This window comes from Drosophila bipectinata, chromosome 2L, assembly GCF_030179905.1.
Source record: "Drosophila bipectinata strain 14024-0381.07 chromosome 2L, DbipHiC1v2, whole genome shotgun sequence".
NCBI classification, from domain to species: domain Eukaryota; kingdom Metazoa; phylum Arthropoda; class Insecta; order Diptera; family Drosophilidae; genus Drosophila; species Drosophila bipectinata.
The window spans coordinates 3,837,083-4,943,880 of record NC_091736.1 but is presented as its reverse complement, the minus strand read 5'-3'; the positions used below and the strand labels follow the sequence as shown (position 1 = coordinate 4,943,880).

The 1,106,798-nt window shown below is 41.4% G+C and overlaps 132 protein-coding genes, 15 long non-coding RNA genes and 3 other non-coding genes across 235 annotated transcripts; 69 read left to right on the top strand and 81 right to left on the bottom strand.

Moving 5' to 3' along the window:
* Positions 1 to 5,215: 5,215 nt before the first annotated feature.
* LOC108124330 (uncharacterized) lies at positions 5,216 to 6,748 on the bottom strand. Its single transcript, XM_017239944.3, has one exon. The coding sequence runs from the start codon at positions 6,746 to 6,748 to the stop codon at positions 5,285 to 5,287; it is 1,464 nt and encodes a 487-aa protein (XP_017095433.2). The 3' UTR covers positions 5,216 to 5,284.
* Positions 6,749 to 9,693: 2,945 nt separating this feature from the next.
* On the top strand, positions 9,694 to 10,541 carry LOC108124365 (uncharacterized). The gene has a single exon (XM_017239980.3). The coding sequence runs from the start codon at positions 9,771 to 9,773 to the stop codon at positions 10,485 to 10,487; it is 717 nt and encodes a 238-aa protein (XP_017095469.3). The 5' UTR covers positions 9,694 to 9,770; the 3' UTR covers positions 10,488 to 10,541.
* A 4,930-nt stretch (positions 10,542 to 15,471) lies between these two features.
* Positions 15,472 to 17,542, top strand: LOC108124331 (uncharacterized). Its single transcript, XM_017239945.3, has one exon. The coding sequence runs from the start codon at positions 15,565 to 15,567 to the stop codon at positions 17,446 to 17,448; it is 1,884 nt and encodes a 627-aa protein (XP_017095434.2). The 5' UTR covers positions 15,472 to 15,564; the 3' UTR covers positions 17,449 to 17,542.
* A 3,802-nt stretch (positions 17,543 to 21,344) lies between these two features.
* On the top strand, positions 21,345 to 28,872 carry LOC138925896 (uncharacterized). The gene is made up of 3 exons (XR_011442126.1): positions 21,345 to 21,485; positions 28,529 to 28,684; positions 28,745 to 28,872. It is a non-coding gene; the product is annotated as an uncharacterized lncRNA (long non-coding RNA).
* LOC108124287 (uncharacterized) lies at positions 21,407 to 22,294 on the bottom strand. Its single transcript, XR_011442127.1, has 3 exons — positions 22,032 to 22,294; positions 21,578 to 21,918; positions 21,407 to 21,536 (listed from the first exon to the last, which is right to left on the bottom strand). It is a non-coding gene; the product is annotated as an uncharacterized protein (transcript).
* A 356-nt stretch (positions 28,873 to 29,228) lies between the features above and the next one.
* Positions 29,229 to 29,893, top strand: LOC138925953 (uncharacterized). Its single transcript, XR_011442217.1, has 3 exons — positions 29,229 to 29,500; positions 29,560 to 29,715; positions 29,775 to 29,893. It is a non-coding gene; the product is annotated as an uncharacterized lncRNA (long non-coding RNA).
* A 43,949-nt stretch (positions 29,894 to 73,842) lies between these two features.
* On the bottom strand, positions 73,843 to 77,241 carry LOC108124375 (uncharacterized). Of its 3 annotated transcripts, none has more exons than XR_011441999.1 (3): positions 76,965 to 77,200; positions 76,516 to 76,911; positions 73,843 to 73,857 (listed from the first exon to the last, which is right to left on the bottom strand). It is a non-coding gene; the product is annotated as an uncharacterized lncRNA (long non-coding RNA). The 3 variants fall into 3 exon arrangements; XR_011441998.1 differs by lacking the exon at positions 73,843 to 73,857 and adding an exon at positions 75,359 to 76,452; XR_001773240.3 differs by lacking the exon at positions 73,843 to 73,857 and having other exon boundaries at positions 76,850 to 76,911; positions 76,965 to 77,241.
* A 9,101-nt stretch (positions 77,242 to 86,342) lies between these two features.
* On the bottom strand, positions 86,343 to 88,818 carry LOC108124305 (prolyl endopeptidase). The gene has a single exon (XM_017239915.3). The coding sequence runs from the start codon at positions 88,744 to 88,746 to the stop codon at positions 86,461 to 86,463; it is 2,286 nt and encodes a 761-aa protein (XP_017095404.2). The 5' UTR covers positions 88,747 to 88,818; the 3' UTR covers positions 86,343 to 86,460.
* A 16,126-nt stretch (positions 88,819 to 104,944) lies between these two features.
* LOC108124286 (P protein) lies at positions 104,945 to 106,786 on the top strand. Its single transcript, XM_017239894.2, has one exon. It carries the CDS (start codon positions 104,945 to 104,947, stop codon positions 106,784 to 106,786), a length of 1,842 nt encoding a protein of 613 aa, XP_017095383.2.
* Positions 106,787 to 109,507: 2,721 nt separating this feature from the next.
* On the top strand, positions 109,508 to 115,290 carry tio (zinc finger domain-containing protein tiptop). Of its 3 annotated transcripts, XM_017240302.3 has the most exons (4): positions 109,508 to 110,453; positions 110,926 to 113,435; positions 113,546 to 114,108; positions 114,166 to 115,290. In XM_017240302.3, the coding sequence occupies exons 1-3, from the start codon at positions 110,398 to 110,400 to the stop codon at positions 114,091 to 114,093; spliced, it is 3,114 nt and encodes a 1,037-aa protein (XP_017095791.3). In that variant the 5' UTR covers positions 109,508 to 110,397; the 3' UTR covers positions 114,094 to 114,108; positions 114,166 to 115,290. The 3 variants fall into 3 exon arrangements, with proteins under 3 accessions (XP_017095791.3, XP_017095793.3, XP_017095790.3); XM_017240304.3 differs by having other exon boundaries at positions 110,950 to 113,435; positions 113,546 to 115,290; XM_017240301.3 differs by having other exon boundaries at positions 113,546 to 115,290.
* Positions 115,291 to 129,980: 14,690 nt separating this feature from the next.
* On the top strand, positions 129,981 to 131,342 carry Grl40a (Gustatory receptor-like 40a). Its single transcript, XM_017239892.3, has 3 exons — positions 129,981 to 130,925; positions 130,988 to 131,149; positions 131,208 to 131,342. Exons 1-3 carry the CDS (start codon positions 129,981 to 129,983, stop codon positions 131,313 to 131,315), a joined length of 1,215 nt encoding a protein of 404 aa, XP_017095381.2. The 3' UTR covers positions 131,316 to 131,342.
* Positions 131,343 to 132,329: 987 nt separating this feature from the next.
* On the bottom strand, positions 132,330 to 134,688 carry LOC108124339 (zinc finger CCCH domain-containing protein 18). 2 transcript variants are annotated; one of them, XM_043213516.2, is made up of 3 exons: positions 134,492 to 134,688; positions 133,373 to 134,439; positions 132,330 to 133,316 (listed from the first exon to the last, which is right to left on the bottom strand). In XM_043213516.2, the coding sequence occupies exons 1-3, from the start codon at positions 134,554 to 134,556 to the stop codon at positions 132,511 to 132,513; spliced, it is 1,938 nt and encodes a 645-aa protein (XP_043069451.2). In that variant the 5' UTR covers positions 134,557 to 134,688; the 3' UTR covers positions 132,330 to 132,510. The 2 variants fall into 2 exon arrangements, with proteins under 2 accessions (XP_043069451.2, XP_017095443.3); XM_017239954.3 differs by having other exon boundaries at positions 133,373 to 134,322; positions 134,492 to 134,686.
* A 2,938-nt stretch (positions 134,689 to 137,626) lies between these two features.
* On the bottom strand, positions 137,627 to 138,136 carry LOC108124373 (uncharacterized). Of its 2 annotated transcripts, none has more exons than XM_070277374.1 (2): positions 137,979 to 138,124; positions 137,627 to 137,926 (listed from the first exon to the last, which is right to left on the bottom strand). In XM_070277374.1, exon 2 carries the CDS (start codon positions 137,908 to 137,910, stop codon positions 137,770 to 137,772), a length of 141 nt encoding a protein of 46 aa, XP_070133475.1. In that variant the 5' UTR covers positions 137,911 to 137,926; positions 137,979 to 138,124; the 3' UTR covers positions 137,627 to 137,769. The 2 variants fall into 2 exon arrangements, with proteins under 2 accessions (XP_070133475.1, XP_043069452.1); XM_043213517.2 differs by having other exon boundaries at positions 137,630 to 137,921; positions 137,979 to 138,136.
* Positions 138,137 to 150,373: 12,237 nt separating this feature from the next.
* Positions 150,374 to 153,727, top strand: tplus3a (testis-specific Plus3 domain a). The gene is made up of 7 exons (XM_043213518.2): positions 150,374 to 150,517; positions 150,582 to 150,655; positions 150,739 to 152,407; positions 152,463 to 152,725; positions 152,786 to 152,864; positions 152,925 to 153,092; positions 153,153 to 153,727. The coding sequence occupies exons 2-4, from the start codon at positions 150,653 to 150,655 to the stop codon at positions 152,510 to 152,512; spliced, it is 1,722 nt and encodes a 573-aa protein (XP_043069453.1). The 5' UTR covers positions 150,374 to 150,517; positions 150,582 to 150,652; the 3' UTR covers positions 152,513 to 152,725; positions 152,786 to 152,864; positions 152,925 to 153,092; positions 153,153 to 153,727.
* Positions 153,728 to 156,523: 2,796 nt separating this feature from the next.
* Positions 156,524 to 159,684, bottom strand: ttm3 (tiny tim 3). The gene has a single exon (XM_017239959.3). The coding sequence runs from the start codon at positions 159,579 to 159,581 to the stop codon at positions 158,568 to 158,570; it is 1,014 nt and encodes a 337-aa protein (XP_017095448.2). The 5' UTR covers positions 159,582 to 159,684; the 3' UTR covers positions 156,524 to 158,567.
* Positions 159,685 to 171,471: 11,787 nt separating this feature from the next.
* LOC138925892 (uncharacterized) lies at positions 171,472 to 174,807 on the bottom strand. The gene is made up of 3 exons (XR_011442121.1): positions 174,115 to 174,807; positions 171,910 to 171,994; positions 171,472 to 171,846 (listed from the first exon to the last, which is right to left on the bottom strand). It is a non-coding gene; the product is annotated as an uncharacterized lncRNA (long non-coding RNA).
* Positions 174,808 to 175,503: 696 nt separating this feature from the next.
* LOC108124364 (uncharacterized) lies at positions 175,504 to 176,428 on the bottom strand. Its single transcript, XM_017239979.3, has 4 exons — positions 176,217 to 176,428; positions 175,844 to 176,163; positions 175,712 to 175,782; positions 175,504 to 175,656 (listed from the first exon to the last, which is right to left on the bottom strand). The coding sequence occupies exons 1-4, from the start codon at positions 176,292 to 176,294 to the stop codon at positions 175,610 to 175,612; spliced, it is 516 nt and encodes a 171-aa protein (XP_017095468.2). The 5' UTR covers positions 176,295 to 176,428; the 3' UTR covers positions 175,504 to 175,609.
* Positions 176,429 to 176,827: 399 nt separating this feature from the next.
* Positions 176,828 to 177,522, bottom strand: LOC108124350 (RNA-binding protein FUS). Its single transcript, XM_017239964.3, has 3 exons — positions 177,355 to 177,522; positions 177,110 to 177,291; positions 176,828 to 177,054 (listed from the first exon to the last, which is right to left on the bottom strand). Exons 1-3 carry the CDS (start codon positions 177,403 to 177,405, stop codon positions 176,922 to 176,924), a joined length of 366 nt encoding a protein of 121 aa, XP_017095453.1. The 5' UTR covers positions 177,406 to 177,522; the 3' UTR covers positions 176,828 to 176,921.
* Positions 177,523 to 177,687: 165 nt separating this feature from the next.
* LOC108124351 (dynein light chain roadblock-type 2) lies at positions 177,688 to 178,111 on the top strand. Its single transcript, XM_017239966.3, has one exon. It carries the CDS (start codon positions 177,758 to 177,760, stop codon positions 178,049 to 178,051), a length of 294 nt encoding a protein of 97 aa, XP_017095455.1. The 5' UTR covers positions 177,688 to 177,757; the 3' UTR covers positions 178,052 to 178,111.
* A 630-nt stretch (positions 178,112 to 178,741) lies between these two features.
* Positions 178,742 to 180,117, bottom strand: LOC108124281 (phospholipase A1). The gene is made up of 2 exons (XM_043213279.2): positions 179,965 to 180,117; positions 178,742 to 179,902 (listed from the first exon to the last, which is right to left on the bottom strand). The coding sequence occupies exons 1-2, from the start codon at positions 180,005 to 180,007 to the stop codon at positions 178,758 to 178,760; spliced, it is 1,188 nt and encodes a 395-aa protein (XP_043069214.2). The 5' UTR covers positions 180,008 to 180,117; the 3' UTR covers positions 178,742 to 178,757.
* A 1,868-nt stretch (positions 180,118 to 181,985) lies between these two features.
* On the top strand, positions 181,986 to 184,518 carry frj (membrane bound O-acyltransferase domain containing farjavit). The gene is made up of 6 exons (XM_017239904.3): positions 181,986 to 182,275; positions 182,347 to 182,467; positions 182,525 to 182,717; positions 182,855 to 183,006; positions 183,066 to 183,442; positions 183,716 to 184,518. The coding sequence occupies exons 1-6, from the start codon at positions 182,064 to 182,066 to the stop codon at positions 184,128 to 184,130; spliced, it is 1,470 nt and encodes a 489-aa protein (XP_017095393.2). The 5' UTR covers positions 181,986 to 182,063; the 3' UTR covers positions 184,131 to 184,518.
* Positions 184,519 to 184,608: 90 nt separating this feature from the next.
* On the bottom strand, positions 184,609 to 191,463 carry Rchy1 (Ring finger and CHY zinc finger domain containing 1). Its single transcript, XM_017240401.3, has 6 exons — positions 191,325 to 191,463; positions 189,025 to 189,646; positions 186,462 to 186,623; positions 185,900 to 186,058; positions 185,262 to 185,540; positions 184,609 to 185,200 (listed from the first exon to the last, which is right to left on the bottom strand). The coding sequence occupies exons 2-6, from the start codon at positions 189,511 to 189,513 to the stop codon at positions 185,081 to 185,083; spliced, it is 1,209 nt and encodes a 402-aa protein (XP_017095890.2). The 5' UTR covers positions 189,514 to 189,646; positions 191,325 to 191,463; the 3' UTR covers positions 184,609 to 185,080.
* Positions 191,464 to 191,656: 193 nt separating this feature from the next.
* HemK1 (HemK methyltransferase 1) lies at positions 191,657 to 192,990 on the bottom strand. Its single transcript, XM_017240103.3, has 3 exons — positions 192,698 to 192,990; positions 192,119 to 192,639; positions 191,657 to 192,061 (listed from the first exon to the last, which is right to left on the bottom strand). Exons 1-3 carry the CDS (start codon positions 192,896 to 192,898, stop codon positions 191,821 to 191,823), a joined length of 963 nt encoding a protein of 320 aa, XP_017095592.1. The 5' UTR covers positions 192,899 to 192,990; the 3' UTR covers positions 191,657 to 191,820.
* A 417-nt stretch (positions 192,991 to 193,407) lies between these two features.
* On the bottom strand, positions 193,408 to 197,969 carry mmy (UDP-N-acetylglucosamine pyrophosphorylase mmy). Of its 3 annotated transcripts, none has more exons than XM_017240096.3 (3): positions 197,686 to 197,969; positions 195,963 to 196,349; positions 193,408 to 194,825 (listed from the first exon to the last, which is right to left on the bottom strand). In XM_017240096.3, exons 1-3 carry the CDS (start codon positions 197,741 to 197,743, stop codon positions 193,711 to 193,713), a joined length of 1,560 nt encoding a protein of 519 aa, XP_017095585.2. In that variant the 5' UTR covers positions 197,744 to 197,969; the 3' UTR covers positions 193,408 to 193,710. The 3 variants fall into 3 exon arrangements, with proteins under 3 accessions (XP_017095585.2, XP_017095586.2, XP_017095587.2); XM_017240097.3 differs by lacking the exon at positions 197,686 to 197,969 and adding an exon at positions 196,439 to 196,589; XM_017240098.3 differs by lacking the exon at positions 197,686 to 197,969 and adding an exon at positions 196,459 to 196,540.
* Positions 197,970 to 198,130: 161 nt separating this feature from the next.
* On the bottom strand, positions 198,131 to 200,206 carry LOC108124435 (transmembrane protein 115). Its single transcript, XM_017240099.3, has 3 exons — positions 199,443 to 200,206; positions 199,010 to 199,366; positions 198,131 to 198,953 (listed from the first exon to the last, which is right to left on the bottom strand). The coding sequence occupies exons 1-3, from the start codon at positions 199,964 to 199,966 to the stop codon at positions 198,479 to 198,481; spliced, it is 1,356 nt and encodes a 451-aa protein (XP_017095588.2). The 5' UTR covers positions 199,967 to 200,206; the 3' UTR covers positions 198,131 to 198,478.
* An 88-nt stretch (positions 200,207 to 200,294) lies between these two features.
* On the top strand, positions 200,295 to 202,022 carry Gmd (GDP-mannose 4,6 dehydratase). Its single transcript, XM_017240100.3, has 3 exons — positions 200,295 to 200,540; positions 200,681 to 201,116; positions 201,171 to 202,022. Exons 1-3 carry the CDS (start codon positions 200,388 to 200,390, stop codon positions 201,749 to 201,751), a joined length of 1,170 nt encoding a protein of 389 aa, XP_017095589.3. The 5' UTR covers positions 200,295 to 200,387; the 3' UTR covers positions 201,752 to 202,022.
* A 24-nt stretch (positions 202,023 to 202,046) lies between these two features.
* mRpL28 (mitochondrial ribosomal protein L28) lies at positions 202,047 to 203,352 on the bottom strand. Its single transcript, XM_017240105.3, has 3 exons — positions 203,166 to 203,352; positions 202,242 to 203,062; positions 202,047 to 202,177 (listed from the first exon to the last, which is right to left on the bottom strand). The coding sequence occupies exons 1-3, from the start codon at positions 203,184 to 203,186 to the stop codon at positions 202,114 to 202,116; spliced, it is 906 nt and encodes a 301-aa protein (XP_017095594.1). The 5' UTR covers positions 203,187 to 203,352; the 3' UTR covers positions 202,047 to 202,113.
* A 316-nt stretch (positions 203,353 to 203,668) lies between these two features.
* LOC108124444 (DAZ-associated protein 2) lies at positions 203,669 to 204,308 on the top strand. The gene is made up of 2 exons (XM_017240108.3): positions 203,669 to 203,828; positions 203,887 to 204,308. Exons 1-2 carry the CDS (start codon positions 203,745 to 203,747, stop codon positions 204,238 to 204,240), a joined length of 438 nt encoding a protein of 145 aa, XP_017095597.2. The 5' UTR covers positions 203,669 to 203,744; the 3' UTR covers positions 204,241 to 204,308.
* A 9-nt stretch (positions 204,309 to 204,317) lies between these two features.
* eIF3i (eukaryotic translation initiation factor 3 subunit i) lies at positions 204,318 to 205,815 on the bottom strand. The gene is made up of 3 exons (XM_017240102.3): positions 205,665 to 205,815; positions 204,994 to 205,483; positions 204,318 to 204,938 (listed from the first exon to the last, which is right to left on the bottom strand). The coding sequence occupies exons 1-3, from the start codon at positions 205,665 to 205,667 to the stop codon at positions 204,451 to 204,453; spliced, it is 981 nt and encodes a 326-aa protein (XP_017095591.2). The 5' UTR covers positions 205,668 to 205,815; the 3' UTR covers positions 204,318 to 204,450.
* Scox (Synthesis of cytochrome c oxidase) lies at positions 205,815 to 206,717 on the bottom strand. The gene is made up of 2 exons (XM_017240107.3): positions 206,324 to 206,717; positions 205,815 to 206,260 (listed from the first exon to the last, which is right to left on the bottom strand). Exons 1-2 carry the CDS (start codon positions 206,715 to 206,717, stop codon positions 205,899 to 205,901), a joined length of 756 nt encoding a protein of 251 aa, XP_017095596.2. The 3' UTR covers positions 205,815 to 205,898.
* A 226-nt stretch (positions 206,718 to 206,943) lies between these two features.
* On the top strand, positions 206,944 to 208,072 carry Polr1C (RNA polymerase I and III subunit C). Its single transcript, XM_017240101.3, has 2 exons — positions 206,944 to 207,083; positions 207,142 to 208,072. The coding sequence occupies exons 1-2, from the start codon at positions 206,944 to 206,946 to the stop codon at positions 208,001 to 208,003; spliced, it is 1,002 nt and encodes a 333-aa protein (XP_017095590.2). The 3' UTR covers positions 208,004 to 208,072.
* On the bottom strand, positions 207,977 to 209,315 carry l(2)05714 (lethal (2) 05714). The gene is made up of 2 exons (XM_017240106.3): positions 208,882 to 209,315; positions 207,977 to 208,582 (listed from the first exon to the last, which is right to left on the bottom strand). The coding sequence occupies exons 1-2, from the start codon at positions 209,149 to 209,151 to the stop codon at positions 208,067 to 208,069; spliced, it is 786 nt and encodes a 261-aa protein (XP_017095595.2). The 5' UTR covers positions 209,152 to 209,315; the 3' UTR covers positions 207,977 to 208,066.
* Positions 209,316 to 209,684: 369 nt separating this feature from the next.
* Positions 209,685 to 211,761, top strand: LOC108124531 (KIF-binding protein). Its single transcript, XM_043213266.2, has 2 exons — positions 209,685 to 209,789; positions 209,854 to 211,761. The coding sequence occupies exon 2, from the start codon at positions 209,859 to 209,861 to the stop codon at positions 211,638 to 211,640; it is 1,782 nt and encodes a 593-aa protein (XP_043069201.1). The 5' UTR covers positions 209,685 to 209,789; positions 209,854 to 209,858; the 3' UTR covers positions 211,641 to 211,761.
* A 25-nt stretch (positions 211,762 to 211,786) lies between these two features.
* Positions 211,787 to 218,798, bottom strand: LOC108124529 (cilia- and flagella-associated protein 44). The gene is made up of 9 exons (XM_017240256.3): positions 218,484 to 218,798; positions 218,256 to 218,418; positions 216,387 to 218,203; positions 215,677 to 216,324; positions 215,510 to 215,617; positions 213,595 to 215,215; positions 213,116 to 213,538; positions 212,827 to 213,051; positions 211,787 to 212,763 (listed from the first exon to the last, which is right to left on the bottom strand). The coding sequence occupies exons 1-9, from the start codon at positions 218,570 to 218,572 to the stop codon at positions 211,852 to 211,854; spliced, it is 6,006 nt and encodes a 2,001-aa protein (XP_017095745.3). The 5' UTR covers positions 218,573 to 218,798; the 3' UTR covers positions 211,787 to 211,851.
* Positions 218,799 to 218,853: 55 nt separating this feature from the next.
* On the bottom strand, positions 218,854 to 221,568 carry Marcal1 (SWI/SNF-related matrix-associated actin-dependent regulator of chromatin subfamily A-like protein 1). The gene is made up of 7 exons (XM_017240257.3): positions 220,738 to 221,568; positions 220,189 to 220,679; positions 219,980 to 220,130; positions 219,749 to 219,913; positions 219,394 to 219,676; positions 219,133 to 219,327; positions 218,854 to 219,069 (listed from the first exon to the last, which is right to left on the bottom strand). The coding sequence occupies exons 1-7, from the start codon at positions 221,493 to 221,495 to the stop codon at positions 218,854 to 218,856; spliced, it is 2,259 nt and encodes a 752-aa protein (XP_017095746.3). The 5' UTR covers positions 221,496 to 221,568.
* A 504-nt stretch (positions 221,569 to 222,072) lies between these two features.
* On the top strand, positions 222,073 to 222,929 carry Jon25Bi (Jonah 25Bi). Its single transcript, XM_017239909.3, has one exon. It carries the CDS (start codon positions 222,076 to 222,078, stop codon positions 222,880 to 222,882), a length of 807 nt encoding a protein of 268 aa, XP_017095398.1. The 5' UTR covers positions 222,073 to 222,075; the 3' UTR covers positions 222,883 to 222,929.
* A 1,121-nt stretch (positions 222,930 to 224,050) lies between these two features.
* Jon25Bii (Jonah 25Bii) lies at positions 224,051 to 224,948 on the top strand. The gene has a single exon (XM_017239900.3). The coding sequence runs from the start codon at positions 224,066 to 224,068 to the stop codon at positions 224,897 to 224,899; it is 834 nt and encodes a 277-aa protein (XP_017095389.2). The 5' UTR covers positions 224,051 to 224,065; the 3' UTR covers positions 224,900 to 224,948.
* A 6,252-nt stretch (positions 224,949 to 231,200) lies between these two features.
* LOC108124299 (serine protease 1-like) lies at positions 231,201 to 232,072 on the top strand. Its single transcript, XM_017239908.3, has one exon. The coding sequence runs from the start codon at positions 231,213 to 231,215 to the stop codon at positions 231,987 to 231,989; it is 777 nt and encodes a 258-aa protein (XP_017095397.2). The 5' UTR covers positions 231,201 to 231,212; the 3' UTR covers positions 231,990 to 232,072.
* Positions 232,073 to 233,092: 1,020 nt separating this feature from the next.
* Positions 233,093 to 233,914, top strand: Jon25Biii (Jonah 25Biii). Its single transcript, XM_017240269.3, has one exon. It carries the CDS (start codon positions 233,094 to 233,096, stop codon positions 233,868 to 233,870), a length of 777 nt encoding a protein of 258 aa, XP_017095758.2. The 5' UTR covers position 233,093; the 3' UTR covers positions 233,871 to 233,914.
* A 265-nt stretch (positions 233,915 to 234,179) lies between these two features.
* On the top strand, positions 234,180 to 235,754 carry jet (F-box and leucine rich repeat protein jetlag). 2 transcript variants are annotated; one of them, XM_017240267.3, is made up of 2 exons: positions 234,180 to 235,071; positions 235,206 to 235,407. In XM_017240267.3, exons 1-2 carry the CDS (start codon positions 234,308 to 234,310, stop codon positions 235,387 to 235,389), a joined length of 948 nt encoding a protein of 315 aa, XP_017095756.2. In that variant the 5' UTR covers positions 234,180 to 234,307; the 3' UTR covers positions 235,390 to 235,407. The 2 variants fall into 2 exon arrangements, with proteins under 2 accessions (XP_017095756.2, XP_017095757.2); XM_017240268.3 differs by lacking the exon at positions 235,206 to 235,407 and adding an exon at positions 235,414 to 235,754 and having other exon boundaries at positions 234,183 to 235,071.
* On the bottom strand, positions 235,630 to 238,148 carry betaggt-I (geranylgeranyl transferase type-1 subunit beta). Its single transcript, XM_017240264.3, has 4 exons — positions 237,995 to 238,148; positions 237,663 to 237,774; positions 237,452 to 237,602; positions 235,630 to 236,807 (listed from the first exon to the last, which is right to left on the bottom strand). Exons 2-4 carry the CDS (start codon positions 237,770 to 237,772, stop codon positions 235,872 to 235,874), a joined length of 1,197 nt encoding a protein of 398 aa, XP_017095753.2. The 5' UTR covers positions 237,773 to 237,774; positions 237,995 to 238,148; the 3' UTR covers positions 235,630 to 235,871.
* Positions 238,149 to 238,306: 158 nt separating this feature from the next.
* On the top strand, positions 238,307 to 239,425 carry mRpL24 (mitochondrial ribosomal protein L24). Its single transcript, XM_017240270.3, has 4 exons — positions 238,307 to 238,474; positions 238,588 to 238,741; positions 238,811 to 239,200; positions 239,259 to 239,425. Exons 1-4 carry the CDS (start codon positions 238,391 to 238,393, stop codon positions 239,372 to 239,374), a joined length of 744 nt encoding a protein of 247 aa, XP_017095759.1. The 5' UTR covers positions 238,307 to 238,390; the 3' UTR covers positions 239,375 to 239,425.
* synr (sayonara) lies at positions 239,417 to 240,896 on the bottom strand. Its single transcript, XM_017240266.3, has 5 exons — positions 240,757 to 240,896; positions 240,402 to 240,686; positions 239,930 to 240,330; positions 239,683 to 239,868; positions 239,417 to 239,628 (listed from the first exon to the last, which is right to left on the bottom strand). Exons 1-5 carry the CDS (start codon positions 240,853 to 240,855, stop codon positions 239,442 to 239,444), a joined length of 1,158 nt encoding a protein of 385 aa, XP_017095755.2. The 5' UTR covers positions 240,856 to 240,896; the 3' UTR covers positions 239,417 to 239,441.
* A 1,623-nt stretch (positions 240,897 to 242,519) lies between these two features.
* On the top strand, positions 242,520 to 245,285 carry LOC138925732 (uncharacterized PE-PGRS family protein PE_PGRS46-like). Its single transcript, XM_070276894.1, has 3 exons — positions 242,520 to 242,664; positions 242,763 to 245,113; positions 245,208 to 245,285. The coding sequence occupies exons 1-3, from the start codon at positions 242,520 to 242,522 to the stop codon at positions 245,283 to 245,285; spliced, it is 2,574 nt and encodes an 857-aa protein (XP_070132995.1).
* Positions 245,286 to 247,159: 1,874 nt separating this feature from the next.
* Positions 247,160 to 250,719, top strand: hoe2 (hoepel2). Its single transcript, XM_017240380.3, has 7 exons — positions 247,160 to 247,529; positions 247,765 to 248,172; positions 248,231 to 248,403; positions 248,533 to 248,875; positions 248,941 to 249,329; positions 249,382 to 249,708; positions 249,763 to 250,719. The coding sequence occupies exons 1-7, from the start codon at positions 247,286 to 247,288 to the stop codon at positions 250,435 to 250,437; spliced, it is 2,559 nt and encodes an 852-aa protein (XP_017095869.3). The 5' UTR covers positions 247,160 to 247,285; the 3' UTR covers positions 250,438 to 250,719.
* A 1,112-nt stretch (positions 250,720 to 251,831) lies between these two features.
* hoe1 (OCA2 melanosomal transmembrane protein hoepel1) lies at positions 251,832 to 271,286 on the top strand. Of its 3 annotated transcripts, XM_017240275.3 has the most exons (12): positions 255,838 to 256,018; positions 258,166 to 258,776; positions 267,199 to 267,305; positions 268,081 to 268,225; positions 268,299 to 268,359; positions 268,425 to 268,563; positions 268,622 to 269,526; positions 269,587 to 269,916; positions 269,979 to 270,326; positions 270,393 to 270,540; positions 270,605 to 270,698; positions 270,757 to 271,286. In XM_017240275.3, exons 2-12 carry the CDS (start codon positions 258,700 to 258,702, stop codon positions 270,839 to 270,841), a joined length of 2,439 nt encoding a protein of 812 aa, XP_017095764.2. In that variant the 5' UTR covers positions 255,838 to 256,018; positions 258,166 to 258,699; the 3' UTR covers positions 270,842 to 271,286. The 3 variants fall into 3 exon arrangements, with proteins under 3 accessions (XP_017095763.2, XP_017095764.2, XP_017095765.2); XM_017240274.3 differs by lacking the exons at positions 255,838 to 256,018; positions 258,166 to 258,776 and adding an exon at positions 251,832 to 252,019; XM_017240276.3 differs by lacking the exons at positions 255,838 to 256,018; positions 258,166 to 258,776 and adding an exon at positions 264,260 to 264,838.
* A 247-nt stretch (positions 271,287 to 271,533) lies between these two features.
* LOC108124279 (uncharacterized) lies at positions 271,534 to 272,356 on the top strand. The gene is made up of 3 exons (XR_011442118.1): positions 271,534 to 271,698; positions 271,751 to 271,840; positions 271,899 to 272,356. It is a non-coding gene; the product is annotated as an uncharacterized lncRNA (long non-coding RNA).
* Positions 272,357 to 275,644: 3,288 nt separating this feature from the next.
* Positions 275,645 to 278,468, top strand: snsl (snustorr snarlik). 2 transcript variants are annotated; one of them, XM_017240273.2, is made up of 4 exons: positions 275,645 to 275,715; positions 276,617 to 276,716; positions 277,615 to 277,701; positions 277,762 to 278,468. In XM_017240273.2, exons 2-4 carry the CDS (start codon positions 276,656 to 276,658, stop codon positions 278,334 to 278,336), a joined length of 723 nt encoding a protein of 240 aa, XP_017095762.2. In that variant the 5' UTR covers positions 275,645 to 275,715; positions 276,617 to 276,655; the 3' UTR covers positions 278,337 to 278,468. The 2 variants fall into 2 exon arrangements, with proteins under 2 accessions (XP_017095762.2, XP_017095761.2); XM_017240272.3 differs by having other exon boundaries at positions 275,656 to 275,762.
* A 250-nt stretch (positions 278,469 to 278,718) lies between these two features.
* LOC108124539 (sialin) lies at positions 278,719 to 291,515 on the bottom strand. The gene is made up of 7 exons (XM_017240271.2): positions 290,976 to 291,515; positions 288,535 to 288,591; positions 280,582 to 281,121; positions 280,150 to 280,520; positions 279,954 to 280,086; positions 279,646 to 279,887; positions 278,719 to 279,585 (listed from the first exon to the last, which is right to left on the bottom strand). The coding sequence occupies exons 2-7, from the start codon at positions 288,572 to 288,574 to the stop codon at positions 279,406 to 279,408; spliced, it is 1,506 nt and encodes a 501-aa protein (XP_017095760.2). The 5' UTR covers positions 288,575 to 288,591; positions 290,976 to 291,515; the 3' UTR covers positions 278,719 to 279,405.
* LOC138925821 (uncharacterized) lies at positions 287,673 to 295,906 on the top strand. Its single transcript, XR_011442048.1, has 2 exons — positions 287,673 to 287,830; positions 295,526 to 295,906. It is a non-coding gene; the product is annotated as an uncharacterized lncRNA (long non-coding RNA).
* On the bottom strand, positions 291,964 to 293,627 carry LOC108124337 (uncharacterized). 2 transcript variants are annotated; one of them, XM_017239952.3, is made up of 3 exons: positions 293,191 to 293,627; positions 292,484 to 293,123; positions 291,964 to 292,112 (listed from the first exon to the last, which is right to left on the bottom strand). In XM_017239952.3, exons 1-3 carry the CDS (start codon positions 293,485 to 293,487, stop codon positions 292,033 to 292,035), a joined length of 1,017 nt encoding a protein of 338 aa, XP_017095441.2. In that variant the 5' UTR covers positions 293,488 to 293,627; the 3' UTR covers positions 291,964 to 292,032. The 2 variants fall into 2 exon arrangements, with proteins under 2 accessions (XP_017095441.2, XP_017095440.2); XM_017239951.3 differs by lacking the exon at positions 291,964 to 292,112 and having other exon boundaries at positions 292,286 to 293,123; positions 293,191 to 293,626.
* Positions 295,907 to 297,974: 2,068 nt separating the features above from the next.
* Positions 297,975 to 300,394, bottom strand: LOC108124451 (serine/threonine-protein kinase RIO3). The gene is made up of 3 exons (XM_017240123.3): positions 300,065 to 300,394; positions 299,284 to 300,007; positions 297,975 to 299,228 (listed from the first exon to the last, which is right to left on the bottom strand). Exons 2-3 carry the CDS (start codon positions 300,004 to 300,006, stop codon positions 298,116 to 298,118), a joined length of 1,836 nt encoding a protein of 611 aa, XP_017095612.2. The 5' UTR covers position 300,007; positions 300,065 to 300,394; the 3' UTR covers positions 297,975 to 298,115.
* Positions 300,395 to 300,505: 111 nt separating this feature from the next.
* On the top strand, positions 300,506 to 309,450 carry Cf2 (Chorion factor 2). 6 transcript variants are annotated; one of them, XM_043213275.2, is made up of 4 exons: positions 300,507 to 300,810; positions 301,399 to 302,573; positions 303,245 to 303,423; positions 304,335 to 306,278. In XM_043213275.2, the coding sequence occupies exons 2-4, from the start codon at positions 301,555 to 301,557 to the stop codon at positions 304,508 to 304,510; spliced, it is 1,374 nt and encodes a 457-aa protein (XP_043069210.1). In that variant the 5' UTR covers positions 300,507 to 300,810; positions 301,399 to 301,554; the 3' UTR covers positions 304,511 to 306,278. The 6 variants fall into 6 exon arrangements, with proteins under 6 accessions (XP_070133901.1, XP_043069210.1, XP_070133900.1 ...); XM_017240124.3 differs by having other exon boundaries at positions 300,508 to 300,810; positions 301,258 to 302,573; XM_017240125.3 differs by having other exon boundaries at positions 300,512 to 300,810; positions 301,258 to 302,573; positions 303,245 to 303,339.
* On the bottom strand, positions 308,205 to 333,541 carry smog (G-protein coupled receptor 158 smog). Of its 7 annotated transcripts, XM_017240117.3 has the most exons (15): positions 333,367 to 333,541; positions 331,620 to 332,117; positions 320,309 to 321,263; positions 312,927 to 313,166; positions 312,783 to 312,841; positions 312,483 to 312,602; positions 312,338 to 312,418; positions 311,932 to 312,277; positions 311,803 to 311,871; positions 311,341 to 311,742; positions 311,057 to 311,251; positions 309,654 to 309,835; positions 309,465 to 309,576; positions 309,062 to 309,082; positions 308,205 to 308,692 (listed from the first exon to the last, which is right to left on the bottom strand). In XM_017240117.3, exons 3-15 carry the CDS (start codon positions 321,110 to 321,112, stop codon positions 308,495 to 308,497), a joined length of 2,829 nt encoding a protein of 942 aa, XP_017095606.3. In that variant the 5' UTR covers positions 321,113 to 321,263; positions 331,620 to 332,117; positions 333,367 to 333,541; the 3' UTR covers positions 308,205 to 308,494. The 7 variants fall into 7 exon arrangements, with proteins under 7 accessions (XP_017095606.3, XP_017095605.3, XP_017095609.3 ...); XM_017240116.3 differs by lacking the exon at positions 333,367 to 333,541 and having other exon boundaries at positions 331,620 to 332,168; XM_017240120.3 differs by lacking the exon at positions 333,367 to 333,541 and having other exon boundaries at positions 309,654 to 309,781; positions 331,620 to 332,168.
* Positions 333,542 to 333,791: 250 nt separating this feature from the next.
* Positions 333,792 to 335,805, bottom strand: Mon1 (vacuolar fusion protein MON1 homolog). Its single transcript, XM_017240314.3, has 3 exons — positions 335,107 to 335,805; positions 334,892 to 335,043; positions 333,792 to 334,830 (listed from the first exon to the last, which is right to left on the bottom strand). The coding sequence occupies exons 1-3, from the start codon at positions 335,697 to 335,699 to the stop codon at positions 333,989 to 333,991; spliced, it is 1,587 nt and encodes a 528-aa protein (XP_017095803.2). The 5' UTR covers positions 335,700 to 335,805; the 3' UTR covers positions 333,792 to 333,988.
* Positions 335,806 to 335,949: 144 nt separating this feature from the next.
* Positions 335,950 to 336,974, top strand: mRpS2 (mitochondrial ribosomal protein S2). Its single transcript, XM_017240316.3, has 2 exons — positions 335,950 to 336,088; positions 336,143 to 336,974. Exons 1-2 carry the CDS (start codon positions 336,064 to 336,066, stop codon positions 336,916 to 336,918), a joined length of 801 nt encoding a protein of 266 aa, XP_017095805.2. The 5' UTR covers positions 335,950 to 336,063; the 3' UTR covers positions 336,919 to 336,974.
* Positions 336,922 to 338,706, bottom strand: LOC108124569 (uncharacterized). Its single transcript, XM_017240315.3, has one exon. The coding sequence runs from the start codon at positions 338,591 to 338,593 to the stop codon at positions 337,076 to 337,078; it is 1,518 nt and encodes a 505-aa protein (XP_017095804.2). The 5' UTR covers positions 338,594 to 338,706; the 3' UTR covers positions 336,922 to 337,075.
* Positions 338,707 to 339,104: 398 nt separating this feature from the next.
* Positions 339,105 to 345,246, top strand: mxt (Eukaryotic translation initiation factor mextil). 7 transcript variants are annotated; one of them, XR_011442186.1, is made up of 10 exons: positions 339,105 to 339,160; positions 340,135 to 340,716; positions 340,771 to 341,101; positions 341,176 to 341,247; positions 341,527 to 341,587; positions 341,756 to 342,072; positions 342,139 to 342,212; positions 342,279 to 342,669; positions 342,730 to 344,189; positions 344,271 to 345,246. XR_011442186.1 is itself a non-coding variant. In XM_070277675.1 (10 exons), exons 2-10 carry the CDS (start codon positions 340,315 to 340,317, stop codon positions 344,382 to 344,384), a joined length of 1,881 nt encoding a protein of 626 aa, XP_070133776.1. In that variant the 5' UTR covers positions 339,105 to 339,160; positions 340,135 to 340,314; the 3' UTR covers positions 344,385 to 345,246. The 7 variants fall into 7 exon arrangements, 3 of the variants coding, with proteins under 3 accessions (XP_070133776.1, XP_070133775.1, XP_070133777.1); XM_070277675.1 differs by having other exon boundaries at positions 342,730 to 342,848; XR_011442184.1 differs by having other exon boundaries at positions 341,756 to 342,212.
* A 64-nt stretch (positions 345,247 to 345,310) lies between these two features.
* Positions 345,311 to 348,765, bottom strand: LOC108124521 (lysosomal dipeptide transporter MFSD1). The gene is made up of 7 exons (XM_017240245.3): positions 348,659 to 348,765; positions 347,579 to 348,090; positions 346,611 to 347,138; positions 346,076 to 346,553; positions 345,901 to 346,019; positions 345,740 to 345,839; positions 345,311 to 345,614 (listed from the first exon to the last, which is right to left on the bottom strand). Exons 2-7 carry the CDS (start codon positions 347,784 to 347,786, stop codon positions 345,557 to 345,559), a joined length of 1,491 nt encoding a protein of 496 aa, XP_017095734.2. The 5' UTR covers positions 347,787 to 348,090; positions 348,659 to 348,765; the 3' UTR covers positions 345,311 to 345,556.
* Positions 348,766 to 349,102: 337 nt separating this feature from the next.
* Positions 349,103 to 351,735, top strand: tank (EI24 domain-containing protein tank). Of its 3 annotated transcripts, none has more exons than XM_017240246.3 (5): positions 349,103 to 349,255; positions 349,471 to 349,508; positions 349,567 to 349,847; positions 349,912 to 350,586; positions 350,829 to 351,735. In XM_017240246.3, exons 2-5 carry the CDS (start codon positions 349,494 to 349,496, stop codon positions 351,328 to 351,330), a joined length of 1,473 nt encoding a protein of 490 aa, XP_017095735.1. In that variant the 5' UTR covers positions 349,103 to 349,255; positions 349,471 to 349,493; the 3' UTR covers positions 351,331 to 351,735. The 3 variants fall into 3 exon arrangements, with proteins under 3 accessions (XP_017095735.1, XP_017095737.1, XP_017095736.1); XM_017240248.3 differs by having other exon boundaries at positions 349,107 to 349,251; XM_017240247.3 differs by lacking the exon at positions 349,103 to 349,255 and having other exon boundaries at positions 349,281 to 349,508.
* Positions 351,736 to 352,426: 691 nt separating this feature from the next.
* Positions 352,427 to 356,375, top strand: Ir25a (ionotropic receptor 25a). Its single transcript, XM_043213265.2, has 9 exons — positions 352,427 to 352,567; positions 353,049 to 353,198; positions 353,262 to 353,537; positions 353,641 to 354,079; positions 354,130 to 354,244; positions 354,325 to 354,570; positions 354,648 to 355,240; positions 355,329 to 355,844; positions 355,907 to 356,375. Exons 1-9 carry the CDS (start codon positions 352,453 to 352,455, stop codon positions 356,298 to 356,300), a joined length of 2,844 nt encoding a protein of 947 aa, XP_043069200.2. The 5' UTR covers positions 352,427 to 352,452; the 3' UTR covers positions 356,301 to 356,375.
* A 164-nt stretch (positions 356,376 to 356,539) lies between these two features.
* Positions 356,540 to 357,888, top strand: Fnta (farnesyl transferase alpha). The gene is made up of 3 exons (XM_017240290.3): positions 356,540 to 356,813; positions 356,872 to 357,232; positions 357,292 to 357,888. Exons 1-3 carry the CDS (start codon positions 356,675 to 356,677, stop codon positions 357,791 to 357,793), a joined length of 1,002 nt encoding a protein of 333 aa, XP_017095779.2. The 5' UTR covers positions 356,540 to 356,674; the 3' UTR covers positions 357,794 to 357,888.
* A 437-nt stretch (positions 357,889 to 358,325) lies between these two features.
* LOC108124554 (uncharacterized) lies at positions 358,326 to 368,464 on the bottom strand. Its single transcript, XM_017240287.3, has 5 exons — positions 367,023 to 368,464; positions 364,783 to 364,886; positions 364,043 to 364,159; positions 363,502 to 363,977; positions 358,326 to 360,034 (listed from the first exon to the last, which is right to left on the bottom strand). Exons 2-5 carry the CDS (start codon positions 364,882 to 364,884, stop codon positions 359,635 to 359,637), a joined length of 1,095 nt encoding a protein of 364 aa, XP_017095776.1. The 5' UTR covers positions 364,885 to 364,886; positions 367,023 to 368,464; the 3' UTR covers positions 358,326 to 359,634.
* A 2,987-nt stretch (positions 368,465 to 371,451) lies between these two features.
* LOC108124592 (probable ATP-dependent RNA helicase DHX35) lies at positions 371,452 to 373,952 on the top strand. The gene is made up of 5 exons (XM_043213277.2): positions 371,452 to 371,673; positions 371,729 to 371,820; positions 371,883 to 371,976; positions 372,036 to 373,759; positions 373,818 to 373,952. The coding sequence occupies exons 1-4, from the start codon at positions 371,545 to 371,547 to the stop codon at positions 373,755 to 373,757; spliced, it is 2,037 nt and encodes a 678-aa protein (XP_043069212.1). The 5' UTR covers positions 371,452 to 371,544; the 3' UTR covers positions 373,758 to 373,759; positions 373,818 to 373,952.
* Positions 373,791 to 376,887, bottom strand: LOC108124594 (short-chain dehydrogenase/reductase family 16C member 6). The gene is made up of 4 exons (XM_017240346.3): positions 376,443 to 376,887; positions 374,810 to 374,927; positions 374,066 to 374,666; positions 373,791 to 374,004 (listed from the first exon to the last, which is right to left on the bottom strand). The coding sequence occupies exons 1-4, from the start codon at positions 376,596 to 376,598 to the stop codon at positions 373,902 to 373,904; spliced, it is 978 nt and encodes a 325-aa protein (XP_017095835.2). The 5' UTR covers positions 376,599 to 376,887; the 3' UTR covers positions 373,791 to 373,901.
* An 11,168-nt stretch (positions 376,888 to 388,055) lies between these two features.
* Positions 388,056 to 393,133, top strand: slf (C-type lectin domain-containing protein slf). Its single transcript, XM_017240328.3, has 3 exons — positions 388,056 to 388,164; positions 389,991 to 390,123; positions 392,135 to 393,133. Exons 2-3 carry the CDS (start codon positions 389,991 to 389,993, stop codon positions 392,695 to 392,697), a joined length of 696 nt encoding a protein of 231 aa, XP_017095817.1. The 5' UTR covers positions 388,056 to 388,164; the 3' UTR covers positions 392,698 to 393,133.
* A 553-nt stretch (positions 393,134 to 393,686) lies between these two features.
* Positions 393,687 to 419,722, top strand: step (cytohesin steppke). Of its 3 annotated transcripts, none has more exons than XM_017240171.3 (9): positions 393,687 to 393,939; positions 394,554 to 394,627; positions 415,233 to 415,365; positions 417,512 to 417,610; positions 417,729 to 417,828; positions 417,912 to 418,086; positions 418,614 to 418,819; positions 418,889 to 419,102; positions 419,158 to 419,722. In XM_017240171.3, exons 1-9 carry the CDS (start codon positions 393,861 to 393,863, stop codon positions 419,308 to 419,310), a joined length of 1,233 nt encoding a protein of 410 aa, XP_017095660.1. In that variant the 5' UTR covers positions 393,687 to 393,860; the 3' UTR covers positions 419,311 to 419,722. The 3 variants fall into 3 exon arrangements, with proteins under 3 accessions (XP_017095660.1, XP_017095661.1, XP_017095659.2); XM_017240170.3 differs by lacking the exons at positions 393,687 to 393,939; positions 394,554 to 394,627 and adding exons at positions 398,265 to 398,725; positions 412,202 to 413,445; XM_017240172.3 differs by lacking the exons at positions 393,687 to 393,939; positions 394,554 to 394,627 and adding an exon at positions 395,892 to 396,027.
* A 4,270-nt stretch (positions 419,723 to 423,992) lies between these two features.
* Positions 423,993 to 481,056, bottom strand: nolo (no long nerve cord). 3 transcript variants are annotated; one of them, XM_070277305.1, is made up of 19 exons: positions 480,977 to 481,056; positions 467,226 to 467,314; positions 456,564 to 456,674; positions 456,163 to 456,491; positions 455,171 to 455,348; positions 451,086 to 451,230; positions 447,850 to 447,979; positions 446,020 to 446,122; positions 445,748 to 445,843; positions 443,532 to 443,738; positions 443,191 to 443,471; positions 438,300 to 439,468; positions 438,116 to 438,221; positions 435,206 to 435,341; positions 433,947 to 434,069; positions 426,877 to 427,236; positions 425,920 to 426,294; positions 425,697 to 425,847; positions 423,993 to 425,628 (listed from the first exon to the last, which is right to left on the bottom strand). In XM_070277305.1, the coding sequence occupies exons 2-19, from the start codon at positions 467,277 to 467,279 to the stop codon at positions 425,477 to 425,479; spliced, it is 4,206 nt and encodes a 1,401-aa protein (XP_070133406.1). In that variant the 5' UTR covers positions 467,280 to 467,314; positions 480,977 to 481,056; the 3' UTR covers positions 423,993 to 425,476. The 3 variants fall into 3 exon arrangements, with proteins under 3 accessions (XP_070133406.1, XP_070133407.1, XP_070133408.1); XM_070277306.1 differs by lacking the exon at positions 433,947 to 434,069; XM_070277307.1 differs by lacking the exons at positions 423,993 to 425,628; positions 425,697 to 425,847; positions 425,920 to 426,294; positions 426,877 to 427,236; positions 433,947 to 434,069 and adding an exon at positions 432,757 to 432,873.
* Positions 469,441 to 471,112, top strand: LOC108124504 (uncharacterized). The gene is made up of 3 exons (XM_017240225.3): positions 469,441 to 469,757; positions 469,829 to 470,308; positions 470,362 to 471,112. Exons 2-3 carry the CDS (start codon positions 469,877 to 469,879, stop codon positions 471,037 to 471,039), a joined length of 1,110 nt encoding a protein of 369 aa, XP_017095714.2. The 5' UTR covers positions 469,441 to 469,757; positions 469,829 to 469,876; the 3' UTR covers positions 471,040 to 471,112.
* Positions 476,326 to 477,599, top strand: LOC138925866 (C-type lectin domain family 7 member A-like). Its single transcript, XM_070277452.1, has 2 exons — positions 476,326 to 476,498; positions 476,580 to 477,599. The coding sequence occupies exons 1-2, from the start codon at positions 476,421 to 476,423 to the stop codon at positions 477,489 to 477,491; spliced, it is 990 nt and encodes a 329-aa protein (XP_070133553.1). The 5' UTR covers positions 476,326 to 476,420; the 3' UTR covers positions 477,492 to 477,599.
* A 2,695-nt stretch (positions 481,057 to 483,751) lies between the features above and the next one.
* eEF2 (eukaryotic translation elongation factor 2) lies at positions 483,752 to 487,757 on the top strand. The gene is made up of 4 exons (XM_017240252.3): positions 483,752 to 483,909; positions 484,536 to 484,750; positions 484,828 to 485,355; positions 485,688 to 487,757. The coding sequence occupies exons 1-4, from the start codon at positions 483,907 to 483,909 to the stop codon at positions 487,474 to 487,476; spliced, it is 2,535 nt and encodes an 844-aa protein (XP_017095741.1). The 5' UTR covers positions 483,752 to 483,906; the 3' UTR covers positions 487,477 to 487,757.
* Positions 487,758 to 487,953: 196 nt separating this feature from the next.
* LOC108124528 (probable mitochondrial import inner membrane translocase subunit Tim17 3) lies at positions 487,954 to 488,947 on the bottom strand. The gene has a single exon (XM_017240254.3). The coding sequence runs from the start codon at positions 488,761 to 488,763 to the stop codon at positions 488,152 to 488,154; it is 612 nt and encodes a 203-aa protein (XP_017095743.2). The 5' UTR covers positions 488,764 to 488,947; the 3' UTR covers positions 487,954 to 488,151.
* Positions 488,948 to 489,352: 405 nt separating this feature from the next.
* LOC108124485 (mediator of RNA polymerase II transcription subunit 1) lies at positions 489,353 to 497,879 on the top strand. Of its 6 annotated transcripts, XR_011442175.1 has the most exons (12): positions 489,354 to 489,453; positions 491,080 to 491,652; positions 492,036 to 492,224; positions 492,445 to 492,607; positions 492,704 to 493,342; positions 493,404 to 493,980; positions 494,034 to 495,006; positions 495,078 to 495,208; positions 495,284 to 495,598; positions 495,659 to 495,745; positions 495,810 to 497,384; positions 497,454 to 497,879. XR_011442175.1 is itself a non-coding variant. In XM_070277660.1 (11 exons), exons 2-11 carry the CDS (start codon positions 491,393 to 491,395, stop codon positions 495,953 to 495,955), a joined length of 3,474 nt encoding a protein of 1,157 aa, XP_070133761.1. In that variant the 5' UTR covers positions 489,353 to 489,453; positions 491,080 to 491,392; the 3' UTR covers positions 495,956 to 497,879. The 6 variants fall into 6 exon arrangements, 5 of the variants coding, with proteins under 5 accessions (XP_070133761.1, XP_070133762.1, XP_070133759.1 ...); XM_070277660.1 differs by having other exon boundaries at positions 489,353 to 489,453; positions 493,404 to 493,974; positions 495,810 to 497,879; XM_070277661.1 differs by having other exon boundaries at positions 489,353 to 489,453; positions 495,659 to 495,718; positions 495,810 to 497,879.
* Positions 497,880 to 498,342: 463 nt separating this feature from the next.
* Cul2 (cullin 2) lies at positions 498,343 to 502,589 on the bottom strand. Its single transcript, XM_017240183.3, has 8 exons — positions 502,436 to 502,589; positions 501,973 to 502,146; positions 501,076 to 501,285; positions 499,934 to 501,011; positions 499,491 to 499,608; positions 499,319 to 499,425; positions 498,778 to 499,260; positions 498,343 to 498,719 (listed from the first exon to the last, which is right to left on the bottom strand). The coding sequence occupies exons 2-8, from the start codon at positions 502,089 to 502,091 to the stop codon at positions 498,588 to 498,590; spliced, it is 2,247 nt and encodes a 748-aa protein (XP_017095672.1). The 5' UTR covers positions 502,092 to 502,146; positions 502,436 to 502,589; the 3' UTR covers positions 498,343 to 498,587.
* Positions 502,590 to 502,995: 406 nt separating this feature from the next.
* Ac3 (Adenylate cyclase 3) lies at positions 502,996 to 512,826 on the bottom strand. Of its 2 annotated transcripts, XM_017240317.3 has the most exons (18): positions 512,655 to 512,826; positions 510,723 to 511,230; positions 510,011 to 510,200; positions 509,620 to 509,929; positions 509,441 to 509,559; positions 509,101 to 509,212; positions 507,993 to 508,120; positions 507,526 to 507,684; positions 507,089 to 507,227; positions 506,625 to 506,878; positions 506,202 to 506,565; positions 505,717 to 506,005; positions 505,582 to 505,654; positions 505,449 to 505,524; positions 505,162 to 505,387; positions 505,017 to 505,099; positions 504,504 to 504,959; positions 502,996 to 504,441 (listed from the first exon to the last, which is right to left on the bottom strand). In XM_017240317.3, exons 2-18 carry the CDS (start codon positions 511,054 to 511,056, stop codon positions 504,208 to 504,210), a joined length of 3,546 nt encoding a protein of 1,181 aa, XP_017095806.2. In that variant the 5' UTR covers positions 511,057 to 511,230; positions 512,655 to 512,826; the 3' UTR covers positions 502,996 to 504,207. The 2 variants fall into 2 exon arrangements, with proteins under 2 accessions (XP_017095806.2, XP_070133492.1); XM_070277391.1 differs by lacking the exons at positions 509,101 to 509,212; positions 509,620 to 509,929; positions 510,011 to 510,200; positions 510,723 to 511,230; positions 512,655 to 512,826 and having other exon boundaries at positions 509,441 to 509,505.
* A 2,479-nt stretch (positions 512,827 to 515,305) lies between these two features.
* Df31 (Decondensation factor 31) lies at positions 515,306 to 518,370 on the top strand. The gene is made up of 3 exons (XM_017240215.3): positions 515,306 to 515,574; positions 517,267 to 517,583; positions 517,654 to 518,370. Exons 1-3 carry the CDS (start codon positions 515,549 to 515,551, stop codon positions 517,809 to 517,811), a joined length of 501 nt encoding a protein of 166 aa, XP_017095704.1. The 5' UTR covers positions 515,306 to 515,548; the 3' UTR covers positions 517,812 to 518,370.
* A 1,572-nt stretch (positions 518,371 to 519,942) lies between these two features.
* On the top strand, positions 519,943 to 526,735 carry LOC108124496 (choline/ethanolamine kinase). 3 transcript variants are annotated; one of them, XM_017240213.3, is made up of 8 exons: positions 519,943 to 520,420; positions 523,688 to 523,794; positions 523,855 to 524,212; positions 524,275 to 524,427; positions 524,487 to 524,872; positions 524,934 to 525,008; positions 525,330 to 525,753; positions 525,813 to 526,735. In XM_017240213.3, the coding sequence occupies exons 1-8, from the start codon at positions 520,352 to 520,354 to the stop codon at positions 525,873 to 525,875; spliced, it is 1,635 nt and encodes a 544-aa protein (XP_017095702.1). In that variant the 5' UTR covers positions 519,943 to 520,351; the 3' UTR covers positions 525,876 to 526,735. The 3 variants fall into 3 exon arrangements, 2 of the variants coding, with proteins under 2 accessions (XP_017095702.1, XP_017095701.1); XR_011442176.1 differs by lacking the exons at positions 519,943 to 520,420; positions 525,813 to 526,735 and adding exons at positions 523,014 to 523,276; positions 525,154 to 525,249 and having other exon boundaries at positions 525,330 to 525,468; XM_017240212.3 differs by lacking the exon at positions 519,943 to 520,420 and adding an exon at positions 523,015 to 523,276.
* A 2,777-nt stretch (positions 526,736 to 529,512) lies between these two features.
* On the bottom strand, positions 529,513 to 530,619 carry LOC108124336 (uncharacterized). The gene is made up of 2 exons (XM_017239949.3): positions 530,497 to 530,619; positions 529,513 to 530,436 (listed from the first exon to the last, which is right to left on the bottom strand). Exons 1-2 carry the CDS (start codon positions 530,572 to 530,574, stop codon positions 529,618 to 529,620), a joined length of 897 nt encoding a protein of 298 aa, XP_017095438.3. The 5' UTR covers positions 530,575 to 530,619; the 3' UTR covers positions 529,513 to 529,617.
* A 9,385-nt stretch (positions 530,620 to 540,004) lies between these two features.
* On the bottom strand, positions 540,005 to 541,046 carry LOC138925899 (uncharacterized). Its single transcript, XR_011442130.1, has 2 exons — positions 540,957 to 541,046; positions 540,005 to 540,889 (listed from the first exon to the last, which is right to left on the bottom strand). It is a non-coding gene; the product is annotated as an uncharacterized lncRNA (long non-coding RNA).
* A 9,985-nt stretch (positions 541,047 to 551,031) lies between these two features.
* LOC108124369 (male-specific sperm protein Mst84Dc-like) lies at positions 551,032 to 551,615 on the top strand. Its single transcript, XM_017239983.3, has 2 exons — positions 551,032 to 551,189; positions 551,255 to 551,615. Exon 2 carries the CDS (start codon positions 551,271 to 551,273, stop codon positions 551,430 to 551,432), a length of 162 nt encoding a protein of 53 aa, XP_017095472.2. The 5' UTR covers positions 551,032 to 551,189; positions 551,255 to 551,270; the 3' UTR covers positions 551,433 to 551,615.
* Positions 551,241 to 553,958, bottom strand: LOC108124274 (uncharacterized). Its single transcript, XM_017239882.3, has one exon. It carries the CDS (start codon positions 553,439 to 553,441, stop codon positions 552,041 to 552,043), a length of 1,401 nt encoding a protein of 466 aa, XP_017095371.2. The 5' UTR covers positions 553,442 to 553,958; the 3' UTR covers positions 551,241 to 552,040.
* A 125-nt stretch (positions 553,959 to 554,083) lies between these two features.
* Positions 554,084 to 554,677, bottom strand: LOC108124326 (uncharacterized). Its single transcript, XM_017239941.3, has 2 exons — positions 554,539 to 554,677; positions 554,084 to 554,433 (listed from the first exon to the last, which is right to left on the bottom strand). The coding sequence occupies exon 2, from the start codon at positions 554,420 to 554,422 to the stop codon at positions 554,264 to 554,266; it is 159 nt and encodes a 52-aa protein (XP_017095430.1). The 5' UTR covers positions 554,423 to 554,433; positions 554,539 to 554,677; the 3' UTR covers positions 554,084 to 554,263.
* Positions 554,678 to 554,758: 81 nt separating this feature from the next.
* Positions 554,759 to 555,484, top strand: LOC108124327 (uncharacterized). Of its 2 annotated transcripts, none has more exons than XR_001773235.3 (4): positions 554,759 to 554,910; positions 554,958 to 555,143; positions 555,200 to 555,271; positions 555,337 to 555,484. It is a non-coding gene; the product is annotated as an uncharacterized lncRNA (long non-coding RNA). The 2 variants fall into 2 exon arrangements; XR_011442003.1 differs by having other exon boundaries at positions 554,778 to 554,910; positions 554,965 to 555,143.
* A 2,120-nt stretch (positions 555,485 to 557,604) lies between these two features.
* Positions 557,605 to 558,974, top strand: LOC108124347 (uncharacterized). The gene is made up of 4 exons (XM_017239960.3): positions 557,605 to 557,765; positions 557,858 to 558,493; positions 558,545 to 558,610; positions 558,669 to 558,974. Exons 1-4 carry the CDS (start codon positions 557,702 to 557,704, stop codon positions 558,698 to 558,700), a joined length of 798 nt encoding a protein of 265 aa, XP_017095449.2. The 5' UTR covers positions 557,605 to 557,701; the 3' UTR covers positions 558,701 to 558,974.
* A 7,353-nt stretch (positions 558,975 to 566,327) lies between these two features.
* nompB (intraflagellar transport protein 88-like protein nompB) lies at positions 566,328 to 569,820 on the top strand. Its single transcript, XM_070277213.1, has 9 exons — positions 566,328 to 566,534; positions 566,593 to 566,792; positions 566,857 to 567,097; positions 567,154 to 567,907; positions 567,963 to 568,162; positions 568,227 to 568,574; positions 568,628 to 569,186; positions 569,533 to 569,622; positions 569,684 to 569,820. The coding sequence occupies exons 1-9, from the start codon at positions 566,418 to 566,420 to the stop codon at positions 569,809 to 569,811; spliced, it is 2,637 nt and encodes an 878-aa protein (XP_070133314.1). The 5' UTR covers positions 566,328 to 566,417; the 3' UTR covers positions 569,812 to 569,820.
* A 41-nt stretch (positions 569,821 to 569,861) lies between these two features.
* Positions 569,862 to 573,778, bottom strand: Lamp1 (lysosome-associated membrane glycoprotein 1). Its single transcript, XM_017240351.3, has 4 exons — positions 573,521 to 573,778; positions 571,230 to 571,556; positions 570,946 to 571,167; positions 569,862 to 570,889 (listed from the first exon to the last, which is right to left on the bottom strand). Exons 1-4 carry the CDS (start codon positions 573,573 to 573,575, stop codon positions 570,549 to 570,551), a joined length of 945 nt encoding a protein of 314 aa, XP_017095840.1. The 5' UTR covers positions 573,576 to 573,778; the 3' UTR covers positions 569,862 to 570,548.
* Positions 573,779 to 574,045: 267 nt separating this feature from the next.
* Pmvk (Phosphomevalonate kinase) lies at positions 574,046 to 575,113 on the bottom strand. Its single transcript, XM_017240379.3, has 2 exons — positions 574,794 to 575,113; positions 574,046 to 574,709 (listed from the first exon to the last, which is right to left on the bottom strand). Exons 1-2 carry the CDS (start codon positions 574,865 to 574,867, stop codon positions 574,223 to 574,225), a joined length of 561 nt encoding a protein of 186 aa, XP_017095868.2. The 5' UTR covers positions 574,868 to 575,113; the 3' UTR covers positions 574,046 to 574,222.
* Positions 575,114 to 575,211: 98 nt separating this feature from the next.
* Hakai (E3 ubiquitin-protein ligase Hakai) lies at positions 575,212 to 576,778 on the bottom strand. The gene is made up of 3 exons (XM_017240378.3): positions 576,313 to 576,778; positions 575,777 to 576,255; positions 575,212 to 575,712 (listed from the first exon to the last, which is right to left on the bottom strand). The coding sequence occupies exons 1-3, from the start codon at positions 576,662 to 576,664 to the stop codon at positions 575,278 to 575,280; spliced, it is 1,266 nt and encodes a 421-aa protein (XP_017095867.2). The 5' UTR covers positions 576,665 to 576,778; the 3' UTR covers positions 575,212 to 575,277.
* A 3,196-nt stretch (positions 576,779 to 579,974) lies between these two features.
* On the bottom strand, positions 579,975 to 580,985 carry PCNA2 (Proliferating cell nuclear antigen 2). The gene is made up of 2 exons (XM_017239957.3): positions 580,789 to 580,985; positions 579,975 to 580,724 (listed from the first exon to the last, which is right to left on the bottom strand). Exons 1-2 carry the CDS (start codon positions 580,894 to 580,896, stop codon positions 580,065 to 580,067), a joined length of 768 nt encoding a protein of 255 aa, XP_017095446.2. The 5' UTR covers positions 580,897 to 580,985; the 3' UTR covers positions 579,975 to 580,064.
* Positions 580,986 to 581,193: 208 nt separating this feature from the next.
* LOC108124295 (zinc finger protein weckle) lies at positions 581,194 to 583,358 on the top strand. Its single transcript, XM_017239903.3, has 3 exons — positions 581,194 to 581,474; positions 581,540 to 582,828; positions 582,901 to 583,358. The coding sequence occupies exons 1-3, from the start codon at positions 581,283 to 581,285 to the stop codon at positions 583,160 to 583,162; spliced, it is 1,743 nt and encodes a 580-aa protein (XP_017095392.2). The 5' UTR covers positions 581,194 to 581,282; the 3' UTR covers positions 583,163 to 583,358.
* Positions 583,359 to 584,447: 1,089 nt separating this feature from the next.
* Lar (tyrosine-protein phosphatase Lar) lies at positions 584,448 to 695,824 on the top strand. Of its 5 annotated transcripts, XM_043213230.2 has the most exons (21): positions 584,448 to 584,745; positions 597,876 to 597,948; positions 608,381 to 608,661; positions 640,035 to 640,076; positions 640,834 to 640,965; positions 641,056 to 641,217; positions 666,230 to 666,409; positions 675,387 to 675,623; positions 675,691 to 675,837; positions 675,912 to 676,187; positions 676,460 to 676,483; positions 679,438 to 679,538; positions 680,147 to 680,339; positions 681,447 to 681,597; positions 681,670 to 681,806; positions 683,976 to 684,272; positions 689,607 to 689,746; positions 689,808 to 693,149; positions 693,333 to 693,443; positions 693,503 to 693,808; positions 693,866 to 695,824. In XM_043213230.2, exons 3-21 carry the CDS (start codon positions 608,565 to 608,567, stop codon positions 693,932 to 693,934), a joined length of 6,144 nt encoding a protein of 2,047 aa, XP_043069165.1. In that variant the 5' UTR covers positions 584,448 to 584,745; positions 597,876 to 597,948; positions 608,381 to 608,564; the 3' UTR covers positions 693,935 to 695,824. The 5 variants fall into 5 exon arrangements, with proteins under 5 accessions (XP_043069165.1, XP_043069172.1, XP_043069170.1 ...); XM_043213237.2 differs by lacking the exon at positions 640,035 to 640,076; XM_043213235.2 differs by lacking the exon at positions 683,976 to 684,272.
* On the bottom strand, positions 597,660 to 602,187 carry LOC108124410 (uncharacterized). Of its 2 annotated transcripts, none has more exons than XR_001773242.3 (3): positions 601,401 to 602,187; positions 600,369 to 600,455; positions 597,660 to 597,780 (listed from the first exon to the last, which is right to left on the bottom strand). It is a non-coding gene; the product is annotated as an uncharacterized lncRNA (long non-coding RNA). The 2 variants fall into 2 exon arrangements; XR_011441902.1 differs by lacking the exon at positions 601,401 to 602,187 and adding an exon at positions 600,521 to 600,657.
* On the bottom strand, positions 673,901 to 675,159 carry scw (screw). The gene has a single exon (XM_017240056.2). It carries the CDS (start codon positions 675,146 to 675,148, stop codon positions 673,940 to 673,942), a length of 1,209 nt encoding a protein of 402 aa, XP_017095545.2. The 5' UTR covers positions 675,149 to 675,159; the 3' UTR covers positions 673,901 to 673,939.
* A 2,877-nt stretch (positions 695,825 to 698,701) lies between the features above and the next one.
* LOC108124376 (uncharacterized) lies at positions 698,702 to 699,387 on the top strand. Its single transcript, XM_017239989.3, has 2 exons — positions 698,702 to 698,740; positions 698,802 to 699,387. The coding sequence occupies exons 1-2, from the start codon at positions 698,705 to 698,707 to the stop codon at positions 699,354 to 699,356; spliced, it is 591 nt and encodes a 196-aa protein (XP_017095478.2). The 5' UTR covers positions 698,702 to 698,704; the 3' UTR covers positions 699,357 to 699,387.
* A 662-nt stretch (positions 699,388 to 700,049) lies between these two features.
* LOC108124273 (uncharacterized) lies at positions 700,050 to 700,696 on the top strand. Its single transcript, XM_017239881.3, has 2 exons — positions 700,050 to 700,085; positions 700,142 to 700,696. Exons 1-2 carry the CDS (start codon positions 700,050 to 700,052, stop codon positions 700,694 to 700,696), a joined length of 591 nt encoding a protein of 196 aa, XP_017095370.2.
* Positions 700,697 to 700,993: 297 nt separating this feature from the next.
* On the bottom strand, positions 700,994 to 704,637 carry LOC108124462 (uncharacterized). Of its 2 annotated transcripts, none has more exons than XM_017240142.3 (7): positions 704,441 to 704,637; positions 704,186 to 704,292; positions 703,453 to 703,674; positions 702,967 to 703,390; positions 702,168 to 702,905; positions 701,697 to 702,100; positions 700,994 to 701,627 (listed from the first exon to the last, which is right to left on the bottom strand). In XM_017240142.3, exons 1-7 carry the CDS (start codon positions 704,592 to 704,594, stop codon positions 701,292 to 701,294), a joined length of 2,385 nt encoding a protein of 794 aa, XP_017095631.3. In that variant the 5' UTR covers positions 704,595 to 704,637; the 3' UTR covers positions 700,994 to 701,291. The 2 variants fall into 2 exon arrangements, with proteins under 2 accessions (XP_017095631.3, XP_017095630.3); XM_017240141.3 differs by having other exon boundaries at positions 700,997 to 701,627; positions 701,697 to 702,103; positions 704,441 to 704,636.
* Positions 704,638 to 704,708: 71 nt separating this feature from the next.
* Positions 704,709 to 705,783, top strand: Nf-YB (nuclear factor Y-box B). The gene is made up of 4 exons (XM_043213238.2): positions 704,709 to 704,889; positions 704,953 to 705,062; positions 705,126 to 705,433; positions 705,484 to 705,783. The coding sequence occupies exons 2-4, from the start codon at positions 705,005 to 705,007 to the stop codon at positions 705,565 to 705,567; spliced, it is 450 nt and encodes a 149-aa protein (XP_043069173.1). The 5' UTR covers positions 704,709 to 704,889; positions 704,953 to 705,004; the 3' UTR covers positions 705,568 to 705,783.
* A 165-nt stretch (positions 705,784 to 705,948) lies between these two features.
* Positions 705,949 to 719,711, bottom strand: LOC108124461 (uncharacterized). 3 transcript variants are annotated; one of them, XM_017240137.3, is made up of 8 exons: positions 718,742 to 719,711; positions 717,595 to 717,740; positions 717,205 to 717,540; positions 716,883 to 717,144; positions 715,320 to 716,405; positions 712,744 to 715,259; positions 706,876 to 712,684; positions 705,949 to 706,811 (listed from the first exon to the last, which is right to left on the bottom strand). In XM_017240137.3, the coding sequence occupies exons 1-8, from the start codon at positions 719,388 to 719,390 to the stop codon at positions 706,375 to 706,377; spliced, it is 11,241 nt and encodes a 3,746-aa protein (XP_017095626.2). In that variant the 5' UTR covers positions 719,391 to 719,711; the 3' UTR covers positions 705,949 to 706,374. The 3 variants fall into 3 exon arrangements, with proteins under 3 accessions (XP_017095626.2, XP_070133831.1, XP_070133832.1); XM_070277730.1 differs by lacking the exons at positions 716,883 to 717,144; positions 717,205 to 717,540; positions 717,595 to 717,740; positions 718,742 to 719,711 and adding an exon at positions 716,489 to 716,587; XM_070277731.1 differs by lacking the exons at positions 716,883 to 717,144; positions 717,205 to 717,540; positions 717,595 to 717,740; positions 718,742 to 719,711 and adding an exon at positions 716,526 to 716,557.
* A 270-nt stretch (positions 719,712 to 719,981) lies between these two features.
* LOC108124328 (GTP-binding protein 10 homolog) lies at positions 719,982 to 721,361 on the bottom strand. The gene is made up of 3 exons (XM_017239942.3): positions 721,235 to 721,361; positions 720,655 to 721,177; positions 719,982 to 720,591 (listed from the first exon to the last, which is right to left on the bottom strand). The coding sequence occupies exons 1-3, from the start codon at positions 721,274 to 721,276 to the stop codon at positions 720,005 to 720,007; spliced, it is 1,152 nt and encodes a 383-aa protein (XP_017095431.1). The 5' UTR covers positions 721,277 to 721,361; the 3' UTR covers positions 719,982 to 720,004.
* A 100-nt stretch (positions 721,362 to 721,461) lies between these two features.
* Dus3 (Dihydrouridine synthase 3) lies at positions 721,462 to 723,707 on the top strand. The gene is made up of 4 exons (XM_017240333.3): positions 721,462 to 721,585; positions 721,641 to 721,791; positions 721,858 to 722,158; positions 722,222 to 723,707. Exons 1-4 carry the CDS (start codon positions 721,554 to 721,556, stop codon positions 723,574 to 723,576), a joined length of 1,839 nt encoding a protein of 612 aa, XP_017095822.2. The 5' UTR covers positions 721,462 to 721,553; the 3' UTR covers positions 723,577 to 723,707.
* Positions 723,708 to 723,994: 287 nt separating this feature from the next.
* Positions 723,995 to 726,052, bottom strand: fbp (fructose-1,6-bisphosphatase). 2 transcript variants are annotated; one of them, XM_017240334.3, is made up of 4 exons: positions 725,963 to 726,052; positions 725,355 to 725,417; positions 724,794 to 725,137; positions 723,995 to 724,711 (listed from the first exon to the last, which is right to left on the bottom strand). In XM_017240334.3, the coding sequence occupies exons 2-4, from the start codon at positions 725,374 to 725,376 to the stop codon at positions 724,046 to 724,048; spliced, it is 1,032 nt and encodes a 343-aa protein (XP_017095823.2). In that variant the 5' UTR covers positions 725,377 to 725,417; positions 725,963 to 726,052; the 3' UTR covers positions 723,995 to 724,045. The 2 variants fall into 2 exon arrangements, with proteins under 2 accessions (XP_017095823.2, XP_070133602.1); XM_070277501.1 differs by lacking the exon at positions 725,355 to 725,417 and having other exon boundaries at positions 725,963 to 726,042.
* A 1,915-nt stretch (positions 726,053 to 727,967) lies between these two features.
* On the bottom strand, positions 727,968 to 730,633 carry bsh (brain-specific homeobox). The gene is made up of 4 exons (XM_017239953.3): positions 730,014 to 730,633; positions 729,202 to 729,473; positions 728,687 to 728,989; positions 727,968 to 728,232 (listed from the first exon to the last, which is right to left on the bottom strand). Exons 1-4 carry the CDS (start codon positions 730,487 to 730,489, stop codon positions 727,970 to 727,972), a joined length of 1,314 nt encoding a protein of 437 aa, XP_017095442.2. The 5' UTR covers positions 730,490 to 730,633; the 3' UTR covers positions 727,968 to 727,969.
* Positions 730,634 to 737,671: 7,038 nt separating this feature from the next.
* Positions 737,672 to 751,115, bottom strand: CdGAPr (GTPase-activating protein CdGAPr). Of its 3 annotated transcripts, none has more exons than XM_070277581.1 (7): positions 750,884 to 751,115; positions 744,714 to 745,097; positions 743,374 to 744,647; positions 741,684 to 743,306; positions 741,309 to 741,624; positions 739,432 to 741,248; positions 737,672 to 739,371 (listed from the first exon to the last, which is right to left on the bottom strand). In XM_070277581.1, the coding sequence occupies exons 2-7, from the start codon at positions 745,056 to 745,058 to the stop codon at positions 739,293 to 739,295; spliced, it is 5,454 nt and encodes a 1,817-aa protein (XP_070133682.1). In that variant the 5' UTR covers positions 745,059 to 745,097; positions 750,884 to 751,115; the 3' UTR covers positions 737,672 to 739,292. The 3 variants fall into 3 exon arrangements, with proteins under 3 accessions (XP_070133682.1, XP_070133683.1, XP_070133684.1); XM_070277582.1 differs by lacking the exon at positions 750,884 to 751,115 and adding an exon at positions 750,352 to 750,439; XM_070277583.1 differs by lacking the exon at positions 750,884 to 751,115 and adding an exon at positions 745,839 to 745,966.
* A 104-nt stretch (positions 751,116 to 751,219) lies between these two features.
* Positions 751,220 to 751,898, top strand: LOC108124449 (RNA-binding motif protein, X-linked 2). The gene is made up of 2 exons (XM_017240115.3): positions 751,220 to 751,551; positions 751,606 to 751,898. The coding sequence occupies exons 1-2, from the start codon at positions 751,327 to 751,329 to the stop codon at positions 751,846 to 751,848; spliced, it is 468 nt and encodes a 155-aa protein (XP_017095604.2). The 5' UTR covers positions 751,220 to 751,326; the 3' UTR covers positions 751,849 to 751,898.
* Positions 751,899 to 752,000: 102 nt separating this feature from the next.
* Positions 752,001 to 754,661, bottom strand: fs(2)ltoPP43 (female sterile (2) ltoPP43). 2 transcript variants are annotated; one of them, XM_017240109.3, is made up of 4 exons: positions 754,353 to 754,661; positions 753,710 to 754,188; positions 752,380 to 752,555; positions 752,001 to 752,317 (listed from the first exon to the last, which is right to left on the bottom strand). In XM_017240109.3, the coding sequence occupies exons 1-4, from the start codon at positions 754,551 to 754,553 to the stop codon at positions 752,070 to 752,072; spliced, it is 1,104 nt and encodes a 367-aa protein (XP_017095598.2). In that variant the 5' UTR covers positions 754,554 to 754,661; the 3' UTR covers positions 752,001 to 752,069. The 2 variants fall into 2 exon arrangements, with proteins under 2 accessions (XP_017095598.2, XP_017095599.2); XM_017240110.3 differs by lacking the exons at positions 752,001 to 752,317; positions 752,380 to 752,555 and adding an exon at positions 752,631 to 753,483 and having other exon boundaries at positions 754,353 to 754,660.
* Positions 754,662 to 755,059: 398 nt separating this feature from the next.
* LOC108124447 (CD209 antigen-like protein C) lies at positions 755,060 to 755,964 on the top strand. Its single transcript, XM_017240112.3, has 2 exons — positions 755,060 to 755,197; positions 755,258 to 755,964. Exons 1-2 carry the CDS (start codon positions 755,135 to 755,137, stop codon positions 755,915 to 755,917), a joined length of 723 nt encoding a protein of 240 aa, XP_017095601.2. The 5' UTR covers positions 755,060 to 755,134; the 3' UTR covers positions 755,918 to 755,964.
* A 162-nt stretch (positions 755,965 to 756,126) lies between these two features.
* Positions 756,127 to 757,113, top strand: LOC108124446 (C-type lectin 37Db-like). Its single transcript, XM_017240111.3, has 2 exons — positions 756,127 to 756,251; positions 756,313 to 757,113. Exons 1-2 carry the CDS (start codon positions 756,183 to 756,185, stop codon positions 756,964 to 756,966), a joined length of 723 nt encoding a protein of 240 aa, XP_017095600.2. The 5' UTR covers positions 756,127 to 756,182; the 3' UTR covers positions 756,967 to 757,113.
* A 148-nt stretch (positions 757,114 to 757,261) lies between these two features.
* LOC108124363 (phospholipase A2 inhibitor CgMIP-II-like) lies at positions 757,262 to 758,137 on the top strand. The gene is made up of 2 exons (XM_017239978.3): positions 757,262 to 757,351; positions 757,407 to 758,137. Exons 1-2 carry the CDS (start codon positions 757,283 to 757,285, stop codon positions 758,067 to 758,069), a joined length of 732 nt encoding a protein of 243 aa, XP_017095467.2. The 5' UTR covers positions 757,262 to 757,282; the 3' UTR covers positions 758,070 to 758,137.
* Positions 758,138 to 758,451: 314 nt separating this feature from the next.
* Positions 758,452 to 919,816, top strand: sick (sickie). Of its 6 annotated transcripts, none has more exons than XM_017239992.3 (16): positions 758,452 to 758,810; positions 769,048 to 769,328; positions 818,025 to 818,195; positions 845,089 to 845,471; positions 869,337 to 869,467; positions 870,375 to 870,483; positions 870,547 to 872,055; positions 887,533 to 888,113; positions 888,175 to 888,319; positions 888,379 to 888,678; positions 890,997 to 891,373; positions 891,518 to 891,669; positions 915,986 to 917,805; positions 917,875 to 918,130; positions 918,191 to 918,670; positions 918,732 to 919,816. In XM_017239992.3, exons 2-16 carry the CDS (start codon positions 769,269 to 769,271, stop codon positions 918,849 to 918,851), a joined length of 6,594 nt encoding a protein of 2,197 aa, XP_017095481.3. In that variant the 5' UTR covers positions 758,452 to 758,810; positions 769,048 to 769,268; the 3' UTR covers positions 918,852 to 919,816. The 6 variants fall into 6 exon arrangements, with proteins under 6 accessions (XP_017095481.3, XP_017095479.3, XP_070133185.1 ...); XM_070277084.1 differs by lacking the exons at positions 758,452 to 758,810; positions 769,048 to 769,328 and adding exons at positions 810,642 to 810,732; positions 816,359 to 816,646; XM_017239990.3 differs by lacking the exons at positions 758,452 to 758,810; positions 769,048 to 769,328 and adding an exon at positions 785,496 to 787,082.
* LOC122322028 (U4 spliceosomal RNA) lies at positions 772,367 to 772,506 on the top strand. Its single transcript, XR_006246395.1, has one exon. It is a non-coding gene; the product is annotated as a U4 spliceosomal RNA (small nuclear RNA).
* LOC122322029 (U5 spliceosomal RNA) lies at positions 774,763 to 774,885 on the bottom strand. Its single transcript, XR_006246396.1, has one exon. It is a non-coding gene; the product is annotated as a U5 spliceosomal RNA (small nuclear RNA).
* Positions 831,011 to 832,201, bottom strand: LOC138925908 (uncharacterized). The gene is made up of 2 exons (XR_011442139.1): positions 831,602 to 832,201; positions 831,011 to 831,512 (listed from the first exon to the last, which is right to left on the bottom strand). It is a non-coding gene; the product is annotated as an uncharacterized lncRNA (long non-coding RNA).
* LOC138925770 (uncharacterized) lies at positions 845,465 to 847,254 on the bottom strand. Of its 2 annotated transcripts, none has more exons than XR_011441968.1 (3): positions 847,021 to 847,254; positions 846,425 to 846,954; positions 845,465 to 846,358 (listed from the first exon to the last, which is right to left on the bottom strand). It is a non-coding gene; the product is annotated as an uncharacterized lncRNA (long non-coding RNA). The 2 variants fall into 2 exon arrangements; XR_011441969.1 differs by having other exon boundaries at positions 846,425 to 846,806; positions 847,021 to 847,253.
* On the bottom strand, positions 852,976 to 855,303 carry LOC108124378 (solute carrier family 53 member 1). The gene is made up of 6 exons (XM_043213226.2): positions 855,156 to 855,303; positions 854,771 to 855,096; positions 854,375 to 854,709; positions 853,601 to 854,308; positions 853,380 to 853,546; positions 852,976 to 853,319 (listed from the first exon to the last, which is right to left on the bottom strand). The coding sequence occupies exons 1-6, from the start codon at positions 855,222 to 855,224 to the stop codon at positions 853,005 to 853,007; spliced, it is 1,920 nt and encodes a 639-aa protein (XP_043069161.1). The 5' UTR covers positions 855,225 to 855,303; the 3' UTR covers positions 852,976 to 853,004.
* Positions 874,022 to 874,657, bottom strand: LOC138925715 (uncharacterized). The gene is made up of 2 exons (XM_070276836.1): positions 874,539 to 874,657; positions 874,022 to 874,481 (listed from the first exon to the last, which is right to left on the bottom strand). Exons 1-2 carry the CDS (start codon positions 874,559 to 874,561, stop codon positions 874,022 to 874,024), a joined length of 483 nt encoding a protein of 160 aa, XP_070132937.1. The 5' UTR covers positions 874,562 to 874,657.
* A 1,695-nt stretch (positions 919,817 to 921,511) lies between the features above and the next one.
* Positions 921,512 to 922,128, bottom strand: Rrp47 (Ribosomal RNA processing 47). Its single transcript, XM_017240389.3, has one exon. The coding sequence runs from the start codon at positions 922,040 to 922,042 to the stop codon at positions 921,590 to 921,592; it is 453 nt and encodes a 150-aa protein (XP_017095878.1). The 5' UTR covers positions 922,043 to 922,128; the 3' UTR covers positions 921,512 to 921,589.
* Positions 922,129 to 922,256: 128 nt separating this feature from the next.
* Positions 922,257 to 923,506, top strand: COX4 (Cytochrome c oxidase subunit 4). The gene is made up of 3 exons (XM_017240387.3): positions 922,257 to 922,375; positions 922,760 to 923,182; positions 923,237 to 923,506. The coding sequence occupies exons 2-3, from the start codon at positions 922,771 to 922,773 to the stop codon at positions 923,371 to 923,373; spliced, it is 549 nt and encodes a 182-aa protein (XP_017095876.1). The 5' UTR covers positions 922,257 to 922,375; positions 922,760 to 922,770; the 3' UTR covers positions 923,374 to 923,506.
* Positions 923,507 to 926,267: 2,761 nt separating this feature from the next.
* LOC108124628 (uncharacterized) lies at positions 926,268 to 926,933 on the bottom strand. Its single transcript, XM_017240398.3, has 2 exons — positions 926,865 to 926,933; positions 926,268 to 926,808 (listed from the first exon to the last, which is right to left on the bottom strand). Exons 1-2 carry the CDS (start codon positions 926,886 to 926,888, stop codon positions 926,374 to 926,376), a joined length of 459 nt encoding a protein of 152 aa, XP_017095887.3. The 5' UTR covers positions 926,889 to 926,933; the 3' UTR covers positions 926,268 to 926,373.
* Positions 926,934 to 927,142: 209 nt separating this feature from the next.
* LOC108124627 (uncharacterized) lies at positions 927,143 to 928,400 on the top strand. The gene is made up of 2 exons (XM_017240396.3): positions 927,143 to 927,353; positions 927,419 to 928,400. The coding sequence occupies exons 1-2, from the start codon at positions 927,324 to 927,326 to the stop codon at positions 928,277 to 928,279; spliced, it is 891 nt and encodes a 296-aa protein (XP_017095885.2). The 5' UTR covers positions 927,143 to 927,323; the 3' UTR covers positions 928,280 to 928,400.
* Positions 928,401 to 928,649: 249 nt separating this feature from the next.
* Positions 928,650 to 929,970, top strand: LOC108124544 (uncharacterized). The gene is made up of 6 exons (XM_017240279.3): positions 928,650 to 928,782; positions 928,841 to 928,867; positions 928,927 to 929,070; positions 929,129 to 929,170; positions 929,225 to 929,473; positions 929,528 to 929,970. The coding sequence occupies exons 1-6, from the start codon at positions 928,723 to 928,725 to the stop codon at positions 929,870 to 929,872; spliced, it is 867 nt and encodes a 288-aa protein (XP_017095768.2). The 5' UTR covers positions 928,650 to 928,722; the 3' UTR covers positions 929,873 to 929,970.
* Positions 929,971 to 930,079: 109 nt separating this feature from the next.
* Positions 930,080 to 930,932, bottom strand: OS9 (Olfactory-specific 9). The gene is made up of 2 exons (XM_017240282.3): positions 930,796 to 930,932; positions 930,080 to 930,733 (listed from the first exon to the last, which is right to left on the bottom strand). Exons 1-2 carry the CDS (start codon positions 930,850 to 930,852, stop codon positions 930,185 to 930,187), a joined length of 606 nt encoding a protein of 201 aa, XP_017095771.3. The 5' UTR covers positions 930,853 to 930,932; the 3' UTR covers positions 930,080 to 930,184.
* Positions 930,933 to 930,981: 49 nt separating this feature from the next.
* On the top strand, positions 930,982 to 931,565 carry LOC108124548 (uncharacterized). The gene is made up of 2 exons (XM_017240283.3): positions 930,982 to 931,090; positions 931,146 to 931,565. The coding sequence occupies exons 1-2, from the start codon at positions 931,046 to 931,048 to the stop codon at positions 931,542 to 931,544; spliced, it is 444 nt and encodes a 147-aa protein (XP_017095772.2). The 5' UTR covers positions 930,982 to 931,045; the 3' UTR covers positions 931,545 to 931,565.
* Positions 931,566 to 931,618: 53 nt separating this feature from the next.
* Positions 931,619 to 932,448, bottom strand: LOC108124545 (uncharacterized). Its single transcript, XM_017240280.3, has 2 exons — positions 932,297 to 932,448; positions 931,619 to 932,239 (listed from the first exon to the last, which is right to left on the bottom strand). The coding sequence occupies exons 1-2, from the start codon at positions 932,366 to 932,368 to the stop codon at positions 931,682 to 931,684; spliced, it is 630 nt and encodes a 209-aa protein (XP_017095769.2). The 5' UTR covers positions 932,369 to 932,448; the 3' UTR covers positions 931,619 to 931,681.
* A 9-nt stretch (positions 932,449 to 932,457) lies between these two features.
* Positions 932,458 to 933,712, bottom strand: LOC108124546 (uncharacterized). 2 transcript variants are annotated; one of them, XM_070277087.1, is made up of 2 exons: positions 933,432 to 933,712; positions 932,458 to 933,065 (listed from the first exon to the last, which is right to left on the bottom strand). In XM_070277087.1, exons 1-2 carry the CDS (start codon positions 933,459 to 933,461, stop codon positions 932,523 to 932,525), a joined length of 573 nt encoding a protein of 190 aa, XP_070133188.1. In that variant the 5' UTR covers positions 933,462 to 933,712; the 3' UTR covers positions 932,458 to 932,522. The 2 variants fall into 2 exon arrangements, with proteins under 2 accessions (XP_070133188.1, XP_017095770.2); XM_017240281.3 differs by lacking the exon at positions 933,432 to 933,712 and adding an exon at positions 933,126 to 933,351.
* Positions 933,713 to 934,899: 1,187 nt separating this feature from the next.
* On the bottom strand, positions 934,900 to 962,341 carry LOC108124543 (uncharacterized). The gene is made up of 6 exons (XM_017240277.3): positions 961,929 to 962,341; positions 953,928 to 953,964; positions 943,271 to 943,314; positions 936,772 to 937,294; positions 935,685 to 936,494; positions 934,900 to 935,626 (listed from the first exon to the last, which is right to left on the bottom strand). The coding sequence occupies exons 4-6, from the start codon at positions 937,195 to 937,197 to the stop codon at positions 935,423 to 935,425; spliced, it is 1,440 nt and encodes a 479-aa protein (XP_017095766.2). The 5' UTR covers positions 937,198 to 937,294; positions 943,271 to 943,314; positions 953,928 to 953,964; positions 961,929 to 962,341; the 3' UTR covers positions 934,900 to 935,422.
* An 18,842-nt stretch (positions 962,342 to 981,183) lies between these two features.
* LOC138925693 (uncharacterized) lies at positions 981,184 to 984,527 on the top strand. The gene is made up of 3 exons (XM_070276661.1): positions 981,184 to 981,411; positions 984,152 to 984,340; positions 984,405 to 984,527. Exons 1-3 carry the CDS (start codon positions 981,275 to 981,277, stop codon positions 984,469 to 984,471), a joined length of 393 nt encoding a protein of 130 aa, XP_070132762.1. The 5' UTR covers positions 981,184 to 981,274; the 3' UTR covers positions 984,472 to 984,527.
* A 1,131-nt stretch (positions 984,528 to 985,658) lies between these two features.
* LOC108124270 (ficolin-1-like) lies at positions 985,659 to 986,695 on the bottom strand. Its single transcript, XM_017239879.3, has 2 exons — positions 985,865 to 986,695; positions 985,659 to 985,803 (listed from the first exon to the last, which is right to left on the bottom strand). Exons 1-2 carry the CDS (start codon positions 986,650 to 986,652, stop codon positions 985,674 to 985,676), a joined length of 918 nt encoding a protein of 305 aa, XP_017095368.2. The 5' UTR covers positions 986,653 to 986,695; the 3' UTR covers positions 985,659 to 985,673.
* sNPF (short neuropeptide F precursor) lies at positions 985,738 to 1,024,015 on the top strand. 4 transcript variants are annotated; one of them, XM_070276659.1, is made up of 5 exons: positions 985,738 to 985,811; positions 996,854 to 997,692; positions 1,022,868 to 1,023,534; positions 1,023,618 to 1,023,800; positions 1,023,852 to 1,024,015. In XM_070276659.1, exons 3-5 carry the CDS (start codon positions 1,022,899 to 1,022,901, stop codon positions 1,023,897 to 1,023,899), a joined length of 867 nt encoding a protein of 288 aa, XP_070132760.1. In that variant the 5' UTR covers positions 985,738 to 985,811; positions 996,854 to 997,692; positions 1,022,868 to 1,022,898; the 3' UTR covers positions 1,023,900 to 1,024,015. The 4 variants fall into 4 exon arrangements, with proteins under 4 accessions (XP_070132760.1, XP_017095411.2, XP_070132759.1 ...); XM_017239922.3 differs by lacking the exon at positions 985,738 to 985,811 and having other exon boundaries at positions 1,022,868 to 1,023,007; positions 1,023,065 to 1,023,534; XM_070276658.1 differs by lacking the exon at positions 985,738 to 985,811 and having other exon boundaries at positions 996,854 to 997,240.
* LOC138925694 (uncharacterized) lies at positions 990,209 to 1,000,273 on the bottom strand. 2 transcript variants are annotated; one of them, XR_011441889.1, is made up of 3 exons: positions 999,939 to 1,000,273; positions 990,400 to 991,128; positions 990,209 to 990,345 (listed from the first exon to the last, which is right to left on the bottom strand). It is a non-coding gene; the product is annotated as an uncharacterized lncRNA (long non-coding RNA). The 2 variants fall into 2 exon arrangements; XR_011441890.1 differs by having other exon boundaries at positions 990,400 to 990,862.
* A 2,336-nt stretch (positions 1,024,016 to 1,026,351) lies between the features above and the next one.
* Positions 1,026,352 to 1,026,944, bottom strand: LOC108124348 (sarcocystatin-A-like). The gene is made up of 2 exons (XM_017239962.3): positions 1,026,741 to 1,026,944; positions 1,026,352 to 1,026,616 (listed from the first exon to the last, which is right to left on the bottom strand). Exons 1-2 carry the CDS (start codon positions 1,026,917 to 1,026,919, stop codon positions 1,026,418 to 1,026,420), a joined length of 378 nt encoding a protein of 125 aa, XP_017095451.2. The 5' UTR covers positions 1,026,920 to 1,026,944; the 3' UTR covers positions 1,026,352 to 1,026,417.
* A 337-nt stretch (positions 1,026,945 to 1,027,281) lies between these two features.
* Positions 1,027,282 to 1,027,874, bottom strand: LOC108124361 (sarcocystatin-A-like). Its single transcript, XM_017239976.3, has 2 exons — positions 1,027,647 to 1,027,874; positions 1,027,282 to 1,027,586 (listed from the first exon to the last, which is right to left on the bottom strand). Exons 1-2 carry the CDS (start codon positions 1,027,811 to 1,027,813, stop codon positions 1,027,391 to 1,027,393), a joined length of 363 nt encoding a protein of 120 aa, XP_017095465.3. The 5' UTR covers positions 1,027,814 to 1,027,874; the 3' UTR covers positions 1,027,282 to 1,027,390.
* A 1,024-nt stretch (positions 1,027,875 to 1,028,898) lies between these two features.
* barr (non-SMC condensin I complex subunit H) lies at positions 1,028,899 to 1,031,809 on the bottom strand. The gene is made up of 4 exons (XM_017240375.3): positions 1,031,663 to 1,031,809; positions 1,031,221 to 1,031,542; positions 1,029,568 to 1,031,148; positions 1,028,899 to 1,029,508 (listed from the first exon to the last, which is right to left on the bottom strand). The coding sequence occupies exons 2-4, from the start codon at positions 1,031,524 to 1,031,526 to the stop codon at positions 1,029,164 to 1,029,166; spliced, it is 2,232 nt and encodes a 743-aa protein (XP_017095864.2). The 5' UTR covers positions 1,031,527 to 1,031,542; positions 1,031,663 to 1,031,809; the 3' UTR covers positions 1,028,899 to 1,029,163.
* Positions 1,031,810 to 1,032,200: 391 nt separating this feature from the next.
* On the top strand, positions 1,032,201 to 1,034,835 carry lok (ovarian-specific serine/threonine-protein kinase loki). 2 transcript variants are annotated; one of them, XM_017240360.3, is made up of 6 exons: positions 1,032,201 to 1,032,740; positions 1,032,820 to 1,032,977; positions 1,033,100 to 1,033,208; positions 1,033,286 to 1,033,723; positions 1,033,779 to 1,034,013; positions 1,034,073 to 1,034,835. In XM_017240360.3, the coding sequence occupies exons 1-6, from the start codon at positions 1,032,554 to 1,032,556 to the stop codon at positions 1,034,383 to 1,034,385; spliced, it is 1,440 nt and encodes a 479-aa protein (XP_017095849.1). In that variant the 5' UTR covers positions 1,032,201 to 1,032,553; the 3' UTR covers positions 1,034,386 to 1,034,835. The 2 variants fall into 2 exon arrangements, with proteins under 2 accessions (XP_017095849.1, XP_017095850.1); XM_017240361.3 differs by having other exon boundaries at positions 1,032,206 to 1,032,689.
* Position 1,034,836: 1 nt separating this feature from the next.
* Positions 1,034,837 to 1,036,425, bottom strand: vls (valois). Of its 2 annotated transcripts, XM_070277739.1 has the most exons (4): positions 1,036,339 to 1,036,425; positions 1,035,711 to 1,036,238; positions 1,035,276 to 1,035,652; positions 1,034,837 to 1,035,219 (listed from the first exon to the last, which is right to left on the bottom strand). In XM_070277739.1, exons 1-4 carry the CDS (start codon positions 1,036,408 to 1,036,410, stop codon positions 1,035,033 to 1,035,035), a joined length of 1,164 nt encoding a protein of 387 aa, XP_070133840.1. In that variant the 5' UTR covers positions 1,036,411 to 1,036,425; the 3' UTR covers positions 1,034,837 to 1,035,032. The 2 variants fall into 2 exon arrangements, with proteins under 2 accessions (XP_070133840.1, XP_017095852.2); XM_017240363.2 differs by lacking the exon at positions 1,036,339 to 1,036,425 and having other exon boundaries at positions 1,035,711 to 1,036,332.
* Positions 1,036,426 to 1,036,603: 178 nt separating this feature from the next.
* Positions 1,036,604 to 1,037,330, bottom strand: LOC138925950 (uncharacterized). The gene is made up of 2 exons (XR_011442214.1): positions 1,037,013 to 1,037,330; positions 1,036,604 to 1,036,958 (listed from the first exon to the last, which is right to left on the bottom strand). It is a non-coding gene; the product is annotated as an uncharacterized lncRNA (long non-coding RNA).
* A 90-nt stretch (positions 1,037,331 to 1,037,420) lies between these two features.
* bwa (alkaline ceramidase) lies at positions 1,037,421 to 1,043,691 on the top strand. Of its 2 annotated transcripts, XM_017240327.3 has the most exons (5): positions 1,037,428 to 1,037,926; positions 1,039,056 to 1,039,312; positions 1,039,394 to 1,039,531; positions 1,042,279 to 1,042,571; positions 1,043,322 to 1,043,691. In XM_017240327.3, the coding sequence occupies exons 1-5, from the start codon at positions 1,037,786 to 1,037,788 to the stop codon at positions 1,043,390 to 1,043,392; spliced, it is 900 nt and encodes a 299-aa protein (XP_017095816.1). In that variant the 5' UTR covers positions 1,037,428 to 1,037,785; the 3' UTR covers positions 1,043,393 to 1,043,691. The 2 variants fall into 2 exon arrangements, with proteins under 2 accessions (XP_070133843.1, XP_017095816.1); XM_070277742.1 differs by lacking the exons at positions 1,042,279 to 1,042,571; positions 1,043,322 to 1,043,691 and adding an exon at positions 1,039,585 to 1,041,421 and having other exon boundaries at positions 1,037,421 to 1,037,926.
* LOC108124575 (uncharacterized) lies at positions 1,040,082 to 1,042,163 on the bottom strand. The gene is made up of 2 exons (XM_017240325.3): positions 1,041,775 to 1,042,163; positions 1,040,082 to 1,041,676 (listed from the first exon to the last, which is right to left on the bottom strand). Exons 1-2 carry the CDS (start codon positions 1,042,146 to 1,042,148, stop codon positions 1,040,110 to 1,040,112), a joined length of 1,941 nt encoding a protein of 646 aa, XP_017095814.2. The 5' UTR covers positions 1,042,149 to 1,042,163; the 3' UTR covers positions 1,040,082 to 1,040,109.
* A 5-nt stretch (positions 1,043,692 to 1,043,696) lies between the features above and the next one.
* Positions 1,043,697 to 1,045,474, bottom strand: pr (6-pyruvoyl tetrahydrobiopterin synthase purple). The gene is made up of 4 exons (XM_017239936.3): positions 1,045,092 to 1,045,474; positions 1,044,927 to 1,045,006; positions 1,044,197 to 1,044,342; positions 1,043,697 to 1,044,130 (listed from the first exon to the last, which is right to left on the bottom strand). Exons 1-4 carry the CDS (start codon positions 1,045,157 to 1,045,159, stop codon positions 1,043,918 to 1,043,920), a joined length of 507 nt encoding a protein of 168 aa, XP_017095425.1. The 5' UTR covers positions 1,045,160 to 1,045,474; the 3' UTR covers positions 1,043,697 to 1,043,917.
* Positions 1,045,475 to 1,046,037: 563 nt separating this feature from the next.
* Positions 1,046,038 to 1,059,080, top strand: neb (kinesin family member nebbish). The gene is made up of 2 exons (XM_017240176.3): positions 1,046,038 to 1,047,584; positions 1,056,999 to 1,059,080. Exons 1-2 carry the CDS (start codon positions 1,046,172 to 1,046,174, stop codon positions 1,058,946 to 1,058,948), a joined length of 3,363 nt encoding a protein of 1,120 aa, XP_017095665.2. The 5' UTR covers positions 1,046,038 to 1,046,171; the 3' UTR covers positions 1,058,949 to 1,059,080.
* fok (fledgling of Klp38B) lies at positions 1,049,525 to 1,054,825 on the bottom strand. Of its 4 annotated transcripts, none has more exons than XR_011442006.1 (2): positions 1,050,707 to 1,051,022; positions 1,049,525 to 1,049,703 (listed from the first exon to the last, which is right to left on the bottom strand). XR_011442006.1 is itself a non-coding variant. In XM_017240182.3 (2 exons), the coding sequence occupies exons 1-2, from the start codon at positions 1,054,427 to 1,054,429 to the stop codon at positions 1,049,552 to 1,049,554; spliced, it is 309 nt and encodes a 102-aa protein (XP_017095671.1). In that variant the 5' UTR covers positions 1,054,430 to 1,054,825; the 3' UTR covers positions 1,049,525 to 1,049,551. The 4 variants fall into 4 exon arrangements, 3 of the variants coding, with proteins under 3 accessions (XP_017095671.1, XP_017095670.2, XP_017095669.1); XM_017240182.3 differs by lacking the exon at positions 1,050,707 to 1,051,022 and adding an exon at positions 1,054,273 to 1,054,825; XM_017240181.3 differs by lacking the exon at positions 1,050,707 to 1,051,022 and adding an exon at positions 1,050,115 to 1,050,321.
* On the bottom strand, positions 1,059,058 to 1,060,367 carry LOC108124482 (PI-PLC X domain-containing protein 2). 2 transcript variants are annotated; one of them, XM_017240177.3, is made up of 2 exons: positions 1,060,173 to 1,060,367; positions 1,059,058 to 1,060,114 (listed from the first exon to the last, which is right to left on the bottom strand). In XM_017240177.3, the coding sequence occupies exons 1-2, from the start codon at positions 1,060,246 to 1,060,248 to the stop codon at positions 1,059,231 to 1,059,233; spliced, it is 960 nt and encodes a 319-aa protein (XP_017095666.2). In that variant the 5' UTR covers positions 1,060,249 to 1,060,367; the 3' UTR covers positions 1,059,058 to 1,059,230. The 2 variants fall into 2 exon arrangements, with proteins under 2 accessions (XP_017095666.2, XP_070133841.1); XM_070277740.1 differs by having other exon boundaries at positions 1,059,058 to 1,060,119; positions 1,060,173 to 1,060,344.
* Positions 1,060,368 to 1,060,465: 98 nt separating this feature from the next.
* LOC108124490 (uncharacterized) lies at positions 1,060,466 to 1,069,206 on the bottom strand. Of its 8 annotated transcripts, XR_011442212.1 has the most exons (7): positions 1,069,132 to 1,069,206; positions 1,069,006 to 1,069,060; positions 1,068,566 to 1,068,951; positions 1,062,808 to 1,063,484; positions 1,061,973 to 1,062,746; positions 1,061,841 to 1,061,887; positions 1,061,708 to 1,061,786 (listed from the first exon to the last, which is right to left on the bottom strand). XR_011442212.1 is itself a non-coding variant. In XM_070277736.1 (5 exons), the coding sequence occupies exons 2-5, from the start codon at positions 1,061,876 to 1,061,878 to the stop codon at positions 1,060,540 to 1,060,542; spliced, it is 1,083 nt and encodes a 360-aa protein (XP_070133837.1). In that variant the 5' UTR covers positions 1,061,879 to 1,061,893; positions 1,061,973 to 1,062,240; the 3' UTR covers positions 1,060,466 to 1,060,539. The 8 variants fall into 8 exon arrangements, 6 of the variants coding, with proteins under 6 accessions (XP_070133837.1, XP_070133835.1, XP_070133834.1 ...); XR_011442213.1 differs by lacking the exon at positions 1,061,841 to 1,061,887 and having other exon boundaries at positions 1,061,648 to 1,061,786; XM_070277736.1 differs by lacking the exons at positions 1,062,808 to 1,063,484; positions 1,068,566 to 1,068,951; positions 1,069,006 to 1,069,060; positions 1,069,132 to 1,069,206 and adding exons at positions 1,060,466 to 1,060,668; positions 1,060,730 to 1,061,214 and having other exon boundaries at positions 1,061,356 to 1,061,786; positions 1,061,841 to 1,061,893; positions 1,061,973 to 1,062,240.
* On the top strand, positions 1,063,475 to 1,064,117 carry LOC138925952 (uncharacterized). The gene is made up of 2 exons (XR_011442216.1): positions 1,063,475 to 1,063,705; positions 1,063,806 to 1,064,117. It is a non-coding gene; the product is annotated as an uncharacterized lncRNA (long non-coding RNA).
* Positions 1,067,926 to 1,068,533, bottom strand: LOC138925951 (uncharacterized). Its single transcript, XR_011442215.1, has 2 exons — positions 1,068,338 to 1,068,533; positions 1,067,926 to 1,068,237 (listed from the first exon to the last, which is right to left on the bottom strand). It is a non-coding gene; the product is annotated as an uncharacterized lncRNA (long non-coding RNA).
* A 325-nt stretch (positions 1,069,207 to 1,069,531) lies between the features above and the next one.
* nesd (nessun dorma) lies at positions 1,069,532 to 1,071,720 on the bottom strand. The gene is made up of 3 exons (XM_017240195.3): positions 1,071,400 to 1,071,720; positions 1,069,825 to 1,071,337; positions 1,069,532 to 1,069,769 (listed from the first exon to the last, which is right to left on the bottom strand). Exons 1-3 carry the CDS (start codon positions 1,071,542 to 1,071,544, stop codon positions 1,069,607 to 1,069,609), a joined length of 1,821 nt encoding a protein of 606 aa, XP_017095684.2. The 5' UTR covers positions 1,071,545 to 1,071,720; the 3' UTR covers positions 1,069,532 to 1,069,606.
* On the top strand, positions 1,071,683 to 1,072,496 carry Taf13 (TATA-box binding protein associated factor 13). Its single transcript, XM_017240211.3, has 5 exons — positions 1,071,683 to 1,071,701; positions 1,071,762 to 1,071,810; positions 1,071,872 to 1,071,946; positions 1,072,003 to 1,072,270; positions 1,072,346 to 1,072,496. Exons 2-5 carry the CDS (start codon positions 1,071,766 to 1,071,768, stop codon positions 1,072,366 to 1,072,368), a joined length of 411 nt encoding a protein of 136 aa, XP_017095700.1. The 5' UTR covers positions 1,071,683 to 1,071,701; positions 1,071,762 to 1,071,765; the 3' UTR covers positions 1,072,369 to 1,072,496.
* Positions 1,072,471 to 1,073,975, bottom strand: Pyroxd1 (pyridine nucleotide-disulfide oxidoreductase domain 1). The gene has a single exon (XM_017240196.3). It carries the CDS (start codon positions 1,073,887 to 1,073,889, stop codon positions 1,072,471 to 1,072,473), a length of 1,419 nt encoding a protein of 472 aa, XP_017095685.2. The 5' UTR covers positions 1,073,890 to 1,073,975.
* Positions 1,073,976 to 1,074,116: 141 nt separating this feature from the next.
* On the bottom strand, positions 1,074,117 to 1,075,006 carry mRpS18B (mitochondrial ribosomal protein S18B). The gene is made up of 2 exons (XM_017240210.3): positions 1,074,575 to 1,075,006; positions 1,074,117 to 1,074,512 (listed from the first exon to the last, which is right to left on the bottom strand). The coding sequence occupies exons 1-2, from the start codon at positions 1,074,865 to 1,074,867 to the stop codon at positions 1,074,188 to 1,074,190; spliced, it is 618 nt and encodes a 205-aa protein (XP_017095699.2). The 5' UTR covers positions 1,074,868 to 1,075,006; the 3' UTR covers positions 1,074,117 to 1,074,187.
* A 115-nt stretch (positions 1,075,007 to 1,075,121) lies between these two features.
* Positions 1,075,122 to 1,079,793, top strand: Kua (Plasmanylethanolamine desaturase Kua). Of its 4 annotated transcripts, XM_017240204.3 has the most exons (7): positions 1,075,330 to 1,075,455; positions 1,075,590 to 1,075,672; positions 1,077,799 to 1,078,012; positions 1,078,071 to 1,078,282; positions 1,078,332 to 1,078,550; positions 1,078,607 to 1,078,776; positions 1,078,833 to 1,079,793. In XM_017240204.3, the coding sequence occupies exons 3-7, from the start codon at positions 1,077,802 to 1,077,804 to the stop codon at positions 1,078,921 to 1,078,923; spliced, it is 903 nt and encodes a 300-aa protein (XP_017095693.2). In that variant the 5' UTR covers positions 1,075,330 to 1,075,455; positions 1,075,590 to 1,075,672; positions 1,077,799 to 1,077,801; the 3' UTR covers positions 1,078,924 to 1,079,793. The 4 variants fall into 4 exon arrangements, with proteins under 4 accessions (XP_017095695.2, XP_017095696.2, XP_070133842.1 ...); XM_017240206.3 differs by lacking the exons at positions 1,075,330 to 1,075,455; positions 1,075,590 to 1,075,672 and adding an exon at positions 1,075,122 to 1,075,280; XM_017240207.3 differs by lacking the exon at positions 1,075,590 to 1,075,672 and having other exon boundaries at positions 1,075,322 to 1,075,455.
* On the bottom strand, positions 1,079,781 to 1,080,677 carry LOC108124493 (uncharacterized). The gene is made up of 2 exons (XM_017240209.3): positions 1,080,579 to 1,080,677; positions 1,079,781 to 1,080,522 (listed from the first exon to the last, which is right to left on the bottom strand). The coding sequence occupies exons 1-2, from the start codon at positions 1,080,660 to 1,080,662 to the stop codon at positions 1,079,821 to 1,079,823; spliced, it is 786 nt and encodes a 261-aa protein (XP_017095698.3). The 5' UTR covers positions 1,080,663 to 1,080,677; the 3' UTR covers positions 1,079,781 to 1,079,820.
* Between the last annotated feature and the right edge of the window lie 26,121 nt (positions 1,080,678 to 1,106,798).

The following is a 1,106,798-nucleotide window of genomic DNA, read 5'->3' as shown; positions in this document are numbered from 1 at the left end:
CGCAGGACGAAGGACCCACAGCCCTCCCACTTTCGTCCGAGGCTCCGCAAACGAAATAAAATTAATTTATGAAAACTATTTGTGCAGGACAACAACGATAACGACAACAGCAGCAATAACACCAACAACAACAACAAAAACAAAAGCCAAGTCAGTTTGGGTCCACCCCAATCTGTAGAAGGCATTGGTCCATTGTCCTGCTCGATGGATAGACACGCGCTCGTCATAATTCTGTATAATCTATGTACGATTTGAGTAAAAACAAAGGAAAGCCAAAGCATAAATTTCACATTTTATGTGCGCTTTCTTTCGCCTGGCCACTTTGGGCAGGGGTTCGAGCCCTAGGTCCTTGGTCGTTGGTCCGTACTCCTTGGTCCTTGGATACATTTTGTGCGCGCTGTCATTAGGAGAAATAAAATATGCTACTGCTTTCACTTTGCTAGTCCTCCGTTTCGGTCTTGTCCTGCGGAATGTCAAGCAAACGAGCCAACCATCAACTTTATGGGCAAATAACACAAATTACAGAAACCAAAAACAAGAGAAATTCAAGAAAATTGGGTAGAATACAAGTATATCTTGTCACATTTTTGTTAAGGAAAGGTTTAACGCATGTTTTAGATTCCAGTAAGAGATAATTTTCAAAAGTTTGATGTAATTTGTTTGGTTTCTTCTGGAATTTGTATAAAAATCGAACATTTTAAGTCGAATTTTTTTTTAAAAGTACATATGGTTATCATGTCGGATTCTTAATATCTATTCAATCTTGTCGTATACGTAAAAGATTAGTTTTTAAAGGTCATATACCCTTTAGAGAAGTTTTAGATATATTCAAGGTACAAGATTTGTCATATTTTCTAGAGAAGCTATTATGTCCAACATGTCGTATACGTAATCTGCAATAGAGAATATCAAGTATACGTTTTTAAATTATATATTTTAAACTTTTCTGGAACTAAATGTTATTATTCATTCATGAAATAACGTTGCAGCTATTATTACCATTAAAAAAAATTTATGAAATAATTTTAGAACTCAATCAGACATGAATACATTTTTATAGATCTACCCCATTGAGTTGAGGTTCTATTCTTGCCACCTATCTGCTGCCCATCATATTTTTCAAATATGATTCCGCCTGGGCAACTGTTGCTGTCAGTCTGGGTTATTTCGTTGGGTACCCCGCTCTCGTCTTGGCATTTAGCAAATTCCTGACAGCCCGAGAACCCCACGTTGATGTAATTTTCGCCTTCCTGCCAAATGTCCAAAAATATCAAGCCAAGACCAATTATGAATAGAACAATTAATCTCTAATTATGCCTGAATATCTGTCAGGCGAATTATTAGCGAGAATGAAATGAAAATCAACGAAAAAGACACCACAGGCGGCACCGTCTCCGGGGGAGACAGAAGGGTGATGTACCTCAGAGAGATCAGATCTTGGGTGTCTCCTCCTTCTCAGCCGTTGCTCCATGCGATCTTTTTGGGGCCTTGGACCTCATGTTCGCCGGCTGATCGGATTATGACAACCAACGACACAACACCAGACAATCCGTGGCAAGAGGCAAGCGACATGAGGCCGGTGGCAAGAGGCATGAGTTTTTCATTTGGCGTTGAAAGTTTGCTGACGATGCCAACAGATGCAAACGGATGCCGCATCTTGATCGCCACTTTTGATTCGGATTAAGTGAAAATTCATTAGATAATTTCAGGCCGTGTCGCATCTTGATGGAAACTTGTGAGGCGCACTGCCGCACACTCTCGAGCACCAGCACTCTAGACGCACTTATCGCCGGCTAAGTATGCCAATTAGTTAATATTAGTAGCGATTAAAATCCAGGCTAGGAACCCGTCGTCGCGATTTGTGTCAGGAAGTGGATGGACGTAATCCTACCACTTGATGGAATAGACATCGATCGTTCCGGGCACGATCGTAAGCTCATTAAAAGTGCAAGATTGTTGCCAATATTTCCGTTTATTCATCGATCATTGATAATCTTTGTGGACAAAGGTGGGAATCAAAGCCTGACCCACTTTATATAGTCCTGATTTTTCTTTCAGTGCAATTGCTAGGCCGTAAGATATTTATCTTACCCTTCTGACTCAAATAAAGATGCAAATGATTCCGTACTGGATTGCAATAAAAAACCTCCAACCCCACGACCAAGTGACAGACTTGGCTGCCAACACGTAGACAAACAATGCAACAAGGATGTGAGTCCAGAGGGTAGACTGGACCTTGCCAGTCTGGGCACTGGACTCTGGTCTCTGGTCCTGTGTGATCAAGGCAGACAAGTGGAGTCTATTAAAACACTAACGTCACGTCACGGCGCCGAATGATGAATGTGGCCTAAGGACGAAGACAAGAGTGCAGGCGAAAATCGTCCAAAAACGAACGAGGCGAAAGGATAACAGATCCTGGCTAGTGCAGTGCCTGGCTAGTCCATGGATGAATACCAATCAGAGAAACAATTGGCAAGCCGTCGTCCTCCGGCAAACAGGATGTGATGGCAATTTAAGTCAGACAGTCACTCAAAATGGCTTTTTCTCTGCGTATTCTGTACACCAGCCGTATTGCCATCCATCTGTCCATGGTGCCATAGGAGGCGTGGTAAACGCACCGCCCACGCCCCTGCAACTGCAACATGGCCAATTGCCCCTCACATACATATGTATGTGTGCTTGTGTCTGATGGTGAGTGACCGGAAGTGAGGAAGTGCGCCCCTTTTGCATCGCCATCATGAAGTCATTCACTCAATTTATCGTTTGATGAATGTCCTGGCAGATAGTCCTGGCAGGCATCCTACTGCCACTGCTGTTGCTGCTTTGGGGCGTAGCTCTAGTTGCTGTTGTTTGCCCCACCACCGCCCATATACACAGACACACGTTTAATGGCCATTTGAGCAGTTGATAAACGTTTCGCTCGTTTGCGTTGATGAAATGTTGTCGTTGTCGTTGTCCTTGTTTGTCCTGCGCTGCATTGTTTATTTATGTATGCCCGGCATATGGAGCACATGCCACATGCCGCATCCTTTGGCTCCGTTTAGTTTTTGTGCTTATTATACCCTTGCAGAGGGTATTATAATTTTGTCCAAAAGTGTGCAACGCAGTGAAGGAGACATCTCCGACCCTATAAAGTATATATATTCTTGATCAGGATCACCTCCTGAGTTGATATGAGCATGTCCGTCTGTCCGTCTGTCCGTCTGTCTGTCCGTCTGTCTGTCTGTCCGTTTCTACGCGAACTAGTCTCTCAGTTTTGAAGCTATCGTCTTGAAACTTTGCACACACCCTTCTTTCCTTTGCACGCAGTATATAAGTCGGAATGGCCGGGATCGGCCGACTATATCCTATAGCTGCCATATAACTGATTGATCGGAAATGGTATAAGTTTGGTGTTTGTAAATTTAGAGACTTTAAATTTAACATGAGAGCTATTTTTGGCGACAAATTACGACATGCCAAATTTCATAAGGATCGGCCGACTATATCTTATAGCTGCCATATAACTGAACGATCGGAAATGACCCAACTTTCGTGTTTTTGAAGATAGAAAGCTGGAATTTGCTACAGATTATATTTTTGTTCAGTTAACCCGACCTACGAAATTTCATTAGGATCGGCCGACTATATCCTATAGCTGCCATATAACTGAACGATCGGAAATGGTATTTGGTAGAAATATCAACTTTCGTATTTTTGAAGATAGAAGCTTGGGACTTTTTTTTAGATTTTTTATTGTAATTAATTGGTTTTATTATGATGTAATCATAAGGATCGGCCAACTATATCCGATGTTTGCGATATATATCCAGTTTTAACTGCAAGGGTATATAAACTTCGGCTCCGCCCGAAGTTAGCTTTCCTTTCTTGTTTCTAATTGTTTTTGTTTGTTTAGCTTTCGGGGCTGGTTCGTCATGCGGTGCTTTTTTTGATTTACCGGATTTTTTTACCGGAGGAGTCCGGAATTTGTGAAGCTCTTTTTTTGGCAGCTCGAAAGTTGAGCCGTGCCCTTGGTGCAATTGGCCTGATGACAATGACACTATTATGATGTCACAGTCTGACAGGCGACACACTCGTTCAGGATACAGGGAGTGTCGGGAGTGGTTCTTCAGCACTCTTCTCATGGTTTATAGCACTCTTCTCATTCAACTAAGGACATTGTTTAGGAGTGGATGATGTTTTTTTAGTTTTTGGATGGGTTTTTTGAAAGGCCTGAAGGGTTTGATAAAGCCAGGTCCTTGACCATGAATTTCCAGAATTTAAAAGCTTGCTTTTTCCATCAAAACAATTAATCAAATGGCTTATATTACAAATGGAAAAGCCATCATAAATATGCACATTCATAAACAACACATCACCCATTTAAAAAACAATCCAAAAGGAAACAAAAACTCTACATTTAGGGCTCAACAAATAGCCACACAAATAGGCAAACACAAATCGTTGAAAAAGAAAGCCCAACTATAAACTGTTGGCTTTAAATTTGTAATAAAAATGCATTTACACCTCGCCCGAAAAAAAAAATAGGGAGAGCTGGAGCCACAAAAGCCAAAGCTCCAAAATGAAAAATAAATAGATTCGGGGACTGAAATATGAAATAGAAATATGGAATGGAAAACCGAACCCATCACACAAAAACAAAGAACAGCCCCATCCAACACTAATAATTCGCTTTTATTGAGTGTTTCTGGTGCAATAAAAAACATTTCGGCTGGATTTCCCTTCTGCTGGTCGTAAAAAATATTTGGATTTTATTGACCAGAGAGAGAGCCTCGGCCAAAATGCAAGATCATTTCGATATGCAGCGAACGGGTTGCATCGCACGGCGTCCAATCTATCCCTTCTCAGCCTCCCCCGTGGCGGGAAGAGGGTGGCCTATTAAAGAAACTTAACGAGCCAACAAATTACTACACGTCATAAAAATCAAATCACAAAAATACACCAAAACACGGCGCGACTCGGCGACGTGGCAATCTAAAAATAATACTCCTGATGCGCCCTCGAAACGACTTCTTCATTTTTTTTTTTTTGGTTTGAGGGGCAGCACTTGGTGGTGCCATCGGGTGTCATTATCAAAAATGATTTAAAAGCACAGTTGCGGTGGCATTAAACGGATTTTCCAATGCCAATGTATGGGATGGGAAGGTCTTAGCCAAAGGTGTTTTAAAGAAATTAGGCAAGCATGATGCTATGATTCGAGATCCTTTTCAGAGGATCAAGCGGGTATCTTTATTCATAGGGATAGATTAAGTTTGGTAGACAGAAAGAAGACCCAAAACAAATGTTACTTGATGGCAGATTTTCGCGAACTTTCTCCAAACATTGGGAGACGGCGCATTTTAGGGTCCTCCTCGTTGACACTGAACACCGTGTGTATGGAAGCGGTTTCCTGCGACTTTTCAATCTTCTCCCTGACGGAGGCCCGGTGGTAGCGCGCGATATTTACATGCCCCATGGTGCCCACTCTTGTGTCCAAACGCGATTGCTTCGGATGGCGTCGCATCCAGGTCCAAGGCTTTTGAGGATCGTAGGGCTCGTGAATAAGCACCGGAATCTGTTCGCCCAGATACATATGGTAATTCTGTTTTAGACGATTATGACTTTTTTTTGCCATCTTTAAGGAATTCAAGTTGGCAGCCTTGCGTTCTGTAGCCGACAGTGTACCCCGATGGAGAGATGCCAATCGCTCCTTGAATTTTGGCTGAGAGGGCGTCGCCGACATTGCTTCATTGTAATTTTTGGAAATTTCTTTGGCATAGGTCTTGTGAACATGTGCCGTGGTCTTAGGCACGTGAGTGGGTTCTAGATTGAGGTTTCTGATGGCCTGTATCAAATCGTTCGGGTGTCGGGTCAAAAGAGTCCTTTGATTGAGAAGATCGATCATTGCAGTAAGCTCTTCTGCCTGAATGATAGAGAATCTGCCTGGAACACCGAGCTGTTCATCAAAATTGAAATCATTGATATTGAAGTCCTCCAGAGTCCTCGGCTCCACCGCTTTCCAGAAATCAGCTCCAACATCGATCCCAAATGGCTTTTCGGGTACTTCATGATACAATATACTTCGGATCTTCTGGGCCCGGAAATCTGCTTCCCGTAGCCGTCGCTTACCATTATGGCGGGCCGCCGAGGAGCTGTCTATACCGGCCCGTTTGGCCCTATCCGCGTCCCTGTCGTGAGGAGCGTTTGGTGACACTAAGAAGTCCCTGATGGACGAATGCTGGCGGCTTTCTCCGTTCCTCAGCGTCGTCTGAATCAGTCGCATCAGCATCTGCAGCGCGTTCTTGTGGAAGGGATTCCGCACATTGCCGCGCGTATCGAAGATGGACATGTACTGGGTGCAGATGTTCCCGCTTGTGAACGGCACATTGCACGGACTTGCCGGTTGGCTGCTATAAGGATCGATGATCTTCCTGAAGTTCTGCATGGTGAGGGAGTAGAGAAAGTCGAGAACTACATCCGGCGGGCGGTTCAGGGAGATCGCCAACGATAGGATAATGTGCCGGTGGACGTCAAACCAGCGGCCCTTGGCGTCCGTCTTTAGACAGGAACAGCCTCTGTTGATCATGGAGAGCAAGTGACGTTGCTTCTCCGATACCACTTTCGGCGCAGCGATTCCGAATGGCTTCTTCGAAGAGTCCTTCGGTGGGGGTTTCTGCTTGGGGCGGCAGGCGCACTGCGCTATCCGCTCGAAACAGGAGCCCCTGCCGAAGAGACTCTTGGCGAAGACACCATTCCTCATGCTGTACATTCCTTACCTTTAATTTCTTGGATAAATAGGGATTAATATAAAATATAAGCCTCTTATCCCCAAAATTTTTTTTATTAAACTGACATACGATTTTTTAAAAAAGTGCCTCAATGAATCGCTCTGAAATTCAAAATCCGAGACATATGATACCAATACACCTCCAAGTCGAATCATTCGTCCATGGATCCAAGCTCTACTGACGGGACCAGCTCCTTGCCCATGATTTCCGTGTCGGGGTCCGAGTTCTCCTCCGTTTCTACAGAGTCCCACACCGTGTTCCACGAGTGGCCGCAGGGATTTAGAATTTTAAGCACAATCTCCAGGGTGACGGGGCGCAGAAACTCGCTCATCATAACGAAACACCGTTGGATCCGCTTTTCCATTTCTAGCACCACCGTCCGAGATCCCGTCATCCAGTGCTCCCGGATGCTGCCCAGATTGGGACATCCGGGTACCCGTTCGTGGGAGGGTGGTGGTACACTGCCCACCTCCAGGTCCGACTCATCCAGCCAGGGCTTGTTCTGAAGGAACGGCTCTGGATTAGTCATGGCGACCCGGTGGTAATCGGCCAGACTTGAAATCCGTTGGGAACTCCGGCAAACGCAGGCCATCATGTGGTAGAAACATCTCCCCGAACGGAAGAGGCCGGTAATCAAAGTCCTTCTCATCCTGCGTTTTTAGTGCGAAACTGGTAATTTTATTTTCTATATCCTTAAAATAGAAAGTGGCACTATTTACTTCCGAAACACAAAAAGGTATAATGACAGATTGGAGAAAGGAAAGGAGATTTCTAAATTTAAAAAAATGTTTTTTCATAATATCCCAAAAAGGACACAAGTGAGTAAAACCTTTTGAAAACTTCTCGAGCCACCCAGGTGTCGGTCGGTGTAACTCTCACCTGACCCCCCACCTGAATGATTTATGCCGAATGAAAGGCAAACACAATGGAAGGCAAGGTGGAAAAGGCGAACTGAAAAATAAACGTCAACTTGAAGATTGCAAAAATAAACCAAGTCGGAATATGACAATACACCACCCCCAGGAGCACTCCAACCCACTCTTGGCCATATCCACTTGCTTGAGCACTTTACGATGGCACCAACAACAATTAACACTCACACAGCCACTCACACACACACGGCTAGTCACACTCACACACCCACCCACAATGAGGTAAAAACAAAGCAGGCGCAAAACGTTAAATAAACAAAAGAAGGAAAAAGAACACCAAAGGCACCAACTAGCCCATTCCAATTGGATGAGGGAGCGAGATAGAATTGGTTACGGGCGGAGGGGAAGTTGGGAAGTGTGAGAGCGCTGTATGAGGGGAAAAAGTGGGGCAATGTGGAACGTTGGGTTTGGAATGCCAACCGCAGCTGTCTCTGCAAAAAGGGGAAACAGGAGAGAGTTCCAATTAGCAGAGCTCTCTCACTCTCACTCTCTCTTTCTCTGATTGGAATTGAAACAAATCTGCAGAAGAGTGTAAAAATGAGAGATTGTTGTTCTCCGCAGAAGGCTGGGAAGAGAGTGGCTCTCCAACACAAACAAAGTCACACAAACACACATACTCTTAAACAGCTCTGCTTGCCGGCGGCAGAGGCAGAGGCGTCGAGGCACGACCTCCACAACATAGCCCCCACCTACCAGAGACCCCACTTCGCCATTCCCCACAACAACAAAGCTAAGCAGGTTTGTAACTTGTTGGTGGGAAACTGCTTAAGAAAAGGATAAGATTTAAGGATAATTTATGATTTAAGATCTAAGATATATTAAGGTTTAATATCTTTATTTTAATATATAATAAAAACTGGAGAAACAATTCTCAAACTTGAATATTTATTTAAACATTAATACCAACCTATATTAACTTAACTTTCTCAGTACCATAAACTGATTAAGTCTCACCCGAAAATTACCAGAAAAAGATATGTAAACTATCCGAAAAATTCCAGAATATCAAGAACAGATAGATCACAATTCATTACCATATAGCTCATTGGATTTTATCGGGTCAAGAATAGAGATGGGTCTTTGATCTGATCCATTTCCGAGATGGAGATCAGCGATTCGCGGATGATTAACACCTTGGATATCCCGTTGCAAAGAAGGAAGATTATGAAAGTATATTTCAAATGAGAGGTGGGGGATATGGGAAATGTGAGGAAGTGGGGGCATCTCCATGGTTCTGATCCATCAGATCACACCTGAGTTCGATAGAGGTTGCAGTTCAAAGGGCTGCCGCCCGACGGCGGCAAACAAACAAATAAACAAATTAGACACTCATTCGATTGTTGGAATTATGATGAGAACCAATCAGCAGTGCCACCACTACGCCGTTTGAAGTTCTTTTGACCCGGTCCACGGAAGCAGCCGCCTTTAATCTCCCAACCGGCTAATGGGCCCCACAATGGGCCCAGGTGAAAGACACTTCCGTGGCGGCCTTTTTGTGGCTCATTGTGGGTGGCAACCACCGCATCTCAAAAATCGAACCGTCGCAACCACCAGGCACTGCCACTTCAGATTGGCGCCTGCAAGTATTACTTATATTCCATATCAGCTAATTTTTAATATTTTACCGACTCTGGAGAATGCCTGGAAAAATGCTTTGAACTCTTCTCGATTCGTATCTCTTTCAGAGCTATGAAATTTATGGATGAAGAGCCCCCGAAAACCAAAAACCAGAAAACCGAATACCTGGATCATAAATTGTTTGAAATTATGCGTAAATAAAGCAAAACCGCGTGTACGACCCACAGACCGTTTGATGTTGGCCGGTTCTTCTGCCCCGGATTAGTTTGATGTGTTTGAGGGAGGTGGAAATCAGTGGGGTCAGAGGGCTACCTAAATCATATTTGGTATTTCCTCAGGAATAGGGAAGTTGCACACATGAAAGTTTTCCAAAGGAACGGAAAAATATGAAACATTTCTCATACTGAAGGGTTTGTATTGCCAAACTGTCATTTGAAATTATATTTCCAAAACAATACTATTGAAATTATACAAAACTAATAGAACCTAAAAAATGAATTACTCTGCGGCTTATATGGAAAACTTTGAGGATCGTTGGAGGATCGAGCATCCCGATGATGCCTTCCTATCACCCTACCGGCCCACCACCCTACCCAAGGAGAATAACTACTTTAAGGACTTTGCCTTCCAGGATCCGGTTTCAGTAGTTCAGAAGACACTTAGCTCTGACAATTCTTCGCCATGTCTTCCCGAGGAAATTATCGTAATACAAAGCGAATCCGAGGCGAATAATACCTTTTGGATTGCAGTGAGCGGCTATAAAGTTGATAAAGCCTATATCGTCTATCGATTCTTTCACGATATAGGCCTCATTGTGGGCAAGAGTTTGAACAAAACCAACATCATGTATCTAAAGTATCTCAGTGTACTGGATTGCGAAATAGCCCTGAGCTATGATGGCCAAAGGATCGGCTACGGCGGCGATATCCGGGTGATAGTAAAGCTGGAGAATCCTGTCACCAAAAACAACATCATTCAAGATCTGGAGCAAAGCTGCAAGAAACAACGTAAAGTCCCAACTCCAATAAATGTATCGATGTGGAACTCCTCCATCGATGTGGAGGACGAAACTGAAGCCATGGATGTTGAGCCACCAAATAAAGTAGATACAGAAAATGTTTCAAAGCATCAGAATGAGGTCAAATACAAAAGAGTTGGCCTTTTGCAGTGGTTCAAAGAAAAATTGGCTTATGTGTTCTATTTTTACTAGAATTTCTGTTTATAGTTTTGGTTAGCCATTTTGCATGTTTTTGGTAAATAAATAAAAAAAGAGTCTTCGAAGACAATATATATGCTATTTTCAAAGGGCGAATCGATCCACAATTAATTTAAGCTATTCCGTTTAAGAATCTGATAAATATTGGCCAAGATATGGCTTTCGCTGTGGGCCATATTATGGCAACCACTGTTTTCCCCATTTTCATAGGGGGTCCATCAGAAAAGTTAATTGAAAATTCAAAAAAAATTGAGTCTTTATGTTTTGATGCAGATTAGTGGAGAATCGATCCACAATTAATTAAAGCTATTCCGTTTAAGAATCGAATGAATATTGGCCAAGATATGGCTTTCGCTTTGGGCCATATTATGGCAACCACTGTTTTCCCCATTTTCATAGGGGGCCCATCCGAAAATTTGATTGAAAATTCAAAAAAAATTGAGTCTGTATGTTTTGATGCAGATTAGTGGAGAATCGATCCACAATGAATTTAAGCTATTCCGTTTAAGAATCGGATAAATATTGACCAAGATATGGCTTTCGCTGTGGGCCATATTATGGCAACCACTGTTTTCCCCATTTTCATAGGGGGTCCATCAGAAAATTTGATTGAAAATCCAAAAAAAATTGAGTCTGTATGTTTTGATGCAGATTAGTGGAGAATCGATCCACAATTATTTAAAGCTATTCCGTTTAAGAATCGAATGAATATTGGCCAAGATATGGCTTTCGCTTTGGGCCAAATTATGGCAACCACTGTTTTCCCCATTTTCATAGGGGGTCCATCCGAAAATTTGATTGAAAATTCAAAAAAAATTGAGTCTGTATGTTTTGATGCAGATTAGTGGAGAATCGATCCACGATGAATTTAAGCTATTCCGTTTAAGAATCTGATAAATATTGGCCAAGATATGGCTTTCGCTGTGGGCCATATTATGGCAACCATTGTTTTCCCCATTTTCATAGGGGGTCCATCCGAAAATTTGATTGAAAATTCAAAAAAAATTGAGTCTGTATGTTTTGATGCAGATTAGTGGAGAATCGATCCACAATTAATTTAAGCTATTCCGATTAAGAATCTGATAAATATTGGCCAAGATATGGCTTTCGCTGTGGGCCATATTATGGCAACCACTGTTTTCCCCATTTTCATAGGGGGTCCATCAGAAAAGTTGATTGAAAATTCAAAAAAAATTGAGTCTGTATGTTTTGATGCAGATTAGTGGAGAATCGAATCACAATGAATTTAAGCTATTCCGTTTAAGAATCGGATGAATATTGACCAAGATATGGCTTTCGCTGTGGGCCATATTATGGCAACCACTGTTTTCCCCATTTTCATAGGGGGTCCATCAGAAAAGTTGATTGAAAATTCAAAAAAAATTGAGTCTGTATGTTTTGATGCAGATTAGTGGAGAATCGATCCACAATGAATTTAAGCTATTCCGTTTAAGAATCGGATGAATATTGACCAAGATATGGCTTTCGCAGTGGGCCATATTGTGACTACCACTATTTTCCCCATTTTCATAGGGGGTCCATCAGAAAATTTGATTGAAAATCCAAAAAAAATTGAGTCTGTATGTTTTGATGCAGATTAGTGGAGAATCGATCCACAATGAATTTAAGCTATTCCGTTTAAAATCGGATGAATATTGACCAAGATATGGCTTTCGCTGTGGGCCATATTATGGCAACCACTGTTTTCTCCATTTTCATAGGGGGTCCATCAGAAAATTTGATTGAAAATTCAAAAAAAATTGAGTCTGTATGTTTTGATGCAGATTAGTGGAGAATCGATCCACAATTAATTTAAGCTATTCCGTTTAAGAATCTGATAAATATTGGCCAAGATATGGCTTTCGCTGTGGGCCATATTATGGCAACCACTGTTTTCCCCATTTTCATAGGAAAATTTGATTGAAAATTCAAAAAAAATTGAGTCTGTATGTTTTGATGCAGATTAGTGGAGAATCGATCCACAATGAATTTAAGCTATTCCGTTTAAGAATCGAATGAATATTGGCCAAGATATGGCTTTCGCTTTGGGCCATATTATGGCAACCACTGTTTTCCCCATTTTCATAGGGGGTCCATCCGAAAATTTGATTGAAAATTCAAAAAAAATTGAGTCTGTATGTTTTGATGCAGATTAGTGGAGAATCGATCCACAATGAATTTAAGCTATTCCGTTTAAGAATCGAATGAATATTGGCCAAGATATGGCTTTCGCTTTGGGCCATATTATGGCAACCACTGTTTTCCCCATTTTCATAGGGGGCCCATCCGAAAATTTGATTGAAAATTCAAAAAAAATTGAGTTTGTATGTTTTGATGCAGATTAGTGCAGAATCGATCCACGATGAATTTAAGCTACTCCGTTTAAGAATCGGATGAATATTGACCAAGATATGGCTTTCGCTGTGGGCCATATTATGGCAACCACTGTTTTCCCCATTTTCATAGGGGGTCCATCAGAAAATTTGATTGAAAATCCAAAAAAAATGGAGTCTGAATGTTTTGATGCAGGTTATTGGAGAATCGATCCACAATGAATTTAAGCTATTCCGTTTAAGAATCGGATGAATATTGGCCAAGATATGGCTTTCGCTGTGGGCCATATTATGGCAACCACTGTTTTCCCCATTTTCATAGGGGGTCCATCCGAACATTTGATTGAAAATCTAAAAAAAATTGAGTCTGAATGTTTTGATGCAGATTAGTGGAGAATCGATCAATCATTTAGCCAAGGTACTTCAATCTTTTCTAAATGTTATCAATGTACGAAGAAACAAAAGTTTGATTCATTTTTGACATAACTTTTTAAAATCAATTCCCTTCTATTGAAGATCAAATTCCGTTGGCATGGCTTTACTAATTATTTGAGTACCATTGTTTAACTAATCAATGGGCACAAATCACCCACTACAATGTTCAGTTCAGATAAAATTAAATTCACATTGTTCGGAAATGCATTTCTGGCATGAACCGCCAACGCGGGTGGCCATCGTGACCATTATAGAATTTTTAATTACAATAAATCAATTTAAATAAAATGTAATTTTTCAATTTTATCAAATTGTCATTATGCGTAATTAATTCCTATGCACAAATGCATTTTAGTGCGACAGCGCCCGGGCCGCCCAACTGGCGCCATCTACCGCCGGGCGGCCAAACTATTGTGCGCCCCGTGGCCGCCTTCCACTTTTCTGGTTTTGGTCCTCAGGTGGGGGTGGGTTGCGGGCGTATTGCATTGTGCATGCATTTGTTTTGTCAAAAATAATGCTGCTTAATTATTATATTTGTAATTTATTTGCCCCATAGTTATCAGATCCAAATGCTAAAAAGTTTGCGCGGTGCTTTAATGCCACATTAATCCCGCACAACAACACCAACAACGACAACTAACTATGCCGATGCCACAACAAACGCACTCAAAATGGGAATGACAGTAACAAACAACAAAAGCAATTCAAATGCAGCGCATAGAATGCATAATTAATTTTTATTTTGATGACAACGTCAACGCACCATCACCATCCAACCAGGCCCACAAGCCGCCCACCGATGCCACCGACCATTTTTCCAAACCTATTCTCTAGGGTGCTCTTTGGCATGTCCACTGCAATTATTTTGGATTGGATATATATGTACATACATACATATGTGCGAAATCGTGTATATCGTTTTGTTAAATATCAGGAGTATCCTAGAGTGGACACGAAAATGAGCGACAGTTTTGATCGAAAGGGTGTTATGATAAGTCACAGTGGACTTTATAGATTAAAAAAAAAATATTTAAAAAAAAAATGAGTTTCAAAATATATGTAAATATTGTAGACTTAAAAAGGAAACCTTTTAATACAAAGTATACCATAAAGAAGCTTAACCATTTGCCTAGAATTACATATATTGTTAGAGATTAAAATACTCGTAGGAATTAGTTTAGTCCTAAAGCCTATTATCCTAACCAATTTGTAAAATGGCGCCATGTTGACGCCTCTAACTGCGCTTCCCCACACTGGTGGCTGGATGGCTGGCTGGCCGGCGAAAACCAGCAAACTGCGTTTACCCACACTTGACCGCGAAAAGAGGGCTGAGACCTAAAAGACCAGCACATGTCAGGTTAAACACAAATTAACCTCATTTGACAAAACAAAGCGGGCAACGGTAAAATGGATAATTTGTTAAATAAATTGCTCGATTTTTATGGAAAGCATTCAAATATTTGGTTCTGGTTCGGCTGCTGGTTCTGGTTGGTATTTGTAAACTGCTTATTTGCATACGATGATAAATAAAAACGAAATTAAAATTCTTTTGTTATGCTTTTCCATAATCTCTTTTGTTTTGTTGTTCTGCCTTCGATAGATACAAATCCGTTTTATTTGTTTTTTGAAAATGTTGTTTAATTTTTATGCCTTCCGTTGGCCATTTTTACCCCCTAACCTCCCACTGGACCAAACATTTGGCGGCTGTCGCCAATTATCCGCCACCGCCCCCAGGTTGGCGGTGTGAATGTAAATCCTCTAAAATTATTGCGTTCATTAAATTTTAAACAAAGGTGATTAGATTTTATAATTTAAATGGACACACGCACATAGTAACACGGCTAAGCCGAAGCGAAAAGTTTTGCAGTAGGTACAGTTGTGCTCATTATTTATTTAAAACAATTGCAAAAAGTATTTTGGAATTGTATTCACTAGCTTCCTTATATATTAGTGGCTTTATTCTATTCTCTCTTTTTATTTTCCACCTGACGCTATCGCTATGTGGGGATCAAGTAATTTTTTTCATACACAAATTCGTTTTGCTATTTTCTAATCATTTTTGGTCATTTTAATTAATTCCTCTTATATAGTTTAGCTAAACAATTGTAATTTTGTACAGCTTTTTGTTCGATATTATTAATTCAGTACCAGCAGAATTTTAATTATATTCAACCTAATTGAAAATTATTACAGTCCCTCGGATGGGAGGATAGGAGTAGGCTTTGAAAAGTGTGTTATTACATTTTTTTTTAGAAGAAAACCTACTTTTCTGAAAGCTATCAATAAAGACGTGTGGTGGCAAGATGCTGAGGTACATGAAATGTATGATTATACTTTCCGGAACATTTTTCCTCCTCTACTTCGGCCTGCACCCTTTGAGTAAGCTTTTTGGCGACGATTCCCCACCAGATCAGTATCGGGAGTTCACCTTGATCAACACCTCCAAATGCCATTTGGTTGGCCGGCATATTCCTCCACCCATCACCCGAACCCACGAGAATATTCTCTCATTGCGATGCAACAAGGTACAGTTAATGTTTACGGATACCAGGAATGATGGAAACTACCTGATGCCCAGTCAAGTTCTTGAAGAGTTGTGGTGCCACTACTGGCTTTATGTTCCTGAGAATTGGAAGACGGATAAGTTATTAGGAGATGGACAGTTCAACTTAATGCCATATGCCCAAGACGGCTTCAAGGTTGGCACTGGCCGGCAGACAGTGCGAGTCCTGTGCAAAAGTGCTTCAAAGGAAATCAAATACCACGACGTTCACTTCTTTCTGCCACCCCCTGAGCCGGATCTGATTCCTAAAGATGAGAATGATGACAAAATGTCGGTACTGATTTTGGGCATAGACTCTTTATCCACGATGGTATTTCTCCGGAACTTCCCATTCTTGACAGGCCTCTTGTCTTATTTGCCGAACACCGCGTTTTGGGGCTATAGTCGAGTGGGCTTGGGTGCCTATGAGAACGTTATGGCACTTCTTAGTGGACGTAGCATCGACGAATTGGATCCAGACTGGCCAACCCCAGAGGATGAAACTGAAAGCCCCTCATATAAGGAGGCTAGAGGTCCGCATTTCCTTTGGGAGAAGTTCAAAGCCGCTGGCTACAGGACTGCCTACGGAGAGGATACCGCCCAGAGCTTTGCCAGCCGGACCGAAAGATGGAGATTTTCCAGGGAGTTCCCGGAATATAATCTGCATCCTATAATGTTGGAGATGGATCGTAACACACGCTACAGCATTGATGTCCGTGAAATGATTCACTGTACAGCGGGCCGTGAGTTTGGAGGTGTTCTGCGAGACTTTATTACCAGTCTGGTGCCTCATTTCAAGCAAAGCCCGTTTTTCTCCTTTTTCTGGGAGTCGCAGGGCGTTGAGGAGTACTACCAGTACTCACGGACCCTGGATGTGGCCTACTTGATGCTTTTAAAGCGTTTGGAGGAAGAGAATATCCTTAATAAGACGCTGGTTCTCCTGGTGTCCGGACACGGGCTGCGGAAGGGAAATTACAGGATGAGCTACCAGGGCATGCAGGAGGAGTCGCAGCCTCTACTGGTTGCCATTTACCCAGAGTGGCTAAAGGCAAAGTATCCCATGGCCATTTCGAATCTTGAGATCAATTCCAGAAGTCTGGTAACTGCATACGATCTGCACGAGACGTTAGAGGATGTGCTGCACTTGGATCAGCTGAAGGACTCCAACTTGCAGAAACGGATGAGTGACCTGGAGTCAAGAGATGGAAAAAGTATGCCTCGAGGGATAAGTCTCTTTCTACCGATTCCGGATGCGAGGACCTGTGACATGGCCGGAATACCCTCTCTGTTTTGCTTCTGCCGGGAGCTTACGGAAGTGCCCACGGATGATGGCCTGGTGCTCCGTTGCAGTCGCTTTCTGGTGAAGTCCATTAACGAAATGCTCAAACCATATCCAATTTGCCAACAACTGAAGCTTCATATGGTGATGGTGGCCTATTTTGTGGACTTTGGTGAGGAATCCTTCATCTATGAGTTGCGGCTGAGGGTGAAGACCATGCCGGGGGAGGGAATTTTCGAGGGCACGGTCCGGCTCACGGACCAGATGCATCTGACCAGTCCCATCAATCGGATCAGCCGGTACCTGAGCCGATCCACCTGCATCGGGGAACCCTACATCAAAACAATGTGCCATTGCCTGAATTAAGAAATTATCGGTAATCTTTTATCGGTCATCCAATATTTTATCACTTTTGTTAAACAAATCCCATTACATTTGGGTTTAGTAACAACCAATCCCTGTAATATTATTGACAATAAAATAAAGAGAATTTCTTCTGCGAAAATATTTTTCATTTATCAATTACAATAATCAACACTATCCTTTTGGGCCCATGTCGGATAATTTGCGTCAAAGTGTCAGTTTGTTTGAAGAGTCTGCTCCACTGGGTCTGCGCATATGAGCGACATGCAATTGAATTAAAATTAAAATATATAAATGCCACCACCGCGCACAGCCAATACCAGAGTTATAAATTTAAAAAAATAATTAAAAACCATTTGCATGGCAAGTCGCTTTCAATTATGGCAAAATGTCCTAAAATGAACGCATTTTCCACTGATTGTTGGCGATTGTTGTCAGGCCTCAGGTTGCGACAGCTCGGAAACCTCCTCCGTTGACAGCGGGACAATGGATAAATTGAAATGTGTCCTCCACTGGACGTGATCCACTGGCTCCCCATTCCAGTCTCTGAAAAAAGTCATCCACCCCAGTTCCAAAAAGTGCGTTTCAGGCATAAAAAATATTAAGCTGTGAAAGCCTGCAATTGCAGTTGCGTCATTGAAATATTTAACACCTTGATTAATTTCAATGAAGTGCGGAGGACCATACCTAAAAATGGATCAGAGAAATGTCCATATCAGCAGACCAAGAAATGAATTTGTTAAGAGTTAATAAGAATAAATATTTCCAATCCAAAGCGACCACACGGCGATTAGATTTCCAGTCAACAACGACAACCTCAATTTCGTTTGGGAGTATAAATCTCGAATTGGTCAAACGGGTAATCACTCAAATCGCTCTGATTTGGTAAGAATTGGTTACGGCCATAAATAAACTAACGCCACGGAACTGGATGTGGACTGATGAGAGGCGGAGAGCTCATAAATTAATTCAATCAATGTCAAAATAAAATTGATATTTTCACGTCCAGAGAACTACAGGTGATCTTATCGCTAATTAATGTGAACGTCCCGGGCCTCGAAGAGTGAATGCCCATAATGGGGTTTGTAATCGATATGAGCTGGGGATGACACACATATTAAGGTTATAAATTTGCATGGTCTAGTTATTTTTTCCATCCAAACAAATTATTATGGGTAGAATGGAGCAGGATTAAATGCTGTGAGTTATGTGGAGTTATTATTAAATAATGTGTTGTGGAAAAGTATGAGGTCAATTTTGATTACCCAGTGAGGTGGATAAATGATTATAAATTAAACATAATAATATCTACCGGTTTCATGTCTTAATGCCTGTTTTGTAGTCTCAATTTCTTACACAACTGAACATATTTCCGGAGATAGCACGGTGATGAATTCATAGCCATCGAAGTCAATCAAACACTCATCTGTCAAGTGACAAACGATTTTTAAAATCACTTCGCCGAAGCTCCGAGTCAACTTGCAAGGAGAGTGAAGAAAAAAAAATATTCATAGAACATGGAAAGCGGAAACAGACACTTTAAATGCTTGCGATATTGTCAATCAAAATTCAATCGAAGCCATGAATCATGCCGGGGAAGAGGCTACAAGGGGGCAATGGTTATGCTGATGGCTCCTGACTCACCAAGTTGACGGATGGATAGATGGATGGATGCCTCAATGGATGAATGCAGAAACTGCCAGCCAGTGGCAGTTGGAAAAAATAACAGCTCGATGGGAAAAAGATGAAATGGAATCACTCAGCATGAGGATGCGTGCTGAGTGATGGCTGTGTCGGATATGTGACAAGTGGCGGAGGAGAAGCATTTAACACACTGGCATCCTGCCGACGTCGCCAAAGGAACCCGACTGGAATGCGAATCCCTACCAGAACCCCACCAAACACCCATCCGAACTGCGGAGCACTGTCATCAGTCAATGTCACTGTGATAGTTTTGACATTTTTATGAGCAAATGATAAGTCTTACTCTGATGGCTGGCTGTCTGGGCGATGGCCAATGTTTGACACTTGCCAGCCACAAAATATTTTGCAAGCACACATCCCATCACATCACATCCCCCATCCACGGGCTATAAGAATTCCGAATTCTTTTCGCCAAGTATTTATGACCCTGGGCTTGGCACTCCAGCACAGGCAACGACCGGGTCTCCAGCACCTACTTATCGCCCCCGATGTGTGTATATTTTTAAAATTTAACTCTGACAGAGTTAACAAGCGTGTGGTCCTCCTATCGTCGTCAATTCGGCAATGGCAATCAATCAAAGCGATTTCATAGCCGCCGCACGTCACACTCACCGACGGTCGTTAAAGTTGAAAATTTGCTGGATCGTTCACGTGTTTAATGACTGACTTTGACACTAGATCCATAAAACCGATAGCCAGAGTGGGACGAGCACTAAAGGGCTTACAACTGCCACACCAGACACCAGGAATATATATATAATTTTTTTATGGTTTGTCTCCAGCGATGATGGAGTTTAATAAAGGTTTCAGCTCTTTCCTGCCAAATATTCGGCTAACTAAAATCGAATTGCATTTATCTGCCTTGGTCCGTGGAGTCGAAGCTGGCCATAAATTTCACCCGAAATTGATTTCCTGATATCATCTATATAAATAAAATTTTAGCAAAAAGAATTGCGTAAAACAATAATTTGGGGTTAGAAGAGCGCGACAGATTCTGACCATTAATAACTGTGTGCGATTTGCATTGTGAAAATTCATTTTTGCCTACTAATATTGACTTCCGTTTCCGCTCCACGGATCCAAAGTATGTTTCCGCCATTCTTTCGACTCTCTGGTCATCCAACAATTTTTTCCCATACACTCTAACCTCTCACCTACTCGCCGGGTGCCGGGAAAATTTTGTTATCGTCGCAATTACAACAAAATCAATTTTCCATGAAATGCCACTGCTGTAGAGACAACAAATGGCAACAAAAAACACCCACAAACGATATTTACAAATCAGACAAATAAATTTTTAAATAAATACCCATATGCACAACATTTGACATTTATTAATTAAAAATGTGAGAAAATTTATATTAATTTTATTCAAATTGTCAACGGCAACAAAAGGAAGCTAATTTCAATTTATTTATTTGTACCATTCAGGTTTGTCAACTGCATGTTTTATGCACCAAAGTCGCATAGATGAAAATTGGCATTCTAAAACCATAAATAACTTTTTATTTTATAGATAATTGCATATGTAAAAAAAATTAAAGGAGTAAAGGAAAACACATTTTTATCTTTTGTTTTAAAAGCCATAGCAGTGAAAATTTATTAAAAGAACTTTGGGTACTTTTATGAAGCCTTGGAGGTTTTTCTCCTTCTTCTTTCATTTCTTAAACTAGCAAGCTTTCTGAACAAAATAATAGCATAAAGCCATAACAAAACAATCTGCATGAAAATTGATACTACAAGAGTAAAATATCCGATTCTATGAAGTGGTTTAATTACATCCGATATAAGGTCACCACATCCCCGGGTAATCAGATCGGGCGCGTAGCAGTGCCTGGGAATCCTCTGGAGGTAGTCAAGATAATCCCTTGGTCCTTCGAGTCCACAACAATGATACTATCAAAATATTAAGCAGTAATTAAAAAGGTGTTTAAGTTTAAACAAATATAGTACCGATATTTCAATTCGGATCCAAGTAGTGTCATTATAGTTAAAGTTATTCCACCAAATCCGGGATATGTTCGTTTGAGATTCTTGAATTATACCCCCAAGTTCCAAGATACGTCTTTTTAACAAGTAACATGTCCAATTTATGGTGAGTATAAGAAGAGGAATATACTAATAAGAATGTTTAAAATGATATTCCATTTGAATTTTATATCTACGAACCCCAATAACTATCCAATCCTTTGTCAGAGAAGCCAGCCTAGTGCTGATGGGATACATGGTAATAATGATCGTCATGACAATTGATACACTGAGATAAAAGCCCACTACTGATGCTGTTAGCTGCTTGGAGTATATTTTGGTATCTCGTCCATGAACCAATATAAATGGTAAGACTATTCTCAACATTATGACAATGATTAGCTGAAAGTAATTGGAGTCTTGAAAGAGTTTTGGACATACTACTATTAAAATATCATACCCCATACACTGCCGCGATCCTTGAAAAATATTTGCTCATTTTTTTAGTTTATTCAAATAAATCAATTAAATATAAATGCAATTGACAGAATAATCTAAGGTAACACGTTATGACCGTTTTTTGTATGGAATAGTTTGGTTTGTAATCCCCGCGATGATTTGTTTTTGTCAAGAGCTGTATTTGTATAGAAAATAAATACAAATTTATTTGTCTTCAATTATGTATACAGATTCAGGCCTGTTTCTGTCCATTTTTTTTTTCATTTGCATTTTCGTATATTTTTTGTGGCTGTATTTTCATTGTTGATTTATGGGATTTGCTATTTTTGACAGTTGTTGGTGCTGCAAGGAATTTGTGTGTGCGGCGGGGTATGTGTTTGTTTGTATAAACAGGATTTTATAATCGGCTTTCTATATTAATTTTAATTTTATTTTGGGCATTTTATTATAATTACTCTTGATATATGTAAATGGTCATCGTTAGTAGAATTATCGTTTTGTTATATTTACTGCATTGTTGCTGCTGTTGATGTCCGCATCCATGTCCCTCAACTCGTTAGGGAATTTAGTATTCCTTTTTTTGCGGTGGGTTTGTTGTCCGCCCTCTCATAATATCAAATAAAAAATAATATTTTTGTGGTTATAAATGTTTTTAATTGTCGTTGTTAGTTCGGCTTTGTTGTTTCATAATCGTATGCACTTTGTTGTTTGCCAAAAACGCGGGTGCTGCAAACAAAAAAAAAAATATTGTAATATTTTGGCAAAATATTTATAATATTTTAATGCTAATTTCAACAAACACAAATCGCACATGGTGGCTAGGGGCTAGGTAGTATCTGTTTGTGATATTTTAATTTTAATGTCACATTTGATCATAAATACGGCGATTAACAAATAAAACGGACTACGGGCTTTCGTTATATCCCTCTATGGCCCCATTAGGAATTAGGAATTGTGTTTAGTTTTTAGGCCTCTTTGGTTGCGATTATATATTTTTGTAATTTAATTGCTTTAGGAGAACAAAGTATTGTCTTGAAAGCTTTTTTTGTCAGATTTTAAATTGGATTTTAGTTATTTTTTTGTACATACATACATTTCCACTTTTCGAAAGAAATTCCAGTATTTTTAAAATGTACGACGGAAGCAAGTATTTTGCCCGATCCCTGGATTCTTATCATCCATCACAATCCGAAGTATCTGTGGAAACTGAACCCGATAATCCCATTAAATATGGAATGGTTAAGAATCCAACCTGTAATGAGGCAGTTTTCAACACGGCAGCAACATCGGTGCCTGACGATTCTGGAAGCAACGTGGCATCCCAAGCAAGTGCTGAGGTAGAAAAGTTAACCAGAAAGATTCCATACGAGCCCCAGATTATGATTATTTATGAAACCGGGGATATTCACAGTGCCTTGCACTTTCTTGTTGAATCAGCTCAGAATCCCTTCGAGAGAAATGCTATCGCCATGGTCCTGATAGAGGAGAAAATTATGGAACAGGTTGTCCAACAAATCTTGGACAAATTGAAACCTCTCTCAGACTTTGCGGTACAACACCATAATTTTTGGGACAGCGTTGAATATATCAAGACAAACAACCTGAAGATTGTTACTGTTGATGATGATCAGAAGACTTTTCCGGTTCTTGTGTATGATGTCACCCATGATAAGCTGGGAAATAATCAAACTGGGGTTATTACCTTGCATTCATTCACCAAAAACGAGGAGATCATCGAAAAGTGCCAGAAGGAAACTCTGCCCTTTAAGTCCGTCTGCTGCTGGAACGAAACCCTCGTTGGAGTCTATGATATTGTAGCAGCCCTCAAGTGTTCCCACTTTTACATCAACTGCTGCAATGTGAGCTTGGACCCGATTTATACATCACTCAAAGCTGGAAAGAATGATGTGGTCTATGCAGATGGATTTCACTACGAAACTTTAATCATTTACACGCTCTTTAAGCTCGTTGTTTTTCCCATTGGAGATGCAATTGTGGCCAAGCCTGAGGCTTCCAAAAAAGATGTAGAACCCATCAGCTTCTTGGAACCGTGATTTCCACGCAAAAAGCACATCACAAAACAATCAATTCGGATTACCAAAAATATTTGGCCAATAAACATTTTAAAGTTATTTTTGGATACTTTTATGGTTATTGACATTGATGATACGTATCGAGTATGATGGCAGCTGTCAGCGGTAATAATAATATTTCTTATGAGTCGGTTGTCGATTTTTTGTTTCGGTACGGTCCTCTTAATGAATATTATGTAAATGCAGGTTGGAAAACAAGTTGACGTTGTTGTGACTAATTTTAGCCCAAACCGAGACGCACCTTTTTTGGTGATGGGTCAATATTGCATTTGAGGGCTTGTGAGGTATTTGTTATTTGTAGTTCTTTAAGGGGTTAATCAATGAGCCGATTTACTTTAAGACATTCTTGGTTGCTTACAGACCAGAAAAAATAAAAAACCTACCAACATGGGGGGCTATAATTTACGATCGCAAAACATTCAAAAGCCGGACACACATCTGGGTAATAAAACCATCTCTTTATGGGAGGGTGCTGCGAGTGTGAGTGACGCCAAGTCGTCGCTTTCTGGCACTTAAGGCCCCAGTCCAAAAATAAAGCCTCGCTCATCAATGTGATTATCAGTTTTGGTTATTTTTTTTTTGCCCCTTTCCTGTGGTATTTATTTCGCATAAATCTCTGGCAAATGTCAGCCCCAATATGGGCTTATCAGGTGGCGTCTAAATGCAGTCACACCCCACCCGGTGGTGGCTGGGGAAATTCATTATAAAATGCGGTTTGAATTATTTGTCAAAATGTCTGGTCCAGGACGCAGTGACATTGATGTTGACATTGACAGACAGCCTGGGTCGAATGTCCCTGGCAGGCCGGGCCAAGCCCAGTACACTTATTCGATGCGACAAAATAAATGAAATTGTTAATGGCCGGTGAGTCACAGTGTTGGCATCATCCTCATCATCATTATCATCAGTGTCGTCATCATCATTGACTGCATCAGTATCAATATAGTATATCCCTTTATAAAATATGACATTTTATTGGTGCACTGGATAATCAATGCACAGAGACAAAAGTATAGTTACATTAAAGGGTGTGAGATATTTTGTAGGTTACCATTTTAAAATATTTTTGGACAATAGGACAATTCTTTCTTGCAACTAGAGTTTATCCTACTGCAAGGCAATGCAAGTCACTCGTTGCCTAGTCTCCGAGTTAACTGTCAGTTTCAATCGTGTCTGCAGAACTTGTCACTCATTCAATAGTTTTCAAAATTGCAAATGTCACTTACAACCCAACAACACGAACTACCAGCTCCAGCTACCCACATACACATCCTTGCCAAGGATGCGAGCTGAGACAATGTTGCCAGAGAGAAGACGGAGGTATCCATCTCCATCTGCAAAGACAAAGTCGGAAAAGTGGCAGGAGGTGGATGCTGAGGCGAAGGAGGTGGCCAGGAGGAGGATGACGCGGCAAGCAGACGCTGTGAATTAAAACAAGGCCAGGGAATAAAATAATAAAAGGACACAAAGACAAAAGCATAAGAAAACTTGAATGTCCCCATACTATCATTGCATTTTGTGTTTGTGTGAGGATGACCCATAATAGAGAGGGTTCTGGGGTGTAGGCACTGGAAGAAATTGTTGGTGATAATAGGAAATAAATTCAATTGATGGGTCTTGTAATAAAGAAGGTATAGGCTTTAATGCTTTGTTTTAATTTGAAATTTGGTTGGGATAACCCAAATCTTTCCTCAGTGTACTGGCAAGTGCAATATGTACCACCCAGCCTCGAATCTGAGAGCGGGACAAACATGTACGCATCAAAATCAGACTTGTAATCCAAGTGCAAGTTGCGAATCCAAAAATCCATCCATCGCTTGCAGAGCATCCTTCACAGGGGCCTCCTTCCGAGCTTTCTGGAAAGGAAAACTTGAGCAAGCTACCAAGTAAGAAAGCAAGCAAGCAGGAACGCAAGAATGCAGCAAGCAACCCGGCAAGGCAGCAGAGCTGGGAAGGAAGGGAAGAGTTGGAAATTCGCTCGCCTGATGTCACGTAGAATAGACATACAGACATGCAAGTGACAGACAGATGGAGAGACACTGTGACACGACACATTGACTGACAGCTGCAGGGATGCTAGTGGGCGTGGGCGTGGGCGCGGGCGAGGTCTTGGGCTTTAGGATTGGGAGGCGTGGCAGGGCTGAGGTTGCAAGGATTTTGTGCAAGAAATGGCGTGTGCAAACAAAAACCGAAAGACAAAAGCAAACCGATGGACAACATGGAGGAGACACCGGGAGAGGGCAAAGGATTCCATCGCTGGTCAATGGAACAGTTTCCTTACTCAGCATCTCCGGGGGCATTTAATTTCAAAAGGATTGTTTAACGACTGCCAGAGGATGGCGGGGGTGGCGATAGCAACTTAAAGGATCCAAGAATTTGTACTCCATTAAGTCCTCTTTACATATTCCTTGCATCCCAAAAGTATGCAACGAAAGTGAGACCAAAAAATGCTCCATGCACGGTAAGAAAATGTCGTATATGTCCTTGTGGGTAATAAAATGTATAATTCCCATCCCCCTGAAACAATTTGGTGGTTGCAGTGCTTTCCATTTTGACAAAATATTAGACGATGGCATAATGTGAGGCCGGGGAAAGGAAATGAGGGCCGGGATGGAGGACACTTCATGCAAAAGTGTTTTTAATTTCATTTTTTCACATTTAATTTTTTTGCCTTCATATTTTTTGACGAAAGTTGATAATCATAAACCAGAGCAGGACGCGGATGCGGATGCGAATACGGACGAGGCGGGGACGTGAAAAATAAATAAGAGTAATTAAATTTCGTAACAAACATGACGAGATAATGGACCGAAGCCATTAACAGAGCCCTGAGACAGGACTGACGGTCAGTCAGGGTCGCGGAAGATGACGAGAAGGAAAAACCGTTCCCGCACGCCCCCAAAGGACAACGCAGCAAGGACAACATAGTGGTGGATCCAGCTGACGCCTGGCTCCAGAGGGATAGAAGCTCCTTGTAATGTCCCCTGCATTTTTCAAACAAAACGTATGCCAGCAACGACGAAAATCCTTTCTTGCTCACGAACCGAAATCCCAGAGGCAAATTTTTCTTGATTTCTCCCCAGCTCAGTGTGGTCCTCCTGGCCGTCTGAAGTTTAAAAAATTATTGCATCATTTGTGGAGCCATCAGCGAGGAAGGCATCGGGTCAACTTGGGAGCACACGGACCTCCAAGGACAAACGTGAGACTGACACCGAACGTCTGCCGGCTCAAAGGAATCGTGATGAATGTCCAGCCATCAATAAAATCCTTTCCCTTGACGTCAATATTCCCAAAAGGACACAACACTGAGGAGGTGAAGCATTTTGGATGCAAAGTTTATATTTGGCCATTATTTTGGCACTACTTATAGGGGGAACTTGGTATAAAAAGGAGAGATTTTCTGATCATTTTAATATATGCGATATAGTTAAAATGTTCTTAAGCATCGAATAATTTATGCAAGTATTTTTGTTAAATTTTCCTTCTTTAAAACATTAAATCTCTTTTAAATTTCCATTTGTGTCACATTCTGTATTTAGCCAAAAGCAAATGATTTCCGCCTCGTTTTAATCAACCACTTCTCTCTCTCTGGCCTTTCATCATTCCTCTTAACGAAGCATCAAACGAAATGGTCAGAAACTTTTTGCCATCAACATTTTTTCTCAAAAGGAATACAAACAAGAAAGGCCATCAGCTGTGCTGAATTGACCAAGGAATAAGTGGAGGAAGATACAGGAAAGTTTCCAATGCAAGATGACAGCTCATTCGTCAAATCACACAAAGACAAATGTGAACTCTTCATCAGCTTTTTGGGTCGAAGCATCGAGAAACATCCTCGGATCCTTGCTTTGTCTATGTGAGCGCCATTTGGCCGCTGGCTAAGTTTGATGTTGACGTTTCAATATTGATGCAATGTGCTCCATGACCAAGTTTATCCCTCGCCGCCCCATCTCCGCTTCGGTTCGATTCCTATATGTATGCCCAACATATTTCATCGAATATGTCCGTTGCCAATTCTATGACTGACATGAAAAATAACAAAACAACAACGGCGGTCATTGCCAAAAAGGATAACGCCCATGGGATGGCTGGATGTCTAGATAGCAGGATGGCCCGGGATCGAGTAAACAGCGCGATGCGTTGTCCAACTTGATGACGATGACGCTGGTATCGCTGCACTTGCTGGCAGTCGGGGTGGGAGATGCTTCCTAATCCATCGTCAAACGTCTTGGCATGTCCTTGGACTCTTCCTCATCCGCTCACTGGCCAAGGCAATCTCCTGCAGCTGTCGCCTGCAACGATGGATGGATGTGTCCGAGGTGGCTCGAAGGGATGCATCTCAAAGAGGCGCAACTTGGACAATATACAAGTATCCGAGCTCAATAATGTTCGATTTTGATGATGTAGGCAGACTCACTCTCTAGTATATAAGACTTCCATCCAATAGCTCTTCAAAAATAAAACTGTTTGGTGCCATCTTCTTGTGCTATTCAAGCTTTAACTAAAATGGGAAATGCTTTTGTTTTCGAATTGCAATTTACTTCTAGTGGAATCTATATGGTATTTATTAGCTCGCAGACATATAATACTAATTGCCTTTTAATTTTTAAAATAGATGTGCGATAAGAGTTTAATTATGTCCGATGAATAAGCATTTCATTAGATATATTTCCAATTTACAATATGTTCAGAAAATACTTCCTCAGTAAGAGCTTACCATCAAAAAGTTAAACATCAGTGAAGACAACTCCACGTAATGTTTAAAACATATTTTTTTCTTCTTTGTACTATTTTCATCAAGGTAAACTTGATCGCTTTTTAAGAACAGTATTTAAATATTTTTATTGAAACTTAACTAGTGCTCGTTGGCTCAACTTCAAATGAAATCTACAAATGTTATATGCAATACCAGTGCAAGATTTACTGAAAAAACAGATTGCCGTTTGAAGGCCCAAAGTTGGGAGGTGTCTCTGATTCAAATGGATGTAATTCTAAAGGAGCCGCTTAGTCCTTATGTGAGTTCTTTCTTATATATATCTTTTTCCGCCTCATTCTGTTTTAAAATTTTCAAATAGGTACACTTTTAAATTTTTCAAAAAGATTATTCCAACCGTTACCATCCATTTTTGATTAATGTCACTTTCAATCTGTGCGAAATAATCGCTAAGAAAAATTATTTGCCGTATGGTGCTGGAGTTTGGAGGACCATGAAAACATATACTAACGTTAATCACTCTTGTCCATTTACGGTAAATACATATCTAGTGAAAATGGTAAATATTTTATTATATAAATTTTATGTTTTTTTAAGGGTCACCTATATGCTCGTAATATGACAATGGATGTTATCCGTTGGCCCCCTTTTCCACTGGGGTTGTATTATGCTTACTTTAATTTTATGCAACCTGTAAAAAAAAACGTATTTGAGAGCTTCGGAATTGTGAAGTGGTACTGGGAGATAAGTGAAAAAAGGAACAAGAAGAAAAAGAAAAATACTTAATTAACATTTTTTTTATTTTATTCACATATTCATTAATACATTCACATTCGTGCTTTTGTTTTCGAATACTACTTCGACTAGAATCTAAATGGTATTTATTAGCTCGCAGACAAATATTACTAATATCTTTTTAATTTTTGAATAGATGTGCGATAAGAGTCTAATTATGTCCGATGAATAAGCATCTCATTAGATATATTTCCAATGTACAATATGTAAATAAAATACTTCCTCAGTAAGAGTTTGGCATTAAAAAGTTAGACATCAGTGAAGAAAACTCCACGTAATGTTTAATAAATTTTATTTGCTTCTTTATACTATTTTTATCAAGGTAATCGCAATCGCTTTTTAACAACAGTATATAAAATATTTGTGCTTAAACTTATGTAGTGCTCGTTGTCTGAAGTTCAAATAAAATCAACAAATGTTCAGTGCAATGCCAGTACAAAATTTACCGAAAAAGCAGTATGCCGTTTGAAGGCACACAGTTGGGAGGTGTCTTTAGTTCAGATGGATGTTATTCTAAAGGAGCCACTTAGTCCTTTTGTAAGATACAAGTGCTTATATTAATTTCATACTCATATTTATATAAAACTTTATTTAAGATACACTTTCAAGTTTTTCAAAAGGATTATTCAAACCGTTACCATCCATTTTTAATCAATGTCACATTCAACATGTGCGAAGTAATCGCTAGACGAAATTATATGCCGTATGGAGCTGGAGTTTGGAGGACAGTAAAAAAATATACTAATGCTAATCACTCTTGTCCGTTTACGGTAAATATCTATAAGATAACGTTTAAAGATTTTAAAAAATTTATTTAAAATGTTTGGCTTCCAAGGGTCACATTTTTGCTCGTAACATGACACTGGACGTTATCCGTTGGCCCCCTTTTCCACTGGGATTGTATTATGCCTTTTTTGATTTTTTGCAACCGATGAAAAACAACGTATTTGAGAGTTTCGGAACTGTCAAGTGGTACTGGGAAATAAGTGAAAAAAGGAACAAGAAGATTAAGACAAATCCTTAATTAAGATCTTCAGATACTTTCACATTTAAAAGTTTTTGTATTTTTTTGTGGTTACACATTTCAAAGGTTTCTATCAATAGTGCAAAAGGATTAGGGTTAGGGTTATATTCTATTAACATAGATTTTATTAATTGTAAGTTTTTACAGATTTATAGTTAAAAGTGTAATCGGAAAAATTCAAATAAATAATCGTAACTTTCTTAAGCTGGCTACTTTACAGGCTCAGCCAAGTGGATCCACATGGTAGTCCAGACCCACTCCCGATCCTGCCCTGAAGTCCAGTCGAGAATCGAAAACTACACAAACCGCACAGCCAATGCCAACGCCAACGCCATTCATCGAAGCGTGGCCGGGCCATCACTTGGCTCGTTTGCTCATCGTCAAGACAAATGGAAAATAAATAAATTACTTTGGCCCGGGCCTCGCCGGAGTTCGGCCTCTTTGCAATTCCGAAACGTCACTGCATATTCTGGTCAGGCGGCCAACAACAGTTGGTCGTTGTCCAGCTTGATAGTCTTGCTTCATGGCCCAAAGGGGCGTATGGGGTATGGGGAGTGGGTCTGGCCATGTTTCTGGCTGCATGTTGCACGTGTGTGGATGTAGTTGCTGTTGCTTTTGCTGCTGTTGCTGTTGCAAGAACGCCTCCTCCTTTGCTAAACTTTTAAAACGTCAATCAATTGTCCAAAGTTGTCGGAGTTGTCTGACATGTTTTAAATTAACTGACGAAGACGAACCAATGCAAACGATTTATGGGCCCATATTCAAGATGGCGTTGCCCGGTTGCCCGGTTGCCCAGTTGTCCAGTTGGCGATTTGGCCAGTTTCCTCTCACATGGCCAAAATATCCCACACATTCAAGATGCTCATCGATGGGTATAAATTGTTGTCAGTCTTTTATTTACGAGTGGGTTAGATAAAGCTTAAAGAAATATGTGAATTGATGGATTACACCATAAATTAAAGAAGAGACAAATTGTATTTTATTTTGATTAAAACATTTATTGTTTATAGATAACAAAAATATACTTTTAGCCATTTAAAATTTGTCCGATTCACCCTCATAGGCTTTTTTGTCGACGCAGGCTGTTTAATATCAGCATGAGTATGTGTCCTACGCATTGTGCTCCAAAACAATGCAAATATAAATTATATTATAATAATAATTACTGTCAAACAATAGAAAATTAATTGCGAAACAATCAACGTTTCATTAAAACAAAATGGATTTGACATAATTCAAATGCAGTCCCTGTATTTGAGTGGCGGCGCCCTCCTCGGATGATCTGATGATTCTGTGGGTCTGTGGTATGCTCCCTCTTCTTGTTGTTATTATTGTTGTTGCTATAATGGGGCAACCAGCAATGTACCACACCCTCTTGGGATGCTGTTGTAACGCTGAATCATTCATTTGGAAAATATTTAATTAATTTTTGCCAATTATGGTGGACAGCGCGAAAAAACACAAACGACCACAATTGCGTCCGCTGGATACTGTGAAGTTGGAGGATTGGAGGGTTTGGGGCGACTTTTGGTCATGTGATATATAATATTAATGCCGGTGTAATGATGCCGCCAGTCGAAGTTGTCGCTCATTTAATGACCCGCCACCGGACTAATAACCAAATATATACCATTTTATACCATGCTCTGTTTAATAGCGATTTCCAAGGGCTTTAAGTCAAAAATTTTGAGCGGCATTTTGATAAATAAATTACAAGTGGCTTAAAAGGAGTAAACTATATTTATTGCAAATTGAAATGTTAAATTTTTATAAAAATGGAAGCTATCTTTCGACATTTATCCCATCAATCAAGACTGCCTTTTTCAGTAAAATTTGAATATGAACATTTTTATAATAAAAATCAATAGTGACTGCGGGTTCTCAAAGATAACAAGCCAGAGGTACCTGACAAGTGACTCGGAGTCAAGTCAAGCTCGAAGAACTTGTGACCCACAATTAAATGCATTTATATGCCTGTCATTGTCATCGGATGGCACAGTATGAAAGAGGAAAATGTCAAATATTTATTTTATATTTCAAGTACAACGGTTTTAAGGACTTTATCGGTCCAGTAAAAATGTACGTGTATGCCATTCGGCTCACTTGAGACTGAGACACACAAATGAAATAAAATATTTTACGTGTGGCCTGGCCAGCAAGGAAGTGACACAAACAAAAAAATGGGAAAAGCCTTTGCAAGTTGTCAGAGTGGCTAGACTTTTGCTCATTTCATACCACACACTTGGCCAGCCATTGATGAACATCCTGCGAAATGGGCCAAAATGAACTTCCTCTTGTGGCTTTCAATGCTTTGGGCCAGGGTCAAAATCCATTTCTATATATTCCGGTCCATCATGTTGCTTGTCTTGTGACCCCCTCACATTCAGTGTCTTCAGTGTCTGGATTCTCTGTCATTTGTCCAAAACTGCATCCGCCAACAGGGCTTATTGGCAGGTTTTGTTCCTCGAGAACTAAAAATACTTTCTGACATATCAACGTGTCTTGTGTACAATGCCAGTATGTTTGTTAGATGATGCAAGTGAATGAGTGAGTGAGTGAGTGGGTTGTTGCCATTTGCCATCTTAACATTTTAAAACTGAACATTGTTGGCTGTCTTGCCGACTGTCACTCAGCCAGCTAGTTTTTAGGCAAGTGTTCATTTGTCCAAGTGTCATGTCTCTTGGCTAAAATGCTAAAATGCTAAAACGCCGATACAATCTAAAGTTCAAGCGCATATGAACTTCATTACCATTCGGGCCAGAGACTACCTTTTTTGTTAAATAAGAAATAATGCAAAAAATTATTTAATTTTAATGGACACTTGTACTCCACTTGTGGTCCTGCACTCGATAAATTTTAGGGCCTCCTATATACGTACATGTATATATGTATGTATATTTATATGTATATGGTACATACAAGTATTTTCTGTAAAATTTTCTGCTGTCCACTTGCCACTGGTCGGAGTCGACAGCTTTCAGCCAGCATGACATATCAAAAGTATAAAATATTTTAAAAGAAATGTTTTTTCTAGGGGACAACTGAAACAAGAACGAAAGAGGGAGAGCAAAAAAGTTTTCAATTACAACATTATAAAGATCGACAAGCTGTCTGTGGCAAATATGGCCAGGACCTGAAGAGACCGACAGGGATACAGAGCCCTCTTCTCCACCCTCCTGCCTCTTAGATGCCACCCCAACCTGTTAGGTCCGGACTCAGGAGCAGCCAGAAATTATTATTTATATTCACTGCGAACAAAATTCGTGTTCGACACATGTCTCCAAGGATTAAACACGAGTGACCGCAAAATCATCATCAAGGAGTTCAGGCAAAGTGCAGAAAACTTTTAGAGTGGGAGTGTGTGTTTGTGTGTCGTTAGGTAGTCGAATATATTTTACATACAGGGACGAAGCAGGCCTCCTCTACCTCAAAGGATCCCTCGCCAGAAACAGCGACAGGAAGACTGCTAAAAAATCAAACGTCAAATAAAAAAAAGTCAAGAACTTTCCAGTTGTTATGTCAAAAAAAAAGGAAGGAGCTGGAGGAGAGTATGTCCGAGCTGTCAAAAGCCACTATAAACTTGTGACGTGTCAAGCGTCACAATACTCCCCAATGTCCCCGATCCCCGATCCCTGATGTGGCGGAGTGCACGTGGAACTTTTGAATTTATTTCCTTTCTTACTTACTATTTTTATTTTTTATTCCTCTTTTTTTTTAGAGCTTCCCCTAGCCAGTAAGTATGTAATTTTTTAATAACAGTAAACGGCAACTCATGAATGACAGCTGAGCGAGCTCCGGACTGACCTCCAATGAAGGATATGGGCGCCAGGATGGGGGGTAACCGGTCGAGTACATAACTGTCAGCTTAAGTGAAAAATGTCGCACAGACGCTTCCTAGATCCTAGACATGTATTCGAAGGGGAAGCCATGTCTACTGGACCTTGACGGACAGTTTTCTAACTTTCCAAGCTTCAACATTATTTACCATATATTTGTACCTCATATCCTTATAATCATTGAAATTTTTTTAAGGGCTTTGATTTTCAATCAATAAAGGATTAAAGCTTGAAAAGGAATAATTTATAGTTAATGTTAATATACATCAAATATACACAGCCTAGCCTTTACCAAAGATTTTTTTAAAAATTCATACGTTTTCTTAACCTTTAACCACTAGGACATCCCTGGTCACTCTGGTTTTTGGACGTTCGTCGGGGTCCTCCCTTGCGGTTTGTCGCCTCTTCTTTGTGCTAAATAATGATGGAAAGTAAACGTTGCCATAAAGCAAGTGGGCAACAAACTAAATATACACAATAAAAAGGATAAAAAGCGGAAATAAAAGAAAAAGGCTAACAAACTCTGGGGAAACTTTAAGCGAATGTCCTGCGTTTTATTTTGTGATGTCCTCTGAGGATATGTGAAAGTTGAAAGGCTTCAAGAGTTAAGCTAGCAGAAGATATAGAATGCAAGAAATAAAATAAAAACCTAAAGGCACGAGCAAAAATAAAGAAAAACTTTAAATAGTTCTCTCAACTTTTTCTGACATTTAGTTTCGTTGAAGCAGTCAATTTGCTGCCTTTCCAGAGTTCTCCAGGTCCCATGTGGACGAAGCCGGAATAGACATAGAACTGGGAGTATTAGGGTAGAGGTTGATTTGAGTTGATTTCTTATTTAATTAAATTTGTCTGCAATGGCATGGCTTCTTGGTGCAACAATGTAACGTTACGTATACGCAGTGTTGCCAAAATAAATGCGGACTGGTTCTTGATGGGGAATATATGGGGCATTGGACTTATTTTTAGAAAAGAGCATTAAATTATTGTTTATAAATAATCAGTTTTGCAAGATCTATAAATAAATGAAATAGTTTCTTCATTTAAGATATTTTAGATCATGCTATAGATCTCTAAAGGAATTTTATGAAAAATATTGTTCAAAAAAAAGGTAAATAATTAAAATCCCCAAATTTGTTTACATTTTGATACCATAACTACTTATTGTGAATTGACCCCCATCCAAGGGCTTTGTCCTTTTGGCCCATCTGTCCATGTCGATGTCCCTGGTCTTGATGTCAAGTCTTCTATGTCCTGCTCCCTCTCTGTTCGCTTGTCCAGTGTCCTTATTAAAGTCTTGGCGGTGCCTGCATCAACTTGGCCAGCTCTTCTTGTTGTAGTTGCTTCTTCTGTTGTTGTTGGTGCTGTTATTGTTGTTGTTGGTCATGTCAGTGCTCCTGTTGACGTAGTTGCTGTAGCCCCACTTATCATCCCCGGTGACACTTTATAATTTCTTTACTTTTAGTGATGTCACTATTTATTTCATTTTTCCATCAAAACTTTTAAGTTTTACAATAAATTTTCAGAGGAAATACAAATAGAGTGTCCAGCAGCTCACTCACACACACTCACATACTCCTGGCTGTGGTTGCACTTACATATATATATATATATCCTTGTATATATATTGTATATATCCTGGCCATGCAGCGAGGAATAAAATGGAATGGTTGGAGGTGGACGACTTCCATTTTGTAAGTGATGTCCATGTCACTGTCAGAGTTGCCTCGTGCTCATGGCTTCTTTGGCTTTTATTGTTGTTATTGGTATTGCTGTTTCTGTTGTTGCCACTGCTGACACTGTTTTCCTTCGCTTTTTTTCCTTGGCGTTTCCTAGCGTCTGTCCACTCTGCTCAGCTTCCAGCCGCTTGACATTCTTGGCATTGACTAAATCAGAGTAATGCCTCTTTGTAATATTATGATTTTTTAACGGTGGAATTTTACACTCGAGTGGGTGAGGATGAATATCATAATCCTGGTATAAAAATGTACATGTTTTTAGTGGGTAATCCCTTTGAAAGAAAGGCATTATCCAATCAAACCGAAACAAATCCTTTTGCAGGCACTGTTAACATTTCATGAGTGTCATGGCACAGATCTTGGTGAAACGCTTACTAATTGTAATTTATCCGACTTTCAGCTCGGACATTGTCCATCTCAGTGTGTACATTGCATTACAGAAGCAAGGACAATTTAAACTTGCCATAAAAATACACAAAGACCGGCAAGCAAATATTTGAAATAAAAAGCGGATTTAAGAAGAGCCTGAGAAAGGATTAACCTAAATAAATACAAAACAATTGTGAAAATTGTGCCAGGACGCCAAAGAAAGAAATGAAAAAAAAAGTGCTATCTGAGTGCTATCCCAAAAGGAATGTCATATTGAATAAGAAATTCCTCGCCGCCGAGACTGGAGGCTCCGGGCCTCAGAGGAGTTCATCCGACCGCAATGATCTATTGCCGCCAAGAGTGAAGAATAAAAAAAATGTGTTTTAAAGAAAAGTGAGGAAAACTGAAAATGAAGCCACCAGATACCAGATGGATGGAAAAAGCAAAACGATACAATAAAGGCAAACAAAGAGTAAAAGGAAACGAGAAGCGTAAAGGGATATTGTGGCTAAATGCAGTGGATGATGATGATGATGTCGGGATCTCGGATGGCGGCCACTTCATTATGCCGGCAAATGCATGAAGTGTTGAAAAATGACTCCCTCAGCAGCAAAAGCAAAAGCCAAAGCAAAGGCAAAGCAAAATCACCATTGCCGTCACCATCGCCATCACCATCACTATTGCCAGAGAAAAGCAACCAAACTCGCCATCATTGAAGGCGGCGGCCGTGGCAAGTGCATTTGACTTTTATGCTTTTTGCGGAACTCCCTTAGGCGACGTTTCGCAGGCGTTGAAACGAGTCCGACTTTTCACACAAAGCACCGCAGGATTTTCAACCAAATACATAGTTTCGAAATGCGAATAGCAGCTCAGATATGCCGTGGAAAGTGGAAACTGGAAAAGTGTTTTGGGTGCTAAGTGCGATGGACACAACCAGCTGCTCCACAGTCGCACTCACAGCTCGCAGCTCGCAGCTCGTAGTCGTCTTCATCATCAGTGGCATCAGTTCACTCTGGCCTCATCCTGGCGCCATCCCCGTTGGCAACGTCATCATCAGCGCTGTCGTAAATTGTTTACAGGATGCCCCCGGAAAACTTCAACTTCAAACAAAGTCATGTGGACACTGGCAAGTGGCTGGAGGGGGTAGAGTGCTGGCCAAGTGTTTGGGGGCTGCCCGGTTCGTCCGTAATGTGAGTTCTTTAAAAGTTTTATAAATGCACATTGGACGTCAGACGGAACACCTTAAGGTTTCTTTAAATTCTCCTTAAGGTCTGTACTCTGTATGTAAAATATTTGCGAGTTATTCAACAAAAAAGCCCACAAAACAGATAAAAATAAGAACATGAATAAGTTTCTGTTACCTATAATTCTGATTCACTTACCTTGAACAAAGCAAAGAGCTCGAGCAGCCAAATAATAAATATTTTCCTTTCAACTGTTTGCCATAATTTAGCCAATGTGCCATTACAAAGGCTAATTTATGGAATGGACAAAGGAATACCACCAATCTTAGCACAATAATCAGCGAAAACAGACAACCGGCGTACATAGATAGACCTTCATTGCAAATGCATTTTTGGACCCATAATTTTATCAACCGTTCTTCAAAAGAACAAAAACGAGGATGATTTCTTGAAAATTATATTCACTGAAGGCCCTGAAGATGCTGGCGGGGAGGCATGTAATCAGTCGAAATAAACACTTGCGCCTCTAAAATAGATAAAAATATCTACACTTCAATAAACATGAAAATCATCGGCCGGACTGAAAAGCAGCGCAAAATGTGTTGAAAATTGCACTGGCAATGCGATCATAAAGCATTCGCCATTAATGACACCCGCCCGACAGATACATCCCATTGTCAATAACTTTTACGCCGCGCAGATTGCCAACCCCCCCGTCGACCCCCGGCGTTCTCCGGGCCCCCCAAAATTCAGCCCCCCTTCTTGGCGCCCTTCCCCCATTACAAAATCAAATTCAAATTTCCCAAACGAGCAACCGCATGCAGAATGCAGCCCGAGATGATGATGACGATGTCGAGGCAACCCGCGCAAGGGGAAGTGAAGGGTAGTGACTATAGTGGTATGGAATTAGGGATTTTGGGATTATTTTTATAAAAATTGGATAGTTCTTAGATACTATTTCATCTTAAACTTTTAAAAAATAATTTTTAGTATTTATTTCTTTTGAAATTTTTAACTTCAAATATAGTTCTTTTAAAGCTTACTTTTAGCTTCCCTCATAATAGAATTTCAACCTATAGATGGGCCCTTGTTTAACAAGGCTTGTTGCCCCACTGTATTGCGAGGCGCCTGGCAATCGCGAATCGCGAGTGATGGCATCCGCCATCCGCCAAGAGCGCGACGCACAAGACACTCGCACATCCGCAAATTTATCGACAAACATTTGGACAGGCGACGGAACAAGGCAGCTAGGCGGTGTTGGTTTGTGGCAAGGCTGGAGAGTCAAGCAGCGGGGTAAGGAGTTCGGTCGCAGACAAACTACAAACTACAAGATACGCGTTAGCTGCAACTGAACGAGCGGCCTGGCAGATCGTTGCTTCCTTTTCAATTATTAAGTGCGCCAATGGGCGATAAAAAAAAGCAAGCTATTGAGGCGCATGTGTGAAGTTGCTCAGCGGGCGGGGAAAACTCATAATTCGCTACATGATATCGCTTTTCCCCAGCTGTCCCCCTGCCAGTCCTCCTGGGCCACCCCTTCCATGTGGCACAGGCCACGATGACTACGTCTTCAATCTTGTAAAACGCATCTGTAACTGCAGTCGTGTTTAGCTATTTATCTCAAATTGGCTGGCAGGTAAATGCCAAATGGTATTTCTTTTAATTTTCTCCATTGGCGCCTGCTTCAGTGTTCAATTGGAAAAGGAGAATGAGGATTTCTTTAGCCGAAAATAATGGAATAGAAAGTTGAGTTTGCATATGCCGAGGGGAATTACTTTTGAATCCCAATTCTGAGTAAATATTGCCATTATTTTAAGATCCTTGGGCCCCATAAAAGGTACTCAAAGATACAGCATAACTTCTCGTTTAAAAATAATGTTTATTACACTATTTGCATTTCACATTTTCGGGTTTCGTTCCGCCACTTTGGCATATTTACCTTTCCGAATGGATTAAAAGTCGAGGCACACATCATCATGCCCACGCCCAGATCCAGCTCCCCTCTTCGGATTCATCCATTTACGGTTTGCATATTGCCAGACATTTATTTACCGTAATTTACCCACACCAGCGTCTAATTAAATTTACCGGCGATTAACCAACTTGGCTTGGCTAAAACTCAAAACTCCCCCCTTGAGGTCCAGGCGGCACATGCCTGCAGAGCAGAGGGGCTGCTGAGACGACAGTAATTCGTTTATAATGCGTAGGACATGTCGACAATGCCACAGGACATTCGTAATGAGGAGGCGGGCTGAGGGCGGAGGGGTGAGGGCTGTGGTAGGTGGTTGGAGGTCATATGGGCATCAAAAGAGAAGAAACTTCCCGGCTTTTCGCAACTTGAAAGCACTTACAGCGACTTTGACGAACAAGGTGGATGGTTCGATGGGTGGCTGGGTGGTGTGGGTGACTGTGTGGGTGCGTGATGATTGTCCTTGTAAGGGAGGGGCGGTGGGAAAGAATGGCTGGTCGGACGGGGGTTGTCTCCTGTTGGCTTGATGGTTCAAAGGCTCGCTGCTTCTGCTACTGATTCTGTTCCTCCTTCTGCCGCCGATGCTGCTGCTGCTGCTTCTGCTGCCTGTCCTGACACATGTAAATGTGGTTGAAGTAATGACGAAATGGGCACTACACTCAGTGCCCATCTACCACCGCACAACCTTCCCCTTCTCGGCCGGCACCCGACCCTCCTCGGGCCCACAATCCTTTGACGTCGCCGGAGTCGTCTGTTGTTGATGTTTGCCCTCATTATTGTTGTTGTTGTCATTGCGGTTGACATCGTTTTGTTTGCCTACAGGACAGCACTGTAAGAAAATAGGGGTTGAATCCAAGGATCATAAATATTTGGAAAGTAATCAGAAAGCTTTATAGGACTTACTTACTTACCACCTTAAATGGATTTTATAAATATTTAGTCCTTTCTTTAACCCCTCCTGAAAATTTCTCTCAGTGCCTGGGACGAAGCTATAACATCATGGGCGGCAGGTGCCTCTACCTCCTCCTCTGCGACTGTCCACGCTACACGTTCCTTCCGCTCACAGACGCTTTGGTACGGCGTATTTGTCAACCGCGCATAAACCCTTAAATCCGGCTTCCGGGGTTCCTGGGTTCCCGGGCTTGCCCACCGCTACCCCCGTGTTTTCCGCCGGCTTCCTTCGTCGCCGACGCCGCCGTCGCGTTAATCCCTGATGTGTCTGTGACATTCGCACTGACAGTGACAACACTTTGATGGGTGCGACGGTCTGCTCCCGCCTCCGTCCCTGGCCTACCCTGTGTTGGCCAAGTCAGATCCTGAGTCGCCCCGAACCGAGATTGCGATGTGGAGTGGACAGAGTTTAGAGCCGCCAGCAATGACGACAATGACAATGACTGTGATGCGAAATTTCCATGCTGCCTTGCCGGCTTTTACCTCGGGGTTGCTTTGTGGGTGCTCCTTCAGCCTCTGTTATCCTCGATGTTGTCATTGTGGTTGCCTTGCCCCGAAGGGATGGACTGGCTGATGCTGCTGCTGCTTATTAGAAGCTTTTTAAGTGGCATTTCTCTACCGAAAACGATTTCAATCATTCGAGTTAATTGACTCACAGCCAACAGTGTGAACTTGATTAAAAAGTTGTTCTTTCGGCTTTTCCTCCGACTCTAAAAAGACAAAGGTGGTGGGTTTTCCAAAAACATTTGTGGTATTGGCTTCTCTTTGTTCCACAAGATACTATCTAACTGAAGCTCTCTTAATTTCATAAATTATTTTTTATTAGATAAACAAAGTGCAACTTAATTTTTTGATTGACCCAACTACTAGGACTGTAGCTTCCAGTTCGACTTTTAATATAGATATATATCACCCACTCGCTGTTGTCTTTCGCTTACCAACATGACAGCCACCAAATTTGTTAACAATTTCACAAAAAACCAAAAAAAACCTTAAAAAAAATACAAGCTACGAATTGGTGGTGTTGCTACTTCGACTTCCATTCCAACAGCACTTGTACCGGTGGCAGGAACCGGTGGCTTTGCAACGCCTACAGTGCAGCATGTCTCCCCGCATTCATTGTCGAGTTGCAGAAACAAAAACAAGCGAATGCGGGTGACAAAAGTTTTGTTGTACAAAGTGCTCGAACAAAACCTTGTGGTAGGTGAGCTCAGAGCTCAGGTCTCCGGTCTCAGAGTGAGAAAGATACTCTGACAAACCTTTTGCCTTGGAAAGATCTCTCAATACGAGACGGCGAGATAACTTACAGGCAGTTGATTTTTTAGACCTGGCCTGGAGAGCGTGGGATAGACTTGGAATATATTTGACCTTTCGATTTATAGAGATCCTTCATGAGGAAGGCATCCCTTCGCCTTGATTTCTGCTTATCCCACTTCAGTAACTTCTTATTCTTTAATCCCAAGTGTTCAGAGTTTTTTGGGGACATTGACAGGCAAGCTAATAAAATTCAAATGTGTGGCGCGGACTGTCCGCTGCCTGATCTCGCAAATTGTCAAACGGGGCAAAATGAGAAAAAAACGCTAAGCAAAAAGGCCAAACAATATAAGACAAAGTGAGGACGGAGCTGTCGAGGCGATAGAAGTGCCACAGAAAACATGCAAAAATCAAGAGTCGGTCCGGAGATGGGTTGCTCCATGAAACATTAGGGAGCGCATAAGAGCCCACATATCGTTCTGTTATCCCCACCAACTTGGACTTCGAACTGAGCTCTGTTTCTATATTCATTCTATCCTCGTTTTTTTGTTTTGGTTCTTTTTGTATTTTTACGAGTAGTTTGCGTTGGCTGTGACGTCTTGGCCACATATTTTGCTTGTCGCAGAGGACACAATACTGTCAACCGATGGAATTCCCGCACATTCATTTTGCGTCCCATTCCCATGCCCAACATTGCGCTGATTCGATTGACCGAAATAGAGAATAGAGATTCTCCATAGCCGGGGGCATCATTTATCAGTTGCAAGTTATTGCCAACTCGTCCAGATTTTTGCATACCACGCGACAAGCTAGAGTCCTTCGCCCCCAAACCATCGACAACCCCAGTCAAATGGCAAGCGAAATGTGTCACAGTGCTTGTTTCAGGAATTAGAAATCTCTGACTGTGACCATTGCCGTCCTCCCGACCCACTTCATCATGCTTCCTTGTCAGGCTGCAATTTGTTATCCATCAACTGGGTTTTTTGTTGGCTTATGTGATGGGCCAATTGCTTGGAAATAGTTTCCAGATAAAGGAGTTTATTGAGAGCAAGGACTTGAATAAATTACAAGAAGTACTTGCTATACATTTTAAATAAATTAGAACTCTATGGACTTCATATCAGTTGAAACTTTCTGCTTGCCATTCCTAACAAAGCCCCTTCTCAAGCCCCGAAATGAACTTTATCGTGTCTTCATGTTTTTAGGGTTTGTGTGGATTTAGGACCACATGCGGTGCTATTTATGACACGCTTCCGTCAAAATACTCGCAATTTGCGAGGCTCAGTGGGAAAAAAGCCGCGTCGCAACATTGACACTTGGTGCAATCACTCGTGAAAATCCAGCAACTCCAACCCGCCAAGAAAAGGGCTCGGAGCGGAGTCAACCGAGCGAGGTCTAAATGCCGAGCACTTGAAACTTCAAAGGAAATGCCTATCGCTGTCAGGGACATAAATTGCGCTGACAGCGAAAAATGTGAAAAGCCACATTTGTGCATTTCGCGTTGACGATGCAAAACTCTTGTCCTCTCCAGCCCCCTCTCGATACTGAATCGCCCTTTCCCCACTATAAAGTCTTGGCCATACTTGGGCGTTGAAATGTATGCAGCAAAATATTTTTGCAATTGCACAGAGCCGAGACATCAATAAAATAAATAACAATAATTTTCCAAAATGCCCATAAATCCAGCAAGCGTTGTCATAACTTTCGTTTTTATGACTCCAACTAGACAGAGTGACGCGAAACGGAGCCCCTCATGGCCCACCGACTCCTTTGACCCTCAGGGGTTGGCCTGAGGTGAGGGTTCCACCTGCGTGTGCTGCAATCGTGAATCGAGTGGTGGACAGTGTGGCATGAAAATTATGGAAATTTTTTATAAAAAAATATAGTGAAAGGATTATTTAAAAAAATTTTTCAAAAGGTTCATCTGTATCGAATTATCCTAGTTCCATTAAACTTTTCATATGGAACTTTTTCATAAAAGTTTCGCAAGATAGTACCACAAAAACTCTTGTTATTTTGACCATACATTTTTTAATTTAAAGTAGCCATAAAACAGCCAAAAATACATCACTTGGAGAGGCCCTACACGTGAGCCAGGGCCACGTCAGTCAGCAATAAATAAATGCAAGCTGGCAGTCATTTGGTCGTCACACGGCCAGACAGGCGGACGACTTTCGGTGGAGGGGATTGGCGAGGCAATAAAGTGGAAAGGTCCTGCAGGGCTTCGAATCAGGATCGGGATCGGAACGGTGTCCTGTTGGGGCCCGCGGAAAATTGCAGTTGAAATTATTGCATTTAAACAGGACATTATCACACACACACACACACCAAACGATATAGACACTGGACACGAAGTGAGAGAATGGGGGTCCTGGACATGGTAGCAAAAATTGCAGCAGTTGCTTTTTGCATTTGTTGTTGTTGCCATTGTCATTGCCGGTGCTTTCGTTTTTGTTTTTGTTGCTGTTGCGGCTCATAAATTAAGTCCTCATAACGGTAAAGTTATTGAAGTAATAAAATTTTACACTGACATTTGACAATCGATACGTCGCCATCGCGCCATCAACTTCAATTCAGTTGAAATGGAAATGCGGCACGTAGTATTCTGCAGTAATGCCTGAAATTTAAGAGTACTTTTTCAGAATCTTTTTCCTCTCAGTTTTTCGGTTCAGTTTTTCCATCAACTTAATGATGACGAAATCATATCAATATGTTTGAATCCCAAACGATCAGATCACGCACTGAAAGCGTAAATTCCTGGGCCAAAATGCTAATGGGTCGCGGCCAACTGACGCGCCGAGATTTCATTCACCATCATGGCAGTTGATTTGAGGGACCCCGAACTCCGGCACCGACTCCACTGGCCATTAGCACGTGCACACATTTCCCAAAGATGGGAGCCAACTCAGTGGTAGTAGCAGTAGCAGTGGCAGTAGCAGTAACGGCAGCAGAAGCATTGGCAACACATAATTTGCACAAATTACCGCCGACGCTGTGCCGTATTTTTCCCGGGCTATGATGCCGTCGGGTCTCTTGACTTTGCCTCATTTTATATGAGACTGGGGAGGGTCTGGTGGTGGTATGATTGCTGGCCCAGCAAACGACAGGTGCGAAACAAGCAGGACCAAGTCGAGGCGAAGGACAAACGTTTATCAGAGGAGCCCTCAACCCGAAAGTTACCTCGACATTTCGGTGCATGCCAGGCGCACGAACTGCACAAATCATTTCTGGATTGCACGACCAAAGTTTGTCTCCGAGCAGCAGCTTCCACAGGACTGAAGGACTGAGGAGCACAAGGACCCTGGGACAGGACATAAGCTGCGCTCATAACTTTGCCTTGTTTATGTTTGCGGGATGTGATGTGTGCATCGCGGATTCCCCGACTACCTAATCCAATGGAGCCACTTTTGGATTTCGGCATAAATCAGGGGGGAGGGTGGCCAAGAAAGTTTTGGGGCGGTGGACGGAAAAGGTACTATATAATATCTACAAATTAAGAAATCTACTTTGTCTGCTATTTTTGCGAGTGTACGATATGACAGTCTGGAATGGAACCTAAACCATTTTCATAAATAAAATAAAATAAATTTTCCCCCAAAATTACTGCACGCATCAAAAATCAGTCCAAGCACAAGATGCTTTCTCCACAGGATTGTCAATTACCGATTTTGGACAAGCATCTACTCCAGGATAGACAAAAAACTAATCAAATGTCACAGGGCCGGGAACAGATGAGTCCTGGGCACGTCTCGTTCTCCTCTACCCGGCCTCGTGTGTGTATGAAACATTCATTTGACGCCTGCGACATGACACGTCAGTCCCGGAGTAGCGAGGCGGTACGAGTACTCCGTATTATTGTATATTGGTGTGCGTGACGTTGCATCACGAGTGGAGAGACCGGTGTGATGGAAGCGCGTCGAGCATAACAAGAGCCGGGCCAACGGAATCTGGGCCTGAGACCCTCAGCCAATGGCCATGATGCAGCCGCCATCGGAATCACATCTTACAGTTGGCGAGAATGCTTCCACTTCTCCTTGCCCGGCTGCCAACATTTGGCCAGGCAATTCACACGTAGCGGCCATATACATATAGCTGGCAGCTTCCCTTCAGAAATTTTTGGCGGTTGGTTGGAGTGGCTGCCAGCAATCCGCATTAGACAGATAACTGAAATGGGCCAAGATGCTGTCCTCAGCCGAAAGCGATGATCCTAGAAAATAAACTAAGCTACAGGCAATATAAGAAATAATCAAAATGGTGGTAGGGGAATACTAGGCGGATGAGTGATATTTGGCAGCCATTATTAAAAAATACTCATACAAAAATATCATGCAAGACCTTTAGATATTATTTTCAAATTTACATTCGAACTTCAACCTTTAAGCTTTTAAAACACTAAAAAACTACTCCTGACGCCATTTGGAATATAATTCTCCCAGATAGCTCTTCCTTGGCAAACCAATTTTCGCAGCTATAATTTTCCGCTGGCCATAATGGAGGCGAACGCTTCGATTTGGGACGAAAAGTTTTTGAAACAGTTATTGGCATCATCAATTGAAGTGTAAGTAAACAACATTAAAAATAATTGCAACTAAATCCAAGCGATTGCGCCGCCGTCACATTTTAGCGATGAAATGGCCCAGGCACAGGATCCAAGACCAGGACACAGAATGGTAGGAGCTGGTGGTAGTAGCTGGGAGTCAGGAGCCAGGCGGCAGGAGCCGGGTCTATGCAATGGAGCCAAAGCTTTCTCAATTGCATAAATCTGTCCATGGAATTTCCTCTCCGCCTGGTCTGTTTCTTTTCCCGCCAAGTCATTTTATGATTATGCGAGAGATTTCTCCAACAAAACTTGCAACTTGCAACATATATTTGTGTATGTGTGTGTGTATAGAGATGTTTGTGTGAATCGGTATAATGCAATAGTAAATTTGAACCTCTCAAATCGTGGCTAGAAATGCAGTGGAAGGCACACTGATGTCTGCTCCGTCTTCAAAGTGTCCTCCAATAATAGCCACATTTCGTGAGAATTATTTGATTTCAGTTTTTATTTTGAGAGTAAAGTTTTTAGTTCAGCGCATTAAGGGTTTTAAAAAAATATATACGTATATTAAGAATCACCATTATGATCACTCTTAATGAAGAGTCTTTTCTTATAAAAATTCTCTATAAATATCCTTTGCTTTTTTTGAATTTTTAACATACTTGAAATTCTCAGAAGCATCTTAGAACCAACTATTTTCCACTCTAGACACCACTTCGCTAGAGAATCCATTCAAGGTGTTCGTCGCCATCGTACATGCAATTTATTCATAAATATTGTTGCCCACAGTGGGGGCACATGCTCCGATGCCTGGCCGCCTTGACGCAGATGAATTCATCTGTGATAGATGATGGATGTGCCGGCTGCAGCGGCAGCCGAACATAAGTCACCAAAGACCTGTACCGGATCCCTGGCTGCCCTGCTGGCTACCCTGGCTACCCCTGACTGCCTTGGATCCACAGATTCCGGACCCGGCCAGCGGTCGCATGCCACGATGCCGTGGCGTTAGTTCGGTTTAGTTCACTTTCGCACTGGGGCAAGGAGTTTTCGTGACGTCTGAGAAATGTGCAACAACGACAACGACGAGCGAACGACAACGTGCCACTCTGTCTTGCCCCTGCCACCGCCACTGCCCCTTTTGCTACCATCCCTGCCTGGTGCATGTCTGGGGCATATGAGTGGAATCAACGACATCGGCATCAGCATCGGCTATCAATGATATATTTGCGCGGCTATATGCGACAATAACGTGAAATAATGACGCAGGTGTTTCTGCAAGGCGACAGCCACGTTGGCTCGAAAGGGTTTAGATTACTCCGTTTCAGCGGAAAATCAATCATCGAAGAAATGGCACTGATGGGCAATGACTTTGGATAAAACAAAAGATGATGTTGAACCGGCGGAGAGGTGCATATAATTGGGCACTTGACAAAGTTTGAATGATGAAGCCTTCTTGAAAGCCAGTACTTGAAATAAGACCAACCCCAAAGTCTTCTTCTCCAATCCTATCGATAGACTCGACCTGTAGCTAAAAGTTTCTTCTTTCTCACGATCTGTTTGAAGCAGTCCATGTCAAAGACTGATCAGTTCTCAGGATCAGTTGGTCTACAATCAAGCCACAATCGCCACCGCTAAGATGCCAGCCAAAACATACATACTATGCAACAGAAACGAACCAGAGACAGGGCCAAGGGGGCAGACAGAGAGACAGACAGGCTGGCATTCCCCGTGGGGCAGCTGGGACAATGTTGCATGCCCCTGGCAGTTGCCCGGTCTCTGGTTTCCGTTAAGTCCAATTAAACCTGGCCCTATCTACGATCGGCCACAATTCGCTGGGGTCTTTCTAAGCCACTCCAGCCAACCAGGCAGTCAGCCAGTCAGCCACAACCTGTGGCAGCAACAGCACCAGCACCAGCCACAGCAGCAGCGGCAGCTCTAGCAACAAATTAAGTGACAAAATGTCAAATACAAACAAGTTGCAAACGTCCGAAATGGCCTAGTGGCGTGGGGGATAGCTGGGCATAAAGTGTTGCCAAAGTGATCGGAATAAAATTTATAAACGCCAGCCAGCTTGACACATTGGGACGAGAGTGTGCACAAAATTTGCCCAACAAACCGCTGTGAGGCAGTCAGATCATTCAGAGATCGGGAAACGATCGACGAGGCAGTCGACGGCGAGGCAGGCGACAAGAAAAATCAATTAGTGAGCGACATGTGACGATAATAATGCCAACAATAAAAATTGTACAAAGCCAAGCACTGGAGGAGTCACACACCGAAAAATATAGCTCAGAGATATATTTAAATATATATTTATTATTTGAAATTCAAGGAAAGGTATTTAATTTTTTTATTCAACAAGCTAACGATGAGATTTATTAATATATGTAATTTTTTTTAGTGTAGTACTTACAAGGATCAGGAGGTGGTCGGCTTTGCCTGTCTCGTGAAGAGAGATAACCAGGCGTCTTCGGGCCTTGAATGTGTTCTTGTCGAATCCACTGACTTTGATCACTTGCCTCGCCATCGATCCGCCTTCACTCCTGTAAGCAAATTTCAATTTCCGCACAAGCAGCAAAAAAAAAAAAGGAAAAATATTTCGACTCTGGGAACTGAATATCGAAGCTCTCCGGCGGCAATGTCAAGAAGTTGATTTGAGGTCTTGCACTGGCCTGGCAAATAAACAAAATAAAATATGGCAATCGAGGCGGAAAAGAGTGAGTGGAGGCCAACGAAGTCAACCTGCGATCGTTCGACGGTTGGAGAACAGCTTGAAAATTGATTTTTAATTGTAAATTGAATTTGTGTTATGATATTCAGACCCATATTTAATTTTTTTCAATCAAGAGTTGTAGGAAGGAATGCAAGCTAAAAAATGTTTAAAATAAAGCTTGAATTTCCATTCCAGCTGTCTCGTTTCAAAGTATACCCTTACCAATCAATTTTTCTCTTCTCGAGTTAGAATAAATTGGAAAAATAAATTGAAAATATGAAATATCGTAGGTTGACATGCTGCTCGTGAACACTTTCTTTCCAACCAGTGAGCGGTCATCAATGATTTATCCTCACCGATTTATATACACTATATATGTTTGTGTGTGTGTGTTTCCGCTGGATGTCCGCCACTTCCATTGTCCTCCCACCCAGGATGGATGGGGTAAAAGGTGATTTCATCATCTGCCAGACCAAACAACAATATCTTCCTTCACATCATCATCGTCATCAAAGGAAAAATGAGACTTCGAGCTTTTCCTTTTTGATTGAAGGTTCTCCTGATGTTTGACAGATTCGATTGAAAATCCTTCGAGACTCCGGCGCTCCTCCTTGACGGACACTGACCAGAGGCCATCCGGCAGATGGATGTTTGCAGATTGTGACAGTGGCGAAAGGGTAAATAGGGGAAGCGGTTGGCTGCGTGGTTGGCATTGGCAAGAAAATAAATTGAAAGTGCTGCGAACGAAACTGACGAGCTGCCAACGAACTTTCAATGGGTTGCTGCTGGGAACTTATTTGCATAAAATAGCCCATCGGAGAGCAGAGACCCAAAGCAGCTTTAATTTTCCAATTGCCAAGGTGAAGTGAAAATGGAGCTTCCCTTTTTTTTCGAGACGAAAAGACAATTGCCCCGTTGGAGGAAACAAACACATCTGTTCTTAGAGAATCCTCATTCCGGCAATTGTTTTTCCCAGACAGACGGCAGGCACGAGGAGAAATGAAAGGCAAGGGAGCGATTCTGTCAACAGAAAAGTTCAATCAGAAATTAAGAAAACAGCCGCCGACGAGGATGACAATGCCAAAAAATGGTTGTAAAGAAGGCGCGAAAAAGTCCCCCATTCAAAGGAAAATTGGCCACAGACAATGATGGAAAAGAAACTGCAGTCTTTTGGAGGATGAGATGCAGCCGGAACATTACATCGCGTGTCGCAGACACATTTGAAGGCTTCGACAAGGCTTCAGACTTCCGTCGTGTCTTTTCCCCCTGCCACTTGTCGTTAAAAACTCGTGAATAATAAAGAAAAGTAATAATTGAAGCTGAAGAGTTTTTATATAAAAATTTCAAATCAATTTAATGGTTGGGATTTAAAGAGATACAAAAATAGAAAGTATTAATAAATGACTGAGGGCTAAAAACGACTTTTAGAGGACTAATTCCCATCATTTTAATTAAGAGAATGCAATCAGCATACACCACCCTACCTTTTAAGCAACCTTCTGTATTCTTGGCCAAGAAGTAGAACAACCTTGAAGGCATAAGCTCGAGGAGGAGGCACATCAAAGTTAAGCGAATGCTGCTCTGCCGTTGACGAAGCTGTCATCAGGATGTCGGGGAGAGAGGACAACGGCTCGGACTCAAGAGTCCATTTTTCCCATCTTGAGGCTCAGGGACTTCTTTATTCCTGCCGCCTTCATACGCCACTTGCTTTTCATTTATCACAAATCCTTTATCTTTATCTATCCACTCGGCGACATCAGCTTGCACATCTTCGTATGCCGCTCGTAGCCGGCGACTTCGTCAAACCAAACGTCCTTACGTCCTGATGTCCTGGCGTCCTGTCGACCGGGAAAAATACACCCGTATGTGCATTGGAGCAGATAACAAAGATCCTTCAACGGATTGACAACTGGAGGCGAGTGAGCGAGTAACTTTGTAATTTCTCATGCCTCTGAGGCCATGAGACGACTTTTGCCATCAGTCTTTAGACCATTTTCTAGTTTATTTTTCTAACCATTGAACCCTTTATATAAAGGGGATAACATTACCTATTATATTATATATATTTTATTATTAATTTTAATACCTATTATTAAAATCTTAAAACTTTACTCTAACAAACTTTACTTTAAGATATCTTAAAGATTCATAGTTGAATCTTACATTTTGATTTCTTGTGTCAGCATTGCAGCTTGATTCTGTTCATCAGGGAACTATATACTTTATATATATATATATCTTCCATTTGTATTGCCTTGGTAGTGGTGTGCATGTGTATGAGGTCCTTTGTGTTTGGAAAAGGTCCTTCATTAGAAATATTTTCAACTTGTCATCTCGCTCGTCATCAACTCGACTCAATCTCAAGTCAAACCAACTGCTGTTGCCTCTGCCTGTCGCTTTGGATCTCGTCAGGATGTCGGGGACCCCTTTTTTAGCCCCCACCCCCCTCCAGACGACCTCCTTCGTTAGCCTTTGTGAAAAATGGAGGTGGGGCAGGACTTGTCCAATATTGTCCTTTTTCCTTATGCTTTTCATTTGTCCATCTTGTGCTTGTACTTCGTCAGCATATCCTTCCACCCGACGACACATCCTTTCCCACACCCATTCCATTTTCATACCGCCGTGGCCTCCTGGCTTCTGTGTACTTTTCGTCCTGCGTCTCCGGATTCCTTAAATTTTTCCTTGTTCCTGTGATGAAGGGTGGACAGAGTTCGTCACTTTTGAGTTTTTCGGTTTGACGAACTTGGTCGTCTGCCTTCCACAGAAAATTTGTCTAGCTGCAAGTTTCATTCAAGTCTAAAATCACAAGAAAAAGTTTGTAAATTTTCACTTAATTGAAATGTTTTATTTTTTAAATGCGGGTCTAACGAGTGACGTGAATTAAAAGGAAGGATAAGGTTGAATAAAGGATATAGGAGGCCATATTGATTACCTTTCTCCGATATATTTTATTAAATTTCTAACAAAAATATATAACATGCAATTTTTAAAATCCTAAATATATGTATTCTCTCCATAGAATATCCAGGTTAGTGAAATCTCAAGTCCTTTTCTATGCCACACCCTTACATATACGAGTGTGTGTGTGTCTTGGAAGAGAGGAGTGTGTCTGCATTTATTGGACATGGTTGACATTTTGTCCAGTTACTGGACATTAACTGTACCGTTACTTTTATATTACGTGTCAGTGTCAACAGCATCATCCTAGAAACGAGAAAGAAAAGAAAAAGTCTACAGCATTCAATCTTTCAGTCATTCCATCAGCGGGGGAAGTAGGTCCGAGGCGGAGGGGAGGATTTGACCAGGCCAGCATAGCCTGGCCGAAGGACCACACCACCCGCTGCCACCCCCTTTGGCCCGGCTGTCTGGCAAGTGAAACGACGGCGTCTGCAACACAACTAAATACACTTCAAAAGAATAAGTTGACAGCTGACGATGACTTGTCAGAGACAGGTTTCTATCCTTTCACACACATACTCGGGCCTTACCCACACACACACACATACACACCGGCACACTCACATGTCCAACAGTTGACGGACACTGGACAAAGGACATGGGACAACGGGCCATGAACTTTTCACTTCCACACACATACTCGCCTACAGAGAGACACACGCCCCGTGTTACCTTCGGGATAATGATTTTTCAGTCAAGTGAAAATAATTTTTAAAGTAAACAGACAATTTCAACTCTTTGTTGCCGTCGTCGTCACCCCTTCGCCCATTCCGAACCAGTTGCATAAATTTTCCACAGGACTCGTCGTCTTTTGAAATTGACAAAAGGGTGTGATGGTGTGGCCATAAACTGTTGTGGACTCCTTCAAGTCAACCAAATAATTGCTGCTCTTACAAAATATTTGGTGGATGGTCAAACATACGGACAAGTGCGTTTTGGGGGAGGATTTAAGGATCAAGGACAGAGTCAAGGATAACCTTTAACTCGAAGGCTTTTGAAGAAGCTAGTAGGAGGAATAATTCTTTGTATATTTTTAATTCAAAATCAAAATGTGAATACAATTACCATTCCCATCTCCAAATATCCTTCACCTGTCAAGGAAAGTTTACCAATTCCAGCTTAAAATTCAATTATTCCGAAAAACCCACTACTACCTCCACCAAATCACATGGCCCACCCAAGAAATGGGATTGAACTTATTAAACTTGAATTCCTCGTCCTTGGCCATTTAATGCAATGCAACATGCCAATCGGGCGAGGGTCCCCATTCTGGCTTCTGGACTCAAGTTCAAGCACTAAATAGATGGGCGTCTGAGTGGTACCGGGGCGAGAGTACGTCAATCCGTCCAACTCATTCACTCATTTGGCCAGACAGGATGTCAGCCGTCACTCACTCACTCAATTCAGAGCCAAAGCTATAGCCAGAGCCAGAGCCGGAGCCATTCGAGGCGAGTCCCAAACCATTCCGTTTTATTCTGCCCGGTTACGATTTAGTTTCAGTTTCGGACGAGTCGCTGTCAATTTAAAATAGAAAATTTATAGAGCAGACAAAATGATGGACAGCCATCGGTAGTTACGCCAAAGCACAATGTCTATCCAGGAGCAGCTTGGATGTCCTCCTGGCTGGGCGATGGGCGTGGGACGTGGGCGTGGCCTCGGGGGTCGGGGTGGCGAGTGAGTGACTGACTGACTGGCAAATTGATGGACAGATTGATGGACAGATGAGATTAAATAACTTGTAGAATTATACGAGTATACGGTATGTATGTCCTGGCAAGGCCCCCGACGAGGACAACAACCGCACGTACAAAACGAATCCTTCCAGGAGGAGCTGTGGGGACAACTGCGTGCGAAATGCATTGCAAAAAGTTCCTTTTGCCCCGGCCTTCCATCGCTATCCAGCGATTTGTCAGGACCAGGACGAACTAAGTTTTGCGACTTGTGCCTTTGTTCGTTCGCCTGTTTCGTCAATCAAAATTACGTGACGTACCGCATTCCTTATGACGGATAAATGCGATGGTGCCAGGACATTTCCGTTGCTCCTTGTCCCATGGAGCAGCCCATTCCAAATGCGTAACAGATGGCATAGGCACGTGTTTCTGACCACCAAACTGCTTCCTGCCGACGAAAGACAAAAGTTTCGAATTAAACACAAAGTTCAGATGAGAAGCCAAACTCGCTTTCATTTGACAAATGTCGACCATTATAAAGGGAGTTTTTGGCCCAATGTGTGACTGACTATTTGTTCTCAACCAAACCTGAAGGCTTTACAAACTATAGGATATATTTTAAATCTAAAACAAACTACTAGAAAAATGCCAACCTCACCATGTAGAAGAAGGTCTCGAAATGTGATTGATTTGTCGCAGACTCTTGAAAGAAATCCAAGCGAACGGAAGTGGCACTTGATCTTTAGGTGATGCATAGTTATTCAATGTCATTTTTGCTTTTTGCCAACACCCAGCACCGGAATGGGTGATGTGGCCACCGCCACTTGTCCGATGATATATCACTGACAATGTGAAAAATATGAAAAACTAAACCGTCAGAGTGGCGTCGCCCTATACTCGTATAGGTAGTGGCCCGAAACAAATGAAGCAATAAATTTCGCTGACAAAAAACAAGCAAAACACCGAAATGAGTGACTGTGCAGAGCAGAACGGAAAGTTGGCCCCAAAAACCGAGCATGTACATCGCCGCTAAGTACGCCAGATATCCGACTAAGTGCCCGGCTCGCGGATGGGGATATGGATAATGTTCAACTGGCGGCATCTCAGCATCTCGGCATCCCAAGATCTCAGCATTCGGGCCGACGGTCCGTGTGTGTTTATATATCACTCACATGCATGTCAGATGACAAACAACTGACAAGTGACAAGCTTCAGCATCTCAGCATCTCGGCATCGTCGTCTTCGTCGCTTCGATGTCTTCTTGGTCGACTTTAGCCGGTGGATGATGAGTGGCCAAGGCGATGTTGGCTACAGTGGAACGCAATTAATATTGGTAAGACGACATATACTAAGGGATTCCCTCCAAAAAAAAAAAATAACAGCAACTAGTCCTTAAAGAACCTTTGGCGTTAAGTTCTAATAGGTTTGAATATCAGAAATACCATACTCCTATTGCCATTCATTGATTTGAAGCTCAACCCCTTAAGCATAATTTGGCGCATTTTGAAGCTTCACAACTCACTGTTCGCACATTTTTTTAGCCAAAGAATTATATGTTTTTGTTGGTACATTTGGCTGGTTACGGCTTTGGCAGCGAATTATGATGATTATGATGATGAACGCGTGGTTGTCCGATACGCTCAGTCGCCTCTTGCCAATTGCGGCGGCCCCCGGCCTGTCAGCATGCAGAGTGGTTCGGGTTGGGAGCCGACCGGGGGAAGTTCCGAGGAATTTCATCCTCCATACCACCCTCCCTGGGAGCTCTCCGGCACCCAGGGCAATTGTCTGCTCTGCTTCCCGAGGCGTTCACTAAATCCGAGAGTGTTAAGAAATTAAAATTAAGAAGCCCAATTAGATGCCTCCACCTGTCAGCAGTTCGTCATTTCCATCCGAGAATATGACATTCATTCATACGCCAGAGTGACGAAGTAGACGAAACGCATCAACGGACGGGTTGTTCTAGTTGTTATTTGTTTTACTTTTCTTTTGGTGTTTTTTTTCTGGCGACAGTTCATTGAGTTTAATCGCAAGAAATGGAGGCCAAATGTAGCGGGGATTAGGTGAAACAAGTGTTTAATTATAGCACTTGGTTTCACATACTTTTTGGCCAGCATAAAGTTGCAAAAATACGAGCCTGCTGGCCTAATTTTAAAAATAATCATAAATCGTTGAAATATTAAATTAGAAATAAGCAATAAGCTGAGAGACAGTGTCTCTTTGGCATTACAACCTCTATGAAAACAAACCAAATTATAAGTTCTGGGTGACATGGAGCGATGCAAGCCCATTCCCTGTGAGTCTGTGATATGTGTCGTGGCTGATTCCGTATTAGCATCTGAATCTGGAGCTGGATGATGAGTTGGTTGTTGCCAGAGAATACGAAAGCCAACAGCCAAGGCAAGATATACATCAGGAGAAAATATTATACCTTAAAAAAAAAATATTATTTAAAAAACATTATAATCTCTAACGTATAGTTTCATCAGCTTGGCAAGAAGTTAAGAAGCTCTCTTAAATTTTCCAAAACCTATACCCAATTTCTTCAAGTACATTTGAATCAAAAACTGGGGAAAGGGAAACTTGGCACATGCCTTGGCTGGTGACAATCTGGCATCGCGAAGGGAGCCTGAAACTGATGAGGTTAACAACGAAGCGCACTGGCAGATGATGAGCCGTATTATGTTTCTCCTCGGGTCTGGAGCTATGGAGCTCCCTAGCTCCTCAGTATCGTGTCATAAATGTCGCACGCCGCATTTACTGATAGTTGTGATTATGTGACGACCTCGGCGGTCCTCCTTCACCTTTTTTGCCCACCCGCTCCAAAATATTATGTTTGTGTAATCCGTTGCGCTCGGTGGCTACAGGAAATTTGCATGCCCACGAAGGCGTCATCGAAAATGCATCATTAGCGTCTGGGAATTGGCCAAACAAGTCTATTTGTCGCCTCACCCGGGCAAACACGAATCACGTTGCGATATGCAAAAGACTTTGGGCACCCACGACTCCAACAGGAGGCTCATCCACGGAAGGGGGCCGCCGAAAGGGTAGGAGGTCTGGGTCTGGGATTTAGCAGCAGGAAACACTTGTTGCCAGCGTGTGGCTCTGATCACCATGTCCAGGGTCCTGAACAACATTTTGCAAGCAATTCAAATGCAAATTTCAAATCGTGGGGATTAGGTTTTTTTTTTATTTTCAGTTTCAAAGGCGTTATGTAGTTGTAACAGATCGCAGGGAACTTGATCAAGGTGTTAATTTTGGAGTTAGAGAGGTCTTTATGACTTCACCCACTCACTTCATTACCATTTCTGATATATAATAAAGCTATAAAGACAAATTATTTATTTTTATGGAGATGGAAATGAAATAAACTTGGAATGCCAAGATTTCTGTTCGTTTATGTTGGCCAAGATTAAGTGGCAGCTCTGGCCTTTCTTCATTAACCCTGATGAGGCGCATATTTTCGGTGTGTTTGTCTCAAGGCTGCTTCTGGCTTCTCTGGAGAATCTTTTTGTGGAAATTGCAAGAGGCCCCAATTTGTCAGCAGTTGACAAAAGACGTTTTGTTGCCTTGCCTGGCTGTGGCTGCCTTTTTGGCCGCGTTCTTGCCTCATGCCGCTTACAGCTTGCCACTTGTCTGCGGTGTGGCTGGGTGAGTGAAAAAACATTTCCGGATGAGCAGCCCATCAGTCAGCGGGCCAGCGGCGGATAGATGGGGAGCTGTTGACACCACTTTGGGGGCCACGGGACTCATCATGATGGCGGCGATGCAAAAGTTGCCAAGTGATTTAGCAGTGCAACAAGTGCGCAGTAAATTTCGCCAGGGGGGCAGCAGAATGGAGGGGAATATGACTGGAGCCTAAAGACTGGAGGCTAGAGGCTGGGAGGCGTGACAGGATGGGATGGCAATCCGGTGTGTGATTGAAAACTGATGGCGTTTGCCTGGCGTTTACATTCGAAATGCATTGGCATTAAATAAACAGAAATTGCGCATTTCTCACGCGAAAACATCTCACGGATACGCGAGCACGCCAGCCACACATAGATGCATCTGTTTCTGTATCTGTATCTGAATCGGAATCAGCATCTGCATCTGCATCTGCAACGGCCTGTCGTCGAGCATCTCCATCTCCATTCTGACTGAGTGCGAATTCGGATCCCCCAACAGTATTTCGCGTCACCCACTTAATTTGCCAGCATCTCCTACGGCCGGATGCGCAAATGGCAATGAGATTCAAATGGAGCGACAGATACGGATACAGATACAAATACTGATTCAAATACGAGCAAAGTCGCTGCCTCCTTGCTAGTCTCGCTGCCCTGACAAAATGTATCTGTTTGCAATTAAATGTCAACGGCTGAATAACGTTGACAATCTGCCAAATTCCATAGCATATATCAGTGTAATATTATCCAACAGATCTGACTGGATGTCAGCGATATATTTTGCAAAAGGGCATTTCAACACTTTGGGACACTTGTAATCGAATTGTATCCATGCGTGGTACTTTTTTGGGTTAAAAATAAAACTACCTCCTCCCTTTGAACAAACTAAGAACTACCTGAGCTTGCCAGATGCCTCTGATCAGGTTGCTTACTTATGGCAATTCAAACAATTACCATAAATGACGATAAATGGTCGGGTTTTAATCAGAGAACCATGGGAATCGGATCGTTCCAAAGCGCAGGCGCAACCTTATGTTGTTGGTAAGACGGGGGAAAAAAAAGCTGAAAAAAATAGCGGATTTGCAAGACTTTTGTGCGGCGTGTCAAACGTCAAGGGGAAGAGCTGGTGACTCGAGTGGGACACTGGCCGAAAGGAGACTGGCGACCGGCAATCGGCGCGCGACTTTCCCAGCCAGCCATGGCACCCATTTGCCATGAAATATAACCTCAATCAACATTCGCTCATTACCTTTACCTGGCGACCAAGATGGAGCCTGAGACGGAGACGGAGATGGAGACCCTGGCTTTGGAGGCAGCGTCGGTGCAGTCAGGATGACATTTTATTTATGAATACCAAATTGTAAATTATTAACATGTTTCACGCAAGTTATGGCCTGAGCCATGAGTGTCCGACAGTGGAGTTTCGCAGATGCCCGGAATGGATTTCCAGCTAGTCTCCCCGGACACTGGACACGTGGTCAAGAGGGGGTGATATCAGAGACCAGAGGGTTCTGCGGTAACTGGGGGGAACAGCATCATTTTGCTCAATGCATACTTTAAAGGCTGGCTAAATGAAAAGTTAATGGCCCGCCTGAACATACAAATGAGGTTATTAGCGCTTGATTATGGTCTTCATTTGGAAATGTCTGCGGCACGAAGAGTTTAGCAGGAAATTGTTAACCCAAGGAAATGCAAAATATTAACAAAATTGCCAGAAGATAAATGTACCTGAAAACTAAGTAACATTAAACTTAATTTTTATCTTTCACAGAGCACTTTCATCTTTATTTTTAATTACCAGACACCTGTTGATGGGGGCCTTTATAAATCATAAGTTCCAGATCACAATCACGAAAGGAATACCACTTAACCCATTTAATAAACATATATTACCCTTGCAATCAGAGGGCGATCTCAGGCCAAAAGAACCGAAAACTACAAATCAAGTGGCCTTTAAAGGCCAAAAGAAAGAGAGACATTTCAATAATTTACTTGACCAGCGAAATTCAGGCAAAAGGTGACGAATGAAAGCAGACGATGCCGTCGACAGGAGTAAAAGTTTCGCTGTGAAAATTGGCCAACAACTGATTGCAAATTTGGTCAACATCCTCCAGCCAGATGCTGCAGCAGTCACAGTCGCTGTTGATGCCACAGCCGCTGCTGCTGCTGCCCCGGCGACGTCGTCAATTTATCTTTCTCATATTTTTCTGCAGATAAACACGAAAAGTAGACGGACTGCAAACAAATCATGCGACTGACTGCATAAATCACACAACACATTTGACACTTTTGGGATGCCATTGCCACTGTGTCCCCGCCGTGTCCTTCACCTTCCCGGCCTCAGTTTCCTTTCCTCGGACTCCCCCCAGGCTCCCATCCAGCATTACCATGTCAACTGGCCAACGAGGATCCCGGATCCCGGCGATGGTGGACAAACTTTCTGCAGTTAAACAAACGCAACCCGTCGCCATTGATGGCTATTGAATTGGACAGGAGCAGGAGGAGGTGGTGTTTGGTGGGTGATTTGGGTGCTTGAGTCCCCCACGGTGGAGACGAGTTGACTGAGGTCAACGCTGATTGTTAGTGGAAATCGTTGGATGTCTTTATGCTCTATATGGTGTTACCTACTTATTTAAATATTAAATTAAAATCTTTCTAAAATTTAGAAATGTATAATCTTTTCTTCAAAAGAAAGCTGCTTGTTTTTAAAAGTTTAATTAAAAGGAACAATCTTCTTTGGATCTTTTAGGGCAAACCATATTCGCTTTAACCCCAAATACCCATCTGATTGGCTACTTTTTTTTACTTTTGAGAAATTTCAGCTGCTTAATGAGGGCAAGGAGTTAGGTAGTCTGGCATGGTGGAGGAGGCACAAGGCATGGGGCATGGTGGATGGCAAAGTTAGTCGTGAATCGCGAGCCATCACATGCCACCCATAAAGAGACCGGGTCTCTTGGCCAACGAAACCGCTTCCACTGCCACTTCCACGCTCGACACCAAGTTGATTACACTGATGGCGTTGCCGTGTAGCTGTCAGCAAAGCTGCTGATGATGACGATGATGAGAGCACCAGGATGCCGTAGTTGCTGTTGCTGTTGCTGGTACTGTGATGTTGCTGTTGCTGCCGCTGTGATGTTGCTGGCGTATCTGTTTGTTGTCAAAGCGGCCTCATTGGAGGTGCTGTTCGGTTCAGTTCGGTTCGGTTTAACAGCGGCCAGAGGTTGCCTCCAACCTCCGTTGTGTAATAAATCTGTCAGTAGGTGATTTTTATGGCCACGCTCGACACTCGCCGCTGCTCGCTGCTGTTTATAATCAAATAATAAATGCGCTTCAAGCTAAGCCAGTTCGCGTTCCCAGTTCCTGCTATACCGAGAGCAACAACTACATTTTCAGCTTCCCCCCATAGCCATTCCATTGCCATTTTTTGATCCCCAGACACGGACCCGGACAACGGACAGAGTCTCTCCCCAGCTGAACCCAACAAATGTGAGCTGAGCCGGGGCTGAACTGAGCTGAGCTGCGTGGGCGTTGGATTTATTGCGGTTATCCGAGTAGAGGCGAATTGTTTATCATAATGCAGACACATATTTTAGAGAGTATTTAGGTAAACAGAAAACATACCAGTGTAGCACAAGATGCAGTCGATCATCGACCATGAAAGGGATTAGAACTTTGGAATCTATAAACTTTAAAATCGAAATCTAAAAACACCTTTTAAACTATTTGTACGCCATTGTACTCTTCAGTGGAAATCACCTCCATGGAGTCCTCATCATCGACCCTGATTGTCAAAGACCAGAACAGCATTTCCATAATTAAAGTCCTTGCTGCGGAAGGCAGTTTCTATCCGCGCATCTATATTCATATATTGATAAAGTTGTAAAAGTTGAAAGTTGCGCAAAACAATAAAAATAAATTCTAATGAAGATGGCCGGCCAGCATGGCGCATCAGAGCGGACTCAGGACTAAGGACTTTAGACTGAGACTGAGACCGAGACGGAGTCTGAGGCTGGGCGCCATTTGTGCCAGCAATTTTCTCTTCTTACATAAGCAGGACCAGATGGGACAAGGGCCACAAGGACGAAGACCGGAGGAAAGAGATGAAATGGAATGGACTGGGCTGGGATGGACGAGGGCAGATGACTTCTGCTGCTGCACTTCCGTAATTTCGGCGAGGAAAAGCGAGAAAAACAATCGAATAAACTGTCGGAGCATCAAAATTCAAACGTCAAAACGAACGGCAAAAGTAGAGGACCTCGAACCACGAACATCGAACCCCACTGACAGCTATCCAGTGAAGCGTCAAAGTTCCTAATGCACACAACAAATTTCTTACATAAGGATGGGTAGGGATGGCCAAAGGATGAGGTGACTGAGGACACTGTGTGCAGCTGGTCACTGACGAAGTGAATGGGCCAAAGGACGAAGCTGGCAGGCCGAAGGACGAAGACCGACGGGGACGCATCAGGCAGAAATGTCGTGGACAAAATGACGTTGTCACGAAAATTGCAGAATATAAAATTCCTAGTTCCGGCGACGCCAACTACGTCCAATAACAACGCTCTGAAGTGAACCCAAACCACATGGAACATCCTGCCTGGCCAGGCTTCGATTTTGTGTCCAAGGACAAGGCAGAATAGAAAACACTGAACAAATAAATGTGATTGAAAAGGTTTTAAAGCAAATAAGGATGCAGCATGTCAGGATTCGTTCAACCATTAACTAACTTTATGAATTCAATATTTTTAAATGCAACTATATTCTTTCTTCTAAAAACTACACTTGTATCATAGATTTACAATATTATCCCCAGTGCACTTACTGGTGGCCTCCATCCGGACCACGGGGACGGGGGCAGGTAGGGCAAAGTAAGAAACTTTTCAAAAATTATTGAAATGTCACGTAGCAACTTCTCAAATTGCAAAAATCCTGACGCTGTCGTTCAATGCGCTCTGCGGATTGATAGAGCGAGTCGTGAACCAAGGAAACTCACAGCCAGAGGCAGGCCATCCGGCTGGCGCTTAGGATGGGTGGTGTGTGGAGGGGTTGTGCACTTGTCGCCTGCAGTCGAAGGAGGCGGAAGCAGCAGCCAACGAGACGAGAGTGTGTGTGTGTGAAAGGGAGAAGCAGTCACGGCTCGGCCGCTGACACTAAGACGCCAGCCCAGCGCAATCCTCAAGCCAGTCGGCACCAAGCCAGCAGCAAATCCAATACACAGGACTGCCCCAGGACGGCCCCAGGACCGATCCGGGAGCCACCCAGCACCAGGCCACCCACTCTATGTTGGGCCCCCCTCCAATTCCCGACCGCAATTCAACGTGCGAACGACAGTTTGACCCAAGACGGAGGTTCTGAGCTTTCTTTTTTTATTTTATACTTTTTTTTTTGGTGGCAAAACATCATCAGGAAGTCAGGAGCGGATTGGACATAAAAGGATATTTAGAGAAGGTAAATATAATAAAAAATAATAATAATAATTATCTATTCTTTTCTTAAACTAACTAAATATACAACTTTCCACAAGTTTTTTAAGGCCAGAATAAAGTAATTGCCTTTTCATACCGCTCCTGTAGTAACTGGCTATTCCAATGTCCTGGTCATAGTCCTGGCCATTACCACTACGCAGAGACGAGCTTGGCAACAAGAACAACAACAACAACTGCAAGGATTGACAGGGAGAGCTGCAGGATGTGCCAGGAGGCAAAAGGATGGGACAACGTCTTCGACGTCCTCGTCAATCGTCAAATGTCGCCGACGTCGCTGTCAAATGCAAGCGAAATTGAGGACATCCAGTACGGGAGATGGAGGGGGCTAGATGGGCGAAATCCCTGCCCTAGCGATGTTGTCGCAGGCATTAGGCAACTAACTCCATCCACCCAATCCCCTTCAGCCTAGCCCAGCTTCCCATTCCACCGCCCTCTTGGTGGCATCTTAAGAAATCTGCGAGAAGCGCAGAAAGTTTTCATGACTTTTCTTTTATTGCACATTTCAACAAAACGATTGATGGCTTCCATGACAGAAATGGGAGGAGCTGGTGGCTCCTAGTCCTGCACAATATTCACAAGATTTTTGTTCTGGTCTAAGTATATGCTGGGATGGGTTGGATTGGATACTGGGAGTTGGGGCGGACTCGGCGCTCTGGTGGCTTCCCGACGATGTTGTAATATGATGGCTCAAGGATTAGTCTGACGTGGCGCGTTCGCTTCGTACGTTTCTCAGCTTTTTTTTGTTCGAAATTTTGTTTAATGTTGAGATGTACCATTTACACTGAAGCGAAGTTCCATCCTCACTTCAAGGAGTTCAAGGAGAGCACAAGGAGTTTTATTGACAAGTCGCTCATCAAAGCTGTTGCAGTCAAAAGGGACAGTGTATGGAGTTGTACGGAGGATTCTAAATTGTTACAGATACCCTATAGGAAGTTATAGCTAAATTTTAATGTAGGTCAGTGGTGATATCTTCAAAAATGTGTAGATGATTCCTTTTAAACCTAGCTTTGGATTTAAACTTCTTGGGGAACACATAAGTACCCAGATTGTAGAGTATTCCACTGCTTTCTACAATCTCAAGACGCCAAGACCTTGGGTCATCTTGAAGTTTTTCTGTTCAACTGGCACTTCCTCACCTTTCCACACTCTGTATCCTGTATCCTTCATTTCTTTTCCTGCCCCCCAATGCACTGCCCTCTGCCTGGACGTGGCACGTCTCCTGATGACAGGCAAAAACAGTTTTGACTGATGCGCTATTTGTTGTGCGTCCGAAACCATGGGATGGAGCTACCATACTGTAGTATATATTATAGATGGCGCCAGCAGGGGAGGGTGCTAGTCCACGTCCAAGTTTGGAAAGTTTCTGGCGACGGGTTGAGGTTTGAACTATGCTCTGGTCCTGACGAGAAGCGACAAGACGCCGGAGCATTTCTTTACAGCTGCAGCCAGGCAGGCACTCATCTTCGGAACTATGTATATTTCATTAGATGTCTGTGCATTGATTGATGAAGATATGAAGTGCCGTTAAAGTGCAGGAAATGCGCTGAAAAGTTACGAAGGGGCCTTAGTATTGGGAAAATATTATTGGGTTAGCCGGAAAAGCCGGCGAGAAAATTGCTTCTTCTCTGGAATTCCCTTTCAGAGAGTAGGCAGCTACCAGACAGCTTCATCAGTCGGCAAGAAAGTAATCCAAAATTGTACATGAAACAGCAAATAAGCCCCAACACATCCAGTCCATCCAGTGAGACAAGTATTGTCCATTTCAAAGAAATTTGCTTAGAAGTTGTCAGAGAAACATGCAAAATCCTTTTTGTAGGATGAGAAGAAAAAAAAATGTGGAAACTGAATGCTACGACAAGATCCAAGGAGTTTTGTCGCCAAAATGCAATAAAGACTTGACTGGTTTCATTGTTTTTGTTGTTGTCGCTTCCCGACATTGTCAGCCCAGAGAACCCTCCAACTAGGCCACCCACCGCCTACGCGCCCACTGGCTGACTGACTGACTGACAAAGTGACTGACGAAATGACCAGCAGCTCTCTACCCCAGATGCCAGTAGCCTGAGCCAATAGAACACTGAGAGAAAAGGGTACAAGGCCTTAAAATAAATAGTTTATAAGAAGCCAGGATATTTTTGGAAATCACTGGTTTCTGAAGCATACTTATGGGAGTTAGGGTATGTGTGAGACTTTCCCTTTTAAAATTCCTTCCATATTCCTTAATCCTTAAAATCCTAAGGGAGTATAACATTTTTTTTGAGTACAGGTTATGCAACCCAAGGGAGGCAATGGCTAGGAAGTGAGACCGGGCCAAGACAGGCCAAGAGACAGAGATAGACACACATCTGTCGGCTGACGCTTCCTGCCATATATACTTAAGGATTAGAAATTTACTGAAATGCTTTTCTTTCTGCTTATGCTAGAGAGCAAGTGAGACAGTCCGAGGGTGTGGGAAAAGGATGACAGAGCCCGAGAAAAGTTGGAGCACACATACTCGTAAAATGCAACGACTGCAAAAGAAAAGTCAATGCGCAGTCGAAGAGAAACTTGTCAGTTGCCGTCAATCAGCAGAAGGCGGACACCGGACGGACAACCTGCCACCCAAGTAGAAATAACACTGGGACGACAGTGAGGCAACATTAGGTGCATGGTGGGTGGCTTAGATGGCTTGCGTTGGGTGGGTGGGTGTATGGTTGGTTGGAGGTGGCCTTCTGTGCTTCGACCATTGCAACTTTTGCTCGTCAGCAACAAAAATTGATGTGCTGCAGATGAAACGCCAAAAAAGTTTGCCCTCAGCTAGGAAGCGCAATGGAATGGCTAAGAAAGAAAGAATACCCAGCACCGGGGAAAACCCAGAAGCCGGAGCCAAAAGATTAAAGAAAGAAAAACGGAAAATGTGCTGAGGAGAAATAGAAAGAAAAAAACATTGGAGAGGACACAGAATAGAACAGACCAAAGCGATGGTACGTGGAGGAGGTCAGAGGTCAGGAAGCAGAGCTAAGCTGAACAGAACAGAGCTGAGCTGAGCAGACAAAGACGAAAGAAACGAGGTCGTCCCCCGAAGGGTTGGCCAAAATATTTTACTGATTGTGTGCAAACTTCGATACAAAGTTGATACTGACGACGACGACGACGCTGACGGTGACTGTGACGGTGACGACGAGGTTGACATTCTTCGACAATATTTGGTGATTGCACAAGATGCAAAGTGTCAACTGATGGGTTCGAATGGCCCCAAATGAAGCACCCAGCCAGCCCAGGCCAGCCTCCAAAATGTAAAAGAGTTCAAAGTTGAGAGCTCGGAAAGGCAAAAGACAGGATCCACTTATAGTATCCTGCTTTCAGGTCTTTCAAGTCAATGGCTACTGGCTTATCAAGTCCGATTAACTCCCTTAGTCGAATTCATTAAACAACTCCTTGATAATCCTAAATAAATAGAGTTTCCTCATGACGACCTGCCTCCATAGCCAACTATCAATTTTTGGGATTGATTGCCATTAATGATTAAACCAATCGAAAATTCATGTATGTACGCAGACACACGTAAATGTGACATTTGAAAAAGCATAAGAGACACGTTGAATGCAACTATGTGGCACACTATACAGTGCCACAATGTACATATATGTATGTATACTTGGCGGTTGCCGTCGATTGTCAATTGCCGATGACCGTCGCGTCGGGCATGTCAAATAAATTAATTTGTGCAACGAGAAACGTCAAAACTAATTACGATATCGCTGCACGTCAATTGAGCCTGGCCGAAACGTTGAGGTTATTTTGGCCCATAGTGGGAGTGGTCGATAGCCGGCAGCTATAGGGCAGACCAAATATATTAATGACGTGTCAAAATTAACATTTCATTATGTGAACTTTGTTTGGCGATTGAATGGCGGACGATGCATTTCGAATGCATCTCGGATATCCTGGGGGCCAGTGTTTTGGCAAAGCACATCCTTGAATTGGGGAGCCGTGTCATCAATCTTGGGGCTCAGGCTGGCCAATATGTCGCCCGTCAATCAATCAACATCCGCTATCGGGCCGGCGATACGCCCTTTTGTCGACTGACCGCCGTTTCCAATTGATTTCGTCAATTGATTTTAACACCCATCAGACATCAATGTCCGAAAAAGGAGAAACAAAATGGCGGTCCCATAGATTACCGGCTTTTCTCTCTGTGACTGTGTGTGTGTATGTGTGGTATGTGTTTGTGGAGCTATGCTGGTGTGTGTGTGTGTTGTGTGTCATCGTCAGCGTCAGTGACACGTCAATATTTTATTAAATGACATTAAACTGTCTCTATCGGCTTAATTAATTTATTGTTGCTGTATTGTCGACTTACACACACACACGGTCACGTATTCAGTGCATGTGTGTGACATTTTTATTATGCAAAATCAATAAAACAATCTCTCACTCATTCACTTACTCACTCGCCGGCGGAGTAGCCGTTGGTCGCCAAATGTTCGGTCATGTCCTTTTTGACACTGACAGGCGATGTCCACTAGCCTAACGGCCAGGCAGTTCACCGCCGAAAGCAGCAACAAAAAATGCCTTTAAATTGTTCAATTAATTTTGCATTTTTTTTCGCTTTTATTTCTGTTTCTGTTGTTGTTGTTGCACTCTTTTATCCGCTGGTGTATTGCAAATGCCCCCTCCCAGCTTCAACCCCAGGCGAGGAGGGGGCAACACAGGCCACAGCGAAACCAGCAAAATGCATTCCCTGACAGTTTGTCAATCGCACTTCGGTGCGGTGCGACAAATGAGTTGGATCCGGAGTCCACAATCCATAGTCCGTAGTCCGGGTAGTCCGATGTCCGCCGTCCAGACCCGTTGAGACCCGTGACCCCTGCGGAATCCGGACCCAACACCGGACATATGCATTGCAGTCGCCAATGTTTTCAGAGTTCATTAAAGGGGCCGTTGCATTTTTTTTTACCTATTTTTTATTCAGTTTTATATTTTTTGTTTATTTGAGGGGGAGAGGTTAGCCTTGATTGATATTTAAGATAAACTATGGGCAGAGGCTATGGATATATTCAGTTCCACTTCAAGAGTTAAGTTTTAAAAATTTCCAGGTTCCACTTAGAGACCCACATCCTCCACCATACTATATATCGATTTGGAATCCTGTCTCCTGTCATTGTTCTGCTCGGATATTGTTGTTGCTGCTGATGAAATTTCTATTAAGGATTAATATGTCAACGTTTTTGTATTGACGGCAGGTGCAAAACTTTGTGCGGCACGGCCAGCCACCCAGCCAGCAGATCCGCAATCGACATGACAAAACTTTTGATGCGTTTGATATGACAGACGAGAGTGCCGGCACATAGAACACACACACATGAGTGTATATGGATGGAATGGTGGATGAAACCTTCGGCCCACAAAACCCGTCTATATCGAAAATGGACATTGGAGTGGACATGACATGTCTTACACTTGAAGCCTCAATGGTCGCTGACAGACAGACCGCAGTGTTGATGAGGGATACGCATTTGGGCCACCAGTCGAGAGTCAGTGCCTCCTGGATCGCCAAGCCAGTGTGTGTGCGGAATTTTTATTGTCATCGGAAATGAAATATGAAATGACGCACATTTCATCTGGCATCCTCCAGTATTTGAATAACAATGTGGAGTCGATGCCGAATCCATCACATCTATTTACACGCCACGCCCACGAATCAAGAGAGAAATCATTCATAAGTTTCGAGTCATGTAATTAGTTTCGGGTGTGGAATGAACTGGCCCTTTCCAAATTATTGATTCATATGTCAATCACAGAGTTTGCGGCAGATGAAGGACAAGAAGTTTTATTTTTATTGGGGGTGGTACTTACACTGAACTAAATAAGTTAATAAATAAATTTTATTTTTATTTAAGACTTAAATTTGTCCCTCAATGATTGAGCTTTCCTTTGGGCCATTTAAGGCAAGTCTTTATCGGGATATATCCACTGCCTCTACTAACATCAACACCCATTATGGGTATGTATGTTTATAATATATATGTGGTCACATAAAGCCATAATAAGGCTGTCAACTGATGACGTTGACATTGTCAACTCACTTGTCAAAGACGCACATCAAAGGCAGACGACAGATATGGAGAAGTATCCCCCGATCCTTGATCCCCGCCCCGTGATTGTTTAGCGAGTGCGTGCAGAGGTCCTTTGTTGTTGGCCTCCTGGATGTCCTGGGATGTGCTTTCAGTGTCATTGTTGTGGACAGCCAACGCTGCTGATGACGTACCGATAACAATGTCGAATGTTTGGTCGCGCTGATTAATTCGTCTCAAGTTTTCGGAGGGCGGCAAAACAAAAGGTTTTTTTCGATTTAAGTAATTAAAAACTCTAAGACTTTAATGCTTTAAATTGGTATTTAATAACTCAATACACATTTTAGATGTTAAATTTGAGACACAATCTTGCAGAAACCAATAGCATGTGCCTCATTTGCCAGATTCGCACGTGCGATTCCCGGCAACTCCTAAGTTGATATGCAAACCGACAATGAATCAATTGCCGGCTAAGACCGGACGCATTTGCATTCGAGGCGGGAGCCGGACACTGGAGTGGACCAAAGCGCATTCCAACTCATAATTAGCTGCTCATGTGTCACGCCGCTGCAGCTGAGACGACAGCGATGGGCTGGATGGGAAGGATGGGTGCGATGGCAGCTGGCCGGTAGGCAGTGAAGGTCCTTTCCGGTGTGTGGGCGAAGGATGGAAAACTGAGAATGTGAGATTTGGCGTCAACAGCCAATTTGGGGCATTAGCGAAAACCGTTGGGCAATTACTGTCAGAATGCGTCGTTGCCAAGGGGTTTTGGCCAGTGGGGCTGCACGGAGGATTACCCAGCCGAAATTGGCTAATCAAAACTCAGCTCAGAGGGCATGGGCAATGGAAAAGCAATTGACGGTTGATTAGAATGGGTAGAGGGCTCTTGGAACCATGTGACATACTCCCAAGAGTCAATTTAATAACCAAAAGATTCAATAAATACTTAATGTTCCTCCAAGAGCTTTAAGTCTTAACCCAAATTGAAAGTATTTGCCAAAACGGCACACATTTTTTTCAAGAGTTCACAAACTGAAAATTGAACAGTGTTCAGTCAGACGGGGGCTTCCCTACATCCAAGGACTCGGGTACTCGTCCAGACACAGGATCGGGGGGCTGCAAGGAGTGCGGTTTGGAAATACGCAAACAAAACAAATTTGGAACAAAGTGCGTCCTTCGCCAAAACGACAGAGAAAAAAAGTTAAAGGAATAATAAAAAGAGGAAAGCCGGGCGCTCAGCAAAAGGGCGGATTTATTACAAGGAGTCGTCAGTCGACTTCGGGGCAAGAACAATGAACTTGTCGCTTTCATCGTCGCCGTACTCGTCAGCCTGGAAGTCAAATGTCAGTCAAAGACGACGAAGACGATGATGACGATGATGAAGACGGAAGAACATATATTTTGGAAGGCAAGCCCAAGCCCGCAGCCTGAAGGCAGCCTGGCTGTCACTCACGCAGCGAAAGGAGCAGAGGGTCCTGCCTGCCTGGATGGCAGAAAGGATGATGGATGAATTTGTGATTTGTGCAGGTTAAATAAATATGTCTGGGCAGGGCCACAAAGCTCCTGTTCCACTAGCTCCAGCTCCTTGCTAATGAAGTGATTAGTGCAACGCCTCTCCATGCAATATTGCTTATTAGGGGGTGAAACCAGTTCCCGGACCTCGGCTCTAATAAATAGCCCCAGACTTCGACTTGAGCCCTGAGTTATATTCGGTCGCTTTTCGCTTTTCCCCCACGACCGGAATAAAACAAAGCACTTTCCATCGATCACAAATATTAAGCACATTTGTTATTAACGCCCTCGCCCAACTATAGTATTTCTCCGGAAAAGTTTTCGACGCTGAGCCACATATGCCATAGATGCAGATAAATTCGGAAAACGTGCATTTGCTGAGCAGTTGGTCCTGGAGAGGGGTCGAGGATGGATTTCTTGTGGGCTGGCGGTCTCTGCGAGTCTAATCAATTCCAATTAGCAGGCCAGTCCTCTGATGTATTTGCCGAAATTATTATTTATCATTTGGTTATTTGTTATATTTGAGGCATAATTTTGTATAAGCTGTATTAGTTCCTCAGTTGATTGCACACTCAGGGAAATACTTTAACAAAAAAATTTGTAAATATTTAAATTTTTTCATATTTATTTCTTTACATAGTCAATGGTATGTCACTTTCACAAAGTAACTAATAACTAATGCCTTTCAAAGGGAAAGCAATTGACAGGTTGCGAGGCGTGAATGCCAACCGGATACCCCCAAGGACTCGTCATTCGGAGGCTTCGCCAGTGGGCAGTGGACAGGGGGGCAGGCTTCTTATGTTTGTTGGTAAGTTGTTGATGTGGCTATTAATTAATGCGTCATGAAATGACACAACCGACGCAGGCGAGCAAATTTATGAAGATGTATATGTGAAGATATCGCATATATATATATCTGAGATGGGTAAGAGCATATTTATGGATTATGAGGGCATAAATCTCAGTTGAGTTTTATCAGAGCCGAAGAGCCAAAGTCCAGGAGAGCAGAATGATGATGGAATATGCGTATTTTTTTAATTAGCAGCATTTCCACAGATTTATGAGTGTCCAGGATGTGTGTGGGCAAACACACCATACACACTTACTTACGTCGCATACATTTTCGCACTCTAATGCCCATCGATTGTGCGATTCCGATGGATCGGAGTTAGGGGGACATTTGGGAATTATCTGCAGACGTGCCGGGCGCCGGGTCCAATGATTTATGCATTCGTTTAATTGAGAAGTTCGAGGAGACTTTGATGGCACAAATCCTCAAAAGCTTTGATTATAATCGCACCTGAGGAAAAAAGTAATTAGACCGAGCCGAAATGAAGATGGCCGAGCCGAGTCGCAAAGAACCATGGAATGGGCAAAAATGTATGGAAATCGAAAAATAAATAATTGAGATGATAATTCCACATAATTAGCAAAATCTCGAGTGATGATTTTCAATTATTATTGGCATTGGATTGGAATTGGTCTGAAGGGTGAGATTTCCGAGCTCATTCAGTTTTCTGATTCTATTTTTTTCGGTTCGTCGTTCGTCGGAAGAAAACTTTGGGGACTTGGGGACGGCGCATCTTAATTAATTCCTGTTTGATGAAAAACACTTTTGCAAATTGACGGAGCTGCGAAAAAAGAGGAAAACTTTTACCTGTCGGACATCTACCACTACACCCATCCGCAGGACTCCCCCGGATGGCTGTCAGCCCCAATGACCTCGCGCCATGAGCTTTTTTGAAATCCATTTTGTCAACTTTTTACAACCAACTTCTGCTGTGCGAAGTGAATTCAATTTTTTCTCATAATTTTTATGGGGAATGTGGTTGTTTGTGTGCCCGGCAGCCGCACGCACACACATTCAATTCGTCCTTTCAATCAGGACGAGGCCAGGACTTCTTGCAACAATCGCACGTCCACATCCGCGTTCAACTGTCAGTCAAGTGGCCGACGCCTTCACCCACACGTCACTGCCACCGCCAGTGCCACAACCAATGCCACACCCACTTTCCACCGTCATCTTCATTTCCCACCGATACCCACCTACAGCACCCACTGCCCAACGCTCACCGCCCACCGCCTCCCGTCTTCTGTCTGTCACTTCAGAACTTTACTTGCCAGGCTCTCATCTCCTCCTGCTCCTCCGTATCCTGAATCCGCATTCAGAGTCCTCCAGTCTACGGGTCTCCAGTGCCAGTCCAACTTGAACTGAAAGTCGAAGTCAACTCGCCTGAGAGACATTGATTGACTTTCTTAATAGACTTTACGTCTTGTCAAAATTAAGGAGCAGCTCTACTTCGGAAGCTCTTGATTTTCCCATTCTCGGCCCCAAATCTTTATAGTTTTATTTTAGCCTCACAGTTAAGCCCCGTTGATAGATGGAATAAATAAGAAAAGGATTATAGTATGGATTAATTATGAAATCATTTTAAAAGGTTATGATTCAACAATAAGAACTGGATCTTCTAGCCCTGATTATGGATATCTTAGATTCATAGGAAATGGAAAATTTCTGTCTGTCTGGCTTCTACCACCCTTCCCAATGCCAAAAAACAAAACTAAATCCTTGTTAGTTACCCAATGTTCGATTTCCCACCATGATAGAGGGGTCTCTGTGTCTACTGCCACATTTGCGAAACAGCAAATGAATATTATTTATGCGCCTTGTTGGTGGATTCGCGTTTGCATCGACAAATCAAATTATCCGCAGCGTGAGACATTCGTCATGTCTAGAGTTTGGACATGGCCAAGGTTGGCCAATGTGCCCCCCTGCAACCCCCATGATTTCCATGCTCCCTGATATGGCCCCGTCCAGGCCAAGTCCGTGTCGGCCACAGTCACAGCCATCCGTCATGAGCGGTGACGTCGGCGTCCTCGTCGCCAGTCATCGTTCAATGCATGAAATCGAGTGCACTGGCATCGGATTTGAACAGTTGATGGATCAACTTGCGCACGTCCTCGTCATAACTCACAACACTTTCCGCTCACAGATGCCCTGTTGGCCTTCCATCCATCTGTCCATCTGTCCGGCTGTCTGTCCGTTGGCCAAGGCCTCCACCATTTGACGTTTGACGTGAGAGCACGTTTGATGGAAGATCTGTCAGGACGGGCATTGAGCCTTGTTCCAATTCGCTTGCAGCTTTAGCCTGTCTGTTTCAATGTTGGCCAATTTGCAAACTGAATGATTGTCGGTGGCTTTTGTTCTCGGTCTTATTCACGTTCACGTTTCATGTACGAACTGAGTAAGGCTGAGTAAGAATTTCTTCATTTTTAGATATGGCCCTATAGCCGAGCTGATTTATTGGCAATTAATAAAATTGAAGTGTCATAATTCACAAGGCGGCTCTTGTAAGTCTGAGCTTTGATGGGGCTATACTTTGTGGGATGTTTCTGGAAAAGTGTGAGAAACTAGACTATTATGTGGGGGATACAGACTGAAAAGAACTTAGGCCTCAAACATGCTTTTAAGTATTTATCTGACTGCTTTTTATTGTCAAACACATTTTATTACATCAACTGTCTGAGCCGCAATGCAGCAAGTCCTCAAAAGCAACTCGAATCAGTTTGATGGATTCCAGAGGGGGAATTCCTTTTGCCAATGATGATGATGATGATGAGGAAGATAAGTACGCCGCCCCTTGACTGGTTGGTTCGTCGGGGCCACAGGGCGTATGAGAGTCGGGAGGATGGCTTTTGATTGATTGATGACGAATCAAGCATCGTAATTCACGTTGAGAGGCAAACAATTTGCGTCCCCGCCAGCTAGAAGGTGAGAAAATGAAGCGTTCTGCTGCTCCTCGCTTGTTGCTCATCCTATACGGATGGTGGGAAATATTTCGAAAAATGCCTACACACTTGCCAGGTCCTTCGATTTCGAGACACACACACTCCACACAAACACAGAGTCGCAGAGACAGAGAAGTGGGACTAGGACAAGGCCGCAGCAGAATCAAGGAATTATATCGTAATAGTCTGCCGTGTGGCAAAGGCCACCAACCAGCTCCCACCTCCCACTTGCCACCACCCACCACCCGCCTAGCAACAACAAAGAAAGAGCAGCAGGAGTATAAAAAAAAAGGAAGAAAAAAAGTTTTGTGGAAAAATTGTTTTCCCTGCACAGTTCAGTTCGGTTTCGGTTGGAGTTGAATTTCCTTGGCGAGGCACAAAAACCTCCGAATAGCGATTTTTTCACGTTTTAATGTTGCCCCCCCACACACACACACACACATACAGCCATACGTACTCTGATATGCCACCTTCTTTCGGCTTGAGTGTGTGCGTGTGAGCCTTGGCAGCGAGTCGAGCGTCTGCCTGCCGTCTGCTTCAGCTTTTTCTTTTGGCCAGGCCCAGAGTTCAAGTTCCCTCAGTCCCAACCAAGCCCCTTGCCCCGCCTGGCATGCCGCCTCTGCCCAAGTTCCATTCATCGAACCCCGGAATGGCAACTTGTTGATTTTTGTATGAAATTCACATGCAAAAACCAAACCAATTTCGCCCTTCATTGGCGCTCACCAGTCGGCATTCGCTTTCTTTTTAGCTTTTTTTTTTTATATATATTTTCTTTTATTTTTTTTTGTTTCGGGTCTCCTCTATCTCTCTTTCTGTTTCGTTGTGTTTGTTTTGCATGGCTTTTATTCAGCTTTTTTTTTCCATGGTTTTCCCGCAAACTAGGCTGCTCCAACGGCGGCCAAAAAGGAAATCAATAATCGATTTTCCTGTAATGCCATCGTGGCCCTCTTTTATTTCTTTAAAGTATCCTTTCATTGCAGGAAGTTTATGTGCCTGTTGAAGGATTTAAAGGAAGAGTGGAAAGCCTTTTAAAAATGTTCCTACAAAATCTAATAATTACTGAATAAAATCATTAAAATGTAACCTTTATGTCTTAGACCTTGTCACATTTGCATATTTGCGGCCAAAGTCCTTTGGCTAAAAGTGAAACACGATCCCTCAGCCCAAAAGCCACAACCACATGCCACAATTTACGGCTCGTTCATCAATTGTGACAACGGCTCGAGTAATATCCTTGGACATTTCACGCCAAACTGAACGCAGACGACACCCAATCAAAAAGACTTGCCCCTTCGAATGCACACAGCCAGCCAGGGCTTAAAAAAACCAAAAGATATAAAAGAAAATAATACCAATTAAGAGAAATCGAAAACGTTGAGGCAAAAGTGAAGTTTTCGCATAAAAAGGAAGGGGTTGACATTTATTAATTTTCGATTAGCGACATGGAATTTGTGTGCTACCGAATATATTTTGCGAAAAGACTTTTTCGGTAGCCGATCGGAACGATCTGTGAGCTTAGCGGTGTTAAGTTACCTTTCTGTTTCTTTTTTTTATATTTTTGTTAAAAGACGTTCGTCTTCTAATGCCGCTTGACACTTGCCGCCAAGTGTAAGGGACGCCACTTCACGGCCCGTTGCAAGCTCTCCTTCTCAGCCTCTATGCCCCTCTGGTTGCTGATTTATGGCCATTGTATTCATAAATCAAGAAAAGGTTTTCTCTCGGCCTGATCTAAATACGCCTTAAAAGCGTCCATCAGCCAGAAAGTATCAGGCTAACTGGCTGATCGCTTAATCGAACCACGATCCAGTCAATGGCAACACAATTAACCCCAGGGGGCTTTGCCACAACGACCATGTAATCATAAGACAGACACCCACGCATTCCACTTGGTGCAATTGCAAGTTGCAAGTTGCAGGTTGCAGGTTTCTGGTTTGCTGGTTGCACTTTGCCTTTGTGGCAGCCAGACGGCTAAGTGTGTAATTGGATTGTCAAAATGTTAACGAAATCACGACTCGGAATTAAGGGGAAACAGTAGCTATTAGAGAGGGTTTTGTATTTTAAACTTTTTGCAAACTGCATCAGTTTGTGGCAGGACCTTTAACCAGCAATCCAGGATTGTAAATACCTTCGTTTAGCATTTAATTTTTCTGTGGTTCTTCACAAAAACGAGGAACGAGTAACCTTTCCCCATAAATGCCGAGGACCGAGTGACAGATTGCCTGTATTTCTGGGAGTGCAGTGGGCGGGTTGGGGTCAGGTCAGCAGCTCCTGCTCCTGCTGGTCCTCCTACGGTTGGGAGCACAACTCATAATTCATCCGGATAACAACGATGGAGGAGGTCCTGTTTTCTGTTTGCAGTTTTACTGCTGAAGGGCTGAACCGCCGTTGGTGACGTTTTGACACCGTTTTCGGTGCGGCGATGATATGGCATTCATCTTGACAGCCATAACTGCCTCCGATGCCTGCCTGGCTGCCTGTCTGCCTGCGTGTGTGTATGTCCTTTCGTGCCCCCAATCATGATCATGATGATGATGATGATTTACTCTGTCCCTCGGAATGTCCTTTCTTTCTCTGTATGTAGGTGCGTGTGTGTGTGGCAGAGTGTTGTGTTCGTGATGCATTTACGTCACTTACTTGAATGTTGCAACGCATTTTCGGTCACCCAAAGCACAAACACACGCAGACGCAAGGACACATGACAAACATAACACCACCCACTGATGGCGGAGCAAGGACATGCCGGCCGTAGAAGCAGCGAGCACCAGAGACTGAAACATGTTGCGTCGTTGGCAGCAAAACCAAAAAATGTCCTTGACACTTAATTCACGCCGCATTAATGTGAACTGAAACTGAATGAAGTTGTTCGTCGTTGTGCCAGGCACAGTGGTTTACAAAGGCTACTTTTTATTTTCATTTTCTTAATATGCATTGTTAGACTTGGTACTGATTGTAAAAAATTGGAAATATCTGGAGTTTGAAAGACATAAACAATCAATTTTATTTATTCATAACAATTTAATTGATGGAATCCTGCAGGAGATATTTATTTAAATATCTAATTTTAAAGAGTTCTATTAACTTACTTTTTCCCGGGCTTGATCAGCTTCACCATTCGGACTATGCTGACTCCCTGACTTCCATTCTTGGCCATTAGCGAATTAACAAATGTGCTGCGAACTATGACTACTTTGGAGCTTCCCGCCATATTTATAAATATTTCTAGAAAAACTGAACAAATTTTGTACTGTCTATATCGTTGGGATTATTTTGAATATTATTACTCCACAAATTAGACTTGAAAAGCAATGAATATTTGATGCGCGATATATAAATATTTTGACTCACTGTCGTGCAACTCATTCTCAGGCATGCTCTAAAAATAGTGTACTGAAAAGTTTAACCTCAAAAACACTTTTCCGGCAATGATCTCTCTATAGCCCACCCAACCATTCTCATGGCGGGTCCTCCTCTGAACCTAACCCATGTTTTCACAACACTTTTCATGGCATTGCCCACTCTTAGCTCCCAGATCCCAGCTCACAGCTCCAGTCCTCTCATCATCATGTGACCAAAGTGAAATGCAGGCAACACATTGCATTCCCATTCCTGTGGACATGCCGAAAAATGCTCGTAAATTACTGGACAATGTGGAGTGGCGAAGGTTGCAGATTGCAGTTGAAAGAGGGTATGACTAAGGAGGATACTTGGCAAATATAAACATCAGCAACTACGAAGCGGCAACAACTAGAACGGCAACACCAACACCAACAGCAACACCATCAGCAACAGCAACAACACTCATCGCTCATGTTGGTGATGATGCATTTTGCGGTCTGTCACACCAAATGCAATTTGACGGAGCTGTGCAAAAACTGTTTTTCGAGCTATCAACCAATTTGGCCACGGCTGCACGCCAGGCCACACATTGTCCACAGGTCTACGTCCGGCATCCCCCAAATAGCTCTTTCCGTACAGAGTCATCCATCCCGGGCACTGCCATCCACCGTTTTGTCTCATCCCCATGAATGCCGTATCATGACTGGGGTCCATCCTCTGACGCATCCTAGATGCTTTTGCTGTTGCTGCCCCTGGCTGTTGATGTTGCTGCTGTAACTGTTGCTGATGCTGTAGCTGTTGCCACTGCGATGGTGCTACTGCAGTTTGTACACGCACCCAAATAATCTGTTTCTGTACGAGTGTTGGGTATGCCTTGGGGATGAGGCTTTTGGATTTTCGATTTATTTTTTAAGATTTGCAAGGTCCTGAATTAAAATAAAAAAAAGTTTTAACTATGTATCAAAAACTAACGATTTTAAGGGTTTATTATATCTTCTGATAGGAACTTTAAGCAAGTGATCTTTACAAGGGTATCCTAGTCCTTTTATCCTTGCTGTTATCATGTTGAATTTTTTTAGCCTTACAAGGCCGCCATCCTTTCGTTAGATGTCCTTTTTTGGATTTTATGTGTTTTTAGTTTTTTTTTTGGCCAGTGCCAGTCCTCTCTAATATCTCGTATGTGTGTTTTAGTGCGTTCATGTGGCCGGGATGATGTCCTGGTTTTGTCCTGGCCCGAGTGTGTTTATGTTGGCGGATTCATGTCGTCACTGCGTGAAATGTGTGTGGCAGACGAGGGGGAGGCCCCACAAGCCTCGCTCTGGCTAGTTTCGAAATTTATGTAGCGCTGGTGAGTTGGTTTTATTTTTCTCGCTTATTTTTTTGAGACCCCCCGACTACTGTTTGTTATCTGTGCTGGAGCTGGAGCTGGAGTTGGAGCGTCACGACCATTAACTACCATTGTCCGTGCCCAGTGCCCAGTACCCAGTATCCAGAGTCCTGTGTCCAGCTTCCACATGTCAGAGACAAGTCGAGCACTCCACCGTCGTCGCATGGTCGTAAATGTCAGAGGCGCGTGTTCACCAGGACAGTAAATGTCTTCAACTGCAATTATTTGGCCTCCTTTCAGGACTCGTCCCCCATCATCCCCACACTTTTCTATTTCGTAAAATTTGTGGCGCATCCCTAGCTCATAAATCATGCATTGTAATTAAAGTTAGTTGCATTTATTTATTCATTGAGCTTTTTTCCTTTGTCGATCGTCTTTTACAAATTGTACAATAATGGGGCACTGCAGTTAACCGATTTATTTGTTAAGGTGCCCGGGCCCATCAGTCAAGGATTTCGCTTTTAGCTGACTCAGTTCCCATTCAATCTGGCCAGCAATTTATTGCCGATCATCATGCGACGCGCCAAGTGGATAAGTATGTGGGATACTAGTACTTCGTATGGGAAATGGCAAGGGCGTCTCCTCAAACAAATCATCTCTTGTCACAATATTGACGTTTACCTGGCTGGACTAGAAGAAGCCCTACAACTTTTGCTGCACTGGGAAAACACCCAGATAGTTTATTCTTTTTGAAATTTAATTTGCAACTGATCGAATCATTAAACTGGAAATGGACAAAGACAGGTCTATATTTTTAATTCAAACATTACCAGGAGCCATCAAAAAGTTAAAATAGAATCTGAGCTGTGCAACCAATGCCTTACCATCTTGGTTCTCTTTATTAAGCCTTCTGTCCGGAACAGACATTGCTGGGCCATTGCCATCGTCCTGAGCCAGGAAACTCCATGATTGGGTGGAACAACCACTCTTCAGAGACTTCATGGAGATACATCTGAAGAGCGAGAGGCGGGGCATTAGCTGTTGGCCTTGTAATAGCAAACGGATATGTTACGTTTACTTCCTTCTTTTTTTCTGCAAGGGGGGGAGGTTATTATCCAATTTTGTTCACTTGATTGACTGCACTTTTGATGTTGCTGCCAAGGCCACAAAACCTCAATGCAGATGCAGCGCCCCCTTGCAACATCCTCCACCCTCCCGTTACGGACATCAGTGCGGCAGTCAGTACTGTAGTATGTGGCAAGCACCTCGTCCAGTTTCGACGTCGTCGTCCAGAGTCCCTTAATGGACTTTCGCAATCAGCTGTCAATGCCTCGCCCAGCATCGCTTCGGTTATTTATTTTTGCCTCAGTGCCAAGTGTCACCGACTTTGCAGCGATTCCATCAATCAATCGCTCCGAATTATAAATAACCAAAACCACCTCGGGGCCGCCATCCGATTGCCAGATTGTGAGAGTGCACTGAGAGAAACAAACGATACTACCAAGTTATTTTCAGATATTTTTTTCAACAAAGATGTACTGTTTTTATGACCTTTAGGTAATAATTTACTTTTAATATTTCTGAAATTTTTTAATAGTATTTCTCATATTTTTCTTTCAGTGCCATTTGTGTGAATGACTGACCTGGGGCGTGCCTGTCCGGCAGCGGCGAGATGGTGACGATTTTGAAAAATTGCCAATCAAAGAAAAACCGCAAAGAGTTCCAAGTCACGTTGCAGTTGACATCCCAGCCACTTCGCTCCGTGGCCCAAAAACAAAAGAAATGTGTTCCTGGTTTTGCCACTTTTTCGATGATTCCTTTGCCCACCCCTCCGGATGGCATACGTCCTTCGATATTTCTGACGAATTACTCACACAGATAGCGAATGCATTTGGCAATTGTCAAATGGCGTCGAAAATATGGCAAATTGTTTTTTCGGGATGTTCGCTTAATTTCTTCGATTGTGATGGACAATTTGATTCTATTGTGCACTTCAGATGCCATTAAATGTGCCAATTTATCCGGTATTCGAAACTATTTGCTTAGACCAATATTATTGTTATTTATCTTTGTTAGATATGGAACAAGAATGTTGGTTTTTCGTTGCTGGGGGGTGGCTGACATGGTAATTTTTGTTATTAATTAGAGATTGTACAAAAAACTTCCACTGGCCTTTCAAAATGCCCCCCTTTGACTTTCACTTCTCTGATCTGTTTTGGGAGATACAAACTCATGTCAAGTGCATCGAATCAATCAAAGCCCGTTCCCCAACAAGCCTGATGAATGGGCCAAGAGGCCTGGCCCTCTCCGATTGTATCGCATGTCTAATGATGAGAAAACAATAACAGGGGATTGAGCAGAAGAGGCCTCAAGTATCTTGAAGATAGCATTGCGCATTGGCACTTGCACATTTATCGCTTACATGAAGAAAACTGTGTGCAGACAAATTTTGAAGTGTCTCGATAATGTCAATATCATCGTTGTATACCTTGAGATGGGGGCCTGGCTGGATTCCAATATCCAATAACCAATTCCATCGAACTGGGCCCGATTTCACCGGATTGACAGGCATCAGGCAGCTTGGATATATTCAAAATCAAAAATCCGCGCAAACAACAATCGAATGCATTCGCACTCGAGATCACATTCGAGAGATTGTGATCGGGTTGGAGTTGTGGAGAAGCTCTGTACTCCGGCCTGTATCCCCGGCAACATAGTCACTCAGGCCAACTCGATGCCATCAATGTCATTATCAATATCAACAACATGATTGGACACAAAAACTGAAATCTGAAAATTGAATACTGGAAACTGGAAACTGAAAAACAGAAAACGAAACTCTGGGCAATGAATATGAATCGAATCGATCTCGAGATCATCGTCGTCTACAATGTGTAAACACAGACGCACTAACTGCACTCAATCAAAAATTTGATTATTTTGATATGCACGATGCTTGAGATGCTCCCTGGGCCCCCGTCCTTCCACCCTCCCAGGTCGAAGTGGCAAACGGAGGAAAGGGGAAAAAATAACACCAGCAACCAACAGCAACATAAACACACACGCACCCTCACCACCGGATCGGAGCAGCCCAAGTGTCGAGGGCCTATATCAACAAACGGGCCTAGAACCACACAGCCGCACAGTCTTGGCCACAATTGCAGCTGCCTGGAACTCATCGGCATCAGTATGGGACCTGAATCGGAATCAGAATCAAAATCAACCACAGACCATCCAGCCAGCCAGCCAGCCAGCCTACCTCGGCATCTGCATCTCAATCTGCTTGTCAGCGTATCCATATCCATGATATTCGTGGAAATTCCACTTGAGCGCCTCAATTGTAAGAGAATACGAATTTAATTGCAGAACACAAACACCTAAACCCTCCACGAGAAGACCTCGATGGCTGTGGGATGCGTAAATAAAGGGGCAAGAAAATATCGGGGGCCCGTGCGGTAAGGTGTGAAAGATCACCACTGTGACCCAATGTGCCATTGAGGTTTTCCTGCGAACTCTTGCCCAGCCAGCCACAACTTTGCTCTCATTTCAAAACCTTACAATGTAATACGTAAATACTCACCAGTTGCTAGGGGTACGAAATGTACTAATTTTTATATAATAGGAAACCTATGTAAAATGGGCAATGGGATTCTAGACTCTAGAGAATTGCTGAACGATCCCGTTCAAAAGTCTTAAAAATTCATGGGAACAAAATATGGCCTCCAGAGATAGCCATATCTCTTCAAATAACTATACGATTCTTGCGGGGATTACCTTAAACGTTTTATTGATCAATTCCCCAGCAAATTGCATCAAAATCTGCAACCAAAACATTTTTTAAATTTTTTGTCGATTTTTCTGGGGGATCCCCTTCAAAAAGGTACAGAAATGCATCCAGCCACAATATGGCCCACAGCGATGGCCATATCTTTGTCAAAAATCATCGGATTCTTGAGGGGAATACCTTAAACGATTTCTACATCGATTCTCTATCAATCTGCATCAAAATCTAAGAACCAAAAAAATTTTAGATTTTTTGTCAAATTTTCTGGGGGATCCCCTTCAAAAGGTTAAGAAATGCATCCAGCCACAATATGGAACACAGCGATGGCCATATCTTTGTCGAAAATCATCGGATTCTTGAGGGGAATACCTTAAACGATTTCTACATCGATTCTCTATCAATCTGCATTAAAATCTAAGAACCAAAAAAATTTAAAATTTTTTGTCAAATTTTCTGGGGGATCCCCTTCAAAAGGTTAAGAAATGCATCCAGCCACAATATGGCCTACAGCGATGGCCATATCTTTGTCAAAAATCATCGGATTCTTGAGCGGAATACCTTAAATGATTTCTACATCGATTCTCTATCAAGCTGAATCAAAATCTAAGAACCAAAAAAATTTTAGATTTTTTGTCAAATTTTCTGGGGGGTCCCCTTCAAAAGGTTAAGAAATGCATCCAGCCACAATATGGCCCACAGCGATGGCCATATCTTTGTCGAAAATCATCGGATTCTTGAGGGGAATACCTTAAACGATTTCTACATCGATTCTCTATCAATCTGCATTAAAATCTAAGAACCAAAAAAATTTAAAATTTTTTGTCAAATTTTTTGTAGGATCGCCTTCAAAAAGGTACAGAAATGCATCCAGCCACAACATGGCCCACAGCGATGGCCATATCTTTGTCAAAAATCATCGGATTCTTGAGGGGAATACCTTAAACGATTTCTACATCGATTTTCTATCAATCTGCATCAAAATCTAAAAACCAAAAAAATTTTTGATTTTTTGTCAAATTTTCTGGGGGATCCCCTTCAAAAGGTTAAGAAATGCATCCAGCCACAATATGGCCCACAGCGATGGCCATATCTTTGTCAAAAATCATCGGATTCTTGAGGGGAACACCTTAAACGATTTCTACATCGATTTTCTATCAATCTGCATTAAAATCTAAGAACCAAAAAAATTTTAGATTTTTTCTCAAATTTTCTGGGGGATCCCCTTCAAAAAGGTACAGAAATGCATCCAGCCACAATATGGCCCACAGCGATGGCCATATCTTTGTCAAATATCATCGGATTCTTGACGGGAATACCTTAAACGATTTCTACATCGATTCTCTATCAATCTGCATCAAAATCTAAGAACCAAAAAAATTTTAGATTTTTTGTCAAATTTTCTGGGGGATCCCCTTCAAAAGGTTAAGAAATGCATCCTCCGAAATACAAGCTCAAAATATAAACAAAATCCTTCTGATATTAAATCGGCCAATTTATTACATTTCGCTTTGAATAAAAATAGAAAAACGAGAGTAGGAAAAAGCTCATTAACCTTTATTTGTGTACTCAACTATTCGTGCACTCGAGGCGCTCTTTAAATAAAGAAACCAATGAATATAATAAAAAAAAAGAAACCAAGCCACGCTGGGCCAAGCAAGACCTTCTCAAGAGGCTAAAATGGATTGGAAACTATAAAGAATCGATCCGTTTGAACCGATGATATGTCATATATGTGCACCATTGTGCCGGTTGGACTCGATTCCGTAGCAGCCACTCAAGACTCGAAGCAATTCGAGTTCGGATTCGGGTTTGACATGTTTGATTTGTTGCCGTGATTGATTGATTGCTGCGACTCGCGTTTACTCGGGCACTTCAAGTAATGATTTTCGATTTTGCGCAGCCCGACGAACCAAACCAAAACCAAACCAAGCCAACCCGAACCAGGCCGCATGATACAAGAAATTCTCCTCTGGATTGGTTCCCACAAATAATGACATGGCGACTTTGGCGAAACGGACAAGATTGAAGGGGCCGTGTCTGCGGATCAGTAACTCTGATTGACAACTTCACTGTGTATCTCGGGGTATATCCCATACTATATAGTAATGGGGGAGGGGGAGTCGAGTGAGGTGCGTGCGTGACTCTGTTGCAACCAGGTGAAATGTAACCTAAATATACCCCAGCCGCCCAGGACCCCAGGCCCAGGCCCTGCCGACTAATCAACAATGCATCGATATCGCAACTAGAAGTTTTCAGTAACGGCTATGGTTTCAGTTACACTCGAAAAAAAATACATAAAATGCAACTAGAAGGGACAACAAAGAAGCTATAGTTATGCACCTTTTAGTAGTAATTATTTTGGTTAGTGGATTTGACTTTGTTGCTGTTCCCGTGAACTGCCATCACCATCGCTTGCCGATATCTGTTTTAAAATAAGCCACGCAGAGTCGGCTCTGGGCCGTCTTCGTCCTCATCCTCGTCTGGCGCTATATCTTTAGCATCTGTGGCCATAAATAAGCCGAGGACAGTAGAATGTTTCGATGCCGAAGCCCTTGGTTTGGAGAGCCTTTCCAGCCCTTCTGACATACGAGTAACTAAAGTAGATTTTTTTTTAGCCTTTTTGGGGTTTGGGTCACGTGTAGTAATTTTTTTAATTTGAAGGTTAGGATATTGTTAAGTGTTGGGCCAATAATGGTGTTTTTTTTAACCACTTATTAAATATTCCAAAACAAAGTATCAACCCAAGCTATCGAATTTCAAGCCATTTCACCCAAGACCCCATTGAAATTAATTGCAATTAAAGAAAGCCATACTGAAAATGTTTTTCACTTGGCCTAATGCAAATAACAAAGCCAATTAGACAACTGGCTAACTGATTCGACAACTTCGACGGGTTCCGTTCCGTTTCGCTCAATCCCAGCCAAATCTCACCTCAGATGCCAAACCAAACTCGTGAACTGTCAGCATCAGCATCAGGCTGGCCAAAAAAAAGACAGATGGAAGGAAAAAAGGAAAGAGAAACAGCCTTGCGTGTATGTCGCGCACTTTCATATCAGTCAAGACGAATCTTGGCCAACGCCGTACAAGCCTGACAAGACCCTGCTGGCCGAAAGTGAGAAGCCGCAGCAAAGAGATTTTAATTACATCTACCTGGCATACTACTCGGATATATGTATGAGACTGACTTTACGACTGGGCCTCGTCCGACTGCCTGGCAATTATTTACATTAACACGATCACAACTCAGAGACACTGCACATGCATCATCGTGTTGCGATGTCGATCGAGATCTCGAGACTCAAGACTCCAAACTGCAAACTGCAAAAGTTCGGAGTCTGGAGTCCGGACTCCAGATTGCAGACTCCAAGATGCAGACTTGCGGATCGAAAGCCAGACAACAGCCGACGACGATGTCTGTGTGCCTGCCATGTATGCATATTAATTTATTGGAATCATGTTAGTGAGTCGATATTGATACAAATCCATTTTCGATCGCGTCGCCCCGATACCGAAAACCAAGAGGGATATGGCAGACCCATGCTGGGTCCCTGAAGTTGGCAGCAGACATTACACAACGCTACCAAAACGCTGCAATGTCAGTGGGCAGAAGCTGCCGCGGTCTCTGTTTGCCTCTGGCAGCTTCTGTCTGTTTTGCCACTGCCCCTTGTTGTCCCCTTGCCCCATGCCCCGTGTCCCGTGCCCCATGCCCTTGCCCCAGGTCCACCATCAGTCCCCATCCCCCGCACATCGCATGCTCAGCGACCGTATTGAGCGTTAATCGCTCGACTATCATGCGATTACGAAAACAGGGAACTAGGGAACTCAGAATGGAAGCATCTCCACCTTGACAGGCTTCGATGTTTCGCTGTTTTTTTTTTCTAATTAAATTCAATTGATTAAACATTTGATTTACGACAGCCAGAAATGTTTGCCCATCGTCCCAGGCAGCAAGCATTTTCGACTGATCAGCGTTTATCTTGATCGCACTAGACAGTAATTAAAAGTTGTCTAAAGTTAAGGCTATTTAAAGTTTATTGTCTATTAATTAAATAATTCCAAAATGTATATTTATCGCTGACACTTCATTCCATTTTTTATGATATTAGGCCCAACCCATCAAAGTTTTTTTTCTTCAAAGATTGATGCGATCTAGTTCCAGAGTTTTTCGGAGAAAAGTGATAATATCGGTGGCCTCTTTGATACGCATTTTAGTGGGCTTTCCGGCCCCATGTCCTGCCTTTGTATAGACTCTCAATAATATGGGATTTAGTTGATATTCCGAGTGGCGAGCAGCTTCCTGCAGGGCAGCCGCAAACTTGAGGGAGTGCAAGGGACTTACACGGTCGTCATGGTCGCCCGTTATGATCAGGGTGGAAGGATACTCCTGATTGGGATTCAGGGGTATCTGGATGTTGTGCAATGGCGAGTACTTGTACAGATTGGCAAAGGCCTGTCTCTCGCCAGGATTGCCGTAGTCGGTTTGCCAGGCATGGCCTATCGTGAACTTGTTGAATCGCAGCATATCCATGACCCCCACTTGGGCAATGGCTGCCCCAAAGAGATCCGGTCGCTGGTTGATGCAGGCTCCGACCAAGAGGCCACCATTCGATGCTCCCTGTATGGCCAGACGCTCCTTAGTTGTGTATTTGTGCTTGGTTAGATATTCGGCGGCAGCTTGGAAGTCGTCAAAGACATTCTGTTTGTTTAACAGCCGACCCCCGTTGTGCCACTCAGTACCGTATTCGCCACCGCCTCGAATATTGGGATAGGCCAGGACCCCGTCGAAGGTGTCCATAAACATGATACCTGTATTACTCAACGACGGCATCAAGCTGTAATTAAATCCTCCATATCCATACATCAAGCATGGTCGCGGGTCTACCGTATCCTCGGCTCTTTTCCTCCGGATGATGAACATGGGAATCCGGGTCTCATCCTTGCTCTCGTAAAACACCTGCTCCACACTGTAGTCGTCCCGGTTGAAGCCCTCCAAATTGAGAAGCGTTTCCCGTAGGATCTTGGGTTTCTCCGCCGGCTTGGCAAAGTCATAGCGGTATATGATTCCAGGCGTTAGGAAAGAGCTGAAGCTGTAGAAGATCTCGGAGTATTTCCTCTTTCCGGAAACTCCGTTCACAGTGCCAATATCTAGACCGAACTGCCCCGTAATTTTTCCCGTGTGCAGCTCATAGGACTGGAGGATGTGTTTGACGTCCCTGTTGTAGCAAACTACCAACTTATTTTGGTGAACGCACATGGCCCACTCGAGGACATCCTTGTTGTGCTCCGGAATCACAGTCGTCCAGTTATCCTCGGCGGGACTCGCAAAGTCAATGACAACCACCCGATAGTTTGGAGCTCCCTTGTTGGTGTGCATATACATTTTGGAACCCTCGTTCGTGATATACTCGTAGTCGGCTTCCAGTTTATCAACAATCGGTTTCACATCGAGCTTGTCTGTTATATCCTTCCCTGGTTCCAGATTGGCGTAGTACACCATATTGTCCCGAGTTGTCGGACTTACGGATAGAATCAGATACTTCCCGCAGTCAGAGACATCGGATAGAATGCGCCACGAGGGATTTTCGGGGAATTCGGCAACCAAAGTATCATCCTCCTGGCTTTGCCCCACCCGATGGTAGTACAACTTCTGGAACTCATTCTGCTTGGTTTCCGAGCCATCGGTTTTGCCCTGTTGATTCGGATAGCGACCGTAGAAGAAGCCCTTGTTGTCCTTGGTCCAGGATATGTTCGAGAACTTGACCTTTTCGAGAATCTCCGGAAAATCTGTGCGATCGGCGGCCTTGCGTATTCGGATTTTAATCCAATCGGATCCTTGTTCGCTCAGCCCATAGGCCATGTAAGCACCGTTCTCGGAGAAGGTCTTCTGAGCCAGAGCTGTGGTTCCATCGGCAGCCAAGATATTGGGATCAAGGAACTCCACCTCTGGGCCGTCCAACGTCTCCTGTTGCATCAGGACACTTTGGTTCTGCAGGCCCGTATTCTTGAAGAAATAATAAAACTTTCCGTGCCTCGCGGGACAACCATATTTTGGGTAATCCCACAGCTTTGTCAACTTTCCATGAATAGCTCCCCAGTCCTGGGTCTTCTCCAGAAAGGGCTTACTGATGGCATTCTGGGCATTTATAAAACGTTGTGTCTCCGGGGAGTCTGGGTCCTCGAGCCATCGGTAGACGTCCCTTATCCGGTAGTCGTGAACCATCTCCTCCATCATTACATCCCTCCTCGCCTCGGGATATACGATCTGGGGAATCTCCGGAACCCTAGCGGTACTAAAGTCGGAGGGATGATCGACCTTGGGGCCAAGCATGTTGTTCACTTCGGCTGAAATATTTTTCTGGACGATGTTTTTTTCAAGGCGAGGTTTTTTGCGCATAAATCGAACAATAAATTTTCGCATTTGGTATGAAATGGAGAATGTGTGTAGGGAAGTTTAGAATTTTGAATTTTAATGAATTTTATATTGACAGTCCTTAAAAGCCCACTCCCCCATTTTCTATTGCCCTTCGTTCTATGACAAATGTAGTTGAACTTCCTGGCTTGTCCAACATCCATCATCGCTGGACCAACTTTCCTTTTTGGGATTTATTTCCTTCTTTCTGGCCAGCCGACTTTAATCAGCGCCATGTCGCACTAATTGCAGCAATTAATTGTCCGAAAAAAAAATGTTCATGGCCTGAAACGTGATGAGTACAACTTTCAGCTGCGAATTGATGGAACCCAGCTCGTGGGAGAGGGATAAGGGATTAATCTAGTGGCTTGGGAGTCTACATTGAATTATTGAAATTCCTGGACTATGTGTGTCCGAGGCTGAGTATTTTCTGACCCAAAAGTAAGGCCAATACCGCGACATATTGACATCTCGGGGACGCTCTGGCTGGTGGTGTTGCTGCCAAAGATCTGGAGTCGTTGCTGCTGGACCGGCTGTAAGCCTAAGCATGCTGAGCATGTCAACAAGCCGGGTCTACACACATCCAGGGCCGGCATGGGGAGGGGTTACAGCCAGGGCTACAGGGTAGCAGGGGCAACAAGTCAAACGCGCTGACAGCCAACATGAGCGCAACAGCAGCGGAGAACAGCAGTAACAAGGGCGGCACTGGAAGAAAATTTAATGAAAAATTAAATAAAAAGTTATGAGATAATAAACCTACCAAAAGAGACCTTTAAATGCTAAAGAGTTCATTTGAATTTTGATTAAAAAACACTGAGTCCTGCTTCAGTGTCTTATTAATATTTAAATTATTAATCTCTTTCATATCCTTATATTGAATGTCCTTTTCTATAAAGTTTTTTTTAGTAATTTTTTCTCAGTGTACAAATTGGTAGCCAGAGATCGTTCCACGCTGTTGCATCGATTGGATGCTGAGCTCGATGATCGTCATTGGGGATTTGTAGCTCGATCGAAATCGAGATTCTCAACTTTTGCTCATCTTCATCTCTGCTGTGATCAGAGGCACGCACACCACAGCCCCACATACACACACTATGTTTCAGAGTCCTGTAGTGTATTATGCAGAGTATGGAGATGAAACCGCGTGTGTTTTTGTCGCAAATCGCCAAGATTGCGATCTCATTAAAGCGAATTATTTGTGTTGCTGACTATGTTCTGGCCCGTTGCATCTCTCACTGCTGCGTACTGCGTTGTCCCTATCTCCGTTTCTCTCGTTCTCCGTTTCACTGGAGAATCGGTATCGATGCTCCTGTAGCTGCTCCTGCATTCACGATTCTTATCGCTGGAACAAAGTTGTTGGCCCAGGGCGACGCGTTCCGACGCTGCGGTTGCCTCCAGTCAGCGATTTGCCAAACGTTTAGGTCCAAGCAGCCCCAGTCCAATTCCAACGACTGAAATGTGCGATTAACGCTCTGCCACTGGCCATAATTTATGCCCAGGGCTTTGTCAATAAGTTTCAGGCTTTTGTCACACGATCGCCCAAATGAATGCTAATTCAGATGGAAAGTTTTCAACGAAAAAGGATAAGAGGATTTATTTAATTATTTTCTATTTCAAATCCCTAATTTGGAGAGTCTTTGAAAAATCATATCAAAATATAAAGTCTCATTAATTTTGATGGATTGAAAGTGTTAATTAACCTTCCACAATCAAATAGTGGAGGAATACTGCCTTGCTTAGAAACACACTTTTCCTCCATTTATATTCCTCTATTTCCATTTAAGTAAAATCACTGCGGACATATGCCCGGCCGTATATTTATCACTTTCGCTGCTCAGGTTTTGCTATTTAGAGGAAGCCGCAGAGCTCATCAATCTGAGAACCGCCAGTCTCCCTCCCATCCGCCTCTGGAAAATGTATCTCACAGATACGCAGCCACAACAGATGGGAATGGCTTTCGCACAGTGTAGTGTTCGGTGTGGATGTGGATGTCCCACGAGTCTAATCAGGCTGTAATTTGAAGGACAAGGCGGCGACCAGCCATCAAACTGCTTGAGTTCTGCCTCTGACTTATTGCAGGTGACTCTTTTTTACGACTTTTGCCAGGCAGCTCACCCCTTTTCCCGGTGCCTTTTGATCCATTTGGGTTTTTTGTTCTCGGACCGGACATTTGGCAAATGAATGGCCAGTGATTTGGTTTTGGTGTGGCTGGGCAAATGAATGAATTAGTTCCTTGGAGACGAGTCCCCCGAGTTGATTGATGTTCCCAAAGCCAAAGTCCAAAGTCCAGAGTGCAAGGTCCAGAGTTGAAACTTTTTGCCTTATTGATAATAAATTGTATTTGGTTAAAAATACCCCTTTAAATATTTATTTTAATTCGGAATTGAAATATCGCGTTGAGTTGGCCGTTGAGAGATTTATGCGTTTGCATCAAACTGTGAGATATATGGCCGACACCCCGACACCCCAATCGAGAACGCATAATGAGAAAAAATCGAGGAAAATGTTTACCTTACAGACTCCAAGCCACGAGATAAATACTGATGTATAGAGTTTCCTCCGGCATTGCGTAGTTCTCCGGCCCTCCAGCCCCGGAATCTTAATGAGGTTGAGGGATTGGGATTTGGCAATTTGCTACCATGACTCCAAAAGCCCAGAATCCGAGTGACCAAAATGGCTTGGCCAAAAAGACACGTGGCCCCCGAAAAACCTGCTCATGCGTGGGGATCGTATCGGATCGGCTTTTGGCTAGTTTTCTATTAATTACACTGATTTATGTGCTCATTGTCCATTGTATTGTGAGCTGCCGGTATTGTGGCACTGGGACTCAGTGCTGGCAGTGAGCTCTCCTTGCCTCCTCCATGACTTTATGATGGTTAACTCTTTTTAATGGCACACGGCACTGCAACGCGAGGGAGTGGAAAGCGGCAAGCACTTTTCCATTGTTATAGTTTTTGGCCAAAAGAAAGTTGATTACGATTCTCGATATTACCGCTGTGGGCTGCTGTGGGAGATGCCAACCGATAAATATGGAAGTTGGCCGAAATCTATTGTTGACCAATTTAAGAACACATTAGCCGCAACTTTGAATCGCATCGGCAGTTGGCCGAATCATTGAATAAACATTTCACTTCCCGGCTTCCCAGACTCAATTTGCAAGCCCCGCAGCCCAAACCTAAAGAAACTAGCAAAATGCCAGAGGATTTGAAACGGATGTTTGCAGCCAGATGCAGATGCAGATACAGATACAAATGTAGTTGCAGATACAGATACGGATACACATACGCAATCTCTTAGTACGCTGTCTGTCTCTGTCAAAATAAATTTGAGGCATGAAACGAGCACATGAGCCCAGAGCACAGACTCGGCGAATAAATCAGTCCGTAAACATAAATAAAACAACACAGATCATTTTTAGTTTTTCCTGCAGATATCAGGCATGGAAAATCTCATCGCAATCGCCTTCGTCATCTCTGACAATAGGCCAGATTCTATCTAAATTATGGATCCAGACAGCAACAACAAAAACATTAACGCCTTATAAATAATAATTTTTACGATGCCACAACTAATAATTATGGCCAGATGCAAGTTTTTGCAACAAGATGCAAAATTTCAAGAGGAAATTTATAGAAAAATGTAAAAGCTATAGGAAGAGGGCTATGGATGGAGTAACCCTGGAAGTCTACTACTTTTTCAGGTAAAGTTTTGCCACCCATTTAAGCCAATCACCACCAGACCCCTCATTCTGCACTCGAAACAAACAAATAAACATCGAATGGAGTCCCCGCTACCGCCCTTAAACGGATATCCCAACAGTCTCTGTTCACTTTTGTGTATCTTTTGGATGCGGACAAGCCGCGATTTGTGGCATTTTGATTCCGCTGCTGGCTGGTGTCGGGAGTGTTTGTCGATATTTGAATTATTTCCATCGCCACTTGGCCCAACAGGGGAGCTAGAGTGGGCCAGGGTGTGGGTATGGACGATGAGCATGACGATGATGGGTCTGTGATTCTGTTGTGGGCCACTTTTTGGCCACAATTGTGTGGCTCAGCTTTGCATTCCGCCCTCCAGAAACCCCATCCGATCCAATGGTCGCCCGTTGTTGTAAATCAATTGGACGCTGAGTGCCCTAATGTGCTGACGATGGGTTTACAATCCGTCAAAACAGTTACCACGGACACTGGGCACACAGGCTGCAAGTGCATCATTGCCACCAGCGACCTATTAGCCATAGCTCCCAAATAAACAATCAATCTGGAGAGGGATTAAATGCCTTCTAGGAATCCAATTGAAAATTCCTAGCAGGTGGTAGTCAAAAATTAAACAATTAATAGACTCTAGAGAAGTAGTTCTTGGAGAGACTAATATATAATTTTTTAAGAAAATTTCAAAGCAACTTCAATCCTCAGAAGATCAACTTTGCCCGCCAGTGGCAGCAAGTCTGAAGCTTACCACTTCGAAGTAGCTTCAAACCTGTCAGGTAGCTTTTTTTCAAGAAGCCAAAAAGCTAAAAAAAAAAAAGGAAGCTGAAGAAAAATGTAACAATGGCAGCAACAGCAGCAAAACGATCAAAAGTTACACAGCCCGGCAATGTATCAATGTCAGAGTATCAGTGGCCCGAGGAATGGTTAATGGGTAATGGGATCCACCTTCCGACATGGGGTAAGAGAACCTCCCATTGGCGGAGGAGCTGGACCCGGAGGAGCTCTGCGATCCCATTGTCTTCTTGGGATTCGGAGGCCAGCCCAGATGTCAACTTTTTGAGATGCTCCCACTGGGCCTGGCTCGTCTTATTGGTGGATTCGGTTGCCCATGTTGGCCATTGTTTATCCGACATTCTTCTCCGGCTCGCCCCGATCTTCGCTCTATATGGACTTGCCTGGTTGTCGCTGTCGTCGCCGTGTCAAAAGCTGGCAAAAAAAAAAAGAAAAAAAACTTAGACAGTGCGAGGAAGAAATGTAATCGCATGCCAAACAAAAACACTCCATAAGAAATAATAAACAAATCATTTTGCCAACACCCGCCCAGACAGTTGGCCGTAGAATTCCTCGGGGCCCCGGGAATGGAGATCGGGCCACCCGCATCCGAGGCGATATTGATTTGATCGCAAGGCTGTCAAGCCCGTTGCGAGGTGGGTTAGCCCCCCAGCCACCACCCCCAACTCACCCACCGCCTCCACTGACTCCAGTTCCTATCCAATTTCCAGCTGTGAGCTGTCGAGGCACTTGATTTGAGTTTTCATAATTGCATGTCTTTGCTGGAAACTTGTGCGTTGGGAGTTCGAAGGGCAGGGAAGCATACACTACTATGTATCTAAATGTGTGCACTTTCTGCAGTTTATCTTAAATTCGAAAACAGAGGGAATACTATTAGACTTATAAAAGATATCTAGAAAACTCCCATACTTAAATATCTATATTTTTAACATGGTCCTATGACTATGTCTCGTACTGTCTCGAACATCTATCACGAGATGCCTGCCAACTGCTGTGGGGCAGTCTGCCATGGCTTCTCGATCACAAGGGGCTGGGTGGAAAATCGAGAAAAGCGGGATGGCGGGCTGCTCTGGAAGCTCATGTGAGCCTGTTGATTGCCCAAGTGGAATTGAGTATCGCAGCTGCTGGATCCGAGATCGTCTGCTTATTTTAGTTCGGCAAACTGTCAAAGATATCCCAGCTTGTGGCCCGGACACCCACTACTCCTCGAATGCTTGCCGAGATCGCCTGATTGATGATTTGTTTGTTTTGATATACGCCAAAAGGGGCTGGAGCTGGGACTGGGGGAGCAGGCATCTCTTCGCACCCCCAAGGGGAAATAAATTATGCCAATATTTGTGCGAGTCTGGTATATTTGGAGCAACGCCACCCCAGAGCGAAAGTGCGAACGGTATTGTTTTTTAATTTATGAATTATAATTTATTCGGCCCGATTGGCAACCACATTTCAACTGCCCAATGAATTTCGCCACAGTTCTCGTGATATACAACCGCAATCCAAAGTTTCTATTTCTATTCCTGACCTCTCAAGTGTATTAATCATTGAGTGTTCGCATCAATAGTGGTGATGGATCACCAGCGGATGTTCTTAAAATATTTGAATATGAAAATATATTAAACCACAAACAGTCAGCACTTTAAAAATATGCTTTTCACTATTTGCAATAATTTTTTCGATTCAAAAAACTGAATCGCAATGCCTGCTAATCCCAAAAAGAAAAGAAATCCGGGGAGCCCGAGACACTAATTGCGGGAGACACATTTCTTATGCCTGCCGCTGACACTGACGCCTTCTGGGCTGCTTCTTGGTCCTGGGCCTCTGTCGCCCTTGGCCGTTAGCTGTTATCAGTGGAATTTTAAAGCGCATCTCGACGTTACAAAAAAAAAACCCAGAAAGCCGGAGGAGAGGAATGTGAGCCAACTTGGACATGGGCAATTCATACCTCTGTCCCTGCGGAGCTCCTTTTGCGGCTGCTTGGCTTGCTAATTCGCTGGCATTTTCTTTATTTTAGCCAAATGCGTTGTGTCGCCGCCCAACTCTTCCAGTGATGACCGTTGTCGTCTTCTGGCCATCCTCTTCCAGCTTCAATTGCCGCCTCCGCCAAGAAATGAAATTCTTGATATCTTTTGTTTGTCCTCACGCTGCGGCTGTCCTAACGCATCTTTGTCTGTCCTTTCGCTTCTCTAATTAAAAAAAAAGAATGAAAAAAAGGAGGAAGCCCAAACGAGCCGAGTGACCGCACTAATTAGCCTCAAAGCCACATTTGGTATGCTTTTGATTTGTAAAAGATTTGCGCCCGATTCCTTAAAACCAAAGCCAAAAAAAAGGGGAGAGTAGGAGGAGGTAGGATTTCTCGCAATAATTACAAAGTCCTGTAACTGCTTCTCGCTAGAATTTCTTTCACTGTTGTCAGCAATGAAACAATTCAGTAAACATGTCACATGCAACCGAATCAATTTTCCCATCAATTCGTGGCCATTGTGTGAAATGAAATGCCATGTCCAGGAGTCAGGCTCATACCAACTTTAGTTCCGTTTTTCTTAGATTGTTTTCCTTGGACAAGAAGCTACACATAGTACATAGTTTTCGGGGGAATTCCGAAAACGAAAACGAGTGAAGCATTTGAAAGTAACCACTAACCAGTGGAGATTCCTCGCCTTTCGATTCCCATCAAAAGTCAACGAAAAAGACAAAGATTGCATTGGTAGCGAAATTGAAAATATATATGATTTTGGTTGTTTACAATGAAACAGTGGAGGGTTATGCAACGGGGACTATCTTTGGGGCTAGATAGTCTTATAGATCTACAATAAAAATCTAATTTAAATAGTATACTCTCAAGAAGAAACCTCAACTTAGTTTTCTTCAACCTTTAAAACCCCTTTTCTCTACCTCTGACTTGCTTAGAACAACACTGATTCCCCCAGTTAGTGGCCAGTGGTTCAACTTCTGCTGATGATGCAACGACTGACGCTGATGCCTTCGACTACGACTCTGACTCCATATCCTTCCCAGAGACTTGGCCAATGCGATTGGAGCTGTTGTCGAGTGTAATTAAAAGCAGTGCACAAGGAACAAGCTGCCCCAGAGATCGGTATGACAGAAGGAGGAGACTTGCACTTGTTTGCACACATCGAAAATTGCTCAGACACTTGATGACAATTTCAGTTAAAAGAAAAACTTGTGGCCAACACATTCTTTTGGCCAAATGGATTGGGGGAGTTGCTGAACAGGCGGGCTGGTGCGGAGACAGCCAGTCAGCCAGCCAGCCAGCTCGAGAACATTTTAATCAATGAACAATCCCTAAGACGAATAACTTTTGACCGGTATCGGTTTGCTGTGTCTGCGTCTTTGCGTCGAAATTAGCAATAGAATGAAATCAGTGGCTATATATATATATTGGAATTGGGAAAAAAAAAGTTAAGAGAATCGAAGATAGACAAGGACAAATAATGACAAGCCAAAGGTCCTGCTAACGTTGGCTATTCCCCCATTTGTAATGACGGCGGGAACGTGTGAATAGAATAGCGCCAAACGAATCGAAATCAATTAGCCAATTGCACTTGAAGATGGCCAAAGGCCAAGGCAGCCGGCGGCTTAGTATCCTGTGACCCAACAGGACCTTTCCAAGACCCCAAAACAATGCCAATTGTTATGCGACCGACCTGTCTGGCACTTTGAACTGGGCGGGCTTCCCTTGATTTTTTTTTTGCCTTGGACGTGATGCGAAGACAAGCCATTACAATTAGGTCTACAAACAGATCTATCTTGAGAGCTTCATTTATTGAATTAATTTAAATGAAACAAACACTTAAAGCTCTCAAATTTTCATCCAAATCTATGAGAAGCAATTTAGATTCCATTTGAAGAAGGGAAACATTGAAATGCCAATAAACCAAAAAGGAAAGGAGTTGATGAACTCGAGCTGGCTGGCTGGATGCCCCAAATACCAATTTCCATCCACAACTTGATGCAATTTTTATGCAGGGCCGAGAAGAACAACAACAATTACAAACAACGGGTGCAAAAGTGTGTTTAAATTATTGATGAATACGTCCCAGATGGATCGACGCCAGCTGAAATCACTCATTGCCCGAAATGCAAGGACAAAGAAAAACAAGGACGAGGGCTCGAAAAGGATTTGCGAGGAAAACCAAAAGCAGAAACCTCCTTTGAGGTCCTCAGTTTGAATGGATAATGTATTGCACATCATCATGAACAATGATTTCATGATTTGGCCTCGACCAAACCCACCAGCTCACCAACTCACCCGACAACCACTCTCCAGTCAAGGGTTGTTCGATTCTTTTGGGCATTCGCCCACTAATGGGTCAAGCGTCACCCGGACGGACGTCAAAGTGTCTGTAAATCACCCACACAGCACAACAAAAACAAAACTATGTAGTCGATGGTGATGGTGATGGTGGTGTGGAGGAGGAGGAGGAGGAGGCCCTGGAGTCACAGGAGGTAATAGACATCGACATGGACATTTGAGGTGAGGCTGGCTGACTGGCCAGCAAATACATCATGAAATGCTGAACCAAGTCCAGACAAAAGGGGTTTCGACCCCATCCCACTCCCAGATGCCTTCTGTTTTTTGTTCGCCCCCTCTATTTTTTTGGGGGCTATCTCTCCTCCATGGACTGAACTGGACTGTATATAGGATATAATAAAGAAGGAAAGCAACGTAAATTACTCTCAACGGTATAATTTAGTTGCTTACTTCACGTTCACGTCGCTGTGTGGGTTATCCCATTGCATCAAAGTCAGAGACATGCAAGCCCTTCTATAAAGTTTGCCTTTTGTGTCTGTAATTTGAACCTTTAGTTTGGACTCGGTATTCGTCAGATCCATCCACCAATTTAGATTGCCAGCCAAGGATACATACAAGTATATTTTTTTAGTGAATACCCATTTGCATACAAGTATATCCAATAACCGACTCTGGTCTAAGCCCAAATTCCTAGTTATCATTTATACGAAGTGCTAATAAAGTTCTAGGGCCTTGGGTTTCAAACGTTTAGTTAATCCGCAGGATAGGCATCAACTTACAGCCTCTGGACCTTTTTGCATTGCCACCAAATATTAAAAGCCGAAAGCAATATTCATTAAAAACGGCCATAAAAAGAGAGCCCGGCTTAATGAGAAGTTCTGCCTCGTTTTGAGCTTTCTATCTTGGTTTTTTTGTATTTTGTCTCTAGAACTCTGCGAATTTAATTCATCGTTCATCAAAAAGGGTTTGGGGCATGATGGTGGGTGGCCCAAGGTGGCAGGAGGTGACTTGGGTGGGGCGCCAGGTCGAGCCTCGTAATGCTGTCGTTAGCAAAGCAATCGCGTTGAGCTCTGCACTGTGTGAGCATTTCATTTTAATGCGACTACTAGCCATGTGAGAAGTGGTTCGGGTGGTGCAGACCGAAAGGTGGTGCTCCGCACTCCGTACTGCCCGCTGCCCTTTTCGCTTCTTCATATTTCGTACTTGAAACGTAATTACTTTAGAAAATAATCGTTAAAAGTAATGGTCTGTATCAAATATATTAAAATATAACGCAACGACGGCGACGACGACGACGACCAGAAACAAGGACCAAAGCTCAAACTTAGCCAACGTCAGTGGCAGAAATGGTCGGCCAAGGGGGAGGGGCAGTGACGCGATAGTGGGCTCTGGGTGGTATGGGGCAAGAAGCCGTCTGGCCCTGGGCATTCACACTCGTCATGTCAGGGAGTCGTCAAAGTATTCGCCGGCATTCGTACATCAAGCGAAAGGAGACCACGCTCCATTGGTGAGACACAGTGGTTAAGAGGTTAAATTTTAAAAAATAATTAGTGGATCTATAAATAAAAAATTATGAATGAAATTAAACGAATTAAAAAAATCCTCAGATTGTATTTGGATTAAAATTTAGGGCAGCATCGTTGAGTAATTATCCTTTTCCCTTTTAATATAAATATTAATCTTCAAAAGTATGTACCTAGTTATTACTTCAAAAAACATTTAACACTGTTAACCCATAAAAATAAATAAAAAATCAGAAAAATAATGCAGTTGGCAAAGGGCATTCGGCCTGGGACTCTTGGGCCATCATTTGAAATGAGTTTTTATCAACGTCTGTCTGCCGAGGCTATCATCAGTGGCATCTGTTTTTTTATTTTTGTTTTTTTTTTTGGGTCGTGGGTTGGGGGGTCAATGTTGAGGGAGACCCAGGCACATTAGTGAGCAAAAATTTTATTGCACCTCTGGTGCTGTTACTGTTGCTCCTCCGCTTCTATTTCATTCATAATATAATTCGCAATGTCTCTCTGCACTCTGCACTCGGGGTTGACATTAAAAAAAGCAATTCGCGTTCGGCACTTCATCTGCAGAAATAGTTTTTCTTTGGTCCAACATTCTGCTTTGCCCCCTGCCCTCTTAAGAGCCTGGATTCATAATGCATAAGGCGCCAGCCTCTGGGCAGGAAGAGGAGGCCATACTCAGCTTCCACATCTACATCCACATCCATTTCCCATTTCCCATTCCAAAAGCCATTCTACGTTTTCATCTCAAGGCATTCCCATTCCTAGTCCTGAAGTTCCTTTGTATGTTAAATTTAATTTCTTTTGTTTCGTTACTCGCACGTCATTTGCAAAATGAAATTATTACAAAATGTTTTCCTCTTGCCCGAATGCCGGTTTGCTGGCTCATTTGCCATTTGGGTTTGGGCCCTATCCGCTTTTGGCTTTTTGCATTTTTCCTCCCCTGCCACTGCCACTGCCACTGGTAAGGCTTCTGCTTTTCCTTTTCTTGGACTCGTCTTCATCTTCCCAAGTAGCAACAATTCCCGCGGGCATATCATCTGCTCCATCACTGGCTTGGAATTGGTTTTGGCCAGGCCCTCACCTCCCGTTTCATTTGGTTTTCACTTCGGTTTTTATGTTCACATCCCCTTTGGAGACGCTTTCGACCAATTTCCCTTCATTTTCATTCTTTTTTCGCATTTCTTAATCATTTTTGAGTGTCTTAATTTAAGCTGTATGCTCTGGTTTTAATTCCGACCCCTAACTGGTCCTGATAGTATCATTAGCATTTCTGCAACTCGTGCCTCTCCACCTCGTATTCGTGGACTTCTATAAATTGCTTTAATACTTCGGAAAGCGAAAGGTAAAGCTTTATATTTTATATATTTTTCCTTAATATTCTGACACTGTTTATGAGGCTGCTATATTTATAGCCATGGCCTGCAATGTTTATCTTAAGCTGGCATCGTGATGGCCTCATCATATTCTGTCTTGGCTGCAACATTTTTCAACACCACAATACGATGATCGTTTATCAAGCCAGCCATGGAGTCAAGAGCCAGTCCGGCCCGAAAGGATCAATGATGGCCAAGAAAAGAGAGAGCTAGATGGTCGCAAAGGTGCGAATAAATTACGCACATCTGTCAACTTTTGAATTAGCCATTAAGGCGCAAAATGTGCAACATTAATAACTGACACCCGGAGGCTTGATTTGATTCGCAGAGCAGAGGACCTACTCTACCGCTCCCGACCCGTCGATGTCCCCAGTGCTATGTCAATGTCAGCGTCGGACAAAAGTGGACAGTCGGTAGCCGGTGGACGATCCTCGCCTGAATACTGAGCAGTTGCGCCTGCGCAGAGTCCTAATTGAAAGAAATTACTTTGAGTCGACCATGTCATTTGTCACCTTTTTGTGTTTGCCGGACTGGGCTCTTGGCCCAAAGTGGTTTACTTAACATTTTTCCCATTTTGTCGGTGTTCTTATGATTGAAATTAATACCCAACAAGCCTTGTTCTTTGCTGATGTGGGAGGCGTAGTGGGTGTACTACAAAAAATGGTGAATAGATGAATAAATTAAATAGTACTTTAAGACTTGAGATAACCCCAGGAAGTGCTTTGAATCAATCAATCACAAAACAATTAATTCCGCTTCTATAATCAAACCGACATTGCTCACATTTGACAAATCAAATGACATTCGAGCTGAGAATCGGCAAAAACATTGACCAGACAGACAGGTGAGTGGCGATGACAACACGGCAACAGCAATCACATTCCTGGCAGGCGGCTCATTGCGGTTTTGCGAAACGGCTAACAGCGACCAGCAGCCATCAGCCACAAAGCAAATGGCTCAGACCACCTGACCAGGTATCAGGTACCTGATGGGTGTTAACCGGTGGCATTGAAGGATTCACGACGTGACAATGTCCCAGTGCCCCCTACCCCTCCAGGACATGTGGCCATAATGTGGCTCTCCAGCTAAACGACGTGCAAACAAACAGAAAAAAAAACTAAAACTGTTGCTGTCAGCAGCAAGGATGGCGACAGCAACAACATCCAGCCATAAACTTGAAGTTGACAATTGTAAAAAGTCCAAGGCACATGTGAAATGATAGCTACCAGCAACAACAGCAAACAGCAAACATCAACATCAACAGCAATAGAAGCAACAAAAAAAACAAACAAACAAACAAGAGGCAATCATAAAATCAACAACTATGAAATTCATCACCGCTCGGTGAAAAGGCTCGCCTCGTTGACACTTCCGCCTCGCTTTGGAGTTTGGACGAGTGTATAAAGACTCAACTGGATTTGGATCGGCCGACACACCGACAACAAGTTGTTCTTGTTGTTGTTTTTTCTGTGGCATCAACACTAGACAGAAGGCCCAGCCACCAGCAATGGCAGCAACATCATCACTCACGGACAGCAACAGCAGCAGCATCAGTACAACGGTGACGGGTAAGTGAAATTAATTGCATTGTTTTTGGCCAATGAATTCCTAGTTGCCAGTTTTTGTTTTCGGCTTAAACGCCTTGACGCCTTTTTGCCAAAACAACTACGGGAACAACACAAACAACATGAAGAGCACAGGGCCATTCACACAGCGGCCACAACGCGTTCCTCTCGGTTCAACTCCCATTCCTGCACCAACTCCCCAGTCCTGCCTGCCTGCCTGCCTGCCTGCCGCTTTGTGACACTTTGCAGTTCATCACATGTGATTGCCGCAGTATGTTGCACAAAACATTCCCAGGGCACAGTGGTTATGGATACTTCAAGAAACTAAATGGTTGATATTAAATATCTATTTTATTATTATAAGAATTGGTAGAATGGGAGGTACTATTCCTCCAAAGTTATTTTCTACAATTATTTTTTAATAAAGCCTGAGTCACTGTTCCCCCCTTGGACGTTGCTCTCATTGCTTTATCGCGCCTCGACCCAACTCCGGCCTCCAGCGGCAGTTTCAGTGCCACAACCCATACCCCTAACACTATTCCAAATCCAAATCCGTAACCATCTCTGGGCCAACTCCCACTCTTAGCCAGCAGTCTCTTCTCGGTGGCTTGTTAGTTGCCATCATCAACATGTTGACATGTCTATGACTGCATGCATATGTGTGTGTGTGTGATGCTGACATACTGTTTGTGACAGTGTGTGTGGATGCTTGGTGTCCTGGCTGTCCTGGATGTGTGCTTGTGCATTGCAATGCGCTAACCAAGCTCAACAGCGTTTATCACTCATGCTTATGGTCTTGTTTTTGCGGTGATATATCACACTTGACACTCATTCATTCAGTTTCGGAGTTTAGTGTTTTGGGCTCGTTATGTGCCACACCCGCCACATGCTGCATGCCCCATACCCCATGCCCCATGCCCCATCCATGCATTCGTTCCTCTATTTGAATTTCATCACATTCTGAGGCAGCAATGCGAACATAAACTTTCTCTTTCCCCTCGAATATGCGGCTCATTGTTTTTTGGCAATGGCAATTGCATAGTTAACGGTCACACAAATATCGTTAGGAATACACTTGAAAAAAATATATATTTTTAAAGTATTTGAATGCCAATTTCAATCAAAAAATTAAGAGTGAGTTATTTCATATTTTATCTCTCATCTATAATAATTCATCTATAATTCTCATCATCATCTCATCTATAATTTTATATAAAGTCCCCAGTGTTTTTCTCAGTGTTAGATCCCACAATGTCATTGCCACTTTTGGTGGCTTGATGAATGTTATCCTCCGTCCCGCCCCCCAACCTTGGACTCCTTTGGAGCTGATGTTGTTGTTGATTCCCAGTGTCTCTGCTAATTTGTTTGGCTGGGAGTGGCAAGTGGGTGGATGTGGATACGGGAGAAGGTACAGGAGCCATCCATCTACTCTGGATCACTCACATTCAGTTTTGAATCCAGTTTTGGGGTTATTTTTTACTCTATTTTGTGGGTATTTGTCTTACTGTTGGTTCTGTTTGTTTTTCAATTGCTCCACAAATGTTTATGCAGATGAATTGTATTTTGAGTTGTGTTTTTGTCTGCTCCACTGGTAGACAACTGGAGAGAGAGATGGATGATGAGGCGGTGAAAGAGACAACATATACGTTAAGGACTCAAAACATTCATATTGGAAAATGTACATAATTACTTGACTTTTTTAATTTTAAATTTAAAAATATTTAACCTTGAAAGTATTTAATATTTCAATGCCCTTCCCAGATGCCTTGTTGCATTCAAATTAATTGAAATCTCCAAAGTTGAAGAAAAACCACCTGAGGCTGTCGAAAAATTTACCAAAAATTTCTGACAGATACCTTTAACCCGAAACTCGTAAACATTTGCCAAAACCATAATTTGTGTTGTGTGCAAATTGTTAGATAGATTCCATTTAACTTTTGGCTTCACCCGCTTGCCCAGGTAGCTGCCATTCAAATCTACGGACCGTTGCTGCTGCAGTTGGATATCTGAGAGTATCTGGGCGCAAATGTATCTGTATCTGTGCCTGTAATTGTGAATGTGATGGCGTCTAAATTTAAAGGCAAATGGGAAATGCAATTTTATGAAAGGGTGTGGCGGGGCAGTTTGGGGGGGGCAGGGTGGTTGATGCTGAAAGAACTGGCGCCTGGATTTTTATGGCGTTTGGCGACATCGGTGTCGGTGTCGTTGTCGTTGTTCTGGTAGCCGTTGTGGTTGTCGTCTGGACGCGTCCGTCACCGCGCCAAAAGGTGTCAGGAAATTTTTTGCATTCTGCATTTTTTGACAGATGGACGGGACCGGAGGACAGTGCCACGGGTGGGGTATCCGGGGAGTCGCGAGGAAGTTGCAACTTGTGATAAAAATCGTGTGTCAATTCGATTTGTGACGTTAACCGCTGCCTAAACAACAACAACAAAGGCAACATTTTGAGAATTTCAAAGGGGTGGGGGAGGGGGTACAGGCTTGAAAATGTTTCTGTTGCAATAGAAAAACGGACGCGTTACATGACATTTGTGGCAGCGAATTGGCAGCTTCCACAGCCTGCCCCGTTGAATGTAATCGCCGAAGCCTGAATGACGGTTAGCACTTTTAAAGGAGAGTTGAGTGAGAACTGAACAGTCATTAGTAGAATTAAAATTAAAGAAATATTTGTAGATGATATTTAAGATTATTTCCATTACATATCATAGCATCAGCTCTTGCAAGTATCTGTGAATTTTCTGTTTGAAAAAATCGAAAATCGTATACAATGAAAACGAAATTTCAAAGTAACAGTTTCCATGCTAAGCATATCCGCCTGGATGGACGTCGTCTCAGCTATCGCCCGATTCCAGGACATAGTTTCGCCAGGAGGCAGCGTACCTTGGGCGATCATGATCGGTCCAAGGCAAGAAAAGTATTCGAGTTTTTCAAAATCGTCATCCTTGTGTTTCTGTGGTGCTGCTTCACCTTTGTGATCATGACCGACCCCCTTGACAAGGTCACCTTTAGGACGATCGGAGTAATGCCCAATGAAAGCATCGTTAGCTTTGTAGAGCCCACCTGGAGTGTGGTGAAGATCACCGTGCGAGGCGCCATTAAATCGAAATACGAGCAGACTGGGAGTGAGGATCTGGGACTGCGGCTGGAGTGGCGCGACTCCGACCTGAATGTGATCTATCACCATACGTCAATGTGGTGGATTAGCATGGCTGAGGATGAGGAAAAGTTCGATGAGGATTTCAGAAGCTTCAAATTTCCGCCCTCGAAGGAGCCGGGTGCCAAAGCGGTGATCAGCATTGAGAACAAAAGAGATAAGCCCTCATCCCTGGTAGTGGAACTCAAGTCCTTTCCCGACGTTTTCGAGTGGGGCATAGTCTGCGCCATCATCATGCTCCTAACCCTGCAGATCCTTATTATCTGGGAGCTCATAGACCGCGCCTTTGCTGCCCTCCTCATGGCCAGCACCGCCGTGGGAGTCTTGACTTTCATGGCCGACCGACCCATGCTAGCTGCGATGATGACCTGGATCAATTTTGAGGCATTGATGGTGCTCTTTGCACTGAACCTACTGGTGTCTGTGATGACCGAGGGCGGATTCTTTGAGCTCGTGGCTATATCGGCCTACAAAAAGTCCAGGGGTCAACCTTGGCCATTCGTTTTGATCCTCTGCTCGTTCACAGCCATAATGTCTGCTGCCCTGAACAACGGCCTTGTCGTCTTCGTGATGTGTCCCCTTACGATTCAGTTGTGCGAAATAATGGGCATCAATGCCCCACTGGTCCTCATGATCCTGGTAATGTCCGCCAATCTGGGTGGAACCCTGACACCCATTGGCCAGCCACCTAACATCAGCTTGGCCTGTGATTATGCCGTCCAAGCCGAAGGCGTTGTCTTTGGCAATTTCGTACTCCACATGATGGCTCCAGTGATAGTGGCCATCATAGTATTCTTCCTGCTGGTTCGCTGTATCTATGGAAAGAAGCTCTTACAACTGAACGATGACCAGGATGACTTGGAGCTCCCTGAGATCACGAATCAAGTGAAAATCGCTGCTGCCGTACTTAGGGAAAGCGACAACAGCAAACACCTGTTCAAGACGGCGCCAAACTTCTACGAAAACTTGGTTGTGATTGAGGAAACCTTCACGAGTCCCAACAAGTGGCTTATCGTCAAGAGCATGATTGCCCTGGCCTTCGCCTTCGTCCTCTACATACTGCACTCAATTACAGGCTTGGCCCCAGGTGCCTCGCTGGGCTGGGCTGTTATTCTGGCCTCGTTCCTGCTACTGATCCTGGCTAGCTCCATCAGCTTCCTGCACATGATGGACCGGGTTCAGTTCTCGCTACTGTTGTTCCTCGCCGGGCTTTACGTCTTGGTGGCCGCAGCAGACGAATTGGGATTGTTCGCCTGGCTGGGGGAGGTGACCACCCAACAACTCCAGCAGTTGGATGAACATTACCGGGCGGGGATGGCCACGTTGATCTTACTGTTGTCCAGCGCCCTGCTCACCATCTTCATTGACAACTCCTGCGTGACCATATTCATGATGAAGCTCCTCCGCCAGTTAGTCGATCAAAGTAATGGCCAAATTCCGCTGACGCCCCTGATCTGGGGCGTGGCATTTGGTGCCTGTTTTGGTGGGAATGGATCGCTGATCGGTGCCTCCTCCAATGGGATCACTGAGCTCATTGCCCGCGCCAATGGCTACCGGATGACGTTCTGTAGCTTCTTTGTATTTGCATTTCCCCTGATGCTCGTCACCCTTGTGATTGCCATTATTTACCTCTCGATTTGTCACCTGGTATTCAGTTGGCACTAGCTCCTCGACTATCCTTAAATATTGCAATAAATTCTGATGTAAAGACCAGAAATATCAACCATCATCACCATGGCAGCTGCAACAATGTTACAGCCGCCAAGGGGGTTTCCATCTCAGGCCTACATTCCACTACGTCATTTTTCTAGTCCAGCAACGAAAAAAAAACGAAAAAAAAAGCCCAAACGCACCCAAGAGCCCACAGTGCATGTCCAAGTTGTGATGGCTGACAGAATTTGGCGCTGCATTTTGGCCACAATTGTCAGGTGTCGCGATATTCGAGCGCCTGTCAATCCAATTTCATTCCTAGGTACATTCATATTCTATTGATTTCGACAATCGAAGAGGGGAGTGGGGTTCACCACTCCAATAATGAGAAAAAAAAACAAATGAATAGAAGCTTAAAAAAAAAAAAAGAGGGGGCCCACACTGCGTATACTTAATGCGATATTTTAAATGTTTAAACTTTGAAGAAAAATTATGGTTTTTAGATTAGGATATCAGGATTACTATATTTTTTTAGACTTAAATCTAAGAATTTTACAAAAAAATCCTGTAATACATCACATGTTTTTTTCCCCTCAAAGACGAATCCCCAAAACTAATAAAGATGCGTAATGGTCGTCTGCGCACAAATATTGGAAAATAATTACAAAGGCAAAAGCTTTGCCAGAAAGCGAGTAGAAAACCCACACAAGAAGACAAAGGACATGATGAAAGGACATTCAGAAAAGCTCAAGAATCTACAAAGAAGAATCTGTTCATTAAGTGAATCCTGCGAATTCTTCAATCTGAGTTCGTCCTTTCCATGACCACCCAGCCAACCACCCCTCACACTGCCGTTATCCTTTGCGGTCGCTGAAAGCAGCGCAGCGCATGCAACAATTGTTCCCTGGGTCACGCATGCCAGTCAGGGGAGGGGTGGAGAGGAGGGAGAGACGGAGGAGAAGGGTGGCGACGACGGGGGTAGCCTCTACGCAAATAAAGAAAAAATATGTGTAACAGCAGCGCAGAATTAACGCTCTCGAAGCACAGCAAACTCTTTAACAATTCTCTCTTTCCCTTGGCTCCCGCCGAACGTCTGCTCCTCCACCCACCGCCCAAATGCCACCCACTACCTCCCCGACCCGCCCTGCTTCATTTTCAATTTCAATAAATAACCTTGATTTAAGCAGCAGCGGCGTCGACAGAGCAGCCAGCGTCAGCATTTGACCAGCTGCAATACAAACACAGCAGGGGTGCTCCCCCCACCAACACCCTCACACATGCACACAGACGGCTGCACTATAGGAAATATGACCACTTTTTCTGGCCAAAAATAATATCTCATGAACGAGACAAGATATTTAAGTTCTGATTTTTGATTTGAGTTCACATGGTCAATAGATTCAATATTTGAAAAAAATGTGGGCGTGGCACCGCCCACTTTTTAAGAAACACATTCTAACTCAAAAACTAAGCAAGATATTTAAATTTTGATTTTTGATTTGAGTTTATATGGTCAAAAGAACTCATAAATGAAAAAATTGTGGGCGTGGCACCGCCCCCTATTTAAAAATAACATTCTAACTGTTCGGTTTTGCACTAGTCTCACAGCTAACAGATTCACATTCAAGGTGTTGAGGCTGCCTCCTTAAATTATGAATTTCTTCGAAAGTGCATTTTTATGCATATTCATATTTCACTCATTTGAAGAAAATTAAACAATCTACAACATGGACTAAATTACATTGTCCGACTCCGCCAGACTTGGTTTAAATCTCTTTTTAAAAATGTGATTTATTTCTAAAAATTTCTTATGCTAGACTGCTTACATTTTCACTTTATTAAAAGGACAACACAAGTTTTTTGGACACTTCACATACACAAACACACAATACAAACCACTTAAAAAAGTATTCATTTCAAAACTTTTTATTTTGTCCATAAAATTTTAAGTATTCGTGTTTTTAAAATCGCACCAAAAAATCGTAAATTCTAAGCTCATGTAAATGTTAACATCAACAGCTGTTTTTAACAGCTGTTTTCTTCGCAGTGGCGCCATCTATGAAAATTTCTGGTATGCAACATTAAAAATTAATCTATTGTGAATGATATGCAGTTAAAATTATTTAAATCCTGTAACTTTCAAAAAATGGTTTTTGGCCAGAAAAAGTGGTCAAATTTCCTATAGTGGGCTGGCAGACCGGCCCCCATGCACTCACACACACACACACACACACAGAGACATAGACGAGCACCTGTCATGGCTCTCAGTGCAGCTTTTTGGCTCTTTCCGCTCTCCCATGGCACTGCAGTTGTTTCAGTTATGTTCTATGTTCCGTTCCGATTCGGTTTCGTTTCGTTTCAAGCGCAGCTTTGGTCCCCTTTTCCTCAGCAGCTGCGGCTCATAAATCAAAACAAGAACTGCACACCATCATGGCGCAGGCGTCGCTCTGCTCTCTGCTGCGCTCACTGCCGCTCAGCCGGCATATATCATTTTAATGGGGAAACTGTCCGATGCTCTCCTCGCAACTCAAGAGAGTTGTCAGTTGACGAGCGGCAGCGGCAGTGGCAGCGGTAGTGACAGCGGGCAGCGCTGTCGACTGGAGCAGGGCCATTATTGGGGTAGTAGTAGTATTGGTGAGAGCGCGCGAGAGAGAGAGTATGGCAGCGAGAGCGTAGAAACGTCGACAGAGGGCTCCAAGTGTCGTTTAAAAGCATCAACAACTCAAAAATGTTTTTTTTCGAAAAAAGTCTTTCGACGGGAAAGGACTGTCGCTCGGCGTCGCAAAAATGGCAAAAATTACATAGATACACTAGGACGGAACGAAATCATGTCGCACGTTGCCATTGCCATTGTTGTTGAGTTTCCGGTCAGGAGTGGAAGGCAGCGAAGACAGCAGCTTAGCTTATTTTCTCAAAAAAATATACAAGATTTTCAAAATCTCTAGTCCTCGTTAAAGAACAACGTGAAAAATACAAAAAAAATAAAATAAATAAATAATCGTAAATCGTAAATCATTAAATTAATAGCCTTACCAATACTAATACAGCTAAACACACAGCTGTTGTGCGGACAGAAAGTGTGGAGAAAGAAGAGGAAGTGAAATTGGCGGCAGTTTGACCGCAACAACAACAACAATAACAACAAACACTCTTGCAACACACACACACACTCATTGATTCGCGTTCGTCATCAGTCGTCGGTTGTGCCCCAGCGCCTCCCTACCCCCCAGCACCCCCAATACCCCATCACCTCGCCTCCCTGGCATTGTGACATTTGATTTATTTGACGTGTGTGTTTTTGATAGAAGCTCAACACGAAACTGACACGCAAACACACACACACGCACATACACCACCGAATGGCTCAAGAATTTATTTGTTGAACAAAAATAAAAATAAAAAAAATAAAAATCCAAAGCATTCTCTCACTCGTTAAGTGCGTTTGTCGTTCCGCGTATGTTTGATGTGAAAAAAAAAGTGACAACCAAATAGAATCGAAAACCAAAACCCCAGAAAAACACACAAAAATCTATCGCTATCAATGGCCAGACGAAATTAATTGCCAAACAGCCAAAACAGCAGCCAAAATTAATCTAGAAGACCCCCGAAAATAATCTCACAACAAAATGATGCTACACGAGGCTGTCATGCTGGAAATCTATCGCCAGGCTTTAAGTGCAAGGTGAGTGATTACTTCACCCCCACCCATCGATCCCCCAATCGCCCCACCAGGCCTTGCCACCGATTTTTTTTTCATTTGGAAATTATTTTTATTATTATTTTACTTAGGTGTTGGAAAGGTATTGTTTTGTGGAAAATTTTAAAAGGGTTTGCATCCCTAAAATGTCCTTTTAAGCACTACTAACATTCAGAGCTATAAGCTATCGAAATTCAGTGTTAATTTAAATACTATATATGTTCTTCATAAAAATACTATATAAGCACTACAGCCATGAATTTAATATCTTAGTTTAATTTGACCACCGAACTGAAGCTGAAGTCTCCTGCAAAGCTAATAAATCCTGCGAATTGCCAAAAAAAAATATTATTTTTTTCGCGAATTTTATTATTTTTCCATACAAACCATAATATTATTTAAATTTTCAATTCAAAATTAATAAATACAATTTTTGAATATATCGTTCTAACCCTAGGTCCCTTGTTTCCCCAAATTTCAGTGAGTTGGCCAGCCCGCGATGCCAATCCCGGGAATCCAACACCTCAACGGGAGCCGGTGTGGTACCCAGTGATGTCCGGTGTCCTTCGAATGAGTCCCATTGCTCGGCCAACGATTGCCTGACCCCAGCGCCAACACCGACTCCCACGGCCACGCCTACTTCTCCACATCCCGTGGGCCTGCCGTTGACGGCGACGCTTCCCCCCGCGGCTGCAGCTGCTCTGTTGCCGCCGCAGTCGGCGGCGATGGCTGCCTACCTGGCGGCCGCCCAGCAGAATCACCTGCTGCTCACGAATCCTCTGGCGGCGGCCGCTTCGCTGGTCCAGCAGGCGACCCAGCAGGCGGGGGACTCGCCGCCAGCGCTGGACTTTAGCAGGAAACGTGCCAGCAGCGAGGGTGACGACGACGAGGAGGAAGAAGAGCCGGAGCATGGTCCAGAGACAGAGGCCGAGCAGGATGTCCAGGGCGATACTGGACCACTGGACCTATCGGTGAGTACGCGGAAGAGGCAGGAGGCACCCGACTCCCCGCCAGCCAGGAAGGTTCCGCGAAGCATCTCGGCCGACTACAAGTCACCCCTGCCCCCCGGCAGCTGGGTGCCTCCCATCAACCCCTACTTGGCAGCCGTGGCGGCCAAAACTGGTGGACTGGGCAACCCGAAACTGGGGCCAAGCGAAGCCACCAAGGCACTGGAGAAAATGAGCGAGATGAGCCGACTGGAGACGCCGCCACCAGGTAGCCGGAACTCAGCGGGTGTTTCCACCTCGTCGTCGTCGTCCTCGGGATCCGGGGGTGCGGCGGCTGGAGGCGGCACCACTTCCGGTGGCCGACACAGTGCCTGGCAGTCCCACTGGCTGAACAAGGGAGCCGACACGGCCAAGGATGTGTTCAAGTGCGTGTGGTGCAAGCAGAGCTTCGCCACCTTGGCCAGCCTGACCACCCACATGAAGGAGACGCAGCACTGCGGCGTCCAGATTCCATCACCCTCCTCCTCGGGGGCAGCAGGAGCCTCGAGTGCTCCTCCCGCTTCGCGACTGCCCCCCTCCACGTCGAACTCGGCCTGCTCCAGCAGCAGTAGCTCCACGTCCAGCTCCTCCAACTCCTCCAAGTCGGAGCTGAACATGCTGATCAAGGAAACCATGCCGCTGCCCAGGAAACTAGTGCGCGGCCAGGACGTTTGGTTGGGCAAGGGTGCGGAGCAGACCCGCCAGATCCTCAAGTGCATGTGGTGCGGCCAGAGCTTCCGGTCGCTGGCCGAGATGACCAGCCACATGCAGGAGACCCAACACTACACGAACATCATTTCACAGGAACAGATCATCTCCTGGAAGTCGGGCGACGACCGGGAGCGACCCTCGAACGGTAGCCAAGGACCGGGAGGACCCCCTTCGGCAGCTGCCTCGGCCGCTCCTGCCCCTTCCAATGCCACGGCCGCCTCGGTAAGTGCTGTGCTCACCTGCAAGGTGTGCGATCAGGCCTTCGGCACCCTCAAGGAGCTGAGCAGCCACATGGCCCAGCAGTCGCACTACAAGGAGTCGCCATCCTCGTCCGTCTCCCCACCGGCACCGGGTGCTGGCAACTCCAAGAGGGCCCGGCAGAATCGCAACGAGAAGCGCAAGAAGTCGCTGCCGGTGCGGAAGCTCCTCGAACTGGAGCGTTCCAGCTCCAACTCCAGCCTGGACTCGGCCCTGAAGCCGCTGCGGGACTTTGCGGCCGCCACGAAGATCACCTGCGAGAAGTGCGGCAGCAAGATCGAAACAGCCTTGTTCGTGGAGCACATCCGCAAGTGCCTGGGTGAGAGCATACCCATCCCGCCTAGGAGGCCAGCGCAGGGTCTGGATCGCATGCCGAGCCCCAGCTCTGGACTGGGTGGCGAGAAGCCTCCGTCTGTGCTGAACGCCCTCGAGCAGCTCATCGAGAAGAGCTTCGAGTCGAGGGGCGGAGGCCGTAGTCTGGGAACCCCTGGGGGCTACTCCGAAACTGGAACTCCTCTGGGGGCCAGCATTCTGAAGCGTCTGGGCATCGACGACAGCAGCGACTACACCAAGCCACTGATGGACGCCCAGGCGATGCACATGATGCGCTCCTCGTACGCTTCCCGAGATCGCAGTGCCAGCGAATCTAGCTCCGCCAGTCGAGTGGAGTCATCCTACACTCCGGACAGGCAGCAGGCAACACCTCGCAGGACTCCGGATACGCCAGCGCCGCCTCCTCCGCCGCCGCCACCACCCGCTACGATCAAGGCGGAGCCCATGGAGGTGGAGCCGCAGGCGGGATCAGACGACCGAGAGGGCGGCAGTCCCAGGCAGCACATTCAGGTAAAGAAAGAGTTCTCCATGGAGCCGAGTCGGGAGAGTCCACGGTCGGCCAGTGAATCGCCAGCGCCCCAAACGGGAACCGCCCCAGCTGCGGATAGTGGCAGCCTCCTGGCCCTGAATTCCATGTTCGATCAGCTGAGCGGGGCAGAGACCAACAACAACAACACAGGTGAGTTCAAAGGTTAAACTTTCCCCTTTAAAAATCTTCCTTCCACATCCATATCTTCCTATATTTGATTCCTAAAATATACTAATCTAAAAACTACAATTTCCTTACAGGACACTGCTTTAACAACAACAATCCTTCGACCAACATCTCCTCGAAAAAGCCCAAGGCCCATCCTTTGGCGGCTCTCCAAAAGCTGTGCGATACCACGGACCCCCCTGCCTCGAACACACGCAGCAGTGCCTCCTCCACAGGATCTGGATCGGCATCGGCGGCGGTGGCCTCCTCGAACGGCAGCGACCTGGTGGCCTTCAGTTGGGCCTGCAACGAGGCTGTCCTGAGCGCCAGCAGTGGAGCTGGCGGGGATTCGTCCATTATCAAGTGCTCCTTCTGTGATACGCCGTTCGGGTCGAAGGGCGCCTACCGCCACCACCTCTCCAAGGTGCACTTCGTGAAGGATGCTGGCGAGGATTCGCCGCGTCTAAAGTCCCCGATGGCCCAGAGTCCCTCGCCGAAGAGATCTACGTCGCGGAGTCCTGCGACAGCTATGCAGCAGCAACCGCCTCCATCGCCCACCATCAACCCGTACGACGAGAGTCCCCAGTCCAAGTTCCTCAAGTACACGGAGCTGGCCAAGCAGTTGTCCTCCAAGAATGCCTAAGGATCCAAGGATAAGGTTTAGGGATACAAACAAGTCACTTTTTTAATGTTTTAGTATTTTTTGGTTTTTTAGGAAAACAGTTTCAAGAAATATTTCAAGTGACTTCTCCAAAAGGATATTCTGAAAGGATATCCCTTATAATTCCCAACTGTAAAGTCAAGAACTGAGATTCGAGGACTCACTCTCTGCAGTGATTTCTGATCGCCGAGAGTCTGCGAGATTTGTTTGCTAATTCGCGCTCTTGAGCGACTCGTTGCTCTCCCCCAATCTTTTGCAGTCGCTCTCTGTGGCGCTCACTCAATTTGGGATTTCCCCTCTTTGCTGAATTGCCAAGCATTTCCCCTGACATTCCCCAACATGTGACGTCACCTCGACGAAGTGCTGGTCCGTTTTTATTGTTTCCCAATCGGACATCATGCTATCGCACTCACAGTGCAAGCGAGAGGCAACGACGAGTGGAATTCAATTACCACCGTTTGACGAACTGCTGTCGGGGAGCCTGATGAGACGGCTATATAGACGGTACGGGCATGAACAGTTTGACGAAAGGCGACGACACGAGTTCGTCAAAGTTGGATTGGATGGAGGCATAGACCTTCCTCCAACCCCAACCCCAACTACAGACCGAGACCGAGTGGTTGGGGAAAGATAGCCGGGTAGTGAGTGAGCCAAACTATTGAGCGGAACTGGTTTTCGAGTGCGAAATAGACTCGACTCAAAGATAATACTATAAAGATTATTTATTAATTATGCCGCAGTTCCTGGTCTAAAGAATCGAATAGAAAGCGTGCCAAAAAAAATTCAAAATACTTAATTATAATGCTAAAACAATTAAATCACTACACTTAAGCAATTACAAACGAACGAAACGCAGTATACGTAAACAGAAAATTTAAAAATGTTAACCTCATTGACGATTGCATTTTCCGTTGGCAAGAATCTTTTAACCCTAAACGAGATAATGCATCAAATTAATGTAAATATTTAGCTAGTAGCACTTTCCTTCCATATGTCTAAAGATTATCAATATATATATATACATACAAAGAAAAGATATAGAAAGTCGAAATCAAAAGGTAGCCACAGCAACGCATGTATACGCAACAAATTATAGAGAAACAATTTTAAAAATTATATATACTCCAACATATGAACCTTATATATAAAAAAAAAAATATATATATATACACCCATGTATACCAGCAACTCCAATCTCAACAATAACTAAGATGTATACCTACGTGAATCTTAATAATCTAACCTAAGATTTAAACCTAAGAATTGCAGAATGTAAAACATTTCATTATCTATCAACAACAATCATTATCATCGTAATCTATTGTCGGATATCATTTAAATCTACGATATACTACGATAACTATGTATACGACTTGTATTTGAGTTTTTGTGATATTATTTTTAAATCGAAACCGTTTGCTTCCTTTTGACCTCACGACCCTAGTCCCAATGTCCCCTAGACCTGTACACCTCTTGTATCCTGCAACACCTCCCACCCCCTTGAAAACCCTTCTAGACTGTAAGTGTAAGTTATATAATAATGCAATAAAGGCGCAGCATTCAAAATATAATTAAAAATTATTTTCTTTTCTTGGAAATTGGGGAAATTTAAAAAAAAATAGAAAACTAACATCGCTCTAAACATTACTGGTTTTAGCCAGCTTATGGTAGTGGCCTTAACCCCAAGTCCCGCCAAAATCTCAGCCCAACTGCCAAATAAAGCAGACCTCCCAAAAACATGGCCTATCAAATTGTAAACTAATATTTGCTAATAAACACGCCGAGTTAATTAAACCTGAATTATGGGGCACATGGTTATGTTAACTCCACGGGGTGGGTCGCTGGGTATGTGGCAGGAGGCAAAGGATGATGCAGGAACAGGAACATGCGCGAAATTTGAACGCGATTCGCTGATTTATGGCCAACAAAGGATTAAGACAACGACATCCAGATACTGATATGAACTTCATACGCACACAAAATGCCCGCTCTGTCTCTTTCTACGGGTCTAGTGCCCTCTCTTTCGGCCGGCGTGCTGATGACGATCCGACGCCAACAAAAATCTCCTCGAAAACTTCAATTGCCAAAGGATTCATTTTCACTTAAAATTTATGATGTGTGCGCATTGTGGGCAGGCTGAGCGGTGGGGGCGTGGCCAGATAATACACAAAAAGAAAAATATAGAAGCCTTAAGCTACCAAATTCAAGCAAAAGCTCTATAGATTATTATCCTTTTTCTTGTAGCTGGAAACTTATGAAATAAATTTTTCTCAGTGCATATTATACATACAAAGTACATATGTATGTATATGAGATGCCTCCGGGGAATGGGCTGGAAGTGGATGTGGGGAACATGTGCTGGGTGTCACATTTGTGTTAAGAGATAATTTTTGGAAAATGTTTCAAACAACTTTTGTGGCCCGCCTCAGTTTTCAGTTTTGCTTCATTGATGGCTACGCTTATTTTTTTGGGTGGGGGGGCGTTTGGGGGCGTAGGCTTAAGCGGGGGGACGGGGTACGCCCGGGGTTTTCTTGCCTCCGAAAGTTGTGCATGGGACACCTTTGGGTTGACCCCCTCCGCCAGCTGCTGCTGCTGCTGCTGCTGCTGCTCCTTCGCTTAATGAGATACAAACACATAAATTCTGAAAAGTGTCATGCATCGCACATAACGGTTTACTTTTTTGCTCTTTGATAAGCCAACAAAACTGCCGACACTGACAATGTCTCCTCTTGTATGTGTGTATGAGTGTGGGTGTGCCAGTATGGCAGTGTGGGTGACATCCTGCGATGTGTGGGAAAGTAAATTCCTTTGCCCTAAGGCTATAGACAAGGAAATCAAGTTTATATGGCAAAATGTCAAGATCACAAGATGAAGGAAAATATGGAAAATAATACATATATTATAGTGTTGGAAAAGGGACTTTGTTACAAAAAGAGTTTTAAGAAACTGTTAGAGGTTATCTTATAATCTAATAAAAGTTACGAATAATTAACTACTATTAATATTCAAATATATTTTTATAAATAATAAATATATAAATCATTTTATAAATATTATTTTACCTTTTATAAAATTCATAAAACATGAAAACCCATCCCTAAATATCCCACGTTGTCAATTCGTGTGATAATTCCACCCAAACCAGGCGATCCGACCGCCAAAAAGACCAAACCCACTAAATGAGCTTGCGAAAATCTCAGCTCACATTTACAGATACATATGTATATGTAAGCTGATATGTGTTGGTGTGTCGGTGTGTGCAAGTTCTGGGTGTTTGTGTGCTCATCAGTGAGCCATACGCTTGCCATATATCCTGTGGCATGCATAAAGAAAAGTGTAATAAAATTTGATTTATTGTAGACAAGATTCGAGTTGGATATGTTTTCCCTCTACTCGTGTGTGAGTATATATGTATATAAAAGAGTATCTATGTGTGTTTTTGTAAGCTTGTGTGCATTTCGCATGCTCATTCGCTGCTGCTTCCACGCCTGCGTCTCGCTTACGAGCCAAGCTTTTATATGGCTGCTGGCATCTTCTTCCGGCCCCCCCCCCCTTAGATGCCCCCCATTTTTGCGGAATTTGCCACCAACCCAGAACACCATCCGCCCCCAAGGCGACTCATGCATCACTCGACCAGATATCATTCATCTCGCTTGCTGCCGTTTACCTCGGCACATTACCCCTACCCGACCCTCTGTGGCACCACCCACTCTGGCACCCACACAATCGCATTCACATTTTCTGACACTTTTGCAAAACTTTTGCACTGCAGGCGTTTGTCCTGCGTCCTGCGTCCTACGTCGTTCGTCCTGTGCCAGTCTCATTAGTCCCGCCCGGGCTTCTGGCTTCTGTTCTCGGTTTCTTCATCGCCATCATCATCATCGCATTCGTCGCATGGATCTGAATTCGTATCTTTTTTGTTTCCTATTTTGGTGGTGGGTGGGCGTTACTCAGAGCTGTCTGCCTGGGTTTTCCTTTTTTTTTTGTTTGTTTTCTTTGGAAAATGGTGAAAAATCTTGGGATTTGTAAGGCGGAAAGACAGATGGAGAAAGTCTGTTTCTGTAATTGCAATTTTGTAATTATTTAACTTGCGAATGGGTTGACGATTTCCCTTATAAGAGTACAGTTTATCTATGTGGGGCCAGGAAATAGATTTTCTTTAAAATAAAGAAGAGTATATCAGAGGATCCTTACTTTACATTCGTAAAAATGCGTAAAATATCTTTTAAATATATGAAAAGAAAAATATTAAGTATACGCATAGTGGGTGAAAGTTAAAACCTGCTTTTGGGAAATCGTAAAAATTATTATTTAATATTATATACTATTTTCACAAATTTTTTTTTTTAATATTACATAAATTCTTCAAAAAGAATTGAAACTAAAGATTTCGATCAACAGGAATTAAAAGAAAATAATAAGAGCAAAATATCACGCATACGCCTAGTTGCCAAAAATCGATGCATTCTTGTCAGAAATTATAAGGTATTTGCAAGACACTGCACTTATAGGTTACAAAGATGTTTATAACTTTAATATACAAAAATCAGTAAACGATAACCAGTAATACATAATATGTACAAAAAGTGTTAAATTTTTTCGAAAAAAATAAAACTTTACTAAATAGTTTTTAAAAGATAAATAATATAATATTTTGTATTTTATAGGTATATCTTTTATGGGTGTGTGTATTTAAGAACTTTTGCATTATGGTTAATGGGAGACATAAATCAAAATACCATTACGCCCGAAAGGTCCGCCCATATCAGGAGACAACCCATGCTGTGATTTATTAGAAAAACTGCAAGCGAAAAAGCCCGAGCAAAAGGAAAACAGAGCACTGGCAAAAGCAGGAGCCATAGCAGTAGTAACGCGTTTCTTTTGATAAAAATTTTGAACTAAATCAAAACTTCATTTCACATCGGTGCCATTTCTTGCAGCCAGTTCAGTTTTCAGTTGAGTTGAGCGAAAACTCCGCCCATTTTCCCCCTCAATCGCCCGTATCCCGTATGCTCTAATAGCAAAAAAGCGAATGCACAACATCGAAACAAGAAATGGCGGCAAAACTAGAAAGTGTAGCCAGGAAAAGTGGGTGTTGTGCTGTGTGTGTGTAGTGTGGTTTGGTGTAGCGGGAGTGTAGGTTCTGGTGCTCAAAAGGATGCCTCGTCCTTTTTCTCAACGGTGTCGCATTCAGCAAACGACGCTGCCGCATCGTTGTCCTGCGACTTGACTCGACAAAATTCACTGCTGGCTGTCAGTTCAATAAATCATTTGCGTTTTGACACGTCGCACCTCCTCTCCGGCATCCCCTCGAAACCCAGAAACTTGCTGCTGCGCCAATGAAAATCCATAAATACAAAAACAAAGCAAAAACCAAGGCAGCCAAGCCAACAACAAGAGACGGGAATAAAAAAAAGAAGGTATAGAAAAATCCAGAGACGCGACACCGAGACACCGAGAAACAGCCCCAAAAGCCCGGCTTCCAAGCTCCATGTGGGATGCACATAAATTCCAAGCTGTAGCACTGCTCTTGCCCCAGAAGAGGACAGCTCTGGATGCTGCGAGTTGAGACAGCGGAAAAGGACGTTGTCGACCTGGGAGAGCCGAGTTGAGACAGCGGCAAAAGGACGAAGGTCCTGACGACCGTCATCCAGCGGGTCGAACACGAAAACGTTGCCACTGCCAAAGTCTATAGATCAAAGCCCACTCCAGGGGTGGTTACACCGAGATGATAGCGATGATGATGAAGATGGGGGATGATGACGATGTCCTGGCAAGGACACTTCAGCATCCACGCACACTCAGAAGTCAAGATGCACAAAACAGAATGGATGGTGCAATATATTGCACCTGGAATGCAGCTTGAAAAACTTTATTTTTTAGTAAAAGAAAAAGAAAGATATGGGGAGTTTTATCATAAAATTATAAAAAATAATATTTCTGTAATTCGTTTGACTCATTTCGTCAAGAACTGATAAAATTTAATGTATCTTAATAGCTCAATTATCAAAAACTATCGACCTACCGACTTTTCATGGTTCATTGAATCTTTTACGCATTCGCAGGCTTTAAAATAAATCAATTTTAATATTTTGTGGATCAGTATAGTATAAACTTTGATCCAATGAAGCTTATAATTTTCGTAGTGTCAATATTATATTTCGGCACTCTCGTTCTTGGTGTGGTGTTAACCCGCCACACGAATATCAAGTGCGAAGTCGTTGATAAGTCATACGCGGAGGTCAAAATATGTCGCCTTAAGGTTTTGGGCCGCAACAAAATCGGGGCATCTGTTCATTTATCATTTAACACTAAAATTTTGCCAATCAAGGCGATCAGCGTTAATCTTGGTGTCTACAAGAAACTATCCGGCTACCATCCATTTGTACCATCCATTTGTATTCAATGTTACTGTGGATCTCTGCAACTTCATATCTCATCGAAACCGATTGAATGTCTTTGACTATTTTTATGGAGCTATGGAGCCTTTTATGAATATGAACCACACATGTCCTTTGAATGTGAGCTTGATTGGTGAATTGTTTTCATATTATTCATACAATATAACTTTCAGCATGATTTTATTTTGAAAGACTTTGTCTTAAATCGCAACATGTTTTCCATATTTCCGGGACCTCCAGGCAGCTTCATGTTTAAAATAAAAATATTTACCGAAAAAGTATTTAGGGGAACAATATATTCGTATTTTGATGTTAATGTGGATGATTCTCTCCCTCAAAATAATAATAAGCACAATAATAAGATTCCAAATTAATAAAAATTATTCCTTTTATCTTTCTCTTTCGAACTTATATTTTAATCATTTTCATGTTTATTTAACCATATAACACTTGAAGTATTTACCAATTTAAGTAGTTAAAAATAAATTCTCTACGATTTTTATTTATGGTTCACTGATTATATATATGTACCATTATAATAGTTACTGTAGTTTTTGGAGAAGTAACGAAACGCTTTACGAACATAAATGTTATTAGGTTAGGTATTATAGTTTACAGATGAAATTCAATACTCTTTTCAAATATCTGTTTCGATTTTTTAATCGCTATTTGATTTAATGTAGTTTCAACAAGAGGAAACTTGCTAATTACTATATTTTTCACTACAATTACTACTTTTTACTCTGCCGTTTACGTAGTTTTCTACGTAATTTTAGCTGATGAATTTATAATGCGAAAATAATGATTAAACTATTTTCCAAATCATTCTGCCTGTTACTTTGCCACCATGAAGTTCATATTGATTGGACTTCTAACCTTATCCTTTATAACCATAGTTCCTGGTGATTTAAAAACTCGTCACACAAACCTGAAGTGTGACGTCGCGGACACATCCTACGTCGAAGTGAAAATATGTCGTCTTAAGGTTCTGGGGCGTGGCAAAATAGGAGCATCGATTCAGTTACATATGTTTAAACTGCCAGTTAAAGAAATAAGCATTAATTTTGCCGTCTTTAAAAAACTTTCCGGCTACCATCCATTTCTGTTTAACGTAACTGTGGACCTTTGCCACTTTTTGAAACATCCAAATCGTTTTCACGTCTTTTATTATTTCTATGGAGCTATGAAGCCCTACTTGAATTTGAACCACAGTTGTCCACTGAATGTAAGTATCTTTGAAGCTCAAATGATTGACATTATACGTTGATTTTGCCCTACAGGAAGATTTTATATTGAAGGACTTTGTGTTGAGTGACCAAATGTTCTCCAAGACTCCTTTTCCAGTTGGCAGTTACATGTTTGCAATAAAAATAATTACGGAACAAATTTGGAGAGGAACCATAACTTCGTATATGGATATATATGTAGAATAAATAAATAAAAACTGTGCTTAACCTTAACCCTGAACTTATCAGAATTCAACCCAAAGCCAGCAGAAACCAAGGGTTCAGCCACATTTATTTGCCGTCAAGAATTTGCAGCGTTAAACGCAAAAGTTTGTGTTATAAATCACACCTCTTTTGGACATTTATGATCGTAAAGTTGAAAGTAACAAAATAGCATAAAGATGAACAGCAGTTAATGCGTCGCCGTAATAAATTCATTCAAGCCGAGAGAGAAGTCGATTCGCTTCGGGTTTCCCCTTATCTTGTATCCTTAATGTTACGAGAAACCAGAAATTCGAATCTGCAGCCTCAATAATCATTCACAAAGAGTTCATTATGTACATACATATGTACATACCTTATATATATTTTTTTTCTGCCCTTTCGCTGTTAAAATAAATGATATAATGAAAATATTGAGGTCGCTGAGGAAACGCAATGCAAGTGAATTACAAAAATGATTTAAGGACCAATGCCCGATGCTGTGGGTGTCTGCTGTAAATCATTCGATTAATTTTATTCTTCATACAGTTTTTTTTTGTACTGCATTTCTGTTGAGATAATCACATTGTTCTTAAAAAGTCCAGCAAAAGAGCAATCAACTTGAATGGAATATGTAAACCTGGCGTAAGCGAAAATAAGGGAATCATCTAAACCAGCTAACAAACAAACAAACAGAGAGACAAACAAACAGACTGAAATGCGCCAAGCGACAATTTCTAATTACAAATTCGCCACAACATTTAACCCGTTTTTGCAGGACTACACACATATGTAGGTATAGGAGTACCTGTGTTAAGCAAGCATACGAGGATAATTTTTATACCAACATACACCTTTTGGCCGAAAGCAAACAGAGTGAGAAAAATGTGGGCATCAGCAACAGGGATTGATCGAATACAAGGTTACCTGTTTATAAAAGATATATCAAAAAACTTATAAGGATGCAATCATATTTAATAAGATTACAGAACTATGTACAAAATTCCAAAACATCCATTTACTGTACCTGGAATTACCATCAGAGTAATACTAACTTTACCTACATATACCTCCATCACCATAGAATTTTCTAATAAATGAATATTTAAAATATAATACTCCTTCCTTAAAATATTCCTATTCAGTAGTAAAATGTTATTTATTTTTAAATCCATATTCTTTCCTACCATTTACACCCTACAATTACCGCTGTATTCTGTACAAAAAAAGCTCAGCTTGCAACATTTTATGCTGATCCCTGTCAGGCAACAAAACACACATAATCTGCAAAAAGGAAAACAACTGCAAGGGGACCAGGGGGGGTCTGGTCTAAATGGGGGGAGAAAAAGAAAAACGCCAGAGAACTAGGGAAGGATGAACAAACAAAATATTTATGTCTCCAACCCACCTAACTTGCAACACGCTGCCGGGCGATAAACGCGGAGCAAGCCCAAAGGATACAAGAAAGGATACGATGTGGCAGGGATACTAGAGGAGGGTGTATTTTTTTTGTCTAGCTATATGCAAAGTGGAGGGCAACAAACATCAACCAATAATGCAGACGCGATTATGTCCAACCAGGAGCAAAAATAGTTACGGTTACCAGAAGGACAACTCCGGTTCCGAATGTGAAGTTGACGCCAGAAAAGAAGGACACTCGCATACACACGAGTGAAATGCATCCCACAGATACACAAATCGTTGAGGGAGAACTCACACACCAAAGTATGGAGCCGAAAAATTAAAAACAAACAAAACACGATGCAAACGACAAATGGGGCGAGGGGACAAAAACGGGATCCAAACGGGAAAAAAAGGAAACTTGAGGAGCTACTAAAAAAAAACGAAAGTGTTGCACAATGGGCGTTGCTTCGAGTCTACTGCACAAGAGAGGGGACATTCACCAACACTATCCTGTGATTTATGTCACTGACGAGCACTGAGCAGAATACTCACTGGAAAAAAAATACTTTAGAAAAGATATTGTTGTAAACATTGTTATTATTGTTACTTTTTAAATTAAAATTAAAAATAAGAATTTATAAAATTTATACTATTTAATTTTATTTTTCCTACATCCTGTATAAACATCCTAGGAAAACGAAAACTTACGATGACGACAGCGACGACGACAAAGACAACATCGAGAGTTGAGCTGGCAGCCAACAGGAGCGACTGAAAGAGCACCAACAACAAATTCAAAAAGGACATGGACGAGGCAAAAAGGACCTGCAACGATGATGCCACTGACGAGCTGGAAGAGAAATCGGAGGCAGGACACCTAAAAGCAGCCCTTTCTCGCCAGAGGATCCTTCAGAATATTGGGGGTGGCAGTGGAGACTTTGCCATTCGCTCGCCACCGAGTGTCCTGTCTGGGTGCTCTGTCCTGGAAAGTACATACACACATTCACAGTATGGGTGTGTGCACTCTGGATTTCTTTTGTTTCCTCGACTGCCATTTCGTTCACTCGCTCGACAACCAGTCAGCGGCGTCAGCGCCAAGTCTTCTGCTCTTCGCTTGGCGCTGTTGTTGTTTTTCTCGCCCCGTCGAAGGACATTCTGCAAGCACTGTGTGCGAGAGGTCCTTCTAACAAAATTTAATACTTATTGTGCTCCGTTTGGCGTTCGCTTTGTTGCCGGCTGCCTGCCCGGCTGCATAAAGAAACGCAAACAGAATTTATGTTGTGACATTTTAAATTGCGCAATTTTTATGAAATCCTTTTGCTGAGCCTCCCCAGCACATCCTTGCGAAACTTACAATAACAACACTGGACTGCAACAGAAACTCTTGCGTTAGCGTTCGCTTTCCCACCACTTCGATGCGAATTTTTGTGTGCAGCACTCCAAAATGAAAAAAAAGGACGGAAAAATATAACGATTCGAATAGGAGTCCTTTTCCAAGTGCGAGGTCCTGCGCGAAGCTGCTGTCAGCCTGGAGTTTTATTTATTTTTATGTTTAGACTCGACCAGAGTCCGAGAAAACCGAAAATGTCCGAGCCATCGCCCAGCTAGACGGCCCAGAGAAAGCAGAAAGCCCCACCATGATTTACGATGATGATGTGTCCTGGAACGCGAGCGCATCTCCACCGAAGGACTCCGCGCCACACTTCACACAACAACACACAACAGGCCAGGGGTGCTGCAAGATGTCGACCATCCCATTCCACTCTGCGGCAATTTTACATATTTTGGCACAAGGAATTCGCCAGCTGAACCTCTGGAATTCTTTGGATTCGTTTGTTTGGATTTCGAAAACCACTTCTAGGGTTGAGTTCACAAAGTTGAAGGAGTGTTTTACGGCTTGGCGAACTTTGATGCTTATCAGATCTGATGCCTAGAAGAATAAGGTTTTGGGGAAGATAATGCAGGCTGTCTTTTTATGGCAAAACTTTTAGTATAAGCATACTGATCTAGCCTTTCACTGCTTTATCAAAGTAAAGTAGTAGAACTACCCTTCAAAAAGGTACAGAACTTCATCCAGGCACAATTTGGACTCCAGTGATTGCCATATCTTTGCCAATAATCATCCGATCCTCGAGCGGAATACCTTAAACGATTTCTAACTCGATTCTCTATCAATCTGCATCAAAATCTAAGAACGAAAAATATTTTAGATTTTTTGTCAAATTTTCTGGGGGGTCCCCTTCGAAAAGTACAGAAATGCATCCAGCCACAATTTGGACTCCAGCGATTGCCATATCTTTGACAATAATCATCCGATCCTTGAGCGGAATACCTTAAACGATTTCTAACTCGATTCTCTATCAATCTGCATCAAAATCTAAGAACAAAAAATATTTTAGATTTTTTGTCAAATTTTCTGGGGGACCCCCTTCAAAAAGTACAGAAATGCATCCAGCCACAATTTGGACTCCAGCGATTGCCATATCTTTGCCAATAATCATCCGATTCTTGAGCGGAATACCTTAAACGATTTCTACGACGATTTTCTATTAATCTGCTTCAAAATCTAAGAACAAAAAATATTTTAGATTTTTTGTCAAATTTTCTGGGGGACCCCCTTCAAAAAGTACAGAAATGCATCCAGCCACAATTTGGACTCCAGCGATTGCCATATCTTTGCCAATAATCATCCGATTCTTGAGCGGAATACCTTAAACGATTTCTACGACGATTTTCTATTAATCTGCTTCAAAATCTAAGAACAAAAAATATTTTAGATTTTTTGTCAAATTTTCTGGGGGACCCCCTTCAAAAAGTACAGAAATGCATCCAGCCACAATTTGGACTCCAGCGATTGCCATATCTTTGCCAATAATCATCCGATTCTTGAGCGGAATACCTTAAACGATTTCTACGACGATTTTCTATTAATCTGCATCAAAATCTAAGAACAAAAAATATTTTAGATTTTTTGTCAAATTTTCTGGGGGACCCCCTTCAAAAAGTACAGAAATGCATCCAGCCACAATTTGGACTCCAGCGATTGCCATATCTTTGCCAATAATCATCCGATCCTTGAGCGGAATACCTTAAACGATTTCTAACTCGATTCTCTATCAATCTGCATCAAAATCTAAGAACAAAAAATATTTTAGATTTTTTGTCAAATTTTCTGGGGGACCCCCTTCAAAAAGGTACAAAAATGGATCCAGCCACAATTTGGCCTCCAGCGATGGCCATATCTTTGCCAATAATTATCCGATTCTTGAGCGGAATACCTTAAACGGTTTCTACGCCGATTCTCTATCAATCTGCTTCAAAATCTGGCAATGTATTTTTTCCATTGCGATATCTTTCAATTTTTTTTTAAATTATCATGTCTTGAATGCTAAAGAGAAAAGAGTTAATTTAATAAACCAGGTTTGTTATATTTTTCAATTTAATAACCCCTTCAGAAAAAAGCAAAATTGAATACCAAATCGCAGTTTATTTTGGCCAATTGTATTAAAATGCTTTGTATGATTGTTTAAAATCATATGGCAAAAAAACTGATTAATCACTTCCTCAACAATCATCACAATGGTGTTCTGCATATATCTACTTGTATTTTTTGCAACATTTTATGGTAATCTGTACAACTGCCGCCAAAAACAAGGCTGAAAGTGGATGAGTAAGAGTGGATCCATAATTGTGATTACTTTTTGTCCAGATATTTTTTGGCAATGGCAGTTTTGTTCCTGTTGTGGTTTCTGTTATTGTTTTTGGCCTAGCCGTTGTTGTTAATAAAAATTTACGATTATTGTTTTCACATTTTTCACGTTTGTCAATATTAAAAACATTATTTTTCACACGAATTGGCGTCAATGGATGGATACGCACATATCGCGATGCCCGTTCGACGGACGAAGGATGTGTCTTCGAAATTTTATTGAAATTCGCTGATGGAATCCTACCCAAAAAAATCGTTGAAAAAAAAATAGTGAAAAAATATGAGAAAAACAGTCGAATTGCAGTGGAAAATCGCATTCAATCGGTCGCCAGCAGCACTCACCACTCATAACTCAGCTCGTTTCGGCGCCAGGACATAACAGGACATAACCGAGCCGGGGACACGGACATGGACACAAATCCATTGGCGCTGCTCGGATGGGCGATGTACGATGGGCATCGACGCTGGCATTCCCATTGTGTTGTGCGGCGCTGGAGGATTCGGGACAATTGTCAGGCAATAAATCGATGTGTGTAGGGCTGTAAATTTTTGGCGGATGGCCGATGAAAAAGTGCATATTATGCAATTCGACAATACGCCAAACATGTCGACCTACGCACAGCCTCCACTGCCTGAAATTCGCCTCCACCCACTGACCGTCCACTGCCCGTCATCCCACCCACTCGACCCTTTGGCAATGCAACGGAAACGGAAACGCGCACACAAGTTCTTCTCTTCTCCCTTCTTCATCTTTGGCCTGCAACAGCGCTTTGCATATCAATGAAAATGCATAAATTTTTATTCGCCCTCAATTTCGTTGGTTCGTTTTTTTTCTCCCTGTGTGTATAGTGGTTGTGTGTGTGTTTGTGTGTGACTGCACTCGTTGCATCCTTTTGCCCATTGCCCAATCCTGTCGTCCATCAAGAGGCATAAATCAGTTTGGAGGTAGCGGCCAAAAGCAGGCGAAAAAAAAAGATTTACCAACACGCGTAGCTCCGGAAGCTCCTGGTAAAAAATGGCATCCCACTTCATCCCACCGGCCTGGCAGATCAGTTCTTGTGGGGGAACCATTGACGAAACGTAATCCTTGTCGGAAAAACTGCACCAAAGCAAAAACACTGAAAATCCATAAAAATGCATCATAATTTCATGGACACTCGTGCAGTCCGAACCGAAACTGGAACTGGATCACCATTCGGCAGTATCATCAGAGCATATAGCATCCCAAATGGCCAACAAAGCCATTTCAAAGGGAAGACAGAGGCTGAATTTGACCAAACAAGTCGCTTAGCGAGTCTATGGAAAAAAATATCGATAGGGTTACTCAGTTTATGGTTTAATAAAATTTAATTTTCGAAATTACTAAATAATAATTTTTAGTTTCTTTCGTAACAGAATATGTAAGCTGTTTTTATCATTAATATTTTTAATTTTTAATTCCATTGCCTTGACTAACCCTCATGAGTGTTATTTACATGCAACATGCCTCATACTCGAGGCTTCACAAAAGTATAAGCCCTCTCCGCGGCTGCACTGAATAGCCCCATCAAAACCGACGGAAATCGGTGGAAAAAAATGGCAGTGCAGCCTGCCTGCAAGGGAGAAATGTCCTTTGGAAACGCGTTAATAGATTTGCAGTGCCTCAGTACCTGTGCCGTGTGGCCCCAAACCATCACAACCGATTGCATATAATCGCAGGATACTCGACATTCTGGCGAGGGATCTCTTTGTTGTTCTTTTCTTAACCAAAAAGTGGCCGTAAATTTTACTTCATTCATGCGGGCAGCTCTCCTCCTAACTCCCACAAAGGACCAAAGCTTTGAGTGCATCCGATGCGATATGTTGGCGGGCTGTCCACGTGTCATCCTTGCATTTATTTATTGAATTATGACCCTTGGACCACCACTCGTGAAACATAAAAGGTAAAAAGTGGTCAAGGGTGAAGGGAGAATGATGTAGAACCTTTGAAGGGGCTTTAATTGAATTAAGGCTAAAATATTTTTGGTTTTGAAAATACAGCTTCTTAGAATAGTTTCCTGTAAAACCTTAAAATGTCCCCAACTACTTCAAGATTTCGTCATAATCGTCCCCCCCAGGCGGATCTCAATTTGGTTCACGCGTTGTTTGTCTTTCGCGTCGCACAAAACCAACACGGCGAGCTAGATGAAAGAACAGCAGCTGGCTTCTTGAGATTTAACACAATTGGCAAATATTTGAGTCTGGCAAATGTCGGTGCTGTCTTTTTAATTGTTTCTAATTTCTAATGTTGACACGGCCGGTGGTGTTCCAAAGACACACACTACCGCTACCCACACAAGACATCTGTCCTAGGAAATGACTTCCATGTTGCCGACATCTAACGCTATCGCCTGTTGACACAAGCCCACCTACATTGTGGAGGCGATGAGTTCCAGTTAACTAAAAATATTCTTTATTGTTGATTTTGGGTGCTATTAACGCTTTATATTTCAGAACAGAGATACACATTTTAATTAGCCAAGCATAGAGATTTAGTTTCTTTTTAAGAAAAGCCGCCAAGAGATTTGAAGCTTAACTTGTTGGTTTGCCACGCCAGGGGGTAAATATCATATCTTTTTTTACTTTTGATCTCTTTGTATGCCTTGTAAAGTTTACTAAGATTTCTTAAAATAATTATCTTTGATTAGCCGAAAGAAGTAGATAACTTTTTTTTTACTAAACATCTAGCTTTAAAACCTTTTTTTAAGGTCACATCGATGAACTTTTTAATAGACTTTTTAATAATTGTGGTGTTTGAACTTTGAATATCGCTTCACGCTAGTTCACAAAATTTGTATACGCTTCGACGATTAGATTAAATCTCAAAATCGATCCAATAGCTAAGCTCTGATGACCACACTCCGAATCATCAGTGTCAGTGTCAGTTCGGTTGTCAAAGCGTCGAAAACAATGGAAAACTCTCGGGTACTGAGGTGTACAAATGTGGTTCTCCTACTAACCGGTTATCAAATATATTGGTACGATATCAAGTCGCAGAGGTTCCTTTTGTCCTTGCCAGGAGTAGTTAACATATTTGTACTGGGTTGTATCTATGCGGGATGTTTTGCTCAGCACTTTGATACAAAATCCTCGCTCTTGAAAGTCCTCCAAGATGTATCACCATTCCTATTTGGATTAACCAGGATGCAGCTGCTCGTGGGAGTTAAAGCGTTGTCCTACGCCGTTTACTCCTCGGTTAAGGCCATTGGGGCCATCAACTCACTGGTGGAATCACTTCCCAGAAATAATAATGGATTTTGTAAAGATGAGGTCATTGCCTACGCAATGCTGGGTTCTACGTTTGGAGTGCTCACCAGTTTCGGGTTCTATATAGCTTACGAAATGAAATTCGAACTGCCTCCACTTCAGGATGCCATGATCGGCGCGGCTCTGTTTATGCCCCATTGGATATTGGCGGGCTCTGTGAGATTATATACCATTTTGGCCTGGTTAACACGTGGCCAAATGGAGCATCTGCAGAAAAATATAGAAGAGGTGTTAAGTGCTAATATGACTAAAGAGGAACCCAACTTGGCTTCCACCTCGTTCACAGTTTCTACGAGTAATACAAGTCTGGATTACCTGGAAAGCCTCCGGAGAAGATTGGAGATACTTGGCGCTAGATTTAATTACATTTTCAAAGCTCTACAGTACTCCTTGATTTTCCTATTCTGTCTCAACTTCAACTGCCTTTTGGGTGGTATATATTCCTTTATTTACTACCGAAATACTTGGCATGTCCTCTTTGAGGAACGCAAACAAAGAATATTCTATGCAGCAAATGCTTCCATATATGCCTGCATAGCTTGTGATTATTTATGCCTAATGTTTGTTCAGTTTATGATGGAAAAGAAGGTAAACATTAACTACATAATATTATCTTTTATTTATTTCTAATATATACAATTTCCTTTCAGCGTTTAAGCTTTTTGAAATCTTTAGATATGACTTTGTCTCAGAGAAGTGCTTTGCCAAAGAAAATGCGTTCTTTAGTGAAGGACATAAAAGTTGTACTTTTCAAAAAATTCCAATTAAAATTTCAATCAATTTGGAGTTTTGATATGAAACACTTTAGTCTGGTATGTCTTTTAATTGATTAAATCAATTATTCTTTAAATAATTCTTATTATATTTCAGCTAGTATTTCTTCAAATAATAATAATAGCCTTGATTGTGATGTTCCTTTACTTGAATGATGAAATTAATCTTCTGAGGGAAGAATTAAATAGTAAAGATGATGAATAATAACTTGATTTTATAGTAAACTATATTTTCTTAGAAATACTGTACAATCTTTATTTTTAAAAAATTATAGATACAACTTTAATAATATTATATACAAACTATAGTTTTATTTCTTTGTTTTGATTTATAAATAAATGTGTATAAAGATTTATATTATAAACAACCATCTGGAGACAATTTGGACTACTAGTTTTTCATAAACTTCCAGATAAAGAAGACTTTCTTGAGGCACTGTGGTATAACAAAACGCAAAATGTCGGCAAATGAACATAATTCGAGTTAGGAAATCTACATAATATTTACTGTGATGCCAGCCGGGAACCACCCATTCTCCGGCTCACCCCATCCGCCCACTCACCCCCAAGCACTCGTATCCTGGGCGATGCACAGGCCATGGCCATGCATGCAGGTCTGCGGAGATGCTGATGAGCAGATAAATTCATTAGGCAAAACCATGTAATTGTTCCACCAGGGCGGCGACGAGGCACAGTCGAGGGCGCAGGGTGGGTGAGGATGTGGCGGACATTTGGCTCAGCTGGCAGAGGAGGCGGCAAAGGCAAGCCAGACGACCGCAGATCTTAAGTTTTCCCCCGGAGACTGGTGAAGCGGCAGTGGCGAAGTTGGGAATCACGTAGCCGGAGTTGGCTGGCGAAGCGTTACTAAATACAAATTAAACAAATCCATAAATAATGTTTAATAATATTAACAAGGATATTAGCAGAGACTGCACACAAACACATACCCATTTATATGCACACTCACCCTGGTGGGGCACTAGATGCGTTCCCACTGCATCCACTTGCTCATGCTTTTTGTGAGCCTGGGCTATGGACATGGTGTGCATTCTGTTGGGCGTGGTCGTCGTGGTTTATGACTATGCCTCCGCAGTCACCTGGTTGTTTACCTCGTGGGGATATAGCTACATGGGTGTTTACATACAACTACAGAGTTTATCAATTCCTGAAGGCAAAAAGAGGCTATGATTGGATCACAGAAGTAAAAGATTATAAAAAGTATTATAAATGTTACATTTATTTATGTTTTTCAAAAAAGATTACATTTATGAATTTTAAAAAATATAGTAATAAATTTTGGAAAAGGAAAGTAAATTAATTATGAAAAATTATAAAATCGTAGCTCGGTTCTTAAAAACAGAAATTTCTTTTTTTCAGCATAATTTTTACCAAAAATATTGTTAAGTCTTATTATGGATGGCTTTCAATAGGCGGTTCTGCTCTTTCTTCTTAGCAATTTGCTGCTCAACTTTTAGTAGCTTCATTAGCAGATACTCCTGACGACTTTGTTTCTTTTTGGCACTCTCAGACTTATTTTCCTCCAGGCGTGATTTCTTCGGAGCACCCGGTGTTGCCCTCTTCGATGAACTGGGTTCTGGTGTCTGAGAACGATGCCTTTCGCGATGACGAGAACTCGAGTTATTGGATCGCCCCTTTTTGGAATCCTTTGAAGACTTTACTCGCCTTGAATTGGTGGAGCTATCAGATTCGGATGAGGAAAGCGAACTCGAACTCGAACTAGAGTTGAAACGGCGTCTCTTCGGTTCCGGACGACCCTTGCGACGATGCGGCGAAGGTTTGCGAGCCACACTGGACCGCCTTGATGAATGAAGGTAACGAGGCGGTGAAACCAAAATGGAGCCGCTGCTTGGCGGCGATTCCGGCTCACTATCCGAACTGCTGCTGCGTCGTCTTTCCCTAAGTACAGACCTACGTTTGGGCGGTGACGGTAGTGGAGGTGCCGGCTGTCTTCGCATAGGCAGCTCCATCTCAAAAGGGTAATGATGAATCGGTGGCGGTGGAGCGATGTAAATAAAAGTAGGTGTTGGAAGTAGAGGAGCTCGTTCATGCATCTCCAATTGATTGTATGAGTAGTAGGGACCTGTGCCCGTGTCATTAAAATAAAATGATGGACTAATTGGTAGAGGCCTTGCGAATCTTTCCGATTGGTAGGTGTCCACACTTGGCTCTATAAAACCCTTCCAGGCTAAAAGAAAAAATTTATTTTAAACATACCATTGATATATTTTTTTAGAAACTCACCTCGTTTCGGTGTCACTGGGACACCTTTGGCCACAGGCAGTACTTTATTATCAAACATCTGATATTTTCCATTGGGCAAAGGTTCCGGATGGCGAAAACGACAAGTTTTGTTCCAAACACAGGCACCTCGCATGTAAAACTTACAAATCGGCATATTAGCTTTAGATTTCTTAACCGATTTGCGAGTAGTTTTATCTTCTGCGCTGGATACTTCCCCATCCTCTAGATCTAGACCTTTTTTTGTATTATCTTCAAGTTGTCCTGCTTCCAAAGTAGTTTCTTCCAGTTCACCAGACTCAAGGTCCTGGTTGTGTTTCGTCTCTAGAATGCTTTCTTCATGCTTATTCACAGTTTTTTCTTTGGATACGGCTTTTCTAATAGCCGAGAGTTTTGCTTCAGTGGTTCTTTCTACGTCAGCCTCCTTCTCGGTTATCATTGTAGAACTTAGCAGTTCCCCAGAAAAGTCAGCTTCATCTAGGGATTCATTTCCCTTTTCCTCTGTTTTAATAACCTGCTTGATGCCTGCCATGCCACCTTCCGGTCCAGGATGACCTTCCGGGTATTCTAGGTCTTGGTTATGATCGTTAGAAGAAAACTTTGGTTCCGAGATTTCTGCAAAGTCAGTATAGGTTGCAGTATTATCGTTGCTCTCTTCTTTAGGAATTAAAAAATAGGGTGTCTCTGGGGATGCAAGATTTGGTTCTGGTATTGGTGAAAGGCTAGGCATGTTTGCGCCAGCCTGACGACCAGGGATTTCAGGAGCAAACGTATGTATATCAGATGAAAGCTCTGCCTCTGGAGGTGTAGAAACTAAATAGCCTCCACAAGAGCCTCCTTCATAACGCCATTCCTTTGCTTTTTCGAATCGTTTGGTGCCCTCGCCCTCGGGAAGCGGTATAGAAGCCACGTCAAAGATAATTTGATCCTCTGCAGAAGAGTCTTCCGAAGCGCTGAAATCCGAAAAGCCATGGGAGGTGTGTTCAAATGGTTTGTATGCAAAAATGGATGATTGTTTAAAATTTTCTATTTGATCTTCCTTAGACATTAAGTTTTCAATTGAATTCAGACTAATGGTATTGTGGTATGTTAATATTTTACCTGTTTTAGCTACATACATACCTTGAAACGTCCGAGTAGTAGCAACCAGGGATTAAGGCGACGTTCTTAGCTTGTTTTTTCTCCATTTATCCAAATTTTAGGGCATGCGACACAAAATGAAAAAATATTGAAACTTTTTCTATCGAAGCTCGATAACTCAGTGCCGTTGCCAGAATGCTACTGGGAGAGACTAGTGTTGGTTAATAACAAAAAATAAATGTCAGTGGTGACACTGTTTACAAAGCTACTGTAGAAAAATGGTACTCCATTGAAGGTTTCTTTTTTAAATAAAATAAAAATTCTTGCTTATATTTATTTGTTTTCCATTACCTGCCAAAAATTGATGTCTTTCGAAACCAAATAAAAGAAAACTTCACCTAATGGCTTTTAAAATGCATGTTTTTTGAATGAAAATTAGACAAAGACAATTCCCTTAGGCCATGGTCAAAAGAATGGAGCAACAGCATCAATTTCCACAAAATTGCGTCACTAAATTACCATAACGGTTGGGCAATCTGCAGTCCCCCCTACCCCACTCTAACCTGGAAAAAAACCCCAAAAAACTAACGGAAACATATTAGGGGGAACTTGAGAAACCAAACAGACCAGGAGGCGACAAATGGAAGACGAGCGGTAGACGAGACGAAAGAGACAAATGCTGAAGCCGCAAACAAAGAAAGTGGAAAACAGCGCGAAAAACGCAAACATCAGCGCAATGCGGCAATGGAGTTACCTGACGGCATCGGGCAGATTGTCAAAGGAGGGGAGGGGAGTCCTGTCCCACAGGACTTGTAAATAGCAACATGGCAAACAAGTTAAAAAGTTTTCCTCTTGTTCTTTGGCATTTCTTTATGCCCGGGTCGCGGGCCCAAACATAATCGTTTCTCATTTCAATGCAGGAAGAGGTCCCCTCAATGCCACTACCCCCAGGATACACTGAGAATATATCTAACATAAGGTGAAATATATGGAAATGTATGTAAGCTTTTCCCCGCTAGGAAAATTGTACCAGAAACTTAGAGAAAGGTTAGGAGCTTAAGTCATATTATGTTTTTAATAAAACCTCTAATTCTGAGTGTAACAATCGCCTCCTGGTTACATTCGCTCACCTTTTCCTTTGGCCCCTGCCCGCAATTTAGTTTTGAGCGTAATTTCTTTTAATAGCGCCAGCCGACAGATAAAATTCCGCTGAAGTAGAGCCCCGAGAACCGGGAGACTATGTCCCATCCTGACACTGACATTGTTGTCTTCTCGCGCCCAGTTTACCTGGCCCCAGCAGGATGGCGTCCCTGCATCCAACTCCATCTCGGGTCAAAGGGGCGGCGGTCTCTTCGCTGGCGGATATCGCAAGTAAATTGCTTAATTTTGGCCATGTCTCCGGGTCTTGGGGTTAGGCGTCTCTTCGGTTTGTTTTATTGGAGGCAAGGACTCTTTAGAGGTGGAGTTGGGGGGCCAGAGAGCCTCCCCTAAGGCCGCTCAGGTTGACGTTTTCCGGGGCCATGACGATTTCATTTGCATTTTATGATAATTGAACTTCATAAATATGTCACGGCAGCATCTTAAAAGTGCCAGAGGTAAGCACACATACATAACAGACAAAACATCCAGACAGCGTCCTTTCCGGGGAAAGGTCCAATCCTCTTCCTGTTTTGTGGGTGCCATGTGCTTCATAATTATTTTGAAGTGTCGCCATTAATTTGAAATACTTATGGTCGTGTGGGGCTGGACGATAAACTCCCAAACAAAAGAGGATAACAAGGTTGTAATTTAAATATGTTAAATACATTTAATGTAAAAGGTACGACAAGGATCGTTAAGATGTTGATATATTTTGGGTAGTAGATGTTGCTATCTAGATACGGAGCTAATGAAGTAGTTTGGCTATAGTAGTGCTTTCTAATCCCTATAAGGACTTTCAAAATCCCTTCAAAACCCCACATTCTTCCTGAGATTTCCAACCAATAATTCACCTAGTCAACATCTCAACCTGTTTACCCTTTTGTGATTCAAAGAAAAACCTAACATTTAACGCCTCATTAGAATCAGGACAACGAGCAATCCACCATCCATCTTGAGAGTGGGGCAGAAGAACAACAACAACAAGGAAACAACAGTCAGGACGAAGGCAATGAATAAACTCCGGCATAAACAGGATATATGGCCACAAAATCCCAGGAGCGCCTTGCAACCGAAGCGGCAATGAATATTAATGAGATGTCATCAGTCTTTCGTCAAATTAAAACGCACAGCTACGAGATCCCTGAATCCGGGGACGGGGACCTGACAGTAGCAGACAACACTCCTTCTTGGGTGTTGTGTGCGCACATCCTGCGGTAACTTTTCTAATTGTTGCCAACACAACGCGAATAAATCAGCAGCAGCCGGAAAAGGGAGCAACAACTATACAACTAGCTGAAGGCCGTGAGGAATTTCGGCAATTTGTTTTCCACTAGTTGAGTATTTTGAAAAAGGGGTGGAAAGGTACTGGGTAGTGGGTCGTGGATGGGGTGCCAAGAATGTCCGGATAGGTAAGTCAGCATCGTCATCAGCCCTTAACCCTTTCGGGCAATGCGTCGTCGGCAGTCAGCATCATCGTCACACGTCAGCGCACTATCATCACGCTTGTTTACACGCATAATTATGTGTGCCGGATTTCGGGAAAATCATCTCCTCCTGATGTAGGAGGTATATCCTCCGCCTCCGCCTTCGCATCCGCCTACCATCGCCATGGCTCCTTCCGTTATCCTTGCGGCTTTTGGGGTCTGCCGCGGCAGACGATTTAATGCCTCGTGACAGATTTCTCACTTGAACTTAAGATGACGGGCGGCGTCACAATTTGATGCTGATAATATGCTAATGAGGTTTGTTTATTTGATTTATATTCCCCTTGTCAGGCAGCTGCCGTGGAGAAGGTGTCGAAGCCGCTGGGCAAACAGAGGGATCAGGACCTCGTCCTGGTGCTGACTCAAATCAAAGTCAAGTGGAAGTTAATCGCCTGTCGAGGGGGGATTTTCCGCAGCTCACTTGTACAAGTTTGAGGAAGACGCTTGCGGTCAATAATACTCCAGGTTCTCCAGTTACAGACAATTTATTTAAATTGGAAAGTAATAACATAATATTTGACTGAAGAGCCCCTCAAAGAATTATACAATACAAATTATTGTCTTAATGCTTCTTTATTTGAACATTTTTTTTTTTTGAATAAATTCTTCTTTTGGGGTACTTGTTTTCTTGACATTAACACACTAACGAAACCCACAAGATATAACAAGAGTTCATAGCTGGATCTGGAACGCTGGCTATGATGATATTTTCCTAACCATAATTGGAACGAATCGGATCAGGGCACAAGTCACGGCAAACACCACCAGATTGGCACGGACCTCTTCCTTGGAGCGGTCCTCGATTTTTTTCGGCTCGATAGACAGTGCACGAAACATGATGACTGCAGCTGTTCTTAATTTATAAGAAAGTAATGGGAAAATCAGTCTGAATGTAATATACTCACGTATCAGGGATAATTTGGAAGATTTGAGGAAAACTTAGTTGTTTTAGTTCTGGCCGGTCTGGAAAGAATTGTGAAATGGTTCGTTAATGAAATTCAACAATTTGACAGCCAAAGCACTGATAGAGTTGTTTTAGTAATATCGCAAAAAATAGTGTTAAATAAAAGTGTTGTGAACGAGTTAATCAATCCCCGAAAAATCCTACTCTTATCTGCAGTTGCAATTTTTGTTAGCCTACTTTTTTGAACCATTTTCCAGTGGACTGGGCCTAAGTCAAATACCATGTTGTGCGGCCATTAGTCCTTGCAGATTCCGGTGCACATTATTTCTGGACCCGGCACGTGTTTGAACCGCAAACAGATGAATTTCTGCAGTGGCAAGCTCTGTTCCTCCAATGAGGACAACGAATTATGAGCAGGCGGCAGCCACTCAGGGCAGTTGCGCATTCCAAGTCTCGTTTCAGGACCAGGAGCTGGTGTTGGAGCATTGCAATTCGTCCTCGGGGTCTTTTTTGTGTTAATAATAAATAAACGGACGGGCAGGAGTCCCTGGCCCAAAGGCTGCTGCTGTTTCTACTGGTACTGGTAGTGTTTTGGACACACCGGAGCGCATTTTAATGGACGAATGCAGCAGAAGCAGCAGCAGTGGCGGCGAAGTGGACCCAAAACCCATAACCAGGAGCCAGGACCTAGAGCACACCTTTTCCCCGGGTGCATGTGTGACACCCAGCTACCCCAAACCACCCGGCTTGAAATACGGCATTTGCTCGTCCATCTTTTGATTTAGCACCGACATAAAAATGATTTATCAGTGACATTAAAATAATGCACACTGTGGCGCATTTTATGTGCGAATGGATTTTCGCGCCTTTTTGTTCTCGTTGGCATAAAGGGGGCGGCTCTAGGTAGAGGTGGTAGTGATGGTGATGGTGGTGCAGTCGCATTTACCCCTCTGGCAGTGGAGAACCGAGCTCGAGCCCGAATCCGAACACCGTCCGATCCGAGCCCCCCATAAAAGGTCCTCTCAAACAGCTGCCCGTCTGTCCGCATGTCCGTCCCTCAGTCCGTCCGTTGGTCTCCGTCAGTCTTTGTGTGCTGCCGTCAGCCGAATGTTTTACGGCCGAGGTGTTTGTGACTGAGTCTCCTGGAATCCTGCAGCTGCACCAGCAATATCAAAGGGTTTGTAAGAGGTGGCATCGGCCACTGATGGGGGTAATGGGGGTGTTGGCTGCACCTATCCGAACCTAGAATTGCACCCGGGCTGCTGTGGCATCATAAATGTAAACTTTTATGCGATTATCGCGTTCTCTTTCTGGCTGCCACACATTTCTCGAGTGCTAGTTGCCAGTTTCCACAAAAAAAAAATAATTTTTTAATTTTCTTAAATAAAAAATTGTATATCTTAATAATAGGGATACGAATTTCTTAGTATTTCTGCTACCATTGCGCATGCGCGCATTTTTAATCCCAGTATATGAAGTTCATTATCCTTTTCACCCCTTTTTTTCGGCAAGTGTACCTTGGTGCTATTTGAAATGTGCCATAATTTGCACCCAGATGTGTGACACAGCAATCCGAGTGCGAGAGAGACGAGCAGGGAGCCTCTGGGTTGGTCCTACTGCTGGTGGCTATCAACTGGAACGCGGCTAGGATGTGCCCTGCCACCGAAATGGACGACAACATATGCCCCCGTGCGGGTCCTGCAACTCATTAGAGTGGGGCATGTGTGAGTGGGGCGAGTGTTTAATGAGGACACAAGTGGAGGTGCGAGGAGCGCAGGCGCTGCACACGGATACGGGAAGATAGAGGAGCTGAAGATGGGCCCAGATAGGAAGGACATGGAACGTGGACATGGGCATGCACATCTGCCGACGTCGCTGATTGCCCGGGTCCAATCTCAGTGGCAGTACCATTCCCAATCCCAAACCCATGGCCAGTTGGCAGCGTCAGCATAATTTCCTGATGCTAAATGCCAAACGCAGGACGAACCGGAGCGGGCCAGCCGAGCACTTAAGCCCATCCGCCATCGACTGACCGACTGCCGGCCAGTGCACGAGGCTGCAAAATGGCACTGCCACTGGCTTTGGGATTGGGATTCCGGGATTCTGGCGGGTGCCCCGGGAGACGGGGGCTGGACCAGCCCGAATGGGAACAGGACTGCAGGATGGCAGAGTGGCAGAGTGATAGCCTGTTGTAGTTGTAGTTGTGGCTCTGTGTCATTGTCTCGCATGGGGACAGGGACAGGAATACGGGCAGGAATACAGAGTAGCGGGAGCCGGAGCTGATGCTGGGGAGGAGCATCAGAAGCAGGACCGGCATCACCATCAGGGCAATTTAGAGAAGCGCACACACACAGTGACACACCTGTTTTTGGGTAATTTATCTCGAAGAATTATTATTTCAAATATTTCGAGGGGCAGGGGTGCACTCAGAGAAATGTATTAAGATTTAAAATTTTAAGGCACTTGGATTCATATATACCCTTAAAATATACCTTTAAGGTAAACTATTGAAAGGTTTTTATATTTCTCTGAATAAGACTTTAGGGAAGACTAGCCTTCAGATAAATTTAAAATTATCATGTCCATACCTCTTCATTATTATTACTTAAATTATTTTAATTTGTGTATATTTTTTTTCAAGTGTAAAAGAAGCAGGCGAGATGGAAGCCATGGCACACAGAGACAGGGCGACGCACCGAAATAAAAGGATTTTAAAATGGTCATTTGATATGAATTATGCGCGTTGGTGCAATTACAGAATGCTCTCCACCGCCGCTCCTCCACCGAAAACTCTTGGCCAAACTCAAACCTGAACCCTTACACATCCCCAAACCTGCACATCCCCCAACTCACCCAGCTCCTGGCCGGACTGTGATGCCTTTGTCTGACTGTGATGCGGTTGTCTCGGCGCTTAGAAGAGGCGGATCCGGCTGCTGTTCAGCTTGTTTACGGCCATCCCGGTCCCGGTCCCGGTCCTGCTCCCGGTTGGTGGTCCCCAAACCCCTTTATTATGGAGCACTTTTGCTGCCCGCGACTTGGACTTCATCGTTAAATAATTAAATCAGCTGCCAGACTAATATATTTCTCTTAATTGCGAGTAACTCATGGTTAGCGCGTACGCAAAGTGTCCGGGCCATTTGGCCCCCATTTCTGATTTATGCGCCGTATAAATAGCCTTGCACCAATAGCTAATATCCCTGATGGGCTGCATATGCAGGACGTAATGGATTGGTGAGTGTAATAAATAGCTCCACGAGACTAAGACCACTTAAATAGAGCCTGACATTGTTGTTTCTAACAAAAATACCTAAATTTTGTTAGAAAGATATACATTTTTGGAAGATATTTGTATTCTTTTTTTAAGGTTTATATTCAAATCCGTATGCCTCAAAAACTTAAAAATTAAATCGATACTCTGCCCAACACAGTTAGCCAAAAATGTCATCGTTAAAGGAACTATTGAATAATCAATAGAAAATCAACAAAAATGTTAAAAATAATTGCCGCGACACCAGGAACACTTTCCCACCTCAACACCAATCTCTCTCTACCCAGCCCGAAGGGGTGGCAGCCAAAAGGAAAAAATTGAAAAAAGAAATGTAAAAATAATCGGCAATAAATTTAGCAAAAGTGTCGAAAACGGCACACACACCCAGTTGGCAGGGGAAGAGCGGAGAAGCCGAGGTTAGAGTCAAACATGGCAGAAATTCGGCCACGCCAAGAACTCATAGTTCAATGTCCTGAGCAGGCGATGCCAGTCCAAGGACCATAGGACCAAGGGAGGAGGAACGGCGAAAGGTCGAGGGGTGGGCCCGGCAAGGTTCGTGGCAACCGCATTTATAATAAATTGAATTGCAATAACTCAACTTCAATCAAAAATCATAATTCATGGAATTCGACAGCCCAGAACCAGAGGACCAGAGTTGAGTCGAGTCGAGTCGACTGCAACCCCAGTTTGAGTTGCATCTTTGGGCTGAGGAGAGCTAAGGATCCTTTTTAGTAAGGACATATTTCGTTCTTGAAACCAAAATATACATTTAATTAAAAATTGAATTTAAAGTAGAGTTTTACTAATACAAAAAGGTACACACATCTAGTTAGTCATAAAATGAAAGTCCTTGAAATGGCACTTTATAAACCTTTAACTTTAAACCTTTAAATGGTATGTCCTCACAAATTTATGTAGAATATAAAATAAGTACCAGGTATCTTATAGTCCAATTCCAAGACATCAACATTTTCACTTGTTTCTTTCGATTTTTTATGTGCTGCCTGAAAGTTGCATTGGCGACGCAGCCGAAAATTATAAATCTACGATTTGACATGAAGACGCGCATGTGTATGCGAGTGTTTGAGTGTCTGTATGTGTGTGTGTGTGTGTGTGTGCTGGAGCTTCAAAGACATGGATTTATAGACGAAGACATAAATACAAGTGGCAATGGGGGCTGAAGTGGGGCGGGGCAGCGAATCGACTGGCCAAAGACACTCGCAAAAACATTGAAAGTGCACCACCGCCCACGGCAAAGGCGGAACACGCTCAAAGCCCATAAATATCCTGCCAGTTAGCTATATGTGTGTGTGTGTGTATGTGAGAGGTAGAAATGCAACTGGCGGGAAGGAGATCCTTGGAGGGTAAGACGGCAACGCATTTTAGGTGAAAATAATCACCGCTTCACATGAAATCATTCTGGCCGAAATGCCGAATGCCAAAAGGAAATGCAAGCGGCGCCAAAATGGGATACTCGCAAGGACCCTCACTTGAATCATTCGAAAAAAGGAAGCGCCCAGCGAAATAAATTCAAAGTTCGCCTCCATATCAAGGGCAAACAAATCAAAAGTGACAATTTTTGTGGGTGGCAGCCGTGGGGGGGAAACCGTTTAAATGATTTTTAGCCTTGATTTGTGGCAACGTGGAGAACACAAGAAGAACGACATTTTAATGTTGGCTATCCGAACAGTTTAATGTTTCCAAAGATTGCCCAACAAAAAATTTATGATATTGGAAATGGTGGTAAATGAAATGCGAGTTTTGATTTCCACTTCAGCCATAAACTTTTCTATTCAAGGAATTTCTATAAACATGACAAAAGTCCTTACAAAAGCTGGAATATATTTAAGAATAATAGAAAAGGAAAAGAAAGACAAATTTTTATAGGTTTCCGTTGCTTTGGTCAAAATAAAAATTATCCCGATTTCAACGAATATTGAATACTTTAATTTAATTAAATTTTATTTAAAAAAATATATATCCAAGGTAAAGATTTATTTGAGACCCTTATGTTTGAACCCTAATAATTAAATCTTTTGTAAGCGGGAGGGGTTAAAAATTTAATAGCAAAGTTAAACAACTTTGTTTATAAAAAATAAACTTTCAATATATACCCTAATAAATTCAGAAAAAATATATACTGCTCCTTAAATCTTTTCTTTAATCCTTAAATCTATTCCTTAATACTTTCCAAGTTTTTCAGAAAATTTATAAATCTTAAATATCTTATACCAGGTATTATATTTTCGAAAGACATTCTTGAACAGGTATTTTCATTTTTTTATTGTCCGGCGCCAAAGTATTTTAATGTTTATTTATATGTAGATATTTTTCTATGCTATTGCTAAAAAGGACAAGACCCCAAAGGACCTCACCGAAAAGGTGGCGGATGTTCGTCGCCGGATTTCTGAATATTTTTTTCTAGTGTCATAAAAAGGTTCCAACAATGTAGCCAGCAAGTACGCAACACCTTTGGTCCTGGACAAACATACACACTAATACACCCAGAAAAAGGACGTTCAACAAAAGAAGGGGGTGGTAGGCGGAAGTAATTTACAATTTGGTAGAAGAAATGAAAATCAGACATAAAAGCAAACAGAAATTGCAGGATCAGGATGTGTCTGGCCGCGACGTAAATTGACAAGATTTATTTTCAATTAAAACGGGCACTGCGCATTATCCTTTTTGCAGGATACACCACCTAGCCGTCGTTCCCAACACTTTTATTGGCAGCATCGTTTTATGTTTCATCTCAATTGACAATAAATCAAAAGCGGTCGACGCATTTTAACATTTTGCACATTTCCACATTTTGGGTTTCTTTTTGTTTTTTGTTTTTTTTTTTTTGGGGAAGAAAACTGTTAGTGCAAGCGGCAAGGACGAAGGCTGAATGTGCCACCCCTAAGCCGCAACCGCATACAACGTTGATGAATGACGAAGGACATGCACATGCAGTATATATGTGTCTCCATACGAATCCGTTTGTGAGTCCGTTTATATGGCCTGGCAAGGACACGCACACCGATTGGCTGCACGTCGACGTGCAATAATTTCATGTGTCCTGGCGAGAAGCAACAAGAAAAAAGTATATATTTGCTTGACATACTCGACAGGACATTACTCATTAAGGAAGAGGTGATTTTTGAAATTTATCAAATCAGAATCTTATATTCAAAGGAAAAAGATGAATAATTTTTTAAACTATATTAAAATATTGTAATATGTGTTTGAAATATATAGTATACCCTCTGCTGATCCCAATTAAATGGTAACCAAATAAAAAGAAAAAAAAATAATAAAGAGGGGAAACAAGAAGTGAGCTCTGAGGTGGATGCAGTGCAGCCGCCTCATTGTTGTCCTGGTTATTTATTGCCCATTAAGGCAAGCGGCAATTGCACATGTGTTCTTCACACTGACAATCTTCCAGCTCCCGGTTAGCACCACCACCCCCTTGCATGGAACACACCCATACAGACACTCTGGTTTTATGTGTGTCAGAGTCCTTCTTGTTCTTTGATTCGAGTTGCTTTCGCTTTTAATTGTTTTGCCGGCACAAATGTTGATAATTACACCTTCTTACAATCCGAGTGCAATGAATGATTCGCCACGTACCTACATGCATATGTACAAAGGATCAGGGATGTCCTTTTGTCTAATAACCATAAGATATAATTCATTCTGAATCGTGTTCCTTCGATGGAATTTATGACACTTCATCCACATCCACAACCGTTCACGCACGCAAAAAACAATTATGTGCCTTGGCAACCTTCTGGATTATCCTGGGCCAACCATTTTTATTCAGTGCCCCCATTCCGGAGGAATATTTAATTGCCTTTGGCCAAAGGATTCGAATGGAGACATTAGGAAAATCTGTCGCCGTCGACAGGACACACGTCGTTCAGCTTCAGTCGAGGGTCGTTAAAATGTGGGAATTACAACGATGAGGGCGAGGTACTCACCATCGGGCCAAGGATGTGTGAAACGATCGTGCTCGTACAAATCCTTAAGCCCACATGTGTCGAAGACTTATTGGACTTGACGAGGACAATTTCATATCGGAAGTATACTTCAAGTTTAACTTTAACTTTTTATTTACTTTTTTCCCAGCTTTCGCCCACCAATCACAGTCCAGTGCCACAACGGAATTCCTTGAATCCTGTGATGCACAACAGCAAAAATTTCGGAATCATTGCAAAGTGACAGAATAAATAACACAGTAAATAAATTTGACCCGTCGCCCTCAGAAACAAAGACAGGACCAACTAGGACATAAGCTACTGCGGCTTCTGACTGGTCCTCGAGTACAATATGTCCTGGCTCGGTCACAAATTTATGCGGGATCCCAAGTGCGGTGCAAGCTGCGTTTGACTGCTCTTCAAGCTAGAAGAGCCTGGACAGCGAGCTGTCCAATGCATTATCCTTGTCTAGTGGTTGAGTAACAAGATGGCCATTTAAAGGAGCCCAAAAGAATCAGTATTTAAAAAAGGAAAACGGGTAATATACATTTAATGCTGATATATTAATTTACTATTTAATGTATCGGCTAAAGAGTTCTACCGCACACTGTGGAGGGATCTATATTTTCAGTCGTTATAAAATCCACTAAAAATTTTACGAACTTTCAAGTGTCCGGCGTTGTCCGGCAGTGATCCTTACAACCAAAACCATAAAAGCTAAGGCTACGGGAACAGTACAGATCTCCGCGTACACTATTCGGTTAGCAGGGGTAACCTCTCCAATCAAGCTTATGATCGACGTGACCATGTCATCTAGGAAGTTTTCAACTGGAAGCCATAGAAGCTGCAGGGCGAACTCGCCCACAAACAAGGCGAACAAAATCTCCAGCATAACAAGGCCCCAGGATGGGACGGATTTCAAGTGATTGGGTATCGGTTTGAGGTGCCATAGCTTTCCTAAAACCGTCAAATGGAAAATGATGCTTCCAATAACAGGCTTGTTTTCAAAAGATGCAGGATCTAGTTTAACAAATATTGCTGTATTGCAGATGACATTTATAAATATCGCTACTATGTATGCCAGAAATGTTCTCATCTAAAGGTTGAAAATTATTAAAGATATTCTCCTCATCGTACTTTTAATCACCTTCGCGGTAATAATTATTTCTTGATGAAAAAATATAAATTTTGTAAAATTTATACCCAAAAACTTAGTTTATTTTTGTAACTTCTTTTCCGGTTTTAAATAATTTGGGTAATACTGGTAGGTAGATGAGGTAACTTGTAACTGAAAATTAAAACTAAAAATGATGAAAAAATATTACACTTGATACATAAAGGTTTTTTTAAAGCCTACTAGTTATTTTTGTTCTATATGGCCTACTTTTTCCCACTCTCATATATTTTATATTTATTTGTTATTATTTTATATCCTTGTATTCTTTACCCAATTGGTTTGTCCCTCCCGGCAGACATTAGCATTAAGGTGAGCTTTTGGTCCTTGTCTGCCTTACTTGCTAAATCCCCTTAATGCTGAATCTTTAATCCTGCCAGCTGAAAAATGCATAAATACCATTTTAATTAGAAAATTAGCTGAAAATATGCAGCTCACGTTAATCGCATGACGTTGTCGGCGTCGCCGTTGTTGTTTTCAGCTTTTATTGTTGCTGCTGGAGTCTAGAGCTGGCTGGATGGAAAATAGGAATTGGGATGAAGGGGAAACTAAACTCATGCAATATCCAAGAGATGCGACAACAGTGTCCTCGGCACACTCGTCGTATTCGCAATATCATTTGCCTCAGCAGTCTCAGCCGCAGCAGCCTCATTCGCGTCCTGCAGCCCTTTGTCCTGACACTGGAAATCATTGCCTTTTTACTCCGATTCGAGATCCTGGCTGGTTGCAATGGTTGCAGAGGAGTGTTGCGACAAATGCCGTTATAATTATTTATACCGTAAGCACATTTTATGGTGTCGCAATTTTAAAATGCAATTAGAAGCGCGCTAACTCTCACTTGCCACTCGAAGGACGAAACCCACCAGAATACCAAACACAGCTAAAAAGGAATTGGAAATGCAATAAAGGGGCACAATGAATATAATCGTAACCAAACAAATGTATTTCTTAATGGAATTTTGTCATTTCAAACAAAAAAGCACATTTAATATTATGCAAGCTTCACCGGAAATTGTTTCCCTTTTTCCCTAACTCCGTCACCTGTGTTTTTTGGGGCTGAGACCGTCACCTGAAATTGGGTTTCTTTCCCAGCCTTATTGAACAGCCGCCACCGCGGATAACAATATGAAAACTCATCTCGGTGTCAGGCGAAGCGAATCGAAATGAGGAAACACACAACAGCTGCAACGATTCAACAAGATTTCCTTATATTGGAAAATATGAGACCAAAATTTTCATATTTAGTGGAACTTATGCCAAACTAAATTATTTGTATAAGCAATATCAGACGGTCTGAGCTTTGATTGAACTATATTTTTCAATAAATTTGCATAGGGTAGGGTGTGGGGTTTAAGTTATCAAAGAATATATGTAACTACATTTAAGGAGTTTGGATTGTGTTTTATGGAAACAGTCTTAAAAAGTTTTCCTTTAAAGTTAAGTTATTTTTTTTAAAGCCTTTTTCCTAATAATTACCCTATTAACATCTATATTTTCCTGTAAATATTCCAGTCCAATAAAATGTCTTTGTTTTAAAATAAAACCAAACTGCAGCATTTATCGACTGCGGTCGTAAACCATTTGCAGCAATTATCTGCGCTAAGTTCGCCCGACGCCTTGGGCAAAATATGCGGCAAATTAATATGGCCCAGGACGACTGTAGAAGTTCTCGAGACTGGAGACCAACTTGGCCCGGCCCGGGTAGGACCGGCCGGGAATAAAACCCTTTTTAGCCCGCACTGCCAATGAGTTTTTAAGCGCAACTTTTGCTTAATTTATAACGAGGATTACAATAAACAAACTAATCTAAGGCAATAAACACTAAAAATCCCCCCAAAAAGTGCTGGAAGATGCTGCATTCCCAGTCGCAGGACGACAGAGGTGGAGTACGACCAGGAGATGGTGGTGGTAGAGGGCCAGGAGATGAGATTTCGCCACTATCAAGGGGGTAGACTCCCCCCAGGGCCATGGAGTCCGCTTCGTCGATTTTATAAGTTAAATCGCAGGAATCCTTTGGCCTTTTAAATATGCCATTTCCGTTGTGAGATTATTTTTCGATATCACATGATACGAGGATGTTTACGAGTGTCCAGTGTCCACAGGGTTTTGGACTGGACCAGATAGGCATCGTTAACCCATCCAACCCCCTTCCGAAAATAGTCGGGAATTGTCAGAAGACCAGATATCTGATAAAGGGGATGGAAGGGGTTAATGTGCGTGCCTCATCCGTTCGATCCCTTTTTCTATTAACAATAAATTTGTACGATTTTTATTTTGACCACAACTAGCTTGGTCAAGATGTGTGGACAGGAATGGATGAAGGAATGTGGGAGAAGGTACAGGGATTTTAGAAATATAGTTAAATGATTCAAGTGAAAAATATTTTAATTTATGTATAAAAGTTTTTCTCCACCCACTAAAAAACCCTCTAATTATCAAAATGTACACAGACCCAAGAAAAGGAAGGTTCGTTCGTAAAGATATCTCTTCATTCCATCATAGATACAGTAAACCCCATGACCAATGGACCGTGGGCTGTGGATGTGGGACTGAAGGTAGAAAGACAAAACAAATCGGCTAAACGGGATGCGCGTGATGCCCAAAAGGATGCCATTAAGGCCAACGGTTACAATCGTTAGTGAAGCCATTAGTTTGCAGCTCCAATATGCGAAAATCACATACACATGTGGGCCTGCAACCCCACTAAACAAACACACCCACCCAACCAACCAACCACCCAATCACCTAACATTGCCACAGAGTAAGTGTATAATTGCAAGTGGAACAGCTTTTGGAAAAAGCGAGATATAACATGTAATAACTTTCACCAGAGAGACCCACAGCTCCAAAGTGTCCATCTTCCACTAATGTGTCCTGGCTGGGATTGGATGCGGATTGCCGGAGACCCAAAAACAATGAGAGTCACGAAGTTGCCGGCACACAACGACACAACGACCAACAACACAACGAAACAATAACAATAAAACAAAGGCCAAGTCCAGAACGGACTGAAAATAATTTCAGGGATATTATCGCCACCGTCGGCAGATGTCCCAAGTGCGATATGTGCCGAGCCCAATGGAGCTGACCAGGATCTCAGTTGGAAATCAACATAATGTCTACTTTACAATGTGGATAAACTCGCAAAGAAAACGAAATCACATCCATATCGAGAGAGACAAAGATACCACCCACACCTGATCTGGGAACATCCAATTGTCTGATGGTCAGATTCTCAACGACAGTGATGCCAAAACCAACATTATTGTTTGAAAAATAAATATAAATATGAAAAATATATTTTAATTAAAAAAGTCTTTAATTTTTATAAATATTTTTATAACTAAAACTTGTTACTCTTTGAAGATGTTACAGTAGTCCTACCCTCATCACTACCCTTTGGAGGATTCGCTGGCCACTCGCACGCCACGATGCAATAAGTTACCGGCTGCTTGGACCATTACAACAACGTCGTCGTGGCAAATGGTAGTCCGTGGAGCGACCTGGCACAGCCGGAGACAAATCCGAAATCCATACTCGTAAACAAATGCAACTAATCGCCGTTCATGTTGAACGTGTTCACGGCTAGGCAAACGTGAAATTGTGGTCAGCCACACGGAGTCCTGTTCCCCATCCGGATCCACCTTCATCTCCGATTCCACCGGACTGCAGTGTTCATTTTGTGCGGGCTTATGGCTCCGAATTTGATGGCATTTTGGACTGAAAATGAAAGAAACAAACATACATATATATTCGAGCTTAAGCAGCAAATGAGTTATGGCTTAAGACAAATTTAAGACAAATGGGAAGCTACTAACAATACTATAATTGCCTTAATTATTAATAACTTAAAAAAACTATAAGGCCTACTTTGATCTGAATTTTTATAGCTTTGAGTATCTAGAATTTAGGACTTTTTTCAATCAAGTGTGCCATGGAATCATTTCGTTTTTATTCCAAGAGTACCTAAGCCCGTGGGGCACCAGCAACATTCATTCCGATCCCAGACGTGGTAGCGAAAAGACCTATTGGTAGGAATAAATAAAAAGAATTAATTGGTGAATTAATTGTCCTGAACAAAAGTCGTGAAAAAAATATTAAATAAAAAAAAATTGGCGAAATTAAATTGGTTTAATTCGGTAAAGTCTAATTAAAAAAATTTGCAAACTTTTATTAAAAAGTTTTTTTTTTTCGTAAAATTAGCGTTTCTTGAAAAACAATATTTGGTTTCAATTGTAAAAACTTGGAAAACAAATCCGAATTTCACGTAATTCATGGTAAGAAAATGTTCGAAAAATTGTTAATTATAATTGCTTAATTATTATTATTTTATTTTAATTTTTATTGTTAATTAACTTAGATGTCGAACTTGCTAGAACGCAACTGCAGTCCCGTGCTATCCCCGGTCGAGGACTTGGAAGATGGGGAAATATTGGACATGGGAGAAGCCGTGAAGAACCTTACCGTAGAGGCCTTCAATGATGGCTACGATGATCAGTTGATGGGCGATGCTGAGGACCGCGCCCGTCTCCAGGCCATGAACGAGCTGGAGAGAGAAAAGGAGCTGTATCAAAGAAGCATCCGACGCGAGGAATTGCAGCGCAAGTGGTACATCCGATGCCAATTGGCAAAGGAGCGTGAAGTTTCTGTTGCTATTGAGGCGGATCCTGGCGTGAAGGAGCGCTCTCATATCCGTCGTCAGCTACTCGCTACCCAGCGTGCTGGAAACACGAAAGCGAACGCTTTAGAACGTAGCAATAAGACCAAGGAAAAGTGGGTCGAGCCTGTTGATGATCAGCCGGAAGAGCCCGTGCCATCAAAAAAGATTCGCAAAGTGAAGCTAAAGGGCCACGAGGCTCATTCGGACCAACATGAGCCCATTGACGAACAGCAGGAAAATCCCGAGCCGTTGAAGAAGAATCACAAGGTAAAGTTAAAGGCCATAGATGTATATTCGGACGACTCGTCGAGCAGCAATAGTGATGTCAGCTCCAGGTCGCCTGAACAGTCCCCTAGGGGAAGCAGCAACGCCAGCGACGAGCCTGTGGTCACCACTCGAGAGCAGCTAAGCCAGGCCATCTTGACACGCAGCCAACTGGAAAGCCTTTTAGACAAGCCAATCTTTGAGAAGACGGTTACCGGTTGCTTTGTGCGAGTCAACATTGGTTTCGTGGGTTTGGCGAACGTGAACCGCATCTACCAGATCGTCGGTCTGCATCAGGATAGAAAGGTTTACCGGCTGGGTGGTAAAAGCACCAATCTCATTCTCCACTTGCGGTACGGCGTTCAAGAGTGCCCATCTTCGATGGATGTGGTGTCCAATCAGCCAGTTACTCAGGACGAATTCTACATGTGGAGTGGGACCTGGCAATGCGATCTAAAATTCTTGCCCCTCCTCTCCGAGATAGCCAAGAAGCAGGAGGACATCGTAAATGCAATGCAGTACGAGTTTACAGAGGAAGATGTTGTGAAGCTGATACAGTCTAAGCGACAGACTGCCCCAAAGCGGGTGACCCTAGCATACAAAAAAGTATGTTTATTTATGGAACGTGACCAGGCCCTGGGTCAGAACGACATGGAAAAAGTGCAGTCAATTGATAAAGAAATCCAGGAGCTGGACGGGCCGTCTGGTGGGCAGTTGGATAGCGTCAAGGTGCCCTCTCAGTCGCTGCCGCAGCCGCAGCTAGCCAGGATGAACACCCACGTACCTCTCATTTACTCCGCTACCCCTTGCACCAAGAAATGCCGCACCGACCGTCCGCCCAATCCCGACGACTTCCAATTAGAACGACATATGCGACGTAAGTACAAGAAAAGCTCCGTAGTGAGCAGAAGTCGTGTGGAGATTGAGGCGGAGGACTGGGGCGGTGAGGCGGATGAGGAGGACGAGGAAGATCCAATGGTGGCCGATCCTCACCTAGCTGCGGCTGCGACTGCGACACCAGAAGAATTTCCGGAAGAGGATGAGCAAAAGGTCAATCTGCGCGACTTACACAATTTTAAGGTTAACATTAACATCTCATCATTGGGTAAGTTCCTTAATAGTTTAACAAGAACTTCAATAAAATTTATATATATTTTCAGTTCCATTTACCACTATTTTTAAGGATCTGAAGTTTGGCAGTAGTAACTAAGCAATTGTCAAGTAGTAACATTTCCATATTGTCCTTAGAGCCAATGCCCTAATGTGCAAAGTGAGTACCTCCGTCCCGACCTCCTCACGACTTTTGCTTACTGCGGAGCTTTTCTTGTACTTACAACGCATATGTCGTTCTAATTGGAAGTTGTCAGGAGGTCGGTCGGCTTTACTCACTTTGCACATTATTCAAACACTTTTCCCGAAACAGGTAGGTGTGTGTTAATTCTTTTAAAATACAGCATTAATAACTCCTAGTTATTCCTTGCAGCTTGTACAAAATTGGACACCAACCCGCTAGCCTATCTACTTTCCACATCACCCAACACTTCACCATGGAAGGCCTTTAAGTAAGTTTTATTTAAGCTTTGATTAAAATTATGATCATTAAATGTAATATTTTTTTTTAGGTACCTTGTCACACTATTACGTTTATTGTTATATTTTAAGCAGTCATGGTTTAAAGATGGCATAGATGGGAGTCAATATCTTTTTTAGTAACCTTAAGGTTGGAGATTGGACCTTACCTGCCTTCATACATCAAACACTTTCTAGTTTTAAATATATCGAAACTTAAGGTAAATTTAAAGTTTTATTTTACATCTTATATTAAGACTTAAATTATATTTTTTTTATAGCACCTAGAAGACTTTGGACACCCCCCATAACCAGAAACTTGTATATTTCAACCAACCTACCGTGGATTCAGTTACAATTTAAGATTTTACATTAAATTTTACTAATTTTAATCCTGGACGTTTTATAATTGTTTTTAATAAATACTAAAACATTTTAAATTACTTGTTATCATTGAAACATTTGCCTAAATTTAAAGATATTTTTTCAGGAAACAAAAAGTTACCCTTTTCTAATTTCAAGCCCGTTGACCAAAACAAACAAATGCAGTAATCACCCATGCCTCTGGAATAGACGGAAAATTGGTGGTTGTCAGCAGTCCAGAGGAAGAGAATGGGACCAGGTTGCGATTGATACAGATTTGGAAGAGGAAAAGCTGCAGTGCCTGGCTGACACCAACCGCATCTGGGGGAAACAAACATCAACAATTTGTGCACCGCCAAAAGCCTGTTCTAATCCAATCAAATTTTGAGTGCGGTTGTCGACCAATTCAAGTGGACTTGGACTATGGGACTATAGGACTGTGGGCATAATTTGTAAAACTGTTAAATCCTATTCTCTTAAAAATAAAAATATGATTACAACAAAATTTAGAAAATCTTAGTTTTAAAATGAAGATGAAAACATTTTAAATTTTAAATAAATTTTTTCTTGGATCTGAAACCAGAGGTCAAGTTGATTGTGATAACCACACCTTGTGACCGGCCAAAGAAATCATTAATAATACAAATAGAAACTCATTCATAGTCCGGACATCAAGTGGAATTGGAATCATCATCAGGCTGGAGGCTGGAGTCTGGTGACCTGGCTGGGTCATAATTGAAGATGTGGTGGCCAGAAAGCTAGAATGGCAGCCAGAGCAAAAGGTGACAAAGGACGCTCGACTGGCAATAAAATAAATGCCATTTACTGATGAGTCATCAGCATAATTTTTACGATTTTCGCCCCCATTCGATGAATAAACAAATAAACCAACTGGAACTGGCCGAGGTAACGAAACCCGATTCCGATTCCGAATCCGATTCAGAGAGTAGTTTGAGCGTGTCACGAAAACATTTCGCATGCATTGACTTTTTATGGCAGGCAACGAGCCGAATCCGAAGAAGCCGCAAGGACTGGAATCGACAAATAATGCAAAATCATTTAGTGGAACTCCTAGACCCAACACTTTGGGTCCACTCCTCCCTCGGACCATCCAGTCAGAGTCATAAAATCCAGCACCGAATGAAATTCTCATCAAGTCGCAAGTTGGCACAATTTCACTTTGCCACTAAGCAACTGAAGGAAGGAGCACTGGGGGAGGCGCACTGGCCAGGACCTGGACCTCCCTCGGCAATCGCGCGTGACTAACGTAATCAGCTCACGTAACTCCGGAACGAGATGAGATGAAATCAGCATACACTCCTCTGGGCTGCCGACTGCATAAATGTCGAATTTATACGAAAATGAAGAGGCTCACTCAGGAACCCGTACCGGACCAGATGCTATAGCCTGTGGGGCATCATTCACGGCTGCCTACCACTGTTCCTAACGCCGGGCAGGCTGTTTTGTAGATCTTTGACACGCGATATAGGCGCATTGCAATGTTTTCCATTCATTGGTTAATTTGCAATCAAATGTCGGGGCTAAATCTGGTTTCAATAAATTGAACAATGTTTCTGAGCATTTTGTGGGGGTAGGCTTATCCTGCCAGGGAGTCTAATAATTTTGTCTTTAAACATGAGTGGAGTATTTTAGGGAAAGCACCGTTTTTCTTATCATTATCTCTTTAAACTCAATTAAATATTATATCTAATAGTAGAAAAAAAGTAATTTAAGCTTACCAGCCCATATAAGTAGGCAACACTTTCTTCAATGCCAAGCTCTTCCCTAAGAGCGTTAGCCCCATATAATAAAATGGTAAATACAAATATGCCAAGTGCATTAGAAAGATCATAAAAGTGAACCTTAGTGCTACGGGGGGTAGCCATTTCAGTGGATTCCATTTAAATGTAAAACCTATCATTAGTAATGCGAACAAGTGACCCCGAGCATAAAAACGTAGAGAAAGGCTAACAAAAATCCAATGAGACCATCGGCCCAAAACATCACGCATAAGTTTCATTTTATTTTGATTTTTACGACTGCAGCACGGCCTGTGACAGTCCTGTCCAGTCCAGTTGGAAGTCCTGTGGCAGTCCCACCTGGATCACTTGCTAAATAACCAACCGAATGAAACGAAGCAACAAAAATCATGGGTTGGGCGGCGAAAAAAAATGTACAAGAGGGCCCCCGAAATAGTCACCAGTTGTCCAAGGGGGGTGGATTCTCAATGGTTGGGTGGATGGGTGAATGGGCTACTGGTTGGGAGATGATGTGTCCATGAGAACTAAAGCAGGGAAAATGCCTATTTACGAGCTTGCATGCTGCCGGACACATGGTAATCATATATTTTGGTCATATCTGTGGACCATAAAACCAGTGTCCTTATGTGCCTGTCAATGAGTTGTTTCATGACATTTATTTCGCTTGTTCCAACCCTGTTTCGGGTCTTCTCTTGTCTCCTCTCCTTACTGCTTTTTTTTTTTTGTTGGTAAAGGCCTTGCGTGCAGATGGAAAATATTTTAGTGTCCATTTAATGTCCAATCTAAGATGAGCTCGTAACTTTTGATCGAATAAACGGCACCATCACCCCATCTCCACTGGTCCATTTGGGTCATAGGGCAATGGGAGGACGGGAAGGGTTTCTCCTTTTTCCCGAATTGGACACGCAACCTGAGTCTGCAAGTCTCTGGGGATAATTCTCTAATTTTCTCACCGCTGCCTGGCACATCTCTGACTGATAAGCAGAAGTTATTCGCCACAATATTTGCTTATTTTATTAGTGGATTTTCGTTTCCCGGCTCCGGCTTACATTGTCTTCAATCCCCTGATTGCCGCGGCATCGGCGCTCCCTTGGAGTCATAAATATTTAATTAAAATCAAAATTAGTTTTTCGTCGGCTTTTCATTTTGTGAGCCTCGCTGATTCCATCAAGCCAACGCTTTGGAAAATGTCAAGTCACCTGGCTTGTTAAAAATTAAAATCGCACATGTTGCTCTCCCCGAAAAAAGGAATAAAAATTCGAGTTCAATTCCCGTAGAGTCCTGTGTTTTTTTTTTGGCGGCGATTTAAGTCCTGGGCACACGCAATTCTCAACGCTTGCATAACTTTCCCTTCCACTTTCTCCATAAAGTAGATTTGCATGCGACGCCCCAGGGACCCCAAAAAAGAAAGCGATATTCACCAACTTACTTGAGGGTCTAACGAATTTTCCTGAAAACTGCTTACAGGAAATAACAGCCGAAAACACTTTAAATTTTTATGCTAAACAAGCATTTAACAAAAAACCAAATTACAAAATGTTCAAAATATATAATTTTTATTGGTAGACAAAGCCCATCGTATTGCTTGACGGATTGAATGTGTAGGGTATATTTCCTTGATAGGTATGTTTCGGTCGATGCACCAAGCAATAGTGATACGTGGGTCTAAAAATACTAGTGTGGAATACATAATAATCTTCTGTTTGTTTGTTCTGAATGGGTTAGTGCGTCTATTAATTGAAACATTTGACTTTGTCTGGGAAATTGGTATGGAACCAAATGAATCATCAGAACTAGTGGAATCGTCTTGAGAATAGTTTCTTCTTGAGATCTCTCTAATGCGTTGGGCACTCGAACTCATATTTAGTGATGAATGTAAGTAGCTCAAGGATTTTCCATCCTTGTGATTGAAGTAATTGTAAATTTTCTCCAGAACTTTTTGATAGTGTTGCACATGTGCTTTTAATGGTTTGTTAGCTGGAAATTTCTTCAGGTTATATTGCAAAAATGTACAAGCATTGCAAATCCAAAAAATTTCTGGAGTCAATTCATCCATTAGGCTTTCTAAATAGTCGTTCAAGTCGTGGGAGGACAGTTCATCAAAAACTTTAAAATTTTCATCTTTTTCGTTTAGAAAGTCATGGATACTTTTTAAAATATTTGGGTGCACCACAAAGTTTTTGTTGAAATGTTCGTTTTTAAGTTTAAAAGTGTTTTTCACACCTGTACCATGTTTAGCCATGACGAGATCCTTTACACGCAAATTGCAAACAGAAGCAGTTTTTGGATTATCTTCAGAGTCTGAAAAGACCTGGAAGCCCAGGTGATCTATAAAATAAATGGCCACCGACCTTTGGCGTTCAAAACAACTCTCAGAACTCCATTTTTGACGGGAATGTCTACGGATATTTTCTATCCGACTTTGAAGCCTACGGGCTTTGTCCAGATCCCTTCGACGACAAGTGACTGTATGTTCAATCTTTGTGGCACGCGCATAATGTATCCGCCCCGAAATAACATCCGTCCAGGACCACAACCAATTCACACTGCGATCATGAATTATACTTTTCCAACTGTGGCCATCGGGCGGTTTTGGTGCTTCGTTTTCTTGCGAATTAATAATCACATCCTCAGGCATAACTCGAGGTTTAACCATCCCGTATTTTGGCCCTATACGACTATGTAGGCTTGGTCCATCGATTGTAAATTGTTTGACTCTGCGCCTCTTGCCATCAATTAAACAATAGCCGTGGCGTTCTTGCATCATAGGTGTCATTAGTTTTACCCTAATTCTGTCCAGATTTTCAAAATGGGAACAAATCATTGAAAAATCAAAGAACTCGAAGGAATCAATGCGAGCTCGCAGATCACGGGACAAGTGTCTCTGAAAATCTCTGAAGAAGTTAACATTGAAAGTCTCAGTTACAACAGCTTCCGTGTTCATGTATTTGGCATATAAAGTTGCCAACTCCTCGGCCGATGGGTTGAGGTCCAACCTCATATTTTCATAAAGGAGAGCCACATCTTTTGGAAGTGGTCTATAGGGATCTGCAAATAATGGTCCATTGTGGGACATGGTTGTCCATTTCAGATCAGGCGACGCAGTCTTAAAGACTTGTGGTGACGGTAACGATATGGCCATTATCGAATCCAAAGGATAATCTTTGTTAGCTCGTGATCTACGGAAAGCACTACGCTTGGTCATTTGATGAGGCATAAACTTGTATCCTTTCTTTTGAGTATTCATTTTTAGAAAATATAATTTTAAGAGGATATTATATTTGTGACTAGTTCTGACTGAAGATATGTCTGGTATGAGTGAACTTTCCCAGGTTTTGACATTAAAATGATATGTAGCGTTTTCCCAAAAAAATTTAACAAAACCAGTTCAGAAAAAACAGCTTGAACTATGCTTGTGATAGTACTTAAACAAATAACATATTTCGTTCTTAGTAATCGATTCTGTATTCAATAATTTATATACATTTTTTTGAATTATTTTTAAAATTTTTCACACACACACAATGACAATGATAATTTAATTAAAAAATGCCTAAACGAAGAGAAAATAATTCATGAGCCACGAAAGGATCGTCCCATCAAGCTGAGAGTCCACTGCCTCTGATTCCTGTTGTTAACCCTACTATCCTCGTTCTCCTGGTGCTGCTCCTGCAGCCGTCGTTGGTTGTCCTTAAACTGTTCGATGGGATCATCAAACTGGCGATAGTACTGAAGGACCTCCCGCACATCCGTCACCTGATGCTCGGCCAGCAGCTGAAGGAAGGCTGTGAGATCAAAAAGCTGGACATCATCGTCATTCCCCAGCCACTGCGTCATCAGGAATATGTTGTTCGGATGCAGGGGCGTGGCATTGGCATCGCAGTCCACAACAATCACTCGACTTAGATCCCTGTTCAGGTGGTCCAGGTTTTTAATGTGTTGCCCCTCCACAACTTCAGTGGATCCCCGGACCAGGCGGTACTTGATATAGCCGTAAGGATCGAGGGCATCCAGCAATGGAAAGGCCATCATTCCCTGCTCTGAAGTATAGACCACGATCTCAAAGTTGCGGCTGCACTGCTGCAGAAAGTAATCCACGCCAGGTCGCTTCTTGAATCGCCAGCCCGTTTGATAGGTCCAGTCCGGATGCACTAGTACATCCTTGATCTCCAGGACGAGGGAGTAGGGCGGTTGTATGTACGGTGGAGGCAGGACATCGGGCAGAAGCTTCCCTTGCAGCGGTTCTTCGACCATCTTCTGGTAATACTGAAGTGAGTGCCACATCCTCAACACGTACTGTCTGAGCCAGGGCAGGTGGCTGAACTGATCCTCGAGGGGGCCACGATGGTCCTCGTCCGGTTTCCCCAACTCGTACACGGCCCACAGCACGGCACTAAAAACGGTGCCCAGGAAAATGGTGCATCCGTAGAATTTCTTACTCCTCAATAATCCCCCGGATGGAAAAGGCCTTGGCGTTTTCTGCTCCACCGGATTGGACCGGGGTGAGTCCTTTTTGGCTCCGTAAGGTCGCGATTGGTTGCGAACTCCTTTCCACCGAATCAGTCCCCTGATCCACGGGTTCATCATGTCAAAGGTGTCGGCTTTGTTTTAATTTCTGGTTACCAATAATTTTTAACATTTCGAAAGATTTTTTTGATTAAAAAAACTAGGGAGTGCATAGGAGATTTATTTGAGGATATGGTCCTAGATTTCATCCTTTTAGGACCACAAGCTCTTTCAAAATCGATTGGAAAATCCTTTAAAATATTTAATTTATAACAGACATGCTATGCAAATACTTGGGCTTAATTTTACAAATTGCAGTGTGCTGCTGCCCATTGCCCGTCAAAAGGAGCGGGAAGGATGCGACTGGACACGGGGCTTTCAGGTGGTCATCATCATTTAAATGCCGTATTATCAGTGGCCAGCAGCGGCCTGGCCAGTCAGCTCGTCGAATTGTCATAAACAATCAAAATCCATTTAAAATTGTACATGCAATTTGGCCAGGACTCTGGATGGTGGAATGAAGATGGCGGTGCAGGAGCCAGAGAGGCAGAAGGATGAGCTGCCAGATGCCGACACCATCAACGCCTCGTCAAGTGTGTGTGTGTGGGCGATGGGTGGTTCGGGTTGGTTCATTGGTTGGCCCAAAGCTCCCTCCTGGCCCCCCACCAACCCATGGCTGCCTGCCACTTGTCAGCCAATGTGCCATGTCCTGGCTTGTCCTGCGTTGCGAGTGTGTGTGTGTGTGCATGTGTACGGCCATTTCCCGTGTCCTGGGCCTGTGTATCGTTGATATGATAATTGGCATGAGGTAATAATCCACTTGGATACGTTGACAATCGTTTATATCGCAATCAGTGTCATGCCGTCTGCTTCTGTTTGGCTCTGCTTCCATATCCTGCAATCCAGTGTCCTGGCTGCATAAAGTATAATTTCACAGTCGTGTTCTCGTTTCGTTTCGTTCCGTTTCGTTTCAGCTCCTGGTACTACAACTCCTGATACTGATTCTCCACTCGTCCTGCCGACGATATTAAATAACAATGAACTGCAATTGCCCAACGAGTCTCGTAATTCGTTTGTAATGCGTGCAGACGCACAGATTTTGAGTAGTCGCAGTCAGTGTCCTTACATGGATACCTCCATCCTTCCATTCGTCCGTTCATGCTTTCCGCATCCTGTCGCTGGCAACGCCTTCTGCTCCTGCTGCTACTGTTGCCTCGCCCCGCATTTTTGCCCGCTGTTTTGTTTTATGTCCTCCACTGGCAATTGTCCTTCGCATTGCATATAATTTCTGATTTCCGAGTTTAACTCGTTGCCTGTTAAATTTAATCACTTTTTGAAATCGGTCGGTCCGGCCTGATGGAGTACGGGAATGGAATTGAATGGAGGAGCTCCAAGTCCAAATGGAAATGAAAATGGAAACGGCCATGGAAACCGACCGAGACAAAGTCAATTTTGTGGAAATGACAAACCAAATCGGTAAACTTCAATAAAGGGGGATTAAGTTTACCAAATATTATGGTAACTGGTAAGATATTGGTTTCAAATAAAAAGGTAGAAAAATATTTCAAAAACATGTTTGAAAGGTTATATGATAGGTTGGTATGTAGGTACTGATCTGATGTTACTCCAAAGTTTATGAATCTTTAACTTCCTCTTCATATCTGAAACTATTTTCTTTCCTAGCATGAAATTTCCTACAACAGCCATCAATGACCATAAACCCTTGTCTATTTATTTAATTATAAATATAATTTTTATCTAATTATTATCGAAAGGCTTGCCTGTCATGCAACCATAGATTTTATGAGACCAGCAACTGGTGGAGGAGACCATATTAGATGCCACACATGGATGACTGGGCGATCCCCGCCTGGTAGCCTCCATTTTCGAGGACCCTTTGCGATGCAAAAAGGCGAAAATTTATGCGCGTTGCAAGTTGCAAGAGGGATGGAGAGTGCGGGCAGGGCAGGTGGTTTTTTTGGGGAAATGGTTTGGAGTCAGATGGACATCCGGTAGCGGCACTTTCATGCTTGACCTCACTCACAGCGGCCTGCTTAGCCTCTTGACCAAAGCTGCTAACTTGGCCGGGATGCGATGCCACCAAGGATACCACGGATGGTCAGGATGTGTGCGCTTGTATCCGCCAGGGAGAGGAGAACAACGCGGCAGCGTGTGTGGGCCAATGGCGGTGCGTTGTCCCTTTTTTATGGCATCTCCTCTCCACCACTACGACCACCAGGACCACCACTTGCAATGAAAGCATTTCCGCATCCGCCAGCGTAGCTTGCGAGCTTCCAAAGCCAAAGCCAAGGAGCAGCATGGAGTCCACTTTAATTTTTGTTTTGTTTATAATTTACGCGACACAACATCAATTAAGTGCTTGGCCGGAAAAGCGCATACCTGCAGCTGAAAAAAGCAGTCATAAATTCTCGCCCTAAAGTGTTGGCGAGTGTCGGGTGCAACTCCCTATCCTACCCCATAGGATACACATATATATTTTATATATATATCCGCCATACTTCCAGGATCCCTCTAGGGTCCGAAAGAGGCGTTAGGGGGGCGTGGCGTTTGAGCAGACCAGCTGCAATGTGCTGGAGCATAAATAGCCAACGCCATTTCGGTATGCGTACTTTTTTATGTATCACACAAATCATTTTATTGAATACACACTGTACAGTATACCCGGTGTATTGTATGTAACTTATTTAAGCCATGAAAAATATTTCAGGCCAGTCATGAAGACCCCACAGAGGCAGTTGCCATACAAATTCAATTTATTTATTAAGTTTAAGTATAATTATAGTCATAAATGGAAAATAAATATATTTATATTTATATTAACCTCAATATATATTGAGGTTAATGAGTAAATTAAAAAATTATTAAAGTGTGTTTCAATTTAAATCACGTCTAACAAGAAATATTATTTTAAGCCGATTCTCAAGCGGAGTACCTTAAACGATTTCTGGATCGATTCTCCACCATTGTACATCGAAATCCTGAGACAAAATATTTTTTAGATTTTTTGCCCATTTTTGTGATGGGATCCCTTGAAAATGGGATTTACCCCTATAGGGCCCACAGTGATGGCTATATCTTCCCCAATTCTCATCCGATTCTCAAGCGGAGTACCTTAAACGATTTCTGAATCGATTCTCCACCATTCTGCATCAAAACCCTGAGACAAAATATTTTTTAGATTTTTTGTCCATTTTCGTGATGGGATCCCTTGAAAATGGGATTTACCCCTATAGGGCCCACAGTGATGGCTATATCTTCCCCAATTCTCATCCGATTCTCAAGCGGAGTACCTTAAACGATTTCTGGATCGATTCTCCACCATTCTGCATCAAAATCCTGAGACAAAATATTTTTTAGATTTTTTGCCCATTTTTGTGATGGGTTCCTTGAAAATACGGTTTTCCCCTATAGGGCCCACAGTGATGGCTATATCTTCCCCAATTCTCAAGCGGAGTACCTTAAACGATTTCTGGATCGATTCTCCACCATTCTGCATCAAAATCCTGAGACAAAATATTTTTTAGATTTTTTGCCCATTTTTGTGATGGGTTCCTTGAAAATACGGTTTTCCCCTATAGGGCCCACAGTGATGGCTATATCTTCCCCAATTCTCATCCGATTCTCAAGCGGAGTACCTTAAACGATTTCTGGATCGATTCTCCACCATTCTGCATCAAAATCCTGAGACAAAATATTTTTTTAGATTTTTTGTCCATTTTCGTGATGGGATCCCTTGAAATGGGATGGGATTCCCCTATAGGGCCCACAGTGATGGCTATATCTTCCCCAATTCTCATCCGATTCTCAAGCGGAGTACCTTAAACGATTTCTGGATCGATTCTCCACCATTGTACATCAAAATCCTGAGACAAAATATTTTTTAGATTTTTTGCCCATTTTTGTGATGGGATCCCTTGAAAATGGGATTTACCCCTATAGGGCCCACAGTGATGGCTATATCTTCCCCAATTCTCATCCGATTCTCAAGCGGAGTACCTTAAACGATTTCTGGATCGATTCTCCATCATTCTGCATCAAAATCCTGAGACAAAATATTTTTTAGATTTTTTGCCCATTTTTGTGATGGGATCCCTTGAAAATATGATTTACCCCTCTAGGGCCCACAGTGATGGCTATATCTTCCCCAATTCTCATCCGATTCTCAAGCGGAGTACCTTAAACGATTTCTGGATCGATTCTCCACCATTCTGCATCAAAATCCTGAGACAAAATATTTTTTAGATTTTTTGCCCATTTTTGTGATGGGTTCCTTGAAAATACGGTTTTCCCCTATAGGGCCCACAGTGATGGCTATATCTTCCCCAATTCTCATCCGATTCTCAAGCGGAGTACCTTAAACGATTTCTGGATCGATTCTCCACCATTCTGCATCAAAATCCTGAGACAAAATATTTTTTTAGATTTTTTGTCCATTTTCGTGATGGGATCCCTTGAAATGGGATGGGATTCCCCTATAGGGCCCACAGTGATGGCTATATCTTCCCCAATTCTCATCCGATTCTCAAGCGGAGTACCTTAATCGATTTCTGGATCGATTCTCCACCATTCTGCATCAAAATCCTGAGACAAAATATTTTTTAGATTTTTTGCCCATTTTTGTGATGGGATCCCTTGAAAATATGATTTACCCCTATAGGGCCCACAGTGATGGCTATATCTTCCCCAATTCTCATCCGATTCTCAAGCGGAGTACCTTAAACGATTTCTGGATCGATTCTCCACCATTCTGCATTAAAACCCTGAGACAAAATATTTTTTAGATTTTTTTTCCATTTTCGTGATGGGATCCCTTGAAAATGGGATTTACCCCTATAGGGCCCACAGTGATGGCTATATCTTCCCCAATTCTCATCCGATTCTCAAGCGGAGTACCTTAAACGATTTCTGAATCGATTCTCCACCATTCTGCATCAAAACCCTGAGACAAAATATTTTTTAGATTTTTTGTCCATTTTCGTGATGGGATCCCTTGAAAATGGGATTTACCCCTGTACGGCCCACACTGATGGCTATATCTTCCCCAATTCTCATCCGATTCTCAAGCGGAGTACCTTAATCGATTTCTGGATCGATTCTCCACCATTCTGCATCAAAATCCTGAGACAAAATATTTTTTAGATTTTTTGTCCATTTTTGTGACGGGATCCCTTGAAAATGGGATTTACCCCTGTACGGCCCACAGTGATGGCTATATCTTCCCCAATTCTCATCCGATTCTCAAGCGGAGTACCTTAATCGATTTCTGGATCGATTCTCCACCATTCTGCATCAAAATCCTGAGACAAAATATTTTTTAGATTTTTTTTCCATTTTCGTGATGGGATCCCTTGAAAATGGGATTTACCCCTATAGGGCCCACAGTGATGGCTATATCTTCCCCAATTCTCATCCGATTCTCAAGCGGAGTACCTTAATCGATTTCTGGATCGATTCTCCACCATTCTGCATCAAAATCCTGAGACAAAATATTTTTTAGATTTTTTGCCCATTTTTGTGATGGGATCCCTTGAAAATATGATTTACCCCTATAGGGCCCACAGTGATGGCTATATCTTCCCCAATTCTCATCCGATTCTCAAGCGGAGTACCTTAAACGATTTCTGGATCGATTCTCCACCATTCTGCATTAAAACCCTGAGACAAAATATTTTTTAGATTTTTTTTCCATTTTCGTGATGGGATCCCTTGAAAATGGGATTTACCCCTATAGGGCCCACAGTGATGGCTATATCTTCCCCAATTCTCATCCGATTCTCAAGCGGAGTACCTTAAACGATTTCTGGATCGATTCTCCACCATTCTGCATTAAAACCCTGAGACAAAATATTTTTTAGATTTTTTTTCCATTTTCGTGATGGGATCCCTTGAAAATGGGATTTACCCCTATAGGGCCCACAGTGATGGCTATATCTTCCTCAATTCTCATCCGATTCTCAAGCGGAGTACCTTAAACGATTTCTGGATCGATTCTCCACCATTCTGCATCAAAATCCTGAGACAAAATATTTTTTAGATTTTTTGTCCATTTTTGTGACGGGATCCCTTGAAAATATGATTTACCCCTATAGGGCCCACAGTGATGGCTATATCTTCCCCAATTCTCATCCGATTCTCAAGCGGAGTACCTTAATCGATTTCTGGATCGATTCTCCACCATTCTGCATCAAAATCCTGAGACAAAATATTTTTTAGATTTTTTGTCCATTTTCGTGATGGGATTCCCCTATAGGGCCCACAGTGATGGCTATATCTTCCCCAATTCTCATCCGAATCTCAAGCGGAGTACCTTAAATCCTTTTTAACAGACCCGTATACATTGCAGTCAATATAAATTCTTTCTCCCTCAGTGAAAATCAATTGAAAACTTTCCCACAAAAATATGACTGCAAAACATGCACTCTGCCGCCCATGGAGACGAAGATGGCTAATTGGAATTAACAAACACGATTTATTGGCCAAGTTGGTGTGATTTGTTGGAGTGACATTACGATGCGGTAAACGAGCTAGGACGAAGGCAATCAGGACGAGGAAGCCGGTCCTCGGTTAACGAATGGAAAGTAACTCGAGCCAAGGAAAAGAAGGAAAGGTCCTCGGACCAGATTGTGTGTCTAAACGGGGCATGGGGCATGCGAAGGCACTTGCAGACGCAATTTGTTACAATGCTGCAACAAAAAAGGGTCCAAAGAGTCATTAAACAGTATAAACAAAATTCCAGACGGGGCATGGCTTTGCAAGAAGAAAGAGCAACCAAGTACAAGGAAGTGTCAAGTGACAGTGGAAACAAGAAGTCACTTAAATCTAATTTAGATAATTATAAGGCTTTCGTTAATTGAATCATTGTGGAAAGGGTTAGTTATCTTATTTAGTATGCCTGTGCGCCCATAAAATAATATTAAAATTAGTCCAATCTAGAGTTGGAAACCAAAGTAAATTTATTTACTAGACACCGGTGTGCAGTTGGTCGCCTCCCCCGCCGGATGCGACATTCAAATAATGAAACGAATGTTTTGCTGCACTCATCCATTTATTCACGCACCATAAACTAGGGACGAATTTATTTCAAGGGACATCCGAATGTACAATAATAAAAATAATAAAATTAATGGGGGCACAAAAAGGCTGCCGGACTTGTTGGCTCGATCTACTTTTATGCCAATTTCAATTCGAGATGGAGGTACCAGGTACCCAAAAACTGTTGGCGAATTAAATATGCATTCCATTTCAAATTGGTTGGAGGAGGCTTTGACTGGACTGGAGGTGTACAGTGGGAGTGGGGGAGTAGACGACCGCGACCAAAATAATTTCAACCATTTGCCAGATTTTGAATGCAGCTGGCCCTGCATTTTGGCATCGCCAATGCATTGTAATTTACGCGACAATTGCAATAAACATTAGTTCATTTGTTACGCAATGTACTGCATCCAAGTACCCACTGCAGTTCGACTGCAGCCGTTCCATAACCCCAATTTTGGAACCGTTTTAACCCCCATTTTCGACCCACATTCGACCCCCCCAACGGCCGCCACGTTGTTTGTGGGTTTGCGGCTGGCACATTAAATTAATTACTCATGTTATTATTTTGGCCGAAATGAAGTACGCAACAATTTATAATCGCGGCTACATGAGATTAGAAGTACCTGCGGTGTCTGTGTCCCCACCACGCCCTCTTCTCTTATATATGTATATACAGGGCCTTGCCCCATAGTCCTGCCATCAGTTGGGATTGCAAACGTTTTTGCTTTATTAGTCAGAATGCAACCAGAATGTATTCGAAAATCAAAATTCTACAATTTTCCCGCGAATGCTTCTGTTTGCAATTAACGCTAATTTATGATCAACTAATTTCCAAAATGTTGTTACCAAAAATGTAGGCCTAAAACGACCATTACCAGTTATTGGTGGAAGCTTTTACAATTTTATAAAGAGTTTCTATAGGTTTCTGGCCTTTCGACTGCAAATAAAAGTATTTAGAACTATAAATCCACCTCCTTAGTCCTACTTATTTAGAAATAACCTAATTAAGCCTCATTAATCCTTTCAAAACCAAGGCAAGCCAACAACTGCATTACATTTAAGCCGGAATGTAACTAAATTTGGGCAGAAATTTATGGCAATTGCTCAAGCAAAACATTAATTCCATTTAAATTACCGCCTTATGAATCAACAGGCGGTTGAAACAAGCAACACAATCACATCCTAATGCATCCGCCAATGCAGTGCCACGCCTCCCCCGGGTACCACCATCAAGGAAGGATGGCCGACTATCCGGAAGTGTTGTTGTCTCCCCCCTTTCCACACCACTCCACACACCAGCCCATCTTTGGTATCCTTAGTGTTTTTGGGCCTAATGTATGATTATGTTCCGAAACACAAAGCATACGCCAAGGCGACAAGGACAACAACGTCAGGGACAGGAAGGAGCTGGCTTCCCGGAATCCTGGGATTGGTCAACGAGCACCAGTGCACCGCCGCCCCATTTATTTGCATCGCAAAATTTGCACATGTTCAAATCGAGATTTACGATGCCGAGTGACATCATTAATCAAGCGCCTGATTGGTGATCCTGTTCCTGTTAATTAATACAATAATGGATTGCGTGTGGAGACTTTTGCCATAGCTTCTATATCCCCATACGTTGTGCCCCCCAGAGGCCCCAAGACGAAGGACACTGCGATTTACGGCCCAGAAGAAGCCGCAAGGATAAGCTAGATGCCATTCTATTGGAGACAAAAAAAACCTAGTCCTGGCTGCAACATTGATTTAAAATTTACAACACTCGTGGCAAAGGTTGCTGCAACATTGCCATATGTTGCATTGATTTATCATTGCCAGTCGATGTGGCAGCCAAAATGGAAATCTTTTCCAGATGCTGCAACAAGCCCGGACATTAGATACGTTTTAGCCTTGATGAGGTGGGCAGACACCCCACACACAGACACACACACACTACTCACACAAATTTCAATTAACAATTTTACCCTTAATTTGGCCAAGAGCAAGCAACCACACAAAAATCAGGCAAAGTCAACAGGGCTGGTGCTAGGGGAGTGGCTCAGCCGAGTGGGGTTAGGCCAACAAACTAAATTACAATTTGGTTTGGCCAACAAAACCCCCTTTCCCCTTTCCAACCTGATTTCGGCCAAGGCTCGAGCATCAATTATGATTATCGTCACGTTTTATGAGACGCTCGCTCGACAACTTTATGACTTGGGCCACGCTTGTCAAGCGCCCGAAAGTATGCACTCGTATAATGAATATTGACAAAGGATACTGCGGATAGTGGCGGTTGGGTCCTGGTTAACCTGGCAGGTAGCATTTGTGTGCTGTCCTCATTTATTCATTAGAGGAGTACATTTGTTAGTTCGGATAAAAATCTAAGATTTTAGCTAAGATGTTCTTACCTTCTTGGTTGATAAGAGGATATAGGAATATAGGATAAATGAGGCATGAGCTTTCTATAGTTTACTTTAGCTCACAAAATAATTCTTTAATTTTCTAAATAAACCTCTGATACCACCCTGACAACTGCTAATTATTTCGGAAAAAAAACCCCTACGATAGCTGCACTTTGTAGACACGAATCCGTGCACAGTTGCTTCTAATTGTCCTAAACCAAAAATATTAATAAGCAAATATTACCGAGAAGGGAACAAGGAGGAAAAAACCCAAGCCCCAGGCCAAAACACAAGACAATTAAAGCCCTAAACGAAATTTCAATTAGCGGCACTTAACGTCAGCTGCCAAAAAGACAAGGAAAAAAAGGAAGAAAAGGATATAACCCCAAGAGCGAAAAAAACAAGGAATATCTAATAACAACTAAAGGATATTAGAGACGAAATTAGCCAGAATAAAGTGAAAGAGTCAAGAAATTGAATGGCAAAAACCGCAGTCGAAGAACACTCTTGGTGGCAGTTTAGCAAAAAACAATTTTCATTTGCAAATTGCGTATGCTGTTTGGTTGCTTGTTGTATGTATGTTGTATGCAACATTTCCATTAGATTTTTACATTTTCCAGCTTCAAATCGTTTTTTGACGCAATTTGGCTTAGTGATTTCTTTTGCATTTGGTAATTGCCAGAACGCTGCTCTGTTTTGGATTTAATTAAAATTGCAAATATGCAATTCGAATGGCAGAAAGTGTCGGAAAGTAGTTTTTGGCTAACAAACTTTTAAAAATTGTCTAATAATTGCATTCTATTATAAAGGTATTAAGGCAACAGATTCCGGCTTAAAATTAAATTTAAAGCTTTACAATTAAAAAGATTCATCTCTGCCCCAACTAATTTTTTTTTGTAACAATAAACTTTTAGGTGAACATCAAAACATTCCATGCCATTACACAAATCCAAAGTATCCTTTATGAAAGCTTCCTGTACTGCACTGGACGCAGGTCCTGTCCTCCATCCCTCCCTTCGAACAAACCAAATGTTGGCCGAGTATTTTGGATGATTGTCGAGCATGTAAAACTTCTTGAAGATAATAATAATTTAGTGCTGTTGAAATGACTTTTGACCATCACACACAATTGATACGATCCAGGCTCCCACACGTGTTCCTCCAGCAGCAGCCGCACCTACACCTACACACCACCCTCCATGCCATGCCACACATCCTAATTTTTGCACCACCCTGGCACCCACCAAACTCGATCTGCCTTGGAATGCAACTGGAGAGTCGAGTCGAGTAGTTTGCACAATCAAAGCTGGAAAATCGAGGCAGGGAGTGGGCCGACAGGAGGACATTTGTTCGCTGCCGCATCTCAAAGAAATAAACAAAAGGGGCATGCCGCCAAAATGCCGGAAAATCCACACATCCTGCAGGCTGTGGATGTTGCAGCCACTTTGCATGCAGTGCGAGTAAGTTTTGCCTTCAGGATATTTTTTGTTTTTGCTGTCTGCAAGGAGATTCCTTTAGCGGGCTCGGTCTAAAGTGGAAAATGAATTTGTAAAAATTCACTTGTAATAATTTCTCGATTTTTGGTAAATTATTTGATTACACACACGTGTGGAACTGACTCCACCACCAGCATTCTCCTTTGGCTGATGCAATGTCTGGCTGGTTGGCTGGCAAAAGGACTCCCATATCCTTCTTGGCTGGAGCGCCAGGACCATAAAATAAACTTCATCTTCGGTTCGTGCTGTTGCTGCTGCTTTGCACTTGGCGTTTGTCTTCTTTTTTTGGGGGCCTGGAGTTTGGGATTCCTCTCATCCGCCAGAAATGCGCATTCATTCGCAAAATTCACAAAACAAATAAAATAGTTTCTGGATGTGTTTCCCTCGAAATTGGGGCCGATTATAGACGATGTGATTTGCGGTAACAATGGCTAAGGATTGTGATCGTCTGGATGATTTCCATTTGAATCTGAAAAAGATTTTTCTAATAATATAATATTTAAAATATAGCCCCCAACAATTTTATTTTTCTTGTTGTTTCTCCAAGTTTATCAACCCAGCATTTTTATGAAATCACTTAATACCAACGCAAAATAAACTTCCACTGCCCTAAAAATCCAAGAAAAAATATATATTAAAATACATTTACTTGAGGCTGAGAAGGCGAACGGAAATTTTTTGTCTCGTCGGAATTAAGCCAAGTTTTGACCGTAAATTTGTGTATTTAAAGATTGCTTGGGATCGGGCTGGAGTCCTGGTCCAGGCAGGAAATAGATTAAACTGAGCAACACTTGCGCTATTTTGGTTTCCTTTTCCTGCCGCTTGTTAAATATTCACAGGACGTCGAGGACGGGGGTGCAGCTGGAGGTGGGGACGAGAAGGTTACCCTCTTGGCGAATCACACGCAGGTCGTCGAGGGTACTCCCCGTTCGGCTTCATCTTCCACCGCTTCGTGACAGCCAACGGCATAAACTTTTCGAATCTTATTTGTAGGATGGAGAAAAAAAAGAATATGGGCACCATAACAACAACGAGCGGTTGCGGCAATAACTGTGCTGCCTGTTGTGGTTACCATTTTCCCGGCCCTGTGGCATCGTGTAACAATTTCCGCCAACAGCCCCACAGACCAAGTCCTGCCATCCTTCCGTCCTGCCATTCTGGCCCCAGTGGCTCTCGTCTCCGACCTTTTGCCTTAAATAACTTTCAATTTGAGCCAAGAACTCGCGGTTGCGCCTATTAACCGTATGCCAGCGGATAGCCTCGACCTCCACCACATCCCCACCATCCAGCGTCACTTCACCTTTGAACCCCTGACCACCAAGGGGCAGGGGTGGCGCAGAAGCCGACAATTTGTTGACTCGGGTTCCGGTGTGTTTATTAGTTCATTCTGGACTTGCGAATGCAAATTACACGCTTACCAACGGGCAATTTTTACAAAAAAATTGTGTAGGAAAAATTTTAGGAAAATTAACATACCTTCATTATTAATAATTCGATCAATACCTTCCTTCCCGATGTTTTACGTTCCTGATCTTCGAGTACTAGAATTTTCCATAAAAATCTGGAAAAGTAAAATCTTTCCTTGTTTTCAAAAATTTTCGAAAAGGTAACAACATAACTTTATATAAGAATCGAAAAAATTGTTGTTTTTAATATTTTCATGCAGATCGCAGTGGATGGATTCCCTGATCTTAAAAAGGTGATTCTTTTCGAAATCTGATACATATTGACAGAGTCCCTATAGACCTTTTCCGCATTGTCAGGAGCTGAAGCTCCTGAAGCTTTGATATGAATATCAAATTCTATATAAAAAACATCCTTATTCCTAATGATCATTTATTAAGTTAAAACTTTATATTAGCCATACCATTTATTTTTCTTTTACTGTCAGGTTTTTCATCTTTTCAAACTAATTTTTATCCTGGAAAAAAAGGATTCGCTAAAGAAAAAACTGGACAACGGCATTGTGAGGGTCCTCAAGCAATTGTAAAGATGAGCCAAGAGCCATATCCCTTGAACGCCAGAAGTCGGGAGCAGCGACAATGGCTAGATATCCTGTTTAAGGACGACCCATTCGCTCATATTTAGCTTGTCGCCTCGTATAGAAAGCGGCGGCGGTGTCATAAATTAAAACTTAAACTTTTGGAAATGTCAAGTATAAAACGGTAAATCTCTGCACACCCACACACACACACACTCGGCTGCTGGAAATGAATTGCAGCAGAAGATTGGCCAGAGAAGGGTTGGGTGGGTTGGAGAAAGTCGGGTAAGGAAAGTCGGTGGACGGGCTTTCCCCATTGAATGCGCATGTTTTAGTTTGGGCTGCGTTTTTCACTTGCTGGCAGAGATAGTGGCAGGAGTGAGCTGAGGGGGAAAATCAGTGGAAAAACTATATAGAGTCAGGCACCCAAGAAAAGACACAACAACAACAATACATATATAGAGGAAAACTCCACCCAGTTTCCCATAAATTTGGGCAGAACGAAAACTTACAGATTATCCGCATTTAGTTGTAAAGGTTTCCCCCACAAAATGTGTTGTATATCATTTTTGGGCTCCGCCAAAGACGAAAGTTTGTCCGGCTCCCTGCCATTCTGTCGATGATTTACATTTGATTTACTTTTCGTCCTTCATACTCCTGAAGGAGGCTTCCCTCCATACTACCCCCACAAAATCCCCCACTAATTTACAATAAATTCTCATCGCCGGCTCTAAATTTCTAATTTCTAATCATCATAAAATCTGATTATCATTATCGTAACTCTCGAAAAGATAGCCACCGAAAAACTTGACACATTAAGCAGCCATAAGAACAAATTTACTATGCTTGGAGAATAGAACAATTTTTAAGTAAAATTTATGAAAATTAAAAAACTGTGAACAAGTTTCTTTTGGTCATTTGAGAAATTTAATTGATCGCATAAATTCCTGGCAGTTTTCAGCCTGCCAAGGGGGATGTACAAGAATTTATGCGAGGTAAGGGTGTCCTTTACCTGACTTTTGGGGTGGCAAGGTGGCCCCGTGGTACCACCATGGTGGCAAAAAGACATCACGACGAATGAAGTGTAACCGCGAACATAATCAAATTTCGTTTGGCCACCAAGCAAAACACAAGTTTACCATCTCCACAAAGTTTTTTTTTATAATTTTTTTTGTCTTGGGAAAATTGCCATCTTAATTTAAAAACAATTTTGTAACTTGCAGGTGTCTAGTCTTTTTTTTTTTTTGGGTCTAAACCATAAACATTCATTTCCCAAGGGAAGCTAAAGTTTTTCCCTTAGAGTCTGATAAAAAATATATTTATATTTGATAATTTTATTTATTAATTATTTGTTTGAGACAAAACAAAAATCATGGACCTCTTAAGCAATTTTTCAATTTACTAATAAAGTCAAGGGAGGAGTGACAACTAATTCCTGAAAGTATAAAATCCTCTGGAATGGTCCTCTACCCACAAATCCCACATTCAATGCCAACACAAAGATGATGAATTTGGACATTTTGTGTGCGTTGTAAAGTCACTTGCTCGAAAGTTATTAAGGATTAAAGAGTCGAGGCAAATGCGCCAGCGGATTCTGCTTCATTAGAGAAAAGGGCCAAGGATTCGGACCCAGAGTCATATGTGGTGAGACAGGACTACCAGGACTAGAGTGTATGTGGATGTGGGCGATGTTTACTTACCTTTGGTGAAAGTTTTTGAAAATCCTAAAAGGAAATCACTTTAGACGCGTCCAAAGAGATCCAGTAAAGTTTCGTTAAACCATCTGGCCTGCCCCCCTTTGCCCTCAGCTCCATCACCACAAAACCAAAGTTACCAGCAGAGGAAGTGTGAACGATTATGAAGAGCTGATAGAGGGAATTCGAAAGGAGTTGCCGAAACCTATTTTAGAGTCTTTTCCTCGGATGATGTTTTAATGTTGCCCGCTGGAACTTTTGAGACATCTTAATTCCTCTCGAGATAAATCAGAAAATTTCTAGCTTCTGGTTGTGAGGTAAGGTAACTTGAATTATTAGCTAGCCGGGGCTAACGAAAAATTTGTATTTTTATTTATACAATTTTTTGGAACTTATGCATTTTTATGAGCCCGCCGCTCGCTACTCTCACAACTCACTTGAATTTTTAGTATTTGTTGGGGATATGGGTGTGTGTACTGGGTTTATCCTTTCATAAATGGGTCCAACGGCCAACTGATTTATGCCACCGCAAGCTGTAGCTGTAGTTGTTCTTGGTCCTGCAGCAGCAGCACCAGCAGCAGCTCCTGCAACTGTTCCACACCGGGGCATCCTGATGTCGACGGTGACGGTGGCGGTGGCAACAAAATAACAAAGCAACAAAACCGAAATTCCAGAAAACAACATAAAACCGATTGATTTATTTTGACAATGCTACCATGCAGTGTCGACCCGGCTTCCCTCCCCAGCACTCCCCTCTCTTGGCATACGCCCATGGAAAACTCAAACCAAAGCCAACCACCCACTGATACCACGATCCCTGAGCGGTGCAAGTCCAAGCTTCAGTCTGGTTGCCATTGTTTGTTGTAGTCCGTCTCTGTGTCTTCCTGTCTCTGTCTGTGTCCCTGTCTCTGTCCCACTCCACATCGACATGTTCCGTTCGCATTTCGGACCCCATCACACCCACAGTCTCTGGCCACCCCCGCATATCCTGGAAACCACCAGAGCAGTCCTGGACAAAAAGTTGTCCTCGTTGTCCGCTTTGTAAAATATTTTATTTGCACATCTTTCTTATTTTAATCCTTCATTGCACTTTGTTGGGTTTGGGTGACTTGAGCCAAACCACCCACCCACCTACACACACAATTCCCTGGCTCTCCTCTTGATTTTCTAAAGGACATATAGGGTGGGCCCGGGGCAGGTTGGGTGGGTGGCTGCTTTGGTTCTATACAATGGTAAATGGCCATAAAATAAACGTTAATTACCCACAAGGAATGGGAGTAATACCTATTCTTCTGGATAATAGTGGCCCAACTGATCATTTCAAGTTAAAGGATCACATGGTAATTTCAAAAAAAGAACGTCCTGTTTTAATCCCAAAAAAATAACACTTATGCACATCTTTTAGTGGAATATATTTTTTCGCAAAAGATTCAACAAATCGGAACACACTAAAAGAAATAAGACTACCAAAAATGTTTTAAATACGAGAAAAGGCTGCTCTTCACCAATATGAATATCTGCGTGGATTTTGCGTTCTTCCATTATAATCTAGGATATAGATTTTTGATTAAATAATATTCTAAAAACTAAATCATTTACTAACCATTAACATAATTGGGAAAGTAACATGAATCTCCTCCGCTGTTTTGGGTGCCAGGAGCATCCATGGGGGAGCTATGAAAATTCCTTAATGGTTAATCCGTAAATTAATATTTATATTTTTTTAAGGACTTACTACAACCCATTACGTGACATCATTTCTTTGGCTCGCCTTTTTCCACGTGCCATGCAGCGATACTCCGAAGGACTAGTACTCTGATAGCAGACATTATTGTAGGGATTGGAGCGGAAGCCATCGGACATATTATCCCTAGGCTGGGGTTGCTTCTGGCAGTACTTGTCGATGTATAAATGTTGCATAGACAGTGGTGGGGCCTGACGATTCTGATGTGCCTGATAATTTTGATGGTTATAAGACATATCCACATCCATTGGAGGAAGACGATAGTCGCCATGACGCTGCTCTGGCTCTTGATGCTGTATCCCACGTGGTAACTGAACCCAACCACGTAATTAATAGTTTTATTATTAGAGTTTAGGAAACTTACCTCGGGATAATATTCCTCGGGAGTGGGCATATAGGGAATTCCAGAGAGTTGAGCGTACATTGCAAAATCAATGTCCATTTTAGAAGGTCAGTTTTTCTTTTGATTTGATTTTGACCGAAAGGATACTTTAAATTTTAAGAGAATTTTTTTAAACTTTTTTTCTGGTTGTAATTTGGCAAAAGATCAAATTTAAATGAAGTTAGTCGGAAGTAATTCTTACCTCGTTTGACATCCTAAAAGAAAGGGTAACTAGATTGCTGCTATTTTGGAAGGTTTGGAACGTTTTTAACAAACGCTTACTTTGATGGTGAAAAAAGGTGAAATAAAGGTAATCTAATAAAATGCCGGATATATGCCGGCCAGAGCAACCAAAGCCCTCAGGAGGAACATGTTTTAAACATATGTAGGTGCTTTTTGATTATAGTAGGCATAGTTCTGTAGGAATAGGTCTTCTTAGTTCTTTTTTAATATAAATTTTTATAAATTATGCCAATAAAAAAGCATACAGCCACCAATCAAATAAAAATCGCTTTTAAAAAGATTACCCAATAGCTTAAATCCCAAGCCCTTTGCCAAACCCTTTTTAAAACCCATAAAATAAACAAGTCAGCTTTTAAAATTATATCATATTTAATGTTTAACTATAGATAAACACAGCTCAATTTTAAACCATAATATCAATATCAAGTTAGTGCACATTTTTGACTAGAAGTAGGAGTTTTGGTTGCCGTTGCCATTTCCACGGTTACGATACACTTGACCCTCGGCGCCACCGATTCCGGGTAAGGAGCTATAGTAGTCACCCTGTCCTCCTCCACGCTGTTGCTCCATGGGAGAGCTAGGGATTTTTTTATTATATTTTTTTGAAGGACCAAGATGTAATTAGAACTTACTAAAGCCCATTGCGAGAGTTCATCTCGCGCATTATCTTCTGATACCGCAGAGGACTACGGTATCCGGGACCACCGAGAGCAGCAGCTCCGCTTTGCATGTTCCTAGACTCTTGTCCAAAGCCACCAGCAGACTGGCCGAAACCCTGGCTGGTGCCCATCTGGTCGTAGTTCATTTCATAGCCCTATATTTTAAATTCAAATATTAATAATATTTTTTTGTAACCCAACAAAAATTAAATACATACCTCGCCGCCCTGGCCAAAGCCTCCGAATTGCATACCATTTCCATACTCCATTTTAATTTTTTTTGGTCGAAAATTTTTAATAAAAATTTGGATTCCAGGAAATATTTTTTGGTTTTTATGATTTTGTTTTTTAGAGATCTTTACAGTCCGAAACCAGAAATAGAAATGATTTGTTTCCAGAGATTCATGACCTGGTCGACATTTTCAGGGCCAAAAACTAGTCATGGATTACTTGATTTGAAAATCTGGAAGAACTTTTGAAACAAGGGACTACAAAATTACTACTTTTTGTGATATCATAGTGTGCCTTTTGTTTTAATTTAAATTATCAGATTTAAAACACAGTCATTAAAACTTGGACCAACAAATCGACAAGTGGGTATATATATATATTTCCTACAGGATGTCTGCCGAAATTGAGGAGATATTGAAACGCTACCAGAGTTATCCCAATGTGGTTGGCATTATAATTTTGGATCCCTTTGCCATTCCCATTAAGACGACCATGGACTATACATTGACGGTGCACTACGCCGCCGTGGTCAACACCTTGGCAGCCAAGGCGGCCAAGATGGTGTCCAGCCTGGACGCGAATAACGAGTTGATGAACATACGCTTGCGCACCAAACAGCACGAGGTCATAATAGTGCCGTCGGAGAACTACATCATTGTTGTGGTTCAGAAGCCAGGCGACTGATATGCCAACGAAAAAAAATTCGAACATCCAATAAATATTCGTTTGTATTTGGGGCCCCTATGCAATCGCCGTTTTATCTAGTTTTAATTAAAGTTAGAAAGTGTCTGGGCCAATGGCGCATCTTTGGCCGTGTGAAATATGAGAGTTGGCTCTGGCTTGGCGGCGTTAATTGCTGCAGATAAATACACGCCGCGTCGCCATAATTACGACAGACAGATTACGGGCCGCACTTAATTGTCCGCCGTAAACTGTTTCCCCGAGTATCTCTAATCCGGCCAAGGAGAAGAACTTGCCATCGCCATCGTCTTTTACAAAAAAAAATATTCTCCAGCTCGATTTTAATTATTCGGCGACTTTCTCACACTTTGCCGTTTGCATATTCATTGGTTTTGCTTCACTCCCTCGGAAAAAAGGACCTTCTTCTGGGGGCATGCAACGCTTTGATTTCCATTGCGACCATTCTGCGAATTTTTCTTACCTTTTCAGCTTGGAAGTTCTCAAAGTTACGTTGCAATATGGCTTGGAAGATAAGCTAGTTGAAGTGGTTATAAAAATGGCCAGCTTTTGGGGAGATTCTTTAAAGGTTTGAAGATGTTTTAAGTACAAGAAGAATATTTTTTAAATTATCATTAAATTTATTTTAAATAAATTATACATTTTATAAAATGAAATCACATTTGAGGCAGTTAATGAAAAAACTATAAATCTAATCCGACTTAGACTGTCTGCCAAGCGCAAAAGGATCACTTGACGAGGTCTTCACGTAGAAGGTTCCCTCTTTGGGGAGAGATGGCTCTCCTGCCATCTGGACGGTTTGCCTTCGGCTCTGATCGCACTTCCACTTACCCTCCTCCCGGACACAGGGTGTTCCCCAGAATCCAAGTGGTGAGTTGATGGATTCGGCAAACATCTGATAGGATCGGATGTGGGAGCAGCCCAGGTAATAGCAGCTGCGCTGGTATGCTCCAAAATTCGGGTAGAAGGTGGCCCTGCCCGTGGGTCGACGGAATCCAAAGTTGGCACTGGTGTGCATGGACTCTACATACTTGGCATCGGTGGAATCGATCCGGAATTCGGCGGTGTTATGGCGGAACTTTGGTCCGGCTGGGTCCAAAGCAAAGATGGTGTTGACCTGGTCGGGCTTCAGTCGCTTGCCGGCGGCTCCAGCTATCTGGGCACCCAGAGAGTGACCAATCAAGTACATGCTATCGAAGTCGGCATTAAACTCTCGGTTCAGGCTCCTCACAAACTGGGCCAACTGGGCGCCAAAGGTCTCGATAAGAGTGACCACTGAGAAGTAGTTGATGTTTGCAGAACTGGCACTCCAATCGGCCACAATCACGTTGTACTCCCCCTTCTTCAGATAGGCATCCTTTATGTCCCGATTGAAGGAGCCGCGCGACTGACTCATCCAGCCATGGACCATCAGCCTGGTGGGCAGTGAGGCATTGAAACCGGATCTCTTCCATTTTCGCTCATTGGAGAAGTCCAGCTCCCTGCCGCACAGGGGGAACTCCCGCTTGAAGAGGTAGAACTGCATTCGCAGCTTCTTGCTGGAGAATGGGTTCAGATTGCTGGCTATTTTCTTGACAAAGGCCAGATCCAAAAACTTTCCAATACCCCGCGATTCACTGAGATCCTTGTCGCACTGATTCCACTTTTCGAGCGTGGCTCCCTCGTATTCATCGTCAAGATTTTGAAGGATGTCATCCGCCTCGGGTTGGTTGGAGATGTCCGATCTGGAGCCTAAACCAGAGGGAGTATCGTCCAGATTGGAAAGACTACTCATGAACTCGTTCATCTCGGCATCGTAATCACCCTCAACTTCAACTATACTGGGCTTGCCTTGGGCTAAATTAAAAAATAATTATTATGTTATGCCTGTTGTATTATTTTGTTTGAAGAAAACTCACCTAAGGCCACCAACAAGAGAACTGCAAATGGTTGAGTCCACATCTTTGGTCGATTTATTAGATCAGCTGCAGCTAGAGAAGCTATCGGTTCTACTGGCAAGTGCACTCTGTTGATCCGTTCGATCCAGCTACCTGGTTTTATATACCTGTGGTCTCAGCATCTCTATTAATAGTGCTCACTAGACGCACTAGGCACGTCAGTCTGGCATTTTCACGGCATTAATTCGCACAGATCAAGCGATTCAATTGATTGTCGGTTTAGTTCAGGGCTGTGGGTAGAAAGGGGTTTTATAACTGAGGAAATCAAAGATTATAAACAGGGGAAAATATTAATTAAAGATAAGAAAACATTGCACTTTCGAATCATATACTATAAAAATTATAACTTTGTCTTAAGAAGCTTCTAAGACACATAAACCATAGTTATTTTTATAGATTACTAAACCCCTTTTAGGCCAGCCCCTGATCACTATATACCCGGCTGATATGAGGCATTGCCCGCTTTTTTTTGTAGAGGCACGCGTTTCTTCCCACAGAAACAAGTCCAGTTTGCATTACCGGTTCCCTGTGCAGTCTATGACGTAGCCACTGACTACCCCAAGTTGGACAACTATGGTATGTCGCGTGTCTGGGAAATTCAGAATGAAAGCTTCTATAGACGGCAAAAAAAGTGGGCAAAAGCTAAGTTAGTCAAACGCGATTACAATTATCAACTGGGCGTTTTGCGGTTATAGATTATGGAATATCATTATCAGACTAATCTTTAATTGTAATCGTTTTCATGGGTCATCTAATTGACTTTCTGCGGTTTTTTAAGGAAATATCAAATGAAAATTCGCTTAAAGATTATTTTATTAAATGGCACAATTGACGTGATTGAATTTTAAATATATTTGGATTTGTAGAAACAATACTCACTGGGAAATCTTTTATCTTTAGGAAATCTTATTCCCAACATTTTTATTGTTCCTAACAAAGTATTGGGTTCAACAAATAAATTAAATTATATATAATATTATGTATTATGTTTATCAATTGAGACTACTATTATAATAATCGAATGTATAGATTACCTATACATTATAGACTTTTATATTATTTTTAGATTTGGATTATTATATAATGTAATTATAATCCATGTGGATTTACTTTTTATAAGGAAAGTCATCTAAGTCGCAGAAACCACTTCTGAATGGATAAAAGACTCCAGAAGACATGTCAATAGGATTCTTTTAAAATTATCTTCAGAGACTGCCAAATCTTATCCAAATATCGTAGTATGCTTCTATAGGTTCAGGAATAGTACAGAAACCAGAAAGCATCGAAACTGAAGAGGGATCTCGTTCTTGGAATGAATAATCACCTTACTCTTCTACAGGATCAAAGGTCTGAAAGGAAGTTTAAATAAAATAAAAATAAATAAAATTTAATATTTTCATAAATAAAGTACCTTTAGTTTTTGAATTAACTCTGTTCTGGTCCGACTAGTCCGATCTAAACATGACATCCAGTTGACCCGTCTATTCGCATCTGAGGCATTGATATTGGGAGCTCACCTGGCGCCGTTTGCAGACAATAGCCCTAGTAAGCGGGAATGGGAATTCCTTTACCGCCATAAGCACACACTGAAGCGAAAAAGCCCTTACCAGGATAATGTCGTCGTCTAAAATCGGCCGACCGAAAGCAGATAGCCTTCATGTGGAAAAGGCTTCTCGTGACAAACGATGCAATATACATTCAGTAGATCACAGCTTATTTCAACCAGCACTAAATGAAAACGTTAAATCATTAAATCTAGCCAAACTAAACGACGTTTAAAGTGGTTTTAAAGTCTGTGATCCACTGTATATATTTTTTAAGCTTAAATAAAAGAAAAAAACGTACAGAACATGTAAGTACCATTTACCCAAGTTCACAACCGAAATATATTTACTTTACATGATGTTATGATTCTGTTAATAACAGTGAAATGTAACATGAATGGTGGATTGATGAAGAAACTCGCTATGGCCTCACTATTATCCTCAAAAAAACAACAAAGGCGGCCGCAAAAGCGGCTGGCAAATCAATAGCAATAGAAAGAAACAATAACAATAACAATGAGCATCGACGACGTCATCTACGTAATCTGCCTACTGGCCTGCATCGGCGCTGGAAGCTATGTGAAGAAGATCAGCGATGAGGGGCAGCGGAAATTGGTGTCCACCGCCCTGGGGGTGATTGTGGTTGTGATTGTTTCCGGTCTCCATAGTCTCCACTGCTTTGCATCCTTGGCCTTGGGCACAGCCAGTGTGCTCCTCGTACATCCTAGGTGAGAACTAGGGCTCCATAATGGATTGACATACTTTTGTTGACCACCAACTCATCCTCATCTTCCTCCAGCAAATGTCATCTGGTTACGTTTGTTGTAATGTTTGGCTACCTGGTGTTCTTCCGACTCTTTGACTTTTACCTGGGAATCCCTGGCCACACGAACATGATTCAAATGATACTCACCCTGAAGGTTAGTTGCATAACGACTCCAATTGCCAGTAATTGATTTAAAACGATTCTGTTTCAGGTGTCTGGAATAGCTTTTGAGAAAACGGCAGCATGGAAACGAATAAATGCTCGGGAGGAGCAAGATAAGAAGGAGGATAGAGATGTCAACTCAGAGAGTCTCGTAGAGATTACAGATTATGATGTGGAGCTGCAGACTCTGGGGGCGGCAGAAATTGTTCATTATAGCTTCAACTATATTGGAGTTCTAACAGGTGATGATCAGGTGGATCAAGTCAGCGGGGTACAAAGTTCAAGCGCTTTAATTACAGATAATAATTCTGTATATTATGGCCACTAGTTCTTTATCAGTTAGACTGAAGCTTGTAAAACATATGATTTTTTTTTGCAGGCCCCTACTATCGCTACCGCACATACAGAGACTACTTTGAGATGCCATTCAAGACTCATGCGCCCAGCATTGAGGCCACGCTGGAGAAGCTTAAGTATGCAGTCTTTTACTGCGCTCTTTACCTAACCACAAACTATCTTTGGCCCCTAGATGTGAGATATTACTATTAGGAAATGTCATCTCAATTTTAAAACCTCCTTTGATCTTTCAGTATGCCCTGAGTGATCAGTTCTACAATGACCGCTCCTTTGTCTACCGGCTGTTGTACGTTTGGCCCACATTCTTTACATTCCGTGCCCGCATTTACACGGGCCTGACCCTGAGTGAGTGCGTGTGCACCATGGCCGGTTTCGGAGCCTATCCGGATGAGTCTGATCCCAACAATGGCGAGGGTCCCCGCAAGCGCTACCAGCACTTGAAACGAGACGCCGAAAAGCACAAGTACAACTTCAACACGATTGTAAATACCAGAGTACTGGATGTGGAGCGATGCTGGACCTTCAGGGAGGGCATGAAACACTGGAATGTCTGTGTCCAGTATTGGCTTGCCGTGAACGTTTACAAACTCTTCCCCAGCAAGAAATACAGGTCAGTAATGGGCCTCCTAAAAGATATGTGTAAACTATGAGACTATGAAATTACATGTATTGATAAGCTCCTGAAAACTCTTATGACTTGAAAGTATTTCATAGAATCCTAGTCAGCTATGTATTGTAATTATGCTTGCTTTTGGTATTATTGCTCTTGTTGTTGTTCTTTCCCAATGCCATTGCTCGCAGGGTTGGCAGGTATACCTAGTAGTTAATTTTATTTAGGATTTAAAAAAAAAAAACTAAACTAATATAATTTTAAACATTTTAGAACCGGTGCCACCTTGCTGTGCTCTGCCTACTGGCACGGTTTCCGGCCGGGACACTACTTCTGCATCATGGGAGCCCCCTTTTACGTCTCACTGGAGGATATGTGGCACAAACTGGTCCGCAAGGATGCTACTGGCACCAGCCGCAACGTGATCGACGTTCTGTTCTGGATCTTCAAGTGGTTTGCCTTCAGCTACTTGGGAGAGGCTTTCCTGCTCTCCTCGTTTGGAAACATTTGGCGCTTCTACAGCTCGGTCTATCACATTGGATACATCAGCTGGGCGGCAATGATAGCCTTAGGATTATATCTGACCAGTCAGAAAAAGGCAGCCGAAAGGCGGAAGAAACGGGCAGAAGAGAAGGCCGCAGGAGGAGATGCAACCTCTTCTCTAGTTGACAAAGAAAAGTCTCAGTAATAGTCTTTTTAATCGCCTATCGGTTCAATTTTGGGACAACTTCCTGTAAGTTTTCCAGTAGATATCGGAAAGTCTGCCATATACTTGGTTATAAATACCTTTTCCAATCTAGTTCTATTCTATTGTAAAAAGAGAAGCTACTCCACAGGAAATTGATTCGCAATTTGTTATTTAATGCACCAATCACCAATTTAAATATGTACAAAAAAGCCTTCTATCAGTTACCATCCATATGCTATCGGGGAAAAATGATATTTTTATCTATAACGAGTAGATTCTAGGCATCTAAAAAGTTACCAAAAAAAACTATACACATTATTATTAGTTTAAATAATGAATTTAAATACCCAAAATATAAAATAATCAAAAAATAAAACCTTGTTTTCAAGTTATCTTAGTTTTATTGAAAATATTGTAAATTTGTGACGGCGTTTTGAGAAAGGGATTGTTTTTCAAAAATTAAGTTTTGTGAAAAAATTCGAGAATAACATCAATTAATTTTGCAAAAAAAAATAGAAAACTTAAAAATTCGAGTGCTTTTTATTGCAATAATTGGAACTAAAAGGTGGAATAGTGAAACTTTTAAAGATTTTCAAATAATATTCAAGATTCAATTATTTTAAAGGCCTATCACAATACATTCAATCTATTTAGTTTCTGAAAATCCAGAATAATGTTTGAAAGTCTTTAGAGATTTCAATACTCCACCAAAAGTGTTTAAGGAGCCTTTTGCTTAGGGGTTTGTTTGTTTCATATTCGATACCAGCTCGAATTTGGTCTAAATTCAATGCGTTTCGATTTCAGTTGTGGTTTGGTTTACGAAAACAATTTAGTTTCTTCAAATATGTGGGGGGAGGGAGCATGGCAAGAGATTTCCTGTTGCAGTTGCTGATGCTGATTTGGATGTGAATATGGATGTCGATACTGATGTTGGGGCAACCTGGGGAACATCACGCCGAGGAGGGTTCATCTGTGACCAGAGACAGTCGACGCTTAACATCCTGCGTGGTGTTGTAGGCGCCGCAGTGCACGCACTTGAGTCCTATGAAATGGAATTTGGTTTTGGAAGTCTGCAAAGTATATATAATATATTATTTTATTCATTTAAGCATAAGTAGATTGCAACCTCACCTTGTGACAATCGTTGCAAAAAATATGTATGCGCTGATTTTCGTATTTCAGTGGCACTGGCAAGCGGAGTGCCTGATCGTCGAGGTATTCCCAAAGCGCCGTCATGTCTATCAGCGAGGTCTGGCAGGTGGGACAGGTGTAGTGGCCGGAGGCCAGCAGCTGGTCAAAGCACATCTTGTGCAGCAGGTGTCCACAGTCGGGAATATGGCAGGGAATACGCGATGTATGGATATCTCCCAGGCAAACCGGACAATGGGATCGTGATATATTCTCCACGCACTGCAAAAGATCGGGTAAAATATCATTAAAAAGGGCTTGGCCATCTATGGCTGAGATTCATCTCAGATTTGGGTGCCTGTTACGGATCTGCACAGCAACTCAAAATGTTGACCAATTAATTAAGCTATTCCTCGAACCGTTTTGACATTCATATCCACTCAACTGGATCGCAGATCGCGACCAGCTACAAAAAGCAATTAGGCAACCGGTTTCGGCAATGAATTGACAAAATTAAAAAATATGCAAACTGTCTGGCTATGTCTTTGATTTGCTTTCAAGATACTGAGGTCAATCCGTGCTTACAACGAAAATTTTTCGACTGGTCTAATGGACCAAAAGTACAAAAATCCAAAACTCACCCGATGGCCATCGATCTTCAGCTGGATGGGTAAGCACATGTTGCACACCTCGCAGTGGAAGAAGTTTTCGGCACCGCCAATCCTACAGATGCCACAGCCATGGCAATGGTACTGCTGCTTGTCCGCATCATCGAAGAGGTTGCAAATGAGGCAAGTGTACTGAAATAATTATAATAATAATAAAAAGCTTTTTTTAGCGTGATCAGTTAATTAATTATTCCTCCAATTAGTAAGATCAATCTTAACAATCGTCAACCAAAAAATCCCCTCACAAAAAAGATACAAATATTTATAAGCTATTTTAATGATTTTTGTAAGTGAAAAAATAACAAATATTTGTTTTATCTATATACATATATTTTTATAATGCTAATAAAGAAATTTGAATTCTCTTGAGATAAATGACATTTTAAAACCACTTCTCCAATCAAAGATCCGGTATGCAAATATATAAAGCTGCTGGATACATTGCAAAGTATAATCTAATAAAAATTTAACAAATTAAGATATCTAATCTCTGAGGTAAAATTTTTATTTTCTGAAAGCCCTATGGTTTACTAACCTTTCCAAATCGTACTCCACAATTTTCGCACTGTTCCCGGACTGTTTGCCGGGTATTGCATTCTGAGCAGATTAATTCCGTGAGTGTCTTGCGATCGAAGTGGTGCGTCTCGTTCTCATCATGACAGAATCTACATTTGTAGAACTTGTTGCAGCAGGGAGTCTATGTACAAAGAACAAAAACAAATTAGTCATGGAAAGAAAAAACATTCCTCTTAAAAAAAATTCCATCTTAATTAAAGCTAAGATTCCACACTACAACTCCCTTTACCAAGGACTACCCCGAACCCAGCATAATTCATTAGCAGTCCCCGATGATGCGGCCCCTAATTTCCAAATTAAGTTGCTAATTAACAAACTCTGCCTGGAAACTGTCGAATAAGACTGTAAAGTGACGCACTTGGCCCCCAAAAATGAAATATTTTGGAGTAACTTAGCATTATCGTAAACATTGCACTTGGAATTCGAGCGAGATTTATGAGCTACGAAACCGAATCCTAATCAAATCAACTGGAGAAACTAAATCCGTTTTAAAGATGGATAAAGAAACTCGTGTCGATTCATTATTTGGTTGCTAATTGCCTCAACATTTTGATACAAAATCTGACGGGTAGAAATCTGGTTCTTGCAGACACATTAAACAAATTTATGATAAACATGATAAACTTGGTTTATCTTAATTGTTTGCTTTTTGTAACTTATGCAATAAAAAAATACTTAGCGTCCTAAGCTGTGACACCCTTCTTCAAGAGGGTATGTCTTCCACTATCTTCAAGAATTATTTATAGCTTAACAACAGTTTCTTTTTTTGTATTAATTGTTGTACTTAAACTTTGCTGGGATGATGATAACACTCGAACTGCAGAAGAGGAGTAGCAGCCTGTTTGAATCCGGTTTCTTTGTGTTTCCCCTTCCCTTCAATTAAGTGCTGTTCTTCATTAATGATCATATTATTTCATTTGTGTGTCATCTCATCTTACCTGACGCCTCGAATTCATTTATTTAGCCAAAACAAAGAACAAAGTTAAACACAATTAAAATACAAGGTTCTACGACAAATTGATACAAGATGTGCCTGGAACACGACGATATTAATACATATAATCGCGGGCATTGCTCCACTTGGTATTGCACACATCGTTTTTGACATTGGGCCTGAGTCCACAGGTATGTATAAATTAATTTCACGCATTGTGCGACTTACAGACACTCGTTTATTAATGCCAATACAAATATTTGTGATTAAAATACGCCACCTGATTCAACAATTATACCTCGACTTAAATACTCACTAAATGGTAAAATCTTGCCGAATTTTGAACAGTGTAATAATTGAACTGGCGAAAGCGAAATCGCTGAAAACACCTCTCCGGATTATCGAAAATGTAGGACGGAATGGGGCGTGAACGGGCTTACGTGACATTTTTGTAAAAATACATTTTGGGGCTTAAATTATTAATTCATATCGCGGAATGGAAATTGCTTAGTTTTGCGGTTATTTTGTTGTATTTAAAATAAGTTTCCTCTAATAAGTTTTACGTTCTGGTGCATCCTAATCTGTATTTAGTCATGCTAATCTTAACTATCAATACATTAGATATTTTAGGCAAATACAGGGCTCACAATTTTCCATCTTGTGCATCTCTACTTTCCCTTGAACTTAGTCACTATTTTCTCAGCCTATAATTTTATTATCTGACGCTATATGCCTTACTTATCACCTCTCGATAATTATGTCGGCTTCCTCCTAATGAGCTAAGTAAAGAACTGGATATAGCCGAGGAACGATTGCTTTATAGGTGCACACAATTTTCAGTTTACTCATAATCTCTTATCCAAACCGAACCGTAAAATGGAGGTGTTAACTGGCCACTCGCCTGCGGGCGGGCAGCAGGCCTCTACAAAATTCCAGCCTTCTGAATCGGAACCAGAGCACCAGGTTTCCGGACACCATGAGATTGTCTGTATAGTACAATTGCCTTGCAAAAAAAAAGTAATTCCCTTCAATTGAAATAAAATTACAGAACGAACAAAAGAGCCATTGGCAAAGGTGTCTGGTTAGACTTTAGACACTTTATTTCATTTGTTTGTTTAGAAATAAATAAATAAACCTTAAATGGTCCATTCGAGGCGGCCGGAATGAATAAATCGAAAGAAAAATTTGCAGAAAGCCACTATAACTTTCCTTTAAGAAAAGCCACTTATGATTTAATAAATATTTGGAATAATATTAAAAGTATATTAGACCCGCATGTAGTCCCAATTGAAGATAGGGTTGATCTTCTTTAACAATTAAAGAAAATTTTTCTTCATCTATTTTCATAACCATTTTTCCATCCAATTGAATTGCATGAAAAGTGTAATTAAGGTCAAAACCAGTTCCCTGGATGATCCATCAAAATTATACGAAATATTAAAATTGATATCTCGAAGATATCAAAGAATAGATCTACTCTGAGATCTATCTGTGAGTATCGCTCTCCCTTCCCTTTGGAAAACTTCTCTTAAATTTAATACTATTTTTTAAATATTTAATATATATTTTTTTTAATATTAAAACTTACCACAAACATGGCCCGGCGCTTATAGTGAGCACAACCAAAACGCAATGATTCCGGTGTCGTTGTTGGCGGGGTGTTGCTGGTGATCCGTGAAAATTGTTCATGTTGCAGGGTTTTCCTAGCCTCTGTGGCAGGTGGATGACAGGTGGGGAGATCCTCGGCCATCGGCTGGCTGAGACTTGGCGTCGACTTGGATTTTCGCAGCTTGGTGTGGAATGGAAATGTGCCCGTCATGATTGTGGCCGGCCTAATCAGTTGTTGTTGTTGTTGCTGCTGGTGCCGGATAGCTGGAGCGCCTATCTGAGCGGCTGGAGGCGAGGCGGGATGAGCAGCCTCCGCTGAGGTCGACGTTTCTGTAGTTGCCAGCAGCTTTGACGATGAATTTAAATTGACTTGATTGGGTTCTTTTGTATTGGTAAATATTTGTACATCGATGTTGCTGTTGTGGTTTTCATTTAGCGATATTCGGCGGGTTCGCTGACGATTCTTCATCTTCTGCTGCAGGAGGACTGTCTTCAGTCCACTCCACTCCACTCCAGCCAAGTGTATCTCTCAGTTTATGGCTATGGGTATGGTTTTCCGTGTTGCAGTTGTCTTTGTTAATTGTTGCCTCTCCAATTGCCGCCTGCGAAAGCATTTAAATTATTTGTTGATGTTGCTATTGTGACATAGACTTTGTATCCATCCGTCTCTTGACGTGACCAATCCTAAATTATAAACTTAACCAAATCGAACTCCTAATTTCCCTTTTTCTATACACTATATGGGTCTATAACTTTCATTTATGCAACACTTCCTTATGTATTCATAGAGTGTCGCGGTGCCACAGGTACGACACTGGGCTGGAAGCTATTAAAAAGTGTGTGGGAAAGTGATAAGAACCTGTGGCGGCGCCATTGTTCAAACAAAGATCGATCAAGTTAGTGATATATGGGTAAGCCCCCCCCCCAACTTAAATGTTTGCGACAAACAATCTAACGTGGCCAGTCCATTTGCATTTCAATTCAATTCCCACTCTCGCCGGCCCGTGAAAGGCCATCTAAAATAGATAACTACTATCTTGATTTTGAGTCGGGTTTCTTCGGCTTTTCGCAGTGCATTAAAATGGGAGGACCTTGTGCCATGCGAACGTGTGCATTTAAATAGCCTACTTAGCCCGTGGGTCACAGTGACGCGAAAGAAACGTTTAGTGATTTACTGATTCGCAGTACCTTGACACACAGTGCGCTAAAATAAAAACAAAATACAAAAAAAAAATAAATAAAAAATAAAGAGACAACAACCCACACTTGTTAACATAACCGGCGTGCGACTCGGCAGCAAAAACTTTCGCTCGGCAATCGATTGTTGCTGCCTGATGTTGCTGTTGCTGGAATTGCAAGTTGCTGCCGTCGTGCTGGTAGTGTTGCTGCCACCGCAGGAGGAATTACCAGAAATAACCAGCAACAGCAGATGAGTATTTGGCCCGGGTGACTAGGTGGCTAGCTGGGTGACTGGGGTTTATGCTTGCCTCTGTGTTGTCATTATCGTTATTTTGTTATTTTGTGGTTATTCTTATTTGCATAGAGCTGCCAGCAGAAAAATCGTTGTTGAATCTTGTTTATTCAGTTTGTTTTTTTTTTTTGTTCGCAATTATCAGAAGAAGGAGAGCACTGCTCCACCGACAACAAACAAATATTGAAAGTGTGCTAAAATAAAATTACAGAAAACCCAAGGCGATAAAATAGCGTCATAGGAGAACCAGTCATAGCCGAAAAGAACGCAGTCCGCAGCTTAAACTTGATTTCGGTTTTCAATTAATAAACATTCAAGCTTACGCAGCCACACGCACTCACTCACACTGAGATACAAATTGCAGTCAATCAGTCAGACAAATGCATTAAATAATGTCACGATCTGTGTAATTGGTTTCTAAATCTAAAAGTTTCCAATCCAAAATCCAAACAGCCTTCAGCATAAAGTTTGGCATCAGTATCTGTATCTGTACATTTACACGCATTCATTTTTTATACATATTTCTTAATTAAAATTACATATATGTATATGTTTGTATGCACATTAACTTATTTTGGTTTCTTTTTTTTTTAAACCAATTTCTTGCTTAACGTGTTTTTGTTTTGCTTTTGGCTTTGCATATTTTTTATTTTTGCCCAGCGACTGGCTTAATCTTCTTCGCTTTTATTATCTGTCTCATTGAGAGCTTCGCTGAAATGTAGCCTTTAATTATAATTTTGCCCATTCGTTAATTATAATTTATTAGCAATGAAATGTATACTTGAAAGTAATATAACACACACACACACCAGCCGGTCCGAGGAGATCGCACAACTCGCAGCCCGAAAAAGTCAATTGAATTAAAAACGACAACGGAGACAGTTTCAAAAACCGCGTTTATCTCGCGGATGCGTATCCCGCAGATTCGTGCGGCGCGAGCTTCGATTCCCAAGTGAGCATGGTCTCTGGATTTCAGAGATATTCCACTTGTTGCTGCCGAAGCTTTCTCTCCCCAAAAGCTTAAAGCTTTTTCCAGTTGTTGTTACTTCACTTGTGTGGTTACTCTCATTTAAAACTAAACAAAATAGTTTTTTATATTATTTATGAGACTGGTAGAGTAATAAAACATAAACGATATAAATATTCTTTAAGATGTATATATATTTAATATATATTACGTGAGAGCCTCTGGGCAGCTTGCGGTCGTGAGGTTATAAATCAAATCACAGCTAAATGCGTAGGCATGGTAATTGGTAATTGCATTATCTAAGTCGTATCAGCAGTGTGGGTTTAAATAAATCTCGTCTAGACTTTTTCAATCTGGACGAATCTTTCGCGCTTATACTGGTCATTATAGCTGGCTATGAACTTCAGGCGTCCCTCGTACTGCAGGTTCATGATGGTCTTCACCATGGGCGGGTGCTCGTTGCCCAACTCCAGCCAGAGCTTGCCACCGGGATGCAAGTGACGGCAGGCCAACTCAAAGACCAACCGAGCCACTCGCAAGCCATCGGAACCGCCATCCAGAGCGTTGAGGTTTTCATAGCTGAAGAATAAAGGTTCTCAGTTCAAGAATGTGAAACAATATCCAACCTTTACTTACACCACCACTTCGGGATGCAGATACTGAAACTCCTCCGTCTTAACATAAGGCGGATTGGAAATAATCAAGTCGTACTTTTTGTCTTTTAGCTCCTCTGGCAAGTACTTGTCCTCCTCCATGGTGTGGTTGTGAACAGTGAACCGATCCTGGAGGTTGAGAAGCTTGGCGTTCTCCGCAGCCAGCACGGTGGCAGCCTTGCTTCTTTCAATGGCGGTGGACACCACCTGTGGCAAATTGTGCAACATGCCAAGCGACATGGCACCGGAACCACAACCCACTTCCAGCATATTTACGTGCTTCTCATTCTTGTAGTTCTCGATCACCAGCCGGACAAACTCCTCGGTCTCAGGGCGAGGTATGAATACAGTTGGTGCCGTTTTCAGGGTGAGATCCATAAAGTCCCACTCGCCAATGATGTGCTGCAGGGGCATTCGAGCGCATCGTGCCTCCAGGAAACGCTCAAAATCGGCCAACTGACTCGAATTGAACTGAAGCTTTTCATACGAATCCGGTACGGTGTTCTAAAAAGCACAGCATGTTAATTAAGGTCAAAACTGAGATTTATGACAGAAACATTACAAATTTCTTGTTCAGGACATGGGATATGATGCACTTAAGGTTGAATTTGGTGTCCTCAATACCAGCGGCCTTGAGCTTTTCCGCCCAGCCCACCAGGGCCTGGGTCACCGGAATCTGTCCAGCCGTGGAATCTGTGCCATAGTTGAAATGCGTGAATGCGCGCGAGGTCAGGCGCAGTGACCGTGTCAGTTGTCTAAGCATAATTTCACTTATTATCTAATTGCTATTGATTAACAAAAAATTTTTACGCCGACCAGCTGCCCGTTCTAATTCGACGCAGTGTGGCCAAGTTTAAGAGGAGGATTTAAGTTTGAAATAGTGTTGCCACCTGTTGGTGTTGCCATTTAAGATAAACTAAGCGGGAAATTTAAAATTTCAAAAGCTTTTGAACTAAAGTGATTCAATTTAAAATAAGTGATATAATAATGTGTACTCCTTTACTTTACAGTAAAACTTCCTTTGTGACAATCTAGTAGAATAGTATAACTTTTTGCAAAGGCTATAAGTACTTAAATAAAATAGGATAGCTAAGAGGTCTGTTCTAAAGAATAAAGAATAAAATCCCCCACTTTTCGCTCAAATATAAACATATAAAAACTGATATCGACTCAAAAGCCTTGTAAATATACATTGGCACCTGTCCACATATGGGATTGGTTATTATTTACCTTTTCTTGTGCCTTGATTACAAAGAAATGAAAAACAACTCGTTTGATTATACTTATAATTTTGTATTTTACAACATATTAAAATATTTATATTATTCTATATATATTGTATATATTCACATTATGATTGCACAATTATTGCCAAAAACGAAAAAAACAACGGACACAATAGGTAACAAATTTTTACAAGTCTCCTTTAAGTACTGAAATCAATGGAATTTCCGTGCTCTACCTATGGTGTGGGAATCATAACACTCAAAACGGAAAACGTTAAATTTACAAATAATCAAATCAACTACTATCCGTCCTCCATCAGTCTATGTGGCGGCACTGCATCCTAGTTTATTAAAGGTGCCCGTGCGGGGGATCGCGGGTGTCCCGTAGGTAGACGGGACTGCTGAACGACTTGCCCTCGACCTGCGAGGCGAGATTCTCGCCGGCATAGGTGACGAACGGAGAGATTTCGCAGATGTCTCCGTGCACGATGCCGCCGGCACTTTCAATATACTTCTTGTGCAGCCTATGAAGGTCCTGCCGGGCTGTACTGGGGCAATCCTTTCCAGCGTTGTCAGCGTTTTTCAGAGCACTAAACTCTTCGTCGCGAGGCACCTCCATGGCCACAAATTTCTGTGCGAACTCGAATACGTCGAACACAAACTTTTCAATTTTAATGCCATTTGGCTTTTCGGGCGTCAAACGCTTGCCGGCATTGTCAACAAAGGGAATCTTCTTTTTGGCCACGTGCAGCTTCAGCTCCTGCTCAAATGTGTTGCCGATCTTCTGAAGGAAGTTGGCGCTAAAGAAGTGGTTACATATATTTCCGGCACTAAAGGTCAATCGTCCGTCGGAGTTGCGCATCTCGGCCGTCTTGGCCGATATTTCACTATACTCCACCACCTGGTACTTGCCATCTACGATGGCCACTACGCCCACGGCCTCATTGGGCGACGCCTTCTCCACCACCTTGGCGGCACAATCGGCCTTCTCCTGGACACAGTAACCAATGAAAACTGGATCGGCCACCTTGATCAGGATATTGTCAACGCTGTGGGCGTGTAGGTAGAGTACACCACGCTTCTGCATGTCGTCGAGTATGCCCTGGCGCTTCATCGCCCGGTAGATGCCTCCGTTGCCGTCTGGTGCACGCGCCACACGATGCTTCTCGTCCAAAATGATGCGTCCATCGTATTCGAAGCACGGTAGCGATCCCTGTTCAAACAGCAGCACGTTCTCTGCCTTCAGGCCGAAGTAGTTGTGGGCAACAAAGTAGTCTTCAGTTGGTTGCACGGTGTGCTCCGACGTCATGATGTACCAGGTGATGTAGCCACGTTGACCGGTGGCATGGTGAGCCAGCTCCTCCAGCCTAAGAATGCGCTCGGCCTGGATGCGGAATAGAGTCTTCTTGGACTGTAGTCCCACGTCGTACATACCCTTTGGATGATCGAAACCAAGTCGTGTGCCTATAAATTAAGAGATTTTTAATAAAAAGTCATTTTGCTAAAAAAATGTTATCTTAAAACATATACTCTACCCGCATCTCTGAAACGATTAATCATTCATTAACAAGAACTGCAACATTTTTTGATTTCCCACCCGGTTGGCCTTAAAAACATGTTTCTTTTTTCGACCATTGTTCCGCTCTTACGTATTTCGGCTTTTGTCCGCGCCCATTTAAACATTCATAAGCGGCTTGGCTTAAGGTCGGACCAACTACTACCGGTTTTTAATTATCAGCTAAGGTAGGTATATGTTCAATATAACGCTTATCGGCTCGGAAGAGAATCGCCCACTCTAAACCCTAAGTTCTTAGGAATTGTGCCACTATCTAAGTACACTCTGTAACAAAAACGTGATAGAAATACAACTCGAAACGAAGAGATTTTATTGCCCTGCCCCCAACTTACATTTGTTTTGTTTTATTTTCCGTTAAGGCAATTACGTGAGTGGACTGCACCCACCAATCTGTGGCTCGTGGAGCGGCAAGGAAATGTCAAATGCCGTCTTGAAAGAGCACTGCCCAAGCAGGCAGCGAAAGGCAACGCCTGCCCATAAGAATGGCTTAAAATTGCTACTGGCTTGGCGGGTTTTATTTACTTATTTATTGTATCTTTTCTTTTGTTTTTTTTTTTTTGTCTTGCACACGGAATTACAATTACAATTACAATTACAATTACAATTCCAGTGCAGCTGCATGAGTGGGCAGCAGATTGAGATGGTTTGTGTGGTGGAGCATTTTTTATATCAAGTTAATTAGGTTTTTCATCAAGGAACACACACACAAACCCAAATCAAATGATTTGCTGAAGTTGTGTGTTGCTTCATTTCAGTTTATAGTTGTGGGCGAGTGATTGTGGAATGATAAAAATATCTCACTTTATATGAAAGCAAACAGATAGGGTACAAGCCAAATATACGGATATATATACACATGTATCGAAGTGCACAAAAACAACCCGTAAACATGCAGAAAAGATAGTTATACCCTTGAGATACTTTTTTTTAAAAAAATGAATAATTTTCTTGCTCAAGAAACCCATAAGTTTCTATCCAAACACAAGTGTGTCTTTGCGGATTTCCCCCAAAATTATACAACATACCTTGTCCACCTGCCATAAGCAGCACAGCGACGTGTCCCTGACTGATCTGCCGAAGTCCCTCATCCCTGTAGGCCGATAGCTTCTCCTCCGGGGATCGAGCAATGGAAATCAGCTTGCCCTCCGGCAGCGGCTGCAGGCGATCATCCAGCTTGATGCCGTTCTCGTTCATTGAGACGGTGGCCCGGTCGAAGTACTTCTTGATCTCGTCCAGATTCAGCTCCTCGATGTCCTGCACCAGCTGGATGCGTTCGTCGTTTGTTAGCTCCGGCCAGAACTTGAGTAGATGCTCCTGGCCCACCTGGGCGAGGCGCGAGTGCAGCGTCAGGTAGTCCGTCATACTGAGCGAAGGCTTTGTTGCTATCGTGGACTTGGATGTGGCACCGCCAGCTGAAAGTTTTCGAAAGAACAAAGTATGAGTTGTTTATTTAGCTAATGGAGTTCCTCTCCAGGCTCCCCAGGTGTGTGGATGTATGTACTTTTCTCAAACGCTACTGACTACTGATATTTGGCGAGCGCGATAAAATGACAACGCTTTTTTATTTGATTGCGAACCGTTATACGTGGTTACCAAAGCTCAACTGAGCGCCAGCGATCGCCCTCAGTGGTTTTTCTTGCTCCAAGTGGAGCTGCCGTCGCTGTCTTCGCCTCCTCCATCTGTCTCTGTCCGTCAGTCTGTCTGTCGTGGAATGGCAGTCGCTCGTGCGCTGGTTATATGGGTATGTTTTTCGGGTGCAAGTGTGTGTACGAGTGTGTTTCTCTTAACGTATTTTGCAGGCGCATATTAACATGGCCATGCCAGTTGTTTGGGGGATACTCTACCAAAAGTGGAGGTCTCTGAAATATCAGTAATTCTAATTATTTTAAAAACATCTTTAGTTCCAAGCATCTTCGAGACTGGGTACCTGAATCACTTGATAATGATTTTTAGCGGGAATTGATACGTGTAAGGGGGAATTCCATTATTTGCTTATCAATCAAACGACTAGGTACTCATTCATAAGGGTATCGCCAAGTCGAATCCTAAACTTGTTGCTTCGCTTGATTACTCGACTTTGTTGTGGACGCTACTCGGACTGGGGGACTGCAGCAATAGCCATCGCTGAAAAAGCTGCGGGGCATATTTGCGTGTTGCAAATGCAAAGCAAAATATCAAAATCGAAACCGAATCCAAACGACCCTGAGACTTGGTTTTGTGAAAGTAAGCGGTTGCTCCACATAGTCCACAGAAACAAGGAAACACTTAAGGGCGGTCCCTCCTTTATACATATATAGTTATACATTTACAGGTATGTCTTATATATATATTATATACAATTTTAGTCCAGTTCCTGATAAACGAGTTCCCATTGGGGCTTACAAACTAGTTAAGTGGGTTATACGGGTGGGTTGTTGGAAAGGTTATGGCATTTAAATAAGTCAAGAATTGACGAAAAAGCAAAAGTTATATACAAATTCCATGCTAGGCCGGTTTGTTTAGTTTTTGTTTTTGCCACAAAGCTGCAAATATGTTAAAACAGCAAAAAACCATAAAAAAGCCAAAACGGAACGAAACTGCGATAACAAATACATTGTTTACATACACTGGCGCATATATGTGTGCGCTTTTGGTGTGTTTGTGCTTTTCCGCTGCCACTCCTTATCGCAGTCATTTGCCTTCTTTTTCTTATCAATCGCAGTGCCCGGATTTTTGCTTTTGGAGGCTTTTAGTTAACGCATTACTAACCGTTTCGGTGGCGCCGCACATTTGTCTGCTGATGGGAATTGTAATTGTGGCGACCCATATCCGAAGAGACACCCTGTAACCGTCTCCTGATCAAGTTTTTTATTTCACAGCTCTCCCTTTTTTCTACTATCTATGGCAGCATCGTTTTTGCCCTTATGGGTGATTTGGTAAAGTACACGTGGCTTTAATTTAGATCAAATGAAGCTGGCAGTCGGTAAACAAACTAAACAAAATAATACACTGCACAATCAATAACACGACGCAGTGCGGCCAGAGGGTAGTCGATTGTGGGTTATGCCTAACGCGTTTCATGTTTCCCTTATAACGTTTTTGAACACTGAAAATAACTGTTAGACCACTTTTTGAAAACTTTATCATTTCAAAATAATAAATTTTAATTTATTTATAAATGCTTAAATGCAACCATACATCAAACACAAAATAATTTTAGCTTTTTAAATATATTTACAGTTATCAACTAAATAAAGCATTATTTTCATTTAAATGTAAGGACTACAACAGAAAGTATGCATCTACATATTGTAAAGACTCTACATTTCGCCTGGAAGGTATTCTTTCTCGTTATTAATTCATTGTTTGTAAAGATAACGGCCGGCGATGTGCGCAGCAAGCAAGCAAATCTACAGGACACTACAAAACACACGAACGGTAATTACAAGGTGGTCAAGCTAACATACTTTTTGGAGAACCATACAAAAAAACGGGGCTTAAATCATTGGATCATTCGTTTAAATATCAAAATATTAATTTATGTTTTGAAAAAAATCACTGTCTAGGCCGTCGAGGACGTGGAAGGGACGTCGTCTAGATTAATAAGTGTTGCTTCGGCTCCGGCCGACGATGCCGAACCGGTTCCTTCCTTAGGCGGTGGCGCCGGCATTGGTATTGCGATTGGACTCATGGTGCTGATCATGCGCGGCTCCGCTCGTGCCGTTGTGATGGGCAGCTGTCCGGAGCTGCTGGTGGGCTTCAGGAAATCAGGCTGCGGTGTCTGAACGGGCCCAGGCCCGTGACTATGACCATGTCCGCCTCCGTGGCTATGACTATGCCCAGCACCGTGGCTATGACTATGTCCTGCACCGTGGCTATGACTGTGACCTTGGTGCTTGTGCTGCTGGTGGGGCGAATGATGGTGTTGCGAATGATGCTGCAACTGCTGCTGCTGCGGAAAAGACTTGGGAAGCTGCGTATGCTTGGTGGAGTCTGTAGCCTTAAGACGTTCACTCAGAGCCTTCAATGCGATTTGTCTAAAAATAACATTATGGTAATCACCGAGTTATTGCAATTATTTTTATTCACTTACCGCCTACGCTCAATATCGTGCGGATCTACTCCCGGCATTTGTACGGATATTGACGACAAGCTGGAAGTGGATATCGTTCGGAGCGGCGTGGGCGTCTTTACCACGCCCGCCCGCAAGCAGCAATTATAAATGGGATTAACCAGAACGCTGATAAACGGCTGCGTCACATTCGGGAAGAAGCTGACAAATGTGAAGCTTTCTGAGCTGTCCCCTCGCCCATTTGGATGGTGTTGGTAGAAACGTAAATAGATCCAAGAGACCAAAGATCCGGAAGCAAACATGGCCGGATATGTGCCGTCCAATAGACCAACAGCCCATGAGATAATGGCCATAATCAAAACCGTGAGAGGAACGTTTCTAAAATGATAATTGAATATTAGAACTGTATTTTTAGAACAGAAAAAAGGTTTATACTTTTTTTCAAGAATCTTACCTGTTGGTCAAACGTCCGTAGCGTGTCTTGAAGATCAGGTGATCGGGCATTATCTGACGTACAGCAACACAAATGCCGGCCACGTATCCAGCCAATCCATGAATGTGAACGTCGAAGAGTATAGTCGGATTTTTGGTTACCATGTAGTAGAAAAGGTAGTAAATGGTTGTCAGCAACGACACCCCAAAATTGCTCAAGGCGAAGAACTTGAACATCTCCAGCTGCCCCCACAACGGCTCCAGCATCTTTCCGCATAGACCCACGGTCACCACGTCGACAGCCACCTCCCACCAGTGCAGCTCGATGAAGCAGAACGTGAAGGCGGTCCATATCCAGAACTTGCCGTTGGGCAGGATGTAACCGGGCGTGACGCTCAGAAGCAGGATGGCGGTCTCCGAGAAGGAAAGCAGGTAGCCGAAGGTGGTCACCACGCATATTAGTGTGATGACCGGGGACGTGTTATGGAGCAGGGCGTTCAGCTGTTGCCATATATACGGCCAATTTCTGGCCAGCGGAGCTGACATGGCACCAATCGCGGGTCTAACTCGGGTAAGAGGCAGCTGTAGTTTTCACTTTTTTCTTCTCGTCCAGCCGGCTCCAGGCTTGAGTATTTGGTATCTTCTCGACTACGAGGTTAAATGCAATTTAATTCGTGTCTGCCTCGCAACTCAACAAGCTCTCGGGGCTTCCGAATGGCCAAATTTCCTAATATTTACGATTTTGCTTCACTTTACATTTCATTTTGTTGCCCCAGTATGACCGGATGACTCTGCAACGGAAATACCATCCTCGTGAGGTCGTGCGGTCACACAGGGCGTATATACCATTTCGGATATACCATTTATATACTAAAACTCTAATTAACAATAACAATCTACCCTCCCCGGCAACATCGACTCAAAAACCACATATTTGGATTTGTATTTCACTTAAACTCTCATTAACATGTCGACCAGCGATGGGGCCACGGAAAGCAAAAAACTTCGCACGGACAGCAGCAGCAATGGAAGTAAAGAGCAGAATGGAAATTCGGCAGGTTCCGGAGACGCAGGTGGACCCCGTGATAAAGTAGCGCTGATAACCGGCATAACGGGCCAGGTGTGTAAACGAATGTAAATGGATTAGTCACGGTTGTCGTTTTATTTGATGAACCAATGATAAATCTACCCATCCCTTGTTTACGTGTCCTTCCTACGTGTCACCAGTTTTAATGTTTCTATCTTTGCATGATTCACCAGGATGGATCCTATTTGGCGGAGTTTCTACTCAAAAAGGACTACGAAGTGCACGGTATTATACGGCGGGCTAGCACTTTTAACACCACCCGTATTGAACACTTGTATGCGGATCCCAAGGCGCACAAGGGGGGTCGAATGAAGCTCCACTATGGCGACATGACCGACAGCAGTAGCCTGGTGAAGATCATCAACACGGTGAAACCGACAGAAATCTACAATTTGGCAGCACAATCGCATGTAAAGGTATCCTTTGACTTGAGCGAATATACGGCGGAAGTAGACGCCGTGGGTACATTGCGAATTCTGGATGCCATTCGTACTTGTGGCATGGAGAAGAACGTTAGGTTCTACCAGGCCTCCACGTCAGAGTTGTACGGCAAAGTTGTGGAGACGCCCCAGAACGAACAAACGCCCTTTTATCCAAGGTCTCCTTATGGTGAGGTGGTTTAATTAACTAAAATTTTTAACTAACTAGTTGTTTCCTTCATAGCTTGCGCAAAGATGTATGGGTTTTGGATCGTTATTAACTACCGTGAGGCCTACAACATGTATGCCTGTAATGGCATCCTCTTCAACCACGAAAGCCCGCGACGTGGAGAGAACTTTGTCACTAGAAAAATTACTCGAAGCGTTGCTAAAATTTTACTCAACCAAATGGAGTATTTTGAGCTGGGAAATCTAGACTCTAAGCGCGACTGGGGACATGCTAGCGATTACGTAGAGGCCATGTGGATGATGTTGCAGCGTGATTCGCCCTCTGACTATGTTATCGCCACTGGAGAAACGCACAGTGTGCGCGAGTTTGTGGAAGCGGCGTTCAAACATATTGGACGCGAGATATCGTGGCAGGGAAAGGGTGTAGATGAAGTGGGCATAGAGGCCAGCACCGGCATTGTTCGTGTGCGTATTAATCCAAAGTATTTCCGCCCCACTGAGGTGGATCTTTTGCTTGGTGACGCGTCAAAGGCCAAGCGGGAGCTCAACTGGACGCCCAAGGTGAGCTTCTCAGAATTGGTCAAGGACATGATGCAGGCCGACATCGAGCTAATGAAAAAGAACCCCATTGCATAGGGAATGCCTGCCAGAATGGTGACAAAAACGGCACAAAGCTCTCTTACCGCTTCCAGAGCTATCATTTAAATATAGTCGTAAGCCTTTAAAGTGGACCTGGATCTGGATTCCATCGTGTGTGTATGTATTGTATGTGTATTTCTGTATTATCTGGGATTTTGCAATCATTCCTTTTCTACTTTGAGCGTACGTTTTCAGTGTAATCTTAATTGTTTTTATAAAAATTCACCATTCTAACGAATATTTTCAATAAATACGTTTAAAGTGTAAACTACAGAATAATAAGGTCGATACATTTCGGAAATGGTTTCTTTTTTATTCAAGGCTAAACACAAATCAAAAACAAAACGAGAGCAACTGACCTAGGTCTCTTTTTTGCCAAAAGGATTGATCTTGGAGAGCCAACTGGAGGACGGCGAAGATTCCCTGAAATGATTGAGAAATCAGCATTCCTTTATCTTTCTGAAGAAATGTAGGTTTTTATACTTACAGCTTTGTTAATGCCTCAATATCCGCATCCTTATGCTCTACGGAGGATCCTGCTTGTGAATCCGTCTGCTCCAGCTTTCCAGCCTCACTAATACCCGCCTGCCGCAACTGCTCAATGAGCTTGCTGCGGAATTCCACCTTGTGAGGCTTGACTTTCTCAGCTTCGCGCAGCTGCTTCTGCAGCTTACGGATGGCCTCGAGGTAAGTGTGGCCGTACCAGTCGATTTCCTCGGCCGTATACGGCTCCAAATACCTTCCGTATTCTTTGAGCACCTCCTGCTGACGGTCGGGCTCATCCGCCAGCGCCGGAACACCCTTCTGCAGAGCCTGCAGTACTTCGCGTTTAAGCTTCAAGGCCAGGGCGGAGCGAAGATCGCAAGCCCTGTTCTTGAGGAGGTAGTGATCGAATCCGTGGCACTCATGGATCTGTTCCAACGTTCGCTCCGTAACCACTACGGACATGTAGGAATCTAAAACATGGCTATGGACAACAGAGCGTCTCAAATTCGGTACCCAAAAGTGAGGGACACGACGTTTCGTTTGTTGGCGCTTTTGAAATCCCTTGATGACAGCTTCACCGCCCCAGATGCCTTGGTGCGATTCCGGCGTGTCAATTAGTGGCAGTGGAATATTCTGCACAGGTATAATGGCGTGCGTCACCTCATCCCGCTGCCATTCCTGGTCCTTGGGGATGTAGTGAACGGCAGCCGGAGTCGTAAGCTTCCATTCGCGCCAGAACTTGCGGTACGCCTCGGGCAGTTGGGCACCCAGTCCCTTGTCAAACCGGCCCGGACGTTTCCATCCGTTCAGAAACTTAACGCCCTGTAGGACAATTTAAACATTTGTTATTCGATTTCTTGCAAAAGCTGGTAAAGCTATTGCGTCACAGCAATGCCTCTAGCAATGGTTTTGTGCACAAACTCACCTGCGGAGTGGCATGAGCCATTTTGGAAGGAACCACTTATCAGATCTCGGGTTCTATTAGCTAAAAACTACTGGTGACAGTCTTTACGAGGCAATTTAACAATAATTTCCTTGATTTTGGTCAGACCAACAAAATTATCACGCCGCTCTTCTTCTTCCCGATTGGAAGAATCAGCTGGTTTGGAGTGAATGGTCCGCCACCAGAGTTGGCAGCTCATTCACGATAGTTTATGGTAGAGATGCTCAAATATTAAAAATATACACAAAATTATTTAACATTATAAAAAATTATTCAAGATTTACTAAAGTAATGGGATGGATACTACTTATTAAACGACTGTATACATATTAGGAATAATTTTTCATAAATAAATAAACCAAATATTTGCTATAATTTAGTTAAAATATGAATAACTTTAAGATCTTCTTTTCCTAAAAACCAAAACATATTTTTAATCAACAAAAAATATTTAACGAGAAAAAGCCAAATGGCTGTTCTTCCTGCTGATAACACTGAATAGTGATTCACAGTTGTTTCAAGTAAACAAAGCGGAAAACAAAGACGGAAAAACGAAATACCATGTCGAACCCCCAAAAATCTTCTCTATCAAGCGGAGGATCTGCTCCCCCATATGAAGTGGCCTCTAAGGATGAAATGGCTATGGTAAGAATCAATTAAAGTCGAGAAAAATAAATTCTATTTAAAATATGGATACTTTCAGCGTGCACCGCCGCCATCTTATGAGGAGAGCCAAAGGAGTGGTGGCGCCGCAGGATACACTCACCAAGGACCTGCTCCACCTACACATAATCAGTATTACGGTATGATAAGTCATCACCAGCAACAGCCTACGCTTAACGGAATGGCCTATGGAGCGGGATATGGACCCAGCACTTCAGCTGCAGCTGGTACCTCTGGCCCCCCTCTGGTTCTTAATCTGGATTCGCGGGCTGAAGTGGGAAAAACTATAGTTATTCCTCCGCCGCCGCCGGGATACCTGCCGACGCCGGCTCAGTGGGCTGCAATGCAGGGCCAGCAGGTCGCAGTCAAACAGAAGAAACGTTCCTTCTTTTAAAATTCCACAAGCATTCTATTTTCTCGAATATAATATATTGTTACCCTTTAATGTTATCCAATCAAAAATGACATGCGTTTCGTTTCGTTCTCGCGTATATTTGAAAGTTCCCTAAGCTCACGAACATTTTTGTAGCCAGTGAACGAATCCCAAGAAACGGGTGCAATCTTCACTGGCCTGGCTTTTTAATACAGACTATATGGATATGGACTACTCAAAGATGTTTTCAAAGTATGTACTATCGAATGTCTGGACACGCACGAAACCGTCTTCTCCGCCAGAGGCGTAACTCTTGCCGTCGGGATGGAAGGCCAAACTGTTGATGGGACCGAAATGGCCCTTCAAACGAGCGAACTCCTCCTCGTAGATCAGATGGAAGAAGCGAGAGTCGAACTTGCCAGCCTTCGTTGAAGTAGTGGTCACCTCCATAGCATCCTGGCCACCGCCCAAAACCACATGGTCTAGAATGGGGCTGATGGCGGCAGAGTTTACTGGACGCTCCGTCTTATAGGTCTTCAGGCACATGAGGGACTCGGAGTCGAAGAGCTTTGCAGTGGTGTCCTTGGAGGCAGTCACAAACATGGTGCCATCCTTGCTCAACTGCATGTCGTTAATTCCAGCGGTGTGGTCACTGCCAGAGTCGACAACTTTCTGTCCCTTACGGATGTCCCAGATAGCAATATTTCCGTTATCGTGACCTAAAATATATTAATGATTGAAATATATGATTGGAATACTATTTCAAGAACTTACCCGTGATGATTGTCTCGTCCAAGGGTCCCCAAAGCATTGAGGTAATCTTGGATTCCGTCATGGGGATACGTAGTGTAGGTGCCTGTTCAGCCAGGGACGAGTCGGCATTGCGAACGTCAATAATAAACAGCTCACAACTTTGTCCCATCGCCTTGTCCGTGGAGTAGGCGGCCTGGTTACCCGAGAAGCTGAAGTTGCTGGTACGCACCGACGATTTGGATGGGATTGAGGCGATAATGGTACCGTATTCCACGTCCCAGATTTTCGTGGTCATGTCACCGGCGCCTGTAATCAGCTTTCGGCTCTCCCAGTCCACATCCAAGCACCAAACGGCACCCTGGTGGCCATCGTATGTGCCCAGACGCTCCCCATTGAGAGAGTACCAGACATTAGGCTTCTGATCCTTGGAGCAGGAGAAGAGCAGGTCGCCCTCGCGGTTGTACTTGATTTGCGTGATGGAACGCTCGTGGCCCTGAAGCATCAAAGGACGCTACAATAAAAAAAACAAATAAATTAAATGATTTCGAAAATAGAAACCGCTTTTAAGGTTATGTTTAGCGGAGAATTTCTGCAACGTTTTTTAACCGGCTGAATCGCTTAGTTTCGGTTTATTTTCACGGCGATTCATTTATTATGTATTTAAAATATAAGACACTTCGTTGGGAACGCACCATGTTGTATTTAGTTGTTATTTGTTGCGAGAAAACAATTATTTTTGCAACATCCACGCAGCAGCACACGCGAAAAGAGCTGCCAACTTGGCGCAATGAAAAACGATGAATCCCAAGGCAATGCCAACTTGACCCAATAAAAAATTTAAATATGTTATTTAATTTTTTCTATACGTTAGACGTTATAGGTAAATATAAATTACAACGAAACAACTTTTGTGAATTTAAACACGTCTAACTGAACCAGCCTTTTTTGTTTAACGAGTTCCACTTGGCAATGTTGACCATGATGGAGGCCACGCACTGGTCCTTGTCCCGATTTTGTCCATAGTAGTCAACAAATTCTCCGTCCGGATTGACTAAATACATGATAATGGTGTGATCTACAATGTAGTCGTTGTCCTCATCTCGCGGCCCGGAGCTGAAGTAGACCCGGAAGGCCTTGCACACATTACGAATTTGGTCCACTGTACCCGTGAGACCTAGGAGCTTGGGGGAGAACTCCTTTACATATTTTCCCACCACCTCCTTTGAATCGCGCTCAGGGTCCACAGTTATGAATATGGGCTGTATAGCCGGTGTTTGTGGGGATTTCTCTGTAAAAGATTACGAAGATTAGATATTGTTTTGAGTTTTATATGTTTTTTTAATGAACGCACCAACTTCGTCCACTACGGCAGCCATTTTCTCCAGCTCGTCGGGGCAAATATCAGGACAGTGGGTGAAGCCGAAATATATGAGAAGCCACTTCCCCAGGAAGTCTTCGGATTTCCGCACTGCACCTTGAGAGTCCACCAGCTCCCACTTTCCTCCAATTGCCGCCTTTCCCAGCTGACGCTTTCGCTCCCTCATCCGTGCTTCGTCCTTCTCACTTTTGACGTAAAGCATAAAACCTAATCCGCCGGCACCCAGAGTTCCGATCACCGCTAGACTTTTCCAAGAGATGGGACCTTTTCCTTTTGTGGAATCTGCAGGAGTGGCTAAGTGACGTGCCACCGGTTGCTGTGCCCAGCGACGACAGCCGCCCAACAGACGTTGCAAGGAGCGGGACATTCTTTGTCAGAGTTTCTGGAGTTTTAAGGTTTTACGTAAATCTTCTGGAGAACTGAAATATCGCCGGTGACCTGCTGCTTCTTTTTCTCGTGCCAGTCACTGTAAACCTCGACCAGTGCTGCCAACTTGTGATGAAATTGTTATGAGTTCCACTTTGGTTTTCGATTCCAACACGTGCTGGTCAACGATTTGGTTTTTGATTATTTACTGAGAAATATTTATAAAAATGTCAACTTCAAGGCGAAAGCAGCCTTTGCTGTACATGGAAGAATACCGTGTCAAACAGGATCCGCAGGACTATGGTCTGGCCGACGAGGTGTTCAACATGGAGGTGTTTAAAAGCAAGCTTCAAATAGCTATCGTTAGGTTTGTTTATTCATTCGATTTAAATTTTTTCTTTGGATTTAACATGAGTATCCTATAGGAACGACGAGGATGGGTTGGAGTTCGATCTGATCGGCGTTTATCCTGCAATTGCTAACGCCTTCCGACGACTGATGCTTAGTGATGTTCCCAGCATGGCTATTGAGAAGGTCTACATCTACAATAACACTTCTATCATCCAGGATGAGGTGCTGGCACATCGAATGGGACTACTCCCCCTGCGGGCCGATCCCCGCTTATTCGCTTATCGTACGGAGGAGAGTAGCGAGACTGGAACAGAGCAAGACACTCTGGAATTTGAGCTAAAGGTGAAGTGTACGCGGCGCAAGGATGCAGGCAAAGATCAATCAAACTTTGATGACATCTACAAGAATCATAAGGTATACTCTGGTCACCTAAAGTGGCTGCCAAAAGGCAAGCAGGCGCAGATACACACCGAGACGGGTGTGGGTTGCATTCACGATGACATACTTATTGCTCAGCTACGACCTGGACACGAGTTGGACCTACGTCTTGTTGCGGTTAAGGGTCTTGGACGAGATCATGCCAAGTTCTCGCCGGTTGCCACAGCTACATACCGCTTACTACCGCAAATTAAACTTAACCGCGAGGTCTCTGGCAAGGATGCTTACCTGCTGCAGAGCTGCTTTTCGCCAGGAGTGATCGGTATTGACGAGAATGAGTGCGCTTACGTTAAGGATGCGCGATACGACAGCTGCAGCCGCAACGTATACCGATATCCGCAAATAAACGACTCGGTAACCTTGGCCCGCGTTCGAGACCACTACATCTTCACCGTGGAGTCAGTGGGAGCCCTCAAGCCTGAGGTAATCTTCCTGGAAGCCGTCAAAGTACTAAAACAAAAGTGCCGATCATTTATTGACGAAATAGAAGCAGAGTAGTTATTTTATTTAAAACATAGAAGGATAATGTACATAAGACAACACTTGATATAAACAGTAAGATTAAAATCCTCGTTTTGCGTCTCTCTTGCGTTTAAGGATTTTAAGGCGGAACTCTGTGAGTACCACTTGTAGCCGCTCTTGGCACATCAACGCGTCCTCCAGCCTCATATTATTTAGCTGAAGTGCAACGCTCTTGCCGAACAGATCGAATTCGCTAATCACGTTTTCCTCAGATAGTAGATCCTCGTTAAACTCATCGTGAATTTCGTGTTCCTGCTTATTGTTTATTTCTTCATAGACTTCTTCTTCTATGTGTGCCTCCTGTTCCAGGTTTTCGTCCATTAGAACATCCTCTGGAATGTACTTTGTCTCCAGAGGCTCACCGCCTAGCAAGTCGTCTAACATTGAATCGTTTGAGGCCAGATCTTCATCGACCACTTGGTCTTCATGTTTCTCTGTCTTGATCTTTGGCTTTGCTTTGGGCTTTGTCTTCGTCTTAGAGCTTCCCTTGGTCGTATAAGCTCTTGTATTCTCAGGCAGCTGCATTACCGCATCCAATTCTTCTTTAATTAAGTTCTGTAATAAAATAAAAGTTTCAATTACATGATTGGTATTTTTATATATGCCCCCAAGTAATATTTATTGCAATTGCAGTATTTAAATCATAAAATTTAAATCTTGTTTGACCCCTGGTATATACCATGCAGAAATTAACAGAAATTTGAATATAGATAAGAAGAAAGTTTTTATTTTAAATGCAATTTTGTAAAAACATAATCAGGATTAATGAAGAAACTAACAAGGTTATAGGGGTGAATAACAATTTGTTTGTTTTGAATGAAAATGGACTATTGTTATGGAATAACCTGTCTCACCTTGCATAAAAAATCATTGCATTTCATAGCCTCTTGATGCTTTCGTGTAATATGATGCTGCTTGATGGATGCCAGCCTGGCAAGGACATTCACGTCACAAATCTTGCAGTGAGCTGAGTAACCATCGTGGCTGGGCTGAAGCCAGTGTGAAAACGAGGGGAACTTCTCCCACTCTGAGCGGTAACGCTGGTGGTACTGTCGCCGCACGGACTTATCTTGCAAGAACTCTTTCTTGATTTTGGGTTCTTGTTTAATTTTAAAAGCTTTCATGTTTGCTGAGGATCAGAATTGTCTTTAGATCCTTTGAAATCTGACCGCCAAAATTAGTACCGTATTTTATTTTAGTAATTATTTTGGTATAAACCGAAAAAACAAGGCGACGCAACTCGAAAAAATCTAAAATTCAATACGATGTGACCGTACAATGATTAGTAATAATACCAAATTTGTATATATACCATAATAGAACGGCAGTGCTGGAAAACACGGTTAAAAGATTGTCAATCCCTTTTGGTATTTTTGTTTTCAAACACTCACCGAAATTAAACTTACATCTTTTAGTTGAGAGTTTATTTTTTAAACCTTTTTAGATTTATAATAGTTAATTATTTATTTTAAAAAAATTTAACTTTTATTATTTCTATAGTTAAAGATAATATAAATATGGTAAATGTTTTGAAAGTCTAAAGAATGAAAAAATATATCCTTAAAGGTTTTCAGAATCGCTTTGTACAATTCTGGGGCGTTTTAATCTAACATAAATTTTCATATTTTACACAATAAAGTTTATATATTTTTAATTATAAATTCTTTGTTGTTCTAGTCTTTTTTTGACACTTTTGTTTTTATCAAACGGCCACACAGTATAGAAGAGCGATGACAGGTTTGGAACGAGATATCTGAAAAATGTAAATAACAAGCAACCTATACGAAACCTTTTGAATGAAACTTCACTCTTCCAAACACTCTCAGTAAATATGGTTATCGCAAAGGAGATTCTAAGCGACATCAAGGAGCAATATGAAAAGGCCAACCGGCTGGTCGAGGAGGAAAGCCGCAGTGACCCGTCCACTGATCCGTTTCGATCCCATTACAAGGCGCGCGATGTGCTCCATGATTTGAAAAAACAGCTGGAAGACCAGCTGGTATCTGTTCAGGCTTGTGAAGATGATGGTGGCCAGGATGACCTTTGCTATCGTTCCTTGTTGGCGTTCGTTTGCCGCGATCTCGGTCGCATTTATGTTTACACAGAGGAGCAGCCGGAAGGTGAGAAGTTCTTAAAGCAATGCCTGGATCTCGTCACGCCCCTGAAGAAGAAATCAGTGGGCATTATTCCATATGTAGGAGCCATCAACGAATTAAGTATTGTGCTGGGAACCAAAGAAAAGTTTCAGGAGGCTCTGGACATGCTCCTTGAGGCTGAAAAGGGATACGAAGAATTTAAAGCTAGCGGCTTCACACCATTGGCCATATCTGATATTTTCAATCCTCCTGAGGAGGGACTGGATACAGAAACCGCTGGCACCAATGAGCTCGAATCTCTGTACACACTTGTTTGTTTTTATCTTGCCCAAATGTACGGGCATTTAGGCGATCCGGAGAAGTCAGCCAGTTGCTGCCACAGCACACTCCACCGCCAACTTCAATTCAAGTCTTATGATGCTATTGATTTTGCTTTAAATACAGCAACACTTTCGCAGTTCTATATTGGAGAGGAGCGCTTCCGTGAGGCACGTCACCACCTGGCAGCGGCCACCCTCATTATGGCCGAGTACGAGGAGCATATGTTTAAGCCGGAAATGAGCGATCATCAACGTCAGGAGGTGGCCGAGACCTTCAAGCATCGATATGCCGATGTAGCGCGTTGCTGGGCAAAGTATGGGCTATATCTTTTGCAAACCTCTAAGTTGCGTCTGCTTAGGGATGAAAATGAGGATTCCAAGCGCCTGGAGAAGGCCTTACGCCTTCTTCAACTTGCCGAGGCACAGAAGTCCCGTTTTCCAAACTTGGATGTCACAGCTTGCGAGAACCGGATTAGCTGCGAATACTGCCTGACTTTTGATGATGCCAAGTTGGTGTTCCACTTTGTCAACGAGTGGCTGGACATTGCCAAGGACTACTACAAGGCCGAGAACGAGGCCACCGAGTACTCTAAGATAATACAAGATTACGCCGAGGCGTATGAACAGATTGCCTTTTTCGAAGAAAGCCCTGAAAATCAGGCTAAGATGCAGAAACGTCGTGCAAAGTACCTAGAAGACTTACTGGAACTTCTCGACCCGATTTTCTACCTAAAGATCTGCCGAGAGTGCTGGTATGGTGCCGGCACTGCCCATGCCGCTGTTCTAGACGTTCGCCTTGACATTGTTCGTGAAAAAAGCTCTCCAGCACCAGATGACATTAAAAAGGTTAACCAGAGCTGCCTGAAGGCCATTAAACACTTCGAGAGCTACGTCAAATCGTACCTAGGAAAACCACCGAGTGAGGAGTGGCGTCCCAACATGGACGTGGAGGAGCAGAAGCACATGCTCTACGCTCACTTTCACATTGGACGGATCTATTACAAGATGATTAGCGCTCATCCAATGCTCCAGTTGGAAAACCTAACCAACTGTCTTGAATATTACAAAAAGTTTATAGACGGCTGTGAACAGCACAAGGAGGCGGCGGAACCTCTTCATGGTGAGATGGGAGTGGTGCGTGAGATGCTGCAGCTTCTACCGCTCAAAATTAGTCAAGTTAAGGCTCGCCTAAATTAGTTAAAAGCTGTCAAAAAAGGACGATTTCCAAAAAATATGTTGCATTTTTTCGAAAGCTTTATATATTTTAAAAATAAAATTGTTTATGCTAGTGAAAATTCACAAAATCCAGATATATCTATATGTTTTATTTTTATTATTTTTTTATTTCCAAAAATGAGTAACATCCGAAAAATTTAAGAAATTCTCGATAAAAATTAGGATATGTAGCCTAGAAGGGGAGACCACTGACGTTGGGCGCCTTTTTGGTGGCAATGCGCACCGACATGGGTGACTCGCAGCTGGGCGGCTTGTACTGACGCCGCTTGATCAGGTCCCGCTGGATATTGCTTCCCAGCTTACGCACTGGAACAGCTGTGATCCCGTCCAGGAGATTCTCACGGGCGTGTCGCAATGTGTTGTGGATAAGATCCTCTATATCGATTGCTCGTGGATCGATCATTGGCTCTCGCTCTAAAACGTCGACGATCATGCGGCAGGTCTCATCCGACTGGAACTCCTCCAGGGGCAGTACTTCAATCAGCTCTTTAAACATGTGCGATACAATAAAGTGGGTGCGGTTGACCACACTGAGATCTGCCTGGGGGACGAGGGCGCACATTGATTCCTTTGCGTGATCGAAAATACCGGAGATCAGCTCCTCGGTGTTTATATCGGAGCGCTCGTAGTCGAACACGGCAACCACTTCATTGAAGAGTTTTCGCAGCTCTTCGGCACTGATGTGGATGAAGTACTTCTTGGGCACAATCGTCTGCAGGTGCTCCGTAATGCACTCGGCAATGCGATCTGTGTACCGTCCCTGGAAGCTGTAGGCGGCTTGACAAAGGTACAGCGAGGATCGTTGGGCGAATTTGCGGACATTCTCCGGCGTAGTGCTGCGTCCAAAGAATCGATTGAAGCTCTTCTGGACGATTGTATGGACGCGATCCATAATAAACTCATCGGGCATGGGCGGCAGCATGTAGGCATCCACATTGAGGATGGCCGGACAGATCATGGCATCGTCGTTGGGCAAAAGTTCGGTGGTCACCTGAGGCTGTTCGTTGGGATCCCTTTCGTACTCGCTGTTAATCTGCAAGGGCTTGGACTTCAAACGAAGAGCACAGATCTCCCGCTCCAGGCACTGTGGAAAGGATAATATATAGTTTCTGTAGGAAAACACTTTAAAAGTTTTATAAGATCCTACCTCGATTTGCTGCAGCAGGGATTTCTCGATGCCCATCAGTTTCTCGATGTCGTAGGATAGATTCAGAACGTTGGGATTACTCCACTTGGCCATGTTTTTATCCTGGATGTCCAGTAAAGTGCAGAGTATGTTTTTCTCCTCCCTGAGCACAGTCATAATATTTAATTTTTCCGTATTGTTTTGTGTCTCCAGGACAAATTCCTCTTCACAGCGGGAAAGTTCTTTCTAGGGATTAGATAGAAACTTGAGGGATTAGCCAGGAATAGGATGCCCTAACTTCGAAACAAACCTCTTTCTCGGCCAGTTCTTTCTCCAATGCCCGCAGCTCATCCTCAGCAGTGGTCTCTAGGTCAAAAATGTAGCGCCTCAGAACTTCCTCCTCCAACTCATCCAGATTCACCACTATTCCGAATTTCTTCATCATGGCCTGGCGTATTTCCTCCTCCAGTCGAGTGATCTCGAACCGCATAAACTTGATGTCCGTGTTCATGCGGCGCAAATGGATGAAGTTGATGCGGTGCCAGCGTTTGGTGGCCAGTGTCTCCTCATGTAGTTGGTCTGCCCTTCGGCGCAGTTCCACCAGCATGTCGGCGTTAAAGAGGACAGCCTTGGACAGGTCTCTGTAGTCGTTACCTTCGTAAAAATGTTGTATTTGGTCCATTCTCAGGACGACGCTTATTTTAACCTTATTTATTTCATTTTGTCTGAGACGCTGAGAAACAGGGATATAGTTACCAAAAAGAATCGTAACCCACAAAAGCAACTTACACGAAACTCCATGAGGGCATTTTTTTCACGTTGGTAGACCTCTTCATGGTACTTCATCTTGATCAGCATCTCGGCGATCTCCCTCCGTTTGTTTTCCACGTCGCGTTGCAGGTCTCGCACATTCCGTTCCAGATCATGACGATCGGATCGCATTTGAAAGGCTAGGTCGTACAGGGTTCGGTCCAGTCCAGATGGACAAGTGGTCTCGTCCAGTCGAATAGTGGTCATGTCCAGGGAGTCCAAACTCTTGTTGTCCGCCTGCTGATCTTCGCTAGAGGAGGAGGACTCCGACTCCGACGATGACTCATCATCATCGCCCTTTGCCACCTTAGGTGGGCGCCACTTCTTTTTGAAAATGCGACGCAGGAAGTCAAAGAACTTGTGCCCCTTGACGGTGCTCATGAAGAGCACCTGCAGGGCAGTGATCTGCTCGCCCAGCTTGTCAATGTTGCGACGCAGTTCCTCCAGCTGCCTGTTGGTTTGGTTTATGACCACCTGCAGTTCGTTTCGAGTAGCCATCGCCGACTTGGCGTTTTGCAGAAGCTGCGTCTCGATCTCTTCACTGTCGCGGAGAATATACAGCTCCTGGTTGAGACTAATCATGAATGAGGCCATGAACTCGGAGTCCATCTTGACATGAAATCGCCGCACCTGCAACTTTTCCAGGGCCTTGTCGAACTGCTGGACTTCCTCGTCCACGTTTGTCCGGATTGACGCCTGCTCGACCAGGAGCTGCCTAAGCCACCTGTGGCGATTCTCGTTCATGTAACTGGAATTACCTTCCTCATCCCGTTCATAGTAGGCCGCTTCAGAGATCGGAGGAAAAGAATTAAGCATTTCGTGAATTTCCTCGGCCGGCAGACTCCGTTCCAGCTTCGAGATCTCGAGCATTGTAAAGGCGGCGGCCTCGTGAAGCTCGGGCTTCTCTAATCCGTGCAAACTGAACAAGCTGGATATCCTGAGATTATCAACTTTTTTTTGGGAGGCGATCACATCATCCACACTGTTCTCCAATGAAAGGATTTGGTCTATCTCCACTCCACAGCCGGGGGTAAAGTGCTCTATGAGGTTCAGTTCCGGATACTCTGCGTCCATATCAGTTTCGTGTATGGGATCCAGGGGGAGGCGATCCTGTTCGGGCATATAGCTATGGAGCACCGCCAGACGATCTCGCTGACTATTTATGAACGTCATGAGGTCGCGCTTTCGATCCCGCAGTTCCAAAACAGCCGAGTTGAAGGAATTTACCATGTGGAAGTATTTCTCGCGACACTCAACTATTTCAATGTACTTCTGAGTCAGAGTCTCATCGGAGCGGGGCTCGTAGTCTGCCCCAACTTTGAGCTTGAAGTCGCCCAGGTTGCGTTTGGCCAGCTCTATCTGGGCATCGTCATCCGGGTGATTGCGGTTGGGATCTGGCTTCTGTCGCTCCAGTTTGTCCCAGTCAAAGATTCGACGCACTTCGTACATCTGGCGCTTTCGGTATCGTGTCAGAAGTCTCATCATCTTCCGGCTGAAGCGCGGCTCGATGCTACGCGGATCGCGGCCAAAGAAGAACGTCTCCGGCGGAGGCTCACCAATAGTTTCCTCCACCACATCAGTCACTAAAAGGTCATGGAGTCTGTGGAGAAAAGCTTGTTAGTTTTGGATTCTCCCAATAAGGATTTGGTTTATCTATAGGTGTAACTAGTGAAGAGGACTAACGAAGTGATCCAAGTGGTGCAAAGTTTAATGAGATTTAAATCTTACACTTCCGGTTGATCTGGAACTCGATCCACGCGGTAAAGGCTGCATGTTTTGGTTTTTAAAAATTCGTATAAATATTGGAATATGTATGTATATTGTGTTTAATTTTGCATTAAGTTATAAAATACAAACTAGAACCTTCCAAAAAAACTCTTGTGTCAAAGCATACCCCATATCGTGCTCCATTTTTAGGCGCTCCTCAATGTCCCGCTTGATCTGTTCGAACTCTTCACCCAACTCCTCGAGACGGAATGAAGAGACTCCTGGTTCATTGCCACTGCCGGAAAATAAAAAGTGCTCCAGATATTTAATGAAAAAAAAAAACAGACCACTTACCGCAGGTGACTGACGGTGAAGGGAACGCATACCAATTTTTTGAGGAAATGATTGTAGAGCTTATGATGGCCCACCTGGGCGAATTCCAGGTCATAGGCCAAATCCTCGCGGACATCGTCCAGCTCTGCTTGAAGTTCATCTCGGATTTGCTGAGTGATGCGATTGTCCAGTAGCAGGTCCGTGTCCCGTGCCCTCAGTGGTGCCGGCAACTCTTCATTCCGCCGAATAATATCAAAGTAGTCGTTCTGCAGAATCCCGATCTTGTTCAGAACATCTCGGTCATGGGCTTCAGCTGCCTCTTGTTGCCTTCGGAGCTCTGCATTGATCTTTTCCTGCTCTAAGGACGGCTGTTCCGGGTCCACTATATCCGGCACCGCTTGAAAGCCTTCTGGCAGTGGAGGCAGACGGTCCCGACGACTGTTTTTCACGATCTTTGGTCCATTCCACTTGAAGAGGAACATGTTACCGTCGTATCCCACAGAGAGCATATGTTCCCCATCGAAGCTGGTTCGGATGCAAGGAATGATGCCTTTGAGGGAGTCGTGCATAGGGTATATCCGGTACTCAGAGAGATCGGTAAAGTTATCAGGATTTAACCGATTAACTCGAATGCCTCCGTTGACCATTCCGAACATAATGTACTCATCTCTGTTGAAGGATAAGATGATAAAGAGTAGAGTCCTGAAAGGATAATGATTCGAAACACTTACATGATGCAGTAGGAGTGGATCTCGATGTCATCTGCATCCGCTATCATTGTGCTGTAGGTTGGCTCTGCCTGACCAAATTCCAGTTCGTAGACATATCCTGCATCGTATCCTGCCATCGAGACCCAGATCGTGTTTCTGTTGGTGTAGCGGAGCCAAATAATTGCATTGGGTATAGCGGGAATGTGCAGCGGCTCCTCCTCCTCGTCGGGCTCCGAGTCTGCCAGAGCCGACTCCATATCGATCTGAATACCCGGGTTCGCTTTCTTCAGCTTCTCGATTTCGTCCATCTTGCGTTCCCGCTTCTTCTCCTTCCGTTTCTTGGCGTTCACCCGCCTGATCTCCCGCCGGATAATGCTCTTCACAGATGCGAATTTAATGCTCCTCATCCGTGCCGGCTCGGTGATGTTGTAGGAGAGATAGGTCTCGTCTTCAGTTACCTTCGTACGGATATTGTACTCATAGACCTCACCGGACTTGCAGCCGATTAGGACAATGGTAGGCACTTCTTCGTGCCAGCAGAAGCAGTTCGGCACCGCCTTAAACTGTACAAACCCAATAGGATGCATATCCACCATCTCGTTTTCATCCTTGCCGAGGAGGTAGATAAATATGCTCATGTCAACGCTGCCGGTCAGCAACACAGTCCCCGCTGGATTGACGGTGATCCGGGAAATTGGTGAGGTGTGAGCTTTAAAACATCTCACCCGCTTCATGGTTGGCCTATTGGGATCGCTTATATCGAGGTATAGCTGCCGAAGGATGCCGTCTTTAAAACCAGCTACCATTTCGGTGCCCCGCGACGAGACATTTGTGTCCAGCCAGAGGAAATCGACACCATCAGCCGGGAACTGCTTCTCCAGCATCAGGCGCTGCTCCTCGTAGTTGTACACAAAGAGCTTGCCGCACTCCGACATGGCCATGAAGTGAGTCGATATGGGTGACATTTGGGCGGCTATCACCTTGCCGCCGATGCAGGAGTAGAGCTTGCGTGGCTTTTGGGGCACGTCGAAGGTGTTGATGTCGCAAAACCATATTCCTCCCTTACCGTCCTGGGCGTAATGGGTGAAGTCCGTCTCGTCGAAGGGCAGGATCTTTTGCATGCAGCGTAGCTCCACATCGGCAATCTTGAACTCGTAGATCGGATCGATCTCCACGAACAAATCATCCTCGGGGGGATCGGCTAGATCAACAGTCTCCCAGTACCACACGCGGACGTAGCCATCCATTCCCACTGTGGTCACCTCGCCATTCTTCATGGTGATCCGAGTTATGGGTTTCATGTGGCAAGGTTTCCGACCCTTTCGGCAGATCTCGAACTTGATGAGGCCCGCCTGCCAGAGCAGCATGTTGCCCCAATCACAGCCGGAGATTACGTTCTCATCGGAGAGCATGAACATGGCATAGATGTCGCTGAAGTCAGTCTTGCCGAAGCGACCCAGATCCCCCTTCAGCTTAAGCCCGGTAAACGTGTTGGCCATCTTCCAGAACTTGATGTGACTGAGGCCAGAGGAGCAGAGCAGGATGGGATTGAATTCCGAGAAGTGCACAAACAGAATGTCGCTCTGGAATGACTTGGCTCGCAGCACCACCTCGCCCTTCTCCCAGCGCCATATGGTTATTATGAAGTCCGGATAGCCGGCCTGGGAGGCAAACAATTCCCCCGTTTTGTTGTACGACCCGGCCGTGAAGCAGGCCTTTGCCGCATTCCGGAGCTTAATTCGGACATCAAGAGAGGGATACTCGTAGATATAGATCGTTGGTGTGGGTCCGTTCTCGCCTACCGTGAAAAGGTTTGGGTAGTCCGGGTGTTCGTTTTTCTGCAAATTCAAGCTACATGACAATCCAGACCTTTAAATACCTGTAACCCACCGTGATGAAGCCTATGCCGCATCCAAAAATGGTCTCCTGAAAGGTGATCTCCTGGCGCGATATGCTGAAGTAGTTTAAGAAGTTACCTGATGCAAAGATCAGCGTATCGGGATCCACCAACACCAGATTGAATAGCTTTTTACAATCGTAACCGAACGAGTGCCTGGAGAGCAGTAGCCACAGCCAATTAGCCCAAGGAAGGAGTTAGGATGCTATACTAGAACTTACTCCACATGCAGGATCTCGTGGGCGAAGGAAACTTCCGGCTCGTCGTTCAGGTCCTCTTCCTCTCCCAGTAGTTCCGTATCGGAATCCATTGTATCTATATATCGTAGGTTTCAAAAACTTTATCTTGTGTAAATTTTATTTTTTGATGCAATTAAAAAGGATTGCTTGAGTGTTTGTTTGTCTGTTGCCAGGACTCGGCTGGGGGCAACTTGAATAGAGCGTGGAGCATGCGCTGTTTTATTTATTAGAAAGTTGACTTTTTTTGTTGATAAACAAAAGAGTTCACTCTTTTAATTAACTGGTTAAAACTAATTCGAAAAATTGATTTCTATATAATAAATAAATTTTGTTTTTTTTACACTTTATTTATCTAAATATCCAGATCCATGAACGCCTCGTCATCATCATCGTTGAAAAAGGCTGCAATATCTGATTCCTTATTCGGTTCTTTGGTGTTTTCCAAATTATTATTTGGTTCACTGTGAGATTTGGCAGGAACTGGGGATAGGTATTGCCTAATGGAGCCTCTTTCCGGTTTGGCTGATGAGCTTTTGGCCGGTGAGAAGTACTCTTCGATTTTGTGAGACTGTAAGTCAGGGAAGTTAGAGGTTTATAATCATATTACATAAGTATTTAATTTTAGGTATACCGTAGTGGGTGCTGCTGTGTGTGTGGCTTTCTGAAGGTTTTCAGCAAAGATCCCTACTTTGCTGAGCACTTCCTGCTTGTTTTTCAGCATTGCCCAGATAGTGTCATCGGCAGTACCATGGGCCATTAAATAGCGACAGATGACGGCTTTTGTCTGTCCAATGCGATGGGCTCTACTCTCAGCTTGAGCCAGGGTCTGTATAATATAGATAACAAAAATATAAAGCGGTGTTTTAAGCCTTCTAATTTCATTTTGACTCACACTAGGATTCCAGTCAAGTTCGGCAAACAGAATCATCTCGGCTGCCGTCAGGGTGATCCCGGAATTACAGGCCTTTAGGGAAAGCAAAGCAACTTTGCAGCTGCTGTTCTTTTGGAAGGTGTCCACAAAGTCTGCCCTGAGATCGCTACGAGTCTGTCCATCAATGCGAATATAATGGACTCTCAGCTCCGCAAGGCAATCGCTAATAGCGTCCATCATGACTCGATGGTGTGCAAAAATGATGAACTTAATTTTCTCTTTAACCAAAGTTTTTAAGTAGGCACTATGAAAAGAATAAAAATCTAGGATAATAAGAGGCTCATCTATATGAGGAATTAAAATAAAAATTCCTTACCAGACCGCCTTTGTTTTTACTTCGGCTGTGCGGGCATAGAAACGAAGCAGAATCTCTTCCTTGGTTCTGCCTTTGCTTGAATTGAGTTCCTTGCTGAAGGCGTCTAAGCTAGTTTTGGTCTCCTCGTTGATGGACACCAAAGAAGGATCCAGGATGACTGTTTCTCTAAGGATTTATTAATAAGCTAACTTGAGATACTTCTTAGGAAAGATTAGAATAGATAACACCCACCGATTTTTCTCAGCCAGCTGAGGAAGAACCTCTGTTTTTGTTCGCCGCAGCATGTACTTTAGAGTGAGAATAACTTTAAGCTCTTCCAAGTTAGATTGCCCATTGGCATCCCAACCAAACGTTGATTGTTTTCCATCACAGTACCGAGTGGCTATAAAATTATAATGTATTAAGTCAAATATGAACATTAAAGTTATGAAGTTTCTTACTAAACTCCATAAAGTTCATAAACTTGCTGTCTACCATTTGAAGTTGGGTAAACAGTTCCAAGGGCCTTGACAGAGCTGGAGTACCAGATAATAGGATTACACGTTTAGCCTGATCAGTAAGCCTCTTGGCCACTGCCGTGCACTTGGCTTTGCTGTTTTTTAAAGTGTGTGACTCGTCGAAGATGATAAAGCCGTATTTTCGCTGAAGTAGTTTGTCCATGTGGCGCTCCATCATGTTATAGCTGGTGATTAATACCTGTGCCTCGGCTACATACTGCTGGTTGTTGTTCAGCACCTGGAGATAGTGGATGGGCACCTTGGGTAGCAGCTCCACAACATGCTTTGCCCAACTGTCTCGTGTCGAGGCGGTTGTGCAAACTAGCAGAGGCCAGTCGTCTCGAAAGTAGTCCGCCACTGCAAGGGCTTGATAGGTCTTCCCCAGGCCCATCTCATCACAGATCATTATGCGACCCATTTGGGCGATGGCAAAGCTGCAAAGAATGTATTTGTGAGATTTTATTGAACTTATAATAAAGAGAATAGAAGTACCATACTCCATCCTGCTGAAACGGCATAAGCTTGTCTGCCAGCTTAGGTTCTATGGACGCCAATACACTCTTGTCAAGGGCCGTCGGTGGCTTCTGGCAGAGATCTATCACCTTTTTGGGAATGCTGTTCATATGAACATAGGGTTTTAAATCCGCTGTGTGCTTTAGAAGCGTTTGGTAGTCCTTCAAGTCGAAAGTCCATATACGTGTGTTATTGTCGTAGGATCGTGTGGGCATATTCTTAAACACGGCAATAAGTTGTTCATGGTAACCCGTCGTGTGGACGGCAAAGCGATGTGTACTTATCATGTTAAGGCTACAGGTTATAGAGCTCAGTCGCTGTGCCACCGATGGCCTGTCCTCCTTCTCTGGTGCAAGAGAAAGACTGGGTTTCCCCTTTCCCGCCTCGTTGTTCGGTTTCTGGTAAGGATGTGCGGCTCCTCTGGCCAACTCCCTCGTTGAAGTCTGTTTTATCGCCTTCAATGCATTTAAAAACGATGAACTTTTGTTGTCACTGGAGGCTTGGGCTATCCGGCTGATCTTCTGCTGCTCCGCCGGCGGAGAGCGGTAGAAATTAAGGGGCGATTTGACCTGTGGCACATTGGAGTTCCCATTTGTTGTGGGTTTTTGCGGTGCACTTGTTGGAGTTGTGGACGAGGTGGCTGCTCCGGCAGCCAGGAGCTGTGTCTTCTTCGCCTGAAGCTTGGCTAGTGCAATGCGTTTCTTCTCGGCAATTTCGGTGGCACTGCAGGCAGACATTGTGCATTTAATCAAAAAGGTTTTTTGGCGGAATAATAAACAAATGTGGTTGCTAGAGTGGCCAGGCGTGTGAACTACAAATTAGTAAGGCATTGCGCCCTAACATCACTGCGCGCAAAATTTGAATATGTTTTTAAACTTTGCTTAAGTTAATTTTGGGTTAAAAACTATAATAAGAAATCAACAAATAGGACCTATAAGTCTAGGGAAAGTAGTTTTAGTAAAGTACCTATTTTATTCAAGATAAACTTTAAAGAAATGTTAAGACATTTTAGATAAGGAAAAGTTTAATAAAGTAGTTTTTTTATTCGACCCTTAAGGCTATCAAATTTTGTATTAAAAATGCGAAAGGAATCCAAACAATAGCTTGTGTTTAAGTACATACCTCCAACAATTAAATTTCAAACTATCTAGATGTGGTCAGCCCTCCCTATCTATTAATTTCTATGCGTCTAATCGTGATGAACGTAGGGAGATAGGATAACCAAGAGTGGCGGCCACTTCAAGCCCTGCGGCTCCTGATAAGAAAGATGAATAAAAACGCCTGGGTGCCAATGGAAATCACATTCGCCCTTCAACCATGAAAGTATTCATTGTATTGGCTCTGGCTCTGGCCGCCGTCTCTGCCGAGACTGCTTACCCCAAGCAGGTCTACCCCAAGGACCTGCCCCGCGATGCCAAGATCAACGGTCGCATCGTGAACGGCTACCCAGCCTACGAGGGCAAGGCTCCCTACACTGTGGGTCTGGGCTTCAGCGGTAACGGCGGCTGGTGGTGCGGTGGTTCCATCATCGCCCACGACTGGGTGCTGACTGCTGCTCACTGCACCAACAATGCCGCTCAGGTGACCATCTACTACGGAGCCACCTGGCGCACCAACGCCCAGTTCACCCATACCGTGGGATCCCACGAATTCCGTCAGAACGGAAACTGGCCCAACCACAACGGTAACGATATCGCCCTGATCCACACTCCCCACGTGGACTTCTGGCACATGGTTAACAAGGTGGAGCTGCCCAGCTTCAACGACCGTTACAACTCGTACGACAACGCCTGGGCTGTTGCCTGCGGCTGGGGACTGACTACCTCCGGATCCCAGCCTGACTGGTTGGAGTGCGTCGACCTGCAGATCATCAGCAACTCTGAGTGCTCCCGTACCTACGGAAACCAGCCCGATGGCATCCTCTGCGTCTCCACCTCTGGCGGCAAGTCCACCTGCTCCGGCGACTCTGGCGGCCCCCTGGTGCTCCACGACGGTGGTCGCCTTGTGGGAGTCACCTCCTGGGTGTCTGGCAATGGCTGCACCGCTGGCCTGCCCTCTGGATTCACTCGTGTCACCAACCAGTTGGACTGGATCCGCGACAACTCTGGTGTCGCTTACTACTAAGCATCTTTTTTAAAAAAATAAATTGAGTTTAAAAGAATTAAAAATAATTTTTGTTTTATAAAGAGGGGTTGGATCTTTTTTGTGGTAATCAGTGGTTAACGAAAGATTACTCTAATGATTAAATATTCTATTTAGGTAATATATATTTATATAGTAAATGGTTAAAAACGCTTAAGAAAAGGGCTTTAAAAATAGTCGATTTTAGGATTTTAGTGCGTATAAAATAACTAATGTTTTTAGACTCTAAATATTCTTGTGTAGGAGGCTGAATTTTTTTTAAATATCCAATGTTAAATTGTTTAATAGCGTTAATATTATGTATGAGTTGGGATCCACTTCAATAGTTTTTATATATGTATTCCTTTTGGGTCCTCGACGACTGAGAATTATACGATTGCTCAAACCAATGTAGTCTAAAACGATAGAAAAGAAGATCTCTGAGAACAGTGAGGATTATCTTTAAGGATCTCACATTCCTGAATTACCCGGATTTCGAACAATTACCTAATAAATTAACTTAGCGCTTTCGCAGGATTCTTTTTCTTAAAATCTTTTTGGACTTCAAATATGTACACATAACTTTAAAATATAAAGAATATATTTAATCATCTTGGTTAAACTTTTTATTTAATAAAAAAAAATGAATAAAAAATCCTTCTTTTAAACTATAATATTTTAATAAACGACAGTTATTATTTTGATAGTATTATTATTTTGATTATATAAAGTATAATCAGTTTGGCTTATTAAAAACTGATTTCCACGAGGATCACCCTCTAATCGTTCTGTGCTTCTGTTCAAGTGCTCCATTCAGTTGTGGCTTACGGAGTAAATGGGTCTTTATCAGGACTTATCGACAGATCGGCTGAAAGTGGCGGCACGTCTGTTGCGATTGTGGCACACAATCTTTTAATGAATGGATGGGCGGACCTCAAATGGAGTGCAAGTCATCAGCTGGAAAGTAAGTGGATCGGGAGATCAGACACTCGGCGCACACCCCAAAAGATAATGGGGGAGGAAAGCTCTAAGCCGCAGGAAAGCTATCGGAGTGCAAATTTAGTACGATTAGATTCGGCAGTGCCAAGTGGATAGAACTCTCTAGTATCACTAGAGATCTTTGATATGACAGGTATATAAATCAATGACCAAACCACCGTCAGTCAGTTGTACTCCAAAAAGCAACATGAAGCTGTTCCTCGCTGTTTTGGCTTTGGCCGTCGCCTCCGCCACCGCTCTGCCCAAGAAGCCCGTGCGCCCGGTGCCCGTTAAGGACGCCATCCTGGGATCCGGATCCGGTTCGATCGAGGGCCGCATCACCAATGGATACCCAGCCTACGAAGGCAAGGTGCCATACATTGTTGGTCTGGGCTTCAGCAGCGGCGGCGGCGGATGGTGGTGCGGTGGCTCCATCATTGGCAACTCCTGGGTGATCACTGCTGCTCACTGCACCCACGGTGCTGACTCCGTGACCATCTACTACGGTGCCCTGTGGCGCCTCCAGGCCCAGTACACCCACACCGTCGGCAGCGGCAGCTTCCGCCAGCACGAGCACTACAACACCAACAACCTGAACAACGACATCTCCCTGATCAACACCCCTCACGTTGATTTCTGGCATCTGGTCAACCGGGTTGAGCTGCCCAACGGCAACGAGCGCTACAACAACTTCGAAGGCTGGTGGGCTCTGGCTTCCGGATGGGGTCGTCCTTGCGACAGCTGCGGTGTGTCTGACTACCTGAACTGCGTCGACTCCCAGATCATCAGCCGCAACGATTGTGCTGGTGTGTACGGATCCGAAGTTGTCACCGACAATGTCATCTGCACTTCCACCCCTGGTGGCAAGTCCACCTGCGCTGGTGACTCTGGCGGTCCCCTGGTTATCCACGACGGAAACAAGCTTGTCGGTGTCACCTCCTTCGTGGCCGCCAACGGATGCACCTCCGGCCTGCCCGATGGTTTCACCCGTGTCACCAGCTACTTGGACTGGATCCGCGACCACACTGGCATTTCCTACTAAATTTGATTTATTTCTTTTTTGAAATAAAATTTTTAGCATAAAATTATAATTTGTGGTTTTATTCGTCTTAAGTATACCACAATGAAAAATGTTTTTACCACAAATATGGTAACAAGAACGCCATACGATTTAATTTTAAGAACGAATTTCAAGAGGATTCCCAATAAAAATTATGAAGAATATATGGGAGGGTCCACGTGACCCCCAACGAAAGCTATAACTTTGACGAAAATCATCCGATTCTTGAGTGGAATACCTTAAACGATTTGTAGATCGATTCTCAATAAATCTGCATTAAAACCTGGAAACAAAATATTTTTTAGATTTTTTGTCAAATTTTCTGGGGAGACCCCTTCAAAATGTTGAAAAATGCATGGGGAAGCCAATAGGGGCCACAGCGATAGCCATATCTTTGCCTATTTTCATCCGATCCTTATGCGGAATACCTTAATCGATTTGTAGATCGATTCTCAATAAATCTGCATTAAAACCTGGAAACAAAATATTTTTTAGATTTTTTGTCAAATTTTCTGGGGAGACCCCTTTACAATGTTGAAAAATGCATGGGCCATATCCTTGCCTATTTTCATCCGATCCTTAAGCGGAATACCTTAATCGATTTGTAGATCGATTCTCATTAAATCTGCATTAAAACCTGGAAACAAAATATTTTTTAGGTTTTTTGTCAAATTTTCTGGGGAGACCCCTTCAAAATGTTGAAAAAAGCATGGGGAGGGCAATAGGGGCCACAGCGATAGCCATATCTTTGCCTATTTTCATCCGATCCTTAAGAGGAATACCTTAATCGATTTGTAGATCGATTCTCATTAAATCTGCATTAAAACCTAGAAACAAAATATTTTTTAGGTTTTTTGTCAAATTTTCTGGTGAGACCCCTTCAAAATGTTGAAAAATGCATGGGGGCCAATAGGGGCCACAGCGATAGCCATATCTTTGCCTATTTTAATCCGATCATTAAGCGGAATACCTTAATCGATTTGTAGATCGATTCTCATTAAATCTGCATTAAAACCTGGAAACAAAATATTTTTTAGATTTTTTGTCAAATTTTCTGGGGAGACCCCTTCAAAATGTTGAAAAATGCATGGGGGGGCCAATAGGGGCCACAGCGATAGCCATATCTTTGCCTATTTTAATCCGATCATTAAGCGGAATACCTTAATCGATTTGTAGATCGATTCTCATTAAATCTGCATTAAAATCTGGAAACAACATATTTTTTAGATTTTTTGTCAAATTTTCTGGGGAGACCCCTTCAAAATGTTGAAAAATGCATGGGGAAGCCAATAGGGGCCACAGCGATAGCCATATCTTTGCCTATTTTCATCCGATCCTTATGCGGAATACCTTAATCGATTTGTAGATCGATTCTCAATAAATCTGCATTAAAACCTGGAAAGAAAATATTTTTTACATTTTTTGTAAAATTTTCTGGGGAGAACCCTTCAAAATGTTGAAAAATGCATGGGGAGGGCAATAGGGGCCACAGCGATGGCCATATCTTTGTCTATTTTCATCCGATCCTTAAGCGGAATACCTTAATCGATTTGTAGATCGATTCTCAATAAATCTGCATAAAAACCTGGAAAGAAAATATTTTTTGCATTTTTTGTCAAATTTTCTGGGGAGACCCCTTCAAAATGTTGAAAAATGCATGGGGAGGGCAATAGGGGCCATAGCGATGGCCATATCTTTGTCTATTTTCATCCGATCCTTAAGCGGAATACCTTAATCGATTTGTAAATCGATTCTCAATAAATCTGCATAAAAACCTGGAAAGAAAATATTTTTTAGATTTTTTGTCAAATTTTCTGGGGAGACCCCTTCAAAATGTTGAAAAATGCATGGGGAGGGCAATAGGGGCCACAGCGATGGCCATATCTTTGTCTATTTTCATCCGATCCTTAAGCGGAATACCTTAATCGATTTGTAGATCGATTCTCAATAAATCTGCATGAAAACCTGGAAAGAAAATATTTTTTAGATTTTTTGTCAAATTTTCTGGGGAGACCCCTTCAAAATGTTGAAAAAAGCATGGGGAGGGCAATAGGGGCCACAGCGATAGCCATATCTTTGCCTATTTTCATCCGACCCTTAAGCGGAATACCTTAAACCGTTTGTAGATTGATTCTCCTTCAAACTGCATCAAAACCTGGAAACATATTGTTTTTGAGGATTTTTGTTAAAATCGATTTGTAGATCGATTCTCAATAAATCTGCATTAAAGCCTGGAAACAAAATATTTTTTAGATTTTTTGTCAAATTTTTTGGGGAGACCCCTTCAAAATGTTGAAAAATGCATGGGGAGGGCAATAGGGGCCACAGCGATAGCCATATCTTTGCCTATTTTCATCCGATCCTTAAGCGGAATACCTTAATCGATTTTTAGATCGATTCTCAATAAATCTGCATTAAAACCTGGAAACAAAATATTTTGTAGATTTTTTGTCAAATTTTCTGGGGGGATCCCTTCAAAATCTTGAAAGATTCATGGGGAGGGCAATAGGGGCCACAGCGATAGCCATATCTTTGCCTATTTTCATCCGATCCTTAAGCGGAATACCTTAATCGATTTGTAGATCGATTCTCAATAAATCTGCATTAAAACCTGGAAACAAAATATTTTTTAGATTTTTTGTCAAGTTTTGTGGGGAGACCCCTTCAAAATGTTGAAAAATGCATGGGGAGGGCAATAGGGGCCACAGCGATAGCCATATCTTTGCCTTTTTTCATCCGATCCTTAAGCGGAATACTTTAATCGATTTGTAGATCGATTCTCAATAAATCTGCATTAAAACCTGGAAACAAAATATTTTTTAGATTTTTTGTCAAATTTTCTGGGGGGATCCCTTCAAAATCTTGAAAGATTCATGGGGAGGGCAATAGGGGCCACAGCGATAGCCATATCTTTGCCTACTTTCATCCGATCCTTAAGCGGAATACCTTAATCGATTTGTAGATTGATTCTCAATAAATCTGCATTAAAACCTGGAAACAAAATATTTTTTAGATTTTTTGTCAAATTTTCTGGGGAGACCCCTTCAAAATGTTGAAAAATGCATGGGGAGGGCAATAGGGGCCACAGCGATAGCCATATCTTTGCCTATTTTCATCCGATCCTTAAGCGGAATACCTTAATCGATTTGTAGATCGATTCTCAATAAATCTGCTTTAAAACCTGGAAACAAAATATTTTTTAGATTTTTTGTCAAATTTTCTGGGGAGACCCCTTCAAAATGTTGAAAAATGCATGGGGAGGGCAATAGGAGCCACAGAGATGGCCATATCTTTGTCTATTTTCATCCGATCCTTAAGCGGAATATCTTAAACGATTTGTAGATCGATTCTCAATAAATCTGCATTAAAACCTGGAAACAAAATATTTTTTAGATTTTTTGTCAAATTTTCTGGGGAGACCCCTTCAAAATGTTGAAAAATGCATGGGGAGGGCAATAGGGGCCACAGCGATAGCCATATCTTTGCCTATTTTCATCCGATCCTTAAGCGGAATACCTTAATCGATTTGTAGATCGATTCCCAATAAATCTGCATTAAAACCTGGAAACAAAATATTTTTTAGATTTTTTGTCAAATTTTCTGGGGAGACCCTTTCAAAATGTTGAAAAACGCATGGGGAGGCCAATAGGAGCCACAGCGATAGCCATATCTTTGCCTATTTTCATCCGATCCTTAAGCGGAATACCTTAATCGATTTGTAGATCGATTCTCAATAAATCTGCATTAAAACCTGGAAACAAAATATTTTTTAGATTTTTTGTCAAATTTTCTGTGGAGACCCCTTCAAAATGTTGAAAAATGCATGGGGAGGGCAATAGGGGCCACAGCGATAGCCATATCTTTGCCTTTTTTCATCCGATCCTTAAGCGGAATACCTTAATCGATTTGTAGATTGATTCTCCTTCAAACTGCATCAAAACCTGGAAACATATTGTTTTTGAGGATTTTTGTTAAACGTATTTTTTGGAATTGTCAATATTGTATTCATTAGTATGGGAGCCTTCCGATCCTTAAGCGGAATATCTTAAACGATTTGTAGATCGATTCTCAATAAATCTGCATTAAAACCTGGAAACAAAATATTTTTTAGATTTTTTGTCAAATTTTCTGGGGAGACCCCTTCAAAATGTTGAAAAATGCATGGGGAGGGCAATAGGGGCCACAGCGATAGCCATATCTTTGCCTATTTTCATCCGATCCTTAAGCGGAATACCTTAATCGATTTGTAGATCGATTCCCAATAAATCTGCATTAAAACCTGGAAACAAAATATTTTTTAGATTTTTTGTCAAATTTTCTGGGGAGACCCTTTCAAAATGTTGAAAAACGCATGGGGAGGCCAATAGGAGCCACAGCGATAGCCATATCTTTGCCTATTTTCATCCGATCCTTAAGCGGAATACCTTAATCGATTTGTAGATCGATTCTCAATAAATCTGCATTAAAACCTGGAAACAAAATATTTTTTAGATTTTTTGTCAAATTTTCTGTGGAGACCCCTTCAAAATGTTGAAAAATGCATGGGGAGGGCAATAGGGGCCACAGCGATAGCCATATCTTTGCCTTTTTTCATCCGATCCTTAAGCGGAATACCTTAATCGATTTGTAGATTGATTCTCCTTCAAACTGCATCAAAACCTGGAAACATATTGTTTTTGAGGATTTTTGTTAAACGTATTTTTTGGAATTGTCAATATTGTATTCATTAGTATGGGAGCCTCTTGATATATTAAAGTTTGGAATACTATTGAATAATATATTGACAAATTTTTCGGTATTATTTTTTACACACACAGTTTTTTTTATTTTTTTCTAAGTTTTACCCTATTTAATTAATAAAGTCTTATCGATTTAAGTTTTAATTAAACTAAGGGATTGGTTTGGCTTTTGATTGTTAGCAAATTGGATAAGATTAAGCATTTGCGCATTTAAGAATTGATATTACAGCTCCCTCAGGAAAATCGTATATTTATAGAGATATGATTTTTATACTCAGTATATTATATTTGAAGACTATACAAATGTAAAATTCCATTCGCCAAATCAAAAATGTAAGGAATAGATTAGATATGACACCTTCCACTTGAATAAAATAGATTTAAAAAAAAATTATAGCAACAGGAAGTTGATACAACATTGATCTTAGATTAGGCATGGACATATATATACATATGTATGTATGTATGTATGTGTATACGTTTTTTTATTAGATAAGGTGGCAGAGTATTTTTAACAACTCGTATTAATTTAGAATGTAAAACCGTAGAGGCGAGTTTTTAAAAAACCTTCAAATTAAACTTTAATTTAAGTTTTACTCTAATAATAATGCTTAATCATTTAAATAACTTTTAGAAGGCGGTTCAATTGGTTTTTTCCTGAAGCCGTATCATAAAACCATTTATGGGGCTCTTGAGAAGTATTTATGTGTCGAGTTAAATCACAGAGGGGAATTATTCCAGATTCAAAAATCCCATCTACATTGAAAAAATGAAGCGAGGAAGAACGTAAATCAATTTTTTATCAATAATGTTTTTTAATAAATAGTTTTAAAAAAAAAAACAAGTAAAAAAATGAAAAAACTATCTTTATTAAACATTATTTAAAAATTTTTTTGGGTCTTAAACAGAGTCTAATGAAAATGAATAAGACTGAAAATGTAAGTCCAGTTTATAAAGCTTTAAACAGACAGCCCTCAAATGATAATATATTTGTTTTATCGAAAATACGAGTCCAATTGTCTGGGTGTCCTTTTTTTTATAAATTGACGGACTTTTATTGAAAATCATTCAACTCAAGAAATCATTGTACATTTTCAAAGTATATACTTGATTAGATAGGGGGAACAAGAAACAAAGAAACATCGTCATATATATTAATCAAAATATTAAACACTGTACCAAACCAAGATATATGTATCATGACTAAGGAAAAGTAGTTGGGTTCGTGGGAATTGTTTGGCAAGTGAAATTTATGTGAAGATAATTGGTTGGCAATAATTTATTAGATGATAGGATAAAGGATATGATAGAGCTTTATTACAATTCAAATCACATTCAGTAAGATTTAACTACAAATTTATAAGTTTATTATAGTTTTTAAAAGACTTACAATAAAAAAGTGTTCTTTTTAGACCTTATCTCTGACATCGTTTATGGAAGTCTGGAAGAATATTTACGATCCTGTTCAATTCGAAGATACGGGTAGTAGGAATAGAGGTTCGGAAATGCGTATAAAAGGGCTACCTAGGGTTCCAGATCTCAGATTCGCCGTCAACATGAAGGTGTTCCTTACTATTCTGGCTCTGGTTGTGGCTTCGGCCTCTGCTTTCGAAAGCAAGGTGTTCGTGAAGGATGTGCCCAAGGCCTCCAAGATCGAGGGACGTATCACCAACGGATACCCCGCATCCGAGGGCAAGGCTCCCTACGCCGTCGGTCTCGGCTTCAGCGGCGGTTGGTGGTGCGGTGGCTCCATCATTGGCAACACCTGGGTCCTGACTGCTGAGCACTGCATCAGTGATTCCGCTTCCGTTACCGTCTACTTCGGAGCCACCTGGCGCACCAACGCCCAGTACACCCACTGGGTTGGCAACGGTGACTTCATCAAGCACCCCAACGCTGACATTGCTCTGATCCGTATTCCCCACGTGGACTTCTGGCACATGGTCAACAAGGTTGAGCTGCCCAGCTACAACGATCGCTACAACAATTACAACGAATATTGGGCCGTTGCCTGCGGATGGGGCACCACCTATGACGGCAGCTCCCTACCCGACTGGCTCCAGTGCGTCGATCTCCAGATTGTTCACAACGACGAATGCGGCTGGGCCTACGGATCCGTCGGTGACAACATTATCTGCACCCGTAACGTTGATGGCAAGTCCATCTGCCAAGGAGATTCCGGTGGCCCATTGGTCACACACGACGGCAACAAACTGGTCGGAGTCACCAACTTCGTCTCTGGAAATGGATGCCAGTCTGGCGCCCCTGGTGGATTCCAGCGTGTCACCTACCACTTGGACTGGATCCGTGACCACACTGGCATTTCTTACTAATTTTTTTAAATACAAATAGCATTCTTTTTCTGCTAACAAAAAAATTCCAATAACATTTTAATAAAATCATTCATTTTTATAAACTAAGCATTTTATTAAAAAAGTTTCTGGGGTCTAAGAATGAGTCTATTAAATAGGAAAAAGAATAAAACGGACTTGGCTGTGGCTCTATTATTAGGAACACCTGGGATCTAACGACCATCAGTAAAGCCAACACCCCAATACACCCACTTTCTTCCAAACGAACATAATCAAGCGCTACAACGCAAATATAACGAATAAAGTGGGCTAGCCGATTGTCTTCAGTACGTCTACATCCAGATCGTCCATCATGACGGTGCCGCAGTGCGTCAGGACCTAAGTATCCGGCGGACTTTTATGGAAATTTATTGATTTGCCAAGGAGATTTCTGTGTAAAAAGATCTGGGCAATCCCACATTTGATGGTGTATAGTACTTTATGTAAAAATAAAATATATATTTCATATAATCAATAACACGAGTTCAATAATAATCATACGTATATGTAAAAGTTTCTTAAGTGGCTGAGTAACTTCTTTTGTTAAAAATCATCGAATTCAAGAGATCATTGTAAATTTTCAAAGTACATATTTGATTAGATAGGGTGAACGGAAAAAAATAAACATGGTCATATCAACAAATTAAAATATTTAAAACTGAACAATACCACGAAATATAATGACTTTGCAGGAAGAATTTTTTTCCATTAAGTCCGTTTGATAAGGAAGATTTATGTACATATTTAGTATCTGGCTTATCTGAATTAATTTTAAGTAGTTGATTACAATTATTTGAATATTCCCATATTATAAATAGCTTATAGGACTTTAATCATTTAAATTAAAATTAGTAAGATATAACAACGTTCTATCTACAGAATCAAGATTTATATTATTTATTTGAGCTTCAATAGCAAAAAAATAAAGGAGTGCACTTCTCAATCCTTATCAGTGACATCGTTTATGGGAGTCTTGAAGAATATTTACGATCCTATTGAAATCGAAGATACGATAGTAGTAACGGATGTTTGAAAGGGTATATAAAAAGCCTCCCAGGGGTGCTAGAATCTAGTTTCGACATCAACATGAAGGTGTTCCTTACTATTCTGGCTCTGGCCGTGGCTTCGGCCTCTGCTTTCGACGACAAGGTGTTTGTGAAGGATGTGCCTAAGAGCTCCAAGATCCAGGGACGTGTCACCAACGGATACCCCGCATCCGAGGGCAAGGCTCCTTACACCGTCGGTCTCGGTTTTAGCGGCGGTTGGTGGTGCGGTGGCTCTATCATCAGCAACACCTGGGTCCTGACTGCTGAGCACTGCATCGGAGATGCTGCCTCCGTAACCGTCTACTTCGGAGCCACCTGGCGCACCAACGCCCAGTACACCCACTGGGTTGGCAACGGCGACTTCATCAAGCACCCCAACGCTGACATTGCTCTGATCCGTATTCCCCACGTGGACTTCTGGCACATGGTCAACAAGGTTGAGCTGCCCAGCTACAACGATCGCTACAACAACTACAACGAATGGTGGGCTGTTGCCTGCGGCTGGGGTGGCACCTATGACGGCAGCCCTCTGCCCGATTGGCTTCAGTGCGTCGATCTCCAGATCGTCCACAACGACGAGTGCGGCTGGACTTACGGATCCGTCGGTGACAACATTATCTGCACCCGTACCGTCGATGGCAAGTCCATCTGCCAAGGAGATTCCGGTGGCCCATTGGTCACACACGACGGCAACAAACTGGTCGGAGTCAGCAACTTTGTCTCCAGCAATGGATGCCAGTCTGGCGCTCCTGCTGGATTCCAGCGTGTCACCTACCACTTGGACTGGATCCGTGACCACACTGGCATTGCTTACTAATTTTATTAAATAAAATTAATATCTTCAAAACAAAAAAAAATGTAAAATTGTATAAATAAGCGGATTTTTCTTTTAAAATTTAAATCATGGGTGTTACATATAATTCTTTGCCATGTCTTGTGCAAAAATGCTTGTGTAAAAAAATCTTTTTTTATTTTAGGCTTGGTAGAATTGATAGTTTTTTTTTTGTTTTGTTTCGAGATTGTAAATAGGCCGCCATTTTAGTTTTTAAATTAAGTTTAATTTTTTTTGGCGGTTTCTCACAAGAATAATAGTGTTATTTGGTCACACCTCATTGATAGCTTTAACTATTTTACAACACTGCTATCAGCTGTTTGCCTGCAAGGTAAACAATAAATTGCGTCTTCACCTGGCTCCTTGGATTGGGTCGCTGGTGCCCAGATCACGTAATCAAAGGTGGAGACGGGGACGAAAACATGTGTACCCTGCATCCTGAGGAGGAGGCGCACCTGGCGTCCATGGCCCGCTCGCCCAGTCCGAGAACTCTGGACATCTCTCGACCTGCAACTCCCACTCCCTGTTCACTGTTTGACGTTTGTTGGGACGACGTTCTAATCCCACATGTTGCCGTCTACCTATCGCTGAAAGACTTGTTTAACTTGCGATGCTGCTCACGAACAGCTCAAAAATTCTCAGAGGCAGCTTTAGAAAAGCGTCAAGAACTGCATCTCTCTGGAAACAACTCAAGCAATATTGAAGATGGCTTTCGTGTGCTGGCCCGTTGTTGCCGTCGCTTGGAGGTACTGCATTTAGCCTGCTGTCGTTGGCTAACGGACGATTTGCTTCTTCCCCTGCTGGCGAACAATAAACAGCGTCTGGTGGCCGTGAACCTCAACGAGTGTGTCAACATTACGGCCCTATCCCTGCAGCCAATAATCGTAGAATGTAAGGAGCTGCGGGTGTTGAAGCTGTCCAAGTGCGAGTGGCTCACTACGGGAGCGGTGGACGCTCTGACCCTGCACCAGAGCAAGCTGGTGGAGTTCGATATCTCGTATTGCGGTGCAATTGGCGAGCGGTGCCTAATCATATTTTTCAGGAGGCTCAACAATCTAACCGTCCTGTCACTGGCCAATACTCCAAGTGTAACCGACCAAGTGCTCATCCAAATAGGCAACTACTGCCGCGAACTGGAACACATCAACCTGATTGGCTGTGCCGCCATTTCCGACTATGGAGTGCAGTAAGTAATCCATGCCCAGTTGTGTTCCTCCTCTCGGAGGAGGTCGTTGTCTGTAATCGTGTGCGTGCCGTGTTGTGTTTAGTTGGTTTGGAAACAATACAGGAAATCTGCATCCGCCTCTGCGTATTTTTCAGTGCTCTGACAGTCCACTGTCCGCGTATTCGGACCCTGCTCATCCGCCGTTGCCCTCGGGTAACAGAACGATCGCTGGCACCGCTGCGGCAGCGGTGTCTTTTTATTGACCGGCCGCTCCTTGAGGGGGCACACAACGCCTACAGCCTGAACGACTTCTATCCTAGCAGTTTTCTCGTTTACTAGCCCCAAATCCATTTTTTCCTTTAGCGCCCTAACACAGAGCTGTCCGCTTCTGCAGTCGCTGATGGTGCAGCGTTGCCCGCTGGTCACCGAACGGGTGCTGGCCCCATTGCGTGGACGAGTCCACATCGATCGGCCAGGAATGAGCTACAACCTACCAGCCATGCACCACCATCGACTCTTTCTGCAAGTTTAAGAACCTACCGGTATTCGAGGAGGCTATCGAGGCTTAAAACCAAGGGATTCGCTGTAAATACATGCTTCATGCATGGGACGCTTTATTTTAACTTTAGGCATACTCTTACAGTGTAACATTAATTAAGGCTGTACAATAAACATATTTCTATTTATCCATCCACTCTCTAAAAGCCAAAGCGTCTCTTCATAAAAATACAAAATATACGTAAAAAAGCGTGGCGTGGCTAAAATGCGGCCAATGTAAATACAATAGTGTGCTTTAAGTCGTTTGTTCCGTTCGATTCCCATCATTGTGCCGGAATCAATGGCGAATTGGAGGTAGTCGCAGCAGTCGTATCTTTCACATCGCCTTCCTTTATCTTGAGCTTCAGTTGCTGCTGAGCGGCGGAGCTTAGGCCGAGGTCTTCGTCGCCTTTTCCGTTTTCAGATCGCCATTGTTCGTGAAGATGCTGCAGGTGGGAGTAGGCGGCCATGGACATGTTCAGACTGGGATTAACAGCGTTTAAGCCGGGCTCTCCGATAAAGGCCAATCCACAAAGGCCCAGGTACGTATGAAACGGATCGGGGTTGGCCTGGGGCCACTTTGCAAACCCGCCGATTAATTTATCTTGTGTGCTTATGATATACTCTCGATTCTTCGCATAGTCGGACAGATCAAAAGCATCTAGGATGCACAAGGAAGCACCGATCCAAAAGGAGTAGCAAGTGTCCACGGGCTTGTTAGGTCGTCCCTGGAAACCGTCCATTTGGCGAAATATAAGCCATCGTTTCATTCGCTCTTTTGTAGTAGAATCCACCCGATGCAGTTGACCGCTGAGATGCAAAGCCGCCAGGGCACAAAAAGTGGTACCGCCGTGGGCCTCCCCTTCCAGCTCCTGGCTGAAACCGTAGTCATACCTCAAGCTCCGCATGATGAACTGAAACATGGCCTCCTTATCCACGTCGCCCCAGTAGTCGAGCATGTAGCAGATGGTGGCGGCGCAATAAACGAACCTCATATCATCCTCGCTACCGTCGATACAGGCTCCGAAGCTGCCTTCCTTCTTTTGTACTGCAGCCACACCGTCGACGATGCTCTTGCGGTCCAGCCTGGATAAATCATCGCCCAAGGTGACTAGAGCGGCTATGCTGGTGTAGGTCATGGCCAAGTGACCCCACTGATATTTCCGCATACACTCTAAAACGTCAGCATCTTCCGTTTTTGGAAGCATAGCGCGGCATCCCTGAAAAAAAGAGTACAATTTACAGATCTGTCCCAAAGTGGTTTTGCATGTTTCTGATAAGGCGTTGGCAGATATAAGCGATGTGGGAGACTTCTGGGGAGTGGGGATGGGCGTGTTGGTGTCATGTAAACCAAACTGCTGCGCAAATTGAGAATTTCCCTCGCATATCCCCTACAATTATGCATATTTACACGGTGGAGGGCGCCATAATAGTTGTTTTTTGAAGTGCCATGTTTTGAAGTTGGGATGGGAATTTATATTATAGAAGCTTAAATAAGTCAATAAATAATTCATTCATGAAGAAACCCAAATGTTATTGCTTTCTAAGATAGGGGATATCTCCAATGTAAAAACGATATCACTTTGAGCACAACTGTGTGTGCAGTCAGTGGGTTTGATATGAAATGCCGCCGAATACTAGTACTCTTTTTTGGAGAAGGAAATGGAACTGGTTGCGTATCAGCTGGCTGGATAAACAAACAACGCGCCGAGGGATGCGCCAAGGTTTGTCGCAGTGTGTGCTGCCGGGCCACGTAAAGAGATAAGGAGCTGGGTTGGGAATGGGAAAGGGAATACCAAGAAGCTCTATTTACTTGCTGCCGGCCGAGTGTTTGTTCACCTGACAGATACGAATTTATGCTCACCATGAAACCGCCACAGCGTCTTTCGTTGTCGCGTGGCACCACCAGGCCCCCGTAGACCCAGTCAATAGTGTCCTGCCGCAAATGGGGCGGAATTAAATGTAAGGAGTTCAAAACATCCAGACCACAGACAGCGAAGAAAACAATGGTGCTCCTAAAAGTTAAAAAAGTATGAAATCAGAATATATGAAGGACTATCCAAGGACCTGCTTACCGGGTGTTGTCATGCGAGGCCATCCGAGCTGGCAGGAGATTCAGAAAACGCAGAAGGTTTTTGGCGGTCCTAGACTGGAGCAGGGGCTCCGGCTCGACGTGGTCTTCCATTTCTATGTGGTAGGACATATTGGGATTCTTATTAGTGTCGGGTTCTTAGGCAGGAACTTTTTTCCCAGTGTGCGAGTGTTCTGATATGGAAATGACTAATGGCCCTCCTCGGATGATTGAATGCGAGTTGTGCAGAGCAGGAATTGAAGCTCGCTGTGGGCAAGTGCGCCAGGTAATGGAAGTGCGGTTGCACGTGCCCACATTTAAATAGTCAGCACATACCTTTTGTTTATAATAAGCCGGTTTGCATCGCAATTTAGGGCTGCGGAGAACGATATAAAACCCCAGAGAACAAATATCACCTGCTTCTTCTTGTAATGTTGCCAGTCTCCGCGAATTTTATTACACTAAGAAAAAAATATTGTGTATTAAAAATATTATAGTTGTTTAAACAACAATGACCCACATAGCGTTTATAATAATATATTTTTTAGTAACTGAAACAAATTTTATAGGTCTGATACGCACGACAAACATTCAAAACTCCCGCCAAACCATTTATAAATCTTCCAACTTCGACGTTTCGTTGTGAATGGCACTTTGTTTTGGCCCATCAGCTGTTTGCAAGCCGCATTTAATTTTTAATAATTTTGTTAATTGTTGAATTAAATATACAAAATGCGGGTAACACAATTTCTGGCTAGCAAACTGAAGAACTTCTCCAATCTTCCCAAGGAGTACATTGAGCGTAGCAAAAAACAGGTAAGGGAAATATACATTTTTCTAGAAACGAATTGATGGAACAGCTCACGTAACACATTTCATGGAAAAGTTTCTCGCTTATTAATAATATTTGTTTTTTTTTCCATTACTAGGTATACTGGCAAACTCCAAAAGAAATCAATTACCTCCAGCGAACTGTTGAAAGGAAGCGATTCCGCTATACCACAAACAGATCATGGACGGGCCAGTTCCGGCAGCAGAATATGCCGGGAACATGTCGCCGCCATGTACTCGTAGAACCAGTTGGTGGGTTTTACATGCAGAATAATCAAACGATATTTAAAAATTTTATTAACCAATAAAAACTATTTTTAGAGGAGTGGAGCTTCTTCCGCGGCGACCGCATCGAAGTCCTGGTGGGCAAGGACAAAGGAAAACAGGGAATCGTCACCCAGGTGATTCCCGAGCGCAACTGGGTAATTGTGGAGGGTCTGAACTGGCACTACCGTAAGGTGGGTGGCGAGAAAGAATTCCCCGGAATCATCATCAAGTCTGAGGCGCCGCTTCATGTTTTGAAAGACATCCGATTGGTGGATCCCTCAGATTTGCAAGGGACGGAATTCGAATGGCGGTTCACAGAGGAGGGTGAGAAGGTGCGTGTGTCAATGCGATCTGGTCGCATAATTCCCATTCCGGAGACGAATAACCAAACTCATGACTACAAAACACCAAATGCCTACATCGAACGGGAGAAGGACACACCAGGTATGCCAATCATGTCATATATTTATGTAGAAGCGTCTAACTGTCAAACCTCTTACAGCCGCTGTTGTTGGCGAGATTACTTTCCAACCCAAGCTTTCCACCTTCGAGATGGATATTATGGAGGAAATGGGAATCGAAGAGGAACGAACGCCAGCAAAAACCTATTGGTACTAATTCTACGTTTATTGTTTATTAAACTTATGTACAAAAAACCTGGTTCGTTGAGCTTTATAGTTGTTTGTCATTTTTGGACTGTGCTAAAGACTTCCTCCCGATGATCCCTCAGGGTCTTAGCCAATCCACAAACAGTTTCCTCCGCTTTTTCAAAGTCACTGCGTAGGGTGTTGTTAAATGTATCGTACAGCCACGTGCAGGCTTTGGAGATATTGGACTCGTAACTTGTAAAGACGCGAGTGGTGTGCTCATACCTGAAAGAATGTGGCTTTAAAGAAGTTGAAAGGGAGCGTAATTAGTAATCCTACCGCGCCTTGTTGGCTATGTCTGTGATAAGGTAGGTATTGCAGTGCTTGACGGCCAGTACCTGGCGGTGACTCATGTACTTTAGTTCTACATGCGGCAGAGCCAGCTGTGCCGCATCCAAAGAAACCATCGAGGCGTGTAATAAGCTGCGGCTGTCCAAGGCCCATTGGAGCTTCTGCTTGGGATCGCTAAAAATTAGAAAGAAAAATGTATAGAATGTTTCTTTAGCTTTATAACTTTAATACCCACATTATCCTGGTTAGCTGTCGCCACTGCTTTAGACCCTGGGTGGCGGAGTTTGCCGAAGCTCTCAACAGCAGGCCACAGATTCGCCACTGCTCCAAGGCACTGCCCAACTTATCTCTCGTGTCCCTGGCCGTCTCCAGCTGTTCATCGATGCTTTCCTCCAGTCGGGTCATGTATGTACCACCGCTTATGTAAGCTATGATACCGTCCTGCTTTACATATAGTTCATTCAGATCCGCATAGCTCTCCATCAGGGTCTTCAGTCGCTCTTTACTGTGCTCCAACAGCTCTCCGTAATATCGTATGCTGAGCAAATACATAGCCGAGTCGCTCAGGTTGGCAAAGAAATCCTCGTGCATGGAAGCCTTTCGGGCATCGCCAATCACGCCCAGGTTATAGGCCAACTGAAGCCCAAAAGGAAGCCACTAATTTACCAACAACAATTTCATCACATGCGTTAATGGCCGGCAATTACCTGTGCGAGGTCCTTGGTAGGTGTGTTGGCCACAATTTGATTGCCCTGCCGGCCCATAGGGTAGCTTGGCAAGGGCAGCGCTTCCTCCGGATCGGTTTCCCTCACCCTATCCTTCTCTCTGTCCCGTATCGTAGGCAGGTCCATGCCCTCGAGTCCTAACATGGCCTCGTGCTTGCTCCGTAGATGTTCCACCCAGGCCTCGGCGGTGGCCATCCGCGGACCCGGGCATGTGCCCTCCAATTTAGATATCTGTTCGTCTAGTCGTACATACTGCTCCACAATGTTCTAAAGGCGTAAAATGTACGGCTATTGATTCTGTTGGAAATTAAAGTCTCCTCCATTCCCACTCAATTACCATTACTGCTGGTGCACCATTTTGGCGCGACTGCATTGCTGAGCTGACCTCCGTGACGATAGGATTCGTCTGTGTCTCCATGGATGAGCCGCAGCCCATCGCTCAAGTACTGTTTCCACTTTGTCAGAAGCACTGCACGAAGGTATCCTCCGCTGCCGGCGATAACATCTTTCGCCTCGAACCTTTTCGGTTTGCCTGTCCAGCGACGAATGAGCTTTCGTTTGGATATCCATGCCCACTTATGAGGGAAAATACAATAACAGAATTATTTTTTGCGCGCTGACCATTAAATGGGGCCAGCAAAACCACCCCTCGGCGATTAATGGCAGGTGAGGTGGCAGGACAACGTCTATAGCATTGCCCCTTTGTGTCAGCACGTGTGTGCTCCTAAGGGTGAGCCTTTATGTCCATATTACGTATACGACGTGTATGATATAAAATATTTGAAATTTCAAAAAAAGAGTTGGGTATACTTTTGATACTTTCTAGTCAACTATGGCTTATAGTTATTGAAGGTAAAAAATATAATATATTATTTAATACATCATGCCTCCTAGAGGTCCACTCTATCCACTCTGTGTGTGTCAACAACTTGTTATTTACTTTGGCTGTTGGTGTTTCTGTTGCGGCCACGAGAGTTTGTTGTGTTTGTGAATTGGCACACTGTGTATTTGTACTAACAAGTTAACAAAGTCCAACAACGGGGAAGCCGTTAACATCTGTGCTTTGTGGGCCCAATGTGAAAGTCCCCCACCCACCCAGGAGAAGGTCGAACCTACACGGGGGCGGAGTCATCCACAGAAATTGGGTACTAATCGACCCGAAGCATAATCCATCAACAGGATATTAATCTAGATTTTGATAAATTACAAGCAAATTATGGGTTTATTTTGAAGCGTAGAGTTTTTTAACCATTGAACTATTTAATACCCTAGATTCTTTTCATTATAATGAAATAATTATATTATTATTATTATTTTTAAGTTTAATTTGATTAACTAAACTGAGTTCTATTATTTCTAATTCCTACGGTTTTGAAAAGAAAAAATGAACAAATAATATATAATTTCGCTTACAATTTTTACCCTTGAGGACTAATTTTGAACCACCCAACTTCAAGGTGGTAAGAGCCTGAAATCGCCTGGATTATAAGGCATTAAGCTTGAATGAAACACACATACGTTGCACCTTTACACTGAAATAAAATTTGTGAATCATAGAGCGCTCGAAATAGATATATGAGCAATTGCAGGTGCACTCAGTGGCAGGTGGTGGGGTGGTGAAAATTAATAGGTCAAGTGAAAGCATTTGAATAAATTATTATCTTCTGGACACGACTAATCAAATGAAAACTTGTTGATGGATTGTCGCCCTCCTCTTTGTACCCCCGAATTGAGAAAGAGCTGAGCAAAATATAGAATATTAAATATTGAAAAAATGGCGCCTGCGCCATTTTGTCGTGCAAGATACCATTACAATTGACATTTTTTTAAAAACTCTTTTTTTTTTTATTGATAATTCAACACCTAGAAATTTAAAAACCTAACAACAAGATGGACGATAGACTTATGAGCGAGGACACAAGCACTTCTTGATTAGATCTTCCTGGTACTTAACTCCCTTCAAGAGGTTCTCGCAAATGTTCTCACAGCCATTGCCATTGGGGACTACCACAGGAGGCTTAGGCCATGGCCAGGGCCAGTTAGGAGACGGCTGGGGCTCTGGCCAGTTAGGATTATTTGGCCATTGAGGTCCTGGTAGAGATGGGGGTGAGCCAGGCCATTGTGGAAAGGGTTTGGGATATGGAGATGGCAGCCAAGGCCACAAAGGATTCGGATAAATGGGGAATGGATACCACCAAGGTGGAGGATTTGGGTTTGAGGGGCTTGGCTGACACGGACAAGGACGGTGAGTTGGAACCGTAGGTTGAGGAGTGGTTGGTGTTGTTGGAGTGGTTCTTGGAGTAGTTGTTGGAGTTGTTGTTGGAGGTGTAATTCTTGGAGTAGTTATCGTGGGATTGCAAGTTGGGGACGATGGAGTACTTGTCGTGGTTGAAGGAGGATTGCATGTTAGGGGCGGTGGTGCACTTGTTGTCGTGGTTGGAGGTAGTGTAATCTTTGAAGTGGTTTCCGGAGGATTGCAAGTTGGGGGCGGTGGTGTAGCCTTCGGGGTGGTTGGCGGAGGATTGCAAGTTGGAGGAGACGGTGTTACTTTTGGAGTGGTTTCCGGAGGATTGCATGTCGGGGGTGGTGGTGTAACCTTCGGCGTGGTTGGAGTAATCTTTGGCGTGGTTTCAGGAGGATTGCATGTTGGGGGCGGTGGTGTAACCTTTGGCGTGGTTGGCGGAGGATTGCAAGTTGGAGGAGGTGGTGTTACTTTTGGCGTGGTTTCCGGAGGACTGCAAGTCGGGGGTGGTGGTGTAACCTTCGGCGTGGTTGGAGTAATCTTTGGCGTGGTGTCAGGAGGATTGCATGTTGGGGGCGGTGGTGTAACCTTCGGCGTGGTTGGCGGAGGATTGCAAGTTGGAGGAGGTGGTGTTACTTTTGGCGTGGTTTCCGGAGGATTGCATGTCGGGGGCGGTGGTGTAACTTTCGGCGTTGTTGGGGGAGGAGCGCAAGTTGGAGGTGGTGGTGTAACCTTCGGCGTGGTTGGAGGTGGTGGAGTAATCTTTGGCGTGGTTTCAGGAGGATTGCATGTTGGGGGCGGTGGTGTAACCTTTGGCGTGGTTGGCGGAGGATTGCAAGTTGGAGGAGGTTGTGTTACTTTTGGCGTGGTTTCCGGAGGACTGCAAGTCGGGGGTGGTGGTGTAACCTTCGGCGTGGTTGGAGGTGGTGGAGTAACCTTTGGCGTGGTTTCCGGAGGATTGCATGTCGGGGGCGGTGGTGTAACTTTCGGCGTTGTTGGGGGAGGAGCGCAAGTTGGAGGTGGTGGTGTAACCTTCGGCGTGGTTGGAGGTGGTGGAGTAATCTTTGGCGTGGTTTCAGGAGGATTGCATGTTGGGGGCGGTGGTGTAACCTTCGGCGTGGTTGGCGGAGGATTGCAAGTTGGAGGAGGTGGTGTTACTTTTGGCGTGGTTTCCGGAGGACTGCAAGTTGGGGGTGGTGGTGTAACCTTCGGCGTGGTTGGAGGTGGTGGAGTAATCCTGGGCGTGGTTTCCGGAGGATTGCATGTCGGGGGCGGTGGTGTAACTTTCGGCGTTGTTGGGGGAGGAGCGCAAGTTGGAGGTGGAGGTGTAACCTTCGGCGTGGTTGGAGTAATCTTTGGCGTGGTTTCAGGAGGATTGCATGTTGGGGGCGGTGGTGTAACCTTCGGGGTGGTTGGCGGAGGATTGCAAGTTGGAGGAGGTGGTGTTACTTTTGGCGTGGTTTCCGGAGGACTGCAAGTCGGGGGTGGTGGTGTAACCTTCGGCGTGTTTGGAGGTGGTGGAGTAATCCTGGGCGTGGTTTCCGGAGGATTGCATGTCGGGGGCGGTGGTGTAACTTTTGGCGTTGTTGGGGGAGGAGCGGAAGTTGGAGGTGGTGGTGTAACCTTCGGCGTGGTTGGAGTAATCTTTGGCGTGGTTTCAGGAGGATTGCATGTTGGGGGCGGTGGTGTAACCTTTGGCGTGGTTGGCGGAGGATTGCAAGTTGGAGGAGGTGGTGTTACTTTTGGCGTGGTTTCCGGAGGATTGCAAGTTGGGGGTGGTGGTGTAACCTTCGGCGTGGTTGGAGGTGGTGGAGTAGTCCTGGGCGTGGTTTCCGGAGGATTGCATGTCGGGGGCGGTGGTGTAACTTTTGGCGTTGTTGGGGGAGGAGCGGAAGTTGGAGGTGGTGGTGTAACCTTCGGCGTGGTTGGAGTAATCTTTGGCGTGGTTTCAGGAGGATTGCATGTTGGGGGCGGTGGTGTAACCTTCGGGGTGGTTGGCGGAGGATTGCAAGTTGGAGGAGGTGGTGTTACTTTTGGCGTGGTTTCCGGAGGACTGCAAGTCGGGGGTGGTGGTGTAACATTCGGCGTGGTTGGAGGTGGTGGAGTAATCCTGGGCGTGGTTTCCGGAGGATTGCATGTCGGGGGCGGTGGTGTAACTTTCGGCGTTGTTGGGGGAGGAGCGCAAGTTGGAGGTGGTGGTGTAACCTTCGGCGTGGTTGGAGTAATCTTCGGCGTGGTTGGAGGAGGATTGCAAGTTGGAGGAGGTGGAGTGTTCTTTGGAGTGGTTTCCGGAGGATTGCAGGTTGGGGGTGGTGGTGCACTTGTTGTCGTGGTTGGCGGAGGATTGCATGTAGGTGGCGGCGTTGAAGGTGGAAGATTGCATGTGGGAGGCGGGGGTGTAATAGTTGTACTGGTTGGAGGAGGATTGCAAGTTGGTGGCGGAGGCCTACAGGTTGGACTGTCTGTCGGTGCTACAGTCGTAGAGTCGGCACATATGGGCGGTGTAGTGTCAGTACTCGACTGGGTGGATGTATCGGTAACTGTAGTTAATTGTGAAGTTGCGTCAGGACACGATGGAGTTGTTACTGGGGGGCTCGAATCCGTGGTATCAGGAACACTTGTAGTAGTTTTAGGCGCTCGGGTTCTTTTGGTTGTGGTTCGTTTGGTGGTTTTCTTTTTGGGTCGTTTTGTTGTAGTTGTTCGCTTCTTTTTCTTTGGTTTTTTGGTTGTGGTCCACGAGTCATCGTAACATTGGGGGTCCTGATAATCGGGGTTCTCACAATCGGGGTTGTCATATTCGGGATCGAACTCATTTACAGGGCCATCGCCGAGATCTAGGGGTCCTGTGTTATCACCAGGGTTTGTATTATCCATCGATCCATCATCGCACTGTCCTGTGACGCCTACAATCTGTATGAGCGCAAGACTCACTGTGAATGGAATTTAGTTAAAAATATATATAATTTATTCGCTTTTATTCGCTATGGTTCATACCACAAATGCAGATTAGAGACAATTTCATGTTTCACTCCTTGCAGTCTGTTGTTATTTTGTTTCAGATTGGGAACAGGGATATGCCTTTTATAGGTTTTCTTAATGGCATAATTTAGTTTACTTAATCTTTTTCATGTGTGTAAATATTGACATGGTGCACTTGAATTTTTAATAAATTCAGTCAAAGGTGTGCAAATAACTTTACTTTTATGTTTGGGCAAGCTTACAAAACAGCAGTTTTTGGCACGTTTCTTATGTAAATAATAAGGTTTAAAAGGTAAACCCGAGGTAAATGTTTCACTACCTTTATTATTTTAGAGCGTGAAAAAGATACATTCAAAGTTTAGTTTCATTATTAGACTTCAAGGTATAAATTTCAAGTAAAAAAATAGTATTTTTCCATCAGAGCCGTTCCGTTGCCATGTAAATTTTGTTTTATTTAGATAAAAATAAATAGACTATGTATTTTTCTTGTTCCATTGGTTTTTATGCTATAGTTTCTTATTATTTCTTAAGCCAGGAAGACCGCTTTATCCACCTAACCACCTAATATAACTTAATTTGAGGATTATTCAAAATGTCCGTAATTGTAGGGACTTTATGCTTTAACCTGATTAAAAAAAGATTCTCGGGATTCTTATTTGTTTGATGAAATATGTATTTTTTAATATTATTACTAGGGTTTCCATAAATAATATGGAAAACAAAACTCATAAAAATATGGGTTAAAATTCCCATTGTAAATACTCGGAAATACACTCGATAGTGCATTACCTTTGTATTGGAAAAATATAAGCCAAAATATAAAAAAAATAAAACTCGATAAAGTGTTCAGTCAGTTTTTCTATAATACCTTTAATATGTATTTTTAATATAAGGATCTATATCTTTAATTATTTATTCTGCTCCAAAAAGTATGCTATGAATTATTGTAATACATATTTTTAAAAATACATTTGAATTTATAAATAAATTGTATATAATTTAATTAGTTCTGTGAACAAGTCAACCCATTGTGTAACCCATTAACAAAAGCTTTAATATTTTTTTGGATTTTTTTTTAGAATGGCCACACGGCGTATGAGCAATTGAGTGCATCCAAACGCACTGGAGCAGAAAATAATAGTGCCAGTGAAGTGATTTGAATAAGTAATAATCTGGCAGAGTGTCCGCTAGCGTGGGAGTGCAAAAATGCAAACTTGTTGATGGGTGCCCCTCATCCCCACTACCTCCTCGGTGACCATCAGCCTTTGTGGGGCAGCGAATGTGGCGAGCAAAACAAGAAAATCCACAAGAGCTGTATGGCGCCTGCGTCATCCTGGAAAGCGGCGACAACAAGGCCTCCATTGTTGAAAGCCGTTAGTGGGGAGGTGAGCTGAGGGCGATTTCACTTTCAATATTGAAAGTGCCGACGATGTCGACTGAATGGAATGGAAACCAAAACCGAAACCCCGCAGCTGCTTCGCTGCCGACTCTCGGATTTATATTCGCTGGCTGAAGATTCCATTCAGTCGCATCGTGCCTCGTGTGCGGCAAAGATGCCAGCTACTGCTCCTCGCGTTCGCAGCCTGTAGAATATTTTCACATCCAGAAACGCAAATCCTCCCACGTCCATCGAATTCCGGGCACCATGGGTCTGCGGGAGACCTTTCGTAGTCTACGACCCGATAGTCCTGGTCGCGATAAGGCTGTTACAAGCATCGAGCTGCAGCGGCGTAGTCCCAGAAGTCCAAGGGGCGGAGTGTGCCACCACAACCAGGTGGCTGCCGTCCAGGTCACCGAGCAGTCTCTGCAGGTGTGGAGGGCCCTGCCCGCCGAGATTCGTCATGATCCCAGCATGGCCAGTTTTCAAATGGAGAATGAACGTATTCATGGTAAATTATTACATTTAATTAAGTCCTTTGACCCAAAAGATTACAAAACAAAGTCTGAACCATCAGTTTTATTTTTAATTTGGTTTCCCTCGAGTGCACGTACAAAATCCCTTAAAGTCAAATCAATAAACTGTCAAATAGTCAGACAAAGGTCAGTCCATTACCGAGGCCATGTCACATGGCTAATCCTCGTTCAAACATTATTTATTCAAACACCACCGACAACGTTCTGTAGGTTCCTCCGTCGGAGTGAGTGATGATGACAACGACGATCCAGATGGCTACGATGACGAGGAGGACAGGAGGAATGCCAGTCGCCTGAACGACGAGCCTGGCTCCAGCTATGCGGGTTCCGATTTTCTCGACATTAAGACCAAGCCCGGGGATGACAATGTTACCGATGACGAGGCCACCACCCATTCCGACCACGAAACAGCCAATGGTCCTGGAAACGCCAAGTCCCAGGCTCGCAGAATCCATCACAAGTCGAAACGGTCCAAAGAGCAGCGTCAGCGGGACAAGCTCTGGAAGAGAGGTGGCTTACTCGTATTCTGGCTACTGGCTGCTGTCGTTCTAATCACGGTGGGGGAGAAACACCTGCTGGAGAAGACAATAGATGTGCCTCAGGGTGAGGAGGGAAAGGGTAAGTTTACCTTGAATTAAAGTGTAGTTTTTGTTTTAAAATTATGTTAACTTTTCAGTATTTCATTTGCTGCAAAAACCAACTGGTGACTTTCGTTTGAAGGTTTATGGCGCTTTTAGAGAACAATCTGTTTTGGATGCCACTGAAAATGAGACTTTGAGCTATGGGTTTCTGACAGTGCAGCCCCAGGTGTCGGCTTACATTGGCGAGAATCGGAGCAAAGTATTTCAGGTGGGTATTACGTAATTGTGGTTTTTTGTAGAATTTTGTTTGCAGGTAAACAAAAATCGCTAAACGCAATTAAAAGTCGTTTAGTAAGGTTTTTTTTTTTAAATCTTGATAAATTTAAAACTTTTTTAGGACATTCTGCCAGCTTGGCGACTGCCTTTGCTTTCTGAGGAGGAGCTAATACGAGCTCCTTCCGTGGCCAGCAATCGCACCTATCAGATGACGCAGGAACTCAAAGAACTTTTGGCCTCAAAGGACAGCGAGTTTCGTTTGCATATCTTCAGCGATGTGGAGACGGACTTGGCCATTACCCTGAACTACAACCCTTTGATTGTGAACGCCAGAATAGGAAGCATACTAGCCGGATTGATCCTGCTGATCTTCTATGCCCTGCTGGTTTGGGAACTCTTTGAGAGACCCTTTGTGGCCATGATATGTTCCATTTTGTCGGTGACAGCACTGGCATGTTTTAATGGTATTGAAAATATCTTAAATAATTTAAATATTCTGTATAAATAATAATACGATTTTCTTATCCAGATCGTCCCAATATGGATGAGATTATCCAGTGGATGGACATGGAGCTCCTTACCCTGCTGTTCTGCATGATGCTACTTATTCTGATTCTAACAGAGACTGGAGTCTTTGACTATCTGGCGGTGTTTTGTTTTGAGATATCTGGTGGCAAGATCTGGCCCATGATCTACAGTCTCTGCTTGGTCACCTGTGTGGTGTCCAGTGTGCTGGATAACATGACCACCGTGCTGCTCCTCACCCCAGTGGCTATCCGATTGTGCGAAGTCATGCAGCTAGATCCCTTGCCCGTGGTAATGGGCATTATAGTCCATGCCAATATCGGAGGAGCTCTAACGCCCATTGGAGATCCCATTAGCATTATAGTCAGCACCAATCACTACATAGTGGAAAACGTAAGCTTAAAAACTTTATTTTTGTTTTAAAATACTTAAAGCTCCGTTTCAGGATGTCACTTTTCTGACCTTTGTGGCACACACCTTCCCGGGTGTCCTACTGGCCGTTATCCAAAGTTGTGTCTATCTACGACTTTTCTACCATAATATTGATGCACTTCGTCGCAACGAGCCCAAGGAGATGAGCGAACTGCGAAGGGAGATCAAGGTCTGGCAGAGGGCTCTCAATGCAGTGGCTTCCTGTTCCAAGGATGCCCAACTGGTCAGAGGTACTTTGCAAGGCAAAGTGAAGCAGCTCAAGAGGACTCTCCGAAGAATGCAAAAAGGTGTAGGATCCTCGGAGGTCTATACTAACACTTTGGATGAACTGAAGCAGAAGGTTTGGATGGATTGGAAGTCACTAACTTCAAAAGTAACCAGTCTTCTTTTTCAGTATCCCATTAAGAATAAGACATTGCTGCTCCAATCCGCTGGAGCTTTGGTCTTTGTGATCATTTGCTTCTTCATCCAATCGGTGCCGCACTGGAGGACCCTTCCCCTTGGATGGGTGGCTCTACTGGGTGTAATTCTACTGCTGATAATCTTAAATCGGGATGACATGGAGCACTTGATGCACCGCATCGAGTGGACGACGTTGCTCTTCTTTGCCGCCATGTTTGTGATGATGGAGTGCGTGGAGCGGCTGGGAATCTTCGCCAGCATCGGTGACTTCACCGAGCACGTGATCCTGTCGGTGGGCAAGAATCACCGCCTGGCCATGGGCATCTTTATGATCCTCTGGATGTCCGCTTTCGCCTCTGCAATATTAGACAGTATTCCGGTGACCGCAATGATGGTGAAGCTGGTGACCTCGCTGGTCGCCAAGCCGTCGCTGGGCCTGCCCCTCCAGCCGCTGGTTTGGGCCCTGACCCTCGGAGCGTCCATGGGCGGAAACGGAACTCTATACGGCGCTTCGGCCAATGTCATTGCAGCCGGAATCGCGGAGCAGCACGGCTATAAGCTTTCCTTCACCCGATACCTGCGGACTGTGTTTCCGATGATGCTGGGACAGATCGCCCTGATGACCGTCTATCTGCTGGTGGCCCACATTGTTTTTGGCTGGCACTGAGACTCCCTCCGAATTACACACATATACTATGTATTTCCCAATCTAGCTGGCCATACGAATCTATTTAGTAACATTCTCCATGCATATAGAAATGGAGAATAATTTTTCACCTTGAATCTATGGTTATTTTGTGTGAGTTTTACTGTAGATTTTGCTCTCTTTTACATTCGTCTCTTGATGTGTGTTTACTGTATTTTGGTACATATAAGTATTGGTATATCTAAGCGTTTATTAGCCATTGGCGAATGTATAAAAATATACAAGAATTATGAAGTATATAAACTTGAAAACTTTTACTAAATTGATTGGAACGAAGAAACATTTTCTAGGTTGCCTTCAAGCATTTAATTGGTGGTTTAAATTTAGATCTCATTTTATTTGGGTCAAATTTTGAATTATCATTTAAATATTCTTAAATTCATCGAATTTAGGCTTTAAAATAAGTCGGTAGTAAAACAGAATACTTAATTATTGAAAAATTCTAATTGAAAATCGACTCGTGCCTTTTAAAATTAATTAATCTGTCAACATTTTTTACTAACCTTTTTTTCTATACTTTTATCTAAAAATGTAGAGAGATTCGAATATCTTATTGAATATTTTTAAATTAAAGGCTGGCGCCTTATTTTATTGCTGTCATTTGGCTGTCAAAAGGTTTTCTAAAAATTTTTGATAAATAAGGTTTTAAATTTTCATATTTTTTATTTATTATGCAATTATTACCCGTAAAAGTTTCATAATTAGCTGCTTTTCTTCTTTTTGTTTCCTATTGCACTTACATCTAGGAGGAAATGGACATAAACAATCACAAATAATACTAGTGAGACTGTCCATTGCCAAGTTCAATGCTGGCCAGGCCAGAAGAGTGCTTTTGTATATAGAGTCCAGTATATAGAAAGACAAACACTGGTCAATAAATGAGCACAAAATAAAATAGAATAGCAGCAAGGGATTTTCTCAGCCGCTGCGCTTTCCATTTCCACGCTTTCCACAGCGCTCGTTCCATAGGTAAATGGTATTTTAAGTTTTTGTGCTCAAACAAATGGCCAGAAGGGCGGCGGAGCAGGCGGGGTCGGCTATGTGACTATGACGATGGCGGTACGAGGTGTCAGCCATGTGGAGAGGAGGATGGCCAGCAGTTTTATGGCAGCCGCGAGCGGGAAAGCCAAGCAGCCTGAAATCCATCGCCATGGGACGGTTGAATTTTAATTAATTTGGCGAAGAAATAAAGTGAAAATTGGAAATTGGCTTAGACTTAGTCTCCGACCCTTGGACCCTCCCCGAAGGCCAATAAAGATGTGACGGCAACTGTGAAAAACAACAAAAAAAGTTAAATTGTTGGCATATTCTTGAGAGTTCAAAATAGTAAAGTGTGTGTGTGCCAGTTTTGTTTTTTATTGTGCGTGAAAATGTCATCTCCTTATGGATATACCAAGCCCACTTTTACGATAACCGACCACACCCGTGATCCTTATCATCTGGACTGCGACCAGGACCAGGACGAGGAGGAGGAGGAGCGACAGTCTAAGCTGCAGGAGATCATTAGCTGGTTGCATTTGAATGCCAAGCATCGGAGCAAGTGGTAAGTCGGCCGCATCAAGTATACGCCCCGGGTGGCTCGTTCTCATCACCATATTTCTTTATTAAGTATACGCCCGGGTGCTCAGCCCATCACTCTGCTGAAAGTTTCCCTCTCGTTTTCTCATTAGCCAGTTTGTTGTTTGCTCCTGGCATTTAATTGTGGTTAGTCGGCACAAAACTTTTCCTTTTTATGTTTCGCTAAGTCGCTTAATAACGGTCCATCGGCTGTCCTTTGTTTGTTTTTCGAAAGAAATCAATTTGGTTACATTTTATGGAATTTAAGCCGCTGGGAACTGCAACAGATGGTTTCCATTGAAATTGATTTCAATTGATTTATTTCAGTTTGAACATGAGCGTATGCTGAAATATTGGGACCTTCTGAGAAAAACAGCATATCCAGCTGTGTGATGGATGTATGCAGTACAAAAACTTTCCCCAGTAATAAAATGAGTAATACATTTGTTTCATCTATTGCTTTTTAGCTTTAAAAAAATATATTTTATTTTCCGGAACCTTTTCCAGCTAAGTTAGAACACGCTACCTTCACCTGTCAAGCTTCCGGCCAGCTTTTGTTTTCAAAAACCAATTCTGGGAACTATCATTTGATATACTTATAAGTATATATGAAAGTATTGTTGATAATCAATAATATAATACCCTGGACACGTGTGAAAATAGACCAGACACAAAGAAAATGTGTAAATATTATTATAGCTAAACAATGGACTAGCTTTGCATTATATTTATATATCTTGATTTCCGCTGGCGAGTCGCAGATGTTTGTGATATTAAGGCATTAGAGATCTTAGCTCTTTGAATAATAAGGGGTTCCATAAACATGTGTCATATAAAGGCTAAAGCCGACACTCCCACGCCGAAAGTTTTAAGATAAATCCAGGCGTTATCGCTGATGTGGAAACCTGATGAAAAGTGTGCTTAATCCAGTTCATCTTAAATTAAAAGTTCCGCTTTAGTAATTAACAATTAAAGGGAAATCTTGGGTTTGTAATTCGCTGAAACAGATAGCTTACAACGCAGTTCTACCTAATTGTGGTCCATAATTATACAGGGTCTTAGGTATAATATTCTTTTTGAAAGAAAAGTTACATATAAATATGTTTTAAAAGTGTCTTGTAATACGTTCATCCTTTTTCTTCGAAAGTAACTTTAATTGTGATTAATAGTGAATTTTGTGAAGTTTCCAATTCTGAGTATAAAAATTTATATTGTATCACCCTGTAAGTCAAAGACTTCTATGTATTATATATTTATTTTTTATGAAGTCATACTGCGCGCTACAGGGCATGGGGAAATTCTAGATTCCAGATACTCGTACTTATGCCTGCATACATTATTCATTATTAATTTGCATTTGCGGATTGGCCTGGTGGCAAGCCATGTATTATTGCATTTAAGCCGGTACAATCCATCGGTAATAGCCTTCCGGCAATTGCCATTGTTTATGGCTATTAGTTAGCACCACTAGATGGTTTTGAATGGGAAACGGGGGAGACATGCGGCTGGAATAGTCGAAGGCCGCTTATCGGCCTTGGCATTGACAGTTTGAACCATTAATTTCCACCTTTTCAACTCCTGGCGTACATTAGAAGAACATATTGACACCCAGATAGATATATAAATCCATGTACTACACATATATGTATATATATAGTTGGATGTGTAAAACCCAAGTTTGTTGGTGGCGCGATGTGTGTTGTTTGCGGAAACATGTCATACGATGACGGGGGGTGTCTCTGGGTTTTCCACGTTAAATTTTCTGTCAAACTGTAAATACCTTTCTGTTGCCAAGGGATGGAGCTTAAGGGCTGTAAAAGTTCCGGTTACCCAAACATATCTACTTTTCTCCGGGGTCTAACCTTGTTGAGCTAGAATGAATTATGTATAAGTTATTATATGGTATGGGATTTACTTAATAATGGGTTTGCTTGTACATGGAATACTTAATCAAAAAACTTGCTAGAGAACAATGCATAGAAAATTATCTATTTGTTCTGCATTAGCATTAATTTAAAATTCTCCTTATTTAATTAACTTTTTATCTGGCTATGAAATAGGTTATAAAAACCTGTTGCTATCTTTAGAAAAAGTCCATAAACCATGCCATCCATTTGGCCTCACTCCGCATATTGCCGTTCATCAGCATTATTATTGTTATCATTTCCATTGAATGTGGGTTGGGTGCGGAAAATTGCAAAATAAAAGACCGTAAATATTATACTTTAAAGCCGTTCAAATGTCAAAATGCTCGTGACAAGAACTAATACGCACGAGTGTCTGGGCTCCTTGGAGCGTGTTTATTTTGTGTTTCATTGTCAGTGGCATGTTTTGTGTATTCTATGGATATGTATGCCTAAGATGCGAAATGCCAAGAAATCGAGAAAATTGAGACGACGACGCACTTTGCATGGCCCGTTTGATAAATTTGCCTTTTGTCTGCACAGTTGTGTGGGATGTGGGTTGTGAGCGCGTGGGTGTCCCTCATCCGGATCTGAATTGGAAACCCGGGCTTAAGTCGAGCTCTGCTGGAACTTATCATGTTTGGCCTATAAATAAACACACGGCACACATTGCCTCAAATTTGATAAAGCTGTTCTGTTTTTGCAGAAATTTACTTTCGCTTTTTGAGGAAGCCTCTCATCCACTAAGCTTTCCAGTCCAGATTCTCGACTTACTGGCATTTGTCCTACTATTTTTAGATGGCATGACAAGTGTTTTAAATTTGTGCTAATTGCCTGTTGTCTCTCGATGATGAAAACACACGAACTTGTTGAATTCTGCATATTAAATGATCATATTATAATTAGCAATCAAAAGCATTGGTAAACAATCGATTAGTTAGGGAATTTTCTATATGTCTGGATGACATATTGATTTTAAATAAGGTGTCTCGTGCTGTGTTTGGTCACATGGCTGGATTCAATTAGGCTTTTTAGGCAACATTTATTGAACTCTTTGGAAAATCAAAATTTTGACAATTTATAAACCGAAAAGTATGTGTTTTTATTTATAGGTCTAGCCTTAATTACTCAACCTCTTTCAGTTTTCTTTTTGAAAAGCATATTACTTAATATTAACATAACGTTTGACTAATAGTATTAGAATTTCTGTACATTTTGATAAAATATTTATGGTGAAATATTCAGAGTAACAAAATATCATAGGCTGATAAAATATAAGCAAAAAATGACTCAATTAAAAAATCATACCATTCCGGAAATTACGTGACATAAATATATATAGATGTATATTATAATAAATTTGTATCTAAATATTAATGAACAAAGGCAACTGACCTAGTTGTTACTTTGATAATTTCTGAGAATATGCATCTTCTTGATTAAATAATAACAATTTAAATATAGTTTTCTTCATGATAAATTAAACTGGTATGTATTTCTAAATAAAATATAATATAATGAAATGTTAAGTACCAAGGGATCTAACCTAGTTAGAAGTTGCAACAAGTTACAGACACGCAAAGAAATGTTTATTTAAACCCATTTAAAAAAACCATCCCAAAAAGCCATCAAGTTCAAGTGTTTGGCCACTGGAATACAACCACTTCCAGTGGCCCAAAACAAAGCACAAGCAACAACAAATTGTGGCATTCAACAGCTATTGAAAGCTTGGGATTCCATTCAATTGGCGCCGCGCTTTCAATGCGCCATTCAACCGAAAACAGCTGCGCACGAAGTTGAGCTTGTATCGACATTTGTGTGTGTGTTTCTGTATCTGTGTGGCGTCGGAATCGCCAGTAACCGGCTGAAAATATAACTAGGAACGCGGCGACGGGTCCGCAGATTTATTCAGTTTACAACTTTCGCTTGAAACGGACGTTCTCCGGCAAACGCGTTCGAGTTCTAAGCTTCGAGTGGCAAACAATAAAAAAATACAATAAGAAAAGAGAAAAAAGAAATAATAATAATCTAATAAATCGGGACAAATAATCAAAATCACGCGCACAAAAAATTAACTTAAAGTGAGCATCTACCATTAAGTCGCAAATAAAGGAACACATTTTCAGTGCCTTTTTGTTCGCCTTTTGAAGTTCATGTGGTTGCAGTAGCAGTGGGGTAGATTAAAAAGTAGAAAAAATAAAAGATAAAAGCACATTTAATTATGGAAATTTTTGCTTTGTTCCCGAGCCAGAAGTCCTCAAGTCCTTATCTTATTTCAAGTCTCGCATTACCTTTTGCCTCCCAGGATAATTTTGCTCATTAGGATAAGCCGAAACGAAGAGAAAGTCAACCATTTCTTATTTAATTTTTTTTTCTTTTGCATTAAGCTTAGGTAATTAGTCTGTTTCGGCTTTTGGCTGGCTGAGTAATTGGTTAGCGTCTGGTGACTGCATTTCGACTTTATAAATTAACCGCAGGATTCCCCAGAAATACCCCGTCTGCAGTTTTAATCTGTGAGAAATTCAGGTCCGGATGACAGGTATCCCACACCTGGCTGGGTTACAGCATTTTCCGCTTAAACATTCAGGCCCGATGGCATGTGAAGAGGTCCTTGGCAGGATGGCAGACACAGGCTATCAGTGGCTGGCAAATATTTCATAATTTATGAATGATATTCTGGGTCGCACCTAAATGAGCAGCCGGAATGGCCCAACCCAATCAATAATTGAGCGGCTGACAGGCCACGCAAATAAGCAATATATTAAGCTGGACAAATTGAATCGTCAGGAAGTGGCATCGCAGCCAGCAGTGACAGGGGTGTGGACATGAAAATGAAAATAAAAAAATAAAGTAATTCAAACGGCCACCCACAAAAGTAGGCAACGCAAAAAGTTAATCCACTAACACACACGAGCAGGTCCTTTATTTTATACGTGGCTGGCTTTTTATGTTAGTTTTTAAAGCTTTGAAAACATTTTTCAACATTTCCCTTAAATATTCATGCCATTTTAGAAGTGTCTGTGTGAGATGCCTGTTTCTCCACAACATAATATACACATTAGATATCCTTTTCGTCAGTATATCCTTTTTCCCCAAGTCCTCAAAGAAATGATTGAAAGCAACATTCATGAACATGAATTTTTGTTGGCTTTTAACGAAAACTCAAATAAATTTGAGTGATTGCCGGAGGGTTGCCGAAAGTCAAAACTTTTGTGGCGTTAATTTCCTAAAGAATTTTGGGCACTGGGGCAGGATACGAAAAGTTTTCCAACCACACCACTGACACATTGCCTGTGAAATGAATCCTCGGGCTATATTACTCTCCTGTTCATATTTTCACTTTCTTGTCTAGCAGAGTGTAATCAATTAGTAATTAGAGAAGGAAATGTAATAAGTTTGGGAATATTTATGAATTTTAAGGAAAGATAAAAAAAACTCATCAATTAAAGTGTAAAATATTTATTCTTGATGTTGATAGAATTATGTACCTTTTATACCCATCTAGGTCAGCCTGACACATTTATGTTTTAGGAAAAAAAATACACATAAATATCCTACCACGATGACATATCCGTGAAGGCAATTTCCGCTTATCGCACAGGATATATTTGGCACCTTTTTTTCGGGATATGGGGCAGCCAAAAATATTCATCCCATTGGGAGCCGTACACGTGTCTCTTTTGCATTTTAGCCGTAACTGCTGCCCACATCCTGGCGGCCTAATCCCCCAGATGGCCAACAATAATTTTAAATGTGTGCTGTTTCGGCCAGGTTTTTAATTATACGACAGCTAAATCGTTTAATGGATGTAGGTTTGCCCCGACTAATTAGCTGAACAAGCCATAATTAAATAGAACTTAATAAGCAAATATGTAATACTATGGTATGTGTTACACATTGGAAATCAACTGATGGAACGTGGTCTATCAACCGCGAAGGATGACGTATCTCATTCCTGAGAGTGGCCCTTTTCGATTGAGTTTTGATGTTCCATCTGATTCGGTTGATTTGGTAGGAATTAGGCCATGAAAAACTAAACGAATATTGATTCCCAATTAGGCGATTCGGTCGAGCCTTGTTTCTGAGCCAGCCAACTATTTTCGTCACTCCAGACCCTGAATAATTAATCAACCCTGTGTGACGCAACCATGAGCTTCAGGGGGGGAAGCAGCTGTTTTATTTATATGTATTTTTTTTCAATTTATTTAACACCCGTCGCATTTTGTAGGGACCAACGCTGCGAATGAGTAATACGTTTTTATGAAGAAAAGGCACAAAACGCCATACTACGTCAAAATGTACAAAAGAAAGGCCTAAACCGACAGTAAAGGCAGCGTTAGCCTCGAGCAAAAAGGAAAATTATTTAAAATCTAGGCATTTGTTGTGATTTGCGATAATAATTAGTATTAATAGTTAAGGGTTCTCCAAACTAATCATCCGAACATCAAAGTCAAACAGCCTGCGGAAAGTTCATCGCCAGCGTCTAGACCAATAACGTCAGCGGCTTAATTAATTTAACACGCTCCCCAAAAAACCAGTCAAAATTGCGCCTGTTCGGGTTCACGCCGCGCCCAGCCCCCCGCCGCCCATTGCCGTCAATCAGAACAACAACGACAACAACAACAAGTTAACGGAAACAAGCACAGTGGGTCACAGTGCCGAAAACACGGAATCCCGACGCCGGAGCCGGAGTGGAAGCGGAAGCGTCAGCGCCAGCGGCAGTGGCATCCACAAGAAGCGGAAGAACATCTGGCCCTTCAAGATGCGGGTGAAGGTGAGCAAGCGCCTGTGGCCCCACCGACAGGCGTCGACCAAAAGCGACAAGTTTCCACAGCCAAAGTAAGTAAGAATGATAATTTGGTTAACTAAACATAGCCATAATGGCGGTTCTCAGAAAACTTCTCAAAGAAAATAAAATTAAAATCATTTTATTTAACATTTAATTAACCAATCTTCCGTGAAAATTTAGAAATAATTCCTAGAAGTCAATTAAAAAGACTTTCACCATGGTTATGAGCTTGTCTGATCCTTTTCCCTGTTTTTGCTCTTACCAAGTTTTCCTTTGAACCTTCCCCATTACTAGATTGCGATTCTCTTTTGGCAAAAGATGCCAAAGTTCATGGGGCGAGACCTGTGCGGCCTTACATCTGTTAATGCAGAATACTCATACTCGTATATTTATATGTTTATATGGCTTTCTTATGTCCCGGCCAGAGGCACGTGCCTTGTACGTCGGAGCCCCGGACATGGAGGCTGTTTCGCCTCGACCGCAACATAAACATAAACCTAAAGTCCGTACCGACTCCGTGCGAGTCTAATTTTCTCCGGGAATGGGGGCAACATGTGTTGGCCCGGACAAAAACGAAAAACAAGAGCGAAATTAATGTCAGACATTTAATTTCCGTTCGGCCAAACAAAAGACAAATGTGGGGAATCCTGTTTCCGGCGCCATTAATGTTTCAATACGGGGAGAGCACTTCATTGAATTTGAAAGGCATTCGTGGGCATATTTCTGGGCGGCCAGAATCAGGTATTGACATTCAAGAAAATCCATCTAGCCATCAATCAGGCTGCCAAGTGAGGCGTGCTTTTGGGTCCTTAAAGTGTCCCGCCAACGTGCCTGGCATTAAGTGCAAAATATATTCCCTTTGCTGTTGGGACATGAGCTGGGAAATAAGCGAGGGTGCCTTGGAAAAATACTAATTAATTTGTTGGGGTCTTTTTTGGCCTTTGGGTAAATCAACAAAATCGAAAAACAAAACGAAAACTTTTCTCCGGCTTCCCTCCTTTTTGGCACATTATTTCGCAATTAATTTTCAATTTGTTTACCAAGTTTCTATTCTCTATTTATTCCGTTTTTGGTTGAAGGCAATAGACAAATATTTACAGAATTTCTGCAGTAGAGGGACTCTGCGAGCCAACTCGGCGTATGCTTAATATCAGCTCGGGTACATCACTCATCCGCCCCGTTGGCTGGTCGGCGTCTTCAAATAAGCCATTAAAATACACGAATGTGGGTCAGTCCTGTGTTAAAATTCTTGCACATAACGCAAACTGCGACTACGACCTCGTCCAAGCCAGCCAAGGTCATTGGCCAAGTGCCACCTACGAGGCCCTAACCAGAATATCCTCTCCGGCCAAGAGCCTGCCCTGGCATTGTTCTGAGAAAATGCAAAATGTGATTATGAGCCCGCCAAGAGTGTGGAAAATGTGCGTGACAGCGAGTATCATAAACATGGCACATGAATAATTAAAGCCTTTAATGCCAAAATTGGGTTAGGGCACTGCAGCTGACACTTGGCTTTTTGGGAAAAGCAGTGATTGGGTGAGGAGGAGAAAGGTCACGGAGGAATCAGGGTGATATGAAAATTAAAGAACATTTTACATCATTTAGAAATGTTAGTGTTTGAGCTGATAGGCATAAATTAACAATTAACATTTAATAGAGCTTCAGTTTATTCATGACATGTGCCTTAACCAATCCCCATAAAAATTTGCATAATTATAATGTTCTGTAACTGCATTTTAATTTACGAACTACCAACTTATCTCGTAATAATTGTGAAAATTAAAAATGCAAATGATAGCCAGCTATGCCAGTTATTTGCAAATCAAACTCGACCGCAATTTGCACCTATTTTCTATGGAGGGTGGCCCTCCAGGCCCTACTTCGCTGCATTAGCCAAGTGGCTAATACTTGGCCCTTGACCGAACGCAATTCGATTTATGGCGGCGTCATTGGAACGTGTGACTATGGTAAATCATTATTAGGAACGTGTGTAATTTGTCGATCACCTTTTGTTAACGCCTGGCAGCTGTTTCGGTTTAAGTTTCTGTTTCTGGTTCTGTTTGAGTGGCGGCTGCGATGGTGGCTCGGATTACCGGGGGTGGCAATTGAAACGTGTCGAGGGCTGGCGCATTTTTCAATTAATTAACTTAACTTACGTTTTTCGCAATGGAAAGTTACCGCCGGCATAAGATTGACTTGTTAATCGAGGCCTGCTCTGGATGCTCTTGATCCCCCATGAGGGTTTTAAAAATAAACTTTAAAGTCTCTCACATGCGACTTGCCGAGTTCTGGATGCTGAATGCTTTGCGGCGGTTTCATGCTTTCAATTTTCTCGAAATTAATGAAGCGTGTCGCACTGAAAGCGCCACATGAATGGCATGGCCCATCAGCCAGGCACTGAGAAAAATATCCTAGCCTTAACAGGGTCCTAGGGCTTAGAGGGTTTCAAAGACTGATGTTAACTCAAAGTTCTTTGACTTTGATAAACTTTCCTACTTGGCATTTTTGATAAAAAAAAATAGCATAAATTTTTTTACAGTGCCCTCGGCTGAGGAGGCGAAAAGTTAAAATTGGGCTGGGAAGTCAAACCAAATGACCGACTGGACGAAATTACGTTTTTTCGGGTCTGTAATTTTGTTATCAACGTTGTCGCACAATGACCTATATAAAGCATCAACTCTCGGCTCAACATGTGGGTGTGTCCATAGGGGTGTGCGTGTCAGTATCTGTGTATCTTTGTATCTACGAGTGCGTCTTACTTAGGCAACTTTGAGTTGATTTAATATATTTTATATCCCGGCATAAGAACTGAGTCGTTTGATGAGCGCGTGTTCATTTAATTTATGAAATGGATACTGAGCACTTTTAAAATGCTTTCCTCAATCGGCGTGTATATTAATACTGGCAAAACTATTTATAGAAATTTATTTATAACCAATGAAAGATATTAATTAATTTTATTGACCCTGAAAAGTTTGTCGGCAAAATTAAAAGGCGGTTATAAAAACGGAAATAAATAGAAATTTGTATTTTTATCTTATATACTTATCATAGATATATATTATACATTGTTTGGTATTAATCCTGAACATGTTTTATGCCTTATAATTCTAGAAGGGATTTTTTCCAACTATGTAGATCCTAATTTTATAGTTTATCTTGTCATAAGTGCAGTGGTTAAGCAAATGAATAGCTTTTCCATTTAAATGCATACTTAATCATTGCCTAATCATTGTTAAATTAGCAGTAATTAACCAACTACACAATAAAAAATAAATCAAAGATAATAATAATGGAGTCGGAAGAAAATTAATGATAAAAAAATATAGTTTTTTATAAAAAGGTTAACACTTATTAAACAAAAAACAAACATGTGGGTTTATTCGATTTTATATTTAATTATTTCATGTGTATATCATGACCATGACTTTGATGAAAATGTATTGGGAATTTATCCAATTTTCAGATTGAATAGAACTCAACAAACAATCGGGGCCCAGACGGGGCGTGCCTGATTGTCTCTTGAAAAAGTGCGCACATTACGCTAAACGCCGGCATCTGGCGCTTCAATTTCCATTCGATTTCGGTTTCAATGGCATATGGCTGTTAACTTGTCGCCGTAATGCGAAACCGGCTAGTTCGAAGTACCGTTTCAATTAAATTGCATTTCGCCAACACTTGTGGCACTTGGGGCAGCTTGGCACATGGGTTGTTGGGTCAACATGCTGGCCTGGCCTGGCCTGGCTCCATGCCATCGTGGAGACAATTTTCATTAGCCGAGTGAGCTGCGAAATGGCTATCATTAAGTGGCCGCGGTGTCAGATTCCACTTGCTTGTGGCCCTGGCTTGGACTGTCCGCGCCAAGATTTTCTAATCTATTGGAGGAAAAGTATTACATTACCTGGCGCGTTATGCAAGCTTGCCAAGTTGTGCCCCACACCTGTGACGTCAGTGAGTCTGCAAGCTTGCCAAGGAAAAATCTGCAGCTTAAAACCCCATTTGCTTACTGAGCACAACGGTTTCGTTGATATGCGTCTGCCAAAAGTTTTGACAGGTGCCTTCCCCCAAGGGGGGATCTTTCAATTACAGGGGGATATATGTGTGTAGGTACACCTAATACGTATGCCTTGAATTCGGGTGGTTGGATGCTGCGGATTTGGCTCAATTTCGCTTCTCATCTCCGCGAAATTTGCCTGCGAATTGAAGGCACCCTTGAACTTCAAGGTCTTTCGAAGCACTCGCTGAATACCCCATCAATTTGGGGGCTATTTCATAATTTGCGGTCTTCTTAACAGAATAATTGGGCCAGGAGCAGCAGCTGATTCCTCAACAAATTACACTATTCATACATAAAGTCGAGTTCCAGAGCTCATTTTGTGTCATAAAGTCATTTGAAGCGAGCCGAAACAAATTGATGAAAATTATACCCGGTTGTGTCTAAAAATAAAATGTATAATTGAAACTACACGAATTTATTAAGTTCTGGGAATTTTCGTATAAAACGTACTTATAAATACCTATGAAAATAGTTTAAAAAAGTATAAGAAACTAGTTTCTAAAATTTTGATATAGATTAAGAGAATATCTATCTATAAATCGTTTAGGACCTAGATTTTTGAGCTAATTTCAGTAAGGTAAGTTAAGTAAAGGACTAATTCTCTTACGAAATGATGGAATACAGAATTAGAACAACTCTAGATCCAATGATTTAGCAAATATTTTTTTTTTAAATAGTATAAATATTTTTCTTGATTTCCTATTTTGTTCAACAGACAGAAGGGAAATATTGAAAAGGATACTAGCTTTGGCAGTGTCTTTTTTATATAATCCATACTTTTCCTTAACCCAAAGTTTAGACCTGGATATCTTAGAAAAATGTTTTATTCGAAAACCTAAAAATGGAAGAAGCCCCTTAAGCTTATTTGAAAATGTCAAACTAATGTTTATTCACACACATATGCCCTCTAGAACTGAGTGTAGCGGAGCGCAAGATCAAAAGCATCACAGAACAACTGTCAAATGTGATAAATCAAGTGTAATTGAAAGAAGTGCAAATAAGCCAACGCCAGCCAGCATCCAAAACAACAACAATACTAAAACCAAGAGTGAAAAGTAAACACTAACTAAGTGAGAGGGCGAAAGCACTCGACAAAGCCGAAAATGATGAGCAGAACCCCACAATTGGTGTGGGGGAGAGATGCGCTGGTCGGATGGATGCTCGGGTTAAGCCACGACCACGGCTCGATGAAAGAAAGGGAAGATGGTGTGAATAAGAGAGACTGATCGAATGAGTTGGGCTTTGAGTGCAATTGCAATGGCAGCGGCGAAAGCATAAATGCGAATAATGAGCAAAGCGCGGCCAGCGAGAGATAACCGATGAAAAGCGAATATATGAATATCAGGAAACTTATATTTGAGCTCGAGTACCTATTCTTTAACGCGCTGCTTTCGCTGCTCTGTCGGCGACACTGACGCTGAGCAGCAGCAGCAACAGCGACAGCGGCTGCATTAAAACCTACAAAATAGGGTAAAAAACTACGTACTGCAGTTAGTACCGCTCGAGCTTTCGGCTGCGACTGCACCGCCATAAATCCAAAACAAATAGAAAAGAAAAACCTGAACACTAAGCCAGTCACGATTGGCGGCAAGCGGCACAAAAACGCAAACACACTCGAACCGAATAGGGCACGCGACAATAAAAGCGCAGTTGCAACAAGTGGTCAAGGCAACGGGATCTCGCCTTTTAATTGAGGTTCTACTCTCTTTCAGTTCGCAGCTCAGCGCTTTTCCATCGCATTTCCACCAAAATATGCGATTAACAAAGGAAATTTCACATTTTTTTCGGCTTCCATATTAAAGCGCCATTGCTTCCATGTACCCATGTACATGCATATGTGTCTGTAAGAGCGAAGGAGAGTGTGTGCGTGTGTGTTGGTGACAGCAACAACAATAATAAAAAAAAATAGCAATTTACGTAATAATACGTTTTTTATTTCGCGGATATTCTAAACTTGTGTTTTCGCGAGTGTCATATTTCCATCCACGAAGCTTACCGCGCCAGGATGGCCTACAATTACAACAACAGTTCCGAGGATTACTCATACGAGGATGAGTATGTGTTTGTCAGGGCTTTTTTTAAACTTTTTTTTACCTTCAAAAAATATGCACTTGATTTATAGTTGTGATCTGTAACCTAGTTTTAGTTAAAAGCTTAGTGATATACTACCTACCATTTAAAGCCATATAATATCTATCTTTAAAAGTTATTTTTAGTTTTAAGCTTTAAACAATTTATTGCCTAAAAGTTAAAGCACTTTCTTTATCAAAGTGAACCCCAATTTAAAACCCAACAAATTGTCGGTGGCCCCAGTCGTGTGGAAAACTCGTTTGGCTCCTGTTAACGATAGCCCCGTCTCCAGGACATGCTTGTTTGTGGGTGTCCTTCATAGGCCCCGAGCTGGGTGAATCAATCTTTGACACCAGAGCCACTTCACTTCACTTGGGCCAACGAACGTCGTGACATAAAGTAGCTGTTGAAAGTATTAAGAGCCATCAACAAAATCATTTAATCATGGTCTGGGGTGGAAGAGCATTTGTAAGCCTCCATCGCTTGGAAATTAATGAAATTCTTGGTCTTTGGTCTTTTGGGTTTCTATAAAAGTCTAAGCTTTAAGAACACCAATATCATGTCAATCAATATGTCAAGAGATAATAATTAGCTATAAAAAGCCCAGCAAAGGTAAATTCAATTGAAGTTCTTAGAAATTCTCCAATTCCATTTCATGGGGCAATCAAAAATCCCATGACTTATGCACGAGTACCTAAAGTAGAACCGTCTAAGCTGAGAGTATCGCAATTGAGGCAAGTTCAAGCTGACATATATATACAACACATAGCAGCTATATAATAAAGTATGCGCGAAGGTGTGAGTTGGTTCAACAAAATCAGTGTCAGCATTTCTTTTGGCGGTCTTGTCTTTGGTTCAGTTTTTTTTTGTTTCTGGCATGTCTACATCGCGTCCATCAAGCCAGCTAATTGAAATTTAAGTAAATATAATTTATGACTTGCTTCGAGCACTTCTCATCATCTCTCGTCGCTCTAACGCTGGCCTAAGTAAATTTAGTCGAGCCGACTGAATTAAGATTTGTGTGCCCACTTGAGTCAAGTGCACAAATTGCATTTATTCGGCCCGGACCGCACACGTGATGCGATTCTCAATGCACTCAAAGTGCCTTCATCGAGGTATCTTCTTCATATATGTATGTACTAGGGGTTCTCCCATCTCCCACCTCCTCGAAGAAGGGGACCCAGCTGGTTGGGTCCCCGTAATTATGGCAAAGAGTCATTAAACTCGCATTTGAAATGGAAAACAATGCTTTAGCAATGAAACTGAAAACAATATTTTATTGCCAGTATAAATAGACATCTTTCCCGGGACGGTCTGGGTCTCTGTCTCTGGTCTGATGGCTTTCTCGCTGATAACGACCTTAAACCTAGTCCGAACCGAGATTGTACTTCCACATAGTTAGTCTCTCTGGCATTGCTTTAATTGAGCTCTAGTAGTGCTCTAGAATCTTTGATAAATCTGTACTGAAGATAGCATGATTTTGACCAGTCTCGGTGGAAATTTGAATGAGAATTGAAATCATTTTGGGTTTTATCGTGGACTACGTGACGCATAAAACGTTGTCACTGACTGACCCATGGGGTTTCAGTCACTAGTGCTTCTTATTTCAAATGATAAATGAATTATGATACTTAATCTAAAGTTTGATATCTTAACTGGCTGATAAAATACATTATTTTGGCAAATTAGTCATATTAAATAAATCTCTTCTATTCTTAAACTTAGAGGGATTATAAGATTTACTTTTTATGCTTTTCTCATCGCACTCTAGTTAGCCCTTTTTTTAGTAAACAGATCCGTCAAGTATACTTACTTTAATCTTATTTTATTGCATCTCCATCGAGAGTCCTTCGAGACTTGTTGTCAATCAGATTCCGTGCTAAGACGATTTCCATCCACTCTCTTAACCACAATTGTATTTCCACTTCATATAGCTTAAGCCGGGACCCTCGAAAAAACCCCTTTCTGGGTAAACAATTTCAATTTAAAGACTTTATAAAAGTCGAATCAAATGAATACAAATTGTTGCACGCACGAGAAAAGCTAAACGAAACCCAAATAGGAGGAGAAAAATCAATACAGATGTGCTAAAAAATTTATTGAATGTTTTTCTGTAGGATGGGCGGATGGGGCGTGCCACGCCCAAGCACCTGAACAAACAAATTCCAAACACAAGTCTGGTAATCTTATTAAATCTTTATTTTGTGCTTATTTCTTTTTTTTTCTCGGTGGCGCATTTCATTGGTCCCCGATGTGTAACAAAAATCCACAAACCATGGACTCCACCGAAACTGCTCCTGTTCCGAAAATTCGTCCTGCGTCCTGGTCTCGTTCCACACATGCAGCGAAGTAACAGAAGGTGCCTTACAAGTCTGGCGAACTCTGCCGGAACGCATTCGTCAGGATCCCAGTCTAGCGTCCTTTCGCCAGGAGCATGAACGTTTACATGGCGGTAAGTGCTTTGGATATCCTGCCCGCCCCTCCCTTAGGATCGCATAATTTCCTTTTTTATGCCAGACTGTGTTGCTACCTTTTTTATTGCCGTAATTATTGTTGAATTTTTTATTGCCATTTGCGTCGGCGTTGCCATTGACATTGGACTGCCGTAGGTCCACAGATCCGCAATTCCGCAAGTCCGATTCCGAGTCCAAGTCCGGGCTTTCGCCTGATTTGCATACCAAAAGTTTGAGTCGCCTTACGGCTTACGTCTTATCTTCAATTGTTTTGATGGACGCACTATTCGGGGCTCAGCAAATTATGATAATGGCAGGGGTTTCGTTCTATTTCCGTCACATGATGTCATGTGGCAAGTAAAAAGTAAAAAGCTTCCACAAACTACAGTCTTAACTTTCCTCTTTTTGGAACTAACCTCATAGATAGATATGTATCTACAAGTTCTCCGTCCTTTGAAGCATTTAAATTCCGCATCCTTGTCTCTGACCATCCGTCAGCCAGCCACTGGGTCCCCAAGCTCGCCCATGGTCATTGAGGTGTATTTATAGCCTCGAGTCGATTACCTTGTGCTTTGGCCAATAAAATAATGCCGCCACGTGGCAGATGGCTGGGCCAAGTTAATTTCTGGCCACAGTCCTCCGTAAAGTGTCCTTCCGCGAACAGCGAATGGGTTTATTTTTGCACAAATATTTACCAGTTCCTGGCCACGGTTGAGTCCACACAAGGCACTCTTTTTTTTAATGACTTACATTCATTTATTTTTAACACCACAGATGTTGACCCCTTGCCGGCGGAGGATGGAGATGGTCGGATCGAGAATGGACACCACGAGGAGACAGCAATGGCCACCCACGCCTTCACCCAAATCGGCATCAATGTGACAAACGAGGCGGGTCAAGTGCGGGTGCTAGACGGCAGGTTCGTAGTTCTGTGACTCTCGATTGTCAGTTACGTAATTAGTGCAACCAGTTTTCTGTGATTCCCCTTGCAGGGACCTGGAGAACAACAATGAGGATCAGCATGACGAAGCCGAAACGCACGGAAAGAGTTTGGTGAGTTTTTTAGAATTGGGAGACTTTTTAGGAAGGAAGGAACTTTCCGTCTTTATCCTTTTCAGATCCGAAAGTATCTCATTTGGTTCAAAATAGCCGTTCTGCTGGTGGTCTGGTGCGTCTTCACCGCCTTTCTAATGTCCAACAACGAGCACGTGGACCAGCTCAGCCTCATCAGTGTTCCTAGAAATAGCTCTCCAAGAGGTAAGATATACAAACCTTGTATATTGTTATCCAATCTAATGGAAAATCTCTCTTTTAGCGTTTCCCATTGCCACATCCGATCTTCAGAGGATCGGTCTGGGACTCCGTGGTCCTTTTCGGCTGCAGGAGAATGAGCTGGCCATTAACGACAGTGTTCCCTTGCCCGTGCTCCAAGTGCTGGTGACGCGCACCTACTTTGACGCTGAGGGCCTGGAGATCTACATCCAGAACGCCAGCCAAATGTGGCAACTGGACGTGGTGTATCCCCACCTGATCGACTCCACCAAGGACACGAAGAAGCAGCGAACCTTCGAGCTGACTCCCATCGATCCGCTGTGGCTGGCGCAGTCCAATCACACGGAACTGAGCTTCGAGTTCACCAGCTTTATTGATGGAGAGCTGCCGCTCCAGCTGAATGTGGACGAGTCCCCGATCTACAAGCGGGATGGAGTAATCTATGCGGCGGCTGTGCTCTGCGGACTATATGTGATGATCATCTGGGAGATTGTCAATCGAACCTTTGCCGCCATCATCGCCTCAACGCTGTCGGTGGGCATTCTGGCGGCCCTCAATTCACGCCCCTCGATGGCCACCATTATGGGCTGGATTGACGTGGAAACGCTCCTTCTTCTCTTTGGCATGATGATCCTGGTGGCCATTCTCTCCGAGACGGGTGTGTTTGATTATTTGGCTGTCTATGCCTACAAGATAACCAACGGGCATGTCTGGCCGCTGATCAACTGCCTATGCCTCTTCACTGCGGTCCTGTCCTCCTTCCTGGACAATGTTACCACCGTTCTGCTAATGACGCCGGTGACGATACGACTCTGCGAGGTCATGTGCCTCAATCCAGTTCCCATACTCATGTGTATGGTCATCTACTCGAACATTGGCGGTGCCCTGACACCAGTGGGAGATCCTCCAAATGTCATCATTGCCTCGAATAGCTACATATCCAAGAATGTATGTTTTTCTTTAACATTTTTTTAATGGAAATATTTTAAATAGAAGTAATTTCTTTAGGGCGTCAACTTTGCTGTCTTCACTCTGCACATGTTGCCCGGAGTACTACTGGTGATGGTGCAGACATACATCCAGCTGCGCTTCAAGTTCCGCAACATCAGTGACCTGCAGTTCAAGGACTCGCCCGAGGTGGAGGAGCTGCGCCACGAGATCCATGTATGGAAGCGAGCAGCGGCCAGCTTATCGGCTTACTCCAAGGATGAGGAGCTGGTGCGTCAGACGCTAATGAAGAAGGTGAACCGTTTGAAGAGGAGCCTCAAGAAACGTATGACAGCGGTTATTGAACCTGCCCCCAATTATCAGCAAACTCTGGCCAATCTTCAAGCAAAGGTAACCTACTCCCTATAATATTATTTATTATTTTTTTATAATAACTATGAGTTGTTTTTCAGTATCCCATTCGCAACAAGCCGCTTCTGATCAAATGCTCAGCCGCCTTGATCTTTGTGATCAGTCTGTTCTTCTTGCACTCGGTTCCAGAGCTACAAAGGCTATCCTTGGGCTGGACTGCTCTGCTGGGAGCCATATTCCTCATCATTCTGGCAGATATTGAGGACATGGAGGCCATTCTGGCCAGGGTTGAGTGGTCCACTCTTCTCTTCTTCGCGGCTCTGTTTATCCTGATGGAGGCTCTGACAGAGTTGGGCTTGATTGAATGGATTGGCAACATGACCGAGGGCATTATCCTGGGCGTAGGCGAGGATCAGCGTCTTATGGTGGCCATTTTAATAATACTTTGGGTGAGTCTGTTCTACGAACTATTCTATGACACACGATTCTATTATTGGGTTCTTGTTCTATTAAAGGTTTCTGCTGTGGCTTCCGCTTTTGTAGACAACATCCCATTGACCACAATGATGGTAAAGATCACCATTTCCTTGGCGCAGAACAGTACCTTGAATCTGCCTTTGCAGCCCTTGGTTTGGGCCCTCGCCCTGGGAGCCTGTTTGGGAGGTTAGTTACTTAAATATTTTTATTTTAAATATTTCGATCTTCTAAATATTCAATTCTTTACCAGGCAATGGAACACTAATTGGAGCTTCTGCGAATGTGGTTTGTGCCGGAGTGGCTGAACAACATGGCTACAAGTTTACTTTCCTGCAGTTCTTCAAGTGCGTCTCAAACATTCCCTTAAACGAACTTAAAATAATAATATTTATTTAATTACAGAGTTGGCTTTCCAATAATGATTGGCAGCATTATAGTCACCACCGGTTATCTCCTGGTTTCGCACTCTCTGTTCGCGTGGCATTGATGAAAAGCCCCCGTCTAGGAATCGACCGGGTCGATATCCCACCAAGGCGCACTTTACCTCGTGTTACCAAAACGAACAGCAACTGTTCCAGACGCCACACACATTGTGTTTCGGACCCAAAAACATACAAAAATTGGCACCAAGCTGTAGAAAATGGAATATCTTATACGCCTGATATAAGAATTAATTCTAAAATCATCGCAACCAAACCAAACAAAAACACAGAAACAGAATCGAAGAATATTATATAAAAAAAAAATACATTTATTTTTACACATCGTTGTTAGTGTAGTGTGTAGTTTAAATAACAAACCAACAAAAACAATTAAGAATACTAAACTAAATATAAATTAATTATTTACAATTAATAATGTCGCTGAACTGTGAAACAATTGTTAAATGTTTAATGTATGAATACAAACTAAATAAAAATGAAACATACCAATTTCTAATTTGTATTTTTTTTGCCAAGTGTTTACCTTAAAAGTACTTTATTTTCGAAAGCCTTTAATAAAATTTAATGACCAAAACGAAACTGTGTGTGCCAAGCGTTAATTTGTTGAAGTTTATGGTTGGTTATTAATAAAGTAACAAAAGTCTTTCGTTGAAGGAAGCTGGGATGCCTATTTTCTTTGAGCCAACTTTGTTGACAAAAAAAGACTTAAAGTAAGCAGACGGAAAGTGCACTTTCCATAGTCACATTTCAGTAAAGTTGGGAAACAGACGTGCTGGGAAAAAGTTTCGATAATATTTTCTTATTTTACAAAAGTTTTCAGAGTTTTTCGTGATGTTTTGGCTTAAAAACTGCTTTAGTTTTTATAAATTGTGCCTTTTACTTCTAATAAGTCAACCGTACAGTGAGTTTCATCTTCAAAATCTTCGAATTTTTTATTAAATGTCTGGTTTTAGTACCAAAGGCACATACAACTTTCATAGCCCCACGGGACTTGCCTTCATTGATCAGTCTTATATTTTCAAATATACCAACTATTAATCATGGTATAATAATTCGATTTATTATTTATAACATTTTATTTACACAAGAATTGATTCACAGGAATAGATTCCAGATTTGGTTTTGGCTATCGTCTTGGTAAACACATGGATTTTCAATTAGTATTTGAGCTTGGTCCTCAGAACGCTACACAACCCATTGGTGAATCCGTTAAAAATAATATTGGTCAAAAACAGTTGAGGAATAAAAAAATGGAAGTGGAACTGAGCCCTTTGGAAAAAAATGCTGCCGATTGGCTCCAGAGATGGTCGAGTTCTTCGAATGCTACTTCTAACGCATAATAATAAATAAACAAATTCACAAATCTTAAACTTTGATGAACTGCCAGATAAATTAAATCAACAGCTGGATATGCATTATAAAATTTGTGGAAAAAGGAACTAAGATGATAAGTCTTCAAATTATGTCCTTATAATTCAGGAACTTAATATGTTTAAGATTTCGGATCTATATTTTACAAACTTGATTCAGTCTCTAGAAATTTAGAATTGAATAAGATTTTTGTTTTCAATAAATTATAAATTCTATATTTGTTGCTCTAACTAATTCAAATAACACAATATTAATAACTTCTTTGAAGCTTTTCTCCAAATTAGACCCATTTTCTTTTAAATTTGTTTAATGCCTGAACTAAGGCAGTGACTTTTTAAAATCAACTTTAAATGATCAATCTTATTCAACAGCCGCAAAGTTGGCTATAAATTGATGCATTATTTTTATTTTTATCAAGCAAAGAAATGTTTATGTTCATATTGAACATATGTAATTGTTCAACAAGGTTTTCCGACGGTTTTTTTCACGAAAATATCCATAACTCGGAAAATAATTATCCTATCGATGAATGTTATACCTTCCCGATCTTAGATCTCCTCGTAGAATAATTCTGCATCAAAACCTGGCAAACTAAAATCTGACCCGATTTTTGCAAATTTTCATAGGGGTAACATCATGATTTTGGTCAAAAAACGACCGAAAATTTTATTTCTCGATTTTGGCCAAGTTTTGATGCTGATTGAAGGCAGTGAGTTTCCTGATTAGTAAATGGTAATCCTTTTCCAAATCCGATAAAAAATAACTGAAATATGTGCTAAGAAGTGTCTCAAAAGGAACCATTTTGGACATCCTGTTCTTAACTTGGTCGGAAAGGTTATACGGGGGGATTTTTTTCAGGAAAATATCCATAACTCGGAAAATAATTACCGTATCCATGAATGCTATACCTTCCCGATCTTAGAGCTCCTAGTAGATTAATTCTGCATCAAAACCTGGCCAACTAAAATCTGACCCGATTTTTGCAAATTTTCATAGGGGTAACATCATGATTTTGGCCAAAAAACGACCAAAAATTTTATTTCTCGATTTTGGCAAAGTTTTGATACTGATTGGGAGCAATGGGTTTCCTGATTAGTAAATGGTAATCCTTTTCCAAATCCGATAAAAAATAACTGAAATATGTGCTAGGAAGTGTCTCAAAAGGAACCATTGGACATCCTGTTCTTAACTTGGTCGGAAAGGTTATACGGGGGGATTTTTTTCAGGAAAATATCCATAACTCGGAAAATAATTACCGTATCCATGAATGCTATACCTTCCCGATCTTAGAGCTCCTAGTAGATTATTTCTGCATCAAAACCTCAATTTGACCCGATTTTTGCAAATTTTCATAGGGGTAACATCATGATTTTGGCCAGAAAACGACCAAAAATTTGATTTCTCGATTTTGGCAAAGTTTTGATACTGATTGGGAGCAATGGGTTTCCTGATTAGTAAATGGTAATCCTTTTCAAAATCCGACGAGAAATAACTGAAATATGTGCTAGGAACTGACTCAAAAGTAACCATTTTGGCCATCCTATTCTTAACTTGGTCAACACGGTTTTCCGGGATGATTTTTTTCAGGATAATATCCATAACTCGGAAAATAATTACCGTATCCATGAATGCTGTACCTTCCCGATCTTAGAGCTCCTAGTAGATTAATTCTGCATCAAAACCTGGCCAACTAAAATCTGACCCGATTTTTGCAAATTTTCATGGGGGTAACATCATGATTTTGGCCAAAAATCTGCCCAAAATTCGATTTCTCTAGTTTGTAGACATTTTAATGCAGATCGAAGGCAATCAGAGTCCCAAATCGAAAATGGTATTCCTTTCTTGAATGCGACACTTAATGGCTTAAATATTGGCTAAAATCGATTATAATATGACTGAAATATTGGCTGAAAGGTAATTGAAAAGTTTGCTTTTTGGCAATGGCTTGCTTACTTTTAATAATTTATTCACTTTGAGCTAATCACTCAGTTAATTTTTGAACACTTTGTGCGTTTTTTCGCATATGGTGATAAGTTTTTATGATTTTTTTCTTACAATGGCAAGACAAATAAAACTGCAGACAGGAGATGAGCCAAGTCAAATGGCATGGCAATTATGCATATATGCAGTTTTCGAATTTGTTTGCACTTAGTGCAGTGCCACTTTTGCCAGTTTTTTTTTGCTGTTGGCTTAAATGGTCAACCAGCTGATTTCTAGCCATTTTTTGTGGCAGGCAACGCCTATTGCATAAATACTTTTGTAAGCCAGTGTGCGTGTTTGTCTTTTTTTTATGCTTCAGCAATTAAACAAAATGTACGTTCATAAAGCAACAACGTGTGTCTTAGTTAATTAGAGTGACTGTCGTTAAAAGGGGGCGTGGGGGGTTAATTTATTAGCAAACCTGCCCTGAGTTATGCAAAATATGTAAAAGATATGAATATTGTAGTTATATGTACATAAAAGTCGGGGTTCACTTAGCATTGTTTTTGCATATGGCCTGTTTTTTTAGTCAAGGCGTACCACCCATAAGTATTGGCAGTTACCTAAGGTAATTACGGGGTGCAATGAACCTGTCAAGTCGAGGGAGTCACTAAGGTTTTTTAAATAAAAAATAGTTTAAACATAGGTATAAATATAAATAAATAATACCTCCTATCTTCTTTGAATAACACAAGTTTTTATACAATAGGATTACCTACAACTTTCTGTAATCCCCTGAAGTAACAGATCCAAAAATACTTTTCGATCTTTTGTCTTACCAAAAAAAATTTAAAAAATTAATAAATATGACTTACAATGAGCCGCCCTGAGGCAACCTTTCACAATGGCTGTAAAGATGTGCCAAAAAAATAAGAAAAACCTAAAAAGTCAGGCCAAAAGATGGCAAAAACCAAGCCCAGGCCAAGTGCGCCAATTTAAGTGGAGATGACGTTAATGGAGCAGATGCCAGTAGCCGGTCTCAGATTCAGTTTCAGTTTCAGCCACATCTTGAACCGCGTCTGAGTGGCTTAAATGAGCGATTGGGGAGAGCAACGGCGCATGCGCAGCCACCGAGTAAAGTTACGTGATCTTTGAAGAGCACTTAAAAAAAATATTTACTGAGTAAATATTGTATACAGTGGGGTTGATGAAGAATTTTTCTGACAGAAAATATTCAAAATCTTTTATGAATTCTGTAACTTTTCTTCAATCAATATTATAGTTTATGTTTTCAAGTTTATGTTGTTTAGTGCTTTAAAAAATGTCTTCCTTCAATAGAATACCAAAATTGTTCGAGTAAAATAACGATGTTTAAAAAAAATTAATGGGATAAATGGTAACAATAAATAGTAGTCCAATTTTTATTTCTACTTATAATATTATACCTATAATTTCACTATATTTTGTACCGTGTAGAGAGCACTGTTCCGCCTCAAAGTTAACGCGTGTTGCACGAAAACCCGCAGTCGACGAAGTCGCCGCACTCTCCATTTCAGCTCCATTCAGGCCATTCGAGCCCAGTTGCCGTTAAGACGCGCTTGGGACCAGTTGTGGTCAATTGTCAATGGTGGGGCCGCACTCGTAGAGGAAGAAACCGAATTGAAACGAAAATACGTTAGTTTAATTATGCCATTCGTATGTGTTTTGAGTTTCTGCTCTGTGTTTTTTGGCCACAAACTGAAATTGAAACCAAAATTACGTTACCAAAAATAGCAACAAGCTTTTCAGCCAAAAACTAAAAAAAAAAAAAATAACTTTCATTTTTATGCGATACGAAATATTTGCGCGATGTTTGCTCACTATATTAACAACAATTTGTTCAGTTAACGTGTAAATGAATTTTACAAAAAGTGAAGAAAAAAAAGACCGAAAGAAGCTCAAAATCAATCAAAGCCAAAATGAGACAAGGCCAACCGCCAACGTAAAACTGTAAAAGCCAAACAAATAATAATAAAAAATAAAGAAAAATACAAGGCAAAGACCGAAAAAAAAACCTTAAAAAACAGCAACACAAAAAACCATACAGACTCATTGAACAAAAGTGAGAGTGATTTCCAAACAGTTTGTTGTTGTGGCTTTTTGTATTTACACTTTTATTTAAGCCAGACCCAAACACCAAGACTTTTGTAAGTTTTTCTATATGGATGTGTGTTTGGAAACGTGAGTGTGAGTGTGTTTGCATATCGCGGCGGAATCGAAATCGCGTAAACAAAAGCGTCCAACCAAAAACTTGGCAACAAAATATTTCGAATATTTTACCAAAATGACGCACCTGCTCTAAGGCAACTGACCAACCTCAAGTCGCAATCGCGAGCTGCTACCAGTTTCTGAGTGTTGCGCAAACGGCTAAAAAGTAGTTCGAAATTCTGCAAAAAAAAAACCGACCACTAAAAATAAACATAAAAAAATCACGCCAATATAAAATTTGTAATATCTGTGGCATGAAGTAATCGTCTGTGTTATTGCAGTTTTGTTGTCGCTGCCTGTGGAAATGCTGACTGCCGATCATGTCTTGGCCAAAAAAAAGTGCTAGTCTCTGGCTGCCGTTGCTACTGGGCCTGCTCTACAGTAAGTTAATGCCTCCGAAATCGGTCGAATTACTTAGATTCGGCTTATAACCGGTCAGACGACATCACCCGATCCGGCCCCAGTCTCTCAACTGGAGCTTGACTTCGGCTCGGAGGGTCCAAACGATAGACTTTGGCCAAGTCACCAAGCCACCGAGTCAGGCTTCCAAGATAGCCCCGGCCAACTTGTTGCCGGTCTTTGTGTCAAGGTCGCCGGATCTCGCTCGCTGTTGATGTTGCTTCGCCTGTGAAGTTTTTTTTAAGCATTTGGAGCTCGGGTTTATTACCTTAAGTCACCTAATGGTTCTCGATTTATTTGCTTTGGGTGCAAAGTACACAGACCAAAGTCCTTGAGCTATAAAGTTTTATGAGAATTAGTGAGTTATAGAGAACTATAAAAACTGAAATCGACAGAATTTGTGGCCTGCAGATCCTAACTCTCAAGCTCTCATCTAGACTTTATGGGCAGTAATGTAATAATGGCTTATTTAAGTTCTTTGAAGACAATTGTAAATTTTGATGAGTTGAATGACTTGTAGGTTATGAATTATATATTAAATAAACGTAATAATTTCCTTTAAAATTTATAAATTTAAACAAACAACACCTTTCAAACAAACAACACAACAACACAGTTACTAAAGCTAACGAACCCATTTAAACGACCTTCAAGATAAACCAAGCCCCAAAAACGTAGAAATCCCAAGCATCCGCATTGTTAAAACCTCTAAAATCCCACAACCGAAGAGTCATAAAAGCAAAAGTTACATAAGGTGACCCACAATATTCAACTGGCCTATAATTTACATAAGTGCTGGGGGATCGGTCCACAATAAAGAATCGATAAAATCTTAAGCCACGCCAAGTCAATTAAATATCCCCGATACACTTACTTGCAGCACAACATGCATCCACTTTCATTGTGCCACGGGAACTGCCGTCCCTACTCTCCATAGTTTACTCAAACATACCACCGATTAAAAAGGGTAAGGAGTTTTAATCAGAGCCAAAGATTATTAATTTTAGACAATAATTTCATTAAACAGGAACCGATTCGCGATTGGGCTTTGGCTTTCGGTTGGGCGAGCATGCCGATTTCCAGGTGATGGTCGAACTGGGTCCCCAGAAGGAGACCCGACCCATCGGGGAGCAGAGCCAGGACGACCAATCATTCAACAAGCGCCAAGTGAGCGCCAGCGATCAGAAAGCCCTGCTGCGCCAGCAGTTCCGCCAGCAGGTGAAAATGGAGGCCGAGAGATTGATGACCTCGACGGAACGGAATGCAGCCAGCTGGCTGGAAACATGGTCGAATGGCATGAAACCGCAAAAGCCCAGCCCTAAGGAGCGGATGAAGATACAGCAAAAAGAAAGTTCAGTGCCCCAAAATCCCTCGGGCGCCCTGCAACAATTGCAATTGCTGTACAAAATGGCCACCAGTTCTACCACGGAGCCACCAGTCTCCACGGTGGGTGGTCTCAAGCTCGGAGGTCCTAGTGGGTTTAAGCTGCCCCCTCCGGCCCTCAGCCAGGACACGAATTCCTTGGGCAGTCCAGAACCTGTCAAGAGCAAAAGCGAAATTACCAAGGAGCTGATGGATGTCAGTATGGAAACCGAAGTATAGATCGTCTATATATCTAGTTACTAATAGCTAGTGGTATATGTTTGTACCTTTTGTAAATACATAGGTGCTTAGAAAATCTGTATGTAATATGACTTAGCTTTGATTTTGTAAATAAACTTCAACCTAAACTAAGTTAAAAAACATTCTTTTAATCAGAAGCCGTAAAAACGGCTGTACAAATTATTCGATGGAAATATTTTTAGCCAGAAAGTAGGCAATGAAAAGTTTTCACTGTTTGTATAAAACACGTAGAAATGATTAAATTTTTGTCAGTTTCTTCTTAATATTTTTAACAGAAAAAATATATTGAAAAGTCAATTTAAAAACCAACTGCCCTAAACCAGTTTCAACCCTATAAACTAAAGATAAAATCCTTCATGTAAATATAGCAAATATTGCTTTGTCTTTTTCTCTGAGTTATCGTTTATTATGAACTTATAAAGTGTTTAAATTAATTACATAAATAATCAAGTATAGTACAACGTTATATGGTTAAATGAACTTAGCTACACTATCAGCATATCTGTATGTATTTTGCTACTTGCATAAATATTTTGTTCATCTAATTGTAAACTAGACAAGATTTATGGCTACTTTATAAATTAAACAAAACATACAGTGCCCACCACAACAGATCGCCTGTCGATACACAAAAGTATTTCTCAAGGATGTGCTTGGTGGGCTCAGTGGACATACAGAATACTATAAATCGTTTAAGCTACATAATATATATATAAAGTATGTATACAGTTATAGATTTAGACATAGGAGCTCTAAAGTAAATATTACTTATAAATATAGTCAATTTCCATAAAGCAGACATGTGCATCGGTGTACAGTGTTTTTTGGGTGATTATTTTTCTCACTTTTTCTCCTTTTTATGTGGATGATAGTTTGTGTATGTTTTATGCAAAGAAACCTTTCAGAATCTATTAAAATAATGTCTTTCATTTATGTTTTTTCTCCGGTGGAAAAGCTGAAAACCTCGTCAATCTCAAATGTGCAGTAACAAGTACCATAACTTGTGCGGATGTGGTGTGTGGGTGGGATGATCTCCGGTCTCTTCCATTTACTTTCCGTTCTTGAGAGGCACACCCTCCTCCTGGGTGACGTCGCTGATCTTCTTGCGCTCTGGTGGATTGTTCCAGGGCTGCAGTTCGCCGGAGCCTAGGATGGCGAACACTACAGCTCCACCGATGTAAGTGGCAGCCAGAATCCAGAACACAATTTGCCATTGGTGGAAGGATTTCTATGTGATTTGGGAATGGATGAGTCTAATATCCACATATATAATTAATAATTAACTTACATCATCATAGGTGAGAGCTCCCACCATCCACGTGGAGAGGAATCCACCGAAAGAGGATAGGGTGTTGGCCAGACCGAAAATGGTTCCACCAAAGTTGGGGGCAATATCCAAGCCGTTGCCCAGGTAACCGGCGGTGACAGCTCCGTGAGCGAAGAGGGCCAGGGAGAAGATGGTCACAGACCAGGTGGAATCATAGCCCAGGAAGACCTGCAGTACCATCAGCAGACCAGGAGTGACCAAAGCTGAAATGAATAACACAAAAATTAGACTTTATTAAGAAAATTTGAATCTCTGATCAAATTACTCACCGAAAGTGGTGAAGAGCTTCCTAGTGGCTGTCGTGCTCAGAGTGCCCTTCTTGCGCAGGTAATCGGCCAGGTAGGACGAGGCCACAGCCATCACGTACTTGCCCAGATAGGGAAGCGACGAGAAGACACCGTTCTGGGCAGAAAGAACAAAAGTTAGAAATGAAGAACCCCAACAACTTCCTGGTAATCAACATACCTGCTTGATGTCAAAGTGCAGAATCTCCGACATGAAAGTCGGCAGCTGATTGACCACCGTGAAGAATCCGAAAACGGCCAGACCGTGGCAGATGATGATGGCCCAGACAGCCGGGGAGCAAAGCAGCTGGCCCCAGGGCACGTGACTGGGACGCTTCTTGGAGGTGGAGGTGCCGATAGCCTCCTCGATCTCTCGCCGCTCCTCAGCACTGATGCGCGGATGGGTGGCTGGGGTCTCGTAGACGAAGGTGAACCAGGCCAGAGACCAGAGCAGACCCACGGCTCCCGTCAAATAGAAGACACTGGCCCAGCCAGCAACGGAGATGAGATAGCCACAGATAGGCATGGTAATAGCAGCACCCAACGAGGAAGCTGTAGAGTTTAAAATATAAGATTATTAACTGATTAGGAGAGAATAATTCCCGAAACTTACCCATCATGTTAGACATGAACTTGGAACGCTCCATGGGCGGAATCCAGACGGCAGCCACCGGATGAATGGCCGGCCAGGAGGCGCCCAGCATAAAGCCGAGAACCACTCGGACCACAATCAGCACCACGTAGTTGATGTGCGCCGCCAGCGGCGTGATCAGAGTGAGCAGACTGGCCCAGAGCATGGAATGTCCGAAGACGCGTCGTCCGCCGATCAGCTCGGCCAGACGACCGCCCGGCAGTTCGGTCAGAATGTAGCCCCAGAAGAAGCATCCCAGCACAAAGTTCCTTTGGTATGAGTCCCACGGGAAGCGCTCTTCGGCCACTTCCACTCCATCCCCGGACAGGGAGGACGAGTTGCTGGAGGAGTTGGTGGCCAATGGTAGCGTGAGGTTCCCCGTAAGAGTAACGTTCTTTGTATCAGTCTCATTCTTCACCACCATGTCCACAATGGCGATGGTAAGGTTGACACGCAGGGCATAGTTCAGCATGAAGCCGAGCATGGTCAGTAGGCTGAGCACTTGGCGACATGACAGGAAGTCTGGAAGAGAATGAAACGAGAGCCGAAATTAATGCAAGGTCGGGCAATGCCACTCCCCATAGCCCCAGAGTCTGGGTTAAAAGGTTGGAGGCACTTAAAATTCAAATCTGGAATATTCCCAAAGCTTGGACATCACGCGATGGACCAAACATGAAGTCAAGTTCTAAAACTGGAAATTTCTGGGCTGCCCATTCATTTTTTGATAAGAATTGTCTGGATTTCTGAATAAATCATTTGCCAACTTTTGAGTTAATTAAAACAAACTATAAATTACATATATTTTTCGTATTTAATGTTCTTTAGAAAAAAATATATTTAAATAATTGTTGTATCATCCATAAACATGTAATACTAGTTTCCATGCCGAACCTGTAAGCAGATACCTTATCAAACGGGAGGTGCCCCACTAGTTATTATCTGATGTAATCTGTTGTTTTCGTTACACGATCCGAATCCCGATAAAAGCATTAATTACCCATATTAATGAGCCAATAAAGTCTCAATGACAAAAGTTAACTGTCAGGTAGAGTGTGACCTCAATAGCAAATCGAATTGCACATGAATTTGATTTGAGGATCGCCGGTGGGTGCAGCCAGCTGTTGAATCAGCTTTTGCTCCTTTTTTTTTTGGCAACACGAGATTCAAAGAAGAAATGATCGTTAAGTGGTGGCCATAATGAGCTCCGACTTGCCTGTCATCTTCCGAGAGTCGCTGGACTCTTGGGCGGTTATTAAGTGCCAAAGTGCATTGTTCGAGCCTTTCGCATTTCACACAAATCAGCATATATACACTTTTTTTTTATAAAAATTCGAGTGCCATTGAACTTCATTGAACCCCCTTCAATTTGGAAAATTTACGCCTGGAGTGTCCGTGTAAATTTATAAGCCGACCTGGCATCGGGTGATTGGGGGATCGGGAATCGGAGATAAACTTGCTCCAGCGACTTTCCCATTAATTCGCTATCAGCGAGGGGTGGCAACAGGAGGGCTATCGGGGCCAGTCTATCGGCTGTCTGGCAGGAACACGCCCACCTCGCTGATTATAGCCCCAATATCATGTTAATGTCATGCAAAAAAAATCACAAAAATAAAACCAAAACAGCCAAAAACAGTTCGGTTTGTCTAGACATCTAGTATCATCAAACGGCCGGCAGAACAATAAACCGAGAGCCGAGACACTTGACTTGTATTCAAATTAGCACTCGAAAATAACCGAAACTGAACCATCAAAAAAGAGCGTTAAAAGTTAAATAAAACAACTAGTCATGTTTGCTATAAATTCTCAATTTCGGATCCGAAATAACCAGAAAAACGTGCCCGAAATACACAACGCAAAAAAAAGACTAAAATACACAAAGTCTACTCGATTCAGATCAGATCGGATCGAATCGGTCTAGAAGCTATATCCAAAGTATGGGAGACAATATCGGAATCGGAAGATCTTTGATTAGCATTGGCTATGGAAGTTTACGTCAATCAGAAAGTTTAGATCGTTATTAGCTCTCAGAAGTCTGTTAATTTCTGGGGCATGTCTTAACACCTGACACCTAACAACTCAAATCAATGCTAAGAGAGCGTGTGCCACAAATTATCATCATACTTGATCGATAAGGATTGATTTATTATAAAAATTATAGCCTATTATTTATTATAAAATCCTTGATATTTATAATTACTATAAATACTAGTACCTATCTGGAAAAGATAATCCTAGGTCTGGACAGGAAGTCATGACTAAAAATAAACTGGAAGCTTTACAAAATTTAAATTCCCATCCGATAAGATAATTTTGCCAATCAAATTTTTATAACAGCTCTAATTCGACTAATCATTAAGGGTCTCTAAGCAGAAGTTAGTCATCTCATTGGCCATTTGGATTCAGTGACTCCTTCCGAGAATCTTAATGGCTGAAACTTGTTTGCCTCCGAGCTGGAGTCGCTTGATTAATTGTCGCCTCGAACTGTTCTTTTTGTTTTGAAGCGGCTGCTTTGTTTAACGTCAAACTATTTTTATTTTTTGGCAATAAATTAAGCGAAGGCTATGCCTGATGTTTACAACCAAAGGGAGGGAGGAGACGTTGTCGAAACCGGCTAAGAAACTTGGCAATATTTAGGTTTCACACTGCCGGGTCAACTGGATTTTGACAAACTCTTCTCAGAATTTTAAATTAAACATGAGAGTCCGACTTTGAGGTTGTCTCGTGCATAAACGTATTTGATTTTGAAATTTTTGGCCTTTTTTTTTGTTGGCTGCTGATTTTTATTTCATTTATTTTTTTGCACTTTAGCATCTTTAGCATTTATTGGCTTGGGCTGTTGCTGGTGGTGCTCTACTTGAAACAAGTTCCCGAGTCGGCGACAACATAAAAATCCCATCAAAGAAAGGCAAAAAAATTAAAAATAGCTCGCAAAGTAAATAAAACGCTCGTAATGAATACAGCAAACGTGATACTTAAATTACTCTTTTTTTATTGAAACATCAACAAGTGAATCTGAAATCAGTGAGTGGAGTTTGGGGGTTTTTTTTGTCTCGTTTGCTGGAAGTTCATTGATTTCTCTTGATAATTTCAAAAATTATTCAACCAAAAATTCACTTTAATTAAGAGCACTTAATGAGTATGTTTGAATACGTTTTTGTTTTTCAATTATATTTTTCGAAAGACGCATATCCGGCACTTTGAGTTGACGCAAAAGAAATCTTTTTCAAAAATCTTTCTGGCCAACACTCTAGTACATTTCTAAGTACAATTTCCACATTATGCTCGTGTGTCTTTTATCTTGCTTCTATCTATTTGACTTTTTCAGATTCAGTTTTCCTCTAGAGATCTCGGAAGGCTATTTATAATGCCGCTCGAATGCGGGCACTGGGTACACACCCACCGATATTCTCGATTTCGTACCACTCTCGATCCTCTCTCTTCGGCGGATCCTGACCTTCAAAATTGTATCACATACTTACTATATAGGCGCCGATTCGCCAGAGTACAGGGTGATATGTGGCGGTGAAAGTTAGCCGGTGATACCGTCATCAGCCTCGACCGACTGATTTATTTTTCTCCTCAAATAGGAGAGCTGAGACATAGCTTTCTTAGCACCGAAACGCATGTGATCGGCGGTGGAATGTCCTCAAATGCGTTGGCGGATGGAAAATTTTCCACCATCTAACCGCTGACGTTCCTGTTTATTATTTTTGTGAAATTTTCATAAAAAAGTGAAGCAAAGAAAGGCCCCCATCTACGTCACACTAATGCGCCCTGTTCTGTCAAGGTGCCAAGACCATTTTCTGTTGTTCTTTCTGTTTTTGTAATGTGATATAGGGAAAAGCGGGCACAACACGGCGTATGAGTTATTTTGAAGGCGCGCCACGACCACGAGCCCACTTTTTCTGATTCGATTTGTAGCTATTACACCCACACCCGTTGTGGTTTCAATAGCGATTGAGATTTCCATAGCCATAGCCAGTGATGTGTAGGAACACGTGTATATATATTATATATAGAAATATGTTATATAGTCTTAAATAGGAAATGCAAAATATTGTGTTGTTTTCCAGATAAAATGATTGTTTTGATGTGATCACGTTTACAGTGGTTTATGGTAATGATTTATCTCAGTTCAGTATATAATATCTGTTGAAATATTGAAACTAGTTTTTTATGAAACTTATAGCTTTGTGAAGCACTGTACTATATCTACATCTAGATTCTAGATATATCTGTTGGATGGGTGGCATTGCCGCGTTGCCTTCTAGCGGCAATTATTGGCTTTGTTATGCTGGCCAAATGCATTTCCGTTTCCAACATTGATTCACGGAACTGGCCTCGTCCGTATCGAGTATTTTGCGGTTGTTTCTAGAGCCTAGGCACGAGTCTCCGGCTTCGAGTCTGTTTGCTTCGAGTGTTTGCTCAGCCAATTGCCAGGTTCGGTTAAACTGGTTATGATTCAACGACAATGCAATAAGCTAATTAATTGCTGAATTATTGTGGCAATTGTTGTCCGCTGTTAATAAAGTTAAAGCACACTTATCACTTTTTTTTGCCGCCAGCATTGTACTGATTTATTGTCGTGCCATCATTCAAGGGCCTCCCCTTAGCATTGTCCTAGATTCGTTCCTTTCTTTCCGCATCGAAATCTTCCATGGAAATTTACAATTGGCTTCGAGATTGGAACTTGTGCACTTGTGGCGCTTGCCCGTCCAAAGTGCAATCCCGCTGCGGAACTTGCATGGATTTATTGCCGCCACCATCAAGTCCCGGCTATTCCCGGTTGATAACTCACAAGGAATGTCTGGCACTTGCTCGATGGATTTACAGCGAAAATCCAAATATTTATTGACTTGGTCGCATTGCAGCCAATAAAGTTGCCAAAGAACACTTCAATTCGTTAGTGTCTCCTTGATTCAGCATAAAGTATCTTCTCTCCGGTTGCCAGTTCATAAATGTATCTTTAAGTTGTCATTTCCTCTGGCCGTATCTCAGACATGCACGTGCCGGCTAATGAAGAGCTCTACAGGTTGTAAACAAGTTGCTGCCTCGGCTGTCAGGGGTTTCAATCCCCTCGATCCACTCTATCCCCCCCTATCGGGCCATCTCGGGCCGTGCATGTGTATAATTTTATGGCAAGTATAAAAAATATACAAAAAAAGGGGCTCGTCGCCAAGCGTTTAGTGGACTCTGTTGTTCGTAGAAAATATTGTTTTGGCCCCATTATCATTGTCACCATTTATTTCGCAAATAGTTGAAAACTATATTCCGAACTTTGGCACAGGAAAGTCGTTAAAATCAAGCACGCTTCGCCTTGAATAAGGACAGGGGCTGGACTCTAGGTTTATATATAGAACATCGAATGAAAATATTATTTTTGTTCTATCAATGGAGGCATATTCCGTCTCAGCCGATTCGGTTATCATCTCAGACGACTGTCCGAGAGCTAGATTCTGGAGGTCCCGCGGGTCAAAGCCAGACTTTTTTTTGATTTACTGTCTGGACTGGGTGGCTTGATTAATTTTTGGTAGATTATTACCACAAAACTGGAAATTTCTGGTGGCTAGTTGGCAATTAAAGGCAAAAAAGTGTGCCACATGCCGGGTAAATACTACGCAGAATATGAAATTAAAAAATTCTTCTAGGCTTACAATTTTTACCAACAGAAGTAAACAACTTTGTCGATTCCAAGAAATTAATTTCCGTCAATTAAAAACAATCACCGTGGCGGGGGGTTTTAAAACTGGACTTGAATTAATTAAATGCATATTATAAAAATTTGGAATTAAACAATCGAACCTGTTGGTTGTGGAGTTTCGGCCAATAACTCAGAAACAATGGAGTCACATGCTGTCATTAAACTGGAGAGTCTAGTAAACACATCGCCGTGAAGTGGCAAAAGTTTAATAACAATTTATCGTGAATGAAGCGTGTGCTCATTATTCATTACTTGTTTGGGGGGCTTAGCTCAGAGCCAGTGCTCAGAGCTGTTTGATTAATTCCAGACAATGAAGAGTTGTCGTGTTCTGTTGCCAAGGGCTATTCACCCTGCGGATTCAAATGAGAATTCTAATTTTTTACGCTCCGGGGGCTTACCAGACCGAACTCTGAATGCGATAGCAAGACATTTAATTGTTTCCAATTGAGTTACTTTAAATGGATATGAAACACAAATTAATTTAATGATTTAAAAGGCTTTTTTTATTTTTAATAGGCTAAACTGATTATCGAGTAATTGAGAGGGTTTTTAAAAAGAGTTAACCCACGTTAACCCAATTACTTGTGATACTCATTCTCATAAAAAGTCCCTCATTTTTTTCCATTTCCCTTTTAATTGAAACCTCTAAACTACCGAGGCACCTTCGACTGCAATGCCAGTCATAAACAATCAAGTAAATATCGATTATGAATCACACTTTATTGCCTATTGTGGGTGGAAACAACAAAAGCTTGTAACAATCGCCTTTAAACAGTGTGTAGATGATTAAGCTGGGAATTGTCTAAAGATGTAAATCCCTAAAATTAGCACAAGTGAAGTAATTCGCAATTGACACCTCCCCCTAATTAGAGGGTATGAGGTAAAGCTATCAAAAGTTGCGTTTATTAATCGTGAAACGCACATCGCACCTTCCGGCAAGTGCAGCTCCCCAACCTCCCCTTGATATTTCCGTGCTAATTGCCGCTTTTTGATTTTTGGTTTAAGCCTTATCTATCACTCACGGGGTCGTCGACGAACTGTGCACTCGAGCATGAAGATCCTCCAGCCCCCTGGCCTGTCTGATTGTCTGGCTTTAAAGTGCTAAATAGCTCGAAAAGTACGAATTAAATAGCAAACAGTCGGATGACCGGCACTGATAGACTATTTAAAATTCTGTCGCAACCACAATCGAGTGTCTGTTCATCATTAATTGCCAAAGTGTACTCGGAATTTAATCCATGAACTAAACTTTCCACGAGTAACATAAAAAAAATTGACAATTCGGAGAGCTACTAACGTGTTTAGTTAGCGTGACTGCGCTAATTTGTTTGCATATACATAGTAGACACTGTCTAGTTTTGTGGGTGTCTCGGAAATGTCATAACCATGGCGTCATGAGGTCGACCAACTGCGCAGTCCAGGAGTCACAAGGTGCGGGCTGCCATATCGATGACTCTACGCTCAAGGAGTGTCACGACAAGGATATCCATGGAGCACGACAGGTTCAAGGAGTTCGGAAAGTGTGACAAGGTAAGGCTTACTATTTTTAGATTTCCACAAACCAGTCAGGTGTTTCACACACCTCCTATTTGTTGTCATGATTTATTGGAAATTAGTTCCCCTTTGTCTTAAAGGACTCGCGGAAACTGTAAGGTCAACCATCATTCAATTCAATCATCTATGTCAGCCCCCAATTGATTTGTAACCTCAATTCAACTTGTCTCTCGTTGACACCATTCAAGAGTGTCAACTGGACCGGACCGGACCGGACGGCTCTCGGAGATCGATGGGCAGCCGTGAAGAGTCCAATCAATTTGTTTATTTTAACCGAGTTTCAATGCGTGCCCCATGTTTAATTGGCCGCCAGCCGTTTAGCAACCAAACGTGGCGCGCCCCGATTTTAAATGGCGTCATGCGGTTACTAGTCTGGTGTTATCGATGCGACAAGTCTATGGAGAACCTCCACAAAAAAAGGGGGCTCGGCTGGTGGGTAAGGTATTTTCGTTCTGGCATTTTCGACAGTCCCGCTATCAGGTTGTATTTCATCTGGGAGAGTAACATTTGAATAATTATGGGCTCACTTTCGAAAATTATTAAACGTGATGTGCAAGTCTTATAATTTTCCTAAAAAACGCTGTCATTAAAATGTTTTTTTTACTGCAACTTAAGTACGTAACTGTGAGGGCATATTTCGGAATTTTTGTGATGAAATCATACAATTTTTATCTACTTACTTCGCACTCTGTGCAGGCCTCCTTTCTCCGTGTTGGACATGACGCCTCCCTGAAGGTCTGCAAATGGAAATATACCAATATTTTAGCATGGGTCTTAAATTAAAAACGAAATATCGCATTCGCATATGATAGGCATCTAGAAATTAAGATATTAATAGTCTGAGAAGTTAATGAAACTGAAAAATCGGAGGTTCCCACTATCTTATCATATCTTATCGTTGGTGTCTCGTGTTCGTACCTGAACGTGCCCACCGCCCGACAAAAAAAGCGGTTTTTTCTATTTTTTCCCAAGAATTTGGACAGTGCCGAGTCTGTCCCATGACTCAAGGCAAATTATATCACACATTGAGTGGCGGTGGTGGCTCATTCATAACTACACCGGATTCCCCCCGCCGGGACGCCAACGCCGGGGACGCTTATCGCCGGTTCTGGCCCCTTATCGCGTCCCGTCTGCGTCTTCAAATGCCGCCGCCCAGAAATCTAGAAATTCTAAATATAATGAAACAAGGAACTGTGCCGCAAAGTGGCGCCCCAAAGAGTGGAGTCTATTCGGAGACTATTTTATCAATAGGAATTTTGAAAATTATAATTAAAACGAATGCTTCTGGGGGGGATATATGCATATTATCTTTTAAAAAAAAAATGCTAAAAACCCCAGAAGTTCCTGATGAAATTACCCTTGAAACCCCTTATCGGAGAAAATTTTAGGTGGATATTACTTATCAGGGAGTGGTGGAAATTCGTTACAACTTTTGCATTCTAATTATCACTAGACACGTGCAATGGGAACTTTGCATACGAGCCCCGGGAGATGGGGGGATTGAGAGACCCTAGCAACACTTTTGGGGTGACTTGGTTCAATCAATTAACTTTAGTTTATATAGTGTTTTTCCCAATTTGTGGTGCAAATATTTGCCGGCGTCTTGGCAACAAAAAACCCATACACTTTATGTCTACATGATATGTGAGCATTGTCGCCTGCCCGGCCCACCAAATTATTGTCCTTGCCTATAACATTATTGGCCTGTGTGTGCATGTTGCCATGTTATTAGCCCAATGAAAAGCGGCATCTGTCTGTTGACGGTGGTGTGGGCATTGACTATATACGACAGTGGTGCTCATCCCATTGCTCTCGCTGCTCATTTGTTTTTGCAAATGCTCATGCATACCGAGTTGTGGGCGACTCCTCACGCCATAAGACTCGTTCCTCACGCCATAAGCATCGTTGGTCCCAGCATAAGCAAAGGGCAATTACAAAAACAATTTTTCGTGTTTTCCCTATTCTCCTCAATCGTACTAATCCGAATGAATTTTTTTGTTGGAGTTCCGATACTTCTTATGTGTGTGCAAAAGAGATGGAGATATTGCCTTCTCACGAGGCAGGTCTCTTGCCTACACTGAGATTTAGCTGGACTGCACTTATTAGCGAGCAAGCGAGGCGAGCGGTTGATGCTTATTTTGGATTTTTGGAAATGTGAAGGTGTCAAAAAATACACGTCTCTGCGTAGTAACATATTGCGAATGTATTCTATGTTTGGGAGTACGTATGTTTGTGAAAGCGCATTTTCCACTCTTAAGTTAATAAAGAATAATCATAGAAACTGATTAACTAATAGCAATTTGGAGGCCCTTTTAAAATTATCTACAACTAAAATAATATAAATATTGATGAGTTTTTAAATTTAGTTTAATTTTTAAACAAGAATTAATTATTTTTTATTATTATAATTTTTTTTTATTTTATTATTAATTTTTTTTTTGTCCTATTTTTTTTTATTTAATACATATTATTTTTTTTTTTAAAGCTACCTATTAATAATATAATAACTATAATAAAAAAAAACTACACATTTCTTTTCTCTCAGTGAACTTCTTGAAACACACCGACTTTTTCGTTCTATGTGTGCGTGTGATTTCGTTCATATGTATTGTTTCATGCTCTGCCGTAAGGCAGTTTTGGGCACCACTGATATACGACTTCAATGTGGTCACATGTCTGTACGTCATTTTCCGAACTCTATATGTCTAAAAAAGAAAAAAACAAATTCGGCACTGCTGCCGCAACACGCGCCACATTTCTCGCCTTTTCCCTCGCGACGGGGAGGTCAGCAGCATCATCGGGTGGGATATTTGCTTACAAATAATAGCAATTACTGCAAAAAACCCATGGAAAAGCCTACACATGTATCTCTTTATTTTTAGAAAACGTAATTGCTATGAGCACTTGTATGATCACTTTTGTTTTCAAGCAACGCTACCCTCATAGTCATTGACTCATTCACAGGCAATTATGTTGAAAACACAAGTTAATTAAATCACCATTTCACTAGTCACACAACTCCCCGTATCTTTGCTTAGTTTTGTATCTTAAATCTAATTAATTAGGCTAGGAGACACACACATAGAACTTAAGCATAATTGCATTAAATGCTGCAACCCACCTTGCAATCGACGCTAATCGCAGCAGCAACAACTAACGATTGTTAGTTGTTTATGGCAAATTATATAATTTGTTCAGCACAAACCGATTAACAATCTGTAACTGTGTAATTGTATTGACAGTAATTTGCATAAAACAAAACACACCCAACCGAACGGAAACCGCAAAAGACCGCACACGTGCGTTGTAGAGTTTAACAGATACTTCAGAAACAGAAACAGAAACAGATACAGATACTTTTTGTACCGACGGATCGCACCAACTGAGTGAGTTTATTTATTTTAGAAAAAAACAAGACACAAAAACACTCCCGGACAGGAACACTTTTCGACTATTTTGGACGGACAGCTGTTGATTATTTTTGACCATAAAACAATACTCCTGGCGCAGGCGCAGGCGATTCTAGAGTTTGGTCGAAAAAGATTCGAAATCGGTGTTGCTACTTTATGTGCCTGTTGCTGGTGTTGTGGCTGTGTTGCTGTTGCCTGTTTTTGGGTCGTATGTTGTGCTCGCTCGGAGCGTTGAAACTCAATTGAAAATGCGGAACGTTCGACGCGGCTTTTTCTTTGCTCCGACAGCGGCGCTGGCTTCGCTGCCAACGACTTCTGCTGCTGTCGTCGCCGCTGACGTCCGGCGTTGTTGTTCGTGGGATGCAAAATTCAAATTCTTGCGCCGCGCCACGCCGCGCTGTTTTATTTTATTTTTATTTTTTTTTATATTTTTTTGTGCTGTACCTTATTTCTTGTCGTGTTTTTTTTTTCGCCTCTTTCTCTTTTACTTACTATATACTTTCCCAGCGCTGTCAGTTCGATTGCCCAGCTGCCATTATCCAGATACGATCGGAACAGATCACAACGGATGGCTAATCCCCTCACAGTTGTATCAAGAAAATGTGTGATTTATCGCAACAACAAATTTCAAATATATTTTAATTAAATTATTTATAAAGTTAATTTACAATACTTTTCTATAAACTATACAAAAAAGTGTACTATATTTTCGATTTACATCTTTTTTATAAAATATATCGCGAAAGTCAGAACTACTGGGTATAATTTTTAAATAATATTCAGTTGGGTCCACTTTTTTGATAAAAGCAGTGCATTTTTGTCCAAAAATATCCTTTTATGTTGGTTACCTGAAAAAAAGGAAACCGATTTTCAGAAACAAAGATCAATAAACAAATTAAAAGAACATTATGTTCCAAAAATATTCAAACCTATTAGATATTACAAAAATATGATCGAAATATTTGGATTTTCAAAACGAATTCTTTCCCGGCAACCGAAAACTGAAACAAGGCTTTGGCGATTTAAATGGGTCAGGAGCAAGTCCCGATCTATTAAAATACAAAATAGATGGGGATTGTAACAAAGAGTGCCTAGTTTTAAATGGAGAATCGGGTCCAACGCTCCACGAGACTGGGACGCGCGGAGGCCCGGAACCGTTCGTCGAATATCGGGCAGAACTTCTCCGGGAAGCGCTGCTGCAGGCAACGGATCACCGTACCCGTGAGGTAGTAACGTGGCGGCCAACGGCACTCGCACGGCGGGATACACTCCTTGCAGTTCATCTGCATGGCGTTCCACTTGCTGACGGTGGTGTTCAGGTTGGGGGTCAGGCAGCTGAGGCGACTCGGCAGCCGCAGGTCCCGCTCCGTCCAGTCACAATCGCACGGCGGAATGCAGGTGCGGCACATCAGATCATCCGCTCCCACCTCCGGTGCCAAGAGGGCCGGCTCCTCCTGCGGCTTGTCGCACTCGTACATCTTGACCCGCCGGATCAAGCCGATCAGTTCCTTCTCATTGCGCTCGTTCTCGCGCCTCAGCCACAAGTAGAGACGATCCCAATGGTCGAGGTTCAGAGGTCGCTTACGGATCAGCTGCATCCGGCGGTACAGATCCGACCGACGCACCGCGTCGTAGTTCACCCCGGTCTGGGTATGGAACAGCATGTACAGCTCGTTGGGCTTTTCGTCCGGCAGCGAAATGCTGGACGAGAACTTGGTCAGGGTGAAGTGAAACAGCATCCGGATACCATAGGTCAAGTGGCGTATATGTTCGAAGTCCGTAATGTTCATCGCACACAGGGCAGTGGCATCTAGAAATAGCAGCTTCCTGCCAGTGATCATGTTGACTCGAAAGGTATTCTGAAAAAAATTAATTTCTTTACTGTAGATACTGTATCTGTATCTGATCATGTATCTGAAAACCCACCATATACTGCGGATAGCCATAACTGTTGACCCAACGTCTGATGTCCATATCATCCCATTCAAAGACCGAGGACAATGGCAACTTATCCACTACCAGGCAACACAATTCCACCAGGGATTCCGGTGATGCACGGAATTGTATGGGCACATCTTCCTTGTCATATTTGGGGCATCCCCGAAGGAAGTCGTTGCGCCGAAATTTTGTGGCAGCAATTCCAGATTCGGGCTTCTTTTTCTTCACAACTACTGAAGAACTCACCCGGAACTTGGTATCCGCTATTCCGTAAAGATAGGGCATCTTGTTACAATTTAGCTTTAATAGCGATTTTTTCACCACTATGGATCAGTTTGTGTAAAGAACAGCAACTATAATATAATCGGGAAAAAAAGCACTGGTTGCTAGGTTAACATTTTTTGATGAGCTGTCAGAAATACTTGTGGTTTTGTAATTTAAGCCTATTTGAGTGATAAATTTAGTCTGATTTTAGTAGTTTGGTAATCTGTTGACTTGGCTTTAACTTAATTTTCTCATGAATAAACATTATCCTGACTACTTTCGGTGGTTTTTTGTGTTGGCAATACTGGAGGTTTTCAAGGGCTTCGGGTTTCCATTTTGCCAACTGCGCCTTGTTAGCGCCTTTGGTAAACAATTTGCCAGAATCTGGCGAAATCTGAACGAAACCAGAACCAGGTAGAGAGATGATAGGTGTATATGTTTAAGGGTCCACCCCGGTGCGAACATCTGTCCGTCAATCAGCACACGCCAGTAGTAAGTTATGTTGTCCCAGGTAGATCGATCGCTTCGCCTCGAGGACTCTATCGAATACTAACGGTTTTCTCAGTTCTCCGGGCTCGGGTCAAACCCGACCACATGGTTATTTGGCTGTCAAAACATGGTCAAGGGTACAACGCTATAAAATTACAAACATTCGGTCATCTGACCGCGAATATGTTTGCGGGTTATTAATGAATGCTGCGAATATATTCAAAATCACCTGGGGCTATATGGCCGCTGACTCATCGCGGTTCGAAATCAGTTTGTTTTTTGAATACGGATCGTCTCACGTGATTGGAGGTGATTTTTATGGAAACACGTTTCTGGCCATTTCTGCCATTTTTTATTTGCCTTTTTTATTATTATTATTATTTCTTACTCGTTGCTCATTCAGCAATCAAGCAAAAGCCTAATAAACCTCATCAGGTTCATTTGGGTGAACGCTTACCTTCATTAGCATGCGACTGTCAATTTTTTATTATTTTTGCAACAGTTTTTCGCCTTAAATTTCGATGACACTTTGTATTGAAATGTCCAAAATATCAATTAATTTTGTTTGTAAAAATGTTTAGCACGAAATTTCCGTTTTGGGAACTGAATAGTTTCTTAAAATATCATAATGCGAGTGAATATAAAATATTTACTTGGAAATGGGTTATTGAATGTGTAAATTATAGAGAAATATAGGACTATATAGCATAGTATCCTAAGCTTTAGCCTCTAACTAAAAATAAAATAAAAATATTTTAACTATTCAAACAAAATAAAAACAACTCTATTACTCGGAAGGTATTGTTATAGAATCATTCAAGGTTAGGCAGTTAAAAAAATTCTATGGGGCTTACCGTGTTCCAAGAACACATGTAACTTTAAATAACTATTATATCTAAATAGGCTTGTAAATTCTTTGCAAAAAAGTCTATAAACTCCCCAAGGTAGTGTACTGCAAGCTCGAATCTAAAATAGAACTTAATCACCGGCATCACAGATTTCACTTTCGCTCAAGTCAACGTTTATTTTGCAATAGCCGTCTTTTTAGGGGCGTGCCGATGCGCCACCGTAAAAAAATGAAAACGATATAACCATGTAAGGGCAGCCACTGCTGCCAACTATGGTGCATCGGATCGGACAATGTAATGGTGGCAACAATAAATTAAGGTTCTATTTTTGTAGCTAACTTGAATTACATGGTCGCGTTCCGCGGGAAACTCAAGCCGGTTGCCAGCGACAAGTTAACAAGTTAGAGTCTAACCCAAAATAGAAGACGTCGCTGTCCAAGTACTGTCTGAACGTCCAAGAGTGGTGCTGTTCGCTTGACCAACTTGCTCACCTGATGTGCACTTAAGGAAAACGTACAAATTATAAAAACTTGAAAAAGTCGCTCCTTTCTCAACGACCTATTTTAATTTTTATGAAAAGTTTTGTATTTTTTTAATAATATTTTTAAAATATATATTTCCCTATATATACTCTACTATTTTTCTTTACATGTATCACTACAGGTACAACATGAAAATTAATAATGCAAATAAATTGTTAACTTTAAACGCGAAAATTCCAGTCTGCACACATCCCGTGTGTGTGTGTACTCAAGTGCGTATGTCTGGGTGAGTGGAGCATGGAGCCCGAGATGTGGCCAAGGGGGAGCAGATACTTGAGGTCAGTTCGATCACGATCGCTTCGGCAGAGAAGCTCCACAAGCGTCGACTGAAGCAGAAGCCGAGGCAGAAGCAGCGCAGCAGCCGCCAAGATCACGACGAGCCTCCTTCGAAGTTTTCGGTCACTGCTTCTTCCTCTTTATGCCGTCAAGTGGTGCAAGTGTGTGAGTATTTCCACTTGGAGAAATAACTAAAAACTTAAATATTTTGCTAAATAGTTTTAAAATGAAAATAATAAAAAGATATTTACATTCTTTATTATTTATATATAATCAATCTTAAAAGTTTGGTTTACTTGAGATATATATTTTCAGGACCTGCGTTATTTCTTTCTGTGATACTAATTAATTTCATGCCTAGGTCAGCCCCCTTTTTCACCCAACTAGCATTAATCGGAATGGCTTGGAATTAGTGGTGGAGCGCCTGATTGCATGCCTGGCACATTTTAATTGATGATCCAAACGAAATGTACGAGTTTATAGCTTTGTTTGGAGTTTTTTTCTCAGTTGTTTTAGTGTCTTTTTGTTTTTTTTTTCGCTCACTGTCTTTATGATTATTGCCTTGGCTTGTTATTCGTGATTATTTTTTTATTTTTCTCTGCAATGAAAGCTGGTTTCGAGTGCCTCACAACCTTAAAATTCTTTGAATTTCATAAGATTTCTTAGAAATATATTTGAGATAAACATTTGAAAAATATTACTTTTTGAGAAATTATACATACATCATTTAAATTTATTAAAATTTCTGTATTTATTTTGTTTGTTATAACAAATTTATATATTCTTATCTATGGGTTTTTTTATTATTGCAAAAACATTTTTTTACGATCTCAAAATGCCATTGACTCATTATTTTCATCATAATATTTAACCTTGTTTAGTCTCATAGGAACTTTGACAAGCGGCCATTATGGGACGCCATTTTGTTTAGCTCATAGAGTAGTCAACTCCAAAAACTATGCAACAAAATTGTCCATCTATGCATGTATGTATGTATTTGTTAGGTAGAGGGTATCTGATAGCTCATATTGTTAGTTCCTTACAATCGGATGACTCTTGCTCCAACTCTTGTTTTGTGCTCATCTATTTCGAACTTCTTCATGTCCCCACGCCCCTTTGTTCGCTTTCGCTCTTCCTCTTTCGCATCTTTGCGTCACCAGCAGCCGGACAGCAGCAGTCGGGCCCCCTTATGGCGTCGATGTGTGGGTCCCATGCTACCCATACACACACTCGTGTACCAGACACACACCTCCATATATTGTAAGAATATATATATTTATATGGCATACTCGTATCACAATTTCAAGAGACGCTAATAGAAGACGATGCTGGGGCAAAGTGTGTTTTTAGCTTTGCTGTTGCCAACGTCAAATACTGCTGCGCTTAATAAAAAAATCAAAAATAAATAATATTTTCCACTTTCGAGCGCCACAAATAAGTAAACAACAAATAATATATAAATGAATGCAGAGCTGCGTGTGCGGATGCCGGAGAGAGAGTTCAATTTTGATTGACGGGCTACCCAGCCAGAACAAGTTCGAATCATTTTAATCGAAATTCAAGTTAAATGACCTGCGACTTTCAGTTTAGAACTGAAATACTCTAAATTATGTTTTATTTTATATCATACTAAAGTTTGGATTCAAATGGTTTAGTTTTGGATTTTGAAAAAAGATCTCTAACAGAGAGTGGTTTGAAACCTGGCTAAGGCTGGCCGGTTATTCCATTTATTAAAAAGCATTTCTTAATTAACTATTACTGCATGAACTAGTGGGATAATATACGCCGCAATAAAATGAAATCATTGATAAGGAAGGGTAATCCGAGATAGACTTTGATTTCCACCCCAATCATAATCAACAGATCCATATATACACGCACTGAACTGCTCCAAACTGGAATCCGACGTCACATTTAAACTTTTCTATTTTTCTAAAGTCCAACCTGTAAACGCATCCAGAGTCTAGATCGTTGATTCTAGAGTCTACCAGATAGACATAGTAGTACCACTTCCTACCAATCGACAGTTCCAGCGACGCGTGTATGGAAATTCTATTCGTAATCATCCGATCGGGGATTCGAATGAACCGACAAATCTCCCAATTAATGGGGAAAACTGCGCATCAAATGGGTTCAATTGTCGGGTTAGCTGATGGCAACGATGGGCGTGGCGCGTGTGCCCAGTGATGCCTGACATTTGCATTAATCTTAATTGTTTAATAAAAATTCAAGATCAAAGCTATTAAGAGGATACATATATCCGTAACAAGTAGAGTGCACGCTTAATAGGAAGAGATATCCCGGAAAATATTTCAAGGCTTTAATATTAAAAATAGAAAAAATATTGTTGGTTTCAAGGATTCTTTTATAGCCAACTCCCTTGGCTAAAACCATTGTATTTCGTCCTTTGGAATTTTATAAATTCAATTAGAATTGCTCAGGCCAAACTGATAATATCAATATGAACAATAAATGAAACTATACTTTTAATATATCAATTTTTGGCAGTTTTTTCATCCGTTTTCGTCTCGTCATTATCGTTTCCATCGCTTTTCCTTTCTTGGTTCTCATTTTCTTCATTGTCGTTGCTATCCTCGTTTTTCTTTAGGGCCTTCAGGGCCTCCCGATCTCGTTGGGATTTCTCCCACGCCAGCTCGAAAGGATACTCCAGGGGCTTCAGTTCATCAGGGCACTCTTCTTGGTTCGGAGCCGTGGCCTGCATGATGGACGCAGAACGAGTATGAATCTTCTCCAACTGGGCGGCATTGTGGATTTCCGCATTAAGGCCCGTTATAAACTCAAAGAGCTGCTCCTTGGTGTAAATATTTGGCAGTCCGCAGCGCTCGAAAAAGTTTATAATGTTACCGCAATCTCGCATTAGAAACTCCAGGGCGCTTGGGTGCTTGGGCTCCACACTCTGGGCCACGTCAATGAACCAGCACTTGCCCTCGTACCAAAGGATGTTGTACTCGCTCAAGTCGGCATGCACCAACTTGGCTTCGTTGTACAGCTTATGCATAGCTTCCACGATCTCCTCGTAGGCGCAGCTCAGTTCCGCGGCACTAAGCCTTGCATCCTTCAGCTTGGGAGCTGCATTGTGGTTGTCGCCAATAAACCGCATGACCAATACGTGCTTTTTCAAGACCACCACATCGGGGACGTTCATCCCGATGGCTTGCATTCGCATCAGGTTGTGCATCTCCTTTTCAGCCCACATGTTAATGATCACACGATGATTCTGCTTGCTAAAGCGGTCCTTGAATCGGTAGTCATCCTTGATGTACCGATCGCGCTGCTTGAACTCGTTCAGCGTCGTCTTAAAAATCTTAATGGCACACTCCTTGGGCAGCAGATGTGCCTGCATCAGGACTCCACTTTGGTGGCCGTGTTCATTGGTACCCGTATAGTTCGAATCGGAGTTGGCGTGCAGGATAACAGCCTCCTTTCCCGTCGAGATTATGCCGTTGATCTGCTCGAGAATTTGATTGTTGATTAGCTTGTACAACAGCAGCCGCGTATTGGCGTCCAAGCCCATTTCAGCGGTGGCCACTTTTTCGTGTTTATCGGAGCGACCACGGCGAGAGTAGGCACGCAGTTGGTTGAAGACCTAGCAGTTGGAAAACTCATTAATAAGACACAAGATTTACAAGAATTAGATCTACCTTATTGGACAACTTCATATCAAAACCTGCCCCGTCACCGGTGGGAAATTCCGGTGGAAAGGACATGACCCGCTGGGCATTTCGTACCGCGCACAACTGTGGATCGTGCTTGGTGATCATTTCGCCATCTTTGTTGACCTTAAAACCACAGCGCGGAATCGCATCCAGCATCCTTTCGTTAGTCTCAAACCTGTCCCAATCATGCTTCAGCTGCTCCAGCTCATCCTCCTCATAATCATCCTCGGCAGTGTCGTGCAAGAACTCGGCATCGCCGTCGCGCAGAAATTTATTCAAAGTAACAGTGACCTTGGACTGCTTGTTCTGCTGTTTTTCTATGCGACGCAGTTCCTCGTTATACTCGTGATCGAACTGGGACTGCAGCATTTGGGCAATGACCGCATCGCTATCCTCTGGCGACTGGATCTCTTCTGGCGGAATCTCGATACCGGCTAAGAGGGCAGAGTAATCCTCCCACTCTCCATCATCTTTTGGGTTTGAGTTCTGGGTAGAAGTACCCGCCACATTAGAGTAGCTGGCAATGCCCAGCGAGGATTCACCCTGCCAAATGGAGGTGACATCCTGGTCAGTCTTCCGGCTGTCTCCCTTCTCCTTGTGGCGCTGCACCTCCTTGTCGTGGAGCTTGTGAGCGTACTGCTCTGACATTATGTCCGCCAGACTGACCGCCTGCACTGGCTCGCTGCTTTTGACCCATGGTGACGACATTCTGTCAATTGGACAACAAATCAATATACATTCGAATTTTGACTGTGTTTCGACAAACCTATAGCCTCTTAAAACGTCAAGACCCTTATCAGAGGTAATTGTATTGGTTTGTTTTATAAACAAACTATGTTCCCCTGGTCCTGGATGCAGCGGATTTCAGGCGGTGCTGAAGCCTTACCGATGGCAGGCAATTAGAATATAAGGCGCAGGCACTGCACAGTAGCCTTTCAAGGGAACTGTAGCTGTTTCCCAATTATATATCCTAGTTATTTCGTCAAAAAACTACGTTTTCCTATGGTTGTGAAATTATCAGTATGTTGATAATTAGAGATGTGTAAAATATCGAATGGGCTGTAGAGTTGCCACACTGTTTTTCTAAGGGGTTCTTTTTTAATTTTGTTTATTCCACTGATTTATAATTTTTTATTATAAACCAAAAATTTATATTGTAAAATAAAGCTTTTGTTTTTAGAATTTTAATGAGAAATTTCGGTTACAATATTCCCAATTGTCCACCAGTGCTACCCATTCAGAATTATCCGGACCAGTGCTGCCAGAAAACTTTCGATACCAGTACTCGATACTTTTTGTTGTAGTTGTACATTTTTCGCCAAAAATAATAATAAAAAGTGAAAAATTTTTTTTGTTAATACACTTTTTTTGTTGTACAAAGAAAAAATGTTATTAAACTGATTGGCCGCCCAGCATCGACGTCGGATTATCGTCCCCCCATCCAAAAGGAATAAGAACGGCCGCCAGGAACGACAAAAGTGCAATAATAAATACGTGCTAGTGCTAGCGCTGGTAAGCAAAGATGGAAACACAAAAACGAGACCGAAAAGCAATCAAAATAGAATTCCGAATTTAGAATATGACAGACCGAAAAAAATTTTCAATTCGAACGCATTGCCGCTGCTTTTGCTGTTCTGCCTATGCTTCAGACTCTTCTTCTTCTACGTGTTCCACCTCTGGGGGTCAAATGCAGAGAAACGAGATCGGGAAAAAGATTTCCGATTTGTGATTTGTGATTTCTGATTCCGTTTTTTGTGTTACTTTGGGATTTCCGATTCCGTTTTCGGCTCTGGCTTCGCGCGATGGATTTTCGCGAATTTCAGTGCTAATTTGCGATTGCGACCCACACACACACACACACACACAGGGGGCCAGACGACACACAGGAACAGATACGAACGGAAGAACGCTCACTGCTCTCAGCCAGCCCGCCTGTAATTATTGTTTTTCTTCTCGTAGCGCCTCTCGCTTTAACCGCCAAACGCTCCTCCGCCACTAACCCAATACGATAAACCGCACACGCCAAGCCAAGCCAAGCAAAATAACTCATCCCCCCCAGGAAGAGGAAGTGAAATGATAAAGTCTACCACGAACCCACAGGAACAGCGTTTGCCACGCCCCGAGGATCAGGATCTGGATCAGCAGCACCAGCATCAGCCACAGCCACCACCCCCTTCCACTACCGCCACCACCACCACCACATCCGCGTCCTCCCCTACAGCTGCCACGCCCACAAGTCACCAATCAACCGCCGCCATGGATACACTGAAAACCGCCTTTCTGCCCAATCTCAGCATGGATCCCAATGTGCACGTTAACCCGCACTACTGTCCCATGTGCCACCAGCAGTTCGAGCGGCCCCAACACGCCGCGGAACACATGCAGCTGTGCCACGGGATAACGATAAATGCCCAAGGAGCCATCACCACGCTGGAGGCTGCCCAGCAGCAGCATCAGCAACAACAGCAACAGCAACTAAAGCCTCACACTCATGCGTGCTTCAACTGTGATGAGAAATTCGGTAATGCCGTGGAGCTGGACGAACACCATCGGCTGGCCCACCAGGCGTCCGCCTTTCTGGCCCGCTGCCTTGTGTGTAGCATCTACGGCGTACACTCGGCCACGCCACAACCCAATGAATACAAGTGTGCGCAGTGCGGCTCCGTGTGCACCACCGCGATGCTGGCTGCCGGACAGCAGAGTTTTATGGAACAGCAGGAGGCGCAGGTGACGCCGGACGAGCAGCTACCGGCGATGGCGCCACGTGATATGAGACTGACGCCCGAGGAGCAGCACCATCAACAACAGCTGCAGGCGGAGCACCACCACCAACAGCAGCATCAGCAACAACAGCAGCAGCAACAGGAACTGCTGGATCAACAGCAACGGGAACTGCAGGAGCAGGCTCAGCTGCAGCACCACCAGGACCAGGATCTCGCCGGCGATCAGGTGGCGCTCAAGGTGCCTCCTCTCACCGTTAAGCTAAACAAAAATGCCAATGGTGCCGCCATCGTGGCCCATCCGCAGGTGATCATTAAAGAGGAGCCACTCAGTCTGAGCGATAGTGGGGATGTGGTGAACGCCGTGCCCGTTTATGCCATACAAGCCAATCCCGGTGTTACGGCGCCAACTACCTCCAGCGTTCTTGTGGGCACACAAACGGTGCCCGCCGACCTGGCGCACAAGATCCGGCACAAATGTCCGGACTGCCCGAAGACCTTCAAGACGCCCGGCACACTGGCCATGCACCGAAAGATTCACACAGGCGAAGCAGAGTAAATCCATTTTATATGCATCCTACTAAACGGGTATTTCTGTCATGATCGTGCTTAGGATCTGAATTATAATGCTTAGGATCCTGTATTATAACTCCTTAAAGATCAGTTGTTAAGATGTCATCCCAAAAGTGGCTATCGCATCATGGCAGGAATACCCGTTCATCATTATTTTTTGGGCTTCTTCGCAGCTTCAGCTCAAAGTGGGAACCACATCATCTTCAATGTGTGGTGATTCCCAAATGAGCGCGTTTCCGCAAGATCGCCCAGCTAACCCCTATATTCTTACCACTTGTATATGTATATATATTATATATTTTGTTTTCCTTTGGGGCCAGCTGAGCGCTTGGGCGCGCCCTCGAAGCTTTGGACGTGGCCCATGCGTTCGTGTGTCGTTTGTTTTGCAATTTATTTTTATATCGAGTGTTACTAATAATATAATTCGAATTTCTTTCTTTTCTCCCGCCCCCCCACTTTCTCTCATTCTCTTCCTCCCACTCTCTCTCTCTCTCTCTTTCTCTCTATTTACGACTCTTTCTCTTTTTTCTCTTCCTCTTTTTCTGCGCATTATTTTTTATGTGTGAATTATGAAATATGAAATGTAATTCTTAACTCTTGAATCTCCAAACAAAAAATCTCCACTCTCCGAATCTCCGAAAAAACATCAACAGCGCCACGCCCAAAGAACGCCCCTACACGTGCTCCTACTGCGGCAAGTCCTTCACTCAATCGAATACACTAAAACAGCACACTCGCATACATACAGGTGAGAAACCATTTAGATGTGGCTATTGTGGCAGGGCGTTCACTGTTAAGGATTACCTGAACAAACATTTAACGACTCACACGGGTGAGAAGCAATATTTTTCAAATCAAATCAGTCAGTCAATCAGCTCTCAATCTCAACTCAACTCAGTCAATCAATCAATCGTCTCGTCAATCAATCAATCAATCAACAAAAAATATTTATCTAAAAAAAAAAAAAGCAATACTTAAAAAAAAGAGAAACCTCTGTATGCAAAAACCATTTCCATTTGCCATATTCTCAATCAAAATCTATCTATCAGTATCAGAACCAATATCCGTATCCGTATCCGTTTCAATCTTTCACCTCTGCCAGCCGCGCTGCCGACGCTTGCTCAACAGACGCGAGCCGCCGCAGCAGCGCCTGCGCAGAGAACGACGAAGAAAGTGGCAAAAAATTAAAGGATTTCTTTAAAAATTTTAATATTAAAAATCATAAGATCTCTAATGCACACTTTTAAAAATAAATTTTAATATATTTTCTACTATTTAAGACCTTTAATTATTGCCATTTTCTTTGTCGTTTTTAAAATTTTTCAAATCGATCTTATTGAGTCACTGTTTACAAGCCCTCACAGAGATCACAAAATATATTTAAATTGATACACTGTGAGGGTAGCACAGCAATATAATGATAATCCAAATCCGTATCGCCCGCCGCCTCATCTCATTACGTAATAATATGTCTCAAATGCATTTTAACAACACCAATCAACAATCAAATATATACACACATATTATATACATATTATATAATCTATAAATAGTTTGATAACGTGCAAACCTTTTTTGATATGCATACATATCTACTGTACCTACACATCAACCAATCAATCAATTCAAAACAATCAATCAAAGTTATTGGTACTGCACGCACCAAGCAAACTGGCGGTGTGCTAGCGACAAGTGCTAACCGAGTATCCCAACTTTCTCCCTTTCGCCTTGGTTGTTTTGCAGGAGAGAAACCGTTCCATTGCGGATACTGCGAGAAGTCCTTCAGCGTGAAGGACTACCTAACCAAGCATATACGGACACACACCGGCGAAAAGCCGTACACCTGTCCGTATTGCGATAAGCGCTTCACCCAGCGCAGTGCACTCACCGTGCACACAACCAAGCTGCATCCGCTCTAGGGCAGGCCATTTGGTGGCCGCCACATTCTCGTAGATGCTCCTCCATCAGTGGCTCCTGCGGATTCCTGCGAAGCTGACGCCAAAGCCAAAGGCAACACCATCGCCATCGCCAACGTCAATGCCAAAGCCAACGCCGTAGCCGATGCCGATTCCAATCCAAAGAAGCCAACGGATAGGAGCACCAACGGAAGTGGAACCGGGAACAGCAACCAAAATGAAAGACCTTTTCAAAGACGAGACACACACTCACTATAGAAACAGAAAACTGAAGCGGATGCAACGCAATCAACGACTGGCATAGCTCTTCACACAGCTGCTAGATATTAAATTAGATTTTCATTTCGGTATAACAGACGCAAAATCAAAGTGTTTTACTAAACTAGCGTGTACCGTTCTTAGTATGTTTAAGTTAAATGCAAGCGATTAATGATTTTTCGACTTTTGATTATTATTTGGTTATGTAGATGTTTTGCAATTTTATTTTTATACACAACCCTATGTATATCGTATATTATATATTTTGTTATTCTATGAGATTTTATATGGTGACTCCTTAGCGCACACTCACACGCGCAACGGACTATACACACATACCCCCAACACACACCCACACACACCCCCAAGCACACAACAAAAAAAAAAACAGATCTTAAAGGCAACTATTTTTTAATTCTATAATGTGGCAATATTAATTTAATTATTCTTGAAAATTGTTTTTATATATTATTTGTAAAGAAAATAGAAACAAAGAATTAAGAAAGCAAGGTAAAAACTCATGTCTACGCGCAAACTTAAATTATTTCTTAAATTATATACATTTATATTATTTGAACTCAAAACCACACAAAATTATTTATTTACATACAAAAGATATTTTTCGAAATTTTAACTCAAAGTGAAAATGGTGATTTCTGAATAATTTGCACACGAGCAGGATCTCGTTTGTTTTGGCTTTAAACAAATTATTTACTTTTAATTAACTAAATGATTTAATCATTTTAGTAGCTTGTTTTTATTGAAGAATGTTAACCTTTGTTTATTTTTTAAATTATTTAAGTTCAAAGCGCTGCTTTTGTTTTGTTTTGTTACACTAAACTTAACAGTGTGAGATTGTATAAAAGAAAAAATACGAAAAACCACATAAAAATAACTAAGATTATTAATTTTACAAAATTTGCATTTTTTTAACGCAAGACAAAAAGTATTTAAGGAAAATTATAATGAGAAATCTACGCTAAACGCAACACAGCTTTATGCGCCAAACTAGAACATTAACATAACAATCTAATGATAATTGATAATTTTTGATAACGAAACGAAACTAAGAAACTGTTTTTGTAATGTATATAAATATTGATTCAAAACTTTTACTATTACTTAAAAAGTCGTTTTTTTTAAAACGTTTTTCAAGCAACAAACGATTACTTGCAAGAGTTGTACGTACTAAAACCAACTAAAACTTAAACTAAAAAACTGTAGCAAAACCAAAACCATGTACATTTTTATAACATAGTGTTATATAATTATAAAGTATACAAATACTATATGTAAACCTGTATGTAATAATGATGATGCATAATACACTCAAAACAAAATGTCTACCTAAACGGCACATAGCACAGCAACAAACGATGCGCAGCGCATGTAAAACCAAAATAAATTCTAAGTACTAAAATATTGTAATTTCTTAAGTTTTAAATAAACCGAAATGAGTTGACGATCAAAAGCAACAGGCAACAAAAAAAATAAACCAAAATCGAAAGCTTAACTAACCGCAACACTAAATGAATATGAAATGCAGCTCTATGTGATTACGGCCGCATCACGAAACTAATCATACGTACTAAATACCGACTAACTATTAGATCTTTTCCACGAATCCAAAATCGAAGCCAGACAACAGACACACACTGACATTAAAACACGATTGCGAAAAAAAGTGAGTAATTAGAAAGTAATGTGTAATTAATACGAAATAAATTAAAATACTTGAATAGATATTACGATTATGTATGTATGTATTTGCAATCTAAATTTACGAGACAAAATTAGCAAATATTCGAGCAATAATTCAATTTAATATATAAACAACGGAACTATATATACAAAATAAAGTCCAACCATGTAGAAAGATTATATACGAAACAAGAAAATGTCTTTTGAGCTTGATTTCGAATTCAGATGGTCAGTATTCAGAAATAGTACCCACCTTTGCTTTAAAATCCTCATAAAGAACAAGGACACTTTTAGTATTTGATCTTTTAGTTTATTTAGGTTTTCTTTTCTCTTTTAATTACAATGAACGATTATTATGAACACTATCACACTTTCAAAATGTTTTATGTTTCAATTTTTTCCTTTTGTTTTTGAAATTTCATTATGCGCTGAGCCTCTAATTTCCGACTCCCGTCGGATCGTCTTTATATATTTTTAATGTAATGCTGATTACACCCATATATATGTATATATTTTTATATATAATATAAGTTAGTTATATGTTTATGTATATGCCATAAATATTTTTTTTTACACACACACACTTTTGATCAAACGCAACCAAAAGTTGGTTTTATTTTTTATAATTTTTATATTTTGGTTTTCATTTGTTGATTTTTTTTTAAATGCTCAATTTGTTGCATGCATGTTGTATGTTTACCTAATTTAACCATTTGCCATGTTTTAATTTCTATATATTTTTATAATGTGTATATAGATATACCTTTTATACCCCATATAAATGCCCATTCCAACTGTACTATATGTTCTCTATGGACTTGTTTTTCCCCCAACGAGCGCCTCCAAAAATTTATTGCGTACATTTGAAATGTTTTCACTTTGTGTTTTGTCAATACTCTAACTCGAACATCTTTATTTATTTATTTTTTTTTTGACAACGAATTGAAGATGTTCTGGTAAGGTTTTAGAAAGTTTTTAGGGAAATCAATGGATAGTGTGATAATACTTGAATCGGGGGGGAAAAAAAATACTTAAGCCTCTAGTAAGCATTTTTCTAAGATTTTCACTTCGAATGGGAACTTTACGATTTGTATTTGGTAACAATTATTTTCCAGATTTTACACAGATTATGTGTTATTTACAAAAAGTTCATTCCGTTCGGATTTTGATTGGGAATGAGTAGGAATTATAAGCCGACCACATATAATACAAGTATACTCGTATAATTAGTAAGATTAGTAAGACGTAAAACGTACAATAGTTATGGAGGAGTTTTCTAGTTTTAATGCCTATAAGCTCAAATTTAAAACTGATTATTCTCGGTTTTAAGGATGATTCTTTGCCAACTCTTTGTAGAGTTTTAGTGGAAATTGAAAAAAAAAGGCAAATGTTAGTAACTTTAAAGGAACTTGGATTGAAAAGAAAATAGTCTAGGACTGGGAGTATCAGTAATTAGCTTCTTAATATCTGTGGCTTTTGTTTTTACAGTTTTATCGTTACCTACACAGGTGGGCTCTGTTGAATAGCTTCATCTTTCTCTCACTCTGACTCTATTTCTTGATCTTGTCATGATCCTGGCATAGAAATCAACTGAACTTGAAATTGGAAATAAATTAAAAATAAAGTAAAATCCTCTAAAAAATGTATCAAAATGTAAAAAACTTGACTGTTCTTCATTCTCACTTGCACTTTCTGGTTTACTTTCACTCTCTTCCACTTTCGTTTCAATTCAATAAAGTAATTTATGTTATTGTTTGTGTTTAGTGTTATTTCTTAATTTGTTTTCTTTCATTGCGAAATTAAAGTAATTCTTTTATTGTTTGTGTTGTTGCGCTACATAATAATATCTATGCTGCACCTAGACCTCACATACATTGTACATATTATCTACAAATACCAACATGCATTGTATCCTTTAACGCTTACATATATACAAAACTCTCTCTTTCGCAGTATTTTGGGTTAATTTCTCGGAACTTATCCTGCCTATTTGGATACACATAATACATATATTTTTTCATTAATTTTTTACTTTGAGTGCGAGACAACAGAGTGGGATATCATCGAGTGGGAGAGCATGGAGTGGGAGACGCCCGATATTTCGGCATAGGTGTCCGTGGGTCCTTCGGCACTGCACACCGAGTCCTCGGGAGTACGGGATGGCTCCGCCTCGGTGATCTCAATATCCTGATGGTGTTTGTTGCTGCGGTGTTTGGCACTTAGAGCCTGTGAATGGTCGAAAAGCTTTGCTTAAATATCTTTAAAATACTTTCAGACTCTAGTCTTTGATAGTTTCGTGTGCATTATTATTATTTTTTTTAGTTTTTGATTTGAATATGAAGTGCTATCTATGGACGGACACATGCACACACACACATACAGTCTAAATGGTTGTTTGGATTTCCAAAGGGGTGAGGGGTTTTCTTTTGGGACTTGGCTATAAACGTTCATGGACAAACGTGCGGAGATTTCATCTTTTTTAGATTTTATTTTTAAGATTTGGATTTAGTTTTACAGTCACAACACAAATATCGTTTTTAAATTGGGGGTTAGGTTTTCGGGGGTTTATCTAGGATGCGTCTGACAGGTTCTTACCTTATCCTTGCTGCCCTTTTTCTACATTCAACATTGATGGTAAATGTTTTTTGTTTGGTTTGGTTGTGGTGGGATTATTCGAATACATATTGTACATAGTCATGACAAAAAACAATGATATTTATAAATGTATTAATATTAGTGGCATACAGTACTTTGAAGATTATACAGTGGATCAGAGAGATAGAGGCGGAGACGGATAGAGTTGGAGAGAAAAATCTAGGAAGCTCGGGATAGGCAGCTCAAGGATCGTTTCAAGATTGAAGAGTTACAGCAACAGTGGTCTGAGTAATCCTATCATCTATGGCCCCCCCAGTACTATCTGCCCCTTTGGCCGTTTTTGGTGAAGTCATGTACAGTGAGCTCTAGGACTACATGACCGACCAGGCGATGGCCCACTTACCTGCAACGAGAAGCGACGATGACCCGCCTTGCGACCACCGCGTCGCTTGCTGATGTGAGGATTATCCTGCCGCAGGGTCTTGTTCTTCAGAATCTCCAGTTGCGTATACAGTCTGCAGACAAAATGAAAAAAAAATAAATAAAAATATTTCTGAAAGGACACCACGAATGGGTTTTGTAGTTTCCTTACCTTTTCAGTTCGGCACGTATGTCCTCGGGACTCATTTCGGATATGGTCAGCTCGCCGATGTCCGGGTCGCCGAGGCAGAGTCCGGCGTAACCGCCGCCCAGCCGCTGGCCGGCATCGTGCGACGTACCCTTGAATGCATCCACAGGTAAACGTATTGATAGATCGTACGCAAGCGAACGAACCTGCAAGCTATGAAGATGCAACAAACACCGCAAACCACACTCAGAAAGTCCGAAACGGAAAAAGGAAAATGGTAACGGAAACCGAAACCGAAAACGGAAACGGAAATGGAACTCAAGGTAAGAGATAGAGATAGAGGAGCAAGTACGGAAAAAGTTGAAGGATCTGTGCTCGAGAGTTTCTAATATACGTATGTATTTTCTTAATGGGGTTGGATTGTCGGGTGGTGCTCACTGGCTGTGGTTGTGTCTGTGGAGGTGGTGGTGCTGGAAATGTAAAAACAAAAAAATCGAAAAAAAAACAAAAATGAAACCATAAACTGAACAAAGTTGGACGTTTGCTATAAGAAGGCTACTTGGACAGAAGAGTTTAGTTGAAAGTTGTATTTTGATTCGGTTGAGAGACACAAATAGACAGTGACAGACCAAGATAAAGACAGAAGGAGAGTAGGGTAGTATTGTGGAAAGTCTAGTCTGGAATATATCTGGCATTTCTGGGATTTTGAAAGGAAACCGATTTTTGTCATATGGCTATGGCTTGTGGGCTATAGTTTAAGTGTTTGTGTTAAGAAATCAGTTTAAAGTGTCATGCAAAAAATCAGTTGAAACATGCAAATCAAACAGCGTGCAAGTTAGTTAAAGGTGCTTTAGAATTAATCAAGTATTAGTTAGTATAACTAAAAAGTAAATCAATTGAAAGACAGACAAACATTCGGAGACAAAACGATACACACTTGCAGCAACTTCATAGCTTGACTAATGTTTCAATTCAATGTTAGCTTAATTCTAAAATTATGTTAATTTTCTTGAATTTTTTCATATAAAACCAGAACAAGAAATGAGGAATAATCTTTAACTGAAATGAAAAATATAATGATTTGGAGCAAAAGCAACAAAGCTTTCGATGGGTTTTGGCCCAATTTAGTGGTGATTGGTTAGTAACAAAAATCGTTTCCTCAATCAACGTCAAATACCAAATTCGAACTGCGAACTGCGATGACAGAGACAATGACGACCACGCCCACTGCGGACAGTACAATGCAATCAGGGTAGGGGGCGGCTAAGATGACCTTCTAAGAACTCTAAACTTTTAAAATGAATGCGCCCAACTCGGAGGCAATACTTCCCAGCACGAAAATAATATCAATTTGAAACAAAAATGTATACAAAACTCAAAAGTAAAATAAATAACTGAAGGATTCGCTTTCAACGCGATTCGGTTACCTGCTTGTGCTGATACCACAACTTTGGCACAAATATCAGGCCCAGGGCGAAGCTGTTCGTCAGCTGGGAGCGGATGAAGAGGGCCAACAAAATGGTGCTGGGACTCATTTCCGGCAGGTAGACGAAGCGCAGAAAGTAGAAGCTCGAGGAGACGAGGAACTCCAGCGTCAGGGCGGTCACCAGGAATTGTCGTTCCTGTCCGAGAAATGAAAGGAAATTGAAAAACGAGTGTTAATCCATTTGCCCTCCATTAGCTTTAATTAGGAATCGGGCACTATTCTTACCCTGAACTGAGTATTGGCATTCCGGCTGGCAATGGACAGATGGAGTCCAAAGCACAGGATGAGTATCTCGCTGATCTGCGTCACCAGCTCCCACTTAAGGGGGTGGCAGGTGTTGGTGTCCGCCTCTCGAAGACTCTCCAGCTGGGCGCTCTCCAGCAGATCCAGCGATGAGGCCGTGAAGGCGGCCATGTAGCAGATGACAGCGAACACCATGGTGCCCAGATACTTGAGCAGATCCACGTCGCGGAGCACCCAGCGATGGGCCTTGCGGGTACGGAAGTCGACCAGATGGCGGTACAGCTTCAGGATGATGGCTCCATAGCAGGTGATGAAACCCAGTTCCCGCAGCCAAGGCTCCAGCAGGCACCGCTCCGTGGAAGCGGGAAAGAAATGGACGGCAACCTGCAAAGATATCTATTTAGTTTGTCTCCGCTTGGAGGATCTCTGAAGAGGTTCTCTTACAGATGCATAAAGTAATACAATGCCCAGGAGTATCGTCTCCAGCACAGTCCACATGCCCGAGGCAATGGCCTAAAAATAATGAATTTATTATTCCAATTGAGATATGAGGGATTAAAGTCGTAAGTTTACCTTGCACTTTCTTTGCCTGAAGACAATCACACTGAGGACGACACAGCACAGGATGCAAGCACCCAAGACAATGGCCACCAGGAGGCGCAGACAGGCGTCTATGTTGAGGACCTCCTCCTGGAAGGTGAGACAGATGCCATTGCTGTCACAGTTCGTACATCCTCCCGGGCAGGGAATGCACGAGTAGTTGTCGTAGCCCTCCGACATTTCCACCAGATCGCCACGGTATCCCTGGAGCGTGGCATTGGGGAGGTAGAAGGACTCTTTGCACAAACACGTATAAACATCCCTAGTGGCGGCGGGCTTATTCTCCGTGAGAAGGCAAAAAGTCGTATTCCGATCGCAGCTGCAATTTATTCAGATAAACTTTATATCGCTCGAGGATAAAGTCCTGTGCATAATTTACCCATGACGCCGACCGAAAACTTCCTCCAGGCCATCGTTGCACACATCCTCGTCGGCGGCAATAAAAGCAGCCGCAACAATTCTGCAAAAATGTTTTCCATAAATAATGCCACTGCCGTCTCACCGAGTCGTCGGGATGAACTTACTTGATTCTATGCTCACTGAAGGATATGCGAAAGGGCCACAGCCAGCGTTGCTTCAACAGGTTGCAGTCGCGAAAGGGAGCCCCCCACTCCTGGGTGCCATCGGTGCTGTTCCAGGCCGCCCTGTAAGAGGAAAAATAAAACAAGTTATGGGCAACTTTCCAAAAGTATTTAAGTTGTATTTATGCGAATGTGTAAGGTGTATCTAAGTAGTTTAAAAGATGGGAATAATTTGAATTGAAAGACTTATTTTTAAAGCATTTTATTAAAAAATATACAATAATTATTTATCGTTCAACTCACCCCAACTCCCGCCAGTAGGACCCCAGATATGCCTTGTTGTGCACCTGATCCGGTGGTATCTGTAATTTGCAAACAAAAAAAAGAGAGAAAAAAAGGATACATGATTAATATGGCCTCCATTAACGCCGATTAGCGTGTGCATACCGTAACGTTGTCCCTGAATTTAACGACCACCGTGTGAATGCTGGGCGCGGCTATGGCGAAGGCCAGGAGATTGTCGTCCTCGCTGAGGGCGTAGCTGGCGATGCTGTTCGCCCTCCGGCTCACCTCCGCACGTGTCGGCTCGTCGATGGCAATCGGAGCATTTTGATTTGGGAATTTGCCCGATAAAAATTCAATAAACTGCCTGGCAGCATCCTCCGCAATGTCGGTGTAGTCGTAAAACTGAAAAATTCATAAAAACAGATCAAAATTAATTGCAGGGAAAGCGTTAATAAATATACTTAAGGGATAACCACGCATATGCTAATAAATATTTATATTAAGATACTAAGGATACTATACTGTAACACAAACCATATTCAAGTTAAAAATCGACACAAAATCCCATGGAAATAAAGCTAATGAAATGCAAACATTTTGGCTCAAAAGTCAAACCGAAAACTAAATAAATAAGTTATTCTGTTGCTCTGTAAAATGCAATTAATTGCCATGAAATACATACACGTAAATAAATAATTTAAATTGCGTGATTTACGAATGAAAATTTATAAAAAAATGCGCCAAAGGCGAAAGAAATTGCGTATACGCATCGTGTGCCTTGTGATTTAAGTGGACATTTTTTCATGCAGCTCGATGCCATTAATTATTCACCTGGCGCACAAAGGACACGTTTCCGGCCAACACCTTGGCTACAAAAAAGTTCTTTGTTCCGACTGGCAAATAATAGGATTTAATGTCCACCAATGGACGTTGGGGTACAACAGGGCAGGTTTTAATCCAAGTTTGTTTAGCTCTTAAGTGACCGAATGTTTGTACATAATTTACAAGTTACCAGAAGCTCTCGAGATGTACGCAAACGGCCGAGGGATGCCGGAGGGTGTCCCGAACTTTGATGACATCATTATGGCTTTGGGATACAAAAGTAACCACAGCCGAAACAAAAATACAAACATATGCGGTGCAGAAGGGCCTTCAGAAGGTGGAGGAGAAGTAAAAGCAGGAGTGAAACGTGTTTTTTTTGTGGGTGAGTCATGTAGCTGGACAGGCACCTTTTGGCTTTTAAAACAAATATTTCCCATTAGCCGAGAGCTTCGAGTGATGAGCGGCCGCATTGCGTATACGCCGTGGAGGCCCCCAAATAAATTGCCGACAAGCAACAGCGTTATACAAATGTCGGTGAATGTTTTTGTGTGCAAATGCTTATATGTAAATTCTCCCCCACAAATGAACATATCAAGGTAAAAGCAATCAGTGTTAGGAGGCAGTCGAATCGGGATGAGAAGGATGTTTCGACCCAGTTCCAGATAAAGCTATGATGGAGTGCCAAAATAAACATAAATATGGGAAATAGTACTTTAAAAAAGTTTCTTGAAAGTGCTTAAAAAAATGAAAAACTTATTTCGTCTCAGGATTTTAATGCAGAATGATGGAGAATCGACCCAGAAATCGTTTAAGGTACTCCGCTTCAGAATCGGATGAGAATTGTGGAAGATATCGCCATCACAGTGGGCCATATAGGGGAAAACCCCATTTTCAAGGAATCCCATCACGAAAAATGGACAAAAAATTTAAAAAATATTTTGTGTCAGGATTTTAATGCAGAATGGTGGGAAATCGACCCAGAAATCGTTTAAGGTACTCCGCTTGAGAATCGGATAGGAATTGGGGAAGATATACCCGCCGCAGTGGGCCATATAGGGAAAAACCCCATTTTCAAGGGATCCCCTCACGAAAAATGGACAAAAAATCTAAAAAATATTTTGTCTCAGGATTTTAATGCAGAATGGTGGGAAATCGATCCAGAAATCGTTTAAGGTACTCCGCTTAAGAATTGGATGAGAATTGTGGAAGATATAGCCGTTCCCGGTAGCCATATAGGGGAAAACCCCATTTTCAAGGGATCCCATCACGAAAAATGGACAAAAACTCTAAAAAATATTTTGTCTCAGGATTTTAATGCAGAATGGTGGGAAATCGATTCAGAAATCGTTCAAGGTACTCCGCTTAAGAATCGGATCAGAATTTTGGAAGATATAGCCGTCCCCGTGGGCCATATAGGGGAAAACCCCATTTTAAGGGATCCCATCACGAAAAATGGACAAAAAGTGTAAAAAATATTATGTCTCAGGATTTTAATGCAGAATGGTGGGAAATCGATCCAGAAATCGTTTAAGGTACTCCGCTTAAGAATCGGATCAGAATTGTGGAAGATATAGCCGTCCCCGTGGGCCATTCAGGGAAAAACACCATTTTCAAGGGATCCCATCACGAAAAATGGACAAAAAATCTAAAAAATATTTTGTCTCAGGATTTTAATGCAGAATGGTGGGAAATTGACCCAGAAATCGTTAAAGGTACTCCGCTTGAGAATCGGATGAGAATTGTGGAAGATATAGCCGTCCCCGTGGGCTATACAGGGGAAAACCCCATTTTCAAGGGATCCCATCACGAAAAATGGAGAAAAAATCTAAAAAAAAATATTTTGTCTCAGGATTTTAATGGAGAATGGTGGGAAATCGATCCAGAAATCGTTTAAGGTACTCCGCTTGAGAATCGGATGAGAATTGTGGAAGATATAATCGTCCCCGTGGGCTATGTAGGGGAAAACCCCATTTTCAAGGGATCCCCTCACGAAAAATGGACAAAAAATCTAAAAAATATTTTGTCTCAGGATTTTAATGCAGAATGGTGGGAAATCGATCCAGAAATCGTTTAAGGTACTCCGCTTGAGAATCGGATGAGAATTGTGGAAGATATAATCGTCCCCGTGGGCTATGTAGGGGAAAACCCCATTTTCAAGGGATCCCATCACAAAAATGGACCAAAAATCTAAAAAATATTTTGTCTCAGGATTTTAATGCAGAATGGTGGGAAATCGATCCAGAAATCGTTTAAGGTACTCCGCTTGAGAATCGGATGAGAATTGTGGAAGATATAGCCGTCCCCGTGGGCCATATAGGGGAAAACCCCATTTTCAAGGGATCCCATCACGAAAAATGGACAAAAAATCTAAAAAATATTTTGTCTCAGGATTTTAATGCAGAATGGTGGGAAATCGATCCAGAAATCGTTTAAGGTACTCCGCATGAGAATCGGATGAGAATTGTGGAAGATATAATCGTCCCCGTGGGCTATGTAGGGGAAAACCCCATTTTCAAGGGATCCCCTCACGAAAAATGGACAAAAAATCTAAAAAATATTTTGTCTCAGGATTTTAATGCAGAATGGTGGGAAATCGATCCAGAAATCGTTTAAGGTACTCCGCATGAGAATCGGATGAGAATTGTGGAAGATATAATCGTCCCCGTGGGCTATGTAGGGGAAAACCCCATTTTCAAGGGATCCCCTCACGAAAAATGGACAAAAAATCTAAAAAATATTTTGTCTCAGGATTTTAATGCAGAATGGTGGGAAATCGATCCAGAAATCGTTTAAGGTACTCCGCATGAGAATCGGATGAGAATTGTGGAAGATATAATCGTCCCCGTGGGCTATGTAGGGGAAAACCCCATTTTCAAGGGATCCCCTCACGAAAAATGGACAAAAAATCTAAAAAATATTTTGTCTCAGGATTTTAATGCAGAATGGTGGGAAATCGATCCAGAAATCGTTTAAGGTACTCCGCATGAGAATCGGATGAGAATTGTGGAAGATATAATCGTCCCCGTGGGCTATGTAGGGGAAAACCCCATTTTAAGGGATCCCATCACGAAAAATGGACAAAAAGTGTAAAAAATATTATGTCTCAGGATTTTAATGCAGAATGGTGGGAAATCGATCCAGAAATCGTTTAAGGTACTCCGCATGAGAATCGGATGAGAATTGTGGAAGATATAATCGTCCCCGTGGGCTATGTAGGGGAAAACCCCATTTTCAAGGGATCCCCTCACGAAAAATGGACAAAAAATCTAAAAAATATTTTGTCTCAGGATTTTAATGCAGAATGGTGGGAAATCGATCCAGAAATCGTTTAAGGTACTCCGCATGAGAATCGGATGAGAATTGTGGAAGATATAATCGTCCCCGTGGGCTATGTAGGGGAAAACCCCATTTTCAAGGGATCCCCTCACGAAAAATGGACAAAAAATCTAAAAAATATTTTGTCTCAGGATTTTAATGCAGAATTGTGGGAAATCGATCCAGAAATCGTTTAAGGTACTCCGCTTGAGAATCGGATGAGAATTGTGGAAGATATAGCCGTCCCTGTGGGCCCAATAGGGAAAAACACCATTTAACCGCAAGGGAATATTTTTCCTATATACAATATCCTTTCTTGTTTTAAGAACTTCTCTACAATAACACTTTTACCCTTTTTCTTATTTCTGAGAGGTAAAGAACAAATGTATGTGGAAAACACTTGTAAATGGCGGCATCAGCCACAAAACACCAATATACACACCGAGTGTGTGTGCAATAAAACATGCATATTTATGCAAACATGGCCAAAACGAAAGCCTAGAAAACCAAACCCACACTTGAGGGTAATAAAATATATATTTCAAAATTATTTCAGTAAAAAACGATATCATTTTAAAACCTTTAGAATTATTTTTAAAAATATTTTGAAATCTATTTGGTTGCTAGAATTTTAACCGCAACTGTACTGACTTTGCGGCTGTGCCAAATGAAATCAGTAAAGCGCGTTTTACTGGCTTTTTAATGTCCATTCCGCCCTAACCCCGAAAGGCATTTCCATCTGCATTTTTCCGCCCGCTGTCAGCGTTCGGCATGTTGTGTTACAAAATTCCTACTTATGACCATAAAAATATTTACATGGCGTAACTGTATACGGGTCGTATGCTTGTTCCGCCGGCTTGTCATTTGCATGTTCTTGCCTTTATTTTCTAAGCTCTGGGCCCAGTGCCTAATGAATAAAATATGTCAGACAGTGGTTTCCTCTTTTAAGATTTTTCTTTTTTGTTTAGTGCTTTTGTTTTTGTATGTCTCGTTGGATGTTCTGGGGATGTTGACACACAGGGTTTAAAATGTGGCAGTACTGATATGTTCTATTTTGTATGATTTGTTAGTAATTAAATAGACATAAATTTGTAAGATTATTTGTTTATAATATTATATATTTAAATTCTATAGCTAAACTCCATAGTTTCTCCGCTTTAGCTTTAAAACGGCTATATCAGCAGCGCACCCATTCGCCTGCATTCTTTTTATTATTCAGAGAGACATGGTGAATGACATAAGCTGATTGCTACGGAAGTTGGTAATGGCCAAGTCGCCCGTGTGTGCGTTTGTGTTTTATTCATCAGATTATCATAAATGATATTGCTGAGTGGTAATGTTTTTAAATGTATATCTCTATAAATAATGAACTCATCATTCGCCAGCTTTGCTTTTAAACCAATTAGTCTGCTTAATGTTTTCTTGGTTTGCAATTAAAGTGCTTTCTTATTGATTTTTATTAGGTTATCGGGTGCCATTAAGTTTTAATTACTAATTATAAACAAAAAAAGGTTAAATTGATTAAAAAAGAAAATGACTTTAATGGCACCACATGCGTGTCCAGCATCACCTCCAAAAATAAAATACAACACACTTATTAATAACTTTCCAACTTCCACGGTTGTTAGCCAAACAACACGCACACTCGAAGGACCAAAAAAATGGAGGGAAAACTTTCTCCTCGGAGAAAGAGCAGCCCCAGCAGCCACAATAGGAGCAACAATAAGGCTTGACATGAAATTCGACAAGGCACACTGGCTGCTGACCACAAGGATATACCCAGAGCGAGAGAAAGACAGGAGCAGGACCGGGACCAGACAAAAGCCAAGACCAAGTCCAAGCTGGCATCTGTCAGCTGCTGTTGCCAGGCGTCATATTTATTTTTATTATTTCATCCGGCATTCAGTTGGGTCCACTCGAGATTCAAATCGCAACAAGGATGCTCTACGGCAATATCCAAAATTCCCTTCATTTTTTGTTCATGCCCGCCCCTGGGCCCGGGGCACATTGTTTGCCATTTAATTACAGCAGGACCTCGCGATTGCGTCAGTGAATGTTTGTTGGGTAATCGATTCGAGCACGTCACGTATTGGCCTCTGTTTGCACCGTCAACTTATTGAATATTTATACTTGATTCGCGTAGTGGGCTGCTAATAATAGCAATCTAAGGAACTGACAGGCTGCCAGTCTGCCAGTCGTCCTGCTGTTGGTTAGCATGTCCTGTTGGTGGGCCACCACACAGCTGGTTGTTGTTTAAAGTCCTTGCCTGTGATTGTCATGCAAATTCAATTTAAATATTGTGATGAACACACGGAAAAATATGAAATAATTAAATTAATTGAATTTACTTTGTGTGCGAAAAAGGATATGCCAGCACTTAAAAAAAGGATATTTTTTATTATTCAATTTCTGTTTAAGATATCTCTTAAATGCCTTTAATGACTATCCTGTTAAAGTTATATAAACGTATTCAAAAAATAAATTTTTCTTTGAGTGTCCTTTGCCACCGGAATGTGCTCGGCTCACTTCATTAGCATCTCTTAATTAACTTGTAAGGAAGAATATAAACTAGGCAAAGGGGATGACGGCAGCTCATATGACATGCTGTCAAGACAGGCCACAACTCTTTCCCAAATCCCGCGGTTTTCTATGTAATACCCACACCTCCATCTCCCCGTACTGCCAAAAAGTTTCCTACGACATCTTCTTGCGTCAGCCATGGCGTATGCGTAATATTTTTTACGACAATCAACAAGGTGGGCGGGAATTCTGGGATAAAAACGGAAACGGAAAACGGGGTGGGTCTGTGACTGCTGGGGGTGATGGCTGTAGGAATTTGAATTTTGTGAGCGCAGATTTTCGCAAAGATTTGTGTCAGCAGGAAAGCCAAGGAGAGACCGAAACGAGGAGCAAGCTATCTGCTATCTCAGCAATTTTATTGATTATTACCCCTCGTCCGACGTCAGCGCAGCCGAAAGGACTCGCCCCGGCATTGGCAATTTTGTAAATTGTCGTTAATTGTCTCCGCCCCGGGTCGATGCGGTGCAAGCTGCACTCGTTCTCACAGACGTCCGACGTCCGTCAAAAGTTATGAAAGGCGAAGGTGAACTTCCATACTTAGAGTCAACTTTTGCATTTCCTTGATTACTCCAAGACTTGGGCTACTAAATTGCACGTTTTTGCTATTCTTGGAAATTCCACTTAGCCCCGATCAAGGAAGTACTTGTCGAAACTAAGAGAAAAGTTTCAGCTCTTGGCCCGACTTACTATTGCATTGAATTGTAAAGTGGCTTACTTTATATCTTGTGTAGATTTCTGTTTATTTTAGTTTAGGTTCTAGAGGTCTAACAGAATACCTTATTTTTGAAACTCTAATCTCTATCATTAAAGCTGAACTTTACACTCACCGGCTCATCGGGCTGGGTTTCCAGAACTTTTGGCTCACACTTCTCCTCGCTACCTTCCGTCGTGGCAGCTGGGACCCCTTCCGATTTGGGCATCCTGGCCGATGCTGCTGCTGCGCCAGGACCTGGTGTTGTTGTGGTAGCAGTTGCCGGCGTTGTGGGGGTGGCGCTGCGCTTTCGCAAACGGAAGCGCTCCGCTCGACTGAGAGCCGACACCACGCTGGCGGTGGGTGTTAGCTCCTCGAAATCCAGGGCGGAGGCATCGTGCAGATGGAACTGCCGCCCCTCCAGCCCCTCGTCCTGTTCCAGATCTGGCTCCTGGGAATCCGCCAGATCGTAGGTGGAGGCAATACTGTTCGGTGGCAGATGGGCGCGCTTATAGTAGGCCAAAAGAGCATCGCGCCGGTTCTCGCGGGAGATGAACGAGGAGGGGGAGGCGGCCACCGTGGCAAGGCCGACTATCAAAAGCACCAGCAGCAAATAGAGCGTATTTAATTGTGTACTTGGTGTTGCAATGTTGCTGTTGCAATTGCTGCTGTTTGTGTTTTTGCTTTTTCTGCTGATGTTTCTGCTGCTGCACTTCAATGTTGATGATGTTGCATTTGCATTTGTTGTTCGTTGGTTTTCTGGTTCCGTTCTCAGGTGGTTTCGATCTCTGTGGTTTCTGTTGTTGCTGTCTCTTCGGTTGCAATTGCTTTCTTGAGTATTTGTTTGATTTTGGTGGCATTTCTTTTGATAGTTTTTGCTTTCCAGCATTGAACTCTGAGCTGTTTCCGTTTTTGACTTTGTTGCTATGCACAGTTCCATATCACTGATGTTGTTTTTTTGTTTTTAAATATTTTTTTTGCTGTTTTTTTTTTTATTTTTTTGTTTTCCTCGGAGCGTTAGAAAAAGTTACTCGAGGGTGTGGCAGCTTCGACAGGTATAAACAGAAATTGTGGCACAGTGACGCGCTCATCTGCGAATATTAGAAAAGTTTTTGTTTCGTTATGGTTTAGACAGAAAATAAATTAAAACTTGGCTTTGTTCTTCCACAAAAGAGTGTTACATGTGGTAAACCATATTGAAAAATAATAAAAAGGTAACCACTTCATGGCTTCATTTTAAATAAACCCAATTATATTCTTGGTAAGTGATTGCCTTTTTTAATTCAATCCTTTCTATATTTGTATTTAATTAACTTTGTCAAATAAATACACAAATATTGCAACAACTAAACTGATTCCAATTGCACTATCAGTACCGAAACCAAAACTGACATTTCCACAAAGATTCCGCCAAATGACAGTTTTTATTGCTGTGCGAATTGGAATTTAATTGAGAAACCTCCACAAACATTTTCGGTGGCAGGCTATTTGTGGAAAGTGGGTGGAAAGTATCCACTAACCCAGGGGACTAGGGAATACTCTTTAAACAGTCTTTAATATAAAATATTAGGAGTAATATTGGCTTACACGTTTAAAGCCTGTAACTTATTTATACAAAAATAATTTTTAAATATCATAAAGGATTTAATTAAATATATTCCTTTCTATATATAATACATACTCCAGTCTATATCTTCAGTCTCTCCCTATTACAAAACCCCAAACTCTCTGTAGACCCACTGGTATTTCCCTTTTCTGCTGAATGTTGCAATAATTAAACCATTTTAAATGGTTCAGCTTGTGCAAAGTGGTTAGCTGTTCTTTCTGCCATTTCGCCACTCCCACTAGTGGAATCAGTGCAAAAACGAGCAAAAAAAAATGGCTTTCAAAGCTACGAAGCCCCAAGAGACTGGGCGTGGCACTTGCTGCACTCAAGTGTCGCCCGGCGGTATGCTATAATTTTTTTTGTGTTTCTCGACAAGCTCTCCTGCTGCTTGTGCTGCTGCTGCTGGCAATTTGCTATTCTGATTTATGAATATGCACAACGTGCTGAAATGTATAGCCAGGATATTCATGAGGGTACACGGCCCAGTCCAAGGCTCTGTATTAGCCACGTCAATGCGATGACAGGCCGCAAATTGGTCAAGCGATTGGGACGATTGTGCTGGAAGGCAAACAGGTGTAAAAACAATTTCCGCTAATTGAAATTAATTTTCATGGCTGCAACTGCATGGATGGAGGCCTGGCTTTTTTTTCGGGAGGCGGAGGCAGGTGGGCAGTTCTGGATGGGGATGGGGGGCAGATTGAAAGTCGGGAATAGTTGGCACATGCGCCATAAACAAGTTGTGATTACGTGATTTGGCCAGATGCCAGCAGCCAGCAGAGGAAGAGCTGGGATGCAGTGAGGATAAAGGCAGGCTTCATATCCATTGTGGAGCTATTAAATTTGCATATTTTCAAGCGAAAATTATGGCATAATTTTGGCCTAACATATGGTATATTAAAGTCTGGTTATAGAGGAGAGTTTTCCTATTTTATTGACCTTCCTTTAATGGTCCTAAGTGAGCCCTATTCAAATGCAAAAAACTATCTTTATATCTTTCAGAAACATACTATTTAATTAAAATTCAGTTTTATAAAAACCCTTACTTTTTCACAGTGCTGTGAACAAAAACCAGAGCCAAGCTCATGTACTGCCAAGAATTTTTTTTCCATTTGATCCGTGTTGTTGCAGCCTGTTTTCTGCCTGGCTGGGCTCACCTGGCCTCACCTTGACACTCGCTCAACTGCAGCTAATGCGGTAAGGATGCGAGAATGTATCTCTATCTGGCTATCTGTATCTGCAACTGTATCTGTATATGGGCGTGTGCCATTTTGTGGCATATTCTGTTTTTCAATTAACCAGAATACGGTTGCAGTTGCCATCATGTCATGCTCAACTGTCTTGTTCGGTGTCATATAACGGCCCAGCCAGGTGCCTTTAGGAGGGAGAAACATTGGTTCAAGTTGCATGTTTAAAGTTCCACAATTGCCCCGTTTGTTTGTCAGCTGTCTTGACTTTGGTTTTGGCCAAAACCAACCCAAATACCAAAGTAAGAAATCACAAATCACTTGCACACAGGCGGCATTTCAATCCGAAATTGGATTTGTTGAGGTTGCTGTCACTCCCTTTATATATCACTCCTTGACAAGTTCGGTATGCAAATTTCATGGACAAACAACAGAAGGATATTCTGTCATTCCCCCGCTGTTATTCCACAACTGTTGAATATTTATATTTTCAGGCAATTATTTTATGTTTTGTGTGCAAAGCAATCAAAACGATATTTTCTGATGAAACTGACTTTAAAACGGGCGGGGTGGGGTCTTAAGAGGATTGGAATATATTAGGGATTTGTCTATCAAACATCTTGCCAGGAGTGGTCTAATGAAGTCATTCAGTGACTTTCTGCAATGCATTTTTAGTGCATTGTTAGCTTAATTTAATAATTGGTAAACAATAAAATAGAGCCGATCAGAAGGGCTTTGTCGTTCAATCCATATAGTTATGGCCAGCAAGAAACTACTAGTATTTATGAGATATTTTAGGAGATTGTTTGACTAAACAAACAAAGAGTCCTGCGGATACCGGATGTGTGGGCGTGTGAGTGTGAGTGTCAGTTCATCAATTTGAGTGAAGATGAATCCTGAGGCTCGAGGCGTGTCTCGACATCCAATGTCTTGGGGCTCATGGCAACATAATGAGCTAAAAATAGCAGAAACCAAGAGTGAGCGAGACAAAAGGCCGGAGGTACTGTTAGTTGGGGGTGAGAGGCACGTGTGTGTGTCTCTGTCTGTGTCTGTGGCTGAGACAAGAGCGCTTTTCATTAGACAAATGCTATTTGGCACATACACACCCATACACAAAAAAACACACATACATATACATTTATTCGCATGTGAAGAAAGAGAGACAAAGCCAGGGCGTGAAACAATCAAACAATGCAACAAAACACGCACACACTCACACGCAAAATGGTTAACAATTAAACAATGAGAGAGCAACAAGCCAAGCAATTGCAGAAGGAGAGGCAAAAGCAAAAATAAAATCAAAAGCAACACCAACACCAACAAAAAACAAGCAACTATAATGACAAGAAGAAGCAGCCAGGAGCAGGAGCAGGGGCAGAGACTACTAGAGTGCCGCTGACATCCTCGAGGACAAATTGTTCGCCGGTCGCACTCACAGCATTCCATTGTATAATGTCCCGTTTTGCTTAAATCAGCTCAAGCAGCGGCCACGCCTCCTCAACCTCCATCCTCCTTAGCACCCTCACACCCCCAAAAAATATATATAAAAAAAAGGAGCCCCAACAAGCCAACAAATCAGAGAACATCGCTTGAAATCGCTTTCCCCTTGGTGCCTTTGTCGGAATATTTTTGGCTAAAAGCTTCGAGTGCCGGTCCCAAAACACTTTTCCAATTAGGCCTTCTCCTAGATATATATATTGCGACACACATTTCTGTAGTGTAAACAGTGTTTCTTGGCCCAAACGGGTTTTTTTCCGGAAAATAAATAATAAAATTCAAAGTCTTCTATTTCAGACTTTGATAAATGGCTCGCCATTTTTGAGATTTATCTAAAAGATGTATATTTTTCGCAAAAGCTTGTCTGTTCCTCAAACAGATTCACAAATTCATGATAAACTTTAGGGATTTTAAGGATCCTCTAGGAAAGTTTATTAAAAACACATTACTTTTAATTACATGCAAATGCCCATTTTCGAGGATGGCCTGTAGAACAGAGAGTGGAAAATAAAAACAAATTTTAAGGAAGAAACAGCATTGTAATGGCTGCTCTATTTTTTCGGCAACTGGGCAGAGGAGTGGATGTGGATGCAAAACCCTTACAAGGACGTGGACATTGTTGTACAACAATCGTTTTAATCACTTTTCAGGGTCTGCTGCCGCCTTTGCCTTTGGATGGCCCACATTTTTTGGGGGAGACTGTTTACATGCACAATTTACTCAAGTGCTGCGAGTGTTTATATCATTAAAAGGACGACCATGTCCTCGGTATCCTTAGGACCTCATTTTTGAATGGGTCTTGTAGCTCAGTCTTTTTTCTTTCCTGATTGGGTTAACAAATAATAATGCAGCACTTGACTTTTTGTGCAGAGAACAATCGCAAGTGTTTGACCCAGAAAAGTATGCTATGATTTTCGTAAACCCCTTTTTCAATTCAAAATAATCAGATGGTGGGCCTGTTTGCGATTATACATCACATATCCTTTGTGCGGATGTATATTTTATAAGACTAAATACAAGTATGTATTTGCCTTTATAGACAAGCGGCTCTTTGGCTATAATCTACTTGGCCTACTTGGGCTAAGTGCGCTTTTAGATAAAGTCGCTACCGAGTCGGCTTGGCACGCACAAGCGATGAAGGGGGTTGGTGAAAAAAAGGGGGGAGAACCGGATGGGGAAGGTGGAAGGTCGCCGGCTTGGGTTCCCCTTCAAAATGTCGAAGGCTTGTCGTAACTGTGTGTGTGTGTGTGTGTGTGTGCGAGTGGGTGTGTCTAATGTTATGCTGCGGCATAATTTGTTGCTTGAAGTGAAAAATTGTCAAGCACACTCAACGTTTATATACAGCAACAAAATTGAACTTTTCGAGGTCATAGCTTTTTATTAGCTTTGTTGTTGCTGGCCTTTGGAAAGACGCTATGAATTCCAAGAAGAGCCAGCGTTGAAAAAAAGGAAATATATACTGTACTGTCTAAGAAAATTTTCCTATAGAATGGAATATGACGGAATGACTGATACTTATTACATGGTCCAATGAAAAAATATATCTAAATAGCAATAACATCTTAAGCCTGTTTTTATTAAATTTAAAACCCAATATCGAAAACTCTTGTAAGAGTGAGAAAAATTTGACCAAATCAAATAGTCGGCTTACATTTTCCGTTTATTTCGCTTGGAAGAGCGTGAAAAAGTGTCGCTCGGATTGCTGTTTCGATTGCCATTTACAAACAACGCTTTTTCCATTTTCGCTTTTCGTAGAAAAGTTCAAATTTCACTTGATTTTATTTCGAACCATTCTATTTGTGCAGCGTGTGTGAGTCCCAGACTTCTCCTGCGCCCGGATCCTGTTCCTTTTCCTGGGCGTAGCGGAGCTGTGTACAACATGCATCCAATATGTGTATCTAAAGTGCAGTCAAGCGGCAACACAACATGGAAAGCGGATGGCAGGATACGGGGCTCGAGGCGGGGGTGTACTCTTCTGGCCAGGACAAAGCCACTCTTAGCCGGTGTCATTTGAGGCTGAGCCGTAACCAAGGGAAACCAAGGGAGGCGGGTAGCCTGGCCGGGCCCATGGCAAAGGCCAAATATAATTGCATAAGAAAATGCAGAGCATAAATATCTTAAAGGCTTGCCGTCCTGGTGGGCTCTTAATAAAGCCTCAAGGACCATTATTATGCAGGAGAGGGGCTAGGACTGATACTGATATGTCACACAAGGCACTTAGGATATCTATCGAAACTGTTAGCCAATATGTGGGGATTAAGTGTACAAGTAACGATGCCAATATCCATGTACGTTAAGATATAAATAATTGACAAGCCTTATATCTGCAGGTATCCCAAATAGGCTATTAATGTTCAAGGGTTTCTCTTGATTCGTTAATTATAATTCAATAAATTCTAACAATTTGGCAATGGCTATAAAGTTTAGACTCTGAATCTGACCGTAGTCCTTTGTTTGTAAACAATTATTATTAATTTCTTAAATTGGGTAATGAACTAATAACTTACAAAGTATAATTGAATCTAAAATGTTTGAAAACTTCCTTTCTAACTCTTCATAAACTAATTTTGCAAAACCTGGTTAACAAAAAGCATTGGCTTACTGTGTTTAGAAGCCATCAGATACATATATATTGCTTCCCTCACAAATCTAAATTAAATCCTCACAATACAATGATATAAATTACGATGCCCGACTAATTAGTTCCTTTTACCACCCGGGGACATTGTGATTCCTTTGGCAGGACTCGGCAGAACTTTCTCCGCTTCCTTAATCTCTGTGCTCTTTGTTTTAAGAAAGCCACTTCCATCCCATTCTTTGGCCAGCAACAGGCATTTTATTCTTGACTCCTCCGGACCCCACATCCCTGGATGGCATCGGGAGGCCAAGACAATAAAGCCAACAGGCTAGAGCCAACTGCCAACTGTGGGTCCGTGGGTCTTTGGACCAAACAAAGCAACAGCAGCAGCAAAGGCATGGCACCACATAAAAAGCGCCATAAAAAACCGGAGTGAAGCGGAGACTAGCGCACCATAAAACCGAACAATTGCCAAAAATCAAATGTGACAACTTTTACCAAAATTAAAATCAGCCAAAGTAAAGCCAAAACATCCAGCGGGCAGGGCACAGAAAATAGACCATAAAGGCAGGAAACAGGAAGAAAACGAATCTTAAAACTGGGCATGGGTGTTTTCTTTTTATTTGTTTTTTTTTTTTCGACGGCAATAAAGAGGGACGAGTGACTAGCCTGGTCTAGTCTGGGTCCGAATCATTGATGCCAAACGGAAATGTGCGCACTTTCAAGAAGTGCACTAAAAATGGCGACGAGCACTTCCGCTGATGGTTCTGGTTGGTCTGGTCTCCGGCACAGTGAGCTATACAGGACCAAATCAAGGAAACATTGATAACCAAACTTAGGGTTCAAATAAATAAGTAGTATTAAGGTCAGATAACTAATTCTCTGCAGGGTGTTAGTTTTTATAGGCAATTTTAGAGACTTAGTGGGCTAATTTACTAAACTTTTTTTTCCTGACACTATTGATCAAATTGCAGGTTTTAATAATAAACTCTCACCTTATTCTAATTAAGGTTGAAATTTTGAAAACCCTTCTGGCAGTAATGCAATTTCCTGAATTTGAGCCACAGTGAAATGGAAACTTAGACTGCTACTCGAAAGGACTCGTGATTTTTTGCTGGCTATGGCCACACCCTCACCCACACTTTGGGGATGAAAGGGATGAAGGACTGAACAAATGTTCGCATGAAAGTTGAATGATAGTTGCAAACAGCAGACTAGACTTCAAATCACGAGCTCGGCACGAACCGAGAAAACAGAAAACGACGGCAGTAAAGAGGAATCGCAATTGCAGGCCACGTCCGGGACTATGGACTCCGTCTCCGGACGGAGAATGATGTCGGGTATGTAAACAAGCGGTGTTTTGCAAGTAATTCCAAATTGCATTTAAAGTGCCTTAAATGCCTGAAATTAGAACTGTTACTGAAATGGGACGGAGCTTCATTAGCGCAGCTTGTGCGGACAACATGGCGTATGATTAATATCATGACAAGTAAGTAATGAACTTTGCTTTGCCGTCGACATAATCATCATGCAGGAGGGCATCCTTCCGACTATTTTGGGGCGGGACTTGGTGGCTAATTGCTAATGCCAGCCAACCTAGTGTTGCATAACAGCCGCTCCGGAACATTAGGACTGCCACCGGATTTGCCACTGCCACTGGCACTGCCAACCGAAACGGCTGCTCACTTGAGCAGAAACGGAGCGTTTGGCCTGGAAACAGGCAATAAAATTTGGTCAAAACGCAAAGGCAAAGGCATATAGATAAGCGTCAAACAGTTCACACATTTTCATCCCTCCCCCGCGCTGGAAATGCGCTCAAGCGTGAATATTAAACGTTTGCTTAGAAATGTCGGAGCTCTAGGCCTTCCTCCTCCCGTCTCATTTCCTCGACAACTTCGTCCAGGCGACATGGCACAGGGACAGGCCCAGGCACAGGCTCAGACACAGCCAGGCACAGGCACAGTGTTTGGCCAAACTTTCGACGCTGGCCCGAAAGTTCTGGACGGACCGAAAAGTTTGTCTTCGCATTGGAAACGGAGAGCAGATATGTAAATACTCCTACATGCAAAATGGAAATTTTCAGATAGCTTTAGTTTAGTTAAGCAACGAGCTGGAAGATCGCCGGCCACCAATTAGACCAGTTTTTAGGAAATTTAATTTTAGATAAGGGTTGGGAGTTCATTTTCATAAAAAACCAGAGCAGTTTGTTTAAAATACCATAGCTATTATCATAAATAATAAATTAATCATATATTCCCTGATTTTCAGAGTCTCTGTCTCGAGATAAATTCAAAATTCAGATGAAATTTAAATGTCTTTTATGAACCTGAGCTCCGAACATAATCGACAGCCTTGTGAGGTGGGTCCTTCCTATGCAAACACACATAAATATATATATATAACTTATATATATGTATACTTAACAACACATTTGACTGCCCAAATTGAGGCGAAGAGCACTCGCTTTGCTTTGATATTAAAAAGGTGAGTGACGAGGGGACTAGGGTTCGGAAGGCCTTTGGAAGTTTGGGTGTCCTGGCAATCCGGTTTTGATCTTTGCAGCGTGATAATTCCCCATTCGGAAGCCATTTCGGCCATGTGCTAATCACAGCGCGTGTCCTTGGAAAGAGGACTTTAGTCCCGAAATGAGAAATAGAATTCAATACACTACCGCCAGAGGCTAAAGCACTTTAAATCGTAGATTGAGTTGCTCCTAGACTGCATACCCATTGCATACCCATTCTGCATTAATATGCAAAGCACGCGGCACGTCATTAGTGGCGTTTGGTGATGAAAAGGGGGAGTAACCGGATGGTGGGTGAAAGTGGCAGTGGCATGGACAGGGTGGGGTAACGCCTGAGTGTTGGTGAGTCAACATAATGAATTATGCCACGCCTAGCGTGTACACAGCAGCCAGCGAGGCCCATCGCAGAAATCCAATAAAAATTCAATAAATTCCGCACAAAAACCAGCCACAAATGCGGTCATAAAAAGAGCATTACTTATTAAAAAAAAAAGGATATATACTTTGAAATATTGTTTTTTTAAACATTTCTAAATTAAATAGCCCTACTACTAGTATAGCTATTTTTTCCTACGCACCTGTTTATTAATATCTTAAGAAAGGACCTCTTTATGTGACCATGCTTAAAATAGTCCTGCTCAGAAAAGGGCAGAAGTAAAATAGGAAAAAGAAAACACTCTCACACATAATTTACTTTTCAATTTTCTTTGCAGTGTGGGCGGAAGTGGGAGTGGCTGGGCGGTAGTGTCTGCGTGAGCGGCGCCTATAAATAGACAGTGGGAATGGCAAATGCCAAAAGCGACAACCGGAAGTCGCAGGAGTCGATGATATATAGTCGGGAATCATGGGGTCTGGGCAGAAGGCAAGGTCTGTGTAAGAAATCAACTACTTACTGGACTTGGCAAACAAAATAAAATAAATGGTGATTAGGAGAAGGTTGCTAATGATATATTACTTCCTTTAATTCAAGTAATGCTGCCTATAAATAAAATTAAACCTAAACAAACAACTTAATAGCCAGAATTTATATCAAAATATTTACGCAAATCTTTAAAGTCGGTCAACGGCTATTATATATTCGTAGATTCTTAAGGATATGATATTAAACACAATATGCTTTGATACTAAGCACGAGATAAGGAACACATCTTCACTATGATGGACCCAAACTATTAAGATTATATCTTCATCCACAAAGCTATAAAGACGTTTCATCTCTTTGCCTTTTCGGTCCGGCCTCTCAATATTAAATTTCATAAAAATTGTGCGTGTCCTCGCCGCCTTCCATGTCCTGGCCGCCATCTGGTGGCGGGTCGTAATTAATTTACGACAGAAATAGGGTTAATATCGCCAGAGCACCGAACGGCACTCTGTAATATATAGAGAATACTGATGGCCCGATGGCCCGGCCTCCGGTTTCGTATCAGAGATTCAAGCTCTGCCGCTCTGCCCTGCTCCTGTCAACACAGTCATCAACTGACTGTCTCTCAAATTGCTGTCATTGCTGCGGACACGGATGCGGATGAGGATGAGGATAGCAATGGGAATGTGGAGAAGGCGATGGATGCGGTCGCGGACCTTTTTCCTTCCCTTTTCGAGATGCCTTCAGGCAAATGATGCCTATTTGATCGGGGCCAAAGGATAAACAAAACGAGCTAGCAACGCAACGCAGCAAAAAAATCGAGGCAGAGAGTTATGGTTAAGAATCTAGACTAAGTGATACCGGGTGATCAGTTCTAGACTTGGATTATAAGATTATCTTTTTATAACATATAGTTTGAAACTGAAAACTGATTAAAAGAAATAATGATACAAAGATACCTGATAACTAGAACCTAGCTAAACCAACACCTTAAGCTCTTCTTCCTTTGGAGCCAACATACCCCCCCAAACTTGACAATAACATGGTACAAGAGGCTCCAAACAAAATGAGAAAACGCACAAAAAAAATGAAGGAAAAAGGAAGCTTAAGCGAAGGCGGCAAAAGCAAAGCCAAAGCCAAAAGCCTGCCCCCCATCCAAGGGTCCGAAGTCAGTAAGACAGCGAGGACATACTAACCTAAAGTTATATGGCCTGGGTCAGCAGTTGCCAGTTACGCCTTTTCCATGGTTAACCAATTCACTTTTGTCGCTCCTCTCGTTGATGCTGCTTCTGGCATGAGCGGAGGGGTCTATTTATTTTTTGAATTCTTTTTTTTTTTGTATTTCTTTTGGTGGTGCTGCTTTCTATGTAAATTTTTATGAGCGCGCGCATCAAATAAAATTAATTCCAAAAATTGTTGTTGATTTTGTCTCGTTTGTAACCGGGTTAGCTGGGTTGGTTGCAGTTGGCTGAGTTGGGTGAGTTGCTTTTATCGCGGGCTTAAACCAGAGGGTTTATTCCGTGCTAGTAGTAGTTGTTTTGGCTGGTAGAATTAAATTATACGCCACATTATTTTGATATTTTTATTGGTTGATTTTTCGTATTGATATTTGAACTTGAATTTGTTTTCGTTTTAAGTTTTTGATTCATTTGCAAGTGGTCAGTACACAAGGATCTCTTAGATCTCTTCTATTTCTTGATAGCTATTTCAAAAATATATGAATTTTTGTGCTTTAGTTCCAAGTAACTTTAAAGTAGCATTCTTGGCTTAGTCAATACGAGGAAGCAACCCCACAAAGTATGCAATAAAAAGTTTCAGGATTAAACAAAACTTTCAAGAAAAACATTTTTCTTTCAGAAATCTCCAGAAATCTTGGCTGATTTATTGAAGAACTACTCTAACTTGGTTTTTTTTAGAAAAATACTAAGCTGAGTTACCCAAATACTTTTTTAAAAAATCTTTCTTACTATTTTCAACCATTAAGGAAGCAGATTTTGTTTAATTTTATTAATAAATTTAAAATATCAGAACCAATTTTAAAATTAAAATGACAAACTCTATAAAGTTTATTAAAGTGAAAAAAAATCCATGACTCTGAAACTTTTTTCACATTAAATAGATTCCTTTGCCGTTCTCGCACGCACCTCATCCTTTCATATCCTTGCTTCCCCTATTCTTCTTTGTTTTGTTGCTCCTCGGCGGATTTTTTTTTTTTTGCTCCTGGCTTCTATAAAGCACGCTTTCAAAATAACTCTAGGATACACAAAAAGACATCCTGTGGCCCCGAATGCGTGTGAGTGTCTACGTTTGTATGTGTGTGTGTGTGCCGCCTGTTACGTGGAAGTATTTATGTATGTGTGTGTGTGAAAGGTGAAACTTTGGCCTGCTGGCAGGAACGGAAATCCTTGTTGTTGATAATTCGGGTGTACGAATTTGGCTAAAAAAAGGGAACGACAAATTAACGACGAAATGGCAAACCGAATCAAAAACGAAACGAATCGACAACGACAACGAAAACGAGGCGGGATTGCACGAGAATTGCGTATAAAAATATATATTTTGCCCATAAATTAAACGATTTGCACACCAAAAGCGGGATGGCCACCACGCGCGCAAAACTAACGGAGCGGCGTCACATACACTCAGGCATATCCTGGCAGGATTTCGGCTTTCGTGCGTGCCTGTATGCGTGCGCTTTATTATGGCTGTGTGTGTGTGTATGTCGATGTGTCGGTGTGAGTGTGTATTAATGCCGCCACAGAGCTAAGCGCGCAAAAACCGACAGATACACGAGCATTTAACACCCAAAAAATGCGTGGCGCATGTTGAAAAGGCTGCTCCTTTTTCTTTTTGTAAGCTCAAAAAAAACTCCGGTTACGTTCGATATTTTTCTTCGCCTTTGGCTGCGTAACCACGGGATTTTACACAATTTTTTTCACATACTTCACGGATTCAGGATATTTTTTTTTTACAATTTCTTTTCCTCCTTTTTTTTTCTTGTTGGTTAGGCACTGGTCAAAACTTGGTTTCCCCTGTGGCAACGGCGCCTCAAAAACGAAGCGTGTGCGTTCGCGCTTGTGTCCTTTACTCAATTGTGTTCTCCGTATCCTTAGAGCACCTTCACACCGTAATCCTGCCATTGTGTTTCCGATGCGCGCGTTAGAGAATGTTGATTTTCAAAAGCTCTCTCAGTGAACCACTCTCTTAACTTTGAGAGAGAGCTTAAGCTTTCTGGACTTAGGTTATCGATAGTAAGACTTATCGTTTTAAGGATACTTGTACAAATTTAAATTTTAAATGGAAATTTTATACTTTTTCATAACACTTTATAATTAATAGTAAAAAAAACCCTTTTGTTTTTTTTTTTAGAGAATTTACTTAGAGGCTTAAATACAAATTTACATGCGTATTTATGGTATACAAGGATCAGTTAAATATAAGCCGTCACAACTGCAACACAACAACAGCTTTGTCCTCAATTGGGGTTAACAGTTTCGTTGGCAGAAGTATAATATAAAAATAGTCATATATCTCACAGTTCCCTACAAATGCCGCCCGTGACGGATCAGAAAGTGGCGTGATTCCTTATAAAGTAAACATCGTAATCCTTTTCGATCCACTTGATCAGCTTATCAACGTATTTTATCACCGTTGCCTTGTCGACGACCGGTTCGAAAACTGCGTAGAGTTCGTAGGTGCCGGTGGCCCAGGCTAGCACCACTTCGCTTTCCTTAACCTCGTAGATGAGCTTCAGGGGCCGGACGCTGTTGTGAATGCGATGTAGCAAATCACAGTAAATGGCCTCCAGGCGGTCCAACTCCGCCAGGGATTTGTATGGATGCCTCAGCATGGGACACAGTAGCTGAGCCGTGCTTTTCGGCTTGTACAAGAAATGCCGCAACTCAGGGATTCCCACAACCTGCTGATACAGTTTCACGTTGAAGGGTTGCTTGAGTTCCTCATTAACAGCCTCCAGACAGTGGTTCTTTTTCAGCTTTTCCGTGATCTTAACTTTGGCATCTTTGAGCTCAAAGAAACCATTCCGATCGATGGACAGCAATAGCAAACATGCCTGGCAATCATCCGCCAGATAGGAGACATACGCGTGCAGAAAGCCCTTCTTGTCAAACCTAGGAAGACAGATGGGGGACCAGTTCTCTGAGCTCTTGAACGACTCGGAGCACTCCACTAGGTTGAAAATCAGCCTCAGATCGGCTGGATGAATCAACTGATTCTTCAGTCGCACCAGAGAAATCAGTTTGTTATTAGCTATTAGTACAGCAAAGACCAGATTATTGATTTTTGAGCAAATACTCTGAATGCTGCTGGTGATTTGCGACCGTACCGATGTCGGCAATGGGAAGACGCGTATGGAATTGGTCAGAAATGTAAAGACGTTGTTCGAAACTAAAGACGATAAATAGAGTAATTATCTTGACTTTAAAAACATTTAGAACTTTGGTATTACCTTTGGTACTACAGCCATCATTTGCCAGTAGATTGTAGAACAAACGTTCACTCCCATAGAGCAGTCTCCTCAAATCCAAGTTCTTTCGCTTCTCAAAATTCTTTGTCATTTCTGAGTATGTCAGAATGGAAAGTATTTGATTGTACACATCACTGCGAAAGTAAAGAAAAGACTTATCAGTCAGTATTATTCATAGGTTATAGTTAGTTACTTGCCTCAATTGGAGTTGAAGCTGCTGCAAACTCATGTTGCTTCTACTAGCAGCAACCAGAATAAGCGAACCGCGATGCATGAAGGCGATCTTGACGCCACCAGCATGAATGGACGTAATTGCATCCTGACTAAGCTGGACGAAACTAACCAGGGCCTGGATCACTCCGAACAGTGCCGCTAACTTGTCCTCCTTTCCGTGCAACGAAAATATGGGCTTTCCGGCCTCACTAAGGATAAAAATGTGTTTTTTTTGTCCTCGCCACACACTGTCATGTAGGTAGTCGTGGTCATCGTCCAGGGCACTGTTGGAATCCTCGGTCTTGGCGCTGGTCGAGGTGCTCAAAGCCAACGATTCGGAACTGGCGGCCAACTGCTTCGATTGCCCCGGCTCCGGGCTTAGAGCTGTACTATTTTGCGCATCCAGACCAGTACGTAATTCGGAAATAATACTATGATTCTGCAGTTCCGCCTCTTGGTCGTGATCCGCCTCCTGATAGAAGTTGGCTTCCGAATCGTTATTTTCCGAATCGCCCTCCGCGTCCAGGAACTCGCAGGTGGAATTGGTGTCCACGCTAAGTGATCTGTCTATTTCCATTTCGACTTGTATGTTTATTTCGGCCGCCTTAGCATTGCAAATATTAAGCAAAAAATTAAAGTTTACAACTCAAGTGAAAGGTTCCAGCTGACTCGATTTTTCGAGCACTGTTCGAGAAACATATGATGGGGTATTCTCAAAAAGATTAAATATATAAAAAAAAAATCAATTATTTGATAATATCATTAAGGTAATAACAGAAAAATATGTACTTAATATTTGTATTGAATAAACTTTAACATTTTAATATCTTTTAATAATTTTTAAGTATGTTTTGTTGTCATTACTCAACACTGCCACCAGCTGTTTAAAAAAAAGATAAGAAGAAGAAGAGAAAAGGTTATGAAAACACGAGCGTTCCAAAATGTTAAGAAAATCGCTTAATAACCGTAAGTAATCAATAAAAACTTTAACAAAACCCATTAATTTTTGTTCTAAAACAGTGGTGCCGCGTTTTGGCCAACTTTCGGGTCTGTCGCGAAGACTGCAGAGCACACAACCGGAGCAATCCCCAGAAACAGAGCCGGAGGACATTGCCGTGATCGAGCAGCGCATATTGAAGCATCCGGACTACTTCCAGGTCCACAATTTATTTACCGTGCGCGACCTGTTCAACGCCCGTGTGCACTATGGCCACAAAGAGGGCTCCCTGGATGACCGAATGCGTCCCTATCTGTTTGGCAGCCGGCTTGGACATCTAATCTTCGATTTGGACAAGACAGCGTCGCACTTGCGGGATGCCCTGAACTTTGCCGCTCACATTGCCTTCCGTGATGGAATTATACTGTTCTTTAACCGAAATGCTTTGAACGCGCACCTCGTTGAGCAGAAGGCTCAGGAAGCCGGTGAATTCTCACACACGCGCTTCTGGCGCGGCGGCATCTTCACCAACGCCAACGTTCAGTTCGATGCAGTCACTCGGCTTCCAGATCTTTGTATATTCCTCAATACACAAAACAACGTAATGGCCCAGCACACGGCTGTGCGAGATGCTGCGAAGATGGCCATTCCTACGATCGGTATTGTGGATAGTAATTGTAATCCAAACCTCATCACCTATCCAGTGCCTGGGAACGATGACACCCCGGCGGCGGTGGAGCTCTACTGCAACCTCTTTAAGGAGGCCATTCTGCGCGGTAAGCGAGAGCGTCGCCAGCTCCTAGGTCTGCCGCCCCTGGATGAATCCCAACCTCGTCGCAGTCGGAAACCCAAAAAGTAGCTCTAAGTGCAGAATTTGTTACATTTATTTGAATACATGCCGATGTTGTCAAAGAATTAATTTATTGCAGACTCGTAAGGTATTGGGAGCTTCCACGCTTGCCGGAAAGTTACAACTAATCAAATCCCACGCCAAGATTCAGCGTCAACGGGAAATCCTAGGGGGGCAGTAGCGTGTTTCCTTTAACAAAAGTGTTGCTGTAATGACTGTAGTACGAAGGATTGCAATTCGAACCAGTGTTGGCACTGGTAGTAGTGGCAGTTCCAGTGGACCAGCCGCTATTATTTCCTTCATTTGATGGAGGTGTGTCAGGTGGCGGTGGTGGTGGCGGGAGCGATGCTATGTTGGCGGCAATGGCTTCTGCACCGCCAGTGATAGGACGTCCGGAACTGAAGAAAGGTTGCTTGGGATCAAAGCCATTGCTGGTGTTCGGGCCCATTTTCGTCTTGTCCCAATAGCTTCCTGTATTGGCAGATTTGCGTACGTAAACTTGACCCTTGAAAGTATCGCTAACTTTTGGTCCATCTTCCTGTTGGACCCAGCGTTCTGCATGTTTAATAGTCAGCATGGCCTTATGGGCTCCGATATACTCTTCGGCCTTCTGCAAGCGTTCCAGCTGAATCTCGTCAAGCTGATCACGTGGAAGCTTTCCCAAACGCTGCACAGTACGCTTCTGGTTGTGAAACTCACGATTCTTGAAAGGCTTCATCGCTTGACGATACTCCTTCCACTGGCGCTGGCGTTCTTCCTTAGTACCTGGAGGTGCTTCATCTAGTGGAAGCGGTGCTTCCGGTTTCTGAATCCATTGTCCGTTAATTTGCACAAATGCTCCACTTCGCTTTGGCTTCTTCGATGGTTGCGATCCGTTCGATCCCTGCTGGTTGTTGCTTGTACCGTCATTCGGCGGCGGTGGAGGAGGCATCAGATTGGAATCCTCCTTGTTGCCTCCGCGGTTGTTGTGTTTGAACTTTTTGTTGTTGTTATTTTGGTTTTGTTGATTGCCGCGATTCTGACGTTGCTGACCGCGATCCTTAGGCACCAGATTCCAAAGACTTGGGCACTTCGGCATTGGGGGCTGTATAGGTGGTTGTCGTTGTTGTGGAGCCATCATGTCATCCCAAAACGGTGGCGGCTCCAGCGGTCGGTTGCAGTTATTTCGAGGTCCCGGACCAAAGTTTCCAGGACCCATCGGTCCCATAGGGCCGCACGGTCCACCCGGCCCCATGGGACCTGGGCCAAACGGTCCCATTGGCCCACAGGGTCCATTCGGCCCATTTGGTCCCATTGGCCCAAAAGGTCCTCCAAAGGGCGGACCACACGGACCTGGACCCGGACCAAAGTTATTGTCGAAGCCCATAGCCAGCTGCATGGGTAGAGGTGGTGGTCGGCTCAACGGCTGATAATTGCAGTCCTGGTTGTAGTTGTTATTGCGTTGAAATTGTGTGTTGTCGTTGCGTGGCCATTGCTTGCGACCGTTGTTATTTCCGTTGTTATTATTATTATTTATACTATTGTTACGTTTTTGCCCAATTTTTGAATCCGGTTTGAGGGCTTCTTTGCACTTTTTCCAATCGGCGAAAGACATTTTCGGCTTTCCTTCTTCCTCCTTGGTAGATTCATCATTGCCGGCGTTAGGCTCCGCTGGAGCATCTTCCAATACCTCGTTCTCAGACATTCCAACGGAACAGCTCAAAATGGATGGAAATTTGGAAAAATAAAATTTTCCTATTTTTTTATTCAAGATTCGATTGGAGATGGGAGAATTTTGGGCCTGCTCAACATCCCTCAAATAAGATATAGATATTTGAATGTTATCGATATTTTTAGACTACTTTGTTAGGAAGAATAAAAATTTGAAAATCAGAATCATTTTTTGATGAAAAACTTTTGTGTAAGGTTTAATAGTTTCTAATTGAAGATAGTTTTAAAGATATTCACGGAATACAAAGTTGCCAAAGCTTAAACATTATTAGGATTTTATTGTAAATACATAAATTCTACAAAATAAGATTTACATTTGCCATTATTAAGATTAAACAATTTGGTAATCCAAAATAGGGAAAAATAAAAATCTTATTCCACTTACTTGCCATTATTGTGATCAATTATTGTATTATTAACCGAATTTGTTGTTTTAGAACACAGGGTGTTTTGGGGAAAACGAAGGAACGTAAAAAGTATACAATGAATCGATACAAGTTATCGTTATCAAACGGTCACCCAAAAAATTTGCTAGAAATTGGTAAGCTTCTCATGTCTTAAAATTTGTTCTGAATCTAATTATACGGATCAAATCATAGTCTCATACTAGCTTCGAATCGTAGCATCGGGTGTTAGCCCCCAAGTAACTAGTATAGGACGCTGGAAAAGTGTAGGCCTTCCGCCAAGTACAACGTCGGGCGCAGCGCAGCCAACGCGTAGTTTCATCTTTCTGTCGATTGTGCCCCATGCCACTGAAAACCAAAATATTACCCAATTTCACCGAGTGCTATTAGCCAAGTGCCCTTATTAATAAAAAGTTAGTAATAAATAGTTAAATCCCATCAGGGGTCGGGGATATCAAGAATTTTGGTTGTCAAACGCCCAAAAAATTCGGCCGCCGTTTTTTTGTTGCTATTCTCGACATATGATTCAATAGGAGGAACAAGTGAGAATGATCGCTCTTGCCTCTCACCCTCTCTTTTCCTCCTCCTCTCGGTTTTTTGTAATAATTCTAAAAGTTGTTGCTGTTTGTGGTTGTAAGTGATATTTAAAAAAAATCTGTGGTGCATGGAGCGAAAGTCTGACTAAATCCAAAAAGCACCAACAACCATTAGTAGCAGCCGTCGCACAAATGGTCTTCCGTTTGGTGTTCCCATTTATGCAAACTGTTTTCATTCATTATTTATTTATTTCTTTTTGGAAATCTGTTCGCAATTATCGACACCGATTGTGTTACTGTCTGGAGTGACTCAATGGGTTAAGCCTCCGGTTACGGAGTCCACTTAAACTATAGATAAATCTTCATTGTGTTATCAGGTAAACCTGCTTATCAAAGGAGCACATCATTAGGTCCAAAGATATCCACTTGGTTACGTCGCAGTATTCAAATATGAACTTAGGTATTTCTAGCCAGAAACAAGGTCATGCTAGCTTAGAATTCGCCCAAAAATATTCTAATAAGTTTACCCCCTTAACAAGAATTAATTTCCACTAATATGATACTCTTTCTTTCAGGGGGAGGTGCAGAAAAACGCTTCAACGACTTCTTTTCACCAGTTTTTCAAACTCATCTTAACGAACGAACCAATAACCATACATCAGCTGATCTCAGCGCATCGGAATCGGACGACAGGCTAAAACCCTTTCACATCAGCAGAGAGACAGAATCGAGTCTAGACGAATCCCATCGAAAAAATGGCTCACACACATCTGGGACGCGCCGTGAAAAACATTGAGGCGCCACGCCCACTAAAGACACAGTCGCGCTCGTCGCTTAAAAACAGCTACCTGGTGATTGAGGAGCTGATTCAGTTGATTGACAATGTCACTGTCGGTTTGCAGTCTTGCAACACCACACCGGACTCGATTACGCTACTCTTGCACAACCTTCGAGTCCACGGGCCGCAGCTAGAGGCCCTGTCCAAGGATACGCTCGATCGGGCCTTCGTCGTGTTTCGCAACGCTTCGCAGGACGAACGCCTTAACATAACGACACGCCTTAAACTCCTCGAGCTAATTGAGCTGCGCGCCAAGAGCTGGGAGCATGACGACACAATTGCTTACTACAAGTCCAAGCAGCAAGTCTCTAACGTAGAGGTGGGTACATCCATCCATTACTGTTGGAGCTTTTATTAAACAATATTTTTGTAGCTTCCAGCGGAACCGTATCCGTACGATGCCGGCGGACAGCCTGGCGGATTTCTTAGCACCTCCCCCACATTCGGCGTCAGCGGCGGCGTTGGCGTTGGCGGAGTTAACGTTGGTGCCGCCGCCGCTGCTGCCGCTTTTAATGTTGCCTCAGCAGCCGCCGCCGCCCAGGCAGCGGCCATTGCAGCCGTCGGCACACCCAACCAGCAGCATCTGCTGCTGCCACCCGGTGAGGTCATTCGCAACTCCGGCAAGTTTATCAAGCCGACCAAGATACCCGGCAAGACATATTGCAAGGATGAAGTGGTCATCCGTAACGCAGACTCCGGCAAGGGTAAGTATTCCGGACTGAGACCCCAAGACATCTGATCTTTAAAAGTATATTCCAAAAATGCCATGGCCATACAGTCATGGGTATCAAGGGTCGCCGCGTGCACATGATCGAGGAACTTAGCGAAACAATAATATCGTTTCAAAGAGGTAACCCACCGAATGTCGGTTTTAAGATTAAACCCACTGCATCCAAAACCATTTGGCACGCTTCAATCATTCGTTGGCTACTTGCACCAAAATTACTAAAAACCGAAATTCGCATGTTTCACCAAAGTTTTGGCCATCAAATTTGCATATAACCGATATTCCGCAAAAATCAAAAATGCATCTGTATATATGTACAATCATAAGTCAATACAGTTTAAGTTTTAGGTCAAAATAAGCACCTAGTATGTTTCATATTTTAATTCATTTTTTATCGTTTAGTTAATCCTGGCGCCAAGGAGCGTTTGGTGCAGATCACTGGTCCAGCTGAAGATAAAATTAAGTAAGTTTTAAGATGAACTTGTAAACGATAGCCAGTTGGCAACGATAGTCAGAAACATCTGGTAATACCATCGATTATCTGAAATCGCTGCCAATACACACATTGGAGTGGGAAAAGCACATGTTTCGCTAAAAACAAAAACTTACAAATTATCTCATTTCTCAACAGCTACGCCAAACAATTAATGGAGGATACAATTAGACGAAATGCATCCCCGGTCCGTCTGGAACCCGCTCCAGCCGCCGGTGGATCCTGCTCCTCACTGAACTCTTCCAATTCTGATGACGCCGTCGTGCAGCCAAGGACTCCGGGAGGCAGTGGATTGGCCAACCGGCTGAGCTTTAATTCGGCCCAGAATTTTATGACTGCCACGGCTGCTGCACAGCAGATCTCGCAGCACCATCAACAGCAACAACAGCAGGTTGCCGCAGTGGCCGCCGCAGCGGCAGCAGCAGCGGCTCAGGCGCAGGCGACGGCTGCTGCCGGTAAAGTTTTGCGACCAAATCAGCAGCTGTTAATGCACTCATATTCCACAAACGATGCTTCCGTAGGTGAATACAAGTTCACGGTCAACGTGGGCCAGCACCTGATCAAGATTACCGGTGACTGCTGTGAGCTAGTGCGCGTAAGTATAGCTGGCTCCAAACCATGATATCTAGAATCTTTGCAAGCTCCTTTAATATTTTTCTAGGTGGCCAAGCTCGTACTGGATGACTATTTCAGCAGCTCAGAGTTTTTGGCTTCCATTGAGGCTGGCGCTGCCTTCGATGGAACTTCATTGGTGAGCCCGGTAACCACCCCATCGACTCCGCTTCCTGGCGCTGGGCCGCCGCAATTTATGCTGCCTCTGGCAGATAGTGGCATTGGACTGAACTACGTCGCCTCGGCCAACAACAACGGCGACGTTGAGGACGAGGTGTTTGAGCCCAACAACGGAGCAACCTCGTCTGCTAGCAATGGGCTGGCCAGGTCGCGTCGCAGCCACTTTTCACGCAAGGAGTCCACGCCAGAGACAAAGACAGCTCGCGAAAAGTTTGAGGTCGAGGAACTCGCCGTCAACAATTCCCTGAAGACAAACTCATGTAAGATTCTACAATGGAATAATTGAAAATATGATCTGTAAACAATTTCTTTTCTGGCAGCACGCGTTACTTACGATATTGAACACTTGATCTACTTCTCGAAGGGTCCACATGCTTGGGCCCTGCCCACCGACTGGCAGAGAATGCAGGAAAAAACTCCGTCTATTCTGCGTAACAAGGTAATTCGACCGGCTGTTGATCCCGAGCATTCCGTTGCTTCATCGAACCCCTTCGAATCCATTACCACCACCATTGCACCCAACTCATCAACAGTAATAACAATTCCTAATGCGTCAACAGCTGACGGTATTTGTAACACATCCACAACCACAACACCCACCATAACCGCCGCTGGAAGTGATGCTATCATTGACCTAACCGTAACTAACAAGCTATCAAGGGGAATACCCGATCGCGACGTCCGTCGGGCTCCCAAGCCATCGGCTGAATCCGATCGGAATCTGTACAATAAGCAGTTGCAAATCATAACCAATGCTATGGGAGGGTCGCTAGGTGGCCAGGGCAAGAATCGTCAGCAGTCGCAAGTGAAGGCCATCTTCCAACGCTACACCGAAGACGACGAGTTCGCCTTGGCTTTGTGCGATAATTTGCCAGAGTTGAACAATAACAATAGATCCTATGTTTAAGTTTTTCTATATCATTATTACGTATTCGAAATACGTACATCTCATGACCATTTGAAGCCAACAGAAGGCTGACATATATTATTGTTTTTATGTTGTTTTTCGAACATTCGAGAAATACCTCGAGTATACCTCATTTTTTGTTTATCTTAAAAGACTGCTAGTGCAGTATTCTTAACATTATCTCAAATACGATGCAGTATTACTTAACTTTTTATTTTACTTCATCTGAAAACCTGCCAGTGATGCTTGCGAAACTGAAACCAAAATGTTAGCTTTTAGACTAAAGCTAAGCACTTTCAAGATATATCATTATGAATATCATCCAGTCATTTAGCTATAGATATGCCAACGACACAATAACATAAAAGCGCAACCATTTGCTAGTCCTAGACATGTAAATGATAAAAAAAAATTCAAAATAAACCGAAATGGATAATCTGTGTTTTGGCTGTGAAACAGATTTAAGTCTTTCATAGGAGTTAACCGAGCCGCGTTTAAGCAGTTCTATTATAATACTTACTAACATAACCCACAAAAACACTCTCGAATATGCACAACCACATTACCGAAGCTGTAATTAATTCTTAAATAAGACTTGTAAGAGCTGTAATAATACAAGCAATATTTGGGATGAATGTAACAAACCTAGTTGTAAGCGTTTTACTCCCCCTAATACTCAATTCGATTTACATACGATTCCAATAAACATGAAAAAAGGGCTTTGAAAGTCCGAAACAAAGCTTGGCTGGGTTTAACTGACATTGCATTGTAAATTGTGTATAATATTGATTGGCTTACTCACCCCAAGCACGCTCATGATACGAACTTAGGCATTAAACTGTTTCACATGTACATATATATGTTTGTCCCAAGGTAAGCTAGATATCTTTTAAGATCTTATTCTGTTTATGAATATATGATTAATAGTGTTAATTCTTTTTGGTTTGCCACCAGGAACTGCAGGATGAGAGCCAACGCTTCGATGGTGACAAGTATTTGGCTAGCATTAAGAGTGCTACCAAGCGAGACATTGTGGCAGCTGACGAAGCAGAGACCCTGGATGAGTAACTGAGCCCGCTGGGTGTTCCACCCTGACAATATAGATACATTATCAATGTTCGGCGTAAGGAAACTCAGTTCATCCATCCTTCAATGCTTTTAGCACTAGCTTCACCACCTAACAAACGCAAAAAACAAAACGACCAAAAAAACAAATCAAAATAATTAAATTTTTTGAAAAAAAAAAAAAATAATTGAGTAAACTCAATGGTAAAACTAACACTAGAAATTAGAAACGACAAACAATCAAAAATCTTTCAAATGAACTAGAAAATTCAACGAAGCTCTTAGTTAAGTTCAAGCGAAATGGGAATAAAAGTTCCCAATATTACTAATTTTTTATACAAAAATGCAGCTATCTGACCAGGCTCGAAGCAATTGTTGCGAAGCGGCCCAAACTGAAGTGGCCTGAATGAAATGAAATGCATTTTAAATAACTCAATAGAGATTGAAACATTTTTTTTATTTGAAATTAGTTTCTCATGTTTCTTAAAAAAATATTGTTTCGCCCCACAAACCAAACGACCAAACAATTCTCAAAAACGGAAAAGAAAATGTATTAATTCATGTGTGTTTTTATTATTTAGATTTCTTTTTTAAACTTGCTCTGAGAATATCATTTTCAAGATTTTCAATTGTATTTTTGTTTTCTCTAGTCTATGCATCAATACTACGTTTTTTTTATAAAATTTTATTTCGATACAATGTGAGAAGGTAACAACAAACGAAAACAACACCAAAATTCTTTGAATTTCTGTTTATGATTTAGTTAATTTATTTAATTTATTTTGTAAAAAAAAAAAATATAAATCATATATTCTTCAAAAATATATTCGCAAGGAATAATAAAAAATGGAATCAAGATCAAAAACGATTTTTTCTTTTTTTCGTATAACCTTTTCCCCAAAAAACAAATAAAACTCTTTAGTATTATTTAGTTTGGTGAATGTACTTTTAGAACAATATATATTCAACATATATACAACAAAACCGTAAATACAACAATAATTAAAGATTTGATATGTATATAGAATATTGGCTAGGGGTTTAACCGATTGAACCACGACCACGACGAATGTGCGACTAGAAGTATGTGCTCCAAGTTGAATAACAAGTCAAGTTCAAAGAGATGGCGTTAACATCACAATTGGTAAATAGTTTCATATTGGTTTCATTTTTGTTCAGTGTACTTGGCTGCCCAAAAGAGGCCGTCGATCCACGAATGGGCTCTGCATTGAGCTTTTGCGTTAAAAAGAGAATGATAATTAGTCAGTGTCTGGGTCAGGAATGGGGATAAATACACAACACCAAGACATCAATAATAGCATGCTCAAGCAGATCAACTTGACTCAATATTCACATACATCGAGGTGTGGTATGTGGACCGTTGGGCAGGGGACATGTTCAGGTTGCCCTGGTGCTTCCGATTGTAGGCCCATATGGCGCACGTAGCCAGCAAGGAGACTGAAACAATATATTAAATAGTTTAAATGATGTAGGATACTTCCATTACAGTCCCACTTACTCAGCAGGAAGAACATGAAGAAGATCTGCAGCCAGAAATGACTGCCTCCGCTGCTGTCCACTATCATTCCTGCCACCACGGTGACCACTGCTAGTCCCAGGTTCTGCACAGACTGGCAACTGAAATGGAAATTTATTTAAAAATCTGCTAAAATTTATGTCCTTAAGCCACTTACAAGCCATAAGCTGTGCCCAGTTGATATTCGGGCACAATAAGCGACACCAGAGGCCATAGGCTAGCTGCCAGCATCGAGTAGGAAAGGCCCATGATGCTCATGCCGATGTAGGGATCCAGGTGTGTGAAGGTCAGCAGAAAGTGGGCCAGCAGCGTGGATATGGTGGCGCAGAATACCCAAGTCACATTCCTGCCCACCTTGTCGATCACGAAACCAAACACTGGAGATGCTATTGCCGAGATCAGGTAGACAATTGAATTGACGGTGTTGGCTTCGTCGGGGGTCATGTGGAAATGGTTGACGAAGAAGGACTGCCCTAACGCCACAAATGGAAATATGGCCACGTAATAGGCGACACAAACCACCGACACCATCCAGAAGTCCAGCTTAAAAGTTACAATGTCACTCAGCTTGGCAATCTCCCCGCCAGGATTGTTGTTTCGCTTTAGAATTCGCTCCGCTCGTTTGTCCATCCAGCCTGCAGATATAGAAGATTATAATAAAATCCAAGATGTAATCCTTTAATGAATCCTACCTAGAATCAAGGTGCACAGCAACGACATAACGCAAGTGGAGGAGGCCAGGAATAGAGCTACTCCCAGACCGGTATAGCCAGAGTACGTTTTCGAGACGTAACCATAGAGAGGTTGCATTATCCAGAAGTTGACGGTACTGCCGAAGCGTGCCACCGACAACTGGAGTCCAAAGACCATGTTCAGCTCCTTGCCCTTGAACCACAACACCGCATAGCTGTTTTGGGCCACAGCCAGCGACTCAGCCCCAATGCCGAACACAAATCGCCCCACGATCATCAGCCAGAAGTGGCCCAGGACTCCGCCAGTGGCAAAGATCAGCTGGCCAACCAACACAATCAGCATGTAGATGATGGTTCCCAGGCGGATGCCGAAGACCCGATCGATCAGGAATCCTCCCACAAAGCACAGGACAATATTTGGCCATGAATAGATGGAGTATATCAGTGTAAACTCGGTGGAATTCAGATCGAGCTCCTTTTGGAATACATCCTGCAGCGCTCCAGGATTGTCGTAGCAAAAATAGGAACCTAAAAATATGGTTTATATATTTAATGTCATTATAGGTAAATATTTTGGTTTTTATCTATAAATTTTTGGCATAGATAGTTCCATTTTTTCCTTATCTTATCTCGAAAAAAAAAGGATTTCTTTTGTTAAATATAGAGCCTAGTATTCATTTGTGTAAAACACAAAGAGGGCTTCTGTATAAAGTTTCTACTATAAACACATATATGTTTATTTAATTCTAGTATTTAGTGACAATTTGTTATCTACAAATATTTGTGGAACAAGGTTTTTAAATAATATATACCGTTCTCAATTATAAGAATCTATATAATAGTACAATTTAAGATAAAAGTCGAGTCTATTTATAAGAAATATCCTTCAAAATCTCCTATCAAGATTATTTTTCTAATTTTAAGATAAAAGCCAAGTATTTAAGGAATCTTCTATGATGAAATCTCACCAAATCCCAGGAGGCACATAAACAACAGTGCCAGAAAGCGATGCGGAGTGCTTGTGGGGTCGCAGCATCCTGGATCCTTGGGTGGACATGCCAGTTCCGTGTCCTTGGCACTGCGACGTCGCACCACGGGATGCACCTCCTCGTCGCCGCTGCTGCAGCTACTACTGTTCGAGGTGTCGACAATGGGTTTGCGTTCCTCGCGTGACATCGTTCGCGCCCGGTGACAAGGTGACAGGAATGACAGGAAATTTGAGTTGTGGGATGGTAATTGCTTTTTGTAACTCGTTCCCTGGAATGCTTCTCCTCCAGTTGGTGAGGGCGGTGGGCGGTGGTCGACGGATAGGGTGCTGGGCTGTGGCCCTACTGTTGTTGCTTATCACTAGACCACACCATATCGCAGTTTTTGTTGTTGTTGTTGCTGTTGCTGGACCTGCTGTATGTATGTGGGTATTGATTATTCCCACAGATGGAGACGATGGATGGTCGTTTGGGTGGGGGAGGTTGATGGTTATCTGCAATAAAGCTACGTTTTAAAATTGCATTCCGGAAATTATCTTCACGCATACACACACACACACTGTCAGGTATGGGATGGTATGTGTGTATGTATGTATGTATCTATGTAAACAAGTCAGATCTTGTTGCTCATTTGTTTACTAACGGTAGATAGTTAATCAATTAAGCGCATGCAGTGTGTTTCGGCTTTAACGTGGCCTGACACCTGATTTAGGGCTTATTTACGTTGTTTGCTTATTGATACACACACATAAGAGAATCAACCATTTCTATGTAAGTTCTATATGCAAAACGTACGTATTAACTCGGCTAGAAATCAAATACCCCATCGTTATCATAGGTAAAAGTTAACGTCATTCAAATTAATCACAAGTCCACGGTCTTATTTTGCATTATTTACACTTGACTTTTAAACAAATAGTTGTGACGGATGTTGCTTACAAATCGAAGAAACGTTTAATTTCTTAGATATTTACTTTCAAAACAAGGAACTATTTCTTATAACCTAATATATAACAAGAAAAGCGGCTTGGTTTGAATTATATATAAAGTTTTGGAACTCACGGTATTTTTCCGTCTCCGGACAGGAGAAGAATGTTCGATTTGTAACTGACAATTACCCGCAGGGCTGAAAAATAAAAATGTACTGTTATCGATATACCAAGGCTAACATGTAGCCCTAGCCCATTTTTATTTTCAAGATTTTTTATTGTTCAAACTATTAGGTCTTTCATTATTTTTAAATATTTAAATTTTCATTTATATTACCAACTATATCAGATATAAATCTTAACAATCTATAATAACTTTAATTTGAACTCAAATCTAAAAAAACAAGCTTAATATATTATAAACTTTAATTTATTATCAAGTTTAGCCTTATTTAAGCCTTGTAGCCAAGTTTATAATGAAATAAAACAAACTAAAACCAAAGATTTTAAATTTTCATTCCCGCACTATCAAGGGAATTATTTTTATTCGATAGTTTTGAGCAGTGCTGGAAAACGTCGCCTTAGCATCAGGTGGCAACCGTACCAATCATCAGCCTGTTTACACCATCAAAACAATTCATATTATTATTGAAAGCAGCACAAAGTTCAATGTTTTTAAGATCTGCGCGGAGGAAACTGGATCAGAAGCTGGGGGCACTGCAATAAGTATGTAAGTGGCAGTTCCAGGGCACTGCCTGTGCCATATCTGGTCTCAGAAGGGATTGTGGGCGGTGTAAACGCGCCCAAAATCAGTTGTTTCCAACAATGTTGTCTTCGCACAACGCAAATTTATTCAAAGACTTTCTGCTACGTTTTAATGCGACTTAGAGTAGCTAAACACGTTTCATATGCTTCCATGTACACATTTCGTGATGACAACAAAAGGAACTACTGACTAGCGACGCGAGATGGCGGCGATAAAGGTGAGTACCTGCTGAGCGAACAACAACAATGACTTAATGCGTTGTAATATGATCGCAGAACATCACCCTGGGCATTATGTATGGCCTGTGGGACAGCATACGTGGCATGACCCTGGTCCTGCACATCGACGACGAGGTCAACAGACAGAATGCTGAGCTCGAACTGCGGCAGAAGGATCGCTACGAGAGGGCCAAGAGGTCCCCATCGCCTGTACCCAGCTCGGCGGCTGCCATGATTAGGGAAGAATACGCCAAGCGAGCAGAGGAGAACTCCGATGAGCGCAGTTTACAGAAGATGCTCAACAAGAAACCCGCCGCCAAGGAGCCACACCCGCAGGGGTATGTGTCCCATTAATTATGATGCCTATCTGTGACTAATTTATTTATTACACACTTGTTGCAGCGAAAAGAAGATAGCCAAGAAGCTGTTCAAGTGCTGCATGCTGAACGGCGGCTTCACCTGGCTGAGCATAGTCCTGTTTGAGTCAGCCCTGCTGCCCGCTCTGAAGTTCTGCCTCACCATTTTTTACGGAGCCCAGTCAGAGACTTTGCCTGTAGTTTGGGGCTGGCTACATCCTATTCTGTCGCTGCTCTTTGGCATGATGTGGGTGCTGCCAATCTTTATGCTGTCGAAAATTGTCAGCTCACTGTGGTTCGCAGACATTGCCAATGCCGCCTATAGGGTTCGCAAGGGTCGTCCGCAGCTCATACCCGGAATCAGCAAGCTGGTGGCAGACTTCCTTTTCAGCATGGTAGTTCAAGTACTGTTCCTGGTGCAGAGTATGCTGGTCAACCTGGTGCCAGTTAGATATGTGGGTTCCTCGCTCTGCTTCGTCCACCTGTGCCTTCTATATTCGCTGTACTCTTTTGAGTACAAGTGGTTCAACATGGGTTGGGAGCTGCATCGTCGGCTAACCTACATTGAAAAGAACTGGCCGTATTTTTTCGGATTCGGCATCCCGCTGACAGTGCTGACGAACCTGTCCAGCTCAGTGATTGTCAGCAGCTGCATCTTCTCCATTTTCTTTCCGCTATTCATACTCAGCGGCAATGAGGCGAAGCCCATTGTGGACACCACGTAAGTGTTTGGTTTATGTAATGCAGTCAAACTTCTCAAAAACAAATTATCTTGTCGACAAAGATTTTAAATTCTATAAATATTTTGTTCATCAACACTTGGAAACTATTTTAATATTTTAAAGCTCATGCCCCTATTCGAGTACGAATACTTTGTCAAAAGAAATTTCTTTGTTCCGACTTAAAGCTATTCTACTGTACTCTGGACTATAAATAACTGACCATTTTTTTTTCTTCGCCCAGTGAGGTCTCGCTGCGTCTCTTCTCCCCGGTGGTCTTCATATCAAACCTTTGCTTCGGTGGCAATCCGTGGAGCAAGGCCAATCGTTTAAGTGCAATGCAACGGCAGCAATATGAGCTGCAGCAACGCCAGCGACAGCTTCAGAAGGAGGAGCAGCTGTTGAAGCAGCGTAAACAGCAATATCTCCAGCAGCAGCGCATGCAGCAGGAGCAACAAATGCGACGGGATCGATCCCATTCAAGATCGCATACTCCGCAGCTGGGCTCGCATCGATATGCCCAGGCGCCGGTATTCGATGCGGGACGGGTGCGCGATTCCTCCGCCTCATCAACGCATAGCTCGACCTCGCCGAGCATCAGCAGCCATCGGCCGCCGCCTTACTACGGGAACTCCTTGCGCGGAGCCGCACCGCTGGTGCCCACACCTGTGCCAGGAGCACCAAAAGCGCCCCTAACTCCGCCCGTGATACGGCAGGAGACGGGGCCAGACGACTGGAATTTGTGAGATTTGTGCTTATACACTCAATGTAGGCTCTAGCTATATATATACATACATACATATATATATATAATTCAATCGTGTAATGTACGTATCATTTACGTTTCTAACCATCGTGAACTGTGTAAGTTAAAGATAACTCTAGATCTACGCATAATGACAATGTTCGCTAGTCGACACCGCCACCGCCACGACTATATATACATATATATACTAGGAAACGTATATGTTCAAATGCGGCTCGCGCAACAGCTGCATAATCGTTTAGATGTTTATTTTAGGCGGCGTTTTTCTCTTTGATTTTTTGCTCGTAGGGTTCATACTCTACATTTCAAATTACGTCGGGCGTAAAGTTCAATAAGTGTATAATTAATTAATCAAAATAAAAATAGTTTTGTATTTTCGTCTAAATGTGTTGTTGTCTTTCATAAAGAAACCGATCCATGAATCGTTATCTTTCATTGGTCTGGGGCTGATTAAAAAAGGTGTGAGTCAGAATTAATCAGACAAGAAGCTTTATTAAACTAAACTATAATCAAAAGAGATTATAAATCTTATAAATCACTTCTTATATAGTCTGTTAGGGTATACAAACTTCGAATCCTTCAATTCAGTTACCAAATTAAAGGTCCACTCGAAACCAAAATTGACCAAATTATTACACATTACATACCCACCTCTAACTTTCGCACTCGCCGTTCCCAATAATCATGTTTATGTGACAATATAAATAGTTCTTCAATACCTCATAACATAATAACTCACCCACTAACCACGCCACTCCACTCCACTTCCAGAACCAACATCAATTAGCGTTTACGTTCCGTCACGAACAATCGAAGCAGGATATGTGGTCAGGTTAGATGGCTTTCCTTTTAGGGGGGGAAGAGGGCTTGTTGGCACCACGCACAGAGTGGGTTTGTGGACGATTACCTACCAAATTGATTATCACCAAGGTTACCCACATGTGTCCACACATAGTCCGTGTTGAAAGTGAAATCGACAGTGGAGTTGCGGGCGGTTTGCATTTGAAACCGTAATTCCAGCTCAGTCGCAATTTATTGTTCGTGGAGTGCAGTAACGTGACCTTCATAAATCCGGAAAAGTATCCTATATGTGCTATCCATAATGCGCAGTCCTTTTCAAAAATCATGCAATTATCTCTGGTTGATTGCATTTGTGGCGATCCTTTGCGGCTTCAACTTAGAGATCGCCGCACAAACTACTCAGAATATTAATGTCTGTAAGTGCCAGAAAGATTCGGAAATATCCAGAGTGTTTTTTGATCCAAGGACTAAACTAATGTAACTTAAAAACCTATATTTTTTTTACTGAATTCCAAAAAAGATAGAATTTACATTTCTATCCTTTTTTTTATGATTTCCATAACCCTTCCGGAACGCTTCCTTAAATTACTCAATCTTAGAGAATTATGACTTTTTTAAAAAGCCTTACTTTTATAAGTCGGTCGGAATTTTTGAAAACATTCACTTTCCTATTTAGAGTACAGTTTTTAATCGATCGTTTTAAGGTTCAGGTTTTCTAGACTGCACTTTAGGTAACTAATCAAGTAAAAACTCTCAATAGACCTGATGGTCACTTAGATTAGGAAAGGGACCTAAGGCGTAATGAGCACTCGTCCAAGTACAAGTAAACAAAAGTTCCGCCACGTAATGCCTTCGTCCTTTTTCATGGGTTCTGACCAAAACAATTCTATGGTACAGTGTTTATTAACGAAGTGGATAACGAGCCGGCGGCCAAGGCGGTGGATGTGGCACTCACGTACTTGAAGAAAAATATACGATATGGACTTTCGGTACAGTTGGATTCTATAGAAGCCAACAAAACAGATGCCAAGGTCCTGCTGGAAACAAGTGAGTTATCAGGGAGTGTCCTTGTTGAAGCCTTTTTATTATATCCATCATTCCAATTCCAAGTTTGCAATAAATATGCTGCTAGCATTGAAATGAAACAGACACCTCACTTGATCTTGGACACCACGAAAACCGGAGTGGCCTCGGAGACTGTAAAGAGCTTCACCCAGGCTCTGGGACTGCCTACCATTAGTGCCTCTTACGGACAGGAAGGTGACTTGAGGCAGTGGCGAGATTTGGATGAATCCAAACAAAAGTACCTGCTGCAGGTGATGCCGCCAGGGGACATTATCCCTGAAGTGATTCGTAGCATTGTGAGGCGTCTAAACATTACAAATGGTAATAGAGATTTGACATAATTGCTTTAGTTTTTAAAATATTTAAAGGTTTTTCTGTTTGTCATATGAATAGAGCTTAAAAGTATAAACCATTTCCTTCTCAGCTGCTATTCTGTATGACGATACCTTCGTGATGGATCACAAGTACAAGTCCTTGCTGCAAAACATCCAAACCCGTCACGTTATCACTGCCATTGCCAAGGAGGGCAAGCGAGAGCGTGAGGAGCAAATCGAGAAGCTGCGTAACTTGGACATCAATAACTTCTTCATCCTGGGCAACCTCCAGTCCATTCGCTCCGTCCTGGAGTCTGTGAAGCCGGCCTACTTTGAAAGAAACTTTGCCTGGCACGCGATCACTCAGAACGAGGGCGAGGTGAGCAGCCAGAGGGACAATGCCACCATAATGTTCCTGAAGCCCATGGCGTATACGCAATATCGAGACCGACTGGGACTTTTGCGCACCACCTATAATCTCAACGAAGAGCCACAGCTATCTTCTGCGTTCTACTTCGATCTGGCTTTAAGAAGTTTTCTTACCATTAAGTAAGCTCCGATATTAGTACTTCTTTTAAACTAATCCTTTTTATTTCCAGGGAAATGTTACAATCTGGCGCCTGGCCTAAGGACATGGAGTACCTGAATTGTGACGACTTCCAAGGCGGCAACACTCCCCAAAGAAACCTGGATCTTCGGGAGTATTTTACAAAGGTTTTTCCCCTCTTTTGCTTTGCGGTCAAGTTATGGTCGATGACTCAAAAGTTGGGTATTTTCTTGTTTTTATTTGACAGGCCACCGAGCCGACATCCTACGGAACCTTTGACCTAGTCACGCAACCAAAGCAACCATTCAATGGCTATAGCTATATGAAATTCGAAATGGATATCAATGTGCTCCAGATTCGAGGTGGCAGTTCCGTGAACAGTAAATCGATTGGCACCTGGACAGCTGGCCTGGACTCGCCCCTGGTTGTGAAGGATGAGGAGCAGATGAAGAATCTCACCGCGGATACGGTCTATCGGATTTATACTGTTGTGGTGGGTGGATAGATTTTGAGATCTTGCTATATTGAAATTCTTAAAATTAAATATCTTTATCCTTTTTAATCTCACAGCAAGCTCCTTTTATAATGCGCGACGAAACAGCTCCGAAAGGATACAAAGGATATTGCATAGATCTCATTAATGAAATTGCTGCTATTGTACACTTCGATTACACCATCCAGGAAGTGGAGGACAAAAAGTTTGGCAACATGGACGAAAAGGGCGAATGGAACGGCATTGTCAAGAAATTGATTGACAAACAGGCAGACATTGGACTGGGTAGCATGTCCGTAATGGCGGAGCGGGAGATTGTCATTGATTTCACGGTCCCATACTATGATCTGGTGGGGATTACCATAATGATGCAGCGCCCCAGCTCACCCAGTTCGCTGTTCAAGTTTCTTACTGTCCTGGAGACGAATGTGTGGCTTTGCATTCTGGCTGCCTACTTCTTCACCAGCTTTCTGATGTGGGTCTTTGATCGCTGGAGTCCCTATAGCTACCAGAACAACCGTGAAAAGTACAAGGACGATGAGGAGAAAAGAGAATTCAACCTCAAAGAGTGTCTTTGGTTCTGTATGACTTCATTGACCCCTCAAGGGGGCGGAGAGGCACCAAAGAATCTCTCTGGACGTTTAGTGGCAGCCACCTGGTGGCTTTTTGGGTAAGTCTGAATCATCCAAACCTGCATATCTTCCTTAAAATATAACTTAGTTGGTGTTCTATTAAAATCTACTATTTTTTTCCTACAGATTCATCATCATTGCCTCGTACACTGCCAATTTGGCTGCCTTCTTGACCGTCTCCCGTTTGGACACGCCCGTGGAGAGCTTGGATGATTTGGCCAAACAATACAAGATCCTGTATGCTCCTCTCAACGGATCATCAGCCATGACCTATTTCGAAAGGATGGCTAATATCGAGCAGATGTTCTACGAGATCTGGAAAGATCTATCCCTAAACGACTCACTGACTCCACTGGAGCGCTCCAAGCTTGCCGTGTGGGATTATCCGGTTAGTGACAAGTACACAAAGATGTGGCAGGCCATGCAGGAGGCAGCTTTGCCGGCAACTCTTGAAGAGGCAGTGGCTCGGGTGAGGAACTCGACCGCAGCCACCGGATTCGCCTTTTTGGGAGACGCCACGGATATACGGTACCTTCAGCTGACCAACTGCGATCTCCAAGTGGTGGGTGAGGAGTTCTCTAGAAAACCATATGCCATTGCTGTTCAGCAGGGATCTCATCTCAAGGATCAGTTTAATAATGCGTGAGTTTTAACTTAATCCTTGGGTTTCGGTCGTTGTGATTACCTTCGGGAATCTTTTCAAGTATCCTCACTTTGCTTAACAAACGCCAACTGGAAAAGCTAAAGGAGAAATGGTGGAAGAACGACGAAGCCCAGGCCAAGTGCGAGAAGCCGGAGGATCAATCAGATGGCATATCTATTCAGAACATTGGTGGCGTTTTCATCGTAATCTTTGTGGGAATCGGAATGGCCTGCATCACACTGGTCTTTGAGTACTGGTGGTACCGATACCGCAAGAATCCCAGAATCATTGACGTGGCCGAAGCCAATGGAGATCGTGGAAATGTCAAGGATCAGCCTGGCAAACTCATCGATGGCGTCATCCTGGGAAACTCGGGCGAGAAGTTCGAAAAATCGAATGCTGCACTGCGTCCACGATTCAATCAGTATCCGGCCACGTTTAAGCCACGCTTTTAGACGAACTCCGTCCGCACCAATCAGTTAATTGTATTAGATTGCGCACTGGGATGCCTACGTCTAGTAATTAAGGAATTAAATAACAATTTCAGAAACTTTGTGCACTTTTATTCAAGTCGTAATAAATGTTTTAACAAAAAATTCAAAATCTATACTATATTTTGGGCCTACCATAATTTGTATCCTTTGAATTGGAGAATTCAAAAGCTAATTTAACCGCGAACTTTCAAAGTTCTGTATTACATACTGGTCACACTTTCACTCACTTTAGATACTATTGCATGGCCACACTAATCAAGTGACTGATAAAAAGCACTGCCCGTTCCGTTTCGCAGAATTAAGCGTTCTCATCCACCTGCATTTAGTCTATAGAAATGGGAGACAGCTCGGACGACGAGTACCTGGGCACGGAATGGCTGCCCTACAGCGAACGCCCCGAATGGAAGGATGTGGAGCCTCTGGCCCAGGATGACGGCCCGCACCCGGTGGTTGCCATCGCCTACAGTCAGAAGTGTGAGTAACACAAAGTGTTTTTATCTGACAATCTTATTTATCCATGTGTACTTCGCAGTCCGAGAGGTTTTCGACTATATGCGAGCCATAATTGCGAAAAACGAGAAGAGCCAGCGGGCACTAGAGCTCACCACGGATGCACTTCGCCTGAATCCGGCCAACTACACCGTCTGGCAGTATCGACGAGACGTCCTACGTGAACTTAAAGCGGACCTGAATGATGAGTTGGAGTATCTCAGTGAGGTCATTGGTCAGAACTCCAAGAACTACCAGGTGTGGCACCACAGACGCGTCATTGTCGAAATGCTAAACGACCCCAGCAACGAACTTGAGCTTACAGAGAACGCTTTGGTGAATGATGGCGACGCCAAGAACTACCATGCCTGGCAGCACCGTCAGTGGGCCATTAGGAGTTTCAAGTGGGTTAAGAAATACCCATAGCTTTACTTATATTTTCATTAAAAATTCGTTATTTCAGCCTGTACGATGACGAACTTAATTTTGTGGACCGCCTGATTTGCGAGGACCAACGCAACAATTCCGCCTGGAACCAGCGCTTTTTTGTGAACAAGCACTTGGGCTTCACGCCGGAGGTTATACGCCGGGAGCTGGACTACACGATGAACCGTATCCGCATAATCAAGAACAACGAGAGTGCCTGGAACTATTTAGTTGGGGTGATGCGACAGGGCGATAGGGGAAGTGGACAATTGAACAGCTACCCCGAGGTGATAGCATTCGTGGAGGAGCTCTATCAGGGTGGCAATCGTTCGCCCTATCTTGTGGCCTTCCTCATCGATGTGTACCAGGAGCAGGCTCTGCATTTAAAGGCCCCCGCAGACGACCAATTGGCCAGAAAGGTATACGGCCTGTGCGAGGACATGGCCACCAAGCACGATGTTATCCGTCGCAAGTACTGGCAGTATGTATGCACTCACTTGAAGAACCAGCTGAGCAAAGCCTCCGGGGGAGCGCAGTAGTCCAGTGCAGCATTTTTTGATTAGTTTTAAACACCCAATCAACTAACATAGGCCTTCTTTTTACACAAATAAATATAAATCTATCAGTCGAAAAAGATGTTATCTCATTAACCATATCCCATATCAGCGTTGCAAGGGCAACACAGGCATATTGCCACATGATGTCTAGATGTCTTTGTGTTTGCCGCATCTGTCCCGGTATGTTTATCTAAGCGGCAATGTGTTTGTACACGTAAATTTCATTAACAATGAAAAGATAATTTTAGCGCAGTGTGCACTTCAACTGAGGCTACTCACAAGATGGGAAGTGCCCTCGTAAATTATGGAAATAATTTAATGCTTTGGAAGAGTTACTATTTATGTGCAAATAAGTGTGGGAAAGATGGTCGTTACCTCTGAAATAATGTCTCCTTGAAGGCCTCAGTACTAAAACTATAAAAGGTTATTCCTAATAGCAATAAATAAAATGATAAAAGATGGTAACTACTGTAGCTCATTATCTAGTTTGTCAGAGACAGGAAAAACCTTTAGATTTGCTGTCTCAATATTGTTATTTATTTAAATTTGCTTCTCTCAGTTTTTTTTTTGTGTTTTTCTCATTTTTTTGTTCGAGTACATACAATATAGCAGATGTAATACATAACTTTTTAAATTTGATTTTCTTGCATATATTTGGAGATTCGTTTTGCATTCATAAATAGAAAATAGAAAATCAATCGCGGGAAAATTTGGGATTTGGGAGTATGTACTTAAAATGAAGCAGAAGACATCTTTGGCGTGTTTCATTTTGTTGTTTCATTATCTTTTCTTTTTAGTTCATCATCAGCTAAATAGGAGCAAAATCATTGAGTACTCGTTTGCGTAGTTTAATAAAATTTCGTAATAATAAAATATATATTTATCTTTATATTTTTGTTTTTCTTTTTTTAATTTTTTGGGTTGGGTATATATAAATTTGAAAAAAGCCTATAAATCCAAATGTAGTTGGTACACGGCCATTTAAAATCAAAGCACTTCGTTTGGGTCATCGAAAGTATTCAATAAATACATATTTGAAAAAATATACTCGTATATGTTTATTCAGAAACAGGGTTCATTTAAAAAGAGAGGGAAAAGTGTGCAAAGCTCTGTTTCGTGGCCCAAGCGAGTTATTTTGTGTTTGTTTCTGATACCAAAAACCATTGTTTCGAAATATATTATCCTGTTTCAGAGATTTTGCGTGGAGAGCCAGAATAGAGAGAAATAGTTTGTGTGAGTGTTGTTTAGTTTTGTTTAACAATTCGATATATAGAGTTAATATATAATAGTTTTAATAAATTGATGCGCTCCTTGGTTTTGCTTTGAGCCTTTTACTATGTTGTGTTTTTTGTTTGTTTGTTTATTTGTTCGTTCTTGGAGTTCATTTTTGTAAAAGCATTTTTAGCAAAAAATTAAAAATTTCTCTCTGTGTTCGGTTCCCGTTTAAAATTTCTGGCTTCGGAGCTTCCACGTTCTATTTAAGCCCCCCGAGTTATTGTGTAGTTCTTGACATTGAATCATTATCAATACCCTTATAAAATAAATCCCTTGATTCCGGCCGAAATTTACATTCTCCGATCGACGCCGTTCTGTGTGAGGAAGCTTCATATACCATCTATAAATATACTCGTACAGTTTCTTGGTTTTCCCATTAATATAATTGTTTAAAAAATCAACGCCACTTGTTGTGCCATGTCCTGTCTTTCCTAAAGAGTCCTAAGAGGTGCTTACAGCTTTAAGCATAAGTTTAGCGCAGGTGCAGCGCTCCGATCGATTGATGTATATCTTGTAAAGCATGCCATTTATCCTGTTCCCATCCTGGCCTACTTGTCCTCGCCGATTCCCTCGTCGGTCGTGGTCTTGCGCTCCCTTGCCTCGTCGCTGCTGATATCACATTTTTCAGCCAACATGTCCTCGATGCCCTCATCCACGGTTTGGCTCTCACCAGGCACATGCTTCCTGGGCAGCTTTGTCACCACCACGCACTCGCCCTGCGGCAGCGGCGGGAACTTGGCGTAGGACGAGTTGGCGATGGTGCCCACAGTGCTGTCCTCGTAGCAGTCCGGCGTCATCCGCACCCGGCAAGTCTCGAAAGCCTTCTCGTAGCCCAGCTTAGTGTACAGATTTCGGGAAGCATCATTCCCGGGACGAATCACTACGAAAGGAGTATAGCCCCGTTCGATCACCAGCTGGGTCAGCGACTTGGCCAAACGGATGCCATACCTGTAACAAAAAAAAAAGAATAAATTTCTTTATATTCCAACAATATTTTTAAATTTTTTGAAATTGAAAAAATTTTGATGAAAAATTTTGTTCCAGGGTTTTGATGCAGATTTATGCGAAATCGATCCACAAATCGATTAAGGTATTCCTTTTGAAGATCGGATAAAAATTGGCAAAGATATAGACATGGTTCTGGCCAAAAGTGAAAATCCGGGTTTTGAAGATTTTGCAAGGGGTCCCCCACAAAACATGAAAAAATTTCGATGAAAAATGTTGTTCCAGGGTTTTGATGCAGATTTAAGCGGAATCGATCCACAAATCGATTAAGGTATTCCTTTTGAAGATCGGATAAAAATTGGCAAAGATATAGACATGGTTCTGGCCAAAAGTGAAAATCCGGGTTTTGAAGATTTTGCAAGGGGTCCCCCACAAAAATTGAAAAAATTTCGATGAAAAATTTTGTTCCAGGGTTTTGATGCAGATTTATGCGAAATCGATCCACAAATCGATTAAGGTATTCCGTTTGAGGATCGGATAAAAATTGGCAAAGATATAGACATGGTTCTGGCCAAAAGTGAAAATCCGGGTTTTGAAGATTTTGCAAGGGGTCCCCCACAAAAATTGAAAAAATTTCGATGAAAAATTTTGTTCCAGGGTTTTAATGCAGATTTATGCGGAATTGATCCACAAATCGATTAAGGTATTCCGTTTGAGGATCGGATAAAAATTGGCAAAGATATAGACATGGTTCTGGGCCATAAGTGAAAATCCGGGTTTTGTGGATTTTGCAAGGGGTCCCCTACAAAAATTGAAAAAATTTCGATGAAAAATTTTGTTCCAGGGTTTTAATGCAGATTTATGCGAAATCGATCCACAAATCGATTAAGGTATTCCGTTTGAGGATCGGATAAAAATTGGCAAAGCTACAGACATGGTTCTGGGCCCAAAGTGAAAATCCGGGGTTTGTAGATTTTGCAAGGGGTCCCCCACAAAAATTGAAAAAATTTCGATGAAAAATTTTGTTCCAGGGTTTTAATGCAGATTTATGCGGAATCGATCCACAAATCGATTAAGGTATTCCGTTTGAGGATCGGATAAAAATTGGCAAAGATATAGACATGGTTCTGGGCCATAAGTGAAAATCCGGGTTTTGTGGATTTTGCAAGGGGTCCCCTACAAAAATTGAAAAAATTTCGATGAAAAATTTTGTTCCAGGGTTTTAATGCAGATTTATGCGAAATCGATCCACAAATCGATTAAGGTATTCCGTTTGAGGATCGGATAAAAATTGGCAAAGCTACAGACATGGTTCTGGGCCCAAAGTGAAAATCCGGGGTTTGTAGATTTTGCAAGGGGTCCCCCACAAAAATTGAAAAAATTTCGATGAAAAATTTTGTTCCAGGGTTTTAATGCAGATTTATGCGGAATCGATCCACAAATCGATTAAGGTATTCCGTTTGAGGATCGGATAAAAATTGGCAAAGCTACAGACATGGTTCTGGGCCCAAAGTGAAAATCCGGGGTTTGTAGATTTTGCAAGGGGTCCCCCACAAAAATTGAAAAAATTTCGATGAAAAATTTTGTTCCAGGGTTTTAATGCAGATTTATGCGGAATCGATCCACAAATCGATTAAGGTATTCCGTTTGAGGATCGGATAAAAATTGGCAAAGCTACAGACATGGTTCTGGGCCCAAAGTGAAAATCCGGGGTTTGTAGATTTTGCAAGGGGTCCCCCACAAAAATTGAAAAAATTTCGATGAAAAATTTTGTTCCAGGGTTTTAATGCAGATTTATGCGGAATCGATCCACAAATCGATTAAGGTATTCCGTTTGAGGATCGGATAAAAATTGGCAAAGCTACAGACATGGTTCTGGGCCCAAAGTGAAAATCCGGGGTTTGTAGATTTTGCAAGGGGTCCCCCACAAAAATTGAAAAAATTTCGATGAAAAATTTTGTTCCAGGGTTTTAATGCAGATTTATGCGGAATCGATCCACAAATCGATTAAGGTATTCCGTTTAAGGATCGGATAAAAATTGGCAAAGATATAGACATGGTTCTGGGCCAAAAGTGAAAATCCGGGTTTTGAAGATTTTGCAAGGGGTCCCCTACAAAAATTGAAAAAATTTCGATGAAAAATTTTGTTCCAGGGTTTTAATGCAGATTTATGCGGAATCGATCCACAAATCGATTAAGGTATTCCGTTTGAGGATCGGATAAAAATTGGCAAAGCTACAGACATGGTTCTGGGCCCAAAGTGAAAATCCGGGGTTTGTAGATTTTGCAAGGGGTCCCCCACAAAAATTGAAAAAATTTCGATGAAAAATTTTGTTCCAGGGTTTTAATGCAGATTTATGCGGAATCGATCCACAAATCGATTAAGGTATTCCGTTTGAGGATCGGATAAAAATTGGCAAAGCTACAGACATGGTTCTGGGCCCAAAGTGAAAATCCGGGTTTTGAAGATTTTGCAAGGGGTCGCCCACAAAAATTGAAAAAATTTCGATGAAAAATTTTGTTCCAGGGTTTTGATGCAGACTTATGCGGAATCGATCCACAAATCGATTAAGGTATTCCTTTTGAGGATCGGATAAAAATTGGCAAAGATATAGACATGGTTCTGGGCCAAAAGTGGAAATCCGGGTTTTGTAGATTTTGCAAGGAATCCCCCACAAAAATGGAAAAAATTTCGATTAAAAATTTTGTTCCAGGGTTTTGATGCAGATTTATGCGGAATTGATCAACAAATCGATTAAGGTATTCCTTTTGAGGATCGGATAAACATTGGCAAAGATATAGACGTGGTTCTGGGCCAAAAGGGAAAATCCGGGTTTTGAAGATTTTGCAAGGGGTCCCCCACAAAAATTGAAAAAATTTCGATGAAAAATTTTGTTCCAGGGTTTTGATGCAGACTTATGCGGAATCGATCCACAAATCGATTAAGGTATTCCTTTTGAGGATCGGATAAAAATTGGCAAAGATATAGACATGGTTCTGGGCCAAAAGTGGAAATCCGGGTTTTGTAGATTTTGCAAGGAATCCCCCACAAAAATGGAAAAAATTTCGATTAAAAATTTTGTTCCAGGGTTTTGATGCAGATTTATGCGGAATTGATCAACAAATCGATTAAGGTATTCCTTTTGAGGATCGGATAAACATTGGCAAAGATATAGACGTGGTTCTGGGCCAAAAGGGAAAATCCGGGTTTTGAAGATTTTGCAAGGGGTCCCCCACAAAAATTGAAAAAATTTCGATGAAAAATTTTGTTCCAGGATTTTGATGCAGATTTATGCGGAATTGATCCACAAATCGATTAAGGTATTCCGTTTGAGGACCGGATGAAAATTGGCAAAGATATAGACGTGGTTCTGGGTCTAAAGTGAAATTCCTTGTCTTTTCAAGATACTCTTACAAAAATTCGAAGAATAGCGATCGGAAAGTTCGGGGCCGGATCGAAATGTACTCACCCCATGCGCCTAAAGTCTGGACGTGTTTGCATTGAGAACATAGCACCGTAGTAGGAGTGAACCATCCAGGCTGCCAGCTCGCCGGTCTCCTTACGGAAGATGCCCAGCCCCGGAAGCTTTCGGACGAGGATGTCGAACAGTTGAACGCATTCGATTTCGTTAGCAGGATACAAATCGTGAATGCCCTGCACATTGTCGAGGTTCAGCAGACGCATCTCCGCATCCTCCGGCAACGGATCCAGTTCGAGGTCGGTATTCAGCTTGTTGCACACATAGATATCACCACTTAGTCGCTCCATCACTCCGATTTTCGAATAGAAGTCATCCAGGCGATTCATGATGGCGATGTGCGTAAAGTTCAGGTACATAGGCTTCCGCCAATCTATAAGTACATCTTCGGTGCGCATCAAATCGACATGCTCGATGTGTGCGGATGGACAAAATATGCCAAGAGTTTGGTATATATTGTTGTGCGGCTACAATGGATATTTTTTAGAAATTCATTTCATGAAAATTGTATGTGATATGTATATAAACATACCGCAAGCGTGCATCCTGGAAAGTGAAGAATTATCGGTTTGTCGGGCCAATCTTTAGCAACATAAAATTTAAAGTCCCAAATACGATCATTCAGGTACGTTTTTATGGTTTGATGAAACTGCAAGTATAAATTAGTTTATTAAACTTTGCTTAAATTTGGGTAATTTATACATACTTCATAACTGTGGCAATTATAAATAGCTTAACACAAAAGTATTCCCTTAGCCGTTGGCATTGCATTCTATAAGCAGTAACCGCCCTGGAGAAAAGTTTCTCGCTAAAAATCGAAACTTTAAGCAACTTCAATGGTGGCCAAATCCTTGACGCCGTTGCCGGTGCCAAGCCAAAAAAAAATGCCTTTCTCTCTATGGAAAGCTATAGATATCGCCGCGGGGCGCTGGCTTCAACAAAAGCACAAAAGCACGTGATGTTCGGGGCGGAGTGGCATTAAAAATTGAACAAAAATACAAGTGTAAACAGTGAAAACAGGTCAACAGAAAGAAATAACTAGGGGCCCGGTTTGAGGGTTTGAGATTGCATGACTTGTGGTCTCGGTAACGCCTACTGACTTCTCCACAGCCCCCTCTTACAGGCCCATGGACGAGGCAACTGCTGGTAATTGTTGGTAAATTATTTGAGAAATGGGCGTGGCACCTGGGGAATATCTTGGTGTCAAGCCAAGCGTATAACTGAAGATGAAAATAATAATGTAAAAAAAAAATCAAAGATCGGTATACACACCTTTAATGATTCCGGCAGATAACGTTCTAAAGTTACCAAAATTTCTGGAAGCTCTGATTCATGCACCAAACGAAAGTGTTTACCTTCAGGAATGATTTCCATTTCTGCAAAAGAAAATAAAGTAATTTGAAACTTTTGCTTAATTTTCAATACCGCAGGTTTTTATTTTGTATCAAGGTCTCACGTCTGGCCTCTTTCAAGGACATCCCCATGTCCTCTCAACAAAGGAAAGTAAAATGCTGGAAAATCGAGAGTCGCACTCAAAAGGCACACGTCCGGATGTTTAGGATGTTCATCCGCAAGTGGTTCAATGGAATGTGTCAATGTGCTTCCTATATCCATATCCTAACTACTTAGCCATGCAAATTGGCTGTGTCTGAGAAGGACATCAGCAATTGAGCCAAATTATCAGTAGGGTGCAATGGCGAAACAGGTAATCCCCAATAATCAATTTGGTTCAATTAACTGAATTTCGGATCAATTACTGTCTTATGATGATGACATGATTGGACTCTAGTTAATTATTTTGGCAAGGCTTGAAGGACATTTGCGAAATACATTCATCAACCAGTCTACGAGTTGATGGGATTTAAATTCCAAATATGTAGAGGTACCCGCATAGGTCATACTTAAAGCTTCTCTTGTACTTCTAATTTGCGATAATTTTCTTATATTCCAGCATATTTGCAACTAATTTGTGTTTTTTCGCTTGTTTTGATTGATGACCGTTGTGATTGATTGGTGAATGCGCCAAATACCATTATCCTTCGCTCATTCAAGGCATGTGCCTGCCCTGGGCCGCCAACTATCTGGCCTCCCGCCTGGGGTTACTATGACTATTTATTGCAGTTATTTGTGTGCCTCAAACGAACGTAATGATGGCGCACATGCTGGCTGGAATTAGTATTAGTCATGTTGTACATAACCCAAGGTGTGATCGGGCGGGGGGTAGAAACAAATAGAGACTAGACCTAGACTAGTTGGCCAAGATATGCCACGTATCTCATCACGTCTGCTCCGACTCAGACGGGGCTTCGGCTTCGTACTTGTGTTCTTTGTTGGGAGGACAAAATCAATATTACGATTGAGAATTGGTCTACAGAGAAAAAGTAGTTTTAATATAATTAATAGATTTTTTCATGATATGAAACTAAATTGTGATCAAATATAATGGTACTTCTACACAACTAGTACTGAGATATCCTTGAACTTTAATTTCTGCATATTTTTTTCTCCATGCATGTAGGAGTCTTGCCACAAATATGTAAACCGTGGGTGCCAGTTGTCAGAGTCCTGATATTACCATTTTGTTTGGTTAATGGATAAAAATACCGTTGACATTTCGCAGTGTGACACCCCAAGGGGCCCGAGAAGTAGACGCGACACCGCAGGTGCCGACATCGCCCAGAGAAAGTCCCAGTCCGGTTCCCTTTCGCTTTCCCGCTCCGAGTGCCCTGCCATATACCGCCGCCTAATCTCACCCACTTTTTTCCCTTTTGGTCCTCTTTACCTGTGGCATGCTATCGCACTTGTCAGCCAATTTATTTTGGTTACGTTTGGCCTTTTTTTTGGCCTAATTATTGAGTTGCCATATGGCTGCGATGCGTTAAATTTTAATACCCTGACCGGCAGGGCATCATGCATTTGTCATGAACGTGTTTTCCCTAGTTCTGAACAGGATCTGGACAGGGGTGAACACCATTTTGGCAATCTTCCAGGAATAAGGAATTCGCAAGAAAAGACCGAACAAAAGATACATACAAGAATTCAGATTAAATACAAGGGATTTACGTGGGAGGATAAAAGGAAACCTGAGGAGGGCAGACACGAAAAAAAAAGAACTAAGAAAATCATCAATGAATGTTTAAGGACAAGTCCTAAAAGGATAAAATTTAAAAAGGTTAGACGAAACCTAATCGTTTTGACCCAGATATAAAAGATTAGTCGCAATAATAAAGCCATTATAGGAAATCTCGAAAATTACCCTTATAAAATTTACAATAAAATTTCGCACTATCTCGCAGGGTGCTAAGCCCATCGAACGTACACTTTTCGGGGGCCTCGGCCACTGATGATTGCAGATGCGAGTTCTTGAGGCGCATCCACTAATTGACATGCACATGTGCATCTTCGGTATTGGGAATGGCGCGCAGAAAAGTTAGCGACGGTTTCTCAATTAAATCGAAAGACTGAAATCCCAATCCCAGTCCCAGAAAAGAATCAGATGACTAGGCACTTACAAAAAATATTAATTCCGTTGACCTTGAGTGAATTGGTGGCTGCCTCTGCTGCGATCTGCTGCTGCTTTTGCTTTTGTGGTTTTTCGGATTTATCCTCGAGGCGTGTCAAGTTTGCTTGTTTTCTATTATTTACATATATATATAAATATATTTTATTTTTTTACGCTCGCCAAATTGTTTGTGATTATTTTTCTTTTCTTTTTTTTTATCAAATTGTTATTAGTTATTCAATTTTTAGTTTAAGTTTTTCTTTTTTTGTTGAAAAAGTGCAATATGAAAATAATTTTTCTTGTTATTTGTTTATGTTGTTATATGATAATCACAGATGCCTTTTTTTTTTAGAAAATTTAGTTATTATTTGGATTTGGATTTTATATATTTTGGAGCTTGTAGTTTTTGTTATTTTCTGGAATTTTGGTTTATATGCTTTGCTGCATTGGTTAGGCCCTTGTCGAATGGAGATGTCGGCAGGCTGAAACTGATTATCCTTGTTTGGTATTCAGCTTCTGGATGGGCCTGATTCGATGGACGCGACTGTTCTGTCTGTTGGTTCTTCTGGAAACAACTGTTTAAAACTGCTTCAGATTCAGATTCGGATTCGGATTCTGAGTATGATTCAGATTCGGACTGTCACTAGGCTTCTCGTGCTCCCCTTTGTGTTCTGGGCCCCCGTTGCACCTCCACACAGATGGCCTAACCAGGCGGCGTCTGTACGCTTTCTGTACCGTTCCTCGGCGGATGCTGATGCCGCGCGTGTGTGTGAGTGCGTAGTGTGTGTGCGCTAGTGTGTGTGCTAGTCCAACATAATGGCGACCGCGACCGCGAGTTTGGGAATGGGGGGGAAGTTCTGCAGTCGATTATTATTCTCGCTGGTTCGGTATCGTTTTCGAATTTGCGAGACGCCTTCTATGGTTGCAATTTGTGTATTTTAGCAGAAAATTGATTTTCTGATGCGACCAGGCCGGATATATTCCGCTAAGGTTCCTGTTCCCACACAGTTCTGCTCCGTCTGCTGCTGATTCCTCTTGTTCCTAGCTGTACATATGCTTCAACCGCTTTGAATTCGCATTCAGTTTGATTTACTTCAGTTTTCGGCCAGCCAGCCAAGGACACTCACGCACACACACACACAAACACAGTCACACGCACCCACACAGCACGAGCCGTACACGCACAGTGGAATTGGTGAAATCGAGTTTGAGTTGTTCAGCTAATTCGATTGCGGTTGCTGGTTGCTAGTCGCTGGTCCGAGAACTTTTTGCATCAACTGTTCCTCCTGGATTTGTTGCTTTTGCTCCAATTCGCTGCGGTCTCTGTCACTGTTGCTGTTGTTGCCTTTCGCCTTGGGATAGTTTTTCCTTGGGTGGTGGTGGTGGCTGGTCTCCACTGCAAAAACCGAACTGAACTGACTGACTGACGACAACGAACTGAATTTATTCCCAAGGAGCAGCAGCAATGAAAGCACAGCAGCAGCAGTAGCAGCAGAAGCAGCAGCAGCAAGCAGCAGATGTTGCTGTTTTCAGCCGAACTGCAACGTGGCAGAAAAAAGTGACGGATTTTTCGCCTTCGTGGCTCACATTGGCCTCTCTTGCTCTCAGGCCACCATCCCTCACCTTTTGCAATTCTCACAGGCTTGTTCTCTTGATGCACTTTCAAAAATAAAGTTCACTAAGAAAACAGTTGCTCATTATTGATGGCAAGTACATACATATGTAAATCACTAAGGAAATTATTTCACACCTTGTTAAGTTTTTTAATTTGTTTAGAAATTGAAAATAAATTATTTAATTTTCTACTTCATTGATTATACCGGATGTCACTGATTGAGTTTGGATTAAATTACACAGCTTGTTTTTCCAAAAATAAGAGTGTTTTAGTTCTTCCAAGAAAATGCTAACAACTCAACCCTAGGATTAACGATTTTATTTTAAGAAATATTAAAAAATATTAATTCTCTCTCTAGCTATTAAACTTTTTCAAAATATATCTTTACAAAGGAACAATGAGAACAAAACTTCAACGACAGCAACAAGAGGATTCAGTAGAGGATCGTTACGCCGCAAAGTATGCTATAAATTTTGCATTTTCTTGGTGGTTCACCTTTCAACTCTCTGTATGCCAAGGTAGATCCTTTTTGGCAGTGTTTTCGCCTCTCTTTGTTTTCGTCCTCTTTCTGTTTACCTCCCACCGCCTTGCAACTCGTTTTCATGCTCGTGCGCATTTAGGATGCGAGAGTGAGCGAGTGCCCGCCGCTGGCGGAGTCCGGAGTTCGCCTTTTGTTTTGCACGTTGCCCAGCGTAACGTAACTGTACACCGGAGCAGGATAAGAAGTATGTAGCAGCAGCGGATTGGGATGCGTTTTCGAAACCCATTAGCCAGCTATATTCGCCAGAACAACAACAGAAAACAATTGGAAAATGGCCACAGCGTCAGCGCAATACGTATACGCCACGTAGCGCCGACACTTTTGGAGCACGTGTTACTCAATTTCTCTCTCTCTCTCTCTCTCAGCCTGTTGTTTTTGTTTTGTTTACGCCGCTCAGCTGTCAGGATGGATGCCGTATCCGTACTAGCCGAAAAAAAAATCCATTTTAATCGCCATAATTTCGAATGATATGTCCATATGTACATATAGACCACCCCAATGTGGCTCCATTTTCGATTGCACCTCCTGTTGACTTGACCGGAAAGCGTTCCGTGGCATTCCGGAAGTCCAAGGTCGCTCGCTTGACTACATGTATGTGCAATTGACATTTTTATTGGCATTAAGTGGTGCAGGGACTAGTTCCAGTTCCAGTAATTAAAGCAGACATGAAGACGCGCCAAAGGAAAAAAATAAAATAAAATGAAAAAAGTAGCTAGCGAGGGGTGTCGGGTGTTGTTTGGAGTTGCTGTTGCATTCAAGTTGCCATCATGAATCACGCAAATTCGAGGCACGCAAGACAATGACGCCAGCCCCGACCCCAGTGCCTTCTCCGGGGAGCGTCCTTTTTCGCACCACTCGCTTGGTGTCGAGGACGCATAACTGTTGGGTTTGTAATCGTCGTCATCGCTAAACTATAGCCATAACAGATACAACGTTTACCGACGTTTTCCTCCCTTCCGTTACCATCAATCCAATTGTATGAGCGGCGCATTTCCAAGGAAACTTGGCTCGTAAAAGTCAGAATAACTGTTAGGTCTCACATAGGCCCGTATCGGGGTCTATGGCATTTAGTCAGGTGCCTGAGATACGGAGAATCGAAAATTGGGTAGAGAGGCGGTGAAGTGCCGACAACCGTTTGACAGTAAAACTTTGTCCTTGAGGGAATTTATTAAAATTTATATGCAACCAAAGCGGGAACTGGACGGAACCCCCAGCCAAATACTCACTTGACGAAAACATTGCCGTTGAATTAATGATACTATTTTGAAGAAACTCTACAACGTTCTTTTGAAGGTGCTTTGTTTATGACCTTAGTGGAGAACTATGTTTATAGTTGTGGGTTCGGATTTTTTTCAGTGCGTCAGAGATTTTCAGGCCTCGATGGTCCGTGTTTACAAACTGCTTGTAGAGTTTTTGGCTTCGACCGATTTGCTTTCGTTTTGGTTTTGGCGACTTGGCGCCTCGGCCTTGGCATGAAGTTCGGCGTTGGCCTTTAATTAGCTTTTCTCGGATTACTCATACGCCTGGAGGTCTGGGGCAAAAATATAAGGACGAAAAACTATAGGAGGGTTTCAGCACTAGGCAATGGGCTATTGTTTCAGCACTGGCATGCGGATGTGGTTGGTCAAACGTGCATGTCTGGCACGTGTTCGGGTTAAAGTTAAAGCGAGCGGTCCTAATGTCAGGGTCAATGCAGAGTACCGTGCATGTAGGGCCACCAATTTGTTGAATTCTCCCCCCATTATTTGAGGAATATGCATATACATATATTACACACTGGCGTTGCATAAATCAAAATACAAAAGAGGAGAAACAAAAGTTGGGTTTACAGTGTTTGTTTTGTCGTTCGAGAGATACAATATTTATTCAAAAGCAATTGGCCAGGCGCTTCTGTCGGCGACAGCTGCACCCTCTTGGGACACTTTTGACACTCGCACGTGGCGGTCAAAATGCCATACCATGTATGAATATGACAAGATAAATATATTAAAAGAATATATTTAATGCACGGAATACAGGCGACCTTGCCTCAGCAATTAGAGTTAATTTTCATTTGGATAAAGAAGGTCATTCTAAAGTATCTGTAGTCATACGTTTGGGTTACACGTGTAAAAGCAAGCCAGATGCAAATTTTTGTGCATTTTTTGGGAATCTGGGAATCTGACTAAATCAGAGTTTGAAAATGAAATGTAACGTATAAAATTTGAAATCTTTTAATCTGGTCACATAGGAAAATTCGAAAAAGGCAAAGTGTCGCCACCTGTCGGAACGATAACGATAACTTTGAAATGGCTAAATTTAGGAGCTACCATGGCATCACTATAGCCGGTTTCTTAATTGTAAACAAGTTTATAGATTTTCTTAAATAATCAAGAAATGGCTACATTTAAACCAAAATTCTTGAAGCCAGATACAGACGATGCCATTGAAGACAGCAGGACCAGCGAGCAGCAAGAATCTGCCTTTGTTTTCAATGCTAACCACAATCTGGGCCTAACTGAACAGGTAAGACTCCAATTTTAATTGTTTTTACTTAATTAATAAACTATTTATTACCTAGCGGGAACGTTTGCCTATACGAAAATACCGGGACCAAATTCTGTACTGCTTGGAGAATTACCAAGTGGTTATATTGGTGGGCGAAACAGGCAGGTAGGATTGGAATGCATAAACCAATAACCATGTTTTCATATCATATTTTACATTTTTTTCAGCGGAAAGAGCACTCAAGTTCCTCAGTACCTGTACGAATATGGATGGCATTCCAAAGGTTTCATTGGCATCACCGAACCCCGCCGAGTTTCCACCGTAATTACAATTTCACAACTTTCAAGATAGTATCCATTTTCAAAATTACAATTTTACAGATAACTCTGGCTAATCGCGTAGCTCAGGAACGAGGAGAACTAGTCGGCGATTCGGTCGGCTATGTGGTGCGTTTCCAGGAGAGGATGACCCCTGAGACTAAAATCAAGTTCATGACAGAGGGAATCCTTTTGCGTGAACTTCTGGGTGACCCTTTGCTTACCCAGTACGGAGTTATCATTGTGGACGAGGCCCACGAGCGAAACATGCTCACCGACATGGTTCTGGGATTGCTTAAGAAGATTTTAAAGAAACGAAGCAGCCTAAAGATCATCATATCCTCGGCCACCATTGACGCAAGTTTCTTCAGCGAGTTCTTCAGCTGGCCGGGTTCTGGAGAGGTTAGTGTGAAACTGACCATCGAAGGACGCATGCATGCAGTGAGCAATTTCTACCTCAACGAACCATGCGCTGATTACGTGAAGGAGACGGTGGAAACAGTTTGGAAACTACACCAGAAAGAGCCACCTGGCGATATTCTAGCCTTCTTAACCGGCCAGGAGGAAGTGCTGGAGGCATTGGATCTGCTGCGAGAATATGTTCATAGTTCAGGGGTGGAGAACCTTAAAGTACTACCCATGTACGGCAGCATGTCGAGCACCGATCAGCTGGCGGTATTTTTTACTCCCCCAAAGGGCGTGCGAAAGGTAGTTCTGGCCACAAATATTGCCGAGACTTCCATCACTATACCGGGCATCGTTTACGTGATAGACTGTGGGTTCGTCAAGGTCAAGTGGTACAATCCCAGAACTTCCAGCGACAGTCTGGTGGTTGTGCCCGTAAGCAAGGCGTCTGCAGTTCAAAGAGCGGGACGAGCGGGTCGTGTAAGGCCCGGAAAAGTATACCACTTGTACACCAAGGCAGACTACGATTCCCTGGTTCCGAGGCAGCCTCCCGAAATGCGCAGGAGCGAAATGAGTGGAGCGGTGCTCCAATTGAAAGCTCTGGGCATTCGCAACATCTTGCGCTTCGATTTTCCCTCCCCGCCGCCGGCTCAGAATCTGCTCTCTGCTTTGGAAACTCTCTTCGCTTTAGACGCCATCGATGAGCAGGGAAATCTAACCAAGCCAGTGGGATACCTCCTTGCTGAACTTCCCTTTGGTGCTATGCTCTCGAAGATGCTGTATGTTTCTGGACAGATGGGGTGCTCAGAGGAGATCATAACTATTATAGCTATGCTTCAAGTGCAAAATGTGTTCTCGCGACCAGTTTCTGCGGCAGCCCAACAGAGTGGAAGGATCGCTCACCGGCATTTCGAGGTGGCGGAGGGTGATTTCATCACACTCTTAAATATCTACACCGCCTTCGTGGAGGAGGGCAGGACGAAGGAGTTCTGCGGCCAGTATTACCTCATCTATCGAAATCTAAAGCGCGCATACGAGTTAAGGGAGCAACTGATTACATTGGTCAGCAAAAAGTATGGCATACCGATCTTCTCCTGCAAAGGGGATGTGCAAATTATATGCAAATGCATAACCGCCGGCTTCTTCACTCAAGTGGCTTATCTGCATCATTCCGGAGTTTACAGGCAGATAAGCAGCGGAACCGAGCTGGCCATCCACCCAGACTCTACCCTATATACTTTGCCCCAAGCACAGTACGTGGTCTATGGAGAGCTGCTCCAGACCACCAAGTTGTTCATGAATCGTGTTACTGTCATCCAGAGGGAATGGTTGACAGAGTTGGCACCACATTACTACCAACAAACAACGGTGCTGGAATAAGAGTGAGTTGAAATAAATTATAAAATTTATCAGTAATTTGAACGTTTTTTATTAATTTAGTTTAATTCTATGTATAATCGCCTCTTTTAAAACAACTTAAACTAAAGGACTTCCTCTTTCGAATTTCAAATCTTTTCTTGAAAATCAACCAGATGCCACGCGTCCTCGTCCTTGGAACATCATCATGGATTCTGGACCGCGAATGACACGATACATCAGCTCCCAACACATCTTGGCGGGCAACAGGCTACAGAAAAAAATATACTTTAAGGAAAACCAAATACCCATGCCTAGAAGAAAACACTCACCATTTCAGGGGCGTGAGCATTCGGATGGAGTTGGGAAGGACGCACCACACTTCGTTGCAACGGACTGCGTTTTCGATACGATCCGCCACATATTGCGGCTCGAGCATGGGCTGCATGCGGGGCTTAACCCCCGAAAACATGCCCGTATTAATGTAGTACGGGCAGATCAGACTCATGTGGACCTGGTCATAGCCATGGGCCTTTAGATCCGTCAGAAGACTCTCGTGGAAACCGATGCATGCGTATTTGGTGGCCGCGTAATCACTGCAACCATAGGTTCCCAACATTCCGGTGACAGAACCCACGGTGACAATGTGGCCACGATTATGGCGCATCATGTGAGGAAGGAAGGCCTTAACGGTCCAGTAGTGCGAGATGATATTGATGTTGTAGGTGTTCTGGATGACACGATCATGCAGTTCCCAGAAGGGTTTGCAACAAACGATTCCAGCATTGTTAATGAGTATGTCCACGGGTCCTACTTCCTCGGTCACCTGACTGGCTCGCTGGTAGACCTGTTCCCGATCCGAGATATCCACCACATAGCCCTTGCAATCGTGGAAACCATGTTTGGCCAACAAATCCACCGTTGTCTTGATGGCTGCACGGAAAATTTAGTCAAACATTGTTCGCTTCAGCTAATCAAATTGTAAATGTAACAGCTTTCACTAGCTACCGGGTTTCTTGACCCGCTACCCACTGAAGCGGTGACCAGGCAATTAGCACCCTGGTGTGAAGACTCACCTTCTTGATTGATATCCCAGATGACAATGCGGGCCTGAAGTCGAGCAAAGTTGAGAGCTATAAGGCGGCCAACACCGCCACCCCCGCCTGTGATAAGCACCACCTGACCAGAGATATCCTGAATTAAAAAAAATATTAAGAATATAATTAAGTCATTAATATTGCCAACTAGTTAAGTAATTAGTATTGTTCATAGGTTTAAACTTTAAAGTAAAGTCAAGTTCGTCATAACTTTTGTTTTAAATTAAATTTAACTATTTACAAATGGAAATTTATTGCTAAAAGTTGCTTTTATATTTTTGTTTTTAACAATTTTGCAATGTTTTTGTCTCATTTGCATTTTTTCCGTCATCAACCGTCGGACACAAACGTATTATATTTATGTATTCCCATTTAGCATACGAAAAGGTGCGACGGATGTTGGATGATGGAGCATTAAATGTGACGCCAACAACTTGCATAAATTACAGCTTTTAGTTTTTGGCAAACGTTTGCAACATGTACTTGAACTAAAATAGGGGAACTGTGTTGCAAACATCTTGCTAGGAACACTGACCAAGTTTAGTATACCCTATAACCTGGCATGGCGCTTTTCCAAAAGATAACTCTTGCTTTCCATTGGATAGGCAGGTCACATTTTCTTTTCCTTTTGCTTTTCGGTTGGATTGCAAATTGTATATATTTTTCGCGATGTTTTGGTGCTCATTTCGCAATCAAATGCAACAACAAAAGTATGTAAGGAAAAGGCATTGTGAAGTACCAGGTGGTAGTTTCAGATGGATGCGGAAAAACTTGTTGTCATACTAAGCTTGGTTGTGCTGCTGCTTATTGGACTGTCAAGTCACGAAGTCGTATATTTTTTGGAGAAGCGCCTTAACTTAAGCTTGACAAACATTTATCTTAAAACAAAAAAATAGCTTAAGTTCAATGTCACCCTTGGTCTTCGGGTAATTGAAACCAAAGGTCTACAGACTAATATTTGCACAAATATTTCAAGTGGTCGAGTCGGTAGCTTGGCGGGTACTCAAAACCCTATCAGAGGTGACGTCTTGGGATTCGAAATCCCAAAAAAAGTCAATTGGTAAATAGACAGTGGTTCATTCATAAGTAATCAGCAAAGCGTGTGAACAAAATTGTTTGCCATCGAAGCGTATCAAAACAAAGGTGGATATTTGTTTCAAAGAGGTATTTATGGAGCTAAAACAAAGCTTAGTTAGTCTTCATAGGAAAACCAAGTTAATAAACTTCTACCGTATTAGGAAGATAAAGGAAAGAGTATTATAAATTCGTATATTTTTAGGCATATATGATTTGTTTTTATTACCAGAAAACTGCGCGTGGCTCATTAAAGTTTGTGAAATTGCCAAAAACTGACGGCCAGCCGAATGGAAAAACAAGAGAAATGGCTTTGAGGTAGCTCTATGGAACTTTGATTGATTTCAAGTGGCGAACTTGAGGTTTTTTCTGCAAACCAATATTTTTTTAATTCCTTTTTGTTTAGTGGGTGTTTTTTTAAGGCTTTTTTTTTATATGTAGCTAACGCAATCAACTGCCGACCAGGGTCAATAGAGGAAACGAAAGTCTATCAAATTACGATTAAATTATGCACTCACGACATTTTCGGGGCTGTTACCTTTAACTTTCTAAAACGCTGGGGCAATAGGGTATAATATAGTGACTCCAGTATGTAAAACACAGATTTTATGGTGAATATAATCAAGTCGAGGAAAAACTGATAGAAAGCTTTGACCGGATGATCCATGTGTAATAGACCAGGTGGGGCCGTCATTATGATGGCTTTTTAGAGTCTTTAAAAAACCTTCAAAAGTGTTTCTATATTTTGGAACACACGTGCGGGGGAGTTTTGACGGAATAGTGATTGGTTATGCTTTGCGCATGCGCGACTGGAATTGTCAGATTAAGGCCCGGGGAATGCACAATCTGATCACTTTTATGGAGGCTCAGTCGTGCATGATAATGAGATCCCGTACAAATGCAAAATGAAAATTTGCATGAATTTCTCTACCCCTCCTAGCCTCCTAGTCACGTCACGTATATATATTAAACGAACTTTATCCACGTCCGCATAGGCTGAAGTCACAATTACGACTGAAAGCCGTCTGGCAAAATCTTGAAGCTTGGGGCCAAGACTGGCACTATTTCTATTTTGTTGCCTTTTTCCATTATTCCCCTGGCTGCCCAATTCAGAGATTCACAGTCACAGCTGCGATGGCGGTGATAGAAGAAATGGTCAGCAACGTAAACAAACCAACACTTTCTTAATTTGGCTTTTGCTCTTTCCTAGCCTAGACCTGTTTTTTTTTTGGCTCATTGTATTGTTTGAGATTCGGTTGTTTACGCTCCTATTGTGGCGTTGAATTAGATGCATAGTTAGTTTTAAAGCAAGTCACTTTATCTTTTTTTTTATAAATTTGCATATACTGAAGATTCATGTATGGCTTGACCAAGTATTTTTTGAATACTTTTCAAATGAAACCGAAAACAAGAACCAGGCAAAGAAACGATCTCCTTCAATTAAAAATTATAAACTTTCATTAGCCCATTAGTTTAAATTACGCGCGCCCATATTCGATAACAGTTAAGTGTGACCAGCAGGAATTGGACAGTAATCGAGTGTTTTGAAAGTGCTGAAAGGAAATATATTACAAGAGAAAGTAGCTTCCCTTGTCGGGTTTCTCTGAGTGGAGAAAAGAGTAGTAAGAATGGAATTATTTTGTCGATTTAAAAAAAAAAACCAAAAAGGAACTTTTGTTTGAAAAATAATTTAAATTCGATTCGAGGACTACATCCCATTACATAGATCGATACGGATTCCAATCAATGGAGGCGATGTCACGCGGCAAATCGTCACGCGGCCAAGAAAACTACCGATATTTCAGCCAGGTGAACAGAAACAGGCAGGTAGTCGAGCGGCCCACCACCGAGAACCGGCGACGGTGGTGCGAGCAATCCGACGGATACACAACACAACTCACAGATACACACCAACACCAACACCAAAGCCAACGATTCGGATGCGAGTGCCGGCTTCTGCCTCTTTTATTCGTCGCAGCTTTGGTTGGCTCGGTTCGGTTTGATTCGATTCCTGCATTTCGGAGGTGGAGGTGGAAATGGAAATGGAAGTGGAAGTGGCGGCAGTCTCTGTGCCTGTGAATGAAATGGGCATGTGGATGTAGATGTGGGCCGCCGTACCGCCGGCGCGCTCTGGTGCTGCTACACTTTATTGGTCGGCAAGCGTTCGCCCAGTGCCTGAAAGCGGAACGTTTAAAATTTTGTGTTGGTCGAATGACACAAACCGGTCACCAGGCGCACAGAGCCTGGAAGATGGTGTTTGCCCTCATATAGTTGGATGGCAGCTCTTATTGGCTGCCGTCACGCCGTCACAGCTGCTGCCGCTGCTGGCACAGACACACACATAGCCAGATTATGGACACACCGATTCACCGATTCGGCAGGGCATTGTTTTTAAACGATAGCGGCCTGGCCGGCGTTAGCTGTTTACTGGTGCGACAGGCGCAGACCAACCGAAGTGCTTTAAACCGGGATAAGAACCATTACTGGCCAGGCCGGCACTCACTGGTTCCCGGTACCAGGCCAAACGCAAACGCCAATAAAGCAATCAAGCAAACCCACTAAAGTACAAATAAACAAGCCGAAACCAAGAACCAGCCAAAGAAACGATCTCTCCTTCAATTCTGCACCAAAAAACCTGCACTTTAAAGCCGAAAACGGGTTTTCATTCCCTGCCCCGCCGAAAAGGGTTAAGGGAAACCCAATTATGTATGTGGGTGGAGTTCGAATTTCATGTGGCATTGGCCATTGTTTGGTCACTGCATTCGATGATAGGTCCCAGGCCTATTGGCAATCACATTTGTAATTGGCTTCTTGTCCGATTGAGGTTTCTCCCTGCATCTCCTTTGGCTGCGCCCATCCGCCCCCATCCTTTAAAGCACGATTTTATCGCACGACTCAACAGGTGGTGTTTGCTCCCCAAATGGGGGGGGGGCGATGTTAGAAAAAAAGTGGCTAAAAGAAAGGCTGCCAGCCGTTAATAATTCTCACTCTGAAGCGACGACACACACGCTCGCATCTCGTTGGCTGCTACTTTTTTCCGCCTCAAATTTGTGCAATACGATTTGTTGTATCGCGCGTCATTTAACAGGCGACCAGAAAAAGCAGCCGGGTGGGTTACGGAAATATTGTAGTCGCACGACCTCATCTAAAAGTGTACACAGAAGTGTGTATGTCGCAGTACATATATATATATATATAGGAAAGTATACCCAGATAATGCATATATATTCATATATATAAATATACAAGTTTACCAGTGCTGGGAAAGTACGAAGACGGAGCTAAGGGTTTGTGTCTTGAATAAATATATTTTCCTAGTGTTGGGAAGCGGGGGGTTTTTTATTAAATTAATTTTTTAAAATCTTGATTTTTGTGGCATAATCTTTGCAAAGTTCAAAAAATGTTCTCTCCACGGGTGTGTTTCTGCAACAAAAGCAGATTATTGCCTTTTTCGTGGGCCAGGTAGCAACACTGAAATATGACGATAAAATGGGGACACATTTTAAACTACATCGGGAGTATCCTTTCTAAAACCAGGAGAGGGCGGGATTGGTAACAGTCATTAATTTATTACTATTTATAATAAGTTAGGTAAGCTACTATATATAATAAAGTTCGTATCTATAAAACATAAAGTTTCAAGGTTTTTCTAATTTATCTTGAACGATATTGGTATTATAATCATTTTTCAAAACACCTCCCATTTTTAACACATTCCCGCCTATTTTAAAATTTCATAAATTTTAAACTTTATGTTTGATCAAGAGGCTAGAGAGGCCACGCTTATTTACAACTGCAAATATTGAACGCATCTCCAATTTAATTAAACAAAACTTATAAATTGAAGCGTAGACCTAACCATATTTATTGAATGTGTTAAGGTCAGGCGGCGCAGATGATAAATGGATCCATTAGCTTTGTTTTGGAATTTTTCAAATAGTCAAGCATATTGATGCATATATGGATATCTCAACAAAGTCTCTTGGGCACGTGCGAGCAGGTGATCTTCCACAGAAATGCGTATCGAATCCCATATGGTTTCCAAATTAATCTTTTGCTAATGTTAATAGAAATACTCCAATAAATATAGTGCTTAAAAATAGCCTCAAATATATAGCAGTCCTAACCGAATGAATACTTAAGATATTGCATTGGTTTTCTATAAATATTTATTTATTATATATTATACATTTTTTCAAAACAGACAGCAAAAAATCGACACTTCAAAAATTCAAAGTGTGGAATTAATTTGATTTAAATGAGATTAATACTGTGGCTTTGCATTGCCTTTGCATGCGATTACATATATTTTCGGGTTCGGTATTATAAATATTAATGAATTATCGCATGCGATATGCTTGATTCACTTTTGTGAAGTGTTTGAAACACAATCCGTCCGCTAATGTTGGTCTTGGGTTCCTAACCAGTTCTGAATTTTTACACGAGACCGAAATAAAAAAAAGTTAAATATGTTAAGCCATGTATAAATAATGAAAAATGTCAGTCATAATGTGGTCAAAAGGTGCAATGAACTGAGCCAATAGAATATAGTCAGTTGTTATTGTTTTTTGTAGAAAAATATTCTGAATTTGATATTTTTGTGATGTTTTGTGATTGATTGAGACATTAAGCATATATTTTTTTCGAAGAATTCGGGATTTGTTTTTGTTTCAAATTAATGTGTGTGTATTTTTTTAATTAGCCCCCAGCTGTGATTAATTATGGGAATTGGTAAAGAATTTTAAGTTTTTTAACAAATATTATAAATTCTCATGAATGATTCATATTTCCTCACATATTAGTAATCTTCAGGCAATGTATCATCTTAAAAATGTTTCAAGTGCTATTTAAATATTTATTGATACATTTTCCGTATTATACCATCCACTTGATGAGCTATTTGACTTCTGATTATGACTGGCTGGCTTGCTGGCTGGCTTTTTGGGTTCGCAGCGGAACCAGTCACATGCGGCTTAATGGTTCTGTCACGTACCAGACCCGCCGAATATCTTCTTCGGCAGATTCACAACGTCATCAAGTGGCAATACATTCACTTTTTCGCATCCGCGTTATCGCCGGCCAAAAAACAAAAATAATAATAAAAATAAAAGCAACAACAGTAGCGAAGAGCAACAAAGTCGCCGAGACTCAAGAAGTGCTCTTCATGGTACTGGTTACTCGGATCTGGTACCTCGTATCTCTCGTACTGGGTACGCAAATGTTGTTGTCGCTCGGCTCAAGGTTGAGGCAAACTGGTATCATCATCTCATCCACATCCACATCCACGTCCACATGATTGTTGGCTGCTTTTTTGTTTTCTCAGTTTTCAGGCAGAGCCGCTAAACTGATGCTAGATTGTGTCTCAATGTGGTCTCCGCTTGGCACGAGTCTTGGTGGATTAATTAATATCCATGTCCATTTAATCGCCATAGATGTGTTCTTGAGCCCTCGCAAAAAATTTAACTTAAAACTAGAAGCCTTTCGCTTGTCACATAAATTTGCCTTTGCCCTTGAACTGATGCCAAAAAAAAAAAACAAAATTATAAAATGGAATAATACAAAATCGGACAGATCAAAAGCCACACGGTGAATTCTGTGGCGTAAACATGGCCTGCGTAAATGATTGTAAACAATAAAAATATTGTTAATGAGTTGGCGGTATGCACTTAGCACTTCTTGAACGTTTTACATTTTTTTGTATATTTCAAACTGGCTCGTTACTCGGTCTCCCATCGGTGTTTATGATTTATGAACAATTTCTAAAGTGCACTTGTTTGACCGCAGACTAACAACAAGTTGGACAGGTTGTTGTTAATTTTTGCCTCTTCGTTGTTTTTTTTTTTTGTTTTTCAAAATGTAATAACAATTTGACTTGACTTGGCACGCATCTCAAAAGTCCAAGCAGAGAGCTGGGGGGGCTGGGGATTGGCGCTGGAACTGCGTTGGCAGACATGTGACAAGATCTAAAAAACGGTTGCGATCCTCTGCGGTTGTGGCTGCCACCGCCGATGTTGCTTCTAATTCTGCTGACAGATGAGGTCGCCCCCAACGCAGTTGAGGCTAGTGTGTGTTGATGACTAAAGAAATAATAAAAAAAAACTAGCCAACCCTGAAACTCTTAGGCGAAATGCAGCCAAAAGCACAGCAGCAGCTACATTGGCAACATGAGCCATAAAATAGCCGGCGACCCATGAACTTTACACAACGCAAGTAGGCTTTTTTGGGTTTGTTGTGGCGGCAACAAATTGCTTGCACCAAACATAGTCCAACTAGTTGAAAAAGATTAGACTCATCTACTTCGTGATTGCAGTTTTGGGCGGTCAGTTAAGGTTAAAACAGGGCAGACAGTCAATTAAAAAAATGATTTAGGTTTGAAATTATATAGGCCTTACAATTATTAGGAAATAAATCCCAAGCCTAATCAACATAGACCGTTGTTGGTAACAAAGAATAAATAACAATCTAAGCTAAGCCCTTGAATTACTATAAAAGAATTCAAAACAAAGCACGAATACTTCAAACTTAATCAAAAAATCTGATTAAACGGCACAAAAAAATCTATTTAAAACCTAAAGAGCCAATTTGGGCGTCAGTAAATGGCTTAGAAAACCCAACAATAGAATCGTTAAATTGATGAAACATTTGGGAATATAATCATGTGATTGGTAAACTAGTTTACCGTTTCAAAGTGATTCGATAAAAGAATCAGATCATGTCGTAGTTTAGCACACAATAGCCACGCAGACCATATCTAATTTTCAGACGCGAGAGAAAGAAAAGTTCGCGTTCGTTGCCCAAGTCTTTTGTTTGGCGGCCATCAGTTCTCATCTTTATTTTCAGCGGCCAAGCTGCGGAAAAGCGTCTGACTAAGCGCTTCTGATTTATGACTACTACAATATGCGCTGGCAGTGTTCGGAACATATGTTCAATTGATTTCATAAGCATGACACCCCGGCTGGCGAACAAAAATTAACTTTTGCCTTATAAATATGCAACTTCCTCCACGACTACCAACTGCTAAACTGTTAACGGACGTACCGCCAGCCGGTCGGTGGGTCGGTCGGATGGATAGATGGATGGATGATGATGATGTAAAAATTACAACAAAAAAAATATGAAGAAAAACCAAATGTAAAACACACACACAATTTATGCAAAGCTAAGCTATTGCATATATTCACCGGGGGCCTGGGATGCGATGAGATGGGGTGGCTGGAAATTCTATGGAATCAGACATCCGCATCTGCCCCCGACTGTCTGGCCGAGCTTGAAAGCTAGCTGCACAATTCCGCACACACCCTCTTTTCAGCGTTTATATAATTTGTCAGATTTATGGCGTTGATTAGACAAATGGCGATTCTAAACGAACCATCGCAAGAGACTCCCTCTTATGCAATTAGCCCGCTGGTTGTTGTTTATGTTGCATTGTCTTTGGTGCAGTCGTATTTAATATTGCTGCACACTGTAAAAATTGCTTAAAACACTATTTAATTGGAGATTTCAAGGATCTATACATCTTTTTGATGGTTTGAAAAGATTTGTTAATTGAAGGTTAAACATTTCAGTTATTTCCTAAGCTTTTTAAGAAATAGCAATGGCATTTGTTTAAATTTCAATGATCTATGTCTTAAAATGATTATAAATTGTGTATTTAAGCTTTAAACTCTTGTCAATTAAGTGTGTTAAATCGATTTTTAATTAATTTAATAAAGCAATAAGACAAATAATCTTTGCAAAAATTATCAACCTTATACTTGTATTATTGGTATTAGTTTTTTATTGGAAAAGTTATAACTTTATTAGATTATTAAGAAAGAAAATGGGTGGTAAACATTATACAATTTTCTTTTATATGTTTATAAGTTGTCGAAATTTATTAAAGACTTCATTAATGACTTTTATTAAAGAATCAGCTTCAATTTTAGTACCTATAAAGCCCTTTTTTCTCTGTGCATATGTGGGCGGTTGGGCAAAGACCCGGTGGATGGGGGCTGGGTCGGGGACTCATTCATAAGCAGCTTGGCATCTCGGATACGAAGATTCTTGGCTGTGTGCGCGAAATGTGTGTCAAAGTTTGCTGTACTGTGAATTTTCGCAATCATCTCTTTGGCCGCTGTTGTTTCTTTACGTTTTCGTATCGTATCGTTTCGTTTGTTTGCAGTTGTTTAAGGTTTTGTTATTTTTTTTTTTTTGTTTTTTTCGCATATGGAAAATTTTTGTCACGTTTTCCGTGACGAATTTAAAATGCGCCCGGCACTTAATTCTTTTGTGTCACAACGAACAGACCGTTTTTCGTCTTCACATTTTACACAGATGCGCTAAATTGCAGACATCAATCATTTTGATATTTTTTTATGATTCGCTCGTTGCGTAATCCGCTGGATAGACTTTTCAGCCCCCAACACCAGCGGTGGGTAGTGATGCTATGGATATCGGCATGGGTTCTTCTTCTCGACTTCACACTTAGCGCCTGAATAAAAGGTTTCACTCGCCGCCGTCGATGGTTGATGCTGCGATGTTCGAGCAGTTGGCCCGAGCCGCGCAAGGTCTTGATTAATTTGTTGCCAATCACTTTTTGTGGTGGTGCGACAAAAGCCAAACAACACTCGCACTCGGTGTCGGACTCGGACTCCGATTTGGACAAACAGCCAACGCAAACACACAAACACATCCCAGACAGAGCATTTAAATTTCAACTAATGTGTAAATGAACAGGCGACGGCCTCTTGGGGTCAAATTTGGCAACATTTCTCATCTGCCGATCGGGCAAAACCATTTAAAAATTATAGTATTTTTTTTTCTCAATAATTTTTGTTTTCTTGGCCGTAAAACAAGTTGCAATTACGCCTGGCAACCTTCACGCATTCCCCAGATGAGTTGAGCCGTGCTTTTGACCCATTCAATGTTAATGATAGAAATTCTATACGGCCAATCAATGCTGGCCAAAAAAATTAAACCGCAGGAAAACTCGAAGTGAGCCATAGTTCAATTCAACTTCGTCTTGAATCCAATCAAATCCCATAATTCGAGCTAAGGTCAGCCGCAGGCCATTCTTTGTATCTGTATCTGTTGTTTAAATAGATTGATTATTTTTGTTGCTATTTGAGATGGCTGTGCCATTGTTGTTCCAGCGATTTGCATCTTGATTGTGTGAGCTGTTTGTCTATTTTTTTATACAATTTTTTTCTTTATTTTTTTGCTTGAAACGCATCGCATTGAAGCGGAAGCTGCTATGAATCTGCTTCAGATTCAAAATCTTAAAATCTGCTCGAGCTGTCGACGGGTGCTTCCGTGCTCAGGGCGATCTGATCTTGTTTTAAATCAGCCTTTTCACTGTTTTATATTTCACTGACGGCGTTTTGGGTTTTTATTTTGATTTGGCTGAACATCTTATGATTTGTTTTTTATTTATCGATGGCTTTGATTATGGAAATGCGGCAGGCAACATCTGCGCAGAGCGCGAGTGGCCACTCGCCTGCCCATTGTAGTTGCAAAAGGTTTTATGTTTCAGCTCACCCACCGAAGGCCGAACATCGCATAAAACTGTCAATCAGCTTCGACGGGCCGGGGCTCACGCTGCGTATTAGTAATCTGGGTAAACAACGCCCAAGTTGGTCAGAATCATCTTCTCGGGCCGATGATTAAGACAATTTTAGCCAGAACTGTAGCTTAAGGTCGCTGGCTCTATTTTCCACGTCCGGCGGTTTTTGAACCCTTCAAGGTCGTTTCAGTGGCTGGAAGATTCGCAGGAAGTGCAGGTCGTTGGAGAATAAACCCGAAATCAAAACCCGATTCAAGGGCAATAATGTGCAACAACATCCAGTTCCAGTTGCAAAAACATCAACAAAACGGATGCGGCAGAAAAACAACTGCGGATGTTGCAAGTACAGAGAAGCGTTAAGAACAAGAAAGACATGTCTTTAAAATTCTCAGCAAAGAAGTGTTAATTACACACAAATAAAACAATTTATTCCACTATATTTCTTAATATTTTATCATTTCTTAGATAGTAACAAGGATTTAAAGCAAATCTTTTCCTGTTTTTGCTTTTAATTTATTTCACCAATTAAGTCATTTAATGAGCTCCTAAAACAAACACAACCCAGCAATAACTTTCAAGCTTACATTTTAGTAAAAACTTGAACTGTCAACTTTTAAAAATTAAGCTTTTAATTCTATTTAATTATTTTTCTAACTTATAACAGTCCCATAAAGGTATTATATTAATTGGCTTTAAGTCACATGACATTTAAATTATTTTCTTGAGTAACAAAGGTATTTCATTCGATCGTGTGACTAAGAAAAAACCGACCTGTTTTCGAGTTTCACCGAAAAACGCCTGCGGCTCAGCCACTTCCTTAACTTTTACATCCTTGATCTGTGGCGTCAGCCTTCGTGCAAGTCGGTAACCAAAAGTTTCCCAATCAGATAGGTATTTGTAGTTTTTTTTTTTGCAACTTGAACTTAACACTCGCCAGCTAAATATGTAATTAATTTGATGTTAGTGTTAATCTGTTGGGCCAACACAATTCACGGCTCTTCGGGTCCAAACCTTTTGCACATGGCGCCCCAAGGCAAGTGACTGCGGCTCTATTAATATGGCTAATTAAAATATGCAAAAGGGGAATCGCGCCGGGGGAAGACCCATGGGGCGAGACAGAAGCTGGGATTGGGATTGAAATTGGAGCTTGGCCACGCCTTTGTGCTGCGGCATCGGCATCGGCATTCGGATCCGCTTTCAAAATTAGTTCGCTATTAAACACCGACCGGCCACTAAATGGCAAACAAAAAAGTGCCACCCAAACAACGCGCCAAACAAAAAAATCATCTTCATGGTCAATTAGCAGTCAACGACAGAAATATGACAGAAATAAAAGTAACAAAATGACAAAAAATGTTACAAAAAAGATAAAATGAAACTAACATCGAGTTAAGAGAGCTGTGAGGTTAAACATTTGAGTTATCCAAGTGTCACGGGTTCACTTCCAGTCCAAATGTCAAGTTGATGACGACAATTAAACTGGATTAGCGACTTGAACTTGCCCCGCTAATGACGCATTGCGAGAGATTTTCTTGCCTTTTTGTATTATTTTTGGGATTCACAATCACTGGCACAGACACACACGCACACAATCGCACAAAAATCACACTAAATAAATTACATAATCAAGAGATCAATTTGCATATATTTATAAGCGAAAATAAAAAGCAAGCATAAAACTTTTTAAGAACAATCTCCCAGACCCCAGATCCGGCTGGCACCGCCAAGCACCCCACATCAAAGTCGGGGTGCGGGTGCGATGAGCTATGGATCGATCCCACACGATCCCCAATCGATTTAGTCGATCGATTCGATCCTTTCCCCCGCCAGTTCATTCACATGGCAATTAAAAACAGAAACTGAAACAGAAGAGTTGGTGTTGTAAAAATGACAGAAGACGAAACCCATCGAACCGCTTTTGGCAATTCAACGCGTGCGTGGGGCTGAGCGCGGAAGCCGCAAAAGAAGCCAAATCATCGGCTCTTTAATGGCATTTCGAAAGGCTTTTCAAGATCAAGGCCTACGATGAAGAAAACAAAACAACAAAAACAAATAAACGAAATACCAAAAAAAAAAAACAACACAAACACTCGAACAAAATTGATATATGAAGCATGGCGGAGATGGATGCCAGCGAGGCGATCCAAAGTGTTTGCATAAATACATTTCGAAATATCACAAAATCTTGCAGCTCGAGTTTCTAGTGCCTGGCACTCGACCAACAACTACTTAATGGATCTGTGGCTATAAAAATTATCAAACTACAGTTTTAGCCCGAACAATAGACCGCTCGAGAAGTTGCTTTAAATAAAAAGTAAATAAATAAAAAAATAAAAAACACGTTAAAAAAAAGAACGAGGCTCACATAAATATTTATAGACAAAAGTTGTCGTTGTCTAAAGATGTTCTGAGCAACTCATCTTGGCTAAGATAGTTGTTTCTGTTGTTGTTTGTATCTTTTGCTGGCAAAGCTTCGCTGCAGCCTCTGTTGCTGCCGCCGTCGACGCCGGCAGTGGCAGTCGACGTCGCAGCTTTTCAAAGCTGCACGAGAAGTTGTTGCTGGGCGGCCAGCACGGCTTCGACTATAAAACAGTTTGCGGCTGCCAATTGACTTTTGTTTTCGTTTGCGTCTGGTCTCGTCTGGTTGTCTGCTTGGACAATTCGGCGACTACAGTCTAAAAACCGTGCTGTGCAGTGTGTTTCCAAAAAGCAAGCAAAGGTAAGCAGCAGAAAAGCCGCGTCCAAGGATATACAGTGCTATACTATATACGAGCATATACGAGCTGATAAACCGACACCGTATGTGTGGACAATCGAAGGACTACAAGTGAAATCTCATATTGTGCAAGAAAATAAAAAATAATTATTTACAAAAAAATCTAGTGCTGTGAGCAACGGAAGTTTATCCTTTAGATCGAAATCTATAACTTCTAAAAATAATCAAAAAGAAACTTGCAAGACCAGAATCCAGAAGAGAACACCAAACGAGTTCGTTGCTTAAGTCATTCGATTCGACGAAAAAAGTTCGTCGCCTAAGTCTTTTGTTCGAATTTACATAAAACACCAAGAATTTCCATTTAGAGCTTAAATATTTCAAAACTTTCAAAATATTCCCACCACCAAAAAACAGTTTGCGCAAGCTGCACACAAATTTTTCCGTCACCCAGCAAAAAAAAAAAAAAAAAAATGTAAAAAAAAAACTTAAGAGCCATAAAAAGAAACAGGCGATAATGCATAAAGCCCACTTGGCATGTAATTTGCCCACTGGCACTAAAGGGCACTGAGCTCTCTGTAAAACCATAATTAAATGCATCATCAGCTCGTCCACTGATTGATTAACATGCATGAAACAAGAAACGGACAAAGCGTTGATGGACAAATTACAAAACGCAACAAAAATCACAAAAACAAACAAAACAAAGTAACCAAAAAAACAAAAAAAAAACAGATATTGAAATGCATATTTCCCAATGAAGGCAAGACAGGCAGGCGTTGCGTTGCGTTGCGTTTGAACTCTTCACTCTTCGGAAATGTCGCTGTCGAAAATGAAATCAATAATTATAAGCAACCAACACGCTCTGAAGACCACTTTTCACAATATATTGTTTCCGAAATTAGGCACCGGACCGATTGAATTCGATTCGAACGCTGATAACCGGCATCATTAATGATTTATAGTTGCCAAATCAGCGCGCAGCAGGCGATCAAATAAATACTGGCGATAAATATCACAGACACGCAATCGCCGCCGAATCGAATCCAATTAATATGCAACAGTTTCAAGCAGCATAAGAAGGAAGGAAACTGGGTGTTTTTGGCGATTTAAATGCTGCCAATGACTGGCTGACTAGCTGACTGGCATACGTGGAAGGTTCTAGCCAAGAGACACGCAACGGTTGAAAAGCAACGGCGATAAAAAGTCAATAAAACCAGTTAAGGTCAGACCCGCTAGCGCTTGTGTAATCAACATGTTTGCTGTGATGCAGATGCTAAATGAATTTTTATTTATGAATAATGTGATGTGCTGAAGCCAATGCTAAAAACTGATGCTGTAGCTGCTGTAGCTGATCCACTGGCCGATGCTGTTGCCTGCTACATGCTGATCACGTTGCCACGCCACAATGAAAATAAAAATGAAAATAATAAAGTTTCAAGTGTCGTCGTTTGGTAGTCACTGTGGCACTGTGTCAGTGGCCGCCGGGGGCAACCGGTTGCGCATCCTTGACATAAAAAGCGATCTCGATCTTCGGATCGCCAGCGAGTTGGAAATTTATACGAAATTGCGTATACGCAATGGCTTAAGGTGGCGAACAAAAGGGCGCGGCGTCTCTTTATCGCCCGATAATCGTGTACAAATTTATGTTAATGACAACGTGTTAACAATTTGCATATCTGTAGCTCGGCTCGTATTTGTATCTGTAATTGTCTGCATATCTTGGACATGCCAAATCGGGCAATCCACTGCAGGCAGGCCTACACACATCGATAGCTTTGTCTTGTCTTTATAAATATTTTTAATAAATATTTTTCATTTTTCTTTTCCAGATGAAAGTCACCCTCGCGTTAGCGACTTTCTGCGTGGTGGCAGCCTGCGCCAATGCGGCCAGAACCACCACAACCACAGCGACCAAGCCGGGTCGCTTCCTCTCACTGCCCGTGCCCGCCAAGTGCGCCAGCCGTAAGTACAAATTATATATGTTCATTCCCCCCGATTTCAATCATCCATGCGCATAATGGCGAAAAGTAAAAGTGACAAACGCGCCAAGAATTTTAAGCGGCTGGTGCGAACACTTTGATTGCCAAGTTTGCACTTGAAATTGTTTGGCAATGCGACGTGTGGGTGTAACCACAACAACGGGCGGGTGGTTTACCATACCTGAAGGTCGCTGACGTGAGCATCGTGTTTTAATAGTGGCTTATAGTTGGTATTCACTTTCTTTGCCCGCCTTTATTTGGGAGTGTTTTTAATTGAAAAATTCCAATCCAAATATATTACAGACTTATTTTTTACATTAGTTGTTCTAGATTTTTCTCTCTCTGCATACAAACTTAAAAATGTCCACTTAAAGGGGTTAACTCGTAAATAGTTTCGACTGAAGTGGGTTTTCCTCATTTATTCTACTGGTGATTGCTGGTGCAAGTCATCGCCTGAGATTGCAAACATTGCATCAGGGCCCAGAGTTCGGTCCAAAACGGGTGAAGCGTCTGAACAATAGCATCATCGCTGCATATCCGGTACACTAATGAACACTTTGCAGTTATTGCTAATTAGACAAACCCTAACTCACACTCACCAGCAACACACTCACAAATACTGGTATAAAATGGGGGAAAAAAATAAAAAACACGGGCCGCTAAGCATGCAACTTAATTTTCGGGGCGTCACCAAGTTGCATATCCAGTTTTAGGAGCCGTTTTGGTGGCTGAGATTTAGATCTTTCATCTCTAAGAAATTTCCAGTTATACAAGCGCAACTTTTTTAGGTCTTCGAATAGTTAAATCACCTGATTAACTATTCAGACTTAATTACCTTTTGTAGACAACTCTCCCAGGCGTGCAGTCACTCAGTCAGTCAGTCAGTAAGTTGCTCGATAATTAAAATTCGAAAACGTTTCCAGTTCGGGTTTTCTAAGTCACTGTGAAAGATGCCAATCGCAAAACGAGGAATGGGACGCGGCTCCTCCGATCATTATGCAAGTCCATATAGATTGTTAGGAAAGTACGCGATCAAGATGGGCTTTGGTCCGAGCTCATATATATATATATTTTGTTATTGCCTTGACCTGCAGACAAAGGGCCAGAAATGTGAGGAAATTGCAAGCGACAGCCAGCAAAGTAAATAATAATGTGCAAACAATGGCAAATAAGGCCATTATGTTGGACTTAAGCTGATTTGACGCGATGCCTGGGGGGGGGGATGGAGCGACTCGAGGGACGGCCTGCCAGTTGCAAAAGTGTCTTAAAGCGCGGCTAATGACGCGTGCCAGCTGTGGCAACAAGTCTCTTTTTTTCTCCTTGTATTTTGTATTTATTTTGGTCTTTTTGGGGCGTGCCCGAGGGGCGGACATATCGCACATAGCGAAGACTACCAGCTAATCAAATGGAAGCTGGCTGCCAGCTTCAGCGCGCTCAAGTGAAACAAGTTCGAGGATGGAGCTGCCAGGCGGGGGTTCCCATTGTTGCTCCGCGGACAAATAAAACCTTTTCACGCCACGACAGACATACCGACGGACAAAAGGAAAGCTACAGCAGGACAGGAGGAGCTCGGTGGATCGGTGGGGCAGAAAATAAACAGTGAAAAAAAGAAGCATGCTGCATAAATCGCGAGGCGCGGTTGCGTAACCCGCCACCGCCACCGGGGGAAGTTGTGTAAGGCCCGGGGCAAAGTTTTTATTTTTCTTGACTGCTGGCTTTCGGTTTCGTTGGCATTTGCCTTTTGTTTTTGTTTTTGCCCACCCCAATGATGGGGCAGGCTCCAAGACATTGCACTGCCACTGGAACAGAGACGAAATCGAAGATGAGACTGCAGTCGAGGGCAAACCGGTCTCCGGGGACCACACCCACACAGTCCAAAATGCATTAGGTTATTTAAACAGTTTCCTACTTACTTACCCTCTTAGATACATATTATTTTTCTTAGCGCAAGTTTAACATACTCATTAATTATTTTTTAAATCTTTTCTATTCAGGTCCCAAGGAGTTCTCCTACCGCGGCAAAAACATGTTCCTAACCACCCACGTGCCCGCCCTGGCCAACAAGAAGGTCGACTGGCTCGATGGCCGTAACCTGTGCCGCGAATACTGCATGGACCTGGTCGCCTTGGAGACCCAAGAGAAGAACAACCTGATCTTCCGTGTTATCCAGCAGAACGATGTGCCCTACATCTGGACCGCCGGTCGCATCTGCGATTTCGCCGGCTGCGAGAACCGTCCTGATCTGGAGCCCAAGAACGTCTACGGATGGTTCTGGTCCGCAACCCGCGAGAAGATCCAGGCCACCAACCGCATTCCTCAGGGATGGGGCTACAACCCCTGGTCCCAGACCGGACACAAGAAGCGCCCACAGCCCGACAACGCTGAATACGACATCAACCAGACCAAGGAGCAGTGCCTGTCCGTCCTGAACAACGTGTACAACGATGGCATCGCCTGGCACGACGTTGCCTGCTACCACGAGAAGCCCGTCATCTGCGAGGACAACGAGGAGCTGCTGCGCTACGTGGCGGCCACGAATCCCGGAATCCGTCTATAAGCGGCTCGCGGGGCGTTCGCTGTTTGCCTAATTTTAAAGCTACTTATTATAATATTCCTTAAACGAGTTTTTGTATAATTTTTGTTTGTATGTGTACGACGAAAACGGAAGAAAGCAAGACAAATAGACTTTAGAATTTACAAATCCCCGATCTTACCTTATCACCTACAATACTGATCACTGATACTGTCATCACACTCCACACCCCAGCACCCAGTCACACCTTCTCTATGTATATCTTGAAACTGCCAATTTTACGCGTAGAATTTCATTCCGTTGTAATCAATTGAGTCGTTTCCCGACAACAACTTGAATATTTATAAGCAATCTTCAATTGCAACTAATTCGGAGAATCTCTTTAGTATTTTGTTTGAGACACTCACGTTTTTCCCACAAAGAGATTGAATAAAATTTTTATAAAGATACCATAAAATAATTGATTTTTTTAAGGTGGTTTTAAATTAAAATTGAGATGATTTTCAATAAAGTCTGAATCTGGGGATATATTTTTAAAACACACTAATATAGGTTTCTCTACAAGTCACGGAAAGGGCAACAAATTTGCAATATTTGCATATAATTGAACAATTTTATATGCAAATTTAAGGCACAAGGTTGACAATATTCAAAATTATCTTATTATTAAGTATTTAAATAAAATAATTAAATAATTATGTGGGATTCCCAAACGAACCGTTTGCGTGTGAGTAACTAAATAATGTTACTTCTTCGGTGCTAGTTGTGAGGTTTTGCCAATTTTTACAAAATAGTTCGTCTGAAACTGCAGTTATTAACCAGTAGATGCATTAATAGATTTTTCTGATATTTCCAATTTGAGAATCCCGCCAATTGTCTCAAGTTGCCAGTTAGGTTAAAAGCAGATAGCTCGATTATCGATAATTTCCCCCATTGTGCTTCCGACTTTGAACTACAGTTGGCGCTGCGCATGTTATCGAAGCATCGATGAATTTTCTATCGTTGAGGTCTACCATCACTATGGAAGGAAAATGGCGATAGAATTTTTGGAATTTTTTGTTTATTAAAATCTCGCTAGTGATTGTTCAATGAAAGCGCCCGTAAAATAGGAAACTTTTGGCGTGTAATGTGTAACTAGATTGTGCGCCGTGCCCGCGTGAGTGTGAGTGTGAACAGTGGCCGCCACAATGATTAGCGCGATGGACAATTTCGACAACAGATCGTATGGAGCCATTTCCAAGGGGCGCAGTGAATTCTCCATGCCAGGTAAACAAAATGTGAAAACGGGATCAGAGCGATTCGAGTTTAAACAAAATATTAAACTAATGTTAAACTGCAACCAGCTGATGCTGAATAATTAAAATGGGCGAGTCCCAAACAAAAGTTTGGCGAAGCAACAAGCAACCTTCGTGTGTGTAAAGGTGTTTCTCTGCCCATATGTGCGAGTGTGTGTGTGTGTTCTCATTTGCTGGCCTTCAATCGAATTTAATTTAATCCGCAGTGCCGAATTAGAGCTAATAAGTCAATTTGCCTCCCATTGTGCTTGGCCAGCAGAACAGCAACGAAACGAAGAAGCACAAATAAACGTAAATTATTTATTGATTAAGCGAGACTTCTGGCTACGTCACAAACAGTTGCCTTCTCGTTCCTGCGCATGCATCTTATGCAGGTTTTATGTGTATGTGTGTGTCTGTGGGTGTGTTTACATGATGGAATGTTGTTGTTGTTGTTGGAGCTGCTGGTGCTGCTGCTGTTGTGTTCCAATTACCAAAATGGGGAAGAAAAAGAAGATCAGTCTCCAGATCAGCCCCAATAATTATTGTTATTATTGTTTTTCATCTCTCTCTAGCTTTCTCTCCCTATCTCTTTCGCTCTTTCAGAACTAACGCCGGAGCAGCAAAAGTTGCTGATTGAGCTGCGCCGCAAGAAGCAGGAACTTTTACTCGAAATACAGGTGAGTGACCAGCACCAGGCCAGTGTTATCATAGAATGGGAGATAAAAAAAGAAGTAGACGACTCCAACAGGGCTTTTACAGTTGACATAATGGCTTGGCTTGGCTTGGCTTGGAGCTGGGAGCCGTTAATGCCCTCTATTACCACCAGAAAGGTCAGAAATGTAAATGAGGTTCATATGCCAGCGAGATATCAAGAGGTTCTCTAACAAATATTATAATTTATAAGCTATACTTTGTACTTGAAACACACATTAAACAAGTTAATTAGCTAATTACTAAAAACTAATTATGCTTCTCACTTAAGAGCCATTCAGTTTAATCCATAAATCCTATTATTAAGTAGATACTTAAACTAAAATAAACAAAATACTTATATTTTTTAAATAAAAGAATGAGGTGCTGAATCATTCCTTTCATTGGCTAGACCTCAGGCCAGGCCTTCACCTTTTCCATGCAAAATGTCATCTCTGGGCAGGTGCCTCTTCATCCATCGAGACCTCTTTGTGTTTCCATCGCCATATCCATACCATAGTATTGTCTCTGGCCGTTGTTCTGGACACTAATTAGTTTGTTCACATTTGCTCAGAGAGGAGGCCACTGTTGTTAAGAATTTATTTCATTGTCTTTGATGACTTTTGTCAGGTTCTTTTGAGTGATTGGCATTTCCTCATTGATATTCCCAAGCAGTCTCTCTACGACAAATCAAACAAAAGTATCATTAATGAAATGTGTAATAAAAATAAATACCGTTATTGTGGAGTGGCTAATCCTAACCCAGCTCATCTTTGAACTTTAAGGTTGACATTTGTGTCGTTGCTTTCGGCGTGGGAGCTTCGCCAAAAAAAAAAAAAAAAAAAACAGTAGCCTGAGAAAAAGTAACTGTACATATAACTAGAGGGGATTTGGGGTCTTGATAGTACTACTCATAATCTATTAAAATTATAATAATTGTAATAAAACACATGTACAGCTGTCTTTGAAATCTTAAACTACTAATCTCAAGTCGCGTTTGTTTGTCCATTTGGTCCTAAACCACCAATCCTAGCTGGCCTACCTGCTTTTCTTGAGTTCGCTCCTGTTTTCCGAGCACATGCTGGGTATATTCTATTTCCTTTCTATGATATTTTTCCGCGGGCTTCGCGTTAGTCATCAGTGACGTTTCGCGGGTGTAGGAATTCTACTACGATCCTCGCTAGTCGATGATTTTGTTGATTTTTTTTGTTAAATTGTTATATTTTTTTGTTTGCGGAACCTCTTTATTGTTATTGTTTCTGTGTGTCAATAAACGTGATTGCCGGCCAGAAAGATAGCTGGCTATTATTTAGATATCAAGTGTTATAGGTACACCATTATGTACAAGTTCCTATACCGGAAGATTGTAAACAAAAGTAAACCTAAGGTAAGTATTCAGAAATGAATGTGAATCACCGACTGATAACCATACTTTGTGAATGAAAAACTGGCAAATAATCTAGAAATTGTTGAGAAGGTTAGGCCTATCGTGTCCAAAGCCCATGGGTTTTAATTATTTGATAAGACTTTAAGTGGGTCTAAGTGGCTGATATCAACCTCTGTGAAAAAACCACTTATCCTTTGCACAATAAACTGCTCCTGTACCGCATCACCCCTCTCTCACTTACCATTTTTCCACAAAATTTTGGCTTGTTCTGCAAAATTTCAGCCGCGGATTATTACGCATAATTTGGGTTGCACTTCTGGCTGGCTTCCCTAGCCCTCACTCTGACCTATTTCAGTTCATTATTTCTACCTGGCGTGGCAATTGACACCTAGGTCTCTCCCGGCTCCTCCCTACCTGGGCTAGGGTAGTGGTGCCCTTTACCGCAATGCATAAATTACCGAACTCCCGGGTTCGGGGTTTGGGTTTCAATTTTTCGGTAATTAGCTGAGTTCAGCGTTTGGGTTAAGTTGAGTTAAGCTATATTTTTCGGTGTTAAATTCGCTTTGTTTGCAGTGGCAATAAATTTCAAGTGAAATGACTGAAAAACATATATATTTGGCTTGAATATGGCTAAACTAACACCACTTGCCGTATGCTGCTGCCCAAAAGTATGCTTTAAATTATTTTAAACGTCTACCAGCAATAACAACAGTGATGGCTCTCCTAATAGGCACACTTACCAAAGCGGAATATAAATATTGGAATAATATATCTATAAAGTTATCTCTTTAGTTCTAAGAAACTATACTATAACTAAAATTTACTTAAGGAGATTAGCAATAGCCTAGTGAGTCCCTGGCATAAATAGTTCGAGTTATCTGAAATACTTATGCCATTATCTCTGAAGTGGGCCCCTTCCTGTGTAATTTCTGGAGAATATCTCAGCAATTAACCATTCGGCAATATTTTTATTGATATGGAATGAATCATGGCTGACGTACTCCCTGTTATCGAAAGTATGTTAGGTATTTCCCGCCCTTTCCCCAACCTCAACCACGATTCGTTGCGCCTGCATATTTCGGCGGGTGAACTTGTATCTGTATCTGTATCCGTTCGCTTCGCAAGGCTGATAAGATTCAGGCACTGCTTTTGCAAATCACGCCTTAGGACGATGAGCAGCTGGGAGCGTTGATATATTGTATATTTTTTGGATTTATTTGCTTTTTTCCTCCCCACTGATTGTACGACTGGTTAGTCATTGGATGCTCGTGCTCTTTTAAACAAAAATGCTAATAGAAAAGTTTTGTTATATTCTTTGTTCTGTTGATTAAGTTGTTTGGAATAGTCTGCACTTTGCTGCTTTAAATTATGATTTATGAAGGCAAAAAAGAGCAACATAAACAACGATTTTCCGACAACAATAGGAACAACAACAGTGTCCTAAGGAGCAAACTTATTGAAAGCGCACTTGAAGTGCAAATTTGTTCTTTGATTTACGATGTCTGCTTTGAGGTTGCGGACGAACAGGACGAGACTGTTAGGGAGCGGGGACTGGGGACCAACAATGGCCATTGCACTGGCCATTACTGCTGGTCGTCCTGTTGCCATCCAATGCTTTTATTTCTCCGCAACCAGCTCCCAAAACAATGGCAAGGGAAACTAATCGAAGTCAGCCAGAGTGGGGAGTGAGTGGAGTGGGTGGTATAAGTGGGTGGTGGTGGGAAAACCAGTGCAGTTTATGGCGTCTGCATGCAAATGGCTTCACTTAGCTCTCACGTGTTTCGGATTCATGTGTTTTATGCAAAAACATAGCCCGACAAATGATAATGACTGCCTCTGAGGACAATGTTTCTCATGGGCTTTAAAAAACATTAAAAATAATAAGAAATTAAAATAACTATATTGCCATATAAGCTTGCATTAAAGAAACCTAATGTTGCAAGAGTACAATGGCAATAAGTTGCAATTAATCCCCTAGTGATAAACATGATATCCACCTACCTGTAACTATATGTACATTAATGGCTCAAAGTTCAGGCTTGAAATTCAAAAAGCAACGACCCTTTAGTAAGAGAATTGTTAAGAGAAAAGCACCCTCTCTTAAAGCCACTTGTTGGGTAAAGGCCATCAGCTGTTGTGGTGTTCGTGTCTCTCTCGGCTGCCGCGAGTGCTCTTCGGTTAGCTGAGTTTGGTATTTTTCGGTATTTGTATCTTTCCGACTGAGTATCTTTCAGTTTGAATCGGAGAACCCCCCAAACATGAGGTGACGGATACGCGAATACGGAATTTAAAAAAAAAAATAAAATAAAATAAAATTTACGTTTTGTGTGTTTCGTTCGCATTCTTCCCGCTTCTTCGAGTGCCAAAAAATTAAATAAAACAACAACAAAAATACAAAAAATATACAAAGTGAAATGAAATAGAATTTTTCTAAAATATTTATAAATATATAGAGTTTTTCTTTGTTTATATGCTGGCCATGTGCAAAGATTAAGTTGGCCCTCTTGCCATAAAAAAAAAAAAATAAAATAAAGTGGTATTGCGCTGATAAGGTGTCCGTTGGCTTATCAATTAAACCTAGTGTGTGTCCTAGTGTGGGTTGATAGTGCAAAAAATTAATACAGCTACTAGGAATATCAAGCTTCCAGACTCTGCAACTGGGAGGAAATCAACCATTTGAATCATCGGAATATTCCATGTAAATACTATAATTGTTCATCTCCCGTTCTATATCTTGTGTCAAGCAATTTACAAGTACGACATACAGCCCCTGCGTCATATCCAGAATGAAAAATGTATAAATAGATATTCTCAGGTCGACAGTTACTAATACTTAGCGTTGAATAATATATTTATTTTTTACTCTCCCAAGTACTGATAAAAAATCACTGCAATCCGTGACGTCAGCCGATTATATACCTTTATCAATATATAGTATTTTGTCAGACTTTGCTTAAATGATCAATGTAGGTATTGTTTGTTTTGTTCACCGCTCTGACGCCAGCCGGTTTTTTTATTGGAATTCTTGCCAGTTTGTGGGATTATTTGTTTAAATTGCCATATGAGTAATAAACATTTATGGACACGCTTATAGGAGACTGCACTTGGTTGCCAATTGGTAGAGGAATGCTTTTTTATGAGCTGGCCTTTGATTGTTTTGAGAAAATAATTAATAAAAGTGTTGTTTGTTTGATTGGTTTGCTTAATTCGTCAATTGATGCAGGAAGGCAGGTGCAATAAAATATACAATTTTATAATCCAATCAGAAATATATTTTTTTAGGGCATTTTTGGGGGACCTCCTCTTCTCTGGGTAGCCCCAACTAATAATCGTTTAGCTTTGAAAAACAATCAACTTTTTTGCTATAAATAAAAGCAAACAGTAGATATATTTTTTGGCCATCTAAACCCTAAACCCAAAAAAATAAAAGGATGAACAATTTTCGATAGAAATCATGCCGTAGGAAAAAAAGGTCGAGCCGACACAGCTGGGCGAGCATTCAGACAGAGCATGTCCGACCAATTGTAACCTTCAGACCACCACAAACAGGGCCTCTATAATTCGCTTTAGTTCAGTCTTAGTTCAGAAATAAATTCGAATTCGAGTTTACTGCGTCAGCCACTGCAGCACTTTGACAACTTTCTGCTCCCGATTCCCTTCCCGGGCTCCTTTTCCGGTTGCCATTATTTGAGGTGGGTGGATGGGTTGGAGGTGGAATTTTTATCAGACCAAGACGACAGAACAATAAACACAACAGCCGCAATTGCCATACGAAAGCAATTGAAAAATGGGTGTGTAGTAACTCACTTAACGCGACTCCACCTGCTGCGCGACTTTTTCAGAATATTTTAAGCAGCAGCACCGCGCCTGCCAATGAAACATGCCAAAAACACACAAAACTACAAGTCAACTAGGGAAGCGGAACTGGTGGCAGGGTCTGCCTGGCTGGCTGGGTCTGGCGGGGATGAGGCTGAAAGGCCACGCGAGTGTTGCCAACATGGTGCTGATGATGGTGCCAAGAATGCAAATGGCGCGCGCTGTGGGCCACTGTACAGTGTTAACTCTTCACAGGTCCACTCGCAAAAATAAACTTTGGCTTACTTTGGAAATATATTTCCAAAGAAAGACACTTTTTAGAGTGTAGGGCTGTGCATTGTACACCAGAGAGTATATTTTTTGGGTTTCGCCAAATAAAAGGCGAACAAAAATCAATACTTGCCACTTGGACTGACACTGGAATTATGCGTTTCGTTTGCTCTTTTATGGCTTTCACTCCGCTGCTGAATTGGATGACAACTTGGGACTCCAGCCCCACTTTTTGTGGCTTTGGAGAGTCACTCGAATGGTTGTTTGATTAAAAAACTGACTGGGAATTGTATTCCAAGAAGTCTGTAGACAACAATTGAGAGCCCCAGCTTCGGCAATCTAATCTATAGATTTAAATATTCGCTCTTTAGAATGCGGAAAGTGGAAAATAAAAAGATTATCTTGGTATCTAATCTACTGGAATTTGCAAAATTGAAAGTTTCCAAAGCCAAGTGGTGGAGATTGTGTGGAATGTGGCATTCAAAGCCTTGGGAATGGAACCCGATTTAGTTGTAATGATTGGCTAGTGAAGCTTAAACAGCTATCTTCAAGATATTGCAACAAACTTGGTGATGCAAACAATGAAAAAAATAAGAAAAGTAACAGCCATTGCGGTTAATCAGGGGATAATAACCTCTGGCAGAGATAGGGCAGGGGCCGGGGGCAGTACCAAAGAAGCCACTAAAACAACATCAAAGTGCCACCCGGACCAACCGCGCGAGACTACACCCATAATCAAGTCGGGTGCTCCCCGACGATGGCGACGATGATGATGATGGTGGTGATGGTGGAGAGGCAGCCACAGCCAGAACAGAATATTTCAGTTTCAGAAGAGTTCAGTGCATCGGGAGGGCAACTTGCATGATTGAAATATACATACATACATATGAACATAAATATATATTCATATTTTTTGTTGTGTCGCCACAGCGGATGCGTTCATTTAAGTTGTGACCCATCGAGGGGCTAACCTGTGCAAGAATTTCCCGCCACTGGGCTCTGACCATTCGACCTAGGTTGAGTTTTTATAGTTTTTCGGCTTGGAGGTTATCTCGGAGAGGGGGAGCTTGTCAGAGTTTTGCGGAAATTAATGCAAAATTGGTTCAGACAAACCGCACAGGCCATTTTTAGACTGGCCACCGCCCTGCTACAGATATATAGTGTATGCCTCTGAGCATATTTGTATAAATAGGTGGCATATATGTGTGGAAAGTGCAGCCGGGGCAAGAAAAACCTGCATTAATTGTCAACAAACATGCGCAACGCGTGCCATGTCGTTGAGTGGCTTGCATGCGCGAAAATAATTGCATTTTGCCATTAACATTTAATGCAAATGCCCAGCTGGCCAGTCAATGGCCAGGACCCCACCCTGTGGCCTCTTTTTTTTTCTAAAATGTCCATTTGGCCACGTGTGGTTAGTGGCCGCCAATCACCTTGGACACAACTCGGCGGATATAATCATCGGCAGGTGCGAAAGGGCAACGATTATTGGCTTCCTGTGCAGACTAAACACTAAAGTTATTAGTATTTATTAAAGTTTCAACTTAAAGTGAGGGCTTAGATCTATTCTATAGCTTTGAAACTGAAACCTAAGAAGGCCATATGTTGGCCCTGTTTCCCAGACTGGTAATTAAACCCAAAACACCCAAATAAGGCCAATATGAAACCCTTGCCTTGCCAGACTTTGAATTCGAGGCGAGTGATTTTTTTTTGGAAAATTTGTGATATAATGTTGGCTCGAGTCAGCAACTTTTGAAGGGAAATCCAATAGTTTCTCCTGGCAGTTCTCGTGTGCAGTAATTTGATTGTTTTTTCCAGTTTTGAGTTACATCTGGGGTGTGAACTTGGCCATTTTTCCTACTGGCCCGCCAAAACTGGCAGCAAAACAAAAAGCAATTCACATCGAATGGAGGTCGATTTGCCTTCGGACAGATGCTGCGCAATATGGACTTTCCCATCAATAGAGATTGCATCGATTATGGCACTTATGAGAGAGACTGCCTAAGTGCGCCACAAACACGAATTATACGAGTCTGTAAACAGAGCAGTTTTCGCCTCATTCGATAGTGCACGATCCGTCCAGCAAATGCAGTCGAGATAGACAATTAACAAACGTGTAAATATCAGCAATTATTTGATTACCCGGAACAAGTAGAGAACCATCAGAAGAGGTCTTTTTCCAGCGAATTACTGCGATAATAAGGCCTAGGCTGCCTCATAGGTTACTTCATAATAAAAACAATTAAAAGAGGTACTAGGTTTGGTACTAGGGGCCTATCTGGCAGGGTCTCCTCATTTCATAAATCTATGAAATAGAAAAAAGCCAACAGAAGGCCATTAAAGCGGCATAATTAATTTAATAGCCTCCGGACACAGCACCTTACCTTCGAATTCCCAAAGAGCCGGGCACCCTCTTCCCAACTCCAACTGCATGACTTTAGGAATACGCACAGATATATATATAGTTCGTACTTGGTGGCTATATACATATATGCACTTATAGACAGGGTCTGGCTTGACTGGCAAGACAATAAAAAGTGCGCCATGTAACACTACTCTCCCTATTTTGAAGGGCAGATCCCAGCTAATTGCCTTGTCTGCCATACCAGCTGTGGGTGGTGGTGGTGGTGCACTTTCGAAAATGAAATGCAACTGCCGAACATAAAATTTCGAAAATATAATATTGTAATAAAGGGGGGGAAGCACTATCGATGTAATATGGCAAGTAAGTGGGAGGACATGACTCATGTTAGTTATAGAGGGTGGTGGCTCTTAAGTTCACACTGCAAACTTTAAAGTTATAGAACAATATAGACCCACAAAATCATACCTAAGTGAGGACCATCTACCACCATATGGGTTTAGGGGCTTCCACTCCCACTCCCCCGCTTTCCGACAGCTGCTGGCAGGCGGTGGAAAATGGTAATTATTCCAAAAACCGATAGGAAAAGCAATTTTATTACATTTCGAGTCGACTTCCTTTCGCGTGCCAGGCTAGGAAAGGAAAACCCATTCCGTTTCAATATTTTGCCTGCATATGGCGCTAGGCAAGGGTTCGAATTTCAAATGGGCATATGAGAAATGCTGTAGAAACTATAAAATAAATAGAAACCGAAACAGAAACCAATATAAACACAAATACTAACCCTTTAGGTCGTCTTGGTTGGCATCTTGGTTGGCATCCAGGGCGTGTCAGGACAACTCTATCAAGTTGAACGAACGAACATCAATGGCATTTTTAGTCTTTTTTTGTAATATTTAACTAGACAGTGACTGTGAAAATTGAAACAGACGGCCTGAAACTTTGTCCCTCTGGCTTTTGTAGGCAATTAAAGACCAGCTTCTGCTGGTATTGTTGTTGACAGTTGATATTTGTTGTTGGTTGGGTTTCTGGTTTTGTGCGACCGCTTGTTTTCGTTACCATTAAATTAATTTATTGCAATTTTTGTTGTTTTTTTCCCCTGCCTGGTTTTTTGTTTGGCCAGCCCATGGAATTTGTGGCCATTTTCAACGCTTGTTTTGTTAAAAATGGCCAGAAAATTGAATAAAGCAATTAGAGCTGTTGAATAGCCAGTTCAATCAAAGGTCAAGAGAGGTCCAAGGCTTAAGTAGCAGCACTTAGTGCCCACTACGATTACAATACCCGGCCTCTGTTCCACATATGTACTCCTCCTAGCAGTGCTCTGGCACAGTGTCAACTTCCGTCCATGTCGTAATCCCCTTCCTGGGTGTGGAGTACCCCAGTTTATGGCACTTTAAGAACCGCTAATATCTCGACATGCAGTTCACTTATCGTCGCCGGATTGGATGTTTGTCTGTTTGGATTGCGGTTGGTTGGTGTTTGGAGCTAGCCTGCCAGTCCAGCCACTCTGTCCGCATAAATGTAGTTGCAATTTTCTTTATCTAGCTTTCTGATTTATGCAGGCAGGGTGGGGTCTCTTTTGGGGCTCCTGTGCCCCTGGTTCCAGTGGCTGCGTGTGTCATAAACACTGAAGGCCCAGGCCAAACATGAGTCACATAGTAAGTTGCGAATGCCATGTATCTTGGGCCTGTCTAGGCCTATCTGGGCAATTTCATCAAAGCTGCAGTGCGCCAGCCAGGGGTAGGGCTCTGCAGCAGATGCAAATGGGCCACCGGGAAGACAATGACGGGCTCTTAAGCTGGCCAAAAGGGAAAGAGACAGCTAGGCGATAGATACCCGGTACTTGTATATTTGAGTGCAACAAGTTGTTTGCCCAACTGTACCGTTTCTTCGTTTGATTTTCTCATTTGCAGCCTTCTTGGGGTACTATTCTTCACTTCTCGGGCCGGTCATTTGCCTGGAAATTATGCAGATACTCGACTCGACCCAACTTTTCGACTTGCCCGCGTAATTAGCTTTTGCAGGGAACTTGTTTTCTGGCTGGGGCCCTTCTCCCTCGATAGTCTCTGGCATTCTGGTCGGTTTCGTTGACCCCATCGCTTGATTATGCAGCTCTCGCCGTTCAATTATATAAATATTTTATTCGCCTTTAGTTGCCTTTGTCTTTGGGTTTGTTTTCCTCATTTGCAAGATACTTACATACTATATAGTATTCCCATTGAACCCTTGGCACTGCCAGCACGTACTATATAGTTGCACGTATGAATCATTTCAATTGTTGATTCACGCGGACTAATGCTGCTGCAATACAAACTGAAACTATGCTTTTGATGGTGGGGATTGATGAAACTGGAGCAGTTGGAGGAGGCAGGAGGCTTTTAGTCTTTCACGCGGTTTGTGTGTCAAGAGCTTAGCGCAAGGACCATGTTTTTAGTTCTGAAAAGTCCTCGATTTTTAAGTATCGCTGTAAATGGTTTGCCATTAAGGCTTAGAGCTTCCACTGCATCCGGCTAGGTTCTATTGTGATCGAAAGAAGAGGGCCCTTACATCAAAGAGAGGGTTTAGTCTTTAGATTTTTAAACCCAGAACCTTTCCCTTAATAATTACCACTGTCCAGAAATAGATGAAAATCCCTGGCCAAATCCAATTCCCTTTTTGGTATGCAAATAATAACAATGAACTCAGAGTGCAAAGTGCTTTTTACGGGCCAGGCCCCCAGGTAACATCCTCCCAAACTCCTCTAGCTGCCAACTCAATTTAAAACACAAATATGCATTAGATTCATGCCCAGGAACACTATCTGCCAGATATCTCTTTTTAGAATTTCACTCTTTTTGTTTTCTCTCGTTCCTTTAATAAAAATAGAGCCAACCTGGGCAAATAAAATTTAATTTAGAGAAATGCTGCATATATACATACATAGTTCTCCCTGCTGCCGAGAGGGCTTTTATTCTCTGCTGCCTTTTGTTATTTATGTGGCAGTTGCTGTGAAGTGGCATTAATCCAGTGGATGCTTAAGTATCTGCACCTCTGCCAACCGCAGATCTATACCTATACGTTCGGACAAAAAACTCATTCATGTAAAAGGCATAAATTAGACCCCCAAAAGTGGGGTTCGAGGGACGTGTGAGTACTAATAGAGGGTGTTTATTTTATTTTAACCCCTCAGAGTGGAGACCTCAAAACTGCCCGAAAATTTGATAACATTTTCCAAGCACGTGGGAAAATTTTGCGCGTAAATGACTTTGTGCTACTTTGCATTGTTTGCCTTCTGATTCCCACATGCGGTTTTAGTGGCTAGCTGGGACAGTACTATCTCTCTCTAGAATTAACATTTGTGAAACGTACTGTACTGATCATCAGATCATGGAATGTGTATTCCACTTGTGGGCGTAGAAATTAAAAACATATTTTAAGCCCAACAGCCGCCAAAGTAAATGTTTTTGCAACATTTTCTGGCTGTTCTCGGCTGTAGATCATTTTTATTTATTTACGTTTATTTGAGATCCATTTGAGAGCGGCATGTGGATCTGGGCACGAGTTTAGTTCGTTTTTGTCAAACAAATGAAATAAACAAACGAATATGAAAAGGAGAAAGCCAAATCTTAAATAAATAATGAGAAATAGCCGCCGAAAATGAACAATATTTATGTTCATTAAGGCAGAGTGATGTTTCCACTTGTGTAGTGTTCTTGAAAATCAAAAGAAATTAAAGATGAACCCCGAAAAAAATATGAATATTAATTAAGAGAAGAGTGTCTGGGGTGAGGCAGTGACTGGCATGAGTCACTTTTTAAATATTTCGCTAGACAAATGGCCGACTCTTGCAAATATTCCGCTGGCCTTCGGACAAATATTTATTTTTGGCTTGGCAGTGGCAGAAGTCATATTTCATGGCAGTTCCTCAATATGTTCAGCAATCGATATTATTATCGGGTAAGATAAGATATTAAGGAATAACCAGAATATCTAAACCAACAAGCAATGGTCGGGCCTGTCCTCCATCATAATACTCATTGACACACTGAATGAGTTTCTAAATCCAAAACATATGTCTGGATGGATGGGTGTACAAAAATACTACTCGCTACGAGCTGTCAGGAATAGATGCATAAACAAAAAGATACAAAAGTATCTTTAGGAATGCATTTCAGTTATTAACACGCCGATGTACAAGAGGGAAACCTACATAGATGTCGTGTCGACAGCTATTTTCAAGGACCTATCCATACACATATGTTGACTTTGGAAAAAGCCAATGGACTTTCGGTTTCGTGTTTGGGGTTTACCCAGCCAAGCAGCCATAAAATTTTCAATTTATAAACAAGCCGGGCATAAAAGTAAGCAAAAGATGCGACCCTGTGTCTCTATCTGAGCCAAAAAAACACTCACATTTTTAGGGAAGCAACAACTGCCGGCACAGACAGCGAGTCTCAGACAAAAGAACCAAGAATAGACTGAAAGAAAAAGTGGTAGTACGGTACGATTCCGTTCCAGCTAACAAAAAAAAATAGAGAAAGGGAACTACTAATGTCAAGACTGACAAAGGAAGACTGCAACCCAGTGCGGATATATTTTTCGCGTTCAAATCACGTCGGGGAGCAGCATTCGCAGACAGGGCACGTCTTGGCCAGGATGGCATGTGGAGTAGGGGGCATGAGGAGCCATACCAGACTACGATTATGTGGTCCTTGCCGTGTCTCGCTCTTTGTGTCTTCAGTTGGCATCACTTTCCAAAATGGAAAGTGTTTGCCCAAAAATAGCCACCAAGTTTGGCATTTGGCAAGGGCTGCTCTTTATATGCAGCTCCTATGATTGAACCTTGGATGCATACGTAATATGGTTATGTGTTTCAGCTTTAAAGAGTTCAGGGCCCTCAAAACAACATTTAATATTTAATTCCCAAGACTTCTCTGGTGTAATCAACCAACACTCAATGTTAATTATTTAATTCCCTTTGGTTTTATCTTGTACTTTCTGTATAATTATGTACAACTGGCTGGGGTTTTCAAAATGTTGTTTGGTTTTTTTGATATATTCTCCAACGCGATAAAACCCATATCCGCTGGAATTATTTGAGGCGATTTTTTGCATTTTTATCAGGGGTCTTAATGCGTTGTAATTTTGTTCTTTTTAACTTTCAGAGTGGCTTGGCAGCTTTGAAAATAAAATTAGATTGCTTGAGAAACTCAAATATCATGCTGTTTTTTAGAAGAATTTATAAAAAGATAAAGCATTTTTTATTATTGCCCAACAGGTTTTGGTTTCTATATTATTTCAAATATTAAATATTTTCAACACCCTCAGAACCGGTTGATTAAATTATTTAAATATGATCATTTAGGCCTAATGGAGTGCCATGGGGAGAGCACCATGTGGGCTTAGTTGTTAGCTAATTAAACCCGGCCAAGTTCATTTGCTAATGAGTTTGGTATGCAGACGTCCAACTGCCAAAAACTTGTTGGCCAAAAAAAGGGCAAGAAGTAAAAGTTGATGAAGGAAAAGTTAAAAATTCCATTTCGTTGCCTGCCATCCAGATTTGAAAACTTTCTTGCCAACTTCCAAACACAAGATACAAATCAAAAATAGTATATATATTTTCCATAAATTCCAAATGTCTTCTCGCAATGGAAGTTTTTGATGTAATGGCCATGTCGCAGTGTCAGAATCCGTCAATCCATCCATCAATCAATCAATCACATTCCATATCCATTGCACTGGTAACAGGCAACGACCTTTCAGGGGGGGCTACCTTGACCCAAAACACGATCTCCCAGGAAAAAAGTGTTATGCTAGATAGCTAGCTATTTAGTGTAGAATGTATCTAGCAGATACAACAATTAGTTGGCTAAACAAAAGCTACAGCGAATGGAATTGAGGCCGAAAGCGAAATGCACAATTAGCAAATTGACGCCAGTGGACAGAAGCGGAAAACCCAATCAATAAACATCAGTAAAATACGAGGTTGTTGTTTGGGAGCTGCCATAAAAGTAGGTGCACCTGTTGCTACCTCACAGATACACAATGTATCTATAGTACTTGGTATGCAAAACGCGTGTAACTAGCATTTATGTGTAAACAACTGAAATGCCTCTTGGAATGTGTGAGCCAAGTGTACATTTCTTTACAATGGAACCATACAATATCCCTCTAATTACACTGAAAAATACACGCTCGCATTCTTGTCTCTTCTCCAAACGGCATTCTAATGAGCTGTGGGAAATGGTGTGCCAGGTCTGCCAAAAAAAAAGGGGGAACCCGGCACGTAATAATTGTGGGAGTGGAAAGCATATTCAGGTATCTGAGCCCTGGTAGGCCCGAGAATCCAGAGACACGTACCCGTATCTCAATTTTCTATTCTATACCCGGAGACTACTACTCACCTTTTTGTCCAGCCACCTCTCGGTTCTGGTTCTAGAAACAAAAGGCATTTCATTAAAAACACATTTATTTTAGACATTTTGGATTCTGGTGGCGGACATTGTTGATTGTGTGGCCCGGCCGGCCGGCGAAGTGGGCCAACGAACTTGCGTTTTTAATGGTTCACCGGGCAGATCGGGGAGAGAATGAGATTTATGGTGAAAATATATGGGGATAAATATATATTAGCTTAGAGCTTAAAGTGGCCAGCGGCCTTGGATAGATGCTCCATCATTCTTCTTTATTTTTTAATAAATTAAATCAATAGAAATATTTTCTTGAAACTGGAAGGGCAGACGATATCTTTCAGCATGTGTGCTGTTCAGTGAGCATAAAAAATGACCAAATGCCATTCTACATATTATAAACAAATGCCAAATATAAATAATATATATAGAGATGGGAAGACTCCAGCTGCTGCCGCCCCAGGGGAGGTCATCTATCTAGTATCTATGGTGTATCATTGCTCATTACGTTTATGGAGGCGGCCAGGCCTGGCCCAGACGTGTTTGTTTATTATTATCTATTTGTTTTTTTGGGCTTTATTTTTTTGTTTAGTTATCCTTATGCTCCTAAAATTCAGCTGCTAGTCTCACTAATGCCATGCTACGCCCGATGGCCACAAATTTGCATCTTTCTCGATTTAGACAAATGACGCAACTACAGATATTATATATCCTACATATGGCGAGGTTATGCGCAGCCATCATGGCTATTGTAATATGGATTTGTTGTTTTATATGGGCAATTTTTAGATTTCTTTTTTGTTTTTTTTTTATGAGCGTCTAAGTTAGACAAGTTTTGATCATTAGCGGAATAGTGTTTTTTTTTGTTTTTTTTTTGGCTTGCTCTTAAAATGGTAATACTTTGAAAGGTTTCCCATCGAGAAAGTGAAGTCATATCCCCCACCGAAAAATATTATTCTCATTTCAATTTGCTAAGGCTCTTAGTTTGGAAAAGCCTCTTAGCATGTTCTACACAGACAATCAATAACAATTGCAGCTCAAGAGTTCACACTTTCCATCATCGTGAGAGCCATTGACCCGAGACTGAGATACATAGATACACAAATACACTTAATGCTGAGATACATCCGACAAAAAAAGAAGGGAAAAGTGTCGCAATTGTGAGAGTGAGAGATGAAAGCTTGCGTTTAATTGCATTTTGCAGACTGAAAGTAAAAGTCACTTATGGGAAAACTCAAATCCAGCCAGCCAGACACTACTGTCTACAATGTAAAAGCTTACCCCTCGCATTTCTCCAGATGGGACTTGCGAGCTTGTTTCTCGGTCTGGGCCATTGTTTATGTGTCTGATTTTCTAATTGGAAATCCCAGACAAAAGGGTTATTCAAGCGAGTTGGTGTTGGCCAAGAAAAGGCGCTCGCCAGCGGTTTTCAATTGTTTGGCTGGCAAAGTGTAAAGTGTAGATTAAATTGTCAAGATAAATGGCCCGAAACACGCCCCGTTTTGTGGCTACTGTTTCTCATTCATTATGGGTTAAGACTATTGGGAAATGTTACAGCCAAGGGTTAAAGCCATACACGCTATTGGTTTGCATTTCCTGTTCTCGGGTTCTACTCAGGTAGCCGCCGTCACAATCACAGCTTTGATGGGCCACTTCAGCTTGTCTCATCCTCAGTATCGGTATCGGTATCTGTGGGATCTCTTTATTTGTATCTTTTTCGGTTCGAGGTGTGTGTGTCTTTGACTCTCTGTCGGCTTCAGTCGGCTTCAGTTTGATTGATAGTTTGTTTACAAATTTAATTTCATTTTAGTTTACTTGTTTTCCTTCTTCTTCAGTGTTTTCTTACGTGCCATTCACCTGTGTGTTCTCCGGTCTGGGTCTTCAAGGGTCTCCTACCTGGCCGCGCCTTTAATGTTCTCTCTTGTTTACCTTCTATCGTTGGCCATTATTTTATATAAGGATCGTATCTATGTACATGGACTGGGCATCATATTAAATGCAATCCATTTGAATGTTCGCTCATTTGTGCAATCCAATCACGTAGGCGCCGTAAAAAGGATGCCAAAACTCTTTCAAAGACTTTATTTGGTTGGGCCCTGGGCCTTGTGCCTCGTGGTGGGTGTGGCAAGGCCAAAACTCAGGCAATTGTTGCCTCCCGACGGGTGACTTTGTCATTTACTCAACTCCCTGTAACCCAGGTCCCAGATGGGACATTAGAGAGCACACGCTTCATTTACAAGCTAGGGGCCCGAAACCATTTAACATTGATTAAAGTAAATATTTTTTTTTGGCAACTTTCGAGGGATGCTTTGTGTTCGGCCTATTTACTAAAAATCAAAGTGAATTCTTGAGTATTTATAGGCCTTAGTTGGGTGTAATTTTGAGCCTAATTGGAGGCTCCACTTGGAGGTCTAAGTGGGTGGCTTCACTCCCTTTCGATTACCTTAACCCTTGTTGGTTTTGAAACAAAATAGGGATGAAGTTGATGGCCATTTAAAGTGACATATTCTGGCATTTCTTTTTTAATAAATTGTATCCCGATGGTTGGAATCATCAGACACCCTAAACAATTATATCTTTGGAGAAAGGAATGTCATAAATTTTCGAATATCTTCGTCTGGCTAAACTTTTGCATATGCTTCAGTGAATATTCCATACTTGCCCGACAGAGCCCAGAATACCGACCCCAATTAGAGTTCTGTCGCCTGTTTTTTAACGAAAAACAATTCCCGAGCTTTATCGTGCTCACTTCCTTCCGGAACTCCACCGCCTGGCCTGGAAAATAATGCACAAAGCAAACATTAGACACCAAGTGCAAAGAAGCCCCAAAAAAAAATAAAAGAAATCCCAATAAATCACAAGACAAAGGAATGGTTTTGGTGGTGGTGGTGTCCCATTCCCAGATCCTGGCTTGGGTTTTGTTGATTCAACGCTTTAAGCCGCAAGTCGACAAATCACACACGGAAGAGGAAGTGTCCTTTTCTTCGCGTCTGCTCGGGATGTCGTCCTGGGATTTCGGGGAACGCCATCACCTTGTTAACCTGCAGGCCATTAGCGTAATTCGTTTTGTGTCTACGCTCCTTCGGTCCTGGGCTCCGTAGTGTGGGAAACCTGAAAAATGTTGCGACGCCAGACGAAAAATTCAATTTCGAGGTTATGCTATCCCCGACACTTCCTGTATCTTTTGGCGAGGATTTGTAGGGCTTCGCAATCCCAGGACCGGAGAGACAATCCTAATTAGTTAATTCATTTATGACGCCGTCCCGTACTTGTAAATTGCCAGACACAAGAGGCTGCGATCCTCAGAGTTGCCTAAACTAAGACCTCTACCACTTTTCAGCTCTGCCACACCATGGAGGGGCACACTCGTAATTGATAGTTGCCCCCAAAAGAGAGAGGAGAGAGAAACTTGTTCCCCAGGAAGTGAGCAATTGAGGAGGAGGGATGGCCCACCTTCAGCAGAAGCGCCCCAGTATCAGCAACTGGTTCTCATCGCTGCGCCGCCAGCCCAAAAATAAGAAGAACTCCATCGGCCTGGGCGGCAGTGGCAGCTTCGGCAGCAAGCAGCAGTTGCAGCGGAGCTGCATTGACCTCTCCTCCAATGTGGTGGCCAGCGGAGGAGTGGGAGTCGGCGTGGGCATTGGCTTCTCGGTGGCCGGCTCCCCGGGGAGTCGGCGCAGCAATAGCACCTTCTACATCAATCCCCTGCATGTCTCCTCGGCGGATTCAAAGGAGGACCGACGTCGCCTCGTGGAGGAGGGCAGCAGTAGCGGCAGCAGCCTGAGCAGCGTGTGCACGCGATGCTTCTGCAACCTGCTGCCCGGCAAGAGCGAGTCCAGCAAGACGCCCACCCCCCTGGCCACGCCCAAGGTCGCCCTCAAGCCACCAGCCAAGCCGCGCTCGCCCTCCCTGGCGCCCTACACCAGTGTGGCCACCTACAAGATCACCAACCTCTCCCCGGACAGCCCTCCGCCCGCCAGCCCCACGCTCAGCACCGAAACGGTCACCTGCAGCGATGTCAGGAGCAAGGTCATCGACGTCCAGCGTCAGCCCTGCCCCGACGAGCCCAACGCCGAGCTGGTGACCAAGAGGATAGAGTACACGAACACCACTACCACCACGACGACCAGGACTCTGATTGTGTCCCGGCCGGTGGAACTGCTGCTCAACGAGAAGGGGGAGATCATTGCCCGGCGGCCACCTCGCACCACTCGCTCCAACTCCCTCGGCTGCATGCTGGATGTGGAGACGGAGGATGCCGGTAATCCCGGTGGTGTGGATAACCATGGCCTGCAACTGGAAACGGATCCCAGCTCGGGGTTCAGCTCCCCGCTGACACCCGATGCCGGTGATCTTCGCTTCATCGACGACAGCTCCAATTCGCAGAGCGAGTCCGAGCGTAATTCGATCACTCACAACAACAACAATAACAACAACAATGATGATGACACCAACAACAAGAATGGGAAGCGGAACAGCGGCCAGCAGTCGAATCTGTGCGAGAGCTGTCGCACGCTCCTGGAGAGAAACCGCAGCAATGCGGAGCAGAGTGGCAATGTGGTGATCCTCCGGCGACCCGGAAAGGTATGCTTGAGATAGAGAGAGGGGGTTCTAGTTGGATTCCAGAGATTCCTAAGGAGATCATGGTTATCTTCATCATTTATGAGGTTCTTCTGACGAAACTTTCCCCCAAAAATAAACAAACTTTGTCTCACTTGTGATTTCCCTAAAACAGTTTCATCGAAAACCCCAATTCGCACCTTAATTTTGCTTTCAATTCGATTGTTTTTAATTTCCTTGCGATTCAAAGAATTCGGAGTGAGAACCTGTTCCAGTGAGTGTCTCCTGCCCCCCAACACACGACACTTGTTCATGTGCTTCTGTGGGAATTCCTCGTATTCTCTTACCTGTCCGGTGTATCTGCCAGATACTAAACCTCAGGTTGAGTTTATTTTTAAGTTTGACGCTCATTAGCCGTAGCTGCCCCGCCAGAGCAGCTCTTTCTTTTGTCAACAAGCCGCGTCCACTTTTAGCTTTTTAATCATCGCCGTCCAGAACCTGTTTCAGGTTCCAGGCCTCATCTCTGAATGATTTCTATGATTTTTATAGGGTGTAGCATTGTGGTAGCCCAGGGCTCTACTAATTTTCTGATATCTGATACTGGGTAGCGATTAGAAAACTTAAAAATTTACATAATTAGGAAAAGCTTAATGAAGGATGTAGTGTGGGTAATGAAAATAAATTGCTGGAAGCCTGAGAAAAATGTATGTTTTGGGAATTAAGACATAAAATAGTCTTGCAGTTGAAAATATTAATAAGTTGTCTGGTATTTTACGATCATCAATCCATAAAAAAAAACTCTTACAGTTCATTGTCTGGCTAGCTATTCTTTGTGACACGCTTCGAGAATTCAAATTCCTTGAAATCATTGAGAACTTGGCACCGGTTGAGTCTCCGTATTTTGACAGAGTCACTGACAGAGCGAATTAATCGAAGGTTCCCAGTTGTGATCTCATCGAGAAGCGAGACTCGAGAATCGAGAATCTCAACTGCAACAATGTGTGAAGAAACATTTGCATATATGTATAGTGCCTGTGCGTATTACAATACTCGCTACTTGGAACAATTTGTCAATTGTACTTTATAGGCTCTAATTGACATTGCTCCCTTCGCTCTGGCTCCGGCATGTTCATCCAATGAGTCAGAAGGTCAGCTCCAGAGGCCCTGGGCTGCGAATGATTGTTGGGGGCAATTGATATGTTCCGGTCTCGTGGATCTCTCATCATTCATGCGTCAACTTGGTAGCGCGACTTGGAGTATCTCACAGATACCAGATACTTTTGTGCTTTCAGAATGACCCTTAACCTATATACCCTTAACGTATATGACCGTTCCTTGGAGACTGACAGCCATGTCGCGATGTCTCCGGTTCAGTGTTCAGTGTCAGGTAGTTTTTTAATTCAATTAACTTAACTTTGCATTTGACTTTATTGCTCTGCTCTATTTTTCCACAACCACCTCGGGTATTTTTAGCTTTAGATTCTAGATACTAGACTCTAGAGCCGACGAATTTTCAAAATTGTTTCGAGTTGATGTCGCGTCGTTCGCCCAGTTTGTTGTTTATTTGGCGCCAGTCGACAGGCGACACGGCACTACGGCACTGAGGAAATGCAAATTACTCGACTTTGCAACTGTGTGTGCTTAGAATTTTTAGTCTTTTTTTATAGATACAACACGCAGTTTAGTCACTTAAACTGATCTGTTTCATTAACTGGAAATTGTAGAGTGCCAACTGTAGGCCTATTTATAGAAACACTTGTTGCTGACATTTCCTGAATTTATTTTTCAAAATTATACATTTTTTTTTGCAGCAAATCAAAGATGAATTGTGCGAGGTCGTCTCGGAAATGGAGGCACTCGATGTGCCCGAAGACTGTAAGCATTCCAACAAGGACAAGCAGATGTCCATTGGCCGGAAAAAGTTCAACATGGACCCGAAAAAAGGTGAGTTCCCTTTGAAAGTCTGAAGCCCTCAACTTAAACCCTGAAATTATGGTTCAATTGTGAGTTTAATTTCCTGGTGATTCACTCCGAATCAATATGCAAATGCGTGCAATCGAGGGTTCTTCCCATATATTGTAATCTGGGGGGGATTATTTGGCCATCAAGTAGGGAGTGTCGCTCCGTGTCGGGAAATGTAAACTTTGGCGATGGATGTGATGATTTAAATGAATTCCGAATGACAGTCGAGCGACAGACAACACCCCAGAGCCACGACAATGAAGTCAGACAAAATGCTTTATAATTGAGCCGATGAGTGAGTGGGGGGCAAAGTAGTGTGTGGCATGGCTGGCTTCTCAGAGGAAGCCTGAGAGCGTGCCCCGGCGCCAAAAAGCGAAATTACCATGCAAAATCAGGGGAAGATCAAGGGGTTGGCTGGCTAGGAGCGTGCGAACACGTTCTTCAATGATAATTTTAACGCTAATTTAATAACGTAATGAGCCCCTGCAAGCTGACTTTCTGGGGGTGTCGCTCACTATCTTGAAATTCTGACAAATTTGACAGTTCGTTGACATCTGAGGAGCTGACATCCGTGTGGTGGGCTGGAGGAACACCCCTAGAATACTCGAGTGTTTCGTTTAATGGAAATGTCAATGTCGCAATAATACCAAGAACTTGTCCAAGAACCGAGAATGCCCCGCTGCAAGGACGCCTTGGGGTGATTCGTTTGAAGTACAGATATATTTATATCCAAAAGATAAAGACCTAAATGGGTGAGGATATGTGTGCACATCATTAAAAATATTTGAACATCTGAAGCCAAATGGGGATCAGTAATTATTTTCATGTTCAAGGCGTTCGAACTCATGCTGTTTCTAAGAATTAGATCACTTGTGAAAAGAATTGTATTTTTAAATAAATTTATCATATTTGGGAGATACTTTTTTTGGTATTATATGAGTGTTAGAAGGCTCAACAGAAACCCCTATCCCTTTCTTGATTTATTAGCAAAGTGCTCAATAAATTTCCATTTTGATGACACTCTGGAGCACCTACATGGGGTGACCCACATGTCAGCATGTTTGCCTCAACGTCTCAATATCTCCGCCGTATCTAAGCACATTCCACAAGCCATCAACCCACAGCCCACCACCCATCTCGCACCACTCGTTTAAAGCCAATCAAATATTTACGTCAACCTCTCTTGGCCATAAATTAACGTCGACAAGTCGAAATTAGGCCACGCAGCTTACAACTTCCAGACACACATCCTGCCCAGCATTCCGGATATCTATAGGGAGCACAATAAAAATGCTAATCCAAAGTGGGAGGCTCTGGTGGTAGGTAGGCCTTGTGGTATGGTGGAGCGAATAACAAAAGCACCAAATCGAATCCCGGCCAGAAAAGAGACGATGTCGCTTATTAAAAAACTTCCACACGTCGTGGTGGCAGCAGGGACAGAGGCTGTTCAGCAGAGTCGGTGGTGGTGTCATCGTCATTTGTCGCTTTATCGCCCGATTATCAGATATCCACGCAAACAAACCCACACCCATAGGGTCTTGAAATAATAGCACACAAATGCGCCATCCATAACGCACAAATGATGCCTGTAGGGCGACTACCGTGCCACTAACTTGGCAACAATGTTAATCGCGCGTGATGCTTCCGAAGTCACGCAAAACTTTCTGTTTACCAACATTGGTAGCCAACTGCTGTTGAAGAACTTTTCCCCACATCCTGCGGCAGAGTCGTCATTATCTACATCATTTGGAGTTCCCCGATGTCGATGTCATTGTTGACTTCAATCAGAAAATCCAATCTCTGAAACGACGTCACCTGGCGAATTCCTTTTCATTTATTTCGATACATTTGTGTTTGCATTTAATAATTCTATGTGAGGCCTCCTCGTTGATTGGAAAATAATGAAATCGTTATTATTAAGGCGGCGGCACTCCCTCAGTGCTTCCCCGTTTAGTATTTTTTATGGAGATGGCTGTGGTTTATGTTGCGGGTCGTTGCTTCTGAGTGATGGCATATATGGGTACATTATATGATTTGATTTGCTTGTTGAAGAGCTTCCGGGTTCTGCTTTCTTATCGATTACAAAGTCGTGAAACTATACATTTCTTTCTTTATTGTTTCATTCCAGGCATTGAGTATCTCGTGGAGAACAGACTGCTGCGTCACGATCCCCAGGATGTGGCGCATTTCCTCTACAAGGGCGAGGGCCTTAACAAAACGGCCATAGGTAAGTCGTTAAACTGACCTTGCCCCAATGCCCATGCCCTTCCCGAAAAAAATAAACAACAAAATCAATTATACCCACAGTCGACATAAATTTTAATGGTCCTTGCTATCCATTCCAGGCGATTACCTTGGCGAAAAGAACGATTTCAATGAGGATGTGCTCAAGGCCTTTGTGGCGCTCCACGATTTCACCAATCTCATTCTAGTGCAAGCCCTTAGGTATGTTTTCCACTTTCCACAAAAACCGTAACTCGTAATTACCACTATCGCTAATGGCCCACCTTTCTCCCCCACATCTTCAGACAATTTCTTTGGTCGTTTCGGTTGCCCGGCGAGGCGCAAAAGATCGATCGCATGATGGAGTGCTTCGCCCAGCGCTATTGCCAACTCAATCCGGATATATTCACCAACACGGATACCTGCTATGTGCTTAGCTTTGCCATTATAATGCTCAACACCTCCCTGCACAATCCATCGGTGAGTAAGAAACCTAGATAGTATTGGGATGTACTAACCAAAAGTACACAAAAGGCAATTGCTAAAATTAATTATTGGCATCTACTAGGGAGTGAACTTTGGCAACCGGATGTTCTCGGGGCAGCCGTCAGGAAATAGTATTTCTTGCCAAAACCATAAAGAGAACTGCTCGTTGAATTGAATTCTTATTCGCTGGTTGTCAGGCCGCAATTATCGGCAGAAACACAGAAATTTACTTCCGCGTTTAGCGAGTGACAGGGCGTGCGTCCGCCCGGTCGTTGAGGGCAATTACTAAACGCTATGCAGGGTCTATAAATAGGTCAAGTGTAGAGGCATCTAACGCAAGCTCTATTGCATTTTACTAGCCACTTTGTAGGCAAAGGGAAGCCGCTAATTAAGAATGATTTTCTTATGTTGGCACGCATGCCATACTTCGCATGCCAGGGCAATTATAGTTATGTTAGGCAAGGTTACGGTTAGGTTTCTTGTACAACTTTTAACCCTTTGGCTTTAATGGCTTCTTGCAGGTTAAAGACAAACCCACCGTTGAACAATTCATCTCGATGAATCGTGGCATCAACAACGGCGGTGATTTGCCCCGGGGTCTACTCGAGTCCCTGTACGAGTCCATACGAACCGAGCCCTTCAAGATACCCCAGGATGATGGCAATGATCTGATGCACACCTTCTTCAATCCCGACAAGGAGGGCTGGCTGTGGAAGCAAGGCGGCAGGTGAGTTAAATCGATATCCATTCCTTTAATTACTTTACTAATAATAATTTAATTTTATAATCAATTTAGATACAAATCGTGGAAACGACGTTGGTTCATATTGAACGACAATTGCCTGTACTATTTCGAATACACCACCGATAAGGAGCCGCGTGGCATTATACCGCTGGAGAATATATCGGTGCGGGAAATTCATGATCGCAGCAAACCGCATTGTTTCGAGCTCTTTGCAACTGGCGGTGCTGATATTATCAAGGCATGCAAAACCGACTCCGAGGGCAAGGTTAGAAATGGATATATTATCTTTAGAAGCTTGTACTAATATATATTTTATTTAGGTGGTCGAGGGCAAGCATACTGTGTACCGCATGTCCGCCGCCACGGAGGAGGATCAACAGGAGTGGATCAAGCGCCTGACGCAGTCCATCAGCCACAACCCCTTCTACGATATCCTAGTACAAAGAAAGAAAAAGGCGCTCAGCAAGAGTTAGTATTAAAACGTAGCTCGGCGCAACTCTTGTCTTGGATCTCAGTGAAACTCTGCTACGCGTGTGTGGCTGCTCTCCCCCCTTCCCCCATAAAACAAACAACAAAACAAAACTTTATATTCATAAACAAATACCTAATCATATTTAAATGTAACTTTCTGTGTGCATGTTGAACCAATGCCCGTAAATACTATCTGTTCCAATTCCCATATGATGATGTCTCTTTGTATTCAGTTTGATCGACTCGACACGAAAAAAAGCCAGCACACGCCGATGCACCTTTGAACCACAAACTTTGTCTCTATTGTTGTGATATAATTTATTTACACTAAGCATTAACAATATGAATCGATATGAAAACATGAAAATGCATCATTAAGAAATACACATTTATAAACATTTTGATTAGTGCAAATTATTGTTTAGTTTCATTGAATATGTCTTCAGATTAGACTCCTACCACCTAAGTTGTCCCACCCCACTCCATTATAGATATCCTTAGTACTATGAAACATATCCCAACCAACCAAGTGGTTGTTGGAGTGCCCTACTTTATGACTACGTTTCTTTGCTCATTGATGTTGCTTGGCAATTATTGTAAAATAAAATTATACAAAATAGGCGAACGCTATTATATGCCTTTTTGAGAATCTAAAACTCATGAAAAACATATAGAAAATGTAACGAATGTAACAAATTAATGAATGCCACACGGGAATGCATTTAGACTGAAAAGTTTTCAGACAGAGCTGATTGGTAAAGGCCAAAGATCTGATTAAAACTATCGCTACCGACAGCCCAATTCCAATAATGTGTCATTTTAAAATATTTTGTAAATGCATCATGTGTGGATTTTGTTAATTTAAGGGGTTAGAAAACAAGCCAACCGCAAAGTGTTCCAGTAAACGACGAGTTTTGGTTGCTAATCTCGGTAACTAATAAGTTAAGCACAATTCTGTAAATAGGGAATCCAAACGGCTCCATGTCACTGAACTCAAATGTCAGCTTAGCTCATATGATAGCCATAAGATGCTGTTGTATGGAAAACTAACATATATGTTGAGGCTTTGTGATTACCATACACCAGAATAGAGCTCCTTCCTCTCCTATGCAGTTTTTTGTGTGTCTAGACTGAGTTGGAAACTTCTTCACATCACATTTGTATGTCATACCCTCCCTGCCTTGTTTGTAATTACTTGAATTTCCACTGTGGGACTGTCAATATTTCAACTAAAAGTCCCAATTGTTTTTTGCAATATTATAAATAATTTAGCTAGCGCTTTAGCATACGCCCATTAACACTGTCCTCTTTAATACTATCATGTGTGTAGCGTGGATAAAGTGTCAATGTAATCGAATGTAAATACGGATATAAGTAATACAATTAAACCCTTGTGTGAATACTTGCGTTTTAGCATAACAAACTAAATTCACAACTTGTATATAATATATGTTAACATAATGTTTATTGAATAAGTATGCCAGTAAATTATAGTTAGTAGTTGTAGCATTTTGTATTGCTCTAGAAGTTACACGAACACATAATTATACAAAATTATATATAAAACAATATAAATATATAAAGTTTATTATAAAAATCAAACTGAATGGTATTTATTTATAAAAAATTATAAGAAAACCTGGATCAAGGATATTTATTTTTGTAAATCATAAGGCATCTGGTTATAAATCCTAGCTCATGCGGCTATCCAGAAAAATCCATCCGGAAAACCTTGTTGGCCAAGCTAAGAACAGGATGGCCAAAATGGTTACTTTTGAGACACTTCCTAGCACATATTTCAGTTATTTCTCATCGGATTTGGAAAAGGATTACCATTTACTAATTAGGACACTCATTGCCTTCAGTCAGCATCAAAACATCACTTAAATCGAGAAATAAAATTTTTGGTCGTTTTTTGGCCAAAATCATGATGTTACCCCTTTGAAAATTTGCAAAAATCGGGTCAAATTTTAGTTGGCCAGGTTTTGATGCAGAATTATTATACGAGGAGCTCTAAGATCGGGAAGGTATAACATTCATCGATAGGATAATTATTTTCAGAGTTATGGATATTTTCCTGAAAAAAATCCCCCCGGAAAACCTTTCTGACCAAGCTAAGAACAGGATGGCCAAAATGGTTACTTTTAAGACACTTTCTAGCCCATATTTCCATTTACTAATTTACTTTAGGATTACCATTTACTTTAGGATTAGGATTACCATTTACTAATCAGGAAACTCACTGCCTTCAATCAGCATCAAAACTTGACCAAAATCGAGAAATAAAATTTTTGGTCGTTTTTTGGCCAAAATCATGATGTTACCCCTTTGAAAATTTGCAAAAATCGGGTCAAATTTTAGTTGGCCAGGTTTTGATGCAGAATTATTATACGAAGAGATCTAAGATCGGGAAGGTATAACATTCATCGATAGGATAATTATTTTCAGAGTTATGGATATTTTCCTGAAAAAAATCCCCCCGGAAAACCTTTCTGACCAAGCTAAGAACAGGATGGCCTAAATGGTTACTTTTAAGACACTTTCTAGCCCATATTTCAGTTATTTCTCATCGGATTTGGAAAAGGATTACCATTTACTAATCAGGAAACTCACTGCCTTCAATCAGCATCAAAACTTGACCAAAATCGAGAAATAAAATTTTTGGTCGTTTTTTGGCCAAAATTATGATTTCCCCTATGAAAATTTGCAAAAATCGGGTCAAATTTTAGTTGGCCAGGTTTTGATGCAGAATTATTATACGAAGAGATCTAAGATCGGGAAGGTATAACATTCATCGATAGGATAATTATTTTCCGAGTTATGGATATTTTCCTGAAAAAAATCCCCCCGAAAAACCTTTCTGACCAAGCTAAGAACAGGATGGCCAAAATGGTTACTTTTGAGACACTTCCTAGCACATATTTCAGTTATTTTTTATCGGATTTGGAAAAGGATTACCATTTACTAATCAGGAAATTCACTGCCTTCAATCAGCATCAAAACTTGACCAAAATCGAGAAATAAAATTTTTGGTCGTTTTTTGGCCAAAATCATGATGTTACCCCTTTGAAAATTTGCAAAAATCGGGTCAAATTTTAGTTGGCCAGGTTTTGATGCAGAATTATTATACGAAGAGATCTAAGATCGGGAAGGTATAACATTCATCGATAGGATAATTATTTTCAGAGTTATGGATATTTTCCTGAAAAAAATCCCCCCGGAAAACCTTTCTGACCAAGCGAAGAACAGGATGGCCTAAATGGTTACTTTTAAGACACTTTCTACCCCATATTTCAGTTATTTCTCATCGGATTTGGAAAAGGATTACCATTTACTAATCAGGAAACTCACTGCCTTCAATCAGCATCAAAACTTGACCAAAATCGAGAAATAAAATTTTTGGTCGTTTTTTGGCCAAAATCATGATGTTACCCCTTTGAAAATTTGCAAAAATCGGGTCAAATTTTAGTTGGCCAGGTTTTGATGCAGAATTATTATACGAAGAGATCTAAGATCGGGAAGGTATAACATTCATCGATAGGATAATTATTTTCAGAGTTATGGATATTTTCCTGAAAAAAAATCCCCCCGGAAAACCTTTCTGACCAAGCGAAGAACAGGATGGCCTAAATGGTTACTTTTAAGACACTTTCTACCCCATATTTCAGTTATTTCTCATCGGATTTGGAAAAGGATTACCATTTACTAATCAGGAAACTCACTGCCTTCAATCAGCATCAAAACTTGACCAAAATCGAGAAATAAAATTTTTGGTCGTTTTTTGGCCAAAATCATGATGTTACCCCTTTGAAAATTTGCAAAAATCGGGTCAAATTTTAGTTGGCCAGGTTTTGATGCAGAATTATTATACGAAGAGATCTAAGATCGGGAAGGTATAACATTCATCGATAGGATAATTATTTTCAGAGTTATGGATATTTTCCTGAAAAAAATCCCCCCGGAAAACCTTTCTGACCAAGCGAAGAACAGGATGGCCTAAATGGTTACTTTTAAGACACTTTCTACCCCATATTTCAGTTATTTCTCATCGGATTTGGAAAAGGATTACCATTTACTAATCAGGAAACTCACTGCCTTCAATCAGCATCAAAACTTGACCAAAATCGAGAAATAAAATTTTTGGTCGTTTTTTGGCCAAAATCATGATGTTACCCCTTTGAAAATTTGCAAAAATCGGGTCAAATTTTAGTTGGCCAGGTTTTGATGCAGAATTATTATACGAAGAGATCTAAGATCGGGAAGGTATAACATTCATCGATAGGATAATTATTTTCAGAGTTATGGATATTTTCCTGAAAAAAATCCCCCCGGAAAACCTTTCTGACCAAGCGAAGAACAGGATGGCCTAAATGGTTACTTTTAAGACACTTTCTACCCCATATTTCAGTTATTTCTCATCGGATTTGGAAAAGGATTACCATTTACTAATCAGGAAACTCACTGCCTTCAATCAGCATCAAAACTTGATTAAAATCGAGAAATATCATGATGTTACCCCTATGAAAATTTGCAGAATCGGGTCAGATTTTAGGTGGCCAGGTTTTGATGCAGAATTATTCTACTAGGAGATCTAAGATCGGGAAGCTGTAACATTCATCGATAGGATAATTATTTTCCGAGTTACTTTTCTGTAAAGCAATTTGGTAACAAAACAAAATCCATATTCGTCAATATTTATTATTTATTCCAGTTTTGTTTTAAATTCTTACAATAGTTCGCAGCTTCCATTGTGTTATGTATATCTTTATCTTGTCATAATACACATCCTTCGTATCCTGCAGAATGCTGTATTTTTTTAGTTTTCGTATTTATATTTTTCGGTTAGTGTTTAGATGTACCTTTGTGTGTTTATGTGTTTAACATTGGTTACGTTTGCATTGAGTTTTGTATGATAATTATTAATAACTCTCACTTAACAGCTTACACTTTTATTTACGCTTTAACATTCACTGTATTTATGCCATGATTTGGTTTTAATGCATATATTTAAACTATAGTTCGCAGCTAGTGCGCCGCCCATTTATTTACTTTTATAGATTTATGTTAATATTTATAAAACAATCTCTTCATAAAAAACTAATTACAAATACGCATATATACCATATAGTTTATCTTTTTGTCTTTTAAATTACAAGGTAAGCCTTCAAATGAGTTGCTGATTTGGATTCGAATTCGATTTATTTACAGTATCCGTAGTGGCGAATTATTAAATGCAAAACCAAAGAACAGTGACGCAAATTGACGATGCATTAGTTAAAGGTGCATATCGATATAGACAGGACAACTGCCTTAATTTTGCTATATTTACATTTTTTTTGTTTTTAAGTTCACAATAGGTAACAGTGCGAATTTTTGTTGTCATCCTGCTGCTCTTAAAAGTCCAAGGCAAGGTTCTGGGGCTTAGTGAAGTTGGCTGATTAATTTACGTTTAATGCTAGTCAGAGATATTTGCTAAAACATTTCAACTACTTTTTGTGGGCCATGTGAATCAGCAATAAACTGCCATCATAATTGATGATCCTTTCGTATTTAGTTTTTCGTTTTCTAAACATTTCATTCATTGTTTCTCGTAGCGCCCATCCAATACTTTTTTATTTTTCGACATGGACTGCTCGTGAATATTTTTTTGAACAGTGAAATTTAACCTAATTCCCACAGTTCACCGCTCACTTCTGCTATTTTTTAGCACGGTCGAGTCGTTAATATTATAATTTTTTAATTGCTTAAAGCAAAGCTTGTGCCACTGACCTGCTCCCTCAATCAAATCTTTTGCCTTTTCGCAAATGATTTGTTTGAGGGAACCTGCCAAAGGCAAATCTAACATTATTTATGCTTATCTTTAGTTGCAAATGCCATGTTACACTGTTCAGGTTTGTTACTTTTAGGGGACTTTAAATAAATTAAATATTTTTGTTCAACAAATTTTGAATTGGATATAGTATGTGTTTAAGTCTAACTAAATTTCCTCTCGATTCAATACAAAATCAAACTGGTATCGTGTTTATGTAGTAGGGATAGTAGCTGGTAAACGTACATATGGATAAGTTTAACTTTATATCTTGCTATAGTTATTTAGATTTACGGTACTTAGAGTAATTGCTTGCAGAATTCGTAAATTGCTCGCTCAGTTGGCAGCCGGCAGCGGAGCTAATGGAATATATATTGATTGGGCTGCTGCTGGCAGGAACCGCAGCACTTCTCCTTGTAGCGATGCAGGCGACACAAGCCCATGGCCCGGGCATTCCGGCAATAGCGCGATGAGTCGCGACAGTGTTGCGAGGAAGCCGAAGATGCTGACACTAAAATATAGAAAATCGTTATAGTTTTAAGGACATTTTGCAGGACTAATCGAAAGACTACAACTCACACTTGGCCTGGCAGGGCGGACTCTTGCAGACCTTCATGACCGCCGGACGTGGCTGGTGCTTGCAAACGTTGCCCGCCGGACGTCGGCTGCCGTACCAGACGCACTGTAGGATGCGATACTTGATGCCCTGGCGGCCACACGGAGCATTGCACTGGAAAAGGAAAAAAGGAACAGATTAATATTCAGCACGAAGCACAGAATACGAGCCCACGGGGACACCAACCTCGGACCAGGGCTCCACACGCCACACGCCCTTGCAGCGCTCGTTGTAGCAGTCCTGTCGCATCGGAGGCTTCTCGTACTCATCGCAGGCACTGCCCGCCGTCCCATTCTCGTAGCGACATGCCACCTCGCGGCGTTGCACGGCCGTGTTCCTGCCGTGGCAGCGGGACTGGTGGCACAGCGACCACTCGCCCTTGGTCCACTGCGGGCAGGCCTCGTTGCCGCAGCTCTGGAACGTGTCGGGCATCTCCAGGCCGTGGGCGGTGCACTCTGAATTATCCACGACATCCAATCCGGTGCTACTGTTGCTACTGGAGTTGGTGGCGCTACTGGAACCTTTGGACTTTGCCTCTCGATGGCAGCTCAACGAACGCCGCTGGGGAACAAAAAAGAAGGCGAAATGAAATTTCCTTTGTTTTTTCCCAACGAAACATAAAATAAGCGGCATTAAGTCTGAGGAGCGGCGCCTTTGACTGTTAAAATATTTAAACGTGTTCCTGATTTTATGGAGCCACTGTGGCAGGACAAAAAGAAAGCTCAGAGGCCTGTGCATTTGGCTAATTATTGCATAAATGTCGCCTTCCGCCTTGGGTCACATTTCTCTTTCTATTTAATGGCGCTTTCTCTGCTTTGGGAATGCAAGAACCAAAGATTTTGAATCCCAAAATTGGCTAGGAGTAAATATTTAATATACCAGAAACTGGAAAGGAATAAGTGGGTGCTGAGAGACATCCTTTTTCAGTAACTTGTGAAGTGAAACTACTTAAGTAAAGATTAGTCTTTTTTATACACTTTTGTACAAAATATGCTTTGAAATCTAACCAAATTGGCAATGATTTTTTTCGTCTATATGCTTTTTCTGCCAGCAACCAATAAACTTTCTATAGAATACATATATGCGCCTAATCGTTTCCTATTAATCAGAGCATATCCTTCCTGCAACTTGCACTTTACTCACCTGCAAACCACTGCCAGCTGCTCCGCATTCCTGAGAGCACTTGGACCATTCACCCAGCTGCCATTTGTAGATGAATCCATCGCTCTCCAAACTGGGAACCGACGTTGTCGTGGCTACTGCTGCTGTTTCCCACCGAGCGTGTGGCATGTGTGGTGGGATGTCTTCAGCGTGTCCTTTCGATTCTGAGTCGGTGTCCGCCCGTAGAGGGCCCGCTTCGGTGTGGAGCTCTTTGGTCCGGGCAGCCATCGGCTCGTCTTGTTCGTAGTGCTTGGGCTCCAGATCCATGCCGTACTTGAGAGCCTCTTCGTGGAGCATGTGTTGGCCCTTCGAGTCCTTGAAGCGCTGCAGCGGCCAGAGGAACTGAATGGGCGAAAGAAGGGTTAACTTTGCCGTTGGATTCAAATCGCATTCGAACTCCCCCTCTAAAAATAGTCAGGAGTTGCTGTTTGTTGTTCGATATGCCAGGCTAAAGTTTGCTGCTCAACGGCCGTCGCGTTTCCGTTTCCGCTTTCGTAACGACCATCGATCTGCTGCCCTGTATGTGTTTGTATGAATGGAGGTATATGTGTGCCAATGGGTGGCGAAATGAGGTGGGATAGGTGGGATGTTTCATGCATGCACACTTGAATTACCCTCATCAATTGCTTCACGTTGACTGACTACGAAACTGCGAAATCCGATTAGTCATGGAACCTGCGGCCTCGACGTAACCCAGCTCCTATCCTACCGCAACCCGATATCCGCTTCCTAATTTCCCCTTTTCGGCGACTCCCAAAATTTGACTACCAAATATGCAGCCGTTGGAATTTCGGCCCGAAAAAATTCTCTTTCGACCAGACATCTTGTTTTGAGCGACCATTCTGAGATTAGTTTGCCAGAGCATCGAAATAAAAATTATAGAAATTTTAAGACCAGAAACCTACAGACTATGCCGAGACTACATCATGGGTATTTAAGCAAAATATCAGAGAAATTTTCCTTAGAAATTCTCTCCATTTTGCAACCGACATATGGTGCAAATAATCTTTGAATCTCTGGCATTGTTAATTTAAGCTTTGGAATATTGTAGAGTCTCATAACTTCGTGTATGGGAATATCTACGACCTATAATCCAAAAATTGTCCTCTGGCCTGGGTCAGCCACCACCCCAGCCTGGGAACTTATTGTCAAACACCATGGTCTTGGCAACGTCAACGTCATTTCTCTGGTCGTTTGCATTTACAGCTGCCCAGAGCCGATGCCGCAGTAGATTTGTTTTTGGCTCCTGCAACGATTGGGGAGTGGGGAGGGGGGGCATGTGGCAAGATTGGGCCGGGAGGCTGGGAAGGGGATGGAGAAGGGGACCGAGTCGGAGGCACACAAAGATGATTTCCCAAGTGCCACTTGAAACCGACAAATGCGCTTGCATAGTTTCTGTTGTTGTTTTGGGTTTCCATTGTTGTTGGCAGAATCTGCTGCGCTTTTATGTGCAACCTTCTTTCCCCTCCCTACCTCCCTGATTCTCATTTGTTGGCCAACAAGAGGCGAGAGGAAGAACGAGAGCCGAGCGACAATGACAATGACGCCTCCACAGACAACGCCCCCAATGCCTTTTATTGTTGTCACCGCAATCGGAATCGGAATCGTTCCCCCCTTTTAGCTTGGCTCTTGTCAATATTGCAGCATTTTGGCCAAAAAGCACCAGGACATCGGTAGGGGGAGAACATCCCCGGTCCTCTTCAATGCATTCCGCCTTTGCAACTGTAATTAGCCCAAAGTTCTTGCTCTCATTTTCGGCAGAACAAAGTTCACAGATTATTGTTTCAAAATTTAATGGGAATTTGGTTTGTTGCTGGCCCGGAAGTTTACTCCCGATACATTTACGGCCACATTTTCCACTTGCTGCGTAAACAGAAGTCTTTACGGATCAGGGGCATGCCACCCCGACATATGTAGGCATTTAGGTTCATTATACGGCATGGGTTCGTAGTCGATTGGATTAGAATGTTGTTGTGCTAATTTCAGTAATGTATGTTGGTGCCAGCATGTAATTGGAATAAGCTTGGTCAAAGAGAACCCTATTTCCGGTATCTCTAGCTATGTTTATTATGGGAATATCTTTCTTAAAGATGAAAAAGTTGTGGGATGGCTTATACCAACTCTGACTTATCTTGTTAATTAAACTAAAGTTTCATCCCCATTTCGACAGACTCAACTGCATTCAATACATGTTCATCACAGACTCATTAGCAACTTTAGTCGATTCACAAAGCCGGGCACATCGTTAAATTCTCACGCCTGACAGGCGGAAACTCAGTCCTGCCGGAGACAGACCCTAACCAAACCGAACCGAGAACCATCGCAAACCAAACCGACAACCCATTCCAAACCAAATAGCAGCAAGCTGAAATGTATGTCATTTCATTTAATTTAAGTTTTAAATGCAATGCGTTATATGCGGCACTTGCAAATAAATAAAAATAAGAGCAGCCTGGGCGGGAAATGAAACAAATGCAGCGAAAATGCAGAATATGGCATGGAGTTTAAGTGGAGCGAGGATAAAATGCCTCCGAGGCATCTGCAACGGCAACGGCATCTGAATCCTGCATCCTGCTGCCTTCTCCCTGCATCCTGCCGCCTCTCAGTTTGCCATTAATAAATAGTTGCAATCAAAATTAAAAGCCAGCAAATGCTAGCCCGTTTCGCTTGTTTTAAATCATTTACGTCCGACATGACGAATATGTGGTAACGAAAAGGGGGCGAGGCCAGGGCCCAGGATGCACCCAGACTCCAGGTCCTGGGGAAATTTATTAACGCGCTTTGGCGCGTCTGGGGCCAAACAAATTCAAACCAAATCCAAGCCAAATCCCACCAAATTTGATGTTTCCGTGGAACACACTAAAAAATGGGGATTCAAGTGGGGCTTGGCGGGGTGTTAGCGTAATATAATTAATAGGCCAAATGTCGGGTCATAAATTGTGGCCGACAAAGGACGAGGCCAGCCTGCACTTACTTAGCTAATTAGGAATGCCCAGGACCAAGTCAGGCATACAATACTGAGATGAGCTAACCCGAAGGATGGTTATGATATGCTAATGAGAATTCCAAGGCAATAATTTGTATTCCAAAAGCTAATCAATAAAATCATTCAGGTGGCAGCTTCAAAATGGCAGAGTCTGGGCATTATAAACACATCTGTTAATGAGCTGCTGGCTGAATGTGACTGAATGTGAATCTAAATTCCACTGGCAACAATGCAATTAAACTGGAAATGGCCAGGAATTGGCATTCACAGAATGGCATGGAAAAACGGATGCCCGGTCTATAAAAGACAGAAAATTATTGAATAAAATTGACGTTTATGGGCCATTAAAATGGAAAACTCTTTCGAACGAAAGTGAATGACATGGTCAATTCAGTTGGTATTCAGATAAAGTGCTTAAAAGAGTGATGGACTTAAATTAAAGCCTTCTTTACAGCTTTTTAATTAGTCAGAAAATACAATAATTTTCCTAAGCCTTGGCACAAACTTTGAATTATGTACTTATTAGCTTATTACTCGACAGTCAATCAAGTTATTAGCTCATAAATATTTCAATTAAACTGCTGGCCAACTTTTCAGTTTGCATTTCTGAAATTGCAACTGAAAACAATTGCCACATTCATAAGGTTCAAATTTAATAAAGTTTTGCAGGCAGAGAATTAAATGCAAATATGTTAAAGTTTTAACAATTATAATAAATTATTATTATGAGAAGCGATGCGAAAAACGAAAGAGACCGAGGAGGCCACAAAGAGTTAATCAATGCGCCGCAAACTTTCAACCCAAATGGTTTTATTGTCACCCGTATACAATTATAAATTGCATATAAATAGCTGGATTTGACAAATGGCATACTCGCTTGTGGGTGTTTGTTGAAACCAGTGCATATTTTTAGCGGTTCACCACTGAAATTTGGAACGTAAATTGTCACAAAATTAGTTATAATCGCTTTGTCTATTTTCTTGATTTCTATCAGTCTGCAAATATATGTATGCAGATACAATTTTCCGGTAACTAGCTTTGATAAATGCCGCTTGAAAGTGTCGCCGTTAAGCCCCCCCCTAAAAAAAATAGAGATAGAGAGAGACAAAAGCCCCAAAATCCCCGCAACATCCGTACAACTGCACATAAAGTTGCCGGTTCCGTTTGGTTTTGGACCAGCAGTCTGCAGGATCTGGATCCTGCCACTCGCCTGGCTGGGCACCATAAATTATTTTTGCCTAATCTGCATACGGCGATGCGAACGTCTACTCAACTTTACCAGCAAACTAAACTTTCAGTCGGTTTGTGTGGTAATATTATTTTTTTTTTAGAAAATTGTACAACTCCCTATTTTATTTTTTTTTGCATTTTTAAAGGATTTGTTTGCCGGATGAAGTGTCCCAGAATTACATGAACACAATGAACAGAGAGAGTATTTATACGGCTGAGTTTTATTATGGGGTAGTATAATTTTCTCCAAAAGGGATGATGGGTTGGACATTAAAACCAAAACGAAGCTATAAGTCCTGCAATTTATAGATCACGTATACGCCACCTTGGCGTATAATTACCTGATATCTACGCTCTAATATTACTCTTATAACCTAAAATATTATATTCCCTGCCAAGTCTTTAATTTGATGTAGATTACCCTTTTTCGCAAAAACTCTTTGAAAGGACCTAACTTTTTCCATGTTCTCTATCAGTCTGCCTGTCTCAATGGCTTAATTTATTTTCTATTGCATTATAAATTTTGGCTAAAAAACCACCCCATCCCCTGTAAAAGTCTGCCAGAAACACACGAGTACATATATCCGCGGAAAATGTCTGTCGTCAGGTGAAAAGGCGGCTATGACGTTGACTGAAAGTTTATTTCCCGAGCCAAATTTGGTTGTTTGCCATTATTTACATAACTTTTATGTGGTGAAAAGTGAGATAGGCAAAGTTAGTGAGTACCGGAGAAAACTTTTCAATTAATAAATTAGGTAAATGGAAAAAACAAATTGTTGGAATTTGTTTTTTTCGCATAAAAATTTTAATATATGTATGAAAGTAAAGCGGGAAACTTTGACGGCGAGCACGGCACTTACCCAGCCGGCACATCGAATATTATCAAAACAGCACTAATCCTGCTATTAATTAGTAACCAATATTTTAGAAATTGTATACAAGTATTAAGGATTAATTTTACAAAATGAGTTGCTATCATGCATGGAAGCAATAATGATAAATGATATCAACTAATATATGCGTTGATCTAAGTTGTGAATAACATTGTACAATTAAACAAAACATATTCCAACAGAAAGGCTTAAAACCCGAGGGTATAGTCCCCGATAATAGTTTTAAATAAATAATCAGATCTATGTATTTATGTGTCAAGGATTTTAAGACCCTTTTCAAAACAAATCAGTAAAAACTCCACAGAATTGAAAGTGTTTATTTGCAAGTATAATTAAATGTTTGCAAAAGTGTGATTTAATTATAAAATTAATGTTTTGTTTGGTTGGGTTTTTGCTGTAGAATTATTTAAAGTATTTGCATAAGTTAATTGCCGCATAAAGAAAACCAGTTCATAGAAATGTAGGTCAATGTTTTAGTAATTTGGTACACAATCCTGCTAAATTGTTTATTTTCACAGCCCAATTAATAGCAACAATATGTATTTTTTTATGAATAATTTAAAAAGTGTATATCATGCCAAGCTGATACAAAAAAGTTGCAAATAGAAGCAGGCAAAATTTTGATGCTCATATTTTTGTTTGCAAAAAATATTTGCTTTGTGCGTTCTCTGCCAATTTTCCAGCTTTTCACTTGGCAGCATGCAGCTTTATTTTTTTTTGGAAGTATGCCTCCAGTTTGTAAAGTTGGAGGGGGGCTGAACTGAAGCTTCTTTTTACCCATTATGCCAATTGTTTGCTCATTTCACAATGCACAAAATGCAGCAGAAAATGTCTTTGACGGCAGGCGCATAAAAAGTTACCCGACAGCGGCTAAAGGTTCGGAAATAAGGCCAATTTTTAATTCAATATTTTTAATTAAATATTCGGTTTTATCATTATTTTCGGTGCCCTGGGGGGCTGAGACTGTGAAGGCATCGGGAAAACTTGTTACGCATTTTATCTTTGCCTGCCGAGAGGTACATAAGTGAAAAGTGTTTAACATATAATGGAGGAGATGGAGGTATATTGTGTAATATTTATTGAAAAGTTTTACCTACGTTGAAATTGTAACATTTGCGTATATTTGAGTTGAAAATTGTAGCTCGTTTCGGTATTTTGTTTGGTTATGTTGTTTGGTGTTGTAGGGATAAACATATGGGACCCCAAAAACGAAAATTATTTGAAAAGAAGACATAGATTGTGTTGGTAAATCAATGTCAATAGTGGAAGAAAGTGGTATCATCATGCAATAATAAAGTATAAATATTTTGATTGCTGAAACTGAAAGCTCTAATACTATTAAACGAATTATATGCCAACAAACTCAAGCTAGGCCACCGCAAACAAAACAATCAAATTAAACAAGGAGACATGCCTGAAACCAAATAGAAACAACTAAGCCGAAGAAGTCTCGAAACAAGGCGGCTCTTGCCGTGCCGTTTGACAAATTGCAAGAGGCCCAATCAGACCGAAGACAAATATGCACACGTTGTGCAATTTATATGCAGCACTTTGGCAATTTGCAACGCACACGCCCCCCCCCCCCCCCCCCCCCCATCCGCCCATCCGCCCATTTGAAGTGCACTAATTACACGCATGCAACGCAAAGTTCGTGGATGGTACGAGTACCTCCAGGAGAATTAATGAAAATAAAACAAACCGAAACCGAAAAGGATTGAAATCAGTGAATCGTAGTACGGGCAATACATATTTTTTTTGTTTCCGGCGAGGCCAACAAAGTAAGAAATGAATAAATTGAAACCAAAAAAAATAATAATAACAATTGCAAACAGAATGTATGTTTTGCTATGAAGGAACAATAAAAAATCGGCAACACAGCAAATGCAGAACGAAAAGGATGAAATCGAACGAGTACCGAAGGATGCGAAAAGGATGCTTCTCACCTGGAGATTGCTGAGCAGTGCCTGGAAATATGGCATCGCCAGGAGAGCTCTGGTGCGACTGCTGCCGCTGCTGGCGCTCGCTGGCTGTGGGATTCTGTCCTGCGATTGCACTAATTGCGAATGCTGGAGATACACACACAGACACAGGATGGCAGGATATTTCACAAATACAGACGCGAACGCAAATGGCGGATTGCAGAAGAAATATGAGGGAAAATAGTTATTAAGTGTGACGTTATTTATTAGCAATATGTTTGGGCTTAAAGTTATGGTTATTCCGATGTAGATATGAGTGTGATGCATGGCACTAAAGAGTATGAGATGGGATTTTAATTTGAATATCTAATTAAAAAGTATTTTAACGAGCTTTCAAATAGTCTACTTTAGATTCCAATTCTTGTATAAAAAAATCCCTTTTTTTCCTCTTTGGAAACACACAATTTCTTTTTCCATTTCGAACAAACTCAATCAAGGCATTTACGCTAATTTTTGGCCTGCCAATTTTCAACTAGACTTCGGGCCAACCGCAATGGGTTTGACCCAAAAAAAAAAAGGGAAGATGAAAAAAGAAACACAACACCCAGAATCGTTTGCAAGGCAAACAACAATTTGGCCAGGTAGTGTTGGCCCCGGGCAACCGATGTGGAGGATTCGTGTCCTTATTACATCCCCAGCCTAAGCCAAGGACAATGGCAGACATTCGACCAGCCTGTGTATATGCCTCATCTATTGTTGTTTTCGAAGGGAAAGGAATTGTAAATTCTTGTTGGTTTATTTCCACTCTACTCCGTTCGGCTTAGCTCTGCTCCTCTCTCGGCCAACGCTACGTATACGTAATTTCATTCCAAGGCACATTATATGTTTGGCCAGTGGACAGAGACAGGGCTAGTGGTGAGTGAGTGAGTGAGTGAGAGGGCTGGATACAAATCTAAACTGCCAACTGTTTGCACAGATATTTATTCTGCTGATATGGAGCAACCCGAAAGAAATAGGGAAAGCCATGTGGAAAACTATCAAATTACGTAGATGTTGACACAGCAAGGAGAGCAGCTCCTATATAAAAAGAGTGTGTATATATAGTACTATATCCAAAGGGAGCAACGGAAACCACAAATCTAATACACAACGGAATTGTGTAAACTGCGAAAGGACAACATCGGACCAAGACATTCGCACGTTTCCGGAGCATATTTAAAATGTAAAGCCCGGAATGACGTTGATCGAGTGAAACAATCATAACCGTGCCCCAAACTACTCACATCGTCCTCCATAATGCTGCTGTCCGCATGCTGGACTCCGTCCGACTTGGGTCTCCGGCTACGCTCCCGCTCCCTGCCGTTCTGCAAACGCTCCGACTGCTGCCGGCGACGGGTGCCCTGCTGCTGATTCGTAGACCTGCAAAAATTGCAAAGAAAAATATACATACATGGTTGGTGGATGTGTGTGGGAGGAAAACATTAAAAACAAACATCTAAGGCTAGGCCTGGTCCTGGTCCTGGCCAGCAACAGAAAGCCTGTTCGGTTCCGCTCCTGGCAAAAATGTCAAGTGCAGATCCCCAGGCTTTCGCACTGGCAAGTCGAGTGGCATTTCTGAGATGCCCTTTTCGGAACGAACGCCACCTTTGGCCATAACAAATTCTGGTTTTGTGAGCGTGTTACATTCTTGCACACTTTGAGTGGGGAGGGCTGATGGCCAGTTTGTCGAGCCTTTGAACCAACTGCAATATGAAATCGCTTTTCGAGCCTGGTCATGCATATTGCAACCTCATTGGCAGCCCGTCGGTAGTTGACCGAACCAAATCAGTTTAAAAGGTGAAAGCTTTTCAAGGAAACTTTAAATGGATTTAGCTGTGGCAAAATATATTGATAAAATTAAGGTACAATTTAACAAAAGCTATTAAATCTGGCTTTAATACAATTATTCCTAATCATTGCAAATTTTCTTTGATAAAGCCTTAGGGCTTTAAGTCTAGCAAATTTAGGTTACTATTTTTCTAAATTATTATTTATGAGTAACCTGTCAAATAATTTTAAATAAACTGTCTGCAAAATTTATGAATGTATAAAAATATTAGCTACTCTTTAAAACGAAAGATTTATTTTTGCGTTGATGTGCCATAAATAAAACTTTGCAAAATATTTAATATCTCTACCTGTCAAAGCCACAAATCCTCTCATTTTTGAATATCCTCCGTCCTATACGAATATTAGCATTGGTGTTTTGGAAGCCACTGACAGAATTCTTCTTTGATTTTTAGGCAATTAAAAAAGTATGATGGACCACATTGAAATATGGAATAAACAAAAATAGAAAAGCTCCTCAATCCACCAGCTTTGAGTTAAATTTTTGGTATTTTGTTTTTGCCAAAAGTTGTGTTACACTTTGCGTGACCAACGACATCACTGATGATGCATTTGAAAACCAAAAATATCGCCGCATATTCGTGTGTGTTTTCCGAGGGGCGGTAAAACAGGAAAAGCGGGAAAGTTGGTTGAAGAGCTTGTGGCTTTGCCAAAATGCATTTTGCTGTTGGCTGTTTGCTTTTAACCATTTGCGTTAAGCAGGCGGAGTGTGGCAACGCGATCGCAAACATATGCAATTGTCCTTACACACACATTTGTGTATACATATATTTAGCACATCTATATATGCTGGTATCTCTGTAATTTTTGGCATGTTAAGCTCCTAGTCACAACCCAAACACGTAACCTAAATTGCGAAATAAACCGCACACACGTCTGCCTGAATATGCAATTTTTGGGAAAACGGGGTTTGTTGTGGCAGGGGTGGGGTTGCGGCACAAGGGTTTCGGGGGAGGATTTTGTTGGCTGCATTTGTATGGGGGCAGGTGCTCAATAGACTTAAACGTTCTAGAGCTTTACAGAAAGGTACGCGGCATTCAAGTTAGCCAGCCAGGTAACATTTAAGGGCTCTCAACTCTCAAAATAAATAGAGTCTGGCTGGCAGCAAGGGTAATCGAATGCTGAATGCTCTTAATTGGCCCAGAAAGAACTGTGCACATCCTTGTATCCTTCAGAAAATGTTCAGTGAACATAAACTGTCATGGCAAACTTTTCTTAGCGGTTACGCCCTGAGTGTGGGTGGATATAACAAACGGTGAGTAAAGTAAGTATCCATGAAATTTACTTAGAGCTTGTTTTGTTTTCTTAACTTGCGCTTTCCCGGCACCTTTTTTTTTTGTTATTTTGTGTTTAAGCGCATAAAACTTTAATGCAAAGGATGAGCAAATACAAACACAGGGACGCTCAGGAAAGGTGGGCCGGATGTAACACTCCGACAGCGCGAAATGACGATAACACGCATACGCCGCGTAGGCGTGGAAGTAAGGTGCGGGACCAGAAAAGGAAAAAGACGACTGCAATGAGTCGAACGGAAAGGACAGCTCTTGATAAAGACAAGTCGGGAGGAAAGTACAAGTGGCTGCACAGGCACTAAGCACTAAGCGGTTAACTCTTAACTGTGGCACTCGAGGCGTGAATATTGTATACAAGGAAGGCTATTTCAAAGCAGAAATAATCAGATTCCGACTATATGATACCTGGTACCTGGACTGTATGATTTTTATTCTTGAAGAAGACTCTTCTTGGCTTCTTATAAAAATAATATATTATTTTTTCAGTGATATACTTTTTGAAGATTTTACTCTAGCCATATTAAAGGTATAGAACCAGACTCCAGTGGTTTAAGAAAAAGCAAAACTGTAATAACTGCACTGAAAATGGGGCTTGCAAACTGCAAGGGCTGTCCACAATAAACGACTGCCAACGGAGAGTTGAGTCGGAGATTAGTTTAGATCAAGGACGTGGCTAAAGTGCCTGCTGTAGTCTAGGAAAAAATGCAAAATGGCCAAGAAAAAATGGCCAATTGCTTCAAGCAAAGGATAAATAAGGAAGTCTCTAGATGTTCTTTCTTTTTACAGCCCAGCCCATGTAACGGTAAGGACTTCAAATCCAATTACTTTAATATTTCTGGGCCACTATGGTGTACATGTTGAAAATCTACCAAACAATGTAGATTCTAGCCTAGAACGCACTTAGCCCGATAAAGATAGCAAAACTGGACCCACCTCCTCATACGCAACCCGCCGAACCTGGTCCTGTTTCAAACTTTTACTCAAAGGTCACACAGTCGAAAGCCGGTTACTTACCCATTAGCGGGCCAATCGGTTCCAGCCACAGCTCCTGGCCCTCCCGCCGAGGTCATGTCCGCGGAGGTGAGTGCTTCCGTGCCACTTCGTTCACGCACCAAGCGATCTGAGGAGGAGACGAGTATTAAAGAAACTTTGGTTAGACAAGCAGGCTCGTTAGGAGCACTCCCGACTGATTACCCACCTGCTTCCTGCCGCTCCAAGTCCTCGGCCTGCTGGCCTGGCTTGGCCTTCACCTCGATAGCAATCTCAGCCGAACTGAGTCCGGCGTGACAGGAGTATACTCCGGCGTCGCGGAACGTGATGTCAAGAATGCGCAGGGCACCCTTCTTGGACACCTTGAACTTGCGGGAACGTTGCAGAGGCTTGTGGTCCTTGCTCCACTTAATTTTGGTGCGATTGTATCGCTTCACTGGGCACTTGATCTTCACTTGGGTGCCAAAGAAGACGATACCGGCCCCGCCAACTTTAAGGGTGATTTTAGTCTTCTTAGGGTCGTGTTGAATATGCGTGGAGTTGTTGATTTGGATAACGGGCTTGGGATCCTCTGGTGGGCAAGGTTTCACGTTGCAGGGCTTTTTGTCCGTCGGCTTGGCACTGGGACACATTGATTCCGGCCTCTCAATCTTGTGCTCCTGGGCCATGATCTGTTTGCACTCGACCTTGCGGTCCTTAAAGCCATAGCCACAGGTGTGCGAGCACTTGGACCACTCACCCACCTCCCAACGCACGGGACAGTCCAGAACATTGCAGTACTGCCGGTCGGGGGGCGGAGGCTGCGGGCACATGCTGTTGGGCACTACCATGGTATTTTCACCACCGCGGGTCACCTCGTGGATGCACTGTACCTCTCGGGTCTTGATGCCGATGCCGCAGCTCTTGGAGCAGGGAGTGTAGTCGGAGTAGTTCCACCTAGGCGGGCAGGGACGGTCGTTGCAGGTGCGAACTCTGGCCTCCGGCTTGGACTCCGGGGCACAGAGGAAGGGCGAGACTACTCTACCATTGTCCTCTCGCACGCAGTTGATGATCAGCTCCTCCACGCCGCCCAGGCAGGAGGCACTGCATGAGGTGTAGCCCTGCTCTCGCCATACGTATGTCTTTCCCGGCTCTGAGACCCCCACCTTGATGGAGTCCCGGGGGTACTGGTCATCGAAACCGTGGGAGGGCAACACACAGGGATCCTCCTCGCAGCGCTCCACGTCGTCGTGGGGCTTGGTTCCCTCGCAAAGGCTGTCATTCACGGTGGCCACCGTTCGGGAGTACTCCAGGTATATCTTACACTTGTAGACTCGTCGGCGAATGCCCTCGCCGCAGGTGACACTGCAAGGCGACCACTCCGTGTCCTTGATGTAACTACGAATAAAATGAAACAGTAAGAGTTACTAGAGATATTAAATATCAGAAAGAAAGGCTTTCGGTACAAAATATATTTCCATTTTGAAGAAAAAATAATATCCTTTGGAAACCAAGCTGCCTTGATAAGAGAGTACTTCCATTTGGCTAGAAAAACATTTATCAAATTTTACGCCTGACAACCGAAGCATTCACATGTCCAGCACTCATCAAAGGACAAACAAAGAACCGTGCCTTTGCACACATCCTAGCACACACAACCTAGCACACACACGAAATCGAATCAACTAAAACGTGTGCCAATGCAAAACCCATGGCCCTGCACTCGAGTTCACACAACCCCTCTTCCCTTCACAAAGAGCTAAACAAATTCCATGCAACAATAGAGCTTACCACGTTTTACACATTGCATTTCATTCGATGCCAGGACACACATTTATTGAGCCCTCCCCTCCGCGACCTTCTCCAACGGGTGTCCAGCGCAAAAAAGTATGCTATGCGAATGAAACGTTGGTGGTCACTGGAGTAAATGTCCTCTCATGGCCTACAAACTCGGACACCGACAAAAAAATGAAGGGGTTGTAAAGGACTGACAAATAAATTCCAAAAATATAATCTCTCCTTTAGTTCAACATTCCTTTTTTTCAATGCAATTAAATCATTTTCTTTGCTATAATCATATTCTATATATTATTTAAAATACTATCCCATTTGTTTCTGTGTAGCTATATTAGGAGAATTTAACGCCCAGTCATTGTTTTGTGGCCTGAAGTGGCTTTTATGGCGCGGGTTGACAGTCCACTGAAGTGTAGTGGAGGCCATAGCCAGAACGCGGCTGCTGGCCAGGCCAATTCTACTCTTTATTGATTTGTAGTCAAATCGTAGATGTGAGAGTGGCATTAAAGCGGCGCCAAATGGCCGCAAACATCTTAGCCCGGCTCCCAAAGTAGGTCAGCACATTTCGCTGGCTTTTAGTTCGGCAGCTGATTTCATAACCAGTGCGTTGCGTAGCGTTGCTCATTCGCCGCGTAGGCCAGGCGCGTGTTCACAACTTTGTTTACTCTCCTCCCTCGGAAGTTGTTGGCTTGTCCAGTATCTCCTCTCCTTTATTATTACTTGTTTTCTTTGTTATGTGTATTGTGTGCCTGGCTGTATGGCTGGCGCACTGCCATTTGCCAATCTCTCTTAACATGGCCTTTACTAGTATATTGTTGCCGCATCGGCATCGGAGGCCAAGGTTTTGGTGGCGGCGTCAAGGCGCGACTTTATGGCAGCGCCAGGCTCGAATAGTTTCAGTTTAGTGGGCATCGGCCAACAACAGAGCCATCGAGAGAAAAATGTCAAGAAAAGATAACTTGGATGCCATTTTAGAGAAATAAAAAAAAGGAGGCAGTTTGTTGGTATTCAGTCTAAGGACCATTAAGTCTGTAATATATGTAAGTTGTTGAAGCCTTTATTCTTTTTTTCTCCTTAGGCTTAGGTCATTGCTCGAAGAATTGCCGAAAAGTTATTGCTTAATTTTAAGTTAGAACTCTAGATTTATTCAAAACAAATCTTATTCTTTTAAGGCCTATTAGTATTTCTCTCAAATTACAAAACAAATACCTAAATGACTTCCTGTGTATTTTACGATTATGGGATTAGCTTTACTTCCATGCCCACTTAATATCAAGGATCTTTAAATACACGATGTAAGGAAATGCCTAACATTGTCCAGCTACCAATTTCCTCTTTGGTCAAGTGGATTGGGCCGTAATTTATTATTTGGTGTAAGTATTCCCCATGCACCAATTATCCGATAAAAGCCCTTGGATTTGGCCACTCTGCTCTAATGATTTCATTTAGATTCATTTCGTTTGTTTCGCGAGGTCGCTGGCTAATTAAAGTGTGTATACCAAGGGACAGCTTATCGGGGGAACTTTTTTTGCGTTGTTTATCGTTTTCCAATAACAATGAAGTGGACACGTCAAAGCACCACTTTAATTGTCATTAGGCGTACTTCACTGTACTTACAATCTACTCCAACTCCAAGTCGATACTTGGGTATCCTGCTCATAGGATGTGAGTGTGCGTTTGTCTAATAGCCTTAATTTTAGGTGTCGACACCGCTCAAGGACATTATGATGAGTCACAGAGTGTGGTGCTAGTGGTGTTAGTGGCGTTAGTGATGTGTTGGCCAAGTACTCGAGCCAAGTCAAGTGGAGTGGCACGCCGTCTCACCAAAGTTGAAATATGTCAAGTACCGGCTTTGGGCCAAGATAAGCCGGGGAAAAGTTGAATATGTCGGAGTCGGAGGAGATGTACCAGCCTATCATCAAGATAGGGAAAGCCTCGTGTCTCAAGTCTCAGGGGACACGGCTATCTACACCGAGGCGTGACATCAATTAGGCTCCGACAATAATTATTGAAATATACGACAAGCTATTTGGGATTTTCCCCTAATACCTTATGCAGGACAAAAAAAAAGTATCTTGGACACAAAAGTTGAAGGACACCCTAATTATAGCTAAAAGTGGAAGCCTACAAGGACACTTTTTTACTCATATGATACTCGGAAAAAAAGACAACCATGGAGGACACATATGGGCTACTGCATATGGGCCCTCATCGATGACCATATAAATTCCAATAATCATTGGATTCTCGAGCGGAATACCTTAAACGATTTGTACATCGATGTTCTATCAATCTGCATCAAAATCTAAGAACGAATAATTTTTTAGATTTTTTGTCAAATTTTCTGGGGGGTCCCTTCAAAAAAGTGCAAAAATGGATGTAGGCCCAATACGGCCCCATCGTTGACCATATCTTTGTCAATACTCATCCGATTCTTGAGCGGAATACCTTAAACGATTTGTACATCGATGTTCTATCAATCTGCATCAAAATCTAAGAACGAATAATTTTTTAGATTTTTTGTCAAATTTTCTGGGGGGTCCCTTCAAAAAAGTGCAAAAATGGATGTAGGCCCAATACGGCCCCATCGTTGACCATATCTTTGTCAATACTCATCCGATTCTTGAGCGGAATGCCTTAAACGATTTGTACATCGATATTCTATCAATCTGCATAAAAATCTAAGAACAAATAATTTTTTAGATTTTTTGTCAAATTTTCTGGGGGGTCCCTTCAAAAAAGTGCAAAAATGGATGTAGGCCCAATACGGGCCCCATCGTTGACCATATCTTTGCCAATACTCATCCGATTCTTGAGCGGAATACCTTAAACGATTTGTACATCGATATTCTATTAATCTGCATCAAAATCTAAGAACAAATAATTTTTAAGATTTTTAGTCAAATTTTCTGGGGGGTCCCCTTCAAAAAAGTGCAAAAATGCATGTATGCCCAATATGGGCCCCATCGATGGTCATATCTTTGTCAATACTCATCCGATTCTTGAGCGGAATACCTTAAACGATTTTTACATTGATTCTCTACCAATCTGCATCAAAATCTAAGAACAAATAATTTTTTAGATTTTTTGTCAAATTTTCTGGGGGTCCCCTTCAAAATAGTGCAAAAATGGATGTAGGCCCAATTCGGGCCCCATCGATGGTTATATCTTTGCCAATACTCATCCGATTCTTGAGCGGAATACCTTAAACGATTTGTACATTGATTCTCTACCAATATGCAGCATGAATGGGTATTTACGTATGCTGTTGCTCCTGCTGGAGTTTTTGTTTTAATTTAATATCAGGTTACACTTTTTTTACTTACGAGGGATCCAAAGAGGGTACAACAGTTCCTCCCCTATTGTAATTACTGTTTGAGTTTCCGCCCATGAGACGCATTGTTCGCGGCTCATCCTGGTCATCGTGGTGCAACCTGCTCTGAGTGTGATGGGCATAGCGCAATGGCTGATCGGAGTAGGACGCGCCCTCACCGTCATCGGTGTCCTGACCCGATTCCAAGTCATCAATGTCTTCGGCCTCATCGTCCATATCCTCGTCTTCGTCCTCGTCATCCATGTCAGAGCTGTCCATCTGCCGGTCGGACCGCTGGAATGGAAAATTAAGATGAAATTGGAATTGGTAAGGAAAACTTGCATATCCTACTACCTCGTTCTGTGACCGACTGCTGCCCACGATGATGGTGCCACCGGCTTTGCTCTGTGAGCCGCCTCCTCCTCCGCAATGGATGCCAGTGGAGCACTGTTGAACGCTGCCGGGCTTGGTGAGTGGATCACACTTGGCACTCAGGCTGCCATCCGTCGATTTGCATTCCACACCTCGCATCTGAATTCCCTGGCCGCAGGAAACCGAGCACTAAGTGGCAGAGTTAAAATATCCGTAAGCATTATAAATTAATTCAATAAAAAGTGCATTTATTTGCACAATAGATGAACCATAAAAGGGGAAGATACCCAAGATTTTACTCAAAATAGACGGCGTTTAAATACTCTATACAAAAGGTTAGTAACATTTTATCTTCTGAGATTCAATTTCTATATAGAATAATAAATAATTATAATGGCTAACCACTAAATTAGTTAAAAGTATAAAAGTTTCTTTGAGGCACTCAGTGGCACTGAGGCACACTTCTTAGCAAAAGTTTCAAGTGATGCGGCTAAAAAAAAAGGCAAGCCCCAGTGACTCCACAAGCTTTCACACACAGACAGACAAACACACACACTTTCACACATTGAACCCCCGCGTGTACGCGCTCACGCATACAAATGCGAATTCTCATATTTTTTGCATTTTGCTGTGCCACGGGGCGTATGTGTAACGTCCTCAGCTCCATTGCCATTGTTTATTTGCACAAATCCCACTCCAGCACTTTCAGTCTCCGCTTTAATGGCGCTTAATTTTGTGGCATATATTTTATTAATGGACATAAACGTTAACGTTCTTTTTTAATAGGCTCTTTCTCTGGCCAGACTTTCACTTTTTCATTTTGCATTTCATCTCATAAGCATTATGGGAATTTATTTAAAATGGAGATGATTCTGTTGAAAGGTTTTTGCTGCTTCCTTTTTGTACAAAAAGTTTGCAAACAAAAAGTGTGGCTAAGGTATTAAGGATTATTATATTTGAAAAGTTTATTAAACAGATAATTAACTGGCATTAAGTAGTTGCTACATTTTTTTGAGTAAAGGCAAACTTTATATTCAATAATTTAGTAAAAGTTTAAAGCGGCGATGAACGTGAGAACGGTCTGAAAGAATTAATTAAACTTATTCATAACTTTTTCCCTCCTACTCTTAAAGCTCTTTAATATTAACCCTAATCTTGGACATTAAAAAAGACTCTTCTAAGCCACCCCCAAAACATTAAGCAACAGCCAGACGGAAAAACTTAAGACAATTCAATTAAGCAACACATAAACTTGACACCCCCCAGGCAGGCGTCTTAAGTCCCCACACAAACAAACACCACCCCCACATGTACAATTTGTGATATGCCGAGGGTCTGGGGGGCCATTAATAAAGTTGCAGTTTAAATGAACAGCACAACCACCAAAGCAGAGTGGTGTTGTCGGCCAAGGAGTTCAGGTGGAGCGGGAAATTGCGGCCAGACGAACTTAGGCACAAATGCCGTCGACGACGTTGCCACCGAGTTGATTAAGTTGTATGACCACCATTTCGGGTAGAAAGGGGAGAAAGTGAGACTCTCCCCCCCCCCTTTCTATTGCAACTGCAGTCTCAAACGCCGTCTAGCGGCTAGCAGCTTATTACGAGCCACCAAGCAAAGTAACTAGAAATGCATAAAAAACCTAACATGCTGAGGGTATGCGAATTCGGGATGCTCAGTTTTGGTTACAAAAATATTCTTGAATTTTTCACAAGAAGTCTATAAGAAGTGAGACTTTATTTTACCTTCTTAAAGGAATAAAATAATGAATAAACTAATTATGGTCTAAAGATTAAGTTTAGTTACTCCAATATTACATAAAACCTCTTCATTTGTTTCACTTCCAAAACAACCTTATGACCTAACTCCTCTTTGAATTTTTTTAGGACCCTCTAGAGTCTAGACTTTGGACTCAAAAGGGATAGTATAGGGACTATACCCATGACCACTGCCAGGGGCATTCAATTCAGCAGCAGCAACCCAGACATTTAGCTAAGCACACACAAAGGGCCCAGACATGGCCTCGTCAACGTGCATCGTGCAACGTGCAACTTGCAACGTCTTTGTCTGCCAGTCTGGGTACCCACTTTATTCTTGTTTTTTTATTTTTTTTTTTACTTTTCTGGCTGCAGCACAGAAAGTGCATGATTATTACACGACTGGTTGGGAAACGGTGGGTGGAGCTGTGGTAAAGTACTTACACCGGTCCAGTCCTCGACCTCCCAATGCGGACACTCCTCGATAATGCAGGTCTCTTGTGTTGGCGGTTTCGGTGTGCGGCACATGATATCTGCAACCTGTTGGAGGAAGAGAGACAGGAGACAGCAGCAGAGTGAGAGGAAAGTGTGAGAAAACATGGCAATAATGTGTTGGGTCCGGCCCCCGTTTTCCGCATGCAAAATCAGCAACACTTAAAGTGCTATTTTTTTTTTTTGTGGTTGGTTTGCTACTCCAAAAGTCTTGTAGTACTTACCCTCGTTTTGATGGCGTTCGACTCCTCGGCACAGACAACCATCCGCTCCCGGTAGCCGTGGCCACAGAGCCGGCTGCAAGTGCTCCAATCGTCAGTTATCCAGCTGTTTGGATTGCAAGAAAGATTAAATGCAAGTGGTCAGTGGGCGTTCTTGCTGAATTAGCCGGCAGCCAGCCAGGCAGCAACAGACCGAGGGGAAAATAAATACCATAAATAGTTGCCAGAAGCTATGCTGTACTATATATGTTTTATTTTCCATGGTGGAGGGGATAAGCAGGGGGAAAAGCCAATTCGCACGCCCTTCAAGTGCATGCGGCTTTCGGTGGGAAAATGTGAGTGAGTGAGTGAAATGTTTCCTGAAAGTCATGGTTTACAAAGGAATCCTGCTGTTATTGCCTGTTATATAGTTCAGTTGTGGTAAATCGCTGGCATTGTTCTGGGGAGATGCAGCTGAAGGTGCGATTAAATAAAATGAGAGAAGTCTGCTAATTAATTGCTTGGAAGTAAAACGAACATTAAATTTATTTGTTCTTTTTAAAGTCTGTAATTGGAGAAGCCATTTAAGAAGATTTTTGAGATTAGCCTCAAGTCTTGATGTTTGTTTGCTAGACTTTCTTTAAAAGCCTCCTTTACGTAAACTCTAACAATGGTTCTTTGTTAGATTGGAATTATTGATTTCGTTATCCTATCACACAAAGTAAACAAACCTCCATGAACAACCATTTACCCAATATTTGGCCATTCCTTCTTCAATTCATCATCCAAATGCACAGTCCTAGAGCCTCTATGGGCAAAAATTTTGGCCAAACAAAGAAAAACTCGGAGCCGGGAAATAGAAACCTCAAGACAGACAAAATCAAAAACCTAATTGATGTCTATGCCTGGAGGCGAAGTTACAAAGCCACGAACAGCAATAAACCAAGATCGGTGGAGGGAACGGAAACTGGAACAGTGAGGGAGTGGGAGGATTGGACGGAAAACAAGAACAGGAACCACCAGAACGAACGGAGATTAGAATTCTGGGTGGTGGCATCACAGGGAGACATTCGCCAAATTGGCGAAAACTTTTTGGTTCACTTCGGTTTCGGTTTTGGGTTTGGTTTGCAAAATGTCACCAAACGATAAATAAGTGTGAGTGCGCCATCAGTGTGGTAGGCAACACAAAAAAAAAAGAAAAATATTTCCAAGGGAGATGGAAATGGAGTGAGGGCTGGTGCTAGAGGACCAGACAAACGACAGTCCTCCCAAACGACTGGAGACAACGTCCGCGTGCGAACTCCGAGCGATAATAGTGGGCCTGGGATGGCAATCAAAACGTGCGCACGATAACCGACGCCATTTAAATTGATAGCCGGCCAGGTGAGACACGAAAGCTTAATATTCACTGAGAAAAAATATGGGAAATCTTGAAAATATGTACACTATTCAGTTTAGTACTTAAGTTACTGGTAATTCTTTAAAGAGTCCGTCTAAAGTCAGCAAGTTTACAAACCCAAATATTTATAAAAAATACCCCGTCCCACAGGTCGTATGAGTAATTTTATTTTCTTTTAAATTCCAGCTTTAAATTATCCACTACTATTATTAAATTTTTACTTATATTATTATTATTATTAGATGTTCAATTTTTTAAGCCTAATGCCTTAGAAATTTCTCTCCCTGTTGTTGTGATGGCATGGGGACCTGGGGGATGTATGTCTGTATATATTATGTTGGGGTTTTGGGTTTCAATGCTGGTTTGGTTGGACCGCAGGGTGGCTTAGGGAACTGTGGTGGCTGCCGGCTGTCATCCAGGCTCTAACTTGAATGCGGAGAGTAGAGAGTACTTACCGCGGCGGACAGCTGTGTGTACTACATTGCTCCACGGCCGCCTCCGGGCGATTAGTAAGGCTGCAGAGCGTATCATCGACATCGGCATTGGTTAGACGATTCCTGCATATAGGACGAGACATTTTGTAACCTAAGGCGGCCAAATGCCAGCCGGGCCAAAAATAGAAGGGAAGAGAAGAACAATGGAGAAAAGAATGTAAGTAAAGGGCAAAATTGGAAATCGCATTCAGCTGCCAGACGATGGCAAAATTGTCTTTCTTTTGTTTCATTTCTTGGTATTTGTTTTCGTCGTTTTTCCTGCTGCACTTTAAAATCAATAAAAGTCAGAAGCTGTTGGGCAAGGAATTTGTAGCAGGCGGATGCCAGGGGCATGGATGGCTGCTCGTGCAACTTTAATGTCACTTAAGGTACTTGAGACAGTGGCAGCATTAAAAAGTGTCTTTCTACCGTCTTAACCCATTAAGGAAATCGGCTTTGAAGAGTGAGTTGGTTTACATTTTTCACAGGTTAGTTTATAAACTATACAAAAGTATTAACAAAAATAATTGTAGTAAAAACAGTAAAATTTATAATGAGATGTTTCAAAAAATAAATCCAAAAGGCTTTTGTAATTTTTTACTTATTCTATATATACGTATTCTTTAAAAGAATCTTCTTAGTCCCACAGGTTAAGCGATCCCTATAAAAAGGAAAAAGAAACTGCCAAATCAATTTATCGGATTTAATGGGTTGAATGTCAGCCACCAGCTGTGAAAAAGCGAGCATACATCCGATGGGGGAGAGCTGGCGGAGGAAGGCTTCCAAAAGCTTTTCAGGAAATTGGCAGATGGCAGAATGCAGCCAACGGAGGATGAGGACGATAGTGGGTTTAACAGGGTCAGGAGGCAAGGGACAAGGGCAGAGGCGGCGGATGCATAACGTCATAACGATCTGTCAGTTTGAAAAATCGCTAGAAGCATCTAACCCTCGTCCTGGGTATCCTTGCCTTATAAATACTCCCATGGTTAGCAGCTGTGACGTTGATTTCGCAGCTATTGAATTTCGTTTATAAGCGAAAGTACATAAGTATGTATAATGTTTATATGTAGAAACCAAAGCAGAATCATCATGATAGTGTTTCCCCTTCAGCCCTCCATAGCCCGCCGGCTGGGTATTCATGGCACAATTGGCTTAAGGCAATTGGTAATATCCTCTCATGGCATTTATGTCAATTGTCGTAACCCAAAGAGAAGTCATCTGCAGCATCAATCCGCGTTTCTTGTGTCCTGCATTCTTTCGGCGGCGAGGAACTCGGCATCCCAGCAGAGACAGGATGCGAACAAAAAGGATACCAAGGACCCAGTGGATTTACTCGGCTGACAGAGCCCAGCAGGTTGTTGGTTTTGAGCTGCTGAGAGCTCCAAAGAATCCGTGGCAATCTTCATCATCTGCACTTTGGATTTTACACTCATTTGTGCTCAGTTCATAAATTACCAAGAAACGGAAGCGCCAGCCTTTAATTTTATTTGCGAATTTTCAATGGTATTTCCGGAGTCTTTTTCTAGAAATTTAAATTCCTCTCTTTATCTAGTCTATAAAAAACTCCTTAAAATCCACTAAGCAAAACTAAAAGCAAGTGTTAAAAAAAAGGATTTAATTCGCCTTAAAGTGAAAAAAGTGAAAGAATACCAAATCGATGCAACCACTTAATACTCCTGTCACGTACATTAGAACTGCAGTTGGACAACTGCGAAGATACCCAGCCAAATGTGTATAATTAAGCATAATTGATTTCGTGAAATGTGCGCAATTATATGCCCCAGGAGAGGACCACTAAATAACAGACATGAGTAAAAGCAATTCAATGTCCAATTCTAAAAACCCCACCAGTAAATGGTTTCTGGTCTGGGTCGGACATGGAACCCAGCGCTTAGGTGACCATTAATTTTGGGCCGTGGAATGGTCGGAGCAGACCCACAAAGAATCCCCAAAGAGCATTGCACTGCACTTGACATTTAACTGACATCTAAAAACTAAATACAGGCAGACAGACAGATAGACAAACACATTGAAATGTAATTACGGACTGGGCGGGTCGAGCCGGCATTGAGTGGGTCACTGGGGTTAAAGACAACGCCCTAAGCGATACTGCAATTAAAACAGAAGGAAGCACTAGAAATTGTCACTCTAAAGTACAAGAACAAACGTCTCTTGGCCCGGAAATCCACCAGGATCCAAGTTATCCTTGACAGGCTAATGGGCGGGTAAAGAGTCGAAGCAAATAATAATTAAAAATTTATGGGAACACCTCAAAATCGAAAGGAATGGAAGTAATCAGGAGTGGCTTAAGGCTCTTCTGGTTGAATGTTATTTGACTTTTGGGTTAAATATTCTTAAACCTTTAGCTATAAAGTTCAAACCTTTCTTAAACTTGATTCAGTGATGAATTAACTCTACCCTTTAGGAAACCACACTGTATATTCAAAACATATGCTTTTCAACACCAAGTTTCATTAGCCCATGTTGCATAGTTTGGCGGGAACTCGGGACTTTCCTGGAAACTTTCAGCCAGAATAAAGTAACCCGGCAGCCCAATTTATGGCCTGAATCGTAACATAAAACTTAACCCAAGGATTAGGACTTGAGTCTAATCGACAAACTTTCGTTTGAAATATATAGTCTCCCCCAGACTATTAATCATATACAGGTATATAGCAACAAAGGCAACATAGTTTTCAACAGCCATTTTATCCGGAAAGCGAGTGTGGGAATGTGGTTGGGGATTTGCGACTAGCTACTGCCACTCGATTACCATGCAAACATTCAATCGAAACAAATTCCAATTCAATAAAAATAAATGAGCACGACAAATAGCTGACTCCCATACAGTGGCAGTGACGCACACGTACAGTGCCTGGGAAAAGAAATTTGACAGAATTCTTGGCCCCGGAGATGGGAGAAAAAATACAGGAGTGGGATTACAAACGACAGACTGGCACGCCAAGAGCTCCTTGGGCCTCCAATTCCAATGTTCTTGACATATTCCACTTGTTTATTTACACTAAGGATAGCAAAGATACCAGGTCGGTTTCTACACTGAGGAAAAAATATACTATTAAATGAATAAGAATAGATAACTAACTATTTTTTAATTAATAATATCATTGTAGATATAATATACCTTTTCTTATATTTTCAATCAAAATTTTACATTTTTCAGTGTATTATTGTAGCAAGGACTTCAGGACGAAACTTACCTCCACCGCAGGTGACTGAACACTGCGACATCGGTCCCATCTCCCAGTAATATAGCGGTTGGGAGCACGAGTTTCCATCGCCGCCGCACACGCCGCACCCGTCGATTTTCTTCGTCGAGCCGATTTTCAAATCGCAGCCAACACGCTGGAAAGAGAAAACAAACCGCCGGCGTTAGACAGAGATGGGCACAATCAAAGGCAACCGGGTAAATAAAAATGGCTGCGTAAATAAAGTGTAAATCAACTGTTAGCGGTATCAATAGCATAACACACAAAAACAACGGCAATCGTAAATAAAATATGGAAATCAATGGTAACGAATCCGTTGCATAAGCCTAAGGTATACGCCACATATGTACAACCATAGTCAAAATTATTTTCACAACACACAATTATTTGCACATCCCAACTTCTTTTAGTTGTTATTCTTGTTGTTGTTGAACAATTTCACTGAAATAAATTTTATAGCGTAGCTTGATCTATGCTTAAGCGACAAAAAAAGAAATGCGAAAAATAGCGGTTCATAGGACAAAGCTAAAAGAAAAAGAAAAAAAGCTTATCAGTTGTCAGAAGTATTTGCACACGTTTTCGGTGCGTCAAAATTATTTTCACAAAACTTAGTTTAATTTATTTTAGCTTAATATCTAATTTTAACAAACGATTTTCTTAATTTTATGAAAATACATTATTAATATTTAGTTAAACCACCTTTGGCATCAATGACAGCTTGTAGTCTTTTTGGTATTGACCTCACCAAAGTTTGGGCAAATTCAAGGGTCAATTTGGACCAAATTTCGTCGATTTCAGCGATGACTCCGTCGCGTTTTCTATTTTTATCAATGGTTCTTTGATTTTTTACAAAAGCCCAAACGTTTTCGATAATATTTAGGTCTGGGCTTTGTGGTGGCCAAGGAAGAACCTCCTGATGAAGGTCTCTCAAAAATTTGGTCGGTATCCTACCCTTGTGGCATGGAGCATTGTCCTGCTGAAGAATCCATTCATATGTAGGAAAAAGTCTGTTTCCTGACACAAAAGCATGGTCATTAAGGATTCGAACGTATCCGTGCTGGTTTAAGGTTCCTTCTATCGGTACGAGGTCTCCGAATCCATAATAGCAAAGGCATCCCCAAAACATGACTGTGCCACCACCAAACCTATTGATTGGCTGGGCTGCCAAATGCTTTTGGTTTTTCTTTAAATGCATAAAATGGTGGCTGTAGGACCCCTGGAACTGAAATGCAGCCTCATCCGTCCATAAAACATTATACCAAAAGTCAAGAGGCTTCTTAATATATTCCAATGCAAATTGGAGGCTTTTTGTTTGGTTGGTTGGTGTGATGTCAATCACTTTGCGGACAACATATGTTTTAAAATCAGCTTCTTTTAACCTGCGACGAATTGTAGAATCACTTATTTGTTTACCAATTATATTTTTTGATTCTTGGGCAATTTTCAATGGACTTGCACTTGGATTGCTCGCTACAACTCCTAGTAAGTGCCTGCATTCTCTTTGGTCCAACACAGGTTTTCGGCCTGATCTTTTTTTATTTTTTAAAGTGCCAGTTGTGTCTCGCTTTTTTACTAAGTAGTAAACATTTCTGCGCGAAATTTTATACAGTTTAGCGATTTCAGCTGCTGAAATACCGGCTTTAAACTTAGTAACAATTTCAGCCCGGAGTTCAAGGGTTAACTCCCTTGTTTTAGGCATTTTGTTTAGATAAATCTAAAAGATAAATAATTATTTTAATTGAATTTTCACTGAATTGAATTTATTAGAGAAAACGAACCGCCACTTGTCGCTGCAAACCAAATACTAATGACGAAATTGCATTGTGAAAATAATTTTGACGCACCGAAAACGTGTGCAAATACTTCTGACAACTGATAAGTTTTTTTTCTTTTTCTTTTAGCTTTGTCCTATGAACCGCTATTTTTCGCATTTCTTTTTTTGTCGCTTAAGCATAGATCAAGCTACGCTATAAAATTTATTTCAGTGAAATTGTTCAACAACAACAAGAATAACAACTAAAAGAAGTTGGGATGTGCAAATAATTGTGTGTTGTGAAAATAATTTTGACTATGGTTGTATTTGTAGCAGACTTGATGGAAATGAGGCTATCGAGGAATACCTTCCTTTGCCATCGTATTCTGTTTACTTTCGATTTGTTTTTTTTTTTTCTATCAAAGTTCACGGTGGAAATGTTTTTGTATGTTTTTGGTCATTACATGGCATGGTTCGACATTTGAAGGTTACTCGATGTACTTGTTTTTCCAAGGTTACCCCGTTAGATATTCAATATTTTTTCAATGGAATCTTATTAAATGCACCGAAATGAAATGAAAATATTACGCATCCGCACTGTTGGCTCTATGAACGTCCATCATTTAAAATCTTAAATTCCTACCCTTAAATTGTCATTCAATACTTAATCTCCTCTGAAATTCTAATGCTAAAGTCGTCTTAAAATCCCTGCCTAAACCAACATATCTCCCCACAGAGCTGTTTATAATTTATTCCACCGAAAGTCCTGCCAACAAGGAACTCGGAACACTGAAACCCTATCTTTCCCAAAGCCAATGTAAGGATCTTATGCAAGTCGCCACATTTTGGAAGCGTTGAGTTGTATTTTTTCCGGATATACGTATGTATTGTTTGTCGGCTGGCGGGTGTGTTTAAACCGCAAGACAAACAGGCAAAGTCAAAGCCCGCGGCAGCGTTCTATTTGATTTATTTATAACAGATATATATAATACCTATATACGTACATGTACATATGTGTACGTGGAATGCCTCTGGCAGCTGCCAAACGCTGTGGCTGCTACTCTGTTTGGCGACAAATAAAACACAACGTAAACCGCATGACATATTGGCGTTTATTACAACAAATTGGGGTGACGATTTGGCGGCATTACAGCGCAGCCAGAGTCTAGGCGAAACTTGGATAAGATGTCATCATCCCACACACATGTGCTGGGAACACCTGCGGGGAAAATGTTAGCTCTTGAAGTTCTTCACAAGAAGCTTTAAGGATATAGTATTACTAAGTATTTGTATTTTTAACCTAGCAGCTTGAGCCCTTTTTACAAATTTAAATTTATTGAAATAAAATCTAAAATAATAAGAATTATAAATTTAACCACCACTGTATGGGCCTTTGAATCTGAAACTGAAACTCAAACACCAAGTCCTGGATTTTGAAAGGGGAGGTGTAGGGGACAGCCTGAGGCTGAGGCCCAAACTGCTGTTGCTGCTTTCGCCAACTTCGTTTGACATTATTGTAGTTGTAAGCCTGCCAAGCCGTGGCTGGCTCTTTTGACACTTCACGAAGACGAGGGTTGTTTCAAAAATATGCTCTTGCTATAAAGTGATTCTTACTTATTTCCTTGTTTTTTAAATATTATTGTCAATGTAGACATAACAATTAGAACTCTTTTTTATACAAAATTGAATTTAAATTTACATAAAGTATTGTTCCACCCCTCGCTGACAATTTTCAGTCCACCCTTCGGCATCGTCACCCATGTCAGCGTATCGTAGCATACTTTGCAGCGCATTTCATGGCGAATTCCCTGGCAGCACTTTTTGCTGGCGCTTCTGCTGGCTCCTGTTGCCCTGGGGCACGCTTTATTGGCATTTCAATAGTTGACTTTTGACGCTGCCAGCAACCGGGACCAAGACCGGGACCGGGACCGAGAACAACCTGAATGCCACTCCCACCCTGTTGATGCGCCCACTTTATGATTTATTTATGCGCCTGAGCATAATGATACAAAGGCGCTTGTGTTATGCAATCTCCATACATATACATATGCTTAACGGGCTCCCAAGCAAAAGTAGCTCCTGTTTTTGCCTCTTTTGGGCTTTCGGGCCTATAATAAGACCCACAACCACCCAGGGCCACCCACACTGTCGACGTAATTTATCATATTGCGCCCCGAAGCTCACCGATGGAAAGCAGTTGAAGTGGAAGGGCCAAACCAAACCGGAAGGAAATTGGGTAGGGAAGCCGCCGTCCCCAATTTTGGGAAGTGTTTGCTACCCAGCCCATCCCAGACTCCCAATAGTTTAACCAAATTGCACTTACCTGACATTTGCCTTGGATGCACATATCCAGGCTGCCGGAACGGCATCGAGTTCCATCCTGCACCCGGGCCGACAGCTGCACAATGACGCTCTGCTCGTCGTAGTGTTCCGCCTCCTCGGGATTACCGCCTCCGGCCGACTCCCTGGATATGTCCTCGACTAGATGCGCTGGATGGCCCCTGCGGATATAGAACACATTTTCCATGCGGATTATTCATGAATCTAATCCAGCAGACTGCCTCTGCTGGCTGCACTTGATTTCATCTTTGATTTGGGTGAAGGCTGACGATAAAGATGGTGCTTTTGGGAAAATAAAACTACCAGAAGTACTATTACAGTTTATCTTTTTTTAAAGAGGTTCTTCCTTACAAGAAACCTCCCTTATAAATGGCTTTTTTTGTTCAATTTCATTTACAAACTAAGAGAGAACATTTAAAGCTTAGACAATGATTTATTTAACCCGCATATGTGTGCAAAAACAATCCAAGGGAATTGTGAGAAAAAAAAACAAAAACTAAAGCAAAATGGATTAACCGCAGAAGCTCAAAACCGCAGCAGTAACCAGAACCCAAACACGGCCACCACTAATTTGAACCGCAACCAAGAAAAAACGCCTCAACCAAAGGATGAAAAGCGCAAAAAAAAAAAAGATGTGCAAACAGCTTTTTTATTGTCACTGGACCCAGAACCAGGATGGGCATCCAGACCACTGACACAACGGGGCGTAAATGGAAGCCACTTGGAGCAACACCGACTGACTGGACAAACGGAAACCATGATGAATAATGAGTGCACAGCCAACTGGAACAGCTGGACCATAGGCCGATTAGGTGCGGCCACATTTTCGTTATCCTTCTACAGAGTGTGTAACAGGGTACTTGAAAAAATAATGTTAGAAGACTTTTGGGGTAATAAAGTGTATTTATCTTTAAAGTTTAAACCTATTGTTATTTTTTCCATTATTTCCAGTGTAGCTATAAGCCCAAAACTCACCTGCATGTAAGAGCACAAGGCTCGACATAATCGTAATGCGGCGTCCACTTGTACAGGGTCCCATCGTAGGGCACATCATTGTAGGCGGCGCACTGGCTGGAGCGGAAGTCCTGTTGCTCCGGACACGGTTGCATGTTGCATATGCGATAGCGGACACTCTCGCCGCGGCAACTGCCGGGGCTGCTGCACCGTCGCATCTGTTGCATAATGCCGCCATCGCAGGTGCGCGAGCAAGTCGACCAGTCCGACCAACTCGACCACTGGCCAGGTCCACTGCCAGAGGTAGCGCCTCCTGCACCTCCATTCTGGCCCTTTGCCCGCTTCTGTTGCTGCAAATTGGCAGTGACATTTGTAGGCTTATTGCTCCATTGTGGCCCGAATGAAAAGCCATGGCTACTTACTTCCAATTCATTTTCTAAATCCGATGCTGTGTTCCATGTGTCGTCGAATGCTTGGCTCGCATTCAGTTTCTTGGCCCAAACGGCGTGAGTGCTTAACAGGCAGAGGGTGGTCTGAAATTGGTAAATTGCACAGCGGGGAATTAATCACTAAGGTTCGGGTAAATCGATTTTGTTCAAAGGCAATTAAATTAGCTTAAAGGGATTTAATTTTTGGCAGGTTAATAACTTGAATATTGACAGTAATTCTACCTTTTACGTAAAGCTTTCGCCATGTTCCACATTTTCCATCTTTTTAGGCAAATATCATCTCTAAGAATATAAACAACAGACTTTACAAATTAATTCCTCACCCACTTAGATAACTATCTAGTTCATGGATGTAATACCAACTTGAGCCCAATAACGCGACCCAAAGTATGTCACATATTTGACATTTGGAGCTCTAGCAATTGAGCCAGGATCTCGTATTGATATAAATTGTTTTCTTTCGCACGCGCCGCTCCTGTTAGTCACGTTAACAATTTGCATTTTGGCTTCCTGACTTTGGTTTCCAAGTTTTTCATATCGAAGTGACATTAACCCAAGAACACGCATCACGTCGCTGTATATATATACTGTATATATGTACAGGCAGGAATAGAAAGCCATCTCCTTCAAGGGTTCAGGAAAAGAAATCTGTAAGGGGAAAAAATCACTCATACCACCCGTTGGCTGCATCTATTGCTGCCTCCACTACTTTATGGCGTGTCGCGGCATGTCCACGTGCTTCAATTTACCAAAAACTACTTTCATATATATAGACCTACTTGTAGTCCCGGCAACTACACGCAATCATGGCCCAAATGGTGGCAGCTTAACGAGGTTGTAAGTGTTTATCACAGGAAGAAGGCATTTGAAGTTTATAAGTATTTCAACACATGAACTTGGGGTAAAGTTTTGAGTGGTTTCTCTGATATTTTGCCAATAATGGTTATTGAATTTCAAATATTGGTTTCTTCGTACCTGTAGAAGTTAGTTGGTCCATCCGAAATATAAAATATCAGATTGTTATTAAGGAAACTTCTAGGGTTAGATATCTAAGACCTACAGCCCAGAATATCCTACCAAACAGCCCGACATCCCCAAGTCCATTAAGTAAACCAAAGTTATTATCGGTCTACGTCTAATCGCTGAAACACAACTGCCATATCTTCTGTCGGCTTGAAGGCAAAAACACAAAACCCCAACACCCAACACCCAACACTGCACAAGTGGCTAACAACTAGTCGGCTTAACAACTTTCTGTCTAAGCCAAGGTCTAAGCCCCCTGAACTCCTCGGTGCCCTTCCGGCGTGTAACAATACACCGTAAACATTAAAATGGTCGGAGGTGGGCTATCTTAAAGGCAAATCAGCGCCAAATGGACCAGAGCCAATGCAGAAACAAATCAACAGCCACAAACAAATCCCAACGAATGGGCCATGGAGCTGGGTAAACCTTCCGGAACGGAAACTCATACCATATAGATTGTCTCCTGCATGAAACATGACCTGGCCCAAAGAATTCTCCACCACATACCAGCCGGCTGCCATGCCACACTTGCCACATTTGATTGCAGTTTGGATAGAATGGATATGGGATATGTAAAGCCAACAAGATGAAATGTCCGATAAAGCAAGTGTAGAGCAATAAAAGTCTGCAAAAAAATAAATAAAAAACCCTAGCCGGACCAAGGGAGGGAACACTCTTAACAAAATCGGCGTAAAATCTCATATGTCCATCCATGCGGTTAGGAAAAGCTACTAAATTACTATTTAAGTATCTATTACCACGTTCAAGTGTTGCCACTGGTCAGAACCCTCTGTGGGTAAACATACAATGGAGGGCATCAAATTAGAAACTATGTACTACAAAATGGGGTCGATTTGTTGGTACTTTCATTCCACAATTAAAGAGGTAAGAGATCTCTAATAGAAAAAGTATAGTTAATTTCCACCTTGGGTGTCGAATCCATGGACGTGTCTGTTTGTTTCCCTAATGGAAATGTTGAAGCCTAGTAGACCACTAGACCCTTGTATAAACCTTAGAAAAGCATATAACGAGACCAAGCTTAACCCAGGACACCTCTACTATGAAGACCAGTGTATACCCTCTGGTAGTCCAGAAAACAAGGGTATTTATCAGTGCGATGCCCCGGTGCGGCTCCTGATCCGAGAAGGGAAAAACATTAGGAAAACAACATTGGACAAGGTAAACTCATTTTATGCCCAAGCATTTTGCGATTCCGGTAATTATTTATTTATGAGTTGAAACAGTTTCAATAACTCACTTTTGCCATTCATGCCCCTCCATCCGTCCTGTGGTAAACGTCAAAAGTCGAGTCCTGGCGGCTTTCACGGATGTATGTTTGTATATGTGTGCCAGGAAGTCATTGTAGGTAGTTAGTTAATGTGCACAGTGGTGCGAAAATGATGAATTTATGGCTCCTTGAGGAAATGAAAGCGGTATGAGGTGGGACTGGCATTTTAGCTTTTGTTTGGCGACAAACGTAAGTTTTGATTGCAAGTTGAAGTGGTCTAGGAAAGTGAACGAAGTAGGAATATAGAACTACCATTGTAAAAGGACTCTATAGTATTTTGCCCAGTATTTGCTAAAGAATTAACCTTGCTAATAGATTATTTTTCTGATAAATCTGCTTTAAAAACCAAAATTTCTGTTAAACAAAGGGGTGACTAATCCCTGGATCATATCCACTGTGCCAGGCAGTTGTCAGGATGCCAGGCCAACAGACATTCAAGTCTATTTCCAAAGACAGAGTCAGAGACAGAACAGTACATCAGACAGGCCATGAGGCTGGAGCCTCGGGGCTTTCTGAAACTCCACAGGCAATGCGGCAGGCAATTTTTGCATAAACACTGGGGCATGGTTGGTTAGGTCGGGGCTGAATATACAGAAGGTGGCTGCCAAAAGGGAGGACATCCCGCCAGGAGGCTGCTCTTTGGAATACCGAAAACGGGAGCGAGTCCAACAGACGATTAGACTGTCAAAGATGACGACGGATGTGGAGTGGGAAACTGGAACGGAGAGTGGAAATGAAGATGGGTCCTTGTTCAGGTAAACGGTGTTCCTTCAGTTGATTGTATTGTTGCCGAGAGCACAGGGGATGAACTACAGATGTGTGTATGTATGTGCTTGTGGGTAAAAAGGTATAGGTTCGGGATAATGTGTCTGTTGCGGCACGTCAGTTATTTATTCAAAGCGACAGCGACAGACGGCGCAAAACGTCAATGAGCTAAAATTTCCGTATGCGAAGGTTGCACAGGTTGCTGCCACAGTAGCAGAAACAGTAGCAGTAACAAAAAAACAGTAACTGGGTAGATCAGAGAGGTCGGATAACTCGAATATAATGGCTAGAACGAAGTTGAGCCGAGTGTCGCTATGGCCACAGTAGCTGGAACAACGATGACATGACAAGGGATGGATAGATGGATGGCAGAGTGGCAGGATGCTTCCATAGAATTGGGTTTTGGGCTTTTGGGTCTCTGGAATTGATGGTTATACTCCGGTTTTGCTTCCACTCTCCTCTTTGGCCAACTCTGCCCGACTTTTCCGACTTTGAAAGCCTGTCTAACCTGTCCGATTGCCTCGGCCTGTCTATCCATTTGACTGACATTACTTTGTCATTAATTTTCGAAGGCAGCACTTAACGCATGTGGTGGCAAAGGTCAAGTGTACCGGTCCGTAACCCTCCAAAAATAAAACTTCAAACTGGGATACAGAAATCCTTGCTAATGACGTCAGCATCAACGCTTCCCGTTGCTCTGTCACGCTCTGTAATGCCATTTAACGGTTGTAAGTGGCCAAAAGGCTTAGCCGTTGTTAACTGTTTCCGGTTTTATATTCAGGCCGTCTCGTCGAGTCCGGCACGGACTCCATATGGCTTCTCTGTGACCTCCAACTTGGACACCCTAGACGGATTTTTTTCAATGGGTTTCAACCCATTATCTCGGAGGAAAAAAGTGACAGGCTTTTACTTAAACATAATTTGTAACTTTTGACTTTAATATATGAGTTTCTATCTAAGCCTTACATGACATCTTATGGAGAATGAAAAGAGGATAGAGGCTAAAACAAATAAATCACTAAAACAACTCGTTAAAAATATTATATGTTTTTGATCCATTACTATTACCTATACTTAGTATATTTGGTACATTTATTGCCTACATATGCCAATATCTGACGACCAAAAGTTAATCCATAAAGAAAAGTATTAAAAAACCAAAAACTTTTGTTGACTGAAGCTAAAAAACATTTGGTAAGCCCAAATAAAAACGGGAATAAAAAGTCAAGCAAATAAATAAATACGAAAAACAAAAATATTGATATGTGCCAAAAACTTTGTCAATAAATATCATCGATGGCTTGATGGTTTATAGATTCCATACATATGAATAAGTATAAATACGTATGTATATCGAGTTCATCCTGTTGGGAGTGTGTGGAGTTGTCCCGCAGGAGGAACTTTTGTTTTTTTGCCAAGTCCTTTGACGCTTTGCATGTCGGGAAGTCATTAACTCAAAAATGGAATCGAAATGAAATTGAAATAAAATGCACGACATGCCGACAGGGGGATGGGGGCAAATTTTAGCGAGTCTTTGGGCCCCGGGTGGCGATAGAGTTGGAAAAACAAACTGCCAGGGCGACGAGTGCTGTCGCCAGATAGCCAAAAGCAGGGCCAGGCCAAGAACCAGGCTCAGACAGAAACTGAAACTGAAACAGACCCAGAACCAGAGGCCGGCAAACGGATTACATGAGAGTGTTACAAATTTTTATGCCCTCCTCTACACGTACAAACAATACGATAAAGAGAGATGGATAGTCGAAAGAGACAGGAACAAAGCCATAGAAAGAGACAGGGTCAGAGCTGGAGTCAGGAGAAACTTAAACGAAATGCCGGAGCATAGTTTTTTTCGCTACTGGAGCTGGTACGTGATATTTACACAAAAGGCGGGCATTTCAAGTGGCAAATGGTATTGCCGCCTGGCTTCTCTTAACCCTGCCACGGCACAACTACGGAAAATTGAGTTTTCATGTAGACTATTTCCATTTATTAATTGCTAGCCGAAAAGCCAAAGGGAGGGGGCAAGTGTTGAGTCTGCTGTATGCCGAAATGTTTCATAAACGGAATGGACTTGAAACGAAGGCTCTTTTTATGCCCGTGATATGGTATTTTGGTATTTTGGTATATTTGATATTGAGATATCTGTATTTATATCTTTAATTTCTTATATTCCTTTCTATAGTGCATATACTGATATTCCAATATTATCTTATAACATAAAATGCCACTTTACTGCAAGGGTATCCAACTTCTTCTCCACCCAAAGTAAGCTTTCCTCTCTTGTTTTAAAGTTTCAAAGTGATATATACTTTAACAATTATTCAGATATAAAAAGTTTTATTGCAAACCATAAACTATTATATGCTTTCTGAAATCAGGAGCCCCCTTAATGTATAGATTCCAAAACTTGTGGTATTTTACTGCCACAATATTGACCCAAATAAAAGCTTTTTCCGAGTCCAGCTCTCCTGTTTATCAACCATGGAAGGGGTTCAGCCTCCTCCCGTTCCTCCCCAACCACTCAGCCCTGCCATTAATCATCTCCACAAATGGTACAGCTTCGGCTCCGACTTAGGAACTTCTTGGAGTACTCTTAACAAAACACTCACCACAAAAACTTGTCAACTACGCCTTGACCATTAACACGCCCTCGCTCGCAACAGCACAGGACAGACATGCAAACAACCAGGAACTCACTAACCAACAAACAAATAAACAAGCAAACAAACAAACATACAAATAGTGGCAAATAGCAGAGGCTAAGAAGGTACACATGTACACGCACAACCCGAAACCTTGGGCCTAAAGTCGAATTGCAAAGGAGCTGAATTCTTAAGGAAAATGAGCGAGCAAAATAAAAAGATACACTTGTACCTACAGAGTACAAAAAAAAAAAATAACAAGAAACTATGCAAAAATGAAAGAAAAATATTTACTACACGTAACAATAAATCCACTCGAGAAGTCGTCACACAAAAAGGAAGAACTGCAGAAATGGGAACGAGGTTGAAGGAATCTGATTCCATTCACGACAAGGAAAAAAGAGAGCCTTTCATGTCACTCCCGCTGAAGAATCCTTTTCCAAGGAAGTGGAAACCACGCAAGTTGGACAGTTTTCTTTCCCTTCACATACACTTCGACAAATTGATTCAAAGATTATATCGCGATGGAATGAAACGCCAAAAATAGAAAGCAAAGCCAAGTCATACGGGCACTTTCCTTTTTCGGCAGTGATTAAATTCGCCATAAATTATAAATGAGCTTTCTCTGGCTTAAACAGGCACAGCTGCAGGTGTTTTGGGTCACAGACCTGGAACTAATTACCTGGCCCGGGCAGCCAGCACACCGCTCGTGTCAAAATAAGCCAGCCAGGACATTGTCCAAAAAGAGTTTTCCGTGGTTCTGGCTCCCTCTTCGTCTAAAATTGGATAGTTGCCATTTCTAATTTCAATTCCAGGCTGTGGTGGCTTAGTTTGTTATTTTTGTATTTTTTTTTAGGTCCACCCACTATTGTTGCTTTTGGGTTGCCGTGGGTTGCCATTGAAGCATCCACACAAATGTGACGCCAAATGTCCATCGACATCGTTTTCTGGTTTTCTCGAAATTGGCAGCGTTGCCCCAGCAACATTAAAATTAATTACCACAAATGGACAACTCTCATTACTGATATTTCGTTCTCTGCCCCAACTCGGCTTCATTTTTATATAAAATGGATATATATATTCCCGTAAATGGAGTATATAGGTAGGAGTCATGACTATTGTTATTATAAAGAGGGTTCTCCCCTCGGGGAAATGCTGAAAAGAATTGGAATTCCAGGCGAAATGGCAATAGGGTCACGGCATGGTCCTCAAAACAAGTCACAAAAGTAAATCATTAATTTTATTCCATTTTGGCTTGTCACCCACCACAAAAGTTGTGACTTTTTCACAGAAAAATTCCAGTACATTGGCAGGTTAATTAATTTGAAAAGTTTTTAGTTTCAATAGTCCCAATAAACCAAACCAAAATATCTTTAATTCTTTAATATTTTAGAGGCACTTTGTGTGCGGCTCAAAGGGAGCAACAAACCTTAAAATCAAACTAAACTTGTCTGAAAACGAACAAAGCCAAGTTAGTATTATAGAAAACTAAGAAGAATAGAATGAATAAAAGAAATACACGACTCAGCTAAAACCTTCAGAAAGAATATAAAGAAAAGCCAAGAATCGAAGTTGCTGGGAGCAGCTAAGTTTGGGGCACAAGTCAGAGTAAAACTAGCTGAAAATCATGAAATATTTCGTACATTAGCAATTGTTATATGGAGTTCAACGTCGTCGGCCCCCTGTCCGCCCATTTCCTTCCCTGGAGCATGCCAATAATAGTTGCATTTGACTTTGTTGCCATTCAAGAGTCTGCAACTTGGCGGAATGGCAAACGAAGATGAAATAGAAAAGTCAGCGTCTTATATATTCCATTATGACTTCTGTCCATTTCTTTTCGGCATCCCCATCCCACCATCCTAGCTCTGGCATCTTCTTTTCTTTTCGATGGCGCCCCTCCACTTTCTGGCTCAATTACTCAAAGTTTTTGTGCTCCAACCAAATGAGTAAACAAAGGAATTCAACTATGCATTTCAATTTCAGCTACAATGGTTCCAAATTAATTTATCATTTCTGCACAGATATTTTCTTTTTTTCCATCCTTAGCTGGCAGGATTAAAAGGACATGGCTCTTTGGATTTTTCTATAAGTTGTTTTGAGGAATATATATTGGAGACCTTAGCTAAGAGTCGTGCTAATAGACCGTCTGCCAATCCAAACGATGTAAATGTCGAAGATTCAAAAGTTTCTCTCCTTGAAAACTTTAACTTCTTTTATAACTTTCCCTCAATAAGCATATTGACCTTCTGACCCACCTCTTTGCCACTGGAAGACATCATCAATTGTACAACTTTGCAGAAACTTTGTGGCCTTGTCCTCAAAACCATAAACCTCCGGCAAAACGGTAACACAAATTTGTGATTATAAACTTTTTAACAGCTACTCATGCGTGCCCACTTAAATATGCAACAATTTCCACATAATTTCATATACACCTCTCCTGCCCACTAGGCGACCAGGATCTCTCCCACATCCACCCTGACAGGTGAGGCTAATCACGTGACATTCCAGCACGAACTTAGCGTATGGACGAGCGAGAGCCCGGAGCCTTTGGCCAAACAATTATTACGGCCCAGCAGGCACACACACGGTCCCACGCACACATACACCGTGTTCCGCTTGAGCAAACAGACAGGACACACATTTGGCGGGCCGTGTGGCTGACAGGATTTGCGGCTTGTGCGGGCGGTCCGACTATGATTAATACCAAACAATTTCACATCACCGGCTGGGTGGATGCGTGAAAATGTCATGTGATTTTCATGGCTATGTGGCCACTAACTGTTGAGCCATAAAGGAAATTCGTTTTGCAACGCTATGCCAGCATCAAAACGCACCTGCAGCTTCAAAACAATAAGCCTCTTGAAATTCTTTTGAAGTCAAAAAAAGGATAAAAGGCTATACAATACCCGATACTCATGAGTCCCATGCCTAAGGATGCTATTTATTGACACTCCTCCAACAATTATCGTTTCATTCAATTAAGAACTTATTGATAAAACATAATTCTTCACATATATTTAAATATTTACAACCAACCCACATGCCGACGAAAAAAAGAGCCCTTTGACTTTTGCAGTCAATTTAAAAATGTTCGATTCCCTCCACATGCCATAGGTATACCAGGCATAAATTATGTACGTGTGTCAATAAAAAAATAAAGCCAAAAACAATTTGCTTACACACTCTGGCGCACAATCACTTCGAAATCGAAATACATACATATAGACATTTTAAAACAATTATATTGGACTTTTATGGGCGGGAGGCAGCAGCAAAAACCAATGCATTTATTCAAATGAGGGGCTGAGTGGCCTGAAGAGGGGATTTTCCGAAATATATCTCCCACAATGTATAGAACAATTGTTTACATATTTAATGAACTGACCAGGGCCAGTGCAAAGGGAAAAACTCCACTAAATTCGATAAGCCAATGTGTGGAAATCAATCGTATATTCCTCATTTAAAGAGATTCAGGGCTTTTGTGTGGCATGACAAGGATAATAGGGATTACAAGGATAGAGCCATATTGAGGAGCTTAACTTTAAATTGAACATCGTGAATATTTGACGAGTTGAAATGTGTGCCACTCAAGCAAATTAACTAAATGGAGGCTTAGCTATAAGTTTTTAATTACTTATACAAAAGGGATTTAATGCTAGGGCCTTAACTTTCTGGTTTAAACTCTAACTCTTAACAAAGTCTGTGTTTCTTCCTGTCAAAAGTACATATTATCCCTGCAATTATCGAAAACTACCACTTGACAGCGCCAGTGGCTTAATAACTGTCATCAATTAATTGATTTCGATTGGCTGCCGTCAATATAATTCGACCTGTCCCTCATCAGGCCGCCATTCATATTAAATGGCCATTAACCCCACCAAGCATTTTCGCCAAACACTCGCCTCCGAGTGTTATTTACATGTCAAAACCAACTCAAACATAGCCCGCATGGCAACAAATACAGAAACGAATTCCCCCCCGGGGATAATATTCACATATATATACTCGTACAAGTAATTTCCATTTACATAAGTAAAAGGAAAAGGTAGCCAAAACAGAAGACTAACCGAAAAGGCGAACAAAAGCTTTACATGAAATATTTATAAATATTACGTATACGTAATCGAATTGATTGATTTTGCAATTTCACGCAAGCCGAAACAAAATGCCAGGACCAGCGGGACAAACAACCAAAGGTCCTGGCAGACACAGGCACACACAAAAAAAAAAGAAACCCAACCAAGGTTAACTCACAGACCTTGGATTATTGGGGCGGTTAGACAACTACAAGCTTCTTAAGTGATTTCAAAGAGTTCAGGGCAGATAAGATAAAACACATTATGGTAATGTGCACACAGTAACAAGTTAAGGACACGCCTCCTCGTTCAACAGCATTAAGATATCCCACGGTACCCACACACAAGCACACACACACTAGTAATCCTTTATGGCCAAAAAGCCAATGACTCCACGCTTGACCATCGACTTGAATTACAAATGGGTTGCCATCGGCCTAGTGGTGTTGTTGCTGCTTCATCGGATCCATCACTCGGCCAAGTATCCGCAATCACACAGCGGCACGTGTTGCTGTCAGGGTAGGGCCAGGAATCGGATCTCATCCTTCAACCCTTTATTCCATCCTCCGGCCCTCTTGAGTTTCGGGAAAAGGTTTAATGGCAGCGAGGACCAAAAAATGATTGGTAATTTGATTCTTTATTAGATTTTTCAAAGGCAAGTGCCGTTGGCTACTTTAAAATTTATGAAATTTTCCCACCATTTGTCAGGCCATGAAAATGACTTGAGGTCAGAATCCGGTGAAGCTTATAATTGGCCAAAAGTCTGATTTGATAAAGATACTTAGACTATATATTTTTTTTTAATACATTTGTATAAAAAGTATATAAAAGCACTTACCACTAACAAAACTGCCCAAGTTTGCTGAGACTTCCAATTAATGTTCGCCGACATTTTTATCTGTATTTTCTCGTAATCATGGTTTCATGCTGCAAAGAGAAGAGTAAACTTGTTTAATTTACTTAAAACTTAGACAAACCTAAATAAAATATAAGCCAGGACCTCTTTAATATGATTAAGAAAGAATATTTAATGGCGTAGCAACGCCAAGCAATTAATAAACAAAAATTTCAGCTGATGGCGACCCAAGATATATAAGAGGGTTTCTTCGCGAAGACGTTTTAGTAAACAGCTCTAAAAATGTTGAAGCTGACTCTTCCCGACACCCAAACGAACATAATAAATACGTTTCTGACATTGGAACATTTGTCATTCAAATTAAGTACAAACGACATTATTCATTGGAAACTCCGAGGCAAGCGGAATATTTGCCAGCAAGTCAGGAAGGGAAATTCCATAAATTTTATTTAGTTATTTTTTGGCTATGGTGTTGAAAAATGAATTTTATTTTATGCTTTAAGAACATTTGTTACTCAAGACTAAGTATTGAAATAATCTTTTATCAACAAATTGGAAAAAACTTAGTTCTACATTTAGCCATCTGGCCACTCATTTAAATACACTTTGGGGAACACTTAAAGCTGGCCCAGATTCAAGTTGGAAATTGGAAAAATCCCATCGATAACAAGCTGTGAAAATTAATCTAATATGCAGCTGATGAAAATTCTGTATTATTATGGTTGCATTTCCCCATCAGAATCCTCCCTACGTTGCAACAGTTGTCAACATCGCTGGCCCCTCGAGATATCAGCACGAAAATCCAAACTATTCCATCAAATACCTGAAGCAAAGGTCATAAATTAAAATAATTTACAGCAGGGATCCAATGGAGAGAGCTCTGTACCCCGTTCCCCATTGTTGGATGTATATTCCCCGGAGTGGAGACAGCGCGTGGGCGTTGTTCCGTAAAAACTCACGCAGGTGATTTTATGTGGTTTTTATGTGCGGTTTCTGGCTTTGGCTGTGCTTTGCTTTTGGAATCCTACTGCCAAGGATGGGGACATATTTTTTGGGGTCAGAGAGTAATGTAATTAGATTGTCAGGGCAAAAGGGTCGTCGGACTCTGGTGAAGGTAATTTCAGATTTATTTATTTTAAATATGTATGACTGGTTTGCGAGGGTAAAAAAACGTAAGTACCTTATTATAAAGATATTCAACAAGCTTATGTTAAAAACTTTTAAAAAATAAAGATGTAAACCAATCGAGAACATAAATTTTTTTGAAAAGCCACCAAACACTTTCCATTTGTTATATAGAATATCGGAATTTTCCTCATTTCCGGCTTTTTTCCTCAATTTGCATATTGGTCGGGCAATTAATTAAAAAATTAAAAACTCGATTGCGTAGAATGGATTCAGGGAAAGGAGCCTGTGCCGCCGACAAAAAAGAGAAGGGAAAAAGAATACAAGAATGCTTGAAAAAATAAATTAACTATGCTCTTTTTTCACAGCGAACCCCCACTGCCAGTCCACCCAGGCCACCTAGTCCTCCGCCCCACGTTGTCATTGTCAATGCTCATTGTTGCCATTGTCGTTGTTGTCTTCAGTGGAAATGTTGCGCATTGAACTTTTAATTAGCATACAGAAGGCACACCGAAAGCGGGGTGCTGAATGGCAGACACAGAGTGCGGCAGGTGTTTGCAGAGGAAGGAGAAAGTAACCCCTTCTGCCCTGGATCCGCAAAAAATATCGAGGGCATACAACAAAGTGAAATTCTATGCACAGATTGTTTGTTTGCGAGACTGAATTGGCTCTTGATTGTTCATAAATTATAAACAATTCGTGTCTTTTAGACAAGCTCATGTCTGGTGACATACAAAAACACATACTAGGAGGCCAGTTAGGATACTTTAATTAAGCATTTATTAACCTTCTGTCAAGTTGGTTATTATTTCCCCCGATTTTCAGTCTCTTCGAATAGCCAGAAGCCATGATGACATTAGGAGCACCTTGAAGAAAGAAAACTTGACACCTCAAGTAAAAATTCCCAATCGAAAAAGATTGTTCACGGTACCAGAAATCTATAGGTGGTACCAGCAATAACCAAATGAAAAAACAATTAAGATAAATCCAAAAATAGGTTCGATTCCTCAAATTGCTGATTTTTGGAAAACTTCAGTTTTTTGGGAAAAAAACAGATACTAGTAGGCCAATAGAAATATGTTAGGGTAACTTTCAACTACTCCAGAGTCCGATTAAAATTCAATTCAATAGTGTTACCTTTTGTAATATTTCCCCCAATTTTCAATCAATGTATAGTCCCTTTGGAGAACCAAAAGACCATGCCAGGCAACCCAACCGAACCTAAAGTACCCACATTTTATCGAAAACTTTCTTTCAAGGGGCCCACCATAATTTTCCAGCAGGAAAAACAAAACTTGTAGAAAAACGGGGAAAACGGAAAACCCATTTCTGGCACTCTTGGGATTCGGAAACGAACAGGAAGATCAGTTTCGAGAACAAAATTTCAGTGTAAGTTGGCAATCAATTCAGATTCAAGTTACGTTGAGGACATGCTCATTTTATTCCTTTTTCTTTGACAGTCGGATGATATCCTTAATCTGGCCGTGACCGGCTGGCTTCGGCACTCGATGAATGACACGTCGCTGCGCCACTCCTACGATCACACAATGATTCCGCAATACTCCCAAGAGCAGCAGCAACATGGGCTTCACCAACAGCAACATAATCCGGCATCGCTGCCCATGACGTGTCCGTGTGCTTCAGGGAACCAACAACAAAATCATGGGACTCTACTTCAAGAGCAGCAACATCAGCAAAAGCTACAGAACCAGCAGCAACCAATGCAGCAACAACAGCTGCAACATCCAATCCGTCAACAACAATATTATTATAGCCAACCGCCAATGAATCCCCAATTCAACTCTCAGCCTAGGAATTACAACTACGGCAATTACAACTATTGGTATAACACGCCCCAGCAAATGAAAAATATGAGAGAAGTACCAGTAAATCCAGATCTATCGGGTATAGTGCCACAATCCTTCTATCAACCTGGACAGGTACTTAAGATTAAAACTATATATGAACTTTGATTTTTTAATTTGATTTTCAGTCTCAGAATGGATTGCAAATTGCCAGCTGTTCTGGATATCAGAACATGCCAGGCCGATATGCCAAAGTTGGTGGTCCCCAATCAGCCATGAGATACTTCAACCGCATCGATAGCTATACCGATTTTCACGAAAATCAAGGGTTACGGTATCGTGGCTCCGAACAGGACCTGGCCAAATATCGGAATATTGCATCGCATACCCTGCCACCAGAAGCTCCAGGGGAATGGTACCAGGATCAGAGTCCCAAAAAATGTAAAAGGCACAACAAAGACCGCGGAAAGAATGCTGATTCAAGCCTGCGTGCTTTTTCCAGTATTTTCCTTCAAAAACTGGGACTATTTATGCGTTTTCGAAAAAATGGGAAACAAAAGGATAAAAAAACTAACGACGTGATTAGCCACGAATCGGATCCCAATTCGAAGCCGAAGAAAAGGGGATTTTTTAAGAGGGTCTTCCGTGAAATGCCGAATCATCCCACCATGGATATCTATTCGTTTTCAGATCCCAAAACCAAAATCCAACAAATGGATCCGCCGGCCATAAACGATTACGATCAGGACGAAGTCCGCGAGATAGAGAACTTTCGAAAAGTGCGGGAGAAACACATTTTAAAACAGTCGAGGAAACCTGTGGCCTGCAAGGACGACTATCGCATGTCAGGGGGAACTATGCCTTAAAATATTTCAGCAAAATATAAAAATTGTACATTTCTTTTCATCAATAAAGTCGCCAAACCCAAAGAAACTGGAAGAGCTTAAGTTAGATTTCATAATTTCAGTTTCAGTGTCAGTTTCAATTATCTCACACCTCATCACATCAAACACAATATACATCATACTGTTAACCCATTACCCAGACCACCCAGTCAAACCGATAGATTACAAGAAGCGGTTCCATTTGATGACCCGAAACCCTCGAAATCGATGTCGAATGGATGACGAAGGCAGCTCATTAAACGGCCATCAAGGCGTATTAATTTTGACATTTCAATGGCCAATAGCCACACATCATTATCAGTCAGCAGGCCATCAACAGGCCATCAACAGGCCATCAATTGGCCGTTCGTTTGCAGCATCAACACGAAAGAAACCATGACATATTCGAACCATGAATAAAATTCGAATAGACGATTGCGCAGTTAACAGCTAATCAACTCGTTAACAACTAAGTACACAGCCCCAAACCCACACTCTACCAAAATAATTTGTCCCGAATCTGTCGAAAATGTATGCCACTGGAATTTTCGAAAAGGTTTGTTGAAATGTCTAAAAGTGTGGCACGAGGGTAGAAAGCAAAGTTTTTGTATTTATATTAGTGTGGTTAAGCTCTTTAAGGTCTAGGCCCAAGATTATACCGGAAGTTTTAAAATTCTTGCTTTTGCAAGTTTGATTTCTCTCTATAAAATTTATTGATTGAAACTTAAATATCATAAATACATTTAATACTAACACATTTATCATGACATCCAAAAAACCAAACATTTTAATAGAAAAATTAGAAAAGCAGCTATGTACATGCGGGTTTCTCGACATATACACAGATCTACATATACGAAGAACCTTATCGATTCGATTCGTTCGATTCGTTATCGTTTACGAATAAGTTTTACCAAAAACTTAAGTACTTTTAAAGAATTATTGCGTAAATATTAAAGAATTCAAAAAAAACACTAAACACGCACACGAAAAGTTGATTAAAAGTCTTTCTGAATTCAAAAATCAGCCTTTTTAATTCAGTCAAGTTTTACAAGTCGCACAAAGAAGTTCGGCGACATGAAATTCGGAATTCAAAAAATTGCGATCATAATTGGTACTCTGTTATTGGCAGCATTTATAGGGACTTACTTATGGAAGCAAATATCGGTATGTGGATCTTACTCTCCGAATTGTATTAAGGAAACATTTTTAAGGAACCTTTTTTTAACAGCCAACACAAACGCAGCCCCAGCATCACACCCAGCCACCCCAATGGTTTAGCATCACCCCCAGAACTATCCCTAGCACCACCCCCAGCATCAGATCCACCACCCCCGGTTACAGAACCAAGATCACCCCCAGCATCAGGCCCAGCACATGCCCAGCCCCCAGCACATGCCTAGCCCCCAGCATCAGCATCAGCACCAGCCCCAGCCCTAGATCAAGCCCAAGCCCAAGCCCAAGCCCCAGCCCCAGCACAAGCCCCAGCATAAGTCCCAGCACAAGCCCCAGGACCAGCCCCGAAGATGGATGTGGAGGAAAATTTAAAGCCATTGGCTCCAAGTGCTACTATATTGAAAACGATTGTGACGAAGGCTGGCTTGGTGCTTTGTATCAATGCATCGGCATGGGCGGCCATCTAGCAAGTATCCAAAGTCAACAGGAGCTCGATTACATTAGCAAAGAACTAAAGCCGAACTCGGAATATTTTATTGATATATACAATCTACCTTCCACTGCCTTTTCTATCGATTTTCGATCTGCAACGACAGGCTTAGCGCCAAAGTTCCGACACCCAGAGCTAAAGGACATATGGAAAGAGGTCTGCGTCGTCATTAGCTCCTTAGGTGACATGGCCCATCGGTTGTGTAACTGCGGGAAGTATTTCGTTTGCGAGAAGAACGAGGAAGCCTCTCAGGAACAGAAGCAGAAGATCGAAAAAAACTTTAAAAAAATTGGCGACAAGTATTACTACATTGAAAGCAAAGAAAGGGCACATTGGCTAAAGGCTTTCTTTATTTGCCAAGAACTGGGTGGCCATTTGGCTACACCGAAAAACCATCAGGAATTACTCAACATTTCACAGGAACTTCGCCTTGGCGCGAGATATTATATCGACTTTACTAATCCACTAGAGTTAGGGAAATTTGTTTCCTTAACTTCAGCCTCAAAAGATAATTACTTTTCCTCTGTTGTCATTAAAAACAATGCATCGGGTCCTTTTATGTTTGATGTTAACTTCGATGATAATTTGCATTTTATTTGTGAAGCATCTATTTAAAAGCAGCATTTTGCGAAGCAGTTTTATAAATTTCCATTAAGATTTTTATAATTTTTTTAATAAAATATCATATTGCATATTAAATCAGTATTTAATTTTAAGAACCGTATATGGACGGTATAATCGAATCGGTATAATAAGAATCTTTTTGGGATGATTACCACCTTGACTAGAATTGACATACGGATATACTTAAGTATCTACAGTCGACTATAACACACCATCTACTCCACTCAAAAATTTCCGTATTAAAAAAAAAAGATTTCACTTATTTGTATCGAATATTTCACTAAATTCTTTTGAATAATTCAACAGTTTGTATACCAGGTACTCGCAGAAAACTCGTAGGGTAAAAACATGTCCGACCCCATCAAGTATATATATTCTTGATCAGAATAAACAGCCCAGTTAATATAGCCATGCTCGTTAATCTCAGAGACTTTAAAAGATAAAGCTATAAGAATCGGAGTATAATTGGGAAAGATATAGCCATCACTGTGGGCCCAATAGGGAAAAACACAATTTTTAAGGGGTCCCATCACGAAAAATGGCCAAAAATCTAAAAATTATTCTGTCTCAGGATTTTGATGCAGAATGGTGGCGAATCGATCCAGGAATCGTTGGTCCAAGATTTTAACAGTCATTTTTAAGTGTTGCTTTATCAAGTTAATTTTCTCTTTATAAAATTTGTTCATAGAAACCTAAATATAGTATACATTTATCATGAAATCCAAAAAAAAACCAAAGATTTAAGGGAAAAAATAGAAAAGCAGCTTCATGCGGGGTTTCGACTTACACACAGATCTACATACACGCAGAACCTTATCGTTCGAAGTGTTATCGTTTACAAATGAGTCTTACTAAAAACGTAAGTACTTTTAAAGAATTATTGCGTAAATATTAAAGAATTCAAAAAAAACACTAAACACGCACACGAAAAGTTGATTAAAAGTCTTTCTGAATTCAAAAATCAGCCTTTTTAATTCAGTCAAGTTTTACAAGTCGCACAAAGAAGTTCGGCAACATGAAATTCGGAATTCAAAAAATTGCGATCAAAAATGGTACTCTGTTATTGGCAGCATTTATAGGGACTTACTTATGGATGCAAATATCAGTATGTGGAACTTACTATCCAAATTTTATTAAGGAAACATTTTTACAAGGAAGTAACCTTTTTTTAACAGCCAACACAAACACAGCCTCAGCAGCACCCCCAGCAGCCCCAGTGGCTTAGCATCACTTCCAGAACACCTCCTAGAACTACTCCCAGCACCACCCCCAGCACCACTCCCAGCATCAGATCCAGCACCACCCTCCGTTACAGGACCAGCATCAGCCCCACCACATGCTTAGCCCCCAGCACATGCCTAGCCCCCAGCATCAGCATCAGCACCAGCCCCAGCCCTAGATCAAGCCCAAGCCCGAGCCCAAGCCCCAGCCCCAGCACAAGCCCCAGCATAAGTCCCAGCACAAGCCCCAGTACCAGGACCAGTCCCGAAGATGGATGTGGAGGAAAATTTAAAGCCATTGGCTCCAAGTGCTACTATATTGAAAACGATTGTATCCAATCGTGGTTTGGTGCTCTGTATCAATGCAGCGGCATGGGCGGCCATCTAGCAAGTATCCAAAGCCAACAGGAGCTCGATTACATCAGCAAAGAACTAAAGCCCAACTCGGAATATTTGATCGACATAAGCAATGGACCTTCTTTCAATTCTTTCGATCTTCGATCTGCAACGACAGGCTTAGCGCCAAAGTTCCAACACCCAGAGCTAAAGAACATAGGGAAAGAGACGTGCGTCGTCATTAGCTCTTTAGGTAACATGGCTCATGGGTTGTGTACCTGCGGGAAGTATTTCGTTTGCGAGAAGAACGTGGAAGCCTCTCAGGAACAGAAGCAGAAGATCGAAAAAAACTTTAAAAAAATTGGCGACAAGTACTACTACATTGAAAGCAAAAAAACGGCAGATTGGCAAGAGGCTTTCTTTATTTGCCAAGAACTGGGTGGCCATTTGGCTACACCGAAAAACCACCAGGAATTACTCAACATTTCACAGGAACTTCGTCTTGGCGCGAGATATTATATCGACCTTATTGATCAAACTGGGGACAGTAAATTTGTTTCTATAACTTCAGGCTCAAAAGATAATTACTTTGCCTGGGAAAAAGGCGCACCAAGCTATGAATACGGTGCCATGTTTGTTTTCATTAAAAACAATGCATCGGGTCCTTTTATGTATGCAGTTGATTTCGATAATAAGTGTCATTTTATTTGTGAAGCATCTATTCAGATTGCTTAAACTTTATAAATTTCTTTTAAGATTTTTATAATTTGTTTCATAAAATATCATATTGCATATTAAATCCGTATTTCATTTTAAGAACCGTGATGATGGTCTGTATAATCGAATCGGTATAATAAAAATCTTTTTGGGATGAGTACAACCTTGACTAGAATGGATATACGGATATACTTAAGTATTTACAGAGTCGACTATAATACCCCAGCTACACCACTTAAACCATCACTGTAGAAGATATAGCCATCACTGTGGACCCAATAGGGGAAGGGATCCCAGCGCGAAAAATGGACAAAAATTTCAAAAAATATTTTTTCTCAGGATTTTGATGCAGAATGGTGGCGAATCGTTGGCCCACGATTTCAACAGTAGTTTTGAAATTTTGCTTTATCAAGTTTATTCTTTCTTTATAAAATTTGTTCATAGAAACCTAAATAGAGTATACATTTATCATAAAATCCCAAAAAACCAAAGATTTAAGGGAAAAAATAGAAAAGCAGCTTCATGCGGGGTTTCGACTTACACACAGATCTACATATACGCAGAACCTTATCGTTCGAAGTGTTATCGTTTACGAATGAGTCTTACTAAAAACGTAAGTACTTTTAAAGAATTATTGCGTAAATATTAAAGACACGTGTGCGTGTTTAGTGTTTTCAAAAAAACACTAAACACGCACACGAAAAGTTGATTAAAACTCTTTCTGAATTCAAAAATCAGCCTTTTTAATTCAGTCAAGTTTTACAAGTCGCACAAAGAAGTTCGGCGACAAGAAATTCGGAATGAAAATAATTGCGATCATAACTGGTGCACTGATATTTTCAACATTTATAGGAATTTACATATGGATGCAACTATCGGTATGTGAATCTAACTATATTAATTTTTGTAAGGAAATATTTTTCAAGTAATATTTTTTTTAACAACGAACACAAACGCAGCCTGAGCACCACCCCAGATCGAGCAGCACCCCCACCACCAGTCCCAGAACCAGCCCCAGCACCACCCCCAGCATCAGATCCAGCACCACCCACCGCACCAGGACCAGGATCACCCCCAGAATCAGCCCCAGGTCATTCTCAGGCCCCATCACCAGCACCAAGAACAGCACCAGCCACGCATATGGATGTGGAGAAAATTTTAAAGCGATTGGATCCAAGTGCTACTATATAGAAAACGAATGTATCCAATCGTGGCTTGGTGCTCTGTACCAATGCAGCGGCATGGGCGGCCGTCTAGCAAGTATCCAAAGCCAAAAGGAGCTTGATTACATCAGCAAAGAACTAAAGCCCAACTCGGAATATTTTGTTGACATAAACGATCTATCCTTTCCTAACGTTGTTCTATCGGCTTCGACAAGCTTAGCGTCAAAGTTAAGACACCCCGATCTTAAGGACACACAGGACGAGGTGTGCGTCGTCATCAACTCCTTAGGTGACGTGGCCCATGAGTTGTGTGACGTCGGGAAGTTGTTCGTTTGCGAAAAGCGGGAGGAAACCACCCAGGAACTGAAGCAGATGATAGAACAAAACTTTAAAAAATTTGGCGACAAGTACTACTACATTGAAAACAAAGAAAAGAGTTCTTGGATGAACGCCTTCCAAAAATGCCTAGAAATGGGTGGACATTTGGCTACTCTGAGCGCCGGAATATTCAGCATTTCAAAGGAGCTTCATATTGGTGCACGATATCATATCGACTATTATTCACATCCAAATTTCAGTTACACTACTTGCGAATTAAGTTTTCATTCTGCTGTCATAACTGCTGATACAACTAAACAGTGTTCCAATATTGATCTTGTTGGCAAAGATGAAATAACTTACTTTATTTGTGATGCACCCATTCCTTAAACATTTTTCATGAAGACTACTTATAAAATATTATGATTAAAATTATACTTTATTCATACTAAATCTGATCAAGAATATGTATGTTATGTATGCATCATATAATTTAAAAGATTTTAAAAACTTTTTTGTACCTTTTGTTTTTTGAACTTTTTTTTGTAATTTTGTAAATTAAAGAACTTTCATACGGTCTCCCTCTGTTTGGGTTTCGGAACTTGTTTTCCCTGATTTGTTTGTATATTTGTTTTTTTTTTGGGGGAATTTCAGGAGGGCGTGTCCATTATGTTTGCCTGTCATTAGTAACGGCCCAGTGCCGGAGGTGCAACGCCGGCCAATTGAAGTTGCAACGCTTGATTGGAGCCCACGCACAGGTAACCATTAAAAGCCAAAGCACTCGGATGCATCTACTTATCTTTTGGTTGCGTAAAAAAACGGGGGGAAAAACAACTCGACAACATCGAAATATGCGGAAAGCTAACAAGCAGCTAGGGAAACGGAAATATGGGAAATGGGAGCAATGGAAAACTTGTTCAGTCGAATCGAATTTGCAGCCATCTAAATAGAAAAATACCAGAAAATAGTCGAACCCCAAAAACACACACCCCACGTTCCCGGGTGGCTTGTTATCCCCCCAATGGTAGTGGCATTCAGTCCCCTCCCTTCAGTTACCTGGCCACCTTACCGACTTGCGATGACAGGCGAGCGAGCAATAAGTTTCAAATAGTGCCGACAGTTCCCTCGAACTCGTCGCTCATGTCAAGCGGCATCAAAAACCCTAGCGGGATGGAGGACCAGGTAAACATCCATATACCAGGTGGCATTGCGAATGCAAACGTCTTCATCTTCGCGAACATCAACATCACTCGATTCAAAGCTGGTGAGGGTTTCGATTTCAATGAATTTCATTCAGATTTTTTTGACAAATACCCAGAATTCCGGAATTAGGTGGGAAAAAAATAAAAATAACACAATTTCCATTCCTGAAAATATTCAAATAAAAAGAACTTTGTAAATTCAGAACCATAAAACTAAGACTGTTTTATAAAAAAATATTAAGAGCATCTTTTAGAGGAGCTTTCTAAAAGTATCTAAAAAACATATGTCTTAAGAAAGGAATAGAAAAGATTAAGATTCTAAAAAAATAGAATTTTAAAATTAAACAACCTTGATTTTTTTTAACAATTAAAAGCCAGTAGATTAATGAGATTACCAAAATGGTATTATAATTTTCTATCATTACAGATTCTAGAAAAAAAAGGAGGAAGGTTCTAAAAACTAGGCCGTTTAACCCAACATAAAGGCCTTTTTTTTACATCTTCTATCGTAAAACAAAAATCACTGCCACTTAAAAATTGTATCAGAAAAGCGTAATGATTCCACACATTCCACAACCAGGCCGGATAGAAGCAATACATGAGCACTTAGAACTGGTCTAGCTGCAGACAAGGCGAAAGCATTTTGAGGAAAAGCAAAGAAAATACTTTGCCAGCCAATAAATTATTTCGAATGTATAAATCAAGACAGGCACGGAGTTTGGAAACATGTTAAAGCCATTCTAAGATTTATTTCAGAAGCAGCCAGCCCGCAGAGGAGAAAGGGTACTGAATGTAAGCGTGTGCCGTCGGAACTCCATTTCGCCGGAGATGTGTTACCACTTTTATTTTATTTTAATTTCCCCACGAATATGTGTCAGGGATTGGGGGTAAAGGTGGACGGGCATCCAGGTGCCCCCAGCCATCACAACCACTTGACTACCCAAACAACTTGCGCAAAACTTCATCGTCGAGCTCCTCCGAGGAGGAGGCACCACTCGAGGAGGTTCGCATTCGCATGTCTGGCGGTCTGGAGGTCTGGGGGTCTGGGGGTCTGAGAGTCTGCTCTTTGATTTCGTGGCAGATTTCAAGTGTTTAACTTTGCGGGAATTGCGGAATGGTATGGGAAGCGGGTAGCTTCCATAGCGGATGCAGTTTCATAATTTACTGCCTCCCCGGGAGCTGAATTTTCGGATTCACCATTAAGCAGTTACATTGAAACCAGCCCACATTTCAACACCGCCGGCAAGTCCTGGCTCATCTAAAATGCTCCTTGAATCGAATCGGCTTAACTCTGGCTTTTCCAATATATACATATATCGCAGTATATAATCCCAAATCAGATTTTTAAAGTAAGGAATATGCAGAAACACATTGGGTGGTTTAGTCTGGATTTAAGATCAACCTTTAGACATCATCAACTTAAGCTTTAAAAGGGTTTCTCCAGTCTTTTGTCTTAAAAAAAGCCCTTCAATTTTGTGTTTTATTGCGTTCTTGTAATTATTATAAAACTTAAGCTATAGCCATGAGTATTGTTAAACTTGTAAAAGACTTTTAACGGCATCAACCCCCAAAAAATAGTTATGAACTTTACGCCTCGCCAATGTAATAGAAGAAACCCTTAAAACTGGAAGGATGAGGAGGCTGGATGACACAATGAAAAGACAGTTGCCAAAGTGCCAAAAGGAGTATCTGTGTGTATGCAGGCAGGACTTGAAACGGTAGACACATTCACTCTCGACATTCCCCACATTGTCTGAATATCCTTTCGTACCTTGGATTTCCCAACCATACCCCATCTAAAAAAGAAAAAGCCTCTCCAGTCTGTCTGGTCGCCTTTTTTAACTGTCGTTGACTTTTTGCATACTTTTTCAGCTTTATTTGCTTTATTTTACTTCAGACGACTCCTCGGTTCCTTTTCAACATTCATTCAAAGAAAAAAAAATATATATGACTATGTGGAATAAAAACATTTTTGAATGCGTTATAATTTACTTAAAAAGTACGTCGACATCTCCATCATAATTCCCATTGTGTGTATGGTTTAGTCTGACTGTTGGACTGTCTGGAACATTTTTAGGCATTTGTATCTTTTGAAAGAGCTCTATATGTATCTTTTGGATGCCGCTGTGTGTGCTTCAGATTAGCAGGCTTATTAAGCTCTTGGCTGGGTACGTGTGCATCTACTTTATGGCGATTTAGATTGGAACTGGAACTTGAGCATCTGCCATATTTATGACTAGGTTATTGGGGTCAAGCGGATATTAGATGCCCTGGGTTCTTTTGAAACCTTTACATCCCAATTGATCTATGCCATAAACAATTTTTGGAGAATAAAAAATGCATTTCAATATTCCATAAAGGGTTATAATGGAAGTGCTATATGAGACACTTTTATTGATTTATAGTCCAGGATGTTTTTAGGATTATATTTTATAATCTTTGTTTAAATGAGAAAAATATGTTAGTTTCTAAAATTCCATGTTGGAACCATAGTTTTCTTGCCACAAAGCCCATCCAGCATTTTGTGGGAAATAAATTCAATTAAAAATTTATTATTCTGCACTGCTGGTGGCCAAGGCTGGCTAATTAATTAAAAATTAGGATAGTGCTAGGAAATGAAATTGCGGCAAAGCACAAAGGTGGGCATGGGCATGCTCGAATATTGCAACTTACGACAAGCAAAAGATGAAAGACTTGGCACGCTCAAAATAAAATCCGTGAGCGGTGGGTTGGGTGGTTGGCTGGTTGGCTGGTTCGCTGGCACAAGGACGACGGGTCTACCGGTAATCCACTTTAGTAATTCTTCTGCTGGTGCCACACTAACACTGATTGTTACACACTAAAATCGAATTAAACTTGCCGCTGCATTCGCTGCATTTCTTGTTGGTGTTGTTCGCCGCACTTGCCACACGTTGCACAACAACTTTCGCTGTAACTTTTACTTTGTTTGCCGCCGCCCTGCAGCAGGATCGGCAAAAAAACGCACAAAAGGACCTTCAAGACGTGCAAAAGTCTCAACTTTTTCCTGGCGCTTCCTTTTTTTGTTCTTTATTTTTTTATTTTTGTTGGTCAGGAAGCTGAACGCGTAAAAAGGATTTTCCTTCCGACACACAGAACGCGACAAAAGTTATCCTTTGGCAGGAATTATCCTTTGCCTTCTCCGGCATATATTTATTATAATTAATAATTTTTATTGTTTCGGGTCCAGGACTTAGGATCAAAGAAAAACTCCAAAAAGTTTTTGGTCGAAAAGCCTTTATTTTAAAACGTTTTTCCGGTTAAATCTTATTTTAAATTTTATTATTTATATTAAGTTCTTTTTAGAAAAATTTAAAAGACAATTATTTAAACATGTTTGATGAGATTTAATTTTTATTTTGGAATTAAGGTAAAAAGCTTAAAGATTAAAGCATAAAATAACTAAAGATATAAATTATTACAAAATAATGAATCAGATATTTTTTTGAGAAATATTTCCAATCGTTGCTTGAATTAGCTTTTCAAATCCTTGATGATTTTTCAACATTAAAGTTTCGGATCTATAGATTATTTTTTATGCATTATACCCGAAAGAAACAAAATGTTTTTGGCACTGAACTGATTTGTATTTTGTTTTTTTGAATTTCTGGATTATTTGAGATTGTTGCATTCGCACTACAACAACACCGCCGCGGAAAAGCTCAGTCCAATCGGAAAAGCAAACCGTACTCGATGAAAACTGAAAACGAAAGAAAACTTCGGCCGCCTCCACAGCGTTCGCCGGCCGCTGTCGCCAGCAACATATCGCCAGCAACATGATTGGCAGCATTGTTGCAGATACATGTTGCAGATACATGCTGCCCAGGTTGAGTGTAAGTTTGAGTCAAGTTTGAGTGAAGTTGCTGGCGGCAGTGTGGTGAACTTCCAAGTTGGCGGGGAAAAAGGGGTAAATTCACATTGGGCACATTGTTGCGGGACTTTGCCAATGTTGCTGGAATTTTTCTTGGTCGAAACATGATGCTGCCTTCAAGATTCAAAATTAGGATTCGGCTGAAAACATCTGTACAAAAAAAAAACAAACGAAACTGAAAACTTAAAAGAAAACTAACCAAAGAAAACTTCTACCGCCTATACAGGATTTACCGGCCGATATCGCCAGCACCATGATTGGCAAAACATATTTAAGTTCCAAGGGCAACACAAAAGCGAAAATATTTTAGTCTTAACATTGGACACATTGTTTGCTGGATTTGCAGATTAAAAATGTCAACGAAAAAAATTTAAAAAACAAACAGATAAAAGAAATATTAAAAAAAAAAAGGATGAAAAATCGAATTAAATTTGATTTAAACCTCGGAATGAAACCAAGACCAACATCGATCAAGACATAGAATGAGTAGAATTTAAAAATAAAAAAGCAACTTAAAACAAGAAATACAAAAATAAGAGCCGGAAAATGATAAAACCTTCGTTAACGTTAAAAAAAAAAATCATAAGAGCCCCGGAGAACACCTCTACAAGGAAAACCCGTACACCAAAAAAAAAAAAAAAGAGAATTAAAAACAAAATCATTTTAGAATTAGGATTCAATTATTTTTAACCCAAAAATAAAAAAACGATACAAAATAATAGTAGCTTTCTGAATGCCAAACTCCAACTGAAAGGAGAAGGATGGAAGTGGAGCCAGATACAGAGACCCGCTGTTGTATAACAGAGAACGGAGCATTAAAAGATCCCAAAAGTCACAGAAAAATTAAAATAATAAAATAAATAAAATAAAATAACAAAAAAGAAAATAAGTAAACATATGTATGCCAAGACTTGCTCCAAGAAAGATGTGGATATTGAGGATAACAGAAAACAAAACTCTGCAAGACCCCAAAAGTCATATAAAAATTAAAATAATAAAATAAAATAAAAAACAAAACAAAAAAGTAATCATATGCCAAGACTTGCTCCAAGAAAGATGTGGATATTGAGGATAACAGAAAACAAAACTCTGCAAGACCCCAAAAGTCATATAAAAATTAAAATAATAAAATAAAATAACAAACAAGAAGTCGAAGAAACATTCCTCTAAGAAAGTTGTGGATATTGAAGATTAAAATATATTAAAAAAAAAAGGAATAAAAAAATAAGCTCCTGGCTCCAGCTTGAGCTCTAGACTCTGACTGTTTGAAAAACGATGCCTGTGCCCTTTATATATCCCAGATATGGCCCAAAAAATCGATTGCAAAGCCTTCTTGGTTTGTAATAAAATCGGGCATGTTAGAGTTGCCTCCTTGGAACTAAGCAATAATAAGCATAATTACATCAATTTCAAAAATTCCCGCTAAATTGGGATCCCACTTTTCAGTGAGGCCAGCCTCCATGGTGCAAGAGAGAAGAAACATCGGACCTCTCACTTTGCACAGCTCCAAACGTCTACATGACATGTGTGTGTGTGGCCTTAGTGTGACCAAAAAAAAAATATCGGAACAGAATAAATATTTTCGTCATCCCTGCCGATGTTTTGACGAGACCCTGTCACCTCTGCCCATCTCTACCTTCTTTTCAACCTCAAGTTTCGTCCGGTGCAGGCGTGTAGTGTTTTTTGGTCCGCGAGAAAATCTACAACATCCAAAATGGTAGGTGCCACTTATGAAAAATAACTGGTTGGGGCGGTGGAGGATGCCCTGGACGAGATGTCCGCGGTGATATTTGCCGAGTCCGGTCCTCCCAAGGAGTTGGACCAAAAAGTGTAGACGTGACAACGGTTACCTGTCGAAATAACGTATATAGCGTATATATATACGAGCAGCCATGTAGTGCAGGCATGCCTGTGTGCGTGTGGTACGTCCCGTTGTGAAATGCAAGACAAAGAAGATCTATTGGCGCAAGTGCCCAGAGTGACGTATGCAGTTTGCTATTGAAATTTCACAAGAAGTAGCACCCATGTATTGGTGAAAGTTGTGAAATGCGACGGCCCTGAGGGCCAGCCGCCTCTAAATATATACATTCCGATGCTGCTGTGTTAGTGTGTGGGTGAGGCTGATAGAATATTTTTTTTTTTTTTTGGGAATAGGCGACGCAAGTGGTTCTCGGTTCTTATCTAACCTCAAAGTCCATCATGGCATGACTTTAAAGTGTGCATATGTTTGTGTGAGGACGCCATTTTTAATAATCACACACAGATGCAATCGGGAACGAGTTCTAGTACATAACACACGAAAACACACTTACTTACCAATGGTCTCCTTTTTTTTTTTTTTAGGTCAACTTCACCGTCGACGAAATCCGTGGCCTCATGGACAAGAAGCGGAACATCCGCAACATGTCCGTGATTGCTCACGTAGACCACGGCAAGTCCACCCTGACCGATTCTCTCGTGTCCAAGGCCGGTATCATTGCCGGAGCCAAGGCTGGTGAGACCCGTTTCACCGACACTCGCAAGGATGAGCAGGAGCGCTGCATCACCATCAAGTCGACGTAAGTGTCAAGTCAATGACATGCATCTTTGGGTCACTTATGGTTTACTTATGTTTCTTCCTTGTCCACCATTACAGTGCCATCTCTATGTACTTCGAGGTGGAGGACAAGGATCTGGTGTTCATCACCCATCCCGATCAGCGTGAGAAGGAATGCAAGGGTTTCTTGATCAACTTGATCGATTCCCCCGGTCACGTGGATTTCTCCTCTGAGGTGACCGCTGCTCTCCGTGTGACCGACGGTGCCCTCGTCGTCGTCGATTGTGTGTCCGGTGTGTGTGTCCAGACCGAGACCGTGCTGCGTCAGGCTATTGCTGAGCGCATCAAGCCCATTCTGTTCATGAACAAGATGGACCGTGCTCTGTTGGAGCTGCAATTGGACGCCGAGGAGTTGTACCAGACTTTCCAGCGTATTGTTGAGAACGTAAACGTCATCATTGCCACCTACAACGATGACGGCGGCCCGATGGGTGAGGTGCGCGTCGACCCCTCCAAGGGATCCGTGGGCTTCGGTTCCGGTCTGCACGGCTGGGCCTTCACCCTCAAGCAGTTCTCTGAGATGTACTCCGAGAAGTTCAAGATCGATGTGGTCAAGCTAATGAACCGGTAAGTAAATAGTATACTCCCATGTGGTAGGTAGATATCAACGCTTCTAGCACAAAACGTGTGACGCTGAGCGTGCGGCATCTTGGAGAGTTGACCCTTAGGGGTTAATTCTGTTTAGAGTCGCGCGTGCTGAGGGCGCCACAAGTGCTACAAAAATAGAAGCAGAGCATGCTGCAGGATGCTGTTGAAACGCTGCCTCGTGACCTCTTTCCTAATGTCTCAACGAGTCATGCTAAGGCAGTATCCTTACACTTGTATATATATTATATAAGATATAGTATCCTAATATCGTGTACAGACCACTAATCTCTTCCATTATCTCCATTTTACAGTCTGTGGGGTGAGAACTTCTTCAACGCCAAGACCAAGAAGTGGCAGAAGCAGAAGGAGGCCGACAACAAGCGCTCTTTCTGCATGTACATCCTGGATCCCATCTACAAGGTGTTCGATGCCATCATGAACTACAAGAAGGAGGAGATCGGTGTCCTGCTGGAGAAGATCGGTGTCACCCTGAAGCACGAGGACAAGGATAAGGACGGCAAGGCTCTGCTGAAGACCGTTATGCGCACCTGGTTGCCCGCCGGTGAGGCTTTGCTTCAGATGATTGCCATCCATCTGCCATCGCCAGTGGTTGCCCAGAAGTACCGTATGGAGATGTTGTACGAGGGCCCCCACGACGATGAGGCCGCCGTTGCTGTGAAGAACTGCGATCCCGATGGTCCTCTGATGATGTACATCTCCAAGATGGTACCGACCTCCGACAAGGGACGTTTCTACGCCTTCGGTCGTGTGTTCGCCGGCAAGGTCGCCACCGGCCAAAAGTGCCGCATCATGGGCCCCAACTACACTCCCGGCAAGAAGGAGGATCTGTACGAGAAGGCCATCCAGCGTACCATCCTGATGATGGGTCGTTACGTCGAGGCCATCGAGGATGTGCCCTCCGGCAACATTTGCGGTCTGGTCGGTGTCGATCAGTTCCTGGTCAAGACCGGTACCATCACCACCTTCAAGGATGCCCACAACATGAAGGTCATGAAGTTCTCCGTGTCGCCTGTCGTGCGTGTGGCTGTTGAGCCCAAGAACCCCGCCGATCTGCCCAAGCTGGTGGAGGGTCTGAAGCGTCTGGCCAAGTCCGATCCTATGGTGCAGTGCATCATTGAGGAGTCTGGCGAGCACATTATTGCCGGTGCCGGTGAGCTGCATTTGGAGATCTGTCTGAAGGATCTGGAGGAGGATCACGCCTGTATCCCCCTGAAGAAGTCCGACCCCGTGGTGTCCTACCGTGAAACCGTGTCGGAGGAGTCCGACCAGATGTGTCTGTCCAAGTCGCCCAACAAGCACAACCGTCTGCAGATGAAGGCCCTGCCCATGCCCGACGGTCTGCCCGAGGACATCGACAACGGAGAGGTTACCTCCAAGGACGAGTTCAAGGCTCGTGCCCGTTATCTGTCCGAGAAGTACGACTACGATGTCACCGAGGCCCGTAAGATCTGGTGCTTCGGTCCCGACGGTACCGGACCCAACTTCATCCTCGACTGCACCAAGTCTGTGCAGTACCTGAACGAAATCAAGGATTCCGTTGTCGCTGGTTTCCAGTGGGCCTCCAAGGAGGGTATCCTGGCCGATGAGAACTTGCGTGGTGTCCGCTTCAACATCTACGATGTGACCCTGCACGCTGATGCCATCCATCGTGGTGGTGGCCAGATCATTCCAACCACCCGTCGTTGCCTGTACGCTTCTGCCATCACCGCCAAGCCCCGCCTCATGGAGCCCGTCTACCTGTGCGAGATCCAGTGCCCGGAGGTTGCCGTCGGTGGTATCTACGGTGTGCTGAACAGGCGTCGTGGTCACGTGTTCGAGGAGAACCAGGTTGTGGGCACCCCCATGTTCGTTGTCAAGGCTTACCTGCCCGTCAACGAGTCGTTCGGTTTCACCGCCGATCTGCGCTCCAACACCGGTGGACAGGCCTTCCCTCAGTGCGTGTTCGATCACTGGCAGGTTCTGCCCGGCGACCCGTGCGAGCCCGCCAGCAAGCCCTACGCCATCGTCCAGGACACCCGCAAGCGCAAGGGTCTCAAGGAGGGTCTGCCCGATCTCTCCCAGTACTTGGACAAGTTGTAAGCGACCATTTAGACCGCCACCACTATTACTACTACTCGCCACCCAACCCCCCACACACCAACAACAAAAACCATGTGCAGCATGCTGAGAGGGAGGAGAAAAATAGAACAAAGTGGAGCGCCAGGAGACAACAACAACAACAACATCCAGATCCAGCCCGGCACCTCAAGCAACACCCACGGCCGCTGGTAGTGTTTTAAAACACAAACCATTAAAGAAATTTTGATTATTAATTGTATAACATTAAAACACAACCACAAAATAAATCAACTAAATGATTATACGCTTAAGTTTATATAAAAACAAAAAATACACGTGATGTGTGGTCGAACTGATAACAGTATCAGCCCTGTGGGTGGCGTGGGAGTTTCTCTTTACAGATCCTTAACAGACCGGAAACAGACCTTTACAGAGCTTTCTTCTCTTTACAGAATCTTTACAGAGGTAGTGGTATTGGAAATGGAGGTATTACCAGAATTTCAGTCTAAATGGAGGCTCCAATTTATTGTTAGACGTACAAAATATGACAATAGGTCTTAAAGTACATCTATATATAATATGAGAAAATCGGATAAGGATTACGGATAACCTCAAAAAATACATGAAAATTTAGAAAAAGGCACCAAGAGGATGCCAGATTTTTGAAAAATATTTTTAAAACGTCAGTAACTTGGCCTAGAAAACATCGGCCAGCTTGACTATCTCCACCAGAGACTGAGATGGTTCGAGATTCTGAACCGTCTGGTTTGGATATTTGAAAGTTAGGCGACACTTATCCAACACACGATCGAACTCCGCCAAGCCAAAGTCCGGGGCATGGGATTCTAGAGCCTCCTCCCACTGAGGACGCTTGGGCTCCAGCGTCTGGTCAGCGTCGGCATAGATGGTTGCCACAGCGGCGCCAGCTCCCTCCAACATGGCCAGGAGTAGACAGCCTGAGAAGGCTCCATTGGCCATGGAAAAAATCCCCCTCCGAGCGGCTACAATGCCACCAGTAACTGCGCCGCTTACAATAGAGTTCCAGGAATCGTCGCGCTGGCGAAGGTGGGACACGGCACAGTCCACCGTGCTGTAGGTGGCTCCCCAGAGAGCAAAGCTTCCGGCGATGCCCGGAGTACGAATTTTGACGGATTCCAATCCGTTATACAGGCCCCGCGCCAGTCCGGACGGTGAGTTCCGGAATCCCTTTAGGTACTGGAACATTGCTCCTCCAACCGAGCCAATCATATATCCGCATCCGCAATCCTCAACAATCCTGATCGGACACGGCTGTCGTGTATACTCCATAATAAATAATTCCGCAATAAAACCCAAGGACTAATGCCAAGACTTTAGATGAATATCGAAAATATCCTTAATATTCAGTCGACTTGACTCTCCTAGTGTTTATTTTATTTTCCGGAAAGGAAGTTAAAATGGTGTGCCTTCGGTAACGTCTTTTGAATAACACAGATTGAAACATAGGTGTTAGCTTGTGACATATTTTTCTAGTTGTTTTCAATTCGACGTGATTTAAAATTTTCAAAAAGTTGCGCGGGCTTGAAATGGTTTTTGTCTTGGCTTTATCTACAGAACGCGTAATAGCGATGGTACTTTTAAGTGGCTTAAATAATCGATAAAATAGAGGTGGGCTAAAATTAAGGCTTATTCTTCGGATTGGATTTCAAAACTTGAAAGGTGTTTTGAACTCAGTTGTTGTTATCTCAAGCTGAACTGTTTTACCATATCAATGTGCTTAAGGATTTCTATTTTTAAGCTCTAGTTTAATGGTTATTTCTCATGGAAAATTGGGTAAATAATCTTAAAACTGAAAAACATTAAAGTTCATAACTTGCAACCATTGCTTGCCATTTGATACACTTTGACATCGCTAGATTTCACCCCGAAATTCGCTGTTCACCTTATAAACAAATCGTTCGTTGACTGAGAGTTGTAATGTTGTAAGCAGCGGACGAAGCAACGGGAATGTGCGCGTAGGTACGCATGTGTGAGTCGTTTTCTCGGGCCCATTTGTGTGTTGTTCTGTGTGCAAATTGCAAAATGCGAACATTCTCGGAAATTGCCCCCGCTGGTCTGTTTTTGTCATCGGTTCAAAAGGCAGGCCGCCGCCACCGCCAGCCGTTGTCGTCGCCGCCGCCGCTACTGCTGTTACCTCTGTTACCGTTGTTTTAGCGTCGCCGCGGCGTCTGTCATTACGATTGCCACCCCCTTGCAGTCCTATTCTCTGATTGGGATTAGTCTATTTTTAGCTCAAACGCTTCCAATTGGAAGACTCTTGATTTGACCTTTTGGCAGTGGCCAAACGCGAAAGCTTTCAGCTGTAATTATTAGGCAAAGCCGAAAAAAAAAAAAAAAATCACAGAGTGTGTGTGTGTGTGTGTGTGTGTGTCGGTGCGTTGGCGTTTGAATGTGTGTTTGGCTGTGGTGTCTGCATGTGAAAAAATCGATTCCAGACTCCCTGCAGAAACTTCACTTCATTCAGTAAAGGAAGGAAAGCCGAGCCAAAAAGGAAAGGAAAGGAAGCAGAAGCAGCAGAAGAGAGGCAGCGACGCCGACGTAGCCGCAGCAGTAAATTTCACATCTAGACAAAGTTTGTCTCTGTCTCCTGCACGCTTATACATATGTGTGTGTGTGGGTGTAGGTGGGTGGCTGGAAGCCGATAACACCGGAAATGAATTTTTGCCCGTATTAGAAACTTAAAAATGGCAAACTTTTTATTTCAATCGCTTGTGCATCCGTTTAGTTGCCATTTTTTTTTAGGCCAACCCAGTATAAAAAAAAATTATAACAAAAAAAAAAACGTGTTTATATATAGCCACTCACAAAGAGTGTGCAAAAGCGTAGTAGTATTAGTATGTGTGTGTGTGTGTGTGTCTAGCTGGAGGTGGGTGGCGTGGGAGGTACTTTGTGTGTGAATGCGCCTGACTCTCAAACTCCTCTCAGCGGGACCCCAAAGTGTATAGAAAATATGAATGAAGATAGCGGAGAAGCGAATAGTGTGCTTCTCCCACACACTTTCTCACTTGTTGTTTTTGCTATTGTTGATTTTTCGCACCTCCACCTTCCAGTATCCTTCCAATGCTTCTAAAAAAAAAAAACATCTCTGGTTGAACAGTTTTTAATTGCCTGGATTTTAAGTGATTTTTAAATCAGAACAAAGAACGTAACGAATGGCAAAATAATGCCAAGGATTTAATGGTATATACATACAAAAATTCCATGTCCAAATATGATCCGACCACCGACCACATGTTTTATTCAAAAAAAGGCAAAATTAAGATTATAGAACCCCATTTAGATATTAGTTTCGATGGTTTTCTAGGCCATTCTTTATAGTGCGTGCCTTGGCCAGTCACGAGAACAAAGGTCAACTTTGACAGGCATGTTTTTCCATACCCCTCCCCCAAGCCTTATCCTGCCAAAGTCAATTTTCATTTCCACCTAATCGGAAAATATCAATATCGACTGTGTTTCCATGAAGGTGTCTTCCGGCTGGCTTCAAAATCGCACGACAAGCTAATAGCTCCTAATTGGGAATCACGCCAACGAAATCAATATTAATTATTTATTAAGAGCACCTTTCCCCACCCTCTCCACCCACAGCATCGTCGGCATTTCGATGACGAATTTAATGACCTGAAAACGGAGGCCAGAGGACGATACAAAATCGAGAGAAAAAAAAAGAAAAAGCATCGCGAATCACTTTCACACACTGCATAGATGAAAATTGAAACAGCCGACAACAAAGCAACGTCGACAGCGACGCTGGCTGAGGCCGCGACAGAGGCAGAGGCAGAGGCAGTGGGCGCATTGATTCCATTTTCATAATCAACGAAATAATAATAAAAAAAAACACAATAAAACAGCTGAAGAGAAGGTCCCCCCTTTGGTCGATGGTTTCAATGAAAATCGCATAATGGCAGAGGTATCTGAATCGTGTGGAGCACGCGATTCAAACGGAGACACGGAGAGCGCTGAGGAGGCGGTTCACCTGGAGGCGGGGCAGTCCGAGGCAGGGGGAGCGGCAGCTGGTGCTGCTGGTCCAGCGGCGATGGCAGATTCCCAGCCCGCATTGGACGCCGACTCTCTGGAGGCGGAGGTGGAGGCGGAGGCCACTGGAGATGGGGATGCTGCTGATGCTGCAGATGCTGCTGGAAGTGACCAACAAAGGGAAAAGTATGTCGCAACTTTTAACTGAAATTGAATCAAAATTGTAAATCCCCATTAACATAGTACTCTGATGCTAAATACACTGAAAGAAAACCTTTAACAAACTAAGGAGTTTGTGAAAAATATGTCAAATTAAAATATACTTTGTAGTATTCAGTTTTAAAATTCTAAATTTCTGTAAACTTTTATTTTGTGACTAGCGATTGAATTAAATTATAATTAGTCTTAGAGAAAGCTTATTTTTATAATTTTAAAAATAAATAAAATGAATCTGAAATACATAATATCTCTTAACTCTATCAGATATATAAGACCTGCAGAACAAGTGTAAATTTTAATTTAAAGATAAAGTTAATCTTTGACTCTTTTTTTTTAATGTTTTATTGCAGGGGCGATCAACTGGAATTGCAATCCTCGCAGGAGCCCATCTCCATGGATGACATACCTGAGCCCATTAAGGTCCTTGATGATATCATATCGGAGTTCGAGGAGGCAGCAACGAAACCGGTGGCCTTGCATAGCAACAGTGGCGAGAATCAGTCCGAGGACGATGGCTACATGAGTCTCAGCCGTAAAAAGTAAGTATCTCATCCACTTGCAGGGATTTGTGGCTTGGTCTTAACCCAATTGAGAGATAGTATGGTATTTAAGTACTTATCCTATAGGAAGGGATTTTGAGGGAAGAGGGAGATACATTTTCAGATTAAATATCTTTTAAGAAATATCTTCATATTTTAATTTAAACTTTAATAAACCCATCCAATATACTAATCACTTTCGAACCTTCGAACTCGGCAGCATGTCCAAAAAGGATTCCGAGGATGTACCACAGACACCCAGCACCGACACCGTGCCCGAGGGCAGTTTCAATGAGGTGGATGGCACGGCCGAGAACCTAACCAAATTATCTGAGGTGGAGCATGGCCAGGAAACGACGACGCCACTCATACAGACAACGCTGGTGAGTATGGAGATGGGGTATAAGGGATGTGTCTGCTAATGGGAAACCAATTAACCCACCGCCATCAACTGTCTCGTTTGGTATACGAACCCACAGCCAAAGGCACGGAGCGCCAACTCGACTCCGGCCACCAACTCGAACTACTCAAGTTTGCCGTGCTGCGGGGCCAGGGCGTCCAACTTGGGCGGAGCTTCCGTTGGCCATTCCTCAAGTGGATTGGCAGCCATCCGGCACCCGGGCAGCTGCAATGGCGAGCGTAATGCACTGGGCATCGACATCAGTGCCGTGCACAATGCAGTGCTTAGGGGTAACCTGGCCAAATTGCCGGAGCCCATCGTCAATGAACATCCGGTGACCATCTATCCGGGCCCGTCATCAAAGGCGTCAGGCGGTGGTGAGGGCAATCGTGGCAAGCGACTGCTCAGTTCGGTGGAGAAGCACAAAGAGGTGTGCCACATGCTCAATCCACAATCCAGTAGCTCGGCTAGCTCCTCATCCGGATCACAGCACACGTCCAGTGGCGAGGCCTCACCAGCAGCCTCGCATGTCAATGTGGCCGCTTCCAAGTCGATTGCCAGGCAGGACGACTACTCTGAGGACTCACTGGAGGAGTCCACCATCTCCACGGATCTCACGCCGGTCAAGCAGAACGGCGTGGCCTGGGAGATTCACTTCAAGAGCAACAAGAAGAAGTCCGGAGGATCAAAGAAGACCTCAGCTAATGCGTCCAAGAAGGTAAGAGTATATATTAGGAAGAGTATACATTATATTACATTATACCTTCTTTTTGGAGCAGCAATCTCGTACCCCCATTTTGGACGACTTCAACAACAGCTTTGCGTACAACGAGCAGAGCATGCTGGGCAAGGGAACCTTCATCATCCGTCGCTCTACCGCCAAGAAGCCGCCGCGTGCCGCCGATGTGTTCAGTATACCGAAGCCCCCGCGTCCATCGCTGGGCGATAGATCTTTGCCCGGATCTGGTTTGGTAGGTGGAGCCGGAGCCATCAGTAACGAGTTCTATACCAGCGACAGCGAGCAGAGCGATGCCGCTCCAGTACCAGTTAATCTTCCACCACCACCGGCTCCCGTCGAGATGAACTTCGTCTACAAGGAGTGTGAGGCGAATGCGTTGCACACACGCCGTGGCTTGGAGATGGCCGCCGCCCAGCGGGCTGCTCTATCCTTGGACATTGCCGAGGCACCTGACCAACTGGGCCTCGGCAAGCCGGTGAAGAGCAAAACGACTATGCTCACCGAGAAGCGACTCAGTGCCGAGTCCATGCCGGATAACACCTCCAGCAGTGAGGAGTTTGACGAGGCCCGTCTCAATGGGAATGGGAGCTACGACATGTATGCCTACAACGGTAATGGTAGGTGTTCTAAAAGGATTCAAAGAATATGGTTTAACCCTAATCTCTTCTAGATCTGCGGGTTTCGAACGCCACCACTCCCCACACAGATCTGGCCCCCACTCTCGAGGAGGACGAGGAGTCGGACTTCAGCTATGGGTGTGCTCCGCTCAAGCAGATTGAGCACAACATCAGCGCCTTGCTGCGTGGAGACATTCCCATCGTCGGCCAACAGCCGTGCAGTAACGGAGCTATTGCAGCAGCCGGGGCTGGTGCTGCTGCGGTATCTGCTTCAGCAGCTGCCACAGCCGCGGAGTTGCATGCCAAGCGGGTGCTGGAGTTTCGCCCCGGCGTCCACAAGTCGGAAAGCGCCAAGGAAATGTTGCTCTCCCAGATGCCAAGCTTCGGACCGTTGCCTCCATCGCCTCCCAGCTCCAATCCAGATCTGTTTGACTATGATGCTCCGCTTCCGCCATCGCCTGTGGAGCCTCGCAAGCAGCTGGAACTGCCGGCTAATGCCCCGCCACCGAACCGCGGGACCACCGTGGTGGAGGTACATGCCACCGCCTCGGGAGCTGCCGTGCACAGCAGCAACAGCCATACCCGCCGTAGTCGCGATAACGTGGCTGCTGTGCGGCACTTTACCGATGAGCTGCCACCGCCGCCGGCTCCCACCCACCAGTCGGCCAGTTTTGCGGAGGGCTTGCCCGGACCACCGGTGGTACCGCCACATCGGGTGACTGGCGGTCACTCGGCCAACACCATGAAGTCCTGGAGCATCGATTCGCAGTACCGCAAACGATCGCCCAAGCTCTTTGGACACTATAGTAGCGGTGGCGGTGGCAGCGGGATAACCACCCCAACTGGCCTGGGGCCCATGCCGCCGCTACCCCCTCCCCCCGTCGATGGAATGGCCTGTGGATCCGGGTCGTACCAGAGGCGATACATCAATTACGGCACCAAGCGCAGCCTGAAGCAGTCGCCGCGCGAGGAGCATCGCCTGCAAACCTCATGTAGTCTTCCTGAAACGCCAATTTTTGCCAGAGGGTACAGTATATATATTATATCATTATGTCTAAAAATTAATTCTAATTTAATTGTTTTTTTTTTTTATTTAGCTGTGACATACCACGTACGCCATATCGACGCCAAAACGAACCGCTGCCTGTGGTTAGCGGTGTGCGCACAGCGCCCAGATCGAGCACATCGAATAGCATCAATATGGGCACATCCATTATGGGTATAGGAGGTGAGTTATGCCCGAAATGGCCATGAAATAGCTAATGCAAATTCTAAGATACTAATCTTAATTGATTTCTTATAGCTGGAAACTATGGAACTGCCCAAATCTGTCGCCAGCGTTCGATCAACCATGCCTTGGCCTCCAACGAAATGCTACGGATGACCGGAGCCCCTGCCCGTGGCTGGTATCCCAAACAGAGGGGTATGCGTCCGGCTTCAACCGAGAACATCGATCGATTGGCTTCCGTTCGAGTGTGGGACAATCCGGCCGGCATGTCCGGCACAGGACAATCCCGTAAGCCGCTCACATTGCCGCCAAATCTAACACCTTCCTTTTTAAATAAGTCACCGCGAGAGGCACTGCGACGAGTAACCAGTCTACTGATTACCAAAAAAAGTAGGCTTTTAAATAATTTTAAATATATATTAAACTAAATTAAAATTAATTTTTAATCAGAGAACAACAAGGAGCGAAAGCACAAGGCCTATTGCGATCAGCCCATGGATGACAGCAACAGCAAGCATGCCTACGAATTCGAAACAGGTTGGGATTAGGGACAATAAACCATATTTTAAATACTAATTTGTCTCTATTTGTCTCCTTTAAGGATCCACCAAGCGAAAGGATAGCAGTCGCAAGGATAATGGAGCCACTGGCGGAGCTACCACCACCACCACCACCACTAAAACCAAGAAGAAGGGTCTCTTCAAATCCTTCTGGAAACGCACGAAAACCGCCTCGCTGGATCAATAGAGAAACTTCGTACGGCAAGCCAGAGTACTGTCCCATTTTTACGTTCACCAAAACCAATGCATATGGATATAGCATCGAAAACGATTATAACCCGAAGCACATTAAACCACACACACCCCACAGAACGTGGGTGCACCTGCTCATCCTGATCAGCAAGCAAGTCTTTCTCACGCTCGTGTTAGTTTGGACCTTGGACACAATTGAAGCAATTTTGTATACACATCGTATCGTATATATCGGTCATATATAGTAATGAGTAAAAATGAATAATTCAAATGCACAAAAGCCGTGAATCGTAAAGACTGAAAAATGAATAAACAAAAAAAAAAAAGAAAAAAGCGTAAAACAAAGGAAAATGTTAACGTAAACGAAAATATTATGGAAACAATGAAATTTAAATTGAAAAACATATGCAAGCGGTATTACACATTCACAAACAAGCAGCTAGTTGGATCGCGCGGCTATATACACATGAATATATACACAAGTGCGATCCTACCCCCCACCCCAGACCTTGATCTTGCCAAAATCGAAAATGAATTAATTCAAATAATGGCCATAACCCAAATAAGCACGCAACGATGGGCTAAGAAAGAAATTTACAATTTATACAAGCACTGAATTTATATATACGTATATGGGTATGATCGCTATATACATAGTTTGGACTATAACTGAGCCGATAGGGCCCTAGACACCTTTACTTACTTTACGACGATGACGATGCGTTTGATACTTTGAGCTCTTTTTGGTGAGAAATTACTAACTAGATACATATGTTATTGAAATCAGTTCTTGTTGAGATTGGCAGGCCGTTTTGGGGAGCTAGGAGTAGGCAGGCAGGCAGGTAGGTGTACGGGCAGGTTGCAATTAGAAAGAAGGGGGTTTTCCAATCCAGATGGATCCCAGCCTGCCAATACAATAATAAGGAACAAGATACTTAAAGATACCACAAGTATAATACGCATTTAATTTCCAAACAACTGAAAAAGAATGAAGTTAAGCCCTCCACATTTCAAAGAATGTTTGATAATAATAACGAACTCGAAATTAATAAAGATAAACCCATGATCCAGTAGTGCTCAATACGATTTTTACCAGAGAAAGCATTTCTCAAAAATTTTGAGAAAAAACACAATTTTTTGGCTAGTTGGAAGATAAAACTGCAATAAGAGACAACAACAACAACAAAACCGTAAACGTTTACTAGTCATTAAATATTAAAAAAAAAATTAAACTGAAAGCATATATATAGATATAGATATATATGGGAGATAACATATTTTTTATTAACACTCACTGAGAAGCCAACAATGAATGAATGAATATAGTTTGGCAGCATTTTATGAACAGGAGAGCTGGCCCCCCCCTTCCCCCCACAGAGCAAGTTGAAAGTATTATTAACGAATTATATTATATGCTATAGCAAGTTGGTATTTATTATAATTATGATATATGTACATTTATTTGAATTAACATTACTGAATATATTTTTTAGAAAAGTAGCTTGAAACGGAATAAAATGATTCAAAAACAGATATAATCCATGGCCCTTGTGTACTTTTTATATAGATATTATCTATGATGACAGGAAATGATCTTAAACAGAACAAAAAAACTACATAATAACTGGGATTCGTAAAAAATATACAAAAGTATTTTTATTTTTTAACATTCGAGAAGTGAATTTTAATTTAGGCCAGTAATGAAGCTAGTAACTACACTCAACTATAATCTGTTTTCTCACCTATCTAAAAAAAAGAAAAAGTCGCGCAATTTCGGAAAAATATTCCCAGTAATTAAATTATTCAAATTCCAATTTTCAAATGACAAATTACAATAACAATGATGACAGATAAACGAAAAGAAAATTAAATATTAAAGTCACATCATAGCAAACACACGCAACTGCAAAATGGAAAAAGATACAAACGTATATAATTTTTTTAAATAAAAACAAAACAGAAAATAAATAATTTTTAGTATTGAAATTTAACAATTGTATATGAAAGGGTAAATGAAATGAAATAAAAAGAATAGCATGGAATTCATTTTGAAAAATTATTAAAAAACCAAACCTTTTATTGCAACTTCTAAAATACCATATTTTTCAACCATTTATAGTTTTGAAAAAAAAGAAAACAGTTTAGAATTTTAATTTGTAAGAATTCTTTAGCAGAATATTGGCTATTTGTGTGTTTTATTATACATTCTCCAGGGATTCTGCTTTGTGCGTGTGCGCATAAAACCAGATAAATATACACATTACACAAAAGGAATATATCTACAAAGATAATGGACGCACGCATTAAATCAAAACGGGGAAACTAACTAAACTAAATTAAAAGTATCAGTAACAGCGTTCGTTCGACACACATCTTCCATCATTACAGATCGAGAAAATCATTTCTTTATCTTTAATTTAAGGATATTTTTGTTTCAAGTTTTAACACTCAGATTTGAATATTTTTTTTTGTTTTGTGTGAAATCCTGTCTATTTATGAGTTTGCTTTAAACGATAGATAATAAGCCGGCTTGATTAACAATTATTCTTTGTATTTATGGGGGGTTTTCTTTATGTGGTCTTGGGGGATTTCATTAATTGTTTATATTAAATAATCTCTGCCGCAGTCTAAGCCATGTAGCTGTATTCATCGCCAGAATTCGCAGTTCGCTCGATATATTGTTTGTCAATTAACGATTCCACGCATTTCTTGATCATTGCTATGTTGGGCGTAAAGCTAACCTTTGATAATGAGAGAACCTACCGGAAACAGGACAATTAATTTATAATTTAATGAAAAGTTTTAATAAAATATTACCTCCTGTATTAGGGCATTGTGCTTCAAGACTTTGCGCGATTTCATTATTCTTACGATAGCAGCTTGCAGGAACAATTTTCGATCTTCGTCCACTGAATTGATAGTGTGCTCCACCTCCTGGGGGGTCTCCTTTTGCAGTGCCGAGCTAATTTTAAACTTTGTACGCTTATTTGTGTAATCCAAATTCAATTCAATTCGAGTCTCCCCGGCGAGATTCTCTGAGCTGGCATTCAACAGCTTCGACTCGATCATTGGCTGCATATGCTTCTGAAACGTTTCGTCATTCAGCTGGAGCGTATTCTGGATTTCCCGACAACTAAGGCTGTCACAAGTTTCGAATAACAGAATTATCGCCATCTGGTACGTTTGCATCGTGACGATATATGACTTTTTCAAATGACTCAGCTTGAGCTCGCCATGGCACATGTGATGCAACCAGGTTAGCTTGCGACCACTAAACAACTTATGGTAATAATCCTCAAACTGCAAAGATATTAACTAATAAGTCACTGGATTTTAAGAGATATAATATACAACCCACCATTTTAATCGATTTCTCAAACTCTTGGGGCACTGCGAATGGTATAACTTGCGTTGATCCCAAGGGCCAGGCTCCCGCTTGCAGAACCTTAATCGAAAGATTGATGCCTAAGGGAATAAAATAATACTTTAATTAAGAAGTTATTAAGAATATGAATGATTGTTAGACTTACCCAAATCCACATTGTTGTCCTTTAAGTGAGTATTAAACTTATTGTTCAAATCTGTCGATACCGAAATGTCCGTAAACATGCGATGCAGTTTATTTGTAAATTCGTAGCCACAGGCTTGCTGCGAAGAGATACGATTAGGAAATCAGCAATTTTTTAAATAAAAAAGGGACTAGGTCTTTGTTGATAAAGAGCAGTTATCAGAAAACACCTAGCACCTAATGAAAAATACGAAAATTTCAAGTATAAATCATATTAAGCTATCAAAGTCAAATGTTTATTAAGTCAATTAGGAAAGGTCAGTGCTCCCAGTTATCAAGTTCATTATGAAATAGATTATTTTATCTGTACGGGATTATCTTTCATTTGAATTACTTCTCCATTATCACCATAGTTTTCCAATCTTGATGTAGAGGGGGTGTAGAGACGGAACCCAGGTCACTTACCTTTAAGCGATTGATCATTCCCTCCTCCGCGTCCATGCTCTGGCTCTGTTCGTGAATAAGTCGCTTTGCCAGCAAACGACTATAAAATTTCTGGTACACATCCTTGTCCTCTATGTACTTGAAGATGGTTATGTTGTTGGTTAGCTTCTGGTCGATCTCCGCCTCGCATGTCTTCGACTTCTTCAGAAGCGTATCACAGTACTTGGCGACGTATTCGGCACTGCGACACGGCTGCCGTTCGGTGGGGCGACGGTTGATCACGCTGGCGCAAGCCTTGTCCAGGGCGCTGAGGAAGAGCGAATCGTTCTCGAACACGTCGGCGATGAGCTCCTGGTACTTTTGATGCACTTTCAACATGTTCTCGACGAAAGCAATGTGGATATTTTCACCCTTAAGCGAGGACACTGTGGCCAAGCCCTCGCTCTTGATGTGTTCCAGGAACGTGGTGATTAGCTCGCTCTTTAAAGTGTCGGGTATGGGCTTGAGCACGATGTACATGTTTCGGAGATCCTGGCGCCGCTCCTGCGACACCATTTCGCTGCATTCGGAGTAAATGAAGCCCAGCCGGTCATTGATGAACTTCTCCTCGCACTGTTTTCGCAGCTTTGGCAGGGAACTGACATGCAGAAACTTTTGAGCACGCCGACTTTCGTACTCCAATATTCGGATCACCTCCTGCATGTACTCGGATACGGAGCAGCGCTGTAGCAGCTTATTGGCTTCGTCGGTGTAGTAAGCGCCGCTCGCCTCCAGCATGGGACCTTCGAAGAGCTCCTGGTAGAGTTTTAGGGAGCCCGCCTTCTTGTAGTCCTGCACCTCCACGAAGCTGTGGATCACTCCGTTGATAATTTGCACGCGGTGGTGGTCCAGGCTACCGTTGCTGGCTCTATCGGCGGCGATGCCCTCGAGAATATGGCGAACCAGTTCGCTGGCAAGATACTCGACCATGTACAGCCGCCAGATGTCAAGGCCCAGCTCACCGATCTCCATTTGCTCGGCGGCGTCGCTGGAGAGGTTGCCGTAGAAGGACTCTGTGTCAGTGATCTTCTGCTTCTTAATGTGTTGCTGGTTCAGATAGCTAAAGATATTTCAAAGATACAATTTTTAATAAAAGTTTCTAATTAATTAGATAGACTGCTTACATGTACAACTGGTGTAGGTACTTGATGCCCTGGCTGTATTCCATCCAGGTGGTGTAGTACCTTTGCAGCAGGTCTGGCCTGCCCTCCTCGTCCGTGAGTACCTTCTTTGTCAACATCTCCTGGACGTGCTGCTCGAGGAAGTGCTTTGTTTCGCTGTAGAGCCGGTCAGCCATAGGTTCCGGCTGCGCCACGCATAGCGTGTAAACATCGCTGTTTTTGGTAGATGATTGGAAACGGCATTGTGTTAGTGCGTGTTTTTTTTTTAGCAATTTGATTTTGGCAACTCACGCTGCACACATACATTCATCAATAGAAAACAGCAGCGGCGGATAATATAGCACAAGCACAATTTTATGATCAATAAACGAAAGCCCAGTGAAACAAAGTCTAGGGGTCTAGTATAGTTTGTTGTTACTATTCTATACTATGGGAAAGCCTTAAAAGCATTGCAGTTATCTAGATGATTTGAAAAATACTTAGTAATCAAAAAGTCAACATGTATTACCTATCAATTGAGATTATCTGTAGCTATAATATGCATAGAGATTACAATATTTCTGCAATTCATTGATGACTTTTGAAGTGCTTTATTTTATATCGGCTGCTGCAGGACCTTAGTTTATCCTAATGAGACTAATAAGGATATTTTATTGATTAAACCATGATGGAGAATTCTTATTGAAACAACAAAAGGTTGACAATATAAGAAGGATAATGTACGATCTTCTTAAAGATCCTGGAAATTATATATTTTCCTGATCATCATGCCAGTGGGACTGACTCTATCAAAAGGTTGATCTCATTAGCTCACGTGACTTGGCCCTATCTAGTGATTAGAGGTGCTATTGTTTCCACCGCTGCTGTTAAGTCACTGGACACCTTCATTGACATATTCACCTGAAGCTTGTGTTCCACACTGACCGCTCCACTTTGGTTAGTGTTATCACCGACTCGGCAATGCAGCGCAGGCGCGGCCAGACGTCCACAAACTCCACTATTTTCGGCTTGAGCGACATCTCGACTGGGTCTGGGGGTCCTGGGTCCGTCTGGAGTGGATGTGGTTGTGGGCGGCTGTTGGTCGAACAGATATGAACGTGCGGGAGACCGAAAGGAAACGATCCGGATTAATGTTTGGTTAATTATAACAATGGCAACAACAATAACAACGGCAACGTTAACAGGCAAACGACCCTCAACGTCGACAGAGGTGCCTGATTTTTTGGTTTTGGCATAATCGAGTAGCTCGCTCGCTCACTTTTTGCGTGGGGGCCGCAGCTCGGTGGCCTTGCCCTCGGCCAGTTTCACAGCTGACCAGTTGCACGGCAAAGAGGGGTTCGCGGGGATAAACGAGGCTACTCACCTTATGCTTAACTACGCTATTTACTTATTAATTACGCCGAGAATTTAGATTTTTTGCAGTTTTTTTTTTTTTTTGCTATCGAAAAATGGGTCGACGATAACGATAAGCGCTACCAGGGTTGCTTAATCCCCGAAAAATTATCTGTTCCCACTGCTGCCACCAGCTGTTCAAATTAAAAAAAGTTTTACTTTCTTTATTTTTAATGGTTTTTATAGTTTGCTTGGGATAAAAAAAGTTTACGGACACTTAATTTATTATTAGTATTAATTGGTTATATTTACTAATATTTCCTTGCACTTGCTCACACTTGCGTTTTTTTGCTCACAAATGCGTTAATGCAACTCCAGTTTGGCGCGTAAGTTTGAATTATCTCAAATTTTAGTCAAAAATCTTTAATATATTTCAAAATTATAATGCAATTGCAATATAAGCCCATTATCAAAAAAAACGACATTTATTTTATTTATTATTATTTATTTATTTATTTTACTATAATTTGCTAATTGTTTGGTATGTTTTGGTTTTTTATTGAGTTTTTTTTTGGCTTACATTTATTTTTTTTAGAAATTATAGAAAATTGCAAATGCTTAATGTATTTTATGGCCATAGCTTAAAACACAACATCTAACAGGTATTGACAAAATTTAAAGCATTTCCCTAAAATTCTTGAATAAAATAATTTTAGTAAAAATCTGTTAAGTGTGTTTTAGTTAACCAGTGGATGGTAATAGGAAATTCTTCAAGCTAACCCAATCATTGATTCAGTTTTTCTCGTCTTGATTGTCATGCTTTTAGCCATCGAAAAAAAAGGAAACTTGTCGAGGGAAGAGACAGGTGGTATACGCATAAATACCGATTTTAGCTAGATTTTTCATTAATCATTTATACTTTCTATGTAAGTTCGTTTGTTGTTTGCTAATTCGTTGAAATTTTCTAATAAGCATGCGATGCAGTATATATATGAGAATATATATTGTTTACATCTATTTAATATATGTATATATATGTATATATAAAGGTGTACATATATTTCTAGACCAATACCCAGGATATTCTATTACTTTAGTGACTGACATCTATTGCATTTAATATATTTCGATATTTAATTTAACTAATTTTTTATAGTTAGTTTTGTTTGCTTTTTGGACTTGCTTGTGGGCTGCATTTGTTTGTGGTGGGATTCGGATTCTCAACTGATGTTCTATTATGTAACCGTGTTTCTTCAGGACTTGGCGTTTGTTTTATAAATATTCTCTAATTTATGCGCATATTCATATTTTACACATTTAGATGCAAAATGGTTGATTCAGTTGTCCTACTCAACTACACACCGATTATTTCGATAAAGCAAAGTGGTTCTCTTATATATTACAGTTCATGGGAAAAGGATAACAATTTTGTTTCAAACAAAAACCGATTCACAATAATTAAAATACTTAATCGTAGTCGAATATACTTTAAAGTTAAATATATTTCTTCGTCTTAGGTACACAGTTTACAAACTTTTGGAAAGCAAATGTATAAGATTAACTAAATCTGAATTTTGGTTTTTTTTTCTTCTTGTTTTAGAAATTGCTGCTCAGGGCATAGAATATCACACGAATACTGAGGCAAACCCAAATATATAGCAAGTATAACAGTAACAGTTAACTTTTGTTCCACTAACTCAAGCACTCATCCAAAACTCACTCATACACCCACTCTCTCAGACCGAATCAAAGATGCATTCTCACAATAACTCAGAAGCTAATTAAAAGCAAATTTTTAGCAAATTACTCTAGCAAGGATTGGGATTCCCCCACTTGGCCAGCACAGCCGTTGCCCAGACTCGATTCCTGGGCGATGCCCTCGCTCTCCGCCGGCGCATCCTGCGTCTTCACTTTCAGCAGGGGCGTCTTGATGTCGGAGGCCTCCAGTTCGGTGGTGGATTCCAGAGTCGTCGATTCTGGGCCATGCAGCTCTATGGGTGTTGGCGCAGCGGGTTCTGCGTTTGGCTGGGATTTACCCTTCAGGAGAGAAAGCTTGTTAGTCCTCGTGGTTCAGGAAGACTAATATAAGTCATACTAACCTGCAAGTAGTAGGTCATCAACTGGCCTTTTCCTTTGACTGCCACAAGACCGCGTTGCTGGAAGGTGTAGCCGAACTCTTGAAGGATGTTGCATGTCTCCTCGGTGACCTGAATGGCTCCTGCCTTGCCGGTGCTCTCCATGCGGGAAGCCACGTTGACGGTGTTACCCCAGATATCGTAGTGTGGCTTTCGGGCACCAATAACGCCCGCCGTTATCGGACCATGATTGATGCCCATCTTGAGGACGAAGTGATTGAACGACTGCTCGTTAATGCCCTGCAGGGCGTGCTTCAGTTCCAGGGCGAACTCCACCAGGACGGCCAGGTGGGACCAGCGTTCGGTGATGGGAGCGTCATTGCGGAGGTTACGCTGCAGATTGATGCCACTGGCGGCCATGTAGGTTGAGCCAATTGTCTTAATTTTGATAATGTCCTGGAACTGAGGGAGTTCCAACAACTAAAAGAAGGATTTCATATTTTATTCATATTTTTATAATGAGAATTGAATGCCTACCGCATCAAAATCGGAGATAACTTCATTCAGAAATCGCAAACACTCCAGACCTTGATTGTTAACCGTCTCTTCTGAATAAAAGTCTAAAAATTAATTAAGATTATTGACATGTTTAAAGCCACAATAGATTTTTTCATCAAATTACCCGAAAAGTTAGGCATACTGGCAAATAGAACCCCCACTTCGGCATAGCTCTGGGAATAGAGATCGTCGTGGGAGCGTTTGGTGTTCTTCATGAAGTGCTCTGCCACATGAACCGGCAGGACATTGTAGACCAAAGCCTCATTCCGCTGTCGCATATCGTTGGCAGTCTCCTTTTGCTCGGCCACCTCGGTCTTCCATTTGAAAATCACCCGATCCTCGTGATCCATCTAGAGATATGTATGTATTTATAAGGATAAGACTTCGAGAGGTATGGAATATAATGCTTACATGTCTGGCTAATGTGCTTAGTGCCAAAGCTGCCACTATTAAGAGTCCAGAAGCGCAATAACGTGTTGATATGAGGCTGGGAATAAATAAATTCAATAAATAAATCCATAAACTTAAGACTTTAAACCCTTACGGTTGGTGTGATAAATCATCTTCTAAGGAATACAGATCCTGCATAATGAATATATTGAAGTAGCAATGCAGGGCTTTTCGAAGTAAAAGGTATAATTAGAATACATAAAATAGTCTATTGTTTAAAAAAAGTCACCTGCAATGGATAGAAGCAACAAAATCTTTGTAAGATGCGTGAGCTGGGCAATTACGGCAATCGCAATCAATATGAGGATTCCGAAATTACTCAAGTAGGACGGATATAGGACACGTTCTGTGGGGACTGCCTCGCGCATTTGCTCCACAAACGATGCGGGCAGCAGGTGCTCGGCTGTGACCACCCCTGAATCCTCCACGTCCTCCACATCGCCCTCCAGGCCGGCCGTGGCATTGAATTCGCTTTCGCTCACAATGTGCTCGGTGCGCACGAAGGTGACGAAGAAGAACTGTCAAGGAAATGTAGGGAAATCAATGGCAGGACTTGAGCACGTCCCTGTCACACTTAAAATTCAAATCGCACTAAAGTCTGTCAAAATATTTTGGAAAGCACGCAAACGAAAGAAATTCCATGTATATTTCTTTTGTAAAATGGACGTTTTTTTCTGTGTGCTTTACAAAACTTTGACAACAACTTGAACTTACCATGTCGACAACGTTGCTCAGACCAATGGTTAGGGCTATGATTATAGCGGCCAGCTCCCGCACGAAGGTAATGTCATTGAATCTCTTGCTCACATCGACAAAGAACTTGGGAAGCATTCCGCTGAAGCTCTCGGCTATGCTGATGACCACCAGCATAGCGATGGGAACCAGAGGCGCAGCGATGTTAATAAAGTGGAGCGTGGACCGGGGAAGCACCAGGTAGGAGTACAGGACATCAATGCACTGGACCAACAGAGCGGCCAGCAACGGCAGGGAACTGTACGGCTCCCTGTAAACGGCATACGACTGCTCCAGTTGGGGATTCTTGAAGCGTAGGAATACATTTGTGTCCTTGATGAGGTTCCTTTAAAGTGGAGGTTATTGGGTTATTATAATATTTAATCTTATGAGGTTAATACTAACTCATGTCCATCACGAGTCACTAGTTCGTCTTTCAAGCGTTGCTTAAAGTTCTCAAGCTTGACCTGCTCCTCCTCGTCCTCCTCGCCGGGTGTTTGATGGCCGTTGGACACGACAGTCTGGGCCAAGAGCTCCTCATCGTCCAGGCCGTCGTTGTCATCCGCGCCGGTTATGGCTTCGTTGGTTGAACCATTTGGACTGGTATGGTTGTTTTCCGCTTGAGTTTCGTTGATTTTCTTGGCACACGGCGAGGCAAACTGGTAAAGGATATAAGTGTCAATAAAATTGGGCCAACATTTTCTTACAAAAAAAAAAAAAAAATAGTAAAGTAGTTCAACTGAATTTCCATAAAGGTAAATTGCTGTCCATAAAGTAGACAATATAAACAGTTTTTAGTTCCTTTCTTATGACCCGATTAATTTGTTGCTAACCCGAAAACGGATATTTTTATGACCCCCCCCACTTACCGGCTTCACCACCTTGGTGATGAAATAGGTCTTCAGTCCGGCAATCCGTAGCAGCTCCTCCCGTTTCTCTCCAAAGGCGGGCTCCACCTCGAACTCGCCGTTGAGGAAGGCCAGTGTTTTATCCGAAATATGGACACGTCTAATTAAACCAAAAAATATTTAGAAATTTTTATTAGTACATATGTATGTAAAACCAGAAATATTTGACAAATCAGGAATCAGGGACATTGCCTCCTGTCGACAATTGCCCCGCGGGGCTGGAAAGATAAAGACCGGAGTGCAAACACCAGGCCATAAATTTGCATGCCAAAGTGACAAAGTCAAATCATAATAAGCACTTGCCACACAACTGACAACGACGACCACGATGGCCGTTATCAATTATGCAACAGTGGGAGTAACGTGACAGTCGTTAAAACCCACCCAAACCCACTCACCCAGCCTTGCCGCTCGATTCCATTTTATTAGCCAACTCGACGTCCTTGGAGTAGACGTCAAACTGCCACTGCCTCTGGCCGAGAATGCCGGCTAGGACTGCTCCCGTGTGTATGCCCACACGCATATCAACAGGTGAGTTGGCCTTCTGCTGCACATACCTGAAAGGTGGAATGGGGAAGAAGTGAGGATGGTTGGCACGCAACATGGTCAGGTTAGTGGCGCCTGAAAGTATGCTCAACAAACGGAAAGGAAAGGGCTGTTCGACCAAGGAGCCAAAGGACCACGCTCGCGCGTGGTTAAGTGCAATTATTATTAATTGAACAAACGTTGATTTGACGCCGCCTGTCGCCTCTTGACTCTCAACTGTCGCCTGTCGACTGTCGGTTGTCCTGGGTCGCTTTAGCCCTTGCCTTGCCATGCCTGTCGAGTTGTTTTCCTTTGGGAACTGGGCTTAAACGCTACTCACTTGATGGCCTTCACCATGGAGAGTCCCATGTGCACGCACATGACGGCGTGATCCGGTCGCTCGTCGGGGGCACCGCTAATGCAATAATAGCAATCGCCAAGAATCTTGATGCGCAATTGTTGATATTTCTAGGAGGGGGAGACCATATTTGATTAACTCTCGGAATCATGGCAAACAATTGCAGTTATTTGAAAAACAAATAAAAAAAATAATATAAAAAAATTCTGTAAAATATTGAATAACTTGAGGTTTCTTCTTGAAACTAAAATCATTATTATAATGGCTATACTATTTACAAAATAAGGCCTTAAACAAGAACAAGAACCAACTAGGCAACGCTCAGTTAGTTATTGCGGTTAGCGTGATGATCGATTAAAATGACTTAAAAAAAAAAAATATGCCATAAATAAACAAACTTGACCAACTTAAGACATGGCCCACAACACACAACACAGCCCCAAAAAATCATCATTCACTTTCCATTCCACCCACAAAACCAAACAAATGAAGTGAAAAAACAATACCCCTCCCCTCTTTGGGGAAAATCGGTGAAAGGATAACGACACACACACATACTGAGACACACATCCCATGCGACCAAGCCCCATGAAAATCACAGTGAAATTAACTGAACCCCAAAAATAAACCATGAAACCTTCTTCGGCACTCAAAATAACTGCTAAAAATTCGCTCGCAAAAGGAAAAAATCAACTCGAAACATTATATACGCCTGACTGGACATAACTTTTGTTGGTCATTCGCCCTGGAGCCCATCCCCCCACTCGGGAACTCACCCGCATAATCCACAAAAGCAAATGAAAAATAAAATGCCAAAAAAATAAGAAAAACTTAAACCGAAATGAAAAGAAAAAATTCAAATTAAAGTGGAAAGACACTCGAGAAGAGGAAATGAAATCTCGACCATAGATGGGGTATCTTAAACATCATAATCATCATTAAGAGAAAATTCTACGACCTGTCTGCCACACCCCCTGCCCCCTCGGACAGGTGAATGAACAGCTGGATTAAAACCAACAAAATAAAACAAAAAAAAATAAGAAAGAAAACAATGAAAAATATAGGAGAGAAAAACACGAGAAAATGTTACCTCGGCGAGCCTATCGAAGCGTGCAAAGAGCTCGTTAAGCATTTTAACCAAATCTTGGGCGCTATATGTCGAGGAGATGGCTGTGAAGCCAACGATATCCGCATAGAGTATGCTTGTTTTCACGAAATAAAAATTGAGGAAATTCCGGAATTTTATGGTTAAACAAGTGGCAGTACAACACTATTTTATTTAAATATTAACACCTAGAAGTATGCAACATTAAATGGAAGCCAGGAAGGACTCGGATAAGGTAACCAGGAAATATTAAGGATATTAAATGTTTCCAACTGGAGTGCAGCTCTATAACACCTATAGGGTTAAAAATTTATTATACACTTACCTCACATTTTCGTGCCGACTCATGTAGATCTTTTTGAAAGCCTCAGAACTAGAAGAGCCCAAGTCTTCCCGCATTTTTATAGCCACATGTTTTGGCAGCACCGACAGCAGCAAGCGCTCCTACTTACAAAAATTAAATTAAAATCTGAAAATATTAAATACCTCGACAAATAAATTCACCTGCTCAGCCGACTGTTCCTCGATAACCATTTTCACCTCAAGGCTCTTTTTGGCCTCCAGGAAAGCCCGCTTCTGCTTGGCCTCACCCATAAAATAGTAGAGGAGTCCGATCAGGGCAGCGGTGGCTATAAGGACCGCATTGGCCGCCACCTGATTCGAGAGCATCGGATCCTGGCGAGAGTACGCCACGGGCAGGCTGAGGCATATCAAATAGGAGCAGCAGCCAATCGACAATCCGAGAAATATCAAAGGCAGCGGTAGGGTTACATAGACCAAGAAGTTAAGTAGAATAGCCCAGCCAAGCACATCTCTGAAATTAAAAATATTAATTCGTTTTTATGGTTTTATTATAAGAATATTAAATCAACAGAAGGACTATTTTCAGACTCACCTAGGCGAGAAACTTGGTTGCAGGATAACATATGCCACAAAGTGTAGAATGCTTAGTAGCCACAAGGTCCGAGGAATTATCGTCAGTAGTATCTCATGCAACCGTTTTAATGTTGGCTTCTCCGAGCCACGTCCGATGTGAAGCAGACCCGTTAAAGCCAAATAAGCCAGCAGCATGCAACAGTTTACCACTAAAATGTTTAATATTATTATAAAAATTATCTAATTCATGTCTAAGTATTTAATCAAAAGTTTAATTCCTTTGTGTTAAATTTATGGCAATGACTACGGGAGTTTAATGCCGCAACAAAATTGTGTGTGTGTGTTTGTTCCATAAGCCATTAAATGGAAATTGTTGTCTTATCACCGCAAAGCCATCAAAATCAATTAATACCTCTAATGGAATTTTGTTTTGTATACTCTTAGAGCACTATGTAGCATATTGTTATACATTGTTTCCGATATACAGTATGCAGTTAGATACAGTCATTAAATAAAAATACACCAGAGGTTTTATACAGAGCCTTTCAGTCTATATTACGTATACGTATTAAAGATTTATACTTTTGCAGGGCCTTTAGAGCGATCTTATGTTTTCTTATTAATATTTTGAATAAAATTTAATATTTTTAATATTTTTTTATTTAATATTTTTAATATTTTTTTAAAATCTTATTAATAGTAAACTAAGTCATATTTTAAAGTCAACTCACCTCTTGTGGCCACTTCCTGATCCCAGGGGATAATAATAGTCCAGATGTTGAAAAGTACGGCCGCGAACAGGAACCACTTAAGACCGCTGCGTCGCTGCTTGATGGAGTAGTTGTGGTATAGTTCGTTGAGCACATGCTGTGGCAGGATCACGACTCCACCGCCTGTGATGCCCACACCACCGGCCACCACATCACTGTCATTGGGTCGTCGGCGGGCGGGCGGTGTCTTCTGGCGCTGGGGCTGGGGTTTTGTTTTTGTGGGCGTCGAGTTGGCCGCCGCCGCCGCCGCCTGGCCATTCTCCAGGCTGGTGCCTTTTTCCTCCTTTTCCGGCATGCTTCCAGGCGACTGCTGGTATTTCGGCTCCTTCTCGTCGTTTGGGGTTCCTTGGGATTCTGTTTAATTATTCGTTGATCGGCGACCTCTGGCAGGCCTGGTTTATGAATGAAGCGAAGCCATTTCCTTGCCTTATTTATTTATGATGTTGGGGCGGGGGGGGTGGTCTGGAAACTGGGAGACGACGCTTGGGTAAATAGAAGCAATGCGAAGCACAAACTCAAACACAAGAAGCACAAGCAGAAACAAGTGAAAATACAAACTCGCGTTAACGGTAAATTTGAGACTTAGCGCTGCCTCGTGGCGCCCCATCCCTTTTGCCTTGATGGAGCAAGACGGAAGCGTCCTTGCGCGAGAGCCGTGAGAGTGGCTCTGCATGTGTCTGTGTGTGTGTGTTTATCTGTTGGTGGATACCGTACAGTGGTTTTGCTTTGAAAATAATATTAACAGAAAAAAAAATATTCCTATATAAAATAAAATACTATACCAGCTAGGTCAACTAATCTATTTCATGCGATAAGGTCGGAATCACATATATTTTATTCGAATTCCCTGTATTAAGATAAGAGATGCCTGAAAAGTGCCCACCTTCTTATCATTGCCACACTTTGTTAATAAGTACATACAAATGTACATATATATTAAAAACACTTCCCGTGGGGCTAGGCCCACAGATAACCCAGGTATTTTAATTATTTGATTAAATATTTTTCACATATTATTCTTTCTAAACATTTAACCTACAAACCAAAAGAGTAGTTCTACTAAAGAGTATTTTGACATCCCTTCAACCACAATATCCTGTATGCAATTTTCGGCTCTTCCGCTTAACGAATGTAGAGAGCCAATTTCCGTTTAATGTTAATTAGGCCAAATTGGCTTTTCTATTTTCGGGCCAAATTGAAATTGACTTGTCAAAATTTTATGCGGGCATCCTTTACCATCCATACCCCGTCCCCTTTGCCCACTAACTGAATAAATTATGAATATTTTCTACCGCATTTGACACCCACACAGACCACGGTACTCGGTGAATCTCACCCGCTCTCTCTCTCTCTCTCTGTCGCTCATTCTCCCCACTTTCTCTCGGGTGGCGCCCCCTCGGCCGCCCACCGCCCGCTTCCTCCTTATTTGACTGTCGTTTCCCCATTGCCGAATATTCGACTGACTGACGGACTGTGTAACATAGCGTTGCTTCTTACTTTTTCCTTACAAAAAAAATCCTTTTTACGTCTAGGTATGCGCGTACATGTGTTGGCCGTGTTTGTACGGGTAAGGTTGATTTGCCCAAGGTTCGTTTTAATGCGTTCTGATTTTGTTTGTATAGCTGAACGCGGGTGTGTATGTGTGTACACTTTTAATACTGCACTGCAGACGGGTTTTCGATTTTAATTTTAATCCGAATAATTGACGCCTCCTTCGGGGGATATACATATAAGCCCCGAGACCCTCTCCTCCCTCCCGTTATTTAGTCCTTTTTTTTTGGAGGCTGCGATAACCGTTAGGCACGTACAGTTGCTCTTTTTCCGCCTTTGGCCATGTTAAGTTCACTATTTTTCACACTTTTATGGCAAAACTTTGATGTTTAATGAACATACTTTTGTTCTAAAGCCAGTAGTTATCCTTATTCGTTGTGTCCTGCTGTACTGCTGCTGCTGCTGCTGCCTCTTCAGCTGCCTGGCGATGTTCCACGCTTGGCGCCGCGCGATTTTCTTCTTCGACTAAACTAAGGCGCCCGATAAACTTGACTGATTGTTAAGTGAAAATTTTCGACAGTCAACAAGCCCCAGCAGCACCAGCAAGGACTTCCGTTGTTTCACGCGAGCGAAGGCTCTCAGCGGGAGAGAGCTTTGCAAAGGAAGAAAGCTTGGGAGAGCGCATGTCCGCCGCTGATAACGGTACAGCTGGGCAGTATGATAACGCGCCATGCATCTGCCCCCTGCATAATCACTCGAATATTGCCGCAAGCGCATAAAGTTAATTAGACAGCCGCATTAATGCCTCTTACTAAATGGCAATTAAATGGAAAAACAAGAGGAAGAGCATCGGATGTTGCAGCTGGCCTTGGGTTGGCATTGAAAAAGGTGCAGCTGCCTAGGTCGCCAATGTGTGATACGCCATGTGCTTGTGTGTGTTCCTGCCGTCGACTACAGAAGTAAAGGAAATGCACAATGAAACGGAAGACGTTTTGTTTCCTTAAAACGGGGGTGATGCCTCCATGAACAAATGGCCCAGAAGCAGCCGGAGAAAGTTGTTTCTTAAAATTATATGGAACTAATGTAAATTATTACAGTTCATTAAAGGGGAAGGATTTGACTATAAAAGAGGAAGAATAATAGCTAAAGGGTTTAAAATAAAAAAATGTAGATAATATCAAGGATTTATTTCTTCATAGCACAATTTTTAAAATTTTATTTTTATTATAATTTTAAAACAGAAATTGACAGAGGGAGGGTTGGTACAAACTGAAATCATGATAGCAACCCCTTAAAGTTACTATTTTTTGGTACTTTCATGGATTAGATGTGTCAAAACAGGACGTTATTAAAAAGCCCAATAAACTGAATTTTATATAACTTTAAAATCTATTTTTTTTTTATTTTTCAGTATTTATTTTTAAATATAGTCCTGCCAAAGGACAGCTGCATTCCCCTGCTGACATGTGCACCAAATTCACAGCAAGACAATGAAATATCCCGGCAGCTGCCTACTAGTGCATTTCATTTGTCTCTGGCACTAAACTGGGTATCCTGAACCCGGGCAAGGCTGCTCCTGTCTACCTGGAAAAGGTTGCGAGTATTGCCCGCCTTCCATATGCCCTATTTTGATTGATTGTCGTGGATATGGTTGTTATAGCTTACGAAATCGTGCTATTTTATTAGGTATCCTGCGCTACCTAATCTACGTTGACTACCCCTTGTTGGGAGTCGCTAAAAGATTTTAATTTTTAATCATGTATCAATGTATTTTGAATATGAGCTTCAGTATCAATGAAAAGCAAACATCTGTTCTTTATGTCTTTCTATTTTCTTAAGGGAACTAATCCCTTAAGGAACATAATGGCACGTGAGACTGCCTAATCCAGTGAGGTTGGTAAATCCCTACCTAAAAATGGTTTCTGTTTCTCCAGGTGCAAGGATCCCAAGGAAAAACTATATGCATCTGCCTCTTGAGATTTTGCAACAAAGAATTTTCTTTAGTATATACATACCTATCCATTCATAGCTTAGAAAATTTTCATAAAAATGATATAGTAAATAATCTTAAAGTTTATTAAATATAGGATCCAAGGAACTGGTTCAACAGATAACAAATTTGGAGCTCCAAAATCGTGCGCTGTCCAATACTTTGGGGACAAATGCTCGAGCTTTCTAACACTATTCCTTCTTCCACGAAAAAAGCTACTACTGGTGTTGTTGAACACTTCTTGGAGAGAAAAACTTGTTTTCGCGGTTTGATTTTCTGGAGAAAAATTCGGGTTCTGCGGAACTTAATATTCAGCAACTAGCAAAGATGGCAAACTTTATGAAGATGCAGTTCTCCGAAACAGGTGTCCCTATGCTTTTTTGTAGCTTGTTGGTAGGTTAAGTGCCAACCGATCGCGATAAGCACCTTTTTTCCAGACAAGGGATATGCAGGTTAATTAGCTTTTAAGAAATTAAAGAAATTTTTTAATAAAACTCTTTGGAAGATTCAAAAAATTGTTTAACCTCAGAGATGAGAGAGCAAGAAAGCCGCCGACGCTGTAAGAGAGTAATTTGAGAGAGCGGGTTTTTGGTTTAGTGGTGGAAGATTTTTATTGACTTTATCGATGTATCGATTGTTTCACTTAATTAAAAAAATGCAAGGGCTTATTAATCTTATAACTACTTATGTGCCACAACAATAAAATTATTATACTATTTGAAACTAAATAACATTACTACAATAAAAAATCAGTTGATTTTTTGAATCCATTCATAATAATTTATTAGATGGTCGAGGCTCTGACGTAGAGGTAAACATTATGCTAAAAGCGAAAATATCACTATAGTTTAATGACTATATACAATATATTGACTTAAACAAATTTTACTCCCGTCTTTCCCGAAATGTCTTTTTTGTACCCCGAAGAAAAGGAATATACGAATATAGAAACGAGTATAGAAAAACGGATCAATGATCGTTCTCTAGCGCATGAGCAACTATCGATAGTGCCATCGCTTATTAATCGACCAAAGAGGTATATAAGGCGGGCCGCCGCTCGCTGGCTCTCTCATTCTCGAAAAAAACCTACCGAAGGTAACTCTGTGGTTTGAACGGCAACCGAAATCCAACGGCCAGCGACTTTCCCAGCAAAGCTACAAGAAGCAGTTTGCACAAATTAATTAAATAGCCAGTTTGCAAAAACTCTGTGTTGATCTTCGACTCGTGTTTTGCGCTGATCAAAACCCAAAATCTAAACGTGCTTTCGCGCTTCGCTTTTGAAAAGTAAATCCAACAGTAAATCAAAATGGCTGATGTGGCTGAGCAAAAGAAGTGAGTAATATTTGAATTGTTCTATGTGGGTGTATATGTGTGTGCCTGTGCATTTGTTTAAACAATTGTCTGGATCTGGATCTGCTGGTGCCAAAAGTTGCACCGAATTTCGCGAATGTACACCTTTTTCAATGTTCGCCGCAACGGTTTGGAAAAAATTTTCTTTTTGAATTCTGTGTCTATATACGCAAACCGCTTGGCGGCACACAGCAGTTGTCTCTCTCCCTCCAATGGCCGGCAAACGTGCGCGCAAAAAACGACGCCGTTGAATTTGGCGCGGCGTCATAGTGCCTTCTCTCTCACTCTCCGGCCGGCAAACCAACGGCAATGTGAACCGACTTGTCTGTGTACGTATGCAGCAGTTGCGGCAAAAGCTAAGAAGTAACTGTGAGTGTGTGCGTGCGCCAAGCGAAGTGCGCAAAATATAGAAGCGTGTGTATGTCTAGCATTCAAGTTGCCGCTCTTTTTTTTCTCGAGCTGATTTCAGCTGTCGTTTGCCTGGCTCTGTGTTTGCTTTGCCTTTTCTTCTGTTCCCTGTCCGACCATTAATTTTTGTCGGTTTTGCTCCACACGTTTTGGTTGTCTAAAGCTCAAAGCTTGACATTAAATTAGCAGCCCTCTTCTTCTCTCCCAGCTAATGAGCTGCTGCTCAAGTTCTTTTCATGTCAGGTATTTTGTCACTGCCTAAAATAATCTCACTTGCCGGCTAACCGGCAGCCGCATTCTTGTCTGGCTTAGGTGGCCTAGCGGTGGGGGGCGGTGGGGAACTAATAGAGAAGTGGTGAAAAACCGTTATAACTTTTGTCTGTTGTCTTAGGTTGTGCCGGTTTTTTGGGATAATGGCGAGAGAGAGAGAGCCGGGGAACAGGATAGTGGGTGATTTTACTTGTATGTGTTTGTGCTTTTTGACCGTTATTTTTGTCGCTTCCTTTGCCGTTGCACATTTGAAATGCCACCCTCTCACTCGCACTGGATACCACCCTCTCTGTTACACCAAGTGCGTGTGCAAGCGAGACGACTATCAGGGCTTTATAGCCGCATAAAAACCAGTTTTTCTCTTCGCTCGGGTTCGTTTTATTTCAAACAAGTCGCGCTTTTTGTACTTTTTGCAAGTCTGCAAGCATCTCTTTTATGCTACCCACATTTCACATGTCTGGGTGTATGTACAATATATGTATAAAAGCACGAAATAAAGAATATACACATGCATGTCTGTTATATATATTTAATATGGAAAAGAGCACGCTGCCTCCGTTTCAGCCAAATGCCGCTCACCTTTCCTCGGTTTCTTTTTGCGTCGCAGTTTGCACGAGTTGTTGCTCCCATTTATCATTACCGGCAGCGCCGCCGGCGTCGGCGTTGGCAGATGTTACAATGCTTTGTGTTGTTAGTGGTCGTCCTGGGGTGGTGGTGGTGGTTCGAAAGATGCGGAAGCACAAGAAAAAAAAAATTATAGTGGAAGGGGGGAAGAGAGAAAAGCTTTGCCGGCCGCTAGCGTTATAATGGAAAATTTTTAATAATTTCATGAATGTTTGAAACATGCAGCGTGGGGCCATTAAAATAGCGAACAAAGAAACCTTGTTCCAAAATTTTTAATTGCAAATGTAGGATTCTTACATCGGCGGTACTTAATTTTCACTTTTATTATTAATTATAAAAATTATTAAACAAATTTATTTTCCCCCTCTTTAGTGAGACCCCCGTCGTCGAGAAGGTCGCAGCCGAGGAGGTCGATGCTGTGAAGAAGGATGCCGTTGCCGCCGAGGAGGCAGCAGCTGAGAAGCCATCCACCACAGAGAACGGTGCCGCCGAAGAGGAGGGCGCCAAGGAGAACGGAGCAGCCGCCGATAGCGCTGCCCCCGCCGATGCCGTCGATGGTGAGAAGGCCGAGGCTGCCCCTGCTGCCGAAGAGAAGGAGGAGGCTGCTGAGGAGGCCAAGAAGGACAGCAGCGAGGCCGCTCCTGCTGTTGAGAACGGTGCCGAGGAAGCATCCAACGGTGACTCAACAGGTGTGTAAATCAAACAGGATTTTAAAAATGGGACATTTTCTAATTTTTATTTCCCCAAATTACCCAATAGATGCCCCCGCCGCTGAAGCCGTGAAGCGGAAGGTGGATGAGGCCGCCGCCAAGGCTGATGAGGCCGTTGCCACGCCGGAGAAGAAGGCGAAGCTGGACGAGGCCAGCACAAAGGATGAGGTGCAAAACGGTGCCGAGGCCAGCGAAGTGGCTGCCTAAGGTATATGCCCGGCTCAGCAGCACACTCAGTACTCTACATATAAAATACTTACTAACACAAACAAAAAAAAAACCAACAAAAGAAAATCACACAAAATAAGGTTCAGAACCCAACAGCAGCGTGCAGCTTTCCAGGTTGCGGGCATGTCTGTGTGGGGATGGGCGGGCGCAATTATGTCTAAATAACAATCCTGAAATGGGAGCGTAGTCTCAAAGCGTACCCATTACCGATTCTCTCTGTCTCTCTACTAACAAACAAACAACCAACCAACAACAAAAAAAAAAAACAAAAAAACAAGAAACAACAAAATCCATTATCATTTAAAACCTTACTTAAAAACTTAACTTTAAAGAAAGTATATGTAAAGCAAAAGATTAAGTGAAAAAAACAAGCGAAAGTAAGATGCGAGACCCTCTATGTTTTAAGATAAAAAGTTGTAAACAAAAAGCGTCAAATTTAATAATTGTAATAAAAATACGAAGCGATGAAAAAAAAATTGCAAACAAAATCCCTAAATAAGCAAAACAATAAGAAAGTAAACGACAAAAAACGAGAAAACACTGCATTATGCATTTTTTTTTTCTTGTCAACTTGACGAATAATTTTTAATTTAAAAAAACTTTGATCCTATAATGTGTATGAGTATTTATATATATATATTTACCAAGCAAAACTTTAGAATCGGCACAATATAACAAAAATGCTGCCAACAACACCACAGATCAGTTTTTGTTAGCTGACAACAAAGCAAATCATCATACCACATAGAAACAATAAAAACAAAAACTATAAGAAATCCAATTTTTATATAGCAATGAAAACAGAACCATTTCTTTAAAAGACGGGCGGCATATTGTCCTTCAAACTGTCTTAAATGTACAATTAACTGAGCCGCATTATTCTAATGGTTTTATTGGCAGTTTTCCGTTTTGCTTGCATTTCATTTATCCGGGGCGTATATAATTAACTATTACTTGCTAATTTGAAAGTTATTGCGCCCAATTTTTTGTCCCCAGAAATAACAGTTCAGTTAAGGGCCCAAAAGCAGAAATGGCCAAAAAACAGGCATTCATCAAAACAAACATTTAAAAATAAACGGAAGAAAATATAAAATATTGTTCATATTTTTTGAGGTTATGGGCGAAGCTTTCTAGTAATTTCTAGAAAAATCTGTTGCGGATATTGGTGGACACGACTGTACTTCCGTGGCAACAGTTTTGGTGAATAAAAGTAACCACCTCTGGGGACCTCTGGAAACTTTGAGAAAAAGCTCTGTGCGTTTTTGTTAAAATAGAAATGATCGAATTGGGGATCGGAGCGTGAATCATTCTTTGCGACTAACCAAAAAATAAATATGGATGATTCATATTTGAAAGCTCGCTTTACTAAAACGGTAGGAAAAATATAGGATCAATATTAACACAACTAAAATACTGGTTCATTCTTGAATTATTATGAAATACTGTTTATTTAGGTCCTATGCTTTAGGTCCTATGCTTAGGTCCTATTCAGTTATTTATTTTTATTGTTTCTTACACTAAATATATTAATTTTAATTTTAAAATATATATCAAATCAAATTATTCTTTTTTACATTTTAAAGCGACATCTAGTTGCAATCGACGGCACTTTACGATATCGCAAATGGGACAGTGTAGGAAACGCTTTTAGATTTATCGGTTCTTCACAAAATCTGGCAGCTCTGCAATCTAACCAAAAAACTTAAATTATTGTGGTATTTTATTTTAAATTTTGTTTATATTTAATAAAAAAGTTAATAAATAAATTAATATATACATAAAATATAGAATATTTGTTGTTTAAACAGTCTTTGAAGCTTATATTCTTCTGCTTTATAGCATAATTTGAAGAACATTTAAGATTTCGGTTTATTTAAAATGTGTTCGTGCCACAAGTCACGATACAACCGAGAAAAACCTTCAAAAAAGCTTTAGGAAACATAATTCTGAAACGCAATTGATCGTCTTTGACCTAGAAAACGTCCAAAAATATAAACAGATCGAACTATGTGCAAACAAAAACAGGTTATTGTTGCAGCGCAAAGTCAAATTAATAAAAACTAATAAGAACTTATGTATTGGCAGTGTTATGTTTAGTATTTTAAAAATTTTTGGCCAGATCATTTCAGACCTTTCACAAAATTCCAAATTTTTGAATTTTATTTCAAAGACAAAAGTTTTTTTTGGTATTTTTCTAGACTCTACGACAAGCAACTTGCAAAAAAAAACGAAGCTGATAATACGAAAACGATCCCAGAGAAAACTAGAAATCCTCTCGCTTTCGCTGTGCTCCCATAAAAAAGCTTTTTGGATTTCTGGCTGATCAAAGGCGGCGGGCGTATTTCAGACTCAATCGTTCTCGCGCGCTGAAACCGTTAAGACTTATTAACAAAATAGTGTTGTTGCAACTAACTTTTAACACAAGTGACGTGAAGTGAAAAAAAGAAAAACAACCGCAATCCGTTCAAGTGCCTTTACGCCTCGTGCCATTATTCCCCCATATTTCTGGTGTCTGTCGTATGTGTATTTGTTTACTGTGTCTGCCCCATAAAGAGCGCAAGACGACGATGTCCAACAACCTGCAAAAGGTGAGTTCAAGGCGTCAAATTTAAAGTTTTCTCCCAATCGAGTGGTTCTTTACTTAGTTTTGCCAATCAATTTGCGTTCTCAGATCTGTAATAATTAATTTTTTCAATGTCAATATTGATATTTTAAGCAAAGTGGAGTGATTAAATTTATATATTTTGGGCTTTCCTGAGTTCTCTCTTTTACATTGGGCCTTACATGCTTGCGAAATCCTTCAAGGTTCATTGACTGTTTTATATGACTGTCTGTTTGTTTTCTTTATTGCTTTATGAAGGGATCTTATCTTTGATTTGTCTCGCATTCCAGTTTTTTTGCGATTCCTAGCCGATTCGTAAACTCCTTATAAAAGTGCTCTTATCGTCTTATCGCAACTCGTGGATCACTTTTTTCGTATTTTGGCGCTATTGCCCTCCATTATTTTCTGTTATCAAAATTTTAGACGTACATATGAGTATTTTTTTTTTAATTTATATTTTTTTTTTTGCCCGGCGATCAAAAGTGAGTTGTGACCGGATGAATTTTACTACATTGTTGCGGTTTAGCGAGTCATCACTTAAACTCACGTGTTTTTTACCTCATTGCGCAGTTAAAACTTAAAAGATGGCATTAGATAAATCACACATTTGTATTGTTTTCCATTTAAGTGCATCGATTCCGAAAAATATATGAAATTTTGTTTGATTTAGGGCTTTTTTTTTACAATTACTGTTCAGTGGTAATTCCCAATCTTAAATTGAACTTTGGTTGGCTGATTCTGAATAAATAATTTTGCTATACACGAGACTGTATTTTATGAATATGCAAACACATGCCAATGGGTTATTAATCTCATTAGCAGTCTTATCAGATAATGGGCGATGATTAAAATTGAATTACTTGGAAAATCGATATTTTTTTTATTTACTTTTATTTCTTATATTTTTTTCACATATGGAATTAAATGTGTTATAATAAATTATTATACGAATAGGATGATTCGGGTTTAAAGGTTTGTTTTTCATCATTTCGAGATACACATCATCATTTTCTAAGAACCACCTGCTGCCGATTAATGCGTTATCTTCACAAAACTATAAAATACTCACTATATCAGATAAGATGCATAATAAAACTAAGCAATTTTACGTCAAATCATCCATTCACGTGCTATTCAATAAAATCAGTAAAATGTACGTATAAGACTAGGATGTTTTTATTTTGGAGCATTATTTTGTTGCCAGGAAGCCCGTAAATGACGTAAGAGGTGGTTCCAAGTCGGTTTTATTAGATCCCGAGTAAAGTTTGCAAAATCTAATCAACAAAAAATTCGCCTTTTTCGGCGATTTGGTTTATCAGCCAAAATATGACCTATATAGTGCCTAATGGCGTTAAACACTTTATGAATATTTGAGCAAAACCTTGTGATAAGAATGCAAATCAAAATAGCTAAGAAAACAGAGCAAAAAAAGTAAGAAAAATCTGTCTTTCTCATAGGTATCTTATTCTCGACTTAAAGATTAATTTATTTAGTGGATTAAACATATTTTATAATTTATTATTCTCGAAAAGCCTGTCGACACACACTATTTATTGTACATGATTTTATATAATAGTTGGCTGATAACTACGCAACTATGTATACTTAAGATAAGGCTTCGAAAGAGCCTATCAAAATCTGTGTTTCTTTATATTTTATTTACAATGGGCCTTGTTGAATTTCGTTGCTAATTTGGCGCTTGCCAATTATCGTTTATAGTTTTATTCCCTAAGCTCGTGGCTGGTAAATTTGACATATTTATGCCTGAAACTGTTGCCCAAATACTATTAATTAATTAGGATTGCAAATTGGTTATTTGCTATGGCTTTGCGACTGATTGTGTGACACAGAAAATAACAGAAATTCTCAATAACAAAGAAATGCGCCTGTATTCTGCATAAATATTAAAAATACTGACTAACCGGACGTGATAAGAGATTGTGTGTGTCGTGCGTTGTTGTAAGTGGCAAATGGAAGATTTTCTTGTAGACGATGCTTGCGTGGAAAATTCCATAGATTTGATGGAAAATTAAATGGGCTTTGCTGAGTAAATTTTAGTAAATTTCAGAGAGAGAGAGTAATAAACAGGGTCATCAAACGGTTGTCAAATAAATGCGAATTAAATCGCTGCAATTAAATGCACTTGACCATGTCTACCCCACCTGAGTTTTAATATTTATAGCTGGAGATTAGCAAGAAGTGCGTAGTAAAATATATTCGTTATCTTATCTCGTAGTGGCCAATAAAAGCTTGTTGGCCAAGAATTACAAGGCATTATACTTGGCAAGTGTGAAACCAAAACCCTTCAACCAAATTCCCAACCGTTTTCCACTATTTTTACCTGTCGCCAACAAATTGTAACATCTGTTGTAAATCCCATCAAAAAAATTCTTTTTTGGGTAGGATACCTAGAGAACCCTAGAAGAAGACCTTTTGGGGGTGGCGCCCCTAGTTTATTGTTCTTCTTGTTTGAGAGAGAGAGAGATATAGTAGGAGAGAGAGAGTGCCGGAGAGAGTAAAGAAAGTGGACTACCCCTTGGACCGCCACGGTTGCGCTTCGAAGAGTCAGTCTGATTTAGACCGACCACCTGAGAAGAACAAATCAATCCGAAAGATTATTCTTGTTGAGTGCCTTCGATACTTACATTTTATATAATAAAAGTGTAGTACAATTTATATAGTATTGGAATATTTACAAAACAATATCCGTAGTATGAGACAGCGCAATCTTGGGAACAACAACGCCCTGAAACGCCATCGTCAGCAGCAGCAAATAGATCGGAATTGTTGTTTAAGTAAACGTTGTAACTATGATAATATCTGGCAGCATTTTAATCGCAATGTAAGCCTTATTAACATCTATTGTTAGTCTAAGAAAATAATAGAATAATACGGTTTTTTAAACAAACTTTTAGTTTTCATATTGCAATGTCCTAGTTGTGAAATGTCGCATTATATTTTTGCAGAGAATTAAATCAATATGTTTTTGTTTTGCCGTCTACACCTCTAATTGCATTTGCATTTTCCTACCTGCAATGTTTTTGTTATTTTTAGTAGCCGCAAGCCCCCAGGGCCAATTGTTTTGTCGATTTGCTAGCACGCAATCTTTTTCGCTCTTTGGCTATATATACATACATATGTATATAAAACCATTAGTATTTCTCTTTCTCTCTTCATCTTCTCTTTGGCCAACCACCCACTTAACCACCTATTCAACCACCCACTCATTCACCCTCTTTTTCGCCCTTAACAGGCCACCCTTGAGGAAATTCGTTACGCGGCGGCACGCATATGCCGGGACCATCTAAATGGACGCTGGAAGACGGTGGCTCCTGAGGATTTGATTGTGAAACGGATCAGGTAATTATATCCCATTATAATGAATAAGATCCTTTTAATAAATCCTTATTAACTTTTCAGTGGGGGATTGTCAAACTTTTTATATTACATAAGTTTGCCGGAATTCAATGAATATGAAGAGGAGGAGGAGGAGGAGCAGCAGCTACAGAAGCGCCAACAAATCGAGGAAAATGTCAACGGCAAAGACGTCACAGCTACTGGGACAAAGAACAGCCCAGTTTATGCACGCGATGATGTGGTCGAGACCAAGTCCGTGGGCGTGATGGCTGGCGCCACCAAACTGGTGACTCTCGCCGACGATGATGACGACACAGCAGTGAGCGAGAAACAGGCCCCAAAACGTCAGAGATTCGATAGCGATAGCGTCGCCTCGACCTATTTGAAACGAATGCAACCCCCCAAACAGGAACCCCGTGAGGTAGGTCACTCCACAGCACGCATTCCGCTGGCATTCTTTAATCCCAATGGATTCTACAACAGGTCCTGTTGCGCATCTATGGACAGACCCATGGGGATAATGGTATGGAGAACATGATCACCGAGTCGGTGGTGTTTGCTCTGCTTAGTGAGCGCAACTTTGGTCCCAAGTTGTACGGAATCTTTCCGGGTGGACGCATTGAACAGTTTCTTCCGGTAAGTAAGAGAATATTATTTGATTCATAAGAATTCTGATGTATTATATTTATAAATAGGCACGTTCCTTGGCTACCGCAGAACTGGGTGAGCAACGGATTTCGATGAAGATTGCCGAGAAACTGGGTGATATCCACAGCTTGACTATACCCATGTCAAAGGAGCCTGATTGGATTTGGGCCTGTATGCACCGCTGGGTCTCCAGCTTCGATGGCATTATGAAGGGCAAGTGCCTGTCGAAGTCGAAGAGCTCTCCAGTGTTGAAGAAACAAATGGAATTGCTGCGCACCATTGACTATGTAGAGGAGATCGCCTGGTTGAAGTCGGTCATTGAATCAGGGGATTATCCTGTGGTCTTCTGCCACAATGACTTGCAGGAGGGAAACATATTGATGCGTCAGACTCAGCAAGAGCGCACTCCAAGAGTGTCGATCAGTAGCTTGAGGTGGGTTTCGAATCCTTAAATTAATATTCCTTTTAAATCAAATAATATATGTTTATTGCAGATCCACCTTCGATGAGACCCTGGGCGATAGCCTGGACGGAAATAGCAACAGCAACATCTCCGAACCGGAGCCAAAGTAAGTATATAGATTCTCGATCAGCCGCTAACCCGTTATTTTGTTGTGGCCTGCTAACCAGTAACTACTTGCCATTGGCCCCCTCCTATTCATTAATTTTAAGCCTCTGCTCGCCAGACCCATATAAAACTACCTACACTTTTAGATGGCCCCAATTTGCTGCGGTCGTGGCTTGAGTATAAAATTGTTGTGCGCTGGTCAAATGCAATAAAATGTTGGCCAAATGCAAAACAAAATACAGGTTATCCATGACATTCCCCATATGCGATGTACACGAAATGCTAATGTTATGCTTTTCCAAAAACTCTACCGATTATATAGCAAAGTGCACAGCGTTTCGCCGCCACCCTGCCCGGAGCTGGACACCACAGACGATTCGGCACTGGACTCTAGCTTCACCATCGATACTGAGCCGGATCTCATTATCATTGACTTTGAGTACTGTGCCTACAACTATCGTGGCTACGATCTGGCGAATCACTTTATCGAGTGGACCTTCGACTACACCAATCCCCAGTACCCGTACTTCCATCACAACAAGAGCAACTATGCGACTGTCCAGCAGCGTCGGGACTTTATAGTCCAGTATCTGAAGTCGTACCACGACGACGAGAACTACAGTCCCAAGGTCCAGGAGTTGGAGAAGGTGGATGAGGAGATCCGATTCTTCACCATGCTGTCGCATCTTTTCTGGAGCCTCTGGTCGATCATTAACTTGACTTCGGCAATTGAGTTTGGTTACTGGGTAAGTATTTCAAATAAAAAAAACATACTATTAGTTGCTAATTGGTGCTTTCCTTTCAGGAATATGGCATCGCTCGGATTGTGGAATATAAAAAGCTCAAGTCCGACTATCTATCCAAATGAAATTAAGAAAATGGGCGAACATGAATCGAGGATCAAACACCATCAGTCATCACTTAAATCGAATCATAAACGTACTTAAGTGGCCTTAAACATTAAAGTCCTTGTGCTCCCCGCCCATCATTGTCCTCGTCTTGGAGTTAGAGTCCGTACTGTACTGTAGGTATTTTCTTGTTGGTTAACAACGACAGGGTAATCACACTACTTCAATATGCCACGCGGGAAATGGGAAGAGATCAGAACCATTCAGAAAGACTAACTTATTTTTGTATAGAACAATTAGTGCATAGAATTGAAAAAATGCTGAAATGAAAAGTGAGGAAACTGACTTTAGCTGTGATTATTGACAGATGACAGATAAAGAGTGGCTCCTGTTGTGGACCCAACGTCTATGATCGAAAGTATTATACAGGCAGCATCCTAAGCACCAGCACCCCCAAATTATTATAATCTGCGCAGGCTGATCCTAAAAACTAAATCTATTTTACTATTCTCTATATCCATTTCGAATTTATTGAATATTCGAATTTGTTTAGTTTTCCAATTCTAAAAATTACTTTCGCATCTAAGTATTATTTTGCATTCTACTCACAGGTCTAGGCAATTCGTTAAACTCCTTCTATACGCAAAAATAAAAATAAAGCTTAGTTGAATTTTTGAAAATGATTGTTAAATGATCACTCGCGATACTTTTGCGAACCGGAAATAGACAACAACCAACAAAAATGTGTTTTTATGTACCTTCTACCTATCCCATATTCCTTAATAGAACTTAGTTGTATGTTTTTTTAGAATGTAACTATTTTTTGCGTATATATTTTTAATAAATAAATTAATTAATAAATATATATTATAGAAAATAATCAATTTTGGTTTTCTCTGTTGAATACTGTATAATAATTTTACAAAGAAGGACCTGCCAATCAACTGCCTGGTCTAATTTTGACATTAATTCAAAACACAATGCCTGGGGGGGATCTAATCTGAACAGAACTAACCAACCGACAATGGCACGCATCTTTAATTAGTGCAACAGCAGAAGGACCATTTAAATGCCTGACTAGCTGGAGGTCCTTTCGCCTCCATCTGATTACATTACTCCCCAAAATGTCCGTGTCTTAGCTTGTGGTTCTATACATATATTGCTCTTGATAACATTCACAGCTAACTCTGCCATGTCCTTTATACATACCCATGATGTTAAAGCAATACAAGGATATTGCCCGTGGGTGGGGTATGGAGAAGTTAAGGATACTGCTCCTGTCAGGGACGGCTATTGTTTAAATACGATAGCAAACCCTGTGTTTGCACTCGGGAATGCAAAAGAATTGGTTTTTGGGCTGCATCTCCCCATGGCTTCTTTGGGCAAAGGTGCTTTGTTGTTACAATCAATGCCTCTGACCACAATCCGAGAAATCTCAAATCATTTGGGGAGTTGGTAGCCTTTAACCTAATTAATTGGCAGATGTCTTGATTGAAAGCTATTCACAATAATTATTATAATTAAAGAAAATCTTGTATCAAAATAAAAAAATATAAATATATAAAAAAAAAATCTTGGTTCACGGTCAAAATTTAGTAATTTCGCAAAAACAAGATTCTGAGATAATCGCGGTTTAAAGTTTTAAATTTTTTTCGGCCCAAACTTTGTTTGTAAACAAAACAGTTTATTTCATAAAATTTATATTGTTTTTAAGGTAAATTTTTATATATTTTTTTTTAAGTGTCTATTTTTTTTTAGATTTTACTTAAAAAAATTGAGAACCGGAAAAGTGAGAAGTCTCCAATTCAATATTTTTACTTTATTTATTTTACAGTAAAATACTTTATTTTTACACAGTATTTTTTTTAACCTGTTGGAGTCCCGCGCGTTTTTTCCCGCGTTTAAATTCGAACCAAAAAAAAAAACGCTGCTAAAAACGCGCGCGACTTTCTGCACCTCGTGTGTTGAAAAACGTCAAAAAATGTTGCTGCAACATAGCGTGGTGAACATAGTGAAATTCTTTCCCCATGTTGCAAGGTGTGGTGAGATTAATATGTTGGCTAATTTCCCCTCCATTTTGTTGGCAAGAAGAAGATGTTGCTGCAACATGGCGTGGTCTTATCGAAGAAGAAGAATCTTAAGAAGAAGAAGAAGAAGCTCTTAACTGACTAAGACGCTTTGTTGGCAGCGTAAGAGTGTTTTATTTTGATTTTTTAATGCGCTTAACTTTTTGGTCAAGATGCCAATGGAAGCCGCAATGTTGGTGGTCGATTGAGCGATAAAAATATGACTTTGTCAACGCTTTCTCTTTCAAAGCATTCAAATCCCATTCTTTCCATAGTTTCAACATTTCTTCAATTTATTTTCTCATGGTAATTTCATGTTCAGATAAAAACCAACAATTGCTTGGAAAATTACAAAAAAATTGTTTTTTGGTATTGGTTCATTTGGAATTTAAGAAGTCTTTATTAATTGAAATTTACAAAACTTAATTAATCTAAATGGATGCCTCACAAATAAAATATTTTTTTTCATATGTGTCAGAATGATCCAAGAAAGTTTTATAATAAAATTTATCAATGAAAACACCTCCCCCACACCAATTTCTCCAAATTTCATTTTCGCCCAAATTTACAGACGGAAATTGATTTTCCTCTGGCCTATCAATAAGGTCGATAAAGTATTGGGAGCCCGGTTCAAGTTCCTTTGAAATATTGATGAATTCCATGTTGTTTTTGGGAATAGCCAAATGACCACCCAATTCGCGGCATTTATGGAGGGCGTCAATCCATTCTCTCTCCACTTCATTTTCGATGTAATAGTACTTATCGCCAATTTTTTTAAAATGTTGTACTATCTTCTGCTTTTGTTCTTGAGAGGCTGGTTCGGGCTTCTCACAAACAAATAATGAGCTACTGATGCGACACAAGGAATGGGCCATTTGACCTAAATTATTGATAACAGCACACACCTTAAACCTGTTCCATCTATCGTCCAGATTTTTGTGTTTAAAACGTGGCGCTAAGCCTGTCGTTGCTGATAGAAAGCCTTTCCGTTCATATATTTTGACTATTTATGTCAATATGGTATTCCTTGTCGGGCATTAGTTCTTTGCTGATTTCATCAAGCTCCTGCTGACTTTGGATACTTGCTAGATGGCCGCCCAACTGGCTGCATTGATGCAGAGCATCCAACCAAAGCAGCTTATTATCGTTTTCAATATAGTAGCACTTGGAGCCAATGGCCTTAAATTTTCCTCCACATATGGGTGGCGCTTGTAGTTGCGGTCGTGGCTGGGGATTGGTCCAAAAAGACGTTACTAGACTTAAATTTTCAACTAAATTTTAATATTAAAATCCACATACCCCACTTTGGGACTGGCATGTCCCCAAGGAAATTGTCAGGGCAACAGTAAGTATTAATATTCCAAATCCCATTTTGGTCACTTGACTTCGCGACTCACAAAACTTGACTGAATGGAGGCTGAGTTTTGAATTCTCACGTAATCTATTTAAGTTTTTTTCACGCATTAGTTTTCTTATCAAAAAAAAAAAATTCTAGCTTACCAGACTTTTGACCTCGGTCTCAGATTGATTGGGTTAACCAGAGGTAAACATTGATAAAGGAACTCAGCAGACAACTAATGCCCAAACTTCTCATTGTTATTTGTATTTCATTTTGTATGAAACAGAAAAACAAAGTATAGTAATTTATAATTCAGAAAATATTTTTTTAAGGAAATTTACAACCATAATTTACCATCTAAATGGTTGCTTCACAAATAAAGTATTTTAATTCATTTATGTCAACATGATACATAAAAGTACCCATCTCCGTTTTTTCAATGGCAACAGAATCCTTGGCAAAATTTAAATTTGGTTCGCCATCTGCCCAGGCAAAGTAATTATCTTTTAAGCCTGAAGATATCGACAGAAATTCACCTCTCTCAAGCTGATCCGTAAGGTCGATATGATATTGTGCACCATTGTGAAGCTCCTCTGAAATGCCTAATAATTCCAGGTCGTTTCTCGGAGTAGCCAAATGGCCACCAAGTTCTTGGCATTTATGGAAGGCGTCGATCCATTTTCTCAATTTTTTGTTCTCAATGTAGTAGTACTTGTCGCCAATTTTTTTAAAGTTTTGTTCTATCTTTTCCTTTTGCTCCTGTGTGGCTATCTCCTTTTTCTCGCAAACAAATAACATATTTTCGGTACAAAATGCATCTTTCATTTGCGACAATGTGTTGATGGTGGGACACAATAATATTTTATTTATGTTTAGATTTTGGTGCACAAAATTGGGCGCCAAGCCGGTCGTTGCAGATAAGAGCTCATCACGATCACCATCATTTATTTGATCGTTTAGATCAATAAAGTATTCCTTGTTGGGCCTCAGTTCTTTGCTGATGTCATCAAGCTCCTGCTGATTTTTGATACTTGCTAGATGGCCGTCCATGCTGCTGCAATGATACAGAGCTCCAAGCCACTTTTGTTCTTTGTCATTTTCAATATAATAGCACTTGGATCCAATTGCTTTAAATTGTCCTCCACATATGCTTGTCGGCTCAGGCTGATGCTGGGGCTAATAAAACGTTCCTTTAATTAAAATTTGTAAAATAATTTCAACATTAAATACGCATACCGCCTGTCGGACCCATAGGTATCTCCCCAAGCACACTGTCAGTCCAACAGCCAGAATTATTAAAATTCCATATCCCATTTCGGTGACTTTACTTCGCGCCTCACTAAACTTGACTGAATATATAGGTTCGTTCGTGTTCATTCGACAGATTTCTTATCAATAAAGAGAATCCGAAATATTTTTGACCTCAAGGGAAGATTGTCGTAGGTTCTAATTTTTATTTAATTCCACGTCAAAAAATATGAGAATGTATGTGGCGCGGGTTTTGAGTATAAGACACTTCCTGATGAAATTTTTAGTATGGTGTAAGAAACCGCACAGAAATTCAAAATTTTATCTTTAAAACTATGTAAAATATTAATCTATAAAAAGATATTTTTCAAAAAGTTCAAGCAATATTTTGTATAATAAATAAAATTCTGCTTAAACTTCCTAAAGAGGCAGTGGGGCTTCGATTTTAATGTTTATATAATTTCAGCGCAACTTTTTATTCACGCTTGATAGTTTCAGCTCTTGGCCGGGCATTGAAATTCAATTTCATGGCTCCTTGCGTTGGACAATCTGCCCACTGTGCAAGTGCTAAATAGTTGACTGATTTGTATTCCACCCACAATCAGATGCATCCAAATTCCGGACTCGGGAGAGGTCAGCCGTGGCTACAAACATACACATATCCGTATGCATCCGTACAGTCAGCAAATGAATGAACTGAACCGTCGATAGCTTCTGTTTTATGGACCCCGGACTCGGGATCCGTAGCTGGCATGAAGGTTCTTCGAAACATAATGAAAACTTTTCGATCGAATGCACACTCGGACCGCCTACATGGCTCTTTTAACTGTTTGTAATTGCCCCAAAAGTTGTATTTGTAGTTGCTACTGCCACAGCGCAATTCCAGGATGCTACAAATGGGGCAGCAACGGCAACAACGATTAAAAAAGTGCTTAATTTTAAAGCTGATATACCTTAAAATACATACCAGATTAATAAAACATTAATAGTGCTATTCTAGTTCATAAAAATCATATCCATTCTGTACACAACCAAAGATGCACAAGAAACACCCTCTATTTACATGATGAGTAGCCAGAAATCATTAAAAACCTCTTCATTATAATATTCATAAGAAGCATGACCAATTACCAATTTCTTACCTGACCACAAGGTTAATGCCTAGTCAAGCCCAAACACTTTTTCAAGTCAACACGCTTCGGTTTCTAACCCAAGGACCCCCAGCGTTGGATGGGCGGTACACTTAAACATTTCCCTTATCACCTAAAAAGAAAAACTTTGGCCAACAAAAGAGTGAAAATGCTCTTTCCAATTTGTAAGCAATTATCCCATTTTTAATCGAGAATTGTTTGCCCAGACAATTAAAATTTAGATATGCATGCACGAGTTGGCCCAAAGAAAAAGGCCAACTGTAGGGTTCATTTGGTTGGTGTTTGAACCGGTTTGGACAGCTCGTTCCTAGGAAAATAGAATAAAATATGTTTGAGAATTATTTTTTCCTTTGGTCTGCAGACTCTGCATAATAAATTAATTGAAAGTATATAGCTTGAAATTTGACTAATTGGCCCAGAGCCGAAGCTGGAGATTTTGTTGTTTTCCCGCCTATCCTGTCACTTTTCCATAGTCGGGGGGAGAAGTATCTAAAATCGGTTCATATGCAGGCAGCTACAAGAAAACTGCATTAAGCATCATCCGCAGACTTAAAAGTCCATGTTAAATGGAAATTATTTAACCAATATGTTTCGGATGCTTTCGTGTGAGGTAATTAAAATGAAGAAAACAAAAACTTCTTTATATGGGTAGCGTCTAAAGGTCAAACCCAACTTTATTTGTTTTTTGGTATTTATGGGTTTCTTTTGATAATTAATTGAGGGATGGATGAAAAGTCATGTTGTTCTAGAATAATATCGGATTTGTTCTCACCTGATTTGGAAAGTGAATAATAACAAAATAAATTGAATTTGAAGTGTATTCTAAACTAAAAACGAACACCAAAACAAAAGTTTATTATACTGTTATCAATTGGGTTGGCCTCTGGGGCATCTTGGTTGATGATGATTCCTCTCAGACTTTAACATTATCTCTTTACTGCTTCATTTCCCCATTAAACAATTTGTCTCAATTTGTGGCCAAACACTTGCACAATCAACAAAATAAATCTCACTTTCGTGGACAAAAAAAAAACAATTTTTTTGTGAAACTAGTGTGAGTTTTGGAAACATGTTTTGTGCTTTACGACCAATGACGGCACTAATCAAATATAATTTTTAACTATTTACGAGTACATTGCCGCACATTTCCCACATAAATTATTGACAATAATGCCCGGCACGGGGCACGGCCTAATGCAAAAACACAAAGTAGGAGGGTCACTGTCATCCTAGGAGGGAACTAGGCTAAGAAACGAAAACCAAAACAAAAAAAAAAGAAGGGCATAAATAATACGAGGCCCATAAGCGAAATGAAAGAGTCCCCCCCTTTGTTTCCACACCGCCCACAGTAATTGAGTGATCATAAATATGTGAACATCGGCTTTACCATTGCGGGCGGACCGAAAAACAAACCCTGTTCGCCCCCATTTTCCATGGCAGCCACAGGGAACAGATTAGCTGCGGCCTGATGGGGCATTTTCCCAGCAGTGCAGACAGCTCTCCATACAAATGAGGGTTTGACTAATCCCAGATATTAATGGGCGTAACCTTTGCCGGGGGCGATCTAAAGTTTCTGAGACCCCAGAGACACAAAAGTCAACAAAGCTTGGCTTTCTTGTAGTTTTTATGGTCTCTGGGATTTGGCTTTATTAAGGAAAGTGCATTACAATTTTGATTAATCCTATACACAAGCTTTGTATAGGTATTTTATCTTTCAATCATTGAAATAGAAGAATATGAAATCCATAATTAGTAAGCCCATTATGAGTGGAATAAAATGGATTTTAAAGGTAAAACCACAAGTGTCTTGGTCGATCCATTGGGAATGCGTCAAGCGTCTTCAATCTCGGCTCAACTCATTTCCTAATCAATTAAATATTCCAATTTAAATGGCCAGAGCTGGGATGAATGAATGAAATTGAACAAATGGAGGGCAAATGGAGGAGGATTTGAGTGTAACCAGGAGCTCCATTCTGCATCCTTTTGTGATTTCGTAATTACATCTAATGAATTCAGCGAAATGAAATTGAAAGACCATTGCAGAAATTCTAAGGGAACTAAGGAAACTCTTCTCTGCCCTCGTCGTTGCTCCTTTTTCCCCTTTACTCTTCCCAAGAAGCTGCAATTTAGGCTTTTGTCCGTCTCTTTTTCCATTTTCTCATGCCATGGCTATGCAAATTTAAGTTTGGACATTTTTGTGGATGGCAAGTCCGGTATGTTTATGTGTGAGGTCGCACAAAGCCAATTAAACACTTTGGGCTATCGATTTTATATTGTCCCCAGATCCTGTCATGAACTGGTCTGCATCCTGGAGAGCCCATTCACCGGCTGCCTTCTTCTCCGGCGGTGCAAGTGTTTTAAGCACATTTTGGGTAATTGACATTTTGACATCAATTACCGCACTTTTAGGACGAACAACTTGTTGTTGTTTGCCGACTAAAGTTAAGTGTCCTTAAAGCGAGGAAGGATAGAGAGATCCACTTGCATAGTCAAGCCTTTGAAAAGGCTTAAGGATTTGAGAACAGGTGTTGTTACTTAAATGCTTGGAGTAAAATTATTTAAACAGTTTTCTGCTAATACGAGTCGTTTTATTCAAAACTTTATAACTTAAAGTTTAAAAGGAAAACTATGAAATATGCTTAAATTCGTTTCAGCTTTAAAATACATCTAATCAAGATTTCAGATAAAAAAATCTTTTTGGCCAGCTTTCAGATGCAAGTCCCCCCGAGACTGGGCCCGGTGGCGTCCAAGTGGCGCCTCTTGATGCCGCCGATGCATATACTTTCGCATATATAGCTCCTTTGGCTACCAGATATCTCAGCTGTCAGTGTGAACTCAATGGCAGCCAGACTGTCAGGCTGCCAAAATTCAAAAGCGGGCCAAAAGCAGCCAAACATACTATATTGAAATCGTAGCTCCACAGCCAGCATTGGTCCAACAACTCTACAAATTCGCTAAAAAATGGAAGGAAATGTCATTGAATTTTTACACCAAAAGGAGGGCTGGTAAAGAAACCCATCTGAGAATGCGCAAAATAATAAAATAAAGACAAGAATTCAATGCTCTTTGCTTTCCTCTTGTTTCACTCAGTTTGTAAGCATTTTCAAGTCATTTTCGTAATGGAATGACTTTTGAATACTTGAAGAGCTCTTCCGCCGCACTGCAACTCTTTCTATCTAAAAAAATCACATCATCTCCCCCACTACCCCACCACGGCAACTAACTTGCAACTTCTCACATGCTGCAGATTTCGCTGCAACTTCAACGTGGGCTGCATCTTCAAGGGAGTTGCAAAAGCTGTCTATCGTGGCTTTGAAATTTTCATGAACTGAGTCGACACTTTTTTTTTTACTTTTTCTAACTTTTCTTTATTTATTTTATTTTTATATCCGTGCAACAGGTATTTGGTCAAAAGTGTGAAACGCAGTAAAGGCGGCATCTCCGATCTTATAAAGTGTAAAGTACCTCCTAAGTTAATATAAGTCTCCTATAAGTAATTAATCGGAAATGCCATAACTTCGGTAAAATCGTTTAAAGTACTCCTCTTGAAAATCGGCTCAGGAATGCGAAAGATATAGCCATCGCTGTGGGCCCTATGGGGAAAACCCATTTTCAAGAGGTCCAGGAAAAATGAACAAAAAATCTGAAAAATATTTTGTCTCAGGATTTTGATGCAGAATGGTGGGCAATCGCTATAGAAATCGTTTAAAACACACCGCTTGAGAATAAGATGAGAACTGGCGAAGATACAGCCATCGCAGTGGGTCCTATGGGGGAAACCCCATTTTCAAGGGGTCCCATCAGGAAAAAAGGACAAAAAATTGGAAAAATATTTTGTCACAGGATTTTGATGCAGAATGGTGAAGAATCGATATAGAAATCCTTTAAAACACACCGCTTGAGAATCGGATGAGAACTGGCGAAGATACAGCCATCGCAGTGGGCCCTATAGGGGAAAACCCATTTTCAAGGGGTCCCATCAGGAAAAAAGGACAAAAAATCTGAAAAATATTTTGTTTCAGTATTTTGATGCAGATTAAGGAAGAATCGATATAGAAATCGTTTAAAACACTCCGCTTGAGAATCGGATGAGAATTGGGGACGATATAGCCATCACTGTGGAACCAATAGGGGAAAACACCATTTTCAAGGGGTCCCATCACGAAAAATGGACAAAAAATCTAAAAAATATTTTGTCTCAGGATTTTGATGCAGAATGGTGGCGAATCAATCCAGAAATCGATTAAGGTACTCCGCTTGAGAATCGGATGAGAATTGGGGACGATATAGCCATCACTGTGGAACCAATAGGGGAAAACACCATTTTCAAGGGGTCCCATCACGAAAAATGAACAAAAAATCTGAAAAATATTTTGTCTCAGGATTTTGATGCAGAATGGTGGGAAATCGCTATAGAAATCGTTTAAAACACACCGCTTGAGAATAAGATGAGAACTGGCGAAGATACAGCCATCGCAGTGGGCCCTATGGGGGAAAACCCATTTTCAAGGGGTCCCATCAGGAAAAAAGGACAAAAAATTGGAAAAATATTTTGTCACAGGATTTTGATGCAGAATGGTGAAGAATCGATATAGAAATCCTTTAAAACACACCGCTTGAGAATCGGATGAGAACTGGCGAAGATACAGCCATCGCAGTGGGCCCTATAGGGGAAAACCCATTTTCAAGGGGTCCCATCAGGAAAAAAGGACAAAAAATCTGAAAAATATTTTGTTTCAGTATTTTGATGCAGATTAAGGAAGAATCGATATAGAAATCGTTTAAAAGACTCCGCTTGAGAATCGGATGAGAATTGGGGACGATATAGCCATCACTGTGGAACCAATAGGGGAAAACACCATTTTCAAGGGGTCCCATCACGAAAAATGAACAAAAAATCTAAAAAATATTTTGTCTCAGGATTTTGATGCAGAATGGTGGGAAATCGCTATAGAAATCGTTTAAAACACACCGCTTGAGAATAAGATGAGAACTGGCGAAGATACAGCCATCGCAGTGGGCCCTATAGGGGAAAACCCATTTTCAAGGGGTCCCATCAGGAAAAAAGGACAAAAAATTGGAAAAATATTTTGTCACAGGATTTTGATGCAGAATGGTGAAGAATCGATATAGAAATCCTTTAAAACACACCGCTTGAGAATCGGATGAGAACTGGCGAAGATACAGCCATCGCAGTGGGCCCTATAGGGGAAAACCCATTTTCAAGGGGTCCCATCAGGAAAAAAGGACAAAAAATCTGAAAAATATTTTGTTTCAGTATTTTGATGCAGATTAAGGAAGAATCGATATAGAAATCGTTTAAAAGACTCCGCTTGAGAATCGGATGAGAATTGGGGACGATATAGCCATCACTGTGGAACCAATAGGGGAAAACACCATTTTCAAGGGGTCCCATCACGAAAAATGGACAAAAAATCTAAAAAATATTTTCTCTCAGGATTTTGATGCAGAATGGTGGCGAATCAATCCAGAAATCGATTAAGGTACTCCGCTTGAGAATCGGATGAGAATTGGGGACGATATAGCCATCACTGTGGAACCAATAGGGGAAAACACCATTTTCAAGGGGTCCCATCACGAAAAATGAACAAAAAATCTGAAAAATATTTTGTCTCAGGATTTTGATGCAGAATGGTGGGAAATCGCTATAGAAATCGTTTAAAACACACCGCTTGAGAATAAGATGAGAACTGGCGAAGATACAGCCATCGCAGTGGGCCCTATAGGGGAAAACCCATTTTCAAGGGGTCCCATCAGAAAAAAGGACAAAAAATTGGAAAAATATTTTGTCTCAGGATTTTGATGCAGAATGGTGGGCAATCGCTATAGAAATCGTTTAAAACACACCGCTTGAGAATAAGATGAGAACTGGCGAAGATACAGCCATCGCAGTGGGCCCTATAGGGGAAAACCCATTTTCAAGGGGTCCCATCAGGAAAAAAGGACAAAAAATTGGAAAAATATTTTGTCACAGGATTTTGATGCAAAATGGTGGGCAATCGCTATACAAATCGTTTAAAACACACCGCTTGAGAATCGGATGAGAATTGGGGAAGATACAGCCATCGCAGTGGGCCCTATGGGGAGAAAACCCATTTTCAAGGGAAAAAAGGACAAAAAATTGGAAAAATATTTTGTCCCAGGATTTTGATGCAGAATGGTGGAGAATCGATATAGAAATCGTGTAAAACACACCGCTTGAGAATCGGATGAGAACTGGCGAAGATACAGCCATCGCAGTGGGCCCTAAGGGGGAGAACCCATTTTCAAGGGGTCCCATCAGGAAAAAAGGACAAAAAATTGGAAAAATATTTTGTCACAGGATTTTGATGCAGAATGGTGGAGAATCGATATAGAAATCGTTTAAAACACACCGCTTGAGAATCGGATGAGAATTGAGGAAGATATAGCCATCGCTGTGGGCCCTATAGGGCAAAACACCATTTTCAGGGAATCGGTCAGGAAAAATGGACAAAAATTCTGAAAAATATTTTGTCTCAGGATTTTGATGCAGAATGGTGGAGAATCGATTATAAGCAAGTCAAATAGCAAGTCGTGTATATTTAGCTTATTTAAAAAAGTTTAAAATGTTCGTAAATATTCATTTAAAAAAAACGAATTTTATGTCTTCATATCTGATAAAGAATTTAATTTTTAAAAAAGAATTGCTTACCACAAATGTGTCAACCAGTTTTGCATGAAATTGTCAATAAATGGTTACCATATTTTGACCAATAAATACAACAATTCACTGTCTACTGGGAAACAATAACAAGAAAACCCTAAAAAAGAATAAATAACAGAACAAAAATTGGAATATATTATATAAATAAAATTCTCATCATATTTTTATAACCACGTAGACATAAAGATTCGTATCGCCACACATCTGGGGAAACACGGCAAGAGGTCATGGCTTTCCATGGTCATTCCTTTGCCTTGTTAGTCCTGCCACTCCTGTCGGCTGTAATCTTTTTTTTGGTTTGTTTGTTTGTTATGTGACCAATAAAGTAGGCGGCTGTTGGCCCTCAAGCGATGGCTGGACAAATAAAAACGCAGCCACATCGGATCAGATTGGACCGAAATGGGGGGCGTGACCAAGGAGGGCGAAGGGCAGAGCGGAACAAAATTGGTACGTAAACCCTGGTATAAGCCAAATGTGCAATAAAAGGATTTGTGTGAGAAATTGCATGAGCACGCATTTTAAATCCACATTAAGTATGTATGACCATAGAGGGAATACCGGCCAGAAAAAAGGGAAAACTCAACTCAAGTCAGAGAAATAAAAAAATGACCACAAATAAACATGAAAGTAAATATTTAATGAAAAACAGTCGAGATGGAAAGTCAAAAGAGCATGGTCCTACAAAGTGCGTGTTGAAAATTATTTTTTAATACTTTAATTTGGATATCTTTGTACAAATTGAATATTTTTGTTACTACCAAGCTTTGTGCATAATAGATTACCATTTAGGTAGAGCCTCTGCCGAAACCATTCATTATTGGCAATTTCAACAAACAAAACCAACCATCTCAAATGAAAATCTTCCTCCAGCCAAAGTTCAACTTGGCAAACAGCAATTATGAGCTCTTTGGCCATAGGCTTCGCCTTACAAAAGAGTGGCTTTAGGCCCTCCGCCACTCCCAGTAGAATGCCATTCATGCGGACAAGTCCGTCTTCGTGTGTGTCTTGCCAATAAATCACGTCTGTTTCTGTCTTCGGTTTCTTGCGATTGGCCCCAACGCCGTTTTGGTTTGCGATGGTCCATAGCATTTGACCTGCAATCAGCGAGTGTTTGGGAAGCATGGACGTTTTTTCAGAAAACATGTTTTAAATTGATATAAATTCACTAAAGATCAATGAGGTTAATGCAACTATTAAGTCATTTTTTAAATATATGCCCTACATATGTACATATATGTATTATATACATATTGCTTTGGAAATAAATATATATATGATTTATATAAAAATATTCAAGAGGTAATTTATATTTTGTTCCTGATCTTACTTGTTTCAATCTCAAAAGCTATGGCTATATAGTAAACTTTTCAATCTGCATCAGAATATAAGAAACGATTACATTTTCCGAGACCTTCTCTTCCAAAAAGTGCAAATATGCAATGATTCCAAAAATTTGTTTATAAGAGAAAAACAGCTGGAAAGATTATTCATCTATGGAAACCTAGGCTTATCTGGGTGAACACTTATAAACATTACCATAGTCAAAAAACAACGAACAGACTAAATAATTAACTAACTAACAGAATGGCCACAAGTAGTCCAATTATTTTGTGAGTGGATAAAATAAAAAATATATATGTTGTTTTTAATTTTCATTGAAATAAATCATAAGAAATCTTTATTGAAAACATGTAGAAGCTTAAAAAATTTTATTAACCTAAATTAACGCTTCACAAATAAAAAAATTTGATTCATAAGAGGATTCATGTCGCATATAAGTTCTCCATGTAGTCTTTTCAATGACAACAACTACCTTGCCATATTGCATTTTTGGTTCGTCAGTTCCCCAGTGTATGTAATTATCATTTGAGCCTGTAGATATAGACAGAAATTGACCTTCATTTAGCTGATCAGTAAGGTCGATAAAATATCCTGAGTCGTCGCGAAGTTCATCTGAAATTTTTATGAATTCCAAATCATTTCTCGGAGTTGCTAAATGACCTCCCAATTCTTGGCATTTGTGGAAGGCGTCCATCCAAGTTCTCTGCTCGTTGTTTTCAATGTAGTAGTACTTTTCGCCAATTTTTTTAAAATTTTGCTCTATCTTCTGCTTTTGTTCCTGTGTGGCTGGCTCGTGCTTCTCACAAACAAATAATCCATTATTGGTGCTACAACCGGTATGGCCCATTCGACCCAAATGGTTGATGACGGCGCATCTCTTATAAATGTCCCAGCTGTCGTCCAGATTTTGGTGTTTGAAACTTGGCGCTAAGCCTGTGGTTGCAGATAAAAAGAGATGACGGTCCGATATTTGATCGCTTATATCAATATAGTATTCCTTGTTGGGCATGAGTTCTTTGCTGATGTCATCGAGCTCCTGCTGACTCTGGATACTTGCTAGATGGCCGCCCAAGCGACTGCATTGATACAGAGCTCCAAGCCAAACTTGTTCATTGTCGCTTTCAATGTAGTAGCACTTGGAGCCAATAGCCTTAAACTTCCCCCCACATATGCGTGGCTGGGACTGGTACCGAAGAAACGTTACTTGAATTAAATTTTTTAATCAAATTTCAATAATAAGATATAAATACCGCTCGTTGGCACCATAGATATGTTCCTAAGGACGTTGTCATCGCAACGGCAATAATTATTAATATTCCAAATCCCATTTTGGTCACTTGTCTTCGCGCTTCACAAAACTTAACTGAATGTAGGCTGATTTTTGAATTCTCACTTAGACGAAATATTTCATATCAAAGAAAAAAAGGGCGGATGACTAGACATTTGCCCTCGGTTAAAGACCTAAAGATTGTCTAATGTTCGTGGTCCGCACGTGGTGATCTTTACTGAGGAAACTGCTGAAAACTGAAATGGGGGTATTTAACAATTTAATTCATTTTACGAATGTATTTTTAATTATATTTTATAACCGATTATAGTTAGTACTAGTGGCCAAGTTTTAAAAATGTTCTTTCTAATGATGCATTAATATATAATAATCATTATATTAGCCTAAAATCTGCTTAAATTCTAGATGATTCCAGAACTTGTTTTTAAATACAGTTTTTCTTATCAGACACGAGCTAATGGATTTTTCGACCTCAGCTAGATTTCTTAAGCTAATTAAGTAACTCAGTAATTCGCAATGAGGTAATTCGTAGTTTTTGTGAAGCTTCAGTTGGAATATAATTTTAAAGAATTCCACAAAAATTCTTAGAATTGCCAATGGGCAGCCCCATACTTGAGGTTTAGCCCATAGTTGTTGAACTCCAATCAGCCAAACTTTTATTAAATTACATTAACCTTGGGATGAAATAAAAAAAGAAACAATAATAATATACAATTTAGGAAATATTTATTGATCGAAAATTTCAGCAATCTAAATGGATGCTTCACAAATAAAGTAATTCAATTCAAATTCTGAAACATGTGCCATAAAAGTACCCACTTCAAATTTTATAATAACAACAGGTTCCCCCCATCCATGTACCGCTCTTGGTTCGTCAGTTCCCCCGTATATGTAATTATCTTTTGAACCTGAAGTTATAGACAGATATTTATCTTCCTCCAACGTATCAGTAAGGTCTATAAAATATTGTGAGCCAGGATTAAGTTCTTGTGAAATGTTGATTATTTCCTGGTCGTTTTTCAAAGTAGCCAAATGTCCACCCAATTCTTGGCATTTGAAGAAGGCGCCCAACCAAATTCTGGGTTCTTCGTTTTCAATGTAGTAAAACTTTTGACCAATTTTTTTAAAGTTTTTTTCTATCTTCTGCTTTTGTTCCTGAGTGACTTCCTCGTGCTTCTCGCAGACGAATAATTTTTTTAGGTCACATGACTTATAATCCATATGACCCAAAGTGTTGATGAAGACGCACGTGGAAAAAGAGTCATGGCTGTCTTTTAGATCAGGGTGTATGAAACTTGGCGCTAAGCCTGTCGTTGCCGATAGAAAACCGCCACGTTCATAAATTTGATCGCTTATGTCTATGAAGTATTCCTTGTTGGGCATCAGCTCTTTGCTGATGTCATCGAGCTCCTGCTGACTTTTGATACTTGCTAGATGGCCGCCCAAGCGACTGCATTGATACAGAGCTCCAAGCCAAACTTGTTCATTGTCGCTTTCAATGTAGTAGCACTTGGAGCCAATGGCTTTAAACTTTCCACCACATATGCGTGGCTGGGACTGGTACCGAAAAAACGTTACTTGAATTAAATTCTTCAATTAAATCTCAATAGTAAGATCCGCATACCGCTCGTTGGGACCATAGGTATGCCCCCAAAGACGTTGTCAGCACAACAGCAATAATTATTAAAACTCCAAATCTCATTTTGCTCACTTGACTTCGCGCCTCACAAAACATGACTGAATGTAGGCTGATTTTTTCATTTTCAAGGTACCTATGAAAGATTTTTTTCCAGTACTCTCTTATCACTAGCTGACTAGATTTTGGACCTCGGTAAAATTTTTGGGGATTCTGCGAGTTCTATGTATTTGAAAGGGGTTTTTTCCAGTATTCCCTTATCACTAGCTGACTAGATTTTGGACCTCGGTAAAATTTTTGGGGATTCTGCGAGTTCTATGTATTTGAAAGGGGTTTTTTCCAGTATTCCCTTATCACTAGCTGACTAGATTTTGGACCTCGGTAAAATTTTTGGGGATTCTGCGAGTTCAGTTTTATGTATTTGAAAGGGGTTCGACAATATGTGGGCCACACAATGTGGGGGTAAGTAATGTGAAATGAAAGTTCATGATAATATTTAGATAACCGACCAAAACTGGCAAAAAACCAACACTTTAATGGTAAGTTGATTTTGAAAGTTCAATAAAATCTCTTGCTTAGTGATTGTGCTTGTGATTGTGGACAGACAAGCCGTCCTCAAGTTTCTTATCTGAGACCAAATTTCGTGAGTAGCAAGGTTTTAGTTGACCCCAGTGATCAGGCAATAAGAATCCAACAAAAAACAACGGATTCGAATGTTCACGTGCGGTTTTTTTTTATTTTTTACTCAATTTCAAATTAAACAAGAAAGGAAAGCTAACTTCTGGCGCAGCCTGAATTGATACACCCTTGCAGTTAGGATTGAATATATATATCAAATATCGGGTATAGTCTGCCGATCCTCAATAGAATTTCATTCTAAAACCAATTTCTTAAAATAAAAAATTTTAAAAAAGACCCAAGCTCCCACCTTCAAAAATACCAAGGTTGGGACTTATATACTGCATGCAAAAGAAAAAAGGGTTCAAGTCCATAGCTTTAAAACTGAGAGACTACTGAGCGTAGAAACAAACATACAGATATACATACATGCTTATATGAACTCAGGAGGTGATCCTGATGAAGGATATATGTACTTTATAAGGTCGGAGATGCTTTACGGCGTTGCACACTTATGAACAAAAATAAAAAATAAATATATAATAAAAAAAAAATAACTAACAAACTATCAAAACTAGTCCAATTATTTCGTGAGGGGCTAAAATAAAAAAAATGATTTTTTTTTTAATTTTCTTTGGAATAAAACATAAAAACGAAATTATTTGCAATTCAAGACATCTTTATTTAATCAATTATCGGACATATTATTTAATCAGCTTAAAAAATCTTAGTTAACGCCTAAATTAACGCTTCACAAATAAAAAAATATAATTCATAATAGGGAGCATGTCGCATATAAGTACTCGATCCAGTTACTTCAATGACAACTACTCTCAGGCCATAATCCATTTTTGGTTCGTCAATTCCCCAGGAAAAGTAATTATCTTTTGAGCCTGTAGATATAGACAGAAATTGACCTTCATTTAGCTGATCATTAAGGTCTATAAAATATAGTGAGTTGTTGCGAAGTTCTTTTGAAATGTTTATGAATTCCAAATCATTTCTCGGAGTAGCTAAATGTCCTCCCAATTCTTGGCACTTATGGAAGGAATCCATCCAATTTCTCTCCTCTTTGTGTTCAATATAGTAGAACTTATCCCCAATTTTTTTAAAATGTTGTTCTATTTTCTGCTTCTGTTCCAGTGTCGCTTCCTCGTGTTTCTCGCAGACAACTAACTTATTTGTGTTACACAAGGCAAGGGTCATTTGACCTAAACTGTTGATGACACCGCACTCCTTATAAACGTTGGACTTCAGATCTTGGGGTATGAAACTTGGCGCTAAGCCTGTCGTTGCAGATTGGAAACCATAAGATTCATAAGTTTGATGGCTAATGTCAACGAAGTATTCCTTGTTGGGCATCAGCTCTTTGCTAATGTCATCGAGCTCCTGCTGACTCTGGATACTTGCTAGATGGCCGCCCAACCGGCTGCATTGATACAGAGCTCCAAGCCAAAATTGTTCGATGTCGCTTTCAATGTAGTAGCACTTGGAGCCAATGGCCTTAAACTTCCCCCCACATATGCGTGGCTGGTACCGAAGAAACGTTACTTGAATTAAATTTTTTAATCAAATTTCAATAATAAGATATACATACCGCTCGTTGGGTCCATAGATATGTCCCCAAAGACGTTGTCAGCGCAACGGCAATAATTATTAAAATCCCAAATCCCATTTTTCTCACTTGACTTCGCGCTTCACAAAACTTGACTGAATGGAGGCTGATTTTTTCATTTTCAAGTAACCTATGAAAGATTTTTTTCCAGTATTCTCTTATCACTAGCTGACTAGATTTTGGACCTCGGTAAAATTTTTGGGGATTCTGCGAGTTCTATGTATTTGAAAGGGGTTCGACAATATGTGAGGTAAGTAATGTGAATGAAATGAAAGTTCATGATAATATTTAGATAACCGACCAAAACTGGCAAAAAACCAACACTTTAATGGTAAGTTGATTTGAAAGTTCAATAAAAGTGATTGTGCTTAGTGATTGTGCTTGTGATTGTGGACAGACAAGCCGTCCTCAAGTTTCTTATCTGAGACCAAATTTCGTGAATAGCAAGGTTTTAGTTGACCCCAGTGATCAGGCAATAAGAATCCAACAAAAAACAACGGATTCGAATGTTCACGCGCCAAGCTCCCACCTTCAAAAATACCAAGGTTGGGACTTACATATATACATACTTCACGCAGAAGAAAAAAGGGTTGTGAAAAGTTTCAAGTCCATAGCTTTAAAACTTATATCAACTCAGGAGGTGATCCGGATGAAGAATATATATACTTTATAGGGTCGGAGATGTCACTTATGAACACAATTAAAATACCCTATAATAAAAAAAATATAACTAAATAACACAGAAATAGTTAAATTATTTCGAGAAAGGCTAAAAAAAAAAACTGGGTAATTTTTTTTAAATTTTCTTTGGAATAAAACAAAAAATGAAATTATTTGCAATTCAAGAAATCTTTATTTAAAAAATGTTTTACAAAATGTTATTACCGCCTAAATTAACGCTTCACAAATGAAAAAATTTGTTTCATAAGAGGGAGCATGGGTCATATAAGTACTCGATCCAGTTTTTTCAATGACAACAACGTCCAGGCCATATTCCATTTTTGGTCCGCCAAGTAGTTCCCAATCAAGGAAATTATCTTTTGAGCCTAAAGATATAGAAAGAAATTCACCTTTATTTAGCTCATCATTAAGGTCGATAAAATAGCGTGAATCGATGCGAAGTTCATCTGAAATTTTATAGAATTCCAAATCGTTTCTCGGAGTTGCTAAATGACCTCCCAATTCTTGGCACCTATGAAAGGCGTCCAACCAACTTCTCTTTTCTTTGTGTTCAATGTAGTAGGACTTATCCCCAATTTTTTTAAAATGTTGCTCTATCTTCTGCTTCTGTTCCTGAGTCGCTTCCTCGTGTTTCTCGCAGACAAACAATAACTTAGAGGTACACAAGCCATGGGTCATGTAACCCAAAGTGTTGATAACAGCGCAGATCTTACGCAAATGCCAGTTGTCGTCCAGATTTTGGTGTATGAAACTTGGCGCTAAGCCTGTCGTTGCCGAAAGAAAACCGCCACGTTCATAAATTTGATCGCTTATGTCTATGAAGTATTCCTTGTTGGGCATCAGCTCTTTGCTCTTTGGGACTGGTACCGAAGAAACGTTACTTGAATTAAATTCTTTGATAAAATTATAATAATAAGATATACATACCGCTCGTTGGGTCCAAAGATATGTCCCCAAGGACGTTGTCAGCGCAACGGCAATAATTATTAAAATTCCAAATCCCATTTTGGTCACTTGTCTTCGCGAATCACAAAACATGACTGAATGGATGCTGATTTTTTCATTTTCCCCAAGTCCTCCAGATTCTTATCTAAGACCAAATTTCGTGAGTAGCAACGCAGCAGTTGAACTCAGCGATCAGACAATAATAGCACAACAATAAAAAAAAATATTATATTAGACTTTGCACGCGCTTGGAAAAAAAAAATATCAAATTTGTTCCAAGCTATTGAATTTTTTTTTTAAGATTATTGGTATAAATATAATATTTTATAGTTTGAGAAATCTTTATTGATTAAAATTTACAAATTTGAAGAAATCTAAAAAAATGCTTCACAAATGAAGTAATTCGATTCAAATTCTGAAACATGTTCCATATAAGTACCTATTTCCGATTTTTTGATGACAACAGCTCCCCCCCTCCTATATCGCGGTTTTGGTTCGCCATCTGCCCAGAAAAATAAACTATCTTTTGAACCTGAAGTTATAGATAGATAATGATCCTCCTCTATTTTATCAATAAGGTCAATAAAATATTGTGAGCCTGGACGAAGTTCTTCTGAAATGTTGATTAGTTCCTGGTCGTTTCTCGAAGTAGCCAAATGTCCACCCAATTCTTGGCATTTGTGGAAGGCGTCTATCCAAGTTCTCTGCTCGTTGTTTTCAATGTAGTAGTACTTGTGGCCAATTTTTTTAAAATTTTTTTCTATCTTCTGCTTTTGTTCCTGAGTGACTTCCTCGTGCTTCTCGCAAACGAATAACTTTTTTTGGTAACAATACGCATCAACCATGTGACCCAAACGGTTGATGACGGCGCACCCCTTAATTTCCTGATTCTCCTCCAGATGTGGGTGTCTGAAATTTGGCGCTAAGCCTGTGGTTGCAGATAGAAAACCTTTACGGTCCTCTATTTGATCGCTTATGTCAATATAGTATTCCGAGTAGTACATTAGTTCTTTGCTGATGTCGTTGAGTTCCTGCTGACTTTGGATACTCGCTAGATGGCCGCCCAAGCGGCTGCATTGATACAGAGCTCCAAGCCAAATTTGTTCGCTGTCGTTTTCAATATAATAGCACTTGGAGCCAATGGCCTTATATTTACCACCACATACACGTGGCTGATTAAAAAAAAGTTTCTTAAATTAAATTCTTGAATTTAATTTCAATAGTAAAATCCACCTACCCCATTTGTCCATAGGTATGTCCTCAGAGATGTTGTCAGGGCAACACCAATAAGCATTAAAACTTCAAATCCCATTTTAGGTAACTTGACATCGCGCCTCAAAAACATGACTGAATGGAGGCTGATTTTCACGTAACCCATGGAAGCTTTTTTTCAAGTATTTTCCTATCACTAGCTGATTAGATTTTCGACCTTGGTGAAAAGCTTCAACATTGTCCTAGGTTTTTGGGAATCTGCGACTTATTTTGGAAGTATGTTTGACAATAAGTGGGGCAAGCGATGTCGAGAATATGGAATTCTTATATGGGACCAAATCTCGTGAGTAGCAACGTTCTGGTTGACCCAAGTGATCCGGCAATAAAAAAACAATAAAATCAAGAGATTAGAAATTCATTTGTTTCTATTAAAAATTCTCAATTTGTTATGATTATTCCCACGCGTTGCTCTAATTTGTAAATTTTTTATTTGACAAAAATTGCCTTGTATTCAGATTATTTTAATGATATAATTTTCACATTGCCTTTAATGGGACATAGAAATTACTTGGATGTCGCAGTGTTAAAGGAACGGCACTGAAAAGTCGTAGACTTTGGCTTTGGTTTATTGGCAGGGTGACAGACCAACACTGTCAGGAGCATAAATCCTAGTTGGAAACTTGGCACCAGGCACTCCTGAACCAGGACTCGTTTCCCGGCAATCATTCATTGCTTCAATCAAGGTGGCAGCCATGCAACCTCAACCGTTTCGCTTCAACTGCACTCTAGCATTTCAATTTAAATTAAAACTTTGCTGGAACTTTAAACACAGTTTACGCAGATCTCCTTCCGCCTTCAATTCTACTTGAATGTTTTTTTTTCCTATTTTTTATCCTCGTATGCAATTGCAATTGCCATGAGGTTACCGGCATGTACCGGCACTTAGCAGAGTTCCAGAACTCGGCTACAAAAAAAAAAAAAACTCTAAAAATCTAACGCTTGGTTGGCCACCGAAGAAGGCGTAAGTAAGTGAGTAAGTAAGTTGTAACTCGGTTGAACTTCTCCCATCCTGCCATCTCACTCCACATGTACATTTGTTTTTTCAGTTAATACCCGATAAACTTTATGCTATTCCCTGATATACATTTAAAACAATTTATTCTGACCAAACGAGCAATCCTCTGGCAATCCAGAGCTTGCACTCAATTTATCTGTTCATTCGCTGGCTTTGATTTCATCAACGGAAAAGTGGAAAAGCGGAAAACCGGAAAAGCACACGGCGGAAAAAGGTCAAATTCCAGACACGTTCCACGTCTATCTGAGACTAAACCGCAATACGAAATGTACATCTAAATTGCCAAATCGACTAGTTTTTCGGTTTAACTCAGTCAGGGGTCATTCCTCTGGCATTCCAGCGGTGCTTCTCCACGGAATCTGGTTTTTCATATTCAATTAGTCTTTCCCATATGATTGTCTGAAAGCTATTTAAACAATGGTTAAAAAAAAAGATTTTCTTTGTAAGGTCAGCTGGGCAATAAATTTTTTGAATTTAATTTTTAAAATATTCAAAGAATTATACCAAGAATAAAACATACAAAAATTATATCCTAATTATTCATTTTAAGCTCTGTAAAATGTATGCTTCTATGAACTATTGTACCCTTTGTAAGTGTATAAAATCCTGGCTAGAATTGTGTCAGGATTGTCTTCTGTCCAATAAGTGTCAGTTACAATCAATTTGCGAAAGTTTTAAGTCTGGCTTACCGTGTTTCCACTGTCTAGGTAGAACTTATTTCATGAGTTGTGTATATTTTCGGGGCTGTGACCTTTTTTTTGGAACTTTACTGGCAAACACACTGCGTATACGCAATTTTTATACCATTACGTTTTAAAGACGTCTCATATCTCTTTCTATGCTGATTGACAGATAAAATTAAATTTAGAATAAGCTAAGAAATACAAGCAAAAAGCCAAAGACAAACTCTTGGAATATTTTGCGGATCAAAACTGAGGCATTTCGCCTTTGTTTTATGTATGGCCCAGAAAATCCCCAGGCAATATGATTGATTGATGATTAGCCAAGCCAAGACCGCTTCAACGCAGCTTGCTCCAGTTTTAAACTGGCAGAGCTGTGGGAATCTGGGGAAAACTCAAATAGAAAACTCATAGAAAGTCAGCGGTCTGGCTATCCTTGTGCCAGGCATTATGGCGAATCAATCATTTTCATCTTCAACTGCACATTGTGCTCAACATTTCTCAGTTCGTGTTGTTCTGCCTTGGCAAATCAATCTTCGCTCTGTGCCACTACGAAATTTCAATCAACAGTCTGATAATGCATATTGTTGACAAATCGTTAACCATTAAAAAGTCGGAATTCGAAATACGTTTCATCTTCTAGTAAAAAAAACCTTTCGTGGTCTAGCTTTTAAAATGTGTCGGCTCTAAGTTAATTTTCTTCACTGAGCAACTCATTTTTTTCCCTATTATCACTCGCGAGTATAAATTTCTCGTCAGTTCATATTTCTTATATGTACCTCCCTGAGGGAGGGAAAACCTCAGAGTCAAAAGGCTTTCAATTGCTAATTAATTCATATGACGCGGTGTCAAAAAGTTGATGTTGCCAGTAATTAAAAGTGTGTGTCTGAGCCCTGTTGTTGTGACTTGGCGTCAACCCACAGAATCTAATTTGCACATTTTAGCACTTAATTCCGAGGAGCTGGGACCTTGTGTCATACATATGTGGCGTATACGTAATGTCAGCGAAAAACCACACAAAATGGCGGCTAATATCATTTAATTTATTCAGTTGTCTCCTGAAAAGGCATTAATTTCGTCACCGACTTTTTAACTTAACCCCTGAGTCTCATGGTGGTTTCCAACTTAATTATTGGCTTGGTACTTTTAAGATTATTTTAAGATAACCAAAAGATTGGTGCCAAAGAAACGACACCAATCCTACAAAAAAAGAAAATTTTTTATTAAATTTGGCTAAAGTGACTTTAATATGTTTAAATACCATCACCACTTTCGCGGCACCAGCAGACATTCTATGCTTTTATATGCTTACCAAGTGATAACATAACGTGTAATCAACACATCCTAGTTTATGAACCGCATCATGTAATTTTGCACAGGACATAAAACAAGTCCAGGCCAACACCAGCACCGAAACCAAAACCGGAACCACAAAGGTAAAACATGTAAAAGGGCTTAAATGGGTTGCCGTGTCTGATGCCGGTGATATGAAAAGTTATGTTCCTGGCACAGTATGCTGAATCTAGCCAAGCATACGGCCGGTAAGCAGCATGAACAAAATATGAAAATCAACAAAATGTAGTAGGCCATGGAATAGTGTTTTCTTCCTATACCTGGGAGCCAGAACAAAATAATTTCAGTTTAACATCGATATTCATACCATTCGGGGCTGTTGGACAAGTCGAATTTTCTTTCGATACAAAATTTTCCTATTTTCGTGTTGAGCGATTTAAGTATGTAAATATTCAAAAAATAAATAATCAAATTAATAAAAAATTCATAAATTTTGTAATTCTAGTCTAGACCAGTTCAAAATGTGCTGTAGTTATCCTTGCTGTCCCTATGCTGCCCTGTGCCCTTGCGGTGGCTTGGGACCCAGTGGATTCTACGACCCCTGCTTTGGATCCTTCCTTGGTCCGTGTAATACCTGGTGCGGTCCAAGTGGTCCAGGGTTCTGGGGAGGACGGTGCTGTTAAGCTGCAGGATCCTCCTCTTCAAGGGCCGTCGCTTAACTGGTCTTGTTCTAGACGCCTCCAGAAGAAAATAAGGAAAACTACTTATAATGTTGTGCCATCTCATTCGACAGACCCGATTCCGTGACTAAAGAGTATATTGTTTATAATGAACTCTCCTCTCTACATTAAAATTCGTATTTATTAAACATATTTTTTTATATTTTTGTGCTGTTGGTAGACGGGGAATGGGATATTATCGTCAAGTGTATATAGCCTAAATTAAGAAATCCTAAAAAAAAATAAATAAGAAATATAAATCTTAATCTTCAACCTTGTTGTATGGAGGTATTTTTTCCCTTGCGAAATTTAGAGTGTATTGGTGAGAGAATCTAACATCTGGATTAAGAAATCGCAGAGTGCACTGCGTATGAAATTATTTAGGACCTAAAAAAATGTTATAGGTAGCAAAAGCGAAAGAAAATTTACAAAAAGAAAAGGAACAAGTCGGGAAACTACTTTTCATTTTTATTTAATAATTTTCAGTAAATAATTCACTGTGAGACGGGCTCGCTACAAGTATAAATGAATAAATGCTGACTGATATTAAAAGCTAGGAGTCGGAATAATTCTTATTCAACATTGAGCTCCTTTTTCATTAAAATAGGAGCTTCCTCTAGACGGCCTTTTATGATTTGAATGTTGTCGAGTTGAAAGCTAGAGTTTCCTTTCCAATCCACACGAGAGTCCTCTAAATATATGGAAATTGTTTCACGATTGGTTTCCGTAATCTTCTTCGAAGAACGATTTAGTAAAGAAATAAAATCGGAAGTAATATTCGGGCAAGAATATACCACATTCAAGACCCGTAGGCGTGGGCATCCAAGCAGCAGTTCCAACAAGTGCTTATTAGTAATGGCTGGCATACCCACATGTAGGTATTCAATAGATTTTAGCTTCATGAAGCATTTGACACTGAAATCGTCGTCTTTGCTGCCTAGCCAGAGTTCTCTGAGGGAGGTAATATCACAGATATGCTCTATCTGCTCCTTAAACAGATGCGTTCCAAACAGAATAAGACTCTCTAGAGGAGTGCCTGTCCTACGTACAAGTCCCTCGATGAAACCCGGTCTTTGAAGACGCGCAAAGGGAATTATTATGTGCTTCAGGCGGGGCAGCTCACAAACCCTTTCGAATGCTACATAATCGGGAAGTTCGTGATCGGGAAAGTCTAGCGTTTCCAAGTTCCGGCAGTTCGTGACAATCGCGGAGAAGGTTTCGTTGCTTAGGTTTTTGGTCACTATTCCAATTTTAAGAAAGTTCAGATTTTTCATCTTCAAGCAACAATCGGTAAGGTATTTGGCCTCGAATTCGGAAATGCCATCTATCTCTAGATGCTGTAGTTTCTCCAGCACGTGGAGTCCTTTCCCATTGTACCCGGGAGCTTCCAAGACTAGCTTTCTCAGGCTCGGTAGATTTTCTGATAGATTGAAGAAGAACTTCTCATAGACATCATTGCTACTAAACCTTACCAAGGCATGAAGAGTGTTTATATTCTTCAATTGGTTCAAGTCCGGCCATCGGGGTCGCCTGAAAGTCATCGTGAGGCGCCGCAGCACAGGGCAGTGCATTCTTAGTAACCACAACTGCTCCTCGGCTGTGGAGGAGGGATCCAGTGGTGACTCATAGCTGATCACATGCTCGTTGACTTGTTCCACTAGATATTCCAGATCAGAATCCGCGAGGGTGGTGGTGATGGATTTAGTGAGGTGTTTGTACTTCCGCTGGGCGTAGTTCCTGTACTTGCGTTCTATTTCCCGATTGGAACGCGCCAAATTCAACTGATCTTTTACGCTTAGAAGTGAAAATATTCTTTCTAAGCAATCGTTGTTCAGGATTAAAATATTGGACGAGGCTTTGGATGAAACTCTCTGGGAGCTTGAAGCATGCCCAGCTGAATCTTCCGCATTATTTTCACTGATTTTGCACTTTTTTGCACTCGAGGAAGAGCTTTTTATAGGCGATTCGCTCATACTTATTCCGCTCGCTTGGACTCGACAGCTAGAGACTCGAAAACCGACTGACTTGGCTATGGCGAGACGGCATTATGATCTCATTCTGTATACTTTGTGCAATAAAAGTGGGTACTTCCCCGATTACTTGTATATTGCCGAGTGGACATCAACATCGTAGATTACTGGAGCTAAAATAGCTTTATAAATCAGTGATGACAAATATGTGAGGTTGTGGGCTTTTTACAGAGTGTGACTTTTTCACTTTCGTTATCTTTATATAGGTACATACATTCGGTTATAAATCGGTCAGGAGATATCAGCTGTGCTTAAGAGAAAGATAGTATAACTCTTAAAGCACTCTTAAGCCAGTACTAGTTCTCTTTATACAATAAAAAAGTTACATGGGCTTTACCTTAGTTGTTTTTTAGTTTTATTTTTATAAATAAATTAAAATACAAAAATTTTGAATTATAAACTAGTTTAGGAATTAAAATTATTCGCCTCGCTTCTATTACTTATTTAGTTGAAGAGTCTAAAAGCAATTAAATCTGAAATAATAATTCCTTTAATATAAAAGAATCTAGAATTCTGTCCATATTTTAGTCCACGAGTCTGTACCTTTATCAAAGCCATTTACCCCTCCCAAGTTAAAAACAAATATTTTAATAGAAACAATTTAATAAAAATTCAAATCTTCGACTGTAACATAATTTTAAAGTCTGTCTCCATCCCAGCAGGCTTCCAGGCTTGTTAGCAGGCTCCATCCTAGCAGGCTCGTTCTATTTCAGACCAATTTTGTATTCTTGAGCGTAATCGAAAGCAGTCCTGGAACATGGGTTATTAGCAGCAGCGACCTCCCCAGTAGCCGGGTCCACTAACCCCACACCAGGAGTTGAATGGACCGTTGTAGGCTCCAAAGCATGGATCGTAGAATCCACTGGGTCCACTTCCACCGCAGGGGCACAGGGCGGCGCAGGGATAGCAAGGAAAGCTGCACATATTGCCAAGTCCTGAAAAGAATAAATAATTTGGTTAATCCGAAAAAACAATTTTTTTTAAAATTTTATAATTTAAATAAAAATTTGGATGAAAATTCTCAAAAAAAAAAAACTTACAAGAAATTTAAAGAATAAATTTGGAATTTATTTTATGTACAGTCCGAAGAGTTTGAACTTCTATTTGAGAATGAGACTTACATCATTCGGTCTCTGGCTCGACACATTTTTTGAAGGCTACAAGGCCTACTTGTTTTAACTAAAAATTTTAGCACTTTGAAGAAAATCGTAATCTTGAAAATAAAGGTACCAATTTTTTAAATCGTAGGAGGCTTTGGTTTATTTTCAATTTGAGGCATTGGATGTAGAGCCGACATATCATCAGTCAGCTAGAGGCTCCCGTCCGGTCAACACCTTTTGAGCTACAAAAAAAATTATATAACGAAATTCAAAATTGATTTTGTAAATCCTAATTTCAATAATGGCTAATAAGTAAGAATTTTGTAATTCAAATTTAATATTTACTAAGTGTATTTTAGTTTATAGACGGACACACAAATGGAAGATAAAAAAGAAAGCTTGCTTGCACTCTGCGGACGTAAAGGCAATTTAAAAAAATAATTGCATAAACGTATACATACTTCTTGTACACTAAAAATACACAGATGATATGCCTTAATATACATGTTAAATGATAAATACATGTTAAATGTTTTAATGAATTGGTAAGTACATTATTTGTTTTCTATAATTCTTAACTAACATAAAAATACTTTCTTAGAATTAGCCAGGTATTGGAATTAGGGTAAAGCACCGAGATGCTTGCATATTGTTAACGAGTACACCTATTTTGGTAAGTATTTAAAAATACATTACCTGGAATCTACACATCTAACATCGTTTTTTTATTTTACGCAGGCGATGTCAGCAAGAATGCATCCCAACCATTAACATGTTCATTGTATTGAAGTAATACTTTATTAGGGTTATACAATCATATATGTCATGTCTACGCCAGGTGTTTTTGAATAACTTGAAATTAAAGGGATATAAAAATTACAAAGAATACTTTTATTGGGTGTTGGAAGATGGGGAATAAGGTTCTTGGTACCTCTGCAGCCCAGAGTATAGGTTTTTCTTGAACTTTATGGATGTAGATGGTTCTTTTTACAATTGTGATTGGCCGAATTACTTGACAGATCCTATGAATAGGATCTTAATAAATAAGTGAACAAATTGTCTGTTTCATAAAGCAATGGAGTTATGGTTTCAGTAAAAAAAAGTAAAAAGCATAGTAGGCCTGGGTTATAATTAAAATATTTATTGTATGATATGATTCCAAACTATTTCAGTCTGCTTCTGTTAGTCAAACAGAAAACTCAAAATTCAAAACAAAAAATGTTTTAATAAATACAACTTATTCGTGTCTAACAAACCCCTTCATCTTTTTCCTAATTGTCGCCTGTTTCTGTGGAGGATTTCAAGTCGTTCAGGATGTGTTTCCCGTGTTGCAATCCTTGTTGCAGTCCCTGCTGCTCACCTTGCTGCTCTCCCTGCTGCAGTCCTTGCTGCAGTCCTTGCTGCACTCCTTGCTGCTCTCCTTGCTGCACACCCTGCTGCTGCTATCCATGCTGTGGTTCCTGTGTATCCTGCTGTGGCCGCTACTGTTAAATAGACCTACAACAAGCTATATCCTCCAGAAAGAAGTTTAGGTGTCAATTGCTAATCAAATTTATTAAAAAAGTAGACTTACAATAGTTTAAAATGTAATAAAAAGTTCACCAAATACATAAGAGCTTTTTAATTTCTTATCAATTCAATTTTGCTTTGGTGCTTAGCCAGCATTCAGCCTGGCCTGGCTCAATCCTTCGGCCAATCCTTTTTGCTTCCTGTATGTAACTTGCATTCAAAGTACTGCGGTCCCTGCTTAGGACTTGTTTGCTCTGGGTGTCTTGGCTTCTGTCTAATGGTGCATGGCCAATTCCTTCCCCTCTGACCTATTTCTCAGTCTCCATTGAGAGTCTGCATTTTTCCAATTCAACAGTTAATAAATCCCAAGGATGCATATCTGTGCAGAGTGCAGACCAAATTGAAGTTGTCTCGACCACTTCTAACCCTTTCCAGTTTAACCCATTTGTTGCGGATTGGAATGACTTTCAAAGCTTTTAAAATCATAAAAAATGCAATTAGATATAACGTGTAACAGTAAGTCCATTATTAGCTTAAATATATTAATATTAAAATATCCTACACAAAAGTTTCATCGCATTGACCCTATTGGGTTAATTTATGGTCAATTTTTTTGCAAAAAGATAAAAAAAAAACTGAAGTATTGAGCTAGCCAAATTTTAAGAAGTTGAATGTGTACTTTTTTTGCATAATCAGCAATTTATTTCAAAGAAAAATACAGGCACTCAAATATTGCGTATACGCCCAGTTAGATGTGGAATATATAAATATTTAAAATATTGCAGTTGCAATATTTTCTATTCTATGGACTCTAAAAACTCTGTTTATCGAAATGACCACAAACCAAGAGACAATTAATCTCAATTATTATCATTGAATTATGTATGCAGGTCGGGTGAAAAGCTTTTCGTCCATTCTTTTTTTTTTGGGTCTCGAGAATTAGGACTCTGCTTTGATGGGGTCTGTTTAGAATGTCCAAGGATTGTCAGCAAATCAGGTGCAAAACGTGATGTGCTTTCGACAAAGTGCACATAAAATAAAGAATACACAACAACGATGGCCAACGATGGAAGGTGGAAGGTGGAAAAAAGTTTTAATGCGCTTAGGCGACGGGCGATACACGGACGCTGAATGGCAAAATTGTATATAAAATGCTACATAAAGTGGTATATAAAGTAAAGAAAATCAAAACCAAACCAAAGGCAAGTCAAAAGGACAGTCCAGCACTTAAAATCAACCAGTCACCTTGTTTTTGTTTTTATTTCTCTGTCCAAAAAGGACGAACCTATGCGTGAGTAATTTTTCTTAACGAGAAACGGCAAAGATGATGGCAATGGTTGGTTAAATAATGTCCAGGACCTTTAACAGTGGCTTAACAGTCAGGACCTGAGCTTTACCGAAAGCCATTTAAATGCCCATTTTAATGAAGCATAACCAAGGAGGCGGTTTCAAAATTAAAAGTTTTAAACAAGTAGCCTTTGACTTGGCTGGCACAAGTGGGTAACAAGTACTTTCATTTTATTTTCATTCAGTGCCACACTACTTCCAAATTCTGAACACAAATTTTAGTGCTTGTAAAAATATAAATTTTAAAATGGCTTTAAATAAAATTGAAGGTGTAACAAATATTTCAAAAAATCTTAATAATTGGCGTAATGGTAAGATAAAGGATTTCAAAAAGCTTAATACCTTATAGAGTTTTTTCTGAAAAATGTGACTAAAAAATAAAAAATGTTTATTTATCTGGCAGTCGTTGTGTTTGTGTGTCAGAAGTCACGAAATGCCCATGGCGTGTCGCCCAAAGTGGCCGAAGAAAAGGCTGCTATAAGCGATGCTGCTCCGGGGAAATCTATGACGAAGACTACATCGTTTTCCAAGAACTCACCAGTAAGATTGTTTTTCGAGACAGCTCCAAAGCCGACTCATGACAGGACCATCGAACTGAAGAAGGCTGCCGCCCAGCTAAGTCGCAGCAACGACACTCTCAGAGCCCATTACCAACAGAAGCGAAATACCTTGAAAATGGTAAAGGAGGAGGTGAAGCCGCAGACTAGTTCGAAGCTCACCGATCTGATGGCCCAGAATGTCTCAACCACGGAGACCAGCCAGCAGGCACCTAAGAAACTCGCCAGCAAGAGTGAGGATTTGAATGCGAGTCCTACCAGCTTTGTAGATTTTAAGCCGCAAAAGAGGAATTCAGGGTCTTGGCAGATCACAAAATCTCCCATTAAGGTCAAGAAATCAAAGTCTGAGAAGAAGATGCGTCAAGAGTGTCCAAAGAGACCAGTGGAAGGTGATAATATTATATCCACTTTAAGATCACCTCAACCAAATAATCGGGAAAGCAGAAATTTAAATTCTAAAAGCCTGAACAACTTGCATATGGGTACGAAAAGGTTTTAAAAATGTATATTGTTTTGTACAACCTTGTTTTAAGGTGAGGTTGGGCAGAACCAAAGGCGCCCAGAGAGTTTTACCAGTTCCAGTAATCCATGGAAATTCGGTAAAGATAATTTTATTGAATATATATCTTGAAGTTAACTAATAATCTTCATTTACAGGTTCTGTATCCATACCCCGTTTAAACATTTAGATTATGTATGGATTATTTTGAAATCTATTTTGGTATAATTTCGTTTTAAATTCGTAATGTGGAGACCCAAAATTCAAATCAGCATTGCCAGTGAGGTGCAGTGTTCAAAATTATATCGAAAGGATACAGTCCAAATGAAAAAAAGTCCTTGGATACTGATTGGATTTTTAAAAGATTTTTGCAATTTAATACAATTGATTTAAATTTGATTATTTTGGCGGACCAGTATGCCAATCAAGTATCAAATTTAAGAAAATAAAGTTATGGCACCGAATTTTAATGCTTTTTAATAAATAGTTTTTGTGGGGCTATATTTAAAGGCTAAGCTTGCATATCACATTTTGCAGAGAACTCATAAATTTCGATTTATTTCTTTGTAAAGACATTAATAATTTTAATTCGGCTGACTTTGCATTGTTTTAAAGGGAATAGTTAACCTCTTTATGGTAATTTTTATGACTTTAGCTTAAACCATAAAAAACTGTGCTGAAATCGATGCATTATGTAGTGCTCCTCTTCAATGTAACCACTTGGGATAGCAAAAACGCCTACATGTATCTAATTCAACCATCTCTTGTCTAGCATGGGGAAGAAAAATTAATTAAAACTTACCTCAATGAACTGACAGTCAATTAAAGTTTACGCAAGCGACGACAACAAGTCAACAGCACAGTATACGAAGATACGAAGGAGAGCCATGTGGTGGATGTCCTTCTCCTGTAGTGGGGAGGACAATGACGACCGAATGAAATGTTAAACGCGCCATTAAACGCGACCCACGAGACTTCTAGTATGAGAACTTTCGCAGAGATGGCTCGTTTATTGGCCAAAAACAAACAAGGGCCGAAACAGTGGAGAGCAAATGCCAAATGTGGCAGAACAAAACTCGGCAGACATCCCGACCGACTCTGCCGGGCAAAAACAAAGAGCCAACTCGGAGGCTGGCAAATAATATGAAATAAACTGAAGGAGGCACTCCACCGGTCCGCTGGTCCAGTCCTGTTTGTCTTGGACTTGAGGAGAGACCACCACAGGACGTGGAGCAGGACCTAGGAGCCGGCGCAACAGCCAGCAGTAGCAAAACAATTAACAATCTCCGTTTGTCGTAATTGACTCAAATGAGCGCAAACAATAAATAAAACAGTAACTGTGGCAGTAGCAACAGCCGGGGAACTGCCAGTAAAGCGACCAAAGCCGTTGACAAGTGGTCAGCAAAATTGTTTTATCTTGGCCACAGATGACAGGCAGACTAAATATGGCGAAAAATAATAGATCCTAAAAAGGCATTACACAACAAACTTAGAAACAAGCTGTATCAGGTACTTGTCACATTTTAGCATTGCCTTTTATTCGTTATTTTTCGTTGCCTATTTATAAGGTCTTAGGATAAAACTATTTTTTTTTTATAATCCTAAAATAAATAATTATTTTGCAAATTGATTAAAATCTGTTGTAATTTTAAAAACATATACCTTAGTCTTCTTAAATTCTTCATTATTGAGTTGTGTGATCTTGTCAAGTGGCCATTATCCAAGTCCACTTTCCCTTGGCTTTCATCGCAAAAGTAGGAGTCTATAGTTTGTTTTTGACTTACCCCATAAGCACTAGCAGTCCAGCACACATCCTTCCGCATCCTGTACACAATTGCTCGTAGCAAAATCAGGACTCTCGACCCAAACGGGATGCATTCTTTTTGCCCTTTCACATTTCTTGTCGCTTTTCTCCTGTTGGCGTTGGCATGTCCTTCTGTTTCGATTGTTTGTTCAACTTGTCAGCAGTCCAGCAGGGTCAGGATGTGCTGTGTCCTTTGAGCAACCCCTTGCCCTGAAAGTGGCCATCTTTCTCCAGACGCCCAAGGAGCAGCATGCAAACTTCCACACAACTGTATGTGACGCGAATATCCCGCTTTTTGGCCAGATGCTTGCACTTCAATATTGTATTTTTAATTATTCAAGCTTTCAAGTGGACCGACTCCGGCTGGCATTGTGTTTCCACTTTCCAGACAAGTCCAAAATGATACGAGTTTAATGTAGGGTCCTTGGCTTGGTCAGTTTTCGAGTGGACAATGACAAATGTCACAAACATGGGAGCATTTCAAGTGGAACAGACCAAGAGTGGTCTGTATAAACGAGTTGAAATAACTATTGTTTTAATCTCTATTGTTTTTTACTCCAGTCATAAGTAAATAATAAAGGTTTCCATACAAGTCATTTTTGAAAAAATTTAAAGAAATATTTATATATTTAAAAAAAAACTAGAAAGGTTATTTTAAAAGAAAAAACCCTCCTCCGCCCCCTGAAAAATTCATCAGTCACCGCGTTGTCAAAGTTCGCGGCAGAAATTGAGAAAATTTTAGCTGAAAGTCTGACGATGCCAGGACGTCGGGCCAACTCCACAAAGGGCGTGCAGTGTGATGGCTCTTACTACTTGGTGTCCTGGCTATGTCCTGAATGTGTCCCGCCGCCGCCTGCATAAGTGCCAGGGCGAAAGTGTGTTTGCCGCAAATAAATTTGATTTGCATGTGCAAATGAACGTGGAATTGAATTTTCTTATGCATGAAATGTGCGCATAATTGGTCTTTTGCCCCCTCAAAGGAGCAACTGCCAGTCATATCCTTTATGCAGCCATTCACGCCTAGCAAAGTGCTTTAGAACCTGTCACTTTGTAATTGCTTAGATATAAAATATGAATTAATCAATCTAACCAAAGGGAATAATTTTTTAAATATTTGGCCAACATTCCCTAACTTTTAGGTAAAGTAGTATCCAAGATCGAAAACCATTAGCGATGTCCTTCAGATAAAAAAATATTTAAAAGCATTTTGTGGTTTCAATGCCGTGGACTTCCACTTCCTTACTTGCATTTGGCCAATACCCGGACTTGGGCAGTCATTAGCATTTTTTGGCGGAACAAAAAGAAAAAAAAAGGTAACTTTGTAGATGCTGGCTACCTTAAGTGCCTTACCCCAAAGGTGTCGACCGGATTTTCTTTGCAAACATATTTTAGTGTCAGCTCACTGTTGGCCCACGAACTTCCGCCGGCGGGCTAATGTGATTTTTATTGGATCTATGTATAAACTTAAGTGTCAACTTCCGGACTTTCCAGCCACTTTTGGTGGTTGCTTTCAAATTTGCATATTTTTTTGTTGGCTTACAAAATTTAAACCAGGTTAAATTTTCCGTCGAAATAGTTAGATTTCCAGGCAAGCTTACATTGTGCTACTAACTGGCGTACTTTTTTCAGTTTCCCGTAAAAGTTTTCGACATTTTATCAAAGTTTAAAATAAATTCGCATACAATGTGTTTCATCTCGTTTCGGTGACAGACAGTTTCAATTTATTTCGACTTTTTTAATGCAAAAATTTAATTTATATATTTTGTATTTAAGGAAATTTAATAATTGGCTTTTTAAATAAAGAACCTGAGGCTTCGTTACTATTTTTTTTGTTTGTAAGCCAACATGTTTGGATAAAAGTGACGTGCCACATGCGTCCTTTGGCAACCTGATGGTTTCGTTGTACAAATACCAACGCGTACAAAAAGTCAGGAATTTTTTTAGTTCTTTTGAAGCTTGTTTTGAACGGGTTTGGTCTCTGGTAACTTTTGTCATTTTTAGCACTCTAAAAGCTAAATTAATTACGCTAATTGAAGAGAAAAAACACGAAGATAAAATTAGTCTAAAAGCGAAGGAATACGGTTTCAATAGTCACAGACTTTGATTCATATCCTGTAGTGAGTTTTCACTGAATAAAAAATGTCATAATCCAACCTGGCTTTAACCAAAAAAGATGCAAAAGGGGGTATACATTTTAAGATCGTTTATGGATAAACTTGAGCAAAGGATTGAGGCTATTTATAAAACTAAAAAGAATTCTTTTGACCCTATTCCATAATCTTTGCAATAAAAAACCCACCATAATATTCTCCCAGTGGCTCTTAAAAAAAAACTTTCAAGCTAGAAAAAACCTAAAGAACTAATGATGACATATCGATTTATTTATCCAAGGATACTGACTGGCTTGTCCAATAATTTTCGGACACTTTGAGGACTACTGTAAGAGAATTTAATGACTGGCCAAGGAATAAAGATGGAGATACGACTTTTGCTGACTTCAGCAATGGCGATTTGTTTTCATTTGCCAAACTGCCTGAGCTGAATGTATACTATTGCAAGCGGAAATCATTAAAAATTTCCGGCATATTTGGCAGCATCAGTGATTGTTACGTCCTCCCCCTGAATTGCTCCTCCCTCCCCCCGCATCCTTAGTGAAAAGAAAATGAATTGTAAGAAAAATGGAAAGACGAAAAAATTGCAATAACCACAAAAGCTTTTTGGAGTTTTCAGTTTCACGATCTTCTTTTCGGCACAAAGTTTTTTCGGCTACGCGCCCACAGACCAAATCGGTTTTAGCTCTTAGCCAAGTTAGGAAGCGTTGCTAGCCGTCAATTCTTTTATCCCCATTGTGGCCGATGCTGTTGCTCTTTGGCCTTATTCTTTTTTTTTTTTGTAGCTTCGCCATCCTTGTTTCGCCCTTTGCGCGTTAACCCGGTTAACAAAAGGACGCTGAATATTCCCACAGCTCAATCGAATTTCGCCCCAACCAATTTGTACGCAAATCATTTTATCGGCCACAACAGGAGCCAAAGCGCCAGAGTCATCGCCACCTCGTCATAAATTTGAATTTATTGTGGTTTCAGATACTCTAATATGCAGCCTAATAGTGTAAGATTCAAAACCAAAGATCTTTGGCTTTTTCCACTTATCCTTATTCTTAAAAAAAATAGAAGCTTTAACTATATTTAACATTTATTTAAAAAAAATAGTGTATATGTATATTTTATTTGAGTTTATATTTCCTTCCATCAAAGGCTGCGAATGAGTTGAAGTCCGAGGTCCTGTGGGTTTTCCCTGCCGTCTGGCATTTTGCATTTTCCATAAAAATATGATTGTTGTGTTTTCTTTTATTATTTCGCCTTCGTCCGTCTTGCCTTCTTGGCTTCGAAAGCTTATTTATTTATTTTGCTTTGCTTTTTCTTCTGCTATTATAGAAGAACTCGGAAAAAAAGGGACACCAATGTTGACATGGCCAAGGGGAATTCACAATTTATCATTTATGATTATGAAGATGGCTCTGGCGATGCATTCGGGAACTTTCGGGACAGAGACCTCTTGGGCTATCTTGGGCCACTCTGCCCTCCAAAGTTTTCCACTAATCTCGACCATTTTGTGAAAAGTTTCTTTCTTTTGATAGGACTCTGCAATTTGCATATTTATTTAAATTCTTGCTTGGGAAAAAACAAAGTCTTTTGGCAAATCTTTGTTTGGTGTGAACATGCTTTATTGGTCATTGAGTTTAAGTCAAATTATTGCTTGTTTTTATAAAAGGAGTGAGGTTAAAATTGTGTAAAAAATTGTCTAGTAATTCCCTAAGTGAAAACCATATTTCTCATAGGCAATGGTTCATTTATCAAGTCGCTGTTTGGCCACCTGGCCCTTTCTTTAGCGGTAATTGCCACACGGCAACTTTTCACCAGTCCACCCTCTGACCTGTATTGGTGGAAGGGAATCGGAACGGATAAAGGATATATGTACGATATATGCTTTATTCGAGCACAATGACAAACAATCGAAAACTTTCCAATCTGAGCGACTAGAGAGACGACAGAGTCCCGATCCCATTCCAACTTTGATGACTGTGCGGTGGCGCATAAACTACATGGCAAAGTACAATATTGAGTGCTATTACACCCACCCACACTCACATACGAAAAGAAAGGCAGAGAAATGCGAAGAAAGGGGTGAGGAGTAGAGAGAAAAAGCGGGACAACTTTCGGCCATCTCTTGTAAAACTTCACACGCTCAGTGGACCCCGACGAGGCAGAAAACTTGAACTTTTAATTTGTTCTAAAGTAAATTTTAGCCAAAAACTTTAAGTCATATTGGTAGTATGTTGGTTTGGCTACTGGAATTCCCTCTCCCGCGTCACCCATACGTGCTGTTTTCCGTCGCGACAAGCTTACATGGGATGAGCCTTAGACGGGATGGCTTGGCGGCAAAATTTCTTCTCGACCACAATCGACACAAAAGCAGCCCACACACTTACATCACATTGTTTCTAAAAAGTTTTGTAATTAGATTTACATTTAAATAAAATAGAAAATTCTACTTATAAGGTCTGAGATTTCTGGAGAAATTTTCAACTAGTATAATGGTAATGAACTATATTACTCATACGCAGTGTTGTTTAATTTTGTCTTGAATTAAATAGAAACATTACCTAGCCTTACACCACTTTGAGGAATGGCTAAAAAAAAAACACAAAAATGTCGACAACATTAACCAGATTAAAGCAGACATAATCAATCTAGGCAATTGGCTTACTGACTGAATGAACGACTGCTTGACTCCCTGAGTGACTGACTGACTCAATGACTGTCGTCCAAGATGTGGATGGAAAGCCATAGACAGCAACACCTGGAAGTGGGCTAGGCAAGCATCGCGCTGACACAAAGAACTTCGTTTGATTAAGCAAAATGCCTTTGGCAGGCAACATGACGTGGCAGCCCTACTGCCTTTCTCCTCATCATTCCATGCCACCTCATTCCCTTTGTGCCTCTGCCAAATGCAATCAGATTACACTTCGTTTGGTGCCAGGGTGTTCCCCCCTTTAGGTTTTTTTCTATTTCTACTCCAGCTAAATTGTCAGCGATAACACGGCGAGCAGAATAAAACGGAAAGGTCCTGGCTCGAATGAGAAGCGGGCAAATATTATCCAGAGTTCCCTGTTAAACATCAAGTATACGTCGAGGTCACCCAGCGCATCTTCTTGTCGTGGAATGCCCAACAGCCAGGGCGAGACGGTGAAATACATTCCATATCTCCAGCACAACCATATTATAATTTGTTTCACCTCGGGCAGTCCGGCATAGTTACAAAGTAGCGTCGTAAAAACGTCAGAAACGATAGTGTGGGGTAATCCCCGCAAGGCTGCCGCCCATATAGTCGGATATGTGTTTATCATTATATTCCTACATTTTCGGCTTACAACTTTTCCTTTTTTTTTTGGTAAGGGAATCCCCTGCTCGAAGCAAGTTTCATTATCAAAGCTTCAAATAACAAATCAATTGTTTCATTTTTCATTTTGAACAAAAAACATTGTCATGATCATTCATTCAAAACATTGCTTTATAAGAATATAAGACATTATATTTTATTTATATTTTTGAAGCCTTTTTCAGCCAAAAATAGAAGATTAAAGCAAAAAACTCTGCTGGAAGGACTTTATGATTAATGTTTTAATGTATTCCATTTTTACACTCAGTTAAGACATTTTACATGTTTCTTTGGAAACTTACACTGTGTATTTACATACAATACAAGCATTTAGAGGCGCCATCTAGGAGTCAAAACTGCGATACGTTTTTGTGTTCTTTTGAGATTTTTTTAAATTTAACACATTTTATAAATATTTTAGGTGTGGTATTCAACAGGTTTATTAAATTTTATTTATTTTATTTTTTTGTATTATTAAATAAGTTTATAATTGATACCAAAGCAGCAGGTGGTGGCATTCAGCTACCTAGCTCTGCTCCACATCTCCATAGAAACCGTCAAGGCGACCAAAACAAATGCCAACCCCCAGTCAGTTGCAATCATTCACAGAAAATAAGTGAAACAATAACATTACAATAATAATAATATAAAAAATAAAGAAAATATGACTACCAATGAGCAACAATTACCGGAGCAAACTAGAAGCGAAACGGATGCAGTTCCTCCGCCGCCACCAACGGCGGCTGGCAGGCCCAGACCTCCCACATCACAGCTTTTTTCAGTGAGTTCTAAAGTCTATAAATTTCTTTAGGCAATAAATTGAAATTGTTATTATTTAGCGAGGAAATCTAATCAGTAGCCGGGCTGGAGGTGACAAAACTGCCTTGGCCCGACCTTCGACTGCTGTTCGGGCCGTGGGCTATGCGGCCAATAACAGCGGCTCTGCTGGCCAAAGGTTTGACCAATTTTTCCTAGAAAAGGCCAAACAACAAACCCTTTCATCGGCCAATGCAGCTGTAGATGCAGCCAAGGAAGTCAAGTTAGTAAAAAGGACACAATTATCCTTAAAAATCTATTTTAATGCATTGTCATATATATTTTAGTCCTCAAATCAAGTACAAGAATCTGGAAGCCAAGATTGTTAAGCTTCTGGAATCCTCCATTGTGTTATCCTGGCAAAGTTCTGCTACTCGGTCAAATGTTGATGTTAATCCTGATACCAAATCCTCTCTGACGGAGGCCTTGAACAAAGCCAAGGAAGCATTCTCTTTGGATCGAACTTTGCACCGATTTCGGGATCAACAAGGAGAAAATGTTTACCACAACTTTGATTTAACCTATGCGGTAGGGGATAATTATCTTACTTCTATATATCTTTCAACAGACTATCCTATTTTAAGGTATTTTTCAATTTGGCTGAGCAATATGAACGCAATGATCTGCACATCGAGGCCCTCAACACCTACAGTATTATGACCAAAAACAAGATGTTCCCGCAGGTCAACCAGTTGAAGATCAACATGGGAAATATCTACTACAAGATGGGAATCTACCAAAAGGCCGTCAAGATGTATCGCATGGCCCTGGACTCGGTGCCGAAGACTTTGAGTCAATTGCGTCTGAAGATCACCGAAAACATCGGAGTCCTCTTCGTCCGGATGGGCTCCTATTCGGATGCCGCCTCCAGCTTTGAGTTCATCATGTCGGAGCGCGGTGACATCAAGAGTGGCATCCACCTGGTTCTTTGCTACTACGCTTTGGGGGATGTGGAGAAAATCAAGACGGCGTTTCGCAGCCTGTGCGATGTCCAGGCGGGGGAAGCAGACACCGATCTGGATAGTGAAAGTCAAATCCTGAAACTGCAACAACAGGCTGGAAATGCGGCTGGTGTCCAGGATTTGCAAAAGTCCTTGGATCGGGAGGATAATGGTGGTGCTGATGTGGCGGTTATCGATGCCGAAGGTGGGGGTACCTATGAGAAGGTCCAGGAGACCGTCAAAACCTCGGCCAAGGAAAAACAGCGCTACGTGCTCCAAGCTATTAAGACGGATGAACTTGCTCTGTACACAAAAAATCGAAGGAATGCGGAGAAGAGATCCATTACGATGATAGTTGACTTGATTTCGCCGATAATCGAGGAGAATTATAATGATGGTGAGGACTAGGAGTACAGACTTTGTTTAATTATACTTATAATACCGCCCTCTAGGCTACAATTGGTGCATTGAGATCATCAAGACTTCGAATCTGGCCTGGTTGGCCAACGAGCTGGAGCTCAACAAGGCCCTGGTATATTTGCGTCAAAACGATGTAACCCAGGCCATCGAAACTCTGCAGATGTACGATCGCAAGAGTGAAGGATCCATGACAGCCAGTGCTCTGACCAACCTTAGCTTCATCTACATAAGTGTGAGTTTTGAAAGACCATATGAAAAATAATTTATTATATTCATGACCAATGATTCTCTATTAGTTGGGCAATCTGGAGATGGCCACTCATTGCCTCAATCAGCTGCAGGAGATTGGAGCCTTGGAGACGAGTCCAATGGCACTGATTAATGCCAGCATTGTGGATTTGAAGAAACAGAATCTCAGCTCTGCCCGCGATCGCTTGGAACGGGCATTGGAGCTTCAACCAACCAACTTTGAGGCCAACTACAATCTAGGATTAGTGGCTTTGGCACAGCAGGACTATGAGCTAGCTGAGGAGCGATTTGAGCTGCTAAAGGCTCAGTTGATGGTGCCACATTCCGTGCAACATAGTCATGTGTTTTACCAGCTGGCCAAGTTGCAGGAACGTCGCCTAGGAGTCGGATTTAAGGTATTCTTTGGGTTATTTTTCATTTTAAAGGTGCGCCAATATATCTGTTTCAGGCTAGCGCTTCTCCAGGAGCTGCTTTACAAGCCTACCTCCAGGTTCTGGGCATATCCGCGGCGGATATCGATTCGCGTCTTTTCGAAAAGGTGGGATCCCTGTACGAGCAGATCCAAGATCACCAGGAGGCGAATCAATACTACAATGAGGCGTATCGCATCAACATGAGCGACATTAGCATTGCCAGCTCCATCGGCTCCTACTACATAAAGCTCCAGGCCACAGAAAAGGCACTCTACTACTACGAGCGAGCGGTTCTGGCCGATCCCAATGACCCGAACCTGATGTTACGCATCGCCAGTTGTTTCCGGAACTCGTATCTGCCACCCAAGCAGTATCTGGGAATGTTCCAGAAAATATACGCCCGCTTCCCCGAGAACCTCACCTGTGTGCGGGCCCTGATGCAGGTGACCAAGTCCCTGGGCCTGACCGATCTCCATGAGCGGTATGCCAATGACTATGCCCGTCTCCACAAACAACAGCAGGAACGGCAGAATGAGCAGCGTTATCAGCAGCAGCGCCTTTCCTCAGCCACATCCTCCAGCAGCCGGATGAGGGGTATGAATTGTAGTCATTTTTTTTTATCGTTTATAATATTTATTGCTCGCAAAAAAATACCCTACGAAGTGAATGAAATGAGTTAACTACAAGGTCAAAATTATCTTTCTATATTTTTCGGAAAAAATGTTATTCCCATTCATTCATGATAGAGAAGTTCCATTTGAAATTCCCACACTTTCCGGTTCATTGTGGGACTGTGAGTCCCTCAGTGGGACTCAGTTCCATTCCAATCCATTCATTTTAACATACATTATGAGTAAAGCCTTGACTGACTGACTGATAAGAAAAAAGCGATTGTGGTTGCATGTATTTCAATAAACTAATTTTGAAACAATTTTTTTAGCAGTTCGTCTATCGAACGAGGAAAGGTTCCAGGAGAACAGCGACTTATCCAAGAGCATGACATATACGCAGAGTCCTGCCACGTTTTCTGGTAAGTCCTTTCTACAAAACTATTTCAGGACTTTATAAATATATGTATTTGTACTCGGCAGTTCAACAGTTTGATCCTTTGGGTCCACCAGCGGAACGTCCTCGAACGGGTATGTATCGAGGCCAAAAGAGCAGAGACGACTCGGACGATGAGGCAGAAATGAACGCCGAGAGCTTGTTGCCCATCTAAGATCTCAAGTTATTATAAAAAAATAAAGTTTTAATTAAAAAAACAGGGAATTTTGTAATTTTTTAATATTATCTTTATTACGCTTTTAAGGCCAATAATACATAAATCTTTTTTCTTCTGATATAATTAGGTTTGGAATTTAAAATGATGACCGTTCTATTGAAAATTTGACCCTTGGTATAGTCAATATTTGCTTAAAGTACGTAATTAACCATCCTTATTAGCCAAAGCGTCGAGTTCCTCGCCCGTTTTCACCTTTCTCGAATGACACGCTAATTACATTACGTGATTGATTTATTGAGTAAAATATTATTATGTGCTTCTATTACAAGTTTAAAATTTTGGGCTCCTCATTGGTAAATTTTTTTAGAGAAAGGTTTCGGAGTGACAGACACGACGGAGTAATCTAATTTCAATGTACAATACAGAGTTCAGACAGTTACAAATACATAAACAGAGTTTTCAGATCATAATTTTTTGATATAGAATCGCCTATTATTTCCCACCCCTTTTAGACCTGCTCGTTCCAGCGCGTTTTCCGACGATAATTGTATAAGAAAACGAATAATAACTCCTACAAATCAAATGGTACAAAACAAAATGGATCGTTTCTCATACTCACAGACTGCTTCCAATTATCAAAATCAATCTTAATTTTCTCTCTAACGCTTTACTTTCCATTTCTCTCCCCACTCTCATATCCAAATTTCCCCAAATAAAAGGCTGATGGGCTTCCTTTAGAAGCTCATGTAGCCGCGCGAGGTAGAACGGCGTCTGGCACAGAGATACGAGATGAGAACAACCAAAATCAGACCGGCCAAGGCAATACCAACAGCAATGGGCACAACATCCGAGGTCTCGGAGCTATCGCAATCGTGCACAGTTGAGAACCCGTTGGCCTTCTCCGAAAGGAACGCCTCCACCTGGACTTGGCTGACGCGAATCCAACCAATCTCCTTCTGCGAGTCCACAGTCTCGGTCATGTTCAACTTTTGAGCCCGTGTGCAATGGTAGGACATATTTTCGGGTGTCTTGAATTCGCCAGTGCTGTTATGGAACAGCTGAATAGTTTGGCCCTCTGAAATTGTATTTAAAATAATTATAAGATCTTAAACCATCTATGAATCCTCTCACCCTTGGCATCAGGATAGTCATCGACGGGCACAGTGAAATGAATCAGGATTTGGGACATCACAACGCTATCGTTTCTCTTGGTGAACTGAAGGGTGATCGATTCCACCGAAGTATTAGAGCCCCAGGTCAGTTCGATGGACTGAATAGTCTTACTATCGCAAACATGGTCTCCGATCGTGGCGTTGCTTGGAACATTGAGTAGTCCATGGGAATAATTTCCATCTAAAATACCAAACATAGATTTAATATTTAATTTTTATTTTAAATACCCTCTGTATTCTTACCCTTGGTCTCGTAAGTAAAGTTGAACTGAGCAGCCATCTTGAGGAGAATGCACGTGGCATTCCAAGTTCCCACCGATGGCTCTGGATAAGGTTGAGGGGCATGGGTCGTGGTGGGTACCGGAGCGGGTGTGGTGGTCGTTTTTGGTGCTGGTGTGGATGTCGTAGTAGTGGTTGTGGTGTCCGGAGTTGGTGGCTTGCTGGTGGTTGTGGTGGTCGTCGTTGTTAGCTTTGTGGTTCTTGGTGTAGTAGTCGTTGTGGTAGTGTCTGGTTGTGGGTGGTCTTCCCCAATCTTAGCATCCTTTAGCGACAATAAACTTTGAGAGAGCACTGAAAGATCAAACAAAGTAAGAATTTAAAATTACATTGGTTTAAAAGATAGGCAGGAAAACTAGAGGCTAATGAACTAGAATTGGATCCTCAACCTGGGGGAAAATATTTAAATAAGAGATAACAAATAGCAGTGTGCTTCCTTGATTAACACTCGACTTTGTACCTCTTTTGTGTTGTTTTTATCCAGCCCTTATGAAGTCTGTGAATGATATGACTCACTCTTTATTGAATGAATCATTTTTAGTGATAATGGATTAATCCAATCATTTTTAACATTAATTTTATGAAGTGAACATGTCTTTTGATAATTTCTGTTTTGCGATTTCCACTCCCTGGTGTACCCCGCCCGAGAATGTCAGCATTTTTATCTAGGTTTCTGTCCCCCTATCTGTCTCCATTCCCTACGGAGAAGTCATGAGTTTTCATACGATTTCAGCAGCAGTGCAATGAAATGAAAATAAATACGGTGGCGTTGTTTTCCTATACTAGGTGAATCATCGATTTAGCTTAGTGGAATATTTCTGCTCATAAACAGTAATTTAATATTAATTTCTTCCATTCTAGTGTGACATCCGCTGTTGGACGCTGGGTACGTGAATGCGGTCTAAGTCACCAACCATCCCGACCGACCGCGACCCACCCACCTCGAGCTCGTTCTAGTTCAATGCCATTCCGTAATGCAGTCCAGAGAGATGACCTTTAAATGCAAGTTAAGCAAGCAGACAAACAGAGCAGAGGCAGAGGCAGACTGGCGGACAGACAGGGAAAGAGGGCGTGTCGCGCCTTAGACATGTAATACAATTTTCAGGCGAAGAGAGGAAAATGCTGGGAAAATGAATGGTTTGTGGTAATAAGATTTATTTGCCACAGCCATGCAAGAAGAGTGCCAGAGAAGGTAGAAACAATATATGGCGTTAACCTTTGAATGCAAAGTATTCAAGGGTTTTTATTCAAAACAGAGGAAATGAATCATAAAATTATATCAATTAAAAGAATATTTGAATATACAATATTCAAAATACTACATGTCTTATCTCCTATGTACTAAGTGCGGAAAAAAAATGTTTATATATTTTCGTAATAGTTTTTTTGCGGTGCCCTGCTTTTGATTGAGTTCTTATCTGCAAAATTCTACTACCAGTTGAGACACTCGCTTTGTAACTTTTCCATTCTATCGACTAATAAACTATGGTGTGTGCCACATTTTGTTGTGAAATCAAATGCAAATATGTGCGCCTGCATGTGGAGATTAACAATGGAAAATTAGCCGACAAACCGCAAGAAACCGGAGACTGCAAATGACAAAAACTAAAACGCGGGGTAGTACCGCCCCGTACCACTCGGCTAGTAATTACGAGGGCGATAAGCAGGGAACAACAATATCCGGGGCATAGTAGTTAGTAAAATAAATATCAAGTTAGAAGTAACATTGCGGGTCGGAGGAAGCCCAGACAAGAGATGGGATATGGAATAGGCTTCCCGTATGAAATGGAATTCCTATAAGGGAAAGCCGGAATAGATCCAGACGGTAGTTCCTGCTGGTTTTTGGGATGAGTTATTTTTCAGGATGTTAGGTCCCCCAAGCACGCCCCTGTTTCTAGGGGGGCGTTAACTGCAACGGCACCTATCCACCATTTTGTTAGAAGTGCCAGCAAATAGATAAATGACGATAAATCTGGATAATTGCCGAACAGGCAGAATTATTCTCTTCACTCTTTGTTCATCGCTGCTAAAATCCCCGAAACGACAACCCTTTTAATCGCCCGTGCTTTTGTTTTTTTTTTTTTACTTTTGCAGATAAAAAGCACAACAGCTGGTTACGTGAGCGTAAGCGAGATGGCACACGAAAAATAAAATAATTTGCGATGAATAAGCAAATTGAACAAAGGCCTCCAGTGCGACGCAGTTTATTTAAGGGGGGAGTGCAGGGGTCACGTAGTTTCTCGTTTTTCATATCTCACCTGATCCACTCAGCATTAACAGTGCCGTGCATATCACCAATTTGCTGGCGAACATCTTGATGGATTCTCTGATCTCCGGTTTTCTCCTAGTTTCAGTTCGGTTAACTTTGACTCCTACGCTTCTTGCTTCTCTGCGTTTTGGGGCTCTTCTCCGTCTGCACCGTCCAATTTAGTTTTCTTTTCTTGTTTCTTTTTCTTCTATTTTCTGGACTGGCTGTTGGTGTGACCGCTTGGCAACTGGCTCTGCACTTGAAATCCGCTCAACCTTTCGGTCTAGCGCGACAAAAATACCACAGTGCAGGGAATAAATACTGAAAAATACTGCGCCGATCAGCTGGAAGCGAGGGAATGATTTTGGAATTCAAATTTAGATTTTCAGATACTCGTAGAGTGGCAATAAAATCAAGGAAGATCTTACAAATTATTCTAGTTTAAAAGAAAATCCAGCAAATATTAAGAAGACAAACATATTTCTGATAAATCCTTATTACTAAACAAGCCCAAAATATGTTCACACCTTCTCCATTTAATTAGTTAAATACAATTTATAAATTATTAAGTATAAACTTAGCTACATTCCTTCACAAGGCAAAATATTAGCATTATCTAATACACTTTTTCTGTGCCAAATACATGTTCTATCAAAAATACACTGATGCCCCGAGGGCTCGATTCGAGTAATAAATATCTAAAGCTTCAAAGTTACTGCAGTTTCATGGTCTCCAGTATTTGGTCAATGGACACCTGTTCATGCTCATTATCGTTGGCCACCACTACGTCGAAGCCATCGAAGTCGTCCAGATCGCACTCGGACGGCACATCGTCGATGCCCGCCGTAAAGACCCATCCGCGGGCACTTCGGGTTTCTGGACGGGAGGTGAGCCGCACAGTCAGTACCTTGTCGGAGCCATAGGTTTCCCGGAACCACTTGATGTCATTTTTGCGCCTCACATCGCTGACCAAAATGTAAGGTGTCGGTCGACGGGCCAATGCCTCTTCCATGGCCACACGACAGAAGTATCCGTAATCCCGAGCGCGAACCTCATCGCTCCACACAATCATGTCTCGTCGGTACTGCTCTTTGTATGGTCCATCGCTGAGCAAGGCCGCCAAATCCAGCTGAAGCTTGCGAGCCCATTCCGACTTAATGGGCTCCGAGATGCGAACAATCTGTGCCCGGTCAGCCAACCTGAAAAAGAAAACTTTTATTAATGAGCCGCATCAAAGAATAGATTCTTGTAATTTCGAAAAGCGATGTTCGTATATTACTTACTTTTTCTGAAGCCTTTCGGAGATGTAATCCTTTCCGCACTTGCGCTTTCCACTGATCAGTACAATTTTCATCATTTTTCTTCTGGCCAACTTTCACTTTTGCTGGCAGCGCAACTTTTGGCCCTGCCCTCGTCACAGTGGATGTCTCGAAGAGTTCATCAGATTTCCACCTCGTCGGCGATCTAGACTACGCCTCTGACACCGGAGTGTCACTCTTTTTGTATTTATGCTAATGTTTCATTCAACAATTGGACGAGGCGCTAGATTTGTTTACTGTTTGCATTTCAGCTGACTTGAACCAAATGAGTTATCGTTGCAATAGACTTATCGATAACTTGATAATTGGGCGGGATTTCTAGTAAATTTAAAAACTTTGTATCTATCACTTTTGAAAATACTTTTTATTCATCCTTAACATACAATTATAATCTTAACTAATAGCCGCCTGCGTAAAAAGCTACACCCTTGGGCTTAGGGTCTGTCCCCTATCTGTAGTATTGCGATTGCTGCCACGATCCGCCCACTCCCGATTCGACGGAGCCACCGACTCCCGATCCACCTCCACCACCACCAGCACCACTGGAATTTGGACCAGATGCAATGGCGCCTCCCACCGCTGCTGCTGTACTGCCAAAGGAGGCGAGCACGCTGCTGTAATAGGAGGCATCCGCCACCGCCTCTGAATGGTGAGGCTGACCCTTCTTCAAAGTCTGGTGTAGCGAGGCTTTGCCTTGGTGACAGTCCTGGGCATTGGCGTTGTTGATCCTCGCCAGATTGGCCAGCGTGAGAGTTGAGTGGTTGCCGTGGATGGCGTTTTGGGTGGATCCCGGCGGCGCTATGCTACCGATGGTGGGTGCGGGGCGCGTTAGAGGGCGGACGATGGAGTTGGGAATTGAGGTGGGAACAGACGACTCGGAGAGCTGCAAGGGGCAAGCATTTTTATAGACAGGACAGCTTAGTTTAGGAGCCATAGCTACCACTCGCCTTGCGCTGCTTGTGCAACTCCAGGGGCGGTTCCACCTGCGGCAGAGGCTGTAGCGGTTGAAGCGGCTGCAACTGCACATGTCTGTGGTTGATGTGTGCCTGTAAATCTCGTTGCGAGAGGTAGGTCCTCCGGCAGCCAGAGCTGCCGTACCGACTACCTCCGTGGGTGCACATGAAAACCGTACCCAGGCCGCTTTGTTCCACGCGGAGTACTTTGTCGTTGCAACGGGGGCAGCTTTTGATCGGTTCAGCACGGGCGCACTTGAGGCAGAAGACATGCTTGCAGGGAATCATCCGGCCGTAAACGAGAATCGGCTTGTCACACTGGTCGCAGCAGTGAATCATCGGGTTGAGCACCTTCTCTCCGATGAGGCTCACCTTGTGACTCCACTTGAGACGCAACATGGGCTCTGGAGGACCGCGCGACAGTGTGGTAAAGGTGGGAGCCTCCAGCTGCGATATGTCAGCTTCCATGTCAACTGTGCAAAAGAACAACTTATTAAATACATATCATATTTAAATCCATTTCCACTCACTTGTCTGGCTTAGAACAGGTGGAACCGCCTGCTGCTGAAGTTGTGGCACTTGCGGATGTGGAGCTGTCATCTCAGCGACGCCACCCGCTGGCTGGGGGGGTTCTTCTGGAGCGGAGGCTACCTCCATCTCCGTTTCCTTATCCAAGTCCTGCATAACAGCATCCTCCGAGTGCTCCACTCCACCGGGACTGTCCTCCAAGGCTGCACTGCTGGCTGCCAGGGCTGCTGCGGCATCAGCGGCTAGGCTCTCGTCGATTTTCTTGCCACGACCGCGACCGCGTCCTCGTCCTCGTCCCCGTGCTCTTGTGCCGCGCCCACGTCCACGGCCCCTTTTAACTTCCTCGGTGTCCATCAGTTCGCCGTCGATGCCTGTTTTCTTGGCGATTTTTGTATTTTTCTGCTTTGTTTAGCTCCGCATTTGCGCCTGTCCAGGGTTGTCAACTTAGCTCTGCAATAAAATAAGCGCTGCCAACTTATCATGGTGTATTCTCAGTGTGACCATTAATTTAACTAATCAAATTTGCAATTTAAAAAGAGCGGGCAAAAAAATTTGAAAATTCAAAATATTTAAAAAAATATTGGTACTCAATTTGAAGAGAATCGATGTACAAATCTTTTAAGGTATTCCGCTCAAGAATCGAATGAGTATTGGCAAAGATATAGCCTTCCCAGGCCGACATATGTACATATGTAAGGCCTCTTGGAATTGGACTTGGACATGCATTTTTGGAAATTCGGACACCCCAAAATATTTGACAAAAAATCGAAAAAAAATATTTTGTCTCAGGATTTTGATGCAGAATGTTGGAGAATCGATTCAGAAATCGTTTGAAACATTCCGCTTGAGAATCGGATAAGAATTGAAAAAGATATCGCCATCGCCGTGGGCCCTATAGGGGAAAACCCCACTTTGAGGGCATCCATCAGGAAAAATTGACAAAAAATCTGAAAAATATTTTGTGTCAGTATTTTGATGCAGAATGGTGAAGAATCGATCCAGAAATCGTTTAAGATACTCCGCTTGAGAATCGGATAAGAATTGGGAAAGATATCGCCATCGCAGTGGGCCCTATAGGGGAAAACCTCATTTTGAGGGCATCCATCAGGAAAAATGGACAAAAAATCTGAAAAATATTTTGTCTTAGGATTTTGATGCAGAATGGTGGAGAATCGGTTCAGAAATCGTTTAAAACAATCCGCTTAAGAATCGGATGAGAATTAAGGAAGATATGGCCATCGCTGTGGGCCCTATAGGTGAACACCCCATTTTTAAGGCATCCATCAGGAAAAATGGACAAAAACTCAAAAAAATATTTTGTCTCAGGATTTTGAAGCAGAATGGTGTAGAATCGATCCAGAAATCGTTTAAGGTACTCCGCTTGAGAATCTGATAAGAATTGGGAAAGATATCGCCATCGCCGTGGGCCCTACAGGGAAAACCCCATTTTCAAGGCATCCATCAGGAAAAATGGACAAAAAATCTGAAAAATATTTTGTCTTAGGATTTTGATGCAGAATGGTGGAGAACCGATCCAGAAATCGTTTAAAACAATCCGCTTAAGAATCGGATGAGAATTAAGGAAGATATGGCCATCGCTGTGGGCCCTATAGGGGAAAACCCCATTTTCAAGGCATCCATCAGGAAAAATGGACAAAAAATCGAAAAAATATTTTGTCTCAGGATTTTGATGCAGAATGGTGGAGAATCGATCCAGAAATCGTTTAAGGTACTCCGCTTGAGAATCTGATAAGAATTGGGAAAGATGTCGCCATCGCCGTGGGCCCTATAGGGAAAAACCCCATTTTCAAGGCATCCATCAGGAAAAATGGACAAAAAATCGAAAAAATATTTTGTCTCAGGATTTTGATGCAGAATGGTGGAGAATCGATCCAGAAATCGTTTAAGGTACTCCGCTTGAGAATCGGATAAGAATTGGTAAAAATATCGCCATCGCCGTGGGCCCTATAGGGGAAAACCCCATTTTCAAGGCATCCATCAGGAAAAATGGACAAAAAATCTGAAAAATATTTTGTCTCAGGATTTTGATGCAGAATGGTGTAGAATCGATCCAGAAATCGTTTAAGGTACTCCGCTTGAGAATCTGATAAGAATTGGGAAAGATATCGCCATCGCCGTGGGCCCTATAGGGAAAAACCCCATTTTCAAGGCATCCATCAGGAAAAATGGACAAAAAATCGAAAAAATATTTTGCCTCAGGATTTTGATGCAGAATGGTGGAGAATCGATCCAGAAATCGTTTAAAACAATCCGCTTAAGAATCGGATGAGAATTAAGGAAGATATGGCCATCGCTGTGGGCACTATAGGGGAAAACCCCATTTTCAAGGCATCCATCAGGAAAAATGGACAAAAAATCTGAAAAATATTTTGTCTCAGGATTTTGATGCAGAATGGTGTAGAATCGATCCAGAAATCGTTTAAGGTACTCCGCTTGAGAATCTGATAAGAATTGGGAAAGATATCGCCATCGCCGTGGGCCCTATAGGGAAAAACCCCATTTTCAAGGCATCCATCAGGAAAAATGGACAAAAAATCGAAAAAATATTTTGCCTCAGGATTTTGATGCAGAATGGTGGAGAATCGATCCAGAAATCGTTTAAAACAATCCGCTTAAGAATCGGATGAGAATTAAGGAAGATATGGCCATCGCTGTGGGCACTATAGGGGAAAACCCCATTTTCAAGGCATCCATCAGGAAAAATGGACAAAAAATCTGAAAAATATTTTGTCTCAGGATTTTGATGCAGAATGGTGTAGAATCGATCCAGAAATCGTTTAAGGTACTCCGCTTGAGAATCTGATAAGAATTGGGAAAGATATCGCCATCGCCGTGGGCCCTATAGGGAAAAACCCCATTTTGAGGGCATCCATCAGGAAAAATGGACAAAAAATCTGAAAAATATTTTGTCTCAGGATTTTGATGCAGAATGGTGGAGAATCGATCCAGAAATCGTTTAAGGTACTCCGCTTGAGAATCGGATAAGAATTGGTAAAGAAATCGCCATCGCCGTGGGCCCTATAGGGGAAAACCCCATTTTCAAGGCATCCATCAGGAAAAATGGACAAAAAATCTGAAAAATATTTTGTCTCAGGATTTTGATGCAGAATGGTGTAGAATCGATCCAGAAATCGTTTAAGGTACTCTGCTTGAGAATCTGATAAGAATTGGGAAAGATATCGCCATCGCCGTGGGCCCTATAGGGAAAAACCCCATTTTCAAGGCATCCATCAGGAAAAATGGACAAAAAATCGAAAAAATATTTTGTCTCAGGATTTTGATGCAGAATGGTGGAGAATCGATCCAGAAATCGTTTAAGGTACTCCGCTTGAGAATCTGATAAGAATTGGGAAAGATATCGCCATCGCCGTGGGCCCTACAGGGAAAAACCCCATTTTCAAGGCATCCATCAGGAAAAATGGACAAAAAATCGAAAAAATATTTTGTCTCAAGATGTTGATGCAGATTTAAAGAGAACCGAAGTAAAAATATTTTAAGGCATTCCGCTCAAGAATAGAATGGCTATTGTCAAAGATATAGCCTTCCCAGTGGCTTATAATTAAGTATTCCATATATTGCCCACTTTTTGTAGGATAAAAAATTTCGTCGAGGAAAATTGACAAAAACCCGAATACCCCATGTCTTATTAATATAATATTTTATATTTTGTTTTAAATGTTATAAAAAAAGATAAAAAATGCTAAAAATATTGCACATGATGTCAGTCAGTTGCCTATACATCGGCATCATCCACTTTTGGGGCCAGGTAATATCGAATGTAACCATAATCTTCGATGGCATATTCCACAAGCAGTGGAACCTCGGCGGATAGGCAAATCTTTACACGCTCTGTCAGAGGGGTGGCCTTGGTGAATGTGTTCAGATACCTTCCAGCAAAGGTCTGTGTCAAAGGGTCATCCACTTCGATGGTTACGTCCCCCTTGCTGCCTTCACTTAGCTTTATATTAGCAGATCCTAAGTCGCCGTTGGCCGAAAATTGGATGCCCTTTTTGGAGCAGGCTATCGTGACCGATTCGCTGAACATGCTCATGTCCCGGCAGATGCGAGCGAACTCCGCGGATGGCATATGAATAGTGCAACAGTAATCGGTGTCAGGTATTCCCAGATGGTCCTCATCCAGATTGAGTAGCTTTAGTTCATAGTCCGCGGTGCGCTCCTTTTCTCCTGATTCAAAGCTGAGGAGGAGCTTGTCCGGTTTGTCGCTAGCGCTGAGGGTCACAGTGTCGTCGCTGTTGGCGCACTTAAGTACTTTGGCCAGGGATTTGAGGTCAAGTCCAAGTGATACATTCCGATCGCAACGGAATTTCTCGAAACAATCACTTTGCAGACTCAGAGCCACTAGTGAGACATGAGAGTTGTCCATAGATTGAAGCTTAAATATTAAGATTTAAATAAATTTAATAAATCAAGACGAGTTTTTGTGTTTTTGAGCTCACCTGCAGGCCAGAGTCACTGCAATCCAACGTGCCCTGCGAGATTATCTCTTTTAGTGCCTCTACGATCTTCTTCAGAAGAAGGGTTTGTCCTAATCGCGCCTCCAACATTTTTCAAAAAGTAACTATAAAAGTCCCGTTAATTTCACAATTGGAAATAAACAAAATATGTTGGGGCCCAGCTGTTAGTATGACCGTAGGAGAAACTTCAAATGAGAGTTACCAGATAGAGTGGCTTATAGTCTGATTAGATTATTGTTAGCTACGGTAATATTTTGGAAAGTCTATGCTTTTAGAGCATTTTGATGCGCCTAACTACCAAATACTATTTTATTTAAATAATATATAAAAATATTTAAAGTTTTATTGCAATATCTGGCAACATTGCCCGGAACGAACCCCCCAGTTCTAGTTCCGGTTCCATTAAAGATCCAGCCTTCGTCCAATATGTTTACGCTGCACGGGAATTTATTTATAACTGATTGCTGAGCTCTGCGATGGCCTCCGCCCAGCTGGAGGAGCAAGTTACCCCACCGGCCGCCAGCGATTGGCGGCTGTGGTGCCGCCTCTGCGCCAAGGACGATGTTCAGGGAAATATGAACGTCTTCCTGAAGAATGAGAACTCCGGAGACGGTCCCTCCGGCGACCTTTCATTGGCTACCGCCATTGGAAAGTATTTTTGGGTAAATGTGAGTGGATTCTCTGTGCTTCTCGCTAATTCAGAATCATAAAAGCCATACCCATTATATTTAAGATTTCCCGTGGCGAGGATTTACCGGAAGTGATATGCAGCGAGTGCCTCACGTTGGTCACATCCTTGGTGAATTTCTCGGAACGAATCACCCGAGTGCAGAAGCTCTACTGTATCCTCCAAAGTACCGGGCAGAGAGATGACTTGAATCTACAGGAACTACGCTCCAGATTTGGCCTGCTAGAGGAAGCTGAGGTGCATTATTTGGACGAGAAGCCAAAACTTGATATTCGGGAAGGATTACTTTCTGAAGAATCAACTTTTGAGTTGGAAAATCCACTAACAACAGTGGAGACTGATGAGGTGGACGAGGAGGGAGAGGAGGATTTGGAGCTGCCAGCTCCACAGCATGAGGAGGAGCAGAACCACGTGATAGATGAGACGGACGAAGGCCAGCCTCCGGTGGAGGAGGATGAAGAATCTGTTCTGCTGAAACTTTGCGATGCTTATGGTATCAGTGAGCAAGGTTCTCCCGGCGAGCAGTCGCCAAAAAAAGCAGAGAAGTCCGAAAAGGAGCACCAATGCAGCGAATGCTCTCGAACTTACACTCATGCTCGTACCCTGCACAGACATTTGAGGCAGGATCACGGAAAGATTGAAAGTATAGACTCGCTGACTTGCCCTGAGTGTTCCAAGAAGTTTCGCACGCGTTTTGGTCTGGAGCGGCATATGCAGCAAGGACACTTGCCCCTTCCAGACCGTAAGCAGTTCTCCTGTCATCGCTGCGATAAGAAGTTCACGAGCAGTGCGTCCGCCCAATATCATTCGCAGTATATGCACCTGGACGAGCGACCCCGACCTGTGATCTGCGAGCAATGCGGCGTGGGTGTGCACTCCATAAGTGCCCTCAAGGAGCACGTTTTGAAGCACACGGACTACGCACCCTTTGAGTGCGAGGTGTGCCGCAAGTGCTTCAAGTCCGCCACCCGCCTAAAGCATCATAAAGAGACCCACGATCCGCACAAGTACATTTGCCCCGAGTGTGGTATGCAGCTGAACTCCCGTCCGACCCTTAACCGCCACCGATTGGTTCACACCGATCAAATGCAGCACAAGTGCGATTACTGCGGCCGGGAGTTCAAAAGGGCCAAGGCACTGAAAAACCACCTAATCCTGCATACGGGCCTGAAGCCGTACTCCTGTGATTTCTGCGATCGGACCTTTGCCAACGGCTCCAACTGTCGGACGCACAAAAAGAAGGCGCATCCCGAGGAGCTGGCCGCCCAAGAGGCGGCGGGCGGATCAAAGAGCTATAACCGAAACATACCTAAGCTGGAGGCTCTCAAGGCGTTGTAAGTATATATTTTTGGGTTTCTTCTGATAGTTTATAATCTAAGCTAACAAAAATCTCTTTTGTTTTTTAGCACTAAAAACAAGGATAATCTTTCGCCTGTGGCTACTAAACAAAGTGGGTGCTTTGCTTTTGGAAAAAAACCAAAAGCTCCAGTCAAGGAGGATGTTCCGTTGGAACCGAGTGCAGTGCCAAATCAGGAATCCGAAGTGGCACCTGAACCCGCAGATTCCACTGATCACTCAGTAGAAACAGAACCCACAACCGAAGCCCCATCCTCCGCCATACCTACGATAGACAACATCTACCATCAAATCATGATTAACTATCGCTAAATTTAAAGAAATACAAATTGTAAATTATATCTCAAAATTAAATTCATAAAAATAGCAATGTGAAAAAAACTAGACCCAAAACTAAACATAATTTTAATGTCAAATATAAGTAATATATACATTTTTTATTATGATTATTTTGTTCATTTTAATGAAAATAAATTTAAAACTTTGTAAATAAACTGAATAAAACAAAGATTCTACAGGTCATAATTACTAAACCATCAAAAATTATGAAAAAATAAAAGTTTAATTTTAGAAAAAAATCTATTTATACACTATATTAATAGGGCGGGAAAGCCCATTTAAACGGATCTGACACCGCGCATGTCCTCTGGATGACACTAAGTTGGAGTCGGAGAAAAGTCACCCCCGTAAAGAGTCTATCCTGGTATAAAGGAATTTAGTTCAGTTGACAGCGTGCGCTTTCCTCGTGTCCTGCTCTCCGACGAAATTTTTTAAAACTTTTTGCCAAAATCGAGTGAATTAACCGATTGATTAGCTTCACAAATAAAAAAGGCCTATTCACAGGTCCAACCATGGCCAGTTTTGGCCATAATAAACCCGTTAATTAAACATTCTGAGAATATAACTCCATTCCTGCAAGTGAACCGAAAAATCAAAAAAATCGATTTATCCCCCAATAAAAACAAAGTGCATTAAATGGCCGTAAATGCCTGATGCATATCAAATAACCCAAATGTGCTTCAAATCCCATTAATAGTGATTTGAAATGTTCAAAAACAAAACTGAAAAATTGTTGTTTCATTAAATATTTATCCATAAAGAATTTTAGTGCGAATATCGTAAAGAGCAGACAGAGAAAAGCGGCAAGAATAAACTAAAGCTGTCTCAATTTTTAGTCCATAAAAAAATTTTAAGTAATATTAGGTAAAAAGTTGAAGTGAATTAAATATTAATAACGGATTTGTGGGTTAAATAAATTTAAACAAAATTTAAAAGTGTGTCCCTGGTTTTCACAACCACAGCTGTTTCTCGTGGTCCACCCTAGATATTATACGGTCTCTCTGTTTTCGAACCGGGTGAATTTGGAATGCATGATGGGGCTTCGAATGGATAAAGTGGGGAATAAAGTAATTTATTAAACAAGGTATGCTTTTAAAATTCAAGAAATACATCGCGGATCTTTAATTTTTGTTTGAAATACAAAAAAATTTAAATCTCCAAACCGGTTAAGCAGCTGACTGCAAGTGAGACCGTTGCTGCATTCATCGAAAACCTCAAATCCTAAGTTCCGTTTGTTTTGAAGAATCTGAAGATACAAATACAAAGATACAATCATCAAAGTCGGTGCAAAATCTCGCTAGCTGCGCGAAATTACCGAAAAACCAATGTTTTTTTCAAAAACGAAACGTGAATAAAGACTCTATCACCGAGGCCAGTGTTTTCTGTACATTTTTCGAGTGATTGTTTCAAAAAAGGCGCTTGGGTTGTACTGTTTTTTAACATTTTTGTCGGCGTTTTTCACTTGTTTTTTGTTTGTTTTACGCACACACTACGAGCTCGTGTGCGGACTGAGCGTGTGTTTGAGCGTGCGTGTGGATAAAAAAATCGATTCGATTGTAAGTTTTTGTCATTAATTACTGTGCAACATATTAAAGTAATTAAAACTCCAGCCCAAGACCTGTGGGAACAGTGCCCTGTCATGTGTGTGAGTGTGTCCGAGATGAAAATCCATCCATAAACCAATAAAAAAAATCTAGTTGCGGCCAAAAACGGGTCTGTGGCGGGTTGCGTGGGCGGACTGGATGTCGCCCCGATTTACAATCAAGAAAACAACATCTGAAAGTTACATGATACATATTTGTAAGCCGAAGCAACAGTGCATTCCAAAATCCGTAGCACTTGCACCATCCGCCCCAAAAAGTTTATGCCAAAAATATGCAGACCAGCCAAGGAGACCAAAAACAAAAGTTTCCGGGTGCCAAGAAGAAGCCGCGAACCGCATTATCTTCTCGGCTTGACCCAAATTGCAACTGCAACCTCTGGTCCTCCTTGACTCCCTTTATATTTGGTCTTTTGTGCCAACTTCATCGTGCCTTTGTGTCGTGAGTTTTTGCCCTCCCATCGTACCATCATCCCATCCATTGCCACCCAATGGATGTACCCCCATTCTTTTTATTTTTTTTTTATCATTTAATGTGCGCCAAGTTAATTGCCGAAAGAACTTTCCGAGCTGTTGCTGCTGTCGCCTTTTATCAGTGGCAAGTTTTAAAGTATCTCCGCCCCTGTATCTCCCTGCGCTGCCCTTAGCGGCGAAATTAAAAACTTGCCCGCCAGCCTCATTAGTTGGCAATTATGGGGCATTGGGCTCCGGCCAAATAGCTTGTCAAACTAAGAATTTCCTTATTGAAATTGTTCCGAGTTCGGGGCTGAAGAGGGAGCCAAGACACAAGACCCAAGACCCTAAAGCAATCAATAGATTCGCTCGCAATCCATTTTAGCTGCAAATACTCATTGCCTCGCGCTTAAATGACTTTTCATTTCTATTTGACCAAGGCGGCATTTTAATTAGACGTTTTAGTTGAAAGCACACGACATAGGACATCCGATACTCCCTAGTGTGGACATTCCTGCCCTGCCACTAGGGTTGATGCAGTCCCCTGGCCGACCGGTCTAGGCATCCCTCTTCTAATCCAGTTGCTGCGGGGGTTGGCACTAGAAGGTTTTCCAATTGGATTCTTATATTGTATTGTAGTGCAACTCCACATGTCCTGAATTTCTCCCCGAATCGCAAAAGCAATAAATAATTTCACCCCAGTTGGCATTTAGCTCTAATGTGTTTTTCGCAACTTTAGATTTGTTTGCAACCACTTTAATTTTTATTTGCCAGAATATCAGAGTATGGGAAATAAAATTTCGATGATTTCCAAACTAAAATAAATATTAAAGTACACACCTAAGAACTAATATCTACAATTTCATGAATTTGAACTCTTTAATTCGTATTTTTCAACTCTTTTTATGAAGCTAATGAACTCTATAAACGAGAAATGTTTATGTAATGTTTACCCTACTTCTCAATGCAACTTCATATTAATAACCGATCAATCAGTCACCGGCAAACACCACACCTTTGATAAAATGGTAATTTGATTTAGTTGTTAGCATAACAAACTTATCGAATGGGGCCACTTATCGCTCTCTGTGTGGTTAATTAATACGTTTTTTACGTAATTTTTTAGTAGGTAGTACATTATTATATAGAATTTATAAAAATTGTCACTATCTTTAAGGCAGTATTAGTAGTTAACATTGTCTTCATGGCCACTACTATTTACTTAATGGATTATGATAGTGTTTCTTATCTGAATGAAATATTTTTTTTAAAGAAAACTATAGAAAAAATGGAAAAAATTTTAATATAAGTTGGCTTGGGGTAGTCCTTGGCACTTATAGGATATAAAATCCCTTGCCAACCACTGCTGGCCAACAAAGCTTCATAAATTGGCCGTTAGTTAGTTTTTTTTTTATTTATTGTTTTATTTATCGATGACACACTTGGCTTTTGAAGAGCTCCTACACAAAATTGTTGAACATAAAACACTAGCAATACGTCTTCTTTACCCTAGATGGTCTTGATGGTCTTTTTACATTTTATTACATTATGTTGCCAAATTTAATAATTAGTCTGATTTAAATAAATTTGTATAATCATAAATCTGTGACAAAGCATTTGTAGGTCTAATCGACACGAGGCATAATCATCTAAGGTTAGAGACCTTCCGCTCATTCATTGATAATTTTGTTTTGTTTCTGTATTTTGATGACTTTTTTAATGTGTTTCCATGTCCAAATTTGAGATATGTTTTTGCAAATATAATGATCTGTTTCCGTTGTTGTAAATATGAGGAGTAATAATATAAATTTGTAAAATGTCTTTCTTATTAAAATTATTTATTTATTTAGAATAGAAGTTTTCATAGTTTTTATACTTCAACCTAAATTCGTTTACAAATATTATTTTTTTTAAAACATATCTTAAATTTTGTAATATATTTTGACCTTACATTTTACATTTCCATTTTACATAACAGATTCTACGTTTCTATATTTGCTATAAAAGCTTACAAATCCTTGGAAAAAGGCTTACAAATCTTTTAGATCTTTTTGTAGAGTTATTTAAATGAAAATCATTTTAGTATCATGTCCTGAAAATAGTCCTGTAGACCAGTTTTATAAAATAAAAACTTTTTTCCCCTAAACTTCTTGCGAACATAGAAGCTTTTGTACTACTGTACAGTATAAGAGTGTATAACAGAAGGATAAATGCTGTATTCTTTCCTACAAAGAAGTTTAATGTACGTCCTTTTTTTTTATTTAAAAAAAAAGCTCACTTCGAAATATTCAATATTTTTAGTACACATTTTTAGAACTGCTTGCGAACAGTTTGGAAACTTGAAACAGAGCTTTGGAAAACTTTTTAGTGTATAACAGAAGGACAATTGCTTTATTCTTTGCTATAAAGGAGTTCAATGTACCAGTACCTTGATGTCCTTTTTGCTATACATGGTTTATAGCGTTGACAAAGTTTCCAACCCCTACTTTATTTTATACAGATTCATTCTGTTCTACCAACTAACCCCATCTCTTTCCTAAATAAGGCTCAAAGGAAAGCTCAGTTGGTTTTCTATAAAGTGCTCAGTCGTCTGCGAATCTAATGAATGGATGAACATTGCATATTCCCCTTTTTGGAATGCCCCAGACACCCCGGTCGAGTGAGTTGCTTTGCGTTGGCATTCGCAAAATGAAAAACTAGTGGCACGCATATAAATTGCACGTTATTACCCGGTGCAACTGCAACTGCAACCATCGGACAGACATCGCATTCCCTGACGGTCACATTTTTTTTTTCCAAGTTTTGCATTTCACACCAACAGTAAAAATAACGAACCCCAAAGAGATGCAGAAAATGAGTAGAAAAAAAGCAAAGCTTTTACTTTAATTAAATGCGTGCGTGTTGGGCAAGACCCAATTTAGATTTCCTCTGACTTTGTTCTATATTCCTCAGATGTTGGTTTCTTGATTAACGGCAGCCAGCTTCGCGCTTCCTGCCCGATGCTCCTGCGGCCCCCGATGACTCTGCATAGCATACTTTTATGCTGATTGAGTGCGGCTTATCTGCATTGCCATGTGTCCTATGTCCTATACAATATTGCCGGTATGTGCGAGGGTGTGGAGGAGGTACGGTAAGCTGGCCTGAGTTATGACATAACTCATCCGATGGTCGTTTATGTCAATTGTAAGCAAATCAGCGCCGGGCCATAATCCATAAAAAAATGGCTACCGGATGTAAGAAAGTAACCGCTGCGAAACCGAGACAAATGTCATTATTAAAATGGGCATAAAAATAACATATGAATATCTGGTGAAATATAGTGCGAGGGGAGATTTCTAAGTATGAGAAGTTACTTATCTTTCGAGTGACTTCAAGGTTCCAAGGTTCAAATCATTGAAGCTGTCAGAAACTATAAGACTTTGACTATATACAACTATATATAAGCTATAAGACTATAAGATTTATCCAAAAAAGGATATGCTATTTTGATAACGTCCTTCGCATGTTGATGGCCAGACGCATCCTTTAAGCAATAAAATACCAAGCTAAAAGCCCTTCAAAATGACACAGAGAGGGAGTCATTGTTGGTGGTACTGGGGGCTGCTGCTGCTGCTGTTCTGTTACTGCTACTGTTTCGGCCAAGTGCTATAAATTTGAAGTATTAAAACAGATATCGAATGGATTATTTTTAATATATGACCAAGCATATATATTCGTATAAACCCAGACCCGCAAAGCTGGCCACCGAAAAACTGCATCTCTTGGCAGGCTGGCAGTCAGGCAGTCAGGCAAAGGAAAGCCCATTGATGCTGGTGAGCAGCAAAGGCGGCAAAGGCGAACTGAAGCGCAATTAGCCTGCTGCAAGTGCTTCCCTCACACAGGGAGAGAGAGAGAGAGACATTCTCCTGGCACGCCCACACCAATAAGCTCAGCCCACGGCCCTATCCACACCCACATATCCTTATCCTAGTCGAGTGTTGCTACAAATTGCCTTCAGCAGCATACTTGGTCATATCGTACCCCAACTCACGCCCACTCTGACGCCCACCCACATCCTTATCCGCATCCGCATTAGCATTGCCAACTCTCGAAGCATCACAGCTGGCATTTTCCGCTGCGTAATCCTTTTATTAATCCCCTTGGCTTGGTCTAAAATCCTTTACACTGCTGTTGGCACTTTTGCAAATCATGAAAAAGAAACCGCAAGCTTAAGAAAAATATGTAATACAAGTGCAGCCTTGGTGGTCTTGCCTATTTTCCAAGCAAGGATATAATAAAATATTATTTACTAATTAAAAAATTAAAATATTGAATAAAATGTTTAATATTTTCTATTGTGTTAGGAGGAAGAAATTGTTATGTTTTTTAAAAGTGCTTTAGTTTTAATTTCAATATAAATAATTATATATATTTTACATTTAAAGTGTTATCATGATACCCTGTAATACTGATAATAAGTAAAAAACCAACACACCACTTGGAACCCGCGTGTTTTTGGCTAAATGGCTTGGTTCTTAAAAATTTGCTGCAATGTTTAGCGTATATTAAAAATTAATTGGCCAAGAGTATATATCTTTTTCCCCCAACAGTCAGCCAGCCATCCCGCACCAACCATTCCCCAATCTCAATTCCAGTCCCAAATGCCTTACTTACCCCTTTCCCAGGGAGCCTTGGAATATTTATGCGCGCCGTGTAATTTGTGTTGATTATTTTGCCTTGTTTGTTGTTACTGCTGAGTGGAGCAGCTGCTGGTCTCGGCCAAGTGCTAAAAAGTATTACGCATTTCTTGGCGTATGGTTTTTTAATAAAGCGAATTAATCAGGACCTCTACTGGCTACAGAAACGGGGAACGTTGAGTCGCTTGCCGACTGGCCCTCCTCCTCCTCCTTCTGTGCTCAGCATTAAAAATTCAAAATGCACTTAACGAAGCATAGCGAATAAACCAATAGCCAGGATAGCCAGGACCAGCCAGGACAGCCGGGAAAGCGAGAAAGGACGAGCTGATGGGGCCAGACGCTCGAGATGGGTGTTGTCCTGGGCGCGACCGTTGCGTTAAAAACCCTTTTTAATGCTATTCGCCAAAAGGAGCTACGTGAGCAACTTTTTCGAGGCATCTCGGTGGCTGAGATTATCCGGAAAAGCGAAAATTTGCTGAAAATGTTTCACTTTCTTTCATTTTAATTTTAATCTTGAAATAAAGAGGTCCAATATATTTTAATTGATTTTTTTTTAAGATAAATAAAATAGGATCAGCTGAGGTCCTTAACAGAGGATTACTTTAATATTTTAGGGTAAGATATTTTTAGGGAACTCCTCACTTCGAGCAAATAAAATCCTATCCATCATCCATCTCCTTGGGAGCTCATTTTTGTCAAAAATAATGCGAAATCTTTTTTTTGAGTTGGCGGCACTTTATCAACATTAGCGCATCTTGTTTTCCTTTTATGTCCACGTTGTGGCTGGGTTTCGTTGCAAAGTCTGTGGCTGTTGCGAGCTGATGTTATTTTTGTGCTGCCACTTTTTTCACGCACCACGCGCAACCCGGGGTTTGGGCCGGGCTAATTCAATTAGCTTGACTTTGCCACTTAAGCTTTGCCTTTTAATAATAAGCAGACGGTTAAGTACTTTGCCAGGCAACAGGCAAGAGGCAGGAGGCAAACGGCGAAAGGCATCCGCCAACTGACAGCATGGCTGTGTGGCACGGTGGCACGGTTGCACGGTTATAATTTGAAATTCTAGAATAAGGACGAAGAACCGAACACACAACACTGAAGGTAGTAAAATGGAGCAAGCTAAAACTTTGAACCTATTAGGCAATCAACTGCTCAGTCATAAATCATTGGCGAAAAGAAACGAAACACGACTTGGATGATAGCAGTGTGTTAAATGTCAATAAAAGGAAGCATCCTCCTCCTTCCTGCGTCCGCATTCCGCATCCTGCTGGCGAATATAAACTCCTGCTGCGTATAAATGTCAGAGTCAACATGCCGTATGCGTAATGAATGTCATTAGTTTATGTGCCTGTGCCTGTGACTGTGCATGCTATGTGTTTCTGAGTCGGGAGGGGGGAATGCTAAGTGGGCGTGGTATATCGTATACGTAGACGCGTTTGCTTGTGCAATTGCACATAAATCAAATAAACAACTCAATTGAAATGTTAGAGAACTAATTTCATAATTATATTGTCAAAGCCATTATCCTTCTCACATCCATGCATTCATAGCCATGGGTATTAGGTGTCTTTTGTGGAAAGTGTACAGTAGAGAGAGAGAGTGGGTCGCAGAAAGCAAACAAACAAAGGTACTTGCATACTTTTCTGCTCCCTGTACCACCTGGACCATCGCCATCGCGTCTGGCCGGCACGTTTCAACCTTTAGCTTAACGAGTAAATCGTAAACTAATTGCTAGATAATTAATTTTAATTATTTGTGTATTTTACTTGGATTCTCCTTTTGCCCGCCCCGCAACGACATAATCAGACAGAGCCAAAAAACGGAACCAACGGAACCATTAAAAGCACATTAGCTTGTTAAGCGATGGTTCACCCCAGTTCACCTCTAACCTCCGCGGAATTACGTCTCTATATAGGCAGACCAGGGAATAACAGGACTAACACCAACACACGTTCAACTTTCTCCACAGTTTGTTGCCTTATGAACCCTGTTCATACATCATTATCATTAAAGCGTTAAATTATTTTGTTGTCTTAGTATACCTTCTATATGTATATATGTATGTTTGTATGGCAGGAGAGAGAGTGTTTAGTTGGAATTTTTGGCAGGTTCCACGTTCAACCGACAATTTCATAATTCAGTTTCCATGCTTTGGGCACTTATAATTGTTGGATTAGTGGATTGTATCGTATTGCTAATAGAGTGCCAGGGGAATTTGTGGCAGATGATGGTTTCTGATTATGGTTTTTGTCTGGTTGCGTTATAATTATGATGAGTGGCAATTGTTGAATTTAGATTTTAACGTTCTACCAGTTAGGAATTATCTAGAATAACTTGGGTTTTTCTTCCTTAAAAAGGATAAGACTTATATCTATATATAAAACCTCTTCAAGGCCAAGCAAAAAGAGAAATTAGGCTTCATGAAAAAAAAAAAGAAAGCAAAAAAAAAAAACTTTCTTGTTACATTTGTAATTTTTCTTGTCATTCGTTTTCGCTTTTCCTCCCTTCAGATGTTGTTGATGTACAGTTACAAGTTTTCGTATATATGTGCCATACTTTGTACATGTCAGCATTAAATATTCATGATGCAGTCGGTGGGATTGGGACAGGAACAGGCCGAGAGTCAGGGACGAGGGACCAGGGACCAGGGACCAGGGTCAGGGTAGGTGAGTGAGTGATAGAGTGGTATGGGTGAACATAACGGTACATCTTCATACGCAGCAAAGTCTGCTACACTTTTACGCCTAAAACATTTCGTCTCCAAAATGTTGGTATTAGTTTATTTACCGTTACACGCTCAGTTACGGTACAAAACCAGATGGGGGAGAATGGGGGGTTGCGGGAATGAGATAGAGTCATTTGGCACTGCCATTAATGTAGCCGCTAAGTGGCAATGTCATGCTAGGCTGCTCTAACAGTGCCCCATTCCTAAAAAAAAATAAAAGAGTATAGTAGCCTAGCTAAGGGAGTAGTCGAAGTCTTTATACCCTTATTTTATTCTTTTAGAAAGGATATAGTTACAGACTCTACAGTTTAAATCCTGATCTTACAAATTTCAAGACAAAAATCCTAATTCCCATAGGGTAGAGTATTAAAAGCTTACCGCAAAAGGCAAACAAGAGGGCCCCGAAGATTTTCGGACGAAAAGGGTGCGTGTCTTCTACAAACTGGAGAAATGGCTGCAGAGTGGCTGGTCTATGCATATTTCATAAGCAATTACTAAGCAAGCCCAGCGAAAGCGCGTTGGCGGCTTTTAGTAATTTGTCCTTGTGTTGAGCTACCAAAAAACAAAAAAAAAAAAATGGAGAAAATATTACAGAAAATAAGCAAAAAAAATTAAATCGCCACTCGTCCAACTGAATTGGCCCACATGACAACAAGAAGCGCTCAAAAATGGGCCACATAATTTATGATTTCATTTTATGACGGCAGACCGACGAACCACACACGCAACCTCACACACCCTGTTGATGTTGAAGTTGCTTTTGTTTTTGTGCCTTTTCGGTGGCATCCCCAAGCTTCTGATTTAGCCTTTTTTAAGTCATTGCTTTCTATTATTTTGTTATCAAATTACAGCCAATTGCCCTTGCGAGGGCAACCTTCTCGGGCTTGTCGAGCGGGCAAAGTTCAAAGTGACTGACAGTCAGCTCTCGAATTCTCCCTGCCGATGGAACAATTCCATTAAAAGCTGATTTCGTCTTATTAAATTTTGTAATGTCATAAGCGATGTGATGATTTTTGATTAATTTTCTGTGGGCTCATATATATACATCTTGTAAATAGAGGACACCATGTAGTCCTCCAATCAGAGTTATTGTTTTTGGATTTCAATATATAATTTCCTGTTACTACTTTAGGGCTAATCTGCTTGTGTTTTTGTTAATTTAAAGCTAAAACTAAACATGTGTGGTTGAGATCGACATGTTGGTCTTGGAGTGTCCGAAACATCAGCTACAGAAGAGGCCTAGAAACATATTGCCAAATTGTGGGTTGATTATCTGGCATGGCCATCGCTAAACAAAAGGCAACAATTATCTTAATGCCAGGTGCAAGAAATTAATGTCCTGTAAGCACATTTCAACACAATATAACTAACGAAGACTGGGACTATGACTGTGACTATGAGAATGAGTATAACGATGTCATCGCACTTAATCTCCGATAAAGGCGTGCGGTGCGTCCTTTGTCCCATCCTGCGAAAGGTCCGGCAACTGAACAACGAAATATAGATTAGAGAAAAGGTACAGACAAATCGCTGTCTGCCGGTGAACTGGGCCAACAACACTCCGAACTGCGCCTCAAACCCATTATAGAAACTTGGCTAGGACCTTTTTTTTTTGTTGCCTTTTTGCCGTTCTGTTGTCGTTGGGTGTCATCTATTTGTATTTTTATGTGCTTACTGTCAACGAAATAATTGACTATTGTGTGTGTGCTCCGCCTGTGGGGTTACCCGTGAATGGGAAGGCTAAGGCAGGTGGGTGTCTGTTGACATCTTAAGTGAAAGCAAGAGTAAGTGCCGGGAAAGCGGAAATGTCCCAACTTATTTTCAATGTGAGGGAACTATAAAAGTCTATATAAAGTAAATCAAGTTAATGGTCAGATTGAATTAAACCCTTGATGTATTTGGAAATAAATATAAATATAACAAGTTAAGAGATTTATTCGATATTCGAGGTTTGATGTAAAATAACTAGTTCCAGGAACTTTGTTTTTTCAAACTCTATCCATTATAAGCTTTGTAAACCTTCACAAAAATGGTAAATAGGCCTTTACCTTACCTTTTCCTATTTTATTATAATCTTTGATACACAATATTTCTTTTAGTTTTTTATGGCCCGAACGCAGGCATACTCCTGGGCTTTATGTCTTTCCAATGCATTGAGCCGCAGCAATATAGAACAGAAATCGGTGAAACTTTTACGAGCTTACCAGTGAAGTCCACCTGTTCAGCATACACAACTAGGATGAAGTGCTTGGTACAGTTTCCTCACCCAACCCATTCCAACCATATCATATACATATCCATACGACATAGAGTTTTTCGGTGCGTGGGAAAACCAATTTCCCTGGCGTAGCACTTACTGCCATTTTGGTAATATGACCATTTTATGGCTCACGCATGTGTAAGCGGCGGCAGTGGGAGCGCGGAGGTGCTAAAGCTAAACACGTACTAGGCGGAGTTGGCAGATGAAATATGTGCCCAGCAGCAGCAGCACCTGCTTTTTTTTTAATGAAACAATCTCTGCAAATATGATATTTTGTATGCAAACATGCAAAATATTGTCGAGTCCCAGCCAAACAAAAAAAAAAACAGGGAGGGAGGTTGGAAAAGCGCACTCGTCGTAAAATGAAATAAGGCAGAGCCCATGCTGGGCCAAGATGTCTTTTACGGGAGGAGGAGATGTTGGGTGGTGGGAAAGGCCTACCTTCGTCTTACGTCAAAAGATAAATAAACAAATATTTGCGTTGACAATAAGCTGAGCCAAGACGGAAAAAATTGACTGTACCTAGGATGTGTTCCAGTTCCTTCCGAGGAAATTCCAAAGATTAAAAAGGTTTCAACTGAAGTGCCCATAAATATATCAGGTCATATTTATTTTATACCTAAAACATGCATTAAAAAATTAATAAAACCAATTGGGGAAAAGGCTATAAAGTGTTCTAACAAATTTAAGAATGAATTTTAAACAAAATGTAAGTAGATATGGAAGCTATCAATATATACATATATATAGTGACATATCCATAGCATAGTGCAAACATTTAATTATATATATTTTGATGTATTTACTTACAACAAACCCTCTAAAAAAACTTGTCCTTTTATAAACTCAACACTCTGTGCTCTTTTGAGATATTGTATATCAATAATTCAATATTTATTTTCATTTTTGTCACAATTTTCGGTTTCTTATTTTCAACTGAGAGCCGTAACGAGGAAATTTAATCTTTTTTCTTGTTAACTTCCTGTGTGTGTCTTCGCCTGCTGGCATTTTGCTTCCTTGTGATTTTCCCACCCCGCCAAGCATTCGCCAATTTATTTTTTGACGAAAGATCCGAAAACCCAATTAGTTGACGTTGACGACATTGATGTTGGTGTCCTGACATCACAGCGATACAACTGACGGACCCCCACACCAGCCACACGAATTGTAAATTGAACACCAAATTGTATTTATAAAAGTAAAATAATAAAATAAATATCAGAAATCTATATATTCGATTGTCTTGGGTTTCTTTTGTTAACTTGGTCAGAAATTAAATCAGGGGGCAAAACGATAGAAGTCTATTTTTACCATTTTAGGCAAGAATTTGAAACTTCCTGGACGAGTTCATGTCTTGGGCTATCTTCCGGCACTAGAATCTATACGGAATGTCGAAGGATGTAGTTGGATTGCCGGCCCACCCTACTAATTACAATTTTGTGCCCTGATATTTCTCCGGCTTTTCTCTGTGGTCATTTGCACATTTTACAAGGCTCCGTCTTGTAGTCCCAATAGAGACCGACATTTGTCTGGTTGTCCACCAATGTGTCCTGCAGCCATATCATAGCGTCCAACGTTTCCGTTTTGCGGCACCACCACCTCCTAACCACCTCCTGGCCACCCCCACTGTAGCACTTCCCCTTCCGATCCACCGGCAAAGCTGTCAACAAATTAACTGTGACGCTTATGGGGGGGAAGGGAAACGGACATGGAAGGCAGTCGGGCGACCAGTGAGACAGAGCTGGTTGAGACTATTCAGGCGATTGGGCCCGACATGCTTGGCATGTTTTGCTGCCCAGTTTTAGGCGGGAATATGTGTCGTAAATTCGCCCCCACACATGACCCAGGGGGGCCACAGGGCGCCAGCTGTTTCTGGCCACAAATATTGAACAATTAGCTCCGCTCATACCAGGCGTTTACTGGTGATTTACATTTTTCGCCCCATTCCCGCTGGGGACTATTTAAAATGCATCTCAATGAATGAGAAATTCCCAAATAAACCAACATTTTTGCTTAAAGGACATTCGTTTTTTTAAATGTCCTTATTTAGACGTATTTTTCTTTCACTTCTTTTTTTTTGTACTGGAATTGCTGGCCTTATAAACGATATATATTTTTTTGTATAAATAATTCTGGTACGTGCGGTAATGATGCCGACACGTGACAAGGCGACAAGACAAGAAGGTGAAGGAGACGACAGGATTCTGGAGGGATTTCAGTGAAGGGGACCAGAAGGGAGAGCCAACAGACAGAGCGTAAAGTAGACAAAAGGCGCTGAAACCAGATATATTTTTGGGAATATTTATTATGGCAGCCGGCAAGGTGTATAAATTTGCATGAGAAACTGCCGCAAAGAAAAGGAACTCAGCTTCATATGGGGTGGTGTGTGGGTGTAGGACTTAAGCATGAGAAAAGCACTGCATAAGCAAATAAACAAACAATACATAAATTTTTGAGACCAACATGAAATGTCGGAGGGCGTCTTATGCGGGGCACGTTCTCCTTCACATTTTTTTCTTACCTTTTCTTACCCACCTTGGCTTTTTGCCTTTCTTCAGAGCAGAGCTCTTTGACAATTGTTCTTGGCTTCGTTTTTGCTCTCGACATTGACTTTGATAACAATAATAATAATAATAATAAGAGCATATAATAACAATCATTTTGTTTCCCATAAACGGTGGCCACCCCACCCCATACCATATCTGAAAAGCCCCCCAATGTCCATCATTACAAAACACAATACGATGTATTTTTATAGACTGACTGTATCTTTTTATTTTTCTCTGTTCTATAAAATTGGTTTATTTATGACAGTTTTTATATTTATCACAATATTGATGGAGCCACACAGGACGCACTTCATCAGCTTGGGTGTAATTGCTGCAAAGAGAATAAAAAAAAAATAAATGTAAATTTATTGTATATGTTTATTTCCACACAATAACATATATTCTTTATTTATTTTTTTTTTACAGCTGACGTCAGTAAAACATAAACTATAGATGCGAGGGCCTAATAAAAGCGGAAAATATGGAACAATTTCAAAACGTAAGTATATTTCAAGCCAAGTCGAAGTATTTTAAGAACCTTAGAAGATATATCATTTATAAAACTAAGAGATATGCAGTTATATATAAAAAAAATCAATGGCTTCAAGTATGATGAATGGATTCTTGGATTCTAGGATGATTGAATCATTTTAATTATTTACTTTCCTAACAGGAATTTTTTTGTGAAACGATTGCTTTGGCATATTGGTTGTGGCAAGTTTTTCTTGGCCATCACACTTTCATCTGGTGCTCATTTGTCAGGACTTGTCAAATCCCAGAAACTCGTTTTTTTGTGGCTCTCAGTCCCTCCATTTTCGATTATCAATTCGCATACGTGCCGAGGCAAGCTTAAGAAAGCTTTTCAAGTGTCTAGACTTTGGACAACTATGGAATGAATGCGGTAAACAGTTGTGTGCGAATATTTGCCTTTCACTCAAAGAACCTGAGGGCGGTATGGGTGTAATTTGGATCGTTTTCGAAGCGAGTGGATGAGGGATTCTGTACCGGGCTTAATTACTGCTTTTCGTATATGGGGGGTAGCCCCAATCGAACTGATTCGCTTGTGAGTGAGCTCGTTTAATGCAATATTCCCATAAAGAAGACTTTTCGAGTGTCTGCGTGTGTGTGTGTAAAGGGAAAAAGGAGAATGGGTGTGTGTGTGTATGAATGCGGGTCCTTTCAAAAACTTTGTAAACTGGTCAGGCATATCCTTGTCATACAGCACACACACAAAAGCAACAAATTAAACTGTTCCTATTTGCAAATGAATTGTGCGTGGCGTAATTTCGCCGGAAACTTTCTTGGGGATAAGGCACAAGGATAGATGGTTGGGATGGTTTGCACAAGGCACAAGGATCACACATACCCACACCCAACCAACCACCCACACACACTCACGTTCTTGTTCCTTACGCTTGAAATAAAATAAGTAGTATAATACAGAAGGCAACTGGCATCGAAATTGAAATGAAAGAAAAGGATTCTTCAGCACAAAACAAAACAAAACCAAAAGAAAAAAAAAAAGAAAGAAAAGTTGTCCTCTTTTCTTTGTATCTTTCTCTGGTATCTTTTGGGTGTATGTGTGTGGGTGTGAGTGTCGTGTCCTGGCCGCCTGGTGAAACTTTTTGTGAGGGCCCAGGTCCTTTCTGGCATTTCATACGCTCAATTGCTGGTGGTTAGCCAAGCCCGGCTGCGTGTTCTGGTCGACAGTCAATTGAAAATGAAATTGGTAAAAGTTAGCAGAAACAGAACCGAGCTGAGTCCTGAGCATAGCGGAGCAATGCAGAAAACCTCTTCTTTCGCCTCGGCGTGTTGGTTTGCGGGGTGTGGGTGTGTGTGTGGGCATCTCAAAAGGATAAAGGGGTGGTACGTGCGGACAAGCATGCATAATGAGTAGCAGCAGGCAGCCCAAAGCACCAGGAGCACCAGAAGCACCAGAAGCACCGAGCACCACGATTCTTTTACCTTCTAACCGACGGTGCGTCCTCGATGCGGGCTACCTTTGCAAATTAATACTAAAGAGACGCGTAAAAGTATGCAACACCAAGCGGCAAACAGCTACGTGCCTGGTTCAGAATGTCCCCGCATGCCTTTAGCAAACTCCCTACAATCCCACCAGAAACCCTACATCATCCTCCCAATCTGACTCCTTCTTGTTTTATGAATACTTTTCGCTACTTTACTCTTTGATCATAAACAACAAAAAAAAAAATGTGTACGAAAAGTTGCTGCGTTTGGCGAATGTTTTATCATTGGACACGTCGTGTTGTTGGACTTTTTATAGATTCCATTTTGAGTGCATTTGCTTGTTGCTTGCTTGCTGCGTTGACTACGCAACATTTCCCCCCTATTTTGTTTGCTCTGGCATTTTTTTACGATTTATCAGGGAACGCTTTACCAGACTAACGACAAACACCATTACAACAAACAAAAAAAGAAAGAAAGAAACACCCAAAATCCACACCCACTCGACAGGACTTCTTGTGACAAATTGTTGGAGATTAAGTTTGGTAGAGCGAAGACTCAAGTGTTTTGTTGCCGGAAGGGATTAATAAGGATGTGGTGGCGTAGAGTATAAAAGTTTTTTGCGGTTCGCACTATGCCAGGGATTATTGACGAGCGATTAAAATAAGATTATAAGTCAAAAAGCTCCAAAAGGATGGATGGGAATAAGCCTTAATAGACTGTAAACTTCTTATACAAAAAAATTAAATAAAGTCGGCAAGGGAAACTGCTGCTAGCTTATTTCAGATATCAGTACTTATGTTATCTTATGAATGGTTGGATGCATAATTAATAGAAAATCCTCACTAAACATTAAATATTCATGCCAATTCATAACTTATTTATTTTTCTCTTAGAATTTTTAATTATTTCTAAATACATATTTGTATAGTAAATAAATATTAGTTTACTTACTTATGAATCATTCAATCCAACGAATATTTATGCAGTTCCTCTTGAATACAACTAAGCCGTTTTTCCCGCAAATCATTTGGTTTGAATCTGAAAGCAAAAAAATGCCATTATTAGGTAAATAATTCAATGCGCATAAGTGGGGTTTTAATTACAGGCAAATATAGTTCAACCGTATTTTTCATAGTTTTTTCATTTTGTTTGCCAAAGTTTTTTTATGGTGGATTTCTGTGATAAATTTATGTCAAAGCTAATGCTGTTTGCTCTTCCATTTGCCTAATTTTGTTTGCCAATGATATTCGAGACATTTTTTCGCATTTTCGATTTCAACTTTTTTAGAGGAAATTGAACACAAATGTCATTCAGCTTTTTCACAAATTCATGCAAATGACATTTATGTTGATAATTTTTCACTAAAATTTTCTATAAAAAATATATTTTTCTGAATCGGTTTTAGTAAAAAATAAATTACAGGATCAAATGTATTTTATTTTTTATGTTTATATAGATCATTTAAATTTGAGAAATTTAAGCTTTAAGTCCCTGATGGATTTAATTGAAATGTTCTCTTACTTTACTAACAATTATATTTTCTGAACAAAGTAGTATTCTTTTTCAAATCTAAATAATTTTTTTTAAGTTCAGCACTCTTTCTAAATTAATATTCAACACTATTATTATAAATATCAAGTCAACTAAACCCTCATTTTATTAATTCGGATGAGCACCAATTTTACTCCACTTTTGGAAATTAATCAGATTGATATTTATTTTTATGACTCACGGTCTCCGCCCACGCTCTAATTGCATTTATTGTGCTGGAGGACTGGAGCGATTTTACGGACTGCCCCTAAGCTCCCTGGCATTATTAGCAGAGTCACACGCATACAAAAGAAATCGCTCATAAAAATTTACTGTGCCACGCCCACCACTCTAACACCTCCCCGATGCTTACACGTTAAAGCCAAATAAAAATAAATAAAATTTAGGGACCGCAGCAACCGAAAATAATTTCTTTATTTTGGGAATACTCACATGAGGAAGAAGTGCACTTCTTTCGGGCGATGTGTCCTGATTCTTCTGATACTCCTGGCCATTCTTTTATTTATCCATTGGCTGGTCTCCTTTTATTTTGTTTTCCTGCTTTTGTGTGAGAATTTTTGGAGTTTTTCCCACGGCGACTGTGTCGTTTACATATCGTTTGGGCCCCTTTCCCTTTTCTGGGGAATCCACGTTTCGCTGTCTAAACGATTTACGACACTTTTGCCAACTGCTTGGCGCACATATTCGCAATATTGGATGCTTGTTGGTTGGTGTGTCTGGACCAGGACATGTATGTCGTCTTAGTGTTGGCGTGTGTGTGCGAGCGTGTCTGTAATATTAGCATTAAACAAACCCGCACACACACGCCGCGAGATACTGTTAACTTGGCAAAGGCAACACAAAAATGCCGCACACGTTCGTTTTTATTATGTTAAATGTCTCCCGGGGCCTCGCACAGCCAGTATCTGCAAAGGCACAACTTGTTTCCATTTCCATTTCCATCTGTTTGGCCATTTTCACTGTTTTTCTCTGTTTTTGTTCATGGTTTTTCGGTTAACAACTGTCACTCTTGCCTTGTTTGTCACATTTCACATTCACTTGGTCTGCAGCGCGCCAAAAAGTATGCTACCCAGCAAAATTAGCACAGGCTACTGCAGGATTTCGTTAATTTTTCTGTGGCTCGGTCTGGTTGGCCCACAGGACTCGGCGCTGTGCGTCCTTTTAGATCCTTTCAGTTTACTAGTCGCCTCTCCAGTCGAGACTGACGACGGTCAAAGTCAATGGCGGGCTTTCGTGGATGCGATTCTCACCTTCGTCGGTAAAGGTTCACGAATCCTGAATTCAGAGCCGACGGTTTTCCGAGTGCAGTAGCCGAACGGGTGGGTTTTCAAAGCTTGCTTTCGTATTCGGGGGATACTCTTTCAATGGGTCTCGGGTTGGATCTATCTCATTCTGGATAAGGTCTCTTTTTGCAAGTTGAGTTTACTGGGATTCGAGTCACAGTTTTTGAGGTGAGCTTGATTTTTCAGCTCTATTCTCTTTGGTTAGTCAGAGAAGCGAGTTTTATGCAATGGCTTGCACTTTTAACATGAGTCGTGCTTAGCATTTGAGAAGAATCCTTCTAAAGAATTTCCTCTGCAAACAGCCACTCAAATAGGTTAGTTTTGAGCCAATTCAAAGGGTTTATATAAAATATACCATACATAAAAGTGTAGAAAGTTAAATACAATAATTTGAAAATTTAATAAAATAAATATAGTTTAGTTAGTAATGAATAAATACATAAAACCTCGAAATTTTGTAAAAAACGATACAAAATGATTGCTGAGAGAACTGCGGATGCTGAGTCGTTTCTATTAAGCCTTTTTAAGCCTTAACATGAGTATTATAAAGTATATTCTTATTGAGTATATTTTAAAAGGGCCTCTTAACATTACTTAAACCTGAGCTCTATCTAGACTACTAGCCATTAGAGTTACATTTTAATAGAATAATACAGAAGTTTTCTCTTGAGTTGCACAGCTGCATCAAAGACCCAAAATGTAACTCCAAATGTAAGGTTGAGTCCTGTTATTTGGCCAAAATGAAGAGTTTTCCGATAGAGTACTATCTTTATAACACCACTCCATTTGCGAGTTTGCTATCAAAACCCACACTCTTAAGATTTTCCGGAGTTTTTCCCATGAAACTCACATTTTGAGTCAGAGACTTGGCAAGAGATTTCTCTTTGAAGCACTTGGGCCTTCGGCGGCTAAGCTTTCCGATGTGGCGCACTCTCTGAGGGAAAACTCACCACAACCGACACCATCCATCCGGTGGCGGTCGGGTTCGCTGAGCACTCTTCGGGTCGGTGGACGGCACACAAACGCACACACAGGACTCGAGGAAAAACACGAGCAGGCTTGCTCCTAGCCTTAGCCAATCGTAAAAGTTTTGTACGTATTTAGTACAATTTCGGGATTTGGCAGGATGTAACGAGCGTGTAAGAAACAGAGCGCGTCGTTCTCATTCCGAGCGATATTAATTAACAACAAAAAAGCGTGACAACAACAAATATACAGGAAAATCCGTAAAAAATCGTAAAAGTCTTTTGTTTAATTAATTTAAAATTTTTAAAGTGAAAGCAGCTGCCAAGCAGATTCTGCTGAAATAGTAACAAAGAAGTACGGAAAAATAAATCAAGAAACGAGTTGAGATCCCGGCAAAGTGATTTTAGTCGTAATCCAAGCCAAGTTAAGAAAAACCATATCGTCGAAGTCCTCGGCTTGCCTCGGTTCTACAGCGCCCCCGCCCCGTCCCCGCCCACGCGTCCCGTGCCTCGTATGTGTACTTGTTTATGTGAGCGTGTTTTTAGCCGCAAGCCGGTTAACGGTTAACGACGTTTCTACAGCTTTAAAATACTCCATGTTTCACAATTAAACTTGCCAGAAAGTGGCCAGAACCACCTACCGTTTCCACTGCAGACATCCAAAAATAGAAGAATAATGGTAAAAATCTTTAGATAAAAATATTTAAGGAGTACCCTTTGGCTGTGTGTGTGTTTTTGGCTGTGACCTGGAAAATCGTTGACATACTTTGGCTAACAATTTTGCTTTCTTTTCCTTATGAATAAAAATAAATTTTACATCGTTTGCTGCAGCAGCTAATAAGAAGGCCAATCTTTTGCCTTTTGAGATGGAGATTGAAACGATTGCTAACCAAAGAAAATCAGATTTACTATTTTTTTTTTTGGGTAGTTGGCTGTTGACTCCTCCGCAGCGTCGTCCTTCCGCAGTAATAGTGTTGTTTCCTTTATTTGTCCTTTTATGTTTACCTTTTTTTTTGTGCTTCTGCAGCAGTCCCCTCGTTTCGTCGTGGTTTGGTTTAGTTCGCTCTCGCACACAATTGAAAATTCAATTGATTTACAAAATGAAGTTGCCGGTTGGGACTGGGACAGGAGATACTTTTTATCTATTTTCATTTGCAGTTTTACGAGCGGCTACAATTTTTCCCTCCGCCAATCGGTTTTTTTTTCGCCTTCGACTTGACTATTTGGTTTTAGCTTAAAGCGAAACCTTTGGCAATTTTTCACACAGTTCTTTTAACGGATTCGGGATTCAGGACTCGGGCCGGGCCTGGAGGGGTCTCGAATCTGGAATTTGGTGCGAAACTAACGCCGCGTCCTTCAATGATTGTTGTTGCTGATGGTTTTCCTGGTTTCCAATTCGTGTATTTTTTGGTTCTTTGCATGAGTATGTGTGTCTGCGTCCCTGTGTGTCTATGTGTGTGTGTGTGTTTTGTGATTCGAGCGGCCTAAAATCGTTTTAGGAGCAGCTGCGAAGTGATTTTCCAGCAAAAAGGACTGCAGTGTGTGCGGCGAAAGAGTTCCGCAGATTGACATAGTTATGTTCAAAGCAAGTAATGGGAAATCCTTTGCAGGAAATCTCAAGGATATATTGGTTTTGGTTGCAGGTTTATAGCTAATACAGTGTTACAGGGGTTTCGGTTTTAGAAAAACAATAAAATTAAACTTTTTTGAAGGCTTAAAAAGGAAAAGTGATAAATTACGGACAGATCTGACATTTAAATCAATTTTTTTTCTTTCTTATAAATAGAACCGAGGAAATTCATTCCTATTCAACTATTTATGTTCATTCTTCTGTGAGATTATAAAAACATTGAAGCAGTATACCTTGAGTTCCATTTTTCATCATTTAATTTCTCTTCTTAAATAGAAGATATTTGTTAAACATTCTATACACTGTATAGCATTTCTTTCATTCCGAAATATCTTTAGAAATTTAAAGAGGAACTTCAAGCTCGACAAGAGCCCCATGAAACATGACGCAACCCAGAATGCCTTTCACTTTTTTGCTTTAAGGAACCGCTTCCGTTTTGGTGTCAAGTGTTTTTATTAGAACCCAAAGCGGTAAGAAGAAAAACTGCAGTCACTAGGACGACAGTCGCCGGATGTACGAGGGTGTTGGTGTACAGATTTTCTTACTCTCTGGAATTTTCGCCTCAACTAAATTGTGAATTGAATTGAAGATGGCTGAGGCAGAGAGTAAAATAACACGCATACGCCACGTGTGCCGAGCATGAAAACAGATGCACAGATATTTTATATATGTATACAGCATAAAAAAAATAAATTTATAGGCAGGCTGGCAGCAATCGTTGGATCATGGTCTGACACAAGTTCATTATTGTAACCATAACATAATTAATTGCATTAGCCTAATTGAAATTTTATCAGGCCCTACCTGGAATGGAGCTGAAAATAAATATACGTGAAATTAGAGGTTTATTTTTGATCTTATTAGAAATTAATGGGCAGAAATAGATGGATAGGAATTCTAGTTATTACAGCCGGGTTGTGTATTTTTGATTTCGGCAACCCGATTATAGAATAAATAGATCAATTTAATTAATTGTCTTCTCGGGTAGTAATTAGTTCCTAAAAGTATTGTGGTTATGGGTTTATATAACTCTTTTCATAACAAGAAGCTTTGATTAAACAAAAGTGGAAGTTGTGTGCTTAATATTCACTCTTATTTGCATTCTTTAAGCCGAAAGAAATCCGCCCAGGCCGCCCCCCTTTTGAGTGAAGCTCTTGAACACTTCCCCCCCTTGGACTGTCTGTTCAAATAGCGTTTTACGAAACGTTCGTCATGGCGTGGCCTGGCTATACATATAGGCGGCTGATCGACCACACCCACACAGTTAAACCAGCCCATATCCCCCAGTGCCAGGTTCTGTTCTTCCTGTTTTTGTTGTTGTTGTTGTTGCTGTTGACGTTTACAATTTGGTGTTGAAAACTTCAGCTGGAAATTGGGTAATACTCACGATGATGGCGATGGCGATGACTGCAGCAATCCTGCATTAAGTACGCCCTCGCCCCTTTTTGTGGGTGTATCTGAAGCCTCTGCATATGTATGAGTATAAGGATGAGTGTGTGGGTGGGTGGTTGCAAGGGGTTGCAACAAAGAAATTTTAATTTATATAGAATGAGCTGGAGGCGGAGAGTGAGTACCTAGAGTGGCTTCCAGGACCTCCTCCAATCTCCAATCCGTTCCGATCCGATCCCTCGGCAGTCGTCAACATTCCAACGTTCGTGCTGTGCTTACACTTTACCCACTCCACTCTGCACTCCACACTCGGGCACTCGGCACATACACACCGAAAAAATCCAATTATTTTAAAACTTTTGACAACTGCAACAACAGCAACGATAGCATTGTTGCAAGGCTATGAAAACAATAAGAAAACTGACTGCTACTGCCAGCCGAGGGCAACAAAAACAACACTGCTGCCTGGCGTTATAAGAGAAAGTCCACAAAAAAAAAAAAAAAAAAATCAAGAAGAAATCGGGGGAAAGGGGCTTTCCAGCCATTATAACTTCACTTGAAAAGTTTAATTGATTTTTACAAGTGCATGTATACATATAGCCCGAATGTACGGATACGGATTGATGGTAGTAGCCTACCTGCAGTCACTGTTCCGCTTTCATTTCCAATTTTTTTTTATCCAGCCTGCTAAGTGGGTCTATAACTTGATGTAAACAAAGCAGTGTGAAAGAGGTGAAAAGGTCGGTAACAGAATTGGTAACAGAAAAATCAAAAATAGCCATACCCTTTCCATTAGAGCCAAATTGTTGGCCTGTCGCAATTGGATTTGGCTTTTAGATGGCTGGGGCTTGATGTTGATTTTTTGGTTTTCTTTGGCAAGTAAGCTGACTATTTAATTGCTGCTGAATGTGCTCCTGTTACAGTAATTATTGCGTTTGCTTTGAGAATTCGCTTCAGGGTGATTTGCTTCACTATTCCGATTTTAACATATTACATTGTGGTCGAGTTGTTAAGTTGTTCTGTGATTATCCCCCTTACTAATAGCTGGCAGATTACCTTCTTATTAGCAGCTTATTAGGAAATCTTTTTCCTTTAGGCGAGTAAATTCTTTGTTCTCTTGAAAACAATTTCCTTTTCAAAACATTTCATCAATGAAATATTTCCAAATAGAAACAAAAACTAATTTTATTCGAAGACTGCCAAAAACGCTTTGGGTTTCTCTTGTTTTGTTTATTTTGTCTGGAATTTGCAAGCTAAACGAGTCAAACGGATTTTCACTTTTCGTCCTGGCCACAAAACCACATGCAAAGGTCTCTGACAATTTAAGCCAGGTTGACTGACTTTTATCCTTAACATTTGCTCTCTGTGGCATCTTTTTTGCAGATACCGGCAAACATCGCTCGAAATTCGAATAACGAATCACAATAAAAACATATAAATCAATAAGTCAAAGGAATAAACTGCATATCTCAGATTTTATTTTAGATATAAATGATATATACACATAAGAGTTCTTTAAGTATTAAGTTGCGACTTAGGCAGGTAAATGTATTTGATTAGATAAGTAACAACAGCTTCCCTCCACATGGTAACCATATAATGGCGGCGATATCATCGATGCTGCAACCCAAAAATCAACCCAATAAACGGCAATAAACTGGACGCGATTGCTGACCCAAAAATGTCCAAAACAATCAATATGTGTGATCAACGAAAACAACCACGACATCTACAACTAATTGTACGATTAACTGCAACGTGACGACAACAATTGGAAACACTTGTAACAAATACGACATGTTGCTATCATGCCAATAATGATGATGACATCGCATTTACTGACACGTCTTGTAATATCCGATGACTTTCGGCTTGCGAAAATGTACTTAACAAACGATTGAAACACTTTGCAACATCCCTGATATTTATATTGCAAATATACGAAACACACAACCTAAAACCTTAAACCTAAAACCTAAAAACAAAAACAAACAAAATCAACAATTAACACAAAACGAATTCCTCTCAAAACCAAAAACCCAACCTTGCTTCTCCTTTCCCCAAAATCCCACTTGATACAAATTGTTTCTGTTGGCATCCACATTGCAACTGCAACTTCAATTGCAACTGCACTTGCACTTATAGCCAAAGTTGCAGTGCGATCGAGCGAGTGAGTGAGTCAGCCAAAGAATAAGTCTGACTGAGACATCGCCCGTGTAAATAAAAGCATTTAGAATTAATAACCATTGTTGTTGTTGCTGAATCAAAAGCCTCTCCGATAAACACACTCACACCTCTACCCAACACATACCATAGATATAGCGAAATAATGGGTCTGCAGATGGCAGTATCCAGTCTTGTTGCAGCATCCAGCCTATTAGCGTTGCTGTTGCTCACCTGGACGCCCCAAATCGTCGATGCAGTCCGTGAGTACAACCCCAAAATTCCTTCTATATATATATAAGTTTGAGTTTACAAAAATTATCCTTAAGGACTCGTTTTCCGTATTTTAGTTTCATATTTATGCCGCCACTTTACACGCAAGTTAAGCTAAGTTTACGTTAAGTTTGCTCTTAATTTTGAACTTTAGTGGGAACATTCTTGCCAGTGAGCCCAACTTTGAAGTGGAGTTGAGTTTTACTTGGATTTCAGCTGAAGTTGACTTCAAGTGTTAAAATTAACTTGTAGGTGGAGATGTAGATGGAGGCTGACTATTTATTAAGCTCAAGGATTCGAACAGAAAAGAATTTTTAATCAGTTGAAGCTCAAATTGGCCAAATTTGCAAACTAACTTGGAAATATTCTTGAAGCCCTAACCTTTGACTATTTTTAAGCATTATCATTCTTAAATCAAACCATAATTGAATCTCGTTACTTAAGCCCTTTTTTCTCCCTCCTTGTATTACTTAGTATGCCCCTTTTTTTTGCGTTTTGTATTCAATTAGCAATGCCACCTAAATCAAGTCCGCCCCCTTCGAGGCACTTTTGTCACTTAAACGAAAGGAAAACAAATAACAATCAAAGTGTTGACATTTCAGAATTGCAGTCAAATGTGGCTCATATTTTTCGCCAAGGCCTTTTAGGGAACTGGAAGTGGATGTGGAAGTAGAACTGGAAATGGAAGTGTCGAGGCTGCAACCATATGACTTTTGCCCCGGGCATTCCGCTCTCTATGCCACTTACCTTTCATAGACGCTTCATTTCATTCTTGCCAGTGACGGTGGGGGTATTCCTGGGGGTGCCACCTAGAGGTGGTAGCAGCGGGGCGGACGGGCTCCGTTGTACCGATAAACAAGCTGCAGGGGACAGAGTCAGAAAAACAGGCAACACAAACATTGCACATCCTGATGTATTTTGCTGTTTTTGTTACCATTTTTATTTTTTGTTGTTTTTAGTGGCCCAGTGCCCGGCGCCCGGTGCCCGGTTACCCTGCAGTTTGCAGTTTGCAGCTTGCAGTTTGCATTTTGTCGCACCTCTTTTTGTGTATGTGGCATTAAATTGAAATTTATGCGGCACTTTGCCGCGTGAAATGTTTGTACAACTCGTTGCGGGTTGCGGCTGCCACTGCCTCTGTGTTTATATATATTTTTTGTTGTTGTTGTATTGTTTCCATTTTTCGCTGCTTTGTTTTTGCCGAAGCTCTTCGGGCGTTGACAGACCGACAAACTGTTGGACAGGCTGCACAGTGCCGGGGAAAGTATCTAAAAACATATGCAAAACTGTTTGCTGTTTGCCATGTAAATGGTTTTTGGGGCATGCCTCATGCGCCCCACACGTCCCCCCACAACGACCACAATGTCTAGGCCCTTCCGTCCGCCCAGTTTTAGCCAGCTAATTTGTCGTTTGTTCAAAATTATGACACAAAAGCCCCCTCGCTCGACAATTGCCGATTCGACTACTGCAGTGCGCTGCTACTCCTACTTGGCACTCGACTGGGATCGACTTCTCCCAAATATTTTACGCAAAGGGAACTCATTTCACTTTTGGTTTTTGCAACAAGTTTTAATTAATTTGCGCAACTCCAGGCCTCATAGCTCTCTCTCCTTACTAAGCTACACTCCATTCCACTCATCAGTGGCAAAAAAGGCCAGAAAGAAAAAAAGTTGATGCCACGATAATTTGAAAAGTTTTCGTTTAGACAGCGAGAACGCGGGCACAAAAAAAATAAAAATGAAACTATGGGAATGTGGAGTTGTCGGGGAAAAATCGCTACCTAAACTAGGAGCGAACGGCACTAAACTATATGTGGATATAGCCCACGCATATGCCATATTAAGTCGCAAATAAATGCCGAGCCATAATTAACATATAGCAAAAGTTTTCCAGCTCCGGCGGAAAAAGCAAGCCACGGCAGTGGGCAGGAGTTGGGAGCCAGGAACGTGTCAGGATGAAATATGGTTAAAGTCGAATTTGGTTTCTGTTTGTTTTTGTGGGTAAAACTAATCCGAAATTGATAACTTTCTGTTTGATGGAGTTTGCCAAGCGAAAGGTAATTAAACCGTAGAAGCAGCCCAATCACAAATCAATTGAAAGTTTTCGCCCAATAAAGTATTGGTTAAATAGGAGCTTTTTGGAATAGATGTATATAAAATCTTTCAAAAATATTCTGAAACTTTGAATCTATGAGAAGACTTTAATTCCAATTTCCATCCGATTCTGGTGGGGAATACCTTAAACGATTTCTATATTGATTCTACGTCAATCTGCATCAAAATCCCACAACAAAATATTTTTTAGATTTTTTGTCAAATTTTCTGGGGGTCCCCTTCAAAAGTTGTGAAAAGTGCATGGAAGGACAATTTGGTCCCTTGCGATGCCTATATCTTGGCCAATTTCCATCCGATTCTTGAGCGGAATACCTTAATCGATTTCTATATTGATTCTCCGTTAATCTGCATCAAAATCCCACAACAAAATATTTTTTAGATTTTTTGTCAACTTTTCTGGGGGTCCCCTTCAAAAGTTGTGAAAAGTGCATGGAAGGACAATTTGGTCCCTTGCGATGCCTATATCTTGGCCAATTTCCATCCGATTCTTGAGCGGAATACCTTAATCGATTTCTATATTGATTCTCCGTTAATCTGCATCAAAATCCCACAACAAAATATTTTTTAGATTTTTTGTCAAATTTTCTGGGGGTCCCCTTCAAAAGTTGTGAAAAGTGCATGGAAGGAAAATTTGGTCCCTTGCGATGCCTATATCTTGGCCAATTTCCATCCGATTCTTGAGCGGAATACCTTAATCGATTTCTGTATTGATTCTCCGTTAATCTGCATCAAAATTCCACAACAAAATATTTTTTAGATTTTTTGTCAAATTTTCTGGGGGTCCCCTTCAAAAGTTGTGAAAAGTGCATGGAAGGACAATTTGGTCCCTTGCGATGCCTATATCTTGGCCAATTTCCATCCGATTCTTGAGCGGAATACCTTAATCGATTTCTATATTGATTCTACGTCAATCTGCATCAAAATCCCACAACAAAATATTTTTTAGATTTTTTGTCAAATTTTCTGGGGGTCCCCTTCAAAAGTTGTGAAAAGTGCATGGAAGGACAATTTGGTCCCTTGCGATGCCTATATCTTGGCCAATTTCCATCCGATTCTTGAGCGGAATACCTTAATCGATTTCTATATTGATTCTCCGTTAATCTGCATCAAAATCCCACAACAAAATATTTTTTAGATTTTTTATCAAATTTTCTGGGGGTCCCCTTCAAAAGTTGTGAAAAGTGCATGGAAGGACAATTTGGTCCCTTGCGATGCCTATATCTTGGCCAATTTTCATCCGATTCTTGAGCGGAATACCTTAATCGATTTCTATATTGATTCTCCGTTAATCTGCATCAAAATCCCACAACAAAATATTTTTTAGATTTTTTGTCAACTTTTCTGGGGGTCCCCTTCAAAAGTTGTGAAAAGTGCATGGAAGGACAATTTGGTCCCTTGCGATGCCTATATCTTGGCCAATTTCCATCCGATTCTTGAGCGGAATACCTTAATCGATTTCTATATTGATTCTCCGTTAATCTGCATCAAAATCCCACAACAAAATATTTTTTAGATTTTTTGTCAAATTTTCTGGGGGTCCCCTTCAAAAGTTGTGAAAAGTGCATGGAAGGACAATTTGGTCCCTTGCGATGCCTATATCTTGGCCAATTTTCATCCGATTCTAGTGGGGAATACCTTAAACGATTTCTAGATTAATGCTCATTTAATTTATTCAATATCCAACATCTAAATATTTTTTATGGTAAATTTCCAAGTTAATATAGCAGAAAAACTTATTGTCTATGGCCTTTGTTAAGCTTAATGTTACAAAAAAATGGCTAAAGACCCGAAAAAACAGGCAAGTCTTGGCCAACAAATCGCTGCCTTTTGGCAAATGACCAACGCAAATGCGTATGCACTTTGTTAATGCCGCATATCATTATATTAGCCAACATATATCCGAGTGGTCCGGCAATAATAATGCCCGGACATTTATCAGAATGTTTTTTCGTCTGCTAGCCGACGGACAAGTGGCCAGCTAAAGTGGCTCTAAAATTTCAGTGGCCAAAATGAGTGGAGAAAGTCCCGCTGGCCCGCCCCCTTCACTTATTGGGTTACAAAAAGAGCGGCAGAAGAAAAGACGGAATGAAAGAAAGATAAATAAATGTTGGCAACAACAAAGAGCCAAACGCCATAAATCTAAATAACAAATTTTTACGAGAAACGAGACCATAAATAAGATGTTTGTTGCGGCCTAGCAAAAAATAGTGTGGACCGGAGGGGAGGCTTTCGGGCCACTCCATAGCCATCCCATTTCCCAAAGGTTGTCTCTGGCCAAGCGGCAACAATTCATGAGAGTTCTGTTAATTTAATATTATTACTTTTCATTACAAGGCCGCCGAGTGGGTGGTTTCCTCTTATACTCCCCATTAAAATGGCTGTTAGTTTTTTTTTGTTATTATTCTTATTTATTTGTTTGGGGCAAGGGCAGAGGTAGAGACGGAGGTGTAGGTGGGGGGACTGTGGCCCAAAAATGTCAACACATTAATGTGAAAAGAGACGGACGCCTTGAGATAAATCAACATTTATCTGCGGCCATTGCTGACAATTGAAAATGGCCGTCTATATCTTTCCACTAATTGCGGTCCATTAAATACGTTAAATGTATTTTTCAACTAAAAGCTTATATTTGTCATGGCCCGAAATGAAATTGAATAAACAGTATATATTTTTAAATTTCTGTTTCACCTTCTCTTTAAAATAGTCCTTAAAGTCCATAAACTTTTATGCAAATCTTTGCCTTTTACTTTTATAACTTGACCACTTTTACTGGCCACTTTAATTAGAAAAATGTTAATTTAATGCTTGGCTGCCTTTGCTGTTGACTGTCCTGGGTGTTTGGTGAATTTGTCACTTGACTATTTGTTTTTAGTGTCCGAACATCCTGGCAAAAGTATGCCACACACAGCCATGAATACTTATACAGATAGTAACACTCACAACACGATGACAATTGTTTGCCCATATGTCCCAGTCATATTTTCGACAAGCCACACAAAAAAACCGAGAAAAACTGTCCGAAAGCGGTGAAAAACTGAACATTTTCCCGCCAACACTTTTCATGTAAATGGCCCAAAAAAAAAAAAAATAAAATGAAACCAAAGTGAAAAAAAAGAAAAAGTTTGCCGGCCGAGTGTGTGCTAAATGATTCATGAGTCATGTGTGGACCGCGCGGAGATTGAAGACCGAGTATGTGTGGCAATGTTTGAATGTTTGCCATGGGCAGAAAGTGCTTAACTCGTAATTTTTGTTAGCCCTACGTGCAAATAAGGCCACTGAGGCCGTCTGCTGCCGCGGTATTCTCATGCTCCATGGCTTCACTTTTCTGTCCGATTCTCCGTTTCTACGCTACTCACTTTTCCAGATTCTCCTATTCTCCCACAGCAACAATTTTGAGTGCATTTTATTGTACTTGTATGTGTGTGTGAGTATGTCCTGGCTTTGCATGAATATTGCAGCTGATGAGCCCCTGAGCAACGGCAAAAAGGGTCAAAACTTTTAATTAATGTTTATGGCTGCACTGCGGTACCCAGTGACTCGCAGCCTTTTAAGTTGAATTTATAAAACCATTTTTCCAGCCATTTTTTCTCTCGTCTTGGCACCAAGTCGGTGCAAAAGATTGGCTTCGGCCTGAAACCGTAGACTTTGTTGAACAAAAATTAATTTTTTTTCTCCTTTTTTGGTAGCTGTTATTGTTACTGCATGCCTCAAACTCATTTAATCAATTAGAAAGTTACCGGGATGGGCAAATAAAATATTTATTGCCTACTTTTCAGGGTGTTTAGAGGGACATGTGGAATAATTTGTTTTATTGATTATTTGCTAGACAAAGGGGTAATTATTAAAAAGTTTCTTCAAGTTTCTTTTATTTAAAATTAAACTAGGGATAAGAAACTATAATATAGTATAGTTATAGCAGCCCTTCCATCAATTAAAGACTCTTTTAAGCAAAACCTTACATATTTTAGAACAAATTAATTAAATTTAAATACAAACCATCCCACATTTTGTAGGTAAACAATCGCTCCACTTACAATCCCAACTCATCTCTTCACTGCTCCATACTTGGCCCAGACATGCGTGTATTTGGCTCAATTTGTGTTGTTCTTTTTTTGACTTTCCCCTTGGCACGCAGGGGAATAATTACAAAATTTATGAGCACGACAAGGGGCGTGGTCGGTCTAATAATTGTCAATGTGGTGGTAAAGGGCTAAAGGCTAAGGACCAAAGGGGGAGGAGATGATGGGGCGGAGAGCGTTGGGTGAGGTTGGATCTCATAAAACTGAAGTAGTTGTAGTTATGGTTGTTATTGTTGCTGTTTGTTGCCTGATTTGCATGTTGTTCGTTTCATTTCGGGGTTTGGTTGAATGTATTCTTTATTTTGTTGTATTTTTTTTTGGTTTTTGTATTGTATATGGGGCACACGCCAAGGGGTTAAACCGGCACGCGCTCGAAAATCAAGAATTTTGTTTGCATTTGGGCTTTTGTTTTCCTTTTCTCGGTTTTAATATAATGTGAATTTTAATGTCATTATTTCTGGCTGACTTTAAGGTGGAAAAAAGAGGTATTAAAGCCATGCATATGCAAATTGTGCGTTTGTGTGTGGAAAAACCAAAACAAATTATAGTCAAACAAAAAAAATAAAAAGAGTAAAAGGCAAAGACGAGCCGTTGACAATGTTGGGGGAGAAGTGAGCTATTTTTGTATGGTCCATAAAAACGGCAACAACAAGGGCACTGCAAGCAGCAGCAGCAACAGCTAAAGCCACTGCCACCTTGCCGCACTCACATTCTCACTCTTTTTTTTTCTTCTTGATGTTTTTTTTTTGGCCCTCACTCAGTCAGACAAAGCAACAGTATTGTCGCTTTTGTGTTGCATAGTTGACATTGTTGGATTTCTACAAAAGGTGTAGCCAAGTCAGGCGTGCCGAGGTGCATGGGGTGCTGCTGGATTGGATGGATGGTCGAGGATACCACAAAGCACACACAGACTGACACTCGCACACCGGGCTTTACATTTGATTTGGTTTCGCCTTAGTGCGATATTTGTTTTACGTTTCACACAAACACACTTTCAGCAGAGAGAGCAGAGCACGGAGCACTCAAGAGGCAGTCCCCACAAAAATACACCAAGGCAAGAAGATGTCCTGTGTCCTGCTGTCTGTCAACCTGCTGTCAGGTGCGTAGTCCTGGGAATTTGCATTCCCAAAGGGGATTCTGGGTCTTCTCGAATTAGTTTTTTTCCGCTTTTGTTTGGATTGAATTTTTTTTGGGGATCTTTAGAGAAATGGGAAAATTAATCTCTTAAAATAAAAAGTTTCTAGTATGATTGCTTTTTTGATAACAATAATACATTTAGTAAGGACCCCTGACTAAGCCACTGCTGTTGGATATATAGTACATATATCTATGTGGCAGTGGTAACAACAAAGCCGTTAGACAATTGCGACAGTTCATCTTCACACCTCATTGCTCTGGCAAGGTGGCTCCAAAGACCCGAATACGAGAATGAAAGCACGAAAGGACAAAAAAATAAGAATCACTAGGGGAAGGACTTACCTCTTTCTTGGCCACTTTCAGAGCGCATAAAAAAAAGCTTGAATAGTTTGTTTTTAGTGGCATTTTCCTTCATTCTGCTTTCCTCTATGCGTCGTCCTTTGGAGAAGCTAAACCTTTAAACTTAATAGGGTTTTTTGGCAATTTAAAAGATAAACACTTTAACTGAACTGTATACTGAGCTTTAAAGCCGGGTCTCACAGTCCTGGCATAGTGATCGGCGATAAGAATGGGAATTTGTATTGCGTTGTAGCAAATTTTTGATAAACGATTTGTTGAGTAAGCAGGTCTAACTTTTTATCGCATTTTTTAAGACCCGAAATCTTAAACTTTTTCATCATTCATACGACCACTTGACACCCATCCGAGTGGTGCTCCTCGCTTGACACTTTTCACACTTTAAACGCTAACTACTTGCTGGGGGAAGCATATATTTTAGTTTATTTTTTTCCCCGAATATATACAGATACTTTTTTTTTCGTTAACACTGCTCAAGCCATGCGAACTTTTCAATTGTTAAAACTTTGCACTTGAGCGATTTTTGTGTAGCATATTTTTTGGCATATTTGCGCGCCTGTATGGGTGTGTGTGTGTGTGTGCCGAGCACTTTGCAAAGAAAACTTTTCAATGCGGTAAACATGGGCTCCGGAGTGAGACAGATGCACGCACCACACATGCAAAACTATTAAAAGCCAACAGCGCCAGCCGAGAGTAAAATACATAAATAATGTAGACAAGAAAGAGGCAAAAAATAAAAGAAAAACCCTCAGAAAGTAAAGGAAAATATTTATTTTTTAGAGAAAAAAGGTACCGAATATAACACTGCTCTTGAGGCTAAAATGTAACAATTTGTTACAGGTTCATTATGAATTTATTAATTTATGTTTCACTCTTGAAGCAGTATGAACTTTGTCTCTATTTTTCTTAGGTTTTTAATATAAAAAGTATTACAGTTTTTAAATTTGAATCTGGGCCTTGTAAATCTGGCTATTTTATGAACAAATTGTTGCAACTTTCAGTTAAATTCAAATCCAAGCATGCCTAAAAATCCTGCAACTAAATTCAACAGCCGTTTTCTTTTTTCTATAAGTTTTTTCCACACATTATGAAAAACTTTCTTCTAGCCCTCGATGATAAAGGTAGAAAGAAAATATATATATATGTAGATAGAAGGATATTTTTTTTTGTATATGTGCGGGAGGCAGTGTATGTTCTTCGAACTCAACACTAACAAGCGCCGGTCGAGAAGAGTACTTTAGGCAAATGGCGTGGCAGTGGGGCTTTCCACGGGCGTGGGTGCGGTGGTGAGTAAATGGAGAGTGGTCGGGGCAGGCAGGTGAGGTGGTGGGTGCGTGTTTGCAGCGCGTTTTGAGTTACCTTTTGGCCAAGTTGTTCGCTGTCATGTTACGGCAATTTTACGCCCTTGCCATTTCAGGGGCAGGAAAGAGACAGACAGCCTGGGGATTGGTCGGAGACACAGACCGAGACCGAGACAGGGAGAGTTGGGAAAAAAGAAGACGGAAAGTTGGAGCGAAATGTCAAAGCATTAGGAGACATTTTTCATATTTCAGGACCAGCGAGTCAGCGCCCTAACTTATGCAGCAAAAGTTTAAATTCAAGTCCAGGATCCGTCCATCGCAGCGCTTTACAGCTGTCCCCCAGTAACCCGTCCACCTCTCCTCTAAATCATTCTAGCTTTGTTGAAATTTCCTAGCTGCAGTTGCAAAAATTGATGCTCTTTTAGATTCCATTTTTTTTTTTTTTTTGGGTAGTCCAGCCACTACCGACAGCCAACACGAATTTCACTCACTTACCCCGCCGCTCATGTTGCGAATGAAATTGGTGGCCGGCGTAAGCATTTTTGCATTTTTAGCTGAAGCAGCTGGTAGATGGTAGCTGGTAGCTAGTAGCTGGTGAGGTAGGCCCAACATTTAGCCCCTCGGCCCGATCAGCCGCCATTCTGGGTAAATATGCAGGCCGAAAATGTAGGAAAAGTAGAGAAACCATGGCCATTGAGTGCACTAATTTCGAATTATGCCGAGGTAGGCAGATATGCGCACTTCCAGCGAGCTGTAGGTGTTGGTGTGGGTGAGTGAATGAATTGGTTTCGACTCCTTTTGGCCAGGAAGCAATTTTAAAGAGTTGAATGCTTTCCGCAATTTTCTCTGCAATTTTCGAAGCGATGAAGTGTACATAATTGTAATAAAATGAACGCAAACGCTCACTTAACCTCTTTAAATGGTAAATATCATTTTCCATTTAATAATTTCCAGTAACTAGAAAATGATTTAAGCCTCAACGTGTGTTTCGGGAGAAGCCTTTAGCCTTAATGGCCCTAATCAGGGACTTTGCAAAGAGCGTCTTTCAATTAAAAAGGGAAAACGCAAGAAGGAGAGAAACTTAAAAGGCATCGTTGCTTTTGGCCAAGTGATATGGTAAATATCATTTTCCATTTAATAATTTCCAGTAACTAGAAAATGATTTAAGCCTCAACGTGTGTTTCGGGAGAAGCCTTTAGCCTTAATGGCCCTAATCAGGGACTTTGCAAAGAGCGTCTTTCAATTAAAAAGGGAAAACGCAAGAAGGAGAGAAACTTAAAAGGCATCGTTGCTTTTGGCCAAGTGTCAATAGCAAAAAGTGGCTCAAACCAAGTTGACTAATTACAGGGCTTGTCAGCGCAAAGGAGCGAGACCGAAACGATTTCAATGTAGATGTCGTAGAGTAGAGAGAGAAGGGCCAACAATGCAAGTCAATTAAAGGCGTTGTCAATGGCAAAGTGCACCATGGAAAAAAAAAATGGCAAAAAAATGCCCGTTAAATAGTTAAAAGATTTAATCCTTGGCGGCTTTAAAAATTAACAACTTAAAGATTGAAGAACAATGGGCCAGCTAAGAGTGAAAAAACCATAGAAAAACGTCGAAATCAAAGCTAGAGGCTAGAAGATGGCAAGCGGGAGAAACAGAAACAGTTACAACTGTCAGCTAAAATGTAGCCACGTTAAGTAAAACGGACTTAAAGTTTTAACAAGCTCTCATCCAAGTGCCCGGGACGATGAAGGGTGGCGATGCCATCCCCAAAATCCTTCGGATGGAGAATGGAGAACACAGCAACGCCTCCTGCCTAAGCCCCTTTTGTGCAATGGAAGCAACAAGAAAAGGAGACGAAGTGTTGCTTCTTGCTATTTACTTATTTTGTTTGCATTTACTTAAATCGGATGAAGGGATTTGCTGCTTAGAGCGCGACAAGCTTCCCATGCCCATCCCTCCAGGTCCTCAGTTCTCTTACTCAGTTCCTTAGTCTATCTATCCATTCACATACCGCCGAGTATGCTTCGCTTTTGAAATGAACTCCAACCGATAAGTGAAACGTGCGGAATTGTGAAATCCGTGTATTTTCAGTGTGCCTTTGGAGTAGCTACTCCTGAATTTGTTCGATTTGTGATCAATGACCATTGTCATTTACGGGCATAACAGATAAATCCAATAAGCCAAGTATTCTCTAAGTATCCCCATCATCGTACCTATCGAGTCTTATACCCATCTGTCGCCAGGCAACTTTTTGGGTAGAAAATCGGATCACTCACCCGCTTAAAATAACAAAAGAAACGAATCACCCAAACAACAAATCACCAAGGCCGAGTCAACTCAAAGTACATTGTCCCTTTCTCTTCGCCCGGCGCCCTTATTTGTTAAATCCTTTTTATGTAAATAAATTCTCAAGTCCATTTTCAACATATTTATGCGCCATTTTACACACTACGTCAATGACCCAAGAAAAAGGCCCCCCGAAAAAAATGGAGGAAGACGACCCATACCCATCCACACACAAAGCATCTGTGTAGACATTTCGTTTTGTAAATCCCATTAAGAAAAATTTCGCCTCAAAATAAGAAAAATGAGCTTTCGCCGCATTAGAAAAGAAAATAATCAAAGGCCAAACACAAACTGAGGGGACAAACTGGCCAAAAAAAAAGGGAAAACTCGAAGGTAAATTTACTGTTGACATTTCATTTTGTTCATGGAATTTGTATTTGGATTTTTTACCCTATACCTTCCTATCCTGCGATAGGCTGAGGACGAGCCAAAAATTAACTTCAGTCCGTTACGGTTTTCGGTTGTTTCGAAGGCCCGAAATGAAGTGTTTCTTGGGTCAAAAGACAAGTGTTGGGTGTTTACAATCAGAGACCTAACAAGAAGCAATAACCTGGAATTGAAACCGGGACTTTTTTGGGTAGGATATCTATCAGCCTATCTGTAGCTGTATAGTTTTTATAATTCGTAAAGAATATGATTCCTAAATCAATAAATAACCTCCATAAGAACTTGAAAACTTTCCATCCGCATTCCTCATTTCAACTATCCGCCTAATTTATGAGTGTGGCATCCCCTTCGGGCTAAAAACTGAACTGAACCCTTTTTTCCGCTATTTATAATGCTTCTTGGCCGCGGCTAATTGAAAGCTCTCTCCACTTCGACCCTGGGCTACATCAGACGCTGACCTTTTGGCTTCCACAAAACAAACTTTAGCTCTTATCAGTTACGAAATGGAAATTAATATTTAATGTGCTCACATTTTTCCCTTTTCGCTTCTGTATTTTTGGTGTTTTTTTTTTCTGTGCCGTGCCCTGATGCGGTTCCGGTTTCCTTTTCTATCCGCAGGATAGAAAACAGTACGCTTTGAAACGTTAGACGCTTCTTAAGCCTCATTAATAAATAATGCAGCGAATATTTAGAGATGAATAACGAAAGTCCTGGAACGACAGGGGGAAGCGTTTCCGTTTCTGTACAATCTGTACAGCACGAAGCCGGCGGGCCAAAGCTGGTTTTTCAATAAAAATTTTGCTGATCAATGTGAAAGCATTGATAAGCCCGAAGAAAGTTTTGCCAGAGCAGGAGAAAGCACAGAATTTGTTTTTTAACCGAAAACTTTCTTCTGGTTGCGCTTAAACGCAGACAGGAAAACTTTTGTGGCCACAAAAAAATATATATATATAGAGGAGTACGGAAAAAAAACTTTTAACTGGTTAACACTGAGAGAAATAGATAGGTTTTTTAATAATTTTAAAAATCATATGGTTCTATAGATTGCATCTTACTCATCAACTCTTCTTAGCATCCCTCCATCCTGTTCCTTGAAGTAAAAACCTTTTTAATATATTGTTTCCCAGTGTCTTACTTGTTGCCCCTTTGGCTGTTGAATGTGGCATGATGCGGGGCATAAGCGGCAGCATCTGCTAAGACAAACATAAATTAGAAGCCATTGTCCAATGGAATCAGTTAGGGGCCGAGGGCCGTCGGTCGTGGGCCTGCAAACCGCAAACTTTGCCCCTCTAATGATGCCACATTCAGACATTGGCGGTGGCGGTGGCGGCGGCGGCGGTGGCGTTGTCGTTGGCGGCATAAATTAGCCAAAAAGCCATTTCCCGCTAGGTGGCGCTTCAACTCAAATTAAATGTTAATTTCATGCCATCATAATCACCAGTGCCGTCGCAGTTGTCCTTGTCGTTGTCGTTGTCGTGGTCTTCCTACTGGCCCTAGTCGTTCTAGTCCTGATCGTCCTTAGTCGCGCTGTCGTGGTCGACACACATGACCTCATTAAGGCCAAACCGTTGAACAGCATTGTTGCCGTCGCACATATATATGTATAATAAAAGGGCAGACCGGCTAAAGTCCAAAACCACATCCACAGCCCACAAATATACAACCAATTGGGTGGGGCATCAGTGTGGCGGCCGCAAGGTTCGCTTCGCGTTTCCACGCTCTGCAAATAAACTGTAAAAATGTTTACCGACAATTTTCTACACAATTTTATATCCCGCAAGACTTGGACCGACTCCCGGACTTCGTCCCGGACCGTCACCCGGACACCCGGACTCTCGGTTCCGTCTCATTCCGTCTCGGACTTTTTGTTTTCGTTTGGAATTTCAGCAAATTAGGGTGCGCATGAGGTCATATTAATGTGGTTAATTACAATAATTAGAAATTTAATTAAGGTGTGTGTGTGTTTGTGTACTGTGGGGGAGCTGTGAGTTTTGTTGCCAGACTGGCCCTGGCCCCCGTGTCCAGTGAAATCGAATTTACATGTTAAAGCGCTGTAAAAATGTGGAAAAAAGCCAAGAAAAATTATATGCCATATATAAGCCATATAAATACTAAATAATTGCGTTGTTCTTTTTTTTGTTTTTTTGGGAGGGAAGTAAACATCCGAAAAGGCTAACTACCGAGTGCTTTCTGGTATAACACACTAACAGAGTTGTTGTGGTAAACGAATTATTACCAAAGAAGGTATTATACCATTATGCAAATGAAGTGAAATGAATGATACGCATTAATTTTAGATGTTTTCAGTTTATTGTTCTAGGCTTTGGGGAGTTGAATTAATATCATGAGGGAAATCTTTTTCGGTAAAAATATGTTTAAATAATGTTGGTAAATCAAATACCCAATTATATGTAATCCTTTTCCCCCCTTTCTGTAGGCCCCAGGTCTAAATACAGTCATAGATCATATAGCTACCCTTCAATTATTTGTGGCCTAAAAAGGCACATGTTGTTTGGCTACCAGAACTCGGGCAAGGAAGCCGGAAGGAAGGAAATGGTCTGGTGTTTATGGGGTAGAGCCCAGTTTATGGCCCATAGCCGCCCTTCCAAAGCACACAAGAATGAAGCTAGCGCACAAAAATGTGCGTTTAATTAGAGTTTTTACATGTCATTGATTTCCCACACATTCCGCTGGTAAAATGTACATATATCCTTTGCTTCTTGGATATCCTATTCGGAAAAGGAATTAGAGAAGAATTTGATTTGTTGCTTTTTATAGATCCGATTGCAAGCCAAAGGTGTGATGAGTACACTGAGATGCAAAGGCTTGTTTATAAAAATATAAAATATTTAGAACTAAACTATATTCCCTTATGATTTAGTCTTAATTATATTTAATAATATTACTAAGGCCATAAAACTTGAACCCATTTGTGCCCTCAATTCGTCTCTATGTTGCTACTCACATCAGGTAAAGCCGTTTTGTTTATTAACGTACTTTCCATTTGAGTGCCGAGTGCAGTTCTTGACTTCAGAAAATCTCGGAGCTGAGCCGGATTCCCACATTTTATTTAGTTTATTATGTAATGAATATTTGCAAATCTCGCCAAGTGCAGCTTGGAAATCCAGAAAAGCCGTGAAAGGGCGCGGCCTGGCGGGGCGGCAAGGACGAGGCAAGTGAGGAGGGCTAGAGGAGCGCGTTCATAGCTGCAGACTTGAAGTAGATTTAATTTGCGTATGAAAAATTCCTTTTGCAGTGGCGGCAGTAGTAGTTGTAGAAGCAGTAGCAGCAGCAGCAGCAATTCCCCAAACGAGTTAGCTGAAGCTCCACAGTTCCTGGCTGCTCCTTTCTGCCTCTCCTTTCCTCATCTGGGTGTGTGTCTAAGTGTGTGTGTGTCTAAGTGTGTGTGTGTCTTTCTTTCTCAGTGTGCGCGCAGTTGTTTAGAGGATATGCATAAGAATGCCTTGCATTTCCGTTTCAGTTTAATGCGAGTGTGTTGGTGAGCTTTATTTTCAGCGCTTGTTTTTCGCAAACAGTGATTTCCTATTTGCCTCATACCTCTTGCCCTTTTTCTACCCTCTCACTCTTTCATCCTGATTCCTATTCACATTCCCAGCCCAATGCCAATCCAATCCTTCACCCTTTTGGGCCAACCAGCCACCCTGCCAGCCAGCCAGCTCCTGCCGGCAAAAGTGGAATTGCTCCGAGTTTATTTTATGCTTTGAGCAAAGTTTCGTTGCATATTTTAAGGCAGTTTTGCCGGCTGCAGTTATGTATGTACTAGATGCAAAAGAACGGACAGAAAAAAGCAACCATAACAAAAACAATCAACTGCGATTTGTTGTGGAGAAATTGCAGAATTATGCAAAAGTCAGAAGGAGGATGGGCGGTGTGCAGTGGGCAGTGGGCGGTAGGCGGTAGGCGGTAGGACGGCCTAACCGACCACCTTTCACCCCCAATGTGCTTTGGGAAGCATATTTTCCGTGCTCGGCGGGCGTTTGTCAGGCGGACAGACGGACTAACGGGCGGACAAACAAGATAGTTCAGGCATTTGAAATAATTTGATGTTTTCATATTTATTAAATTTCACCCGCGCTGCCCCCATGACCACCGACCTTTGGCAAACAACAAAGTGCCAGCAAATCAATTACAAAGCACACTCCACTCGACAATCCCAGCCAGGACCTTACATTGTTCAGGCATATACATATAAAAGCTTACACATACTGAGACTCACACACTCGTACGATCCAGAGTCCTTTAGAGTTCGTTGTCCGTTGTGTTCGGTTCCGTTCCGTTTGCATGTTTGATGCCTATCTTTAATTAGAACGGCGCTAGAATTGATGACGGGCCAAGTCAGCGGCTCGTTTTGTTGAATGGCGAGAGCCTGCCTCTATCACCGGGTAATTACCTGACAGGAAATGCAAATCTAGCCAAAGGATACGATTATTTTTCTTCAACATCTACTCGATCTACTGCTTTCCTGTCGAAAGAAGGCGTGTCTCTATGTCTGCCGCCTGCCAGTCTTTGCTGCCTATATGTGTGTGTGTGTCTGTTTGGAATACCCATTTTAAATAAAAGTTTCGACAGCTTGGCACAAATTTGTAACGAAAAAGGGATTCTACGAACGGCCCGTCTCGGTCTCATCATAATCAGTGATGGCTGTCGAGCAGCTGCTACTACCGCTCCTTGGGTTGGCTCACTCCTTCCGCTGTTCACTTCACTTCTTTGGGTCACATAAACGGCAACATGTCAACCTCAAAAACCTCAAAACTTGGCAAATAAGTTTTTTTTTTCTTTTTCGGGAGGGTTTTTGTTACTGGTGGGGAGGTACGGGGTTACCGGAAAAGCGTCCCCTTGACTCTTGGTTCGATTGAAAATCAACTTTCACACGCACGCCCAGATTCACACATTTTGGGTGTGAGTGTGTTGGGCCTATATGGTTCTGCCAAATGAAGATGTACAGTGGGTTGGATTGTTGTTCTTAAGACTATAACAAATAAACAGGAAATTATATTACTTTCTAAAGAAAAACGCTAAAAAAGGAAACTAAATCATAAATCAAATAATATATTTTTATGGAATATTGTATAATGTGTATGTGCATTTTACTTTCTATAGTATTTCCTTTCTTAGAAACCACTGTATTATGAGTTTAATCCCGACAAATATTGTGTGTTTTCCCCTCGCTTCAAGGGGATTGTGTAGCTTGGCGTTATTTTCAATTTAGCTGTTGATAAGCATAAAAATCACTGAGTTTTCCTTTAAATTTTTATGTAAACAAGACACATGCGCACACACCGCCCCGTTCCGTTCCGAGGGGGTTTTCCGCTTTTCCGGCTTTCCTCACTATTGAAGCAGTCACTTCAATGTCAAGCCTCAGCGAGTTCCTCCTGCCAGGAAGCAGGACCTCTCTCACTCATCAGCATATCAATGGCAAAGTCAAAAAGTGTGCTATGATTTTTTCCCATTTTAATTACGCCGAGAGTCTGTCGCCGGAGCTGGAGCTGGAGCAGCATTTCTAATTTTACGCTACAGGAGTTTTATATGACTGAATTATGTTGTATGAACCATGGCCAAGCGAACTGTCCGTTAATAATTGGCAGGGCAACAACAACAACGGCAAAAAAAAAAAAAAATGAATAAATATAATAGAAAACAAGAGAAAGAGAAAACTTTAAACGCCTCTGTTCGGGATTCGGTTTTTTAATTAAGCCGAACGTCGGAGCTTTAAACGCTGGTCCCCAAATCAAAGTTGTCTGCAGCAGTTCCTTCAAGTGCCATCAGCTCAGCACCACTTGCATACCAAAACAGACATCCCCGAAATTATGCTAAGCATATGCTTTCCCCAGGACCCAGGACGAGGTGGTGTAAAGGACGTGGGCCGTCCTGGTAATGACAAGGGCTCACTCTCCGTCTGGCGAGGGAACGCACGGCTACGCAGCCATCTAAAAAGGACAACAAGCTTTATTAATGTTTTATGTGTATTGTGTGCCGCATACTAAGTAGCGATTCCACAGCCCAAGCCCCAAAAAAAAAAGGAAAATATAGAGAGAGAGATAGGAAGCGAGAAAACGTCCCGCCATTGACAATGTCAATTGAAAAATCTCATCCACCGACTGGCCACGAAAAACGGAGCCACCAGGAATGGGTAGAGAGTCAATAAGCAGGCGAAAGCAAACTAATTAGTTCCAATGAGCAAACAAAATGGGCAGCATTCAGTACTAATAGCTGGTAATACAGAGGTGTTTTTGGGGTATACCAAACAGGAAAAAATTTTCCTTAAATTAGAGTATTTAAATTAAACAGAAAAAGTTCAAGTTTGGGGGTTTAATGTTGACAAGAATCAATACTATTTAAATGAGTATCTATTTGTCCAATTTTTGGTGGCAGCTTAAATTTATTTTTTTTTTTTTTGAGGAAGCACCTGGTGGGAACCACAGTGAAAATGCAACCCGTAGAACACCATGAAGAAGCGCAGAGATAGGGAGAAAGTGCGACCGCCAAGCATTTTTAATTAAACAGCCGCGTGGCGATGAAGAAGCCAACAGCGAAAATGGAAAAGGAACCAAGACAAGCACAGTGCCGACCATAAAATAAATCCACGCCAAAAGTATGCAGCAAAAGTTTGCAATTAAAATTCAAATAACATGCAAGACGGGGGGGGGTAACCATGCACAGGAGTAAGAGAGCAAAAGAGATGGCGATAAAGAAAGAGAAGGAGCATGAATGGGTAAAGGAGTGGGGCACAAACAACTCAATGTGTTGAAAAGCGGCAGACAATTCTAAGAAAACCGCCAATCTCACTCTCATACTCACATACGTATATGTATACATATGCTAGGACATATGTGCCATGAATCACACACGAAATGTAATAAAGCTTTGCTATGTTGTCTTCCCCCCTAACCCCCACTCTTCCTCCACCTCACTCCTGCTGCTCCCCAGCCCCCTGCTTACGCAATCCCGCACCCAAAGTTGTGCACTTTGCGGAGCTTGAAGAGGACTGGGGGGCGGGTGATTCGAGGACTTGCCGCGTGGCAAACATCATCATATTTATTATTATGATAGTTGTTGTCACAATTAAAACAATAACAAAAACAAAAGTCGTAAGTTTACATGGTAATTAAATATTTTAATATGCCTGCGTGCAGCAATGCTGCTGTGGAGGTCTCTCCCGCCAACCATTTGGCGAACTTGCCTCCACCCAGCGGAGACTTCACAGTTTCGGTTTTAGGTCTCGGTTTCTCGGTTTTGGTGGCAAGCGTTTTGTGGCACGGTATGGTGTGGCCGTGGTGGCGGCGGAAATGAAGAGATAGCTCTGCCGGCGCCGTGGTTGGAAATTGCCAGCAGCTTGCCAAGTCTGCGAAACGCAACAAATTGTCAGCCATTGTCTGTGTCCATGTGTGTGTAACGTATTTTTGGAACTTCCTACACTCGAAAGTATAAAGAGGTTGTAATTTTTTTTTTGTTTGGGGAGAAATTGAAAAATGTTGGCGGTAATCACCTACCTGATTTCGGGTTCCTCGAAGTGAGATATTCTTGGGTGCTTTTGTTTCTTTTGCTTTCAAAGTATTTTAACAATTGTTTCTCCTCTTTTGAAATTAAAAGCGAATTTATCTTCTTTTATTATTTTAAAAAGAATTGAAAACAACACAGAAATATTTAATTATTACGAAACGAACACGTGTCGTATACGTAATAATTGAATGACTAATTAATTCACATGTCGTATACGTAATGTTTTCTTTCGAACTGAATCGCAGGTCGTATATCCAGTTTTGGGTTTCAAAGTTTAAAATTTAAACTTTAAAAATTTAAATATGAAAAAAATTAAGTATACGACCTGTATGACCTGTTTTAAAATAAATTACGTATACGACCTGTGGAACATATTTTTTCCATAGAAGTGTTTTTGTCTTTAGATTTTAGTACGTTTTTGTCCTAGCTTGGGAAATACATACGACCGGTATATATCCTTGTCATTAAATATAACTTATACGACCCGTGACCATATATGCAAAATAATTATTTATTTGTAGGGAATATTTTTTTTACAAACAACTTTAAAACTATACCTGAGAGACTTTAAAACTCTGATTTCATTTTCCCCTGTGTATTTTTAATTTTCTAATTGTAAAAGTTGTGCGTTTGTCGACCACACACACATCGCAGGCATCGCACACACCCATCTGACTGGCTCACTCCCATAACCACTCCAACACTCATCATCCTTTCGCTTCGGTTGTCATCGTATGAGTGATTTTCATTCTGGCCCAACTGTTGCACGAGTTTATTGCTGGTGAACGAGTGTTTGGAATGCGGCACTTCGCTATGCATTTAATTACAACTTTATTTAAATATTTTCTGCGCCATGTCGTGGCGTCAACATTTCGCTGGCTTTGCTTTCGAATACGCTCCGCTTGGGAGCCCGCCTGGCTTGGTTTGGCCTGTCCTGGCAACAGCTTAAACTTAATTTCCTTCTCCTTTTCATCGGTTTGGCATTAATTAATTCAATTGAATGCTGCGTCTGTCATTTCCGTTGGATCCGTTCTGATTCCCAGCCCCGTTCCCATTGCCATTGCTGTTTCTCGGTTATCATCGTCCTTGTCGCTGGAGTTTGAGTCGGAGTTGGAGTCTTCGTTTTAATCTGATTTGGGCACGCACTTTGGCTTTATTGAATTTAAAAAAACTTATACAATATTGCTTATTTCGGTTAAATAAGACAATTCATTCAATTTGTGGCCACTAAATCAACCATAATAATAACCACAACAAATGGTCGGTCCCACATAACTGAAACGAACAGTACAAGAGAAAAGCTGAGGCGAAATAAAGAAAGGCGCTGGGCATGCGATGGCCCGGCCATCGGAGAAGGAAAACCAAGCCGCAAATTCAACGCCCAATTTGTGCCGCGCTGCTGCTTCCGTTGTCAATAACAATTTACGGGATAAGAAACAGGACGATGCGAAGGACAATAATCGAAAACAGCAGTAGCGGCAGGAGCGGCAGCAGGAGAACAGTAGCAGCCGGTCAGTAGAAAATATATTTCCTTTTTTTGTGTTCCTCCTAATATTAATAATCCGGCATACGCAACGGGGCCGGAGACCTTTGAGGACTCGATGGCAAAAGGACTCTCGGCCCAAAAGCGATCAGCCATCTAGTCTGGACAACAAATGAGTTTGGACAACGATGGGGTGGGCCGGCGACGGAGGAGGTGCTCCTAATATGTCACTGTTGGTGCCAATAACAATAATAAGCAGCAAAACAAAGCCTAAAAGCTGCCAACCATAAATTCGCCTGGCGTGGCAAGACGTTGACAATGTCAGGATGCCTGGCATGGCCTGGCTGGAGGAAAGGATCCGGATTCCGGATGCCCAAGCCTCAGTTCTATACCCCAACCCAACTCTCGGTCAATTTGTGCTGAAAATTTATGAAAAGTTCAATTTATTGTGCTACATTATTTCAGCACATTGTAGTTGGCTCTCAGGCGGATGGTTTCCTTATTTTTCTGGCCAATAGGTCTGGCTATTAATTTAAAATGCATCAACCATGAGTGCGAGAAGAATTTCATTTCTAATTGAAGAAAATTTCACGCTGAAATATGGGTTTATTTATTATTTCTTTTATCCAAGGATCAATCACTTTACAGGGTAAACTGGGAGTCAACAAATTCTTGACTTTGCGCCAGTATTCTTAGCACTCGAGTTATATTTTATTTAAAAACTTTCTACATTTTACTTGTGAATTACTCACACATGAAACAAATGTTGGCATATCAATTTTTATGCCATACGCATATGTATTATTTTAACATTTACATATGGGTGTGTGTATGCGGGCGATGGGAGTCCTGCGAGTATGGATGGGTGTGTGTTAGGTAACATATGCCATAAATTGCCTGAAGTGCTCTACCGACTTTGTCTGCTTCCTCATATTTTTTGTGCCCTTCCATCTTTCAAGTTGGGAACAAATGCTTTAGCATTATTGAAATTTCTTGTGTTTTGTTTTTACTTTATACTTTTTTCCTTGTGTTTTGTGTTTTGTTTATGCGGGCCAGACAATAACCCACTCTGAGTCGCATCAATTTTACATCAATCCATATCGAAATGTATGGCTCGCATGCCCACATTCATGCTTTTTGTTGTCTGCCATCGGAGTAAGTTGATTTGCATATTTTCGGTATTTTTACTCTGTTTGTTCTCGATTCTTTCACAACATTAGCAAACGCATCTTGACTTACGCTTTCCTACCCTCTTGAATCTTCTTGTGTAGCGAAAACTGCAGATGAAAAAGTCGAATTCTCTGAAATTTATGGGCCAGTTTGTCTTCCATAACTTGTATCTTAGGGTGGCTGTGTGTGTTGTCTTGATGTTTCTTGGCATTTTAAAGTAATTTGAGTAATTTTTAAAAAATTTACCTCCTATGATAGGTTTGTTTTTCATTACATATTTTATTAGGCTGGTCTTACCTGTTTTTGAAATAGAATTTCTATATCCCAGGCTCCCTGGCAACAAATTAATTAGTTAAGCTCTGTTGTCATATTGTAGCTTCATTAATTAAAACCAAGGCAACGCAAAATCCAAACGCCAACCAAAAACCTTGATCCCCAGATTTGCTCTAGGCATAGATAATGAATAATGAAAGCATGAAAGTCATCACGATGTGGTGGATGGAATGGCGGGGATGGATGGACCTCTAGGCCGGAGAACTTTTTGCCCGTGGGAAGGAGGGGGCATTTTGTCAAAAAGTTAAGTTGTGCATTTTTCTGGCCAATAAGGAAATTATTTTACATGATTCAGCATATCAAAAATGTGAAAGTAATTACAGACCAAAGCAGCACTATCATCGTGCGAGCGTATAGAGAGTCATCACACGGATAAGTGAAAGGGAGGTGATTCCATTTCGTTATCTGTCCAGGTGAGCCATTCAAAGGATCTGTAATGGTATTGATGACTGTTGATTGCTGTACATGATGTGTGATTAGGCATATTGCTACGAAGGATATTTGGTTTTTTTGCTATTATAATTTATAAAAGGGACTAACTCTATTTGAAACTCTATACGTATGCAGGACTATGAGATAACTGTTGGGTTAAAGTTGATTAGAAGGCACATTGCTAGCAAAGATATGGATTATTTTTCATAACAATTTCAAAGGTGACTAACTCTATTTGCAACTCTATACTTATACAGGACTATAAGGTAACTCTTAAGTTAAAGTTTAAGAAAGCCCCTTTTATGTGATGGATGTCATCTTTTGAGTTATTGATTTACCAATTTCGTTGGCTCTTGTCCGCTGCGTTTACTTTCATCGTATCGGCAACTTGTGTCCCTGTTACCTGGTTGCGCTTTTAGCTGTCGCTGGTGGCCTCGTCGCCTTCAGCTCCTGGCATGCCGTCATTGTCCAGGTTTACTTTGGCCAGGCCAACTCCCCTGTGGTTAGATAAGCGCCAACTGCTAGGAGGCGGGTGCAAGTCTGTGACAATGCGCGCACATGACCCCTTTTGCTTGACCTCACTTATCTTACTTAGTGGTTTAGTGCGCTCTCGGTTCGCCTGGTCTGGTTTCTGGTCTCCAGTCTACGGTCTACGGTCTATGGTCTCTGGTCTGGACTCTGGACTCGATGTTGGCTAAAAGACAAAGGCCGAAGCACCCACTCACACCCTCCCAGCCAGCCCCCGCACTTTTTGATATTTATGTCGCCAGCTGTTAGCATTAGTGGACTGGCTTTTAAGGCGGGCAAATGTTGTGTGCTTGTAGCTGTGGCCAAATGTGTGTGTTGTTGTAGCTGTTGGCGCATTAGGCTTCAGGCCACAAAAGCTTAGGCTTTCGCCCTCCGTCCATTCTGGAAGAGTTTTTGCGGCTGGCCAATATCCATTCCATCCCATTCCCCATACCCGACTGATGTGTGTGCGGGCAATAAACTTGTCGCTTGTTATTATCGTCTTAATCGTCTCCGACTTGCTTTTTTTTTGGAACATTAATGTATATGTACAATAAATATATTTTTTCGGTTCTTTTATGTAGTACTCCCGCCCCCTCATAATTGCCTGTCGTTGCAACAGTTGGGAAAAGCCTGTAAATTGATGAAACTTTCAGTAAGAACTCGGCTCGCCCTGAACTTCTGACTTTTTTGGACGACCTGCGGCGAAGGTTTCACTTCCATCAATTTACATAAAACCTGCTACTAAAGAACATTTATAAAATTTTAAATATTAGGGTAGCAAGAATCTTTTGAAATTCAAATTAAATATAAAAACAATTAATATGAACATAATTTTATTCATAACTCTACTCAATGACAGAGTAGTTTGTTCTTATTAAAATATTCCCTATAAAAAAAGGTATATTTTAAAGAGTATCTCACCTTCGTTGCTTTGTTTTCATTTCTACTAGACATGTTTATTTTTTTAAATAATGCGTTTAAGTCCACGTGACAAAGTTCTGAAACAAGAACGCCTATACCATCGGCTTCCTCCTGTATCTCAGTCCATAATCTCGACGCGTCGCGACATTTGCTGCATAATAATAAACAAAGGAAAGCCGGAGAAAGACATTCTCCTAGACGGGCAGGGAGAAAAAAAGTCAGCGACAGGCAGCGATTTGAGAAACAATAAAACAAAGACTAGCCGGCAGTGTGGCATGGAGTGGCATGGGTATGGAAAAGGGGGATGGATGGCACGGCCCATAGAATGGCAATGGCAATGCATACTTTACGGCTATATGACTGTAGGCTTAGCGACAAAACATTTATGCTTTGTTGGATTTTGTAAAGGAAGCCCAGGTCTTGGTGGGAGTTCGAGACCCTGAGATCCGGGATCCTGACGTGATTGTCTCCGTCTGGTAGTTTAGCCAAGTTTAGCCAGGCCAAGCAGGGTTTGAGGCAACATATTAATTCCCCAGCCCAAAGGTTAAGGTAAGATGAAGGCAGAGAAGTGGGATTGAGAACCAGCAGGGTATTAAGTTTATAAATGGGTCTAGGAAATGGGCAGAAACACCCCAGTTATGCAGATGAATTGTAAAGAAATTGTTTAAAGTTATTTAATTGGTTTCAGATAACGACAGTGTGTTTATTTGACATGGGAGGATGCTGGCATTTGGAAATTAAAATGCTGACTTACAGCATTTTATGAATTCTCGGCTCGTAGCTAGTAGGCTTTCCTGGGAAACGTGAGCGCATCATATTGAAATACATGGAATTCATTTTAGTTCTTCAACTTGACACCGGCTTAGTGCGTGTTTTCGCAGAACTTTTGCCAAGTGGCAAGCGGCAAGTGGCAGGAGTCTTTGCGAGAGTAATTTCTGCTATTTATCAAGGTATGACAATGCGGATTTTCTTGGCATTTAAAATGCCAGAAAATCTCAAACTTCAGATTTGCGCTGGCTGGTACTTTGCCATCACCGAGTTGGCCACGTGTAGAGAGTCCTTAAATGGGAACGCCCCTCGACTTCTGCCGTAAAAGTGCCAGGGAGATGGAGTCTGAGACTGAGCCTTACCTTGGGCTTACTTTTCATTGTTTTCATTGGGAGCCGACTTAAGTGTTGCCTGTTTACTTTTGTGCACATTTAGCTGGCAGCCATTCTTGCTACTTTTTGTCTGCCACTTTCTTTGGGGGCTCCAGCTCTGGCTCTGGCTCCGCTTCGGCTTAATGCGTGTGTTGAACTGAAGAAACATCAAGTGCTAGACAAGTTTTTCGACTTGGCTCTTTTTCGGCCTGACCACCATCTGCCGGAGGCTTTTTTTGGCAGCTTATAAATAACGCAAATTAAACAAAACAGCAAAAATGAAAAAGAAACTTTGCGGCTGAGGCTGAGGCTGATGCTGAGGCCGAGGCCGGGAAGGAAACTTTTTCGTCCATCATGATCATCATCAATATGTATGTGCGTGTCGTCTGGCTCTGCCACTGGCCCTGTATATAGTATACTCAATATAATTTCTGTCAAAAGTTGAAACTAATGAAAGCCAAAAGCCATGCTAATAATAATAAAACTTTGTCCTGCACTCCTCTCAAAAAACTTTTTGCATTGTCGTTGTCCTTCTCACCTCGACACTCTCAGACACTGAAGCACACTGACACTCTGAAACATTTGGCTGACACTTGGGCTTTAGTTCGGTTTTGTGATTGCCTCAATATATTCCATATAGTATATATACTATATATGCGTCTAATACATTTCATAAATATTGTGACAAGCTCAATAAAATATCAAAGCATGCTTACTGAGGGAAAGACGTGCGTGAAACAAGAGTGGTGGAGAAGGTTGATGGTTGAATAATACTCTAAAAAATATTTAATAAATTAAATTTCAAGTTTGAATTCATTAAATGTCTTCATTAACTAAGTTGGGATATTTTTAGGGAATTGTAAGTTATTCATAAACTCAAGACAAACCACCTTACATAGCGTAGAGACTCACACTTTGAACCTTAAAAAAAATCCTCTTCAATTTAGGGATCTATTTAGGCTTTGGTTTTTCTCCTGGCAATTTGGCAAGTGCCCGGACAGTTTATGAAATTGCCAGGTTGTCCGCAGAAAATTCCTTTTGTGTCATCATGATTGTCCTGCTTCGTGTTGTTGTTATCCTGGTCGCTACCAATCATAAATTGCTAAGGCCTACGAGGCTACCACAGGATAATACAACAAAGGCCAACAGTGGGGGGAAGGACTGGAGAAGGAGAAGACTCAGGACCTAGACCCAGACCACACGTGTGTTGCGTCTCATAAAGTTTGCAGGATTTTAAGCTGGCCGGGCTTACTATGTAATCCCACCTAGGAATAATGAGTGTTGCCATGGCCAAATGTCTTCGACTTGCTTTCCTTTAAAGAAAAAAAAAAAAATAGAAGGCAGAAACTTACAGATAGATTGGTGGGCCAAAAAACAACAAATCCCCATTTAATAGAGAGTAGGCGTGCGAGGGCGTTGGGAAATTCCACCATCAAATATGCTGCGGCTCGAATAGTTTCCCTTCATCCAGTTAAACCGCAGGCCAGTCAAGATAACTTTTCCATGTCCTGGTGTGTGCCAGTCCTTGAGGCGAGCCAGTACCCCCATCCCTCGTTCGACCCTCTTTGCACGTGTTGACAATTTTTTGGCCACAACTTTACATTAGGCTAGAAGCAAAAACTAATTATATTAAAATGTCATGGAAAATTGTTCGTACTCGTTTACTTTTTTTTTGCCGTTTTTGGGCTTAGTTTGTGTTGGCACTGGCCGAAAATGTTTGCTGGGATTTTGAGTTTCGCCTCAGCAGTTGGTTAGTTTATTCGGTTTATAAATATATTACGTATGTACATGTGAGTGTGTCCTGCGATGTCTGAGGGCATTTAATGCAGAGTTTGCCAAGTCATTTTTGGCACAGGAACTGAAATGCGGCTACGAGTTATGGACTGAAAGTTGCCGGCCAAAGTTTGCTAAGCCTTTTAATGGATATTTAAATGGGAAGCTAAGTGGGTCAGTTCGGGAAATATTGAAAATCAAATCAACACGGTTCTTAGCCAAGTTTGCAATCGAAGTGAACGACGTTTCTCTAATTGGTCAACAATAAATATTTGATGAATTCGGGCAATTGACAGTTAACATCTTTGAGTCCTTCCTCTCTGCTTATCTTGAGGCTAAATTGAATCGATAATTTAGTTGAAAATCTAGAATAGACAGCTAGATGGCCTAATTGATTCCAACAACATATTCCATTGAAAAAAACCCACTTTGAAGATGAAACTTTTTAGTTAAATGTATACTTTTTATCACCTTTACATTAACGGCGAGTCACAGGCCATGTCTGATGACTGTACTGACCAAGTTACACGGTTTTAATTTTGATTAATGGCATCGATGTCGACATTTTGGCCCGCATCATTTATATGCCTGACTGAACTCTCGACGAGTGAGTATTCGGTTTAGGCCCTTCCTTGGGGTTCATCCCAAAAGTTTTCTATTTTTTTTTTCTTTTGCGTTATTTTGTTATCGATTCAATGATGAATTGCCCAATGCGATTCGGTTGACACTTTGTCGAGCCGAGTCCCAATCAGAGTTGTTTTGAAGAGAGAATGAAATACGTTTACTTTAGCAATTTAATTAAAATTTTCCACTGCTGGTGCATACTTGGCTAAGGAGTTTCTCATAATCACTGGATGCCTTTTCTACTTTGGTGTTTCTCAACTGTTGTAAACTTTATTTTTATTGCTCTTTCAAGTAACATTAAAATTTAGTTGCATACGCAACAGCATCAAAAGGGGGGAGGGTGCCGGGTTGGCTATAAAAATCCTCCAGTGTAAACTATGCTGCGCTTTTATAAGTATTTTATTTGTAGCTGCTACGAGGATTGGAGGCTACACAGGAAACAATTGTAGAGAAACTGAGGAGCTTACAAAAGATATTTAGGAAATTGTATATTGTTTAAGACAAGCATACAGTCCCGAATTATAATACTTTTTTGTAAACAATCTCTCTTTCTTTTATAATTAGCTTCGAAATATTCCTTAGTTTTTTGTTTGTGTATATTGGACCTGGGACTACTTGGTTCGAGGCATTCTGTTTCTTAGACTCAGCAGATTTAGCAATGCTTTGGCAAAGTTGCCGCATTAAAAATACAACATGCGACCGGGAGGGTGGCAAGGAGTCGAAAGGTTGTGCCACTAACGCCCAGAAACCCCTCTGCACTTCCCGGACACAGAGTTGCAATTTGGCCAGACCGTCAGGATTGGTAAGAAGGCGGGGGTAAGGGGGCGAATGCAATGAATCGTTAAATTTAGCATCGTATTTCAATGCAATTCAGTTCTGAGAACGAAACGGAACGAAACGAAAACGCTTCTGATGCTGACAGGTGAATTGCAGCTGTCAGTCAGGGAAAACGAGCTACCCGCTCGGCTCGTCTTCTCTTCCGGGTCCTGTTCCTGTTCCTCTTGGAAAATGATTTGTCGCCAGGACACGCCAGATAGATACACACACAGACACATAGATACACGAATAGACAGATTCTCAGATACTCATAGAAGCAGCTTAGCAGCTTATCCTTCCTGGTTGTGCAGCATCTTATGACTATTTGCAGCAGAAGCATTTCCATTACACCAGCTCTCAACTCAACCCAAACCCAACTCAACCCAGCCTAGCTTTCTAAGCCCAAACCCATTGCCCATAAAATGTTGCCCTCGCACTTTGCACTTATTAAAAAGTCGTACACTTGATATGCTCCCGGTTAGGTGAAAGTATTCTGGCCAAATTCCGGCTTCGGGCATAAATTGCTGCCTGAACTGAACAGGCCTAAGTTTGAAGTTTTCCCTAACTGGGGACCATAAAAACCAGCTGCATACTTTACGACTCTCTTTCTGCTCGGCATATGCTGATTTTATATATTCGCATACATGGATATAGATATAAACTCTTACATACCCGAGATGGCTAGAGTAGAGATTCGGGCATCCCCATTCCCCTTTTTTCATTCTGTGAATGCCACACGGGGTCAATTTTTATGAGCATTTTGGCATATTGGAAAATGGGGCCGAAAGTTATGGGTATAATTTCAAGGGGTTACTAAAAGCAAAAAAAGCACAAAAAAGGGCAAGAATATCATATATTTTCTCTAATGTAGTCGTTTCTGTGTGGAATTCCATACAAGTTAAACTTCCTAGGGGTATGCTGGCCAATTTGAGCTTCAATTTAAATTCAAATTAGGTTGATAAACATTTAATTAAATATTTGTTTTAGAAATGCAATAGCCATAGACCATAAGCACATAATTATTTATTATTTGTTTCAGTTTCGAAAAGTAGCTTCATCCTCTTGTGGTTCGCTTGACCTATTATCGGTTTTATTTTTCCAATTTCAGATATACTTCTATTCATTTTTTTCAGTCCCCGGCTGGACAAAAAGCTTATACAATATTATTTCATAAAATCAATTCGAATTTTCTATTTTATGCGTGTCGTTTTTTATCCCTCTACCTTTTTTTTATGTGGGTAGCTATAGTAAAAATGTTAGTATTAATTTCCATATAAATTGCTTGAATGCGCGTATTGGTATTTGCGCCCGAGTGGGCGGCTGTCAGGGGTTTGTAACAGCAGGGTCTGTATCTATAACTGCACATTTCAAACGCTCAAATCAATTTGCACATATCAACAGCGAAATTGTTTGCTCAATGTACGGACTGCGTTGTGCCCGTCTCGTCCTTTATCCTTTTTATTTCCTCGGCTGGCAGCCAAACGTGCGAAATGAAAAATCAGCAAAAAGTTGCACGCGAACCTAAAACTTGGCTGCAGTTCAGATTGGAGCCCTTCTCAGAGCCAAACACCACGCCCATGCCCCAGGGGCCATTGTGTATCGACGCCATCTACAAATTTCATTTGCTATGCCTTTAATCTTTGCAACAAGCTGGAGAAATGAAGCCGCCACAAAAACACAAACATAATTAAATTTATTTAAATTTTATCTCTGTATTTTTGGCTAAAACCAACAAACGAGCGGTGCTGGCAATCCAGCAAATAAACAGAAATCCCTGTTTTATGGCCTTAATGATACGCTTTTTATGACTCGGCACGAAAGTGTCTGTGTCTGTTTTTTTTTTCTCGTATACCTCTGTCTTGGAGCCATTTCCATTGCCATTGCCATGCCATCAAATTGTTTAAGCAAACATAAAACTTTACAAATGCGAGAAAAAAATAAATGTACGTATATATTTACCGAGAATTTGCGTTTGCTCTGAAGCATTGCTCTGAGCTCATTACAGCCACAAAAACCAATATGCTTATTTCTGATTCTCTGGCATCTCCGGCAGTTCCAGCTCCTCCGGCTCCTGCTCCTTTTTTTCCTTAGATCCCCCTCTCTCCCCACGAGTTGTGGCTATAAAAACTGTGAACGTAAGCGTAAAATGCTTTCAAGTGCTTTGCAAATCTAGCAAACCTACTAGAGCCGGCAAATCATCTTCATTGGAGCTGTGAAAAGCATTTTAAAACATCTTCCTTTGCTTTTAATGAGCAAAAGCAACAATTGTAGGTGGCTAACTTGGTTTAATGTGAAGATAGGCGAGATGAAAAGCGGAAATTAACCAAAGGAAATGATTGGTTTTACAAAAAATAGATGCATCTACATAATTGCAAGATATACAGTTTAGAGAAGAACTCTTGTATAAATATCAACACTAGCTGGGAGTAGCTGGCTTTCAACATATTTTCCTACAAAGAGAAATAAACTTGTCTGACCAAAAGTTGAGCCCAGAAAACTTTTCGCAATGATACAGACTATACCGACTATACCGCAACAACAACAAATTTTCATCCATTATGGCCAAAAACGAAAATAGCCAAGCCACAAAGCAGCAGACAGAGAATGCTTTTCTTGTGGGAAAACTTTAAATTATTTACAAAACTACTCGTACAATGTAGTGGGAGCTCAATGCGCTTAAGTTTTCCAACAATGCAATTTCATCAATTTTTTTGTTAAATTTTTTAGTTAAAAGGGACAAGTTTTATGTATTTAGAGTAAGTTTGTAAAGTATCCTTAAGCAAATAGTAGGTTAGATAAGACCTAAGTTACGTATCAACTCCAAATCTTAACTTAAAACGAAGACTATCCGAAAAATAAATAAAAATCGCGTTCAACGGAAATTAAATCAACTCGCGCGTCGAATAATCATTACTAACCATGATGCCTGTTCCAGATGCAAATTATTCGGATATTCCGTACATACAATATCTCACACGTAAGTCAGACTCCGGCCTTAGGGGGGGACTCTGTTGCCCAGAATTTTTAAATGTCGCGTTATATTTAATTTCAATCAAAAATGGATGAAAAAAAAAAAAGAAATGAGAACTGGCTGGGGGGAAAAAAATCATAAATCGAATTGATATGTTGGGTAAACTACTTTCTGTTCGGGTTCGGCAGGAGCCAGGACACTGACAGAAGCCAGGACACGGGATCTGCTAGTGCAGCATGCAACATGCACATGACAATATTTTTGCTGGTTGTTTAACGTTCCGTGATTTTTGCCAGATTTTTAATGCCACGCATCTGTTTCCCTGAAGCCGCCGCCCGGCTTCCCTATTCCGCACTTGTCGTGCATCCTTTGGCTCCCATATGTGTGTGTGTCGGGGCACGTACTCGCCACGAATGTGTGTGTGTATCTGTGTGTTGGCAAACAACATGCAACGTTGTATTGACAGCATATTGTGACAAATATGTAAAAAGAATATACGAAAACACCCACTTCCCACACACACACACATCAAAATCAACAAAAAAAGCGAAATGAAAATGGTATTCAAGGATTCACAAGCAGCTTTAAAAATTACTTTTTCCTACTTAGGGGTTTTCCTGAATTTAATAATGGAAACACATGGAAGCACATGCGTGGCATTATTAACTACGCACGAAACTTTAAACACAAAGGCAGAAATTATATCCGTTTTAAGCCCTGTTATTAACCAGTTTTGGCCATGTTCTTTTACGACCCTCCACAGATCCACCGGAGATCATCAAGAAGCCGCAGAACCAGGGCGTGCGAGTGGGCGGCGTGGCAAGCTTCTATTGTGCGGCTCGCGGTGATCCGCCGCCATCGATAGTTTGGCGCAAGAATGGCAAAAAAGTTTCGGGTAAGTTGCTCTAACCAGAGAGTCTACCAGTGAATCCATTGGCTGGCTTCCTAAGCCCACTTAACTGGTGTTTGTGTGTGCTCTTTGCAGGAACGCAATCTCGTTACACGGTGCTGGAGCAGCCCGGCGGGATTTCCATACTCCGGATTGAGCCTGTACGGGCGGGACGGGACGATGCCCCCTACGAGTGTGTGGCGGAGAACGGTGTGGGCGATGCCGTTCACGCAGATGCAACTTTAACCATCTATGAAGGTAAGTGCCATGCGATTCTTTTGGGGGAGGCGGACCCGGACCGGGACCAGGACCGGGGCACTAAGCCGTCATCGGCATCAACGTGTGCAGTTATTTATGGCTCTTGGAGTGCTGCCTCCTAATTGAACTCCACTCCATGGTGGCTGCACTGTGGGAAAGCAAAGAGCTTCCAAATTTAATATAACTACCGGGTATTAATGTTTCCTTTTAACTTTACCTCATAGAGTCTCTTAAAATTCCTATATTTCTCGTTGTGGAGCCCAACATCCGGATAGTCCCCATGATATAGCGACACAAAATGTTTCGTTTAGTATGCGTCGCAATGTAAACTAAGTTCATACATTGATTTTGAATTAAAACTGGGTAAAGAACTTGGCGTAAATGGTAAACTTTGGGAGAGGCCCAAACCACCAGTATTCCCCCGGGATGGGGCATGGCAAGTAGTAGTGGTGGTCCTGGGAGTGGTGGTGATGGTGGAAAGTTATTTGCCAGCTTGTTTGTGTGGCTTAAATTACTTGCCAAAATTTACTTTTGCTTATTTACAACTGTGCAAAGGATAAAGTTTTTGCTCTCTAAGCCTAATCAAGTCTTTGCGGGGTGGATGGGCTTGGATAGCCTGGCAATTGAACTAATTTGCTTAAACTGAGAGCAGGCCAAGTATTTATAAATTTTCTCCTCGTTTCTCGTTCCTCGACCCGTGCAGCAGGCTCGCTCAGACCCTCAAATTATAAACAGCAAAAAGTTCAATAACAAAAATTTTTCCTCCCAAATGGGACTTGAGGTGGCATGGGTGGTGGGTGACTTGCCGGATGGGTAAAGGCAGAAAAAGTTATAACTTTTAATGAGATTAAAGAAGAAAATTATTTGGTAAATCAACTCCAATACAAAATGCATATTGATCGATGGTCAAGGATGGCTAAGTTCATTTAAAGTGAAATTACCAAGTTCTACCGTCAAGAGCCATAATTAAAATTTTAATTGAGAGAGCGAGTTAAGAACTACTACCTAGAACTATTTTTTGGTTGACACACATATCTTGTATCGATTATTTAAATATGTCTTTATGCTTTTGTTCGGTTAATGGCTAACGAGGCTGGTAAATTACGTTACCTTGGCCTGCCTTTGGACTCTTGCGCGAAACTTTTACCTTCATTCGCGTGTGGTTGTTAGTCCTTGCTAAACTACACTAATTACTTCCCCTCGTAAAGGGATCTCCCTCCTTGCCGCCTCTGCACTCACTTTTGAGTCTATCAGCGAGCGTTACAACCTGCCACAAATCAAATGCACACCAATTACGTGGCGCCAGAGTGCACAGAGAGCATAATCAACTCGCATAATTAACAACTAAAAATGCAAACTCTGTGCCACAAGCCGCATAAAAAAAAACCCAGGTGAGCCAGTGGGATAGGGACATGCCTAGAAAGAGAAAGGCATGGCCGAGGGGGATATAGGCCCTTTGGAGTGTATCAGCAAAAATATGTTCCTTTTTTTTCTGTTAGTACCTACTACCTTGTTCACCTGGCCTCTGTGCAATTTTCACACATTTTGCGGTTCGGTTTGGCGGCCTCATAAACAACCAACAAACAACTGGCTAAAGCTAAAGCCAGACCAAAAACAACAACCGAAAACAACAATAAACAAGCTAAAATAGCTGGCAGACAGTAGTAAATTATAAGTTGGAGCTGTAACTCCGACTCGAACTCCAACTCCCCGAGTCCTGGGATAAAGTAGTGCACATTACTCATACGCCGCGTACATAAATTTTCCACCCTTTTCCAGCCTTTGGCTACGTAATTATTTTCCGTTTACAAAATGTCTGCCAAACACCTGGAAGTCATCAGCGTAGCATAGAGAGAGAGAGTGGGCGTGGGCCATGGCTGAAAATATGGAATATGGAAATAATAAAATACAATTTCTAGGAAGCAAACCAAAATTACATTGAAAATGTAAAACTTCTTCAAATTAAACCGAAATTTATTACATCAAATGGTAGAGAGAAGCCCCTTTTCTGTTTTGGGCTTTCTCCCCTTTTTCTTTCTGGCACTTAATTAAAATACTGCATTTCATCATGGGATCCAGAGATTCTGACAAAAACATGACCGCCATCCAACACAGATAACAAAGTCACACAGCCATGAGCCTGGCCAAAATAGAAAATAGAAAATATCCTTTGCGAGGGCTGGCAGGGCTGGGTAGGGTAATGCGTAATAGGAAAATAATAATGCAGTTGGCAAATGGAAGACAGCATTATAATAAATAAACTAATGCCAAAGCTAAGCCAGAGAACAAAAAAAATTATCGCATGCAATAAATTTGGTGCGGAGCGTGCGGAGAACAGAAGCAATCAGCCAACAAATTGTAAACAGTAAATTTCAGCAGCCAGTCCAGGGGGAGGCTGTGGGATGGGTGGTTTGGGCCACATTAGCACTAAATCGCTACGACTAACGCAGTCAGTTGGTTAAGCGTTTGCAGCATAAATACACAGGACACACAGAATATAGAGCCCAGGACGAGGCAGCAGTAAGAAGGATGTGGCGGAGTCACGCCTCCGGTGGGAAAATTTATCCGCTCTACGCAGCAGTGCTATATCAGACTCCACCCACACCTCCCACCAACAAAACTAATCTTTATTTCGATATTTGCATAAAAAACAAACATGTCAAAAAGTGTACATATAAGCGGGCAATCCGCTTCACGCGTTTTTGTTTTAATTTTTTTCTTTTTGGCTTCTATCTCCCTAAAGGATTTTATTTTTTGGAGGGGTTAGTATGGTTGGAAGAGTCCATGAAACTGTAAAGGCAAAAAGGGGATTTACTGCATTTACCACGCCTCCAGCTTCAGCTACAGCTTCAGTCAAGATATTGCTCGGCAGGTGAGGAGACAGAGTCACGTTACTTGCAGGTGTTGCAGGTGCAATCTATCCACGGGCTGGTGTTTTTGGGGGGTGTGTCAGTCGGCTTTTGCGGCAAGGAGCAACACCAGGAGCAGGAGTTGCAAAACCTATGCATCCTGACACACCTTCACCCTGGCCAAACACCTACCAACACCCACACCCACACAGTTTCATCTTTGTGGCAAGTGTTTTTGATCTCGCGCTGCTTTAGCCTGTTGAGAATTTTGATTAAAAATGCTTTCACGTGAAACTCAAACGTGCCTGGGCTGGGCGTTGCTCCTCTGCATATGTGAACCCCTTTATTGGCATTCGGGGGTGGCGTTTATTTTTCCACGCTTTTCTGTGTGTGTGAAAATTTTTACATTGAGATTTATAGCGAAAAAAATCCACAAAAAAGTGCAAAAATAGTAAGAGTAACGTGGTAAACGGCAGGCGTGCGAAAGGTGAAACAAAGGTAGCAAAAATTAAGGCAGAAAAGGATTAAAAAATGTATCAGCTTTCCATATGGTGTGGGTTTATTTTTTTTGCAGCGTGGAAATTAATTACCGAGAGGTGGGGACTGCCGTAATAATTGCATTTCATTATGTCACATATTATCTCGAATTAAATGCTTTATTATGTTTCTATAATCTGGGGATAAGTTTCTTAACAAACAAATAAAAATATTTAATTTTATTTTTTTTGTAGCCCTTTCTAAACTGTTAATAATTCAGGCGCTTAATTATTTTTTGGCTTCCATAAATTTGAAGAATATTTGTAGCTTCCTATGGCGCTGTCTAGACGGCAAAGGGCTAATGAAAACCTTTTCATTACCCAACCGCATTTTCTGTTCTGCTGGCTGGTTGGATGGTTGGCTGCAAATTGCAATAAAATCATCTGGAAGCCAATCTACACCGCCGCAGAGAACACGAACCCAAAACAATTTGCTTTAAATTTGCCTGCCAAAAACCATTTTAGCACCTCAAAAAGCTCTCCCAATCTCGCCCATTTCGGTTTGGCTTCCTCGAATCCCTTGGTTCCTCGGCAAAAAACAATATGGTCGCTGTGGAGGCGCAAATAAATTTCATTAATTGCCAGCCGAAAAAAGGAGATGCGGCGATGGTCCCAGCGATTTGGAGTGGGTGGACGACCGGGCGTAGCATTCATTAATCTCACTTTATAGTAATAAGCGGCTTTGCTGGTTACGGTTTGGCTCGTTTTTTGTTGTATTTTCTATTTTATTTTTTACGGGGTCTTGCCAGGCAGGCAACCGACTCCAACCCGAAGCCGAGAGCGGTGGACCATTAGTTGGGCTTGATTAAAACGGTGGACTGGACTGGACTGGACTGGCAAAGTAGCTCTTGCCTCTGCACTTGTTGCAAAGTCAAATGGCATGTCCTGGATTTTAGGGTCCTGGGCGTTTGGGGGTTGGAAAAGTTCATCCTTGGCTCGCACAGGCGAGCCTGTCTGTCCGCCCGCTGTGCTCACATAGACAAACATTGACAATACACTGGGCGCATTTAACTGGCCAACGGCATTGGCGCAGCCACAGGAGTAGGACCTGGGCCGGGAGGACTCCTCTGAGTAGCCCTGTGTTCTTGGCCCCAGCACCGTTTTGCGGTCTGCCTAAAAAGTCATATTAATAATGAAAATTCTACAGTAGCGAAAAGTTTAAATGGGCGAAATTTGCTGCGGAGTAGCCTCCTTCTGATGCTGCTGCTGCTGATGTTGCTGCTTCCAATAGCCCTGCAGCAATGCAGCTGTGGCGCCACGCTGTGTGCCTGGCATAAGGATACCGGTATCCTTGCCGCACAATGAAGTAAGTATCTATGTGTGTGTGTTGGAAAGTTATTGGGCTTATAGCTGTTTATATTTAATGCACGACAAAGTGCTGAACTTAAAGTAAAAACTGCCCAAGATGATGGTTAGCAAAAACGGGCCGATCATTGTTGAGGCACTACTTTTAAAGACTTATTTCCGACGGACTTAAAGTCTAACATCGCACATTGCCATAATTTAACTTTACAGCCACTAACTTCCTAATAAATAATGCCATAAAAGTCGAACTTAACTCGTCGCTATTCCTACTTGTATTTAAACCAATTAAATGTTCAGACCACACATTCGCTCGCTCGCGTTTCACTTAATATGATTTGTGCTGCCAAAAAGCCATAAAGTGCGCTGCTAAATTGCAAAAATATTTCAAAAACTAGCCATCCTATTTTATACACATATATATATATATATAGTGTAGTGTATGGAGTTGTATATACATTTCTGCGGAGTGGCAGAGTTGCGTGTAAGGAAACCGCACACGTAAATATCAAACGTCGTCGTCGACTTAAATTGAGTAACTTGGTGGCTGCCGTTCAAATAGTCGTAGAATGCACCAGAAAATTTCATCAAAGTATATTGATAAATTGATGGAAAAAGGACTAGGAGTAAGAATCAGAAATGTAAGGCTTAGACGGCAGTCAGGCGAAATTGCATTTGGAGATTAGCCAACTTAATTTAAATATATAGATATATATTGTGGGGAATAAATCTAAGCGGCGTATTTCCTATATATAGTATATTTCCTACTTTTTTCTGGCTGCCTAATATACACATTTTATTATGCTGGAAAATGCATTTGGTATTCATCAAAAGGCAAGAGGTAGGAAACCCAGAAACTCACATGACAGTCTCCTTCTGCATCAAATTCTACTGAGAACCACCCTCTACTGCCCCCACCATCTCAACCTACATTTATTTTTTCCATTTTTTTGTCGATTCTCAGCAAGTGCAAGTCAGTAGTAGCTCTAGTCAATTTTTTTTCGATGGTATTAAAGTTTCAACTGTAATGACGTTAAATAAAATTGGAAGCGACTTAAAAAATTGAACTTTTATTGGCTTCCCAAAGAAAAACGAAAAGCGAGAATAAATATGAAAAGTGAAATTGCTTTTTTCCGTTAGCACGTAAGGAGGAGTACTTTACATGCAATATAGATTTATATATATTTATATTCATACTGGCTCCTCTTTCTACAGCTTACTTTTCGTATATTAGATGGCTAAGAAGATCATAATAATAGCCATACGCTGCCACTATTTTTGACGCATTGCAGTGGCTTCAAGGGCCGAAGCAGAAAATTTAAGGGAACATAAATTTAAAATATGACGAGGAAGCAGCTGAAGTTGATATAATTTATATTCAGATTAGAGTTTCACAAGGTGTTGAATGAATAACTCGAAAAGCTATTCATAAATCAATAAGTGGCAACAAATATGTTGAGTGTCACAAATATTTTATTTCGTTGAAAATTCACTAAAGTTTTCCACAAATTAACACTATCTTTGTGCTTCTTCCTTCGTGTCACTGGCTCTCAACGGGGAATTCCTTTGTGCAACTTGAATGTGCCACATAACAAACACACAGCTTTCACAATTCCTCTATTTTCGCTAAGCCATACATATTTAATTTCAGTTCCCATAAGCAGGCAATGTTTGTTTATTATTCTGCCCCCGACGCTAAAGAAAAAAAAAAACTAGTAGAAAATAAGGAAAATGGAGAATATTTCTTAAAGCAACTCGCTTTTGTTTGAATGTTGGCTTTTTGGCTTTTTGTTTAGCAAGTGCATTGCATGGCGCTTTGTTGTGCAACGGAACGGAGAGCCAAACAATGCCGGAGATGATGTCGAGCGGTCTGTGGTTATATTTCGGGCTCTTAAATAATAAATGCATTTCCCCCCACGACACTCGCACATTTCCGGTGAACTCCAAAATGGCTTTCAATGGAAATGGAATATTCCACTGGCTCTCGCTCGATGTTATTCGCTTGAAATATATTTTTCACTTCAGCGGTGAAATGCCTACAACTTAATCAAACATATTTCACGATGTCTCCACCGCCTGAAGCAAGCAAATTAGTTGGCAAAGGGTGTAGGGGTTGGAAGGCAGGGCGGTTTTTTGTGGCAGGGGCAGGCCACATACCTTGACGTGTTCCTGACACGACTTGACATACGATGCCACTTACGATATGTCTTTGTTTCCTTTAGGTTTTCGTTACGTTTGCTTTGTTTTCTCACGTTGTGTTTTTTGGCTGTTGTCTCTTTTTTTGATACCCTTTCGAGAGGTACTATTATTTTTTATGAAGCTGTGCAGCACTATGAGATAATAAGAAGTCCTAAAGTAATACCATCCATGCCCCAGGCCCATGTGTCTGGACTCTTAAGTCTTTTTGGGTTCTGTATGCCTCGTTTTTTAAGGACCATAAACTCGATAGTAAATCTGTTAGGGTATATATTCTTCGGTTTCTATTGTTGTCCCTTGTTTTGTTTATTTGTTAGCTCTTGTTTGTTTTGCCTTTTGATATCTCAACTTTTGGCGCGTGGCTTTGGCGACACTTAGCGCATTGTAAATCGAGGCAATCGTGTGTCTTGCGCTGTGTGTGCCTGTGCGGCAAGCGGCAAGCTCTTATCGGTGGCAGCAACTGACAAGGACCTTCGACTTGTCACGGGATATCACATACCCAACGCCCATCCAACGCCTCTCCAATCCCATGTTTATTTATTTATTTTTTTCATTACATGTGTAGCAAAGTTTTGCATTTGCTTTGAGCTTGTCACACATTAAAAAAACAAAAAGTCTAAAAAATGCTGCCAGCTTGGTACATTTTTCCGCCCCACTCTCTCCCTTTTGGATTTGGTCTCCCATTTCTGGTTGATGTTTGTTTTCCTTGTTTTTTTTTTTTTTGGGAATACGCAAAAAGTTTCACTTATCTGTCATGTGGAGTTGGGTTGAAGAGGAGGTGTAGCGAGGGGCTAGGTCATCCTTTGTCAGGCATTTGACATGTAGCATAAATCGCGTAAAACAATTGCAAACGAGTACAATGTGGAAGTGTGGGTGGCTGGATGGGTTTTCCGCCAAAAAATTGCGAAGCCTGAGTGAAAAATTATTTCGGCTTGTCAGAATGTTAAAGATCCGGCAATAAGTCAGGGAAAAGTCAAAGAGATACATTATCTATGCATATAGGCTTTCAAATAGAATATGTATGTAGATGTGCTGCCTTTCCTTTTAATCTAAAGTCATCACTTTATACGTCATATACCCAATTAATAATTGGTTTCAGCTCGAAAATGTGACGCAAATGCAAATCATATTTCTTTCTTCGGGTTTCGTTTTCGGGGAAATGCTTCCCCCATCCAACATAATTTCTTTCTTATCGTTGGTAAGCCATTTTATCTGGTAAACCCTCCGAAAAGTAACCCTCCTGCTTTCGCCTCAGTCAATAAACATTGTGTTTAAGTTAATACCAGAAAATTTCTTATTTGACACTTTTTTCGGACATTTCATCTCATAGTTTATCACTTATTCCTGCCGGTCAAGTAATTTTAGCTTAGCTCGACCTTTTTTTGTCATCCGAACTGTTCAATGAGCCATGCAAAAAGGCGTCGACTGCCCTTTGACAAAAGGGTGAGTGAAAAATAGAAAGGGTCCCTCCTCCGCCCTCTTGGAAATGTCACTGGCTTATCACATATGAAATATCACATAAACTAACGCAAAATGTCAGCTCAGAAGGGTTAAGGTCTGCCTTGACTTGTATGATTTACGATGGCCTATCAAAATGGCAAGGCGCAAAAGTATTCCTATGCTCTACATTTTTTTTAAATGCAAAACCAGTTGTTAAAAGTTAATCAGTTACTGCTGAAGATGTTGTTGTTGCTGAGAGGGGGTCCTGGGATGAAAAATGGTCTCACCAACTGACTGACATTTCATTAAAAAACGATGCCAGGGGGATGGGAACTTAGAGAGAGGTATGCCAACACTTATACACTCAATTGCACAAATCTGGCCAAGTTCGTTCTAGCCGGGCCGCGATTATAATTTAATCTAGTGTGGTATGTGAAAGAAACTCCGAGACACTGCTGCGACTCGGTGTGACTTGGCGACGTGACGTGAACACATTACCATTTTTCACAACATTTTCCCACCAAGCCAACCAGCCAGCCATCTAGCCATCTAGCCAGCCGGCAGGAGCATCTGTTTTCCTTGCCGTCGACGAGACAAAAAGTATGCGAAATAGAAGTGTCTGTCATTTTTATAAATAACATTTTTCGGTGTATGCAGAGCAGAGACCGAGGGTCTGGAAAACAAAGTATGTGACAACATAAATGCCAGCAATTTTGTTGGATCATAACACTGCATACTTTTGGCTATTTGAGCAAATATTTTTGCCATTCTCCAGCCGATAAATCTGCCCTTTACGCAATTAAAGTAATTGCAAATGGAATTTCTCCTGGTGTCGCTTCTGCTGTTGAAGGCGACGATTAAGCCATTTATGCCAAGGCAGCGGAAAAATGTTAAGCACTTGCCACGGCAAGGGGCACTGAACTTGAATTTGTGTGAGCTCCCAGAGTCCGCAGTCCTTAGTTGGTATTCCGTATTACTTATTCCGGACTAATTAAAGCATTTCGGTTAAGGGTAAACATCAGTAAACGGAAATACGTTGCCGCTCAGCCGCAAATTATGATGTTGGAGGGAGGTTTTCCTTCTGAAAAGGAAGGCCAGAAGCCGAGTCAGCAGAGCTACATGTGAATTGTGGCCAAAAGAGGCTTTTCTTCGGTCTCCGAAAATGGAAATTGAGCTTAAACATGAAAATGCAATCAGAAAATATGCAGACTTGAAGTTTTCGAAGGTCTTAATGGTGTCTTTAATGGCAAAACATCTTGAATAATTTCGTTTGCTAGTTAAGAGCGTTGTGTTCAAGCGTGGCATTTAGTGCTTTGGCCTTATTGGAAAAACAAGTAGACCAATTTAAACTTTTGACATTGTATGGATTTTTAGGGGCTAAGGATTAAAGAGGCTATCCCTAAAAGTACAGGGTATTATATAAACGAAAACACCATTTAAACTCTTTCCGCTCATTATAAAATGCAGTCCAGAACATTAACCACATCTGCCAGCGGTGGTGCTAGTGGTTCTGGGGCATATGTGGCACCACCCCACCACCACAGACCAGCCAGCATGCTTTTCATAATTTTCCGCACACAATGAACGTTACTAGCCCAGAGCCACACCTCGTATGGAAGGATGGATGCATTTGCCTTTGGATAGTGGGGTCGGTTGGACAAGAGGGTTCGTGTGCCGGAGTCACCAGAACCCAACCATCTTTTGCTTACAATTAACCTCAAAAATGAGTTTCCATTAAAAATGCCCCAGAGTCATCGATGGCTCGACCATGTGTGTGAGTGAGAGTGTGTGTCTGTGGTGCATTGTTGCTTTTGCAACGACCGTTCCACGGCAACCCTTGTGTCCTTTTTTGCCACTTCCCCCAGTGCCCCATGAACTGTGGCTGCCACACAGCCCCAGAAAACTTTACGACAACGCCACGTGACGTATGTTGAGCTGTCAGTTGTGTTTAATGTTCTGCATAGTTTTTGTTTCGTTTTTACTTATCCCTTGGCCATCCCTTTGGTTCTATCTTTTCTGGATTTCTTTTAGCAACTTTTGTAACAGGATATTGATTTTGGATTGGAAGGGTATTTTATGTCAATTATATATACTTTTTATACAAAAGGTTTGGATATTTAAAAGACAACTTAACTAGAGGTTTTCCTGAAAAATCTTCGTTAAACTCTTCTTTAGAAACCCCAACATCCGGAAGACTCGCAACAAATGTCCAACACATTAATAACTGAATCCTCATTTGATTCGAAGGGGACTTTATTGGGGACTTGAGAGCAAAAACAATTAGACACTTGATCGCACTAATTGCTGAAGCATTAATACGAATAGTATTGATTCCATTCCATTTCCCACCCCACCCACTGGCCCGGAGGACGTGATGCGATTGTAATGGTCTCTCGAGTGACCACGTTTTATGGCAAAAAACAAAGACTTGACCACTTTGAAATTGAATTTTAAATTAATAAACGTTGCGGTTGCATCAAGAATTACAAATTTATATGCATCGTCCTTCTTCGTTGTTCTCGCTCGAGAGAGTTCCTGCCCTGCCGCGTTCCAGGCATTGTGGCCAAATCTATGCACATTTTTTTGTTAGTCGACGCCTCGTCCCTGCCAGCCCTTCGTCCTCCGCCGGGGCTGTTGCCTCATTTTTTTCCATCTTGATTTTGTTGCCTTTTGTGGAGGGAAATACCCTGTAACCGCAGGTGTGCATGTATGTCCATACAATTCAAGGAATGCCCTGATTAAATTATCTAGCATCAGGATAATGCTGCCTTTTGTTAGAAAATATTTAATTATTGTACTACCATCTTAAACCTTCATCCATTTTAGCCAGAAAGGGTATTCTTGAAGCCACATAGAAATTCCCATCGACTGCTTTTTTCTGCATATAAATCTTGGTTTAGCCGACTGTTCTTTCTTTGCGTCCAGGACTCCTACCCGGTTCCCCTACCCGGTTTATTTTTTCCTTTTAGTTTGTGCATCAGGACCTGCCTTTTGGTGAGCTGCTTGTATTTTTTATATCGTTTAGTTCTCCTTTTACTGTTTCATTCCTTTGGTCCTGCCACTTTTTTGTTGGCCTTTTTGTTGGCATGTTTTGCTTTTGTGGTTTTAATTCTATTTTCGCTATAAATTGTTTCGGTACGCTAACATTTTACAAGGCGCCAAGCGTCGAGAGCGCCGTGTGGCGTTTCACAGTTGGCTGCTGTCCGTATCCTGTGTATATCCTGTGCTCGCAGTCCGTGGCTGCATCCGTGTCCGTGTCCTGCAACTAATTACATTTGCATATCTATGACAGACCAAGAAATGCGGCTCACCGATACATATTTCTGGCCTAAAATCTAGCCAACAAACGGCAATAGTGTACTATGGTGGTATATCCCTTAAAACTTTATTCTCTGGCCATCGGCAAACATCAAGTTTTTAGCGTCAACGCCACTGTCTCCGCAATCAGCATAATTATAAACTTCTTTGCGGAGTTTTACGCATTTGCTTTATGAGTAAATAATAAGCCCAACAGAACGGAATTCCAGCTGGAAGAAAACAAAAAACTTGTAAAGTTCCTTTCTGCAAAAGCCATTAAGAATGCACTTGTTGTTGATGATTATAATTAACAAGATGATGATGATAATGATGCACTGACTCGAACTCATCTTCATCAGTATCAGCATCAGCATCCAGCATCTGACTCTGCATCGGACACGCCCACATGCACGAGTGCCTTTTGCCTTTGCAGCTACTTCTGAGTTAATTAGTTCATAATTAATAAGAGAACCCTCTGCGTTTGATTATTTATCTTTCCCGGCAGCGAGTGTTTTTCCTAATTGCATGTTTGCATTGGCAAGGATAGTTCGTGTTCTGGAACTACTCAACAAATCAAACATTTTTCTATTCATTTATAGAAAGGGGCTTCCTATTATTATTTCTAATTGAAAAGCTAACCATTCTTGAGAGTTCCCATCACCTAGACTAATATTTTGATTAATAAAATGTAAATCAGATGAGATAGGCTGGGAAAAAACATCATTAATGTTATCAAGATCTATTATTTGTAATTAATTTACCTTGGTTGCCCTTCCAACCGTCAACGACTACAGGTAAATTGATTAAACGAGCGGCACACATGCGTACGTGTACACATACACAAACTGATACCCCGGCAGGCAAACATATGCATATATGTATGTAGCTATATCCAGCTATACATATATAATTAATAAACAAACCAAACCACACATAGCTGGCATACATATGTTGTCGGCTGGCAAACAGGAAGTGGACCCATTTACGTACCAAACTCTCTGGGTCGGTGTTCGGCAGTCATTTCCCCTGACATATGCAACCGAAAGCGGCACAAAATTAATAAAGCTAAAAGCATGCTACCAATAATGTTTATAAATTTAATTATGTAAATGCCTGGCCATAAAAACACACAAAAAACCAAACAAGGTGCAGAAAAAACGAATCGTACAGGGCAAGGGTGAAGGTAAAGGTTCAACTCTGGCAACAAGAAAAATGTTAATAGATGTCAAACACAAATTGAAATGCGAATGAAACAAAATAAAAATCTCCATATACATGTAAAGGATAAAAAATTCAGAATATATATTAAATGAAGCGCTGGGTTAACTTACGGAAAATGAAGAGGATAAAAAGAGGAGTGTGGGACTCCTGATAAGAACCTACAGAATCCGGGGCGCAGCTGAAAATATTTGACTCGCATACGAAATTAATTAAATTTCCTTTTTTCAGCTGTCGGTGAAACATTAAATGTCCTTTGCTTTATGGTCGTTACCTTCGCCATATAGTGCCAGATTCCTGCCATATATTTTGTTTGGTACATGCACCTCTCTCCACCGTTAAAGTTTTTATGCTCTTGTATTTCATTTATGCTCCTATTTTTTTGGTTTTTTTTTTAAAATTCATGCATGCATTTTTGCATTTCCGTTTGGTTATTAGTTTTTGTACGGCATTTCCGACACTTTTATGTTCCATATGCGGTGCTCTTTCTGCGTTTTTGTTGGTGGAAAGTCAAGGTTCGGATTTTGTTTCCATTGTTTGCTAGCTGCCGACGGCTATTATTGTTATGACATTACTGTCTTCATTTATGTGGAAGCGGTTAATTAAGCCAAATATAGTTGCCGGTCCGCCGGGAAAGTTTCTATGACTGATTTGGGTATAGCACGTTGCCTTTTCTTGTTTAAAATCCCCGGGCTGGGTATTATCACAGGATAAAAGAGCAAACATTTCATGGCTTACCCGTACCCGTACCTCCATTGCGTTGTAATAATTTTTTATGCAAAGTGTCACCAGGAGAGAGAGGTATGCAATGCAATGCACAGCTTGCAGCGTTGCAACTCTTGTCATATGTCAAAGTGCAAAAGGTAGTTGCCATTATTTTTACCTCAGACGCCATTCCAATTCGCAGACCCTTTTTCCCTTTTCCCCCATTATACGGGATGGCACTCGTATGCCAGAGTATGGAGTACAGAGTACATTGTGCTTTTTATGGGTATATTTGCAATAAATAATATATGTATACTATATATGCCGACGGATGCCAAGCCATCCGAGTGCCATCCACATCCAAATGGGACATGAAAGGATGGGTAGGGCTGAATGGAGGCCACTCAATTATATGGTGCGGTGTCCAACGTTTATTGCGAAATGTAATTATGCAACTTAATGCAAGTTCATTTCAATGTTTAACATTCCATTTACATATGAAAGATTTAAGGCCAGGGTGGCCAAAACAAAAATGCCAATGAATTGAAATTACATTGCAAACACATTTGCAGCGAAAAGTGGAAAAGCTGGCCAACAGCGGGAATCGGACAGGATGAGCGGACAACTACTGTAACAAAGAGCCAATTAAAGGGCTAACAATGTAGGGACAGGGAGGGGCACGTGGCAGCCGGCAGAAAAGAAAAGTTTTTTAATTATAAGTTTAAATTCAAAAACATTTAAGCTGCAAGCAAGCGAGCGAGCGAGTGTGTGTGTGTGGCTGCGAATGCGAATAAAAGTCTGTTTGTTGGCCCATAAAAGTATGCTATAAAATGTTGAACACACGGACATGCAGTTGTAGCTGTATTTTCTGGTCTGGTCATAGTTGTATTTGTAGTTGTAGTTCCGCTTAATGGCCGGCATTGTTAATTGCGTACCATAAATCTGTGCAGCAGTCGTCGCACATCTTGTTTCCCATATACTTTATATACATTTTATAACTCTCCGTCATACCACACACAGATACACCCACACATACTGCCGCCAATTGAGCGGCCACCTTTGTCAACAATAAAATGGATTTTTTCTCTGTTTTGTTTCAACAATAAACAAACTCAAATATAGCAGACAGTTGGACAAATGCATGAGGGAACCAGTAGCATGTTACATGTAATTAATTTCAAATTATTTATACATGAACGCCCAGCCAGCATCAGCATTAAGGTGGAAATACAAAAAAAAAAGAGGAAACAATAAAAAGAGGCAACATAAAGAAAACAAATTTTTGTAGCACAGCCTGCGGTGCTTATGCCACATATTGTGTTCCGACGAGTCTCTATTAAATGGCCACTTTTAAATAGTAAATAAAAGTTGACAGAGAAACCTTTTCAAATGAGGAAATTAGCTAAAAACGAGGTTTAATTTCCTAACTATAAAGAGCATACACTGCGTATACTTAATATATCAGCATTTCATCCTAATTAGTTTCAATTTATCACTGAGTGCAACATTCTGCATCAAAATCCTAAGACAAAATATTTTTTAGATTTTTTGACCATTTTTCCCCTATATGGTTCACAGTGATGGCTATATCTTCCCCAATTCTCATCCGATTCTCAAGCGGAGTACCTTAAACGATTTCTAGATCGATTTTGCACCATTCTGCATCAAAATCCTGAGACAAAATATTTTTGATATTTTTTGTCCATTTTTCGTGAGGGATCCCTTGAAAATGGGGTTTTCCCCTATATGGTCCACAGTGATGGCTATATCTTCCGCAATTCTCATCCGATTCTCAAGCGGAGTACCTTAAACGATTTCTAGATCGATTCCGCACCATTCTGCATCAAAATCCTGAGACAAAATATTTTTGAGATTTTTGTCCATTTTTCGTGAGGGATCCCTTGAAAATGGGGTTTTCCCCTATATGGTCCACAGTGATGGCTATATCTTCCGCAATTCTCATCCGATTCTCAAGCGGAGTACCTTAAACGATTTCTAGATCGATTCCGCACCATTCTGCATCAAAATCCTGAGACAAAATATTTTTGAGATTTTTGTCCATTTTTCGTGAGGGATCCCTTGAAAATGGGGTTTTCCCCTATATGGTCCACAGTGATGGCTATATCTTCCGCAATTCTCATCCGATTCTCAAGCGGAGTACCTTAAACGATTTCTAGATCGATTCCGCACCATTCTGCATCAAAATCCTGAGACAAAATATTTTTTAGATTTTTTGTCCATTTTTCGTGAGGGATCCCTTGAAAATGGGGTTTTCCCCTATATGGTCCACAGTGATGGCTATATCTTCCCCAATTCTCATCCGATTCTCAAGCGGAGTACCTTAAAAGATTTCTAGATCGATTCCGCACCATTCTGCATTAAAATCCTGAGACAAAATATTTTTGAGATTTTTTGTCCATTTTTCGTGAGGGATCCCTTGAAAATGGGGTTTTCCCCTATATGGTCCACAGTGATGGATATATCTTTTACAATTATCATCCGTTTCTTAAGCGGAGTACCTTAAACGACTTTAGGATTCATTACTGAGTTATGTGATCTGTCGAATACCTGTCTATAATCCTCAGATATTATCTATCTAATAATAGACTTTTGACATGCCCGAAGTCCATTTTCCCTTTGTTCTAATTTGATGTCAATATTCTGCACCTGACTGCGGCTAATATACCTCCAGGACCTGCCTCCCTGCCCAAAGGACATTAGGCCGCCCACAACTTGGTCAATAAAGCGCGATTCCTTTCTGGTGTGGTCCCTGGTATTTATTTGTTAACTGGTTTAATGACGCCTCAGTGGCCCGGCCAACTTGCACTACCCCTCCCCCCGTTGCTCATAAAATGCCGGCCACGCACTTTAAGCCTCAATTGTTATTCTGCCAAATGGCGAGTGTGTGCTTGTGTTTGTGTTTATGTGCATGTGTGTGGGTGGGTGTAAATCATAGCCTTTTGGCTTTAACCGTTAAACCGGGCAGCATTAACTGCTGGCCGGATGCGTGAATGGCCAGCCCTTCCCCCCTCCCACTCCCCCACTGGCCCCACTCATTCACCTGCCTCCCTCAGGTATCCGGCAGTGGCGGCATTTGGCAGCAGCTGCGTTTCAATAAGCACATAATTGAATTCTGATCATAAATTTGCATTATGGCCAGAGCTTCTCTGGGTTTCTGGCGGCTTTCAGTTTCGGTTTTGGTTTTCCGCTTGATTTTTTTATTTTTTTTCCATCAGCACGAGCCGAGCCAGAGGCAGCCAGAGTTACAACCTTTGTACGGATACGGTAGCATGTGGCTTATGTTATAATTTTCCCCAAAACGCACATTTGCCAATTTCCCGGGGCCGAAGATAGTCGTAAAAACAGGCCGTATGTAAATATTTGAGAAATGGCTACTAAATGAGATGAAAACGTCGAAGGTAAACATTTTCATAAAGGCCTTGAATGATTCATTAAAGAGTTTAGGACTCGAGGCATTATGATACTTTGTTTTGTCATTTTCCATTTGCCATTGTTATGCAATCGAAATATGCATAAAATATTTAATAGTTAGCATAGTTTACTGAAATCTTTTCCACCTCTGGCAGGCGTTGTTAATTTTTAATTTCTAATTGAATAAATACTTAAAACTCAAGCCCACACTACTCCACTCCAGTTCAGAACAGTCCAGTATTGGCTGTCAGTGTTGACCTCGATAGGTAGTCGATTGCGATTGATATGCAAAATATTTATTTATTCGCTTGCCACAGCTGCTGTGTTCTCAATAAGCACACAATCTTGAGCAACACACTTGAGGTTTGTGGAATACTTTTGTTTAAGCTCACTAATTGCTGGCTGGGCTGGCTGGGCCTGTTGGCCTCCTTCTGGCGTCTTGGAGCTGGAGAGGTCCTTGGGGGAGGCGTGTCGTAGATTGGGCATTGATTGTTTTCAATACCGTACAACAAATGCGCCTGTCAAAAATTAATCACTTACACTTAGTACACATCCACACAACCGACAGACTTATAGACAATGCCAGCTACACGCATTTATAATTGAATTTGGCTTTTGTTTTTCCTCTGGCCTTTGTTTTTCCTCTTGTTTTGACGCTGTCTGTGTGTCTGTCCAACTTGGCATGTTGGCAATCGATGGCCAAGCACACACCCCCACCCACCAAAACACCCATCCAATCATCCCACCCAACCAGGAGCCAGGCGTAGCGCCTTCCAGGCACGCAATTTATTTTCATTTCTCTAATAGACTTATTTAGACATGGTGGGAAAATAGGAACGAGCCGAACTGCCAATACATCTCTCGGTGTGTGCGCGAATCGTGATAAATTATTTGTAATTTATTAATTTATTTATTAATTTCGCCGTCTGTTTTATGGTTGTTTGTTAGGCGGTCTCCTAGCCGGAGTTTCATTTGATGTTTGCCCGATCCATGTCGGTATGTTTGGTCACATGGTATTAGGGTGCTCACACAACGCCAAGTATCTCACTTGGAAAATCAACAATAAATCGAAGCAAAGACTGCACTCTAAAATGGAAAAGCATTCCGTGCCAATTTCTGTATTTCCATTCTAATTTTATGACACTGCTCGTCGTGGGGATACTATTCTCTCAGTAGACTTATTTTGCAGCTACCAGCACATTCTTGATTTGTTTCATGATCTCATTAAAGCACACCATTCCCATGTCCTTGCCCACTTCCATTCCCATTCCGATTCCGATACCGATTCCTTGGGAAAAATCATTAGTGTTAAGGTGTTTATGTGTCTCGCTGTCTAAATATAACAGCTTTTCTTGTCTGTCGTTTTTTATTGCATACCAGTTGGCATTTAATGGTCAGCACGCATGCAAGCCAAAGCGTTTCGTATTCGTATTCGTTTCGGTTGTCAACTTGTGTTGACAATACAAATGGATTTCCAATGATTTATTATCGCATTAAAACGCATTAGGACTGGCCGAAGGGGAGTCGCCCTAGACAAGTGCAGTTGGCTCGAATCCTTTTTGCCTTTTTGCCTTCAGGCATTTCTCAATCTTTTCATCCTTCTTGAATTTGTCCTTTCCGGTCTTCCCTTCCTTTTTTTGTCTTGCAGCCTCGCTGCGCATTCTGTGGAAATGCATAAAAATGAAGCCATAAGTTTAAAAATTTATAAAATGCGCCAGCCCATAACTGAGCCAAAGGACCTCCGCAATAGTAACTGTAAAGTGGGCGGGGCCCAGCGAAAGGCGGGGCCGCATTATCAAACGTCTACGACGAGAAAAATTAAATTAAATTGTAGAAACTCAACCAGCGAAATGCAGAACGAAAGAGACAGTAGCGTTCGTGGCGAGAGAGAGGGAAAACGTATGTTAAAATAGACTTCGACAGTCATGGCCTGGACAGAGAAATTGAAACTCTGGCTCACTTCAATCCACTCCGTTCTGCATCCTTCTCATCATTGGACACTGCGAAAAATTTTTGTAAATTAATAGAAGCTCTGTTTTAGTTCCAGTGTGAAAGGATACTGCTTTAAGAAGTCTACTTATAAGATAGATCCCATCTTTGTGGAAAGCCTCTTATAACTCCTCCTGAAAACTTAAATTCTTCAGAGTGTAGACCATCTTAGAAATTGAGTCGACTCGAATCGGCCATCTGCAAGGGCCGATGGTCGTCAGACGAAGGACACAAGCACCTAGCTCCGAGTACAACATCGTAATGCAAACTTAATAAGATGTACGCTGTGCATGTCGTCTGTCAGTAGATACACATGCAGCTATCAGACTGCACTGACAGTTAGACAAACAGACAAGCCATCCAAGTCCGTCAGTTTGTCAGACGGAGAAAAGGACATTGCATCCTTTTTCCGTTTGCCTCTCGGAGTGCCTCCTCAGTGGATGGACCAAGGGCTGCCGCCAGAAGTTGCGGCAAATGGTGTCGAGCATTTTCCACTTCCTACAGACATTATTCGCATATGTGGCTGTAATCAGTAAACATTTTATGTTTTAAACCTATGTCCTGACGGCGCACATATATATTATCCTTGCTGGTTTATCGAAGGTGTGAAAAAAGCTTTATGGATGTCGTCCCATAAATATTGTTCGGAATTCATAAAAACTGCCATACATGTTGAAAATAAAATTATAATTTTTTCATCAAATAGCCACTGATTTTATTTTGCATATAAATTTTAATTGACATCCAAAGAGCGATTGGTTTCAGCTAAAGGTAGTATTTAAAGTACTATCCTATTTGCTTTATCTATTTTATGTGTTTAAAGCCTTGTTTGAATACATTTTCAATGCATCTCCCCAAATCATTATGATGAGATTCCGAGACTGCACAATATAATTTAAATGAAATGGGCCTCCCATCATCTCATTGTTGTTCGGGTCTGCCTGCCCGCCTGACTTGCCTCGGAGTTGGTTGGCTGACGGCCATCAGTTCGTCAACTCCTTGGGCGGGTCCTTCGCTGCGTGCTATTATCTATTAACTGCCATCATGGCTGCCAGCTCCAAGGACCCTCGAGCCCCCAAGCCTACTTACAGCTCATCCGCATCATCTTCTCTTCTGAGGCGTGACTGGTTGTGAAGTCGAAAGACCCGACCATCGACCAGCGACTACCGACTACCGACTGCCGACCAAACCGCACCATCCGTAAACGTATCCAGATCCTTTGTATGTGGGCCTAGGAGCGACAGCAATTAGGGAAACGTCGGCCCCTTCATTACGCTGATCAATGGGCATCTTGATGTTACTTATAGACAGTCCAAGGAGCACAGACACACACATACTGGGAGACATACTGGGAGGCACTTGTATACTCGCAGGACACATGCGACACACTGGAAACAGGAAGTGTTGACTGGCCACAAATTTGCCGACGTCTTGCGGATGAAACTTCCTCTTGTTGCTCTGGGATTCAGCTTGTCTCCATTTTTTTTATTTTCTACTTTTTTTTTGTGTTCAAGCCGCCGGCACTTGCGGCTTTATTGTTGGCATTGTCTAACATCTTTAGCCAGTTGTCTTTTTTCCGGCCTGCCACTAAAAAACGGTTATTTACTCTGCCCGGAGCTCTTCAGCTTTGGCTCGGCTTGTCGCACACTTTTCACATTCACTTCTCTCCTCGGGGCTTTGGATGGATGTTAGATGTTGGATGTGTCGCTGCATCCTTCGTAAACCACTCCGCCCTCATCCTGTCATCCTGTGAGTGTGTAGCTGTGTGTGTGTGTCTACTTAACACAATAAACACTCAATTTTCGAGCATGTTTTGTTTGGGATTTTCCCTCAACTATGGCTGGCTGGCTCACCGTCTATGGGGCTGTGGGTTCAAAACTTTGCTAAGTTTGCTTTTCTTCGGCTCTGCCGGCCCGGCCTATAAATGTATTTGAAGATTGTCAATTGTTGACTGTGTTGACTGCTGCCACCGCGTCTTCCTGGCTTTTTTGATTTGTTCTCAATTGCTTGGCCACTCGACGAGGAGGAAACTTTGTCGAGAATAATAACTTGACACCAAGTTTGATTTGCTTTTGGGCTTCTTGATTCGGCTTCTGTCTTTTACTTTTCCGACAGAAATTGCCTTGAAATGACAATAAAAATTTATAATTAAAGTTTACTTACATTTTAAGGTAAGTTTTTAAAGAATCAAATCACGATTTAATCATATTTTCAACTCCTTTCCTGTCGGTTTCACACTTTGTGCCATTTAGTGCTACGGTTAGGGTCTAAATATTGCGGATCTCCTCCGCCTTTGCTGACCAACCGTATTTTAAGTTGCCCGTGGCATAAAGGCCACACCGTCACCGTCACCCTCTGCCTCTGCTACCTTCTCTTGGCCACAACATTTCTTATCAATCTTAAAAATGCATGAATAATTAAAATATGCAAATTTATGCTTTGTGGCCAGTGGACGGTCCTACGGTCTGTCAGGCTGTCGCTGAGGGACTTTATGGCGGCGACTTTAAAGCCAAATTGTGGACTTTGCTTAAAGCACTTTCGGGTGGGAAATGTTTGTCGAACACCAAACGTCTCCTTTGAGTGACATTCGTGCAGCGTCCAACCCTCGGTTTGTTGCGTAAGTTACACGCCCGCCTCCCGGTATCGCCCCCTGTAAACAACATATTTTCCATCTCTTTGACTTTAGACAAGAGCGTGGAAAAGGGAGAAAAATGGAAGAAAAGAAACGCTTTCAATGGGCAAAAGTACGGCGTGAAAATGCGCCTTTTGAAATGGACTCGATAAGGCAAACACCTGAGATTCCAGATCCCTGCTGTAGGAATCCATTCAGCCTGGCGGGGGGTCAGTGGCACCTAACGGCAGACAAGATGCAAATAAAGCCCTTTGTACCGCTGAGCCTTTGTGCCAGCTAATGATGTTTATCGTTACAAGACACACACATACACACACACACCCACTGACTGGCATACACTCCATATGAAAGAGTCCTTTGGATAGGGCTTCCCTTCTTTTATTAGCTAATTCATTAAAAGCTGTCAGGGAGATCAACAAGGTGGCGTCTGGTCTTCAACTTCAGATCCAGATTGGGACTGGCTCTGATTCGCCAGCTCTCTCGGCGCTTTGTTCAAACATTTAGCCATGCATGATTTTCGCACCCAGACGGCAGCTTAATTGAAATGCATAAAATTGTCGAATGAATTTGGCAGTCGACGACAGGCGACAACCTGCCTCCTGGCAGGAGGTGCTTCTGGCTTTATTATAAATGCACTCACACTCCCACTCCCACCCAAAACACTCTTCGTCCTTTTTGGGTCGCTACTACGCACTGGTAGCCATGCCATGAGTTAACATTTTTGTTTTTTGATACCCAGGAATTGGAAGTGAAATAGGGGATATTGTATTAAATAAACAAATACATTAAAATCAACACTTTAGTATTTAAGGACTTACTCCTCGTGACCACTATTCTCATCGTATTTAGTTGATTTTCAAAAGTACTGGGTATATTATAGTCTAGTTAGTTTTTTTCTTAAAAAAGGATGGTCCATGGCATCTTTTCCTACACATTTTTCCCTCTAATGCTGTAAATGAAGTGTTGGCCAGCTTTTCCATTGCATTTTCGTTGCAAAATTTCCGTTCGCACATGGCACATGCACAACAGCAGCAATACCAACGCCAACACCATCACCAAGTCTAGTGTTTAGTGTGAATCGTTGTTGTGGAAATTTCGGTTGGCACTTGTCGACAAACGCCCGAGAACGAGAACAGGCTGTGCCATTTTTGTCACATAATGAAAGGATTTCAGAGTGGGCATTCCAAGCCCGGAAAGTGCATTATAGCCTGTCACCGCCAGGGTGCTATCTATACCGATTTTGACGAGTGTCCTGCTAATCACAGGGAAAGTCTATGTGGTTGGAGAGCTTAACTTTTAACCAAGAGTCTTTTTATTTATACAACTGGTTAAATAAAGTGTGTGGATTTATTGTAAATATATGTCAAAGCTCTTTAGACTTTTGGGCTTAGCTGGCAAACAATCAGGATATTGCAGTGAAAATGGCAAACTGAACTGTTTCCAAAAGTGGAATTATCCCTTGAGCCACCGACCTAGTCGCTCCTCTCTGCTGCCCTTTAGTGTTTCACGCTTAGTCGGAGTTTTTGTCGCTATTTGCACTCATGCATATTTGTTAGTCAAATAGAATGCACTTTTCTACATTGTTTGATAAAAATGTTGCAGTTTTATTTGTTAATTTTGGCACAGTTTTCATTATTTTCCCGGTTTTTTGTTGTATGTGTGTGTGTTTTTTTAATGCTTTTTTTACTTGCAACTGTTTTGGCTCGAATGCCTGCCCTTCTGTTTGTTTCGTTATGCATTTGTGAGGAAGTGACACTGCAATAATAAATAAAGCAACGAAACAGACAACAGGGACGATGGAACGCAAAGGGGTCGGTGAAAATGACTGAAAATGGCAACAGACAATATGGAATAAAGGGATAAAAGGATAGAGGAGCGAAAATGGTGAAGTGGGTTGGGTCGACAGGACAGGACATCCACGGATGTGTGGAGGATGATGACGACCATGATGATGACGATGATGATGATGGCAACGTCAAATGTCAACATCAATGCTGCCGTTGTTTATTCTTTTTGCCACTGTAGTTTTGTGCGTGTGTGTATAATCATGAATATACATATTCGCATGGAACCGCATTTTTTGTCTCCTCCCCCTGCCCCTCGCCCTCTGTGTTAAAATTTTAATTTCACGCTGAAAACACACACATACAGCCTCCCAAGCGGAGGCACAAAATCCAAAATCAGGAGCCAAGTGAGGGGCAAGACATTTTCCACAGTCCTGGTCCTTTGCAGGACTCGTCGGCAGTCGTTAACAACGAAAGGCCAAAGGAAGAAAAAAAAAAAGAATATAAAATAAAATACAAGCTACTGCAACTGCAACTAACTTTTGTGTGCCCGTTTATTGTAGATTTTTGTCGTTACTAAATGTTTTAGTAAATGCTCCAAAAACTGAGATGAAAAAGGATAAAGGGTTGTCACAATGTATGGATACTCTTCCTAATCAAAACTACCCATTTTTATCTGACAAGTTTTTGTATCTTTGCATTTAAAAAGATATAATTAAAGTTCAAGTGAATATATCCAAACAAGATCTCATAATACCTCTTACAAACTACAATTCCTGAGCCGACAGATGGCACAGCAGAAAGGACAGCAGCTGCCGGAGACGGTGGCAACTGGCATCATCATCCACATCCGTGAGCTCCTCATCTGTATCTCCATCCTCTGCTTGTAGCCTCATCTCCATACTCCATTTCATCCCCATTCCCATTCCCATCCCCATTGGCACCCCTCCCTTTTTGCGCTCCGTTTTTGTGCCAATTGCCTTGGCCGCCGACGGATTTAATTGGAAAATGTAAATGAGCTTTGTTCATTTGAAAGATGCAGTTGTGAGAAGCGGTAGTGGAAAGCGGATGGCAGCTGCAGCCGGGGCCACTTGACAGTCACCGCGAGAGTTTTCTTTAAGCTTGTCGCAGAAATCAACAAAAAAGCACAAAAAATAATAATGGAGCCTAGGGGGTCTGGGCTGAAGTAGTGTAGGGGAGTGGAAAACAACAAAACTGAAAATTCCCTTAAAGCCGGCAGAAGAAGGGGTAAATGCTGACCTCACACAGATACAATTGTGTGTGTGAGTGGATGTGTGTGGGAACGCCATTGTTTGACTTACAAAATGGCGTAGAAAATGCCAACAAAAGCGACACACACACACGCGCTTAAAAAAAGAGAGAAGAAAACGGCAACTTCCGTATATAAAAGAGTCGTGTAAAACAATACTTTTGCGTGGATGTGTGTGGTTAGTGTGTGTGTGCCACAACGCCATATTGTTTGTCCAAAACTCCTAGGCGGTATGGCCGCCGCCTTGCAACCTCGTGATCCCTCCCATTGTCCTTTATATGAACATTTTTCGCTTGCTACTTGCATTTCGCAACATAATAATTTTTAACCCTTTGTTGTTTGCGACTTTCTCTCCATTGCAGGCGATAAAACACCCGCAGGCTTTCCGGTTATAACGCAGAGTCCAGGCACCCGCGTCATTGAAGTGGGTCACACCGTCCTCATGACATGCAAAGCCATCGGCAATCCGACGCCAAACATTTACTGGATTAAGAATCAGACAAAGGTTGATATGAGCAATCCGCGCTACTCGCTTAAAGATGGTAAGTACAATTATTATACAGAGTGGAGTGGAGCTTACTTTGTTGTGGTTATAAAATAAGTGGATCTTAAGGGGTTTCAGTGAGAAATCAACATAGTTACTTTAACTCTTAAGTCTTATAATTTTTAAATTCAAAGGACCTTTAAGAGCACCTTTCTTCTTTACTACTTTATGTCTTCAAACATGTGCCCTAAAACTCAGTCATCCAGGACCTCACTGACTGATACCTTATGTCCGCTTGGAACGACTTCATTTATTAAAATTCTAGTCCCAGACTTTACCTTTTACCGAGCGGGTTCCATCCTCCCTTTTTATTTTAGGTGCTGCTTTCTCCTTACGCTCATTTGAATTTCTTAGGACTTTACTTACGGTTCGGTGCATTTTGTGTCGCAAGTTTTTGGGCGCTTAGTTAACGTTTGACTTTTGTCAGGTAGCTTCCCAGCCGGGTCCGGTCCGGTCCTCTCACCTGGCCTGGCCGTTGACAAAGTTTGTCCTTTGAGACGGCGGTGATATAGAGCGACCTTTACTCACTGGTGCTGGCAGAAACTTTCAAAATGTCAACATAATGTCACAGGGACGAGGCCTTTAATCAAGCATCCTGGCATTCGCAGCATTTGATAATTATATGTTCAATGTCAGGTCGCATCGTTAGCGATTCAACGCCGATCTGTGTCACATCAAACGGCTGGAGAAACTAACACAAAAGCTGCCAGCAACAGAGGCCACTACCTTTGGTCATTAGAGGCTCAAATATTGACATTAATATTGACATTAATATGCATTAAAGAGTGCCTTTTAAAATGACATCAATAACCGTGGCGTTGACAACCAAAAAGGTGCCATGGGGGAGTTGGATGGAAAATAAGGAAGGGCGAGGACTGCCCGGAGGGTAGAAATTATTTCAACCAGAGAAGCGCGCGGTGATCGGACAAATGTTTTCATGACAGGCCTCCCACCTAGCCGGACTTTAACAATTGGAACGTGATGGCCAGGACATGAAAAAGCAATGTCCTGGCTGGTGGAGGCCCTGAATTTTGATCCAGCCTCTGTTCATGGGGCAGCAATGCTAATGAAATGGTCGCTTACGCGTAATGACAGCTTGCCAAACAATTGAGTGGCTGCCATTAAGGTGTTGCCTTATTCTCCATGACTTTCAAATGCCCTAAAATAAAGAGTGTCCTTATTTTTAATCTTTAGGTAAAGAACCAAAAGAAACACTATTCTAACTTATAGTTTATAACTTAATCTATCAGCCTCTCTCGCAAATGCAAAGCCCTCCAAAATCATACATCGTTTGTTTTGGCCACGAGCACTGCAAATGCAAATTAAAAACGGTTACATGTATTTCCCCAAGGTAAAATTATTTCGAGAGCTTCTAGGATGGGAGGCCACCCCCTCATGCAAACATAGTCGAGGCATATTTGTTGGATTCTGTTACTTTTTTGTTCGCCTTTCACCGAAGGATGTAAATGGGAGGTCGACTAATTTAGCGCAACACGAACCGAAAGTGGCCATGTTGGCTTGTGGATTTAAAGGAGCGATCTGCCGGAGGAGGACCGGTAGTGGCAGAAGAAGGTGTTGCGGGTTAAATTAGTTTTACGTGGCCCGAGTAACTTTTTTTTGCACAAAAAACGGCAAGGAAGGAGGTGGAAAGGAAGTCCCTCCCAGACTAGCACCATCTTTGGCGCGTTAAACGAAACGTAAAAATATTTCCGCCAGCTAAATATCCTTTTGGGGGCCCTAAACCGTCTCCGCCCGGTCACCACCTTCCTGTTGTCCTCCTTTGGCTGCTCGGCTGCCCAGCTGCCCTTCTGCCCTGCTGCCCTTAAAGCGTGCTTTAAATTTATGAAAATAAATATTTCGCCCGAGGTGAGGAGCCAACCTCCGGATGGGTTTTTGGGTGTTTCTATTATAGAGATCCCAGTCCCGAGCCCTTGGGTCCCTGCATCGCCAATGACGCCAAACCGAGTGCCGAGAATATATTTCTCATAATAAGTTATGCAAGTCATGTGCCGTTTTATTCAATTAGCACTTTATGGTCCTTTATTGTACTCCCCCGCCCACGTCCCTTCCTTTTGCGCGTTGATTTTTCGGTTATACGGCCGCCGCCTGCTAATTAGAGCCTGCCCGGGGGGGAGGTGCGTGGCGGTAGGTCCTGGGAAGTCCTGCAAAGGTCCTACGAAGAATGGACTCAAAGGGGGGTACGTGAGTTATCAAATGAAAAGTAACTCGGCAGTCGTACTTCATTTTGTTCGCGCCATAATTAAATTAGAACTTTATTATTTTAATAAAACCGTCTCAAGAGAAAGCCCCAAGGACCCAATTCGTATGCCTTTTCCTCACTCCTCATTCCAAAAGGTCCTTTGTCGCGCTCCAAACTGGGATATATAATTTTATGTGATTATTATACACTGCCCTTAATCAGACTCAGCTGAAGAATAACACAAAACTTATATATTTCGGCCTTAAAATAATAGCAGGGGCGTTTTACAATTTTTGATGAAGTTTGTGAAGTCCAATATTTACTTTAAAATTACTCAAATTATGGACTCTATGTTCGAACTCCCTGAAATTATATTCGACCCTTTTTGATTTAGTTTACTCCATTCGGGGCATCAACGTTTGTCCCCAGCAGTTCACGACGCAGGCAAATGACAGAGGTCGCACTTGAATGCACAAATACATTTCTAAATAATTTATTTAAAATTACTTCATGGAGCCTTTGAAGGACTCTTCGGCAGTTGGAGGTTAATTTAGTCCTTTGAGCCGCGACGATCCAAGGGTTGACTTGCCATAGAATGACTAGCTACTACCGACCACCGGGTTGGGTAACGACCAGCGACAATAATATTGAGTATTATACCTTTATTTTTATTTCGCCAAATAGTCCCTTTGGGCCTTTGTTCAATAAAAAGCATAACAGAGGGAGTAAAAAGCCTTTGGAGTAGTGACCATGGTTGGTTCTTTTTTTCTCTAGAAAGGTTCTGGCATTGCGTCTGGGGAAATTACTTTCACTGGGTCGACACTCTTATTGGCAAAATGGGGGGAAAAAAGTATAAAACGAAAGGAGTAGGAAGAAAAACCTTTGGGCTTCCTCAAATATCATAATTTGGCTTTTAAGCAAAAGCGGCTTATCAGAAATTGGTTTCGCCTGAGCCAATTGTCTTAATGGCTTGTGTGTGCGACGGTGTGTGAGTGCCGGGCAGATGAACTCAACTGAATTGAAGTGTCAGCCAAGGGTCTATCGGGGAGCAATTGACGGAGCTAATGGCTCCCATTGTCTGAGCAGGTGCAGCACAAAATTTTATTTCAATTTTCCCTCCCAGTTTTATAGAATCGCTTAAAGTTCAAAGAGCACAAAACTTTGTTGACAAAAAGTAGCACACTAATGTCCCTAGCAATTATGTAATAAACTCAAAAATTAAGCCCATGGTTAACAAGGATATTTTCTATTAAGAGAAAGAGTAAGAGGCCTGGGCAGTATAAGCAAAACATCATAATAAAATCCCAGTTTAAATTAAACACAACTCTTCTCAAGTGGATACTCAAGATTTAACTAGCTGAATATTGAGTCGGATTGCTCGGTGGATTGCCGGAACATAAACCCACGAATAGAGGCCATATAACTCAGCAGGTTAACCTTTATGTGGAAAACTTAAAAACAACTTGGAACACACAGCTTGGCTTGAAAATACAAAACGACTAGGAAGCCCAGCTTGCTTGTAACATCGTCTTATTTTTTATATGACATTTTTATGCCTTCCTTTGTTCGAAACTTACACGTGGCAGCACTTTCTGCCTCCCAACCGCCCATCCTGCCCCCTGCTCTCCCAAATTGAAGCAGCAGCTGTGTGCCGGCGACCCCGCGACCTGGACTCCAACTCTTTAATTGCTCGGCTCCATCATTACAATCGCGTTGCCACTTGACGTGACCAACCTGTGAGGCGGAGAGAGAGAGTGGGTCGTCGGGTGGGTAGATGGTGTGGCAGGGGCTCTGCACGCAATTATTTACTTGAGCCGTAAAACTGTAGTTAAGCCAAGTCAACTTGAAAGCATTTTGAGAAAAGTTTAATGCTTAAATTATGAGCTCCTCCTTGTCACTCCTTCGCCGTCTCGCACTCGCCGAAAGAGTTGACAGTCACTTTTGTTGAAAATGAGACAGTAATTGCCAAAATGTGCATGACTAGAACGGCTTTTTCCCAACGGGGGGCTCAAGGTCCTCCCAGCCATGCCATGCCGCCGCCCGGTCGTCCTCGCAAGCGGGTCAGTTAAGTTTCTTTGGGTTTCGGTTTTGACGATAAGTCGTCGTCACTTGCATTACCAAAATTGAAACTTTGCACACTTTTATGTGGCTGAACAAGGAGCCGGGAGCGTGTGGAGGACGGCCCATAAATGTCACTTTGTAAAGACGACAACGACAACGGCACCGACGACTACTTAAATTAAAGCATAATTAAATTAATAATCCCATTTGGGCGTGCAGCCAAGCCAAGCCAAAAGCGGTTCAAGTTGTCGCTGAAGCCGTCACAGGAATCCTTGGCAACGCCACACGAAACGAAAGTTCCAGCCCAGGACTGCTTGGGCTGTGTGTGCAACGGAAGTTGCTGAATATGAAAATGACTGCGCTAGCGGAAGTGCAGCTGTGTGGCATGCCACATATGCGCCACGTCCAAACTAACCCACATGGCATGGCAATTGTCTTGCCACAAATAGGACGAGCCTCTGATCAAAGGCAGCTTATGGCCATGAAATAGGGAAATTAAGGACCTCTACTAAATACTTATTATAATGTTTCTTGAATAAAAACTTCAAGATTTAAATATTTAAGAAAAATTCAACCCGTTTCCTTGAAACTCTCACCTGTTTACGGGCAGGAGTTCGCCTCTGCTAGTCTGTCCATTTGTTTATATTTCTTTTTTATGGCGCTTGAAAGAATTTTTAATTTTCATAAGAGTAACACACGCATACACAGGCACGGCCCGGGTATAGCCTGGCAGACGGGCACACGTAGAATCACTTACATTTGAGCCGGAGACGAGCGCCCAGATGTATGATAGCTTAATTTTTATTGCTACAGCCAAGCCGCACGCAAAGTGCTTGCTGTTAGCCCTTTCTCCCTGTGTTTGTATAGGTGTGTGGTGGCTTATGTTAATGTTTTTCGGCAGAAGGCTGCCCGAGAGTTTTAATGAAACTCACCTTCATAAATTTTAATCAACATTTTTACAGTCTCGCTGGCTGGTTGGTGTCTTTTTGGCTATTTTTCGGCGCTTTAACTTGAATAATTCGGTGATGAATGAATGTTTTAAATGCACAAAAGTTGATTCGGTGAACTGAGCCCGCCAAAATGAAGGCTGGCGATTATTTAAAACTGTTTCAACATTTAATGGTTGTATGAATGGCTGAGCGATTCCTAAACAATAGGCCAGACCGGCTAGATGGCAGGCTGGCGGCTGCACAGGAAGTGCAACAAGCGTAATAAATGTTCAGCAATCCAGGCCGAATAGTATGCAATAAATTTCCCAACAATCAACTTTGATGCATGTTGTAGGTGAGTGGCGGTAGCACTGGAAATAAAAGCCCAAAGCCACGGCTCCCTTTGCCCAGAACAATCCCCAAAACCTACATCCATAGCTTGTAAATGGCTATGCACTAAAAAACCGCGTGGGGGATTGGTCCCAGCATACATCATTTTTTAGTGGCTTTGTTTTTTATTTATCCTTCCCTGGCGCTTTTTTATGTATAGGTAAATAAATACAATAAACATGGTTTCTATAGACCAGAAAGCTATTTTTTCCACATTTAAAATTGTTCTATTTATTGACTTTTTGAAAAAAAGACTAGCAATGTCTATGATCCTGAATATTAATATCTACCTGTATTATATTCAAAGTTAGGAGGAAATATAGAAAGCCATTTAAAAACTGAGTTGTCAACATAAGATTACATAATTTGAAAAAACACTTGTCAAGAATCAATTTCCTTTATCAAAAGTTGATTATATGATGACATTTTGTGGGGTTTCCATAAATACTGCGTTTTAAATATCTTGAAACACTTTAAACGGAATAAAAGTTTGTAATTAAAGCTTTCCGCTTAAGCCTGATCAATATTCATTGCTTTTATATGCACAAAACGGGGCAATAAATAATTAAACGATAATATTGCATATGAAAAACTCTTGTTTCGCAAATTAATTGTCATATTTCATGCAGATTTTAAATTTGCTTACCTATGTCCATGCCGACCAGCATCGGCATCCTTAAATATTTGTGTGCGTACATATTGAATTGGGGTTTTTGATTAATTGTATGAGAGAGTAAATTGAATATCGAACTGAATCTGATTAATTTCGGACACACACACTCTCAGTGAGTCAGTCAGTCAGGGGGCAGAAACGCTTAGAAATGCAGACTCTGTTAACGAGTCTCTCAAGCTTCATTAAAAATGATCAAATAATTTTGCAACCAAAAATATGAAACCAATTTCCAACATAAATGATTGCATTTAATTTTAATACCAAACCGAACCAAACCAATCGTGGCCATCGCCGTGCATAATATTTGAAAAATCAATTATAGGCTAATTAAAAAGTGCATTTCCATACATATTCGCGTTATGGCTTTATGGTTTCCACGTAAACCCCAGGCGCCAAAGGCTATTAAACAAATTGTGAGCCTGAACTGTTGCTTTAAAGGCTTTAGGGCTCAAGCCGGAAAAAAATGGGGGTTATGGGGCTGGGCTGAAGTGTGTTTTGTTTACGTAAACTCCATATTGTCTACTCATCGCTGTCTCATGTATTGTTTATTAGTCATATAAACATAATGACAACGTGAAGTCAGTTTATGGCCCCCACACCACCACACATCGAAAAGGACCCTCCCTTCACTCACATTAGCGTAATATGCCGGAAAAGCGAGCCACGACTCGACTCGATATTTAATAGATGCGTGTGTGGCTCCGCCGAGAGACTGCAACATTTTGGGGCAACAGACTTGTCGTAAAATTTATATGGCTTTTAAAATCATATAAAAAGTGTTAATTTTCCATGTGTTGCTTCGCCGCCATCGTCCTGGAAGTGGAGTGGTTGGATTCCGCATCCGCACATAAAAGGTGAAGGTGAATTGAGAACATTTTTATGGGCAATGAGGATAATGTGGGTTGCCTATTAAAGTGATGCGAGATAAACAAACATCATTTGACTTTCAAATTTATTGATAAATCTAAGATCTTACGACTCTGTTATGGTTAAACCCATGCCCTCCTAAGCCAGCGGCATCATAAAAGGATCCAACAAGAAGAGTTAAGTAAAGTTTATAAACCACGAAATTCAAATGAGTCAGGTGTATAAAAAATAGGTTTTGTCTCTTAAAGCTATATCCCGGACTTAACCCAAGAGGAAAGATTTGAAACTCATAAATATTTTGGCTAAGTATTGGTTTTATTTAAACTTAAATATTAGTTTCTACAATCTATGCTTATAATTCCCCTAATATATACATTTAAAGCTGCTAGTTTTAATTGAATTTTCCCATCAATGACATCCACACTCTTTGGCCACTGACTTCTGGTATTTGGTTAGGTCGATTATGTCTTCGTTGAGGTATCGCAGAATGGTGATGGCCCCCAAGACCGTCGGTACACAGCACGGCTTGGGCAGGTGGGGCTGCTTCAGGTGCATCAGGGTCTGGACGATGGCATGGTTGGTGGCATTCATTTTGGTGCCCAGCGGGAAGTTGCAACCGCCGCCGCAGAAGTAAGCCTCGAACTTTTTGGGGGCTATCACCCAGTTGTGCATCTGCAGCTCCTTGAAGTCGACGGTGAAGTTTAATCGCTCGCAGGACTGTGGCGGCTTGTACAAATCCACGGGCGGTGGGGGATGGACTGCTGGGTGGCCTGGTTGGATGTTGGCCCGGCGCTTTTGCAGGTCCCTCTTGAAGCGAAGCTTTTGAATTTTAACCAGAAGCTCGGGTCCGTTGAAGTAGCCCACAATGAATGGCTCCAGACTGGAGCGGCTCGCCTGGGGAGCCACCAGGCCAGCGGCAAAGGTGCTCAGCTGGGAGTCGCCAATTGAAATCCGTAGCTCGTTTCGTTTTAGGAAATTCTTGCTGAGCAGCCACGTCTGCAGGACTGGCGTCAAATTGAATTCCAGCCATCCGCGGTAACTGGACGTAGTGTTCACGGAGCCCAGTATGCGGTGCGAGAAGTCCTGGCGATCGCCCAGCCTTTTGTAAATCGATACCGTGAAGTTCTCCCTTCTTTGGACTAAACTGGGCTGCTTGTAAACCCGCAGCATGGCCTGAACCAGAGTCAAGTCCATGGGCACATCGTTTGTGTTGAAGGTTATGTGCAGATCCAGTTCGTTATTCTCCTCCTCGGGCTTGATGCGACTCGAGAAGGTCAGGATGCTATTGCAGTTGGCTATCTCCTCACGGTCTTCCTTGGATATCAGTATGTCGTCGTCCAGTGAACGCCTGTGCCGCTGGTGAAGAACCTCCTTGGGTTCCTGGCCCTCGTTGATCTCGTTGTAGATTTCCAGCAGGAATTTGGAAGCCGAGTTGTCCAGCTTTGGGTTTAGTTGCCTCTTGGGCCTGTCACCCAAGTCCAGGATATCAATCATCTCCATTTGTTCACTCTGCGGGCGTTTCTGATAAATTGGCATTTCAGCGTCATTGTTTGTGGTTACATAAGTGGTGCCAACCACAAAATATATAAAACTTGTTAACAAAATCAGAAGGAACATTTTGTGATGTGTTTAGGACAGAGCTAAAAATCAACTGAATAGTGTCCTGCAGGATTTGTTATTTATATAGTAGAGCAGGTAGGCGACACAGCCCTGAAAGGGTTATATTACCTGTTATTTTGGTTAAAAGACTAATCTGGGGGAACACAGACCCTTTAGGTAATAAGCAGATGCAACTACCTCTTCAAATTGCAAATCAATAAGCATTCTCAACAATATCTAACCTCTTACCTTTCAGGATTTCTGCAAATCGAAAACAGCCGGGAGGAGGATCAGGGCAAATATGAATGTGTGGCCGAAAACAGCATGGGAACGGAGCACTCGAAGGCCACCAACTTGTATGTGAAAGTCCGTCGTGTGCCGCCTACCTTTTCCCGCCCACCAGAGCCCATCAATGAGGTGATGCTGGGCTCCAATCTGAATCTATCCTGCATCGCCGTCGGCTCCCCCATGCCGCATGTCAAGTGGATGAAGGGTAAGAGACATCCCAAGGACCTCGTCCGTCCTCGTAATCTATAATTATTGTCGCATTATCATTTCAGGCTCCGAGGATCTAACACCCGAGAATGAGATGCCAATCGGCCGTAATGTCCTGCAACTGATTAATATTCAGGAGAGCGCCAACTACACTTGCATTGCTGCCTCAACTCTGGGCCAAATTGACTTTGTTTCGGTGGTTAAAGTGCAATGTAAGTACACAATCTATGAGCCATTGAGACAATAACTTAATTGATATACTTTTCCACTCGAATTCCACCTACAGCTCTGCCCACCGCACCCACTGATGTGCAAATATCCGAGGTGACCGCCACTTCGGTGCGTCTGGAGTGGTCGTACAAGGGTCCCGAGGACTTGCAATACTATGTGATCCAGTACAAGCCGAAGAACGCCAACCAGGCCTTCAGCGAGATTAGCGGAATCATCACCATGTACTATGTGGTCCGGGCACTGAGTCCCTACACGGAGTACGAGTTCTACGTGATAGCCGTGAACAATATCGGACGTGGACCGCCATCGGCGCCGGCGACTTGTACCACTGGTGAGACACGTAAGTATCACATCGACATGTCCCTGGTCCCTGGAGGACATTTAACTAACTGCCTTTCTCTCTTTGGTGTCTTTTACATGCTCCACAAAAGGATTTTTAACCAATTTCGCTTTGAATTTAGACTCTGTGCTAAGATCCGTTTTTATTTGCCATTTCTATGGACCATTATGTTTTGCAATGTGCTACTAACCCTTCTCAAAAATGTCCATTTTCTTTCTCTCTGTCTTACCCTATCTCTCTCTCGCTCATCGTCTGCTGCTCAGGCGATTTCTCATTCGGTGGCACAAGTAAGTATCCTTGGCAAACAAAATTTTATGGTTGGCCAAAAAATTGCCAAAACAATTTCAATAACAATTGTTGAGCAGCAGAAATCCGACCCAATCCAACCCGAAAAATGTTAAGTAAAAAAGTAAAAAGCTGCAAAGAAAGCGGAATAACAAGTAGCTACTAGCTAGATAGAATCAAAGGTAAATGCAATGTTAAAAAATCGTTGCATACGCAGCTGCGTCTTACCAACACACGCCCAGGCCATATCCTGACGTATATGTGTGTGAGGAGTGGGAGTAACAGTGTGGGGATGTGGGAGCTACAAAACAGGCATCCATGCAAACCCCATTCTTTCCTCAGGCAACGCATAAAGTTTGCATTGTTAAGCGTTCGTTTGGTTGCGAATTGGTGTGTCTGTGACTGTGTATTGGTGTGTTTGTGTGTCTGTATGGGTGTGTGTGTAACGCTGTTTTAGTCCTGGCAATTGCGCGTAAGCGTGAGCTTGTCTGACATGCTTTTCCGCCTGCTCCTGGAGCCTTTTTGTGCCCTACAGTGGAGTCCTACTCCTTTAATATGGATCTCCATTATCAGCTATACTTGCTCTCAGTAATGTAGAAAAATACTGTAGAATTTTCTGGGAGATACTAGGATATTATTTTTTTAAATTCCAATCTAAAAATCATTCTGATTAAAGAACCCTTTTCAGAGTATCAATAGGTTTCCCTGTAAATTCCAAACAATTTTAAATTCCCATTCAAAAAGGATATTTGAATCTCGGCATACGACTTCAAGATGTTTGTTCCCCTTCTCTACCGATTTTTTTTATTTTTATTTTTGCAACAGCAGCTGTTGCAGTTGCAGTTGCTGCGGCAGTTGCAATGGCAGTGTGTGTCGTACAAAAGTTGAAAACTTTTATTGCTGCAATTATGCTTATCGCTTGCCCAATATCGTTTCGAAATAATATTTCGATGGCAACGTTTATGGGTGGTGCCGAGGCGGAGGGCGGTCCGCCAGTCGACTATAGTTGGCCAGTTGGACAGCAGATTGGCAACATCAGGTCAACTCGGCGCTTAACACGTGTCATTGGCTTAGGTAGCAGCTGGGCAAGTGGATAATCTGCAGTTTACTTTATGACCTGTAACCATTTCTCGCCGGGATGGCCAAGTACATTAACGGAAAAGGACTCAAGCACCTGCGTCTTATAGCCACTTGATGAAGTCAACGGGGCTTCAAGAGAATTTAATATGGCCGACGATTTTGATGCTTTTAATTAACTAAAAATATTATAGATTATTGAGGATAAATATTATTGGCTGGATTACCCACGCGTGGAAGCCCTAAAACCGCTTTAGCAATCAAAAATCACCTTTAAACCGGGCGATGGAATATCCTTTCGTCATGTAATCAGATATATGGGCTGCACATGCTCCTCCGCCTGCCTGAATTCGGAGGAGGCGGAGGCGGAGGTTGAGGCCCACAATTTAGTGCTATGTGCCTGAGAAGAAGGAGTAGGCAGGCTGGCTTGCAGGCTGGAAGGCTGGCAAGGGTTACATATTAATGGAGCGTATCCGTATGTAATGTATATGCCCTTAAATGCAGCTTACGTGATGCTCCTGCAATTGCACACATACTCACACACATCCGACAGCTAAGAGGGAATTTTTGCCAGAATCTATCGGTAGTGAGTGTATGTGTGTGTGTGTGTGTGAGCTGCATGCAAATCTTGGCTATAACAAGCAATGGACCAAACCAACGATGGCAAGGCAAAGCCAAAGTACACAGCCACATCCTGGGTAGCACTTGTGTAACAGATGAGATGACTGCGATATAAATTGTGGATAAAACTGCTGCACCGTTTGTGGATATTGCAGTAAAATTGTGAGAAATTGGAATTTATTGATTGCCCATTAACCAATCTGGTATCGAATGAAACATATACCCAAACACCATGCCCCCACATATCTAGATGGGTAGATATGATGGCATATGGAAAGTAGGGATGGGATGGCTCGTGATGGAAAGTGACGGAGAGACGCTCCACTAATTGCCATTCATGTGCGGGGGCTTGGAATTTTCAGGGCAATGCCATTTGGCCATCTGGCAGCGAGGTTACTGATGATTTTGTGGCTGCCAATGCAGTTGACTGACAAATTTCTGGCCGTGCAAATGCATTGCACAAAATTGCATGACGAATAGGATTCAGTTTCAGGCGAACTAGTCCGAACCAACCCACCCACCTCCCAATCACACACACACTAAAATCAGTTTATAAATGCTAAAATTCTCACTATAACAGCCGCCAGGCAACAACGAGCCGCCATAACAATTTCCTCAAATTTCCCGGCTCCGACCTCCGTTCAAAAAACGACATGGAATACGCATCTCCGTATCTCCACCAGAAGCTAAAACAACAACGGACCATTCATTGGAAAAACAAATTGTGATGGATGGAGAATTGTTTGCTTTGCAAACCATTTGTGCTGCCCTAATGCCCCAGCACCCCTCCAACCTCCAACCCCCGCGAAAAACCTCCACTTTCCTCCATTATCCTTTCCAGAATATAATACCCCCCAATTTTATCGTTCACTTGGCTTCTCTAGTTTCTCGATAATGGCATTTGTTTGTCGTGGTATTCGCTGCTCGTCCCAAAAATCATTTAACAAAATTGCATATTTATGAATTGTGTTGGCCGTGGAGATGGGAAGAGAATATTGGGCATCAGGAAGCCAATTGGGGGCGATAAATTCAAAACACATTTAATATTGATATTGGCTATAAACTCCAATAAAAGGTAAAATATTGTTAATGCAAGAAAAGCTCATTAGTTGGACTTTAAAATCAGTTAGGAAGGAATTTTTCAGGCACTCTCTGAGGAAATTAGGGAGTGCGGTCAACTTACTCAACTGTCCTTATTCCTAACCATAGTAATGCTAATATTCTTCTTACTTTTTTCTTTCATTTTTCTGCCTCGTAGAAATGGAGAGCGCCCCACGTAATGTTCAAGTGCGCACGCTGAGCTCGTCCACCATGGTTATTACTTGGGAGCCACCAGAGACGCCCAATGGACAAGTGACCGTAAGTACCTGGCATCAAGTGTGCATATTAAACGATAAGATCCGGAAACCGGCACAACGAGACTCGAATCCGTACCCAGGACCCTTACCCGGAGCCCAAGGACAACGCACTTTGTCACATCAATGGGCTGGCCAAAAGCGGCTGTTGCAAGAAAATTGGCAAAATGCCGGTAGCCATGTTTTTAGGGAAGACCAATGGCAGGCAGAATGGCAACCGAACGTTTGCCTACAAATCCAAGACACCTGTCCACAGGTAACCCATTCCCAAATAGCAATTTCTCCTGTGGTCTCCTGGAACTTATAGGTTCACAAATCTGTGAACACGGGCCATATATCATTTTCGGTTTATCAGTTAATGAAAGGTGAAAATCGGATTTGGATTTTGAACTTAGGACTGAGACTTCGACTTGAGATTGTTTAGCAGCAGTCAGGTTCAAGCTTTGGCTCTAGATTTTTAGCTTTAATTTAAAATTTAAAGATTTCTCTCAATAAAAAGTCTTGTTATGACCTCTTCTGATAGAAACTCGTAATTATTAGCTTTATAAATTCCCTAATTACCTCCTTTTAAAACCAAATCGCATTAACATTTTACCATAACCTCTGAAACAGGGCTATAAGGTGTACTACACGACCAATTCCAACCAACCGGAGGCCTCGTGGAACTCCCAGATGGTGGACAATAGCGAACTGACCACAGTGTCGGAGCTCACTCCGCACGCCATCTATACGGTCCGGGTCCAGGCGTACACCTCAATGGGAGCCGGTCCTATGTCCACACCGGTCCAGGTGAAAGCGCAGCAAGGTAAGTGGATCCAAATTAATTGGGCAATCGGCTTCAATTAGGCACCTGACACAAAAACACACACACGCACAGGCACTCGCACATCTGCCATGTCTGGCTGGTGCATTCGGAATAGAGTGCATTTTGCAATTTAATTGCTCGACTCAATCGGGCCACATAGATCACACCAATTATTTAATAATAATGCAAAATGTCAGGCGAAACGTGTGTCCGTTCAATGAAATATTTATCTTCACTTGTCCGCACACAACAACAGCGACCAAGGAACAAGAAGGAGCCCAGAACGTGTGTGCCGTATTAACTAAATGAAATCTTATGGCTTAGGTCTTGGGAGGCGTGGCCGTTCTATCTAACTTATGGCCAGTGGTGGTCAGTGGCCATCTTAAGCCGCTTTAACTGCCAACAATAACTAACACCTTTCGGAATTAAACTTTGAACTGCTTAAACTTACTACTTGGGGTTATGTAAATTGGAAACGGTCTGTTGTTGTTGGCTCTCCGCAGAGGAGAAATCAATAAATAAGGCCTGACATTCGCAAAAATATAGACTCTTGCTTTATTTATTAAACCGAAAAACTTCAAAGCATTGACAGTTTCTTGTTTTGTGTTTTTGGGCTACCCTGGGGAGATGAAATAATTTGAAAATTGATAATCATTCTCTCTACGGGTTTTTCCCAGCTGGTCTGGGTTTTTGCGGCGAACGCTGAAATATTCATTCGTACATAAATTTGGGGGAATAGGTGCTGGGGGGTATGATGGACATATCTCAATCAATTCCATGCCAAAAACCAATATATGAACGAATTCAAAATGCTGATGCAGCGAGATTGCTGGTGTGTAGCCGGTGTGTGGTTGCTACTGTTGTTGTGTCACCTCATCATCATCAGAGTTTTGATTTGGAATCCGAAACCGAATCCGAATCGGTATCGAAATCATCAGCATAGAAATAAATGCCCACATTGATTTGTTTGTATTTTATTTAATTTCCGTAATTTCCGTTTCATTATTACCAAACCAAAACCCATGCCAAACACCAAAATGCAATACCAACCGGGTTGTTACCCCTCCTCGTCGTACCTCCTCCGTCGGACGGATGTGTCTACAAAAGGTGTGCCATCACAACCGAGCAATTTCCGGGCCACCGATATCGGCGAGACCGCAGTCACATTGCAATGGTCGAAGCCGACGCATTCCAGCGAGAACATCGTACACTACGAGCTCTACTGGAATGACACATATGCCAATCAGGCCCATCACAAGTGAGTTCCAGAGTCCCAAAACCATAACCCAAAGCCAAACACTGAGCCCTCTATTTTTGCGTCTTTGTTCAGGCGGATTTCCAACTCGGAGGCATACACCCTGGACGGCCTGTATCCCGATACCCTCTACTATATCTGGCTGGCGGCAAGGTCACAGCGGGGCGAGGGGGCCACCACACCCCCGATTCCGGTTCGCACCAAGCAATATGGTAAGTTGGCCACAACCAGGACATCCACCTTTGTTCTTTAAGTTAGGTCGTGCCGACGTAGTCGTACAAAATTCCATAGGCTTAAGTCCAACATTGAAAACCGATATATATATCCGCATTTATATGATATTTGACAAATGTTACATAATACCATAAACATGTAGTTGATCATCCAGAACTTATAAACAATATATACCCGCTACAATGTCTGAGTGTGAATCGAAACTAGTTTGAGTTTTGCTTTCGTGGAAACAGGTAACGAGTGAATGAATGAATAAAATCGAGTGTACAAGTGTTTTAATAATTTGCAGGGTTTTTATTATATATGCACTTATATTATATATTTTATATTATAATTATAAATATTTACTGGATATATATTATATATAATGTATACTGTTTGATATGTGACTGTTCTCGTTCCTTGCAAGTTAGCGATAAGTTTTTAGTTCTATTTCCACAAACACTCCACACTACTTAGTATAAACTTTTAGTTAGACATACAAAGAAACAGATGGCACATAACATATATAAATAGTTTACACATAATACATAATTATAAGACACTAAGCATTACACCAGAATAGAATACCAAACATCAGAGTTAAATGGATGGCAGAGAAAAAGGTATTAAAATTTCATAAACATAATTTCCCGATTCGCTGCCATTTATTCAACTAAACTTGTTCCGTAAACCGATTGAACAATAGCTACTAGTTCACACCACACCACAGCATAGACGACCATAACAACCCATTATAGAACCCATAGCAGCCAACAAAACCACCCACCAACAACCACCAAAAACCACCAACATTTCAAATCAAAAACACCTTTTTCGGTTCGAGTTTAAAATCAAATTGCATGAAAATGTAATGCAAACTAGATGGCCAGAATCCGAATAAAAAATCTGAATGAAATCAAACATCTATTATGGTATGCATATTTGAATTTGTGTGTGTGTTTTTTGCTATGCCCGATTATATTCCATTTATCATTTGTGGCTCTGTGAGTGTTAAATCATGTAAATTATGCCAAAACAATTTTCAACTTTGGACCACTATTTAAGTGCTAAAATTCCTAATGTACTTTGCACATTGCAATATTGCACTATGCACTCTGCACTCTGCACCAAAAGCACTGAGACCACAAAACCAAAACCAAAAATGACTTAACTTCTCTCCCTCTGTTTCTGCATCAGTGTCTAGAAAATTGATTTTGAATGATATTTTAATAGACCGACGCGAAGGCGAAGTCGAATGCCGAAATGCCAGAATGCCGGAAGTACAAAGTTCCAGAGGCAGTGGCAAAAATATCACTATGGTTTCCGTATTTGCACGTTTTGCATATTCGCATAATTAAAACCTAAAATGCTTGTCTCCGACAGACAGTTTCAATGAAGACGAGCCTCAAACTTATTCTGAAAGTTGTCTTCCTGCTTAGAGTTTGAGTTAATAGTTTGTTTAAGTTTATTGCCTGCTCAGAATTATATTGCAAAGTATTTTTCATCTTAATGCACTTAAATTGTTTTGTTTAATTAGAGCTATTAATGCTTGTTGTACAGATCTCTTATCTTTTTAACTTTATGCACTTTTAATATGTACTTTTATTTAGTAGCTTATCGAATATGTTTTTAAGTATTCCAAATTCCCATGGTTTATGCAAATGTGTATGTAAATGTTGTATACTTGTCGAGTTTATTTCTTAATTTCTAATCGTTTCCATAGGCCATAAGCATGCTTTCTCTATGTAGCTAGTTCGATACAAATTTTCAGCTCAAAAAGTCGTTACCAAAAAATATGCACAAAAAGAAAAAAAAAAAAAACTAAAGGGAGTCAACATTGTTTGCATAAACCATTGGATCTATGTCTTGAAATTTTTTATTTATTTTGATATTACTATGCCTATATAAACCATATTATTCCTATATGATTTTAATATTATTTCGCTTTACGGCTCTTTCGTTTCATGTTATCCATTATTTTGGTTTGAAATTTATTTTGTAATCTCTGCGCTAATTGCTGAATTGCTCAACTTTCATAACCAACCGAACAAACCCTGGCTATGCATCAACAAAAAATAAAAAATAAATAAAATGATCCAAAAACCAAAACCAATACCAAATCAAATGCACACACAAATACGTTCCGTTCCCATCTATGTAATTAGTACCAGGTGCACCGCCCCGTAATATCACCGCCGCGGCCTCCAGCTCCACGACGATCTCCCTGAACTGGCTACCGCCGCCCGCGGAAAGGTCCAACGGCCGGATCATTTACTATAAGGTATACTTCGTGGAGGTGGGCCGTGAAGACGACGAGGCCACCACGTTGACCCTCAATAGGACCAGCATTACGCTGGACGAGCTGAAGCGCTGGACGGAGTACAAGATCTGGGTCCTGGCCGGCACCTCCGTCGGTGACGGTCCCCGGTCACATCCGATCATATTGCGCACCCAAGAGGATGGTATGTATGGAACAGAAATTCTTACCTATGCGTAAGTCCTACCGATATCTGTTTTTATTTTTCATTATAATTTTTCCACCCTCTTGTTTTAAGCTCTGTTTAAGTTTTATTTTTCCTTAAGTTTGAATTTTAGTTCAACATTTCATATATCCATATCGACATTCATTTTTCCTTGGAAAGAAAAAAATATCAACCCAAAATCTAACCCAAAGTATTTTGTACAATTTTTGAATTTTGATATCGAGAGCATTCACCACAGGAGCGGCTAAGCACTATGGAGCGTTGACTGATATTTATCGAGATATCTATGAACGAAAAGTTTTTTGTTTTTTCTACATTTTAAAAATATACATCATATAATTAAAAAGCTGTTAATCATCTTTTGAAAGCAGCTCTATAGTATTATTTGTAGCTTAAATGTCTTTGTTTTGTGAAAATTAACCATTCCACTGACATTCATTTAATTTACTTTCGAATCAGGTCTGATTCATAAATTTCACACTTTTTATGGATTCTTAGACATCCATTTTTTATATACTCGTATAGAGAATATATTACTTATTAATTTCTATCCAACATCATTGTTATTATCTATTAAACATCATATATTATTTTCATTTAACGTTTCTTTAAAACAATATATTTTTCAGTTTAAAGGACAAATAAAAACGTCTACCAAAAATTTTCTTATTGGCACTATAAAATTGCATATTTTTTGGCGCAATTTTTGACTACTTTTTTGCACTTATCTCTATAAAAAAAACAAAACAAAAAAATCTTTTAGAAAAAATCCTATGTATTGTGTACTATATGCAAGCTACATAATTTTTGTTCTATTTCTATTTACTTCTTGACTCGCAATCGTCTCGAGAAATGCACAAAATCAAATTGTAACTTTGATTATATATCAAAAACAAAAAAAATGAAAATGACTATACCTTTATAAGTATATATTTTTGAATATAATGCATCAACTGTTTGTGGTAATTTGTATAGCACCAGAAACGCCATGAACTCTATGTAATCTTTTTGTATTTTTGGCATAATCATATAGTTTTTGTAAGCACACAGCCCCCTACAGATTATCCCCAAACCCAAAAAACCAAAACACAAATTTGATTTTAGGTTGTTTGCGTTAAATGTTTTATTTAATTGTTTGCATAATTAAATTTATGCAATTATAAATGTAAACATACCCAGGACCTAAATAGGGGTTATATAACCCATAATAGCCCACTCTCCTCTACCTAAATATATGTCCCGATTCATTCTTATTTTATTTCATATGTTTACCCAGCGCAAATAGCGCAAAATGTTCCGCTCTATTTATTTATTGTTTTTTCTCAGTTGCATTCACACCAGCCTCCAACCCTCCAACCAGCACATACTACATCCCATATGCGTGATATTTGCATAAACGCCTACATATTTAATAACCTGTACAAAGCTCGGTGTACTATAATTTTGAGCCCTTTCTTTCTGCTCCCCCTGATACCCAACGTATCTGTTTGGTTTTTGGCACACGATTTTTGCACTTTTGTCACAAGTGAAGCTCCAAAACCCCATACCCAGCCCCAAACCCTTAAATCCCCCACGCCCGAATGTCGCACGTTTTAAATGGATTTTTGTTTTTTGCTTATTGCTATGCAAATAACGCACTCGGCACTGAAAAGCGACAAATCCTTAAATTGATTTCTGCACAAAATTAACCGATTTTTATTTGCGTACATAATTTTATATATTTTATGTTGTTGACCAATTTTATTAAGTTTTATTTGCAATCACCTGCATGTTTGCACAGTTAACACATTTGCGTATTTGTATTCGGCATTATTTCCACACCCTTGGGGTATTTATTTATTTTTTGTTGTCCCGATTTAAAGTGGCTGTGGTATCACGTCTGCCCTGCGAGTTTATCACAGTTTTTCCAATGCAAAGACTCTTAACTTTTTCATGGAGTACTTTCTGGAAAAACGTTTTACATTTTTTCAACTCAAGGGTGCAGGTGTGCTACTAAAAAGATTCCAAATATTTGCAGTATTTTTATGGATTTTTCATTTACTCGATGATCTCTGAAGGATTTAAAATTAAATCTATAATTTGTGGAATTTTAACCCACTAAGTCCTTGTTTTGCTTGTTAGCTGTTAACCTGCTTGTTCAATAAAGAAAAAAAATGTTTTTTATGATTAAATACCTCCTAAACTATTGTGTTTTAAAAGCTAGATCACCACCTCTTAGTGGTGGTCCATTAATTTGATTATTATTTCGAATAAGCACCTTAAATTAAATGTACTTAGAGCTAAGCACCTTAGTATACGTCTCAATCGCTCTCTATCACTGTCTTGGTTTCACGCTATCGGTAATTCTAGATGTTATAATAGGCTTAGTTTTAAGTACTAAGCTCACTCTGCACCAACGATTCTGCACAAGGCACTCAAGCACCCACAATACAACTTCGGAATACCACTAAGATATAGTGGCCTTTATGTGGCAAATAAAATAGCCAATATACACAGTATTTCTAATACAGTAAGGATTCTTATACTCTACGATAAAGCTAAAAGTATACACTTTCTGTTCTTTTCCACACCGCTCTTTATTAAAATCTACCACAGAAACATTTAATTTTGTGAAATATTTTTAAGTTTATTTTAAAGAACGTTGCACCAGAAAAAAAAGCACAAAAGCACCGCACTGGCACTGGCACTGATACTGGTACTGGCACTGGCACTGTGAGTGACTGGAGTTTTATTTTAATTGTACTCAATTTTGGTATAGCCAAGGGCGAGACGTACCCTCGTACCAACATTACCCTCTGTGTCCTTTCCTCCTTTTGATCCTGTCACACTTTTAGCCAGCGGCTCACAAGCTGCAGTTGAGATGTATCTGAGGCAGCATTATAGGGTCAGTGCATAGATACAAAGATACGTAGATACCATAAGCCATCTATGTAAATGTATCTGTCATATTCTTTTTCCCACTAATTTTTGTGTTTTTCGTATGTCGCTAACGTATTTCGTTATGATGTGATGCGCTTGTTAGCTGCCAGAGCACAAATGCAAATGCATTCCACCTGTCTAAAGCTGGGCACTTGCTTTTCATTTTCCACCTGCTCCACCCTCTAACCTCTCATATCCCACACCCTCCATTCTACATCCTCCATCCAACCCATTTTCCATTTTCCGACTGCGAATTTCGTAAAGCAAGCAGATTCTCTTTTGTGCAACCAGACAGTCGCACGTATGCACCGAAAAAAAATATATGTATGTTTGTATAGAAAAAATGAGCACCTCGAGCATTGGAAGCTTAGCACGAGCTCCTTGCTTCGTTTGTTCCATTCAGCACAGAAAAGGACTCAGCTTGGGAAAAAAAAAAATAAATAAAGAAAAGAAACACTTTTAACGGTGGCATTTTAATTATTTTATATTTTTAGTGTGCCGGTGTGAATATGAGTTTGTGTGTTTTGAATGAATGTGAAGTGACAAAAAAAAAGGGAGGATATGAAACTAAATATATATAGAGATACATATATAAACCAGATGACCCCTTGCAGCTTCCCGGGAAGGTAACAGAAGTTAAGCACATGAGCTGCCAGAACACTAATGAAGCATAATTTAACATTTTTGTGCCCGTCGGTTGCATTTGAATAATTTGTATTATGCATTTGTTTAACATTTTTAATGAACCCGAATGCCACGACGATTGGGGGCAAGGAACCGTCTGGCAGTGAACAATTCTGTAAATAATAATTATATAACAAAACTTCCCAGAGTTGTTGTCTAAATAATTTAAAACTTTTTTCAGACAAGAAATTTTATAAATTAAGGTTTATAAATTAAATTTTAAGGTAGCATAAATGAAACTATATAATATTTATTTTAAGGTAAGTTACTTTATAAATAGATTTAGATTACGGTGTTTCAAATCTACAAAATACCACATCATACATATGTTTTTCATAATTTTCAATACTTCTATGTACAGTATCAAAGCGATGTGCCAACAAATATGTAGATTTTGTAAGATTATTTTCCTTTCTTTGGTTGTAAACCCCTTCCTTTTGTGAATTTCCCTCCAACTTTTGCACCAGTAATCCATTTTGGAACTGTATAATGTAAACTAAAATCCTATATTTTATATCTTTTTCATATACTATAAAAAAAATCAAATAACTTTGCTTGGCCAATCGCACCTTGCACTACTTGCTCTGTTTCGTGCACCTTTTTTTGAATGCAAATCAAAATGGAAAACACAATACCAAAAAAACTAAAATCTTTTTGAAACTTTTTGATGTGAATACGAAATTATTGCGAAATTTGATTTTTGAACGCAACCTTTAATGGATGGTGGTTAAATATATATAAATAAACTATTTTAAAACTATTTAGAGAAAAAGAGTGAGTATATTTAATGGTTGACTATGTATTATGTTTAAGAATGCCCACTATAGCAACTGATGCACACGATCTACATTCATATACCATACAACTCCCTCTTTCCACATCTATTTATACATTTTTTTCCCTACTGTATATTTTTGAAATTGGTCCAGAAATTGTTGACCGATAACTAAAAAAAAGAAATCTATTTTGTTTTTTGATGTTTCTCTCTATTTCGACTTTTTTGAAACTCTTATCGAGCCGCAAATAAAGGCCGGCAAGGATCTAAAGTGCCATTGAATAAAGGCACCATTTTTAGCGAATATATATAAACTACATTACTTAATTTTTTTTACCACCATACTACGTTTTTGCACAGAATGCTTACATGTTTGTTTTTGCTAAGTCAATCAAGGTGGATATCAAAGCCGAATAGTCTTTGGTAGCCAACGTTTTGTGTACATTTTTTGATATACTCTCTATAAGTAATGGTCTATATTAAACCATGTTACTATAGCAAGGTATAAACTGCACCTCCTATTGACTTTTGAGCACCTATTGAGCAACCCTCTAATACTATATACCTCTACCTAGCACCTAAGAAGCACTTTTTGTGATTTAATTCCTCCAGTTCCCTCTTCAATTTTAAGTTACATCGTTTTTGTCTGTGATGTGGTGATGAAGTTTACTTGGAACTAAGTTCGTTCTGGTTCTGTACTACCAGCATATATTTCTGTTTATATCTTGGTCTTAGCATCTAAGAACTTAGTATTAGACTTTTAGCTGTTTATCTCTATTAAATGTAAACATGTATACTCTATAAAGGGTTAAGTAAGTTATCTATACATCATCTTAGCTATAAGTTAAGCTAACTTTAAGAGTGTTATTTTATGAGTTGTTTTCGTCACTGTAAATTCTTTGGTCTAACGAGCTTTTCTTCGCCGTCGACTGTAGTGCCCGGAGACCCGCAGGATGTTAAGGCCACGCCCTTGAACTCCACATCCATCCATGTCAGTTGGAAGCCACCACTCGAGAAGGACCGCAATGGCATTATTCGAGGCTATCATATACACGCCCAAGAGCTACGAGATGAGGTATGTTTTTCACGTTTATATAATGATTGTTCTAACGCAAACCTTTTCTCCTTATAACTAGGGCAAGGGCTTCCTTAACGAACCCTTCAAGTTCGACGTGGTGGACACTCTGGAGTTCAATGTGACAGGTCTGCAACCGGACACCAAGTACTCCATCCAAGTGGCTGCCTTGACCCGGAAGGGCGATGGTGACCGCAGCGCAGCGATTGTGGTAAAGACGCCCGGAGGAGTTCCAGTTCGGCCCACAGTGAGCCTGAAGATTATGGAGCGTGATCCAACGGTCTCCATCGAGCTGGAGTGGGAGCGCCCGGCACAGACCTACGGCGAACTGAGGGGCTACCGACTGCGCTGGGGCGTCAAGGATCAGGCTCTGAAGGAGGAGATGCTATCAGGACCCCAGATGACCAAGCGGCGCTTCGATGACCTGGAACGTGGTGTGGAGTACGAATTCCGCGTGGCGGGCAGCAATCACATCGGCATTGGTCAGGAGACGGTGAAGATATTCCAGACTCCCGAGGGAACCCCGGGTGGCCCGCCATCGAACATTACCATTCGCTTCCAGACACCGGACGTGGTGTGCGTTACCTGGGATCCGCCTACACGGGAGCACCGGAATGGTCTGATCACCCGCTACGACGTCCAGTTTCACAAGAAGATCGACCATGGCCTTGGCTCTGAGCGAAACATGACCCTGCGCAAGGCGGTATTCACCAACCTGGAGGAGAACACCGAGTACATCTTCCGGGTAAGGGCCTACACCAAACAAGGTGCCGGTCCCTTTAGCGAGAAACTGATCGTGGAAACGGAGCGCGATATGGGAAGGGCACCGATGTCCGTGCAGGCAGAGGCCACGTCCGAGCAGACGGCAGAGATCTGGTGGGAGCCAGTGCCCAGTCGAGGTAAGTTGCTGGGCTACAAGATTTTCTACACGATGACGGCTGTGGAGGATCTGGATGACTGGCAGACCAAGACCGTGGGACTGACGGAGTCCGCTGATTTGGTGAATCTGGAAAAGTTTGCCCAGTACGCTGTGGCCATTGCGGCGCGTTTCAAGAATGGTTTGGGCAGACTGAGCGAAAAGGTGACCGTTCGCATCAAGCCGGAGGATGTACCTCTGAATTTGCGGGCCCACGACGTCAGCACTCACTCGATGACCCTCAGCTGGTCGCCTCCTATTCGGCTGACCCCCGTCAACTACAAGATCAGCTTCGACGCGATGAAGGTGTTCGTGGACTCGCAAGGTTTCTCGCAGACCCAAGTAGTCCAGAAGCGGGAGATCATACTGAAGCACTACGTGAAGACGCACACAATCAACGAGCTGAGTCCGTTCACCACCTACAACGTGAACGTGAGCGCCATACCATCGGACTACTCCTACCGCCCGCCCACCAAGATCACCGTCACCACCCAGATGGCCGCCCCCCAACCGATGGTCAAGCCGGACTTCTACGGCGTGGTCAACGGCGAGGAGATACTAGTCATACTCCCGCAGGCATCCGAAGAGTACGGTCCCATCTCGCACTACTACTTAGTGGTGGTGCCAGAGGACAAATCCAATCTGCACAAGATCCCCGACCAGTTCCTCACCAATGAGCTACTCCCTGGCTGGAACAAACCGGAACGATCCAACGCCCCCTACATTGCTGCCAAGTTCCCGCAGCGTTCCATTCCGTTCACCTTCCATTTGGGTTCCGGCGACGACTACCACAACTACACAAACCGAAAGCTAGAGCGGGAGAAGCGCTACCGAATCTTTGTCCGAGCAGTGGTAGACACGCCGCAGAAGCATCTCTATACCTCGAGTCCCTTCTCGGAGTTCTTGTCCCTGGACATGCGGGAGGCACCGCCTGGTGAACGCCCGCACCGACCAGATCCCAACTCTCCCTCAGAGCCGGAGGTGTCGGTGAACCGGAACAAGGATGAGCCGGAGATCCTGTGGGTGGTGCTGCCGTTGATGGTGTCCACCTTTATTGTGTCCACCGCGTTGATAGTGCTCTGTGTAGTGAAGCGGCGCCGCCAGCCGTGCAAAACCCCAGATCAGGCGGCAGTAACCCGTCCGCTGATGGCCGCCGACCTGGGAGCCGGACCCACACCTAGCGATCCCGTGGACATGCGACGGTTGAACTTCCAAACCCCCGGCATGATCTCGCACCCGCCCATTCCCATCTCGGAATTCGCCAACCACATTGAAAGGCTCAAGTCCAACGACAACCAGAAGTTCTCCCAGGAGTACGAGAGCATTGAGCCGGGCCAGCAGTTTACCTGGGACAACTCCAACCTAGAGCACAACAAGTCCAAGAATCGCTATGCCAACGTTACTGCCTATGACCATTCGCGTGTCCAGCTGCCGCCAACGGAGGGGGTGTCCGGGTCGGACTACATAAACGCCAACTACTGCGATGGCTATCGGAAGCACAATGCCTATGTGGCCACCCAGGGCCCGCTTCAGGAGACTTTTATCGACTTTTGGCGCATGTGCTGGGAACTGAAGACAGCCACCATTGTGATGATGACGCGTTTGGAGGAACGGACCCGCATCAAGTGCGACCAGTACTGGCCGTCACGTGGCACGGAGACCTACGGCCAAATCTTCGTGACCATTACGGAGACTCAGGAACTGGCCACGTACAGCATTCGGACCTTCCAACTCTGCCGGCAGGGCTTTAACGATCGCCGGGAGATCAAGCAGCTGCAGTTCACCGCCTGGCCCGACCATGGAGTGCCCGATCATCCGGCCCCGTTCCTGCAGTTCCTGCGACGCTGCCGCGCCCTCACGCCACCAGAGTCCGGACCCGTTGTTGTCCACTGCTCGGCAGGAGTGGGTCGCACTGGATGCTACATTGTAATCGACTCGATGCTGGAGCGGATGAAGCACGAAAAGATCATCGACATTTACGGGCATGTGACGTGTCTGCGAGCACAGCGTAACTACATGGTGCAGACGGAGGACCAATACATCTTCATACACGACGCCATTTTGGAGGCCATCGTCTGTGGGCTGACGGAGGTGCCCGCCCGCAACCTGCATACTCACCTGCAGAAACTCTTGACCACGGAGCCCGGCGAGAGCATCTCTGGCATGGAGGTGGAGTTCAAGAAGCTCTCCAACGTGAAAATGGACTCGTCCAAGTTCGTTACGGCCAATCTGCCATGCAACAAGCACAAGAACCGTCTGGTCCATATCCTGCCGTACGAGTCCAGCCGCGTCTACCTGACCCCCATCCATGGCATTGAGGGAAGCGACTACGTCAACGCCAGCTTCATCGATGGCTATCGCTACCGCTCCGCCTACATCGCCGCCCAGGGACCTGTGCAGGACACCGCCGAGGACTTTTGGCGAATGCTCTGGGAGCATAACTCCACCATTGTGGTCATGCTCACCAAGCTCAAGGAAATGGGCAGGGTAAGTGATGACCATAACAGGCACCGATGTTTCATCATCAATTTTTTTTTTGTAAAAATAATCAACAAATTAATTTCTATGACTTTCAAGTTCAAAAGAGTAATTTGAAATAATTGATAATGTTTTGAAATTAAAGGTCTTCAGTATATACTAATTAAATGATTTATATTTATATTTTTATAGGAGAAATGCTTCCAGTACTGGCCCCACGAGCGATCCGTTCGCTATCAGTACTATGTTGTGGACCCCATTGCTGAATACAATATGCCGCAGTACAAGTTGCGAGAGTTCAAGGTTTGTTAATGCAAATACTGGAATGAATGATAAAGGTTAATCTTCTACTATTTCCGCAGGTGACCGATGCTCGCGACGGTTCTTCGCGCACCGTCCGACAATTCCAGTTCATCGACTGGCCAGAGCAGGGAGTGCCCAAGTCGGGTGAGGGATTCATCGACTTTATTGGACAGGTGCACAAGACCAAGGAGCAGTTCGGCCAGGATGGACCCATTACTGTGCATTGTTCGGCTGGTGTGGGTCGTACGGGTGTGTTCATCACCCTCAGCATTGTCCTCGAGCGGATGCAGTACGAGGGGGTCCTGGACGTCTTCCAGACAGTGCGCATCCTGCGCTCCCAGCGACCGGCCATGGTGCAAACCGAGGTGGGTTATTATAATTTAATACCTTGAAGCTTAATTAATGTTATGTGCCATCTATAGGATCAATATCACTTCTGCTATCGCGCTGCACTGGAGTACTTGGGCTCATTCGACAACTATGCCAACTGAATCAACAGCGACCTGGATCGCCCTGGCCATAGAGCAAATTTGTGAACATTCGAAATTCGAAAACTACGCATAATACGCATTTACGATACAACGGATATAATAACTAAAGTATTATAGCCAGCTACTGCCCACACACGTACTTACACCTATAACTATATACGTGGATATGTTTTAGTTTGTAAGCGCACCTCTCCCCGCCCCACAGATTGCGTTACAATCACGTTTCTTTCGGGGCATCGGTCTTTTGCTGCGTTTTATTTTTATTGATAATGTGAACTAAAAAAGACTGTTACACGTTTAATTATCAGTAATTTGTATATCAGCCCATATATGTATACTTCTCATATATATGTGCGTCAAGTGTTGCTTGAACTATTGAAGAAAGTCAATCATCTTGTAGTTCGTGGAGCCACCGCCGGAACGGCCAGGAACGGAATGGCCAGAGGGCGGGCGGTCACTCCACCGGAAATCGATACATATTTGAACTAAGGACTTGGTAGCTGTTAGTCTTACCGCCTAAAGCGAATCTCAAACAAATGGATAGGATGTAAAGGCAGGCCATTTGAAGATCAGTCAGAGGGAATGTAATCCAATAAACCTTACAATCTAGTGTATGGGTACTACAATCAATCAAATACTATGTTAATCAGTTTTAATATCTAGGTTCTATTATAAACCATTATAAACACTCCGTGCAATTAGTCAAAAGTCTTGCATAGTTCATATTTTCTAGGCTGCTAGTTTCTAAAATTATTTGTATCGAATCGGACCTACGTTTTGATCTCCCAAATATAACAAAAAGGTAGATAATCTGAATGGACTGGTAGAAAGAAAAACTTAGTTGACTAAACGAAAATATGTGCTTTTCCCCCCAGGAGACTTACACAAATACTTCCAGCTGAGAAGCTAATCACACGTTTAACCTCATTCCCGATTCTTCTGCTTAGTTTTCCAAAACATTCCTGTACATACCAGAGTAAAACCCAAGCTAGCCACGTATGTGTAATTTAGATCCGAAAGCTAAACGATTATTGTACCTAAGGTGTATGAAGGCATAGAGGTAGCCCGTGCAAACAGATTAGAAGGATAACTGTAGATATGTACTGTAGCATACAATTTTTACAATAAACAAATATAATATTAAAGCGGCACCCACACACAAATAGGCAAAGCGTGAAATTGGCAATAGCACGTAGGACACTGAATAATGTATATAACTGATAAGATGTTTTGCAGATCGTTTGAATTCGGCCTCGTATTTATACATATTATATAGGAAGACGTTAGCAAGCAAATGCTTAAAAGCAAACTCTAAATTATTAGCTGAAAAAAAGAAACACATGTTAAACAACAATAGTCATATGTAAACTAAATATTTATACGAAATACCGATATTTGTTATAACTACATAACGTAGCACGTTGCCCCGCCAACAGGATCGAAGGTGTTAGCCATTAGTGAATCTTTCTGAGGTTTTCGGGCGGCCGGGCATGTTTGGAATAATATGAAAAATAAATAATTAAACTATAGCGTTAGCAGCAATAGATGTCTAGGTAAAGATAACCCAGCAGAACGTTGCAATCGGATTAAATATACCATATAAATCAATTGAAGTGTACGAGCGTATGTATATTATAACTAAAAATTTGTCGGCTTGTCGAATTTTGTTAAATTATAAATTGTTTCATGTGTTTTACCAGACAGACGGATATAAGATGTTTTAGTGGTAACATAGTACACAAGAAAGCATAAATTAAAATGATTATACTAATCAAGAAAAAGACAAGCGATTGTATTTCGCGAAAAATTATGAATAAGAGATAATATTATGTTTAAAAATACAATATAAATGATGTATCATTTTCAAAAAACGCAGAACCCAATGGCAAATAATAAAAATAAAAAAAAACCTATAAAATGCTTTTAATTTATTTTAAAATTGTTTAATAAAATGTGTCTCAAAAGCTGGCATTTAGACCACTAGGGTCAAAGCTTGCTAAACATGGCTCTGACCATCAATTTATTTTAACGAAACTTCAGTACTTTTGATAAAAATTATATTTCATACCTTCCCGATCTTAGATTTTCGAGTAGCACAATTTTGAATTAAAACCTGGCTAACTAAAATCTGATCCGATTTTTGCAAATTTTCATAGGGGTAACATCATGATTTTGGCCAAAAAACGACCAAAAATTGTATTTCTTGATTTTGGTCAAGTTTTGATGCTGATTGAAGGCAATGAGTTTCCTGATTAGTAAATGGTAATCCTTTTCCAAATCCGATTAACAATAACTGAAATATGGTCTAGAAAGTGTCTCAAAAGTAACCATTTTGGCCATCCTGTTCTTATCTTGGTCAACAAGGTTTTCCAGCGGGATTTTTTTTCAGGAAAATATCTATAACTCGGAAAATAATTATCCTATCGATGAATGTTATACCTTCCCGATCTTAGATCTCCTAGCAGAATAATTCTGCATCAAAACCTGGCCAACTAAAATCTGACCCGATTTTTCCAAATTTTCATAGGGGTAACATCATGATTTTGGCCAAAAAACGACCAAAAATTTTATTTCTCGATTTTGGTCAAGTTTTGATGCTGATTGAAGGCAATGAGTTTCCTGATTACTAAATGGTAATCCTTTTCCAAATCCGATTAAAAATAACTGAAATATGGTCTAGAAAGTGTCTCAAAAGTAACCATTTTGGCCATCCTGTTCTTATCTTGGTCAACAAGGTTTTCCAGCGGGATTTTTTTTCAGGAAAATATCCATAACTCGGAAAATAATTATCCTATCCATGAATGTTATACCTTCCCGATCTTAGATCTTCTAGTAGAATAATTCTGCATCAAAACCTGGCCAACTAAAATCTGACCCGATTTTTCCAAATTTTCATAGGGGTAACATCATGATTTTGGCCAAAAAACGACCAAAAATTGTATTTCTTGATTTTGGTCAAGTTTTGATGCTGATTGAAGGCAATGAGTTTCCTGATTAGTAAATGGTAATCCTTTTCCAAATCCGATTAACAATAACTGAAATATGGTCTAGAAAGTGTCTCAAAAGTAACCATTTTGGCCATCCTGTTCTTATCTTGGTCAACAAGGTTTTCCAGCGGGATTTTTTTTTCAGGAAAATATCTATAACTCGGAAAATAATTATCCTATCCATGAATGTTATACCTTCCCGATCTTAGATCTTCTAGTAGAATAATTCTGCATCAAAACCTGGCCAACTAAAATCTGACCCGATTTTTGCAAATTTTCATAGGGGTAACATCATGATTTTGGCCAAAAAACGACCAAAAATTGTATTTCTTGATTTTGGTCAAGTTTTGATGCTGATTGAAGGCAATGAGTTTTCTGATTAGTAAATGGTAATCCTTTTCCAAATCCGATTAACAATAACTGAAATATGCTCTAGAAAGTGTCTCAAAAGTAACCATTTTGGCCATCCTGTTCTTATCTTGGTCAACAAGGTTTTCCAGCGGGATTTTTTTTCAGGAAAATATCCATAACTCGGAAAATAATTATCCTATCCATGAATGTTATACCTTCCCGATCTTAGATCTTCTAGTAGAATAATTCTGCATCAAAACCTGGCCAACTAAAATCTGACCCGATTTTTGCAAATTTTCATAGGGGTAACATCATGATTTTGGCCAAAAAACGACCAAAAATTGTATTTCTTGATTTTGGTCAAGTTTTGATGCTGATTGAAGGCAATGAGTTTCCTGATTACTAAATGGTAATCCTTTTCCAAATCCGATTAAAAATAACTGAAATATGGTCTAGCAAGTGTCTCAAAAGTAACCATTTTGGCCATCCTGTTCTTATCTTGGTCAACGAGGTTTTCCAGCGGGATTTTTTTTCAGGAAAATATCTATAACTCGGAAAATAATTATCCTATCGATGAATGTTATACCTTCCCGATCTTAGATCTCCTAGCAGAATAATTCTGCATCAAAACCTGGCCAACTAAAATCTGACCCGATTTTTGCAAATTTTCATAGGGGTAACATCATGATTTTGGCCAAAAAACGACCAAAAATTTTATTTCTCGATTTTGGTCAAGTTTTGATGCTGATTGAAGGCAATGAGTTTCCTGATTACTAAATGGTAATCCTTTTCCAAATCCGATTAAAAATAACTGAAATATGGTCTAGAAAGTGTCTCAAAAGTAACCATTTTGGCCATCCTGTTCTTATCTTCGTCAACGAGGTTTTCCAGCGGGATTTTTTTTCAGGAAAATATCTATAACTCGGAAAATAATTATCCTATCGATGAATGTTATACCTTCCCGATCTTAGATCTCCTAGTATAACAATTCTGCATCAAAACCTGGCTATCTAAAATCTGACCCGATTTTTGCAAATTTTCATAGGGGTAACATCATTATTTTGGCCAAAAATCGACCCGAAATTCGATTTAGACATTTAGAGTCCCGAATCGCAAATAGTATTCCTTTTTTGAATGCGACACTTATGTAATGGCTTAAATGTATTGTACCCAAATTCCCTTTTGTATATTTTGGTCGTGCGCATTATTATTGTGATTATTAAAATGGTATAATTTATTTTGATTAATATAAGTTTATAATACATGTCCGATGCTCAAAAATATATATTTCCAAATTCTCAAGAGATACCTTGTAGTAGCATAATAACAAGCAATATTTGAGAATTAGCGATAAGACTTTTCCTAGAGAGTCATGTGTATATAAGATGAGCTTGAGTAAAAATTTCATTGAATTGAACAAATAATTTTGACGATGCGTTACCTATGGCTAATTACCGTGGCTGCTCTGGTAAGTATTTAAATATTTATATTAAAATACGTACGTTTTTCATGAATATTTTTATAAACAGAGCCTCGCTAACGCAGCACCTCCTAAAACCCAAAATGAAATCATCGCCCAGTTTTTCGGATACGTGGAGACAATCCGTGACATTCAGTTTGAAAACATGCTGACTGTGACTCTCCATTTCGTAAGTCAAATTGTGGAAAGTGTCCCGGCCGGAGAACGCGGACCAGCAACTGCCAGTCTACAGGCCTATGTCGATCGTGGTCAAATCGTGAAAGAAAGGGGCACAAGGACGCAGAAGTTAGACTACTGCCAGGGCTTGCAGGAGTTGTTCGGAACTGTAGGGGCCCAAATGCAATCAAACTCAGCCGAGGGCCAGGTAATCGGGATGAGTGTCTTGGGACTACTAGGCGTGGCGTCTGAGTTTGCCGAAGAGGACACCAAGTTCTACAACAAGTTTTCCCAAGGAGCTACGCAAATGAAGGAAAAGTTGACTCCGTCCACCATATCTCGTGAAAGCGAACTGTTCCAAGCGATCGACGAATACATCAACTCTAAAGATTTCCAAGCACACGAAGCCCTTATTGAAAAAGTCCTGTCATTTAAAAATAGGTACTAGCCATGTAATAAAAAAGCCTGTTAAATAAAGAATGCAACCGAAAATAATAAAAATGTCTTTTGTTTTGAATTATGATTAGTTTTCTTGAACAATTTTTATTAAAATGCCTAACCGCACCTTAAAGCTATGCCATAGCTTGCTCTTATCGACAACTTTTATATTTTTTTAAAAAAGAATAGAAACAAAGAAAGAAAGTAGCAGGTGAATATTAAGATTATGCATCTTGAGAGATGTCAGAGGTCTAAGGCGTCACATGTACTTTTGGCTATTCGTTATTCACTCTAGTACATGGCAATAATAAATACCCTTGCTTCGAAGGAGCTTTTACCGAAACTTACACGTGATATACGTGGAACAGAGGACTCAGGACCAATACCTGGGAGTCCTGGCATGGCTTAGATTTTCCACAAACATTCCGGTACCTTGGCTTTCCAATATTTTTACATAGCAAGAACATTTTTGACCAAGTTTTCCAAATTTTCCCATCACAGTAATGCATAGAGGGACAATTTATATTAAATTCTAGCGCACTAGATCTTATACTTTGTATTTTGATCATTTTGTAATACCCTCTGCAAGGGTATACTGACTAAAAATATTAGAGAGTTAGCGATAAGATTTTTTAAGAGAGTCGAGGGTATAAAAGCCCGGCCTGCGCCAAAATTTCATTGAATAGAAAAAAAGAACTTAAAGATGCGTTACCTGCTGATCATTGCCGTGGCTGCTTTGGTAAGTGTCTAAAATTAATTTTTGTTTAAGATTTTCACGTTTGATTTAATTTCCAGAGCCTTGCCAACGCAGCACCGCCACAATCGCAAAATGAAATTATCGCCCAGTTTTTTGGCTACGTGGAGGCAATACAGGAGGTTGAGTATCACAACATACTGCTCTTGACGCTGAAATTCGTGGATAAAATAGTGAACAGTGTCCCGGTCGAAGAACGAGGACCAGCAACTGCCTCTCTGCGGGCTTATGTTAATCGTGGCCGAGTCGTCCAGCAAAGGGGCACAAGGAAGCAGAAGTACGAATACTGCGACAAAATGCAGGAGCTGTTGGGAACTGTCCAGGGACAAATGACACAAGGCTCGTCCGAGTCCCAGGTTATCGGAATGAGTTTATTGGGTCTACTAGCCGTGGCAGGAGAGGTTGGAGAAGAGGATGCTAAATTCTACTACAATTTTTCCGAGGGCGCAACGAAAATGAAGGCCAAGTTGACGCCATCCACCATCTCGCGTGAAAGCGAACTATTCCAAGCGATCGACGCCTACATCAGCTCCAAGGACTTGCAAGCACACGAGCCTCTTATCGAGCGAGTCCTGTCCTTTAAGAATAGGTACTAACCTTGTTAAAACCAATAAATAATTGTTGAAATATACTATAAAAGTATAAATGATAATGAGTATATAGTTTCAAATATTTGAAATAAACTATAAAAGTATAAATGAACGAACGATTCATTTTGTTAAAGTCCATTATTTATTCTTCATTTCAGAAACCAGAAATATATATGTATAATATATAATCTTTATTAAGTATATAATATAAGATTATAATATATATAATATAATTCATAACAATGTATAATTGATTCGTGATATATTTATCAGTGTTTGTGGTCATAAAGAGTATATAAAAAATTGAAGGTTTTCTTTTAAATTCATATTTATTTGATAAGAACCATTTTAAAAGTGATTAAGTTGAAATAAACATTGTTTTTGCTTCAATATACGCAGTAGAAAACTAAACATTTCTTTATAAATTACAAAAAAAGTACAGAGTATAATTTTTTTCAACATTTTTACAATTTCATTGAAGTTTTGTGGAAATCCTAACAATTCATATACAATTTTTAATGTTCCTTGAAACCTAAGTATTTTATAACACTTTTACTTAATGCGTTGAAACAAAAATTCAAAAAACGTTCACATTTTGCAATCACTTTTCATCCTCTGTATTATTGTGGGAAGTAAAATCAATTTGGCTTCGCTCAGACAGTATGTTGAGTGGGTCCTCGCTCCGCAGATAACCATTGTGCTCCGGATGAGACTCAAACACTACCTCTCCCTTAATGACTCGCACTCGGGGTCCATGAGCTCGAGCAGTAAACTTTACTTTGCCGCAAGTGTCCGGCCGGATGCGACGATGAGCCCGTAAGCCGCTGACAACAACAAAGTTTTTGTCGCATCCATAGCATTTATATCGTTTCATTCCAATATGGCGAGATATATGGGAAATAAGGGTTTCCCGATGAGTAAATTCTAGAGCACAGAACTGGAAAGAACAAATTAATAGGCTTTTGGTTCATAATCTTTAAAATAAAGTCTATTAAAGCTTGCTTACCTTGCATTTAAAAGGTTTCTCGCCTGTATGACGGCGATGATGAACACGCACCTGGCCAGGAGTGCGGAAACGTTTGTCGCAAAAGTCGCACTTGTGCGGCAGCTCCCCGGTGTGGATGGTTTTGTGAATGCGTAGGGCACCGTGAGTAGTAAATACTTTTGAGCACTCAGAGCACTGATACGTTGTGATCCTATCTTTAGGTTTCGTAACTTTATCCTTTTTGGACCTTGCTGACTGAATCTGAACATTCGGAGGTATGGAAGTTTTCACATCCTTGATGGAAGGGCTTGGCTCTTTCATTCTGGGACTTTCTTCTGAGCTTGCAGATGGTTTGGATATTTGTGGTTGTGAATCAAGTGTTTTTGTTGATGGCACTGGTACGCCTAAAACGTTTGTCTGGCGATCTACTAAAGATTATTAAGTAAGCATTGTAAGTAAGCATTTAAATAAATGAATTGGGTATTTACTTACATTCGTATGGCTTTATGGAGACTGTGAGCTTGCTTAATAGATCCGCTTTTAGTTTATGTTCCTTTATTAAATGAACGCGAAATGCACGATTCTTTTCAAATGCCCATGGACAGATCGGACAACTCCACAGGAAGCGGAAATTGGGAAAGTTCTCGCGAAGATCCTTGATTACAAATGATGACAATGAGTCTAGAACTACTTCAATAGGTTTTGGATCAGGCTTGCGATACGGCGACTGTAGCACCGTCCCAGGCAATGGCAACGTCTTCTCAATGGACAGTATTTTATTACGGATATCTGATATCATTTTCATAGACTCTGGCTTGCTTTTCATGTTATCATATGCATCCAAGATTTCGAAAGGGTTGCGGTTCTGCAACTGTTTTGGTAGTGTCCACTTGGTGGGTGGCTGCGGCGCCGCTGGGGCATTTATGGTTGGAATGGATTTAGTTTTGGCCACTGGTACTTTGAGTAATGAAATAGCTTTTGGGAGGTTAACGGTACTGGATACTTTTGCATGGCTATCACCGACAGCACTCGGCTCGTTTATGTTCGATTCCACAGCTTCGACTTTTCGAATTTTCGTGCTCGAAGGGAGCGTGATATCCATGCAGTTGGTGGGCAACGATTTCAATATATTCATTGCAATCGGTTTCTTTTGAGTTTGGTCTGTGGTATGATGAGTAAAAGTTGTATTATCAACAGATATTTCAGTGGATAGTTTACTACGACTTTTAGCTGAAAAGAAATTAAAAATTATAAAAATAAGAAGTTGCTATTTTATATGAACAAGACTTACCTGGTAAAGCTGGCAAGCGAAGTTTGCCTCTGAGACAAACTGGTAAGTTTGACCAGACACTATTGGTCGGTTCCAATGGCTCCTTTTTAATATCAATCTCTGACATTTCCTCATCACCCGGTTCTGTTTTTACAATTATGGGAGGACATCTCTCCCAATCCTCAGTACATAGTGCTTCGTTTTTTAACATTAAGTCGCTCCGAACCGGTGGGTGAACTCGTTTAATGCTGGCCACCAGTTCAGCCCTGGTGTGGGTAAACTTCACGCGCCCACAGATTGATTTACTGACTTTGCGGTGAATTTTAAGATCCTGAGAGGACTCGAAATGGCGCCGACATAGAGAGCAGACAAAACGATAGACAGCGGAATGTTTTTCCATGTGGTTGGCCAGTTTGTCAGCATTTTTGGTCGAATAATCACAGATCTAATGAGAGACATTGTTATGAATCTTGCACGATGGAATATATATATATTTATTTCGCTTACTCTGCAACAGAGGTCACTTCCTGGCTGAGAATGAAAACGATACTCGTGTTCTAGGACTTTTTCAAGTGAGTTCATCCAAACTCCGCACATATAAAGGCAAAAAAAGAGGTTCTTTTGATGATTAGAAAGATGTGCCAAATTCTCCTGCTCGGTGTAGGACGGAAAGTGGCATATATGGCATTCAAATGGCTTTATATCATCTGCTAATGACGATTGAAATAACTGAAAGAAGAGAATGCATTACTATAATAATAAACAATCATCAAAAAAGGAAACTATAGCTATCAAGAATATTTTCATAATTTAATCATGTTATGAAATAACATCACTTTAGGATTTAGAAGATATATTTCAGATTAAATTTAATAGATAGATTAAATAGTTGAATAAAAATACACGTAAAGATACTTTAATATTATTTCATTAACAAATCTTAAGAATATAACAACGCAGTTGCTCCTATACTGGCAGTTACTGTAAAATGTAGTGATAAATACTCCCTGACCAGCATAGTACAGATTTTATCGATTGCTGATCACAGAGTAAAGAGCACATTTCATAATACCCACATTTCCCAAGGGGCGAAACATGAGAATGTTATAACAAAATACAAAATTTATCACAATCTGCATTTAAAACTTGAGTACATAGATATTTAGTCACTAGGAGAACTTTAAATAGGAACCTTTCTAGAATTAAATACTATTTTAAGGTTATTATCCCCCTCGCATACCTGTTGCGCATTGAGGATCAAGCGGCGCTCGTCCTCCGACTCGTTGTCTCTGACAGGAACTGTTATCATGTGGGAGCTCTCCTCGATTATTTTAATGGTTTCCTCAGCTTCATGATTGATGAAAATTATTAAAAATAATTAAATGTTTAACGGTATAGTGCGTAATAAGACGACGATGCTCACACACACACACACACACAAACACATGCTTTTGCGGCACACGCGTATGTGTAACAAGCATTTCGGAGAACTCACCGTTGGGTATCTCCATGCCACTATCCGTCAGATCATTGTCCTCCACTTCATCTGGCTCCATCTTAATTCTGGCGTTGCATATATCCACCTTCTCATGGATTGCTCTAAATCCTACGTCCATTTTCGACCGAAACCGAGGATCCGAAAGAGCCATGAAACTATACCGCTGCGATCAGTGATGGGTGCTTTTGTTTAGCGGGTACTGCGTGAGTAGCGTGAGGGTTGGCATGTGCGGCCCAGCCTTGGTGTTATCGATAGGAGCAAATGCACATCACTAGTGCAAAAGAGCAACCACTGTAAACAAAACAAAAATCCTTTAAAAATCTGTTTATTTCTTAGGATTTTAGAAAAAGAGCAATATATGTGCAATAAAACAAGGCGTAATACAACAATTATAGTAGAATCAAATTAACTGCAGCAACTAATATCCAAGCGAGTAAACAGGAAAGGTAAGGTTACTATTTTTACCTTTAAACATTAAAATCTTCAAAACATTGCATCCTTTTTTAAAGGCTCCACATTCAAGGGACATTCAAGAAAAGTACCCTTATCAAAAGAGGAACAATGAGCAATAGCGAGGATTCGCAGCAATATGTCAAGGAGGAGGACGAGGCCTCTGGGGGTTAGTAAGTCTTGCGGTAACCAAAGTTCATATATTAATGCCAATATCTTAACATCCCCATAGACGAGTCAGACAAACAGGATGGCGGGATAATGCTGCGCGAACAGGACCGTTTTCTGCCCATTTGCAACATAATCAAGATTATGAAAGTCCCTGTGCCGCAAAATGGAAAGATAGCCAAAGACGCCCGCGAGTGCATCCAGGAATGCGTCTCGGAGTTCATCTCCTTTATCAGCAGCGAAGCTATAGAGCGCAGCGTGGCCGAAAACCGCAAGACGGTGAACGGAGACGACCTTCTCGTTGCGTTCAGCAACCTCGGCTTCGACAACTACGTGGAGCCGCTGTCCATCTACCTGCAAAAGTATCGAGAGGTGAGTTTCTTGGCCAAGCACTCTTCCTGGCTAATTTTGTGTCCTTGCAGTCGAACAAATCGGACCGAAATCTGTTTCTGGACTCAGGCTACGCCCAAAACGAAGACTCTGCCACCACGCACGACGGGAAGTAGTAGGCTTTAATATAAAAATTGAAAGGATATCTACAAAATAATTATAATATAATACATTATACCTCTTGTATTTATATCTTTTCTAACTAGGCGGTGTAAGGAGATGGCACCTTTTTTTTTGGTTATAATAGATTTTAGGATAGGTTAGAACTTATTTTAAAATTTAAATTAACTTGAAAAATTAGAAAAAATAATGTTTTACTTTCGTGCAACTAACCCATCTTAATCTTAATAAAAAATAACAAGCACTATATATGTATTTCTAGTTGGTTCTTGGGATATCTTATTCTTTCTAGTAATGGATATTCCAAAGATATTCTCCACTTCCAAAGAATAATCCTTTTTTTCGATATGGTATACCCCAACTAAAACTTAAAACACTTCTTTTTCATTTTCACAATTGTATATTTAGTAAAACACCAATAAATATTGGGGCCATCTACAAGTTACACATATACGAGGATATTCCATATTATGTGTATATTTTTATTGTTCACATACATCTATATATGTATCTGGGAAACTAAAACACATTCTTCTCGCGCAGTAGGGATATACATATGTTTGTAAATGTTTAAAAACTAAAAACAATAACTTAAGGAACATTGTGTGTTGTTTCTTTGTATGGCATTCGCTTCTCACGCCGCTTAAGAATTAATAACGCATTTAAATCACTGGTAGAGACTACAAGGTAAAACTAGAAGACGTGTTGTGGCTTGGGTACACAGTGAATGTACAAAATGTCTATAAAATGGTTCTGGCTAACTCTAGGTTAAAATGATTTCATGCGGGGGCGGGGGGGAGAGACTAGACCAGGAGCGTCTCGTCGCCGTCCATGGGCTCGTCCTTGATCTGATTACCCGCATAGGAGGTCGTCGGATCGGTGGCGTAGTCGCTGAGGAATATGTTTGTATCGTTGTGGTTCAATGCCACTGTTGGGGTCGCTCCTGGACGAAGTTCACCCGGCCGGACAAAGCAGTGTGACTCAAAGTGCCGGCAACAGATGTGCTTGGAGCGATCCCACTTGGGTATGGTCTCGATTTTTAGGTTGTAGCACCATTTGGCCCGCTGGTTGCGGTTCTCTGGAAAGTCCAGCATCGGTAGCTGAACGTCATCTACGCCGCAGACGACGCAGCTTACGGTCATGTTGGTCGGCAGGTGGGCCGAGCAGATGTACTTGCCACGATAACGTTGTATATCCGTGAGTCTGAGGGCCTGGCACCACTGCCTCAGGTGTGTGGAATCTGTATTAAAGGACAAAATATCTATAAGATCTAGACTAACTGGATTTAAAATATAATCACTGACCATTGGGGAACTTATGCAGCTTGGCATTTCCGTTGTGATGACAGTCCGCCATGCAGCAGGTTGGGATGGGTGTGGGAGTTTCCTTGGGTTTGCTCTGCCAAACCTTTTTCTCCTTGCCCTTTACGGCTTCCGGATTCAGATGCAGAGTTGGAATGGCGTTGCGCATGAGGCGACGCACTCCGATAAGCTCCGGATCGAAATGCCGACTACAAATGAGTCGCGTGTTTCGCTGAGACTCCTTGAACACCATGCCAGTGGCCAACTCCCAATTGTGAATAGAGGTTCGGTTGTTGGGGAGCCGGAAGAGCTTGATGCCATCTCCTCGAAAGGCACGACAGTAGGGAAGGCAGCACTGCTTCACTTTCCAGGGCGGAACCTGACCAGCAGGATATGGATCCAGTCTCGAGCGCCGTTCCTTTTTGATGCGGACATTGGAGTCATGTCCTTCTTCCTCCGCCTCGTCCTCCTCACCATCGTCATCTTCTTCAAGACCATCCTCCTCTTCGCTCTCCGCTTCGCTACGATCGCTGGGTTGTTCCACCTCCAGTTCCAGGCACTGTTCGTTGGTGAAGAGTATCTCCGGCACATTGGTGCCCAGCTCTAGCGTAGGAACTGCCCAGGGACGCAGCTTCCTGAGGCTGATGCAGTGGGGCTCGAAGTGGACGCTACAGATCATGAATCGCCAGGGACGGCGCTCATCGTAGCGGATGCGGAGGTTGTGCATCCATCGCTCCTGCTGGAGCTGCGACCTGGGGAACTTGTAGATGTGGACGCCGTGCAGAGATCTTTGGCGCTGGCAGTGGGCCAGGGAGCACTTGTCGTAGCCAGACTTGATCTGGTTGAAGGATATCTTCTCCTGCTTCACAGGCATCAAGCTAGGCACATCCATTTGGTCCTCGTGCAGCTCGTCTTCCATATCCACCCGTTCCTGTTTCACCTCTGCCGCCGATCTCTTATCCAGTCGCTGGTTGATGGCCTCGAAATCGTTGTCGAAGAGCTCCGCAGGAGCTTTGGGTCCTAGCTTCAGGGTGGGCACACTTCCGTGGAGCAGGCGCAAGTTGGACAAGCACACGGGTTCGAAGTGGGCGGTGCAGATCCTGTACCGCCAGCGATGGTTCGGATCGAATGGAACTTGAGAGTTGTGCTGCCATCGGATGCACATCTCCTCCGAGTGCGGAAACTTGTGGAGGGTTATGTTGTCGGTGGTCAGGTGATTCGAGCAGCCTTCGATTTGGCAGAACTTGCTGGATTTTCGGGGCGCAGCCGGCGGAGGAAGGCAGAGATTGGTAACATCGGGCGCTATCCGTTCAGTCACACTGGTCACTGGGAGGATCTCGACTGGCGGAGGTGGATCCTTAACCTCCGGCTGCGATGCGAACTCATTGTCGTAGACCTCATCCGGTCTCCGAGGTCCCAGGAGTAGCGTGGGCATGGCTCCCTTTCGGATTCTAGACCCCTGGAAGCAGTCCTGGTGAAAGTGGTAGCTGCAGATGCGATAGCGCCACCAGAACTTCTCCTCCATGTCCACCTGGGTGTTGTGCATCCACTTGCGGGCGGCTTCCGCTGGGGCGGGAAACTTGTGCAGCTTGATAGTTCCACCCACGTCCTCGGCCGTGACGTCACACCCTTCCACGGCACAGCTGTTGGCGTTGTACTGCCCTCGATTGGACTTGTAGGCAATGGGGGATTCGTCGATCTTTTCATAGCTGTCCAGCCGCTCCACGTGTCCGACCTCCAGCAGCACCTCCAACGCCTGCATTTCTGAGTCCTCCTCCTCGGATTCCAGGTGTTCCATCTTGACAATGGGCTCCAGTAGAGAGTTTTCCGTTTCGATCTCCATCTCTGGCTCCGTCTCTAGAGGTTCCTCCTTGATTTCTGGCTCTTCCTTGTTCTCTCGCTTGATGACCTCCCACTCCTCCTTGCTGGGATTCTGGTGGACAGTCTCACCGGGAAGATGCAGGGTAGGAACACTCCAGGAGCTGAGCCGCCGTTCGTCGACGAAGCAACGTGGCTCAAAGTGCCTGTGACACACCTTGAGCATGTACCGTTGCGGTTCGGAGAAGTCCACCTGCCCGTTGTCCACCCACATCTGCAGGATATCCTTGTACGTGGGCATTCCGTGCAGCGGTACTCCATCTCTAGGCCTCACCGTTGTGCAGCCCTTGATGGCACAACTGACGATCTTGACCCGCCGGTTGGCGCGGGCGTTAGTGTAGTTTACTTCCATCAACTGGTCTGGAACGTGCTCCGGAAACTCCTTGGCACTGTGCTCATATAGAATCACATAATGGAGGGGACAGAGCTGTGGGGCTTCATCATGTAGCTCCCTGAGTTTCAAGTGACCCAGCCATGCATCGCGGAGCTCTGCCTGTTCGGGAAAATCCAATAGCTGGAATCTCGACGAGTCAGTGCAGTCCGGATAACAGCAAATGACCTCCGGAGAGGATCTTTTGAGATTCGGAAGACTTCTAGCCTGCGTGCCCCTGTCCGTGATGAAAATCCCCTCGGAGGAATGCCCCAGCTGCTTGGTGGGCATGGCTTCTGGCAGGAGTCCGTCGTTTTCCCGCACATCCGACTCAAAGTGCGCCGGGCATACCCTCAGTTTGTTTAGCTGATCCTTGCTTGTCTTTTCCAAGCGGATGTTGTGCAGCCACTTCCTGGCCAAGGACCAATGCTTCGGGAAGCCGTAGAAGGGAATGTCATCAGTCTGCCGGATACGCCCGCATCCCGGTACGCAGCAGTTCTCCCGCAAGTTGTCGGGATTAAGAAGAAGGTCCTCGTGACCCAGGAACAGAGTGGGTAAGGCTCCCAGCCGCAGACCCCGGCTAGGTCCGAAGCAGTACGTCTCGAAGTGGCGCTCACAGATGCGCTGGTGTCCGCGCTTCAGTTCTGAGACCGGAAGCTTTATATTGGTGCTCCACGCCTCGAGCTGTTCACCGATCTTGGGCAGCTTATAGAATCGCAGCCGGGGGCCCGCATCGTCCTGCTCACAACCTGGCACCAAGCAGTGTCTCTCGATGTCTTCGCGGTTGAGTTCCAGCGTGGGTATTGATCCCTCCAGTAGGTCTCCAGTGTCGGGATCAAAGCAGTCGGCAGCAAAGTGCGCCTGGCACACCTGGAGGCCATGGCTCCTGGCGTGCATGGAACGATGTTTGCAGGCAACTGCCCACTTTCGGATCATGGCCATGTCCTCGGGGTACTCGAACAGGCGGACTCCCTCTCCTCGGAGTTGGAAACAGCTCAGCACCGAACAGTAGCGCTCCCGGATAAACTTCAATGCCTCCTCGACATCGGCAGTGTTTCCATTGTGCCTGGCGTTCTGAAAGACATGCCCGTAGTGGCCAAGATTCAAGGTCGGCAAGGCCCAGCTGCGAAGGTGCTTCTTGTAGGTGGCGTCGGTTTCAAAGTGTGCCTGACACACGTAGAGCTCCATGGGATCCACCAGACGGGGCTGCTGCTGCGTATTGACCAGCCACTGGAGGAGGAACTGCTCCTCGCTGGGAAAGCGATAGAGTCGCACCTGGCTGTTCCCAAACTGGTTGCAAGTGGGGATGCAACAAATCCGGATGTTTCCTCTCGGACTGGGACTGGCACTCACACTCGGGCTGGATGCTAGTTCTGTCCTAATCCTCAGAGGTCTCAGGCTATGGCTATTGGACGTTCCGTTTAGGGCCTCAGCAACCTGATTCTGGACGGGATTCAAGTGGATTTGGTCGTCGTGGCCCAGGTTTAGAGTAGGCACTGCCCAACTCTGGGGAAAGTCTTCATCGAGGCAGATCGGGTCGAAGTGGAGCAGGCAAATCCGATAGCTGCCGTGCCGGGAATAGTCATAGGTGATCTTTGTGTTATGCAGCCACTTGGACAGTTCCTTCTCGTTGTGGGGTAACTGGACCAGCTGGACGGGAATATCACGGGCGTTCTTTGACGCACAACCGGGCACAGCGCACTGCAGCTCATCGACAGTTCGTTCCAGTTCCTCCAAATCCTGGACGGGCAAGTCCTCAGGCAAGTCCACCTGCTCGTACAGCTCCACGAAGTGGTTGCCACATAGAAGTCCGTTGCTAGTGAATGGCAGTTGGAGGTAGGAGAGCCAGGCCCTTTTCATCACAGGATTGTGGGGCAGAGCCACAAAACTAGTGCTATCGGAGCCGGAACTGGGACAGCTGGGGACCAGACAAGTAGCATTGTTTCGGTAGAGGTTACCGCTCTTGTGACCCAACTTTAAGGTGGGCACTGCCCTCTCCATGGGCTTTCCATATTGCACCAGAGACTCCTCGAAATGGTCCAGGCACAAGCCAAGACCTGGATCCGTCAGCACTGACAGCTTCAGGTTGTGCTGCCACCGGCGGAGAAGGCTGCGCTCATCCGGCAGCGCCACCAATTTTCTAGCATCCTCGCTCCCGCAGCTGATGACGCAGCATCTTTTGGGTTTAATCTTCACCGGTGTCTGAGGCGGAGTGCTCATCATTAGGTCGGTCTCCATCTCTACCATTTCCATCTGCCTCTGCTTCTGCATGTGCAGCTTCAGTTCCTTCCAGTGGCTGGGGCGAATGTCCGGCGGATCCGATAGCTTCCTCTTGCGACAGTGTTTCAGGCTCCAAAGCCGAAAAACCGAGTGCTGCGGCTGTCCCTGCTCCAAGTCCTGATCCTGCTCCACACCATGGCAGGTGTACCGCAACGGGTCGTCGTGGCCCACGTTCAATGTGGGCACTGCATTCTGTTTCAGCTTGCGAGTGCCGAGCACCTCCGGTTCGAAATGCTCGATGCAGACCCGCCCGACAACGTCATGCGGAAGCAGGTGGAGATTGTCGCACCACTTCAGCAAGAGCTTGCGGTCCTTCGGGAAGCCGAATGTGCTCAGCAGATGGAAGGCCGTGCGCTCCTTGCGACAGTGCTTCAGACAGCAAATGGGGGTCACATTGTTGGCGGGTTTTTCGCGACGCTGGGGTACAGGTGGCGGTGTGGGTGGCAGGTCTGGCAGGAGCTCCTCTGCCTCCTCCTCATCCCCCTCCTCCGGCTCATTCTTCTCCTCCATTTCGTGGTCTTCCGCTTCTTCGTCGCTGGCGCGCTCTGCGAACGTCTCTACCAACTCCAAAGGATCGAAGTAGCTGTCGTCCTTGTCGTCGTCATCCTCGTTGACAGCGGGAACTCCTTCGGGCGACTCCTCTCCCTCGGCCTCTTCCTCCTCTTCGACCATCTCCTGCTTGCAGGTGACCTCCTCCTCCTCCGCCAAGCCAGCCTTGATCGCCTCGTTATCGTAGATCAGTCCCTCGTCGTGGCCGAGCTTCAAGGTGGGCACCGCTCCCGTTTTCAGCTTCAGCTTGCCACGCACCATAGGTTCAAAGTGATCCGCACAGATACGACCGCGGCACTGATCCGGAGTCAGGCGAAGATTTGCCCGCCACTTCTCGAGCAGGTCTTCCGTTCGCGGGTACCGGTAAGTTCGGAGGTCGTTGTCGATGCTCCTTCTCTGGCGGCAGTGGCTCAGGGCACAGGTGGGCGTGAAGAAGCCCGGTATGTTCTTGGGGTTCTCGTAGATGGGCTGCTCCCGATGGCCCAGCTGCAGGGTAGGCATGGCCCAGCTACGAAGCTGCTTGCCGTCGATGCACCGGCGATTGAAGTGAGCGCTGCACACCCTCGTAGACCTGTCCACGTCCTCTGGCTCCAGGCGTAGATTGTGGCGCCACTTAAGGTGCTGCTGCTTGCCCGTCGGAAAGGCAAACAGACGAGCACCATGTTGGAGCCGGCTCCTTCCGCAGCTCCGGACACAGCACTTCAGATTCCCCAGCGATCCTTTTTTGGACTTCACCTGAAAGGATAATATGAGAGGGTGAGATTGGAAGGGAAGGTAAGGGAAGGTATAATCACCTGTCTGGGTCTGGACACTAGTAGTTCTCGAATGTCCGGCTTGATGTCCTCGGGCTCGGTCTCCTCATCCGGAAGCTCCTGCTTGACCACCACCTCGCCGGATTCCGATCCGTCGAGCAGCCGTCGTTGGCGACCAAACAAGTTGCTCTGCAACTCCGCGGGATTGACTTGGAACAGGTCCTCGGTCTCGTCGTGGCCCAGCTCTAGTGTGGGTATCGAGCCGATGTTCAAGCGGGTCTTGCCAATACACACGTCTTCGAAGTGGGCGTTGCAGATCTTGTAGCGCTCTCGCTCGTGGAAGTGCAAGTGGTCCAAGCGGAGGTTGTGTCGCCACCGCTGGAAGAGCTCCGGGTCCTTGGGGAAACTGTTCATCTGGACTTCGTCAAAGCGCCGCGTCTTGCCACAGGTGGGGACCACACACTTGAACACTGGGTCCACGTACCGATCCTCCGGCTTGGGGTTTGGAATGAGTTCTATCTGGGCATCGTCGTGGCCCAGCTCTTGGGTGGGAATGGCCCACTTAAATAGGTGCTTGGGTCCAATGCAGTCCGCCTCGAAGTGCTTGTTGCAGATGCGCACGCCCGTGCAGTCCGCGGGGTTCATCTTCAGGTTGTTGCACCACTTCCACAACATGTCATCGTCGTCAGTGGGGAAGCGGAATAGTCGCACCTCCGGCTGTTCCTTGGATGCCCCGCATCCCTCCACGGCGCAGTGTTCGTCCACAAAAGCCTGCGCCTCGTTGGGGTAGATGTCGTCGTCGTCGTGGCCCAGCTCCAGTGTGGGAATGGCCCCAGCACTGAGCCTTCGCCCGTTAAACGAGTGAGTCTCAAAGTGGCGGGAGCAGATCCGGTACTGAGACCGCATGGAACCCCGCGGACGGGTCCGGATATTGTGCATCCACTTCCGTAGCTGGGACGGGTTGTGCGGGAGCCGGAAGAGTTGCACTCCTTGTGCCCGAGTCTTGCGACAGCTCTCCACGATGCACACGCGCTGCAGGCACAGCTTACTGGCCCTCAGCTTGGCCGGATTCTGGTACACCATATGCCCTGCCGGGGCGTTCAGGTCCAGTGTGGGCACCGCCAGCGGCACCGGGCACTTCTTGCTCAGCACAAGAGGCTCAAAGTGGGCCGAGCACACCCGGCGTTGGGCACTGCCCACCATGGGCACCTGCAGGTTATGCGCCCACTTGGCCAGCGTGGAGCGGTTGTGCTTCGGGAATCGGTAGAGCTGGACATTGTGGAGGGCCCGCACCTTGCGGCAATGAGGCAGGCAGCAACGCGGCACCCAGGTGGGTTTCGCAGAGACCGACAGTTTCGCTTTGGTGTGCATCCGCCGCTTGTAGAGCATCGAAGGCTCCGGATTCTCGTAGAGATTCTCAATGTTGCCGGCCAGGTTGAGGGTGGGTATGGCCCATGGCCGCATCCGCTTGCCGATGCAGTGGGCCTCGAAGTGCAGATTGCAGATTCGCTGGCTCACCAGCTGTGCCGCCTCCGTCTGTAGGTTGTGCGCCCACTTGGCCAGCACAGAGGCCTCCTCCGGAGGGCGGTACAGTTTAATGTCATCCACGCTGGGGTTTCGCTTGCAGGTCTCCACGCAGCACTCGCCCTGCTCCTCCCCGTTGTTGGGGGCTGAGGGCCGAGAGTGGAACTCGGCAACCTGCTCCGGCGTGGGCAGGGGATAGGCAATGTCGTCGTGGCCCAGGGTCAGAGTAGGCACCGCCCACTTTTCCAGGCGCTTGTTCCGCAGGCAACGGTCCTCGAAGTGCACCTCGCAAATGGCGTCGTTGAAGAGCTTGCTGCCGTCCGGAACGGGCCGCTGGAGATTGGCACACCACTTGGTCAGCAACGCCACGTTGCTGGGGAAGCGGTGCAGGTTGGCATGGTCCCGGTCGCGGTTTCGTTTGCAGACAGCCACGCAGCAGGTCTCGCGGATGTTTAGCTTCTTTATAACGTCCGGATTTCGGTGGATGTCCTCGTCGTCGTGACCCAGATGCAGTGTGGGCACTGCGAACGGACGCATGCACCCGCCGATGCAGTAGGCTTCGAAATGCCGGCTGCAGATCCGCATGCCCTTGTGCATCTTGTCCTCGGGTATCTTCAGGTTGTGGCACCACTTGCGCATCTGCTCGGGTCTTCGGGGAATCGTGTGGAAGGTAATGTTCTCGGCGTTGTGCCGTTTGCTCTCACAGCTGGGCACACAGCAGACATCCATACTGTCGCTGGCGTTCGCCGAGGATCCGCCCATCGCCAGGTACGAAGCACTCACCTCCGGATCCACGTAGTGCGAGGTGGAGCTCGCCGAGGACGAAGTGGACGCGGCCGAGTGCCGTTGATAGGACTTGCTTTGTCCAAGATGCAGCTGGTGCTGGAGCGAGTGGTGCGACGGGATATGTTGCTGATGCTGCATGTGCACTTGGCCACTGCCGTGGCTGGTGGAGGGAGTTGGCGGCGGCCACAGCTCGTTCTCGTAGATGTTGAAGGTGTCGTTGTGGCCCAAATGCAATGTTGGCACCGCCCCTGCAAAGATTAAAAGTATATTGGGTTATGGAACTTAGGCATGACCTCGTAGTGACTCACCAGGTGATAGCTTCCGCAAGCCCAACGCCTCCTTGATGAAGTGGGCACTGCATATTTTGTGATTCTTGCCGCGATATACTCCGGGATCTAGGCGAAGGTTATAGCACCAACGGCGGAGGAGGACTTCGTCTCTGGGAAATCTATACAGCGACATATTAAAGTCGGAGGACCTGCTCCTGCGGCAGAAGTTGAGACAGCACCGTTTCTCCTCCACATACAGGTTCTTCGGATTGTCGTGGATCTTTCCGTACTGGGCGCCCAGATGGAGAGTGGGCACAGCCCAGGGCTTAAGACGAAACTTGCCAATACAACGCTCCTCGAAGTGACGGCTGCAGAAGTGGCGCGGCTCCTTGGCCTGGACTGGGAGACGGGCGTTCTGACACCACTTGATCAGGCTCTTGATGTCCTTGGGAAAGTTGTAGAACTTGAGGTTGCTCTCGCCCCGCTGGCTGGTGCAGTGGGGCATGCTGCACCTGGCCACTTCACCGACGGTGAAGGTGTTGGTCAGCTCTCGGTTCTGGTAGAGATTGGCCACGTCGTCGTGGCCCAGGTTGAATGTCGGAACTGCCCAATAGCACAGCGAGTATCGGTTGATGCAGCGCTTGGGGAAGTGCATGCTGCAGATGCGGAAGCTGGCGTAGCTGGAGGCCGGCACATGGAACATCTTGAGGTTGTGCAGCCACTGGTTGAGGTATTTTTCGTCTTTGGGGAACGTGAAGAACTGCAGCGTAGGGCTGGTGCTCTTGCGCACTCCACACAATGGCACACAGCACAGCGCGTCCTCGGAGTCGTCCAGCGTCGAGGAGTTGGCCTGTGGCCCAGCGATGGCACCACTGTGCATGGAAGTTTCTCCGGAGAAGGAGTTGTTGTAGCCGCCATCCTGCACCCCGTACGATGACTCACTGGTCGAGTTACTGTAGCTTCGCTCCAGCTTCACGTTCATCTCCGCCTTGACCGCCGCCGAGGCAGCGAACATGGCAGCGCCATCAGCATTCGCTTGCCGCTGTTGCAGCAAGGAACTGAGAGCCGCCGTGGCCGGCAAGGTGGAGTTGGAGGAGTTTGGCTTGTGCTGCGATGTGTTGGGCACTGGTGGGATAAAAAAAAAAGCATTATAGACAAGTTTACGGAATAATATATAGGTATTATTAAAGCAAAATATTTTTACAAACTTTATGAAAATTGTTTTAGGTTTTAAAAGCGACTAACATAGACCCGACTATCATTTAATCTGCAATATTTTAAGATTAAAATGGAGAAGTCTCTTGAAGTCTTTAAAGAATAAAGCCTACTGACTTTTCAAAGCCTGCTTATGCAAAAAAAAGGTCTCTGATGTTGGTATTTCATTTTTTTAATACCAAAATTAACAAAAATGTGTGCTTTTCCTCACTGACAGTTGGACTTTTTCAAGGATTGCCCCTCGATAGATCCCAGAATCAAAGAATTTAATATCCTAATTAAAAACAGATCCTTTACACATTCTGTGTAGCCCCTAAAATAATTTCTACAATAGCTTTATCTCCTAACCAACTACCAAAACAATGATATTTTGCAGATGACACCTACTCTCCATTGTGGCCATATGGCAATCCTGTAGCTTATAGTTGGTCTGGCTCTGGTGGTGATGTTGCTGCTGAGGTGTCGCCGTGTTCAGCCCTGCCCCGTAGTACTTCCCGCAGTAGTAGGGTTCCGCTAGCCGGTGCTCGTGGAGCTGGAGAGCGGTCTGGTACCACAGGCGGCAAATGGGGCAGTCGAAGCGCTGCTGAAACTTGTGCTGCGGCAGGTGGGAGTAAAGCTGATCCCTTGTGGCAAAAGTGGCAGAGCACATCTAGAAAAGGGATTCGGAATAAGACCATGTCAAGAATGGACCCTATTGCTTGTAACATACGTTGCAGACAAAGCTGTCGTATTCGTGCTGCATGTACTCATGCGCCTCGCACTCGGCAATCGTTTCAAAGTGCTTGCCGCAGTATTTGTGGCAGAAGAATCGGTCGGCCCGATGATGGTTTTTGTGGCGCTGCAGCTCCTCAGCGCTCACGAAGGACATGGGGCAGATGTTGCACTTGAAGTCATACTCCTGGATGCTGCAACTGCTCTCGGCAACGTGGCGTAAGTAGGTCTGCTTCTTGAAGAACACCTCCTTGCAGCGCTGGCAGATCGGCAGGCTCTCATTGCCGGCGAGACGATCATTTGGTGGCTTGCGACGAGGAAAACTATTATGGTTCTGGAAAGGATGGTTCTGAAAGGTGGTTTCTAATCGAGGTTCAAGCTGACTCACCTTGCCGTAGGACTCGTCCTTAACGGTAAGCTCCACTTTGGGACTCAGCATATCCTCGCTGTATTCGTTGAACTTGCTAAAGTCCGCAAACGGGGTGTTGTCGTCTATATAGTTGGACTTGTAGGCCTGTTCGTCCATGGGTTCAGCTTTAGAAATAAAGAAAAGTCCATTAAATGTGGAATATCTCTGCAGATACTTGAATATGTCTTGACCTACCCTATCTAGAGGAATATCCCAACTATCTACTTTCTAATTTAAGCTCTCGGTCACTGTGTAAATTAAAAATATCTACAAGAAACTCTGATGAACTCTGCCCAGATAAAAAGGGAAATATATACCTTTTGTTTGTTTGTTGCTATGGTTTCGTATATGCATTGTATATTGTTCTGAACTCCCACTTTTACTTGATAAGAGAGTGATGTACACATAATGAATTAATAGATAGCAGAGACATCTATATGTATATGCCTTCTATTTTAAATTAAAAGTACAAATATTTAGGATATTAAACTGAAAGATACAATAAAATATCTGCGACATCCTTTAGATACGCCCCGCCCTTTTGCCAGTTACAGGAATATAGGGGGCGGAGACCATATAAGTAGGTTAGTCTATGGGAGACCGGGTTACATAAGATGCCTCTCCAAAGACAATCCCAACAATAGAAAAAAATATATCATATAATAGATATGTAGCTGGTGGCTGATGGGATATGAAATGGTATGCGTTGAAATCGAACTGGCCTAGGTTACGCCGGTTGTATAGAGCATCTATCCGAGTATACATTTGCTAAATGGATACATACAAACGGCCGTACTTTCGCACACAAGTCGAGCGACAAAAAAAAATAAAATAAAACACGGAACAGAACAGAACCGAACCGAACAGCAGAGATATGTACGAAACCAACCGAACGAATCGGGCGCCAAACCTCAGCGAAACTTGGGCATACGTTTTATTGATTCGACGGCAAAAACGGAGCTGAAATTACACTACCTATAGGAAACCGTCCCCAAGTAACTGACTGCGACTGTGTGCTGGCCCGTGTCTGTATCTGTATCTATAGGAAAATGGATTTTGCGCTTAAGTTTTCCGATTTTCCAGCGCCCATTAATCGTCTTCAAATGGATACCAAAACTATCCTTACATTTTATGATCATTTCCGGGGCCGGAGGCAGGGGTGGTGGCGGTGCCATGGGGTTTGGCGGGTGCTGGAATGCCTCCATGGGTTCGCTCTTGATGTAGGGATAGCTGCTGCCGGCCATGACTTCGTGGCCCATATAGGACCGCTGGCCCAGGTGCGATTGCTGCGAGTGTTGCTCCTGCTGCTGCTGATGGTGTTGCTGGTACTGGAGCAGCTGGTTGTGGGCATAGGCCACTGTGTTGGCCCCAAGGCCGTAGGTCGAGCCTACGGCTCCCCCTCCACCGCCGCCTGCCCCTCCTACTCCGACACCTATGCTGCCGCTGACATTGCCGTAATAGCCATGCGTGCCACCACCCCCTCCGTAGGCACCCATGATGGAGTTGTTGTTGGTGCTGCTGCTGTTGCTGGCGGCCTTGCAGGGGAGTGAGGGGTTGAAGGCCGTATGGGAGGGTGGGTAGGAAGCAACATGTGAGTACCAACTGCTGGCATGTTGCTGCTGCTGCTGTTGCTGTTGCTGAAGCTGTTGTTGATGTTGTTGCTGTTGCTGGTGCTGGTGCTGCTGTTGCAGGGGCAGCGACAAAGAGGCGTGGTGGTAAGGATAGTGCGGATGGGGTTGCGGGGGAACTTGGTGGGGTTGGTTATGTTGTGACATCACGGACGGGTGAGTATTTATTTATCCCAATTCGAATATGCAGGCGCGCGCGTTTCCTCTCTTTTTCGCACGCTCCGTCTTTTTTCGTTGGCGTCTTTTATATACCAGTTTTTCGTTTGCTTCCGTCTGTGTGTATGTATCGCAATGTCATTTTAGTTACTGACCACTGGAGGTCCTTTGACTGCATTGTACACCACCCAAACTTCACACTTGACACTCTGTGACTGCTATAGCGGCTGCAGTCCAATTGGAATTCTTAATATTTATCATTTTTCGCTTCGGACAGCTTCGAAGGAGACAACAACAAACTATGATCTAGTGTGGCCAAGCCGTACATTACCAAAATCCTTTTTCAGGGTTTTGGCCTTACTCCGATTAAAATTATAATTACGCTAATTTTAAAATAGAAACAAATTTTACTAACTTTTATTGATTCCAATTTCTCAACCAAACTTGAGTGGATTAATTTTTAAAATGTATTTATCCAATTGCTGATAAGGCCAACTTTTATCGTTTACCAACACTGTTGCAGAATAACGATATTTAAATTTTCATTTCTTTTCGTTTTTTAAAAATTAAAACAAATAACAATAACTATTAAGTAATTTATTCAACTATGTAACTTTTGGCCCCACCACGCTTACTCGCTGCTGGAGCTTCTCTTTGATCTCCTCACCATCCACCACGAACTGCTTCTCTGCTAGACGTACTAGAGTTCGCCTCAACTGCGACTTGACCTGGACCACTTTCGTGGAGTTCATAGCAGATATAGGGACTATACTTTCGAACTTAAGCACCTGCTTGGGTCGAAGTTCCTCGGGGCATTGATCCAGCCCACTGGCTAGGTCGTCAATGGTCGGTTTAATTTTGGTTAAAATCTCGTGTGCTCCTTCCTTGTCCATCTTGTTTAGCAACAACACACTGGGCTTTTCCAACAGGGACGGATCGTAGAGTTCTAGCTCCTTATTCAGTGCGTATATGTTGGCCAAACAATCTCGGTGAGGATGTCGTGGGCTCAGCTGGAAGCCGAATATGTCGACCATGAAGAGTAATAGTCGTGTCCGTTCTATGTGCTTAAGGAACTTGTGTCCCATGCCAAAGTTGGCGTGGGCTCCTTCGATGAGCCCGGGCAGATCAGCCACTGTGATGGAGCGCAGGTCCTTATACTCTATCGTACCGATTTGAGGCCGAATTGTGGTAACTGAATGATAAAAGATAACAATGAATTAAAGGAAATTCAAGTTTTTAAACAACGTTTACTTACACGGATAAGCAGCTATCTTCGGCTTTGCATTGGAGACTGCTTTAAGGAGCGTGCTTTTGCCAGCGTTAGGAAAGCCGACAAGTCCGACGTCCGCGATGAGCTTTAGGTCTAGGTTGACAATTCTATTTTCCCCGGGACGGCCTATGAAATTGGTGCCGGTGCATCCGCCCACACCTCCTCCGGCAACAATGCAGGTGGCATCGTTCTCGTTGAGGTCGGCAATTAATTTTTGTCGCTCATCATAGACTTGGACGCCTACAGGCACCTCAATGCGTTGGTCAACTCCTCGTCGCCCGAAAATACTGGCCTTGCTACTGTCTTCGCCGCTGGAGGCGACTACCCGCTTATCCTTTAAGCTCTGAACCACCTTACGAAGCGTCAGGCCCTCTTTGGCCACAAAATAGACACAGCCGCCCTGTCCACCGACTCCTCCATACTTGGGTATTCCGTTTCCGCCATGTCCGCCTCGCACCGCTAAGCGTAGAGTGTCCAGAAAGGTGGGCCGAAAGTGAGCTCGAGCCGGCTGGGAGGAGAAGGATTATTTATCACTCGAATATTGAATTTAATCACTCTCTCCTACCGCTTTGGTTGATTTTAATAGAAATTTAAACAACTGCACCATCGCACCGCATTATACAACAGAGATGAGCGAAGGACTATCGATATTTTTGTCCATTTTATAGAAAATCAAAGATTGAGAAGAATAACCAGACAATATAGGGCTATAATTGAAAAAATATTATATTATTTGTTTAATATACAAACACGACCAACATAAATTTATTTAAAAAGGAGTTATTTCAAACCGATTACAAGAATATATCGATTAACTCTAAGAGGTAACAGCTGATTGATAAAGAAAACAAAGACCAGCACGTGCGATTTGTTTATTGTGAGACATGGAGCCGGGCATCTGCTATATAAAGCCAGAGTAAGAAAATTAATGAGAAAACAAGGTAAACTATTATATATAAAAAATCTTACAGATATCAAGTAGCTGAGGCCAATGCTGGCAGGGAGGAAACAGCTCCAGACAACGGCGACAGCTCCAAGAGAAAGCGTGAGGATGGGGATTCAAATGAAGCCGGCGAAAGAAAGAAGTGGAACAAGAAGGAGCGCAAGAGGGGCCAGAACAAGGTATGTAATGAATGTCGAAATAATTATAATTCCTATTATAATAATAAAACCATTATAAAACCTCAGAATCGCCCCGTGTTCAAGGATGAGAGGTACTCACATCTCTGCCACTCTCTGATGGAGGGTACGGGCGGAGAACCATGCTCCTTGGCCAACTGTCGCTACGTTCACGATCTGGATGAGTATTTGGCGGCAAAGGGCGAGGATCTGGGCACGGAATGCTATGTGTTCAACACAAAGGGATATTGTGCTAGGGGGGTCAGCTGCCGCTTTGCCAAGGCCCACACGGATGACAAAGGGAGGAATATAAAAAAGGAAGGCTATGACGAGAGTGCTAGCCAGACTACTTTCAATGGAATAAGTTCAGGTGGGCTATATATGGTATATACCTGCATGAACTTTCATCTTCAATAAATCTCTTTCACATCAGATCTCCAGGTGCGTCTTCGCAAGCATGACTACGATTTTAGACGCAGCAAGGAACTCATTAAACAGGCAGAGAAGCTCCGCGATGAACGAAAGCAACAGCTCCAATCAGACAAGGACAAAAAAGAAGTATCTGAAGAAGGAAAAGCTTCATGTGAAGAGTCTCAGGATAAGATTAAGCCACCAGAATCAAATAATGAGCCGTCTACAGAGACACCCTCTTCTGTGGCCAATAGCAACCAAATTGGCTGCATTATCGATGATACTCCCACCGGACGAGATGCTTTACGGAAAGCTGCTGTCGATTTCAGAGAGAAACTTGTCCTGTCACCTCTAACCACCGTGGGAAATCTGCCATTTCGACGTATCTGCAAAGAGTTCGGTGCAGACATCACCTGTGGCGAAATGGCATGTGCCCTGCCTCTGGTCAAAGGAATGGGGCAAGAGTGGGCTTTGACTAAACGCCACCAGAGCGAGGATGTGTTCGGTGTGCAGCTGTGTGGAAACAATCCAAACATTATTAACCAGGCTGCTCAGTTGATTGAGGAGACGGCGAAGGTGGACTATATAGACTTGAATATAGGCTGTCCTATCGACTTGATCTATCAGCAGGGCGGGGGTAGTGCTCTCATGCGGCGCACCAACATCCTGGAGTTGACTGTCCGCAGTTGCTCGGCTATGTCGGAAAGGTTGCCGTTCACTGTCAAGATGCGTACCGGGATATACGCGGACAAGAGCGTGGCTCATGAGCTACTACCTCTGGTTGAGGAGTGGGGCGCATCTGCCGTAACGCTGCATGGCCGCTCTAGGGAACAGCGCTACACAAAGCACGCGAATTGGAACTACATTGAAGAATGTGCCGCTAAAGCCAAGGGGATTCCAGTCATTGGTAATGGCGACATTCTTAGCTACGAGGATTACCTCGAGCGCCGAACACTGGCTCCACATGTAAGCTCGGTTATGATTGGGCGCGGGGCGCTCATCAAACCATGGATCTTCCAGGAGATCAAGGAGCAGAAGGCTTGGGCTCCATCATCCAGTCAACGGTTCGAGCTGATGCGCAAGTTTTGTGACTATGGTCTGGAACACTGGGGCTCTGATACCAAGGGTGTGGAGACAACGCGACGCTTTCTCTTGGAGTGGCAGTCATTTCTGTACCGATATATACCCGAGGAACTGCAGCAGGCGCCGCCCCAAAAGATCAATGCTCGGCCGCAGAAGTACCGTGGCCGTGACGAAATGGAGACGCTAATGAGTTCCGGCAATGCGTCCGACTGGGTGAAGCTCAGCGAATCCTTACTAGGTCCCGTTCCCGAGGGCTTCACTTTTGTGCCTAAGCACAAGGCGAACGCTTTCTAAAACCGCCTTTAAATAAAACTTTTAGTAAGAGAATTTTATAAGAATTACTTGGATGATTCAGTAAAGTAGCAATAACGGATTTTCAGACTTTTGTTAAATGTTTCTCAAAATAAATATTTACTTTATGATTATTTTTGTATCTTTTTTTACGAATTGAAATATTTCAAGAAAGAATGCTATTTTAAAAGTTATTGGATTTCAAAACCGTGCCAACATCCGGATGGGATTGCAATACCAGGACTACTGCAGAAAGAGGTGTAGAAAGCTGATAAGAACAGATACCACACTATGATCTTAGCCATGATTGATCTTTGATCTACGGAGGATTAAGCTGGAACTGGTTGGGCACTATTTAAAGACTGACAACGTCTAGAATCACCTTCAACTTCTAGGATAAGGACTATAAATAAGTTTCCTGTTTCTTGATTAAAAAACTTATTATTGTTTACTCATTATTTAAAATACAAAATCACTTCAAGTAGCTCAGGGCTTCCTCCACGTCGGCCTTGGAGCCAAGGAATATAGGGCTGCGTTCATGAATCTTTTTGGGAACAATATCCAGGATGCTGATCTTTCCGTCGCTGGCCAGTCCACCGGCCTGAATCATGAGGTAGGCCATCGGGTTACACTCATAGAGCAGTCGCAGTTTTCCATTTGGGGCCGACTTGGTCGCCGGGTAGATGAAAATTCCGCCGTACTTGATGGTTCGGTGGACATCGGCCACCATGGAGCCTACGTAACGGGCTCCGTATGGCTTTCCCTTTGTCGGATCCTTCTTGGCACTGATGTAGTTCACCACACCCGCTTCCCAGTCGCTGGCGTAGCCCTCGTTGATCGAATAGATTTTTCCCTTCTCGGGAACGCGCATGTTGGGATCGGTCAGGATGAACTCACCAATGGCCGGATCATAGGTAAAGCCGTTCACCCCGGAGCCCAGTCCAAGGACAATGGCGGTGGCAGAGCCGTATAGGGCATATCCTGCGGCCACCAACTGATTGCCAGGCTGAAGAGCATCTTCGACGGTCGGAGGTCCATCATTCTTCTTGCGGTAGATGGCGAAGATCGAACCGATCGACACCAGGCAGTCTATGTTGGAGGAGCCGTCCAGCGGATCGAAGCACACGATGTATTTTCCCTGAAAACCAAAGACGAAACCGGGAAAGTAAATAAATTAAAGTGAAATTCAAGCAATTCACTGGAGTAATTGAAAACCTTACCTGTCGATCCACTTCCACTTCAATAACATTCTCGTTCTCCTCGGACACCATCAGGCAGGTTGTGTAGGATGACTTGAGCATGTTGATGAACAGCTCGTTAGAGAGAACGTCCAGTTTCTTCACCTCCTCGCCCTGGACGTTCACGTCGCCAGCGATGCCGTGAAGCTTAGCGATTCCTGCCTTCCGCACCGCCGAGGCGGTGGCCTTGATGGCCGTCTGGATGCAGTTGAGCAGTTGTGACAGGTCACCAGTGGCGCCCTTGAATTTACGTTGCTCCTGAAGCACGAAACGCGTCAGCGTCATCGCGTTGGAGTCGAAAGCTGGACCCTGTTGGCTCATTTTGGCTAAATGGAGGGGAAAATTTATTACATTTTATTTTGTTAGGAAGTAGTAATTTTAGGAAAATAATAAATAAAATAAATAAATTATAAAAGGAACACATTGGGACTATTGGGCGGGCAAAATGGCAGGCGGAAAAGGCTTGGGGAAAATGGCGGCTTGGAAGGGTCAGCAGGACTTGGCAGCAGGAAGCAGCAGGAAAGAGGAAGCTAGTTCACTTACAATTACCGTTACTCGCCGCCATTATCGGGTAAATTTTAGTTTTCTGTCTAAATGATGCGGTTCCTGTGGGGATCCATAAAAATAAAAACAATTACTAGCATGAAGGTCAAACCAGCAACCCTCTTGACTTTCCATTCGACAAGTATTCTATCAGATGGTTTTTGGGGGCTTGTTGCATAAAAACCACTATCAAGACTTGTCACTCTGAGTATGCGTGCTTGTTGTCTGCGGTTGTGGTGTCTTGTTTTTTGTTTTTTTTCTAGCTGATAACCAGTTTTTCATGCAGGAGAATCAAAAATGTATCAAGTAAAATTTATAAAAACCGGAACCAAAATATACTACTTTACTCTGGGCAATTTCCATATACCGACACGTGCCCCCTTATTTATTTTTGGAACATCTCCGGCAGACTCACGATTAGCTATATATACTAGATGTCTACATATAGCAATACATTATCTATAGAAATCTTAAATATTTGTACGTGTGTATCATTCATCCACACAGAAATGAATTGAATGACTTTCAGACGTGTCCTTAACACTGCTGTGACCCCAGAGACTTGTGGAGCTTCCGAGAACTGAAAACCGAAATGCACTTTCACTTACAACAACTCAGGGGGAAGACTGGTCAAAATAATGAACCGCTCTCTACGGCTGCACTAAAAAAACTGCCAGTTGGCTTTAATCCATGGCAACGACAGCAGTGGGAAGAAACCCGTGGATACGTCACTGCTGCCTTATCATTTTCGAGGGTATCTTCACTGTGTTGAAGAGTATTTTTTAAATAAAATTAAATAAAAACAATAATCATATAGACTTGGGGTTATAAGAGTTATAGGCCGGTCTTATGTGCATGAAAATAAGCTTCAATATAAGTAAAATAAATCTATGACATAGGATCTTCTTGTTTAGTGCTCAAACACCTGACAATTTTAATATATATACTTGTGTAATATATGAAAAGGGTATTTAAATGTCTGCTAAGTTGTAGTATTTTCCCGTTTTGTTTTGTTTTCTAGGGTATGCCTCTGACAACGTCCAACTGATAGCATGTAAATAAAATATATACAAACATAAGTATATAAAGGAGAGTCCCAGACTCTCCCAGAGCCCCAGACCTGAAAAGAGAGTTGGACGTTGGGGAGCATAAGCTGCGGGAGCCATATGATAAAAATAAGAGAAGAGAGTTGGAGCCTTTGTGCAGAAAATGGAGCTATATTTAAAGCTCAAAAGTTATTTGTTAATTTAATATTACTTTAACTAATGATAGCTGACACTATTCTTCCGTAGTCGTAAATATAGTACCTATAAAGAAAACTCTTGAGATTGTTTAAATACTTAATACTTGTAGAATGTTAAGTGGCATGTGTGATTTTTATGACCTACCGGTTCTATTGGAGGGAGGCTCGTCCCAGACTGTTTGTTTTCACTTAAACACCCTATCAAAAATATGATAAGACAAGTCTCCTATATATGTATTAAAACCTATTTACTTAGTTTTTGTTAAATGCCAGAGGTTGAGACGACAGTGCCTTGTCATTGCTTCGACCTCAGAATGTATTTCATTTTTGATTATCTCTCGATTTTTGTTAATTTGCGTCCGATTAGAGTGTTTCTATAAATTAGAACGTATAACACGATTTTTAAATAAAATTAAAGTGTGTCGGAAAGTCTACAAACTAAATATACATCCACCTTCAAATAAATATATATTTTAATATAGTATAAACATTAGAAAACATACATATTTGGTTTTTGATTTAAAATGAGCGAAACGCACAGACTAGGTTCATAGTCCAATAAATCTTTCCATTATATTTTTCTTAATTATACTTACTTTTTCAATATTAAAAGCATATTTTTATTTTAAAATACCCTTCACTGGGGAATTCCTGTTAACCCATGATTATCAATCAATTGGAAACATTTAACATTCGCCTCCTTCGTGAAGGATAAAATGGCTGGCGGAAACCCGCAATTATTTTGCCATTGTTAAGAGTTCATCCAGCCACCCCAATTCAATCGAAACTCGCCCACTTTCCGCCCACCCACTTTCCATGGAACTTGGCCATGCGCAAGGCGTGGCTGGCACTCAACCCCATACCCAGATGGCTCGTCTTTAACCATATTAGTTGCTACTTTTTGTTGCCGTTCAATTGGGTTTGATTGCCCCCCAGTCAGTCGGGAGGAATGGGAAGCTGTGATTATTCATTTTTGTCCGTTTATTGTAAGCACTATGCTATGGGTAACACGTCAAGGGCTAGGGAACTGTATGATCTTAAAATGGAAGTACTCGAATATAATCACTAAAATGGATTAGATTTAAGGTTATTATTTGCTTAGTCGTAACTCTGACTAGAATGTTGCTCATTCAAGATTTAAATATTTACAAATTGGTGTCCTACAACGAATTTCTATAAAACTTAAACTTAAATTTATAAAATAATGTAAAGAACTGTTAAACTAAAGGTATATTTTTTAAGATTTAATTGTGTAATAAAATCTTTGGTGCGGTTTTAAATAGTATTCAAATAAATAAATAACAATTTGTTCTGTTGATTTTAAATAAAATACCAAAAAATATGACTTATACAAAAGATTCGCATTAAAAATCTATGTTAACTGATAGAGCTTGGAATCACCGACAATATCCACGTCACTGGAGTTGTCTTCGTCCTCGCTGTCCGCCTCCAGATCGGAGTAGTCGTCCGTGGAGTAACCCTGCTGCATCAGGCACATCTGTAGCTGCTGCTGTTCGCTCGTGGACTGGGTGGACACGGCCCCGGATGCGGAGCTCAGTTTGGCGTGCTTGGGATCCGAGGAGGAGGCTTCGGACGGATGCTTTCCCAGTTCGGTGCGTGAGAAGTCAACGGGTTCTGCGGCAAAAGTCAAAGAAAATGTCCAAAAATTTTACAACTTTGATTAATTTGATTTGAAAAGCAACTTGAAGGAAACTTTTCGGCATCTCAAGGAGACAACTAAAAGCCAAAAATTTAATTGAAAGGTCAAAAGTTTCTCAAAGAAACTAGCAGCACTCAAGGAAACTATTTTGAAGTTGGCTTATTTTACTAAAATGTATAAGTTTTGCAAGAAAAGGATGAAAATTGAGTGTATTATTAATATTTCTAAAGTTTTATCCTTAAAATAAGATCTATTTTATGTATTTTAATTATATTTTATAATTAAAAGATTGCTGGTATACAATCTACACAAAATGGCATCACAATGGCATCTTTAAAAATGGCATCACACAAAGATTCCAAAGTTTATCACTCATACGCCGCGTTGTCCTGTCATAGGTTTGGAAAGACAAATGTGGCAATGACTCACCATTGGCATTATCTCGTCGCCGTAGCTGCTTTTTGTGCTTCATCCGCCGGTTCTGGAACCAGGTCTTCACTTGCGTTTCACTCAAGCCCAACGCAGTGGCCAGCTCCACCCGCTCCGGTGTTGAGAGGTACCGCTGCGCCTCGAACCGTTTCTCCAGGCCGGATAGCTGCGGGTCACTGAACACTGTGCGGGCCTTCCTTCGACGGCAGTGGCGCAGGGCATTCACCCCCATCCCCAGACCGAGGGCCAATTCCGGCACGCACCCAGGCGCCCCGAAGAAGGGCGCTCCTCCGAACAGGCTGGCTGCAAGGACCAACAGAAAATTTCGTTAACTCCATTGTAGTTTCAATAAAGAGAAACTTTCGGTGTTGATGGCCATTGACACCAGATGGGGATGCAAAGGTCTAGGCGAGCTTCACCACAAATTAGGGGGTTTTGAGAAAAAACCCTCTACCTTATGCTATATTTTATTAAACAATGATTTCACTACTCCTTTCAACAGTCACTGTACCTACCTTGTGAAAGAAAATAGGGATCCACCGACTTGTAGGTCCCCGATGATGGTGACAGATAGCCGAGGGTCATCTGAAGAAAGCCATGATCGGTGTAGGGCGCATTTGGGTACAGGACTCCATTGGGACCTCCCGCTCCTCCACTTGGCGGCGGAGGAGGTGGCGGAGGCACGGGCACTGGTGGTGGTGGGGGATGCTGCCCAGTCGCAGATCCTTGCTGAGCCGTCGGATCAGAGGAGTACGCAGATGATCCAGAACGTTGATGATGGCTGCCTCTAACATAACAAAGATTTAAAAATATATTAAATTAAACTTCAATTGTCTATCAAATCTATTAAGTTCATATACAAAATTCAAGGAAGTATTTTCTGATATTTAAATTATTGAAAAATGTAAATAAAAACAAACATAATATACAAACAAAACATATAAACAAACTTAAAATTTTTATCCAAAAATATTAAATATTATACATTGATTTTTAATAAAATCGATATGGAGAACAGAACAATTTTTTCCAGTAATCCCATTTTTTAAATCTCAATATTTTGTAAACTTAATCACAGACACAGTTTTTGAAATTCTGCAATACTTGTTAGCTAAAAACCTATATTCTTATTGGAACATAATGCCAATACCCCAGGGATATTCTCCTATGAGTATCGGATAAACATATAAAAGGTTTTTTTTTTGTTTATTTTCTAGGATATATCTCAAGGATGTTTTCCTATAAATATCGTATAACCGCACCTATCATCACCTAACCATTTTTTTGAAAAACCCTCCAGTGTACATTATCCTTCAATTTGACTAACCGTTGTGTGGTGTGCAAGGACTTGGAATAATCCTCGCTACCGTATCCCGACGCTCCTTGGCCTCCGCGAGCAGCTGCCGTCGCCGCCGCCACTACGGATGCCGATGGGGAAGTCGAAGCAGCGACGGTCGGATGAGATGGCATGAAATGCGAAGAATGCTTCTGTAGATTATTGTCATGGATGAAGCTGCTCCTGGCTATGGCACTGGCACTGGCACTTTTCACAGCATTCTTGGTGTTTTTTTGACCGGACACGTAATTATTGGTATTGCCGCTGTTATTGTTTAAAGCGTTATTGCTACTGTTATTATTGGCACTATTTAAATTTGGAAACAGTATGTGCTCGATGGAGAACGGGGTTTTGGTTGCCAGCATTGTGGTGACACTGACGCCCGCCGCCTTGCTGTGCGTGGGTGCGGCTGCAGTGGGTCCGTGTGCATCCACGGGACTCAAGCTGGCCTCATTAAGCATCGCCATCGGCTGGGTGTGGAACTGGAACTGGAAGTGGAAGTGGGTGGAAGTCGGAGTGGTAGGGTGTCCCGTCTGCCGTGCAGCGAGTATATCGTATATCGTATATGTCCTATGTCCTTGGGCTGCGCGCTTATGTTGTTTGCTCGTTGACGGTCGCGTTGAGTTTGCGGCAATCACCGCACATCAACCAGCAAATTGCTCCAAACGAGCAGCAGCAGCACCAGCATCCTGCAGGAGTGTGCGAGCGAGTGGGCTGCAGCAGCGGCTCGTGCAAGCGAGAGGGGTGCAAAGGCCTGCCACCCCCTGCCGTTCGCCGCCTACGATTCGATGCACTTGGCATTTTGTGGTGGCCGTTTAGAGATGCCCGGAAAAGGGGGTGCACCGAATTTACGGCGTAATCTCCTGCTAGAACATAGAACACACCCCCAATTTGCATGTGCATACGGTCGTCTCACTCACACAAAAATTGGAGCTCCCATTTTTGCATCTCTGCTGGCATCCATCCTTTGGTCGTCCGATTAGCCAGTTCCTTTGGTCCTTATGCGCTAAAAGCACTATTTAATTGACCCATGATAACCACAAATCATTGGCACAACTATGCCACGTCGTCGTCGACGTCGCCATCGGCAGCACAGAGGCCCGGAAGCATGGCTGCCGCCATTTTGAAAGGCATCCAATTGCCCACAGGCCCCCCCGAACTACCGTTGCGAATAATTAACGTGTCATGGCCGCCATGTCTGTTGTCTGATGTGCATGCATTAAATTCATTAAATGCCGCAATTATTATAATTGAATTAAACAAACGTTTTCGTGGGGCGCAAATTGGATCGTCAGGACATTTTCTGTGCCAGTGTGTGTCTGTGTGTGTGTGTGGGGGGCCAGGCGTGGAGCCAACGCAACTGTACTTAATGAGCGGGGAGCCTTTTGTCTGATAAAATACGCTCTGCCTTTACAGTTATTAATTTATTGCTCGTTTTTGAACAAAAATATGTGCTTGGCCGTAATTCAATCAGGACCCAACATAGCCGTACACCACCCCCTCGGGGAGCATGCCAACCACCCCACCCATTTCCACCCAACACACACGGGGCGTGGCTTTCATCCCACCAGCGACCAATCAGAGAGACGACGCCACAGGGTTGTTTGCTCAATAGCTTTGTCCTCTTCCATCGCAAAGGACACTGTAAGGACACTTTTCTGCCGGGCTTGATGGAGATGTCCGGGACCGGGGAGATGGACATCCGGGGGAGAGAAAGAGCATGCTGACGATGCGACCAAAAAGCAAGACAAATTTGCTCGTTTTATTAATAAAATAAGTCACGCAAAGTAAGTCGAACATCATTATTAGGTTAAAGCCCTAAAACGGGCGCATTAGGTTGGAGTTCGTATGATCAAGGGTGTAAGGGTTGTGGGGGGGAGGGCTATTCCTATTCCCAGTGGGAAAGGTCAAAATGCCACTGCTCTCATCTAGGGACATGGAATCCGTTTATTTGATTTAATACCTAATTACCAAAGAGCTTTTGTATAGATTGAATATGTTTTCTATTCATATGGTTTTCAAAAATTCAAGAATTTTAATATACTTCCTTAAAGATATAAAAGGCTATATAAAACTATATATAACACATTTAAAATTAACATTAAATGAATAAAATAGTATAAATATTTTTCACAGTTCCTTATTTTTTAATTACTCACCTTTGACACTCAAAATGTGCAAAGGACAATGGGAACCTGTCTACCAGTAGATGAAGACTCCTCAACTCATTTCACCTGGATGAAAGCACTTAACTTATTTCCCCAACAGGCTCCAAGGCCCCATCCACCCCTCCGGTTAGCTTCGTTGTCATCCATTGTTATCCAGTTGACATGAACGTGCGGAAGAGCGTGTGTCTGCCTTTACCTCTAGCTGTTGAGATTTTAAAATCGATTTTTTCCCAGTCTAGTATTTTTTTAAAACAAAAATTCCCATGTCCATGTTGGCAGATCATATTCACGTGAAATCGTTTAGTTCGCCTAATTTGCGTGTGCAACTATGGTATAGTACTACTCCTGTGGTGCACGTGTCCCGTCAGTTCGGATAAGCCAAATTTTTATAATGATAAAAACGTAGCCTCATATTTGGCATCGAATTGCACAGCCACTTGCGGTTTCCCCGAATAGGGTGTTCCATCCCAGGGCAATTACAACATTTTGTGTCAGTTTGTCTGGCAAATCCTTTGTATTGTCGACAAAGAAGTCCTCGTTTTTTCAGGGCTTACGTTAGCATAATTCCTTGAAATCAAAGCTGAAGTGTGTCACCGATCAGGTTACATAAGCCAAAGGCCGTGCTCGGATTCAGGATTGGGGTCGCCGTTGTCTTAAAGCGGCACATCGCCTCAGATCCTTTTTCCGCATTTAAGTTTGATTCTCGGTAAATTAACTTTTGATCCAAGCAACACAAACTTGAACATCCTTGCGGGTCCTTTGTTATTGTTACGGCAGCGGGGCCTCTGAGAAGGAACATAAGTGGCTACATCCTTAAAGAGGGTCACCAATAGCAAGTGCCACTTCCTTTGCATGTATCCTTTTATTTCTAAGAATAAAAAATATAGTTTTTAAATAGAAACTACTTTGCTGTAGTTAGTTTATAAAACTTATATGATATTTTTAATTACTCTTCGGTACCGCCCACTAAACATAAATGTCAAATCCGAGGGTTAGAACTCAAAGCAATCCGACATTTTTGGGATGTGCAGCAGTAAAGTGCAATTTGCGACAATTACGCGAGGTAAATTGAATTAATTAGGAAACTACATGACTGTAGAAGCCAACAAATGTGTATCAAAATATCAGCTATGTTCACCAGCCAGCACCCCCTCTGATAAAATCGGAAAATGCCAGCAAATTACAAACTGCCCTTCGACAAATCATCGTGTGCACATATTTCGATGTAATTTAATATGTGGCACGCGTTCCGGAAACTTTTCTCTGTGTTGTGTGGCTCTGCTTTTTCTACTTCGCACGTATTTTTATTTGGATTTTTTTTTTCAATTTTGTTGTTTGTCGGCTGGGAAAGGACTCGGCGAACTTGTGACTCCTCATGGTCCTGGATTCATCTGCAATTGTTGCCAATGAGAGCAATTGTGTGCTGCAAGGGGTGAGTGGTGGAATGGCCATAGAGTGGAGGGAGGTATGTGGATAATTGCATTTGTTAGGACTCTAATTGTCTGGGCGGGCTGGGGCGGTGGCAGGGTGAAAAGGTTACTGTGCCTAGGATCACAACAAGAGGCTTTTAATAAGCAACCAAGCGCCTCTACCGCCCCCAAAACCCATACTCCGGAAACTCCCGGTCCTCGGGTATCCGAATACGCGGAAGCGGAAAAAGTGGGTGTTTTAACGATCCTAAATCCTTGATATAGAAAATGTTTTAGCCGAGAATCGCTTAAACATAATTATGAGCTACAATAATTAATGGAATATCAAAATTAAATTATAGTTGTCTGGATGAATCGGGTTCATTCAAAGATTTTGGATAAAATATTAGTAACTAGTTTCTTAAAATTAAGTCTAAAATCATCAAAGAATACCATATTTATCCGAAGCCAAGCCATGCCAAAGTACTTGTGACGAAATCTGGGTGGGTGGAGAGAAGTCATCTGCTGATTTGGCCCCATGAAGAGGCTTGTTATGTTTATTCTAAAATAATTGCCAACACGTGCCCTATCAGCGTCAATCAACGCAAACAGAGAGCCCGAGAGAATTCTCAGAGACTTGAAAAATCCGAGACGAGCTCCGTCCCGGGCAGAAGCAAAACGTTTTCGCACTTATGCACATCATTTAGTGCATTCAGTGCTGCGAGCCCGCATTGAAGGATATTCGTCCTTTGGTGGTTGCTCAGCTTCCGCGGTAAGTAGCCGACTAACAACAGCAATAACATCAACATCACAAGCTGATTCGGCGATAAGACACAGGAACGCCGTCGAGCCCCTCCTCTTGCCGCACTTCTGACCCGTTGCGCGTTTCTATGGCGATTTAATCAAATTAATTTTCTCACGTGTTCTTTTCGGCTTCCGCCCAGCAGGTTCCAGCGGTAGCGTTAAAGGAACAAATCTCACAGCTAATAAAATTGCGGGCATATGACAGAGCCGTGGGTGGTGCAACGCCTCCCGCCTCTCCTTAACTGGATTTTATTAGCCAGCCAATAAGGAAATAAAAGATCAGTGGGAGGCCTACAACTCTATTTGTGTTTCCACAAGGCAACTTTATTTCTTTTTTGTTAATGGGCTTAAGTTTAATTTAATAAAAGCAAAAAAATACAAAAACTGTTCAAGATATTCCACTAATAGATCCGATATAAATTGGCAAAGATATAGATTTAAATAGGTGCCATAGAGGAATATCCTGGTTTTTGCAAGGGGTCCCATGGCAAAAATTGAAAAAAATCTCGATCAAAAATTTGTTGCCAGGATTTTGATGCAGATTTGATGGAAATCGAAATACGAATCGTTTAAGGTATTCCGCTTAAGGATCAGATGGATACTGCCAAAGATATAGACTTGGATAGGTGCCATAGAGGAATATCCTGGTTTTCGCAAGGGGTCCCATGGCAAAAATTGAAAAAATCTCGATCAAAAATTTGTTGCCAGGATTTTGATGCAGATTTAATGGAAATCGAATTACAAATCGTTTAAGGTATTCCGCTTAAAGATCAGATGGATATTGGCTAAGATATAGACTTGGGTAGCAGCCATAGGGGAAAATCCTGGTTTTCGCAAGGGGTCCCATGGCAACAATTGAAAAAATCACGATCAAAAATTTGTTGCCAGGATTTTGATGCAGATTTGATGCGAATCGAAATACGAATCGTTTAAGGTATTCCGCTTAAGGATCAGATGGATATTGGCTAAGATATACACTTGGATAGCAGCCATAGGGGAATATCCTGGTTTTCGCAAGGGGTCCCATGGGAAAAATTGAAAAAATCACGATCAAAAATTTGTTGCCAGGATTTTGATGCAGATTTAATGGAAATCGAATTACGAATCGTTTAAGGTATTCCGCTTAAAGATCAGATGGATATTGGCTAAGATATAGACTTGGGTAGCAGCCATAGGGGAAAATCCTGGTTTTCGCAAGGGGTCCCATGGCAAAAATTGAAAAAATCACGATCAAAAATTTGTTGCCAGGATTTTGATGCAGATTTAATGGAAATCGAATTACGAATCGTTTATGGTATTCCGCTTAAGAATCAGATGGATATTGGCTAAAATATAGACTTAGGTAGCAGCCATAGGGGAAAATCCTGGTTTTCGCAAGGGGTCCCATGGCAAAAATTGAAAAAATCTCGATCAAAAATTTGTTGCCAGGATTTTGATGCAGATTTAATGGAAATCGAAGTACGAATCGTTTAAGGTATTCCGCTTAAGGATCAGATGGATATTGACAAAGATATAGTTTTGGATAGCAGCCATAGAGGAATATCCTGGTTTTCGCAAGGGGTCCCATGGCAAAAATTGAAAAAATATCGATCAAAAATTTGTTGCCAGGATTTTGATGCAGATTTGATGGGAATCGAAATACGAATCGTTTAAGCTATTCCGCTTAAGGATCAGATGGATATTGACAAAGATATAGTTTTGGATAGCAGCCATAGGGGAAAATCCTGGTTTTCGCAAGGGGTCCCATGGCAAAAATTGAAAAAATCACGATCAAAAATTTGTTGCCAGGATTTTGATGCAGATTTAATGGAAATCGAAATACGAATCGTTTAAGGTACTCCGCTTAAAGATCAGATGGATATTGGCTAAGATATACACTTGGATAGCAGCCATAGGGGAAAATCCTGGTTTTCGCAAGGGGTCCCATGGCAAAAATTGAAAAAATCTCGATCAAAAATTTGTTGCCAGGATTTTGATGCAGATTTAATGGAAATCGAATTACAAATCGTTTAAGGTATTCCGCTTAAAGATCAGATGGATATTGGCTAAGATATACACTTGGATAGCAGCCATAGGGGAAAATCCTGGTTTTCGCAAGGGCTCCCATGGCAAAAATTGAAAAAAACTCGATCAAAAATTTGTTGCCAGGATTTTGATGCAGATTTGATGGAAATCGAAATACGAATCGTTTGAGGTATTCCGCTTAAGGATCAGATGGATATTGGCTAAGATATAGACTTGGGTAGCAGCCATAGGGGAAAATCCTGGTTTTCGCAAGGGCTCCCATGGCAAAAATTAAAAAAAATCTCGATCAAAAATTTGTTGCCAGGATTTTGATGCAGATGATGGAATTCGAAGTACGAATCGTTTAAGGTATTCCGCTTAAGGATCATATGGATATTGGCTAAGATATAGACTTGGATAGGTGCCATAGAGGAATATCCTGGTTTTCGCAAGGGGTCCCATGGAAAAAATGTCGATCAAAAGTTTATTGCCAGGATTTTGATGCAGATTTGATGGAAATTAAGATTAAGTGGGAATTGAAGAACGAATACAAAATTGAAGGGGAAGCCCTTAAGGATCAGATATTGGTTATAGATATGGATATGTTCCATAGGTGGATAGTCAGTTTCTCGCAACATGGGTATGGAAAATACTCGATGCTACTTTTTAGCTTAGATTATGTATGCATTAAAATGGCTTGCGGTTAATTGCAGAATAGTTTTTGTTTTTCCTAATGGCTGGAATTCCCATTAAAAACTAATATCTGTATGTAACAGAAAAACCACAGCCGGCTGCGGTTAAGTTAATGCGATAATTTCTCATTGGAGCCCCGACAAAAAGACAAACGTTTATGGGTATGTTTTAATATGCTTTGTTTTATTTAAATGCGTTAAATTAGTGTTTTTTGTGGTTCAATGTATGTAGTATGTTAGGGCTTATAAAAGTGTTAATGCAGTTTGTGTACTCGTTCCATGCCTCATCGTCTTATAATGCTTTCCATCGTTTATTGATTGATTTATGCTGCTCTAGTCAATATCTTTAGTATGAAATACATAAATGGTTCTTTTTTGTTTGTAAATGTTGTTGCAAGCGACACTCAATATCATTCTTCAGTCGTTATGAAGTACAATTCTTTATAACTACAATGTGAGTTAATTTTCTTTTATCAAAATATATCAAATGCTAACTTATGTTTTAAAGCTTTCTATTTTATTTAGTTATTGTATTACAATTCTGTTAATTTCAGTTGTCCATTCACTTTGTGTAATATTTGTTGTCGTTAACAATCGTTATAGGTTCGAGATGTAAAAAGTTTGGCAGCTGCTCTGGATTAATTTAAATTTTAAAAGATTATTAAATATCTCGTTTAGCTGGATAGGGGAATTAGTTTTTGATTAATTTGAAATTGATCTATTAGTCGGATCTAAGCACTAGCCACAATTAAAATTCCTTTAGTTAGCTCTTTTAGTATTTTTGGTCAGAATACATGCATAAGTGAATAAATTGTTTATATACGGAGTCTGTGTACGCGCTTAGTGAAATAAATAGGCAGTTTCCAAGATTATTTAAGCTTAAATAAAAATTATTAGTTTCTTCGGGTTTATATGTTTACAACCATTGACTAATTCATTCAGCAGATTTCCAGCACTGTTAGCATATATACCATTTATATTTTAAAGGTTAAAAACATAAGTTTGTAGAAGACAGTACTCATAAGCCTAAGCAATAAGCTTTTATCCAAAATTTCTTTCTAGCGAACTGATACCAGTTAGTTTAAAAATGATTCTTCGGGACAACCATTAAGTTTAGTTAGTTGTACTACTTTTTAGATCAAAATATATTTCATCTAGAATACTTAGTTCTCCAGCTAATAATTTGCTTACTTTCTAGCTCATTTTATAAAGCCAGTTATTCAAATTAATAAAATAAATGTATAGTTCCTGGAAATCGAGTTTTCAATTAATAATTCTCACAAGTCACGTACACAGACTTTTCGATTGTACTGTAGATAAATCCCTAGTTTTCTTGAGAGTTTTTCGATTAACATAGTTTTGAAGCAAAGCCGAATACAAATATGTACAAGATCTGGTTGAAGGAAGAGAGACTGGGCTGAATGACAATGCAATTGAGTTTTATTAAGTGTAAAAATAAGTATAAATAATCGTATAATAATTAACTTAGCTCAACTTGCACAGAGTGGTGGCAAATGATTTAATTTGAGTTGCAAAAATATAAACATTCGCGTCCGATACACTCGCGTCACAATTTTGATGATATAAACAAGTAGATAAAAACATTCGAGAAACAAATCACGCGTCAAACAAACCAAAACTGAATCCAATCCTAATGAATTGGATCGATCGATCCTCGTTTTCATTATTCATATATGGTAAACGAATGAAACTTAACAACTACGTAAGAAACGCCTACAATGCCATAACAATTTGCATGGCTTCCGGGTTAGGGGGTCTGGTCTTTCGGGGTGCGATTGGGGATGGTCTTTTTTTTTTAATTTAAACTCTCTTCTCATGCTCTTCAGAAACAAAATTGAATTTTGCATATATGATGGAGGGCGCAAAGCGTCGTCACTATGATTATCATGATCAGTATTCAATGTAAGATGTGTTGCTATATGGGCACGGCATTATAAATCTGAATGTCTTTGGAGCCGCTTCTCTGCCGAATACAGCAAACAGTTTTCGAGAATTTCAATGCGCTTAAAAGAACGTTTAAAAACTAAATAAAATATATACGCCGATATAGCCAAACATGCTCGTATATCTGCATAGACACGTGTATATAGGCGCTGTTGCTCCAGTACTGTGATTATATGTAGGTAGCGGTCTCATTATTTCGATGTAATTAGTTGCTAATGTTGGCCTAGCCTATTGGTTTTGTGAACGAGATTCGAACATCGCTGTCACGTCGCGTATTGAGAATTGTGGTGAGATCTTTTCTCTGTTGCTGCAAAAGAAGACTCCAATTAGTGGACATGATTTCGGGAGGAACAAGGTCTTAACTCACTTGGAGCCCGCATTGCTCTCGGCCAAAGAATTCCGCTGTAATCGCTCTCGGGGCATCGGTTGGCCGCGCTCGAACTTGTTCGTCGGCACCTTGGTGGTGGTGCTTCCGTACTTTTGGGCCGCCGACCGGACGCTGAGCAGCGATGTGGCCGATACCCCGCTGTTGGTATCACAATTTTGATTCTTCTCGTCCGAAATCCGGCGCACGCGCTGCAGACCCAGCTCCTGGGCCATGTGCAGTGTGCTCTCCGACCCTCCGCCAGCCACTCGGGACATTTGCTTCAGATTCATGTCCATGTCCTTTTGCAAGGCGTGCATATCGCCACGGGACTTGGACTTGATGCGCAGAGATTCCGCGGCCTGGAAGTTATTGTCCTCGGCGTTGAGTTCGGTGCGGGAGCGTGACTTCAGGGTGTCGCCGTGATACTTCTGCGTCAGCTGCTGTCGCCGCTCCTCCTTGATCTTGTCGATCCTCTCGCGGTCGAGCACCACACCGGTGAGCACGCTCTTGCGGCCAGCTGGCGGCAGGAACGGTTGCTCCTTGGGCACGTTGTTCTGCTGGATCAGCGAAATGCGATTCTCTGTGGTGGGTGTAATCGGCTCCTTGTGGCAGATCTCCTCGGTAATGCTCATGCCAGGCAAGCGCTTGGGGGGATTCAGGGTCTTCGGTCGTGTGAAGTCGAAGCTCTTGCGGCGACTGTTCACCTCCAACAAGACCTCCGGCAGCTTGGTCGAGGCAGACAGGTCCTGCAACTGCTTGCCACCAAACTCTCGCACGAAGGCGTTCTCGTCCAGCGAACGGGTTATTTTCTGGCCAACGCTGTTCAGTTTCTTGAGCGGCACGGGCGCCGGCATGGTCTTGGGCACACTCAGCTCGTTGGGCTTCTTCATCGAGCCGCCACGCACTGTGAAGTCAAAGCTCGGCAGCTGTTCCACGGGGGAACTCTCAAACTTATTGGCCAGCTCCTTGACGCTGAAGGAGGGCGACTTGCTGGGCGAGTGCTGTTGATCCCGTTCCTGTTCCATATTGTCCGGCAAACTGTCTAGGCTGTCGAGTTCGATTCTGTCACTGCTTGGCTTCTCTTCCGTGTTGAGTTTCATCTCCTCGCCTCGTAGATTTTCGTAAACAGTTTTCGGCTTTCGCAGCTCAATGTTCTCGTAGAGCAGCTGCGATTGCTCGTCATCCTCCGCATCTTCCTCCAACAGCTGCTGCTGTAGGTGCTGGTCCTGCTCCAATTGCAGAAGCTGCTGGGTCATCTCCGCCGCCTTGTAGGCTTCTCCGTCCTGTTGATGTTCCTCCTCGTCGATTTGCTTCAGACTGGACCTCTCGTGAAGCATCTGGTTGACCTCCGTCACCGAATTCCGAAACAGCTTGACCTGCTCATAGACAATGTTCTCATCAAAGTTGGTCTCCAGCAGCGCAGGGGCCTTCTTCTCCTTCTCCGGCGACTTGTATGTGATGCTGATGGTGGACCTAATGGGGCTGGTCGGCACCATTTTAACGGGCGTCTGCTCGAAGTCTTCGTACACCGGAGAACTGTCCTCGGTGGCCAGCAGCGAGTGCATGCTCAGCTGCCGCTGCAAGTGCTGGTAGCCAAACTCACTAGGCGTCACCGACTGACTAGTGTTGTCCGTAAAGTTCGAGTTGTTGGGCGAGGAGCACATGGCCGCCGCTGCCGCTGCCTGCAGTTGCTCCTTCACCGGCAACGTGGCAGCTCTATTCGCCGGCTGTGGTAGTCGTTGCTGCACTGGCTGAAGGTCCAAGGATAGTTCCCGCTTCAAAGCATTCATGTCCCGATGCTCCTGGACATTGTTGAACTGAAATAGAATCAGAATATAACTTTTTTTTCACTAATGTGGGGGAAGTACTATTCTTACGTTTTGTCCGAGGCTCTCGTGGGAGCTGCCCAGGTAACTGCTGGCTGCATCCAGGCCAAGGAGCAGCTGTTGCTGCATGTTGGAGGAAACACCGGAGACTCCAGACATGGCAGAGGCCAGCATTAGGGGCTCCATGTCGTATTGGGGCGTGTTGACAGCCGAGCTGTTCTCGGAGCTCTCGGTATCGCACAGGAGCAGAGAATAGCGTGGACTGCGCGAGGGAGTGGTGGGGGTTCCAGCGGTCAGTTTGCCATGGCCATCCTCGGTCGGATCCACTCTGGGCTTCCTCAAGGGAACAGTGTTGGAGTGGTTGGCTCTAAAAAGCGGGAAAAATGGACAATTAGATTCGTACTGAGGGGAGGTCGTTGTACTTACTGCACAGGGCGGAGGCTGGAAGCTTCCTGCTTCGGAACTGAATGCGTAAATGTACCCTGGTAGCTGAACCGCTCTTTGGCGGCCTGCTGATCTTTGCGCTTGGCGCCCAGCTGCACCGATGGATAGCTGTAGCGGGTAGACGAGGAGGAACCCGAACCCGAGCCCGAACCAGATCCCGAGGCAGCCGTCGAGGGCGAGGCCAGCGGGGACTGGGCAGCCCGTGCCGGTTTGGGTGGTGGATGCACCTCCACGCTGGCGAACTGTTGCTGCGTGGTGGGCACATTCTCGGGTGTTCCACAGTCAATGAACTGGATGTCACACAACTGATCCTCCAGCTTATACCGCTTGCAGCAGTTTTCCGCTCCGGCGGGCTCGTGGCCACAGGATGACTGGGGGACAGTGGCCGGGGGAGGCGGTGGCGGCATCGTCCTGGCCGAGCTGGGGGACAGGAGATTGAGACGCGGCTGCTTCTTCGGACTGGGATTCACGCTGTTCGTCTGGCTGGAGAAGTCCTCCGGCCGGGCACGCATGATGCGGCGAGTGGCGCAGCCAGACGAGGGCGGAACATTCTCCTTGCCAACGCGCGGCGAGCTCACCAACGACTCGCTCTCAGAGAAGATGCGCATTTCCGGCTCCTCGCGGTCAAAGTTGAGACCCAGCTCGGAGAGCTCGCGCGAGGGGCAGGTGGTCATGTGGCCACGCTGTGGCGATTGCAACAGGTCGAAGTACGAGTCGTGCGAGACGCTGCGCGAGTGGCCGACGGTCCGCAGGCTGTCGATCGAGTTGGACCGGATGCACAGGTCCATGGGCTTCGGTTCCCGTTCGTGGCTTGTGGTTTCCAGCAACTCGATGGACTTGGGCTTGTCGTGCTTGGTCAGCTCCTTGCTGGCGTGGGCGTGTGCCGCCTGAACGAAGCTCACCCGCGACGTGACCGAGTCCTTGGCGTCCGTGCTAGCCTTCGGGCCGGTCTCGGGGTTGCCCTGCCGTTGGCTGCGCGTGAAGATCGACTTCCAGGAGGGCGTCTTGTCGGGCTTGTGCTTCTGCCGGCTGCGCGGCGCCGAGAGCACCGTATGGTACTTGTCCGGCAGGCTAGACGGTCCGCCGCCCACCTCTATGTAGGAGCCGATGTTGGAAGCTGCGTTGCTGCTCGCACTGGCCAGCATGCTGATGGGCAAGGATTGCTTCAAGTCGCCACCCTCGATGCGCGAGTGCCGCTCCTGGGCCTCCTCCAAGCTTATCAGCTTGGCCCCGCCCGTGCTCAAGCTCTTGGGTCGCTCAACTAGGCCCAGGGACTGGTCCTGCTCCCTCTGCTCCACCAGCAGGCTCTCGCAGTCGGTCAGCGACTCCAGTCGCAGCTCTCCACCCTGCGCACTGGCCACCATATTCTGGCGCGCCGTCTGATCCTCCAGGGCGTCGAAGATGTTGTGGCAGTTGCGTATCAGGTACTCGGTGACCACGGCCTGCACGCCCACGCCACGCAGCGCAGCCACGCCCCCGGACTCGAGGGCGGGCGAGCGCAGTAGGTTGGGCGCCCACACAATGGCCAGGTTCTTGTCCGTCATGCCGGTGCGTTCGTGGTGCTGCGACACCTTGTACAGGTGTTCCGCCAGATATTTTAGAGTTCTGCGAATGGAAGAGTGTTAGATTCTTGTGGGGATTACAGTTCCCAGTAGGAATAACTGAGTGTTACCTATAGTGGGGCGGCGGCAGCTTCAGCACCGTCTCTTTCATGAGCCGCAGGCGCTCGTCCGCCTCGTCGGCCTTCACCTGGATGGCCTCCACAAAGTTGTCGTACAGCTGGTACGTGCAGAGCGGGTTCGGCAGCTCCCGGAAGTACATCTTGAGTAGCGAGCTGACCGCATGAATATCCTTCTTCATCTCCGGATTTCCCAGGTCCGGAACACGCTCCTCGTCAAAGGAGCGCCGCAGCCGCTGGATGTTCGACGTGATACCGGAGAGCCTGTAGATTCCGTCAATGACCCCGTAGTTCTCGATGAACTCCGCGCAGGACCGCAGCACCATGGGGATGTCCTGTCCGCTGTTCAGCAGGTGCTCGGACAGGTCGCAGTTGAAGACGCGTTCCCGGTAGATTCCGCTCTGCTTGAGCCTGCGGCGGGACGGCCGGGAGAGGATGAACGAACGGAAGAAGGCGATCAGCTTGCCGTGCTTGCGGAGCACGGGCTTCGTGGGCGAGGCATCCAGGTGGCCAACGAGGGGAGCCGGCATGGGGAAGTTGCGCGGCACCTTGTCCCCGATGGTGGCCACACAGGACTGCGGAAAGAAGCCCACCTCGTAGAGGGACTTTTGCAGGTGCGACTTCTTGCCGCGCCACCAAATCGACTCCGCCGGACTGGGCATGTCGATCACGGAGATCATGTCGCCTACTTCGATGTTGATCTCGTCGGGGGCCTGCGCCTGATACCGTCGCACGCCATAGGCGGCTCCCACCGCCGGCGTGTTGATCGTCCGTTGGGTCTCCCCGTCCGCCAGGGGCAGCCGCCGGCCCTTGTTGTCCAGCTGCAGCCAGGTGAGTATGGTGCCGCAGGTCAGCGAGTCGGAGGCGATCATCGAGAAGCGCTCCAGGTACTTGGCCACCGCGTACTCCACGTCCGGTTCACTGGGCAGCTCCGCCGCCAGCTCGGCCATGTTGCGCAGGCCGCTGATCTTGCGGTCATAGACGCAGCGATGGAGCATCTCGTCCAGCAGCTGCATGTTCTCGAAGCTGCGCTTGATTAGGAAGGGCTCGCAGCGCTGCGGGCACACCCGGATGATGAACCAGCAGCTCTCCGGGGAGAAGCTCCGCAGCGAGCTGTGCGGCAGATCGCCGCCGATCGACTGGGAGGCAATACTGCTCCCCAAATGCTCCGACTTGTCGTCCAACAGCTGCACCGACAGCGGTCCCAGCTGGACGCGTTCGTAGTGGAAGTGGGCGCACTCCTCCAGCTTGGGGAAACGGCACGATTTCTACGGATGAGGAAAGGCTAGCTGCGATTAGAGTGCACGGGGTGTGGGATTTCGGGAAACACTTACGCTGTTCAGCGGCTGTACCGCCATGTGGCGACTTGGCTTGGGGGGCGGAACTCCGCCCTGGGTGGGCGGACTGCAGCTTGACTCCGTGGAGGCATTCGATATTTGAGACGAGTTCATGGAGGATAACATGTCCTGGTGGCTCAGCCCCGGTAGACTGTCGGCCGGCACGATCTTGAAGTTCAACTGGGCACTGATCGCCGCCGCCGGCGCATCCATCTCGAACTGGAGCGGAGCCTGCTGGACATGACAGGCGCTGGAAGCACCGCCTGCTGCGGCACCTTCAGCCGATGCCAAAGCATGGGAATGCAACTGGGCCGCCAGGGAGGTGCTCACCTTTTCCGACATGATGGGCACACGAACACTCTACGCCTGTTGTTGCAACATCTGCAAGAGAACGAGACTCCCATTAGTGAGTTTCTGGGCAGAGCTTCTCATCCCTCGAAAGAACCCCTCGCACAACAATGGCGAGGTTGGAATTTTTCCCATAAACTCTGCATTCTAACAATGGGCTGTTGGTTCTCAGGCCTTTCGATTTCTGTTTCCCAGACAATGGGTGGTTTCTAGAAGGGTATGGTATCATGAAGGACACCAGTTGGTTATTCCAGTTGGTGGTACTAGTCAGTCTGTAATCTAAAGAATGCGGATTCAAGTCATCTAGGAAGTACAGCCATCGAGCTTAAGAATTCAGAGCTCGTCTCGCGATTACTTTCTAATGGCACGCACGACCCGGGTTCTGGCCAGGCCAAAACGTTCTACTTTCGGCCGAAAGTAGGGTTCCACTCTCTCTCTCTCCAGGATGTGGCACATGGTACATGGTATATATACCACCATAAGTATATACAATAAATATTTATTAAGTTCAAAACCAGTTGGGGATTGGGACTCTGGATGGGGACTCCAAATGGAGGCACTGAAGGATGACGATGCCTAGCGGTAGTTCTGATTTACAGCGACACGAAATCCAATCGCCGGCAGGCTGCAACATTTAAACTTTCATAAATTAACCAGAGAGTCCACTGTCGGATGGGAGAAGTAAAAAAAAAAACCAAAAAAAACGAGAGACAACTCTGGCCGATGGCCGCAGCGAAATCATAGAGTTGGAAGAAAACTGGTTTTTCCACTTGCCTAGAAGAGCCTGGCTGGGGAAATGCTCTGCTGCCGTTCGTCAACTGAAGTTGGAGCCGCCACATCCAAAGCCAAACTATTAAAAATTGTTAACGCTAACGGTTCCAAAATGCATCCACATCCAGTGAGACATCTCTGCATATCTAATCATTGAAAGAAACGGCAACGACCTGGAATGGAGATTCCATCAATAGCCACTAATCGAGGGTTCTGGTAATCGATGACAATGGCCAACAATGGGGCATGCAACTCTAATGGGTTTACGATCATAATAGGAATATAGTTGCCATTGTGAGGGCTTTTGTTTTGGCTTCAATGGGTTGTTGACAGATTCTCAGAATATAAATATTAGGGTCTAGGGTCTAGGGTCCAGGGTCTAGAGGCCTTCTATAAGAAAACAAAGAGAATGCAGTTAGCTTACAAGGTTTATGGTTATAAACATTATGAGAATATAATACTTTATAGTCTGTTTATATCTTCGGTAACTATAGCTCTTGACTCAAGCTCTTGTATATAGTTTCCAACTCCAGTAGCTGCCATTACTGGCTGTAGGCCTATGAAGAGCATTTTCCCATCGATTCGGCCAAGCTCTCACTTTCTCCAATCAATTAAACACCACATTGTCCATGTCCGGAGTCCAGACCTGGGACTTGGATGGAGCACCAGCAGACGTTTCAATCGACGTTTCAAGTGTAGCTAATTTAGTGGCATGAAATAACTTAATATTGGACAATAGTTAATGGTTTTTTAATGGCCGGTTTCGAGCTCCGTTTTCCCAACATCCACACTTTAGAGTCACCTCGAGTCTGACCCAATTGGCTGAAGCGAGAAACCGAAAGCTAAACATGACAATGATCCACAAAAGACTGGAACAAGTGCGTGAGTCCGAGTCCGAGTCCGAGCCTAACTAGACATCTCTGTCTCCATTCACTTGATACATACTCGTTGCCTGTCTAGTCGGGGAGCTGGTAGCTACTAGGCTGTGCTAATTTATGGCCCAAAGTGGGTCACTCACTCACTCAGGAGCCGTTTCTAGAGCGGACAATTGCAGCGAATGATGTCGGTTGTCGACCATAAAAGACTTGCGAGGCTGGAAATGCATGCATAATGTGCTTAAGCCCAGTTGCCGGAGGCCCACATCCATTCATTCATTCATCCAACCAACCAGTCAGTCACTCAGTCAGTCACTAGCCAAGTGCGATGATGGTGTGCATCTAAATGAGACGGATACCCCGAGGGGGGCAATTAAATAGATACCCAGTATCTTGGAGGATGATGAGAGTAGCTCATTCCAGAGCTAGAATTCATCAAGTTCGAATAGATGACAATTATTCACATGATTCACTTGACCCTTTTTTAGATCAGCCCGTGAATGACTCACTCAGAGAACTGCCCCATAATTGGCCTTGGTGGTAATTCATTATATAATCTAATGCCACATCCCAACCCCTCTTTTTAGTGACTAATGGTCCAACATGAAGTTATTAAACTGGCCGATCTCCGAACCAATTGCAGCCCAAGGCTAATCCGGTAGCTTATCACCCGATACCCACTTGTATATGGAAATCGGATCTGATGGGAGCTCTACCTCTGACTCAGGCATCTCTATAGGTGCCCTTTTTAAGGGGAGTGCTCCCCAAGCTCCACTCTCCACTGACTCATAATGAAAATTGTTACCCAAGCCAGTGCAATTAGTCTAACCGGCATATTAGTCAACTCTTGTGATTCGGGGCCAGGCCAAGTCCACTGGCCACTGGCTACTGGCTACTGGCCAGTGGGCACTCAACTTTACACTCCCATGGCTGGCTTAATTGGAGAGCTTTCAACTTCCGTTCACACACACGCCGAGGTTGCCTCATACCAGGTGCCATAGAAGAGGAAGAGGAGAAAACTAGCCGAGTCTATGCCTAATCTAATCACCTAAACTAGTTAGTATAGATCGAAAGATCATAATCAGTCTGATGGCTGCTGGTTTCTAAAATATAATGCCCATTGTCGAGGGCATTAGTTCATCAGATTAAAAAAAAAAATACAAAAAAAAGGTAATAAAAGTTGGAGAAAGAGAGTTCCAACCGACGACTGACATTTGTGCAGAATTTCGCCTCCACTTTGGCCATAAAACCTATCCTAATGTCATTTAACCCAAAACAGGTACAAATAAACACAAACACACATACACTCGCACTCACGCTTATGTTTTTTTAATGGAAGTGAAAGTTTTGCGAGGAAAAAGATACAAATGTATCTACACATGCGGCTCTGGGGTTGTGTTTAGTGTTAGGCTTGTGGCGCCGGCATGCCAAATTTTTGCTCAAAAAAATAAACAAAATGACTATTTGATATTTTTTTAAATAAAAATCGCATTAAGAAATATGCGAGGCAGCTGCTGGAAGAAAGCCGAGAGCCAACCAGCAATATAATTTAATTATTATTCATTTCTAGACCCAAGACTAGACCGACCGAATGGCCATGCATATGAATTGTCCGATAAAGTGTTGAATTTCAATAAGACAGTGGCAAGGCGGTGGCAACAAATGGGGGCACAACCAATTGGCACAAGCGTTGAAATCCATAAACAAATAGTATTCCCCCCCCCTTCCAGAGCTATTTCGCACTACGATTTGAGGTTGATCCGCGCCGGCTGCTGAATCCTTTGTAGGAATGTGGTCTGGTCTTTAAGAAGCTATCTTTAGAGATCTATTTTGGCCATTTTAGCTTTGGGGGAAAATAAAGCAAGAGGTTCTGATAGCAGAACTATCTAGGCATGGTAGATAGAGTCTTCTAGCATTGGACCTTGCATAATAGCTCTGAGTAGGAGGCCCCTGGGAGAGTCTATATTCCAAATCTGTATATTCCCCTTATGGCCAGCCACCCACATTTCAATTATCTTGAAGATACTCTAGAAAGGTAACCCAGAAGAGTGTGCCAAGCCAACCTTTCGACCTCAATACCCAGTATTCTTTCCAAAAAGGGGGTCTCTTCTGATGGCTTTTGTTTCATTCTACTTGCCACTAGCAGTTGTCAGTTGTCAGTTTTAATTGAAATCAATTGAGCTCAATTATTTGATACGCATATGAAGCACATACCCCAGCAGCCAGCCAGCCAGCCAGCCAACCCAAAAAAATTCCGAGAGCTATGTGTGTGGGTTGGTGGAGGCATGTCATGTCGGTAGCCAAATATGGAGCTTTTTTTTTAAAAGAATTCTTTACAAGAAATGTAAACAAAAACAACAAAATGAGAGTTGAAAACTACGCGGCGTCATGAACAGGTGTAAACAGCAACCAGATCCAAGGCAATGGTGGCAGTTTCTTTGTGCCATTCGAGCTGAAGACACTAGCCAACAAGGTTATGCAACTGAAGAGCTTATATGGAGAGCAGTCTTAAGACTTCTTGTTGGCTAGTGCATCCCCGCCCCACCATATAAGCAGATGTTTCTAGCCGAGTAACCCTAACTTTCTGGTAGGAGAGGGTTGTCACTCGATGCCCAGTAATGGGCCGAAAGGTAAACGCTCGCTGGCTGGCAGTAGGGAGGGTATGGAGTGGTGTGGTGTGGCACGAATACCACTGCCACTGCGCTTGGAGCTCGTTTGAGTTGAGTGAACAGCTACCGAGGCGCAACGAAATTAATCGAACCCGAGACCAGGTTATGGAAGGGTAGGTATGTACACAGATCCCCTGCCAGGGCAGGAGTATATCTGGCCAACTTGACACGTTTTTCTGGCCAACAAGCCGCCGGCGCAGTCGCACCGCGAGACGTGAGCCACATAACAATAAAGAAACAGTAGCCATATATATATCTGACTATATAAAGCAGCTATCTATAGTACTTTACAGATCTGAAGGAACTTTAGAAAGGGTATTATGATGGAAAGTAAGTGTGGTGGTCGGCAGGCGAGAAGAAAAATGAAAGGCCAACTCCTGAAAGGCTTTATTTTTGGAAAGTAACAGAGCCAGTCGGGATCCAGGAGAGAGCCCGAGACGGGAGTTCAATGTCAACCGTGTGGTGGGCACCGCCACGACAAACTTTTACGGCCGCTTCCGCTTCAGAAAGCACACATAACTGGATGACGACCACACCTAAACATTAAAAAACAAGCAACGAGGGAAATGTTGCCTTTTTTTTTGCGCGGACCGACACAGCGGTGGCCAAGACAATAGAAGACCCTCCAAAGGGGTTGAAGAACCGAAGACCGGTTGGATGAACTTTGATGAAATTCTTGAATCCGAAAATATGGAATACCTAAACACCCCTAATTTCCAGGACTCCTTCGAAGGAATGTTGGACTACTACTACCATTTTGGCCACAGCTGTACGTAGCGCAGAGATACCCTGCCTGCCTGCCTGCCTGCCAATGGGGTGGAATGTGAAGCAGACAGATAGACAGACAGACCGACGACGGGGCAGGCATATGGTGGAGTCTTCTCAGGTGAGTATGTATGTGTGTGTGTGTACTACAGGGTGACAAAATCTAGTGTGAAAGACAGCACATATTCTTGTCTGTTTCTTACATACCAACTATTCCAATAGCCAGGCATGGTGCGTGGGCCGAGACGAGAGAGAGAGTGAGAGAGAGAGCGATGGATGGCCCAGCTTCCTAGACTCGCCAAAAACAAAAAAGACAGAGAAAAAAAAAAAATAGGCGATAGAAAAACGGGGCGTTGTTGTTGGATGGTTTGCTGTTATTCGGCACTGAACGCGGTGTCGTCTTTAACGTCTTCAGCGATGATGGGAAGAAAATGGTAAAACAATGGCATAATTAAGAGGCCAGAGACGAGCGCGAGCGATAAAGTCGCCAAAACGGTTTTTCAGACACCAACAGCGGGCTATTATTTATTATTTTTGCTTCTGCTCCGACCGCACAATACACTGACACACATTTTTAAATAGAGAAGAGATACTTTTCCTCATCTGCTGTGCTGCTTCTTCAGCTTTTCAGCATATCTTTTCACTCACACGCACTCACACACACACCCGCACACTCCCCAGACAGAGGGCTATGTTATCCTCGGCAGCCCAGCCAGCTCATGCGAAGCTCTTTACACACCTTATGGAGGATCTGATCACCTGGCCGAGCAGTTGCAGCAGTTTACAAGTTACAACATTTTCCTCAGTTTCCACGGTACAAAATAAACGGGGTGCGCGTCGCTTAGAGGTGGAGGTACATCGATGGAATAAGCGACGTTAGTGATGGTCAACCATCGATGACTGCATCGATGTCATCGGTGTTTTAAACATCGGTGCTTGCCAGGGCGATATCGATATTTTTCAATCTTCAAATTAGGTCCAAGATTTTTAAAATAAAAGTTTAAATAAATAAGAAATGTATTTTAAGTGGACTTTCTTCTATTCTTATGTCTATATTCTTTTATCTTCGGTTAGTTATTAGTAATCGGACACAGTTAAACAAAGCAGTGTTGATCAAGTTCAGTAAACAGTGCTCAAAAGAGAGGAACCCTCAAATAAATAAACGAAAACATAAACAAAACCATGAATCCCTTGACGAACATGAAAAATGTGCTCAAACTGAGCGAACACGAGCTTCAGCATGGAGGAAAAAAGAGCTGGCACGATATGTACCGGGACTCGGCCTGGATCTTCGTTGCAGGATTCCCATACACGCTCACAGAGGGGGATCTGATTTGTGTCTTCTCCCAGTACGGTGAAGTGGTCAACATCAACCTGGTGCGGGATTCCAAGACGGGAAAGTCTAAGGTAAACACTATTATTATACATGTTAATATATATTTACTAATCTATTTCTCATAGGGCTTTTGTTTCCTGTGTTATGAGGACCAGCGCTCCACAGTCCTGGCGGTGGACAACCTGAACGGTATCAAGATCATAGACAGGACTCTTCGAGTGGACCATGTGGCAGACTACAAACCGCCTAAAGAGAATGAGAAGATGGACGAGGAGACACTCCGTCTCTATATGGAAGGATGCGCGCCAAAGCCACAGCTTCAACACATCAAGTCAGAGAAAACAGATTCCAAAAAGAAGAACAGATGATAGCCAATAGTTTTACGTACTATTACCTCCTTTTTTATAGTAGAAAATCTTAAGAATAAATTTAAAAATCAAAACAACAAAAAATGACTGTTTTCATCCTTGATTTTGCATTGAAATTATGAGTTTTTATAAAATTTTCATGTACTATTATGATAAATACTAACATAGTTTAATTCACAGTTTTCTCCAGTATTAATAAGGAAAATATATTTTTATAAAATTTATTCTCCATCTTCGGCGCTCCCAAAAGAATCTTCATCATCATCATCGTCTTCGCGATCCTCCATTTCCTTCAGGATGCGGCGCTTGTACCGCTCATAGGCACTACCACGTTCACGGTCGACATTGTAAAAATCCACATCGTCCACAAAACCACCGGCTTCGGTGTCAATGCTATGGACATAAGGATCGTGATAGGTAACATGGTCTTCATCGTCACTGGAGCTGCCAAACTCATCCTCATCATCATCTTTAAATAAATATTATATAACAAAATAAAGAGCATTTTGAAAATAATTTTAAAAATCTTACCAATCATAAATTTGTTGATTTGCTGACATAACTCATCTTCGGAGCCCATGGCGCCCAAGTCATCATCATCTGGATAATCATTTGTGTAGTAGTTCTCCTGGTTCGAGTCCTCCGAATCGTACTCCTCGTCGTCGTTGTAGCAGTCCTCCAGCACAATCTCACCCACAGGAATTACTCTACGGAATATTCGAAAAGTGTCGGTTAGTTTTTGGGAGGATCGCGCATTCATTTAAAATTGAAACACAGCGGGCTTCTCAATATATTTTAATGGATTTCTTTATTTATTATTCATATACGATTTCGGGCAACGCTAGACCCCAACAAAATGGAAAACTATTCTAAAACTATGCGTGTATATCGACCTTAGCACTATTCATTTGTGTTTTTTTTTTTGGAATGAAAACAATTCAAGACAAGTGGCTATTGAATTGAAAACAACACAAAGGAACAGGTTTATAAAATGTTGGGCTTGAGTGTGCGTGTGATTCCAAAAACATACAAATCTAATAGCTAATTAATCTAGACTTATGATAATGACATTTGCGTGAAATTCTATCGAAAAAGAACGGAATAATTATGCCAGCAAACGTCTGGTTTACAATTAAATGTTTTCAAAATGTTACACAAAACTTTTATTTCAAATGCTTACACTTAGAAAGTTATTTTTGTTCATATTTGGCACATGAAAACATAAGACCTAAGTAAATGTTAAATGTTTCTATACGTAAACATATTAAAAATATTATTTTACATTTTAAGGAATTTACAAAGAATTCTGTTTTTTATATTCTGTGTACATCTAATAGGAAAGTGTTTCGGCACCGTTTCTCTGACATTAATTAATAACAAAGCATACATATTTAACTGAATGGTTTCGCAGAATTTTTAGGCATTTGTCAGATGGAAATATTAGTAAAATAAATTTAATGTGAGTTGCCAGTTGCAGTCCATTTATTATTGTCGGGTTGAGGTGCTGGGCAGCGTCACACATAATTTTCTGACCGGGCTTTGCCTCCCTCTCTCTCTCTGTGTGTCTTTTCGACTATTGTCGCTGTCATTGATTACCAGTAGCAGTTGTTGTAGTAATTAAACGGATAATACAACCTTATGGAGAACGAATCGAATTATTGAGCTATACGTAATTAAGATTAGGTCTATATGTGGTTGAAAAATGAAAGAAATGAAACTTTGCCCGCGGAGTGAAACACAAGCACACGCACTCCCAAAACTACAAAAAACAAATACCAATGCATACCGCAAACACAGATACTCTTACATATAGTAATTGGTAAAACTAAACGTTTGCTGTGGCTCAATGTGTATGACGAACCTTAGATAGTTGTCGTCCATCATGTCCACATAGGCGGCCTGCATCTCATTCTCTGGCACATAAAGATCGTAAACATAGCCCACATCGGAGTCAGCCGGCTGCTGTTGATCAAGGTTAGACTCTGCATCCCTCTGCAGTTCCACAGTGCTTTGATCTCCATTTCCTGTGGACCTCTGTGGTTGCTGCTGCTGTTGGGATTCAATGTCCACAATGGTGATATGACCTTTGTTGGTCTGGGATTCTTGATTCTGGTTTAGAGATGCTCCCTCTTCCGTAGGCTGATCTTCGAGAGTTGTGCGGAGACAGTTAACCACCCGGAAGCGCTGTTCCCGCGCATTTTCCTGCGCCTCCTGGCGCTGACGATCTCGTCGTAGGGCACTGGCAATGGCTGCATCATTGGAGCGCTGCTGTTGGACCAACTCTTTGGCGGTAGCTTTGTTCAGTCTGGCCGCAGCGAATTGCCGAGTAGCGCAGTCGTCCTGAAGGAAAGGATAATATTAGACTTAAAAAACTGCAAGCTTGGAAATAATCAATATGCCGCACTTTCTTGGGCAAAAAATAGCCAATTCCAAAGAAGAGATGCCTATGTACCACTCCCAGATAGATATATAATATATTTATAGCTCATTTTATTCCTTCTCACCTGTTTTTCTAGCGTGCCGGCAAATTTGAGGACTGTGGTCAGCTCGTCTTTGTCTGAAACTGATGCTGCCGCCCCGGTCGCCTCGCCTAAATCGTCCGGAGCATTTTCGTCGTTTTGAAGGCGTCGCCGCTTTCCATTCAGCACAAAGGCCGTGTGCGGTTCCTCGTCGATGCGCCGCTTAATTCGCACCACCGCAGGCATTTTAGCTTTCTTCGATAAACCCTAAAAACAACTTTAAAACAAATTTGCTCCAAATAAGCGTGCTACTGCGGTTTTAATTCTTGTTTCAGTGCGACCAGTTGGAAACTTGGTCTAAATACATTACAAAAGCCCTCTTATATTTGCACAGCTCAAAAATGGTCACACTAAATTACTTTCTTATACTTAACCGTTTCGCAAAACCGTTTATTTTAAAATTAAACAAGTTCTTTTAAATCGGAGTTGAAATTGGAATTTATTTAAATTTTAGATGACTTTTTTATATTTTATTGTTAAAAAATTAATACGTATATCTCTATTTTAACAGGATAGAAGACCAACAAAACAATTGTGTCGCTTCAAATATTCCTTAAGGAATTAAATCGCAATTCAGGTTTTTCCGATCTGAATCCAATGTCTGTGTATAGAATACATTATCAGTAAATTAAAGATTACCTTATCATGATTGGGTTTTTTTTACATCTGCCTTATTTGTGTGCTGAACCTTAATAAATAATTCTAAAATCAGTCTTGTTTTAAAAATCGTGACGTAAAGATCGCAATATATAAATTAAAACTTTATAATGCTCTTACTTAGTATATTTTTTATTTTTGTATACATCCAAACTTGTCTTTCTTCTTGTGACGTAAGTTCTATGTTTTTTTTAGTGACTTTAAATAGCTATCTTTAATTAATGTTTACCTAGGTGGGTGAATCCCCTCCTGAGTGCGCAGCTTATTGCTTCAGAGTTGTGAAACCATGCTTATCATACTTGGATGTTCTCCAAAACCGGGTAAACGCCTATGAGTCGTCTGTACCGAGTGATATTCTGGCCAGAGTATCTCTCACAGACACCAAAATGGACATTCTGGGAAGGCAAATGGCGATTCTGCAGGAGAAGGAGGAGGACTATCAAAAAAAGATTTTTAAATTGGAAGACAGATTGACAAAGGGTGTGCCGAGTCACTTTGGCGAGTTTCAGAAGGTCGGTCAAAAGTATTATTATGTTGAAAAGGAATTACGAGAAACCTGGCATGGAGCTGTAAAAAAATGTCATGAGATGGGTGGATTCCTGGCCAGCCTGCAAAGCCAGCATGAGATCGACGCAATTAGTGGAAAGCTGAAGGAGTACTCAGGATACTGGATAGATGTCACCGATCAGTTCAAGGAGGGATTGTACGTGTCCATTAGTACTGGACTAAGGGCCACTTTTCTAAACTGGGATGGGAACGAGCCATCCCAAAAGGGAGAACAGTGCGTCGAACTACATACCTACAAGGAACCCCCCCGAATGAATGATAATTCTTGCTCCAATAAAAAGTATTTCATTTGCGAATCATCCGCCGATGTTAACGATACTAAATAATTTATTGGGTATTAATCACAATAAACTCTTGTAATAAACAATTTTAAATGCTCGGAGAAATGTTATTTAGGAAAATAGATCAAGATCATACATATAAACCTCTTGGGTAAGAGGGTGTCTGGGTCGTTAAATAATACAATAAATAGTATATATTCTTATCAGCAAATCATATTCTTATCAATCATGAACAACCTATAAACTCATTTTTCACAAATAGCTTCAGTCCAATTTTGTAAATCGATTTAAAAAGATCGCTATTTTAAAAATGCGCTTTAAACAAGTATTTATATGTGTAATCTTGATGTACGTGAAGGGTACTCTCTCAGTTTGTGAAGTAAGTTTCAAAAGCTATATTTACATACCTGCTGCTATAATATAGCTTTTAATTCTCTCAGGAAGATGACACCCCGCCAGGCTGCTCTGGATTTTGTTTCAGAGCCGTCAAGCCATGCCTATCATACCTGGATGCTCTTCAGAATCGGGTGAATGCCTATGAGGCATCTGTACCAAGTGACATTCTGACAAGAGAATCCCTCATAGATTCAAGGCTGGAGGTTCTGGGAAGGCAGGTGGCTATTCTGCAGGAGAAGGAGGAGGACTCCCAGAAGAAGATCACTCAACTGGAGGATAAGTTGTCAAAGGTCGGGTCCAGTAGCTTGGGCGACGCTAACAAATTCCAAAAACTAGGCCAAAAATATTATCATATCGAAACAGAATCAAGGGAAAACTGGCATGGAGCTTTAAAAAAGTGCCATCAGATGGGTGGATACTTGGCCAGTCCGCAAGGTCCGCACGAGCTGGACGCTATTCAAGGAAAACTAGCAAAGTACACAGGATACTGGATAGATATCACGGATCAGTTTAGTGAGAGGGTCTACTGGTCTATGAGTACTGGAATGAGGGCCAACTTCCTCAAGTGGGAGGAGAACGAGCCAACCCAAAACGGAGAAAAATGTGTGGAGCTGCATACCTTTAAAGAAACTCCTTCCATGAATGATAACTTGTGCTCAAGAAAAAAGTTATTCATTTGTGAATCGTCTGGGAAATGAATCATACACATAGATATAAGAAATAAATGTGGATCCCCTCTGGCAACAAACACTTTATATTAGACAACACGCCTTGACTATTATTTAATTGTTTTTACAACTTTTGGTGCATAGTTTATTGCCTAATAAATTTATCTGCCTTTTGTATGAGTGTTCTTTGATAAGAAGTTGCAGAAAGTCATCTGATATTCTTGGATTCTTGGGAAATCATTAACTATCTGTTTTTTCAGTGAAGAGGCATCAACTTTTTTCAAAAGTTAAGGTGGATTCAGATATTCTTCGCTTGGATGGCCGGCAAGTTCGTTTAAGCGCAATAATGAATTCTTACATTATTTTTTCGATTTTATTTTTGTTACTTCAAACCTCATTCGCTGCGCCGCCAAAGGTAAGTGGAAATTAATACTAAAAATTAAGTTACATAAACTTTCCATATTATTTAGGAAGAAGATTTTCCCACTCAGTGTAAAGCTGTTTGCTTCAATGCCGTACAACCCTTCTTGTCTTACCTGGAGATCCTTCAAAAGAGGGTCGAGGTCTGTGAGGTGACAGTTGCTGGTGATACACTGACACAAATAGCGATATTAAATGGAACTCTGGAAGTCCTTGGCAAAAAACTGGCGACTCAGGAAGAACGGGAGAAGGAGTCAGCTGCTAAAATAACAAATTTGGAACAGGCCTTGGCTGCGGGTGCCCAAAATCTTCGTTATACTAAGAGTGAACCATTTGAAAAACTTGGTTCCAAGTATTATTATATCGAAGAGAAGCTAAGACAAAGCTGGCACGGTTCTTTAAAAATGTGCCATAAGCTAGGTGGTCATTTGGTTAGTCTACAAAATCAGGAGGAGATCGAAGCTATTAACGGAAGGTTGAAGGAATATACGTCATACTGGATCGACGTGACTGATCAGTTCAAGGATGGAGATTATATTTCTATATCCACAGGTTGGAATGCAAGTTTCCTAAACTGGGCTAAGAATGAGCCCTCTCATGGCGAAGAGCTCTGTGTCGAGTTGCATACTCATTTTGGACCTGCTGTGATGAATGATAGTCGCTGTTCCAATAAAAAGTTTTTCATTTGCGAATCAAATGCTTTAGAACTATAAAATTTTTGAAATATGTTCCTCAAATGATAATCCTATATTAAAATATTACAAATAAAAATATAAGCTTAGACGTTCTCTTGTAGATAACAGCGCGCCAAATTCAAAAACTTTCCACCCTCATGTCCGATAGATGTCAGCTCTCCCCCAAAAACAGCTGAGTGGTGCTCACAACCCCCAGCAGCAGAGTAAGTCCCCAAACAGGACAGCAGTATTTGCTCTTAGCCGGCGGTGTGCGGTCGTTGAAGCGGGTGGTTCCTGTGCCCGAGGTCCTGATACAAAGTTACCGCTAGCTCCGGTCCAAATTACGTACTCGGATACACGTCTGTGGCTCTGTGCCTGTGCCTGTGTGGGTGTCGGAGTTTTGTGTTTTTAATCAACGCTCAAGTGCAATAATATTAAAGTGCGCCTCAGATTGAATTGAAGCCGTTAAACGACGGTAAATGTCGCCGCAGCATCACAAAATTGCTCATATCTGTGTATTTGTGCGACGTATAAGTGCTGATATCCTTTCGTCCTGTATTTGCCCGCGCTTTTTGCAATTTGCTTTCGCTATTTGTCAGCATTTATGTGCCGCAATTTTGTCCTGCCACCGGAAACAGAAGAGGCTCGAGAATGATTTAATGCTCGATTGCTATCAGCGAATGCCGCAATTATGTTTTAATTGGCGCTAAATGGTTTATTCACACACGCGCACGGGCACTCGAAAGGATTAGCAGCAGGATTCCAAAAATTGGGCAAAAGGTTGGTGTTTCGCTGTTCCTGTTGGCCATAATCCTGGTGTCGAAATATGAGTCTTTTTGTTGATATTCGTTAATTGGAATTTTATTGGAAAAGCCTACAAAAAGAATATGAAATTTCGGGTTTTGTTTTATTGAATTTATTACTAAATAAGTATTTTATATTAAAGTCCTTTTGCTTCCTTCTTTTATGATTTTTTGTTGTATTCAAAATTAGTTTTTTAACGGGAAAAGTAGACTTCAAAGTAAGATATAACTATTTTTAATAAGATAATTAAAACTTTCTATTCTTCCATTCTATTTTTTAATATTTTGCTTTAGTAAAGCTATTACGTTTATAAAAGGTAGTATATTCTAACAAATTTACAATTTCTTGAAGGTAAAAAAAACTTTAAAAATCTTCTTTTGTTACAACGATTTTATCAAATTAAATTACCAAAAAATTTTCAACTAAAATTTAAACAAAAAAAAACCAGAATTGTGGGAAATATTTGATTTCACAGAGCACCTGTCTCTATGAACTCTTGGCACTTTGTTCGTTTGCAGCGGAAACCGTAGTGCCTATAAAAATATTTACGAGTAAATATTACAGCCTCTGACCCAGGCCCTTTGACCCGGGGACTATCCAAACATATGTCTGAGCTCCCCGGGCCGCCTGTTTTATTTATGTGGCGGGCGTCAAAAAATTTGCCAGCGCATGAATCATCCTCCAACCTGCCACCTCGAAAAGCCCCCGTGCCACACAGCGCATGTAATATGAGCCAGCCCACGTGCATTGGGGCTGAAGGGAGAGATCCTGATGCGTTTGGCATAATAATGAAATAATAATGTCGCCTTTTGTTCGGCTAGAGGTGTCTCAATGTCTCTGGCAATAAATTAATGGGATCCGCACATAAAAACATAAAAAGCACCCTGCAGGTTGTATTTTCCTCAATTTTGATTATGTGACACGCAGCTTCCTCATGTGGCAGGCAGTACTTGCCAACCAGTCGGCTTAAAGGGAGTGAGCTGGCCTAGAAGGGGATGGGCGGATCTTTGGCTCAGGGGGAGGAATTCCGGCAACATTGTCAGCTGTTGCCGCATCTTGGCAAAAACTAAATTACCATAAAGATGCTCAAATGCTTGTCCTAAGACACGCCATGATGATGCAAAGGAGCCCCTGATAAAATTCTAATCATGGCAACAATGTTGGCTTCCACTTGCCACTTACAACCAGAAAAAAAAATGTAACCATCCAAGTGTGTTACTTTTTTCTTGCTGATTTTCGGTGGTTGTTGTTTGTTCACAAAAAAAAACTTTCAAAGAACTTTTGCACTTTCGCTTTAGTTCTCTATTTTTTCCTTGATCGGGTAAAATAACTTTATTGGCAGTTTTAAAAGTATCTGCTCTTTGGAGAACTAAACTTTCTTTGACTCGACAGCCATAACAAACATTCAACAACTTTTCGTCATTTGTAGATGTAAATAAATAAATATACAATACCAATAATGTCATTTTTACAAACCATTATATTTAAAAAGACATTTGTTACCCTTTCGAAGGTTATTTTAAAATGGTTCTTATGTTTGAAAATTAAACTAGCTATTTCTTATAAAATAATTGGTATATTTAATCTCTAAAAATTTTATAGTATATCTAAATGTACAGATATTAATAATATTAAATACCTTGTCCAAGATTTGAACGATATAAGAATTATCTGGAAGTGACAATTGTTTCAAAAATTGCACTCTTTCCACATCTATGTACATATATTGGCAATTATTTTAATATTCCGACATTCTATGTACCTTAATATAATTAAAGCATTAATATAAGTATCTTCAAGATAGTGTAGAACAAGTTCGTGGTAAACCCACCTCGAAATTCCCCCAGATTTTCCTTTCTTCCGCTCTTTTGTAAAACATTTTTGATTAGCTTCAAGTTCAGACAAGGCCGGGCCGGATGGGATGGGTGGTCTTGGACCTTGAGTGGGGGAGGGTAGGTGTTTTAATTTTTGTTTAAACTTGGGGAAAAACACCTTCGGGCATCTGCTCGGGTCGAGTGTCTCTTTGTGGCTTTGACAGCCTTTGTTTCTGGGTGGGTTTGTCTGTTCGAAGCAACATCACCATCATCATCATCATATATCCTTGTTAATTTGACTAGGGGGTTGATTTTTTGGCCTGGGTTTCAGGCCCATAAATCATTATAATGCATTTTGTTTGGGACAAGTTGTAACGGTCAAGTGCTGTGGTCATTTCAATAACATATTCATCATCTTCATTAGGGGATTTAAATGGAAAGTGACTAATGGAGGAGTGATAGCTGAAAGGTTGAGTATTAAATGGAAAATGCAATGTGTTATTTAACATTGAGATTAAATAATTCACGAAAATCAATAAAATCTCCTTCTTTTTTATATAAGTGATGTTATTAAATATTTATTCACTTGGGAAATGGATTAAATTTGATAAAATGTTTCCCCCATGTTGCCCGCAGCCAAATATAGAAATAAAATTGTGAAAATTTCACGTATGAAACATTTTTCATTTTTATTTGTTGGGAGTTGTGTGCTCAATTATTCATTAAAGTCGATGACTGTGCGCTGCCCTCGAAGGGGAGTGCTATACGGCTCACAGATTGGGATCGCTCCCTGGCCCAGCGCGCCAATTACAAGAGTAAATAGAAATCTGCTCCCACCCAAACACCCAAAAAAACCCACCGAACACCAGTCCCTGGCCATGGCTTTATGCCTTTGCTCCTGCCCGATAATACAGTCGTTGCACCCTTCGACACAAATCACATTAAATTTGCTCGTGCTCATTACGGACGAGCAGCTCGGCTTGACTGGTGCCGGACGCACTTTCTACTTGCCACATGCCACATACCACTTGCCACTTTCACTCTGCCGCCCAGCCGGGGGCCAACCCCCCTGGTGCAGCGTAGAATCCACCCCCGTCTAATATCATTTTGCAATTTGCACTTGGCAAATAAAGGAGTGAATGCTGTGGCAGATAAAAACGATTCTCTTCTTTGTTCTAGCCCCGGGCCGCAAATGTTTCCCAGCCATTGGAAAAGTTCGCAAACCCAAACGCAGTTTGTAGCCGTTTACATTTCAATGGACAAAAGATCCGGCTCCGGCCAGGGCTTCGGCTAGGGCTGCCCCATTCCCCCAAAACACGCATGCCACACATTGTTAAATAAATTATCGCCTACGTTATGGAAAGGCATTGATGAAATCGCATCCATTGAGACTTATTCTTTGAATACCTCTTAAGAAGTTGGTTACTTAGACGAAGCTGATAGGAAGAGTTTTTAGAATGCTTATTTAGAAAAGTAGAACTACTTTCCTGTACATAACTAAATGGGTTTTCCATATAATATTTTTAACTTTAAAACTACAGAGTTTAATAAAGTAAGATTTATTTATACAAAATATCCTTTTAAATAGAACATTTTCATCTCTAATGGGTACTCTTGTAGTCGCTATAATTCCATCCCAATATGATGGTGAAGCTGGTCTGATTGGGGTCTTTTCTGTTCCTCGATAGAATCCCCTTTTGGTTGGACGAGTGGCCAAGAAGGGTGGTGCAACCGAACCTGTGGCTGCCCCTGGTTGCTTGTGGCCTGATTGACATGCCCCTCACACACAAGTGGATCCCGAAACCCAGCCACACACCCCCAGACACATCGCCAGTCACCCGATCCGCTTTGTGACAAACAGCTGATTGCGTGCTCATCCTGTCTGATGTCCTGCATGTTCGTCTCGGGCATGATTTATGTTTGCAATTGAATTTCTTGACTTTTTCTTTGGCAAAGCCAAGGGATCTGGATTCACACGTGGCCAGGGGAGTTGGCCTAAAAGGAACGCAGTACAAATTAGCTCATTTTCCGCTACGCTTGGCTCACGTGCTCGTTAGCATCCTGCCAAAGGAGCTCAAGTTCATTGACCTTTGCCCAGCTTCCTTGGGCTCCTTTGATTTGCTCCTGGGTGGGGCTATTGGGCAGCAGATGTTTGCATTTTGTACTCCTTAACTTAGAAGTTCTTTTATCAATACACTGAAAGAATAGAATCCAGTAGAAGGTGGCTTTCTATTTCAAAACTAGGAACTAGGAAGAAGTTTGTATTTCTAAAATCTTCTGAACTATAAAGTCTCTTAATGTGATAGACTGTAGATTCCGAAAAGGAATAGTTTACTTTGTGAATAGAAAGGATACTTGTGAAAGAAAGTGTACAACTTTTGCCTTATTAAATTCCTAAAGTGTAGGTGTTCTAGCCGTAGTCATTGTGGCTAAAACCCTGTCACGTACTCATGCCAGCTGATTGCCTCAAATTGTTTTCGCCCATTTTTTCGAACACATTTGACAGCCGTTTAGCTGTGACAGGAGGTCGGGTAGCTTCCATCCGAAAACGGGGGGAAATGGAGCATTCTTTTCTTTCATTTAATACCCAGCTAATACGAAACAAAGTTCTCTGGCGAAATATTGCGAAAAAGTTCTTTAAGGATGCCCTTCAATGGCTGTTACATTCTGTGTATTTTTTTTGGTTGCCTAGGAGTTTATCTGCTTGTTGACAGCTGCCCAAAGGGAATTAGTTATCAAAAGACGCATAAATCCATTTCCATTTTACAGAACACATAGTCTGGGCTCTATGCCAACCCGCTTTCCAGAATGAATAAAATATGAGTGGAATAGAAATTCGAGTACCATAAAAGTGATATTAAATTAAAAGTAATTCTAAGCTAGCTTTAATTTTGAAGCATTTGTTGATTGTTTAGTTGAAAGAGATATAGCAATCCTGACCTTTTTTGTTCGTAACTTATTAGCATTCTTCTAATAAGGCCACAAGAGAATGTCCATCCGTTTCTCGGGCGACTTTTATGGTCTGCTTGTTAATGCAAATAGCATGCCAAGTGTAATAAAATTATTTCCGGTAGTCCTTTGGCTTTCGTTAAAGTCCCATCTATTCGAATTAGCTTTCCAACAGCCCGGTTTCATTGGCACGCGATGAGGAAGAAACACTCTTGATTTACCTGCCCCGAGATAAGTTTCTCGTCTTTGTTTGGCTTTCTCCGGTGTTTTGATTTTTGGCCTGAACGCAAAACATGATAAACATAAATTGAGCCAAGCTGGTGGCCCTGCCAGCAGTACAGGACTCTGGCCACAGGACACGGGTCTGATTGGAGGTCTGGGGCCTGGACACGTGTTCCGAGCACTCTGCCATGTAAAGCTATTCCACGGTTCCCCGATTCGACCGAAACCCGCCGTGGACCTGTGACGACCCCTGGTCCCTTGTTTCTGTATCGAGTATGTTTGCATTTTAAAATCCACCCTCGAAAAATCGTTTGCCAACTTCAATTTCAACCGCTGTCATTTGAAGCGAATGGCCCTCCTCGTTTTATTCCCAAGAGCTGTGGGTAACAGTGGGTGAAGGATACTTTTTAAAGCTGCTTTTAAGTAATCTAAGTACTTATATCATTTATTAAGGTTTTTGCTTTTAAAAGACTAGCTTTTAAAGAAGAAATTCTTATATACAGAATTAGCTATTTAAATGTTTTAAAATTTGTCACTTATTCCACTGTGCAAAGGCTGGAGTTGGTGGCCCTCATGGGAATTGGCAACGGTTGTGTTTTTGTAACCCCATTTGGCCTCCATTTTGCGCGCATTTTGATTTTGGATTTCCCTGCTGCACATTCCAATGGCCAGGGCCAGGAGCTCAGTGTCGGACATGAAGTGTGGATGTGGAATTGAGGGACTGTCCTCTTGTCCACCTGACCAGGGATAGCAGCCAAGCGGCCAGCTCTTGGGGCCATACTTGTGTCGGGATCGGTTTATTTCGGTTTTGTTAATTTTTTTATACAGCTTTCGTCTGCCGAGTGGCAGAGAGTGTTTATAATTTTTTTTTCCTGCGGCAGATTGTTGCTTTTCTTCCCCATTTCACTCCTCCCAACAAAAACGGCGAAAAAATTCAATCAAAACACTACAAGCGTAAACAAGTGGGGTTACATTGGGCTCGCATCCTTGTGTATCCTTGTACACCAGCACTTCAATTTAGAGTGCTTTCTTTTCTATCCGAATTTTGGCTCCTTTTTGCCTTTTCCAACCCGAAATGGAAACTTTGTGAGGTCGGGCTTTGCGCTTTTTCAATTATGTTTGTTTGGTTTAAGCATGTGGTATAATATTGTACTCTTAATGTTTTCATTTTAAAAATTTTATAATTTTTTAACTTATTTATTATAATTTTAGGAGTTATTATATACAGGAATGTTATTGCTTCTAACAATTGTAGCTTTTTTAAATATATTTTAAGTTAAAAGAGCAACTTATCTTCGTCTTATCCCTTATTTAAAATCTTTCCACCTTTGCCCTTCTTGAATTAAAAATAGCAGATGGCTCTTGATGTTCCTGCCAAGTTTAAACTGCCGACTTCGCAACTTTCCTTCCGTGGGGCCACCCCCAACTTATCGTACATACATACTCCCTGTATCATCTGCCTTATTTTGTCGGAAAAGCAGCCTGAATCACCTAACAGCCGCGCTAAGTCCTGGCAGGATTAGGCTAAACGCCCGCTCCTTCCTGCCAAAGTATTTGCACGCGCTTCTGCGGCCTAAATGTGCGCTAAGCCAAAATTACTTGCCAGGAAAAAATGTTGTGAAGGCGACAAGAATTTCGTCCTTGTTATCTTTTGATTTCCTCGAACTCTGCCTTAATTTTTCAATCTTGTTTATTTTCATTTAAATTAAAGTGTAAATATTAGTGATTTGAAATGGTTGCCCTTGCTTTGATAAAATTTAAAAAATTTATTGACTAAGAAAGTCTTCTATTCTGACTAACTTATATCTTTAAGCCCAAATTTTATTGACCAAATATTTACAAGGTATTCTATTCTCCCAGTATTTTATTCTTGGCTTTTATTGCTGATTGTTTCACTTCCTTTTTTGGGATAAACAATAAATTTTTATTGGTGTTTCGGCCGCATTTTGGTTTTCCTGGCTTGTTTTTGTTTGTTGAAGTATTTTTCGATACGGGTCTGTCTGCTAGCCGCATTCAGTTATTGATTTTTGTGTAAATTTTCGAATTCCTACGCTTGGGTTGTTTTAGGTTTTCTTGTTGGATTTTTTTTGGCAATACTTGCGGCAATAACTGTGGCTGACAAATGATCTGAACTTTGTCTGAAAGTTTTTTCCTGGCGCCTGTTCAGCTCCAAAACTTTATTTAATTTAATTAAATTGCTTGAGAGCCAACAGTAAAGTTCATTAAGTTTTTCGTTTCTGTTGGTTTTTATTTTGGCCGGGATCCGTTTGTCAAATTTTCCGTCTGCAGCAGCCAGCGAGCGGGCCAAGTTAATGTCCCAGAACAACAGTAAAGGGTAATGGGCGGGGCGTTGTAAGCCGAGTTGTGTAAATTGTCATAACTGTGGGGACTTTTTGCAATTAACATCAGCGTCTGCCACTTCCCCGCAACCTGTTGGCCATACTCCAGTTGCCAGGCAATCTGTTGCCAGTTTCTGTTTCTTTATTTAGTTTCCCGGGCATTATAGTTGTGGCTGTAAGTGAAACAATTCCAACTAGGATGTGAACTTTGTAACTTGTTGAGGAAACAAATGTGGCCAGACAGATAATTTAGTTATTGTTCTGCTTTTCTCATTTACGTCAAGTGGGGTTCAAAGTTTCCAAAAGGCTGTGAAAAACTTATGACATTTTAATCAGCTTTTATTTCCATATCATCCCCTATTTCGGTTAATTATGAGAGCCATAAAAATGGGTTCAAAAATGTTACTCCTTTTGACACCTTCACCATCAACGAGTTTAAATGCCTTAATCCGATTAGTTCAGAAAATTGCATCGCAGTTTTAAAACCTTAATAGGATTATTTTTAGAGTGTTACGAGCTTACATTGTTTGGATGGGTTGTTAAAAATTAAATTATTTTATCATTAAATAGTGATAGAATTTGTTTAATTTACATTCGATTTTCTGATCTCTTTTAAATTTAATAATAATAATAATACTTAAGGCCATAAAGTAGAACAAGCAAATCCTTTTAGTTAGTGTGGCTTAGTCTAGATTTTAATTGAAACTTTTGTTCTGCATTCTTTATAATATTCCTCTATAAGTTAGAGCCTCTCTGGGGCCTCTCTCTGCCATAACTTGGGGCACATTCAACCCGCTGAGCTGGTATATGGGCGGGAGGTCCTTCCTGCCACAACTCTTTTTCACTACTTTGTCATAATTTGCAACTGCTGCACTGCATCGTTGCCACACTTGCTCGCCAGCCCCCCGCACTAGTTGTTCTTATTAACTGCTCAGCCATTTTCAGTTTTCCAGAGGAGTTAATAGACCGTGAATAGCGGGAGGGGTATGGGGAAGGAGGCAAGAAGGAGGACTGTCCTAGAATAGGGACGCCCTCAGTGGCAACTTGACTATGCAGTTGTATATCCGTGTTGTCGGGGCCATGTCCTGGCCTGTTGTCCTTTGACTATGTCGCTGCATAATTTATGACTGCTTACTGGCTGGCTGGCACTCAAGCTGTTTTTTGTTAGCCAACACAGGACGATACTGACGGCAGCAGGACCTCAAAGGCTCCGGCCTTAAATCAGCTGCGAATCGATTGATATATGGCCAGGACATTTGCACAAGTCCGAATGCTTTAAGCACTCTGGGGCATTTTCTCAACAAACTCAATTATTGAACAATTTAATTTGGCTGCACTGCTTGACTAAGAGTGTCCTGGGTCCTGGGACTTCCTGTTGCTCCTGGCCATCAGACTGTTTCGAGATTAACGTGTTCTCAACACATTTACGTACCTTCCCACACACTCTCCTGATATACGTATACAGCTCTATCCCATAAGCAGCTAATAAATTTTGGTCGTGCACCATATGTACAGGAATTTCAGTTCCGTTCGGTTCCATTCGCGATGTCCTGGCCAGGTCGACCCCCGCCGAGGGCCAAATATTGATGTTGTTCTTGGCAATGTTGTTGTTTTAGTGCGTAATTAGTGAAATGACTGGAAACACAAACTCATACCACAATTTATGATCCGGTCTGGGATCGCTTTCTGGATGGCCAATAAAATGCATCATTAATTTTAAAGCTCTCTGAAGGTTGGCGATGAAAAATGGAAGTATTTCTACTTGCTTCTTAGAGTTTCTTGTTTAAAGTTTTTGGTCTATAAATTTTTTCAAAAAATCTTTATCAATTTTATCTAGTAATTTATTAATTTAAGGACCTGCTGAGCTTTTTCTAAAAATCCTTTTTCTACAAGTTTCTTTCTGAAACTTAACATAAACTTTATGATACCCATTCTTATAGCTTCTATTGGTTGTAAAATTACCTGTCTATACATAAAACTTAATAGGCATTTCAAAATTACAGCTGTTGCTCGACCTTTGGCGTTCTTTGGCCTTTATTTCTTGTTTTAACATTTATGACAGCAACAAAAGTCAATTAGCCATGTTAAAGTGGTAACAGCGGGGTTTAAAGGAACGGAAACGGATGAATTTGTTTTCGAAATGCAGTCTAATTAGTTACTTGAAGCGACTAAGCCCTGATGATGAATACTTAAGTTGCAGACAAAGGAAAATGACATTTTGCCGAAAAATGAGGGTACTGGTGGTGGGTGGATTGTGTACAGCTTAGCGGAAAGTTTGTTCAAGACAAACTTTGAATATTTATCTGCAAGGAGATGGTAGACATAGCTACCAGATACATTTCGAAAGATTTGAACACATTTGGGGAAATCAAAAGACTGACTATGTCTTTCTAAGAGCTTTATTTTGTGGCGGTGATCTTTGAATGTTCTCCCTTTTCTAACTCCATCGGGGTAATGTATATCCTATACTTCCCAGAAATCAATATTTCCTGTACCATTTAGCCACCATAACCGCTCCTAATTGCATGAATCCAACTGTATTCGAATATCTTCTAAATGTACATATTTGCGTGTGTGTGCGTATTTGTTTCTGGCAATGCCTCTGGGCCAAGCTCGGTTCTTTGTGCGATTTGGGCTTATAAATTTAGTCAGAGCACGTAGCGTAAACTTGGCAATAAATCCGTAAGGCCAACCGTCCATGGCACACCCCTCCGCCACCGGATCAGCCTCCTGCCACTGACTTACACGCATCCCGCTGTGGAACACGTGGCGTATTAACAATATCGACATGAGTAAACAAATGCCCAAGGGGGATCTGGGGAGGATTGCTAAAAGTAATTTACACTTTTCCAACTTGAACTTTATAAACTTTTGGTCTCTTCCTTGCAGGAAAAGCAGCCAGGAAGCCAGGCGCTCAGGAAAAAAAAGGCAAAACATGGACCGGCAAAAAAGTGGAACGACAACAGAAATTAACACAAATGCCTCATAAACTGACATATCTTGATGAACGGGCAGGGCAATGCAAACGGGAACCGGAAGTGCGGAAAACGGCGGGAGACACGTGTTAAGTAGCCTTATCCATAGTCATTATCAGTGAACTGTAAGCAAACATGCCGAACCTCCATCACGTCGACTACAATCGAAAGTATTCCGCCACGGAAACGATTCAGGTGAGTTCTCCTTTTTTTCCTTCTCAGTCGATGGTACTTTGGGCATTCAAGTCGAATCGCCTGCCAATGGGCATTAAAAAATGCTACTTGAGTGCGATAATTAAAAATAAAACGAACAATTTACGAACCGAGAACCCGGCACGCGACCAAGTTTGTGGGCGTTACCATTTGTATCTATCCCGGCGATTTTTCACACCCAAGACATCGGGGTCAGGGGGTCAGGGTCCGGCTGAATAGAGACTTTACCTCTGACCCGCTCCACCGACTTGATGGATGTGCTCAGTCGTTTGGTTGTTTGAGCAGAGCTCAACAAATTAATTGAAGAGTTTTCGTGAATTTTTTGTATCTTAAGAGGGGCTGGGAAAGCAACTTGGAGCAACCCCCAGGACACGCCTACTGTCCCGCTAATTGCTGTCATAAATTTTGAACTCAACTTGGTGGGAAACATTCCTTTTGCCAAATTGTTGTACTCCCTGGCCTGGGAAAATGGAATAAAAGGGGTAGATTCACTATAAGGAAAGGATTGTAGAAAGGATATTGCAATACCAGCATCATCTTGAACGAATTTTTATAATTGAAGGAGTATTTTATAAAGAAATTAATTTAGAGTACCAGGAGTACTAGGTGATACTTTAACTGAAATAATTATGTTTATAGAAATTGTCTAGGGAAAGGATGGGAAAGGAATGGTTCATCAAGGAACTGAAACTTCATAACTTCCTGAATTTCAATATATCGTTCAATATCAAGTTCCATTTTTGATTGGAACCTTTTTCTAACATTTAAGTAAGGTTTGAAATATATACAGAAGTTATTTAAAGACTTAAAATATTAAGAGGCTTAAGATAGAGTAGTATCAAATTATATTTAATTTCCCGAGAGCATATTTTATTCGTATAGGTAATACTCCGCCTCAATTTTTTTTGGTTTGAATGTTGTCTCAGCTTTGGCTGTTCCCGTGTCCACTTTCCACTTTTCCCCCAAAACGGAGTAGCGCACAAAAAACACCGCCGGGAAACTCTGTCCTGGCTGCTGTTGCTTTTTATTCCTCGGTGGCTTTTGTTTTGTTTTTAGCTTTATACGTGGCTTCCGGATTCCTTTACTTGCTCCGCCGGATCGAGGTGGCCAGACAAGGGCAGAGATAGTCGAAGGGAAGGAGATGTAGAGGCCTCGTCTCTGAAACTTGATTAAGTAGTTTCCGCGTGTTTTTATTTGCACAATAAAAGCATAACGTTTCTGCACCCTCCATCCGGAGTTGCAACACCAGTATTAAAGCATAGTCCTGCAAAAAGCGCCAGAGCAAAATGTGTGAAGTGGCTTTCTCGCTGTGTGTGAACCGGAGTCCTCCACCCCAGTCCTCCATCCGATTGCCACGCTAGACATTCTGGCTGTTGCTATTTAAGCCGCTATTTTTATGGCTTTCGCGTTGGAATGATAACGTTATGACTCCATTGTGACAAGTCGCGAACGTGGCTTAGTTAAAATGTCTGGTCCTGTGGGTTTCTACTGAAAGGAAGGACTTCATCCGGGCGCTTCATTCAGAAAATGAAGAGATGTGAATGCGAGGATTTATTATTTCATCTGGCCCAGTTTTTGATAAAGAATTTTCATTAAATTGAAAATTATATTCGCAGACTTTTAATGCTAGATTATCTGAGGATTCAAGATAATTCAGATTCGAAGTAAGATTTAATTTTAGCTTGACGTTGGAGGTTGGAGTAAAATCTTTTATTAAATGAATTTATGTTTGTATATTAAGAATGCTTTAAAATCATTAATAGTCCTAAAATGTCATGTCTTTAATACCCTTAACATTTTACCAATATAGTCTAATGGCCAAGTATCTGTTCGGGCCGAGATGGTGTTGCAAATAGCCACCATATGCCGCGCAATATACCCGCAGACGACGCGGCCCATTAAAAATGATTACAGAAATGCCTTCGCACTCTACCGCCTATCGCCTCCCGCCCGCAAAAGTAATTTCACTTTTCGCCGCATATGCTGCCCGTTTGGCACGGCGCTTTGCTCATTTTTCCCGTTTTTGGCAAAACAAACAACATAAATATGGATTTCTCATTAAAATGCCAAAGTTATGCCGGCACGTAGAGTCCTGCGAGTCCTGTGAGTCCTGTGAGAGTCGCGTCTGCGCCCTTAGTTTGTTGTGCTTCCTTCACCAATGTCAATGTCGCTCTCTGGCGAGACTCTCTTTGGCATCGGGGTGCTTTCTCTTTTTCTGCTTTCTTTGTATTTGGCCAAGTCACGTGCTGTCATTGAAGGAATTTCATTGCCGGCTGGGCCGTAAACGGGGAGGTATGTATGTAAGACGGGGCTAGGGAGGCGGCAGCAGGATAGGGCGCTTCTCTTAACACTCAGCCAGGACAATGTGACGCATTTGTCATGAAACGGATTTCCGGTATTGTCGTCGCTGTCTTTGCCCTCCTAGATCCCAGTCCCAGGACCTTGCCCCCAAGCTCTTGACTTTCCCTTTGGAAAGCTTGTTCAATTTTTTATGACAAAGCCGGGGCGAAGCCAAGAGGAGCCGGAGAGAAAGACCCTAAAAATAAAGTTTGCCGTGCCCGGCCGCAAAAGTGGCTATTTAGCATTTTAGAGTAGGCGAACATGACCTCAAGGAACCTGACTCGGCGGAGTCCAGAGGCCTCTGAATTTTTCATTAATTGCATTTCGAATGGGGGCGCAAAAAACGGGAACAAATAGAAATTTTAATGAGAGAAATTCGACAATGATGGGGGGCTAATGATGATAGCTTAAAAGGGGGTTAACATTTTAAACTGAGGGTTCAACTTGGACTCAAAACGATTTGATTATTTCAAAGTAGAGGAATAAACCGGAATTGCAAAGAATGCATCGCGTTGCAACCCCTATGGTGCATCTAACAGATTCTAGGATATAATGGTTACCCCTCAGGTAGATGAAACCCAAAAGTATGCTGCATTTATTGCGATATCCTAACCCCTATAATTCCCAAACTGTTCTATCCACCGCTGACTGTAAGGCGGTCTGCTTGGCCAGTAAGAGTTATCTTTGCGCAGCGGCAATATCGTAACCAATGAAGTCCTACTGAGGTGCGATTATTGCTAGTTGAAAACTTTAACCAATACCCCGCCATGGGGACGTGAAATACCGTCCACTACGGCAATTTTTGGGAGCCCGAGAGGGCCAATTAATAATAAATTCCAAATATTAGAGCTCATCAAAGTGTGTTAATGGCACAACATTAAACCGAAATCCTGATGAGTCATAAGCGTTTAATGCGTCCATAACTAAGATACTTTGGGCGGCATTAGTGCGTCCTTTCTAAGGAGGTCAACCAAACAAACAACAGGAATGGAAAATCATCCTGAAACTATTTTGCCTCCTCAGCCATTAGTTTTTGGCTCAAGCACATCACAAGGAAAAGGGTTCTAGGGCATTAGACAAATTAAACTTAATGTTAACTCCCATTTAGCCTACTCCAGCCCCATCGAAAACCCACTCCAGGCTAAATTACAATAACCGCTCTGTGAATATAAATGTCTGTTTGGGGGAAGTCCCCCAACCGAACCGAACCGTTCCTGACCGAAAATTACTGCCGCAATTTATGTTTATGTGACTCGGAACTTTTTTGCGAGAAATCTTTCTCGGTTTTATTTTTTTATAGTTAAAGTTCGACAGGCAGAGTCTGAAACCTTTAACTTGTATGTAAATTTACTGCTTGTTAGTTTTGTTCGTCTTTGGATAAACTTCAGTCGGTCCTTTTTTTGTGGCAGGAAAGAAGCTAATTCAGAGACGCACAGAAAAAAAGGTAAGTCCCACAGTTGAGATTCCTTGAAGCGGAACGTTGGTCAAACTCTGGAGACTGTCGACTGTCAGCTGGCTCGTTTGCCTTTTTATGAACTAAGCAAATGTAATTCCGAACCGACCCATGACCCCGAACATATTTCATTTTTTACGCTTAGCCTACTTTTTGTCAATGCCGAGCATGTAGCACTGATTTGGACGGTTTTCGGCCCCTTTTCTTTGGTCTTTTTCCAATTTATGCGTTATTTATGCAAAACAATCCGGAATTGATGAAGATGCCTTTCGAGTTAAGCCAGGGAGACCGAGAAGAGTCCTGGGAGAGCCTAGATAAAATAATTCAATTAAAATTTATTGGAAGAGGTGTTGGGAGAAAGCTTTGAAATCTGTCCCTAAGAGACTGAATGGAAAAGAAAACGGAAACTTTAAAATTTGCTTTAAAAATAAGAAAACTGGCTGTGTCCCAGTATAAAGATATTTTGTCTCAGCATGATGCAGAATTTCAATGCAGAGTGGTGGCGAATTGATCCAGAAGTGGTTTAAGGTACTCCGCTTGAGAATCGGATAAGAATTGGGAAAGAAATAGCCATCACTGTGGACCCTATAGGGGAAAACCCATTTTCAAGGGATCCCCTCACGAAAAATGGACGAAAAATCTAAAAAATATTTTGTCTCAGGATTTTGATGCAGAATGGTGTCGAATTGATCCAGAAATCGTTTAAGGTACTCCGCTTGAGAATCGGATGAGAATTGGAGAAGATGTAGCCATCACTGTGGACCCTATAGGGGAAAACACATTTTCTAGGGATCCCCTCACGAAAAAAGGACGAAAAATCTAAAAAATATTTTGCCTCAGGATTTTGATGCAGAATGGTGGCAAATTGATCCAGAAATCGTTTAAGGTACTCCGCTTGAGAATCGGATGAGAATTGGGGAAGATGTATCCATCACTGTGGACCCTATAGGGGAAAACCCTTTTTCTAGGGATCCCCTCACGAAAAATGGACGAAAAATCTAAAAAATATTTTGTCTCAGGATTTTGATGCAGAATGGTGGCAAATTGATCCAGAAATCGTTTAAGTTACTCCGCTTGAGAATCGGATGAGAATTGGAGAAGATGTAGCCATCACTGTGGACCCTATAGGGGAAAACACATTTTCTAGGGATCCCTTCACGAAAAAAGGACGAAAAATCTAAAAAATATTTTGTCTCAGGATTTTGATGCAGAATGGTGGCGAATTGATCCAGAAATCGTTTAAGGTACTCCGCTTGAGAATCGGATGGGAATTGGGGAAGATATAGCCATCACTGTGGACCCAATAGGGGAAAACACCATTTTCAAGGAACCCGATCTTAACTGCAAGGGTAAATCTCGCAATGGTATTAGCTTTCCTTTCTTGTTTTGAAAAATTTTTAACTAGAACTATAAATTTACTCACTGGTTGGCGCATCTGGTTTGACGCGTCTTTATTACATTTCATCGGCTGGGTGATTTTAAAGAAATCGTGTTCACATTTTTTCAGAATGGAATACGTTTTCTACCTTAAAATGCAAAGTACTTAATGACATTAAGAACTGCTCATAGCTGCTCTGTTGAAGAAGCTAAATTTAAAACTGATAGTGGAATTAATTTATTATCGGGCCCGCTAGCTGCAGGCCCTATCCAAAAATTGAGTATAGACTCATTAGTGTATCCCTCTCCACGGAAATCTTTAGTAAAAGGCGAAAGATTTATTCGACAGCTGAAGAGAAATCAGAGTGATTTAATACGACAAATAGATGTCCTTATAAGGTTCCTGGTAGTCAAAACTAGTTGGGAATTTTAACCAAAACTGGGAAGTCGGGGTATAACCACCCCTAATATAGGCTATAGAAAATTGACAATTATTGCCTAAGGCACCTTTTCCTACCTGAGTTTTACTTTAACTGCATACTGCAATAGGGATGAAAGAACCGGCACTTTTTTTCCATATTGATGATCCTAGACAACAGAGTGTACTGCTTGGTACTGACTTCCTCATGGTGAATGATAAAAAAGAAATTTTCAATATCTTTTCAAAATCAGCTCAAGTGTTAGAAGTTCCACCTTCGCCGTGGCTTGGCCCACCTGATTGATAAATTTTCCACTCTATTTGAGCACTCCCAGTCATTGAGTTGTCAAAAGCCTCTGTATTTGGCCACTCCTCAGGGCTGCCATTGTGGGGCAATTTTTGTAAAACATGCAAATTCAATGACAGCAGACGGATGTCATGGCCGAAGAAGGAAAAAAGCCACTGCTGACATGGCAAGAGTGCTCTTGCTCCGGATTTTGATTCGAATGGGCGGGGACGATTTGCTTTCTAGTTTTGCCAAATTGTTTTGGGCTGCCTTGTTGGCTCCATTCCATTGTCAAGTCGTTTGGAAAATTGAAATGATTAATTGTTTGTTGGCACTTGTCGCTGGGTGTCTGGCTTAGCTGAATTGATGGCCCCACAAGCTCAAAGTTGGAAAATCAAAATAGGTTTCATTGACAGCCGTGAATTTGATTGCATTCGGTTCTTTCCTTGAGCGACAAGTATTTGTCAGAATTATCAAAGGAGATTTATACCGAAATCTTCCTAGATTTTCCTTGATTCTATCAATGAATGTCCGTATTTTTCATTTGACTTTGGGAGCTTTGAAAATGGAACATTTTTGTAGGGCTTTAAGATTTAAATATTGTGTGTTGGTACAATTTTCAATATTTATTTTGCATAAATAAATGAATATAAAATGAATATTTAAACATTTTTTCAATTGGTTTGCATCAAAAAACAGTTGCATCCTATGTTCATCTATCATGTTTTCAATAACTAAAAGTTATATTACAATATGACTAATAACCATCTATTGAAAAAATATTATGTATATTGAGTAATTTTGAAAATTGTATTATTTTATTATAAATCTGATATATATTGGAATAAACTAAATTTCTTTTAACTTAAACGTTATTCACCAGCTAAGCTTTTTAGCTTAAAAACCTTAGGTTTGTGTCTTGGATTTTCAGCGGCATGTCCTTGAACTTTGCAAGGACATTTACCCCATATTACCATTACTAGTTGGTTCCCATCTACAAAGTAGGGATTTTATTTCTAAGGACTTAGACCTTTTGATACTGGGGATATTTTCAGTGAAAGGATAATGGAAATTCGTGTATTAGCTTGAGAGTCCTTGAAAAAGGACATTCCTATTTATGTAAAATGTAAAATAAAATGTATATTGTTTATTTATCCAATATGTATGTGTATTAGCTAGAAATAAGTTTCTAATGGAAGCGTTTCGAGTCAAATATTTGAAAATCTCACGAAGGCTGTACCGTACAGCCATAGATTTTAGATACTTTAAGATTCCAACAATAACAAGTATACGTCATGTAGGAAGCTCAACACTATTTTGAAAAATTGGAAAGCACAATAATATAAAACATTAATTCTATTAAAACAGACAAGGGGTTCTCCATTAGAGTTTGGGAGAATAAAATGGAATTCAAGTTACTTTACCCTTTTTAAAAAAAATAGTCGTAAATAGAAAGTTTTGGCTTTTACCTTGTTTTATCTATGTCCATTTTCAATGTCTTTCCGGATTTCCACTTTTTTGAGCAAGTCTTTTCATTCCAAAAGCCTTCTATCTACGCTTTGCATAAATTTTCACTTTGTTTTTATCAAAGTCCGTCCTTAATTCTTCTTCCGCGTGTTTTTTTTTTGGAGTCGCCTTTGCTTTTGTTTTGCCCATGTGCCCGAGATTTTTCTATTGAGATAATATTTTGTTGTCGCTGTTGCCTTGTTTTTTAATCCTTTACCCAATGACTGCGACAACGGAGGGTCCCTTTTTTTCTCGGTACGATGTCCTGCGTCCTGGTTGACTGCATGCACGCGACGCGACGCGACTCGACTCGACGGACATTTTATAGTTATTGCTCCCAAAATTCCCTAGATGGTTTCAGCCATTTTCTATGCCATTGGGGTTTTATTTTGTTTTGAGTGAATGTGCAAGTCCGTACCATGAAAATTACAGCTCTATTGTTTTATAGTCGCAGCGGGGAGTTATCAATGCATAGAAATAGACACACGATGAACAAGTTATGAGGGACTATAGGGCTGAGAAGGATGTTATTTACATGGGCCTTCTTGGTTTATGGCAGGGGCTGTAATTGTATACAATGTCAGTCTAGTCAGACCTAAAAAAAAACTGCTTAACGTTTTGAGAAATGAATAATGATCAAGTGCAGGACAGATCAAACAGGACGGATAAAGGATAGACGGACATGGTTATATGAAACATACGAACAGTATTCAAAATGGTTTAAAAGAAAGCCGAAGTTTACTTAAATTAAATCCTTAAAAAGAAATACATTTTAAAAACATAAATATATTATTTTAGTAATCGGGATAAGGGTCTATAGAATAATTTTACGAAGCTTAAAGAAATAGGTATTAAACTTGAAATGAAAGAATTTCTTATGTTTAAAGGACATTCAAATTTATGAAAAATATTCAAAAATAAGCCTGCTTTAAAAATTTGTCATCTTTTTCCTTTCTTTTAAAACTCTGTTAATTGTGAATTAAAAACTCTTAAGATGAAAGAAAGCCCTGAAGAGTTTTAATATTTAATCAGGTATTAATGTGTTCAATAATCAAAAATTGTTTTTCCTTACACGTTCCAAGAATGTCCTTTATTTGAGTAAAATTCCCTTGGTCCTGAGAAATATCCTTCAGTGTCGCTTTCCCCTTGTCAGTAGTGACGTCACAAACCAACCTGTTAAACCTGCCCCATTCAGTGTGAAACAGAGCAAGGACCTAGTCCAAGGGTAAACAAATTCCAACCATGCAAAGGAGAAGGCTTCCATGAAAGGGGAAAAAAGTCCTTCAACCCTCGGCCTGGTGGTGCATTGAACCGAAGCCGGCAGGCGGAAATCCTCGAAGGCTAAGGTCAAATGCATTCGGCGGGGGAGGATATGCCGGCTAGGGCTTCCAGTGAGCGACAAAAGTCCTTGGGAAATTCCCTCGTCCTTTTTGGCCGCTGTTGCTGCTATTTTGGCTTTTGGCAGTCAGTGCTTATTTGACGGTGGTGGCGCGCACTTCGTTACCGCGTTCTCCAGGATATCTTGAAGTTCCTGGTTTTGTGTTCGTAATTTTTACGTATTTTCGTGAGTGAGTGTCTCGCGGGTCCTGGCCAAAAGAAACCGCCATTCTTTACCAACTGTGGATTATCATAAAGAATGCTATCATTTTTCTGATCGCCAGAGACTTGCTGAAAAGTGATTTTCGTAAAAATATTTATATTCATAAGTACATGTGTGAAGTTTCCAGTGAATTGGCTATGCAAACAGTGCAAGGGGTTCGCGACATGGGCCACACTTTATGCATAGGAAATTAGCCCCCTCCGGAAGCCAACCAGGCCGCAATTTAACCCTATCCACGGCAAACATGTGAAAAAGAAATGCAAAATGCGAAAAGCGGCAAAAAATCATAAATGCCAGAACACATTCGCAAGGATAAACACGAGTCAAAATAATCATAACCGCCACCACACAGGACATTGTCTATGAATGTCGGTTTGCTGTTTTGGCACCGCCGTGACTTCCGTTTCCTGTTTTAATGTTTACTTTATGCCAGGACGAAAACACACATATATACCCCTCTCTCTCCCTCTCTCTCTTACCCTCTCTGCCTATCTCACTCTTTCACATACATGTGCCAGGATTTTTTAGCTAATGTAGTGGCATTTTAGGCGCCAAGATATAATAGATAATAAAACGTAATGTCGTCTTTTTGGCTTAGTACCCGGAACGGGAATGTTCCGTTTTAGGGAAGTACCCCTAGGCCGTTCAGTGCGTGTCCTGGCTGGGTTATTGCGCTTGTGTGCGTAATAAAAATCATTCGAAGAAAATCTCTCGTACGCCCCCCAAAAAGGAAAAATTGTATCAAGAAACAACAAGCCATCGTCATGTCTTAAATTAGATTGGATGATGTGCCATAATGAGGATCTCGCAGGGCGTTTCAGTGGGCGTGGGATTTGAGAAGAAGGATATGGCTGCCAAGTATATTAATTTGTACAATAAAGGAATGTGCTTTCTAGGTTATAGGACTGGGACTGGGGGAAGGCTTAAGTTGATCTCAGGATTTAACATTATACTTTTATAACTTTATTTTGAATTCTTTTCTGATACCATTTTTACGCCACATTCGCTTAAATGACTGTTATTTATGCTCTGCATTTATCATTCCACTATTTAATTATGCAAAACCAAAATCGAATTCAATTGTTGATTAGTTAATTGAATGCATTACACTAGGCTTTAGAGCTTTTCAGACCCATGAGTGTCTGCAGTTGTGATTAGATGTTACATGTCATAAATATCGAATGTGTATTTAATACATGTTGATTTATTAAGCCTAATGTTTATTTGAAATTTCAAACAGTTTGTCTGAATTTAATGCAATCGATAATAAAATGCTCTGCTTGTATAAACCAGAGATGCTTTTCGCTTAAATTCACATGATTTTTTCCTGGGTTATCCGACGGAATTTATTTATCCGCGTGTGTTTGTCTTACTTATTATGCGGCAAATGTTGTGTGGCTGCCGTCAGTGGAAGTGAGCACAAGAATAAAACGTGTTTGTCTAATTTTCTGGGAGGCAAACTTTTATGGACGTGTTGAGCAGCACAAAATCTTCTTAAAGTTTATACTCCAACAATATGTTTTCACACAATCCTCAGCAATCCCTAGAAAAGAAAAGCACAACAGGGAGTTTTTAGCAAGACTATCTATTAAAATCAAGTTTTACTTTTTTAAGTTTAATTTTCCAGCTCAAAGAACATACTAAAATTAAAAGAAATAGTTTCAAAGAAAACTTTAAGAAGCCCTAGAAAAAAACTAGATCCCCAGTCGACACACATTTGCCAAGCTTTCCGGATAATTTAATCATAAAGCCCATACTATAAAGTTCCTGAAGCTTATGGAACGCATTTCCCTTGGAAATACATACAATAGAGACAAGCAAGTACAATTCAATATCCCACTCGTAACAATTAAAGACCTCATCCTATCGTATGGTAGCCCCAACTGCCCCCCGGGATGTGCGTTGTGTCCCACTGTTCCTGATACTCCTCTCACTTCCGGCGTAACCGGAAGTACTCAAGCAAGCATGTAAGGGAAAAAAAGACCAAACAAATCCAAAATAAACAAAAATGTTGCCAACAAAAAGAGAGCGAGGAGCAAAAGGACCAAAAGGATCCACAAAATAAAAAAAAAAGAAACAAGCTGTGTGTGAAAAAGAAATGCTTACGGAGCGGAAATTAAGACCCACTCCAGTGAAACGTGCCACGCCCCCAAAAACAAAGCTGCCAAAAGTTCGTAAACAAACACATGTCTCGACTGTCTTCTCGCCCCCTCAGCCCCCTTCTGGTATGCCCAGTGTGTGTGTAAACAATCCCAAACATATCACATTTTAATCCGATGTAGTGGAAAATTGCGCCATGCGAAACAGCAGCGGCAGGAGCAGGATCTGACGGGGAAAATTGTTTTCCTCGCACTGTGAAATCCTAAGAATTGATTGTACGCAATTTTTCGTCCTTAGCGGATTAGTGAAGACACGTAATAAGTTGGGGAGAATGTCTCCGTCTTCTCCGCTTACGTAATTAAAAACACGCCGGATGAAAAGTTCAATGGGAGTTTGTTGTTATATCCTTGTTAGCAGCTTTCAAGCTTTCAAGCCATTTATGTTAATGGCTTTCGTGCACCTGGCAAATCCTTACAAATGTCCTGCTCGCCCTCCTTATTCTCCTATTCTCAAATTGAATAGTCCTCGGTGCGTCCATGAGTCCGTGGTCCGTGTGGTGCTAATTTATGAGCTTGAGGCGTGACCATATGGTTGCACATCCGTCTGCAAGGACACTTCCCCCTGACTATTTGACTGAATTTATGAAGTTGGAAATATGCTTTTGGTGTCCAGGACGACAATGAGTTGGAAAATTGTCGAGGAGTCCTGGGGGACTAGAGGTAGATTTTAACTAAGTGTAAATTCTCTGCGACTTGACTTATTAATATGCAAAGTCATTTGTTGTTTAGGGGAGTGAGTTTTCTGGCCATTTCGTTAATGAAGAAACAATTCTCAGAAGGAAAAGGTATGCCACATCCTAAGATCCTTCTGGAATTTGTATAAATATTCATATAAAGATTTTCCACCTAATTTCGATTGCGGCTGCAGCTTGTTAATATGTTTTTAATAAATATTTATATTTCATGCCTGGCTTTATTCGGTATCATTAAAATTTCCAATTTCTCTGCCTAGAGCACTTTTCTGGAAAATCGTTTTTATTTTGCTAAGATTGTTTTTTTTTTGCGGCTCTTCCTTCGTTTGCCCTTCGTCCTTCTCATAAATTGTCCATTGCTGTCATACTTTTAGGCATTTAATAAATTTTATGACTCAGTCGGCGGATGAGAGGTAGGGAGGTTGTTTTAAGGTTGCTTTGCTTTCTTTTTTAATAACATTCGACGTCGTCCCCGCTGCTTTTTCGCATTTTCCTCATCTTGTTCGCCGTTGTCCGCCTGGGGATATCCCCATCCGCCGCCTTCTGAATCCTGTCTCCTGTCTCAGGATTCGCGTTCTTGGTTTTTCTCCCCCTAGTTACTGCTCTTCGAATTGCAAATATGGGTATTTATGCCGCTCATCCCCCGCGCCATCTTTTTGGCTCCTGCCCCCCGAAGTATGCAACAATCTTTTATATGAGTTTATTATGTATGCTTTCACTTGAAACACACAATTTCCTCAAGCGATTTCCGTTCTCCCCGCCTTGATGGCTCTTATTAAATTGTGCAACTCCCACCCACCAGCGCCCCGCCTATAGTGGCACGCCCCTCTGGCCCCTCATTATCCCACCCACCGCGCACCACCCAACGCCGCACAGTCGGCTCGTTAAGTAACGAAAATATGATGACTGCTTGCAAATTGCGCTTTAATTGAATTGCACATAGATTCTACTTTCTTTATTCTTTTTTATTTTTGTTGGCCCTTAGTTTCGTGCAGAAGTTGTGTGGCTTTGCCACGCCTACCACGCCCCCACAACTTGCAGCATAACTCAAAAGTCTTTAGAAGTGTTTCAAACTGTCGTATGCATTGTAGTTGTCTCCTTTTCAACAAATTCTTTTTGCCACTTCATTTTAGCCTGGCGGAGAACAGAGTCCTGGCGCAAGGAGTGTGAATTTTTTGGTTATGGAATGCTTTTGTAAGAGTTAATTATATTTTGGGTATGCTTATTCTCGAGGGAAACTTTCTTTTGAAAAGGAAATTAAACTTGTTTTGTTTTCAAGTTGGATATTAAAAAAAATAGAATAATAATAATAATAATAAAAATAGTAGAATAAAAAATATTTTTAATAGACAACAAATAAATTTTCCTTAAGATTAATTTTTAAATTCCATTCAAAGAAGGTTTTAAAGGTTTTGAAGTTTTTAAAAAGCGTATTTAGTCACGAAGTAACATTGTTTATTTTTTTATTTAATTTCTCAACAATTTCTTATTCATTTTCTTACCATATAGTTTAGTTTTTTATTATATACAATTATATTTTAAAAGTCTTTAGAAGAGTATTAAAAAGTCCTAATAAACCTCATAGCTTTTAACGATTTCTGAATCTCTGTGTAATATGCTTTTTTGTTTGAATAACATTTTAGGTTCGGCTGGTCGTTTTTTTGTGGGAATAAAAGCTGCTGAAAGAGAGAAAGAAAGCCGTGCACTTTTCTAAGTGGGTTTGTGTGAGAAGTGAATCGAGAAAAAGCGGGGAAAACGGGCTAGACGGGGGCTGGGGGGTGGTCAACTTACCAGCAAATCAAAAGCATTTCTAACCAAGTTGGCAGTGAAGTTTGCACAGCGTGCCGAGCGCAGAAAGCGCCACGAAGGGAGCTGAGATTGAGTGCAAATAAAATGATGTCATGAAGTGGGTGGCTGGGGTAGTTTTTCCCCAAGGTTTTCTCTTTTTTTGGTTGGAGTGGGGAGGTGGAGTTGTGGAGCTAAAAGCGCCGCAATGCATGCTCCACTTTATTTCAGCTATCAACTCGTAAAGTTTGCGGCTTCATAGCCGCCAGAAAAACGCAGGGCGTTCTTGTGGGTGGCGACTCCTATACAGATATTTTTTTTTTTCTAAACTGAACTGGAAGAGACCACAGCAGCAGGCAAAGCTGCAATTACAAGTTGGCAACTGAGTTCGGTGAGTGGGGCACAACTCAATGCACAAATCTTGACAAGTATTTTGTCAACTTTGACTGCCGGCGCAGCAGAGAGCAGGATCAGATGAAGTGGCAAAAACTTCAACCTCAAAGCAAAAGTGTTCAACTTTAAGTCCTGCTCGGTGTCTAACTCCTTGATATTTTCTTCTATTTTCTGCTCCTCACTTTTTGTGTGAGTAGTCATAGAAACTGAAAGTGCCAGGGATTAGGTGTATTTGACGAAGTGCATTGACTTACTGCCGCTTTGAGGTGGCTTAAAGGCTCTAGAGGCTAATACGTTTTTGTTTTATTTATGATTTCATAAGCCGGGATTAAAATGAAAAGGCAGAGAAAATTGCATTTCATATTCAAATTATTTTTTGGTCAAGATGTATTCATTGCTAGGGGCCACATGTATATCTTTTAATAAACATATGGATATGTATGTAGATTATAGATATATATTCAATTTCTATCAAATGTCTCACCATTTCATCTCTAAGCTGAATAGTCAACCTTGGATATTGACTCTAACTGTTGCACCATTTTTTTTGCCACCCTTTTGGGTGTCGCCTCTTTGGCTTTGGCACTAATTAACTTGATTCAGTATTCGAGGCTTCCATTGCCTACTGCCATCTGCAATTCAATTAAAAATTAACATTTTAATTGCAAATTACTTTATGTACACTTTATGGGGCAACGTACACAGACACTGGGCAGAAAACTCCACTTAAGTGGAGTAACTTCTTTCGCTGCCACCTGCAACCGATTCCAAACAAGAAGGGCACAAAGAAGAAGAGCAACCGGAAGTGGCAGAAAGAAGAAGAGCTGAACAGGAGCTCTGTAGGAGCTGGAGCTCATTTCATGGCATTTAATTTTATCATGCGCCAACAATTATGCAACTTGTTGGTTCACTGGTTTCCAGCTCAGGTCCAGGCCGTTTTCAATTTGTTTCCAATAAAACTTTTTCCATTTCGGTTTTCCTCGCAGTTGTTGTCCAAATTGTTCTTTTCTCTGCCTCGTCATAGTTTTGAGAGTGGCCAGAAAAATAAAATAAATTAAAGTTTTATACTAAAGCCTAGAGTCAGGGTGAGATAATCACATTTTTGGGCAAACAAATGGGATTCTTTTATTTAAGTTGTATACCAAGTTACTAAGCATTTTTCAGTATTTTCTACAAAGTCTTTCCACCAATCTGGCTTGAACATTTCTGGGAAAATAAAGTGAACCACTTCCTTTGTTCATTTCAATTTCCACTTAATAAATTCCTGGGACCATTTGCTGTCAATTTGTTATTGATATCTTCGTTATGTCTGCAATTTCTTGTGCAATTGTTGCACATTTTTCCATCCGGACTCCGGCGGGGGGCAAAATTGGAAGGAAAACTGAGCTTAATCAAATGTGAAACTTTAGTGAGCACTTGATATGCATTTTCGTATTGGATTTCTTTTTCACATTCTGCCGCACACACCCACACATTCTTCCACCTGAACAAAAAATCATTTAAATGCAAGTTTTTGTACCTGTGGTGGCCTGCAATTGGAGTATTTGGAATGTGTTTAAAGGAATTTATTTTATTTCCGATTTATCCAGCTGAGAAGAGATCAATATATGGCATTTCCTGTGAAAAGGACTTCGAGCTTTAAAAGAATTTGTACTTTAATGTGGCACTTTTTGCGTATGCCTCTTCATAACCCTTGAAATTGCGGCTCTCCTGTTAATTGCTTTTGCAGACAAATTATAAAAACCTCGACTTTGGCATTGTTTTGGGTTGCGGCACCCCGAAGCACTTCAAAAACAGACAAAACCACGACGTAACCATGACCATGACTTTGCCCGCAAAAACAACAAACCAACAAAAGGAACTTTTTGCTTTCTTTTTTCGTTTTTTTTTTGTTTGTGACGCGATGGGTCAGTTTTAATTTAACTTTGACATGCATCAGCTCAAAAATCCAATTACAACACAAATGTACACAGAGGGAGTGAGAGAAGGTCCTTTTTTCGGAGAGGTCCTTTCGGTGGAGAGACTAGAAAACCCATTAACGCCTTTTTCCCTTCATAAAGATGAAGATTTATGAAACCATTAATTTGGCCAAAACGCTGAAAAAATGTTGTGAAATATCCAGAGTGAGAAAGCAGTGCTAAGACCTTTGAAAGAGTGATGAAATCCTAAAATGTCCAGACCAGATCGCAATGCCAACGAGGAAAACCATTTGGGCGCAAAGCCCAAGGCCCACACTTCGGCCCAGAGGATACTCCAGGACAACTACATGGAGCTGGAGTTTGTGGCACCGGAGCCGTCCACCAGGTACCCTGATCTTCCGGTCAGCTATGCCACCAGCCTGGTGGTGGGGCCACCGCCCTACCGCGACCCACCCCCACCAACTCCGCCTCCGTTGTCCCAGATGCCCTCGCGTCTGCTCCACTCGGCCCCGAACACTCCCAGTCGGGGCAAGGTCGTCCTCAGCAAAAAGGAGCGCAAGGAGCTGGGCAAGCAGCTGGGCATAGACGAGGCCTCCATCCTCGGTACCAACAGCAGCAGCAGTGTCCAGTCGAGTCCCTACAAGGGCCGGGTGAGTGAGCTCAAGAACTGCATTGCCCGGGGACTCTTTGCCACTTTGCATCGCGGCTCCCAGAAGACCTTGCCGCAGGCGGAGGATCGAGCAATCAGCCATGAGATCTCTCCACCTCCTCCTGCTCCGGAATCGGCCAATAACAATGAAGATGCCGCCGACTACTCCGAGAAACTGAAGAACCTTCCAGTGCGGCAACGGAAGGTGGCCACCTCGCATATGGAGAACTACTGCCTCTTCGATCCCGTAGACTTTATCAACGAGAAGGCGATGCGATATCCCAGCTCCAACAACCATGGCCTCAGAGATCCCCTTTTCAGCTCCAGACAGCATTTGGTCTGCGAAGACGAGGACGAGCTAGTGCCGGAGGTCATATACGACAACGAAGAACTGGAGCTGGAAGAGACCATCATCATAGAGACCTCGGCTCTGCCAGAAGCGGAAACAGAGGCCGATCCGAGAGCAGAAAGCTCCGGAATCCTAGCCAGCTTTGATCATCACAATTACTTTATTATAGAACCTGGTGGTGAGCTGAGCATGGACATAGGAATACCCAATCCTTACACCAACGAGAAGCTGGTGAACGCCAAGCTGGAGCAGCAGAATCTGGAAAAGCTCTTCAGCGAGCTGGAGAACACCAGCACGAGCATGTCCAACAGCCAGGAGTCCAAGGACACGGAGACGACATCCACAGCCCTGGTGGAGTCATCCACTTCCACCAACTCGAACAGTTCGGCCGGAAGCTGTTCTTTGGCCAATCCCGGCCAGCAATCGGTTAAGAAGAAGCTGACCTTTCTGAATCTCTCGCCCTTTCGGAGTGGCAAGAAGAACGGAGGCAAGTGTGGTACATCGGACCAGCAACGCGCCATCTCGGAGCTGGTCAGCACGGATCACATGCTGCACTTGCAGCAACTGCTTCTGGAACAGCGCAAGGACCAGCGATCGAACACGGTGCCTGCCGAGTCCAACTATGTGCTGTTCAATCCCGGTCCGGTGCCCAGTCGCCATGTCCAGTACAAGATACGGAAGCCGCGGCCCTTGTCCACGCACAGCGATGCCGACAGTGGCTTCCTGTCCCCCTGCTCGCCGGACGAGATGAAGGCCAATCCGGCCATTCTGGTGCTGCAGCAGTGTGACAGTGTTCAAGGATATATGGAGGTGAGTTGTCTAAATTTTGATTCAAAAATTTAATTACAATTTTCTCGAACAAATCCTGGCATTCGACATTAAAAACATCCCGCAGAAAGTCCAACAAATGTTACGAATCCATTGGCCACCCCTTATGGCTTATTTTTGGGTCTTTATGACCTCCGTAATATTTCCAGAGCATTAAAACCAACAGTCATATATTTTTTTCTTTTGCTAGAAATAATCTTAATGCAAATCCTGGCATTAACTGGGACCCAGCAACATCAGCCTTATCTATATGTATAATTTCCTATATCTTAAGCCGGTAATCATTGCGGGCTGTTTCCGATGTCGCACTTGTCGCCATTTGCCGGCTCACTTATCTTAACGAGCGAGCAACTTAACAAGTCTTATTATGCATCTTGAAGCACCCCAGGGGAGGTGTTAGCTCAACCCCTCGGCAGCCCAAAAACCACCCTCCCACCCACGCCCAGCGCAAGGACGCCCAGGACGAATGTCAGCTTCGTACTCGGTTTCGATTCGCTGGGTACGAGTATAAATTACCGAAAAACACCCACGAAAGTGCAGTTCCAAAACAGTGCATTGCGAATTACTCTCCGAAATTTTTGTTATCCTTCGGGGGATGAGGATTTTCCGAGGGCCTGCCCATGCCATCCTTTGCAGCTTCTGTGAGAGTCGCGGCTCCTGTGCTGCCTCAGGGGAGCAATCAATCGTCGCGTATTCACTGCTCGCTTCATTAGTTCCTCTCCTGCCGAACATTAGTTTGATTGTGTGCAGGTCGAGAAAGACAGCGGAGAAAGCCAGGGACATGGGGGAGAAGGTGGAGAAAGCCGGAAACAACAGCACCAAACCGCACACACCAGCTGTGCTTGCATCTTAGCGACTTTTAATGGAATTGAATTAAAATTGTTGCCATGGTGCTGTTGAGCACTCTTCACATGGAGTGAAGTGTAGTATTTTTGGGTAGAACTCCCCTTGGCTTCCCTTCAGCTGGCCGCAGGCATTTTCTATCATTTGCAAATTGAAAATGTTCGCTGTAAATTCTTGCTTTGAGGCAACTTGCCGAAAAAGCAAAAACAAGAAAAAACTCGGAACAACCAGAGAGTGGTTGAAAGAAACCGCCTTTCCAGCGCATTTCCTCTTCGGGCTATTTTTTGCTGTCTGGGCCATCTAATGAAACGACGACAGGGCATCAAGTGAAGCCCACTTTTTGGCCCACTGGAGTGGCCTGCAAAGTGTCAAGTGCATTGCTTTTCATATCGTTATGGGATCGGAGAGGCTAGAGAGGAGGTGGCTGAAATGGATGTAGTGGATGGATGGCTGTGCGAACTGGGCTGGACTGGCAGTGAAGGCTCCACCACCACCATCCTTGAAGTGGGGAGGGACAGGGTGGCGTTGTAGATGCAAATCTCCGCAAGCAAATGGGATGTAAATTGATATACACGGGGGGCAACAAAGGCTCCTCGAGTGGGCTTAAAGGTAGAGGTCCTCGCAGCAGGCGATGGTAGTAGTAGTTTTGACCAAGAAAATTAGTTCTATAAGAGATTGATATAAAGGATATGAAAGACACAGATTGAAAAACAGGTCACCAAAGGACAATATGTAAATATCCAAATAAGTACTAGGAAAACCTGTCTTAAAGTGATAAAATAATAGAACCAACATGAGTAAAAAATAGGAAAATACTAAGCATTTATAAACAGCTGCAGCTTCAAAAGTCAAGTGCCTGAATAGCCTTTGAATTCGTATTTACGAAGTTTAACCAAACAGTTTTCCACTTCACATATTCCACCCCTTGATTGGTAAATTGTCCAGCCAAGTCCATGTGGCAGCGGCAGCTCCGACTCCCAAACGCCCCAGAACTTTCCATCAAAGTCAAAGCAAACGAAAACATTTTTGGAATGTATGCAAACGGCGGCTGGCGGTTGCATAACCATAAATTACCGACCCCTTGCCGCTCCTCTTGCTTGGGAATGGTCAACGATTTTTGGACCAGGCTATAAAGTGTCCACCCTCCCGGCTCCCCCACACAACAAACCTTGAGCGAAAAGTCTCAATTGCAAATTACAAACAGCACTGAGGCATGCAATTTGGGTTTTCTGACACAGCTCTCCCGCCCGGACTCCTTCTATTCTGGATTCCGGATGCGAGCGTTTTGCCGGAGTTTTCCCCGGCGAACTTGTCGCGAGGCGCTAAGCTGTCAACTGTCAGGCGTAGTTTGGTGTCCTTGCCGCAGCGACCGGCGGCTGCTGCAACCCCATGTTGCATCCAAAAATTTGTTAGCCTCTCTGGGGGCGAGTTCTCCCTTGCCTCGGCACAGGCAGGGTGCCATCCCTTGTGCAAGTCGCGTGTCGTGCGGCTACTTTATGGACACCCCCCACCCAGTCACCCTGCCACCGTGCCGCACTGCCGCATGGGCTCTTTGCCACTCTGCCACTCCTTTACCGACTTTGATTAGTCCAATAAGTTGTAAAAAGTGTCGCTACTGCTGCTGCTGCATTCCCTTGGTGATTATCAGATGTTGAAGCTGGCAGGCGAGGGTTGGGATTTTATTGCGATAACTTTTTGATTTATGACTGGCAATAAATGTTCAATGCACTTTATAATTATGTTGGGCTCGGGCCTGCCACTACAAATGAACGCAAAACGCCACTGCCATATGTGCGAACTTGTACATAATTACGAATTGGATTTTTATATATATTTTGCAGAAAAAACAGTAACATTGAATGAGTAACAGAAGTGGTCTGTTGGAAATTTATTTTAATTTCAAGAGTTAACTCCATTGCAGTCAATGATTATTCTAGATTTTCTCTATCATATACAGTAAACAAAAAATATATTATTTTAAAATTATTCACTGTTCTTCAAAAATTAAAATACGGTTGCAACATCAATTCATTAACATATTGTACTTACCTACATTCATTTGGGTTTATTGTTTTTCATGCTACTGAGAATTAAAGAAACAATAGCATCCGGAAAACGAAAAAATATTCCATTTCCACTCAATAATTATGCATGCAGAAATTCCATCGATAAGGAAGTGCAACTGCCAGTGTCAATATTGTAAAGGCCTCCACTCGTGAGTGTTCTCTCGGGAGCAGCTCCCACACACAAAACAGAAACAGATTAAGCAGCAATTTATAGAGAAAATATTTGTTTCATTCATAATTACATTGCGAGGGAGGGAGGGTGGCTGGTTGGGAATTGGATGAAAATAATAATTTTAATTTTTCTGCGTTAATTTTATGGCCAGACGGTTTTCGAGGTTGTTGTGTGTGGGGAAAAAGGAAAGAATCCGTTTTAATGGACGTTGGCATTATTAATTCCACAGTTACAGCACATGTGATGACGACAGCCTGGGCTGTCCCGGCCAGGACAACGGCTCCTTTCTGTTTTCTTCCCCATAGTCTTCATATTCCCCAGATGCCTCGCTTAAATGCACATTTCATATTTTTCCGGCACACTTAAAGTTTTCAATTTTCCGCACTATAAGCCTTGGGAATGGGGCGGCACATTCCAGGGGACCGTCTCCGCTCCAGGCCTTTGGTTTTTGGATCCATTTTATTTACATGGACGGAGGCTCCGTTGACGTCACTTAGTGGCCGCATGCGGGACATTAAAGGCAGTCAGCCAAGATATCCTGCCGGCATATCCCAGCCCCTTTGCCCGTTTCTGCTCGCTCCGTTCGTCCTTGGTCCTTGGGCACTCTGCACTGGAAAATGCAGCCATGACAGCTAAATGCGTTGCACTTATGCTTGAAACATGTCAGACTGTCCAGACAGCACTCAAACCGACAGAGAAAGAATTTCCACCAGCCGGGGCAGAATTGCATGCGAGTCCTGTTGCATTTCTTATTCCTCTCTCATTTTAAATGATTGTTAGAGTAATAGAGCGACAGAATATGGAGCAGGCTCCAAAGATTAGGTTCCCAGGAGTCGTGGTGGCCCACCAACGGGGTTAAATGTTTGTCTGTGCAAAAAAAAAAGTAATTTAAAAGTGGCATTAAATTGGAACAAAAATCTAATAGGACTAAGGATAAAATAAATATAGGGAAACTCATTAAAAAAGGCTTGCAATTGTCGGGCCAGGGTACTATTAATTAGAGCTCAATGTAGGAGAACTGGTATGTCTAAAATTAATTTTAAAATATATATTATCTCTTAATTAAATTAATAGTATTTTTTATAACATACATATACCTCTTTTCAAAATCTAAAATTTTAACTAGTTCATATTTAAATGATTTGTTGGATCGTTAAGATTAAATTATAAAAAGTAAAAGCTCCTCTTTTGATCAACACCTTAACAAGAACCCTAAGGAAAATAAAATAACCATTTTGAAATGTAAATTTAAAATTTATAGAGCTCTTAGCATGAAAATTTGCAGAATTTCCTTGGGCGATTCGGTTGGTGAGCCAACAAAACATCAAGTCCCATGCATTATTTAACAATAATAGTGACAGATTTACAATGTCCCTAGTTCCTGTTTTCCTTCCTGGTTCTATTCCTATTCCAAAAATGCATCAGACCAGCAACGTTGAAAAGGAAAAAGTTTCAGATGTTTTTTCTTGCTATTTTTTTGGTTATAGGATAATCGCCGGAGCGGTGGAGTTAGGCAACTTTTCTGGCTGGTTTTGCCCAGCTCCTTGCTTCATTCTGGAAGCTGTGAAAAATTATAGCCATAATTTTTGGCCACTAACCAGGCTGGGCAGGCAGGCCGTGCTGCCATGGAGGCTGCACTCAGCACTTTGTTGGCTCTTTTCGACTCCAGTCTACTTTTCGCCGCTTAATGCATATTTTAAACTGCTTTGCCAGGGAGTTGCAGTGGGTAACTGAAATTGCGCATTTTTGGCTTATTGGGAAATTTATTTATTAAATTTTAGTTGCCGCCAGAGGCTGTTGTTGCTATTGTTTGTGCAACTAATTAAAAAGTTTCTCTGTTTTTTTTTTTTTTTGTGTTCGCCTTTTGGCGTTTTAGCCTGGCCAAGCAGCATCCAGCTTCCAATGCAATCTGGTCTTCGAAAATATGCAATTAATTCAAAAATCTTGTGCTCACAAGTCAATGCAGTCAAGTATGCACAGAAGCACATAAAATAATTGCATTGTTTCTGGCATTTCTTGGCAAAACAAAAAGCAGATTTTCTTTCGCAATTATTTACATTTCTTTTAGCGCAGAATGCATTCCATCTCCATGGTTTACCTTTTTCTTTGTGCATTTGAAAGGTAAAAGAACATGGCAAATAAATCAGAGTAAAATGCGGTAGAAGGGGATTCGTAGGGCTTATTTCCCTTTGCTGGTGTTTTTTAAGCCCGGTTTCTAGAAAATGGAGAAGAACTTGCCTCAGCAAAAATGCAGATGCCACAGTTTAAATAAATGGACATTCTAGTCAAAAAGCAAAAGTATTAAATACCCTTTTACAATCAAAGGACACCAAAACTTCTTATTTAATTTCAAATTGACATTTTCCATTGAAATTCTTATATACCCGTGGACAAAAACTAGTTTCCCGAATATTATTTGCATAACTAGGAACTGGCAACCAAATGCTTTCTCCATTTTCTCTTTTTCTGAAAACAGAATTCCTGGCCGGCTTTCTTCACTTTTTGTTTATTTGTGAAGATGGCTTTTGGCCAAGGATTTGCAAGTTTTTGCGGAAACCTTAATAGCATTAAATATTTATCATAGTGAGCTGTCAGAAAGCTACGCAACTCGAAATGCCAGAGATTTGTTGCTAATTAGAAGAGACTACTGCTCAGCCAATTGGCAAGATGAATGACCATCGGCGTAACCTAGTGATAAGAGCCATAACAAGCTAACAAACAGCTACATTCGGAGTTGGGGGAAATACATATATCCAGGGAGGCCCATGAAAATTTATGATGTGCCCCCAAATTTTAGGCAGCCCATACAACTAGGGAGCTATCAATAACGATTTTTTCGCTGGCTTTCGCTGTTGTTTTTGTGCGACGTTGGGGTTGCGACATAAATGCCATAAAACTAATGCCCAAATGTGTCACATTGCAGAATCATTATGGGGTAAAAATAAAAAAAGGTTGTCGCTAAGCTAAGCAGAAGCTTAAATGCCCTAAAGGTATTACTTAAATAAATACATATTATCATAGTTTAGCTCTGCAACTTACATCACAAATATAATTTAAAATTATTATTACAACCCTGTATTTTTAGGAAATGCTTGACTGAATTTTGTTGAAAATCGATATACCTTTTTCCCTTGCCATTGGGATACATTTGTGGGACCTTTTGTGAGAAATTAATAATCTGGTTTACTGTATTTCTTTTTTTTCTGCCGTTTTCTGTTGTTTTGCCGTTTGCTGATCCTGTCCTTTTTGTTCTGGGGTCTTGGGGAGGATTTATTTGCCGGAAATAAATATTAGCCGCAGTCAAACACACTTAAGCCTACGCAGGCGACATCGCCGAGTCCTGTCCTGTGTGCCATTTATAGTTTTACACAGGCTTAGAACTTGCTTTACACGCACGTACGTATCGAAGGACCTCCATGATATATGGAAGTCCTGGGTGTGTGTGTCGAGGAGTGTGTTCACAGGCGCGCTGATTCCCATAATTGATTTTGTATTGGCTTCCGTTCGATACGGGGATGTTGGGCCAACATTGGACCCAAGTAAACTGCATATTGAATTTCAAAGAGTTTTCCCAATACACCAAGGTGGAAAAAGAGCAAAAGGAAAATACCCCCTCACATCAATCACGACCATTAGAAAGGGGTTTCCAGCGAGAAAAGGGTGTTGAAATAAATTTAAAACTAAGATTGCACTCATCGGCTAAACGTCAACTACAGCGAGGATACCTTATGAAAAATCCAATATGTGCTTCTGTCATAATCAAATTGAACTAAATTCGTTTTAAAAACTTCAACAGAAACGAGACGGGAAAGTAACCCTCCTGAGGTCCTGGGTATGTGTGTTGTATCCACCTGTAATGGACCAGTAGTAGACAACACCCTCTTCGGAGTACATTTCCGCCAGTCTAAGCTCAAAGATTATGCGGGGGGTTAGCAACCAGAAACTTGAGAGGGATGCTCGAAGGATGTCTCGGCTCATAACTTATTCAGGAGAAAACATTTAGAGCGTATTGAACAGATTTAACAAGAGTAGAATAACATTTACGGGGATTATTTGCATAAGTTCTTTTCTTAAAAAAGTATATAATGAAAAATAATAAAAGGTTTCAGAATGTTAAGAAATAAGGTCTTTTTTATTGATGTTTTATCAGAAATATTAAATCTTTAAATGTTTAGATAAGAATCTATCACTGGCAGAGCATGCTTGATAAAGTTTCAAATTCATTTGGATTATTAAAGGTATTGGGCATAATCCATCATGAGATCAGTCATCCTGTGACTTCTATGGCAACCCTCGCCCTCGCCTTTGGTAGCAACCACCGAAAAACCCACCGCAAAATAAAGGGGGGTAGCGCAACAACAAAGAGCAGTCCGCAGATATAGAGTTTGAGCATCGCAGACGGGGAAGTCAGGGGCGATGGGTGGAAAGACAGAAGCAGCCTCACCTAGGGCAGCAACAAAATGTTGCACAGGTTGCCCTTGCCAACAGAATCGGACGGAAATATCAACGATGTCTGTTGCAGTTACCCTGGAGTTCACGCCGAGCCCACTCCTCTGGCTCATCCAAGGCTTATGGAGTGTGGAATCATTTGTTTTTATGTATGGTACCCGGAACTCATCCCCCGTGCCAGAGTCTCAACTTTCCCAGACGACAAACTAAACTATGCAGGGTTGTGGGTGTTACGAAACGGGAGGAAAGGTCGCCCAGAAAAGGGTCTTCTTTAAGGCTCGACTTGATATGGAAAGTATAACAAATATTTATGCTCTGAGCTGTGTTATTAGATTTTAATTTCTTGCACCCATGAAAATGATTGCCCACCCTTGTCCGTACATCCCGTACACAATTTAAACCCCAGATCTCTCCCGGATGAAGCGTGTGAATGTTTCTGGCTTGTATTTGCATTTGACGTGGGTGTGGATGGCTCAATCCCCCCGGGGCAACACCCCTCTCCTGCCACTAGCGCTCATTGTTGTGAGGTGTCATGGCCAGTAATTGAGTTTGAGTTCGGAAACCGTCTGTCTCTCTGCTCATTTCGGCATTTGCTGATGCAACTTGCAAATATTTCGCTAACAGCCTTCGTTAGACAACATTTTTTCGCTCCACTTTGTGCTTGCCAATGCAAATTTCTCTAGCGGCACGTGATGGGAGTTTTTCAAAAGGGGTCGGGGTCGAAAGAAAGTTGCCAAACAACCCTCGAGGGGTGCGCTTCCAAATGACGTTTACCAAATTACATTATTAGAAATTGATGGTTCAGTTTTTTGTGTTGTTTGTGGTGCTTTCAGAGAAAAAAGGGGAGGATGGATCAGCACTTTGCGAGCAGTCACTTTGTAAATGTTTCAAATCGCTTAACAAGTGACGAAAGGTGTCAGCATCACTCGAGGGCCCCGAATAATGAGCAGGTTTCCTTTCCAACACCTTTCAGTACAAGAATTTTTAATAACATCCCGAAGCCAACCGCATTTCAGCATAGCTCACCGCTCCATTATTCCAGCCCCACTGCCAACTTGCCACACTTCAACTGTGCAGCCAGCAACCTCGTTTGAAATGTTTCTGGTAGTCTGGGGTCGATTTACTAGCTTTTCCAGCTTAACCAGGCAAATGCAAGTTTTCTGCTTTCGAGCTACATTGAAAAATGCACTCGCTTCTTGTGCGTTTTGTTAATCGCACGCAGCCCTCGGAAACTTTTGGTATTTAGCTTCCCGCCCTCCTCTAGGCTAATGCATTTGCATACATTTGGAAAGTGCTTATAGGAGAACTCAGAGTGCAAGCTATTCGCGGTAATATACCCCCTTTATGGTACTACATCCTTATGAAAATTACCCTTTAAATATTAAGTTAAAAAGTGATTTTTAAACCCACAACTTTCTGGTTTATTTATGATTATTGCAAGTTTTCCAAATGAAATCTTTTATCGGAAGCATAATTTACACCCTTGAGCCTCTATATATTTCCAATTTCAATATCGCTAGCATATTTTGGGCAACTTTTTCAGAAGGCTTTAGCTTGGATCTTCATCAAAACTCTTCAGAATTGGCCATGCAATCCCGGAAAGGCATTTAACATTTTTTTTTTGCAGACTTTCCACTCGTCTTCCATGGCATAAATGTTGCTGCATTTGGCATAGATTTGCATCGCAATGAGGAGGAAGAGCCGGACGGATGGATAGTGCCACGGATATATGCATATTATGGGAGTAGGAGAAGTGGCCCCATCGACTAGCGACATATTGCAGAAACGGACTTCGACTGCGGCATTTGGTATCCTTTCGCGTTCCGGTTTCGTTTCCCAGTTCGGCATACAGTTCGAATTTTTTCTCCTGACGGTGACAATAAAAACGAACGATCCAAGCAAAACGCCCGGAAGTTGAACTATTTGCATCCAGTCGGTCCGTGTCTGTGTCTGTTTGATAACTCAAAGTGGCAGGCAGCATGGGGCATGGAGCATAGAGTGCTGGATATTTTTCACATTCAATAGCCCAATGCCCAGCGACGAACGCCCCAAAAACACTGAGAGGGTACAGGTGACACTGGGTACGGGTACTGCAGAGACCCACTCCGTTTGTTTGGGTTAATTGTTTGCTTTTTCCTCCATTTATCTGACGGGGACAGGCGGGCTGACGGAGAGATTTCGAACTGCCTGCCACTTGCGCACTATTAATCAAGTAGATTGGCCTTTCCTAAAACTCCCAGAGGATGCGGCCGGGCAGGAGCCGGGCTTGTTTATAATTAATGTGATGTGTGTACTATGCTATGCAAATTCCCCAGACGCGACATCCTCTCAGCAGCTTTTTGCCGCCTGTTAATGAAACGTCGTCAAGTTTTGATGGCAGCCTCGGTTTGGCTTCGTTAGCTCCTATAGCTCCTTAAGTTCCTTTATGGCGGAAAGGCCAATCTAACTTGCAGCTAAACTTAATAAACACTTTCGGGGAAAATTGCAAAGTGCACCGATAAACTTTTTCATTAATCTCTTGCCCCTCAGCGTGTTTGAAGTTTAATCTGATTCTGAATTTTGGAGTTCTCCCAGCTCCACGTCATTTACACTGCCTTCGTCGCCACAATTAAATTGAATAAAATGGTGGTTGTCCCCTTCCCCATTTTTGGATCCGGGCGAAGGGCCACCTGAGTCTTTGCATTTCTCCAGAGCAGTTGCAGGAGTTTGCCGCTTGTCAAATTGATATTTGATTCATGACCAGCGCATTTGTCAAGTCATTCATCTTTCTCCCAGACTTGACTCAAGTTTTTCGTCCTGACTCATTCTTTGCCTCGCAGTCCTCGCAGTCCTCGCAGTTTTTTCTCCACAGTTTCCTAGTGATGAATGGACAGTGTTAACGGTTAAGGCAACCATTGAATTGAGCTCGTCCTGGCCGTGATTTCTGCCCAACTCAGTATTATTTTATAGTGGTATCCTCAATGGTACTTGTGATGAGTATATTAGCTAGGTGTCGCATTCTGTTAGCACTTTAAAGAAAACCAAATAATCTATGACTATATGCATGAAAATAATCTGATCCGCCGTTTTTCGTTTCTAAAGTAGGGAAATCCATTAGTAAAGACTCTTGGCGCACCTTGAAATCTATATCTTGTATAAAATTCACCCGATTATGAAGCGGAGTCAAAATAAAATCAAAATATCTGCATCTGCATCAAAATATTGAGACGTAATATTTTTTCGATTTTCAACCAAATTTTCTGGTCGATCCCCTTCGAAAATGGGGTTTCCATACCGTGGCACTATAGGCGCACTACGAAGGCTATATCTTGGCCGATGTTCATCCGATTCTCAAACGGAATACCTTAAATTAATTGTAGATTGATTCTCCACTAATCTGCATCAAAACATTTAGACGAATTTTTTTTTAGATTTTCAATCAAATTTTCTGATGGACCCCCTATGAAAATGGGGAAAATAGTGGTTGCCACAATATGGCCCACTGCGAATGCCATATCTTGGCCGATATTCATCCGATTCTTAAACGGAATACCTTAAATTAATTGTAGATTGATTTTCCACCAATCTGCATCAAAATATTGAGACGTAATATTTTTTCGATTTTCAACCAAATTTTCTAGGCGGTCCCCTCCGAAAATGGGGATTTCCCTGCCGTGGCACTATAGGCGCACTACGAAGGCTATATCTTGGCCGATATTCATCCGATTCTTAAACGGAATACCTTAAATTAATTGTAGATTGATTTTCCACCAATCTGCATCAAAATATTGAGACGTAATATTTTTTCGATTTTCAACCAAAGTTTCTAGGCGGCCCCCTTCGAAAATGGGGATTTTCCCTGCCGTGGCACTATAGGCGCACTACGAAGGCTATATCTTGGCTGATATTCATCCGATTCTTAAACGGAATACCTTAAATTAATTGTAGATCGATTCCCCACTAATCTGCATCAAAACATTTAGACGAATTTTTTTTAGATTTTCAATCAAATTTTCTAGGCGGTCTCCCTCGAAAACGGGTATTTCCCTGCCGTGGCACTATAGGCGCACTACCAAGGCTATATCTTGGCCGATATTCCTACGACTCTTAAGCGGAGTACCTTAAATAATTTGTAGGTTAATTCTCCACCATTTTTCTTGAAAATATGAAGTCCTACCAACCAATCCAAAAAACTAAGACTCCCCTAGTAAACTATAGAGTATTTTCGAGTGGGCCACTGCATTGAATTGCTTATGATTTCTTACTTTAGATAAATGGATATTTCTCGTTGATTTCACTTAAGCCCCGGCCACAGGGCCGAGGACATATTAGGCTGCCCTCAGGACTCCCTGGAGCCGGATTGTCGGTTGTGCCTCCTCATCACCATCATCATCCTGGGCGGGTCCTGTGACGATTCCGTGTTTGGTAACACGCTCACGTAATAAGCGAAAAAAAAGATGGAAGCAAGAAATAAGAGAAAAGGGCATGAATATAAAGAAATATAAGAAAAAAAAACCGGAGCTTTTTTTGGTATGTAAAGGTTTACATTTCATTCCTGCACGATTTGTCAAGTCAGCGGAAATCGTGCAGGCCTATCAGCGTGGCACAAAATTGAAAAATTACTTTGCGTGTGGCCGAACTTATGAAGAAAGTCATAAAATTCTTCTCCAACTTTTGCCTTGATTTGTGGTCGAGTTAAACGCAAACTTACCTAGGCAACTGTAACAACTTGGCCAACTAGCCGCAGGTGCTGGCCAAAAACGAATTTCAAAAGCCCCTAGAGAGCCGAGGACATTTACAAAGCTACCAAGCGGGCTGGAGCTAAGGCTGGCGGGAGGGGCGTGTCCAGGACTACTGGCAAATTGTCGTGCAAATATTTTCGTTACTTTCCGCACTGGCACTCGAAATTGTTTGGGGTTAATTAAGGACGTTACGTTTTCGGTGCTAAAGTAAACAGCCATGGCAGCATGGCTCCTCCTTCTGAAAACCGCCCGGCAATGGAAATTCAAATAAACTTGTTTCCGATGATTCTGCTGGTAGTGTTTAGATTGTTATTTTGTTTGTGTTTTATTTATTTTTGGCTTAAAGCAACAGTCGCTTGCATTTGGAATGAGTTGGTCTGTAATTCAACTACTTGTTGGTCCTTAAATTACTTCAAGTGTACTGGAGGGCGAATATAATCGAGATATCGTATTTTATAATAGTTGGGAATTAGTGTCGGAAATGGATATCAAGTTTTGACAGGTAGCAGTTACCAAGGGAAGTTTAAATATAATTAGACCCTCTGGTCAAAGGTGGTTGACGTTACTTGGAAATATATATCCTGTGTTTGGTTTTGGGTTACAATGCCTTGCCTTAATACAAACTATTTTGATGTCTTGGTTTTGCGAGTCTTAGAAGTACTTGTTTTCACTTTAAATGACTACTTTTGTTGGTATTTACAAGATAGGTTAACATTTCTCTAGTAAACTTAGTTGTATCCTTATGAAAACTTTATCTAATCATTTATTTAAGATTCTCTACATTAAATCCACCAAAGACCTATTAAGGAATATAATATTCTAAAACACCAAGCTTTTACTACCGGCATTTCTAATATTTAAACAGTTACTTTAAATGTGTGTTTTGTCCTAAATTCCGGCACTTCCCCGCAAATATGTGCGAGTATTCCCCAAGTGCCTCCCCAAAAATGTGTCCTTAGTCGTTGTGGTGCGTGTTAAAAAATAATTTCCCTAGATAATTTGACAGGACGCGTTGGGCAGTGTCCTGGTCCTGGATGGAGAACTTATCCTCCCGCTCCACCCCCCTCGGATGTTGTTTTAGCTAATAGCAGGCAAAGTTTGAGTCTGCCAAAGTTTTGTCGAAAACTTTCTTTCGCTAGATTGTTATTGTTTATATTTTTTTTTCTTTTTTTGGCATATAAAACTTTGCGTGTTGTTGGTATTTTTTTTGTTGGCAGAAGTTGTTTTGATTTCATTGTTTATTTATTTAGATGTGAATGCCAGTCGTGTGTTGATTTAATTGAGCCAAATGTGTTATGGGGCCATCAAGTTAATTGAGGGGTGTGAGTGGATCCTTTTCTCGTTTAGTTAATTATTTATTTTGTCCTGGGAAACTGCGAGGGGGAAAAGCCGCTTATGAACTGAATAAATACGTCACCCCAAAAGTATGCAGCGACAGAATTGCCAATTGACTGCGGATGCCGAACCAAAAAAAAAACAACCAAACAGGGGAAGCTGAGTATTAATTTTACATTTTGCGGCAGACACACAGAAATAATAAACAAAAATATTGTATTGTATCGTTTAAATTGTTTGTGCAACTCTGGAATATTTTTGTTATTTTTCCCCGAATTTTCGAGACCCGTACTTTTTGGTAGGCTTAAGCCCAAAAACGTGACCTGGACAGGCGGCACATTGTTTGCTTAACTGTTGTTATTATTCCCTTTCAATATTTGCCAATGTGAGTGGGTGTGTGTGTGGGTGGAAAGCTTTGCGAAATGGAACTCGTCTGGTCCTGGTTCTGTGTGAGTGTGTGTGTAAGTGTGAGGGGGCTGGGAGCGTGGTCTGACCCAAAGCTACGTCCGGCTCGGCCCACAGGCGTGTCCTTTGTTCTTACTGTGTGCTGTGGCAGCAGAAAATAAACAGCAACACACAATGGCAACAGGAAAAAATTGAAAATTTCGTTAAGCCCCAGTGATGGGTAGGAAATATTTCTATTTTCGGTGGAAGGGACCAAAGCCCAGCCAGCTCTCGACTCCAGCGCCTACTCGTATTTGTGTAAACAAGTGAAAGTGATTTATGCATAACAGTCCGTCCCGCCCATATCCGTTCAACCTGTCAGTGAAATAATTCCCCCCAAAACACCCCAATACCCCAAAACCCCCCGATTCAGAGGATTCAAAGCTCCAACTTCACGTCGTTGTTGACTCAGCCGAATGATTGTTTCAGAGTGTCTGGATTTGTGTCCTTTTTGGGGCATAAGTAATATACAAATATCTCGAAAATGTTGGATGGGGTTTAATGGAATCGTTTGAAAATGCGAGATGATTCTTTAAAATAAGGCTTCTTTGAGACATTTCGCTAAAATTGGTTATTCTCACATTGGACGTCTAAAACGTAAAATAACGCTTAAAGAAGACATTTGCATACCCTTCTGCCAATTAAACATAATGGCTTAAGTAAAAATGATCAAAAAATTAAAAAAAAAAATTAATTCGAATATTAAAAGTTTTAAACTGTGGTCGGCACTCAATACATTGATATAAAATTAATGCATTAGTATTAGTAACGAATAGCAGAAGAGAGGCTGCGAGCATGACGTTTCACACATTTATAATGTGTGTGTGCGGCAGGGCTCGGGCTAAGAAATTACCTAAGCCCTCGGGATAGGATACTATGTTTATGCGATGGCAATCACGAATTCTTGAAAGCGTGATATATATAGATACAGCCCCTGGTTATGCGAACTATTCAATTTCGTGATGTTTTAGTTGAGATAACTTTCAGACTGATCAGACTTTTACAAAAAGAAAAAAACGCGATGGATAAAAAGAAATTCTTCATTTACAATCGGCAAATAAGAACCAAAAAATTAATTTTCAAAGTCGCTAGATTCGGCATCGCATAAACACAGTAATAGTTAAATAAATAAGAAAATCAGGTAATCAGGTAAGGTAATCAAACATAATAAGAAAATCAGAACCCGATATTAAAGTGTCCAAAAGAATCTCGTCCAAGATCTCGCACAGGATCTCATTTAGGATCTCATTCATATGCACACACGAATCGGCTGAAATCGTGAAATGAAAATATAAAGCCGAATGGGAAAAAACACAGTAATAGTTAACTAAATAAGAAAATCAGGTAATCAGGTAAGGTAATCAAACAAAATAAGAACGTCATAAGAATCTCGTTCAGAAACTCGTCCAAAATCTCGTTCTCGATCCCCTCTTATGCTGACAGGATTTTTTTTTAAATAATAAAATTTAAGTAACGGAAGAAGCGTCATCGAATAAAAAAATAAAATAAGAAAATCAGGCACACGGACACGGATTCTGCTCGTTCAGAATCTCGTTCACAACCTCGTCCGAAGTCACCTTCAAAAACTCGTCCGAAATCTCGTTCACGATCTCCTCTTATGCTGACAGGATCTTTTTTAAAATAATAAAATTTAAGTAACGGAAGAAGCGTAATAGAATAAAATAAATAAAATAAGAAAATCAGGCACACAGACACAGATTCTGCTCGTTCAGAATCTCGTTCAAAAGCTCGTCAAAAATCTCCTCCAAGAACTCGATCTACTATGCTGACACGGATTCTGCTCGTTCAGAATCTCGATCAAAAACTCGTCCAAACACTAGTTCGCGATCTCCTCTTATGCTGACAGGATTTTTTAAAAATAATAAAATTTAAGTAACGGAAAAAGCGTCATGGAACAAAATAAATAAAATAAGAAAATCAGGCACAGGGGCAATCCTTGCACGTCCAAAAAAAATATTTTAAAAGCACAAAAATTAAAAAAAAAAAAAAAGATTAAAAAATAATATTAAAATAAGAGAAACCTATTCAGTGGGGCCCAAAATCAGACTGACCCATCAGTACTAGCCCGCACTCGCCTTTTATAGTTGGTTTCAGTGTTGAATAATTTTCAACAAAACAAAACTTTCAAAAGCCTAGGGTTTCCACAAAAGATAGGGCTGACAAGTATTTTTTTTTTGACAATCTATCGAATTACAATATTCCTAACGTTTTATCGATACTATAAAAATATCGATGTTATAATAAATATTGAAATAATATTTAATGATAAACTAAATGTAAATCTGGAATCTAGATTCTAGAAGCATAAGGCAAATCCAAGCATATTGGTCCGGAATGTCTCCTTCTCTACATTATTTTTAAAGAAAAATTTGTAATAGCCTCTGTAAGGGTATTTAAATGTGAGATATATTGAAAAAAAAACTTCAAAGGGACAAAATTTTCCATAATGCTTTTTTTTCCTGTTTTAAACATTATTCTTTCGAACTTTCTATTTATTCTCAATGAAATCCTATAAAAAAATATTATTTCTATAAGCTGTCGTATTCAATGGCTATATATCGTTTTTGTAAAGAATGTGAGGTTATTAGCCAATAAGGGACCTAAATGACCCGTTTAAGCCCAGACACAAAGCCACTCAGCCACTCATCCAAAGACCATATCAAAGGCGGGTGTAAGCGCTCATTTAAAGCCAAACCACATCACAAACTCCAACTGGCACTCAAACTCACACATGCCGACCCCAGGATCCCATATTATGAAGGACCGTTGTAATGTAATCAAGTGTCCACTCCGCAGACGTTGGAGCTGGTCAAACAGAATTACGTTGACCAAAGCCAGCCGACATAGCCCCCCAAATTAATTTAATACAAGCAAAAAAAAAAAATTAAGGAAAAACACAAAAAAAAGGTGGGGAGGAGAATGAGTCGCCAAAGCCGGGAAACATTATAATAAAATTAATCTCCATTTGTTTGATGGGGTGGACGACGGAGCGAGCCAGTCTGGCTTGGAGCCCCGGCTTTATTAGCATCCAACGAGCTACTGGAGCCAAAAAGTGGCAATTATTCATTTTATGAGCTCTCGCTGGAAAGCATGTGAACCATAAAAATTAAAAATTAGCCTCTGGCAGCTCTAAGGGGATTATGTAACACGCATTTGATGCAGTCGAGCCGGGGGGTGTGCTGCGGGGGGACTTTCCACACAAAAGAGTGGCCTGGCGGAGCAGTCACCCTTTCAGCAACGTTAAAGTCAAGAAAATGAATATTTATGCGACATTGGGGAGGACACAGGGCCCCGATTACCTTACCACTCCACTCCCCAATGTCGACCATTGTTATATGGCAAGCACATGTCAAAATTTTCACAGCTCAAAATGGAAAACTGCTGCCGGCCAAAAACAGGCTCCCATTGAGCCTTGGATATCCTGATGGAGGAGGGCTCTGGGCTAGGTGACTGGAATTTTAATGGGTTTTGTTTTCGCCCCGGTTTATGCCCCGGTCCAGTCCCATTTGGTGTCTATTCAAAAATTAAATCCAATTATCAGTTTAAAGACACTCGTTTGCTCCGGGGATTTGCCAGCTCATATGCCAAGCTACAAGCTACGAGCTACAATTGTAAGAGTGTGGTTGCCCCGAAATCCCAGATCCCGGAGACTGGCAAGTTTTCATAATGCAACAAACTTTCATTTTAATGAGAAACTTTTGTTTGGACCGCACTCCCTTGTGCAGGATATGGTTTCCTTCGTGTTTGCAGTTCCCCAAAAGATGCAAATTTTCGGAGCTCGGTTTGAACTTTCAAAACTGAATTTGAAAGGTTACAGAGCTTGGGTTCCTAACTGGAATTTGAAGGGTTTCTTATGTCGAGGTCCTAACTAGTATTTAAAAGGTCATAAGGCTGCGTTTTCAAATGTCAGTTGGAGTGTCTCGGAAAGGTTAATTTTCTAGTCGGAATTCAGAACTTGCAAAGCAGCCAAAGGTGAAATTTATGGGGTCTCTTGCAGAAACTCCTTTCAATGCGGACATTAAATTTATTTATTTGGGGTGTTAGCAATAAACTCTGGCCATTATCGATGGGATTTTTCACCCTTAACTGTGAGTGGAAGAGCTTTTCGCTGACTGATTTGTAGCTTTGGCCTGTCAGGAACTGAAACCGACAAGGATCTCTTTAAGGTGGCGAATAACTGAAAGATTTGTGCTAAGCCCGAAAGTAGGCAATACCTCTTGCGGGCCTAAAAGCCCTGGCCAAAAGGATTTACAATTTGTCTGCCCTTAGGAATATATTCAACAATTTGTGAACAGAAATACTTTTCTTGGCCTGACCCTTACGCAAGAAATATTAGCATAAATGTCCCAACCTCAGGGCTTGGCTCCGAATCTCTAGGCAGGTTAAAAATTCTAGAAATGTAAATAAAATCAACTGCGGATGCCCAGCAACTGCTCCGAAAAAAGGACAATGGCAGGAAAAATATCATTCTGAAAAGCTTGACAGCCACTTACACATGTCAAATGCAACAACAGCAAAGTGGATAAGGCGAAGAAGAGAAGAAAAAATACACAAAGAAAAGGGATAACGAGTAAAACGGATATTAGAGTATTAGACAGGATGCTGGGTGACATGGTTGCCCCCTGGTGCCTCCACTCCCTGACATCCTTCCCCGAGTGCTTGCCAGATGGTCAGTGGACAAAGTTTCCCCTTTTTGTTGCCTCTATTTCAGTTTTTTTTTTTTTTTTGGCCAACCAAAGGAATTTTTTCTGGTATTAACTACACTTGAAGCGTAAAATGAAGCCACGAATCTCTTGGATAATGCAAGGAATTTCCTAATATTTACCAAACCAGAGCTGGAAGGTTAAAGGGAATTCGAAATATTTTAAATTCCGCCTCCTAATTGCTGTTGATATTTTGGCCTAAAGCCATGGGCCACGCTGGTAACCTAATCTGTCCGCGCTAATTAGCTTTTTGTGTTCATTTTCATATTTAAATGAACTTTAATTGGGTTTCCTCGTTATAATTCTAATTTGTGTCGTCTTTTCTTTCGTTTCAGGTAAGCCGATTTTGCGATTTTGTTTGTTCCACGTGGTAAGTGGATTAGCACTTGGAAGTTTGCATTATTAAAACCTAATTATGCCCGAGTGTCTAATCGAATTTTGGGTAACTCGATTATTATTGGCATCTGAAGAAATTACTAAAGTTTGTGAAAGGTAAATGGAAAGTGAAGTAAGGCCTTTAAGGTACAGACTGTAAGTAATTAATATTTAAACTTTTAAGCCCTCTTCAGCATGTAGGGCTTTATAATAGCATCCCTCGTTAGCCTATCTGTAACCTCCACCCAATAATAATCTCGATTTCATCACTTGCATCCGATTAACCGACATCGTAATCCCCATCATGCACCTGAGCGACAAGCCGCTTTCGTGGCTCTTTGTGAACTGAACATTACTCGCTCATTAAGCTCCACTGGCGTTCTCATTAAATTTATACACAATTAATTGACTTTATGACCAGACATGGCCACGAAAGCCGAAGGCAAACGCCTCCTGCAGTGGCCCCAGTCAGTGGCTTGCAGTATGCCATGCCACCATTCTACCCTAGTTAGCGCATCATAAAAAACCTTGCAAATATTTCCCCCCATAAACACTGGCATATAGAGAGGCGTTCGGGTATACGTATATACGTATGTATATATGGACATGCCATGTTGATACATATTACAGTTCCCATGCTCACGCATCAGGGCTTAAATAATAAAGCCAGCTGCCTCAGACGCGTGCTTCATGTTCATAATTATGTGACATCCGACGAGTTGCCACATGAAAGTTTAAAAATACTGCGAGTAAAAAGGAAAAGACAGGGCAGAATCAACCAAAAAAAATGAATGATAGTTTTGTATCGAATATATGGAACATAAAGTACCTTATAAAGGAAATAATATATTTTCTATAAAAACTATAAGGCTTAAAGATATAAAAAAAAATACCTTACTCAATATTAGGCCTTAATTAATATTGCTAACATAAGTCAAATAATTAAATGCATCCCCTTTTTTCAAAATTAATGGGTATTTTCGGAACCGACCTGCCAGAAACTGTCAACACATTGGCCCGTGTCTGGCAACATTGTTGCCAAGCAACATGCAAATGTTCTTCGATGGCCGTAAAGTTGGGATGGGAAAATTCGGAGGGGGTCTGGGGCTATGGGGCCAAGGGGACAGAGTGCATGGCTTTTACTTGTTCTTGTCCTCCTTCTTTATGTTTTATTGATGTTCTCAGAATGGTTTAATATGCTATAATAATGTGTGATTTGTGGTTTATTCGTAATTTACGATGCCAACACAAAAAGGGTGAGTAGTTCTTAAAGAGGCCTTAAATCGCTGGCCCATAAACTTGTTTCGCAACGCACCATTTGGAAATTTCTGGGTATTACCTTTAAATTCATTATTTTATGATTATGGCGGAAAACCGAACGACAAAATTAATTATAGTTCGTTGTCACAACTTTGAAAGCCTTTGCAGTTATGAAAAATTATGAAATTGTAACAACTCCTAATGAGTTACCATAAATTATGGTGCCGTGAACTCAGCTGCTGGAAAATCTCCCTCACACGTCACGGTGACTTTTTTCCGCTTTTCTTCCTTCCGCATGTGATCAGTCAAAAGTTTTTCCAACTCCGTTCATTTATTTTTGTCTGATGCTCACGCACGCGCTGTTTTCTCTAATAACGAAGGAAGTTTCCCCAGACGTTGCAGTATTGCAATTAATTATGAGGCACGTTGACAGTTTTTTGTTTTTTTTTTTAGTGTCGAGGCAGTTTACAACTTGACGCTATTTTTTCGTATTTTATAATTTATTTTTAGTAGCGAGTTTCCCTATTTTGACTTCGACATTTGGCGGCGTTGAACTTGACGCAATTCATTTTGTCAAAGATGCAGCGCCAGAGGCCACAGACACGCCTAGTTGGGACTGTGGCACATGTTCTGGCTCCTTCCTGCCCCTCCCAGGCTTCTGTTACTTGTGTTATTTCTATAAATACATAAAGCAAAAAGAACATGCACCTTATCTGCCTCTGGGGAATACCTAGGCATTGACTCAGAGCCCATATATTTCAAGCAAATAACTTTATAAAATATGTTTGAAATGTTCAAGTTTAAAGAGATTTAAAAATTGTTGAAACTATTTTCAAGGCTCTCCCTAAATCCTTCTATATTCCATTCAACTCTTTGGACCTTGAAATCTCTATAACGAAACTAATTTGTTTCTAAAGCAATCTGCCCATTCTGAAGTTTGTTGACTTTCCCCTCAAATCTCAGGGCCTGTTTGCTCTGATTGGAAGAATTTTTGGTTTTGAAGTGGCTCTTGTCATCGTCCTATAAATAGCCATCCCTCTGATACCCCGAAATACGGCTTGGCGCGCCTTTTGTTTGCCTTTTGTGTTAATTAACATGAGTAGTTTACTTAATTAGGCGTAAACTCTTTGACTTCTCACTTTTTGTTTATGTCTGCATGTGCGTGTCGGAGAATCGGAGTTGCAACCATAGGTTCTTAACTTGCCACACTTTAAGGCCGATAGATGACGCCGTTTTCACGCCACATTAACAGCAATTAGTCTTCATCAGTGCCACGGCCAAGAGCAGTGCCAGGAGTCAGCGAAAAATTTGTTGTATTGACTTTGGCCGCAGAAAAACACTGGAATACTTGCCAAACCGAAAAGGGAAATTTGCACACAACAACTAACAAGATGGAGTACAACCAGCCACTTTGGAGGGGCCACTTAGTTGCCATGTTGTTGGGACCCCAGGAGTTCCTGGTTCCCCCCGAATCCACGGAGTCAGGAGTCCAGAGTCCGGAGTTCCTGTTCCCGACTCCCGGCACCCGGTTCCGTGTTGCGGTTCAATGTCGTGTGCTTCATCCTAGACGGCTCTCGTTGTTGTAGCTCGATGCTTGTCAACTGGCAAAATTGTTTGTAAAAATAGCGTGTGGCAGTGGCATAAACTTGGCTAAGGGGGCACGTCGGGGGCTAAACGAGTGGACACGCTGCATATATTTAGATATTGTTGATGCATTGTCTGGGCTCAGTGGCGCTGACTGGCGGGGGTCCTTGCTGCTTGACAATTGCTTTTGATGCAGACGAAGTGCTGTCAAGGTGGCAAGCATCAGGGGAATGGGTGCAATGTAGTCTCTGCCGTCACGAGTGGCTCCCCATTAAATGGAACCCATCGATAAACTTCAGGCTGGGTTAATCAGAAGTGGTCTGGCTGCGGGATGTTGTCAAGTGGAGGTTGTTGGTGGAGCAGGAACCTTAGTTTTTATGGCCAATATTTATTACTATTTAAAGTGCAACTATTCATTCCTAACAAAGTTGAAAAATGGTATACTTTAACTAATAGTTTTAATTTAATGAACCCTTTTCTTGCCTGTGACTTGGCATGTTTTAGGGGCCAACATAAAAAAAGGCAAAACTGTTGCATGACTGGCACTCAACTTGTAGTTTTTCATTCTAATGGTTACAACGCTAATTTTCCACTAGCTTGACAGTTGACTTAACATAAAATTAAATGCGGATGTTTAAGTTGGAAAACTTTTAAAGTGCTTCTCCTTGCAAACAGGGGAAAAAGGAGCTAGGTCCTTTTGTGACTTTCCGTCTTGACTCTCACGTCCTGGCTTTTGTCCGCCCTATCAATTTACCGTTCGGAACATCCCCAGAAAGTATGCAAAAGATTTATTTTCTTTTTTATATATTTTGTGTTTTTTTCTCCGTTTTTTGTTTAACCATTTGCCTGAGTCAACATGTTGTTGCAAGGTCTGTTGTTGTAAAATGTAAATTAATTTCGACTTGACTTATTTGCATTGGCTGCCACCTTTTGCCAAACCCGCAGCCCGAGTCCTGCCACTGAAACAGAAAACTTTCCATCTTGCGTGATATTGTATTACAGGAACTTCGCCTCCTAGCTCCAAGCTCACATAGAAAAGTAAGTGACTTTTTCCTTGGGTTTCCTGCCTCATGAATATTTTCATTTCATTGTTTCGAGCTGCTTTCCCTTTACTCACTTTTTGTCCAAAATCTAATTGTTTATTTTGTAATTTAAATCCGAGAGTGGGCCTGAGAGTACCGAACGGTATGAGTAATTGAATATTGGGTGAGTGTGCTCCGATTTTTCTATGATCGCTTAATCCAGCCGGCAGAAACATTTCCGTTTTACAAGAATTTATTTTCGTATGTTCGGAGGCGATGTTGCCGGCAAGCTCGAAAATGTTGCTGGCATTTTACCAAAAATAGATTTTCCCCAACAGCGAGAGGGGCAAGATGTTCTCTATATCTCTATATATCTCCCCGATTCTCTCAGTTCGTTGGAGATCGCGTCGGGCTCCGGTCGGGAAAAGTTTTGGCTCCGTCCGGAATTGAATTGAAAAGCGTGTTTAGAGTTTTTCCTCAGTTTTTTGGCCTCTATCTAATGAATTAATTGCCCCATCTTGCGCTTCTCGTTTCGTTTCGTCTCGTTTTTTGTTTAAAACGCATTTCTTGAAAATAGTGCACCAAATGGTTTAATCAAGTGAAATTTATGTGCTCCGGAAAATGCAGTTAATTAAGTGTAAATAAAAAAAAGAGTTCACTTACCAGTCGCCGCCCCGGTATCAGGCGGGGGTGGAAAACGCATCTTTCCCGCCCAATCGTCGCCGACACATCAAGAGGAAATTATCGAATACAATTTATGTTCGGTTAAATGATAATGCGACCAATAATAAATCATTTTATGGAAAGCCCGAGTGTTTTTCTTTTTTATCAAATTAACAAACAGTTTAATTGAATTTCCAATAAAATGAATAAAATGAAAAATGGGTGGTCAGTGTTGTGGTTAATAAAGTCCACTCATTAATAGTTTTAAGCCACCGCGGATGTCAATTAATAAAATGGAGTGGCACTCGAAAAAAGTTTGAAATATTGTAGCAGACAATAGATTCAAATCATTTAAATAAATAAAGTTAGAGTGCAAAATATGCACTTTTTTTAAACTCGTTATTCAATTGAAAACCTAATTATTTGCATTTTTCATAGGGCCTTGAATAATTTCCTGGCAAAATGGCACATTACAGGCTTCAGTTAACTTGGTTGAGAGCACGAAACCCTTTAACCCTCACACCGATGAAGCCATTAGGCAACAATTTCTTTTAACCCACTCCCAGAGTCCTTTTTTGCTTCCGAGTCCTTTGATTTCTCTCCTGCCAAGCTGCTTTAAATTCGAACGTAAAAACAAGCTGTTAAAAAGGAGGTGCCCCCCATTCCAGAGTAAATTTTTTTTCGTTGTTTTTGTTGCTGCCTGTGGCAAACTTTGATTGTTTTCAACCCCGAGCAACTTTTCACCTTATTGTGCCTTCATTAGGCAACGCTTTTCGGGTGGCACGTTGCGTATGCGTAATATAAGCCCGGAGCTTCTTGAAGGGGTTTGGGGCGAGTACATCCTCCACCCCCCTGGACGTCAATTGCAGGTGACTCATGGCTGTTAACTTGGCCCGGGCACGCCATCTTCTTCCCGGCCTTAACAGCTGTTAACACGGCCCTGCCATTCGTGTGGCATAATAATAAGCAGTTAAGCCCATTTCTGTCCCCCAATCCACATTTTAGAGGTAATTAAATTAACGCGAAAAACTTTTTCTTTTCTTATGGATTTTTTGTCGGCTTGGCTTGGTTGAAAGGCGCCAACATTGTGCTCTGGCATAATTAATTGAAAACATAATTAAAAAGGTTTTTTTTATCCCTGGGGCAAGTGCAGCATTATGGGTCAGCTTTTGGGCCATTATGAAATTGAATTTTCGGGGTACTTCTTTGGTCTATTTTTGGGCACCTCCTGAATATCGATTTAGGGTCAGCTTAGGGGTGGGATCAATTCCTCTGAAATATTTTAGACTCGAAGCTGGTGGGTTGTCAAAACACTCACGTGTCACTCACACTCGTTCGGACCAAACAACACACATCTGTGCCCAATTGCCCGTATAGCCATTGACTTTGCCGCAGATGCCGGCTTTTAGTGCCGGCTTCGGTATCCTGTGTGTCCTGTGTGTGTATCCTGCGGTCGACTGTGTGGTCATTGCGGCCTCCAGAGCTCGGCTTTCCATTCCCGCCCGGTGGTCAACCATTCGGATTTTTCTTCGTTCTGTGCAAATTTTATGCAAAATTAGGCAGGGAACTGATGCATCAAGCAATTAGTTTAATGTCTGTATAAAACAGCTTTCATTGGATTTTTGTTTAGGTGATAGTACAAGTGTTATTGTTGGGGGAAATGGACAGGAAAATGCCCTATTAATGCTAAGAGATTTTGTGTGTGAACCTCGATAATAGCCACAACTAAATGGGACACTAAATGCGTTATTTGCTAATGAGTGTTTGTTGAGATATATAGGCAAAAATAAAGTAGGATTTATGGATAAAGCTAGATGTTTAATCAAATATTTTAAAGAATAGCTGGCATAGGAAAGAGAGGCCCTTTATTAAGTAAGTAAAGTACGTCTAGCCTGCTCTTTAATTTCATAAAACATAATCATATTAACAGGATCATAAAACACTTATTATTAATCAATACCAATTTCGATATTTCATGTTCTGGCCCAAGTACATTTTTTACCAATTGTCTGCCCCATAACACTTCAGCAGACAGTAAGACCTTTTAGGGATAACGCCCCCAGACGCCGAACCAGAAACCCCCCGTGCATCGCTAATTTGGGCACTTAGCTTTCCCGCAGCTGGGAACTCCCCATCAAACACTAAGGACTAAGGACCTTATCCAATTGCCATAAAAGTGCCGCCAGCACTTTACCACAGTCGCAGAGAGCTGAAAAAAGTTTGGCCAACTTGTCGGATGTGGGATGATAAATATTTTTTATACATTTCATTTTTTGTTCAGTTTTTGTGTTTTATTTTTTTGTGTAAAAGTTGTTCCTTTATTTTTGGCATCTTTTAGTTTGTTGATTCGTTTTCGGGCCAACTGGGTCATATACATTTTTGATGAGTTGTCATTATTAAAAGCGAGAACTCACCCCCAGCAAGAAGGAATATATATATTTCTTGTGTGACAGTTGGCAAGCTAGAATATCAGTCTCTACTTTTACTTTTTACTTTTTTCTGTCTTATTGTTGTTTTTTGGCCATCAGCAAAAATGTTTATTCCCTACCCAGTACCCCGAAGACTTTTAATGTTTATTTGGACATGCCTTTGCAACTTTTGTTTCTCGTAATTTGTTTTGCCTTGAGTTTCCTTTAGTTTTTGTGGCTAATAACAGAATTGAGGCAACTGAGCTGTCCATTAATTGTGACACGAATTGTTATCAATTAATGAATGAATGAAAAGCAGAAATAGAGAGCTCGAATAGTACGAGTGCTTCTCTTTCCGAGTTCTTTCTGGCCTGCGTGGGCTGCGGAAATTGGCCATAATCATTTCTGGTCTATTTTATTCACTCGACACACCTACGCCAATGGCTTTCATTGTGTGGACAAGGGCTTAGTTTATTGGCCTTTATGTGTGATGAACAAAATTATGGGAAACGTGTCAATGAAACGAGAACGAAACCACTTTGTTGGACTAAATAAACCCCAATATATTTAGAAATATAGTCTTTAAAGAGCCTAATACTTGTTTCAAAAACTTTTTTTAAATAAAGGACCTATTAATGTCCTTCCTCAGAAAGGCCTTTAAAGCTTATATTTCATAGATAATCGTTTAAAGACACTTTTATGACTTTTTTATTTGCTTGACCTCTCCCAAATGATGTCATATTTTGTGCACTCACTCCTCCAACCGTGGCTGTGTCAACAAACTTGGCTTTGATATGAAACTCAGTTGATTGGGCACATCAGCACATTGCTCCAATCAGTTCACTTCCCTTCAATGTCTACCATATTCCCAGCCCCTCCAGCTGCCCCTCTCCTGCCCAGGAAAATCAAAGTCGCCGGGCAAAAGGTGTCCGAGATTGTTTTGACATTACTTTCAAATGTCAATCGCCTGTGATTTGATTTCTTCTTTGAGGCTTTCATCGACTTTGGCTAAATTGAGTTTCAGGTGGTAGTGGGAGATGGCAGGGAGGTGGGCTCTCTGTTGGGTCAAATGCGATAAAAGTAGATAATACAATCCAATTTAATGAGGTTAGACTGTGAATGGGGCGAATGGGGAGCACAAAGTCATATCCTGGGGTAGATTTTCTCCTCAGACCCCAAGGCAGAGTGCACCAGGGGTGGCGAATAAGGATTTGGGAGCTCCATTTTCAAAGGAACTGACAACAGGTTGTCATTGGTTTCCAATGAGCCTATCGATTTGGCAGGGACGACAAATTTGAGATGCTTAATATTGAATGCCCATTCACACAACGTTTCATAGCAGTAAGGTGGTTGACGGCAATATGTATTGACGAGAAAATCTTCAATTTTGTTAGCATGTACCTTCCTATTTTGAAACGCACAGTTTTTCGTAAATTATTTTCCAATCCAGCTTTTGTTCAAATCCTTCTCTGTGTTTACACACCTGACTTCATTTTGGGCACAGAAAATCCTTAAAGCAGCTTAAAGCGCCTGCTAACTGCCAGATAAAATAAATTCACAAAGGGCCTCTGGGCACACGTCGTTGGAGTTATTTAACAGCCAGCAGACAACATTTACAAACGTTCGATTTAACATAAATTTGACGCCACTTCCCTGCCACAAACCCAGCCTCCTGCCGCTCGCACATGCCCCGCCTGCCACCTGTCGGTGCTGTTTCTGCTGCTGTCATGCAAATTCCAATAAACTAAAGTACCAAAGTAGCGACTTTTTTGATAAAGAACAGACCGAGCAGCGAAAGCGACAGCAACCCCTCGAGGGCGGTTATATTTTGTATTTCTTTCCATTTTTTTTTTCTCTCACTTTTCTGACAAGCTATAAAATTTTTATCAGCATTACTTTTATTTTGACATCTCAGTGACATTTCGCAGAAAGTAAAGTAAAGTACTCGAGGCCAAAGTTCAACCACTTCCCCGAACTTGCAACCCCCCCCCAGAAAGCTTCACACACTCGATAAGAACGCCTTGGCAATGTGGGGCGTGGCTATCCTTTGAGGTTTCTGGCTGCTTTTTCATTTCCTAAATGGCTGTTTGACCTTTTTCGTACTCCAACGAAATTGATTTCCTGGACGATTTGTCAACCCCTTTTTGGCCTAAACTAAAATTTATCAGGCCAACAAAATTGCTTGGCCTACACAAATCTGAATTGCCGCTGACAAGGGTGTCAGTCCCAATTATGCATAAGTCCACCCCCTTTGTATATCGGGGGGGCTTTGCCAGAATTGGGGACCCAGAACCCATTTTCTGGCCAGGACCAACCTGTTGTTGATGGCGGTCCTGGTCTGCCTCTGTCGGTGGCACTTTCATTTTCAATTAGTTTGCCCAAGTGGGCGTGTGATTTTCAACACGCTTCTTAAAAAAAAAAACAAGTATAATAAAACAAGTATGAACGGGGTTGGAATTGTTAACGAATTTTGAATACTCATTAATTAACTAGCCAAGCCTTAATAAAAATTTGTAACTATTTAAAGCTAAGGATAGCCTTGCCGAGAAATGGTCTTCTCTTTTATATTAAAACCATGCTTTGCATACTTACATAGTTTTATTTTAAGCCTGTCTAAGGTGAAGCACAGAAAGCATAATTTTAAAATCAAATTTTCAAATATTTATAAAGATTTTCCATTAAGTCTTCATTTAAAATGTATGAGCCACATACTGAAGAAAGTGCACATCACACCCGTGATATTTCTAATATTAACGAGTACAACCTGAAGATGGGAAGTGTTTTTGAAAAGGGTGAAAGTCAGGGCCTTGCCTAATGTTTTTTATTATTATTATTATTGCCGAGTCCTGGGTCCTTTCTGGCCCCGCTGATAAGCCTTAATGTGTTTGGCGCGCGGTGTTTCAATAAAACTTTATCATAATTGACATTTTAATGGGGCTGGCAAAAAAATAAAAACACATTTTATCCACAAAGACTACGGCAGACTTCCTTGCCGGCAAGTGTTGAAAGTAATTTTATATTTATGAAACGGTTTGGTTTTGTGAAAATAAAAGGCGTTGAAGGGACTCGGCTCGTAAATTGTACTGCGGCTGAAAGGTGCATAATGTGTGATAAGTACACAGGAATAATGGATGAGTTGGGTTAAAATGGGTTGCTTTTTCTCCTAATGCCACTAAATGTTTATAATTTTAGACAGCCGTGCATTGTTTTTACAAGACTTTAAGTTAAAGAATAAAATAGAAATGATTGAATTGCTAAAAAATAAAACTGAAAGCCCGTTTTCCATTCCGTTTGATGAATGACTTTGTGAAAATTCAAACAAAATGTGTGAAAAAGAGTGAAAATAAAATATTTATCAGCTCCATCAATCAGTGAACCTTTCCAGCCAACAAAAAGCAAATAAAAATGCTGGCTCGCTGTGTGAGCTACCAAGGCTCCTGCGATAATATCAACGGCATCCTGACGCGTGACTATGCAAAGGTTCGTATAAAATATCAAGGAACAAGACTACTAATGGAACTAAATTAATTAGTCGATGGAAAAGGGTAACGTTCTGTGCTCAATATGGCAAACTAAATTGAAGTGACACTGTGGAATGGAAAATGTAGCTCCATAAACAAAAGCATCGCATATCCAGACAGACTCGGACTCGGAGGGGAGTCCGTCCGGAATCAGAAGAATGGGTGCTTGCAGTCTATGAAAGTACCATAAGCCAGAGTTGCCACTGTTGCCAGTGACAGTGACATTCGCCCGGCTATTTTCCACTAACAAGTTTTCAGTTTATTGTGGAAAATCCAATGCCAAAGCCAAACCGAAAGCCAAAGCCAAATCCCGAGCCTAAAGCAAAAAAGTCTGGGGGAAAGTTGCATAAGAGAGCTCAAAGTCCTGGGCCAAGTCCATTGTTATGTGCTGGGCTGTGTGTCTGGGCCCTTTGAGATGTAAAGCTGGCTCGTAACTTGGCCGTGGCAACAAATGGAATATGGCTAAACAGCCGAGGCCAGAACAGAGAAAACACAGAACACATGGACAATAATAGAATGGGAGCTAGACAAACAGAAGTCGCTTGAATGGCAGAAGGCTGGCAAAAGATAGCAAAAGTACAATGCAAGATATTTTTATTGCCAAGCAAGGCGAACATAAAATGTGTCGCATGCATATGCAGGAGGACAGGACAGCGGCCAGGAGGGGGCTGCCACATTAGGATTACCACTGGCAGGGGTTATAATAAAACTATATAAGGATGTGGCCAACGATGTGAGGGCAGCAAAAGTCTGCAAAGCTAATAAAGCCTCGGCCAAAAAACAACATGTGTATATGACAAAGTTCAAATACTCTAAAGATTAGGTTACATAAAGTTAGGGAAAGTTTTTCTGGTTAAGAAAAAAGGAGTCTGCACAAGTTCATTTAAACTTAAAATAATATAAATTTATTTTCCAGTCCTCCGTAATAGTTAAATTTATGAAATCAAAATTTTCCAGACAGACATGAGATAAAAACATGAAGGACATCCCGAAAAGTAAGAGGGCTTGAAATAGATGGAAAAGGATAAGGCTAGAGGGACTGCCAAACAAATATAAAAAGGATTTTCCGTTTTAGCCAAAATGTTGCACAGCTTTTCTTAACGACTTCCAAAGGGCTCTTTGGGAAAACTGTCTTCAATTTTAATTTGTTTGCCCAACGCCTGGTGCATATGTTGCTTCTCGTAGGATGGCTAATGATTTCCTGATAACCAAATTGTGTAAAAGATTGCAACTTTTGCTGTGCATCACAGCTCTTCTCTTAATTACGTCCTGAATGGGCCATTAGGCACTCGTTTAACCAACATTTAAATTCATATACTTTTTGATTACTTTTACAGATCTACACAGACTGGGCCAACTACTACTTGGAACGTGCCAAATCAAAAAGGAAAGTCACCGACCTCTCGGCCGACTGTCGCGATGGCCTCCTACTGGCCGAAGTCATCGAGGCGGTTACCACCTTCAAGGTGCCCGATCTGGTCAAAAAGCCAAAGAGTCAACAGCAAATGGTAAGTCACATGTTTTTTACTGTACTAGTAGTTCTTCAAAAGAGAACCCAACAAGATGAATAATCTGAATTAAAGTCCAGTCAGTGACTAGCTGAAAATCCTTTTGGCATTTTCGCATTTTATCCTTGAAAACGTGAAAAAATCTAAGCGTTAATTACTTCACCCAAAAGCTCCATGAGTCAGTCTTCTTTTTTCGCTTTAATTGTTTTTGTACACGACAAATAGAGAAGTCGGGAAAAAAAAGTGGGAAAAACAGTGCAAAGGCGGCTAAAGCCCAGACCATTATACGGCATATGCAAATGCAGGAGGCACAACGTGGAAATATTCACCCACTCTCACACACACACACACACGTTCGAGTGTGGTGTGGATTTGAAAGGTAGATCCGTCATTGGGCTGTTGGCCGCACCACCACGATACCCAGGTACCACGGGGCGTATGACAAACTTTTTCATCCGTGCTGCGGCGGCTCGGAATTCAGTTACGAGTCGGAAAATGATGATTTCCGCCGCACTAAGCAATCTGGCGGCAGGTGGCAACTGGCTGGTGGCGTCTCTGATTGAATTGGAATGACGATGATGATTTGGGAACAGCAGCGGTTGCTGCACTTCACTGCATTTATGAAATTAAAATTAAAACTGCAAACTTCTCTCCGTGTTTCGAAAAAGGAGTCGAGTCCCAAGTCGATTTTTGTGCTTTTTTTTCCTCCTTCTTTACTTTTTTTTTTGTCTGGTACGTGAGATGATTGCCCAAAATGCTTTCGCTAGGCTCTTTCGCGCTTAGAACCTAAAGGCTCCCCAAGGTTCTTGCCACTTCTGCCTCGGCATATATCCTTTTTTTTTTTTTCTTTCAGTAAGCTTTGAATCTGCGGCAAGTTCATTGCCGATATATAAACAGAACTGTGAACTGCGAGAAAGCAAAGACTGAGGCGACTAAAAGCGGGTCCATGAAATAAAAATTTATTTCAACTTTGTCAGTTTTTGGTTAGTTGACGTTTTGCATATTAAATAGCCACGAGGGACTCTTAGACAGAGATGGGGCACAAGGCCAACAAGTGAGATGGCAATAGACAAAGTCTTTGAGAAAATGATAAGCTCAGCTAAACGTGCCCCGTTGTGGCACGTGATGCACCAAATAAAAAGCGAGAAAAAAAAACACAAAACAAAAAACCAAAAACGTGAAAAAAATAGCTGACAAATTGCCAACAGCGAACTTGCCTCCAAAAAGTGGGCGTGGCTGTGTCGCGTTGACGTATGTGACATGGGCGCCAAATTGGGTTTATTCGAGTTGAAGAAGCTCCGAAGCCGAAGCAGGAGCAGGAGCCATCATCCAGTGCAGAGCAATGCATTTCACATTTTTCTATATATATATCATTGACGAGTTGGTGCCTGGTGGCTGGTCTAACAAACTCAATTTGCCAATTTGGCTGACAAATATAGACGGGAAAAATAAAGCCAAAATTAGTTGGTAGCATGCGAGATGACAGTGATTGTAGGTGGTGGTGGGTAGGTACTAGGTGGGTGGCAACTGTAGGTGCATATTTATGATTCAGTGAATAGAAAAAGACTCGAACATTTTCACGGCAAATGGAGTGAAACACATATACAAATATGTGTTTAGGCGAAAATTAAACCTCTATATTTGCTGGGAAAATACAATTTTAGAAAACCTGCTCACCTTTTAATAATTTAAACTAGGTTTTTAGGGAAAAGTACTGTGGAAAGTGCTATGAACCCATTATATGACCTTTAAGCTTAAGTACTGCAGGCTCAGATCTATCCTGGTAGTTATAGTCCCATCCTGCATACATATCCTGACTCATAACAATGGCCATATTCCTTCTCTTTCGATCTCTGCCTTCGTGTTTTCCATTTCAAAGCAAGCAAACAAAGGCATTTGAAAAATTTTCCCATTTACAGGGCGGTGCTTTTTGTTGCAAGCCGGAAACTGCTTTCCACAGCGCCTCCCCTTTCATTTCCCATTTGTTTTTCATATTTGCATGGGAAAATGAAAAATCTGCACCCTAGCCGAGACACAAACCAAGTGCAAGTAACTCAAAAATGAAAACGTAAAGGGGAAAAAAATTGGTAATAAAAACCTGTGGCCAAGACACATTGGAACAAATTCAATAAAAACAAATAACACCGTGCTGAGTGCATTGAGTGTAGACTAAAGTAAATTTTATCAACTTTTAAATCAAATATTAAACTTTGGCTAGCTTTCTCCTTTTCTTTCGAGCGTGTTTCAGTCCAAACTTTGTAATAAACTTTTCTTAGTCTTTCTTCCCCAACAACTCCCAGCCCACTTCTTTTTTTCTGGCCACTTTTTGCAAGTGCAAACTTTACATGAGGGTTTTCATTCCGCTTCTTTTTTCTGCCCTGCAACACGTAGTGCACATTTTTTGTCCGACTTTGCAGCGTTTTTCTAATGAGTGACGACGAACCAAAAGAGCCGAAGGACTCGGGCCAGAGTCAAATGTGGCTGGAACCACACAGCTTCAGCGGCAAAAGGCAGATGGCAGTGGGAGAAAAAGTGAGAAAAAATGGAAAACGAAACTCTTGAAAAATCAGCGAAACGTAAAAGTGTTCAAAGTCAACTTTAGCGACGGCTCCGACTCCTGGCAACGCCTGGCAAGTCAAAGTCGAAGCAGTCCACCAAATTAAAGGCCACGAATATACATAGTCTTTAAGTCGAATCACCTAAAATGCTTGTTGCGGGCCAAAAGTTTTCGCAACTAACAGCAGAACAAGTTGTACGAAACTTGAATTAACCATGAAGGGTTGAGCCGGAGTCGTTAAGACAGTTTTATGAAATCGTTAGCGACATTCTCCATACTGTGGTCTCGAATGCGAAACTATATAATGACTTTGTTGGCATTGCACTCGAAACAAAGTTTAATGGGAAGCAAATTTGATTTTAAATCGTATTGAAAATCCTAACTCCCACAAAAACTAATTCAAATATATAACTTTAAATTGATTTCCCTCTTGCTGTGGCTTTAAAGACCCAGTCATTGCCGTAACAAAGAGCAATTTGTGCAAATTTAACTCAAATGAATTTTACTTCGCTACTAATTTGATTTCCACTCTGAAGCTAAACAAAGGGAGCGTGTGGAAGCTCTAAGCCAAAAAGGTAAAATGGCCAGCTCCTCCTCTTCTTTACACACACACACAGCTCGGCACTCGAAGATTTTCCCAATCAAGTATGTAAATAACGCAAATGTATGTGCTAGCCGAGCCTTAAATGGGAAATTAAATCAAAATAAGCACATGCTGTGTCTAATATAATTGCCAGTCTTGCAGTCTTTTGTCCGAACGGTATCCTTCCGTCCTGTCTTTTGCAGGCGACCGACAACAGGGAACGCCTTTTGTAGCCAATTTCTTCCTGCATTGATTGGCCTTTGTTGTTTTTACCGGTATTTTCCATAAGCTGTTTTCAGTTATTAGCAGGAGGCAAACATTCATAACAGTAACAAACAACAAACAGGCCAATTATTATGTAATTAAACTAAAACAATAGCCCAGATATAATGCGCTTCAGTGATTTGTCAGTCCTTTTTACAGAGAAGTCCTTGTTCTTGTCTAGGCCATTGTTGTTTCGACTTAAAGTTTGTTTGGAATCAGTCGGGCTTAAATATTAGCTTGCAAAAACCACTACCATAAATGGATGCTTTTTTAAATACAAACAAATATAATCCCCCACTTTCCAAATCGGCTTAACGAATTAATAAAATTTGTAAAGCAAAGTTTACCATTTTTGATAATAAATGCGTTGCATTATTTGTGTAATGCAACTATTTTTCTTGTTTGATGCCACTTCCATTTATTTAAACTTTGAAGCCCACTTAAGTCGAAAGAGATTGCATAAAAAACCATCCTGAAAAATCCTGAACAAGCTTTATTCCATCTATTTTCCCTGGCCAAGTCCTCACCTGTCGGGCTATCTCAGGGCTCGATGTTCAATGGAAAAGCTTACGTCTGCCGTATCTAAAATGAAATCTGCTTAGGTGGCACGGCAATGGGAGAAATGGGAGACTCTTACCTGGACTCGGTCCTGGTCCTGGACTGAACATGCAGCATCTGGCCTCAAATTGAAGTTCATTAATGCAGCACGACTTTGATTTATTTTTAGGGAAATTCCTCTCATAGCCCACATAGTAGCTCAACGGCCTGAATCGCATTCCTTTTTATTCCTGCACCGTTTCCTTGGTAAACAACAATGCAACGTTTTTATGGCAACATTAACGTTTACAATCCCACAATTGCTGGTTGGGGGCTAAGCTTTTTCCCCATGTTTACTTCAATTGGCTAAATTTAGTCGACTTCGGCTTGCCCAATCTCCTTACGGGCCGCAACAAAAGGGCAACTTTACGAGTTAAACAAACAAAATAAAAATTTACTCTGCATTTTTCTATGTTTTGCAATTCACAATTGCGTGGCATGAGAACAAAAAATACAAAAAAAAGTTTTGTAACCACAAATCAGGCGGAAAAAACTTTCTGGGCCTGGTTAGCCAACCAGGAGGCAGGAGGGCCTTCTTGCACGTGCAGCATCCATAAATTCCAGAAAATTAAGTTGTACCAGGACAGGGAAATTGGGAGGTGCAAGTGGGCGGGGCAACCAATCAATGGCTGCGCCTTCTGTGTTGCATAAATTAGTTACGGCACGTGATCCGGCCCGGTCTCGGGCAAACTTTCAAGTACAGTTGCCGCACTAAACTTTAGTCACCGACACCCACTCTCCCGTCCTAATGTGCCGATTCTTTTCAATTATAAATATAGCAACTCTAAGCCTTGTTTAGGTCTCGTATAAGCCAATGTTGGAGGGTCATAGTGGCAAGTGCACTTGAAATAATTTCATTGCTCATACGCCCTGTGTGACACGCCACTCTAAGACCTCAAACAACTTTTCGGCAACAATATTACTTTTCTTTATTTGATTGTTTCTTTTGAAGTGGCTGAAGGTTAAAGCAAACAAGGCATATTTAATGGCATATAAATTGTTTATGAGTGTTTGTCAACTAAATGCAGGAATTTCAGGAATATGAAGCTGAATTTCAGGTTGAACAACGTAGAACGTGGATACAGACCGAAACCTCATTGTATTTCTTGTGTTTCTCATTCGATAGCATATTTAATATTATTTATCCTAATTTTAGAGTATCTATAATGTCCCCAGGATGCAAACTCCGTACTCTGGATAGTCCAAGTTCATTACGAGGGATTTTGTGTTTTCGTTTCTGGCTACTCATTCGTCAAAGTTTCGCCAAAGCTTTCTAATTACAAATGTAAATCCCCCTTCAGTCGTGTGTGTTTCTGTGTTTTCGGAACTTTGTTTAGCTTTTCCACAAGCTCACGGACCGGCGGGTCGTGTTTTTGGGCGGACGGGTGGGATGGATGGGGCTAAAATGCTCTGTCTGGTACTTAGCTGTGGTCATACTACGATAATTGTCATTGAGGGCTGGGGCCGGAGACCCAGAATCAGACAGAGCTAGTCCGGCATTAGCCAAACCGATAACTGGCCCTTGTCGCCTGCTGGGCCAACTTGACATGGACATGGACATGGTACCCTTGTCGGTCTGGATTTCTGGATTTTGTTTTCAGTGCGGTTATGGTCTCGGTTCTGGGATGACGGGATTCTGGTTCTGTTTTTTTGACTGTTTGCTGGCCAAACAAACAAAAGCGGAAGTGAATTACACTTCAATTGCCTGGCTAAGCTCCTCGAACTTTGGACCGAGTCCAAAATGTGTAATGTGTTGAAATACATTTCTATTTCGGGTCTGTTTTTTCTTCAACCAACTCTTGCCAAGATTCACGCACTTAATTAGACACGGGGCCTCCTCACTGCGGTTATGGACGCTGCTGATGCCGATTCTCCTCTAATTGCATGGGATTTGTGCCTCCTTTCGACGACTTCAAACGTTGGAGCATAGAAGCGACCTCATTTCGAGAGCTCTACAAGATGTACCATCTAAATTTAGATGCAGATGCAGACTTCCATACACACGCTGTTCGTGTGGCCACAGGTTGACCCAGCCGGCATATATCTTTGCCTTCTCCTCCTCCTGGGCTGCTTTGCGCTCAGAATTTATGGCCAGCGAACTTCTTGTTGACATCATTTTTGGAGGCCACAACGAGAAGTTCAATGCAATTTATCATCGATTTGCTTATTTGTGCCAGAAGCCACCCACGTGATTTAAGTTTGGAATTGTCAGGGTTATTGCAGCTCGAAGTAAGGAGCTTCACGATTCACGAATTTTGGATCTCAAATCCCAGCATGTGGCAATCTCCTGATGATCTTATGAATGAGTTACAGTTTTAAAGAAAATAAAGCTTGTTTATTAAATTTTATTATTGTTTGTTTATATGTTTGTAACTGTTTTCGGAAAATGTTTAAATTAAAAACTGTTTCTATAAAAATGCTGTCATTAAAGAGTACTTTATAAACAGCTTTTGGAAGCCAGCTCTTTTGGTTTCCCTTCCATTTATTTTTTTTTGGAGGTTGGATATTCGTGATCATCATATAGATTTATCGATTTCTGCCACTCATTTGTGTCTGGCTGTGGTTTTAGTGGTTTCTGCCTGTCTTTAATTGTCTGTTGACTCGCGGGTTTGTTCTGGCTTGTAAATCACTGGCCATAGGAAGACAAACTGCAGAACTTGGCCTACTTTTTATACCGCAACGCAAATTGGTTTCGTTATTCGCTACCGCCCGTCCTGCACGTTTCTGCAATTAAAATTTATGAAACTATTGAACTCCCGCCATTGTAAATGAATGAATTCCGCTCGGGGACTGCTCTGGTCGACAGTTTATATAGAAGCGTGTGCCTGGGTGTGCGGTGGGAGAGACAGAGGCGGTGTTTATGAGTCCATTCAAGGGAACAATAACAAGAAAAGATCCATCAACACGAAGACAATGAGATGCTGGATGCCTGGGATTGCCGGGGACTGCGTACCTCTTTGATGACTTATTGAAAATTCCATTTAAAATTTGTTTACTCATTGCGAGCAGAGCGAAATAGCAGACAGGCATTTCGTACACCCACAGCACTGTCAGAGAACAAAAATCGAAATTGAAGAACCAAAATGTGTTTATGTCTGGGCTTGGGGAACAACAACAAACACTGGGGGAGTCCAGATAATAAAATGTTATTTCAGCAACATGTTGCACAAAGTATTGGGGAAATACGATGGATCATATTTGTTTACACAAACTTTTCAATTCATTCAATAGACTTTAAATGGGGCAATATTCCAATAACCAGGTAGCAGTTTTGTAATTGAAAATTTTAAGAAAAGTAGGAAATAAAAAGTATCTTAATTAAAGTGCCCAAAATTTAAAGATTATAGCATGAAGGTCTGTAAGGAGTATCTCCCCATTTAGGTGAAGTATAAGTAATTCTTCAGGTCATTATATTATCTAAAATAATTCTCGAAAAACCCGCCAAACTGTCATCACTTGATTGACAATTTTGGAGTCCAGCAATATTTCCCAGCGATCGTCGTCGTCTGGCAACAAAATAAAAACCAGTCTGGCAGACAACAAGCTATAGCAACATGTTGCAAGCTATACAGCTGGCCGATCGATGGGCAAACAAAACAAAAACATAACCAGATGATACTTGCCCCAGTACAACAAAAAAACCGGAGTCGAACCCGATACCGAAGTGGAAGCTAAAGCCGAAGCCGACCGAAGAATCAATGATCATTGATCGTGGTTGGTCGGCTTGCCGGCTTGACAATTCATTTCAAAACCAACTGTTGCTGCCACCGGACGTGTTTTCGTCAGCGATTCCCAAGCGGTTCTGTCTCTACTAATTTTACGCACTTTTATGAGTTTTAAGCCAATAAATGTCACATTTAACCAACCGAATTGATGGCTAATTAAAAGCCACATTAATTAAGTGCGAATTAAGTGTCCATAAATAATCTCATACGCGAAGAACTTGATCAGCAAAATTTTGTGCTCGAGTTTTGTGACAGTGTACTTGCTGATTTCATGCAAATTTTATCGATGATTTCTGAGGCCTGAGAAAGAGAAAAGTTTATTTGTTTAATTGCTAACGTTGATTGCCTTAAATTTCCAGGCTCATAAAAATGTGTGTTTGTGTGCAAATTCCGCAATAGATTATACCAATTAAAAAATTTCGTTCAAGAGTGTATTTGCCTTGCTCCAATTGTGTCTTTAAAGTCGACAAAAATATAAAACCAACAAAGAAAAAAAAAAGAGAAACGAAAAACAATTCGTGCCATCAACGTATGCAGGTCAAGTAACCTCAAGTAGCAGCCAAAAATAAAAAAGTTGAAGAGGTAAATGAATTTGTTTTGACCCATCCATCCACTCCAGCCACTCCATTTCCCCATAACTGGTATGCGCCGGTGGTGGGCCTCTCATTTTCCCGAGATATTTATCAATTTTACGTTAAATTAACATCAAATCAACATAAACAATGCCGAGAGGAAGCCTATAAAAACCAAGTCGACACCCCCGACAGGCCAAAACTAATTATCATGACACAACTGTCAAAAGCAGGGGAGGCGCGACTGCCACGCCCCTTGTTAGCCTATCGTCTCGATTTGCCCCATCCTTCCTAGCCTTCTCTATTGCCTTCCGTGTCCTGTTAGCCTCGTCACTTTTATGACTTTCACTCACGACCCTTGCCCTCTGGCCCCTGCCAGTCTGTATTCCCTATTGTGCACCTTTTTCCATGTGTGCCTCCTTCTGGCTCACCTTTTCACCTAAATCCATCCACACGGCGCACACATCGATAATTTTTTGGCCTTTTGTGGCAAGGCGTGTGCGGCCAAACTTCGGTTACGTGCCCATCTATTCCGGCTAAAATCGGGCCACAGCTGCGCCAGAACAGTGGCGTAGTCTTGGCCAACGGGGGGTCTCTGCATATTCCTGTACCTGTGAATAAAGATAGCTGGAAAAAGGTAGAACCCAATGAATAGAGAAAGGTATTCGGATCAATGGATCAATTAGGATTTCATGGATATTTACTTTTGGCAGAAAATAGTGCAAAAAGTATCCGGTATTAGCCATTCTATGTATCACTTTCATAAAGAAATTCTACACCATGTTTAGTCTTTTTTTTAATAAACTGAGCTTACTTATTTTACTTACTTTTAGAAAAAGCAATTAACGTGCTTTAAAAATGAAAGTTAATTCTTATAAGCTCTCTTTCGTTTGTAAGAATATCAATAGCTTCAAAAACCAATATCTTAAGCCCCCTTTTATAATCAAAACACCTACGCTACCTTCTACCCACAAAACACTTTCCATACACATTGAATTTCCTTTTCATTCTCTTGGACCAGCATTGTTGGCCAAGTTTATTGTCGTTCTATAGCCCCTCTTATTGTCGCTTGATCTTTAGTGGATGACAATAAAGTGCTCATTTTAACTACAAATTACATAATTATAGCCATTGACCTTTGTTATCGCCGGGGCTCATTCAATTTCTGTGAACTTGGGTGGCTTTTGGCCAGATTTTGTGTTTAGTTAACGTCATTTTATGGAGCTCCCCGCGGAGCTTTGCTGGAAACCGAAAAGTCAATGCCTGGCTATCTGTCAAGATTCTCTGATTGTTTTTTGTGGCTTGGGCTTCTGGGGGAGTTGGATGGGACCGATGGCCAAAAGTTTGGGGACAACTAATGAGCTTTTATTTATCACTGACAGAGCCAGCGAGCTCGGGTCAGCGCTGGCGATTCATCATCCGTGGAAAGCCAGGCTTAGAGTCTCTAAGCCTAAGCCGCCAAATTGAGCGTTAAATCGGGCCTGACTCGCCATCGCGCTAAACTGTCAAAAGGCTTCGTCTTCGGCTCTGGTTTTAGCCTGGCTCGTTTATTAATTTAACAAGATTTGGGCGGGCAGGGGGAGTCCAGGCGTACATTAAATTTAATTTTCTTTGGTCGTCATCGTTGGTCCGGAATCGGGTCTCCGGATTCGTCTCCATCTCCATCACATGAGCTTGGGCCTTGGCTCCGTGACTCCGCACAGCTGTCAGCTGTTTGGCCAGACAGAATTAGGCTTTTTGTTGGTCTCTTGTCTAGCCAGATAAATGTTGAAGCCACAGAGCCAGCAGCACCAGAAGCAGCAACACCACGACAAACGGCTGTTGCAACGGTTTGTGGACTTTGGCCCGCGGGCCAATGAAGTTGCACTGTGGCAAAGTTGAAGTTGCTCTCGCACCGCCTCGCCGATCTGATGATGAGTCATGCTGGGGTGCGTCATGAGGCAGGTTTCAACTTGGCAGGGGAAGTGGATTAATTGAGACTTCCAAAATATAACAAACAAGTGTGATCCGGCATAACAGAACTCGATTATAAACTTGCTTGCATGTGTTTGGAAACTAAACTTATGAGGCATAGGTTTTGTGACTAAGCCTAGTTTTCATTTCAAGTTTTTACAATTTAACATCCCTAGTACCATGTCTAACCATCCTAGAAAAAGAGAAACCTACAAATAAAAGACAACAGACTATGTCTGGCTAATCACCCAAGCACATTGTCAAGTTGGTTACCAATTAATGCCAAAGGCAAGAACCTGCCCGAAACACGGTCATGACTGTTGCAAGAGTCGGATTTCGATTTAGTACTCAATGGAATGGCAAATTGTATTCTGTGTCTAGTAGCTACCCACTTCCCCCTAAATTTCTCCGCTCCTGTCCATGGTCTGCCCCTCTAACAACTTCCGCAACACATTTGTCCAATTTGCACATGGCTAGCAGTGCTCTGAGCCCGATTGTTCCCAATTATTGTTGGCAAGTGGTGGCAGCAAAAGGTGTGGAAAGTGTTTTTCGATGCCATAAATTCTGTTTGCCAATTAGGCGGAGAGACCTTAGACTCTAATTTGGGGTAGTGGGGTAGCCTAATGCAGATTTTGTGTCAAAGAAGCCTGAATGTAAGGCTTATGAAGTATCCCACGGATTTGCTACAAATGCCTTTCATCTGAAATCTCAAATAAATAAAGTCAACCATAAATTCCTTCGCTTTGGCCTCGGCATTCTATATAGACTTTTGAGTTAATATCTTATTAGGGCATTCATGCTCGTCCCATATTTCATGGAGATATCTGGGAGATATTCCCGGAACATTCGTTTAATATCTCATCATTAAAACAGGCCATTAGTTCTGTCAACTCTTTGTGAGTTACCCCGAAATAAATTTCAAAAAACGGCACGCGTTACTCGACAATCGGCCGCATTAAACACAAAATAAATTCATCAACGAATTTAGACTGGAAGGTTCAAAGAACCTTTTGCCGTCCCGACCAAATGTTGAATGGTAAACCGGTTTTTAACACCTCCAACACATCGCCACCGCCACTGCCACCACCTCCGCCGGAGTGACTCAGTTGCCGGACTGGCGCAGTGGTTGTCCACCGGGTGGGTCAAGCCAACCACTCGGTTTCCGATGCAGTCAAGGTCGCTGGTTTATTTGCGGTTTGTGTACTTTGTCCGCCAAGTATCCATGGTTAAAGGGCGTTAAGCTTTGTTTACGACGGACTCCGGACACAGGACAGCGGCGGGCTTTGCGGCGTGCTAATTGTGGGGCATCAATAAAGGAAAACAGCCATGGACCGCACACCGCGAATCGACTCAAACGGCTGCCATAACCCCGCCCCCGAAAACCACAGCAGAAGGATCCGATCCCCAGAGGACCCGCCGAAACATAAAGAACGGAAATGGGCGCTACAAATTAGCACCACTCTGAAGTTCTCTCTGGGCAGTGTGTGAACCAAAATCGGATATACCCAATAAAATAGGGGTTTACCAGGCAAAGGGATTGGAATTCATTTTATTGATTATTTTCCATTAAAAAATAATACATTTAATATTAAAATATTATCATATACCCACACTGCTTCCACTCGAAACTAAACCACTTTCCAGGTCATCATTAATTCGATCACTGCCATTAATTGCCCTGTGGTTTCTCCTGTGTGGCCACAACAAATTTCTTGACAAAAGTAAACAAATTATTTGATTTCATTTATTGGTGCTTGTGGTTATATTGCTTTTTGTTTTTTGTATATTTTTTTGCTGCTTGTTAGAGGGCCCGTCGATAGTCGGCAAACTTCAGTCAACAAGATTTTTTCTACATTTTTTGTACACCCTCGGGGGAAACATTGGCCTACTTTGTGGGCGAAATCCAAATTAATTATATAGGACTCTAGCGAGGAAGTTACTTTGTAGGTAGCTCAGCTAACCAGCAATCAAAATAAAATTACTAATAACTAATAACTGAAGAAAAGAATAATAGGTGAAATGACATTGGATGATACTTCTTAGGAGGGCTAGAAAAATTTCTATTGTATTATCTATTACCTTTAATTAAAGAATGAGCTCCATCTCTTGTCTTGTCGCTTGTAGTTGACTTCGAAAGCTCAATCGCAGCTTAGTAGAACCTAATGGCTTAATTAATTGGACGTGAATGATTCTGAATGCTGGAAAACCCTTGAAATTTCGCCGAGCTCAATAGATTGCTGTCCACTTCATCAGGGCGAGACGGAAAATTGCAGCAGCGACTGCGGATCGTCATTTCCCTGCTGGGCTGCCACGACCACTCAAAGCCAAGTGGAATCGAGTCCCATTCATTAGGCTCCACTGACTGGGTCCGGGTCTGGCTGGGGAAGCTTCAACCTCAACTTCAACTTCAACTGCAATTTGCAGTGTGCAACTTGAAGTCCGGCTGCAATCAGTGCGACGACGTGCCTTATCATTTATCGCCTTGGCTGGCTCTTTATTGTTTGCCATTTTAGTTCACATTGTCGCTGGACAGTGTTGATGGTTTTGTGTATCTTTTCGCTTCGTTTTTAATACGTGCATATATTTTTATATTTTTTTTTTTTTGTTTAATTTTCGCGCGTTGTCTTTTGATTGAAGAAGCAGCAGCAGCAGCGGAAATGTCAGGCTGCAGCATAAACACAAACATAAATCTCAATGACAATGATGATCGTGCCACAGATTACAATACCATTGCTGCGGCTCATGATGATGATGATGATGACGTTGCGACACAGTAAACCCACCCACATATGCGCCACACGCCACCGCCTCCGGTTGCATTCCCATTCCCATCTGCATCTGCATTCGGATTCAGATCCCCCGTTGCAGCTGCACTGCGGTTTCAGTTTTCGCCTGTTTAGCATAAAATATTCGCCAGAGATTTGACAAAATCCATGTGGCCACCTACGCAAGTGGGAGTTGAGTTTTCTCAATTCTATGCGCGAATAGCGTGACACATTTTACAATTCTCGGAATACGGAATTAGGTGGAACCGACTAATTAGAAATGCTACGGAATGGGTTGGCTCTATTCCAAATAAATTCAATTAAAAGCAGCGAAAGTAAACAAGAAATTATGAATAACATCTGAAGAAATACAGATCTGCAGGCACTTACTTTCAAAGAAACTTACATCAACATCCTGCAGCTGGTATTACGCAAGACACCAGCTTTATTATTGGTAATTGATACATTTCCTACAGACTTTCTAAATGGTGGCATTCATTAAACTCAGATTAATTCACTTAAATTCGAATGGCAACTGGTAAGAATCTGGCTTTCTTTCTCCTGTCTTGGCTTGCGTGGAAAATGAATTGCATGCAATCAAAATATTGATTGAACACATTTTTAACACGAGAAGTCTTATTTCGCATGAAATTAACAAGGAAGAAAGGTGGCACACAGAGCATGCGTGCCCCATGCCCCATCATGTCCCATTCCCCCCTGGCTTGGGGCATATGTACGTATGGCACTCCTTATTTTCCCGCCAGTTGGTCACGCATTGTGCGACCATAAATCTTGGTTCAAAGGCGTTGAAAAATCGTATGCAACGAATATGGTAAAAACGACTCCAGGCAACGGGCAACAGTTGGGAATTGGCTTTAAGCTGCGCCCTGGAAACGGCCAAAAAGGCGCCTTCTTGCCATTGTTAAGTCAGGTTTAAGTTTTCGCCGCTTTGCATAGACTGCAATCTCGTTTACGACTTCATTAGTAGTCGACAAGTTTTCACTTTGAAGACCTCAAGTGCTTGGCAATTAGCCACGCTTCATTGGCCGACAAATCAGTTTTTTTTCTTTCTGTTATGGTTATTACTCGTCTGTTCGAACATATATTCGAACTATAAACGAATGCATGTATGTGGTTCAGTCGTAGACATTTATAAAGACTGACAGGAAATCATGAGACTATAATTTGAGGCAGGCCTTGGTGCTGGGCCGCGATTGTTCAGGCTAATTGAATACGTATATGCACATTTAAAATTGGCAATTGGAAGCCATTGATTCTCCCGAAATGGCCTTAGTACATACTACACCCATGGACGAAACCCAATCTCAAAATGAACATCTGTTTGACACAGCATTGACACCCTGTCTGTCTCTCCGGTATTGTTGCCATTTATTTTAATGAAAACTAGTTGACTGCATTAGTCAACAATTTCATTACTCTTCTGCAACACGCCTGGTGCTTACCACCTGGCCCTCCTACCCCCACCCGATCAAATCTAATTAAATTCGCAATTGCTGAGTAGTTGCTTGCCTGGATTTTGGCAAATATTTGTCACTTTGGCAGGTTGACAGCGGCAACACAAAACCACAGAACACCGAACACAGAATACAGAACACAGAGCCAAGGCACAGATACTGTAAATTATGTTTCAGCTTCGAGTTGCAAGTTGCATATCCTCCTATATGTATATATATATATACGCATCATACCTCCCCTGGATATACGACGTTTATATTGACATGACAAATAAATTGGCCCGGTTGGGAGTGAGTGATGGGAAGAGGGACTTGCTACTGATGCTGCTGCTGCTGCATGCGGTTTGCCTGCCAGGCAAACAAACCTCAAAATAGTTTGGCAAAATTATGCATTAATGTCGGCCAGGTCGACTGCTTTTCCGCTCGGGGGTTTGGACGTGCAAATAATGCAGTAAATTTCAGGCCAAATGCAGAGTCGCACAGCCCCAGAGAGCGGGAGCCGGCGAGTCCCGGCTCAATCCCGGGCCAAATGCATTGGCTAATTTCTGCAAAACGTCTGAGAGCAACTATGCAAAATTTTCGACAACCAGGTTGATGCCGACAGGTGCCAAAGGGCATTCATTTGTGTGCCGTTCTAACGGCGCAATTGTCTATCTGGCTGTGTTTGTTCATGACAACCGCCGCCCCAGGGTCAGTGGCGTAGTCTCGATATAATTGCAAGGGGCGAGTCTTCCAGCCAAACCGTGAAACATGGCTCTAGCTTTGATATGAGCCGCTAGGAAGGCTCCAAAATAAAAAGTTAAAGATCTGAACTTTATGAGAAATTTTCCACATACTCTTTTGTATGTTTTATAGACCCCCTTTGCCCTTTGCCACCGCCTTTGCTGGCAGAACGTGCTAATGCATAATCATAGATGAGTGTGTGTTCCTGGGAAACTACTGTGTTGACAACTACCGGGCACAATTGTTAATTGCATTTCGGCAGTTGTCGAACATGACCAGGAAAACGCGTGTACAATGATTTTTTCATGCCCCGGGGTGCTTTGAAGAGCTTTGATGCCTGTTAAATGGCATATTAGGCCACACAAGCCAAATGCCACCGACAATTTCCGCTTTCAACCGGCCATCCGGCACTTGAAGTCTTTAAATTGAATTGCCAACTTTATCCGATTGTTGGTGGGATGCTGCACAAAAAAAAGGACACTCTGAAAATAAATCATGCAGTCTGAGAACCATCACTCAATTTGCGGAATTTATCACAACTCTGACTGATGATGGGGATGTTGGAAAAAGTTGTTCAAATCAAACTCCATTCTGAGCAGTACAGAAGAGGAAATACTCTTGATTTCAATTAAATAAAGAATAAAACGGTCTTAACCCCTATATGGTAAAAACTTGACGCCTACGCAACCACAGAGGTTGCAACTGCAGAAGCAACACCCTAGAAGCAATCCACCTGGAATTGCAAAGTATATCGTCTGTATCTGCTATTGTGCATGTCTTTATACATATGTGGATACTTCCTACAAGTATATAGATACAATATATATGGATTCGCAGTTGCCACAACGCATGACACTGACAATTGCACGTTGCGTGCTAAAGAGGAATGCCCCAGCCCAGTGTCGCTGGACGGAGATCCAGACTCGAGCTCCAAGACCGAATGGTCGCACGGACACACCGACTGGCGGACTGACGGACAGGCAAACAGACAGGCGGACAGGAGCAACAGCAACAACTACGTACAGTTGGACATGTTAACAGGAGCGAGAGCACCAGCAGCAGCAACAGCAGCAACAGCAACATCACAATAGCAACTGCAAAGTGTCAAAGTCAAATATGCAAAAAACCAAAGGGAGCCAGGGGGGCAAGCGCTGGGCCAAGTTAAACAGTTGACAGCTGAGAAATGTAAGCTTCAAGGATATGGCCAGGGCCTGGCCTGGGAATTCTCGAGCCACCTTGTTGGCCTAGTCAAGAGTTTTCAGGTATTGCCTGGGAAAGGTGGCTGTGCGTGACGTTCTGAATGGTGGTCCAATGACTTCCTGGAGAATGGTTTCATAAACAACACAAGAGCAGATTGAAAATTTATCAATAAAATTGGTAAAGGAAGTTTGGGTTAGATAGATACAATACGATAGGAATACTTACTAAGGGGTCAACCACATTTATGGGATATTACTAATGAACTAGGATGGTAAATTATAATAACATAGTGCTAACCTAAGGTTTATCTTTGAGTTTTAAGCCTAAAGTTAATTATGCAACCTTTTCAGAACTGATTACCTGCTAATTAGTTAGTTTAGGCCACTTTCAACATTAATTCCGGATAGATGGTCTGGCTGATATGCCGCAACAATAATTATACCAGAGTCTGCAATACATAATTAAATTGTCAACAAAAACATACACTTATTGGTATAAATGACTGAATTATGAAAATTGCATTCATAATAATTTTTTACACGCAAACGTATGGCATTTTTTTTGTTTACTATTTGATGTCAACCGAATTCAAAATTCTATCAAGCAGAATGAAATTTTGAGCGTTTGTGTTGCGTGGAAAATTTTATTAATTTTGCATGCGTAAGTTCATTATGCATAACAGGCAGCAGCAACAACAAGGGGAGGCGTGTTAAATGTAGCCTATAATTAAATACTGTGCCCGGGCACAGGGCGATATGATATAGTATACCTAGCGATGGGAGGTGGGTGTTGAAGGGGCCTTAAAGTATACGCCTAACGCACTGTGACAGGGCAATTATTTAAACGCCGACGCTGACATCTCGTGGAGTGTTCAAATGTCATATTTCTGGCTGCTGCAGAGTACAATAGGTGGGTACAATTTGGGTGCGACACACCTAGTATCCATACCTGTAGCTCTATCTGTATCTGTATCGGGCTCACTTTGCTATCCGAGCTGTAAATGCAAAATTACGAACGCCTTGGCTCAGCCAACTCGGGCGTCCTATAATTGACTCGACTCTTGAACTGAGGTTGTTATGGCAGCCTTTGATTGCTCAACGTTTATGAAAAACTTTGACCCAGATTAATCAGCAATTTGTTCTTGATTATTGCTTTCGGTTAATGAAATAGGAGAAAATCCAACTTGCCAACACTTTCTGTCAATACGCCGGCAGTTTAATAAGCAACTTTCGTTCTTCGCCGTCTAATTAGTTTTAATTGGGCAGTAGTTGTTGATTTGTGACTGCAGTTGTCGTCCAATTTGTCAAGCCTATTTACCTAATTAGCCATAATTATCCGCGTTCCCATCTCGCTTAAAACGAAACGTTTTCTCTCACCCAAAGCCACAATTTGAGCTTCCCAAATCACGACTTCCGGCAGCGCTTGCTCTGTCATTAGCATGGCTTGGACGACGCAACCCATCAAAGAAACATTTCAAGTAATACGGGGCCTATTTGGACGGGGCTCTCTAACGGTTAGCCAAGTGGCAAGTGTCAAGTTCATGGCCAAAAAGGGAACCAACAAAAGGGCCAAAACCACCGACAACAATTGATACAAAAGTGAGCGGTTCAATTGTTGTTTGATTTCTGCGTTTCCAAATTGTTTGGACTGGGGGACTGCCGGACTGACTGCCGGCCACCTGCAAAATACAAAAGGTAAAGGTGAAAAACAAATAAAAAATTCAGGAGGTGGGTACGAGAAGCGTAAATGAAATGCAAATAATACCTACCAATGGAAATCGGGAATCGTCAAACGGAGACCTTCAAACGATGACGTTGACACCTGTTCCAGGTTGTTTAGTTTCAATATTTCATTTGCTTGCACAGTCCATTTGTTTATTTACATTTTGTTGGCCGCGTCGCGAATATATATACAATTTTTGTGTCCCAGAATCTCTGAACCTCGAATTCACGCTCCACTGCAGTTTGGCTCTGGGAGCTCGGGCTCTGGGAGCGGATGTGCGATGTGAGATGTGACTATGATGACATCGCAGTAGCCAAATATCATTTAATGAAAATATCAAATTTTGTTTGGATAATCCCCTCCCCCAACACTCCGTACGATTCTATACCTGTTCGCTGGGTATATTTTTCGGTGCTCCTACGTGAGCGGTAACAAAATTTGAATTTTGATAAAATTTTATGCCCAACACGTTTTCACATTTCTCATTGGCCAAAGGCAAGAGGCATTTCTTCATTTGCCTTTTTTTCCCCTCCGGTTGTGCCATTTTATTTATGGGCCTCATAAATATATCTTTTTCCTCAGCAAAAGATACAATTTGAAGTTGCCTGGAGTTGATTATCATGTACAAGTACACTGTCTGCCTCGGTCATGTCACATGCTAATCAAATGACTCTAAGCCTGACAAATGGCACGTGTTCTGTCTTAGAAGAGTTCTCGAGAAGACTTCTCTCTAGATTTTCCATGAAGATGTTAGCTTCTGGCAAGGCCACTCACAGGTAGCCTAATAGGCAATTTATTTGTAAGGTAGCCGAGACAAACAAACACACACATCACTGGCCAGATTTAATCTCTTGAATGCAATATAATTCCAGCAAATAAAATATCTTTTATAGTCAATATTTTTTCATGCTCAAAGCTCTAAGCCCATGGCCTATTTTACTAATTGCCAGCAGCCAGTTTTTTGCCGGCAGCCGGAAACATAGACACAAAAAGTCAGTTGCAATTCCATTTTGGAGCCTGCAACATATGAAATCAAAGCTGCACCATCTAAGCGAGATGAACAATGCAATGAAAATTGCAATGTGTGTATGTGTCGATTGCGAATGTGGGATTTTCGTGTGCGGCTTAAACAATACCCCTCGCATAAATAACTACAAAAAACTAGCAAATCTCCAAACGAAGTCTCATGTAAATAACACAGCAAAAAGTGCTGGGGAGCGTATCTAACAGATACACGCGCCATAAACTTTGAAAATCGTATGCTACATGCCAGGCCCCTCCTTTCTCCCATTTTCCTGCAGATGAGGATGGCCATAAAATATCAATTTCGTTTTACAACAAACGCCAAAATCGAACATAAACTTATGAGTCTCTTTTCGTGTGTAAAAAGAGCAGCATACTGGATGAAATATTGAAATAAAATGTGAGAAAAGCGAAAAAAAAGCATGAATGAAAAATGCATTGCAGTAAAAATGAAACAAAATATATACATTTGCCAATATATATTCATGTATTTTTCTGCACTTTTCATACAAGATATTTGGAATGTTTAAGGAAAACCACCGGCGGCAAAGTTGAATATGTATTACAAGCAATTTAACAAAAAACTCGGGGACAATAGTGTGATCCGACTAGAAATTGCATTTGTTTGATTGATGGCGGAATTGGGAGTATCATTGAATACGTTTGAATAAAATAGAAAAAACAGTGAAAACTATATGATTATTATTTTTTGCCAGCTGTGCTGTCTGTACTTTGTTGCCTTGTACTTTTCAAATTAAAATCCCATTCAATTGGCATTAATAAAATAAATAACAGCCAAAAGTTGCCCGTGTGACAGCGTATCCTCGTTAGTATTTCAATGGTTGTCACGATTTATCATCAATATGGATACAGCTCACGCTCTCTGTATTCCATATTTTTTTCCAAAATTTTTTCCATTGTCATTTGGTATGCTTTTGCAAATAATTTAAGCTTTAAACCTCAAACCGAAAACGATGCAAATATTCTGTTTCGCTGCAGGTGAGTGTGCTTGATGATGTTTGGCAGTCACGGTGTTTATGCTTGTATTGATTTTATACATTTTTGTAAATTTTTAAAAACAAACGGATGTTTGACAATTATGCAAACAATGCACGCGGCAAGTGCCATTCGAACAATTTCGAATTTAAACAGCACTCCTGGATAGAAAGGAAAGCGAGCAACACAACAAATGACTGGTTATTAATTATATGATTTTTGTTTGCTTTCGCATAAATAGGTATATACGAATTTATGGGCATATTTTGTGCTCACTGATTACGCCAGCCAATTAGTGAGTTTTGAAAATTGCTGCGACCTGCGCAAATATTTTCATACGCATCCATGGATGCAATCGGGCATGAAACAAACTCTGGCCACATATTGATATTTCTAATTAATTTTACAAATTTTGTTCTCTGAACCTTGGCAGCTCATGTTGAAGCCAATTTGGCTTTAGTGTGTTGGATGCGGAATTTCGCTTCAAAATCCTTCGTCCCTCATAAAATTAGCTTGCATTCCATGTCAGGCGGCGTAAATATTTTGATGCAACATGCAATTTCTCCCAATCTAAACATTCGCATCGCATCGCATCGCAACGCGAAGGATAAAAATGAAAACAGCTTAGAGCAGCATTCGTGATGGGTGATGGGTGGGTGGCTCTTGGGCGATGACTGGGTGGCCGGACATGGAAGTGGAAGTGCTGGGAGTTAGGTGGTCGATGGTAGATGGTAGGGGCGAGCCAAAGACGGAAGGCTAAACTCGCACAGCATAACTTAAGGCGTAGCTAAGGCGATGGCGTTGCGAACAACCGACAACCCAGAAAAAAAAACAGAATGCACCCAATTGTGTGCCAATGGCAAAACGAATACAGTACAAAGCGCTTAAAACACTGAAAGAAACTGTAGGGAATTTAAGCCACCTAACCACTCCATCTAAAATGATCAAAACTCTACAATATTTCTTGTGCATCTATCCATTATCTTTTACAATTCCCCTCCTATTTATTTTGTGCCGCTCAAGTATTTGCAAAAGTGTAATCGCCAAACACGTTCACTGCGAATGCTCTTAGCCTTGGCTGGCACTTTCTTCAGGCGCCTATTGAGAGCAGCCGGAGCGGAGCGGCACCTTGGCATATCTCCAAGGCTAATCTTGGCTAGGAGGCTTCGGACCAGGAACCAGGGAACACCATTTCCAGGCAACGGAAGCGTGGGGCTTGGGGACTTGCGTGTGCAATTTGCTTGCTTATGCTTTCCCCACTCACCAAGCCCCCACAGCTTATCATCATCTCGAGTTCAACTCCTTTTTATGCACATTTTATTTGTATTTTTTCGCCGTATTTTTATTTAACCTGCGCTGGCAGTAAATAATCATAATACATATTTAAATTGTGACCGTGTGTGCGAACTATTTGCGCTCACCTCCGCTTTTATGCAGTTTTTCTCAGCTTTTCCATAGCATTTCCTCCATCAACGATAGTGTACTTTTAATAAAAGCAACTTCCAATCTCCTGCCCTGGACTTATCAATAATTTCTCGTTTTCTCAAGCTGCAATGTATTAAAAAAAGGGAAGCCATAGCCATAATAGAGTGGGAGGGAAACTCCAAATTGGCCGCGCCTTGGAAAGAATCTTGAAGAGACTTTATGGCAATCAATTTAATGCGCTGGAGCACACGCACTTTGGCAAAGGTCGCTGTGGCAACCACTTCCCAGCATGGAGGAGGGGAGAAGCCCTGAAAGCGGTTCTGTTTGCTGCTGAAAATTTGCTACAATTGTGCGAACACGCTGAAATCTTACTAAATATTTCAGCACAAACGAGAAGTAACGATGTGGCAAGGGGCACTCCAAAGTTGAGGTGGCGTAACCTAAGTAGCAGGTCCCTAAAATCTTTAGTTTATTTAAAACAAGTTTATTTAAAATTGTATGAATAAATAAGCAGTGAGGTTACATACAAGATAAAGTGTTCTTTTTGAGATAGTTAGTAGGGAGTTTGATGCTCATAAATGGTCTGTAAAAATGTATGTATAATACATATTTCTTTGAAGTTTCGGAAAAAGGTACTTAAGCCCTTTGTTTTGGCGGCAAACTTTTCGAAATCTAGATTGCCGGATAGAACTATTTCAACTTCCTCATTGATGGCCCTTTTGACTTTCACTCGAATGCACTTGCCAAATTAAAGTGGCTCTGTTTTGCGCCCCAAGCTCCCTGATTCCCTGTCTCCTGCACTCACATATGTCCGACAATTTCAATTACATTTCTTCACTTCAATCAAATCGCATTTCGTTTCAGCACTTGGCCTTTGCCCGGCTACAGTCCCAGGCTATTGGCCAAAAAAATTGTTTGTGCAGTACGCGTGTTGCACTTCCAGTCATTCGTAAATTGAATTTACAGTTCAGTCTTAGCCAGTTGAGTCGGTCCTTCAGCCCCACCCCCTTTAAGATTTGGCAATTTCATTGGATTTTTATTTTTATTTTATTTCCCAATTTCTTATCGCTCCACGGTACTCGTGACTTTGGCGACAATTGTCCGAAATCGTTCTCGAAACTATGTGGGTGAGTGACTTCTGTCGGCCACGAAGGACACTTGAAATTATTGAAATTGTTTTGCCATTTTGCGATGGCATACGGCATTCCCGGGTCCTTTCAATCGAGGTATTAGTATTTGGCTGCAATCCTGTCTGTCTGCCATTGTCATGGAATTTTCTCGTTTTGAGCGATTCTGGGAATTTGTGTGGATTTTGGTTATTGATTTCGAAATGCCAAGGAGTCTCTTCCTCGGCTTGGGGATCTCGAGTCCTCGGCGTGAGTGTGTGATTTTGAGATTTTAATTAGTTGCTAATTAGTTTGAAGGAGCTGAAATTACTCGTGACTACAAGAGGATTAAAATCGGAAGGAACAAAGGGTTGTAGTTTCGCCTGTGAAGTCTCCAAGTCTTTTGTTCCTTAATCCCGTTTGCGTTTAAAAATGTTGCCATAATTACAAGTCCTTTGCATTTCATTTAAATGACTCGCGATTTCACGATCCATTTAACCATGCCCACACACATTTTAAAATCTGGATTCCGCTTACGTTAAGTCAGTAATTTAATTGGCGCATTTCCCCCCCCAAAATAGTAGTTAACCCATACAGAGTAAATAACTCAATTTTCGACCGACCCACCTGCCAGTCGAACAGATAAAGCCATATTGGTTCTGTATTCGAAATCACAGACAAAATACCAAAAAAAAAATAAAACACACATGCATCTGAATAATGTTTTTTTTTTTTATTTTGTATAATACCTTTTGCCGGCGGTTAATTAAAAAAATAGGCTTGGCCGCCGGGATTTTGGGCAAGAGAGATGGCCAACAGACGCCTACCTTGATTTATAGCCCATCGCTTTAAGGTATAAATCAGGCGAAATGAAATTTTATATACACATGTTTGTATATAATATAAAGTGTCATGCCACATCGGTTGATGACTGGAATGGGATAAGTTGACTTCGGTGGTGGCCCGGCGTGTCCTGCGTTGGCCCGGTCAACTCTTTAGCACCATTAACAAAGGATTGTCCCCTCCGGGCCCCCGAACAGTTCGATTCCTTTGCCCGACTCCCCCAGTTTGCCTTTTCATTTACGTCGTCTTTGTTGACCACTCTTAATCCTTTGGCGGATGAAAGGAGCGAAGAAGCAGCGTTGCATTGCATTTTGCGATAAATTCGCATTAAGTGAGTGAAACAGAGAAGGACGAACCGGCAGGGAGGCAGGGAGGCGTCCTGGGCGGACGGACTCGCTGGCCACCAACAATGCGTCGAGTGCGATTCTGGAATTCCCTGCGCTTGGCACACAAACGCAAAGATAGAAAAATCGAATCGAAGAATGTCAATAAAGACTGCTGCAGTATCTGCAGCTCCTTTCGTCCTTTTCCTCCGACCAGCTCCCACAATCATTTTTTGGCCCAAGGCTTCGCTTTAATGACGCGTCCAGTGACAATGAGCCTCGTCTGGTCAGTGTGTTGTCTTCATTTTTGTGCGAACAGAAGGCCAGTTAAGAGGTTCCATTATTTAAAATGGAGTTTAAAGTTACAGAGAAAAAAAAATACAAATTTTTTCTTAGTAATACCAGGCTAATTTCTGAGTAAGCTTCAAGTTTTATTAGTTCTAGTTTATTTTCTTACTAGTCTTTGGATTAAAATATATTCCAAAATTACCCAATAGCATTTAAAAAACCTCTTGATTTCCCTCTTATATGAAATAAAATAAAATTTGTAAATATGTATTTCCACACCACTGTTCCATTCCATTCACAAGGAAGAGGTCCTTGATAAGAGCCTCGCTCTCGTCTGCAATTGACAACTTCAATGTGAACAATATTATTTGCATTTATTTTTCTGAAGACTTTTTTTTTTTTGGCAACCGGAGAGTGTGGCCGAAAGCAGAGACATTGTGGGGGCAGGAGTATTCGTTGCACTTCCCATTGCACAGCACTTTGTTGCTGCCCCATGTTGCTGGGGCTCTGTATCTGTAAATTCGAGCGAGGCTCCTTGCTTGGGGTATCGCTATTTCGCTGCATTCAACTTGCGGTTTTCTGTCTTCTTTTGAGAGGCAACAGCTGCCGCATATTGTTGCACCTTGTGCTGACTTGCTTGCATGGGCCACACCCCGCGTGCCACAGTCCTCCAGCACCCATCTATTGTGGTTTATTTGACTTTTGTTGCATGTTACGTAAGCCGGGGTCTTCAATGCACTTTGCTTACACCAGCGATTCAATGGGCTTTAACTGTGCCACACACACGAGCAGTATCGAGCAGTATCTGCTGCGGCTTCTGTGGGCGGCGTGCAGTGTGGAATTGTGGGGCATAAATAAGTGCACCGCTCTGTTTGACACTTGCAGCTGTCAACGCGGCGCGTGATTGATCGACCGATAGCACCCTGAAATACCCCGCCTGGCAATCGTTGGTAAGAAATGATGTTGTCAAGTGAGCTAATGGAGGGCTGGCACCATTAACTTGGCCCTAACAAATGGTCCGATCGGTCGATGTACGCACCAAAGTAAATTATGCAAAACCAATGGAGATATAATGATGCAATCATTGCACTTGTATCTATTTTTTCGAAATAATAACTCTCTTATCTCATGACAAAAAATAAAACCTAAAAAGTTACAGAATCAAAAAACAGCAGACGCCACAAGTCCCTCTAGAAACTTTCCTTGGACAAAGCAAAGACCCAAGAAATTAATTTAAATTTATTGCCTCAATTTATAATGCAACAAATTGAGCAAACCAAGAGGATAAGGGAAAAATCTCAAAAAATTAATGTTAAGCGAAGACAAAGTATCTGGATACAGATAATGGCACGGCATTGAACTTGAACCTATCTGCGATTGGAGTTTTTCAATTGTTTGCCAAAGTCATTGGGCGAAAAGTTGCTCCTATTCTGTCTGTCGGAAAGTTATTATGAAGTTTGCCATATAAGTTTGGCAGCCTTTTAAAGTTTCGTCTGCTGTCAACTCGTTAGATAACTTTAGATTCTGCATCGACTTGGTCTTGTGGACCAGGCCAGGCCAGCAAATTGAGTGCACACTGCCGGCAGACGTTTGTCATTTGTCTGCTGTCATGTCAGTTGTCAGGTTTGATTTTCGACATTCGCTCCCAGTTCTATTATTCTGTGTATATTTTTTGTTAAATTGTTACAACCGCCATGACAATGTGTGGCAAGTCCAAAAAATATGAAACGAAACAAAAGACAAATTTGTGCAGCTTTTCGGAAGCGTGTTGACAATATTTTGTAAAATCTTTCCTCTGGAAAAAGCTGCATTGTGAGTGTGGGGGCTAAAGTGTTTAATCATGTTGCATGACAATGAATACATGTCCCAAAAACATGTTGCATAGATGGCGATTTCAAGTTTTACTTTAATTTTGAAGAGTTTTCGAAAGAAATCTAAGCTTCTTACATTATTGTTAAGACATTGATGACACCATTACGCAAATGTAGAATTTTGTTTAAATATATACATTTTAAAAGAACCTTTATCAACATTTGATAAAACACTTCAAAGAGCATCTTACAGTCGTATCGTGACCTGTCACTCATTGTTTTCCCGGTGTTGACAAATGAGAATTTCCGAGATTGAGGGGTTGTGGGGTCGAGGTGACGGACAGCAATTCCCCAGCAGTTGATGTCTGAACACTTTATCTTAATGTCAATTTTTTGTTTCGTTTCGGCTTTCCAAGGGTTTTTCTGGCCCGGTCGTGTGCGTGAAGCAGTTAAAAACGTTCAGGCAAATTAGCTATAAAAAACGCATTTATACACCAGGCTTTTGGGAGCCACATTTGGGAGTCATGTCAAAATCACGACTCTGACGGCGCCAAAGAAGACTAGCTAGGCGATAAAGTAGCTCGGGGATTTACATTTATATTAGGCAGCTCAAAGAGCTTCTAACGATGAATCATCATTGCAGCTAAGCAGCTGAATATTCTATTCGGAAAATAAATCTCTTCCAATCGAATAGAAAATGTATTGAAAGCCAAGGTGAGGGTTTGGCTTTCTAAGATGTTTCTCACGATTTCAGACACTTAAGCCTATTTTTTATTCATTTATTTAATGCTTTTTATTTATTTTTAAAATATGGAAAACCACTGCTATATATTATTTGATTTAACCCTAGAAACTAGTCTAAAATCTAAGATGGATGGCCATTTGCCAAGACCATGTTTTGACTGAATACTAACGCCCCTTTTCCCCTCTTTTTTTTGGCAGTTTGACAACGTCAACTCGTGTTTGCATGTGCTGCGAAGTCAGTCGGTTGGCGGCTTGGAGAACATCACCACGAATGACATCTGTGCCGGTCGTCTGAAGGCGGTCCTGGCCCTGTTCTTCGCCCTCAGCCGGTTCAAGCAGCAGGCCAAGCAGACGAAATCGATTGGCGTCGGTTGTGGCAGCGGCGGCGGCGGAGGAGTTGGATCCTCGACGGCTCTATCCGGAGGTTCGGTTCTGGGAATCGGCTTGGGCGGCAGCTTGAGGCCCCCAGGTGCCAGTCTTCACCTGGCTGATAAAAATCAGCAAGAGCAGCAGCAGCAGCAACAAACCACACAACAGTTGGCCGCCCAGTCTTTGGAAAACGGCAATGAAATGGTGAACCGGTGAGTACTTTTTCTAAAATTTGAAAATCTATTCGGTTTTATATCAGGCAGCTTTTGTCTGGATGGGATATGTTGCATGCCACGTTTAGCGTGTCAGTCTGAAGTTTGTGTCTTTGCTAAGGCGTTGGGTATATTCACCATGGTCTCTCCTAGACACAAACCGGATGTGTGTCTTTACTAAATATCTTTTTACACTAGAGTTCGAGTTTTTACATGTTTTTTTTCTAAGTTTATTAAAAGCAAATAAGATTTAAAACCCAGGATTATTATCCTGTTTTGTATATAAGTTTCATTTCGAAAACAAAACAAAAATAAAAAATAAAATAAATAAGAATATTTAAATACGATTTAACACCCAGCCATGGGTGGAAACGCTCTCGTAAAAACTAGGAAAATGAAAATAAATAAATAAGTAAAAAGAAAAATCAGGTTACAATTCCAGAGAAACCCTTGTCAAATGCCGTAACCAGAAATCGATCTGTATCAAATATTAAACAAAATATTTAATTTTTTTTTTTTTAATTTTTTAAGTTATTCTTTTGCAGTAATAGAAAATTCAAAATTTAAACAAATGTTAAACAAAAAAATCTTTTAAAAGATCAAGATAAGTCAAGAAGGTTTCCAGGTTTCTCATAAAAAAATAAAATAAATAAATGAAAATAAATAAGAAAGAAGAAAAATCAGGTTACTATTCCAGAGAATAGTTCCCTTGTCAAATGCCGTAACCAGAAATCGATCTGTATCAAATATAAAAGAAAATATTTAATTTTTTTTTTTTTTAATTTTTTGAGTTATTCTTTTGCAGTAATAGAAAATTCAATAGATAAACAAATGTTAAACAAAAAAATCTGTTAAAAGATCAAGATAAGTCAAGAAGGTTTCCAGGCCTGTCATAAAATAAAAAAAATAAAATAAATGAATGAAAATTAATAATAAAAACCTCTGATATTAACCTCTCTGATATTAACCCCGACGATTCGGCCGATCATGCTAAATTCCAGCACATAAAAATTATAAAATAAATAAATCAATAAAATAAAATTTTAAACAAAATAAAAAAAAATAAATATAAAAGAGACCCGATCCCTTGCGAGGGCCGACTGCAACTGAGACAAGTTGAAAGAAATTATGAGGTATACCATAATTATACCTCAATATAATTAAAACAATTAATTTTAATTATTATTATCTTCTTGATCAATATAAATCAAGAAGGTTTCCAGGTTTCTCATAAAAAAATAAAATAAATAAATGAAAATAAATAAATAAGAAAGAAGAAAAATCAGGTTACAATTCCAGAGAAACCCTTGTCAAATGCCGTAACCAGAAATCGATCTGTATCAAATATAAAAGAAAATATTTAATTTTTTTTTTTTTAATTTTTTAAGTTATTCTTTTGCAGTAATAGAAAATTCAATAGATAAACAAATGTTAAACAAAAAATCTGTTAAAAGATCAAGATAAGTCAAGAAGGTTTCCAGGCCTGTCATAAAATAAAAAAAATAAAATAAATGAATGAAAATTAATAATAAAAACCTCTGATATTAACCTCTCTGATATTAACCCCGACGATTCGGCCGATCACGCTAAATTCCAGCACATAAAAATTATAAAATAAAATAAATAAATCAATAAAATAAAATTTTAAACAAAATAAAAAAAAATAAATATAAAAGAGACCCGATCCCTTGCGAGGGCCGACTGCAACTGAGACAAGTTGAAAGAAATTATGAGGTATACCATTTTCAAGGCCTACTAATCAGCACTCTTCCATAACTCTTACTTAACCTAACCTTTTTCTTTTTGACAACTGTCTTACTATGTTTAGCACGCTTACTATGTTTAAAATAAAATAAGGGGCTATAATTCTACGAATGAACTACCTTGTATAATTTTATCATGGTCTTATATAGGTTTTTGATTTAAAATGTAAAGCTTAAAAATTCATATCCTAAAATGATTAAAATTATACCCAAAAAATGCCAAAAATCACTGCGAAATAATCTCTTTCTTAATTAAATTTCAATTCCTCAGTCTCTTTGGTTTTCTAGTCATTCAAAATAAAAATTGGCCCACGTGTTGGCTGCATCATTATTTGAAGTCAGACGCCTGTCAGCTCCAACCAGGATAAGCTACCAACTCCCAAATTTTCTATATTTTACAAAAAACTCCCTCATGATGCAAAAGTCCTGGCCAGACCTCCCCCTCGTTCCAAACATTGCATATCCCATGTCAGAGATTTCCTTTGAATTTCGCTTAGACCGTCATAAGATATCCGGTGGGGCATTTCTTCTACGCTTTTCCAGAATTCCTAGCAAGTTTAATATGATTTATTGGTTTGTTTGCCGGAAATTACAGGCAGTTGGGTCCTGGCTTAGCTTTATTTCTTTCCCTTTTTTATGTGGTTCCGCCTCACACCTCGGTCAACAGATGTCATCGGAAAAACGGCAGGAAAAACTCCAGAAAAGCAAACACAATTGGCATACTACAAGTTTAAAGAGAGGAAAATCTTCGTACTTCTTCTTGACTTCCAGGGGGGAAAAACTCCGTAAAGTGCTCTCCGAAAAATTCAAAGCATGAAGATGGCAAAATTAGAAAACTTTATTTGCCAAATGTCTGCAGGGAGGTCCTTGGTTTCGACTCCCCCTCGGTTTGGGGTCTGTGTTTGCAACCCTCGGGGATATCCTTGGAGCTGCAGACAGGAAACGGAAGCTTTTGTGTGTCTCCCCCTCGATTTACCCCGCCCCTGGACCGATGTGTTGATGACTTTCACTGACTATGAAATTTAAATGCGTTACGGAAATGTTTTGCGTTCGCTTTTTTGGTCGAGCAGACATATAAATTACAAAGGATTTTTATGGTCGTCCTTGCGCCTAGTTTGTGGTAGGGAGGACGAGGCGGCAGGACACGCAGCAGGTTTATTTTAAGTTCCACCATAAAACTTTCACTAGTGCGCCGGGGAACCTCCGGAGCATTGTTTATAATGTCTGCGGTCTGTCGACCTAGACCCGGACAGCATGGGGGCTTCCCCGACCTGGTTCGAATTTGCTCCCGGATGGGGTCGCCAGAGTGGTGACAAAATTGCAACCCCCAAAAATACACTAAAATAAAACAATTTCAAAGCGAAATGTAAGGTTTGTTACCCTTATATTCTCCTCTTGACTTTCTAGGTACTTTCTCGGTGTGTTCCTGTTATTTTCAGTGCACCATTAGCGATAGTCGTTTCTGCTAGCTTGTCCAATGCAAAATTCAAAAGCATTTTAACGGCAGCAGCTGCGGAGTTTTCTTTTCTTGGTTGAAGCTAACTTTTGGGAGAATTCCAAATTCATGGCACTTGCCAAGTTCTCTATTTTTTTTTAACAGACTGGCGGTGATTTGTTTGCGACAACCTGCTGGCAGGAGCAACATGTTGCTCTGACGCACATAATTAAAATCCAAAGGACATGCCAGGAATTTACTTTAATATGCTCGAGATTTCCGAAAACAGCTGATGGCGCCTTCAACCCCAAATCCGAAAACGTAGCCGCATTTATAGCTCCAAATTACTTTGCAATATGTTGTTCCCACAAAAACGTATTTACGGCATTTGCAGTGGGGATTTCCTTCTAAAATTGGCTTGAAAGTAACCCCCAAACGAGGTTGCCTTTAATGGGGAGGAAATTCCCATGCAAGCAGTTCAAGGGAAGGGCCTCCAAAACCCGCACACCCCTTCGATTTGGAAAGGACAAATCCTCCCACGTGCGTCAGCTCCCTGGGATCTCTAATTCGCATGCATTTATGCGTGACCATGAACAAGAACAGCTCCTGTTACCCCTGTTCCTGGTTTTCGTGCTCTTACTCCTGTGTCAACCTTCCTCCAAACAATGCACTCGTCCTGGCTGTGGCCACTCTCCAACGACAAGTTGTCAAGTCCTCTGGGCAAGCATCCTCGTGGTCCCTGCTGTCCTGTCTGTCCTCAGCCTAGTCTGGCTTAACTTCTGTTGTCCTGCGGGCTTGGTTTTTTCCACATGGTCTGCTCCTCTGTGTTGAATTTATAATTCCATTTGTGGTTTTAATTTGGTAAATGTGAGATTAATTTTATTCAATTTGTGTGGAGAGCAAGACCTATTCTGGTTGCCCAGGATCAGGGGCTGGGTTAACGCTTCATTGACTGTCAATTGTTGGCAATCGAAGCAAAAATAAATGGAAAGGGAAATTAGGAATGGAAAAGAGCTTTGGGAGAATGTAAATTTCAACATCAAAAGGAAACTTGGCTATTTAAAGACGAAAATTGTTACATAAAATTACTTGCAACTGTCTTCCCAACACATACAATTTTGAAAGACCATTGGAAAAATAATAAAAAATATTTTTAAAATATATTTTCTTTCGATATTTAAATGCAGATTGGTAAAAAATCGATCAACGATTCGTTTAAGGTATCCCGCTCAAGAATCGGATGATGACTTTCTAAGATATAGAAATCACTGTGGGCCATATTGGGCCTCCATGCACTTTCCTCATTTTTGAAGGGGATCCTCCAGGAAATTTGACAAAAAATCTCAAAAATATTTTGTTCTCAGATTTTGATGCAGATCGATAGAGAATCGACCCACAAATCGTGTAAGGTATTCCGCTCAAGAATCGGATGGATATTGACAAAGATATAGCCATCACTGTGGGCCATATTGGGCCTCCATGCACTTTCTTCATTTTTGAAGGGGATCCTCCAGGAAATTTGACAAAAAATCTAAAAAATATTTTGTTCTTAGATTTTGATGCAGATTGATAGGGAATCGACCCACAAATCGTTTAAGGTATTCCGCTCAAGAATCGGATGCATATTGACAAAGATATAGCCATCACTGTGGGCCATATTGGGCCTCCATGCACTTTCCTCATTTTTGAAGGGGATCCTCCAGGAAATTTGACAAAAAATCTCAAAAATATTTTGTTCTCAGATTTTGATGCAGATTGATAGAGAATCGACCCACAAATCGTTTAAGGTATTCCGCTCAAGAATCGGATGCATATTGACAAAGATATAGCCATCACTGTGGGCCATATTGGGCCTCCATGCACTTTCCTCATTTTTGAAGGGGATCCTCCAGGAAATTTGACAAAAAATCTCAAAAATATTTTGTTCTCAGATTTTGATGCAGATTGATAGAGAATCGACCCACTAATCGTTTAAGGTATTCCGCTCAAGAATCAGATGGATATTGACAAAGATATAGCCATCACTGTGGGCCATATTGGGCCTCCATGCACTTTCCTCATTTTTGAAGGGGATCCTCCAGGAAATTTGACAAAAAATCTCAAAAATATTTTGTTCTCAGATTTTGATGCAGATTGATAGGGAATCGACCCACAAATCGTTTAAGGTATTCCGCTCAAGAATCGGATGCATATTGACAAAGATATAGCCATCACTGTGGGCCATATTGGGCCTCCATGCACTTTCCTCATTTTTGAAGGGGATCCTCCAGGAAATTTGACAAAAAATCTCAAAAATATTTTGTTCTCAGATTTTGATGCAGATTGATAGAGAATCGACCCACAAATCGTTTAAGGTATTCCGCTCAAGAATCGGATGCATATTGACAAAGATATAGCCATCACTGTGGGCCATATTGGGCCTCCATGCACTTTCCTCATTTTTGAAGGGGATCCTCCAGGAAATTTGACAAAAAATCTCAAAATCGACCCACAAATCGTTTAAGGTATTCCGCTCAAGAATCGGATGCATATTGACAAAGATATAGCCATCACTGTGGGCCATATTGGGCCTCCATGCACTTTCCTCATTTTTGAAGGGGATCCTCCAGGAAATTTGACAAAAAATCTCAAAAATATTTTGTTCTCAGATTTTGATGCAGATCGATAGAGAATCGACCCACAAATCGTGTAAGGTATTCCGCTCAAGAATCGGATGGATATTGACAAAAATATATCCATCACTGTGGGCCATATTGGGCCTCCATGCACTTTCTTCATTTTTGAAGGGGATTCTCCAGGAAATTTGACAAAAAATCTAAAAAATATTTTGTTCTTAGATTTTGATGCAGATTGATAGGGAATCGACCCACTAATCGTTTAAGGTATTCCGCTCAAGAATCAGATGGATATTGACAAAGATATAGCCATCACTGTGGGCCATATTGGGCCTCCATGCACTTTCCTCATTTTTGAAGGGGATCCTCCAGGAAATTTGACAAAAAATCTCAAAAATATTTTGTTCTTAGATTTTGATGCAGATTGATAGGGAATCGACCCACTAATCGTTTAAGGTATTCCGCTCAAGAATCAGATGGATATTGACAAAGATATAGCCATCACTGTGGGCCATATTGGGCCTCCATGCACTTTCCTCATTTTTGAAGGGGATCCTCCAGGAAATTTGACAAAAAATCTCAAAAATATTTTGTTCTCAGATTTTGATGCAGATCGATAGAGAATCGACCCACAAATCGTGTAAGGTATTCCGCTCAAGAATCGGATGGATATTGACAAAGATATATCCATCACTGTGGGCCATATTGGGCCTCCATGCACTTTCTTCATTTTTGAAGGGGATTCTCCAGGAAATTTGACAAAAAATCTAAAAAATATTTTGTTCTTAGATTTTGATGCAGATTGATAGGGAATCGACCCACAAATCGTTTAAGGTACTCCGCTCAAGGATCAGATGGAAATTGGCAAAGATATGGCTTTCGCGGTGGGTGATATTGGGCTCACATGCATTTTGACCATTTTTGAAGGGGACCCATCAGAAAAATTGACAAAATGTGAAAAAATATTTTGTTCTTAGATTTTGATACAGATTGATAGAGAATCGACCCACAAATCGTTTATGGTATTCCGCTCAAGAATCGGATGCATATTGACAAAGATATAGCCATCACTGTGAGCCATATTGGGCCTCCATGCACTTTCCTCATTTTTGAAGGGGATCCAGGAAATTTGACAAAAAATCTCAAAAATATTTTGTTCTTAGATTTTAACGCAGATTGATAGAGAATCGACCCACAAATCGTTTAAGGTACTCCGCTCAAGGATCAGATGGAAATTGGCAAAGATATGGCTTTCGCGGTGGGTGATATTGGGCTCCCATGCATTTTGACCATTTTTGAAGGGACCCATCAGAAAAATTGACAAAAAAGTGAAAAAATATTTTGTTCTTAGATTTTGATACAGATTGATAGAGAATCGGCCCACAAATCGTTTAAGGTACTCCGCTCAAGGATCGGATGCATATTGACAAAGATATAGCCATCACTGTGGGCCATATTAGGCCTCCATGCACTTTCAACATTTTTGAAGGGGATCCTCCAGGAAATTTGACAAAAAATCTCAAAAATATTTTGTTCTCAGATTTTGATGCAGATTGATAGAAAATCGACCCACAAATCGATTAAGGTACTCCGCTCAAGGATCAGATGGAAATTGGCAAAAGAGACGTTGGTCAAAGGAGAAATTTGGTAAACAAATTAAAAAAAAAAAAAACAAATTTGTTTTGTGTTGAAATGGATAGGAAATCGGTCAACAATTGGTTTAATAAAACTTTTTTTCTGACGATTCTCTTATGGCGGTTTCCGATTCGTCCATCATTTTCTCCAGATCCCTTTCCGCTTTAGGGTGCAAACTAGTTATGAATATGTCCCGAGTGGCTCTAAACTTTCCGCAATTATTCAGATGCTCGTTTTCAAGACGTAGCAGATTCCAAATCAGTCGTCGAAAGATTTCCAAGAATAGCAAAAGGGATTTTCCATTGTAAGCTTTACAAATACCCACATTGACGAGAGTAAACTCCATAATCCATGCAAATCGCAGCACCACGTTTTCGACTATGGCAAAGTAATAAAAGGTCTAAAAATGTATATCGTTTACAAATTATTGGTCACTGGAGATTAGGCTTTCAAAACTCACCTTGGGATAAACTAAACTTTCGCGTAGAAATATATTCTCACCCTTCCAAATTCTGAAAAGACCAAAATCCATCAACAAGTCCCAAGATAGAGAGTAAGTTGAGCTCATCACTGCCATAATTAAATAGGCCCATGTCCAGGGATTCTGAAACATGTGCTCATATTTTTCTGAAGACGATATCCATTAGTATTAATTTTATTAGATAATCATTTTTTACTCGCCGTTCGTATTCATATGGATGGTAGAGAAGAGAACCACTGTCATGGAGAGGACGTACTTGATTGCATTCAATAGATGATCGATGCTAAAGGGCTTGCTGTCTGAATATCTTCGAAGACACTGGGCCAAACGACACCAGGAGGGCAAGCACCTGATTATGGCCACTCCATAGTCCGGCTCAAAGTCAAAGGCGTTCGCGCTACCCCGGAAATATTGGAAATAAAACCGGAGTTGATAGTAGAGGTCCACGGTGCAAATAATAAGCGAGTTCCACTGATCGGCCATCCAGAAGTCCACGAACTTCACCTCGTAAAACGGAGCCATTATGACGCGCCCAAAGGTGCGGATTAGCCAAAATCTGGCCGACGAAAAGAGAACGGGTATGGGATTCAGGAGCAGGGCAAAACCTATTGCCGTATTGGCCAGTGGGATGAGGTATGGGTCTTTTATATAAAACTCATCGTGAAACAAATAGAGCAGGATCCCCAAGGTGCAGAGATACCCCAAACAGCTGACTATCTGCAATCCCTTAACAGAGCCCAGGGTTTTCCGGCGTTCCACCTCGAAGATCAAGACGTGGTTGACTCCAGCCTTCTGCCAGATGTGCACATCGATGACTAAAATGAAGCCAAAAAGCATTCCGGCCACAGGCCCCCTAAACAAGGAGAAAAACATAAACCGAAACTCCTCCGTCCGGTTAAGAACAAAAACTAGGTATCAAGACCACAAATTAGGAATCCGTATGCCTCTTATAAATCCTTCGATAAAGGACTTACATGACAAAATGCAAATCAAAGCTGAGACAAGAAAGAGTCCCAGGAAGAAGGCGGCAAAGAACACATCGGCTGGTGGAGTGGGCTGACCAAGGGGCGGAACCCGTAGCCTGGCCATGGCCTTGGCTCGGTCTCCGTTGGTCAGAAACTCCGTGTACAGTTCCTCCACAGTCGTGATCATCTCAACCAGAACAGAGGTCTTCACAAACGGGGCCTGGAGCACAAAGTTTTCATACCATCTATTCGCAGCCGATGTCTTTATGTTCTTGTCATACTTTTTGCAAATTTTCCGGAAAGCCGTATGATTCAGGGCCTGGTAGTTCTGTAGCATGACTAAGCTGAGGTGGCGAAGGAAGGGTACCGATCGATTAGGGTCTTCTATATCACCTACCCACTTACCTCAGATAGAACTCGCTCATGGCCAGGGGTAGCTTGCGTCGCTTGGCACGGGAAATATGAGCCCCATCCATTACCACCTTGGAGCCCCTGGGTCCCGGCTGTCCATGACTACGGCCGATGGTTAGCTCGTACTTCAATGTGGCCAGCTTGCGTTGCGCCTCCGCTTCCTTGTGGGAGAAGAAGTTGTTGACCCTGGTTAGCTCCACCTTACAGGTGTGAAAGAACAGAATCTCGAATTCATTGTAGTAATTGTTGATCTCAATACTGGTGGCATCGGCTGGATCAGGTGCTTCATCCACTGCTTGCGCAATCATTGCTTTCAACTCCTGTTTTTTGGTAGATGGAGGATATCATAGTCCTTGTTTTTAAAAAATAAGGAGCTTACATTGTAGTTTATGTACTGCTGCCGCCATTCAGAGGTCAAGAGACTTTCAAAGGTCTTGCCAAACTTCATTTTGAATGTGCTTTCAAAAAATATGGAATATTTTAGGAATTATGTACGTTAAAATATAGCAAGACAATTGAGGCTAGGAAAGTCCTACCTACATATTTATGTTATAATTTAAATTACTTTCTTTTTTAATTATAAGTTTATTCTAAGTCCACGCCTTCATTTTCCTCTGAGTCCCTTGAAAGTTACCTTGGAGTGAGGCTTATCCTTTTCATCTCCTGGACATGATTTACCCTCGGGTTTCCTGTATTCGCTATTGTCCGCAAATTTCGACATGCGTTTCCCTTTCCATTTTGGAAAAAGTTGACATTTTCGCTTTTGTTTTAGCGGACGATGTCCGCAGAACTCTGCGGCTACGCCCACGTCTCCTCCTCCAGGTTGTCTGGCTTTTCATGTTCAAGCGGGCTTTAATATATTCCTGGTTTTTTCGAGTTTTCCGCCTGTTTGAAGAGATATCATTAAAAATTGTACGAAAAGAGGGTGACTCAGGGTTGGTCTTAGAGGGGGGCAACTCTTTCGAGCCCGGTGGCCCTTCGATCGACACCCACAATTCGATTTCAGTTGCCAGCCATTAGTCATAAGAAAAGAAAATTGGGGAGCAGAAAAATGTCGTTCACAGGCATCCACAGTCATGATGAGTGGGTGGCCCGAAAGGACTCCCATCTCACCTCGGTCTTCATCATCAAAGCCAGCATTCATCTCCTCCCGGCTGCCAACCCCCACACAATGTGAAAAATGTGAAACAATTGCAACGATGATTACTTTTTCCAACAGTTTCCCCCCCCCTAACAGTTGTTGTTGTTGTTTGGTAGTAAAGGAAAATTGAATTGGCAGTGGGCGGAGCATGAAGTTTGTCCTGCCCCCAAGGGACCATTTCCAGGAGGCTGGATTGGGAAAAGGGCAGACCCGGACAGGGTAAGATGAATACAGGTGAACCCCATAATTATATGCTAAATACTCCAGTAATTAACTCCCCCGGGAGCATTAACTATTTGATGAAGATGATTAAGTTGAAGGAAGCCTCTAGAAATTATACTGCCTTATCCAGGAAAGCGGTAAACTAACCAACAACCCTGTGTGAAAGTGGCAACATTTGCAAAATTTTAAGCCCTACATCAGTGTCTATTTGAGAAGCTGTCAGCAGTTTCGATATCCTAGAATTGGGGTTGTAAAGGGTATGTTAGTACTTGATCATATATTCAATAAAAATCCAAAAATATTCTTGACTGAATAAGAGCTTTAAAATAATTATCTAGTTATGTTTCTAGAACTCCATCATAAGCAGTACTCAGTTATCCTTAAAGACCTCGACAGCATCGCTATTCCGTTTTTTATGGATGTCCCTAGCTGGACAACAATAACCGAAAGGCAAATAAAAATATTTGCATAGACGTACCGTTGAACAATTGGATAGACTGGCAAGTGAACACTGCCGGAGGGTTATCCGAGGGGCAGGATCCGGGGACAGACTATATAAAATGAAAAGTAAACATTGCAGTGTCCGCCGTTTGCCATTGAAATGATAAAGTGCCCGGGATCCGTCCGTTTCGCTTCGAACTCCCCCGCCGCCTTGAAAAAAAAGGCAATAAAATGCATGCTTAGTGTTTTTAGAGCAGGGGCTTAATGGCATTACAGGGAGGGGGTTTCAGGGAGGCGGTCTCCGGAGCAGTCCGTCTGGAGTTACATCTGGTCCGGTTAGCCGTATAGTATGTTGTGTGTGTTTGTTTGCGGGAACTCAGGCGAAAGGCTTTCATGCTTTTTGGATTTGTCTAAACAAAGATTTATTGGGTCTAGTTTTTGTCTTCTTTTCTTTTTAACAAAAAGTGTTTCGTTTTTCTTTAGCTTGTAACAGGTTAAAGAGACTTACAAAAATTCCATCTTCATGTTTTGTTGTCTCTGATTCTAACAACTTCAATTTCATTAGCTTATAGTCTAAGGTTTTTTTTCTAGACAGAATATAAATCATTAAAGTCAGTTTTTTTAAGTTGTTAACCTGTCTCTAATTGCTAACTTCAAAAACCCACAAAACAATGAAATCAATTTACTTTTTTAACTATCCTCAAGCTAAAATCCAATCATTACGAGATATTGTAAAAAAGGCTAAAAGCTTAATCGCAGACATCGACTTTCTTTCCGCCCACTCGGAGTGAAAAAAGCCCCACCCCTGTTCAACTATAGCGCCACTTTCAATCGCAACTAGTTTGGTCATTCAATCATCGCGATTTTGGCGCTACATCGCACATGCCAGTAATTGCAATCATATTTTCGACACGCTGCCCAACATGCATTGGCCATAAACTTCAAGCCGGGCAAACAGTTTTTATTTTTAAATTGTCAATGGTTTTCAGGGGCATAAATTATACTCTTATTTACTCTTTTAAAAATAATAAAATTCTATTCAGAGTTTATTATAAACTAAAGAATAGAATAAACTATTATAAAAGGTTGAAATCTAAACTTGGTTAAAATTTCATTACCGCTATAAACATATTTTAAAGATTTTAAATACATAGTTTAAAAATCAAATAATGAGACATATCTAAATATTGATAACTTTTAGTATTTAATATTAGGTAATTTCTTATTAAAAACCAAAACTCCCCTAGTAAGTGTATATAATTGACCACTCCAGTCGTCTACTTTAAACTGGACCGAACGAGTTGCGAGTTTGCCTGATCGGCTTAGTGTCAAACGAGTTTTCCGATTGAAATTAAGCTGAATGATTAAACAATTTTACTTTCTGCCTATTGGCAGACTCCACCACCCGCTCACCGCCCCCTGGCAAGTTGCGACAGTTTATGGGACTCGAAACTATTTGCCATAATTGCTTACTTTGTTAAATTGCGACGATTTGTTTGCCGGCCAGCAATAACTTGGAGCGGCTTAATTGCTCTTGTTTGCCATTAAGTTGACCCCCAACAGCTGGGGCATGAGCATTGAACTTTCGAGGAGACTCCCTCCGGCCGGAGGCTCCCCAATCGCATGTGGCAAGTGCAGTGTATATTTTTAGACCAGACAAATGCAACAAGCCAAGCCAAACCACACGATTGCCCCAAAACAAATCAACCACCCCAAATGCAACATTTGCACTGAAAAAACAATTTATTTTAGTTTATGTTACAACTTGTATAGGGGGTAAGTTCTGCTAAGTTTTATTTTAAGGGTTATTAGCTTAATAATATTTATTTTAATATTTTAATGGAAACAAATTTTTTCAAAGTGCAGAATCGAACTTAAACATATTTCAATGCTAGGATGAGAGTGTCTTCCGATCCTTTAAGTTAAGTTTTATTTTATTATATATATATTATAAATTATATAAATTTTATTATAAATATTTATGTTACCTTATTTAGCAGAAGGCAAAGAGATTTTTCAATATCAATATAATATTGGTTTTTTAATATAATATATAATATAAATATAAACCTTCCTTGTATTTCCTCGCTTTCAACTACAATATTTATTTTTGAGTGTAGTATCGAACTCGAACATGTTGCGAGCCTGATATGGCAGCTTAGCCGGTTCTTTGTTTCCAACCATTTCCAACTTACCGTTGCGTGGAGTCGGACGTGGAACGGTCTCTTTTCGTTTTCGTTTTGGTTCCGGCGGAAATTACGACGCGTGCCGCTCGCGAAAATAAATGGCGGCAAATCTCGTCGAATGTGTGTGTGTGCGGATAAGATGATTAACGAGCAATAATTATTCAAGAGTGCCAAACAAAGCCAAAGTGATACTATATTCGAGGAATATACTCGGGACTATATACAACTTTTAAAAAAGTTTGTTTTCAAAGATTTTCAATAGGCTGTTGCATACTTTATGGCTTTAAGGTCCCTGTGTCAGCATTATTCCCACACCACATGGCACGCAGCATAATTAACGCCTTATCGCAATGGCCACAAATTAAAAGGCTTAAGGCAGACAAACAAACAGGACCCAAAAAGTACATATATGGCCAGACCAGACGACCAGACCGTATCCCCATGGGCCGCCACACAAAAAACGCTGAACACATCCTAGATTAAAGTCCAGCTTTATGTATTTTTGGGGAAGAAGAGGTTGAAGTTCAATGTTTCAAAATGTTATCTTTTATTTCAATCTCACATTAGACATGGTTATACCTACGTTTCTTTGGGATTAGTTTGATATCTAAAAAGTTTTACAAACCACAATTTTGGTCAGTAAATGGTTATATTTATTCAGATTGTTATCAACCTCTTCCACCCCATCTTACCACCTTTCTACATGACTTCCCTGAAAGTTCTCAGATGGTTTAAACACACTTCTGCCTTGGCTTTAATTTAGAGCCGAAGGGTAATTAGTCGCAGACAATAGATAGAAAGAACAAACCCAAAGTGGGCTCCCAAAGGGGTGCTAATCTTCGGTTTCATCGGATGGGATCGCAGATGCAGGCCTGAGATGTCTGATGACTGGTTGTTAACCGGTTTTTCTTTTTGGGTCTCAAGACGGCGCGTGTCTTCAATTAATCACCGTCTCGAATCGGCTTGCCTCCTTAGCGCTATTCGGATCTCTAATTTAATTTTATTCAAGTGGCAGCTGGGATCCAAAGGATGAAGCATCCCGTACTTGAAAATCAAGCTAATTATGGTTGGCAAGAGTTGAGCAAACATGGCCAGAGATGCAGCTGACTTGAGGATTTTCAATTTTCAAACTCTGTTCTGTCTTTGACATCTGACAAACTGACAACCTGACAAGCGGGTAACAGGCGCTGTCAAAATCCTTTGGTGGGGGAGCATTGAACCCGAGGTATCGCCATCAGCAACCCTCATAGAACAACAGAAGCTAAATCGAAATCGGATTCAAAAGCCCCGCCAGAAATCCGAGATATCAGAAAGCGAGCTGTCAAATTATCAAGCGAAATCAATTGTGTAGGGTACTCGTCGGAGGTACTCCTCTGGAAACATGGACTAATGATAGGGGCCGAGTGTCTTCGGGCTAAGCGTGTGAATGGGACGTGGTAACTGGTAGCCGGTTGCGGGAGAAATGTTTATTATTGGTTGATGGCCGCCGTTCGCTAATGATTTAATTATGGTAATGATAATGACCCGGGGCAAGTGAGTGGGGTGTTTGCCAGAGCTGGTTAGATTCCTGATGGTTATGCTGACAATTATGAGAGCTTCTGGCTGTCTGGCCTTGCAATCGATGGCAGTAATGATGATAAAGTTGTTTCAGGAATAATAACTTGACTGAAAAATAAGTAAATTGAATAAGGAAAAGCTAACATACTTTCTCATAAAGAAGAGACCACCCAAACTGATTTAAATATTCATTTATATTGATTGGCTTTACGCGTTCCCTGTCGCTTTGTCAATAAACAAGAGACAACATTTCTGACATCTTACGGAAACGTCAATTGCAACGACAATCGAAAAGACAATCAAACAATTATGAAATATGTTTTACTGATTTATATGCAAGATGTGGGCCACACCTTCGGAGCGGGCCTTTGAAATATATTAATTGGCTGACTGGCAAGTTGGAAAGGGCTAAGTTGCCGGAGAACAAATGGCCCTTTCAGTTGCCCAAAAAAAGAAATATAAATCTGTTGCACCCCACCTTACTTTGCCCTGTTTCCCGCCACTTCCCTGGCAACCATTCAATGCAAAATGCCGTGACAAATTGTTGATTTGCTTTGACATATAAAATGGAAAATACTTTTGTCTTTCGGGTTGCTTTTCAGATACCCAGCAGAAAGACCCAACTTTTATTTCGCTCCATAAAATCAGAAAAGAACCAGGAAACGCCAATACCATATATTCATAATTTTACTATTTCTTTTGAGTATCTCTCCAAGCAAATTGCAATCTAAGGTAAACATTGCATTTAATTTTCCTCTACCATACCTCGACGACCATAAATAAGATTTATTTTCCTACCTCGAAAGCGCAGTGATCATAAAAACATGGTGACGAGGGTACCTCTAAGTTGTGACACTCAGTAATCTCCTTCGAGGTTGTCCCATTCGCTTTGTCTTTCATTCGTTTTTCCACTTTGTATATTTAAGCGGAAGCTAAAAGACTCTTTCAAGTTGATTTCTGCTCCATAAACTTGTCTATTTTTGTTTTGGTCCCCGCTGCTCGCTGGAGCGCAAAAGGCAACACGCCACCATCTCGTCTTGGTCCATCTTTTGTCACTCCCCCATCGGCAACCACCCACTTGCCCCCTCGTATGTGGCGTTTTCAAAATTTGGAGCAGCACGTGCATTTGCACGTTTTTAAATTTGTTTCCCGCTCCCGGCACGGCCAGCCCCTTCATTTTATATGCCTTTTGTTTATATTTAGATGGAAGTATTTTTTTATGTCAGTTAAGAGGGGATTGGGCCGGCTTGGGGGAGGGCTTTTCGCCCATAAATCTCGTTGAGAATTTATTTGTTAAAGCCAAAGTCGAGGTACGGCTTGATATGCATTGCATGTGCCGAGAGCGCCAGGCTAGAGTTTCTGACACAAAAAACCCCAAGAACATGGAGGGAGTTCCACTCCGGTGTCCCGAGACCAGAGTGATTGAACGTTTGCATTGTTAGATTTATGGTCAGAGTCTATCCAAGACAAAGCCGAGCTATCACTAACAACAAAGGTTTTCGGGGGTCCCATTAATTTTCTGTATGAATTTCCTTTCAAAAACTGCATTCTGACGAAAACCGAGCCCCCAATTACCACCCCAACTTTTGGCCAAAACTTGTGTTCGTGACGATAACACTTCCTTCGCCCATGATTGGAATTACACTCCAAGAAAAGTTGTAATCCCTTGGAATATTTCATATAAACCATATCTTTCGCTAAGATTATTATTTTCTTTCAGTGGCCTAAAACTAACCACCGATGTGTGCGTGCCTTTCAACAAGTTTCTGCCACTTCTTTGCCGCATATTAAATAATTTTCCTGGCCAACTTGGGGGCCGTTTGGTACGTGACTAAACGTCAATTTCCAGTTCCATCCCGGGCCATGCAAAATGCATTTTCAAAAACCAATTTTAATAATTCCCTTGAGCGGCCTTAGGGGCCTTTTATGCGGCGGCAAAGATAAGACTCGGTTAAACGACTTTGCCACTTTTTATGCAATGTGCGAAAAGTGCAACGTTCTGATAAGAACATCGCAGTGTCCTTCCACTCGAAAGTTTCCTCAACTGTCGCCCGTCGGCATTCTAAGTGTGTCAAAAAGTTGCGGTTCAAGTTTTGTACGTGATATTGTTCGAATCTAACGATTAGTTATCGATGATTACAGGAAATGGTGTGGGGTGGTTGAAATTTCATAATGGGAGGACTTTTAAATAGGATTATGCCACCAAGGCAATATAGATGCTATTCCGCATGCCACAAACCCCACAAAATCCATGTCATCTTGGGTCAAAATTCTTGTAAGCACCTCGTTCAATGTTCAAGAAATTTATTCCAGTCAGTCCAGTACAATACCTACGATTTCTATGGATGCCAGTTGAGTTTCCTGTTCCAGCCTCGCCTGTCTAGCACTTCTTACTGCCTTGTGACGAACAATTTGCTACAATTTATGGAAATTATGCAGCCAGCCGTGATAGAGTCGAGTGCTTTTCAGTCTGGCCTAGTCCCGGGTCTTGATTGAAGCAATTGTTGTTGCTGGGACAGCAAGATTACGCAACCGCTGCAAACTTTCAATAAATCAGACAAAAAACGTAGTACCCCATAAGTCAAAGATGGAAGACTTGACAATCCCCCGACACACGTGTCGAATCCCTCGTTACATTTATCGAATCGCATCCAGCCCTTTCTGGCCATTACATTTTACGACAAATTGATTAAGCATGAACTTCGCACCCTTAGCTTCGGGGGTGCTATAAAATATGACCACTTTGCGAGCATTTAGCAGGCACTTGAAAAATTCCAAAAAAGAGAAAAGCTCGACTTTTTCCCAGTGGGTGGCAGATGCAGCAGCCACCCGCTCACGTGTCACGCACACGTGCGTATTATTTACACGCAATATTCTTTTTTGTTCTACCATGTATCCTGCCGGCTTTCCATCCTCGTAATTGAAGTTATTGATTTTTATGCCAGGCACCGGCAAAAAGAACACAATCCTGTACCCACAAATGCGACTTGAATAATCTTCCGCCCCCCCCAGTTCTTCGGTCTCTTCTCGATTAGCCGCATCGGCAGTCATACATCAAAAACAAATGTCGGCCAGCCGGGATTCCCCTGTCTTGCACGGAAGTTGCAAATATGTTCACTTAATTGCATTAAATTCGGGGCCCCCCCAGCAACCCCGGTTGGTATTTTGGGTTAAGATCAAAGTGCTGGGCAAACATTTCGTGTTGGACAGCCCAAAATGGATTATTTTTTCCCTTTTTGTCGATGTATTTGACTTGAGGGCGTTGCGTCCAGAACTTTGCTTGCCCGATGCCATTTGTCCTTGTATCCCAGCATCCCCGAATCTAGCTTAATTGCAAACTAATTACACAAAGTAAACAGGACATCTGAGATTATAATTACTGTGAAAATGGAATGTTTATGCAATTAAATCGGGGGAATGAAAAGCTATACCTTCTGGCTGTAGGAAGTTAATTTCTTTCAAAGCTGACACTCTGCTAAGAGCTCCCATAAACTTGGAAAGCCATAAAGTATGCCTCGGGGAAACTAAGAATATGCAGTAAAAAATCTCTTGAAAATTTATGACGGTCTCACATTCTAAAAGGAATTAAATTAATTTCTTCATCTGTCTTTGAAGTCACAAAAACAAAACAGCCAAAAATATTTTTATGAACTTTTTACGCATAACAAAATGTAAGCAATTTTCAAATCGAATCACCAAGTTAATCCAGTGTCCAAGTGAAGAGTGTAAAGTTCCAAAGCTACAGCTAAATGCCAAATTTAAAATAGTGCTTTGATAATCAACGTTTAACCTTTAAAAATGGGTAATACATCATCAGCATCATCGTCGGGAAACAGCGGAAAAAGTTCACGGAAATGTCGCAGCTTACCCAACTCACCGGATGTCAGAAGGTAACCAACTAACCGGAGGGCATTTATAATTTATAGATCTTCCTTAAAAAAATGTCAGTCCACATTTCTGGCCACTAATGAGTGTCATCATGCGCACAGAAACGATTTGAATTGAGCCAAGTGTCAGCACAATAAATCAAGTCAATCAACTCCTCGACTCCCCGAAATGAAAACAGAGTTCCACTAAATTTACGATAATATCTCAAGCTAAAAGAATATATTTATAGAAGCCGCATAGAGGAGGGCCCCGAGGGTATGTATCTTGTGGCGGCTAATGGAAATGACAGTTTGTGGTTCCCAAGATGTATGCGAGCAAGTGCAAATTTTCCCAGCTCTCTCCAGATTCATAATTAATGTCTGAAAGTCTGTTCCGACTTGGTCTATATCTCTCTTGGTTTCTTTGCGACGTACACATGTCTGGAGGTGCCGAAAGCGACACAGAAGATGACACGCGATCATCGGAGAGCCGAGTGCACTTGGATCTGAACCTCAATGGACTTTTTAAATTTGTTGGCTGCCAGCCAGACGGCTGCTAAATTCTACTGCTGGAGTCCTCAGTTTGTTGCCCTCTCCCCCGAAAGATATTCGAGTTACATAATCAAGCGATCGTTAGAGTTCAGCTGCCCCGGCTCGCTCTACGAAAATAGAAATATTATTCAAATATATCAAAGTGCATTTTTGATAGACGCACTCAGCTGGGTGACCCAGCACCAGGCCACCCCTGGAAAATTCTTCAAAAGTGGCGCAGTTCGAAAACCAACCACCATATCGAAAAACCTTTCAGTTATGATGGAAATGGTGCGACACTGTCTCGCCTATTCTGTTTCAAAGTCAATAAATAAAACATTTGCCAAAGTTGCATAATTGAAAGAGAGCCCAGACCGAATACCGAGGAAAATGTTTCCGCTTTTGGGAATCTCAGAGTGCGTAACGCCTTGCTACTCAACTGAAGGCCCGATGCAACCCCTGATAAATCCTATTTGTTCTGCCATCCCCTATGGTATGTGGCATGTGTGGCACTCTTCAAACACAAATAAAAAACACACCAAATGTTGTCAGCTGCAGTTGCTGTGGGTGTCAAAATATACAGAGTTGCAGAACTATCTAGCCGCATTATCTTAAATGACCAGAAAGTCTGGTTAGCTTGGTCCAAGTCTTAAGAAACTTCTCAGATGCTTTAGCTTACGCACTTCCATTATAAATATTTGCACCCACCTAGACTAAATTCTGCAGGAGAGTTAAACACAAAAGGAAAATGTGGAAGTTTGTACTTGAGTTGGCCAAGTGTGTAGGCTTGCGACTCCCTTTCGCCCCTTTTAGGCCACTCGAGGTGGCTGCTTCTGTTTGTTGCCACTGTTTGCCCGGCCACTCGCCCGTTGCGGTTCCTGCCACTGCTTCCCACTGCGGCTTGTTTACAGCTTTGCGGCTGCCCCAGTGTGGCATAAGCCAACCTGCTGCTGCTGCATATTTAAAGATGTCAACCAGCCAACAAAAGGTGGCAGTCCAATGACGAAGGCGACAGCCATTAGCAAGTGAGTTGCTGAGAGAAACATCTTTGAGTTTGCCGTCCGCTCCCAGCCCCTTTCCTCCTCCCTGGGCGTATCTGTATCCGAGGGATTGCCGACGGAGTGGAGTACCAAGGGGGTCGGGTCGTTGCAGACGCTATTAATTGTTTCTTGTGGCAGCAGCAGCTGCAGCTGAGAAAATGCGTCTCCAAAGCCACACAAACAACACAAGTTTCGCTCCGTCTAATAACTGAAAATCGTGACTTTATGTCTGCACTTGAAAAAGAAGCTACAGAACGCTGAACACAATACTGGTATCCAAAGCTCTCTAGTTATCCAGCGGATTCCCAAAGGGCTGGCTACACGACTTTTAAGAATGAACACGTTCTCCGGCGTATCGCGTTACCAGCGTTTCTAATGGCGGGCGACATTTTGACATGGCTTTTAGTTATGAACAAAGCCGGTGTTGATTATGGTCTAAATGGCAGGGTGAGGCATCCCAAAAGACTTTCCACCAGTGGATCTTGTTGCTTCAAAGTCTCTAAGTAAAGTTTATTTTCCTTAAAACTTTCTTATATGCGAGTATTGTTTACCTTCAATAAACTGTTTCTGATTTATAAACAAAGCAATTATCGAAGAATATTCCCCTTGTTGGGGCAGTGATTAAAGTGCATTTTGTGGAAAAGTGCATTGCCGGAGATTGTTTGTGGTGTTCTTAGAGCGAAAACAATATAAACATGTGGAATCCATTTTCATTTAGCCCTGACAGAGAAACCTAGAAGGCATAAACATTCGCCATCGACTCCGCCAACACGATGGGTCGGTGAATATGTTTCTGATTCGACTTTGGCACTCTGTTAGTTCTCCACTCCTTGGCCAACTCAATGGCATATAATTATGCTTATTACCAAGCATTCAACACCCACTCGAAAACCTCAAGGCAGAAGGAAATAAGAAGTAAGCAAGCTATGGGCTATAAGACCATAAAATACCTGGTACTTTATGATTCACTTGGCTTTACCTTTTTTTAATATATACTCATGATACTGGGTATTAAGAAAATACACTCTTAGGAAGCATTAACTCATTCTTGAGTGCCTGAAGAGGTGGCAGCATCTCGGCCAAGTCAACTCTCGTAAATTTAGCACAAGCCTCAGATTTGGGTTGGCTGGCTATCTGAGAGATACATTATGTGTCTGCTGGATGCGGTTTTGTGTTTTGAATAGCGACGAGTTTCTTCGACGGATTCAGAAGCCTACCAAATAGCTGTGGCGAATTTATGGAAATTCTCTGCACTTAACGGCTTGTTAGGACTGGGGGGATAGTTCAAGAGGTTATTGGGTCGAGATGAATGTGAAAATTGCCTGACCTCCTGTAACTTGACGAGTCTTTGGAGGAGAACAAAGTGTGGCTAACGGAGAGGCATGCAGCATCTCTGTCCTTTTGTTGGTAAATAACTCAAATGCCAAAGGGCCAAGCCTGATTGCAACTTCTAACCATAAACGGAGAAACTCCGAGCTGGCAATAATAAAAGCGAAAGATATTGCATAAAAGGCAACTGGCAAATGCCCAAAATGGTCACAGCCGGTAGAGCCTTCTCCATGTCCATATACACTACCTTGTTCCCATCCAAATTGCACTGAGAGAAGGAAGTCCCAGAATAAGGAACCATAAGGATTTGAAATAAAAATGTTTATTTTTTTAAGTGTTATTTGTAGATTCCCCTTCAGAGGCAGGCTTTCAAAAGCTGTTGCCATGACAAATGCAACTCAAGTGATACATTGTACACACGGCAGCCACAGTAGCAGCAGAAGAATGCAATGCAAACTAATGGTCGGTTGGAGGCAGGGCTGGGGGGCCAGATGCAGGACTTGCCCACTGCATTATATATATTTGTACAGATGCCATCAACATTTCCCCTCGCCATATCCCCGCCATACGGAAATGTTTTGAGACTGGTCCAAAACTGCGTGGGCTGCTGGAGGTGGCCGGGAAGCAGGGCGCACAGGTGAATGCCACCGAGGCAATGGAGAAATCAGCCATCCACAGTGGCAGCTATTATGAGCAGCGCACACATAGCCCGGCTCATTCAGTCTGCCACCAAAGGTCAAAGACATTTGGCAGCTGTTGCTGCCGCTTCTGGTGCCGATTCTGGTTCTGGTTCTGCATCTGTGTGAATCTCAGCATCTCCTCCCGGCAACAAATCAAAAATGCGTACTAAAGATGTAAATTCAATTTGTGCAACGAGGAGCCAACGAGGGGGAATGAAATAAATAAAGAGACGTCGGAGGCGCCCCTTTTGACATGCGACACCTGAGACAGATGAGATGCCAGCCAAAGATACGGATGCCATTTCCGACCCATAACAAGTTCAACAGTAGTTCTGAAAAGATACAGTTGAAAAGAAAATGGAAACAAAAAGATACCACAATTATATATTAAATTAAATTAAACTTTTATTTCTTACTAACCTTAAACATCCACCTATGAGATCCCAAAAATAAAACGATTGTCAAAAACTCATCTCGACAAAGACTAACTTTGCAGACATTTTAAACAAAAAAATGCAAATATCATAATACGAAAGTAATTTGAAATTTTTTCCCTCAACCTTTGTATGTTGTTTTCCTGAGCAATGGCTGGGAAAAATGTCTTGACGAAAGAAAGGAGCCACTGCCATCCCGAGACATCCTTCTGGAGACTGGCATGCGTATTTAATTTGCAGTAGGAAGCCCGGCAACTTCATTTGTCTGTCAGCTTTGTTTTTATTGTCCTTTTTTTTGTATTCATTTAATACAATTGTTACTCGTTCTCCGCCTTTTCTGGGCTGACTTATTAATGGCCAAGAGCAACAACTGTGCGTCGGCAGCCGTAAGATACATTTGTATCTCGGGGCTTTGTCTGCAGGTCCCCCGTTCAGAAGTTTATGGTAGGACTTATTAAAAAGTTAGTTCCATTGCTTGTGCTTTTTTATATATATATTTCTTAATACTTCTTTCTTAATTTGCCTCCTTAATCAGTCTTATGACTAATTGCGCCAACTTCAATGGAAAGCTCTGGAAAAATGTTGGTTTTTCATCAGGACTTAAGAGGCTTTCTTTTAATTATTTTTTGTCTGAGTACTAGTCTTCTACATTGTTTTTCCTTTATGAAATAAAATGTTTATTTAATTGTAGAACATTCATGGACTGCAATCAAGAATTGCCATATAGACTTCTCAACTACAATGTTTACAGCCCTGACTGGTACTCGCCAAACAAAAGTATCTTTGTTGTACGACACTCGCAATCATATGCAAATTTATGGGCACGAATCATAAAAAAATTTACTGCAATCACCAAGTTTTTAAGTTGTTGTTTTTTCTCTTCTTGCGTTTATTTTTTATGTTTTTTATTGCAGCAGGGGCTTGGCGGCCGCAGAAAGCGACATGTTCATTAATTTATAAGCGTAAAATCATTTCAAAAAGTATCTTGCCAATCACGCCTTCGGTTAGCGGAGCCAGGAGGCCGTAAAGTCCATAAATAATTATTTTTATAAAATATGGATATCCACATATCCATTCCATATCATTGTTGTTTTATGCAGTTTTTAATAACTCTCCCCCTCTCTCCATTTCAGGCAAATTGCACCCGCCTACACAAAGGTCAATGGCGGCACCGCCATCCCCCTGCCAGCCACCGTGATGGTGCAGCGTCGCTGTCCGCCGGACAAAGTGCGTCCGCTCCCGCCCACACCAAATCATACGCCATGTGAGTACATCCCCGGCCCCCTCGGGGGTGTGGGAAATTTATTAAAAAATATTTTAAGCCCTCAACCACCCGGTTTTCGGTGGGTGGATGTGTGTGTGTGCCAAAGGGAGCCGTTGTTTACGGGCGGTAAACAAATTTTGGTCCCGGGATACGGCAAACAACCCCCAACGATCCGGAAAAGCCGGGACTAGCTGCACTTAGTCGCCCACCTCTCCACCGGGAAACGGAGCTTAGCCCTTTCGAATATGCTCTCCGGGTGGGACCGGGATGACCGAGATTTTGTCATTGGATGGGAGCAAGGACTCCTGTTTTTTCTTTGTATTTCCACTGCTCCTCTCCCGTAATCAAAGCTCCCCTGGGATACATTTGGGGTTAGAATTCCATGTAGGACTGCCATTTTTTACATGCCGTTGATTTGTGGAGAAGGTAACTGAATTCTTCATTTAATTAGGGAGCTGGGGAATACTTCAGAGGTTTAGGTATTGAAAGCTTTAATTAAAGGAGAGAAACAGATTAAATTATGTAATAGATTATTGACTCCAAACATCTTCCTTATATAGAGAGGACGAGAAAGATTCTCAATATAAAATTGAGTTGCATTGACTTTAAATCATTCTGAGTTCCTGATTCATTCAGTTGTTATTTATAGATCATTTTCACCCGCCAGAATGATTTATTTTACAAATTTTTGGATGGTGTCTGCGCAGGCATAAATCTGGGAACTGAGAACTGAGTACTGGGAACTGGGAATTGGTTTTCGGGACGCCTCCCAATCTGTTATCAGCCTCACGCGAGGCAATTAATTAGCCTTAATGTCCGCATTGGCCTTTCGCATTGATTTATATGCTGGCACTCTTTAGGAACCCGACTCTCACAATACTGACTTTCTGTTGTTCCACCTTTTCAGCGATACCGGGCCTGGGGAAGAGCGGAAGTGATTTCCATTCAAGCCGTCCAAACAGTCCGCCCACCAGCAATCACACGATCCAGAGCCTCAAAGGCGGCAACAACAATAGGTGAGCGCCACGAAAAGTACTTTATTTTCCCTTTAATTAATAAATATATTTGTGCTTTTGTAGCCTGCGCCCGCCGAGCGTGAAGAGCAATCACCAGAGCGGGATTCCCTCGCCGAGCAGTCCGCAAACCGCTCCTGTCCAGAAGCACTCCATGCTGGACAAACTGAAGCTGTTCAACAAGGAGAAGCAGCAGAATGCAGCCAACGCCGCCTCGGTGGTTAGCAAGTCGCAGATCCAGTCGAAGCGAACCTCCTCCTCCTCGGGATTCAGTTCGGCCCGTTCCGAGCGCTCCGACTCCAGCCTAAGCCTGAACGATGGCAGCCACGGAAACTCCCAGCTGAAGCCACCCAGCATCAGTGTGGGTGCCCAGAAGGCTCCGCCGCCCAAGACCAAGCAGTCTAAGCTGCTGGCTGCCCAGCAGAAGAAGGATCAGGCCAACAACAAGGCCAGGCTGGACAAGAAGGAAAAGAGCCCGGCGAGGTCCTTGAACAAGGACAAGGACGAGTCAGGCAACGAGTCGCGCAGCTCCACTATGGGAAGAACCAGCAAGAGCTCCGGCCTGGCCCGGGGAATAGGAGGTGTTGAGAAGAACACCCCCAAGACGGCCTCCAAGTCGTCTCTGCACTCCAAGTCCGACTCGAGGAGCTCCTTAAAGGCGCCCCAGCTTCTGCAGAGTCCCAGTGGCACTGGCTTGCCTAAGCCCATTGCGGCTATCAAGGGCACCAGCAAGCTCCCACAATTGGGGGCAAATCCAGCACTGCCAACCCCCGTGACAGAGCCACCTCCTCCAATGCAACCGCAAATGTTGAAGCGCGAAAACAGCAACATATCAGAGAACATATCCCAACCGGGAATGGGTCAACCACCCGTTACACATATCCTCAAGGCGGCAGCTCAACCGCCACCTCCACAACCCTTCTATGCCAACAGCCAGAGCGGCTATCTTAGTGAACCCAGCACTCCACAGCATAGCTCCGGAATCTACGGCAGCAGTCGCCTCCCACCTCCCAAGTCTGCCCTGGGTGCCCCACGGAAACTGGAGTACAATGCCGGACCCCACATACTGGCCCGACCACCGGGAATGCAGCGACCTCTGGTCAATTCTGCTCCAAACACCCCCACCGCCTCGCCAAACAAGTTTCACACCATACCCTCCAAAATCGTAGGCACCATCTACGAAACCAAGGAGGAGCAGCTCTCCCAGCTGCCACCACTGCCCCACCAGGAGCAGCAAACTTCGGTGCTGCCTATGCGGCCGCTGCTCCGGGGCAGGGACAACTCGCATGTGACCCTGCCCACAAGGGGCGCTCGCGGTGGCCACCACCCCCACCAGTCCTACCTAGACTTTTGCGAATCGGACATTGGCCAGGGCTACTGCAGCGATGGGGATGCCCTGCGCGTGGGTAGCTCTTCTGCGAGCACACGCTTCCAAGACATCGACAACGGATACCTCTCAGAGGGCAGCAGCGGGCTGCACGGTCCAACCTCCTCCGGCGACGGTATCTCCCACGGCAAGCACTTCCTTAGCATGATGCGGGCACGAACTCAACTGCCCACAACCATCGAAGAAAGGTGAGTTAATTTTAAATAAGAAATATTATATTAAAAAAAAAAATAATCGTATTTATTATTGGTATATTTGACCAAAAAAGTAACATTATTCGCCGGTTTGGACTTCCTTACCCCCACCAAGCCAAAAAGTTTGTGTCAGTACTTTTGGTTATCGCTTGCTTTCTCGGCAGGTCCCATGACTCATCAGAAGTCCACAACTCCTCCATTCATCCACTGATTTGGTCGGTGGATGTGCCACTAATGTTGCCTTCACTGACACCAATGAGTCAACGAGAAAATGCCGTTTCTCAAGTGTCGCCTTGGCCTCTTCCAAGAAGAAGATTGTCGCCTGAAATGTGGCGTGTTCGCCTGCAATAAAGCGGAATTTGAATAAAAGAACTGCCTGGTCGATTGCGACTCTTACTTTAGGCCTCAGTGAACTTGTTATGGTTTTTGGGTGTCATTTGGCTGCGTTGTTTCATGTGGTTCTTACCGCATTCTTTTCATTTTTTTTTTGATGCCCCACTTTTGGTGTCAGGGGCACCAGCTCGTCGAGTGGCACTCATCATCCTGTGAAGCAGTTAATTGCGATGGCAGTCACTTGACTACCTTAACAACTTCCTGCAGGATACCCAAGTGTATCCACTTCAGAAAGCCGAGACCAGGTCCCCAGCTCGTATTGCCAATTTGCATAAAATCCACTCGATGTCGGCTCCCAGGTCACAGGGGCAAACTCGTGTTGCGGCATGTCAGATGTCGTTTACCAATTGTCAACAGCAGACGGCTTGACAATCGACAATGCTCACCTGTCATCAGGAAATGTTCGGCACAGAATTGATTCACAAACAGGCTCTATCCCATGGTTTCTATGGCATCCCATCGAGTCTGTTTAATGGCGAAAATACTGCTTATGTGCTATCAGGTTGCGGGAAGGTAGGGAGGTACGGGAGCTGAATCTTTATGTTTGGTTTCCCAATTTAAATTTGTATAGAAATTAAATTAAATCTTAAATCTGAATCAAAGATTAGGCTAAAGGTCGATTCTTCCGAATGGCTGAAGGCCGATTAAGTACGAATGAAATGACACATTCCCAAGAAATTCCCAAGAAAACAAAACGCATTAATAAGTTTAATGTGAATGGAAATATATAAATTGTTTCCGCCCGCTTATCAATGAGTTCGTTGGTCATAATATGTATGTACTAATACTATAAACAGCTATATTAGTATAAGTTTCGTAATTTCCCAAAATTATTTATTATTAATAAGTTTAATGTGAATTGGAATATACAAATTTTTTCCCGTCCGCTTATCAATGAGTTCGTTGGGTATAATATGTATGTACTAATACTATAAACAGCTATATTAGTATAAGTTTCGTAATTTCCCAAAATTATTTATTATTAATAAGTTTAATGTGAATGGGAATATACAAATTTTTTCCCGTCCGCTTATCAAAGAGTTCGTTGGGTATAATATGTATGTACTAATACTATAAACAGCTATATTAGTATAAGAAATTATCTATTATAATTGCTATGAGTACAAACGTAAATAATTTTGGGGAATTCCGACACTGCTACTACGTTATTTTATTTTATTGGTAAAATTTGCATTTCTTCGGAAGATCTATGTATAAACAACAAGCAAAATAATACATATATGTACATACATGTATATCCTCTTATTTTTTCGCAAAAAAAAAAAGAATACAGGATCTTACACTAAGGATACACTAAAGGATCCTTACGCTCTTACTTTTGATGAAAAATTTCAAGTGCTCGAAGGAGCGTATTTTCATCCCCCAAGAAAACAAGAATTCACTTGCGATTCTAGGAAACTGTGACAATTAAAAATATATTTATTTTTTTTTACACATATTTTTGTGCATATTTTTGTGTTAAAAGACAAAGTGATGATAAGAGTGTTTTTTGTGAACCTGAGATTTGAAATTCTCTTCTATTTTTTATAAAATTACAATTAAAGATTCATTCATATTCATATTCATATGATTCATACGTTTTTGTTCGAGACGAAAAATGTTCCTCCACCCATTTTGAAGCACCCAACACAACTAGGGTAGCTAGAATTTCCTGTAATACGGCTTTCAAAAATTTTTTGCCTAAATTGCTCCCCATTCCAAAAAGTCGTTCTCTGATACCGTTGGCATTAACACTGGCGATTTCGTTTTTATACATCCAGTAGGTTCTGTTGGCCTTTTCACGAAATTCTTTTGGGAATGAAATCAAATGGTGATTGTTCTCGTAGAACGTAATCCATTCGGGAACATGTTGCTGTTTGGTTTCTATAGGCACTGACGGATCTTCGAAGATAGTCTGGAGACGTCTAAACTCATTGATGAGAGCATTATACTCATCGTCAGATAGCTGAGTCTGGGACTCTTGGGCATGTCCTGGCATTACAAGCGCTGCAATGATTGCCAGAGTGCTGGAAACAAAAAATAGAAATTAATAATTGTCCCTAGTGTTATACGGACTATCTTACCTCGACAAAATTAAAAAATTCATCTTATGCTGCTACTCTTGGCGTTGTCTTTAGAATGGTTTCACAAATATCACCGACGGGCATTATATAGAAGACTTCTCTTGACACTTGAGGTAATTTAAAACCCTTATCATCAGCTCTTCCTAATCAAGAGCTCTTAAAATTTGAAATAATTCGTGAAAATGTATTGCAGCTTACTCAAAGCAGAGAATTTATAATGCTGACTTAGGAATGATTTAAATTGAATAGTATAATCCGGTTATAATTTTGGTGCAAAGCGGATAGGGCCTATAAAGTATATATATTCTATATCAGGTCTGTCGGTTTTTACCGAACTAGTCTCTTAGCTTCAATGCTATCCGCTTGAAACTTTGCACACACAATTCTTTCTTTTGGATGCTGTATATAAGTCGGAACGGCTCCGACTACATCCTATAGCTGGCATACATACATATATCTGATTCGTCGAAAATGCCAAAACTCTGGCAGTTTCGGCCAACTATATACGATAGATATCCGATCTTTACTGCAAGGATTCAGCTGTGCCCAAAGATGACTTTTATTTAAAAAATATGTGTGCAAATACATAAATGTTTACCACAAAAAAAATGGTGATAAGAATGTCATAAGATTGGTTTCCTAGAAAACTCTGACCATTCAAAATATATTTTTTATTCGAAATATATTTTTTATTAAAAATATATTTTTTTTATTAAAAATATATTTTTTATTAAAAATATATGTTTGAATATATTTGTGTCAGCAAACAATATGGTGATGTGTCCACAGGATTTTAAAATTTTCTTTATTTTCTAATTAAAATTACAATTACAATTAGAAGTACAATTAGAAGTACAGCTTAAAATTTGTTCATATTTTTTTTTTCGTAAGAAATCAATGAAGTTTGATATGCCTTCCTCCAATGCTTTGGAGATACCAATGACAGCTAGGCCACTTACAACTTTTTCTGTTACGGCTCTTAAAAATGCTTTGCTTAGAACAAACCCCAGTCCAAAACTTCGTTCTTTGTTAGCATTGGCGATTTCATTTTTATACATCCAGTAGGCTCTGTTGGCCTTTTCACGAAATTCTTTTGGGAAAGGAATTAAATGGTGATTGTTCTCGTAGAACGAAATCCATTCGGGGATATGTTGCTGCTTGGTTTCTATAGGCACTGACGGATCCTCGAAGATAGCCTGCAGGCGTCTAAATTCCTTAATGATGTCTTTGTATTCCTCCTCAGAAAGCTGAATCTGAGTGTCGGAGTCTTGTCCATGTCCTGGCATCACAAGGACTGCGATAATAGACAGAGTGCTGATAACAAAAATAAAATAGTAATTATTTATTTTCCCAAGTGTTATAAGAACTATCTTACCTCGACAAAATTAAAAGATTCATCTTATGCTGTTACTCTTGGCGTTGGCTTTAGAATGGTTTCACAAATATCACCGGTGCGCTTTATATGCAAGCCTCCTCTTAGAAATAGAAAATTCCGGGAACCTTGTATAAGTTGATTAAAAATATAGTCTTGATCCCATACTCCTTATCAAGAGTTCTTAAAGATTTCAATTTTTTCGTGGAAGTTTATTTCTAATAGCTGTTGCACTGTGTTTTTGGAATTTTTCTCATTTTTTCATATATTTCTAGGAATATTTTTAAAGCTCAACGCATTTCATTAAAAACCGCTTATGGGCAGTGGGTAGGAAAAAGCGGGGAAATGAATCGGTCGAGGGCTTTCACATTTTCATTAGCTTGCGGTTCTGTCAGCGCGTTTGATCTGGGAAATTAATGCAATACCATGGGCAGAACGGACTGAGCTCTTTATAAATAGGAACAGCTGTCGACGCCCGCGCTTAGTTCAAAGGCATCGACCCCTCGAATGGGGTGGGCGAGGCAGGCAACCCAGGGTCGACTTTTGAGCCTTGGTCACGTAGTGCAGTTGGAAAATATTTTGTAATTGAATTTTAATGCACGGTCCTGGCTGTGGGCAACCTGTCGCATTAGTGTCAGAGCCTGAGCCAGTAGAGTCTCGGGGGCAGGAGCTAATCAGTTGCGGCCCAGACACCTGCAGGACATAATTTCTGAAGCCCAACAAGTGAGCCGGATCCTGGCCGGACTTACGACGCCTCAACATGCGCCAGGCGGTGTCTGGCCATGAAAGTAAATCAAAATGCAGCATGGTGCAAAAATATTCAAGGGGGGCTAGCCGGAAGCTCTGCAGAGAGTACAGGATGCAGACAGTTAGGTGCATACCCAGACAGGATATTTGGTGGGGGGATGTGCGTCCTCATATGGTGGTCTCCCCGCCATCCAGACCAGGCACCCTTGACTTGGCTGACCGTGGAAAATCCCGGCTACCTCCATTTTATTTAATAAAGCATTTTTCAATTCATTTGATTTATGGCGTGAGCGTGAGATACAAGCATATCCTTTCTAAAGGATACCCTTGGTACTTTATTTTAAAGTTTAAACTGAAGCTTTAAATTGAAATAACTCTCGTTTCACATTAGTGATTTCAACAAAACCACATTGAAACTCGGAAATTGAAAATAAATTCCGAACTAAAATTCTCACCAATACGCTTTAGCCACATAATAATGTGTGCAAATTGTTTTTATTAATGAAATCCGAAACTCACTAAACCAAAACCCGTGAGCCAAAAATGTTTTTTCTGACTGACCAACCACTTTTCTGACATCAGGACTGACCAACCACCTGTATCCCACCCCGGACTTCTATCGTGTGTTGGGTGTCCATTCGAGTGTTCAAAGGCAAGGTTGAAACCCCCGACATCCTCGTTTGATATGGTTTATTTGTGCCCAAACTTTTTTCTATATATTTTTTCCGATATTTTTCCCTTTTGGGCGATGTGTTGTCGAGGTGGGTTAAATTAAGCGAACATTTTTGGGATATTCAATTGGTTTGAACGTCCTTTCACATTAGGCCTCGTGTGGCGCGTTGGAAGCATATTTTATTTATTTAATGGGGGTAGACTCTAGATGAAGTGAACTTTTCTGCTTCAAGGTTGAGACAAAATTTTACTTTCATCGACAAGAAATAAATAAATTTTTAAATTTTGGAGAAAAAAAAAGGCCCCTATGGTATTATTTAAACTATATTATATAGTTCTTTCCTTTTATCAAAATTATGTTGGAGCAGCCAGGACCTAAGCCAGGTTTCATGACCATGTTATAAATCCCAAGACACAAACCTAAAATATGGTCATACAGAAAATTATAGTGAGCTTGAGTATTTAGGACACAAACCAGGTGACCTAGCCGATACCAGAACCATTTTGCCATAAAAATAGCTCAGAAAAGCGAAAACCAGAATTTCAAATAATGTTTAGTTACCAAGCCAGGTTAAAGGGGTAAAAAAAACGCACAAAAAATGCGAATAATGTTAATAAAAATAACATTAAATAATTTTTAAAAATACTGCCCATAAAAATATGTGAAATTTATTTGCATTCCCGGTTAGATAACTAAATGGCAACAGTTGTCAGGCTTAGCAAACAAAAACCAGTTGCAGTTTCAGTTTTCCATATGCTAAAATCAAACAGATAACATTGCGCTGTCCACACCCCCCTGGCCCGCCTCCCCCTGGCTTTTTGGTCAACTATTTTTCCACTCGCACCCACCCACGCTATGTGAGACAAACAATTAAAAGAAACTCAAAGCGTGTGCAAAGCGTTAGTAAGCCTTTAAGCCATGACTGACCTTTCCACATGCCACAAACCGTACAAAGTGTGTGTGTTTGGCTGACTCGGACTCGGACATGGCCAGCAGCGCCAGAGTCTTGGATTTTGGCTTAATCGTTTCCCAATAACGTTGCCATAGCCGTCTCTTGGTAATTATTACGCTGGCATATGGAATTTTTTTTATTATTTTCTGGGAATGCGATTGATTGATTTAAATGGAATTCGAAGAATAAAACTTTTATTTCTTATTTTATTTAGCGAACCAGCTGGGATCTTGTTTATTACTATATCCTCTAGTGCCAATCGATGATTTACTGATTGATGGACCTCTTTCCGTTTAATAATATTCGCAAACGATTTCATAAGATTAATGGGCCAAGATCTGAATAATGAAAAGCAATGAAAAGTTCCAAGTGAGCACATGGTGCTTGATTTCTATCTTGGACCAACAACCAACAAGTTTTTGGCCAATCAATTGCTGCTTTAAATCAAGTTTCGCTTTTCATTCACCAAACACTTGCTGGTTTTTTTCGGCAAGAAATTGCATTGGCGGCGGAACCAGCCCGCCCTTGGCATAATTATTTTTAGATTTTAGACCCGGTTGGTAAAAAAAAAAACTAAAAACTAATACTACATCTCTAAAAAAAACCTCAAAAAATTCATTCGAGTTTCAATTTAAAAAAAAAAGGACACCTAGCTTCAAAGTTAAGAGAGCTTGAAAACATTAAGAGAGTTTACTACCGCTATCAGAATATAACAGACACTGTAGAACAAATCGTGTTTTTGAAAAACTTCGCAGCAGGAGGAGTCCTGACATAAGAAATTCCCTTGCTCCAAGCTGAGCATGATTCATACCATGTGCCAGGAATCAGGACGAAGAGGGGGATGGAACTCTAAGCTGTAAGACCAAAGAAGGGTCCTTTTTTCATATTCAAGTACGAAGGAACCATAAACTTGGATAACTGTTGCACAAAGAGAAAGAGAATGTATAAATTGAGTAAATAGTTCATATCCTTTTGATAAACGATTCTTTTTAGAAATATACCCCAAGCTTATTTGAAGAAGTACTGCTTTTTCTTTTAATAAACTGTTTAATGTATATATTTTCCATCTGCCATCGTATCTTTTACATCGATATCAGCTCAATAAATTTCAATCTCGAGATGACAACTTCCATAGACATTTCAAAAAACTTTTCCTAAGTTTTCTTTTCTCAACTTTTGCGGCCACTTCCACGTCTGTCTCCCCTTTCCTTTTTTTAGACGTCTTTGTAAATTATTATGCCTTTGGGCTGCTTAACTATTAAACAAGTGCGTGGCTGGCCAAAAAAAAAGACAAGAAGAGATAATAAATACGCCCAAAGCTGAGAATGTGTAGATAAATTAGGGTGAACCTGTCCCAAGCTACACTTATAAGCTTTGAAAGTGCTAATTATATTACGCATACGACAGGATAGCCAGCTGGAATTTTAATTATTTGTTACTTCTCCATTGTGAGATAAATTTAAAAGATAAACAAGAAGAGTCCACCCTAAGGAACTTGTACAAAGGTGGCAGTCAGGTGGGCAGGTGTCGCAAAACTTCGCTTGCGACTGCTGGCGTTGCATGTCAGAAAACCTTTTACTTTCAACACAAACCGCCGACGGTTCTCTTAACAGGCCCGAAGCTCTCTTCATTCGACTGACTGTTCGTATTTCCAGCTCTTCGGGGGCAACCCCAGAAAACGTATCTAAAAACGCAACCATTTTCATTCAACCATCGGGCGTAACGGTTCTCATGAAAATGCTGTCGGAAAAACAAGAAAATACAAGGCGCGTGATTCGATACTAAATAAATGAGTTCGTAGGAAATATTGTGCAACAGTTAAATAATTTAAAAAATATCACACAATAAATAAAATAATAGAAATTATATATGATGAAAATGAAAATGTTAAAGTTCAAGTGAAGACAAGTGCCGGTTTAAAATAATACTATATATTAAATAAAATAAACTAGCCTGACCTAAAGCCTCTCAGATGCTTGATTGCCTACTTTGCGGCTTTCTTGGATATAAACTTTTTTAATATTTTCCCAACGCATATAAACATAAAGGTAAACTTGTCTAATTAACATGCATCCCGATTCATATCCAACCTTTGGCAGCAAATGGAAGAGCAGTGTCAATGACTGCCCCGGGGCATTAAACCCTCGGACTGACATTGAATCCTCTTCCTGCTCCTGCTCCTTTGTTTACCCCTTTCCAGGACCCTGTGTTTGTGTTTGTCCTGCCCATCCTTCTGTTTGTGAAAGTTGTATTTAAAGAGGGATATAAAAAACCGGGGTCCCAGGCAAGGTAAACAAACACGTCCCAGAGCCAGAGCTTGCTCACATTTTCCCACATGTCCCTCCAATCAATTCGCTTGTGGGATCGGTCCTGTCTATCAATTTCAACAATTACTTCAAATGTCTGACATTTCATTTCATCCCGTCCAGAGGCCATAAATCTTACAAGGGCCAAGACCGGGCCAGACTCGGAAAGGAAGGCCACAGAGTCCGCAAAGGACAACAACAGCAACAGGCAAATAGCCTGCATATTTCCCGACGAGAGCACTCCTGCCATATTTCCCACTTTCCATCCATCAGCCCTCCCTCCAGCTCCAGCCCGGAGTATGGCTTAGCCAAATTGTTTCTTCGTTCGGTTTTAGCTGGAATTTACAATGAGCTAAGCGGCTTTGGCACACGTCTAGATGAGGAGAAATCTGGGCTGGGGTCCAGGGGGCACTTCACATAAACAGCGAGGTTAAGCGAGGCAACTCCTGCCAGGCACCATGTGGTGCTCGGTGGTCGAGGGCACGGCATCTCTAGTGAGTGGGGCGAATAAGGGCAAGATTGGCTTTAACTAAATGAAAAAGAAAATCAAACAACTAAAGCTACTTCTTCATTAAAATCATGGAATCAGTTCTAGATAGCTCCCTTCTTTTTTGGGCTTCATTAAAGTGCAATGAACTTTGGGCAACGTGAACGTCCAAGTTTCCTTTCTTTGGGGTTCGCCCATTGGGTCGTTTCAACCCTCGTGCTAGGTGAAATGGCACTTAATTTAATGTTAAATTTATGTAAGACAGTCCGAGGCTAATAAAAACGCCTCAAATACCTAGCTGACACACATAGAACCCTGCCATAGAGTCCAAGATTCACACTTTGGGCCTAAGGACTCGGTAAACTAGGAACAAGAAAAAGGGAATGCCTGGATAGCTGAATGGCCGCCATAAAATGGGTTAAACGGGTTGGCCTAAAAACGCCAGAACTTTGCCGCAGTGGAAACTGTCAAGTGGCAAGCCAGCAACAATACCGCAACGTAAACACACTTTGCATGATTTAAGGCCATTGGGAAAATTGCAATATACTTCACCAGGACACCAGAAAGCTATCGCGCCGGGGCACCCCAGGACCTCTCCCAGTCGTCTGCTCATCCTCATTACCCCTGGCCAAGAGCTTGTGAGTCAGGCAACACATATTCGGCCTGTCAATTATGTGGCTGAGGAGGTGTGTCTACTCTAGTATGGAAAATCGATGTAAAAATGTGATTAGCTACGCCAAATTCATGCTCAGGCGTTGGTCGATCGAAGGGGGCGTGCACTTTGCGTGCCGTCAGCCCAACAAACAGGCCAACTTAACAAATTAGTTTATTAATGAGAAAACTAAACAGTTCCTAGAGTGCTTCTGCGATGGAAGGTTGGCACTAGGGGGATTTGGATGAATCCGTAATGAGGTAGTTCCATTCGCCACCTTTAATGAAAGAATAGCTCACTTTTATGATAATTCATGAAGCGACTATTTTAAGGTATTGTCAGCTTTGATTTCGGGAGCTCTATTTCACAAATTATCCTTTTCCTTTAACAATCCTTCTCTTTGTATTCCTTTGTTTAACTCCACTCCAATGTTTATCCAGAGGGGGAGGTGGAGCTGGAGCTAGAGTTTCTGTCTCTCTAATTTCCTGTTTTTATCGTGTTTCTACCCGTCTTGTTGGTCCTCTGTAATTTGCAGCTTTTTTAATTAAAATGTGCAACCAGAACTCCAACCCTGTCGCTCCATTGGATCCTGGGGAGATGAGTCCCCAATCCAAGGCCATCGGATTGGGCCAAGGTATAAAGTTTTGTTAGCATATTAACAAAGTTTTGTGCTTAATTTAATTTGCATTTGTTTGTCGCTTCTTTGAGAAGAATTTCTCAGGCTTCAAAGTTCCTGTCTAGGAATTTTTGCTTTTCGGGGGACGAGTTGTGTTTGAGCTGCTCAAGGCTTTAACTGGATGTTGGGTCCACTTGAAGGCTATTTCGACTTGCTGGCTTTCTTTGCTGCCAGAATTTATGACCCAACAACAGTTGAGTATCGTAAAAGGCGAACAATTGCTTTGGGGAAAGAAGAGGTCCCTGCCGGTTGCATAATTGATGCGAGGCTGCCCAAAACGAGTGTGCAATGTGTTTTTATTTTTTGCTACCCTCTATAGAAGGATTATGAAGTAAACTAAAATAAATATAATTATATAAGAGTTTTAACTAGACATCATAAAAATCATAAGATTTACAAACTATCTTCCAAATATATTTTCTACAAAAACAGACTTCCTTCCATGGGAATAAATCTGTCTTATAGCCAGCATTGTATCCTTGGCCCAGTCCATAATTTTCCTTTCTGAAGTGCTGCCTGCTTTTAGGCGCTTTTTTTGCCCGTTGTTTGCAGCCATTTGCAAGGCCATCGCGAAACAGAAACAGAAACTCGTAGGAACTTGGTTGAAGGTTGCGTGTGAACTCATCTCGGATATGGTGGAGCCACCCACTCACCCAACCACCCAACCCCTACCCACGCCCCATTCCGGGCCGCATGTTCGACACTTTTATTAATGCGCTTGTAACGCCCATAAAGCTGTCAGAATTCCATTCATAGAATGTTATCGGGTCCGGGAAAAGGAAAGACTACTCAGGGAGGAGGACTATATCATTGTTCGTTGCCTTCTAGGCTGATAAGTCGGTCCTTTTCGCTTGTTGCTCGGCCTGTTGACGGCTTTAATAAATGAAGAGTAGACAGGCCAAGGCGTTAGTTGCCCAACTATTCTTTTCAACAAAATATTTCATGGTTGTTTAGAATAACAAATTCCTGGCATTATCGCTCAACCAGCTAGCTAAGCTTTTCATCATCATTACTCACATTTCCATACACACACGTACCCCAGTGTAATGCCTCCGTGTATTAGGGTCACTAATTTTTTGTCAAAGACCCAAATACCGCGCCTAATTATCCTGGCTTCTGGCCTGGCTCCCTGTCAATTAGAAGCGCCAATTACATGAATGTGTTGCCACCTCTGGCCACCCAACCATCTGGCCTTCTCATTTAAATTGAACACGTGCTTTTGGCCAGAGAATAAATTAGCGAGACTAAATTAAAAATTACACGAACACAAGTGCCGAATTTAAATAGCCCGGCACTAAAGCGCAGAGCCGACCGCTTGTTTATGGCTTTTCACTTTGTTTTTCACTCAGAACCATGCAAATTACATTTTCTGCTCGAAATTAGTTGCCTTGAAAAAGGAAACTCCAACGAAATAAAATGGCCGAAAAATGCTAAAATCCATGGCACAAGTCCTGGGCAGACATGCATGGAATTTCATTTTTGCACTCCTGCCTGGGGAAAACAATTTTTTTTGTCCTCCACTTTTGTTTTTTTTTTGTTATTTTGGCAATATATATTTTCTGTGTTTTCATGTGCGGGTCTCGAAAACTAAAGCACACGCTTTAGGGTCCGTCCGCGCACTGACATCGATACAAAAGCAAACAAACGCCAGGACGATATATCCTTGCAATTTGCAATATGGAACCAGAGCCATTTAAAGGGGGAGTGCAAAGGACGTTGGTTTATATATTTTTCGGATATTAGAGGCAGAAATTCAACGAGGAATTCAATATTATTTTCTCAAAAGCTAATGATGTCTCGGGCAGAGCAAATATATATTATTTTTGGTTAATTCTTTTCCCGTTTTTCAATAGATTTTTTCTGGTGCTTTCTCCATTTCACATAAAAGCTATAAATCCGCTTTCAACTTGCTCCTTTTTGGGTTTACTGCTTATGACGTCTGTTTCGGAAGCGTTTTGCGTCATTTCGGATTCCATTTTTTCACTTGCCACAAGAATGGATGAGATATTTTTTCACAAAAGCTTTAAAAAGCAAAAAAGGAATGTTACGAATCTGCCCGGCTATGGAAACATACGTTCAATTGAGTTTGTATTTAAAAATTCAGGATATATGCCTGCACTCGCCAGTCGAATCCTTAATTCCATTGAATAATTTGTTTCCAAACAAATGTTAAAACGAAACTATTTTTTTAAATGAAATTTTTATAGGCTGAGTGACAATGGAATACAGGACAATAAGATTATTGAAAGCATTGGGAAAATTAAAAACAATTCAATTTGCGGTTGTCAGCACATATTCTCTCCAGAAGCCAGTAGTCAGGTGAAATATCGATTTCACCCACATACCGGGCCCCAGGTCGCTTGGCTAGCTGCACACCGATATGGCAATCGTTATTGATTTCAGCCCCCTCTCAGTTTGGAAAACATTTGCCCTTTTTTTTTCTAGTTATTCCCCCACATAGTAGTACTCACATATATGCATATTGAGTGCGCGACAATTTATGAGCTTTATGTGTCACTTCGGATGCCACTTTCACTGGCACTTCCACCCGGAGACAGTCACGCATTCTGTGACGACCCTCGGAACCCTCGTAGACCCCAAATGGACGTCTCGGTTACAGAAGAAAATGTTTTTTTCCCCCTCGCCGCCCCCTTGGTCTCTTTCATTTTCGTATCGGCCAGGGCATATCTAAACGGTAATTGCTTGCCAGGGTGTAGTTGGATTTTATGACCCAGACAGCTGTTTTTTTTGTTCATTCTTTTTGTTTCAGCTTGGGTTTCTTTAACTAAGTTTAACTGAGGGATTAAATCGCAGAAGAAGTTTTAGTATTTCAGCACTTCGGTTGCCACCCGGGTAGCCAGAACTGAAACACAACACCAATTAGTTAATTTATTGGCCCTCCACGCGCCCAACTCTCTCCTATCTTGAAAAATAAAACTCAGTTTAAAGCTTATCTGAGCTGGTAGCTGGGTATGTGTCTTTCTAGCTCTGATTAATGGGTTTGCCAATTAATTCAATTTATAAATATTTCTTTTATAGTTTAAACAAAAAAAAAAGTAAATTTAAATAATGATAATGGTTATGCATTAACTTTAATAAATGCCTGATACAGATGCCACTTGGTGCAGCTTTTTTTACTCAAAAATATAATATATATTTTATCAGCTGTGTTGTTTTAGTGACGCATGAAACTCGAAATATTTTTATTGGAATTGTCACAACTTTTGTTTGCTGAAAACTGGTATTTCTATTGCTTTAATTATCTAAGAGAAGCTACCGAAACCTGTTAATTACCAATCACAAGATCATGACATGCTTTGCAATCGACTTGCCAGCAACTCGTTTTCCCCAAAAACATACCAATTAAAGACGCATATTAAAGTACAATTGTCTACTTATGTATATATTTGAAGACCATTGTGATTTTATCCCGCTAATGGCTCAAAAGTAATCGGGTCAAGGAGAACTTGGGGAACCTCGTACGTATCCGCTGCTGTTTCCGGAGCCTCTGCGTTCTGGTCACAGGGAAGTCCCAACGAAATATTCCTCAGGCAATCGTCACTCAGGGGCTTCCCCGTTACGGCCAATAATCCAAGAAGCAGGAAAACCAACTGGGCCAAGAACCTCATCTCGCCGCTTGCCAATGATTTATGATTGATTTCAAGCCATATTTATACGAGCAGTTGACTTAAGAACACAGAGGCAGAGTTGTCACTTTTGGTGCCAGATTCACTAGCAGGCTCAAAATTACCAATGGATTGCTAATTTCTTAGACCGGTCCATGTTGTCCTTGGTCTGAGCTTGATTTGTTATACTCTCAAGCCCCAGAAAGGGCTACAATTGTGTTGAAAATAAAACTACACAATCAATCCACCAACATTTTTATTAAATTATCACAATAAGTACTAGAAGTAATCCAATTATCCAGCTAGAGGTTGAAACGAGATCGAGTCGAGGCGAACTTCGGGAACATCGTAGGTATCCACCGCGGTTTCTGGAGCAGCTGGGCTTGTATCACAATTGTTATATCCGTTAAGACAGTCCGCGAATTGGGGTGTCGCATTGGCGGCTACCAGACCGAGAAACAAAATAGCGATCAGAGCAAAGAACCTCATCTTGGGTATTGTCAACGCCTTGTGCCTGCGAGGCAGTCGCTTTTATACCCGATTTTTAATGTTTAATCAAACAAAGTAACCAAATTGATTTTGAATAATAAATTCGTATATATGCGTAAGCGCGGCGAGAAATTGAATTCATTTATTGAAAACTAGTTTAGTTAAGGGAGCATTCATTCAACTCTAAACATCGAAAAACATAAAATGCCACTTCGAGGCTAACGCTGATTCACTTAAGAGTATCTTGTTTATGATCCAATCAGCGACTTTTGGTATGTTCCTGCAGGACAGCTTGGTTTTTACTCTTTAATTTTCAGTCATGGGTTGCTCAGGGTCTTGCCTTCTCAAACTACCAACACTCAGATGTCTGTATAAGTAAATATCATTATTTATTGTGGCACTCGGACACGCCCAATTAGTTGTGATATATGTGTTTAAATAAAAGTACCATGGACGCTAAGCTTATACATGCAATTTTCCAGCTGACTCTTGACTGCGAGGGACCCTCTCCCTTCCGACCCTAGAATATCTTTTGTCATTTTAATTGAAAATTGTAGCCACTTCTCGGAGGAAAGGGGCATCTAGTCCCCTGCCCGTCTTAGCCCTTTATGTGCGCCACTTGCCAATTGTGTTTGAGGATTGTCTGTCAGCCATTCAGTTGGGGTCTATTGTTCGCCTTTGTCTGCCTCGGAATTCCTCACTTTCTTCGTTTGAATCGCAATTGTTTGCCCGCTGATTTGGCGATTGTCTGACAAGTCTACTTCGCCCATCACTTTGATTTTCCTTCTACACTTCAATGGACATTGGGTATAAAATATAGCAGGTTTATATGCAAATCGTGGAAAATGAAAGCATCTGCTTGCTAATTATCTCCTGAAAATAAATCATAATTATAGGGTGGTGTTATTTTCGCTTTTATATTCCTTAATTTATGATAATGGCACTTCAAGGCTACTCAACTCATTTATTTAAAATTTATTAACTTATTTTCTCTCCTATTTTTCCCTCTTTCAGAATTCGCAATAGTCGAGGCTCTTTGGACAGCATCGGAACCGCCGCGAACGGCAGCTCTGCAGCCAGCCAGGCCAGCTCCAGCGGCGGCTCCACCACCACCCACAGCCACGCCCACTCCCACAGCAGCAACAACAACAATAACAATAATAACAACAACAACGGAGGAGGCGGTAAAATGGATGGGAGTCCCCATCATAGGCCAGGATCTCGAAATGGACGCGATAACTGGAGCAAGATGCCCGAACCACTCAATGGACATAAATCGGAGAAGTCCTCGCCCTCTCGCCGCAGCATGGGCGGTGGCAGTGGCAGTTCCTCTAAGCAGGGCTCCCCCTCCTCCTCGCGAACAAAGGGTGTGCCGCCCAGTTTTGGATATGTGAAGCGAGCTAACGGAAGCATTGCCTCCACTGCCGAACAGCAGAACATTGCCATGTTAATGGCCGGTGCCGGAGGTGGCGGAGGCGTGGCAGTGCCCAATGGTCTGCCCTGTGGACGTACTGCCCACGTCTCGGCGGTGCCAAGGACGGCAGGTGGACGCAAAATCGCCGGCGGGACCCAAACCCTGCCCAACGATATGAACAGTAAGTGAAGGGTATTTTCTAAAGCAGGCCCCTTTTATATGAATTTTGGTTATTTTTGCAGAGCTACCGCCAAATACTCAGCATCGTAGCTTCTCCTTGACGGGACCAACGGCCACCCAACTCAGCCAGTCCATAAGGGAGCGTCTGGCCACAGGATCGCACAGTCTGCCCAAGCCCGGCAGTGATCTGCATGTCTTTCAGCACAGGTGAGGATACCTCGACTAGGTCTCTGAATTTTGAAATATATTTTAATTTCCCTTTTAAGAATTTCCAATCGCCCTGGCGCCCGCCACGATGGATCCCTCTCCGACACCCAAACCTACTCGGAGGTCAAACCGGAGTACAGCTCGTATGCCATGTGGCTGAAGCACAGCAACACGGCCGGCAGTCGCCTGTCCGACGGAGAGTCCATCGAGCAGCTGCAGATCGGCTCGCCCGCCATGACCCGACATGGCCACAAGATGATCCACAACCGATCCGGACCGGGGGCTGGCCAAATGCCGCTCTCGGGCAATGAGTCCCCCTATGTCCAAAGTCCCCGCATGAACCGCAGCAACAGCATAAGGTAAGTGTTACTTATTGCTATTTAATTCTTTCCTTTTTCCCGCATGTATCTATCTCGATTTTTTCTCTCTATTTACCATTTTTGAAAAAAAAACTTTGGTTATCCTTGAAAAGCTACTTGAAAGAACGGACATATCCAAGGTGACCAAAAAGTTCCAGCACAACTTGTTCATGCTTTTTCTTTGGGTTTCATATGCCACGCCCCAAACAATCAGTCTTAGTTTTTGCCACATCTCCGCCAGCAATTTGCATTCTACATGTTGCAAGCTTTTTACAGCCACGATTTGCATATGTGTTTAAGTTTTGTGCTATGACACTATATGATATATATATATATGACACTTTTTGCAGACGTCTCGGGTATTAGACAAAGTGCATTCATTATGTACTTTCGAAATTGAGAAATGGAATGAGAAATTAAAGAACATTGCAGGACTTAAGAGGTTTTTCTTATCACATTCATAGTGTTATGTTTTTGGAAAGGAACCTATAACGAAGGACTAATATTTCTCTTATTTTGTAATATTTTATCTTATTCTTGTGTTTCACAAATACTATTTTATTTTGCCCTTACTCAACTAATCCAACACACACGGTTTTTCTTCCTGTCAGCTATATTTTTCACGTATGCTCTCCTTTAAGTATGCAAACAGTTTTCAGCATTTCCCTTTTTTTTGTTATCCTTATAAAAGCCAAGGGAGAAGTCACCTTCGGCTCGGCTTTTCCCAGTCACAGAGCCATATGTCGACCTGGCCATGTGACGTCGTGCATATTTTAAAGATTCACTTAAAACCGAAAAAAGCCGGGAAGGCGACACGCCCTCATGGTTAAAGAGCAAAGTTTTCACCCGTCCTGGGGCTTCATCGGCTTTCGCTTGCAGACAATGCCAAAGTTCTGCAGGAATACCATCAACGAAAATGCCAAAAAAAAAAGCCCAAAACCAAACAGAAAATGGAAAATATAAAAACAAAGGGTGGTGCCGAGGAGAACGGAGGTGTTGTGAATGTTCAGATTATTATTTGACATGTCAATAGGTTTGTGAACCTTTGACTTGGCAAGAGCGCAGATGAAGTGGAGTTCCTTTTTTTTCGTTTTTGGTCTGGTTGCCACGCCAGCGACTCTTCCGACTGCAGTCAGGTGTCGGGCACCAAGTGGTTCATTAAAAACTGTTCCACTGGGAAATAAGGGATGGGAAAAGTGTAAAGGAAATGGGAGTTTGATAAATGATTAAAGAATAGGAGTCGCAATAAAAGAATAAATAAAAGAGAATTGTTTCAAAAATAATATAAATATTTGATTGTTCTTAAAATTATTTACAACACCCAAGATGACAAGTTTCCCTTTCAATTGGGACAAATATGGTCCTGGTCGTGGCCCTGGTCCTGCCGAAACTAATCTGTATTTTCTGCCATCCTGTGCCAAATGCTTTCCCCATCAATTATGCAGAAGGAAGTGTCGAAGGCTGGGTGGCCGGAAGTTGGCAAGTGGGAGCCCCCACAAAACCAGTTCGGTGGCTTGTTATCGAATTTTACAGCAACGAGCACACAGCCAGAACTTGGTGGTAAACGGCTCCAGGGAAAACCAACGACTCTCACCACGAGACGCAAACAAAAGCATCGGACTGATGGCAGCGTACACATGACGTATACGTAATATTAGATTTGCATGGAAAATGCCATTAATGTCACAGTTATCAGAGCGAAGCAACTGGACAGGGTCGTCCTTTGGTGGGACCTGCTCACATCCCACATCCTTTATCCTGGCCAATGTGGTCATTGTGTGCGAGCTTCTGTAAATCTCTGCAGTTTATGACAATTTGTCTGGGGTCCTTCACCCATCCTGCTCCTTATCACTTGGCTACACAATGGCCACACATGCATATCCAATTTGTAGCAGGACTAGATGGAAATGTGTGCGCACCAGGCATACTGAAATGTAGTCAATTTTAAGGGAGAGATTGGCCTAATAAACTAGACAACCGCAACGGAAATTTGAAAGTGTCTGGGTGTTCCATTAGCTCTCCATAAAGGGGTAGAATTATTTCCCTTTGTTTGGTATTTAAATGCTATATGTTTTGCACCGTTTTGTTCAATTGATTCTCAATAAATAGCTTCATTTCCACAATTATTACATGCCATTTCAATTTAAATAAACTAAAGAGTACTTTGGTTTGATATGCATGTTGCAGGATTAGTTTCGTTCCATTGATTCGTAGAAATAATGTTTAATTTAGCAAATAAATACCTGCCAGGTTGTTTATGTTTGTATGTTTATCTTGTTTTGGAACATCCACCCGAGACTAACGAGTTTCCATTACAGATCCACGAAATCAGAGAAAATGTATCCCTCGATGCTGAGCCGTGGCGGCGACGTGGAAATCGAGCCGTACTACTGCCTGCCGGTGGGCACCAACGGCGTCCTTAGTGCTCAAATGGCAGCTGCCGTGGCGGCCCAGTCCCAGGCAGCGGCCCAGGGCAATCCAGGTGGCACGGTAGGTGGTGTAGCCTGGAGTCAGCCCACCTCGCCCACACCCCTTGCCCGAGGCCCCTTTGCGTCGGCGGCCGCCGTTGCCGCTGCTGCCGGAGTGCTTTCACCCACCCACGGAGCCACCGCGGTGGCAGGTCTGGTGGGAGGGGCTGGAGCTGGCGGGACCATCGTTGGACATAGGCTCACATATCCCAAGAAAAATGACGAAGGTAAAACGCGTAAAACTTTTATTTAACAAAATCATATATTTTTAAAGAACGTTTAAGGGAAATCCAATAGTTTTCCAGTTCTTGCACCGAATACAGATTAATGCAATTCTCACCGCTCCATTTCCTCTTCCGTTGCCATTTCAGTTCACGGCAGTGCCGCCTCCTTGCTGTCCGGAGGCAGCTCCTTGTACGGCTCCGCGGAGGAGCGACAGGCGCATGAGATCCGCAGACTGAAACGCGAACTGCAGGATGCCCGGGATCAGGTGCTCAGCCTGAGCAGCCAGCTGTCAACCAACGTGAGTACTTTTCCATGAAAATAGTTTAGGTTCGGATGAATTATGAGAACAGTCGAATCGTTTTGCTTGGGCGGGTATCCTTGCCAAAAGAGGAAACTTTTACGCTGCCACATTGTCGAAATGATTTAGAATCTAAAAATTTATCAGGCATTTATCGTGGGTGCCTTGGGAGCAAAGCACTACTGACAGGCATTTAAAAGGGTGTTTAGGCAACTTATTTGCATAAATTTAAATGCATCTCATGCGTCTCGATTTATTCAAAACTCAACCGGGGGAATCGTTCATAAAAAAAGGACCTAATTAACTCAATTATGAGTTAAAAGCACGCTCCACCAAATCCCAAGGCCTTATTGCCCTGGAAACCCGAAGAGCAGGCTATGCCTTTCATTTGGATGCACTTGCGGCTGGACAATGCAACAAAAAGCCTTCCCGAGACTACCAAATGAAATCCAAGCAATTAAGCTTCACCTGAATAATTCCGGATGGCGATCTGATCCAGCAACATCTTTTATAGTCCAAGCACCTCGTCCGCATTGTGCTTGGCCATTAATTCAAGTGGTTATGCCGCGTACTTTGGGGTACAATTTATTTGCTACCCGCAGCTGCTGCAGCATTTTGCGCATTTTCATTGCCCACTTTCGGGGCGAGGCTTAAAAATGTGGCAAGTGCATCGAATGGCAAGCAACTTCACTTCTCGCCTCGCCAAATGGTGTGCCAAGAGCTTGGTTGCTTTGAAAGATTCATCCGCTTCGCTTATCAGACAGTCAGCTAGTGTTCAGCTTTTCAACTTTTTTTTTGCTTCTGTCATATGCCTTTCAAGAAGATAGATGCACTGAGAGAAATATTGCTTATCTATGAACTTTTTCGGAGCAGTTTTTGATCTAGTTTTGTATTGTTATATTTTTAAGATCGGCTCTGAAAGTTTCTTTCCAATCACCCTAAGATGACAAAGTAACCTTTATATTTCCCAACATTTTTTTGCACTGTAATCTTTCTATGTCTACCGTTGTTTGTGTGCGTGTTGTCAACAAAAGTCACGCAAAAGTCTGATAAACTTCCGTGGCAGACAAATGTACTCGAAGCCTGAGAAGAACAACTTTTGCCTACTTTTGGGCGACATTTTTTATGTACTCGTTCTCTGACCCCCAACTTGCTTCATGTGGGGCCAGGCCAGGCCAGGGCAGGCCAGAGTTGATTTCATTTACAAATTTACTTGCAAACAATTTTCATCACAAAATAAAACAAAGTTTAAATTGCATTCCATTGGGGGAGGAGGTCAAGGAGCCGTTGTGTATTTTATGGGTGTCTACATTGTCGAATGCAATAAAGTATTTTATGGCCATTCCTTCGGAACCTCCTCCAAATCCCCATACAACCCCACACACCCACACCTTTCGCCATCAAATTTATCGAGGCCAGACAGGCAGACAACATAAATCTCTTATTTTTTTGGGTTTTTTTTCGAGATACTCTGGGGGCGGTGTGGGAAAGTGTGGTGCCAAGGTCAAGGCATACGTGTAAATTCCCAGAAATCGGCTTGATGGATTCGATGGCAACTGGATGGGCATAAACTTAAAGCTGCAACTTTTACCAATTCCCTGTCCAGTCTCCCCAAGAGTCGTGTCATTTCAGCACTTGGCTCAAAGCGAATGAATGAACAAGTTTCGAGCCAGCCGTCCAGCTGCCATAAAAGTGCAAACAATGCCGAGTGGCAGAATAATTGCGATGAAGTTATGCCTGCCACTGGTACCTATCTCCGAATGATATGGAGCAGTGTGGTCTAGCTGGGTAAGTGGATTAGGTGGCTGGATTCAAAGCTGGAATGTGGGTAGCCGGAGAAATGGGTCGCCTTGAGCTTGATTTATCTGTGAGTGGGTTGAACAGGCGGAACACATTTCCCTCTATACCTATACTTGAACCGGATAACCGGAGTTTCGTGTCCAAATTTTCCTTCATTATGATTACTCCTTAGATACCCCAAAGTAAATTGCACTTTTTTTTATCTGCTTTGAGAAGAAAGAACAAATTTATTTGTGTCTGGCTGGGGTTTTCCTTTTTCCTCGATTCAATTAAGTCAACAAATACTTCAATATGTGTGAGGTTGGCAGAAAAGTTCTAAAGTGCTTTACAAATTAAACTTTTTGGATTTTTAACTACAGTTCGGCTACATCCCATTGTCTTCCTACCTACTTCTGTGGATTTAAACTTTTTAATTGCCCATTGACTTTGATGTCGTCTTCCTTGGATCTCCCAGCTTCTTTTTATTTTTTTCTTGGCCAAAGTTTTCTGCGTTAATTAAATTTCTTTCCATGGGTTATAATGACATAAATGTCGATATATCGTTCCCTTCCACCTCCAGTGTCCGCGTGTCCGCCAGTCTATCGATCTTTGGCCGCGTCTGTCTCTGCGTCTCGTGCCAGTCTGTCAGCAGTTTTGCCGCATATTATTTGCTATTGGCTCTTTTTATTACGAGTATTTTTTTATTGACAGACGCCAGTTGTGGAGGCTTCAACGTCATGAAATTTCACTTTGTGGTAGTTGGGAAAATTGATGCATCCACACACTGGCAGTCGGTTTAGTTTTTCGTTCGCTGGAAAATGTGGCACTGCTGGAGGGAGTTGAGAGTCTGACAATGCAGTTAGTAAACTTTTTGAAATTCTCCTCAGATATGAATGGGTTCGAGTGTAGGCGGTCCCTGGAGGATTTACTATACATATTCATTTTTGTATTGCTCTTTAATTTGAAAACATTTATTGTGCTGTGGGGATAGAGAGGATATGTGTAGTTGTGGCAGATACCAAGGCAGTACTTAAATTGAATTAAAATTTGGGGAAACCACGAAATCCCATTGTAAATATATTTTTATATTTCTAGTTTACAGTTTTAAACTTTTTCCTTCAATCGTGAATTTTGGCTCTAGCACTCGCACTATTTTCGCTCAACTTTAAGCCCCAAGGCGCCCATCCTCGACAGATTTCATCCTTTTTGCCGTGCCCCGACGTTTTTGCTTTTTATCAGACTAAGCTTTATGGTAGTTTATAATATTCTTGCTACAAACGCGCGCATAAACCCCAAGCAGCTTATAAAACTTCCAACCTACATCAACTTTAAACAGCTTTCGGCTGAGTCGAGCTCCATTCAGTTGGTGCCCCCCGAGAAAACCCCGATTGGGCAATCTTATCATTGACCATAAATATTAAACCACAACAACAACACATCGCCAACTACTGGCGAAAGAGTGAGAGCTAGTGGGGGCAGAGAGAGTCAGCAATAGGGACCAAGATAGAGATAGAGACAGAGACCCAGAGCCATAAGCCACGCAACGCGCCCATTTATCACGCACTCAAAATTGACCCAAGTGACCGAAGGCGAGACAGTCGCACACAAATATACAAAGAATCGACTTCATGCATGGAAACGTAATAACATTAAAAGCGTGAGTCCCCATCAACCCCCTGTACTAGTTTCCCCCGATAAGACAAAGGAGCATAACTATAAAACATTAGAGTGATCGCCTCAAGCGCCAAAATACACGCGCCAAATCGCAGAGCAATTCCAGATGACTATATATGTTTAAGTGGGTCTGAGATACAGAACTATATTGTGTAGAGAAGACAAGGTATACAACAGGCCTTGTATAGGGAGAACATTTCAAGTTTCTTTAAAATTTTTATAATAGACAATCACTTGAATCTAGTCAAAGACGAGCCAGCTGTAGGTGCACTTGGGGCTCTCCTATTCGAAATTACTTATAAATTACAAGACTCAAATTTTATTGTTATACCTTGGAATGGTAGACCCCTTAAACCTTTAAGTGACCCTAAATTGCAAAGTGAGCAATCAACTAAATTGCTTGGCCTGAACCTGCAAAAACGATACGATTGCCTCAAGTAAAAAGCCACTCATTGAGTTAAGTCTAATAAAATATATTTCTGCTCTTTTCTCTTTTAGGTAAGTGATCTTAACTACACATATTATATTATAACCATAAGACATTTAAACTTAAAGATTGGTATGTACAAGCCCTAGTTATAATAATCTTAATCGACTTATTTTCCAAATCATCAGTCATTTATGCTTATGGCTACTGTCGCCACTGAAGCGTGAAATCAATTCTAAGCCCTATTTACTAATAACCCATTTCGGCGTTATGCCAAGTCTAGATTTTATGCTGCTCTAAGCAAAAACTGCAAAAGCCAATAACCTAACCTCATCCCGATCCCGGGTAATCAATCATTTTTTAGCTGTCCCCCAACTAGACTCGTAAAACAAACCACCCAAAAAGTTTTTGCACAACTTTATTATGGCCCAGTCCAGTCCTTGGAACTTGGCCCCCAAAGTAGACAGTTTTTTTTTTTTGTGGCGCCACGGAGTCTCGCGCCAAAAATAAACGACGTCGAGCACAAGGAGGCTGCTGAGTGTCCCCACCGTGTCGCTGCCCTTCACTTTGGCCTTACGACCGACTACAAAACACAAATTTGCAATTTTTTCCACTCTGTTGTCGTCGTCCTGGCCGCACAGGAAGCTGCGTCTGTAATTTTTTCGTTCGTTTCGTTCTGCATAGTTTTGCGCACATCTAAATAAGGAGTCATCGATGGGGTAGACGGCTGGGACTGCGAATACATATGTACGAGTGGCGGCAGAGGCGCCAAACTGGCGCCTGTCTTTAGTCTGTGGCAATCCTGCAGGATATTTGGAACTCAGCCAGACCGACACAAGAAATCCCCTGCAGATTGTTCACTTTGCGACTTTGATTTTTGCCATCGAGCTATCGTTTGTCTCTCTTCTTTAAGGAACAGAACTCTGAAGATTAAAAGAAATGATTAAAAAAAGATTTCATAAAATAGTTATTTGAATTTTTAATAAAGAAAATTCATATTTAATTATATAGATCCCCTCTTCCCATAATTTTAAAGCGATATAATTATAGTTACATCACATTTTCACACGGTCTCACGGCTCTGTGTTCCCAAAGGACCTGGGCTTCCGGATCGCGTGATAGCCTACATCCTGTGGCGCCCCTCCAAAAAAACTGAAAAACCGAATGACCCGGTGCTGCCATCCTCCAGAGCATCCACCCCCTTGCCCTCAGCGTTTTGTTTTCCGCCTTGATTCTGTTATTTGTTTTGTCGCCGTTGCTGCCGCCGTCAAGTCGCGTCATCGCAGCTGCGGCTGCCGCGCTGTTGACGTCGCTGTGGCAGCGGCCAGTGGTTGCCAAAGGATTTCGGAGTCGAGTGTGTCATATTCAGTTCCGCATCTGAAGTCAAGCCACGCACATCCCCTTGAAGTATCAAAAGGAACTATAATCCATCCTGTCAGCAACATGAGTCGGGCTCTGTTAGTTAGCAGAATGTTGCTGCAGCACTAGCAACATGTTGCTGGCGATCGCTAGGTGATGGTGGAACGAGTCGGCCGCTTTTGAAACGTGTTGAGTTTGAATCGGACTGTTCGCTGCCGCGCACACGACCGCGTATCTGTATCTGAAGCCGAGCGGCGGCAATGTATCTGTATCTGGTAGTGCGCGATCGCCAAAGTCTGTTTGTTGCTTTTTACCCAACTGATTACTGAAGTGTTGCGTGAAGTGAAGATTTGTAAGAAATCCATAAGGTTCATTGAGCAGATTTGAAAAAAATCTATAAATAAATTAAATTTAAAGCCATAGGCCTTGGGGCCAGGGGCTTCGGCAAATGAGAAACGTGTTTGTGACGTGCTAAAAAAATGAATGAATAAAGAAAAAACAAAAATAAATATATAAATCATGTGTTCCAAACCGGTCAGCAAAGTTTTCTGGGTTCTCTCCGGAGGGCATCCAGACCCCAAGCCCTCAATAAAAATCTGTTCAAAGTTGTTCAACCCACAAAACTGCTGACACAGAAAGATAACAAAAAAGTTCACCTACAACTGCTTAAATTAACAGCCAGCCAACAGAGATAAAAATTGATAAATAAACAAATAAACAAACACGTTGCCGCAACAATTAACATTGCGGAAGCTGTGCGAACCTAAAGGGGCCACTCCCCCAAATAAGGGGCTAGGGGAGCCAGCCAGCCAACCAACCAACCATATTGTTCATTGCTAGGGTATCTCATTCCCCATACTATCCCCATAAACCATGCACCATTCTCCATTCCCATGGAGACACTGAAACGCCACTAAAGTTACTCGTCACTCGAGTCGCGAAATAATTGCAAAATCAGCAGATGGGCAGACGGGGAAATCTGCCATATCAACTGCCACTCTCCCCATGGCCCCCGTCAGACTTTGTTTGTTTTCCTTTTTCCACCAAAATAGCTACAAATTAAACTGGCATCGGGCAGAAACATTTGCATAGGTGCAGGGAGATGTGCAACAATGGCAAAATCGTTTAATGGAGCATGTCGAAATGAGCTAGGTTCTGTATACTATATAGTATGGGGAAGTGATGAAAAGGTTGTATAGCCTACTCGAATGGAAGCAGAGGTGCAGGCTCTGAGAGGGTCCAACATTTATGATTACTTCATTGGATATTTCCCATCATTGAAGCATGTTTCCCTGCCATAAAACTGTTTTTGGTAACCACCCCCTAAAACACATTTAGTACAAGCAATATCACTTTATGATCCCACAACCTGATCGTAAATCAACCCCGTTTTCCACGTCCATGTCGCAACAGTAGCCTACACACAAATTGCACAAACATGTCAAAAGGGGAAACCGAAAACCAGGGGCATAATAAAAGACATTGTGGAGTTGCAACTACATACTATACGTTGCAAGAACTGACTTTTTTGTTCCGCCAATGAATCGCAGTCTCTCAAAACTCACACAAGCGATATCGCTTTTGTTTTTATTGATTTTCGCTAATGACTTTGGTTCATCATATCCCAAACAAAGGGAATTTCAGCGATGACTGTACTAATGGCACACGTTTCCCATAACTCAGTCTAATCCAGATGAAAATCCCGAATCTCCCTCTCACATATGGGTCCTGTGTTTGCGAGGCAGCTGCCCTGAAACAGAGGCACAGAGGAGCGGTGTCACCCTCGCTTTTTTCCCCGGTTGCGTGCATGGAAAGCGATCAATTGAAATTGAGGAAAATTAGGGACGGAAAATGCCCCGGTTCCCAGCATTCCAACCCACCCTCCCCATATCCCATATCCTGCATTGTTTTCCACATAAATTCTTATCAGAATTGACAGTTTCGGGAACAATTTACGAGGCATCACATCACCTTTTTGGAAGAACAACAAACGCGCCGCGGGTTGTGCCCTCTTCAAGTATTTTAATTGAAAGAATATTGCAATTAATTATGCACTTTTTTAGCAGCAAACTTTTGCCATCATCCTTAATGAAGATTGATTTCTCCCCTACACTCCAGAGCCCCCTCCATGCTCCTGTGATGCATTAAAAATTTTCATGCGCCGCTAATCAAAATTGGCCATGCCTGAAAATCAGAGGGGCCTGATGATTTTGGGCGGAGCTGGCGGAGGTGGGGAGGGCAAAAGAAAATTAGTTTTTAATTTGTAATTTTTCGCACAGGCAGTACACAAGCAACACAACCAACACAGGCGTCAACTTTGAAGTTGTTTTGGATTTTTAATGGCCGTTTCTCTTTGAACTGCTCCCAGCTAGCTCGAGAAAGTGTGAAAAGTGGCGAAGGAAAACTGTTCAGTTTTCCAGTTCAATTAGCCGCCATGGATCGCTGGATCGCGCAAAAGTCCATAACAATTTCCGGCCAACGTTCGATGGGCAATCGGAGATACACATGTTTTCCGATATCACAAATAGTATCACAACAGTATCCCAAGATGTGCGCCAGCCTTTCCCTGACTCTGGCTCTGTCTCTGTCCCTGGTCTGATTTCCTCTTCGATTTAAAGGCTGCAATTTTCGCCTCACTTTTCATCGATTCGTTTGCCTTTCTTGTAGGTTGTCTACTCCAATTTGGTTTGTCGAGAGTTGAGGAAGAGGAAAACTATGTCAAATGCTTTAAACGCCGCCAAGCAGTCTCCCTCCGCCCTCGATGGAGAGTGTTTTGCATTCCGGTGTGTTTGATGTAAATGCCATGTAAATATTTGATCAGCCCTAGCACTCCGGCAAACATTTATATCCATATGTGCTCGGCACAAACAAAAAACAAGCCCAGCACAACTTTGGGAAATGGAAAAACTGAGAGCCCGGCTTGGGCCTCGTCCGGGGTACTTAATTAATGGGCAAATTTTATGAGACCCGCATCGATTTGCCTGCTACTGTGTCCCTAGGTTCTCGGGCTAACGACCCACGAAATCCCAGATACCGAGTCCCAAGGCGCATGTCTGGCATACTTAAATTAAGTCCCATCGAGGCGCTACCTGTCCTACCCATCGACGGTTTTTGAGGGCGACTGTAAAGGGTTAAGGGTCGGTTAAGGGCCCTTTCATTGTCTTGGCTTTCCTTGCATAATGACGGTACAATATCCGAGGTTCACTACCAAGTCGGAGAAATGATAATTATAAAGACGAAATTTTGGTGAGGAAATGGTTAGAGAAAAGAAAGATTGTCATGGGAAAACGAGATAAAATAGAGGTGAAAATTGGATGAATGACAAGGAAAACTAAAAATAAATGGTGTACAAATTATGCTCAAAGAAGTAAAAACAAAGAAAATATAAATACTTTAAAGATCCCTGAGAATCGAAAGACTTTTAATGCTTTATTTAAGTGAAGCTAAGAAGACCTCCGACATGATGGCCCTATAATTTCTTGTTCGCATTTGCCAAGTTCAATTTCCAACAAGATCCCGACTAATATAATAATTACATAAATGGTCTCTCAACCCCTCTCATTCCGAAAATTACCGGTCAGGCCAGACTGTCCCTTTACCCTATCGTTGCACCTTTTCAGGAGCGTGTGTTTGCTGCCTAATTGGAGCTGCACCTTTGGCAACATGTTGCCGTGGCAGCTGGCACACGAGCAGCCGTCCTTGCGGCAGGCTGGCAGTCAATAAACAACTATTAAGGCCGCCTTTGTCTATTTTTTGTTCGAGTGCGCGAGAGGAGTGGCACCTTTTGAGAACGAGATCGGGGAATGCGCTTCAATCATTAATCAGCTGCAACTAATATTGTGGCAGCTGCCAGATGCAGTGCAGTTGCCTCTAACCCGCTCTCGATCCCCTCGCCCGGACACGTTTCCACTTTTCTAATTGCAGTTGACAAACACAGAAAGCATTCACTGGGCATCCAACTGCTCCACTTCAAGATGATTCTTGGAAGGGCCGGCTCTTATCTTGGGCTTCCATTTAGTGCTTGAGTTTCCACAGAAGACGCTCCCCTTTTTCTGAAAGATTTAATTATCATTATGCCAGAATTATACTTGTAGCCCAGCTCTTTCCAGCTCTTCGTCTGTTTCCTCTTGGATCAATTTAGTAAATTGTTTGGAGCGTTCGCTGGGGTGGAGCATGATTTATATTTGAAGGGAGTACTGAGAGGCAAAAAGGTACTGCCAGGCAGCATAATTGACTTTCCTCGCTTGATTTAGTGATTCAGCAGTCATTTGGGTGGGAAATGGGATAAGCAGACGGCCAGTAGATGGCAGATTACCCAAAGACATTCATCAATATGTCCGGCCTTGCTAATCGCAAAGAAAGCATCTACCAGACACTCGACTTCCACTTTGCTTTCAAACGAAACTGGAAAATTAGCATAAGACTCCCAAAAAAAAAAAAGGAAAAATACCACCAGAAAGAGTGAAGATATCTAATCAAAACGATAGCCAGTTGAAATCGGAATCGTCTTTCTAGTATACAAATCACGTCAGCCAGCAATTTATCAAAGGCCTTGGTCAGTGCTCGGATCTGAATGCCCAAAGCTAATGAAATGCAATGGGATATTTATTGGTTTGCATTCTGATAAGGCTCTACTTGAACCGAACTTTCAGTCCTCTGGAGCCGGGGTTCCACTTGAGTTGTCCGGAATTACAATCGACTCTACAGAGGGGCAGAGGTAGAGGCGCAGACTGGGGGATCTTTCGAGCCTTCCATTCACATCTGTGTCCAGCCATCCACTTGACGGACTGCCACAATAAGAGTAACTCAAATTATTGTACACAGGGCTTATACAAAAACAGAAACAATGACGACAACTGCACATCAGTCTGTCAGTTTGTAATCATGCTGCGAGTCGTGTGCATGTTGCATGCAACATTTGCCGCCCTTTTCCCTTGTTGATTATGCTGATGAGTTTTTGGGGTCCCCACCGTTGTGTCCCTTGTATCTGAAGCCCCCATCTTCATCGCTAATAATAATAATAATGAAAAAGTTTTTCTCTCTCTCGTAATTTTTGGGCTTTGCATTTTTCAAGTAATGGGTTTTGGGGTTAAGGGGGTCGACTTTGTTTATGCCCGGCTAACATGCAGCCCTATGGACAGAGATACAAAGGCCGAAACTGCTGCCGGGGCGGGATTCTATGGAAGTGCCAGTGGACCCATTGTATTATTTGGCAGAGACCCCGAAATAGAGATGAAAGATATTAGTGTCAGTGGAAATGGGGACTATTTTTAAAGTATATTTTTCAAAAATAATATAGAGCAAGATAAGAGTAATACTATCGTCAAATGGGTAAGACTATTTGCCAGATATGATTGAAAAGTCTGCAGAATTTTAAGCTAATGTTCCATAAGAGACTGAGATAAATATTATCCGATACGGCTATCGTCTTGGCAGTTCCTTAAGCCTCACAAATCCGATTAAAAGTGACTTGGTAAACACTCTTTAAGTAACAGACTTATCATCTCGTTAAACAGACATTATCTTTAGGCAGCTATCTTCTATCTTGTTTTTCAAACAATTTCAAAAAGCAATCAAAAGATTACTGTGAGTTTCATTTCGATTAATGGCATCGAGGCCCAGTCCCATTCTTCAAATTGACCTTCGTTTTGCATTGGGTGGCGGATCCACCCGCTTTTCCATTGGCCATTGCAGCATCTCGCGCCTCAAGCAATCTTAATGAAATGCATTAAGCGTATTTTCATATACAAGTTCCTCTGACGCAAAAACCCATTTCCCCCGTTGAACAATCCTCTCGTGTTACACGGCTAATGTTGTTATATAGTCAACTATGAAGACGAGGAAAAAGAAAACTTAAATTAGCCTCAATTGTTTATAATTTCCACAAAAGTGCTTATGCGGTTGTCAAGTGCCTCGAGTGAGGAAGTAGAGAGCCACCAGCCAGCCAGCCATCCAGATGATCGTGTTGCCTTCAGTCCTCCGACTTAATAAGAAACTTAAGCCTCTAAACCAGTTTCGCTGCAAATTCACCCGCTAAAAGATCCCCAACCAAAAAGACAGATGGCCCAGACTGCAGGGAGAGAAATGAAGAAACAGAAATCTAAGAATTTCATTTAGGTTTTCAGGAAACCTTGGATATTTTTTTGAGTGTATTGTTTGCTGTTTTTAACGGTTGCTTAGCCCCTTCAGCTGACCCTCTCACACAGCAGGTTTCGTGCCTAATTAATGCAGGCCGATATAAACGTCAGAGCAAAAAACTTTTATTTTCTTAGATCAGTGGCGCTCCCTTTTCAAAACAGTTTTAATACTATTTTTTTTGCCTTTTGCATATATACATAAATTTATAAGTTTTACGATCGGAGCTGCCCCGAGGCGATAACATTCAGTTGATAAGCCCGAGGCGGTCCGAATTTCGGCTGAAAACACTTTGGCAACTTTGTTTTGTGGCGCCGCTGTCAACGGAAATATTTTTGTTACTCTAATTTCTATAAATTTGAAATACGATCCATAAAGCTTTTTAATGGCGTGCATGATATTATTATTGTTTTTATACCATTTTATTTTTTGTTATTTGTTGTCACGTTTTGTAGCCAACACACCTTGAATGATCTAATGGAGAACTTCTTGATCAGCCAAATGAAGGCAAATAAAAAAGCTTTAAATCTCAAGTTGCCCAAAATATAATTTAATTGAACGCTCCACTACAGGCACCCACTACAGAGCTCTCAACCTGTCAAAATTGCCGCCCAAACATTTATTTTTTGTTCGCTTTTTTAGCTACTTATCTATGCAGTTGACAGCCTCCGTCAGATTTGGATTTTTTCGCATTTTTACATTTTTGTTTTGGCTTTTATTCAACCAGTTTGCGACATTGAACGCTCAGAATATTTCGGATACTACGTGCCTGACACAATTAGCCAACGAGTTTTGGCCCGCAAATTGCGTAGCTGGAAATCCTCGATCAATGAAGTGACTTCGTGATCATCATCAGTAAAAATAGTTTCTCGAGCGGCCCCCATCAAGAACATATGTTGACTTGAGCTCCGATGGGGCTCAGATGGGGGCCCCCGGCATTCACGCTTTAATCGTCAGCATTTTATTTTGCAAATAGCTTGTTTCATTTCCCAAACACATTAATCAAATTAACCCCTGGGTCTCATAGTTGTCATTCAGTGGTTTTATTTTCGTATACATACTATTTTTTGATGTCATGAAACTCGCAGCCATTTCCTCTTGAGATTTCAGCCGGCTGATAAGACATTGGTGGCAGCCTCGTTGTCTAGACTTAAAAATGCTGCCCTTACTGCAAAAAAAAAAAGGCAGTCTGCCCACAGGAAAAGCGGGAAAATCTAGACAGACTGGTAGACTTTTTGGGGCGATAAGTCTGAATGCTTTCCAAGTCGCGTTTTGCATTTCGGCGAAAGTTGTCAATGCTGTCAAAGGTGCGTTTCCAGATAAACCGAAAACCGAATGAAAAACGCCTCCGCACAGGAAACCAGTCTGGGTCTCAAGTCCCAAGTCTGAACCCTTGCCATTTGCTTGCCAGAGTCGCAAAGTTCAGTTGGTATATTTATTTTTGGCATAACAATAGATAGCAAATGTACTATTAAATGCCAATGCAAGCTGCAATTGCATAAATTTCAATAGACAATGCCTAGTGCTACCCAGAGCGTTAATACTCGCACAAAAATGCAAACAATTAGACGCCCACATGACCCACAAAAGTCAAATTGCGAAATACTGTGGCAGCAGGGCGAAAAAATTCGCAAACAATTTCTTGATGCCCTGTGGGGGCTTGGAGTTATTGAATTTTGACAAAAATTTGATTTATATTCGCTTTATTCGAATTAATTTGCACGAATCGTGCCTGGCTTTGATTGAAGCCATTGACTTGGCCTCCGACTGTGCATCCGCAACTGTGATCAGTCCTCCTAAAACTTTTGGCCCTAGGGTGACTCAGAAATGGCTTTTTCCGCGTTTTTCACTTTTACTTGGTTTTCTTTTTTGCATAAGCCATAAATTTTATAGATTGCCGCAGTGCCGAAGTGGCTGCCACTGCAACGTTGCCAGGGTACTGGCATCTGGTGATTCACCATGTCATCTGAGATCTGAATTGAAAGCCCCGATTGATTGCATTCATACTTTCTAGGGGCATTGGAGATATTCGATGTCAATTTGCTGATATGAGGAAAATGGTCTTCTTTGTGTGGATTGCAAACTTTATTAGCTCAAAGACACTAGAGGTTCCTCCAGTTTAAAGAATTGCAATTGATGAAGATTGTTAGGGTGTAGAACTACAAATTATAAGGAGTTTTTCGTTTAAGAATTATTAAAAAATTGGAAACCTTATAGCTTAAGAAACTATTATAGCTTGAAGATTAGTGGATATATGTATTTAAATATCCTGGTAATCAAAACTGGGAAAAAAGGACACATACTGATCAAAAAAATTATTTACAGATTTCGAAGCAGATTATTAGGAAATCAAAGATATAGATACATTTCAGAGATATCTAAGAGTAGTTTATAAAGCACTCCAGTTTCTTTAATTTTTCCAGGGTCTGATCTTTAATTCCCGTTTCTAACACCAGCTCTATTAGTTGAAGAACGCTAATTATCGCTTAATTACTTCATCTACACTGAACAATTTCAAAATGATATACATTCCGTCGCATCGCCTCTCCAATCCTGCAATTAAACTTCAATTATTAAAGTTACGGAATTAGCGCGTGGAAGCGGGATGGGGCTAATGGCAGAGTGAGATGGCGAATTATAAAACACCATGAACTGCAATCAAAACAATTACAGCCAATTCACGCAGCGCTAAAAACAGCAACCATACCAGAGTCACAGTTCTTACTTTGCAGTCACTTCCCAGTCGAGTCTCAGCTGCAAAATGAAAAAAAATTGTATGAAAAATCAACAACAATAAAGTAAAAACATCGAAACGTCCGTCGTTCGTATGTTGATGACATTAGAAAATTGTTGTTTATTGCATTTCCTTGTTATTGTTGCTGTAGAGTGTCAGAAGTAGAAGCGTCATTCTGCTAACCAGACTCTTGGCTAGAACATGGTCGTAACATGGCTATAACTAGAGGAACTCGATTAAGATACTTTTATTTTAAAGATTTCTGCCTTTAACTTTTTAAATGCTAGAGTAGCATTTTAAAAATATAATTGCAAGTTATTTAATGAACCAGCTTAACAGCTTTTCAGCCCCCTCTGATAAGTCAACCATGACTACGTCCATGGTCCAGAGTCCGGCAGTCAGTTAGTTGTACAATGTCTCCCCACAAGGAACCAGAACTCCTTCGTCGCCTGCGAGTGTCAACGAACCGACAAACCAATTGACAGGCAGCCACAGAAACAGCATTAGGAATCGGAGTTGCTAAGAGACGGGGGAGCTGCGAATGGGGACTGGGGACTCGAATGGGTATGGGAATGGCAACACCAACAGATCTCGGTGAGGCACATGCTTATAGATATATTTAAGTGCCCGTTTGTGTCGGGCAAATGATAAAACTCATAAAATTAAACTGAAAAAGAGGGTCCAAAATGTACAGAATGTGTTTGGGGTTCTCCAATAAAAGTATGGCTTTGGGTTTTATCTTAGAATTCAGATAAAATCTTTCAGTATAAAAGGACCAAAACCATAGAATATAATTCATATTTAAACCCATTTAAGCTTGAAACTTCCGTGTTCCCCAACAATGAATACTTCCATATTGACTTTGCCGAAACCATTAGGCAGCCCTTCACAAGCAATATCCATTAAAATGAACTAAGGTGCGAACTATGGCCGTTTTTTAAACTCTTTGTTCAACCTGTCAATCAAAAACAGCCAACAGCCAGTAAGTCATGTGGAAAAGATGCTAATTACGCGTTAATAAGACAACTTGGCCTTAAAAATAGACCAGGTTTCGGGGAACAAACACGACTGCCAGCCAACTGTGACCGGAAAATGAGAGTTAGGGGGTCTTGAGGGAGTGGCAGGTTGAGTTCGTTGGACGAACAGCTTCAATTTATGAATCCCGGCTTCAATTAAAAATGATTGATGCTGGTTTATCTTTAAAGTTTCCAAGAGGGGGGCATGGGGATAGGCTACAGCTGCCCAGCAATGAACAATTTCGTTGATTATAAATGATAAACCTCAATTTGAATGCCGCAGCAATTAATCAATGTTTAAAGTGAACGAGAGCCGCCATGAAAACCCTGTGAGGGATTGAGAAAGAGTTGTGGAAAAATCAGAAAATAAAACGATTCAAAACCTAAAAAATAATGTCCGCGGCCAGTGCCAGCAATAGGCCGCCTCCCTCCCCGATCACTGTTCCCATTTACGATGGCTATGCCACGATCCGGGCGCGTGGCCTGACCCGTTCACGGTCCATCCGGGTGGCCGCCGAGGCGGAGGCGGCTGCAGCCGGGGTGCCTCCTCCTGCTCCGATTCTCCAGAAGCCCCGAAGACAACGCACCGTTTCCCTGAGAAGCAATTACAGTCTTCCAGGCGGAAGCCAACCGGAGGAGATCTATGCCAGAGCTAAGCCGGTGCGCACGCCAACCATCGGGGATCTGGAGCCCATCTATACGAACCCCTCGGCCTTCCGGCCGTTGTCGGATGCCTCCAGTTCCTCAGGGGGCGGAAGCATGCCCTGCGACTACCAGAGCGTCAAAAAGAACTCCCGCTTCTCGCTGGACTCCCTGCAGAGCAGTGCTACCCCCAAGACCCCGGACTACAACACTGCAGGAGAGGAGGAGCCCATTTTCCTGTACACGGCTCCGGAGAGCCCGAAACGGAGATTGGACAGCGGCATCCGCAGCTCCTACGACAGTTCCGATCGCGGCTGCTACTCTCCAGCTCCGCGATTGAGCTTCGACATGCAGGAGAGGGACTCCCCGCGCCTGAGACCTCCCACACTGCGGCACAACTCCGTGGGTGGCCAGCCCTCAGTGTCTAGGAGGCCCGTGACCCTCTCGCTGAGCGAAACACCCCGCTCACCCACAGGTCTCCCTCCGCCTGCGCCTGTCCGGCGGGAAAGCCTCTATGCCAAGCCAAAGATCTATGCCACGCCCACAAGGCCACCCACCAGCACAAGGCTCAATCTCTACGAGCTGCCGGTCATCACCCAGAGGAGCAGCAGTGCTGAGCTGCTGGAGAGGTCTTACACCAGCCAGAGCCTGGCCACCATCGATCAGGACGAGCTCCTGGTCATGCCCAGTGCCATGCCTATGCTGCCTAATGCTGTGGACCGGAGGTACCACACTCTGGGCAACATGAGGGTCAAGAGCATGGGCGCAGGCCTTCATCGAAGTCTGGATGTGCCCATGGGGTCCATGCTGGACATCGCCAGAGGAGGAGTGGTCGGAAACTGGCATCGGGGAGGCAATAAGTCCGCGGGAAACATCTACGCCTCTGCCGAGGCAGCCGTCAGTGATCTAAACCGGATGGCTCCGGAGTACATGGATCCGCTGGACTTTAAGATCGGATGCCAGACGACGCTGAGGAGTAAGCCACTGATTCCCTGGTACGAGCTTGCCATTCGGCGGGACTTTAAGCGGCAGTCCTGTCCACCGATGAGCGGAAACGGTATGGGAGTGGGGCCAGCCCTGACACTGGCCACTTCGCCCGAGGAGGATCTGGAAGAGGTGATGTATACCACTAAAAAACTTACTTAAATTAGTAAATAAACCTGTGAAATATTGAAAAAGGCTGTGGTTTTCTGACCACCTCCTCCCAAAGTAGCAATTTAAAAATGCAACATAAATTTTCTGCGGTTGTGGTCTACTGTTATAAATCTCGTGTTGTGCCTGGCTTATTCCCTGTGATGTCTTCACCTGGCATTCCTCATCCGGCTTTGGCATTACAAATGCAGTCCACCGAACATGGGCGAGCTATGCCACACTTGACCAGCGATGCGCCAGCAAATTGCAACTAACGTTGCCACAGAAACCAGCAAAGCCAGAGCTTCAGCCAGAGCCAGAGCCAGAGTCGGAGCCCGAGGCCGTTTCCAAGTTCCATTCAGAGATACAACTGTCAGTCGCCGTTAGATGCTTTGCGCACTGATTGATTTAATCAAACTTGCATGGGGAGTCCGACTGCAAAGCAAAGGCCTCTGGCATATTAAATAAACCAGGCAGACAAAGTCTTTCCCATTAAGTACACGTCCCATGGATTACTTACAGTTTGAGCAGCGTTGTCCATCAGGCACAACAAACATCTGTTGTTGTTTCTGCTGTTGCTGCTGCTGCTGATGACCAAAACCGATGACCTGATTTCGCAGAACATGCAATTGATATGTCCACGAAGAGACCAGCATTGACTGAGTCTCTCAGCCATCCGTATGCCCTGTTCGAAGAAGGGATCTTGAACCGATACGATATTGTCATAAACATGAAAACTATAAAGTCTAAGCTTGTAGAAAAAGTCATTGGCCTTTAATTGTTTACTATTTCACTGGAACATTAATATTTTTCAAATATCAAGTTCTCAAGAATGGTATATTAAAGGAGATCTGCTTACTTAATAATGTAAATATTTGTAGAAAAAGTCTTTCCCCTCTGTGCATTTCAGATCATTTTTATAGTGAATTTTAATAGTACATCTTAGCCATCTTTAAAAACCATATACCGCGATCCAATACCCTGGGCCTCACTAAGTCAAGTCAACTAAAGACTTCGTCGCCAATTGGGGGACCAATCAATGTCAACTTTCAAAACAAATAAAGTTGCCATTAATGCTGCCTGCTGAGTACGTTTGCTTTTGTTCGGTTTATTTTCCTCGGCAATATATTTTTGAGTTTTTTTTTTAGTATTTAGTTTTTGCCCATTCGATTTGGCGCGTTTTTAAAGCGGTTTTTAAGCTTAGCCTTAGCGACGCCACGGACGGTTTTTAAGGCGTTTTTCGTGTACATTTCATGTTTATTTATGAGCAGCTCTAACAGCTGCCAGCCCCGATGGCAGTGGTAACCCGAGACGGCCAAGAAGCCAGGTATGAAAAGTGAAATTGTCAGATGGCGTGTGAACAGGCGCCGCTGACAGTTTGTCCAGCACTGGACCCGGTTTTGGTCAAAGGTGATATCAGAATTTTTATTGGTTGACTCGACGATCCGAAAGGTTCAGTGAGTTGATTGCTTTTAATTGATTTAATTCAGTTCGGTGTTTTGTTATTATTTTCCATCAATTTACATATTTGGCAATTGGCAGCGAAATGAGTTCATTGTTATCATAAATGTTTTTTTAGAGGGAACTGGACTGGAACATGATTGATGGGCTTTTGATTATTTGATTGGGGAAAGGGTTCATTTACTATTGTGGTTCAATTGACTATTAATTATGTAAGCTCACCTGACAGCCTATGACTTTGCTATGAGGAAATCATACTCTTTATTAAAGAGTGTTTGAAATTAGAAACAAAATCATTCTAAGCCAAGTTCTGGAACCGGTTCGGGCCTTCGTTATTTGGCAAGGACAGTTCGTCAGCCACTTGTGCCACTTTCAAGAATCGCCTCGGTGTGCCGAGCATAATTAATAAATCTTTCGGCTGACAAAACGCCAACAAATTGCCAACTGAAGCCCGGCCTTAAATAACTTGTTGGTTTTTATCTATCGGGGATCGCTTATTAAAACAGTTGCTCTGTGATAAACGAGATGGCAACAGGCGATTGTGGTGAGTGGCTGAATGCACACATGCAATATCTTTATATATCTCCCAGATAATAATTGCAACTGCGGCTCCGAGCCAACAAAGAAACTGGTTGACTAACCAACTAACTGACTGAGTTCGAATCTGAATCCAGCCGAGTGTCTTTCCCAATTGGCGGCCAGTTAGTTTCTCTCCTCTATGGAGTATTCCCAAATGGGCGTTTTTTACACTGCCTTCACTCCGTTCAATTTGTAATTAAATTATAAATATTTATTTCACTATGCAAGTCGGCTGAATTACAGGCAGCTAGGCACGTGTTTTGTATTCCGTAGAGCGTTCATTTGTTAGTGTTTTTTGTGTTTGGGTTCCCGACCTGTCACAGGTGGCTGAGCCGCGCCATCGAAACCAGTTTTGTAGTTCTTTGGCAGGGTTCCCAAAAGACCAACGAACAAAAAAACAGAAACCCAGAACTTGTTTCCGAACCACAAGACAAGCTGGAAAAGTAACCGGGGTACAGACACAAAGACGTGACCATGATGAAGCTGTTGAGCCAAAGGACGAGTAGTGTCAGTCGTAGTGCCTGCCCCCTTCCAACTGGCAACCACTAAATAAAACTGCCCGTCTCCCCAAGGAAATCAGCGACTGGCAAAGCAAACTCAAGACCATTCGACTCAGGCCCAGAATCAAAACAAACAACAATGGTCATCACAGACCAGATACCAAAAAACCCAGAGACTTTGGTAACAAAGACTGGGGAAATGCAAACAAATACAACTTTTTCGCTGCCCCGAACTGAGATGTTGATTTGAATGCCCCGCACAAATATTATATTATTATTATCATCGTCATCGTTGCATCTTCATGGTCTCTTGTTGTCTGTCTTTTGAACGTGCCCCTTGCGGCTTCCGGTCTTGAAAGAAATCAATAAAACACGAGACACAAATATCCGTGAAAAATAAAGGGGGAAACAAGATCCACTTAAATGGCCTCTGATCGAGGGGCATTGTTAGTTTTTGTTGATAAAAGAGTATTTTGACACAACAATAAAATCGGCTTGGGATTTACAACTAAGTATACACAAGATATAGACAACTGTCCAATAATTTAAGAGATTATATTTGTATTATAAACGTCTTCTTTGTCAAAAAGGGATTTATGTACATGGTTTAATTCAAGGGTTTTACAATTCTGATTGTACCATACCAGTCTTTATAAAATATTCTCTAGTTTACACCTTAAACTAATTATATATTTTTCTTCTCTTTCCAGGTAAGTTCCAAATTCAAAAAAAATATGCAATTCCCAAAACTCCCAAACGGTTTGCGTAAGTTTATTGTGATGACCATTAGCCAAATGGCATATTTAAACGGATAACATCAATTTTTCGGAGCGGCAGCGATTCAGCAATTGTACAAATAATGGAGACTGCAATCTTGATCTTTCACCAGCCACTGGGACAGAGACCTCCATTCTGGGGGAGAAAAAAAAACATCGAAGTTGCAGCGACTCCAAGTCGGCGGATCAAAGGCGATCCACTCGGACTTGGCTGTGGGTTTGTGGCCACGTCCCCGGACCGATCTCGTCCCTGGCTTTTAATGATGATTTGCTATTTTTCTGTGCCCGCTGTGAGAGCCCGCGGCTTTCAGTCGCCTCACCCAGGACTTGGATGCTCATGTCTCTGTTTTTTTTAGCTTCGAAGCTTCGAAAGAGGCGAGTGAGCGCCGCAAACAATCAGAACGGATTAGTTTGTTAATCATTTTATTATGTGGCAGACCTCTAGATTCGATTTGAGAACACATTATTTTCGGCCACAGGCCAGGCACCTAAACCAAAGACCAAATAAGAGAAGATCCCAATGAGAAATCGAATAAAGATACGAATCTAATGGGGGCATATGGTGAAAAGGAATCCCAAACAGGAAATCAGAACTGATTAAGGAACACCCAAGTTCGCTTGGTATACAAATGTCTGGTTGAGTTTCTCTTGTTTTACCCTGGTTTCTGCGTTTAAAAATAGTTTCTATTTAGCACACGCTATCTTATCTAGCTGGAGTGGCTAATTCTCTCCTGATACGGCAAATCAACATTTTCCAGCCTTAATCAGCCGTCAAGCAACGGGGGCTTTTCAATCACTATGGAGTCACACGGGTTAGCATCTTGCACTTCCATCTTCGTTAATTTTCCGCTATCTGGAAAATCAATCAGCATTGCAGGAAAATTTATCCATGATTCGGCAAGGTCAAAGTCATCAGACCTGGCCGAAAACTCCCGTTGAGATGCAACTGACACCCGACCTTGGAAGGCCTTCCTCAATTAGTCATTAGTGACGTTGTGGCAACCACCCACTCCGCCCACATCATCCTGGCGAACTTTCTCTCTCGCTTGAAAGCCAAGCGGAAAATGTTTCATCAATCATCAAAAATTCCAATGCAAATTAGAAGGAGACCAGCTCGCCACCGCCCCCGCATAATAAATCAGGAGACCATGTGACAACTGCCACAGTTTCTTCTGCTTTTTTTTTATGTAAATCGAACAAATGTCAAGTGCTGCAGTTGCATATTGCTGGTTGCTGTTTGCTGGTTGCTGGTTGCTGTTTCGGGGGCATAAATCATTGAAAAGGTCAAAGGGCTCACGCCTACAGCATGCCGCTGACACCAACACACACCCAGCTACAAGAGACAACACATGGTCGCCCGATGTCTGCAACAATTGTCAAGTGGGTAGCAACATTCGTTGTTGCTGTTGCAGCATGATTTATGCTCTACACTTTCGGTGGCTGGCTGAATTTATTGTATTTATCGGCCAGGGCGTGCGACCTACTTCTTTCCCTAATCGAAGGTTAGGTCTTTTTGTAGTAACTGCTTATCAGGTGAATGCTTATTATCAGTTACTTATCAGAGAGGTGCTTTTTATATGTCAACTGGTTAAATGCTGGTTTTATAACAAGTTCCCGAACGAAATAAACCTTTTCGTCGGCTGCCATTGAACTTGAACTTTGTTTTCTGTCTGCAACACAAAATGCCAGCGATAAATTTTGCAATGCATCAGCGGCAACAGCGGCAACATTGACAGTCAAATTAAAGTTGGCTATTTTGTTGCTCTTTTTTGTTGTACAGTGTCTGCATATCCGTTTAGCATATGGCCCCTTGGACTGGCATCTCCCCGCCATTTGGCCCCCCTATTTTTTATCCCCCCCCTGACTGCGTGTCGCTCGCAGCTGATGCATAACCGTTTTACGCTTCGTTGCCTCCAAAGTGCAAATGAACTGCAACAACAGCAACCAGAAACATAGCAACATAGCAACATGAGCAACATGGAGTCTCCCACTTCCACAGTTTGAGGGAAACTGTAGAATAACTGAAGAAAGAACATTGTTTGAGAATGAGATTCTTGCTTTTTCATTTGAATGATATTTCCCTCCCTAGGTTTTTTCAGACTTTTCTTCAAGCCAACCTTAAATGTTTGACTTTTAATGTTTGGCGCAAATGACCTTTTAAAGGACCTTTTATAAAAGTCATTTTTGTGTCCATTAGGGGTATTCATGCTTAATAGATAACTAATAGTTGTCACTGTGCTTAAATTCAATTTCATTAAACTAATTGGTTGCTTTCTGCATCTGTAATCATCACTGCTGAATGATCTAATGATTTTTCCTCTAGCAGAGAGTGACTTCATAGCACTTTTAATTGAATATTTAAGCCAAAATGATACAAACCTCTCAAGCCCGAGAGTGGGTGGCTAACAGCAACTCTGCTCTGTAATCTTAGATCGCCTTATAGCTAAACAATTTGATTCCATATACGAATAAGTATGCCTCCCGAAAGCTATAGCATGTATAATTATATTGAATTAAATACTCCCCGTATCGGCTACTGGCCCGATACTAACATTAGCACTGGTATGCGGCTAGTTAATTCTACTGGACATAGGAGTGACCTCATCGAAGCTACTATTTACCGGCACCCATACCCCCAATTATTTAATGGAATACAAATAGGAGACTTTGTACGGAGATTGTTTGCCAATGTAAATTTTTCAGACTCTGTTTAGCTTTTCGATAAAAATCTAGCACGTTTTGCTGTTTAATTTGCTTCCCATTTATGCAAATTCTGATGGCACGCTTTAAAAGTGTAGGATGCTATTATTCTGAATAGAAATCCGTCATCACTAGATTATTCTCCCCGCATCTGAAAAAAGTAATTGAAAAGTTCAAGGCCAGTTCCTGGCAAAAGCTGTAAAAAAAAGCCTGACTTAATGGCCGGCTTTTAAAAATAATTATTTTGCACTGGTTGGGAAAATGGTTCGTTAATACTGTTTAATTGCTGGGGCCTGTGGCGCACAAAATGATGAGCAGGATAAGCAGGATGAGGAGGATGAAAGGACGAGCTTATCCTGCAAGTGCCCGCTTATCTTCCTCTGTGTCACGTTACTCATACGCACCGTAATCAATTTTTATGCTTGCCGCTTACGTGAGTTGGCAGCAAAACAATAGAGATATTCCGGAGAACCAAAGACCGTTCTTCCGATATGCAGATGCGGAGAAAGTTGAAAGGGTTGCCTCCGCCAGGGCTTTGGGGGGTTACGAGTGGGAACTGGGTACGTGGCTTTTTAATGCGAGACGTGTTGATTGTAATGTGCCGTGTGCCGTGTGCCGTGTGCGTACGGGTTTAGTACTTGTTGTGATCACGTTTGCAAATTCATAATTTAATTAGTCTGGTGCAGTTGAAATTCCCGGCATGTCTCCCAATTTGTGGATAATAAAAATGCTAAAAAGCTTGGTCTAACCATTTAACGAGCAAAGGAAAGTATTCTGATTTAATAGGTGCACAGCTGGATGCTACTTCCTCGGATTGAACTGCTTCCTTGGCAATTGCACCTTCCGTTCTGAGTCACCGCCGATTGTTCCCTGAATGAGTCCCTAATGGCGCTCATTTCTCGGCTGTAGTTAACTATTTTTTTCTCCCGGCTTCTATCCCCCCTTTTTGTGGCCAGTCACGTCGCCCCATAAAAAATAACCAACGATGCCAAAGTGCTGGGACAACAGAGTTCAGGTCAAATGGCCCAAGGGCTCGCTCATACAGGTTCCAATGCTCACACTGGCGAAAAATAGTTGTCCTTTTACTATTTTGGGTAATCACATAAGTTTCTCGCTCTTTCTTTCTATAATTACCCTTATTTTTCTCTGTGCTTTTGCCTATGAAAAGTTCTAAAGCCCGGCTTTGAGCCCCTGATCCCGGTGTCCGTGAGTCATGCCACCGAGGTGCGTTGCAAGTGGCTGGTGCAACGCCTTGCATGCCAAACAGCAACTCCTCGTCGGCTCTTTCGAATGCGAAACACGGAGAAGATGTGCTCAAAACGGGCGGCAAGGGTTATGATAAATTGCCAAGACTGTAGACCTGGCCTAAACCGCTCTTTCTGTTTCTCCCATTTTCTTTGCAGGCCCATGTGGTCACCGCCTTCGAGCAGTCCCTGTCGAACATGACCAACCGGCTCCAGCAGCTGACGGCGACGGCGGAGCGCAAGGACGGGGAGCTGACGGACATGCGCCAGACCATCGAGCTGCTACGCAAGCAGTCCATCCAGGCGGGACTGACCACGGCCCACATGCAGAGCATGGGGGTGCAGACCCAGGGTCAGGGTCAGCCAGGGTCGGACCAGAAGCCGCCGTCCTCAGGAGCCTTGCGTCCCACCAATGGAAACGGGACAGTGGGTGTGGGCATGCAGCGCCAGCACAGCACGGACTCTATGTGCTCCCTGAACTCCATCAGTTCTGGATGCTCGGCGGCCCAGGACAAGAACAAGGCCAACAAGAAGAAGGGCTGGCTAAGGAGCAGCTTCACCAAGGCCTTCTCGCGCAACGCCAAGATCTCAAAGACCAGTCGCCATGTGGGGCATCACCACCAGCACCACCACAATCAAACCCAGCCTCAGGATCAGCATACGCTCGGAAAATTGTCGAATGGCATAAATGGTGAGCCTCTGGGCCTCGCGGCTCTGGCCACTCAGCCACCTCCTCCTCTTCCAAACAGTAAACAGGGCAGTCCGGCCAAGACGGTCACCCTGATCGACAACGCCAAGCCCATCGACGCCATCGATCAGGAGGATCAGCAGGTGGTCGAGGACTTGAAGAAGCAGCTTCGGGAAAAAGACCTCGTCCTCACCGATATTCGCCTGGAGGCCCTAAGCTCGGCTTCCCAGCTGGAGAGCCTCAAGGAGATGATGAACAAGATGCGGGCCGAGATGAACTCCCTGAAGCAAAACAACGAACGCCTCCAGAAGCTAGTGACCACCCGCTCCTTGGCTGGTTCGGAGGCAAGTCTGGGTCAGGCCATCAGTCCCAATGGCTCGGTGGCCGGCAGCTCAGAGGTTTCCAGACGCTATTCCCTGGCCGATAGCACCAATCGGCCACCCATGGAGCTTCCAGCCCGCCTTAGCGAGGAACTGGAGCTGGAGGAGGATTGTCTGCCTCCGGCACCGGCCCCTGAGCCACCACCACCACCGGCTCCGAACGGCAACGGCGGTGTGGCCCCTCTGAGCCCCAGCACCCACATTGATCTGACTCCACCACCACCCGCTCTGGAGGCTGCTCCTCTGGCAAGTCCTGTTCACATGCCAAGCACCACCGAAGAGTTGACTGATGTGTGTGACGGCAAGAAGATCGCAATTTCCTGCTACTTGGGCCAGCCGGACGCCTTCGCCAAATACTGCGAGGAGCTGCAGGAGCTGGACGGTTTCTATGCCAACGGTCACGACCTGGATGCTCAGTCCCAGTCGGAGCGCAAGGCTAACTTTGCCGCCGCCAGCTGCAACGAATTCGTGATCGCTTGCACCTACATCTCTGGCAAGACCACCTGGCAGAACCTGGACTACGTGGTGCGCAAAACCTTCAAGGACTACGTTGCTCGCATCGATCCGGGCACCAACCTGGGACTGAATACCGATTCCATTACCTCGTACCACTTGGGCGAGGCGAAGCGCGGTCCCGAGATGGGCTTCCCGGAGCTGCTGCCCTGCGGCTACATTGTGGGCAGTGTGCGTACTCTGTACATCTGCCTCCAGGGCGTGGGCAGCCTGGCTTTCGATAGCCTCATTCCCCGGAGCATCGTGCATCGATACATCAGTCTGCTCACAGAGCACCGTCGCCTGATCCTGTGCGGGCCAAGTGGCACTGGAAAGTCCTACCTGGCTCGCCGTCTGGCCGAGTTCTTGGTAGCACGAGCAGGTCGTGGAAATCCTTCCGAAGCCATAGCCACATTCAAGTAAGTCCTGAAACAATCACATAGAATTTTATAGAGTTTAACCATTACTTTCCTTTTACTTTTCTCCAGTGTTGACCACAAATCCTCAAAGGATCTGCGTCAGTATTTGGGCCACATTGCCGAGCAGGCTGCCATAGCCAACGGCGCCTCAGAACTCCCCTCTGTGATCATTCTGGACAACCTGCACCATGCCTCCGCCTTGGGCGATGTCTTCTCCTGTCTGCTCAGTGCTGGTCCAGCTACCAAGCTGCCCTGCATCATTGGCACCATGTCGCAGGCCACCTGCAACACCACCAATCTCCAACTGCACCACAACTTCCGATGGGTAAGAGTACACATAAATATAATATTAAAGAAAGTTTATTAATAAAACTATAATTTGTAGGTGCTAACTGCCAATCACATGGAGCCCGTGAAGGGATTCCTGGGCCGGTTTCTGCGCCGCCGCCTCTTCCAGCTGGAACTGCAGACACAGCATCCTCAGCCGGAACTGGCGACTGTCCTGGCCTGGTTGCCCACCGTGTGGCAGCACATCAACCGATTCCTGGAGGTACACAGCTCCAGCGATGTGACTATCGGTCCTCGACTGTTCCTCGCCTGTCCACTAGATCTGAAGGACTCCCAGGTGTGGTTCACCGATATCTGGAACTACCACCTGTCGCCCTACTTGGTGGAAGCTGTCCGCGAAGGTGTGCAGCTCTACGGACGTAGGGGAGGTGCCTGGAATGACCCTTCGGCCTTTATCAGGAACTCGTATCCCTGGCCTTACGGTCCGGATTCGGTGCCACCTCTGCGCCAAATCAATGCCGAGGATGTGGGCCTCGAAGGAGTGGCCTTGGTCAACGGCGAACAGCAAGATCCTTTGGTAAGAATAAGCTTTTTCTTTTTATAGACTTCAAAAACTAATAGTGATCCTGATTCCACAGCTCAATATGCTGATGCGCCTGCAAGAGGCAGCCAACTACTCGGAGGCACAGGACCAGGAGTCCGATTGCGCTAGTCTGGACTCCAATGTGACGCCCGACAGTTCGGCGGGCGCCGAGTAAGCAGCAACCACTTCTTACATGCCAAATTTTGAAGGACTAACTACCGGATCTGCCGACCGGGGCCACGACTTTCTGCACCATCCTGATTCACCCATCCGCACAAATGAGATTTCTTGCACTACTTTCGCAGCCAAGCAGTCAAGCCAAGAGGTTTCCATTTGCACTCCTGCCCATCATCGCCCTCTAATGCCTTCCCCCATCCTGTCATCTAGAATAAATTGCACTTTTTAGCGCACTTGTTAAAAATGCAAATTGTCCAAGCCCAGAACCAAAGCACCATCACCATCACTAAAGACATGATCCTGGCCCCGGCTGCACTTCCAAGCCCCCCCAAACCAACATAGAAACTTGGGAGATAAATCTTAATCCAACATGAAATGTTAAACAAATTGAGGAAATGAAATTATAGGTTTTGTAAATAGGAACTACCAAAATCCCCTAAGCTTAAGTGAGAAACTGTTCGGCGGTATTGACTTTTTATAGCCTTTACCCTTTACTAGCCCTACCCCGGCAGATCGTATATTACCATATATGAACGGCAACTAACCTAATATCTAAAAATCTATTGTAAATGTAGCCTTAAGTTTTTGCTACTACCAATTTACAAAGTGTATATTTGAAGGAAAAAGCTTTCACTTTAGTTTAATTATTTGCGTAATTATCATTAAATATTGTTACAAACATATTGCATATTTATAAAACCCAATGAAGCAAAATACCATTTAAATATTTATTATGCCAAGACGCGCTTGAACACAGGAATATGCGAAAGTGAATACGTAATGGAATACCCTTTCCTCAATAAAATAGCTAAATTAACAACACTCCCATCTCCCAATCAGATGATATACACATATACTACCAATAGAATCGATAAACTGCAATTTATGTGTCTCTGTCTAATTTAAATGTGTGCATTTATGAGATATGACATCAAATCAAAATAAAATATAATATCAAACATATATTTCTTTCTTTATAATGGGCGGATATAAAGTGCATTATAGCGGGTGGTTTTAAAAATAAATAAAAATGTCTCATGTCGTTAATATTCTTTCAAAGAAACTGGATACAAAGAAACCTTAAGTTTAAAAACATAAATGCCTAACTATGGCAACAGATTCAACTCCATTTTTTTCTTAATTTAGACAAAAACTTAATATCTATCAAAACTCAAAACCTAATATCTAAATAACATAAACTTTTAGAAAAATATGACATCAATGGCAGTTCCAATTTGGTTCTCCATCTCCTTCGCTTATCCAGGTCGAAGAGAGCGGCATTTCGTGGTCCTGTTTCCAAAGCTTATTCTCATTGTTTGAAAAATTAAATTCAAAATCAAAATTTTGAAAACCCTCAGAAAAGTTTTGAAAATTATCATTGAAGTGGCAGAATAATGAATCATCGTTAAAATCTTCAAAGCCTTTATCTAGACTGTAGTTATTATACCAGTCATCTTCAAGTTGATCCTGCAAGTTCGAAGATTCAAGCAGCTCCTGATGCCCATCATCAACTTCGATTCCGAAGAATTGACTCCATGCATTCGATTTTGCAGTTTTTCGACTGGGCATCAATGTGATTTCGCCAAAAGAAAAGGACAGCCTGTAGTCCATGTGCCTCACCTGGGCGGCTGATTGGGGATCCAGGGCGATGGCCATCTGAACTCCGGCAGCGCCCTTCGGTTTTCGATGATAAACTCGCCAGTCGGATACACGTAGCCCCTTGTTTTGACCGCCAAGAAGAGCCAGGATCACGTCGGGATCGTCGCCGCACTGACCGATAGGAAAATAGCCAACAAACACCTCAGTCTTCGGAATCGCAGAGTCAGGCATAGTTAGCAGATCAATGTTACCCGGCATTATTTGTAGGGTTCCAACCTCCGCCTCGAGCCACTCGGCGGTGATACTGTCCCGGCAGGTTATAGTCATCCAGCCCGGACGAAATTTGGATCCACCAAAAAGGGGCTTTACGTTTCCTTCCCTTTGCTCCACAATCGATTGCAGTATAGCTGTTTCTATGTCTTGAAGCTGCTGGGTAGTCAACAGGACTTGTGGAAATCCCAAGGGGATAATAGCCAACTTTATATCTCCTTCTGTAGGCCACAGATTCTTTGGATGCGATCGAACGAATTTGGATTTCATGTAATTACATCGCTCAAGTTGTTCCCGGGCTTTTTTCATACTAAGTCCGAGCTTAAGAAGATTTTTGAGCTTCTTTTTACCCGCGCGAGTTAGTTTGTTCATTTTTCTATTTAATTTTGTGGCCAATCAAAGGTATCCCTCCAATTCTCTGAATGTTTTGGCGTTCTTTGAATCCCGTTACAATAGCGAGGAAACTTATCCCCACAAAAAGTTTCGATAACTGCTTTCATAAACCCGTTCTAGGGCCTGTCTACACGTTTCATTTGACAATAATTGCATGACAAATTATTTAGTTGTGCAAAACAGCATCTAAAATGTGGAACTCATAACATTTTTTCCTTTAATTTGAAAAATTTCAAAACCAATTTAAGTTTTCCCGCTAATAACTATGCGCATTTGAATTACCTGGCCACTTTAATAATCGTCTACGTTTACGGCCTTTCCAACACTAAACGCTTGCGAGCCGCTAAAAATGCTCATCTCAGACAGTGAAACGGTAAAATCAGTGAGACCATGCTCTTAGTAGGAAGTGTTTTATTTATTTACATTTTTATTGTTATGCTACCTTAAAATTTAACAATTATTAGATTAGAGATTTCATTGTCCATTTCCGAGCGAGCTGCGTTTGTTGTTTTTAAAGGGTACAGCTTCTAGTTGTCCGTCTTTGTCCACGAATCTTGTATGCATTCCAGCGGCAATAAATCGCTTCGTTGCAGGCATATTTAGTCTAGGGGCTGCAAGGGAGGCGTCTATTTCCTTGTCACGGGCCATACTCTCCCTGGCTCGGGACAAATCGTGAAGTATACCATGCTTGGATACGTCTTCTCCTTGCAATTTCAGCTGTATCCAAAACAACGTGCTGCACAAATATGCCAGATAGCTGTCCAGTTTAATTTTATCGTTTGTAGTCAGATGGCGTGACTTTTGCGCTACAAGTGCTTTTTGTATATCTGCTTCCAAGGTATCAATGTACGAGTGCAAGTCCTTCACCATTCCTTCCAGTTTAGTATCATCTTGGAGATTAGCATCTTTGAAGTATGAGGATGACATTGTAACTAATTTAAACTATTTTCAGTAATTGTAACCAAAACAACGTTTATGCTTCTCAAGGTGTGATTGTTTTTAGGCTATGTTGAAATTCACGCTGGTCACATTTTTTTTTTAAATTCGATGCCCAAATTAGCTTGAATTTTTAAAAATTGAAGTAAAGTAAAGGCTTATTATTGTAGTTTGCCCAATTTTTATATATATCTTTATTTAAAAAGATAGTACTTCGTTAATTTTTTATATTTAGTATTTCATGTTTAGTAGGACCATTTCTTTTCCGCCATCGATTTTCGATAACCGCGATTGCAGCTCTTCATTATTTTGCAGCGAGTCCAAGTAGGTAAAAGTGTTTAAAAAAATATTAAAATTGCAAAATAAGGCAAAACATACGAGCAACGACGGCTTCTGTATAATAAAGTGGGCGTAAAATGGACCCCAGAGTGGGAAAAATCCATTGACGCTGCTACGTAAGCGGAGTCTTATGCTTCTGGACGCCCCAACGATTACACAACAGCTGTAGAAGCGGTGAAAAATGGGAAAATTATACGGATGAAGGGCACGAGTCCAGGAAAATATACAAGATAAATTTATACAGATGGGGATGTTGCTCTGGCGGCTATGCAAATGGGATAAACTAATAATCACGTACTGCTCCTGCTGTTACATAACCTTCATACGTCATTTCCATTAATTGCAATCACGTCTTCCTTGTTATTGCAGAAAAAAGAAATATGGCTCTCAGACTAATCAACAACGCTGTGCTCCGCCAGTTGGTGGCCCAGCTGCCCAAGAACGCCCAGATGGGCAGTGTTGCTGGTGTCCACACTCTGGACAAGATTGGCAAGCGGGAGATCGTAGGCTTCGGCTGGAACGGCACCGCCTGCTACGCCGACCGCGTGGACTACCCTCTGCCCGCTGTCCGCTTCAGGGAGGCCAACAATGAGATCAACGCTCTGCGCACCAAGGAGCAGGGTGATTGGAAGAAGCTGAGCCCCCAGGAGATCAAGGCCCTGTACCGCGCCAGCTTCTGCCAGACGATCGCTGAGGTCCAGGCTGGAACCGGAGAGTGGAAGATGCACTTGGGCGTTGGTCTGCTCTTCACCGCCGCCGCCATCTGGGTGGCCGTTCTGATGAACCTGTTCGGTAAGTTGCCAAATATCGCTTAGCAAGTGCCCGCAGTAACCAATCCCATTCCAGTGTACGACGAGCTGCCAGTGACCTTCGATGAGGAGCACCAGAAGGCCCAGCTGAAGCGTATCATCGATCTGGAAATCAACCCCGTCACTGGATTGACCTCCAACTGGGATTACGAAAACAACAAGTGGAAGAACTAAGTCCGCTATTCCATAAAGTCCTTTGTGTGTGAGCGAGCGTATTTAAGCAAACAGTTAGCCGACTTCTTATTTGTATTAAGTGGAAACAAGATAGTCGAAATTAAAGTTATGGCTTCTGCCGCCTAAACTAAAAGGTGGAAGTATTCATTGTGTATTTTGACTTAAAAGGTAAACTTGCAGAACAACAAGCTGAATGTGGAATGTCCAATCTAGGCTAAATTACAAGCAGAACTTGCCATTTTTGCTAATCTCTCATCATTCTCAATGAATCAAGGATGCATCGCCTCAATCAGGATTCTATTTTCAACAAAACTCGAAAATATGAGCGCTGTTGACCACGTCAATAGAGGGTGTCTAAAAAGCGGATTTTTGGGCCACATTTAGGCCAATAGCTAAGCCATTTCGTATCGTATTTGTGAAATGAATACCATTCTTGAATCAGGGTTCTAATTGTCATTATTCTGCATCCAAATATTATAAAAATAGAGAAGAAAAATTTGTAGTCGAGTTTTGCCCAAAATCATGATGTTACCCCTATGAAAATTTGCAAAATCGGGTCAGATTTTAGTTGGCAAGGTTTTGATGCAGAATTATTCTGCTAGGATATCTAAGATCGGGAAGGTATAACATTCATCGATTGGATAATTATTTCCCGAGTTATGGATATTTTTCTGAAAAAAAATCCCGCTGGAAAACCTTGTTGACCAAGCTAAGAACAGGATGGCCAAAATGGTTACTTTTGAGACACTTTCTAGCACATATTTCAGTTATTTTTTAGCGGATTTGGAAAAGGATTACCATTCAGTGATCAGGAAACTCATTGCCTTCAATCAGCATCAAAACTTGACCAAAATCGAGAAATAAAATTTTTGGTCGTTTTTTGGCGAAAATCATGATGTTACCCCTATGAAAAATTTGGAAAAATCGGGTCAGATTTTAGTTGGCCAGGTTTTGATGCAGAATTATTCTGCTAGGATATCTAAGATCGGGAAGGTATAACATTCATCGATTGGATAATTATTTCCCGAGTTATGGATATTTTTCTGAAAAAAAATCCCGCTGGAAAACCTTGTTGACCAAGCTAAGAACAGGATGGCCAAAATGGTTACTTTTGAGATACTTTCTAGCACATATTTTGGTTATTTTTTATCGGATTTGGAAAAGGATTACCATTCAGTAATCAGGAAACTCATTGCCTTCAATCAGCATCAAAACTTGACCAAAATCGAGAAATAAAATTTTTGGTCGTTTTTTGGCCAAAATCATGATGTTACCCCTATGAAAATTTGGAAAAATCGGGTCAGATTTTAGTTGGCCAGGTTTTGATGCAGAATTATTCTGCTAGGATATCTAAGATCGGGAAGGTATTACATTCATCGATTGGATAATTATTTCCCGAGTTATGGATATTTTTCTGAAAAAAAATCCCGCTGGAAAACCTTGTTGACCAAGCTAAGAACAGGATGGCCGAAATGGTTACTTTTGAGACACTTTCTAGCACATATTTTGGTTATTTTTTATCGGATTTGGAAAAGGATTACCATTCAGTAATCAGGAAACTCATTGCCTTCAATCAGCATCAAAACTTGACCAAAATCGAGAAATAAAATTTTTGGTCGTTTTTTGGCCAAAATCATGATGTTACCCCTATGAAAATTTGGAAAAATCGGGTCAGATTTTAGTTGGCCAGGTTTTGATGCAGAATTATTCTGCTAGGATATCTAAGATCGGGAAGGTATAACATTCATCGATTGGATAATTATTTCCCGAGTTATGGATATTTTTCTGAAAAAAAATCCCGCTGGAAAACCTTGTTGACCAAGCTAAGAACAGGATGGCCAAAATGGTTACTTTTGAGATACTTTCTAGCACATATTTCAGTTATTTTTTAGCGGATTTGGAAAAGGATTACCATTCAGTAATCAGGAAGCTCATTGCCTTCAATCAGCATCAAAACTTGACCAAAATCGAGAAATAAAATTTTTGGTCGTTTTTTGGCCAAAATCATGATGTTAATCCTATAAAATCGGGCCAAAATCAAAATTTTCGAAAATTGGGTCAAATTTGAGTTGCCCAGGTTTTTATTTTGAATTAAAGTACTCAGTTCCCCAACATTGGGAAGGTACTACATCCGTCATACATGCCCAAACGAACTAACAAGTAACAAAGATGCTAACATGGGTAAAAAAAATATCAACCTCTGACTTTATATTGTACATGCCTTTAAAGTTTATACTTTTGTTTCCATCTGGAAAATTGTTTTCAGTGCTGTGAAAACTCGGCCTCAGCCAAGGGAAGTCAAGTTAATGTAATTCGTTTAAACAATTACTCTTAATCGGAAAGTATAAAATGAACAATTAATCAGTGATCAGGAGATATATGTAGGTGAACAAGGTTTCTATTACCCATTGTGTTTAGTGGGAAATGTTAAGATTCTATTCTATAACGGCATACAGAGATCGCGTGTAGATCCGACCTTGCAACCAATCAGCCAATATGATTTAGATGATGAGCCTTCACACGGCTTGGCCAATTCTTCCACCGACCTTCCTTCTCGATATTATGGAAACCATCGTGTCCCCTTACGTGACGTAACTTTCCAATAACATAAAGTGACTGGAAGCTAAGAAAGTATATCTAAAAAAATCATTTTTGGGATTTTTTACTCATTAGGAGATTAATGATTCTTACCCAGAAGTAGATAACAACCCGCATCATGGATACAACTACAATAGTCTCCAGCTGAAACACGATTTTGCTGAAGTGTTTTGCCACCTAATTAGATTTGTCATGCCGGGAGCTCTTAGTATAGGGTGTTATTTTAGAACGACCTTCTGTTGAACCCAACTAATAATAATTTAAGAATCATTTCAAAAAAATTATTTCCATGTTCTATGATGTTTGGCATCATAAAAAGATTTTTTTCTTGAATTTCGGAATCTATAGTACATGGTAGTCTAGTCTTTTTGTAAAGATATAGCACCTGAGGGTAATTCTAACTTAAGGATGTATAGTCACTTCAGGAGTAATCTTTTTAAGAGCGGGGGTGGTGAACGCATCATTCCAAGTTGCCCAGTGTTTCTCTTTTTTAAGATTGTGGAAGCCATCATGCGCTCTCACGTGACGTGGTCCCGGTCTGTGTTTTCCAGGACTGACATATGGGTCACCACCATTGTCATGATGAGTTTGGGCCGCATGTGGGTCTTCGTGGAGGTGATCTGTTGAGGTGATATTCTCAGTTCCGCCACTTGGTGAAACTGTTGTCCCGTTAGTTACTCCATTTTCAGCTCCAGTCACACCTCCCGCGGCTGTGGTTACTTCTGTTCCTGAAGATACTTTTTCAGTTCCAGTTGCCCCAGCAACGGTTGCAGTGGTGGCTGCTGCCGTGGTTTCCTGCGCTTTCAGTGTACCCGCAAATAAAAGAACCAATCCGACCTAATGGCATAGTCCATTCCTAAATGTTAGCATGCAAAAAGTGGAAATGCCCTTACCAAGCGCAGTTTGAATCCCATCATGTCAACGTCACACCTGTCAAATACTGAAATGAGCTGAAACCAGAAGCAACGACTGGGCAAAGCCACCTTTTATAGCTCTGGCGCAGGTTAAATTGATTAGAGCAGCCGCAGCAATCGAAATTGATTGGAGGAGTCGCTGATATTTTGCGGGCAGAGCGAATCGATGACGGTTCTTCATAGCATTTGGCATAATAACGAACGCAGATGGGGAATTCCGGGCCGACGCACTGAGCACCTGATGCGGTTAAGCCTGGCATCGGGTTTTTCGAAACAGAGAGAGCTACGGTGAGCTGATTGCTCTGGGCTAGGTTTAATTGTGGGCTTTACGATTTCCATAATTGTGGGCGATGTAGCCGGCTATATAAGCCAGCCCTCGGCGAACTTGCTCCCAACAGTTCTCGATCAGCACTTGCCAGTTACAGTGAAGTCCCCAAGATGATCATAAAAATCTTGTTAATCAGCCAGGTGGGTGTTTCGTCTTGGACAGTCAGACACAAGGGATCACTAATGGCTTCCTTTTCCCCATCTAGTTGCTGGCCCTAAGTTACGCGGGATTATCGGTGGAGGAGGCCAAAAGGCAAATCGATGCCTCGGTTTATAGCGATGAGGAAACAGGCGACGACGCCCACCATCCAGAGCCACACCTACCGCCGCAGTATTATCCCCACAAGAAGACCACCACTCCCGCACCGGAAACAACCACAGTTGAGCCGGAGGTTGAGCAAAGCAGCGAGGCTAATCTTGTCCCGAGTGATGATCTGAATCAGTTGGACGATGGACTGCTTCAGGCCAATGACGGAGCAGCAGCAGCGGTCTCCACAACTCCGGAGCCCGAGACTACTACTACTACGACGACAACCACCACGACTACGACAACGCCAAAGCCGAAGGAACACAAATATGAGCCTCACCCGCACCCGTACCCGCATCCGCATCCATATCCCCATGTTCACCCATACCCTTCTCCCCCCCATTTCCCTTCTGGATCCTATCCTGCAACTGGCACTAAAAGCCCCAAGGAAAGTGAAGACGAGTCCCCCGAACTGAATGGATACTCTCCCTATCCAGGCTTCAGACCCTACAGACCCATCCTGTTCCAGCCTCCAGTTCTAAATCATTCCCCCAATTGGCCCAACATCCATGGATTTGGGCCGGGACCTAGTTTTGGCCATCCCCATGAAGAGGAATCCGGGGAGGAGGCCAAGGACAAGGGCAAGGGCAAAGATAAGGCCGGGGAAGCAGAAGAATCCGAAGAGGATGTGCCTTTACGTCCACCAGGCTTTGGTTACCCTCCGGTGTTCGTGATTCCCCACCGCCCTGTGATCAGAGTACCCAGCTTTCCCTCACCAAGTGGTGGCTATGGATCACCCTACGGCTATGGGCGTTACTAATTCTTAATACGGAATACTAGTTAAAACAGCTTAGATAGAATCTCACGTCTGTATTTAAGAATGCTTTATTAACATGTACTGTAAAAATTTATAATGTGATTAAACTTGCTACAAACAAAAATTTAATTGTTTTGTTTCTTAAAAAATAGGAATAGGAAATAGATGATTTGGTTCGTAATATATGAAAAATATATTAACCTTTGTATGATGTTTGGAAAATTGAAAAGTTTTTTGCGCATTTTTGCAAATTATTGATTTCTGATTTCTCCGTCGTGATTTCCCCGTGCTGATAACCCCGGAGCCGGGTTCTCTCACATTGTCACTTCCCGCCAAACGGGTTGAGAGCACCGATGCAATTTAATTGCATTACATTCCACATAAAGTATTCATAGTTCTGTCGATCGTCGGGTGGTAGAGACGTTCAAGCTGCCAAGCTCTGCAAAATGCGGTTCCACTTACAACTATCTATTATTTTACTCGGATTTCTTTTCGTTCTACAAGGGGTAGGTTAAATTGAAAAGTTATAGAAAATAATAATAACATTTTCAAAAAAAATTGTAGTTCTGTCACACTTTGCCGGAAAAAAAGGTAAGTGGATCAGCTTATTTTAAAAGCCTTTATGTGAATAATTTCTAATTTAATATTAGATACGAACCACACGTGATACAATTAATATACCCACTCACTTGTTTAAGCCTGTGGAAGAAAATCCTGAAATAATTAAAGATAATTCCTACAGACAGGGCAATGGAACCAATGCCGAGAATGATAACAACGCAAGTCTTTTAGCGGTGAGCTAAGAATCATCAATATATACATTATTTAATATTATTGAAATAAAAATTATAGAGATCTAGCGGAGTTTCAGGAGAAGACCCAAGGCTTTTAGAGGTGAGCTAAGAAACATCAATATATTATTTAATATTATTTAAATAAAAATTTTAGAGATCTAGCGGAGGTGTGGAGACAGTTTCAGGAGAAGAGGAAGATGAAGGAGAATTAATCCCCAATTTACCCCAGCAATACTTCCCCCCAAATTTGCGATCGAACAGCAGATTTCCAAATCAAGACTTTCGCTCAAGACCCAGCATTGATGTTGATCCTAGAGTTCAATTTTCTTCGCGTCCCGTTTTCGGTGATAATTCCTGGCCTCCGAACACTGAGTTACCCAGACCCAGAATACCTAATAACCAGGTAAGTTAGTGAGTCTGCTGAACATTTGTCCATTTTCTTAATTGATCTTTTTAGTTTCGCCCTCCAATCCGAAGTTCCTTAACTCCCTTTATTGCTGGAGGCCAAAATGAAGATCCTTCCGCTACAGCGCGCGATGGCTTCATCCGGGCTTTCAACAATGCGCAAGGAAGAACTTTTTACCAACCAAACAATCCCATGAGAGGTCCTTCTTTCCTGAATGGCTCTGGAGAAAGCCCTTTTCCCTCGCCGATGGGTCCTTCGAGCTCCTCGAATAACTTTTTCCGCTCGGAGTCTTATAGTTACACCTCAGATGGCCACGGACCACCGCAAGTCGAGACAAGTGTATATGATTCAAGGAATGGCAATGGCTTTGGATCGTCAGTGAGACGTAACTTTTAGACTTTGCATATAATTTCAACGCATCTGCTAGAATCATCGGTACCTAGTATGCACATGTATATTTATTACTTTATAATAAAATCCATTGCTATTCGAAACTATTGACGTCTCATCTGATAACATTCAATAAACCTTAATCGCCTATTCAAATTCCAGTCTAACTGGAAATTGCAGGGGTAAGACATAAAGTTTTCTAACCGGAAGTGGTTTCCATTTAAATTGTTTGTTATTGCGTTACACGCATTATAATTAAGTAACAACCGTTGTGTGACGACAATTAAGTATTAGAAAACTATTTAATCAAATACACTTTCAAGCAAACAAGTACTTTTGACTAAACAACATCTCAATCTTTTCACCAATGTCATTTTCGTTTTTGAAATCATTGTACCATTCAATGAAGTCCGCTTTTCTGGCCACCTTGCTGTCAGACATTCCCATTATATATTTTTCAATCCTTTGCTCGATTTTGTGCATCGTTTTGTCAAATTTGGTAACCAACTTTTGTTCGAAAACGTCAATGCCGTGCTTCTGGAGAATTCGCACCACAATCTGATCCGTTTCTGATAGATCCGGATAGTCGGATGGTTCAAAAATGTTTGCTAGGCCAAGGAGGTCAAACATTTCCCCGATTTCATCCAGTTCCTCAGAATTTTCGTCCAATTCCCCGATAAGGCTGACCAGTTTTTTTATGTCCGTCAAGAGAAAGCTCCTTGAGTCAGGAGGTAAGACCCTCTCGGCTTCATCAATTACTGGCTGAAGGAACCTGGCAATCTCGTCCAGAGTGCTCGAAAGCAGTTGGACCACCTCGTTGGCCACGTACAAATCCAACTGAATATTGGCCATTATGGGAGCTGCACTCTGAGATATTATGTTAAATAATTTAGTCATTGAATGGCTTCTTAGCCAAAAAAGGTCCTTACCGACGACTGCATAGCAGCCAGGGTGACGAGAAGCGAGCACAGCACTCGATTCATCATTGTATCTAAAATGTATTGAGTTCTCGGCCTGAAGCTCCTCTTATATTCTCAAAGATCTTACGTGATTGTTGTTTAAAATGTTAAACAAAAACAAGACCGCCCCTGTAATAATCAGTCAGTGATCGTGGGACTGCTCGCAAGCTGTAATCAATCCCCAGACTGGCAACGAGCGTGATTGGAACGTTTTGCTCAAATGCTATCCCCGGGAATCTTTGTCTTTGTTCTGTTGACATTGACGGTTAGTAGCCCCCATTTACCAAAAAGTTGCCCTCTCGTATAGCTTCCTCTTTCAGTTGGCATGTGCCTCGTCTCGGGGCGACAGTCTCCGCGAACTGCGAAAGCTGATGAGGCAGCAGGATGCGGACTCCGTTCAGCAGTTCGATCAGGACATAAACGAGTGGGCCCGGAACCTGGCAGGATTTGGACTGCAGATGGCCGAGTTTGTTGAGGGGTGTCGCCAGCCCGAAAGTCATTGCCAGAAGCGACTAGTCCTGAGGCAGCTTAGGAGCCTCCGGCGCGGGTACACGGACTTCAGGGCCCGTCTCGAGGCCCTCGAGGTTTATTACTTTGGCAAAGTAAGTGATACGCAAATGATGGAGTCCTCTCTGCAGATGTGTAAGGATGTTCTTCATCAGTACGATGAGACCTTCACGTTGCTAAATAATGAAGTTCAACAACTTGTGGATCAGTAGCTTTTTTGCGGATACAATTTTTTTTTTATTATTATATTTTTGTTATTTTTGATTTAATAGAAGTTGCATCCACAAAACTTTTTAAATTCCTATTTCCCATTTTTTCCTATTCTTGGATGCAAAGAGGTACCTACCCACTAACCACTCCAAACGCCGGTGGCTATGCCCTCTATAATAGACTTGGCTAGTTTGGTATAGTCCATTAACTGAAGTTCCGGGAGCTGCGATTCCAGGTTATGGGGGAATCTCAGATAGGACTCGATCAGAACATCCTCCGTTTCACCGGCCAAGCGAGTGACATTAGCGATAAACTCGGGCCTGGTCTGGCGGCTTACTTGTAGATATTTCACCAAGTGAATCTTGACTGTGGCAAAAAAGTTTCTAATGAGAACCTTTTCGCCAGGCAAAATCTCCTCGAGCAGTTTGTCCGGAGTCTGGTGGGCCATCAGCTGGCTGTTGAGCCAGGCAAAGATGTAGTAGGCCGTGCTGTAATAGTCCTCGTTTCCGTTGATAGTGTCCAGATTTTCGAAGTACTGTTGGTCAATGGCTTCGCTGGCATTCAAGTGCTGCCGTCGGAGGCGGGCATCCTCGATGGTGGAGTCCAGGACTCTGTTGTATAGCCTCTCCACCGCTTCTACGGTGAACTGAGACTGAGAAGCCGATCTTCCGGGGCTTTGGGCTGAATCTGTCAAGGTCTGCGGGGCAGAATGCTAATAATTTCACTTATTTAATCTAGAAATACAAACACGCACTAAGCTGATTAGCAGGCAACCAAGACTACATAGTAGTCTGATAACAAGCTTCGAACGCTCTGATCTCGCCATGCTTCCGCGATTGCAGTTGAATAGAAACTGAGACAGAGCTCTACTCGAGACCCCTACTACCCTAATCAGTTAAAACGATCGATCATAGCTTAGGTATAGCTTTGCTTTATTAAGAAAAAATAGTATACTGGTTCGATTTTAGGTGAAAGTGACTTTAGGGAAGTGTTTGCCAAATGCCCGTGACTTCACCATCCCTGATAGCTATAGACATTTTTAGGTAGTTCATCAAATCCAGTTCGGGGAGCTTTTCTTTCAGGAACAGGGGAAAATGCCAGTAGGACTTGATCAAACTGTCATCGGTTTCGTTGCCCCAGCGAGTGACATTGACAATAATCTCTGGAATATCTTGGCTTGTTTCTGTTAAGTGCTTCACCAAGTGACTTTTAACCTTCCTGAAGAATTTATTTATCTCCTCCTTTTCCTTGGGCAGAAGCTCCTCCAGCCACTTCTTCGGTGCCTTTTTCAAGATAACATCGGCGTTAATCCAGCCAAACAAGTAATGTGCCCTACTGTAGTAGTCTTCGTTTAAGGTGATCGAGTCCAGCTCCTCGAAAAACGGTTGGAATGCGGCAACTTGGTCATGAGGCATCTGTTTGCGGGCCTCTGCGATGCTGAAGTCCAGGACTTGGTTAAAAAATCGATGTATTACCTCGACGGTTGCATTATATGGGCAAGCAGACGTTTCGGGGTTATGAGCCTACCAGAAGTAATTAAAATAATATTTATTCGATTTAAAAATCTAGAAGTAAGGGCGCACCAAGCCGATAAGCAAGCAGCTCCAAAATGTAAGAACGATAAGGAGCTTTGGACACTCTGATCTCGCCATGCTACTCCCGAGGAAGCTAAATGGAAACTGATTGGCGGCCCCATTGCTCAGAGAAGCCAAAATAATAAATTTGTTTTTAGGTATAGCTTTTTTTATTAAGCACAAGTAGAAAATATCGCAAGTATTTTGTTCGAACTTGTAGAGTAAGCGAATCAACGGGCACGATTAATCGTTCGGGTCCAGAGACTTAATGAAGCTAACTAGAAAAAGATGGTGTTTCGTCAAAGGTTATCTTACTCTATATACTCCGAGATACAAATTATACATATTCTTAATATTATGCTCTGGATACTTATTCCAATTTGACAAAAGGGGCTATACATTTTATTTTCAGCATTAGTACTTTGGCTTACAATTCAAAGAGCTTTGAAAGATTGTATTTTCTGGGTATGTTTATTAATAATTGAGTTTCGTGTTATTTGTGGTGTTATTTTTGCTCTTAATCCTATAAAAATACAAGCTTAACCGATATGTGGGCTTGTTATAGTTTTTTCCAGAATTTGAAAGTGCAAACGCACAATTCTTTTTCAAGAAAAGATTGACAAGTAATTGATCTTATTTACTTTAATCTTTTTTAATAGGTCTTACCATATATTTAACTTTTACTATATTTTTATTCAGAATTACACGCTTTAGCTTGGAGACTGTGCACTTGCAACAATCTCTTAAAAATATATAAATGAATATTCAAAATTGACTCAAGATAATCTTATGGTATTACCTACAACTATGTAGCTTCATATTTTACAATTTTAATAAAGAGTTTGCGAATGTGGATTTCAATAATGTTTCTCTGGGTCGGGTTTAATATTTAAATAACACATTTTAGTAGGTACATTTTGTTGCTGTAGGACATCCACTGAAACACCGAGTTGCACATTTAAAGAGCGTATATATTTATTTCCGATTATTTAACTTTGCAATATGCAGCTTTTGAGCATTGTACTTGTTTGGTTTCGGTTGGAAAATGATTTTTGCCGTGTTGAGACCTGATAGCAGCCATTGTCAGAGTTTACACTTAAGCACATTTACATTCAATTCATTAAGCTATGTTTATTATATTAAAGCAGAACTCTTGTGGTTCTCTTTAAAAATACATTTACGATTTCTCAAGGTACATTTGACATTTAAGACTCCGGAGTCGCAGGGACTCCAATAGTCCATAACAGGTAACAAAATAGTATTCACAAATAGCAAAATAAAATATGTTTTACTTTCCTTACTCTAATTACGATAATATTTTATGCATTAAATACTTTAAAAATAGTCAGTTATAGTAAGTAAGAAAATATATATATATACTTTATATATCCGAGTGTAAATTCTGTTATCTAGAAGACAGTCTATGAAGTAGAGCTTACAAACTAGTTCGATCAGCTGGGAAACAACTTTGGATACTGATCTTTTGGAAATTGAAATTTGGAAAACTGTACTCTTATTGAGTACATCTTATCTTTGTTTTATCATTAACAATACCACGAGTAAATTTGTATTATTCATATATTAAAAAATTCAATCTAACCTACTTTCACCCACTGCAGCGGGTCCTTACCGGAGCTACTCACCCATTTGCTCTGATTTCTCGGATATGGAAATATTGTCCTCGAAAACGTCTTATTTTCTGTCACAGACTCTTTGCCGGTTTTTGCGAAATTTTTCATACGCTTTTTGTATAGTTTTAAATGAAAATCATAGACAAAAAGGATGAGTTTGTGGTAAAATGATTTATTTGTTTGTGAAATTAAACGTAAAATTAATTCAAAATGCAGTTCTGTTCGTAAAATTAAAACTATAGTCTAGGGTAAATGCAAAGTTTGGAAAACTAAGCTGAGGAAACAAATGTTACAAAAGAGAATCATGTTAAAGCAACTGAAACAGACAGTACAAATCGAGAATCCTTGTATACAAATACAAGGAAGGAAATGGTTTTACTTTTTATCACAATTGCGTATGAAAAATTTCTTTAATTGCTAGAAGCTGCCACGCCCTCCGCTGGCCCCGCCCCCGCTGCTGCTGCCACTGGAGCTGGCCAAACCTGCCGTTGACTGCCGGGGCACCAGTATCCGGGGCAAAGTGAGCGATCTCTTCGGGAAGCCGTGTCTGCCTGTCTCTGCCACCGGAGGCGGAGGATGCAGCTCTTCGGGGCTGTTCTTCCCAACTTCCTCCTGCAGGCCCACCTCCTGCACCCCCTCAGTTGGCTTGCCGCCATTTTCGGTCTGCTGCGAATGTCACGCATACGACTGCGCCGTCTGAGGCATCATTCCACCGGAGTAACCACCTTCGAGACCAGGAGGCCGCTCTACCAGGTTCTTTAGACGCCCCCTTAGCTCCTCCAGACTCTTGGACTTGGCCTTATTGATGCGTTTGTACTTGACGTCCTTGGGCTTGGTCACCGACCGATGGTTGGACATAACTCGGTTGTAATTGGTTACCTGGAATGTGAAAATAATGTTAGGATATTTGGTTTGGTCCAATGATACTATTTGTTACCTGTGTCTTTCCAGTGGGCGGCTCCTGGGAAACTGTTGCCACTGGCGGCGGAGGCGATGGGGGCTGCAACTGGGGAACCTTGACGCTGAGAGTGGTGCAAGGAGCGTCGTGGCTGGGCGATCTTTTGAGAGCGCCGATCTGGCGGCGAGGAATGGCGGCGCCACCTTCCACGGGCGACGAGTCTTTGGCTTTATCTGCGGCACCGGTGGTGGAGCCGGAAGGACTGGGCGCATCTATCTGACCCTCTGTGGAACTGGAGCTCAGTGCTTTATCCGAACGGTTCTTAAACTTGTCCCGCTTTTCGGCCACGTCCGAGGTGGGCTCCGGATCCTCCTCCACCGAGTATACCGTCTCCAGAATGTCGGGACGTCGCAGAAAGCAGTTGTTCCGCCTGGCAGCTCCATACTTGTTCAGATTCGTTTCGATTGCATCGGATATGGAACGCACAATGGTGATGCCATCGCTGCCCAACATTCCGCCACCTGCTCCGCTGCTCTTCCTTCGGGTGCCCAGGGTCATCGGGCCGTCGGAATCGATCTCTTCCAGCACCACCGCCGAATCGGAATCGTTCAGGGAGTCCAGCTCGTTGGCGTAGCTGGCCTCGATCGTTTCCAGGCCGTGATCCACCAGGCGGGAGGAGAGGGTATCGATGACCTTCTGCTGACGTTGGATGGTTAGTTCCCGGTGATTGAGCAAGCTGGCGATCTGCTTCTGTTTCCGCTTCAGGCGCGATTCGAGAAGCAGGAGCTGGGAGGTGAGTGAGTTCATCTGGTCAGACTTTTCCTTCTGGTAGCGGTAGTGTTGTTGAACCTAAAAGGAAAAAATGGTTTTATTGTTTGTTACAAATAAAAATATATCAAATAAGAAGTATATAATTCAGAGTAATAATTATTTATTTTTGCATTTGAATAACAAACTCAATTAGAGATCGCGTGTTTTTATTTTAATGGTTTCGTGAGAGTCTATAATTTAAATAATACCATTGATTTAGGTATCATTTGCAAACAAACTGATCGTGATCTTAAAAATTAAATGTGAAAAATAAATATAGAAAATAAATTAACTTATTTATTAAACTTCATTTTACCTGCATGGCATAAGCCTTTCTCCACTTCATGATGTGCTCCGTTTGGAATCGCACCTTGGAGCGCAGCTCCTCGATGATGGCTCTGGCTGTGTGCAGATCCTTGGGATCTTGATTCATCATATTGAGGCGCAGATTGCTGGTGTGACTGGAAACGGGAACTGGTGGTGGCCATTGGAATTCCAACGGTGGCTGGTTCACATCCGTGGGCAAGGAGCCCCGTGGCTGAGCGGTCTTGGTGGTTTTCGGTGTGGAGGGTACGGTGCCGGCTCCACTTGAGCCAGATCCAGCTGCCACAGGCCCACTGCCACCCCCGGCTGGGTTTCCGGACATGCCACTGGCCGCCGGGGGTTGGGTGGGCTGCTTCTGAATGCTGCACGCCATGCTGCTGATGGTTTTGGCAAATTGTGTCGCTCGCCCGGCATACATTTGGCTGATATATACGGTGTTGCTTTATCCGATGTGTGCCCCGCTGGTGGAGAGCATGCAAGGATGTGCAGTGGTCCGAAGCCCGAGAACGTGCTCCCTGGAAAAGAACACAAGAGTAGCGCATGTTTTATTAATAGCCAATATTTGCCAAGTGGTAGGAAGGAGAAAAAGAGTAGCAACAATTTATAGTGGCACAACACATTTTCTACGGTCTCTACTGATGTCCCCCCCCCCCCCAGATTTTTCAGCAACAATTTATCTCGGCGTATATGCATAACACATATTTGCGGCAATAATTTCGCTGGCTCTTGTTTGGGACACTCTTTCCGAGGAATCCGTCAACAAGCCCGGGGCATGTTAAAACTGAAATTACTCATACGCCTCGTGGGCCCGCGACAGTCGACAGTATGCAAATTCCATTAAAATTCCAAAGAAACAAGTAAAGTGTGGATAAAATGATGAAAACAAAAAATTACATTAAAATCGAATTAAAATTAAATTCTTCAGCCGTTCCGAGCCGCGCATTTTACACTCCTTTGGGAAATTATAATTATTATTTTTATTACGCCAAACCTCGGTAGCTGTTTTTCCGTTTCATTCACAGATAAGGACAGGGACTTCTTTTTATTATTATATTCCACAATTAGGGCAGCTGACGTAAGGCGGAAATTTATGAGCTCATGACTATTGTGGCATTATTAGATAATGTGATTAGTCAGACGGCTTTGCGTCTCATTTAAATGAACATTTTAATTTATTTTATCGTCGCCAATCAAAGTTTCAACTGTAAGACAACATTTGGGCAATTATGCATGATCTATTACCCTTTTATTTAATTACCTAAATGCAATCTGTTCATGCTTGAAGACAAATTTAATTAGTTAACAGATTATTTCTTAAGAATTAGTCACAAGTGGCAATAGTAATTAGTAGTGGTCTTGTTTATTCTTCCGTCGTAAGCCAGATTTAAGCTATTAACTTTAAACTTTTTTCGTTGTGGAAGAGTGCCTGGAGAACTTCCACTTCCATGCGAATCGTGGAATGCAACTGGGGAGTAACATGCTTTTGAAAACAATTAACAAATAAGCCAGACGTGGCATGCAACCCGAGTCCCCGGGAGTCGTGATGGATAGTGGCAACCTGGTGGCATTGCAACTCATTCACGCACGCAGCCTCGCCAGGCATTTCAGCTGCACCAGCCCCTTCGCTTCATCCATCACTCTTAATTATGACAATTGCCCACTGGGGCAAGATGGGAATATACAGAGTTCTCACCTTATGGCCGGCTCAGAATTGATTGGTGCTCATGTGGCCATTAGCATTTAATGGGAATTACCTGCCTCTCCAGTCAAAGGTTGCTCTCCATTTGAGCCTTGAATTTACGGCCTCTTCGGTAAGCTGATCGCCTAATTCCTCCTGATTCCACTTAAATTGGATGCAAGGGCATAATTAAGATGCAACAGTGTTTCCTAGACTGACCTTAACTACCATTAATCATTTTAGTCCTGACGAGTGGAAACCATTTAAACAAGTCAACTTGTATACACTAAAAATAGAAGCGTTTCAGTCAATTAATTTCAAATGAGTTCAAAGAATGCACAAGAGCCAGGAAAATTGTTTTCCACTCACTGCAATGGTATGGAAATTCTATTTTCCAACTTTTATGCCACGTACGTGATTCGGACACAATTTTCAGATTCTGTCCTGACCACCAGACAAATGGTACACAGTCAGACTAAAAAAGTTCAAAAAATTTGTCAGGCAACCACATGGGAGGCTTTTGTTTATGGCCTTGAAAAGTTCAGTGTTCTTGGACTGTTTGTTTTGTCTTGACCACGAATAGACATCGTTAATGATGTTAAACGTCACTGCAATCCTGGCTTTGTTTTCACCCACACTTGTGATTGTGCGAAAACAATAGTCTGTGCTTTTAAAGACCTGGTCTTTCTCTCACTATTTTTCCGACATATTAAATTTTTTCTTTTAATCTACTCTATCGATTTCCATACCATTTTCCAAAAACATCGTTTTATTTTATGAATTCTGTGCTAATTTAAAGCCATCCAAGGGACTGGACTGTTCCAAGAACTTTAACCACTATCTGTTTTTATAGGAGGAACGTGACCGAAACAAGCCATTTCACACACAAATTGTCTTCATTCCCCCAACTTTTTAGCAAAGTGGTTTTCCTGGCGAGCTTGCATTAAATATTTATCCAATCAATAAAGCATATTTTTCTGCACATTCTTCCCCCATTTATTTTTCTTTTTTTCTGAATAAATTGCCAGCAAGTATTTCACGACGACTGGCAATAAGGTCCTGCATTTTTTTCATTATTTTTGGAAATCTGAAAGTTTTTGCTGGCTTCTTTATATAAATGTTATTATACTTTTTGTTTGGCACACACTTTTTTAGCTGCCTTATCACTTATCGACGGGATTTGGTTTGAACATGCCTGCCACGCATTTTTCACACGCACTTTCCACATGTTGCGTATCTGTAAGGTCCTGTATCTGTCGGGTTGTGTATCTGCAAGGCTGTCATTGTTTGGTTGGCTTTGTTTGTTTGCTTTTCAAAATATGCGTGGGTAGCAGACATTTTTTATGTAGTACCTACCACTTAAAGTTTCGTCTCAAATTTATGTATCCTGTAGAATTACAGGATCCTGTTAAATTAATTAAAATTGTAGCACGTAACCCTGTAACGTAGTAGCACTTTAACTGTAGGCCGAGCCCCAGGGACTTTTAAATCAGAAGATGGGAAAAGGTTTTATCGAAAGTACCGCCACTTTAAAACTGGATCAGAGAAGGACGAATTCGTTTTTGATTCAATGGATTTATGATAAGACAAATTCAATTGATTTAATCTATGAAGAACAAGACTGGGAAAACACGCCTTTATTTAGAAAGAATCAATTTTATTTAAAATATAATAATATAAAGTTATCTAGTATGCCCATTACTATAAAGAAGGATATAAATCTTTGAATACCTTCGGTTTCCAAAACTTCCTGTTTGGAATAAACAACATAACTCGTATCAGTGACTATATACGGTGACTATATATTTAAATAGTCACCTAAATTGGATTGTGTGACTTTTTTTTGTGCAACCTTCAACTAACTGTCATGCGCATCGAACTGTGATGGGATCAATGCTGATCTCATTTATTTTGCGGGCAAGTTAAATAAATTTTCGTGAAATACACGTCAGTGCGCTTGGGAATTCTGCCCAACTTAGTCGAGCACTTTTTTCATTAGCCATTGGGAGCCATTAAAAACAGCTACACGGAAGTTAGATTGGATTGATTTATGTACATATTGGGAGCAAAACAGCTGAAAAAACATCAGCTACAATCTTTGGGGAAAATGTGTTTTTTTTTTGTATAAATATTTGAAAGTGTTTCATTTCCCTCTCGAGTATTTTATTGAAATTCCACTGTTAATCTTATACAAACAAAATTGCCCTTGCACCTTTGCACGTGTCTATTAAAAATGCCACTGAAAATGGTCCATCTTGGCAAAGGTAAATGAATACAAAAGGACATGAAATGAGGTGTGACCTTCGGGGTTGCATAGAAGGTCAGTGTGGAGGTGGTTGCTGTTGGCTGTCGGCCAACAAACGGCATGCAAAACCAGACATTTATCTCTCTATAAAAAATAGCCGAGAACGGGCCAAAATGGCAGCAGGACACACAGAAGCAACACGGAAACAAATAAAAATCAACAGGATTAAATATGCAAGTCTGGCTGTCTCTGTCCCACAAAGCTGGCCCTCTTTTTCAGCTATGAACGAGCTTTGCCCGGGGTTCAGCCTTGTGTCTTGCCTTGGCTCTGGAGTCTGGGTCCAATCTGCTACGTTTTGTCGAGCATTCCTCGCCAGTCCAACTCAGACCAATCCACCCTCTCATCTTTCCAGTTTACTCCCCCTCCGGCTCGGGTGTCCTTCGCACGTTTTACGTTTTACTTTCAGGCAGGACACTGGGCCGTAAATATGGCTGCTGTGCCAGGCTTTCAAGTAAGTTCAACAAGTTTAGGGGTAATGTGGGGGGCTCTCGGCTACGGTGATACCTCTTACGAGGGTTAATATTAATGAATTATGCTTTGCTTTCCAAAAAAGTTAACTTAATAAAATTATAAACATTTTTTAACAAAAATTAACCAACAAGAATATTATTGCAGGTAACTTAAAGTTTTTATTTATACTTTCTTTTTTAATATACCTTCTTGAATATACCTTCTTCTGGCCAACTTAAGACCATACTGGCTAAAATTCCATCTTTTGAGACACATTTTAGCCCATATTTTAGCCATTTCGTACCGGGTTTCAGAAAGGAATACCAATTCCAAAAGGAATACGAATCAGGAAATCAGTTGCCATCGATCTGTAGTAAAATATTATGAAAATGGGGAAATAAAATTTTGGACCGATTTTTGGCTAAAATCATGATGTTACCCCTTTGAAAATTTTCGAAAATTGGGTCAGATTTTAGTTGGTCAGGTTTTGGTAGGGAATTATTCAACTAGGAGATCTAAGATCGGGAAGGTATAACATTCATCGATAGGATAATTATTTTCCGAGTTATGGATATTTTTCTGAAAAAAAATCCCGCTGGAAAACCTTGTTGACCAAGCTAAGAACAGGATGGCCAAAATGGTTACTTTTGAGACACTTCCTAGCACATATTTCAGTTATTTTTTGTCGGATTTGGAAAAGGATTACCATTTACTAATTAGGAAAATCATTGCCTTTAATCAGCATCAAAACTTGACCAAAATCTAGAAATAAAATTTTTGGTCCATTTTTGGCCAAAATCATGATGTTACCCCTTTGAAAATTTTCGAAAATTGGGTCAAATTTGAGTTGGCCAGGTTTTTATTTAGAATTAAAGTACTCAGTTCCCCAACATTGGGAAGGTACTACATCCGTCATTTCGATAATTTTTGGCAGAAATATGTCGATTTCCTTGAAAATAAATGGATTTTAAGAGCGCTGTTGACCATGCCAATAGAGGGTATCTAAAATGCGGATTTTTGGGCCACATTTAGGCCAATAGCTAAGCCGATATGTATCGTATTTGGGAAAGGAATACTATTCTCGAATCAGGGTTCTAATTGCCATTATTCTGCATCCAAATATAATGAAAATGGAGAAGACAAATTTTTAGTCGATTTTTGGGAAAGTTACAAATTATGATGAAATTTGAAATTTGCCCAAAATTGGGCCGGTATAACAATCTTCAATCGCATAATTTTAGGCAAAAATATGACAATTTCCTTGAAATAAATTGATGCCCAGGACCAACTTTGGCTTATGGCGTACCTTCAGCTGAAATAAAATTTCCGTCACACGTCTTATTTGAAAATCGAAAATAGAACTCTTGCAAGCCACTCTGCTGCATAATTGAACTATTTTCTGGGGCTCTCCCTCTCAGTTGAAGGGATTCCAGCCAAGGTTAAATAACCAAGCTCCGAATAGACCAACTCTACCAGTCAGCCACGTAAGTGAATTATGCATTCTGTGCACTCGCTTTCGTACAACATGGCGTATGAGTGATAACTTGGCTAAAACGAAAAAGGGAAAACCGAACATTGAGTCGGTAAATTGAATTTGCTGAATCGCAGTGGGGAAATTGAATGCTATGTAGCTGCAGTACCAAAGTTAATTAAATGATATGGAAGCAGTAGGGTAGTTTGAAATATACCAAATAGACCAAATTGGTTACTTCCTTTTGATGAATTATAGAAAGTTACAATTCCCTTGGATTTTCCAGCCATTTAGGAATTTAAGGCAACAGAATGAATTGCGGAAAACTGCGCCTTTGGTGCGGTTTCGGGTAATTTAACACCTTGGCCGCGCATTAGTCTAACGAAACCACAGGGCAAAATACTTCGAATATCAATCATACGCCCCGTTGGCCAACAGCAGGAACCGTTCAACGTGGCTGAACTCTGACCGGCCTGCCCAAGGCTGGTTTCCAAATCCTTAGGGCCATTTCCGCTGACGCTGACAGCTTAATTTACAGTTTTCTGCGGCTTAATCGGAAAATGTGTAAAATGCTTTCGGCTACTTACAGATTCAATTTATTTTCAGTTAGTCCTCGGCAACGGATAAATGCCTGCAAGCAGAATAATATTAAAAAGAAATTAATTAATGTCGAATTTAAAGAAGCATTTGTTAAATCGGTGTTTTTTTGGAAGGGTAGTGGGGTGAAGAAAGGTAAATAGTAGAGTAAATTAGTAATAGGTAAGGATTAATAATCTAACAGGGGTCTATAAAAGTAATTGTCATTTCTGACAATTGAGTGTAAGCTTTCTGTTTGTAACTATTCTTCTCTAAATTTTCATCAAAAGAATTGTGCTTTCGGTTGGTTCTGCTTGCGTAGCCAACCTTTTGTTCATCTGACAAAAGTAATCAAGATGCAAATGCAGTTGCGAAATCGAATCAAAGGAGTCTTTTCTGTGAAACTTTAGGGGAGGTGACAAATATTGATTACAAAAGACTACTGAAATCTTGCATTGGAAAAATGTTCAGTTATTGTTGAAGGCTTTGGCTTTATCTTTTAGGAACTTAAACTAGCTTAGCCTACCTAGCTAATCCTATTCGATTAAAGCATGAAAGAAGCTCCCAAACTATTATTTCCCTATGAAATATGGAACTACCTCTTAAAGTTTCTCATGGATATTACACGGATGCAAATGTCTGGTTCATTTCGGTTCTGCTCCCCGCAAATAGAAACAATAGACAAGCCAACAAGGACAATGGCAGGCTTAAGGGCATTTGAGGGCTGCCACTGACGAAGGCAGCGAGGCTGTTGCATTGATGCATTAAATAAGGAGGCAGTTGCAAGGCAGTCGCTTGAATGGCAAGGTCATATTCCCGTCACCACAAAGTTTGAAAAAGGAAAGTGTTGAAACAAAAGTGTTGCAATATGTATGGATAGCCATGAAAAGGCGGATGCGGACTTGCAGGATGTGGCAGAGAACACTAAAACAGCCGTTCCGAGCTATTATGTACACTTTAAAATTTAAGAGATCACAAAAAATTCATGGGAATAACGTTGTTTATATTGTCCAAAGTCACAGCTCCATCAAAATAATAGTTGTGAAAAAGAAAACTAAGAGTGAGATAAATATTGCCCAACTATTGTTGGCCAAAATTTATTCATTTGCCATTGTCATAAACAGAATTCAAAGCCCACAGCAGGAGGTTGAGCAACGCTTTTTTTGTGGACTATGGGAACTATTTATGAAATTAAAGTAATTAAGAAAATTCAATCAAAAAATTATGAGAAAGTGTACTTGGCGCTACGTTTTGTAATTAAATTCTCAGGCCATACTGAAGCAGTTATGGGACCTCACTCATCATCATCATCATCATTATTAGCCAGCCATTCGGCCATATTAACAAGCCCGGCCAACGAGCCCCGTTATGTAGCTGTTGGGGCAGGAATGTGGCAAGGAGAAGGAATACAGGAATTCCTGTGTAGCAATCAGCAGATTGTGTGGCAGCCTGCCGTTCATTTCCCTATTTATTCAACAAGTTCCGCTGTGTGGCCCCAAAAGTTGCGACAGGATTCGCCATGACAGGCCAAAGGACTTGGTCTACGGACACTTTTATGCACATATAATCACATATTTCTGCTCTCGCAGGACATCGATTTGTTTGGAATTTGTTGCATGCCTCAAGGATACCCGAGAAGTCCCATTTCGGCTCCCTTCTGATCCCTTATTTTAGTGGCATTTATTTTGTCACACGTGTTTATGGTTCGGTGTGCGGCTAGCAAAGTCCTGAAAGCCCGTAAGTGCGTGTTTATTTGATAGAGTCCTGCCCCCAAAGTCATGCCTCCTTCTTCGTCCTTGAGTTACTTCCCTTGCTTCCCCTGTTTTTTTGGGGGACTGACTGCCTTGAAGGTATTTGTGCCGTTGTGGCACGTTATCGAAGGCATGCAGGCTGGAAATGGAATCCCAGGCATCCTTGTAATTGGGGCAAGGGTTTCTTGCCACAACTGCGATAGTATGAGTGTGTCTGTGTGTGGTATGTGTTTGTGTGTGTATTATGATAGCCGTAAACTCATTTCATATTTATTAAATTTGCCGCGCTACGGTTTTATTTTCATTTGGCACGTACCAGAAGTAAAATAAACATCCGACCAAGTTTTTCTTTGTTTTTGATACACTCTCCTGGCCTGACTCCCACTATGGAGTCGGGACTGGCATATTGTTCCAATATTGTGCAAACAATGTACAAATATTTCTGGGGCTCTCAAGCACTTTCTAATTAAGCAGAAAAATCATTTTTCTCCTTTTGTGTTTCCTAATATCTGTACTACCTTCCAAAGACTCCCTCAGAGCATCTGAATTTTATGGCCGGGGAATTGGAGCTCCCGGCTTGGGTTCATTTTTCGTGGCTTAACTGCTTGAATTGTGGCCATAACTCCTGACTTCCCCCTTCCTCGTTTTCCGCCACAAACGGAACTATGTAATTAAAAAGTTTTGCAGAGAGATTTCCGAGCTACAAAAAAGTGAGGGGAAAAAAGCTTGTTTGCTTGTTTGCATATTTCTGCGTCAGCCAGAAACAATAATTAAAAACAAACCCACACAGAAACGACCGCACAACATCCACCGGCGGGGTTTTAACAGCTGGTTTTAAAATCATTTATATTTTGATTATTTTGGTTTATTTCTGACTAGATACGAAATCAAAAGCCGATTGTCAAAGATTGTTTTTATTCTATAAAATGGTTTGATAAAGACACGACCAAAGGATCCACTAGATGTTTTGTTTTAATTTAATGTCTTTGTTGTTAAGAGGATTAAGGAATTTAAAATTAAATAAATTCAGGAATTCCTAAAGGAAAACTAAAAATAATCACGCTGTCAGTTTGTGGTTTTTTTTAAGGGCTTTATTGTGTAAAGTAAGTCGTAAATCAAACTTTTGTAAAATTTTCGCTATGTATTTGTTAGGAAACACTATGTTAAAGCCCAATATTTGCATTCGAATAAACAAAAGTCGAGTGCCAGCCAAACCAGTGGAACGAAACCAACCAGAACCAGAACCCAAACACAAACCCAAACCAGAAGCAGATGTAGATTTGACTTTGGCAGTAGAACGAACCGGGCCAGAACAAGTGCAACAGGCAATCCGGGCCAACAGCAGCTTTGTGTTTATTTTCCGACTGTCAAAAAGGGCAAACACAAAAGCCAAAACAAACTTTAAACTTGCACTAAGAAATTCCTTTTCGAATATCTGTCGACTGCTGTACGCATTTTTATTTGATACTATTTACCTGACTTTGACAGAGTTTAAAATCATTCTAAGGCCAAGATCAAAAAGTTAAGATGTATAAAAGCAACGGTTTGGTTGCTCAACCACTTAATTTCAACTGCAATCCGGGGGAAATGTGGCCACTAGTAGCAAGTTTCTGCCAGAGCTTCTGGTGGGAACAGGTGCCACAAAGGTGGACTGGCTGGGGAAATGGGGGGAGCCCTCGGCTTCAGCTCAACAAACTCACAGACGACAGCTTAAAATAATAAAAGTAGTCAAATTCTGTTTTTATGAAGCATTAGACAGCAGGAGTCAAGAGTGCAGCACGATAATGTTTTGTTTGGCGAAAGATGGGAGTCGGGTTTGGAGTCATATACCAGTAGAAAATTGGGTTAATTATGTATATTTTTGTACATCATGGTAACATGATTCTCCAATAAAGTTATATATCATGTACAAGCCCCTTGTGGTTGCAGAAACCCCTTCTTAAGAAGTTGCCTCTCAAGAGCAAAGCCCCAAAGCTACTCGTTGAAAATCGGATTATTTGTGTCCGATACTAGTGATGCTATAATCCGAGTTGTTCGCAGTTTTGCTTTGCATGTCAACAAATTTGTCAACTAATTAGACCAGTTGGTCGCTTGTCGTTTTGCCAGCTGGAAGTCTTTGCAGTACATGGCAAAAACGTACTGGGAAAAATTGAAACGACAACACTCGGTGATCAAACAAATACAAGAGACGTATGCTCTGGCTTGCACAACTCTGGGGCACGATGTGTTGCATAATCGAGACCACAGTTGCAGAGACAAAAGTCAGAGCAGCAGTAACAATAAATCCTACAATACACCCACAAGGCAGCAACCGGTTTTCAATCTGCTACCGCTCTCAGATGGCCAAAAAACAGAAGAAAAACCCCAAAGAAATATCTGCACCATAAACGCATAACGCAAACTTCAATTGTGCCTCTAACTTTGGCCTAACCCACTGCCCTCGGTTTATTTTTATTATTCCGCTTTTTTCCCATGCTGCTTACCTGAACTTCGGCCATAATTATGCCATTTTGATACACTCAATGGGAATAAGTGTTACGAGAATTTTTTATGGGGTTTAAAAATGCATTTTAATTAAAGTTTTATTTACCAAACGCTAAAGCTACGTTAAATAATATTTAAAGTGTATTTTTGAGAGGAAACTAATAATAAAAAATATATATTTATTTTACTAATGTACCTTCCCATTTTGGATTATCTTGAGGTATAACGTTCTATTCGACTTTGAATTACAGGAAGAATTTAAAGGTGAATTTTTTCTTGAAAAACAACACACCTAGTGTATGAAATATTCGATGTAAATTTGTAATTTTTACTATGTTCCCCCTGGTTTCTCACGAATATCGTGATGTAGTCTTGCGTTACATTTAACTTAGCCTGCGAGAAAAACTCGTTTGGGCCTGCAAGTTTTTTGCACTTTTTGCCGCCAAGGCGAGTGCGTGTGCCGGTAATCAGCAATCCGGGCAACAAGAACCCAGGGGCATTCTGCGGTTTTTTTTTTGTTTTTTTTTTCAGCCAACTATCAGCTGGCCGGAAAATTTGAAATGAGAGATGGAAGATGCCAGAAGATGGTGGTTGCGTCTTGGCTTATTCCGGGACTAAAACTTTTCCAACTTTCACAATTTGCGCTAAGTGCGTTTTGTGATTTGAGCGGGCAACGGGACAATGGGTTATCTAGTCGGGCTAAATAAAAGTTTTCCGCAAGACTGCGGCTTAAACACTTTGGAGCACTCTCAATTAGGCTGGCTCTGATAGGAAACAAAGTCTAAGAGCCATTAAAATATTAGATTTCAGGGTTACGATTCCAGAGCACAACCTATTTCCCAGGTCATCTCAATTGGGTAATCTAAATCTTAAATGGCAAAAGGCTGAAGTGCTTTCTCCGAATTTCATTGAGAGTGGCCAATAGTCCAAGTACTCTTAATTGCCGGCAATAAAAAGCGTAATTAGAACAAGAGAAAAACTCATTTCGTTTCATGGGGGACAATTACTTTTTACTATGTTGCATATATCTCAAAAAGTGCATTAGAAAGGCGTTCATTTCTTTTTGCGTTATAATGACCCAAAGAAGTCAGTTTGGTTTTTTTTTTTGATGGCCTAATCAAAAGTTGAGGAAGTTACAACTTTGTGCGCTAACTGCCAATGAAAATAAAAGTAAAGCGTGTGTATAAACAATAATAAAAGCCTAAAGTTTTTATTGTCCAATCATTATTGGATCTTTTCCTGCAAAGAGCTATCAAAGTAGTTAACTAAGAAGCATTTAGAAATGTGAAAAAATAACATACAGGCCTTGGCATTTAGGTTTGTAAAAAAAATACTCTCATCGTATGCAAATGTTCCATTTATATTTATTTATTTTTAGTGCAATTAACTTTTCGCTAAAGAGGGGAATATTTTCGGCTTATTGTGGGTGGTTTGAAGGTCGATTTTGCGCAACTTTTTGGCTGATGTTTAAGCGGCTTACGCTTCATAAATGTACCCTGTACTTTAGATACCATATTTTTTTTGGCCACTGCAATTAGTGAAAATGGGATATGGACTATTTCGAAATAAATATATATTTTTTTTGTTACTGCTTGACAATGTACGATTTTTTACGCCATCTATTTTACGCAAGATTATCTTGGCTGTGGGTTTTGCCGCTCATTTACGATTGCAATAATATATTTGCAAATTGTTACCCAAAACTTTGGCTCGTAATGATATTTTAATGAGCATTTATGAATATCTTTTGAAGGGTACTCTCTATTTGAATAATGGCTTCGAAGTATATGGAATATATATGGCTTTTTTAAAAAGTTTTGGTAGCTGTGGCCACTGTGCACCGGATGTCACTTGCCACTTGGCTTTGGCCTTGTCTGCATAATAATTTTTAGCCAACAGTAGCGTGTCTGACCAAGTGTCCGGATAAGTTTTGCTCGTTGACACTTTCATAAATTCTAATTACCAGCCACAAAGAGTGTCATTTGCAGGGATTTTTCAATGGCCATTCAAAATAAACTTGGTCTTTCGAGAGTTGAAAAAACCTAATAATAATTCGCACGCCTATAGTTGAATGTTGGATAAATGCTCTTTAAAATAGATATTCTATCTTCACAATGAATAAATAGTCGCATTATTTAGTTTGATTTTTTATATTTTTGTTATAAGATTTTTGTGCTTTGTTTTGATGGCGTCCGCCAATAAAACTTGACCTCGCTTACTACCCGCCAAAACCGGCTTTGAAGTTCGACCCTGGACTAGATATGTTTGGCAAAATAATATAAACAAAAAAGGCAACATAATAGCATAAAGACAAAGTTGAATTCTTAATGATAATTTTACATATTCTATAAGACATTTAAAAGATATGCTTTACAATCTGGCAGTAGAATTCAACCTTTGCGAGGCATATGATTTTATTCTATAACTTTTTATAAGACCTAGTCTTTTGGGTTAACGATGTGGGCGTTTGTGGTCTAAGGACTGACTTAAAATCACGACTGTGTTAGCCGGCACGTTTTAATTTAATGCTTGCAACTTGCACTTACCCAAATCTCATCCAATAAATTGCTGGCTGTCGATTCCAGCATAGCCATTTTTACCAAAACATCAAAAATAGAGATGAAAGGAACGATTTCTAACAGGCCCGTCCACTTGGCCATGCTCTTCGATTATTGGGTCAACAGGCCCGGGGCAAGCACGAACAATTGCCCTAGAAATATTCGGATGGCTGCGGTTGCATGCGTGCGGATGAACGCAATCACTCTCGAGTTGATCGAGATGATAGGCCTTAAATTAATTATTGTGTTTGCCTAGTAGTGGTAATACAGTTTAAGCCAATATTTGTTTTCCCCGTCTCTCTCCGCCCTCAAATTCCGTTCGGTTTGAAGCCATTAATTAATTGAGACTTGCCGAAGTGGCAGTTAAGTTGGCAAATGAAAAACATTTGGCTCTGTCAGCTCACACTTGGGAAAATTTAACCAAAGATGGTTGAATCGGAAAAACGAGAATGCCAGCTCCCGATGGCTTTTTGTGGCAAACAATTTTTGGCAGTCACTGTGGCGACAAAGTTAGCCCCACGACGATAACTGTGGGAAAAGTCTGGCCATGGGTGTGAAGCGGTGGCAGTTGCGGTTGCTGTGGGTGCGTGTATACTACGTATCTCTTAGACAAGCTGTGAGAAAAACGCAAAAGCTCCGCTTGGCAAAACGATATCAGAAATTACTTCTGTCGCCTTCAACATCCGCATTTAAATTGGCCAAATTAATGGGCGAGCATGAACCAGAACTTGAAAACACGACAAAATATTTGCCGAAAGTCTGAGTGAATTTAATTGCTTGAACATTTGAGGTCAAAAAGAGAGTATTGAAATGTTTATTTAGGAAGTGTTTTCCAAATAATGAGACAGGCCCCGAGGCTGGGAAATTTTCTTTTACCAACTCAGATCGAGGTCGTCAGAGCCAACGGAAAAGGAAAACTGAAGTAATATTATGAAATGTACTTGGTTAACTTTAACCACAATGACAATATTGTTTTCATTTGTTCTTTGAAATATTTCCAGCTGCTCTGTTCCAGCCCGGTTTCTTCAAGGGCTTGTCAAGTAATTTCAAAGTTGGAGCTTAAATTGAAGCAGCTGGCCGAAAGAAACCACAAAACTGAAACCAAAGGAGCAGAACCCAAACAATGGACTCGAGACCCGGAGGTTGGGTCCGCCGATGTGCATAATGAAATCGTGGCACAGTTACTTCGCATTCAAATTGCAGTTTCTGGCGTGAGGTGGAAGGTGGAAGTTGTATGGAAAAAAAATAGCCCCCCCACCAATCTAAAAAAGAAAGTCTACCGGATGCCGATGATGCTGCAGGGCAGAAGTAGAACCTGAGAAAATGATGATGCAAGTGGCAGCCTTCGTTGCACAGATGGTTTTGCGCCGTGACGCGACAAAAGTAAAGGAATCTTCGATTGACTTGCTGACTTACTGACAGAATAACAACCTGACTGACTGACTGACTGGCTGACTGACTGCCTTGGGGCATAATTGGGAGCCAGGGAGTATGCAAAACAGGGCATCCATGGTCCGTAAACCAGTCTAATCATTTTCCCCACCAATTTTCTAGCAATTTTCCACCTTTTTTCGCACTTTTAGGCTACAGCTGTTTTCACGTTTTCCATGCTCTATTTTATATCCAAAGGCTAAAAAGAGAACTTCGGGCTCTGGAACATAATTCATAATTAGCTGGGTGTTGTCAGGTCACTTTTGGAATACCTTTGTAAACGTTTCTCTAGTAATTTATTTTAATTAAAAATCTAAACCCGAATTGACCTACGACGTCAAAACAAAACAAAGGAAAACTAAAAGGTTTACAAGATTGCAGTTTAAATACCCTTTTAAAGTTTGATTCTGAGGAATCTCAATTTACTTAATTACTTGCAAAAGAATCAAAAATTATATTTCGTTATAAAAAAAATAAAACCTTTTTTTTATTACATTTTTATGGCTGCTTGGGTATATTTTTAGTGCGAATGCGGCTATTGTTTCATTTTCCAACAAAGACCCATGTTCGTGTTTGTGTTCATGTTTCTGGCTGCCGTTTCATGCCTGCAATTAATCATAAAAATTGTTTGCACCTTGCCGTGGACTAACCGCAGGCCAACATTTCGTTAAGGTCCGGGGCACGTATGGCATTACACACTTCCGTTTCCGCTCTGTCTCGCCCATTTTTGGGCCATGGAGGGGATTTGCGATTGGTCGGGGGAGTGCTCACCGCTCACCGGCGCGCAAGCAAATAAAAAGATCAAAAAATCAAAAAGTTTTTTATTGCATTCTGCTTTTTAAATGTCTGGCTTCCGTTCTTTTTATATATTTTGCACGCGCCAAAATTTATTTTGTGATTTATGGAGCGCAAAATCCATAAGAAACACGAAGAGGGCGACAAACTCTGATGGGATGAAGTATTTCTGACCCGGTCATCAGGTCCAGCAGGTCTTGTTCAAGAATTAAAAATTAAACTTTAAGCCCAGTTTTATTTTGAAGCTTTCAGAAAACCCCCAATAAATAAAATATTTATTGTCATCCATCGTATAATTGTCACTTTGGGACTCTTAACCAACTTTTAATTAATAAAGTCTTTTAGCGGTTGTTTCGCACTTTATGCTTTTTTAATGGCTTTTATTATTTAAAACTTTTGGCATGTCAACAAGCTGTCGACAGTCGCCTGCCAATTGCCATTGATGTGAAGGCACTTTTTCTTACTTTTCCCCGAGGATTTTCCGTTTTATCTGGGGCGACACTTTGAATACAAACAACGCATACATATCCACTGTACTATGTGATTGGATTGGGTTTTTTTCGTTTGGGCTTTGATCGACACTTGATGGGAGGGTAATTATCATACACAGTACTGCTGCTCATTTGGTATTATGGTAATGACAGACCTTCTGCATTCCCCAAACCAATTACGCCGAGGTGTTGAGCCGTCAACACATACACACACATACACGCACTCTCTCCGAGGCAAACAGCTCAAATCCAAACGCGAAACCAAAGCCAAATAAAATAAAAACCCGGGAGACTCACAGCCAAATCGCAGGGACAAACAATAAAGTGGGAATTTGTGCGTCTGCCTTAGTGTTTGCTCAGTCAGCAAGTGACATGCAATTATTTATACATTAGCGCTGGAGCGGAGTGTAAATATTTGCCGCAAACTTTTTGTTTTCTGACAGGAGGGAGTTACATTGCGTATACGCAGTGTGGGAAGTGTGGCCATCACGGTAGAGCGTTTGAAATACATTATCTGGTTTCGATGATGAAAGGGTTTTAGTTTTTTTTGCTTTTGGGAAAATAATTATTCATTGGGATTTGCTGGAAACGCATCGTGGCATCAATGGGCATTTGTCTAATAAATTATTTTGTTGATAAAATATTCCAGGCCTGCGGCAGTCACGCCCTCCATCATTGAGCCAGTCAATCAGAAGGCCAAACAAATCGATTGCCAGCGACAGGCAGGAACAGTGATAAGAAAATCAGTTCACCACCCACGCATATTTTACGGAGACCTGTACTGCCTACTTGTTGCTGATACATATTTTCGATTTTTTTCAAACCGGATGCGGATGCGGGGTTACCCGAGGCCTTATCAAAAAGAAAAAAAATGTGTATGCGCAACACAAGAAAACGCCACAAAGAAATTTGAATGCTGCCATAAAATCTCTTAAGTGTATTTTCCCGTGCGCGTTTCTTGACGCGAAATTTCAATATTTTTTTTGACACATTAAAGGATGTTTATGCAGAGAGGATTTAAGGAGAAATAATGGCTACCTTATGCCTGAACTCAGAGTGATTGGAATGGGTTGAATGTGTAATGGGAAACCCTAAAATGGTTGACATTTCCAGGAGTAACGCCAAAAGGCTTAAAATAATTGCAGGTTTCAAACTCACCTCTTTATCTTGGAAGTATTTTCTCGAAAATCATAAACTGAAAAGAAAAGAGATGAGATTTTTAGTAACTAATTGTCTTAAGTGAATAAAGTATGGCTTATATTTCCAGATACCTATGTTTATTGTCTAGCCTTGCAGCCAGCTTTCTTTTTAACCTTTCCCATGTCTCAATATCAATGCCGATAATTTACCCAATGCTTTTACGGATAATTCACTTAATTCGCACTCGAAAGTTGTCAGTAAAAATGAAACAACTTGGAAAACGTTTTCGGCTTTTCGTCTTTTTTGTTTATCACCCAAACTGGCAACCAAGTCGTGCAGTTCAGGGCCTAACTCAGTCCATGGATTTTTAATTGGCTCCGAAGGCCAGGGCAGTGGTGGGGACAGGTGTGGGAGGTCCCCAGAAGGGAAACCCAATGACTACAGTAAATGAACGACAAAAAAAAGGTCATGCCAGGTAGGCCAACTGAAAAGCAGCCGAGAGACAGCTGCGTTGCAACGGCTTTTGGCCGTAACTGGAACTGCGATTTGGAACTGAGCCGACTGGGAACTCACCCAGCTGGGAGTTCAGTCAGTCGTGAGCGAAAATCGGCTGCTACACAGTCCTAGAGGACAGAGGTCGGGTTGGGTGCGAAGGAAGGGATGCTAACTTGATTAAAGATTTCACACTTGATTAAACACAAAGGCCAGTTTCATTGCTGTGGCATCTGCAATTTGCAGCAAAAATTTTGTTGCTTTGCTAACAGATCCATTAAAGAAGGAAGGAACTAAAAAATGTTTATTTATTATTTAGGTTGGAACCGTATTTATTATAAAGCTTATCTCTTTTATGATAATAATATAGCTATGAATAACATTTATTATAAACCATAATTTAAGCTGCCAAAACACTCTCTCTCCAAACATTTCATTTCCTCCACCTAAAACAATAGAAATATCTCGGCCATTTATCTGGGCGATTTGAAGTCAAAACCAAATGTCTATAAAAGCAAAAGGCCACTGAAAACTACAATTAAAAAAAAAAAGAAGGAGAAAAAAATTGTGAAGAAATAATACCCTGAATCGTGATCCATAACTGGGTCAAATCCCAGATGAGGGCGGATCCAGCGATTTGAATGGAAATCGCTCACTAAGCTGTGGGAGCGGAGATCTTTGTAATGGAAATGGAAATGTGTCGGGAAACTTTTCTGGCGGCTCGGCTTCATGCATGCAGAATTGCAAGGTTGAGAGCAAAGTTTTAATCATATACCGGGTGTGGTCGGTAAAAGTTCATTAATTTGCCGGAAACTTTTATGAAGCACTTGACTTGGCTTGGCTTGCAATAAATGCCATTACAGTAAGCCGCCAGCCGTACAAGAGGGCCGCAAGTCCGGAGAGAACAAGAAAAGTCGTGCTGGACCATGGAAGCCCAACGAGGCAGGCGCATAAATAAATAATGGAAAAAAATGGAACCGCAGCCGTTGCACATTTTATGCAAATATATTGGCAAGCTGAGGAAAAAACTTTCGTTCACCCTAAGCGTTAATACAGACCTAAAGGGGTGACAAGGATGCTAGCGGGGGGGCTGAAGACTGGGCCAGCGAACGTGAGGAGTGCAGGCCGGGCCACATGACCGCACATGGCAATGGGGTCCAATCTTCCTCAAACACCCCTACACTTTTTTGATATGCCCTCTGGCTAATATAAACAGAGTGAAAAATGGTTGAACTTTTCTAAAGAAAAAGTCTTTCTGGTCTTTAAGACTTTACTGTTCCCTATGTATGCTTACAATTCTAAACCTTGAAAATAAATATTTCTTGAATTTAAAAGTGGTTTATATTTTCCCAGTGTATTTACTACATTTCCATATATACATATTCCGCCAACAGCCATGAAAATGTTAGGAACCCATGAGCAAAATGCATAACTTTTGTGCTATATTCATTGTTTTCCGCGTTTTCATGCTTTTTCTAAACGTTTCGTATCTGTGGTTATGCATTTTAGAGATTTTCTTCACTTTATGATGCAGCTGGAATTGATTTTTTTTAATTATTAAATGCGAAATCAATATATAGACATAGTAGAAGAGCCAAGGAATAGATGCTTTGCAGTTCGATTTCATTTAAGAAACAGATAGTATTTGTTTTAACTTCCAAAAATAAGAGTAACAATTACATTGTCTCTATCACAGTCAATTCATGCAGAAAAGCAAAACCGAATCCATGATGCCACAATACAATCGTTGACCCTTGCATAAATGTATCTTTGTATCTGAACTCGGAGATACTCCTCGGATGCCGGCGGATATTGACGTGTTTTTTTTTCGGTCTCTCTTATGCAAATTGCTTGCAAATACACAACTAACTTGCTTCGCTTTTTATGCATTTATGCGATGACGATGCCGATGACTATTACTCTGGGTACGACTGTGACTCTGGCGATTTGCATGACTGGAAGCGTAACGCGCACGCGTTCGTCTTTAAACTAGAGCGTTAAATGCGGGTGCATTGCTCGCCGAGTTAGTCAAGCAGTCAATCAAACCCGCCAGCCATCCATCCAACCATCCATTCATTGGCGGAGACCGCAGCTGTAGAAGCCGTAGATTTGGTCGTTTGCCATCATCCGAGTGGCATCTTTGATGTTGGGTTTCCATCCCCAACGCCCCATCAGAACCGCAGTCCAGAACAGCCAGCTCACTAATAGCCAGCCCGTCCTCAGAGTCCTCAGCAAACCTCAAAAAGCAATTCAATTGCTTGATTATTCAATTCCAATGGATGGCTTCCCAGGTATTGTTTAGAACTTGATACTCTCAGTTACTTAGAAAGTGAGACTCTAGCCCCCCGTTTGTAGTGGTCTTGGGAGGGAGTTCCCTGACCTAACTAGACCTTTTTCAAGGAGATGGTTGATTACTTTACAAATCAATTAATATGTTCAATTATTCCCCATCCATGGCATTATTATTTCTGACCCCATTTCGGAGTTAAGCCCTAACTGTAATTGTCATGTGTTACTCAACTTTTCGACATCGTATCTGTATCCGTATCTCTGGCTGGGTAGCTGGGAATGTATCTGCTCGTTGCATGGCTCGTAAAAAGCTCATTAAACCAAATGCCGCTGACAGGGTGACTGACTGTCCGCAGAATTGAAGGCGAGGAAAGAAGAGGCTTTATTTTTTGAAATCCTCGTCATTGTAAAAAGAAGAAAAACCAGCATATCAACCCGAGAACCCAGCGATTGTAACAGTAAACCTTGGATTTTCGAATGCAAACGCGATATAGAAGAAAAAACAACAAAGGCCGTAGGAACGGTACATGTTGTCAAAATAATTACAAAGCCCCGAAATTGTAGCGACATGTAATTAACGTAAAATGCGTGCCCGAATCTGCTGCCGTGCTTTTTGATATCTGCCAGAGCAAATGTTGCGTTCGTAATGAGCAGAGAGTACGCGGCGCATGTGAAATGCGTATCTAAAAGATACATGTATGTGAGTACACAGGTGCTTAATGGGCCACTGTCATTTGTTTTCCCCGCCTTCCTCGTTTTTTTTTTTTTTTTAGGCACGAAAGAAGGTAAAAAACACGGCCAAATTTGATTAACCCAAATAAGCCGCAGCCAGTTTCAAGCGACTTTTCATATCTCCACTGCCCTCTTTTTCACGTTGATGTCATTTTCATTCATCATTTCTGTTAGACTTTCATTTAATTGATATATCCATAAAGTGATTACTTTTCATATCTTTTATTGTAAAAAGACCTGGCTAATCCATTAAGTGGCTACAAAAAAGGAAACACTCTTCCCAACGAAATTCCCATTTTAATGTACTGTCTGTATTATCCGAGATATGTAAATTAATTTTCATTTCTGGTTTATGATACATTAAGCCGACATTGAATAGTTTGTAGACCAGCAGGTAGAGCTCTACATTGTGGCCTGGTTCCCGCCCCCCAAGGGCTTTGCTTCATTACGAATTGAACCTGTGCACTTGAAATCGTTCCGTTTTCCCATTTATTGATATAACAAAACTGAAATGTGACACACGAATAATTAAAAGCTGTTCGCCCACATTGAGGGGGTGGTGTTTGGTGGGGTGAAACGTCAGCCAAGCGCAAACAGAACATAATTAGTATGTAAAATGTGTGTGTGAGTGTTTAGAACAGAACCCCACCGGTGACCAGTGAGCATAGAGCACAGAGATACAAATGTATCTATGTATCCATGCATGTGCATGTCGCTTGCAGGCAGCAAACTGAACAAAAAAATTGCTGAAAAACAATTGTAACCAAACATTGTAGGCAACATGTTGTAGCCACGACAACAGCAACAGAAACAGGCACAGAAACAACAGCAAACAGAAGTAGCAACATCCACCGACAACCCAAAACAAGGCATAATGCGACACAAGGTTCCGCTAGAATGCCCAGGCCCATGGCCCATTCTCATGCCCCTGCCCCTGCCCCATGCCCCGTGCAGTTAGTTGCACCTGCCCCGCCCCTGCCCTATGCCACGTTCTGACCGCCCTACCCCGCCATCACAGTCACGATTCTTGCTGCTGTCGCTGCTGCTATTGCACTTCAATCTTTCTGGGGGAGAAAGGTTCGGTTTGTTGGGTAATTGTTTGGCTGTTTGTTGCCTAACGGAAAGTAGCAAACATCGAGAATGCCAACTTTTGGCCAAATGAACTGCAAGTGCTGGCTTGCAGCTCTTAACTTTGTCAGAAACTTGATTCACGAGTTTGGCCAACATCCCCAGCCCAACGACACTGCAACTATACGACACAGAATGATTTAATAGTTTTTCAAGAAAATCAGTAATGAACAAATAGTTTCGACCCTTCACTTCTTTCTACTTCTAAGCCAGCGATTGTACCATATATTTTAAGAATCTCTTTGGGGACTTGCATAACCCGGAATGATTTGTATGCGGAAAGCTAATTTTTTATGAAAAGAGAGCTAAATAGATGAAGCATGACAAGGAAACTGACAATAACAAAACTTTTGGCTCCCATTGCCTTTTGTTTGATTGTGAGCCTTTTGTTTGAGTTTCAGTTTAAGGGGGCCAGCAGCAGTGGCAGCAAAAAGTTGTAAGGAAAACAGGGATCGGCCTACGGACTCGGCCCTTGGTCCAACAGGGCCCTTAGTTGGGCATTGAATCCCATTTATGGAGGCCAAACTGTTGCTTTCGGACATAAGGAATATTTATGGCTTATCAATTTGCGGGGCACGTGCGAAAGGTCGGCAACCTTTTGGGGCAACTGCGGAAGACGGGCCTCGAGCTGGGAAAAATTCAATTAGGCTTCTTTCTAAAGAGATTTAATACGTTATAATTGCTCATAATTGGCCAAAAATTGCGAATATTACAATTTCTGTTGCTTAGTTTGTTTATCGACAGCTAAGCGCTTTTGTGAGCAACATTTTAATTAAATTTCTAAGCTGGCGTTTGTTTTAGTTCGAGTATACAACGGCTCTGCTCAGTCTGTCAACTTTTGTCCAGCTTTTGGCCAAAAAACAGACAAAGTAACGAGCAGCAGGTGGGAAAAAGCATCCTGCCGTGCCGGGACAGGTTGTTTGTCTTGCTAATTAAAGTTGCGTAAAAGCAATGCTTTTGTAGTTGAATCCAACAGATACTTTGTGTAAATCAAAGTAAGGACTCGGGGCGGGGAAAATGGAGCGAATAACATTGTTTACCCAGCTGTAAGACAAGGTGAAGGAGAACCACCTTGGGTGGGAACAATACAATACCTTAATAATGCTAATTGCCAACGCTGCCTGTGACAAGTTTCTGCTAATAGATTAGTGGCGGATAATTACCAAACATTTGGGTGAATAAAGCAGAATAATCTATTTGGTAGCAATTACCCCTCTAGATTTAGCAGATATCTGCTAACCAGATAAGCTGTTACGATTTACTCAAGCTAATTAATTTTGCAGTTGCCTTGGACTTAGTGAATAACAAACTAATAAAACCTAAGCCACAACTTTAATATCAGAATTTATATGCAGAGTATTCTCTCATCCAGAGACGAATGAAAAGGGAAATCGAAGAAATTTATAAAGGTAATTTCCCCGGCGGCCATGGCGGAAACGAAAGCCATCTCGGATCGAACTATCAATGCGCATCGATGTCTGCGTATACGTAATTTTCGAGTTGACAATCGCCCGACTCTTGCTTCCTGACTCTTTTCGCTTTCCGATTGCCAGCCACTATTTATAGCCAACTGCGGCTGGATTGTTGGCCCGTCTGAAAGCCTTGAGACTCTCCGCTTGTTGCTGTCACTCTTCTTTATTGTCGCTCAACAATTTGCAGCCATTATTTAAAAGGCCCAGATGGAGGATGGCAGTGGCAAGAGGAGCAGCTGGCAGTGTGGGTGACTCTGCCGGAGGATGAAGCCCAACTTCGTGAGGCTCTTATAAATGCCGCATCAATATCTTTGGATTTAAGTTTCCTTCCAAAAATAAAAAGAAGTCACAGCTGCCAAAAGTTTACCTAAAACGGTCAGCAATTCGCTTCATATTGGGATCATGGTTATTTGTGTAACTGTTGAAAGTGTGGGAAAGTCTGGGAAATATTTACATTTTTAAACTTTTTAAAAAGCCTAATAAATTGTATGCCTTTCTTCACATTAGTTAGTCCAGTGTTTTCTTTCAGGAGGGGTTTCTAAGCACTCAAAAGTTATAACAGCGAAGCTTAGAGTGTGCACTAAAACTTCAATTCTTTTTCAAAACTCTATTTTCTATACGATATTTAAAGTTCAAAAACACTATTTAAAAGGCTAAAAGAAACATAGATTCTCCGAGTTAGCTGCTGCTTTGTGAGCACTTTCATCCGAGACCCCTTGAGTGGCCTACTTCAAGTCAGCTCCATGCAAATGGGATCGGTCCCATCCCGGACCTGGCCCAAGTGCTGGTCTTTGTCTGCAGCCAAGTTCCTTATCTGCCGCGCCCATCTGCGCCTGCCACACGACGCCAACGTCGCCCTCGTCTGGAGTCCGATTCCCAAAGCTGGATTTTCGAGGAGGCGGCAAGGAGCGGAGGTGTCGCGACGGCCAGGATGAAGCGGATGTGATGCTGGAACTGAAGCGTCGGTGCATGTCTGCCACGTTTTGGCTTAACAAGTGATAAACTTGTCGCTTGTCCGCTCCGCGTTGTCGTCGCCTTTTTCCAGGTCCTTGGCGAGAACGGGCAGCCGACGCCTTTGCAAAGTGCCCGGAAAGCTACTCTTCCCCCCACTTGCAGACTTGCTCACTAACTTGGCCTAAGACTGAGTGCGCTGTAAATAGTTAAGTACAAATTGCATGGCTAATTTGAGCCGTTGCATAAGGCTTAAGGAGCAGATGACAACTTGACCGTGGATGCGGCTTAGAGGAGGTGCCAAGTTGATTTGGCATGAGTAATGACCGTCGAGAGCTCTTCCCATAAAGTAGACAACTTTATTAGCAACTGTCTGAAAACAATTTCAGCATGCAATGAAAAATAATAGAACAAAAGTTCGCAGTCAATGAACTAAAGACCCATAAAAAAGCCTAGAGTTTGAAAAAACTTCACAAGCATGTTTCTTGGAAATATTACGACCTGTGATACGGGGCTTACTTGTCCGGTCTGTTGGCGCAATTCAAAAAGTACCCGAAAAAATATCAGCTTTCGCCTCCTTTCACTTCTTTGAGGAGAGGAACTTTTCGAGACTTGTTTTCTAGCGAATCTAAAGTAAATATTTTCTAAGGTAACAAGCAAACAAATGCCCGTCTTTTTGTTAATGTTTCAAAGAGAAATTCGAGCTAAGAATTCGTTAAAAAATTTTCCAAGTCTAAGGATGCTAATGCCATAAATCTACATTCTGTCTGGGCCTCAATTATCTCTATTGGAAGATAAACAATCTCGCTCTAATAGGCTGCACAAATAGAGGAAATTTAGTAGTTTCCCACACTTCTCGCATTAGCCCCATTTTGAATGTAAACCGGATCTAATTATGATTTATTCCTCTTTTGGCCAGTCCCTCTAACCCTACCAGAAGAGGTTAGGTTCTTACCCAAAATTGTATTTATTTTATTCACTGCTCCATTTGTATGCAACCCGGTATCAAAATTAATTTCGTTTTAATGGTCACATTTATCCACATCGTTGGACGATGTTGTTTCACGATTTTCAGCACAATCACTACACTTGGGGAAAAATATTTTCAAATAATTTTTCGAAACATCTAGCTAATTTCCATAAATTATATGATTACGAATTATTTCACACTTTTGCTTTGCATAACACAATTTTTAGCATTTGTTTAATGGAGCGCAATGGAGCTCTTTCGTTTTGTTTGGTTTTTATTAGTGGGCCAGCTAATCACTGGAGCAGCTGTAGTTAGCGGAACGAGTATAGTGTCTACCAATTAGTACTGACTGTTTTTTGAGTTTGTTTTCGGAGCGAGACACCAACCGCACGCAGCGAAACCCGTTTTTTGATTGAAAGAAGCTTTAAGTTTGTGGCTGGTTCGGAGCTCACGTTCGAGTCGAACATGTTGCATGTTGTGTGTTGTCTTTGGCTAAAAACTTGGCTAAAACGGTTTATTTTTATGATTAAAAATTAAATAAAAAATTATGATGAAAATATAAAGTTTTTGGTTAAAATTACATTACTGGAAACAACACATTGTTATAAATCTTTACTATTTGTTTTACGATTTACGATAAAGGGGTTTCATATCAAAACAGATATGTTTTTCTGCAAAAGTAACTTCTTAATGATCATAAATATACGTTCTTTATGGTTTAAACTTTAACGGTAGGCTCTTATAAAAAAAAGGACATCAAAAAAAAAAAAATTTAGTCAAGAAACAGATGCATATGTCCTTTAGGACCTCACTAAGTTAATACCTTGAGACTTGGCCAAGAACTCGTTTGTTGAAGCTTTAATTTGGCAATAGAAGTTTGATTCGAACATGTTGTGTAGGTGTCGGCCAACTCTGAAAAAGTTGCCACTGGTGGGCCCTGTTGCTGCTGCATTTGCCACACTTTAATTGCAGCACTTTCCAGTTGAATTAAGCCCACTTATGCCACAAATAAACATAAACGGATTTCGGTTGTGGCAACAAATTATAAAATTGTGTTATGTTCTGGCAAAAAATACAATAATTTTTTCAGCTACATTAACGCGATATTTTTGCAACTAAATTAGGGAAACACTGAGATCTTGAAAGAGGTCTAACAAATAGTCTTAAAACCTCTCCGATCTTTTCCGTTTGCGGCTCACTAAGTGCTTACTTTGCAAACCTGTAATTTCCATTAGAGAGATCTGTTCGCGATCTCTACATGCCTCAATATTTACATTCTAAATGACTTCATTGCAAAGTCAAACAGATTAAATCGGTTTTGGTTTTTAAATGAGCTTCCCCGACGGCGGCGGCGGCGTTGAACTGGCGTCGTTGTCGATGGACCCCTTACGACCCGATCTTGGCCGATCTCGACCCCTGACCCCAAGGCAGTTTTTGGGCACGCCACTACACTGATGACGACGCATTGTTTCCCCAGCTGTTTTTGGCCTTTTTTTGTTGTATTCCTCGTGGGGTGCTGATGACTTAATCGCTGATCGGAGTTCGGGCCTGTGGTGGGCGTAATAATGATTTATTATACCGATTGACCACGCACTAAAAACATACTCTAAAGAAACCAGAATGGCCAACTAAATTGGTGGGGAAATTAATCTTGTAGTTCTCTTAAAATTTCAATACTTCTATAAAAAGTCCATGATTTAATGCATTCTTCTGAGAAGTCCACTTTTCTTCTTAAATGCAAACAATATACCAGGAAGTTGACAACAAGGAGGAGCAATGGAAAAAAGTTCTCTAAGCTCTTGGACCACTGCTTTGCATTTCCTCCAGAATACTGAGTAAAGGGGGTGGCCGCAAGGCGACAGGACATTGTCAAGTGTCCTTGCTGGCAGGATGATATATCACAAGCGAAGGCGAGAGGCAGGTGTACGCCTTTTCGCACTCGCCATCATCTTTCTCATTAAGATCTGGTTGGAAGAGAAGCACCCAGCCGTTTATTTATGCACTTGATTTACGCAGAGCCTTGGGCGGACTATGGTTACAGGGCGTGGCATTAAAGGGTAGACAGGAACCTTTGAGCTCAGTTTTAAAGTTGGCCTTAAAAGACCAATTCTTTTTTTAGACAAGGTCAGACAGACTTCCAAAGAACTAATCATTAGGAGAGGTGTTGAAAAATATAACCAGTAATAAGAATGAGCAAATCGATCCAAAAATAATTCTTTCAGCCACTTGACGGATGAGACACACATTAATTATGTTAATTGAAGTGAAGAGCTCTGTAGGAAATGGCTGGGGAGATTCTTCCACGAAGGGAAGAAATTGAGCCATCCTTGAAGACTCCCAGACACATCACTCATAAAGCCCTTTACTCAGCGCATCAGTCAGTTTTCATTTTAGTCTTCATTAAACCGTCTCCCTGGAAGTGGTTATTCTTCTGGATTGACCAGGGAGTATTTTAGGACTTGGTTAAGACAAACTGCACTCCTGCCTAATGACCACAAAAATAGACAAATGCAGTTAATTTATTATCCGACTCAGGGGAGTAAGCACTGAAGGAATTGTAACCAGTCTCTTATTCAACCGCTTGTTAAAATTTATTCACTCAACCAGTCAAAATATTGGCTAACTACCACCCATTTTCCTATGGTATTGGCTTGTAGATTGCATTTGCAAATCAAATTAGCAATCGGTTTAATTGCATAAAGTCGTAGAAATGCAGCTTTAAGCGGATTTTTGTATCTTCATTAGTCAAGAAGAAAGCACAGATTAGGCCACTTTAGCCGCAAAACAAGGCCGGCTCAAGGCTAAATGAAATCAGAGAAATAAATCAATCAAAAGCCACAAAAAAGTGCAACAAACAAGGAGGAGGGGTAGTGGGGATATGGCCCTATACCCATTACCTTTATTCTCCCAACTGACTGGAATTGTCGGCGGGCCAACAATGCATAATTACTGATAATGATTTAGTGTATTGTTGAGGTCGGAAGGTCTGCTGAAAGGGTCTGGGTCTATTGTTCTGCGAGGTGGATGCGAAGGGACGATGATTGCCCACCTTCCTTAGTTGGGAGATAGATTCTAGGGATTTGCGGCAGCATGATTCTGGCAAATAGAGAATCTCGCCTCCGACGCAAGATTTTATAAGCGGCTTAAGCAGGCGTCGATGATGATAAAATAATAAAAATTGATTTGCACGTCATGTTTCGGCGATAAAATTTTACAACAGCGCTCTCAGGCCCCAATAGCATCATGCGAAATTATCATTATCGATGAAGGGGGATGGGCTGTAAAGGGAATCACCCCAGCAGGAGCCAAAGTGGCACGTAACAAGGCCCGGCCTGTTGCACGGACTGCAAATCATAGTTAACGATGACCCCATCCTGCCCCAACCTCAGATGCGTTTTCAATTAATCCCGCTCCCATGTAATTTTTCACACCTTCCTACGATCTCTCGATTTCCTCCTCGACTGACTGTTGATTTTATCGGTCTTCGGGGGTTTTGGCTAATTGAGCCGACAAGTTATGGTCGTTACCTTGATGTATTTAAATGATACATATACATCGGGTCTTGAGTGGTTTTTTTCATATGTTGGTTTTGTAGCATAGACACTGTTGGTTGCGGTTGAGCGATAAAATCGAAGTGGGTGTTAACGGTTGAACAGACTGTGTCTGTAATTGTGCCATAATTAATTCATAATATTGTAAGACATATACCGTTTATCTACGTGTTTATATAAAAGACTGTAATAAGAACCAAGTCTTAAGCTTCTCATTGCTAGTTTTACTAATTTATATTACTCTAAAGCCATTCGGATCTGAGTGCTCACTGATTTAATGAATTTCGTGGAAGTAATTTCACTTACTGCGTTTCTTTACCTTGCCAACTTTAATTATCTGTACAATCCGTTCTTCATCTTGGCCAAGAACAATTGCAGCCAAGAAAACGAAAAGACAACGACAACAAAAGAAAAGGCAAGGAAAAAAAACAAAAGAATTAAGAAATGACTTTAGAACGGACAACATTTTTAAGATTTTCATTTGAAAAGTTTTCAGCTCTAAATTATTGCAATTCATCAGCAGAAAGTTGGAAATGAGGTAGTGGAATTTAAAATTACCCATCTTTGGCGAAGGAAGAGTGACTTGAGAACTTCCGATGGTAAGAAGTTGGGGCATGCAACAAGCCGAACAAATTCCAGACTTGCAACACGCAATTCCAGTCTTGGTTTTGAAAAGGAACCGCATGACTTTTGATGAATGGAGTTTTTCACTCAGTCTGGCATTCTTGACAGCCTTAACTTGTAGCTCTATATCCGGCTAACAACTTTTCTGTCAATTATGACAATTGCCGACAGATTGATTAAATACTTAGTTCTCACCATACATTTCCTATCAATATTTTTTGTTCAGAACTAATTGCCTACGACAAACGTCCTTTTATTTAAATCATGCTACCTCTAGTTAATTAGGATAATGCATCACTGTTTGGTTTTTCATTTCTATGCCAAAAAGGCCTAGTAAACCAATCTGATTCTGATTTGAAATTGGTTTGTCACAAAGGGATCGGACTGACAGCCGCCAGGAGCACATTGTGCTAATTACATTCGGATTCAAAGAATTTAGACAGTTGTCCGATTTCCAGAATTTCAAAATCCAACCACAAAGACATGGATATTCCGAAAATGTCTATCATTGGGGTTTTACAGAGAAACAGTCGGGGGTATATGTTTGCAAATGATTGGTAATTAATTATGAAAGCCCCAGGGCAAGGTTAACTATCGAGTGGGCGGGTGGCTTCCTTTGTCTCCGTTTGTAAATGTGCGTAATGTGAAGGCATTCGCATTTATGTGGAAAACGTGATTTTTACACAGTTTTCACATTTCGTCCTGGGAACTGCAAATAAAGTGGCCCAACGTCGTCCAGAGTAAATAGCCAGCCCCACATCCCACAATTGCACACACTTTCTACCAACATGCCAGGCAATTTAACAAGCACATGGAAGGTTTTTGTTCAGTGCCATGAAAGGTTGTCTGCTCTTGGCCTGTTTGTTTTTCCTTGACCACGACCATCAAAACATGAAAGGACATTGTTAATGATGTTAAACATCAGCACAGCTCCTTTCCACCAACCCCAATTTCGGGATGGAAAGAAGCCACTCTATCCACCTTGGCTATTTATCACGGACGGTTACCTGACCAACATAAAAAGTAGATGCCCCAAAAGTTGTACAACATTGCCGAATATATTGAAGGAGCACTTTCATAATAGTTTAGCACTTCATACAAATTGCTAAGACACTTTATAGAAGAGTACGTTAGTTGGCTAATAAACTAAGTACAATACATGTATAAATGTCTGGTTGTTATTCATGAGACTCGTGGCAGAACCCCGTCTATGAGATATACGCAAAGATATAACTAAATGATCGAAAATGCTATAATTTTTAAGATAATGCAAATACAAGAAACAAGAAGATACAATATCCACCTTGACCAATTATCTTATAACATAAACTGCCACCTAATTAAAAGGGTATATCAACTTTGGATCCTCCCAAAGTAAGATTTCCTTCCTTGTTTGCTTTAAGTTTTAAGCAACAAAAAACTTTACTGTGCCACTTTACACGAAAATGTTTCTGAATTCATAAATAAAAGCTGCATAAAGATAAAGGAAGGATCATTAAATATTTATACAATCAATAAGCCATATTTCTCTGTGTTTTTTTTAAGTTTTCACATTAAGCTACCATATTTTTTTCTCCATTACCTGAACACAAAAAAAGTATAATGTTTGTAAATTCTTTCCTGAAATTTCCCTTTATTATTTGCATTCCATTCCAAAAAGTTTTTGTGGCTTCTGGTTTTCTTTAAGATTTTCCTGTTTTCCTTTACAAAGACTTAAAGCCCCCTGCATACGGTATCCTTTACAAAAAAACAAAGGGAGCTGCTGAATAATTTAATGGACACATGTTCCACACACTCCAAATATTCGTATTTTTTATTTTTTGGTTTCGTTAAAGTTGAGTCCCTGTATGTTTTCATTTGTCCTTTGTTTATTTATATGCGTTTAACCATTCGTGACTAGCTAAATCCGTTTTATTTACATGAATACCTTGTGAAATGTTGGTTCGGCATCCTTTTGCGGTTTTTCAGTCAATTTAAAGAGTTTCCAAATTATTTAAATTGTATTAAAAGCAATTAAATGGCTGGTAAAAGCAGTTTCCGTCGCTCTTTGACTATAAATTCCAAATAGTCGTAGTTAATACTTCACATTAATTAAGTACTCAGTACGCCAGATTGTATTTTTCTACTTAAAACACATAAAAATTTGTTAATTTCCAATAATAGTCATGTACCTATAAGCCCTCTTACAAAATTATGAGCCCTAAGTTGGTAGAAGCTTGTTAACTGGCTTAAAGCCATAGAGTTGCATAAATTTTCAAGGTAGGCGTTTTCAGGTGAAGCTTCTCAACTGAAAGGCGAGAGAAATATATTGTTGTCAAACTGTGCACCATGTTGGCTTAAATTCCTCCCGCTCACTCTCTTCCCATGGCTCCCATTGTCCTTTGCGACTCCTTTTCCGCCACTTCCTTTGGTTTATGTGCCTCCACATGCTGTTCAGATAGCCACGTAGCTTGGACATTACATTGATTGACTTTTGCTGTCCGGGTTGCAGGGATGCAGGTATTGATTATCACTTTTCCAGCTGGGTCAAGAGGTGTTTTGTTTTTTACCTCAGGAAAAAAATATTTACCTAGACACAAAGTTTCTTTTTATATTGTCCTTTACATTCTGTGGACCCCACTCGAGGTTAATAGCTTGAAACATTTTTATTTTTCTATTCTCTCTCTTCTTATTGGTTGAAAGGCTTAATTTTATTAACTTGGCTTAATTGCTTCATAAAAGCCTAGTGCTTTTAATTTTTTAAAAGGCAACATTTGTGGGCCTTCGTTTTTCTTGTATTTTTCCGTTTTAATGGAAGCTTTTTCCACTGACAATCGAAGGAATATTTTGCATTCCACTTACATTTTGTGTAGTCTTCTATGGGGCGTGAAAGTCTTAAGGACATGAGGGGGGATTGGTAATGGTCCATGAGGCATTCCACGCACGTAACCATCTAAGTACAATGATTTTTTCTGAGCCATCTGCTTCTGATGGCCAAAGGGGTAAGCATGAACTTAAGTAATTGAGGCTTTACTGCAGGATAAACTTTGATTAGTCAGTTATTTACAATATGGAATAGTACTTGGTTCACAATTTGTTGTTTAACCATTAGACAAAAAAAACAAGAAAGGAAAGCTAACTTCGGGCGGAGCCGAAGTTTATATACCCTTGCAGTTTAAACCGGATATATATCGCAAACATCGGATATAGTTGGCCGATCCTTATGGAAATATGAATATATAATCCAATTTATTACAATACAAAATCTAAAAAAAGTCTCAAGCTTCTATCTTCAAAAACACCAAAAGTGGTATTTCTACCAAAAACCATTTCCGATCGTTCAGTTATATGGCAGCTATAAGATATAGTCGGCCGATCGTTATGAAATTTGGTAGATCGGATTAACTGACCAAGAATATAATCTGTACCAAGTTCCAGCTTTCTATCTTTAACAACACGAAAGTTGGGTCATTTCCGATCGTTCAGTTATATGACAGCTATAGGATATAGTCGGCCGATCCTTACGAAATTTGGCATGTCGTAATGTTTTGCCAAAAATAGCACTCATGTCAAATTTGAACTCTGTAACTTTAAAAACGTCAAAGTTATACAATTTCCGATCAATCAGTTATATGGCAGCTATAGGATATAGTCGGCCGATCCGGGCCGTTCCGACTTATATACTGCGTGCAAAGGAAAGAAGGGTGTGTGCAAAGTTTCAAGACGATAGCTATAAAACTGAGAGACTAGTTCGCGTAGAAACAGACAGACGGACAGACAGACGGACAGACAGACGGACAGACAGACGGACAGACGGACATGCTCATATCAACTCAGGAGGTGATCCTGATCAAGAATATATATACTTTATAGGGTCGGAGATGTCTCCTTCACTGCGTTGCACACTTTTGACCAAAATTATAATACCCTCTGCAAGGGTATAAAAAAAAAGTAATCTTCTTTCAGCGGTGAATGACTATTTGATTTTAGCCAAGTTGAAGGCTATTGACACCAGAATTCTTGCCACATTTTTCGAGTGTGTGAAATGTGAATTAAATTCATTTTAGCAGCTCTGCGATGACAGCCAGTCTGTCTAATGGAGTGCCAACATAATATTGAACAAAATTTTGTCTTCAAGTTTCAAGCTTTGGACTCAATTATGGCTTAAAAATCAAGCGCTCGTCATGCTGAGGGCGATGTTGGCTACGCTTTCGTCTGATTAAGAACAAATTTGATATAAACAAGTGGCGCAAAAACAACTCGGCACAATTTTAACGCTTTGTTGCGGTCAAGTAACTTTAGAATTCCAGTGAGTGAGCAAATCCGCAGAAAAATGAGAAAAGAAAATGAATGAAAACAAGTGTACACTGTACTCTGTACAGTAATGAAAGAAAAAGCATGAAGACGCGCCAACATGAAAGCGAATTCTTCAGCGCGCTTTTGTAAGCCGATTTCATTTTGCGGTGGAATTGGGAACCACAAAATGCTATAATAATTTCCAAGCTAATTTGTTGTTTTGCCCAAAATATCTGAGCTAGCAAACGGTATTTTTATACACACCGAGATGGCGAGAATGATTATCATCCGAGTTCGATGTGGGCAGTTGATTCACCCTCGGCTTCATTTTCATCTCAAAAGCCAAACTGTGATCTGCTGTCTGCGGCCGGCTGCCTGCGGTTAGACAGCGAATTTAATAAGAAGAGAAACCATTTTCCCGCTCAACTTTGTGGCTCACTGCACTCTGGGGCGGAGCTCCAAGCCATTCCCGGCTAATACCAATATTTTACTCAACGTCTTCCAACGCCTTCAAGCAAAGAAACTGCCAGCAATGTCAAGGAAGCCACTTAGGATTATGACAACTTCTTACAGATTACACTTTTTGGCAACGAAAGTGACTTTGGATTTTTTCAATGAAGTGAATATTTAAGATTAATTCAAATAAAAAAAAATGAAAATTTATATAAATATTATTATAAAATTTCAATAAACCTATCCTAACATACCTCTATGAATACTTCATAGCCATTGTCTCAGCCATTAAATTCACGTGGAGACTATTAAAGCCAACTCGAACCGATACCTTGTTAGTGCAACTTTCACACCTCACTCCGGGTGGCAAGTGAATCAATCAAAATCGAGCGTGCCACCAATAACTGACACATGGTTTGATTGATTGAATGAAGGCACGCGCTTTAATTGACGATGTGTTTAACCCGCTGAGACTGGCAAGTTATTCGGCAAACTTGTTTTTATTACTTAACCCATCGGCCATTTCAACTTCCGTTGTTACCTTTGGGGGAATTTAGCTTTTAATGAGGTGGCCGGAACGGAGCTGAAACTGGAGTTGAGCCAAGCGCTTAATTTATACAAAGTGCCCGCATTTAGATTGAAATTCAAATTGTGACTTTTTAAAATTATTCTGGACCTTGAATAATCCAGTATTCTATATGCTCAGCACACCGTGATGTGATCTCATTTCTATTTAGATTAAAATTTAAAAAAAAATTTTAAGCCTGGAAGGACACTGGTTTAGTTGTGGATATTTTGCCTAGATACGGAATCACACGAAATGGTGGAGGACACCGACGCAAGCGAATAGCAGGAGGATTAAATATGCATGTATAGCTTTCTCTTCTGTTAGCCTTCTCTACGAGCTTTCCTATGGTTTCAGCCTTGAGCCTGGCCTTGGTTATGGAGTCGGCAAGCAATCTGTTACATTGGGGCCAGGATTCCACGCAGCGGCTTTTTCCACAACATTCTCCTAATTCCCTCTCCGAGTGCCCTTCGTAAGTTTTTACCTTCGTCTGGGGCAGTGGGCCATGAATGTGGCAACTCTCATGATTCTTGATTCTCTGACGAGCTTAAAGGGGACTCAACAAGTATAGCATGGTCTGGTGTTGATAAGGCTGTACTTTTTAGGGACTACTATTTTTTCAAATATGTTAATGCTAAACTTGGCCAACATTAGAAAACGCAGGGAAAATTGTTTTTCAATTTTATAAAAATTTAAGTTTATTTTAATTTATACAGAATTTTAAGTGCTCATACCTAGAGTAGTTTTTTCCCCCAACAAGAATATTTTAAAAAGCAACAGCCATCTCTTCAAATACAAGAAATGGATGCTTTTTTCTGCTTTGAGGTCCCATGAAAAATTTATTTATTTACAAGTGAAGGAAAAAAAGTGAGAATATGTTGCAGGTGCGAAGTGTAACGCGGAAATGAGAAATTTGAAGGATGAGAAACTCGTCTTACAACATATCCTTACGCATTTTTCGTTTTCCTAAGAAAATCCAGCATCAAATCTTTCCTTCTCACATTCGTTTTGGTAACACATGGCGTATGAGTCACATGTTTGCCAATAAAATCAGGTAAGGAAATTGTGTATATTAGGCGGAAAATTGCATTTGCTCAGAGGCAATTGCAGCAAAACTTTTGCAATAAAATCAATTTACTATCTCTTTCATTGAGTTAATTAATTTCTATCCATGTGCTACAAAATTGCTGCTACATATTTGGCTAATCAACCAATTTTATGTTGCAACAAAGTAATTTAGGTATTTACTTATTAAGATTCGCTTTCATAATTAAACCTAATTGGTTTTATGATTAGAAGAGAAGCATATCTTAGGCTCAGCAGATGCAAAATGCATTTACTAAATCTGGAGATGAACAATTTCCTTTGAAATTTGTCTTTTGTTTTCCTAATTATGAAGAAAGGGCCAGGGAAACAACCACTGCTTTAAGCCGTGTAATTAATGTATTAAAAACATACTCCCAAGCTTGAAAAAACAAATAAGAAAAAACCTGTTTTGCATAATTCTGCGTCAGCCAAAAATAATCATAAAAAACAATATATTACACGAGGTGTCCTTAAATATTGTTTTACAAAAAAGTATTGTTTAATTATTTCCAATTGACAGCTGTTGAATTTGGGAAAGCATCAGACTTTTTGTTTTCATAGGCTTTATTTATTTAGCCTGTTTTTCTTGATTGTAAGTACATCCAAGTTGGTATCTATAAATATACCTTTTGTAAATTAATATTTCACATTTCTCTTTGTGTGTCAGCCCACAGAAATTTGCATTCAACAAGACAAAACCCAGAAAAAAGAAGAGAAATTAAGCCGACTGGAACCGCAACCAAAAACCAAGTCAGAATCTTACTCAAAATCACAACCCGAACGAGTACAAGCGGTTAAAAGCAGGTGCAAAAGGCAGCAGGTATATAATTTGGCTCAAAAAACAGCTGCTTGTTCCGCAGTTCTGCCAGACAAAAAGAATCTCAACCCAAAACATTAATATTCAACAAAACAAGAACCGCAATAAATGCAAACTCGTTGCACCCATTCAGGAATCACTTTGGCAAAAAAGCATCTTCTTTCGGCACAAAGAATAATGTATAATGAAATGTTATTGACAAACATAATATCTTACTTTACATAAAAGCCATTAGTCCAATTTTAAACATATAAAAAAGATCAAAATACAAAATTTTTAAAATCATATTGAAGTATTCTTAAGTATTTATTCTTGCTGTGTAGCTACGCACTCTTCACAATTTCAACTGTTGCCGTTGTGCAACAAGTTGGATGGCTTGGGATGTTTTTTTAAGGCCAAGACCAAAAAGCTAAACAACATGGGAGCAACGGTTTAGTCTGCTGGTTATTGTTGCTTAACCACTTGACTTCTAATGCAGCCAAAAGGAAATGGGGCCAAGAGTGGCAACCGGCTTAGAAAAGTCTGGAACAGGTGGCAAGAACAGAAACATAACTTAGGAAAATCAACAACAAAGACGGAAGTAAGATATAACTTATACGGAGATTTCCGTTCTGGTAAAAAAATGTCTTAATTCCTAAAGTTTTCTTTCTAACCAAAATGAGTGCCCTACTTGCTGAGTTTTATGATTGTAGTCTTCCAAGCTGACTTGATGTCAATTTGTCTCTTGATTAAAGTTCACTTTTATGGGACTTGGCCATTCCAGTCCGAAAAACCCACACAATTGCCAGATACATTAAATCTACTGAGAAAAAAATAAATTTTAAAAAAATTACAAGAGCCGACTGAGCGGCTTGCACAACTTTTTGTGCTCGCAGCGGCAACATTGGAGTGTTGCATAATCGAGACCGCAGTTGCAGAGACAAAAGCCGGAGCTACAATAATATTAAATACTACTCTTTACACCCACCAAGTGGCAACCGGTTTGCAATATGTTTCAGCTCCAACAGCTTCTCCCGATTGGCAAAAAAAGCTCAAACTCCAATGGTGCGAAAAAGTGCAAAAAAATATATTTCATATTAAAATAAAACAACATTCTCAACACAACCAAATACCTCACCCCTATTATTAATATTTTTTTAGCCAAGACCTTGTGACCTTCATTTAAATGAAATGATCAATCAATATATTTTGTAAAGTTAGTTTAAAAATAATTTGACTTGTGTAATAAAAACGACTTAGAAATAAAGGTGTGCAAAATATGTGCGATTGATATTAACTAATTATAAAAGCTCTTTAAAAACCTTGTTATATTTTTCCCTTATTTTCGTCCAAGAGTCACACTTTTGGACCAAAACTTTGGTTCTTCCGACCCGTCAGTTTCCTGTCCACCCGGTGTCCGTAAAAGTTTTTCCCTGTTGCGACCGCCATTAATTCTAATTACATATCAAAGAAAATTTAATTTCAGTGGACATGCAAAATAAATGAGTTGGCGGGACAAACAAGGCATAAAATTAAAATGTATTATTTAATTTTTCACATTGCCCTCGGATATTATTCTATCTAATGTTCCAAAAACGAGGAGCTAACGCCACAGAGTGCGATGTGATTACGCAAAAAGTTTTTTGTTGTCCGGGCAAGCTGCCTTTTATGGGTCGTCCGAATGAGCGATTAACATAATTTTTCTATATTATTTCGTATGATGATTATTATGACTACTATTATTGTGTTTTTGTGAATCTTGACCCCGCAAACGAAGAACCCTGAACCGGTTCTGCCTCTTGGCCCTGGGCTAGAAATATTTTTTGGTGGCCAAAACAATAGAAAGACAAGAATAGACGCCTTTTTGTTGTTATTTTTAATCTAATAATGTCTAAGAGAGTGTTAACGACCTAAAATAAGATACTCAAGTAATGCGATATCTTAAGAACCAAAGAACAGAATGTATCCAATTATAGATTTCACGCAATTATTGACTTAAAGCTTGAATACTTGGATAAATTTTAGTGCTATTTGTTAATTATATTTTGATTCTTTCTGAGGCTTGAATATACTTTCTAAAACCCCCTTCTGTATGCTGTGTTTAGAGTATCATTAGCAACATAAACATATTTTCTGGTTTGCCATTTCTATGAATATAATGAGCTCCATTATGCAAGCTCCCTCTGGAAAAACCAGAGACTGAAAAGCTGTGCAGAATATTTTGCATGTGCGCTAATTTTCAGTTGAAAGCAGCTTAAATGTAGAAGCAAATGACAGTTTGTATTTATAGAAAGTGCAAAAAAAAAGCGTAAAAAGAGGAGTCTGGAGATTATTTCCCTCACTATGATGGAATGAAACGTAGCAGTAATTAGTTTAATAATCAAGTTTTGTGGGTGAATTCAGCGAAAGAATCTTTCCCATTACCGCCCATTTTTTTCTTACTTTTTTAAAAGACTCAGCTTAGCTTAGACCTAACTCAACTTCTGGGTTAACTAGCTGGGCGTCATCGGGTTAAAAGCGCTGCCACAAAATCACGACTCTGCTGGCTAGCACGTTTCTTTTTAATGCCTGCATCTTGCACTTACCCAAATCCAATCCAATAAATTGCCAGCTATCCATCTCAACATAACAATTTCTCTAAGAAAAAAAATAAAAAGTAAAGAAGAAATGAATGATTTCTTACAGCCCAAGACCACGCGCCCATTTTCTACGAATATTAGGTCAAGAGCCCCAAGGCGATCCCAAACAATTACCCCAGAAATATTCGAAGCTGCAATCAGTGTCAAGTTGATCAAGATGATGGTCTTCAATTAATTATCATGTTTGTTCAATACAGGTAAAATAAAATACCAATCCAATATGGATTAGACAAAATTAAAATTAGCTTATCCCTAATTGAGGTTTTTTGGAAATACAACATGAAGATTTCACAATTCACAGCAATGCCATAAAAATGGCCTCGTTAATGTTTGATAGCTTCCTGTGACAAACAACTATTGACAGTCAGTGTGGCGCCACGGTACGTATAAAAAGTCTGTGGATGATGTGTCTGTCTGGTGTATTATTTAGTATCTCTTTCGACCTCCCAAGTTCTCTTTGCAAATCGTCATTGGACGAGAAATATGAAAATTCATTTATTTGGACCGCCTGCCACTTCCGCTCATAAATTGGCCAAATTAATAAGTGAGCTTGACTGAACCAAGGCCGTGGCCCGAAGCTCAAAAACAGGACAAAATACTCGCCACTCAAAACGTGGCGTTAATTGCCGGAATCCTCCGGAAAAACAGAGGGCAAGGAAAATGAACCCACTTGAAAAGTTTTTACGCTGCGCTAAAATAATTAAAAAACCAAAATAAGATGGACGTGCCAAGATAGACTTAATGGATACTCATTATATTTATAATTTGTTTTTAAAGTGAATAATGGATGAACGAAGAAGCTAGCTATTGCTGTGATTTTTAATTTTTACCTTAAATTTGCTTAAATTATATTTTTGATATCCTTATCACGTTAAAATTTTTGTTGTTTGTTCAATTATAAAAATTTGTTAATAATTTCTATCACCTCTTTAGTTGAAAGGTAAACCCAACAGATTATGTTTCACCCTTTCGATGGAAAAAAAAATATTGTCTCTAAAATATCGAAAAAGTTTTAATAGCATTTTGGCTGAATGTCTCTTTTCAGATTTGATTTTTTGATTTATGAGACGAAGCCAAAAGTTGTAAAAATATTGAGAACAGACTTTGGCGAAACTTTACTCAGCCTATTTGTATCAAGACAATGAATAAGAAAATCATTTTGTCTGTTTTATTTTTAAGACCCATCTCAAGTATACACATAAAGATACATTCACTCTTCAATGACTACTAAAGAAATCCTTTTTAGAGAACCGAATATTACGTATACGCACTGTTGCTTTATGTCTAAATTATTATACAAACAGGTTTATTAATGTTATTGCCTTATCATTTCAGGATTATTTTCTTAAGAGATTTGAGGTAATTTTAAAGAATGGCCTCAGTTTTCATGTATTCAAGCCCATCCTCATAAATTATTTGACCTAAAGTTTCCCGTAATGCCGTCTCCTAAATTATTAAAGCCCTTAACCATTCTGGTCCAGTCATTTTTTTTTTCCACAGTAACCAATATGTCAATAAAAGGGGAACCGTCGAAAGGCTGGCTGAAATATATGTCTCTGTTGTCTACTTGTTGCTGAAAACGTTCCTTTTGCTTGTTCACCGGGTTTTGTTGATTTATAAAATGCTGCTGGCATTCGTAAAGAGTTTATGGAAGCCCACAAGCTGCGGTTCACGTACCGCTGATTTGGAAAACATTTGAATGGCGCCATAAAATCACTTAAGTGTTTTGCACAACACGTTCACTGCGCCCATTTCAATATTTTTGTGGCATATTTACGGGCGCTGACGTACAGGACTTTAGGGCCAAGGAAAGGCATCTCCTTCGACACACTGCTCATTTTCCTCAGGAACCTTATAAGAGGATGGAAACTGAAATGGTTTTAAGATGTGGGGTGCTTGGGGTGAATTCGGAAACCTAAGCATATGTGTATGGGCCCCGAAGCCCTGGTGTTTGGTATCCGATTTTCCGATGGGAATTCCGCGCCACTTTCCCGCTCGATTCCGAAACAACCATATTAAATTTGTTATAAATTAAGATTGATAGCGATGCGTCCTCGGGGTCTCTCACAAAACACACATTTCTATATTACGGCCTGGTGTGTTGGGTTGAACAAGCAGTTTCCATATCCTATACGTTTCCACTTACCTCCTCTTCTTCAAATCTTTTCTCGCCCTGCAAGTAGAAAGATTGAAAATGCTTATTAACTGGAATTTCCCTTTTGGCTTAAGATATAAATAATGATGTTGCATTAATATAGTTTTAGCAAAAGGGCTTCAAAAATATAGGTAGAGTAGATGGGTATTTTACAAAATCTAAAAGGAGTACACGCTGAAAATCCAATGAATTTTAAGAAAACTTTTTTCCAAAAGCCCCCTGGAGACTCAAATAACGGTAGTAAAGAAAAACACAACATTTCTAGCAACCTTAAATGAAAATCCGTCGAGACAGCTGAAATACATTGGTTTTGGCCATTATTGGAACTTTGATTTGGGATTGAGCCGTCGGCTGCTGAAAATTCATTCATTCGTAATCGGAAAAGGGAGTATGTGAGTGGGGAACGGAAGCCAGGTGACTAACTTGATTAAGGATTTCACACTTGATTAAATACGGAGGCCAGTTGCATTATACCAATTTTGTAAAATTAATTCTGTTTCCTTCTGAAAGTGAAAGAGTCAACTTTTTAACCACATCATGCATGCAAAATTTCGAGGTTAATTTAAAGTTTTAACCATATTCCCAAGTAAGAGAGGTAAAATTTGCGTCATTGTGACCATGAAACTTTTATGAAAGACTTGCCTTTTTTGAATAATGAAATAACTGACATTAAAGAGGGATTTTTATTAAAAAAGGTAAGACGCGAAAAATTTATACGAAAATCGTTTCGTGAAAACATTTTAGAACTCAGTTATTACAATATTTTCTTTTAGTTAGATTTTAAAATAAAGTTTAATGTACACCGCGTTTGAATGCGATGTACACCGCGTTTGAAAATTTTTGTTATCTAATTTTATCTATCTATGGAAATATTATTCTCAATGTCTAAAATACATTATTTCAAAAAGGTCATGGCTATAAAATTCATTAAACTCAAAATATGAACAAGATTGTACCCTAAAATATTGCCTGGTGTTTTTTCAACTCACCCTAAATGTCCTTTATACATTTTTAAGCAAGCATTATGATGAGCTCAGTTGGTATTTTAGCATATCATTTACCTTACATTTTACATCCTTGACAGAACCATAATTCCTAGACAAAAACCTGACGTCAATTGAAATGCGAAAGACATTTATTATTAAAAAGAGTTTAAGAAACAATATTACAGATTTTTAAAAAGTTAGGGAAGAAAATTAATAAATAAGTGCCCATCAAAGTCTTTGGAAAAAGGGATAAATTAAGTCTTAGAAGGAAGGTCTCAAAAACCACAAATATTTGATTCATTAATATGATTCTTGGTTCGATCTTTTGAAAAGTGTTCTGAGAAGGGTTCAAAGAGATGAAGGGATTGCCCGTCTATCCCAAAAACATCCCATAATTTTTTATTGACAAATTAATGGTTTATCAGTTTTCCAAGCACGTGCAAAGATAAAAAGCTGCCATCATACATAAGTTCATAAAATCGAAAACTGACTGCCGGCTAAAACTATTAACGAGCGTTTAGTGGAGCTAATATTTTAATTTGGGGCATTCAAGAAAAAATTGCGCATACGCAATGAATGCCATTAGCAATATTTAAACGTTTATTATAGTAAACGTGGCTAATTGATTCAATTAATTAAAACTATTATTGTTGATTTATATAACAAATATTTTCAATACGTAATTGTCTTACAATGAAATAATATTTTCTAATAAAATTAGAATTGGTCAACTATATTCTAACGGGAAATACCCCAACGTTCAATTTCTTTTTTCCTTATATTTATCCAACTAACGATGTTACTACTATATATTTATTAAAATTTTAAAATAAAAATCACCAAAATGCACATTATTTTGTTTCAGGAGTAATTATTGGTAATTTTTTAAATAAAAACAAACTTTTTAAAGTTTTATTGATTAAAACGAGCCCTTGTTTGGCTTCCTAATTGTAGGCTTAGGCCAAAAAATTCTGAACGGGCGTAAAATAGGTAAATTTGTGTCCGATTTTCGAAGCGACTCCCGCACACGTCAAACCCCGTTAACTAAGTGAAGCTTTTAGTTTGCCACAAGTTGCCGGTGGAGCCAACGAGTTCGAATCAAACATGCCTCCAGCGCTTGCCGTGCCTCATAATAGTGACAGGTTTATCAAAGTTAAGTCTGATAGGCTTAAAAGGAAGGATAAATTTATTTAGTTTATATAAGAGTACTCATTGTACTCACTATAATGAGGAATTTTTTTAATTTTTTTTGGTATTGAAAATAATGTTCAATTCATACATTTTTTAAAAATCAATAGACATATTTCATAATAGTTGAGTCAATTAAAAGAATTTATATTATTCAGTGTTCATTTTAGACACATGATTGAACAATCGTGTAGCTTAAGGCATACACCTGTATTTCCATGTCTGCAATAGAAACATTGATGCAATTTTCTCTATATGTATATATTCGAGTATTGCGAAGTGTGCTTTTGCTTGCTAACATTAACTATTTGTATTTGCCATTGAGTTGCCTTCGACTAATGCCATTTCCTCCATTCAAGAGGTAAACGTTCCAAGAGAGCGGGTGAAAAGTGCAAATATTATGATTTTGGTGGGGATTGCGATACGCAGGTAAATAACAGCAACGTAACAGGTGTTTCAAACAGAGGCAGGAAACTCGATATGGAAACTAAATCCTTTTTTATAAAGGGAAGAGAAGTCAATTTAATTACACATTGATTCTGATTGAAAATGTTTGCGGTTAAATTTCAACATTCCAGGTGTGAGAAACCAACCAATATAAGACAAAACTACATAGAGTCTTATATAACGGATGTTTAAGATTTAGTAATAATTAATGAAATTAATCAAATTACACATATTAAAGACAATCAGTCAGAAAGTAAAGACCTCTTGAATAATTTAATATTTAATTTCAACAGTCAGTAAAATGAGTATCAAATCTGATTAGACAGTAAACTAGATTAATTTGCTGGAAATTTCTAAACTAACATTATTCATTCTCTTTGCATACATCCTGAGCTTCCCTCCACTCTAATGTATCTAATAGATACGCCCTGCAATTCCCACAATGCAAGGAATCTGACAGCGAGGAGAAGAAATGGAAACCAGTTGAATGAGTGCGTGATTCTATCTTATTCTGTTGCTTCACATTTCCCACTAAATGTTAAAGATGAGTGGGCGAGTGGGTGGCCATGTGGGTGAACCGCAAGGTGACAGGGCGTTGGTGTCCTTGCCTCTTTTCCGGCAGACGGATGATATATCACAGACACAGCCGAGCGGCAGGTGTACGCCACTTCACGCTCATCATCGCCTTTCTCATTAAGAGCAGGTGAGCCTTTTATTCATGCACTTGACTTTCAGAGCGCCCTGGGCAACACTTAATAGGGTCGACTGTTTTTAACCCTTTTCTTTTTTTAATAGGTACTACTTAAAAACGATTTAAAAGTTAAGAATCAAAGAAGTATTAAATAAGTAGAAGTTTTAAAAACCTGTATTATATCAAAAAATATTACGGACCTATTTTGTGAGGCTTTCAGAATAATTCTCTGAGTGCACTTGGTGGCCATCCAAAAAGAGGCAACATAAATGAACAAATGGGTCAGGTAGAGGTGATTATTAAGCCTTTACCCACGTGTCGTCTTTAGAAGTCATTTAACGTCACCTGGCGACAGATAAATGAGCGTCTTTTAAAAGCTTCATAAAATATGACAAGTAACTGGATATAAAACTTTATAATATCCACACATTAGCTTTATTCTCTAGGACGAAGACTACGAGGTTTGTCAAGGGAACAAGGATGATTTTTTAATTTTTTGGCAGTAGTTGCTCTTAAATTGAAGTGCAACCAAGCCAACTACAAGGTACTCACATTAATTATGGTAATTGAACTCTGGCACTGTACCGGAAAGGGCCAGAGGGGCGGTGTCCTCGCAAAGGAGGAATCATATTGAGACGTCCTCCGCAGAACCACAGACACATAACTCATAATGACATGAGAGTCGGTGGAGGCGAAGCCTAGTGTACCACCACAATACCCCCTGTAGACATGTAGGCGAGTCATCATTAAAACCTGTGGCAGGTTGCGGCCAGCCGCGCGACACGATTCCTCAAAACTAGTCAAGTTCGAGGCAGAGAGAGAAATTTTACATAAAAATGTACAAATTTACAATTCCCATCCTTACAATAAACCTATCTTAATAAATTTTTAATCAATTAACTATGTATAAAATATATTTTTTGAATGCTTGTTGAAAGCGAAACTACAAGACCTCTAAAAATAAAAGCAACATCCCAATGGCTGAAAGGATTGGTCTATCTATTAATAGAACAAGGCCGACTCATGGCCAAGGCCAAAAGCAATCAGCGAAATCAATCAACGCAAAAAGCACAACAATAAAAAATGAAAAGCAAAAATAAAAAATGAGCAGCAAAAATCTGTCTGAAAGGATACCCACACCTTTTTTCATTCCCTTGCATTGTGAGGATAACAATGCATAATTACTTATAATGATTTTGCTTTTTGTTGTGGATCTGAAGGGACTATTCCAGATTGCTTTTCTAGGCAACTTATTTGAAAGATTTAACCAAGTGACTCCAATTTGTCTGGGAACAGCTCATTCCACTTTCAATGATTATAAAATAATACAAATTGATTCGCCCATCATGCTTCGTTTATAAAATTTTTACAATATGGCACTCTAGATAAGCTGGAACATAATCTTTGAGCGCATAAGTGGCACGTAGCATGGATTTATCTGTGGCACGAGCTGCAAATAATGGTCCATACTACAACGAAACTTCAATGAGGTTTATTTTCACACCTTTATGAATGGCTTAGCAATAACGATTCTTAATTAAACATTGTTTTTTGCGCATTAATTTTAATAATTTCAGTTAAAAATTTCAAATATTCATTCATTTTTTCCATTATTTATTATTTATTTATTCCTGCAATACTTTGTTTTTTTTTTTTTTAAGAAAGACATTTGGTATGAAGATAAAAGGTGGGCAGGGAAAGGCGAGTTTCCTTTCTTTACTGTCACTGGCTCTCACTTTCTTCATCTGCGTTTATAGGCAAAACGTGACCGTCTACTAAGCCATTTCACACGCAAATTTTCCCACTCTGGTCCGAAGCCCAATGTCCCAAAAGTGCTTGTCCGGGTAAAAAGCATTAAATATTTATCAAATCAATAAACGTACTTCGTGGCGGATATATTATTCTTTTCCTTCGCTCCCAATTATTCGCAGTGAAATCTTTTTTTAAATAATTAATAATCACTAGATGCTTTGTGTTTTTAGACAGTTCTTGTTCCATAGACTCACTTAAACTATTTCTTCAACAATTTATGGCAAGACATGCCACATGTTGCTGGCTAAACTTGGCCAAAAGTGTTTTGTTTAACTTTCTTCGAGTATTTGACTTACAGAACTTGACTTACAGAAAAGTTTTAAGTCTTTAGATGCTATAATTTCAGGCCTAGAGCCTCTGCAAGGATCTCAATTTGAGTTCAGTTTAACACTTCCAAAGCTTTTACTTAAAACTCTTAACTAAATTGTTTCCCGCTTTGTAAGAGATCTACATTTTGGTTTAATAATTTTTTATCCAGGGCATGGGAAGACTATCCAGTCAGGTGGCAAGTGCAATATGTTTCTGACAAGCTGTACAGCACAGTGGTTTACATTCTCCAAACAAGCTCCACCTCCTTTCCTCTGGAGTCCTTACTGTCTTGGCATTACATTGATTGACTTTCGATGTCCACGCCCTGAGAGACTGTGGGATATCACTATCTCTGCTTGTTTGAATGGAACTAAACCTATTCTGGCACTTGGCAGTTGTCTCACGTAAATATATTCCCCTGGATGACAATATTGGTGTTGTATAATATTCGTTCCAAATTAGGAGAAGGGTACTCAACAAATACGGCTTTTTTGCTTAAGTGTTATTGATAACATATATATTTAAATTTTTTACAAGTTGTATAATGCACCAAATCAAATTAAAAAATCAATTAGTTTTACTTAATAGCATTCTCGTTTTATATTTTTATAAAAACTTTTCAATATGTTAGGCTGTTCATTAACGCTATGCCAGCCTTTGGAATGAAATTAAATTTCCTTATCATATTTGGATGTCTTATCCTTACTTTAGTCTGCGGAGACAAAGTCAATACGCATAAGTCCCCAAAAGACCGACCCGCTCATAGTCGATCCCACAATCTTCACAGGGCGCCGTATGAAGGATACGACTGGTACAAAACGTAAGTATTCGACTAGCTTTTAAAATGATAACCTTTAAACTAATTTTTTTTTTTAAATTCACAGCTATGAGCTTAATCTTGATCCTATAAAAAAGAAATCAAAAAAGAAGAACTCACTGGAGGATAAGTAACTATAAATGAACAAAAAAATTAAAAAAAGTAATAAAGGATTTCATATTAAACACTATTTTGGTAATTTTCCAGGACACCTTATTTTAGTTGTTGCCACAAAAAGAATAATTTCATTTAATCGAGTTAATTACTTCATGAAAGCTTAGCAATTTTCATATTCCCGAATTAGGACCTTGTGGTGTTGGGCACACCCTTTCGACCCACGTTCTAGCTACATCTTGCTAACCTTCTTGTCTTTCTTTTAGAGTTTTTTTTGCTTCTATCCTTTCAGAGTGTTATCCTGACCGCAATCGAAACAAGATTTCCTTGGCAGTGACACTTGAGCAGCGAGCATTCTTTAATTTTGTATAGTCAAAAGGATTAAGGGCCGGGATAAGGGGAGCAATTGAGCCTGTCCGGCACGTAATGCCGTATCCTGGCAGCAGGTGAACAGCACCGAAACGAGTGGCATGCCAAGCACGTATACTGCGGCTCGGCAAGGATAAGGTTTCCCTTGCTTGTCCTGTTATTGTTACGTTTGCTGAATGTTTTCTTGCCTCTCTACTCAACAATCTGCTTCTGATGGTCAATGAATTTTATCAGTGAGGCCACTGGACAAGCTAAGCAATTGAGCCTTTTGTATAGAAATACATTGATCCGTCTGTTTTGTTTAGTAATCAGACCCTTTATTGGTCCATTTGTTTTCATTCGCAATCAAACAATTGACGCCCTATCTAGGGCATTTACAAAAAATTTTCATTAAGAAAAATAAAATACTAAAATTTAAAAAACTCAAATACCCAGCGGCCTTTTTTTAAATTCTGTTTAGCTTTTGGGTATATAACACCTTTCAAGCAAACTACATTGGAGTTGTACCAAATCCTTTGTTGTACAATATATACTTTGTAAGACACTGCAATAACCAGCACTAATAAACAACAAAATGAACTTCGTTTTAAACGAGTGATCTAAGTCACGCTAGACTTTGACATGTTCCAAGCCGAAAATAATTTTGTTTCTCATGAGCTTTCGTAATCTTAAAAGCAATTCTTGAGCTCAAACAGTTCAAGTTCATCATTTCGTTATCAAAACAGAAACTAAAGGGTATTTGCCAGCCGCACATGTTTGCCTCAATGTTAATACAAAAACTTTAAGCTTTTGAATTTTTTATAAACTAAAAGTTTCTATAAAACAATTTATTATGTATTTAAGCAAAATTGATTTAAATATTTTTCGATTTTATCATCATTTCAGCAAAGGTGACGGATCGCGAAAAGTCCCTTTTCCATAGCCACATTATTCCACCGTCCCTTGGGCTTTTACCATCTTCATCGTATGGGCCATTAAGTGCACTGAAAAGGTACATTTTAATCACAATTTTTACGTACAACTAGAGCGAGAAATATTTCTTACTTTTCATAACAATCATTATACCACCATCCGTTCAGACTCTTAGCGCAGTTATGATTTACCATGTCGTTGTCCCGATCAATTGTAGAAAACTTCATATTTTTGTTTTTAGCTATGTAGTTACCAGCTGTTCCTGAATATCCTTCGATATATTTTAGCTTGTAGGACTCTTCCTCGTCGCCGATTTCGAAATGAGTGTAGTGGGCGTGGGCGGAATCTCCGTCGGTATCCGCAATCCTAACACATAGTTCATGTTGTGAAGATGAGGTCATCAAGTGGAGTCTGTCAAGTCCAATAAAATACTCTCCTTGGATGTTGCCAAATCCCTCCTTGTACTCATTCCAGGTGCGGTTGAAGTCCACACTTCCGTCGAATCTCCTTTGAACTACTATCCATCCGGGTCCAGAAGCGCAAGGTCCATGAAAATGCTTCATTCCACGCAGTTTCATTTTGTATATTTCTTTTTGATTGTAAGGTGGAACATTGGAAATCTCTTTCTTTGCATTGCAGTGTGAAAGCTGATTGGTTAGCCATCTCGTGGCATACCTAAGTCCCTTAATATCCTTAGAGTTTTTATGAGGAGTATCCTGTTCAAATCTCATGGTACCTTTATTATGTCTATCATGATTGTCAAATACTATTTTTAAGAATTCACTATTCAAATAACAAAATTCTTCACAGTTTTGGAATTCATTTGTATCTGATACATTTTCAGCTGTGTCGGCAATAACAAAGTTATTTTTTTGGTGTAATAAAATATATAAAATCACTACTACAACACTCGACTTCATTTTGAGAACTGCCTATCTGTCTCACGGCAGACTTGAAACTATTCGAAGCCAAAAATTATTTAGTATTCTCTGATGTTTTCATTATCTCTAAAGCTCTATAAGAGTAAAAATTGTAAAGGGGCCTCTATTAATTTCAAGAGATCAAATACAAATTTTTGTGCCTAATACATATATATTATAATATGTAGATAGATTTATATGGATCTTTTTTGTGGATTTTAATATCCATTAAACGTGAAATATTATTGTAGAGTATTTTAGCAAACAGCAATTGCTTGAATATCTTGGAATATGTTTGAAAGTCAATGTCACGTGTTCTGGGTTCATGACCGATTCGTTTGTTTTAAATTTGCTTATGTAATATATGTGAACATCAACACAAAATGGTGTCAAGCTTAAAAGGCAAGGCTTACAAACCCATTGTCGAAGATGTGTTACAAAATCAAATAATTATTAGTCTTCTAACAATATGTTTTATTCAGATTTTTTTGACAAATCAGTAAGGAAATTTGGTTCCTTGGTAAATTTTTAAATGTCTTTAGGCAGTCCAACCTATCAATTCCTTAGCCTTGCTAGTTCCTTAGTTTGTCTATGAGTTTTTATTGAATTTTGCTTATCTCCTAAGCAGTTCATCAGCTAAAATTAATCGTATTGTTATCAGAGTCGGAACTAAAAGGTCTATATTGGTAAAAAAAATTTAATCTTTTTAGACTCTGTTAAAAAAAATCTTTATTTTATGGTTTTCTTTAAATATTTTAAAACATTATTAAGTCATTTAAGAATACGTTGCACATCCAACCACATTTATTAGGTATTTAAAAAAAAAGATTTATTAAATTTTAGATTTTATCATTATTTCTGAAAAATACACTGAATACGAATTCGTCTCTTTCCAAGGGAACCTCTTTCCTGAGCCGGTCAAGTCTACTCCATCTTCGTCGTATGGACCATTAAGTGCCCTGTAAAATAAATATTTGTTTATCCCTATTATTTAAAGCCTCAATTATTATTACAATCTATAAAATACACAGGAATTAAACCACCATCCATTGAATATTTTTGCGCAATGACGTCTGACTTTGTCATTGTCCCGATCAATAGTCGAAAACTTCATATTTTTGTTTGTTTCGAGGTAGTTCTGAGCGGTTCCAGAATATCCATCAAGAGATTTAAGCTCGTAGGACTCTTCCTCGTTGCCAATTTCGAAATGAGTGTAATGGGCGTAAGCGGAGACCCCGTCGAAATCAGCAACCCTAACACAAAGCTCATGATGTACCGATGTGGTCATCAAGTGTAGTCTGTCAAGTCCAATAAAATACTCTCCTTGGATATTGCCAAATCCCTTCTTGTACTCATTCCAGGTGCGGTTGAAGTCCACACTTCCATCGAATCTCCTTTGAACTACTATCCATTCGGGTCCTGAGGCACAGGGTCCATCAAAAGGCTTCATTCCACGGAGTTTCATTTGGTATATTTCTTTTGGATCGTAAGGTGCAACATTGGAAATCTTTCCCTTAGCTCTACAGTGTGAATATTGATTGGATAGCCATCTCTTAGCATACGTTAATGCTCTAACTTGCTGAGTTGATTCTTCAAGTTCATACCGCTTAATTTTTGACGTAATATCGTAATTTTTATCATGTTCTTTAAAAGATCCTACTAACTGATGGTTGTCGAAATAACAAAATTCCTCGCAATTATCAAATTCATTTATACTTGTTACATTCTCAACTGCGTCAGAACAAACAAAATGTATGTTTTGGCGCAATAAAATATGTAAGAGCACTGCTACAACACTAGATTTCATTTTGAAATCGGCCTGTCTGCCTCACCGCCGACTTGGAACTATTTCAAACCGAAAATATATATTGTATTCTCTGATCGTTTCATTATCTCTAAAGCTCTTTAAGAATATAAATTGTAAAGAGGCCTCTAAGGGGAACAAATAACAAGAAGGAAAAGCTAACTTGGGGCGGAGCCGAAGTGGATATACCCTTGCAGTTAAAACCGGATATATATCGTAAACATCGGATATAGTTGACCGACCCTTATGAGAATATCTAAAAGAACCAATTTATTACTATACAAAATGTACAAACAAGTCCCAGCTTCTATCTTTAAAACTTACCATAACATAATTTGTATTTTTTCCAAATATCGTTTCCAATTGTTCAGTTATATGGCTTCTATAAGATATATTCGGACGATCGTAATGAACTTTGGTAGTTCAGACATAAAAAAATATTTTGTCTCAGGATTTAAATGCTGAATGGTAAAGAATCAATCTAGAAATCGTTTAAGGTACTCCGCTTGAGAATCGGATGAGAATTGGGGAAGATATAGACATCACGATGGGCCCTATATGGGAAAACCGTATTTTCCAGGCATCCCATCACGAAAAATGGACAAAAAATCTAAAAAATATTTTATCTCAGGATTTTGATGCAGAATGGTGGGGAATCAATCTAGAAATCGTTTAAGGTACTCCGCTTGAGAATCGGATAAGAATTGGGGAAGATATAGCCATCCCTGTGGACCATATAGAGGAAACCACCATTTATAAGTGATCCCTCACTAAAAATGGACAAAAAATCTAAAAAATATTTTGTCTCAGGATTTTGATGCAGAATGATGGGAAATCGATCTAGAAATCGTTTAAGGTACTCCGCTTGAGAATCGGATGAGAATTGGGGAAGATATAGACATCACGGTGGGCCCTATATGGGAAAACCCCATTTTCCAGGCGTCCCATCACGAAAAATGGACAAAAAATCTAAAAAATATTCTATCTCAGGATTTTAATGCAGAATGGTGGGGAATCAATCTAGAAATCGTTTAAGGTACTCCGCTTGAGAATCGGACAAGAATTGGGGAATATATAGCCATCCCTGTGGACCATATAGAGGAAACCACCATTTATAAGTGATCCCTCACTAAAAATGGACAAAAAATCTAGAAAATATTTTGTCTCAGGATTTTGATGCAGAATGATGGGAAATCGATCTAGAAATCGTTTAAGGTACTCCGCTTGAGAACCGTATGAGAATTGGGGAAGATATAGACATCACGGTGGGCCCTATATGGGAAAACCCCATTTTCCAGGCATCCCATCACGAAAAATGGACAAAAAATCTTAAAAGTATTTTGTCTCAAGATTTTGATGCAGGATGGAGAACATTTTTTACCAGCCATAAACATAATATTTTTAGTATTCTAAAAATTTTATTTGTTCTTATTTTTTGGTCGATATTTCCCCATTTGGCTCTTATTTACACCCTGCTAAGCTTGTAGCCAAGTTCTTAGCTCTTCTAGCTCTTGATTTTGTCTATGAATTAAAATTGAGTTTAGTTAATCTCATACGCGATTTTTCAGCACAAGTTCAACTTATTGCTATCAAAGCGGGAACTAACAGGTCAATATTGGACGCTCATTTATTCAAAAAAGTTTAATCGTTTTAGCCTGTGTTTAAATTGTGTAGAACTGGTTTTTTGTTAAATAATTTAACAAATTTTTATTAAGTTGATTATTAAGTAGAAACATTTATTAAGTATTTTAGATAAAAAGGTTTATATTTTAGATCTTATCATCATTTCTGAAAAATAGTGGGAATATGTAAAGCTCCGTTTCCAGGGTAACTTCCTTTTTGAGCCGTACGAGTCTACTCCATCTTCTTCGTATGGGCCATTAGGTGCACTGTAAAATATATATTTTTATATCTTTACTATTTAAATAGTTAATTATAATCACTATCTATAAAATTGACAGGAATTAAACCACCATCCATTGAATTTCTTTGCGCAATGAAAACTGTCTTTGTCATTGTCCCGATCAATAGTTGAAAACTTCGAGTGTTTGCTTGTTACGTAGTAATTACGACCTGTTCCTGAAAATCCATCAAGATATTTTAGCTCGTAGAATTCTTCCTCGTTGCCGATTTCGAAATGAGTGTAGTGGGCGTAGACGGAGTCTCCGTCAATATCCGCAATCCTAACACAAAGTTCATGTTGCGCCGATGTGGTAATCAAGTGCAGTCTATCAAGTCCAATGAAAAACTCTCCTTGGATATTGCCAAATCCCTCCTTGTACTCATTCCAGGTGCGGTTGAAGTCCACACTTCCGTCGAATCTCCTTTGAACTACTATCCATCCGGGTCCAGAAGCGCAGAGTCCATCAAAATGCTTCATTCCATGAAGTTTCATGTTGTATGTTTCTTTTGGATTGTATGGTGAAATATTGGAAATCTCATTCATTGCATTGCAATGTGAAAGCTGATAAGTTAGCCACCTCTTTGCATATTTAAATTTTTTTACGTCATTCGAATTTTTACGTAGATCAATCTGATCAAATTCCATGGTACTTTTATAGTCTTTATCATGACGGTTAAATTCTATTCTTAGGAAACCATTTTGGGAATAACAAAATTCTTCACAGTTTTCAAATAGATTTGAATCTGTTACATTTTCAGCTGTGTTGGAACTAACAAAAAGTATTTTTTGGTGTAATAAAATATATAAAATCACTACTGAAACACTTGACTTCATTTTGAGAACAGCCTATCTGTATCACGGCAGACTTGAAACTATTCCAAGCCGAAAAAGCTTTATAAACAGAAATCAAAGCACAACTAAAATTTTTTTTGTTTGTTGAGCTTATTACCGATTAGGAGGCATTTAAAAATATATAGTTCATTATTTTTGAGAGTAGAAATGTGATGAGTATTTTTAAAAGTCGTTTTTGGGTTATCACAATTCGTCTAATACAACTTAAGCGTGTATATAAACAACAATAAAAAGCAAACTTTTATTATTTTTATAATTGGGATTCCTCATTCAGCTTTCTTTCAGTTCATTGTCAACCTCCCACTTTGGTTGGGTGGGGTATATGTTGTCACATTTCCGCTTATTAAACTACCAGCAATATAAATCACAAAACCGAGAAAGAGAAGAAAACTTTCAACACTTTCTTGAACACCCAAACTACTTCATTAAAACACGCCAGTCACTAAAAAAGCGAAAATAAAATTTTTGTATGTTTTGTAACTATGTGCTCTGCATTGAAATTGAATGTTGAGATTATTATTTGCTACATTTTTGCATTTGGTCAATAAGCTGCTCATGATTGACACGATTGCGTAATTTTGTTTACAATTTAGGTAATACTTTTTTTAATTTGTAATATATAAGTCGAAACAAGCCTTTCTTCCACCCAAAAGTGAGACAAATTTTGTTTGGCAATTTTTTAGCCTTTTTTTTATCTCTAAGTCATTTCAATGATTAGCATGAATTATGTTTGATGTGGTAAGTATTTAATTATTTTTGTTGTTAGCCCGATATGGATCTTGTTAATATTTATTTTTGAGTGCAATGACCTGTAAAATAATTCGTTCCCAAGGCTCCACAAATGTCGTAAATGAGAACCTGGCGCTAACAAAATGTTTGATGGCTTTTGCAGACAATAACTTTTGGCAGCCACTGTGGCGACTCAATATATCCAATGACTCAGGAAATGTGTCATCCATTTATTTTTATATAGACTCCAACTTCGCACAGATAGTTTTGAAAACACTTGAATAAATTTAGGCAGAATGAAAAAGTAGCGAGCCCAATGTTTATAAAAACAAAGCCCTGAAAGCCAAATTCCTTTGCAAATATCGAGAATGCCGTTGAGCAGAAGTAGAACCTGAGAAAATTACACTCGCCAGGGGCGAAAATTTTCCCTGTGACGCGACAGAAGTGGCGGCAACGACGATTGAATTGCAGACTTACTGACAAAATAACCACCTGACTGATTGGCTGAATGACTGACTGACTGACTGAGAAACTGGCAAGCAGGCCGTGTGAATAATTGGCAAACTGCAGCTGAGGCCGCCAACTCTCTTATGCAAATCAGCACGTCGATGGCCATGGTCTAGGTCCAGACAATTTCGCCGGCAATTTTCCACCAATTTTCGCACATTTGCCAACAGCTGCTTTTACATTTGCCAGGACACAATCCATTTCCAGGGGCGGAATGGCAAGGACCACCCACGAAACATTACATCATGCGGGGCCTGACTGCTAATTAAGTAGGCGTGGCTTGTGTCTGTTTTACTATAACCTAATTTAAATGGAGACCGCCCAAGGAAAAACAGGAATATTTAAGTTTGAAAATTCTTAAAGAACCAGTTCTACTTTCTTGTACTCACTGGTGGCATTTTCATTTCCGGTTTGCATTTTGTTTTGTTTGGGCTTGAAAATTTGTGATAAGCATAGCTAATAGCAATAGTAATAATTCAATATCAATTATATAATTTGCCAAATCTGGTTAACACCTTTTACTTCCGTTTCGCCAAATATTAGTTAATAATTAAAAGCTCATTTCCATAATAGATTTTATTTCATTGATGCAATGAAATATATCAGTTGGAAAATATATGCAGAATCAGTTAAAAGTAATTTTTTAATATCATTTGCTGTTAATGATAAAAAAAGGCATTTAAAAGTGAAACTAAGGTCAACAAAGGTATAATTAAAGTAAATGCCATTAAACTTTCCAATAAATTATTATTTAAGACACAAATAAATCATAAATTCTTAATCGATGTTTGAAGCCAAAACCATTTTAAGGGTCTTTGATTTTTCAGCTTGTAAAATACCTTATAAATTTATATGCTGATGCATATCTAAAAGCACGGCTAGACTTTTGCCAAACATTCAAATAATAGCAGCAAACATTAAGAATGCCAACTTGTAGCCAAATGAACAACAAGAGCCGGCCCTCAACTTGGCCAAGACGAGTCTGTCGACAAGCTAAAAGTTTGGTTAAAAATTCAAAAGGTTGCATAAAAGTTTAAGGACGTTTTAAGGAATTTGGAGGGAGGATACTGGGATCTGAGTACTAAACTATTAATCGTAGCTATTATGCCAGAGGTTTGTTTAATGGATTTATAAAAAATGCATTCAAGCTCTGCCAACACTCACTTGAATTCAACTCATGGTTTGTTAATGCCATTCATTGAATTCATTATTTGTTGTTGCAACCGAAAGCACTTCTGATTTACAAGGTAAATTGTGTGGCATATTGCATTGATGCAAAATAAATAAAGCAAGCAGGGAAAATAACAAATGGTTGAAAGTATTGAAACATTTATAGTGTGTATATGAATATGAAAGCAATAAAAAATCTTCATTATAAATAAAAACAAAATGTAGTCACAGTTTTTGAAAAATTATTCTTAAATACATTAAAACTTAATTACATGTTTAAAAAACCAAAATTTGTTTAAAAAAATACAAAATTAAAATGAAAGTTTAATCATAAAATAAAAATATTTCCAACTCCCGACAAAAATTACCTTCTTAGTCAAATTCTAAACAGGTAATAATAAAACCCGCCTGTTGCCGGAGGAACGAAAGCTTTAAGTTGTAAGCTGAAAGATTTTAGAACTTGCAACATGAGTTCGATGCAAACATGTTGCAGTGGCTGTCGTGTGGGTGGCAAGTATTAATTGCAACGTTTACCAACTCGTCCCACCGCTGCCGCCCACACATGCCATGCGAATAAATCCAATGGCACCAAGTTGTGGCCACAATTTTCTTATATTTTTTTTCTGCATGCCGCCTACCCAGAAAATCTGGCTGAATTCAGGCAGCAAATAAAACGGGGCACACCGTCCAGTTAGACAAGCACTAGTCACCTGGTTAGACCCCAAAAGGTTTTGAGGTGGGCGGGCCCACGGGGGTCCTCCACTCGCTTCTTGCCTCTAGCCTCTCACCTGCATTTGCATTTTATTTGCATTTCAGATGGAGCATGATTAAGCAATAAATTCACACCAACCCAAGACAAACAGAACTTCGGCAACTACTTCATGCAACTGCAACTTTTTGCGTAAAATCCCCGGGAGTGTTGTTAACGGTATTACTTTATTCAACAATCAGTTTACTTAACAACCTTTTCTATTTATATAAGTATGCCATTGATTTGCATTTGTATAATGTTGTTTCCCTCATTGAAGAGCGGAAACCACCGCAGCAGAGGGAGAAAGGTGTAAATATAATGAAAAAAGTCGATACACAATATTATTTCTTGGTGTGTGCACAACAGGTGCCTAAGGCAGACGATATTGATAGGCGGAAATTCAATAAGGCAACTTAATTTACTGCACAAAGTGAGTGAGGTATAGTTGCACTTTCTGCTAGACAACCAGAATGGAATAAGAGTGGAAACTAACGGGTCATTGTGGGTGCAACATGTGGCAACTTTAAGACGATGCTCTAGGGACAACTATCTAATTCTAAATCTATTCTACTACTATCTACTCAAATTAACTAAGAAAAACTCTTAAAATAACTTTAAAAAACTGTATGTTTTTTATTTCATACATTTCTGGAGCATTAGTATTTAAATTTAAAAAAAATTAAGAAATATTCCTAATTACTTAATTGTAAAATCATAAATTCTTCAATTATTTACCCTTATACTAGTTTTACGTCTACAAACGTCAAATTCTTTCCACCCATTTTATCCAATATAAAACTTTGTAATGTATGCTCCGTGATTGACTTTGATTCCTTGGCTCATAAACATTTAACCAAGCATTATGTGGGTGGAAGGATGGTTTAGGACCACGTGGTAAAGGGACACAGTAAAGTGTCCTTGTGGCAAGCGGATAATATATCACAAACGCAGACGTGCGGCATGTGCACCCTTCTCCACCCCGTACCATTTTATTTCTCATTACGGGCAGCCTGACGGGGAAAAGTGGCCAACCGTTTATTTATGCACTTGACTTTTCGCCTTTGTAGGTGCATTCCGGTGCACCCACCTCTCTGAAGAGATTTTTGCACCTGTCCACGCATTTTTAAGGGCTTATTTTTAGAGCTTAAATATTGACCATGTAAACTGATTAAAAAAAGTTGGTGTTTTTAAATTAAGGCATTACCTATGTAAGCCGCCTCATTTAACTTCATCTCTGTTAGTTGGTTAGATGTTCTTTCAAAAGTAAATAATCTGGAGTCCTTTTCCATTTATTTTATCTACTCACTGATAGTTGGCGTTTTAAGTAAAAGCTAACAGCCAAAAGAATGCGCTGATGATGGCTCGAAAGCTTAAACCGTCTACATCGAAGCCGGAAACCATTGGAGCCCAAAGAAAAGCTTTACAAAAACGACATGTAGATAAGTTTAGGCCAAGTTAAGTTCAAGTACAGAGTAAAAAGCTTTCAAATACTTTATAATAGGAAAAAAATAAAAAGCATTTTGAATCTTTTTAAAATGGATTTAAAACAAAGGTTAACAAATGTTTATAAAATTCTTAAACACATGAAAACTGACTAGGAAAATATTTGAATTTTTAAATTTTTGTAGCCTAACATTTAACCTTTTTAAATAAATTATATTATAGTATAAATAAAATAAAATATATAAATTTTTTGGCTCGGAGACCTAATTTTCTAGATTTATAAAAAAAAAATATTCTCACAACTTACATATTCTAAATGATTTTTATATTGATGTTATAGTTAAGCAATTATTATCAACCATAACATTTACTATCATCTAATTTCCTTCATTAGGTTTGGTGGTTATTTCTTGTTTTCCAATATAGTTGCTTCTTATTACTCATACGCAGTGTTGTCGTGGGCTTGATCTTTGTTTGCATTCCCATTTTATTCCATGCTATGTTTATTACAAGCACATTTCTTTTTACGTTTGAGCGAATAGCAAATTAGCAAACTTTTACAAAATTGTTTATGGTAGAAAAATGTGATTTGTATTAAAACTTGGAGTTGATTACAAATTTACATTGATTACAAATTTTTATTGTTAAAATTTAGTTTTTGGACTTACAATGAATAAATGAATAAATTGCCATTCATGTGAAGAACTGCACTGTGTTGTTTTATAAATCATTTAAGATCGACCTCATTAGGAGTGAAAATAATAAGCCAATATGTGGATATGCAATATGCCAAAACTACACCTCTCTCTTCTTCATTAAACATCATTGATTCTCGGCCATTGTGCAATGATTCCGATTGTATTTCATTTTAAGCGATGCCATTACTCATTAGAAGAAACTGAATGTCAAAAATGAAAAGTAAATACAGCTGCAAAACATGTAATATTATCCCAAAATGGGGTGAGTTATATTTTTGGGAATGAAATTTAGAATGTGGATGACTATTCCACTATTTCGGCTATCTGATTTTAGTTTTTTGCAGCCCCCGCGGGTCCTTTTGGAGCTGGAGGTGCTACAGCGTAGGCGCCGCCTACCGATATACGTGCGTAGGTGACCGGCAGGGCAACAACACAAATCGCATCCCAAGAACTTGCCCCATTTGGATTCCAGCGAATGGCAGGCAGCTAATATAGCTTTAAATCAAAGCGACCCCGCTCCGCTGACGTCATTGCAACAACAACAGGATGCAGCATTAAATGAGTGGGCGGACAGCAACTTGCCCCATAGCCGGGACACGAACCCATTGGACGCCGGCTTCTGAGGGACAAGCTTTCGATTGAAGAAGCAACAGGAGCAACCAGTTGAAGTTGAAACGATGTGCCGACTCCATCGACTTCGGGCCGAATCGTTGGGGTTTCGGTTTTGGCGGGTTGGTATAAAACAAGTCTTTGGTCTCGTGGCCGTTGCATTCGTTCGTCGCGCTTCGAAAGTAAAATATCCAACAACTGACAACCAACTAACAACCAAAAACCGTATAACCTATACGGCTTAACACTTTTTCAAAATCAACTAAAAAGAGTTGAGGTTTAACTCGTTTTTGTGTAATTTTCTCACAATTGGCGATTTAAATTCCAGTTAATTGAGTGGAGAAAAAGTGTAGCCTACATTTGTGCGCTATCATTGATTCCCATTTGAACAGAATTCCCAGTTTAATTGAGAAACTTTTTAACTGACTTTGTACTTGAAATTCCGCGAAAAGGTTGATTTTAAGTGAAGTTAAAGAAACTTGAGTTGCATCAGTGGTTGCGATCGAAACATTTGAATTGAAAAAATTGTACAAAGCATATAGATATTGTACAACAGCTTAAACGTTTATTACAGGTGAGTTTATTTTTACAATAATAATAATTATATTAAAAGACAGAAAAGAGTTCTTAAGAAAGTTATTTTTAAAACAAAACGCATCAATTCAACGTGGGCATTCCTTAAGCTCCTGTGAGTCATTTTTAATACCAAAAGGCAATTAAAATTCATTCAAAGTATTCTCACTTTTTCCAAAAATGTGGGTGGTAGAAATGGTAGCATTAAAGCCATAAGACCCATATCAAAAAAACATCAGCTTCTTGTCAAACAAAACTCATAAAATATCCATAATTGTCTATCAATTCTTTTCGCGATGTTTTTCTAGTCTAGTCAGAGGAATCTCATAAACCCTTTAAAACAATAAAAGGCTTACAGAACGAAGGACTTTTAGCTTCTGTATGCAAAAGATTTTAGCCTTATTTTCTTGTTTCTATTTAAAAAATATTTTAAAGGTTGACAATAAATTATAATTATATAGTATCTTTAAATAATAATCGCTAAGTAAGCTAAACAATATCAGTAAACAACAAAAAGAACCGACACGAAAACAAAAGAAAGATTTCTGTCATTTGATAAAAAGAAATTATAGAACTTGTGGGCGTGTCGCTGAGACTTGGAAATCGGGTGTTAACTTTAATGACACATGGGTAATAAAAAAACAGGAAACATAAGTGGAACAAGTAGATGAAATCACAAGGCAGGAGACAAGTAATTTAAACCAAATTTTCTTTACCAGATTGGGCACGCTTCTTGTTGATGACAATCACTTAAAATTGGTTTAGGTTAAAGTTGAGTCAAGAAAATACGTTTTTTTGGATGGTAAATATAAGTTAATACGTATTAAGGAGATAATTAATGCACACAGATTCTTGAATTAATCAAAAATAGTTCTAATTTGAAATGTTACATGCTAACCGCATAACCATTAAAGATCATTTTGTTTGTATATCTGGAAATGGTCAGTACCAATAGTGTCTTTTTCTGTAGAACAGAATATTTTTAGAAACACTTTATATTTAAGTTATACATTCAAGAGTCCAACCGAGGCATTTTTGAAAAGTTTTTTTCTCATTTATAATGCAGAACGGGTTTCAGTGTTTTTCCGTGTTCCTGCGGCCAAAGTTCAGACCATCCTGTCGGTCTGTGTTGTTCGGTATTTGCATTTAAATATTTTATTTTTTCGTTGGATATTTGAGAATTTGCACTCGAGCAGTGCCTTTGTGACGTCAGGGGAATGACAACTCTTCCTAGTCGGCAAAGAAAAGTTATTAGGACATTTATCACTCACATCCGTTGCCAACATCCGTTACTGTGCCCTGTCGATTTGCATAAATAATTCTGACAGGTGAGGCACGAAACCAAAGCTAAACAGGCCACAATAAAGCATCGGAAATTGCATTAATTAAACCAATGTGTATAAATTTTAGAATTAATTTTGACACATTTGCCACGTTTGAGCATAATACATTATGTAGCCGGCTGACAATTTAATTTTGTTAATCAAGTATTTAAGAATTGCAGAGCTTTAAATTTTAAGACCCACATCAGGGGGAATATTGTTCAGAGGTCCTGTCAGAAAGTTTAAATCGAAAGAAGACTAATTTATTCAAATTCGATTGCCAGAACACATGTGTATAAGCAATATTGATTTCAGTGGGTAACTTAACAATAAAATTGAGGCTTGGACTGTGGCTGCAAACTGATTTACAAATGCCAGACAGAAGTGTCGAGCGGGACAGAAGCCGTCGGCAAATGTTTTTCCTTGGCTTCCGGCGAAAGTCAATGCCACAATTTGGGGCACACACACTTCCACACGCACATGCCAACACAAATAAGCCACCGCAACAACAAAACTAGATATAAGCAACAACAAACAAACGAAAACAATCAAATGAAGAAAAAATAGGAGAAATTTCAAATGTTTAGGGGGAGGGCATTCGAGGCAGCCACCTGCCGGTCAAATAATTTATCCTGTCTGTCCTGCAACCTAATTAGCTGCCTCATGCAATTTTCCACAACATTAAACCCACAGAAAAGGGCCTAAGGACACAAGCCCAAGCTGAAGATAATGAAATTAATTCCAGAAACACAATAGTTGCACCTACATAACAAAGATTATACAATTAAGCCCCGGATAGAGTTGTCCTATTTAATTGTTAAGCCTGTTAAGACAGAAAATCCAGACATTGTTTCCCCAGTAAACCCAATATGATAAAATATGCAGAGATGACAGGTGAGCAATCAACAGGTGCACAGCCGCTTACCTTTGAACTATTCTCCGCCTCAAACGGGTGACAACAGCTCCACCTCGGAGGCGGCTTCGCACTGAGGCTGGCACTCCTGGAAAGGTGTCATAAATCGTAAGTCCTTTATTACATATTTTCAACTGGCTTCCAGCTGTCAGGATCACAGTCGACTGGGAAAAGGGTAAACGAACGGCAAGCCCAGCCAGGAGTAGACTTAGGAGTGAATTATTCAGACGGATAGTGTGCAAACATGTGTAATGGATGGCCCAGACAGACTAGAAATGAATCCTTCGGCTTGTTCTATTAAAAATAAAAAAGGTTTTGTTCTGCTGGCGATGCAAAAAAAGCGGGTCTTAAATACTTTTATTTTATGATGCTTCTGGTTTCCATTTATTCAAATCTGAAACTTATTTTTAATTAAGTGTGCCTAATACATTTTAGTGAAACTAATAAGATTAGTTTTTCCAAGCAAAAAAAATTAGTTAGCAATAAAATTCAAGAATCAAAACTTTTGATAGAAAAGTATTATATTTTGAGTAAAAAAAAAGAATCATAAGCACTTAATCCTATCAAATGATGTTTAAGCTCTTCCAAGCTAGTTTCCACGAGCTTCTAATTCAAAACATTTTTAAAAATAGCTTGTTTCGAAGAAAAGATATTGGCAACTATTTATTAACTGAACAATAGACAACAAATTGGCTTAGACCAAGTCCAGTCAACCCCAAGCCTGATATTAACCACTTTGCGAGCAGGCCAAGTAATTTGATTCCCCTAGTTGCTTTTTTCCGCCCCGAATGCTTTCATTTCCGCCAGATGCCATACAATTTCTTTGCGGGCCCTCTCTGGTCTTCTGTGCAATTTGAATGTGATAAGCAAACACAGTTGCTGGCCACAGTTTGTGCGGCCCTATATGTGGGAGGAAAATAACTTGAATCTGTCATCGGGATATGTGTCGGGTATGCTGCCTTGAACTTCTTTCAGAGTTCAGTAAGAGTAATTGCACAGTCAGACTACTTTGGCCACTAAGACCGCCCATAATTGTTATAATTGCTTAGTTGGTAAACTATTTTAATTGCTCGTACGTGGCCGGCCACTGGCTCCTGTCACCCATCCTTGTCACATGGCCATTAAATCAGTTTGATGAGCTGCCAATGAGCTGGGTCCCGTGTCCTTGCCCGACCCGGCCATTCGAAAACAAGGCCCTCACACTAATGAGCTTTCGTCAACGTGGCGTATACATGATGTGCAGTCGGCCGGCGACAAAATCAAAACCAAACAACGCGTACGGGCAATGTGTTTCTGTTTGCCATTTTATGGCCACCAACTAACGCTGATTTATTGGTAGCAGCCTCTTTAGTTGTTCCGTGGTATGGGTTAAATGTGATTCACGGTGCCATTGAATAAATTCGAGGCCTACTTCGGTTTTAAAATAATATTTTGACAGCTTAAAAACCAAAGACAAAGGGGGAAAAGCTGTGAAATAATGTCGTGTTTATTTTGATGGTTTAGGGATTCCAATAGCTTATGCCAAAACTGGTTTTGTAATCCGTTTTGCGACTTTAAAATCATACAATTCATTGTAGGAATAAATATCACTCTTTGAGAACACACTGCATTTAAAGCCATCGTTTGTTTCCGTCGCTAATGAGCCAACTAGGATTCATAATTATTTCAAGCCTCCGCCAGCACAAGGACCTGACACTTTAAGTGTGTACGGCATTTAAATTCTTGAGCTTTGTTAGCATAATTACTCAACACGTTTACAAATGTGGCCCAAGGGCAAGCCAAGTTGGTTCTTAAAGGCTTGCCAACGGGAAATGTAATTGGCATTTGATGAAAATACGAAAAACGCGTTCCAGGAACTTTGCCGCCAAAAACGAAAAAAATGTAAAGTGTCAACAAGTTGTGCGGCCAGAGGTTTCAGGCACTCAAATATAATTTCATTAGCTAATTAATTGCCAAGCTCGTTACGTTTCGAATGAGGAATTACCAAAGGGCAAAAGTATTTATAAACTGAGAACTGCGAACTGGGAACTGAAAACTTAAATAAGCGAGAAGGACCCTCATAAATTGTTTTAGACAATTAGGCTGGCGAGAGAATTAGCTGCGACAACCAAACGGATTGGCAAATTAATCTCCAAGCTTTTCTTTTTATTCCTTTCAATTATTCAAATTGAAATTAGCGAGTTGACATTTGAGGAAGCATAAAAAATGAATCCAATTAAGCGGGAAAAGTGGCGGGGAAATCATATTTCCCAGCAGCATCTGCAAATGCTGCCAAGCTTGAGAATTCATCATAAATTTTCAATTAAGCTTTTGTGATTTTAGGCAAGGCCAATCAAAAGATCTGGTCAAGGAAAATCAATAAAAAACACATAAGAAATATTTCAATGTTTTGAAAAATAACAATAGATTTTAACCTTTAAGAGTTTGAAACTAAATCTTGGCTAAGAGCCTCCTAAAAGGCTTGTTTTTGCTTGTAGCTAAAGCTAGTAACATTTATAATAAAGTTGTGACTTTTTGCCCAAATACTATTGACAAATCACAACTAACGAGTTTGCCAAAAAGTTTCATCTGATTTTTTTCAAAGAAGCAAGTCTGGTTAACGACTTCTTTCAAAACCTTCAAGAGCGACCCAAAGCCAAAGCCAAAAATCAATTTGACTTTTACGAAGCAAATGTGAACAATTTATCACACATTTTTCCATCGGAACTTAATTATGTGAATCCATGTGCAATATAGCACTGGCCAGTCAAATGACGGTGGAAACGCCCAGAGTTATGCAACGGATACCCAAGTAGAATCAAAGGTCGAGCCGTCTGGCAGTGGAAAGCACTATGTGGTTGGTCTGCAACTTGCAACACCTTCGGGCTTCCATCACCAGTCGGAAGGACATAGCTGTAAATCAATCAGGCACACCGGCATTTTTCAATATGCTTCCCAACCATGTCCTGTTCCTGCCCGACGTTGAATGCTAGTTTTCCGGGTCAATGCAACAAAAAAAAAATGAAGGAAAAAAACAATAAAATGAAGCATGGAACTGTCCTTCTGACCATATCCATATGCATTGCTTCGTATGGTTGAGTGGTGTGGATGAGTGGCCCCAAAGTGGATACAGCTTCATCGCAGTCCATCAAGCGGCGAAAAAATATTGAAAATGTATTAAATAAATACCAATCAAATTTGCAACATTGTTACACTGACGTATTGCGCGTTGAGATTCCTATTTTTCTAGCCCGATGTGTTTTTTTACGTTCTAACCAATTCAAATGAAAACGTGTAAATTCTATTAGACTTTGTAATATTCAAACAATGTGCTATGCAAATAAATAGGAATTTAAATTGGATTAAGAACACACAGTTGATTAATGTAACTATGTTTATTTATTTTGAGATTGTATGCAAGTTATATTTAAGCCAAAAAAGAGGCAAGTTCGTTGACCATTTGCTAATTTAGTGAAATCACTGACATCACGTGCCTCCGAATCTCCAACAAAATTAAGTCGCAGCTCGCCAGTTAGATGATACATAAAATAAAGGGAACTCATTCGGGTAAAAATGTAGCTTCCTATCTAATCCAAAATGAGTTATCTCGAATGACCCGATAAAGTAGCGATTATTACGTGTTTTATGCGCTACTCACTGCCCTTCTACGAGGGAGTAATTTATATTTAGATACGAACAGTTCTCATATTAAAATGTTCTGACTAACTCATATATGGGAAATATTTGCAAAATATACATCGAGTACACGAAGCTTATCGCAACAATGACGTATTTGGCCAACAAGTGCAAACTTGGGCGTATAAGCCAAACCAATTAACTCTTAATTATTTCCAAATATTCGCTAGCAACCTACGAACAAAGTTTATCCTAGTAGGATAACTTTATTTTACCCAAAATGCACTCGCAGCCCTGCAGGCACACTCTGTTTCAATTACATTCTCATTAATTTTCAACTTGAAATCCCAACAGAACGATATTTTCATCATTTCTTGGGGCATTTTTCCATCGGCTGGTCTAAATCAACGGACAGCAAATATTTACTTAAAATTTCCGTTTGATTGAAGAGCTTTAGATTGAAGAGCATTAGGTCCCCAACAAGAGTAAAGTGAAGTATTAAAGGAAGAACCCCAAAGGGTTGATTTGTTTCAACTTCTTGCTCAGGATTACGAAGGACTTAAATTCTTATCTGCTTAAGTATTTAACCAAAAAATCATTGCATCTTAGTCAGTTTAAATATTTCAACAAATAACATAAAGTATTGATTGTATAATTATTTTTTTTTAATTACTAACTAATGCGCTTTTCTGCCATTTAATCACACACAATTTAACGCAAATATTTTTTCTAATTTGAAAGCGACTGACGCACCCCTCAAAGGAAAAATATAATAATTTTTGTTTAAATTTAATTGAAGCAGGGAGAAAAATTATAAGTACGAGGAGTAGAAATGCATAAATCAAGCTAGGACTGACGAGACTCGGCTTCGTGTTCATTCAGACAAAATGCCACACAAAATGGAAACGATGTATAAATCAAATAACGCACCATCCTCAGACTCGTACATATATACAGGCCCAAAACAATTTTACAGACACTTAACGAGACTCCGAAAATACCCCTCCATAAGTCCCCCCTAAAATTTAACAAGGAATTAAGGCGCGGCCAGACTCGCAATCGAATAATTATTCTCAGTCATATTAATTGCTTCAAGGGCTGGACAACCCAGCCTACGCCTTATTTTATCTTCCCAGGGCAATTTCGTGGATAGGCGGCGTATACGCAATATTTACATCAGCATTTATCCATTATGGAGCTTGAAGATGCCAATCATATGGGCACTTTCCTGCTGGCTTCCCGGCCGGCAAGTGCCTCCATTTTTATGTTAAGCGTTCACATATCCCTCTGTTTGCAGCATGATTGAAAGCAAACAATGAACAAGGACAAGACACATTTATTTACTCTTAATTCGAGGGAGTCCTTCGTCCCGTTCGCCTTGTGCCATGCCCGCCTTGTGGCAGCAAGACAATTTCCCCTATTGTTGTGCACTTGTTGATGGACTCCTGGCGGCGTAAAAATGTTCATTTTAATTCTGTAAATATGCTTTGGCATTACCCTGAGCCAGAGGCCCCAAAATTCCATTTACATTTGCATTTGCACATCACACCATACGCGGCACTCGCTCTTATGTGCCGCGGTGGCATGTTGGCTTGTCTAAGCGAAGTCAGGCCATATTAATTGTCAATATTTTGGCTGAAAATGGTAATACAAAGCTTAATAAATGGCTTTTCGCTGACAATTTTAAATAGTTTATCAAATGTCCGATATAATTAATTAGCGAAATCAGTTATAGGCCTTATTGGATTTTTATTAATTTTGAATAATAAATAAAATATGTGAAATTATTATAAAACTTGTTGAAAAATAATCAGGATAACCTCCTAGAAATATCTGTTCACACACTTTAAAAATAATATTGAAAACAAATCCTACAACCTTATTCCATTCAATTTCTACTCAAAGATTAAGAGCCACTTTAGAGAAGCAGAATAAATAAAAAAGAAACCAGAAACGGAATTTAAAGCCCATTGCACACTTAGCCATAAACAAGTGTATGACATGACTATTCATGAATGGCTTTGCGTGTCACATAAAATGGCGTAAAGTGGCCATCAAAAAATTGGCAGAACATCACACAAGTGGCCGGGCTGGGGAGGGAGCCGCCCGACATTCCGCCCGACAGCAAAGGCATTAAAATTGAAAATTGAGAAAAGCACACATTCTGCGCATTCTGCACCATTGGACCACCATTTGATGCTACATTATAATATTTTACTGTACATTAAATGTCATTGCGAATTTATGTTTTGTGGCAAATAAATACACAAATGCAATGTAATGGGTGAAGTCTCTGGGGAGGTTTCCCCGCAATAAGCTCGTTTTCAATTACAAAATGTTACATGATAGTTGACAATGGTATTTCAAAGCCAAAATAAGCATAATGTACAACCATATATTGGACAAATTAATTCGCCCAACGAATATTTAATATGCATTAATTGTGTTGTGTGTTTAGTTTGGTTTTGGCTTTGTCAATTATCACTGTGGTTAAATTTAATTGCACCTCCTCGGTGCACACAACCGGAACTGAATGCGACTCATTTGACACATCCGTGCTGGCCCGAGACATCCATTTCGGCCAAGGAAATGATGTCCAGCCGTCATCGCCGCAAACCGAGTGCCTGCCGACATATTGGCCAAGACTCAGTATTGCATTGTAAATACATTAGCCAAACCGCAAAATGAGGCCGCAAGGACATGGCTTGGCCGCAAAACGAATGGCACTTTAAAGGCAATATTACGGCTTTGCGACTCAATTCAGAATCGATATGTCTTTTGCAAGCCGACTCCTCTTGGCCATATTGATTGGCCTCATTTTCTATTTATCATTCCCGACCCGACAAATCGTGCAATTAATTGACGACCCTAGCTGTTTTGTTTTGAATGAATTCTTTATGAGTTCAATTTCCACAATGTACTTGAGTCTCGAGCCCCGAGTGAGGTTGTAGTGTTTTCCCACAAGTTAAGCCACTGCTCCTAGGTAATTACCTGGAAAGGTTAATGTAATCAAAAGCATTTATATCTCGTGTTTGCCGCATGGGGACAGCGATTACCGGGAATCACCTACGAGGATTGCTGCAAGTTGGCTTTCTAAACATGACTGGAAAATCAAAGCCAAAGGTCAACTTTTTGTTTGACAACGAGTGGGTTGATAATCGTATTGATTTGCAAGTCATTAGGCGTTCTTTGTAGTTTATATATGTATATTTAAATTTTTTAAAAACTGATTTCAAGTATAAGCTTAAAGTTTTTCAAACAAATAAATATTTAGCATGTCCCTTAGCATCCTAGAATCATAATTACAAAATCCCTCACTAATAAAGTCCTCGAAGCCAATTGATATTCTCTCTGCGATTCTGTGCAAGTCAGAAGCGTAAATTTTCCACTCGACTCTAAGCTTTTCAATATGCAACAAGCAACAGCTGTGCCACTTTAAATTTCCGACTGCCTTGCCCCTCGTGCAGTTTCTGGTCCTTTGGCTTACTGCCACCGCCACCCTTTAGAGTTGTGCCACTTTTTTCTGGTACGAAAAAGGCCTTAAAACCAAAAATAACGTTGCATAACCACCTCGAAAGGCTTTCAATGGCGGCATTTTCCGGGCAGACAAACGTCCTGAGTGGCATATGGACTTCAATCAGCCTTCTTGCTAATTGGCTGTCGTGTTCAACGCTGCAGCTGAGTTATTATTATTTTTTTATCCTCAGAGTCCTTACTTCCAAGAATTTATTGATTCAGGGCCTTGAAGCAAGCATTTCAAAGGCATTATTGTCTCTACTTGCATGCAACTTACTAATAGGATTACAATAAACTGTCATTTAGTAAAATAATGAGCCGCTTCGAGGGAAATGGCTGCCAGGCCTGCCATTATGTCACTTTGATGGAACTGAAATTAAATTTTGGTAATTAATATTGCATCATCAGTGCATCTTGATTGATCGATGTTTTATGTTTCATTGTGTGCATATCATCTGAAGTAAATTGGACTGATGAAATACAAACTCCAAACAAACAGTTGCCTGTTTGTATTACCCGCGGGTATTTGAACAAGGGTTTTCCTCGTGTTTTCATCTCCATGACGATTCCTGTGAAGGCGCGACATAAACGGAATGTTTTTCTGGGTCAGCCCCCGTTGTCCTTTTGGCGTTCTCCCAGCGACAGATTCCTCGTCCTCATTGTGTGCATCCAGCCCCTGACAAGCCCTCACAACAATTGTCTGTGTTTTGGCTCTCATCTCGGAGTGGGTGGTACTTAACGGGCATATTATCACTTTCCGCAGATTTGAGAAACTGAAGAAGCTCGCAAGTGGATTCTTCTGCTCGGTGGGGAATCACAAACTGTGAAAGGAAGTGGGACAAAAACAAAAAAGTTACAAGAAAAGAATAGTTTCAGGAAGACAAAAGGAAGAACTAAGAGATTTATTAAAAAAAAGCCACAAAGCTATGATATGAAAGCTGCTTCTATGCAGAACAATAGCTTAAAAATTTCACTTGGTAGGCTTTCAAAAATTTATTTTTTCCTCTTTAATAAGTCTTTAAAAATGTATATATATTTTGAAACCTTGCATTAAAATCGCACTATACTATACACCTCTTCTCTCAGTCGCTTCCTGAGACTCCAGGAATTTCTATGAAGGGCAAAAAGTGAAATACTTTTATTTCTGAGAATTTTTTACAACCGGATGGAAGCTATTCATATTTTCAATATATTAAAAGCTATTTTCAAGCACCAGTACATTAAAGGCAAAAACAAGTTTTATTCATTAATATTCCGATTATTTATATTAATTAAATTCATAGTTTTTTTTGCATTATTCTTGTAATGGAATCCCGAAATGAGTTGCTATATTTGGTCATATTTGGCCAACAGCCCTCTGTTTTGTTGGCCGTATTCATAATAATGCCGCACAGGAAGCGTCATATGCGCGTGTGTAATCTTTCAGCCAGCTTTGCTCATCCATCTATCTCCGCTACCTGGGCTAGAATGTCGGGCCAAGACAATTGCCATTGTTAACGTGTTGCGCTTGCCAAAGAACGTGCCACCAGAGTGGGAGGCAACATTTTATTATTATGACGAGTGCAGAGCGTGTCAACAAACATGCAACGGCGAACACAGTAGAGCATAGTACAGTGCCACTTGGCACCCGCAGCCCCCAGTGGCACCCACTCGCATGGCTTGCTTCATAACGGTAATTCATTCGCATCACCAACAGCTGCTGCCAACAAAGAGCGGCCGTGGTGGGGAGGGGGTTTGGACCAGGTCAGGCAAATGTGTCAGCAGTTTTAACTAACTGCATATGTAATTTTAGACACATCCAATGGCCTGTCATCAGTTCAAGTCAACCATGGCGTATGTGTAATTCGTTAGGGATAAGCCAGCCAGCCCACCAGCCTGGCTGCCTGCCAGTTAGCCAGCCACACAGCCAGGAACTCTGAAAACAGCTTGACACTTAATGACCTTGCACCGCCCCCGAAGCCACAAAATCCTGGGGCGAACTTAATCATAGTTGACACTAATTTATAGGCTTGGCAGCCGAAAATACTTGTTGCACACTTTTTACCAACTGGGAAAATTGAGTGAAGACTCCAATCAAAGGCTTGTGCTCCTGCGGGCGGCTTTCGGCAATTTTAAAGCAAACATGTACATATTTTTAGCTTTAACCTTACACATTTTCCCAGAATCCCATCTCCGAGTGGGGGCGAGAGCGTCGTAGCATTTTGAGGACTTTAAGTGAGCAAATATTGACCAGGACATGGCCAATGAAACTGGATACTGGGGACCCAGAATCCTGCGGAGAAGGTGGAGCAGCTGGTGAACAGCATTTTGACTAATTGACCTGCGGCCACCGGCAGTGATGGCACTGATAATCCCTCCCGAGTGCGAGTAGTTCCGTGCGGACGTATCTCCCCCAAGGCAACCTATTAATAAAGCCAGAGAAATTCTCACGCTTAATTAAGCTATCGATTTGTGGCTCAAAAAAAAATAAAAAATCAAAGAAGAAAATAAACGAATTGAAGTCTGCTGGAGATTTGAAAGCGAAGACCCAAAGATACACTCCTGGGAGTGTGGAAACAAATGAGCAGCTATCGATGGTGATTTGTAATTGAAGACTTAGATTACGATTTTCCGAATGGCTAATTACTGGAAATATATAAAAGGAAGACAGTTTAAAGAAGATATATCTTTGTTTTACACAAGAGAGTCTTAATTATAAAAACATACAAACAAATACCTTTTTTTTTAGGACATTATACAATCACTTTTTATGCATTAAATGACCAGCTCTCAATTCAAGAAGAACAAAAAACTATAGATGGCTATCCTTTCAGCCGAATGTGAGAATATAACTTGGCCAAATGCATTTCCACTCTTGTCTAGACACTTTCCAAAGCTCGAGTGCCGCTCTTAACCGCTTAGAATAAAAAACAAAACCCATGCCACATGCTGAATGACAGTTTTGATCCACTTACGATAGCGATGGCAATGGACTTTTGTTTGTAAAGCCAACCGAAGGTATTGTCCGTCCACCTTTCAAACTTTCCCGGCCCCCTTTTTGTCTTCACTCCTGTCACTTGACCCGCCCGAGAAGCGGACAAAAATGTGGCAAGTAATGGCTTGACTAGTGAACCGTACTTGGAATGCCAATGACATTAGCTATTCACAAGCTATTCTAAGTTTAGATACTTTTGTCTGTGACAAAACTTTCAACTATAAATGCAGATGGATGGAGACACACTACTCCCTGGATGTGTGCTTATGTAAATGCCAAGTGAAAGCTGAACGTATCTTTACGTAATTCTGGGGCAACGTGCAATGCACCTCTCAGAACGCTTATACAATTTATGGCCCACAGGCAAAGACAATTCCATTTCATTCAATGGTCTTGACTTGCTTTGCGAGCGAAGTGCAATTTGTTAATGAAACGTCTTCCGAACGCATCCGACTGGATTATTAATTACATAGGTATATCGAATGCCGGGAGAGTGCCCCATCGATCAAAACGCCGCGAAATTAATTTAATGTATGCCTGTCAGGCATTCACCTCTCGGGGCGTCTAACTTTTGGCTCAGGTGGATGCCAAATGTTTCGTGTGGTTGAGAATTAAATGCCGAGTGTCTTGGAGAGCTCTTACTAAGGCCAATTTAAAGGCACTTTCATGGTATGGAAATATACATATCTGCTCCTACTCATTGGCTAAGAACTGTCCATCATTCAAATGGTTGGATTAATTTCCCTTAATGAAACCTAAGGAGAATTAAACACATCAAGTCTTTTCAGTTTCTAGTGTTTTCCAGCATTGAGTACTGCATTAGCTTAAACCTGATAACATTGAACTCCGTCGGATAGCATACATTAGCAGGATTTTCTTTCCAAAAGAAACCCTTTGATGTCCTTGTGCTGCAATTGTGTTCCATCCTACTTGCTTTTATCAGGTTCTGGCTACATCACTTAAAGCCTAGATTAATTGGTAATGCAACTACAGTGCAAACTGAGCTGGCAAGGTCTTACAGAACTGCAAACTGAAGAACAACAGTCTCAGTTTTCAGTTTGCAGAGCAAGAACATAGTCCAAGACTCGAAGTGGCCTACTTCTGAGAGCTTAGTGTGAAATTTGCTTAAGTGAAGTAGCAACTACGATGTGTTGGTGGCAGAAAAACATCAATGGAAGCACACTGAAAACTATTATTTTTAATATAGTTTATTACTTTCTAAAATTTGAGCGGTAAGTTTGAGCAAACAACTATACAACTTTTATTGTTGTACCAACTGTAGTCATGAACTCTGATCTTTTTTCAAGTGCAGTTTAAGCCCAAGCCATTCACCTCTTAAGTCCAACTGCAAGCCGCATTACTCTGTTTACAATTCAACCACAACCGAGTGACGCTACCAATCGGCCAACCCATACCTCCAATTTTAGAACCAACTAGTTGCCCGACTTGCCCGAGTTGGGATACCAACCTCCTCCGTCGGGAGCAGACATCTGAGTTCTGAGTGGCCCGAAATCCCCAGCAATTTGTCGCAACAACTCGCATTACATTACAGAACGATGTGCAAATAGAAACGGCTGCGAGAACGACAAACTAAAGGGATTTGCCATAATGGTTGCCCCAAAGTATCCTTGGGGTTTTGGCTTGGGTTTTGCTTTTTGCTACTTTGCCGCAGGCATTCCTTCCTGCCCTTCCCCCCCTTTAACTCCTCTATTAAATAACGCGCAAAACCGAGAGGATAACAAAAGGGAAAGTGTCGGAAAAGTGTCGGTTACGGGCTTAGTTTGGTTTTAGTTAGCTATCCTTGCTTTCATACTATTTAGCCGAGCGTAAAGCTACGAGCATATATTGTAATTTCAGCCGCTTCCTGTCCGCCGGCTTTTTCTATTGGCCATGTTATGACACGGCCCCGGACGTTGTCCCCCCAAATGGCATTGTCAAATTGAGTTTTTCCATATTTGTTCATGTGCAGGTGGTTTTACAATGGTTTTCATTGCAATTGTAGTTTAATTAATGACCGGAATGAAGCAATTGGGACATGGTAATGATTATTTGAACTATATTGAGTTTGGTTTGAGTTAGAAAAAAAAGTTATTAAAGCCCTAGTATAAGATAGTTTCTTAATTGGAGAAAATACTATTTTTTCTATCCTTATATCCTTATACTATCCATATAATCTAACCTATAATTCTTAAAGATTTTCCCAGACGTTTTTGTTAAAAATACTTTACGATTGTCTGTTAATATGCTAATATAGAACAGCCAACTGACAAAACAATAAACGTTTGGCAATAGCCTCGTGTGCTTAGATATTTTTTATGACTGCAACATGTGACCTCGGTGGGTCGTCAAGGCCGTTTCATATCTCAGAAGCCAACTTAAATTTGCCCGGATTTAAATGCAACTGGCTTTTGCAACATAAATTGATTAGCCTCGAAAATGGTTGCTAAGCTTACCATTAGCATCATTTTGGGGACAATAGCAAATCATAGGGCAAAAAAAAACAAAAAATGGCAGACACCTCGTGGCACTTTTGGGACTCAGGACTCACAAAAAACCGCATGTTAGTCAACATAAAAAATACATTTGTAGCAACGAAATGCTGAAATTGTGTTGTGTACGTTGCGTGTTGCAAGATGTTTTTTTGTGTTTTGGGCACGTTCTGTACTTTTGTAGGACATTTCGCCCCCACCCCTTTTGAAGTCCTCTGGGAGCTGTTCCATTTCCGATGAGCTCTCCAGCCAGACCCAGACAAACGGGCTACTTTGCCTGGAAAAATGCAAGGATTTTCATTTATAATTCAGAAATTTGAATTAAAGTTTGAGCAGGAAAGCGGAAACGGAAATCGCTCACTGGCGACAGCTGCTCCACGCCCCGCCATCTTCATTTCTGACGCCTCATTGCGAAATTATTTATGATTGTCTTGAGTCCGGATATGAAATGAATTGAAAGAGTTCATGCTAATTAACCGAGGCACCAGAAAGTTCAGTTTAGAAAGTAAAATGAATAACGCAGAGTATTTATTGTATACAGCTTAAGACTTTGTTTACCTGTTTCCCAAGAAAAGTTACCCAGAATTATGATCAAAGTTTCTTGCAAACCAATCGTATTTGCTTGAAACTTGAAGCCATTTATAAACTACATTTGAATTAAATAACTTTAATTCCATGGTCTATTATGTATTCTGTTCTCAATGCTGCTGGTCAGTCCTCGTAAACTGTTGTCTCGCCGAAAAGTTTTGTGCCAGCTCTTGAACTCCTTGGGGCGATGATAAAAAAAGTTTTGATTTACTGGCATTTTATTGTTTTGTTCATGCAAATTGTTGACGACACTTAATTTTGTTTGCAAATACTTGCGCATATTTTTCGGCCTTTCAAAAAACGGCAAGTGGATTCAACAACATCAAGGCCAAATTGTTTAACAAGTTTAGACGGCATTAAAAAGGGGTTTTAGGAATTTTAATAAAAATACAGCAAGTTATTTTTTAAAGAACTATGGGAGGGAAGTTTTGTTCAGACAATGTGGTTGGTATTTAATCAAACTCAAAAGCAACAAGTAAAAATATATAAATAGCCCAACAGAACTCTTCCAATAGTTCCTTGATTAATTATTTTGTTGTAAAGGATTCACCAACACATTATCCTTTCCCGCGACCATAATTTGCCTTATCGCTTTAGAAGAAAACACTCAACGAGAGTCCTTTGGCTTGGAGCGGAGTTATTTAATTAATTAACACAAACTGTCGCCTGTTTCACGCTTCACCGTGCAAACGATGTTAATGGGCTTTCAATTATGCGGGGGAATCCCCGCTGGAGGTGACGCCTAACGGTATGCAAAGCCGAAACCAACTACTACGGAATAGCAGTGGCTTTTGTTCCCAGGACCTTTGGGGGGGTCGTCTCTCAGTCCTCTGGAAGAACGTCCTCGTCTGCCAGTCAGCGAACAAGAAATAAAAACAACTTTTCACAAACTGTCACAGGGATTTTGTCCATTTGATTGCGTGTGTAATTACAGTGGCACGCCCACTTGTCCCTCGTCTTTCACTCACTCCCCACTACGGACCTTGTCCTCTGCCCCGCAATAGTCAGTTCAATTTCAAGTTTTTGTCCAGCCATAAAAAGGAAAAAGGTCAAAGGCAAGCCGGGGCCGAATTGAAGGAAGGAAGGTACAGGCATTAAGCTGGTCCAGCAAAGTGATTTGGAGTTTCACTTCGAATTTGGAATTGAAACAGCGAATTCAGACACTGACAAGTAGGATGCCCTTCAAGGACACAACTGCCAAATTCAAAAGGACTCTTTCTAAAATGATTCAAGTCAAAGAACTTGAAAGAAGGTTTTTAAAAGCGCCACAATCAATAACTTGTTGCCTATATTTCTAATAAGTAATTGTAATTTATTAAATAAAAGGCCCACAAAATAAAGCCTGGTTTAAATTTATGTTAAAACACATAACCTTCTGCCAATTTTGAAATCTTATAATAATCCTGATTAAAAAACATCTTTCCCTGAGTACATAACAATTTACAAGAGCTCCTACTCTCATTAGCTAAGCTCCAAGCCACTAAGCTGATGCTTAAGAGATGAGAAAAAAACACTTGACTTGAGGAAAGCATTAGCGTCACAAGCCGCTTACACAATAATGAAAGCCTACAGTTTTTGCCATTCATTTGTAATTAGAGCATAAATTTCAATTTCACGCTTGCCACCGCCGCAAAGTGGCGAACAGTTTTCCGGGACATCCCATTCATTGTGTGGCAACATTTAGAATTTAATACTGAGAAGCGTAGCACGTGCCCAGACATTATGTTAATGCCAAATGAACAAACAACAGGGGCAGAGGCGCCACCAGGAGGGTCGCTGGATGCTGCTTTATCTACGCTTTCAATAAGTTGTCAACGGCGATTTATGACCATATTTTATAGCGACTTTACAGCCAAAAAACAGTCTGCACATGCTCGATACGTGCAGGTGGCCACAAATTACAGGCCAATATTCATTATATTACTTATCTAAAAATTAACAACCAATCGACAATAATTTACAATCTAAAATGAAAATTAAATTTGAGTTTATAGATACATTTAGATATCAACCTTGTCTTTAATAAATAATCACAAAACCCCAACCGGTTTAAACTTTCCAACTATTTTATTCATCCTTGGGCGGTGCAAACAGATATTAAGTCGTTTATTTATAAACAAAAACCCATCAATGCCATTATGGGCATCATAAGCCAGTGGCATTTGTCCTTTAGCCGCCTCGTGTCCTGAGCCTTGGCAATGAAGGTACACTGTTGCAGTTTAATTCCCGTCTAGGGCCGATATCAATGTCATTATTGGCACATTGGCTGCACTTTGTGATCTCCCCCATGGACATTGGATTGAATGGCCAACCTGGGCTTTGAAGCTTTTGAAAATGATGGATGATCAGGGCAGATTAAAAGGAAGCGCTTTACAATGCATTTTATTTTTTTTTTTTCACTGCATACAAAATACTGTTTTTACAAGCGAGTAATTGTCATGTTTTTTAAGCCCTTCTAGGTATTTATAGATTATTGTGCAAAGACAATCAATAACCATTAGCCATCAATTCACTAAGCCTTTAAAAAAAGTTTCTTTACAAACTTTAAGCCAAAACTTTGAACTTTTAACTCTAATACTAGAGAATCATCAATAAACCCCATTTAAGAAGCTCAACAACAACCAAAATATGTAGCCCAGTTTAAAGGACACTTTCCCCTTGGCGCAGCATCGAAGGGAGAGTAAACTTTCTTTTCCGCAACTTACGCTTACTGTCAAAAAGTTCGAGTCCCAGATATTATCAAATAAAGATTATGAGAACACAGAGGCAATAAGTTTGCAATTTTTACGCTTTGATAATGACAAAAAAAATGAAATTCAAGCACATAACGCAGGGTTAATCTGATTTAATCCACACACCCCCACACACATATGCCGCCAACAAAATATGTTTTTATTTTTAAAGCTTTAAAACGTTTTCCGCTTCAAAAGGTTATTAGACAGGGGGTCGAAAAAAAGACATCAATTGCTGTGTAATCTTAGACATTCCTGGGCTCTGAAGGAAAAAAATACGCAGCAGGAGGAAAATGAATCTGTATATACAACGTGTAATACATTTTGTAAGATTTTTCATAAGCCTCCATGGCTGGATGGAACCATTGCCCATATATATTTGCCATTCTCTGGGCAGACATTTTGAAGAGGATATTGATGAATTTATATTGGATTTGGGCATCGTTTCGGGTTTGTTCTTTGGCAGGCTCTTTATATTTCAGCTTAAGTGCTTATTTGTTGTTATTTGTAATTTGAGTTTTCCCATTTGTTGTTTTTCGACTGCCCAAAATGCAGAAATTGATGACCCATGTGGTCTGTCGACTTTAACTCTGGTCATGGCTATTAATTTTTGGCCCATGCTCCCATGTCCCAGCTCACCTTTTCCGGCCTAGAAGAAGCGGCTTGAGACCCAAACTTGACACGTGTCCCTCTCTGCGGGATTATGCTAAACATTTTAAATCAGAAGACCTACAACTTAAACGCCTCATCAAGTACAAATACTAACAAATTTATCAGAATGCCCCTTTTTTTTGGGGGGTTGCCACTAAAAGCTGATAAAGCTGCTTATGTAAATGATTTCAAATAAATGGACTAACAAAGGGCTTTCCCAAAGGACTTTTAAGCAAAGTCACTTTGTCGCTATGTTTTATAATGTGTTTTTAATTCAAAATAAAAACATTAGCTAATGGTTTTTTTTTTAAATTAGATTAAAAAAAAAGAGCACAACATTTATTTTTAAAACTATTTTAATAAAATTTTAAAAAGGTAAACTACTATTCGTTATCCAAAAATGTCCTCTCAATTCCATATACTTATTTGATTTGGGACTTCGAAAACCTATTGTTGATTTTTTCGCAACCCAAATGCCCAAACAAAATGAACAAACAAATTGTGGGTATAATCCACGGAGTCTCATCCTTTTTTATCGAGTTTGCACTGTGCCACCAATAATATGAACTTCCAACACCAAATGTAAGCCCCAACGGGCGGCGAGACTCTTTGTACTTTTTTTTGTCACCCTGCTGGCTTTCCTTGGATGCCTTTGTTATATCCTGGGTCCTGTCAGTGGGACAGCGGGGCAGATCGCAGCCAATCAATCAATGCAAAAGCTTTGCCCATTCTTAAAGTCGGGTTTTTAATCAAATTTAAAGTTATTTCACTTGAAGGTATGCGGTTCAGGTGCCATTAAAATATCACACCCAAGCCAATGAAAAAATGTCACAAAAATATATGTATAAACAGACCTCCCCTGGAGGCACAAAACGATTTGGGAAAAGTGCAAAAGCGTAAACAAAAGGCCGAAACAACAATCGACGCCAAACCGTGAAAACAAACCAAAAATTACATCTGTTTCCTGCTTCCGAAATCACGTAGCCGCAGTGTAGTCGCCAAGGCCGCAGGCTTCCTGTCTATATGTTCGGGTGTATTAGAGTGTCTATGAGTGGCTGTGAGTGTTTACCTAATTTTGGTCAAATTACCAGCATCCTGTGCCAAGGGGGTCCTGTTATCAGAAATTGCAGACGCCCAAGGATGGAGTAAATGTAAACTTAATGGCAGAGTTTAGATGGGAAATAAGCTTTATAGGGTATAGTTTCAATGTTGTTAGACAAAAAACGCTGTAGGTAAATATTGTTCCTTTTTATTTTGGATAATATTGCAGCACATTCAGAGCAAGAAAAATTATTAGGGTTTTCTGCGAAATGCTGAAAATGCTTTCGAAGGACAGTCTGACTCACCTTGAAAGCTGTATCTTTGCCAAAATTCATCCGATCCTTGCAGGGATCACCTGAAATGATTCATATATCGATTCTCCACCAATCCCCATCATTAAAATCTGACAGTAATTATTTTTGTAGATTTTTTATCCAATTTTCTGGATAATCAAAAAATAATCTTCAAAAATCTGAAAAGTGCATGAATTCAGAATTTGCCTTATAGCGATGGCTATATCTGTGGCATTAATCATACGATTCTTGAGCGGAATGCCTTAAACGATTTGTACGACGATTTTCTTTAAATCTGCATCAAAATCTAGAAACAAATTATTTTTTCAATTTATGTCAAATTTTTTGGACAACCCCCTTCAAAAATTTGGAAAATGCTTGAATTCAGAATTTGGCCTACCGCGATGGCCATATATTTGGCATAAGTCATCGGATTCTTAAGCGGAATACCTTAAACGATTTGTACGTAAATTTCCTTTAAATCTGCATCAAAATCTAGAAACAAATTATTTTTTCGATTTTTTGTCAAATTTTCTGGACGACTCCCTTCAAAAATTTGGAAAATGCTTGAATTCAGAATTTGGCCTACCGCGATGGCCATACCTTTGGCATAAGTCATCGGATTCTTAAGCGGAATACCTTAAACGATTTGTACGACGATTTTCTTTAAATCTGCATCAAAATCTAGAAAAAAATTATTTTTTCGATTTTTTGTCAAATTTTCTGGACGATCCCCTTCAAAAATGTGGAAAATGCATGATTCCAGAATTTGGCCTACCGCGATGGCCATATCTTTGGCATAAGTCATCGGATTCTTAAGCGGAATACCTTAAACGATTTGTACGACGATTTTCTTTAAATCTGCATCAAAATCTAGAAACAAATTATTTTTTCGATTTTTTGTCAAATTTTCTGGACGATCCCCTTCAAAAATTTGGAAAATGCTTGAATCCAGAATTTGGCCTACCGCGATGGCCATATCTTTGCCATAAGTCATCGGATTCTTAAGCGGAATACCTTAAACGATTTGTACGTCGATTTTCTTTAAATCTGCATCAAAATCTAGAAACAAATTATTTCTTCGATTTTTTGTCAAATTTTCTGGACGACCCCCTTCAAAAATTTGGAAAATTCTTGAATCCAGAATTTGGCCTACCGCGATGGCCATATCTTTGTCATAAGTCATCGGATTCTTAAGCGGAACACCTTAAACGATTTGTACGTAGATTTCCTTCAAATCTACATCAAAATCTAGAAACAAATTATTTTTTCGATTTTTTGTCAAATTTTCTGGACGACCCCCTTCAAAAATTTGGAAAATGCTTGAATCCAGAATTAGGCCTACCGCGATGGCCATATCTTTGCCATAAGTCATCGGATTCTTAAGCGGAATACCTTAAACGGTTTCTACGTCGATTTTCTTTAAATCTGCATCAAAGAAAAACAATTTTTTTTAGTTTTTTCTTAAATATTTTTGTTAAATCGTCCCTATCCGGACTTCAATGGATGTATGCTGAATATATGCTGAATTATTTTCTCTACTTTAATTTTATCAATAGCAAACAAACTAAATAAATTTATTTCTGACAAAGTTTGGAGGTCATTTTCATATTTACGCACAGACGCATAACAAACAAGTAAATTCTCTTGACAAAACGTGATAATGCCTGGAAAACTGTTTACTTCAGGGGATTCACCTAAGTTTATCTCAAGTTTGGTTCATACCGTAAATTATACATATACATTTTATTATCGAAACACTAATGCCCACATACATTAATAACAAAAAGAAAAATGTGAAAAAATGATAATCAACATGACTTTTTCTCTTCTGCTTTTGCTTTTTGGATGAACACCCCCATAAAATGGCTTTTCCACAAAGAAGTGTGAATATAAACTATGAAGTGGGAGAGACTTCCGTAAAAGCAGCATCTGATGCGAACTCGTTTTAATTGGTTTTTGTTCAAAATATTACTATTTCTGGGAAAATATAAAAGATACTGCTTGGACCAAATGGGAAATAAAAAGTTCCACTTTTAAAATTGAATAATAAGCCATAAACCATAAACAAAAAATGTGTATTCTGGGTAACCAAATGGACAGTCAAAGTTTATTCAATTTAATTTCATTAGTTGCTAATATTTTTAGACGATGGTTAAGAGTTGTAAAAAAACTAACCACATTGCTGGACGAGCATAAAAAAAATTTGGCAACAACAGGGCGTATGATTAACGCCCGAAAGCCACAAAGTAGGCAACACAAAGCCCACAAAATGTCAGCCGAAAGCAAAAACAACATCCAACCAGAGGCAAAGTCTCATCAAATATGTTGATAAAACACAAAAGATTACATCCAGGGTAAAAGGGTCGCCGGAGCAGCATCAGACCACTACCAAGGCCAGGACCAAGGCATCTAATGTGTTTGTCAAATCGTTTTAATGCCCTGGCCAGGGACTGGGGTCTCATAAACCTAGCCTCGATATCCCTTTTTGGGTAGGAGGTGAATAGTGAAAGGACGAAGAACGAATGGGGACCGACTGACCAGCCGCAGATGACCTTTTTCGCACAAATAAAAATTGTTAAATAAAAGGCAAATAAAATTTGTGTGTCACACATCTAAAAGAGTGAAAAAGAGCCTCGTCAAAGTCTCGACATGGGTAAAAAACAACCTGTTGTACGGGTGTGTGTGTGTGCGGGTTTTGGGGGCCTTAAATGTATTAGTTGGGCTAGCCCCCAAAGGCTATTTAAACGTCGTCAATGTGTTTTTCACGCTTCGATTCCGAATCAAATGGGGACGGAATCACACTAGTCAACAAAATAAAGGACTCTCTGTTAGCTGTAAAAGAAATACAAAGATATATATTTTGGGTAGGTAGGTTACAAGTTTTTTGTATTTTATACATATCTTAAACAAGTCTGAACATTGGTAAGAAAACTTTATCTTATAAACGTATCCATTCTGGTTTCTGCTTCTTTGTTAAACAGTGTATAAGGATAAACTGTTCAATGAGGCATTTAGCCGGCCACTCGATGCTCAACAATGTGTTAATGGGATTGCTTATTATGTGTCAATCAAGCACATTACTCCGACCAATTCCCACTCCCCCCAAGAAGTCTGAAAATATTCTCCTTGTCATGTACAATTTATTCGTTGACACATTGTTTTTTAAAGCCTGTTCTAGCATAGGAATAAATGTACGCACATTCGTAGCACATAAATAGCATCATTATCTGGGAAATATCGCACAACTCATTCGTCATTCGTCAAAAGCCAACAAGAAGGCGTCTCGGAGAACGATGATAAATCACTTTCAATTTTGACAAACGTCCCAAATGCCGCGCAGTCTCGGGGCACATTTCATCACCAGGACGCCCACTGGCGTTGGCCAGACAGATACCAAAATTTTGCATACCAAGTGCTGGGAGTCAGCCAGGCAATTGGCCAACGTTTCCGCCAACAAATCACTCTGGCTGGACATTTTCGAGATATCATTGACCAAAAGGGGGTGGAGCGGCTGACAAGAGGAAAACGAAAGTCAATTCGATTAAGGTCGGAAGAGAGCCTTAAAAAAATCAAAAGCTATGATAGATTAAGGCCTGAAGCTAGGAAATGGCTATAAGCTGATCTAAGGACTTGAAAAGATTTTGAATGCGCTCTTTAAATTTATCTGGAAAGTATAGAGAAATTTTTCAGTCTTTTCCCAAAACATTACCAAAAAATAATTTTCTTGTTTTCCATTATTTTAAATCACAAATATTTATTTTAAATTGTATTTATTTATTTATTTAATTGAGGCCAGTGTCCTCAAGGCGACATCGTTTCGTGAAACGTGTCTCTGCTTTAACTACATTTCAATTTCCGGCTCAACTCGCTGACATCACGTATACGCAGGCTATCACGTATACGCCGAGTTGCATCGCAAGTCGTCCATAGCCAGATCCTAACAAAATATTTCGCCAGCACTTAACGCCCCAAGGATGGCAAAGGCTTAACTTTCAACTTCCGCTTGCAGCAGGCAGCGGCAAGAACACAAAACTTGCAATTTCAACCCCATTTCGGGGCAAGTGCCTCCTGTTGTCTGATGCCGACTACTGTGCTTCATGTTGCATACTCATTTCAAGCTATTGTTCAGGCACTCTTCATCATAAGACTCCACTCAACGAATTTCTCACTTCGCCTTGGGTGACGCCCTTGAGGTAAGCCATCCATCAGATGCCCTACCTCCTGCTCCACCTCCACCTCCACCCCATGCCCCTTTCTATTTGATCTTTAACCCTTGTCGCTATTCCGCTTGCTTATAAATAATTCAATTGCCTTTCGCCTCGCCTTATGCTGCGTGTTAAAAATGAACATGTGACGTCTGAAATGAATTCCAATGAACTCTGAATACTTTGCATAGGATATGAAATGCATTGAAGAGTTTCAACCATTCCGCCTGCAGTGTCTACACCCTGTCTGGGGTGGGTTAAAAAAATATCATTTCTATCGATTTCTATTTTTTTCAGCAAACACTAGAAATTTAATTTTTAATAATGGGAAATCCTTTGCCATCGGCCATTAGGTGAACCATTAGCCATGACATCATTTGTCGCCGTATATAAAAATTGTTTCGAAAAGGTTGCACTTAATGGCGCCGATGGCAGCAGCTGTGTATTTCACTTCCCTAACCTTTCGGTGGCTTTAACAATTTGCAAAAATATGGGTGAGAAAAAAAAGTTGCATTGAAAGAGCTCGAATATGAAGTGCCATTCAGGTGCAGTCATGAATAATTTTCGTTCAGTAAATGCTCTGCACTCTAAACATACTTTTGTGTTCGAATATCATTACATAAGCCTTTCATTTATGCTTTCATGGCAAAAACATTTGAATTTTTTTTGAAAGTATCGGATATTTGAGGCAACTCTTCGGACTCTTATCGACATATTTAAAAGGCTTGTAAAACACTATTTTTAATTAAAAACTATGAACTTTATCACACAGTTGTCACTGTAGCTTCTCAAATTTTTCTCATTTTTCATCTCGACTTTCTTTTTGGCTTTCAGCTTGACAACACCACAAGGCAGCAGAATAGAAATGTTTAATTTGAAACCTCAACTGAGCCAAGGCTGGGCCTTGGCCCTCATCTGCCTGGTGTATCTCCAGATGCAGCAGCCAGCCGACGCTGAGCTGCCCCCCGTTCAAGGTGACAAGCCCAACCAGTCGGCAGTTGGTCAGCAAATCATTAAAGACTCCTTTGCAGGCGCGTCCCTAAACAATCTATATGATAGTCTGCTCCAGCGCGAGTACGCCGGACCCGTGGTCTTTCCCAACCACCAAGTGGAGCGCAAGGCCCAACGCTCTCCCTCCTTGCGTCTGCGTTTCGGGCGCAGTGATCCGGATATGCTGAATAACATTGTGGAGAAGCGTTGGTTCGGTGACGTCAACCAAAAGCCAATTCGGTCGCCCTCCCTGCGCCTGCGCTTTGGCAGGCGGGATCCCAACTTGCCTCAGATGCGTCGCACCGCTTACGACGATCTCCTCGAGCGGGAACTGACCCTGAACAACCAACAGCAGCAGCTGCAGGAGCAGTTGGGATCTGGTGGTGACTCCGACCTGGACGCCGACTACGATGACCTCTACAAGCGGGTGGTGCGCAAGCCCCAGCGCCTCCGTTGGGGCAGAAGTGTGCCTCAGTTTGAGGATAATGACCATGATGATTTCCGTAAACAGGTACGTGTAGGGAGGATACTTCTCCTAGAGAGGAAATCATACACCTACTAAACGCCCTTCTGTCATCTTCTTCCATTGTTTAGATTCTCGCTGAAAAGATTCACAATCTTTTCATGGCCCTGCAGCAGTACGAATCCCCCAGTTCCAGGCCCAATGAAGATGAGGTAGATCTGGAGGAAGACTCATCCGAGTTCCAACGCGAGGTCCGCAAGCCGATGCGTCTTCGATGGGGCCGGAGCACTGGCAAAGGACCCTCCGATCAAAAGGTGGGTTTAAATTTGACTTTAAATGGACATTGCTGACAAACGAAATTGTAGAACGCCCAGGAGGAAACCTCATCGATTGCACCCAAGACCCAGAACTAAATTGTTTCAAATCGGCCAAGGCAAGACGCTCCAAGAGAATGGCAACCAATGATGGGAATCCTAAGAAAGCTACACGGTCAATATCCAATGCCAAATAAGATACAAAAAGAGACATTTACAGACAGAGACAGTTTTTGAAAGCATTTTTGCGAGAGGTAGGGAGGCATGGGCTGAGAAATAAATACTTATAAACATATAACTTATATATACACACGCATGATTAACCATTATTGTGTATCTTTTGGCTTTGAGCAACTAGAAGAATAAACCAAAACCTACACATGTATACATTTGTCCCATTTGTCCTTTAACTTTAACAATGCGCAGGTAAGACAAGGTAAATAAACAAAATAGAACTCGGTTCTTTCAAGGAAATTTTGAATAAATGTTTTAGTTATAGCTTATAAAAATATTTAATGGATTATAATTTATTTAACTACCCATTACATCCCGTCTTCAAGCCTCTATGCTCAATTAAAAAATATTTACAAAATTTATATTGCCCCAAGAATGTTTATCCTCGATGTATATAAAACAAAAATTTATAAAACCTTCTTAACTTAGAGAGAATTTGTTATAAAAATGCTAGAAAGCTATAAAATATTATTCTAATAACCAAAACAAATTTGTTTTAAAAATTTGAAGCGAAATTCAATTTAATGTTATGATGGAAGTGTTTAAAAAACATTTGGAGGCCCCCGGAAGCTGTATTACTGTAACACTTGTTATATTCTGTGTGCTACAAAAAAGAAATATATTATATATGTATATCAACTATTATACTATATGTACTACATATACATATAATATATGAACATTATCTAATTAACTTTTATTGATGTATGTATTTTATTAGCAGGAAACCGATTACAAGGCGAACAAAACATTAAGCTGAATGTTGTTAGAACACTTTTGTATATTTAATTTACACCATCATTGAAATTATTGTTTACCAAAGAAATATAACCAGAAACCAAAGAAATAAAATTGTGCTAAAAGTCATATCCTGCTGAATGCAATTTTCGACTGAAAATAGCGAAAAGAAAACAGTTTCCCACGAAAAATATACTATATTATATATCAAGTCTTTTAATGAATGTAATATCATGAATGTAAATAAAACAGCAGGAATAATTGAAAGCGAACATATTTTACTCGATCTATGCTACATATATGATATATATATAATAAATATTACATTTATGGTGAAACTCAGATGGAGTAAAAAATAACTTTGTGCCTTTTTTTTTGGAAATGGGGATGTTATGATGATATAGTTTTAATTGCATTTTTCATTAGCATTTGGTGCAACCAGCTAGTCATAAAAGTTTTATTTCTCTCCATTTCCCCGACAACTATGGCTCCTGCCAAAGTTTTTGAAATCGCTTACACTGGATTGTGAACTTATCCCGGATATTTCCCTGAAAAGTGCCAACAATTATCAAGTTGGACACCCGTGGCGCCTGCTAACTGCTGCCCACATTAGAATTAAGCAACAAATGTGAGAAAATTAAACCGAAACCAAACAAGACACAAAAACCCTGATGAGAAAAGCAGCTGGGATTGTGCTCCGGAATTATTATGGCCAAAGACAAACAGGCAGGCAGGAGACAGAGCCAGAGCGCTGAGGCAAGGTTATTCTACCTCCTACCTGTTGGGGCCCAGAACTTCACCTGTGCAATGACAGCCATTAACTTTAGCACCATCCCGCCATTTGCCATTCGCCATTCGCCCCTTTGTTGATGTTTGTTTTCATAATTAACTTTTCAACTCCTAATGTAGGGGAATTTTGTGTGGGTAAGCTGAAATTATTCTGCTCCGCATATGAAGCATATTATTTTGGTTAATTGCATGCAACATTGAAAATTCAACACGAAAATGCACTTTACAAAAAAATATTCTGGTGGATGTAGGCAGTAAGGGTTAACTACATCATAATGTAACAGATTCGTATTAAAATACACCCTAAAAAAAAAAAATTGTTTTTTTTATTTAGGTTTGGAAACGCCTCTTAATCAGAGGCGAATCGAGAGTCTTATCATCACTGGCTCACTAATTATGTGATCTTAAAACCCCAAAGGCCCTAGCCTTATGACGCCCATTATTTGTTATTTATTTTATTTAGCGATAGGTAGCAATGTTGGGTCCAAAAAATATATGAATAATCAAATTATAGTCAAATAATCTTATCAAATTTGAGCCACCAATTGTATGCCTTTTGTTTAAAAAATATAACCATTACATTTTCAAAGCGTATAATTATAATTATGAAATATTTTATTTATTTAAGTTTTTTGGACTTTAGGCACTGTGGTTCTTGACTACTTCGGTTTCGTAGACCATCATCGTCAATCAGCTGCAGGAAACATCCATCAATTTTCTGTAAACAGGAAACATTGCAAGCCGAATTGAAAAAAACTAGGTTATTAACTAAATTTTATATACTTTAAAGTTTTTCGTCGTTGAAGATTTTTAATGAAATAGTTTGAAAATTTTATACATTTCATTTTTCAGGTCTTTAGGCACTGTGTTTCTTGATCAGTTCGGGCTCATTGGGGCACTTGAAGGTAACCTGGATGCCATTTGGTAACCAGGAACGATTCCAGATATCCACTTTGCACTCCTTCTTGACGTCATTTTCGTCGATCAACTCCACGGTGAATTTGTAGGCGGTGCCAGCAACCACCTGGGAGGAAGCATCCAGAACCTTCACGATGCTAAAGAAAAATAATTTTTTAGAGATTTATTAGAATTTGTTAATATAATTATCATCTCATTTACTGAGAATACGTGACAAGGATATTATAAGAAAATTTATTTGAACTACACAACTAGGCTTACCGGTAGTGAGGTCCATCTCCGGCGTCAAGTTTAACCAGAGAGCTGTTCAACTCCTTTTGGGCATCTATCAGCTCCTGGCCTTCCAATTGTTTGACACCTCCAACGAGTCCAAATCCTTGAGGCTTTCCCAAAACCAGGACGCAGGCAGAACACAGCAGCAGAATCTTGGCAAAAAACATTTTTGTATATTTTTTGGAAACGATTAAACTTTCCGGACTATTGAATTCAAACTGATGAACTGAAACGGTCAGAAAGCGGTGTTTTATACCCTCGGCTTGTCCATTCCTATCGCTAAATTATTGACACTGAACTTGCCTCTCTTGGTGTTGGTGAGCATCCAAATATTAGCCGCTTGCTGGACTAGAATCTGAAAGCTATAGTGATAAGACCCCCGCAGCCACACAACAATTACAATGTTAAGTACGACTTGCGGTTTCTATTATTTGAAATGTTTTCTTATCAGCCTTGCAAAATAAACAATAAACCGGAAAGCGACATTAACCCTTTGATCTATTTTCCTGTAAGCCAAAAAAATGTTAAGTATATTTAAAGAAAATTAGTTTATTTTAAAAATATATTTACACATTGTTATTTTTTTTTACATTTTTTATTCAATTTTTTAGAATTGTATACACTTTCATTTTTTATCTTTAGGCACTTTGCTGCTTGGTCAGTTCGGCCTCATTGGGGCACCTGACAGTGACCTCCATTGGTAGGTTAAAGATGCGATTCAAGACGTCCACTTCGCATATCTTCTGAACGTCTCTTTCGTCGATCAGCACGGCGGTGAATTTGTAGGAGGTGCCAGCAACCACCTGAGAGTAGGCTTCCACGACCCGCAAGAGGCTAAGAAGGAATAATTTTTTACAAACTTGAAATATATTTGAATAACACATGTGGGCTTACTGGTAATGAGGTCCATCTCCGGAAGCCATTTTAGCCAGAGCGGTATTCAATAACTGCTGGGCATCTATCAGAGCCTTCCCCTCCAATTTGGTAAAACCTCCAAGTGGCTCAGGGTTGCCCATAACTAAGACTGCCCATAACAGTAGGATAAACTTGGCTAGGAACATTTTTGAATTTTTTTGGTAACGATTCGACTTTTCAGACTAAGGATTCAAACTGATGAACTTAAACGGCCAACGTCGGGGTTTTATACCTGTGGTTGGTCGGTTCCTATCGCTAAATCAATAAGAATCAACTTTCACCTCTGGGGTTGTCGATCATCCAAATATGGGCAGTTTCCTAGAATCTGGAATCTGATAAGACTTTCACAGCAATCACAATCCAAGGGAAAGTGCAATTCCCTGTTTTTTAAATTAAAATAATTTATAATCAGCTTAGGAAAATAAACAATTCTACGGAAAGGAATATTAACCCGATGATCTATTTACCCGTAACGTTTCAAGCTTTTTATTTTCTTTCTAAATTTTAAAACATATTTAACTTTTAAACTTTTGTTTTTTGTGACATTTTCTAATGCCAAAACTTTTATGGAATACCCCTTAAAGTGATCTGAGTTGGTGTTGTTGGTTTTTTGTGTACAGAGTGTAATCAGTATGACGCCCAGCGTTACTTAGTACTTGGCAAATATTTATGCAAATAATATGCAATTACACACATGCACACATCAGCGACGCCGCCTAAAAGCGCTCTGTAAACACCGAACTTTTCCAACAAACACAAACACATGCAAAACAAATGTGTCACCCCCACACAGATGAGCATGGAGAAAACCTCTTCAGGCGGCGGCCGAAAGCCGAAGAAAGCTGCGACTAAAAACGCCAGTGAAACGCCTTGCCATATCCTTCCCGTTTCGCCTCAGTGATACGAGTATGCAAATGAAAGAGCAACAGCCACGGCAAACAATGTTAACAACTGCTTCCGTTTTTGTCTGCGCCGCCAGCAGAACATAAACACAGCCGAAACTAATGCCAAAGTTTTAATTCTTTCAACTGAAAAAATTCCGCAACGGCACACATGTGCATAGTTTATAAAACAAAAGAAAACATAAATCAGTTTAAAGTCTAGCCATTTAAATACATGAATAATATTTTCACAAAAACAAACAATTTGTGTTTTCCTACTGGAGCTTTTCTGCCAGATAGCTTAATCTCTGGGATTTGTTGAAAATTGGATTAAAAAGAAAGTTATAGTGTAGTTTGGATTAAAACCACATCTTTATTAGTACTTAATAGCTAGTCTTAAGGTATGATTGTTATTAGAATTGATTATTTGATCATAAAAATAATAAATCAGAGTCAGCTTACTGAAATTGTCATACATGGGTTGGGTTGCATATTGTGAAAATACTGATATACATTAAGGGTTTTTGGTGATTTTGAAATTAAGGTAATGTGACATTGAGAATTCAACACATGCAAGAGCCACTTAATAAGGAAATCGTATAAAAAAAAATAAACCTAATCCAAGACCTGTCGGATTTGAAAATCTTCCAAATCTGGCTGAGGAATAAGCCGCAGCTTCATATCGTTTGCCAAGTGCAGGACCGCATAGAACGCCACCGACGTGGAGAGTGAATCTGACATTTTTGTGGTCAGCAGGGTCGGTAGTTTGCAGTAAACATTCTGGAAACTAGCAACGCCCTTCGAGTACTGCTCCTTTTTCGGCCTCGGGTGCGAGGGTATCGTCTCCTCGGGCACAACGTTCAACATTTGCTTCTGAATCAGAGAGTTGCAGCTCTTTTTGAGATTTTTCATATCTATCACTTTAGCACGCTTGGCGAAGGGAACAATCACTTTGGTAACCTAATAGGAAAATGGAACTGTTAGTCATCTTCAAAAAATGTTAATGAATCTTAACTTACCTGAGATGGAGCACCCTCAAACTCGGTTCCAATTTCGAGAACTGTATTATTGCATGGGTCCCTCATGGACACGTTGGTCAGACCAATGGTTGCCTCTCTGGCGTCCAGATCCAGGCCATCAACTCCTTCCGCACCCTCCGGAAGCATAATGCTTACATTGGCGGGAACGGCTGCAGTGAAGTGTTCATTACCCAAGAGGTCCAGGTCGTTCTCGACATCCCCGTGATCAGAGCCCACATCCATGTCCAGGCCAAGATCGTCAGCATCATCAGAATCCGGCTCCCCAGCGCGTCGAGTCAACTTTATACTAGGCGCCGAATCGTATTTGAAGAAGTAGTCCGAATCGAAGATGAACTTTGTGGGCAAACTCAGCTTTCGAGAATCCCACTTCTTTTGGAAGTTGACCTTCCGCTGTTTAACGCTGGCGTCCAGCGGTTGGAAGAAGTCCTGTGTTACATTATCGTAAGCTATCATCTTATTTTTACGCTTGGCGGCTTGCTGCGCCGACTTCTTTGACGACTTTTTCTGAGTGGAACCCACCTGGGTGTCCGTTTGACCATTGGCTTGAAATAAGGTACTGCGCGCCCGATTTCTTTTAAATTTCCAATGCGAGGGTCCTGCCCAGAACTGGGAGATCTGTTCCATCGGCCGGTACGAGTATTCTAGCTTGGATGATCCATCAACGGGACGCAGATCGTCAATGACAGTGGCCTGCTTACGCAGCCTCCTACAATTGTGGATCACCATCTGTTCCTCTATAGTAAGCTCCTGCAGGTCATCTCCTCCTACTTCCAAAACCTGTGGTGGAGCTGCATCCAAGTCTGGCAGCGGAGCTACGTCAGCTTCGACATCAAAGGCCATTGAAATCTCGTTGATATTCGCACACATATCATCAGCATTGTCGATTCCATCATCCTCTTCTTCTGGAGCCGCCTCCGGCTCGGGTTCCTTGGGCTTTTCGTCTGATGGCTTTGGATTTGGGGCGCTTGTGATGATGTACCCAGTATGCATGGGTCGGAGATTCCATTTGTCTACCTGAGGCAGCAGCTTCCGAAGCCAGTCGGCACTGACAAGCGATTCTGCTGACCGCTGCTCCTTGTCCGCCGATAACGTCGTGTAGTCCTCGATATCTTCAGATACCTCTTCACTGTCCCAAAACTTATAGTTAGTGCGCAACAGCAGCTCCGAGTCCCGACTGGGCAAAATGTTGTGCATTAAACGATTTGAAGCATTGATGGAGCCCACTGTGGAGTTCAGCTGACCAAACACTGGATCCTGCAGAGGTGTCGTGTCCAGACGAGCGTTCAGGGTCTCCTTGTTCTTGGTTACAGTCGACACGTTCTTCTTCTGTCTTTTGGGCTTGGGTGCAGCACCTTTCTGACTGGCGGCGGCAGATGAATCATCACCCTCACCGCCTGCCTGAGAAGGTTCTGTTCCATCGTCATTCTCCGCCGCATTTATCTGCTTGTCTGTGAGCGTGCGGGCACTTAGGCCGGCTGAAATACGCATTGCGTCCAGGTAGATGGAGTCCACACGCAGGCCATATACTTTGGATGAAGCCTCCAACGAAGAGCCGGCCATCTAAAGGAAGAAACGTAATATGAGGAAATATGTCAGGTTTCCAATCAGTATAGTATAAAATGTAGCACCCACCTTGAAGTTGCTCATCCGCTTGTGGTGGTGATCTAGGAGATTGGCCAGCGAATCGATTAGGGACACGCTCCAGGCATTGTCCTTGCTCAGCTTGTTGCCATTGTAGATCTCCAGACAGCTGCGAATAGCCTCGTTGTCCTCGATGGACTCCAGAGTGCTTTTACGCGGCTGCATTAAGGTGCGACGCCGGGCTTCCTGGCGCTCCGCCTCGTCGTCGTTAACCACTGTCGTGTTGCTGGTCATGCCCTCGCGGTAGCTCCCCACCGCCGAGCGGCGCAGGGGAGTCTCAGATCGTGGTAGAGTCATTGCTACTCCTGGGTAACTAAAAGATGGATAACCACGGGGACGCTGGTGACGGATGCGCGGGCTTCTTGACAACACTGGCAGCTTAAACAGTTGCCGCTTTTGGAGTTCGTCAAAGGAGTCTCCTAACAATTCTCACCTGGAGATAGTCGTTTATAGTTTTTATTTTTCTAATTACGTTTTGTGCGTTTTTTTTGTGGCGAATATTTCCTCTTGTTTGTGTGGGTAATAGTTTACAGTTTTATTCAAACGACGCCATCCACAGTGTTGGAAAACTGGGTCAACAACCAGGGTTGGTCAAATCCAAAAACCGTTGATATTCAAATTAGAATACATCTTTGCATCTTTTTCAAAAAAAGTATGCTATCTATTAAAATTTAAATTTTATGTTTTAAACTATTAACCTTCAAATTAATTTAAATTTCTTTTAAATTAAATACAGAACACTACTCATTCCGATTAAATTCCTTACTTTCGAACGTCGAAAATCATTTTATCGTCGCCATTTTTAACTGTTTTATTAACAAATTACTAAATTTTAAATACAGATAGACAGATAAAGATAAACATGACAAGTTCGTAAAAACCTAATAGATTTCTGAATAATTCTTAAGAAATAGACTTACAATTTTTAAAACCCGATATTTTGTCGCGTATCGATAACAGTAGGCATTTGGCAACACTGTCTTCCCATTAGGCGGCAAACTCACACTTAGCCAAAAACAATCACAGATCGCAGTTCATATAAGTGTCGTGTTTGTTGTTACTTTTCGTTGTTTTCGTATGAGAAACCTTGTCAGTTTGTTAGACTGCGTTGCGCCACCACCTCGATGTGAACTTCTACAGCCCAGGAGACCATTACTTGACCGAATTAAGATCGGGGGAACTCTGACAAAGTTGTCTTCCGCCTCACAAAGATAGCGCCTGCGTGTGTGTTGGTACCCGAATAACTGGACATTCCCATTTTGCGCAGTTTCCGCTGAAACTGTTAGGATTGAAAGAAGCGGTGAATCTCGGTAATAGGCGCATCATGGCACGCGACACCCAAGGAACCCAGGGCACCCAGAGCCAAGCATCCAATATCTGGACCCAAGTGGAGAGCCAGCCCATGGAGAAGATCGTCTGGGGGCGCTTATATGGCAAGAACATCAAAATCAAGTCCCTGGGTACGAGTTCCAAATACCGCATAGTTTATACGCAATCGTCCTTTTCTGTTGGTAACATAAAATTTCATGTTTGTTTGTTTTATTCGTTATTTTGTTTCCCAATCTAATCCAACATGGACATCCGTTTCAGATCTTAATAATGACGAATTTTCGGCAGGACGTGGAGAGGCGAATGATCTGATCCTGACCCTCAACGACCTGCCAGAGAAAATATTAACACGCATTTCCAAAGTTCATTTTGTCATAAAGCGAGCCAATTGTGAATTAACAAATCCAGTTTATATTAAGGTATATATACTTAACTTTAAAATAGATTCTCCTTTGAATTCAAACATTTCCTAGAAATGCATAATATAGGTCACACCTGTTTGTGTAGCTTTGCATAACCTTTGTTCATCTACGTTTTCCAGGATCTCTCACGCAATGGGACATTTGTGAACAATGAAAAAATTGGAATAAACAAAATGCGAATATTGAAAAATGACGACGTTATTTCCCTTTCCCACCCCACCTACAAGGGTAAGTGTTCCTCAAGCAGGTATAGAAGGAAGAGATTTGCACTTAATTCGATATCCTGCACCTGCCCCCTTGTATAGCCTTTGTGTTCAAAGACCTGAGCCCGAACGAGGCGATCGGACTACCGGAGGAGATTACCAAAACGTATTATGTCAATCGCAAGCTGGGATCAGGGGCGTATGGATTGGTGCGCCTGGTGTATGACACACGTACTTGCCAGCAATTTGCCATGAAAATAGTGAAGAAGAACATGCTCTCTGGTGCGCGGCCCAGCACTAACTTCAGTGATCCCGAACGGGTTCTAAATGAGGCGAAAATCATGAAGAATCTGTCACATCCGTGCGTGGTTCGCATGCACGACATAGTCGACAAGCCGGACTCCGTGTATATGGTGCTGGAATTTATGCGAGGAGGGGATTTGCTGAATCGCATTATTAGTAAGAAGTTGTTGAATGAGGACACATCCAAGCTTTATTTTTATCAAATGTGCCATGCAGTAAAGTACCTTCACGACAGGGGTAAGGTATACTTTATAGCTATAAAGATAAATCTCTATGAGTCTTTAATTTTTAGGCATCACTCACCGCGACTTGAAGCCAGACAACGTCCTGCTCGAGACGAACGACGAAGAGACCTTGTTAAAGGTCTCCGATTTCGGGCTGAGCAAATTCGTGCAGAAGGACTCGGTGATGCGTACCCTTTGCGGTACCCCGCTTTATGTGGCCCCCGAGGTTCTCATAACTGGTGGTCGAGAGGCTTACACCCGGAAAGTAGACATTTGGAGCTTGGGAGTGGTGCTCTTTACTTGGTAAGAGAGTGGCATATCATTTTTATAAACTATATTTCATTGAGACTCCCCCCTGACAGTCTGAGTGGAACTCTGCCGTTTTCGGATGAATACGGCACCTCGGCAGCCGATCAAATCAAGAAGGGAAAGTTCGCCTACAGACATCCGGCCTGGAAGGGTGTCTCGCAGCGAGCCAAGCTGCTGATCAATCAAATGCTCATTGTGGATCCCGAGCGGCGACCCTCAATCGATGATGTATTGCAGTGCAACTGGCTACGGGATGGGCAAATGCTGCAGAATGCCAAGAGACTTATGAAACTAGAGGGTATGGAGATCGAAGACGAGGACGAGAACAATTTCCTAGAGCCTCCCACGAAGAGGTCGCGACGCTAAGGAAGGTTGCGCGAAAAAATTTTAATTTTCTGGAAAAATTAAGTGGAAATATTTTTCTGCAACCACCCACTCGACTGTTACAAAGTATTTTTTTGCGGTTGTTTATATTTTTACGTGTTTTTAGTGTAGTTTTTTCACTCGCGCCAGCACCCTCCGGGTGAACTGCATTTAACCATTCGATGGCTTGTTTTCATTACCATATTTTAAGGATGGATTTCATTCCAATTATCACGATACGTTGCCGTTAATTGTTTAGTAACTAAACTTATGTTTGTATGTAAGAATTCAATTTGACTTTTCAGCAAAACCACTGAGCTTTTTGAAGTAAAGCATTAATTTGAAATTGAATTGTATTTAATTTTGGGAGTAATATAACAATATTGTATAGATGTTTCTGATATTTGTACTGCAGTGATGTTGCCTCTTAATAAAATACTCGAGAAAATAATAGTTTGACTTGTTTGTATTGTATATTAAGTAGATATACCTATTTCGGTAAGTCATCCTGATAATCGTCTATGTAGAATTATACAAAAAAAAAATGGTGTTACATTTTTAAAAGAATATAACACCTCAGTCAGGCAAATCGTTAATTGTAACAAACCATATTTTACATCGTCAAATTAAATCTTAAGGCATGAGGGTAATTATTTTAAAGAATGGGTTACTAGTTTCCGTCCATGTCCGATGGTTAGAAGCGTCTTTTCATCTGTCCAAATGGCATCCGTAAGACGGGAATGGGTGTCCTTGTGGTTATAAATGACCTTGTGGCCCGAAGTCACATTGCTTACTTTTACGGCGGCAGGAAGATTGCTCATAGCAGCCAAATGGGGCCTAGGACGAAGAGTATTTTAATGAAATATGCACGGATATTCAAACTAAAACCATACCCGTTTATAAGTAGCTGCGAGACGTGTCCGTTGTCAAAATATTCACAAGTTTCCGCCAGTTTCCGTGGAACGCGAATATCCACAGTGTGAACTTTACCGTCAAAGTCGCCGAGGTAAACGTTGTTGTCACCCTGAAGCTCCGTTGAAGCTGCCCAGGCGCCGCAAGTGAAGCTTAAAAGATGCGAGTCATCATCAAAGAGGCACGATGACGACGGAGCTGCTGACCGAATGTCCCAGAGACGGACACAACCGCCGCGATCACAGGTTACAAATTGTTCGGCCGAGGCAGAGGGCGTCATCAGTCCAGTTAGCTTATCTAGGTGGGAGCTACGCGTGTGGAAGCAGCTACTCAGATCAGCAGAAGATAGATCCCAGACCTAGTTTGGCAAAAACAAGTGTAGTATCAAATCTAGGGGACATTTGTTAAATTCTTACATTCAGAGTTCCATCCGAAGACGCAGAGACAGCTCTTTGTTGATTGGCTTTGAAGACACTTAGTTGGCTAATGGGAGATGGATGGACAGAGGCCTCGCCCACCAGGAAGAGGCAGTATGGCTGCTTTGGGTTGCGAACTCTTGAGTAAGTGGACCAAGCCTGGAGGCGTGTGTCCCCAAGGGCGACCAGCAAGACATTGTTCTCGGCGTACCGCAAAATGTTAACCGTGTGCTCAGCTTGAAGCTTGTAGTCCGCATTGGCAACAGACATGTGGTTCACCTTACTGCGTTCAAAGCCAAAGAACATGCCCCACCAGTGCCTGCCTTCGCGCCTGTTGGTGGCCAGGGCGATGTGTTTTTCTTCATTGATTGCAATACTGTCCCAGCAGTCGTGCAGGCGAGGAGAAAGATTTTCTAGGCGCGCATTCAGATCAGCCACATTGAGATTCGGGTACTCATAGTTTTCTGCTAGTTCCATAGGCGGCGGCGGCTGATGGGTTTGTGGCGTGCGGTAAACCTGGGAACTGCGCTGTGGGAACATTATTAATTCAATATTCAAAAGTGTCAAGACAAAAAGAAAAAAAAAGTTGGAAGTGTAAACAGCGTGCCGGCTAGAGAGGAGCAATTACAAGAACGATAAATCGATTACAGGCAGGCGTTTTATTCAAAATTGGTGGAGATATCTGAAACATGATATTCATGAGACATGAATCTTTTTTCCCTTTTATATAAAAAGGGCCTGAATATATTACGCTTTCTAAAATGTCCCACTATTTCTACATTTTATTTTTTACTAGAATATAAGAAAGAATTTGCTCTAATTTAACATGCCCACAATATTCAATTTAATTAGAAACGCCTGTGTTACGCTACATCACAGTAAATAGATGATGATTTTTAGTTTGTCAATATATTTTACAATAAGTTTCTTTATTAGATACATTCCGTTTATAATTTTCAAAATAATAAACTTAACCCCAATCCATGATTTTTTTAAGTTGGCAATAAAAATTTAATATTCCACAATCTTTCTGCTCCATTGTCTCGTTCCGAATGGGAGCAAAGATAGGTCGCAGGACTTCGATAAGACCTTTTGGAACCTTACTTAGTGACGTTAGTGTTTCGCCAAAGTTATCAACTGTTAAAAGGATTCCATTTAAAAGAACTGGCTTAGCTTTAAGAGCATTAGCCAGGCGCTCTTTTATATCATCAGGTAAAAAAAACTTTGGGGAAATGATGGTGTGGCACTCTAGTAAAATCAAACTTATTAAAAAAAAAAAAATGTTTTATAGGGAAACCTTACCGTTCAAAAATAACAATAAAATTGCTAAGAATGACCACCTTGATGGAGCCATGCCTTAGTTTAGACTGTGCTTTAAATCTAAAATCTTCTAGCCAAAGTTTCGTCTCGCTTATTAAAGATTTGATATCTGTTGATTATTTAGCTGCTACCGTGACCAACAGTTTAAAAGGGAAAAGATGTTCTAGCTCTTTGAAAATAGTAAATTAATAAACAGATAAGCCAAGATTTTATTTTATTAACTATATTACGAGTATTAAATTTTAAAATACCGTTAAAAACACAAAGGCGCATAATAATCGATAAAAAAAAAGGAGTTGGCATCTCTCTTCTGGTCGAGTAGTGTGACCAACTATCGTTCTTGCTTCAAATCTAGCACTAACGGTTTACAGATGATATATATGTATATATATAAGTAAGATATTTGTTGTTTTCCCCTGCTTTCCACGTCGGACGTTACTTTGCGGACGGTTCGAATATTCCACTTTCTTCGTAGCTCCGCATTACCATAAATTTGACAGAACTTGTGCCTAACCACCGGTAGTGGCTTACATAACAGAAACTAAGTTTAAAAGGCTTCGAAACTGGTCTAGAAAGTGGTTTTTGCAGAAACCTCTTTGACAAAGAACTACTGCGCTATTATGCAAAGTGCAGGCAAAACAAACACAACTGCGCTGCAACTACCCTGAACTACCACAACAAAGCAAACAAACGAAAGTGCTTAAATCCTTTCGTTGCTGAAAAGGAAAATAAAATCGCTCTTTGTTTCGGGCCAAATGGGTGGGGTGGGGATGGGTGGGGGACTGCTGGACATCTACGCCATGGCCTGGGAGCATCTCAGACCCGGAAGCTCACCCGTCGATTGGTGCGAGGGCAATTACTTAATTTCATCAAATATAGCAGAGTTCGTGAACACGGTGCGTATGTGCAATTTATTTTAATATCAAGACTAGTTCCCATTACTCTGCTCTAGTTATTAAATGTAGTTGTAGTTGTAGTTGTAGCTGGCCGGCAGCTGCATTATTGTTTCCTCCCCCCCTACACAAACACCCACTGGGTAAGGCCTTGACCTTTTTTTTTTTTGCTTGCCTGTTAGAGCGAGACCGACCGGTGGCGTGTAAACAAAAGATATTGTAAGTGGGAGCGGGAGAGAGTGTTGTAACCTTCTTTCAGCGAAATATTATATTTTATTATATTTCATTATATTTGCATTGCAGAACTCTGAAGCAAGGCAATTTCTTATCGACTAGAAAAGTGCAAAGATACTAGTATTACATTTCCTATGAAGCAAGGTGCAAGGCAAGGTGCAGTCTTTCAATGAAATGCAATATGATATATACAGATACAACTTAAAACTCTCAATAAAATAAAAGAATACTATTTTCTTCCAATTCTTTGATTTAATTATATAGAGTAAAGATTAGTTGAACATCTGAGAGTCGAAAGGTTATCAGTTTCCTAGTTTCTTTCATAAAACCACAATCTATTTGTTCTACATTTTCTTTCCTTGCACTAATAATACTACAAATGGGCATGTTTTAATTGGTTTTTTCATTGTCATGACTAATAAATTGAAGGCCTGAAAAGCGCAATTTGTTTACAACGCAATCGGGCTTTGTTTCAGTTGGGGGTTTGCTCAACAGAGGGAAGTTTTTCAAGTGGAGTGAATGACCCCGTTCTTGACACTCCATCCAAAATAATGAAATAAAAGTGGCAGTAAATATTGCATGTAAATGGGATTCATTATCCCAAGTCCAAATACGAAAGATATCACCATTGCCTAGCCCCATTTATCGTTTTCTTGAGTGGAATAGAAACATCATCCTATGGAAGTGATAACTGCCCCATTTCTCACTGTGTTTGCACTCAAAAAATAATAATTAATTGCACTTAATTCAATATGATCAGCAATTTACGTTACTGCTGAAATAGCACGTCGCGAAAAAGTAAAAAAAGTAAATATTATTAACTGGGTTGGGTTATAATTTTAAAAATGCATATAGATATAGCCTCATTTCTAACCTTATTGATATTATCGCCCCACAGTTCAGCAACTTCCTGTTTATACTACTTCCTCCGGTGCTTATTATGCTCTTCAAGGAGTACGGACGCTTCGTTACCCCCGGCATCCATGTGATCTGGGTTCTGCTGATCGTGGTTGGACTGAGTTCCATGTACTTTCATGCCACTCTGAGTCTAATTGGCCAGCTGCTGGATGAACTGGCCATTCTGTGGGTCTTCATGGCGGCCTTCTCGTTATTCTATCCCAAGCGCTATTATCCCAAGTTTGTGAAAAACGATCGGTAAGTGTGATTGGAATATCGGGTATCTATGTCTCCACATCCCATATCTAAATCCCCGACTTTCGGTTTCCTTTGTTCCAGCAAAACCTTCAGTTGGCTCATGCTCCTATCGGCGATTGCCGCCACTTTTCTGTCTTGGTGGAAGCCGATCGTTAATGCCTTTGTTCTGATGTTCATGAGTGTACCGACAATGGTAATGCTCTACAGGGAGCTCCAGAGGTGAGTTTAATAAATTTTTGGGGGTTTTGCTGATAAACTATCTGTATGCCCAGCCCTCCTGATTTCGCCTCCAGGTGACCCCAAACTGAACTAAGCCCATAAATCATGTATCTACCATCACTCATCCACCTTATCATTTATATTTTTATCGGTGTTGGGAACAAGTGTTTCCAAATGCATGCCTTGTGAAATTATTTAAACCTTATCGCACTGTTTACTCTATTTTATTTATTTCTGTTCTAATAGTTGTGGGACGAGCGGTGTCAAAGTTCAAACCCAAAACCCTAGAGATAGCATTCGAGGGGGAAAGTCTCTGCTTATCAATCAATTATATCAATGGAATTACTCAGTCTGTAGTGGGTCATTTAGATAAGCCCTAAGTAGCCCTCTTATGGCTCCCATCACTCAAGGGCTTTCAATGAAAGTTGGGGTAGGAAGTGCCCCCAAAAAATCCCTCGGGGATTAAACAAATTACTGATATTGACGGATGTGGGTTACGTATCTTGGAAATGATATATATATGTTTCTATTTTAGTGAGTGATGTGTATGTCTCTGGCAGGGGTCTAGTAACCATAGTTTATTTTTTTAGGCTATCATTGCAAATACAATACTTCTTGGCTATCTTGTCATTTATGCAGTTGGAATCTTCTTCGTAAGAATTCAAACGACTGAGGTCATCCATGTCCATGCTGAGCAGTGCCTTGGTGCGATTGTTCCAGCGGACAGTGGCTTCGAACTCGGGAGTGTTAGGTAGTGTTTTGAACTCGATTATGTAGACATGTTCGTCCTTATCGGCGGGCCTCAGACCCGTGGCCAGAACCGGTTTCCAGTCCATTCTGATTACCTGCTTCAGAGTATAATTGTGGCACAGATGATCGAACTTTCGCTCCACCAAATGCCGGTTCATCCGCTGGATCATGGCGTCTATTATGGGGGCCACCTTTGGGGTGAAGGGGATAGTTTCTGAGGGGTGGCAGCAGCACCACTTCTCCTCGATCCCGGCCATTGCACAGGTGCGGTTGAAGGGAACTTCGAAGAACAGGGACTGACAGCTTTTGCACTTCTGGGACTTGTACTTATCCGGAAATTCAGCCATGGACCTGCTGTGCAACTGAAGTATGTGGTGGAGGGTCATATGGAGGTCGTAGTTGGAGGTTAAGCGATTGCGATTTTTATGCAGATTGGCCGCCAGTTTCGGATACTTCTTCCGGAACCATGGTGGCACATAGATGAACATCATGGGTACACGCTCCTCCAAATATCCTGTAGGCGCCTTGCGCAGGGGACCGTATCGATGACCATGGTCGCTCATCAGGATCACAATGGAGCGCTTAAAGAGCCCAGCGTCCTCAAAGGACTTTAGGTATCGCCGGAAGAGTTGGTCCAAGGAAGCGGCCCCCTGATAGTGATCGTGGGTGAAGCTATTGCTCCACAGGAAACCAAAAAATGGCGACCGGCCCAAGAACCGATCGATAAACTGCTGTCCAAAGTCATACACATACTTGAAGCTCAGGTGCCGGCCCACGCAGTAGGCATATCCCCACTCCTTGATGATGGGAAACTGATCCTCGATGGCCAACAGTAGCGGCCGAAGGTAGTAATCCGTTGGCTTCTTCTTAAATCCCGGCATTAGATAGTTGAACGTGTTGATCTTCTTACAATCCTCGGCGTATAACGTGGTGTAGTTGGCTTGTTTGAAACGCTTCCAGATGAAGGGCAGTGAGTCCAGGCAGCCCAGCTCCTCCACATCGCAAACTTTTTCTATACCTGACCTCGAGTGCCCTGTCAGCACGGCCATAAGATTGGGATAGGTGTTGTCACCAACTTTAGTGTAGCCCTGCATTTCGAACCAGCCTAGCTGCTTCACAAAATCATAGACCAAGGGCATAGTTCGTCGAAAATTTATCCTCGACGTGGAATCCAGACCCATGATTAGGACACTGGGTTGGGGATCCACCTTTTGCTTTCTCACAAAGTCCTCCACCTTTCCATCGTTGGTCAGAGGGTCCTGTATAAAGGACATGGAGTCTGACTGGATTAATTTTCGCCTTCTGTGGCCTTTCCTCACATAGCACTTGGTGATGATATGGTCCGTGGTTTTTGGAACCAGAACGTGGTTGGTTAGGCGATGCATTTTGGATTGCCTAACACAGGGTAAGGGTGATTATTTTTAATAAGCTTCTAACTTTAATTAGTAAAGCCCTCAAGTCTTAGATTCATTAGACAACTAGCCAGTACTCACACGTAGTTATTGTCCGGAACATCGGCTGAATTGTTACGCGATATATCTGAATATTCGCATTCGAGGGTGGCGTTTCCCTTGGTTTTGAGGAAAGGTCTAGCCAGGTGCTCGTGAATGTGCAGTCGGTACTGGTGGGTGTTGAAGTCAAACTCACTTGTCACCATATCAGCATCAGTTCGGCAGCCTTTCATCTTTCTTTTATGAAAACGACTCATGATGTCCGCCGTAAAGGGATTCACGTAGGGCATCTTACAAACAGGACTGTTGACATAATATCTGGCAGTATCCTTGACTTTAACTCCATTCGACAGCCAAAGGTTAGCTCTTAGAAAAAAGACTATAACTAGAGGTAGAACCTCCCTCATCCAATTCATGGTTGTCACTAAATTTAGTTTTCAATGCTGGCTGGAAGTGTTTCGGTTGGTAATTCTATTATTTACAGACTTATAGAAAGGGCTTGAAACAAACCTATTAACTAACGATCTCCATTTCCATCCAAAACAGAGTTAGCGACCAGAGAGTCTATCGCTTGGGCATCCGCTCCACCACCGTCTGGGCCGTGGCTGTCTTCTGCTGGATCAACGACAGGGTGTTCTGCGAGGCCTGGTCCTCAATCAACTTTCCGTACCTGCACGGCTTCTGGCACATTTTTATATTCATTGCCGCTTATACGGTCTTGGTGCTGTTTGCCTACTTCTATGTGGAATCAGAGCTTCCCCAGCGCCAGCCCCTGCTCAAGTACTGGCCGAAAAACGAGTTTGAGTTCGGGATACCCTTCATATCGATCCGAAATCCAGGTAAGGCCCTGCGCAACACCATCTAAGGTGCTCGGCTGGAGAGGAGAGTGGAGTAACAAGAGAAACCGACCATGACCAAAAGTAAAATGCGTATAATGTTAGAGAATCGTAATTTTAGCGCACATTTTTGATATATTTAGTAGTTGAGACATTTTATTAGCCATATAGAGATATTTATACACTTAGCAAATGAATTCGGATTCGGATCGCGGTTGTATCTGAGGAGAAAAGTCTGTTAAAGCCTTAAGATTCGTTACAAAATGTAGACCTAAACCAAAGAACCCGTAGAGCATTACTAAAGAATGTAGCTCAGTGTAGCTTAAAAAGACATATCCAAAGAATATAGTTATACCAAAGCTTGAATTCCATCCGCCTAGCCATTCAGATGAGTTCAGTTAAAGTCTTCGACATGTTTTCAATGTGTATCTGCAATACCATCAGACTGTGATAAGTTATTAACTAATTCATCCCATGACTTCCAAAGCAAAAAGTTCCTATGCTTTTCCCCAAAAAAATAAGAAAACTAATTAATGGCAACTAGTTTAGTTTTTAATGAGTTGTCGGTACCTGAATGTTAAGTTGTTTCGAGGTTAATGTTCTCTGTTATCTTCACGACCTAACACACTTACTAACTCTGGCCCGGGCCACTAACCAACCACTAATGTAAACTAACCCTAGATGAACTAACCAAAGTAGATCTTTGCTCAAAGTTTAGTACGATATCTTATCGCTACCTTGCTGATCCCACAGATTCGAAAGATTGGCTCGTCTACTGCAGCCTGTACATGCAGGACTATGACTACAAGCACCGAAAGAACTGATCCCAGTTCTTTCTGTGGAGTGTTATTTCCAAAAAACATAGACATACACAGCGTGATATAAATTAGTATTGGAGGAGTATTGGAGTGCCCAAATTAAATATATACAATCCTTAGCGGTTAATTAGCTTGCTGCTCAACACAGACGCCAATCTGTAGCACCCAAGAAGTGTATAGCTGCCATATAGAGCGTTACTTTTAAGAACAATACAATAATATAATAATTAAAACAATACATGTACTGAGTTTAAAAATATTCTATTTAGTTATACCACAATAAATAATATTGTTTTGAAAAGCGATCCCCTTTGTTTGCTTCATTTTATTATATATTTATTCAGTATTATGTTCCAGAAACATACAGTAGGTCTTACATCTATATACTTTGTAATTTGTATATCTTTTCATTCCCTTACCAGGTAACTAAATATGTCTTTTTCTAATCGTGTGAGTGTGAGTGGGTGTGGGGATGGGGGTGTTGGTCCATTAAAATTCGTCAATTCACAGGGGTTTCAATGCTAATCCATTCTAATCCGAGTCCGAGGATATGTTGGTACACGAATCGTGGGTTATGCGTTTGTTGATGGGATTGTAGATCCCGTTCAAGGAATACGGACCACGATAGGAAATAATGTTCTTTGGTGTCTCATGGATTTTCACTTCATAGAGCAGCTCAGGTTTCTTCAGCTGCAACCGGATATTATCCCAGATGTATACAGCCAGATTTTCAGTGGTACTTGGCTGCGAAAATAAAATGTATTTGGTGAGTAAGGTAAGTAAGTATCCAGTTTGTAACTGGGTACGTACAGTCTTTGAAAAGTACTCCACATCCTTGTCGAGATTTTTGTGATCCAAACGCTTCATGATCACCGTTTCAATAGCATCCTTAAGTTCGGTGATGTTCAGCACCATTCCAGTGCGCTGATCAATTGGTCCTCGAACAGTAATCTCAACTAAAACAATAAAAATTATTAAAATTAATAACTGACCTCTACTTAATCCTAACCCTACATATGCGACAACAAATTGCGTTGTTAGTAGAACCCCATATGTCGCCAAAATATTTTCCACTTATGTATGTTATTGACTATGATCCCTTTGATCTCTACATGTTCATTATCAATTCTCGGTTTTTATTACCTATGAGCGTTGAACTTGAATATGGTTTTGATAAGCGAGCTTGTCGGCCAAGGTTTTGTTATGGTTATGGTTAAGCATTTTCCAGTCTCACATTACCAATTGCTCTGAGTTGGACTTCAACGAATCTGGTTACATGACACTGATGCCGTTTTGCAACTAATCATGCATTTAAATGATGGATTTGTGTTTTCTGTTTTTTCTGGTGTTATAAAGTATTATTGTTTCAGGTGTTTTCAACACAATAAGCTCAGGAAAAGATGCAAAAAATGTGTATTATTGTTATTGCCTTTCTGTTCAGTTAAAGCCATTCTACTTTCTAATGGAATGCGTTCTACAGATCTTTGATCGAAGGACTATAACCTTCGCCATTGGTTAAGTTTTCTCGAGAAATGTTTACCTGTATAATTGTGTCCATGGCCGTGAAAGTTGTTGCATTTCCCAAAGACTTCCAGGTTCTCGGCATCACTTAGTTGGGGGCTGAAAATTAAATAGAAATGTCAACGCAAATTGAACTATAAAAAAGCCAATTGAATAAAGCAATTGAATTCTATTCGATTGATACCTATGCAGGCGATGGCAGGCGCTGAATGTTTCGCGACGGGTGAGGAAGGCAACAGGTTGTTGAGACATCTTGTTAAATACAATCTTTAAATTTGTTCTGGCTGGAAAAGCACCTGGACGATGGATTTAGTTAGGGGGAGTTAACTGCACGCCTGAGCACTGTTTTGCAATGAATGCAAAACCTGCTTTTGATCCGCGCGTATTTATATAGAAGCCCAAAGCGAGAACAAGGAAATTGTTAGCAACAAATGCTTTGCAGGTGGCGGCAGAGATATCAATCTGGTCGGAACTAGTTGTGATGAGCGAGTCGGATTTCCTCTAACTTAGCTGATTAAAACCCTTTAATCGCTCTGAAATAATGTAATTCGTCTCGGTGTATGCGCTCTATATTGAAAAGAAAGAACATTTATTTAGCCATGGTTTGTGTTTTAAAAATAATAAGTTTTACCTGTATGCATGAAATAGTGCTTTCAATAATATTTACTTTTGACTACGTAGCTCTTGAACAGCTGCCAATATTAGTATCGGTTATCGGTTAGAGATGAACAAGTTTCACAGTTTATTATCAGTAACTGGACCAGTGTCCAACTGTGATTACTTAAAATATTTAAATTTAGTTTACCTTCTTATTTTTATAAATCCCCATAAACAGTTCTCCATAAAAAGAGTGTGAATCTGTAGTTTTTCAATCTGAAGTACGATCAGAAATTTAAAAAGCTTTAAGAAATATTTTCCTAAAGTTGCAATGTAAATGATTTATAAGCATGTGCTAAATAAAATGAATAAAATTTTAGCTGAGCTAATATATCTTAAAATAACTTCTTTTAAAAATATTTCTGATAATTTGAAAATATTACCGCCAAAAGTATATTTCGATAGAAATTCATCGATATTGACAGCGCTACCAGACTTGCTTATCTTTTCCACATGTTAATTGCCAAACAACCCTGTTTTGTTATCGAACTGGACACGTCACTAGCAACGAAAATTTATCAACAAACGACGCCGCGCAATAATTCGAAACAATTTTCAAAACAACTGAATTTTATTATAAAAAAGATCAAAGAGAATTTATTAAAAGATGAGCAACAAGAGCACGCCAGTGCGTCAGCGCATTCAGCAGTTCCAGACCCGCGGAAAGTCGACGCCGGCGTCAGACGCTAAAGGACTCAGGAAAAAGGTGCTGACGCGGACGCCGCGGCAAAGCGTAGAGCACCGCTCGGATCATCTCCTGAACACGGCCTTTACAGGCTCCACACCTAATCTGCTGCCTAAGCAGAGGCCCACCGCCTTGAATGCCTGCTATACACCCTCGTCACTTTACAGAACTACAAACACAAACACTCCCATCCGGTCTAAGACTCCGAGTGCCAAGTCCAAGGACACTGCACTCATGGAGTCGTTTCACAGCGTATCCGAGGAGAGCAACATGATTGTGGCGGTGCGCGTGCGCCCGCTGAATGCCTTGGAGTGCACCCGTGGCCAGGTAACCAACGTCGTCCAGGTGAATAGCAACAGCAATGAGCTCACTGTTCAGGCCGGCAGCAGCGCCGACGCATCGGCCGGTGTGACTCACTTCTTCAGCTATGATCAGGTTTACTACTCCTGCGACCCCGAGAGCAGAAACTTTGCCTGCCAGGCCAAAGTATTCGATGGAACTGCACGTCCGCTAATCGACACAGCCTTCGAGGGCTACAACGCTTGCCTGTTCGCCTACGGGCAGACTGGCTCCGGAAAATCCTACAGCATGATGGGCATCGAGGCTCTAGATGACGCAGCCCTGGACGGTGGACCTCCACACGACGAGGCAGGCATTATTCCGCGCTTTTGCCACGAGCTGTTTCGGAGGATTGAGGCCGTCAAGGCTCAGCAGCAGTTGCAGGTGGAGGTTGAGGTCAGCTACTTTGAAATATACAACGAAAAAATCCACGACCTCTTGAGTGTCCAACATGCAGCTGCCGGTACCACGGAGTCCACGCCCGTGCAGCAACAGCAGCGGCCAGCTCTAAAGGTTCGGGAGCATCCCATCTTTGGGCCCTATGTGGTGGATCTAAGTGCCCACTCCGTGGACTCGTACTCGGCGCTCCGCAACTGGCTGGCCGTGGGAAACTCCCAACGGGCCACAGCCTCCACTGCCATGAACGACAAGAGCTCGCGCTCGCACTCCATCTTCAATATTGTTTTGAACCTAACCGACCTAACCAGCGATGATGGACTGTCTTCTGATACGGATTCCACCACAGTATCCTCCTTACGGCAAACACGACGCAGCAAAATCAGCTTAGTGGATCTGGCAGGAAGCGAGCGGATCAGTGTCTCTGGTTCGAACGGGGAGCGTATCCGGGAGGGTGTCAGCATCAACAAGAGCCTTCTCACCCTGGGCAAGGTGATTGCCGCCCTGGCAGACGCCCGCAAGGCTAGTGGCCCGTTGGGATCTGGAACCCCCAGCACCTTTGTACCCTACCGAGAGAGTGTCCTAACCTGGCTATTGAGGGTGAGTGTTACCAAATCCGTAGAAATCTTATCAAGTAGGTCACTGTACTGGTTTACTTTCGGTTATTAAAATTGCGAAACTAATCAATAAATTAGTTATTATATTTTTAGAAACTAGCAGATAACTAAAGGTAACTAAGAGTCTTTTTTAAATAGGATTTTAAATTTAAATCTAATTTTAAATTAATTATTTTAGACGATAGTTTTCACAATTCTACCATCACCACTGACCGCATATCAGTAAAGTCGTTTCGATTAGCCAATGGCCCATGGAATGAGGTTTCCCCACAATCACTGATTACTCGGAAAGCAATCAGAACCGAGAACTGTGGAGGGAATGCACCCACTTCGACCTCTGCGGAAATGCACCCAAAAGTTTCCAAACTGTTCCCCTTTGGCCAAACATCGCTGAGCAAATATTATTTCAGACAATCTCGTGATGCTTTGTTTCCAGGTCCATTGTTTTCGCCGATTCGATCTCGTGATCTCGTGCTACACCTTCATGGGTGCTTTGGGGATTAGGTCGTGTGACAAATATATGTTTGCTTTTCCAATCACAAAGTATACTAATTTAATTTATTTTATATACCCCGTTACTAAAGCTAGAAAATGGGGAAGGAGTGTGTTGCTGATTAGATTATGCCTTTCAAGTCGTTGGGGGACAATAATACATACCTTCCAAAGGCATTCTATTTATGCATAAAGTTAGGAGACATATTTCCTATCAATTTTTTATATCTAAGCTTTTTATCTGGGCATTTAGGGTGAATCAAAGACCTCCCCGTGTCTCAAGCAATTGAGTGATTAAGGCCGCTCCTTCATTCCTTATCATATCTTTTTACAATTAAATTTTTTTTATTTTCTTATAAAATTTATGACCTGATACAAAGAGGCACGTGTAGTCTGGGGAATTATTTTAAGAAAAGTGAGTAGGAGGATATCTTTCTCTTTATTGTTGAGGAAAAATATGACTTCTTATTTATTTTTAACAGATAACAAAGGAAAGCCTTTTCATATCTATTTATATCATTTAAATATGTTTATCGCACAATATTTTCTTTACAAAACCTGTTATCACTTAAATATTAAAATAGTCATGAGGCATTGTAGTAAATATTTTCTTTTTCAATGGCTGTTATATTTAAAGAATCGTTACAAAACATGATTCATGTCGGGTTAATTTTTGTATTTGCTTGAAAATCGCATATATTACTTAAGTCATTGTAGTAAATAGCTAATCCATATGATTAAATATTAAACACCTTGTGAGGTCACAAGGAATGCCTTGAAATTACATCACGGAAAAGCCCCTAGAGAAGTGGATGGTATTAATTAACAAGTAGGGCTTATTGATTAATAACTAACCTTTCAAAATCTTATCCTATCTTTGGCCATTTCAACTTTATATAAAATCTCTGCTCTAAAAAAAGGAGTACTTCACATTTTACGACGTAATTTATTACCCATCCTGGTGAGTAATTAAAGTGCGTCGTTTGAAAGGCTCGACTCTAGATTGAGGGGATTACAAAGTCCACCCACTTGTCTATTTTCCGAGTAAACCAAACCAGTTCCCTCGAGGGTTATTTGCTGTCCCACCACTTTAATTGAAGTTGCGGTAGTTCCAGGCCCTAGAGAACATCGCACATGTTTCAGTCTAATTTACGGGCTTTGTTATTAAAAATTAAGACAAATATTTGCCTAAGTGGCGTCGTATTGTTAGCCCCTTGAGGGACCTTTTCAAGTTAAAGCCAAATATGGTTGGGCAACCAAGTTGGATCATCGACCTTGTCCGACAAGTCCATCTTTGATGGTATTTTTAATTTTCCACAGTTCCTAAGACTGGCTATCTTGCTGGCCAAGTACTTTTCCTATCTTTGCATAATAAACTCAAGTGCTACATACATTTTCTCTCTCCGATTTAAAAATACTTTGTAGATAATATACTTTTTGTTGTGTTTTATTTGTATACTAGAATAATATAACACTTGATAGCTTATCGCGGCTGTGAAGTTGCGACAACAAAAGTTTCATTTGTTGCTGTTGCCGCCTTTTGCCACATTTACAGGCCACTGGCTCGCATTTGCAATTACCCTTGCCCAACTTTTTGCCATCCTTAAGACCTGCAATAAAAGTTTGATAGATATATTAGGAAGCTTTATGAAGGGTTCAGATTCTATATAATCTTTATAATGATGTAAAATGTTGTCTTGAATGTTTATGCAACAAACTGTTGGGAATTTTATTGTCAGGAATATAACTACAATTAAAACAAATATTATAGTTTTATGTAGATATCAACCTTTGCCAAAATGGCTTATAATGGGGTATAGACTCTAGACTGTAATTGGTGGTTAAGAGGTCCCATATAATTGCTTTGGGTTAACAGCATGAATATAGACTACACTTGAGCTTTGAAATTAGCTCTAAAAACACTGTACTTATATCAGGTTATTATAAAAATTCCATTTAATGTTGTTCATTTAGTAAAATTAACCTAATTTGTTTACTTATTTTGTGTATCATTTATTCACCTGTTGACTTTCCCTCTGAGGGTGTTCTCAACTTGCTTAGTAGGCGCTTTAACATTTTTATAAGTTTATAAGATATATCTTTTTTTTGTAAAATTTTTAACGAAATTTTAATAATTTTTTTTGTGCTTCTTGTAACCTTCACATGGCTGGAATAATTTTAAAACTGAAATGTTGAATGCAAACTGACTTTCTAAGTAAACTTTGAATGAATATTTTCATTAGCTCTTTTTTTTAAGCCTTAGAAACCGCATTTATAATCAAATGTCTTTCGTACTCACTTTGGTAGACCGCAAAAATAATTTAGATTAGGAGACTCTCTTTGGAGACTACATATACAGTTCTAGAAGTGTCTACTATAGGTGGATATATGAAAGATCTTCTAAAAAAAATTTAAAAAAGGCCAATTTGGATAACTTTATATTAAAGTTTTTTATAAAAAGCGTGCTTTTTCATATTTAGTTTCTAAATTAACACTAATTAACTATAAAAAACAATATGATACACAACAAAAGATACTATCGAAATCCATTATTGTGACTGAAAAGCATTTGACAGATTTTTTATAAACTAATTGAACAAAAGATAATCATACATATATATCTCTGGAGGCGGGTCTCTCGCTAGTTAAATAACAACAAATATTTCAACGTATTATAGCCCAATTTTAGGTTTATAGAAACCAAATTTTAAACTATATTCACGTTCGCTTTAGATAATCATATAATAGAACGTGCTAGTTTGGTTCCAGTTCTCACATAACAACAACAACAATTGTAATTTAATCCAGCGTATAATAATAATTTCACCCTTTCACCCCCACGGCTAGGTTCCAATCCCTGAACAAACTGGTTAACATTGAATTTAAAATGAATAGAATTCATTGTATAAACAGAATTGCATTTATGGCTTCCCTCATTGGGTAAATAAGTACTGGGGGTACTGCTACCCATACTTATACCCATATGTATATCCAGTATAGATATGGCGTGCTGTGGCAATTCACAATTTGATCACCCGGTCGAGGCCCCAGGAAAAAGAGTCATTTAAATATGCAAGCAATCTTGAAGTGCGGTCAAAGCTTTCAGCAATTTAATAATCAAAAGCAAAGCTGAACTGAGCTGATCTCATCCATCCAATTTTTGAAATTTAAATCTCAAACAATTGTAAGTAAGGTTATGTTTCTAGGAAGCCCTCTACTTTCACATGGTCAGGGTCTCCAGACAGCTGAATGGGTATTCAAGGAGTCACTTTATAGGTCACAATAGTATCTCATCAGCCAAAAACTGACCTTATCCATAATATTTTTGTTAAATATTATTTTTTAGGAATTTTTTCTTAATTTGATCGGTAAAAGCCTTATTAACTTTAATTAGCAAACTGGTGTGAGACGAAAAGATTTCCGCACACAAATCAAAGGAATTTTTTGGAAAAAAACTAAACCAGTTTTGGGCTGTTTTTTAAAGAAACTGACCCACCTCAATGTAAATATTTAGAGAAATCTTATTATTTCGCCCATAAATTAAAAAAAACATTTCTATTAAATTTTGGTAATTTTATTGTTTTTCAATATATAATTTAAATTAAACTTTATAATATAATATATATGATATATAACATTGTATAAATTGAAAATTTTCTCGGTACCTGCAAGCAAATTTTTCACAAATCAATCAATTTTTTTTTAATCAATTTCTTAACTAATACAATGCATTTTTTTTTTTAATATATTTTTTTTTTATTTGCACAGTTGAGGCTTATTTTATTTTTTTTGTAAATATAAAAGTATGAAAAATTGTAACTTGGCATAAACTTTAGAAACTTTTCAACTTTCTCATTTAACAATTTTTTTAGATTTTTTTTTTTGACATTTGCTCGAACTGTGCTCAGTTGGTAGTATTACAATAAATATAAAGGAATGTCTAATATAGACAAGGATACAATAAAAATCGGGGTCCAAAGTATACGTAGCTACACATATATCGAAAAAAATAATAATTCTAAACCTTGATCGCCAATGAAGCATTTTCTTTTCTTGTTATTTTGTTCATTAATATATAAGATATATTTTCTTCGATTATATATTCCTGTAACTCATCCAATTATGTCGAAAACAAAAATTTAGCTTAGGCTTTAGCTTTTTTTCTACTGCAATTTACTCAGTCTCGTATGCAAAATAGAAAATGTAGTTTTCTGCTATTTTTGCTTCCCTTGTTATTTTTTTTGTATAATTATTAGTATTTTTTAAGGTCAAAAAAATGCGTTGGTCAAGCGGGCAGGTTTTTCTCACTGTGTACTATTGAATTGTATACAAAAAAAAGATATATATGGAAGATATTGTGGCTATAGAGGTTATAGAGGTGTAAAGGGGCTGTTTGTAAATTGGTATCCAACAGGTTTGGGATTTTGTAAATGGTAGTGTATTCGCGATGCGGAAATGCTTCGGTGACCGTTCAAAAAAGGTACAGTCGCGTTGGATTATTGTAGCTGCAGTTGTTGTCTCGCTCTCTCAATTGCTTGTCGCCGTCTTTGTGTCAGCTTTTTTCTTTCTCTTTTCTTTTTCTTTTTTTTTTTTTTTTAATTTATATGGCATTTAAGAATTGCTGATTTTTTTCGCGGAAGTCCATTCCAAGTTACACCTTGCAGCTCTGTTGGTTGGCAAGGACGGAGGACAGCGCTGGGGCTGGCTGCTGGACCACCTCATGGGTGTGGGAGTGGTTGTGCTCGTGCTCGTGCATCTCCTCCTCGTCCTCGCAGATGCTGTCATGGTGCTTGCGCTGCTCCCTCTTGCGCATGTAGTTGATAAGCGGCCGCTTCTTGTGCTCCTTGCAGAAGGGACAGTCCTTGCGCATCTGCTTCTCGGACTTTATTTGCTTGCACTTTTCTGGAAGTGAATAAAGTGGAAATTTTAAAGGTTAGCAAAGGTCAGGGCAGGTTACATAACCTAATAGTATTTTAGAAGCCGTTGATACGTGGGCTATTTCTAGAAGGGCGCTTACTTCCCGGCCCTTTCTGGCCTACGTGCGTGTGCCCAGCTGCCTCCGACCCGCTCAGCTGATTTTAAGGTCGTGACGTAGCTACGCGCTCGACGTCACGTCGTCACTGCCTGCCCCGCCTCCTCCTCGCATCTGTCAGGTACAACTACATACTACCCGACATGGTGACCCTGTGACAGTGGTTCTGCCTCTGTTGATTGCTCAATTTAGCGTGTTAAATGCTAAACGGTTCTATTGATTAAAGCCCAGCCGATCTATATATAGTATCTTTGATAAGCGACCTTGCATAATCTCTACGAATGTATATCTCTCTGTGATATTGCAGTAATTAGTCATATATGCGTTTTGTTTTTGGGGGCAGACTGATAAACGTGCACCTGAAACTTCAAATTGCGACTTAGTTTCGGTGCTATTTTGGTTCGTCTTCCCTAAAAAAAATACAATAAACAACGAGCCATTGTTTAAACACCTGGTTGACTCAGATCATTCTTTGCCTTTTTAATTAGCATTTAGCTCTTTTGACTGACCTCCATTAGGCAGCCCCTTTAAGAGTTTAACCACCTTGCGGACCACCTGGCCCAATCATACAATCATACAATAAAAGATTTAAGTTTCTTTTTTTTTTTTTACGATTTTTCACGGCTTACGATATCTTAATTGCGCTTCAACTTATAGCTTTGAAATGCCGGAACCTGAGACTCTGTCTACGTGTGAGTAGAGCTGACCGGGAAGACATGTTTTGGGGGAAAGGCACGTGGGTTTAAGCCACATTGTTTTTGGGCTAAAAACGTAAACAGAGCAGGGAAGTGGGCTGATAAGGGGAAGTGCGCTCCAAGAGCCAAGACACCCTGTGTTTGTGCGCAAAAAAATAAGGCGTGTTCGCCCCATACACAACCATATATACATACATATGTTTATATGTATGTATGCTTGCAAAAAAATACGCGAAATCAGGCTGGCTATTTATAAATTCTTTCAAAAACAACAACAATACACGCAATTTACAACTGGGTGGTGGAGCAGGGGGGGGGTTCACTCACACACCCATAATGCCAAACATGTTTTTTCTTAAAAGCCAATGCATTATGGCGAGTGACTGACTAAAAGCTGTCGGCTATGTCACTCAAGTGGATGCGACTGGAGTCTTTTTTCGGGAGATAATTACCTTGGACACGGCTGTAGCAGTCCTTGACCGCATAGGGCGAGGTGGTGGACTCGAGAGTCCCGTACGGGAACTGCTCGTAGTCGCGGTAGTAGCCATTCCGCATGGATCCGCCATATGCCATTGTGGAGTCGCTGACACAGAATCCCCAAACATCCATGTCTGTGGCTATTGTCTCTCTCTCTCTCTCTCTTTTGGGATTATAAGGAGCACTGCAGTACTGGATGATGCAGTGGGTGTTTGTTTTGGCTTTTTTTCGCTCTTTTTTGCGCGCGTTGGGGGAGGTCGTTTCACTTTGTCTCTCCACTCTCTCGGCCGTCCAATGAACTCTGTTTGTGTCACTTTTGGAGTGTGTCTCTTTGGGTTTCTTTGTTGAATGTCGCTTGTTTATTCACTTTTTGTATTTTTTGGGTTTACGCGTAAATACCGATATTCAAGGTATCTCTCTGGGTGTTGCATTGAACTCTGAGTGCAAGGGTTTTCCTCGAGATTTCACCGCAATTCGATGTTGTTCTCTGTGGCAAGTCTCGTATGAAACTGAAAGCCGAGTGTTAGAATTACAGCATTTTTGTAGCTGCCTTCGGGACGACTCGGTTGCCTCGGCACTTGTTTTTCTACTTCGGCTCTCGTGCGTAAAGTTGTTTTTGTTTTCCCCCCCCATATTTACTTTTCTCTATATATGCCAACGTGTGAGTGTGTGGACACACCTGAGGGCAAGAATTAAAGTCTATAGATGTCCTACTATAATTAAATAAATAATTGAGTTTTACTTACAACTCTTACTAGTGTTGTTGGTTTAATATTTTAAACATATTCTAGTTTTATTTTAATCTTTGGTACTATTCCACTAACGTTATCTGTAAACAAATAAATATGTTTATATGTTTGTATATATACACAATTGTATGGCATTGTTTTTTGTTGTGTTTTCGCGTCTCGTGCTTTTGTATAAGCCCTACCCCCAAACCCCCACCACAGCCCCTCGAGTGCCCGCACTATCTCCCTGTTACAGCTCTCACATGAGGGACAGTGGGACTCATCCCATTTACTTTGCACGCTTTTACAAGCACCCATTTTCCCAGTGATTCAGTCATTGTTTAATGGGAATTCTTTAATAAGTGTTAATTATCTGAGGGCATGAAAAATACTGTTGGAAGTTTTTCTTATTAGCGACGAATTGCTAACATCCAAAAACCTCCCGAAAGACAGTTGTCTAGAGAGTGATTTCGTGTTTGGTCACCGGGTGTTCATCTGGAGGTATACCTTTATAAGGTTTGCTAATCACAGTCTAGACTGCAGGTCGTCCATGTGCCGTTTTAGCCTCATTTATCCAAAGAAATTTTGTTACCAAGTGAATTTTTAACCGGATTTTAAAAGAGACATTGTCTTTGGTAATACTAGAGTGTATTTTATAGATTAGTAGACCCCTTGGAGTGCTGAAATTGTCTCAAAATTCATCTTAAATGTTGTTCAGTTTACCAGAGGTTAAAAGTTTTCATGCATTTTTGTGAATTTGCGTAAACCTAGTGTTAATATGTGGTCTACGTCACTTTAGCCGGTTCTGATCAAGGCTTTAATTGTTTCTCTGCATCGTACGAACCGCTCTGATTAGCATGTTTTTGTGGTTTAAGTTTGGTATACACGAGTTTTCATTATTACTGGACGGTCGTGACAAATTTCTAAAGGTGGGCGGCCCCAAAGTTATATTTAGCCAAAAAAATGTGGTTATATGGTACGATTTGGTACCCCTCGGAATGACTAACCGCGATTCCCAATATTCATTGATTGATTTTGCGGTTAATGGACCCAGTTTCGGACTCTTACAGACCAGCCTGAGGACGGGCCCCCTCCGAAAATCGTGTAATGAGGCCCCATCCGAAAACCTAGCGATGTGGCCCACTGTGCAGTCCCAATTAGTTACGCCCACACCGCTGCTGCTGCGCAGTTCGGTAAAAATCCTCTCGCCGGTCGCTCTCCTCCTCGGCCCACTGTGCTGACCTGCTAAATCAAACAAGTGTCTTTACCCATACGTGTACTGTTAAAAGTATGTGTGCTAAATATTTAGTACGTATATTAGTGAGTGCACAACAACTTAAAGCTAGTCTTCCTCTCGTAGATGCCCACACATACTTATAATAATGCACTGGTATGCCCGCTAATGATCATCACTGTTATCAGGGCAGTCCTTATCACTCTTGATGCCCACAATCGAGAACGTACTCAAAGGTTTGGTTCCTTGAGAACGGGAGTGCTTTGATTGCTTACAGTTGCCCTGAGCTTATTGTTTACCTTTCTTATCAAAATACCCCACAAATAGAAGGGTATATCACCTGATATAAATCTTTATAATAAGATAAGTTTTAGTTTTCAATATTGGGGGCTAATTATTGATGTCTTATCTCTAAGGTCATTGGAAATAGGGATTAATATTTTTTTTAATTTAACTAAATTCTTAATTTGGTTTGATTACTCATAATTTTGCGTTATTTTTAAAGTTAAATCATATATTGTGGATTATGAGCCATAGATCATGTCACTTTATTATCAGTTGGAATTTAAATGAAGCGTTTTCAATAACAATTCCATTATGGAAGTTCAATAATTACCGATTAAATAAAAGAATGATTATATAGTTGATTTAAACAACAATGGCTTCAAAGTTGAATTTGGTTCAATTCCAATAATATACATACCCCCCTAATACGAATGCTTTTGTCTTTTCATTTCAGGAAAATTTGGGTGGAAACTCCAAGACGGTAATGCTGGCCACCATCTCCCCGGCCAGCCTCCATGCGGACGAGACCCTGGCCACGCTCCGGTATGCCTGCAAGGCTCGGTCCATCGTCAACCGGGTAAAGGTGAATGAGTCCCCCCACGACAAGATCATCCGGGACCTGCGCGCCGAAGTGGATCGCTTGAAGTCATTGAGGAACGAGTACGAGAGGCAACGCCGTCTCTCCGGCAACAACAATAACCCAGTGCCGCGGAAGATTATCATTGAGACGTCTGTGGATGAAACGGAGGTGGAGGGACTGCGTCAGCAGCTGGCCGAGAGGGAGCGGGAGCTGAGCAGGGCCCAAAAATCCTGGATGGAGAAGCTCAAAGAGGCGGAGGATCAACGCAAGTCCGAGATGCGTCTATTAAAACGGCGGGGATTAGCTTTGGAGTTGACTTCGGAACAGAAGCAGGCTTGTCTGGTTAATCTCACGGCGGATCCCATACTGAGCGGTACTCTGTTCTACCTCCTGCCGCCGGGGCTCGTGCGGATCGGTCGGGGACGTTTGCCCGGAAGCTCGAGTTCCCAACCAGACATTGTGCTGGATGGTCCACTAGTGGCTCTGCAGCACTGCAGCATCGAGCACGAGCGTGGTGGAAAACTTTACGTTATCCCCGGCAGTGAGGACTTCGAGACCTATGTGAACGGTGAACTTCTTCAGGACCGACGCCAGTTGTTCCACGGCGACCGGCTAGTCATAGGCGGCTCCCACTACTTCCGGATCTCCAATCCGTTTTGCACGCAACGGGGGAAGGCCGATCAGCTGGTGGACTTCCAGTTGGCCCACCAGGAGGTTCTGCAGAAGCAGGAGCAGCAGCTGCGATCCGAACTCGAAGCGGAGAAGAGGGCTGCATTGACACGCATCGAGCAGGAGCGAGCCCAGCATGCTAAAGATTTTGAGGAAAGGCTGCAGTGCCTCGAACTAGAGCAGTTCAAGTACAAGTGCAACAGCGAAATGCTCGAAACGGAGCGCCAGGCCTTGGCCTTGGCACAGCAGGAGCACCAGACTCCGCTAAAAGAGGCTGCCGAGGCATCGACGCCAGCCCAAAAGTCCACTCTTCTGGAGGACATTCAGCGCATTATGCTGAATCCATCGGAGGAGAGCCTCCACAAGACCCAACTGATGGTCAAGGAGGCCACCCAACGCTGTCGCCAGCTAGGTCTGCAGTTGGAGTTCCGCCAAACCCAGACGCCCGACGAGTTTGGGCTGTTGCGCACGGTGATCCTGATTGTGGACAAGCAGCAAGGTCTGAAGGCCGAGTGGCCAACTGCCCGTCTAGGCGTTTGGTTAGACATGGTCAGGGATAGTGCCGAGCAGCAGGAGAAGCTCAATGCCAGGACAATTTTCCAAAGCGTTGAAGTTGATTGGGAACCCCTGGATGCAGATCTAAACGAGACACTGAGTGAGACCCACAACTCTAGTCGAATCGCGTTGAACCTGAGCGCCATGAAGGAGGTTCTTCTCAACAAGCCCCTGAAAAGGCTCCTAAACGTATCCACCACCAGCAGCAGCAATACACCGAGGCAGACTTCGACGCCATCGAGCAAGACACCGGTCAGTCCCTCTCCCAGCAGCAAGCTGGTGCAATACACGAAGCGGCTGCTGACCTATGATCCTGAAGAGACTCCCGGCTCTAGCACCAATTTCAACAACCTAGTCCAGCAGGAGCTCCAGATGATGCAGCGCGCTTCCCAGCGACTGCAGCGTCACTGTGAAAGTGCGCTGGCGGAACGGGAGAACTTGCAGGATAGCGGTGTTCTGGCCATTAGCCTGCAGGAGGCTCTTTCCCGGCTGGACAGCGTGCTCCATGGCATGCGCAGTTCTCTGGCTCGGGCGGAGGCGGCTGCCGGTGCCACCTCCCCTTCAAAAACACAGAAGGCTGTGCGCTTTCTTATCGACTGACAACAATTAGTTCGAACCTTGGACTATATTTGATGCTGCAATGTGCTTATGTTTGTTTTTTTATGTTTTTAAATATATGTATATTTTTATATTGGTTTGTGAAAATACAATATTAATAGCACCAAGTGGAAATAGTTGTTGTCCGATGTTTTTGGGTTAATATATAAAAATAGAGTATAAAAAGGGGACTATGCATTATCCTAATAATATTTATAAAAGTAATATAACAAAGCTGCCAAACTAATATCATAACCAGGTAGTTTCTATTGCCCTTCAATAACATCAAGAGGATTTTTCTAGTTCCTTATCCTTCGACATTTGTATCTGTATCTTGCTGTTCAGCTCCAGCACCAAATTACAGAATTGTCCGTCCTTAAGGTTTACGAAATCGGCAAGAAAAACATTTACGCGGGGCGTTTCCTTCACCTCAAACGGTCCTGGCACTTGCTCCACTATCCAGGGTTCCAGCTTCTTATCCACTTTTTTGGCGGTCGATTTGAGGGTAAGGAAGAATCGAAAGGCTATATAGCGTCCTGTTGGTGTGATAAGGCACTGGGAGACATATCCCTGATGTGGCTGCCGGGATAGAAGAGAATCCTCGAGGAAGGATTGCAGTTTCTTAACGCTCGCTTTATTTGGCCAGGGCGTGGGCCACGCAAAGCTGGGCCAAAAGCGCAGGGGCAGGGGAATGGGACACCGACGATAGATAATCACCACCTGGCGTCGCAGCTGGAGACATCGGTTTAGGGAGCAATCATTGAGCGGTCCATCCACAGTGGAGTATAGAAGCTGTCCGAAAAACTGGATCAGCTCCTTGTGCAGTTGCTGGTGATGAGCCACAGTTAGAGCGTAAAAGTGCTGCAGGTCCAGGATGACCACCTCCTCGGGGTGGGTTTCCAGAAACTGCCTGAGCTCTAGCAGCGGTTCAAACACTTCCATGGCAAACACTCCGTGGCAATAGTAGAACTTTCCATCCTCCTGGGCTATTCTGAGGTCAAAGTAGCGCACGCCCGCCTGAAGCTGTTCCAGTACTCCGCAGGCCTGGGTCTTGCACCAACGTCGCACTATGCACGGAAAGAAACGATGCCATCGCCGAATAGCTGGCTCCGCATCCGGAGCAATCTTCGACTTGCCGCTAATGCCATATGTCATGGAATTATGGGAGCCTATACTAGATATGCGTCGCATTAATTAACTCCATCAGTGAGATGACCTCATACATACCGGGAATAGCCAGGTTGATGATGGACAGATCCCGCAGCTCCGGCGCCAGGTCCCGCATCCAGTGCTCATTGCTCATTGTTCTTTTTGCGAGTGACCGGGACAGGCCCAGTTTCAGCTCGGCCTAGGGTTTAAACAGCCACAAAATAGGGCCGTGATAAGCAAAACGGTAAACAAACAAAAAGCGCTGTAATAATGTGGCCAGTCGGTGGAAGTTAATAATACGCCGAATTTTCCGAAACTTGTAAATAGTTTCAACTAAAACAGTGTGTATTGGCTAAATGAAACAATTCATGTTAATTATAATTATTATAATTTTTGTATTTTATAGAAGTAACATTTTTCTCCTTTCCAAAAAATTTGATTAAAATCATTTATTATTTAAACGGATGATTTTTTTTGAGGCTAGGGGCACCAGTTCCACAATATAACCTTCTGCAGATTCGATTGATTTATAATTCCAAGGATGAAAATGTAGCTTTAACTTTGGGTGTTCGATCTAGAAAGAAATTAAAATTAAATATGTAATTGAAGTATGTATACGTTTTCAAAATTGTCACCTTTTCCGATAAGGATATATAGTCGGTCTTTCCAAAAAACCCGGTTTGGCCCATATGCACGACCAGTGGAGTCTTTCGTGCATCTAAAATGCGTTTTATTGTATCCATATTGAAAGCCAAGAGTTCCTCTTTGAGGGCTAACTCTGACAATTTTATATCGGCTAGCTGGTGGCAGGCCGCGATTACTTTCCACATTCCCTCGATCTCTGGCCAAACGTTATTGAATTTTCTTAGTTCCGAATGATCAAAGTAATTGTCATCGATGATGGTTAGTGAGCGGAGATTGGGAAACATTTTAAGTGTCTCCGAACTGCTTCTCCAATCGTCATCGTAGAGTGTGACTGCCAACACGTCCTCACCACGAACTCTATGAATTACCGACCAAAAATAAGGATTATCCAAATTATTAATACAAAATTTTCTCAATTTTGGTAACATCAAAAGTTGGGCTATCTTTTCTTGGCTCAGGTAATCCAAGGTTATTTCTAATTCCTCCAGATCGTTTAAAGTAGAGATGGGTTGGACGTAGGCATCATTATTACCCGCAGTATAGTAAATTGACAATTTTAGAGATTGGAGACGAAGTTTTTTACAGATTTCTTTTAAGAATTGCAATTTTAATTTACCATTTCGTGACAAGTCCAATCTCCGAAGGTTTTCCCACCGACTGATATGCTTGCCAAAGTTATTACCGCTCAGGGAAACAGATTCCAACCTGGGAAAGGCGTTCACCAAAAGCTCGCAGTCCTGGTCATCATCCCACCGTTTAAGAATATCGCCCCTATATTCCAATTCCCGCATGTTGGGAAATACGTTATTGCCCCATAAATCGAATTGTTCCTTGGGCAGTTGATTCAGTATCAGTCCGGTAACCGATGAACAAATGCATTTCAAAAAGTCCTCAAGTAGATCGTGCCGTTTTTCAAACTCTTTGTAAACATGGAACTTTTTCTGGAGTCTCCACGCATATGCAACCATAGAAGATAGACGGGTTGCGCTGTCAGTGGCCTGCTTTAGATTCAATTGGTCCTTGAGATCGAGGTATCCTACAATTTGACTATTTAAAGAGTTAAAAATACATTTAGAAAGTTTTAAATATTACTTTACTTACAGCAAACATTCATTGGTGAGGTCCACGATACACGTCATTGTGTGAACCTGAAACTAAAGGAGTATATAAACAAGTAGATATGTATGTATTTCATTGAGGATATATGTAGATAAGTGTATACGGTAAAGTTACCTGGGTAAACGGAAAATTCAAATGTGGAAAATTTGCAAAAACTTCAATACGATAATGTTTCAATTATGATGAAATTGTACATCCAATTTCATCATAAATAGTCAAAAGTTAAAAGCGACAATGGGGCTTAAAACGGCTGTAACTTAAGGTTAATAATGAAACTTATGACTTCTATTATTTATATCTGTATTTTTAAAGTTTACACCGGAGTTGCGAAGAATTCTACTAATTTTGAACATCCAAGACTGCACCGTGGTCTATCGAACCAGATCGATAACACCAGGGTTGGAAAACGGTAGCTCACAAGATCGAAGTCTTCTCCAAATCTCTCATAGAGAGTTCTTGCTCATTGATAACCTTACATAAATACATATGTATATGAAAGATTAAAGCTTAAGTTAAGCTGTCGGCAGTCGGGAGTCATCTTTTCAAATTGTCTAAAGCTAGATTTGATGGGAAACGTATGTTTAGGAGTTTCATACGGTTTAACCTTTTTTGTATTATACCGCCAGAATTTCCTTATTTTTCCCTCGCAGCCACTTCTCGAACAGTTGTGTACGCAAACGCATTATTATTATTATTATTTCATGATAATTATTATTTTATAGGAGTAAAAAGTTTCACCTCTCAAACAATTTGAATAAACTCATTTATTGATTAAACAGATGAATTTTTTGAGGCTAGGGGCACCAGTTCCACAATATAACCTTCTGCAGATTCGAGTGATTTATTATTCCAAGGATGAAAATGTAGCTTTAACTTTGGGTGTTCGATCTAGAAAGAAATTAAAATTAAATATGTAATTGAAGTATGTATACGTTTTCAAAATTGTCACCTTTTCCGATAAGGATATATAGTCGGTCTTTCCAAAAAACCCGGTTTCGTCCATATGCACGACCAGTGGAGTCTGTCGTGCATCTAAAATGCGTTTTATTGTATCCATATTGAAAGCCCAGAGTTCCTCCTGGAGGGCTAACTCTGACAATTTTATTTCGGCTAGCTGGTGACACGCCGCGACTACTCTCCACATTCCGTCGATATCTGGCCAAACGTTATTTAAGTCTCTTGGTTCAAAGTAATGCTCAAATAAATTCTCATCATTTAAAGTTAGCGAGCGGAGATTGCGAAGCAGGACAAGTGCCTCCAAGCTGCTTCTCCAATCGTTATCGTAGAGTCTGATTGCCAGAACATCATCACCACGAACTCTTTGAATTACCGGCAAAAGATTATCCTCATCATCCATACGGATACACAATCTTCGCAATTTTGGTAAAATTAACAGTTGGGCTATCTTTTCTTGGCTTAGGGTCTCTAAGGATATTTCTAATTCCTCCAGATCCTGTAAAGTCAAGATGTGTTGGACGTAGGCATCATTATTACCCCGAGTATTGCAAATTGACAATTTAAGAGATTGCAGACGATTTTTTTTACAGATTTCTTCTAAGAATTGCAATTCCAATCCTTCGTTTCCCAACAAGTTTAATTTCCGGAGGTTTTCCCACTGACTAATATCACTAACCATACAGCATATAGACAACCCATTTCATACAACGAAAATGGACGCGAAAATTTCTTGCGACAGGCCCCAGCAGGCCCCAGAGCGGATTTCTTACGCTCTCTTACGCTCATCGTTCGTTCATCTTACGCTCATTCTCTCATTAAATTTTTTCTGTTTCTCAGTCTCTAAACGGAGCGCGATGAAGAAGGTTGGCCTGCGCTTCGATCAACCGAATGTATGTATGCGTGTCACACATTCACTTACATGGGTGTATGTGTGCGTGCGATTTCGTTTCGAAGCCAGCGCACAAAATTTTGATTTTTCTTACTTTTCAGGCTTGCTACCCTAACCAAATTCGGGTATTCGTTATTTGATGAAATGACGAAAGAAATTATATTATTTTTTATATTATATTTTTTATTATTTCAGCATACATTTTTAATTTATTTAGGAATAAGATTAAGTGTTAGTAGTAAAATGTTTTCTGTATATATATTTTTACGAATCATTAAAAATCAATATACTGAGAAAGTGTCAGAGTATATTTCAGTCGGAGTCACTTAAAACGCCGATTGCTTTTAAGTTTTTGTTGTTCTGCAAGAGGCTTGTGCATGCCTACTCTAACGATGGAATGATTTTTAGGGGAGGGTGAAGACACGAAAACAGCTGATGGACTTGTTTACCTTTTTTGTTTACAATTTTTCAGGCACTTGTTATTATTTTGGGTTATTGTGAGATTTTATTAAATTATTGTCGTTAATTTAATAATTTCCCTATATATTTTGGAACTTTAAAAAGTCGCCGCTCGAATTTATAAATATTATAAATATATATATATATTTACATTGGTTTTATGCTTATGGATTCTTATATGGTTTTATGATCTATAGTGCATATCTTATTGTATGATCTGCTGTGTAATTTAAAATATATACATGAATATAAAAATGTCACTACCGTATTTACACACCGTCATTTCCCTGTGGCATGCCTTTGGAGTTCTTGGCAATGAAAGTGTTAACTTGCGCGCCAAAACTATTTTTTTTCTGGTTTGTTTTGATTCTTGTAATTTTTGGTTGCCACTTGGCTTACCCACCAACCTAATTTACCCGCCTAAAATATTGCCATTTGATGAAAAAGAGGAAAATGGTTTAATCGGCATTCTATTTTTGTTCTGTGAGGAGCGTTTTTCGTGAGGACCAAATTAAGTGCTGATTTTTGTGAACAAAGTGATTAGTATCGGTGTGTTAACGTATTTTTCGGAAATATTTTTACTAAACGTAAACTTTCCGAGCGTCCGTGGCTACATCATCATCAATTGCAAGTATAAATCTAGTTATTTAAACCTTAAATAATTTATTTAAATATTCGGTTTAAATATTTTTGAAATGAATCGGCCTAATGTTAGGAAAAATGGACGCAAGTGCATTATTGCATCCTGCCAGGGGAGTTACAGGGATTCATCACACTCCATTCCAATTAGATTGTTTTCTTTTCCATCGGATGATAGGAATCTTAAGAAATGGGTTGAATTGTGCCAATTGGATGACACTTTTAACAGACGAACTGCGCGAATTTGTAACAGACATTTTGAAAGTAAATATATTGGGAAAAGTAGGCTTAGAAGCAATGCCGTACCCACTTTAAATTTATGTGACAATTCACTATTGCGTCCGAACAGTACTGTTCCATGTGAACAATTTGAATTTTGTGATGATGGGGCGGAAGAACCAATTGGCACTTATATTAACCCAATAGGAAGAAAAGAGTTTTTGAATAGGGTAGGTAGCCCTTCCAATTTAGAAACTCCCAATTTAGAAAGTTCACCTCAGTTAGAAGATTTTTGTTCAAATTGCCAGAAGAGGGAAGAAAATGAGAGATTTTACAGAAAAAAGAATTATGAGATGTCTCTTGAACTAAAAAAATACAAAGAAAAAATGCAAAAAATGAGAAAAATTCTAGTAGACGCAAGGGTATGAGAAATAGTAGAAAAAGCACCCTAAATTTATTTAATATTATAAATAAATTACCTCATGTTTCTGATGAGGCCAAAACATTATGCAAAATGCTGCTAAAAAAATCGAACTCATATAACAGCGCAGAAAAAGTGATAGCCCAGAATATAAATTTTTATTCTTCGCGAACGTATGAGTACATGAGGGATGTTTTAAAGTTAAAACTTCCTGCCAAAAGTACGTTGTGTCGATGGGCTCTTTTTAAAAATATGACGCCAGGATTTCAACCTGATTTTCTAGAAAACCTCCAGAAAATTGTTGGTGAAATGAGCGAGAAAGGTAAAGAAGCAGTGATCCTTTGTGATGAAATAAAAATCAAAAAAGGACTGCAATATAATACCGCTCTCGATGAAATTCAGGGATTTGAAAATGATGGTGAAAAAAGAACTCGATTTTTAGGGCAGCAAGTATGCGTCTTCATGGCTAGAGGCTTATTTGAAAATTGGAAGTACGTTTTAAGCTATACTGTTTCGGCTAACGGTATTAAGCATGATTGCCTCATGAAAAAAGTTGAAGCGAACATAGAAGTTTCGCAAACGTTGGGGTTAAACGTACATACGTGCCATAATATGCGATCAAGGCTCAAATAATAGAGCTGCATTTAAGAAATGGGGCGTTAGCATAAACAAGCCGAGTTTCAATGTTAACGGTAAAGAAATATTTACAATATTCGATGCCCCACATCTTATAAAATCATTGAGAAACCTTTTAATAAAAAATAATTTAAACACGCCGGATGGAGATGTATCTTGGGATATAATAAGGAAGTTATACCAAATTGAGTCTAGAAACTCAACGAGGCTTTGTCCCAAAGTAACGGCGAAGCATATAAATCCAAACTCATTTGAAAAAATGAAAGTTAAATATGCAACACAAATATTTAGCCACACTGTTTCGGCCGCAATCCGAACAGTGATTGATTCTGGCGGATTTGTGGAATGCCGAAATAGCGCAGAAGCTACGGCAAATTTTATTGAAAAGGTTAATAAGCTCTTTGATTGCCTCAATAGCCATGTTTTGTATGAAAAAAATCCGTACAGGTGTGCACTGCAAAATAATAATAACGTTCACAATTACCTCTTAGAAATGAGGAATTATTTTGCAGAATTTAAATATCCACAAGTAGTACACTGCATTGACGGCATGATGTTAACAATTTCATCAGTACTTGCACTATCTGAAAGTGTGTGGAGCTCCGAAATCTTTTATTTATCAACCGCGAAATTGAATCAAGACCCCTTAGAAAACTTGTTTTATTTAATAAGGGCTCGCGGAGTAACAAATAACAATCCATCGATGTCAGAATTTAATACAATAATGTCAAAAATGCTATCAATGAAAATATTAACTTCGAAATCATTATCTGGTAATTGCGGCCCAGATGAAGATACAATGTTAATTAACGTTATCCAGGACTGCAGCTTGAATAAAACTTGCAAAGAGTTAAAAACCGGCGAAGACAATACCGATTTCGAGATGTTCTCAGATGACGAGACGGAAATTGAGCAAGTTTTGGATATTGCAACTGGTGACGAGTTTGATAGCAATGCCTTGCGATATTTTGCAGGCTATATATTGTTTAAAATTCTGGAAAAAAAAGATTGCGGAGTGTGTGCTGATCTATTAAAGAAAAAAATAGAAGCACAAACCTGTACGGAAAATTTTATACTGAATAAAAATTATGACTGCGCTGATAAAACTTTAAAACTTAAAGCTCCTTCTGACTACTATTTTTCTTTGATTGAAATACATTATTCTGTTTTTAAGAAAATATTTGAAAAAAAGCCACAGATGAACAGAATAAAGAAAACAATTATTCAATCTTGCATATCCTCCACTGAAAAATCCAGCATATATTCTAATTGGTTTTCGGTTAGCCATCCCTGTTATGAACACAGGATGAAAATGCTGGACGGATTTGTTTTAATATTATTGAGGAAAAACAGCAAATGGCTAACAGAAAAAATGTATTTCAAAGGAAAAGCTGCATCAGCAGCAGGTTCAAAGAAACTAAAAATACTCAAAGAATAATTTTTGGTTTTGTATATGTCTCATTTTATTATTAGTTTAGGAGTAGGTTATGTTAGGTGGGGAACAAGGAGATAGCCAATTAGTTTTGGTATCTAAAGTCGACTCGAAAGTCTTCATTGAAGACTCCATCGCAATCGCAATGGCCTCCTCGTGGTGTTCCCTGGATACCGACATAAATACATATATATATATATATACATATATAAGTACGTATATATATATATATGTATATATATCTGTAACAAATTCGAGCGGCGACTTTTTAAAGTTCCAAAATATATAGGGAAATTATTAAATTAACGACAATAATTTAATAAAATCTCACAATAACCCAAAATAATAACAAGTGCCTGAAAAATTGTAAACAAAAAAGGTAAACAAGTCCATCAGCTGTTTTCGTGTCTTCACCCTCCCCTAAAAATCATTCCATCGTTAGAGTAGGCATGCACAAGCCTCTTGCAGAACAACAAAAACTTAAAAGCAATCGGCGTTTTAAGTGACTCCGACTGAAATATACTCTGACACTTTCTCAGTATATTGATTTTTAATGATTCGTAAAAATATATATACAGAAAACATTTTACTACTAACACTTAATCTTATTCCTAAATAAATTAAAAATGTATGCTGAAATAATAAAAAATATAATATAAAAAATAATATAATTTCTTTCGTCATTTCATCAAATAACGAATACCCGAATTTGGTTAGGGTAGCAAGCCTGAAAAGTAAGAAAAATCAAAATTTTGTGCGCTGGCTTCGAAACGAAATCGCACGCACACATACACCCATGTAAGTGAATGTGTGACACGCATACATACATTCGGTTGATCGAAGCGCAGGCCAACCTTCTTCATCGCGCTCCGTTTAGAGACTGAGAAACAGAAAAAATTTAATGAGAGAATGAGCGTAAGATGAACGAACGATGAGCGTAAGAGAGCGTAAGAAATCCGCTCTGGGGCCTGCTGGGGCCTGTCGGAAGAAATTTTCGCGTCCATTTTCGTTGTATGAAATGGGTTGTCTATATGCTGTATGGTTAGTGCTAATATGCTTGCCAAAGTTAAATCCGTCCAGCAAAACAGATTCCAACAGCGGAAAGGATCTGACCAAAATCTCGCAGACCGGGTCAACATCCCCCTGTTTCAGCAAAACGCCCCTAAATTCCAATTCCCGCATATTGGGAAATATGTAATTGCCCAATATATTGAGCTGTTCCTTGGGCAGTTCATTCAGTACCAGTCCGGCAACCGATGAACAAATGCATTGCAAAAAGTCTTCAAGTAGATCGGGTCGTTTATCAAAATCGAATTTGTAAAAACAGTATTTTTCCTGGAGTTTCCACGAACATGCAACCGCAGATGATAGACGGGTTGCGCTGTCAGTAGCCTGCCTTAGATTCAATTGGTCATGAATATCGAGGTATCCTACAATTTGACTTTTTGAAAAGTTAAAAATACATTTAGTAAGAGTTAAATATTACTTTACTTACAGCAAACATTCATTGGTGAGGTCCACGATACACGTCATTGTGCAAAGACCTGAGACTAAAGAATATAAAGGAGTAGATACAGTGTATTTAATTGAGGATGTAGATTAGTGTTTATGTTAAAGTTACCTGTGTAAGCGGAAAATTCAAATGTGGAAAATGCGCAATAGCTTCAACACGATGCTGTTTCAATTATGATGAAATTCAATGTACATCAAATGTCACCAATAACGTTCCAAAGTTAAATGTGCCAATGAGGTTTAAAACTGCTGTAACGTATGAACAATGATGCAACTTATAAATTATCTATTATTTGTATCTATTATTTTAAAGTTTACACCGGATGCGCACAGAATTCTACAAATTTGGAACATCCAAGAATGCACCGTGGGTTATCGAACCAGGGCGATAATACCAGTGTTGGAAAACGGACGCTCGGGAGAACAGTTGGTCAGCTACAAAATTTGAATTAGCGAGGCAGTTTCAAATATAGGAAAGCTATTTGTTCAACTTGGAAAATACGTTCATATGTTGCGTTCGGCCTAATTTTATTTATTTATCAAGTAGACTCTTATTGTAATGATTACAGATTTAAATGGTTGTATTACACCGCCTGAATATTCTCCTTATTTTCGCTTCCGAGATCCTCCTCGAAAAGTTGTTTATGCGAACGCTGAGCCAGCAGCTGTTCCGATTCATTAAATACTCTGATGTTTGTCGAGCAATTGTTAAATTTGCAATTTCCCAAAAGATTGTCTTCGTTGTAGCTACGAAAATATATAATTAAAATACTACATCGAATAGTTTTATTTATTTTCTTACCTCTGGAGTTCACTAAACTGCTTTAGAATTAGCGACTTGTCAGTTTTTCCGCCGCCGAGTGGTAAGCCGTCTGCCATGATTCCTAGTTTACAGTTATCGAAAGCGCACTTGCTGCCCTGCATATTCAACGAAGCTGTCTTTTCGAGAAGCTCCAATCCTGTTATGCAGCTTTTTACTTGGACATTGCCCAACTCAGCGCTGGATCGAGGGCGAAGCGAAATTCCCACTGCAAAGTTCTCGACGATGCAGCTCTTCAGTTCCACACTTGCTCCTGGCATGCATACGATGCCCTCCTGCGTGCTGGAATTACCATCCCCCATCAGACGACATCCACGCATGGTTAGAGTTCCATTGCGTAAAAGTATTCCCCGACGGACGTGCCGGCAGTCCAAAACCAGCTGGGACAGAGTATAATCACCACTTATGACCAGTAGGGTGCTATCCTCATCGCTGGAGCATACCACAGGCAGTTGGGACAACTCAATTGTGGGTGCTAGAACATCATCCGGTCGAATTAGGCCATTGAGGCTGCCGTTGTCGTTAAGGTGCTCCAGGAACTTAATAGTATGTTTGCCGGGGGATAGAAATATGTCGTCATTGCTCTGACAAATGCTGAGTACATCCTGGAGTGTGTTGGCTAGTTGGACGTGTCTGTCCGATTTAACCTGCTCCTTGGCCAAAAGAAGCAAGTCAATTTGCTGCTGCAACATTGCTGGAACTGTTACTACGTGACAAATCGGCGAACGTTCTATCAATGAGTCTTCTAAGTTTCGCAACTTTCCTGAGCCGCGTTGCAGCATATGGCGCTTTAATGTATTTGATTGCATCTCGCTATATGCCCGTCTCATTTCGGGGTTTTCGAGGATTTCGAACTCACTCCTTATTATAGCCATACGCAGGTGAAGGCACATGAGATCTGTTACCGGCAAGATGGAGGCGTTCAAACTGGCATTGGCGTTTCCTGTTTTTGACTGCTTCCTAGCCGGCTCGGGAGCATTGTCGTTCAACTCCACCGCTTCGTCGTCGCTCTCTGCCTCAACGTCACTTAGGTCTAGTTCCAAGTATTCAAGGCGTTGTTGTATGTACCTGGCTTCTTCCAGCAGGTTGCGCATGTGCAAAGCCAACGGCCGAGACAGTTTGTTTTTGCTTAGGTCGCAGGCCAGCTGAATACGGGCTTGCAGATGCATTTGAACCCAGTCCCGGTCATCGTCATAGTCCTTGTCCCAGGGCATCCACACGTGCGAATAAAAGAATCTCAAGCAGTCGATGCACTCCGCCGTAGTGTCCACGTTCAAGGCGGAGTTCTCTTGTTCAACTGTTGGCCACAGCTCTACCAGGGACACCTCGTTGGTCTCTGGCAGGTGAACATCATTGTCCTGCACGGCTGTGACCACGAACACAGCCTTTAGCTCGTCAAATATCACCTGGTCTACATACCCATAGACAATTGTGGGATAGCGCAGCTTCAGATCCTCGCAGATCACGCGCGGTATCTTCCAAATAGCCTGCCAGCCTGCGCGTATTTGTGAGTCAGTCTTTGTTTGGCCATTTGTTAGCATGTGTTGGTGGGCTTACCTGCAGGCTCGATCTTTAACTCCACGTAGGACTTCCACTCGGATCGCACCTGGGAGGCCGGCATCACAGCGCCCTCCCACGAAAGCACAGCCTCCGCTTCCTTAAGACGCTCCAGGAAAGATTTCTCAAAGGTAAACACTTCCATTTTCACTTTTCGCGGCCAGAAATGGGAACGTTTAAAATTATTTGAAAGAGCGTGGCTTCGATAACGATTAACGATAGGGCAGAAATGCAAGCGTGCGATAGTTTAGCGATGAAAAATGTAATGATACGTTGGCAGCCCTGTCAACAGCTGCTTATATGTATGTATGCTTGTTTTGGTCGAAAAAATATTAATAAACATTTATCTACAAATTTTTAAGTAAAATGGCATCAAGCAATTTGCCCGAGGAAAATTTTGAGGGCGGTGATGTAAGAAAAATGTCGTACATTAGTCCATTGCTGAGAAAAAACATTGGCCGTTATTTTCCAGTTCAATTTTGACGATGATGCGGATGATGACCAACTGGTGGCCACAAATGCCGGACGAAAGCGATTGTTCAGCAAAGTTTGAAGTGCTCACATCTTAAAAGTAGCTTTTATTTAATTCTGTTTCATTATCAGGAACTGCGTTGCATGATGTTTGGGTTCGGGGACGATAAGAACCCCTACACGGAAACTGTTGATCTACTGGAAGATTTGGTCATTGAATATATTGCTGAAACCACTCACAGGGCTATGGAGATCGGTCGAACTGGTCGTGTGCAGGTAGAGGACATTATATTCCTGGTGCGTAAGGATCAACGCAAGTATGCTCGAGTCAAGGACTTGCTAACGATGAACGAAGAACTAAAAAAGGCGCGAAAGGCCTTCGACGAGATCAAATATGTCGGTGAGCATTACCATTTATTAACTTACAGGGATGTTAGCAAATAAAGAATACTTTAATCCAATGTATAACCTTCAGGCAACGAGGGAAAGCTCAAATGACAGCGGACCAAAAAATCGCAATCGAATCAACCACCAACCCAACCATAGGATTAAGTTCAATTTGTATGTGTCTAGTATGTGTTTAAAATTAAGCATAACAAATTAATCAAAATAGTCTTCAATGTCAATGTCGGGATTGAGTATATCATCGCCATATGGCTCCAGGTTTATGCCGTTCAGGATTAGATTCTCGCAGGTCTCGGCCAAGTCGGTGTCTCCAATCAATATAGCCCCCCTCAATTTCCCGTTTTGGAGTACAAACTTGATGTATTCCTTGTGGCGAGTACAGCGCACTAGTATTTCGTAATCACGGCCCAGATCTTGGCCGTTAAAACGTCCTAGAAGTACCACTGGAAACCCAAATAGCTGCGTGACGTGACCGAAAAGCTCGAAGCAAAAATCCTGGTAGACTGTTTCTCCCTCGCTCGTGGCCGCCATGCTCCGTCCAGCCATGGACCCCATTTGGCGAGCCTGCGTCCAAAGACGCATTTGGAACCAGTGCGGTGCAGGTGACCAAGACGCAGTGCACACGTCGCCCGCCGCATAGACGTCTGGCAGATTGGTTCGCATCATTTCATCAACAGCAAGGCCTCCGTCGCTTGCCAACGTAATTGGCGAGTCAGACGAATATTCGTGGCGGGGTTGGACTCCAGTGGCAGAAACAATGAAATCACAGATTACCTCTTCGGAAGAGCCATCGTCATGGCCCAATTTAATGGCAAGTCTACCGTCGGGAAGGTCCTGGTAGTTTTGTATGTGAGACTTGTAATAGATTTTTGGCAAAATTTTATCTCCGCTCTTCGCAGCTCCACTCAAGTCGAAAGTCCGATGCCAATCGGGACCCAGAGCTGCGCCTTTATTATTTTCTTGCTGTTCCGTCGGCATAATTTCTCCGTAACGCATTCGCTTAATGGCTGTTTTTGGAACAGCATCATTCTCCGGCACCTCACTCCTGGCCAACTGAAAGAATTCTGCCGCTCCGGGATCTACAAAGGTAGCTGAAATGTGGCTGTCTTTTACCACCCAGTGTACATTTACGTCCTTCAGTTCGTAGGCCAGTTCACTGGCTATGCCTCCGTTTCCCAAAATAAGGACATTCTTGGCCTCCACCAGTCGTCGCTGCAATTCCAGAACGGAATCCGTGTCCCTGATTCCAATTATACGTGACTTTTCGTGGCTCAAGTTGAATAGTTTCGGGGATCCACCAGTGCACAGACACAGATACTGATAGTGAATGACCAGACCACCTTTGGTGCGAATCCAGTGTTCGCTGCTGTCGATGTGGTCCAGTTGGTCCACCAGCGTATCTATAGTGACTCCCATTTCCGATAGATCTTTCTCTCGAACGTCAAACTTGTGCAGATACCGTGCGATCGGCACCAGATTTGTGACGCTCTTTACGATGCTGGATTCCGTGAGCAGAAGAATGGAGGCATTCTGCCGGCAGATGGCCAGGGTCTCAGCGCAACTCACACCTGCGATGCCGCCTCCCACGACCAGAAAATCACACTTGCGTGACATTATTTAACGAAATGAAAACTAACAGAATTAATCATTAAATGGCTTGTTTACGCAAAGGTATGAAATGTTTTGACAATCAGCTGAGCTTCCAAAACAGCTGACTACAGTAGACCCTAAATAGTATGAATACTTTGAACTAAAAAGCTTCCGATTTGTGTTTGTAATTAAGTATTTTGATATTTTATCTTCTACGCAGAATTCCCCAACTAATTTTATCATTATCGCAGTTTTACATATTTTATATTCTTTAATAAACAATAAAAATCAAAGTAAATTGGAAATGCTCCTAGTTGGTATTCTATTGTTTCTGATCCTGGCCGTAGTATTCGCTGTAGTCGTACTCCCTGAAGGGCACATCATAGGTAAGGAAGCCAGAGTCACGGGCTTGCTGCACTGCGACCATGAGGCGGAGGTGGCTTTTCTGGCACAGGCCTGTCTTCGAGTAGCTTAGCACATCGCCGTTGTGGGGAGATATGAACTGTTCCAATAGCTCCGTATTGCGGTAATCCAACACAAGATACTCATCACGGCAGATCGGGCAGGGGTTGCCGGTGGAGATCCTTCCCTGGCGGATGCAAGTTTTTCGTGTTTTGCGAGGTGCATACATTCCTTTGTGGTTGCGGCTAATAAGAAAATTAAATAGTTTTAAGAAAAATTACTTTTTTCTGAATGAGAAGCAGTATACCGATATTGCGTCCACACAAAGTCGTCTCCGTAGGTTTGTTTGTATGCGGCGCTTTTTAGGTAGCGCATTGATGTTTCTACGGGTATAACCTTGCTGCGATCCTTGGGATCCGGGCCTGAGGAGCTGCTTTGGCTCTCCTCGGCGCCGCCTTCGCCTTCAACATTCTCTGCATCCTTTTCTTCAATTGTTTCTGCCGCTTTGCATCGAAGGGCACTGGCCGTGTGAAGGGCTCCGCGGCTGCTACGTGTTATATTGGCCAGGCCAGAATATATACCGCGAGAAATTGGTAGCATTTTAATAGAATAAAATCAAATTTGTTTTCAATCGCAAGCAAACGTCGACGTAACAACCATATGCGTGCCGGTGAAACAGCTGTTCAGGCAGCCCGAGCTGCCAACTTCATTGAATGGTTTTTTAGTTCAGTATTTAAAAAAAATATGTTTAAAAACAAGCAAATTTAAATAATTTAAACAACATTTCAATCAAATTTATTAAAAAAATTTATTTTGTACAGAATTTTTACTTACAGAATCCATTTTTTTTACTATTCTTAAAAAGTTATCGATATATTACGTTGGCGGTTGCATTTGAAAAGGACGAAAATAGACCAGCCTTTGTTTTAGTGTCAAAATCTAACAATTTGTTGTACAAAGAAGTAGACGAACTGGACCCTAGAGCGCAGGAAGCGCTGGATTGAAATCGAAGCGTGAGTGAAACAAACGGGGACACCCACAAGAGGCGCACACACGCGAAGAACTGGGCATGAATGAATCGTATCGTTTCGTTCCTTATAGTTTCGGTTTAGTTTGTTTCGGAATTTACTGGTGCAAAGGAGCGGTAGTTACTGCAGCGGAAGCGCGTGTGGAGTTGCCGACGCCCTGGTTCGTTGTAATTCATTCGTTGTAGCAGAAAAAAAGCTCCCCTTGCGTGCATGCATAAGTTTTTGTTTCTAATCAATATTTGGCAGACGGTCATTTAATTTTAATTGTTGCCAAGCCGCGCCACCAAAAACTAGGCCTAAACAATAGCCACCAATTGTGGGGGGCAGACCACACACACAAAACCAACCACAAAACGCCGAACAGCACCTGCGAAAAGGTGAGTCAATCGGCGGTGAGCGAGAGCTCTGTTTCGCTTGTTTTTATAAATAGAGCCGCATGCAAGTCGCACTGAAATCTCTTATCAATTGAAAAAAAGACCCTCAACAATAAACAGGGCTATAAATACCGCTATGCCAACTACAAATACTAAATACGATGAGCGTAGCGTCGGTTCTGTCAACGAAACAAAAAAAAAAAACATATAGTAATTTCAAGGTAGGGGTGCCCCACGCTCGCATACTTTCTACACTCTCTTGGATTTCCGTGGAAAAACTTTGCCTTTGGAGTGTCTATTCGCGCACTTCGTGTAATAAATTGTTATTTTCCTTTGGCGCCACAACGAAATTCGTCGTAACGTAGTGCCAAATTAATACCTGTTGGCTGTGCAGCCCGTTTATGCCTTTTGCTGGCAAACAAATAATGAGTCAGGTGCGTTGACTCGAAAGCTTTGGTACTCAGTACCGCCAAAAGCAAAAATGGCTTAATAAAAAAGTAAATATCGAACTAACTGTTAAAATAATTATCATTTTTTTATCGTAGAAATATCCGATACTTTTTTTTTTACTGTTGCCTACTTTTGTGGTTCAGAGCTACGCCATTTTGTTGTCAGGATTACAGGATATCAGACCACTGGGTGCGTCGCTTAAGTCTTCGCCAAAGAATTTAGTTGTCCACGTTTTCACATTAATTTAGGTTTCTCGACTCCCAAACTCCCTCACAACTCCACTAGCGCGCATTTATTTTAGAAATTTGAATCAGCGCCCGACTGGTGGGCCGCGGGTCCTTCCTTGGGGCTTGTTTACCCTGCCCCTGGGCACGTCACACGGAAATGTTTGCGTTTGCCTGCGAGGGCGTTATAAGCCCAACCGCCAGATTACGGGTTCCGATGTCGTGTCCTTCGCCGTCCTGGGTTTCGGAAACATTAGTGAATGCGCCCACGCGTGCCCGCATAGACTGGCAGTCGAAATTCTTGCCGTGAACCCGTCGGTGGTGCTTTATCAATACGTTGTTACCAGTTTTGATTAATGTCCTCGCCACTGGGCGAGTTAATTTGCCTAATATTTCCTATTCTAAATGGACAAATTAATGAAATGTAATGTTGAAGCATTTCTTTGGGCCATTTTCCAAATGATACCAATGTAGATGATAATTACAAGTCCTTTTGAAAGTTCCCTATTGATTGAATATCGATTGAAATTAAGGTAATTATGTCTCTTAGCTAAACATTGGATTCGTTAAACTATTGAAGCAGTTTTAAGATTTTCCTGGGCTAGTTCCCTATCAAGATCTGGTTGAGTGGCACGACGTAGATTTTGGGATTGTTTACACTTTGTAACATTATTTTTTTGGGGGGCTTGAATGATAGTTATTTTGTGACACAATCTCCCGCCCACAGTTCGTGTTAAAGCTCATTTATCACAAAGTAATACCCCATCGAATATAAAGAACCGAATAACAAAGAAACAAATAACCTGCTAAAAATATAATCCTTTCGCCCGTCGTTTCCAACCTACCCCAAAATGGAGATAGCGTTCACAACAATTTAAATACCAATTTGCCTAATTAAGGCACCTCTAGACCGCGCCTCCGCCACTGACAACTCATTCGGTGGCGTTAGTTCCAGGCGAGGTGAGCCGTGTTCCCTGCGGACTCCATATAGTCCTCCGTAAGTCCAAAATATTGCGTGACACGTCGCTGGGCTGAGAGGGTTTGGGTGGGCGGTGTGGCACTGTTGTTTTTGCCGCCAACTGCAATGACATCAACGCCACAACGTGCCGGGGATCCCAGAGCAGAGGTCATTGGTTTGGTGCTCCAAGCCAGTGGTGGTTGTTCGTCCTTCGGCTGTGGTCATTTTAAAAAAGTTACAGAACATTTAAATATAATTTTAATAAATGTGCAACCAGCGACACCTGTCCTGCCAGCTGCACCTTCCCCCACATTTAGTTCCTTAATTATGTAGGGTGTCTCCAAAGGGTCCAGGTGGCAGTCTTCTCAGCCCATCAAACCGGTGTCCTGACATTGAATCTAGGCACTGCGTTGTCCATCAGTCAGGGACGGACAGTCGTCAAGGTTTCAGGTTCTTCATTTCTCTTTGTGACACTCGGTTTTCTGTTTTTTCCACAGACGATGACGGGAAAGAGTGATAAGGAGATTCTGGCCAACTCTATGTTCGAGGATGACCCCAATGGTAACTCAGCCCCCGCCGCCACGGAAGATCAGAGTTCCAAAGAGATCAACCATCCCACGAAGTCGACAACGGTGACTGTTACTGTCACATCCCCACGCTGGGGACCCCAGAATAAAGGTGCCCAGGAGCTGGCTTCTTTATACAGTCCAGGTATGTTCTAGACTGTCGTACAAGAACCAAAATAGTCTCTCATGATCGTTATTTTCAGGAAAACGTGCCCAGGAGATCATTTGCGTCTACACCTGTATCTGCCTTATGATAATCAACCTAGCTCTGATAGTCCGGCACATGCGACTGGATAGGATAAGTGTGGCATTCGTACCTGCTCTATGTGGCATCATTACCGCAGACTTTGCATCAGGATTGGTGCACTGGGCGGCAGATACGTGGGGATCTGTGGACTTGCCACTGATCGGCAAGGTAGGTTTCAGTCCTTTCATCAATACTGTTTCAAAAAAGTTTATTTTAGAACTTTCTCCGTCCATTTCGAGAGCATCACTTGGATCCAACGTCGATAACACGGCATGATTTTATTGAAACGAATGGAGACAACTTCATGGTTGGCATACCGATCCTGGGCTATTTGGCCCACTACTTCTACATTAGGTCGCCGAGTGAGATTCAACAGCATTTTGGCTGGATAGCCTACGTGTTTCTATGCTCCATATTCGTGGCCATGACCAACCAGGTTTGATTCAAATCCTCTTTGTCTTCCTAGGAAACTATCCTGAAGTTCTTTTGTAGATCCACAAGTGGTCGCACACGTACTGGGGTCTGCCGAGGTGGGTGCTGTTACTCCAAAGCTGTCACATTATCCTGCCCCGAAAACATCACCGCATCCATCATGTGGCGCCGCATGAGACGTACTTTTGCATTACCACCGGGTGGCTGAACTGGCCTCTGGAACGCTTAAGGTTGGCTTTAACTGTGGAGGTGGATTCTAAACTAATATATTTTTTAATTTAACCAGATTCTGGTCAACATTCGAGCTTCTCATTGAACATTTTACGGGCCTGAAGCCGCGCGACGATGACATGAAATGGGCAAAGAAACTCACATAGGATCGCTGCCCAACGACTGTAAATAGAAACCTTGGACCAAGCAGCCTTACCCTAGTGGAAGTCAACTTCAACTGTTATTATTTTATTGGAATGTTTTGCACATTGAAGTAGCTTTAAGCGAGAGCTGATCACATACTTGTAAAGTTAACTTAGGTGAGCATGAGCGAAGAATACCATACAAAAGAAGGATGTTTGTTGATGGTTGGAGTGTGATCCTTGAAATAGATACAACCTCTTGCAATATCAAGCGCGTATATATTACATTCATTGATCTCGTCCCAGATTAATCGTACTACGAGTGAGCCTTACGTATACCTAATTAAGAAAGTGAACAAACTGAGTCCAGCACAAGCTTGTCGGATAACTTTTTAAAACTTTACACAAAGCAAACCAAACTACTTGAGATATTAGCTTAAATGGCAACTGATTTTTGTACCAAGAATTTTCAATAGCGCCGCTTTACAATAGCTACAAACGATGGAAACAAATTTATTTACATATATTTATATATATACAGAGTCTTAAATATTAAATAGGGGCTACATGCAATCAATACCGTGACTTGACAAATTCGCCTTAAAAACATGTGTATATATCAACACGATTTTGGAATAAGATGAATTATATATAATTTTTACATAGAACGCACAATTATAGTGGAAAAGAACAATTTACATATTTTTATAATTTGTTAATCAATAATGTTTGTTACGTAGTTTACCATCAGTTTAGGAAATTTTAATAATTTAAGTATTTTGTGAAGAGCTAATTGCTTCTATCATTAGCGAATTGTTGCACAACAAAACTTAAAAGACAGCAATATAAATTGTGATCTTATTAAAAAAAAGTCATACTGCTAATTTAAAGAAAGTGTTTTATTTAAAAAATATATAAAGCTTAGCTTGTAGTGGATATAGGATTGTGACGATGGACCTTCTTTTTCGCCAACTTTTCCTTTTTCTTGAGAGCATCTCTTTCCCGGGCCTGACTCCACAATACAAGCTTTTCCTTGGTCAGTTCTTTGTGGACAGCCTTTACTCTGTGGGCCTTATCCCTTTGGTTTCTCATCTCGGCTTCACTGTGCACAAAAAGGGGCCGACAGTGTCCTCGCAACCAGCTCTTGAAGTTTTTCCTCCTTTTCATAGGCATGGGAAGTATCTCAGGAGGAGGTTCCTCGGGAATATCCTCTGAAATCGGAGTATCGATCCTGTATTTTAACCGGATCTGTCTCAATGTCATGCGGCACAGGAGAACCAGTGTGACAACGATCAGGAGACTAGCCAGTATAAGGGCAAGAATTCCAATCAAGAATTTACCAATACCCTCTTCGTCCTCCAATTGTCGGGCCAGTCGCCGTCTCAGTTTATGGCAGTCGGATCTTGTCATGGACTCTAGTTTCTCCTTGTAAATGGCGGGCGTTATATCGAACCACCAATAGGACATCCTCACTGGCACTTCCCGCCTAAAAAGGTCTTTACACCTGGTGTAAACTTCAACCATCCATTTTTGGCACTCTGGTTTGGTGATATCGACATTGCATATGGGATTCATTGCCACAAGAAATATATGTATGTGTAAGTTCATTTGATAGAAAATATTCTGAAAGAACACTAGATTATTGAATAATTATACATTTAAAAAAATTACTTAAGTACTTCTTCTTTAATTAGTGCAACAGCAGAAAGACCATTTAAATGCCTGACTAGCTGGAGGTCCTTTCGCCTGCCACCGTTCTCCATCTGATTACATTACTCCCCAAAATGTCCATGTCTTAGCTTGTGGTTATACACATATATTGCTCTTGAAAACATTCACAGCCCGTGGGTGGCGTATGGAGAAGTTAAGGATACTGCTCCTGTCAGGGACGGCTATTGTTTAAATACGATAGCAAACCCTGTGTTTGCACTCGGGAATGCAAAAGAGGAATTGGTTTTTGGGCTGCATCTCCCCATGTCCTTTCCATCTCCCAGTGAAGATACGTGATGACTACCGGGAGCTGACCATAACCAAGTTAATTATGATGCTTCTTTGGGCAAAGGTGCTTTGTTGTTACAATCAATGCCTCTGACCACAATCCGAGAAATCTCAAATCATTTGGGGAGTTGGTAGCCTTTAGCCTAATTAATTGGCAGATATCTTGATTGAAAGCTATTCACAATAATTATTATAAAGAAAATCTTGTATCAAAATAAAAAAATATAAATATATAAAAAAAAAATCTTCGTTCACGGTCAAAATTTAGTAATTTCGCAAAAACAAGATTCTGAGATAATCGCGGTTTAAAGTTTTAAATTTTTTTCGGCCCAAACTTTGTTTGTAAACAAAACAGTTTATTTCATAAAATTTATATTGTTTTTAAGGTAAATTTTTATATATTTTTTTTTAAGTGTCTATTTTTTTTTTTAGATTTTACTTAAAAAAATTGAGAACCGGAAAAGTGAGAAGTCTCCAATTCAATATTTTTACTTTATTTATTTTACAGTAAAATACTGTATTTTTACACAGTATTTTTTTTAACCTGTTGGAGTCCCGCGCGTTTTTTCCCGCGTTTAAATTCGAACCAAAAAAAAAGTCGCTGCTAAAAAACGCGCGCTACTTTCTGCACCTCGTGTGTTGAAAAACGTCAAAAAATTTTGCTGCAACATAGCGTGGTGAACATAGTGAAATTCATAGTGAAATAGTGTGGTGAGATTAATATGTTGGCTAATTTCCCCTCCATTTTGTTGGCAAGAAGAAGATGTTGCTGCAACATGGCGTGGTCTTATCGAAGAAGAAGAATCTTAAGAAGAAGAAGAAGAAGCTCTTAACAGACTAAGACGCTTTGTTGGCAGCGTAAGAGTGTTTTATTTTGATTTTTTAATGCGCTTAACTTTTTGGTCAAGATGCCAATGGAAGGCGGCAATGTTGGTGGTCGATTGAGCGATAAAAATATGACTTTGTCAACGCTTTCTCTTTCAAAACATTCAAATCCCATTCTTTCTATAGTTTCAACATTTCTTCAATTTATTTCCTCATGGTAATTTCATGTTCAGATAAAAACCAACAATTGCTTGGAAAATTACAAAAAAATTGTTTTTTGGTATTGGTTCATTTGCAATTTAAGAAATCTTTATTAATTGAAATTTACAAAACTTAATTAGTCTAAATGGATGCCTCACAAATAAAATATTTTTTTTTCATATGTGTCAGAATGATCCAAGAAAGTTTTATAATAAGTTTTGTCAATGAAAACAAAACCTCCACTCCAGTTTCTCCAAATTTCATTTTCGCCCAAATCTACAGGCGGAAATTGATATTCCTCTGGCCTATCAATAAGGTCGATAAAGTATTGGGAGCCCGGTTCAAGTTCCTTTGAAATATTGATGAATTCCATGTTGTTTTTGGGAATAGCCAAATGACCACCCAATTCTTGGCATTTATGGAGGGCGTCAATCCATTCCCTCTCCACTTCGTTTTCGATGTAATAGTACTTATCGCAGATTTTTTTAAAATTTTGTACTATCTTCTGCTTTTGTTCTTGAGAGGCTGGCTCGGGCTTCACAAACAAATAATGAGCTACTGATGCGTCACAAGGAATGGGCCATTTGACCCAAATTATTGATAACAGCACACACCTTAAACCTGTTCCATCTATCGTCCAGATTTTTGTGTTTAAAACGTGGCGCTAAGCCTGTCGTTGCTGATAGAAAGCCTTTTCGTTCATATATTTGACTATTTATGTCAATATGGTATTCCTTGTCGGTCATTAGTTCTTTGCTGATTTCATCAAGCTCCTCCTGACTTTGGATACTTGCTAGATGGCCGCCCAACTGGCTGCATTGATGCAGAGCATCCAACCAAAGCAGCTTATTATCGTATTCAATGTAGTAGCACTTGGAGCCAATGGCCTTAAATTTTCCATCACTGGGGATTGGTCCAAAAAGACGTTACTAGACCTACATTTTTAACTACATTTTAATAGTAAAATCCACATACCCCACTTTGGGGTTGGCATGTCCCCAAGGATATTGTCAGGGCAACAGTAAGTATTAATATTCCAAATCCCATTTTGGTCACTTGACTTCGCGGGACGAAGTCAAAAAAACGAAGTCATTTCACCAAAAGGGGAAATGTTTCAAGAAGCTGGCAACATTGTTGTTCGCAGTGGTGCAATTTTGGGGTTGTTTACCAAAAGGGGAAATTTTTGACGTTTTTCAACACATTAGCTGGAGAAAGTCGCACGCGAGTTTGAAGGGATTTTCTGCAGCTTGAAAACCCACTCAATCCGCGCAAAATGTTGATAAAACTTTCACTCAAACAACCATGATAATGTTGCCAGCTTTAAGTGGCAGCTTCATGTTGCAGTTCTTTGGTGCGCATGTGATAAAATATAGCTTGTGAAACGAAGTCCAGCTTCATCGTATTTGGCTCCAATTGGATGAAGTAGTCGTCTCACATCAGCCTTTTAGCCAAGTTGGATGCTGAATCATTTAATGGGAGTTTTACTCCGAATTTGGCCAACTGATGACGCGTCAAAAGGCGGCAGAAATGTTAATTAGCCACATTTGTTTGCTTGTTCCTGACCATTCCATCCTTTTTCCATCCTTCATGTAGCTCCTTAATTAGATATTCATATTGTATTCCACTTGCCGGGCCAAATCAACTGTGCAAACAATTGTTTTTTTTTTTGGTAAATATATACAAAGGATTTTTTAATTGTTGTTTAAATTTAAATATTTAAAAAGATGCAATAAAAACTGCTTTAGATACTTATATATTTTTAGATTTAATAAAAATGTATCTTTAAATTTCAAGTTATTCAGTCAGTGGCCTTCAATGTTGAATATTGTCATCGCAGGACCCTCTCTCACCTCAAGACACTTTTCTTGTCCTGGCGCCATTTATCTGACTGGGAACAAGAAAAAAGTCTGACAACCAGAGAGAAAAATTGGGTTATGCCGCGTTCAAGAAAAGTAAAATTAGCATAACGTTTATTTTCCTTTTTTCTTCCAAGTCTTGGATACTAAAAAAATTATCTGGCTGCTTTAGATGGTATTAGGTAATACTTTCTCCTCCATTTTTTCACATTCAAGTCTTTTTTATTAATTAGTTTTAATATTTGTAGTAATTATAATTTAATTTTCCTTAATTAGTGGAAAAAACCATGCCAATAACAGCATTAATGTGCTTTATAAAATCGGGATTTTAAATGAAAATTCAATGGGAATTGTTAATGGCACAACCCGGTACAGAAACACTCACACAGATGTGCGGACACACAATCAAAATTATTGCATGTAATTTATTAATGCCGTGTGTGGCACAATTTGTTTCATGAAGCATGTAAAATGGATTTTACGCCCCTGATGTGTCCAAAGGATAATGCTGCAAAGATATGCCAGGCGACAGTTGACTGGACAGCAACAAGGGTAAGCATAAGGTTTAACAATATTCGTTGCACTAGTTTCGACAAGCTTGTTCAAAAGTTTTAAGCCATCCTGTAACATATTGCGATATCCAATCATTTAAAAAAAATAAAGATTTCATTAAGCATATAGAAACTGTATCCTATTCCTCAAGGACTTAATTTGTGTATCTAAAAACACGGTTTAACTTTTAGCATGGGAGTTTGAATTGTGAAAATCATGGGGTCAGCCATCAATCAACACTAATTGATCCGGGACACTTTCGTAAACTGCTCACGTTCTATTTCAATTAATGTTCTGGATGTATCAAAATTTAATTGAGCCCACACACCCAACAGATTGGCCGGACAAACAACAGGACTTTGGAAATGTCGTATGCATTAATTATTAATTGGTCATTTTTGTGCCCTCAAGTAGACCACGGCGGCACAGACCCTTGAACTCCAAGCTAATATTGAAATGGATTCTTTTCCAACTATGCCCTGGCGGATGGGGGCAGTTGAAGGACCCAGATCTCAAGCCAATTGCCAAGTTAAATTCTAAACAAATTTAATTGAAAAACTTTTGCAGTCCCTGCCATTGGTAAGATTTCGACCAGGCCCAGAGCATCTCACAACCCTACAAGTGCATATGCAATGGTTGACTTTTGGCTACTTTCAGTTGCAGTTTCTGTTATTATTATTTTTATCCTTATTTTGTTGTTGGCTTTGGTTTGTTTGTCGCGATACACTTGAGACCCGCTTAGCATTTAGTCCTGGCTCCTCGGCGAGTTGCATTTCGTAGCTGAGCATCTCGTTCCCTTGGCAAATTTTTTCTTATTTAATTATTTGCTAGATGTTTGGGCCAAGAGTCACCAACGAGCTGCAAAAACTTTTCAGTTGTTGCCGAAATTGAAATTATAACTTTGACTACTTTCTGTTGCTTTGTGGCCCGCAACAGACTCGAGGACCCCCAGAGTTTCGGTTCAGAAATCTTGGGTTGGCCAATTGACCCCAACATTAAAGCATAGTACTTGAAACTATAAACGAACTTGGGTCATGGCCCAACATGGTTATAAACCTAAAGATTTGGTTAATATTCTGAAAAAGATACTCCTAAGTTTTCAGCCAAGATAGCTGTTTATCCCATCTTTGGTAACTCAAAGAAAGACCTTCAGCTTTTATTTATTTTATCATTACTTTCAACCTTGTTATTTTTGTGATTGTATGCAAATGCAACTACAAACTGCCTTTCAACTTTCTTAGCCTTCTTTCGATTTATAAAAATATACGCATCTTTGTATACGTTTTTCCTTTTTAATATTCTATGGATTTATATGCGAACTTAAGGATCAACTGACTGACTGCTCCTTCTGCTGCTTCCTCTTACAAGTATCTCCAGTAGTGTGTGTATCTGTGTGCAGCATGACATTCAACGGCTGCAAGTGGCTTCTTCTGTGGCAAGCGGAAAACTTGCTTACGCATTGCAACCAAGCTGTTGACTACCAAGATATGTCCTTGCTGTAAAACACATTCATGTACATAAGTATATCAGTACAGTGAAGACCATTTGTGTAATATATGTTTTTTTAATACTAAAAGGACTATCTTATGTACTTACGGAAAAGGTACTTTTGAAACATCAAAGGTCCTAACGACCTTAAAAGGTGTATATTACAAAGAATCTTTGCTTTAACCATAATTTGTTTTAAACTATATTTTATCTGAAACTATACTATAAGTTCTTTAAAAACATGATAAGAAATTTAAGAAAAATGTACTTTAATTCATTTGAAATAGTATATCTTTCAAGTGCTTCAGAAATTCACATGTGCCCATTACGTTTTATTTTAATTTGCACTTGTGAGTGTTGACACGAATTTCTGTCATCCTGCCTGTTGCCAGAATATCTGCCAACCATGTTCAGGCATCTCAGTTTCCGAAAGAAGTGAAAAATGCACATCAGTCTCAGTTTCGGTCGAAGTCCTCCGTCTGTCCCATTGTCTATATCTGTGCTCTTCCTTTTTGTCCTGGGACCCTGATGCTGTTTTTGGAGTCGCATCCTTTGGGTTTTTTATTGGACCTATGGCCCACTTTGTCTCTGACTTGCAACTTTTCGTTTTTGTTCCAAGATTCGTCTTTTGCTCCTGCTGTCCTTTTTACACTTTGTCGCATTGTGCGGAAGTGTGCGGCACTTGAGAACTACTTTTACTTTTGTGTATATGCAACACTGTAAGCCCCCCATCCCGCCCTCTCGCAGGCAGGACTCTGCTATTTACAAGTTTTGGCTTTCACCTCTCATATATCGGTATTCTTCTACGTGAAGCACCTTGAAGCCAAGTTTTGTTTGTCATCAGACATCGTCCTTGTTTTCCCCTGGAGACCTACATTCCGCCTTTCAAGTCTTTCCGACTCTGAAATGGGGTGAACATTCGATTAAGCCATCGATCTAAATAGGAAATTGTAAGCCGATTTTCAAGAAGGAATATGAAAGGATAAATTCCTTAAGAAGGAACTTTCATAAATAAGGAAATACAAAGTCAGGTGTGTCGCGGAGAAGTCATTAAAACCATGTGTCTGCAAAAATATAATAGCCCATTCTCCACACAGCACAAGCCGTTCTCTAGTCGTTTCATAAAGTGGGTGAGACCCAGTCGTAACACTCATTATAATGTCACCGATGATAATGAAGCTATAACCATAAAGTTGTCCAGACAGAAATATTTATAATCTGGGTGGGGGAAAACAAGCAGAGTGAAAGTATGGCTTTGGAAAATCTAAAAAAGAAACAATAAAAAGCGTCATATTGCTTATTTTTGCTTTTTAAGAATTTTTTAACACCTTTCAGGTCGTTTGTGTGGTCCAATCTTAAAGATAATACCTATTTATAGCCTTAATATTTGAGATAAACCTTTTTGTCTTTTAAAACTGATTTTGGTTCATCAATGGCTTCGAACACAAACTGTGCAATTTTGTGTAAACTTTTAAGTCACAGGGAGAAACACCATTTAAGTCCCAAATCGGATTTGTCAACTAATTTTCTCACACTCTGCGACTTGGATAACCGCGAATCTGGGCTAATCGAGAAAAAAAAATGGAAAACTTCGCTCCAGCTCCTCCAGCTGGTGGCTATTCCTCTTTGGCCAGTAATCGGATACCAGAACACATGCGAAGAAGAAAGTAAAACTGAAAAGGAAAGTATTTCGCAATAGGTCAACACGCGAAAGAGGAAAATTCTCCGAAACATCGGGAAATTTGCGTGATGAGTGTGGTCAGACTGAAAAATGACAACAAATGGTGGCCGGGCTTGGGTTCCCTTCCGTTTGGCTTTCTTCTTTTTATGGCTATTTAAGCTGGACAAGTCGAATGACCCAGACGATGGCCAACAGTCAACATGCGATGAGCGGTCGAGAAAAACACTTTACTTAACTCGCTTCAAAGCTGCCACTAGACACGGATTTAAACGGCTACCCGACCCAAACATCGGATGGACACCTTATCAAGGTTTAAAGTGCTCAATAAAAAAAGGTGGCGGTTTAACGGCGGACGGGACCAGTTTGTGTGGCCGGACTTGGTATACAATCAGGCATAAATATTTTACTGCCTGAACATCTGACTGATTTTGATGCTTGGCACCTCCTCGAAAAACAATTAACACTATCTTTGAATAGAATTGGGAATACATTAAAAAGGTTTACTATTTATATCACTCTTATTTATGAGCTTCTTGAGAAGTTCCATTCATACACATAGATCCTGTTACAGAACACAATTCCTGTTCGGCATAGATGGTCATCTAATTAAGGATCACCATGTATAGAGGTGACCCGAACACCAAACAAAACCAAAATGTTGTTGGCTCTCTTGCCACCTCGCTGCTTTTAATTAAATTGCATCATTTTTTTTTTTGGGTGAGACCTTTTTGGCCTGGTCTATTCGGTCCTGGCCTGGCTTGGACTTTGTGGTAAAATTTACTATGTAATTTCCGCACAGGGGACACACCAAAGAATCCACACTTACTTGCGCTGGGCTGCGGCGCACTCGAATTTTAATAGAAGCTCCTGCAGCAACCGGGTCAGGATACCTTGGAGTCGGAGGGGGTGAGGGAAAACATGGGTTTAAACGGAAACGGTGTGTGTTGCCATTATATCATAACTCATGGCTGGGCCTGCAGGTATGCAACGATGTGCAGTTTTTTGTCGTTAAAAAATAATAAACAAAAGAAATGGTGCTAAAGGGAAAATTTAGGGGGTAACTAAAGTATTAACCCTTTATTAGTTAGACAGATATTTTAATTTAGGATAACCCTTTGAATGGAGGTTCTATAAAGGTTATTATATTGTTTTTTTTGTGCATTGACTTTCCGCTTTTAAATTTGTTCACCCTTCTGGGGTTAAGACGCAGGAAATGACTTCAACAAGTTACAAATTTTGGGAGTACGTGCCAGTTGTGGCCTGGTCCGGCCCATATTGTTATGTTTGTCGCGTAGATCTGATCAATGACCTGGCAATTGGCAATCCTCCCACCACCTCGTTATTGAGCTGGGTGGACCATTAGGTTTTCAATAGCTTCGGCGCCCATGGCGCTTTTCCGACGTTTTCTTTTTCAATGCACTCCGTCGGAAATTGTGACAAATTGATTGAACTAAATGGCAAAAATATCAGGCATCAAATTGCCTGTGACAATGGTGGAGTGGGACTGGACTAAAAGATGGGCTACGTAGCCGGGATGGACATGTCTGCCTCGGTGATTCTTGGCTAACAAGTTGCAGGCTGCCGCACCAACTTACGCACTCAGAGCTAGACTTGTTCTATATGTCAGTCTCAAGTGTCTCTGCCAGACGACAACAGACATACAGCCTACCTATGGTATCCATTCAGGCGGTATGTCCTTGCGGAATGGGGCATATTAAAGTATAAATTCAAATGAGACTCTAAGGAAGTTAAAGTTGTGGGTTTTGTGCCTACACTTTAGCGGAAGTAAAAGCCAACAAAAGGTTTGATATAAAAAAAAATCACATCCACGAGTCGGGAAACTTGTCGCGACGAAGATTGATTTGACTTGTGGACAGCTAGGACCACTCCGAAAATGCATTTCCATTCGTCATTCACTTTAATCGCAATTAATCAAAGGACAAAGTACGCTTGTTTCTGTGGCTTGTATTCAAATTGATTAATTGATTTCCATTGGCAATGCAATTAGTTAATAAATTACTTAGGGACTTTGTCGATTTGCCAGTGAAGTGGTAAGTGATTTGTAATTGATAGGAAACGGCAACGCCACAAACTAGGACTTTAAAGGTGGTTTTTTTTTTGGTAGCCTTGATTCCGGGTCAATAGGCTGTTGGTCAGAAGTTTCCTTTCAGGCCAAAGAGTAAACCTTTGGCAATAATTCAGTTAGCCAAAACCGAAACAAGCTCAGATCCTGCAGAGTTCTCCTCTTTTTTGTGTTATTGTGTTCGATTTGGGGTTTTCCCTCGAGTGGATTTATTGTTTCGAGTGGCAAATACAAATATCCCTCATAGCCCTCGTCTACATCGATTCCTGGGGCAAGTTGTGGCCTCCTGTCATGCACAATGTTCTTCTTGTTAACAATATTCTTGACTGTAGCCACGTCCTGAGGATTTGGGGTAAAAGGAATGGCTCAGGTTCTGAAAGGCCGCCACAAACTTTGTCACTTCAATTCGGATAGCTTGAGATATTTGTTATTGTTGGTTCTGGTAGTGCGGCTGTTGTTAATGTTTGTGCTGACATGGTCAAAAGCGAGTATGAACTGAGAACCAGAACGGTGCCAGTTTTTCATCTCACAATTTTTTCTTGGCAGGGCACCAGGAGACAATATGTATGGCAAATGCTATTGTCTTTAACTTGGTCCTTTCTCGAAGAAATACTCCTCGTTTTTTGTGCTTTATTGTTATCCCACGATTCGACTTCAGACTCATTTCTATGGGCAATAGATTCTTTGTTTGCGGATTAAAGAACTACATAACAGATGTGGAATGGTGTTGAAAGATCAAACTTAAGTTAAATATATAGATTTTTTTAAACTGGTGTTAGTTTTTATTATTCTTAGCACTATCTTTCAATTGGTACTAATAATTTTTTTGAGAAAAATATAACTCCTTGGAGAGACAAATAACCATATATATTAACTTCAATTTCTCTTTTTTTGCCAAGATATTTTGCCAAGACATATTATACTTAAGCCTTTTAAGGATTTGATAATTTGTCTTGTCATTCCATGAACTCCTCCTAATTTTGTTTCCAAGCAACTGCAATGCAGCTATGAAGGCCATTTGTGTCACTCGTAAATTTCCAATGCCGGCAACAAGCCGCCAGCGTTCGCATTCGCATTTCAGTTTTATACTCCAGTTGCCTTTATTTTCAAATATCCTTTTCGGTTTTTTTTTGGCAATTCCTCAGAACTCAATTCAGTATGCTGGATGCTGCCAAGTGGCAGTCATTGGCTTTTGCAGTTCGGATTGTGCTTAACAATTTCCAAAATTTAGTGCTACCAAAAACTAGAGCCCAGAAACTGCACGCACCAGAGAATTTATGTGTGTCTCGCAACTTGACTTTTTCCGGAGGACTCTCTGGCGCCGTTGCCAAGGACATCCAGACCAGAGTCGTCATTTTGTCTCTGCCTGTGCATAATGACCGGAGAGAATCCTGGAATGGTGAAATCAGGTCCTTTTGAAATGACAAGCATTTCTTTAATTAAACTCGATTCTTTAAGTACAATTTTTCTGTTTCATTTACTAATAAAAAAACAACCAACCAATTTTACAACCCAATGAGATACTTTTTTTGATTTGTGCGCTATGTAGACTCATAATTTATTAGTCAAGGCCAAAGGACTAAAAGGACCACCGACGTGTTATAAAATGCGATGATTAACTGGGCGCCACTGAAGCTTCAATTATGCCAGTTAATTTTCAGTCGCCCCGAAAATGATGACAAGAAATTTCTCACACAGACAGACAAAACACAAACATAGAGGGAACACGAGGCAGGACCTCGACAGGACCTGGACAGGACCTCGGCAGAACGACCAGGCAGCCTAACAAGAATTATTTCCCCCAGACCGGAAGTGAAGTCACCATAAATTGCGGTTAGAGCCAGTCTGGCCATCTTTCTCCTTCCATTCTAGTCAAGCTGGTTATTTAATAAATTCCGACAGCCATTAAAGTATGAAATGGGTAAGAAATACGCTGATTGATATTGCTGATAGGTCCTGCTCAAAAGCTAAACTTTAAGGAAGGAATTTCCAGATAGGATTAAATTACAAGCCAAGATTTGATGAAAAGGTCAAGCATTTAAGCTGAAATTGTTGTAATTTAATTGAGGTATCAAATAATAAAAACTTTATTAAACAAGGGATAAGAAACACAGAAAAACTTTAATATGAGATATGAAATTTTCGCTTAGTTTTATATTCAAGTTTTACATCTGCATAGAAACATTTCAACTACAAATAGCATGAGGGAAAAAGCCAACTTGTTGTCATGTTTTGTTATTTGTATGTGGTAGCTTTCATTTCATTTACAGTTTGCAGTCCAAGTGCCAGAACGAGGCCTGGTTGTGAGTTCTTGCTGCCTGATTTCCCCAGGTGCCATATATGGTGGCCTTAACAACCCGCTCCACCAAAACCAGGCTCACAAGGGAGGCCTGTATATCGTGTTATTTCATATTTTGCCTGGCCATTTGGTCTTGTCTTTGGGTTCTTTGCCAAAAACCACACATATCACCCTCAACTCCCATTCTACAAAATTCTATTATTCTGCTGAGTGCGAGATGTGTTTACAACATTCTTTTGGTCTTAGCTATTGAAACTATGTTCTGGTTTTTCTTAAAGGTAAGAATCGGATTTTAAAGAATTAATGTCAAGGATAATGTGACCCCCTCGAAGGCTATATCGGCTTCAGCAAATATCCCATTCGATTCCAAAAATCTGGAAAATGCAACCATCCTGAATTTGGCTTCTTGCGATGGCCATATCTTTGGCATACGTCATCGGATTCTTAAGCGGAATACCTTAAACGATTTGTACGTCGATTTTCTTTAAATCTGCATAAAAATCTAGAAACAAATTTATTATTCGATTTTTTGTCAAATTTTCTGGACGACCCCCTTAAAAAATGTGGAAAATGCATGAATCCAGAATTTGGCCTACGGCGATGGCCATATCTTTGGCATAAGTCATCGGATTCTTACGCGGAATACCTTAAACGATTTGTACGTCGATTTTCTTTACATCTGCATCAAAATCTAGAAACAAATTATTTTTTCGATTTTTTGTCAAATTTTCTGGACGACCCCGTTAAAAAATGTGGAAAATGCATGAATCCAGAATTTGGCCTACGGCGATGGCCATATCTTTGGCATAAGTCATCGGATTCTTACGCGGAATACCTTAAACGATTCGTAAGTCGATTTTCTTTAAATCTGCATCAAAATCTAGAAACAAATTATTTTTTCGATTTTTTGTCAAATTTTCTGGACGACCCCCTTCAAAAATGTGGAAAATGCATGAATCCAGAATTTGGCCTACGGCGATGGCCATATCTTTGGCATATGTCATCGGATTCTTAAGCGGAATACCTTAAACGATTTGTAAGTCGATTTTCTTTACATCTGCATCAAAATCTAGAAACAAATTATTTTTTCGATTTTTTGTCAAATTTTCTGGACGACCCCGTTAAAAAATGTGGACAATGCATGAATCCAGAATTTGGCCTACGGCGATGGCCATATCTTTGGCATATGTCATCGGATTCTTAAGCGGAATACCTTAAACGATTCGTAAGTCGATTTTCTTTAAATCTGCATCAAAATCTAGAAACAAATTATTTTTTCGATTTTTTGTCAAATTTTCTGGACGACCCCGTTAAAAAATGTGGAAAATGCATGAATCCAGAATTTGGCCTACGGCGATGGCCATATCTTTGGCATAAGTCATCGGATTCTTACGCGGAATACCTTAAACGATTCGTAAGTCGATTTTCTTTAAATCTGCATCAAAATCTAGAAACAAATTATTTTTTCGATTTTTTGTCAAATTTTCTGGACGACCCCCTTAAAAAATGTGGAAAATGCATGAATCCAGAATTTGGCCTACGGCGATGGCCATATCTTTGGCATAAGTCATCGGATTCTTACGCGGAATACCTTAAACGATTCGTAAGTCGATTTTCTTTACATCTGCATCAAAATCTATAAACAAATTATTTTTTCGATTTTTTGTCAAATTTTCTGGACGACCCCGTTAAAAAATGTGGAAAATGCATGAATCCAGAATTTGGCCTACGGCGATGGCCATATCTTTGGCATAAGTCATCGGATTCTTACGCGGAATACCTTAAACGATTCGTAAGTCGATTTTCTTTAAATCTGCATCAAAATCTAGAAACAAATTATTTTTTCGATTTTTTGTTAAATTTTCTGGACGACCCCGTTAAAAAATGTGGAAAATGCATGAATCCAGAATTTGGCCTACGGCGATGGCCATATCTTTGGCATATGTCATCGGATTCTTAAGCGGAATACCTTAAACGATTTGTACGTCGATTTTCTTTAAATCTGCATAAAAATCTAGAAACAAATTATTTTTTCGATTTTTTGTCAAATTTTCTGGACAAAAAAAAAATGTGGAAAATGTGGAAAATGCATGAATCCAGAATTTGGCCTACGGCGATGGCCATATCTTTGGCATATGTCATCGGATTCTTAAGCGGAATACCTTAAACGATTTGTACGTCGATTTTCTTTAAATCTGCATAAAAATCTAGAAACAAATTATTTTTTCGATTTTTTGTCAAATTTTCTGGACGACCCCCTTCAAAAATGTGGAAAATGCATGAATCCAGAATTTGGCCTACGGCGATGGCCATATCTTTGGCATAAGTCATCGGATTCTTAAGCGGAATACCTTAAACGATTCTTAAGTCGATTTTCTTTAAATCTGCATCAAAATCTAGAAACAAATTATTTTTCGATTTTTTGTCAAATTTTCTGGACGACCCTTTTCAAAAATGTGGAAAATGCATGAATCCAGAATTTGGCCTACGGCGATGGCCATATCTTTGGCATACGTCATCGGATTCTTAAGCGGAATACCTTAATCGATTCGTAAGTCGATTTTCTTTAAACCTGCATACAAATCTAGAAACAAATTATTTTTTCGATTTTTTGTCAAATTTTCTGGACGACCCCCTTCAAAAATGTGGAAAATGCATGAATCCTGAATTTGGCCTACGGCGATGGCCATATCTTTGGCATAAGTCATCGGATTCTTAAGCGGAATACCTTAAACGATTCTTAAGTCGATTTTCTTTAAATCTGCATCAAAATCTAGAAACAAATTATTTTTCGATTTTTTGTCAAATTTTCTGGACGACCCCCTTCAAAAATGTGGAAAATGCATGAATCCTGAATTTGGCCTACGGCGATGGCCATATCTTTGGCATAAGTCATCGGATTCTTAAGCGGAATACCTTAATCGATTCGTAAGTCGATTTTCTTTAAACCTGCATACAAATCTAGAAACAAATTATTTTTTCGATTTTTTGTCAAATTTTCTGGACGACCCCCTTCAAAAATGTGGAAAATGCATGAATCCTGAATTTGGCCTACGGCGATGGCCATATCTTTGGCATACGTCATCGGATTCTTAAGCGGAATACCTTAATCGATTCGTAAGTCGATTTTCTTTAAACCTGCATACAAATCTAGAAACAAATTATTTTTTCGATTTTTTGTCAAATTTTCTGGACGACCCCCTTCAAAAATGTGGAAAATGCATGAATCCTGAATTTGGCCTATGGCGATGGCCATATCTTTGGCATAAGTCATCGGATTCTTAAGCGGAATACCTTAAACGATTTGTACGTCGATTTTCTTTAAACCTGCATCAAAATCTAGAAACAAATTATTATTTCGATTTTTGTCAAATTTTCCGGACGACCCCCTTCAAAAATGTGGAAAATGCATGAATCCAGAAGTTGGCCTACGGCGATGGCCATATCTTTGGCATATGTCATCGGATTCTTAAGCGGAATACCTTAAACGATTGCCGTAAGTTAATTAAATGAAAAGAATAAAACAATATATAATAAATAAATCATGTTTCAACGGATGGTATTGTGTTATCCATCTTGTGGGGTAAGAGTTTCAATTAGGTAAGAAGTTGAAAGTAGTTTTTTTCAGTCTTCAGTTTAATTTAAGTTTTCCTAAAATTTGCATAATTTATTAAGAAAGCAAACAAAAAAGAGGTCAGCCAGTGAACGCCGGACGAAGTGCTGTATTTTCTCTTAATGAGGAAATTAAAAGAAAAAAGAACCCATAATTGTCCTCCTTTGTGCTGAAACCAATTGTCTCGTGAACTTTTAGCTTTAAATTTTTTTTAAGGAGGTAATTTGACTTTATATATATGAACATAGTGAATAGTGAGATAAATATATTTGCTTTATTACTATAGAATTTTTTTAAATTTAAAAATATTTCATTAAAAAATGGAACTTTTCAATGCCAGCAATCAAGCCATATATTCGCCATACAAATGCCACAACAATGTTTCTACTTCCCAAGAGCTTTTACCTTCCAATTAGTTACTGAAAATGGATGCACCAAATTGTCATATCGATTGCCATATTCACATATTTGACGGCTGATGGCTCACATACCGTATTCCCATACCGCCACATCGCTGGAATCCGAATTAATTACGCAGCCCCCGCACCAAAAATCCAATGGGGAAATCAGCAGCACAAATTGTTGCAGGAAAAGGTAATGAAAACCATGACAGAAGGGAAAAAAGAAATTGAATTTCGGGTGCTGCTGCCGCAAAAATGCTTTTAATGCGAAACGAATGCGATGAAGTATACGACATGAGTGCCCAAAAGAAATTGAGTCATCGAGCGTATATCATAATTAATGTTAATTGCCTGACTTAATGGCGAGGCCTGAATGCCGACGACAATCCCCTTATCCCAGCTATATTGCAACTTCACTTTATTGCCATTCTTTGGCATTGGTTTCCGAACGAAATCGCTAGACTGACAGACGGTCCACTTTGGTCCATTTGCTGATGCTCTGTCATGGCTTTAATTTGATTAAAACTTACTATAGTACGCCTTTCTGAGAAATTTCAAGACTTAAAGTTGATGACGGTAATACTTATTTGTTGATGTAGGTATCTTAAGATAAGTTTCTTATCGGCAGTGTGACTCAACACAAAAAGATTAAATAGTCTTGCAAAACAAAATGGCTACTTTCTTGACCATGTTTGCTAACAACCTTTGATTTTTTTTCTAATCTTAGACCCTGCTTAGAAGGTCGCTGCTCCTTATGAAAAGCAAACATGAAAAATTCTAAGAAAAGACATAATGTTTGGCACGTATGCGAGATAAGGCAAGCATCATTATGCTAAAACAAAAGGCTTGAACCCAAATTGTCCTCTAAGCAGGCTTTTAAATGGGGTGTGATGGTGGGGATGTACGATCGCAAAGAGTATGGAGAATGTTTGACATGTCAGTGCACCTGCACTATGTGCTAATTACTTATTTATATCGCTCAAATTACACGGCCCAACCAGGGAGCTGTGGCAACGAGTAAACTCGCTGCATACTTTGCGGCGACCCTGCGGCAGGACAGTTTCCAAGTGCGGCAAGGATTCTGAGACAGGATACGAACGTACACATATATACATATGTGTACATAAAAGAATTCAGTAGTATGTTGAATTTTTACCAGTTCAGCAGACAGCAATCAATCTGGTCTAGCTACTACCTACCTCAATGGTTCAAGCCCAATCAGTTCTCAATTGGCCGTGTAATATGGCTGGCTCCTTTTATTTCCGGTTCTTTTGGTTAGTTTGCTCCAAAAGTGGTTTCATGAACCCTTCCACAGCACGCCTAAGTGTTTAAACTTTAAACACAATTTTCTGCCATTTGAAGCTGAAGTTTGGAAATTCGTTTAAAAATAAAATATGTATATCTTTCGTTTCAGTTGCAGCTTATGCAATTAAATCTTAGTGGATACTTTAAGCCAAGAAAACAAGGCTAAGAATTCTTTGACACTTTTTTGGCAAAGCAAACTGTCAGTCTGGTTAAGCTTGGCTTGCCACTTGCACAACATTCAGGTGTGAAAATGCATTCCATTCTTTCACCTGTTTGTCCCCGGCCCCCTGCCTGGCTGTCGCTTCCAGTGTCTGGCACATCAGGAACCGCAGGCAAGTTTTTGTGTGCACTCTTGTTGTGCCAATGACATTAAAATACACCATATTTCATACACTCTGCGAATGCCGCTGACAACTGTCACTGATGATGGTGTTGCTGATGCTTTGTTTGTTTATTAAATTTATATCGCTAACCAACAAATTCAATTAATTTTTTGGCTATGCGCTTTAAGGTTATATGGTTTTAATTTAGATTTATTTTAAAGCTTGAAGAGCTTGAAATAGTGCTCTGATAGAGAGAAAAGGCAAACCATTTTTATATCCTCCTTTAGATAAATATAGCTTTTCATTGATGATATCCTGTCTCAGCAAAATCAGCTTTAATATTCTTCCGGTTATCTATCAATACTTTACTCAAGTAAGACCAAAACGCAAAGAACTTCCGTGAAAATTAAACTACATGCTGGATGGTCGCTGGGTTTCTGTGGCAGTGCAATGCCCCATAGGAATGCCACCATAGGATTCTCTATCAATGTGGCTTGTCATGTGAAATATTTACCCAGGCATTGAATCACCCGGCATGCATGCGGGTGTTTTCTAGCCCCAGGAATTTCACTTTCACAGCACACTCTGGCTCTGATGTTGGCTGCGGTACTGATTTCGACTCCGGTAATCCTGCCAGCGAGTGTATTGCATTCCCGGGGATGGTTTGGAAGAATTGCCCCCGTCATACGGGTGCAAAAATTGCATTGCACAACAGCTAGGATGGAGGCCAAAAACAGCGGCGTTGTAAGACCCAAGACCCAGTGAATTTATTGCCTCCGCCGCCAAAGTGAAACATAAAACGACGTCATTAAGTTATGTCGGTGCTTCGTCCTTTTGCAACAAGGAAAATAAAAGAGTGTAAAAAGCAGCGAATCAGTACTTTGCTTTTTGTTAAATTTTCAACGTTACTATATTTTTTTAAACTCTTTTTTTATTAGTGGAAGCATATTCCACTCAGGGAACGCAACTGAGTTGATGGACAGGAGATAGTTGGCAAAAACTTACGCTGACTTTAAACATTAAGGTTTTTGATAGGCAGCATTTTATTAAAAGACTTTAACTTTGAACCATAATATCAATATTTGTTGAATTCTTAACATTTTATTCTATTGACGTAGAAAAAACAAACACAGTCATTTGTATCGGCAATTTTTGTTTATTGCCTAACAATTTCGGCAGGATAAAAAATATTTTCATTTTAAATAAAAAACTACAACTGGAAATACAAAAAAAAAACAAATTTCAATCGATAGTTGCTCCAGGGAAGCTGAGAGTCTGTGAATAGAAAATTCTGAGGCCATAATGGAAATTCTACTCGTTTTTTCGCAAACATTAAAAATGCAATTGTTAAAAAGAGCTGCCGGCCAGGTATACACAGTGTTATCCTTATCCGAGACCTCGGACATGGCCTCATTGTGTCAATGTGACAAAATTTTGTAGAGTGCAAATGAGGGGTGAGGGAATGCAACTTCTATCCGCCCCTGCACGCTAGTCGCCGTGGGCTGATGTGGTCATTTGAAAAGTCAAATGTCGGCTGCAGTTCCATTGGGGTAAACTTTTGTGCCAATCAAAACAAGAAAAAAGAATAACAGAAACCAGAAATACAAAACGGACTATAAAAATAAAATAAAAATAGTGAAATTCTGAAAGCCCGAAAATTGTTCGGTTGCTATTGTTTCTGGTCGATGGGGACCGGGTATCGCTGTGGAAATAATGAATGAACCGGAATGCTTTTATCGCAGGCGTTTCGTTCAATTGCCCAAAAATCAGCAACGTGATTTTGTGACAGTTTGCCGCAGACATATAGCCAGAGTATATATATTTTATTTAATTTTTTTTTTAGCATTTGCCTGTAAGCTCCCACACTTTTGGTGGGTGAGTTGTGTATGTGAGTTGTGTAATTTATGATTAAACAAGCTGTCAATATGGTGGGCCAACTATTTGCCGGCCAAATCCGGGAGTGCTAGTCGAGCTGGAGATACAGATAAACGGTTAAATAGCCACTGGCTGGGGCTTTAGAAGCCAAAATCGATTTGTAGGGGATATACATAAGTGCGAAGGGGCTGTTGGGTGGTATGTAGGTGTTGTTGGCAATTTACGCGCTCGAAAACTTTCTAAGCCAGAAATTATGTGGCATGGCCAGAGAAGTCGGGGCAAATGGAATATAAAAGTTTGGCGACGTCTTCCCTAGTTCCAGTCGGGGCTTGTATACGTTTTCGTTTGGCCGAGAATTGCATTTCTATGCAAATGCCATATAGTCAATGACTTTGTCACGAGTTCGTAAGTAGTTTGGCTCACCAAAAAAACTGGAAGCCAGGAAAGAGATTTGTGAGTGCTTGACAAACTTGGCTGGTGATCAACAGTTAGGCCAAAGTTGCCTCCGTTAACTTGGTTCTCTGCCCCTTTCCCCGGGCCCTCCATAAAGCATAAAGCCAATCACCATTAGTGTAATCGCCTTTGGTATTATGTATTATCGAGACCCTCCACATCTTTCTCTCAAATTCCATCTAAGCCACTTGAAGCTCATCTTTTTTAGTCGTTTGTTTGGACGCATAAATTAAAGAAGGTCAACAGAAGTTTTTTCCGGTTTTTGTTTTTTTGTGAGAATTGAGGTTTAAATATTAAAGAAATGGTTAAGCAAATAAAAAATGTTACGGGCATGTTTTTATATTTAATTTTTGATAGAGAATATAAACACTCGGTATCAATTAGATGCCTGAAAACATTTAGCTTTGGATATTTCTCTACTTATATCTTTTTGAAATCCAAATATCTATCTATCGATATGGAATAGATATCCTAAGCTATAGATTCTAGCATTTGCTGAAGATTTGTGGGATTGACAATTTTACTGCCAATGTGATGGGATGTCAATCCCTATGACCACGACCTTTACCCTTCCAGGACAGTGGGAAAGGCATTCACCTCATACCCAACCACGCTCCAGTTACGATATCTGCAGTGAGTGACATTTGTCAATTTAAATGGAAGTAGCTGACGGGGAAAACCTCGACAAACTGCGCGTCTGACAGTTTTCAGTTTTGCATTTGTGGTGATAAAGTTGAAATTGAATTTTAAAACTAATTTGATTGCTTAATGTGGACAAATCTCAGTTCTGTTGCGTCATGTTCAGTGGCGATCTGAATATTTATCCTTATATCTACATATATATACTTGTATAAATCCAATTGAAAAACTTTCCCTCTCTGGACGGGCCAGCCTTTGATGTGTTTCCAATTTCTTTGTGGGCCGGTTGGCAAAAGTCAACAAGAAATGTTTTTAGTGCAAAGTTCGTCTTGGTTTTATTTTGGTAGGGTTTTCAATTTTTCAATTCTGCACAGTTTTCCCAATTGCCCTCGGTCATTTTTCCGGGCACTATGTTGTTTTTTAACCATCAATGGTGAACACAGAGCATCCATGAATGAAAGGGGAAGGATGTGGAATTTATTTAGCTTGCAGATTTGTTTGCCTATTTGTTTGATTGGCTCGAATTGTCTGATGAAAGCCTTTTGCAATTTCTTTAAAATCTATCCCAAGGGTAATTGATTTCAAAATTCTATTTAGGTATGAAAGCAAGTGGAAATTATTGTATTTTAAGTATTAAAAGATAGTTATTTAATTGGTAAGTAAAGATGTTTTCTGCATGTATGTATAGGAGGCAATGATATCCTTTTTTTCTTAAAAGCCATTTGCCAAGTAGGGAGGAGATGGCGTCTAGCATTCAATTAAGTAAAGTGCATTGCCCTTTTTTTGCCAAAAAACATACATATATTTTACTATTGGGAATTTAAAGCAGAAAAAACTAGGCTAACAGGCGCAGCCCAGTAAAAAGTTGTCAGCCAAAAATTAGGCACGAATCGTGGCCAATTTGTCGTGTTCTAGACTCGACCCCGCCACCCGCCTCATGTGTGTGAGCAAATATTTCAAGTTGGCTGAATCGTTTGGGGTCATTGTGGCGCTTGAGAGGTAGACCAGAGTAGGAGGTAGGGAACATTGGCTAATTGTTGCAGTGCTGGCGGGGCTTTTTTTTTATCCTTAGCCAGTGCTATTTTCCAACTGTCAGCGTGGCTTTCTTTTAATTTTTTCTTGTATGTTTGCCTCAACAAAGCGTCGCCTACTCCCAGCCTTCCCTTCCTGTCTGGCTCTGTTTTTTTTCTTAGTCCTTTTTTTAATTGCCAGGATTTCTGCAGTGTGCAGCTTTCGGCTTGAAGTTAACTTGCAATTTTAGCTCCAGTTGGATGGCATTAGTTTTTCCTCCCTTGCATTTGAATGCGTTAGAAATGTTTTAAGGCTTGTTGGCAAGTTTCGCAAAATCCGCTCTCTGCTAGCCATAAATGATTCTTCCTGCAAAGCCGCAACCGTGTAATCGACTTCTAATTACTTAAGCCGGCTGTGTGCTCAACTATCCAGTTTAATGTTTGCAAAGCCCTGGCCGGGGCAGCTGGAGTTATTAAAATCAAAAGCATAACTAATTAGGCATGAATAAACGACATTAGTCAGCTTAAAGATTTTGTCAGATTGACTAAATCTTAAATACATGTAGTTTCATTGGCCACACAAGAATTTTTTAAAAGTGTTAGAAAAAAAATGTAAAAAATTGACAAAAATGCATCATAATATGTATGCTTTTCATACTTTAGCCTTACAAGTTTTTGCTTTTTTCTGAGCCTATTTACCATAAAACGGTGTTTACAGCCTCTTTTTGGCCATGGCTGTGTGTATTGGCCTGTTGCCAAGCTCGTTTCGAAGGATTGCTTTTTCCTTTCACCTGCAGCCAGCCAACTCGACTGGCAACATCCTTATTATTGGGACAGGACGAGGCAAGGCTACGGCGGAGATGAAAGAAATTGCAGGCATACCTGCTAATAAAACGTTATAAACTGATGTCCTTTGGAACATCTTTAGCCGTTTTTAGCCTTCGCTCTTTACCAAAAAAAAAAAAAAAAAAACGAAGAACACACGACAAACATTTAATCTGCACACAAAAAACAACATTTTCTTATTTTAGCAGCCAAGGAAGTGAATATAAAAATAAAGTAAAGAATGCGGAATTAGGAAAAAAGGGGTCTTTTGTAGAAATGATGCGGCACCGCTTCCAAGGAAAGTACACACGGCGGATGATTATGCGATCACTTTGTGTGTGACGTGCTGGGAAAGCTAAGCGCAGCCACGCCTTCTACGCCCCTAAAAGATTTTTGTTGCTCGACTTACCTGTCGCTCAGTCTTTTTTTCCGGGCTGCTTTAATAAAAATAAATGTTACTTGTAATAATTTCTTGCACGTCTTCTGCAATTTACCTCACCGACTGCCTGTCTTCCTGCCTGCCTGCCTTTTCCTCCGGCGTCTTTGTCTTTGTTTCATTTTGTGTATTTAACGTGTGTTTACGCTTAGAGGGGCGAACAGGTGGCTGGAAGGGAAAGTACCCGACCACCCAAGCCACCCACGAACACCCTATTTCCCGGACCATTCACCGCCTGTCTGTCGCTTACTTCCTGTCTGCTCCATTGTGCTGATGAGACGTCTGACTTCCCCGAGGGCGCCCAAAGGTGTGGGAATCCTGGCGGTGTGACAGGGATCCGGGCTGGAAAGGAAGAGTGCATAAAATATTAATAATTGCACGCGTGGTGGTAATGAAAATACATACAGAAACATAATGCATACATTTTGGGTTAATAATGTGACGACGAAAGGAGGAGGACTATGATGCTTGGGGGAGCATGCTGCCATCTCCTCTTTCCTTTTTTTTGTGGTTTATGATGATTGAAAGCCAATCAACAAAAGTCAAGTGGTGGCAGTGAACTTGATGCTTGATATTTATCTCACTTGAATGAGAGTAATGTGGGGTTTTTCTTAGGAGTACTGGGTATTATTTCGCCCAAAGCCACCTTTTAACAAGTGAATCATATAATAACCGGTTCATATGCTGTTTATTTAATATTCCCTTTACGAATACATTTATTTAGATTATTAAGACATTAACTAATTAAAGGTTCTTATTCTTAAATGGCTATTCTAGTAACCTATAAAGGTTAGCTTCGATTTTAGTCCTGAGTTTTAATAAAAATCTTCCAAATTGAAATGGAAAGCTTCTTTAAATCAAAGCCAAAAATAAACGAAAATCATAAATGAAAATTTCCGTTCATCAGGCTTACAAAAATAGCAATGTCAATAAAAATCATCTCAGTTACAGGCCACCCACACCAAACCAGTCAACTGAGAAATTTCTTACCTTGGGAATACGTCATTGGTCTGGGGGATAAAAAATAAAATAAAATAAAATGAAAGGCGGCAAGGCCAGACTTCAGACAATCGAGTAGCATGACAGGGTGTTTATTTTAAAGTCCTACGACTGTCTGCCAAGACAACGTGTTAGTCCTGTCAGATTTTATTACCAAGAAAATTACGGCTAAAACAAGTAAATTAATGGAGACATTGACGTAAATTGTGCACCAAGCCGCAAGGCTGTGGCTGCTGGTATTGTTTTTGTTAGTTAGTCGGTCGATTTTAGGACAAAAATGTTTGCCAGTTTACAGTAATTGACACTTATTGGATAGACCGTCGCCAGATGGCGCCAAATGATGGGCCTTTGAACATTAATCAAAATCGTCGCGAGAAAACGTCAACAGATGCGCCTAATTAATACTGCGGGACGGACGGATACTATGGCCACTGACCTATGATACTAACTAATTATTAGGAGCACTGTCACATAACCAGCAATAAGACCCTTTTTAGTCGATGATAATGATGGCGACCCGACCTTGAACTTTCCGACGCCATTCCGTCGCCCATAAGCGTCAACAATAACAAAAACGTGACGAAACTTTTCCTCTGTTGTCAGTTTCACTTTTCGTGTTAGTACATAGTTTTTCCTCTACATATATATTTTCCTTTCTTGTTTTTGCCGTTCAGTTGCACTTTCTGGGCAATTGCAATTCAAATTAAAGTGTTCTGGCCCTTTTGGGTCGCCCAAAACTGGAAACTGTAAAAACAACAATTCAGGCAATGAAAACTTCTGCCCTTTCGACCTTTTTTTGTTATTATGAAGTTTGTCTTTGTTGCTTTTCAACCAAAACTCCCCTGAGCAATAAAAAAAGCTTTAAATTGTTTCATTGTCTTTTTAATTTTACCATCCAAATACTACAAATAAACATTACATAAAAAAGTATCAAGACCATGCAAAACTAGATGAATTCCATATCTGTTAGAATTTCAAGCTATTCAAAAAGTTAATATTCCTCATGTTAAGGGTATGGTAAGCTTAAAAGCTTTCCATTCCAAGCTTAAAAGGTTCTTGCATCATTCGAAGGACATTTTTCAGGGTAGTTTTCATTCTACAGGTTAGTATACCCAAGCTTTGGGTTAACAGAAAAATAATAAGCTTTTAAGGGTAGGGTTCTTAGATTAAACTTTTTTTCTAAAATTTTTGTAAACTCTTAAAATAATTTTTTAATAAATAGAACCAGATTTCATATATATTGAATATTTGCTATACTCTACAAGCTTCTAAATTTCTTAATATGGTTATTGAAAACTATGCCTCAAGCTCCCGAGTCACCTTATATTTAAATAGAATATGTAGATTTTCCCCATATTTTAATAAAACAATACATATGTACATATTTTAAATTAAATATATATATATTTATTTTCATTTTTAAATCCTTGGTAATTTATATATAAGCTTGAACAGCTAACCTCCTTTTAAAAATTTATATTAAGGGATTACAAATTGCTTAACCATTTGTGTAGGATTCAGGCACTTTCATTGTGAACTCAAAACAATAAGCATTTACCCAGTTCACTGAAGCTATGCCGACCCAGTAATTTAATACTGTTTGCATGCCATCAATTAATCCTTCAAGTGTGCACATATGCAAAAGGACCTCTGTAACACTTTGATATATTTATAAATGCATATTTATGCTAGATTTGTTCATTGCAGCAGAAATATTAAATTAATACATGCACAAGTTTATGTACTATATAAAAACAAAAGGGGCTTATAAGGGGTTTTCCGGAATGCAACAACTTTGGAGGTTTCAAATCTAGAAAAAAAAGGAATACGAAAATATATGGTTTTAAAACAAGGATATAAGTTGTAGGGATTAAATTTATGATGCATTTTTTATGTTTACATTTTTTGAATGAGTAATCCAGAACATTTCCAGCTCAGGTCCTTGGCAGGAATTATGCGCAGTTGCGTGCATTTTGTTGTTCTAGTTCTAGGAGTTAAATGAAATAGCAGCACATTAACCTGGCCAAGATGAGAGACCCTGGCAGAGCTAGCTAAAACGGTTAACTTTGGCCTGGCACAACCCAAATAGTGACACGCACACCCAGCCAGTAAATAGAAATCCGTTTAATAATTTCTGCTAGAATTTTTCAAATAAAATCTAAAAAGAAATTCAAAAGGAGTGGCAAGGGAGTAGGAACACAAAGCAGCACTAGCGGCACTTGCCAGTTAAATAACAAGGACCTGGCTGGGTGACGGATATGGCGACGGAAGTCGAAATCAGGGCAAATGTCGCCGGGCCGACAAGGACATTGAGTGCATGCTGTCGGGATCACAAACAACCCAGCGCACTCGTGGAGTCAGTGGTGCATCCGACGGCAGCTGTGGGTTAATCTCCTTCAATTAAGTTCATTTATTTGAATTTAATTGCTTTCCCCGTCGACGGTGCAAAATCCCCTGTACCAAGCCACCAACAACCAGGAGCTGCCTTTAGCTCTTTGAGTCACCGCCTGAATTTGGTTGCATGGGTCTGAACTCCGTATCCTTCTCCTTCTGCTTCTCTTTCTGGGCTGTCATTTGCCTGCTCTGATTGCAGTTGAGCGTTATGGCCAAGGACCTCTACCTAGACTGTGTTTTTGACTCTGTCTATCCTGTGCCAGGACTGTTGTTATTAATACGCCACGACAGGCTCTGAGAGCGTTCACAAAGCGGGCTTTGTGCTCTGGAAAGTGAGTTGGGTTACAATACCCATTCGTAGCTCTAAAAAAGAAAAATATTAATTAATAAAAATAGAGAGGGAAAGTAATGTAAATATGAGATTATACCTTATATTTCAGATATTTTATTTACATCATTTTCGTCACCAATTTACTTGGGATTTTGGACTAATTTCTGTGCCCTGATCCCCCCATCGTGGCAAAACCCCACACCTGTCATGCCCTGCCAAGCTCCGAGTCCTCCCTTTATGGAGTCTCTGTGTCATTTTCCGGGCGCTAAAATCTCGGCGTGTGTCTGTATATGTGTGGCACGTGTTTGGGCT

Excerpts from the sequence above, each read along its gene's own strand:
- LOC108124504 (XM_017240225.3), top strand. The coding sequence starts at position 469,877 with ATGAATGACACGTCGCTGCGCCACTCCTACGATCACACAATGATTCCG. Across the intron at positions 470,309-470,361 it reads CCTTCTATCAACCTGGACAG|TCTCAGAATGGATTGCAAAT; the intron begins GTACTTAAGATT and ends TTTGATTTTCAG.
- LOC108124339 (XM_043213516.2), bottom strand. The coding sequence starts at position 134,556 with ATGGAGAAAAAACAAGCTAAGAACGTCGCCTTAATCCCTGGTTGCTAC. Across the intron at positions 134,440-134,491 it reads TACTACTCGGACGTTTCAAG|TCTGAATTCAATTGAAAACT; the intron begins GTATGTATGTAG and ends CAATACCATTAG. Across the intron at positions 133,317-133,372 it reads CCCAGTGACACCGAAACGAG|CCTGGAAGGGTTTTATAGAG; the intron begins GTGAGTTTCTAA and ends TTTTTCTTTTAG.
- snsl (XM_017240273.2), top strand. The coding sequence starts at position 276,656 with ATGTCTTGGCCAAAAAAAAGTGCTAGTCTCTGGCTGCCGTTGCTACTG. Across the intron at positions 276,717-277,614 it reads GCTACTGGGCCTGCTCTACA|CACAACATGCATCCACTTTC; the intron begins GTAAGTTAATGC and ends ACTTACTTGCAG. Across the intron at positions 277,702-277,761 it reads CATACCACCGATTAAAAAGG|GAACCGATTCGCGATTGGGC; the intron begins GTAAGGAGTTTT and ends TTCATTAAACAG.
- LOC108124299 (XM_017239908.3), top strand. The coding sequence starts at position 231,213 with ATGAAGGTGTTCCTTACTATTCTGGCTCTGGTTGTGGCTTCGGCCTCT.
- frj (XM_017239904.3), top strand. The coding sequence starts at position 182,064 with ATGAGCATCGACGACGTCATCTACGTAATCTGCCTACTGGCCTGCATC. Across the intron at positions 182,718-182,854 it reads CTATATTGGAGTTCTAACAG|GCCCCTACTATCGCTACCGC; the intron begins GTGATGATCAGG and ends TTTTTTTTGCAG. Across the intron at positions 183,443-183,715 it reads TTCCCCAGCAAGAAATACAG|AACCGGTGCCACCTTGCTGT; the intron begins GTCAGTAATGGG and ends TAAACATTTTAG.
- smog (XM_017240117.3), bottom strand. The coding sequence starts at position 321,112 with ATGGAACTGTGCATAGCAACAAAGTCAAAAACGGAAACAGCTCAGAGT. Across the intron at positions 312,419-312,482 it reads TTCAGTGAGCATAGAATCAA|AATTGTTGCGGCTGCTTTTA; the intron begins GTAAGTTCATCC and ends ACATTTTTGCAG. Across the intron at positions 311,872-311,931 it reads TCAGGCAAAGAAAGTGCAAG|GCCATTGCCTCGGGCATGTG; the intron begins GTAAACTTACGA and ends CATTATTTTTAG.
- COX4 (XM_017240387.3), top strand. The coding sequence starts at position 922,771 with ATGGCTCTCAGACTAATCAACAACGCTGTGCTCCGCCAGTTGGTGGCC. Across the intron at positions 923,183-923,236 it reads CGTTCTGATGAACCTGTTCG|TGTACGACGAGCTGCCAGTG; the intron begins GTAAGTTGCCAA and ends ATCCCATTCCAG.
- LOC108124337 (XM_017239951.3), bottom strand. The coding sequence starts at position 293,487 with ATGCCCTATCTTTACGGAATAGCGGATACCAAGTTCCGGGTGAGTTCT. Across the intron at positions 293,124-293,190 it reads ATGGCTATCCGCAGTATATG|AATACCTTTCGAGTCAACAT; the intron begins GTGGGTTTTCAG and ends AATTTTTTTCAG.
- step (XM_017240170.3), top strand. The coding sequence starts at position 412,306 with ATGGCCCACCTTCAGCAGAAGCGCCCCAGTATCAGCAACTGGTTCTCA. Across the intron at positions 413,446-415,232 it reads TCCTCCGGCGACCCGGAAAG|CAAATCAAAGATGAATTGTG; the intron begins GTATGCTTGAGA and ends TTTTTTTTGCAG. Across the intron at positions 418,820-418,888 it reads CTGTGGAAGCAAGGCGGCAG|ATACAAATCGTGGAAACGAC; the intron begins GTGAGTTAAATC and ends TAATCAATTTAG.
- fbp (XM_017240334.3), bottom strand. The coding sequence starts at position 725,376 with ATGGCGGCGAGTAACGGTAATT. Across the intron at positions 725,138-725,354 it reads GGCGGCGAGTAACGGTAATT|CCAAAATGAGCCAACAGGGT; the intron begins GTAAGTGAACTA and ends CCCTCCATTTAG. Across the intron at positions 724,712-724,793 it reads AAGTGGAAGTGGATCGACAG|GGAAAATACATCGTGTGCTT; the intron begins GTAAGGTTTTCA and ends TTTGGTTTTCAG.
- LOC108124295 (XM_017239903.3), top strand. The coding sequence starts at position 581,283 with ATGGCCTCCGCCCAGCTGGAGGAGCAAGTTACCCCACCGGCCGCCAGC. Across the intron at positions 581,475-581,539 it reads GAAAGTATTTTTGGGTAAAT|ATTTCCCGTGGCGAGGATTT; the intron begins GTGAGTGGATTC and ends ATTATATTTAAG. Across the intron at positions 582,829-582,900 it reads CTGGAGGCTCTCAAGGCGTT|CACTAAAAACAAGGATAATC; the intron begins GTAAGTATATAT and ends TTTGTTTTTTAG.
- slf (XM_017240328.3), top strand. The coding sequence starts at position 389,991 with ATGAAAGTCACCCTCGCGTTAGCGACTTTCTGCGTGGTGGCAGCCTGC. Across the intron at positions 390,124-392,134 it reads GCCCGCCAAGTGCGCCAGCC|GTCCCAAGGAGTTCTCCTAC; the intron begins GTAAGTACAAAT and ends TTTTCTATTCAG.
- nesd (XM_017240195.3), bottom strand. The coding sequence starts at position 1,071,544 with ATGGAAGTGTTTACCTTTGAGAAATCTTTCCTGGAGCGTCTTAAGGAA. Across the intron at positions 1,071,338-1,071,399 it reads GTTAAAGATCGAGCCTGCAG|GCTGGCAGGCTATTTGGAAG; the intron begins GTAAGCCCACCA and ends AAATACGCGCAG. Across the intron at positions 1,069,770-1,069,824 it reads CAGTTTAGTGAACTCCAGAG|CTACAACGAAGACAATCTTT; the intron begins GTAAGAAAATAA and ends ATATTTTCGTAG.
- pr (XM_017239936.3), bottom strand. The coding sequence starts at position 1,045,159 with ATGTCTCAACAACCTGTTGCCTTCCTCACCCGTCGCGAAACATTCAGC. Across the intron at positions 1,044,343-1,044,926 it reads CCATGGACACAATTATACAG|TTGAGATTACTGTTCGAGGA; the intron begins GTAAACATTTCT and ends TTATTGTTTTAG. Across the intron at positions 1,044,131-1,044,196 it reads TGGAGTACTTTTCAAAGACT|CCAAGTACCACTGAAAATCT; the intron begins GTACGTACCCAG and ends TTATTTTCGCAG.
- LOC108124373 (XM_043213517.2), bottom strand. The coding sequence starts at position 137,910 with ATGTTTCGTGCACTGTCTATCGAGCCGAAAAAAATCGAGGACCGCTCC.
- Nf-YB (XM_043213238.2), top strand. The coding sequence starts at position 705,005 with ATGAGCAATAGCGAGGATTCGCAGCAATATGTCAAGGAGGAGGACGAG. Across the intron at positions 705,063-705,125 it reads GGAGGACGAGGCCTCTGGGG|ACGAGTCAGACAAACAGGAT; the intron begins GTTAGTAAGTCT and ends ACATCCCCATAG. Across the intron at positions 705,434-705,483 it reads ACCTGCAAAAGTATCGAGAG|TCGAACAAATCGGACCGAAA; the intron begins GTGAGTTTCTTG and ends GTGTCCTTGCAG.
- scw (XM_017240056.2), bottom strand. The coding sequence starts at position 675,148 with ATGTTCCTTCTGATTTTGTTAACAAGTTTTATATATTTTGTGGTTGGC.
- LOC138925693 (XM_070276661.1), top strand. The coding sequence starts at position 981,275 with ATGTGGGTGAACCGCAAGGTGACAGGGCGTTGGTGTCCTTGCCTCTTT. Across the intron at positions 981,412-984,151 it reads GCCTTTCTCATTAAGAGCAG|GCTGTTCATTAACGCTATGC; the intron begins GTGAGCCTTTTA and ends TCAATATGTTAG. Across the intron at positions 984,341-984,404 it reads GGATACGACTGGTACAAAAC|CTATGAGCTTAATCTTGATC; the intron begins GTAAGTATTCGA and ends TTAAATTCACAG.
- LOC108124361 (XM_017239976.3), bottom strand. The coding sequence starts at position 1,027,813 with ATGTTCCTAGCCAAGTTTATCCTACTGTTATGGGCAGTCTTAGTTATG. Across the intron at positions 1,027,587-1,027,646 it reads GGAGATGGACCTCATTACCA|CCTCTTGCGGGTCGTGGAAG; the intron begins GTAAGCCCACAT and ends ATTCCTTCTTAG.
- LOC108124592 (XM_043213277.2), top strand. The coding sequence starts at position 371,545 with ATGGCTACATTTAAACCAAAATTCTTGAAGCCAGATACAGACGATGCC. Across the intron at positions 371,674-371,728 it reads ATCTGGGCCTAACTGAACAG|CGGGAACGTTTGCCTATACG; the intron begins GTAAGACTCCAA and ends TTTATTACCTAG. Across the intron at positions 371,821-371,882 it reads TTGGTGGGCGAAACAGGCAG|CGGAAAGAGCACTCAAGTTC; the intron begins GTAGGATTGGAA and ends CATTTTTTTCAG.
- LOC108124569 (XM_017240315.3), bottom strand. The coding sequence starts at position 338,593 with ATGTCTGAGAACGAGGTATTGGAAGATGCTCCAGCGGAGCCTAACGCC.
- barr (XM_017240375.3), bottom strand. The coding sequence starts at position 1,031,526 with ATGACTCTACCACGATCTGAGACTCCCCTGCGCCGCTCGGCGGTGGGG. Across the intron at positions 1,031,149-1,031,220 it reads AGCGGATGAGCAACTTCAAG|ATGGCCGGCTCTTCGTTGGA; the intron begins GTGGGTGCTACA and ends TTCTTCCTTTAG. Across the intron at positions 1,029,509-1,029,567 it reads TTGAGGGTGCTCCATCTCAG|GTTACCAAAGTGATTGTTCC; the intron begins GTAAGTTAAGAT and ends TTTTCCTATTAG.
- Scox (XM_017240107.3), bottom strand. The coding sequence starts at position 206,717 with ATGTCCCGCTCCTTGCAACGTCTGTTGGGCGGCTGTCGTCGCTGGGCA. Across the intron at positions 206,261-206,323 it reads TGCCGTAGTGGACGAAGTTG|AGAAATCCCCACAAACACCG; the intron begins GTGCGTTCATTA and ends AATCTTTTACAG.
- LOC108124493 (XM_017240209.3), bottom strand. The coding sequence starts at position 1,080,662 with ATGGAGAACGGTGGCAGGCGAAAGGACCTCCAGCTAGTCAGGCATTTA. Across the intron at positions 1,080,523-1,080,578 it reads TTGCACTAATTAAAGAAGAA|AATATTTTCTATCAAATGAA; the intron begins GTACTTAAGTAA and ends GTGTTCTTTCAG.
- lok (XM_017240360.3), top strand. The coding sequence starts at position 1,032,554 with ATGGCACGCGACACCCAAGGAACCCAGGGCACCCAGAGCCAAGCATCC. Across the intron at positions 1,032,978-1,033,099 it reads CAAATCCAGTTTATATTAAG|GATCTCTCACGCAATGGGAC; the intron begins GTATATATACTT and ends TACGTTTTCCAG. Across the intron at positions 1,033,724-1,033,778 it reads AAAGTACCTTCACGACAGGG|GCATCACTCACCGCGACTTG; the intron begins GTAAGGTATACT and ends TTTAATTTTTAG.
- Kua (XM_017240206.3), top strand. The coding sequence starts at position 1,077,802 with ATGACGGGAAAGAGTGATAAGGAGATTCTGGCCAACTCTATGTTCGAG. Across the intron at positions 1,078,013-1,078,070 it reads GGCTTCTTTATACAGTCCAG|GAAAACGTGCCCAGGAGATC; the intron begins GTATGTTCTAGA and ends CGTTATTTTCAG. Across the intron at positions 1,078,283-1,078,331 it reads ACTTGCCACTGATCGGCAAG|AACTTTCTCCGTCCATTTCG; the intron begins GTAGGTTTCAGT and ends AGTTTATTTTAG.
- PCNA2 (XM_017239957.3), bottom strand. The coding sequence starts at position 580,896 with ATGTTGGAGGCGCGATTAGGACAAACCCTTCTTCTGAAGAAGATCGTA. Across the intron at positions 580,725-580,788 it reads GCAGTGACTCTGGCCTGCAG|CTTCAATCTATGGACAACTC; the intron begins GTGAGCTCAAAA and ends TTAATATTTAAG.
- Cul2 (XM_017240183.3), bottom strand. The coding sequence starts at position 502,091 with ATGTCGCTCAAGCCGAAAATAGTGGAGTTTGTGGACGTCTGGCCGCGC. Across the intron at positions 499,261-499,318 it reads TTGAGAAATCGATTAAAATG|TTTGAGGATTATTACCATAA; the intron begins GTGGGTTGTATA and ends ATATCTTTGCAG. Across the intron at positions 498,720-498,777 it reads ACAATGCCCTAATACAGGAG|GTTCTCTCATTATCAAAGGT; the intron begins GTAATATTTTAT and ends TGTTTCCGGTAG.
- LOC108124449 (XM_017240115.3), top strand. The coding sequence starts at position 751,327 with ATGAATCCCTTGACGAACATGAAAAATGTGCTCAAACTGAGCGAACAC. Across the intron at positions 751,552-751,605 it reads CCAAGACGGGAAAGTCTAAG|GGCTTTTGTTTCCTGTGTTA; the intron begins GTAAACACTATT and ends TATTTCTCATAG.
- LOC108124575 (XM_017240325.3), bottom strand. The coding sequence starts at position 1,042,148 with ATGAATTGGATGAGGGAGGTTCTACCTCTAGTTATAGTCTTTTTTCTA. Across the intron at positions 1,041,677-1,041,774 it reads GTTCCGGACAATAACTACGT|GCAATCCAAAATGCATCGCC; the intron begins GTGAGTACTGGC and ends ACCCTGTGTTAG.
- tio (XM_017240302.3), top strand. The coding sequence starts at position 110,398 with ATGATGCTACACGAGGCTGTCATGCTGGAAATCTATCGCCAGGCTTTA. Across the intron at positions 110,454-110,925 it reads CGCCAGGCTTTAAGTGCAAG|GTCCCTTGTTTCCCCAAATT; the intron begins GTGAGTGATTAC and ends TTCTAACCCTAG. Across the intron at positions 113,436-113,545 it reads GACCAACAACAACAACACAG|GACACTGCTTTAACAACAAC; the intron begins GTGAGTTCAAAG and ends ATTTCCTTACAG.
- mRpL24 (XM_017240270.3), top strand. The coding sequence starts at position 238,391 with ATGCGGGTAACACAATTTCTGGCTAGCAAACTGAAGAACTTCTCCAAT. Across the intron at positions 238,475-238,587 it reads TTGAGCGTAGCAAAAAACAG|GTATACTGGCAAACTCCAAA; the intron begins GTAAGGGAAATA and ends TTCCATTACTAG. Across the intron at positions 238,742-238,810 it reads TGTACTCGTAGAACCAGTTG|AGGAGTGGAGCTTCTTCCGC; the intron begins GTGGGTTTTACA and ends AACTATTTTTAG.
- nompB (XM_070277213.1), top strand. The coding sequence starts at position 566,418 with ATGACTACCAATGAGCAACAATTACCGGAGCAAACTAGAAGCGAAACG. Across the intron at positions 566,535-566,592 it reads CCACATCACAGCTTTTTTCA|CGAGGAAATCTAATCAGTAG; the intron begins GTGAGTTCTAAA and ends GTTATTATTTAG. Across the intron at positions 568,163-568,226 it reads TTAGCTTCATCTACATAAGT|TTGGGCAATCTGGAGATGGC; the intron begins GTGAGTTTTGAA and ends ATTCTCTATTAG.
- LOC108124529 (XM_017240256.3), bottom strand. The coding sequence starts at position 218,572 with ATGGATTCCGATACGGAACTACTGGGAGAGGAAGAGGACCTGAACGAC. Across the intron at positions 218,419-218,483 it reads CACGAGATCCTGCATGTGGA|GCACTCGTTCGGTTACGATT; the intron begins GTAAGTTCTAGT and ends ACTGCTCTCCAG. Across the intron at positions 213,539-213,594 it reads ATGCCCTCATGGAGTTTCGT|CGTCTCAGACAAAATGAAAT; the intron begins GTAAGTTGCTTT and ends CCTGTTTCTCAG.
- LOC108124544 (XM_017240279.3), top strand. The coding sequence starts at position 928,723 with ATGCGGTTCCACTTACAACTATCTATTATTTTACTCGGATTTCTTTTC. Across the intron at positions 929,071-929,128 it reads ACAACGCAAGTCTTTTAGCG|AGATCTAGCGGAGTTTCAGG; the intron begins GTGAGCTAAGAA and ends TAAAAATTATAG. Across the intron at positions 929,474-929,527 it reads CCAGAATACCTAATAACCAG|TTTCGCCCTCCAATCCGAAG; the intron begins GTAAGTTAGTGA and ends TGATCTTTTTAG.
- bwa (XM_017240327.3), top strand. The coding sequence starts at position 1,037,786 with ATGGGTGGGGTGGGGATGGGTGGGGGACTGCTGGACATCTACGCCATG. Across the intron at positions 1,039,313-1,039,393 it reads AAGTTTGTGAAAAACGATCG|CAAAACCTTCAGTTGGCTCA; the intron begins GTAAGTGTGATT and ends CCTTTGTTCCAG. Across the intron at positions 1,039,532-1,042,278 it reads CTCTACAGGGAGCTCCAGAG|AGTTAGCGACCAGAGAGTCT; the intron begins GTGAGTTTAATA and ends CATCCAAAACAG.
- LOC108124548 (XM_017240283.3), top strand. The coding sequence starts at position 931,046 with ATGCTATCCCCGGGAATCTTTGTCTTTGTTCTGTTGACATTGACG. Across the intron at positions 931,091-931,145 it reads TTGTTCTGTTGACATTGACG|TTGGCATGTGCCTCGTCTCG; the intron begins GTTAGTAGCCCC and ends TTCCTCTTTCAG.
- mxt (XM_070277674.1), top strand. The coding sequence starts at position 340,315 with ATGGCTCACACACATCTGGGACGCGCCGTGAAAAACATTGAGGCGCCA. Across the intron at positions 341,588-341,755 it reads CCAGCTGAAGATAAAATTAA|CTACGCCAAACAATTAATGG; the intron begins GTAAGTTTTAAG and ends ATTTCTCAACAG. Across the intron at positions 342,670-342,729 it reads TTCCCTGAAGACAAACTCAT|CACGCGTTACTTACGATATT; the intron begins GTAAGATTCTAC and ends CTTTTCTGGCAG.
- LOC108124628 (XM_017240398.3), bottom strand. The coding sequence starts at position 926,888 with ATGATGGGATTCAAACTGCGCTTG. Across the intron at positions 926,809-926,864 it reads TGGGATTCAAACTGCGCTTG|GTCGGATTGGTTCTTTTATT; the intron begins GTAAGGGCATTT and ends CTATGCCATTAG.
- Hakai (XM_017240378.3), bottom strand. The coding sequence starts at position 576,664 with ATGGACACCGAGGAAGTTAAAAGGGGCCGTGGACGTGGGCGCGGCACA. Across the intron at positions 576,256-576,312 it reads ACCTGTTCTAAGCCAGACAA|TTGACATGGAAGCTGACATA; the intron begins GTGAGTGGAAAT and ends TCTTTTGCACAG. Across the intron at positions 575,713-575,776 it reads AGTTGCACAAGCAGCGCAAG|CTCTCCGAGTCGTCTGTTCC; the intron begins GCGAGTGGTAGC and ends TGCCCCTTGCAG.
- LOC108124331 (XM_017239945.3), top strand. The coding sequence starts at position 15,565 with ATGCTGAGGTACATGAAATGTATGATTATACTTTCCGGAACATTTTTC.
- LOC138925732 (XM_070276894.1), top strand. The coding sequence starts at position 242,520 with ATGGGGGTGAGCCAGGCCATTGTGGAAAGGGTTTGGGATATGGAGATG. Across the intron at positions 242,665-242,762 it reads GGCTGACACGGACAAGGACG|TTATCGTGGGATTGCAAGTT; the intron begins GTGAGTTGGAAC and ends TTCTTGGAGTAG. Across the intron at positions 245,114-245,207 it reads TTGGTGGCGGAGGCCTACAG|TTAATTGTGAAGTTGCGTCA; the intron begins GTTGGACTGTCT and ends CGGTAACTGTAG.
- Mon1 (XM_017240314.3), bottom strand. The coding sequence starts at position 335,699 with ATGGAAATAGACAGATCACTTAGCGTGGACACCAATTCCACCTGCGAG. Across the intron at positions 335,044-335,106 it reads CAGCTTCAACTCCAATTGAG|TGATGTGTACAATCAAATAC; the intron begins GCAAGTAACTAA and ends TTACTTTCGCAG. Across the intron at positions 334,831-334,891 it reads TGATGGCTGTAGTACCAAAG|TTTCGAACAACGTCTTTACA; the intron begins GTAATACCAAAG and ends TATCGTCTTTAG.
- Ir25a (XM_043213265.2), top strand. The coding sequence starts at position 352,453 with ATGCGCAGTCCTTTTCAAAAATCATGCAATTATCTCTGGTTGATTGCA. Across the intron at positions 352,568-353,048 it reads TACTCAGAATATTAATGTCT|TGTTTATTAACGAAGTGGAT; the intron begins GTAAGTGCCAGA and ends TCTATGGTACAG. Across the intron at positions 354,571-354,647 it reads ATCGGATTTATACTGTTGTG|CAAGCTCCTTTTATAATGCG; the intron begins GTGGGTGGATAG and ends TTAATCTCACAG.
- betaggt-I (XM_017240264.3), bottom strand. The coding sequence starts at position 237,772 with ATGGAAGACCACGTCGAGCCGGAGCCCCTGCTCCAGTCTAGGACCGCC. Across the intron at positions 237,603-237,662 it reads GCCTCGCATGACAACACCCG|GAGCACCATTGTTTTCTTCG; the intron begins GTAAGCAGGTCC and ends TTTAACTTTTAG. Across the intron at positions 236,808-237,451 it reads GACGCTGTGGCGGTTTCATG|GGATGCCGCGCTATGCTTCC; the intron begins GTGAGCATAAAT and ends TCTTTTTTTCAG.
- LOC108124627 (XM_017240396.3), top strand. The coding sequence starts at position 927,324 with ATGATCATAAAAATCTTGTTAATCAGCCAG. Across the intron at positions 927,354-927,418 it reads AAATCTTGTTAATCAGCCAG|TTGCTGGCCCTAAGTTACGC; the intron begins GTGGGTGTTTCG and ends TTCCCCATCTAG.
- Lamp1 (XM_017240351.3), bottom strand. The coding sequence starts at position 573,575 with ATGTTCGCCAGCAAATTGGTGATATGCACGGCACTGTTAATGCTGAGT. Across the intron at positions 571,557-573,520 it reads GTTAATGCTGAGTGGATCAG|TGCTCTCTCAAAGTTTATTG; the intron begins GTGAGATATGAA and ends TTGATCTTTCAG. Across the intron at positions 571,168-571,229 it reads CTTTACTTACGAGACCAAGG|ATGGAAATTATTCCCATGGA; the intron begins GTAAGAATACAG and ends TTGGTATTTTAG.
- LOC108124545 (XM_017240280.3), bottom strand. The coding sequence starts at position 932,368 with ATGGCGAGATCAGAGCGTTCGAAGCTTGTTATCAGACTACTATGTAGT. Across the intron at positions 932,240-932,296 it reads GTTGCCTGCTAATCAGCTTA|ACCTTGACAGATTCAGCCCA; the intron begins GTGCGTGTTTGT and ends TCTGCCCCGCAG.
- Grl40a (XM_017239892.3), top strand. The coding sequence starts at position 129,981 with ATGGAAAACTCTCGGGTACTGAGGTGTACAAATGTGGTTCTCCTACTA. Across the intron at positions 130,926-130,987 it reads AGTTTATGATGGAAAAGAAG|CGTTTAAGCTTTTTGAAATC; the intron begins GTAAACATTAAC and ends ATTTCCTTTCAG. Across the intron at positions 131,150-131,207 it reads ATATGAAACACTTTAGTCTG|CTAGTATTTCTTCAAATAAT; the intron begins GTATGTCTTTTA and ends ATTATATTTCAG.
- eEF2 (XM_017240252.3), top strand. Across the intron at positions 484,751-484,827 it reads TGCATCACCATCAAGTCGAC|TGCCATCTCTATGTACTTCG; the intron begins GTAAGTGTCAAG and ends CCACCATTACAG. Across the intron at positions 485,356-485,687 it reads GTGGTCAAGCTAATGAACCG|TCTGTGGGGTGAGAACTTCT; the intron begins GTAAGTAAATAG and ends TCCATTTTACAG.
- Rchy1 (XM_017240401.3), bottom strand. The coding sequence starts at position 189,513 with ATGAAGAATCGTCAGCGAACCCGCCGAATATCGCTAAATGAAAACCAC. Across the intron at positions 185,541-185,899 it reads TGAAGATCGATGGCCATCGG|TGCGTGGAGAATATATCACG; the intron begins GTGAGTTTTGGA and ends GATCTTTTGCAG. Across the intron at positions 185,201-185,261 it reads TTTGCAACGATTGTCACAAG|ACTTCCAAAACCAAATTCCA; the intron begins GTGAGGTTGCAA and ends TATACTTTGCAG.
- LOC108124546 (XM_017240281.3), bottom strand. The coding sequence starts at position 933,194 with ATGGCGAGATCAGAGTGTCCAAAGCTCCTTATCGTTCTTACATTTTGG. Across the intron at positions 933,066-933,125 it reads GCTGCTTGCTTATCGGCTTG|GCTCATAACCCCGAAACGTC; the intron begins GTGCGCCCTTAC and ends TACTTCTGGTAG.
- LOC108124274 (XM_017239882.3), bottom strand. The coding sequence starts at position 553,441 with ATGAGCGAATCGCCTATAAAAAGCTCTTCCTCGAGTGCAAAAAAGTGC.
- LOC108124444 (XM_017240108.3), top strand. The coding sequence starts at position 203,745 with ATGTCGAACCCCCAAAAATCTTCTCTATCAAGCGGAGGATCTGCTCCC. Across the intron at positions 203,829-203,886 it reads CTAAGGATGAAATGGCTATG|CGTGCACCGCCGCCATCTTA; the intron begins GTAAGAATCAAT and ends GGATACTTTCAG.
- LOC138925715 (XM_070276836.1), bottom strand. The coding sequence starts at position 874,561 with ATGAATTTTTTAATTTTGTCGAG. Across the intron at positions 874,482-874,538 it reads AATTTTTTAATTTTGTCGAG|CACTCTGGCAATCATTGCAG; the intron begins GTAAGATAGTCC and ends TTTTGTTTCCAG.
- LOC108124594 (XM_017240346.3), bottom strand. The coding sequence starts at position 376,598 with ATGACGGCCCCACCTGGTCTATTACACATGGATCATCCGGTCAAAGCT. Across the intron at positions 374,667-374,809 it reads CTGGGATATCAATCAAGAAG|CCATCAAGACAACGGTGGAT; the intron begins GTGAGTCTTCAC and ends TTTTCCGTGCAG. Across the intron at positions 374,005-374,065 it reads ATGCTCACGCCCCTGAAATG|CCTGTTGCCCGCCAAGATGT; the intron begins GTGAGTGTTTTC and ends TTTTTTCTGTAG.
- Rrp47 (XM_017240389.3), bottom strand. The coding sequence starts at position 922,042 with ATGTCATCCTCATACTTCAAAGATGCTAATCTCCAAGATGATACTAAA.
- LOC108124490 (XM_070277734.1), bottom strand. The coding sequence starts at position 1,061,878 with ATGACGTGTATCGTGGACCTCACCAATGAATGTTTGCT. Across the intron at positions 1,061,787-1,061,840 it reads CTCACCAATGAATGTTTGCT|TCAAATTGTAGGATACCTCG; the intron begins GTAAGTAAAGTA and ends CTCTTTAAATAG. Across the intron at positions 1,060,669-1,060,729 it reads ATATATCCTTATCGGAAAAG|ATCGAACACCCAAAGTTAAA; the intron begins GTGACAATTTTG and ends ATTTCTTTCTAG.
- HemK1 (XM_017240103.3), bottom strand. The coding sequence starts at position 192,898 with ATGCTTAGACAACTGACACGGTCACTGCGCCTGACCTCGCGCGCATTC. Across the intron at positions 192,640-192,697 it reads ATGTCCTGAACAAGAAATTT|AACACCGTACCGGATTCGTA; the intron begins GTAATGTTTCTG and ends TGTGCTTTTTAG. Across the intron at positions 192,062-192,118 it reads CTGCATCCCGAAGTGGTGGT|CTATGAAAACCTCAACGCTC; the intron begins GTAAGTAAAGGT and ends TTTATTCTTCAG.
- Jon25Bii (XM_017239900.3), top strand. The coding sequence starts at position 224,066 with ATGAAGCTGTTCCTCGCTGTTTTGGCTTTGGCCGTCGCCTCCGCCACC.
- LOC108124328 (XM_017239942.3), bottom strand. The coding sequence starts at position 721,276 with ATGGTGCAGTTGTTTAAATTTCTATTAAAATCAACCAAAGCG. Across the intron at positions 721,178-721,234 it reads TATTAAAATCAACCAAAGCG|CCGGCTCGAGCTCACTTTCG; the intron begins GTAGGAGAGAGT and ends TTCTCCTCCCAG. Across the intron at positions 720,592-720,654 it reads GAAGATAGCTGCTTATCCGT|TTACCACAATTCGGCCTCAA; the intron begins GTAAGTAAACGT and ends TTTATCATTCAG.
- LOC108124496 (XM_017240212.3), top strand. The coding sequence starts at position 523,148 with ATGAGACAGCGCAATCTTGGGAACAACAACGCCCTGAAACGCCATCGT. Across the intron at positions 523,795-523,854 it reads TTGATTGTGAAACGGATCAG|TGGGGGATTGTCAAACTTTT; the intron begins GTAATTATATCC and ends TTAACTTTTCAG. Across the intron at positions 524,873-524,933 it reads GTGTCGATCAGTAGCTTGAG|ATCCACCTTCGATGAGACCC; the intron begins GTGGGTTTCGAA and ends TGTTTATTGCAG.
- LOC108124554 (XM_017240287.3), bottom strand. The coding sequence starts at position 364,884 with ATGGAAATCATTCCTGAAGGTAAACACTTTCGTTTGGTGCATGAATCA. Across the intron at positions 364,160-364,782 it reads ATCTGCCGGAATCATTAAAG|TTTCATCAAACCATAAAAAC; the intron begins GTGTGTATACCG and ends TTATACTTGCAG. Across the intron at positions 360,035-363,501 it reads CCAGACTTTAGGCGCATGGG|GTATGGCATCCGTTTGGCCA; the intron begins GTGAGTACATTT and ends TTTTTGTTACAG.
- Df31 (XM_017240215.3), top strand. The coding sequence starts at position 515,549 with ATGGCTGATGTGGCTGAGCAAAAGAA. Across the intron at positions 515,575-517,266 it reads GATGTGGCTGAGCAAAAGAA|TGAGACCCCCGTCGTCGAGA; the intron begins GTGAGTAATATT and ends CCCCCTCTTTAG. Across the intron at positions 517,584-517,653 it reads ATCCAACGGTGACTCAACAG|ATGCCCCCGCCGCTGAAGCC; the intron begins GTGTGTAAATCA and ends ATTACCCAATAG.
- LOC108124539 (XM_017240271.2), bottom strand. The coding sequence starts at position 288,574 with ATGTCCAACACGGAGAAAGGAGGCCTGCACAGAGTGCGAA. Across the intron at positions 280,521-280,581 it reads GTTCATGTCTAACATGATGG|CTTCCTCGTTGGGTGCTGCT; the intron begins GTAAGTTTCGGG and ends TAAACTCTACAG. Across the intron at positions 280,087-280,149 it reads TGCACTTTGACATCAAGCAG|AACGGTGTCTTCTCGTCGCT; the intron begins GTATGTTGATTA and ends CTTTCTGCCCAG.
- Gmd (XM_017240100.3), top strand. The coding sequence starts at position 200,388 with ATGTCGACCAGCGATGGGGCCACGGAAAGCAAAAAACTTCGCACGGAC. Across the intron at positions 200,541-200,680 it reads TAACCGGCATAACGGGCCAG|GATGGATCCTATTTGGCGGA; the intron begins GTGTGTAAACGA and ends ATGATTCACCAG. Across the intron at positions 201,117-201,170 it reads TTATCCAAGGTCTCCTTATG|CTTGCGCAAAGATGTATGGG; the intron begins GTGAGGTGGTTT and ends TTTCCTTCATAG.
- Jon25Bi (XM_017239909.3), top strand. The coding sequence starts at position 222,076 with ATGAAAGTATTCATTGTATTGGCTCTGGCTCTGGCCGCCGTCTCTGCC.
- LOC108124435 (XM_017240099.3), bottom strand. The coding sequence starts at position 199,966 with ATGTCAGCTCCGCTGGCCAGAAATTGGCCGTATATATGGCAACAGCTG. Across the intron at positions 199,367-199,442 it reads TACGGACGTTTGACCAACAG|AAACGTTCCTCTCACGGTTT; the intron begins GTAAGATTCTTG and ends TTATCATTTTAG. Across the intron at positions 198,954-199,009 it reads CACGATATTGAGCGTAGGCG|ACAAATCGCATTGAAGGCTC; the intron begins GTAAGTGAATAA and ends TGTTATTTTTAG.
- LOC108124369 (XM_017239983.3), top strand. The coding sequence starts at position 551,271 with ATGTGCTGTAGTTATCCTTGCTGTCCCTATGCTGCCCTGTGCCCTTGC.
- LOC108124378 (XM_043213226.2), bottom strand. The coding sequence starts at position 855,224 with ATGAAGTTTGGCAAGACCTTTGAAAGTCTCTTGACCTCTGAATGGCGG. Across the intron at positions 854,309-854,374 it reads TTTGATTTGCATTTTGTCAT|TTTTTGTTCTTAACCGGACG; the intron begins GTAAGTCCTTTA and ends CTTGATACCTAG. Across the intron at positions 853,320-853,379 it reads AAAGTTTAGTTTATCCCAAG|ACCTTTTATTACTTTGCCAT; the intron begins GTGAGTTTTGAA and ends ATACATTTTTAG.
- Jon25Biii (XM_017240269.3), top strand. The coding sequence starts at position 233,094 with ATGAAGGTGTTCCTTACTATTCTGGCTCTGGCCGTGGCTTCGGCCTCT.
- nolo (XM_070277305.1), bottom strand. The coding sequence starts at position 467,279 with ATGTCGGCGAACATTAATTGGAAGTCTCAGCAAACTTGGGCAGTTTTG. Across the intron at positions 456,675-467,225 it reads CTTGGGCAGTTTTGTTAGTG|ACCACCCTCTGCCTGTTAAG; the intron begins GTAAGTGCTTTT and ends TACCAATTTCAG. Across the intron at positions 425,848-425,919 it reads GTGTGGAGCCCTGGTCCGAG|TGCAATGCTCCGTGTGGCCG; the intron begins GTTGGTGTCCCC and ends TTCCTTTTCCAG.
- Marcal1 (XM_017240257.3), bottom strand. The coding sequence starts at position 221,495 with ATGTCTGCCTGCAGTGCCACCGAAATTGCCGAGAAGAAACGCATTGCA. Across the intron at positions 219,677-219,748 it reads GTAAAAACAAAGGCGGTCTG|TGCCTACTTAAAAACTTTGG; the intron begins GTAAGGAATTTT and ends TTCTTTTCATAG. Across the intron at positions 219,070-219,132 it reads ACACAGCAGCACCCACTACG|TCTCACAAAATCGAAGAGTA; the intron begins GTATACCTAAAA and ends CCTGACTTACAG.
- fok (XM_017240180.3), bottom strand. The coding sequence starts at position 1,054,429 with ATGGATGTTTGGGGATTCTGTGTCAGCGACTCCACAATGGCATATGGC. Across the intron at positions 1,052,996-1,054,272 it reads CTGCTACAGCCGTGTCCAAG|AAAAGTGCAAGCAAATAAAG; the intron begins GTAATTATCTCC and ends ATTCACTTCCAG.
- jet (XM_017240267.3), top strand. The coding sequence starts at position 234,308 with ATGTGTACCCTGCATCCTGAGGAGGAGGCGCACCTGGCGTCCATGGCC. Across the intron at positions 235,072-235,205 it reads ATTTCCGACTATGGAGTGCA|TGCTCTGACAGTCCACTGTC; the intron begins GTAAGTAATCCA and ends CGTATTTTTCAG.
- synr (XM_017240266.3), bottom strand. The coding sequence starts at position 240,855 with ATGGGCTGCGGCTCATCCATGGAGACACAGACGAATCCTATCGTCACG. Across the intron at positions 240,687-240,756 it reads ATGGTGCACCAGCAGTAATG|AACATTGTGGAGCAGTATGT; the intron begins GTAATTGAGTGG and ends TTACGCCTTTAG. Across the intron at positions 239,629-239,682 it reads GACATAGCCAACAAGGCGCG|GTATGAGCACACCACTCGCG; the intron begins GTAGGATTACTA and ends ACATTCTTTCAG.
- LOC108124461 (XM_017240137.3), bottom strand. The coding sequence starts at position 719,390 with ATGTCACAACATAACCAACCCCACCAAGTTCCCCCGCAACCCCATCCG. Across the intron at positions 716,406-716,882 it reads CCATATGGCCACAATGGAGA|TGCCCAACACATCGCAGCAC; the intron begins GTAGGTGTCATC and ends TTATCCCACCAG. Across the intron at positions 715,260-715,319 it reads CTTGCGGAAGCTATCACCTG|GGGCGGTGCCAACATTGCAT; the intron begins GTGAGTCACTAC and ends TAATCTTTGCAG.
- tplus3a (XM_043213518.2), top strand. Across the intron at positions 152,408-152,462 it reads CATTAACATCTCATCATTGG|TTCCATTTACCACTATTTTT; the intron begins GTAAGTTCCTTA and ends ATATATTTTCAG.
- LOC108124330 (XM_017239944.3), bottom strand. The coding sequence starts at position 6,748 with ATGTACAGCATGAGGAATGGTGTCTTCGCCAAGAGTCTCTTCGGCAGG.
- sick (XM_017239990.3), top strand. The coding sequence starts at position 785,526 with ATGTCCAGACCAGATCGCAATGCCAACGAGGAAAACCATTTGGGCGCA. Across the intron at positions 870,484-870,546 it reads AAAGGCGGCAACAACAATAG|CCTGCGCCCGCCGAGCGTGA; the intron begins GTGAGCGCCACG and ends GTGCTTTTGTAG. Across the intron at positions 888,679-890,996 it reads AACCGCAGCAACAGCATAAG|ATCCACGAAATCAGAGAAAA; the intron begins GTAAGTGTTACT and ends TTTCCATTACAG.
- Lar (XM_043213230.2), top strand. The coding sequence starts at position 608,565 with ATGGGTCTGCAGATGGCAGTATCCAGTCTTGTTGCAGCATCCAGCCTA. Across the intron at positions 608,662-640,034 it reads CCAAATCGTCGATGCAGTCC|ATGCAAATTATTCGGATATT; the intron begins GTGAGTACAACC and ends TGCCTGTTCCAG. Across the intron at positions 676,484-679,437 it reads TTTCTCATTCGGTGGCACAA|AAATGGAGAGCGCCCCACGT; the intron begins GTAAGTATCCTT and ends TCTGCCTCGTAG.
- LOC108124363 (XM_017239978.3), top strand. The coding sequence starts at position 757,283 with ATGAATTCTTACATTATTTTTTCGATTTTATTTTTGTTACTTCAAACC. Across the intron at positions 757,352-757,406 it reads CATTCGCTGCGCCGCCAAAG|GAAGAAGATTTTCCCACTCA; the intron begins GTAAGTGGAAAT and ends CATATTATTTAG.
- LOC108124451 (XM_017240123.3), bottom strand. The coding sequence starts at position 300,006 with ATGTCGTCACCATGGGTCAAAAGCAGCGAGCCAGTGCAGGCGGTCAGT. Across the intron at positions 299,229-299,283 it reads ATATGAAGTTGTCCAATAAG|GTCTTCAACCAACTGCGTGC; the intron begins GTAGATCTAATT and ends TCCAACTGCTAG.
- OS9 (XM_017240282.3), bottom strand. The coding sequence starts at position 930,852 with ATGATGAATCGAGTGCTGTGCTCGCTTCTCGTCACCCTGGCTGCTATG. Across the intron at positions 930,734-930,795 it reads TGGCTGCTATGCAGTCGTCG|AGTGCAGCTCCCATAATGGC; the intron begins GTAAGGACCTTT and ends ATAATATCTCAG.
- LOC108124543 (XM_017240277.3), bottom strand. The coding sequence starts at position 937,197 with ATGTATGCCGGGCGAGCGACACAATTTGCCAAAACCATCAGCAGCATG. Across the intron at positions 936,495-936,771 it reads GAAAGGCTTATGCCATGCAG|GTTCAACAACACTACCGCTA; the intron begins GTAAAATGAAGT and ends TTTTCCTTTTAG. Across the intron at positions 935,627-935,684 it reads CGCCCACTGGAAAGACACAG|GTAACCAATTACAACCGAGT; the intron begins GTAACAAATAGT and ends TTCACATTCCAG.
- mRpL28 (XM_017240105.3), bottom strand. The coding sequence starts at position 203,186 with ATGGCTCATGCCACTCCGCAG. Across the intron at positions 203,063-203,165 it reads TGGCTCATGCCACTCCGCAG|GGCGTTAAGTTTCTGAACGG; the intron begins GTGAGTTTGTGC and ends ATTGTCCTACAG. Across the intron at positions 202,178-202,241 it reads ATTGAGGCATTAACAAAGCT|GGAATCTTCGCCGTCCTCCA; the intron begins GTAAGTATAAAA and ends CAATCATTTCAG.
- LOC108124348 (XM_017239962.3), bottom strand. The coding sequence starts at position 1,026,919 with ATGTTTTTTGCCAAGATTCTGCTGCTGTGTTCTGCCTGCGTCCTGGTT. Across the intron at positions 1,026,617-1,026,740 it reads GGAGATGGACCTCACTACCG|CATCGTGAAGGTTCTGGATG; the intron begins GTAAGCCTAGTT and ends ATTTTTCTTTAG.
- LOC108124351 (XM_017239966.3), top strand. The coding sequence starts at position 177,758 with ATGTCTGCCGAAATTGAGGAGATATTGAAACGCTACCAGAGTTATCCC.
- LOC108124364 (XM_017239979.3), bottom strand. The coding sequence starts at position 176,294 with ATGGACATTGATTTTGCAATGTACGCTCAACTCTCTGGAATTCCCTAT. Across the intron at positions 176,164-176,216 it reads CCGAGGAATATTATCCCGAG|TTACCACGTGGGATACAGCA; the intron begins GTAAGTTTCCTA and ends GGTTGGGTTCAG. Across the intron at positions 175,657-175,711 it reads CTTTCCCAATTATGTTAATG|ATTATAATGGAAGAACGCAA; the intron begins GTTAGTAAATGA and ends TCTATATCCTAG.
- LOC108124521 (XM_017240245.3), bottom strand. The coding sequence starts at position 347,786 with ATGTCACGCGAGGAACGCAAACCCATTGTCGACACCTCGAACAGTAGT. Across the intron at positions 346,020-346,075 it reads CTGGGCACAGCTTATGGCTT|TTGCCAGTCTGTGCAGAACC; the intron begins GTAAGTGGCTTA and ends TTTCCATTTCAG. Across the intron at positions 345,840-345,900 it reads CTTCATGTTCTTCCTGCTGA|TCTCCTTGCTGGCTACGTGC; the intron begins GTAAGTGGGACT and ends ATATTGTTTCAG.
- Pmvk (XM_017240379.3), bottom strand. The coding sequence starts at position 574,867 with ATGATGAAAATTGTACTGATCAGTGGAAAGCGCAAGTGCGGAAAGGAT. Across the intron at positions 574,710-574,793 it reads TCCGAAAGGCTTCAGAAAAA|GTTGGCTGACCGGGCACAGA; the intron begins GTAAGTAATATA and ends TTTCTTTTTCAG.
- LOC108124281 (XM_043213279.2), bottom strand. The coding sequence starts at position 180,007 with ATGTGGACTCAACCATTTGCAGTTCTCTTGTTGGTGGCCTTAG. Across the intron at positions 179,903-179,964 it reads TCTCTTGTTGGTGGCCTTAG|CCCAAGGCAAGCCCAGTATA; the intron begins GTGAGTTTTCTT and ends TTTTTAATTTAG.
- LOC108124347 (XM_017239960.3), top strand. The coding sequence starts at position 557,702 with ATGGCTTTAAATAAAATTGAAGGTGTAACAAATATTTCAAAAAATCTT. Across the intron at positions 558,494-558,544 it reads CCTGAACAACTTGCATATGG|GTGAGGTTGGGCAGAACCAA; the intron begins GTACGAAAAGGT and ends CCTTGTTTTAAG. Across the intron at positions 558,611-558,668 it reads CAGTAATCCATGGAAATTCG|GTTCTGTATCCATACCCCGT; the intron begins GTAAAGATAATT and ends CTTCATTTACAG.
- CdGAPr (XM_070277581.1), bottom strand. The coding sequence starts at position 745,058 with ATGTCGGAAAAGGTGAGCACCTCCCTGGCGGCCCAGTTGCATTCCCAT. Across the intron at positions 741,625-741,683 it reads TCCAGCCTCCGCCCTGTGCA|AGCCAACCACTCCAACACTG; the intron begins GTAAGTACAACG and ends CCCGCTTTTTAG. Across the intron at positions 741,249-741,308 it reads ACGAGAGCCTCGGACAAAAC|TTCAACAATGTCCAGGAGCA; the intron begins GTAAGAATAGTA and ends ATTCTATTTCAG.
- LOC138925866 (XM_070277452.1), top strand. The coding sequence starts at position 476,421 with ATGAAAATAATTGCGATCATAACTGGTGCACTGATATTTTCAACATTT. Across the intron at positions 476,499-476,579 it reads ACATATGGATGCAACTATCG|CCTGAGCACCACCCCAGATC; the intron begins GTATGTGAATCT and ends ACACAAACGCAG.
- LOC108124273 (XM_017239881.3), top strand. The coding sequence starts at position 700,050 with ATGCGTTACCTGCTGATCATTGCCGTGGCTGCTTTG. Across the intron at positions 700,086-700,141 it reads TCATTGCCGTGGCTGCTTTG|AGCCTTGCCAACGCAGCACC; the intron begins GTAAGTGTCTAA and ends TTTAATTTCCAG.
- sNPF (XM_070276659.1), top strand. The coding sequence starts at position 1,022,899 with ATGTTTAATTTGAAACCTCAACTGAGCCAAGGCTGGGCCTTGGCCCTC. Across the intron at positions 1,023,535-1,023,617 it reads ATGATGATTTCCGTAAACAG|ATTCTCGCTGAAAAGATTCA; the intron begins GTACGTGTAGGG and ends TCCATTGTTTAG. Across the intron at positions 1,023,801-1,023,851 it reads AAGGACCCTCCGATCAAAAG|AACGCCCAGGAGGAAACCTC; the intron begins GTGGGTTTAAAT and ends ACGAAATTGTAG.
- Pyroxd1 (XM_017240196.3), bottom strand. The coding sequence starts at position 1,073,889 with ATGTCACGCAAGTGTGATTTTCTGGTCGTGGGAGGCGGCATCGCAGGT.
- hoe1 (XM_017240274.3), top strand. The coding sequence starts at position 251,847 with ATGTCATCTCCTTATGGATATACCAAGCCCACTTTTACGATAACCGAC. Across the intron at positions 268,564-268,621 it reads TAGAAATAGCTCTCCAAGAG|CGTTTCCCATTGCCACATCC; the intron begins GTAAGATATACA and ends TCTCTCTTTTAG. Across the intron at positions 270,699-270,756 it reads ACTTTCCTGCAGTTCTTCAA|AGTTGGCTTTCCAATAATGA; the intron begins GTGCGTCTCAAA and ends ATTTAATTACAG.
- LOC108124326 (XM_017239941.3), bottom strand. The coding sequence starts at position 554,422 with ATGTGCAGCTTTCCTTGCTATCCCTGCGCCGCCCTGTGCCCCTGCGGT.
- LOC108124336 (XM_017239949.3), bottom strand. The coding sequence starts at position 530,574 with ATGGGATATGGAATTTTAATAATTCTGGCTGTTGGACTGACAGTGTGC. Across the intron at positions 530,437-530,496 it reads ACCTATGGGTCCGACAGGCG|CCCCAGCATCAGCCTGAGCC; the intron begins GTATGCGTATTT and ends ACGTTTTATTAG.
- ttm3 (XM_017239959.3), bottom strand. The coding sequence starts at position 159,581 with ATGATGAACCCGTGGATCAGGGGACTGATTCGGTGGAAAGGAGTTCGC.
- LOC108124376 (XM_017239989.3), top strand. The coding sequence starts at position 698,705 with ATGCGTTACCTATGGCTAATTACCGTGGCTGCTCTG. Across the intron at positions 698,741-698,801 it reads TAATTACCGTGGCTGCTCTG|AGCCTCGCTAACGCAGCACC; the intron begins GTAAGTATTTAA and ends TTTTATAAACAG.
- LOC108124462 (XM_017240141.3), bottom strand. The coding sequence starts at position 704,594 with ATGGCTCTTTCGGATCCTCGGTTTCGGTCGAAAATGGACGTAGGATTT. Across the intron at positions 704,293-704,440 it reads TGGCATGGAGATACCCAACG|CTGAGGAAACCATTAAAATA; the intron begins GTGAGTTCTCCG and ends TCAATCATGAAG. Across the intron at positions 702,906-702,966 it reads TCGCTTGCCAGCTTTACCAG|CTAAAAGTCGTAGTAAACTA; the intron begins GTAAGTCTTGTT and ends ATTTCTTTTCAG.
- tank (XM_017240246.3), top strand. Across the intron at positions 349,848-349,911 it reads AAGGAGCCACACCCGCAGGG|CGAAAAGAAGATAGCCAAGA; the intron begins GTATGTGTCCCA and ends CACTTGTTGCAG. Across the intron at positions 350,587-350,828 it reads AAGCCCATTGTGGACACCAC|TGAGGTCTCGCTGCGTCTCT; the intron begins GTAAGTGTTTGG and ends TTCTTCGCCCAG.
- vls (XM_070277739.1), bottom strand. The coding sequence starts at position 1,036,410 with ATGAATATCATGTTTCAGATATCTCCACCAATTTTGAATAAAACGCCT. Across the intron at positions 1,035,653-1,035,710 it reads CTTCGGATGGAACTCTGAAT|GTCTGGGATCTATCTTCTGC; the intron begins GTAAGAATTTAA and ends TTGCCAAACTAG. Across the intron at positions 1,035,220-1,035,275 it reads TCGCAGCTACTTATAAACGG|GCCCCATTTGGCTGCTATGA; the intron begins GTATGGTTTTAG and ends TCTTCGTCCTAG.
- LOC108124485 (XM_070277658.1), top strand. The coding sequence starts at position 491,393 with ATGGCAGAGGTATCTGAATCGTGTGGAGCACGCGATTCAAACGGAGAC. Across the intron at positions 491,653-492,035 it reads AGTGACCAACAAAGGGAAAA|GGGCGATCAACTGGAATTGC; the intron begins GTATGTCGCAAC and ends GTTTTATTGCAG. Across the intron at positions 495,209-495,283 it reads ATCCATTATGGGTATAGGAG|CTGGAAACTATGGAACTGCC; the intron begins GTGAGTTATGCC and ends GATTTCTTATAG.
- LOC108124446 (XM_017240111.3), top strand. The coding sequence starts at position 756,183 with ATGCGCTTTAAACAAGTATTTATATGTGTAATCTTGATGTACGTGAAG. Across the intron at positions 756,252-756,312 it reads GTACTCTCTCAGTTTGTGAA|GAAGATGACACCCCGCCAGG; the intron begins GTAAGTTTCAAA and ends TAATTCTCTCAG.
- LOC108124447 (XM_017240112.3), top strand. The coding sequence starts at position 755,135 with ATGCTCTTACTTAGTATATTTTTTATTTTTGTATACATCCAAACTTGT. Across the intron at positions 755,198-755,257 it reads CTTGTCTTTCTTCTTGTGAC|GTGGGTGAATCCCCTCCTGA; the intron begins GTAAGTTCTATG and ends ATGTTTACCTAG.
- LOC108124270 (XM_017239879.3), bottom strand. The coding sequence starts at position 986,652 with ATGAAGTCGAGTGTTGTAGTAGTGATTTTATATATTTTATTACACCAA. Across the intron at positions 985,804-985,864 it reads TATAATGATTGTTATGAAAA|TGCACTTAATGGCCCATACG; the intron begins GTAAGAAATATT and ends GTACCTTTTCAG.
- Dus3 (XM_017240333.3), top strand. The coding sequence starts at position 721,554 with ATGGAGCCGGGCATCTGCTATATAAAGCCAGA. Across the intron at positions 721,792-721,857 it reads GCAAGAGGGGCCAGAACAAG|AATCGCCCCGTGTTCAAGGA; the intron begins GTATGTAATGAA and ends ATAAAACCTCAG. Across the intron at positions 722,159-722,221 it reads TTTCAATGGAATAAGTTCAG|ATCTCCAGGTGCGTCTTCGC; the intron begins GTGGGCTATATA and ends CTTTCACATCAG.
- LOC108124350 (XM_017239964.3), bottom strand. The coding sequence starts at position 177,405 with ATGGAGTATGGAAATGGTATGCAATTCGGAGGCTTTGGCCAGGGCGGC. Across the intron at positions 177,292-177,354 it reads GCTTTGGCCAGGGCGGCGAG|GGCTATGAAATGAACTACGA; the intron begins GTATGTATTTAA and ends TTTAAAATATAG. Across the intron at positions 177,055-177,109 it reads AACTCTCGCAATGGGCTTTA|CTCTCCCATGGAGCAACAGC; the intron begins GTAAGTTCTAAT and ends AAAAATCCCTAG.
- mmy (XM_017240096.3), bottom strand. The coding sequence starts at position 197,743 with ATGGGTCGCCACAATTACAATTCCCATCAGCAGACAAATGTGCGGCGC. Across the intron at positions 196,350-197,685 it reads TGTGCGGCGCCACCGAAACG|CTGGCGGTGCCACATCCAAG; the intron begins GTTAGTAATGCG and ends GAAAACTTTCAG. Across the intron at positions 194,826-195,962 it reads GCTTATGGCAGGTGGACAAG|GCACACGACTTGGTTTCGAT; the intron begins GTATGTTGTATA and ends CTTAATTTATAG.
- LOC108124365 (XM_017239980.3), top strand. The coding sequence starts at position 9,771 with ATGAATTACTCTGCGGCTTATATGGAAAACTTTGAGGATCGTTGGAGG.
- eIF3i (XM_017240102.3), bottom strand. Across the intron at positions 204,939-204,993 it reads GGACGAGACAATCATCACGG|GTCACGATAACGGAAATATT; the intron begins GTAAGTTCTTGA and ends AATATATTTTAG.
- LOC108124482 (XM_017240177.3), bottom strand. The coding sequence starts at position 1,060,248 with ATGAGCAATGAGCACTGGATGCGGGACCTGGCGCCGGAGCTGCGGGAT. Across the intron at positions 1,060,115-1,060,172 it reads CATCAACCTGGCTATTCCCG|GCTCCCATAATTCCATGACA; the intron begins GTATGTATGAGG and ends TATCTAGTATAG.
- Taf13 (XM_017240211.3), top strand. The coding sequence starts at position 1,071,766 with ATGGCATCAAGCAATTTGCCCGAGGAAAATTTTGAGGGCGGTGAT. Across the intron at positions 1,071,811-1,071,871 it reads AAAATTTTGAGGGCGGTGAT|TTCAATTTTGACGATGATGC; the intron begins GTAAGAAAAATG and ends GTTATTTTCCAG. Across the intron at positions 1,071,947-1,072,002 it reads GAAAGCGATTGTTCAGCAAA|GAACTGCGTTGCATGATGTT; the intron begins GTTTGAAGTGCT and ends TTTCATTATCAG.
- LOC108124286 (XM_017239894.2), top strand. The coding sequence starts at position 104,945 with ATGACCGACCCCCTTGACAAGGTCACCTTTAGGACGATCGGAGTAATG.
- neb (XM_017240176.3), top strand. The coding sequence starts at position 1,046,172 with ATGAGCAACAAGAGCACGCCAGTGCGTCAGCGCATTCAGCAGTTCCAG. Across the intron at positions 1,047,585-1,056,998 it reads TCCTAACCTGGCTATTGAGG|GAAAATTTGGGTGGAAACTC; the intron begins GTGAGTGTTACC and ends TTTTCATTTCAG.
- LOC108124305 (XM_017239915.3), bottom strand. The coding sequence starts at position 88,746 with ATGCGAAAATTTATTGTTCGATTTATGCGCAAAAAACCTCGCCTTGAA.
- hoe2 (XM_017240380.3), top strand. The coding sequence starts at position 247,286 with ATGGGTCTGCGGGAGACCTTTCGTAGTCTACGACCCGATAGTCCTGGT. Across the intron at positions 248,173-248,230 it reads TCAGGGTGAGGAGGGAAAGG|TATTTCATTTGCTGCAAAAA; the intron begins GTAAGTTTACCT and ends TTAACTTTTCAG. Across the intron at positions 249,330-249,381 it reads ATCACTACATAGTGGAAAAC|GATGTCACTTTTCTGACCTT; the intron begins GTAAGCTTAAAA and ends GCTCCGTTTCAG.
- mRpS18B (XM_017240210.3), bottom strand. The coding sequence starts at position 1,074,867 with ATGCTACCAATTTCTCGCGGTATATATTCTGGCCTGGCCAATATAACA. Across the intron at positions 1,074,513-1,074,574 it reads TTTGTGTGGACGCAATATCG|CCGCAACCACAAAGGAATGT; the intron begins GTATACTGCTTC and ends TTTTCTTATTAG.
- Cf2 (XM_017240124.3), top strand. The coding sequence starts at position 301,372 with ATGATAAAGTCTACCACGAACCCACAGGAACAGCGTTTGCCACGCCCC. Across the intron at positions 302,574-303,244 it reads ATTCACACAGGCGAAGCAGA|CGCCACGCCCAAAGAACGCC; the intron begins GTAAATCCATTT and ends AAACATCAACAG. Across the intron at positions 303,424-304,334 it reads ACATTTAACGACTCACACGG|GAGAGAAACCGTTCCATTGC; the intron begins GTGAGAAGCAAT and ends GTTGTTTTGCAG.
- LOC108124531 (XM_043213266.2), top strand. The coding sequence starts at position 209,859 with ATGGTTATCGCAAAGGAGATTCTAAGCGACATCAAGGAGCAATATGAA.
- Ac3 (XM_017240317.3), bottom strand. The coding sequence starts at position 511,056 with ATGCCGGAAAAGGAGGAAAAAGGCACCAGCCTGGAGAATGGCCAGGCG. Across the intron at positions 510,201-510,722 it reads TCAGGAAGTGGCCACAAGAG|TGGTAAACTGTTGCATGCTG; the intron begins GTGAGTTGACTT and ends TAAACATTTTAG. Across the intron at positions 509,560-509,619 it reads AGGAACAGTCGGCTGAGCAG|GAGCGCTTGCTGCTGTCGGT; the intron begins GTGAATTTATTT and ends TTTTGTAAGTAG.
- Polr1C (XM_017240101.3), top strand. The coding sequence starts at position 206,944 with ATGTCAACTTCAAGGCGAAAGCAGCCTTTGCTGTACATGGAAGAATAC. Across the intron at positions 207,084-207,141 it reads CTTCAAATAGCTATCGTTAG|GAACGACGAGGATGGGTTGG; the intron begins GTTTGTTTATTC and ends AGTATCCTATAG.
- LOC108124528 (XM_017240254.3), bottom strand. The coding sequence starts at position 488,763 with ATGGAGTATACACGACAGCCGTGTCCGATCAGGATTGTTGAGGATTGC.
- mRpS2 (XM_017240316.3), top strand. The coding sequence starts at position 336,064 with ATGTTAAGAAAATCGCTTAATAACC. Across the intron at positions 336,089-336,142 it reads AAGAAAATCGCTTAATAACC|TGGTGCCGCGTTTTGGCCAA; the intron begins GTAAGTAATCAA and ends GTTCTAAAACAG.
- Fnta (XM_017240290.3), top strand. The coding sequence starts at position 356,675 with ATGGGAGACAGCTCGGACGACGAGTACCTGGGCACGGAATGGCTGCCC. Across the intron at positions 356,814-356,871 it reads CATCGCCTACAGTCAGAAGT|TCCGAGAGGTTTTCGACTAT; the intron begins GTGAGTAACACA and ends TGTACTTCGCAG. Across the intron at positions 357,233-357,291 it reads TGGGCCATTAGGAGTTTCAA|CCTGTACGATGACGAACTTA; the intron begins GTGGGTTAAGAA and ends TCGTTATTTCAG.
- bsh (XM_017239953.3), bottom strand. The coding sequence starts at position 730,489 with ATGGCGATGCTTAATGAGGCCAGCTTGAGTCCCGTGGATGCACACGGA. Across the intron at positions 729,474-730,013 it reads TCCTTGCACACCACACAACG|AGGCAGCCATCATCAACGTT; the intron begins GTTAGTCAAATT and ends TTGTTATGTTAG. Across the intron at positions 728,233-728,686 it reads GCGACGAGATAATGCCAATG|AACCCGTTGACTTCTCACGC; the intron begins GTGAGTCATTGC and ends CTTTTGCCGCAG.